The following is a 1,019,060-nucleotide window of genomic DNA, read 5'->3' as shown; positions in this document are numbered from 1 at the left end:
AAACATTGTAATTTTATATCGTTTGCTCAAAAATAGAGCAAACATTGTTTTTTTAACACATCAAAATGAATTTTATAGTATTTTTCTTTAATCAAAATTTGTTTGCCATTTAAATTTGGTCTAACATCATTTATGATTAGTAGATCAATGTTTAATTTAACTATGAAATCTACAAAACATCTAGAGTCTATGTAGGTAATATAAATTATACTTGAACATCTTTCCTAGGAAAAATTAGACTACACTACTTTATGAAATTGAGAAATTTTTCATCCTGTTCATTAGTGTTATGGACTGAATGTTTGTGACTCTTCCCCCACAAATTCATACTTTGAATCCCTAGTCCTCAATGTGATCCTAGGAGGTAGACCTTTGGGAGATAATTAGGTTTCCATAATGTCATGATGGTGGGAACATAGTGAATTAGTGCCCTTATAAGAAGAGGAAGAGGGAGAGACTCATCTGAGCACACAGTGAGAGGGCAACTGTCCACAAACCACAAAGTGGAGCCTCATCGGATACCAAATCTCTGGGCACTGTGATTTTGACTTCTCAGCCTCCATAGCTGTGAGAAATGCTGTTTTTTAAGCCACCCAGTCTATGGTATTTTTGTTATAGCAGCCTGAGCAAACCAAATAAATTAGTACAAAATAAAAAGTAATAAATGACAGTAATAGTAAATAAATGGTATTAAAATGTTCTCATAAATAGAATTTACAATTAATAGAATTTACTCTTTTATAATTATTTTGTAAATTGAAAGTCTGGTAGTATCTAGTAGGAAAGCAAGTAGTATCTTTGACTTGCCAGGCTTTATTATTTCAATAATTAATGTTTGGGGTGAAAATTGCTATCTACAAAAAATTTGTTAGGTTTAATAGATCAAATAAATTGTTGGGTTTAGTTGCAAGTAAAATAAAATCATCCCCTATGATGCAAATATTTATTTTAAAATTTAAATACTTGAATAGCAACTCATTGAGTTATGGTATCTTGTTATAATTCAAAAGGAAAAATTACATTTAAAATTTTTATAGTCACCTGTTTTGAAAAAAGCTTTTAAATGGTTATATTGACGATATAGTTCATACTCTAAATATTTTAAAAATAGCCATTGTTATTGGTTAATTTTTTTCAGATGCTCTATTGCTTTCTCTTTCTTCTTAGAAGAGGTGTACAGCATATTTTTTACATCTTATATTTAAATGCAAAACATTTTTCAGAATATATGCATAAACTTTCTGTACAAATTCAAATTATCATAGATGTTAAAGATATGAAATAGGGAAGGGGTAAAGATATTAACTTACAAAGGGGGATGGAGATAAGATGCATGCTGAAGAAAAAGGACTACTGTATACATGAACGTTTCTTTTGCATAAACTTAATGGTAACCATTCGGAAAAAAAAAACTCATAGCTGAGACACATAACATCCTAAAAGATAAAAAAAATGGGGGGGAAATCATAGAATACCACGAAACTAAAATAACAGAAACACAAAGGTAAAGAAGCAGTCAAGACACTGAACTACCAGAAAACAAAAGATAAAATGGTTATAGGAATGCCCTAAATGTAAATGGACTGAACTCACCGATAAAAAGGCACAGAGTAGTAAATTGGATTAGAAAACAAAATCTAACCATATGCTGCCTTCAAGAGACACGTCTCAGCTGCAAGGACAAATATAGACTCAAAGTGAAAGGGTGTGAAATGATATTCTAAGCAAATGACATCCAGAAAAAAATGATTATATCCATACTTATATCCAACGAAATAGACTTCAGGAAAAAAGTGGTAACAAGAGACAAAGATGGACATCTCACAATGATAAAGGGGGCAATATAACAAGAAAACATAACACTTATCAATATATATGCCCCCAGTCAGGAAGAACCAAAACATATAAAGTAACTACTAATATTATAGAATTAAAGGGAGAAACTGAAGAAAAAAAACAAACAAAAAAAAACTATAGTATGGGGCCTAAATACACCATTGACAGCTATCGATAGATCATCCAAACAGAAAATCAGTAAGAAAATAATATCAGCCTTAAATGACACATTTGACCAAATGGACATAACTGATGTTTAGAGAGCATTTCATCCCAGAACACTAGACCATACATTCTTTTCTAGTGCACCTGGAACATTTTCAAAAATAGAGCACATGTTGGGATACAAAACTAGCCTCAACAAATTTAAGAAGATTGAAATCACACCAAGCATATGCTCTGAGCACAATGCTTTGAAATTGGAGATCAATTGCATAAACAAACTGGGAAAAACCACAAATATGGAGATTAAACAACAAGCTAGTAAAGAATGACTGGATCAAGGAGAGATCAAAAGATACATAGAAGCAAATCAGAATGAAACTACATCATATCAAAATTACTGGGATGCTGCAAAAGCAGTTATAAGGGAAATTTGTATTATTATGGTTCTATCTCAAGAAACAAGAAAAATCCCAAATAAATAACAACATTACATAACATAACATAACAACATAACATATCAGCATAAAATAATGTCTTAAAGAACTAGAAAAAGAAGAACAAATGAAACCAAAATTCAACAAAGGAAGGAAATAATAAAAATTAGAGCAGAATTAAATGAAATAGAGAACAGAGAGCGACAATAGAAAATTTAATGCAAAAAAGAGCTGGTTGTTTGAAAAGATTAATAAAATTGACAAATCCGTGGCTAGACTCACTAAGGAAAAAGAAAAGACACAAACAAAATCAGAAATGAAAGAGGGGAAGTTACGAGGGATACCAGAGAAATAAAAAGGATCACACAGTAATACTATGAAGGACTGTATGCTACCAAATTCAATAACCTAGAAGAAATGGACAAGGTCTTAGAAATATATAACCTTCCTAGACTGAATCATGAAGAACTGGAAAATCCAAACAGACTGATCAACAGTAAGAAACTTGAAGCAATCATCCAAAACTTCCTCAAAAGCAAAAGTGCAGGACCAGATGGCTTCACTAGTGAATTCTACCAAACATTCAAAGATGATTTAATACCTGTCTTTCTCAATCTCTTCCAAAAAATTGAAGAAGAGGAAATACTTCCTAACTCATATTATGAGGCCAACATTACCCTGATACCAAAAGCTGGTAAGGATAACACAAAAAAAGAAAACTGCAGGCCAATATCTCTGATGAGTACAGATGCAAAAATCTTAAACAAAATACTAGCAAATTGAATACAACAGTACATTAAAAAGATTATACATCACAATCAAGTGCGGTTCATTCCAGAGGTGCAAGGATGGTTCAAGATATGCAAATCAATCAATGTGATATACCACATGAACAAAATAAAGGATAAAAATCACGATCATATCAGCAGATGCAGAAAAAGCATTTGACAAGATACAACATGCATTTATGACTGAAATACTTAATAGAATGGGTATAGAAGGAAAGTACCTCTATATAATGAAGGCCACATATGGCAAACCCTCAGGCAATATCATAATTAACAGTGAAAATCAAGCTTTTTGCTGTATGTTCAGGAACAAGAGAGGGATGCCCCCCTCTCACCAGTTATTCAACATAGTGTTGGAAGTCCTAGCCAGAGCATTCAGGCAAGAGAAAGAAATAAAAGGTATCCAAATTGGGAATGAAGAATTCAAAAACTTTTTGCAGATGACATGATTCTTTATATAGAATACTATAAAGACTCCGCTAAGTTACTATTAGAAACAATAAACAAATACAGTAAAGTGGAAGGATACAAAATCAATGGACAAAAATCCATTGCATTTCTATATACTAATAATGAAAAATAAACATAAAAAGCAATTCCTTTTGCAATTGCAGCAAAAAGAGTAAAATACCTAGGAATAAACTTAATAAAGGATTGAGGACCCTTTATATAGGTGAAGGACCCATACACTGAAAACTATAAAACATTATTAAAAGAAATTGAAAGGACACAAAGAAATAGAAAGACATTCCGTGTTCGTGGATTGGAAGAATCAATATATTTAAAACGGCCATATTACGTAAAGCAACATACAGATTTAATGTAATACCCATCAAAATTGCAATGGCATTTTTTTAAAGAAATAGAACAAAAAAATCAATAGATTGTATAGAATCACAAAAGACCCTGAATAGCCAGAGCAATTCTGAGAAAAAAAGAACAAAGTTGTAGGTATCACACTCCCTGACTTCAGTTTATATTACAAGTGACAGGAATCAAAATAGCATGGTATTGGCAGAAAAACAGACACATACCAATGGAATAGAATTGAGAACCCAGAAATAAACCCAAATATATATGGCAGATAATTTTAGACAAAGGAGCCAAAAACATACAATGGAGAAAAGAAAACCTCCCCAATAAATGGTGCTGAGAAAATCGGAAAGTCATGTGCAAAAAGAATGAAACCAAACTGCTGTCACCATATTTACAAAATTAACTCAAAATGGATCAAAGACCTGGAAAAATAAACTTCATAGAAGAAAACATGGGTACTAAACTTAACGGACCTTGGGTTTAGAGAGGATTTTATGAATCTATCCTCAAAAGCAAGGGAAGTAAAAGCAATGGGACTATCTCAAACTAAAAACCTTCTGCACAGCAAAAGAAACCATCAAAAAAACATAGAGGCAACCAGCCGAATGGGAGAAGATATTTGCAAACAACACCTCCAATAAAGGGCTGATATCCAAAATATGTAAAGAACTTGTATAACTCAACAATAAAAAATTCAAACAATCCAATTTAAAAATGGTCATAGGACCTGAACAGACCCCTCTCTGGACAAGAAGACATATAAACTGCTAACAGATATGTGAAAAATGCTCAACTTCACAAGCTATTAGGGAAATACAAATGAAAACCACAATGAGATACCACCTTACACCTGTTAGAATGGCTATTATCAACAAGACAAATAATAACAAGTGTTGGAGAGGTTGTGGAGAAAAACGAACCCTCATACACTCCTGGTGGGAATGTAAATTGCTACAGCCACTATGGAAAACAGTATGAAGCTTCCTCAAAATATTAAAAGCAGAAATACCATATAACACAGCAATCACTCTCCTGCTTATCTACCCCCAAAAATCTGAAAACCTTTATCTGTAAAGATGTATGTACCCCTGTGTTCATCATAACGTTATTCATGGTAGCCTAGACATGGAAACAAGCAATGTATCCTTCTGTAGATGATTAGATAAAGAAGATGTGATACATATATATATATATATATATATATATATATATATATAATGGAATATTACTTGGCCATAAGACAAGATGAAGTACTGCCATTTGCAATAACAAGGATGGATCTTGAGATTATCATGCTAGGTGAAATGAGTCAGACGGAAAAGTTGAGAACCATATGATTTCACTCATACATGAGATATATAACTGAAAGCAACAAATGAAGAAGACAAAAAACAAAAACTTCTGGACACAGTCAACAGTTTAGTGGTTACTAGAAGGTAAGAAGGGAGGGGGGTGGTAGAAGAGGGTAAAGGGAGAAGGAGAACTGACTCTGGGTGGTGAACATAATGCAATATATAAACATACTATAGAATTGTATATAGTTTTAGTAACCAATGTCACCCCGATAAATTTAATAAAAATTTAAAAATAAAGATATGAAATAGAACTATAGTATTAATGCCAAATTCTCAAAGCTTTGAATAATTATCCAAAAAGGTGAACAGCTGGCTGTCTAGTATTATGTTTATGATTTATTTAAAATAAATTTACAGGTTAATATAATAAATTTAAAATGAATTCATTATCTTAAGGCAGTTGGTAAGACACAGAATTTGAAAACTTTATGCCAATTTCTTGGCTGTGTTATGTTGCTTCATAATTTAACACATACATTTAGTATACTTTTCATTTATGTTTTAAAGCTGTCTTAAAATAGTTTGTTTTAAACACTTTGAAAATTTTATTAGGATAACTTTAGTGATTTATACTAGCAATGAAAGATAGTACTAACTCTTCATATATTTTAGCGAAGAGAAAATTTGAAGGTAGTCAGATTTTCATTACTTGGCATCTTTTAATTTTTGAACAATTTTTAAGGATCCTTACCTGTTTGACTTGAATTTCTACGAGTAAGGAGTTTGTGTAGTAATGCCATATGAGTGAAAGTCCCAAAACTGTTGACAGTTTAGATGACTAGCTAAGATCAATGCACAAGCTTCTAGGGATTCTCAGTTGATAGAATGCATTGCAATACAGGAGGCGTAAAATCAAGTATAGGCTTTGTGGGTGTGGCATTACAACTGGACCCAAAAGTAGGGGTAGGATTCAAATAGAAAGTAGTCAGAATTAGCATTCATATGACTGATTAATGAAAGTACAGAGAGAGAAAATAGTAAAGGGCATGTATCCACTGAAATTTATTTTAAGCTCCATGAAGAATAGAATTGGAAAATTCGGGGTTTGTTTCTAACCATGGCTTTTTAATAATGGTGTTGATATGCTTGGGCCAACTTAAATATTGACTTAATCTACATTTTCCTGAAGTCTCCAATGAAAGGGCATACACAGCTTTACAAGGGATACTTGAGACTGTTCCTCAGTTGTATATCATCACCTCCTATGAGGATACTGGGTATGTCTAAACCCATTCTATATTCCTTGCTGTGTCACCACATGCTATTTCTAATATCTGTGATAACCAGAGGACAGTCCTTGTAAACTTTAGGCACTCAGTAAGTGTTAAATAAATGAGCAAACATGTTGTTTTGTTATTTGTAAGTTGCTTAAATTTAAGTGGTAATTATCTGCTTGTAGTACATATGCATTAAATATGTTTTGGACAGATAGAGTAAATATTCTTTTGTTGCTGAGAAATGTTTAGCTTAAGATACTATTTAATTATGTAAGAAATGTTTATAGCCATTAGAAATTTAAAAATTATCATTAGTGCTTTTGGGTTCAATAGTAAAATGAATAGACAGATTTTAAGCCCAAGAGCTATTCAGAAAGGAAGCATTGATTCAGAGTAGTATTAAAAGTCAATTTACCATTGTATACAATATGATAGGAAGAACTAAGTAATGTTATTACATGAAGTACCAGTAGCTCATATTACAGTATTTTTATATTAAGAAAAAAAAGACTGTTTGAAATACAACACAATACATAGTATTTGATAGAAAGGGCTAAATGTTCTTATATATATGATACAGCAGTACCTTTTAGTAAAATACTTTTATATTGAAGAGAATAATAGATTGTTGGAGATAGGCTTAGCTTCATAAGATACCACAATGAGTGCTGGCATTGAAGGTTAGCATAGTAATAGGTAGTAGGCAAAATTATTGTTATTGGTAGGTAATTTGCACTGAGTCTTTTCATTCTAAATTTCAAAAATATTTTACAGACACTAATTAAATGATTCAAAACCTCTCATAATAGGTATTATCAAATTAATTACATATTTCATATGAAAAAACAAAATCTGAGAGAGGCAAAGTTATTAAGATCACATAGTATTTAACTGATGGAAACTGAGTAGTTCCAAATTTGCAGAATCAGTTCCTGTACAAAGTAAAATTGGTGCAGTACCACCTCAGGAATGCTATTGTAGCTCCAAGAATAAAAATACTGAGTCAGAGCAATTTAAAGAAATATCCTTACTAAAACAAGTATTCCACATCAATTTCTATTGAGTATATATAGATAAGCATATTTTATATTTGTATTTAAAGAGATTAATTTCATTTGAATTTTATTTCTAATGTTGGAGTTATTAAGTTTTTTACATGGGGCCTGTTCTGATAAAAAATAAAGCTTAAAAAACAAAACAAAAGTAGTATAGACTGTGAATCAGATACTCTCAGAGACAATATGATAAACTACTAATTTATTAAATTTGACTGTTTAAAGAAAAAATAATTTTTCCAGTGGAGAGAGGATCCTAAACAAAAGAAAGTAGCTCCTTTTGCATATAAGATTTTTGCATTATTTTGTATTTTAATTAACAGTTTTTTTCTTCTATTATCACCATTGATTAGATACCATATGGTTCATGAATTGCTTGAATGCCATGGTAGGATTACAGTATCTTTAATAAGAATTTACTTATTACACTGTAGTGGCCGTTGAGACAGTGAACATTAGCTGGTTACAGTATTGTCCGTTTTTCAGGAAAAACAAACAAAATGTTTACAAAGAAATTAAAGATTGGATGGCTGAGGTAATGGTAAATGTATGAATCTGAATCTCTCCACATATCTCAAAAAAAACAATAAAGAACAAATAAAAATACATAACCCATACTTTAATGTAAATAGAACACAGAGAATGATTAAACTCCAGGTTATCTGTAAGTAGAAAAATGAATACCAAATCAGGGCAATCCATCATTTACTCCCCTGTGCAAACCTTGGTGGTGAGCAGGGGTGATCTGGGAAAAAATTGCACAGGGCCAGATGGGAGATAGTGATAGTCTTAAGATTGATCTAAAAATTACTTCAAGAAAAGAAATCCCTTCCCAAATTCTGAATTATTTGGAAAAAGCATCCTGATAGAGCATACCACAAGAAAGGGACAAGTTTGTATAGGACTCAAAGAGTCACTTTTGGAAAGACAACTCTTTGGGGGAGAAGAGGGCAAAAAAGGAAGACATAAATGCTCTTTGGGGGCCGGCCTGGTGGCTCAGGCGGTTAGAGCTCCATGCCCCTAACTCCGAAGGCTGCCGGGAAAAAAAAATGCTCTTTGGAAACTAAACAATTAAAAAAAGAAGCAAGAGATGAAAATTTAGGATTCTGCAAGACAGGAAAATATTTTTAAAAATTGAAGAGCAACTTCCTTCACACTGCCCTGGCCCCAAATTCAATCTGTAAGGAAACTATACAGCAAAACAGTGGACATTCTTGAACTAGGAATTTTGTAAACTGCCCCCAAATAGCAGATCCAGTTCACAGAAATGCAAAAGTGACAGCAACTTGAAGTATATAACATTAATTTTAAAAGAAAATAGGAAATGAATATAAAAAATTTAGTTAATGAAAATATCTATTACTACCACACACACACACACACACACACACACACACACACACACCAAAAAAAGGCATAAAGATAGACATATAGATCCATGGAATAGAATTAAAAGCCCAGAATAAACACTTAACCTTTATGGTCAGTTTCTTTTCATCAAAGATGCCAAGACAATTCAATGAAGAAAGAAAAGTATTTTCAACAAATTGTGCTGGAACAAATGGATATCAATATGCAAAGAGTGAAATTGGTCTCCTATCTCACATCATGCACAAAAATTAAAATGGATTGAGGATCTAAATGTAAAAACTATAAAATATAAAGCTATAAAATTATCAGAAGGAAACAGATATAAATCATCCTTACCTTGGATTCAGCAGTGGCTTTTTTAGATTGACACCTTCAAGCATAAGCAACCAAAGAAAAAGAAAGATAAATTGGACATCATCAAAATTAAAATGTTTTTGCTTTGAAAAGACACCATCAAGAAAGTGAAAAGACAGCCTACAGGAGGAAAAGGTTGTAAATCATACATCTAACAAGGGACTTGTATCCAGGGTATATAAAGAACTTCTTACAACTCAACAGTAAAAAGACAAAGAACCTGATTTTAAAATGAACAAAGGATTTATGTAGACATTTCTCCAAAGAGGACATAAATATCGTCCATAAACATGAAAAGATGCTCATTATCATCAGTCATTAGGGAAATGCAGATCAAAATCACAATGAGATACTACTTCATACACAATAGAGTGGCTCTATCAAGTTTTGGTGAGGATGTGGAAAACTGGAAACCTCATACATTGCTGGTAAGAGTTTAAATGGTGCAGCTGCTTTGGAAAACAATTTGGCAGTTCCTCAAAAAGTTAGATATAGTTACCATATGACTCAGCAATTTCATTCACAGGTATATATATACCAAAAATAATTGAAAACACGTCACACAAACACCTATATGTGAATGTTCATAGTATCATTATTCATGATAGCCAAAATATGGAAACAACCTAAATGTCTACCAACAAGTGAATGAGTAAATAAAATGTACTATATCCATACAATAGAATATTATTCAGATATAAAAAGTAATGAACTTCTGCTACATACAACATGGTTGAAACTTGAAAACATTATACTAAGTGAAAGAAGCCAGACATAAAAGGTCACGTATCATATTAGTTCCATATATATGAAATGTCCAGAATAAGCAAATCCATAGAGATAGAAAGTAGATCAGTGGTTACCAGGGACTAAGGAAAGCAGGAATTGTGAGTTCCAGCTAATAGGTACATGGTTCCTTTTTGGAGTGATGAAAATGTTCTGAAATTCGATTGTGGTGATGATTGCATAAATTTGTGAATATACTAAAAACCAATGAATTGTATATTTTATATATTAGTTTGCCAGGACTGCCATAACAAATACTATAGACTGTGTGCCTTAAACAACAGCATTTCTTTTTTACAGTTCTGGAAGCTAGAAATGTGAGATCAAGGTGTCATCTGGATTGATTTCATTCTGAAGGCTCTCTCTCTTTGAGGCCTGTAAATAACTGTTCTCCCTGTTTTTTTTTCACGGTTGCTCCTTGGTCTGTGTTGTCTGTTTCCTAATTTCTTCTGATAAGTACACGAGTCATTTCATTAGGTTCAATCCAAATGTCCTCATTTTACCTTAATTACTTCTTTAAAGGCCTTTTCTCCAAATGCAGTCACATTCTGGGTACTGGGTATTAGAACTTCAACATAGGAATTTGGGAGGGAGGGTGACACAGATCAGCCCGTAACACAAAAATGGTGAATTTTATGGTATGTGAATTGTATCTCAAATTTTAAAAGTAGTATAAAACTCTTCTTTGCAAACCTCTCTGCAAAAAAAATTGACAACCTGGATGAAAAATATAATTTCCTACATATGTATAGTTTATCAAAGTTAACCACATTTGAGATCATCCAGTTTCTGTACAAGAAATAGAGAAAGGATGTCAAGGAATTACTTTAAAAGTACTAGATAGCCTCAATGCTCTAAAAATTGTTTCAGAGCATTGAAAGTGGATAATACCAATTCCTAAAGACAGTACAGTACAAAAAAGAAATTATATATCAATATCAATTATATTGATGCAGAGTACTGAATAAAATATTAGCTAACAAATTTCAGTGCCTTATTAAGAAAATAATATACCATAGCCATGTTGGATTTATTTTAAGAACACAAGGTTGGTTCAATATTAGGAAACTTATCAATACACCATATTAATGAATATAAGGAGACAAATTACATATAGATGCTGAAATAACCTTCAATAAAAATCAACACCTACTGTGTTTCCCCAAAAATAAGACCTAACTGGACCATCAGCTCTAACGTGTCTTTTGGAGCAAAAATTAGTATAAGACCTGGTCTTATTTGAATATAATATAAGACCGGGTCTAATATAATATGTATAATATAACATAACATACAGTCTTATTTTAATATAAAACCAGCTATAATATGATATAATATAATAAGTATAATATAATACAATATATAATACTGGATCTTAGTAATTTTTTGCTCCAAAAGACGCATTAGAGCTGATGGTCCAGCTAGGTCTTATTTTCAGGGAAACACGGTAATAAAAATACTCAACACAACAGGAATTAATGGATATTTTCTTTAAAAAAAATAATTTTTGTCGTGTACAAAACACTTTAATAGTTAGACATTTACACCCCTCACAAAGTGATAACTCCCTCCCCCAATCTACTACCCCTCTGACATCGCTTAATATCTTCTTAATGGGAAACACTAGTAGCAATTTCACTACTACCATCAGGAGCAAGGCAAGGATACCCAGTAACTCCACTACTGTTCAGCATTTTGCTAAAATATAGGCAGTGCAATTAAACAAGAGAAATCAGTACAGGCATAACAATTGGAAAATAAATAAAATGATCTCTATTTGTAGACGATACAATAGTATATCTGGAAAACTCTAGAACAAGAATCAGCAAAGTAGCCTGGGAGCCAAATCTTGTCACATCATTTTGTTTGTGCATGCCTGTAGCTACTTTTGCCCTATAGTTGTGATAGAAATGGTTTGCTCACAAAGCTGAAAACAATTCTATCTGACATTTTATAGAAAAAGTTTGTGGATTCCTGTTTTAGAGAAATCAATAATAAAATTAACTCAAGCAATGAAATAATTCAATAACTAGCTGACTATAAAATTAGCATTCAGATTTCAATATCCTTTACAGATACAAACATTCGCTAGTCAGAGGATATAGTGGTAGGGAAAACCCCAATTAAATAACAACAAAGAAAATAAAATCCTTAGGAATAAATATAACAAGAAGTATACAAAAACTATTTGGGAAAAACTTTAAAATACTTCTGAAAGCCACAAAACTAGATTTGAGCCAATGAAAAGACAGTTCTCCCTAATTTATAATTTTAACATAATTTCAATAAAAATACCAACGTGTTTTATTATAGAATTAGACAAATTGACATAGAATTCATTTGGAAATACAAATATGTAAGAATAACCAGAAATTGTTTCAGGCAGGAATCATCAATGGATCATACAACTAATGCATGAAGAGTTGACGACAAGAAGGATATTTTTACAGCCTCAAAATACCATCTAACATGATACTTACTAATCACTGATGGAAAAAAATAGTACACCACTTGATACACCACTTGATCAAGTTGTCAAAGTTAACTTTATTAGTATTGGGGCAAATAGACCTCATGCATCCTAGTAGGATGCCCTGAGAAGAGCACAACATCACTTCTGTGGTATTCCTGCAAAAATACACAACCAGAATTTAGGCATGAAGAAACATTAGTCAAACCAAAATGAGGGACGTTTCACAAAATAAACGGCCTGTACTCTTCAAAATGTAAAGGTCAAGAAAAACAAAGAATGAGGAATTTGTTCCAGATCAAAGAAGACTAAAGAGATTGGACGACTAGATACAATGTATGACCCTGGGATAGATCATGGACCAAGACAGAAGCAATTATATTATTTTTATTTGATTATTTGATTCTATTTTTTGTTATAAAGGACATTAGTAGAACAATTGGCAAAATGTGAAGGTTTCTAGATTGTATTGTATTATGGTAATTTCCTTATTTTGATAAATGTGGGTTTTTCTTAAGAAAGTACATTAAAATATTTAGGAGTAAAGGGGAATGATATTTGCAGGTTGTGATCAAATTCTGAAAAAATTCTGTAGAGGAAAGAGACTGATAAAGCAAATGTGGCAAAATGTTCAGTTTTGGGAATCTGAGCAAGGTGTGTATGGAAATTCTTTGTACTTTTTCAAAACTGAACTTTTTATTTTGGAATAATTTAAGATTTACAGAAAAGTTGAAAAGATAGTACACCACTCACCCAATTTCAGTTTCGTCTAATGTCATTGTAAATTCCTGTGATTCATTTTTCAAAACTAAGATATCAATGTTGGTACATTACTATTAACTAAAGCCCAGACTTTATTCAGATTTCACCCATTTTCCATGAATATTCCTCCAAACTCCAGACTTTAATTACATTTCACAATTTTTTCTTTAATGTCCTTTTTCTGCTCCAAGATCCAATCCAGGGTGTACCCCATTGCATTTATTCATCATCTCTCTCCAATCTAGTCTTAGTCGGTTACCCAGTCTTTACTAATTTTTCATGACTTTGACAGTTTGGAGGAGTACTGGTGAGATGTTCCTAGGATGTCCTCCCATTTTTGGTTTGTCTCATGTATTTCTCGTGATTAGACTGGGATAATGGGTTTTTAGAAATGATACCACAGAGGTAAAGTATCCTTCTCATCACATTATATTAGGGAGTAGATGCTATATCAACAGGATATCTATCTCTGGTGACGTAAACCATGATACCTTGATGAAGGTAGTATCTACCCTGTTACGCCTCTGTAAAATTCCGATATTTCCCATTATATTTGGAAGAGAGTCACTAAGGTCAGCCCACTCAAAAGCAGGGGCAGGGGCAAGAGGACAGATTAAAAATTAAGCTTTGCCTCCTGGGTGGGGTAGTCTCTGTATATATTATTTGGATTCCTCTGTAAGGAAGATTTGACTCTTCTCCCCTATTAATCATTTATTTACATTTGTATGTACTTGTATATATTTATTTCATTCTTTGGGTTATAATCTAATACATTTTTTACTTTGTCACTCAAATAGTTCCAGTTTTGACCGTTTGGAGTTCTGGTAGACTCCTATGGCCTTTTGACATGTCTCCATCCTTTTGGTTTGGGAGCAGTTTCTTGGTTTCTGGTACTGTAAAATGCTTCTGCCTTGTCTTATATTTTTCCTGCCCTAATCCTACAATTGATTACTTCTCCAGACCCCTTGTTCCTTTTATTAGAGAATGATATTTAGAAACCAAGATCTTGGCACTGAATCGTTTGTAGTATTTTGTAACTTTTCTGTAAGTCTGAAGTCATTTCAAAATAAAAAGTAAAAAAAAAAAAGTTAAAAGTTGGAAGATGCATATCCTATTTGTTATTCTTCAGTGTTCTTAAACTGTTATGTCAGTTACCAAATGTTACAGTTTTAAATTCATAGATGCTTATTTTTTCTAAATAAAAATTATATTTATATTATACTTGGTATCTTTTACTTGGACATTATTAATAAAATTATACCAAAACGTCAGTAGTACATTTTGTTTATTTTAATTGCATCTTTTAAATACAGTGGAAACACTTTGTCATATTTCCCTTTTATGAAAAGCATGGAGGTCTATGATTAAATTCGTGAAAGTTTACATAACAAACTAATAAGTAAGCAGTCTAGTTCAATACGCCTACATAAAAGGGCATAGATGGGACATAAGGAAGGAGATCTTGACATTATTCATAACTCTTTCAAGCAGTGATACCTCCACCCTCAAATTCCACTTTAGTGAATGAGCATGATGTGGACAACTTGTCCTGTTTGACAGGAAATTCTATATATGAAAATGCAGCATTTCTTAGTGAAGGATTTAAAAATACTTCTTAGATCTGTGACATAAGAGAAGGTTATTCCTACATCAGATGACTATTCTATATAGTTTTAGAAAATAAAATAGAATAGAATAATGAATTAGGAAAGTGCAAATGAGGATATAGCTATGCTTTTACTCTTAGTGACAATAAGTATATTAACAATGTAAAAAGAAATATGAATAAAGACAGTTACAATGTAACAAAGATATAATTTGTATGGATATAATTTGTATGGTCTTTTATATAAAAAGGATATATATATATATGTATATATATACATGTTTATACATGTACAGAAAATTTCTAGATACTGTCAGTCTGCGTTGGTGTTTCATGAAATCAATTTAATAAGTCACAATCAGCATTTTTTGAAGTTAAATAAAACAGAACAAAATGTCGGTGTTTGGCACATAAGTATAATTACAGTTACTGAAACATTTATTTCAGATGTTTGTGTGAGGGAGTGATGATCTCTAGGTTGTGGTGTAAAATACATTTTTATTTTGAGTCTAGGTCAAAAAAAATATTTGAAAAATGTGATTCTAGAATTGTAGACCAGAATCACTTAAGAGTGGATCTCTGAGGAGCAGGAGAGGGATTTTTGCAGGAGAGGGGTTTTGGGGAGAAAAGGTTGGGGAAACTTTTTAACTCTTTATAGTTTTTGCATAAACAGCACAGAGAAACAAGTAACAAAATCATACAAAGTGGTGATCTAATTTGCAAGTTCCAAACAAAGTTAGTACAGTTCTGTCAAATCTTCTCTACTATGATGGCTTTACCTCATCGTTTTTCTGTGGAGTCTTCAGGAACCTAACATCTAGTTCCTTCCTCTTTGCTGCTTAAGCCTTATCCCTCAGAGCTATCTAAATGTGCTACTGGGGGTGCTATGTAATATACAGTACAGACCATATTAATTTTCTACCATCCTCTGTCCCCTCATAAAATCTAAATTTTGAAATATGTCTGATCCCAATATTTCACATAAAAAGTTGTAGTTTTTTTTTTATTACTTTATATATATCTGGCCTCTGCTATTGTTGGGGAAATGCCTGCTGTCAGTCTTAATTTTCATTCTTTTAGGTAATCTATATTTTTCTGGTAGATTTAAGATTTTCTCTTTAAATAACCCACGTTTTCATCATGATGTGTCTGGGTGTGACTTTATTCTTGTGTATTGTCAATCTGTGGATTTAAATATCTCCACAATTCTGGAAAAATTTCAACTGTTTAGTCAATATTGCTCCTCCATTGTTTGCTAATTTCTAGAGTTATTATTAGATATATGTTGGTCTCTTAAATGCGTGTTTCTCTTTTTATTTCTATATATTTCTCTATTGAGAATTTGTCCTATCATCTTGGTAAACAATATTGTGAAACCAAAAACTTACCTGTTCCATTTTTTCTTTATGAACACTTTTTCTTTGTTTAAGCAGTAGGTAATTGTGTGCTTCAGAAAGAACGGAAGGAGTGCAGGTACATTGGAACAGTCTGGCAGTTTCTTAGAAAGTTAAACCTGCAGTTACCATGCAACCTGGCTATCCTGTTCCTAGGTATTTACCCAAGAGAAATGAAAACTATCTTCACACAAAAAACTGTACATCAGTGTTTACAGCAGTGGTAGGTAGTAAAACATAAAGCCTGAATAATGCCTCCCACTGAGATAGCCATATCCTAATTTCTAAAACCTAAAAAAATTACCTTTTATGGCAAAAATGACATGTAGATGTGATTAAAGATCTTGAGATGGGACAGTTTTCCTGGATTATTTAGGTGAAACCTAAATGTAATTACAAGAGGTTTTGTAAGAGAAAGGCAAGAGGGTTAGTAGGGGAGAAGGTAGCAATAGGATAGCAAAGCAGAGATTGGAGTGGTGTGGCCAGGAACAGAGAATACTGGCAGTCTCTAGAAACTGAAGAAGCAAGAAGCAGATTCTTCCTTGAAGGCTTCAGAAAGACCCAGACCTGTCAACACCTTGATTTTACCCTACACAACTCACTTCAAGCTTCCGACATGCAGAACTATAAATGTGGGTTTGTAAGGCACCAAGTTGCCATATATTGGCTATTGTGAATAGTACTGCAGTGAACATGGTGGTGCAGGTATCTCTTCAATATCCTGTTCTCATTATTATTATTTTTTTGGATAAATACCCAGAAATGGGATTGCTGGGTATTTACCAGCAATTGGTAATTGGTAAAAAATACCATACCCAGACTATGGTAGTTCTAGTTTTAATTTTTTGAGGAATCTCCATATTGATTTTCGTAGTACCGGTACCAATTTACATTCCTGCCAATAGTACACAGAGGTTCCCTTTGCTCCACACACTTAAATTAGCTTAGCTAAAGGTTTGTCAATTTTATTTATCTTAAAAAAAAAAAAAAAAAAAAAAAGAGCTCTTAGTTTCATTGACCTTTTCTATTATTTTTCTGGTCTCTATTTCATTTATTTCTGCTCTCATCTTTGTTATTTCCTTCCTTCTGCTAACTTTAGGCTTAGTTTGTACTTTTCTAGTTCTTTGAGATAAAAGTGAGGTTTTTTGTTTTTAGGGGGGTTTTGGTTGGTTGGTTGTTTTGATATCTTTCTTGTTTCTTAATATAGGCACTTATCTCTAAATTTCCTTCTTAGAACTGCTTTTACAGCATTCTATAGGTTTTGATATGTTGTGGTTCTCTTCTTTGTTTCAAGATATTTCTTGATTTGCCTTTTGATTATTCTTTGACTTATTGGTTATTCAAGAAAATATTTCATCTCCACTTATTTGTGAATTTTCCAGCTTTTCTCCTGTTGTGGTCAGAAACCATTGTGGTCAGAAAAGATACTTGGTATGATTTCAATCTTCTTAAATTTGCTAAGACTTGTTTTGTGATCTATCATGTGATGTATCCTTGAAAATGTTTCTTCTGTGCTTGAGAAGTATGTGCATTCTGTTGCTGTTGGGTGAAATGTTCTGTATGTCTTAGTTCCATTTGGTCTAAAGTGTGATTCAAGCCCAGTGTTTCCTTGTTGACATTTTGTCTGGATGATCTATCTATTGTTGAAAATGGGCAGTTGAAGTTACCTGCTATTATTGTATTGTTTATTTCTCCTTTCAGTTCTGTTAGTATTTGCATAATGTATTTAGGTACTCCAATGTTGAATGCACATATACTTATGGTTGTTATATCTTCTTGATGAATCAACTCCCTTATCATTATACAATGACCATCTTTGTCTCTTGTTAGAGTTTGTGGCTTAAAAATCTATTTTGTCTGATATAAGTATAGCTACTCCTGTCTTTTTTTATTTTCACTTGCATGGAATAACTTTTGCTATCCCTTATCTTTAAGCCTATGGGTATCCTTAAAGCTGAAGTGAGTCTCTTATAGGCAGCATATAGTTGGGTCTTGTTTTCTTGTTCATCCAGTCACTCTATGCCTTTTGATTGGAGAATTCAGTTCATTTACATTTAGAGTAATTATTACTAAGTGAGGACTTATTAAGCCATCTTACTGTTTTCTGGCTGTTTCATAGTTTCATTACTTTTTTTTTTTCTTGCTGCCTACCTTTGTGGATTAATGATTTTCTGTAGGGTATGCTTTTATTCCCTTCTCTTTATCTTTTTGTGTATCAACTGTAGATTTTACTTTGTACTTACCATGAAGCTTACATAAAACATCTTCTGTATACAACAGTCTATTTACATTGATAACAATTTAACTTCGATCACATGTAAAAACTCTGTCCTTTTACCTCCCCCCTTTCATGTTTTTGATATCACCATTTATATCTTTTTGTATTCTGTATCCTTTAACAAATTGTCAAAGCTATAGCTGTTTTTAATACTTTTGCTCTTTAACCTTTGTACTAGAGTTAAGTAGTTAACACATCACCATATTACAGCATTAGGGTATTCTGAATCTGGCTATATGCTTAACTTTACTAGCGTGTTGTATATGTTCCTATATTTTCATGTTACTAATTAGCGTCCTTTTTTTTTTCGGGTTGAACTCTTCAGAATTTCTTGTTAGGCAGGTTTAGTGGTGATGAATTCCCTCAACTTTTGTTTATAAGGGAGTCTATTTCACCTTCAATTCTGAAGAACTGGTTTACTGGGTAAGGTTTCATGGTTGGCAGTTTCTTTCTTTTAGCACTTTGAATATATCATCCATTCTCTTCTGGTCTGCAAGTTGTCTGCTAAGAAATCCATTGATAGCTTTATGTGGGTTCCCTTGTATGAGAGCATTTTTTTCTTTTACTGCTTTTAAAATTCTCCCTTTGTTCTTGGTTTTAGACAGTTTTATTATTGTGTGTCTTTGAGAAGATAGTTTTATATCGAAATTTTGAGGTGACCTGTGAGCATCATGAACTTCAATGTCCAAATATCTCCCCAGATTTGGAAAATTCTCAACCATTATTTCTTTAAATGAGCTTTATACCCCTTTTTCCTGCTCTTCTCCTTTTAGGATTCCAGTGATGCATTACATTATTTCACTTGATGGTGTTCCATAACTACTATAGGCTTTCTTGTTTTCTTTTTGTTCCTATGAATAGATAATTTCAGCTGACCTGTCTTCTAGATCTCTGTTCTGCTTGTTCAAGTCTACTGTCGAAGCTGTCTACTGAATTCTTCAGTTTAGTCACTGTATTCTTGAGCTGCAAAATTTTGGGTTTTGGTTCTTTTGATGTTTTCTATCTCTATATTGAACTCATTTTGTTCTTCTGCTGTTTTCCTGATAGTGTAAAATTGTTTATCTGTGTTCTCTTGTAGCTCTCTGAGCATCTGTGGAACAATTATTTTGAATTCTTTGTTAGGTAATTTCTGGATCTCATTTTCCTTGGGGCCAGTTACCAGAGGTTTACTGTATTCTTTTGATGGAGACATGTTTCCCTGATTCTTCGTGATCCCTGTAGCTTTGCATAGGTGTCTGTGTGTTTGAAGAAGTGGTCACCTCTTCCAGACTTTACAGACTAAGTTTGATAAGGGAAGCCTTTCACCTGTGGGTGGATGCATGATGGATCATGCTGTAACCTTGGTTCTAGTAGTGCACGGTGCCCAGCATGGGGGGGTATGGTGTTACCAGGTCCAGCAAAGGCATGCTGTCCTCTGGCTCAGCCCCCTGGGGTCCATAGCATTGACAACTGTGTGGTCCTTAGCACTCCAGGAGGTCTGCAGTGACAGCAAGGATGTTGGCATTCTCAGTGGCTTTTCCAGGTCTGGCAGCGAGGGACTAGGGCAAGTGCGGTGGGGGCTGGAGCCAGCGGTACACACACACTTGGCTGCAGGGGTCAGCTGCAGGTGCTTTGTAGTGGCAGGGCCAGTTGCAGACATGCATGTATTAATGGGACTAGGGCATGGGGCCATTATGGGCATACTGGCAGCTGCAGAGACCCTGGCTATCATTGTATTCTCCCGTGGCTGCCCTCTCTTAGCTGAGTATGCACATGCAGTAGAGGCTGGTAATGGGAGTTGGGCTGGGGACATGTAGGTGCACAGCTGGAGGGGCTAGTTACAGGTAAGCACTGTGGTGCCAGCCAGTGACAGGAGGCCAGGCCCCATTTGGGCCCTGGCTATGTGTCTTCATCTATGGGTGCACACACACTCCTGTGGGTGTGTGCACTATAGTGGAGGCTGATGGGAATCAGGCCAGTGGCGTGCAAGTGCACAGCTAGAAGGGCTCAGCCTGAACATGACAGTGGGGGTCAACCAGGTGAGTCTGGACTGGCGTCTTGCAGTTGTGCAGCTGCAGAAGCCAGAGCTGGCTGTGGGTGTGGCCGCTGGGCTCTGGCAAAGCTGGGGAGACCCAAAGAGACGCAAGCAGCTCGTGCCTTACACTGGTGCAGATGTGGTTAGCTAATTCCTGTGGGGCAGATTCTGGTGAAATCTGCTGGGTGGAGGGTGGGCTCCTTGAAGGCTTTGCTGGCTGTTGGCTTTGTCAATGGTAAAATCTGATAGCCAGAGTTTGTCTGCCGAACAGGTCTCTGTAAACCTCGATCACTCCTGCTGCATGTCAGTTAGTAATAGGCTCTGCTTTTCTTCCTCACACCTAGCTGTCTGTACATCTCCAATTTGCTGGTCTGGGCAGGTGCAACTGAAGCAGTACCTTCATGCAGTTACCTAGGAGGCTGGAGAAACTGGTCACTTGCCTGCTCTTCCTTTCTTGGTGAGAGGAGCTCCGGGAAGTTCCTTCTTGGTGCTGAACAGTGCCAGGTTGGGCAATGGGACAACACAGGCAAAATGAAGTTGTTTTCCTTCTCTCCTTGGGAGATTATTCTGTTTGTTTTGTTCTGTGCTCTAGAAGTCTCACAGAGCTGATTTTGTTCGTGGATAGCTGTCCAATCCTTGATCTTTCTGGGGGATGGGAAAGCTGGGCTCTCCTATGCCACCATTCTGTTCACAACCTATCTTAAACTTTTATCAATTTTTGTGTTTAAAATGTAGGAAGGGAGTCCAAGTGTGTACTTTATACTGTTAGAATCTAACACTGATGTCTAGGTAGTATAAAGATGAAAATAGGTAGTATGAAGACATGAAAACACAGGCTTATTAAATAAATGCCAGACACAAAATGAAGAATTAGCTGAATACAATGGATGACAAATAAGATTTTAATAACTTCTCAACTGATTGTAACCTTCTCCTCTTCCTTCTACTTCTGCCACTTCCTCTTCCTCCTTTTTCCAAGATTAGACTCCTTTCTCTTGTAATACTTTGGATTTTGATCTGGTACTAACGGCTGCCTAGAACTACCCTGTCAGTCTTTTCTCTTGCTCTATCTTATAAAAAAATCAAACATTTGTAAGGTAATAGGCCTGGGACTAAAGAATGCTACAGAACACAAACAAGTGTTGGTGAAGATGTAGAGAAAAGGGAACCCTCTTGTACCAGAGGTGGGATTATAAATTGATACAACCACTTTGGAAAACAGTATGGAGTTTCCTCAAAAAATTAAAACTAGTACTACTATACAACCCAGCAATTTTACCTCTGGGTGTATCTGAAGAAAATGAAAACAATAATTCAAAAAGATGCATGTACTCCTTTGTTCGCTGCAACATTATTCACAATAGCCAAGATATGGAAGCAACCTGCGTGTCCATCAATAGATGATGGACAAAGAAGATGTGAGATATATCTTCTTTATCTGTATATAACATACAGACATACAACGGAATATTATTCAGCAATAAAAAAAGAATGGAATCTTGCCATTTGCAAGAATGTGGATGGACCTAGAGGGTATTATGCTAAGTGAAATAAGTCAGGCAGAGAAAGACAAATACCATATGATTTCACTTATATGAGGAATCTAGAAAAAACAACAAAAACAAAAAACGAACAAACAAAACAGAAACAGACTCATAGATACATAGAACACACTGACGATTACCAGATGGGAATGGATGAAAAAGGTAAAGGAGAATAAAACATACAAACTTCCAGTTATAAAATAAGTAGTAAGCCACGGGAATGTAATGTATAGCACAGAGAATATAGACAGTAATATCATAATAACTGCATGGTGACAGATCATTACTAGACTTGTGATCACATCATAAGGAATATAAATATTTAAACTATCTTGTAGAACTGAAAGTAATATAACGTAGCATGTCAATTTTACATTAATAAGAATGCTGCATAACATTTATTTAATCAAAAAGCTAAAATAATTTTATAGAGATTGCAGTTTATTCTGAATAATTTCCCCAAAACCAGAAATGGAAAATGTGTTGCAACTGGAGTCCCAGCTCTGATTCTGTAGCAGTGGCATCTTAGAGCTGTGCACAGAACATTTGGAAGCCACATCAGGCTGCACAGCAAAGTGTGCTTGCTTATTGATGTATGCCATGAGCAGTGGGAGAGCGAACAGTGGCCCAATTATTTGCCACTCCCTCCTCAGTTTTTGAGTGTTTATAATAAATGCTCATGTTTAAAGGAAGTTGGATTATTCAATCTTTCTAGTTCACTTTTTCTATATGTAAGTAGAAATAGTTGTCTTCTTAATGCTAATTCCTGAACAGTGATGATGTAATTTAGTCATAGAAAGTACTTAAATTTTTACCCATGTGAAAGTTACATTTTTGTGTCACATTCTGTATAAATATTTGATTTATGGAAGGCTTCTAATATTAAATCACCTACATTTAAAAATCAGAAAAGAGCTTACTCCCAAATGCTTGTGGACTCCCTATTCACAATCACCCCAAACTGGAAACAACCCACAAGTTCTTCAATGGCTGAATAAGGTACCACAAACGATGTTCTTCTCTTTACATTATACACTATCCCATATAATATGTAATATTACATATTCACATTATACACCATCCCATGTAATATGTCATATGCCATAGAATACTATTCAACAATAAAGAGGAATGAACTATTTATAGATGAAACAACTTGAATGAATCTCAAAGGCAAGTATATTGCACGCTGAAATAAAGCCATTCTCAAGAGGTTGTGTTATATATTATTCCCTTTATAAAGTACTCTTGAAAAGACAAACTTACATTGATGGAAAACAGATCAGTGGTTGTCAGGGGCTAAGGACTGTGAGAATGTGTGACTGTAGTGGTGTAGTACCAGGGATTTAGGGGATTGGGGGTGGTGATAAAAGTGTTCTGTATCCTGATTGTGGTGGTAGCATCATTAATCTGTACATGTGTTAAAATTTATGTAATAACTACTCCCCAGGGAAGTCAATATTATAATTTTAAACAAATTTTATAAAAGAATGTAGAATTGGATTTTGTGTTAGCTTCAGGCTGTAAGTGTGCTATGATAATAAGTGAAAGAAAATTTTGAAGAAAATTTTCTTTAAGAAAGAAAATTTTTATTAAAATAGAAGAAATTCTATATACAAAAAAACAACCCAGTGTACAGCAATTTGGTAGTTGGAGTTAGTATTTCATGTTTCATGAACTTGGCTTGTATTTTGTAATGGAGATGGCATAAAATGCCTGCATTATTGATACCTCTCTATTACTATCTGCTTGAGTGAACTCAAGCGAGTGATTTAATCACTCAGGTCATCAGGCTCTTTTTCTATAGAGTAAGTTTGGACCCTGTGCTTTTTAAACTGAAGTACTCCTAATAAGCATTATGTGTTTGCCTTAATACATAGCATTAGGTAAAATAGATGCTCTGGGAAAATACTCCATGTTTTTTTCTGAAGGCTTCACATAGTTCCTGATAAAACATTACATCCTCTAGTTGGAATACTGTAAGACTAGAAAATCTAATACCTCTCTTAGCTATAAAGTTTTAGTTTAATTTTTTCCAGATAACTTTTTTTAGTTTTCATATTGTAAGTATTTATTTTTTAATACCATGAAGAACAGAAATCTTAGACCACTAGGTGGGGATGTAAACAATATAGCATTTGTTTTTCTTGTGCTTGGAAGTAACTTGATATAGCCTTAGCATAATTCCCCGGAAAGAGATGAGAAAACAAAGAACAAATCCACAACAGTACTTGTTTTTATTTTTCTAAATGCTATGGTAATCTGGACTTGGGAAAAATTAAGTTTCTGAATTAAGAATGAGTCATCTGTGCTCAACTAACTAATGTATTGTAAAACCACAATTTCTTAGAATGACTCTCCATTGTCACAGTATGGGTTTAAAGGTAGATATGAAATCAGAAATATTTACATGCTACATGTTAAAAGATAGATATGAAATCAGAAATAAAATTTAACAATTAAGGTATATTGTAATTTCTTCTGGGTTTTCCATTTTCTTTTTGATACTATAAAAAGTGAATGATCATTTGCCTCTTTTTAAAGATACATTTAATGTTAATTTCATGGTTTATTGGTAATTTTTAGTCTTCTACATATAATTAGCAAAAAAACAACTAAACAGAACTAAGAATATCTTTAAAGAATTACTTTATTGCAAAATACTGTTGCACTATGTTGAAAGCAATCTTTCAGAGTACTTAAAAAAAATTAGGGAAGAAGTTTTTTTTTTCTTATCTCTAAAATGAGAGGAGCTGTATGTATTCAGGAGTTAATATTGTCTTATTTCTTGAGATTTTTCTTACATCATACTTGATGTTTTTGTTACTTTTCAGGCAAATGCACATGGTTATTGATAACTATGAGCGTTGGTGTCTATACATTACATCACCATTGAAGATTCCTTGCAGCACAGTTCAGAACTGCTATTCAGTAAAAGCTGACACCCATTTTCTTGCAGGAGTCTGTCTTAGGTTTCTAGTTGTTCATTCTCCATATTTTGACTCAGCTAAAATGTGAAAGTTTTACCATATTTGTTATCATTTAAATGATTTATCTAACAGGGAAAACTCAATTTCTAGCATAATTGGGATGAATTATAGATTATTACATATCTGTGAAATTCTTAGGTAAAATCTAGCCCAGAAATGGAGATCTGAGACTATGATATATTTAGTATTTACATCTTAGTTAACTAAATGTAACAATTTTCAAGGGAGCAATCTTTCTTGTAAGTGAATGACCACATTTGTAAGATTGTGGTTAAAATATATATAAAATTGACTATTCTAACCATTTAGTAATGTTGTGGTAACATATCCATAACATAACTTTTATCATTTTCACCATTTTTAAGTATACGGTTCCGTGGTATTGATTACATACACACTGTTTTGCAACCATCTGCTGTTTCCAAAACTTTATCACCACAAACAGAAACTCTGTAACCATTAAGCAATAACTTCCCACTCTCCCCAGCCACTGGTAACCTCTAATCTACTGTCTGTCTCTATGAATTTGCTTTGATGACTCCATTTTAATCTGAGTGTATATTTTTAATTTTTCCACTTGGACAAAAAACATTTAAGGTTTACTACTGTCATCTAGAAGAAATAAAATATAGCACCGAACAGAACTGAGTGCATATGTACAGACACACAAATAGCTATAAAGCATCACAAAGAAATAAGTCACTGGTATCAGTAAGTTTATTAAACCTCTTATTCATTCTTAGGGTTTCCTAAGTATTTGCAGGAAGAAGAAAGCTTACAATTCTTTTGTGTCATGAGCTTTATCTTAGAACAAAAACCAAGGAACATGCATATGTACATACATAATTAAGGTCCCCATTTTATTCATACCCAGATGACAAATGTAATAAAATAATATAACAGAAAATAGTATATGAATTAGAAGGAAAAAAGATTTTAAAACTTATTTTAAAGATTCTTTCCATTTGTTTAACAGTTTCAGGCCATACGCAAGACAGATTAGTTAAAAAATATCAATAGAAGCAGCAAATAAATGGTATAAAAAATGTCTTCACAGGTCTTAAAAAACTGCCTCTCAGATAAAACAATTTTTAAAGAAAGGGCTTGCACTTGAAGCCATATATAGCCACTGGATTTTTCTGAACAAGAATTAAGTAGAAAATGTTAGACTGGTGTCAACTGTTAACTGTCCACATCTAGAATTTTATGAAGAGGAAATTTAGACATGATTCATAATTTAATAAAAGACTTTGCATTTATTGTTGCTAAATGGGAAGATGCATAGTAAGTAGATCAACAAATAAACAGAATCTTTGTAGAATTTCTATACTAAAACAGTTTGGTGCTGCTGTGACTTTAGCCATTTTGGCACTGTGCCAATGTGGAGCTGGTTCCTGCAATGCCTGCTGAGATCCCTACAGCTATTCAGAGTTTGAAAGAGTCAGTAGTGCTCACACTGGTAGTTTCAAACAGCTCAGAATTAAGGAAGCTCTGCTGCATGATTTGGTGGCCACTGAGATGTGGATGTCGTTTTGTATCTGCAAAATCATATGCAAGTGTGGCATCATTAACTACAATGTTTGAACATCAATATTTAACATCTGTTTATTTTTGGTTCATTATTTGAATGTCTTGGACCATGTGTGATCAGATTGGTATTTGAATAAAATATGTCAAAAAAATAAAACTAATCTGTTTTATACAATGTCTTAGGTGGCCTTTCTTGGGTCTTATCAATCTATAACTGGAAAAGTTTATCCTTTATAATGTTTTACTTATGTTGCTATCACATTCTTTACCTTGAACTTACTTTACCTATCCTGTGTTGAGTAGAAATGGAGAATAGTTCTCTAATGCAAACAAAATTTTTCCTATCTTCTATCTCTGATAGAAGAGTCAGTGGGACTTTAGAGTTCTTTGGCTCATTCAACGTCCGTTAAATTGCATTCTGTTGTGCCTTGTACGAAGAGACTGCTAAGTTAAAAATTACTTTTCCTGAATCTCTTGCTGCTAGGGTTCTGAATGCACATTGAGGTTCTCTAATAAAATGCCTTCCTGCAAAATTTGGAAGGACGAAGTGAAATGAAGGCAAACTTTCTGCTTCTCTTGACTTGCTGCTAGCCTGTAGGTTCAAGACATTCAGTGATTTTGTTCTGGGAGTCATTTTAAGAGTCTTTTTAGAACCTGTTCCTCCAGTGATTCCCACAATTATGTATTCATCTAATTCCCTGTGTTAAGTATCTTTGTTAATAGAGAAACAATAGAAATATTGCCGCTAAGTCAGAAAAAGATAAGGATACATGATGTTGCCATGGAAGTTGGCATAAAAATTGTAAAAGGAGAGTTAAATCATTTCTGTTTGCAGATGGTATAATTCTATATCCAAAAATCCCCAAACCTTAATGGAAAAACTGGTTAAAACAATAAGAATTTAAACAGCAGGTTATAAATTAAACATAAAATAATTAACACCATTATACAGACCAAGAAATAAGCAGTTAGAAGATGCAATGGAAGAGAAGACTACATTTTCAATAGCAAAACAAAAAAGATCTAGGTATGAACTTAATACAAAATGCCTAAAACCACATGAGATAGAATATAAAACACCCAGCAAGATTTCAAAGGCAACATGAATAAATAGAAAGGCATTTTTTTGTCTATAAAACATCATCAAACGGTCAGTTCTTCTTATGTTAATTTATAAATTGAAATTTAAACCTCAATACAAATACCCTGTGGGATCTTTGTTTATTTATAGAAAGAAAAGTAGATTATAAAGTTTATTAGAAAGAACTAAAAAAGCAAGAATAACCATGAAAATCCTGAAAAGAAGAGCAATGAGGGGAGGCTAGTTTTTCTAGATATTAAAATATATGATACAGCTAATATAATGGAAACAGTGGTTCCAGCCCATTGAAATGCAATAAAAAAAATCCATAATTAGACCCAAACATGTCTGTAAAAACAGCATTTAAAATCAGTGGGGTAAAGAAGGACTTTTAAACTAGTATTGTTCGGATAAACTAGACAGACACATAGGAAAAGCTATAAATGAAATGTTTCTCACACCATACACCAGAATAAATTCCAAATTAAACTGTGAAAATGGAAATGTACAAAATGAAACCATATAGGTACTAGAAGAAAACATGGATGTATTCCTTTTAATAAGAGTAGGTAAATCTTTTCTAGCCATGATAATGAAATAAACTTTTTTTATTATTACTTTCAGATGTACAAAACGTCTAATGATGATCAGACGTTTACACACCCCATAAAGTGATAACCCCAACAAGTCTACTTCCCCTCTGATGCTGTACATAGCTATTGGAATACCATTGACTATATTCCCTGTATTGTACTGTATATTCCGTAACTATATGTTTTCAAAATAATAGTTGATATTCAATATTATTTTATATTAGTTTCAGGTGTACAGTGTAGTTAAGCATTTATATAATTTATGAAGTGATTCGCCCGGTAAGTGTAGTACCCACCTGACATTATTCTTTTAAAAATATTATTAACTACATTTCCCATTCTGTATTTCACATCCCTGTGACTATTTTGTAACTACCAATTTGTATTTCCTAATCCCTTCACCTTCTCACCCATCCCGCAAACCCTTTCCCATCTAGCAACTGTCAGCTTGTTCTCTGTATCTATGAGTCTATTTCTGTTTTGTTTGTTCATTTATTCTGTTCTTTACGTTCCATATATAAGTGAGATCATATGGTATTTGTCTTTCTCGTCTGATTTATTTCACTTAGCATGATACCCTCTAAGTCTATCCATATTGTTGCAAATGGTAAGATTTTATTCTTTTTTTTTTATGGCAGAATAATATTCTGGTGTATATATGTATCACAGTTTCTTTATCCAAAACTATTGACAGAATTGACTGTAGAAAAACAAAAAATTAAATTTTTTTCAAAACATAAGTTTTTTAGTTTTGAAAAATGAAAAGTTCTACTTTCAAACTTATGGAAGAATTTTCTATATTTTTGCCTCAATTCATAATTGTTAGTATTTTCCACATTTGCTTTTTCTTTCTTTCTATACACATTATTACCATTATTATTATTATCATTGATTTTCTGGACTATGTAAGAATGGTTGCAGACATCATGACCCTTTACTACCTTTATTTACCTCAATGTGTATCTTTTTAAAACAAGGCTATTCTCTTATTACAGTATAATTATGAAAGTCAAAATTCACCATTGACACAATACTACTACAATCTAATGTGCAGTTCTTTTTCAAAATGTGTTCTTTGTCCTAATTGTTCTTTTTAACAATTATTTTTCTCATGTATAGTCAAATATTCCACTGTCATATTTTCTTAGTCTTTTAAAATCTGTGCTGTTTCTGTAGTCTTCCTTTGTCTTTTATGAGAATAACATTTTGGAAGTGTATAATCCAATTGTTTTATGGAATTTCTTTAAAAGTGGATTTGTCTTGTTTTCTCATTAAATTCAGGTTATGCATTTTTTTCATAGTTTTATTGAAGTATAGTTCACATTTCATAAAATCAACCCACTTACTGTATAGTTTAATGGTCTGTAGTATCACAGAGTTGTAAAACCATCACTATGATCTAATTTTAGAACATTTTCAATGCCCAAAATGAAATTGGTAGTCATCCCAATTCATGCTCCTTTCCCCACCCATACCATCCTAGTGCTAGGCAACCAGTAATTGATTTTTGTTTCTATGGATTTGCCTAATCTATACATTGCATATAAATGGAATCATAAATATGTGGGGGGTTTTTACTGGCTTCTTTTTCTTAATGTTTTCAAGATTAATCCTTGTTAAAGCATGTATTGATATGTGGTATGTCATCCTTTTTTATTACCAAATAATATCCCATTGTATGAATATACCACATTTTGTTTATCAATTCATCATGTGATATACAGTTAGGTTGTTTTCACTTCATGGCTATAGTGATTCTGTGAAGATTCGTGTACAAGATTTTGTGTGAGCATGTTTTAATTTGGATTATATACCCAGAAATAGAATTTCTGGGTCACATGGTAACTCTGTTTAGCATTTTAATGAACTGCCAAACTCTTTTTCAATGCAGTCACGCCATTTTACCGCAGTGTATGAGGGTTCCAATTTCTCTACATCTTCACCAACACTTATTATTGTCTTTTTATTTTGACTGTCCTAATGCGTATGAAGTGGTACCTTATTGGTTTTGATTTGCATTTACCTAATAATTTAGGATATTGAGCATCTTTTCATGTGCTTACTGGCTATTTGTATACCATGTTTCCCCGAAAATAAGACCTAGCTGGACCATCAGCTCTAATGCGTCTTTTGGAGCAAAAATTAATATAAAACCCGGTCTTATTTTGCTATAATATAAGACAGGGTCTTATATAATATAAGGGTCTTATATAATACAATATATAAGACCTGGTCTTATATTAATTTTTGCTCCAAAAGACGCATTAGAGCTGACGGTCTGGCTAGGTCTTATTTTTGGGGAAACATGGTATATCATGAACAAAGAGAATGTAATTCAGGAATTCAAGGCTGGATCAATATTTAATTCTCTATCAATATTAATTTACTGTATCAAAATAAAGGAGAGAAAAGCATATGATCATTTCAAAATGTGAGGAAAAAAATTGACAAAATTCAACACACACTTATGATAAAAACTCAGCAAACTAGGAATAATGGAGAACTTGTTAATCTGATAAGGTGTTTCTACTGAAAACTCTCAATTAACATCATACTTAGTGGTAAAAGACTGAATATTTTGCCCCAAAGTTTAGAAACATGGAAAGAATGTCCACTTTCACCACTTATATTTACTATTGTACCAAATGCCCTACGTATTGCATTAAGGCAGAATAATAATAGCAATACTATGCATAAATTTCATAAAGGAAGAAGTGAAATTGTCTCTTTTTACAAGTTATAAGATTCTTTCCTATAAAATCTAAGGAGTCTGTAAAACAACTAGAACAAAACGGGGAATTTAACAGTGTTACAGGATTCAGAGTTAAGATACAAACATCAGTTGTACTTTTATATACTACTAACAAGTAACTGGAAAATTTGTTTAAATTTCATTCACAATTGCACCAAAAATATAATACTTAGGAGTAAATATAGCAAAAAAGTCTACAACTTCTACGCTGCAAGCTACAATAATGGGAGAATTTAAAGATCAACTAAATTAATAGAGAAATACCATGTTCATGGATTGGAACGTTCAAGTTTGTTCAGTTGTCACTTCTAACCAAATTGATCAATATTTCCTACACCAGTCTCAGTCAAACCTTCAACTATTTTGATGAAACATGGCAAGCTGATTCTAAAATTTGTTCAAAAATTCAGGAAAAAACAAACAAACGAGTAGGCAAAGCAAATTTTTAAATGATAAAGTAGAAGGACTTACCTAAATGATTTCAAGACTTCAGATAAAGTTACTGTAATCATGACACTTGTTATTTATGAAGTGGTAGGCCTTGATTCTTAAGGTAAACCTACACATACACAATTAGCTAATTATCATCAAAGTATCAAGGTAATTCAGTGAGGAAATGGAAAATCTTTTCAATAAGTGATATTGCTACAACTGGCTTTTTATATGGGAGAAAATTATTAGGCCCTACTTCACATCATGAAGAAAAATTTACTCAAAATGAACCATAGACTCAAGTGTAAACCTAACAGTATAAATTTTGGGGGGAAAAACAGGACAAACATCTTTGCTACGTTGGTGTAGGAAAATGATTCTTTATTAGGATTCAAAAATCATGAACCATACAAGAAAATATAAATTAGTGTTTTAAAATAAAAATGTAAAAATTTTGCTCTTTGAAAACACCATTGAGAAAATAAAAACAGTGCATGTGTGGGGGAAAATGTATGCAAACGTATTTCAAAGGACTTGCTTCTAGGATCTAAAAAGAACTCTTACACAAGTCACAAAGAAAACAAATGATCTATTTTTAAAATGGACAAAAGTTTTGGACAGGTACATCAAAAAAAGATGTATGAATAGGTAAATACGCACATGAAAATATGCTCAACATTAGTCAACAGGGAAATGCAAATAAGTCAAAATGAGACACCTTTCACACTCATTAATAAAGTTAAAAGATGTTAGTACTGAATGTTGGTTAGGATTTGCAACAACTAGAACTCACATATTACTTACTGGTGGACATGTAAAATGGTATAGGCACTTTTGAAAATGGTTTGAGAGTTTCTTAAAAGTTAGCAACAAACGGGGCAACCAGATGGCTCAGTTGGTTAGAACGCGAGCTCGGAACCAACAGGGTTGCTGGTTCGATTCTGACATGGGCCAGTGAGTTGTGCCCTCCACAACTAGACTGAAGGACAATGACTTGGAGCTTATGTGCCCTGGAGAAACACACCATTCCCCAATGTTTCACAATAAAATTTATTTTAAAAGTTAGCAACAAAAGAAAAAATAGATAAATTTGATTTCATCAGTATTAAAAACTTTTGTATTTTAAAGCACATTATCAAGAAGTTGAAATGACAGCTCACAGAATGGGAGAAAATATTTTCAAATCAAATATATGATAAGGGACTTGTACTTAAATATATAAAGACCTACAATCAAAAGGACAAAACCAATAGAAAAAATAGGTGAAAGATCCGAATAGACATTTATCTAAAGAAAGTATAGAAATGGCTAATAAGCACACAAAGTGATGCATTGTTAGTCATCAAGGAAATGCAAATCAAAACCACAGTGAGATACCATTTCACATCCAGTAGGTTGACCACTGAAAAAAAGTAAGAATCAAGCATTGGTGAGAATGTGGAGAAATTGGAACCTCTCACACATATATTACTGATGACAATATAAAATGGCTCAGCAACCATGGAAAACAATTGGGCTGTTCCTGAAAAAGTTAAACATAGAATTACCGTATGACCCAGCAATTCCATTCTTCAAATATACCCTAAGAACTGAAAACAGATAAACAAATACTTTTACATGAATGTTTGTAGCAGCTATATTCACAATAGCAAAATGTGGAAACAACCTAAATGCCCATCAACAGATGAATGGATAAACAAATTGGGGCATAGCCATATAATGGAATATTATTCAGCAAATGAAAAGGGATGAAATAGTGATATATGCTATAATGCAGATGAGCCTCAATAACATTATGCTAAGTGAAAGAAGCCAAACACAAAAAGCCATATATTGTATGATTTAATTCATATGGAATATCTAGAATGTGTAAATCCGTAGACAGAAATCAGATTGGTGGTTACCAGTGGATAGGGGAAGGAGGGAATAGGAAATCACTACTTAGTATGAGGTTTTATTTTGGGGTAATAAAAATGTTTTCCAATTAATGTGATAGTTGCACAACATTCTAAAGGTACTAAGTGCCACTGAATTATTCCCTTTAAAATAGTTAATTTTATGTTCTGTTGAACCTCCTACATGACACACAGAGATAGATAGATGATAGATGGATGGATGGATGGGTTGATGGATGGATGGATTGATGGATAGATAGATAAATGATAGACAGATAGAAAGATTTCTACACACCAATTATAATGAATAAAATTTAACAGCCTAACCATACCAAGTCTTGACATGGTTGTAGAGGAATTGGAACACTCACTTCCTGCTGGTGGAAATGTAAAATTGTAAAATCACTTTGGAAAACAGTTTGAAAGTTGTTTAAAAATTTAAACATACACCTACCACTGATTCAGCCCATCCACTCATAGAAATTTGCCCACAACAAAAGAGCATATGTTTACGTAAAGTTTTGTATTGCAATGTTTGTGGCTTTATTTGTAATAGCCCCAAATTGGAAACATCCAAAATGTCCACCAACAGGATAAACACATTGTGATATATCCGTAAAAGTGGACTACTCAGCAATATACAAGAAAGGGAGCCAAGCCAAAAAAAAAAAGAATACATGCCATATGATTTCTTTTATGTGAAAGTCTAAGAAATACAAGCAAATCTATAGTGACAGTAAATAAATGGTTATTTGGGGCCAGGGATCGAGACAAAGGGAGAAAAAGGATTACAAAGGGGATGATGAAACTTTGTGGTGTGATGGATATATTCATTGTATTGATTGTGCTGATGGTTTTATAGGTGTATTCTATTCATATGGCAAGACTTACCAAATGGTGCACTTTAGATATGAAGTTTATTGTATATCAATTATACCTCAATGATGCTTTAAAAATAAATAATTGGTGAGGATATGGAGAAATCAGTACCCTTTTACACTGCTAGTGGGGATGAAAAATGATGCAACCACTTTGGAAAACAGTTGGCAGTTCCTCAAAAAGTTAAACATGCATCAATCAATTCTACAACAAAGTATATACTCATGAGAAATGAAAACATATACCCATAGAAGAAATTTCAGAAAATTTTCATGCACTCTTATAATAGCCAAAAGGTGGAAGCAAACCAAATTCTATCATATAACGAATGGATAAACAAAATACAGTATATTCACATCATGGAATTTTATTCAGCCACAAAAGGGAATGAAGTACTGAAACATGCTTCAACATAGTTGACCCTTGAAAACATGCTAAGTAAAATAAGTCCAAACACAGAACAAATATTGCATGATTCCACTTATATGTGGTATCTACAATAGGCAAATTCATATAGACAGAAAGTAAATAGAGGTTCCCAGGGGCTGTGGAGGGGAGAAGGAAATGGGGGAGTTATTTTTTAATGGGTACAGAGTTTCTCTTTGGTATGATGAAAAAGTTCTGGAAAGTTCTGGTTGTACAATACTGTGAATGTTCATAATGCCACTGAATTGTATACATCAAAATGGTTAAAATGTAAATGGTACACTTTAAATATCTTACAGTTTTATATGTCAATTATATCTCAATAAAGTTGAAATGTTTTACGAAGTGAAAAAAATAAGTCAAAAATCTATTTCAGGGCACTGGAAATCAACCAAAAGAAGACAACACATTGAGCAACATTTCTTCCTAAAAACTAATGCAATTACAGGTAATAATGGTGGGAAGCTGTGGCATTCTTATCTGGAACCGTTTCTATACCCCATTCCCCAACTTGGTGGACAAGAGTGGTAGTTTTATCAGCTTTTGACTGGTCAGGGAAACTGCCACATTTGATGTCAGAGTAGAACTCAGTTAGAGGTGAGGAGTGAAAACCCGTCTTTGCCAACTAAAATTGGCCAAATTAGGATGGAAACGATGAGGAAAAACCTCCATTTTGCTAGCCAGAAGTTGCAGTTCCAGTTGGGGTGAGAGGTGGACCAGCCAGAAATTTGGTGGGAAATCTTGGAAATAAGATAGGTATATAGGGACTCAAGTAAGCTCCCCACATATCTCTGGGTAACTGGGAAACTACACATATGCAAGGCATTGCCAGGAACACCTGGTGGAAAGTGAAAAGGCAAAAGAAACTAGAGAGGTGGCTCAGTCTTTGAAAGTGTTCTGCATCTGGCACACAGATTATTGGTGAGTGGTAGAAGCTTTATCACATCAAGGTATGTGAGCACAACTGGCCAAATCATTGACCACTAAGTTATGTTGAAACACATAACTTATTACAAAATAATAATAATAGGAATAATTTTTAAAAAACTGAGCAGCAACATTCAAGGAAGAAATTATAACAATTATTTACCATCTCTTCCAGAAAATAGAAGCAGAGACAATACTTTCTAACTTATTCTGTGAGTCCAACATTACCTCAATTCCAAAACCAGACAGACAAGTAACAAGAATGGAAAAGTGCAGATCAATATCTTTCAGGAACCACAGATGCAAAAATTCTCAATAAAATATTAGTGAATTGAATTCAATGATGTATAAAAAGGATTGCATACCATGAACAAATGGGATTTATTCCAGGTATGTAAGGTTGTATCAATATTTGAAAATCAACTAATGTAATCCATTACATCAAGATAAAGAAGAAAAATCATAGTGATCATAGCAATAAATGCAGAAAAAGAGTTTGTATTTGAAACAATCCAAATCCATTCATGATAAAATCTCACCAAACTGAGAATAGAAGGAAACTTCCTCAACTTGACAAAGAATATCTATAAAGAAATCTACAGCTAACATCGTATTTAATGGTGAGAAACTATGTACTTTCCTTTTCAGATCAGGAGCAAGGCAAGCTTTTTTACTCTCACCACTCCCATTCATCATCATATTGGAGATTCTAGCTAATGCAACATGACAAGAAAAGGAAATGAAATGTGTAGAGATTGAGAATAAGAAATAAAACTCTGTTCTCAGGTCGAAAGAATGAACCAAAAAACTCCTGGAACTAGCAAACAATTATAGCAAGGTTGCAGGATACAAGCTTAATATACAACAGCCAATTGCTTTCTGAAACCAGCACTGAGTACTTGAAATTTGATATTAAAAACACAGTATCTTTCACATTACCACCAAAAACCATGAAATACTTAGATATAAATATAACAAAATATGTACAAGATCTATATAAGGAAAACTATAAAATTCTGATAAAAAACATCTAAGTAAATTGAGAGATAATGCATGTACCTGGCTTTGAAGACTTAATATTGTCAAAATATCAGTTCTTAACTTGATCTGTAGATTCAACATACTCCCAATCTAAATGCTAGCCAGTTATTTTGTGGTAACTGACAAACTGATTCTGAAGTTTATATGGAAATGTAAGACTCATAATAGACAACACACTATTGATGGAGAAGAAAAAAGTCAGAAGACTGACACTCCTCAGTTTCAAGATTTCCTATAAAGCCATAGTAATCAAGACAATATGGTATTGGTGAAAGAATAGACAAATTGATAAATGGAACAAAATAGAGAACTCAGAAATAGTCCAACAAAAATATATTTAACAGATCTTTGAAAAAAGGTGCAAAGGCAATTCAGTACAGAAATGGTAGTCTTTTCAACAACTGGTGCTGGAACAACAGGATATCTACATGCACAAAATTGAATCTAGACACAGACTTTACAGCATTCACAAAAGTTAACTAAAAATGGATCATAAATCTATATGTAAAATTCAAAGCTATAAAACTCCAAGAAGATAACATAGAAAATCTAGGTGACCTTGTGTTTGCAGTGAATGTTTAGATACAACAACAAAAGTATGATGCATGAAGGAAAAGATGATAAGTTAGACATCATTAAAATTAAAATCTGCTCTGAAAAAAGACACTGTTAACAGATGAAAAGACAGATCACAGACTGGGAGAAGATATTTATAAAACACATATCTAATAAAGTACTGATATGTAAAGTATACAAAGAACTTAAAACTCAACAATAAGAAAATAAGCAACCCAATTGTAAATGTGCTAAACATCTGAACAGACACTTGAGCAAAGAAGATATATAGATGGCAAATAAGCATATGAAAAGGTGATCAACATCATATATCATTAGGGAATTGAAAATTAAAATAATGAGATACCACTACACACCTATCAAAATGGCAAAAATCCAAATAACTGACAAAACCAAATACTGACAAGTATGTGGAGAAGAAAAACTCTATTGCTATTGAGAATACAAAATGGTACAGCCACTTTGGAAGACAGTTTGGCAGTTTCTTACAAAACTAAACATACTCTTAACATATGATTCAGCAGTCACACTCCTTGTTATTTACCCAAATTAGTTGAAAACTTATGTCCACACAAAAACCTTCACTCAAGTGTTTTATAGCAGCTTTATTCATAATTACCAATACTTGAAAGTTTTATATATATACACACACACACGTATATATACATATGTTATATATATTTATACTTAATAAATATATAGTATATAATTTTGTATAATATATATTAATAATATGCTATATATATATCCATTCAGCAATAAAACAGAATGAAGTACTGATTCATGCTACAATATGAACCTTAAAAACATTATGCTATGTGAAAGAAGCCACTCACAATAGACCATATATTGTATGGTTCCATTTATATGTAATGTACAGAATAAGCCAATCCATAGAGAAAGTCGATTTTTGGTTTCTAGGAACTGGGGGAAGAGAAATAGGTAGTGACTGCTAATAGGGATGGGGTGTCTTTTTAGGGTGATGAAAATTTGGAATTAGACTGCAGTGATGATTGCACAGATGTGTGAATATACTAAAAGAAAATTGAATTGCACACTTTAAAAAGGTAAATTTTATGGAAAGTGAATTATATTTCAATAATAAAAATATCTATAAAATGACATTTTTCTAGTAACCCTGTCATAGCTGATCCCAAGAATGTAATTGTGAAAACAGCAGTACATGAAAATCTACACTACTACCAAAAAATTAAAATGGTTAATAGTGTGATTAGGAGACTGTACAATGTGTATTTACTAACTCTAAAGGGAGAGCTGGAGTAGGTAAAACAACTCACATGTTTCCCTATGTAAAATCAGGCAGTTCTAGTAATTGGCGGAAAATGTAGAGCTTTTTCTCTGTGCTATTAGTTCCCCTGATTGAAATGAGGTTTGTATTAACAGAAAGCTGTAAAAGTATTGCATTACTAGTTTTTAAGATGGCCATAATACCACACCAGCCCTTTCCTATTTTTTTCCTATATTCACAATGTAGGTAATTGGTAGAATAAGGATGTTGCTCTTTTGGATACACAAGTATGTTTCTCCACAGGGATGAGGAAAGGAAGTACCTTGATAGCATTATGTGGTGGGAATTATAATTACTATGATTTTTAACAGGAATGTTTTAAAAATTAAAGATAAATTAATAGGGACTTCTGTTTCTGAACAAGATGAAGTAACTGGACAAGATTTACCCTCTTCTGAAATAAATGGGGAAAAAGAATATATGAAATCAGTGTTTTTCAAGATGCTGGACATCAGATAATAAAGGACATTGTTCCCTGAGAAGAGGGGAATTGAGCAAAATGAGCCTCCTGTTGCCTCAGCTTACTGCACAGAGATTTCCTAGACCCTGTCAAAGGATAGGAAAATGGAGGGAAAGCTCAGACACTCCTCTAGTTGAGAAGGCAAAGATGGTAATATGGGTATAAAATATATACAATATCATTAGTCATAGGGAAATGCAAATTAACACACAGATACCACTATCTAGCTGTTAGAATGACTGATATTAAAAAGATAGATCATCCCAAGTTTGGGCTAGAATGTAGAAGATCTGAAGCACTCATTCACTACTGGTGCGAATGTCAAATGGATAGTCTTTTTGGAAAACCAGGTTAGCAGTTTCTTTTTTTTTTTTTTTTTTTTTTTTTTTAGATTTTACATGATTATATTTTTATAAAAATATACATATATAACATACACAGCCATGTCTATGATAACCTTTTTAAAAGCCCGGAAGAATTTAAATAGTTAACAGTAGCTTCCTTGTGGGACTAGGATTATAGAATTGAAGGGAGTGATTTTTCTTTCTTGATTTATAAAATGTTTATAAATTGTGGTTATATGGGTTATTTTTATGGTTTTCAAGATTTGTAAAAAGTCCGTGTGTGTTCTAAAACGGCAGTCTATGTGAAGGGTGGCAGTTGAGTGGGTGTGGCATGTGCGAGAGATCTTCTGACTCCTTTCAATCAAGTAACTTTGGTTTTGTCTGTTTACTGGATCACCCCATGAAATTTATTTATTTATTTATTTATTTATTTTTTATTAATTAATTTATTTATTAGTTTCAGGTGTACAAAACAAGGTAATACTTAGACGTTCATCATTTATATCCCTCATACTGTGAACCCCCCTCCCCCCATCCACTATCCCTCCGACCTCACACTGAACCATCACATTATATATATAAAATTATAGTTGGCATTCATTAATGTTTAGCTTCTGATGTACAATGCCATGATCAGGTATCCACAGTATCCCTGAGGTGGTCTCCCAAATAGGACGCATGTCCATCGGATCAGGTTAGCAGTTTCTTAAAAAATCAAATATATATCTACTGTATGATCTAGCTATTCCACTCCTTGGTGTATGCTCAAAAGAAGGGGAAAAAAAAAGTGGTAACATACATCCACATGAAATGTACCAACATTTTTTTACCAGCATCATTTATAATAGCTATTAGTGTCTATTACATATCCAAATAGCAAAAGTGTCTATTACAATTCAAATATCAATCAACTGATGAAATAAATAAACTCTGGTATCTGTACAATGGAATACAACTTAGCAATAGAAGGGAATGAACAATTTATACATGGAACAAAATTGATGACTCTCAAAATAATTACACTGAATGGAAGAAAGCAGACAAAAAAGAATGTATACTACATGATTCTATTTATATAAAATTCTAGAAAATGCAAATTAATCCATTGAAAGCAAATCCTTGGTTGCCTAGTAATCATAGAGTTGGGTAACATGGAAGTATGGGAAGGAGGTATAAAGGAGCATGAGGAAACTTTTGAGGGAAATGGTTATGTTCATAATCTTGGATTATGTTGAAATTTCACAGTATATTATATATATATACACACACGACAAAAATGATCTAGTTATAAAGTTTAAATATATACAATTTATTGTGTGCAAATTACAAGAAGTCCTCATTTTGCACAATTCTAACATGCAAAAATTTAAATCAGCATGTTCAGTTAAATTACACCCATCCCCTAAAAACATGATTCAAATTTAGTTTACCACAGAATATTTATTGTAAATAATTGCATGAAGTATACACTTTGTGGCTAGCCCTTCAGCAGCAAAGTTGATAATAACAGAGGCACACCATGATCAGTGACCAGTCGTATTACTTTTCTTAGAGTCTGTTGATGGTTTTTTTCACTGCACATCTGACATTCAGTTCATGTACAGAAAGCACAGCAGGTAGTTGTATTACCTTTTTGACTCCCAGTGATCAACACACATTTTACCAAAATGAATAATCAAAAGAAAAGAAAAGGTAATTGGCTGACTGTTACGGTTAATTTTATGGTTAATTTTAACTTGCCAGGGCTATGACCAGGTATTTGATGAAAGATTATTCTCAGTATATCTGTGAGGATGTTTCAGGATGAGATTAACATTCGAATCAGTAAACTGAGTAAAGCAGATTGCCTCTCTAATATGCTTGGCCCTCATCAAATGAGGGCTTGAATAGAACAAGAAGACTGACCCTCCCATGAGTAAGAGGAAACTACTCCTGCCCAACTGATGAGCTAGAACTGTCTTTTCCTGCCTTCAGCATTTCTGGAGTCTTGTTTTGTTCTGGAGCTCCGCTTTGGATTGAAACTTACACCATGGACTTTCCTGTTTCTTAGGCCTTTGGACTCAGTCTGGAACTACACCATCAACTCTCCGGCGTCTCCAGCTTGCCAACTGCAGATCACGGGACTTCTCAGCCTCCATAATTACATGAGTCGATTTCTTATAATAAATGGCTTTGTACATGTATCCTGCTAGTTCTGTTTCTCTGGAGATCTCTGATTAGTACAGATTTTGATACTGAGAAGTGGGGTGGCTGTTGTATCTAATACCTAAAAATGTGGAAGTGGCCTTAGAACTGAGTAATGTGTAGAGGCTAGCAAAGTTTTGAGGTGTATGCTAGAACTATGGACGTTAAAGGCCATTAAAGGGCTCAGAAAGAAAAGAAGAGAGCTCAAGAGAAAGCTTCCATCTTCTTAGGGAATACATAAATAATCATGGACAGAATGTTGGTAGAAAAATGGGCATTAAAGGTCATTCTTCTGGTGAAGTCTCAAATGGAAATGAGGACAGATTATTGGAAACTGGAGGAAAGGCAACCCTTGTTAAAAAGTGGCAGAGAACTTGGCTGAGCTGTGTTCTGGGTTTTGTGGAAGACAGAACTTGTGAGTGATGAAATTGGATATTTAGCAGAGGAGATTTCTAAGCAAAGCATTAAAGGTGTGGCTTGAGTCCTTATTGTTTATAGTAAAATGTGAAAGGAGAAAGATGAATTCAAGATATAATTGTTAAAAAAAAAAAAAAAAGATATAATTGTTAAGCAAAAGAAACCAAAACTTGGAGGTTTGAAAAAATTTCAGCCTATCCATATTGCAAAAAATGAAAAGCTTGTTCTGAAGAGAACACGAAGGGTGTGGCTGAACAACCATTTGCTAAAGAGATCATGGGTGTAACTTATGGATTTAATCAACCATTTCAGCAGAAGCCAGGAACAAGAGATGTGATTATACCAGCAAAGATGCTGTCAATTTAAATGAAAGAAGACAGAGAAAGCCAGTTGGAATGAAGGGTGGCTCTAGGATTTCTTGATTGTACAGGACAGGATCATAGACCTATTAAGTTGGAAACATACAATATGCTTAAAGAAGAATGAAGAATGACCCCGAAGGAGAGTCAGAGATCATCAGGGTTGCCTCTCACTACCGGCCCAGGGATCATGGTTGATGCTTATTAAGTTTTAGATGGAGTTATAGATGAAATACTTGACCATGGAAATGTTGATGCTGTTATTCAAAAGACTCTAGATATTCAGTCAGAGGAATTTAGTGAAGGTGAAGTTATCAACATAAGTGAGGGAAACGGTTGTGATAAAAAGGATTAAGATACCCCATAGGAAGTAATCCAGTAAAAAATATCTAGATAAAATGTTGGAAGCTTATCTAGACTTAAAAAGTATGTGAAACTTATCAAGGCATAGAAAAGGTGGTGCTTACTTCTTAACCTTAATTTATAGGAAGAGGAGAAGGCAAGTGTGTTCAAACTACTCAATCATTTTTTTAACAAGGAAATTAGAAAACACTTTAATCTCAATATTTTTAATTTTTAAAATTACAGTTATAAATAAATATTAGTTTTAATTTTTTAATTTTCCGATAAATTTATAGCCAACAGTAAGCATTTTCAATTTTTGACAAAAATTTGTAAAGGTTATGGAACAATTATACTTTTTTCCACTAATTACAAAGAAAACTTTGTGTGAAGTGGCACAATCATTTTTTTTGTTTTTAAAGATTTTATTGGGGCAGGGGAACAGGACTTTATTGGGGAACAATGTGAACTTCCAGGACTTTTTTCCAAGTCAAGTTGTCCTTTCAGTCTTAGTTGTGGAGGGCGCCGTTCAGCTTCAAGTTGTTGTCCTTTCAATCTTAGTTGTGGAGGGCACAGCTCAGCTCCAGGTCCAGTTGCTGTTGCTAGTTGCAGGGGGTGCTGCCCACCATCCGTTGTGGGAGTCGAGGAATCGAACTGGCAACCTTGTGGTTGAGAGCTCGCGCTTCAATCAACTGAGCCATCCAGGAGGCAGCTCATCTCAAGGTGCCGTGTTCAATCTTAGTTGCAGGGGGCGCAGCCCACCATCCCTCGAGGAACTCAAGGAGTTGAACCGGCAACCTTGTGGTTGAGAGCCCACTGGCCCATGTGGGAATGGAACCAGCAGCCTTCGGAGTTAGGAGCACGGAGCTCTAACCGCCTGAGCCACCGGGCCGGCCCGCAGAGTCATTTTTACATCCATTATTGTGCTAAGTGAAAGTTGCTTGTATATATCAATTAAAACTGCCAAAAATAAACTGATGATAATTTAAAATTCTGATTTCGAATTAAATTGTATTCAAAGGCAACAGAAAGAAATTGAAATGTTAATTACAAATTAAACTAAAAGGTTTTATTCAATTAAATTCAAAAGCTTTGAAAAAAATCAGAATTAACCCAAACAACACCAAATAAAAAAATGTTTTAAAAATATATAAAAACATTTTTCCATATGAAACACTGAGATTTTGTTTTCTGAAGTTTCATTATATTTTTCTCTATATTAAAGCCTTTAACTATCACTTATTAATGACTTTGATATATTTAGCAAACCAGTCATTTAGTAGAGTATTAGCTCTTAATAAATTGATTTTTGATTAAGTCACCTGATCCCTAGAAGATTCCAACTACTTGATGAAGACCTACTTGATACTGGGAATTGAGTAACAAGCAATACACACTCACACACTCATATATAAACATATAGGTATAATATATCAACCTGCCTTTCAGCTATAACCTGTGAAGCTGTGCACAAAGGAAGTGCATAAAGTAGCCCATGGCAAACGTTAAATCGGTGGAGCTATCACCTCATTAAGATGAAAGAAAATAGAAAATAGTCATTAAGCAATCTATGGAAAACATGTTATAGAACCTTAGAAAATGAGTATTATCCCCTAAGTCAAAGAATTTAACAGTAAAAATTAACAAGTATGATCTTGATAAAAGTTGAGCAGACAACTGAAAGTAGAATAGAAAATCTCAGGATTAGATACAAAGGGAGTGATATAAGGAAAGACTTTAAGGAAATTAAAAATTCACTGATAAAATTTAAATCTAGAGGCAATGTGTACTTAAATGACCATGAGACAAATCAGTGATGTGATCTTGAGTTTACCCTGTAAGCAGGGGAAGAGAAGAAAATATGCAAATGATGCAAATTGCAAATGATGCAAAATATGCAAATTGTATTTGAAACATACCCAACTTGGTATAAAGCACTGCAAAAGAAGCAGAAATCACAATTATAAGTTTTTTTTTTAATTTAGGAATTCCAATTAAACATTTCAGCCTAATTAAGAATAGTCAACAGAAAAGAGAAGCATTCTTACATCTACCTGACACCATTTTTTAATTATAATAAGAGGAATAAATACTAAGAGTTACCATGTTACCTGTAAGGAAACAAAAATCAGGATGTTCTGAACTTTATAACTGTAAATTCCATAAGACTGAAAAGAAACAGATTTTAAGGAAAGGATTGATTTAAGAATTTTGTGCTCAACTGATGGTTATTTTTTTCATGTGTGAAAGGAATCTAAAAGTATTGTCAGGTTTTCAAGTCCTCAGAAAATGTTTCCCAAACCACTGTAGAAAAAAAAAACTTTATGAAGATATATACTCATGAACTGAAAGATGACTTTTTAAAACTGTCCCCAACCACTTCAGTGAAACAGCTGTGATGTCTGTGTTGCAAACCCAATTGTCAATCTGTAATGTTTATTTTACTCGGCTTATCAATGACAGTTGAAACAGTTCATCACTATGTCCTTTTTGAACATGTTTTTCACTTGATTTTTAGACCATTACTCATTTCACATCACTCATTCCTAATTTACTTTCTTGATTTTTCCTCGTATCTCTAACTTCGAAGTATTACAGCACCATGGGACTTAATCTCTCTGCAGTCACTCTTTAGTGATGGCAACTATTTCATATTTATTTTTACATTTTTAATTAAAATGTACTTAGCATACATCACTTTATTCATTTTCGGTGTACAACATAGTGATTTGACATTTATATATCTTCCAACGTGAACAACCATTTCATATTTAAACTAATATGAAGACTTTAAATACTATAACCAAGTAACTCCCACATTTGTATGTCCAGCCTGGAGTCTTTCCTTGAACCCCAAACTGATACAGCCATCTTTGTGCTTAACGAACTGGATGTTTAGTTAGCTCTTAACAAGTACCAAACCCATCTGTTAATATACATCAAACCCGTAATTCCTTCATCCGAAACAGCTCTTTTGCAATCTCTCTATATAAATAAATGCTAACTTTAGTCTTGTAGTTCCTGAGAACAAAAGCTATGGAGTCATCATTCACTCCTCTTTCACTTATTGCACATAGCCAATCCATCAGCGGATCTTTTAGCCCTACCTTTAGGACATACTCAGAATCTGACCACTTCCCATTTCTTCAATCACTACCGTCAGTTTTAAACTAGTATCATCATTCCTTGTTTGGATTTTTTAGCGACCTCGTACATGTGGTCTTCTATCTTTCATTCTTGTTTTGCTACAGTCTGTTCTAACACTGCAGCCAGAGAGATCTTTTTGAAAGGTAAGTCAGACCATGTCATTTCTTTGCTTAAAGTCACTCAGTGGTTTTCTACTCAGGGTAAAAATTCAAAGTCATTATATAATGGCTTATAAAGCCCTACAAAATATGGCACCATCTATGGCAGTCTCTGACATATCTCTTGATGCTCTCGTTCTCGACCATATCAGCCTATTTAGTGTTCCATGAACCTACCAAGCATGTTTCTGCCACAAGACCTTTCCAGATTTGTTCCCTCTTCCTGGGAAGGCCTTCCCCCCATGTCTATGTGCCTTATTCCATGACAGAATATCTTGTCTTTGCTCAAATACCATTGAGACCTTTTTTCATTATTCTTAGAACTTCTTGTACATTTTTTCCACTATTGTTCTCTACAATATTTCTCACAATCATATATAACGAGTTTGCAGACTATGGCCAGTGGGCTAAATCTTACCTACCACCTGTTTTTTTTCATGTAAAGTTTTCTTGGAACACAGCAATGCCCACTTTTTCACATGTTGCTTATGGCTGTTTTTTCACTATAGTGGCAGAGCTGAGTTTTTGCAACAGACATGTGGCCCACAAAGCCTAAAACACTTACTGTTTGGCCCTTTACAGAAAGAATTTGCTGACCGTGATACACACTATGTATTTGCTTGGGAGTTTTTTTGCCCATCTCTCCCCACAAGAAAGTCATCCCTAGGAGGGCAACTTATTTTTTTTTTTTCACTATCATATCCCTAGAATAGTACCTAGCACATAATGGGTGTTCAGTAAGTATTTCTGGAATAATTAAATGACTGAATGATAGAAAAGACATGGTGAGGTATAATAATTAAAAGATATATTAAAGGATTTTAGGCTTTAGAGACAAAAATTTCTCTAGATTATAAGCTTTGTTATTATGTATCATTATCATCTAAAAATAATTAATATGCTTTCAATTAAGCATGTTTTCAATTAAGAAAAGAGACTCCTGTGTAAGCATGGTAAAGAGAAGCTACAGAATTTCCCTCCTCTGATACCTAATGATATGAGCTACAACAATTTTTAGAAAATTATAAGAACAGCAGAACCAGAAGAAAAACAAAACATTTCATTAGCAGTAACCAGAAATTAGAAACAACATAGAATCTCACATTTCAACATAGAATCTCACATTTCAAATGATAATCAAGGAAAGAAACAGATTTGCTGAAGCGTACAATGGCATCCAGCTGGTCATCTATTCCCCCAAATTTATCTTAATCTCAAGATTATTGTTGAATTTGAGAATCATCATTAATGCACGTAAAACAGTAGAGGGAGAGAGTATAGGGTCTCCTTACATCGCTTTTTTTTCTTACCATGTGAAACTAGAAATAGCTGCTGGAAAGAAATGACTAAAAGGTGAGAAGTGAGAGATGAGAGATGATTTCTTGGCAGAAGCAGAGCCTTCAAGACTCCTGAATTAAGAGAAAGATCTCATTCACAAGGGCTGTCTCCCTATGGAAATAAGATATGTTCCCTCTCCTGAGTAGTTAGGGCAACCTCTAACAAAATCTCAAAGAAGTAAACCCAATTCCTCCAACAAAAGCTGCACATAAAATCTGCCACCAAAACTCCAGCTGAATTGTCTCCCTCTGTTCGTATACTTTAGCCATACTAGGTAGCTCATATATATATATATATATATATATATATATATATATATATATATATATATATATAGTTTCCAGGTAATTTTTATTTGTTTTCCTTCTCAGAGGGTAATTTCTATGAGATTGCCTCTCTTCAGTGAAGAATGGAAGAGGGAGAGAGGGAGAAGGAGAAAGAGGGAGGGAGGGAGAGAGGGAGAGAGAGAGAGAGAGAGAGAGAGAGAACAGATGGGGGAGAGAGGGGTTATAAAAAAGTAATTTGAACTCATTTGGGTTAGGATATTTTAATGTCATTGATTCTCTTTTAAACAAAACCTAATGATATTTTTTGGTAAATGATTCTGGTAAAATAGTTAAAAGCTTCCCAGAATAAGGACAAAAATAATGCTTTCCAGTATTTTTGTCTGAGGTGGAGAAGAAACTAAAGCTAAGGAATTATTAATTCAGTGTTGCACTCCTCAGAACAAAAGCTGATACAGCATCACACAGTTGCCGAGTTTATCAAATCAGCAGCAAAATAATGAATAATTATGTCTAGGGAGAAGTCAGAAGCAACTATTGGCAAACTTTAATGTGATACTTTGGACACTATACTATCAATGATATACACTGTGAAAGCACTGTTGCTCTACTATGTGCATGCTAACAGATACTTGGCTTTTCAATTGGATGAGACCTTCTCTGGGAAGAGTACTAAGAAACTTTTTACCTATGTACAGTTCACTTATGAGGGAGAAGTGCTTGACAACTTCTTGGGTTTTCTTAATCACTGAAAATCCATGATAAGGGAAAGGGGTTTTAAATAATCTGGTTCATGATTATTTGTAAGTCAAAACTTTTTTTGGAAAAGGTATGTTGGATCAGTATTGACAAAGCACAAGCTATAGGACAAGAGACAACACCACTACACTAGTTAAAGAGTTGACATTTGAATATCATTTCTCACACTGCGTTATTCCCAGAGCACAATGGTGGACTTTAAACAATATGGACTTTGATCTTGATTCAGTTTTTAAAGGAAGTAGTGAAAATTGTGCTTCTGATTGAATTCTAGTCCTTGAGTGTGTTATTTTGAGAATGCTGTGAAAATAAATGAGCAGTGAATATTAAACTCTGGTTTTCCAACTGGAAACATGGTGTCTGTCAAGAAGGAAGGTAGTCATATGAATTTTTAAAATCAGATGGAAGATAAAAATACTTCTTCACGACCTTAAAAAAGACCATTTCTGTGATTTCAGAGTGCTTGCTCAAATGGCATGTGTCATTACCTTGAGTAGCTTGAAACTATCCTTCAGGGCTAAATTATTACCAAGTTTAATGCTGATAATAATATATTGGGACAAACTATAATGCAAAGAAGTCTTAATCACTGTGACATGGACGCTTTCACAAATTAGGGTATGTATTCTCCTTTCCCCACCTGCACCCGGAAAAAATAATCACTTCTTCTAAAGTGCACTCATTTTACTTTGAAAATCTTTATTAGAGTATTTGTCACATTGTGTGAGATATTTTGGGGTGTTAATGTCTCTAAATTGGACTGTGCACTCCTGAAGTGCTAAAGATTGTGGTCTTCCCCAACAGAGGTGCAGAGGTGTGCTGGTAAATCTTTCTGGGAATAAAAATGTGTGTGTGTGTGTACATGCACACGTGCACACGTGTGTGTATACAGTATGTGTATATGTATATGTATACACGTATACATATATATAGGTAAAGTCTCTATAGCCAATTGATTCTCATGGAATGCTTTAGTTGATTTTTACCAAACTCTTGTGTCTATAGTTCTATCTGTAGTCAATCTATAGTTGGAATTGTTGAAGAATGTGATTCTGACATAGTAAATGGTCATTGATGTTTTTGTTTAAGTAAATGAGTAAGATGAAAATGAAATGACTTCATTTTTTCATCATTGAGGTGAGTGACATCCTGTAACTTGTTAATAGTTTTTAAATATTGGGAGATTATTATTTTCCTTTTTTTTTCCTATTTCACTGTAATATTTTAAGTTTAATTTGCATTAACGTTTTTTCCGTCACTTTTTTAAGTTTCTAGACTATCAACAAAGCATTAAGTTATGCCCTGATGTGTAGTGTTTGCCGATTTGCACCATGGTCAATTTCAAGCTGCAACATTATATCACTGATCACATAATTGGGAAGATATGGGCAGTGGCACACCACTGTATAGTTTTTAGGGTTTTTTGTTTGTTGTTTGTTTGTATGCTTTTTGTCATTCTACAAGTGACAAATAACTTCAAGCATACAGATGATCGTAAAGTATGATAAAATGTGAGTTTTGAGTATTTGTTTTTATTAATACGATTTCAGTTTGAAAATATTTATTTTTGGTAATGACTGTGTTTAACAACCAGCTTTCCTGAAAATTTCTGACAATTTAACTTTTGACTATCAGGAACTGGTATGAGTTTATTCATCACATGACTGCCGCTGGAATGCTGCTGTGCATAATTTGCACAGCTTTATATGACTGACTTGGGTGAGCAACAGTTTAATTGAGTTAATTCAATCAACTTAATTATATTCATCATTATGCCCTTAGTTTTCATGGAAGATTGCTACGGGAAAGACCATACAAATGATGTCTATACACTTGCTATAAAATTACTTCAAAAACTTTGTTTGATATGTTACTCAGTGTTTTAACTTCATCTTGGTGAATTGTTAATATTATTATTTACCAGATAACGAGAATGGTATATTCCTGCTTTGTTTTGTCTGCCTTGAAACTCACAGGTAAATTGTATGGTTGATCACAGTAACTGTTAGTACAGACCAATAATATTTTTAAAGTTAAAAAAAAATTAAATCTTATGTTGAAATCTTAAAGTATACAGAGGGTGCCAAAAAAAGTATACACATTTTAAGAAAGGAAAAAATTGTATTAAAATTGTAATAACTCAATATATACCAATAACAAAAGATGAATACAAGTCACCTTTGATTTCCGCAATTGCAAGAGGTGCTCGAAGTGGTTACCATCAGCGTCCAGACACTTCTGATTACGGCGAACAACTGCTTGAGCAACGTTGACCCAAGCGTCCACTTACATATATTTCTTTGGCATCCCCGGTATATACATATGTACATTCATACATACATACAAGTACAGTTTCAAATAAGGTTTCCTAAGGTACATTTATAGGAAATGTTGAATAAATTATTAATTTGTTTCCTGTATTTACCAATTTTCAAAATAATGAATTAGTTTCCTAGTATTCTTCAAAGGTGAGCAGTGAGGTTTTTTTTTTTTTCAAGTATCCTTGTGGACTCATATATTAAGATATATTTATTGTTTGAATCCATTGTAGTTTTTCATCTTTGACCAGTGGGAGCCACTTAAAGTTGGCCTCTTTAAATTGGTTCTTAAGGCCTTTTCACATGACCCAAATAATCTTTGATAGCTTTCATGCTTATTGGTATGATAGGGTGTTCTAGGCTTCTTTTCTTTTCTTTTTTCTTTTTTCTTTTTTTTTTTATTGGGGAATATTGAGGAACAGTGTGTTTTTCCAGGACCCATCAGCTCCAAGTCAAGTTATTGTTTTCAATCTAGTTGTGGAGGGCCAGCTCACTGACCCATGTGGGAATCGAACCTGCAACCCTGTTGTTCAGAGCTGGCGCCCTAACCAACTGAGCCATTCGGATGCTCCTAACATTTTATCTTGAGGACATAACTAAACTATGTCATTACCTTCCACTCCAACTTGAAGAAGAGGTAGTGCAGTGAATGTTATAAAACAGATATGAAGAGTTTATGAAGGATTGGAACCAACATTAGCTGACAAAGAACAACTTCCATCTAAATAATCATAAAAATGTTTAAGAAAAAGAAAACAGAAAGAAAGAAAAGGGGATGCTGGAAGATTCAGCTTGAACATGATCCTCACATTTCATGTAATACATTAATTCCTGGCTAGGGTGTACCAAAATGGAAATAGGGTTACTATAATACAAAACTTCTACTACAGCTGTACCTATCTGTGTTTCAAACCCACCCCTATCGTCTTAATGCTTCCAACATGACTATTTCCTGGCCTGTTGGGGCTGCCTGCAAAGGAGCACGGTAGATCTTCTCTTTAATCCAGTTATAAGGCTGGTATGTCTGAGTAAACAAGGCAGCTGAGGTCTGATAGATCATCAATAAAATCAAACAACTGACTGATATCATATGTGATAGCGGGGCTGTTGGGATTCACTCTCTTCAGCTGGTCTTCATACATTTCACAAATGCCTTCCATGCATTCATTCACAGATTTAGTCAGCATCAATTTTGCCTTCTGTCCTCTTGTAGGCTGTTCAAGCAAAATGGTTGCGACATCACACCAAACTCTTTTGCTGCAGCCACTGACACTGCCGGGACACACGAGCTTAGCGACTCCAACAGCCAATCCCTGCAAGAGGAACCGTGGGAAGGAATTGTTTTTAGGGGCAAATTGTGTTTAGAGACCATAATCTGAGCATACAGATGTCTTCTTGTTGCTACCGCACTGGTCCTTGTTTTTAGGCATTTACAATGGGTGAACTAAGAAGTACGTGTTGTTTTTTTTTCATATTCCCCTTTACCTTTCACCCCCTTTTTAATTTTTTTGAATCACAGTTGGCATTCAATATTATTTTATATTAATTTCAGGTGTAGAGCATAGTGGTTAGATATTTATATAATTTAAGAAATAAGCCCCCTGACTGGTCTAGCACCCACCTGGCACTATACATAGTTATTACCATATTATTGACTATATTCTCTGTGCTTTACTTGACATTGCCATGGCTATTTTGTAACTACCAGTTTCTACTTCTTAATCCCTTCGTCTTTTTCACCCTGCCCCTCAACCCCCTCCAATCTATCACCCCAACAAGTCTAGCACCCATCTGACACCATGCATAGTTAATACAATATTATTGACTGTATTCCTTATGCTATACCCTACATCCCCATGATTACTGTGTAACAACCCATTTGTACTTTTTAATCCCTTCACCCCCAACCCTCCTCCCATCTGGCAACCATCAATATATTCTCTGTGTCTGTAAGTCTGTTTCTGTTTTGTTTGTTTATTTTGTTCTTTAGATTCCACATATAAGTGAAATCACATTGTATCTGACCGTCTTTGTCTTACACTCCACTCAGCACATTCCCCTCCAGGTTGATTCATGCTGCCACAGATGGCAAGAATCCATTCCCTTCCCTGGCTGAGCAATATTCCACTGTATATATGTACCACCTCCTCTTTATCCATTCTTCTATTGACAGACACCCAGGCTGCCCACACATCTTGGCCATTGTAAACACTACTGCAATGAACATATGGATGCACACGTCCCCTCGAAGTAGCTTTTGGGTTTCTTTAGATAAATAACCAGAAGTGGGATTACAGAGTTCTTCTTTAGTTCTTGTCTTTGTTTTAAAGTCTTTTTCGTCCGGTGTAAGTATTGCTATCCCAGCTTTTTTTGTTTTATTTTAGTTTCCATTTTCATAAACTATCATTTTCCATCCCTTTATTTCTGTCTGTCTTTCAATCTGAAGTGATTCTCTTGTAGGCAGAATATGTAAGGGTTTTTTTTTCTTATTCATTCAGCCCTTCTGTGTCTTTATTGGAACATTTAACACTTTTACATTGAAAGTAATTGTTGATAGATATTTAGCTACTGCCATTTTATTAGTCATAATTTTGAACTTTTTTTTTTTTTTAATCTTAAAGAAATCCATTTAACATTCCTTGTAATACTGGTTTGGTGATGATGAACTTCTTTAGCCTTTTCTTGTCTGGGCAGCTCTTTATCTGTCCTTCGATTCTAAATAATAGCTTTGCTGGGTAATCTTGGTTGTAGGTCCTTGCTTTTCAGCACGTTGACTATTTTTTGTGCCCTTCTGGCCTGCAAAGTTTCTGTTAAGAAATCATCTGACAATCTTATGGGAGCTCACTTATAATTTACTAGTTGCCTTTCTCTTGCTGCTTTTAGGATTCTCTCTTTGTCTTTAACCTTTGCCATTTTAATTATAATGTCTCTTGGTGTGGGCCTGTTTGGGTTCATCCTGTTTGGGACTCTCTGCACTTCTGGCTCTTGTATGTCTATTTCCTTTACCAGGGTAAGAAACTTTTCAGTCATTATTTCTTCAAATAGGTTCTGAATCTCTTGTTTTCTCTCTTCTCCTTCTGGTACCCCTGTGATGTGAATGTTGTTATGCTTGATGTTGTCCCAGGGATCTCTTAAACTATCCTCATTTTTTTTTTTAATTTTTTCTTTTTGCTGTTCCAATTGGGTGTTTTCTGTTACCTTGTCTTCCTAATCGCTGATTTGATACTCTGTTTCATCTAGTCTGCTGGTGATTCCTTCCAATAGATTATTTATTTCAGTTATTGTATTCTTCACTTCAGACTGGTTCTTTTTCATGGTTTCTATGTCCTTTTTATTCTTGCTGTCTCTTTGTTGAAGTTCTCATTGAGTTCTTTTAGAATCCTTATAATCATTGTTTTAAACTCTGTATCTGGTAGGTTGCTTGCCTCCATTTTGTTTAGTTCTGTTTCTGGAGCTTTCTCCTGTCCTTTCATTTGGGACGTATTTCTTTGCTTCCTCATTTTTGCTGCCTCTCTGTTTCTATGTATTAGGCAGATCTTCTCAGTCTTCCAAATGTCTGCCAGTCATCACCGGGTGGCCTTATGTAGTAGGAGCCCTGTGGGGACCTTCATGATCTCCCTGGTTACCTGCTCCAGTTGCTCCAGTTGTGTCCGTTGTGTGGGTTGTGTTTTCCCTCCTGTTATTGTGAGCCCTGATTGACATTGGGTTTTTAATGGATAGGATTGATGTTAATGGATAGGATTGATGGTTTGGGTTTTGGCCATGTACACAGCCTAAAGTCTGCTGTGTGGTGGGCTTACCCCACTGAATGAGATTCACTCCAGCAGTGCCTGTTGAAACCGCCCATTGTGTGTGCCACTTCTGGGGCTAATTGGGTGGTGCTCTGCTGTGGTCTGAAGCTAACTTCCAGGTATGTTGGTTCTAGGGCCTCTTGGGAGGGGCTCAGTGCAGGCCCTGGTCACTGACTGTCTGTGACTGGTTGGGGGCTACCTGGTAGGAGGTACAAAATGATCCACGGTTGTTTGCTGCCTATGTGCTTAACCCTGAAGGCATGTGGGAGAAGCCACAATATGAACTGTGGACAGCTGCCACCAGTACCAGGCCTGGGGTATCTCCACAAAAAAGCCAGGACACACCAAGCCTGCTGCCACCTGTTGGTTCCCTTAAGGTTCAGCCACTGATAAAGCCTCATGCAGTATGTAAGTTGCGTGAGGCAGGGTCTCAGGGAGTCACTAGAGTGGGAAGAGTTGTGCTCACCAGATTAATGTAGACTGGTTTTGTGCTGAGCCTGGAGTTACTCAGCAAAAGTCTCAGAGCACCAAGGACAGCTGCTGCCTGCCTGGGTCCTGCAGACTTTGATAATTTTTCAGGAAAGAATGCAATGCTGGTGGTACTGGCTGCTTTGGAGAAAGTGCCTCTGGCATTGGGGGAGTTGGGTAGGGCCGTTTCCAGGTGAGTCAGCAAGGTGGAGCAACAGAGCTCACCAGGCCAATTAGATTCAGATTTGGCCTGTGGAGGCGGGCTCAACACAGGAAAGATGGAGACCACCTGCAGGCTGCTTGGGAGATGGACCCCACACAGAGAAAATGGCGACTGTCCTCCAGTGCTTGCTTTGAAGCCACACATTTCATTCTGTCTCCTGTATGCCTCCAACGCTCCCCGAGCTACTGTCCATCTGCTGGAGCCTAAGGTGAGTGTCTGTAAGTGAGAGAGTCTGTGTGCAGGCTGTTTAAGAGGATGCCTGGGTTTCCTGCAGCCTTCCATCCGACCCCGAAGGTCAAAATCCCCAGTGTTTTTCACAGCCAGATATTGTGGGAGCTCCTCTTCCTGGCACCAGTACTCTGGGCTGGAGAGGCTGGTGTGGGGCTAGTGTCTCTTGCTCCTCTGGGGGGAACCTCCACGGCCTAAATATCCCTCCTAGTTCTCAACTGCCACATGGAGTTTTGGGGCCAGCCATTTTTGGGTCTCCGCCCCTCCTACCAGTCTTGACGTGGTTTCTTTTTTATATCCTTAGTTTTAAAACTTCTGTTCAGGTGACTCCAGATGGCTCTCCAGGTTGATTGTTCTGTAATTTAGTTGTAATTTTAATGTGTTCACCAAAGGAAGTAGGTACCATGTTTATCTACTCTGCCATCTTGGATCTCCTCTCGTTAAGATCAGAATTATGTATTTTTTAATATAAAACATGTAATGAGTTCATTCTGTTACTCCCAGTTCAAATTCAGGATCACAGAGTTTTTACCATACCAAACTTAATTCCCAAATATACCAACTTAATTACTCATTTGCTTTTTCTCTCAGACTATGTATGCAACATTACAACACCACCAATTAATAGCAAAAAATTTTGGTTAGTGGTAACAATTTAGTGGTAAAGCAAGAACAATTCCTGTTCTTGCTTTAAATTTATTTTTCTTAGATTATATCCTAGTATGAGGGATATACTATGAAATTACTGTGTTTGTGTGTGCTTCCTAAAAATTGCCATGTTTGATCATTTGGCATATTCTCTCTGTATCGTTTTGCCACCAACTCCATATACAATTAAGTTCATTTATCTGGCTTTCATTTTGATGTCATTGCTTTTTGTATTAAATTTGTTTTAGAATTATGTAGATGATTTTATATGGTTCAAAAATCATATCTACAAAGCAAGTCTTATGAGAACTCTTCCTACTATTTTATCTTTACTACCCTGTTCCCTTCCTCTTTATATATAACCATTTTTTAAGGTTTTGATTTTTCCTTTTATTTAAAAAAATAGGCAAATATATAGATGAATGGTAGTATACTATTCATATTATTATTTACTTTGCTTTTTTTACTTAACAATGTATACTAGGCTTGACTGTGAAATACTTTACACTACATACATTATTCATTCCTTTTTAAAAATTGTATAGTACCCCACCGTGTACATGTACTATAATTAATTCAACCATTTCCCTATAAAGGACATTTGTATTATTTCCAGACTTTTGCTGTAACAAATAATGCTTCAATGAATAATTTCTTGTATACCTATTTTGTATATTTTTAAATGTTCAGATTCTTGGAAGTGGGATTTTCTAGTTGAAAAATAAATGCATATGTAACTTTGCAGATGCCGTCAAATTCTCTCTTGTTGGGGTTTTTCCATTTTTCACTCCAACAGCAACAGGCAATAGTTGAGAGAGTCACTTTTGCCCATAAGTAACTCACTAGCAGGCTGTGTTGTGAAACTTTTGGATTTTTGCCAATTTGTTGGGTGAGAAATAGTATCTCAGTAGTTCTTAATTTGCAAGATTGAGAATGTTTCTATTTAAAAGCATTTGCATTTCTTTTTCTATAAAATATCTGTTCAGATCTCTTGCCATTTTCCTATCATGGTGTTGGTCTTTTATTCATTTTTAGATACTCTTTATATATAGGATTATTAAATTGTCTCATATAAGTTACAATTTTTTTTCAGTTTTTTATTTGTCTTTATGCTTTGGTTGTGGTATGTTTTATATTATTTTTGCCATACAAAATCTTTTTATTTTTACATGTTGTGATTTACTACTATTCTACTTCATTGCATCTAATTTTGACCATTGTTAGAAATATTTTCCCTACTTTCCAGGAATTGACCCATATTTTTTCCTAGTACATGTGTGATTCAAATTTTTATATTTATATATCTGATCTTTTTGAAATTTATTCTTGGAAGAGATCCAAATTCATCTTTTCCCTTATGACTACCCAGTTATCCCAACAATACTTATTAAAAAGTCCATCCCTTCTTCACTGCTTTGAAACACAGCTTTTATCTATATTAAATTTCCATATGCAATTGGGTCAATTTCTCAATTTTCTATTGTGTTTTGTTGGTCTTTTTTTCACATGCCAACACCAAGTGTTAAATTATAAAGGCTTTATAGCATATTTTAATATCTGATATGACACACCCACCATTCCCAATGCTCTTCATTTACAGTGTTTTCTGGCCTTTTCTTGTTTTTTTTGTTTTTAATTAATAATCAGCTGGGCTTATAACAGTGTTCTTAATCAGGAGTGTGTATCAGAAGCATTGTCAGAGTTTGAACAAAAAAGAACTAGGTCCCCACCCCAGATCTAGTGACTCTCTGGATATTGGGCTTGGATATGTACATTTTGAAAAAGAGCTCCAGTTGATGCTGATAATTCCATTAAAAATGACAAATAAAGTATACATTAAAGTTCTAATTCCAGACTACCTTATGGTTTATTTTCTCTCATGTATTTTGGACCTTACTTAATGACTCCTGCATTTACCCAATTCCCTATGACAGAAATCTCTTGTGGTCTCACTTCAGTTCTACCTTTTCTTTTGCTGTTTTAACTTAGTCACTAAATTCACATTTTACCTCAAAAATATCTAGTTTTAAACCTCCAATGCGTGGTTCTTTTACCATCTTTCTCACGGACTGTTAAGCAATCTTTTCATACTACAGTCTATCATCTGCACTGCCTACACAGTTATTGTTCTCTTAAAACAAGGTTGATCATGTCACTCCTTTGCTGACTTTTGTTGTCTCTCAGGATAAATTCAACCAGTTTACATGGCACATCAGGCCTTTCACTCTCACGTCCCAGCCTCCTTTTCCTTCGTCATCCATTATTCCACACCTCACATTGGATATTCCTGTTACACTGAAGTTCTCACTAGTGAATGGACACCAGTCCTTTGTATTTAAACTTATGGTTTCTTTCAATTAGAGTCCACCTCCTCCTCCGTTTGCCTGGTAAGCTGTCAGTATTTGAGATGGTGTTCAAACGGCATCTCTTTGATAAAGCTTTTTTTAGACTCCCAGTGAGAATTAGTTGCCCCATCCTCTTTATTTTAGCAAAACTTTATTATTTGTATCTTTATAATACAATTTATGTGACTCTCTAATCTCCCTGGAATTTCCTACATTCAACATCAACCAGAATGTGAGCTTTTCATGTTTTTCCAGCCTCTAGCAGAGTGCATAGCATATAGCAAGCACTCAAATGTTTGTTCAATGAATGAAAAGCTTCATTAGTCTGTACCGATGAAACAGAAACAAGACATGACAGTGGCCAGCTTGTTCTACTATTTAGATATCTCATTCTTTGGGCTTTTTGTAGTCGGCCTTCCTAGACTTTGTTCTCTATACATGGCAATTCCTTACTCTTTGAAGATCCATGTACAGTACTTACAGTAGTAAATGAAGATATCTGTCCATCTTTACCTCTCTATCTACCTATTTATGAAGTTGTCTTTGTCCTAAAAACAGATGGTACTTTAAATAAGAAAGTGCAATAATTGAGATTATAGGGGTGGCATAATTAGTCTACGGGATAGGTATATATCATATATAGAAGTTCAGAAATAATTATCAGTAATATTGGGAAAGATCTGTTTGATCATTTAATTCTTTTACAACTCTGTACATGATGAAGTACTAATTTAGATAATGATATTAGGTAGAAGACTAAGTGCTATGAGAGCCAGATTGTTTTATAACTACAGTAATTCTTTTTTTCCCCCAACCCCCAACTCTGACTATGTTGTAATCTCTGAGACAATCAAATGTGATAACATGAAAAAAGGGAAGGAGTCATACTAAAGAATATTAAGTGCAACTTTTTAGTTAGAGGGTATCAAATACTGGAATAATCCAGTTATAAATTTCTAGTGTAGCATTATTTTTAAAAATCAATTTTTAAAGTACAGATTAAATTGGAAAATTAATATATTTGAATTACCAAGTAACACCAATTTATTTTGATATATTTTCACATAAAAATTGAAGCTTTTTATTTTATTGAAATACAAGAATTCATGAATTTTAGATATCTGAGTTTTTAATTTACCAATTATTTTATTAATTAATTGGTTTCCATTTAACAGCATTTCATCTTTGAGAATGTTGCAAAAGTGTTCTCCAAACTACATAAAGAGCCCTTGATGATAAAACTCTTTTAAAAATATTTTAAAGACATAAAATCAAGTTCTTCATTATCATCACTTTTATCCTTTATTCCAACATTTGATCACACTCAGAAGTTCATTGTTCAACCAAGAAAAAGACAACTTTGTATTGTATGCTGTTTCAACTTGAAATTATATATATCCTTTAGAAACGTTTTTGGACTGTGGTCTAAAATTACCCAGGAGAATGATAGGAATTTTTAATATGAGACTTTATATGTTATCACTTTCATTACATATGTACATTTTTTCTATTGATTAGACATATATACAAACTTTAAATTAATAAATGAATTTTACTATGTCAAATATTTTCCCCCCTGGTTTCTTCTTTAAAAATCAGGCAATGTAAATTAAATATCCTTATGAAACCTATTGTTTGGAAAGCCAATGTGCCATCTTTAAACCCAATATTATTTCAAAATATTGGAAACAAAAATTGAACCATGCTTTGCAGGATATTTTGTAAAGTATTTAAGTAAAATATACATCCTTAGTTATTCGAGTTATACAAGAGGGCCATTTATTTCAAGAATAATGTTTTAAAAGAATTCTTTATGAAAATTGAGACAACTTGAATCTAGTAGCCCTTTTAAAAAATCTTTTCAGAAATGAATTTTTTTCAACAGTTATGCTAGTGATTAGGCAAAGTGTCAGAAATGAATTGTTGAAATATTATTATACTTTATTTATATGTAGAAATATCAGTCAATTGCCTTGTTTACTTCCAAATGTTTTAAATACTGTTTGAGTAATTACCACTATTATATAAAAAATCATGAACTTTTTTGCATGTTGCTTTGGAGGGAATATCTAAATTCACACTTACATTTTAATCTATATTTTTCTTCTGGAACATTATTAGTAAATTTTGAAATTGTAGAACTGTTGACCTAGTCATACATGTACAGAGCTTGGCCTCTGAGTTAATTAAATATGAGTTAATAATATATTAAAAGAAATTATTGTCCTTATTACAGTTATTAGGTAGTTACTCAAATTATAGCTTCAAAGGAATGCAGAGCATGGAAAAACTCAGGATTAAATTATGCATTTGAACCTTAGGCCAGCTTTTACTGTACAGACAGTTTTCTGCTAAGAGAGAAATTGTATGTCATTGAAATTAAATGCTTTTCTGGGGATGGAAGGTTCCAGTTTTTAATGAAATTACTGAGTGTGGTGTAGTGAAATGATTAAAATCTGTATTCCGGGAATGTGGCAGGAAAAAAAAATCAATAAGTGCTAGCACAGCTTTGCTGCTCAATGTGAATCCTGAGAATGAAATAAACTACTACAAAAATAATAATTAAAAACATATCAGCACATTAATTTATTTAGCATCAGTCTCCTGAGACATCATCTTCACTAATTTTTAGCATACATTTTACTATGTAATGAGCAGCCTTCTTTTCAAATACCCCTATTAGACAGGCAGTATTTCCGCCCTTCCCCCAGTGCTCCTGCATTGCAATCATTGTACTTGCACTTATTATGTTACAAATGACCGAGGTAAGGCTGACATTCTCAGTGCATGCAAAAAGACCTAGTCTGCCAGGCTTTCTTTTTTTTTTTTTTCCTAATGAAGCAGCTTTGTGAAATCTCCCCATGTGTTAATACTAATGAAGATCCTCCAGCACAATTAAAATCACAGCCAGTGGCTGAAGAGGAAACAAAAAACAATAGCGTCTTTTAAGATACATTTATCCGCATTTATATGTACAAAATATACATATATATGGTCAAGTTATGTTTTCTAAAGCTTGCCTTTCCTTTACTCTTCTTCCTGAAAATTAAATTATGTAATTTTTAATTATCTGAACTTTCAGACTTCAGTGTTGGCGTGATGGGAGAATACTAACTACCTCAATGAAAACATTTAAAAAATATGTATCTTCTTGGGTAATAAAGCGTTAACCAACGAAAACACTTTTTTTAAGAAATCATTTTTAGGAGGCTATTGGATGTGTGTGGGTAATGTGCACTTTAGTCTAACTTTACTGGTTTCAGAATGTTGGAATTGGGGGGGAAATTGTAGGGTGAGAAACAAAGTTCGAAGAGGTTCTGGGGGTAGACAAATAGCATACCTCGTGTGTAATTTAAAGATAGAGCAACGGGTTACCAGTTTTGATATTTTAAAAAATGGTCAATTCCTGCAATTAGCTATCTCCTGCCCTTTTTTTTCACCCTCTCAGAAACGGGGGGGAAAAACTACTAAGGTTGCCTTTTACAGTTTTAATTTATAACTTTAAAACGGTTAACTATTTTAACATGTTTTATTTAAATTTTAACTGCATAAACATTACAGCCTGCTTAACTTGCCCGTGTTAGGGCAGTAGCGGTTAATCCCGGGACCATTTTGCGTCCTTTTTATTTTATTTTGACTTCCAAACATCCACGAAGTCTTGGCATATTAACTTAGTTGGCTTATAAACTTCAACCGAATTCTGTTTATGGACAAAAAAGTTTAGGTGAAAATGGTTAATCTAGGTTCCCTATTATGTTTTCGTTTTTGAAAAATTACGTTTTCGATTCCTATTTTCTGTCCTCTCTACTTTTACAAGCAAAACAAAACATTTAAGTTTCCTAACTTTTTCCTGGGACAAGGGAGAGTGCACGCTCAAAGAAAGCTACAGGATTCTTGGGAGAAAGAAGCAACCCCCTCCCTGTCTTGGTTCCTTTAGGAGCTGATAGGTCATTTATTATTGGAACTGAAATGGTATAAACAATTCTCTCTCTTTTTTTCCCTTGTTAACAGCAACTTTCATTGTTAGAGAGAGGAGAGAGAGAGAAGCCTTGTTGGTTGACGTCACTTGGTTCATGAAGCCTTCGCCTAGAAGTGAAGCTGCTGAACAAACCTTGAGAAGAATCATCTCCTGCTTCAATCTGCTGCTGGATAGGAACTAATCAGAGAGAGAGAGGCGGAAGGCGGAGGAGGAGGGAGGCCAGGGCTTTCCCGATCACAAATCTCACCTCCACCCCAACTCTGTACTTTTCTGGCAAAAATAATAGGAATAAGGAGGTGTTGGGGCTTCCAGGAACAAAAATCGCAACCTTCAGCCGTCTGGGGAAGGCACAAATCCCATCCACCGCAACTCTCAGTTCGAAAGTAAAGGTGAGTTACGAATCCTCGGGTGTGAGGGGCGCGGGTGCAGATGAAAAGCCCTAACGTTACAAAGCCGGTGGAAACCGAAAAGGAGGCACCACGCTCCCGCGATCGGGGAAGACTCCGGAGTTGCCGTCTCGAGGCGCCCGCGCTGCCCGCGCTGCCGGCCCTGCCGGCTGTTTACCCTCGCCGGCCGGCCGGTGTGTCTCTTTGTTGTGCGGGCTGCGGGGCTGGGGTGGTGCTGGGGTCCCAAGTGGAGTTTGGGGGAGCAGGACGCGGAGGTGCGCGGTCCTGGGTGGGAGGTGGGGGGGGCGGTCTCAGGAGAACGGAAACTTTATCCCCAGCTGCCGGTGCGGGACTTCGGGCCGGCAGGGCCGCGGGCGGGCCGTGGCTCGGGGCGCGGGGGCTGCCGCCGCGGGTCCCCGCCTTTGTGCCGGCCGCCCTGTGCGGACGCCGGGCTCCGCGTCTCCCGCGTCCTGGCTTCGGCTTCCAGCGCTCAGGTCGCTGCCAACAGTTCTGCTTCTTAAAAAAAAATAAAAGAAAAGAAAGATCTCTAGCGTTGTCGAGATCGCTGTTCCTGCCGGGGAATATCCGCCGGTCCCCCCCCCCCCCCCTTCTTGCCGGGGTAGTTTCCAGATCACCCCCCCACCCCACCAGTCCGCCCACTGCTGCCCCTTTTTCTGCCTCCGCCCCCTCTTTCCTCCAGGACTGATTAGCTGCGCCGGCCACCTCCCCCCCCTCCCCCCCCAATTCTGGCCTCTTTTGCTCTTTCCCTGCATCGCGTGGAGCTGTATAGAGTTTACTGAAAACGAGCTGGGGCTGGGGGTGGGGGCGGGAGTGGGGGCAGGTGGGGCTGGGAAGGACACCTGGGAAGATGGCTCTGTCCCCACACCGAGGGTGAGGGCAGCGTAGCCGTTCCTACGGTGCATGTGTGTCTCCTAGCACTTCTTCCTGGGGAACAACCGCCTGCTCGCAACTCTTCTTCGCTCTTTTAATCCTCTTGTCGCTCCCCCTCCCCCTTTGCCCTGTCGCAGCTCCCCTCCCCTTAAAGTAGTTCCACGAACCCCACAATTGGGACTTGGGAAAGGAAGTGTTTGGAGAGTCAGACCTGGCCTTGCTGTTTGGGAGATTTTTCTCTTCTTTTCTGGCCCTCTGTATTTATCTTTTGTGTGTTGCTTCCTTATAAAGGGAGAAGCAGCTGCAGTGCTTGGCCGAGTTGTTGAAATTTATCCCTTTGTGTATATTACAATATCCTCCATTTTTTCCCTCTGCCCTCTAAACAACAAGCGTTTCGCCATCTTGGGCAATTTTTATTCCCAAGTCGCTCTCTCTCTCTCTCTTTTTTTTATTTTTGAGGAAAGGAAAGAAGCCTTAGAAAGGCAAAACGTGTGTCTGGATAAGACTCAAAGTTTAGGGAATGTTCAGGGGGCCCAGTGACGTCATGTAAACTTTATCGAGAAATTGTCCCAAGAGGAAATTTTCCGCTTAATTTTTTCCCCTGTTTTAAAGGACCGTGTAAATTACTGGTTAACGATGAATTGTGCGGTTTATTTTTGTGTTCTGCTCTCAGAATGAACCCTCAACAGCTACACATTTTATGTTTTGGTAACAGGTGGAAAATTGTGTGCAAAAAATGGTATAAACTTTTATAGTGTCCTTTGGTATTCACAGCTTTTGTCTATGTGCTTTTTATTCTTTAAAGGTATCAACTGTTATTTTTAGTCAGCCGTATTCCCTTTCTTACTTCACTCTCTGTTGTGCATTTTTCTTTAATCAGCTTGGTTAATATTTACGTAGACTTATTTTAGGTTACCTAGATCTCCTTTTGTAATTAAATGTTCTATTTTATACATACTTGTTTACATTTTGAAAATATATAACTATTGAAAATACTTGGAGATACAGGATTTTAAAATTTAGTAGCAGGTATTAAGTCAAATGGCAAAAATGTGGTTAGTATTTAAAAGGCAGAATTGATTTTAAAATATATTTTATAACCTCAAACTATAAGCTCTGTCAGCCATTACGAAAAGGTAAACAATAAAAACTAGTGTTGTTTAAATTTGCTTGTCTAAAATAGTTTTTCACATCACAAAAGTTTAGTTGGTCACATGATCAAACTTAATGATACACTGACTAGTATATAAATAAGAGGCACTGTAAATTGAATGGGAAAGTGGAATTCTGTCTCCTGTAGTCATTTGCAGTCAGCATATTTACTTCTCTTCTAACAAGGACATGAAACTGTCTGTATTTAATTTGCATTCTCTTTGTCTTCTGGGTTGGGGAAAAACATTGACTACAATTAACTCAAAAAAAAAAAAAAGCTACTAGAAACAATTCTGAATACATTGAAAAGGTTGGTCTAAGACATAAAAACTTATGTTGTATGTGGTATGTTTTTATCTCTGTAGCAGCCTTCTTTGGTGTTATCTGCTATGCTATTTGTCTAGGAATTTGCTTTATGTAAAATGCTATATAGAAAGCTTGACTGAATTGAATGTCTGCCATTTATGTGAATTGGAGGTAGGTGAAAAATGTTTAAATAGTTAAAAGCACATAGAACAGATGGTTCTAAATTATACATGCAACAAAGGACTAGAAGATTTGGCAGATTATAAATAGCAAGCAACAGAGGATAAGCAGTTTAAGGAAATGGTAGTTAAATACATTTGATGTCTCACACCTATTGTAAACACTGTACATTGTCACTGTGCTGCCTAATCAATAATTTGGACAACACTGAGGCACTTACAAGTTTCAGATAGAAAAAAGTAAGATTTTCCAAATATTTGAAATGAATGGTTGAATGTAAAATTATTTAAAGCCTGTAATGACAAGCTTTTTTTTTTTTTTTTAAGGAAATCAAATTGTATGCTTTAAAAATAGGAAGTTATTTATGAGAACTTAATACTGTTGTATTCATCTGATGGTTTGGAGAGTAGTAGGTACACATTTTAAAACCCAGAGAATAGTATCTTTACTGTTCTCATATGTTAAACTAGTCCTGAAGTATATAGTAGCCTTTTACTCTTTCAAACACTACAGAAAAATATTTTTAGGCTATTTAGTCTTGGAAATGCGTTTATTAGAATACTGTTGACATAATTTACTAAAATAGTTCTTAAATGAAGAAAGGATATATTTTAGTATTATGAGAAAAGAATATATTTTAGTGTTTTTGAGTTTTGTGCAGAACATGATTTTACTTGGTGAATGTAGTTTACTCTCAATTTTAAAAATGTAAACATTTTTATGTAGTTTTGGCCTTTCTGGAAGAATCTGAGTAATTATATTTAGCATTTTCAAAAGATTTAGAATAACTTAAAAGTATTCAACTTGGCAGAAATTTGTTTTCATTTTTATAAGCCATTTATTTAAAATGCTTATAAGTCTGTAATGGAAACCTTGGAATTTTAATTCTGTTGCCCTTTCTCCTATTTCTTTGTTTGCATGTTTATTATAGAACTGCAGTGTAAAGGAGCAGATGTTTTGCCAAACATCCTGATGTGTTGCTTTTTCTTATGGGAGTGCATAACTGTTCCTTCTGATGCATCAACTTGACAGCTGGTTGATTTCATGGAGCTGCTAAGAAGCCATTAGTGGTGTCATTGAATTGAAACAGAACAGTCACTCCCAGCTTGAACTGCAATTGTTAATGTCTTTGTTGCTACTTTTGTGTTACTATACAAGATGTAGGATATCTCAGTTGCGTGAAAGTTCATGTTTTCTGTCTTATCTCCGTGAATTAGTGAATGTATATGTTGGAACCTGATTACTTTTAGGTTTAAATATTTCTCAAAGAAAGAGATTGTAAATTGTAATTTCTGAGTTTTTGACCTAGTTCTAGCTAGAACTACCAAAAGAAGATATGATTTATCACAAACACAGTAATGTGGTGACTTTGACTCCTAGGTAAAATTATATCATCCAGGTTGAACGATATTTAATATAGTTGATATTCTGAAGGGTTAATTGAATTACCTATTTAGGTATTTTAAGGTTTTTGATTATATAAAGTTAAATATTTCATAACATGAGGTTTTAAAAATACAGTACTTTAATAAGTGTTTACCCTTTTGATTAAATATTTCTTTAAACTTTTGTTGTACAAGGTAATCAGAAAATAATTATTGAGTAAATGGGCAGCTTTGTGTTTTTCTTTATAAGGAAGTGAACATAGTAAGTAATTGTAGCATTTAAGTATCTTAAAAATTGAAATCCTATTTTTATTGCACTAATAATTTTATTGATAGTTTCAACTATCAAACTGGTACTAAAATGGGGTCAGATCATTCCATTGGTGCCTGTGTTTTCTTTTTCTAATGATATGCTACTTTTTTTTTCTTGGTGGGAAAAGAGATAGGAAGGAGGAAAGAAGAAGAATGATAATCTAAACAGAAAAAAAAATACATTTAAAAAAATTTTGTGTAAAAAACTTTAGGATGATAAATTTAAGGATATAATGTAGCCTATCACTTTGTTAGGAGCTCATTTCTAGTCCCAATATTTATTGACTTTTAATTTAAAATTTTAAAACTACATTATGCATTCAAACAGTTTTTCAAAAAGCATAACATTTACATTTCAAATAAAAGTTTGCCTTTAAAATACTTAAAATGTGAAATTGATGATTAGAATATATAATTTGTGTAGTGAAATCCCATTCAAAGGATTTAGTCTACAATATAAATAAATTTCAAACACTTATAATGCACTGTTGAGTGATTCCAGAATTATTATTTCCTGAAATCAAAAGTTTATAGAGATGCTTTCCCTTTCAGTAGATCATACATTACTTAGACTAAAGCTAAGATTTATCTTCAGGTAATATGCTTTCTCAATCCTTTTATATAATAGCCACACAATTCCCTGAAAAGAAAATCATTATCTTAGCCTATGATACAATTTATAAGAAATACATTTACTCATAACATATTTGTGTCATGGCAGATATTCATCATATAAACTAAACTGATATATTGAGTTATAAAATGTAAACGTTTTTTTAAAGGAATCTCAATGCTTAGCTCATTTTTACAGATAATACAGTCTTAATTCTGCAAATAAGTGTCCCATAATTTAAGTAAGAATTTTTCATCATTGGCTTTCTTAAAGGAGGGCAATTTTAAATAAAAAGTCACAAAAAGTTTAAACTTTTATTCATAAGTTTTTCTATTTCATATTAACTCTTACTTTGAAGTTTTGAGCAATAAATGTATTTAGCTAATTTACAATTACATGTATAGTCATAAAATATTGGCAACATGGTTGCTGAAAGAAAAATAACATGAATTTACAAGACTTTTAAATCTATTTTGAATGCTTTGTGATTTGTGGCAAGTCAATACAGTTTGAGATGTAAGATATTTAATAGTTCTGATATTTGTAAATTAAACATTGAGCTTTTAAAATGAATAGGCTTTTATAAGACTATGAAGTGAAAATACAGTTTTTTATCTCACATATTTAAAAATTTACTGTATAAGAGGTGTTTTCAGTTTGTTTTTTAAATACAATCAATTGCTTTTAAAGTAGCTGTTTTTATAATTTATGAAATTTGGCATGTACACTGGTTTTTGAATGCCTTTCATTCAAAATAAAAATTGCGTTAGCAATGATACTAACAATGAAGATAATATATAGATAAGAATCTCTACAAATGTTTGTGTTCACGTGTGTGTATGTATAAGGAAAAAGGATCATTTGTTTTGAAGATAGTTATTGCATTGATGCTTAAGCTATGTGTGGACGTAATTGTGTGTTTTTCCTGTTTTCTCCTCTTAACACTTTTCCACAAGCATGCACTCATTAATCAAAGACGGTGCACTCCTGCTGAGGGCAGAGAGGTTCATCAAATTGGCAGTCAGTTTGGTGTAAAGAACGGTGTTCTGAAGCTCTTAACTTGCTGGGACATAAATAAATCTAAGGTCTTTGTATGCAAACCCTGGAGGTTAATACTGTATAATTCAATGTCCTGTCTTTGTTTTTATGATTGATGTTTTTGAATGTTTCAAGCTTGATGCAAATCTTCTAGTAGGTCAGGTCTGGCAATCTGATTGGCTGAAGTACGAAAGCATTAGGTTGTCAGGACTTTGAGTATGCTGCAGAGATTTTGATTTTTTTTTTTCCTTCGAGATCATTGTCATATTGCCTGAGCTGTTATAGGAATGTACTGATGATTGACATCCCCTGCTGTGATAATGGACCCAGTGCATGAAATGCCAATAGTTTGGTCCTATTTGTTCGGAAGCTTACTGCTATTTGTATCCTTAACAGAGCTAACATGTAGAACAAGCAAAACTACTGGGATTTCTGTGTAGAAATAGTGCTGGGATTTGGCTTTAACATGAATTGGTTGCATATTCATAATTTAAGAACAGCTGGTTACAGCAAGCACATAGTCATTTGCAAGCTATTATAAACCATTTCACTCACACATGGAGCCTGTGCTTGGTGGATTTTTTTATTTTTTTATTGATCTACCTGCATTTAGAATCTGGTCACTGCTGCCACAGAAGCTCTTCATTTTAGCTGTGTTTGCAACATAGAACAGCTTCAATTTTAAATATTTAATTTAAACTAAATGCTGAGTAAAATGAAGATGCTTTGAAGGAACCAAGTGTAAAAGGTCAATAATGTATTACCCATCATATAGCTCATCTTCGCAAAAACCAAACAAACCTAGATTATATAATCATTGTACTTTCTGGAAAATATGTTTTATGATTTTGTCCTTAGGTACATAACTGAATTATCTTTGATTTGAAAGTATTATTAAATGTATATTTTACTAGATACATATAGTTTTAGGAAACAACACAAGCAATAAATTGTGATTGATTAGCCCATAAAAGAATTTCACCTAATATGTAGGAAAGGGGCAGTATGTGTACCTTACGAGTGTGTAAGTCAAAAATAGGAAAATCAACAAGACATTATAATTGGATTAGAAAAATGCTAATCCTAAAACTAGAAAATACTCTACTTTTTTAGAAGGATTCTAATGAGAAGTCTCTTCTGCTTTTTGGGGTCACTTGTGGAACATTAAGCACAGCTGTGCCCTTATAGTTTTTAAATGATATGTGTCAGCTAGTCCAGCTATGATAGTTTCCTGCATGTTGTGCTGCAGAGTCGGGATTGAAAGGAGAGGAGTAAACCTGTCTTCCAAGCTTTCAATGAGAAGAGTGGGAGGAGAGAAGGTTAAATGTGATTTCAGATATCCTTGTAAGTAGGAATCACAGGGAGCTCTGCCTTGATTTGTGTATGTTAAAATAAGTGGATACCTGAGTAATGATTTACAGGGTGGTGATTATGCTGAGCTTTCCACACAACCTAGTGTTAGGTTCACATGTACATGCATGTGTTTGTCCTCTCACTAGATGATAAAGTAGCTTTTAGCACTTCAAGGTTGAGTACCAGTGCTAAGAGTACATTTTACTCTTTCTTGGCTTCACAAATGGCTGGATATGTTGGTAATATAACAGAATATATGGCCAAATGTAATCTAGCTGATAGTAAGCTGTACTTTTTCTAAATAATAAATTCAAAGGTTATTAAGGGACGATGTGTTACATTTTAGTTTTGAGTTGCGTAGGCTAATAACTTTATATGTACAGTTAACTTGACATTTGAGGTTATGTTAGTCGTTTTGTGACTCTATGCCATTTTTTTCTCTCCCTTTGACTGTTGTCCTTTCACTTATCTCCCTGCTCTATAGCATATCATCACGGAATAACCTGAGAAAATAAAAGGAAGTAAAATTCAAATAAATCTAGTTCCCCTTCCTCCCCCACTTCTTGATAGATCACATAGAAAATCTTTAGATTTTTACCAAAATGAAGGGTTGGGATTTTCTCTGCTTTTTCTGGTTCTCCCCGCAATAGATAATTATATTTAGATAAAACTAAATATGAGGTAATGGACTCAATTTAAAAAAAAAATATTAGTAACCCAACGAAATAGAAAAAAATTAGCCATTACTTGAAAAATGAATTGACTCACTAAGGACAACCACAGGTATTTAATACACTTGTTGTCCTGGTACTGATAATAGGGGAAAGGGGGACAGCTACCTTCATTCCTAACTTTTATACTGAATGCTGGCTTCAAGCTTCGTCTTGGAAGACTGGATAAAAGTTTAAAAGCTCAGAATAGGGCAGAGATAACTTCCGGTTGAAATCATTAGAAAATGTTTTTTGGTTTAAGTAGCACTGAATTAGACCAAGAAGAATGTGTAAACTGAATATTTAGAGACCAGGAAGAAGGGATCCAACAAAGGACAGCATGAGTTCTCTATAAGATAAATAAATTAAAGATAGGTCTACAGGGCATCTGGAGTGGTTCTGCCACCTTTTTTGAGGTCACGCCAATCGACACCTCTTTTCCCAGGAGGAAAAGAAAATGTCCTGGGATCCTACTGTTTTTCTCCCATTGCTTTCAAAATTGACTGCTTGGCTTTCTCCGGAGAAGGTGGGTTAATCAGTTTCAAATCATCCATTTCAGTGATAGGCTTGTTGTTTGTGAAGGCCAGGTAAAAAGCGACAGAACTGCCCTTTCTGGTCAGTTATTCAAATACCGTGTTTCATGTGAGATTAGCCAGAACCACTCCCTTCTCCTCACTTCTTCTGTGCTTTTATAAATGGTTTTTCTTGAAACCTAATGCATGGTCAGACCTGCAGGCCACAGAGAGTAGGGAAGATATCATCGCCGTTGCCCTTTTCTAAATTTGGTGGCGAGCAACTAGCCTTCAAGGGGATTTGATGACTGACTCAGGAAAACTCCTTTCCACCTTTTAGTCCTTTGGATAAAACAAGACAGACTGGCAGGACTGCCCAAAACTGAAATATCCAAAGCAACAAAATTCAAAGCTCCTGCTTGGTTACCTTTGTACTGAATTTCACTAATAATAGAAATCCCACTAAAAATAGAGAGTATTAAAAAGAAAGAGTCAAAAAAATTCAAACACAAATGAACAAGATCAGTTAGACTTTTCTTGGCTTCATTATTGCTGCATTAAGATAACGCAATATGTTTAATTTTTCTTATTTGCAATAGTGTGATGAACCTTTACTTGGAAGAAATGTGCAGAAGAAAACCTTAAAATGTTTATATAATCATTTCAAATTTCTACCGTAATCGCTTTGCATGATCATTGTTTGATGTGTGGTATGATAATGAGTTTTGAGGTAAATGAAAGGTGGAAATGAGTGGAAATAGAAGGCTATTTAGTGTCTGAGTTTAGAGAGAAGCCCTACTTATTATCTTTTCCGGTTTTCATGATGACATGGTTGTTAAAACATACTTTTGCACTTCCTTGGGACAAAAGATTATTATTAATATAAACCATTATGGTGACAGAAGCAGCAAAGCCCATCTTGGACATCAGAAAAAATCAGGGAGCAGCCTGTAAGTCACTGCTGATGTATTTCTCCTTTTATGGCTTGTTAATGTAGCATATTGAAAGAAATAGGGTGTGCGAGGCAACAGTAACCGACAGAAGTTGGGAATCAAATCTCTTATTTTAAAAGGGGTTAGGCTGAGCTAAAGGAATTGAGAGGAGGTGAGTAATAACAACAAAAAGAGGAGACAAACAGTTTTAAAGAAAGCTTTTAAATGGGGTTAAGAGGTTGTAACATTGTTATGTAATTGAGTCCTCTTGGAAAGTATCAAGATTTTCTCCATTGTGGTCTAAGTATCTTAGCATTAAATTCCTGTGCATTGTCATTATTATTTTCTGCAAACTTGTTGAGAAAATAACTCTTATCTATAATCATACCTTGGGGATTTGAAGTAGGAAGTGAAAGGGTTAGAGAAGGGCTGTGTAAACAGTAAACAGTTGGTCCAGGAAGAGAACATGTAGTAACTTTGGCAGGTTAGGTAAAAAAGCTCATTCCCCTTGCCTCTCCAGAAAGTGTGTGCATGGATATACTTGCCAAAACTTATAAAAGAATTTGTTTAAAGAATGTGTAAATGCTTTTGTACTATGTGTGAAATGGGCAGGTAGGAGCAAGGCATGCTGGGGGTGGGGGGAAGCTAAATAGAACGTGACCAGAATTTCCCTTTTTAAAAAAAATGATTTTTAATTTTTTAATTACAGTTGACACACAATGTTATATTAGTTTCAACATAGTGATTAGACATTTATATACCTTATGAAGTGATCACCCCAATAAGTCAAGTATCTATCTGACATCATACATAGTTTTTGCAATATTGTCTATATTCCCTATGCTGTACTTTACATACCCCTATTTTGTTAACAACGGATTTGTGCTTCTTAATCCCTCCCCTGTTTCACCCAACTCCCAACACCCCTCCCATCTCCTAAGCACCTAAAATTTCTGCATCTGAGTTTGTTTCTGCTTTGTTTGTTCATTTATTTTGTGAAATCTGTTTTTGTTTTTAATGAAGTGTGCTATGACATATAGTACCTTGAATTTGACCTTTTTCATTTTAATGAGACATCTTTTGTGAAATAAGTCATTTTTTTTTTGGCGATTTATTGCAAATATTTTATTCTAGTAGGTATCATTTGATACATTGTAGCTAAAGTCCACTGGGTACCAACTACATTAACAACACATACCTGGTATGTTTGTTTCCATATTTGTAATCTCAGCACTTCACAAGGGAGCTAAAAATAATCATGTAGTTATCCATGGAACAAAAAATCACTTATTAATTTCTCATGTTTGGTACTATTGTGATGTGCTAATAGTTCCATATTAGGCAGTAGTGATTAGTTAATGAATTGATCATTAAATTGAGAACAAGAATCAGGTCAGCATCTCTATTTCTTCATAACTAGAAACAATTCAAGATGGCCCAACTGAAATACATGATCCATCCTATGCTCAAGGAGTTCATAATTTACTTAGAAAGAATGGATGTACATACAGTGAAGTCTCATCTTTTGTGCTTTCAACTCATGGAAATTCCATTATTTATGTTAGGAAAAAATTGGGAATGGGGAAGGAAAACAATTTTAAGAACAATGTTTTACTCAGTGAACTACGCTGTAGGTAGGATGCATGAGTCAGGTGCTTTCCTCTTGGGAGCTCTCAGGGCGTGAGCATCTCACGCTAATTGTGGCTCTTAGGTCTTAATATAAATATTTCGTGTGTGTATCATACCTCCTAAATGCAGGCCAGCTATGGCTATCTGGAACTGGCAGTCAAAGTGGCTATGTTGGACTTACTGAGTGAGAAACAGTATATTCGTCTCCAGTGTGGTCTATGTCAAAGATAATATTTACTCTATTTTAATACTAGGAACTACTCCCCCTCCTCCCCAATAAGGTGAGTCCATACTGTATATGAAGGTAGCATGGTTCAGGATAGTTCATATGCATAAGTATTGCTATCGATACCCCCAAAAATGTAAAAAAAAAATGGGTTTGGAATTAAAGGGTTTCAAGGAGATGGTGAAACTTCACTTGGGCTTTAAAACAAGTAGTAGACAGTATTTTATCTTAGAACCTGAGCAAGGGAGAGGATGGAGGGAAACCTACCTAAAATTTATTTGAAAATAATGGGAGATAAAGTTGGAAAGGGGAATTTAGGTTAGCTAATAGATATTTTTTCTAAGCAGAGGTGGAACATGATTAAAAAGTTGTTTTAGAAAGATAGAGTTGATATTAATCTGTTCAATGGATAGAAAGAAGAGGCTATTCAAAGAAAGACCCACGATTTATTGTAGAAATTGCTGTCAGGTGGTAAAGACTAGACTAATAGCAATGTGCACAGGCAGAAGGATAAATATGAGGTACATAATAATTTAAAGGAATGGGGTTGAGCTAGTTTGGGGAGGTCGGAGATTGGATTGCCTTACATTCAAATCTATTTCGTATAACTATAACAATAATTTGATGTAGTTGAACACTTATTTCCTTCTTTTTAGACGAAGACAGTGAAAATTGGAGATTGGCTGTGGCTTACCACTTGCCAGTAGTTAGATATTCTTTCTAATAAATACATCATACATGTTTTATGATGAGTTTAGCTTAATACACACTGTCATCTGTTTTTTAAAACCTTTCTACTTCCTCCTGGTACATCACACTACATATAGATAAATAATCACATCCAGTCAGCCTAATATTTTTTATTTGTGTTTGTGTTTATTGTTTTGTATGTGTTTATACCACGGCCAAACTCCAGTTTCTGAAAAGCACTGGGAGATGGGAGGCGGCAGCATGTCCTAAATACGTTAGAGACATACCATACATGTTATGAATCCCTGAGTAATAGGCTTTCATGACTCCATGCTTTCTCACCTGATGTACCCTGTATGCAATTCTTATTTCCTGTTTGTGCTTGGTACAATCTGAATATTTTCTAATACCTTCGTGAAGAGTTGCTTTTGTGACATTTTCCCAACCCTCTACCTGCCCATATCTGCTTCTTCCGTTGTGTCCCAGCGGAGTGCTGATAGTAGAGCCCATGGTTGTGCATGTAGGAGATCGATTCCTTTCTTCCTACCTTTATGCAGAATGCTTCAATGAACATTTTTATGCATAATGCTTTTATTTGTTGTTGTTTTGTATTCTTTTATAGAATAAATTCCTAGAAATCCCAATTTCTGGGTTAAGGGCTTGGGATACTTTAAGGCACTTAATATATATGTTATGAACTTGGCTTTTGAAAGGATTTTGAGTTTATATCTCACTAGCAATATATAACCGTACCTATTTTACTACACTTTCATTGGATTGGGTATATTCATCATTTTTAGTTCTTGCCAATTCCATTGCAAAAAATTGTACCTTATTTAACCTGCATTTTTGTGACTAACCAGAGTGAGCATTTTTCAGTATCTAAACCTGTTGTATTTCTCTTTTGTCATTTGTCTGATATTTGCCTTTTTGCTAGTAAAACTGTTCTTTAATGCCCATGTTAAGGCCCAACCTGCCATCAACACTTGTTATCTATAGTACATTTCCATTTGTATACTTTAAAATCTCTATTATGAGGAATGTTGAACTAGATAACTAAAGGTCAACTTTTTAAAGCCTTGTCATTTTGTTGTTGTTTTGTTTTTACCTCTTGTAACCTAGGATTCTTTCTTAAAAATTCTTGGATGTTGATAATTTTTAATATTTGGCATAAGCATCATGGTGAACTGAGTAACAGGAAATATAGTTTGAATATATTTTCTCTTAGAACATTTTTTTCTGAATCTTGTGAGATCTGTGCTGTTGGGTGCACCTGTGATCCTACCTGTGAGTGTCAACTTTTGATTTTTAATAGTTCCTCTGCTTTAGGGAGCGCCTGGCATACCTGCAGATGGGGAGGAGGAGAGTGGCCAGTCTGTAATACTGTGGATTATGGATTTTGTATGGTGAGTCAGTGCTTACTTATGTCTGCTTAGTCACATTTGATCATCACCTGCAAAGCTGGCTCCTTTTCAACTCTAATAACAGCTTGAGGAAAATTAGAACGATGAGGCCAACTGGTAGCCCTGGATGTCTTTTTGCTGGGTGAACATGGGTCCCAACCTCTGTGATGTCTGCGTCGCTTCCAGCCCTTCCATATCCCTAAACTTCAGTTTTGCAAGTTATAGGTTGGGACATACCAGAATATTCTCATTTATTTCCTAAAAGAGTACCACTGCACTTTGTGGTACTCTTGGCATATGTGTAAAGAATCAGTCTTGTTATAATGTTATTTTTCCTGGCTTCTTTGATGATGGCGTTTCACTCACTAGTTTTGGTCTTTTTTGGTGAATTTTTAGGAGGTATTATGCGAATGGATGCTATCTTACTCAGATTTTAATAAGGCTCATTTCACGTATCCAAACATGCTTCTGAGAAGAGTCTGTGTGTACCATTTTATAGTCCTGCCACTGGACTTTTCATTGTATTTTTTAATAGGAATGAGTTCATTTTAATTTGTATATTCTTAATTGTTAATCATATGTTCCTAAGTTTTTTTTTGGAATTTATATTTACTTTTGAATTGTTTAGAAAAAAGGGTTTTGGTACATGTATAAAGGGATCGTAATAAGCTTAAGGATTTTTCTTGATCTCTAAAAAAGGCTGTCACATTGTGAGGTATAGGTGATTATTTTCATAGGCGCAGTAAGAGTGTTAACCACATAGGGCTCCTTGAGTTTGTTTTTTGCATATCTGAAGCCCATAAAACATTGCATAACTACTAAGGCTACAAAATTACCGTGAGTGTAACTTTTCATAAGGCATCTCAGCTAGGACATTTAAAAGCTACACTGCTAGATTTTACTTATAGTGGTATCCTTAAATATCCCTCAAATTTCTTAATGTTCCTGGCCTGCCAGGAAGTGAGTGATCTTATCACTGTAAGGCTGAGGCCCTGTAAGCCAGGGACCAGACCAGTTTTCCTGGTAGACATAGGCATTGGATCTGTAATAAAGCCAACCTTAGCTCCTAACAAGTACCTTGTCATACCTGTTTAAGTGACCATTGTTCTCAAATGTGACACTCCAGGTAAAACTTTAAGTTTGTCCAATTATATACTGATAAAAAGATCAAGTTATTATTGAATATATGCAACATTTTTTATGGCCATGAAAAGATTCTCTGAAGAGTTTCTGAATTCTGAAGGTTAGTGAGAATAAGATACTAATTTTTAAATGTTTCATTTTGGTTTACAGAAGCAGAGTTTACTAAATTGTTGTGATTACAGATAGATTAACATGAAGGAAAATAGAACATTAAAACAATACCAATAATATTCCAATCAAATTTTCTATTGTCAATTCATTACATATTGTGTAATTTTGTTTGTTTCTCTGGAGCTTGGGTTGGCTGTCTACTGTTATGAAGGTGTCTGATTCTAGACTAAAAAGGGTCCTGGAAATCTTGACACAATCAAAAGATGGTCGAAAAGTTGTTTGAGAGATGTCACCCTAGCACCCTGTGCTGATATTCTATTTTTTGAAATATTAATAGTTTGAAGTACCTGGTACAATCCTTCCCCTTGTTGGAGACAAAAACTCTGGCCTATAGCTTGTTGCATAGTTTTTAAGAAACCATCAGAGTAAAGTAACCATCAGAGTAAAACAAAAGCTGTCTGTGGAAAATAGACTTAAAGGCTGTGGTTAATTTGTTATTCAAATTCATAATGTCAGGATGGAGGAGTGTAAAATTTTCTATTGGGGTATAGTATGTAACTATTCCATGCAAATTTTGATCAGTATTTTCCCCTGAGGATAAAAATGTAATGGAGAGTGACAGCACTGCCACATCTCCAGGGACTCCTCACAAAACAAAATTTCTGGAATATTTATGTTTATAACATTTTACTTATACAAACTCAATCTAGGAAAGAATACATTGGCAACATTTTCCATGTGTTCTTACAGTAGTAACATATCAAACAAACCTAATTCTTTCTAGCAACTATATTTCTATAAGGTGAAGTAACAAATCTTTTTGGTTTTCTTAAGGCACACTGGGAAATCTCACAGTGTTAGCGTAAAATATTGTAAAACATTTTACATTTTCTATATTTAGGGTATGATTAGGAGAATGGGAAAATTGAGAGATGTTAGAAGATTTGGGGCTTGATTAAAATAGAATCCTGGGTGCCTGAGAAACAATACTTGGTTACCTATTTAACGAAAGTAACAATAAAAATAAACATAGAAGATCATAGTTTTGCTGCGTTAAAGAACGAACATTTAATCAATTTGAAGATTGGATTGGTTTTATTGAGTGATTCGTAAGTCACGCAGCATCCCATTTAGCAAGTAGAGAGGTGATCTGAGAAGATGTGCAATATGGAAGGCTTTTATAGGCAAAAACTGACAGGACAAGAAAATTATTAGCAAAAGAAATGAAGGTTTGTTTCAGGCAAGGTTATTTTCCCTTAGGGCAAGATCGTGGTCTTATCAGGCAGATAGCCTCAGTTTCCCTTGGGGAAGATAGAGAGGGCCCATGCGACTGATTACCTCATTGGTACTGACCAGAAAATTCCAGACCAACTGATTAAGACTACATTCCTGGAGAAGGTTGAAACAGCAATTAGGTCAGCTTTTAAATCTGGATTCAGTATCTTGGCTGTTAGTATCATGGGCGTTAGTAAAAATTACTCCATTTGGGGGCTTAGGTTTTCTCTTTAACCCCTGATTCATAGATGAGGGGGACGTTTATTCTTTTTTTATCTTTTTCTTTTCTGTAGATAATTAAGGATGTAATAAAGTCAGCTTAAAGCACAGAATATTATTCCTTAGGACACGAGATTTCTATTTAGGCACATTACATAGAAGTTATAGAATAACCTTTCTTATTGAAGATGAAGGTATTAATCAATACCCCCAAAGGAAGCAAGCCCACCAACATTGAAAGAAATCGCTAAAATTAAAAATGTTTCATAGCTTCTTTTTGGAATTGGCTACTATAAATCAAGGCAAATAAAATACACTTTCCAAGTCAGGTTCTTCATTATCATCTTCCATATTCTGGAGCAAATGGATACTTTACTTGAGGCCAGTGGTTCTCTCTGAGGGAATGTATGAGGTCAGAACTATTTTCAAAACAGTAGTAAGATGTTATTTATCTTACTTACAATGCATTGTGTTAATATGCAATGCATTCATTATTGCTGTCTTCAAATGTATCAATAAATAAATATTTAAAATAGTATCTAAGGTTTGATTTTCAATATGGTAAATATCGGTAGCTCTAATCCACATAAAATACAAGTTCTTTGGAGTCCTCAATAAGTCCTAAGAGCTGAAAGGGGTCAGGAGACCACAAATCCTCTAGAATCCTTCCTTTACAACAAAGCTATTAATGAAAAAAAAAAGCGTATAAGCCAGCTCACCTCTGTCACTATTGTTCCCAGCATCGTCTCAACCACTCACGTTGGTTGTAACTTGTAACCAAGCTAATTTCTGTTTCAGAGAGAAATGTCTGGGGTGGATATTGAAGTCTGTCTGCCACATAACAGCATTTTAGTAGACTGAGTAGAACTCAGGAACACACATAATATGACTTTTTACAGTCACACATATTCCTTTTATACCTTAAAGTGGCAAAAATGGACACTTCCATTAACATGACCCGGAACTATAGCTTGTCAATATTAACATAAGAAGCAAAAGTATATAAGCTTAAAACTATGCTTAGTAATCAATGTTTCAGTATTGTATATTACTTAAAAATTATCTAGGTATTTAATAATTGTTTAATTAACTCAATGTAATATCAGTCCAAGGTTTTAGGTTACCTAAAGGTCTTGAAAATTATCTTCAAGCTGTCTGGTACAGAACATAGTTACTGTTGAAATAAAAATTTTAGCCAGAGTCATGATTCAATTATTTGAACATAGAAATTTATATTTTTCAAAATTGTAAACATTGTATGGAATTAATGTTAACTTGTTTGGTTAAAGCCATAACTTTTTAAAAACCAAATTTATTAAATTAGTCTAATTTATCAAAGATTTGCCTTAATTATGCAAACATGGGTTCTAGAAAGATCCTGACTTTGTTTTTATAAGTATTTTTTTGTTTTGTTTTCTAATGCACATTTAAATTATTACATATTACAAATTTAATTTTTTTATTCTCTGGGAATTTTAGTTTAAAGAAAATGAAAGACCTGGAAATGTTGGCGATGGTTGCATAACATTGTGAATATATTTAATACCACTGAAATGTACATTTTAAAATGGTTAAAATGGTAAATGTTATGTCATACATATTTTTACCTCACACATATGCAAAAGTGAAAGGCCACAGGTAACTTGGTAAGATGTCCTAGGTAGGGTGTTGGTAAGTTTTTTTTTTTTGCCTTTGCTAAAATATTTCACAGTTTTTCCTCTTAGCAACTTTCTTACAAAGAGGGATAAGATTTGGATGCAAGAACTAAATAGAGGAACATTACAGATTGTCTGTAGCAAAAGATAACATATAAAAGTTTGGCCAAAGTTTGTATGTTCACTTGAGGAAAATCGTGGTAGATAGAACCTAATTGTAGATTTTGGACATACTCTCTGTTTTCTCATTTTTACAGTTTATCACATCATAGCTTTATAAATGAACATTTATTTTCTTTTTAGTATTTCAGTTGTTACATGGAGGTGGGGGCTTAATGTTTTCTGTTTCCCTTAGCAATAGAGAAAACACTTTTGGTATGAGTTTTGTCCAAACTGCATTACATTTTAATGCTTTTCTTTGTCATTTACTCTAGGCAAGGAACTCTTAGAGTTGGGGTGGGAGGAAATAAGGTGAATACGATACTTTATTGATTATCTAATCCTGTTTAGCAAAATAAAGTTTAGCTGTTTAAAACAACAAATATTTATTTCAGTTTCTGTGGATGTGGGATGGACTTAGGTGATTTTAACCCAGGATCTCTCATGAGGTGTCTGTCAAACTTCCAGGTGGGACAGCAGTCAGTCACATTGAGGCTCCGTGGAGACCAGAGGCTCTGCCACCACGCTCTCATGGATGTTGGCAGTCCTTAGTTTCTTGTTGGCTGTTGGCAGGAGGCCTCGCGTCTTTGTCACATGGTCATTTACATAGTGCTGCTTCTGACATGGCAGCTTGCTTCCCCCAGAGTGAGTGATGAGAGGCAGACACAGACAGTGACATAGACTTTTGGGAGTGACAATGTTGTGAGAGGAAGAAAAAAAGAATAAACCACTTAAAGGACCTAATGAAGTCATAATTTGGGATACTCATAAACTTAAGATGACCTCAGAAATACTTGGAAAATCTACTGAAGAAATTTCCATTCCAGACACGTTATGTGTGTTATGTTGGTATAAGGCAATACATATATATGAAAGGTTCATATGAGTATTAATGAAAGGTTTATTTTTACTTTTTTTAAAAATTTATTTATTGGGGTGACAATTGTTAATGAAATTACATAATTTCAGGTGTACAATTCTGTATTACATCATCCATAAATCCCATTGTGTGTTCACCACCCAGAGTCAGTTCTCCTTCCATCACCATATATTTGATCCCCTTTACCCTCATCTCCCTCCCCCCACCCCCCTTACCCTCTGGTTATTTTTACTTTTAAATGGAGCTGCTTCTGCTCGACTTAAAAGATCATATTAGAATCAACTTTTCAAAGACAAAGTCTAAAATAAGTCCTAATTAGAATCACAAAATATGCTATTCTATTTAAAAGCTTTAATTCTAGTACTGTGAATTTTTTACTAGAAAGTGAGTGTGGGCATTTGGTGATTTTTAGGTTGTTTCGGTGTTTGGCTACCCTCAGTAGGAGTGGAATGAAATTTTTAGAAAAGTTATAAGTAAGATGTAAATACTTTTCCATGAAAACAATCAAGGGAAAAATACTGCACTGGCGTGTTTCTGTCTTTGAGTATCTTTAAGATTGTATGAATTGTGATTCCCTTCTTCCTTTTTACATTTCAGATTATTTTCTTAAAATTAAATCACTGTCATGCCATTCAATGCTTGACTCTCCCCGCTTGACTATGACCTTAAAGCGTTTGTTTCTGTTTCCTGAATTCTACCTATGTTACCATAGAAACAGAAATGGACCAAGGAACTTGCAAGACAGGCAGCAACTGAAATTAATGAGCATTCTGACTCTTCACCTGTAGTTAGCTTTGTCCCATTACAATTCCTATTTTAATAGAAATATGAAAGCAAAGTGAGCCTGTCGACTAGAGGGGAAAAAGCCTGGAACTGAACTGTCATTTGCTTCAGACTTGTTCATTTGCCTAGAAAGGTATTAGGAAAGAGCTTTTCTGATAGCTTGGAAAAGAGTTTTTCATTCTTGCGAATGGTTAGACTACTGTCCATTCCATACTGTTATACTTTTAAGTGTTTTAATGTGATTTTCATTCATAGATATTATTTTAATACATGTTTTCTAGTGAATGAGATTTGATGCTGCTTGATGTAAGCCTACCGTGGGCAAAATGTTTTGTCAGTCTCCCATTGGCTGGACAAGGAGGAATCTTTTCTTCCTTCTGCTCAGGTAGTCATGTAGGAGAGGTGAAGTAAGTCTCTTAGCGTCAGCAGTGTGCTTTGAGCAACACGTGTGTGAGAGGTCTCTCTTCTAGACTCCCAACTCCATTTTAAATGAGGTTTCTGTTTATTAATTTTCACACTGTGAATAGATGAACTTTTAGAGATTGCTAGAAGTTTGCTTTCTTCAGTTCTTTTCCTTTTTTTGCAATTAAGAAATAGTATACTTTTTCGAATTTTTTCGTTTCAGAAACCTAAATTAAAGCTTTTTTTCCTCTGGTTGCTGCCTTTAAAATTTTCAATTTGTATATTAAATATTTCCCCAAAGATATTATTTTTGTTTATTTTCAAAGGACTTTTAATTGGTTTTTCTTTCAACGGATGATTCACAATAGTTGCTTCTTACTGAGTGTCTTTTTTTTTTTTAGCATTGTCTTTAAATCTTGTTCACTCTAAGGTCTGGGAAATTCTTCTTAGGGTATATGATATTTAGGCTCCAATCTTCTATAATAATGATTTTTAAACTGTTTTGATTATGTTTCCCTATCAGTAAAAATGTTGTAGATCATAGATCACCAATATATGCATATTTGTTTATGAACTACATACATTTGCTTATATTCTAGTGTATGATGTAGGATATACAATACACCAATAACTAAAAATGAAAATGAGATAAAGATGGTTTAAATAGTATCTTAAAGTATTTTGCGAATGATGAAGGCTTTATATTATTAGCCAGTTTCTTAAAGTGCATTGAACACTTAGGCTGATGGTTATCAACAATGGTAGATCTCTACATTCCAAATCATTTATTGTTAAATTCATAGTTATTTTTGGCTGAGGTATACTTGCTTTTCTCTGCTTCTCTACTTCTCATCACTGGAAGTAGAAGTGTCAGCTTTGGCATTCTCATGTTTTTTGTGATTCTATCTAGTGTTATATTGTCTTGGTACCTTTGGGCTGCTTAACACAATGCCATAGACTGGGAGGTATATAAACAGCAGAAATTTATTTCCCACAGGTCTGGAGGCTGTGAGATCAAGGCGCTGACAGATTCTGAGTCTGGTGAGAGCCCCCTTCCTGGTGCGTAGACCGTAGCCATCTTTTCTGGTCCTCACATGGTGGAGAGTGCAAGGGATCTGTCTCTCTGGGACCTCTTTTATTGGGCATTAAACTTACTCAGGAGCTAATCACCCCCCAACGGCCCTCCCTCCTAATCCCATCGCATTGGAGGTTAGGCTTTCACCATAAATATTAGGGGGACACAATGTTCAGATTACGGCATGTTCAATCCATGATTTTTGTTTTTGAAAGAGTCTTTTTAAGCCACTCTTATTTTGTGAAAGTTGGTTTAAAATAGTTAATGTAATTTATAAATCCAAGTTCCCATAGACCTATACAGTGTGATTCTGGACAATACGCTAACCAAATGAGTAAGGATACCTCTGTGAGCTGTTGTACAGTGTGGAATTCACTCTTCCCACAGGATAGCTCGGGTACCACATGTGATGTGTAACTGCCTAACATTCAACCCCAAGGGTGGTGCCAGCTTTAATCCACATATTAAATAATAGTGTTAGTGGTTAGCAAATTTTCTTATTTTTCCCCAATAAAAATTTAACTGTATTATTTCCTTGTACACTTAAATAGACAGCTAAGTCTCTTTTGCTTACGTATATCTCCCTAAGCTAGAGTGGCTAAATATGTTAAATCTGTACCTCATATTTGAAGAAATGATTTTATATTGAATTTTTTAATTTTACATGTATTTTAATTTTTAGTTTTAGAGATGCACACAGCTATTCTTTATGGGCTAGATGTTTTATTGCAATTAAAGTTAAACAAAGTCACAAAGCTAAGCAGGAGTTCTCATCGCAGGGGAGAATTATTTGCATAGGGTCATTTTAAAAAACAGAATGCTTTGATTTGTCACTCACTGAAGGGAGGGACTGACACTGAGAGGGCAGGGCCAGCAATGCTGCTAACCAGCTGCGAGGTGTGGAGCAGCTCACTCCAGTGAGGAGCCGACCATTCAGTTATTAGTAACGCCTGTGAAACACTGGTCTCAAGTCATATTTTGGAATTATTGTTTGCTAAGATGACTCACAATTCATAGGTAAATCTAATATTTGGGTACCTTAGATTAAAATTAAAGCTCCTTTAAATATGTTTATATAATGACAGGGTGTGACTGTAAAAGACATTTTCTTTTCATTGGCTTTTATTTTGCTCATGCTACTGAATACTGAATACAATTCACGGCAGCATTGAGCAACCAGTATTGGTAATTCATTTGACTAGGTGCTAAGAGTATAGAGATGAGTAACACAGTTGCTTTTCTCCCTGTTCACAGACTAATAGGGAAAACAGTCATGTAAATAATTAACAATAGTGTATGATAAGTGTATCAGAATAGTTAGAGGTAGCTGTGAGAGGGGTAAGGTTTTAGAGAGACAGTCATACTGTTACATTATTTGAGGGCAAGGACTGCATCTTTTCATTTAAAAGTTACATATTTCTAACACCAAGCACTAGACCTTAAACTTGGTAACATAGTCATAGTCAATAACTATTAGTGGTTAAACAAAGTTGACATCTTAGCAAATTTTTGAAGACTGAATTGAAGTATGTCCAAGTAGGCAAAGCAGTAAGGGACAGGCAGGTGTCAAGTACTCAGGGATTACAGGAAGTGCTAGCAAATAATGTTAGAAGGTGAAGCGTAGACGAGCAATGAAAAGGGATATCATTCAAGTTGTGGGTTCTTTTTATTAAGGTTTTAGAAAGGGGATGAGGCATGATGAGAGTAAGTCAGATTTAGGTTTTAGAACAGTATGTTTGTTGGCATTGTGGAAGATGTAGGAGAAGAGAGGTGGTATTCTTAGTAGGGAACATTGCACATGTAAGACCTTGTACTTGTAGTATCAAAATGTTCACGCAAAATCTAAATTGAAGCTTTTATGTGTTAATTTACATATTTAGTTTTAGAGTATACATTATTCCAGTTGACGTATATTTTATATTGAATAATTTTAATTTTTCAATGCATTTTTAGTTGTTCTCTAGACTATCTGGTTAAGTTTTTTAATGATCAATTCATTTATACCAGTGGTGTTTGGATATAGGAAAGGAAGAATAATTAGTAATCTTGCTTAATTTTCTTTAAAGGAAGAAATTTAAGCCTAAAGTTGATAAACTTGTTCAATTGAAGATTAGTTAACACTTTTAAGGTAGTTGTATAAAAAACTTACTAGTAATTAGCCAGAAAACTTCTGGGTTGTATGTGGAATTAGGTGATTTGATTCCTTCTGCTTAGCAGATTTGTATGTAGCCTTGCACCATTCTCAAACACACACAAAACAAAACATACGAAACTCTTTGGGTCACAAAATGAAAGCAGATTACTTTCAAGGGTTAAATAACTTAGTCTTGAGATCCTCTCACATCCTTTTTCGCTGTGCCACATGTAAAATTCTAATTCTAATTACCGCAAACTCTACATCCTCAAAAAAGTAAAAATTAAATGGCAATGAGTATTTAGGTTAATGTGACATTTTAATGTTAAGTCTGGAATTGTGGAATAAATAATTATATTGTAAAAACAATAACCTGCATCTTTACCACACATAAAAATGACTTAATGCATTTAAATTCTAAGTATTAAGTCTGTCTTACTCATATTTAAAAAAAGTTTCCGAGTGAGCAATGTAAAGATAACTTTTGGTAAGAAAATATGGAATAAGTAGGCATGTAAAGAAAAAAGTCATTTAGGAGCTGCCGGATAGCTCAGTTGGTGAGTGTGAGCTCTGAACTATAGGATTGCCAGTTCGATTCCCATATGGGCAGGTGAGCTGCACCCTCCACAACTAGATTGAAGGACAACTACTTGGAGCTGATGGGCTCTGGAGAAACACACTGTCCTCCAATATTCCCCAATAAAATAAAATAAAATAAAAAAGAATATAAATATTGTAGATTCCAAAAAAAAAAAAAAAGAAAAAAGAAAAAAGTCATTTATTTCTGTCACTGATGTTGAAAAGATTATTTTTAAGTAAGCATTCAGCAGGCAGCAAACAGGTCACAGCTGAAAAACCTTCCGATAAGAGAGGACTGGAAAACTTGGAAGCAGTCTGGTGGGTGCCCTTCAACTTAGGGGCAAAGTCCTAGTCATTTAATGAGAGCATCACTATATTGCAGCTGTAAAGCTAATGCACTGCAAATATCTAGTTGATTTTGTTAAATGATTTCGAGTGTCAGAAAAAAAAACAGACTCTTACTTAAGGAGGAAGGGAAAATATGTTAACTATTTTATTTAGGATCTTTCTAATATGGATACTTAAATTTAAAAAATAAGGCTTCTGTTATTTGCAGAACTTATAGGAACAAAACTTCTTATCCAATGCAGTCAGAGCTTATAGCTCTTCATTTAATCAAAAAAGTCAAAATGGGAAATCATAAAAAAAGATACAGGGCCGGCCCGGTGGCGCAGGCGGTTAGAGCTCCGTGCTCCTAACTCTGAAGGCTGCGGGTTCGATTCCCACATGGGCCAGTGGGCTCTCAAAAAAAAAAAAAAATGTATAAAGAAAATATATATATATCTTTAAAAAAAAACAAACAAAAAAACAACAACAATAACAAAAAAGATACATATACATGTAAACATTTAATAACTTAAAACTTTCACATTCATTTGCATTTTTTTTTAAAAAAATCTTTTTTCGTGGGGTCCAACCAGTACTTTTTCTTTGAGGATGAATTCCCTAATTAGAAATCATTGTATCTTTCTTGAACACACACCTCTAAAATTAAAGTTTTACATCAGATTCTTTAAAGTGGAGCAAGAACTTAGACACTCACAACTTTCTGGGTGCAGAGTCCATATACATTTTTATGATGTTTTCTGCCAATATTTTATAGTTGTCTTACCTACATCTAATTTAACAGTAACTTAAAAAAAAACAAAACCCTACCTTTATCAAGTTTTTTAGTAGGATTTGATTTTCAGGGAAATAACCTTTTTTTACACTCATTTCATTGTTTTATAATACAATTAGTTAAATTATATAAATGCAGTATGAAATCTTACTAGCCTTAATAGGTTTGAGAACAAACAAGATTTCTTAGGCATGAAAATCAAATAGTGGGAACAACAAAAAAAAAACTATGTGAGGACTTACCACGTTTCCCCGAAAGTAAGACCTACCAGGACAATCAGCTCTAATGCATCTTTTGGAGCAAAATTAATATAAGACCCAGTCTTATATAAAATACAATATAAGACCGGGTCTTTATAAATATGATATGATATGATATGATATGATATGATATGATATGATACCCAGTCTTATATTAATTTTTGCTCAAAAGACACATTAGAGGTGATTGTCCGGCTAGGTCTTATTTTGGGGGAAACACGGGACTGGAAAGAGAAAGAAATGATCCCCATTAAGCTTTGCCTTTGAAAAACTTCTTTGTTTCACGGGTCTAGTATGACTCACACCAAGTCAAGGCATCTTTGAGAAGTAACCGAAAGAGATCTGTCCTGCTCTGAGGCAGTTCTAGGTCAGTCCTGGTACAATCACCTTCCTGCTCTCCTAAACACGAATCTTGTGTTTTATTAGATGGATATGACCCCCCCCCCCCACCAAAGAGAAAAGAAAAAGATGGATAAACACTTTCTGCTTTTCTGTAATTCCTTCATATTAATGAAATATCTCCCTTCCTGTATCATCATTTTTCCCTTTCTTGGATTATTACTATTAACATACTAGGAAAAAAAAATGTTCTCTTCACCTTTTCATTCCCCTCATTATTGCTCTAATTCTCTGGTTTTCATTCGGCAAAATTGTATTTGCTACCCATAAATGCTCTCCTATCATTCTTTCTTCATCTGGCTTCAGTCATGCTTTTGCTTCACATCAACTCTGCGGAAACTGTTCTTAGCCGTGTTCCTGGTGACCTCTGTGACATTAATTCGTTCTCAGTTCTCATCTTTCTTGACAAAACTTGTAGTATTTGATACAGTTTATCACTCTGTTCTTCTTGAAACCTTCTTTTTTTTTTTTTTTTCATCTTTCAGAATTTGATATATTTTTTTTTCCTCCAAGCTTTCTATTTTCCTTTTCTTTGCTGGTTTCTCTTCATCTCTTCCACCCATGCCCCGGGTCTCAGTCCTTACATAACTTCTGTTCTTTTATTCTAATCACCTCTTGGTTAAATAATTCAACTACAGTGTTTCCCTGAAAATAAGACCGGGTCTTATATTAATTTTTGTTCCAAATGACGCATTAGGGCTTATGTTTAGAGGATGTAATCCTGAAAAATCATGCTAGGGCTTATTTTCCAGTTCAGTCTCATTTTCAGAGAAACATGGTACCTGGATTTAGATAGTATCTAAATAGTAATAACCCCCAAATTTGCTTATTTTTCTTTTAGTGGATTTTAAAAATACTGAGATATAATTTACTTACAGCATTATATTAGTTTGAGGTATATAACATAATGATTCAGTATTTGTATATACTGTGAAATGATCACAGTAAGTCTGGTTAATGTCTCTCACCATGCATTGTTATAGGTTTTTTTCTTGTGTTGAGAATTTTTAAGTTTACTTCCTAGCAACTTTCAAATATACAATACAGTATTATTAACTATATCACTATGCTGTACCTTACATTCCATGAGAATGAAGTATAATTTGTAATCATTCCTTTATTGACATTTAGTTTGTCCCTAATTATGAAAAACACTGGGTTATACAAAGCTAAGTATTTTCTTCAGTACAGTGTGTGATTCTCCAAAGAAGGTAAATGGTGTGCATAATTTCCTGAACTTATTTCTCCAATAGAACTTTTTTTCATGGAGCATGTAGTTCTTTCAAAGAATATGTCATATCACTGATGCTTTATGAAGTGTATTTGGAGCTCTACTCAATCCTCTTCTTTTACTTATAGGGGAATGGAGACTGAGTAATGGAAAATTGGAACCATACACTCAGTTTCTTGACTCTTATTTCATGTGGCTCCTGTTGCTTTGAATTCAATCTTTATTTAGTACTTTTTCCTGAATTCATATAGGAAAGTTAAGCACTAGATTTTTTTATAAGGGAAAAAATTGTTTTCATGGTATATTTTATAGGTTTTTCTTTATATCAGCATGTGATATTTTGATAGGAAATAGTGACAAGTGAAAACAAGTTAGGTTTTAATCAGTTTGATACAGCTTTCTTAAGTTACGTAAGTCCTCTGACATAAATGAACTAGTTCTTTTCTCATGTTGAATAATTCTTTCGAATACCTTAAGGGTCACTTGAAAAGCAATATTAAGTGTGAATGTGCCCAGTAAATTTCTTAGCTATTTCTTTTGCCATTCTCTTCCTCATTCAGGTTCCTAGTTTTAGTTTTTGTAGTGTATGGAAGGACTGTCGTCTAATTCCAAATATGTTTTAAGATAGAGATACTGTGGAATCTTGTCCCCATAATTGGTCTTATTTTTTATTTTCCCAGAGCTGTCAGTTTCATCTAATCTTAGAGTACATTCAAAGTATGTTTTTCCTTCCTCACATAATTTTTGTTTGAATCAGTCGTTTTGTTCACTGAAAACAATCATTGGAGGAGGAATTAGTATTCCTTTTTAGTTCTAGAATTGTTTTTAGAAATTATTTAAAGAATGAAAACATTTTATTTTTCTGATTATAAGGATAATGTATCACATGTAGAAAGTAATGCAGGAAGGGTTTATATAAAAGAGTTACATCCCTCAAACCCTACTGTTGGGAAGTAACCACTTTAACTTTGTAGTAACATCGAATTTCCTCTTCTCCTCTGTAAATATACACATACATTTATAAGTACAAGGTCATACTCTGTTGTCTTGTCATTTGCCTTTTTACTCAATAAAGTATGTTGTGAAGCACTTTTCTCATGACTATGGAGAATATAAATCACTTCTTAATGACTGCAAAGTCATTTTATGGATACACCAAAATTTAATTAATGCATATTAATAAACATGATTTTATAGTTTTCCAAATTATGAATAGTTCAATCTTGAATATTTTTGTAGATTGACTTTACACTTTTTTGATTATTTCTACAGGATAATTTCTAAAAGAGAAGTGGATGGATCAAAAATTTGGTACTTATTACCAAACTGTTTTCCAGATAGAAACAAATTTATACAACATTTAAAATTATATGAGAGTGCATTCCCTGTTTCACTTTACTCAATTTTTGGTATTTTGTGGTTGTTTTTTTTTAACCTTTGTTATCTGACTGTGCATATTGATGACTCGATTTTTCAAATTTGTATGTCTTTGATTATTAGCAAGATTTAATATATTTTCACATAATCGCCACTTTTGTTTTCTCTATAAATTGTCTGTTAACATCTTTTGCCCAAATTGGTATTACATGCATGTGTTTATTTTATCCTCACAAGAATCCTGTGAGATACGTTCTATATTTATTCCACTTTACAGTTGAGGAAACTGAGACATGGTTAAATAACTTGCCCAAAATTAAACAGCTAGTATATGGTAAATCCAGTATTAAAGTTCAGATTTCCCCAACTTTTCAGTAAGGCCATCCAGATTTAGTTGAACTTCTGAATGTATGTAATTTATGACTTGGTAATGTTTTGAAGCTGTTGGTTTTTTAGGAATTTAGTAAGTTTCTAGATCTTAAGGGAAAAATATTTTACTAGTATTTATGAGTATTGGTCCTAGCATTTTAGGCTGCTGTTTGTAGAATTCAACTTAGTGTCCTCCTAACTTCACATAGTCTAAAAGCAGTTCCTGTTATTAGACGTATGGATTCTTCCCTTAGACCTGGATGTATTTTGAAGCTTTTTAATCCAGTCATGTTAAAATTTTTATCTTTGAAATTTGATATCCTTACTATACACTAGTATCACTGTGAGGGTTTCATAATTATGTTAAAATTACACTTTTTGTTGATATGAGCCTACTATTTCTACTATCCCAATGTCTGTCGACATTGTTTTAACTCTTAGAATTTTAGAAGTAAAGCATCTAGAGTCTGCATTCCTCATTATACAGCTTAGGAAACTTAGACATAGAGAGGTTCATAAATAAATTAGTGGCAAATGCTGTGGTTCAACCCTAAATGGAAATTTTACTTATGTCATTTGGGTGCTTGCTTGTTTTGGGGTAAAGACTTTTTAAGCATTCTCAACTTAATGAATTCTTCAGTCTATTCGTCTGTATTTATAAATACATTATGTTAATGTATTAACATAACTCTGCCTAGAATATGGAAAGCACTTAGTAAATATTTATTGAATTGAATTTACTTGTATTTTCCATTTTTATTTTATTCTCTCTTCTTGAACACTTTAAATTTGCTGTCTGCCACATTTTCTTTAGGTTATATGATGATCAGTCTTTTCATTTCGCAGCTAATAAAGTAGTTGTATAATGAACAAGCACGTAAGTATTCTTCCTGAGTGCAGTGCTCTATAGAATTCTATGCTGAATTTATAAACGCAAGTGATAAATTAAATAGTATTACATCAAATCATAGATGTATAGATTTTTAGAATCTAAAATAATACTATTTAGTTTAAAGTTCTCAGTATAGAAATAGTAAAATGGTAGAAATGTATCAATTTGTTAATATTAATTTGGCAATAACAAGATGGCTTTAAAGCTGAATTAAATCTCTGAGAACTCTGTTGACTTAGGCAGCTTTCAAGAAAGAAGGCAGTTTATAATTTCTGGAAATACAGTATGCTTGTTCAGAATTTTATCATACAGATCAATGCTGTTGGTTTAGGTACATTGTACAACGATGCTAGAGTAAAACATAACAAAATTGAGTCAGCTGATGTTCTGTAGTTTACTTATTCTCGAGTTTCAGGAAGAGAGGGTTGACAAAGTCTCTAAACTACATTTCAGTGATCTTTGACTCATGGTTAGTTTTTTGACTTCATTGCCTAGTCATGCACACTATTAATTGAATTGTTAAGAATAAACAAAATACTGAAATGCTCACAGCCAATCATGATAGCTGATTATCCATGTGCAGACTGTTCTGTAATAGAAAGTAATAGCCATAGGAAAACTCAGTCATTCCTTGCTTAGTTCTTCTATATGAACTCTCTGAATTTATTCTTTAATTTTGTTTTAGGAGAGGTTCAGATTTATCAAAGTGATTTAGCATCTTTGGAACTAAATTCAAAGTTTCAGGTAGTCAGCTGAGTGCCTAAGCTCTATTGAAGGATTCTGTGCTTATGAGTCTTGAGAAACAGACAGAATAGCTCTGCTTGGTGTCAAGCACCGTATAACATGATGGGGGTTGTAGAAATATAAGTAATACATTATTTCTACATAGAAATGTAAATAATAACCATAAATATTTATGAATAGATGTGCAGAGTATTACAGGACCATAGAGAAAAGAGGTGTTAATTTTGACTCGGGCATGTGGATGGGAAAGATGTGTAGATCTTAGACTATGTGGTCCTTGATGATAGTAATACCCCCTATTGAATCTTGAAATCCTGTTGAAAGTTAAATAATAGTTTGGTAGGTTGGGAGGAGTTTGAAGATGAAGATGAAGGAAAACTTGAAAATGATTGTTACTATTGTACTCTACTGTAGTCTGTCTTTTATTCCCATCACTCTAGTGAAACTGTTCTTTTCAGGTGTTTCCCCCCAAATAAGACCTAGCTGGACAATCAGCTCTAATGCATCTTTTGGAGCAAAAATTAATATAAGACCTAGTATTATATTATATTAATTATATTACATTACATTATATTATATTATATTATATTATATTTTATTTTATTTTATTTTATATAAGACCCGGTCTTATAGTAAAATTCGACCGGGTCTTACATTAATTTTGCTCCAAAAGACACATTAGAGGTGATTATCTGGCTAGGTCTTATTTTTGGGAAAACATGGTAAATTCTGTGTGGGAATTTTTCAATTCTAATGCATGTCTTCTCTGGAGAAATTGACATATTGACATCTCCTTACCCTCTGTATTTTGTTTGTAAGTGAAAATGGCTCCCCTCCCCAATCCCCAGTATTTAAGAATATGTTCTTTGTTAAAAAAAAAAAAAAAGGTAATACAGAAATTTCTTCATCTAGAGATAATTACTAAATACTGGGTGTGCCAAAAAAATGTATACAAGTGGACACTTTGGGCAATATTGCTCAAGCAGTAGTTCTCCATTATCAGAACTGTTTGGATGCTGATGGTAACCACTTTGAGCATCTCTTGTAATTGCAGAAGTCAAACCCGACTTGTATTCATCTTTTGTTATCTGTATATATTGAGTATTACAATTTTAATACAGTTTTCCTTTCTTAAAATGTGTATACGTTTTTTTGGCACCCTCTGTATATACTAAATAAATTCACAGGATTGTTTGTGTACTCTTTGAATTGTTTCTTTTATCTTCTTAGTTCTTCCTCAGTATCTCACTTTTAATTGCTATCTGTGTAAGTTTTGATATTTCTTAGTGTAAACCCTTCTTCTTTGCGAATTTATTTCAGAATTTTTCTGTTAGCTATTTTTCAGGTATATTTTGACCATTTTTGTCAAGTTCCAGAAAATAATCCTTTGAATTTTGATGGACTTTGGATTAAATTCCCAAATTTTGATTCAGTCTGTCAATGTAAGAACTGTCAAAACCTGTAGAGAATTTTTGTAAGGCTTTATTTGAGCCAAATTGACAACGTGCCGGAAAGCAAGATTTCAAATGCTCTGGAGAATGACAGTTTTGCAGTTTCCTTCATATATTTGTAGAAATATTGTAGGAAATGTAGAAAGATTACATGAGGGTGGGAGAAAGCAAGGTACAAAATAGTTAACAAGGTAATGTGCTCCCTTGAGGGTGATTACACCTCTGAGGGGTCTGGAAAAGAAGAATACTTCCGGCATTTCAAAAGTGTGTCAACCTAGATGCATAAGAACAATGCATGTAAGTAAGCCTGGTGCTTACTTAGGGCAAAGAGAGACCTTTTACTACAGCAGTTACATGCTTGGGGCATTACTAGCCACCATGACCTGCCTCGTTAGGAATTTATGATCAGATCCCCCGTGAGGTTCACTGGACTTGTTAGATTTATTACAGAGTCCCCTTTTTGTCCATCATTCTCCACTTGTTCTAAATCAATCAGAAGGATGTATCAATGACCAACCTTTTAGTCAGATAGTGTAGTCTCACAGCACTAGGAAGGCTCATTCTTAGTAAGTCGCATTATTAAAAAGTGTTGATGGCAAGTAAATGGAAGACAGTCAGATCTTACAGCTTTCATCGTGAAAAAATACTCTGAATCATTTCTGTTCTGTGAACTGTCATGATCTGAGTTTTGCCATCTTTCATTTTTCTGTATTTTGCATTTAGTATAACATTTACATAAACCATAAAAAGAGTATTAAAAGTTATCTGTAGAACAAGTATAACTATTATGACTAAAATCATTAGGTAAAGACAATCGAGCAATTGGTTTTTGAGTTCAGCATCGATCCATAGGTGTACAGGCCGTGTCGCTGTCTTGAGATAGCTGTCTACCTGATGTTGGCGGCTTCTCATCCTCAAGGAGTTTTTGGTGTCCATTGTAGGTGGAGGCGAGTGTCAGAGACAGGGGTAGATGCCCATTCACAGTTGGCAACTGATAAGGTTCCTTCCAAAGAGGTTGGCCGGTGTCTTTGATGTTCTTTCCAATAAACAAAGTCTCCATATGGCAGTCAGTGATCTTTAAAGTCTGTCTCTTGGAAGCTCACCATGAAAGGAAGAGGTTACGTACTTGGCATTTTCTTGAAGTGACTTTATCAAATCTAGGCAATAGTGTAAGATGTCTCCATTCCATAATGGCACCTCATAAGTTTCTTCATCTAATTTAAGTAACTTAAATGCATGAAGGAATGTGAAAACTGAAAAATGGGGTTTGCCAGGGAGCCTTGAATAACCAAGTGGCCGTCTTGGGTTTTCCATAGTGCCAGTTCATTTAATTTACCACCACTGTTTACCCATACAATATATCTTAGAAGTTTCTCATCCTATTTTACAATACTTCCCATATAATTTAACATTAAAAAAGAAATAAAAAAACCTGATTGGTGTGAAATTTCGCTTTTATAAGGAGAGAAAACAAAACTTTTTCAGGTATTTCAGGGGCTCTTCTGGAACCCTGTGAAGTTATTCCTAGTATTAGTAGTTTTAATTACGTATATTGAGATTTTAACCCTTAAAACCTCAATTTCTAGTGAAAACTAAGAAGTCAAATTTATGAACACATTTTATGAACTCTAGAAACATGTCATGGACATCAAAATCAGTTATTAACTTTGACTTATTTTTATAAAACCCAGGTAAAATGTATGTATGTTTACTATCAATAACTTGAAAGACATCTCTGTTATACTTAAACCAACAAAGTTAAAGTAGCTTTTATTTAGTACTAAGGATTAATCTTAGATCACATGAACTTGAAAAGCATTTGAGTTAGTTTATATATTTTTGAGAATTTTAAAATACCCATTCCTTATAAGTGCTTGCCTTCAAATCAGTTAATTTTAATTTATTAATTTTCACAGTTCCATCCAGAGGTAGCAAATTATCTCACATTTACAACATACATATATAGACACACATAGACACAAAGACAGACGGTATAACCATGAGAAAAACTCACTATAAAAGAACAGTTGGATCCAAATTTTGTTTTGGCAGTTGGGATAAGAAGATAACAATTTGTATCTGTTATTGAATTATGTTTGTCAGTCACCACTCTGATGGAGTCAATGGAAAGCCCATTCATTTTGACCCATTCATTTTCAGTTAGTGAGAACTGAATTCAGTGATGCAAAAAAACATTTTCAGCACTTGTAACATTATAAACGTTGCTAGAGGTAATTTTCTGCAAGTACTGAATCATTATCAAAATTACTGACCAAGATACAGAATGTCCTGATATAACTGACCCCATTATATTTATCCAGTTTCATGAAAGGCACAGATCTGACACTCTTCACAATTTAGGTGTATTAAGCTGACAGTGCTTTGAAATTACATGTATGTTTGTATTTTTATTTAAATTACTTTTTGAAAGAGCTATATGTTAATAATTTCTTAAAATCTTTAGTATTGTGAATTAGAATTCCATATGTAGCTTCTACCTAATTAAGCACAGTTTTTAACTCTTTATATGTAATTTCAAACTGCAGAAAAGTTGCAGGAGAAAGAATAGTGTAGAACATCCCACACTGCCTTTATCCCTTTTTCCACATTCACCTGCTTTTTTTGTTGTTGTTCTGAACCATTTAAGAGTAATGGCCCCTAGATGCTTCAGTATATATTTCTTAAGAATAAGGATACAGTTATCTTCAGAAAAATGTACAATTTTACCAAACTCTCATCTCCTGTGCATATTTTAGTTTTTGTTAGTTGGCCGAATATCATCCGTTGTGTTTTTTCTTTCATTCTACACAGAATCCAGTCTAGGATCAAGTTTTGCAGTTAATTGCCAGTTCTCTTTGGTTTCCTTTAATCTGTAACTTCTCTACAGCTTTTTTTTTTTTTTTTTTTTTTTTTGCTGCCATCTATAACATTGATGTTTTTTAACATGCCCCTGTACTTTGTTTTTAATCGAATGCTTCTGATTTGGTGTCATCAGAAGTTTCCTCATGGTTAGATTCAGGTTACACAATCCAGGCCAGAATACTACAGGATACTTGTATTGTAAGTGACCATCTTTATGTTTCATTCATTGTAATTAACTCGTTGAATTTTCTGCTTTGCCCTTTTACTCACTAGTTTTACTGTACAAAATTATTTAAGAGTGTTCTTAAGATAACGTATGGTATTAGGGGATGGTTGGTGGTGATGGCTGCACAACAATGTGAATGTATTTAATACCATTGAACTGTACACCTACAAATGGATAAGATGGTAAATTTTACATTGTGTTTATTTTAACAGAAGAAAAAAAAGCAGGAAAAAGAACATATGGTAGATCTAGGTTTTGTATTTCTTGCGAACCTGAATAAAGACTAGTTGCCTTGAATGTAGTCCGATGCATATAATACATCCTTAAAAAATGCTTACCAGTTGGTTATTTGTTAATATTAGCATCACTATTTTCATTAGTAAATAATGTAGTACAGGAATAAATTTTATTCTATAAATGACTTGCTTTTCCTCTAATGGTATACTGTTACTTTTGTTTACTTCTCACCTACCACCTGAACCTTGCAATTTGGAGTTTTAGTCCTCAGCATTTTTAAAATGTTTTGATGTTTCCTCCTGTTTCAGGACAAAAATTAGAAAAATGAAAGGTATTTGTTTAACAAATTGCTGTACTTAAAAAAAAGTTATTCTACTTTTAATGTTCCTGTCTCATCAAATTGTATGTGAAACATAATAACCACAAATAGTTGATAGCTTACCTTTCCACTTGACTTACAGATACGTAGAATGTAGAATTTTCTTTCTATTATGATTGTTCTTCTATTGTGGTATTAACACTTAATAGAATTGGCTACATACGTAGTCCATAAATATAAGAAGTCTAAACTAGATTATCATATTATAATTTGCCTTCTGTTTCCACTACTCTACTGAAATAGTTTCTTAGTGCATCGTGAGTTATATTTCCTTTTCTAAATCCAGTGACCTTATCTCAGTCCTCATCATCTCACAACCTACATTAGCAATGAATCTTGGCTTTTTGAGTCATAATTAGTCTATGATGTGTGACATTCCCATGTATACACACACATATATAAAAGAGGTAAAGCATTTTTTATTGTATTTTAAAGAGCTGTCTGTACCTTCAAGGGAATTTTACATAAAGCCTAAGGTAGTAGGGGAGTAAGAAAAAGTAGAGCTCCTGAGGATACAGAACCCCTCAAATTTTCCTGAATCCTTTGTGAAAAGAGAGTGCGTCTGTCCTAAAACGGTTGCTTTGGCTCTAATTCACTGTGAAATTTTGAGACTATGTTTGTGCTGAGGGCGAGATCCATTTAATTCATTCAACAAATAATTATGTATTGAATACCTATTATGGAGTAGGCACTGGGAAAAGAGATGCACGAAGCACATTTCCTGCCCTTAAAGAGTAAGGAATGAATAGCAAACATCCATTTGAAAGATCAGGTGATTATTGTAAACCTTAGACTCCAAAGATCAGAGAGATAAAGTATAGGTTCTAGTTCTGTTTAAGTGTAAGCCTATTTCAAAAAGTAACTTTTTGTTTTTTAATAAATTCTAACTATTTTCAATGAAGCCTGAAGTTATACGATAATTTTGAAGTTTAGAATTTGGAACTTAAGAGGGTTTTCATAGATTTCGTTTTTAAATGATGTCAGTTAATAAAATCAAAGCATTTCCCATTAAAATATTGGTATTCAGAATCCGTTGCATTTTAATTACTATCTCTTTGAAAAGAGATATATCTTCTAGAATACAGGTAACTGTAAAAGTTGCTAATAGAAATAAACATTTCTTTTGTGTAAATTTATGTTATGGTTTCAGAGATTACACAATTGTCTAAATGTTAATTTTCTAGGGCAGAGGTATTCAAGTAGAATGTTTTATTTATATACATTATTAAATTTATGGGAGCATCTATTTAAAATGGCACTGTTTTGAATCTTTCTGTAAAGTGCTTCCATGCTATCCAATTACTGTATTTTCACTGGTAATCCCGTCATTCATTTCTAATACACTGAATTTAGTGCATTCTTCATAATCAAGATTCCAAATATTTTTCACTTTTCTTTTGATCCCAAATGAGTTTGATATTATTAGACTTAAAATTTTTATCAGTCTGACTGGTTATTAAGTGAACTGATTGCAATTTTTCTCAATTATCTGAATAAAACCTACTTGTCACATATGAACATCTTTCACATGTGTACTCGTCATCTAAGTTTCTTTTGTGAATTGTCTGTTCATATTCTTGGCCTATTTTTCAAAATTAGGTTGATTGTCTATTTCTTATTCTACATGTATGCTAGACAGCTATATGTATTGGAGATGTCTGCTCTCAGTGCCTTGTCTTTTCACTTTGATTAAAGTGTCTTTGTTGTATAGAAGTTTAAAAAATTGTTAATTTAGTTTTATTTTTTTTTTTTTTTAACTTTTATTTATTTACGTGTGGTTTTCCAGAACCCATCTGCTCCAAGTCAAGTAGTTGTTTGAATCTAAGTTGTGGAGGGCGCAGCTCACACTGGCCCATACAGGGATCAAACCGGCAACCTTGTTACTAAGAGCACCACACTCTAACCAATTGAGCTAACTACTGCCCCCAACTTAGTTTTTTACTTTGTGATTATATTTAAAAAATAAAATTCTTTCCCTATTGTTTCATTATTTCAGGGAATAACCCAAAACTTACTGGCTTAAAGCAACAACAATTATTGTATTATATCCCATGTTTTCTGTGTGTTAGGAATTCAGACAGAGTTTAGCAGAGTTGCCTTTTTCTCTGCTACACATGCCACAGATGAAGTGACTGGAAGTTGGCTTGAAAGCTGTGGTCTGTGGTCTGAAGTCATCTGGAGATGATATCTTTGTTGGTTTTGAGGTTGATACTGGTTGTGAATTGAGACTTCAGCTTGGTAGCCAGCCTGAAATCCTACACACTTATTTCACTGAGTAGGAGCTACAGGACTGTATTAACTAGAAGTGGTAAAAACAAACACTTAGGTTTTTTCTTGACTCTGTTGGGAATGCTTATTTAATTATTATTTGTGACTATTGATATATTGTCATGTTAAAGACCTTTTCTGCTATTTTTCTAAGTGGGATAAAAGTTTTTAATCACAACTTAGTTTTGAATTTTTATTTTTTTTATTTTTACATCCCTCACACCGTGAACCCCCTCCCCCCATCCACCACCACCCCAACCTCACACCGAGCTAGTTTTGAATTTTATTGAATATTTTTTACATTTTTGAGAAGATACTATAATTCATTAATATTGTCACTAACATTAATAGCTATTCAGAAATAGACCCGTCCTTACATTCTCTGAATAAAACCTACTTAATCAGGATTTGTTAATAGTATTTTAATATTTTGCTGGATTTGATTTACCAGTTTATTTAGAATTTTGCAACTTAAATTGGTTTTGCTTTTAAAATTTAACTGGTTTCATAGAATCAGTCTTTTTCTTTTTGACTATCTTCTTTTTTATAATAAATAAATAAATAAATAAATAAATAAATAAATAAAATATTTAATTCAAATGAGAGCAGAAAACAGAACAAAAAACCATAGTACTAATAGAAAACAGCTAGCAAGATGGTAAATATAAATCCATTCATATCAATAATTACATTAAATGTAAATTATCTGAATACTCCATTTAAGAGGAAGAGCTTGTCAGGTTAGATAAAAATATAAGACCCAAGTATAGGCTGTTGAAGAGAAACTCTTTTTAAATATAAAGACATAGGTAGGTTAAAAGTAAAAGAACATGAAAGATATACTCTACAAATACTAATCAAAAGAAACTGGGTTGATTATATTAATTTCCAGAAAGTAAATATCAAAGGTAGGAATTTTATCAGGGATGACAGAAATTATTGATATAAAAATCTTAAAGTCACATGCATCTAAAAAGTAATAAAATAAAATGAACAAGTTTATCTCAATAAATTTGAAATCTTATATAAAATGGATAATATTTTGGAAAAACTTAAAGTAGCAAAATTGTTTCAGGATTTAAAAAAACGAGTAAATGAATAATTAGTAAAGAAACAGTATCAACATTAAAATAACCTTCCCTCAATATGAGAAAAAATAAACAAACTAAGGAACATATGATCATATTTTAAATAAAATTTCTCACTTTGAAGATATTACTTCATTATGTTTTGGTTTCTATTGTTGCTGAGGAATAGTCTATCATTATTCCTTATGAAGTGATCTTTTTTCTTTGACATCTTTTATGATTTCCTTTTTATCCTAATGTTGCACAATTTTATATTGACATGTCTAGATGTTTTTATTATCCTTCTTGGAACACAAAATTTACTTTCAATTTGAGAAACAAATTCCTTCCTCAATTCTAACAAACCTTTGTTAACTCTTCAAATATTCCTGTATCATCATTTCCTCCATTTCATTCTTATGACCCTTCTATTAGTTATATGTTAGACCCTCTCAATATTTACTACGTCTCTCAATTGTTTTTTAAAAACAGGTTCATTGCAATATAATTCACATACTATAAAATGAACCCTTTTAAATAAACATATAGTTTAGTGTTTTTTAATTTATGCAGTGGTATAATCATCACCACTAATTTTAGAACATTTTCATCACCCCATGGAAAAAAACTCATATAAGCCAGAAGTCACTTTCTATTTCCCACTACCCCAGGCCCTAGAAACCAGTAATTTACTTTCTTTCTCTATAGATTTCCTTATTTTGGACATTTATATTTATATTTTTATTTGTATGTAAACTTTATATGTAATAAATGAAACTTTTGAATATGTGGTCTTTATGGTGGGCTTCTTTCATGTAGCATAGTATTTTCTAGGTCATTTTTGTTGTAGCATGTATCAGGATTTCTTTCTATTATGTTACCAAATAATCTTTCATTGTAGGGATGCAGCACAGTTTGTTTATCCATTTATCAGTGATGGATATTTGAATAATTATGAATATTGAACCATTATGAATAATGCTGCCATGAACATTTGTCTACAAAATCTACATATGTAGATTTCTATGTGGACATATATTTTCAGTTCTCTTGGGTATATACCTAGGAATGGAATTGCTGGGTGACATGGTAACTTTATGTTTAACTTATTGAGAAACTGCCAAATATTTTTCAAAGTGGCTGCAACATTTTGCAGTTCCACCAAGAATGTGTGTAGGTTCCAGTTTCTCCACATCTTTACCAATATTTGTTATTTTCTGTCTTTTTCATTTTAGTCATTCTAGTGGGTATGAAGTAGTATTTTCTGTGGTCTTGATTTGCAGTTCCCTAATGGCTAATGATGTTATGCATCTTTTCATGTGCTTATTCACCATTTGTATATATTCTTTGAATAAATGTCCATTCAAATCCTTTGTCTACTTAAAAATTATTTGTTTTCAGTTGTAGAGTTTTAAGTTTTTACTATAAGTTTTGGATACAATTCCCTTATTAGATATATGATTTGCAAATATTTTCTCCCATTTGGGTTTTTGTCTTTTCACTTTCTTGATAGTGTCCTTTGAAGCACAAAAATTTTACATTTAGATAAACTTCACTTTATCTATTTTTTCTTTGACTACTTGTGCTTTGACTTTCATTTCTTTTGCTTCTGATGTCATATGAGGTATGACAATTAAGTTCGCAAACTTGCTGCAATGCTGTTGCTAACCTTTTTTGGTACCAGAGGGATTATTCATTATGAATTTGTACCAACTGGACAAACAGTTAACCAAGTTTACTATTTGGAAGTTCTGAAAAGGCTGCGTGAAAAAGTTAGCCGACTTGAACTTTTCACCAGCAATTTATGGCTCTTGCATCACAACAATGCACCAGCTCACACGGCACTGTCTGTGAGGGAGGTTTTAGCCAGTAAACAAATCACTGTATTGGAACACCCTCCCTACTCACCTGATCTGGCCACCAATGACTTCTTTCTTCATGTGAAGATAAAGGAAATATTGAAAGGAAGACATTTTGATGACATTCAGGACATCAAGGGTAATACGATGACCGCCCTGATGGCCATTCCAGAAAAAGAGTTCCAAAATTGCTTTGAAGTGTGGACTAGGCACTGGCATCGGTGCATAGCTTCCCAAGGGGAGTACTTCAAAGGTGACTGTAGTGATATTCATCAATGAGGTGTGTAGCACTTTTTCCAGGATGCATTTGCAAACTTAATTGTCTGACCTCATATAAATTAATTTACACTAATATATAATTAATCAATTGTTTTGATATCTTTCAAATTCTTTATGACTATCCAATTCTTAACATTTTTAAGGAAGCAAGGGAACATGGTGAAGAGTAAACTAAGCAGAGTAAAGAGAACTCTGGAAATGATAAAGATTTGTATAAACGATTGATATGTGAATTGCTTTCTGTTTTGAGTAGAGTGATGAGTTATAGAATAGATGGGTTCTAGAAATCCAAAAGTGAAAATGGCTTACTACAGAGGAAGGTAAAGTGAAAGTACAGCGGAGACAGTTTTTAAATTGCTGGTCTTATTGTATATTCTTGGTCCTATTTAAGCCCTACTGTGCATAATGAAGCAAAAGCTGTTTATGGCATTACTTTTACACTGTACAACTGCATATGTGTCGCTTAGAACATTGCTGTCACATCATAAAATATGTCAACCTTGTTAAGCCTAATGTTTTTACCATGGCAGCTTCTGTTACAAAATGATATGTTTCTAAAGGTTTTTTTAAATTTAATTATATGTGGAGTTTTCCCCTATGATTTTTAGTATAGTTTCCATATAATCTTTACATTAGTTACATGTCTTTATTTATTATCTTTGCATTTCTAGCAGCAAGGTCAGATTTATGCATTTATTAGATGCTTAGTAATCATTGATGTACTTCTGTAGTTTTCCCCATCTTCATTTTTTCCCTTCTCTAGCTCTTCTCATCAGCATATAAATATGCTTTATAATTCCCACATTTTAGTACAAGAATCTTTTAAGACCCCACATCCTCCTCCAACTATTAGTACAATTTGTCTACAATCCTTTATAGCAAAACTCCTTCAAAGGGTTGTTCATATAAGTGGGTTTTACATCCTCATTGCACTTTCTTTGGTTTGCTCACCCTGTTCATGCTTTTGTTTTCAACACTCCTCTAATGACATTCTTGTCATGGGCAGCAGTGAGATGTATCCTGCTCAATCCAATGGTCATTTCTCAGCCCTAAGGGTAAGTCTTGTTTCCAGTAGCATTTGTCACAGTTGATCATGCCATCTTTCCTGAAACTCTTCACTTGGGTACTTAACTTTGCCAAAACCAAACTGATTTCTTTATGCTATCACTACCGTTACCGCCAAACCTACTCATACCCCAGTGTTCTCCATCTCAGTCTCTATCAACATTATTCACCCAGTTGATCTGTCCAAAATCTTGGAGTCAGCCTTGACTATATTACTTTTTTCTCTCATTTAGTTTATCAGCAACCAAATATCCAACCACTTCTTACCACCAATATGGGTACCATGATAGTACCTCATTTCCACCTGAATTACTATAGTTGTTTTTTAAACTGGTCTCTGTGTTTTGAGTTTTCTCTTTATTCCCTATTACCAAGATTATTATGTATACTGTGACTAGAGTGTCCTTTTTAATCAGATCACATCTCTCCATTAGGGAAAACATCCCATATAGCTTTCAACACACTTAGAATAATATCCAAACTATTACTGTTGCTTTCCAGGCCCTCCATGGTCTGTGCCTTGCTCTTCTACCACTGTCTTCTAACTTAGTATGCGACAGCCCTGTGCCTTCTTGTTATTTTTTGGAAAACACCAAGCCTTTCCATCTTCGGGCCTTGACACTTGCTATTCTCTGAACCTGAAGTGTACCTTCTTACTTCATTGTGGTCTGAGGGCATTTACATTGTTGTGCACCCATGACCACTATCTTTCTCCAGAACATTTTTCATCTTCCAGACTTGAAGCTCTGTATCCATTAAACAATAACTCTCCATTTTCCCCTCCCCCATTGCCTGGCGATAACTATTCTACTTTCTGTCTTATGAATTCTACCACTAATCTCATATCACAATATAAGAATCATATTGTGTGTGTGTGTCCTCTTGTGATTGACTGTCTTAGTCTGTTTTGGCTGCTATAACAAAAATAACCACAGATTGGGTAACTTATAAACAACGGAGGTTTATTTCTCACAGTTCTGGAGGCTGGGAATTCCAAGATCAAGGTGCTCACAGATTTAGTGTGTGGTGAGGACCAGTTTCCTGGTTCATAGATGGCCATCTTTTTGCTATAATGTCACATGGTAGAAGGTGCAAGGAGGTTCTCTGGGGTCTCCCTTATAAAGGCACTAATCCCATTCAAAAAGGTTCTATCTAATCACCCCCAAATCTTCTCCCTCCAAATATCATCACATTGGGGATTAGATTTCAACATATGAATTACGGGTCGGTGACACACAGGTATTCAGTCTATAGTACAGATATATTTCACTTAGTATAGTGTCTTTTAAGATTCATCCATGTTGTTTCTTTTAAATGTTTTTAAGTGGCATTTTTTTCATCAAGTAAATATTAATTGTATCTATTCCTTGCACCTCTCTTTCATCTGTGTACCTCAAAAATTTATAAGCATAATTAACTAAACTTTATAACACCCCTGTGAAGTAGATAATTATGGTGATGGCAAACTGAAGTACTAAGAGATTGCCCAAGGTACATAGTGAATATATGCCGAAATTCTGAATGAGGACAAAGGGTTATGTATTCCCATGGTGAAAGATTTCTTGTTTATGATGAAATCATTCTAAGGAAAACAAAATAGCAGTAATATTTAATATCCCTAAATATTCATAGCAAAGTTCTTTTAATAGAAAAGAGTAAAATATATATTACTTGAAACCTAGTATTTGTTATTAGTGATGGTAGCTATAGTTATTGGATCTAACAATATTTTTTTCACTGTATGTTGTTAGATTGGTTAATTGTCTTACCAGTGTTTGTAGCCATAACCTGAATTGTATCTTTGAAGCTTTGGATTGGAGTAGTTTAATTTTAGTCTTTTAGCTTTGATACATGAAACCTTTATAAAATTATGAGCTTATGTTTGTCTTGATTGCTGACTTGTTCAAGTGAGGTGGATTTTTAAAAAGACAACCTTATAAGTGGCAAATTATTGAGCTGGCATTTGTTGACAGGACTAAGATGGACTCTAATTTTGATAAAAACTAAAATTTTCCCATAATTCGTATTCAGATGTGTTATAACTTAGTTAATAGTAATTCCTAAAAGTTTTACCTCTCTGTTAATAGTAATTCCTAAAAGCTTTATCTCTCTGTGTTGCTACAATTTGAGTTGAATTCCCTAAAGAACTCATCATTGCAGAAATAAAAGTACTGTTCAAACAACATACAGTTTTTCTCAAATGAAGCTCTTCATTATATTACTTCACCCTAGTGATTAGTTCATTTTTGGATATTGTGTATATATTAACCCCAAGAGTATTTCAACACCTGTTGGCAGTGCCACCACCTTCTTCCTCTAATGGATGCCCATTTATGGCTCTCACTCAGAAAACTATGAACTTTGTGAGTAAAGATTTTGGTAAGTATTGATTAGTGTTGAAAGAATAGGGTGGTGAAGTTTGGAAAAACACACATCTTATAGATACTTAAGTTAAAAAAGAAAAAATGTCCCCAAGTCTAATAGCCAGTTGTGCTTTTTTTTTGCATGGTTTTTGTTATCAACAAAATGATGAAGTTTTCATCTGAGCTCTAGCTAAACTTCATATAATAAGGCTTATGTTAGTTGTCTAAAAATATTGTTAGTGTATCTGTGGGAATTAATGTCTTCTAGAGAAGTTTTAATCACAGAAGAATAAGGACAAGTATTGCAAATGTAGAATATGATACATTTTGAGGGAATGAGAGCTTTTTGCAGTAAAGATGGTGAACTTATTCATAATTTTAGTAGTTTATGGAAATGTAAATTTGTTTAATAAGAAGTGTGAAGTCGTTGAAAATACAAAATGCCAGCTGTTTATATTTAGTTTTACCTGGAGTGGTACTATTGACAATGAGTTAGTTTGGCCGAAGAGAGTAGTAGTGTGGAGAGGGTGACAGAAAGTTAGGATCCTGGTCAATCATCTTTTTAAGGTTTTAAATGACTGTACATGTGTTTTTTTGTTTATGCTTTTGGTTTTGTTTAGTGCTAAAGGCAGCACTCTTAAGGAAAACCTCACCTTGATTTAGGTTGTGATATGATAAAATTGGGGGTTTTAAAAGGAGAAACTCTCATTTGATTTATTTCTAGACTTCCACTGGGAGGCTGTAGAGTCATCACTTCCTAACTTACTGAGTGTCTCTGGCGCAGATAGTGGACTCCTGCTTCTTAATTCTAACAGCAGGTATTAAATTAATCAACAGCAGATAGTATTGAATTAGAGGTCTACTTAACCTACCAGAAAGCCTGGTGAGGGCTCCAAAGCCAAATAGTGCCCATATAGAGAACCTTGGCATTGATGATCTTGCTTTGCTGATCAAAAAATTACAGACAGTCAAAATAAAAATTGTTGGCTTTGAATTGGTGAATCTGTAAAACTCTGTGTCTTCCAGTTCTGCAAGTATATGAGCACTTTATTTCAGAGAGTCAGTCAGTTGTCAATTTTAAGAAGTAAAAGATTCTAGCCTTTTATTAATTTCAGAGTATTTTAGCATGGATCAGTGTAGCAGAAATCATTGGAATTACTGCCTTTATAGCCTCTGTGAACATTAAGGGAAGAAGTACATCTGATATCCGTTCCTTTGCACAGCCCTAGACAGAGTATTCCATTAGTGGGAGGTCACATGTTCCCCAGGTTCCCTCGTGTATAGCTTCCTATTATTTACAAGTATACGCCTTCCCTCCCTAAGCAGTATTGCTTGTCAAAGCCTGTGCTCCCTGCCCCTACTGGATAATTTCCCCAAGTAGTAGTAGTAGTAGTAGTAATAATAATAATAATAATAATAATAATAATAATAATAATAATGATAAAACAGTCAGGATTTGAAATAGCTAGATGATGGTAGAAGCATATTTAGATTTTTATAAAGTTTTTATGAAGCCTTAAAAATATATGCCAGGGATGGGTGAGGAAGGTGAAGGGATTAGGAAGTACAAATTGGTAGTCACAAAATAGTCACGGGGATGTGACATACACTATGGGGAATATAGTCAATAATGTTGTAAAAACTATGTATGGTGTCAGACGGGTAACTATAATTACTATATATATACTTCTATATATATATATATATATATATATATATATATATATATAGTCACAGGATGTGAAGTACAGTACAGGGAATATAGTCAATGGTATTGTAATAGCTATGTACAGCGTCAGAGGGGTAGTAGACTTATTGGGGTTATCACTTTGTGAGGTGTGTAAATGTCTATGTTGTTTTGCATACCTGACACTAATAAAAAAGTAAAATTAGCTTAAATATTGAAAAAAATATATGCCAAATTATATGTAATTTTAGTAGTTTAAAAAGAGAATGATAAACAGACTTCCATGTAGATTGAAACAGCTTATAAGTAACATGTCATTTATGACATTTTTCACATGTAAGTTTTAGAAGTAATTTTTTTATTGTATAACCACACCTTGAAAAAAACATAGAACACAGAGAAAACATTAAACTGATATACAGAGGGTGCCAAAAAAAGTGTATACACATTTTAAGAAAGATAACAACTGTATTAAAATTGTAATACTCAGTATAGTGCCAAAAAAAGTGTATACACATTTTAAGAAAGATAACAACTGTATTAAAATTGTAATACTCAGTATACACCCATACCAAAACATGAATACAAGTCATGTGTATACATTTTTTTGGCACCCCTGGCATAACTGAATGATTAAATATTTTAGTGATAATTATTTTAAATGAATGTTAGAGTTAATCAGCATATTCAAATTGAATTGAAAACAAAAAGATAGAGATTGTATTCATTTTGTTCTTTTGAATCTTTTCAATAAGCTTGGTAGGGATAAATATCCTTTGAGTATATTGAAACTTATGTATTAATAGTATCAAGTGAAGCTTAAGCCTTGAGTATGCTAAAATTGATTACATAAGGAAATACGTTTTCTGATTTGTGGCAGAGGAGGAAGAAAAAATAATAAAGATAGTTACATGCTAATTATTGGAAAAATACTTATGTCATCACAGTTTAACAATGGTAGGTGTTTTCTGAGAATAAATATAGTTGATGTTTTCTCTGTGCATATTTGCTAAAATGCTGACTTGTAGAGAAATAGCCCTTAATCAATATATTAGTTGAAATATGTTTTCATAAAAGGTAATATTACTTTTAATATGTGTTATTGGAATATGTTTTCTACTTTCAAGATGATTTTAAAGAGTTACCTTTTCCTTGTAAAAGCCACTTAAGGCCTTTTATGAGAAGCCTTAAGATTTGTCTGCTTTTAACCTCTAGTTTCATTTTAATTTCATGTATTTTTTTTCTTCCTGCATTTCCAAGTGCCCAGTGTAAACCATCTGTAAATATTACTACCATGATGAAGGAATGCCTTTTCCAGTTTTTTATTTTATAGGTTGGTGCAAAAGTAATTGCGGTTTTTGCAGTTATTTTTAACCTTTCAAACTGCAATTACTTTTCTACCAACCTAATATAAGCTTTAGGCTTTAAGTAAAGCATGCATTTTTGTTTTTATTTAGGTTATTATTATTTTTAAGGAGGGCGCACCTCACAGTGGCCCATGGGGGGATTGAACTGGCAATCTTGGTGTTATCAGCACCACGCTCTAACCAACTGAGCTAACTGGCCATCCCAGTACGCATTTTTAAACTATAGATTTAGTCTTAATTATCTCATATTTTTTTCTCCAAAAATCAAAAATAAAATGGAACATTTACTTTTATCTGTTTGTATTCAGTTACAAATGTTGTTATATTCAGTTAAAATGTTTGAATGTAACTAACAAAATTTAATAACTTTTTGAATTGCAGAATTTTAGAGAAAGTATAGTTATTTCTCTCACAAAACTTTTTTTTTTAAGTTTATTGGGGTGACAATTGTTAGTAAAGTTACATAGATTTCAGGTGTACAATTCTGTATTACATCATCTATAAATCCCATTGCGTGTTCACCACCCAGAGTCAGTTCTCCTTCCATCACCATATATTTGATAACAAAACTTTTTGTACTGACTTTTTACCATCACAAGAATGTTTTCTTTTTACCATCACAAGAATGTTTTCTTTTGTGTTGATTAAAGTTGAGAGCATAATGCTAGGAAGTGGTTCCTTGAAGGCAGGTCTTTGGATATAGAGTGTAATATGCACCGTTCTTCTCATCTGATTTGATACAACAGAGACATGGTTAGTTTAGAGAGAATAAGTTTCCAGTCTTCTTTTTCTGACCCCTCCATGCATCATTTAAAGCTAACACTTTCTACTCCTTACAAATCTTTCCTCGTTTGCCTTCTATTTCTTGAACTTAAACAAAACAAAACAAAACAAAACAAAACAAAACAAAACAAAACAAGATAGAATGCCACTTCACTTGTTTCTCATGAGGCTTATTTATAGGTATCCCCCAAATTCTGCTGGATAAGTCTGGTTTTTCTCCATATTCATTCACTCGGTACATTCATCCACACTCTGGGCTTGAGTTGTACTTTCTTACAGGATTGATTTACAAATCGTGGACTATTCTAAATCACAATTTCTACCTGTTGTTGGGACACATCTCCATTCGAATAGCCTGTGGTGACACTGGGCTTACTTACACTCCAAAATAAAAGTCACCCCATCCTACCATTACGGATTTCTTTCATTGTGTCCCAGGTGAGGGAGAACTTTTGAGGTAACCTTTCCTTCTCTGCTATCTTTTATTCCTATACTTAATTTGGCACGAAGTCCTCTTGTTTCTATTTAAGATGTACCTTGGGTTTCCCATTCCCTCTGCATTTCCTCATCTTCACTATACAGACCCTCATTATCTCACACCTTGATTCATTGCATCCACTTTCACACCACCCTCTGCTTTTTTTTCTTTTTTTAAAGCTTCCCAAACTCCTTGCAGTTACTTTTAAAAATGTGTACCAAGTTGTACTGGTATATTTTCCTTAAATAGAGAGTAATTATAAGAATTTTTACTTACACTTCCCTCTGGGCGGAATGCTAGATGAAGTAGCTAATCACTAGGTAATTGTTCACTCATTCATTCAGCAGCTATTTATTGAGTAGTTACTGGTTTCCCTGTGCTCCAGTTACTTTCTCTCAGGGAGCTTGCAGCTAAAAAGTCTGTTGTGGTACAGGAAGCCTTCTCTGAGGAGGTGGCATTTGTTAGGAGACCTAAAAGTGAGAGAGCTACTTCTATAAAGACATGAGGAACAATTGCTCCAGGCTGAGAGAACCACTGAAGGGGAATATCAAAATGGTCACTGTGAGTGGAACATAGTAGAGAGACAAAAGTGGCGGGAGAATTAGAATACCAGGTAGGTAAGTACTGTGGAGTTTTTTCTAAGTGATGGGTAAGCCATTGGACAAATTTGGGTTAGAAAGTGATGTGAGGTGATATATTTGTCACTGAGTTAAGAATAGAATTAGGGAGACTATAATGGTAATATAAGAGAGCAATATCTTAAATTAGCAAGGTAACAAGCAGTAATAAATGTTTTGAGTAAAGAAAAATCAACAGGATGGATTGCCTGGACGGTGTGAGATAAAAAAGGAACCAAGAAAAACTCAGTTCTCTGTGCTTAGACATGTATTCTATCATCTATTTTCCCCCTTGTGTATAATAAGAAATATCTCTTTTTTGCTTATTTGAAGGAATGGTTATGAGGCTCTGATGAAATAATGGATGGAGCCCATTGTGAATCTTAAAACATCATAACATTGTGTTACTTTTTAACACTGAACAATTAAAAGCTTACCTTAAATCATGCCTTGTTAATTAAGAAATTTCTGAAACCTTGGATTTTATAGGGATAAGAACTCTAAATCATATGTAGTTTAGGAAATAGTTTAACTTATAACTTCCCTTGGGTTTATAGTGTATAGTTTCTTCCCAATGATATTTTCAATGTTTAATAGTTTTGTCACTATTCATGAGTTTTTGTGTGAGGCATTATCTCCTATTAATTGATAATAAGTAGATCACATGTTGGCCATAAGCTGAACTGTTAATTTAATCACAGAGGAAAGGTATCTATAAACAATACCTGTCTTTTGTTTATCTATAAACAATACCTGTCTTTTGTTTGTAGTATATTTAAGGCAATGTGGTTCTCATAAATATTTGAAAACAAAACTATCCCACATGTTCTATAGTTTATTTACTAATATGTTTTATTATGTTAACCCCGGGGTGTTGCTGATTATAAATAAAATATAGTCTACCATACTATAATAAATAATGACCCATAAATAAACTTTAACTATTTTATCTTTATTTGTATTATGCCAATTGTACTTTTCCTGACACCTTTAGATTAATTTAAAATGACCTATGCCATCAAGAAAGACAAAAATTCTAAGCAAACTTTTTATTTCTGAAATTACTTACTCAAGTATGATTTAGCTGAATTCTATTTCTGTTTTCCTATTGCAGATTTCTCAACAGTGATGTCACAAGACTGACCACATTGATCACAGTAAGACCAAAATGATAATTAAGCTTTTAAGGGTGTTATTTTCTCTGAGAATGAGAATTGAGTTAGAAAGTATTTATAATTTTAAATTATTATTTGTTCTTTCAACCGCCAGTTGAATGTTTACATTTTCAATGAATCATCTCACATTTCTAGTTATTTAAATACTTTGAAAATATTGCTTAAATGATTTAAAAACATTTGGATGATATAAAAATGATTTAAGATGAGAATTACTTTTAATTTATAACTGAAATTATATGCCTAATTATATATTAACATATTTCTGTGTGAATCTTAATATCTTAATCTGAACATCATTTTTTTTTTCTTTTTAGTTTTTGTTTTTACTGAAAAATGTCAAAACATTTAAGATGATTCCATACTAGGAAAAAAATTATAAAAATGAAATTACTTGAGACTGAAATCACTAATTAAGGAAAGACTGAAAAAACACTTGAAATGATTATTAGGCTTCTTCTGGCTTAAATTTTTTATTGATATTTAAATGATTTATAAAGAGTCTTCCAAATATGGAGAGTTGTTGAAAAGGGATAGTTCTCTGAAGTAACTGATACTTTTCCTCTTTAATTTTATTTAAAATATTAATTTCTACTGTGTATAAGGACATGTGTTAAAGAAAAACTTTATCTAAGGCTTTGATCCTTATTATTATATATTCTAACTACTTAAAAATCTCAATTACAGGAATGAGATTTTATAACATTTTTGAAAAATCCTTTTAAAAATGGAGAAATAAGTTCAGAGTAAATTATTTACTCAATGAGTCTGCTTCTTTACTCTTGTTTTAATTGTTTATTAAGTATAAAAGCAGTAATTATCAGAAATGTAAATTTACATATAATCTTTTATTTTTTATTTTTCAGTTACATTTGACATTCAATATTATTTTATATTAGTTTCAGGTGTACAGCATAGTAGTTAGACAGTTATATAATTAATGAAGTGATCCCCCTGACTAGTCTAGTCCCCACCTGGCACTATACATAGTTGTTACCATATCATTGACTATATTCCTCTGCTGTACTTTACATCCCTGTGATGTACAGATAATCTTTGTATTTATGTTTTAACATTTTTGAAAAACTGGTTTATTTATTAGGTTTAACACTTTGTAGAGGCCAGAGAGAACTTTTGTGTGTGTTTTTAAAGGCTTTATCATTATCAGTGAGTCTACAGATATTTATGGCATGTTTCGTTCATTTTCCTAAGGGAGCATTTTAACTCTCTCTGATTTGTAGCTCTTTGCTTGTTTGTTTTTTCTTAATCAGCACTTTATTGCCCAACTGAATAGTTTGTATTAAAATAATTATGTAGTAACCTTCTGTTTATTATTTAGTGCTTTTACAATCAAGGAAGTTTAAAATTAGCATTGGATGAAAAAGGTAGTTTTTTTTTTTTAAATTTAAAAATGCTGACTCTCACAGTGCATTTTAAAGATAATATTTAGAATTTAATTGCAACTGTTCTCAATTCAAAAATTTCAGAAAGATAGGTGGTGTTCAATATTATCAGATTTTAAATAAGTTAAAGTCTAAGAAATATTCATCTGAGAGGTTCATAAGTGACTGAAAATAGAAACTCTTACTTTGTAACAATGTCAGGGTTGTGAGGCTTTCTCCATCCTCCTGAGAGAAGAAGAGAGGGTAGATTTCAACACTGATTCAGGTTTAGGATGCTATTGAGAGAGTAGTTCAAGTATTGACTTTGGGCTGGAATAAAGTGAGGCCAGAGAAGGTGTGATATTTTCAGAGAAAATGGTGAAGATAAGGGACAAATCCCAGATAGAGAAGCTGGTGAAATGAGATGATAAAGTAAGAGCCCAAAGAGAAGAGTTGTGGTTAGGAGAGGGAGGTTATACATTGTTTCAGAGCTGGAGCTGCAGTGAGTATATGTATTTTATATAATGCACACCTTATATATTTTTTTCATCAGAAATTTTTAGAACTCAGGAGAATTTCTATTTTTTCCTCTAAGGGACAATCCACAGCAATGTCAAAATCTTTTAGCTGACCTTCCTTCTTCTTGACCATCATCAATTCCATTGAAGTCTATACACAATCCTCAATTGAATCTTATTAAAGCATTTCTCTGATTCCTTTACTTCTCTAGTAGAAGATATATGATAACTTCTCATTTCTTACAAGATCAAATACAGACTTTCTAACTTGGTATTCAAGATCCCTCATCAGTTTGGTTCTAACGTATTAGAAGCAAATATCCTACTATTCAAGAAAAAGAATCCTACACTGTACCCAATGTAGACAACATACTCCACATTGAATGTACATTTTGGCTCCATACTTGCATTCATGTCATTCCCTTTCTCTAGAATACTCTGTTTTCTTTTCGGGCTTTTATTTCTTCTGATGATATCAAACCTCCTCTCCAATGCCTTGTCCACATGTAATCATCCCTCTGAGGCCTTCCCTGATCATCCTAATTGAAAGCGATCTTCTCTCCCTAGTAGTTTGGTAATGCTTAATTTTTATTTTTCCTATGTTATTGATAACATTCTCATATTTTGCATATCTGACGACATGTTTCCAACTGTACTCAGCAAATGAGTATTAAGCAGATATTTGATAGTAATCATAAATACACCAGAAATAGCTAAATTAATTAGTATCTTAAGTTTTCTTATATTAAAATTGAAATAAGTATATTAATGTATGAAGATCCAAAATTGACCCAATAGGAAGCAGGTGGATAGGAAACACATAGGTTTTAGAACCAGAGAGTGTTCAAGTACTCATGCCACTGCATCCTAGGTATGTGACTTTTAGTAAGTCAGCCTAGTGTGTATTGGTATCTTCACCTGTAAAATGATGTATTACATACATTTAAAAGAATTGTTATAAGATTTAAATGTTATGTGTCAGTTGCCTTTCTTCCCCCTTACTTGTTTGACTGTATGGCTTGCTCCTTTACAGATATATGCAAAGGATCATGAAATCTATCAGAAATAGATTCCAAATACCCAAATTTACCTTGCTTACACACTGTGTCCCTCTCATTTGTAAGTTTTAACAAATGAATTTCTACTTCCTACATTAAATATATTAATGATAAATGTATTGATTTACTTGTGTTGCAGCAAGGAAGCTAACTAGATCTATTGATATAATGTGCTTTTATTTGGAGAAAGGGATCAGACCTCACTTAGAATGCCAATATCTTAAGAGGCCAGAATGAATTTTAGAATAGTTTAGATTGTGCTACATTCCCCTTATATAACAGTTGAGAAAACTGAGGTCCTGGGAGTTTGAAGGGAAATAATATGCATAATGGTTAAGGACTGGTGTCAGAAGAATCTTTTAAGTTTGTGCTCTGATATTTATATAGCTGTTGTAATCATGAGTCAATTACATAGTCTAAGGTGCAGTTTTGTCCTCTCTAAAGCAGAAATAATATTTACGTATCTGGAATGTTGTGACTATTAAATGAAACAATGCTTATAAAACACAGCACGGAGGCTGATATACATACACAATTCTTTTGACCCCTCATCATAGCCATCATCATCATCTGTCAAGTTACTTGTCCAAAGTAATATAGTGCGAGATCTTGGCCAAACCCTGATTTTGCTTTATTCCGTTATCATTTATATTATTCCGTTTTGTGATCACCTCCTGCTTAATTCACACTCTCCAAAGGGCATGTATAGGAAGTATAATAAAATAGGACATAGATTTTTCCTTTTCAAATCTCCCCAAATCCTGTCTTCTCTGAGAGTATTCATGCACTTTCACTTACATGCAGTTTTGTTTATATGTAATTTTATTAACACAGTGGTTACATTTTATTTTGAAATATTCTTATTTAATATTTTACTACATACAAAGCAATTTAGAAAATAAAGTGACTTTTTCTGTTTTTATTAAAATTCCTTTATTCCTCCTGATAATTTTATTATGAATATTACTTACATTTTTTAGACAATCTCTACCAATAGAAACATATAACTTAAAACTTGAAATTTAGAAGGAACTACTATATAATTTTGTAATGTACACACTATTAGAAATATTAGTGTTAGATAGTACAAATTTAAAATGTCAGTTAGGTATGTACTACAGATAATATATAGAATGGCAATGACTGATAATTGTCCCCTAATGCTGATTTTCTCCCTCTACTAAATTTTTCCTGGTGCATCAGTACCTGGAATAAAAATATCACTTCCCAACCTCCCTTGCAGCTAGATGTGGTCATATTGACTAAGTTTTGGTTAGAGATACATAAGTAGGAGTACTGTGTGCAACTTGCAGAAAGTATCCTTAATGGAAGGAATGCAGTCCCTCTTTTCTCCCCCTTCCTCCTTGCTGGCTGCAATATAGATGTGACCATTGGACAATGAGTGAAATCACAAACTGAGAATAAAATAGCAATAAAATAGAAAGTTCCTGACGACTTCAGATTGTTACCCTGCCCACACAAGCCTGTATACATCTGAATTTCTTGACATGATTGAGATAAACCTCTATCTAGTAAGCTACTTAGTTTTGGGTTTTCTGTTACTCACGGCCAAAACTAATCCTGATATACCAACATAATTTGACAAAGAAAGTTTATGCCATTGTTAAAATGTCTTTGATTTGTTTATATTTCATTTATTTTTCTTGACTTCTGCTGTCACTTTTGATGGCTTGAATCTTAGGAGAAGAATAGAAACCAGAATGATTTACTCTTGTGTAGGAGAGGAGACTACGGAAACCTTTAAAGAGAAGGAAGCCATCTGGGCCAGATTTTTGAAGTATGAATTAGAAGAGAACCCAGAAAGACGAAATAGATATATAGATTGGAAAGAATATTTTCAGGAACATGCAAATATTTCAGACCAATATTGTTGAAAGGTAAACTTGAGAAAGTAAATGAGCCTACTAAAGGTCAGATCTTGCAGGAATTTCAAAACCAAGAAATTTGGTATATGGTAGGTATCTAGTGAAGGTCTTTGAATATTAATCATTTGAATATTTTTGTTTTTTTCGTTAAATATTTAAAAATATATTTTTATACAAGTGTTGAGGAGGGACGGACAAAACTAACATTCATTGCTTTTCTAAGTTAAGTTCTTTCTATTTGAGCCTTTAACAATTTTACAAGACATATTACATTTTACAGATGAATAAACTGAGACTCAGAAAGGGCAAGTGTCTTTCCCAGTGTATCCTGTTGGTAGTTAAGTTGTTATTTGGAAAGTACAAAAATCAGCCATTTCCAGAGGAAGTCTGCTATGTATTATCTGATCTTGATGTTTTTTCTTTTCTAATACCAAAAGTAGAGTTATAGTTAAATTTTAAATGTCTTTGGTAAACTCTAATAACAGTGAGCAAGCTAGAAGTATAGGAATACCTCCGAGATATTGCAGGTTTGGTTCCGAACCACCTCAATGAAGTGAATATCGCAGTAAAGTGAATCACATGAAATTTTTGGTTTCCAAATGCAAGTAACAGTTATGTTTATATTATACTATAGTCTGTTAAATGTTCAATAGCATTATGTCTGAAAAAATGTACATACTTTAATTAAATATTTTATTGCTAAAAAATATTAGCCATTATCTGAGGCTTCAGCAAGTCGTAGTCTTTTTGCTGGTGGAGAATCTTGCCCTAGTAACGTCAAAAATCACTGATCACAGACCACCATGACAAATAAATAAAAAGTTTGAAATATTACAAGCATAACCAAATTGTGGCACAGAAACATGAAGTGAGCAAATGCTCTTGGAAAAATGGTGCCGATAGACTTGCTCGCCACAGGGTTGCCCCAAACCTTCAATTTGTAAATACGCAATATTTGTGAGGTGCCATAAAGCAGAACATAATAAAGCGAGGTTAAACTCTACATAGGAATTTCCATATTTTGTGCCAACTAGTACATCTAAAATATTAAAATTTTAAAAGTCTAATACAGTAAAGTTATAAAGCATGTCTTAAACAGTTTGTTTACTAGAGTTTGAATTGTAAACAGTATGTTTACAATTAATATGTGGCAGCCATTTAAATTACTTCCTGCAGATTATTTATTCCTAAGTGTATATTTGGATAGAAGAAACCACAATTCACCCCTATTGCATCTCCCCCCAAATTGTGCTATTTTAGCATTAATGAAGCTGAAAGCAGACATGGCTTTCTCTGTATGAGAAACTACAGATATAAATGACACCACGATGAAGAAACCCAACTGAATTTCTTTAAACAAATAAAAATATGCAATGTTACACACTCATTTGGCTTAAAGATTAGTTTTTATGTGCAAATTCTAAATGAGTGACTGTTTAATAAATCTTCCTGAAAAAGAAAAAAGACAGTAACTTAACAGAGCTTAAAAGTCATATTAGAAGCATCAGAGAACATAAAAGAAAAACTAGTTTACTACTTTGCTTGGGCTTTTTAATTTTATTGTAGTGAGCAAGGGATCTAGAACCTAGACTAAGTAAATATTTTCTGAATTAAAGTGACTTGAAATTTAATCTTGTTAATACATCATTCTCTTCCTCTCATATTTTCTAGAATACCAATGCATACTTCTGTTCTGAGTTGTACATTTACAGACATTTTAGTCAAGGAATAAAGTACAAACATAGTCTACAGAAAGTGTTTTGCAGATGACAAGAAGGGAGTTACAGACTGAGTTACGGGATTATGATATTTGATGCATTTGTTTTAAAATAAATGCACAAATGAAAACTGGAGAAAAGATTTTGATATAAATGGAAAAATTGTTGTATAGCATCAAAAGGTACTTAGGTTAACATGTCATAGATGTTTAAAAAAAATCTAACTAATACAAATATTCTTGGTGCTCTCCTTAATGTGAATGTGTTAAGACATATATCAATAAGTACATTTCCATCATAATATAAGCTAGTGCATGTAAACTTTTCCACATGCCATTTATTTTGTGAATAGCACGTCTAATGCTTATAGATTTATTCTTTGGTTTTCTTTCCTCTCAGAAAAAACTCAACTTTTGTTCATAAAATTTATGATTATTTTCTCTTTATGTCTCTTACCCCTGAATATTCCTGTGTCTTTTTTTTTTTTTTTACCCTAGTTGTTTCATATTTTCACCGTCAGTCTTATGGAAAGGAAATTTTAGAAAACTTACACACTTGGCACGAAACACAAAAGTCACAGCTCTCCTCAGATTTTACCTGCTCCATAAAACCTCTGAATCCCCTTGCAGTTGGACTTAATTTCCCCATTATTTCTGTCTTTCTAGTATTTATTTCCATCATAGCATTATTCAACACTAGAGTCCTTGGACCTGAGTATGCAGATACATTTTCCGTGGGGAGAGAGAGTTTGCTACAAGAATTTACAAATTTCCATGTTAATATAAAATAATTTAGTATAAGCATATTCTGGGATTATCTGGGATGCTTACCTTATAACCAATTACTGCCATGTACTTTCACGGCTGTGATTATGTTTAATTATGTCAATCTAATGAGAAAAGAGGAAAACTAGATTTGATACGTACAAAATATACGTAAAATGCTTCATTTGTACCAAGTTAGGGCCAGATGACATCAGAGTAAGCTAAATTAAAGCTTTGTAGTAGTTTGAGTACAAAGAAATGGTGGGAATATGGAATCATTTAGGGAACACTAGACCTATAAGACAGACATGGCAAACTCAAATATAACTGGAAAATAATGGGGAAGTAGCAGTCAGAATTCATGTTGAGTACAGTGATTTCTTTTTAACAAAACCATCATATGATAATTTGAAATCTGTAGTTTTGTAGCTTTCATGTGCGTACTTTGTAAATTTGTTTTGGTACTGTGTTTGAATAAGATGGAAGCCAGAAGAGTTTATTCTTATTCATAGTTTTACTTTTCTATGTATTTCAGTAGTGTAATGATTTTATTAATTTAAATCAATGCATGTGTTCACAAGACGTTTTCTTCTCCTTCATAAGGGTCTACATGTAACTTATGTTTAGGGCCCTTACCTGTCTTAGATGAGCTGTATGTTCCGTTATTTCATCTATTAGACTGTACAGTCCCTACAGTCTAGTAAAAGCATAGATTGTTTTCCTCATTCTTGAAGTCCCCTTAGAGTCCGTTACCATGCCTTGTACCCAGGTACAAGGTATTTATGCAATAAACTGGCCTATGCTGGGGTGCCTCTCAGTCATCTGTCAGATTGAACGAGAGTGGATAAATATATAGCAAACATAGGGGGCCTAAACATTTTAATAAGTTGAAATTCACACAGGTTTACAAATTCCTCTTTTTAAGTTAAATATTCCCTGGGATTTGGAACACTTACAGTGTTGTACCAGTGTGAATTACTTTAATTTGATAATTAAAGAATATATAGGGTGGCGATAGGAGAATGAAAGATTTTGTGGCAGGCTAGAACTGAACGTAGAGATTTAACCAGAATGCTTCAGGGAACAAGACATTGCATCATTGCAAAAAATATGTAGTTTTATATAGTTATGGCAGCTTGAGATCATTGGTTTTCCAGATGGAGGAGAAACAAGAGAAGGGAATGAGAAAGGGATATAGAGGTACTAAAGAAACCGTTTTCCCACCTTTGGGATATTGCCTCGGCAGTGTTCCCTTTAGCTTAGATGGAAATAAAACTGGCATAAATTTAAATCTAGAATAATACAGCAAGTGTATTTTCTAACTTTCCAGTTCTTTTATGATAGATTTTTGTATGATGTTGCCATAGCATAGAGTTCAGCTGTCTTACCAACTGCTTCAGTGTCTTCCTATTTTCTACTTAAATTGAATTACCTATTCCTATATATCAAAGCAATTCAAAGTTAGCCATGTCCTACCTACATAACTTCATTTCTCTCTACTTTCCTACACATAGATTATTTTCTAGTCATAACACGCCTATAACCGCAACATACAGCGATGCTTTGATCGGAATATCTTTTACATACATCATTTCCTTTTCTTGAAGTTCTGTTACCTCTCTTCATTCAATGCCAATTCATTCTTCAAGTGGTCTTGTAGCCTTTTATGACAACTGTGACCTTCATTGAGCTCCTTTTCCTCTCAAAATTTATTTGATTTTTATTTCCTGCCCACAGACCTTTTTTTTTTTTAATTTTAGAACCTGTATTTTCAGCTCTGTATGTGACATTGGTATCTGGTTATTCCACAGGCACTAAATTCAACATGTCTTTTTTTCTTTTTTTTAAAGATTTTATTGGGGAAGAGGAATAGGACTTTATTGGGGAACAATGTGTACTTCCAGGACTTTTTTCCAAGTCAAGTTGTTGTCTTTTCAGTCTTAGTTGTGGAGGGCCCAGCTCAGCTCCAGGTCCAGTTGCTGTTGCTAGTTGCAGGGGGCACAGCCCACCATCCCTTGTGGGACTCGAGGAATCGAATTGGCAACCTTGTGGTTGAGAGCCTGTGCACCAACCATCTGAGCCATGTTCAATGTTAGTTGCAGGGGGCGGAGCCCACCATCCCTTGCGGGACTCAGGAATTGAACCGGCCACTTTGTGGTTGAGAGCCTACTGGCCCATGTGGGAATCGAACCGGCAGCCTTTGGAGTTAGGAGCATGGAGCTCCAACCGCCTGAGCCACCGGGCTGGCCCTCAACATGTCTTAATGTGAGCTCATTCTCTCCCAATTTCCCAGAAACCTGGCCCTCTTTACATATTCCCTGTATTGCTCAGTGATATCATCATCTTCTCAACCACTCAAGTCAGAAATATTAGTTATTTTGAACTACTTCTTCAAAAACTCTCATCTATTCTGATAGCAAATTCTATTAATTCTCTACGTATAGTGTGATAACAAGAGGTAATGTTTATGGAGTGCTTGTTGTGTGTCAGGAACTAATCTCAGCATTTGATGCATAGTAACTAATTTAATCTTCCTAACAGCTTTATTTATCATTCCTGTTTTATTTAAGAAAGACATGTATTTAGTAACAAAGTACACACCAGCACCATGAAGCTGTCCATCCATATTTAAAAAAAAGAAGAAAAAAAAACTTGGCTATGACCCAGCCTAATTTATAAGAAATATAGTAAGGACAGAGGGACGTATTAAATGACACCAGGAGGATAAAAATTAGGAAGTCCAGACTGGGAAACACTAAAAGACAAAAGACTTATTTTCTTCAACTAAAAATATTAATGGAAAAAAAGACTGGCATGGAGATGTGCTGGTTGCAATTATAGGCTAAAAGAGACTGGAGAGACACGTCAGCCAGTTGTAATGCATGGATTATATTTGATCGATTTAAACAAATGAAAGTATTACAAGACAAAGAAATGTGTACACTAACTGAATATATGATTTTAAGGAATTTTTGTTCGAAATTATCTTAGGTATAATAGTAGTGCTGGGCTGTGTATGTAAAAAGCGTAAATCTAGGGCCGGCCCGGTGGCTCAGGCGGTTAGAGCTCCATGCTCCTAACTCTGAAGGCTGCTGGTTTGATTCCCACATGGACCAGTGGGCTCTCAACCACAAGGTTGCCACTTCAATTTGTCGAGTCCCACAAGGGATGGTGGGCAGCTCCACCTGCAACTAAGATTGAACTCCGCACCTTGAGCTGAGCTGCCGCGGAGCTCCTGAATGGGTCAGTTGGTTGGAGCACATCCTCTCAACCACAAGGTTGCCAGTTCGACTCCCGCAAGGGATGGTGGGCTGCGCCCCCTGCAACTAGAAAAACGGCAACTCAACTTGGAGCTGAGCTGCGTTCTCCACAACTAAGACTGAAAGGACAACAACTTGACTTGGAAAAGAAAAAGTCCTGGAAGTACACACTGTTGCCCAATAAAGTCCTGTTAAAAAAAAAAAAAAAAGCATAAATCTATACCATAGAATCATAAGCATCTTTCTCAGAGGCTGAGTTTGAGGACAAAAAGTACATTCACCAATTAGTTTGTTTACTTGGCACCTCTGATAACAGAGGATTTGCTAAAGGTAGTGACAAAACATTTAGTCTAATACCATTATTACTCATAAAATATAATTTTGTGATTTTATTTATCCGTAACTCCCCTATAAAAAAATTCACTATTGTGTCATATTTTCTCAATATTCAGTGTTTGTTTCATAGAAATATCAGAAGTTCAAGGAAATAAAAACTATTTTTAGAACCTCTATAAAAATGATAGTCAACTTTCAAATGCTTAATTATGTGCCAGACACCGTTTTGTGAGTTTACTGTTTTAACTTATTTCATCCTCCTCCTAACTTCACGAGGGAGTTATTGTTGTTATCCTCATTTTACAGTTGGGAAAATTGAGCTATAAGGAGGTTAAGCTATTTGCCTAGGGTCATATGGTTATTAATCAGTGAAGTTCAGGGTTCAAACCCAGGCCTTTTGACATGGGCCTGTTTCTTTATTATGCTGCACTGCTTCTCTTTATGCCACAATGCTAGGTGCTAATTACTATTTACCTCATTTATTTCATTTTTCTGGGAATGTCTCAATTTCTCCTTCATTTTGAAAGTATAGTTTTGTCAGATATAGAATCCTTGGTTGACAGTTGTTTTTCTTTTAGCACTTAAAAAATACACTCTCACTGCCTTCTGACCTCCATTCTTTCTAATGAGAAATTGGCTGTTCATTTTATTGGGATTTTTGTAAATGACAAAGTTACTTCTCTTGCTGCTTTCAAGATTTTATCTGTGTCTTTTAACAGTTTGACAATAATGTGTCTCAGTGTGATTCTCTTTGAGCTTATCCTGCTTGGAGTACACTGAGCTTGTTGGATGTGTAAATTCATGGTTTTCCCCTTATTTGGTATGTGTTCAGCCATTATTTCTTCAAATATTGTTTCTGTCCCTTTATTTCTTCTTCTAAGACACCCATAAGGTGTATGTTGGCACTTTTGATGGTATCTCACAGATTCCACAGGCTCTGTTCACTTTTATTTATTTTTTCTTTCTGATCTTCAGACTGGATAATCTCAATTGACCTGTCTTCAAGTTGGCTGGTTCTTTCTTTGAGCTGCTCAAATATGATGTTGAACCCTCCAGTGACTTTTTCATTTCAGTTATTGTACTTTTATCTCCAAATTTTCTATTTGGTTTCCTTTTATAATTTACATATTTTTATTGACATTTTCATTTTACATTGTTTTCCTGCTTTCCTTTTCTTCTTGTCCATGGTTTCTTTTAGCTCTTCGAGCATATTTAAGACAGGGAATTTGATCTGGCCTAAAAGAAATGCTAAAGGGGGTTCTTTAGGTTGAAATTTAAGGACACTAGACAGTAATTAAAAACCATGTGAAGAAATAAAGAACTCCAATAAAGATAACTACATAGGTAAATAGGTAAGGAACATAGTATTTGGAAGGCAATAATAGAAGCCAATGTAGGTAGAGGACAGAGAGCAGTGATTATAGTTTGAGATTAACAATTGGAAGATGCAAGATATAATAGAGTAAGATAAGGATTTTTTTCCCTTTTACCTTAAAAGCAATGAGAAGTGTTTGAACTACGAAGTTTAAATTGTCAATGACCCAATTTTAATTGAAGCTTACAGAGGTTAAGGAACTCGCTTAAGGTCATGCAATGATTAAATGGTAGAATGAGGATCATAATCCAGGAATGTCTTGATCTAACATCTTAACTACCCCATTTCTTATAAATTAAGCAATGTTTAAGAAATTATAAGGTTAAATTTTCATGACCTGAGTTTGTTCATTATTATTTCAGCAGATGGTAATTAAATGCCTACTATGTTTGAGGGATGTGATCTTACCCTGTCCAAACCCAGTCATGGTTATATTCATTTTGTTAGCTCTGCTTGTGACCTGTTGCTTCTCAGTAAAAATGTGAAACCACAGTGTTCAGCAGTGACCATTAGAACAAACATATTTGTTATGTTTTTATGATTTCTTCCCCCTCTCAATTCCTGTCCTCTATAGGAGAATTAACAGTGAAGGCTAATTAATGTGCCAGATTGTTGTCATGTATCATTTCATCTGACAATTATTGATATCAAATAACTTCTCCAAGTTAACATAAATTAGTAACTGGAATTCAAATTCATTTGTCTCTAACTGAATTCAAAGATGTTTCTACTCAAAGAATAAAAAACTAATTTATGTTGAAGTGCATATATTTAGAAATAGAGTACTTGCTCAATAAATATTTGCTAGCTGATTGAATGACAGAAGCAGGATTATGGAAGAAAAGTATTCCAGAATCAGCCAGTGTGTGTGCTCTGAGGTGATTTTTCTGAAATACATTCTTCAAACAATTTATGTACTGCTAGTCTCTTTTTTATTTAATTATCTTTATTTTTGTATACCTCTGTTGTAATATTGATACTCAGTAAGGGAAGAGACATGATATATACTGGTAAATGGGAAGTTGCTTGTTCTCAAATATTCTGTCTAACAGAATATTCCCCAGATAGGAATTATGAGCATTCATTCAATCAGTGAATATATTATGTGCTTCACATTCAGTCAGTCACTCATTTATTCATCCATCCATTCAGCATATATATATATATATGGAACACTGACATATACTTCTGTCTAGCTATTGGCGATACTATGGTCAATAAGACAAAGTTTCTTCATTAAGTTTGCTTTCTAGTAGGAGAACAGTAGTAAAGAAATAAATATTTTCAAGTCTTGATAAGAGTTCCAAAGGAGGGGAGAAGTCTGATAGTGCATATGGGTGGGGACAGGGTAGAATTGATAACAATATACATATAAAGTTGGAGAAGGCCTCTGTGAGGAGGAACTGCTTGTGTTGAGAAATGAATCACCAGAAAGAGCCAGCCAGGTGTCTGTCTGAGGACATAGGAATCAAGTGACAGTGAGGCTAGAACATTGTGAGCTAGGGGAATAGAGCTAGGCAGATGTCATTGAAAGTAGGAAAGTAGTTAGAACTTGTTTTTAATGTGAAGATAAGTCACTGGAAGGTTTTTGGTTGTTGGTTGATTTTATTTCCCTCCATCCCATGTTTATTTGAAAATGTTCCACATTCAACTTCTGTCCTTTTGGAGGCTTTTAAAGAGGAAGCCATTGGTGGCATTAAAACAATTTTCATAAATTCTATATGCTTTATATGAATTTATATTTTTAGAGGCATTCTACTGTCTTGTTCTAAAATTATATACCCTTGTTATCATAGTTAGGAAGTATCCATCATCTTAATAGAATGGACATGCATTATCCTTTGATTCAAGAAACATTACGTAATGCTTTTTGAATTACTTAGTAAATGTATAAAGATGGAAAACGTTACTGTTCCTCTTCTCTTCTTTATGACCTTATAGTCTGGTGGAGAAATAGCCACACAAGCAGTCATTATAGATGTTGTAAGTGCCACAGTAAAAGCATATGTACAATGTTTTTTTCTGCAATTTAGAAAGGATGGTGTGTTCTCTGGGGTTGGAAAAGGCCTTATCAACAATCCTTGTTCTATGGAGATTTTCTATCTTGCTTTTCGAAGCACAGTAGGAGCCAGATAACACTATTTCAACAGGGATGCCTATACTGCAAAAAGTCTTTAGAAATAGTTTATGATTTCAGATGTACAGTAAAATATACAAGTGGTATCTGACTTAGTATACATGAGAAAATTGAATTTCTCTTCTAAGGAGAGGGTGAAAAAGCATTATTTCTCTTTTTGTTATTGCTGCCCGTTTTCCTTTTGTTTTCTCTCACCTTTTATTCTTCATTTTTTAAAGTGTATATAAGGTGGGAAGAAGATAAAAGTTTAAGAGTTTGGAAGGAAGGCTTCATAACAAATTTTGGAGGTTTTTTGAGGGGGAGATGTGATTATAAAAAGGGAATTAATTTATTTCTAAGCTGGTGATAGGATCTTCTGATGGTCCTCTTTTGGGAGCTTCGATTTTTCCACCACTCAAAATTCTAGTTAGATATATAAAACTTCCTACAGTAATATTAAACATGTGCTGTCACAAATTACACATGCCAGAGTGATATGAGATTCATGTCAGCACAACTGGAATGGAACATAACCGTAGAGAAAACCACGTGCTTTGTAAGTTTGTTGGTCAAATATCAGGGCAAAGATTCTTAGAAAAATTAAATTGTATGAAACATAGGCAGATGCCTAAAGAGAAAGTACAAACTTACAGGCAAACGCAGAGTATACTCATGCCAGGATATGACACGAGGATAAATGAAACCAGCACAATGCTATTTAGGACATAATTATGCTGAGAGAATTGAAGGAACTATAGGAGAAGGGGTTATTTCCTCCTTACCATTAATTTAACTATTGAATCAAAAAAGGCAGTGTGGTATTTAATAGAGTGACTATAAAAAGAAAAGATAAAAGAAAAGTAGCAGTAGCAGCAGAATTTCAAGTAAGGATAAAGATAGCAAGGCTTTATTTAATAAAAACTGACCTTAAAGTTAATTGCACCAGAGAATTTACCCCTGGATCCAGCATCATCCTCTATAGGAAGATTTTTAATGTAGAAAAAACTGCGTGAGACTAAGGAAGAGGACATGGAAGAGAAACCTTTATCGGGTTTCTGGAGAAGATGGTGGCTTGAACATACACACTTTAGCTAACTGTTGAAGCACCATAATTTGATAGGAAACACATCAAGAAAAAGGCATAAGCAAAGAAATAGGAGAGGAATAAATAGCAACAAAATTCTGGAAGCTGGAGAGCAGACGATGAGTAGTAACCGATTTAGCAGATTAACAGAACTGAATTATCAGTGGACAATGAGGGAGGTTGTAAAGAAACACTGAAACTTTGAGAGAAACTTTGAAACCCTCAAGGACTCAGAAATGATCAGTTCCAAGTATCTCCGGAAGGGGCAGCAGCGGCAGAGGGGGAGAGTTATAGGTGCACTTGAAGCCCTAAATACATAGACAGAATGAAACTATAAAATGTTTATGTTGTATTCCTCAGGTCTCCTTTACTTAACACCCAGTACCAGCCTGGAGGTTTAGCCTCTGGAGTGGATAAAACCGCAGGGGGTCTCTGGATTAAGGTAAATGAAATATAATACCTTTGCAGACAGGGCCTTCATAGGAAAATGAAGATTGAATACTCCAGTATATATTGAAAACTTCCAGTGTATATTAAATATATACTGAATACTGTGGTCCCCAGTAATCTTTATTCACTTGGCTTCTAGAGAGATCACCTAAAGATGAAAATGTCAGCGTGGTTTCCCCCATGAAATGCCTTAGCCAGATCACCCAAAAGTGAAGTCCATAGTTGACAAGCTCCACACAAATTCACAGAAATTTTCATTAGGTTTGTAAAGTTCCATTCTACAATATGAGTGGATGGGCATGGTTCATCGAACATTTGAGGAAATCTTGTGTTAGAAATGGCAGAGACTGAAATAAATAAGTCGAAAAAAAGCAAATTAGAGGAAACAGAGACTCTAGAGGAGGAAGAAAACTTAAACAATTATTATAATTGATATCTTAAGAGAAGTAAGAGAAGATATTATGTCACAGGAAGAGTTTGCTATAAGAAAAGAAAAGGCAAAAAAAAAAAAAGACAGAAAGCTCTTGTAAGTTAAAATATCAAATGAAAAACTTACTTAGAAGGATTAGAAGATAACATTAAAGACATATCACAGAAATTAGATAAAAGGAAAAAGAAAATAGAGCAATGACAGGACCAACCGAGAAGGTACAACATCTGAATTACTAAGATATATATGGAGAGAGAAAAGGGGGGACAGAGAGAGGAAAAATTTGAGAGAGGAGACCTTTAATAAGTAATTGAAGACAAATATTTCTCACAAAAAAAACCTTTTGCATTTTTTTAATGTTCTTATCCCATAATGCTTTTCCCTTTTTCACATTTGAAATGAACTTGATCAAGTCCTATTTGTTTCTTTTTTTATAAACTTTTCTTTTTCTTGAGGTAAAATTCATAAGGCAAAAAATTAACCATTTAAAAGGGAACAATTTAGAGCAATATTGTGGAACTTCTGTCTCTAGTTCTAAAACATTTTCACCACTTCAAAAGGAATCCTCACACCCATTAGGCAGTTGCTGTCCATTTTATCCGAACTCCCACCTCAAACCAGCAATATGTTTCTATGCATTTAACTATTTTGAAGAGGTTATATAGATGGAATAATACATACATGACCTTTTGTGTCTGGATTCATTCACTTATTTTGGAGGTTCATTTACCTTGTAGTGGGTATCAGTACTTCATTCTTATTTATGTCTGAATTTTCCATTGTGTGTATATACCACAGTTTTTTTATCCATCTATTGATGGACACTTGAGTTGTTTCCACTTTTTGGCCATTGTGGATTATGCTGCTTTGAACATGCATGTGCATATATTTGTTTGAGTACTTGTTTTGAGATGTTTGGGGTTGGAGTTGCTGGATTAGGTGTTAATTTTGTGTTTAACTGTTAGAGACTCCACCAAACCGGTTTCCACAGTAGGTGAATGAACTGTTTTGCATTCCCATCAGCATTGTATGAGGTTTCCAGTTTCTCCATATCTTTGCCAATATTCATTATTGTTATTATTTTTAATATTAAAGCTATGCTAGTGGTGAGCAGTGGTACCTCATTGAGGATAGTTATTGGCCATTTGTATATCTTCTTAAGAGAAATTTTCTTTTCAAATCCTTTTTAAACAGTTTGTTGTATCTGTATTGTTGAGTTGTAAGAGTTTTTTTTTTTATATATTCTGTATACTAGAGCTTTACCAGATATGTGATTTATCATATGTAATTTATTTTTATATGTGATATATGTGAAATATCTTCTTTCTTATAATGTTCTTTATGCTTCCCAAATTTTAAATTCTTTGAAATCTAATTTATTTTTTTTCCTTTTTGCTTGTGCTTTTGGCGTCAGATCTAAGAATCCATTGCCAGATCCAAGTTCATGAAGACTTACTGCTATGTTTCTTCTGAGTGTTTTATGATTTTATGTTTAAGTCATTGATCCATTTTGAATTAATTTTCATATATGGTGTTAGATAGGGGTACAACCTCACTCTTTTACATACAGATAATCCGGTTTTTCCAGCATCATTTGTTCAAGAGACTCTTTTTTTCTCCTACTGGAATGGTTTTGGCACTCATGTTAAAATCAGTTGGCCATAGATGTATGGGTTTAGCTTCTGTACACTCAATTCTATGCCATGGGTGTACGAGTATATGTTTTCCCTACACTAGTGTCACACTGTTTTGATTGCTATGTTTTGAAAATGGGAAGTGTGAGTTCTCCAACTTTGCTCTTCTTTTTCAGTATTATTTTGGCTTTTCAGGGCCACGTGCAATTCCATTTAAATTTGAGGGTTAGTTTTTCTATTTCTATAAGAAAAAGAAAAGCTGTTGGAATTCTGATAGTGATTTCATTGAATCTGTAGTATTGTTATCCATGAGCACTGGATGTCTTTGCATTTATTTAGGTTATTTAATTTTTTTTTTTTTTTAATTTAAGTAGTGTTTTGTAGTTTTTAGTATACAGGTCTTTCACCCACTTGGTTAAGTTTCTTCCTAGGTATTTTATTCTTTTGGATGCTTTGTGAATGGAATTGTTTTCTTAATTTCTCTTTTGGATTGTTCATTGCTGGTGTATAAAAACAGCTGACTTTGTGTGTGTGGTTTTTTTGTTTCTTTGTTTGTTTTTTGTGTTTTCCCATTCTTTGAGATTTTTATCTTCAGGATCATGTCATCTACAAATGGAGATAGTTTTACTTTTTTCTTTCCAATTTGGATGTTCTGGCCAGAATGTCCAGGGGTAAAAGCAGGCTTCTTCCTGATTCTTGTCTTCTTCCTGATCCAAGGGGGAAGCTTTTGATCTTCCATCATTTAGTATGATGTTAACTGTGGGTTTTTCAGAATGCCCTTTTCATGTTGAGGAAGTTATTCTGTATTCCTAGTTTTCTGAGTCCTTTTTTTTTTTTTTTTAAATATCATGAATGAATGATGGGTTATGTCAACTGAGATACCATGTGATTTTCCCCCCTTTTGTTACAGTAATATGGTGTGTTACACTGATCAATTTTCTTATATTGAACCATCTATTTATTGTTAAAATTTATTTGCCATCTCTAGTAAGCATTTTCTTCTCAAATTGAGTAATAAAGTAGTTATTTCATTCTGTTACTCTCTAGGGTAACTATACTTTTATTATTTCAAATATTTGCTGTTTGTATTTCATTTGTTTATGCCATTTTAAAGATTTTTTTAAAGCTCTTAAACCTTTTTGCTAGTAATGTATAATTTTATGAATCTCTTTAGGAAATATAATCTCTAATCAGTTTTTGCATACATATAGTAAGTTGATTTTCAATACAAAATTTGTATATTTGATCAGTAGATTAATAAATATAATGTCCTTATTTTAATTTAATCTGATAATTTTTTAATATATAAAGAAAATTTTTTTCTATTTTGCAAGGGACACAATTTTATTTATAATTACACAAGACATACTTGATCAACTTTTAAGACAGACATCTCTGCATAAGCATGTAAAGAACTCGTTTTAAAAAATTATGGTAAAAATACATAACATGCAGTTTAATTTACCATCTTAATCATTTCTAGTTGTACAATTCAGTAGTGTTAAGTATATTCACAGTATTAGGCAACCAGTCTCCAGAACTATTTCATTTTGCAGAATTGAAACTATATCACTAAGTAACTCTCCATTACCCCCTCACTAAATATCTCTCCGTTTCCCGATCCCTCTGGCCTCTGACAGCTCTCCGACAATCATAGTTACTGTTTCTATGAATTTTACTACTCTAAATACCGCATAAAGTGGGATTATACAATATTTTTCTTTTTGTGTTGGTTTATTTCATTTAGGATAATGCCTCAAAAGTTATCCATGTTGTAGCATGTGTCAGAATTTCCTTCCTTTTTAAGGCGGAATAATAATCCATTATATGTACTGTGGGTGCCAAAAAATGTACACATTTTAAGAGATTATCTATGTATTACTTTTCAAAGTTGAATTAAGTTATGGTAGCAATGTGTATGTAGTATGACGTTCTCTCAAAAGATGGCGTTAATAAAATGAATGCTAATGTCATTTATTGTATTACAATTTTAATAGTTTTTTTCTTTCTTGAAATGTGTATACATTTTTTTTGGCACCCTCTGTATATACCACATTTTCTGGTGTATCTGGTGAAGATCTGGTGAAGATCTTCTTGGGATGAATTTGCTGAATTATCATTTTATGTCTTCATTTGCTTCATTTCCGTATCAATTCACCTCATGCTTCTATTCTTTAACAAATTTTAAAAATGTGAAAAAGCAACAAAATCCTCATGGCAACTATAAGCATTAAGTTGTGTGATATAGGGATTGAGTATCATGAGCCCTCTCAGTCACTCACTAACACACATGATATTCATTTAAGGTTTTTTTTGCTTATTGGGAAATGTTATTTTACTTATTATTAAAAATAGATATTTAAAAATGCTGTTACCTCATTTAAAAATAAAAATACTTTGTAACAGTTTATGAAACTTCTTGAGAAGTTTCAAGTTACAGTAATCAATTGTAAGCTGTCTATGGACAGACCTCTCTTATTCACATATGTCTGATCACAGTTTTGGAAATTAAGCCCTCAAACTTGTTTCCAATAAATTGGATTGAGTAGGTTTTTAACTTGTCTGTGTAGCTATTTGCTCAGGTGTTCATCAATCTGTAAATACTAGTTCTACTCATAGAGTGATTCTGTTAACCTTCAATTAATTGTTCTTTTCTAATGTACCATTTAAAGAGAGATTAATATCTGAGAACTACTTGAGTGAGGACCAAACCAATTATCAAATCGCTATAGCAGCAATAACTCATTTATACCTTTGCCATGCAGATATTGTCAGCAATGGTCAAAGAATCTACTGGACATTTACAATAACTCCAGACTTTTATCTTAATGTGGATTTCACTTGGAGAGATGGAAAAAGAGTTGATTTTATTTTAGTTAAGTGGTAATAATGAAAAGAGAATCTTCATATCTTTGAAGAGAGCTGGCTGGGTTCATTATTATCTGAATTTGTACTTCTATTTTCATAGGCAACACTCTGATTATTTCAAGTCCATTTTCTTCGTCTTGTTTGAAGTAATGTACTGTTAACATTTTTGCACACTGAATATTGGATCTATTAGGCAAAATAGAGAAAGTTTATTTGTCACCTCAATCTTCAAATAAAATAAAGGTGTATTTTAATAAAGGAGCCATCTTGGAGATCAACATCCATGAGATATTGAGATATTTTTTCACAGAATAAAAATTTACCACACTGTAACATGTGCAGCACCTGAAAATTTAATTATGTCTTTGAGTATAATGTTAATGTAAGTACTGAGAAATTAAGAGTAATAAGCTCTGATTTGCTGTTTTAATTATTTACTGTAAGCATACTTACTGGAAGAAATAAGGCAAGTTATTAGAAGTTAACTTTTGTATGTTTATTAAATTTAACTACATTCCTGACGAAATGACAATTGTTAATTTAAAAAATTATTTTTGGAGTACAAATTATTTCAGAATATGTTTTAAATTATAAGTCAATGTTTAGAAAAAATTTGTTTGACACATCCCTCTAGAAACACGCTTTATAAATCCTCCATATATTTTGAATCATGATATTGGAATAAATAATGAGGTTTTTCATGAAATGATGAGTAATCATTGTACAAAAATAACTATGAAATATAATTTTAACTTGATTATGGCCTCTCTGTTTAATGGAAACATTCTAAAGATATTTTCACCTTTAACCAAAGTTCATATACATTACATTTTTTAGATTGCACTTCAGGATTCATCTCCCCTCTGCAATGATGTTCAGTAATAATGTCCATGGCATGTGGGTTAGTCTACACCAAAAGGCAATTTTCTGTTGTTTCACATACATTCATTTTAGCTCACTAATGAAATGATATGCTTAAACATGGAAACTGGATCCACTTTTGGCATTCCCCTACTTCTTAGTGAAATGTATTTAATGAATTAGCTAGTGACTAATGCAGGATTAGAATTGCAGGATTAATTTTGAAACTGTTGCTTCTGCTTTTAGTTTTGTGGCAGCTGTGTTTTTGGCTGTTCCTGTTAGGTGAAAGTAATAGTTCTTATTATTTTAGGGTAAAGTACTTTGTATTTCTCAACTTTTCATATATACAAAAATAATGTTAAAACTTAAATCGGTCAGGATTGAGACTGTTTCAAAAGTTTGCTTACATCTACAACTTTAAGTGTGCTCAGAAATTAAGATGCTGGGTTATATAAAACTTTTCAGAATCCTAAAATCATATTAAGTCTAGAACTCTTCATTTTAGAAAATCAAACCTTAGAGTGACTGTCTGTGCTAGACAAGTTTATGGCAGAGACTCTAGCACCATGTGTTTCTGAAAATTAGGTGAAAGAAATAATATATTATTTCTTTTTAATGTATTGTACTTTTTATTTCATGTTATTTTAGAAAGGAGATCACATTTCAGGCCAATTTCTGTTGATAGTATCACCATTTTCAACATAAGTATACGAACCCTGGTATCATTTTGGATTACTCTCCGTCTGGCTCTAGGGAATCAAAACTTAAAAGGGCCTGTGATCTAGCTTCGCCTTCTTTTCTGTCCTTTGTTTCCTCTCATTCCCACCACCACTCTATTTAGGTCCCGTTTACATCACTTTATTAATTTACTTACTAGTTTCTCTGTCTTCAGTTTCTTGTCTCCCTTTCTTACTCATTGTGGATGACACTGCCACATTAACATATCTGAAATCATGATTTCTTTTTCCACACCCTTGTTTATACTGTTCCTTTTTGGGGAAGAGTCTTTTTCTACTTCAGCATACTCATATATATTCAAATGCTCCACATCCTTAAAAACAACAACTCAGATTTCATTTTCTTCTTAGTACTGGCTACATCTACCTAAAGGGAGCGCTACTTGAAAATACAGGGTCAGTTAGTGTCTGTAACCTTTTCACAGCTAGACTCATTATACCCTGTTATCATAGAGTGCTATGCTAGAGCAGGAAGAGACTTTAGGTATCACTTATTCTACTCACCTCACTTTACAGTTGAGTAAGTGGTTTTCCTAGAATTCAATGACTAACATAAGTACTTGTACCGGACAGAGCAGAGATGTAATTTGACTTAAGTCTCCTAACATGTAATCCAGAATGCCTTCTTGTGTAACACACTTCCTCTCACTAAAAGGTGCCTTGTCTTTTTAGATCTTTTTCATGAGTGCTTTTATTTCCTCTATGTGAGGCCAAGAATTTTGTTTTAAACTATTTTGTATTCCCCTCAACGTTTTGCAGGTAATAGGCCTTAGTTCATTCTTTATTTTGTAGAGAATTGCTTTCAGATAAAAGTAATATTTTAAATAAGGTGTTACTTCCATTTTTATAAATGTTGATTTTATTATAATCAAGTAATAAAAATATTTTTATAAATAGTGTAAATGTTTATACTATTTATAAATATTAATATTTACTTAATATTATATTAAATACATGCTTTTATTTAAAAGGGATTGAAGAAGAGGTCTTAATAGTTCTTAGTAGTTTGCATCTATTTCTAAGACTTTACCAAACAAAATAGTAGGAAATAACAAAATAGAATTGAAAAATTCTCTAGGTCTCTTTTACTGCTAAGTAAATGGGTTTTAATTGTTTACAATGTCAAGAATACTGATGTGAGTACAAAATCAGAACTTTTGTCAACATTTCTTCATTGCTTTTATGTTTTCAATTTTTAAGGAAATAAAATTGTTTTATATGCAATAATTTTATGGCAGATTGTATTAAATCTGAGTAAATCGAGTATGATACAATTCTGTTGTCTTAGTTACTAAGCTATTATTGAAAACTACCTAGTACAGTCTTTTCAGGTTTTAAAGTTTTACAAATATATCTGATTTAAAGCATGTAAGTAAAACAACAAGGATTAAAGCAAATGTACATACTTTACAATTTTTTTACAATTGAGCATGAATAAAAATTTTGTGAAAGGGCAGTTTAAATACATATCAGGTGAATAACGCATGGGGGCAGTTTAAAATTTACGTGAGATGGCAGTTTAAATACATATCAGGTGAATAACGCATGGGGTTCATGTGTGTAGTTGGGGATATATGTATCATCTGCTTTAGATGTATTACAGAGGTGATGTCAAGGTGAAAGCAGGCTTGTAGAATGGTTGGAAATCATTGATATTCTGACGTGGCGGCTGTAAATGGCTCAGTGGCAGATGGAGTCTTTGTCAAGGAAGAAAAATGGCAGCTTTGGAGCATCATAGATGTTTTGCTAGCAGCTCAGCACACAGGCTGTGACCTTCTAATATGCAGGACTCTTTCTATGCTCTCATAAATTGAGCTTTTATTCGCCTAAAGTAGATAAACAGTACTTACCATATTTCAGTACAAATTGAGGTGTTTCATTATAGAGAAACATAAATATGTTTTATTGTCTAGTTTTTAAAGAAGTAAGCTTTTAGGGGAACGTGCATTTCCTGGTGTCAGAAATGTTTCTCAGTTAATTTGCAAGAGTGAAAACAATAGAGTTTAATTGAAAGAGTATTTTCTTAGAATCACATAATATTAAAGCCAGACACACTCATTTTACAGATGAAGACACTAAGTCTCAGTGACTGTGATTTAACCAAGGTCACAGAAATGGTTCATGAAAAACATTAGGTGACTCTTAGATTATTAGTTATTATACACATAAAATATCTTTCATTATGAAGGTAAAAGAAAACTCTCTTTGAATAAATCTTCGAATATCAAGAATACACCTGGTTATTCATGACAGCTGCATAATGATAGTACATAATTTTAGAGACTTTTATTTACTGTTCAACTGTACATGTTTTTATTGAAAATAATTTAGGTTTTTCATTTTAGTCTGTCATCACTACACTGCTGTATAGGAAAAAAAAATTGTTGAATAGAGAGTTTATACCTGGTTGCAAAAAGTATTTAATATAATACATGCTTTTATATATGCACAGAGTATATTCTGATTCCTTAATAAGAATATATTTAAATGATATTTTGTTTCAATCAGAACTACTTCAAATCTATATCTTGTATTGATATATTTGAGTATTTTAAAAGTCCTTTCTTTTAGAAATATTGCAATTTATATTAAAATGTTTAAGGGTTTTGTAGGTTTTATACTGAGATGTTTTGAAAAATTGTTGCATGTATCAGTGAGAACTTTTTTTCAGTTTTTAGAGGAATCTATGTCTCCATGAAAGTATATTATCATGTGGAGTATATTCATCTGGACAGCTGACCTATATCGAAAAGTAATGTCATGACTAAAATTAAAAGTAGAAGCATTCCACACCTTAAACCTACTAAAGCGTCGAACCATTGCTAAAGGTATAGAAAGGAATCGCTGTATATCAGGGAAGAAAACCACCCTTTGCCCTAGAGAGTCAAGATTGCTGCATCCAGTGCTTCAGGTTATATCTTTTGCAAGCCAGTGTCTAAGGAAGTACGGTTAAAGAGCTAATTAACAAGTTATACAATGATGTCTGTGCATTTTCTTATTAAATTATAAAATGATTTTATAGTAGTTTTTGAGAAGGAGAAAAATTTGAAAGGGTGGAGCTAAAAGCTTCCAAAATCCTGAAGTGAGTTTTTTTTCTTTTTCTTTTTTTTTTTTAAAGGATACAACTGGTCAAACCTTTTAGATACAATGTGGGCATGAAAAATATTAATCACAGTATCATAAAGGAGAATACTGTATCTATTAATGGATATGTTGATATGTAGCTATTCACCTATTATGTACTTTTATATGACGTGAATACATCAGAGGTTAAATGATGATTACTACATTTTCAACAACTAATTATTGAATGTCTAGTGCATGCAAGTGCTGAGGATAAGCAGTGAACAAAACAATCTATTCAGGGGCTTACAGTCTGTGAGGGAAAGAGAGACTAGTTAACAAATGAATACTTAATATGTTGGATGGCAACCGACACTGTGAAGAAAGGTAAAAGAAATTAAGGGTCACGAGTGCAGGGTTGTGGAATTAGTATTTGTTATATGGTGGTCAGCAAAGACCTCTCTAATAACCTCCCCATTTAACAGAGATCTTAACAAAGTGAGGGAGCTGATCTTGCACATACCTGGATGAGGACTCTTCCAAAGGAAAGAGTACATGCCAAGACACTGAGGGAGATTGTGCTTGGTGTATTCCAAGGATAGTGAGGAAACCTGTAGCCTTACTGCCACCGGAGTGGCATGAGCCATGAAGGAGAGTAATAAATGAAGCCATAGAGATTTCATATAAAACTACGTTTACGAAAAAATTATGCTCTAGGCTTAGGCAAACCCCATGCTGTTGCTAAACCAGCAGTCCGCACCATAGTTTCCGTAGTGCAGGTTGTATAGCGTGAACATTGCGTGAAAAAAAAGGTTCCACGGTCAAATAAGTTTGGGAAACATAGGGTTAACATTAAACAAAGTTAAACAGGTTTGGTTTTGTTTAACAACTGTATCTGTATATCTTCTAATGTGCTAATTGGACTGAATGTCCAATTTATTTGACCCTTCTTCAAAGAGAGTCTTAGGGAACTAGTGTTTTTCATGCTTTGGTAAATTTTGTGTTATACAATCCTACAGATTAACTGAATTAATAAAAGGATTTTCCACAGTTGCTGTTTCTTAACTTCTCTACTCTCCTTAAGCCAACACCCTCTCTGCCTGCTTTTTCACTGAAGATTACTTTCTTTTTTTTCCTAAATATTTCTTAAATTTATTCTTTCTTCTGGACTCATAGTGCCTAAATCTTTGTGTAGGTTTATCATAACTTACCTGGGCTATTACTGTAGCCTCTTAACTGGGGCTCTGCCTCTAGTCTTGCTGTGTCTAAATTCATCATCTTCTTAGTGACGATTTAATTGACATCATCAACCTAACAAGGTTATTCATCTACTTAAAATCCATTACTAGCTTCCCATCACTACAGAATAAAATGTAATCTCATTTGCAGGGCATATGAAATCTTCCACAATCTGTCTCCTGCCTACATTTAAATTTTGCCTAAATCGCCCGTACTTAGTGCTTTCCAATATTGAGACCATTTATACTTCCTTAAAGCAGGCAGTAGCTGTATAGTACTTTTGCCTTTGTTCGGTACTATTATCTCTTCCTGACACAACCAGCCCCTGTGAGTAGCTTAATTTTTCCATTCTTAAAGGTTTAAGACAGATGTAATCTTCTCTAACAACACGCTCAAACTCTTCTTGGGTAAGGCAGGTGCACTGATGTATAATCCTGTCAAAGCATTTAAAACAATGAAATAAAAATACATATTGTTTTTTTCTCCTCTACATCCTGCTCTACGTCCTGTAGCTTAAGGTGTACCTACCTTAAGTGCTTCACACTTGAAGTGGGTACCCAATAGCTGATGAAATTAACTTTACTTAGTAGTTGAAGACCTTCTGATAAATAGGTCATTTAGTTTCCCCTTTTTCCAGTCAAAGAAATCTGTTTGGATTATAGATTTAAATGTAAAACATGACACTGTAAAACTTTTAGAAGGAAACGTAAGGGAAAATCTATGGGCTCTTGGTGAAGAGTTCCTATGCACTGAAAACAAACAGCACAATCCTTAAAAGAAAAAATCAGGACATTGGACTTTATAAAAATTGAAACCTTTTGCTTTGCAGAAGACCGTGTTAAGATGATGAAAAGCCAAGATACATACTAGGAGAAAATATTTGAATACTACATATCTGACAAAGGATTCATATTGAGGACATGTAGAATCTCTCAATGCTCAACAGTAAAAATGCCAAGAGTCCAATTGGAAAATGGGCAAAAAACAGGAAGAAACATTTCACCAAAGAGGATACCGATGTCAAATGAAAACATGAAAAGATGTTCAACATCACTAGACATCAGGGAAATGCCAAAATGTGAGCTATCACTACTTATCTGTCAGAACAGCTCAAATTAAAAATAATGACAATATCAACTGCTGGCAAGGATGTGGAGAAATTGAACTCTTATTGCTGGGGGAAATGCAAAAGGGTACAGGCATTCTGGAAAAGAGTTTGACAATCTCTTAAACAAACAAGCATACACTTACTACACAAACCAACCACCGCACTCCTGGGCATTTATCCCAGCAAAATGACTGTACATGTTTGTGCATAGCAGCTTTATTTGCAATAGTCAAAATTGGAAACAATCAAAATGTCTTAACAATAGGTGAGTGGCTAAACACAGTATGATGTGTCTATACTATACGATACTACTACTCAGCAATAAAAAGGTACCAACTATTGGTCCACATAACAGTTGTATAGATCTCAAAGTCATTAGGCTGAGTGAAAAAAAGCTGATCTCAAAATGTTATTCCATGATTCCATTTATATAAAGACAAAATTATAGAGATTGGGAACAAATTAGTGATTGCCAGGGGTTAGGGATGGTGGAGGAGAGGGGTTTGAGTGTGACTATACAGAAGGAGTAGAGAGAGATCTTTGTGTCTTACTGTACAGTTGGTTACATGCATCTACATGTGTGATAAAGGGACTTGGAACTATACATACACATTATGGTTTATTTACTGGTTTTCGTATTGTACTATCGTTATATAAGGTGTAACCATTGTCGGAAACTGAGTGATGAATACATGGGACCACACTGTAGTAATTTTCAACTTTCTCTAAATATATAGTTATCTCAAAAAAAGTTTTAAAATTTGTTTTTTTCCTTCTTCTATCTCCAAGACATGGAAACGACATAGATGAATGGGTAAAGAAAATATGGTGTGCGTGCGCACACACCCACCCACCCACACCCACCCACACATATACATGCACACAGCAATATTATTCAGTCATAAAAAAGGAAATCCTGACATTTGCAATGACATGGATGGACCTTGAGGATATTATGTTAAGTGAAATAAGTTAGATAGAGAAGACAGATAACACAATATTACTCATATATGGAATCTTAAAAAAATAAAACAACAGAATTCATAGATCCAAGAACAGTTATGGTTTTTAGCTGGGGCTTGGAGCCGGGCAAAATGGGTGAAACCGTCCAAAGGCACACACTTCCAATTATAAAATTACTACTTATAGTCCTGGTAAAAACAAACAATAAACTGTTTTACCTCTTCATTAAACCTTACATGCTTTTTAATTTTTATTCTGTGTCCTCCAGAGATTTATTCATTGATCATTCATAAACATAGCCATCTGCTCCTTTCTTGGCTTATTTAGGATTGTCCTATCTTAAATAAAATGATAACTAGAAGTAAACAATTAAACAAAACCTCTACTTCCGTCAAGTAGTCGTGTTTATATCATAAAGATATATGTCCATGTTGATAATGTGTAGCTGTAGTTCTTTTATTTTACCTGTTGTATACAGTTATCTATATTTCATTACGTAAACATACCACAGTCTTTTAATTTATTCATGTTCCAATATTGCACTATACAAATAGAGCTGCAATTTACATATTTGTATGCGATACATTATGCACACGTATGAGAACTTCTCTGGGTTACATATCTAGAAGCGGACTTGCTGTGATAGAGACTACATACAGCTTCAGTTTTACTGCCGTGTTTCCCCCAAAATAAGACCTAGTCGTCTTATTTTAGACCTAATGCGTCTTTTGGAGCAAAAATTAATATAAGACCCGGTATTATATTATGTATTGTATTGTATTGTACCCGGTCTTTTATTATATTAATATACAGTATAAGTATATATGCTTTTATCTGTATGAGACCGGGTCTTATATTATATTAAAATAAGTCCGGGTCTTATATTAATTTTTGCTCCAAAAGACCCATTAGAGCTGATGGTCCGGCTAGGTCTTCTTTTCGGGGAAACCTGATATGTATTGCTTAATTTCTTTCTACCGTGGTAATGCCAGTTTACGCCACCAGTGCATAAGAGATTTCCAGCTCTACATTTTTGCCAACCTTTGGGATTTCCTTTATATTTGCCCTCCCACTCTCTCAATGAAGAACATGCTGTGAAGCTCAACAGATTTTACTTCTACAATATAATTTTTTTATTTCTGCTCTACTTTGACCAACCAAAAAGTAAAAGAATTTTTGACTTATCTTTCACATTCATATTTATTTCTGACTCTACCAAACCTTAGTTGAAATTCTTACCTCTTGGCTAAACTACTGCAACAGACCAAATGTTGCAGTATCCCTACTGGAATTCTCTTCTTGCTCCAATCCATTTTACTTAAAACTGCTAGATCAGTATTTCTAATGCAAGTAGTTTACCAGCAGCGTTAAATTAAAAGACTTAAAGTGCTATTCAAAGTTGTCTCCAATAAGGCCCTGAACTGCCTTTTCAGTTAGATCACCCACTCTTTTCTCCATATGCTCTCTATACTAGCCAGATTAAATTACATTGGTTGATTGATCGATTGATTGATTCAAACAGTAGATGGTTAATGTTCTTCTTATGCTATACAGGTATATTAACACGAGTTTTATAGTTTTGTAGTTTTATAGGTACTGCAGTAAAAGGAACAACTCCTGATTCTTGGGGAGCTTGCAAGCTATCTCAAGCTATTTTCTGAATGCACCCAATGCTTTTCATTCTCAGCATGCTCAGCATGTTTCCCCCCAACTTGCAATGCTTTTTTTAACTAGTTCCTCCACTTAGCCATCTCTACCTTCCAAACTCCTACCCACTTTTCAAGGCCCACCTAAGATGTCACTTTTCTGTGAAGCCTTTTCCTACATTCTCAGTTAATTTTGCTCCCATGGTACTATATGTACAAGTGACCCTTGAACAATGTGAGAGTTTAGGGCCCCAGACCCCTGCGCTGTCGAAAATTCATATATAACTTTTGACTCCCCCCAAACTTAACTGCTAATAGCTTACTGTTGCCTGGAAGCCTTTCCGATAACAAACAGTTGAGTAACACATATTTTGTATGTTATATGTATTACATACTGTATTCTTAAAGTAAGTTAGAGAATAGAAAATGTTTTTAAGAAAATCATAAGATAAAATACATTTACAGTACTGTTTATGGGGGGAAAAAAATCTGTGTATAAGTAGATCCACACAGTTCAAATTGGTGTTGTTCAAAGGTCGACTTGTTATGTTCTATGCATTTGTCTTATCCTTCCAAGGTGGTAAGTAGAGTACTTTGTCAATTCATCTGTATTGTTGTCCTTGTGGCACTTATCCTTATGTATGGTAGGCATACTATTAACTAAAGTAATTTAATTAAAGGTAACATATTAGTAAAATTCTACTTGACCAATTAGAATTATTTGTGGAAAAATCAATTTGAATTAGAAAAAATGCTTAATTATGTAGTTTTATCTAGTGTCCGTGCCTCAAAACACTATAGGATAAACTAAACAGGGGGTTTCTCTATAGTGATTTTTGGGACTTGCTCTGAATAGTATACTTTATTTGTATAAATATATATAGTGTAAGTATAATAGTTGTTCAGCTTGTTTTTTAGACTCTTAAGTAGTAAGTCACAGTTTTTCAAACCGTACTCTGAGGAATCATATGAAATGGTTCTGTTCAGATGCCTTGGCTACTGCTGTGTGCCTCCCCAACCCCAAAGAACAGGCCTTCACTTACGTTTTTCTCTCCTGGGCTTCTTCACAAGATTTATTTAAGAAAGAACTCTTCTGCTGAATACTTTGAAGTCGTTGTTAAGAGAGTATAAATACTGACATTTTATCCATTTAATATTTGCCAAGATTTTACAAAAAAGACATTATGCCTGCCTGCTTATTCCTTGTGTTACCACAAATTGAAAATTAGTACTCCATAGGAATGTGAGACTTCAGATAATTAAAGAAATGGTAGGTAGGGAATGGGCTTTGAGTCCAACAAATAAATTATTTATACTCTAAATATTCTGCGTTTTAATATGGATGTTTGAGGAGTTAGACTATCAGAAGTAACTGGAATTGGTCTACAAATTGTTAGGTAGGCTGAAGTATTTTCTAGATTGTAGCTTCTTATATTTTAATGTGCATAAGATTCTGATCTAGTAGTTCTGGGCTGGAGCCGGAGTGTCTTCATTTCTAACAAGCAATTTAAATGTTGCTGGTCTGTGGACCACACTTTCCGTAGGAAGGAGCTAGATGACCTTCCAAAGCCTACCTGTCACCACAGTTTAGTATTACATTTTTTGCCCTAGAGAAAGTCGGTTTTCAGTATTGTCATAGACACTTATTTAAACTGTCTCGCTACAGTCTGATATATATTTTGCTGATCTATTATATCAGCATATGTTATATCAGCAAAATGTATATATATAGTCTGATATATATTTTAGTAGAAATTTCTGGGTTTTCTAGGGGAATAATTTGTGTGTGGATTAATGACTGGTCTGCAATTATATGGTTCTTAACTTAAAATCAGCCTTCAAGATTTTAAAAATAGCCTTGAGAACTATTAGACTGTCAGTCGCAACTTTCAGAGAGTTTAAGCTTAATAAGAAATTATCTGTTCAGTTTACTTTTCCAACAGAACTGTAATACTGATTGACTTTTGTTATTTTACAGAATATTGTTTGAGGTTAGACATTAAGGTATTATAAAAATAAAAATAGGAAACTGGCTAAGCCTGTTTTAGTTGGTATAAATACTGCTTTTTTAAAAAAAGCTGTTATTATGAATTAGTAGCAATTATGTACCACAGCAGGTTAGGTTGTTAATTTTATATGTAGCGCACGTAAATTGAAAGCCTAATTTGTGTAAATGAACAACAAATAGGACAGATAGTCGTTTAGTTAAATAGCTTATATTCAGAAAAATATAAATCAAGTCTTAGGGACATTAACACTTTTCTTTAAGATATATAGTATCAAATACTCTCAGTCTTTTGGGCTTTTATAGAAAATTGTAATAACTAAATTATAAATTTAAATCATAAACCTTTAAGAAAATTCTCAGAATTTCTTATTTTGGATAAATGGAAACTGGTAATTAACTTTGTAGTCCAGGACCGCAGAGTATTTTTGGGGAGGGAAATTATGATTTTTTTTCTAAAAACGTTAGAATAATTTCCTTGTTGATAGTTGTTTCAACCCTACATTATTTCACTTAATAAATGTCAGTAGTAGAAATTGCTGAATTATATTATTACAATTAAAATATTTTTTATTAAGTGCTAATGTTGCTATAAAACTTTTCATATGTAATTCATGTCAAATGTTAATAAAAGTTTTTTTTGGACCTGATCCAAAAATTTTATATAGAAGTAAACTTCCTTTGTTTCTTCTGGTAGCATCCATTGATTTTGTTTCTTTTTTCCTAAAGGTACGTTAATAGTGCTGATAGAAGCAGGACAATTGGGATTTACATTAAAAATAAATGTGATGAATAAAAAGCACTACACTATAAAATTATAGTCTTGATTTTGTTTTACCAAAGTTCCAAAATCTAAAGGACAAAAATACTGACAAGGTCAAGAAAAAATGAAAGAAAGAACAAACGATGCAAAAAGAAAATGACACTGAGGTCTTGGTTTAATACATATGTATTCCAGGTTGATGGTTGATTTCATTAGCAAATCTAATTGTTATGCAATGTCTGTTCTTCTGCAGCAAAATGAATATTGTATTCTCACAGGCTCTGTGTGTATCTATTATGCTGAAATAAATGAAAAAATATATATATATACACATATATATTTGGAGCTGTTTTTGGTTTACTCTTTCCAGAAAAGAGAGAAAACTGAATTATATTTTCTCTTTTGTTGTTAAATTTGTCCAAAAGCTTTTCATTGTATATTATAGATATGTTTCCTACTTTTGTTCTCTGAGGTAAACAATTATAAGGTTGTTAACAATGTAACCATTTAAATTATCATAAAATTTTTTAAATGAACAGAATATAATCTTTATTGATTGAAGCTGATGTTAACATGAGCTTCTTAAGCATATGCTTTCTAACATAAGTTTAAATGTCAGGAGTGGTTTTTCTTATTGCAAGAAAAATGTTAAGTGTACGTATTATGCCAAATATAAATACTGCTACTTTTTGCAATAGTAAAATTGTACGTTGAGATTCCTATACTTACTTTTGACTTTTCAGAAAATAGGAAATTCAGAAATAACGTTTCATTGGCTATACTTTGGAAGAGTTCATTTAATAAGTGAACACACTGCATGATTATTTGGGTTATGTATATGAGTTCAAATATGGATCAAACTATTTTGGACCCAATTGTCGTTTAATTTTAGTCATTTTGAGGTTGGACAGTAATTTACAAAATCTATTTGGTTTTTGATCGTGTTCTCAAGTTTTCCTCACAACTAAAAATTTTTTGACAAACTTGAAAAGAGAAAAGCCCAAGGTTTTATTTAATATGGGTTGATTATATACCATTTAGAAATTACCTATATGGTAAAAAAAACTGGCCTTCTGGCTCACTTGATGCAATCCTAGTAAATATCTTGCTTATATTGGAAAAACATGAACTGTAATAAATATATGTATAGCAGTTTATTAATGTATCATATTAAGTTAATTTGTTCTTAACAGTGTTCGCCTTTTATTCTTCACAGTGAGTTAACAGAAAACAAGGAACTTCACAATCTAGTTGGGAAGATCCCTAAAATAACTAGAGAGTAATATAGAGCTAAATCATCTAGAGAAAGAAAGAAGGTTTTATGGGCCCTGATAGTCAGGCTCTGAACTATGGAGGAGCAAGATGCTCTGAACATGGAGGAGCATCTTGAAAGTGATGAGATCTAAACTGAGGTGGGGAAGCAACGAGAAACAACATCAATATAATTTGGGAGGTGGGAGAATATAAACTTGCCGTCTGGGAGACAAAGAACAGACGAACCCAACAGTAATGGAAGATATGATTTGCTACTACCTATTTACCTCACATGAGAATCAAATTGTATTACTGTTAAATTTTAGTAGTGTTCAGTCCAGATGTATGCCATATTGAGATGGTACCGTTGTTAACCTTGTTTTTTCTTGTATAATGATACGGGAAATAGGAAATTCCCTTTGTATTAATGTTGAGGTCCTCCCTCCACCCTCGACCACCAATGACATAAAAAGTAAATGCTGTATGCAGAAATTCATTCACTATAATGAATCTAAATTGGTGCGGACTGAATGGAATATAGGAATCTAGAAACTCTTTTAAGTCAGGTTTCTCTACCATAGTTAGAATTACTAAACTGAGGAGGAATAGAAATTATCATAGATTGGTCTCCCAGGCTGTTGAATTGAACAGGATCTTTGTTAGATAGTCACCAATGAAGAAGAGAACTGTTTTAAGTTAAAAAGAGAGATCTTTTCAAGTGGCTGGACCTACCTACCCATCCGTGTCGTCTCCTTCATTTTATCTGGAACCACAGTAATCGCTTGCATGCCCATTTTGCTTACTCCTCCAGCATAAGAACCTGAATTTCAAAAACGAAATATGTATTTGGAATATGAAAATGGACTGTGAAATTAACAAGAGATCCTGGAGATTGTTAGTTGTTGTTTGAAGACTCAGATTAGATAAATTACGTAAGACTTCCTAGCAAGATGGTTTATTTTCTGGGTAACCTTTCATTATTATGTTAAGACCCTGGCTTGTGATGAGGAAATGTTAAAAGAAACTTTTATATGAAATTTGGTTTTAATTTCTGTAAAGATGCTATTGAGAAAGTTACTGTTTTGTCCAGTGTTGCATTATTGAAAAGTATAGAAGAAATTTTTCTCATTTATGAATACTAGGAAAAGCGTTGGTGCTTGTTTGTAAAATACATCTTATTAGGAATGAATATTTTCTAATTTGGTCTTGTTTCCCACTTTACTTTGATTACTAGGAAGCTCAGAATTGAACCACCCACATCTTAGAATTGTGGAAGGCATTATGATACTGTTTCCCATCTTTCTCTTGTGTTTTACCTTTCTTGCTTTCTCTTATTTCCCTTATTCATATTTATATTCTGCAAGCATTCTGTTCTACTACTCATATTTCTATAAATCACCTTAAAATTATTTTGGAATAATGTGGGCTATAAATAATCATGTAAAGCTTATTTATTACCAGCAGAAAGCAAGCAAATAAAAGTAGGAGACTTTCTTCCTCCTGGAGTGTCCTCCCTGCCTCCCTCTTCATTTTGCCTGAATTTCTTAAGTCATGGAGGACTTAACATCCTCTGTGATTTCTAGACTTGCCCCTTGTGGACAAGGGACTCCATTCTGAAGCTTTCTGCCTCTACCGAGCTACCAGGTATAGTTTCTTGTGCTAAGTGTGCCCTGCAGAACAGTGCCTGACTAACAGAACAAGTGGGGCTGAAATATACCCTAGAGGAGGAAGCCTCTCATATGTCAGGGTTTTGTGTTTTTTTTGTTTTTTTCTTTTCTATCTCATAGGGTACCATATACAGAGGGTGCCAAAAAAAAATGTATACACATTTTAAGAAAGGAAAAATCTATTATAAAACGCTGATGGTCACTTTGAGCACCTCTTGTATTATAACTGCAGAAGTCAAACATGACTTGTATTCATCTTTTGTTATCGGTATATATTATTACAATTTTAATACAGTTTTTTCCTTTCTTAAAATGTGTATACATTATTTTGGCACCCTCTGTATATTATCCTGGCTTTGTTCCCTGCCCTTTTGATTGAATTGTAAACTCTTAATACCAAAACTTGCTAACTGTTGAGAAGAGCTACCTTGAATGAAAGAAAATTTCAATTTATTTTATCTCTATATTTTAATTTTATTATTCTCTAAAGTTGACCCATTATGGGAAACTAAGATAGTCATGGATATTTGAAATAGTTGAAATAATAATTTTCTAATTTAAAATTTCATTTTGTTTTGGTATTTGTATTACAGTCAAAGCTATCTATTTAGTAGGAATAATATCTTAAATTTTCTTTAAAAGAAATAAGAGCTATATTTTACATTCCAGATAACTATATGATATTTGAATTATTTAAGTTTACCAAGAAATTCAGCTGAAACTAACTCCTTAATCATAGTTTTCTGAAAATTTGCTGTTTCATGTGTCATCGTAGTAAAGGTGGTGATTGGTGACTTGCATTAATGTTGTTCAGTATTGAATACATACTCCTTTTAAACAACACTTTAAATATTTGTAATGAGACCTGTTCTGAGATTCTATACTCTTGGCAGTAATCTACTTGGATGTTCTTTTTGTTATTGATTGTATTGTCATTTTGTTGTTTTCTATTTAAGTACATTGGAATTTTATTTTGCAAGCAGAGTAAATATAAACTTGATTGAAGTAATATAATTTAATGCCTTGATATGGTTATATTGTTGTCAAAGGGTTGTTAAAAGCTCTTTTCATTTAAAATACAACGCGTATGTTCATAACAATTAGGACAGACAGACATGATGTGCCTTAGTATATACAGAGTTTTTTAAGATAAATGCAATTTTGTAAGTAAAAAAAAAAAATCCTTGGGATTTATAGTTGATGTACTACAGAATTGTACACCTGAAATTATGTAATTTCATTAACAATTGTCACCCCAATAAATAAATTTAAATAAAAAAAAAATCCTACTAGATATTTTTAAAATAGTGAATTACTTTATCCTTTTGACAGAGTGTGTGTGTTTGTTTTATACCCCTTGTTAACCCTCATTCAACCGTACTAGAAATTTCAGACAGTGGAAAAACAGCAATTTGGGGGACAAAACTAAGGACAAAGAAACTTAGTTTTCAAGCTAACAATATTTAAAAAATTCTCACAGGTAGATATTTTGTTTTGTGTTCTTTTTGTAGTATGAATTTAAAATGATGGGAATAGCTTCACGTTATATAAACCAAATTTTGATTCATGTAATTTGAAAAACTTTTTTTTCAAAGACTGCCACATAAATTATAAAGTCTTATTTTGCAGGAGCTTGTCCTAATAAGAATAGGCTTATTCTTTGACTAAAATTTTAATTATGGCCTTTATTTATAACTCAGAAACTTCTTTTATCTACTGTCTTGAAGCAGTTGAAATTTAAATACTTTTCCTTATATTTAGCAGGTTTTTGGTTTTTGACAACTAAGCAGTTATTCTTAGTTGTGTTTTTTTTGTTTTTTTTAAGCCTTGTTAGGATTGCTTTGTTTTTAGATTTTACTTGCCAGAAGTAATTTTTTAAACCTGCTGAAACAGATTTACTTTTCATGCATTCCTTATTATAAACTGGGTCCCTATGCGTGTCAGGAATAAACCCTTCTTAAAAAGGGAAGAAAGACAGAACTCTTTATTATGTGTTTTGACGTTAATAAAATAAGAAAAGAACGATTACTTGAGACGTCTACCTTACCTGGTTTAGTTTTGTCACGTGAGCATTCACGTTTACTGGTGATCTAAGTGCTCCACCTGCCTTTCAGTTTGTTTACCAGGAAATCAAGATGTGTAAACTGCAGGAAGTACTATTTGACCCTCTCCGACAGTATCTCATTACAATAATTGCTAATCTCTGAATAAGACAGCCATGTTTTGTGAGTAACAGAGAGAGAGAGAGGTTGTGTTAGGTAGATTTTAGGTGTTTCAACAAATAGAGCATTGTAAATGCTTACTTGGATTGTTTTCATGATAGCTTTTGATAAAAGACATATGGTGACCTTTGGGGTCAGCAAAGCTAGGACACAATAGTAGGTATTCTTTCATGCCTTTTAACTGAAAAATATCACGGCTTGTTGTTTTGGAGTGCTGTCACTGCTCTGAATCGAAAGGATAATGGCTACTTCCTGATTAAACCCACTCTCCACAGTAAGCTGTTAATGTTGTACTCTGTCTTTTTCTCCTGTAAATGCAATAGTATTTGGTGTTTTCTTTACTTTTTATCATTGTCTTTTCATAGATAGATCTGTTATAAATATATTCTGAAGTTGAAGTTTACAATTAGGTTAGAAACTACTGTTTTAAGTTTGGAGGATTTTTTTTTTTTTTTTAATGAAAAGTATTTCTGTTTGGTATGAAATCCAACCATCTCACCCTACTTATTGTAGATTTTGGTTAAAGAAATTAGCTTTTTAAGAGATACCGAAATGATAAATTATATTAAGCTTTCACTTTCTTGGCACTGTAAGCAAAATCTTGAAAATAACTTATGTAATAAATCAGATTAATTTTTTCAGAGAATATTTGGATAAACTAATTGTATTTCTTATTTAATAAATTTCATATACTGATTTACATATGTTGTCATAATTGTTGATAATTGTTTTAATTATTAAAGTATTGTTCTTAAATTAGTTAAGAGATCCTTGTGATGTCAAAACAATATTAAGTACTCAGAATATAAGAAGGGACTAATGAGCTTCTTAGTTTTAATCCTAAAGCTGGCAGTCACTCCATCTGTGGTCTTGCGACAATCATTTAAACTGCTTACCTCAGTTTTCTTGTCTACTGTCCATATGAGTGATAAGTAAAATGTGTATGTTTGTTTATTTCTTTATGATAGTAGAAACTATAAAGAAAATGAGTTCCCACAAGTATTTTATAAAATGGAGAACTGACTGTGAAGATAGAACAGGAAAACATTAGGAGTCACAGTAGAAAGGGAAATAATAGAAAATTTATTTCTCTCATAAAATATAGCAAATAAGGTTTAAAATAAGTACCTTGTAATTGGTCATTTACTCTGAACAGAACTGTTAGGCTCAATTCTTAAGATAATATTGTACAAAAGGATTGTACATGACTAAAATGTTGGCTACATGACTAAAATGAGAAGTGCAAAGCTTGGAGGTGATTTAGTAAAGAGTCACAAAGATAATTTAAATTTAACTTTTTCTCAAAAGTCTCATTCCTGGAAATGAGTTTATTCAGAGTAGAGAGAAGAATGTGTATATCTATTATAGGTCTATAAATAGAGTTCATCTAAATAATAAGATGTTAATTTTTAAACTCTAATATCAGGTGTCCTGGTCATATTAAAGGAAACATGAAATTACTAAACACGGAAGGCAGTTACTGAAGATGGTTATAGAACCAAACATCCAGAAATATTTAAAAATATTCCGGGATAATGTAAAGAGAATCTTACTTTTGTTTGAGAGTTAAGTTACCTTTTTTGCAAATGCTTTTTATCGAAGTTATTTTAGGTAACTCAGTAATTCTTATTATACATTAGTGGCACATCTTAAAGTTTGTTTAGTGAATATTCTAAGTTACTCAAGTTGCTGAAGTAGGATTTATAGTAGTGCCTCTATTTACATTGTAATAACAAATGATAAATGTCATTTTTTAATGCTTAATATGTGCAAACCACTGGGCTAATTCTATTGTAGAAGAGACAAACTTTTACCTTTACGCTCTTAGAGTTCTTTTTGGCTGGAGCTGAGAATTAGGTTGACGTAAGACAGATCAACAGGAGAAAAGCACACATTTATTTAATACTAGTTTTGTGTGTCACGGAATCCGTATAAGAAATGAAGACCCAAGAACATGGTGAAATCCTCTTGTTTTATATTAGGTTGAACAAAGAGGCAATTGTGAAAAAGTGACTAAACTATGTGGGAAGGCTAAAGGAAGATAAGAATTACTTGAACAAGGTCTGTTTGTGTAGAATTCTCTCGATCTCAACTCTCTGTCTTTATGATAAGAATATGACTTTCCTTCTGGTATAGGGAGGACAGCTATCATATAGGAATTTTATTTTCTGCCTTTCAGAAAAAGAAGGAAGGTCAGTTTGTCTTGTATTATATTTGCTGGTTTTGAGTCAATATGCCAGAGCTGCAAGTTCTGAAGTCCTTCACTGTCATCTCATTTTATATTCATGATAATCACGTAAGGTGCAGGTATCATGGTTGTCTCCATAAGGAAATAGTTGTAGAGCATTTAATTTTAATGTCTTTTAGCCAGTAAGTGTCAGAGCCAGACCAATTCTAACAGAATCTAGAATCCAGAGTCCAGTCTTCAGTGTCACGCCTTTAAGCATTGTGTTTATATTCTGGAGATAATAAAGGTGTTTACACCTGTGATTTAGATAGTTTTTTTCCCCCCATCAATTTATCACATATTATGGAGAGCTTACTAAGTGGGAAGGAAGTACTGGTGGAAAGGAAAATAAAATTCCTTATTTCAAGAAACAGTTTTGGTGGAAGAGGCAGAAAATTAACAGGCTATGACATACGATACAGTGCATTCCCTGATATAACAGAGGTAAGCACAGGATGCTAAAGGCAACACAAGTATCTAATTATTTTATTTGCATATTTGATTTGCACTTTTGGGTGCTGTTCTAGGCACATGGGATATATCAGTAAAGAGACTTTCAAAAGTCTCTGCTCTTGTGAATCATATAGTGGAAATGGAGATAAACAAGAAGCATATAAATAAGTAAAGTATATAGCGTGTTAGAAAGTGACAAGTATTGGGGGGGGCGGAGAAATTGGGCAGGATAAGAAGGCTATGTGGTGATGGGTTGTAGAGTCTGGGGAAGGACTTACAGAGAAGGTGATTTCTGAGCAAAGAACAAGGAAGTTAGCTGTCCGTATATTTTTCGAAGAGACTTCCAGGCAGAGGGCTTGAGGCAGGAAGCATACCTGGTGTGTTCAGAGTTATGAACAGAGGCCAGTATAATTGGAAAAGAGTTTGGGAGAAGGGAGAGTAGGAGGAAGCATTGGCAGAGGTAATGGGTAGGAGAAACTTAGAGGAGCTATTGCAGGGCCTTCATTCAGTATGTCTGGCTTGTATTTTTTAATTTTTTTTTTTAACTTTTACTTATTTTAAGTGTGTTTTTCAAGGACCCATCAGCTCCAAGTCAAGTAGTTGTTTCAATCTAGTTGTGGAAGGCGCAGCTCACAGTGGCCCATGCAGGGATCAAACCAGCAACCTTGTTCTTAAGAGCACTGCGCTCTAACCAACTGAGCTAATCAGCTGCTCTGCTGGCTTGTCTTGTTCAAAGTAGCACTTCAATTTCTGAGTTGAGAATACAGTTGACCCTTGAGCAATGTGGGGGTTAGGGTGCTAACAGTAAAAAATCTGTGTATAACTTTGACTCCCCCAAAACTAACTACTATGAATAACCTACCGTTTACCAGAAGCCTTACCTAACATAACATAACATAAGCAGTTGATTCACACATACCATATTTTGCTGCGTGTAATGCGCTCCTGTGTTTAATGGCCCAAACTTTCGGGGGGGAAAAAATCTTTCATTTTATTTTTTAATTCGAATTTTTATTTGTTTACATTTAGGTACTTGTTTTTTGTATTAGAAAGGAATTTTAGCATTTTTTAAACATATAATGTTACAAGAAATTTTATGTAACAAATAATTACAAAACACAAGAACAGATACAAGGTACAAGAAATTTTATGTACAACTGTGTTTCCCCAAAAATAAGACCTAGTAGACAATCAGCTCTAATGCATCTTTTGGAAAAAAATTAATATAAGACCCAGTATTGTATTATATTATATTATATTATATTATATTATATTATATTATATTATTATATTATATTATTATATTATACCCGGTCTTATATTATAGTAAAATAAAACCAGGTCTTATATTAATTTTTGCTCCAAAAGACACATTGGAGCTGATTATCCAGCTGTGTCTTATTTTCGGGCAAACACGGCAATAACAAATTTACAGTATTTACGCATCATAGAAGGCCAAAAACTCTTCATCATTGCAGGTTCTTCCTAAGTTCAACAAAACCAATTATCGTACTCCAGGGTATTATTTTGCATATGAATATCATTATTGATTTCTAGTTGCACTTTTAACTCATAAGTATAAATAGAAAGATTAAAAACATTTATATAGATATGGAATTAGTACTACCCATGTGTAATGTGCATCCTTTTTTTTTCCTTACAAATTTGGGCAAAAAAGTGCACATTATACATGGCAAAATGCGGTATTTTGTATGTTATTTGTATTATATACTATAATACAATTTGTATTATATACTATATACTTATAATAAAGTAAGAAAAGACAATGTTAAGAAAATTATAAGGAAAAGAAAATACATTTATGGGACTGTATGTATTTATTGAAAACAAAATCTGTGTGTAATTGGATCTGTGCCATTCAAACCTGTGTTGTTCAAGGGTCTCCTGTAGGCTGTGGGGAGGCTTTGACCACTCATTAGAAAGCTCTTAGAGTAATCTAAGTGACTGAAGGTAGGGTTTTGGATAAGGACGGGAGCAGTCAAATTCTGGATAATTCTAAGGTACAACCGAAAACTTTTTCTGATGGATTGGATGTGGGTGGGATACGAGAAAAAGGTTTTTGGCTGAGTAACTGGAAAAAAGATATTGCCATCAACTGTGAGATGGGGAAGGTTTTCAGATGAAGCAAGTTTGGGATAAGGATTGGTGATTAGGAGTTTGGTTGTGGATGTGATAGATTTTTAACTCTCTCTTAGACATGGAAGTGGAGATTGTGAGAAGGCTTTCCAGAGGAAATACCATCTAAATTGAGGCTAAAGAGTGAGTTAGACTCATGTCAAAGAGGTGGTTTATGATGAGATTTGAGAGCATTCTTTATACACTTAAATGAATCTTGGCGTTTCATATTTGTGAACTACGGAGTAACATCTTTAAATGTAGCAACATTTAAAAAGTAATAAAATTGTTTATCTCAAAGAAGAAATTATTCTGGGGAGTTAAGTTTTGATAGTATTCCAGTGGATACTATATTCATGAGCCGTACGGGGTGCTTTTACATTGATTCTCACCACAGTGCCATAAGGTAAATATTCTCATTTTACTTTTGGAAAAACAGCCTGAGGGAGATCAGAATTGCCTAAGGTCATTGATATTTTGGATTCAAATCTAGGTCTTTCAGATTCTGTTGTCCATACTTCTTATTTTTAAAATGTGTGATATGTATATCATACATTATTATTATAAAATAATAAACATATATATTTATTATTGGGGAATAGTCTATTTTTCCAGGGCACATCAGCTCCAAGTCAAGTCGTTGTCCTTCGATCTAGTTGTGGAGGGCGCAGCTCAGCTCCAAGTCCAGTCGTCATTTTCAATCTTGGTTGCAGGGGACACAGCCCACCATCCCATGAGGGAATTGAACCGGCAACCTTGTTGTTAAGAGCTCCTGCTCTAACCAACTGAACCATCCGGCCGCCCCCTATATTTTTAACTTTGCAAAATTTTAAACTTTTGTTTAAGGAGTTGTGTTTTTGAACATTAGTCAGTCTCTATTGTAACACGGTGATAACTTTCGGACATAAGGTTTTTAGATTCTTGATTGTGGAATCAAGCCATTTGTTGATCTCTTGAATTCCCACACCGCTTTCAATGCAGTTACCTATTACAGATACTCCCCTTCACTCCTAGCCGCATTCCCATTGTGGTGCTTGATACATGCTTAGAAAATTACAGCTGCTGTCATCATCATTATCTTTATCCCTCATCCCTCTTTCTGATATGCTGTGACCTTGGGAATCACAACCCAATCTTTTTGGAATCATGTGTAAATGATAAAACCTCAGAGATTAAGGGCATGAGGACTTTCTAATTAATGAAGAGTGAGTTTTAACTCACAATGTCGTTTGTCTGAAGGAAACCATTTTTTGTTTGCTTCCCTTTATTGGCTGTTTTCTGGGGGAAGTGAATTTGATAAATAGTTAAATGTTATTGGCTTGAAAAGCAATATTCCCTGAGATAGCAGTGGGTATTTTCACTGGAATAGTGAATGTAAGTCATTCTACTTCAGTAAGGAATAGAAATGTAGTTGTTCATTGAAACAGGTTTACTTTTGAGGTAATAATGTCATATTTTAAAAACTTAAAACTTTTGCTGTTAGATCAAAGTATGTTATTTCTTAAATTTCATAGGAGTTAATATTGTTTACATTTGTTTTTAAAGACACACTTAAGAGCAAGTCGTTTAGACATTCTGTAGGGAAGAAATACTTTAGCAAAAACATGTTACACAATTTAAAAAGTACCAATTTTAAAAAAACACCAATTTAAAAAGTACCAATTTAAAAAAAAAATTAAAAAAAAACCAATTTTAACAAAACAACAATATGCTGTGGATTAAAATAGCCAATTAGCCTAAAAGGTCATTTTAAACATATACTAATGATATAAGTAGGAAATTTACCTCGTGATTGTATTTCTGTTCTATAAATATATGGCTTTATATCAATTGTGCTGTTTTATTCATTTCTCAAATTTTTATTTTATTTTTTCAAAGCATCAAATATATATATCCTTCCTGTTGCTTTCTCTAAAGTCTTCCTTCTTTTTTATTATTATACACCAAACACATATGTATAGTTTATTTTAATATCACTGTAATCATCAAATGAGCTTTTTATGTAAACAAAAATTTTGATTGGCCCCAAAGCACCCTTTTTTATTGTAACTAAATTATCTGTGTAATTTCATATTTTAGTTAATTCTGTTAAGGACTACAAGTATATATTCTAGCATTTCTTCGGAAGCATAAAAAAATATCAGTACAGTAGTCTCCACTTATCCATAGTTTCACTTTCCGCGGTTTCAGTTATCAATGGTTAACCACAGTCTGAAAATGTAAAATTGAAAGTTTTAGAAACAAGTAGCTTTAATTTGTGCACCAATCTGAATTGTGTGATAAAATCTCTTGACATCCCGCCCAGGATGTGAAACATCCCTTTTCCCAGCTTGCCCATGTTACATATTCTACCCGCTCATTAAATCGCTTTGTAGCTATCTCAGTTATGAGATTGACTTGTCACCATCTTCTAGTGCTTGTGTTAAAAGAACCCTTGTTTTACTTACCATGGCCCCCAAATGTAAAAAGTGATGCTGGCAATTCAGATATACCAAAGAAAAGTCGTGAAGCGCTTCCTTTAATTGAAAAGGTGAAAATTCTTGACTTAATGAGGGAAGAAATCATATGCTGAGGTTGCTAAGGTCTATAGTAAGTACAAATCTTCTGTCTGTGAAACTGAAGAAGGAAGAAGAAATTCATGCTACTTTGCTATGAGAAGCCACATTCACATAACTTTTATTATGATATATTGTTGAAATTGTTCTATTTTATTATTATCATGATTAATCTTTTACTGTGTCTAATTTATAAATTAAAGTTGATTATAGGCATGTAAGTATAGGGAAAAACAGTATATATATACGTATATATGTATATATATGTATATGTGTATATATATATATATATATATATATATATATATACACACATTTGGTTTGGTACTATCACAGTTTCAGGCATCCAGAGGGGTTTTGGAGCATGTCCCCCATGGATAAGGCATGGATAAGGTTAAATGTTAGTGAATTTCTTTCCTATTTTGTTTTATTTTTTTATTTAGACAGCATCTTGTCTTTGATTTAATTGGGGTAAAAGAAAAATGACTGGCTGATCAAAATTTTCTATTAGAAGTATTATTGCCTATTTTTAATAATTATATTGGACTAAATCTATTACATCCTTGATTAATTGGAGTGCCTAGGGAATGAGTATTCTGATTACTTTTTTCCCCAGAATGCTTTCTCTTAACATTTGTTTTGGAAACTTTTACTTAATGTATTTGTGCAAGTGTAAAATTGAATTATATTTTGATAATTGGAAGACGGTAGAGGGCTACTGGGTCCTGATTTGACAATTTTAGGTACTGCTAATCTTGTTTGGTAAACAAAATACAAATATTAAATATGGGTCTTGATTTGATCATTTGAGCAACTAATCTAGTTTTGTAAACAAAGCATAATCAAATATTAATTGTGTAACAGTAATTTAAAAACACCAGAGATGTCAAAAGAGGGTTTGATTAATTGCTAAGTGAGTGATATAAAGAAGTAAAATACCATGCGTCAACAATAAGAGAAGCGTCACTAGAATGACCAGGGAAGGCTTCTTTAAGAAAGAGAAACCCAAGCTTCAAGCATTGAAAGACTTCAAGCATTAATTTTTATAGTGTTTTTATTGACATATAATTCACACACTATACAATTCACCCATTTAAAGTGTTAAATCCAATGGTTTTGGTATATTACATTAAGTTTTTTAAGTTGTTGTAAAATATGTAACATAAAAGTTACCATTTTTACCATTTTTAAGTGTACAATTCATTGGCATTAATTGCATTCACAGTATTCTGCAGCCATCACCACTGTCTATTTCCAAAACTTTTTTATCACCCCAAAGCCTCTCTAACCTTTAATTGCTAAATATCCATTTCCTCTGACTCTTAGCCGCTGGTAAACTTGAATCTACATGCTTTCTGTCCCCATAAATTTTCCTGTTCTAGATATTTCCTATTTTCTATAAGTGGAATAATGTAATAATTGTCCTTTTGTGTCAAGTTTATTTTACTTACTATAATGTTTATTTTCAAGGTTCATCCATGTAATAGCATATATCAGAACTTCATTGCTCTTTAGGGCTCAGTAATATCTTTCTCTCTGCATATATATGTTATATACACAAGGTACCAAAACAATGAACATACATTTCAAGAAAGGAAAAAACTATTAATATATACTGATAACAAAAGATGAATACAAGTCATGTTTGACTTCTGCATTTACAAGAAGTGCTTAAAGTGGTTATCATCAGTGTCCAGACACTTCTGATTACAGCAAACTACTGCTTGAGCAATACTGACCCAACTATTAACTTCTCTTCAAGTGTGTATGCATTTTTTGGCACCCCTGGCATATAACACACACACACACACACACATCACATTCATTACCCATTAATCTATTGATGGACATTTAGATGTACAGTATTTGTTCAAGTTTCTTCTTGCAATTCTTTTGGGTATGTGTATACCTTCAGAGTGGAATTGTTAGGTCATGTGGTAATTTTATGTGTAGCTTTTTAGAATTGTCAAACTGTTTTCCATAGCGACTGCATCAAGCATTAATTTTTATTGTTATACTACATAATATGTAAAAGATTAGATTAAATGAATACTGGCTTCAGCATATTCTATATACTTTTCCTAAAAGGAAAAAAAAGAAAAGAAACAGAAAGCCATGTGTTATGTGTGTGAACATGTGTATGTATAAAGTGTGACCTTTTAAAGTAAAGTTTAATAAAATAAGTAAGCCCTCTGGTTGTATGTAATCCAAATTTTGCTGTAATATTTTATAGAACACAGTCATCAAATTTGTATTTCTCAGTATCTAAGAATTTGTTGTAAAAAGATAAGAATGGATGTTTCCACAATTAGTATAACTTAATATATTTCTGCCCAATTTTAAGGTTGTTTTTTTTTTTTAAGTTTCCCTTTTAACATTATAAAGTAAAATCACTCTTAACTGGAAAATATAACTAACTGGAAAATATTCCCAGTATATTCTTTTTGTCATTTTACATTAATCCATTTATCATACATGTTAAAATTTCATATTTTATAAGTCTGAGAGAGAAGACTAGAGTCATTTCAGTTGACGATTTTAAGATGACTCTTAAGTGTAAATTCTGGAATTCAACGTGAGTTAGTGGAACAATGTTTACCTATATTTTTATAGATCTGTGAAGGACCACTAAGCCAAAAGGCAGGTTTGATTCACTGGCTTAATAAGATCACATGACCCAGGAAGTGGGAAGTAAGAGTAGTGGGGAAATATTTAGATCTAATTCCAGAATACCTAGGAGGAATATATAATATTACAAGTGTAATAAATTACACTTGTAGATTCAATATGGAAATAGTATAACAGATAGAATGGGTCATCCTAAGAAGAATGTTGTTCAGACAACAGAAAAGTAATTTCTGGAAATGAAAAGGAAGACTAATCAGAAGTTTACTTTAAATTTCTCATTAAAAGGTAGCATGAGAATATTTGGTGCATAGAGTTTGAAATAATCATTTTCAGAAAATTGACACAGGATTGTTCATGGAATCATTTTTTTTCTTTGTTTACACCATTGAGGTGAGTTGCCATAATATTGATTTGAGCCTACTCTTTCCACACCTAAGTAGGAATTGAGAATGAGATTATAGGGTTTCTAAGTTATCAACAAAGGTTAGACTTGGGAAAAACTTGGGGAATAATTTTTCACTTCGTTAAAAGCAAAAAATACAATAGCTGAGCACAGAAGTATTGTAGATTTAAATACTTTGAATAACCTACTGGAAAATTAATTAGATAAAATACTTTAAATGCTTTTATGAGGCATTGCTGGGCTGGTAAGAAAGCAAAGAATTTAAAGGGATCAGAAACTAAGTGAAAGAGAAAATTTAAAGAGGGGATTAGAAGACCATATTGTTAAAATGTCAATAGCTCTCATAGGGATCTACAGATTCACTGCAATTCCTGTCAATGTTGCAGTGGCAGTTTTTTGTTTTTCTTTTTTTACAGAAACAGAAAAGAAAAATTCTGAAATTTATATGGAAACAGAAAAGATCATAAGTAGTCAAATCAGTCTTTAGAAAGAAGAACAAGGCTGGAGGCATCACACTTCCTGATTTCAAAATATATTTTTCAAGCTACAATAATCAAAACACTATAGTACTGGCATTTATGGACTAGTGGCATAGAAAAGAGAGCCCAGAAATAAATCGACGCATACACAGTCAACTGATCTTCAAAATGGGTGCCAAGAATAGACAATATGAAAAGACTAATCTTTTTGACAAATAGTGTTTAGAAAACTGCATATCTACGTGGCAAAAGAATGAAATTTTGCACCAGACATAAAAATTAACTCAAAATGAAGTGAAGACTTATGTGTAAGACCTGAAACTGTAAAACTTCTAAAAGAAACATAAAGCTCTTGAGCTCAATATGAACTCCTTCAAAGGACGTAGGTCTAGGTGAGGCCTCCAGGCCTCTGCATAATGCCATCCCAATCAAGAATGTTCAGGAGCTGGCAACGTTCATTAGGAATGTTTTGGAGATGGATCAGGTATGAACACATCCTAACCAAAATATACTTTACCCTTGAACAGTGTACAAAATTTAAAGTAACTTAACAATGGATTCAAAACCTTAAACATGATATTTCTCTCAAAGGAAAAGAAAACAAATTTAAAAATAGAATTAATAGGGCAGCCAGATGGCTTAGTTGGTTAGAGCGCGAGCTCTGAACAAGAGGGTTGCTGGTTCGATTCCCCATGGGCCAGTGAGCTGTGCCCTCCACAACTAGATTGAAGACCATGAGCTGCCGCTGAGCTTCCGGAGGGGCGGCCGGATGGCTCAGTTGGTTAGAGCGGAGCTCTTAACAACAAGGTTGTCAGTTCAATTTCCTCATGGGATGGTGGGTTGCACCCCCGGCAACTTAAGATTGAAAATGGCCACTGGACTTGGAGCTGAGCTGCGCCCTCCACAACTAGATTGAAGGACAACGACTTGGAGCTGATGGGCCCTGAAAAACACACTGTTCCCCAATATTACCCAATTAAAAAAAAGTTAATTCTATTTAAAAAAGTGATCTAGCAATTGCACTTCTAGGTATTTATCCAAAAGAATTCTAACTAGGATCTTGAAGACATATTACCCCTCCTATGTTCATTACAGTGCTATTCACAATAGCCAAAGTGTAGAAACAACCTAAGTGTCCATCAACAGTTAAATGATAAAGAAATGTGCTGATACGAATACCATGGAATGGTATTCAGCCTTAAAAAAGAAGGAAATTCTGCAATATGTGACAACATGGATGAACCTTGAGGGCATTATGCTAAGTGAAATACGCAAGTCACAAAATGACCAATATTGCAAGATTGTACTTCCGTAAGATGTCTAAAACAGTCAAACTTACAGAATCAAGGAGTGGAGTGGTGATTGTCAGGGAAGGGGGGCGGGGAGGGAGAAATGGGTTCAGTTAAGCAAGATGAACAAGTTGTAGAGAGTTGCTGTACAACATTGTACCTACAGGCAACAACAATGTATTGTATGCTAAAACATTTGTTAAGAGGGTAGATTTCACATTGAGTTCTTATGACAATAAAATACATTTTTTTAGAAAATTTAAAGAGGATAACAAAATACCAAAGTCAGTGTTCATTTCAAAGTATCTGCTAACCCTGGTGTTTGGAGTATTTATTAGGCTGTGTAACAGTCTATAGTACAAATAAAAAATATCTTAGTGTTATTTAGAAATACTATTTCAAAATATCTTTACTTACGGTTAGAAACAATCTGGTCCCTTTTGAACCTCTTTTTTAAACTTTTAAGTTTCTTCTTTTTAAAAGTATTTGTGCCTTTAGTATAACTAACTCTTATCTACTCTTCCTTTCTCATTATTCTTTTTAATTATTCTTTTATCATTCAGTTTAGAAGATTAGTTGTCACATGGCGGGAAGCATCAAATGAATCCTAGATCTAATTTGATCCCTAGTATCTTAGTGCACTGATTAAAAACAATCTAATTTTCCAAAATTAAATTAATCCTGATACATAAGTAGACACGTTCAAATAAACTGAATGCCTTAGAACTTTCTGGAGCTAGTATATGTGAAATTCAAGTGAAACTTTTTCAGAGATGCCACTGCTTTTTTCCGGGAATACCTTTCCAAGTCTTAGTTTTCACCAAATACTTGGAATTAATATTCTTAGATATAATTTTGTCATTCAGTTAATTTCTTGATTGCGATTTCGTGAGAGGTTCTCTCTAGAGTCTGTTGCTTCCACTGTTTACATTTGAATAAAACAAACTGGCCATGTAGACCTGGAGGTTAATATTCCAATTTGAAGAATCTTCCCCTGTACTGGTTGATGTGATGTTCCATTTACTTTGGAAGCTTTTCCAGGTCCACTAAGAATATAGGGTTAGTGTTAGTGTCTCTGGGTGTCTCTTACATAAACTCCAAGTCTCCCACATCTGTCAGTCATTCCAGGATACTACGTACCACACACCTTTTTGCCAGTATCCCTATTAGACAGAATGGAGTGGGGTCCAAGGTATGTTTGTGGCTGGGAAACACTGACTTTTTCAAGCTAAAACCAAATGTGGATGAACTTGAGAATTGAAGGGTGTGTTTGTCTGTTGTTCTTCTCAGTTCCCCTTTTTGTCTTCTTTCTTCCGAGATTATCCAGAATTCCTTTTATCTCCTTACTCTCTTGTAGCGATTTGGAGCTTGGATATTATTCCTGAGTCAGGTTGTGATCCTTTGCTTAATACACTTTTTCTAGAGTTCTTAGCAGATTTCTCCACTTTTTGGACTTCTCCTCAATATATCAGGCTACATTTTAGAAGGAATCCTCAAATTTTTTCCCTCTGCTGCCCCCTTTTCTTGCTCCTTTGTTGCCACCAGGTTTTCTTTAATAGCCATCTAGCAACTTTTAAATGGCCCTCTTCTTGTGAACTTTATTTGGGGTCCCATGAATGTATAATTTTCATTACCTAGTTTAGATACCTTATTAGAGGTACCACTACTTCTCTGTTCACTCACCCTGCAAAGTAGTCTACCTGATACTGAACAGCGGGCTTGTATGGAAGTGGTGGATTATTTATCAGTCCTACGAATAGGGCACATTTTTGGACTCTTCTACCTCTTTGGATATTTTAATTGTTAGATTCTATCACTTACCTCATTCTTTCCCTTTCCCTCCTCACACTCTAGAACACAACTTACTGAGGGTAGAAATCAGTACTCAATTATTCATCTCTAACTTCAAAAGGAAAGTGTTTAGGATGTCACAACTTGGGAGGAGAAGGAGAACACGGCATTGTTGGTAATGATGTTTCTCTTGCTGATCTGTATTTTAATAGATACACTGTGAAAGGCAGGCCCCTCTTTTCTAAGCTGTAGCCTAAGTATGAATAAGTATCTTTCCTGAAGTTTTAGGATGTTTCCTGAACTACGCTTATCTTGTTCTTTGTGGAATTACTGCATAAGTACCAGGAGATATTCTTTTATTCAATAAGCAGTTAATAGAACTCTGTGCCATCCCTCTTTGGAAGCTTTTCTAAAATCTTTATTGCCGAAGAATGATAGGTTTGTTTTAATCCGTTTATTTCATTAATTGTTCGTCATACATGATATTGAAACTGGACTTTGTGGATAGTCAATCATCCTGATGTAATATGGCATACGTTACTACTCAAAGCTGAGTAACTGGGGCAGTAGGTTCCACTGCGAGGTCCTGTTCCCTCCCATCATCCTGGATCCCTCTGTATGTGGGTGAGTTGGAGCTTCAAGGAGTGAGAGACCATGGTGAAGGTTACCTGGTAAGGGATTCATGGGTGGCTGGAGAGCCTTACCCAGTCACATGTAGTCTCATGTCCATACAGAAACTTTTTTGGAGAAGTGGTGGTCCTGTTTTCCCTACTTCTTTTCAGTGTGCCTAATGTATATGTAATCCTCGGTTTAAATACTCTACTTACAGCTGACTTATCAGCCAGCTCTTAGAAGAGTTCTTTGGGCAAAGGCAGAAGACTCTTGGAAAGGAGAGATTCTTGGTTCAGATTTCTCTGTCCTTGTTAGGATACGAGGGTGGCTGGGAGTTCTCACACCTGCTCTGGTTACAAACCACCCTGCGTGCTCACCTGAGCACAGTGTAGACAGTCTATAATACACAGTTAGCTTATGCACGTGTACCTATTCACAGCCTTCATTAACAGTAAAGCCAATTATTTTTCAAGTCTTTGGTTGTCAGTTCTAGTTTATAGAAGTTCCCTTTATACTTATCTGCTGTTGTCTGTGTGAATTATTGTCTTTCTTTTTTTATCCCCCAATCTGGCTTTTGGACCTTAAGATGATAATTCTATTTTCTTGCCTTCTTCTCCTGGGATCTTTTTATCCAGGTTGTCCGTGCATTTTACCTACTCTTGTACTTAATCTCTTCTACCACCTCATTTTACCAGATTTCTTTCTTTCTTTCTGTCCTTTCTATTCTTTCTTCCTTCCTTTTTATTTCTCTTTCCCGCTCTCCCTCTTGCTCCCCACCCCGTTTGCCTTTCTTCCTTTTTCATTTTAGTCAGTCTTATAGCCTTATTCTTAATATTATATACCAGGCCGGTGAACACTATAGTGCAGTGAACATTAGTTGATTATTATTTTCATTCAAACCTAGAGATTGATATAATCAAGCAATGTTGAACTGAAGTTTTTCAAAGCACTATGACAATGGTTCTCCACTCTGATTGGCCATTAACATTTCCTGGAGAGCTTCCCACAACGATTAATGCATAACCCCCACTCCCAGAGATTCTGACATAATTTATCTGGAGTTGGGCCTTCGCATGGGTATAATAATTTTAAGATCCCCCAGGCGTTTCTAATATATAGCCAGGGTCGAAAATAATTGCGTTAAAGGAATCCTAGGGTAAAACTCGTTTAGGTAGTAAAGAATTCATTTAACAGTAAATATTTGAAAACCTAGTAGGTGAAAGCACTATGCTGGAATTCTCTTCCACCATGAAACAAGTCATACACTCCTTTGTTTCACTAGATTCTAAAATGAAGACTTTGTTTGATCAAATTTTCTAAGTGGATAAGTCCCACTCTTTGTAGTGGGCTTATTACTTTATCTGAGAATATTAAGTCGTTTTCGTAATGTTATTCCTGTTCATCAAGATGTAAAATAAATTGATGGTGTTTATATAATAAACCTGTAGCTTTGTAAATGAGCTTCTATTTTCTAAGGCCAGATTTTGAAACACGATTGCTCTTTGCATCTTTGTTTAAAATATAACCTATGTAAACAGATTGAACAGCAGAACCAAATTAATGCATGTGAAACTTGGTTAGAGGAATGTTGTGGACCTGTACTTTTATTTATTTGTGTATAGTATTTATATAAAAATTATCTTGCTGTATATCTGAGTAGAATCTCACTGTCTTCTAAAGAACTCCAATACATGTCTTGAGAGAGATGTTCAGTATGAGACTCATAAACCTGGTGTGACTCAGCAAACCCCAGGGTATTGCTGTTTGAAGTAAAATAAAATTAGCTAACACAAATGAACCAGCGGACTGTAACTCTTTACCTGTAATGAATTTGAGCAGTTTGGTATAAATATGGAAGTTTATGGTACAAATAGATGACTTGAATGAGAAGTTACATTTTTACATTTCAACTGTTTATTAAAATTAGGAGAGGAGGTCTAAGTGCTAACAGAAGAAGCTGTGCTGTGTGTTTTACAAGTCAGGCTTATAGGATGTAAGATAAATGTATCAGAGTGATGCTTTTGCTTTAACTAAATATCAAGTTTATAGTATATTTAGAAAAAGGTAAAGTTTAGGAAGAGAGTGGGACCAAAGTGGAAGTCAGAGGCCTCATTAGGAAGAGCTTTTTATGCCAAACAAAGGGCCTGGGATTTTCCCATGCATGTGATGTAGAGATACTGGTTTTAAGTAAGGGAGTGGCAGGATCAGATTTTTATATTAAAGATATTACTATTTTTTAAAAATAGCATCACTGTGGCTGTGTGGAGGATTGGAGACAAAGAGAAGCAGAGAGATCCCTTAGACGTCTATTGAGGTATTTACAGGAAGAAGAGATGTTGGAATTATACTGAGATGATGGTGGGAATAGATAGAAGATATTTAGGGAGCAGAACCAGCAGAAGAGAGTGAGTAGTTTATGTGATTTAGAATCTCAGGCTTATTTGTCTCTATTAAATCCCTCTATTATAAAAATGTCGCTAGTCACGTGACTATTGGAACGAAGTTGCGGAACAAGTCTGGTAAGTACTTAGGAATTTATAATGTTGGATAAACCTGTTAGGCCTCAAACTGAATTAATGTAGCCATAGCAAGTTTGCATATATATATATATATATGCAGGTACAAAATTATCTGAGGTTAGCTATTGGGAAGGAGAATTCTTACGTTAATGACTTTTTGTAATTAAAGAGTTCTTAAAATTCTCAAACCTCTTGGATGGCTGTTCGTTCGTTCATTCATTTATTCATTCATTCAACAGATACTTATTGAACACATTTTCTGTGCCGGGACTGTTTTAGGCTTCTGAAAATACTATAGTGAACAAAATCGACATATTAGTCAACAGTCTTGTGGGAGAATCAGACAAAAATAATTAAGAAAAATAAATAAAATATATAGTAATTTATATCGTAATCTAAAAGAGAAATGGTGTTGGTGATGTGGTGATGATTTTTAAATAATATGCCCAGGAAAGGCCTCATGGACAAGGCAACTGATAGCATATTTAAACATTCTGAATTAAATTTGCAGAAGGTTAAAATAAAAGCATTACTGATGTATTTTAAGAAGTAGAGTCCCAAGCATATGGGAAAACTGTAATTTACAGATGTTAAATGGACCAGTGTCAGAGTTATTAATTAGTACCATAGCTGGAAATGGAATCCAGGCCTCCTTATTCCCAGAGCTCTTTTCTTCCTTGTTATTTTGCTCTTTTACTTGGGGATAAAGATAAGATGTGGTTGGTTGTTGTTACACCTTTCTGCTATTTATTTAGAATATTTAGAATCACCTAATTGAAATTCAGTTTTATAGATCGGTAAGAAAACATAAGCAGTGATAAAATTTGTTGCTTCTAAGTACAAAAGTACAGGAGAGCAAAAGGATCGTTTGAATAGCTGATAATGATAGTTACAACAGAGTGGGCCTGCTTCAACATGCGGATGAAGTAAGTTTTTTTCTACTATTATGGCAGTGGGATTGAGTTAACTGATAAAAGACTTGGAATGAAGGATAAAGACTACTTTGCACTAACTTTAACAAGGATATGGGGGTGTGCAACAAAGCAGCCAGAAGCACTGGCGTTAGTGTAAGGTATCAAAATAGTTATGTGAAGCCAAGGTTTTACACAAACAATAAATGGAATCATCAAATCAGAAAAATGAGGAAAAATGAAAAGTTGATAGGAGTGACAAGCAGAATCAAGTAGAAACAGGAGACTGGGTTCAAAACTGGCATAATTCAAAACTGGCATTGTCCCTCACACAAGTCCTTAATATTTGATGTTTAGTTTGGAGTAATAGATGAAAGGAAATGTGTAGGTCTTGTTGCCCAGAATTTGTCCACTTCAGAAACTGAAAATTGATAAGCAGTTGGTTTAGTTATTGATATGTATATTTATGAAAATTTAAAAAGTTATTCCTACTTCATTTTTATTCCTTATAAAAATTTTATAAGAAATGAGAGGTTTTTCTAAATCTTTTACTCTCATTTTTAAAAACTGACCATTAATGGTACACATTAACTCAGAATTCCTCATCTGTGAAATTGAAATAATAATATCAAACCTACCTACCTCAAGATTTGTTCTATGGGTAAAACGAGAATATATGTGCAAACTTTTTTTGGTGTGCAAATTATCAAGTTCCATATAAATTTTAATGATTATTGTGCATTTTTATTAAAATACATTTTTACATTACTTAATTAATTTTATTTTTTATTTTTATTAGTTTCAGGTGTACAAAACAATGTAATAGTTAGACATATATCATTTATATCCCTCACAAAGTGATCAGCCCCTCCAAACTACTACCCCTCTGACTTTGCATACAGCTGTATATTTCCACTGCCTCTATTCCTAATGCTATACTCCACTTCTTGTGAATATATATAAAATTGTAGTTGACATTCATTATTGTTCAATTTCAGCTTCAGGTGTGCACTGCAGTGATCAGGCATCTACATGATCTCTGAGGTGGTCTCCCTAATAAGACAAATGTCCATCGGATACCCTACAAAATCTTTACAACGTTATTGATTATATTTCCTAAACTGACTTTCGTATCCCCATGGAAATCTTGTGGTTACCGATTGTGCTTTCTAATTCCCTCACCTTTTCCCTCATTTCCACCCCGCTCCATCTAGCAACCCTCAGTTTTTCCTCTATATCTCCGAGACTGTTTCTGATTAGTTCATTCATTTATTCTTTTCTTTAGATTTCACATAAAAGTGAGATCATATGGTATTTGTCTTTCTCCATCTGACTTATTTCATTTAGCATAATGTTCTCTAGGTCCATCCATATTGTTGCAAATGGTAAGATTTCATTCTTCTTTATGGCTGCATAATACTCCATTGTATAAATGTACCAGTTTCTTAATCCAGTCGTCTACCAATGAGCATTTTGGTTGTTTTCATGTCTTGGCTATTGTGAATAGTGCTGCAATAAACATAGGAGTGCATAAAGTTTTTCGAATTAGAGTTTTGGATTTCTCTAGATAGATACCTAGGAATGGAATTGCTGGGTCATAAGGTAGTTCCATTTTCAGATTTTTGAGATACCCCCATACTGTTTTCCATAGTGGCTGCACCAATCTGCAATCCCACCAACAGTGCACAAGGGTACCCTTTTCTCCACATCCTCACCAGCACTTGTTGTTTGTTGATTTATTAATGATAGCCATTTTGACTGGTGTGAGGTAGAATCTCATTGTGGTTTTTATTTTTGCATTTATTTAATGATTAATGAGGTTGAGCATTTTTTCATATGTCTATTTGCCCTCTTTCATATGTCTGTATGTCCTCTTTAGAAAAATGTCTTGTCATGTCCTCTGCCCATTTTTCAATTGGGTTGTTTGTTTTTTTGGAATTGAGTTGAGTGAGTTTTTTGTAAATTTTGGATATTCACCCCAATCAGATGTTATCATTGCCAAATATCTTCTCCCATTCAGTAGCATCCCTTTTTGTTTTATTGATGGTTTTTTTTGCTGTGAAAAACTTTTTAGTTTGACATAATCTCATTTGTTTATAAATTTTTTCTCTTACTTCCCTTGCCCAAGGGGATATATAAATAAAAATGTTACTCCAGGTAATGTCTGTAAACTTTCTTCCTATATTTTCTTCTAGGAGTTTTATGGTTTCAGATCTTACATTTAAGTCTTTAATCTATTTTGAATTTATTCTTGTATATCGTGTAAGGAGGTGGTCCAGCTTCATTATATTGCACATGTCTGTCCAGGTTTCCCAGCACCATTTATTGAATAGACTGTCTTTACCCCACCGTAAATTCTTGCTTCCATTGTTGTAGATTAAATGACCATAGAGGCATGGATTTATTTCTGGGCTCTCTATTCTGTTCCATCAATCTATGTGTCTGTTTTTATTCAAGTACCATGCTATTTTGATTACTGTAGCCTTGTAGTACAATTTGATGTCAAATATTGTTATACCTTCCACTTTGTTCTTATTTCTCAAGATTGCCGAGGCTATCTGGGGTCTTTTATGGTTCCATATAAATTTTAGGGTTATATTTTCTATTACTGTGAAAAATGTCCTCAGTAGTTCAATATGAATTGCTCTGAATCTGTATATTGCCTTAGCAATATAGACATTTTAATGATATTAATTCTTCCTATCCACGAGCATGGTATATGTTTCCATCTATTTGTATCTTCTTTAATTTCTCTCTTCAGTGTCTTATTATTTTCTGAGTACAAGTCTTTTACTTCTTTGATTAAAATTATTCCTAGGTATTTTGTAGTCTTTGAATCAATTGTAAATGGGATTGTTTTCTTAATTTCTCCTTTTGATGTTTTATTATTGGTATATACAAATGCAACTGAATTCTGAATATTAATTTTGTGTTCTGCTACTTTACTAAATTCTTTTATCAGTTCTAATAGTTTTTCGGTGGAGTCTTTAGGGTTCTCTCTATATAGTATCATGTCATCTGTATATAATGACAATTTTACTTCCTCCTTACCAATTTGGATGCCTTTTATTTATTTTTCTTGTCTGATTGCTGTGGCTAGAACTTCCAGAACTATGTTGAATAAAAGTGGAGAAAGTCGGCAACGTTGCCTTGTTCCTGATCTTAAGGGGAATGGTTTTAGCTTTTCCCCATGAGTATGATGTTAGCTGTGGATTTATCATATATGACCTTTATTGTTTTGAGATATAGTCCCTCTTTTCCCACTTTCTTAAGAGTTTTTATCATAAATGACTGCAGGATTTTGTCTAACGCTTTTTCTGCATCTATTGATATGATTATATGATTTTATTTTTTATGTTATTAATGTGGTGTATCACATTGATTGATTTGCAGATGTTGAACAAACCTTGCATACCCCAGGAATAAATTCCACTTGATCATGGTGTATGATCTTTTTAATGTATTGCTGAATTCTGTTTATTTTGCTGAGGATTTTTGCATCTATGTTCATTAGGGATATCTACTTGTGGTTTTCTTTTTTTGTAATGTCTTTGTCTGATTTTGGGATCAGAGTGATAATGGCTTCTTAAAAAGTGTTTGGGCGACTTCCCTCCTTCTGGATTTTTTGTAATAGTTTGAGGAGAATAGGTGATAATTCTTTTTTGAACATTTTGTAAAATTCCGCCATAAAGCCATCTGGTCCAGGGCTTTTGTTTGTTGGGAGCTTGTTGATTACTAATTCAATTTCCCTGGTAGTAATCAGTCTGTTCCAGTTTTTCGTTTCTTCTTGAGTTAGCCTTGGAAGGTTTTATCACTAGACTACATGTATTATTTTAGTAATCAGTAATATACTTATAAAAGGTACTTAAACATTTTTATCATCTCAGTGTTCATTTTTAGAATGATTTTATTACTGAGTTGGTACTTTGTTTTACTTTGCTGAAATATTAAAAGAATGGCTCCTGGTTATATTCATGATATTACTGTATTTAACTGTTAATTGTTTTCATGTATTTAGTGCAAGTCATGTAAAGACACATAGCATGTATACTTAGAGCCTTGTATTATGAAGGTAGGCAGTTAAATTCTCTCTGAAAAGCGTTATGGAAGGTCTTGAATCTTTCAAATAAAAACTAACCATATTAATATTGATGTTCGTACAGTAAGACATGGACAAATTATATGCAACTCAGAAGATAGTAAGAAAATAACAGCATACTTAAAAGGACAATTTAGTACATAAATTGACCAAATTTTATAGTTAATAGAATGTTACAGTGAATTGTCATAATTATTTGTGAATTTTTGGAGATATTCAATGTTATACAGGAGAAAAGTTGGTCTCTAGATTACTGAAAAAAGGAGTTAGAGTCTGAACAAAATTAATTTTTTGAACATTGGAAGTTATAAGATTATGTACTATCTTCTCAGGAAAAGCAGTTTTACTATTTTTGTTATCTAAAAAGTAAAAGGAAAATTTCACTGTTATCTAAAACAGAACTTTAAATTATACTATTGTCTTCAGCTAAGCTAATGATAACACTCTTTTGAGAGGCAGGTGAATAGGGGATAGCCCACTATACTTCTTAAACAGCCACTCAGGTTTACCTTGAAAGAAATCTGCTTGGAAGTGAAATGCTCTTTATATTTTTTACTAGTGTTTGTTTAAACTTATGAAAGAAATAATACTGACTTTTAATGAGCTGTTTTCCCACTCTTGGATATTTAGTTTGAAGAAATTAAGATATTTTCTTCTGAATTCAGGCCTTTGAAGTAGGTGTAATTAATCCCATTTTACTGATTCAGAAACGAAGACACAACAAACATGTTGGCTATGTGTTGAATAATACAATGAATTCATAAAAGAAATATAGAGCAGTAAAAGGTCAATGTAATTGGCAGCTTCCTAGGTAGAAGCCAAAGTGCTTTATAGTTCAAAGATGGGAAATTGTGGCCTAGTATTAGTCAGATACAGCTTTAGGATATTTGTTAGGAAGTTTTCTGTCAGTCTCTTTCAGTTGCAGGTACCAATAACCCACTAAAACTCAAAGTAAAGGGTAGATATTGGAAAGGATAGAAAGTTCTCAGGGAATATAAAAAAATCAAAAGTCACGTTTAAGGGAAATAACCTGAGATTGGCCGTACTCTCATCTTCCCTCTATCCGGTCCACTCAGCTTCTCTGTATATCTGCCCCCGACATTTTTTCCAACACACTTTTTTTTTCTTCTCCAGCTTGTATATTCTTAGGACCACAGCCTTTATTATCTCCATCTCAGCAATAAGTCGCCCTGTTTCCATTAGTTAAAGCGTCCGGTCAGAGAGAATCTGATTAGATCATAGTATCTTTTAGAGGTGGCTAATACCCGTCATAGGTTTCTGGCTAGCCTGTTGTCTCCTTGGGTCTTGTCTGGTTCGCATAGCTTTGATCACAGGTGTAGGGTCACGTGACCCACTATTGAGGGTCAAGGATTACCTCAATAGCAAAACATCCCATCTGGTGAGTTAGGTGATATGGTCTATATAGAGAAAGCCTAAGTGAAGCATAGGGAAAACACAGTGGGGCATGGACCTTCCTGCCTCCTGGATGAGGATGAAGGGTGGCATTGTACTTTCATGAAAACTCACCAGTTAAAAATTACTTCAAGGCAAATATTTCTTTTTCTTTCTGGGTGTGTAGACTATCAGTGATGTGGTGTTGCTCTGAAATCTTAGTCTCCCTTCCTCCTTATGCCCCTCCCTACCTCACTGCCTCCCCACTCCTCTCATCTCCCTAGGTCTTCTTTCCCACTACTTCTTCTCTTACCTGGTCATAAAGATGAGGAGAGATTGGAAAAAGTCTTCAGTTATCTCAGGGTTAAAAGATGCTGGAGCACAGCAAAGGATAAGGACGATGGACCCACCCAGTCTCCATTCCAGTGAGTGTTCCAGCAGGATCCTAGATGTGTGTGTGAGATTAGATGCCTGCCCCTCAGGTCAACGCTTTAATATAAATGTGAGCCTCCTTCACTTTAAGTCTGGTGATCACCTGTCTCTGAGCTGGGCCCTTGGTCGTTAGGTCCCAGAGTAAGCCCATTAAGAGCAGTTTCCCAGCTCACTACAATCCTGTGCATCTCCAAATGTGAGCGCTGTTGGTTTTCAACACTAGATGTTTAGGCGCTCGTCTCTCAAGTTTATGCCTTAAATGTTGGAAGGTCCAATGTGGGATTCAGCCCCTTCACCCCTCAGGGAGAAGCTCTGGGTTTGAGTTCCCTCCTGGTGTAGGTCCTCACACCAGGGTGAGGTTTATGGCACGATTGTGTCCTGGCGTCTCCTATTGTTTCAATGTGGTTTTTCTCTTTGTTGCCTGATGTGTAGTTGTCACTCAGCCAGCCTTTAGGTTTTATTGAGAGGAAGTTGTCCCATAAGTAGCTGTAGACTCAGTGTGTAATGGGAGGTTCAGGATCTTCCTACCTCATCACCTTGAACCAGAACTCCCTGCAGAACATTTTGAAAGGTAATTTCTAGCAATAACAAACCTTTAGAAATCTTTCTCTTATTAAAAATTTGTTTAATTGTCTTTAATACTAGCACATGGTAAATCACTCAAGTGGTGGAAGATATACAGTGAAAAATAGTTGCCCCATCTTAGATTCCAATTCCCCAGTCGCTTTACCAAAAGTAAACAAAGTTTGCAGTTTTTTATATATTTTTCCAGAAATATTGTGATCATAGCATCATAAGAATATATTCCCCTGTTTTTATCACACATAAGGTCTTGCCATTTTTATTTCTTCTTACTTTACTTTTTTCATTTAACCAATTAGCTAGTATAAACCTCATTCTTTTATAACAGATGTATAGTATTCTATTAAAGAAATTTACCATAATTTAACGATTCCTTACTGATGGAATTTTTTGTTTTAGTCTTTTACAATTGATACGTTGTAACAAACATCCTTCACATATATTTTTACCCAAATGTGGGGATATATTTCTTGTATAAATTGAAGACTTTTGAAACAATAGAGTGATAATATTAGAAAGACAAACCTAATGTTAGGGTGACTAGGAAAAAAATATTTTTGCACAATATTCACTCTTACCCTCATTTTTTTTTCTTTAAGAAATATGTTGTTTTCCCTGTTAGGGAAGCCCTACTTCTGCCCCATTGAAGGGAATTTTTATTCTATTACATCAGATCTGTATAATATGTTTTGACATCTTTCCTTGGCTTCTGAGTGGATGTGGAAATCTTATATAGAATAATGTGATTTCTCTTTGCTATCCTACTTTATTTTCTCAGTCTGTTGTGCATTGGCCTCCGTTACTATCCAGAAATGTGTCTTAGAAATCTCAGTTAATTTTAATTGTGCTTGTTAGTTTAAGCAAAGCTTTTGGTCTTTTTGCTTGCTTTTTTTGGGTGGACCGTTGTATATGTAGATGAAAGGATCAATTAACCAGACATTGTCTTTTTTTTTTTTTTAATATATCCTTCTAACCTTTGTACCCTTGTTAGAAATTTCTAATTCTTGTTAATATTTAAATACATAGGTCTACGTATGGTTTAGTTGATTCATACATGGTAAATCTTGCTCAGATCATCCTTTAATTTTCTTTTATATCTTTTCTTATATCATAAGATAACCTCTTGCTCACAGCTCCCTCACTGATGCAAGAGCACACTTAATCCTTTGGATGGAAAAGAATTCTCTCTGAATAGATATTTACTGAGCAGTATGAAAATCAGTGCTTTACTCTTGGATAATTTTCTCATCCTAATGTCTCTTGAGGTACAAAGAAGACAAGAGTAATCTTTAAAAGATTGAACAGAAATCTATAATTTATCATGATACACATTTGTAGCTAGAACTAAGGGCAATGGAAGGAGAATTAAAAAGTAGAATTAAGTTGTTAAATATTTTAATGCAATGTGAAAGGGTGTGTGTGTGTGTGTGTGTGTGTGTGTGTGTGTGTTAACACCATCAACCTGATAAAGCTCAGATTGGAACTTGAAGTCTAGTTTAATTTAATCCTATCATTTTTCAGATAGGGAAACTATTATTTAGGGGTGTCTGAGATTTGATCCCAATCATAGGCTGCAACGCACAGTACCCGATTGTCAGCCCACTTTCGTTTGGGTTTTAATTGTTCCACTGCTTACAAAGGTAGTTAAAATCTGTCAAGCAGCAAAGGAAATCGATCCACTTTATATATTCATACTTTAAACCAAAATATACTTAATGCCTTCAAATAACTATTTCTGAATGTAGGTAAATAAAAATATTAAATAGAATCATTTCCCTTCAAACATGTTATATTCTAAGAATAATTTTGTCTGCTGTACAGTAAGTTCTTTCTGCCTCATTGCCTATTTCTCAAAATCCCTTAACAAAATTATTTTTTATGTGTTGCTTGCTTTTTGTTTTGGTACTTAATATCTTGCAACATTATTTGTTCAAATGGTCAGGTACCTGAAAATTATCTAAAGGAATAGTTTATAAAAATCTTTGTCAGAACTTTTAAAAAATAATGGGACTTGCAAATCTCTATTGTCAGTGGTCCTACTAAACCAAACAAGCAGCTTAGTGACTATCTCATGATATTCTTTCTAATTATTATTTTCACTTGAGGTTACACTGTAAGAAGTTATGGTTCAGCAAATCTACTTGTGTGCTTTGAACTCCCGCAGAGAACATTTGGTATTGTTAGCCAAGATAAAGACACTCTTTAAAAAACTCCTTCCAGGAGAAATATCTAAGTCTATTTTTATGTTTACTTTCTGAATCTTCAGTCTATTCTATAGTTATACTTTCAATCATAAAGGAATTATAATGGAAACACAGGGCAGCTGATCATATTTATAGTTTTTAGCAAACATGCCTTGCCTTTGCCTATTTGTGCTTGTTCAGGCTTACACCTAGCATTTGTCAGTGTCCAAAAACTCTTATGATTCCACACAAAAATAACATGGTATATGCATGACTTTGAACAGTGTTATCATTAACAACTGATATTGAATCCTTTTGCAGTATGGAGGAAGCATCATTCAGGGAAGAAGTTGTGATAATTCTGATTTTTGTCTGTTCTCAAGATTGGTGTAAATATCATCTTAGTAAAATACAGTAAATTCATGAATGAGCATTATGATATGTGCTGATTGTACATCATACCTTGACAAGTTTAAACACTTAGGGCAAAATGTAAAATAATAGACTCTGGAGGTGTGCTGACCCAAAATATAGGTTGAATGTAATTTTCTCATTTATTGCAATGGTACTAAGCCAACTTGAATCATTTTATTATAACAAATATCTAGAATTACTAATTAACAGACAGTTTTGGTTCATTGAATTCCCAGTAATGCAGTTTTTGATACTTGAGATCAGGCTGTCTCAGCCTCAGCATTACTAGTAACATTTTGGTCCAGGTAATTCTCTGTGTGGGAGATGCCCTTGCTTTGTAGGGTCTTTAGCAGTATCCTGGGCCTCTTATCTATGCAACTCCAAAAGCACCCTTTCAGTTGTGACAATCAAAAATGTCTCCAGATAGCACCAAATGTTTCCAAGTGGATGAAGCAAGTGTGTCAAAGGCACTCCTGGTTGAGAACTACTTTAGAACATGGGGAAGGTCTATGGGCATAATACATCAAATCCTTTATGATCACTTCGTCATCTTTCACACATTTCCTCCTGTTGTTCATATAAACAAATTTATTTTTTACTGCCATGTTATACGTTAATTTACAGCTGTAGTAATCTTTATCCTACCTAGTTAGCTTATAAATAATTATGAAGTTATACATTAGAAAGTGTACTCTCATAAATGGCCAAATGTTAAAATACATACCTAGTGATTGATAGTCTTCCATAGGTGAGTATATTGTGGGTGGGGGAGTTATGTTATTATATTTTGTTCATTTTGATCATGTGGGATCTGGGCTGTTTTGGGCCAAAAAGAGTCAGTTGGTTGTTGGTGGTTTGGAACCTAAGATGAAAGTGAGATTTCTTTCTTTTTTTTTTTTTAATATTTTTATTTTTTATTTTTGGGGAATATTGGGGAACCGTGTCTGTCTCCAGGGCCCATCAGCTCCAAGTCGTTGTCCTTCAACCTACTTGTGGGGGGCACAGCTCATCCCCAAGTCCAGTCGCTGTTTTCTGTCTTTAGTTGCAGGGGGCGCAGCCCACCATCCCATGCGGGAATTGAACCGGCAACCTTGTTGTTGAGAGCTCCTGCTCTAACCAACTGAGCCATCTGGCCTCCTGAAAGTGGGATTCTTAACACACAGCGTCAGAATGAAAGGCTATTATAGATGTGCAAATGTCAGATCTGGGTACTTGGCCATAACAGAAATCTGGGAAGAAATGATTCTTGAATACCTGAACTGTTTTTATTTTAATGAACATGTTTTTCTTAAAGAATCCGAATAAATGGGTTTCTTCCAAGTTTTATGCAGTATGCTTCAATAATGAATGACTTATGTGGTCATAGACTAATTATATATTTTCAACTGAAAATTAATGTATTGATTTTCATCGATATCTTTTTCCACCTAATTTTGAAAATTCCATGGTAAAGCACCCTTATTTTGAAAGTTTCATTGTTACTTATACAGTTGTGAAGTGTTCATTTTCAATTCTTAACAGAAAATTTATCTGGCTAAAAACATAGCATGCGAAGCATACATATAACCTTTAAAGAGGCATGACTCTGAAATAGTACTTGAAATGAATAATCTAAAAATATCTTAAAGTTTCTTTTACTGCCACATGTACACATGGCTAATTATTCACACAGATGTTCACTTATTAAAAACAATAGCTGACAATTATTGAATACTAGGTATTTAGCACTTTACATGATTATCTCATTTAATCCTCCCAATTACATCTTCATTTCACTCATGAAGAACTGGAAATTCACTGAAGTTACATAATTTATACAAAGTCATAGCTAATGAGCTTGACACAGTTTTTGAACCCAGATAACATCTATTACCAAATGTCTTACTGACACAATGTAATCTGTATTTTCGTTTCTTCTAGGTTTAGGTTTACATTCTTCAACCCCAATGCATATGTAATTTTTGAATGTTTACTGTGTGCCGGACTTTGCGCTTTTTTGTTTTTCTTGTTGTTTTGAAATAATTTTAGACTTAAAAAGTTGCAAAACAAATACAGAGCGCACACATGTATTTTTACACAGCTTCCCCTAATTTTAATAATTTATGTAGCCATGGTACAATTATCAAGATTATAAAAATGAGAAAATTAACATTGGTATAGTACTATTAACTAAACTATAGACCTTATGTGAATCCTACCAATTTTTCCATTAGTATCTTTTTTCTGTTCCAAAATCCACCTAGGATCCCACCTTTAGTTGTCTCTCTTTAGTCCTTCAACCTATGGAGGTTTCTCAGTCTTTCGTTTTCTTTCATGACCGTGACACTTGATGAATAATAGTCAGTTGTTTTGTAATTGGTCTCTCAATTTTGGTTTGTTTGATGTTTTTTCATGATTTGACTGAGGTTGTGTGTTATTGGGAAGACTACCACAGAGGTGATATGGCCTTCTAAGGGAATCAGAAGATAAATGATGTCGATATGTTTTGTTGCAGGCTTTCTAGTTTCTCCACTGTGAAGTTACTCTTGCCCTTTTTCATTAGTAAATCTTCTGGAGGAGATCTTTTGCACCTATGCAGGTATCTTGTGTTTCTTCATAGTTTCAACTACTGCATTTAGCCTCCCTTGGCACACATGTATTTTAAACCTTCTTTGAATAGTTCTACAGTAGGGTAAGCCAGTGATTGTTCTGTGGCTTATTCACAATTACAAAGGCATCACCTTCTTACTTTTTAACTTTCAGGTGGATGGCTATGATTCCGGTGCTATGCTTGTGCTTTAGCCGGGGACAATAGTTAATAAAATGTGAATTCAATAATATTTAGCTTAAAAAGACTAATTTGAAAAGCCAATCCTTGTTAATTCAAGCATAACAATCTTTATTCTAGAGTAAAAAGGTTAGAGTAGATTTTTTAAAAATTTCTTTAACATGAAAACGAGGATATATGTAAGATGAACATGGAATAATTGACCAAATTTGGGATACTGGAACTAAGAAATACCTATTAAAACATGAAAAAAAAATACTTAAAACTTACAACCAGTGTAAAAGAAGAGTACTTTACATACGAGGAGAATACCCAGACAACTGAGAGATCATACTGACTAACAATATATATCTCAGAACAAAATAGTTGAAATAAAAATAATACATATATATAATTTATATAATAAAACTTCTAAGGAAAATGTGTGCATAAGCATACTTTTAAAAAAGAGTTAAGCCCCTTCCCACTTAAATTAACAAAAAGAACCAAGATAAAAGAGAAAATTGCACTTTTGCTAAAACTAAAATTGGCCCCCATACCTCATACTACTACTAGCTCTAGTTCTACTCTTTCTTATTGCCAGGTTTAAATTTTATTTTATTTTTAAACAATGCTATAATAAAGAACCTACAGGTTCTTCATTATTATGGAATAGATTCTCAAAAGTAGATTGCAAGATCCAATATCTGTATATTTTTAATTTTAATAAATGTCCAGAAAAAGTAATCTTCAATGAGCAGTCTGCAGAGGCTGCCATTTTGCCTTTTGGGTTTTCCTTACTTTGGTACTGAATCAAGTTACATTAACAGAAGGAAATATATCTAGAGGTTATAATTTACTATACTATAAAAAATAATAACTATTATTTATTGAGCTCTTACATGCCAAGAACTCAGCTAAAGTGCTTATCTATATATCACCAAATTATTTTTGCTGTGCAGTACAAAGGCACATTTGAAACAAACACCTTTTATTATTTTTACATTATAATACATTTAAATAGCACATTTTAGAATGTTTTTGAGACAGTGGGGTTACCAGCTATAAGAGTTGAAAACTGTCTTTTTCTGTAAACTCCATCTAGGTAAAAAATCCACATTTTTTGTATTTAGTGACATGAGATGGTGAAAATAGGTTAGAGAGAAAGGTGTCAGCTATAGATAGGCCTTGCCGTCAGACAAAATGTTCCTGATGGTAAATTTGTCTTTTTAAAACGTTTTTTTTCAATTACAGTTGGCATACAATATTATATTAGTTTCAAGTGCACAACAGAGTAGTTAGACATTTATATAACTTATAAAAAGATCACCTTGATAAATCTAGTACCCATCTGACACCATACATAGTTATTGCAATATTATCGACTCTATTCCTTGTGCTGTACCCTATATCCCCATAACTATTTTGTAACTACCAGTTTGTACTTCTTAATCCCTTCCCCTTTTCACCCACGCCCCAAAACCCCTCATGTCTCAAAGCTTATTAGTTACTCTTTGATGATGCAAAACTTGCCCTTTAAGCATTAGTTCCAAGTAGCCATCAATACTAAGTATGCCTTTCCATGATGAATGCTGATAAAGGGTAAAAAATGTTCTGTGTATATGGCCACATTCATTATAGCTGTACCATTACTGTGTTTCCCCAAAAGTAAGACCGAGCCAGACCATCAGCTCTAATGCGTCTTTTGGAGCAAAAATTAGTATGAGACCTGGTCTTATTTTACTAAAAGACCGGGTATGATATGACATGATATAATATAATATAAAATAATGCTGGGTCTTATATTAATTTTTGCTGTAAAAGATAGGTCTTATTTTCGGGGAAACATGGTACCTGTGGAGGTGATTGACAGCCATTCCAGAATATGAAGTTTTTAAATTGTACATGATTGGAAAACTCATTCAAATGGTCTTAGTAATGATGCTATGTGCAACTTGAGATTACCTTTACCATATGTATTCATCTTACGAGAAAAACCATGTACATACCATATGGATTCAATCAACATTTAAATATTAACCTTGTATTGTTTTAATTGGTCAGCATTTTTAAATGAAATCAAACAATTTTCGTAGAAAATCTATAGTAATTATATGAATTGGGATGGAATCTCTACAGAAATCTTGATTGTTAGAGTATTTAAATGATGAAAGTTTATTTGTGGTTGATCATAAATTTATAGATGAGCAGAATCTTTTTTTGTTTCTTCCTATAAATTGTGTATTCCTCAAAACAACTATGAACTCCATGAGTGACTTGCTTAATTGTGGGATCAGTTTATGCAGAAAGTATTAAAATGACCATAACCTATTCTAGGTTAAAAAAAAATTATTGAGGTATCATTAACATGTAACACTATATTAGTTTCATGTGTACAACATAATGATTAGATATTTTATAGATTGCAGAATGGTCACCACAATAAGTCTAGTTAACATCTGTCACTACACAGTTACAATTTTTTTCTTGTGATGACAACTTTTAAGATTATTCTCTTAGCAACTTTTAAATATATAATATAGTATTGTTAACAGTAGTCATCATGCTGTACATTACATCCCATCAATTATTTTATTTTATAACTAGAAATTTATATCTTTTGACCCTCTTCACCTATTTCTATTCTAGGTTTTTAATGTCAACTTAAATTATTACAATAAGACCAATGAAAAATTGTACCCAAAAGAGCTAAGCAAATTAATAAAGATACCTAGAAGGGGTTCAGTCATTATATCAGTCATGCCAAGGCCATTTTGAGACTATAGTTCACTTGCCTCTAGTAAAACCTCTAAAATGTATTTGTCTTTTTGGGGGGACTCACTGTAGTGGGGATTACCAAGTCAGATTCTTGGATGCTTAAGACCTACAAGAATATTTCTATTTGTACTTAAAAGACAGGGTTACAGTCCATTTAAATGTGGTGGTATTTTCTTGATTTATTAAGACAGTACAGGTATTGTAAGTGAATAGGTGATGAGGTGATTTAGGAAGAATAAGAAGTTGATATGTTAATTTTCCTAAGGTGGCAACACACATGTTTGTGAAATTACTTTATTCAAACCACTATTAATGCACTTTTTGATATAAGGAAACTTTGTAAGTCTATTAAAAGAGGATTTGGAATATATACTTAACATTAAAATTATTTCATAAATTGATATTTTTAATTATAATTAAAATTTTGTTTTTGTTTATTCCATATTTTATCTTTCTGAAGAACATGTTTTCCAAACTTATTTCGTATTTTTAAAAAGTATGCCTAAAAAGTTCGACTTATTTTAAGTATGCGTAATTCTTTTAAATAATCCCATTATTTAATACTATCAACATTTTTCTCCCTCTCATAGATAATGGAGTCTGGAGAACGGTTACCATCTTCAACAGCCTCCTCTACCATCCCAACTTCATCTTCTATACCTTCTGTGGCTTCATCGGTTTCAAAAGGCGGCCTTTCCACTGGAGCTGCTTCACTTAGCTCTACAATCAACCCATGTGGTAAATACCCTTTACTAACTCAATTTTAGAATGCCATCTCTTTACTAATTTGTGTTCATAGTGTTTTACTGAATTCTGAATAAATTGTTCTCATTACCTCACTGACCTGTTGAACAATGGCTATGTCTCTACTGAATATCTAATCTCTACTTTTTCTGGATTTTATTAGCACACCGGGGTAGCACTGGTTATTCCAAGCTTTTCTTGCTTGTTGGAAGTCCTCTGTCTGAGTTTAATATTAATGTCACCATTTCAATTATAAATTAATACATGCAAAGTCTTTTTAAAACAATAGGCCCATGAAAGAGTGAAGAAATACAAAGGAATCCTTGGTGGGAAGAGGAAACCCTTACGTAAACCCTTTGCCCTAAATTTGCTTTCAATGTTTGAAACAAACTCTAATACCTCAGTTCACAGATGTATACTAGGGTACATCATTTACTTGATGGAAAATATTTTAAGAGTTTAGAACATGACAAGTTTCTCTTAAACATGAACAAAGTTTGTGTTGCTAAAAAAGAGAGCTTATTTCAGAAATGAAAATAGCCTCAATTTGATTAATAATGTAGAAAGTATTTTAAATTACCCCCTCCCCAAAAAATCACCCTTTGCCCCAACACAGGTTTGGTAGAAAACATCCTTTTTTTAAAACAACTAAAGTTAACTAACTCATTCCTTTATCACTAGGAAGATTTTTAGTTGTGCAGATAATTTTACATGTTTGTAAGCAGTAGAACTAAATGGTATTTCACTTTTTCAAAACTAGATTTGTAATTTGGGGTAAGCGAAATCCATAAATATGCAATGTTTGCTAACAAAATACCCTAGCAAATTTTCAAATATGTATTTGTTTAATTATTTTGATTTTTTTAAATCAGTGGAATAATAACAAGAAGGATGTCATTTTGTCATTGTTTTATCAGAATACTTTTTTAAAATTTTCTCAGTGATTACAAAATAACTAAAATAAAATAGAATTACATTGACAAATAAATAAAATCCCTATTCTCCTGCATAATCTTGGTTGAGTCATTTAACAACTTCATCCACACTTCCCTTGTATATAAAATGATGGCTACATATAAATGATAAATGCCTTTGATGATAAACTCTGTTCAGAAAAGGTAATGCCATTCTTGGCATTTTACCTCATTACTGTGTCCAAGTGATAGCACAAAGTTGTATTTTTAAAAATTTTTATTTCTTGCTTTTTATAACTTTTTCTGAATGTTTTTAATATATGTAACGTTTCTAGAGAAATGTCCTGTTTTTATGTTGAATTTTTCAGTAATATCTTTGAGTAGAGTCTTGAGTTTTCTGGACACATTGCTTTCACGTATTTCTAATTTAGTTTTCGAAATTGGTGACGCTTGACTTACTTACAATTTGATTAGCCACGTTGGGCACTATTTTTTTGTTAGTGATTGTTGGGAGTTGCAGAGGGGTGGGGTATGCAGAGTTGTTGAATAACATCACAAATTTCCTTGTCTGGAAAGGAATAACTTTTATCATTTATTTGCCAATTAAAAAGGTTGTTGAGTTTTTATGTTGAAATGCTTTCCGTGAATGAAGATATAGTTTTTTCTATATTCTGATATTATATCCCTGTTAATACATTGTGCTTTTAGTACCTACAGCATGATTTTTTTTCACTTTCTAGGAAAATGATGTTAGTTTTTAACTTTCACATTATTGTGGTTTTTATCTAAAGTAAAGCCTGTTATTAACTTCCAACACATAGGTTACTTAAGAGAATGCTCGGTTGTCCTGCATGACTCAGTTTATCTTATTTCCCTGTCTTTTGTCTGATTCATTATTTTTGGCCTAGTCATTGTCTGACAATTCTCTACATTTTAAAATAAAATTATAGAGTGGTAATGGATCTGGCCTCTTAAGCAATTTGAATCTCCTCATTTTTTTTGATATATAGAGACAACAAAACAGGATTTTCATCTTTGAAATGTCAAAACTTCAACAATTCTTTATGGCTCCTTTGAGGACATTCTGTTGTTTTAAACAGTTACTTTAATAATAGTTGACCATCCTCTGTCATCTTCATTAATGGCTTGTCTAGGAATTCCTCTGAGTTGCAAAGGATGTAATTCAAACCTGCTTTCAAATTTTGAATGATCAACTGATTTCTTTTGAATCAATACCTTGTTAGGATCTGGGATTATATCTATTTACACGTTAGGCTGTTCCTATTATGGATGCTGTCAGAAGACATGAGACTCCCGGGTCAGAGATTTCATTACGTATGGCACAGCAAATAGTATGAGCGTCATGTTGGCGTTCACTCCCCGTGCCTCCTGCGCCCCCCAAGGGTGACACACAGGAGCCCAGTTGGATCTTATAAATGAAATGGTTTTATGTCACAGCTAAGGAATACTGAGCTTAGGGAATCCTCTGCTTTTACAGTAAATGATAACAAACCCACTCTTTGTCTGGAAGGAGATGTTGTCTCATCCGTCAGGGCTCACCAGTGCAAATACAATCCTGAGAAATGGATGGGTTAAAGAGTGGTCCAGGCCTTGCATTCATGGCATACCCAGTGATAACATGTAGGGACCTTGGAGGGTTGCCTTTCATAAAATACCTTTCATTTTATTACAGTAACTTGGATAGAAAATAACACTGCAATAAAGATTGATTAATCTGAGGCCATCTGCATATATGTGTTTTGTTGGTCTTACCAGAATATAAGAAATACAGTATCTCTTTTCTCCTTAAGGTATGATTTTTGAAAAATAACTTACCTACTTCTAAAAAGTAATTTGGGACAGCTTTTAACAAATGTATTGGCACAATAGACAAAACAATGAAAATATCAAAAGATACGTTCGAAAAAGTAAAAAGGTATTAACTGAAGAAAGCCACCAAAAATGAATAGAAACTTAACAAACTAGCTGCTAAGAATAAAGGGGAAAAAATAGTGGGATACATGGCTCACATACTAGTGCTAGTAAGCGTTTCAGTTCCTCAGGAAAAAGAAACAATTTTCTGGCCCTGAGTAGTATGGGGAATATGCTACCAGAACCTTTGTTTAAAAGTCCAAATGAGGGATAATCTCCAACATGCCAGTTTCACAGATATTCAGACTGTTCCACATATTGGCTCTGAGTAAAAGCTCAGGGAGTAGTACTTAAGCATAGTTGTACAATTAAACTTTACAGAGTGGATTTGTTTGAGATTTGTGGTCATTTGGCCTAATACAAAGATCGAATTTTGAGAAATTTCAGTAATAGCTAAGCTGTTCGATAGATCACTGGTTTTCAAACCATTTTTAAGATAGAACCCTTCAAATGAAAGCTTATAAAATGCTGAATAAATAAAACAGATACACTTTAAAATTTGTCTAGTTAAAGCTGGAGTATTCCTGCTTTTCTCTTAATTAAAGAGACTGATGTAAATATGTATCTTAATTGCAAGGCACCTACCACTGTACAAGCGTGTTAAATCATTAGTATATTGAAGAAATTACAAGTTGATCAGTAAGGCCACAACTTAGTCTATGTATCAGGTAAGACAGTAGTTAACTATCAACAGGAAAACATGGCGAATAAGTACTCCAACCCAGTCCCCAGTCCCCATGGGCAGTCCTGGGATGGGTAATGCCGACAACAGACCCAGACTCCTTCTAGTTTTATATTCTGTCTTCTGAAGTAAGGGACTTTGAGGCTCGTGTGTGTATCTCATGGCTGTACGAGGGCTGATCCACCTACAGCACTGTTTTCTAGGAAGAAAGTAGTTGGGAGGGGGTGGAGGCACAAAAAGTTGCATGCCCTTCACTTTGACCCCTTTTAAAGAACTTTCCCAGAAACCCCATCTAGAGATTTCCACTTACGTCTCTTTCATCAGAACTGTGTGAATGGTAATCTCAGCTTCAAGGGAGGCCAGGAAAAATAGTTTTTAGCTGAACATATTGCTGTCCTGAAGAAAATAGAGGTTATTAGTAAGGAAAAAGGAGAGAATGGGTAGGCAGTATCTGCTATGGCTAAGTGGAGCAGAGGGACAGGTCAAGCTGGGGAGTAGGCTAAGGTCGGATCATTTAGAACATCATGTGCTATGCTTAGAAATTTCGGCAGAATAATGGATGGATTAAAAGCAAGGATTTTATAACTGTAAGGCCCTGAAATTGAATCTTGGCTTGTCCACTTATTAGCTATGTGAATTTGGGTAAATTTTTTACCCCTTTTTGAGCTTTGGTTGCCTCATCTATAAAATAGATAAAACAACACCCATTTGGCAGCATTATAAGCATAAATAAGATAATTCCTGGCATGTAGTAGGTGTCTACATTGTAACCATTATTTTTATTCATATGTCATCCAAGTGGAAGGGTTTTGTATGGTCACACTGCTTTGAAAATGATAGCTCTAGCGGCAGGTAGAGACCCAATTTGCCATGGGGATGGGACTAGAGGCAAAAAAGACATTTAAGGAGGTTTTTATATTTATCTGAGTGAGAAATGATCAGGACCCAAATTAAAGAGTTGTTGGAGATGGGGAAAGAAACAAGGTTCCAGAGATATTCAGGTAGTAGATTCTTATGGGGTGTAATGACTGAATTTGGATAAGGCGATGTTGTGAGAGAGAAGCCCCGACATGACTTGGATAACTGGGTGAAGAGTGATGTAATGAGAAGTGTGGAGGGAAAAATGAGTTTTAAAGGGTAAAAGGCACAGTTTGTTTTCTGTAACCTTTACTTTTTTTATAAAACACATCTCTATGCTTTTTATTTGCTTTTAAATATAAATCTTGCTATTTAATCATCAGCTAAAGTGATCTAAATGCAAAACCCCAAATCCCCAATTAAAAGTATAAAATCTGCTTCTACCCACAGCAGTGTACTGCTTCAAGTACTCTTCCTCGATCAGTAAAGTTGAGATAATTCTGTCACATGTGAATTACAGGTATATATCCCATGTCCTCCGATATTATCAGTTCTCCAGAGCAAAAGCTTCCTTTGTCCCATTTTTCCTGTGTCGTTTTCAATGTTACAAACAGTAGGTATATTTGTTAAAACACCACCTTGGCTCTTCCATTCTCACAGATGGACAAAGCCTGGCCTGGCTTTGCATTTGAATGGAATCCATTTTTATATCCACACTACTGTTGGGGGATATTTGCGTTGTTTCCAACTTTGCCAATTAAAATATTGTGACCATTGTTATCTATGGATCCTAACGCATAGAAGCATCCTTTTCTGACAATGTCTTCAGCCTTACCAGTAGTACCAACTTATTTTCCCACCAACTGTGTATTAGAATTTTGAGAACTTCTCAGCCATGCCAACACTGGTCATTGTCAGACTTGATGATTTTTTTTGTCAATGATGAATATGAAGTTATGTTTTATCTCAGTGAAACATTAAGTTTTTAGCCGTTTGGATTTCCCCTTTTTGAAATGATTGTTTAGGGCTTTGGTACGTACTTCTGTTGGATTATATCTTTTTATTATGGATTTAATGACTTTTTTGTATGTTGAATGCTGATCCTTTTTTCAGTTATGTTTTGGGGAGGTGTATTTTCTCAATCTATGTTGTGTCTTATGTTACATTGTCTTTTGATTAATGCACCTTCCAATATTAATATAGTAAGAATTATCAATATTTTTTATCTGTGGTTATGCTTTTTGTCTTGTTTAAGAATCCCTCCTTTACCTCCAAGGTTATGCATCTATTTTTCAAGATTTCACATACCTCTCATTTAGTATTACTTTGAAAAGTATAAAGCGATACAACATTAAGCCACTTGTGATAGACTGAATTGGGTTTTGGTTTGGGAACTATCACCATCAGGAGTTGTTGGTTGATGTATCAGTCAGTTCAGCTAGAGATAACATAAACCAACTAAATTGTTTTAAGCAAAAAGAGATTTAACCTGGGAATTAGGTATTTATAAAATTATTGAGCAGCTGGCCCCTCGCCCCCTAGTAGGAGTTCAGAGCATTGCTGTTGAAGTGGCCTGTGTGAGGAAGCCACCTCTGCTTCAGTCAGGATACCGCTGTTTCAGCTGATGGCTCCATAACCCACAACCTCGTCTGTAATCCAGTGACGGGGACCCACCAACATAACTGACTCAAGGGCTGTTTGTGTTGCTTGCTAGATCCGCACCAGCGAAAAGGATACCTGAACAATCTGTCAGCTTAACTCAAGTTTCAATTGATTCCAAATACATCTGATCGGCAGAATTTAAATTACATCCATAAATCTGGCTGCAAGAGACTGGTAAATAAATGTAAATCTTTTAGCTGCCCAGTTTCTGCGTCACAGGAGGGTACACTAAAGGAGATTGGAACAAATGTTAAATGAACTAATTATCTACCCCTTTGAGCTCACCTGGTGATAGCTACCCAGCCCCCCCAGCCACACCTTCTCACCTATGTATTATAATAAACTTCTGATGTAGATACACATATATGAGCTTTATTCCTATTTTAACAGTTCTTCAGAATAAAATTGTGTTTCATTAGTGCATCTACTAGCTCGTGTATACTTACTGTAAATCTCCGGATATACTGTTCTGTGTAACAATATAAATTAAACAAAATAGAATAAATGCTAAACTTAAAATGATATGACTCTTAACTATCACAGACAACAGGAAATATCTAATGTTTCCTTTCTAAAGATTACAAAAGACTTTTCAAATACTTCAATCTTTCTATATAGTAACATTAATTTTTCTCTATTTACTGGATTATGTCCATTAGTATAAAAGCATGTTTGTAGTATCTCCCATCCTAAAAAGCAATAGCTACTAAATATCCTTCCCTCCTCCCCCCCATTTCAAATGCTCTTCTGGCTATTGTCCTATTTTCTGCCTTGCTTGTAGCCAAACTTCTCAAAAGATAGAGCTGCGTATATTTTCTCTTTTCCGAGTCTTTCATGTATATTTCAGTCTACACCAAAGTCACTTTTCTGTCTTCATCTCACTCAGCCTCCCTGCAGAACTAACACGGATGATCACTCCCTCCTTTTTGAAAACCGTTTTTGAAAGAGTCTGTATTGTATTAGTATAATTTCTTCCCCAAATGTTTGGTAGAATCCACCAGTGAAGTCACGTGGGTCTCAAAGGTTTTTTTGTTTGTTTTGTTTTTAATTGTTGTTGTTGACAGATATTAAACCATGAGTTCAACTTTTTAAATTTCAGTATAAAACTGTGCAGATTATCTTTTTCTTCTTAAGTTAGCTTTAGTAGTTGATATCTTTCAAGGAATTTATCCATTTTTTTTCTAAGTCATTGAATTTATGGGCACAAAGTTGTTCCAAGTAGTACCTTATCCTTTGAATGTCTGTACAATTTATAGTGATGTCCTCTCTTTCATTGTTGATATTAATAGTTTATGCCTTTTCTCTTTTTTCTTGGTGACTAGAGCTTTATCAATGTATTGATCTTTTTGACAAACTAGCTTTTGGTGTCATTGACTTTTCTCAATTTCCTGTTTCATTGATTTTGGCCCTCATTATTTCCTTTGTTTTTCTGTGAGTGTGAGTTTCTCTCCCCTTCCCCCCACCCACTTTCCTAAAAGGGAAAGCTTAGATCATTTATTTAAGACCTTTCTCTTTTTCTTATATTTATCCATTAATGTCATAAATTTCCCATTTAAGGACTACTCTAGCTGCATCCCACAAATTTTGATAAGTTTTCATTCATTGTCATTCTATTAAAAATGTTTTCTATTTTCCTTTGTGAATTGTCTGACTGAAGCATTATTTACCAATCAGTAATTTAACATTTAGATATTTTATTGATGTCCATTTTAGTTACATTGTGGTCAGAAACATACTGATGATAATCTGCGCTCTTTTTTTTTGGCTTCCCACTGCTGCTGTCTAGACTGGCCCACTTTGGTTCTGGTCTCCTTTGTGCCAGAGGAGTAAGTACTATGAGTCAGCCAGTAGGCAGAGATGAGTTTTTCTCTCTGTGGTTTTCTTGCTTGTAAGATTTCCCTCTAATTTTCAGCTGCTGTGCCAGCTTTGGACGTTGTACTCTGACACTTCAGGCTTTCTGCTGTCTAAGCTAATCATGGTGAAGGAATTCATTCAATTAAGAATTACGTCAAAATAAACAGATCTGCTGTGTGTAGCCTTCTCTTTTTCTATGTTTTCTGCTTGTTGTTTTGCAGCGTCCCTGGAGTCCTTCTCCACTCACGCACAGTGTTCTTATAGCTGGCTGTTTGGATAGTTTAAACTCTGAATTTGGGTCTCATTCTTTCTGTGATTTACTCACTGCCAGGATTTCCTTTTTAAATTTTCTGATATTTTCTCACTCCTGGATTCTGACCTCGGGCACCTTCAGTTGATAAGCCTGTTCTTTTTTCTGCCACTGTTTTCTATAGTTAGCTGTGAGGTTCAGGCAGCATTATCAGACCAAAACACCACAAAGTCATACTTTTTACCACTTCTCGTTATCCTTTTTCCAGATTAATCTCTCCCCTGGTTTTTCTTTGCTTTTGGATGCTTTCCAGTATCTTTAGTGTTTTTTTGATTGTTGTTTTAAGTCCGTTTTTATAATTACCTTCTGTGGATGAGTTGTGCAACCACTTCACTACTACCCCACAACTACCTGATGTTGCTCCCCCCTCCACTTTTTAAAAAAGTAACTTAAAAAAAAAAAAGTTCACCTAAGACTCCAGAGGATGCCATATGACCCAGTCTGGCCATTCCAAACATCCTATTTCCCAGACAATAGTGATTGGTTAAGGAATGGGCGCATGATGCAAATCAAGATTAATCAAAGACAAAGAGATTCCATTCTGGGATTTTTATTGGAACTAGTGAGGAAGGATACCCTCTAGTCCCACAAACCTGGGAGGAAGGAAGGAAGGGCCTATCTGAAAGAGAATTTGTTCCTAGTAAACTTTCAATCAGTCTTCTTTATCTAAAGTGAGCCTTTTCCAAAAGCTTTTGTATTATGTAAGTCAATACATTCACCTTTTCTCTAACTATTTTGAATTGGGTGTTTTGTACTTTTAACCTGATAACATCCTCCATGATCTAATCACTGCCTACTTCAAATTTATCTGTTACTGTTCACACTGTGTGCCATTATCTTTTAGCCTCCCTGACCTTTCATTTCTAAAGATACAAACATTCTTTCCCAACTCAGGATCTCAAACATGCTCTCCCTCTGCAAGATCTTCATAAGGCTGATTCTTTTTGCATGCTTTATCTCGGATTAAACATTTTGAGACATTAATTAGAGAAGTCTTCTTTCTTCATAGTGTCTATGTAATTGTTCCACTATTATCTGTTTTTGCACCTAGTATTTTCCTCCATAGTACTCTTCACAATTTGTAATTATACATTTACTGTTTTGCTCATTTGTCCCTTCTTCTACATTTAAAGGATGGAGACCATATCTGTTTTTCTTTTATTATTATGTCTCCATTAACTGCCTTGCACAAAAATATATACTCAAGAAACAATTATTGAAGAAAGGAATGGAAGGAGAGATGAACTTGCAGAACTAGGATTTGAAAATTAGGTATAAATTAACCCTAATAAGTCATCTAGGCTATGTTATGCTTTGCTCTCGTAATACCAAATGACTTGCAGATTTTAGTTGGGATAGGCTTTATAAGCCACAGAGTAAGGAATTTTAAAAGATCTGTTGTCCTTAGTGAAGAGGCAATGAATAAGTAAAACCCTGAAAGTCCAAAGTTATTATTTAATTAGAACTTCTTATTTAAAAGATAACCAGGGCTTAAGTTTAGTTTACAGTCTAGAGAACCAAGAGAATGAAATAGGCCTGTTTTTAAGGGTTTGGAAATAATGCTAAACTTTTATTTCAGTTTCTTTGAGTATTTATGTCATAGTATGAACTATTATTAACATTACTTTCCTTTTTAGCTGAGTTGTCTATATTGTAGATATCTATAAATTGTAAATAAAGGTCCTCAAATGTTAAACTGTCTAGCTTTTTTCCTCCCTCAGTCGGTTTATTTAATGAGGGGTTTGATCACAGGGCACGACATATTTTTGAAATATTATTTTACATAACTTTTATGACTAGAACTTTATAATATTAATTTGGAATTTTAGCAGTAAATTACTAAAAGAAAGTAGTGGCTTCTAATCAATTAAGTACTCTTGAAAAGAAATCCGGTGTTACGGAATAAGTTGTGTCTTCCTCCCAAAAAAGATATGTTGGGGTCCTTAACCCCTGCACCTCAGAACGTGACTTATTTGGAGATATGGCCATTACAGAGGTAATCAAGGTTAAATGAGGCAATCACCTTATAACGAGGTTGTTAGGGTGGGCTTTAAACCAACAGGACTAGTATCCGTATAAAAGGAGAACATTTGGACGCAGAGACATACACAGAGAGAAGCTCGGGTGTGAAGACATAGGAAGAATGCCTATGTTTACGAAAAGCTAGGAGAGAAGTGTGGAACAGATACATCCTTCCTTAGCACCTTCACAGGGAGCACGGCCTTGCCAACCGCTTCATTTTAGACTTCTAGCCTCTGGAAATAGGAGACAATAAATTCCTGTCGTCCTAAGCCACCTAGTTTGTAGTACTTTGTTATGGCAGTCTCAGCAAATTAATATACCCAGTATGTTTTTCAAAGTTGATTTTAATAATTTTTGTTCATTATGGGTAAACTAAGACTTTTTAATATACTGAAACATAAGCAAAACAAGATCTTAGAATTAGATTGTTTTCAGTTACATTTTTCTATTCCATGATTAAAATAGAGTACATTTATATTTGAATATAGAAGCACATATAAATATTATGTTTTTTTAGCACTTTAATATATGAATTCTAAATCCTTTCATCTGATCTACCAGAAATACTTACTGCAAATGAGGAACTGCTCCTATCTTTTAAGAACAGTTATTTGCCTGAAGATTGATACATCATTCGCTGAACTGAATCAAAAGCTTGTTCACCATGTTCAATCTTATAGGGTGACAGCTTTTGTTCCCAAGGTTACCTAGGCCTTTAGTGACTTTTTTTCCCCAATAAAAAGAGTGTCTGAAAATAGTAACTTTACATAGAATCCTGGCAGATAACAACTTAGTCAAGAGATGAAAGTTCATATCACCATAGACCCCAGATACCGCACCAATAGGGGCGCATTCGGTACTCTTTCCTAGTAATGCATTACCTCTTCTAATCATGAAAAAGCATTAGATGAACCCACAGGGAGAGACATTCTATAAAATACCTGACCAGTACTCTTCAGTGTACCAAGGTCATGAAAGAAGATTGAGAAACTGTCAAAAGTTGGAGAAAATTAAAGAGACACAGCAACCAAATATAATGTGGGATCCTGGATTTGATCTGGGGACAGAAACATGACATTAGTAGAAAAACTAGAGATGTGAATAAATTCTTTATTTTAATTAATTAATCAAGGCTTATTTCTTTGTTTTGAAAATTGTTTTTTCTTTTTTATCATGTAAGTTAATAAGATGAGGTAAGCTAAGAGGAGGTGTTAGTATGCTATACTATTTTTGCAACTCTTTTGAGTCTAAAATTATCTCAAAATACATACTTATAAATAAAAATACTTTATTTCCATACCATGAATATTTTTAAATGTTAAAATATGAAGATTAACTGGCTGAAAAAGTTATGAGAATACAGGAATGAAATGAAGATTATATGGGAAGAAATGTTTTGTCCCCATTAACTGTAGAATTCTGTTTGTTCTTTAATCAAAGTTCAAGTTTATAGAATTTGTACATTTTGAGTTTCTAAATATGTAAACATTAATATATTTAAGAATTTTAACATGTGAGTCAGTCATTTCAGCATTTCTTTAATAGTAATTTTGATAATGATCACTTTGGTTATTACATCTACTTATTACTAGTGTTCGTCTGACCTCTATTTGAATGTGCTACCATTTTTGAGGATTTACAGGTTGTATACTAGAGGCTGACTTTGCAGTGCTATAAAATTATGCTTACAATTTTAAAGAGCTAGAGACAAGAGTTTGAAGACGGGTTGTAACAAGTTTGTGTAGCAATGAAAGAACAAAGATATTTTAAGCACACAAAAAGCAACATGTAGGGTTCTATCATAGTAAGCAGTATCCTTGATTTTTTAAAAGATTAGATGCTTTAACATACTTACTCCTCAGAATTATTTTGTTTTAGTTTGCTATCTGGACTTCCCCTGATTGGTAGGAGCTCTTGTTCACTGGTAGTTTACCTTCAAGGCCTTAGTACAATGTTTGTACTATTTCATTCTTGTGGGAGGAAAAAAGCCCTTCTTGTGTTGTGTCATGAAGTTCATTAATATTAATAAAGACACTTGCAGTTACCAGGCTTTGTTGCTGAGACACTGGCATTATGTGTAACCGCCTTTAATCACTTATACATAGATTGGCTAGTAGAATTTGAAAAGCTCTGCTAAAAAGTATTCAGCTTATTATGTCATTACAGATGTATATTAATTTTTATTATGCGAAATGTGCACATTGTTACCTGTCACTTAAAATTGAAACTAAAATAAAAGTTGCATTCATAATATCGAAACTATGTTTGAATATTAATATCTGTTAAAAATAATTGTGATCTTGTAAAAGTATTTTCATTTTATGGTATAATTTATCAGTTTGCAAATGTTTTCTCTGAGCAAAATTTAAGAGTTTTAATCATAACAGGCTTTTATTTGGCGCTTCTTCTGATGTTAGTCATATTAATGTAGAAAAAAGTTACTTCTCCAAAAGTGGAGTGTTCTAATACAAATAATTTTTTTTTGCAATTGTTAGGTTAATAGAGCCACTTTCACTTGTCGTATTTTGTTTCATCTCAGAAAATAGTCTGCTTTTTTATTAATATAGAATATGCTTTGTTTTAAATGTAGTTATATTCTTTGAGCCAGTCTATGATCAAAAATTACCTTGTGAACTTCGAAATTTCAATACAGTTGGTGAAGACTGGCATTGTTCTGGAACCTCGGGAGTAATCAAAACAGCACCCCCTGTTGTATAAGATTAAAGCCACAACACAGATGTCATTAAATCAGCTTTTGATTACCCAAAGAGCGTTTAGTAACATTGTGAATGCCTTTTATAATTAGAGCAGAGAAAAAAGTGAGATGTGCTTTTAATCATTTAAAGAATGACTTCTGGTTTTTCTAGCCTTTTAAAAGAATAGAGAAACAAAGAATTGAAAACTACCATTGTAGAGCTGTCCACAGCAGGTATTAGTAAATGTCTTCCTTGCAACCGATAACAGTTTGCTTTATGCAGTGTTTTGTGGAAAGTAAAAATGATTAAGAAGTTACTTTTTCCATTCTAGCCTTGTACCTTAGTAATGGTATGAATGAAGGACTGTGAATAATCACGAATGTTCAAAGGAAGCCCAAAACGTATCTGTCTGGGAGATTCAGGAATATTTCCTGGCCAATATGTTTTTAGATGTTTAGATAAGGATAGATTTGATTATAAAAGGGAAAAGGAGTCAAAGAGCATGTTATGTAGTCAAGGGGTCGGGGTGTGAAGTAGAGTATGTGACCAAAAATACAACAGTGGGAAATGTTTGTTAAATACCTATTGTATTTCAGATTATGCCAGTTATTGGGGATACTGAGATGAACAAGATTCAATTTTTGCTCTTAAGGAACTAAACTCATAATTTAGAATTCATTCATATAGAAATGTTTGTTAAAACAGTGGAAACACATGAAATAACTGAGGAAGAAAGCCTAACAAGAAAAGGAAAAAAGGAGATAGCTGGGCAAAATCTTTGGGAATGCTTATATTTAGAAAAGAAAAAAACAGAAATCCAAAAGAGCAGACAGTAGTAGTATTGCAAGATATACATAGTTAAGAAGAGGATGAAGATTGTTCCATGACCTGGAGCTTAAAGGTGAACATGGGTTTTAATAAGGACGAGGCAGTTGACAATGCCCGATTTACACAGAGAGGTTAAGAAGGAGGATTGTAGAGTAAAGATTAGTGGGATCTAGTGATTGAGAAAGCTTTAGTAATTTTACAGACAAAATGGAAAGGAGGCTTGGGGCGTGGCAGAAATATATGATTCTGAGAAGTGGGAAGGAAGTAGACATATAGGTACAAGAATTTTCTTTCAAGGTTAACACAGGAGAGATGGTGGTAAGATTGAGAGGAAAGGAATAGATAGTGTCAGGGGAGTGGCAGAAGATTGGGAGAGACCAGAGATCATGGTGAGAAAGAAGGAAATGGAGAGGGGGGAATTGTGGGTAGAGTGGGACTTAAGAATTTAAGATCTTGAAGGTGGTTTTATTTTGTGTGATCAAATTTGACATGTGACCTAAATGGAATCAAGGAGGAACAAAGGGCCAAGTGGTAATTAAAAAACAAACAAACAAACAAAAAAACCAGTCAGGACCAGAGGTTTGTGAAGTTAGGCAAAAGGATACTAGGATGCATCCTTGCAACTTTAAATGAAGATTCAAGACAAATTCCTGTTCAGATTGAAGGCCTGTGGAATCAGTCCCAGGGATGTCTCTTTTCTCAGAGAGCAGTGAATTGATTAATTATCGGCTCTTTATTGTACATCTGTTATGTGTGAGGAACTGTTTTAGGTATTTGGGATCTGATACCAGTCCTGTGCATGACAGTGCTGATTTAAAATATCACAATGTTACCTAACTTGTTTTACACATTGTAGTATAAAAAATAGTTTTATACTATTTATATTATGGTCAAACCACGCATTCCTTGAGGTTAAGGATTATGTTGTATTCATCCTTGTATGCCAATAACTAAACATACCACCTGATGCTTACTAGGTATGTTCATGAAGTGTCTGAATTACTGAAACTGTTGAATAAATAACAGAATAATTCTGGAAGATTTTTACATGAAATTAATGTTCGTGTTTTTTTAAAAGGTGATAGAAAAACAATACTAACAGTCAGTTTCTATCTAAATTCTTGCTATAAAGGCAAATTATAGTAAATATTATGAAATATATTATGAAAATATTTCCCCATGTGGTACAACTTTATCTATATATAGCAAAGAAGATCTCTAATGTGTATTTTTGAAATTTCATGGTATCACCATAATCATTATATGGTCCTAATCTTCTTTACTAAATAAAAAGTGAATTGTTTCTCGCCAACAAGGAACAGGCCCTATAGATGCCATTGTCACATAGGTGACTTCTTTGTATTAATTATCTTCACCAGAATTTTATAAGAAAGAATAAGAAAAAAGAGTAAGGTAGCCTCTTTGTAACGTTGCCAGGCATAGGCATCGATGTAATTCTGTATACAGGACTATACTAGATATATCACTCTTTAGAGTTAAAAAAGAACTTTTTCGTTGTCAGATTGTATGATTTGTTCTTAATTATTGCCGCAAGAGTGACAATTTCATTTAGGTATTGCTCATGTTTTCTGTCCATGAGATTCCAAGGTTTAGCTCATTTGCTTTTTCCCAATCAAAATTAATGTTTTAACTATGCATCTAAGAATGCTGCTTACTACCAATTTATTAGCTGTTGTAGAAGTATTTCTATCAGTTTCTGATGCTTTATCATTTCAATCTGTTCGGACCATTTATATTTTTGGGTTGTTTTGAGTTTACCCTCATTTTTTGTATTAAATCACTGTGAGATATATATATATATATATGTACACACACACACACACACACACACACACATATAATATATGTATGTATATTTGACAAATATAACTTAAGAATTATCATTTTAAAATATAAATGACAAATGATGCTAAAATCCCCAAACTAGAATAGTCAGTTCAACTTGCTTATCAAGAAAGCTGATGTAGGGGCTGCCGGTTAACTCAATTGGTTAGAGCATGGTGCTCTTAACAACAAGGTTGCCGGTTCAATCCCCACATGGACCACTGTGAGTTGCGTTCTCCGTTACTAGATTGAAACAACTACTTGGAGCTGATGAGTCCTGGAAAAACACACTTAAAATAAATAAAAGTTTAAAAAAAGAAAAGCAAAGAAAAGAAAGCTGATGTAGAAGGAAATGTAACTGATCACAGTATGTTTGTAAATAAAACATTTTATTAAGGACATCTGATTCAGAATTTGAATTGATTGGTGAGAATGTGAGATTTTATATGCTATCACATGTGGAAATAAATACTGGTTCTTAATGTTACGTTTTCTTTAGAGAAACTAGCTGTGTTTTTGAGAATTTGCTGTTAAACTCTCTGTCTCTCTCTCTCTCTGTCTCTCTCTCTCTTTCTCTATCACAAGTCTTAAAGACAGCGATATTTGAAGTAACTTTCTCCCATTATGATGTCCTATTTTGTTTTGAGTCAACTTCAGTGCTAATGCAGTCTAGAACTGTGATAAAAAGAAAAGTACCAGATTCACAAATTTTCTGTGTATGCTTTGATGAACGAAAACAAAGATTGGCTGACTTGGGAAAGATACCCAAGTCTGTGTCCGTCTTGTCGTCCCCTCTGACAGTTTCTTTGTGGGCCTTCCTTAATAAAAGCACTTTGAGGATCTTCCCTGTGAGATCTGGTTATTGCTTTACTATAGTGGGACCTTGACCCTCAGTGGTAACTTTTAACCTTATAGGCTGATATGAGACATACTTATGACTTGGTGCAATTTATTTAGATCTTAATATTTCAATAAAAATGTAGTGTTATTTCAGTAAAGAATATAGTATTTCAGGGCATACTCTGACCTTTTGATGGCTTTCCTTTAGTTTTCAGGGAATAAAAGCAAAGAGGAATGATTTCTGTTGATAACTGAATGACAAAAAGCATAGTTATTTTTAACTTACATTTAAAAATTTACTTCAAACATATTGTGTTAAAACTAATTAAATTGCAATGCACAGTCAGGTCTGATACAAACAGGAGGTAATAAGGAAGGCTTTTCTTATTTTCTCACGGAGCACAATGCCTTTCGCAGGATAAATTCCTAAGATAGCCTGGAGAGTGGGGGTTTGATATTCTTTGTATGATATTAATAGTATCAAGCTAGGGAAACTTAATTATTTCCTGGAAATAAAAGAAAGATTAACAAGTATTAACAAGTTTTCTGCCAAACCCCTACATAGTATGAAAAATAAGTCATGTTTTTGATTGTATAACACTCCTTCCTGGGGTTGTGATACTCAGTACTAGATTCTCTTTAGAGTAAAAGTGGAGGTTGAAAAGTCACACATTTGAATTGAATATGATCTTTCTATCACCAAGTTAAAAATGATTTTTATACTGATAACCCCTTTTGGTGCAGAAATATCTTAGTAAGTTTATTTATTAAATCTTTATGTTGTCCTATCCATTGCTTTGTTAGGCTAGAATATAATCCCGTTTTGGGATCAACTCTCCTCATCTAAGAGGTACTGAATAGAGAACATAGCTTCACTTCTGGCGCAAGGAAACTGGAAACTGCCTAGAGTGTATGATAATTTGAGCAATGACTGGGTGACAGGTTCTGGACTTATTTCATTGGTTTTCAGCCTTAATAAGATGTTTTTGTTTTCCTTCTCATGAGTAAAGTTTTTTTGATAATACATTGATATTTTAGCAGAAAGTTTGCCTCACTTCTGTAAGTCGAAGCATATATAATTAGTGAAAATTATTTACTTAAAACATCATTTCTAAAATCTCATATAAGTTTATACCATTTATTTTAACTATGTGCATCAGAGTACTTTCATGTTTCTAGAAACATTCTATTCTGTAGGGTTTAAAGAGTAGAAATGCAAAAGAAAGAAATGTAAAATAAAAATTTAATAGATAAATTATAAATTTTAACGAATTTATGAATGCTGAAATCAGATAAATCTCACCTGTTTTTATAGTACAACTTTTAAGTGTGTTCTTTTCCCTCCCAGGACATTTATTCAGAGCAGCTGGGGATCAACCGTTTAACCTGTCCACAGTGTCGAGTGCCTTCCCAATGGCCAGCCACCCAGTCTTTGGTCTACATTCAGCCAGCTCAGGGCATTCAGAATTTGGTGGTTTGGGGACACTTGGTACACCCACAGCCTTAGCCCTACATCCCCAACTAGCATCTTTTCCAGGTAAACATCTCTTACAAACAGTGTTCAAGGAAAGGAGGAAAGCTTGAAAAATGTTCAAGCAGTAATTTGTTTATTAAATTGAACGAAAAGAACAGTCTAATGTCCTGGTATATTAAAACTTCTTGTGGAAGCATTTGCTCAATCCTATTTATCATGTGCAAAAGACCCCACACTACGTGTGCTGCATGGCATTGCAGTTAATTAATTATTCAAATGTTTAGCTAGAAAAATAGGCATCTGCAACAAAAGTGAATAATTTGGCCAAGTTTTTCTTGTGCTTTTTATTGAAGTGTGATTTGCAGAAATGTTTATGTATTGTAAGTGTAGAGTTTGATTAATTTATTTTAAAAATCACGTAACCTTACAACAGAAAACTAAAGGCCAGTTCTTACAATGAACATCTCTATACTTTTATTTTGAGTTCTCACTTCTCTGCAGTTTGTAAGGAAGATGAGCTTGGCTCTTAAATTTCCATAGTTTTCCATATTCAATCAAAACAACTTATATTTGCACTACTTACATTGCAGGAAGACCAAAACTATCCCAAATTCTATAGATTATGAGAACTCAGGAGTTCAGTAAAACAACAATTAAAGCTTAACTTACACATACAATCTGTCATGTTATATTATTGTGAAAGTCTAAAATTTAAGTGTTTCCAGTGATTAATTTTACTTTATAAATTTTAGTAATGGGTGTTTAAAAATTAGACCATAATTCTAGACACAAATAAACCTTGAATTTAAATTTGGCTTTGCTACGTTTTAGCTGTGTGACCTTGAAGAAGTAGTCTGACATCTCAGCCTCAGTATTTTCATCTGTAAAATGAGGATAATAATAATAATACTTCCTGACTCTTAGGGTTCTTGTGAAGATTAAAGGAGATAAGCCATGTTTCAGTGCTGAATGCGGTGTTTGGCATACATAATTAGTACCTGTAATTATTTTCTCTTTCCCACTTTAATCGTTAATAAATTGCCAAGTGCTCTATATATTATATATATATATATATATATATATATATATATATACACACACACATATATATACACACATATAAATATATGTGTGTATATATTTGTACACACATACACACACATACATATATATAATGGGAAGATGGTTAAATGTGTACTTCAAGTACTATTTCTTGAGTCATATTATTCCTTTAGTTCAGTCTAGAAGAGAGGGGGGTAGTATGACTAAAAACTTAAAATAAATTCTGAAACAGTCATCATTTGCTTTAAAAATACTAATAGAAATTTAATTCAGTCAGTTTCTAGCATAGTTGTTTAACAAGATCAGCATTCAATAGATATTTGCTGAAATACAGGATTGCTGAATAAAAATCAAAATAGGTAATATTAATATAGTTACTGATATCTTAAAATTGCTTTATCTTGTCATAGTTTATTATAGATAGTAGTGCTTTTGAGCTTTCTTGGCCACAGTGTAATTACTGCATCATTACCTTCTGCACTGAAATGATGGTTAACAAGTATATAGGATTCTTCATCTGGACTTCAATAATGTTGATGCTACCACTGTATTATAAAAAATGTAATAATTCCCCTAGCATGCATAAACTTCACTCATTTATTTATTGTACAAACTTCTTTGAGCATTTACTATGTTCTGTGTACTAGGCCAGGCACTGAGAAATATACTAGCATAATATATGCTTATAGTTTTTAGGAGATGGATAAGCAATTACAAGACAGAGTCTTTCATGGTAAAAGTATGCCTATAGAAGCAAATGCCTAGTTTTAGAGGACTCATTTAATTAAGTTGTAAATTTGGTATAATAAATTGAATTTAAATTCCCTGTAGTTGACTTGGGTTAAAAGGGTAACCAACATGCCAGAGTTTTGAAATCATCAAATAAATAAATGAATGAATGAATGAATGAATGAATGAATAAAGACACACAAGGAAGAAATTTCTAGGAATTTTAAATAAGGAAGAATTTATTTTTTAATTTCATACACTTCTAAATTACTTTGCATTTCAGACGATTAAATCGGCAGATGCAAAATTATTTAATGTATATTAGTATAATAAGATTATTTTTATTTCATATTGAAATAGTGTTTCATGGTAATTTCTTTTAAAATACATATAATTTTTAGTTCTTAATTTTTTATGTTACATTACCATGAATTTTGTGAAGTGCCTGGCTCAATCAAGTAGGAAAGATTTTCAAATTCTGCTCTATCTTCTAGGTTCAAATTGAGATTCAAATTGTAGATTTTCAAATTCTGCTCTATCTTCTAGGTTCAAATTGAGATTCAAATTCTAGATTTTCAAATTCTGCTCTATCTTCTAGGTTCAAATTGAGATTCAGTATAGCCTCTTAAATATAGGATCTTTCAGCTAAGTATGATTAATTTTGCTTCTGTGCTGTTAACCTCCTTTGAATACATTTAGAAATTCACGTGCTGGTTTATGGCATCTTTGTTTTGTATATATCACGATCTAAACTAGCTAGTTTATGAGTGAGTACGTTTTTTTTTTTATTTTCTTCAATTTAGAAGATAAATAAGCTCTCCTTTAACAAAAATTATATTATTTCCTGTGAAATGTTAGACATTTGTAGAGTTTGTACTCATAGCCCTACCATTTTAATCTTTTTATTCAATTGATGTCATTTACTTGTTTTTTCACTTGTGATGTCAGCTTATTAATTACACAGTTTCCAATTGTTTTTTTCTAGTCTCCACTGTGTCCTTATTTACCATGGACAATGTACTTATTTATGAGAAGTACAAGTTCATGTTGTTTCTGAGTTTGTGTCTAAAATATTTTAATGTTACTACACTTTGATCACCTTACCAATTTGTTGGTTGTTTACAAAGTGTATACATTCAACTGTAATGCTTTAATTATGAACTCTGTATTGAATAATATAAACATCTTTGGAAAACCTCAGTCCCTTTTTGTCAGCTGTATGGCACCTCGTTTTCAAGCCTATAAATAACAATAGATTCCAACTGTGCTGATACAAGCCCCAAATACGCAGTTTTCCTTCCTATCTAAATACACTCTTTCATCTAAACAGTGGATAAATGATTAATGCTTTTGTATAGTTATTCTTGGTTGAGTTCCCATCATTCAAGCACTTTGGTGTCATTTCACTAGCAGTGCCTTCCTGCCATGCAAAAGAACAGCTTTTGCAGTTTTCTGCGTATACTGTTCTTCAGACCTTTCAGAATGGCAGCTACCATGAACGTTTTTTTAAAAAAAAAAACAGATTTTGCCATTAGATAGTGAAGATGAACATTATTTTACATCCCATTTTTAACGGAGAGTGATATTCCTCGGAAAGCTTAAAAATCATATAAAGCAGTATACTGACAATATCGATTTTTTTTCCATGCTATATTATCAGGTTTTATTTCCCTCTAATTTCCTTATGATTGTTACAATCAATGAAAAAAATACAGCATGTCTCTTGAAAGATTAGCCTCAAAGGTAATAACTAATTTGGTAATATAGCAGGTTAGCCAGCTGGAAAGATTGTTTTTGAGATTTTAGATGGGGCAATACAAGACTTTCTTTTGGATTATTTCAAATCTTTTCTTAATTTTCACCCTTTCTTGAAAAATGTATTCTATAAAATTTGGCATCTCTCCTTTTCTAAAAGTTTTAACTGAGAGCCGCTGTTTGAATATCTAAATTGCTTTTGATGATTTTCTACCATTTCGTCATTTTTCATTGATAAAACAATCATTGTTATAATTTATGAGAGGACATATAATCAAAATTCAGCTTTTCTCATTAATTCCAAAGGGAGAAACTTTATAAATCTTCTATATTTTACTATGACTTGTTTTGGAAATCTTCTTTGAGCACTTTTCATTCTCAGTCCAAGAAAAAGAAAAGAAAAAAGGATTTCTGGTTTTGCTGTCTTTATGTTTTTGTTTGACTATAGAATGTTTTCTTCCATAGATGCATTTGAGTTATACTGGATTACAGTAGTCTTTGCATTGTTATTTCAACAGCCCGATTAATCAGAGCCAGATTTATATTGCATGTAATTTGAGGAAATTCTTATCTTTGGCTGTAGATGGTAACCTCAAATTGTAAGGTTTTAAAATAGATTAGTGTAGTCTTAAATATTTTGTTTCTTTCCTATTTTAGAAAGTGATGGTACAAGTTATCAAAGAGTGAAATAATTCTTTAATATTCCAAGTTTTCCATTTTGTTTTTAAAACCATAGGCTACCTTTATTCTTCATGACCTTGAACTCAAGGAAGCTGCCTAGTGAAAACCCTTGGATACTATCTTAATGAGTGGAGTGATGAGTGTATGACTTCTAGTTAGCCATCTATAATTAGAAAGATTATCAGAACTATGTGTAATTCAGCAATTCTGTTCCAAGATGAAACTTTAAATATTTTTTCAGGAGTGAAAATCTAAAAAGCATTGTTAGATTCACTAGAAAGTTAATTCAAATATTTTTGCTTGTTTGTTTGGTGTTTGGTTTTGAGGTGCAGAATGGTGGCGAACAACAGATGTTCATACTCGTACAGGGGCAACCTTCTTTCCACAATTACTGGGAATTCCACCACTGTTTGCTCCTCCAGCCCAGAATCATGATTCTTCTTCATTCCATTCAAGGACTTCAGGAAAAAGTAATAGAAATGGCCCTGAAAAAGGTACCCATATTAACTTATTACAAATCCTCCTTTCCAATACCTATTTTGAGTAGAGTTCAAGTTGAGTAACATTTATGTAGCATTGTGCTCTAGACACTTTCACATGGTCATGCTTTATCCTCGTAATAACTCTTTGAGATTGGAAGTATTCTTATTTTGCAACCAAGGTTAAATACCATTTAGTATTTTTTTGCAACTAAGGTTAAATAACTTATTCAAGAAAATACTGGTTACATATTGGTGTAAAATAGTCAGGGTTTCAACCTAGGTCTCCTAACTCCCAACTCCACTGCTTTTTCCTATGTTCTCATTACTTTTTATATAACCCAATATAATATATTATTTATTCTGTAATTAAGCATTAAATTCAAATGGTCATCAATATTTCTGTAATTGATAACTATTGTTAGAATATCATTTACAAATTCTAATAGCATTTTAGATGGCTTATTATCTTTTTTTCACTTGAATTACTCTTTTGGGGAGTATGCTCTGAAGGGAGAGTACTTGAATTTAATTATCTTTCTAAACATTTTTAAAAGTTGAAATAAAATTCACATAAATATAAAATTAACCATTTTAAGTTGAATAATTCAGTGGCATTTCATGCATTCACAGTTTTGTGCAACCACTACCTTTGTCTAATTTCAAAACATTTTCCTTACCCCAACAGGAAACTCCATATATATTAACTAGTTTCTTCCCATTCTTACCTCCGCCAGCCCCTGGCAACCACTAGGTAGCGCTCTGTCTCTGTGGATTTACCTATGGTGACTACAGTATCTCAGATGGAATCATTCAATATGGTCCCTTTTGTGTCCAGTGTCTTTTACTTAGCATAATGTTTTCGAGATGATTTACACTGTAGCATGTGTCAGTACTTCATTCTTTTATATTGCTCAATAATATTCTATTGTATGAAAATGTTTATTTTTGTTTTCAAGGTGTAAATGGGTCAATAAATGGAAATAGTACATCATCTGTATCTGGTATCAACACATCTGTACTATCCACTACTGCTTCAAGTTCCGTGGGACAAACTAAAAGTATAAGCTCAGGTGGAGGAAATCGAAAATGTAATCAGGAACAAAACAAAAACCAGCCTTTGGATGCTAGAGCTGACAAAATCAAGGATAAGGTAAATTGTTCTTTCAAGGACCAACTTATAACAGATCTACATATAAGCATTCGAAAAGGGCAAACTACCTGAAGTTTTGAAATAATTTTTTTGTGAATTACCCACTCCTATATTTGCAGATGTTTATTATTATTATGTGGTACTAATATTATGGATCTTATAAAATTAAAACTGTCGGCACCAGTAAATAACACAAATAGTAATAATAGCTAAGACTTGAGAAATCAACTACATACCACTCTGTGCTTAATTGCTTTGCACATAATATCTGTTTTAATCCTACCCCCACCCATAATAAGATTAGTACTGTTATTACAAATGGGGAAACAGAGCCCAAAATAGCTGGCCAGTAAGTGGCCAGGATTTGAAGTCAGGCAGATTGACTCCAGAGTCCGTGCTTTAGGAAAAGAAAAACAAAAAAACATTAATGGAAAATTTCAAATATATGAAGTAGGCAGAATAGCATAACAATCCTGTGTACCCGTTATTCATGTTCAATAGTTATCACTTCATGGCCAATTTTATTTTGTTGTATCCCCAATGGTACAGGTTATTAATTTAATGCCTCTCAGTTCTAAATTCAGCCTTTTCTTTTTTGCCACTTGGCACAATGTTAGACCTTGCCAATACAGGATCCTGGAGAAACACTAGAAAAGGAAGGGGTTTCTGTTCCTGGTTCCGGTCTCTTCTTCTTGCTCTTATGCTGTGGCTGCCATTGGTGGTTTCCTTGCCAATTGGCCACTTTTCTGCGATCATGACCCAGTCAGGCACACAACCCAGTGAAATTCACTGGCATCCCAGTGAGCAGCTTGCTACAGTAATTCCCCCTTATCCACTCACGGTTTTGCTTTCTGCGGTTTTAGTTGCTTGTAGTCAACTGTCATCTGAAAATATTAAATGGAAAATTCCAGAAATAAACAGTTCATTAGTTTTAAATCGTGTGCTCTTCTGAGTAGCGTGATGAAATCTTGCCCTGTCCCACTTCATCCTTCCCAGGACGTGAATCGTTCCTGTGTCCAGCGTCTCCACACTGTACACGCTACCTGCCTGTTAGTCACTTGGTAGCCATCTTGGTTATCAGATCGACCGTTAGGATATCGCAGTGCTTGTGTTCAAGTTACCCTTGTTGTACTTGATAATGGTCCCAAAGTGCAAGAGTGGTGTTGCTGATAATTTGGATATGCCAAAGAGAAGCTGCAAAGTACTTCCTTTAAGTGAAAAGGTGAAAGTTCTTGACTCAATAAGAAAAGCCATCATATTCTGAGGTTGCTAAGAGCTACAGTAAAATGAATCTTTTATCCATAAAAAAGGAAAAGGAAATTTGTGCTACTTTTGCTGTCTGTCACACCTCAAACTGCAGAAGTTTCAGCCACTGTGCATGATGAAGTGATTAGTTAAGATGAAAAGACATGAACAGAAAACATGTTCCAATTGATAGCAATGTGTTGCACCAGAAAACATGGAACCCATATGAAGACTTTAGCAGGGGATCCTCTGATGAGCGACACCAAGACGTTTACTGCAACCAAGGGGTGATTGCACAGATTCAGGAATAGGTTTGGATTGAAAAATATAAAAATTACTGGAGAGAGAGACAGAGAGACTACATTCACATAACTTCTGTTACAACCTATTTTTATTATTCTACATTATTAGTTATTGCTGTTAATTTCTTGCGGTGGCTAATTTATAAATTAAACTTTAACATAGGTATGTATGTGTAGGAAAAAACATAGTATATTTAGGGTTCAATAGTATTCTGTGGTTTCAGGCTTTCACTGGGGGTAGGAACATATCCCCCGTGGATAGGGGGGGACTACTGTAATTAGTTTCACTAGAATGCCACTGGGTGGCTTTCTAGCTAATGTTACTGTCACCCCAGCTAGCAGGTTCCCAGCAAGTTTTTCCGGCATTCCAGCAGGCAGTGATTCCTGTGTGCCAGCCTTGACCTGTGAGACCTCGGTGAGCTTCTCTGCCATCCAGTGGGCAACAGCCATATCCCCTCCAACAAAATCCGGGCTCAGTCTTGAGTTATAAGGGTTTGGAAGGAGAGAGACCGTCTTCCAAGTTTACCTTTGAGTACTCTACCTCAGCCCTACAGGAAGTGGCTATTCCATACATTTGCCAATCCAGTGTTCTTTGGGGTCTTTTTATCCCTCTTAGTTCATCTTCTGTTACTAGTTAATACTTTGTTATGATAAAATTTCCATGTTCAAGTTGCTAATGTGATTTCTGGCTCCTAACTACACATGATCTGCTGTAGAAACGGTATGAGGAGTAGAGTGGGTATGCAGATCCAACCTGGTAAATCCACACCAGTAATCTGGTCACTCTCAGCCTTTGGATTGCCTCTTCCACATCAGGCCAGGGAATTTATAACATTTTATCTTTATTAAACGTAGGACACCACATTTATGTTGAATGAGTTTAGGTTTCATTTGTTCAGCCAAGTAAGTTGCAATACCTTCAGCTGTGTGAACTAACACATTATGTTCAGAATTTCCAGTAAGTTCACCCATATCAGTGAATTTGGTCCCATGTGTGATTTCTTCTTGATTGAGAAGCCTTGGTCTATTCTGAGTCAAAGCCATAGCATCTACTGCTAACATTCTGTAAAGAAAGATAATAATTAGAGCAGTGTCTTCTCATCTACATTTCATAAAAGCCACTTTCAGGGCCTGCGTTTCTGGGGAAAGAGCATCAGAAGTTTGTGATTCTGCACAGATCACTTTCTCCCCACCATCTCGGCTGTAATATCAGGGCGTCTGGGAAGCTTCTGACACACCACAGCAAGAGGCGCAAGAGATGGGTAGCCATTGACTGCAAGTAGCATTGATCTGAACTTCAAATCTGAACAACAAGCCTCCCAGGCTGTAATTTTTAATCCTAAGGAACGATTTCATCAATTTTTCCTTGTCTGTCTTCAAGACATCATCCATATATTTTCCAGGATCAACGGAACAAGTAAAGATTTTTTTCCCCTATTGCCCAGTGTATTTCATAGAAATATTTCCTCTAGATGTTGCAGTTATCTTCTCAACAGAAGATTGGTGTTTTCCAAAAATATGGCAAGACACAGGAGGTTCTGAGGAAGCTCATCTGGTAAAGCCAACAAGCCTCACGTACCCATCACAAAGACTCAACAGGACTGTACTGAGGCCCCAGGATCAACATTCCCTTTCTTCTTCAAGCCGCCCCACTGAGCGCTCCGCAAATGTGCTGAGAGAGTCTTGGTCATTTCCTTCCAGGGACACAGGTTTCAGGGTCACACTCTCCACTGCTGCTCTTTAAGTTCTCTTTGCTCTTGTTCCTTCAGATTTGTTTCAAAGGCATTCCCATCAGTGTGAGCTCTGAGGGCCTGTCTGCGCTGGTGCCAGACACATTCCTTACTCCCTTAGTGTTTTGAAACAAATCTCAGACGTAATATCATCAGATATATTTCTATATTTCTAAAAGTTAAATGTCCATGTTTTTAAGCTTTACACCATCCTCCATGTTGGAAGTAGTGCTACAACAACACAGTAAAGTCTAAACTCTCTAGTATCTCCACATTGTACAAGGCATCGAGGGAGACTTTCCCTGTCCTCAGGTCTAATAAGGTATCTACACTTACATTCTGAAGCAGAATTAGTGCTATTAAAAGAAAAACGACTTTTGGTAGCGGGTAGTAAAAACTGACAGAGGCATCTCTTTAATGATATAAAGAGAGATTCTGAGGTAGCGTGGTAGTGTTTATACATCTCATAGAAATAGCATAGAGAGAGATTGGCTGTCAAAGTGAGGGATACTAGAATGTGGGACGCAGAAGAAGACCACCTTTGTCTCATACATGGTCTGGCATGAATTTGTAGTAGTTGGTTGTTCAAGTAAAACAGAGATGAAGGGCATTGGTACTAAAAAGGAAAATCCTATACTTTTATACTCAGTATCTTCCATTTTAAACGCTTTTTAAAAATTGCTTCATCAGCCCTTTTCATGTGTAGTTTGAAAAATGTTCTTCGGCTAATTTTGATAATCCTTTCTGAGAGACAGAGTTACATATCTCCATACTGCTCATTGAAAATCCCTGATTAAGTCCAATTCCCTCATTTAGTCTGCATGTATATTTAGAATAAATACAGATAATTTAAATTAAACAAGGTCACAAACTAAAATACACAAACATACAGCCTGTTGAGGAAAAAGAAAATAAAACAATTCAAGGTTGAATAAGTTCTATTCCTGCTGCCATACAAATTATTGTTACCACAGCAGCCAAAACAGTCTTTTTAAAACATAAATTTTTTTCTTTATGGTTTTAAAATATCATGTGGTAGCACTCCCTCCATGATTTCCCTGTCTCACTCAGGATAGAATCCTTCCCCCAGCCAGGATCCCAAACCCTGTAGGCTCTGGCCCTGCCGATCCCTGCAGCCTCATTTCCTATGGCTTTCTCCCATGTTCCTTGGGCCGTAGTTGGTCCAGCTGACTTCTCCGTTCTTTGAACACATCAAACTTGTTTCCTTTGCTGTTTCCTGTGTCTTGAAACTCTTTTCTCCTCTATCTTTAGGTAACTGGCTCTTGTCCTCCATTAAGGTTCCAGTTCAGAAAGGTTTTACCTGATAAAACATCTAAATAAATCTTTACCTCACCCCACCCCCAACATACACTGTCTATCCAGTTATCCTGTTTTAGTTGTGGTCCTTATCACTAAAAACACTTATTTATATTGTTTGCTGGTTCTCTTCACCCTGTTCCCACTAGGCAGAGCTGCTGTCTTTTGTCATATGCTTGTATCCCTAGAGACTGGAGCAGCTATGCCTGGTACATAATAGCCTTGAATATGTGTTTGCTTTGTTATTGGAAGAAATAAATATACAGTGAAATGAAAGTTCAAGGAGAGGGTTCTGAAAGGCTTTCCCAGATTGGATGGGGGTGGGTGGATTAATAAACTCTTTGATCATTTTTTGATGAACCTAAGAAGACTCATTTTTAAAATGTTTAAATGACAGAAAATAGACATACTACCTAATTATGTGTGAATGTAAAAGAACTACCTACACACACACACACACACACACACACACACACACACACACAGGGACTAAGAAGATGAAATTGGTGAAGTTGAAACTCGTTTTTCTCTTTTTTTTTCTAATACTTGAATTAGTCTACTCACATCTATTTTTTCTTTCATGGGGTCTAAATTAGTTACCTTATAAAGCACAAACTCTGTACACTGTCAGCATATGCTCTGCAAAACCACCTACCTCAGAATCACATGAAGTGCTTGTTAACGCAGATCCCTATGCCCAGTTTGGATTAGGACCCAGGGGTCTGCTGCTTGTGGCAAGTTCTTTAAATGAATATCTCACACCATGAACCTTTGGAACCTGCACCTCTAGACCCACTCTTGAGGTGGGCCCAGTTTCTCATGCCATCTTTAAAAAAAAAACCTACAGAGTACTTGGGCATTGGAATAGGAGCTTAGTTTTCTCTGCTAAATCACTGTAGCGCCTTCATTTATTTCCTTTCTTAGCCCACACTGAAACCAAAAGTGGTAATTTCAGTTTAGATTCCTTATGATTTTCATAGTCTTGCTACTGGTGCTTATATCCCCAACACTGATTTTGGTTGCAAAGAAGGAGCTGTTTCCCTAACAAATAACTGGTAGGCTTAATATTACTATTATTTCCCTTAATCTCCACTTTGGTCTTTCTCACCTTGTGATTCCCACACTATTTCAATTCGGGTCCTCATCTCTGTTTTACTGTGAGGGAGAAAGATGGCTCAGGGTGTGATGGTAACTACTAGTAGGTTTATTGAAGCTGTGTCTCTGGAAGAAGCTTTAGTAGTTGCTTGTTTGCAGCAGTTCACAGAGTACCATTGAAAGCAGAATAAAGCCGCAGGAGTGTCTACACTCATCATATGCATTTTACTTAATGTAAATGAAATTTCAGAAGGTACAGAGGAAAGAGTATAGATTTCCAGTTTGTAACTGTAACTTCAGCTTGGCTTCTTGTTGAAGGAGGTGTATTATATCTTCCATTTCTCAGCCCAATAGTCATGAAAGGCCATATTTCCGGTAAGACCATAGCTTTTGTAATTCATTGCTTTTGTAATTTATTAACGTTTCTATATTTTATTCTTTATTTTATCTGTCAGCAAATGCTATTGAATGTTCCTAAGTAACTTTGGATTGTACTCAATCTATTGCTGTATATCATTTCAGTATTTCTCCTTTTCAGTCTTCCTTTTGGCAGAGTATTAACTTTTCCATTGTTAATAGTTATTTAGTTATAAATCATCTCATGTTTTTTTTTCCTTTTTTTATTCACTACTAGGGTCTGTTTTTTAAACCCAAAACTTTTTGCATAAAGCAACTTAATGTCCCCTTCTTCCAGCCTTTGTATTTTCTTTGTCATATAGAATCTTCAATGTTTCAGAAATAAAATCTCCATCAAAAATAAAATCTCCATCATACTTTTTGATGGAGATTTTTGATGTAAAATACAAAAAGTTAAATTCCTTGACCCTAATGAAAACAGCTTATAAATCTGTTGCTACCTATCTTATCTTTTCTATAACACTTACTACTATATGGAATTATTTGCTTTTATATTAATCATCTGTCTACTGTACCACCACCACCAACACCATGTAAGTTTCTTGAAGGCAAGGACTCTGCCTTAGACATCACTGTAGTCCCTCACCTAGAAAGGTGTGTTTGGCATGTTATATGTGAATATTTGGCTGCTGACTCGCTACCTGCATAAAGAAAGAAGACTAAAGATAAATATAGAACTTCAATGTATGTGATCCATATCATAATTGGAATTATTATTTTCTAAATTAGTCTTTGTGTTTTGTTATATTGATGTTTTGTAATATTGATGTTTCCAATACTCTGTACATGACAGAGCTTGTGCATTTTATCAGAGAGTTCCTGTCAGATAAGTTAATTTGATCAGTTTGTTGAATAATGTGACTCTTCCCTTTTTCCTGAAATGACATTTTGAGATTGAAAATAATCATTTGATAATGAAGAGCGCATGCTTCGTACTGAAACTTGATTTTTCCCCCCTAAAATTAAAGTCGTGGTGAAAATCTTGTCTTTGTCCAGAAACCAAGGAAGAAAGCTGTGGAAAGTTCTAGCAACAGTGATAGTGATTCGGGCACGTCATCAGACACCTCCAGTGACGGCATTAGTAGCAGTGATTCAGATGACCTAGAAGAAGATGAAGAAGAAGATCAAAGTATTGAAGAAAGTGAAGATGATGATTCTGATTCCGAGAGTGAAGCACAACATAAAAGTAACAACCAGGTATAAAGAGTTCCCTTGGCAGTATCCACACATTATTCATATTTAGGCATTAACTGATTCATCGTGACTCTCGGAGTTTATAAAGTTTAAATTCAATTATCGCCTTTAGTTCTTTTGCAAAAGGAGGAAAAAGAGGAGATAGAGATTCATTTTTACAGAGACATTTAGTATATGTCTTATGAGCCTTACAGAACTATCAATAGTCATTAGACAATGATAGTTCTGTAAGGCTCACAGGGGACTATTTCAAGTCCCCGTTTCCCCCAAGTTTTACTGCTGGATGTCCTTTGTTTTAATGAATGGTAAGTAGTTGACTTTTAACTTTTATTTGCAGGTGCTATTACATGGTATTTCAGACCCAAACGCAGATGGACAGAAAACAACGGAAAAAGCCCAGGAAAAAAGAATACACCAGCCATTACCTCTTGCGTCTGAATTGCAGACTCACTCATCATTCCAATCCCAGCAGAAGCAGCCTCAGGTTTTGTCACAGCAGCTTCCATTTATTTTCCAAAGCTCTCAGGCAAAGGAGGAATCTGTGAACAAACACACAAGTGTAATACAGTCTACGGGATTGGTGTCCAATGTGAAACCTTTATCTTTGGTAAACCAAGCCAAAAAGGAAACTTACATGAAACTCATAGTTCCTTCTCCTGACGTACTTAAAGCAGGGAATAAAAATACCTCTGAAGAAGCTAGTCATTTGACCAGTGAATTGCGATCCAAACGGGTAAGATAAAATTATTTCTGGAAGGATTTTATTATTAGAAAAAGAGCTTTTACATAATCCAATAATATGTAGGTTTAAATTAAATTCTACTCTTGTTTTTATACTTTCTTTGTCAAATATACACATCAGAAAACTAAATTTCTCTGATTTTATATTTACATGTACATCTGCTTAATATAGTTTTGGCAACACAGTCATGTCATTTCCCCCTGGTTTAATGATTTAGCAGTAAGAGGAGAAATATGTTTGAAAGGACATACTTGACAGTTACTTTTGTTTAAAAATCAATGTCCTTTTTTTCTAATATCAATGTATTATTTTATAAAGAAATGAATTCTTGAGTTATTTACCTCTTAAATTTAACAATTTTAAGTGTAAAAATCCTTTACAAAGATTCATTTTCCTTTGCTATTCTTTGTGAATTATATGAAATACAAATTATTTTGAGTATCTTTTGTTTACACAAAACCAGAACCACTCATCAGAGAATTTTTTTATCTTGATTTTCTTGCTATTGATTTTATATTACTGTGTAGTCTGCATCCACATGTCCAGTAGAATTCTAGTAATTAAATAATCATTGCTTTTTTATTCTAGAACCAGCCCAGAGTAGAGAAAAAATAGTGTGTTTGAACACATTGTCCTGTTTTTAGGTTATAAAATTATCAGTAGTCTTTGTAAACCTTAGATAACACTGGTAGAGCACTTATTATTTGCCAGGCATTGTTTTAAGTGCTGAGCGTGCATTGACACATTAGTGTTACTAATGTTATGATGACCATTAACAGATGATCATGTTGAGATACACAGAGCTTAAATAACTCCCAAGATCACACTGGTAGTCAGTGATGGAGCTAGAATTCAAACCTACGTAATGTGGTACTAAGAGTTCTTCTTCTTAACCACTGCGATATGCTGGCTTTCTTTCTCAACAAAGTCTCAAATAAGAGACAGTGTCTCAAATAAGAGACAGTGTTCTACTCCACTGACTCTTATTTTACTGTGAAGACTTTAAGAATAGGGTCAAGGAAAAATAACTGGAACAAACTGGGCTTTTCTGAGGATCCAAGTGAGTAATTCTCAAGCCTAAGTATTCAATAAAATCATATGGGAAATTTAAAAAAAGAAATATCACCTCAAAACAATTAAATAAGGATCTCTTGGGTTGAGACTAAGGTATTGCATATCCAGAAAACTTCCCAGGTGATCTGTTGTGCAGCCAGATGTGAGAATCACTGATCTCAATGGAACGACCAATGGTATCATAATGTCATGCATGGGATGAGTTGTAATTCATTGTTCAATCACCAGGAGGTATTGTAGTAACATCACATTATTGACTCTCCATGAGTAAATGAAGCACGTTAAAAATTACATTTTGGGGGCTATTTTAATTGTTATTAATATATATTCCACTTTCAGATAAATGAATTTACAGTCACATAAAGAAGTATTTGTATTATGAAAGGTTTCTTAATATGTTAAGAGTTTCTTAAGTGTTTCTTATTTAAAGAATTGTATATGACTGCCTAGTAGAAAATCACTTATTAAACACTTGCTTAATAAATGTAGCTAAGCTAGGCTTTCTCCACACACAATCTTATATGTCTTTACGAAACTCTGAGAGATAATGAAACTAAGGCTCAGAGAGGTTAAGTCATTTACCAACAACACATAATTCAAGAGCAAAAGTGTTTTAAACCAAGGTGAGTGCTTCTGGCTGGAACAAACTTCTTGGGTTGGATTTTGGAAAGCTTCTTGGGTTGGATTTTGAAGAATGAACAGGATTTCATCAGCTTAAAATTTGTAAGAGAAGAACATTTCATGCGGAGAAAATAGTTACAGCAAAATATGAAAGTGGTGAAAGTATGAAATGCACAGGACATGACAAATAGTCCAGTTAGCCTAAAAAGGTATGTAAGTGCCAACTTGGAAAGTAATCTAAATAAGTACTTAGGCTTTTTTTACAAAGTTTGCAATGATAAAGGAGGCACTAAAACTTTCGACCAAAGAGCTAATGTAATAAAATTAAACTTATGTTAAGATAAAATTGGCATTGGTGTATAGCATACATTGAGAGTTGGATTGGAAGAAATGATGATAAGCAATACCAATTTGAGCAATATTTTAATGAAAGAATCCGAAAAACAGTAATATGGCTGACTTGGAAAAAAGAAAAAAAGATGATTTCAGAGATTCAGGCTTGGACTATTCAGAAAATGGGAGCAATAGTAAAGAGAGTGGGGACAGTCAGGAAACACATCTTAAGGGGGAAAGCCTAATTGGATTTAAAATATATTATGTTTAGCCGAGGTTCAGCAACCAGCTAGTTATCAATTCCACTGCCTTTATCTCGCCTGTATATCATTATTTAAAATCTGTGTATAAGCACACGTACTGTTGTCAGATACAGAAGGCAATTACAAGTAATCTTTGTTCTCATGGTGTATTGTTTTGTTTCTTAACTTACGTTTCAACAGGAACAATATAAACAGACATTCCCAGCACAGTTAAAGAAACAGGAGTCATCTAAGAGCCTGAAGAAGGTTATTGCAGCTTTGTCAAATCCAAAAGGAACCTCTAGTTCACCAGCACATCCAAAACAAACATTAGAAAACAACCACCCTAATCCATTCTTGACAAATGCACTTTTAGGTAATCACCAACCAAATGGAGTTATTCAAAGTGTCATTCAAGAAGCCCCTCTCGCGCTTACTACCAAAACGAAGATGCAGAGTAAGATTAATGAAAACATTGCTGCTGCGAGTAGCACCCCTTTTTCCTCCCCTGTAAACCTGAGTACAAGTGGAAGAAGGACCCCTGGCAATCAGACAACTGGAATGCCCGCAGCCTCTCCCCTATTGCACAGTCAAGGGAAGGAGAAAGCAGCCAGCAATAATGTGAACACGGTGCAAGCCCAGCATCACGCTCATCCTGCAAAATCATTAGTGGAACAGTTTAGAGGAACAGATTCCGACCTTCCCAGCAGTAAAGATTCTGAAGAGTCAAATGAGGATGAAGAGGAAGATGACGAGGAAGAAGATGAGGAGGAGGATGAAGATGACGAATCTGATGACAGCCAATCAGGTTATTGTCTGTTTTAAAATTTGAAGTGTTTCTCTAACTGCCATGTGAGCCAACACATTTGAAAGAGGTTCTTAATTCACAGACTTAAAAAAATCATTGTCATTCACTGTTTGGTACAGCGATGTGCGTTTCTGTAGTGAGCTGGGGAAACACGGGAGTAACTGAAATTGGAAACCCAAAGGGAAATTCTCAGCTTCGTTATTCATTTAACGTTTAAGAAATAGTAATAACTTTAAAGTGAATATGAATGACTCACGAATTAAGAAATAAATTCACGTATTTGCTTAATTTTCATTTAATTTAGGATCACTCATTTTGTCCTTTTTTTCTTCTTTTCTGCTACTTGTTAAAATGTGTCACTAAATATTTTGAACAAAAGTAAACTTGTAGCCACAGTCATTCAGAAAGTGCTAAAAACCCAAATCCCTGTGAATGTCTATTAGTAACACAGAATTTATTTAATACATATAGAGTACCCCCTACTTTTATTTTGATACCCCTTTCTAGATTTCATTGTTTTTTTTCCATTCACTTCTTTTTGTTTTCCTCCCTTTAAGCCTCCTCCTTGTTCAACAGAGGATTGAAAACATAAAATTTAAGACAGCTTAAATTTTAAATACAAAGATGAAATACATATTGTAAAAGGTTTTGGGTTTGTTACTGGTCAGCCACAAATCCAATTGTAAATTTTTTAGCCGTCAATAAGAATAGGAAAATATAGTCAGTCATACAATTTAAATAAAGTGTGTATAAGGTAAAAACAACCTCCTTGGTCAAGGTAAGAACAACTTTTCCTGTTAATATTTTTTTTCTGGTATTCCCATAAACACAACTTTGCATGATAGATAACAAATGCCAATATTAGCAAACTTTCAAAGACAACTTTTATAATGAACTTTAATGTAGGCCGGTAATACTACACAAAACAATTCCACAGAAGCTGTTGTTCTGGGAACCGTTAAGACACAGTATAAATATCAGTCCTGTGTGGAACAAGTTTCATTTAGGAATAGACTGTACATATCTGAGGGAGTGGATACATTTATAGGACTACATTGCTAGAACAAACTTTAATTATTAAGTCATTAAATTATCTCTTACAATTATTTCTGTAATTCTGATCTTTTGTGAAGCCTTACATCTGCATAGAATAATTAAAGCCAACAAAGCCAAGCATGTCCTCCAGAAGTTTCTTTTATCTCAAAGTCCAGGTGAAAGGATGATGGTAGTTGCATTCTTCTCTTCCTCCTGCTGAGCCTAGTATACTTCTTAAGCTTTTGGGATCTATTCATTTCAATAGTCAATTATATTCCCTCTGTACTTTAGTTTCTCCATTAAATTAAAAGTGATTTGAAGATGCTAAGCAGAACTCATCATGTGAATAGTGTCATATGAGACGACCTGTTTTATGATTAAAGTTTTGAGTAAAATGGATACTATTGAAGTTTTGAGGATTTATAGCCTGCATACATTGTACTCAAATAGCTTGTAACATAGTAATTTTTACAGTCACTCTTCAGGAAAGTTGCTCATATGAGTTCTCTTTCACAGATGCTGATTCCTGAACTATTCCATTTAGATACAAATTGCAAACTGTTGGTGATTATCTAGTTATAATATACAAATGCTTCTTTTACTTCCCAGAATCAGATAGTAATTCAGAATCAGATACAGAAGGATCAGAAGATGATGATGATGATGATAAAGACCAAGATGAATCAGATAGTGATACTGAAGGAGAGAAAACTTCAATGAAACTGAATAAAACAACCTCCTCTGTCAAAAGCCCTTCCATCAGTCTCACAGCTCACTCAACACCTCGTAACCTCCACATAGCAAAAGCCCCAGGCTCTGCTTCTGCTGCTTTATGTTCTGAATCCCAGTCACCTGCTTTTCTTGGCACTCCTTCTTCCACACTTACTTCAAGTCCACACTCTGGTACCTACACTTTATTTTTATTATTGTAAATGTAGAAGGCAAATCATAGCACAAACTCTTATTTATTCAGTGTTCTGAGGATGATCTCATTGGAATCAAGTGTTCCGGCTAGATTTTAGGTTGGCGACGAAAGGTCAGCATGTATTTTCGAAGGGTCTGACCCATTACCATTTTTGTTCTCTGTGCTTCCATTTTTAGAACCTGCATGATGACAACTCTTGATTTCGAATACATTCCTGCTTCCATGTTTAGTTTAAGCTTCTAGAATTCAGTATTTGATGGACACTGTACTTTTTCTGTACTTTATAAAAATGAGCTCACTTGGTTACTTAAGATACTAATTGTATATCTGCCCCACACATAGCCAGTGTCATTTACATCAGTGAGTGGCATTATTATTCCATTAACATACTACATCTTATTTTTTCTTTTTGACCTTTTAGAAACTTCTAGAGGTCTTCCTTACAAGTTTTTACATTAACATTCCAAAACTGTTCTCTATTCTTATATCAGTAGCTAAGAAAATATAGAGGTGAATAGTGAAATACTGTGTTGTTTACTTATTGCGCTCTTTTCTTGGAAATTTCTGGTTTTGCTTTCATTTACTACAAGCCAGTATGATAGTTTACTAATTTAAAATGCATGTATATGCATTTGTGAAATTTAATTGTTGTCTATGAAAAATTTTACATATAATCATAATCTGATTCCTTTGTACTTTAGGTTAGTGATTAAAAGACCTAATAGTGTTTTTGACCATATAAAAATAGATGTTATATTATTTTTAAATGTGTCAGCCAGCTGTTGAAATTTTTTAGTATCTTAAAACTCATTTTCAAAGAAAACAACTGTACATAGTTTTCTGAAACCTCTACTATTCTCCTACTTCTTTAGATGCTTTTAAATAACAAAATGAGAGGAAAGCTAATATTTTTACTTTCCATTGTACCCTCTTTAGAAAGATCAATTTTTTTTGTCATGTAGACCAAAGAAAAAAGAAATCCTCTACTTTACACAATGTGTTTTATTGAAAACCATCTAAAAATAATGTACCAGTTGCAGAAAAACACTAATACAAATCGTTAAGATATTTTATTTAAAGAAAAGTTTCAAATCTATCAAAAACTTTTCATCTGCGTAAACTAGTCTTTGATGTTAACTGGTTGAATTCTCTTGAAGGCACATCCAAAAGAAGAAGAGTAACAGATGAACGTGAGCTGCGTATTCCTTTGGAATATGGGTATGCAAAACAATATTTCCCTTTTTGTTTTTCTCCCACATAGTATTTATGCATGTTTGAGTTCTCATTTCCTACCATTAATCGAAGAAGTGACTATACTGCATTGTATTTATTAGAGCAGAAGAGCTAGGAGAAAGGGCAAAGAAGTTAATATATCCGAAAACTGAAATTAAGGCTAACTGCTGTGTTTATGGCAGAGCTGGGACGGGATGCAGCCAGGTTGGAATATGACTGAAGAAGTAGCAAGAGCAAGTCATTTGGCAAAACGCAAGGACACAGTTAAGAGTTTCAAGTTTTCCTGAAGATAGAATTAAAGGACATGGAAAGCTGCTCTGGGCCAAACTGAGGGATTTGACCAGAGTTTGGCTGAAATAGTTTCATTGGAATTAAGAATTTTCATACTGGAAGTACATGATCCTCCAAAGCAGAAAACTAAGTTTACTTTACTCTTCTCACTTTAAACTTTTCACATGTAAAAAAAAATCAGTATACATTGATACGATATTGAATATGTCTTAATACCCAAAGTAATACCAGTTATGATTTCTAAAAAAAATTAGTGGAATTTAGTATTTGTAACTTGAGTCTTTGATTAATTTTTAGTTGAATGACTTAGCTAAAACTTGAAATAATTTTACTAGTAAATGTATCTGAGTCTTATAATCGGTGTTTACATTTGTTTCCTTAGTATTTTTTATGTGTTCTAAACAGCATGTGTTCTTAACATGTTTTTTTATTTTTATTTTTTAGAAGTTTTCTTAAATTGAGTATGTTATAACCCTCATTTCTGTTATGTGTAGCTGGCAGAGAGAGACAAGAATAAGAAACTTTGGAGGGCGCCTTCAAGGAGAAGTAGCATATTATGCTCCATGTGGAAAGAAACTTAGGCAGTACCCTGAAGTAATAAAGGTACATACCTTTCACCAAATAACATACATTTGGTGCCTATTACGCATGCTTATGAAAAAAGTGCACTCCTTTCTCAAATAAAGTTCCTTGATGCAAAATATTCTCTGTACGGGACTAATGTACTTAACTTAAATCGATCTTCTATAAAATCCATAACCCCTTGATAGAATATGCAAAACATTAGTGTCCTGAAGATAGCTAGCTATACATCAAGGCTGAGTTGTAATTATTAAAACCTGAAGTGGAAAAATATGTGATTTTTTCAGTATCTCAGCAGAAATGGAATAATGGATATCTCAAGGGACAATTTCAGCTTCAGTGCAAAAATAAGAGTGGGTGACTTCTATGAAGCCAGAGATGGACCGCAGGTATCCACTTTTTAAAAAGTATAGTCTTTGAACCAAAAAATAGTACCATAAACTGAATGAATTAAGTTTCACTACACTCTGGAACATTGCCTTTTGTTAGTTCATTTGTATAGCTATACATATACCTTTGTGGTAAACACTCACGAGACCTCAATTTGCTGTTACAGTAACAAGGAACTTTGACGTAATAGATCTTTTCAAATTTTTTAAGTAAATTTTTTGCTGTTTATTAATTCTGTCAATAATTTTAGTTTGTACAGGTATAAAAGTATCTGCATGTTCATGGGAAATATAGAAAAGCATTAATTTCCGGAAAGGTACAGGTTTTTAAAAATGAGTTTGAATAAGAAAAAGATGTTTAGAAATCAGATCAAAAGAGGACAAATATGCCTTAGTTTTTTGGAAAGACCTTGTCATTTGATTATGCCATGCTACATGATCCATTTTCACAAGTTTGGTAATTTGGGGGAAGGGGGAAGAATTCCTTAATATTAGGTAAGTAAAATTTCTGCTTTTAGCAGAAATTGAATTTTTAAATTAATTTTACACACTACAGAAAATATCATCACAGCACCCTTAGAGCTTGAGGGTTAAATGTACAACCTCATTAATCAAAACAAAGAATCCACCACAAAGACCTCGTTGCCTATATTTTCCCTTTAATGTTTTGCCTTTGTTTCTTACTTGGATTCAGTTGCATGTGCTTATTTTCACTTGAACTTTATCAACTCTATTGAAAGATCCTAGTTGAGGAGTGGGAAGACCTTGATTCTTGCTAATCCATGAAATAGTTTTGTGATATCAAACAACAAAACGATGCCCCCTTTACCCTTAATTTCTTTATCTGCAAAAGAGAGACAATAATAATTTTACTTCTGTTTCATAGGATTATGGTGAAGTTAACGTGAGATTGTATGAATGAAAATGTTTCAAAACATTAAAATGCTCAGCTGACTGAAGTTGATATTTTCTTGATTGAACCTTTTTTTCCTTTTGGCCCATTATAACACAGAAAGATTTTTTTCCAATTAATATTTTCTGTTGTGCATAGGCAGACTTTTCATTTCTATCTTACCCTCTAATTTTATAGTTATAGAAATAGAAAAGACATTACTCATTCTGTAAGAGGTTTATTTTGAGAGCTCAAAGATTAAGGGAATTTTCTAAGGTCACACAGCCTCAACCAGGCAGAACATAAAGAAAACTAGAGGTTTTTGACAATGTTCTTTTGCATTGTTGTATAACTTGTTTTTCATTGTTGTCCATGACTTTTTAAGGAACAAGTTATATCCAGATCTACTTGTCTTTTTATTGGTAATTCTATAATGCCAAAATGTATCTTTCTGAGGTTTAACGTTTTTATTGAAATATATTTGAGGATTTTTCTATTTTTCTATTTTTTATACATAAAAAAAAAGTTTAACTTATACTAAATTGTCACCAAACAGATTCTCAGAATTTTAGAACCACAGCATTATTTTACACACTCCATATAGTGGATCAGTTGTTTAGTCACAAAGCATATTAGAAGGAAATAATAAGTTTACTTAAAAATTCTTCTCATTTTTTAATCTTTTGGCTTGTGTTATCAAACCCTCACCTGTGTTATTTATGCCCGAGATATCTTTGTTTTTAAGGTCAATACATTTTTGCTCTGAGAGGAAAGCTAATTGCTGTTCAATACATAAAGGATTTTTAGTTTTGTATTGGTGATAATTAGACATAATCTCTAAAGCCTCATTAGGCAGAGCAGAATATTCTTTGACATCCATTCATTTTTTATTAAACATAATCAGTGTTTTCCAAATGTGTATTATCTTGTTGAGAGATAAAGTCCATTCAAGGAAATATGATGAATTACTAAATCCAGAATATGTTAAGCTGCCAACATTTCAGCAGACTGATAAGGGAAAATATTAACAATTTTGAGAGCACTTCTCTCAGTTAAAAAGAAATTAGTTGTATTCATTTTAGGGTACTTTTCAAGAACAACAATAAAGGTAAGTAATTAGAAAATGTTTAGAGGTGAATATAGTTATAGAGCCATATACATTTCTATATATCGTATGATTAATAGGTATAAGCATATAATTCATTAGGAATGTGCATAATTATAAGTCTATGAAAATGAACAAAAAATATATATATTTTGTTAAAGTAAGTATGTTTAATAACTTTGGCCTAGATTTTATAGAAGATGTAAAATATAGTTTGGGACAAAGACACTGTTACCCTGCAGTGATATTCTGTATGTGTTTGCAATATCTGCCTTTATACAAATTGTATAAATGACACAATGGCCATATACATATATATATATATATATATATATATATATATATATATATATATACATATACATATATATATGTATATATATATATAACATACATATAAAAACAAATATATATAATTTATATATTATATATAATATAATTCATATATAATATAATATATATTATATAATGTATAATATATAATATATAATAGTATATAATATGATTTGTATATATTATATGTATAATATATATAATTTATATATAATTTATGTATCAAAACAAATATATATATAAAACATATATATATCAAAGCAAAACTATGCATATTGAAAGACTAGAAGGAAATGTGTCAACATTGAATGATCGATGTAATGTTTGGTGGTACAATGGATCGTTTTTCTTTTTAAGTTCTTGCATGTTTCATATTTTCTAAAATTTGCTTGTATTACATATATAATATTGAAAACAATTTCCTATTTATAAAAAGAAATACTAATACCTCTTATAATTTAAGAAAGCTAATCATTCAGTTTTCCAAATGCATGGAGATTGTCTATAACGATTTTACATGTTACTGCTACAGTTTTTCAAGCTTTCTATGTCTTTTTTGGGTATTTGATAGCAAGTGCTGAATTTGCAGATTCATTAGTATTCTTAATCACTCATAGCAAAACATTTGCAATGGAAAATATATTTTGTCCCTTACATTTTTCTTTTTCCTCTTAAAACATACCAGAAAACCTCACCAATATTTAATTCTGTAAGTTATAACTTTTGTTTAAGGCATTTCAAAAATTGTAACTATGGTATTTCAAAACTCTATATTTTATAAATGAGATTTAGGAGATGATAATTTTTGCTAGAAGATAATATCTGCAGTACGAACCATAGTTATTTTGTATAAGTTAATCATTTTTTACTATATTTCTGAGCTTAAGGTAGTGATTATACATATCTTTATCAACAGCAAAAATTTATTGATGCTACAAACAAGTTAATTGGGAAGTATGAAAATAATATTACAAAGCCATCTCTCAAAGTTTGGAAGGGTGTATATTAGTAATGCATTCTGTTTAGTTTCATTGTTAAGCTGTGGAAAATGAACTTTCATGCAGTCATTTTTTTTTTTAACCAGTAAACAAAACCAACTACTTAAAAAAAACTGTTGAAAATATTGACTACGTTTGTGTATAATACTGTAATTTTAGAGGTATGAGAGTTCATATTTATTGAAATTTAAGTAAATGTATCATTAACTACAGGACAACAATCTAATGATTATCCTTAAAAATAATGAAAAGAGAAGTCATTAATTCAAGTAAATAGATAAGTTTGACCCCGGAATTGGAGGGGGGGGGGTGGCTTTAATCTATTCATTATCAGTTTTAATTATTTCAGTCTATAAATGTGGTAAGAGAGTTGTAGAATCAGCTGCCTTTCGGTATCTCTTGATACTTCGACTTCAAATACTTTCTACCAGCTTCTAAAGAAACCGTGATTTTAAGGATGATAGGTATCAAGGAACAAAAATGAACTGTAGTGCTCTTTATAAGTCCATGCTATACTGGCTGGCTACTTTCTAATGAAATTCTGTTAACTACCTTAGCCAGTAAAACCCCTTTGAGAAGAGTGTAAGATAAATAGATTTCTTACAGGCTTCTTCATTACATTATAAAGAACTTTTGAACCTAATTTTTATCACTGTTGTCATTTTCTTTTGTTTTTGAGTGTCAGAATAATAGAAAGAAAGGTTGAGCTAGACAGATTTTGGTAAATATAAAATAGTTATTTTTAATTAATGTAAATATGGTAGGTAAAAAAGTAAAAGGTATTTATTAGGAATAGATGAGGCTTCAAAATAAATTGTTAATGACAAAGTTTATCTTGAAATATAGGATAATCTATGAAAATCACTTTTTTTGAATTGTAGAGATCAAAACTTTTAAGCATAAATAGAACAATTAAGTATATATTTTTTCAACCAGGAAGTTCACAAGCATAGAGTAATGATAATATACTGTGTTAAGGCTAAAAAAGCAAGGAACAGGAAAGATACAAAGAAGGAACCAGTTATAAGTGACTTAGAAAATGTTGCTTTCTCTATTTGAGAAGTATTTTAAGATTTGTTTTAGTGGCGTAAGAAAAATGTCTATAGTCTTACTGAAAAGAGCCTTTTCTCTTAGTCATTTCATCAATGAATATTTGTGGCAAATAGTTAATGTGCCAGGCATTTTTTCCCCCCAAATTTATTTTCCCTAAAGAACATTGCAAACACATTTCACTATAGAAATGAACTCGAAAGACTGGCTTTGAGGAAAAATTATAGTTCATACAGAAACTGAAGAGTACAACAGAAATAGAAGTTAAGATCACTGGTGTAAAGAAGCTTATTGCCTGCGGAAGAAAAAACACTAAACAATGCTGTACGGCTAAAATCAGGGTTTTGTTAATAAGGAATAAAGGAAGACTTCACAATAAAGCAGGCAACAAATGGTCTCTGGCAAGATAGCAATGCTAGTAATTATTTCAAATAAGTAAAGAACAAAAGATTGGGAGTCAACAACCAGGGTTCTAATTCAACTCTGCTGTTAACTGTCACACCTAATGGAACAGCTGTGGGCACATAGGGGCTCTGAGAACATGAAAGATCACTACCAGAAATCTAAAAGTCTGGAAATTTATGTCACTAATCTGCCAGGTAGGATTTTTGATGAGTAGGCAAGGGCCTATACCAGGAGCCAATGTTATAAATCCAAGTGTGGATCTAAGAATGACTCTTAGGAGGTAACCTAGTGTAACGAAAGCAAAGCATAGTCAACATTGTGGAAACCATTGTATCAAACCACATCTTTCTCAACTTTTTCATAGCTGACACCCACCTCTCAGCATAGAGTTTTGTTCGTACTGTTTCACTTTCTTAAACTGCTATTCAGTATATATTAATAAGCTGTGATAACAGTAAATAATACCTAATGTTATAAACTTTGTGGTTTATAAAGCTCTCATTACTTACCTATGGCACCATAAAGTAGCTAAAAATAGACATAATACTATAATGAAGTAGATGTAAGGAAATCCGAAAAAATTTTTATTTTTCTCATGATAGTAACTTAAATGTCTTTCTTAAAATATGAAATTTCAAATTTTGTCAAAAATATTTGATGCCCTTGCTCTGTTTGTACTCTAAAATTTTTGTTAGATTTCTAGCAGGGTAATTCTTTTTCCTGTGTTTGAAGAACTAAAGCCTGCTTTTCTAGGCCTTAATTCCCTCTTTTGTAATGTGAAGTATATATATTATAGGAGGTCTTTAAGATTAATCCCCTTTTAGGTATGACATTCTAAAAGTTTTTAAAAACTAAGTATGAAGAAGTAAAGAATTCTAAAAGTATACTTTTAAAGGTAAAGGCAGTGAAAAAAATTAACTTTGTTTACTGCCATGGTTAAATTTACTGAAAATTATTTAGCCGAAAACTATTTGGTAAATGATCAGTTCACTGAATGATGACTAACAGACATAAAATTGTCAAACCACATACCTTAATCCAGATTTGAAATATTCACCACCGCTATTTTCCTGGGATAGAATGAGTCCCGATCCAGAAAAACATGAGTGAATTGAATCTATTCACTTACATAACATTGAGCCTTTGAGAAGAACTAGCCATGTGAAATGTTAACATGGGAAACTGACACTAAGTGGCCTGGGACTAAAAATCAATGGTGAAATTACTATAGCAAAGTCTTAGTGAAATTAAAACTTAAAAATATATATATTCAGTAAGTTGGCAAATGGATCATTCAGTGAATTGGCTTTTGGTGGACTGGTTTACTTCATTTGCTTATATACTGCTTTTTCCCCATAAATAAATCCACCTACAAGTAGACAATTCTGTGCCAACCTCTACACAGAATTCATAACTCCTGAGAGCATGGTCCTTGAATCACCTGCATTGGAATAACCTGAGCCTGAGGTCCTATTTATAAATGTTGGTCCTTTTAGGGAGATAACTTTCTCTAGTTTACTTTTAGAGAATGTTATCCCTTTGTACAGAGTAGGTGCCTCAACAAATGTTTAACTAGTGGAAACTATTTTTATAATATATTATTTATAGTCTTATAGTGTACTTTTATAAGGCATACAGTGTGCAGTATATAGTGTACTTACATAATTTACTTATTTACCTTAATTATTTTGTTTAGTCTTCTAAAATAAAACATAAACCCTTTTGCATTTCTCTGTAATATTTATAGAAGTGGATGTGTTACTGCTAAAAATTTCAATTAATAACTCTTGGAAGTGGTGTTATAATAGTATAATAATAGACTTACTCTGTCACCACCTCCATAGTGTTTATTGTCTATCTTTGTTTTATCCATGTCTTTAATTTTTGATCAAGAAAGATTATTTTTAGGAGCAATTTGCTGTCTAAGTCTTAGAAATTAAGAAAAAGAATTAAGGAACTAACTCGATTTTGATGCATAATTTCTAATTGAGAAAAAAGCTTAAAGCATATGAATCAAGTGATGTAAACTGTATTTGCTTTTCCTTGAAAAAAAGCTTATTGAGAAAAAAGCTTCTTTTTTTCCCCTTATCCACAATTATTTTGGCTACTCAGTTAATTAAAACTATAATATAAGCTTCTGATTTTCCTAACAATTTATTTCTCATTTTCTAAAATCCAGGAGTCAGAAGATAGTATATTTAGTCCAATATATGTAATTCCCTTAGAAAGTATTTATTTATAAATACCAAGGGCAGAGTGTAAACAATAATGTCACTACATTTCTCTGGTAAGTTTTGGGCCCCAAATAGTCTATTCCTTTTCTGACACAGGTATGTTTTCCTCAATGAATAAAAACACAACTATGTAAAAATTGTAACTGGATAAAAAAAAAAGGATAATTGATCAAACTCTTTAAATCTTGGCTAAAAGTTTATTTTATTAAGAAGATACTTTAAAGACTGAATGCAGATTTTATACAGACCCTTTTTATTAGTCTCTCTCTTCAACTCCAAGTGCCACAAATGTCACTTTTATATTTTTCAATTTACGTGATGCATGGTGCTGTGGTGCCTAAGACCATAATAGAAAAATGAAAACCTAAACTAATCAAAAGCTTCCCATAGTGGTGAACATAAAATTGTTTTGATGGCTTCCTTCTTAGTGGTTTATGGCCTAAAAATGCAGTTAGTACAACTATTTTTCCTGTTGACTTCATTTGAAATCTCAGCAAAAAATCCTTATTTTCCTCAGAATTAATTTTTAAAATTATTTTTAACATGGGAATTACTGAAAAGAATTAGTGTAGTTATTATTTTTAACATACAGATATGGACTACATGCATTAATTATTTTTGTGACAGTTCTGTTGACATCATCTTGGCTGAGCTCTCGTGGCTGAATATTGTGATTAGTTATCAAGTATAAGAATATCTTTGTCACATCAATGAGGTACATGTAGTGGTTAACAGCACAGGTTTTTAGAGTGAGACAGTCCTGGGTTCAAATCACAGTTGTGTTCCTTATTATCACAGTATCTGTTCCTTAGGAAATTATTTAGGCTCACTGGACCTGAATTCCCTCAATTGTCCTGTAGGGACAATAAGAACCCCTATATTAGATAGAGTTGTTGTAAGGATTAAAATATATAATGTATTCAAAATACCTGGAATAAAGCACAGTGCTGAAATGTGGCTGTAACTGTTCTGGGTTATGGTAACAGGAATAGTATTTGTATTTTTAGTACCCATTGAATGAGATATTCATAGACTTCTTGCCCCAGGTTAGGAATCATGGCATAAAATATAACTCAAGAACTTTTGAATGGTTTTGATTGCAGAATTGCCCACAGTGGTTCAAGTTTGAAATTCTTCTAAGGAAAAAAGCACATTTAAAAAATTTTCTTAACCATTACACTAACGGAATTAGCTCTTAAAAAAAGAAGTAAGATATAATAAAACAGTTGTTTTAGAGGAATTATTTTAAAAGGATACATTTCCTATATATGAGCATAGTACTTTGGACATATTACTCTAAGTAAGGTAATATAAGAATGTGTTTGTTTTGATTGACATATGGAGGATAATGAAAACCAGACTCAGATTGTATCTATGCACTGAACAGGATTATTTCTATAACACAGCAGCATTATACTGTTGTATGGTTCTGTTACGAAACTTATAATGAGAAATCTCAAATAGACAAAAAAGTAGACTAATATACACCACGCATCCATCATCAGCTTCAGAAATTGTCACATGGCCAACACTGTTCGACATATACCCCCATCTGCTTCTCCTCTTCCATAGTTCGTTGAAGCAAATCTGGTATGTTTTATTTCATCTGTAAATATTTCAATTTGTATCTCTACAACAAGGTAAGGACTCTTGTTTTCTACAAGAGTACCACACTACCATTATCACACTTCAGAATAATTTCTTGATATCCTCAAATATCAGTTATTGTTTAAATTTTTCAATTTTTTTGAAATTGTAATTTTCTCAATAGTTTATTTGAATCAATATCTAGATAATCCACACACTGGATTGTTTAATATGTTTTTAAAGTCTCCTTTAAACTTTCCACAGTCTATTTACTTCTTGAAATTTACTTGTTGAAGAAACTCGGTAATTTACAGAATTTTCTACAGACTGGATTTTGCTATGTAGTTTAACATATACTTCTCGCCCTATTTTCCTGTGAAGTTATAGTAATTAAGCCGAAAGGCTTAATCAAATCCAGGTTTTTTTTTAACTGCATTTTTTAAAATTAGTTTCAGGTATACAAAACAACATAATAGTTAGACATTTATATCCCTCACAAAGTGATATCCCCCTCGCCCAATCTGTTACCCCTCTGACATCATATAAAGCTGTTACAATTCCACTGACTCTATTCCCTATGCTGTGCTCCATATCCCGTGACTATATAAATATTAAATTATAGTTGACATTCAGTGTTATTCAGCTTCAGATGTACAGTGCAGTCAAATCCAGTTTTGACTTTTTAGTGGGGACTTTTTAGTGACTTTTTAATTATAGGTGATGGAGTGAACTGTCTATCTGATTGTCTCTTTTTGGTGATTGGCAACCATTCATATTTAATGATTAGATTTCCTAATTAATCAGCTATTACAAAATGCTGATATTCTAACTCTAACATTTCTTTTTGATTTATTAGCTATAATATTTCTATGAAGAGAAACTTGCATCTATTATTTGAACAATCTTATGTGTGGCTGAACTGATAACCCTTGAAAATAGTCCGTACGGGTATCATCACACAACTAATATTTTCAAATATCTGCCAACATTATGGTCGTTATAGTTCAGAAATGGTGATTAAAATATATATGTCTAGGTTCATGTTTATAGATACAGATATAATTCTCTCTATGTATTTAAAATTCAAGTCATTAAAGTAAGAATACCAAAAATATGCCAAAGGCCATGAACAATTTTAAATTTAGTTCAAAAATAAAATTCGTAAAATTTGTACAGGCTTTTAAAATTTCAAAATGTCGGTGAATTTACCTAGACTTTTCTGACATAGTGTTCACCTGTGTTTATTTTATTTGTAATATATTATTTCTCGAAAATGTTAATTAAAAGGGAATGCAGTGGTGTCTTTTGAAAGAAGAGGATGTCGTTCCTCGCATCAGGGCAATGGAAAGTCGCCGAGGACGACCACCAAACCCAGACAGGCAACGAGCCAGAGAGGAATCCAGGATGAGACGTCGAAAGGGCCGACCTCCAAATGTTGGCAGTGCTGAATTTCTAGATAACACAGATGCCAAATTACTAAGAAAACTGCAAGCTCAAGGTGAGACATAATGTGTTTGACCCTGCAAAAGTCATACTAAAAAGTAGAAGTGACTTATGAATGATTGACACTACTCTCAATTTCTAAAAAGTAGATATTTGTGTTAAAATAAAAATAAGAAAATAAGGAGTCCCACTGGTAACTGGAGTTCTTTGATTAGGTAAGCTCCTTTCAAGAGCCACACTCTTCAATACACCATACCCTGTGTGTTTAGAATTACAAAGGTGGGTGAGGAGCTTGTAAGGCTTGCACAGAAAGGGAATCAACCAGCACTTGGCACACACCTTAAGGTTGTGCCAACCTTCTGGAAATTCTCATTTTAACAGCTCCCGATTCCTTGAGCTGGTACAAGGGAATAACTCCAAAATATGTGGATCTGTGGAGTAAATTTTCAGTGAGAGAACTCCATTTACTGGTAAGTAACCCCAGTCTGTTAGCTTGGGTTCTTCTGTAGTCAGGATATATTACATAAATTTTCAAAATGCCCAACTAATAGATTTAAATCAAAATGTATTTAAGATCAACAAAAAGAATTACTTATCAAGCACAAAGTGCTCATAATACCTCTAATGTATTTATGAATTAAAATTATACATAAATTATCAACATGAAGTTCCCTTGCTATGTCAGACACAGAGAAAGCTAACGAAAATAAAAAATTTCTGCTATGAGTTTGAGTTACAAGTTACAAATACGAAGCCTCTTCAGGCTGTCTGAATATATATCAATATATGTACTGTGTGTTGTATTTACAAGCATATATATAAACATATCAATGTAAAATAAAGTTTTAATTATAAAAATTGACAAAAAAGACTAACAGGATTTTACTACTACTTCTCATGGCTTTTTTCCTGGAGGAAAAGCCTGACTTATTTCTATTTTTTGTAAATACCATCATATTGACTTCTTTGTAGCTGCTTTGTTTTTGTTATAAAATAAATATGCACAACAAAAGCTCATAGAAGAGAATCCTTTAAAAGACACTAATTTGTATTCACTTTAAAATAAAAGGCACTTATAAGTGAAATCATTAACAGGTTTTTATTCATCTATCTAGAAATGTGTAGACACACACACATACACACACACACAAAACACTCACATATATAATACATGCATAAATATGAGTATATAATATGTTGTAATATATGTCCTTTTTATTTCTAAAATAAATGGACTTATATTGCACATGCTGTTCAGCTTATTTTCTTTCCACTTAATTTATCTTGAAATCTTTCTGTATCAGGGCTTGTAAATACACCTTGTGCTTTTTAATGCCTGAATAATAATAAGTGATGGCATTTACTGCTTTACCATACTTCATTTAATCAGTTTTTTTGTAACGACTGTTTAAGCTAATTCCTGATCTGTGCTATCATAAACAATGCTGCAATAGATATGTATTAGGTTGGTGCAAAAGGAATTGTGGTTTAAAAGATTAAAAATAATTGCAAAAACCACAATTCCTTTTGCACCACCTAATATTATACATATCTTCATGTCCTTCTGTAGGTATAGTTATTTCTAGTATAAAATCCTAGAGTCAGAGTCTCTGAATCAAAGGATATGTGCATCTTCAGTATTGGTAAATAGCAGGCAATGTTATCTCTAAAAAGGTCACACCACTTCATACTTCCAACAATGGCATGTAGTTTATTGCTTAGCATAAAATGTAATGTCGTCTAAGTTTTTCTCAGTCTTAGTATGTTAGTTAAATATTTTTTATGTTATTTTATTTGGTTTCTATTAAGACTCATTTCTCCTAAGTGGTTAACTAGTGAAAGTTTTCAAAAAGTTAATACTGTATATTAACAGATAAAGCTGTGTATGGTAAATTTTTATAATTAGTATTGTGAATAAACCACTGACTCTTCTGAAGAGTATATCATAGTAGGGAATGTGCATTATTTGCATAAAATAAGAAAGCTTAAAATTAACTTGTACCCAAAGCATGGGTTCTTCATGCATGGTTTTCATTTCTAATATCAATATTAATACTTAGAGTGCAAAATGGCAACTCTGTATTCGCAAAATTAACTAAATTTTATTTTATCGTAATAGAAGTTAATCATTCAATTTTTACCCAGTGGTTTTTCTCCCTTTTGATTTCAAATTGGTTTGTATTATATTACATAGTTCTCCTTTGTTGTATTATGTTGCATTTTGCAAATTTTGTTACCTTTGAGCTTATTGTGTACATATGTTCTTTCTCAACATGTATATAAATATTAAATATTTAACAGTCAGTAAGTAATTATTGCTAATTATGAGTATGTGGGGTGTTGCATGCATGATTTTTCTTGGGGAGGAAAGAAAGTAGGAACAAATTACTTTATAACCCTTTTATTTCTAAAAGACTTCTATATTTACAGTTTTTGGGATGGTTATCTGAGGGTATTCTAAAAGTTTCTGTTATATATTATTATCTTGCTAGGACTCAACTAGATGGAAATATTGGACATAATTTGAAGAAAGGTTCAGAACAGTTAAAATAAGTGCAAACATTGAATGTACATCTAAGCATTGTGAAATGAGAGCTACTTTCTCAGAGAATACAGATAAAAGTCTGACAAAGTTTGAATATGAAAAACACTTTCAACCTAAATATATTAACCTGCTTGCTAATTGATCAATACCATTAATGTCTCAAATTTTCTAAGATAGCAAGTAGCACCTATTCATCTCGTATAGAATATGAGATGCTGTAGTTTATACAATGCACCATTATTTTAAGATGTACCTCTAAAAAAGAAAAGTGCTGTCAATTGTCAGACACTTTCTGATTTTAGACATGTCTAAAAACGCATCTTCCAATAAAAGAAATGTGGAATATCCAAATTATCCCTAATTCTACTTGGAAATAAACTTTATTTCAAAAGTAAACTTTCATCTTTGAAACTTAAGCAGACAAATAATTTCTTAAACCATGAGATGTTTTTTGAATTAATATTTAAAAATTAATTTTAACAGGTAATGTTTTCAGCAACCATAAAGCAAATAAGATAATTAGGAGCACTTTATTCCTTAGAGCCTTAGTGAATTTTCTACATCTCTAACTCATTCTCCTTTCTCCATAGTGTTCCTAATTTTTTTAAACGTTTTTTCACATCTCCTACTGGTCATAATGTAAAATTTAACGTATATAAATTTTTAGTGATTAATCAAAATTGTATTTTCCTTGGTAAAATGAAAGATATGAGTTGAGCTTTTTTAATGTTTTTCTGTCCTAAAGGTTTTTTAAAAAAATTACTGTGTATGTCTGTGAGGCTAGAAATTGACTGACATATTAATGCATGAATATTCACCTATGTATAGTATGGAATTTCCTAAGCCAAACTTCTGTTAGAGAGAATCAATTTAGCTTGGAACTAAGGGCATACTTAAGCAACATTTTCCAGGAAACATTGTTTTAATGACTGAACACATCTTTACATTTTAAGACATATTTAGGTCTTTATAACAGAATGCAGTGAAAGCTTTCAGTTCTTAAATGTTAAATGTTTATCTCTTAGTATCATAGATGAGAACAGTATTCTTCCTGTGTATTACTATCAGAGGTTGCTGATACTGCGGGCCAGTTTATAGATTTTTCTTTCCCAGAATATTTAGTGAACAGGTGATCCTTTATATGTAGCTCAGAAATTTTTGATGATATTTATAGTCCCCTAATATTGAAAATTATTGGAAGATTAGAGCTATCCTTTAGCATCATCTTCTTCCCTTTCATCTTTCATTAACACTTCCAGTGTGCAAGATAAAATTAGACTTTTTTATATTCCCTCCCCCCTTTTTTTAAGTCTTGAAGATAGAAAATCAGTTGTAGTAAACAACTTCACCTCTGCTGTTACAAGGAAATAGGGTTAAGTTCAAATGTTCTTTAAGGTTTCTAGAAGTAGTAATAGATAGACTGTGGAGTCAGGAAGACCTGGGTTTATATCTTGACTCTGCTATTTTATTTCGATGAACTTTATTTATTTCAGTTATAAGATGGGCATAATGTTACCTATCTCATAAGGTTGTTATGAAGATTAAATAAGATTATGTAAATTTAATACAACAGTTCAATAAATTATTAGTAGATCTCAAGTGGTTTAAGTATTACCCAATCATATTTATATCATTGATGAATATAATATATAGGTTTCTTAAAACTCTTCATCTTCTATAAAGCTTAAAACAATGTAAAGTGGTATTTTCTGAAATGATTTTATGAGTAGTAGTACATATTACTTTTGTAGTTAGAAATATTCTGACCAAGTTTACTAACAGAGAAGACATGCCATTATATGCTTTCTGTGTCAGTTACTTTTGCCACAATAATGTTGGGAAACAACTATCCACAAAACTTCAGAAGGTGTACAACACTAAGTATTGATTACTTATGTAGATGGAATCAGCTGGAGGTAAGTTAGGCAGCTTTGCTGATCTTAGCTGGGCTTGTTCATATGTGGGGTCAGCTGGCTCCATATGTCTCAACCCCCATCAGCCTAGCCCAAACATGTTCTCATAGTCAAGGGCAAGACACAGAAGTAAAAGTAGAATACAAATACACTGTCAAACTTATCTTACATCACAACTGCTAGTATCCTATTGGCCAAAGAAGATCTCATAGCCGAGCTTAGAATTATGGGACAAGAAAATATATTCCACTTCTTGATAAAAGGAGCTGCAAAGTCACGTTACAAATGACATAGGTAGAGGAATGAATAAAGAACAGTGACAATTAATTATGTCACTCTATCCCACTCATATATTTGTCCCTAAAAATTATGAGAACCAAGTTGTCCTTCAAATTCATTAGCTTTCTCTACTCTTTTTATTTAGAGTTAGACCATCTCCTTCATAAATACAAATTTCACTGGATTCAGAAACTTTACCACTTATATATCTAATTGAGATATTAAGTTTAGGGGGCTTTGTATCTGTTTTATTTACTTTTTCTTTTTTATGTATTTTGTTATTTTTAAGACTCAGGCCAATTTTTTTTTTACATATTAGCAGCTACTTTCCTACCAAGTGGAGATTACACAAAGTGTGGGGAAAATGTACCTAAATTAGCATCTGTGATGAGAATTAAGAGAAGTATTATTTTGGGGTACTTTCTGTCTATGGAATCATATTTGATGAAATAGTTTGGCAATGTCTAGGAAAAATAAACAGGATGTTTTCTGCCAACCATTCTCCTACTTGGTATCTAACCTCAGGCAATTTTCTTAAAAATTATGTCCTTCATGATGATACCAATTTTGCACGGTTTTTAGGTTGTTTTTAGATTAGCAATTGTGTTAAGTTATTAATTATAATCCTTGAAATTTTGTGTTTTTCAGAGATAGCCAGGCAAGCAGCACAAATAAAGCTTTTGAGAAAACTTCAAAAGCAGGAACAGGCTCGGGTTGCCAAAGAAGCCAAAAAACAACAAGGTGGGTGATTTAAATGATACATAAACTTGAAGAGTGAGTATTGGTTAATTTATAAAAGGCTTCTCTTCTTCATTCTTTTCCTGATGATGTGTGTGCTTTGGTTTTTCATCATAGCTATAATGGCTGCTGAGGAAAAGCGAAAGCAAAAAGAACAGATAAAGATTATGAAACAACAGGTAAGTTTACACATTGGAACTGATTTTTACAATACAGGTGTTATTTTTGAGATCTGTTTGTATATATACATTATTTTCATTTTGATTTGAAATAACTAGATGACATTAATATTAATTGTCTTATTTAGAAAGTTTTCATTTTCCATTGGTTAAAATTCACTTCATTTTAAAATCAAACCTCCTACTTCCAAGTTTATAAGGAAATGATTACCAAACATAAGTTTGTGTAAGTACTTTTAATATCCTTATAAACTTTGATTTTAAGTTGACATCTTGAACAAATATCAAACTTTTAATGCATCAGTAATGAAGGATAGTGCTTAAATGTTAAAATATTAGTAACAAAAGCTTGTTCTAAAGTCTGTATAATAGTAAAAAAATAAATTCATGTTATATAGAATAAGATTTTCCACCATTGCTTCTGAATGCTTTCAGAGTTAAAAATTAAATTGAAAATTGCAAAAAATGAAGAAAGTGCTATTTCAGTATATCTTGCATTCTGTGGTATATCTGTAATGTCCCTTTCAAAATTAAGTATCAGTAGATGAAGTAATTTTTAAATTCTTAAAGGTAAAGTGTTATGTGGTAAAATATTCAACTTCATTTAAGATGGGAATATGTGAACTGCTCTCTACATACTCATGTAACCATACTCATGTAACCATGAGTTACATACTCATGTAACCATGAAAGCAGAAAGGAAAAAGGGAATTTGGGGAAACTACTTACTATTGTTTAAAAAATTTTAAACAGCAAGTAATTATTTCTGAGTATGAAGTGTAGTCAATTAGGCTACTATGTAAATCTTTCTTAAATAATTGACTTGGGTTGAGTATGATGTGGTTATCTCTAAGGTTGCTTACAAAATTCACTAAAGCAATATAATTAGAGAAAGTTGATATAGTAATAGAATTGGGATTCAGAATTTAGATAGACAGCCTACTTAAGAATTTTGTGACCTTAGCTGAATTACTTAACCTCTAAGTCTGTTTCCTCTGTAAAAGAAAATAACTGCATCATCTGAAGATTAAATGAGATAATGCATGTAAAGTGCCTACCACAGTGCCTGGCAGAAAGCAAATGCTCACTTTTTAAAAAATAGATATAAAATACCAAACTATGATATACTTCTACAGTAATTTGAAGTAGCCAATTATCAGCTTGAAATCCTTCCTTAGTCTGTTAATTATCACTGTTAAAGACACCATAGGATGGACTTATAAGTTTGTAGTCTAATGAATGCCTTTATTAAAATGCAAATATTTTCTATGTATTACATATATATGTAAAAATAAGTTCATATCTTATTTTAAAGTGAAATAGTAGTGTTTCTGTTACGCTTTTTTTTATTGCTTATCCTACTTCCTAATGGCTAGAGACTCATCACCTCCCATCAGCACTTTAAATTCATCTTTGTTGTCATAAAGTCTTGAAGTGTACAACCTACATATACATAGTCTTTGCTGCTTGCTCCTCAGAAAAGCACTGGGGTCCAAAGTTTCCAGAAACATTAACACAAATGATCTGATTTTCGATATTCATCAAGATATTTATCTGACTATTTTTAGAATACCGTAGTCTTATTCCTTATTGACAACAAAATGAATCAAAGTATAACATAGGTCTACTCACATAGTCAGTTACATAATGCCTATTTCAAAGTCAGCATTAGATCCATAATAAAATCATAGCATGAGCTTCTCATCCTCTGGGTTATTTTCTACCCAGCAGGCCAAAACATCACTAGATAGTCCTCAAGCCAATTTTCTGGAAGCTTGCAGAAGCACTATTATGAAGCAAAAGGAGCAAAGGCATTGGAATCTGACCATGGCTCTGTGCTTATTATTTGACTTTAGACAAAATATTTACTCTCTAGGAAATTCAATTTTCTCTTGCGTAAAAAAGAAGATAATTTTAACTTCTATGTTGTTGTTTGTAATCAGTAAGATATTTTATGTAAAGTGTCCAGTTCAGTGGTTAGGTACTCAATTATTATATTATAATCATTTATTATTAATAATGTTTCTCCCTGTTAATGCTCATGACAGCACTACCAAATATATGTACATGTATATATAAATCACTTGGACAGTTTAGATAAAGCTCTAGTCCGAGTGTACTCAGCCCAAGATTTCATATCTATCTCTGCATAAGAGAACACTCAATGGCTTTGCTGACATGAGATCAAACACCTTATATCCTAATGACTGACAAAAGCAGAAAAAGAGTATGTTTTACTTAGGTTTCAAGTTCTCATCTAAATAAATGTTTCAAATACGGATCAAGTCCAATCTTCTCTAAGACTTGAAAATGAAACAAAAGACACACTTGGGTTTTTATTTTTGGCAAGCTATAATTAATATTCAAAGCCAAGAAAGGATCACCAGCAGCAGAATCATAGAATGTGATCAGTCTTCTAAAATAGCAGTAATTTCAGAAGTCTCGTTATCCTGTGGTAGACTTCTATGGGGAATCAATAACATCAGTATGCAAAAAAGAAATGTTTAAAAACATATAAAAGTGTAACTTCAAAAGGTAAACTGGCATCTGGTAATTGGAGTGGGCATTGTAATATATAGCATTATAAAATGTGTTGGCTCTGGAAATCCTAGCACAAATAGAAATTGCCAGTAGAAAGATTGAGTTTTTTTTAACGCTAAGTATTTATTCTCATCAGTGCCTATTTGTGACCTTCAAATGGGTTTATAAACATGAAATTATTTAGCAATGTGCTTATAGTATGAGACCATTTTTAAAAATGAAAGTGTAAAATTCTTACTAAAATTTTGATGATCACTAAATTCTAAAACAATACTACATTAAATTTAGACAATGTGACCGCCAGTTATGTCATATGACTCATTCTCTAGAATGTTATTGTAATTAATCCATTTTTTTACAATTTTTTTTATGAGTTTCAGGTGCACAAAACAAAGTAAAATTTAGACGTATATCATTTATATCCCTCACACTGTGTTAACCCCCTCCCCCATCCACTATCCCTCTGACATCACACAGAGCCATTACATTTCCATTGTCTATATTCCTAATGCTGTACTCCACCTCTTGTAAATATATATATAAATAATATTATATATATTATATATTATAAATATGTTATATTTATATTAATATATATATAAATAAATATATATATAAAAATAATATTTTATATATATATATATATAAACTTGTAGTTGACATTCGTTATTGTTCAGCTTCAGCTTCAGGAGTACAGCGCAGTGATCAGGCATCTACATCATCCCTGACGTGGTCTCCCTAATGAGACAAGTGTCCATCGGATACCCTACAAAATCTTTACAACATTACTGTTTACATTCCCGAAATTGACTTTCGTATCCCCGTGACAATCTTGTGGTTACCAATTGTGCTTTCTAATCCCCTCACCTTCTCCCTTATCCCCCCCATCTAGCAACCCTCAGTTTTTCCTCTATGTCTCTGAAGAAACTGTTTCTGATTAGTTCGTTCACTTATTCTCTTCTTTAGATTCCACATATAAGTGAGATTATATGGTATTTGTCTTTCTCTGTCTGACTTATTTCACTTAACATAATGTCCTCTAATCCATTTTTAAATAGTGTTACAGATTATTTCCGAATTTGGCTTATGGTAGTAGTTAAAAACAATGTCATCATGTTATTTACCATGTGAAATAAATTATACTGTGGAAATAGTTGTTAATCATCTATTAAAATTGTGTGGCACTGTATGCTTTTTAAAAGCATTTTAATTTAATCATGACATTCTGAGAAAGGGCGAGCACCTCTCCCTATTTCATACAAGAGTAGGTATTATTTGCTCAAGATCATGCAATGAATGACAGTAACTCAGGACTAGACTTAGGTTTTCTGATTCCTGATACATGATTTTTTCTACTATATTGTTCTATAACTATTTGTAATTGAAAATATTTATAAAGATCCACAGATAAAATGAGTTTAATCAGTTTGGTTTACTTGGCTTCTATATGCTTATGTAGCATTTGTTTTTTATAAATTGTTTTGAGAAATTTTATAAAATGACATTGACTTGACATTAACGTACATTTAATGTTAAACTAAGTAATTAAATTTTACACCCACCATGGGTAACCTTTGGTGTTATTTGATTCCACTTAAATGCTTTTCACCTGGATATTTATTTTATTTTACTATCTTAAGTTATCATTTTTCCTGCAGGAAAAAATTAAGAGAATACAACAAATCAGAATGGAAAAAGAACTTCGAGCCCAGCAAATTCTAGAGGTAGAATTCTTAAATTTGATACAATTAGCAATATAGTCATATAGTTTAACGTCTGCAAAAATAAAAATTGTACCTGTAAGTTCTCTCACTCATGCAAATTAATATGCCCATCAGAAATTCTCTTTAAACATAAGGCATAGAGTAAGACCTTGTCTTAACCTTACTTAACAGGCTCATCTAATCCTAACAAGGAAAACCCAGGAAATAAGACAAAAGAGAAAAAAGAAGGGAAAACCCCTGGATAGGCAGAATGGTTGTCATAAAGATCATAGGCTAAAACTCATGTTCTTTACTTTTAGAAAAGTCATTAGTCAGGTATTTACTTTTAATTGAGAAATAAAACATTACAAAAGTAAAAGTAAATTTTAGATGTAGAACCAATTTAGCCAGCTTGGTTTTCTGATTTCTGGTTTCTGCAAGCTGATGGAATAGGGCCAGGAGATATAGTTAGCATCAGCAAAAGTAATAGCCGAAAGGCAGCAAAGGAAAATATAAAAAAAAAACTCCAACCAGCATATAGGAGTTCAAAAGCCTAGCGACAGTCTAACCTTTTAGCTGAATAGTAAGCAGTTTTCAACACCTGAGTAGTTGAAAGGCATTACTTTATCAATCTGTGCAGTATGATAGTTGATGTTCAGAATAATTGTCCCAAGTCATCAAGAAAAAGCCAAATTTTGTTTAATGTACTGTGTCTAAGCAGGCATATGTCTCCAAATTATTTCTATTTAAAATAGTGAAAATAATCTTTTAATGGTTAAGATTATTACAACCTGTCACTTATTCGGGAAACTGTTGCTCTATAGAACAATTTATTCCCTGAGGGCTCCACATAGCTGAGGTTTTCTATGTGACAGGTTTCCTCCTTCTAGCACGATATACATTTCCTTTCCCATTTCAAATTAATTTAACCCCTAATAGAAAATATTCCTACCTTAAAGTAAATTGAGAATAACTACTAGTTATGCAGCTACTGTATAATACATGACTTCAGATTATGAAGCTCAAATTTGATAGCATAATCTTGATATTCAACATGTGCTTCATGAAAGATTATAAGTTTTCATTCTATTAAAAAAATATTGAATTTAACCACAATATACAGCTAGGGAAAATCAGATATAATGTTTCATTTAAATGTTACTGATGGCTTTCTATATCTCAAATTTCAAATATTAAAGAAATTTCAAAGTGGACATGTGCAAATTTTTAAATGTTACTGATTTATTCTTTAAATAACTTTTATTTATCAGTTAAAATATATCCTGTGTTCTAAATTTTTTCCTGTGATCATGTTTTGCTTTTCAAAATCAGAAAAATTTAACACATGATATAGACTCTTTTTCTCTGTGATTGTTTTAAAGTAAAATAACAAACTCAATTATTCAGACTTTAAACAGTATTAAGACAAGAAAAGCTGACATACTCATCAATTTAAAAGCTTTTTTATATCTTAATGTTAACGTATATATTGGAAATGAAATTAGTATGTTGAATATGATGTTAACTGGGGCAGAATCTGTTATTGTCTGCATATGTGTTACATATAGTTTTGTACCTTGTGAGGCATGTAGCTCCATTTTCAAGTCTGAGATTGTTTGAAGTTGTAGTGGTGCTATTGCATGACTTTGAGACCTGTTTTGCATGCACAGGCTAAAAAGAAAAAGAAGGAAGAAGCGGCAAATGCCAAATTATTGGAGGCCGAGAAACGAATAAAGGTTAGTTTAGATGAGAATGAGAGTTTCTGGTTTTCAAAAATAAAAACTGTATGAAAAAAATATTATATGAAAAAAGTAGCTTTCCTCAAAAATGACTATCTGAAAAAATGTTTAGCACAGATACAACATGTGTATAAACTGTACTTTTATTGTATGTATAGTGTGTGTGTGTGTGTGTGTGTGTGTGTGTATAATTTCATTATATAGGTTTTTATGTGATGCTTTGAGCTCTTTGAATAGCAGGCAGCAAATCAGAAATGCAAACTATTGCATGATACCTGTATCTAGCTTTGCTGGATAAGAATGATCTCCCCAAAGAAAGCTATTTTGTGTCATTTATGTGTATGTTTCAAATTGTGTCCCAAATCTGATTCTCTCCTTAAAGTATAACTTTCTGTTTGTCAATGTCTGGCAACTGTTTTAACTATAAAAAGTGAAAAGGCTGCAGAAATGAAAAACCTCTTTATAAACTGTTATTTACCAATAATAAAATTAACCATTTATAATTATTGTAACTTCACAGGTTGTTTGGGGTTGTTTTGATTTTGATTTTCTGGCATGAAGTGTAAGAGAATTGGACGCCTGCACCATACACACACACACATGTTCCACTCCTTACCTTCTATTTTTTTCATAACTGATTACTGAAACAAGGCAACTGAGTGATCCTGTGGCCACCACGATATGTCTTACACAACTAGAGAACTGTCTGTTACTTTTTCTATACAGACTCTCTTACTTTGTTCTTTAGATTGCTACCCCTTTTCATGACTGCCTTGAATATTAATTTCATCTATATCTTACTTTTATACAAGTATTAAATTGGTGACAGTCATAGAATTGTTTGCATTAAGCCACACCCCCTTGGGATGGTGCAGTAAATCATAGGTGAACATAGAAATCCCAAATTGATTCCATTGTCTCTTGTCACATTTATATGTGGTATATGGAAATGATGCAGGTGCTGTTTATTATAGAGTATATTTGGGAATTTATATTCAGAGTAGAGAGAGTTCTAATCAACTAGATTTGAGGGCTGTACCATAATGTATTAAAATAATAAAATAAAATATATGTGCCCGTTGTATCTAATTTGCTCTGACCATGTAGCTAGTCAGTTCAGTGAACATGCCATTGAAGTGTGCTTTGAGGTCACTGAATTTTAAGTTTAAATGGCTACTGAATAAATAAAGGTCCTTGCTCCTATCATACAGTTTTTATGTATTAGGTAGAACCATATGAAATTACCATTTTACAAGTAAAAAAATGATTGAATACTTGCAATTTCATATGATGCAACCTAATGGAAGACTATAGAATCTCCGAAAATGAATTTTTATATAGCATGTTCTAAATCTTCCCTAAAAATCATGTATTAAAAGTTTCTTATTTTGAAGGAAAAAGAAATGAGAAGACAACAAGCTGTTCTTCTGAAGCATCAGGTCTGTAAACATACAGTTATATAATTGTTGAAATTTACATTTTATAATTTTTCTTAAGTCTGTTTTGGGGAAAATCTTCAAAATATTTTCTTTAAAATTTCCAATATAATCCCTGCTTAAGTTTTTCCTTCATCTTACAGTTTATTGCCTTGCTTTGGTTTTGGTGTCTTTTGGGGGGGTTAAAAGTTGGTTTCATGACTCTGTGATTTCTGTTTCATAATGTTGTGCCAACTCTTTCTACCAGGAGTTGGAGAGGCATAGACTAGATATGGTATGGGTATGTTTATTTTTGTACATCTAACACCGCATTGTGATTTGGTTGTGATATGGTTGTCATAGCAATGCATAAAGTGTAGCACTGGCTGCTGTCATATTACATACTGCTGCATGGCTTTACAGCACAGTGCATTGCATACATCTGCTTGTCTGTCTATAAAGAAGTATGGTACATGTCTAAGATTTTTAATTGAATGGTGCAAGCCTTGTGTAAGGCTGCTGTCTAAATTTACATTACTGATGTCACAATGAAAGTTAGATTACTATACAATTTGAGACAATTATGACCCATACTCTCCCATCATTCTAGACACAAAACTTCCATTGAATACAATGGGAATTTTGAGTTAGTTTGATGAGAGAATATGAAATATATTCTGGTTTTATAGACAAATTTTAGAAATATCCCTTTGGGGGGACCACATATATTTAAACAAAAAGAATTGATTAAATAACATAACTGATTTTTTTTTTATCTTAAAAGAAAATGAGATTATCAAAGTAATCTAGTGCTTACCTTATTGTCATACTGTGACTTTTCTGTTCCACTTACTAAGCACATGGTGCAGCTTTTATGGTTTTAAATAGCGCATCAAGTGGCAGACATCAGTAAATAGGAATATCCCATTTCATTGGTGTTGGTATATGAACCACGACCAGATTAAATTGGTATTAAAGCTTTAAAATAACTTTCTAATTTGTTGGTGGCTTATTGGATTTACAAAATGATAGTGTACTTGAAATAAAAATAACTAATTCTAAAACCATGAGTTAGTGGTTATAAATCAATTTCTACCTGATCTAAAAATTGAACAACAATACAACCTTTAGTTTAATTGGCTATCGTACATATTTGTGGTTTGTCTAATAGCAGATGTAAGGTAACTGACCTGTTCCAGCCAACCATTATGCTTTTTGTTCTGCCAGCTTTTGAAGGAGCATCACAACTGACCATAAGTGAATCTTGTATGCTTCTGTTTACACTGTCTCCATGTCATTGCTTTATCCTTTTGCTTTTGATTGTTCTTGTATTTGCTTTCTAAACCTGAACTAAAACATGCACAGACTGGCCATTCTCGTCTTATATTTAGTATTTACTGTGACTTGTCTATAAATGCTAAACATGCTATACTGAGTTTTGTTTTGTTTTGTTTTGTTTTTCCATTTGAAAGTCAAACTATGAAAATTAACAATGGTTGAGTTATTTTCCTAATTTTATCTGGCTTAATAGGAACGAGAGAGAAGGCGGCAACACATGATGCTTATGAAAGCTATGGAAGCTCGTAAGAAAGCAGAAGTAAGTGTATGTTTCTAGAAAAATATTACCTTGTTATAAATTAATATTGTTTCCTAAAGCATTGGCATTCCTAAATATATACGTTTTAGAGCATGGGTTTATCATGATTTATGGGCTTTTGTAAGCAAACCAAAGGTTAGTGATACAACTTTTAGAACATAAAAGAATGCAGGAAGGATTTGAATGTATGTGTTAATTATTTTGGCTGAGATTCTAATTGTCTTTCTTTAATGTAGAAAATGGCATTAGTTTTGATAAAATTAGCTATTTATTACTGTAACCAGAGTTTCACAAAATTGCTATTACAGCACGCCTAGACAAGTCCTACGTGTCCTAATTCAAATGCTAGTCAACCCAACCATGGACTTCTGCCCTCTCAATTATCTTTAGCATTCTATATGTACAATTAGGCCTAAGTGTGTTCCTTAAAATAGACTTGTAATACATAATTCAGAATAAGAAAATTAGCGAAATAAGTCAAACTGAGTTTATTTGGCATTTAATAGAAATCAGTTAAAGGTTAAAATATATGTTACAAAGGAATATATTCTGCATTAAAAAGGTCGAATAGAGGTATAGCCGTGATAACTAGAGCTTTGGAGTTTGAGAGACTCAGATTCCCTTGCTGGCTCTGAACCAACTCACTTTACCTCTTCAGGCTACTCTTTAAAATTGAGATGATGATGCCTGCCTCCGAGGATCATGAGATGATCAAGTGAGATAAACATTTAGGAAATGAGAATTAATGAAAAATACACTGTTTGATCTAGAAGTTGAGAGACCCATGTTTCAGTATTTTACCCTCGTTCTGGCTTCAACTACCGTTATAGGTCTCCGATATGTAGACACAGTGTGTGTATTATTTAGGAACCTGGACTTTATAACCAAGTTCCCTAGGTTTGAATTCTGGTTTCAGTACTTGTCAGCTACATAACCTTGCGCAAGGTATTTAACCTCTCTGTGATTCAATGTTTCATCTATGAGGTGGAGATGGTACTAATTCCTATCTCATAGGAGTTGTTCTCATGATTCAGTGGGTGTGAATGTGTGTGTATCAAGTTCTTGGAACAATGCCTGGCACCACATAGTGCTTACAGTTGCTTATCACCGCATGTTTGCTATTCGGAACGGGCCCAGCAAGATGCATAACCAGAATTGGGAACTACTAACATAGATTACCCTCTCAATCTCTTCTAAGCAGTCTTTACTAAAGTTGATGGTGTCTTCCCCCACACCATGTTAATTATCCAGGCGCATTGACACCTTCTATACCTAACACAATAATGGAACGTACGCATGGATTTATAACGATTATCTCTGAAAAAGGACAGGCAGGGAAAGAGGGAGGTAACAAATTCCAGGAATTGGCGTGGTTGCTACTGTGTTTCCCCGAAAATAAGACCTAGCGGGACCATCAGCTCTAATGTGTCTTTTGGAGCAAAAATTAACATAAGACCCGGTATTTTATATTATATTACATTATATTATATTATATTATATCATATTACATTACATTATTATATTATTATGCCCGGTCTTATATTAAAATAAGACCAGGTCTTATATTAATTTTTGCTCCAAAAGCCGCATTAAAGCTGTTGTTCCGACTAGGTCTTGTTTTTGGGGAAACAACGGTATCTCTATTACCTTCTGAAAGCAAATATGGTGGTGGGGAGATTAGGCAAAGAGTTTAATTAAAATTCTGAAAGCTCAACCTAATTTCCTCCAATCTGGAGAGATGGAATCTGTGGAAGCAACTAAGGGAGCAACTCAGGAAAAAGATCTGGGGGTCCCTCAAGAGACAAATTCTTCCCTACCAAGTGTGTTTCTTACCAACAGAAGTAGAAAGAATCATGGCTTGTCATTCTGATTTTTCCTGGTGGGGAGGAAAGCAAAAGAAGGGAGAATAATGAAAATAAACCAGGACATTATCTCCAGACTTACTCAGATTTAGTTGAGAGAGAGACTCAAGAGCATACTAAGAATAAGATTATCTAAAAGAGTGTTAAGAGGTACCCAAAAGGTCTGAAAAACATGATATCTTTCATTGGCTTATCATGTTTGCCCCTATAGCCTGGGAGGAGAGTGGGAAAAGCTACAAAGAGAGGTGGGTAAGATGTGGATTAAGTGGAAGGTAACAGCCACAGGATAAATGAAGATAATTAAAATTAAATCTTCTAAGAATCCATCGAAGACCAAGAATACCTTTCAAAGGAAAAGGATATACCTTTGACGAGAAAGAGTGAATCAGGTACAGTGTTTATAATAAAATTTGGAAAGGGATATGAGAAACCAGGTACAGATCTCCCTCTCCTAGCAACCTTCATTCTCAGAAAAAAGACACAAGTAGTATAAAGAATACTCACCCTTCATCTAGAGTACTTAGAAGTATAAAAACAAGTATCAGGTAAAGTGAGAAAGAACTAAAGGAAAATTAACCCACCTGTATTAGAGCAATACAAGTTTTCGGTAGAGCTGCCACATGAAGCATAAGTAATTAGGAAAGCAATGTCAAATCAACCATGTCAAAATGTAAAACCAAAAAAAGGAAAAGTAAATATGTGCCTATATACATGAAGAAATAACTTAAAGCATGAAAATGTAAAGAACCTGGCTCCCTGTATTCTTTTTTGCTTTCCTCAGCACTCCTATGTATTTTCCTAGAATAGCCAGAGTGATCTTTTCAGGAAGTAAACCAGATTATATCTTAACACCGTGCAGTGGCTTTTCATTGTAATTATAATAAAGTCTATATTCCTCTCTACGACACACCAGTCCCTTAGGCTCTGACCTCTGTCTACTGCTCCTACTTTACCTCACACAATTTGTCCCTTATGTACTGTATTCTAGTCATTTTTGTCTTTTTATTTTTCTTAAACGAAAGGTTCTTAGTTGTTGTTCAGTCATAGATCAAATGTTAGCTTGTCAAAGAGGCCTTCCCAGAACAACTAATTTTGCCTTTTCTTATGCCCCATCTCTGGAAGGCCATTTCATCATCATATTTATTTTATACCTGTTTGTGGTCTATCTTCTCCCACAATGTAAGGTCTATGAGGACAGGAATCTTGTCTGTCTGTCTACCATTGTATTCCCAGTTCGTTGATTAAAGCCAAGTACATAGTAGGTGCTTTGAAAATTGAAGTTTAATGAATGAATGAATGAATGAGTTAAGATGATAGTGACCATTAAATGTGCTAAGAAAACAAATTGAGGATAAACAAAATAATTAAGAAATGAGTACATCATTATCTTTTCATATAATTTTCTTCATATAATACCGTGTTTCCCTGAAAATAAGACCTACCTGGATAATCAGCTCTAATGCATCTTTTGAAGCAAAAATTAATATAAGACCCGGTATTATACTATATTATATTATATTATATTATATTATATTATATTATATTATATTATACCCGGTCTTATATTAAAATAAGACCGGCCTTATATTAATGTTTGCTCCAAAAGATGCATTAGAGCTGATGGTCCGGCTAGATCTTATTTTCGGGGAAACACGGTGTAACACAAACACCACTTTTGTATTTCTTTATATACATACACTATGCTGATCTCACTTTTTGATATAGTATTAACTCTATATTTTTCATTAAAAGTAATTAATCCCAACTTTTATTGGTTCTTTAATTTAGAAATGTAATTTCTATAGTTTTTCCTTTATAAAAATCTATAAATAGTAAGAATATTCAGACATATGGAAATTACCTAACTTACTATGTTAACTTTAAAAGGTCATTAGTATATCATCATAGTTCATAAATATTTTCCTAACAATATAAGAAAGAATAGTATTTAGCCTCATGAATAGAAAACACTTATTTCCAAGTGTAATTCAAGTAATATGAAATGCATATGCTTTCATTATTACTAATCACTGGAACCTTAGGTTGGTTTAAGCAATGTGACAAAATAGCTCAAAATCTCCTGTTTCATTATAACAACATAAAAGTGTGCCAGTCTCACATTTATAATCACTTTACTCATATTAACTGAATAATCAACCATAGTAATCGTAGCAGAGTCTTTTGGATGTCTCCCCAGGGATCAGTAAACTACAAAAGGTTGTTAAACATGCATCTCTCACAGAATAACTGTGTCAGCACTTTAGGGACAAACCCATAAAATACAAGAGAGTAGTTCAGGTTTTGGAAGTCATCTAATAAACAATTTGAAAGCAGAAAATATGTATACCCCCCCATGATTCAAGTCATGAGGATATTTTATAATCCTATATTTATACTAATCATTACTGAGTGAAAAATAAAAATAAAAAGTAGAATTGCATATATGGATAGTTTTGTTGAAGCAAACCTGTTTTTCAGTTTAAAATGTTTTAAGTATACTAATATGACATACTTACACTTAACGTATTGTAGTTAGAATATATGTACTTATGTACATACATATTGTACTTACACTTATATATTGTATTTGTATAATTATGTAAAAACAAATGTAAACATATTTTATATTAACTGTATAATACAATATTAAATGTCATGTAAGAAAGCAGATCTTCGATAGAATTTTTATCAATTTAATTTAGATACATTAAAATCTATCTGATTTAAGAATTATTAACAATTTTGATTTTAATTTAGGAGGTATTTGTATAACAGTATCTATTCTACATAGTATTTAAAGATACTTAAAGTAAGTACAGACTTGTGTAATACTTATGGTGGATTTTATGAAACTGATAAGTGCTAGGTTTTATTCTTTTTAACTATTATTTTATACTGATAAAATATAATATAAATAAAATATGATTTTTATCAAAAATATAAAATATAAGCGTTTCTTCAGTCATGTGATTCATAACTTTTTCATTTGTTTAAACTTAAGTTTCATAATATTTTAAATGTAAAAAAAGGCCCCTTTAAAAAAAATTGTTCTACTCCTGCTCAATATATGCCCATAAAATGGTATCATTTTTATTCTTTATATTTGTCTTCTATAAATGGCTTGTATTATTAATCTTGTTTACACTTTTATTCTTCTTGCACCCTGAGGTAAGCCTGTGTCTCTTAAATTACATTTATGTCTTTGAAATTTTAAGTACAAGTTGCTGTCAAAAGAAATGTATTCTCCTAATTATGCCCAGAACAAACACCTAAGAGACCCAGTAGAATCGTAAAATGCAAAAAACATGGGCATCTTTGCAATATGGTCTCTTAAAAATGGCCTGTTTTGCAATGTGATAAGTTGTAAAACTTTACAATAGCGGGTCATTCTACCACATTCATTGTTTGGTTTTTAAACTCCTATAATTCTAAAATAGAATAAATGTATTTCATGCATCTGTTATTATGCTATAGACTTCTAGAAATTCTTTAATGTATTCTTTTAGATTCCCTAAAATAATATTTTTATGTGAGTAAAAAACTGATTTAAACATTTTTATTCTGTATTTTGGGCTATTTAGGATATTCTAAATTTAATACATTTGCTATCAAAACGTATTTCAACTTTGAAATGAAATTTAAATGACTTCTTAACTAAGACAGTAGTAATATTTTGATACAGAAAATCCCATTACTTTAATTAAGATGATTAAAAGATGTTTTATGATAAACAACTTATATTCCAAGAATCCACATTTATTTCAAGAATTTCTTCATTAGAAAATTGGGGGGTGTGGAGGGGATGAAGGCCAAAAAAAATTGGGAGGAATCATACTAATTTGCTTGTAATTATTTATAATCAATCTAAAATATACTCGAGCTATATCTTTAGGAAAGTCTAAGTTATTGCCCTGAAATTTAACCAATATTAATATAAAATATATTTTAACATTTCTTTCATATTATTTTAAGTTTAGTAAGACTTATCTCTGGTAGGTCAAAGGTCTGTTGTGAACTGATCTTACAAAATCAGAAAGTTCCATTGTGAAATCCTGATATTTGACATGTAAATGAAATATAATATTATAGAAATTAGATGTAGGATCAAGCATGGCAACTTAATTTATCAAGAAAAGGCTTAGGTAATTATATGGCTCTTTCAGACAATATACTAAGTCTAGAAGAGAGAATACTACACAAATTTCAACATCTTTATATTTGCGTAAAGTCATTTCCACTTTAAACTTTAGTTTCTGGAAAAATTATCATATAATAAGAAGTCTGTTTAATTTTGATATGGGGGGAGGTCTGTTTCCAAGCACATAAAATCACAATGTAGACAATTAAAATTGTTAAGAAATTAATGTTAGAATAGATGTGAGAAATATATTTTACATATTTTAAAATTCCTAAATATCACCTGAATTTTATTATTGTATTGAACTCCACTTTTGGATATAAGATTTCTGTATAACTGAAAATGGCAGACATCAATTATGTTTGTCCACAGAGTGAAATATAAAAAGTAGAGAAAAAAATGGCAATTGAATATGTTTAATGAGTAGTACAAATGTTAACCTATCTTTATGTGGCATTTGTAGATTCAGCAAATTCATAAATGCTTAAATAATATTTATGCTGAGACACACAGACTATGTCCATTAGAGACATATAATAACTATTATAGTCAGAAATAAGAACAATATTTAGGCCAGTGGGAGGAAATTTGAACTGATATATGCCTGAGAGGGGGAAAGATAAAATCATTAAAAACTTTCTTGAGGTGTTTGGCAAATTGTACTACTGGGAATTGAATAGGCCTATCAAGAAACAGATGAATAAATTTGTGCCTGTGACCTCTAGAAACTCACACTCATGTGGGAAAGCTCAACTTTAAATAAGTAATTGTCACAGAGTACAATAAATGCTATAATAAATATGTGGAAGCTCAAATAAGAAATGTTAAAATGCCTGAAGTAGTTGTGGGAAGAGCAAAAAAAATAGACTTTAGTTCTGTGAAATGAGAAGGAGCTATGCATTGTTGGCAGAGGGATGACATATACAGAAGTGCAACTAAATTGGACCTGGACCTGGAGGATGACGGTACAAGGAGGGGTTAGTCACTTTAACCTTGTGTATACCCCTGTCGTGGCTTTGCTACTCCTGCTTCCCCCTTCCTTCTCCTCTTCCTCCTCATTCTTCCTCTTCCTCCTCCTCTTCCTCTAGCTCTTCCTCCACCTTCTCTTCCTCCTCCTTGTTCTCCTCTTCCTCCTTCTTCTCCTCCTCCTTCTTCTCCCCTTTCCTCCTTCTCTTTTTCCTCTTCTTCCTCCTCCTCCTCCTCCTCTCTTCTTCCTCCTTCTCTTCCCCCTATTCCTCTTCCTCCTCTTTTCTCCTCCTCCTCCTTCCTCTTTCTCCTCCTCCTTCTCCTCCTACTGCTCCTTCTCTTTCTTCATCATCATCACCATCACCTTAACCATCACCCAAGCAGTGCCTCACACTGATTACACTCTCTTCTCAACACACGTGTATCACACAATGTGATTGAAGCTTGGGAAATGCACTGAGAATCATGAGATACGAGACCAGAACTGTGTGGGCTAGATTGTGACAGTCTTTATATGCCATTTGAATTATTAGTTGATTGTTGAGGGAACCCTAAAAGCTCTCTCTGGTTCTTTAAGAATCATCTTGTACCAGAATCACAGGATTCTATACAAGTCATTAAAATTCACTAAATTTAGAGACTCTGTTTCCTTTGAAAATATTATTTCGTGTTTCTCCAAAAATAAGACCGAGTCTTATATTAATTTGTACTCCAAAAGACGCATTAGGACTTATGTTCAGGGAATGTCATCCTGAAAAATCATGCTAGGGCTTATTTTCCGGGTAGGTCTTATTTTCGGGGGAAACACGGTAGTAGACAAGAATGGATGCTTGTCTTTAAGTAATAAAGGTCCTACAAATTTCTAAGATTTCTTGAAATCTCCATTTCTATCCTAAAAATTGATGTCACTTTTACATTTTATTTTATGTTATAGCCATGCTTTTTAAATTGGGAGAAATATTGCATATTGCTAGGTTAAACTGATATTCAAGAATGTAAGCCACATTTATCTCACGGCATTAAATAAATTCTAACTGCTTCTCTACATATCATTGAAGTGTGTGTATGCCCCCAGATTGCCAATAATGTTATTTGGCACTGTGAAAAGAGTGTTAATGCACTGTGGGTCCTTTCTCTCTTTTTGAAAATAAATGGTATCCATTTTGAAAAGTTTGTAGTGAATAATAGGCTCAATTATTATATTTATAATTACTATTTTGAACGTAAGTAAGAATTCTTGGTTAGTCCTATATAGTAGAAAAATTTACACCAACTACTTTGAAATCTGTGAGAGACATTTAACATAGTTTTTCTATTGTGATTTTAATTCATTATTCTGGTGACTAACTAAAAAGTTAAGACTTCTCTTCTTTGGAAAAGTTCGTAGAGCAACATTTCAGGTGTTTAAAAATTAAAAATCTGCTTCTGTGGAAAATTGTTCTACCAATGATAATTTGACTTGAATATCTATATATACTGCATTGTGGGAATGTTACATATTAATTGTGTATATTTCATGTCATTAGACTCTCAGAAACTACTTTTAGTTTACAATTGACAAGATCTATTTCAGAACTTTTTTGGTGTGAATAATCTCATAATATAGCTTCCTTATCATTTTCCTTCCAAATGTCTGCATGAATCAGTAACGGAGAAATTTAGAGGCATTGTAGAAATGAACAGTTTAACTTGAGCATATCGTATAAAAAGACCCTCATTACCTAGCCTTCGGCTGTGTATCGTGATACTCAACAACTATTCAATCTGCAGCTTATGCTGCAGTCCTGAAACTACTAGCAATTTCTCAAACACACTGTGCTTTCTCAATTCTTTGCCTGGAATATCCTTCTCCACTCCTCTCTGTCTCCCCCTTGGCATGCCTCCCCCAGCAGTCAGTGTGCTGTCTTACCAGTGGTAATTAAAATGGAGATGGTTAGGATATGGACAAAAATGCTAATTGGTACAGGAAGGAATAAAAATGTTAATAACAATAAAAATGTTAAAATTACAGGGAAAAACTATGAGAATTAAAGAAAAGTTGGTGAAAGGGAATAGTAGTGTTTAATTATAATTTAGATATGCAAGGTGAGAATAATGACCTTTTTGTTTGGAGTGTACCCATATAAGGATGTAAGGGAACAAAATATGTTCATCAGAAACAGCAAATAATTTGATTCCATCTACAAAGAATATCAAAGTAAGGAGTTAGACTTTATTTTGATTTTGATAAATAAAAGATTTTTAATCAAGAAGAGACATCAGCCTTACTTGAGTAAACCCATCCTTTATGTACCAGATGTGTGAAGTAGTAGGTTAGAATCGCCTGATGACGCTAGTGTTAGTTCTCCTTTAAATAAGTAAGAATTGTGTTTGAGGTATGACAATAAAGTAATGACACTGGTATTATTATAGAAAATCTCTTGACTTCTTCCAACGAATGTCATCCCTGCAACAAGGAGAAAGGATGATTATTTCTATGTTGTTGCCATTACCCAAAATATTCTTTGAAAGCTTTTGGAATTGCCTTCAGAACCCATTTCACATTCATTTAAGTGTTTATAGTGGTAAATAACATTTTTATTCCATCGCAGGTGCTATCTTAAGACTAGCTAATTCATTGTGAAAGAACTGCTTTTGCGAGTTCAAACATTTTGGTTCCAATTTCCTACTGTAAATCCTCCCTTGCTTCTTGGAGTTCCATAAAAATTTGTGTTAATATTAGTGAACGTTATGATATGAATTTTTTGTTGCCCATGTACATTTTATATGCCTACTTTTATTAATACATATTTTATTCTCATATTATAACCTGGGAAAGGATTGAATAAATTTTGAATAATAGAATAATCTGGGTTTAATGTAACATTAATATTTTATTTATATATATATGTAAAACATAATGTATATATTGTATATACAGTGATAATGTTATTTTGAAATTCAAAGGGTGAAAACACTAAAAAGCAGTAAGTCATCGTTTCTATGAAATTCCGAGTCCATCCCTAAACCTCCTAAGAGAATTCTATTCATGAAGATAATATTTTGATCACTTTTAAAATTTTAACTGGAGGTTTTCAAACACAATTATTAAAGAGACTATGTGAACATGGTTTTCTTTTTAAGGAAAAAGAACGGTTGAAGCAAGAAAAACGTGATGAGAAAAGATTAAATAAAGAGCGTAAACTCGAGCAACGAAGATTAGAATTAGAAATGGCGAAGGAACTAAAGAAGCCTAATGAAGACATGTGCTTAGCAGACCAAAAGGTAATTTATCATGTAAACCATTTCATTAATAAATTTAATTATTCCTGCGTTCTCAGCTGATTCCTTTACCAGAGCTGCCATTATGAAAGCCTTCTGTTTTTAACTAGAGGAGTGGATCTCCAACTGTAGGCCAATCTGCCTCTCCTGGGTGGGTACCAATATACCTCAGCGGAGCTCCTGAGCTGATAATGACAGTTCTTAATATATAAGTGGATTACTACAAACTTTGAAGTGGAAATACTGCAGAAATCTACAAAGATGTGTTATAGTAGTAGATAGGCTTTCTATATTTTATTTGGTTCTTCCCAGGCATTTAGGTACAGAAAGATCTAACTTTTTCCTCACATCCTCATAGATATTTAAATAAATTAGGATTTATAATCTATAACCCCCTTCACTGCTTGAGTAATGGTAACTAACTTTTATTATGTTTATTGCATACCGGCTACTGTGCTAAGTGCTTACATGAATTCTTTTCCATAAAAGAATCCTGTGGAGCTGGTGTTTGTGCCCATTTGCAGATGAGGAAAGGGAGTCACAAAGGGGTTAAGCAATTTGTCCAAGATTACACAGCTAATAAATGGCAACTTGGATTCAGGCGTCAGTTTGTTAAACTCTGGAGTCCATACTGTTCATCATCTTGAAAGCCAAGAACTGTGTCCAACCCAAGTTATGTATTTACCCTTCCATCGTGCTTCACAAACATGCAATGTTCCTAAAATACATAACAGTAGAAATTTAGAAAGAGCAAAATAATCTTTTTTGATTTCACACACTTATGAGTAGACATCAGTTATGTTTAACTATATATAGATAAGATGATATTTCTAGAAAATTATGTCAATACTGCATATTATCTCTATAATACTGTCTCAGTAATATATTCTACTTGGTCAATAGCGTCTATATTTACTTATATGGCATATTCAACTGATATACAAATAATGGTTGTCTCTTGATTTATGTAAGCTCTTTTCTAAAGTGCTTAAAGCAAAATTATAATACCCTACTATGTATTTAATTATATTAATATTCTATTTGTTTGCTTAGAATAAATGCTTTTAGATAAAAATGAAAGTCTACATACTAGTCTCAGTCAAATTTCCTAAGCACAGAATGGGTATATAGGTTAGTTAATACATTTAATAAGCTCATTGCAATTTTTAAAATCCTAAGTGAACTTTATTTTCTTGCATGTTTTATTTTTACTTAAATCTGTATGTCTTATATCAAATATATAAGTTTATTTTAAACCTCACTTTTGTTAGCTTTGTTATATAAATTTTTAGAATTATATAGAAATGTGTATGTTTGATATACTTTAAGAAAAAAGAAAACTCAGAATTAAATGCTTTTCAAATGGAACAAAAGATTTATATAGTATCAACCAGTTATGTGCTTCCACACAATGTTAGTAGAAAAAAAAATCTTTGGTTAGTTAATTAAATGCAGGGTGGAGGATTACTTTTGAACAAAGACCAGTTTAGATAAATAGAAATACTTGTAGGTCACATTTTTTTCCAATCAAAATTTAAAATACTGTTATTGAATCCCATTTGTGGACAAAATATTTTTAATTTAGATTACAGGTTTATTTAATTTTTCACATGTCCACGACAACTGGTACTACAGTTTAGTCATTAAAGTTTAATATGTGAACATGATTGAGAAGTAGCAGAAGTGGCAGCTTTCTAATTTTAGTATCAAAACTAAATATACAGTATTAATATTTCACTACATATAGGAAACCCAAAGACTGTTGCTGTATAACTGGGTTCTTGATAGGGTTATGGGTTCTGGTCATTTATCAGCCAAAGATGGTACCAGCCTTTGCAAACATAGGGCCGACAGATGTATACTGTTTCTGAGCTACCAAAAGAGTGTGAATTATAAATCAGTCTCCATGATTAGAAGAAACCAATGCACGTGCCCTACTGAGTATGTCTATGGAAAGTACTTTTGAAAGGTTTACTTCTTAGTGGTATCTAATTTTTGATCCAGTTATATAACCCATGTGTTAGCAATATGTCAGTTAATCAAAACTAGTGTTACTCTTTGGAGAGCTCTAAGTTCATATTGAGTTCAATCCAAATTTATTAATGGTTCCTTGCATTCAAGATCGTATGCTTAGTACCACAGGGTTGCAGAAATATACCCAGGGAATTTACCATCAGGAGGGAAAACCACCGGTGCAATGCAAGAGAAAGAAAGATAACAACTCATTTTACTTCAGAATGTATACAATCATGGCTTTTAAATTATATTTTATTTTATTTTCAGCCTCTGCCAGAGTTGCCTCGTATTCCAGGACTTGTTCTCTCTGGAAGTACATTTTCAGACTGTCTCATGGTGGTGCAGTTCTTACGAAACTTTGGTAAAGTTTTGGGCTTTGATGTGAATATTGATGTTCCAAACCTGAGTGTTCTTCAAGAGGGATTGCTAAATATAGGGGACAGCATGGGTGAAGTACAAGACTTGCTTGTGAGGCTCCTCTCAGCTGCTGTATGTGATCCAGGTCTAATTACAGGATACAAGGTAAAAAAAAACAATGTATGGAAGTTTTCTTGTGTTTTTTTTTTAATTTGTGCTATGAGTGCATTGATAGCTGCCTGTAGCATGTTAGCAGCAGATTGTATAGACTGATCCAGTTTTTTCTACATAACGTTAAATGTAGATTTGCTTCAGGTTACAATTGGTACAAACCTAGAAAAACCAGGTTCATAAAGCCACAGCATGTAGAACCTTCCCAAATTACTCTTTTTCCCTCTAGCTTGCAGCAAAAACCAAGTTGATTTAAGGAAATACCCAAGTGATATTTAGCAAAACAGAATTTATAATTCATGAAGTAATTAGAACTTATGTGTGCCTTTTGAAATTATACTGTGTTCTCTGAATCACTGAGTAATGGAGGCTAATCCAGGCGCCCAGAGACCAGCATGTGAAGACTCTGTACTGCTTAGTGAATGCTCAGTGTGTTCAAAGTTATCCTAATTCCAATTAAGATACACACTTCAGTCAGCCTTGCTCTAGGGAATATTGTGTAGAGAGAAGCTTCCAGCTGTACCTGTTCCTTTTTCCTCCACCCCCCCTTCACTCAGTATACCAGGCATTAAAACCCACGACACCTTTGAGCCAGACAACACAATAAAAGTACTGCTGCACCTTCCATCTCCCCCCAGCAGCTACCCCCCCAACATAATGTCTAAATAAAGCCTGGAAAAGGTTGGGATCTCTTTGTAGTCAAAGAAGGTATGATAGACAGTTTCTACCCATGAGTTTGTATATTCCTCTTCCTGCCTAACTTTTAACCGAGGGTTTGAAGAAGGCATAGAAAGATTAGACGTACTTGCATTGTCTATCATGTCCTGCTTATTTTTGTCTCCACTTCATCAAAAATGTGAATAAAGCCCTTGTTAGTAATATCTAGATCAAATAATACCAATATTTTGAAATCTTTTTGTTTTACGTTATGAATGTTTATGACCAATACTGACAAAAATGACAAAATTTTATAGGCCAAAACAGCCCTTGGAGAACATTTGCTGAATGTTGGTGTGAATCGAGACAATGTTTCCGAGATTTTGCAGATTTTTATGGAAGCCCACTGTGGACAAACTGAGCTTACTGAAAGCCTGAAGACAAAAGCGTTTCAGGCTCACACTCCAGCACAGAAAGCCTCAGTCCTGGCTTTCCTGATCAATGAACTGGCGTGCAGCAAGAGTGTGGTGAGGTAAGCATATGCCCAGAGTTTTCTTGTGATTCTTTTCTGTTTTGAATTTTCTTACACAAATAGTGCAAATTGCATATAGAAAATTTCAAAGTTATAGACTAGCTCGAAGAAAAACATTTAAATTACACTTAATATCGCCATTCAGAGATGACTAATACTGTTTTTATGTATTTCTTTACAATCCATTGAAAAGAAAGTTTGGATCATACTGTATATAATCTTTGTAAACTCTTTTGTTTATTTAAGCATTTTATTATTCATATACTAAAATGTAAAAATATTTTTTCTTGCTATGGTGCCAGAATCCAGCACTGTCGTAACAATCCAGAATTTTTATTTCCTTCACACTTCTGACAATCGATGACTACCTGATTTTCCTTAGTATCCATTCGTAGAATTGTCCAGCTACTTTTGATTTTATTATGTGCTAATGTGACCTTAACATTATTAATTTACTGATGTATTAATTTGTACTTTTTAAAAAAGTACTTAATCTCACTTAAGTGTCAAAGTAAGCCCTCCACTGTAATATTTCATGATTTGGTGAACAAATCCATGTTCATTTTCTTCTTGCTATTACAGATTTTAATTATATTACTTTTAGTTCTTTATCTTTTTAGGAAAAGGGTCAATCTAAATATTTCGGCGTTTTGCATTTCTACTATTGCTGAACATTTTAAGTTTTCTATACTTGTCTTAGCTATGATACTATATTAATATAATTTTTCACTTGTTTTTGTTATTCATTGGCAGTCGTCATTTTTACTTAACAAAAACACTGCATCAATTTCCTTACCAAATTAATGTATTGCATAATGGATTAATTTATGTTTTCAATGATTTTTTGCATTGGCAGTGAAATTGACAAGAACATTGATTATATGTCAAACTTGAGGAGAGATAAATGGGTGGTAGAAGGTAAACTCCGCAAGTAAGCTCTGTTTTATTAAAATTAATATACTTTTTTCCCTTTGTACAAGTTTCCCAGTAAAACATACGAATTACAAAGATAGAATTCAAAATTTATTTTGTCTAAGAATTAGAAAAGGTAAAGCTTAATTAAGATGAGATATGAAATTAATAAAACTCGGGGCCAGAGTTTACAATTGACAAAAGATAATGAGATTTATACAGCTTATATTCTTCAAACTTAGAAGAAAGTCCGTTTATCTTTTTTCTTTCAAAGAAGTCAAGCAATCACATTGTCTAAGATTGTTGTTACTATCAGGTTACTTTTATCGTAAATAGAATCTGTTTGGAACTATCACTTTTTTTCGTAATTGCTTTCTAATTAAAGTTTGCTTTTACAGAGAATCTACCATATCCAAATGTATTCAGCATTAAAACTTAATTAGCTTCCTGCCGAGAAATATAATGCTGAAATTATTCAACTTCTATGTTAAGAGGGTAGTTTCTTTGTGGTAATTTGAATTGAAATTTATTCAGTCTGATGGTATGGGATCAGGAATTATCACTTGGCCATTGCTGGAGTTAGACTTTTCAGCTTTCTAAGTTATTATTATTTTTTTAAATGTGTTCTAATTCCAAAGAGATATCCAGAATTATTCTTGAAAGTTAATATATTCTGTAATTTCTGGAAACATGTTGCTTAAATTTTCTGTATTCTAATTTTTATTGTCATTGATTTATTGCTTATGGTGAGAAACATACTATTAGGTATTTTTGCTTAAAACTCACATTATGCTCTTTTAAAAGTACAGAGAGGAGCCTTTTCTTCCATATCATCATTTTTTTTTTCATATTTAAAGGCTCAGAATCATTCATGCTAAGAAAACAGGCAAAAGAGACACTTCAGGTGGCATAGATCTTGGAGAGGAACAGCATCCATTAGGCACGCCCACGCCAGGACGAAAGCGAAGACGGAAGGGAGGAGACAGTGATTATGATGATGATGATGACGAAGATAGTGATGATCAAGCCGATGAAGATGATGAGGATGAAGAAGATAAAGAAGACAAAAAAGGAAAGAAGACTGATATCTGTGAAGATGAGGTAATCAAATTTAGGTTGATTTTAATACTTAAGTAACACTAACATACTATAAAATAACAAAGAACTCCGAGTCAAATGGATTGGGTTTAAATTCCATTTTGACACTTACTTGCCTCACTATCTTCATCTGAAAACTGAATATTATAATATTATAATATTTACCTTATTCAATATTTACCTACATGTAGAAGGCGCTTAGATTGAGTAAAAGAAGTTTATCTTTTCATATGATGAGAGTTCTCCAAAGAACTCTGCAGATTCCTTTTTCTTTTTTTTTTCTTTTTTTTTGTTTTTGCAGTAAGATAATGTGATGTGTTAAGTGTTAACTGCTTTGATAGGGGTATGTACAATATGCTAGGCAGGTCCACAGGTAGGGCATTTAACCTTTCTGAGGCGTAAATTCTCGCAAAGGCTTTCTGGACCCATTCGCTGCGGCTACAAGCTTGGCTGGAGTGTTAACCTGAGGAAGAAGCCAGGGAAAAGTTTTTCAGGCAGAGAGAATAACATGAGCAATGGCACAGAAGCCCGAACCCACAGTGTGCTTTAAGGGACTTACAGGTGCTTCAGGTGTTACCAGTGAGCCTCATAGGCAACAAGTATGAACTAGGATTTTATACTTTTTCAGTGATAGGAAGTCACTGAAGGGTTTTAAGTAAGGGAATGACATGACAAAACTTGATTTTTAAGCGGCTCACGATGGCAGCTCTATGGAAGATAGAAATAGATTTAGGTAGGGCAAGATCAGAGGTAGAAAGATCAGGCAAGAGATTTTGCAGTAGTTTAGGTGAGTTGTGAGGGGTCTGGAACTAGAACAATGGCAGCTGGGATGATTGATGCCAGCTATGCCAGCACAGTTTCATTAGAGGGGTGAGAGCAGAAGTCAGGTATGATTGATCGTGAGCAATACAAAGTGAGAGAGTGAAGATGACAGTTTTAAGCATTGTGCATTAGAGGAAAGGGTAGTCTCTAGAGAGGGACAAAGACGAAGGATTTTTCAGAGGAAAGACTTGAGATGATTTTTGTTTGAAGGGCAAGTGTCAATAAAATAAGACAGAGGGATTGAAGATTAAAGAGATGAAAAGAATAGTTAATGGTATGAGTTAATATCCCTAACTCATACTATATTCATAACTCATAGATATTGGAAGGTATTCAATCATGGTAAAGGGGCTAGTTTTGAAGAGTAGTCAAAAGGGGCGGAGTCAAGGTTACAGCCTGTGTGTGTGTGTATGTGTGTGTGTGTTTAAGGAAAGCTACCGTAAGCCTTGGAAATGGGTATCTATAAAAAAGAGATGAAAGTTCAAGTCTTTTACCAAAAAAGAATGCTAGAAATATTGATAGGGCTACAGAATGGTACTCAAGAAACAATATACTTGTACAGCCAACCATTCCTTCCTCCCTCGATGCCTGAAGTACCCAGCTAAGGAAATCCAGAAACAACTCTTTCCCTTTCTTACATCAACTCAGTAATGCTACAGAAATAAAGAAAGCTTAAAGGGATGGCTTTACTGATGGAATGTGAAAATAATATCTAATCGAGATCACTGATAAATTACTGAATCACAATTTTGATTGTGGTGATGTGGATAATAATAAAATCACATACTGCACAATTCTCTTAAATAAAAATAGCATAAACATAGAATATTTTTCATAAATTCCCCCCTTAATGTTAAATTTTAAACCAGAATGATAAAAATCACTGGAGTGAGCTTTACCTCTTTTAAGAGTACCAATCTGAAAAGGAGACTACATTGAGATTCCTTACAGAAATTGTTTCGTAATGTTGTACTTTGAAACCACTGGATCATATATTTTTATGCATGACTAATAATGTGAAAGATATATAATTTGGATATCAGTATTGTAATTACCTAAACAAAAGGTACCATTTATAACCAGTCTGCTTCATTTGTCAAGTGGAGCTGTTTCCATAGCAAGAATTAAACCTTTCTGATCAATATTAATCATCTTTTCACAGAATTAGCACCCCTTTTAGCACTTAGTATTATAAATTGTGTTGAACTGTGAACTATCACAAATTTGACAACTCTCTATTGAGATTTCAGTATATTGTACTGGGTAGTTATCCCCCTGAATGAAAATTTATTTACCAAAATTATTTGTTTTGCCTGGCTTCCTTTTTCACAAGGAGAATTGACAAATCATATATTTTTTTTTCTTTAAGGTAGATAAAGACTATTAAAAATTGATATCAATGATTTAAAAATTGTTGGTTGTTAGACCAGATGTGCATTTAAAGTAATATTTTGTTTTTTTATGAGTGTTAGATTATAGTTAATTAGACTATACGATTTAATTGATCAAAATCTTAGCAAATGTATATCTTGTTATTAATGTAACAAAACAGTTTAATTTTAAAAAAATGAATATTTTAGGACCTAAGAAGCCAAATTATCATTTCCTTTAAATGAATTGAAAGTTAATTTTTGTGATGAAGAACTGGTAGCCACTTATCAATTTCCCAATAAAATAAAATTTTAACTATTTAATGAACCTGACCAATAAGATAGGCACATTATTCCTCCAAAAATAAGTTTAACTCTTGATTAAAGGATAGGTAGAGTGTTAGTAGTTACACCTCTTAAAGAACTAATTGCAGGGAGCCTTTCCATTGAGTCTCATGTGATCCCTTTCAATTAAAAGATACTGTTCTTGATTAAGTTGCTCTTTGTCTGAAAGATGATTCCCTCTTCTCCTCACTCTTCATTCCTTCAACACATGGAATCTTTCCCTAATACTTATATTAATATTGAAACCAATGTGAGTTTGAGGTTATATAGACAATTAACTCTGACACAAAGGTTTATGTGTTGGGTTAACACATAGGGTTAGGTAATGGCCCTCTTTTGGTTTAGAAACCATGGAGAACCATGGCTGGGAAAGATTCTATGTGCTTAGTAGTTTTGTTGTTGCCCTTCTCTCTGGTCTTTCACATTCCTCCATGTCTCTTAAAAGTATAAGGAATATTAGCTAAAACTTCTTTAAATAAAACTTTACTAGACATTTTGCTTCTTTTGTATCCTAGGAGAGTCTTAGAAATAGCAGTTAATTTGTCTAATACATAGCTACTTTGATATCTTATTTCAGATATTTGTTGATTGAACTGTATTTTTACATCATCGAATTATTAAACATTTATCCCACTGGTCAAAAGATCGCTTTAGAATAGTATAGATATGTTTTTCAGTATCTATTCGAGAATCAAGATTTAAGGGTCAGCGAGCCTGTTCTCCTTTAAGGTTTCTGTAATCCTAGACAGAAATCATGTTACTATTAGCAAAAATAATACTCCTAAATGCTTTTGTAACTTGGTTCCCTACTTTTGGATAAAGAATGGATACATGATAGGTAATGGTAACACTGTTGAGATTTTCCTTTCACTTCCTTTCATTGGGGAAATAATCATACTGATTCAAAAATATCTATTCATGAGTAGTTTGTGGCAGTGGGGTTTTTTAAAAAATGCTCATAGAAAATGAACATCAAAAACAAGTTCTTATTTTTTTAAACCTATGATATGTCTGTGTCTTCTCATTAAAGTACAATTTTCAGAAAGAAGGAAAGAAATCTATTTACATATTATGTACCAGCAACTCTGCCATTCTTTCAGATCTGTTTTTATTTAATCCTTACAAAAATTCCATGTTATAAATAACATTATCACCAATTTACAGGTAAGGAAACAGACTTAGAAGAGTTCAGTAATTTGCCTATATTAAATAGTGCAGCTGAGATCCAGAGAAGGATATATACTTTCTATTATATTTCATACTTTCCCTCTAAAACACACAATTTGGGGTTACTTTTCCTATATTTGTTTTCTTGAATGAAAAATTTTGTATAATCACACATAAACTTTCCATTTATTAAATCGGTACTGTATATAGTAGGGATTATTTTCCTTCTAGAAGCTCAATGTGTTAAAAATATAACTTACCTTCTTTGCTCTTCTTCTTTTGGTTTGTAGTACTGATATTTTTTGTAGTCTCCCAGATTTACACCCTTCACATCATAATATACTCCTTTCTTCATTCTCTCATCCGTTTTTGCCTTATCTCCATGAGTTGCCAGGACTTAACAGTTTTAACTGTGTATTAAATAATATCTCTTACATCCACTTGCTTTTCTCAGTTTCTTTTACCCTATTAAGGCCCACACGTTCCTTTTCCTTTATTCACTGCAGCAGTCCATTAGCTAGATTTGCCAATTCTAGTCCTTAACCTGCTCCAGGCCATCTTAACAACTATTGCCATATTAATCTTTGTAAAGCATAGTTCTGATGTTTAACGCCCTACAAAGGATTATATTATATTGTCCATTGCCAAGCATTTACAGCACTAGACAGTTTAGGTCTAAACTCATCTTTGCCTTATCTCTCACCTTACCTTTCCATCTGCCTTTCATGTCGAGATATGTCAAACTCTTTCTGGAATGTCCTTCCCTCTTTTCTCTGATTAGTGAATTCCTAACCATTCTTCAGTATCGAATTAAAACACAACTTCTTCTATATAGCCTTTTTGGTATAGATTCCCAGTAGATGTAATCTCACCCTCCTCTGAACTCCATGACTCTTAATCTCTACCTCTCTGAGATCCTTATAGCTTGCTTCCTAATGTGTGGTGGTTTTTATTTTTTAGTGTAGTGTTTTATGTGTTTCCTTACCAGATTATTAGGTTATAGAGAGCAAGAACTGACTCCGATTCATGTGCAAAGGGCCTGTACTAGTACTTTGCCTATAGGAGGCTTTCATTAAATATTTGTTGATTGATTAAATAAATAAATCTTAAAAGCAGGTAAATGATACTGTATTTTGTTATGTATAGGATGAAGGTGACCAAACAGCAAGTGTTGAAGAGCTAGAAAAACAGATTGAAAAACTGAGTAAAGTAAGCACTTTTGGTTTACACTTTGTATCTTTTTTGCAGTGTTTTAAAAATCTGCCTTGTATGACATTAGTTTTTTTGGCTGCTAAATAAAAACAAGCTTTTTGTAAATAATTAAAATGAAGAGCTCAAGAAACCTTTCTCACATTTAAACCTTAAAAGTTTAATGGCAAGGTTAAGAGCCTGCTTCTTAAGACACAGCACTAAACTTAAGGCCTATATTCTTCAGTTCTTTATTTAAATATAAACTATCCATAAATGCATGGTTTTATTTCTTGGAATTAATTACTTTTAAAATTCATGTCGAATTTCATGGTAACAGTTTCATGCTTTTATGAAACATGCATTTTATGTTTCAATTTACATTAATACATTTGTGGATTTTATTGCATTTATAAACTGTATATACCAGGGATATCAAAAAAAATGTATACAAGTGGACACTTTGGTCAGTGTTGCTCAAGCAGTAGTCTGCTGTAATCAGAAGTGTCTGGACGCTGATGGTAACCGCTTTGAGCACCTCTTGTAACTGCAGAAGTCAAACGTGACTTGTATTCGTCTTTTGTTATCGGTAAATACTGAGTATTTTAATACAGCTTTTAATACAGTTTTTAATACAATTTTAATACAGTTTTCTTTTCTAAAAATGTGTATACTTTTTTTTGGCACCCTGTGTATTTACAAACTTCTCATTAGAAACTAATTTCAGTAGCATCAGTGAAGTTTTAGATGAGCGTCTTGTTAAAAAATGAGTTTTAAAAACTATTATGAGATTAATATTATGAGATACCTATATGTTATATTAGTATTAGATTCATCAAAAATTTATCCCAAAATTTACTCATATGTTGCCTAGGTTTACAGATGAGAATAAAAATAAGCAAATACAGGTATGGTCAGTTATATACATGAGTATTATTTGTTATACACTAATCAGTGGAATTGAGCCAATTTGCTTTGACTCAATAAAGTACTTGGTCACATTGTTCATTGTGAAGTATAAGTCTCATTTACTATAAGATGGACACCTGATACAATAAAACTTATTTTTTTAATCTGTGGTATGAAAAATATTCCAATTACCCTCAAAATAATTTCTATCTTTCTAAGTGTTACTGAAATTGAAGACAGATGTGTAATATTTAGCTCTTCTGCTATCTTTTCCCAGTAGTGAAATTTATCTGCTCTAAAGGCATAATAAGTATAAAGTCGTGTATTAATTTTTAAAGCACATAACATCCACAGCTTAATTATATGCATCATTTTTTAACAGCAACAGAGTCAGTACAGAAGGAAGCTCTTTGACGCTTCTCACTCTTTACGTTCGATGATGTTTGGCCAGGATCGTTACAGACGCCGGTACTGGATTCTTCCCCAGTGTGGGGGGATTTTTGTAGAAGGCATGGAGAGTGGTGAAGGTAGGAACTGTTACTCTATTACAAAATAATGTAAGAGCCATGGTTTTTGAAACCCTGTTACTCCTTCAATGTATTTTGGGCTTCCAGAATCAAATTTGCTTTATGGATAAATATTGTAAAACTTGGATTCTTATTCCTTTTTAACTCATAATGCTCCTTTCACTGATTAATATTTCTTCCCTGTCCATGATTTTTCTTCTGCTACTCTTTCTAACATAAACATAAGCTATTTCTTTTCTTACTTAGTAGACAAAGATCTTTACCTGTATTATCCTTTATAGTTGATGCTCCATTTCCCTTCCTTCCCATTGTCATATTTTCCAACCTGTGGTTTATTCTTTAACCTCTGCAACCAGCACCCATCCTGATGGTGTCTCTGGAGGTAACCTGCTCAAATCTTAGATTCTCCTCATCATGCTCATTCCTCTTGAAATCTTGTTCACGATCGAAATTTGTGATCACCTCCTTCTCCATTAAAATTCTTTCTTGAATTTTATGTTACCACAATATTCCTTGATATTCTACCTTTAGACTCTTCTTTTGCTGGCTCCATTTCTGTTGGCTGTTACATTAATTAGCACAGTACATATAGAAGTTATGTGCTCAATAAACTGCCTTAAACTGAAGTTTTCAAAACTCTATGACTGGGTATTTCCAAATGTTTAAGTTCTGATGGGGCCAAAAGTGTTATATCAGTGCTTACAGGTTTTATGATGTAGCTGTTACCCTGTGGTGATAAAAGGAGGCAAAAACTTCTTTCAACACATTTTATTTTTAAATACCCACTATGTGCCAGGCATTTCTAGGCGCTGCAGGAAGTTCAAAGATACATAAAACATAATCTAATTGATGCCATGTAGAAATTTAGCAGCTCAAAGGGGAACGGGGATTGATTAATCACATACCTTTCTAGAACAGAAATTATATAAAGCAGTTGTTTTTAAGCCTTTTGTTTTTAGCAATGGAACCATCCATTTTTTTTCCAATAAAAATCTTATGTGGGGAGTGGTTATTGAAATAATGCATGTAAAGTATTTAGAATAATGGCTGGCATGTAAGGATTGGCATATAATAAATAGTGTTGTTACTGTTTTGCAGAATAATGTATTTCCTGTGGATTCAAATTATATGAAGCAAAAGTATAAAATCATACATTAGGATGTGTGAGAATCATGCTCTGCCTTCCCAGGGCAGGAGTTGCTGGTGGATTCAGGGAGGGTACCTATAGGCTTTAGTTGTATTCTATTTCTTTTGAAAATTTGATATAAATGGGTTAGCACATTGATTTGACAGTATATTGCATTATTTTTTAAAACTTTCTTAATATATTTAAAAATATTTTAAGCATGGAAAAAAATGAAATGATAAATAACAAACAGCCAATTAATTAATTGAAAAATAATAAGTGGAACTATATTATACTAAACCCATTAACAAAATGAAAAGGCACTTTTAAATGGGAGAATATATTTGCAAATCATATATCTGATAAGAGGCTAATATCCAAAATATATAAAGAACTCATACAACTAAATAGCCAAAAAGAATCCAATTAAAAAAGGGGCAGAAAATCTGAATAGACATTTTTCCAAAGAAGATACACAGATGACCAACAGGTACATAAAAAGATGTTGAACATCATTGATCATCAGGGAAATGTAAATCAATACCACAATGAGATATCATGTCACACATGTTAAAATGGCTATTAATCAAAAAAAAAACAACACAAAAAAACAAGAAATAATAAATTGTTGCCGAGGATGTGGAGAAAAGGGAACCTTCATTCACTGTTGATGGGAATGTACGTTGGTGCAGCTTCTATGAAAAACAGTATGGAGGTTCCTTTAAAAAAGTTACAAATAGAACTACCGTATGATCTAGCAATTTCACTTCTGGGTATTTTTCCAAAGAAAATGAAAACACTAGGAAAGATATATGCATCCCCATGTTCAATGCAGCATTTTCAATAGCCAAGATATGGAAAGAACTTGTGTCCATCAGTGGATGAATGGATAAAGAAATTGTGGTGTGGTGTGGTGTGGTGTGGTGTGGTGTGGTGTGTATGTGTGTGTGTGTGTGTGTGTGTGTAAAATTATATAATGGAATATTCAGTCATCAACACGAATGAAATCTTGGCATTTGCAGTAACATGGATGGACCTTGAAGGCATTATGCTAAATGAGATAAGTCAGACAGAGAAAAACAAATACCAAATGATCTCTCTTATATGTGGAATCTTTAAAAAAAGCAAATAAAAATATAAAAAATATAAACTCATAGATATAGAGAATAGATTGGTAGTTACCTGAGGTGGGAAGATGGGAGGTAGGAGAAATGGGTAAACTTTTTTGTTTTTTAGTTTTAATAAATTGTTTAGGTAAAAAAATCTTATACAGAACCCCAATGCCTTTAAATAATAGCATTGTACTGTTTGATGTATTTGGGGAACTCCTAGCCCCTCCAGATAGACGTCTATCCTACATACTTGCTTACCAATCTAGGGGTGGCCCTAGAGGCAACTGTAAGAAATGTTAGGAGTTTGCAAATCAGAGAGTAAGGTCAGAGCCATCTAAGGCATAAACACAAAGTGCCTTAAGGTGCTCAAAACAGGGAAATGTTATATAACCCACTTAATATTTTATCATAACTTTTGGCATATGTGATCATCTTTACCACTAGATTGTGATCTCTTTAGGGCAGAGACTAATTTAGGCAGGGGAGCTACACTGACCTGGGATCAAAGTACACACTGGATTGGAATAAAAAGGGATGGAGAAATCAGTTGTGAGACCATGCCAGTAGGTAAAAAGTAGGGTGTCTCTAGTCTCAGGTGCAAATAGGCAGAATGGGAGACAGAGGTATCTTGAAGGTAGAATTGCTTGAATTATTGAATATGATGTAAGAAAGATGGAATCAGAGATAAATTTGATGAATTTATACTCAGTAGAAAAATTGTGATGCTTTAAACTGAATCAGAGGAGTCAAGAGGAAGAGTTTGTTTAGAATGAAATTAAATGAGAGTTTTAGTATAGAAATCTCGTTTAAAATGAGAAAATGGTGTCTCTTGGAGCTGCAGAGCCTTGTTAAAGCTTAAGAGCAAATAAAGACATGTCCAGACCAATGGTTTTACTTTAGCTGTAATAAGAATTACCTGAGCCACTAAAAAAACAAAAAGAAAAACAAAACCCTCCAGTATGAATTTATGTAGACCAGTTTACTCACTTTTGCTGACACACGTGCATTCCACTCTCTGTGTATTTGCGTACTATACTTTGCCAAATTCTGTTCAATATAAAGCTAATTTGCCTTTTCTTCAACATCGAAGTTTCACCCGTCTTTCTAGATCCAGCTCGTCTTTCTAGATCCAGCCCAAATCCTAGCCCTTTTCTAAAAATCTTCCCCAAGTTATTTAAATGGAACTGGTTTTTATGATCTGTGAACTCCTAGAAAACCAAATAATTGTACCGTTATTTTGGCACATTGATACACATAGTATTCTTTATATTATTTTAATTTTATAATCCTCATGTACAACTTTTTATTCTCTCAAAGCGTTAAGCATAGTACTTTACTTGCCCAGGCACACTAACAATACGTTAAGGCAGTAACTAAATAATTAAATGTCTTTGTAAGGTTTCTAAGAATAGCTTACAGGAGACTTTTTAAAACAATGTATGTCTCTCAGATTAACTAACATGGATTGAATTTGTAGTTATGAGACCTCAGTTTGCATTCAGGCCTACCACTTAACTTCTGAGGACCCTGATTTTCCTCTCTATGACAGAATTTTAACAGGCACTGTATAAATTATTTGGTTGTTATAAGGATCATGTCAAATAATGGATCTAAAGAGTCTACCTAATGATATGTAAATATTAATGTGCTTTATACGATTATTTGTGGTCAAAGCACAATACAGGGTGAAAGAAGGAAAACTTTTTCACATAAACGTTTTTTTTTTTCTCATAAAATTTTTATTAATTCATTGATGAGTTTGCATCTGCTACATTCTATGTGCTGTGGAAGTTATAAAATAGATGTGGATTCCTTCTCTTTATCTTACAGTTAATGAAAATAGAAAACAATCACGATTTTAATCAAGTGTTTAATATACTCCTATATTGTACCTTGTATTAAGGACTATGGAGATTAATTCTTTTTTGTCTGTCTCTATCCATAAAGAGCTCACAATCTAATTGGAAGGGTATATATCATATATGAAGACAAAGAACAAGCGCATGTAAGTTCAGGATATAGGTTAGTCCCCTATCTGAGAGAAAGGCTGATGAGGAAGTACAAATGCTGATTGGTAGTAACTACCGTGAAATAAATGGATAAGGCAAGTTAATAGAGTAATGGAATAGAGTACTCTATTCTTCTCATTTATCACTTTTTAAAAGTTCCCCCAAAACATAATCTGTTTTTAATCAAGTTAGATTTGACATTTATCTATTTAAAGGTTTAAATGTACAAATAAAAAAAAATTCCCTATAGTATCATTATGATCAACAGTATTACATAGAGCAGATACCAGGTCTTGGATTAGCTCCAAAGAAAAACGTGAAATCCATGTCATACAAGATGCAAAGCAACCCGCACCACGAGGGAAGTATACGATGCTGAACACAGCGGAGGGTATCAGAAATGATAACTCAAGAGCAGAGATGGAACAAAGCGCCCAGAATCGCCTCAGCCCCCATGTGGCTCCATGGAATGTGCCATATCCAGTTACAGGCCACATCAGCAATAAGCACTCCAGGAGAGACTCCTGCCTTCATACTACTCTATATTTTTAGGGTAGTCCAAAAGGAGGCAGAAAGCCCTTTGTTTCTGTAAGCAACAACATATATTCCAAAGAACCCTTGGACCCAGGGACAACACTAGGGCGCCTAAATCCAAAGGGCCAAGGTCCACATCCCGAGCCTTGGGAACAGTGCCAGCATCTGCTAAGGCCCTACTAACCCTCTGCACGGCAGCTTGGTGACCAGCTGGCTTGCCGATGGGCCTTAGGAAAGAGGGACGGAGGAGAGTCCTTGTAACCAGTTAGTTAACACTGAGGGTTTATTCCCCTTCAGTCCAACCCCTGCCCCTTGGTGGCTTACTAGGTTATGCCTTCCCATCTGGAACAGTTATCAACTGGATTTTAAATGGTGCCTTCTGAGGGAGATATCAAGTAGCCAGAAAAATTCCCAAACAAACCGTATACTGCAACTTTAGGAAATGTAGAGCTCCCCTAAGCCACCTGGTTGTATAGCTAACAAATAACCCAACGTCGTGCATTTGTGTACTATTGCTCAAGTCAAGAAAATCAATGAGTACTAATTCACCCAGTGATAAGAGCCCAAGCCTTCCCAATGGCAATGTCCCTCCGAGTAGCTGATGGTGGGTCAGTCCTCAGCATATTCATAGACACCTATACAAGGAAAGAGCCCTTGTGCCCAAGGCTGCAAGCCTGTATCTCTGACGTCTGCAGGTCGGCTCTGATGCTGGCACTAGAGACCACGGCTGGGAAAGCCCCCAGTGCCTTTGGGATTCTGAGTCACTATTAGCACCATGTGCTATCTGGCCACTTTGAGTCATTTTAAAAGGTCTGGTAGTTATTCCAAAAGTGTGTAGATGGTGTTCTGTCCAGGGCTCCAGGGCGGAAGTAGGAAGGGCCTGCCTTTTACATGAGAAAACAAGTTCCATTGGCTCACAGAGAGTGCCAGCCAGCCTGATTCAATGCTACATTTTGTATCCACTCTGCATTCCTGATTCCCCAGGTTAGAATACTGCGAGGGTGCTGTTTGTTGGTCAGACTCAACTGTAGGTCTGAAGTGGAAAAACGTGCCCCAGGTGCCCGTGATGTGAGGCATGGATCCCTGGGAGCTGAGATGTCTGCCCCTGAGAGGATAAGGAGAGTTTTACACAGTGTAACTAGTAAGGGCAGGATTATGGGTGACCAGGGCAAGTGAGGACTCTGGAATAATGGGGAGTAATTGCCTGGGTGTGGTCGGTCTGAGAGTGGAATGCCCAGAAGGTCCTCCACAGTTATATAGGTGGAGGATCACAAATCCCACATTGGGATAGCTTTGAAATGGGTGTCATTGTGTGGATTAGCTACCCAGGATAATTCAGTCCCGTTTGTTAATATGTGTGAGAAAGGTGAAGAGAGTATTATTCGCACTTCAACAACCTTCTCACCTTCTGTGGTCAGGATTATGCTCAAGCAGAATCCGTATGGTCTGTCCCTTTTTTCTGGAACAGTAAGTTCCACATGAAACCAGCAGTTGCCGTTTTCCCACCAAAGATGTCCTCCCGATAGAATCCACTGTATGGGGATAAGTACTGCAGCGAAGTCTCCTCCTTGTAGAGTGAGTGTATAATGAACATTTAGAACTGTAAAGAGAGAATTAAAATTGCCCTTCCTGTGGATGTTGCTGGCAAGTGTCATCTGTAAAGCAGAAAATATGGACATTTGTATCCATCCATTCATTTGTAATATGAACAACAGGACCTCCTAGCTACCTGCTGAAATCATGACATATACCACAGAAGGAGAGGAATATTGAGGTATGAAAACTTAGGGGTCCACACACCAAGAAGTCTCCATTTCTCCTGTTCAACTCCAGGATGCCAAGGTATTTCGCCAAAGTGAAGGGATCTTTATGATGTATAAGCAGTGTTCACAGTATAAACAGTAGAGAGCAGCCAGACTAGACGGTTTTATTGAGGTCATTGTTGAAGAGGTTGGAGCAACTATCTTTTAGAATTCTATTCCAGCATGCTGTACAGCCGGTGGGTAAAAGGAAGCCCGGGCCAACCCCTCAATACCATGTGGGTGAGCCCACTGTGGAATGGCAGCCACTATGAGTGGAATTCCAATTGCTTGATTGTATCATTTCTGGAAACCTTAGTATGTAACAAATGCTTCAGTCTAATAGTATGTACGCTGTCTGCACATGCAAGAGGCACAGTGATTCCATATCCAGAAGAGGTATATATCATTCAGTGGCTAGAGAAAATAAGATACCCAAAGCTAACAAATGCCATCAGAGCCTCTGCCAGAGACCTCGGTCATAAGCACTTGTACTGCTGGTGTCAAACAGGGTTGTTAAATTGTGAAATGGTGTTTCTCAGTACCCCTACCTGAATTTGTTCTTGTTTAGGAAATGCGGTCTCTTTCTCCTCCAGGTATGCAACCCTGTTGCACAACGTTGGCAGCTCTGTTAAGTATAGCTGGGTTTTGGCGACGTACCTGGCCAACAGTTATGGAAACTACCAGTAAAGGTCACAATAAATATGTCCAGCTGATATGGGGACATACCGGTGCAGGACTTAAATACCCCAGTATTTCCATGCCAGTTATGCAATCTGATGATGAAACAACTGAAAGGTCCATCACGCAAAAGGTGCAAAAACCTTTGCAATGACTGAGATGTTCGGCCATAGATAACACCGAATCTCAGCCACAATAGAGGAGCTTGTTTGCCTAGGCTCCTTTGCATTCTGGAACAGCAGATTCTTGGTCCCTCACTTCTAGCAAGCTCATACATGTTTGAGGCTCTTCTCCTTTCTTGCATACTGAACTGAGGAGTATGGTGAGCCATTCCTCAATGGGGGACCGGGACTGAGCCAACCCTCGTCCTCCTTAAGTTTGAAAGAGCCCAGATCAGGTTACAGAAAAGCCTGGCTTCAGGAGTTAAATGAAACGCGTAAGGTGGAGCTGATGACTGAGTATTCCCACAGGTGATCTCATTTCAAAAGAGTCAAGATGATATAGGGTATTTTCCTTGGTTCTATTCTCGTAGTCCTTTTCAGAAATCTAGAGGCTGTGAGATCTTACCAACTGGTTTATGGGGTGAGGCTTAATAGCTCTAATCTTTGAAGGCGATTCCTCCCCAGGGACCTTCTCTACCTAATCTTCTGGCGACTCCCCCTCTCCTAACAACTCTTCAAACCTGTGAACCATTCAGTATTCTGTGTCTCATCTCACAGGTCTCTCTTGCACAGTCTCAGTTGGTCTTTTAATTTTTTGAATAGGACCACACTTCCTCCCACACTCTAGAATTACACAGTCCATCAACTCTGCCTTACCAATCCTTCTATTTATAGCAATACCACACTTACTGGTGGGAGGGAGCCTCTGCCAGAAATCTAGCCTATTTTCTTCTTTTGTTCCTTTTTCACCCTTTTTTCCTTTGTACAGAAACCTGTGCCACCTATTAGACTCTCTCTGCATTTCCTCCCCTGAGATGGGGTTTGTACGACCTAAAAGAACTGTTTTGTTTCTAACAATGCCTCCCAGATGAGGAGTAAGATTAAAACCATTGCCCACTTAGGTGGATGGTCCTGCTTCCATCCCCCACCCTTCTCTGCACCAAGGGCGTGTTGTCAGGCCTCCTGCTCTCCAGCCCTGGGTTTTCTTATCATGGTGCAGCACAGCGGGTGTGTCCGCAGCTACTCCTCTCTGGGTGTGGCCCAGTTCACATTCCAGTCTCCAGAAAAATCACCCCAGTGGGGATATATTTTAGCACTGCTGCCAGTTTGGAAACGGGGGGCAGGGCCTGTCCCAGCATTGTTGGTCAGCACAGACTGCTCATTCTGTAATGGGCACGGGTTTCCCCCTGCTCAGCTTCATTGAGCACCACTGTCTCCTTTCGTTGTGCAAACGAGCAAGCCAAGAGCTTGTGGTAGCGGGCCTGCTGAGAACCGAGCTCTTAGTCTGTACTGCTGCTCAGGTTCCTCCTGGACCTGTGCCCACTGAGGCTCCTGGAGAGCGTGCCTCACGGTAACGCTGCATACCCACAGCGACCAGCTGCCTTCTAGGTTACGACAGAGGAATGGTGGCAGTTTGCCCCACTTTCCCTTCTAAAAGGGCTGCCGTCCCCTTTTCTAGTTCATCCTCCCTCTTAGGACTCATGAAAATCTAGAAGCTGGTAAGGAGGGGTACAGAACTGAGTGTCACGCTGCCTCCCCACCACCTGCCTCCATCATTAGTGCACCACTGAGACTGAGGGCTTCTGCCATCCTTGGCACAGCTACTGGGACCATCCTAATGCCACCAAGTGATTTACCACTGACCCCGAGGAGAAATTCTTCCACCCCTGGGTGCTCCCCTTCCAGAAACCCATGACCTCAGGCCTTTGTGGGCCACTAAACTGTAGAAGATGCTTGGTCACACATAAGACACATAGTGCCAACAGCAGCAAAGTTCATTAGCGAAGGCAGTTTACAAGCAGAGAAGGAACAGTACACCGGAGCTCCCGGCTCCCATAATGGGTCCACAGGACTTGGACGTGTGACAAGATCACGGTAAGAGGTGAAACGCTATACCCCACTCTTTGCTCTGTGTTGGTGGGTTAGTGTGAGAAGGGGGAGAAAGCACTTAGTTTCTCTAAGTTACAGCAAATATATCAAGGGACATCTAGGTCCAGAAATAGTGCTAGGGGTTATGCACACCAAGAGTCAAGGATCCTGAGCACAGTGGACGTTAGTTAGCTGGCTAGAGGCCCCACTATCCACCTGCTGGCCCTCACGAAAGTGGGAAGGAGGGAAGCCCCCTCAGCTAAAACCAAGGATTTGTTCCCCTGAATTCACTATATTTATATAGTTTAAAACAATTTGGGGTAGGGTAGATTGTAGATAAGTTACTCAATATTGGAAGAAAAATGAAACAAGTTCATTGTTAATTATATATTATACTGTGATATGACTGTTACTTTTCCATTTTGTATTAGGATAAGGTTACAGCATTAGGTCTGTAAGAATAAAACCTAATTTCTGATATGGATATGTGGGGGAAATCTTAGCTAAAGGGTGAAGGTATGATGGTATCAGTCATCATTTAAACAATTCCTAGATCAGACTGGGAAGGATAAAAGCAATTCTAGATGGACACCTGATAAAGGTGCTTCCTTTAGTCTTCTCCACGATAAAAGCAGTACTTCTCTTAGGGACTGGGTTGTGGTAGCACAATGATAGTTAAGGAAACACGAAAGTACCCCTAGGTTATGCTGTACTGAATGGGTAAGGGTCTTTAAGCTCTGGGAGGAAGCCATTAAACAGACCTGTATTCTAAATACCAATGTTTTTACATTTCTTGCATTCTTTATCTGTCTTTCGCTTAGAATTTAGTCAAGTCTGTTAGAAAGTTTTAGCCTGCTTTAGCCCAACTACGGAGAGCCAAGGGGAAAAAACTTCACTTGAACCCTGGGGTCCATCTAAATTGAAACAACTACATGACTTGGAGCTGGTGGGTTCTGGAAAAACACACTTAAATAAGTAAAAAGTTTCTTTTTTTTAAAATGTGTTATTAGCTCAATCTACCTTGTTAGATACAAATGGAGAGTCATCTACCATTCTCAAACCAGTAAAAATTCATTGGTTGGTTGGTCGGCTGGTCGGTCAGTCAGTTGATTTGATTTTGAATGTATGACAAGGTTCTTGAGATACCAATTCTCAGAATAAATCAAGCACAAATATTAGTACTTCCTTACTGGCCAATAACTTGTATAAAGTTAAAGAAACTTATCTACACAGGTAAATGAGGAGAACATTTGTGAGTCTTCACATGTGCCTAATTGGAGGTGATGAAATAGTGTGGTCTTCTTGGGGCAAATGTGCAGACGTACGTAAAGATCATAGGTCATATGAGATTTTCTTTTTTTTTTTGCTGCTTACAAGATTTTCTCTATCACTAGTTTTGAGCAATTTGATCATGATATGCCTTGGTGTAGTTATCTTCATGTTTCTTTTGCTTGGATTTTGTTGAGTTTCATTGATCTGTGGTTTTAGAGTTTTCATCAAATTTGGAGATTTTTTTCAGCCATTGTTTTTCTCAAATTTAATGTCTATGTGTAATTCTACTATTTTGTCAGTTCAGGGTCAGTTTTCATTCATTGATTTTTAAAAGGTTATGTGTCATGTTTTCATTCATTGATTTTTCTAATTATGTGTCATGTTTTCCTGTGTCTTTGCACACCTTCTAATTTTGATTAGATGCCAGACATTGTGAATTTTACCTTGTTGGGTCCTGGATATTTTTGAAGTCCTATAAATATTTTTGAGCTTTGTTGAACTGAAATACAGTTACATTCCTTGGGGAAAGTTGAATCCTTTCAGGTCTTGCTTTTTCACTGTGTTAGGCAGGACTCGAACACTGCTCACTCAGTCTGGGGCTATTTATCCTCTAACAACTGAGGCAGATCCTTCCGAATTCTCTCCCTCATGCCTGTGAATCTTGAGGTTTCCCAGTCTGGTTGGACGGAACAAGTCCTATTCCCAGCCTGTGTGAGCACCTGTGTGGAGAGTTCTCTCTCCATGCAGCTCTCTCCTTTCTCGTACTCTCCTGGGCACTGTAGCCACTTTGGTACCCCATGCACTCAAAGTTGCATCTCCTCATCTCAGGGAGTCTACCAGGCTCCTCCTGGATTCCTCCTCCCTGAGCTGTAACCTGGAAACTATCCCAAGGCAGTAAGCTGGGACAATCAGAGGACTTAACTGCATTTGTTTTCTGTCCTTTTTACCTTCTATCTAGTTTCTTGCAAACTGTTGTTTCCTATATTTTGTCTGTTTTTGGTTGTTTCATCCAAGAGGTTAATCTAGTCCCCGTTATTCCACATGGGCTAGAAGCATAAGTCTGCGGTATAGGATTTTAATTTGGGATAGAAACTAATTTCAAGAGAAGCATATGAGAGCTATTTCAAACATTAATAGAGGATTGGTTAAATAAATTACATAGTATATTATGCAGCTGATTGATAAAAGGGAACTACAGTTTTATGTTTTGCCATGGAAAGCCATCTAAGGTCTATACTGAAAATATTAAATTCATTCTTTTATTTCATTGTGCCTCTGTTGTATAGCAGCCACCATGTTATGCATTTGGGATCCAGCAATAAGCATGACAGACATTGCTCTGCCTTTACATAATGCTTGTTGATTTCAATTCTAGTGTGTGGGTGTGGGATAGAATAGAAAATAAATAAACAGGTTATGTGTATGATGGTAAATTCTGCAACGGAAATATATAGAAAGACATTGTAAGGTGAATGGGATGGAGAACCTACTTTTGATAAGGTGATCAGAGAAAACCTGTTGAAATGACAATCTGCAACATAAAGCATAAGGAGGCAGTCAACAAAACAGTGTCCCAGGCAGAGGGAACATCCAAGTGCTAAGGCCCCAAGAAAGAGAACAGCATGTTGGCGAAGCTGAATAAAGGAAGCAAGGAAGAGCAAGGTTAGCTTTTCAGGAACCACGTCCTGAAGGGTTGTAGGCCTCGCTTAGGAGGCTGGATTTTATTCTAAGTTGCAGAAAGTGCATAGTAGCCTCCCATTTATGTAATAGTGCACAATGATAGTTATATATACATATACGATTTCTGGAAAGCTATGCAGACATGATTGAACCATGGCTACCTCTAAAGGGTAGAAATAAGGACAGAGAGTATAGGGCAGAACGGGTTTACTTTATACCTCTCATGTCCCAGTATTTTACCTTGAATGTATATTACTTTCAAATTGAATAAAGCAGTGGATTTGTATTTTTAAAAGAGTTCATGTAAATTATTTTTAAAACATTGGTCAAAAATATGAACCAGAAGTTCACAAGGAGAAATACCAGTAAACATGTGAAAAGATGTTCAGCCTTACTAGTGGTCAGAAAAAAATACCATTTAGATTTTTACCTCCCAGAGATTGGCAAAGACAAAAAATAATCTATAGCATTCAGTTTCATTGCGGTTGTAGGCAAACAGATATTCTTGTGTGTGTACTTCTGCTATGAATGTGTATTGAGCTAGACTTTCCAGACAGTATGTTTCAAAAACTCTGAAAAGTGTATAGCTTAGGACTCAACAAGTTTTTTTCCTAGAAATTTATCATGAGGAAGTAAATCAGGAAAAGATTAAAAATCCAAAGATAGAGATACAAGATCATTCATCATTTACAGCATTGTTTAATGAATGACTGGGACCAATTAATAGGCATCGATAGAAGACTGATTATTTAAATTATGATATATTCTACTGATTACTCCCTAGCCATTAACATTTATGGTGTAGTTATATATTTATTGACACATCAAGAGCATTACAGAGTACTAATCAGTGACACATGTAGGTTAGAATATTATGTATATAATATGATTGCCTTTTTAAAATGTGTAGGTTTAAGTGTGTATTGTATGTGCATAGAGAAATCCTGGAAGGATTTATACAAAAATGTTAAGAGTAGTTTTTGCTGTGTATTAGGGCTTTTAATATTTTTTATTTTTATTTTTTGTAATGATTAATTACAAAATTGCATTAATTTTCCAATGACCAAAAAATCTAGTCTATAAAAAAGGAAGAAATAGAGAGTATTAAGCATTTAGAAAAGTTTATTAAAATATTAATGCATATAACTTGATAAATAGTACTAAAATATAATTACTATATTAGTTTAATCTGGAAAAACTGGTCTTCATAATGCTTTTCAATTTTTGTAGGACTAGAAGAAATTGCAAAAGAAAGAGAAAAACTGAAAAAGGCAGAAAGTATCCAGATCAAAGAGGAAACATTTGAGACTTCTGAGGACACTTTACATTGTTCAAATCCAGATCACTGTGAACAAAAGGAAGATCCTAAAGAAAAAGATAACACAAATCTATTTCTTCAGAAACCTGGCTCTTTTTCAAAATTAAGCAAGCTTTTAGAAGTAGCTAAGATGCCTCCTGAGTCAGATGTCGTGACCCCAAAGTCAAGTAGTAGTGCAAATGGGTGCACACTATCGTGCCAGAACAGTGGGAAACATTCACTAGGCAGCATTCAGTCAACAGCAACACAGAGCAACATGGAAAAGACTGACTCTAGTAATCTGTTCAATACCAGTTCAGGTGGTCCAGGGAAGTTCTACAGTCCTCTCCCCAGTGACCAGTTGTTAAAAACTCTGACTGAAAAGAATAGGCAATGGTTTAGCCTTCTGCCAAGAACACCTTGTGATGACACTTCACTTACCCATGCGGATGTGTCAGCAGTGACGCCTCAGTCTCAGCCTCAGCCACCGTCTAAGTCACCGTCACCCGCCCCAGCTCCACTTCTTGGATCGTCCGCTCCGAATCCTGTTGGCCTAAATCCATTCGCTTTATCACCTCTTCAGGTCAGTAACTCATTTTAGTTTTGCCTCATTTGATCTTTGACACCATGAAGATTTTCACTCCAGGGGAATCAGCTGAATATTTATAACACTATCTCTGCTACAGTTTAAAAACTGAAGAGAGTCAGAATTGCTATCACCCAACTTCATCAGAACTACTGATTTCTAGTGTAAGTCCAGGCAGAGGCTTCTTTAATTTTTAACTTATTACTGTTTCAGTATATCTAAAAGGAAATTACTTTGGGGAGCAAATGAGAACATGGAATTTGACGTTATGGCTATTATATTTAATTTTCCTGTAATTGTGATAAGTGAAAGAGTATGTTTTCAGAGCTTTAAAAATAATTTAGATTCTAAACATTTTTCCACACGTCTTAGATTGTTCCACTTCTGAATTGTTTTATTTTTTTGCAGATGAAAAGTGGAGTATCTATGATGGGACTCCAGTTTTGTGGGTGGCCCACTGGCATGCTTACTTCCAATATTCCATTTACATCACCTTTACCTACTCTGGGATCAGGGTTGGGATTATCAGAAGGAAATGGTAATTCATTTTTGACTCCCAATGTTGCTTCAAGTAAAAGCGAATCTCCAGTACCACAGAATGAAAAAGTCTCTTCAGCTCAACCTGCAGCTGTTGAAGTAGCAAAACCAGTAGATTTTCCTAGTCCAAAACCTATTCCAGAAGGTAGGTACATGCAGAAGGTAGTTAATATTGACTTTATTTCATTGTTATAGATTCCTATGTTATATCTGAATCTTTGGTGGTTTTATATAGTTATAAATCTTTTCACTGGCATTGTATCATACTTTATATTCAAAATATTTGTAAAAAATCTGTACATTTATCTTGACTTAGAAATGCAGTTTGGTTGGTGGAGAATTATTGACCCTGAGGACTTAAAAGCTTTGCTCAAAGTGCTACATCTCAGAGGAATAAGGGAAAAGGCATTACAAAAACAAATTCAGAAACACTTGGATTACATTACTCAAGCCTGCATCAAGAATAAGGATGGTATGTACCTAAAAGAGATTTCTACTGTCTTGCTTAGTTATAAGAATTAATTCTTTTATTTTAAAACATATTTTAGTATATCTTAATTCTTAGTTTATTACTAATAGGCAATTTTTTTCTGTTTTTCTTAACCACCAGTCACTATTTACATTTCTTAAATTGATATTAGTTTGTTAGACCTTTTACAACCTGCAGACATATTGTTTGGTTTCTCAAAAAAGAATATCTGTGTGTATTAAGTTACGTGTACATGTTACCGCTGGGATTTTATGCACGTTCTGGAAATCATTGGGGGATAAAGTGGATTTTAAAAATAATTTCTTTTCAAATGTAGTTGCTATTATTGAATTAAATGAAAATGAAGAAAACCAGGTGACTCGAGACATTGTGGAGAACTGGTCAGTGGAAGAACAAGCAATGGAAATGGATCTGAGTATTCTTCAACAGGTAGAAGATCTAGAAAGGAGAGTTGCATCAGCAAGTTTGCAAGTGAAGGTAAAATTGACTTGGAATAAAATCTGTCTTTAGGATAATGGAAGGTAACTTATATTTGTTATGTGCCCGTTACTGTGCTTAGTGTTTTCATTTGGCCTCATTGAATTCTCAAAACGATCCTGAATTGATTTCCCCCATCTTACAGATAAGGAACCAGGCTTAAAGTAAGTAACCTACGAATGGTCATATATTAAGTAGCTAAATGTGAATTCAAACCGAGTCTGTCTGACTCCAGAGCCCATGTTCTTTTTACTAAATCTTGCTGCTTCCTTAATGGTATTCAGAAATATTTCTGGTATGCCATTCTTTACCAGAAGCAGAATATCACAGTGTTTTCCATGATAAATAATGTTCTCTCAAAGTCCTACTCTAGTGTTTTATTATAGGACCACGGACCCCACATATACAAGCTGTGTTATAAGTCAGATTTTCACTCTATGTAATTTAAAATTGGAGATTATAGGTATAGCCAAACATATGTTATATTATGACACACACACACACCCTACATATATATGTAAAGTTTTAATTAGATAATTAATTTATTTACTGAGCATTACCATGGCACAAGCAATGAACGGAACTGGTTTCCAATGGACAGGAAAAAGTAATTTTACCTTCTGTGTTTCCCCCAAAATAAGAACTAGTCGGACAATCAGCTCTAATGCATCTTTGGAGCAAAAATTAATATAAGACCCGGTCTTATAAGACCGGGTCTTATATAATGTAATGTAATATATAATGTAATGTAATATAATGTAATATCATATAATATAATATATCTGGGTCTTATATTAATTTTTGCTCCAAACGACGCATTAGAGTTGATTGTCTGGCTACGTCTTATTTTTGGGTAAACATGGTTTGTGCAAGAATTTTTAGTTTCATAAAGAGGACTATAAAGGTCTTTCTTAATTGATAATATGATAATGTCTCTGAGAATTAATGGAGGGATGATGAATAAGGGTGAGACGGATACACGATATGGTGTAGAAAATGTAGTTACCATGTAATTTGATTTGATACTTCATATTTTATTCAGAATGATAAAAAATGTCATCATACTATCCTATCCAATGATTAAAACTTTCCTGCATAATTACTTTAATGCTGGCTTTTGGAAACTTCTGAGCATCTCCAAAAAATGTTGTTTTCCAGAGCAATAAAATATCCCTTTCTTGCCAGAAACATAATTACCAACTTTGGGAAGCAAAAATTTATCATTTTCTGAAGCCATTTTGCTAGGAAACTATGTATCCTCCTCCTGGTACTATAATACAATATTTTTAAAATGCCTCATTTATCTGGTGTCTTCAGCAAATGAAATCTTCCACACAAGTTAATTTTCTGGAGAAATGAAAATTATTCCATTCAGTGCCATAATTTTCAACGTATTTGTTGGATCACTTATGTTATATATTATACTGCCTTCTTAAATTGAGAATAATGAGTTTGATTTAAATTATCTTGGTGACACAGGACATCAGCATGAAGACCAATTTTTAGATAATAATTCCCTCAGCAAAGAGGTTTTGCCCCTACATTAAATGATCCTAGTGTGTTTTGCTTTTTAAACTACTTCATCTGCTTTCTATAGTCTGTCTTTGTCCTCTCTCATGGTCAGTTGCTACTACTTGTGGTTTTGATTTGATTAGTTCTACTAGCCATATTTTCTTCCAACTTCCGCCATCTAATTTTCCAATTCTAATTGGCTGTTGTTTGGCAGTGCAGACCATCAAGCTTCTTTAAGTTATGTATAACATCAGAGTGTGGGCCTAAAAGATCTTCATGGAGACATGCTCAGATTTTGGTGCATTGACTTTATCACAATACTGGCTGCTTAGATGTTCTTGGGCTGTGTTCTTGGTAGCTAAGATAAGTGGAATTTGTTTGGTTAAGTGGGGTGTTTTAACATCCTGTTCATAAGGCATTGCTGAATTATTCTGTATTATTTTAGAAATTAATTTGAATTATATTAGTCTTGAAGAATCTAAAAACATAAGTGATGAAAATAACCAACAAACATTGTTTTAACATCTATAAAGATTTAATAATATACCTGATATTACTAATTTTTTTTCTTAAAAAGAAAATAGATTTATACATTTATCCTGAGAAACTAACCATTGTGCAGACACATTACGCGGTGCATTCATTTTTATTTTTAATGGAAAATAGAAATTACTTCATGAATAATTTGGAAATTCTTTTTTACATTGTAGGAAAATCTGACAGTCTCTAGTCCTAGTTCTGTTACCAAGACTTTACACAAAGCCTAATTACTCTTCCAGCACCTCTAAAGACAGATTCTGTGTCTCTTTTTAAGTTTTTGCTTTTGCAAACTAGTTAATTCTTTTAACCATAAGTCCTGTGAAACAGTTTCTAGGTCTGTGATTCTCTTCTGAATAAACACCAGTGTCAATATCCTTCTTAAAATGTTATACCCATAATTGTACATAGATATGTCCAAATGTGTCCGTGGTACTTTTACTTTCTTAATCCAGCATTATACTTCTATTAATGCTATTTGAATTTTCCAGCTTTTTAGCATACATATCGAGTGCGTGCTTCACTGAGTGTGCACCATAAAAAAAAAAAAAAACGCTCACACAAAAAAAAACACCTGGGCCTCTTTCAGAGTGCTTTTTAGTGAGTCGTATCACATGTGGTATTTCTGTGATTAGTTGCTTAAATGTCAAAGCTAAAATTTACATTTATTGTTCTATTTTTATTAGTTTCATTTGGGTATATTTTTCAGCACATGGAACTAGTTTTATCTTAATTCTGTCATACAGGCTATTAAACTTCCTTCCTAGTTTTAAGTCACCTACAGATTTAATAACAATCAACCAAGTTATTCATAAGTATATTAATAGGACAAGCCAAACACAGGGCTTTTGGACATTGGCACAGATTACCTTTCCTGAGGTGACAAGCTGTCAATCACCATTCTTTGGATATAGTTTGCAACCACCTAGATTTTTCTAACTCTAATCTAGTCTTCATTTTTTTGTCATATCTATTGCTGTACAGAAATCAAAATATATTATGTTTACAGGATTCCCTTGATTTAGCAATTTACTATTTCTTTCAAAATATGGGAGTGAGGTTCATTTGACATAAGTTGTACCTATCACACTTATGTGTACTATTCGTAATTCCATCCTTACTTTGTAAATGTTCTGCTGAGTTAAAGAGGGAGAATTGCTCCCAATATATAAGATAAAATATGATTTCTATCCTCAGAAAGCTTGCCTTATAATAGGGAGATAAGACATGTATACATCTCTGATTGTAGAGAGGTACAAAATCATGAATGAATTTAGAAGAAGAATACTTGATTTCTGGTGGAGATTGGGAGAGATCAGGGAAGATTTCATCAAGTGGAGATGGAATTTGAGAAGATGAGTAAACTTTTGAAAGTCAGAAAACAGGGAATGCCACACTAGTAAGAGTGAACAGCATGAGCAGAGAGCACCAGGATCAGGAAACTCAGGACATATCTGTGGAGTGACAAGATGTGGAATTGTGTATTTTTTTTTTACGTGCACTTTATAAAACAACTTTATCGAGGTAAAATTAATATTTAATAAACAACCCACTTAACGTGCAAATTGGATGAGTTTTAATGAATGTATGCACTAGTGAAACTATCAACATCATTAAGATACAGGACATTTCCATCACCCCACAATTTCCTCATACCTCTTTGTTCTGTGCTTTTTCCCCCCAATTTATTTTGTTTTGTTTTTAAGATTTTTATTAAAATGTAGTTAACATACAACATTATATTACTTTCAGGGGTACACCATAGTTATTCAACATTTATATACCTAAAGAAGTGATCACCATAAGTCCCGCAACCATCTGACGCCGTACCACATTATCACAATATTATTGACTATATTCCCTATGTACATTACATCCCCATGATTTATTTGTTTTATATCTGGAAATTTGGACCTTTTATCCCCCTTCACCTTCGCCACCATTTATGTATGTATTTATGTATGTATGTATGTATTATGTATTATTTCATTTTTTTAAATTATTATTAGTTTCAGGTTTACAAAACAGTGTAATAGTAAATAGATATTTACACCCCTCACAAAGTGACAACCCCCTCCCCCAATCAACCACCCCTCCGACATCGCACATAGCCATTATAGTTCCACTGACCCCATTCCCTGCGCTGAACTCCACATCCCATGAATATCAATGAATATACATATATGTACTTAATAATAGGTACTTAGTAAATGCATATTAAATGAAAATCAGAATGAACATTATCATTTTTACTAATATTTTAAGAGATAATTATTTTATTTTATATATATATATATATATATATATATATATATGTAAAACCACAGTTGACACCCATCACTATTCAGCTTCAGCAAGATGTGGAATTTGACTGCCGTATAAGATACATGAATGAGAACATGACAGAAAAAGGTAGATCGAGGTACTTACATATCATGGTAAAAATTGGATTTTGTTAAACAGTAGGGGACTCTGAAGGATTTTGAGCTAGAGGATCCATATAAGCAAGCTGAGTTATAAGATCGTTTATTTAGATCAAATATGTAGATTGAATAACTTCTATTGGCTTTCACTGAGATGGAGATAAAATGAGTAAAAGTGGACAGGGCCCCTGCCTTCATGGAATTTAGAGATAGAAAGATGTTAAATAATCAGAGTAGTATCAAATTGTGACTGTCACAAGACTATGGAGTATTTATTATATAAACCTATGAAGCCAGTAATAGGGAGATTTACCCCTTAATGGAGGTCAGGGAAAGATTTCCTAAGGATGGAAATTTTAACATGATTGCTGCAGGGTGAGTGGAGTTAACTAGGTGAAGAGGAACAGGGAAAAGCTATACAGACAAACATAACAGCTTATGCAAAGTTCCTGGGGTCGAAGGAAAAATGGTGAGTACAAGGACCTGTGAAAAAGAGTGGTGGAAGAAATGAAAATGGGAAGGAAGAGCAAAGTTCAGAGACTACCCAATAGTTTCCATTTAAGTAGTCCTGTGAAATTAATAAGCATTCGATCTTCAGAATACTTTGCTGATACTCATTATAGCTTTCATAGTATCAAAAGTTATTAAATTTTCTTACAACTGCTTATTTTAATTTTCGTTCTTATTTCTACCTACCACCATTAGGACATACAAGCTAAAAACTTTTAGTAAAGATCCTTGAGATCTGCTGGTGTCTGCTGCTGTATTTTAGCTAAAGGTAATTTCACCCATCAGGCATTTTAAGAGGAAACCGTAATAACATTATTCTCTTGATATATAGGGTTGGATGTGTCCAGAGCCTGCATCAGAAAGGGAGGACTTGGTATATTTTGAACATAAGTCATTCTCTAAATTGTGCAAGGAGCATGATGGAGAATTTACTGGCGAAGAAGAAAGCAGTGCTCAGGCACTAGAGCGGAAGAGTGACAACCCCCTAGATATAGCTGTAACGAGGCTGGCTGATTTGGAGCGGAACATTGAAAGAAGGTATCTGAAGAGCCCCTTAAGTACCACCATTCAGATCAAACTGGATAATGTGGGCACAGTTACTGTCCCTGCTCCTGCACCATCCGTTAGTGGTGATGGTGACGGGTAGGTTATTGAGATTAACTTGAAAAATTATTGTGCTTCTTTGCTAATTGGAGCCTATTTTCTATTGCCTGTTATCTATGTATCTTCCTGTATGTCTGTGATCCATATGGATCATGCTATTTGCATGGTGCTTTGTAAAAACTTTTTTTTTTGTTTTTTTTGTTATGTGCATTGATAATCCCGCAAAGTGATCTTACATTTACCTGATCGTGACTAAGCTTTGAGGCACGTAGCCGCAGTCTGTGCACTACATCAAATTTAGTTGCTTAAACCTTATACTTATTGGCTGTTACATGTTTTTGTCATTGCTTGGCTTTCAGTGTGATGATTGTTTCACATTCAGTAACCATAAATGTGGACATGACCTACTTAATTTTTCTATATTTCAATGCAGAATTGAAGAGGATATTGCTCCAGGGCTCAGGGTATGGAGAAGGGCATTATCAGAAGCTCGCAGTGCTGCACAGGTAGCTCTGTGCATTCAGCAGTTACAGAAATCAATAGCATGGGAAAAATCAATTATGAAAGTTGTAAGTGTTTTTATTTAAGAAATACTCTAACTAATTTACTTTGTTCTGTTTTTTTCTTTTCCAACTTCCAGGTCTTTCTTAATTACACATTTCTCATTGTCAAAATAACATATGCTATACTTGAGAAATTGCTTCTTCTTAAATGCTGTATACCTTGATAATTTCTTCTTTGTTTTGAGCTTTTTGAAGGAATTTACTGAATGTGTTATCTTTTGTTTTTTTGATCCTCCCTCCTTTGAATATTGTTCGTAACTGAAATTTTCATCTACATTTTGTCAGCATAATAGTTGTTCATTTAAATATTTTGAAGCCCCTTCACTCTTGTAAACTCTCCAGTTGCTACCTACATTCACTGTACAGTGGTACCTCGGTTTTCTAACGTAATCTGTTCCTGGAGTCCGAGTTCTGGAATGTTTGAAAACCGGCGCTGTTTCCCCATACAAAGTATGCAAAATGGATTAATCCGTTACAGACCTTTAAAATCAACCCTTAAAACTGCAAATTTAGCATAAATTTTACTATCTAATGATATCATAGATCCATAAAATTTACAGCGTTTGTAAACCATTCGTCAATGGAGACATTCGAAAACCGAGGTACTACTGTATTCCTAAAATGTGTTTATATTTCTATCAATTTTCATTTTTTTAATCCTAAGAAATACATAGATAAGTAAATATAAAATAAGCAGAGAATTCTTACTTTATGTAGTGATAATCAGGTATTTGGCATCTGATGTAGATGATATAAAGAGTAGGTCTTTTTTTTCCTTTGCTCTAATAATTAAAACTTGTTTTCCACCTTCTTTGTTCAAACCCAATTAGCTATTATCATGTAGTGGCTTTGACTTTGTACCAGGCACCAAATGCTATGTGTTCAAAATAAAAGCTGTATTTCTTATATTTCCCAGAAAGATACTTATTTTAAATCATGTGCATGTCCCTCTTCCTTCTTATATATCATATATAGAAATATCTATTATATGTTGGCTTTTATTGATTAATGTTTGCTTTTGAATTACAGATTAGCTTTAAAATTCAAATGTCTGAGATTTGTTTTCATGAATGATAAGGGTAAAATTCCTTTACTTAAAATAGTTGTTCCCCAAAGAAGCACTCTTTAAATAATTTAGCATTCTTTTCTTTGTTTTTGCCTCTATGCTTAGACTACTCAAGGCCTTAATTCATTCTGTACAAATAAATTTGGTTTCTTCTGTGGTTGTTCACTTCTTCCTAAAATGTCCATAGAGTAATGAATCTGCAGTTTTCACAATATGATCAAATATAAGTCTTTTCCAATCCAGATTAGAATTTGCCATAAGTTTGAAGGCATTGTTCAGTTCATCTGGTAACATTTTTACCAGATAAAAATAATTTTTCTTCTAAAAGTTAGTATTAAAACCAGTTTTAAAGTCATCACTCAAAATATATTTGGTGAAATCTAGGTTATAATGACCAAAAATATTGAATTCTTATATCCAAATGAAATCTGTACACTTATTTTTCTCACCTGAACCAAAACAATCACCACAATGGGGACAGTTTTGTTCCAGCCTGTACAGAGAAACCCCAAACTTGTACCAGATGGTGCCTTGTGTTAGCATACTTACTTTCTGCTATCCAAAGCTTTATTTCAGTTTTTGCAAATTCATGAACCTTTTCCATGTTACTCACATACATTTATCATTATTTAACTCCATCTCTTATGATCTTCCTTTTTTTAATGCTTCACAGTACTTTATTTGCTATGAAATTACCTTAAAAAGACTCTCATATTCAAAAGTTAATGAGCACTTTATAACCTTTAATTAGAAATGTAACAGATCCTCATAATAAGTCATAACAAAATATAAAAGTGCTCAGTGTCTTTAGAAGTACCCTCTTGGCCTGAGACCACACTTACCAGGAAAGATGAAGGTGTTATAATTTGCCTCCAGATAATTCTCGGCCCACCATGTGCTTTATATTATTGCTAATGTTTTGCTTTATATTATTGTTAATGTTAAACAGTAGGCAACTTCTGCTATATTTTACTATAGAGGCAAAGGAATTAAAACCAAATGTTAACACAGTTGTTTTAACATGTTGTGAGCTATTACTGTGATTTTTCAAAAGTGTTGTGAGCTCAGTTATATGTCACCCTTTCTTAATAAATATCAAAAAATAATTTTAGTTTCAAATTTTAGATGTGAGATATAAGACAGACTTTATGGTAGTTTTAGTTATCTATTGTAGAAAACAGTGAGAATTTACTTAATGTTCACAAATCTGAGTTTTAAATGTTATTGTTATAAGGATTTGAATATAATCTTCCAAATGTTATTTCTCAATGAATATTTTTACAATACAAGTTTTAAAGATGTAACTCAAACTTGGAGAAATAACACTGTATTAAGGTATTTAACGATGTGGTATTAGTATTAGGCAAGGTCATAAAATAAATATTTACTCTTGGAACATTAAACTCTGCTGGTTTTGTTCTTAGTACACATGTTAATTTGAATATTACATATTTCATATAATTGATAGATATTTGTTTAATTGAATAGTATATATCTGCCATATTGATAAGATTCTTAAGCTATCATGGGTATGCATACTGTGTTGTATAAGACTATTTTAGACTTTCCCAGATTGATTAATTATATTAAAAATAAAAAATGAAATTTGAACAGTGAAGCTATTTTGTTTTTAAGAGTATATGAATACAAACTGTAAATTAGTATAAATGATTTACAGTTTAAATATTTTCATTTTTAAATATATTGACTTCAGGTCATTTTCTACTATGACTGGGAATATAAACTAAATGTCAATATATAATGTTAGTACTTACCAGGTTTTTAAAGCCATGTTGAAAGTTTTACTTATCTAACTTTCCTTTTCCTTTGTGAAACTTGTTATGCAGAATATGTATGCATGAAAAAAATCTTCTCTTTACCGATTTTATCATTCTTAATGGTATTAGAAATTTTTTAACAGGAAAGAAATAATTTCATTTTTAGTTATTGAAAATAGATAATGACCTCTTAAATTTGTTGATTTAATTTATTGTTATCAACTTATTTTCCTTAGAAATCATTTTGTAGGATCCATTTTCTACACTGTGACACATGTTTGTTTTGGGTTGATTTTCAAAGATTCCTAGTTTTGGCACACTTTTTAATCACACACACAAAAAACGGATTATTTAGTCAAAATATAGGGACTTTTTTTTATTATGTATATGATATATAATTCTGACACTAATACTAATTCCTAATGTTGATCTTAAAAGTTAACTCTTACTTATTTTTTTCTCAGGATATCATGAGGATACTAAGATAAGCAAAAAATGAAATATATTTAAAAATTAAAACACCATGTATTACAGCTCTTCATTGCTTTATGTGCTCTAATGTCATGTTAATTATCTCATATGTTAATGTGTACATGCTTTTGAAGTGTGTGCAGGCATTCGACCTCTAGCTTTGTTCTCCGCAGTGTACCTGAACTGTGCATTTACCCCAATGGAACTGCTCACCCCGTCATGTGGTCCATATCTGTGTAACGAGAGATACATAGATGTGTATGGCTACTGTATTTTTGTTAGCAAGCGGAATGTTCATTACTAATATAAACTAGGAAGTATGGTGTGTTTACTATCCCGATAAATGTTATTCACAGCAGAGTGTTGATTTTAAATGATTTTTCATGTATTATAGTACTGCCAGATCTGTCGCAAGGGAGATAATGAAGAACTGCTCCTCCTCTGTGACGGCTGTGACAAAGGCTGTCACACATACTGCCATAGACCCAGGATCACAACTATACCAGACGGCGACTGGTTCTGTCCAGCTTGCATCGCTAAGGTAAAGCTTATCTAAAACTAAGCCTTCTTTTTAAATTGAGGTACACTGGTTAATAACATAAATTTCAGGTGTAAAACATTGTAATTTGATATCTGTAGGCACCGTAACATGCTTACCACCAAAAGCCTAGTTTCCATCTCTCACCATGTATTTGACTCCTTTTACCCATTTCTCTCTCACACCACCTTTAGTAACTACCAATTGTTGTCTCTACCTATGCGTTTAATGTAAATTGCAGAGTTACGGGAATTTTTTGAGCTAAAATTCATATACCATAAAATTCAACTTTTTAAAGTGTAAGTTCAGTGGTTTTAAAAAATATATTCACAAAGTTCTACAAACATCACTTCTGTTTAATCCCAGAATATTTTCATGACTCTAAAAGAGTATCCTTGTACCTATTAGCAGTCATTCCTCATTCCCTTTGTCTTCTCAGCCTTTGGCAACCACTAATCTACTTTCTATCTTTGTGGATTTGCCTATTCTGGTTCTTACATTTAAATTAAATCATACAATATGTGGCCTTTGTGTCTGACTTCTTTCCCTTAGCACAATATTTTCAAGGTTCATCCATGTTTTAGTATGTATCGATATTTCCTTTTCGTAGTCAAATGGCTATACCACATTTTGTTTAATTATTAATCAGTTGATAGACATTTGTGTTTTTTTCCATATTTGGCTATTATGAATAATGCTGCTATGAATGTTTACACACAAGTTTCTGTATGAATTTATGTTTTAACTTCTCTTGGGTATATACCTAGAAGTAGAATTGCTAGGTCACATGCATTTTAAGTCTCTTTCCAGTCACCTTAAATGAGAAACCTTTGAACTCTCATATAGTAAGGAGTAAAAAGTACGAAAGGTTCAGCGTGTATCGAGGGCCAGACTCCACTAGGCACTCCCTACCTCAGTCATTCTCTTTCGTGGTTAGTATCTTGACCTAATCATTACCGGTAACTACTGCCTCACGGTAAACTCAGTTCCAAACATCCATCTCTCCAACTGTCTTTCTTTCTAGTCCACATTCTCCAATACTTCTTTGATTTTTACCAGAAACTTTAATTGATTTATCTTAAGACCTTTTCACTGTCATTCTCCCTCTTTATGTCCTCTCTCTCCTCCTAACCTGGCTTATAATGTGTCAGTATCCCATTATCATAATCACTGCGTCCACCTTTGGCTCCTTGGTGTCTCTTTCTCACTTGGTCTTCTGGCTAATTTAGCTCTCTGACTTCTCCAGCACTTGTACCTTTGTATCTGAACATGGCTGGAAAAAGCACAAGGCCCTTTAAATTCAAGGCATTGAGAGGGCCTCCAGCTCTGTCTCCATTCTCATTCTCATTTGATGACCTTACTCCCATTTCACTGTGAAAATGGAAGCCATCAGAAGAAAATATCACCAGGATCTTCCACCACGTTTACCATCCTTCCTGTATCTGGGCTCACATACTCTACCTTCTCTCCTGTGGCAACAAATTGCTGGTACCTCTAACCAAGCCAATTCCCAACTTGTGCCTCAGATCCCATACCTTTTCATTTCCTTGGGAGTATGCTTCTAGCAGCTCTCTCTTCTCCTGCGTCATCCATTTCTCCTTCTCCACTGATTCTTGTTATCAGCCTACTAACATGCTACTATTTCTCCCACCTTAAGAAAATTAAACAAAAACACTCTTTTGACCTCACTTCTTCCTCGACCCACTTCCCCCTTTTCTCTGCTTTGCAGGAAAACTCTTAGAAAGGTTTCTGTTGTGTTTCCCTCCAATTTCTCTCCTTCAATCTTGAACTCAACTCATCAGATTCTTACCTTACAGTGACTTTGCATATCACTCTTCTGTGATCTATTATATTTACTATAACATTGAACTCAAAATTCAGACTTATTTTTCTATTGCTGACTTGGGGGAGAGAGCGCTCGATTGTTATATCAATGCGCTGCCTGCAAGTTGTAGTTAGATTGCATAAGGTCACACTGAAGTATGGTGTTTTGTTTTGTTTTGTTTTGTTTTGTTTTCTAATGTAATTTTAGAGCATGAATGACCTGTCCAATGCTGTTGCTTATGTTATAGACGAGAAAAATAGGGTCTTGTAGATATTTTTGTACAAAGTCCATACCTCGTCACTGACAGAGTCATAGCTGGAATTCATATCCTTTGATTCCAAATATAATCTCCTTTGTACTATTTCTTTATCTTCCTCAAAACAGACTTCTTTTCTTTTTCCCCTTCCTTCACCACTGTTTTGTTCACACCTGGCAACCACAAGTTTGTGGAATTATCTTCTTATAGAAAATGCTTTTTTTTCTTTATACAGAAAAAAAAAATCAATTTCTAGTATTATTTGATCTTACAAAAGATTTTTCTCTATTTGATATTTCATAAGCTATTTTTTATTATTTGGCCTAGCTTTTTAATTACCTCTTCAACTTTCTTATTAATAAGCTCTATATTTTTGTTTATATTCACCTTTGTTCTTACTTATATTGTGCTGTAAATGATAGTCCTTTTGTATCTTTAAATTCGTTCAGTTAGTGACCTCTAGACTAAAGGAATACCACCAAGTTTTGTGGTACCAATGATGGATTACCATGAGATCAGCATCTTCAAGTTTTAAGAATCCTTAAGATATTTTTTTTTCATGCTTTATTAGGTTTTAGCCTAATATTATGGGAGAACAAATTAACAGATCTCTCTTGAAAATAATAAAATGATCAACTTTGTGGATCAGAGATAATATTTTTTATTTGTCCTGTCAGAGTTTCATAATTAAATATAATAAAACATCTGTAAACAGTTATTTTCTTATACCCTATTTTTTTTTTAATAAAGGCAAGTGGTCAAACTCTGAAATTCAAAAAACTTCATGTCAAAGGAAAAAAGAATAATGATTCAAAGAAAGGAAAGAAAGTAACTTTAACAGGGGATACTGAAGATGAAGACTCTGCGTCTACAAGTAGTTCACTAAAAAGAGGAAACAAAGACGTGAAAAAGAGAAAAATGGAGGAAAATACTTCTATTAACTTGTCAAAACAAGAAAGTTTTACTTCTGTTAAGAAACCTAAAAGAGATGATTCCAAGGACCAAGCTTTTTGCAGGTATTATTTTACTTTTTATGCACTGTCTATTCATATTATCCCATCTTATTTGTTCAGAAATCTTCTACCAGGGTGGTGGGTTAGCTCAGTTGGTTAAAGTGTGGTGCTGGTAGCACCAGGGTTGCCGGTTCGATCCCCGCGTGGGCCACTGTGAGCTGTGCCCTCCTTAAAAAAAAAGAAAAGAAGCCTTCTACCATATGTAAAATGACGTTTTGACAGTGTGTATACATAGGAAAATGTGAAGTCTATAGTATAGGTAAATGAATTCTTTTTAATAAATTAGTTTGCACTGTTTTTACTTAAAAGATGTTATGAAAGCTAAATTTTTAATAAAAATAATAACTAAAGCATAGATATTGATTTCAAACATTGTTTTCTTTAGTATGATCCTTACTGAAATGGAAACTCATGAGGATGCATGGCCTTTTCTACTTCCTGTAAACTTGAAACTTGTTCCTGGTTATAAGAAAGTTATTAAGAAGCCTATGGATTTTTCCACAATCAGAGAGAAATTAAGTAGTGGACAGTAAGTAAATCATTTCAGTTCATATTTACTGAATGTTTGAGATGTACTGGATATTTTTCTAGTGTGCGAAAAATGCATTAATTTATAGCAAAGACAGAGGACCTGCCTTTGGATTGGGAGGAAAGGAGTGTGTGTGTGTGTGTGTGTGTGTGTGTGTGTGTTTTGTTAGGGTAGTATAGTATGAAAGACAAGTCAATCAAAATTATTTAAAAAATTAAAAAGGAATGTTATTAAGCTGCGTTGACATTAGAAAGGCACCGAACCCAGCCTGGAAGGTAAGGAAAGGTATCAGGGAAGCCTCCTAAAGTAAGTAACATGTAAGCTGGACCTTGTATGTTGCTTCAGATGTCAGATGATGGCATTATCTCATGAGGGTTTAACAAAAATTGATTCTGTAATATTTTCAGATTGTTACAAAGTAGAGATAGAAGAACATTGGAAATTTAAATACTAAAAGCTTTATTATGAGTTGGAGAATACTAAAAATGCATTTATTAAACGTGGAAGAAGCCTATTACTGTGTTTCCCCAAAAATAAGACCTTGCCAGACAATCAGCTCTAATGCGTCTTTTGGAGCAAAAATTAATATAAGACCCGGTCTTGTATTTTTTGCTCCGAAAGACATTTTAGAGCTGATTGTCCGGCGAGGTCTTATTTTGGGGGAATTCTCTTTGTAATCCTATCCAAAGAATGAAGTGTCTTCCTGGCCACAGTTCATGATCTTTGTAAGGCCAGCTGATCTTTGTCAGAGAATAGCATTAATGAAAATTGATTGGTTCTGGACACTGGGCCATCTTCAAGCCACAAGAACGAGGCTGTTCACTCACAGAACAAGCCCACACAAAAACATCCCACATGTGAATGGCCAGGAGCTGTGCAGCTATACTCTCCTTTCCATTCTCCCCTGCTCCCTTTTTATTCCTACATCCCAGTTTGGCTTTTAATGTAGCCCGTACCCATCACTTCTGGTAAAGTCACAGAAAATATGGAGAAAGAAGGAAGTTTACATTGAAAGAATAATTATAAAACATAGTTTAATTACATTATCATTGTGGTTGTTATCATTATTATACCGTATATTATTTAGCTCTTCTGGGCCTTCTTTTGATGAACATCACCATGCTCCGTAATTATTCAACTTAGAAGAGTTGAGTAGAACTTAACTCATAATGATCAGTGTCCCTGTCACATATATCAAATGATTTACTGGATTGGCCAAATGACTAATTTATTTCTTAGAAAGCTGAAGTATCAGTTTTTCAAAGGATTATTTCTTCTTTGTTTTATTTTTCTTAAAATTATAGAAAGGACCTGCCCAAATTCAGAAAATGTTTCTTACCATTAAAACTATTGGTTCTAATGTGGACCAAACAGAAAAAACTGCTGTCTAGATATGGACTAAATTGTTTCTTGTTTTTCCTGTCTATCCAAGTAATCAGATGTTTAGAATAGCACACTGGACTTTTTAATCAGCATGGCCAGGACAAAGACTTACACAAAAAGACCTGACCATGTTTAAGTTAACTTTTGACTTTAGTTTCCATGATTTTCTAATTCCTGGATAGAGGATAAACTTCAATCCCCAAATCCCCAAAACAAACAGGCTTAGACATTAACACAAAATTAGCAAAAGAGCTACAAAGTCGAAGTTCCCTTTTGAGAATGAATCCTAGTCAGTGGAGGGGAGGGTGACAGTGGAAGCAGGCAGACAGAAGCACTTCTTTATAATGCCTGCTGTGTGGGAGGCAAAATTCAGTGGATTCAGGCTCCTCTAACTTTGAGTTGTTTGATTAAACCCAAACTTAAGAGTTGGAACCCAAACTCATAAACACTATTTCAAATTTTTAACCTAGAAATTTATAGAACAGAGGGGAGGAAGTACCTACTTTAATGACTCTTTCTGGCTCCCATCAGCTGCCCATCCTTGCTTGAAAGAAGGGCACATATTTATTTCACCTAGAATCTCACCTAGAATTCTCTCCTGGGTTCCAGCCTCCCTAGCATTAATCATTAACCTTTTCTTATAGTAAGGAGCAGTCTAAAGAAATAAATATTTCTCAAAGTAACTTTAAAATATTTTATAAAAAGTATTCCCACATGTTATATGATTCCATTGATATAAAATATCTAGAATAGGTAAGTCCTTAGAGACAGGAAGTCAGATTGGTGCCTGCCAGGATGTGGGAATAGCAAGAAATGTAGAGTAACTGCTTAATGGATAAGGTTTTCCTTTTGAGGTGATGACAGTGTTTTGGAACTGGATAGAGGTGGTGGTAGTACAATGTTGTGAATGTACTAAATGCCACTTCATTGTCTACCTTAAAACGGTTAATTGTATGTTATGTGAATTTCACCTCGATAAAAGATAATAATCGCAAAAGAATAGGAAAATGCATAAGTTTACATAGTTATATGAATTAACTGTGTGAGCTCATTATGGATAAAGAAATTTTATTTCTTTTGTTATAGTACATATTAGAAGGAGGGAGTGAAGACTGTACGTACAAGGTATTTCATCACAGAAATAATTCCACTTTTACCAGATCTAAGAGATTCAGTGTGTGCTTCAAAGATACTTGTAATGGATACATTATGTTATTATCCAGCTTATTGTACATTAGAATTCATTTAAATCTGAATTTCCAAAAAGGCCTCTTTCAAAATGTATTGATTTGGCTTGAGTTAGCTTGAGAGGAACCACTTTCTCGTCACTAAGTCTGGGCAGACTCATTCACCTTCTGTTCTCTTCTTCATGTTCTTACAGAGAAGGAGAAGGGAGATTTTTCCACCAAAATTCTGAAGCCACAGTGCTTCTTATTGAAAGCCAGTTCCTCATAATGTTATCTCTGGTAAAAAGACAGTACGTGCTTTTTTGTTTTTGTTTTTGTTTTTTGTTTTTGCTTGATTTGGATCATCATACTCCAGTCAAAAGAGCATATTTGGAGAGAGGAGAGAAATGGGAAACGGGGAAGATTTAACACAGAACAATACATCGGGGATGTATGTAAAAAACACAGGGCAAGTGTGATGTTTATAGTGCACAGGAAGCATTTATTTCTACTGCAACTAAATATTTTTGAATGTGGATAATAGGGCTACTGCAAGTGTTACAGTTGGTCAGATGAGTTGACAAACTAGTCAAATGGGATGAGTCCTATAAGAGAGAATTGTGATATAGGTCAACCAGGAAATTGGATGTGGGGAAAATACTAGTTAGTTGAACTATATCTTGATCTCCAGAGAAATCTGTTTTCCCATTTTACCTGTCTATAAATCCTGTATGCTTCAGAGCATATGCAATTTTTTCAAATGTTCCATATAAGAGGGTATAATACCGTTTATATCACTTTAAATGCAGTTATCCTAATCTTTCTCCTTTTCAGTTTTCCTTTTCATTTTACCTTTTATTACCTTTTCATATGTTTACAAAACAAAGCCACCCTATAGAAGCAACCTCTAAATGATGTGTTTTTTTTCAGGTATCCAAACCTTGAATCCTTTGCCCTAGATGTCAGGCTGGTTTTTGACAACTGTGAAACATTTAATGAAGATGATTCTGATATAGGCAGAGCTGGCCACAGTATGAGGAAGTATTTTGAAAAAAAGTGGACAGATACTTTCAAAGTGAGCTGAAGTTATAAAATCTTTTTTTTTCCTTTTAAATAAGGACAAATGAGACCAGCAATGTGAACTGTATTTACATCAATGTGCAAGGCACATACATAATGACTTTTTTTTCCTTAAAGTAAATATCACAAAAAAAAATAAGTATCAGAAGAATGATACCATTTTTAAAGGCTTCACTCCTACAACAACCAAGGCCCTTGGTTATTGGTTTGTGTGATTTATCAGCTAATTTAGGTAGAACAGGGAAGCGCACCCAAAGAATTTTCAAAGGAAAGGGTGTTATAGTGCAATAGCAATTAAAATATATCAAATCGCACTGAATATTCAACACCAGAGCTCTAATGTGGGAAATGGTTCTCCTTTCCCTCTCAATAAATATCTATTTTTCATTTTTTTACTTTGTAGTTTATTTTTTAGTGAATGTATTTAATTTTATGAATTATTTATGATTAAACCACATCCAGAATCTTCGTTTTCTGTGAAAAGGAAGAACTAGAAAATTGCTTTAAATCTTGAAATTACAACAAGGAATGTTTTAAAATATAAAACAAAGCCAAGTTAAACTGTTTACACTGATGTGCTATAAAAGCACCAAAAATAAACTTTACTGTAGAGTTACAAGTACATTTATATATATATATATATATACGTATATATATATGTTGCTGCATCACTTGTGTAGTTAAATTGTATTTCAAGACAGTGAAGAAAAATTGACCTGTATATACTGTTCATTATTGTTTATATTAAGTCTTGTTTTAAATATGTATTATGTGTACATATTGTTTGCAGACATTATTGTTTATGCCTTAGAAGGACTGTAGCATTTTATTTTAGTCTGAAGGTAATTATAGCTACACAGCTTGTACAGCAATTATCCTCTACCAACACTGTGGCGTCTCCTTGATCTTGGTAGTGCCTGCCTTTGAAACAGGGTGTAGGGGATATTAGTTTTCCATTTTTCTATTTTGTTATATAATTTTAAGCCACCAGGGCCTAAATTAAAGTATAATCATTTGTATCCATGTGGAATAAAATTGTGACAATTTCCTACACACACAGTATTTTTTCATAGAAACATTTTCCTCCCATTTGCCTTGCCTCAGAAATAAATTTAAAAGACATTTGTAACCACTGTGTTTTATCTACTGTGTGTTGTGGTGGCCTGTTGGAGGCAAATAGATCAGAATTTTTTTTGTACCTATGTAAGAGTACTTGAAGTTTTATTTAAAATAAAATGTTGTGGAAAAGGTAGCATTCTTTTTTTTAGGAGTGTTATTTTTCACTACTATGTGTGGCACGGATACAATAAAAGACTTTTACAAACTAGTTTTTTTTTTCAGTTTTTCTTAATGAACCTGAAAATACAGTCTTTTCAAAAAACCAGTACATTTAAATTTGATTTTTACAGATGGACTGGGTGGAAGAGGGTGATTTTAAGTCAAGTGATGTGACTTTTGTGAGTCTCTGAACCTCTCTGGACCACGTTTTATCATTTATTTCCCATTTTCAATATGAAAATTTTTAAGGTCCGATAGGAGAAATGTCTCTATCGGTAGACATAGAACACATTGGTCAAAAATGGATCATATAAATTAGTCTACTAAGTCCTGAGATACAAGGTCAAGTGTTCATGAAATGTGACGTGATGCGTTGCTGGGCTCTGAGGAGTCCCCGGTGAGCACGACAGGTGCGGGCCCTGCCTTCATGGAGCGCCCACCCTGGTGAAGTGGTGCTTTAGATAATGTCCTCAGAAAATGGCTTTTAATAGTGAAGGAGAATAGAAACGTTTTGAAGAAAATATCCCTAACTTTAAAACGCTTCAAAACCACAGAGTATTTTCCTGAAGCCCTAGGTTTTGTGAAGACTTATGTGAAAATCAGCTGTTATTATGTAAATATGTCAGTTTCTATAAACCAAATATTGCAGTGATGCCTTAAGGGGCTGGTGCTTAATCAAAAATACCACGTGGAGCAGGGAACAAGGTGGTGCTGTGAATAAAATATGTGGCTTTTGTGGTGATAGAGCTGCCAAATGCTCCATGGGAGTTTTCTTCATGGGGGTTTTTGCCTTAGGGATGATACATGCTTATGTTAATTTATGTTAGATGGTATGTAAGTGACTTATTTGATAATAACATGTCTGGTGTCTGAGGGGCTCACGATGAGAAATAAAGTAAACACACACAAAAGAATAATTTTTCAAGAGTGATAATTTTCTTTTAAAAATAATCTTATTTTTACATCCTCACAAAATTTTATATCCTCGAAACAAGCAAAGCTTGGTCAATATTGGCTGCTTTGGATTGATGTCTTTACTGTTGTGACTCAATAGGAGTAGCTGTCCAAGTAGTAGTGGACATGGTCCCCAAAGGGTTGCCATTGATCTACGTAACACTTGCTACTATACATATGTTGCTCATTTGTTATGCAAATGACTTTTACACTCTGCCCTATGTTAGGCATATCCTCATTAAAACCAGTGTCATTCAGTATAGATAAGAGGGCTGCAGACAGCAATATAACTGTCGTAGGCCATGGCTGCCAGGACAAAGGCCTCTGTTACTATGAAAAGTGCATAAAGAAACATCTGAGCCACACAACCTGCAAAGTATATGGTTTACTTCTAAGACAGGATGTTGACCATGGTTTTGGGTACAATAACAGTGGAATAGGTCAATGATGGAGAGATTGCCTAGGAAGAAATACATCAGTGTGTTTAGCATGCCAATCATGCTAAGGTTCCCCAGAAGGACCATCCCATAAACAATCAGGAATAGTAGGAAGAGGAGACTGTGGAGTTCTGGATGGACCTTGAGGCCTACAAGAATGAAGTCAGTCACTTCTGAGTAGTTGTCTCCTCCCTTGTCACCATGGTAAATTTCTGCTTAAAGGTATAAGAGAAAGTCAACAAATAAAGTTTCTCTACTATCACAAAAAAACACTACACGTTAAAAAAGTACTTTATATTAGATGTAATACTTTCATATCCACTCTCCCTGTTACATTGTACACATGAGCAACCTAAAAATGAGAGACACTTTGACTTGCCTAAGGTAACACAACTGGTTAAAAATGGAATTTGGAATCAAAGTGAAACCTTTTGTTTTCAAGCCTAGTGTTAATTCCAATACAACATAGTCTTATACTTTATAGCTCTCTATCTTGTCATATGAGATGGTTTGTGGGATGTCATTTGTGATTTCAAAATGCTAAAGTCTGATAAACTCATACTAAGAAAAAGGCACTTCCTTAATTTTTTATTTTTATTATAATCTTTTTAAAATATTAAATTTATTGGGGTGACATTGGTTAGTAAAATTATATAGTTTCAAATGTAAAAAATAAATAACTAAATAAAATCAGTGTCATTGTTCTCCTCAAATATTAAAAGAAAAATTTCTGAACCCTCTGCTACCACACAATTACAAGTATACACAACATACTTTTATTAAGATAAATTAGGCTTTAACCTGAACTTTCTCCATTTTAGTCCTGCTTGCTCTGTAAATTACAAAAAACTGGGCCTGTCCTCAAGTTGAGATTTACATTATCACTCAAGTAGTGACCGAGCAAGGACAACCAAAGAATCCATTACTATTAAAATAATCATCAGCTTGAAACAGTATGTGGAGAGTAAATTAATATTTATTTAGTTGTTAACCATAGCGAAAATTAAAGAAGTGAAACTCTATGGATACACCTTGAACACAAAAGAACTAAATTACCATAAATGCAAAGTGATCTCTTTTTCTTGTTTCAATCAAAAATGAAATTTGTTAAAAGCACTAATTTTAATCAAAGTTTTAATGGATCTGATCTGTCCTTGCTACCTTATTGCACCCCTTTCTGTGCTCCTCCTCTTTTCCATCCCCTCTACCCCTGATATACTTTCAAGAAATGTAAAACCCTGTTCATTTAGTCTCCCATTAAACATATCCTCAACAAGAAAATCAATCATTTACTTTTTTTTGTAAATTTCATTTTTGGGGCTCTCTCTTTCTCTCAAAGTTATTTGCATCTCAAATATCTCCATTTGAGAAATGAAAGAGCTTTTGCGTTTTATTAAAAAAATTTATTCCAACAAGGAGATAAGGGAAGTATTTTAAGAGAATTGAAATTTCCCCTCTACAGGACTATGACATAAAAACAATTAAATACAGGAAAGCTAGTAGAACCTCATCTACCTTGCGTTTCAATACGATCTCTTATGCTTGCTTGGGCCACATTATAACTCTACCTTTGAAATAACTTTTTAAGGGGCAGCCGGTTAGCTCAGTTGGTTAGAGCGTGGTGTTCTTAATCACAAGGTTGCAGATTCGAACCCCACATAGGCCACTGTGAGCTGCGCCCTCCAGAAGTAGATTGAAACAGCTACTTGACTTGGAGCTGATGGGTCCTGGAAAAACTTTTAAAATAAATAAAAGTTAAAAAATAACAGCAAGCAAACAACAAAAAAAACATTTGAAAACCTCAAGTACACAAAATTGAGGTAATTTCTCTCCTCAGCTATGTCACATTTTTGTTTCTTTTTCTTTTTTTTTCTTTTTTTTTCTTCCTTCAGTTCCTCTAAAACTCCCCTCTTCCCCTTCTTCTGCCTCCCCTACCCTCTCCGGTTCAAACCGTTGTTTCTCAGTCTAGTTGTGTAGGACACAGCTCCCTGGCCCATGCTGATGTTATGAGCCTTGCACTCCCCCCAGCTGAGGCAGTCAGTTGCCTGTCATCGTTGGCCACTCACAGCAGCTCACGGCAGCTGTTGCCAGCTGCCAGCCACTCCTGGCTGCACACAGCAGCCCAGCTCCAGGGAGAGCCGTTGTTCACAATCTTAGCTGTAGAGGGCGCAGCTCACTGGCCCATGTGGGAATCAAACCACTGACCTCGGCGTTAGGAGCACAGCACTCCAACAACCTGAGCCACCGGGCCAGCCCTACATTCACTTTTAATTATGTCTTTCCGGTCTACTTTTTAATATATTTATTTAGCAATGTGTTATCTTTAAATATATATAGTGTTATATATAATGTTTTTATGTATATACATATACTATATATATAGTGTTTCATATACATATACACACACACATTTTTAAACATCCAGAACCTAGTATTATATAATGTCTGACGTTAAAGGTACCCAATAAACCTTTGTCAATAAAGCCTTCCAATCAATGAATATATTCAAAAGCATGAGCCACACTCTTTGAAAGCAATGCAAAAATGGGGTTCTAAATATATTTTAGGTAACAGCTATGCTGGGGAAAAACGTTTGATATTCCAAAATGATTGCTTTGGAAAGGATAACTCTATGTGTATTTGGGCTATAATTCATGAATATGCAGTAATTATAATCTTATCTTGAAGCTTGGTAATGTTCTAATAGAGTACAGCTCTTTTCTGGGACATGTTGAAGAGGTTCCTGTCTATAATAATGGACCTAACTAAGAGATCCCAGATGAATTCAATCGGTGGAAAAGAATGGTCATCTGCTACAAAATGGAATTTCCCTGTAATTCTCCAGATTGCTTCCCTCTGGTCTCTAACTGTGATCTAGTCCCTTTCAAGGGGAACTCTAACTTTGGTCTCATTTCTTTTCAAAAGGGAGAACACCTACCATCTTGTATAGTCATTAATGCCATTAAATCAGACTTCTATCGTTCCTGGGCAAACGTTCAAATTGTGTTTCTTACACCCCTTGTGGTTGAGTGGGGCCATTTGACAAGCTGGTTCTGGCTAAAGAAATCTGAATGCAAGAATCATGTGTTTCTTGTTGGCCAACTGTTTAATTTTTCTCTTTTCCCTCTGACACAGCAACTAATAATTGTCGCGTCCCATGCAACAAGGGCAGTGAGGAGGCGAGAAGGGGCGGTTTGGGTTAAGTTTTTAAGCAAGAAACAACCAGAGACTTAATGCAGTTAAATCTCACTGAAGGCCAGGGGTCTCTCAGTCTCAGAGGGCTGGAGCCCAGAATAAAGCTGGCTGGAGGTTTTTACTGAGAGGTCTACAACTACAAGAAAGCAACATTATTTCTTACACGGTCTGTGAGGCTCAGACTTCCTAACAGAAAAATGTTTATTCCAATTACCCTTTGTCTTTAAACAGCGGAAGCACAAGGTCCCAGGATGTTTTTACCTAAAGTATGTACCTTTTCAGGATCAAGTCTTTCACATGGTAACAACTCTGTTGAGAGAAGTGGAACCAGGTGCAAGGGGAAAGCCAGAGCCAGCAATAGACTTTCCCAAGCAGGGGGAAGGGGTGGCAAGGCCCCTTCCCATACCTGTCCAAGGCAGCTCATTTGGGGTCCCCACTTGGTTTTGCCTGGCTTAGGTTGTATCTCGCGTGAGATATCTTACCCGTCTTTGGCTGCAAACCATCTTTTGGGGACCAGACAGAGAGATATAAGGTGTAAACAAAGGATGGAACAGAGTCCCAGAAAGGCACAATCTCACAAACTCTTCTTTCCTTAAGGAAAGACATGGAGGGACAGTTGGCTAGGCTGTTGTGCGACTACAAATAATGTTCAAAATAATTCATAATCTGTTAGCCTAGGTCCCGAACAGAATTCCCTACTAATTCACGATGGATATATAAGCAAGAACTCATTCTTTCTTATAAGTCATTGAGACATTGGGGCTCATTGTAACTACACCATATCCTAGGCTATCCTGATACACAATGGCTATCAAACCATTGGATTAGGTGAGGAAAGTAGGCGCAGTAGGGCTTAACATCCCACCTCTCTATATCCTGTCACTTAAAAGGGGGTCCTAGAAAATAACTAGAATGCACCATACAGGAAAGTGTGGTAAAAGATTAAGAGGATCTTGGAAAAGCAAATAGATCGAACTGTGGTAATCTGTTATGGTCAGAAAAGATTGCAATATATCTCACCCTGGGTTCAAAGGGGAAACATTGCTTTTGAGAAATGTCATGATGAAAAATAGACACCAAGAAAAATGGAGGGGCTGCAGGGCCTTTTGAGCCAGTGAAAGTTTGGGCTGCTATGGAATTGTGTGGATAATGACGTATACTATTTGGAGACCCAAATTGTGATCCACCTAAAAGAGTAACACGAATGGTAGATTTCATTAATGCAAAGAATTACTGGGCTTCAGCCAAAGCAGTCCTGACAGGGATATTTAAAGTTGTAAATATATATTTAAAAATAAAAAAGATCTTAAATCCATAACCTAAACTTCTAATAGATAAAGAAGAGCAAAAAAATCCTAAAGCAAACAGAAAGAAAGAAGGAATGAGTAGAGCAGAAATTAATGAAACAACAAAAAGAAAGAGAAAACCAATTAAACCAAAAAATTGGTTCTTTGAAAAGAACAGCAAACTTGACAAAACTTTAGCTATACTTGCTGAGAAAAAGAGAAAAGACTCAAATTACTAAAGTCAGGAATGAAAAGACATTGCTACCGACCTTGCGGAAATAAAGGTTATAAGTGAATACTACGACCAAGTGAACGTCAACAAATTAGGTAACTTGGGTAGTAATGGACAGAGTTCTAGAAAACACAAACTACTGCAATTTAAGAAAAAAGGGAAAATATAAATAGTCCTATAACAAGCAAAGAGATTGAATTAATAATAAAAATTCCCACAAAGATAGGCCCAACCCCAAATGGCTTCACCACTGAATTCTACCAAAGATTTAATGAAAAACTAATACCAAGATTTCAGAAACATTTCCCAAGTCATTTTGTGAGGCCAGTTTTGCCTTAATACCTAGGTCACAGATATCACAAGAAAAGAAAACTAGAGACGAACATCTTTTAATATAGATGCAAAAATCCTCAATAAGATACTAGTAAACTGAATCCAGCAATACATAAGAATTATACACCACGACCAAATTAGATTCACCCCAGGAATACAAGCTTGGTTTAACATCTCAAAAGCAACAGAAAAACAAATACATATTCATCTCAATAGATGCAAGAAAAGCATTTGAAAAAAATCTGGTATCTTCTAATAATAAAATGCTCAACAAAGTAGGATAGAACTTCTTCAACCAGATAAAGGACACTGACAAAATACCTGCAGCTCACATCACATTTAATGGTGAAAGATTCAATGCTTTCCCCCTCATACTTTGCCCCTCATACATTTTTGCCCCAAAAGACGCATTAGAGCTGATTGTCCAGCTAGTTCTTATTTTCGGGGAAACAGAGTAGTTGTTACATCATGTACTCTACCTTGCCCAAATGTTCTGGTAACTCTGGACTTGGGTCACCTGCAAAGTAAAACAACCCAAATACATCCCTGAGTATTTACTGTGAAAACTGGGTATTTCCCAAGTTCATCCCTCAACAGGCGCACACTTCAAGCCTATTTAAGATCCATGCTTACACCCACCTTTTCTAATTACTCGAAAGCCCATTATCTCTCTCTCCTTTGAGCTTTCAGTTACTCTCAACCATAGATTTTAGTAATCAGTGACTCACTAGTAATTGATTCACACCTATTCTTTTCCCATTGCAATTGTATTTTGAAATAATGTATCACTTACCACTTAATTGAACAGTTAGTTTTTCTTTAAATATATTATTTAAAATTGTTTTTTATATTTCTCAAGTAGCATTATTACAAGAAACAGAAGTTAATGATAAAATAAGATTAATTATTGACCACAGTTAATTAAAGCAACGAATGCATAAAATATTCAAATTTTTAATATTCCCAGTCAAAGTTCCAACTACTTTGACACTCTATCCTGTGAGAGAAGATAACTAGTTCAGTGATCAAAGACCTCTATTAATTCTTACAATATTTCTCTAGTATATTGGCAAGATACTTTAATTAACATCTCCCAAATTGCAAACTCATAGACTAGAGCAGCTGTAATAGGGCTTCTCTTTCTGAAATTGCCTTTTCCTGCAGGATAGGCAAAGCTGACCATATTGGCTTTGAAATCTCCATGCTAGACTACTGGCATGTGTAGTCAGGGGTTTCTTTTACATATTTTACTTAAAGAATATTATAACAATTTTACTCATCAAATTAGTGAAGATAAAAAATATTAACAATTTTCTTAGGAGATATTCATGAACATGGATAAGGATTTATGTACAAAGTCGTTTAATCCATTTTCGTTTATAATCACAAAATATTGAAATAACCATCCACAACAGGGAAAATGTTAAATAAATTATGGCATGTTTCTGGAAGTGTGGACCATTAGGCAGAAAAATAAGATACTGAAGAAATCTTAGACATGGAAAATGCTTGGGATATATGTTTAAGTTTAAAAAGATAGTTTGCAGAAATTTTTGTAAAATGATTAATATTTCCTACAGAGAGCTCTATTATTTTTACAAGCAAAAAGTTGTTTTTAGAAAAATACTGCTGGGGAGTGCTTTGGTATGTAATCAGGTGTTCAATGTCTCAATCATGAGGCACTCATTAATTTAAAAATCACAGGAGCATCTCAAAGCCATAGATTTTGATCTCCTTTTCCTTTTGTCTTTTTTCATTACAAATAATTTCTAGCTATCTCAAATTCACCTTTAAATTTGAGCATAGGTTATTACTCTTTAAATATATGACTTTGTGTTTTTCAGTTTGATAAATTTGAATGTTTCCTCATTAAAGAAAACTAAATTTCCATGGATTAAAAATAAAAGTTACCTGTATCTTTGATTGTCATCTGAACATACATAGTCCTATACTGTGTCATACATTTAGTTAACAAGCGTTATTGTGCCTAGGAACTATTTTCTAGACAACTTTTTAATTTCAAAAGGAATTGGCAAGACCACTTTATAGTCAATTACACCTGGGAACCATGGTCCATTTGTGACGCTAGGAAACTATAGGAAAGGCTGGAGGACATGCACATCGGTTTTAGGTGACACCAAGATGTCCATTCGGACCTGTCCGGTGACACCGGGAACCGCAGGACTGGGGCCCAGGTGCCAGCAGCCTGCCCTGGATGGAGATATTTGGGAAACCTTCGCTTAAAGGCGAGGGCAAAAGACCCCCAGTCATAGGCCGCTGAGGTCAGAGCTAGTCCAAACTGAAATGACCAATCAGAGAGGTGACTGAGAGAACAGATTATGGTGAACTAAGGGAGGGAAGAGATGCATAAATGTTGAGCTGGAATAACTGGATAGTTGATATTGTGCCCCTTTAAAACCACATTTCAGACGCTCGCTAGACCGCCGGACCTCAACTTCCTCACCTGAAAACAATTTCAGCTAAAGACTCTTCCCCACTCAACACCCACCCCAATCCTCCAGCCAGAATTTAGAGACTTCTCTACTAAAAAGCGGAAGGGCACGCATGCGCCGAGACGTGTTCCGTCCCTGGGGGCGTGGCCTGTCCCTTTGCTTCGCGGGGTGCGCGTGCGCCAACCCCGCCCGCTTCACCTGCGCCGGCCTCACCTGCGCGGGCCCCGCCCGCCTCACCTGCGCGTCACGTGGCTCACGGGGCACGAGAGGGCGGATCCCGCGCGCCGCCCGTCCTCCAGGTGAAAGGGGCGGCTCCCATTGGCTTGTTTAACAGCGGCCGCGTCTGGTCGGGGAGCGGACCGTGATCGACCCACGGAGCCTCCCTGATTGGGGGTCTGAACCCTCCGTCTCTCTGCGCCTGGATCTACGCGCGCGACGGGGACCCGCCCGGCCCTTGACGGGAGCGCGGCGCTGTGGTGCGGCCTCGGCCCGGGAGCCGCGGGGCCTGCACCCGGGAAGGCCCGGGCCCCGCCGCACGCGCGCGGAGTGAGCGCGGGTCCCGAGGCCGCCCTTCCGCCGGGGTCACTTAGTCTGCAGGGTTGGCCCCTGCCTGCGGGGGCAGTAAGTCGCGGGCTTTGTTTTGGGGGCTTCGTGGCACGTTTCGCGTGTGATGTGCATTAGATGAGGATGAGTGTGTTGCCACAGGCGAATTGATCGCGTTCGCCCGGAGATTGGCCTTAGGGCTTGAGTCTTTTCAAAATAAACTGCTCAGTTGATTAGGTCCCCCCTTCCGGCTGTACGGCCTCAAACTGCAAAGGCAGTTAAGTGCCACCAGCGTGTGGAAGCCGACGTTTGTTTGGAAAATTACCTGTGTGCCCTTTGCACAACTGGGATTTGGGACTACGCCGGAAAGCACCACCTGGGCTTGTTTTCAGTGCAATAACAGGCCATCATCTACCAGGATTTTTCACATGTGTTTTTGTTTGTGATTCAGGCTTTTTTGGAGTTTATGTTTGAAAAACAGAGGCCGAACCTGTGGGGTAAGATGAAAATGGGAAAAGCCTCCAGTTTTTGTTTGTAGAGATTTCTGTAAATAAGGTTAGAACAAGAGATTATGAATTTTAAAATCCAAGGTTATACCTACCCCTTCAAGGGCTGTTTCTCACTCATTCTACACCATTTTTTCACTCTTTTTTTTTAAAGTATTGGTAGCTTTGTTTTACATTTTCTAATCATTTCGTATTATGTTCATATAATATTTAAAGGCCAGTACTCAACTGGATTTTGGCCCTTTTACATGGATTCAGATTGCATTTATTTGCCTTCCAGGATGAAGTAAACGTTATCTATTTTAAAATTGCAGGGTATTTTACTTCAAATGAAGAACATGGTGAAACTAATTTACACATTAGCTGATCATGGTGATGATATCAACTGCTGTGCCTTCTCCTCATCCCTCTTGGCTACTTGTTCCTTGGACAAAACAATTCGCCTGTACTCCCTAAGTGACTTTACTGAAGTCCCGCACTCGCCATTGAAATTTCACACCTATGCTGTCCATTGCTGCTGTTTCTCCCCTTCAGGACATATTTTGGCTTCATGTTCAACAGATGGTACCACTGTCCTATGGAATCCGCATGATGGACAGACGTTGTCAGTGATGGAACAGCCCAATGGGAGCCCCGTGAGGGTTTGCCGCTTCTCCCCAGACTCCACCTGTTTGGTGTCAGGTGCAGCTGACGGAACTGTTGTTTTGTGGAATGCGCAGTCGTACAAGTTACATAGGTATGACTGTTTAAACCCTTTCCATTTTCAATCCTTTTAACAGGTCTACCAAACAAAGGGAAAAAAAGAAGCATATTTTGATGACTTTAAGAATCAGATAAGTTTCAGACATTGCAAGGAAACATTTTGACCTGTCTTCTGAAGATCATAAAAACAGATGTTTAGTATGATTCTCATAGATTTGCTTGGCTCGGAGAGTTTTAAATTTTCAGTCTTTCTTTTGTAAAATAAGGGTTAATCTTGTTACACTGCTATGGATTTTTACTGTGGTAAGGAAAGAAAACAATCTTTTGAATAAGATTAGTAATTTTAGGTTTTATTTTTGTAACTCATGTATTCTTAATAAATGTATTCTTAATAAATGAAGTTACCGTAGGTAAGTCTTACTAAAGAGACACAGCTATTTCCTGAAGAGAATTCTTGCTGAGTGAATGACCAAGCCCAGAAAAAAAGAACCTTGTGAGGAGTGTGGTGGTGTATTATTATATCTAAAACAAACAAACAAACAAACAAACAAACAACCCAACACCTGAAAAACTCCTTTTGGATAAAAACACATCAACTAATTTACATAAGTAATGTTCTGTTACAACTTACCAACATTAAAACCAGATATTTTTATCTATTTATATTGTGGTGAAATGTTTACAACATAAAATTTTCATTTTTAAGTGTACGTTAAGCAGTTCACTGACATTAAGCACTTTAAAAATCATAAATATTTCAATGTTACCAATTAAAATAGCCTAATGTACCTTCCCTTCTCCCTAACCCCCAACATCAGAGCACAAATGTCAGCTGGTAAATAACTTGCTTATTTAGATGTAGGTTTTTGGGTAGAAAGTGCTTTGTTCATGTGGTGGTTAATAAACATTTTAAAGAGAAAGCACAGAAACAGTGAAATGTTTGAATGAGATACAGCTGTCAGCTGTCTTCTTTTTCACTTACCAGGTGATGCATTCTGCAATATCTATTGCAATAGATTTAAGCACTGGATGGGACACTGCACTCATAGTTGGATTTTTTACTGGTTTATTTGTCCTAGGTAATTGAGAAAATGATACCGTTAGCATGGTAGCATAGTGCTTCTTTATTTTCCCAAGATAATTTTAATTTGTTCATAGTATTTTCTTTTCATAAAGAATTTATATTTGAAGCTGAAAGTCCTTACTGTTGCTTCTGGGTGATTTCAATACAAAAGTTGAAAGTACTTTTGACCCCAATACCATATTTTTCTTTCTTGTTTTTTAAATTAAAGTTTATTGGGGTGACAATTGTTAGTAAAATTACACAGATTTCAGGTGTACAATTCTGTAATACATTGTATCTCACGTTGTGTTCACAGAGTCAGTTCTCTTTTCATCACCATATATTAGACCCTCTTCTAGAGCCCTTTCCCTCTTACTCTCTAGTAACCCCTAAAGTATTGTCTATGTCTATGAGTTTTTGTTTCTTCATTTGTTTGTCTTGTTCTTTTGTTGTTTTCAGTTTTATATCCCACATATCAGTGAAATCATATGGTTCTCTACTTTTTCTATCTGACTTATTTCACTTAGCATGATATTCTCAAGATCCATCCATGTTGTCACAAATGGTACTATTTCATCTTTTCTTAACGCCAAATAGTATTCCAATGTTTTTCAGTACAAATAGTTTTGTTTTTTTAAAAATAGACAAGTATGGTTGTTGGTTATCATTGCTTTTGTTAAGTTTTGAAGATTTCAATATGTTCATACTGACTTACCATATGGAAAAATATGAAGATATGTGAACTTTGGTTTGGATCCCTATAGTTTAGGCTTGAACATGTTAAGATAATGTTTAAATCCTCTTATTTTTAAAAAAGCATGTCTCAGTTTGTAGCATATAAATGATATTTTATTTCTATAGGCATTTATTGCGCTTTCTTTCTAGTTCTGTGATAGCCATTTATCAAGCTACTCTTAGAGATTGTGAAATAAAGTAAAAGATGTTCTGACATGATAACCTTTTTTTCTTGCTTTTATTCCAGATGTGGTTGTGTTAAGGATGGCTCCTTGGCGGCCTGTGCGTTTTCTCCTAATGGAAGCCTCTTTGTCACTGGCTCCTCATGTGGAGATTTAACAGTGTGGGATGATAAAATGAGGTGTCTGCATAGTGAAAAAGCACATGATCTTGGAATTACCTGCTGCGATTTTTCTTCACAGCCAGTTTCTGGTTAGTTATTTTGTTCTTTTAAGCATTAGTGAATCCTGTTTGTAATCTGTAGGACTCTTGTTCTTTTATTCATTTTTCACTTCATCATTAATAAAACAAAGGACTCTCTTCATTCATTTTAAGGAATCATCTTTCTTTATGTTTTTTGATCAAAATGAAATTACAAAGAAATATTATATGGGGAAATCACGTTCTTTAGTTTATGTAGGGGATGACTCAACTTAGTACAATAGATCTGGATTCCTTGATAGGGTAATTTAGAGGACTTAATCCTATTGGTTGTACTGTGATTTATTTATTTATTTATATTATTAATTTTTTTAAGGAGGGTGCAGCTCACAGTAGCCCCTGCTGGGATTGAACCGGCAACCTTGATGTTATTAGCACCATGCTCTAACCAACTGGGCTAACAGGCCACACTATACTGTGATTTTTTAAATATAGTATACTGATACTTAAATAGAGGTATGAAATTAAAAATAAAACGGAATCAGCAGCTACATTTTCCATTTACTTATTTAACCTTTCAAAAGCTAAATTTATAAAATAAGATGTTTGACAACACAATTAGTTTTTAGAAAAATAACAAAAATCTCTTCAATATAGACGCTTGGTTTTAAATAGATAGAGTGAATTGGGAAATTTCCTTCTTTTATTTTTGTCTTCTATGTTAGGATGGAATTTCCATTTCTCCCTCCCTCCAGTCTTGTTGCCAGACCAGTGCTAGCCTGTAGCAATATAATGTAAACTACATTTGTAAATTTCAAATTTTCTAGAAGTAAATTAAAATTTTTCTAGTAGTAGGTGAAGCATATGTTAATTTTAATTATGTATTTTATTTTACCCAAAATAGATATTAACCTTGAAATAGATATTAACCTTATGCATAAATTCCCTGAAGCAGATTGATATATGCTTTAAAAGGGATTGTTATAGGAATTTGTGAGAATCGCTGTTTTCTTAAAAGACAAAGTATGAATTTTAATTTATTATTGTTTAATTGGTATGTGTTAATATCTGTAAATACTTACAATGTATTGACTCTTCTCTCTTTGTGATATTTTGCTCAAATAAGGAAAAATAATCCCATTTGTGCCTGAGGATAAATGATCTCTTCAGATTTTAAATGATAAAACTTGGATTAGGTTATTATTGTAATTTAAATATCTTCCTCAAGAAACATATATTTCTAAATATTATATTTAGATATTTAGCATAGGCACATTGTAAGCTCCATAATTTTCTATTATCTTAGCTGAATTCTCACTAAACTTTGGAATTAACTTCAAATGATCTATTTAGTCAAGAAACAATAAAAAAATAGTCTTCTTAATTGACTCTATTACTTAAATATTTTACTCAGCCGTTTGAGTAAAATGTTTTGTATTAAAAAAACTTAATGTCTATATCCATCAAGATCTCTCTCAAAAAGGATGTCTTTTGGCTGAACCTGTGCTATAAAAACAGAAATGCTACTGAAATGTGGAGTTAGAAAAACTTTCAATGAGAAGGAAGTTGATTTGTTATATGTTAATAAAGTATATGTGCTTTCACCAAGACAGAGTCCATAGAAAAAAAATTATATACCCTTGTGTATAAATTAAATACCATATACTGAATATTTGCAAAACCTTGTCTTAAGATGGTTATTAGGTTTCTTAATTGTGTCTTACTACATGTGAGTGCCAAAACTTTCTTTGATGAAATGGCATCTGTGATATTAGGTGCAACTCATATAAAATTAAGTTGATGGTATCAATATTTACATTACCCACAATATTTACATTACCCACAAGTATTTAGGAGCTTATCTAGTGGGAATATAACATACACTGAAATTATCCATCTAAGCATAAACTAGTGGGTTTTTTTTGGGGGGACACTAAATCTACTGATTCTATTCCCTAATTTATATAATATTTTCCACCAAATCAAATGGACTAAATTGATGTTATTTTGGATTTATACAGTTCTAGCCTTTGTCTTGATTAAATCATATGGGAAAATAATCTCATTATTCATATGAATTATAGACTAAGCTTTTAAGAAATGGATATATCCCTTAAAAAGTTAAGTTGGGAATAATTAAGCATTTAACACTCATATCATAAATGACTTTTTTCCTAATTTTTTCTATCAATGCTAACTCGTGGATTCTAAAAATTGGGTTGGAGGATACCCTAGGTTTAGAGTCTTAATATTGGTCCCTTCAGTTATATCCTTAGTGGAAGGTATGTAAAAACGACATTGGTTTTAGCAATTTTAGGAGTTAAAGTTATAATCCTTTGAAGTACCTTGTTCAACAGAAATTCTTTAACCGACACTTCATTATATGGTATAAGGTAATTGATGTTGATTGAGAATATGGTTTAAATGAATAGAATGAACAGATCTCAGTATAAGAAATTGAAAATTTTTTTGGTTTAAATGTTTTTATCAATTCTTGTGTATTTATTTTTAACAAATTTACATTTTTAGATGGAGAACAAGGTCTTCAGTTTTTTCGATTGGCATCATGTGGTCAGGATTGCCAGATCAAAATTTGGGTTGTTTCTTTTACCCATATCTCAGGTATGTATTCAACTAGTAGTTCTCTAAAATTATTTCTGTCTCAGATAAATTTCTACTTTAATTAATCTTTTACCTAAGGAATCTGGATATCTAAAAGTGATTATAAAAATGTTTTAAGGACTTTTAATCAGAGTAGTACATGCGCATGATTTAAAAATTGTGTACTCACTGCTGATTGTGGCCTCACCTCTACCACACACAATGCTGCTTACCACAGGTAACTCCTTTGCAATTTATCAACTTTTGGTGGTTTTCACAGTTTCTACACCACATGTTAAATGTATTCACTGTAGTTATTGTTTATTGATAGTGTGTGGATCTTTTCTTCATGCGTTATACTACTCCTTCGGGTGATTACATTAATACTGGAATGCAGTATTCCTTTATGTTATTTCTTTAATAATTTCTTCTCCACTTTCTCTTTTTTCATAACTCACATTAATTGTTGGACCTCCTGACGTGAGTCTTTGTCTATTTCCTCCCCCACACATATGTATCTTTTTATCTTGTTTTCTACTTTATGGAAAAATTCCTCAGCTTTATCTTTTAACCTTCTTTTGAATTTTTTTTATACCATCAGGCATATTCAATTTCTAAAAGCTCATCTTCTCCTTTGTATCTTTTTCATAGTGTCCTTTTGTTATTATATGAATACAAGATCCTCTCTATTCTCAGGATGCCAATTAGAGGCTTTTTGTTTTGTTTTGTTTTGAAGTTCCCTTCTGTTTCCTGATCATCTTTGTTTGCTCTTGGGCCCTTTGTTTTTGTTTACTCTGATCTTTCTCTTTCATATGGTTACCTTCTTCAAATGTCTGGTGAATCTTAGTATGCCATTTACATTCAAGAATTAGGCAATAATAAGATGTTTAGAAGCTCTGTGCACATGTTGGTTTGCTGTTGCTGGCTTCTGTTTAGGATAAAGAGGTGGGTTGTTGGCCCTTATTGGGGAGGCATTGAGGGCTTAGAGAATTTGGTGCTGTGTAGCTCTGGAGCTGCCGTGGAGCAACCGAGGCAGTAGTTATTTTCCTTAGAAATGTTTTGCCTGGAGGGAAGCATCTGGCTTTCGAGCTGCATACTATGGTGGGGTCAGGCGGGGATTGGAGGCAGACATTGAGAGTTTCATAATCAGACTTAATTACTTTTTCTGTTTCCAGGTTATATCTGTGTCATTCTGACTTTCCTTTTCCCCAGTTGTTGACAGTCTCAAGTCTTTTGGGAGCTTTCTAGGGCAGAGTAGCTTTTTCTTGGCATTCTGGGCTGTTATTCCACCATACTGCTGCATCAATTAATGTGCTTTCTGCCTTCCCAATTTTGGAATTGGTTTCAATTTCTGGTTTGGTGATTCTCCCTTCCTGTTCCCTTCATTGATGTGAATTTATATCTTTATTAATTCCTTCATTATCATTTTAATGGGAAATCTGAAATATATGGTCAATTGGGCCTCTTGCTTCAGATGCCTAAAAATGTTCTTATTTTATTATTTGTTAACTACTAAGTTCCAGTTAAATCACAGACTACATTTCGTTCATAATTATTGTCAAAGATAAACAAAGCTGGACACTAGTTAAAGTGGTAAGGACAGATTTATTGATTGATTGATTTTTTGGTAAAAATAGATTTTAATCAGTGATACACTATTGCGGTGGGAAAAGAGTCCAGCCTGAACTGATCACAACTTCAGTTTATACAGAGGTGACTGGGTGTTTTAAGTGGAGAATGAGGGAATAAGGCGGGCGGGGGAGGAGGAAGGAGTAAGAAGGGGCTCTGAAGAGTCAGAGAAGTGAAAAATTGCAAAAGCAGAAAGAAGGTTAGTGATCCATGTGAAACCCATCTGGGTTTGCTAATCTGTGCTTGTGGAAGTTAGGCTCCTACCCTCCCACAGAGCCTGGGAGTCAGGGGCCCTATCTTCAGATGTTGGTGGGAACAAACAGCAGATTTTTTGGGAAGCCTTCATTTTTCTCACGCAGGCACTTTTAAGGGGCTAGTGTCCAGGAGATGTCTCCTTGAGCTACTGTGTTTCCCCAAAAATAAGACCTAACCAGACAATCAGCTTTAATGCATCTTTTGGAGCAAAAATTAATATAAGACCAGGTCTTATTTTACTATAATATAAGACCGGGTCTTCATATATAATATAACATAACCTAATATAACCTAATATAACCTAATATAACATAACAATATAACATAATACAACATAATGTAACACAATGTAACATAATGTAACATAATGTAACAACAATATAACATAATATAACATAATATAACATAATATAACAAAATATAACAAAATATAACATAACATAATATAACATAATATAACATAATATAACAATATAATATAATATAAACCAGGTCTTATATTAATTTTTGCTCCAAAAGACGCATTCGAGCTGATTGTCCGGCTAGGTCTTATTTTTGGGGAAACGGGGTATTAGAAACTTTTAAAGTCTTTATAGGCCAAGATCAAGAGCTAGTCAAACAGAAGGCTCAGAATAGCCTGGCTAGACATTGGTCAAGGAGAAAACCTTTTTGTCATTATACTAGTATATAGAGAAGGGCATTTTATCAGGAAACAAATACATTTCTTTTAGTGGAAATTTAGTTAATTCATTGCCTATTAGGTTACATGTAGTAATTCTTTTAATGCATTCAATGATATGTTGATGAGGATAAGAGTTCCTTTACTTATCCTATTATTCTGCTCCTATCAAAGTAAAATTCTTATAAGAAACCATGAATATAGTCATATATGTGGGTGCTCTAAACACAATGTATCTTTAATAAAATTGTTCAAAAGTAAAGCTTTTCATACATTGTCTGGAAAATGTGTTTCTACACTGACTCTTTAAAAAACATACATAACAGTTTGTAAACATGTAGTTAAAGCCTTTTTACAAAGCATTTATCATTTGTAACTAATTTTAATTGCTTATTTGTACAGAGGAGTAGATAGACATAGGGATTTATACTCGAGAATATAACCTGTTCTTATGGTCACACTTGAGAATATAACCTCTTGTTATGGTCATATTCCCAGTTTTTTGGTCTTCATTTGGTTTGAAACTTAACATTTTTGCTTTGATTAATTGTGCCTATTTATTAATATGTATATTCCACACAGTGCCTTTGATGCCCACATCTGTTCTCCCAGATAAAAATACATATTTTTTTCTCTTTTGAATAGAAATAAAATGCATATTTAATAATGAAGAAGTAAAATGCATGTATTTTGCTGTTTGTTGGAACTTTTACTTTCTCTAATGACTTTTTTGTTTAGTTTAATTCTTGGCTCTAAAGACCCATTAACACTTCAAAAAAGTTTTTATTAGGTCTAAGAAAATTATAGATTTCACTTAGGTCCTTGTCTCCCCAGGCCAACTTCTTATTAATTATTTTTATAGGTTAGGTTGTCACTAAAATATATTAAATTCCCTTGGTTTACCTTTAAAATAATTGTGATATATCTCTTCAGTACTTATAGAAAGCATAAAAAAGATTTTAGTATTACTATACTTGATTGGAGTGTTATAAGACGTATTAGGATTATAAGATTATAAATTACCACTGATTATTTTTTATGTATGGAATGAGAAAGTGTTTTCTTACTATCAGATTTTAAAAACTACAGATATTTGATTCTTTTTAGATATTTGGGCAATTGGTACATATATTAGCTAAAATATATATATATTTTCAAATTAAATATCAATATTATAGCATAATTTAACATTTCAGAGTAATTTAAAATGTTATATTTTTAAAATAATTGGATAATTATAACAACCCCCTGCCTAGGGTTTGCTGAGCACTCCATTTTCTCTACCCATTATTGAATTTTTGAAACCATTTAACCACATTGCATTCTACTACCTGAGTTGCATGCAGATGGTTTTCGTTTGTGTCCTTTAGGCACTCAAAGACTATTGAATGATTATTGAATAAAAAAGTGAAATAGTTTTGACTTAAGAATGAATTCTAAGCATGGTGAGCTTGATACTGTTTCTTGCCTTGTGATTTGCAGGATTTGAATTAAAATACAAGAGTACACTGCGTGGGCACCACGCCCCTGTTCTGGCTTGTGCTTTTTCTCATGATGGGCAGATGCTCGTCTCGGGGTAAGCTATTGAAGTTCCTTAAAGCTTTTTGATAGGAAATAAGACAGACGTACAGAAAAGTATGCAAAACATGAAGAGAATAGCTTCATAAATGACTGTGATACAAACCTGTGTAACCACTACTCCGGTCAAGAAATGGAGCATTGCTGGTCCCGCTCCGGAATTCTCCCTGTCCAAGTACCCGCCTTCTGGGGACAGCACCTCAGGTCATACTCAATGTTGTGTTCTCCTTTTTAAACTGACCGGAGACAAATTGTACAGTGTGGATTATTTTGTGGCTGGCTGCCTTTACTCCTCATTATGTTTGTGACATTCCTTCATCTTCCTGCATAGAGCTGTTGTGTACTGATTTTCATTGCTGTTTAATACTCCATTGCATGTGTATACTATAATGTATTCCTTTGAATGCTGACAAGCATGTGGATTATTTCTGGTTGAGAAGCATTACAATAACGATTCCGTGACTATCTCTGTATCTCCTGGTGCACATGTTTGTGTGCTTCTGTAGGATAAATACACAGGAATAGAATTGATGGCTCATAGCGCAGTTGTATTTTCAAATTTGGCAGGTAACACCAAATTCTTTTCAAAATGGTTGAATATTCCTATAGCAGTGTTATTTCACATCCTAGCCTATACTTGGTATGGTGGGTGTTTTTAATTTTAACCATTCTGATGGGTGTGGAGTGTTATCTTACTATGGTTTGCATGTCCCTGAAACAATGATGGTAGAACCGTTTCAGAAATTTATTGGCCATATGTATTTCCTCTTTTGTGAAGTACCTGTTCTTGAAGTCTCTTGCCCATTTTTCTTCTGGATTATCTCTTATTGATTTGTTGTTAGAAACACACACACACACACACATACATATATACATATGGTATGTGCATGTTTTTCTGTATTTCTATATATGAGCCATGTATTTGTTATATGTGTTGCAAATATCTTTTCTTACCGTGCGAATTTGCCTTTTCACAGTTTATAATTTTAGTATAGTTGGTTTCTTTATGTTTGGAGGTCATGAAGATATTTCTTATATTATCTTCTAAAACTTTCTTTGTTCTTTCTCAAGTTTGATTTGTATGTATAATGTGTGATAGGAATCCAGTTTCATTTCTGTACATACCGATGTCTAGTTATCCAGTGATATGTATTGAAAGACCGCTTTTCACCACCATTTTGATATGCTGCCTTCTCAGGAATCACTGACCACGTGTGGGGGTCTGTTTCTCAGCCTGCTATTCATGTTTTTTTCTTTTTTTCTGTTTATCTACTCTTGCTCTAGTACCATTCTGTCTTTCCGAAGCTTTATATTTTGGCGATTGCTGGCTTTTGACACTTCCATATAAATTTTAGAATTAGCTTGTCAAATTGCCTTCAATTCTCTCCCTCTATACACACAAACCTATTTGAATTTTGATTGGGATTATATTGAGTCTGATAATTTTGGGGAGAATTGACATTTTTATGCTATTGAGTTTTCTAATCCATGAATATGGCATATTTCTCCACTTATTTGTCTTGATTTCTTTCAGTAAATGTCTTCTATGTAGAGGCCCTCCTCATCTTTATTAGATTTATTTCTAGGTACTTAATTTTTTTGTTGCTGTTATAGAAGATGTGGCTAATATAGAGAAATATATGGGAAAACAATGGCTTTATCTATAAAGATTCTAATTTTGGATTTTCTATGTACAAAATCATATCATGTTAATAATGATGGGTTTTCTCTTTTCTAATCCTTATACCTTGGATATCTCCTATGCTTTATTGAACTGGCAAACACTACCAGGATAATGGAAATAGTTGTAAGAGCCGTCTTTGATTCCTCATTGCAACCGGGAAGCTTTCATTATTCAATACGATCACTGTAGGTTTTTGGAAGATAACATTTATTAGCGCTTCTATTCCTTCTGGTTTGTAAAGAAATTTTTGTTTATCAACAATAGGTGTTATATTTTTATCAAATGATCTTTTGCTACATCTTTTGATATGATTATATTTTTCTCTTTTATTATGTTAGTGTGGTAAATTATATGAATTTTTCAAATGTTAAACCAAACTTGCTTTGTTATAATAAACACAAGGTCGTTAGGACATATTTTTGTGCATATCTATAGAGTGGTCAGTTTTATTCTGTTGCTTCTTTGGTTGTAATTTTTTTTTTCCCTTGATGGCTGCTCACAAAATTTTCTCTGTGCTTTTCTACATTTACTTCAATAGATTTGAGTTTCTTTTAATTTAGTTTGCTTGGAGTACACTGAATTTCTTAAATATGTGGAATGATATTTCATCAGTTTAAGGAAAATTCTTATTCGTTATCTCTTCAGATATTGCCTCTGTCCTTTTCTTTCTCTCCTTTAATTCTGAGACTCCAATTAAATGCAACTTATATTTTTTATTGTAAACTTTACATCTCTTATCCTTACCTTTATTTTTCATTCTTATATTTATTGTGCTTCATTCTGAATGGTTTCCCCTTTACTGACTCTTTCTCCACTTTATCTAATGTGATATTAAACTAGTCCATTGACAAGTCCTTAATTTTGGTTATTTTATTTTTTGGTTCTCGAATTTCTATTTGGCTATTTTTTTCAGGTCCACTGTGCCACTTTTTTATGATTTCTAATTCTGTGTTGAAAATTGTAATCTTGGCTTTTATTTTTCAAAGCTATGTGTTCCGTGAAGCAACTGCTTTGGGACACAGTAGCATGATTTAATTACTTTATATTTTCTGTTTGAATACTTTTGTATATTTTCTCCTTCCTGCCATTGGATTTTCTAAAACTTTCCTGTCTGATCTCACAGGCCACAGCGTTCAAACCCACATTGACATCCCTTCACAGCAGCTTTGGCTCCAGTCAAGACATTGAGGCTCCAACTTGCACTTAATATGTTTTGGACTAAGCCTGATCATTCTTTCCCCAAACGCTCCAATCCTTGCCAAATAATCTGCCATGTTGTCATTGTTTTAGATGTGACTCTTTCGTCTCAAAAGATGAAAATAGTTTATCATCAAAAAGTAGTTACAGTAATTCTCCTTTGCCTTAGAATTGAAATCAGTGGAAAGTTTAAACAAAGTTGGGTTTCCTTCTATTCTTTTGGGGGGACATATTGTGCATTCCACTCTTTAAGTAGAGAGATTAATTGGCAAAATGTATGAAATTCATCGAGTATGTATGGCTCTCTTAATGCCCAGCTCCCTGCCAGTTGCAGTAGCGCATATAAAAGGGAAGTATTAAGCAATGCTTGTGCACTTAAAGGTGTTTTAATTCTCTATTGTGATGGTTGATGTTCGTATGTAGTGATAATCTAATACACTGCAAGATCCTGACTACCCTTACTCTCTGAGTCATGGAAGAAGTGTTAAGTGAGACTCATACAGTTTTTGTGTTAAGTTCATTTTATAGCATTATAATGGGAGAAGAGAGGCTCAGAATCTTATTTCAGAAAGGAGGGGAAATAAATATCCCTCCTCTTCCTGACAAGATGCTTGTTTATTTTTTAAATGTATTTTATAAATGTGAATGATAGATTGTCATGAATTAGGATTGTCATGAGTAAATAAATAGTCATGAATAAGGAGTGGCTTTAACAAGCAGCCCTCTCTTGCTCAGTAATGACTAGCATACAAGGCTTAATGTGGCCTTCCAAAACTCAAATCGTCTTTATTTCCTGTCTCTTTGCAACATTGTTAACAATCCCATTGAACAAATCAGCTTAGTAGTAACATAAAAGTACATGTTGCAATTTGTATCATGAAGGGTTATCAGATATTATGTTGCTTAAAGTTAGATATCTTGTGAAAGCTTTAGTGAAATTTGAATACCCATCTCATCTGCTTTTTTTAGACTAAAACTGTCAGGGTGTGTGCCCATTATAAATCAATTGAATATTTAATTTGAATATATCATGAATATATCAATTTAATTTGAATATGCCATGGAGGATGATGTTTTAGGAAGCGTGAAATACAAAAATGTGGGACTTAGGAAGACAGAACTGTGTTGTAATCCCAGCCCTGCCACTTACTGCCTGTGTGACGTTGAACCAAGTTTTAGTTCTGTGATTTTGTTCGGCGTCACTTAAAAACATTTTTCTTTAATGTTTATTTTTTAGTTACAGTTGACATATTAGTTTCAGCTGTACAACATAGAGATTAGACACTTATATACCTTACAAAGTGATCACCCCCATAAATCTAGAACCCCTCTGATACCACACATAGTTATCACAGTATTAATGACTATATTCCCTATGCCGTACTCAACATCCCTGTGACTATTATTATATCTGGAAATTTGTACTTCTTAATCCCTTTCAGCTTTTCATCCATTTCCCCAACTTCTCTCCTACCTGGTGGCCATGAATTTGTTCTCTGTAGTTATGAATTTATTTCTGTTTTGCGTATATATTTATTTTGTTTTTTAGATTTCACACATAAGTGAAATCATATGGTATTTGTCTTTCTCTGACTTATTTCACTTAGCATTATACCTTCTAGGTTCATTCATGTGGTCGCAAATGGCAAGATTTCATTCTTTTGTATGGCTGAGTAATATTCCATTGTATATATGTACCACATCTTTTTATCCATTCATCTATCAATGGACACTTAGGTTGCTTCCATATCTTGGGTATTGTAAATAATGCTACAGGCTGCATATGTCTTTTCAAATAGTGTTTTGGGTTTCTTTGGATACTCAAGTGGAATTGCTGGGTCATAAGGTAGTTCTATTTTTAGTTTTTTGAGGAACCTCCATACTATTGCCCATAGTGACTGCAACAATTATGTTTCCCTGAAAATCAGACCAGGTCTTATATTAATTTTTGCTCCAAAAGACGCATTAGGGCTTATTTTCAGGGGTGTCTTATTTTTTCATGTACAGCAATCTACATTTATTCAAATACAGTCATGTCATCTTTGTCATCTTCTGGAACATCGTCATAATGTGCTGAATGCATCCATCTGATAATATTAACTGGGGCTTATTTTCTGGTAGGTCTTATTTTGGGGGAAACACAAAATTTACAATCCCACCAACAGTGCACAAAGGTTCCCTTTTCTCCACATCCTCACCAACACTTGTTGATTGTTAATGTATTGATGATAGCCATTTTGACAGGTGTGAGATGATGTCTCATTGCATTTTTTATATTATTACTATTTTTTGAACATTTCAGAAAGATTTTTTAAAAATTTTATTGGGGAATATTGGGGAACAGTGTGTTTCTCCAGGACCCCTCAGCTCCAAGTCATTGTCCTTCAATCTATGTGTGGGGGGCACAGCTCAGCTCCAAATCCAGTTGCCGTTTCAATCTTTAGTTGCAGGGGGCGCAGCCCATCATTCTATGTGGGAATTGAACTGGCAGCCTTGTTGTTGAGAGCTCGCCTTCTAACCAACTGAGCCATCCGGCCGCCCCTCTCATTGCAGTTTTAATTTGCATTTCCCTGATGATTAGTGATGTTGAGCATCTTCTCATATGTCTGTTGGCCATGTGTATGTCCTCTTTGGGAAGCGTCTATTAAGTCCTCTGCCCATTTTTGAATCAGACTTTTTGTTTGTTGATGTTAAGTTGTATGAGTTCTTTATATATTTTGGTATTAACCCCTTATCAGATGTATCATTGGTGAATATTTTCTTCCATTCAGCAGGTTGTCTTTTCATTTTGTTGGTGGTTTCTTTTGCTGTGCAAAACTTTTTTAGTTTGATGTAGTCCCATTTGTTTATTTTTTCTTTTATCCCCTACCCTGAGGAGACATTCTCTCTCTCTCTCTCTCTCTCTCTCTCTCTCTCTCTCTCTCTCTCTCTCTCTAAGAGTGAATCAAAGAATTTACTGCCTATGTTTTCTAGGAGTTTTATGGTTTCAGGTCTTACATTTCAGTTTTTAATCCATTTTGAGTTTATTCTTGTATATGGTGTAAGAAAGTGATCCAGTTTCATTCTTTTGCATGTATCTGTCCAGTTTTCCCAGCACCATTTATTGAATAGACTGGCTTTACCCCACTGTATGTTCCTGCCTCCTTTGTCATAATTAGTTGAAGTAGGTGTGGGTTTGTATCTGGACTCTCTATTCTGTTCTGTTAATCTCTCTCTCTGTTTTTTTTTATGCCAGTACCACATTATTTTGACCACAATGGCCTTGTAGTATAGTTTGATATCTGGTAGTGTGATACCTCCAACTTTGTTCTTCTTTCTCAAGATTGCTCTGGCTATTCAGGGTCTTTTGTGGTTCCATATAAATGTTAGGATTATTTGCTCCAGGTCTGTGAAAAATGTCATTTGAATGATAGGGATTACATTGAATCTGTAGATTTATTTGGGTAGTGTGGATTTTTTAACAACGTTAATTCTTCCTGTCCATGAAGAGGGTATATGTTCAGCCGTATTGCTCGCTATCCCCACATGTTGACTCTTGCTTGTTGCCCTAATTTCTGTCTTCCCAGCACAATGCTCGTAAGATCACTAATGATGATTTAGCTTATGTCAATAGGATGAGTTAGTTTTAATTGCACTAGTTGCAGTCTCAGAAAGTGGAATTTCCTTTTAATTTCTTTCTTTAGGATGCTCAGAAATAATGCAGTTTTCCCTAAGAATTTTAGATATTCCACCTTGGGGAAGTTAGGACTAAATAAGAGTGTCTATAAAATTATGTCTAGCATATACATGCTCAAATGATGTTAGCTGCTAGTATGATTTCTCAGTGTTTTATGGCTGGATTTTAGCATTTAATGCTGTACTTATGTTTTTTTTGACATCCAGAATGCATTTATATGCTTCCCATTTTCTTGTATTTTATGTTTGAACATTTAAAGTATAACTCCTATTTTGAACATATGACAAAGATTCTGCAGTCCAAATGGATCATCAACACTGAATAGCCTACTAAAAAGAATTTTAAATCTTACTGAAGGGAATTTTAAGGCTTCCATTAGGTATGACTCCTGTGGTCAGACTATAATCAACTACCTTTTAATAACAAGTACAAATATTATTAAAGTTGTGCACAGGTCAGTAACCCTTGTATTATTGATATATTTTCTTCTCTTGCAACATATATTGTGGTATAAATAGTGTTTCCAAGTGGGAAATATCATATAGAAGCATACTTGTTGTTTTTAATTACACATTTTGCTGTAGCATTGCATTTTTTCTTTGATGATTTTTTTCACCACTAGAATAATCTAAGATGGTTGTTTTTAATTTTTATGCCATTAAAGGAAACAATGTAGAATCCATATCAGGTTTAGAATTATAATTTTCAAAACTGAGTGCCTAATTAGTAATTAAGGCACAATCATATCAATGATAAAGAACAAAGCATCTGAAACAAAAACCAAGTAGCAAGTAATACCTTTTCCTTGTAGTGGTTTTTCCCTTTGAGCTACTAACTTGATACGGGATTGCCTCTTCTATATGCATCACAAATGCTTATTCTGTGTGTGTGTGTATGCATGTGTGTGTAGCATGTGCTAGTGCTGAATACAATTTATAACTATTAAATTTTATATATGGCATGTAGTTTTTTGAATAAAAGTTCATACATATGAATAAAAGAGACTGCATTCTAAATATATATCAATATTTCATCCTTTTCTTAAAGTTATTTAAATTATTTTATAATACTAATTAAATAGATGCTCTACTTTGTTTTTATAGAAGTTTTCACTCATTTCTTTTTTTTTAAAGATCAGTGGATAAGTCTGTCATAGTGTATGATACTGTAAGTATTTTAAAGTCTTGCATGTGTGGTCCATGTAAATTATGTTTATTACATTACTGAACTTTGTTTAGTTAGGCAAGATGATAAAAAGTATACCTTTTTTCTGTTTAGGGTGCCAAAGAGTATAATAATACAGTTTCAGAAAGTCTAAAATAGTTACGCAAGTAAAGTATTGGTTCTGGGACAAGCCCTTAAATATTTCAATAATGATTTTAATATGGACAGATATTTAATTTGATCGAAGAAAAAATACAAATTCAAAGAGCACCAATATCCAAAATATCACTTTATATCTATTCTTAAAACTTTATGCCACCTTTTTAAAACAATGAAGGATAAATGTTTATCCCAGGAGTTGGGGAGGGTATATAGCTGACATTGGCCTGACATCGTTCGAGTACTGGCTGGATTTAGAGACTAGTGTAAGGAAGAGTTGGTCATAATGGATTTGGAAAAATGGGAATTTTTGGTACATCCCTGAGGGTAAAGACCAGGTTGCACGAGTATGAAGAAAAATGAACTTTTTACATATAGGGAAGATGTAATTGATGGAACTATTCTCCAAGAGAAATCAGTGTGGAGTGAAGCCTTATAATGACTGAATTCAGGCTGTAGCTATGCCAGCAAATGAAATGGAGATGTAAATCATCAAAATGTAGCGGGTCAAACAAGGAATCTAAAGTGGTCCTCCATGAAGAAGTTTACGTCACTGAGAGTTCTGCCAGGAAATGGGGAAGGATGCTCAAAGTAGGTGAAGTAGATCCTTAATATTTCTGATGAAATTTTCATGACATTTTACATTTACAAAAACAGTTTTCCTCATAAAATATATATGAGTGTCACTTATGTACATAGTGATGCTTGATGGCCAGATAAGTGTACTCAGAATCTAAGTGACTAATTTCTACTCACTTGGTCCTGCCATGGGTACAAGTCAAATATCAGCAAGAATGCAAATTATTTCATGTAATAGATGTTTAGATGACTATTAGTAAGTTCTGGCAAATTAGTAATAGCCAGGAGCCTATTATACTAAAAATTTCTAGGAAAGTGGTCAGTAGACAGCAATGCTGATAATTAGGAAAGGGAAATAAGTACCTGATAATATTATTAGGTATATAGATGCTATTTTTTATTCATTGGGTAAAGTTTCAACTTCTGTTAGTGAGTAATAATATTAAAATACATATAGCATATAAACCATTTATGTCAAACAATTTTTTACTAATAACTTTACTCTTGCCTAAGTAAATGTAAAAGTGTTTTGTTGTTGTTTTCCAGAATACTGAGAATATACTGCACACATTGACTCAGCATACCAGGTCTGAACTTAACCTCAGTTTGTATTAATGTAATTTAAAAAATTAGTCTGAGGATACATAATAATTGTTTTTATTAACTAGGTATGTTACAACTTGTGCCTTTGCACCCAATATCCTTTTACTTGCTACTGGTTCAATGGACAAAACAGTGAACATCTGGCAATTTGACCCGGAAACACTTTTCCAAGGTTAGTAAGGACATCATATTTAACCCAGTTCAACCCTATTCACTATTGAAATCAGAAATTCAGTAATTTTTTGACAAATCACATTGCTTTTCTCAATATAGATGTATATCCATATTTAATATAATTTAAAAACAATTTTAGAGAAAATAGTGTTAAAGTAGTTGACCTATGTTAAAACTGTCGATAAATATTTTTGGATGAGCATTTATGTATATCATACCTCCCATAGTTTTGTAAGCTATTTATTTATACTCCATACACATTTTTCAGATAAATATAGCCTGAGAACAAAATAGAAATTACAGTTTTATTTTGTTGATTTTAGTTTTGGCCTCATCAAACAATGATGATATATAATTTAGAAATTTTTTATTTTTATCACTGTCAGAATTAAACAAACAGGGGTGCTGAGATGCAGACGACAGAGCAAATAGAATTCTTTTGCTGATATGAATTTTATGCAACAGAAAAATTGTCTTTATTGAGTAAAAAAAAAAAAAGGTCCGAAAGAGTAGTATTTAATGTATCAAATAATTCTTTATTATACATACTATTATTTGACTTTTTGAAATTTCTTAAGAAGAGGTTAAAGTAGTAAAACATAGATTTAAGGACATTTTATTTACTTTTGAATTCAAAGTGAGAATGGTTAGAAAGGAAATGCTTTTTCTTTTGTTGTTATTTCACTTGCCTTCTTTTATGTGGGTTTTTGTTTGTTTTTTAAGCAAGGAGCACAGAAGATCAACTGAAGCACTTTACTGAAGATTGGTCAGAAGATGATGTCTCAGCATGGCTTTGTGCACAAGATTTAAAAGACCTTGTTGGTATTTTCAAAATGAATAATATTGATGGAAGAGAACTGTTGAATCTTACAAAAGAAAGTCTGGCTGATGATTTGAAAATAGGTAAGACTCGTGAAAGAAGATGTCGTTGTATAGGGCAGTATATTTTTATCAGATTATGGCAAAGAAATGTTACATAGCAAGCATTTCTTTAGGTCTCGAAAGCCACCATGTAATGTAATTTTAAAAACGTTTTTTAAAATTTGGGATATAATTACCTATTATAAAACTCACCCTTTTATAAGTGTACAATATAGTGATTTTTAGTATGTTCATGGAGTTGTACAACTATCACCACTAATTCCATAATATTTTCATCACTTCAAGAAGGAGCCCCATGCCTATTAGCAGTCACTCCTTATTCCCTTTTTCACTAGTCCCTGACAACCACTAATCTACTTTCTGTCTCCAAGGGTTTGCCTATTCTTGACATTTTATACAAATAGAATCATGTAATACACTGCCTTTTTTTTTCTGGCCTCTTTTACTTAGCATGTTTTCAAGGTTTATCCATGTTGTAGCATATTAGGTTGGTGCAAAAACAATTGCGGTTTTTGCAGTTATTTTTAACCTTTTTAACTGCAATTACTTTTGCACCAACCTAATACATTAGTACTTCATTTTTTTCATGACTAAATAATATCCCATTGTATAAATTTATCACTTTTTGCTTATCCATTCATCAGTTGATTGAATTTAGATTGTTACAGTTGTTTCAATTTTGTAGCTATTACAAATAATGCCCCTGAGAACATGCATGCGCAAGTTTTTGTGTGGGCATCTATTTCCAATTTTCTTGGGTGTATAATTAGGAATGGAATTGTTGGGTCATATGGTAACTCTGTGCTTACATTTGAGGAACTGCTAGACTATTTTCCAAAGCAGTGGTACTAGTTTGCATTCTCACTAGCAGTGTATGAGAATTCCATATCCTCAACACTTGTTTGCTTTTTAAATTATAACTCTCCTAGTGGTTTCTTATTGTGGTTTTGATATGCATTTACCTGATTAATGATTAGTGATGCTGAACATTTTTTCATGTGCTTGTTGTATGTCTTCTTTGGAGAAATGCCTATTCAGATCCTCTGCCCATTTTAAGAACTGGGTGTTTTTGTCTTTTTATAGTAGTCTACATATAAATTTGGATACTAGACCCTTATCAGATATATGATTTGTAAATATTTTCTCCATTTTCTGCACAAAAGTTTTAAATTTTGATGAACTCCAATTTATGTGTTTTTCTTTTTTTCTTTTGTTGTTTGTGCTGCGGGTATAATAGCTAAGAAACTATTGCCTAATCCCAAGTGTCAAAGATTCACAGCTATGTTTTCTTCTATTCCTTTTATAGTTTTAGCTCTTACATTTAGGTGTGTGATCAATTTTGACTTATTTTTTTGTATATGGTATGAGGTAGGGGTCCAGCTTTATTCTTTCAGGTATGGGTATCCAGTTGTCCCAGCTGCATTTGTTGAAAAGACTGTTCTTTCCCCGTTGGAATTATTAATATCTTGGCATCTTGTTGAAAATCAATTGACCATAAAGTGAAAGTTTATTTCTGGACTCTTAATTCTATTTCATTGATCTATTTGTCTATTCTTTTACTAGTGCTCAATTACATAGTACCTTTTTAGTAAGTTTTGAAATTGAAAACTGTGTGTTCTCCATCTTTATTTTTATATTCAAGATTGGTTTTGCTACTCTGGATCCCTTGCATTTTCCATTAGCAAAATTTCAATTTCTGCAAAAAAAAAAAAAAAAAAAGCCACTTGATATTTATAGGGACTGTTTTGAATCTGTAGATCAATTTGAAAATTATTGTCATCTTAACAATATTAAATTTTCAAGTCCACAAGCACAGGATGTTTTTTTCTTTATTCAGGACTTCTTAATTTCTTTCACCAATCTTTTGTAATTTCCAGTGGACAAGTCATTAATTTCTTAAGTGTACAATCAGTGGCTTTTAGTATATTCACCCCTATCTAATTTCAGAACACTTTTATACCCCCACCCCCAAAGAACCCCAATCTTCTCTCTCCCTAGCTCTGGCAACCACTAATCTATTTTCTGTCTCTGTATATTTGCCTATTTTTGATATTTCTTGTAAGTGGAACCATGCAATATGTGGCCTTTTGTATCTGGCTTTTTTTATTGAACATAATGCTTTCATGGTTCATCCATGTTTTTGTGTGTATATGTACTTCATTCCTTTTTATGGCTGAATAATGTTCCATTGTATGGCTATGGCTACACCACAGTTTGTTTATCCATTTGTCACTTGATGGACATTTGGTTTGTTTCCCCTTTTGGCTATTATCAATGAGGCTGCTATGAACATATATGTATGAGTTTTTGTGTGACTATATATGTTTTCATTTATCTAAGACATATGATTAGGAGTAGAATAACTCTACATTTAACATTTTGAGAAACTGCCAGCTGTATGTACCATTTTCCATTCTCACCAGCAATGTCTGAGGTTTCTAATTTCTTCCTCTTTGGCAGCACATGTTATTACCAGTCTTCCTGATTATAGCCATCCTAGTAGATGCGAAGTGGTATTTCATTATGGTTTTAATTTGCATTTACCTAATGTATGGAGTATCTTTTCAAGTGCCTATTGGCCATTTATGTATCTTCCTGCGCGAAATGTCTGTTAGGATCCTTTGACCTTTTTAAATTGGTTTGTCTTTTTACTGTTGAGTTGTAGGAGTTTATATATTCAGGATACTATATCCTTATCCAAAACAGTTTGAAGTCTTCGTGTCATACTCTAATAAACATAGTAACCAGACACTATTATCAATAAGTTATAGTAAAATCTTACTTAACCAGAAAGCATAGAAAATAAGATATCCATAGTGAGATTTGTTGTTAATGATGAGTCAAATAACAAAGTTTGTTATAGAAAACCATTTTAAAGTACAGTATTATACTTTCCTTGCGTAATAAAGATAGTATGTGCACCTATTTAAATCTCTTAGCAGCTTCTGGTCTTTTAAGAAGTTAACAGAATGATAATTTTGTGAAAATACTTAGGATTAGATGGTTTTGTACCCAGACCATACTGGGAAGTTTACTACTACATCTCTAATAACTTATTTCCTTTATAATTTACTCTTTCTTCCTGAAAGTTAGGTAATACAGTATAGTTTTTTTGTTTGTTTTTTTCTTAAGTTCTGGTGAACTTAGCATCTTCATTAGTTGATTTCTCGTTACTCTTTCACAGTAAATCTTAATAGTACCTTATCATGCAGGAACACTTGACAATGTAAAATAATTAATTTCATATTTCAACAAAGGATGTTTGAAAACAACAAAGAAGCATAGTAAAAACAATTAATAGTATTACAATTCTATTCTGATAGCCAGATACATAAAGAATAAGAAATTCTTACGGGATCCAATGGCCTGAATTTTGAAGGATGAGTCTCACGTTTAACAGTTACAATCATTTTAAAGTTCAGTGAAATAGTTTTGAAAGTATTAGGTCCAAGCCAAAATTGAAATATAATTTAAATTAGTTCTGTAGTGGTCTACTAGCTGAATTAAGAAAATCATTATTATAAATGGAGACAATGTTGCACATTATGTTTTGTGCACAGTCCATAGGGAATCTGTTTTGTGTTTGTGTTTTAAGATTTGGAAAGCCAGCAGATTCAACAAATTTAACACATAACAAATTAGCAAATAATTAGCCTAGGGCATTTATATTTTCATATCGTTCTAAAGTACTTTAAAGTTTTTGCAAAATTATAAAAGATCCAGAGGTCCTTTAATATTCTACAAGTGCTACTTTAAGCTACAGTGAGTTTCTTTGTCTTGAATTTTAAGAAAATTTGTTTCTTCCAAACAGTAAGTTGGAATAATAGAGAATTGAAGTTGGGTCTAGGAAAGAAAATATGTGAAGAGGCAAACTGATGAGTATATGATAACAAATTTTACTCTTTCGATGCATAACTATCTTACTTGCCTTTGCCTTTGTGGTACAACTGTTAAAACAGTTCCTATGTCAAAATGAATAAATGTGAATGTGCTTAATATTCATCATATGGAGGAAGTTGATTAGTTGGCAGTGAAGTATATTGGAGCGTCAGAGACCAAAGTAGTACATCTATTATGTTTGACACTTAAAAAAAAATTAATTTTAAGGAATCAAGCAGTCCATCAAATCTTTTTTCAATTAGTCTTTTGTAAATATATATAATAGAGGAACTTTCTGTAGACTTGAATATCTGTTGGAATCTCATGCTTTCAACCTAGAATAATAGTGATTTTCTAGGATTGTGTTAATGAAAACCAAGGGTACAATAGACATAAAGTTTTAGGTAGGAAATAACTCCTTACATCCTGTACTACATTTGCATAAGGAATGTCCAGACAGAGATTACAGGTACAAAAGATCCTTGACATTGAGAGAGATGTGTATTAAGACATTTGTGAGTCCATGAATTTGGGAACTCTACTATGGCACTTTCTCTCTCACTCAAAAGGCATAAAATATGAAAAGTAAAGTGCAAGAAAGTCTCTGAGCGGTGAAGCTAGGCAAAGTCCACTAACTAGCCACAGGACTTTCATCTGCACATTGGCCTCTGTTTCTATCTGAGCCCCAGGAATATTGCAAAATGCTACCTATCTTGGAGTTTAGAATTACTGTAGATAATGTAATGGTCGAAATTTGGAATGACAAATATCAAGGAACTATTGTATATCATGTCAGTCCTAACACTTATATTCAAATAATTATATCATAGATTCCTAATTAGGAATGAGTTTTTTTCCAAAGGGTTCCCTCTACCTTTTGCTCTTGTGTTTCCAAGAAACCACAAAAGCACATGAGGCATCTTTATCATTTTTTAATTTAAAAATGATCATATCACGTTATATCAAATGCTTTTTCAAACTTTGTGCATCAACCGTTTTAACATCCTCCGATTTTGAAAGTTTCACATTTCAATTCCCAGTAATACAGTACTTCCTGGTGTAGATTTTAACTTGTTGCCTGATTGCATATACAGTTAAGTAACATAAGTTTACCATTTTTTTCTTTATACATGATTAAAGTGAAAAAGTCCCTTCAAATCTAGTCACTAGTGGCTGACCTGCTGTTGAGTAGGCATAACCCCTAGAGTTCAGCTGCTGCTGTTAATTAGCTGACCCCACGGGCCAGTGAATACTTTTTGGGCATCTTGGGGTCTCCTTTCCTCAGGCTCATCAGATGTCCTGTTTTGCCTTCCACACAGATGCTATCCTCAGGTCTTATGGATGTTGGGGATTTGTCGTCATCTACTTATATTGTGGGGTTCATGAGGATACTCAGCTACCTTGTTTTGTTGGAAATGTTGTCTGTGGGGCTTGATTTTGCTATCTAGGTTCTCTGTTTTCATGTGAGGATTCAGAGAAATTAAACTGTACTTCTCCTACCACTGCCTTCTCCAAATCCTTAGGATTTAAAAATCCTTTTTAAAATCCCTACTGTAACTATAGTCATATTTCCCTTTCTATACTAATTGTTTTTATGTCTTGTTTTCTCTTGGTCATTCTAGTCAGAAGCTTGATTTTTTTTTAATAACATTTATTTTAAATATAAAGTACTTTTTAGTGGGTCCCCACCCCCTCCCCTGCCCGGAGAAAGCAGCTTTTGGTTCTGTTGTTGTCTCTTGGGGCGTTGGAGTGGTGATACAAAGTTAGGGACCGGCCTGATGGTCTGTGCTTCTAGTGCCAGGAAGTCATGCTGTCGTGTTACCTGCTGCCAGCTGAGATTGGTGTCGCTGCTTTGGAGACCACATGACAGGGCAAAGCTGGGAAGAGTGAAGAGGACATGTAGAAAGGCCTTTCTTCTGTTATGTGTATGTGGATCTCTGCTGTAAGCTGTCCTCTCCCATCCCCCACTCTGGAAACCGGTCACCTCTGTTTCCTCACAGGTTTTCAGAGTTTTGTTCTCTATTTTTGATGTTTATTTGTGTCTAGACTCCATTAATTTTCAATGATATTGCATTTCCAGGGGTGGATAAGGTGTGGGGATGAGAATACAGGAGCTGGTAGCCTATTTAACTTGTCATCTAATTTATTAAGAACCAGATGCCTTTTCAGGGTTATAGTATATATAGGCATACCTCATTTTTTTGTACTTTGTGCTTTATTGCACTTCACAAATGTTGCATTTTTTACAAATTGAAGGCAAGACCCTCCACAAGCAAAAAGATTAGACTCGCTTTATTTGTGGTGGTTTGGAGCCGAACTCACAACAACTCTGACGTCTGCCTGTATAGCCAGATACAGCCCATTTCCCTTACTGAGTGAGGGTTTACTAACCCTCAGCTGGTAAGAGGCCTTTCCTTCTGAGCAATATGCTCACCCCCTACCCCCAGTCACAAAAGAAGATAATTTGTTTCTGGCTAAGTTCTGTGGATTTGATACGATAATTGCATCCCTGAGGGCAAAGCAATCTGATTCTGTTTTTAAATGACATTAAAATTGGACAAGGATAGCACCCAATTTAACCTTTTCGCATCTGGGGCTTTTTTATTTTTTATTGGGTAATATTGGGGAACAGTGTGTTCCTCCAGGGCCCATCAGCTCCAAGTCGTTGTCCTTCAATCTAGTTGTGGAGGGCGCAGCTCAGCTCTAAGTCCAGTTGCCGTTTTCAGTCTTTAGTTGCAGGGGGCACAGCCCACCATCCCATGAGGGGATTGAACCGGCAACCTTGTTGTTAAGAGCCCCGCGCTCTAACCAACTGAGCCATCCAGCTGCTCATGGAGCATTTTGAAATAAGCTTTGTATATTCTCTATTATAAATATTAGCAAACATGTATAATATTTTTGACAGTTGAAAATATATATATTTTTCAGAATATTAAATGCTTCTATATCCTTCTCTTATATGTTGTATAATTATCCCTTTAAATGAGATGGCTGCTAATTATAAACGTGTAGATTTTAATTATAAACATGTTAGAGTTATAAACATGTTATGATACTTTAGAAAAATTGTTTTAAAAATCTTCAATTTGGTTTCAGTGAATCACATGGGAAAGAAGTCACAGGAAAGCAGTGAAGCAGTCCCTAAGAGGCAGGCAGCTGTTAGGTTGACTTACCACACTTCTTAGATACAGTCCAAATAGATGTAAACAGCTTATGGCACACAGGCAGCATGAGCTTCATGTTCACATTGGTTCCCCTTTCCCTCTAAGTCTTGTGTGTGCAATTTATGTTTGTGTCACAGCTGAGGAAACTTGAGCTCAGGACTCCCACCCCTACCCACCCACCCCCGCCAATCTTATAATGGGATTGCTAGCAACCCAGCCCAAGAGGAAGACATTATTTTCCTACCGATCATGAAACAAACCTGCCCCCTGACTGAAAGGGAGACACTACCTCTATCTTCCAAGGATGTTTGCAAACAGCCATGAAGATAGTGCAGAGACCAAAGGTGTAATAAGGCGTGTATTAACACCATGGAGAGTTCCCTCCCAACAGAGGGAAAGCTGATTTGTGTTTTTATGGGAACTATTAGGCATTCTGAAATGTACTTCTTTTCTTCTACCCATAGCACCCCCAAACACCTCCACTTAAAGTAAAACTGTCAGCTGGTCCTAAACATGTAAACAGCTAATAATGCTAAACTTCCTAAAATTAATTGTACTAAACTTCCTGAAATTACAAATTAAGGTAATTTAAAAAACTTAAGATGAAAGTAAAGATACAAATGAATGAAACTTGTCTATACAGTCTTACACACACAGATGAACGTTGTGATTGTGTTTCATACGAGTGTTTAGTGAATAATATATCCAATGTCATAAAGTTTAAAATATAAGATGGAAAGTTTACATTATTAAGCTGAACACCTTTCAAAATGATTTTTAGGAAATTTTTTGTTGTCTAAATAACCAATGATAATGAGCCTTTTCTGATTTTCTGTAGTATGTTAGTAGTTCAGCAATCTGAAATTCTTGAGGAACTTTCCGAATCTAAGGTTGTTTAGAATAAACAATCTATAGTTGCTGATTTATTTTAACCATACAGTATTTTATACTACAAAAATTCATTAAAGAATTTATAAAGAAAACATTTCTATGTGGTAAAACAGTACGTAGTAAAAAATCTGAAGATTTTTGGTTGTAGTAGATAAAACTTCTGTTTGCTAAAGACTTGCATAAAGCTAACCAGTAATTCTCCAGTCCTAACAGAATGATTTCTTTTTAGAATCTCTAGGGTTGCGTAGTAAAGTACTGAGGAAAATTGAAGAGCTCAGGACAAAGGTGAAAACCCTTTCTTCTGAAATTCCTGATGAATTTATATGTCCAATCACTAGGGAGCTGATGCAAGATCCTGTCATCGCATCAGGTATGTGTGATGCTATTCTAAGTTTCAGGGCATATTATGTGTTAAATGAATAAATAATGTAGACAGTTCATAGAAATTTGTTTAAATATGGAAAATATTCAAAATCCCTGCTTTGTGTCTTACAAGTAGTTTGTTTTTTTTTCTTTTCAAAAACTTATTAGACCTGAGGTGATCTATTGAACATTATGTATTTCTTAATGAATAAAATTGGATTGAGTAGGTTTGCATAAGATGAGAAACAAAAGGAATAAGTTTTACAAGCTTTAATAAACTTGTGAAATGTGTAATTACTAAACTGTAAAGTTAAGTACTGTCTTTTAGGATAGACTGTTGAGATCTCTTATATTTAGTTTATCCATCATGAATTTAAGTAAACTTACAGAAATAAGAATTTAAAGATTATAAAGTTGTATCATTCCACATTAATTTCTAATCTTTGTCAATAAATAGATATACATACTTTACATAGTTGTAATCATGAATCCATATTGTATTTTTTATTTTTTGTGTAAAACTTTATATTTTTACATTTTTATATTTTGACTTAGTCTATGTAATTTTCAGTTTTAATAACTTTATTGAGGCTCTATGCTACATTTTATTTGACTTTTCTATTTGGTGTATGTATGTGTTTGCAAATCTTTCTGTTGCAAAGAGCATTGCACTGATATCTTGGTATTCCTTTCTTTTTGTTATTACCAGTACTTAGAGTTATTTTCGTGGCATGTGCTCCAAAACAGAATTAACCAATCAGAGAATAAGTTATGAACATGAAAAGAGCAGTCTTGATAGTTTTTGTTGGATTTGTTATTAGATTGTTTTCTATAAAAAAAATTTACAGTGCTAACAGCAGTATATTTTTAGTGTACCTGTTTTTCCAGTTTTGTGATTACTGAATTTTATAACTATTTTTGTGAGTTTAATGGTTTGAAATTGTATTCCTTACATTGCTAGGGAGGCAGTAAATTTTTCTACATGGCAGTTTACCATTTAAATATGCTTGAGTATAAAATATTTATTCATCTTCCTTGATAATTAACTTATCTGAGGGACTTAAATACCAACCTTATATACTGTGTCCACATTATTAGTGTAGCTAATCATATGGAGTCTTATTTTGTTAGCATCATTTTAATATATTTGATTGTTTCTCTTGCTCTGAGCTTTTATAGGCAGGAGCATTTTTCATTTCTATAACTGTAAACATTTTCTTCGGTTTTTTATTTATTTACTTATTTATTACTTATTTACTTCAATTTATTGGAGTAATACTGGATAATAGCATTATATTAAGTTTCTGTTTGTTCACGAGCCAAAGTCAAATCTCCTTCCGTCACCACATATTTGACCCTTTTTACCCTCTTCTACACCCTCTCCTCGCTCCCAGTAACCATGATACTGTTGTCAGTGTCTGTGAGTTTTTGTGTTATGCTTGTTCATTTGTTGTTTTCAGTTTTATATCCCACATATGAGTGAAATCATATAGTTCGTGTCTTTTTCTGTCTGACTTATTTCATTTAGCATGATATTCTCAAGATCCATTCACATTGTCACAAATGGCAATATTACATCTTTTCTTATAGCCAAGTAGTATTCCATTGTATATATGTACCACATCTTATTCATCCAATCATTGGTCGAAGGACACTTAGGTTGTTTCCATGTCTTGGCTATTTGCAAATAATGCTGTAGTGAACATAAGGGTACATATATCCTTATGAATAAGTGTTTTCAATTTTTTTGGTAGATACCCAGAAGAGTGATTTGGTCATACGGTAGCTCCATTCTTAATTTTTTGAGGAACCTTTTGGTTTTCCATAAAGGTTGTACCAATTTACATTCCCACCAGTGTACGAGGTGTCCCTTTTCTCCACATCCTCTCCAACACTTATTTCTTGTCTTAATGATAATATCCATTTTAACAGGTGTGAGATGGTATCTCATTGTGGTTTTGATTTGCATTTCCCATATATGCTTGTGAGACCGATCATCTTTTCATATATTTGTTGGCTCTCTGTATATCTTTTTGAGAGAAGTGTCTGGTCAGGTCCTCTGCCCATTTTTTAATTGGATTTTTTTGTTGTTGTTATTGAGCTATATGATTTCTTTATATATTTTGGATATTAGCCTCTTATCAGAGGTATTGTTTGCAAATACTTCTCCCATTTGGTTGGTTGGTGGTTTCTTTTGCTGCGAAGAAGTTTTTTAGTTTGATGTAGTCCCATTCATTTATTTTTGCTTTTACTTCCCTTGCCTTTGGAGTAAAGCTCACAGAAACCCCTCTGAGACCACGGTCTCCGTAGGTTAGGAAAACATACGCCTATGTTTTCTTCTATGTATTTTATTGTTTTAGGTCTCATATTCAAGTCTTTAATCCATTTTGAGTTAATTTTTGTGTCTGGTGTCAGATAGCAGTCTAAGATGTTTCATTCTTTTACATATGTCTTTCCAATTTTCCCAGCACCATTTATTGAAGAGACTTTCCTTTCTGCATTGTGTGTTTTTGGCTCCTTGGTAAAAAAAAATTAGTTGCCCATATATTTGTGGGTTTATTTCTGAGCTCTGAATTCTGTTCCATTGATCTGTGTGTCTTTTTCTGCCAATACCGTGATGTTTTGATTATTGTCTCTTTGTAGTATAATTTGAAGTCAGGGACTGTGATACCTCCAGCTATATTCTTTTTTTCTCAGGATTGCTTTGGCTTTTCAGGGTCTTTTGTGGTTCCATTCAAATTTGAGGATTTTTTTGTACTATTTCTTTGAAAAATGCCACTGGAATTTTGATAGGGATTGCTGTAAATCTCTGTGTTACGTTAGGTGCTATGGGCATTTTAACTATGTTAATTCTTCCAGTTGATGAACAGGGGGTATCTTTCCATTACTTTGTGTCTTCTTCCATTTCTTTCAACAATGTCTTGTAGTTTTCAGTGTATAGTTCCTTCACTTCCTTTAAGTTTATTCCTAGGTACTTTATCCTTTTTATTGCAACTGCAAATGCATAGTTTTCTTTATTTATTGTTCTGATATTTCATTGTTAGTATATAGGAACACAACAGAGACTTGAGTACAGTCAGGGTTCTGTTTCTTATCTATTCAGAGTCATCTGAATATTCACATTCTGTGATGTTCAATGTGCCTTTTTCCACATGGTAGAAAAACATAACCACCAATAGGTCCCATATTTTACATTTTGCAATTTCACCCACCAGAGACAGACGAATACAACATTCCTTACCAGTGCCAACTCCAAAATTCCCAAAGAACCTACCCCAGTGTTAGTCCCTATAGGATGAGGTGTAGTACTGTGATTTGCCTAACTGTGAAGGGTAGCATTGTATATAAATGGGGTAGCATCATAAGGAGGATAGTGGTAGAAGGGACCGTTTACAGAAAAGAGGTTGGTAAAATGTACTAATAATATCAATTAAGTCTGCTCTAATGTGTCATTTGAGGCCACTGTTGCCTTATTGATTTTCTGTCTGGATGATCTATCCATTGATGTCAATGGGGTGTTAAAGTCCACTTCTATTTCTGTATTACTGTTGATTTCTTCCTTTCTATCCGTCAATATTTGCTTTATTTATTTAGATGCTCCTTTGTTGGGTGTGTAGATGTTTATGAGAGTTATAGCCTCTTGTTGGATTGATCCCTTCATCAGTATGAAATGCCCTTCTTTGTCTCTTGATACAGCCCTTGTTTTCAAATATGTTTTGTCTGTTACCGGTATTGTTACTCCAGCTTTTTTTTTTCGTTTTCATTTGTATGATACATCTTTTTTCATCTCTTTACTTTCAGTCTCTGAGTATCTTTTGCTCTGAAGTGGGTCTCTTATAGGCAGCATACGAGTATGTATATGTCTTGTTATCCATTCAGCCACCCTATGTCTTTTGATTGGAGTATTTAGTCCATTTATATTTAAAGTAATTATTGATAGATATGTATCACAATTTTATTATTTTCTTTTCTGATTATTTTTGTAGTTGTTCTCTGTTCCTTTTTTATTCTCTTGGTCTCTTCTCTTGTATCTGGGTATTTTCCATATATTGTTTTTGGATTCCTTTCTCTTTATTTCTTGTTTGTCTCATAGATTTTTGGTTTGTGGTTACCATGTGCTTCTCTATACCAAACTATGTTTATAGCAGTCTATTTTAAGTTGATGGTTGTTGTAAGTCTGAACACATTCTAAAATCACTATGATTTTTATTCCCCCTCCATGTTTGTTTTGTTATAATTCATTTATTTTGTGTGTGTTGATCCCTTAATTTATTGCGGTAATTACACATGATCTTCATACTTTTGCCTTTTAATCTTTGTACTAGTTTTATTGTTGGTTGATTCATTGCTTTTATTGTTTGCCTTTGTCAGTGAGTTTTTTCTTTCATATGTTTTGTTATTCATATAGACAGTGCCAAAAAATGTATACACATTTTAAAGAAGGAAAAAAACTGTATTAAAATTGTGATAATATATAGTGATAACAAAAGATGAATACAAGTCATGTGTACATATTTTTTTTGGCACCCCTGGCATTTTGGATCTTGCCTACTTAGAGAAGTCTATTTAACATTTCTTGTAGTACTATTTTAGTGGTTATGAACTCCTTTTAATTTTTTTGTCTGGAAAACTCTTTATCTCTCCTTCGATTCTAAATGATAGCCTTGCTGGGTAATCTCAGTTGTAGGTCTTTGCTTTTTATCACTTTACTATTTTGTGTCAATCCCTTCTGTCCTGCAAAATTTCTGTTGAGAAATCAGCTGATTGTTTTATTGGAGCTCCCTTGTAGATAACTAACTGCTTTTCTCTTGCTGCTTTTAAAATTCTCTGTTTGGCGTTTTAATTATGTGTCTTGGTGTGGGCCTCTTTGGGTTGATCTTGTTTGAGACACTATGTGCTTCTTCGACTTGTATATCTATTTCTTTTGCCAGGTTAGGGGAGTTTTCAGTCATTATTTCTTCAAATAGGTTTCATTCCCTTTCCTTTTTTTCTCCTTCTGGTACCCCAACGATGCGAATGTTGTTGGTATGCTTGCTGTTATCCCAGAGGTTCTTTTTTGTTAAAAAAAATAATCTTTTTCAGTTACAGTTGACATTCAATATTATTTTATGTTAGTTTCAGATGTACAGCATAGTGGTCAGACATTTGTACGATTTATGCAGTGATCCCCCAATTAGTCTAGTACCCACCTGGCACTGTACATAGTTGTTGCAACATTATTGACTATATTCTCCACGCTGTACTTTACATCCTATAACTGTTTTGTAATTACCAATTTTATGTCTTAATCCCTTTTTCACCCAACTCCCCAACACCTCTCCTCTCTGGCAACATCAATTTGTTTTCTGTATCTATGAGTCTGTTTGTTTGTTCATTTATTTTGTTCTTTAGATTCCACAAATAAGTGAGATAATATGGTATTTGGCTGTATGGTATATGGTATTTCACTTAGCAAAATACCCTCTAGGGCCATCCATGTTGTCATTATCCTCATTTTATTTATTTTTTTGTTTATTTATTTATTTTGCTGTTCTGATTGGATTTCCTGCTACCTTGTCTTGAAGATTGCTTATTTGATCCTGTTTCATCTCATCTGCTTTGATCCCCTCTAATGTATTTTTCATTTCAGTTATTGTAGTTTTGATTTCTGACTAGTTTTTTTATGTTTTTTTATCTTTTTGTTGAAGTTCTCACTAAGTTCCTTGAGCATCCTTATAACCAGTGTTTTGAACTCTGTATTTGGTAGTTTGCTTGTCTTCATTCCGTTTAGTTCTTTTTATGGAGTTTTGTCCTGTTCTTTCATGTGGGACTTGTTTCTTTGTCTCCTCATTTTGGCTGCCTCTCTTGTGTTTGTTTCTAGGTAGAGCTGCCATGAGTCCCAGACTTGGCAGAGTGGCCTTGTATAGTAGGTGTCCTTTGGGGCCCGGTGGCGCAGTCTCCCTGGTCACCTGAGCTGAGTGCTCCAGTGATGTCCCTTGTGTGGCTTTTGTGTTCAACTCTTGTAGTTGAGCCTGCATTCCTATTGGTACATCAGTGTGTGGGATTGACCCTCAGGCTGACTGGCTGTGAGAGCTGGCTGTGACCACAGTGGATGGGCTTCTGTGCAGGGGCTGACCCCATGCACCAGGAGTCACTTTAGTGGGACTGAGTCTGTTCTTCAGGTGTGTTGTTTGTGGAGTGGGTTGAGTGGTGCAGGCTCCTTGGTGTGTTGTTCATGGTTAGCCCCATTTGCGCCTGGCTTGGAGCCCCATGGTGGGAGCTACCATGTGATCTGTGGCTGGCTGCCACCTGTGCTGGCCTTGGGACCCTTTCATGAGCACCACGCTGTGAGCTGAGGCCAGCCACCACTTGTGCCGGGCTTGTGGCTGCTCAGCTGAAGCTATGTTCCAGGCCAACACTGGCTGTAGCTTATGCCAGGCTCAGGACCACCTGGTAGGAGTCAGAATGCAGGCTGAGACCCGTCACTGCTTATGCCGGGCTTGGGTTTACTTAGCAAGAGGCACAGGGCACGCTGAGACCCACTATTGCTTGTTTGGGGTTTGTGGACCTATGAGAGATTTTAGGAGAGTCTGCAGCTCAGAGACAGGCTGCTTGTGTGGAAAAGCTGGTGGAAGAGGGTCGGGCTGGAGCAACGAGTTGTGTGCCGCCAAGTCTCAGCGAATCACCAGGTGGGGAGCATGTTGTTAGCCAGGTAAATGGAGAGTACAGACGTGGCACTCGCATGCACCTGCTGGCTGGGTGGGAGAGGCTCTCAACAAAGGAACAGTGGTACCCGCCAGCACTTCTGTCCCCGGAGAGTGTAGCCTTCAGCCCTGCCCCTCCAGTCCTTGCCTCAAAGCTATTCATTTCAGTTCCTCCCCATTTGTCCTTGGGACCCTTAGAACTGCTGCCCCTGCACTGGAGTCCAGAGCCAGTGAGTTTGTGAGCAAGTCCATGTGCTGGCCCCTCGAGAGGAACGCCTGGGACTCTAGCAGCCCTCAGTCTCGGACGCAATCCCTGCTGGTTTTCCCAGCCAGACATTATGGGGACTCCTCAGCACAGAGTGGGTCTGGGACCTCTTGCTCCTCGGGGGACCTCTGCACCAAGCTGTCTCTCCTAATTCTTAATCTCTGCACCGTGGGCATGGGACCTGCCTGTTCCGTGTCCCCATCCCTCCTGCCAGCCTTGTCGAGGCTTCTTCTATGTCCTTAGTTATAGGACTTTTGTCCAGGTGGTTTTCAATGATGGTTGTTCTGAAATTTAGTTGTAATTTTGATGTGGTTGTGGCTGGAGATGAGCACAGCTTTTACCTACTTCACCATCTTGACTGGAAGTGCCTCATCATTTTCTTAATGATGTCTTTTAAAGAGCAAACATTTTTAATTTTGTTGTGGCCCAATTTATTATATTTCCCTTAATGATTTACGTTTATAGTGTCCTATCAAAGAAATCTGTCTAGGAAAGTCTGCAGCACAGAGGCAGGCTGTTTTCAGCATGTTTTCTTCTAGATGATTTGTAGTTTAAAATTTTGTTTGTCTATGATATTTTTCAAATTAATGTTTGTATGTGGTGTGAGATAAAGTAAACTTTTCTTCTTTTCCTAAATGGATATCCAGTTGTTCCAGCCCAGCAGCATTTGAAAAATCTTTTCCCATTGGATTATCTTGGCACCTTTGAAAATCAACTGACTCTGTATCGCTGGTTATTCCTGACTTTTTATGCTATTCTACTGATCTTTGTGTCTATATTTGTGCCAATTACCTCAATGCCTTGATTACTGTAATTTATAGTAAGTCTTATAATCAGGTAGTGTTTCCCCCAAAATAAGACCTAGCCAGACTATCATCTCTAATGTGTCTTTTGGAGCAGAAATTAATATAAGACCCAGTATTATATATCATATTATATATTATCATTATTATTATTATACCCAGTCTTATATTATAGTAAAATAAGACTGGGTCTTATTAATTTTTGCTGCAAAAGACACAGTAGAGCTGATTGTCTGGCTAGGTCTTATTTTCGGGGAAACACGGTAGTATAAGTCATCTTAGTTCTTTTTCAAAACTGTTTAGCTATTCTTGGTCCTTAGCATATTTCCATATAGATTTTAGAATCACTTTCTCAGTTTCTACAGAAAAACATACCCAGGGTGTGTGTGTGTGTGTGTGTGTAAAACAAAACAAAATTTACCATCATCCCCAAGGTTCATCCAGGTCATTGCAAATGGCAGAATTTCCCTCTTTTTAAATGTTGGATAATATTCCATTGTATATATATATGTGCCACATTTTAGTTATCCATTTACCCATTGATGGACCCTTGGGTTGCATCCACATTTTTGCTATTGTTAACAATGCTGCTATGAATACGGGTGTGCAGATATCTCTTTGAGATCATGCTTTCAATTCTTTCGGATATGTACCCAGAAGTGGAATTGCTGGATCACATAGTAATTCTATTTTTAAACTTTTGAGGACCTGCCATACTGGTTTCCGTAGGGGCTGCCCCACTTTACATTCCAACAATGCACAAGGCTCCAGTTTTTCTACATCTTCACCAGCACTTGTTATTTTCTATTTTTTTTGATAGTGACCATCTTTATGGGTGTGAGGTGATATTTCATTGTAGTTTTTAATTTGCATTTTCCTAATAATTAGTGAGGTTGAGCATCTTCTCATCTGCTTATTTACTATTTGTATGTCATCTTTGGAGAAATGCGTATTCAAGTGCTGTGCCCATTTTTAAAATTAGATTTTTATTTTTTTGTTGTTGTTGAGTCCTTTCCCCCACTCTCCTCTTTTCCTGTTTCTTATTACACTGGCCAAGAATTTCCAGTACAGTGTTGAAAAGAAGTGGTAAGAGTAGATATTCTTACTTTTACCTGCTCTTAGGGGGAAGCATTCAGTCTTTCACCATTAAGTATGATATTAGCTGCCCTCTGTCAAGTTAAAGAAGTTCCCTTCTATCACAAGTTGCCGAGAAGTTTTAAAATGTTTATCCTTTGAAATAACATGATTTTTCTCCTTTAGCCTATAACATGATAGATTATGTAGTTTTCTATTGCTGCCCTAACAAATCACCACAAAATTAGTGGCTTAGAAGAAAATTTCTGTAGGTGAGAAGTCCAGTATGGTCTCACAGGCTAAAGGCATGGTGTTGGCAGGTTCTGTTCCTTTCTGGAGGATCTCGGGGAGACTCCTTTTCCTGCTCCTTTAGGTTGTTGGTAGAATTCAGTTCCTTATGATTGTAGGACTGACGCCCCTGTCTTTTTGCTGGCTGTATGCTGAGGGCTGTTCCCAGCTCTGGTAAACGAAATGATGGCTTCTCAAAGATGTCCATGCCCTAGTCCCCAGTGCCTGTGAATGTTATGATCACATGGTGAAGAGCAGCTTTGATAATCTAGGATGTGATTAAGGATCTGGAGATGGGGAGATTTCTCTTGCATTATCTGGATGGAGCCAATGTAATTACAAGGATACTTGTAAGTTAAAGAGGGAGGTAGGAGAGTAAGTTAAAGAGGGAGGTAGGAGAGTCAGTCACAGATGGAGAGGTGACAACAGAGCAAAGACTGGAGTGATGCAGCACTGTGAGCCAAGAATTCAGGCTTCTGGAAGCTGAAAAAGGCAAGAAAAGACTCTCCCCTAAAGCCTTCAGAAGGAACACCACCCTGCCAACACCTTGGTTTTAGTCCAGTGAAACTGACATCACAGTCTGATCTGCAGAACTGTAGGATAATAAGTTGTGTTGTTTTAAGTTACTGTGTTTGTGGTAATTTGATATAGAAGCAATAGGAAATGAATCCACTGGCTTTCAGAGGCTGTCGCGTTCCTTGGTTTGTGGCCTTCTTTCTCCATCTTCCAAACCCAGCAACATCGGGTAGTAGCTCTTTGCATCACATTGCAGGTCTTTGACCCACTTTCCTACTTTTCTCCTCTGCTTTTAAGAACTCATGAGATTATATAGGGCTGCGCTGGATAATCTAGGATGACTTCCTGTCTTAAAATCAGCTGATTAGCAACCTTCATTCCTTTGCAACTTTAATTCCCTTTAGCCATGTAACATATTCACAAGTTCCAGGATTAGGATGTGGACATATTTGTGGGGTCATTATTCTGCCTGCCACGATTACATTCATTGATTTTTAATGTGTGGTGTTAATACATATAACAAAATCAATAATTTTAACAATTTTCAAGTGTGCAGTGCCATGGTATTAAACACATTCACAGTGTTGTGCAGCTTTACCATTCTCCATCTCCAGAACTCTTTATCTCCTAAAATGGAAACTCTGTACCCATTAAATAACAGCTGCCATTTTCCCCTTCCGCAAGCCACTGGTAACCACCAGTCTACTTTCTGTCTCTCTGAATTTGAGTGCTGTAGCTACCCGGTAAGTGGAATCGTGCAGTGTTTGTCGTTTTGTGTCTGGCTTCAAGGTTCATCTACATTGTAGCATGTGTCAGAATTTCTTTCCTTTTTAAGGCTGAATAATATTCCACTGTATGTTAGTTTCTCCAGTCATCCAACCATGGGCATTTAGATTATTTGCCGCTTTTGGCTATTGTGAGGAATGCTGCTATGAACATGTACAAGTATCTACTCAAGTCCATGCTTTTAGTTCTTCTGGGTATATACCCAGAAGTGGAATTGTTAGGTCATATAGTAATTCTGCATTTAATATTTTGAGGAATCACCATACCATTTTTCATAGCAACTGTACCATTTTACATTCTCACTGGCAATGCACAAAGGGTTCCTTCCACTTTTTCTGCATCCTTACCAATACTTTGTTTTTTTACCTTGATTGTTATCTTAATGCGTGTGAGGTGCTATTGCGGTTTTGATTTGCATTTCTCTAATGATTAGGCTGAGGAGCATCTTATGTGCTTATTGGCCATTTTTGGAAAAATAATCTATTAAATTCCTTTGCCCATGTTTCAGACTGGTTTTCTTTATTGTTGAGTTATAGGAGCTCTTTATATATTCTGGACATCAATCCCTTGTCAGATATATCTCTCCCATTCCATGGGTTGCCTTTTCACTCAGTCCTGTGATATACAAGTTTTTAATTTTGATGTCATATTCAATATGTTATTATAAAATCCAATGTCATGAAACATTCCCCCTATGTTTCCCTCTCAGAGTTTTGTTTTAATTTCTACATTTAGGTCTTTGATCCATTTTAATTTTTGTATATATGGTATAAGGTAAGGTTCTAACTTCGTTCTTTTTATGTGGATATCCGGTTTTCCCAGCCCTATTTGTTGAAGAGTGTTCTTTCCCTCATTGAATGGTTTTGACACCTTGTTGAAAACATTTGACTAACATGTGAGGGTTTATTTCTGGACTCTCTCTATGGTTGGTCTATATTTATGCCAGTACCAAATTGTTTTGATTAGTGTCAATTTGTGGTAACTTTGAAATCAGTAAGTGTGAATTGTTCAGCTTTGTTTTGGCTTTTGAGGATCCCTTGCGAATTCATATGAATTATAGGATGGGTTTTTCTGTTTCTGCAAAAAACATCACTGGGATTTTGATAGGGATTTCAATGACTGTGATTGCTTTGGATAGTATGAGAATTTCAACAGTTAAGTTTTCCAATCTGTGAAAACAAAATGTCTTTACTTTTATTTGTATCTTTAATTTCTTTCAGCAGTGTTTCAGTTTTCAGTGTACAATCTTTCTCCTCCTTGCTTAAATTTATTTACCTAAGTATTTCATTCTTTGTGATGCTATTTGTAAATGGAATTTCCTTAATTTCCTCTTTAAACTCTTCATTGTTAGTGTGTAGAACCACAAATGATCTTTGTATATTGATTTTGTATCCTGCAAATTGGTTAAATTTGTTATAACAGATTTTTTGTGGAGTGTTTGGGTTTTCAATTATCCTCTTTACTATGTATTGCTGGCTTTGATGAGTTAATATTTGTAGTATTTTTGTATCTGTGTTCATAAGGGATTTTTGTATCTGTGTTCATAAGGGATATTAGCTATGGTTTTCTTGTAATGTCTGTCTGACATGGTATGAGGGTAATTCTGGCCTCATAAAATGAAGTGGTTAAGTGCTCCTCTCCTGCATGTTTTAAGTCTATATAGTATTGCTATTATTTTTTTTCCTTAAATGTTTGATAAAACTTAACAGTGAAATCGTCTAGGTGTACAGTTTTCTTTGTAGGAGAGTTTTTAATCACAGACATTTATGAATTTAAATCTAGCTTTTAATAGGTTAGTTTATCAAATTACATTTGTGTTCTTCTTATGTGGTTTGCATTTTTTATCACCTCAAAATATTCTTGTTGGCATCATTTAATGTATTTAGTCTCATTTTAACCTTGGCTCTCTTGCTTTATTTTTGTTTATAGCTGCATGCTCTATTTCTTTCAGTCTTTTCCTAAAATAAACATTAGTGTACATCTTGAATTTTCACATAATAAACAGTTTCACCAAGGGTAATCAATATCCTTTTAACATTACTTTATCTAAAGTGAATCAAAGTATCTTTTGGTTCTAACTTCTTTCATTAAGCATCGTGTGTGTGATTTATCCATGTTGTTGCATTGCACAAAGCAGTAATCTGTTAATTTTTATGTGTGAATATACTATGATTTATTTCTCCATTCTGCTGATGGTCATTTTTGGCTATATAAACTGTGTTGCCCTGAGCCTTTATTCATGAGTTTTGGTGAATCATACATGTGCATTTTTATTGGGTGTATTCCTAGGCATAGATATACTGCTACTAAGAGTGGTTGAATCCGTTTATACTTTCACCAACAGTGTATAAAAATTCTGTTAGGTTGGTGCAAAAGTAATTGCAGTTTTCGCAATTTAACCTTTTAAACTGCAATTATTTTTGCACCAACCTAATAGTTGCTCCATAGCCTTATTTACATTTAGTGTGTCTTTCATTTTAACCTTTGTGGTATCACCTATTTATTTTAAATTGTATTACTTTTATTGAAGCAGTTGTAGGTTCATGTGCAGTTCTAAGAGTATATCTTGTACACTTTGCCCAGTTCCCCCACTGGCAACACTGATGAAATCCACAAATCTTATTTAGCGTTCCCCAGTTTTACATGTGTGCATTAAGTTCTACACAATTTTGTCCCTTTTGGAGGTTTGAGTACCAACCACCAGTCAAGACAGAACAATTCGGACCCACAAGAATGCCTTCTGTTGCCTTTCTATAACTACATCCATCACCTGCCTGTTCTCTTTCCACTTCCATCCATAATGTCCTCTATTTATAGTTTGTCATTTCAAAAGTACTACATGAATGGAATCATACAGTAAATAACCTTTTGGGACCAGTTTTCTTTGCTTTGCATAATCCCAGAAGTGTCACTATCCATGTATTTTTAGCCTTTTTTTGTGGTATTTCGTTTCAGAGGTGTTCCCTGTGGAAAACATACAGTTGAATTAATTTTTGAAAAATACTCAGTCTTTATCTTTAATAGAATTGAACCGATTTCTTTATATTGTGATTGATACATTTGAAATAATTCTTGCCAGCATATGTTCACAATTTATTTTCCTTTCTTCTAGTTCCCTTTTCCCCTTTCCTGAATTTTTCTGAATTGATCATGTGTCTGTTTTGGCTTTTTCCCCTTGTTGTTTTGAAAGGCATTGTACTTTATATCTATTGAATTTAACTGCTTCAGAAAAATTTCGAAAGTCTGTTTCTGCCTGTATCTCAGCATTCTTGCAGTATTTTTATTCATCTATTTGTTTAAATTATGAAAGCAGCATGTGCTTGGTGAAAAACAAACCATATTTTGAAAATGAGAACCTTCTGTACTCTGGTGTATCTTTCTAGATATTTTTCTACTCATTTATAATTTGTCCTATAACGAATGGGGTATGACACATACTTTGGAAAAATGTTTATTTTACTTTAATGTATCACGTAGGATTCCCTGTCAGTACATATTCAGAACTATGTCATTCTCCACTACAGGACAATGTTTCATAGTATGTTGTGCCATAAATTAACTCTTACTCTGTTGATAGACATTGTTCTCCAAATTATTCTATAGAAAAAAATGCTTAGTATATACAGGTACACTTATTTACACAGCTAGGTAAGCAGTTATAGTTTAAATTTTGTTTTAAAAAGAATAATGAAAGGTGAACATAGTTAAAAATTGGCTTGTCCAATTTTTGCCTATTTAAATTTTAGAATAATTTTGTTATGCAACAAGAGGAAATCTTGCCATTTTGATGAGAATTACAGGAAAACTAAATGTTAATTTGGGGTGTGGGGTAGAAATGACCACTACTAGTGAGGCATTTCCTCTATTCTTGTCCTTTATTCCTTTCAGGTCTATACTGAACATTTAAATGTTAATACATCTTTTTAGAAAAATCAGTGTTCACAATTCATCACTTCGGAATTGTGAAAACCCAATAAACCCTCCCTCACCACTTTGCTTTTTCTCTTAAAAATTTCACAGTGTTTTATCTTAATTATGTAGTAAGAACACACTCTCTGGCTTCTATTGTTGCAAGTGTAATGTCAGTTTAATTCTGATATTTTCTTTCAGTTTTTTCTTTGCTATGTATTTTTTTCTCATAGTGCTTCTTGAATGAAACTTCATGCCTTTTATCAGTTCTGGAAAATCTTAAGCCATTCTCATGCTATATACCTCATCTCTTACGACTTTCTAGGTAATTTTCTCAGACGTACCTACCAGCCATCTATTCTGATTTTGTTAACCTGTTTAACCATCTCTCTGAGATTGTCTTCTAAATTTCAGTGACTGAAGAGCATAGACTCTGCAGCCAGACTGCTTGGGTTTATACTCCAGCTCTGTCACTCCTTACTTGTATGACCTTGGAAAGTCATTTAGGCCATGCACCAATTTCTTCGTAATGTTGTTGTGCAGATTAGATGAATTAATATAAGTTAACAGTGCTCTGGGTCAGTCTAATGATATACAATTAGCTGTATGAGTATTTAATATTTTTATAGTATATTGTTTTCATTATTTGAAATACTCACAGGTTGTACTAGTTTTCATTTTCTAAGGTTTGTAGGATGCTAATCATGCTCTTTGTGGTCTGGCTATGTTACTTTGTATGCTCACCTTCAGTTGAATGCCAGTGTGCGAAGAATGTGTTTGGCTCTAGAGAGGTGTTGGACTTGCTTTGTCCATTTCCCAGGACCACAGGTGGGCAGCAGTGGGCGAAGTCAGGTTCTTCTTTGAACTAAGACTTTCCACTAGGGTGAAGCCATTTGAACCTGTAGCAAGAAATTTTGGGGTATCTTAAAAATAGCTATTATTTTCGTATTTTGGTATTCATCTAAGTATTGAACTGACTTTTGAAATAAAATTTTGTGAATGGAGCTTATGAAATATTTACTCCCTAGAATTATCAGGTACAGGTCTTGATGGTACTGATTGGGTGAAAAATTTAAAAGGTAGGGAAAACAAGCAAACTTAGTTATATAGTGCACATTATGTTCAATATTATTTCTTTAAAAATTGTCAGTTTTTCCCCAGGTAACACAGGTTTGATTTCAAATAAGCTAACTCTAGTTGCTTTAAAAACAAAACAAAACAGGAGTATCAATATTGTCAGCTGCAATTGTTTGATTACAGTAATGTTTCATTGCTTTCATGCATGAAAGGCTCTGTGTGGATGTGGGGCTGGGAAAGTGGTTTTTACTTTGAATCTCTGATACTCCCTCTTGCTGCTTTTGGAATGAACTTTCGTAGAACACTTTCAAACCTTATAATTAGATCCACTCAGAAGTCCTGCTTTCTCTGTCATCAGTAGAAAACTGTTGATTATTTCAAAGAATCACTATTTCACAATTCCACGGAAAGCTGATATAAAGCTAGGGTGTTTAACTGGCCAGTGTAACTGACTTTCCTACGGAAGATAACCTGTGCCATAGAATCGTTTAGCATTTTATTCAGTGCTACCACCCAAGAAACTGAGAACTCATAAGTAGGCAAGGAAACATTATTCACCTACTTAAGGGAATTCAATTAAAGGTAACAAGGGAATTCAATTAAAGGTAACATTAAGTACTATATGATGGCAAAATGCTTTAACAATTTAGATATAATACACCTCTTGAAAAGGAAGAGAATATGAAAAGTTGAATAAGCTGATTATTAACTGAGTAAAAGCCTATTTGAAATTTAGATGCTGAGGGAGAGAAAAATACTAGCCTAATTGGATATATTACTTATAGTAAGGAACCAATGTATACTAATAATATTCTTTACAAATATATTGGAAAGATAACCAGTAGATCAATACAAACTACCCTAAGCATCAAAATTGATGAAACCAGCTCCTACTATAGTGAAATCCTACTATGGGATTTATAAAAATATAAAAAAGAACACTAGAACTGTTATTACCAAACATATTGATGATCCTAAAGAAACAAAAGATTTGAGATTAGCTAACAAAGTGCAATCCAACCTAAAACAAGGATACAGAAAGCTTAGAAAGAAAAGGATAGGCAAAAATGAGACAATTGCAACTAAAAGAAAAGAAGGGGTTACATACGTGTCTGCAAAAGTAGAATTAAGACCCCCCAACCTTAACAAGAGGAGGATACTATGTAATGCGGAAGACAACCATCACTAGCTATACAGTCCCAAACACAGCAACAACTCACGAGGCAGAAGCTACAGACGATGTGGGAGAAAGACAGCACAGTAATACCTTTGATCATACCTCTCAGTCCCAAATAGAAAATACATCTTTTTGAACACAGAAGACATTCATCACCATATGTAAACACCACCACCAGAAATAGCATAAACAGTATTGTCACTACAATGGAATATTACTAAGAAATTAACAACAAAAGTGGGCCGTTTTCACCTGGAAGATTAAAAACATGCTATTGGCAGACTTATGTAGCCTAGTGGCAAATGAATTAGCTGTCACTGAATTCACAATAGTTCACTGATACTAACATGCCCATCTATCAGTAATAAGCCAGTGTGATGGGACCCTATAAAACGGAGGTTCACTAGACTCGGCTTTTTATAAAAAGTTGAGTACCTCAACATAGATTGGTAGGTTCTGTGACTTTAAACAAAATGACATAACAAAACCAATTTTTTACCATAGGTTAATTGACATACACAAGAGTTAAGTTCCTGTGCCATCTCATCAACATTATAACTAAAGGATGTCGAAATGAATGATGTTATTCAAGGTTCTGCTGTCTATTTACCTATTCAAACTGGTCTTACAACTCAACAGTAAGACAAATAACCAAACTAAAAAATAGGCAAAGGATTTGAATAGACCTTTCTCCACAGAAAATTCACAAATGGCCAATAAGCACTAGAAAGATGTTCAATATCATTACGGAAATGAAAAATCAAAACCACAATGAGATACCACTTCATATCCATCTATTAGGATGACTAGAATCAAAAAGATGGAAAATAACATGTGCTGATAAGGAGGTGCAGAACTAATGCTGGTGGGGAGGGAAAGTGGTTCAGCTGCTGTTGAAAACAGTTTGGCAGTTCCTAAAAAACTTAGTTACCATGTGATCCAGAAACTGTATATATATCCTAAGTATATCCTAATACATATAGGATATATATCCTATATATCCTAAGTATGTGTGTGTGTGTGTGTGTGTGTATATATATATATATATATATATCCAACAGAATTTAACATAAAAAGTTGTACATACCCTCGTAAATGTTCATAGCAGCCTTATTGATAACAGCCAAAATGTAGAAATAACCAAAATGTCCCATCTGTGGATGAATGGATAAATAAAATGGAATGTTAATCAGCCATAAAAGGGAACAAAAATATGGTACATGGATGAACCTTAGAAACATTATGCTAAGTGGAAGAGGCCAAAAGGCCACCTGTTGTATGATTCTGTTTATAGGAAATGTAGGCCAAAAGGCCACCTGTTGTATGATTCTGTTTATAGGAAATGTCCAGAATAGGCAAATCCATATAGATTCAAAATAGATTAGTGGTTGCCGAGGTAGGGAAGAGTGACTGCTAATGGGTACAAGGTGTTTTTAATGGATGATGAAAATGTTTTGAAATTAGTGGTGATGGTTTTATAACTGTGTGAATTATACTAAGAACCACTGAATTGTATGCTTAGAATGGTGGATTTTATGGCATGTGGCTTAATAGCTCAAGAAAAAGTAGTAACAGAATATCTCCAGAAAGCATCTACCATCTCTGGGACTCAGGGAAGAAGCTGAGGTTATCAGAGCCTCACCTGGTCTCTTAGAACCAGGCCTCTAAGAGAGAGGAGCTACCCAGCTGGTGCTAGTTTCTCTAAAGGGGGACAGATAAGAAATTTGGACAGTGCCAACGGTGAAGCACACCCATAAATCTGGAGAGTGTAACCAGCTCCCCTGTCAGATGAAAGCCATGACCCCGCACACACTAGGAGCAGCCTTCACCCTGATTTTGTCTGCCTTTAGAGAATCTTATGCCGGGACTTAACAAGGAGCCAGCTGTCAGAGCAGAAATGTGGTGTGTAGTATCCTGGCCCCAGCGTGCCTCAGCGTTATGGATGGGTTTGGAGTTGAGACAATAGCTAATAGAGCTAATCGGCATTTAGCAACTTGAAGAGGAGTAAATAGCCTGAGAGAGAACAAAAAGCTTTTAAAAGGTATACAGGATGACTTAATTTACAATAACAAAAGCAAATCCCTAGACATAAGTAGGCAAAATTTACCAGACATAAAGAAAGCTATAAAACATCCCTCATTGTAAAGTATACTTGGAACAAATACGAAGACTATTGGGTTTCTTTCTAGAGATTCAGACGGTGATTATTAGGTTCCATTGGAAAGAACACACAACAAATAACCTAGAAAATAAAGCAAAATTATAAAGCCTCTATAAATAGCACAATGTGGGACTAGCATATGAATAGACAGACAAATTGCAAATAATCTTTAAAAATCCGAAATTGATCCAAGTGTGTTTGGAAATACAGTGAATGATGAAAACAGAATTTTAAGTCAGAGGGAAAATTAATTTAAACAAGTGGTAGGTATTCTGACAACTAAATAGCCATATGGAAAAGGATAAAACTAGCTTCATCACTTATACTGTACATCTAAATTAATTCCAAGTGAACCAGAGATATGAACATAAAAAAATGTAACTTTACTGTACATCTAAATTAATTCCAAGTGAACCAGAGATATGAACATAAAAAAATGTAACTTTACAAGTCCCAGAAGAAAATGTAGGTAAATTCTTTGATAACCTGGAAATAGAGACACTTCCTAATCTGGAATCAAAATCCAAAAGAAGTAAAAAGTTGATGAAGTAGTAATATTCCATAGATATAAAAATAAATCAGACATTTAAAGAAGAATTAGTGAAAATTCTTCTCAAACTGAAGGCCAGCATTACCCATACACAGGTAACAAAACCAAACAAGAACACTACAAGAAAATTACAGACCTTGTCCCTGATGAACACAGAAGAAAAATCTTCAAAACATTAGCAAACCAAATTCAATGCATTAAGAGAATATTATGCCATGATCAAGTGTGATTTATTCCAGGCAGGCAAGGATGGCTCTCGTAAATCCACGTGATACACCACGTTAACAAAATGAAGGATAAAAACCATATGATTATCTCAATAGATGTGTATAAAAAAAGCATTTGACAAAACTCAACATCTACTTATGATTAAAACTCAACAAAGAGGATATGATATGGAACATATCTCAACATAATAAAGGCCATATGTGACAAGCCCACAGCTAATAGAGCACTCAATGGGGAAACGCTGAAAGCTTTTCCTTTAAAATCAGAAACGTGACCAAGGATGCCTCCTCTCTCCACTTTTCTTCAGCGTAGTGTTGGAAGCCCTGTCCGGAGCAATTAGACAAGAAATAAAAGGCATCCAAACCAGAAAGGAAGGAAGGAGTAAAAATGTCATCATTTGCAGATAACATGATACTATATATTCAGAACACTAAAGATTCCACCAAAGAACTGTTACAATAAACGTGTTCAGTAAAGTAGCAGGATAGAAAATTAACATTCAGAAATCAGTTGCATTTTTTATACACCCATAATGAATTATCAGAAAAAGAAATTAAGAAAACATTCCCATTTACAATTGCATCAAGGAAAATGAAATACCTAGGAATCAATTTAACCCAGGAGATGAAAGACCTGTACTTGGAAAACTGTGAGACATTCGGGAATGAAATTGAGGAAGACACAAATAAATGGCAAGATAGTCTGTGCTCATGGATAAGAAGTAGTATTATTAAACTGTTCATACTACCCAAAAGAAATAGAACAATTCTAAAATTTGTATGGAACTACAAAAGACCCCAAATAGCCAAGGTAATTTTGAGAAAGAACACAGCTGGAAGTATTATGATTCCTGATCTCAAACTTTATTACAAAACTATAGTAATCAAAATAGTATGATATTGGCATAAAAATAGATACATCAACTAATGGAACAGAATAGAGAGCCCAGAAATAAAATCACACATATAAGATCCATTAGTTTACAACAAGAGAACTAGGAATATACAATGGGGAAAGACAGTCTCTTCAATAAATGCTACTGGGAAAACTAGACAACCACATGGAAAAGAATGAAACTGGACCACTTTCTTACACTATACACAAAAGTCAACCCAAATTGGATTAAAGACTTGAATATAAGACCTGAAACCATAAAACTACAAGAAAACATAGGTAGGAGGCTTCATGACTTTGGTCTTGGTGATGACTTTTTAAAGGCAGCAAAACAAAAATGAACAAGCGGGACAACTTCAGACTAAAAAGCTGCTGCACAGCAAAGGAAACCAACAACAACAAAAAAAACCGGCAACCTACCGAATGGAGAAAATGTTTGCAAAGAATATATATTTGATAAAGGTTAATATCCAAAATATATGAAGAACTCATACCACTCAATAGCAAAAAAAACCCCACCCTCCCCCCAACAATCTGATTAAAAAATGGACAGAGGATTTGAATAGACGTTTTTCCAAAATACATACAGATTGTCAACAGGTACATGAAAAGATGCTCAACATCACTAATTATCAGGGAAATGCAAATCAAAACCACAACGAGATACCGCTTCACACCTGTCAGAAACAGCTATCAAAAAGAAGTGTTGGCAAGACAAACAAATGAGAAACAAAAACTAATAGACACAGACAATAATTTAGTGGTTACCAGAGGGTAAGGGGGTGGGGGGTGGGTGATGAGGGTAAAGGGGATCAAATATATGGTGATGGAAGGAGAACTGACTCTGGGTGGTGAACACACAATGGGATTTATAGACGATGTAATACAGAATTGTACACCTGAAATCTATGTAAATTTACTAACAATGGTCACCCCAATAAATTTAATTAAAAAAAAAAGTGTTGGCAAGGTTTGGAGAAAAGGGAACCCTTCCTTATGCACTATTGGTGGGAATGTAAATTGGTGCAGCCATTATAGAAAACTGTACGGAGCTTCCTCAAAAAATTAAAAATAGAGTTGTCATATGATCTAGCAATTCTACTTCTGGGTATTTATCTGAAGCAAAATCACTAACTCAAAAAGATATCTGCACTCCCGCATTTACTGCAACATTATTTACAATAGCCAAGGAAGGCATGTAAACAAGCCAGGTGTCTATCAATGGATGAATGGATAAAGAAAATGTGTGTGTGTGGAAAAGAAGGAAATCCTGACATTTGTAATATCATGGATGGACCTTGAACACATTGTGCCAAGTAAAATAAGTCAAAGAAAGACAAATGCCGTCTGATCTCACTTATATGTGGAATCTAAAACAAAACACTGAATTCAAAGATCTAGAGAACAGATTGATGGTAACCAAAGTGGGGGGAGAGGTGGAGCAGTGGGTGAAATTGGTCAAGATAGTCAATAGGTACAAACTTCCAGTTATAAAATTATGCATGTTCTGGGGATGTAATGTACAGCATGGTTACTAGAGTTAATACTGTGTTGTGTGTTAGAAAGTTGCTAAGAAAGTAGGTCTTGAGATTTTTCTCATCACAAGAAAAAAGGAAAAATTTGTAATGATGTATGGTGATGGATTTTCACTTGATCTATTATGATCACTTAACAATAAACCAGGGGTGCCAAAAAAATGTACACAAGTGGACACTTTGGTCAATGTTGCTCAAGCAGTAGTTCACTGTAATCAGAAGTGTCTGCACATGACGGTAACCACTTTGAGCACCTCTTGTGATTATAGAAGTCAAACTTAACTTGTATTTATCTTTAGTTATCGATATAAATTGAGTATTACAATTTTAAATAGTTTTCCTTTCTTAAAATCTATACATTTTTCTGGCACCCTGTGTGTATGTATCAAATCATTGTGTTGTGCACCTGAAACTTATGAGAGACTGGTAAAAATCCAGTTTGACAACATATTCTCTTGGTGAGGTTTTGGGGAAAAGGAATTCTCATCGACATTGTTAGTAAGAATAAAAAAATGGTGGAATTCCTATGGAAGTATTGGCGTATATAGCACAATAATATACGTTTACTCTTTGATGCAGTTCTACTTCTGGAATCTCCCCCCAAAATGGTAAGACTGCTCATGGCAACACTGTCTGTAGAAGGCAAAGATTAGAAACAATCTATATGTCCACCAATACCTCCATACAGTGGAGTACTGCGGGGGCAAATGAGGTATAGTTAAGTAAAAAACAAACCAACCAGATACAAAATAGTATGCTAGCTTTTATGTAAGAATGCATATGTACTGTGTGTGTAGGATAAATATACAAGGTTATCTATAAAGGAAGGGAGGGAACATGAGTTGAACAGAGATAAAATAGACTCCTCTGAATGTACCTCGTTTTATAGTTTTTACTTTGAAACCACTTAGAAGTTTTACAAAGTTAAAATAAATCATGAAAACTAAACCAATCTCTAAAAATTGGGAGGATAAAAAGGGAAGCAAATAGACCAAACTGTATGTCAAGTTGGTAATGTAATCAAACAAGAATTTTTTTCAAGTGATTTCCAAACACAGTATTGCAATTAGACAACCCTGGTGGATCTCTTATGTTACTAATATATTGAAACAATTGTATGCATTGTAGATGAAAGCAAACAGGTTGATGTATACATGTAATTAGGAACTAAGATTTTCAGTTTAAGAGAAAGAGCTACCAGAATTAAAAGGTGTAGTGAAGCAAAAACTCCAATCTGTATATGTGCAAAGGCAATGAATTTTGCAAGAACATGGTATACATGGTATTAAAAACTTTAGCCCACTTTTCTTTTTTTTTTGCATCATAAATCCCTTTACTGTCAGGTCCTTAGTAGGATGAGTTCTGTAATCGCTCAGTATCTGTTCTTCTGACTTTTCAATGTTTCGGAAAGTTTTGCTGTGTTAGTCCTAAGGCTCTTGCCTCTCATCTTTAGCCACATTAATTTACACACATAAATAATAGCTCCAATGTAGCTTCAGTACCATTCTACCTGGCTCTTTTCCTTTCTTTCTTTCTGCTACATCTGAATATTTGACAGGGTTCTTTTTCAGTTGTAGTGTTCAAAAAGTAGTAAAATATTGACACAGTTCAAGGTAATCTGTGCAATCTTAATGCATCTTAAATCGTAGAATTTAGGGTGTTGTGGCAGAATATATTGGGGAGTAGTGATAGAACACAAGAATACCATTTAAATCACGATAAAGTCGTTGGCAATGGAGTTTGTATACCCAACTCATTTTAATCCTAACTTCTCTTTCCTACACTGGAAATAATTTGTGTGTGTTTTTGTTTTTGTTTAGATGGTTATTCATATGAAAAGGAAGCAATGGAAAACTGGATAAGCAAAAAGAAACGTACAAGTCCCATGACAAATCTTGTTCTTCCTTCAGTGGTACTTACACCAAATAGGACTCTGAAAATGGCCATTAATCGATGGCTAGAGACACATCAAAAATAAAACTGTTTATATTATATTGCGTTATTTATGTTTTTTCAGTGATCTCAGTTGAATGATTTAAAGATAAATACTAATCAGACATTACTAAAAGCAAAACAGAAGGAGAAAGGTAAACTTCTTAGTTACCTATAAAAATTATTTGCTGTCCTATTTTCATTCTTTAAAATATATGGGTTAAATAACACATCTAACTTCTTTTCCATTTTTACTCTAAAAGCCATTTTGTACTAGTGAAAAAAAAAAATCGTAACCTGTAGAGAAATAAAATTTTACTTTGACTTTAAATTGCAATGCTCAAATTTATTCTTGTTAGATATGTCATATCCCATTACAATCAAAGATCAGAACCTAGAATGTAACAGATTTTCAAATCCTAGTTATGAGCCATTCATTTGATAACTCTTCAGAATCCTTCTAAAGAGAATTTGTAGCAAATTAATTGTAGGTTTATGACTAAACTGAGAAAATAGCTGAAATTGCTCATATTTAATGAGCAATTCTGTTGGATTCTAAATTTTCAAGATGGTAATATTTTTTTTCATTGTCCAAAACCTAGATACAAGTTAAATGGAATAAATTGTCACAAATACATTAAATTGACTTTGCTGAAAAATATGAAGTGGCAAATTAGCCTTTTTTCTTTAGGATGTAGAATTCGTAAATTTCTCACATAATATTTTAAGCTAGGGTGACTACAGATTTTCACACAATAGACTGATATTTAATACAACGCCCTGAGAGTATTCACTTAGAAGAAAACTTCAAGTTCAGGAAGCTGAGGTTGTATTGACTTTACATGCCTGTCATCAGTTGTGTACCAGAATGGAAGCCATTAGGGGGAATGCCTACTACAAACAAACAGTGTGCTTATCTGCCAGATCATCATTGTGGTTGTTCACAAATTTTGAATCTCTCAAATAAAAGGAGAAAAGCAATGTAATTACCTTATACATTTAGTCAGACTTTTCCTATATTTTATAAACTTGTAGCCGATACGCTATATGTTCACAGAAAGGTGGAAAGCCTAGCTACCACAGAAATCTCCAAATGCCTTTTCTTTATAATTGCTGCTTGGTACAATGTCTGTCATCCTAATGTATTACTGAATTTTATTTCCTTTTGTGTTATAGCTAGAATTCAAAATCTGATTCTAGAAGAGTATTCTTTTTTCCATACTACACATGCTTCTCACCTTCTTACTTATGAGGACAAAAAATGGTTGGGAACATGTTTTCTAAGGTGTTTTTCTATCATATCCTATAGAGAAGTGTTGCTAACGTAATTCTAGCAAGAGTTTGTTTTTCTTTTTTTTTCCCTCAGTTGATAGAGTCCACCATTTGACTCAATATATTGTTTGGATAAAGTAATAGACTTACTTTCCAAAAGAGACTGGCTAATTTTGACATAAAAATTACTAAAAATCAAAGTTATTTATAGAAAAACAGTAAAAGATTGTTATTTTTTAAAAACATGTTTAAAAAGGTGATTTTTGTTTCTACATTTCACCAAGATAGTTTGTTAAATTGGCTGAAAACTAAGATGCCAATAATTTACCAAAGTGAAGTACTTCTGTTTTTGTACACAAATAAACCAAAGCCAAACAACTCCTCCTCCACACAAACACACAAAGAAACAAAAAAACCCAAATCCAAAACCACCCATAGGAAGGGATGGCACACAAACCGTCTGTTGCACTCCCCAGGCCCGACCGTCCCCTCAGGACTACCTGGGAACAGCACTCACCTGTCCACTGCTCAGTCCTCAGGACAGACGAGGAGCTTCCCAAGGAGACTGTTTTCTTCTGGGGTGACTGAACCAAATAACTTTACTAAGAACGTATCAAAATCATAATTGAATACATAATAAATGCTACTATTACACTAGCAGCTTCCCTGGAAGTCATCCAACAAGAATTATCTCTTAGCAAAGAATACTTTTTCTCTCCCATACAGTTTACTGTTTTTAATCTTTAAATATATACCTTTAGGGGCCGGCCCGGTGGCTCAGGTGGTTGGAGCTCCATGCTCCTAACTCCGAAGGCTGCCGGTTCGATTCCCACATGGGCCAGTGGGCTCTCAACACCACAAGGTTGCCAGTTCAATTCCTCGGGTCCCGCAAGGGATGGTGGGCTGTGCCCCCTGCAACTAGCAAGGGCAACTGGACCTGGAGCTGGGCTGTGCCTTCCACAACTAAGATTGAAAAGACAGCAACTTGACTTAGAAAAAAGTCCTGGAAGTACACACTGTTCCCCAATAAAGACCTGTTTTTTTTATATATATATATATATATATATATATATAATATATTAAATATTATATATATTATATACATATATATATATATACACATATACATACCATTAAAGAAAAGAGTTAAAATATTTACTTAGCCTTGCTAGTAATAGCAATCACCAGACAATTACCTGCAGCAGGATCAGGGAATACTTAGGCTGACGATTCCAAGTCAGGATTTTATGGCAGTACAACACAATTTAATGTTCACTCTCATTTACACTACTTTGAAACTGAAATACATGGATAGTAAGACAAATACACACTTTAAACTGAAAGATGATATAAATGTGCTGACGATCCAACTTCTGTATTAACACAGTGTTCAGTGTGTTGCCATAATGTTTGAGACTTAAAGATATCCTGTTGCCAGTAAAAGTACACACCAAGATTTCTGGAACAGGTAAGAAAAGTAGGGAATGCTCTTTGTGCTTTCTTCCTACTTCAGGCAAAAAGACTAATTTTGTCCCTTGAATATTCTGGGATTTCTAGAAGCTGTCACCCTTGCTTTGAAATTATTAAATCAAATTAAATATGCATTTGGTAGTTCTGTAAAATTAGGCTTTTCACTAAAGTAGCAAAATCACTCAGGATTGAAGCGAGGCAGATAGTTTTCATCAGGATATTCTCTACTTAACCATGGTTTCATTTAATGCAAAACAAATTCTATTAATAGTCTTTATTCCATATGGAAAAGTACAGTAGTTGTGCAGAAACAAACTACATAACAAAAGAGTAAGACTTTCACAATTATTAAAGAAAACAATAAACAATAAATAAGCCATAGTAGTTATAGCAGAACTCATGAAAAGCCTATAAAAAAAATGGTAAAGCTGTACAAAATACAACAGGAACAAATGTTGGAGAATGACACCGAAGATTCCTATTCGTACAAAACCATAACAATGTTCACAGGAACTTCATTACAACTATTCATTTTTTAAAACATTCTGTAAATATAGAACTTCCTCCTCTCCAATTCTAGAAAATAAATTTAACACCCCAACATATAAAACAAACACACTGCCACCTCTCTCAAACTAGCATTTGAACATCCTTCAATAGCACACCATTTTCATATAAAAATACCTTTAAACTAAGGTTCATTCCTGTACCTTATCTTTACAAATTAATAATACATCAGTTTGGACTTAAGTAGCACCTCAAAGGTGTTCATATAAATGAGATAAAGTGCCGTTACTGGTACACTGTTAACATGCCATAATAATATACCGTTCAGTGCAATAACCAGCATGGATGAAGCTTACAAAGAACATGCAGATATATGACTTTTTTTTTTTTAAAGATTAACTACTTGAAATAGTTATATTTACAAGTCTGAATACAACTTGGCTATTTACTATGTACAACATGTGACTATAAAGCAATGAGTGTATAATAAAACAAAAGCAACCAACCGACCAGACCTTAAGTATCCAAATTAAATATTGTCCTGAAAGGACCTTGGGAGGATTGTTCCAGGAGTGCTATCAGTGTTAAAAAGCAGTTTAGGAACAAGTAGAGAGCTAATTTACGTATCACCAAGAATGCTATATTCTTAGTATTTTAGCCCAAATCCAACATGACCTCCAATCATGATTCCAAATGGCTTAATACTGTTTCCAAATATTAACACACCTTGAAGTGGGAATACAGTTCCAAAAAGGTGCTATAAAAATATGTTTAATGAGAACCGTAACATGGAAATAAGTGCTTAATCCTCTTCAGGGAACTGCTATCAAGGGAACAATACTTGGATGTTCTTGTAATTTTCATTAAAGAAAAAAATCAGCTATAGAATATTTATAGTCACACTTATATTCAGCTAGAAATCACTTAGGTCTCATATATATATATGGATTTGACTCAATGGAACTGTAACTTGAAAATTCCATCTTTTTCAGAATACATCATCTGGATATTAAGTCCTGAGTCAAACCTATCACGAGACATTCATATTCTCTATGAAATATTTTACCACATGGCAAAGGCTAGGAGAAAAGTGATAAAAACCTCATAGGAGAAAAGCATGAGTTAATGCCTACTTGGCTATCTTCAATTTGTAACTTAACGGGCAGAACTAATTGTAGTTTGGGATTCTGGTTAGCATGGTTACTGATGGTGACTTCTGTCTATTTATCAAAGAAATTTTCTCCCACATGTAAAATAAAGTCAATGGTAGCCGATCCATCCCAAAGGAAAAAAGAAAAAAATTATATGGTTAAAAATAATTTTTCTCATTAAAAAAAACAAAACCCAAAAAACCATCATGTGACCAGCAGGAGCCAACACACAGTTTCCCAAAGTCTACAAATGGGTCACGTGGAAGGCTCACACGTTTGACTCTATGAAGGATCGCTTTGGTTTTGCTGAAGGAAGGTGACTCCTGTGGGCTTCATTACTGATATGAGGCTGCTGTTTAGAGATACTTTCTTGATACAGATGAGAAACGGTCTTAGTGATCCTGGTGTCTTGACAGTGGGCGGGGACTTGGCACTTTCTGTCTTCTAGCTCCTTCACCTGTGCCCCATTGTGGACACTTCCACCCAGAGTAGAAACAGCACAGCTTTTGGCTTGGCTGTTATATCCTGCTGCTTGTTTGAGGGAGGGCTTCTCCGCGCTCGAGGGCTGCAGGCCCGCGTTGGAAGGCGTGTTTGTCAGCAGCCCCTCTGGGACCTGGCACTGCCAGGCGCGGCTTGGAGGATTGCTCTGCTGCTGGAACCTGGCGGTCTTATCCATGATGCCCATGAATGGAGTGTTGCGTGGTCTGTGCTCAGCGGTGCCGCCCTGCACCTGGGTGACAGCCTTATCTTTAACCCGAGCGTCTGGCCCTTGGCTCTTGAAGCCATCTGAAAAACTGCTGCTTGAAGCCAAACTACTGGTGGAGCTTGACATCTTTATGCTGCTCGACGGAGAACCGGAGGAGCCTGAGCTGGTCAGGGAAGATGGGTGTCGCACGTCGCTGCAGCTCACTGGCCCACCTTGGCTGAGAGGGGCGACATCCACGGCCACGGGGGCGTGAGTCAGGAGCCTCTCTGCGGTTTTGATTTTGCTTGGTAAAGGATATGCAGCGCCACTGTCCGCGTGCTGCAGCTGGGCACTGTGGCTGGGGCCTGCGCGATCCCCAAAGCGGCCAGAACCTGCCCCCACCGTGAAAGCGCCTGTCCCCTCTGAATGCTGGCTTCTGCCGCCAGCAGGAGGTGCGGGGATTCTGCCCAGCATGGGGCTTGGGGGAGGATTCGGAGAAGAGACCTGCATTTTGGTGCTACCGTTTCTCACGCCTGCCTGTCCGGAACCCAGGTGTTGGCTGGTTTTCACTATCTGCGCCTGCTTGGTGGGCTGCATTACCAAGCCTGGCTGCGCTCCAGGCTCCCTCAGGGGCTTGGGGATGCCGGGCCTGTTCTGTGGTGACTGTAGTTTGGACTGTAACCCTTCTTGAAGGTTTCGGATATACGCTGAGGGGATGGCCGAGGGTGGCTGGGACCTGGGAGTCAGGGGAATGGATTCTTCCGGTGGAGAAGTTTCTTCTTCTTCAGCCTCCTCAAGATGAAAGTGGTCATTTAATCCAGGGGTCGGGGTGTCCTCTTCGTTATCTGAGTCATTGGGTGGGGCTGGGGGTGGGCACTGCTGTTTTTGCTGTTGGCTCCGCTGGAGCTGTTTGCATTCCTCTTCTACCCGGGCCAGGAGCCTCTTGATTTCCTGGTTGGTGGGACAGAGTTTCACAGCTTCCCGCAAGTCAGCCAGAGCTGCCACAAACTGCCTTTATAGTAAAAGAGAAGAGATAATTACAAGCCGTGGAAGCGCACGCTCTGAATGCAACTATTCATAAAATAGCTCTGCTCAAAGGAAAGAGAAGGTAGCTGAGTGAATTTTGAACACTCGCTCTGGTAGACAGGACCCACTAACTAGCTTTGAGTTACTCAGCTGAGGGGGCGTGCTGAATTCTAAACCCAGATCTGTGCAGCTTCAGGGCCTCATATCTCTATGAAGACCACTGGGCTGGGAGTGAGAACGAGCATAAATCAGTGGGCGTCAGAATCCTCTTACAGTTCTCTCTGTGCTGCCGTCTCACCATGCCCACCTCTATCTTAAAAATCTTATGACTCCTCCCCTCTTCCCCACCACTTCCTCTTATTGTCTCTAGCTGGCACTTTCATCAATAATATGGACTAATCTAGGAATTTTATGTTGTAAAGTGTTAGCTGTGGTGGAATAGTTAATGAGATGTCAGGAGAAAATACATGTTTTGCCATTGCTAACAATATCCGCTCCTGTGCCTCTTGGAAGCTGCCAATTTAGTCTTAAACGGAACGAGAGGCTTAGAATCAGAAGTCCCAAAGTCACCCAGCAGCTTTAATACCACAGAAGCACAAGAAAACCTCTCTAGTCATACATCCAACCCCAGACAGTACCTGCTATTTCTCTTCGCTCTTGCCCTGGCATAAAAGGCTTCATAAGACCTTGGTTTCAATTCGAGAGCCTTGGAGGCAAATTCTTCTGCCATGCCAAAGTCCTGGTGTCAATATTTAAATACATGAGTCAAAAGAAGTACTGAAATGTGAACACAGGCAACTTTTAAATAGGAGGTTTGTTCTAAAGTTTAGCAGAGAATTGGGCTGTCACAAGAGAGAGGTGAAGGGCAAGGTAAGTTTATTTTTTTGGTTTTGTTTTCAAGTTAGGAGCTAGTTAACGCTTATTAATATTCCTAAGAGAAGCATCCATAGAGAAGCAAGAATCGATGATTCAGGAGAGAGAGAGAGGAGGGCAGTGGGAGAAGCAGTGCACCAAAAGGCTGGAGCAGATGGCACCCAGCACACCGGTGGAGGACCGGCTTCAGAGAGGGCACACACGCTTCATCCTCTGACAGGGAGGAAGGCGGAATATGTGGGCACAGAAGCGGGCAGGTCAATAGATTGGGTGGTGGGAGGTGGAGGGAAAGAAAAAGCTGAAATAAGTACTGAAACAAATCTAGCTCCTCATTACAAATTAACTATGAAGTTAGCTACTATTTATTACAAATTAAACAGTTACTGGCAAAGGGTCTCAGCAAACAGAATGAGCACTAGGCAGATTATCACACGTTGGCGTTGAACTCTATCCCATGCCCTTTCCTTTTGAATCTGGGGATGGGCCACTCGTGACAATGTTGGCAATACACAGCTGGGATGGGGTGGAGGGGCGGTTTGCATTTGCTTCTCATTGAAGCAGAGGAACCTATACCCAAGTGCATCTCTCAGCATCTTGAGAGGTGGGTAGTGACAGGGATCAAACGATGGTTGTCCAAGAGAAGCAGCTTCCCGTATGCCAGGTTCTCAGACATGTGCACACAAAGTGGATCGGAGGTCCTGTGATTTGGTCTATGGAAGGGCCTTCACCACTGTGGAAACAGTCTACTGCTAAAGGACTGGAATAAGAGAGCACAGCTTACATTTGTTTTTCTTCGGCAGCGAGACAAATTGAGATAGAGGGAAACTCTCAGTTCATTGAATGGTCGCATGTCCTCTCCGAATCCTTCTCGAGGAAACTTCCTTAAGGCATACTGGTACCTCTGGGCTGCCTCTTTCATCTTCCCTTTCTAGGATCCCAAAATCAGACATTTAGCCCTTACCAGAAGCTCCAAGATGAACAAGCTCCCACTCCCTGAAGATCCTGGAGAGGTATCTTCTCCCCCGCAACCCCCACCAAAACCGTGTCGAAACTGTGCTGCCGAGGAAGTGCTGTAGACAGAACCAGAACACTAACCAGCAGGAACCGTCCACACAGGCGTCTGCAGTGTGTGCTTCACACAGCAAGAGCGAAGGTGTCCGTAAATGGCCCAACTAATAACTATCGATCGTAACACATCAGATTATCTGCTCATATATTTTTGAAAACCATTTCATGAATGCATCTCTCATCTAGAGATATTTTAATGCTAAGTGTAATAGAAATCAGATGAAACGTGAAGCAGTTCCTATGGCAAGTCGAGACTTGTGGATAAACCTACAGCTGGCTGTAGAATAATAATTTTTCTTTTAAGAGGAACTAAAGCATGAGCTTTAAAAAATCAGAACAGCACCGCAAGTCATTTTCAAGGCTAAAGAAATCCATTTGCTCAGTCATTTCCGTCGCGCAGCAGGTATGAAGTCTGTTGGAAATGGCTTGGTATTTCTAACATAATTGCCTACCAAAATTCACATTAAAACCACTTCAAAGCCACAACAATACACACTCTGAACTCAATTGCAAACTGATTCCAAGCCGGGAACCCTGCTGGGTCATGCTATATGCCTATTTATTTGTTATTATTAAAAAAAGAATAGGGAAAACCTAAAACATAACAAGTGCAGCAGCCTCATGGTAAAAAGGATTAGAATGGTCATAAATCTAGGTTTTTGTTTGCATAATCTTTTAATTCTGTTTAATCACAGACATGGAAAGAATAGTGGTCTATGCAAATGGCTTAGGCATCTATCGAAATGGGGCAAACTACAGCTTCTGGGCCAAATCTGGCCTGCCACCTGTTTTTACAAATACATTTTGAGTGGGACACAGCCATGCTCATGCACTGATGTATTATGGGTAGTTTCCTTGGTGCCACAGAACCAAAACTGGATAGTTGTGACAGAGACCACATAGCAAAGTCTAAAATATTTACTCTCTAGCCCTTTCCAGTATAAGTTTCATTTTGATCAAAACTGATGTCTTATTTTAGAAAATTTACTTTAAGTCATATTTATTAATCTGGAAATCATATTTTCATTCCTAAGGGAAAATGGGGGGAAAAAATAAGTCAGCCTCCTGAGAAACTGAGTGTTATATATTACTTCGCTTTCTTCAGTAAGAATATCTCTGGAAACAGTTTTAAATTCCAGAAGCTTATAGATATTAAAATAAGATAACCAAGGCTTGGGAGATGATTCTTTTCTCCTGAAATTGTTTCCTGGGTGTCCCCTTCCCGTGTGTCTCGTGACCTTGTGCACTGAGGAGTCTCCTGTATGATGTGCCAATTAAATTAGAAGCAACTCTGCCTCCACACCAAGGCTTCGGGCCATAAGTCACTGGTACAGCCACAGGAGTCATTCAGAAATAATGGTTTTCAAACACAATGAGAAGTGCTTTCTACCTTGAAGATTCTGCCGTTAAGATATTAAAGCCTGGGCGTGAGGCCAGATTAGCATCTCTCAGAACTTCTGTCAACGCTACGCTGCGTGAATTCTGTGCGGTAGCACAGCCACGTCCATTATACACCAAACGAAGAGGTTGCTCGCAGGCCATTACCACATCATAGAAAAGGGCGAAACCACTTACTTTGTACATCATGTTTCCTTCCTCCATCAATTTCTGTAAAAGTATAATCAAAATATCAGGTTTGGAAGTAGCCATCGCCCAAGCAGCATTTCCTGCAAAATAAACATGCATTCAGAGGCACTTCGATGGCCTTGGAGGAAAGGAGTTCCATACTTCAGTGGCCCCACCCCTGCTCAGATCACAAACAGCAGAGAACCAGACGTACAGGACCACTGCTTCTGTGTCTTACAGGCCTCCAGACAGCAACACAGTGAAGGAAAGGGAGCAGGACTCCGGGGAGCAGTTTCCTTTCTCGTCTGTCTTAAGCTGAACTAAGCACTTAAGAGGGGGAACTATACCCGGCACAAACTGTTGTTATTCCGGCGAAAAAGTACGGGGAAACTAATGCATCAGAGCAGCCATGACCCACGTTTCCCTTCTGATGGAGATGTGGGGTAAAATCAATGAAACAAGGCTTCAGAATAATTGTCTTAGTTTCCTACAGTGCCCATGAGCGATGGCAGGTGGAGGTGTGGGCTTAGCATTTCCTTGCACTCTGCTGCACAGTCTACCATTAAATCTACTCTGAGATGCCTCAACTTTGGCCCTTCTGCCGTCTTCCCACCACTCATGCTCTCGGCCCTCCCTGCTCACGTCTACGTCCAACTTCTCCCAGCCCATAGCACCGGCATGAGCTTCTCTCCAACCGTCTTGTAAACACATGCAGCTAGTGGTGCTCAAGAGCCAAGACTCGGACATCAGACCTTGCCACCTGCCCTCCCTGTGCCTGGAACAGGTTGGTGTCATTACCGCCTCTTTATAGGGTAGGTGAGGGTAAGTAAGTTAAAACATGCAGCAGCTTAGAAAAGTGCCCTATACTGTGCACAGCTTACTAATCGTAGCTAATATCATCTCCATTACAGTCCGCTCCTCAGAACTGCTGTTGGCCCCAATGCTGCCCTGTCAAATCAAAACAGTGATGATCTGGTTGATGTTTCCTCATACAATCTGAATGGTGTGCCATGTTCCAACCAGCCACGTGGAGGGGAATCTCCCTCCTCAGAACTCTCCGCCCCCGACATTATCTTCAAGTAACCACCCACTTTGTCTCCAGTAAACCACACGAACTTTCCCTCACGGAAACTGTGCTGGGGTGGCCATTTCCCTACCTACCTGACTGCTTATCCTAGAACAGTGGTTCACAATCTCGACTGCTCATCAGAACCACCTGTGAGCTTCCTGACCCGGCCCCAGCCCCACAAAGTGGGATGGATCTGCTCCCCGGTGGGGGTCCCGGGCATCCCGAATCCCCTGCAATTCGAGACTATCCTTCAATGTCAGCCTCTGCTTTCTAATCACACCACAATAATATTACGAGCTATTTAAACATGTTGGGTGACTATGATTACATAAGCCTTAGAGAGGGACAAAAAAAAAATCTCCAAACACCTGAGGTCTTAACCTGGGAGCATGTAAGTCTATATTGTCCCTAATGTGCTCTGAAATCTGAAGCTGACTTTTCTCTCACTGCTGAACTGAGGTGTTTACTGACCTAATTTGGCTCCTTTCCTCAGCAGCGTAACCACTACAGATGTGTTTCGACAACCGATGGCTCTGTCCAGGGGGCGCATGCCGCTGTGGTCCACGTGCTCGATCACGGCTCCCTTCTCAACCAGGTACAGCACCTGCAGTGGAGAACAGAGGCCCTGAGCAGCGGCTCACGGTGGGAACACGGCCACACCCCCCCTCTGCATTTGGGTGTAGTTGCTGGCAGAGAAGAGAAGCTGCAACCCATACCTAAAACCCGCTCTGCTAAATTTGGTATCCGCAAAGAGGGAGGCCGGTGACGGCTCCCAGGGAGGGCCATGCTGTGTGCACGCACTCCTGGACCACAGATGGGTCTACACATGTCATCACCTGTCTCTGTGTCGCCCCACCTCCCAGGCCCCAGAGACGAGACAGACACATTTTCATCTCCTGTCACTTAGGAGGCAGACTGCGCAATAGCTCCAGTGTGCGGCAGGCTGTGGCAACGGGCAGCCTGGGTACAGCACGCGGGTCGTATCAGCAGCCTGGGATCAGAGGGACCCAACTGTAACTCACTTTGAGGCTTAGGACACAGACCTGATATAGAGAGACCTGGGACTATAAAGATGTCACGTTCGAGCCCCTGGTGTGATTGATTTGATGTGATAAAATAGTTTCACCTGGACTAAACAGAGAACAACAGGGAAAATCACATTGGCCACTCAAATTGCTCTACTTACTGGAAAAGAAGACTGTAGCCAGTTTAGATTTTCACGGGATCTGACAGACAGATCCTCTCAGTTGCTCTGTGTTCAAATTAACACTATTAATTTGAGGGGAGCAATATCCACTATATAAAGAACACCTACAACTCAACAACAAAATCCTGAATAACCCAATTTAAAAAGGGTCTGAACAGACATTTCTCCAAAGATGACACACAAATGGGCAAAAGCATATGAGAAGATGCTCACTATCACTAATCATTCGGGAGACGCAAATCAAAGCCACAACGAGATATTGCCTCATGTTAGCATGACTACTATCAGAAAACAAAACAAAACAGAAAATAATGTTGCCGAGGATGTGGAGAAATAGGAACCCTGTGCTCTGTTGGTAGGAATGGAAAATGGTGCAACCACTTGGGTGCAGTATGGAGGTTCTTCAAAACATTAAAAGCAGAATTACCATGTGATCCAGCAATTCCACTCTTGGGTCTATATCTGAAAATATATGGATAGATCTCAAAGAATTTGTAGGATCTCAAAGAGATATTTGTAAACCCATGTTCATAACAGCGCTATTCATAGTAGCCATAGCTGGAGGAAAGCTAAGTGTCCACAGAGAATGAACGGATAAAGAAAATGTTCACAATCGACAACATGGATGGATCTTGAGAGTATAATGCTAAGCGAAATAAATCAGACAGAAAAAGCAGAGAACCCTATGATTTCACTGATATGTGGTATATAAACCAAAAACAACAAAAGAACAAGACAAACAAATGAGAAAGAAAAACTCATAGACACAGACAATAGTTTAGTGGTCACCAGAGGGTAAGGGGGTTGGGGGGTGGTAGATGAGGGTAAAGGAGGATCAAATATATGGTGATGGAAGGAGAACTGACTCTGGGTGGTGAACACACAATGGGATTTATAGATGATGTAATACAGAATTGTACACCTGAAATCTATGTAATTTTACTAACAATTGTCACCCCAATAAATTTAATAAAAAAAAAAAGAAAAGAAAACGTTCACAATGGAATGTCCTTCGGTGTTAAAAAGGAGGGAAATCCTGTCACATGCTACAACATGGATGAACCTTGACATTATGCTACGGGAAACAAGCCAGATACAAAAGGACAAATACTGTATGATTCCACTTATATGAGATTCCCAGAGCACATTCAGAGAGGCAGAAAATAGAATGGAGGTTGCCAGGGGCTGGGGGAGGGAAAAGGAGGAGGTGTTTAATGGGGAAAGAGCTTCAGTTTTACCAGATGAGAAAGTCCAGACATGGGTTGCACAGCAGTGTTGGTGTACTTAACCCTCCGGAACGCCTCCCTTAGAAACAGATCAAGGTACATTTTCTGTTGTGTTGTCTATCCCAATTTTTTTAAAAGGCACTAGAATGGTAAATTCCTTCACTTTTCGCTCGTGTTGATAAGCTACAGGATTTTGTAAGGTAGTATAAACTGAAAAGTAAAAGTGTGGATATGTGAGGTTTAAATAGCTGTTTTTGAAAATCGATATTAAGTACAGTTTACCATGTCTAGGCAATGGAGACTATTTAACTCTAATATCACCGCCTTCTAAAAGCACCTGGGCATAGAGGTGCAGGGCGGTGATGGCTTTTGCTCCAAGGTCCACAGCTCCTAGCAACATGATACCTGTCTCCCTAGCTAATCTGGACATTAGACATTTCTAAATATCCAACAGTGATCATTCTCAAGGGCTGAATATTCCTCTAGGACTTGTTAGTACCAGAGATGTGGATCCTGACACTGTTTCGACCCTGAAAGACATTTTGCGGTTCTTAGTTTAAGGGTTTATCCCCTCATACCTCGATTAGACTTAGGCATGGGTCACAGAGATAAAGATAGTGCCCAAAGCATTTTATTGATAATATATTACTTCTAGACAATGCAGTATCGCTTTAAAAACAAACCCGTTAATTATTTGATTAGCAATTTTTCATATGTATGAAAGTGATGTTTATTTATTTATTTATTCTTTTTTTAAGGAGGGCGCAGCTCACAGTGTCCATGCGGGGATTGAACCAGCAACCTTGGTGTTATTAGCATCACGCTCTAACCAACTGAGCTCACCGGCCACTCCTAAAAGTGATCTTTTAAATGATCTGTACAGGAATTCTATTTATATATGAATTACTATAAGAAAATTAAACTACAATGCATGTGTGTATACACATTCATGTATGTGTCTGTTATATACAGTTTTCAATCATTTATTTTTAAGCTTTTTAAGAATCTATGAAAATCCTTACTATGGTTCTGATAGCTGTATGTCACAGAATGAAAGAAATATGAAAGATATCCCACAACACACACAAACACACTGACCACACTCAGGCACAGCCTCCCACACTCAGGAGATGTTTCGGGTCCTGGGTTTCTCTGTGGCGTGGGCCCGGGTGGAGCAGTGTGACCACCTGCGGTACCTACGGTCTCTGCGTCGCCGTAGAAGGCGGCCAGGTCCAGAGGAGTGCGGCCATTCTTGTCCATCTGGTCTATCTCGGCTCCTTCCTCAACCAGAAACTGGACCACTGCCCTGTGGCCTTTCAGACAAGCCCAGCTTAATGCTGACAGGCCCTCTTTGTCCAGAGAAGAAAGGGCGGCACCTGAAAGACAAACCCAATCACAGAACGTGAACTCCTAGAGACCCCTGCCCAGGAACACAGCGTCTCACACCTGCAAACATCTGGCCCAAACATGTGGCAGGCAGGTGCTGTGCAATTGAAGCCGACTTGGCAAAACCATCATCATTGTGGAAGCTGAGTAATGGGTATGCGGGCTTTGTTACGTATTCTCTCTACGCGTGTAAGTTAGAAATTTTCCATAACAAAATGACTGATACTCTGAATCAGGAAGTACTGAAGGAGTCTCCAGAACTCTCTTCTTTGTCATCCAAGGAAACCTATGCAGGGGCAGACGCTGCCGTTACCTTTTGAAAGGAGAAACTCCACGGTGCTCAAGTGCCCTTCACAAGCGGCCACCATGAGGGGCGTCCGGCCCTGCTTGTCACTCAGGTTCCCATCACAGCCGCGTTCCAACAGCAATCTCACAATCTGAAATAAACACTCAAAATTACAATCTCCCTGCCATATTTTATATCATGTTCTCTATACCTGGGCAGGATTTTCCACTTTAAAAAATAGTAAAAAGACTCTCTTCTTTTAAAAACTCCTCAATCAGTTGTGTAATCTGTGTGGCCTATAAAATTTTTCTATTATATTCCTTTGAATAAAATATTCTTCCAAATGTATTCTTTATTATTTTTTTTCAAATATGCCCAAGCCAGGCAGAAACAGGCATTTGGAGGAGGGGTGCCAATCACAATCTAGGAATGAACAGACAACCAGAGCAGGGCATATGGGATAACTGAGCAGAACTAAAGGGGGGTGAGTAACGGTCATGGTCCCCATGCTGGCACTGAAGTGACATTCTCATAGTGAAGGGCACAGAGCAGGGCAAGTGGGGTGCAGGAAAACATTCACCCACCACACCCCCAAGTCATCTGCTTGCTTTCCTAAGACTTGGGGCTTGGTGGATGGCTCAACCTTCACGGAGGGTGATTTGGAGGAGAGTCTCAGCTGAGGACTACGCCTTTAAACAGTACATGTGATGAGGTTGGGGAGCAAAAACAAAAAACCAGAGAGGACTCTCAGACAACTACCACCCCAGCGGGAATGGCTTATCCAGGGGGTAGTCAAGTCTCTCTCTGACATGATGTTTGTTCTGTCACCACAACAGAAGGGGGGCATATTCCCATGGCTTTCTTGTTCTTGATATACTAACAAATGCTTTCCCAACTTCCCCATGTCTGGGGAAAGAGGCTAAGAGAGAGGATCAGCCAGGGCACCATGTGGACGCTGTGAGGGTCACAGGGAATGGATGGTACAAACCAAGCTCTTGGAAATAAAAGGAGAAAAGCCAAAATCTTGGTGGGGACCACTCAGAGCTCCTACCCATGGAGGAGGCAGGAATCAGGAGAGAAGTGAGTGATACCATGGTGTGAACTTGGGTCTAGAAAATTCTTCCTATACCGAACATGGGAAGATCCATTTATTTGTTGCTTATGTGTAACCTGGTACCAGGCAAGGGTAGGTACATGGCCACTGTGTACAGAATGATGAAATACGTGACTAAACTGCTGCTCTCAAGGATCCCCTGCTCCCTTGAATTAAAGACAGCAATGTGTCATTCACAGTAAAAGCAGTCAGTCCAAATCACAGCTGGACCAGAGGGAAAAGGTGTCCTTTTCCAAAAAGCATGCAGAACCACTCTTCTTCTAAGCATGCTGAGCAAATGGACACACAACCACACCAACAACAGGCATGACAAAGCAAGTTTTCTGTTATCATGATGGGGGCCACCCACTCCATTTCCCCTCCCCAGTTAACAGGAAGCAGCTGTGGGTCTCAGACCTGGTTAGCAGCCTACATGGCTGACTGTGCTAGCCCGTCAAATGCTTGCCTTTAGCAAGTAGTATCCACAGAACAAGCAGAAGCCAAGAACGTCAAAAAGACAGGGTTCAGGGGAGCCACATCTGGGCCCAGAGGAGATGGACAATAATGAACTCTATCCCCACTCATTGTTTCCGAAGCACTCAGGGGCCCACTGGGTACCTGCCAATGTCCCTGGCGGGCTGCACAAAACAAAGGTGGGACCCCTCTTCGGTTAGTCCGAGACACAGCAGCTCCATACTCCAGCAGCAGCTCACAGACTTCCAGCTTCCCTCGTCCTGCAGCGGCAGTCAGGGCTTAAGAAAAGTCACAGGGGAGGAGCAGTCAGTTAAGAGGTGGTGGCTGAAAGTGGCCACAAATTCTTGGACTCTCCTGCCATTGACAGGAAGAGGTCTACATATTCACCTTCCCCGCCACCCCCAAAATCTGGGTGTGTTCTGTGACTTCTTTGACCAATAAAACATAGCAGAAATGACTCTATGCCAGCCTCTGGGCCCAGGTCCTAAAAGATGGGCAACTTCTGCTTCTCTGGAACACTCATTCTTGGAACCCAGAGGCCATGTTGAGAAGAACCGAGGCCTGTGTTTGGTGGGCAGTCCCAGGTGAGCTCTCAGCAGACAGCCAGCAATAAATTGCCAACCGTGTGTGTGCCATCCTGGAAATGGATCCCCAGACCGAGTCTAGAGATACCAGCTAAAGTGGTGTGAACAGAGGTGAGCCACCACCCCTATGGAGCCCAGCCCAAACTGTAGATTCAGGAGTCACTACATTCTTGCTTTATTGTTTTGTTTTGGTTTTTTTCACAGCAAGAGAAACCTGAAGATAGTGCAACGCAACACAGAGATCAGTATTATTGTCCAGCCTGGCTTCTTACCCTAGAGTCATACATTTCATTCAACAAGAACTAATAACTACCGAGGCAGTCAAGAGCATCACTCCTGCCTTTATGGACCTGGGGATTACAATCTCTGTAACAAGTCAAGATTTGAAACTAAGAATGTCGAGAAAGCAGAAAGAAGGGGGATCGGATTACAGAGGGCCTTGGGGGCTCGGGTGAAAATCCCAGTGTGATTCTGGAGGCAGTGAGCTGCCTGCTGGCAGCAGTGGTGCTGTGGGGAGGTCAGCCCAGGATCAAAACGGCATGAAGGGGCAAAGAATATGGAGCGAGGGTTCTCAGGATGCCCTCACATCAGTGACTGTGCCCCCACACCCCCAAGTCATGATGCTTAATGAGGGTGTCAAAGAGAGGGATTTAGTTAAAAGAGGGGACTCGGCTATGTCTGGAGGGAGGGACAGTAGGTTTGGGGACAACCTCAGGCCAGACGACAAGCTTTCAGGAAAAGAGGACAAGAAGGGGCCAAGGGGGAGGGATGGAGACCTCAGGAGGGAACATCTACCGAGCCACGGAGGAAGGAGAGAGTCAGGTGTGATGCCGTCTCTCTGTTCCTGGGACAGCTGTGTTTACAGACACAGCCTCTGCCTACAAATGTCCAACTTTCAGAATAAACCACGTGTTCTTCATATCAGTAAGGCATCTCAGTATGAAAACAGGGAAAACATCGGAAGAAGCCCTCAACGAGGTGAAGTCCGGGTACCAAGGAACTTGTTATGAAAAGTGCCCGACCTCACTAGTAAGTCAAAGAATTGAGAAGTGAATGTGGAACAATGGGAATGCTCATACGCTGGTGGGAGTGAGGACTGTGTGATCCGCTCTGGAAAACATCCTGACACCACTGAGCCAGGTCCTACCACCCAGCAGCCCCACCTGTGGATGCATGCCTGCTGGTGCCCTTGGAAGGTTCTGAGAGACTCGTGCAACAGTGCTCGCGGCAGCTCCAAACTGGAGGCAACCCAGAAGGCCAGCAACAGCAGAATGCATCAATAAGTTGTGGTATGGTCAAACAATGCAATGTTACATCGCAATGACCATAAATGCTATGCAGCTAAATGCAACACAATGGGCCAGTCTCACCAACTCTACATCCATTCCAAGAAACAAAACACAAAAGAACAGACACAGGGCGACTTCTACTTCGGGAACACAGCACTGCCAAAGCAGTCTTGGAAGAGGCCCAGGCATGGGCCACCTTTTAGAAAGGGAGGGGCCTGGCTCAGTGTGAATCCCTGGGTCTTGCTGGGTCCTGCTCTCCTGGCACCTAAAACTAGGGGAGCCAACAGCTCAGGAATGCAGCTTTCCACTTGCACAGCTGGGACCGCTGTCCTCCTCAGACCCCCTCTCAGAACAGACAGCTTTTTCATCAGCTTCCCATCAGCCTGGCCATGGTTGAACCCCCAGGAGCCATACACTAAAAGGACGTAAACCTGGCATCTGGGCCTGATCTTCCTGTGACAGAGAGCAGTTCCGCCGAGGAACGAATCATGTATGGACTTTTCTGAGGCTCTGTCACAGAGGCACTCACATCTGCCTGACAGATCACCTAAGCTCTGCTTCCATCCCAGGGGCCTCATGCCCTGGGGAGGTGAGCAAGGTGGAGGGGCCGCGAGAGTGTGCGAGAGCCCGGCAGTCCTAGTCTGGGGACTAAGGATGCAAAGGTCAGGCCAGAGGAGACTGAGTGGGGGAAGCAAACCCTCCCCTTCCAGAAGGGCAAGTCAGCTCTCACTTTGCTTCCGGCCTCCGGTCCCAGAGGCAGGGAATGTGGGACCAGACTGGCTTGTCATCCGGCAATCTTAATAATGCTTTCCTGTCATCTATCTGTCTATTCGAAGAACTGCTTATAACTACAAGAAGAGCCACTTTTTTTTTTTTTACCACTTTTAACAACAGTTGCCAGCTGTATTACTAACTTTCTCTAGGCAGTGCAACCAGAATAGAACACAAACGTGAAATGTAAGGCTCCGCTGATCTCAACTGCAGCGCCATTTCTATCTGTGCATAAACAAGCTCGTCGGCACTGATGGGACATCTAAACTTGTAAATACATGATAAACAAATGCCACTGACAGAACGGAATTTTTATCCGTTTTATATAGTGATGAACTGGGGTGGCACTGGGGGTTCCTGTAGCCAGAATGTTTGAAATCCAATGGCCAAGGTGACCCTGTGCCTACTGTGAGAGGACACTAGCAGCCGGACGGGGTCTCTGCCGCCCTGGGCGTCTCCTCGCAGCTCACCCCTGCCATGATGTTAACATTAACGATTCCTAAATCCCTGGGGCACGTCCACATATGTTATCTGGATGGATCTGAACAGGAGCCCTGCGAGTGGCCCGTGAGATGGGAGGCCTGGGCAGTGAGGCATTACCTGCCCTACTGCTCCTCTGCAACCTTCCTCCAGTTGGGGAAGGTCTCCTCCTCCGGCAGTAGCTGAGTACAACAAGGAACGAAGGAATACAGAAACACACACACTGTAGGCAGGGCTATGGCAGCTGTATGGAGGATACCAGGGGAAGGAAGAAACTCAGGGCTCTTCCATTTGATGAGACCTGAAGCAGCAGATCCACTTTAATGGTCTGTTCTCTTCCAGTTGGTAAACAAGTTTCATGCGCATTATAAATGGGGTCTTTAAATCAGAAAGTCTGCTGCAGCTGCTACTGAATTTCTGTGACAGCAGCACGTCAGAAGTGATAGCCCAGCACTGAAAATAGGGCCCTGTGCTTTATGGAGGCGCCAGAGGAGCCAGAAGTTGGAGCAGCTGACAAGCGGACGAGGGCGCCACCCCAGGCCTGGCTTCCGTTCTCCTCTTCCTTTATGGCCTGACTGGCCGTGCATTTAGTGATGAACTTCCTTTTGAGGTGATAAAGCACAGGCTGTAAGAGGGTTTCACAGCGTTTCCTCGGGCCCAACATGGGTCGCATTCTGCACAGAACTTGTTAATGAGGCGCTCATTTTCAAATGATGCCAATAAACAACAGGGCCTGTGTTTTCCTTTTTCTACTCAGATTGAAAACTTTGGCCGCATCCCTCCGAGCCGGAGGCTAGGATGTATCTTGAGTTTCTGCAGCCACAAGGATTTAAGGATACCATATTTGGAAATAAGTGAGACTGAAGACTAGTCAACTACTTGCTTAAACAAACAAAATTAAGGCAAAACTCTGCTCAAGAATTCCAACTATTCTGCTGAAAAGGCTGAACTCTGAGCTGACCACCAGACTCTAAAAAGGGTCAACACACTTGGCCTGGCGAGAAAACAGGAGTGGGGACCAGGAAAGGAGGACAGCACTCCCCTGCAGGGGGGCAATCCTTGTCTACTGGCCAATGAAATCCAAGAAGAAGGACAAAAAAGACTTAGTATGAAATGAAGACTCTAAAATCAAGATGAACACATGGCACTTTTTAGGACTCAAATTGGACACATTTTCTTTTTTCTCTTTTTAACTTGCAAAATCCTTAACAAGATAGCACTTTTGTAATTAAATGTCCATGAAAACATATATCATTTTCTGACGATTCTGAGTAATTTTATCTCAGCAATACTGTGCTCTGTCTTCAGAGCATGAGTAGATTTGCCATGGCAGATATTCATGTTAAGAAAACCCAATCGACACTTAACAATGTGAGCTTACTGAAAACATCAGTGAGATATGGTTCTTTGTGAAATGGATCATTTGCAGGAATCTTTTATGTATTAAAGTTCCCTGGGTAAAGGGTTGATTTACAAAAACTCAACTGTCAATTTGCCAGGAACACAGTCATTCCAGAAACAGGGATGTTTATATAACATTTTATGGTAGATCTGTCCCTCAAATACACTGGAATGCACTACCTGTAAAACCCCTGCCCTTATATGCTTCTGTCTCCAATTTAGAGACTTTGAGAGAAGGGTGACAGGTCAGTACACACAGAGCAGTTCCCATATTCCAGGTAATGACCTTTCAGACACTACACACTGATGACCCAACCACTCACCAAGGCCGGAGCTGAGCACGTTAGTAAAAACAGTGCTCACGTGTGGAAAAGCACCTTCTGCTGCCTGAGATGGCGGAGGGAGTGACGTGGGCAGAGTGGCTCGGCTTTGCTCGTACACTTGTGTTTATCTGTGCAATTTATTTACTAATATACTGACTTTTTTCATCATTTATAAAAATGAGTGGAAAAGGAGAAAAACGAAAGTGCCGATATTAGTAGCAAGCAGCAGGGTTCTCACAAATGTCATCTAGTTAAACATAAGGTGTGACAAACGTGGTGATGTTTGCACCTCAAGTGGAGGCTGGCTGGACAAACACCACTCAACTGAAAAGAAGAACAAAAGTAAAAAGTACCCATGAGACGCTAGAAAATTCCCAGCTATTTTATCGAAGAGGCAAAATGTAATTAGAGATTCTGTGATTTAAAAAACAGAAAATCTCTTTGGGAACGGCAACCCCTTTCTCTCCACTTTCTAACAACAGATCTTTGAAGAAGCTGTTAGAGCAGAGGCTGACGGTGGCCTGCCAGACTTTACGGCCATTTGGGGCTGGGCTGGCCTGTCACACTGAGGCCCTCAGAGAAGCAGGTCCCAAAGTCCTGAGTGAATGCGAGTAGTGCCCCTTCCCCCAAAAGCCAGACAACACCCTCTCCTCCACTTCTAGGGACAGGGCTAAGATTTGCATAGGCCAGTCTCAAGCCTCACTTTGTTACGCATTTCCTTCCATGGCTGAGGGAGGAAGGGCTTCCGTTAGATAGAACCTTCCCAACCGCTCTAACTTCCTCATCTCCACCAAGGGAAGTTATTTGATCTACTCCTCAACAATGTGAAGCACAATAAGACTGCTCTTACTGAAAGATGGCACGGCATTGGGAGAGGAAACCCTGGGAAACCTCCAGCACCCCCAGCCTTGACAAAGCCCATGCTGGTACGGACACAGCCTCTCAGTGACCTTAGGCACAGGAAACCAGCACTACCCACATGCTCTCTGAATCTCACAGGCCCTTGTTTGGAAACCTTCCTGATTGTTCCCATGTGGCAGAAGTCTTCCAGGAGTAGACTGGAAGGCCAGCAGGCCGGGCTGGGGCCAAGGACAGGGTATCGCTGTTACAAGGCAACAGGCAGCACCCAAGCACCACATAAAAATGTTGCCTCACCCCACCATCTCAGCCCATTTCCCAATGAACTACCTATGCAGGGTGAAAGAAAACAAGGCAGGGATCAAACCTGAGTAACAGGGACACTCCTGACACCTTATAAGTTTCTACTATAAAAAAACACACTGTGTTAGTCTCTGTGCATAGATTAAAGATTAAACAAGAGCCTGAAATTGCCAAGCAATTCTTTAGAGAAATAAAATGTGCAACTGCCACTAAGCAGGACTTCACCAAAATTCTATTCTATCCTTCATATATGTAAAGCAATTGCAAAGTAACTAAGATTTTATCCTTTAAGCATTCATTTCAATACTCTATCAAGACCAAATGCATAGTATAAATTAATAATATAGCACAATAATAATTTTAACAATCAACTTATCACAACCCCTGCAGTATATTACATCTGTTGAACACTTATAATTCCCAAGCTCTGCGCAGAATACTCTGGGTGAGTTCTCATTGAATCCTCTGAATTAGATGATTAGTATGTCTATTCTATTGAGGTGAAGGAAATGAGTCACACGAGTTACATCATTTGCCTCAAATCATGAAGCCAATCCGTGTCAGTCAGGAATTACACCTAGGCAGCTGACGAAACCTGGAGCCATGCTGTAAAAATAGGAAGATCCTGATACCCTTTCATAATACACTAGTATGACACGATAAAGTGCTTCCTGCATTATGGAATTAATTCATAAATTCACTTAAGACAGCACTAACTTCTATGAGGCAAGGACCACTCCTCCTGGTTTTACAGAAGAGGAAAATAAGGTCTAGAGATGCTAAACAACTTGTCCACGGTCACACAGCTAGTGGGAGGCAAGGAGAAGACTGGAGGTCAAGGCGTCTGGCTGGAGTCTGAGTTCTTAACTCCCAAGCGATTGCCTCCAGGAAGTCTCTTTTAAAAATGTCCAGCTAATCAAATAGACTGTAAATGTTGTTTCAGAACAAGAGTGCCAGAAAACACATTTCTTCTCCTGAAGAACTGTGACGCTTTCTCCCACAGACAACATGAATGACCCACAATGTCTGTATGCCCTTCTGGACACATGGCACCCGAAGGCCGCGACAGTAGCTCAGCCCACGGAGCACTCAGGCAGGACAGCAGGAATATCTGTGCTGCCACTCATGTCCTGTTCCCGACTTTATTTTTGTTTTTCCTATTCTTATGTGTATTACTTCAAATAAGCCTCTTCAAATCCTTTGAGGAATAATGCGCGCTATAAATAACATAAATTCAATTTAAAACAATTTCCTAAAACATGGACGACATAAATCACATTTCATACAGACTTTGTTCTAAAAATCTATCAGAAGATCACAGCTTTGAGCAGCTGTCACTTCTAAAGTGTGCTGAGCCGGCTCACATTTTTGATAGATCGTCTTACACACCAAAATTTAAAGCACGTATAATGTGCTCTGCTTTTCCTTCTCTCCCTAAAGAGCTAAGCATGTGCTGGGGAGGACAGAGTTACGTGCAGGACACCACGCAGGGGTCAGTGTAAAGCTCATGTCCGGTCTCAAAAAAGAAAAAAGGAAAAAAAAAAAAAAAAAGAAAGAATCCAAATGTCATTTCAATAAGAATTTGAAAAAAATCAATTATGGTTTTTCTCTGGGAGTGCAAATGAACCAACTGTAGCCCATCTAGGAGTGATGGATTGAAAGAATAAGCAACAGTGTTTGTAGGTAAAGATGCTCTAAGCTACCAAAATGTAGATAAGTACAAGTTTTTATGATGAAAGCAGAAAGTTTGTGTTTTTAAAAAGGAATGTGAAGGAACCACTCACATTCCCAGAATGAGGGACTCTATCGCAAAAGCAACATGATAAAGGGTGTGAACAGAGTTCTCGTAAGGGGTCAAGCTACCAGTTCATTTGCTCCTGAGATGTATTCTGCGGGTTTTCAACATACCCCACTCCTTGCCCTTCCCCTACACTGTAGGGCAGGGACACAAAAGTCAGCTGATTTCTGCTGTCCTCTCCGCAGAGAGGACTGGGTTACAGAACATATCCATGTCAGGGGCAAACACCAGGAGTCTTCTAGAGAAGGAAAGGGAAGCAGTGTGATAAAGCTAGTCCATTAGTTCTTAACCTTAAATCCCCTCTACTGTTAGGGTGATCCCCACACTCATCTTCCTTTCTCCAGAGCCTGGGTTACCCCCTGCCTCAGTGTCCCACGTCACCCCACTTTGTCACTCCCCTTACAGGGTCCTTTGTCACTCCATCCTATTCCCCTCCTCTCAGGGTCCTGAGCTACCCTATCTCCCATACTCTCCAGGGTTATGTGTTACCCCAATTTTCCCCTACCCTTCCTAAGTCATGGGTTACCCCTCTCCAAAACATCTAGGATCCCGGATACCCCCATATCCTAGGTTATCCCTTCCCTCACACCCTCTAGGGTCCTAGGTTATCCCCCCATTTTGCTTTTATGCCAAGGACAATCAAGAACTTCTATGGTTGTAAGGCCTGACAGAAACCTCTATTTTTACTATACTTTCTTAAACACTTGCAGAGGAAAAAATGCGTTGACAAGGATTTTCCAACAACAGTGCCAGTGAGATGCTCAGGACCTCCAAAAAATCAAGCATCTTAGCTGTACAACAGCAAGTCACTTAGCTTTTACCCACAAGATACATTTAGCAAATTCCTTAACACAAATTCTCCACATGCCCCAACAATCAATGGACAAACACCTTTCCTTCCAGTCTCTCGCTTGAAATTCTGCCTCAGATGTACATACATACATGAATGTCAACCTCAAGCCACTAAGTTTTAAATTTGCTTTAAATTCCTACCAAATAACAGCTCTCCTCTCTCAAAAGACAATAAATACATACATACATACATACATACATAAATAAGGCAAAATTCGAATGAACAAAGGGTAATTTTTAGACCAACCATAAGCCATCTGTTCCCTGGGGTGCATGCACCATGCTCAGGGGCGGCCTTGGGTACCATAGGCTCAGTTATTTATGGCCTGGGTCAGAACTGAAGGACACCTCACCTCCAGTGGGGCGGAGAGAACCACAGAGTGGGAAATTAAAACAGTTCCGTGGAGACAAGAGGAAAACTTTGAAAACATCAAGGATGAAATACCACTCATTACCTCGTTTCATGGCCCAGTAAGGAAACAGGTGTGAGGACTCCCTCCCCCAAGACTGGCCTGGAAACAACCCCACCCCAGTGAGCAGGGCGAGACCTCAGACTCAGGTTCCAGAGGTAGCCAGGTCTTACCCAGAATTCTGTGGAGAGTTAGAGAATAGTGAGCTGTGATTATCATGTGCTGAACTGAACTGTATCACCGCGCTATGAAAAGGGAGGGCTATGTAGCTAAATAACTTATGCAGTTTACAGTGGAGAAAATTCAGCCTTTCTTAGAAATAGAGGCAAATAAGGTGGTTTTTGTTTTCAACAGCTTTAGCAATGAAAAACATACCATTTACAATGACTAAACTTCTTTGTGAAGTATTTATGAACTAAAGCATTTTAGCCACTAAAATAGCATGGACAACATAAGGGCACACTTTACATGAAGTATTTCCGTCGGACATCTAACCATCTCTATTGGGCATCCTCTTTCAGAAATTAGGAAAGGCTGCCCTTGGGAACAGTCAGCTGAGGAGGACGGCATCCTATCTGTGCGTGAAGCCCAGAGCTCAAGGCCTGTTGGCAGACCAGCTGTAAAGCAGTAAGGGTTTCCAAGGGGACAACAGCGCACAGGCACAGCATGTCCTGGGGCAGGTAGCTGGGTTAGAGGAGCAGGGAGGGAGATGCTATGGATACAAAGATGGGGCCGGCACAAGCCATTCTGTCCTGTTGGCCATGCCCACACCACATCTGGGTGCTAACAGCTGTGTTCCTAAAGATGCCATCCAGCACCCAACCACACTCACAGCGCACGTGTGGCATCGGTGCCTAGGACCAGAGTTTCGAAGTCAGCTTGGAATCCAGCACGACATGACCTGTGCTAAGACAGCCACAAAAAAACCAGAAGATTAGGTCCTTATGAGCAGCGGGTGAGGGGGCTCCTTACCCCTCGCACTCCAACAACAAAATCTCTCCCAAATCATTCTGTGGAGTGAATGCCACGTGCCTTAAAAATTACATGACTTTTTTGTTTTCTATAAACTCACACGTCCATTTAGTCAACACCTTGTGATGAGCACCAGACAAGGCCAGTGGCTTGTGGCTACCAGGTCGGACAGCACAGAAAGAGAGTATGTCCACCATCACACAAAGTTCTATTGGAAACACTAGGCTAGACAGTTGCCATACACACAGGTGAGCACAAGAGACATGGGCATTTCTGCCCTCCTGAAGTCCACAGTTTGGGCCAAACAGTCTTTTATCAAATAAGCAACCTCAACAATCGAATTTATAAGTGGTAAGTGCTACGAAGGGAACTGCAAAGTGACCTAAAGGAGTCAGGGTGGGGAAGGCTTTGCTTACGAGACAGGCATATTTGCACGTAAAATGGCAAATGCCGAAACGGAAGGGCCTCCATTCCCCTGCAAAGAGCTAGATGTTCTGACCAGAAACATAGACAGCTCATAAACTTGACAGTTGCCTGGAGTTTAGAAACACAGTTCCTCTGACAGTTCACAATAGCATGAGGCTACCAGTTAAACATCTCAGATCAATTTCTATTTGGGCTAATTCACATCAAACACTGACATGGAAACAGCAACTCAGTTAGGTCTGGACTTCGTGGGAGCCAGCACTTACTTGTCATGACTGTGGAATGCCTGAAAACAGAGATAACGCATGCATCTGATGGGTTCTTGTCATGGACCAGGCTGCCCAGAAACCAAGACACCGAGACCCAGCAAATCTGTGAATGTCAAGGAGTAGAGCACCTCGCAGCCTGTTGGGCAGAGCTGCTGGGTGGAGAGACGCACCAGCAAGCCCAGTCCTCGGAAGCTCTGAGCTTTCGCTTGTGGGTCCTATGGCTTCTCCACCTGAGTGAGCATGAGAACCGGACTACAGAAACTAACTTTGAAGGGCTGGACTCTAAACATCAGACCTAAAAAACAAATGGCCTCAGATGCCGGTGAAAAGGGAAACATACATACCTTAATTAAGCTCTCTGCTCTCTAAAACAGACAGAGATATTCTGTCAGCTTTCTAAAAGCTCTATGTTTATTGCAATAAACTCTAAAGTAAACACTGCTATCATTTCAGTCTTAAAAATGTATTATACACTTTCTTGTCTATTTAAACCTAAGATGGGAACCATCCTCTTTCTGTGATGACATTTGATGACTCTGTGTCATCAGCAGGGAGACACACAGTAACTAAAGATGCACAATTGTCCCAACTGCAGCCATCCCCGCATAGACTGGCCTGAGTGACAAGGGACCGCACACGAGGCTGCCGTTTCCTGTGTCCCCTCCTCTCTGGCTGTCAGCTGTCATCATCGCTCACCAATGGCCTGCTACTTCCAATCAGCTCCAGGCATGAAAACCACACTTTTGCAGTGCAGAGTAGATGCACTGAGATTGCAAGTCTTTCGTGGCAGAAAAGTGGAGAAGGCCTCTGTGCTCGGACTTAGCACCCCCACTTCTGGAATGTGGCTGAGAGAGAAGAGATGGGCAGGTAACTGTGCCCCAAATAGGGCGGCATTGCTGCACAGAAAACAATGAGCCCCTTCCAATCTGGGCAGGTGAGCCAAAAAGAGACCCAAGAGACTCTGCCTTGTAACCTCATCAGCTGGTATTTTAAAGCCAAGCTGTTCACAGATAAAGCTATACTGACAGATTTGTATAAACTTATACAACGGTTCAAAGACAATGAACTGCATTCTTCCTACTAAGCTTCCAGTTGTTCCATCATCTCCCCACACCCCAGACAGGATCAGTCTGGGGATCCTACCCTCAAGCTGGGGCCAGAGACGACAAGCTCCATCCTAGAGTGTCCTAGACACAAAGCACCACTGACCACACCCAGGAATGAGGCCCAAACAAAACCAGGAAGTGAAACAATTGCCTTCACTTCCAAGAGTCTCTAGCAACTAAATGCCCAGAGCTGCCAGGTCACCACTCAGTGAGAATGAGGACTGTGAGCTGATGCCCCTCCTCACGATCTCATTATCAGGCCTTCTGTTCCAGGAGGCATTTGGGGTCAGGTAATGTGGACCCTACATGGCTGAACCCCAAACACAGGCCTCACTCTGGGCAATGCACTATACACTCGTGCAAAGCCCCAAATCTGGAGATATTCTCTCATCTAAAACATCCTCTGTGAGATTTCAAAGGATTCCTTTGACAGCCACAGACCTGGAAATTAGAAGGGTTCGGGGTAGCAGATATTGGTGGTCATTTTTGAAGAAACACAAAAGAAAGGTACCAGATAGAAAAACGCAGAGAAGGGAAGACTGATTTTATTGACATGCAGTCCACAGAGAGCTGTTGGGGCCCTCTACGCCTGAGAAGCAGTGCTTAGCTTCTTGGTTTAAATAAAAAGAAAGTCTCTCAAACTCCTGGCTGATAAAATTTATACCCTGATGCCCGCTGAGGAAGGGTGTGAACTACTTCTCAGGCTGCAAAGGAGTCTGACATTTATGCGTGAGGCTTTGGAAGGGTGGGGCTGAGCCATGATCATCTTTTCATTAAGACGGACAGGAAGTCAACAGTTTCTCTTTAGCTATCAAACCAGCAGATTCTCAATGGAAAGCCGCGATACTTAAACGCAGGATGGGTCATTGCAAAGACACAATATTCCGCTTACACAGAGCCCTCCAATGCAGCCCTTCTCTGGATGTTTCTTCCAGAAAGAAAAATCGTCTTCAGCATGAAAGGTTGGAGAGTCCCATCTGAGCTCAGTGAGTGTCATTACTACCACCAGCACTCACCCCCAACCACACCATGGGACCCCTCATTGTGTGTCATCTTAAGTTGGACACTACAGACCGCTTTTACAATGGCTCTCCACATGCCCTGAAGCAAGAGTCATCTGACACAACCTGGGATGTGTGTTAAGAAAAGAGCCCTGCGTTCCTCTAGAGACCTCATGAGTCAGGATTTCTAGGTGCCAAGAGCCCCTGGGGTTCTTATTATTAAGTTCATTTAGACAAGATTCCTTATCTTTGCCACCATCCTAGAAAGCAGATACTATTTACTGCATTTGATGAAGAGTCAAAGTGATTTGTCCAAAGTTGCTAAAGTAGGCCATGAAAAGGCAAGGATTCTGAGCTTCTGGCTAAGCACAAAGCAAAGTCACACACTGACCTACCTGGGTATCCTGCTGCCCAAAACACAATATGGAAGTGGATGGAAACGTTTCTTTCACCAAATTATAGAGCAGCCTGTACTATTTAAATGGGTGGGGGAAGGATTCCATAAAAAATTACAGGCAGTATTTAAATTTACACACGTTTAGGCCTAATCGTCGTCCAACCCCATTTGGGGATCCTGCATTCTCCCTGGAACCAGGGGCCAGGCTACCTCCTATCTTGGCATCACAACTAGCACGGCAAGCCACACGCATGGTGACAGCCCCAGAGGGCGGGTGCCAGGACACTCTGAAGTGCAGGCCTGCACCCCACCCCCAAAACTCAGGTTTTTCCTAAGTATGAGGTGGCTGATAAACTCTCCATACTACCATTTGGCTTCTTAAGAAATGATTGATAAGCATTCAGAAATAAATCTGTGCAAGAGAAATGGAAGTCACAAACACTATGTACACAATCAGGACTCAGCCTGGAAATGCATAGTAAACACTTGTGGTTATAGCGATTAAACTACTTGTAACTTAAAGCCTTACATTTCTAATACCCGTTCAGTCAAATAGAAAATTTCAAAGCATTCCCTATATTAACCTGACAGGCAATCAACTCAGATCTTCATTAAGATACACTCACCGTGGGCTCCCTTCCCACACTACAGTTAAACACACATACCCTGCATCAATGGAGACGGACTTGGCAGCTCGCATTAAGCATTTTAAGTAAGCCTCAGGAGGCCCGAGTCCTGCTCTCATCCTGCCAGGCAGACCACAGCCGCTCTTGCTGAGCACCTTTGATTCATCTGAACATGGGGCTGGAAGTTCCTGCCTTGCCCACAGGTAGACCAGGCTGCTTAGGATAAAGGAACGCCTTCTTCAGGTATTTCTAGCTGACATTCACCAGATGTTCAGGCACTGCCAGTCTAATTCAAAATGATTCCAATTGTATATGATTCTATACATGTTTTACTGTTCATTTGGGAAGTTTTAAAAGCTCTAAGCTTCAAATGCGTCGTGATAAACTAACAACAAGAATATATGCATCCCAAGTCATTCTTAAAACAATTGGGCCAAAATGAGGGCTAAAACGTCAAGCGGGCCCAGACTATAAGCAGCGGAACTATAATTACCTGTTTCTCCCCACAGCGTGTCGGTGCCATTGACATCTATTTCATGTTCCTTTTCCAGTCCCAGCAAGCACTGGACCACCTGTCAGAAGCGGCAAGGTGATTTAATGAGTTCTCATAACCATATGTGCTTATTATATCCCAGGTATCAAAGGAGAGAGCGTGTTGTTTTTTTAACCATGATTATCTCATGCTGCACAAGGAAGAGAAAATATAATGAAAACCGTTTTCAAGCATAATTCATATGCTATTCACACTTTCACTCTGAGCAGAATGGAAAAAAAAAAGTTCAGTGAATTTCAGCAACATTGTTCAGGATTACCAGGTACTCAGAATTTTAATGAATTCCAACATGACCCAAATATGCCAGCCTAATCAACAAAGGACATGGGGGATCACACAAAGTGCAGCTTCTGCATAAATCACCAGAAGATGGTGAATCCATTTTCACAAGAAAATGAGGCGATGTATACTTTTGCGAGAAAATAAAACAAATAGCGTTGTCCAGATGATTTTGTTTTTCTACTGACAGCATTATTCTTTCTTTCCTTACAGGAGTCTTCCTCGTCAAAGAGCAGGCTGGGTCACGGGTGTGGAGGCAGAATGCTGGCTCGTGGGGAAACACAAGTGTCTGAGCCCTGAACCAGAGCCAGCATTCACCTTGAGCAACAGCAGCGACAGGAGACTACGACAAAACCCTTTTTCTCGTCTCACTATCCACACCCTTTGTGGTGGACTGAATAATGGGCCCCCAATATGTCCATATCCTTGTCCCAGAAACCTGGGAATGTTACCTTCTATGGCGAGAGGGAATGTGCAGGTACGATTACGGATCTTAAAATGAGATGAGTATCCTGAACTATTCAGGTGCCTATCTCGTATACATCTCCCATAATCACAGCTGTCCTCATAAAAGGGACAGGAGGAAGGAAGAGATGGGTCGGAAGAAGCACAGGGTCAAGTGATGCTCTTTGAAAACAGAGGAAGGGGCCACAAGCTAAGGAATACAGATGGCTTTAGAAACTAGAAAAAAAGAAAAACAAAACGTTCTCCTCTAGAGCCTCCAGATGGAACACTGCCTTCCCAACACCTTCATTTTAGCCTTCTGACCTCCAGGCCTGTAAGACAATAGGTGTGTGCTATTTGAAGTGGCTAAAAGTCTGTGGTCACTTGTTACAACAGCATTAGGAAGCCAAGACACCCTCGGAGTACACCCTTCAAGTCCTTTGGTGAAGGAATCCTGCCCTTTTCCATGCAATGGTTACTGACTGAGCTGAGGTTGCATTTGCACAGTATTTCTCACAGCCAGCGTTAAAATGAATTGAGTTTAATGTGAGTTCAGACAAAGGTCTCATTTACATGTGGCATTCACTGTCCTCCCTATGATGACTTTTCACACTCTGGACCCAGATTTAGGGAACAGTTTAAAAAGGAAAAACATCTACATTTTCTGAGATGTGTATTTAACATGCGTTCTGTGTATCTATGTGTATGGATATTTAAAAACTATTTCTAGTTACATTTTAAAGGAAAAATAATAAACCCATTACCTGGTCACATTTAACCTATTTTTATGGAATGTGTTATTTTTTTAATGAAATATTTTTTCCAAAACTAAAACATTTAGGTCAATTAACTGGCATTGTTTCATATTTTTGTAAATTTCTTTATGTCTGTCTTAAGACAAGACAGCTGCATTCTTTTATACATTTCTGCATTCAACTTGTTGCCATATATATATATATATATATATATATATATATATATATATATATACATATATACATATATATTGTCTTGGTTGAAGTACTATATATGTGTTTTTTTAATGTTTTAAATGCCAATTAGCCAGCAAGCAGTGCACATGTGTATGTACATGTGTGTGCATAGGTGTGTGTGTGTACGTGTACATATGTCTGTCCTGTGTTTTAAATGTCAAAAAAATCAGCCAGTCAGCCAGCTCTGCAACCAAATTTACTTTAAATCATTGTGATAAAGCAGCTTACCAAACACTGGCATCTCTAATTGCTTGAGGCTAATGCAGAGTGAGAAATCCATGGAAGGAAGCAGTTAAAATACTATTAAATTCAGACACGGGTCAGGAGATGACAATTAAATCTTCAAACCGAGGAGTACCGACAACCTACCAGAAATAAGTGCTCTATTTAACTACTGCGTGAAGTTTTCCTACAATGTAGGAACAGCAAATGACACGCATTCTTACATCCTACCAGAGCACTGAAGTTCTATTTTTAAAAATACTCAAGAACAATTTTAGAATTAGGATTCCATGTGATTATTTTTAAAAGATCTCAAGGACAAAAGAATGAACCAAAGCATGGAAAAAAAAAAAAAAAGGTAAGACAGCAGGGCAGGAGTGTAAAAGAAGAATAAAAGTAGAAGAGGGAAGGAAGAGGGAAATAGGTAAGAAAGAGCAGAGACTGAACATGACAAATATTGCGAAGGGCTCCACGTGCGAGCGGCCTGTCCCCATACCTAGCATGCATGCACCCTCGATCCTGGGCTCTGGGTTGTCATGCACGGAAAGGGTGTGATGCCAACAGATCTTTACACGTGGTGACGCCAACTGCTACTTCTTGAAAACCTCCTTTTCTTTCATTCTTTCCATGCATCACAGGTGAGCAACTCAGAAGGGGATTGGCACAAGCACCAACCCCACTGGGCTACAGCTTCCAGTTACCCAAAAAGGAACCTTGCAGCCCACTCACCGAGCTGTGGCCCATGCTGGCAGCCGCCGTCAGTGCCTGCTGCAGGGCGAGGCTCTTCTTCAGTGCGCCTGGCTGGGGAGGACCGGCCAACCACTCACAGGTCAGCAGGTACCGGAGAATGTCCCCGTGACCCCTCAGTGCGCTGTGCACCAGTGCACACTGGCCTTTCTTATCCAAGTGGTCCACCTGGAGGCAGGAACGGAGAAGGTCACCGTTTAGCATCACCTTTTCTCTGAGAACACAAGAGCACCACAAATGCTGTATGCAAACCCCATCCCAATGCATATGTACATGGGGTTCACATTCCAATGCATCTTTCTGGAGAGCAACATATCTCCTAAAGGTCCACAGGCAGCAGACAATGCATCATTCCCTGTCTAAACCAGGGATAGTGGGCTAGACAGTATAAGAGGGTCCAGCCTCTCCTCACTTGTAAGGGGATGTTCTGGGGATGTTCTTCACCCAGAAGTTTTGCAAGACCACCTAAATGACCCCTCCTTTCTCCTGCAGAGTTTTCGGCTGTGATAGCCAGGGGCTGCTAGCCTCAAATAAAGCTAAGCCCCAATTTGGCTGTGGAAGTGGAGGCGTGGTGATGGTCACTCATACGCCCACTAGGGAGGCTTAACTGCAGCATTTCTCTTCTTTCAAGAGCTAAGGTTCATCTGTCCCAAATGTGTTTTTGAAAGAGAATCCCAAAAGGCTCCCATGGTTCTTATAATCCTAATGTCTTCCTGTTGAACTTTAAATATCTTAGTTAACTATAAAGACAAATATTAGTGATTTATTTCTTTTAGTTATTCAAAAGGACATCTCCCCGCATTGTGCTTATAGTAAACCTAAGTAGAGTTACTGTGAGCTTGGCAGAGTTCTCATTTAATCTATTAACATTGATAGTCCTAAAGTAACTTTTTAATAATATACTGTTACTTCATATTAATGTTAATATACTGATTTATCAAATGCTCACCCAACAGACCTATGGCATATAGTGTTGTTATGCCCATTTTACAGACGACAAGCCTGAGGCCTACAGGCTCAACTGCTTGCCCAATGTCCTAGCTGGCAAGTGGAGAAATGAGGATTCTGGCCTGCCTAGACCCACAGAATTCATTTTATTATTTTTTTTAAAAAAAGACATGAAATGAAATGGGATAAGTAGAGGAAAAAGAATGAATTTTTTCAACCAATCAATTTAACAATGTGTTAAATTCTGTGATAAGTTCTAGGTCCATACATGCAGGCTTTGGAAAGGAAGGCCCTACTCATGCTGCTGGTGGCCAAGAGTCTCCCTGGTATCTGGCCTCCCTATGGGCAATGTTAAGCAGAGTAAGAACTTAGGAGCAAAGCACAGGGCCCCTCACTCTCCAAAGGCTGCACACTCCAGCACCCCCATCAGGCAACATCGCACTGAGCAGTGCCTGTAGCTCCACCCTTTCTGTTTATGTGGTGATTTCTGCTCACTGCAATTCAACAAAGTAGAGACAAAAGAAGATGGGCCGAGCTGATTATTCTAGCAAGGATAGGAAGACACGTCCCCAACCACTGGGGAAGGCTGCTGCTTACCGTCGCCCCCTTCTTGACCAGCAGACACACCAGCTTCATGTGGCCAGCGGCTGCCGCGTAGCAGAGGGCGGTCATGCCATTCTCTGAAATTCCGTCCAGGCAGGCACCAAATTCCAGGAGCAGCGTGACCACTTCCTCATGGCCGAGGTGTGACTGGACGCACAGGATTGGGGCATTATTTAGCACTTCTGTCCTGTAGTTCACGTTGGCCCCTCCCAAAATCAGGAGACGGCTCACCTGTTGGATAACGTCCCCCAACAAGATTAGTTTCTCATGCAATGTCACAGCATATACAACATTTATTGAGAAGGGCAGTCTCCTCATTTTCATAACTTGCGTGTGCTCCAGTGTTCCCTGGACTGTGCTGAGAATGCAAAACAATGCAGCAGCTATGGCAGACACTGTGGAGGTTCCTCAAGGTACTGCCCTCCCACTTTTGGGTACATATCCAAAGGAAATGAAATCAGGGTCTCGGTGTCAAAGAAAGATCTGCACCGCCCTGTTCACTGCAGCACTATTCACCACACAGCCAAGAGATGAAAGCAAACGACGATGGCCATCGGTGGATGAATGGATAAACAAAATGTGGTATGTGCATACAATGGAATATTATTCAGTCTTTAAAAGAAAGAAAATTCTGACACATACTACAACATGGATGGACCTTGCAGACGGGCTAAGTGAAATAAGCCAGTCACAAAAAGACACATACTGTATAATACCACTTACATACACCCAGAGGAGTCAAATTCATAGAGACGGAAAGTAGAATGGTGGTTGCCAAGGGCTGGGGGGAGGGCAAAATGAGAGCTTTTTTAATGAGTATAGAATTTTAGTTTTACACAGTGAGAACCTTCTGGATGTCTACTGCACACTAATGTGAATATACTTAACACTACTGAATTGTACACTTAAAAAACAATTAATAGAGTAAATGTTATGTTATGTGGGGGTTTTTTCTAACCAAAATTAAAAATTTGAATTAAAAAAGCTCATTCTCAGGTCTCACCCTCTAGACTTCTGATTCAGTAGGTTTGGGGCGAGGCCTGAGAACGTGCCTTTTTAATGAGTTCCCAACTGACACTGAGGCTGCTTGAATGGGGACCACACTTTGAGAAACAACTGCTGAATCTAAATAAAAATGGAAAATTCATTTTTCTGGCAATGAAATAATCATCACAGGATTACATGAGTAACAATGAGATAACAAGGCCCCAAAGTAAACGCAAATCCTCTCTGTTCTTCACAAGGAAAAGGCAAGAACACATGAAAATGGTCGTGTGACCCGGGATTGCTGACAGCACAGAACTCCCAGAAAACAATCTTTTTCTAATTACACGTCCACCACCCACTAAACTGTGGATCCACAGATCGGGAACCTTAGCTACATATTTTAAAATAAAATCACTGAATACCTCATGGAAAGGCAGTTATACTAATATCTTCTGCACATCTCCAGATCACTGAAAAAAACGACACTCCTTTAACGCCCATTAAGATGCCCACTGCATTTCTTCAAACAGTTCCCTTCAATGGTCTCAGTAGCATCGATCACTCCCCTGACAGAATCTGGCAGCCCTCCCGGGCAGCCCACTCAGTGTGAAAACCACAGAGACCGTGTCATTCATTTGACTAGAGACACATGGGATCATTAAAAGATACAGAGAGACGATAAGTCATATAAAATTCAAGTTATTTCAATGATATGTGTCCATAAGAGTAGCTGACAGACTTTTTACAAACTGACAGCAATGAATATTACCAGGTGGTGAAACCACAGCTCCAAACACTGGGATGGCAGACGGACAGGTTAGAACTCCAAGTGTGAAATCTGAAGTGGTTGTGGCTGAAGCTTGAACCTGACGTGATCCAGTCCTGCAGCTCCCTCTCTGACTTCTCTTAGCATCGTTCCCTTCTCTTCCCCTACTGCGGCCACACTGGGCCCAGTGTTTGTCCTACAACACTGGCAAGCAGACCCCAGCCCCCTGACCTTTACCCTTACGGTTCCCTCTGCCAGGAATGCCCTTTCCAGAGATAGGGATGAGAAAGGATCATTTCCTATAGGTCTCTGATCCCTTCCTATAGGTCACCAGAGAGAAGTCCCTCCCCACCCTATAATGAATACTCCCAGCACTCCTCCCATGGGCACACACGTGTCCACACACAACCACACCCCCACGTACACATCAACCCAGGCACTCCCCATCCCCTCCGCATCCCACTTTCCAGCTTAGCCCACTGCACTGGACTCTGGTTGTGAGATTCCAGCGTTCACAGAGAAGACTGGCAAACGAAGGCCTTTCACAACAGGCTGGCCCTTGCGTCAGAGCCTCCCCGCCTCTTACTTACATTGAAGGAAGGACAGACTATGTACAAGTGCTGAGGAGACCCCATGAGCCAGCCCCCACCCCGTCGCTTACACCCATCAGAGGGGACCATCTTTTAACCCCACCCACCTCAGCCCCAACCCAGCCGCCATCCTGCTGCTGCCCGCCAGCACTTGTGGATGGAAAGGCAGAGAACACCTGGATGCGAAATCAGAAAAGGCGGCTCTGTCCTCACACCGACATTTATCACACGACCTAATCCCTGCTGAGCCTGCTCCACAAAACAGCACCAGATTCAAATTATGATTTGAAAGTATTTTAAAATCGTAAGCGCTAAACAAAAGTAAGGGTTTTGTAGAAAATTATTTCCCTTTGAGCAACTAGCATTAGTATGAAAATAATAGGATAATGCTGGTAAAATACTTGGGAATTTTATCAAGGTCTAGGAAATTGACTCTTAGAAAGGGGAGTACAGAAGAAACCTGCAGTGTTTTCAAAACACACATGACATGGCACCACTGAGGGGAATACCAGGTTCTGGTTACCACAGGACAGGCAGGAATGGTTTGTAAATTCCTGGGTGACTCTGACAGCCAGTTACCCTCTCCCTTCTCCCATTAATCCCACCCCCTCTTGAGATCCATGAACCTAAGAGGAAAAGATGATAGATTAAACAGTCTGAGTCCCCAATTAGCCCCTTAACTAATTTGCTGATTTTCAGAAATGTGATTTTTCAGAAAATTACTCAACCTCTCTGTGCTTCAGGTGCCTAAGAAAAGAGCAGTACACGACCCCATTCTACCTGACAGGTACTCTTTGTTAACAATGTTGGAAGGCGTACTTCACGTTCTGTCTTGTTGGATACCTTATAAGACATTACCGGGACTGTATGTGCTTAAGGGCAAAGCTTTCCTAAAGCTGTATAGATGTCATCAATTCACACTTCATGTGCTTCTTGGGTAAAACATTTCTTTTGTTGGTGCAATGCTGTAGGTATTTTTACCACTTAACCCCCAATCGGTCTGTGAACCTTCTCCTAGCCCAGGTGCTTCACCCTGCTGCACAATGAAACCACCTGGGAGCTTGAAAGTTTCCAATGCCTGTGCCCCACCCTTGGAGATTCTGACTTGGCTGGGACACGGTGCTCCCCAGGGATTCTAGCTGGCAGCCAGGGCTGTAAACACATCAGGTGATAAGTACACCTGTGGCGCATGGGCTTGCCCAGTGCCAAGTACCTCCAGCTGTGCGCTCTGGGGCAAGCTACTAACTGCCCCTCCTCCCCCCGCCTCATCTGAAACAAGGAGATAAAAAAAGTCTCACCTCGTTGGATTGTTGTGAAAATTAAAAATGAACATAACCACACACACACACACACACACTTGTTAGCACAGCCCTCATCATCCTGTAAGTGCTGAATAAATATTAATTGCTGTTGTTACAATCACCTTTCATGGAATCTTCAGAAGGCACAAGAGGCCAGGCCCCTGACCTGGAGGGTGCTCGGCCCCAGGAACCTGCTGACCAGAGGTATGGCCTCCCTGAGCTGTTCACCGGCACAGAGCAGCAGCAGACCTCCTACTTATTTGAGGGCAGACATGAATCTCCTGGACCCATCAAAAAGTCATGGCAGGCAGTTCTCCTTCACCACCACCATCAGGTACATCCAGAAGTTTTCAGATACCTACAGCAGAGTCTCAGTCTCCAGAAAGGAGACAAGGCACTTATAAAAGTAACTCACTTGACTATGTAATAAATACCCAGTATTTTTCCAAGAGCTTTAACATCTCAGTGAGGTTTCCCATCACCGTGAGACAGGCTCTTTTGTGACCTCCATTTCACAGGTGAGCAAACTGAGGCTCAGAGGGAATAGGCGCAGATTAGTTCTACGCACAAAGCTAATTACTGCCATAGAGCAGTTCAGAGGTGGAAACAGCAGCTCTCACTGAGATTACTCTGGGTTCAAGGAAGGGGTTTATATGGTTCATCCTCTACATTTTTTCTCAACTACATGGAAACTTTCCAACCATCTCCACCACAGAAACTCTCCCTGGATAAAATGTGGAAACAGCAATATTATCTATAAACGTCTGGATTTAATGGGTATAAGAAAATTAAAAACAGGGTTGGGGGCAGGCAAGGAGATGTTATCGTGAGAGCAGGAGAGGCATTAGCAGCACGGCTGGAAAGTGTGAGTCTCAGTTTTCTCAATAGCATATTGGAGGTTCACATCCACACAGCTGACTTAAAATTTGTATTGCCTAACTGGCATGCAGAATATGACTGGATTGTTTCTGGTGAAGGGTCTTGCCTTTAATTTGTAAAAAACGCAACCTCTGTAAAGCGTAATGAAAGGATGTGCAATAAAATGAAAAAAGAAAAAAATATGACTGGATCCTCTCAGCCAATGGACATAAGGCCAAAGTCCATGGCTAATTCTATCTCCTCCCCTCCTTGTCTCCGGCTGAGCTGAATTCTCTGAAGTCCACAGCTTTGGGAAACCCATGGCTGGCAGCTCGTCTGATGGGACGGTGTGAGCAAAACAGCCAGCTGGAAGGGAGCCCGGAGGCACTGGTGGCAAGGACCCCAGTGGGCCGGCCAGGGCCTGGGCTGGCATGACGCTGGCCTGGTAACAGGAGACTCCATTGCTAGAAGTCACTGGCTTGCTACTAAAATTAAAATTCATCTACCAACTAATCGTTCCAGAGCAAGTCACTTTAATTTACCAAAGTGGCAAACTGCAATTATTGCTCAAAATGACATCCATTCCCGTATGACAACATTTAATACTCTCTAAAAAAAGTTCCTTAATTGCATGCATAATTTTAAATTACTGTAATTTGTTCAAGATTCTGTGAAAACCCTTTTTATTTTTTTTCTTGAAAGATAAAAGAAACAGAAGGATAATGGAAAGCCTTAAAATTCTATAACCAAGTTATAGAATTTTGGGGATAGTGTAGACGTAGGTGACACTGGAGTTCTAGAAAACAAAGTAAAGATGAATGACTCTTAAAAGTGCAAGTATGTTAAAGAGGAAAGTTTATAATCCCAGGAGGGTCGAGTTCGTTACATTTTACACTGTACCTTTTAATTTACTGTCTTAAAAATGCATATTCAACCGAGTATGACGTTTCCCGTTTACTTTTCTTCACATTTAAAGAATAACTCCTGTGCCCATAATCATTAAAGAAGTGAAAACAGATATTGCCATTTTTAGTCTTATTGCTTCCTTCCTTGCTATCATTATAGAATTTTATTAATTACGGAGAAGCCAAAAGTTATACTTTTAGCTCAAATGAAAGAGGAAACAATGTTATTATAATAACCTCAACCCTAATTCCTATAAAAGCTAAGTAATACAAAAATTCTTCATATGGCTTCTTCGTTAGGTGAAGTCTAAACTCAGCAGTGCTCTCCGCTTTTCTTTTAGAGTCTAGAAAGGAAGAGCTCCCTTTGATCAGTAGAAGCGGCTCGAAGCTAGTTCTCCTTAAACTACAGAAACAGGTTCCCTGTCCACATGCCCCACAAACTTGTATGTGGAGTTCAGTCAGGACACAAGCACTCAAACCTGCAAGTCTGGAGAATGTGCAAACATGCTAAAGAGCAGCGCAAAGCCCGGGATTCCCATGAGCGGTCCTCCAGCGAGTGGTGTCCTGCTCCCAGGCCCCTGGCCCAGGGGTGTCAGAATAAAATTCCGTGTGCCCCCTGCCCATCACATCCAACAGGGGCCTCAGTCCTGTGAGGCAGCACTCTCATTTTTGCGAAGACCCTGTCTGTGCGCTCCTGGACGCAGTGGGCCTTCTCTAACCAACATCAAGGCCCTGTACCGGGCAGCAGGGCTCTGGGGGAGCTGCCCCAGTGTCAGAGCATTGTGAGGTCCTCCTGACACGAAGTGTCCTCAGTCAGCATGGCTCCTCCCTCCCCTCTATCGGGATGGGGGATCTACTGTACAGCTTGGAGACTATAATTAACAATACTGTATCGTCTGCTTGAAAATTGTTAAGAGAGATCTTAAAAGTTCTCATCACAAGAAAAAAATTTGTAACTATGTGGTGATGGATGTTAACTTACTGTAGTAATCATTTCACAATATATACAAATATCGAATCATTAGGCTGTACACCTGAAATATGATATGTCAATTATATCTGAATTAAAAAAAGAGAGAGAGATAACAATACAATACACCAGGACGTCAGGGAAGAGGAGCAGACATGGAAAGCCCTCTTCAAGCCCAAATTTCCAGACACACGTCCAAGGTACCAGTGCTGAGGGTGGGGTGTGCGGACAGCAGGGGTGCGGTGTGCGGACAGCAGGAAAGGCACAGAAGTCTCGTGGGAGTGTCCCCTGGGGAATCTCCCCCACAGCATCCTCTCTGGAGCATGTAGCCCCCTTCTCAGGTGAGTTTGATGAACCCAAGTAAGAAGTGGAAGATATACCCAGAAACTTCCACGGCTTTCTCCTTTGCTGCATGACCACATCAGGCCACCGTCCTACTAAGACGGGATGGGTGTGATTGTTTTCATACAGGTGAGGGCCAGGGAGGCCCCAACTTCCTGGGAATCTGACTCAGAGCTTCTGCGGCAGCCTGGCACATATGGCCTGTGGCAGAAAGGCCTGGCGTCTAGCTCATAGGTCATGTGGGTGAGGAATCTAAAATGGGAAAACATTTACCATCTCATTTTACTTTGCACTGGAAAAGACGGTTGCAGGCCGCTTCAATGTAAACCAGTAATGCCGCACAGGTTCTGGGCGTTAACCCTTCTTTGTTGCCTTCATCAGGTAGTTGGCCTCAGGGTGCTTGCGATTCTTAGACTACATTAAAGGAGGAAGGAAAACCTACTCTGGAAAGCTCAGCAAGATACTGTGCCGTGACAGCCACTGACCGAGCCTGAGGAAGCTCTTGGCTCAGCAGCCGGCGGACCCTAAGCCGCTTTCTATGGTCATAAATACACATGTACACGAAAATGTTACTAATAGTTTTCCCCTGTGTACCCACTGCTTTTTGTCACTCATCAATGCTTAATTTCCTATGAACCCTTCAGAGACAGTCCAGATTAGAAACCTAGGACACTTTAAAAATCCATTTTCTCTGCAAATCTCCCTCTGACCTTTGGTTGCCTTTGTGAATTGCTTCCTTATCACATCCGCTCTGAAACAGTCTCCACGCGCTCACACAGCAGCCCCCAACTGCCCACATCTTCCTGCCTGAACGAAAGCTAACCTTCTAGAAGAGAAATGGTAACAGAGCTTTCAAGTCTGTGTGATTTACATCAGGGAAAAAGCATCACTCGGAGCTCCCCGTGCAGGGGGAGGGCAGGTCTGTTGAAGGATGGGCAGCAGGTGCTGGGACCGGGGGCTCTGGCTCTCGGCGCAGAGGGGTTGCTCACCTTCACGTTGGGAGTGTAGAGATTCCTGAGAGAGGCGAGGGCAGCAGACAGCCCCTCGGTGCTGTACCCGATCCACAGGGCTTGGAGATGGCTTGAAGAGATTCCCGTCTTCTTACTGAGGCCCTGGAAGGAATGAGAGACAAATCAGCCTCAACATCTCCTTTCCCACCTGCAGCATCCATCTGAAAGCGTGTAGGCCCCAGGGGGTGGGGGAGCAGGTACACGCTCACATGTGGTAGAAGTGCTGCCACATACCTACAAAGAATGCCCGGACCTGTGACCCTTCTCTCCCTAAAGCCAAGGGAGGGAACTAGCCTGCCTTTGCTACACCTGGGGAAAAAGATAGCCGATGAGGAGCAAGTTTCTTCTCTTTATAGAAGTTCTCCAGTCAATCCAAGGAAGAATAAATGATAGAATATCACCCTTCTGTGACCCCCAATGAATGAACGAGTCCAGGCAGAGAGCTGCTGTGGTCAAGAGCATCACACCAAGAGAAGCGAGCACAAATGCCGTGCCTCCAGATGCGAGAAACCCCATATTGGAATTACATGGAGTTTAAACTCTTAACTCGAAAGTAACCATAATACCCTGGGAGGAAAAGAAAAATCAAACCTGAATCTGATTAAACTTCCAGATACAAAGATCAAAAGATAGGATATCCAGAGGGAAGAGGAACATGTGAAACTAGATCATAAGAAACGAGAACACAATCAGAAAATCCAGAAGGTGCAAAACTAGAAGTCAAGTAACTCACATTCTTTGATAATAAGGAAACAAAAGGAAAGGAATGAGGTGCAAACTTTGGGTGAAACATAAAAGAGGAAAAGGTAAGACTTGACAATAGCATTTAGATCCCCACGTGTGTGACTGTAAGTCAGAACAGTGGTTATTTGCACGGAGAAGGTAGAGGGTTGTGTTTGGAATGGAGCTCGTGGAGGGCTCTGAGAGGGCTGATATACCTGTCAAAAATCTCCCAAACCAAAAACTCAACAAGGCAAGACCACAACAATGAAACCCTTCCTCACAGTGGTAGGGGTCTCACCTTGAAAATGTGTGCCTTCAGGATGTGGTGGCCGAGCTCCATGGTCTGCTGGCGGTTCAGCTTGCCCTCTTGTCGAGAGAACATGAACGCCAGGAGAGCATGCCCATTCCTAAGACAAGAAACACAAAGGTTCATAATAAGAGACCTTGTTCCACAACACCACGGGCCCTCAGGTGAAAACATCGCCACACAACCCCTGAATTATTCTCCTGGCACTTCAGCGTCACCACACAAAACGGCGGAAAGCTGGCCTCTTTACAAAACTCATTTTCAAGACTTCCTCTGGTTTCCCGTCTCTGCAGAGTGACCCAGAGAGAAGCCCTAGAACAGGGCACGTCTTTATCTTTGGAACCAACCACTGTAGGTCCCTCATCCACCACTTTCTCATCACCTTATTTTTGTTGATTGATGTCAGTTACCAAAATGTAAATTCCATGAGACTGAGGGTCCTGTCTAAGTCACAGATACAGTCACCATACCGAGCAAATGCCCCACTCTTAGTAAGTACTAAAATATGTGTGTGTGTTTCTTATATGGATGGACCGATGGACAGACAGACAACCATCACTGGACCTGGCATTCAACCTCTTCTCAGGATCATCACCTTTTAGGGTAGACCTGGGCCAAAGGGCAAGGACTTACAATGAGAAGAGAAACCCGGCTGTGCACAGCAGCAGCTCATGATCAGAAACACCTAGAATTCTAGGCTTGGATGGAAGACAGATCCTTGTGGAGGAAAGAAAGCTAAGATGCATGAGGGGGCTTGCTATGTCTGGGCACATGGTGGACATTCTACTGACACCACCAATGAGCCTGCCACTGACCCTTTTATGGAGGAGCCATCCTATCCATTTCCCCTCTATGCCTGTATGACTCATTCCATCTCCTATAGACTCCATGCCTTTGCCTGAGCCAATTTCTTTGGAGAAGATGCTGAGGGTTGCTTACTCCAACAGCAGTGACTTCTGCAAAGTGTGAATTATTTTCATTTCTATCAACCTAACAAATGTGAAGTGCTGACTTTGGGGGGAAAAGCAGGTAGCGTGTTTCCCCCAAAATAAGACCTAACCGGACCATCAGCTCTAATGCATCTTTTGGAGCAAAAATCAATATAAGACCCGGTCTTATTTTAATATAAATTAAATATTATCTTATATTAAAATAAGACCGGGTCTTTATAATATAATATAATACAATGCAATACAATACAATACAATATAAATATACGATGGGGTATAATATAATATAATATAATATAATATAATATAATATAATATAACATAATATAATACCAGGTCTTATATAATATTATATAAGACCCGGTCTTATATAATATAATGTAAGACCAGGTCTTATATTAATTTTTGCTCCAAACATGCATTAGAGCTGACGGTCCAGCTAGGTCTTATTTTCAGGGCAACACGGTATTTGTGGAGGAAAAGATAAACATTATAGAAAAAAAAATGCATTCTCCTAAATGTGTTTTCTGATATTGCTAGTCTAGATGATTAAAAATATGCATCATTTCAATGGTATTTATCAAGATACGTATATTTCTCAACTAGGTTACAAACCACATTAGAGATGAGGAAATAAACGCAGATGGAGACCAAGAGATGCTTTTCATTCTATAGGGGAAGGCATGCCTTTTACTGTTAAGGCCACATTGCCACTGAGGGCCCAGTCCAATGTGTTGTAAGGGTCTGGAGCTCTGGCATGAGCACATACCTTGTACTCCAGGCTCATATTCCAACTCGCAAACCTCAAGCTTGGATTTCCCCTCTCAGATGGGAGCCTCCCATTCTCCCACCTCTCCTGTTCAATGTTCCCATGGAAACTGCTCTCTGCCACCTTCCAGTGCTCCCACATGCTCCCCATGGGCTGGTCCCAGGGTTCAACCTGGCCCACATCACTCCAGCCTGGGCCACTCTCTCCACCACAGGCTAAGCCATCCTCAGTTTCCCAGTCTGCTGAGCTCTGTGGCTACACCAACTGTGTCCACAACAAAGACATGCTAAGCTAAGTACCATGCTGGCCCTTATAGTGTGATGACCATGCACCCTTCGGTGGCTGGGCCGAAGGTTTCCCATGCTCTCAGCTGAGCACATGGCGTCCTAACTCTGAGGAGACAACTCACCATGCAATCGCTGGATATCGTGTTCCTCTATATGCAATCTACCTTTTCTTCCTCCCCTCCTGCACTCGGGGTCATGGGCCCCCTTCTAAGTCTACCGGCATTCATTTTCCAAAGCTGATACATTTCAGGATGTACTATATGCCACATGCAGAAATTTAACTGAATATTTCATTTACCTGCACAACCTTGTGAACCACTAAGTATTCTGATTCCCAATTTGTTTACGTGACGAAACAGAGGCCTGGCCAGGTAAGTTCATTTGCCCCAGATCAAATGGCTGGTAAATGACTGAGCAGAGATTTGAACTGAGCAGTCTACTCAATGTGAGAGCCCATGATTCTAATCAGCAAACCCTGATCATTCATTCATTCGCTCATTAACATCCCCTTTATAACCAGTACCAGGCTCAATACTGGGGATTCTGTGGGGAACAATGGAAGGTACTTCCCTTGAGGAGCTCTCAGAGACAAGAGGAGATGCATGTAAACCCGATGAAATGCAGCTCGAGTGGTGCTATAAACCAACTCAGAGACAACACAGAGACAGCACACTGCCCCCTCTCGTAGCCCCCATTCCCTTGCCATTTCTGATTTCTCCTTCTCTATAGACTGTGCCTCCCCATACTGTCTCAGTGTTTCCAACAACGTCCTAATCTCCTGTGTTAAAAACAGACAAAGCCCCAAACCTCTCCACCCTTCCACCATACATCCAGGATGCTGGCTCTCTCCTCTTTCACTCCTCACAACCAAAAGGAAGGCGCCTCCAAAGGACCCGGGACCCACCTCCTGAACTGAAGAGCCAATGGCTTCCTCTTCATCCTCATCTTCTTTCACCTCTCCGTGGCGCTTATACCCCTAGCCTCCTTCCCAGAAATCCTTCTCCAAGTCCCCACACTCCAGCGCTCCCTGCTTCTAACTACATTTCCTCACCAAGTCCTACCACCAGCTCTCCACCAATGATACCAAATCTTCAACTCCAATTTCTCCTCCAACCTCAGACCCCACCTAACATCAGTACCTGTCCACCTGGGGGTTCCACCAACCCACAAGCTCAAAGTGCAGAAAATGAAAGCTAGTCCTGCTCTGCAACACCCACCCCACACCTTTGGCTTTTCTTACCCTTCCTAAGAGCAAGGCCACTCCTGGCTTCTGAGGCTTAACACCTTGAGATGGCACCTTCTTCTTGACTCTGCCCACAAGGCCAAGCCACGCCGGTCTATCTCATGTCAGCAGGGCCTGTCTCCACCACCCTGCATCCCAAAGCAAGACTCGGCAAGCACTCGCTTCTGTTTGTCACAGTGGTCCTCATGCTCCACCCCTGCTATGCTCCTGTCCACACAGATGATCTGCACTCTGGAAACTTCAAAGGGTTTGACTGCTAAAAGGCCACGCTCCCTAGGCACGTCCTTCTGTTAGCTCTTTCCGCTCCTCCGTTCCATGACAAAAGCTCCAGCCAAACTAGATTTGTTGCTGCCAGAACACAGCCCGCTCATTCTGATGCGATGCCTTACAGCTCCTCTGGCCTGCAACGGCCTCATTCTACCTCTCAAAATCCTATCCACTCATTCCTCAAGTCAGCGACATGCAGAAAGCAAAGTAGATGGGAGACTGTTCTAGATTAAGAGAGCTGTGCAACCCTAATGAACTGATGGATCCAGGAAATCATCATTAATGGCTCTGAGAGACATGAAGACGTTAAGTGCTTCCCGATGGAAGCACTCATTACCACCCATTAAGTATCTTTGTAAAAAAAAAAAAAAAAAAAAAAGTTTAAATAAAATTAAATTTCATGCAGCCTCTAGATTTAACTACCAATTTATAGACAATAGAGGTGATAAGCTCATTAAAAACCAGGACAACACAATCAGCAAAATTCAGATTATGGGAAACTAACAGGACAGACTACCCAGTTGTTCTTTTTAAACAAATGCAAGGAAAAAACAAAAAGAGAAGAGGAATCTGTAGATTTTTAAAAAGACACACAATAGAATTCATTTTGTGGACCTCATCTGGATCCTGATTCAAATATACTAAAAAAAAAAATAAAAAATAAGAAAGTAAAGAAATACGAGCACAGTTAAATGAATTAGTGTTAATATTTTAGGTGTTGTAATGGTATTGTACTTCAGTATGAAAATGTCTTTTTTTTTGAGGTGCATAATCAATTATTTAGGGTAAAATATTGTGAAGTCTGTAATTTACTTCAACAAACATAACAGATGGAGCAAATATTGCAAAATATGAATCAAGTTTAAGTTTAGCTGACGTGAATGAAGGCTCCAAGCAACTTTATGCTTTAACTTTATAATTCTGCTCCTGGGTTCTAACCTAAGAAATAATCAAAAACAGGAAGGAAAAAAGGAAGGTAGGAAGAGAAAGAAGGGTAGAAGCAGACCCCCATAAATACTTCTCTCGTGTAACAGCCATTGTCATACAGCAAGGAGATAGATACTCTTTTTACAGATAAGGAGACTAAGTCTTGGACAATTAATTTGTCAAAGAATTACACAAGGTACTACCTGAAACAGGATTTTAATCCAGAGCTCCCTCAAACTCTACTGCTTCCCTGTAAGGTACCAAGGTATTCACAGTAGGTTTTTATGTTTATAAGAAACTCAGAAACAACATAAAGGCCCCACTATGAGGGTTTAGTGAAGGACGTTATCATTTACTTCCTAGGAGGTTTGCACAGCCAAGAAAAATGACACTTTACTAAGACTTCCAAACAGCTTGCTAAAATGTCTATGATGTGGTAGGCAAAAAAGCAGAACGGACATTTTAATACAGGAAATACAGGAAAGATAATTTGGAGAATGTTTGAAATGCATGGAAAGAGACAGAAATAAAAAGTGAAGTGTCATTGTCTCTGTATGTTGGGTTCTTTTTCTTCTTCTTCTCTATTCTTGGGGCAACATTACAACCACTTGGGGTGGGATGAGAAATGCTACCCATCATTCAAGGTCCAACCCAAATGTTACCATGCATGTGACACATTTTCCAGAAATGGGCTCCCCCTACAGAAGCTTGTCTTTCTTTCCTGAAGGCCCATGTGCAGTGTGGCTCCCTTCTAACTCTATCACTGCCTGCGTCACCCACCGTCCCGTGTGGGAAGCCCTTGAGAACTGGGACCTTGCCCCAGGAATCTCTGTTTTTGCCACAGTACCCTGCAGCAGACATAGTCGGTCTGCAGAAACTTTCGCCGAACTAAATCCAGTAGTTTCCTTCCAACATTGTTCTATATATTGTCTGTCTGCTGAATGAAGTTCAAGAACTATAGGGGTCTTGAGTACATGCTCACTTGCACAGTTCTGAGAAGTAACAATTGCTTTGCACCCCAGGTGCCTCTCTTGCCCCAACCTAGTCCTGGCTCTGCCCCTGGTAAGTTCCCTCGCTTGCTTAGAGGAACACATCAGCACTCAGGAGTCTGCGATCGTGGGTAACAAGCCATTAGTCACCCCACTCTCAGCTGTGGTCAGGCTGCATAACCTCAGTGCCACATGCCACCCAAACTGGAGAGAAGCTGAACAATCCAACTCTTTCTGCCTCAAACCACAGTAACAAATCTACACCCGCTGTTGAAGACTTTCAACTTGTGTTTATGTCTCTACAAATTCAATGACAGACTGTCATCCCAGAAAATGACCTGACTTTTCCTACAAAATAACCTGATTTGGCTAAATAGGTCACGACACACGGTTTACCTAGTGATTATGGTCTCCGTCAATAATCTCGTTATTTTGCCCCAAACCAGGTTCAAAAGATGAATTTTAAGCCCAGTGTCACCTAAAACAACAACACTATCCACAACATGAAACAGCAGCTAGACCTATTAGGTCATCATTGCCAATATCGGTGGATAGGAAGGTGGTGTTTAGCCCCTAAGTTCTTATTCATTTCTGGACCCCAGCATATGTTCAATTGCCCAGAATGCCCAGTCCATCCCAAAGAGGACAGTTTAGCAGCCTACCAGTCCAGTTACAAGAGTCAGGAGCAATTGTGACTCACAGAGAGCAGAAGCTGTTCAAGACAGCAAAGATGCAGGTCACAGCCACGACCACAGCCAGACGGAAGTGATGGACATGAGCACACTCTAATCTGGAAGCACCCATACCCTCAAATCTCCCGGCCTCTCACCCTGCCTAGCACCAGGCCACACGACAGGCCGACTACGCCCCTTATCCCTGGAGCAGTGAAGAGAATGGCATCCTAGCCTGACCTGCTGCAAATCCTCAGTGGAACCTTCGACTCCCTGGATGCAGCTGTCCTACTACCATCTCATAAATGAGGCACCTGCACCTCCATCCTCCTGACCCCATATTCCAGTCTGTTACACTGAGCTGAACCACAAATACACAACACAGCAGCCAGACGTGATCACTGTGCTTCTCTCTGCGCCTGCAGACACACATGATCCCCGGGACAACATGCTACATGCCCACGTGGTGGTGCTGGGAGGCCAAGACAGTCCACAGACCCCCCATGGTAAAAAAAAATACTGGGCTGAGAACAGCCTCTAGAAAAGCCCGCTATTCCCTGGAGCTGATATCACACTTTCCCACCTCGTGTGACACCTGTGACAGGGGATGGGGCCTAGAAAAGAATAGATGGCAAAGAAAAGGCACTCAGGCCTTATCTAGCTTCTTTTTCATCCAAAAGCACTGTGGAGTTCTAAAATTCTAGCTTTTGTTTAGTAGCAGGAAGAATTTTCCATTGCCCCTCCTGAATTATTCATTCTGTGTTGCCTTTCCATTAAAAAAAAAAAAAAAAAAGGAAAAACGTGAATTGTGTTTGAAATTCCTTCCTCAATTGCACATTAGACTCCCTGCAAAGAGCTGACAGAAAGCAGCCTGTCATACCTGGGCTCACATAGGAAGGCTGTGTTTTCACCATCTGCTCTCCAAACAAGCCACTCCCTGAAGGACGGGTGGCAGAACATGCGGGTTTTGTCTCGCCTCTTAATGAGGAAGCAGGAGAGGGCATCCATCCTCTGCTGAAAGTCTTCCCATCCCTGCTCCCCGTGTATGTGGCCAGCATTAATAGCCTGGAAAATCTGCTCGTCTGTCATGGGGTGGAGGGACGCGAGGGCCACGTTGAAAATCGGAAGTGCCCTCTCGAAGGCAGACTGGGTCATGAACTTCATGTTGCACTGCAGCAAATAGAGCTCGGACAGAGACACAGGCACCACCTTGTAGCTGGCACTTTTGATGACCAAGTGTCCCCTCTGGAAGAGGTCCAAGGTGAGCTTGAGGTACAGGTAGGAGCCGAGGCTTCGCAGGACCAGGTGGCTGCTCACTTTCCCAATGAGGGCGGCGTCGGCCTTGCCGTTCAGGGAGATGTTGCTGAGAATATCCTGGCTACTGCGGACCCTGTGCTGGACATAGGCGTGCAGGTCGCTGTGGATGTCTTTGTTGTCGGGAAAGTCATCTAAGGAAAGCTTGATGAATGGCAGCGCACTTACGATTTCCTGCAGAAACACAAAACCCCCCGTGTCACTTCACTGAGATTTCTTTTTCTGTCCTTTTTTTTTTTTATGTCAGCTGCATTCTGAACCAGATTCACTAGTTTTCTTTCAAGGAGGATTTTTGTGGATTACAGGGACTCATTGTTTTGTATTAAAACCTGTAATAGGATAAGATGAAGATAAAAAGCTTATGTGAAAGAAATCCTGATGCGAGATCGCATAAGGCTTTCCCGAGGCCCTGATCCAAGGACTCAGAGCCAAGAGAGATGGAAGAGCCTCAGCAGACAATGCAACCTGGCCATACTTGCAAAGGGGCAGTGAGATCGCGAGGTGACCTGATACCCATAATCTTTACATTGTGCAACTGGTTATATAACGAGGACAAACACAAACCAACACTGTACATCTAAGAACGCAGCCAGATGCCGAGATAAGAGGCATCCCTCTTAGTGTTATCAGATACTGGGGCTGGTAACCAAACCAGGAAACCTGAAACTGCCCCCCGGCTGTGCCCAGTGACAGCCTGCTGTCACAGAACAGGGAACTCCAGTATAGCCTGTGATCATTTTTTTAAGTTGCTCTTTTTCGGTAAACTTTTAAATTGAAGGATAATATACATACAGATGTGCATAAATCATAACCATACAGTGTCATTAATTTTTACAAAGTCAAATACACCAACTAGACAGAGCATCACCAGCTGGCGGAAGTCCTCCGTCCCTTCCCAAAGATACGCACCGCCCTGACAACCAACAGCAGAGATGAGTTTTGCGTTTCCTTTAAACTTCCCACTATCATGAGTATATGTCCTCATTAAATGCAATAATTGTGGGAGACAGGCTGAGTACAATTACTCTCATTTTACAGGGATGCTAACTGAACTTCTGAAAACTTACTCTTGTTCCTGTGCTCTATCGACTGCCAGATTCTGTTTACTGTGTGAAAAATGACAGAAAGGGTCTGAATCAAATACCCACAAAAACAAATATCAAGTTGACTGAGGTCCAATGCCATTTTTAATGAGAAAAGAATGAACCCAACTGCTATTTTTAAATAAAGATCATCATAGAAGGGCAAAAATCAAAATCTAATGTCTAATGTCTTTACTGAAAATGGGCAGGGGGAGAAGGGAAGAGTCAATTGTTAAGACACAATTTTAAGGTTCAAATGAAGGCAAAGATGAAAAAAGAATTTTTTAAAAATCACTCTTCACCTTGCTGCACATATTACCTCATGTTTAAGTTTTATGGAAAAATAGACCTTCCTTCAAACTAGACCTCAAACATCTCTCTCTTTTATCCCTCCCTTTTCCCTTCATTAAAAAAAAAAAAAAAAAAAAGTCCCACTACAAACCGATTCAAATAACTACTAGCAGGAATAACTTTCAACTCCAGTAGAACTGTTAGCCAGATCCTCAAACAGCTCCCTCAAACTAAATGATGGAAAACCAGGACTGGACAGTTCCATTTTAGAAGCACAAGTACAGTTCAATGATAATAGGAAACTTACCTGACATTTTGATAAATGCGCCTTGTGGAGTAAAAAGGTCCTAGTTTAGCTCATTTGGAGCTCTCTGCACTAAAATTTCAAAGTCCAAATATTGTTTCAATTGAGCGGCTAAACGGTTTACAACAGTTTAAATTGTTGGTACTAATTAATGTAAAATTTAAGTATAGAGATGTGGAAAGAAATTTGAAAATTCTTTTTTACCTGAAAATTTGCTCTTACAGTCACAATCAACTTCAACCAGGCAGGAAATTTAGAGATAATTTTGGTAATAAATGAAGAAAGCGTATCTCCATAATCAGGTTTATGAAACTCAGCTTCATTTAAGCCATCTATCAAAATAATGTATTCTTCTTCAGGAATTTTCTGCTCTGAAGGATAAAATGTTTTTTTAATTAAGAAATTATATATCTGTATAAGATGGCACCACCCAGTGTATTTTAATGCACAGTTTAAAATGTTAGGAAAAACGAAAAAGGTTTACATACAGCAGAAGAAATGGTTTACACAGAAGCATATTTTCTATTAAATTTATCATAAAAACTGGAGCACAGAGCCAAAGAAAACCAATTCTCATGAAACAGTTTTTAGAAACATATTGCATTACATACACTTAGCAGAATCTCACCCATGTATGATACTATTTAGCTCTTCATAAACTGTCACTGGGGTGAGTACAGCAAACATAACATACAGAGAGGAAATCTGGAAAAAAACTCTAGTCCCCTCACCCCCTCTCCCCAGAAGAACACCCTCAATAGATTTCTGGGAAGGAAAACTGACCCCCAAAGGATGACGCATCCAGCACAGGGAACAGAGCCAGCTGGTGGGGTGACAGCTCTGCTTTATAGACTGTTAGAACAGAGCTCACTCCCACAAGGCTGAATCTAGTTTTCTATTAGCACCAACTTTCTGCCCAGGAGACATGATGACATTTGTTTCTATTACCTCTCTCTAGCACCTTTTGGCAGAAGTGCTATGAAGGCAGGTAAACTAGCTCAAAAGGTGAGGAGCAAGGAGGAACAGCCAAAGGGCCCATGAATGTCCCTCTCCCTCCCTACCTTGTAGAATGTTCAAGGGCAACAAAATCAAATGGACACTTCCAGAAATGGCTTTAGGTTCAACTCCACTGAGCAGAGGGCCTGAAAAAACATGCTGACAAAGTCCCCTAAACAATCAACTTAGTCCCCAGCTATACAGGAGGCCAAAATATGCAGGCAACAGTTTCTAGGGCATAAGTCATCTAAATATCCTACAGTTACAAATTAGCTACCTTGGAAATGTTCAACTGTGGAGTTAATTCTTATTAGAGATGTTGCATTTAAAATTACACCACTTGGTGGTGGAGGAGGGAGGGAGGCGGGTTCCTCAGGGAGACGATTCTGAGGAAGCTGAATGAGAAGTACACGGATTCACCCACATCCTCACATCCTCTCCCTGTGCCCACCTCACTCCCACTCCAGGGCCAAGCTGCCCCACTTCTTCTGAGGACCGCCCTGGGGACTCTGAGTTACTAATGAGAGAGGGGGCTCTGGGTGGCTGGGAGGTACCGTTTCTCAGGTTTGTGAGCGGTTCCAGCACTCCCCTCTTGAAGGCAGCCACCGGGTCCTGCACACAGGACCTGAGGCTCAGCATGCTCTGTAGCTGGGGCTCCTTTATCAGCAGGTCTCGGTAGGCGGCCAGCTGGTGGGACCGGCAGAGCAGAGCCGCGATGCTGTGCACAAACTCGGGCACCAGGCACGTGTACGTGTTGTCGGCCTGGCAGTAGTGGTAGGCCACGACCTACGGGGGAAGCAGACCATCAGCATCACCTCACCCTCTTTCCCACGGCTCCTTCCAGGCTCTCAAACAAATTCTCCCATTTGCTGACATCACAAACTATGCTGCTTCTATTCCCCAAGACCGAGACATGATTTAGCTCAAAGGAGGCAGTTATTCCTTCATTCATTCACATGGGTTGCCAAGTTCTAGGCAGACTTTTCATGGCAGCCACAAATCTGCCTTGATTTGTGAAATCTAGCACTGACATGAGCACAAGTTACTCTGTATTGAATATAGATGAATACAAGACATTCAGGAAACCCAAAGCCTATGCTGGCTTGAAGCAATTCCAAACAATCCCAATATTCTCAACACCCAGAAGTGCCATATGCGTTGTGTTCCTGTTTGTGAACACAGCCACATCTCCTTTGTCAACTCATCTGCTGCTCCCCAAAAGCAGATACTATAGTCAGTGGCTATAAAGGCCAGATTGTAAAATCACAACTGCTTCTTGTCCCTGGCAGGAGGGAGGAGCAAGGCAACCTGGCTCAAGCCCTCCATCCCTAAGCAGCACCATTGAGAAGTTTAACAGTGACATCATTTGAAGAATCAAAATCAGAAATTACAAGATTTCTGCCTGTCGTGTGAAAGAGCACAGAAGAGAAGAGAGGTTCACGCCTAAGCACTGAGATGGTGATGAGTGTTCCCTTTCTTGGCATAGATATGACATGGCACCAGGTGCTGTGTTAGAGACCCACCAGGAAAGGGCCAGATGCGGAACTGTCTTGGGAGTGAGAGGTACACTGCAAATCAATGAAAAACCCGATACTTTCCCAAATAAGTATGAACTGAGGAATATAGGTATGAGGTGGGAAGGTGAAAAAGGTCAAAACCATTTCTGTCAAGTGCTTTATGATTTTCAGATGCGTCTAAGTCCCCGCCGTCCCGCTCAGCTCTACAACAGCCCCGTAAGTAGGACAAGAACCATGAACTACTATCACTGCGGAGGGTGGCAGGCACACAGGTTAAATGCCTTGCCAGGGTGACACAGATCATCGATGAAAGATCTGCGAAGCAAGTGGTAAGAGTAGATGTGGCCAATTTGGATCCTCCACATGCCTTCTGTTTTGGATCAAATTTATCAACTCTCAGAGGAAAGTTGACTACTCTTCTACTCTCAGCTGAACAGAGATTAGCAGGAATACATGAAGACCCATGAGTCTGTCCGAGCCACCAACGAGACAGCCTGCACCACAGCCCATCTAGCACGGAAGTCTGGCAACTCAACGGTTCGTCATGAAATCAACTCGGAATCAAACAGCATTTTTTTTAATAAAGTGAATTTTACACGCTATAAGAATAACTATAGTTTTATAACGCTTTTGCTTCAGTTGTGCATGTAATCACGTGTGTGTGAACACCAGATTGCTAGTATAAGACGTATTTCTTATTGCAGGTCACAAAGTGGTGTGAAAAATCACGGTAGTGGGGTGGCTTTTAAGTCTGCACTAATCCCTCACTCCAGATCGCTCATGCATGACCAGGGGACGATTGGGGCTGTCAATTCCACAGAAGCAGAAGTGAGGAGTAGGGATCTAGGGCAGAGAAGCATTCGTTCAGTCCCCCTGCACCCACCTGACCTCTGGGGGCGGGGGGTTCCTCACTAGATGCCCCTCCCCTCATTGTTGCCCACCTCTGGTGGTTTTCCAGCTCTACCTACTCACACCACTGCTGCTGGGGAAACCCAAGCAATTCACCAGGAGCCAGACGCCACAGATTTAATGCAGGAGGGTGGCTTACGAACCTGTGATGGATGTTGAGCAGATGGAAAATTTCAGAAAGACCTTGATGGCCATGACTTTCGGGAGGGAAAGTCAGCCAAGTCTCCTTTACAACATCACAAGAAACCTCAGACAGAAAGATGCTGAGAGCCCAGAGCCCCAGGCAACAGAGCACAGATGGAGGTGCCCAGGTCAGGGTAAAGGCTCCCAATCTCCTGTGCTCATACCAAATGTAAGGACGGATTTGTGGGGAGTGCAGTCATGCCTCTTGCTGCTTGAGGAATTCTGTCACTCCATTTTTTAAGACTAATAAAAGTCCAAGGCCAGTGTATTAAGACATTTCTTTTCATTAGTACCTTTCATTTACAGTACTCTATCACAATTTTATCCAAAGCTACACTTTTGAACAAAGCCATAGCTGTCTCTGTTTTAAGATCCATTTTATAATTCATTTGTCAGAAGCCAAACTAGCAAATCAATCCATCTTTCTCAGTCTCTCGTAGAACAGGGAGATTACCTTAGAAGCGAGGTATTTCACTGCATCCTCTTTTGGTCTCTGGTTCTCAGGAGTCTCAGACCCAGACCCAGTAGGGGTTTTAGCCATATTGGTACTACTTGTAGAAGAACTTGGTGAAAGCAATGCAGTGAAAGGGAGATCCGAGGAGGAATCTAAAGCTGCGGAGAAAAGAAACCAATGCCATGATTTCCAACATCAGAAAAGGGGTATGGTTCGATACTGAATATATTTCTTGATTAGACCTGGAGAGCACTTTAATAGGTTAACGAGTGAACATGGCACCAAATGTAAAGCTCCAAATGAGAACACCAGTGTCCTCTCAGCCCTGTCTCCCATCCACCCAGTTTCCCTCCCTGGAGAACTGCTATTTCTCATTTCCTTTATTAAATTCTTTTTTTTTTAAGTCTTGCATGGCTCACTTGTTCCCAGTTAACTATGTTAGAGACACTTATTTTAATGTGTTATTGCACATAAAATAAGCCATGATAATAAAATCTTAGGCTTACTCCATCCCATTTCTAAGTTACTTTTTTATACTTTTGGTAAAACCAGTATAGACAATAATGGCTGCAGAGAACAGAGAGCAAAAGAATTCTGCACAGTTCCTTGTGGGCTTGTTCTGCCAGGAGCCCACTCCCCTTGGTTTTAGAACCAAAAATTCCCTGGGACACCTGATCAGGCCTCACTGCCTCACCTCTGCCCCATGTAAAGAGGGAGACGGGCCTTGCAGTTGGGAGGACACAGAGAAGACTAGTTCACCCCAGGTTATAGCTACACAGGCTTTAGGATAGATGCAGGCGTCCAAATAGTTCTCTAGCACGTGACTGCCAACCTGATGCAGTAGCTGAAACAACTTGAGGAAAATGGGGAATTTATGTCTACCCAAACAGCAATTTCCTCCATCCATCTTATATTAATATAATAAACCAGACAAGTAGTTAAACATGGACATACTTTTAGGTGGTGAGCTGGGGCTGTTGGAAGCTATCTGCCTCATGCGGCTTCCATGGCAGCTCAGTGCCACCAACTTCGAAATGATCGCCGTCTTCCCAAAGCCCACGTTTCCAACAACCACGGCTCCTCTATTTTCTGTCAGTTCTGTGTTCCTCAGGTGTTCTTCTATCTGGTGAAAGAGCCAATCCCTTCCCACGAACACAGAGTCTGTTGTTATGCTTGGTACTTCAAACAACAGGGGTTTCAACAAAACGTCTTGAGGCTTGTAGGGAGCAAATCGCGCTTAGGAAAAAAAAATCATTATTTTAGAAGAATGTCATAATTTTACACATTGAGAAAACTCAATTTATCATTGCATGTATGTTCCTCTTTGTATAGCCTTTAGTTTTACCCCACAAGATATCTGTGTTTCCAATCTGATCCTATTAATACTTCTGTAATACCTCATTTATCATGGTCCTGGAAAGTGTCCTAGTAAATTGACTTTCTAGTCCTTTCATGCCTCTAAATTAGTCTCATGACTCAAGGCAGACACACAGGATTAGAGAAAGTGAAGCAAAGGGCCAAACCATGTCTCATCAGTTTATCTGAAATAGTATTTAAGACACATTTCTTCCACAACTGTATGAGTAAAATGGAAATGTGTTTTCCCCTAGAGACAAGGCCCCAGTTCTCATCTAGGTGTCATGGAACTTTGCCCCTTATGGTCAAGTTTTTGCCCACCCAACTGTGCATTTCAAGTGGATGTAGGAGGTGGCCCATACAGTCCAAGGAACTGAAATAAAGCTGATTCTCTGTTAATGACAAAAAAAAAAAAATGTAGGGGGTGTTAAATTACGTCTCACTTCAAAATAACATGTTGCAGAATTATTTTTCAACCCCAGAAGCAAGTTAATCAGATATTTTAAGGAAGGAATCCCAAAAAATTGTTGAGGGGCCCCTAGAACGCCTTACAGATAAACGTTTAGCATACACACCCTTCACATCGTGTTTCAAAAATGATTTAAATGCTGGTTCTCACAGGCTTTCGCTGTTTAGTGAATGAGCTCATCACACCTATTATCAGAGCGGATGCCAGGATAAATACCTTTAACTTCCTGTGCCCTACCTCCGGCCGTATTGTGCCACGGTAATCTAATCGACGTTCGAAGAGGAGCATTTCTCTGCCCATCTAAATAACTCAGATCTTCCAATTTGGTTGAGCTTGTCGCTGTAATATTAAACTGAAGTTTAGTCTCCTCAAAGTTGAGTTAAATAACATACCCAAACTACTATAAATTATACATTACTAAGCAATTCCGTTTAGGCTCTCCACAAAATTTACTTCCAGGTGAATTTTGGTTTTGTTTGCTCGCCCCGGGTTATTTTTCTGGCAATGTTGTTCATCGAAAAGTGGCAGAAAGCCAAGTGCTCCTCGTTCTTAAACCAAAGTCATGTTGATGTTGTTGGAAAATTCTCCATTATTCTTGGAAAGAGCTGGACTTCCCCATAAATCTTTTTGAAGAAATTTGACAACCAAGTGTAAAGGGTAAAGCTCAGAACTTACTACAAACATGCAGCATGGTACTAGAGACTTCTCTGCAACTCCAAACGAGCCTTCCACAGTTGCGAGAATTTCAACCTTGCTAAATTAAGTGAGCAGATTCTACATATACAATTCCACAGTGCTTAGAACCCTGAAAGTCAGCTCTGGGCAGTAAAAGCAGCCCTGTGCACTTTATTGGAGATAAACATGTTCCTAAGCTTCAAATTTATTTATTTACATATATAACATATTATACATGTACGTACGGTTTTAAAAATTCTGAAAATAAGTAATCACGTTTACCTCTAATCAAATCAGTACATTTCATGGCATATAGATACCTTTTAAAAGCATTAAGGGTCTATTCAAACACACACACCAGTTGGATTATAAAAACAACCAATGCAAAATAATTTTATTGATTCTCAGCAAATCTTAGAAGCAAATATGCAGTACATGTTTGTGCCTTAAAAAAAGAAAAAGAAAAATCTCCTCTTAATTACATATACATGCTAGGTCACAATAAATCTAAATAAAATTAACCTAATTTGGTTTGTGGGGTAAGTGGCCAATATAAAGTACTGTTGCTCTTCGACATCTGGTGATCTTCCAAGATCATAAAACACAGATGTCATCTAAGGGCAACTAAGGAGGAAGAGGAAGTCACATTCCAAGGGCTGAGGCTTCTCGGCGCTGGAGAAATCATTAGTGGGACCAAGTTTCGAGGGACAGAAGTCAACCTGGGCCATCCGTCTGCTGAAAACCTCCTGGCTCTCCCGCAGCACCCAGCCGCCGGCCTGCACCATCTGCCTGAGACCTCAGACCTTTCTTTCTCCACGCTTAGCACCACCCCTCTCTGTCTTCATTCAGGAAGCACCTGGGTAGCTGCATGGCCTGGCTCTATGACGGCGTGTTCCCTCTTGCTGCATTTTCCAAGGGGCATTCAACACGGGGCCCTCTTGCTCACCTCCCCAGTCCACAGAGGAACATCTGACACTGTGACTTTACAACAGCAGACACTTATGCTGCTGTGTCCTTTGCGTGTATGTCCACAGCTTGTTTTTACATCCCATAAACACGCAAGTCTTTCCTGTTACAAAAATTCAGCTAATTCCTCATGTAGGACTTACAAATGGGCCTAAGTTACGGGGGAATTCAATAAGCAGCCTCTAGCTTCTCTCCAGGTCCTTCACAACCAGGCCTGTGAAAATTCCCGGAAGGCCAGCAGGTTAAGGCCACACCTATAGCCCCTGCTTCCTAGAATAATGCAGCTTGGAACCCATTTCTAGGCTCCTGCCTGGGACCTGAGCCTCTGACCCAGGCCTCTGCAAATGTCCCTCTTCTCAAAACACCTCACCATGAATACCCCCACATGTCCGAGGCCGAGGTAGAAAGTACAGCCACAGTGTAACCCATAAGCCAGTTCACTTCAGAGCTGAAATAGCCACAAATGTCTGACCTGCTGCTGCAGCTCTGAAGAACACAAAAATGCTTGGCGCCTCGAAAGGGTTTCCTATTTCCATTCTTCTGACCCCTTAAAACACGATATTCAGTTTATAATTTTGTGACAACCAAAAGGATTAAGAGTATGGGTCCAGAAAGAGCTAAATGACCCCAACGAAATGATTGCAAAAAAGCCCTAGTGTGACATCGATGCAGGAGACAGTGAGATTTCCAATGACTGTTTTCAGATTTCCAATCACCACAGCTTCAGCTTCAAAATAGGCCATCAGTGGCCTCAGCAACTCCACAGCTCTGTCTGATTCTCCATTTTAAACATGATTAAGCTGCATCGTAATGGGCCACTGCTCAGCAGGGCTGCGAGCTACCAGCTGCTGGCTACCTCTGCTTTCTAAGGCATTGTCAAAGCCACGAGAGAAACACTGGAGAGTTGGAGCAGTGAAACTTCAGCTGCCCAGCTTTGCACTCAGGGGTTCCCCATCTCACAGAGCAGGTGGCTTGGACCTCATTCTGTCTTCTTCTCACACTTGCCTACAGTAGATTCGCAGGCATTACCAGTACAAGAATCAGACTCACTTCTGGTGTTTAACAATAAATGCTTTCAAAATCCTATACATGATTTAGGGCCAAGAAAAATCAAAGGTAAAGCAATAATTTCATATTGCAAAAATATTGCTAATATCTCTACCATAAAATTAATTGTACACTTATTGTACACATATATTGAGTCTAACACCTGGGTGAGAAATACATTGTAATATCATTCTAATATGCAGCAGGATAGTTTTTTCTGGAGGGGGGGGTGGTTAAGGTGGGGGCAGAAGCAGAAGGAGAATCCCCTAAGCTGAGCAAAGAGAAACATCTATTGAAGCATCATGGACTAACCTATCAAAGATAAATGCCATTAAGTCCAGGCAATTACCAGTGAGAGTTTGAATAAAATTGGCTGATAACTGTGTTTGTTGGTTTCCTGGAAAACTAAACACAATACTCTGTGATTCACTTAGGAAGTATTTCAAAAGGAAAAAAATGTAGGCAAAAAGAGTAGGTCCTAATTATCCAACGTCCAGATTATCTAAGAGAGCATTAAGGCCTCTCATTCTGTTTTTAATAAAGGAATAAGGCGCCCGTGCCATACATTTTCATGTGGCCTTCAGTAATGACTTGACTGCACCATTCTAAACCAATTCCACTATAACAAATACCTTTGCAAAGAAAATCTCTGGATAGTGAAACAATCCCCAAACCCAGCCAACTTACTGTTATAATCTTTGACATAAAAATTTCACTGTGCTAGACAGTGAGCAGCGGGCAGACAACCACAGTTCTTTGTAACAGGCTCAATGACAGTAACAGCTGGCAACCTTAGAGCTTGGTTGCATACCATCATTCCCCCTGAGCAACCAGGTCCTTTGGAACCAGCACCAGAGTGAACAGAGGCCTGGAGTAGTCTTTCTTCACCTGCCAGTCCTTACTCTGTATACACCAAATCAAATCATTTGATGTTTCCGGTCAAATGACAATTTATGTGTGTTTACGTGGACCTCCACATGCAAATACTTCTGCGAGATTTACACATTACTGTAATCCTTCTAACACTGAGGGTTGCCTACTGCCCTCTTTGTAGCCGCTTGCCTTCTAGACAAACAGTGCTGCATGCACTATACAACCTGAATCTTTTAATCTTTTATAGATTTGAAAAATCTTCCCATTCCCTCTTGACTGGCGTTCAGCTTTAGGGGTGGGAGGGTTGGCAATAGTCTATCAGACTCCTAGCTTATCAACAGATACTATGAGATAATGTACTTTCCTATTTCCTTTCAAAATACGTTTTTAAGTTTATAAAATGTGCAACACGAAAGAAATGAGCAAAACCCATTAGGCCAGGCCCACTGTTCAAATCCAGAGGTAAAACCCTCCCATTCCACAGGAGGTCTGACTCAAGTGCATACGTAGAAGCTAATGAATGAGCACAGCAGAAATCAGAAAGTCCTGCTCTATAATCACTGCAGACCCCTGGGAAAGCTCAGCTCACACTCACTGTCACTTCACATGGCAGGGAACCACATGAAAGAACGTCAAGCAGAAAACATCACTCTAAATGGGGTGCTTTTAACACTGTTGAATTAACTTATTAATGTGTTTCCTAATTTTCAAATAACTTCAAGAAATTGAATACAATTTTGTTATTCTGTTGAAGTCAATAAAGCCATCAAGTTCTGGGATAATACAAATGAGCCGTTCATTATAACTAGGTAAATCTTGTTTAAAATGCCTTGGGTGCAACATATTATGCTGTAGGTAGTGGGATGGTAGTGGGAGGACACAAAAGCTTCTGGAAGAACCATCACTCAATATATGTAAGTCCTTCTCTCTGGCAGACATACCAAACCTCTCTTCTGGAAGAAGGCCATTTTATTTCCTTTGAAAGCGAATTAGAGTTGTGTCTCAGAACTTTTCCATTAGGACCATTTATTTATCAGCTGCTTCAGAGTTCCACCATAAAAAAACACCCAACGACAACCAGAGTGGCCTGCCACTTCCCAAAGGAGCAGCATAAATTACAGAAAAACCTTTTGATGTAGGGAGAGAGAAGCTGGGTCCATGTATTAGTAGAAGAGAAATTTTAAGCATTATGTTGGTAACAAGGAATTACTGAAGCAAGTTCCTCTTCTAAATTCGAGACAAGGGCACCAAGTTTAGAAACTCAGGACCTAAAAGCAGGCATGACAGCTCAGGTGCAGAGTTCTTTTCCCTCACCCACCCCTTGCTTTTCTGTTCTCCTTGATTGACAACCACCCACTGACCAGTCCACTAGCAACAGTCACCACTTCTGTCTTTTCTTAGGTCCAGCTGCCCCATCTTGCTGAGGCACGTCTGTGTGGCCTGTTTTCCTTTTCTTGACTGAGATCTTTCATTTCCACTGCTGAGGTTTTTAAGCTGTGAGAGCCCTTCTAACAGAATTATACAGAAATTGGACCTCCTATTTGTATGATGGGCCTCAATTAGAAAAAATAAGTTTGAAAGTTGGATTATGAAGCAACCTGAGTGCCCATCAATAGACGATTAGATAAAGATGTGGTACGTTTATATAATTGAATATTGCGTGGCCATAAAAAAGAATGAAACCTTACCATTTGCAACCATATGGATGGATCTAGAGGATATTGTGCTGAGTTAAATAAGTCAGACAGAGAAAGACAAATACCATATGATTTCTGTTATATATGGAATCTAAAGGACCAAAGAAACGAACAAACAAAATAGAAACAGACTCAGACACAGAGAATAAACTGATGGTTACCAGATGGGAGGGGGTTTGGGGGACTGGGTGAAAAAGATGAAGAGATTAAGAAGTACAAATTGGTAGTTACAAAACAGTCACATAAATGTAAAGTAAAGCATAGGGAATATAGTCAATAATAATATTTTAATAACTACGTATGTATAGTGCCCAGTGGGTATTAGACTTATTGGGAAGATCGCTTCGTACATTATGTAAATGTCTAACTACTATGCTGTACACCTGAAACTAATATGAAACAATGCTGAATGTCAGCCATAATTGAAAAGTAAAAATACAATTCTTTGAGTTGATATTAACAAACTCACTCTAAACAACGATTCCTGTTTACCAAGACATAATAAAAAGGCATGCATTTACTCGGGCTTAACATAACAGAAACAAGGACAGAGTTTTGGGTACTTTCTTCCTTCATACACAAAAATGTATATAAGTCTAAATATTAGATTTAAAGAATTCCAGAGTGGAAAGATCACGTACAGACCATTAAGTGTGGTCTTCTCATGTTTACACACAGGTAAACTGAAGCCTAGAAAAGGTAAGTGCCTGGCCCACAATCACAAAGCTGGCTCGTATCTGGATTAGATTCCCAAGTTAAGAGTGAACACAGGGCACCTCAGACCCAGTGAGACAACCCTTCCATGGAGAAGCGTGGCCTTACCTGCAACTGAGTTGGGCCGTGGCATTATTAGTGAGCTGGAGCTCTGAGAATAAGGGACTGGACCATCTCCAACTGAGCCTTCAGCTTTGGGCAGCACGCTCTCCGCTGACCCAGTGGGTTCCTCTTCTGCCACTGGGGAGCAATTATCTGCCCTGCGTTCATGAAGCACTCCCTTCTGCACCCCTAACCTTAGGCTTCCGTCCTTATTCCACTCCAAACTGGAGCCACTCCGGTCATCATTTTCGGATGAACTTGTAATTGTGGCTGAAATGAGAGACCAAAATACTTTGAAGGATGCCAGGCAAAGCTGGGGCTGTTGAGAGTTAAGACACACAGACACACTCTCTCTCTCTCTCTCTCTCTCTCTCTCTCTCTCTCTCTCTCTCTCTCTCTCTTTCTCTCTCCCCTCCCCATGATGAAGGGAACGTTTTCCAGTCCACCCAGATTTTTATCAATGTTTCATACCATGTATTTTGGTAAATTAGAAGAATGTTACTTATCAGGGGATATAAACTGCTAAATCATGCTTCAGGGGAGGAAAAAAACTCTGATAAGAAGATAATGAAAAAGCTGTCTAAAATAGTATCTGAGAGTTAACAGTGTATCTGTATAATTTGGGGATGGTGTAGGCTCTCTTTTAAACACAGATGAATTGCTCACAAAAGAACTCATATCTCATTAAATTCCTTTGGACCTTTTAATAATTCTTCCAAATTAACAACATTTCTGTAAGCGGGGGAGGGCAGCACAATGGTTAATGGAGAAAAGATGCAGGAGAAACATCTATAAAAACAAGAATACAATTATAAAGTCAAGCAGAGAACTTAATCTTTAGAATTAAACTTTATACCATCTGGTCAAAAGGATCCAGAGAGGCTGACTTACTCCTTTAGCAGCATAGAATGGAAATCCTCCATGGAAGTAGCACACAGAAAACACACACACACGGGAAGAATGCTTGACTGCAGAATTAAAATTTAACCTCTAAGAAAGAAAACCAGTGCAGAAGAACATCTAGACAGAAGAGGAAGACTATGATGACGAAAAGTGGGAATATTCACCCCATCTAGCTTCTACAAACACCCACTTCCAATTTAAAGGCACAGAGCCATATGTGCTCCCCTTGCGAGTACAGGTCACCACGGACCCAATACTGCCTTGTGTCCTTGAGAACAGGGGCCAGCCATGTCCTCTGATCCCTTTGTACTCCCTGCTTGGCCCCCAGCAGCCTAGGCCCTTAACTATTAGACTGAAATGGGGGTGCACTGGGTCAGACTGTATCAGAACCCAGCTGCCTGGATTAAGCCGTCTCATCAACATACCATGAGCAGGCTGGTGAATTAGCTCCAACAGAGTCTGTTATCCAAGATCAAAGCATCCGAAGGGTTTTGATTGGTTTATTTTTACAATGCTTTTTAAAGTTTAGAAGACAAAACAATTTATTCGCTGTGACCACAAGGAATTGTCACAGCTCTAAAACTTACTTTGCTCCTGCTGCTCCACTGCCCCTCTTTCTATTTAAAAATCCCTCCTACACACTGAGGCCTCCCTCTTTAGAGTATCTATTATCAGCTGACGTCTTCCTTTTCTGAACAGCACAGCTCCTGGCACATACTAAGGATGCAATCAATATTTGCTTGCTCGGGGAATGAGCAAACGCACAAACTTCTATTCCAGTTACGGTCAGACAGTGCATTTTATCTCATTGGTATTGGTTAGGGATTGTTGGTATCATACCTCGAATCAAAGGGTAAGTTGATTTGGGACGGGCCTGTCACACTTTTGGGTGTCTGTGATTATTCCCAGCACCTCCAAGCATTCTATCAAGAGTAATAATACTCATCTCTCCTTCTACTTGGAATCAGTCGCAGCCTTCCTTCATTGTGTTGTTTTTTTTTAATACTCCACTCATAGGAGCATAAGTATAGCAAGTGTGACTCCTTCCATTCTAAAAATGCTGCTGCTGGTGGTAATAGCAGCAACTAACATTGACAGAAGGTTACCCTGTCAGGGACTGTGCTAAGTGCTTCACAGGAAGACTCTATTAATGAGATTACTGCTTATTAATCATAATTAATAGTAACCCTGTTAACAAATTATGATTGTGTCACAGTAAGTCCAGTTTGGAACTCAGGATGTTTTTCTTGTAGACATGTTGCAATTAGTTAGGTTCCCAGGCTATCTCAATATCTAAGACTACAGGAAAGTTCCAGACTGGGGGTGGGGGTGATTTGTTTGGTTTTATAACTGTGGCTGTTTTATTTGCAGACACATGTCCTTAAGGTGAAACTAAACAGGAAATCAAAGTGGTGTGTTTCCTCAGTTGCTCTCCCTAAGTGCCATACACTTCAGAATCAAACCCACAAGGATCTGAGTCCTCGTTCAGACCTCCAGCAGTGGGAACAGAGACAAGGGACTTCCAACCTCCTGTTACAAGGAACAGCACCGGAAGCAGGACTTCAAGGTCCCAGGACACAGAGGAGGAGAGAAGGGACAGCGTGGTCATGTCTCCTGGACTGCAGGGTTGAAGGTCAGTTCTCACAGCACAGCCACAGTGCCCAGGCCTGAGGAGTGGCACCACTCAGGTCCTGGCAGTGAGCGGAAGCAAAGTGGGTGGGGGAGGAAGGCCCCCAGCTGCAGGAACAATAGCTGAGATCGGAAGTCCCAGATGGAGTCGCCATTTCAAAAGCAGGATATTAGAAGTTTATAATATGTTTGTAAGTAGGAAACTCTCCCACTGCCCTCGTAAGTTCAGCTGGGATACACATTCCACCGTCCACACTTACCAGGGCCCTGAGAGACGGGTAATGAGAAACTCTAAAGCCAAGGACCCTCCCACAAAGATGCTCCACTAAGATTGCCCCACTTCACATTCCTACTCCCTGGGATCCAATACCAGACCCACCTATATGGCTGGGCGCCCAGGCAGTGTACTTTCATCTCGGCTCAGGTACAATTAAGCCCTCAGGCAGATTCAGTGCGGCAGGTAAAGGCCCAACGAGTCCAGTTTCCCTGCACGACCTAAGCAGCATACGAAATAGGGCAGCTCCACGGACTCCCAGAAAGAGAAAGCTGGTTCTTACAACGAACGACAGGCAATTCAAAAATCCTGTTTTCCTTCCAGGCTGACAGAAACCCAAGCTTCTAATTAAGTTAATCCAGTCACCTTCAAGTTAAAACACACACAAACACACACACACACACACACACACACACACACACACGCATCTTAAATACAATGGCTTTAAAGAAACCAACCCTAAAAAGTATGGCGTTTGACATTTTTTGGAGACTGGATAATCTTAAAAGTGCCCTAAGACTCAAAAATTCTAAAATTTTATTCCTTTAACCAGTATAGATGCCAGTTTTTGTCAATTAAGACTTGTCATCATCATTCATACTGGGCCTCAAACACTCTTCCAACATGTAGGAGTCTGTAAATGAGTTTTCTCAGTCCTTAAACGTTAGCAAGCTATGAGGTGAGGCTGGGCCACATGATGTAGTGTTAAATTAGGCTTGGTGCTCCTCACCGATTCACCTGGGCTACTTCTCACTCTCTGTAGAGTTTGACGATTCCTTTTAGCCAGGGACAGTGTGTTATCTTCCTTTGCAGTAATAGCACATTTTACCAGACATACTATACTAGCCCACGGTGCTATACTATTTCTGAAGCACTTTCAGAATATGTTAGGACACACACATGACCTCCACAACCTCTCTCTCTCTCTCTCTCTCTCTCTCTCTCTCTCTCTCTCTCTCTCCCCCCGCCCATCTCTCCCTCCCTCTAATGGACTGTCCAATACCAGTCCTTTTGCCTTTTGCCTTGCAAAGTGTTCAACACGTAAAAGTTGCTCTGTAATTATCTATGGCTAAGAAATATTTTGCAGTTCATGAAGTCGGCCTTGTTAAAAACAGCAGCCCCTGGGCAGGGGGCTAGTTGAGAGAGGGAAGTCATGGGCTCATAGCAGCCAGAAGGCAGCCTCCAGTTGGGGGCGTGGGAAGCAGAGGGATCCATCCACTCAGTCACCGAATGTTTTGCTATGTAAGACTCTGCAACAAAAATATATTCCTTTTCCTTCCTGATTTTCCTTCACCCCTTCTTTGCCGTTTGAAAGTTCTTTCTATGTTGAATACACACTTAAAATAGAATCAGGAAAAAAAATCAGTTTAAGTCCAAGGCCCAAAATAAGTACTTTGATGGGATCTAAATCAAGTTATAGGTTTAAAGATCACCAAGAATAAAATTAAACTGACCAACACCATTAGTTCAGAATTGTTTAGGCACTAAGGGTCATTGATAACAAATGTATACCACATAGATAGAGCAGGATTCTTTCTGATCTGCAGAAAAGAGGTGAAAAATGCAAGGGGCTTGGGTTCAAACCTTGCTTCTCCCGTTTTGAGGACCCAGGGTATGGATATGTCTCTCAGGGCCCAGTACTAGGAAAGGGTATATTTTTGTTTTTACCTGACAAACATCATCTGATGTATTTGATTATGTTTCTCTCTGTGTATCGGCTACTAGGAAACTTAAGAATAAAACTTTCTTCCCACTTATATAAGCACAGTAAAGAAAATCTTATGAGCCTAACTCCTGACTTCATGTTTTCTCTTGCTCCCTCATTTTCTTTCCCCAGCTCACACCTTTTCTGAACAGAAAAATCTTGTTTTACTAAATGTCTGTTTGTGAACATTTCAAATCCATTGGGGAGGAGTTAAATATAAACAAATACCCTTAGGAAAACCCACAAGTGGCTACCATGAATATCATAACAGTCTTAGATATCATAACAGTCTACATATGGGCTCTGTCCTAAACCTCTATCATATCTCAACTCACTGAGTGCTCACGGGAGCCCCGTGGGTAGGAAAGCCCCAGAACCCCTGCAGTCTTGCTGGGCTCCATAAGGGTGTTCTATGCTGTTCTGCTCATACCACACTCTTAGTAGGAAAAAATGTGAGACTGTGCCCCCAATACATGTACTTATAAATTATGCACATGTACTTCTCTAATTGATTATAAAATCAACCACACACAAAAATATACATTTTGAACAGATGAAAACAAACCGGAAGTTGACATTGTCTTCAAGCATTCCATAACTGTCTTATATGCTCCATTTGCAAAGCCAGGACTCTCTCTCGAGAGCCTCCTGTCCTTCCCTGGGTTGTGGAGAAAATCAGATACAAGAGCATATGTAAAGGGCCTAATAGATCATCAGGACTCAAGAATATTTTCCTTCCCATACAACTGAAGAAAAATAAAGTAGCCCTAAAAAAATAAAACAAACATTTTTAAACTTCTATATTCAGCTTAATGGTTGACAGGAACAGTTTAAAAGTTAAAACACTAAACCAGTGAATTAAAAGATCAAACATGAAAGACAGCTAATAATTGCTTATAAAAATGGGAGAAGAAAAGACACGAATGAAAAAGGAAAATGTAACTAATGCAGATATAACCTCCTCCTACCTGACCGGATAAAGATCACAGTTTTGGAAAGGGAAAGCAAAGACAGAATAGATGGGTAGGGAAAGACCAAAGAGACAAGTCAAGGAGGCAACACGCAAATACCCTGCTCCTATTGACTTGACAGCAGTTTTGCCCATCTCCTTTGCACTCATGCCACACAGGGTTTCAGCTGCCACCACATATTTCGGATTTCCCTGAGGGACAAAGGGAAAGATTGCACGGACGAAAACATCCTGAATGGCACCTCCTGACCAGAAATGCCAGACTGTGCTTCTCCCTCCACCCCACCCAGAAACGAACAAACTACACAGGGAACGGAGTCTGAGGCTCACCTGGGGTGACTGCTTGTAACTTCTTCAGCACAGCAAGGAAAGGGCTCCGGTGAAGGCACTCAGGCCAACTTGCCCTCCCCTGGAATGCTACAGGGAGGGTGGCCAGAGTTAGTTAGAAAGTCCAGAGGACTTTCTGGTTTCTTCTGCAACTTTCCATGGGCAACAGCTTGGTTTTTTTGGCTAGCCCTGTGCAGTGCAGGGCTGCAGAGCCCTGCTCCCCTTCTGTGCTTGCACCGGGCCCTGTGCCGTGGCTTGTGACAGACAGATCCCTGTACCAAATCTCTAGCTCAGTGCTCACCATGTTGCGCAAGGCGTGCTCTGCTATGACACGCAGCAAGGCCAGGGACCTGAGCCATGCATTCATAGCATAATTCTTCAGGCTTTTGATTGTGGAAACACCTAAAGGATCAGCTGGAGCAGGGTGGTGGGGGAGGGGAGGACAAACCTGCCTCGCTCAGACACACAGCCCTACAGTCTGACACAACAGGTAATAGAGTCTCCAGAGAAAAGCCTGTGGATTTAAACCTGAGCGCACAGTGCTTAGAGCTTCCGTAAGCTGTATACCGAAGATACAGACACTGGAGCTTCAGACATAGTCAAATGACTCTATGAAGTTCAGGAATCTTCCATAAAAGAGCACAAGGCCTTATCAGTGGTTGGTATTATGCACCTACAACATATATCTTCCAACAGAGGTGGCAACCACTGCCATGTGTTAAACTCTTTTCAGCAATTTATTCAGTCAGGTCAAAAGAGTCTGTACACACACAACTTGCCCAGATCCCCCATAGGACAAGAGACCATTCTTTGGTCTCACAGGTGGACCAGTTTTGAAATAGATTCCATTCCTTATCTTCATTGTTCCTTGTCCCAGTCCTGGACAAACTTGCTCCCGGTACACAGTAGGTGCCAATAAATGCTTGTTACACTGACAGAACCACAGTCTGAATAAAAATAATAGCAGGTGCTTTCCTGACTCAAATTATCACCAAGGATTTCTTTCTCACATTAAGTAAATTACAGAATTCTATATGTAAAGGCAAATTTTCCTCCTTCAACTGAGATTTTAAAAAAAAGAAAGCAAGCATCTATAATTAAAGATGATTTTTTAAATTGCAGGCAATGTAATAAAATGAATATTAACACAGATTTGAAACGCTAAACAGTTATTACCAAATTAATTTGAAAGCATTTCAATTTAGTAGCAAGCAGGGTAATACAGGTGGCAACAGAGCAGCATTAGCATAAAATCAAAAGGGCAGGATTTACAAGTTAAAAATGAAAACATAGTACAAGTAACTCCTCTTTGCACCCCACACTCCACATCTGATCATCTCACTTCTGTCACAAAGTCTAGGAAATGAAAGGTCTAAAGCTACCTCTGGAACCACTTTCATTTTACAAGCTAGGAGAGCATAGAAGAGACCCAGAAGATAAAAGTCAGCCCACAATAAGTTTTTTTTTTTAATGTCCTAAGCAAGTGAGCAGAAAAACAAGTATTGGTAAGCACTAGTAGGGTACTAACTCAAGTGTCCACTATTTCACTGTAAGTCACGTTTGCAGGAGAAATGCTTCTGTGGAGGAATTCCCCTGCCTAAATTTATACCTGCCTCCCAGCTTCAAAGTGAGAAGGATAAAAGCATATGCAAGCCTCCCCTGCTCCCTCCCCCAGAGAAAGAGGAAAGGCAGCAGGAAGAGCCCAAGTGCTTGCTTTACCCTTTTCAAAGTCTAAGCATTAATCATCCAGAAAGCTACCCGGCCTGGTGGAATGTGGTGGCTCAGGTGTGGGGCAGCCTGGCAGGTAAATGACACACCCACTCTATGCGGGAGACACACCTATTGGGGAAGATGTGACCACCTTCCCCTGGGGATTCCCTCTTCTCCCATCCCCTCCTGGAGCTATCTACCTCCAGCTCCTCTCAAAAGGAAGCATACTGCAAAAGCCATCTGGAGACTATAAACATCAGCCGCTACAAGCAGATAGCAGAAGAAGGGAACGGAAGGGATGACTGACTTTGAAGGGTCTATTTCTCAGCCAGAATTTTTCTAATTGCTACCTATAAGTCCGCCTCCTAGCCACATCTACTAATAGATAGGAAGGATTTATTCTTTTTTAAAATCTTGGTAGGAAAGCTGGGTTTTGTTTGTTTCTCCTCATCTAATGTCCATCTTCTTTCTTCCTAAATAGAGAAAAGCCCAGTTCCTTGAAATAAATACCCACATACACATAAAATAATGACCATAATATAGATATAAATATTAAACGATATGTTTAAATCAAAAAGTACTTTAAAACCCACTATTTTCAGTGTTTTTTTTTTTTTTTAAATCAGGCTGGTTTTCACAGAGATTCCAAAGAAAACATACTTTTTTTCTAAGCTGGGACTAATACAGTTTACAATTTCCATTTGTAACAGCTGGAAGCAAGTTATATCAAGGGAGTATCACTAAGAAAAAAATGTTTTCTCAGGGATGGAGGAAACACCTTTAAAAGCCACTTCTTCATAAAGTTTTCCTTTTCAAAGCAAGTAAATTGAGAAGTGATTGGGTACAGCTGGGCTTCACATTTAAAAGGTTTTCACATTGCAAATTTGAAAAATCAGACACTAACTTCTAGGTAATGCCAATGATTTCAATACGTAAAGACTAAGGAATTTTACTTTAAAACAAAAAAAAAGATATTCATAGGGAATTCACTTAATCCCATCCAGCTTAGACAGTATTTCTACATGACAGAATTATTATACTTCTAAAGACACTTACGTTGCCAGAACTTGGACCTCCTGAAATAGGATAACGTGGGACTCCCCTCTGTATAACACAATAAAGTTGGAATAGGGGGTGGGGAGGGTTCTGTTAAGACTGGCCTCCACAGAGCAAGACTGGAAGGGTCCAATAAATTCTTCGAATAGTCATTAGCCTGCCCTTTGTTCTACTAAGCAGTTCCTAAAAAGAAAATTTCTTCCCTTGCAATATGTCAAAACCAGGGGAAACAGAACACAGGTAGGGCACCCATGGCCACCCTGAGAAGGCTGTCTGGGCATCTGTGAACACAAGTTTCCCTGCAGGCATTGCTGGGCAAAGATATTTAGATCAAATATAATCAGCACTATGGAAATCAGCTTAAATAGAAGGGGAAGTCTGGGAATGTTTAAGGATGGATTAGCACTGTTTGAAATGTCCCCTAAATGTCCTAAATAAACTGTTAATACCGTACATGGAACTCTGCCCTGAGCCCTGTATGGGAGCCTGTTGTTCCCCGAAGCTTGTCATGCCAGGGCAGCTACGTGCACTTTGTACCAGCCCGCCCCCGAAACCTCTACCCCTGCAACCTCAGCTCTATGGCTTGATAAGTCGTCAACAACTTCAAATGGAAAATTAAACAGAAAGCTTCTTCCTCCCTTCTCCCAGCCCGAAGTACTTTGGAACACAGATCTGAACCAGCCTATTTTACAAATAGCTGCAAGGCCTTCCAAAACAGCAAGTCAAGGTATCTCACCTCCATCTCTGCCCACTAGGATCACTGTGTTCCTGGACTTCATCTTTTACTCTGTTAAACATTTAAGATGCCCCAAGGTCGTCATTCCCAGGCTACACCTTATAAAAACAAACATTGTTCTTCAGGGAGAAAAAGAAAACCCCACCCTCAGCAATCACAGAACCACAACTGAGTCACAGGTCCCTGCTCTCTGCAGAAGCAATGGAACCTGCACACCCTGTATTAATTCAGGAGGAAGTGCTTGCCCTCCTCTGGCCCCACCACTCCTGCCTCTTCAAAGAGCTGTGGCTACAGTCTGTCTGGAGAGGAAATACTTGCTTGCTTTCCTTCTCCTCCCTACCACACCTCCAATGTGTCCCTTGGCAACAGAGTCTAATTCTGCAGGTCACAGAAGGAGAGAGAACAGAGGGACGTTGTCACCAGCGCAGTGTTGCCTTCTCAGCCACCTACGGTCTTGATCTCCTGCAAGAGATCAGCTAAAGCAACATGAAGCAGGAGCTCCAGAGGTTGGGGGTCTTCCACATCCTGATTCCTCCCACTTTCGTCGGCTGAGTTAAGGAAATATGTTGACTTTGGCCAAGAAATGAAGGACAGCTTCAATGCTATGAAATGTGTCATTGAACTTTAAGGAGAAGACACAGCTTAAAATACAGATGACAATCCCATTGAAAGATCTGATAATGCCAACTTGGAATGAGAAATCTGGACAGCTTCTTTATAAACCCACTAAGTGTTCCCTACTTCAAGGAAACTTGACAGCAGCAACAATTCTTTCTTTAATTTCTCCTTCCCGACACTACGCTAGGAGCCAGAATAATATAGACGAGACCCTTCTCAGTATAGAGACAAAAGCAAATAATAAAACAAGAATAAGTAAATTGAAGACAAATACTGAGGTACTATGGAGAGCATACAATAAGGGGACTAACCAGTCTGGGATTAAGCAGAACTATATTACTATCAAGTACTACGCGACAGCCTCAATATTCCTCCAGCTCGATCTTTCACCACCATACAAAAAAAGCAAACCAGCAACTTTTCTTTCCTCTCTTTAGGACAGTTTTTAAATTGCAGCACTGTATCTCAATGAGAGAGAGAGAGAGAAAGAGACAGCAAGAAAGAAGAATGAATGAATGCCTTTTTCTGTTATTGAAAATGTTCCAACTGTCAAAATAAGAAACTGACTTGGTTGTAGTAAGAAGCATGTAATGCCAATGCCAGAACACACAATGAAAAGTAAAAGACTGTCAACAACATCAACAACAAATTGTAGCACTGGCCAACGCTTTGAAGGAAAATAAACTTCATGGAGGAGAGGAAATTTCAGAAGAGTTAAGAATGCTATAAAGAAAGTCATCTGGCTATCACAGAATTAATACCAGAGATGTCATCGACGGTGGACAGCGCACAGAGGGACAGGGTATGAGATCAGAAGTAACACTGAAAAGTTAACTGGACTAGAACAAACAGCAGGTGGGGAAGCAGAGTGAGCTGAGGATGGGGAACTAGCCAGATAAGCTCACTGGAGCAGCTTAAGCTGAGTGAGAATTTAAATTTGCTACCGAAACCTCAAACTATCATTTATATGAAATGTCCCAAATCAGTGAATCTATAGAGATGGAAAGTAGATCGAGTAGGGCTGGAGGTGAGCAGGGAAATGGGGTATGACTTCTAATAGATACAGGGTTTCTTTTGGGGGTGAGGAAAATGTTCTGAAATCAGATTGTGGTGATGGTTGTACAACAGTGAATATACCAAAAATGGTGCAATAGTTTAAATGGGTGAATACAATATGATATGTGAACTGTATCTCAATAAAGCAATTAACGAAACAAAAACCCAGCAAAGAACCTGATCAAGTGAGAACTGAGGGAAGAGGCCACCTTCCTTACGCTGAGGGTCTCTCACAACGTCAGGGTCGGCAGTAGGATGCCCACAATCCAGGCCCAGGGATCACACAGATCTCCTGGGACAATCTCCAAAATGCAAACTCGGTGAACCTGCAACCTAGTCTTGCCAAATACTTGAAAGAAACTGCAGGTCACTGAAGAAAATAAGGAGCTCAAATGTTATTCCATTTGAGTCCTATTAATGTGGAAGTAAGTGGGGTGCAGTCCGTAATAAAACGTAAAATATTCTTCAAGGACATGTATATAACTCAGCAAAAAGGAAGGATCTGGAATGTTCAGCAGGGCACCGCCGATGTTAGACAGCAGCGTGACCTTAGCAGAGGAGAACCCAAACAACCTGTCCAGGGGTCCCACACGTCTGTCGTCTGAAAGGCGCCAAGTTGGAGACCTGAGACACACAGACACCTGCAGAAAAGTAAATGCAGTCTGTCTGGGACGGGATATAAAAATAAGGGCTCTAAAATTCCCTGGATCATTCTAATGTGTATGCAGGACTAGGTGCTACTGAACTAATCAGAATCCTTCATTTTACAGAGGAAAGAAGTGTGCAGAGAACTCAATTAAAGATTGCTCAAGTCACCTCGCTAAGCAGCCTAAGAATCAGGACTAGAATCTGTGTCTCCTGACCCTCAACTCAGGACAACCATCTCGATTACGTGGGTATGGGAGGCACAGAGTGGACATCCTTAGAAAATCCTGGCCTCAAAACCGTAGTCAGATCCCATCATAAGAAACTGAAGAACGAACACCTGGAAATAAATGCGGACGTAAGTGACCTTGAGATTGGGCTGGGAAGACTTCACAACATTGCAGGTATTTCACTGCCCTGTTATGTGTCCTGGTGGGACTCGATCCCCAATAAATGCAATTCATTGTTGAGGGGGGTAGATTTTTGTAACATCACCGGCCAGATCTGATCTGGAAATTTTTTAACCAAATGAGTCTAGTGTTATAAAACAACACTGAGGAATGTAAAAGCCGATGCTTCATTCTCTCGGCTGTGCATGCAGGCAGTGCTGTCTGCAAAGCACAGGGCGGGCCCTGGCGGACCGACCTTCACAGACCACGCTAAACCCTCTTAAGAAGTGCCCGGTGAATGAATGCTCTGGCTGACGTGCACTGAGCCATTACATTACCGAGCAGTGTGCTTCTTACCTATAATTCCACTGTCCTTGCTTTCCAGGGTGGAACTAGGGCTGCTAACGGTCTCACAGGGACTTTTGTTGGCTGCCGTCTTGCTGACACAGCTATTCAAGGTTGAGCACGGGCTATCGGTGCTAGGAGACGCGGTGCTGCTTGTTAGTGTGGAGCAAGGACTGATGCCTTGGCTCAGAGCTGTGCACTGTAAGACGAACGGAAGGAGGCATTAGCAGGGCTCGCACAGGACGCGTCTGCACGTTCTTTTGTTTTTGATGCTAGAACAATCAAACGGAAAACAGGAAAGCCGAAAACAGTTTTTAACTCCCTGGAGCTTCATATCTATACGGTCTCCCAAATTTTAAAGGAGAAACATCCTTGTTCTGTTTCCCTCCCTGGTGATTTTTTTTTGTGGAAAGGGCAGTCTTAGAAATAATTTAGTAGGGACGCACATTTGTGAAACAGAAATGGCAAGCAGGCCGGCTTCCTTTCATTTCAAGTCTGCAGAAGACAAATGGGTTCTTTGACCTCTGTACGGAAAATCTGGGGACTCTGTTTTTGTAATGTTTCACACGCGCTGCAACCTGATTCATTTGCTGAAGATTTATGGGCTCTGGGATCAGGGGAAGGAGACTGGTGGTCACTGCAGTCTCAATCGAGGCATGACACCCATGCAGAGACCCCTGCAGGGGGCCGAAGCTCTGGCCCCTCATTGCTATTCAAACGGACATCTCATCTCCAAGTGGCAGGCTGCTGTTCCCTAGGATGAGGACTGCTCTCTGGCAGATGAACCATTTGATCTCATCTCATTTTGTCTCTGCCTCATCTCCTATAAATCTTTTCCTCACCCCGCTGACCCTCCAAAATCTCAACTGCTGAAAAAGCAAAGGAAAGCATATACCAAAGCAGCCAGATGAGAAGAATGGCGCTATAAAGATAAAAGTAGTATTATTACTAAGGAATTCTCTCAGCCACTTTGATTCATTTACCCACTTCTCTCCGGGTGGTGCCTGGAAGGTTAATGTGGACACTTTCTTAAGTTCTGCATCCTCCTACTTCTCTCCACCTCCCCACTGCAAAAACCCACAAGAATGGAAATAAATGTCAATATACAACAGCCCAAACTCATGTGTCGGAATGAACAATGGCTTTCCCTCCCAAGGAGGGGTGGACGATATGATGTTTATCCCTTCGTTCATCCTCTGAGCAGGTACGAAATGCAGAGTTGTCCTCGGGCATTACCATGGTTTCATTTTTTCCTTCAATGGTTATGTGTGTGGCACTTGGGATCCCTTCGCCCAGTAAAAATCCCAGCCTTGTCAACAGTTCTTGAGCTGCCGGCGAACAGCTCGGTTCATTATCAGCCTTTGCTTCTGGAACAAAGAAAGAAAACAATGAAGATGCCCCTCTGGGGAGTTTCAGTATCGCATCTGGAGGAGTTGGCACCACAGCTGCTTGTCTGGTGCTTTCGTGTATTTTTATAAAATGCGCAAAGTTTGACACTGCTGCCTGTCCTCTAGCAATACATTCTAATTAAGGGGCTGTGACAGGTTAGGAAACTAGTAAAAGAGAAAGTCCCAGTGCAAAGGGTGAAATACTTGACCTGAATCAGAAGAGCACAGTGTCACTATCTGACAGTGATTCCTATGTCACTGTCATGTTTAAAAACGGGTACTTCAGACACCAAAAGTAGCAAAAGGCCTACCCTACCCTGCATCTTCCTCTTAACAAGTACAGTGTGGCCAATGCCCACAAGAGGCTGAAATCAAGTAAAACCTAAGAGGCATGCTGCCACAGGCCCAGGCTCCTTAGATGTTGAAGTAAAACCGAAATGTAAGCTCTCAATACACAGACAGGGGCATGACTGCTTTGGTGGAAACGTGTTCTGCATACTCCAGGGCAGTGAAAGACAACCAGGATTCCAACTTAAGGGCCAATCATCAGGAGTCCACATTGAAATGATTTTTAAATCCCAGTGAAATGTATCCCAAGAGACAGGACCCAGTAATAAATACAGCGTGTTGTCCATTGGGAGATGTGGACAAATCGGGCTGTGTTCTTCGTGTACTCCACTGGAATGCTGGAAGCACCTTTTACCTGACGGTCACGGGACATGCTTGGAAGCCGTTCCTTTCTCTGGTCTCCCTATGGCTGGTCATCTGGCTTTTTGCATTGAAGAGAACTTCATTGTTGGACTTGATTTAAACATCGAACTGTAGGTTAACCTTGTATGCAAAAGCCTAAGGGTACGTACTTGATTATGGTTCAAAAAATGATATTTACGTTATTCTAACACCTATCTTACATTTTAAAATCAGCATTCATCAGGGAATGAAATAAATTGTAAGACAAATGGTGCTTCCAGAAGTCAGAACTCAAGAACAATACGCAACCTGTAACATAGTCACTCATCTTAATGTTTTGTTCTTTTTTTGTTAAATTGTCTAGGTACCTAGATCCATTCATTCATGAACCAATTTTCCCTACATGTGGAAATCTGCAGATAATAGATACTCGTCTTAGAAAAACACAAAGAGGAAAGACCAACAAAAATAGCATTGTTACCTCGGAGCTACACAACCACCACCAAAGCTCAATGCTAACTTTGCCTTTTGTAAGGAATCACAAAAATCAAAATAAGCAATGCCGAGCAGACCATCTGTGTTACCCTCATTCATAAATCAGCTTTGCTAAGTCATACTCCCAAGATGGCAGCTACAAGGAAAACCAGGCAGCTGTATCTTCAAGGAAGGAAAAGCACCCTACCCCTTGCTTATTCTCAAAAGCTCCCAATGTTTGGGGTGGGAAGAAGAGCTGTTGACCAGTGTGGATATTTTTCAGTTGCTCCAGAAAACTGTAGGGGTGAAATAACCAAGGCCTGATAGTCTGGGTTGAGCGAGCCCTGACGTTTCTGGATCACTTGAGTTAAACTCATAACATGAAGGGGCAGTGGCTTCAAACCAACAGGGATAAGGGAGCCACCCCAGGGTGGATCAACCACACCCTCAGAGACACTCTACAGAAGATTCCTTCCCACCAGAGATCTCCAACCACATTTTGTTTCTCAAGGTACATGGGCATATGGGTAAGGAAGGCAGGAACCAAACCAGATCAACAGAACCCAGGCACACCCAAGGGCTGAACCACTTCAGAACAGAGCCGCCTCCCTCGCCCCAAGGCTCAGGCACAGCAGCCGCTTTATCTTCGATGGCAGCTGGACCAGAGGGAGAGAACAGGATGCAGATGAAAAGGGAAGACGTGGGTGAGGGGGCAGAACTCAGCAGTTTCTTTACTCCACACACCCCTTTCCTTCCAAAACAATCTCTACACTGCTTGCTACCCAGTTGTGAATGTGCCCCAGAATGTCTAGCTTCTAGTTCAACCTGAAACACTCTGGGGAAACAGCCAGAAACTACTCCCAGTTGGCAGCTGCTGTGGAAACAGAAAGAGCAGCTGCATAAGTTTGGCTGTCACAAAATTTACCCTGAAGACAAATAAGGCCATAGCTTGTGGCTTACTTGTGGTTTGCACCAAGACCCTGCATCGTGTGTAGGTGCTGCAGGGAGTAGGGATGCCAGGCAGAGTCTCTGCTGCCTCCAACTGCATCTGATGACAGACTCTGCAGATTGTCAAGGTTTTAAACACACACACACACACACACACACACACACACACGAACAACTAGTCATCCAACCCAACCTCGTCCCCAACTCAAACAAGTTGGTGAGCAGTGGCGACTCCAGGTTGAATGTCTGAATTGACATGAGACACCCAAATTCATGATTAACTTGTTCTCTTAAATGTACAACCTGGACTTTGCTGCTACCAAGGTTCCAAAACCCTACTGAGGTTCGGGATGAGCGAACAGACATTCTTTATTTCCGTTTATGCATCCATGAAACCACTGTAATTTTATTTCGTCCATTAAGTTCCCAATTATCTTTTCATATTATTCTCTCTTCTCAAATGTCATCCTAGTGACCTTCCCCTCAGAAGCCCCCTTCAGTCTGAATTCCTTAATCCATGTCAAGCAGTCTGCATCTTTCCCCCCCTAATGCACAGAACCTTCTCTCACTGAACTTTTCGTTCTGGCAAAAGGACACCTGGGTGAAGTGTGACACTGACAGTTTAGAAGAGATGAGATGCCTGGGAACTCACCCTGATACACTTGACTGTGAAATGGAAATGATTTCTACTTCCATAGTTGATCAGGAATACTGAGATTTCAACAGTCAGATAGGATTTTCTTTAAGCGAATTCTTACTCCACAATGACCGCCAAACCAATAATCCATTGGGACACCTTAAAGGGAGAGTCTATTCTCATTTGTGTAGTTAATATTAAATAACTCATCAATAATGGGTGTACCCTACCCAATACCAGCGGGATAAGGGCTAGAGAGAAAGACCTCATCTTTTAGTAACAACTTCACATCCCGCAGATTTAAATATCCAAAGAATTTATGATGGCTGTATTCGGAGGGCAGAGAGTAATGGCTTCACTCCCTAGGAATCCATTAGGCAAATGGAGAGTGATATTTCTCCCAATAACTTTTCAAGGAATCCTGCATATCACACCATTGTGGAATAACCACTGGAGAAAGGCAAAGGGAATTTCTTGGTCACTTCCCGTCTCTCCCTTTTTCAGCTCTTCACATCTGTTGGACCATATTTGTGGCATGCACATTCGGATGCAGTCCATAAACTGAGCAGCTCCCCAGTTACCATCATCCTACTTCATTCCTATTTGTGCCCTTTATAATCATCCCCTCATCCCTCCCTACAGAACAAAGGACTTGTCCACGCTAAAGCTATTCTGGACCCTTTCCCCTGCCCTCTACCTACCTATGACTTGCTGTCCTCATTTTGGAAAGTGGCCATAACCTACTTCTTATAGGTTGTGAGGCTCAAAAAAATGTGGAAAACGCCTTAGAAGCCACATGCCTTTGAGGTAAGATGCTATATCAAAGTTGGTCATTATTTCCACCAACTTTAACAAGAGCCCATTTTTCCCCCCACTGGTTTCATGGATTCAATCTATATTCAATATGCTTCTATTTCTCTTACCTAAAAGAAATAGTTTTCTGTTTATAATTTTTCTGCCTTCAATAACTTTCTGAATTTACCATTCCTTCAAGACAACAAATTCCCTCCTTTTACTGGTTATCAAACTATTACAACTTGGCACACACTTACTGCTTTCGTGTCCCATCTAATCATTCCCTCCTCTTAAAACCTGACTCCGTTAAAACCATGAATGTCCCTGGAGAGTACCAATGGTTATTCCATCATGAGAAGCCTTGTCTTCACTCTCATCCTCTTCAAACTCTACAGAGCATTGGGCATTGTACACAATGTCTGGTCATTTGCTAGCTATGTGACCTTGATAACTGGACTTAATGGCAGTTTCCAAGACAGTACTTCTGAATCAAGTTTGTTAAGTGAGACATGGCCTTGACTAATGTTAAACCCCTTGCTCTGCCTCTACCTGTCCATGGCCTGCTGCTTGCCTAACTTCTTGTTTTCCTTGACTTCTATTTATAAGCATTTTCCTGTTTCTTTTTAGCTGTTCCTTCTCCTAAGCCATCACCATACCCTCCTCCTCGGATCTCCAAAAACAGTATTTACAGAGGAACATCTACCTATGAACCTGCTCTGGTTCTGTTAATAATTGATTTCTAGTCAGTAATGCAAAAACAAAGTTAACATACAAGTTATTTTTAAGCTTTTCATCTCATTCAGTCCATACTGAAATTGCCAACAAATCTTACCATTTCTTCTTTCAAAATGTGTCCTCAATTAGCCTTTTTCTCTTCAGTAATACTGCCACTTATCTCTAAGTCCTCATCCCTTCAAGTCTAGAGATTCTGGGTTAATTTTCCATCTGTTTTTATTTTTCTCCCTCTCTTCTTTTCATTACACTAAGCCAGTGGTTCTCAAACTTTCTGGTCTCAGGCTTCACTCTTAAAAATTGCGGATTCCAAAGAGCTTTCACTTATGTGGCTTGTCTGTTGATATTTATCATGTTAGAAATTAAAAATAAGAATTTAAAAATGTATGTTAATACATTTCAAGTTAATAAAACTTATACATGTTAAATAACATTTTAAATAAAAAACACCTACATTTTCAATTTTAAAAGTTAAGAAGGGCATTGTTTTACATTTTTGCAAATCTCTTTTTAATGTTTGATTTAACAGAAGACAGTGGATTCTCACGTCTCTTTCTGCATTCACCCTACTATGGTATGTTTTTTTTGGTTGTAGTGTGTTAAGAATTGTGGCCTCAGACAGATATGTATTAATAGTTGGGAAAGAGAGGAACCTTTTCAGTTAATTACAGATAATTTTTGATACTGCACCAAAACTTGACAAGTAGCTATTTCTTAAAGGTTAGTTTCAGTGTTGGACTCTGCATCCATATCAACGAACTTTTTGTACTCTGTTACAGTAAAATCCAATGGTCTGTTTTATACTTCAAATGGATTTTTACCCATGCAAGATTTTGTAACATCATGCTTTGGGTCATTTCAAAAATACTGGTCTTGCAGATATTGCAAATGTTGACACATTCTATTATACAATACCAAAATATCACATTCATTAATATCACCACAGATCTCAATTAAAAAGTCCTGGGAAGCCATCAAGCTCAATGTGGCAGATGCAAATTCCCAAAAATCTAATTTTCACTTGAAAGGTCAAATTTCATCATTGGCAACTAATCTTGTCAGGTGTTTTTTTTTTAATTGAAGCGAAATGTTCCTTTTGTTCCTGTTTGAGAAAATTTGTGTCACAAAGAAAAAACCGAGAGTTGTTAGATGGGTGTGGGGGGGGGGGAGGTTGGGGATAAGGGGAAAGGTGAAGGGATTTGGAAGGAGCTGGTAACCACAAGCTGGCCTCAGGGTTTTTTTGAAAATTAATTTGGGGAAGGTATTCAATAATGTTGTAAAGATTTTGTTGGGTATCCGATGGACATGCGTCCTATTTGGGAGACCACCTCAGGGATACTGTGGACACCTGATCATGGCATTGTACACCAGAAGCTAAACATTAATGAATGCCAACTATAATTTTATATATATAATGTGATGGTTCAGTGTGAGGTCGGAGGGATAGTGGATGGGGGGAGGGGGGTTCACAGTGTGAGGGATATAAATGATGAACGTCTAAGTATTACCTTGTCTTGTACACCTGAAACTAATAAATAAAAATTAAAAAAAAAAATAAAAAAAATAAAAATTAAAAAAAAAAAAAGAAAAAAAAAGAAAATTTGTGTCAAATACCCAATTCCAAAATAACCATGGCTTGTCAGTCATTCTTACAAGTAAAAATGATATTACATTTAAAAAAATGGCTAGCTCAGAACGCCATGTAAACCACCGCACAAGTGTTTTTCCTGCAGACAACCATCATCTTTTCAGCACGATGCAGAAGTGCTTTTGTGGACTTCCCATTTCCTCAACACAGAATATTAAAAAGATGAGTACTCAAGGGTAAAGATTTTTCAAGCATTCATTATTTTCAGTGCTTTGTCAAGGACATACTTCAGTGAATTATTATTTTTGGTGTAAGTCAGTGGTGGTGAAAAATACCACGTGTGACCCTAAAATAGCGGGTACCCCTACCTTTGTGTGTGCTGGAGCATCAGAAGTTTTACCAATGACTGCTTTTACACCATCAGTGCAAATGTCAATGCAAGAGAAATAGAAATACCTTCTTAGTGTTATTACGAACAGAGCTTTGATCTCATGGACCCCCGAGAGTGACTTGAGGATGTCTAGATGTCCACAGCCCACACTTTGAGAACCTCTGCTTTAAGTGTCCACTTCTATTAAATTATCTTGTCTTCAAAATAAATGAAGAAGCCACAGTCTTACACACTCCTCACCCTAGTGACTGATCTCTTATCTTCCCTTCCCTTCTCAGCAACTTGGGGTAAAAAGGGATCCATCTTCAACAATTCCATTTCCTTATCGCCTACCTACAACTTAAACTCATTCACCCTGAACTCTCCTGAAAACTGCCTTGTTAGGCACAGGAATTTGGGCGTATTTTTTTTAAAACAGTCTGTTTCCTCTTCTGATATTCCTGTGGACTTTGACCTTGCAAATACTCCGTCCTGAAAGGGGGAAAGTGGCAACTGTCATAAAAGACACACAGGAAAAATCCATGGTTCTGGGATACTGTATGGTCTTGACGGTTCTCTTCCTACTGCTTCACTGGTGCTTCTTTGACCTTAGTCATAGCTCATAAATAAAATACCAAAGCTTTGCAGTTCTCTTCTCTCAGTGACCTTGTCCCTAGTCTAAGAGACTGAGTCTCATCATGTTCCCTCTCAGCAAATGGTTGCCTGGTCAATATCCTGAGCTCTTTCTTGAGTCCCAGTGTGATTTTCCAACTGTTTATTGGACACTTTTGCCTACATGATCCACCAGCATCTCAAACTCAACATGCCTGAAACTGAACTCAAACAAAAATGGACAGTTCCCTCTTCTCCAGTGACCTCTTAATGTATTCTCAAAGCCTTCAGGTCATTATCTTTGTCATTAACAGCTCCAGATCCTTGCAATCCCTCAAGAATCTGCCCATTCATCACCTCTTCTTTCCCAATCCTGTTCTAATTTGAGATTTCTTCTCTCACTTAACTACTGAAATCACGTTCTAGCCATTTTCCTTCATCCTACTCTACTTCCTGCCTCACTCCATCCTGTGCATTGTTGTCAGGTAAATCTTAAGCCATTGGTCCAATTAAGTCTTTTCTGGCTCAGCACCTCCATCTGTACCCGATTCCTGACATAGCTTGGATTAGCCAACAAAACTCCCTCGTTTTATAGTCACTCTGTATACAGGCTTTTAATCCCCAACCAGACTCTAAGCCTCTGTGAAGAAAAGACCTATGCTTCATAACCCATCTCAAATAGCATCCAACATAGGGCTTTTCACAGCACAGGAATGCAATGAATACTTATTCAAGGAAATGCAGGATGAATGGATACTCTATCTCTCGTCTTTCCACCACACACATACCAGGTATGCACTTTCATTTAACTAAAACCTTATTCAACCATTGGTCAAATAGTGCATCACCATTCTAAGAAGCTGAAAATTAAATAGCAGGAGCAAAGTTACCTATCAGGAAAGGAAGAGGAATATAAATCACAGGAAAATATAGTATGTTTTATTGCCTAAACTGAGTAGGGGGTAGACAAGTACCATTATTCTTTATACCTTTTTCATTCTCTACATCTTTCTGAATGTCTGAAACAGTAGCCAAAAACATAAGGCATACTTAAACATATATCTCCTTCTCCCAATAAGAGAGTTTTGTATTTTATTATTCTGCTGTTTCATATGTGTTAGTTTTATTTGCTAGCCAGATTGCCAGAAAAAAATGTTTCATCATATTCCACGATTGATATTCACTTAGCAATGACTCATAAGACTAAAACTTTCTCACCCCTCCCCATCACAGCTTGCTCAAGTAGTTAATGATAGATTGAAGCAAACCTAAATAGATTATGGTTGCCCCTAATGCAAAGAAACACAGCTGTGAATCCTATTATAATTTAGTATTCTTCTCTAATTTATCTGTTTTTGTATTTTCCTGTAAGGCAGAGGTATTATTTTGTGGGTAAATGACATTTCCCTCCCTAAACAATATGATGGCTTAGCAATAGGAAGCTTATTTGTGAAGAACTTATTCTATGTGACACAGCTTCTTAGGACCATTTGACAGGAAAGAGGGGACTGTAATTTATTCGAGTAGCTCATTAAGTCACTCTTTATTTCCAGAGTAGGAGATGCTGTTTTTCAAAAATATTTTAAAACACTGAATAAAGTTGAATGTCTTTCCCTAAAGGTAAAGGTGAATGCAATCCAGGTGAATGCAAACTTTAACAGGTTCTTTGCTTACATTAAAAACATTCATCTGCCCATATAACCCACTTCCCAGATGGTTAAAATATGCAAATTACATATAAATACAGTTACTTATAAATTAATGAACAAATTCAAAGTGCTCATTGGTTTTGATTTAAAATTAAACAGTGAGCTAAGAATCAAGAATTTATGGAGCTACAAGACCACAGAGTAAAACAGCTTAGTCTTTGAAGGGTATTACAAAGATTTAGGAATAGCTTAATATTTCATGACTCTATGTGAAAATTCAAAAGCACTTCATGAGGAGCTGTTTTCAATAGCTTGTTAATCTGGTGAGTACTGAAATGTTATTGTTGATAGCACCCAGAAAAGCATCTTAGACATTTAAAAAAATGCTCAAAGGAAATACAGAAAGCATAAGCCCAAATTTTAAATGAAATCTCAAGTGATGATGCTGATATGAAACCCCGGAAGCTAGGGTTTGTCCATCGTGCATCTATACATGCTGGGGTTAAAAACTCAATTAGTTTTAGTTCGTCCCAGCCTTTCCTCTAGGTTCAATGACCTGGACATAAAATTTCCACTTTAATATGGCAAACTTAATTAACCCCATTGGAATTTAAAGGAGCTCATGGGAATTACAACAGACACCATCCTTTACTAATTACCACTTTGAGTTTTGTTGGGCAATCTCCTCCTCATCAGATAACTCTGCTGGGGCTTTCACCAACATCGTGGCTCTTCACACGTGACTGTGTGCCCACAAACATGAACTACACCCCTTTCCCAGACACAAAAAGGGGAAAATGTACTCTACTTCTTAAATCTAGGCAAAACTTCTAGAAACTTCTCGTGGGTATTTGCAGCCCAGGTATGTCACAATTTCAATCCTCATGGAGACAATGATGCCCTATCAAAGAGCTCAGGTCTCAGAAGCAAGTGTGTATGTGAATTGCAGGCTGCGTCAGCAATATCAATCATTATATTTGAATTTAGCTCAGCTGGCAGCCAAGTATAAGAATGTGTCCTCACCCCAAGAAAGACAGACAACTCTGCCTGGGGTAAAGGGAGGAAAGTTGACAGTGGGAACTATTTATCACCTCTTTACTTTGCCCAATAAAATTTCTAAATTTCTTCCCCATTCTCACTCTAGGGGGAGTCACAAACTCTAAACAGGACCTCAGGACCTCTAAACAGGACTCTAAATACTCCCCTCCAGGGAGGAAGGGGTTATATAAGGGGGGGTCTAAGCCAGCCAAAATGCCAGGGACATTAACCCCACAGGACTACAAAGCTTTTGGGGTGGGGTGGATAAGGGTAAGGGGTGGCAGACTTATTCTGAAATGGGCAAACAGCCCATAAATTTGATTACTGATATTCACTTCAGAGGAACAGGTTTTTACTTTCCTTTCGACACCCAGAATACAAATGAGAGAACAGATCAACATACAAACACCCTGCACATGGGAAGTCACAATCAAGAAGGTCCTTTGCAGGATGGCCGTCCTCACCAAATACCACTGTGGACTCTCACCTCTTCACCCACGGCAGCCTGCCCGTCCTCAGCACAACTCCTTATGTGAGCCTCTTCTCTAAACCTAACAACTGGGTGCCTGGACAGGAGGAAAGGGGTGGAATTTCTCATGCCAAGATGTAAGCAACAGCACCTCTTCCCTGTACCAAATGCCCAGCTCCGGGCCTCATCTCATCCCCCACCCATCCCAAACCCTTCTTCCTGACTTTCATCTGCCAAGCCCTCCTTTCTCAGCTCATTTTTAGCTTTATTTTCACCCTCACCACTCCACTCCATTGCCCTACCACGTCCCATTTCATACCCACTCCCCACCATACATCAGCAGAAACACAGTGCACACTTGGTGCTTAGAACATAAAGAAGCTATACTCCCAACCCCACAATTCAGGAGAGGAGAGTGCCAGGTATTTCAACATGCAAATATGGATGAGTTTTCCTAAGTCATCTTTCAGCATTCCTACATAAGCTTGTGTCCACGCTGAGGGTACACTGGGCTTTCCTACCTAGGTCTGCGTTCCTCACCACATGTTTCTTTAGGAAAATAGGATGTAAGTTCAAAACATGAATTAAGGATCACAGAGTTATGAGTTGGGGGACCCCTCACCCCAAGAAAGGGGCAGGTGAATTCTTAAATTGATCTTTTTTAAAAATAGAGAATTATTAATACATCCATGAAATGCTATACATTTTAATGTCTGTGACACGTATTTTCAGATATAGGGGGGAAAAAAGCAAAATATCAAATGTCTTCATGAAAAGGTTTCAATCAATTTGGATTTTTTTTACCCCACTTCAATATTCCCTAAAGAAAAACTTTAGATGTTAAATAAGAAGCTTTCAAAGGCTCCCAAATTGTTTTTTAAAAAGCTAGTTATTATAAGCTTCATCCAGCTAAAGTTTCAGCTTTTCAGCCAAAGCTCATTGTTGAATGTTCTAAAATGATGGAGTATAAAACAACAACAACAACAACAACAAAACAAAGTCTTGGAAGCAGTCTACTGGTTGGTTTTTCATATCCCCCCAAGCCCAGGGAGGTCAAAATTGAGAGGAAATAAGAGTCAACTCTTAAACAATGCATATGCACCCACTCAATTATTCCTACATTGTGTATATAATTCCAAGAATTTACGTTAGTTGAACAGCTCTCTAACTGCCCGAGGAAAAATACTTCCTGAACACATTCAGTTTTGCAAAGCACTCCTGCAAGAGGCATCTCAAGTTTCACTCAGAAATGAAGTGTCATTAGTTAAAATCTTTAGGGGGGAAAAAATCATTGAAAACATATTCTTACCATTCTCATTAGGCTCTGTTGGCTTGGACACTTCTCTGAAAGGGATTATAACTGCGTCTCCAGGCACTCTGGGGCTTTCCACATACTTGGGCTTCCTGACGGGACCTGCAGTGGGAAAGATCTGAGTGTGGCTAATTTTTTCCAGATGCAAACAAAGCTTCAGAATGTACAGTGTGTGTCCTTACCAGGACCCAAATATGCCTAAAGGGAAAGCCGGCCCTTTTTCCCTCTCTTCAAAACACACACACACACACACACACACACACACACTCTGGTACACATGCTCAGTCATTTCAGTACAGACATGGGAATGTCCAGTCTGAGCTGCCAAGGAAGAAACGGGTAAGCTCAGTTTCGAGAATGTAAACTCGTAACAAAAACAAAAGCTGCTCTTTTGCTGTGAAGTCTCCACAGCTGTCGTTGGTGTATGTCAAGTAAGTGATTTTGACATGTTCAAACCTGGATGGCTTATGGCGAAGGGGTTGTTATTTGGAATTTTTCTCTAACTGGGGCAAAGACGATTGGGTTGCTTGGTATCTCCAAAGTCAGAAAGCGAGGATTACAAACAGCCAGTCTGTGCTATCAGCACACTCTGAGCAGCCGTAGAACACAGGCATTTTATCAGACTGGTGACGCATGGCAATTGTGTGGGGCAGAGAAGATGATTGCTTTCTTGGCAGCTGACACAGCTGCCTTCAAAAAGGCACAGCAGCCAATCCGGCATGTGATTCAGGGACACAAGAGAGCCACAGAGTCCTATCCCTCACCTCTCCCTCAACCCCAACTTATCAGAAACTTTGGAATTCTTAGTAAGACTGAAGGGAACCCTCACACGTTGCTAGTGCCATGTACAGGGGCAGCCACTCTGGAAAACATGTTGACAGTTCCTCAAAAGGTCAACATACCTATCATATAGCTCAGCAATTCCACTTCTATGTGAGTATATGTTCACACAAAAATTTGCACACAAATGCTCACAGTGTGGCATTATTCATTGCAGCCAAATGTCCATCAACTGATGACAACAAAATGTGATGTATCCATACCATGGAATATTATTGGGCAATAAAAGGGACTGAAGTAAGGATTCATGCTGCATCATGAGTGAAACCTGAAAGCATTATGCTAAGTGAAAGAAGCCTGTTCCCAAAGACCACATATTATATGATCATATTCATATGGAATATCCAGAATAGGAGAATTTATAGAAACAAAGTATGAATGGTTGTCAGGGGCTAGGAGATATGTGGGCTTGTGGGGTGAGGGCTAAGGGGTGGTATGAGACTTCTTTTGGGGGTGATAAAAATGTTCTAAAATTAGGCTGTGGTGATGGTTGCATAACCTTGTGAATATGCTAAAAACTGCTGTAGTGTACACTTCAAATGAATGAACTGTATGCTATGAGAATTATATCTAAACAAAACTGCTTACAAAAAAATAATAAAAAAGACTGCCTATTCTGTCTGTTCCTTTCAAACATCACATTACATTTTGGTCCAAAATCACCCACTGGACTCTCATTTTCCTTTGTTGCCTCATACTGAAAGTGTGCTTTTAACAAGGACACAGAATTAGGGAACATTTCACATCAGCAAGAGAAAGGGTGGTGGGCAGAGGGCCAGACAGGCGTCCGGAGCTTGCCCACTGGCTCAGCCCCGAGCCTCAGCCATGACCCTCTTGGGGCCTCAGCTCCTTCCCATACACTGAAGGGATGAGTCAGGTGCATTCTGAGCACCCTTCTGTGTCAAACATCATACACATCTGAGAGATTCTGTTCAGAATGTGGCTTATCGTGAGAGATGCTGCCATCTAAAGGTTTCCTGCAAAAGCACCTATATTATCATAAAATAATCCAATTTCCAGTCAGCTATAAGGTGCTACAGCTTAAACTAAACTACATTAGCAAAGAAGCTTACAGTACTTAACAACAAGGAATATTATTTCACACTTTAGAAACCAGGGTTTTTAAATGGCTAATGTATTATTTAATCATATGGCTGTCTTCATTATTTATGTAATCTTGTCAGAAAGGGAGTTTTTTAAAGGTTAAAACGAACTGGTAATGAGGGAACAGGAAGAATATGGTCACAATATAAGTGGAAGATGTAGGCCCTACACCAGAATACAAAGTGCAATTCAGATTTTATCTAAAACATAGAAATATGCATGGAAGGAATATGTATGGGGGGTAGAGGGGAAACTAAGATATCTGTTGTGGAGAAGCCAGAAACTAGGAGGAAGGGCCCAAACAGGGTAGGCAGACATGGAACAAGGACAAATACAAGAGCCTTTCTACATACACATTTTGTTTGGGATCTATTCCTCATGGTAAAAGAGATCACGGGCATATTTCTCTCTCGTCATCTTCTCTCTCCCATTTAAAGGAATTGAGGGAGATGCTGCCTTTTATTATTATTGTTCCATGATTCCAATTGCCCTAACCAGCAACCATGCCACTGCTCAAGAGATACCTATGAGTTTCTGCTGACCTTCTCTTCAGGGTATAGTAACAGCAGGTCTAAAGAGATCTGCTTCCAGGCTCCCAATCTACCTACCCCACACATCCTTCAAAAATATTCTCTAATAGTAAGTACTCTCTTAAAATGTGGATTCTTTCACATGGATGGACAACGGTTATTATGAATGGTTAGAACGTCGAACCCCAATGTCACACAGTGCCTTCAGAAACCATCCATGCCCACTCATTTAATTGTCTGAACTGTGTTCTGTTCAGAGGCTGACCACTAGCTATAAGACATACTCAACACTGAGGGTGTTAAGAGCAGAGCCCCTGGAGGTGGGCAGACGTAGGCTTACCACAATGAACAGTGAGGCTAGATACGAAAGGAGACCTAGAATATACCAAAGTAAATAAAACGTGTATTCAGTGGTCACACAAGGCTAAGCACTTAAAAACTTTGACTCATTCAATCCTAATAACTTTGGGAGAAAAGCACTATTTACCCCCATTTTTAAGTCAGGAAACTGAGGCTCCCATCAGCTAAACTATTTGATCATGGCCCACAGAGAGCAAAGCAGGAATTCAAGTAGTTTTGCGGTCTGTGCAGATTTGAACTGAACCTACACTAAACCACCACTCAGCACTTATAAAACTAGGAAATCCAGATTAAACATGCTTTTATAGAAAAGTCCAGGGCAGTGGAACCTTCCACCACCCAATCATCTATGGACCTCAGCTGTATAGTCAGCAAATCTTTTATTCATACTTACTTGTCTCTGATCTCCCCTAACTTTTACTAGGAGTTAAAATATTATGAGGTGAATATAAACAACTGCTCTCCAACATGATCCTTTTATTTAAATTGCTTTTCACAAAGAGCTGAACCTTAAATGCTATAAAACAAGATGAATTTATAACCATAGAGGTTTTACTCTTTCCCCTCTCAATTGCTCTTCAGAGAATTTGTGTGTACTTTCCATTAAACATGAGCAGATGAACACTCATTTGCCTTCACTCCCTTTCCAAACACCATTAAAGTTGCAGTAAAGAGATTTGAGAGAGACCAATGGGGAAGGAGACAACCAGAGGCAAGAAACCAAACTTCTGAAAGTGGGAAACAGATTGCTGAGGAGCAGTGGATGGAGCCAACGAGAAAAGGTGAGCACTGGGGAGGGCTCAGTCTCAGAGACAGGAGATCCCTCTGAATGCAGGGGCACGTGCAGGGCCAAATACAGGATCATGGGTTGAAAATCCATTTAAGGGAGAGTAAGGCCCCCCTCTCCCAGAACCTCCCGTGTCCTGGAGGCTGAGTTTTTCTCTGGAAAGGTTTACTGCCAAGACCATGGACACTCAAGAACTGAACTCCTGAGTGTTACACTAAAACACTGGGGTTGAGAGAAATTCTACATGAAGAATGGTGGGTCGCCGATGGATGCCTCCTCCCACTCGGCTGTAAGAACACTGACAGAAAGCTTACCCACCATGGGAGGAGAAATGCCATGGCAGGGAGAGACTAGAAGATTCTTCTCTGGGGACACTGAACAAGAGGAAAGACCTATAAATAATCACGGTTGGGGACGTGCCTCCAAAGAAATGGCGGATCCCTGACCAATCACGTTACCACAATTTTAGTGGTCAAGACATTCACCTGTTTCCATCAGCGTTTTAGCACCTCATACTTACATACAAATTAGGATCATCAGACAGTTTAGGAAAGACCCTACCTTGAAAGACAGACCCCACAACAGGTTATAAAAGGAACTCTGAGGACACAGAGAAAAGGGGAGGAATGCTCTCCAGAATGAGAAGAGCTATGGCATCCACTACATAAGGGGCTACCATGACAAGGGACATTCAGGGTCTGTGAGGTAGTCAGCTGAGTAGGCTGAGGACAGCTGGAGGCCACACTAGTTATGAAATCATGAGGCCCTGATCTTACACTTAAACTGTCACCCAATTAAACCATAAGGACAATGATTTCTACGCCACTGAAAGGAAAAACTCTGCCTAAATGAAGTGGCCACATTCCTTCTTAAGTGATCAACGTAGATCAAAACTACATCATCCATCTCCCCAACACCCTCTCACTCAGGGGAAACTCCTGACCAGCACTTTTCCACCCATCTTTTTGTTTAAAATGTAATACTCAAAATTCCCAAGCACAAGCTACCTTAAAGTGAAATAATTCCCCCCTTTTACATAAACCAAGTGTTATCAGGTTAATCTCCCCAAATTAACCAGCATGTAATACTATATAGTTATCCAGTAAGCATGGTATTCCAGATATTAGTTATGTTGTAAGGCAAGATGCTCTTAAAAGCAAGACAAGACTGTCAGGTATTAGCAGGAAAATCTGCTCATCTAGAAGCCAGCGTTCCCTGTCACCCCGACCTCGCCTCCCTCACTCCTGGGCAACCAACAGAGGGTGGGGCCTGTAAGGAAGACCACCCTTTTCCTCTCAGGGTCTCAGCAGGGTCAGGGCTGTGGTTGGAGTGCCAGTGCTCCCAGTTTACAGGGTGTAAGGGAAATGGGGATTGCTCTTAATCATAAGTTAAATCCACTTCATTGCACTTCTGTATTCCCATCCCCTCATTCTTCCTCATCCCCATCCCCTCATTCTTCCCTCTCCCCGCATCCCTCCTCCCCATTCTCTGTCACAGGATACTGTGGGAGGGGGCTTTCCAAGTTAAGGAGCTCATAAGATCAAGAGAAACACAAAATGTGCCCCAAAGAGGTTTTATTGAGGTACCCATTTACACAGCTTGCAGGAAGAGTGCTCCTGCCAGCTCCTTTCACTGCACAGAGGGCCTCGGGTCAGTCGAGGAGTGAGCAGCAATCGGCCCTTAATCACTTCATTCCACAGCCTCAGAGGCACAGCCTTCTCCCCATCCAGGCTGGTGCCTGCATGTAAACCCCCAAACACACTTTTCCCAGCGGCCAGTTTTCCTACTCTTTTTGACATTTTAATCACACAGCTGACTATTTTGCTACTTAGAAACTGCCATATAAGGAATATTTTGTAAAAAGGGATGGCAGAAATAAACCAAACTGGGCTTTATCTCCAGGCAGTGAAAGAGAGAAGGGCAGGGGTTATTTTTCATTTCTGAAAAGTTTGTTATACACACTCACTCACACACACACACACACACACACACACACAAACACACACACAGGCAATAACTGGAACTCAGAACACCTGAGGCTACTTATTGCATTTAAAGCAGATCTCTTCACAACATCTGGAGACCACGAAAAGTAACATTTTGTGTCATCAATCATTTTAGAAAATTTTTTAGCATCTTGAACTTTCATAGTAAAGGTTCCTGTCAATTTTATCTGGTCTAGGTTTTCATTTCACATTGGGAAATGTTCACAAGATAAGAAAAAAATGAAAAGGAGATGAGGAAGAGGATTTGGGGGGACGGGGGTTATTACTAAAGAGAATATCATTAGTCATTTCCAAAAGGTAAACTGTGGTTAACTATCAGATCACAGTCTTGGATTTTTAGAAAGCATGATACCTAGGATTCCAAAGTTGGACCCCTCTCCTGAACCCCAAAAATAAAGTATTGAGGGAGAAAGGAAGAGATATACAATTTGGGACTGAGAAAGGAGAGGATGTCGCCTAACAGCAGCACTCTGTCATGGAGACCTGGGCTGACACCTTGCTGCTCTGTCCCTTGCTGAGATGAGGCAGGTGAATGAATGGGTGGGACCACCCACGACCCTGTCTGTGAGGGGTGAGAGGCCCTGTCTGAGAGGGAAGATGGAACCAGATGACGCATGGACACAACCAGAATGCCTCACCTCAAGGGAAGGGCAACTAACTGCAAGCATCAGACGTTGTCCGTCACTTGGATTTCTCCTAGGAGGTGCAGGAGACAGACTGTAAATAAACCCTTCAAAGGCTGCTTGAGATGGTTGTACCCAAGGGAAGGACAAAAGGCAGCACTAGGCTCCCCTGACCCACGTGCCTGGGTCCTGGGAGCTGATAGGGGCAAGGATCCACGGGAGAAGTGCATCAGCAGCAAGGGCTTCCCAGGTATTAAGCACATGTAACATACCCCTCAGGGACTTCTAGAAATTTCCAGAAACACTTAACGAGGGCCTGGGGCTTTGTGAAAGGAGAGGAGGGCAGCACGTCAGTGCAATCTGAGTTATTACTACTAACGTGACCTCCTCCATACCCAAAGGCAAGTGAGGTCTGGGGAAATTCAGATGGTAATTCTAGGGAAGGGAAAAAAGGTCCACAAGAAGGGAAAAAATAGGTCACCCGCTGATCTTGAACGAAATATAGAAAAGTTACCTGACACTACTCTGGATAAGCCTCCTTTTTCTTATTTCAAATACCTTATTTTTTTGAGAAGGGTAGACAGCCTTTATTCATTCACACAATACCCAAGGCATTGTGTGAATGTAAACTTCCATTACCACGAGGTGCTTAAATCTAGTAGAAAGACAGTACATCAAAATGGAGCCATGCTCCTTTCAATAAGGCATCATTACAGTAATTGTTGACAAAGATTTCCAAGTCTGTTTGTAGTGCGCATGTTTACAGTACTATGAGTACAATAAACTAATTCAACAAAATAACCTGGGTCATGTTTCCATTTTCTGCCAATGTAGGTTGAGCTGTCATTCTGTTCCTATACTGTATGTAATTCCTGTATAAAGTGTAGAAATGCATTAATTCACTTTACTAGATAGGTATCTACAAAAGTCCCCTGCACGCCCAGCACAGGGTGAGAACCAGGTGGGGACCGTGCTCTCCTGAGGTTCTCAGTTGAGGGCACAAGCGTCTTTATTACCTCGTCTGAATTTTGCTTCAAAACACTTCTTCATAAAGAGTGTGCTACAAACGCGTCAGCTGGCTCTAATCTGTCACCTAAAGGCAATGTGCTGCCTTCATCTGGAATACAGGCTCAAGGAGTACTTAACTAGCTTTTAATCAAGAAGCCACACTCAAGAGAGGCTGCCGCAAGTCAGTCACTAGCCATCCTCATCGCCAACCAGCGCCAAGGTTATGCTGACCGGCACTCTTGCGGTTAGAAGTGGACACTCACACTGGCTAAATTACTGACTTTGTTAATTAGAGTAATGGTTGTTGGATATTTATTTTCAGTGGTGAAATTCATGGTATTTGTGGTGAGAGACTGACTAGAAATATCACAGGAGCCCTCTGGCGCTTGTATGAGTCACGTATAAACATCTAGCATGCCCTGAGAAAGGCACCCTGGACTGGATAAATAAATGTCCCCAGGTCCAGCTCCTGATTCCAGGGAATTATTAGGCCCCTGAGCAAAACAGGAGGAGGCCCGGAATGCTGTCTGTGGTAGGTGGCTTCCTAAAATGTCACTCCCAGATTCCCGACTCCTGGGTATTGAGTCAAACACAATCTGGGCACGGCTATGAAGGGACTCTGCAGATGGAATTAAGAAGTAAGGTTACTAATTAGCTGACCTTAAACTAGAGAGAGTACCCCGGATTATTGGGTGGGCCCAATGTCATCACACAAACCCTGAAAAGCAGAAGAGGAAGACCGAAGACTCAGTCTTCAGCTCATGCACAGATGTGACATGCCCCTTGGGGGACTGCCAGAAACATGTTTGTAAGGGCCTGGGACGTTGTGTGAGGAGAGGAAGGTAGCGAGTCCATGCAATCTGAGTTATTACTACTAATGTGACCTCCTCCATACCCAGAGTATGAGGTAAAAAGAGGCAGAAGAGGGGCACGCGGTCAGAGAGACTCAAAGCAAGAGAAGGATTCCACCCTTCTGGACTTGACAGTTGCTACCTTTGAAGACGGAGGAAGGAGGCCACCAGAAAAGGAATGTAGCCAGCCTCTAGAAGTTGAGAACAATCCCTAGGCGAGAGCCAGCAAGGAAGTGGGGACTTCAATCCAATAGCCACGTGGCACTGAATTCTGCCAACCTGAACGAACCTGGGAATGTTCCATCCCCTGAGACTCCATAAAGCAAAGCAGCTCTGCTAACATCTTCAGCTCAGCCTTGCTGAAGACCCAGAGCCAAGACCCAGCTGCATCACACTGTCCGGGCTGCTAACCTCAGAACTGTGAGGTAAGACATTTTCTTCAGCTGATACGTTTGTAGTAATTTTTTAGGGCAGCAATAGAAAACAAATACATTGTCTATGAAATAGAGAGACTTGCTATAGATAAACACTGAATACAGGTGCTGTCAGGACACCGACCCCCTCAGAGGATAGAGCTAGACCTTCACTAGATAAATGAAACTAGTTACATGGCTGCCTCATGCCAACCTGGTAATTAATCTACGTATGGGCAGAACTCAGTCTGAGCTTTGTTTTCATTCTTACCTGAGTGAATTTATAGGGATGAAATCTCTAGCCCTCGCCTCCTCTAACTCTGGTAGTTATTATAATTTACCATAAAGAATCTAATACCTGAAGTTGATTTCATTATGATAAGAACCATTAACTAAAATGTCACAAATGAATAACCACACACCTTGGTTTTAACATGTCCTTGGAAGAAAGAGCTGAGTCCTTCCTGGAATGGAAATTTCAGAGTTTCTATAAGGAACTAGGGAAGGAGTTCTCTAGTTATTCACACTAGGAGGAAATGAGCCCTCGGCTGCATGATAGTTAACTGACTCCCAAAAAGAAGGAAGCGGGGTCCTTGAGAACTTTCCCCGTGGGTTCAGGCCAGCTGTGCTCTAGACCTGAGCAACTGCATTTCCTGCGATCTTATTAGAAATGCAAATTCTCAGCCTGAGTCCAGACCACTGAGTGACTCTGGTACACACTCAGGCCTGAAAACTGGCTTAGCTGGTCTGATGTAGCTATACAAGACCTGGCCCCTTCTCTGCAGCAGCTTCACAGTCAAGTATGAAGATCAGACAGAAACTGTCACAGCCCAGTGTTAAGTGACTTGGGAAGGACAGCAGAGGGGAAGGGAGGAAGGACTTAAGCGGGGCCTGAGGATGAGGTGGGGGTGACATCACTGCCAGAGAGAGTGTAGGGAGGTGGGGAGAGAGGGTTTTACTTTTTCCATTTCTACACAGAAGGAAAGCAACTTGAGGAAGAGAACCTTGCTACTTTTTGGCTTCCTTACAGTGCTTACCACAGTGCTGTGTACTCAGTAGGTACACAAATATTGATTAATTTTGACAAGAAAAGGCTTCCTTCTGCTTTTCAAAGGAATTACACTTGTTTGCTATAAACTAGTAACTTCTAAGGGATTTCCTGACTTGGGAATAGCTTCGAAATATTCACGCAGTACAGTGGCTACTATGGAATCCTGTTCTAACTGCATTCACTTTCCGTTGAGGGCAGGGCATGTCGGGGGAAGGGGTGGCAGGGAAAAGCATGGGTTCCAGTTCATCCAGAGATTCCCATCTGTTGGGAGGTGTTTCATGACCCCTCATTAACCATCCTGGAGAGGGCAGAAGGGCAGCGCTGTGCAGAGGGCATTCCTGTTCTCACCCATCAGCTCTCTCCCCGTTCTCCACAGTGGCCAGGTCATCTCCATCCTCCTCAAACAAACCTCTGCTGCATACACATGCACACCTCACCCTATACAGGTACCCTCACGTCCTATATCACAGAGGAACTGGCCATCAGAAGGAAACACTTGGCACATTCCTGAGCTCCACCCTCACTTGCAATGGTCCTCATCCTGTCACATCCATGAAAGCTACTACTTCCATCTGTGCTCAGGGTGCCAAGATCCAGGGAAAGAAAAGGGAGAGAGATGCAGAACCCAACAGTTTCTATAGGGAAATATCTATAAGAATTGTTGCTCTGGATAGGATTTATCCATTTAATCCGATTAAGTCAAAAGATTAGCCATGGATGTTGGTTACAATCTGACTAAGGTGCACTGAGACCATCAATTAAGGGGTCCAGGTTGGACAATGAACTACCTACCCACCTACTAGAATGGCTAAAATTTAAAAAAGAAACAAACAGCAACAGAAAAAAAAATCCTGATGATTAAAAACTGCTGGTGAGGACGCAGATCAGTGGGAACTCTCCTACATTGCTCGCGGGAACGCAAAATGGTACAGCCATTTTGGAAAACAGAGGCATTTTCACATAAAATTAAACACACTTACCATATGACCCAGCAATTCTACAACTAGAAATTGACCTGAGAAAAATGAAAATGTGTATTTACCCCAAAACCTGTATGCACATATTTATAGCCATTTTATTCATAATCATCCAAAACTGGACACTACCCAAATGTCTTTCAACTGGTGAACAAATAAACTATGGTATATTCATGCAGTCAAGTGGTACTGATACCCATTACAACATGGATGAAATTCAAATGTACTATTCCTAATGAAAGAAGTCAGCCTCAAAAGGCTGAGGGAATATTTTAGGGTGAGGGAACTGTCCTGTACTTGATTGTGGTGGTTACAGAACTCTATGCATTTGTCAAAGCTCACAGATCTCCACAACAAAAAGGAATTTATTGGTGTATGTAAATAAAAAATTTGCATTAAAAAAGGGGGGGCTTGACTTAAGGGTATACATTTGTACAGTGGAGTATCACTCTAGCTGGCTGAAGCCTCTATCCTGGGCAAATATCTCTGACCGACTGAGAGGCCAAGCTCCAGCATGTATCTTCCCTTTCATCTTGGTAAGACAGCCCTTCTTTTTAACTGTTCACTGTTTTTGAAAGTACCCAATACTTGGCAGGAGACAAGAGAAATTATAGCAAGTTCCTTCAGTGGGGGGCTGAAAGTTGTTTATGTAAAGCTGACTCTCCAGGGCAATCTCATTCTATAGGTTTGTACTCTTGATTGACTTTCTATCAACTGGGCTATTTTACAGATTTGCAAATTGCAAAAAACTGATAGCAATGCAAATGGTTCTTATCCATAGCAATGCAAGTGAATTTTGACTGATGGAGAACACAAATTTCTGTAATCCAAATTCTCATTTACACTGGTTTTAACATTTTGTTCATTCCCTCCTTAATGAGCTAAATAAAATTGTTGATATATGACCTTTCTTTATTTGCATAGCATAGTTTTGCCTTTTTGGGAAAAAAAATTATACTTTAGCAGAACAGTGCAGTTTAGTGAATACAGGACCACATTTTCCAACCTCTTGGGCAGTTAGGTAAATGTAGCCACTGGAGGCAAATGTTTGGTGGGGTTTGAAGGCAGACTGTTTAAATGGAGCTGCCCTCCCTGGGAGAGGTTCCCTTTTGCTCTTCTCTCTTTCCGCCTTCTGGCAGGAAATGTGGCTCTAACAATCACATCGGACCCCAGGTTGACCTTGTGGTAGGAGGATGTGGTAGGCTAATAATAGCTCCCAAAGATATGTCCATGTAAATCCCTGGAACCTGCAAATGTTACTTTGTTTAGAAAAACAGTCAGTGTAGATGTGCTTAAGGATTGTGAGACAAAGTCACCATCCAGGATTATCCAGGTGGGCCTGAGATGCCATCACAAGTAACAGCATCAAAGAAAGGCAGAAGGAGATCCGATCATCACACGCAGAGAAGGCCACGTGAAGACAGTGACAGAGAATGGACTGATGCAGAAACAAACCAAGGATGCGCTGGAACCCCCAGAAGCTAGAAAAAGCAAAGAAAAGCTTCTCCCCAGGGTCTTCAGAAGAAGGGCAGCTCTGCTAACACCCTGATTTCTGACTTCTGGCCTCCAGAATTGAGAGAGAATAAACTTCTGTTGTCTTAAGCCACCACGTTTGTGGTAGTTTGTTATGGCAGCCCCAGGAAACTCATAGAACAGATGGTGAGCTCCAAGATAAGAGCCTGGTTCCCGGATGAAACCTAGAAGTCCATTTACCTCTGGACTGTTAAAAAGAGAGAAAAATTAATTTTCGTCTTAAGCAATTATGTAGTATTTGATTGTTCTTTACTTGAAACCAAACTGAATGCTCATACAGTAACATACCGTGATCATGAATTAATTATTGGACCTAAGCTTACCTTGCCTGAGTTGATCTATTATATTGGTTGTCTTGCAACCGCAGCAAGATTGAGAATTAAGTGAAGAGCTGACGAAATAAGTCAAGACTAAAATATTGATATAATTGTTTTACATTTAGGAATAAGTTTGCCATCACTGGGCATGATGGAAATATATCTAGTAGAGAATTTTTAACATTCTTAAAATGTAACATATCAGAGTATCTGACCGATTAGATTTTATTCCTATTTGAAATGGGTAATTTTTAGATTTAAGGGAAATTCATTTTAAATGTATAATTGTAATTAAATTATAAACATAAGGTTTATAAATTGAATTTAAAGGCTTATAGAAAGCCATGTTTTCAAGTTTCAACTATAATATATTGAACAGTAATTTGAAAGTCTTATCATCCGCACACAAAATGTGGCCCACAGACATCAAAATTCTCATTTTAACAAGTCTCTTCACTGTATAAAGTCAGTGTTGTCAACTTCAAAATACTCACAGGAGCCCAAGATTCGTTCATCTTAAAAAAAAGAAAGGTAAAAAAATCCCATGTCCACCACTACGTACAGCTTATCCCTCTCCCATGGCCTCTGGTCCCTCAGCTGAATTCTGGAGCCTTTCAGGAGCCACCAGAGTCCTTCTGAATCTCTGTCATCACTGCGTACTTGTCAGATTCACTCCTGCGTGTTTCTGGCGTCTGTACAGAGGAGGCACTGCTCTGAAACACTATCTCTGAGGTCGGGGGCTGCCCGCAATATTTCCGTGCACTGTCAAAGGGTTGGTGTGTCAGGTCACACACAAGTGGTCTCTAATAATCCTAGAAAGTTCCACAACAGACGCATCTGAGACTGAAAGTTAGCGCCGAGCAGAGGTTGTGCTTGGGAATTTGAGGCAAACGTCCTTCTCTGACTTCTTTGGTGAGGAGGTCATACTTGAAAGCACGTGATTGCCATTATCTGAAATACCTCTTGAAAACATCAGGAATCTAAGAGACCAGCAGCAAAGTGATATTTTGAGGCTTACCCATTATCTCTTTCAAGTATGAACAGAACAAATTGTGCTCACAGAGGACATAGGTAACCCATGACATCACTGACAAGGAGCCAGATGAAGAACCACAGACAGAGAGCATCTCCTCCCCACATACCTAACCACCCCCTGCGGCGACCTTGACCTGCACAAGCCTCTCAGCTGCAACGTTTACCTTTCTATCAGTGTCCTGGATTCAGGACACATAATTGGGTTAGTGTCTGGGTGCCTTTAGAATTTTTCTGTATCTGTCAAAGCAACTACAATTTTACTTCTTCACTTTCTCAAGAACTGATCAGGACAAACATATAATTTAGAAATCCTAATTAACACTAATTTATTACAACTAAAAGAGTAGCTGCTTCTTGATTTTTAAAAACCAACTCTTAACCAGCTGTCACACTCACCTCCAGCTTAGCACCTGCTAGCATTTACCCACGTCAGTCACAAGGCCATATTAAGTGATCCCACCAACTCGCCCACCTGTCCCATTCTGAACACTCCTTCTGTGGATGTCAATATTCTAGGAGGCAGAGAGCTGCCAATCTGAAGCCACCCCTCATTCCCGTACATCATGGAGGGCATTTGTGGGCTCCCTGGCTGCTTTCCACACAGGCTTAACCATCTTAGGCTTCAGGGCAAACACATCTTCAAACATCTGAGCAAAGAAGAATGAAACTATTAACTCTCCAACCTGCCTATAGCCAAAGAAAAATAGCTCCAGAAGAACAGGATTTCAACCTGTGGCACTCTTATACCTCAGCTACTAAATAATTTTGAATAATCAGGAAAAAAAACCAAAGCTTACCGTTAAGACGTATATTAAAAGTTAAAGGTTAATATGCTCAAAGACATAAACTTGGAATTTTTACTTTAAAGTACTTAGTTTATGTAAACCCGGGCATGTATAAATGCAAAGTAAGAAGGTAGCTTCTGTCTTTTCTTGAAGAAGTTAAAATGTTCTTTTCTTAACGTACTTTTTTTACTAGACAGCACGCAGGTCAGGAAAGACGCATGGAATTCTGCAGAAATTGTTGCTAGAACACACTGATCCTTCAGCACGGACCACACGGTGGCGCTGCGTCGATGATAATTTCAGACAAAAGACAGAAGCGAGTTTCTTTAACCGTCAGGACAACGTTTGTTTGTGCCCCCTAAGGAATTAGGAGCGTGAAGTCCAGAAATACTTTTTCTTTAAGATTTCAGGTAACCCACCTATGGTTAACAGTCTATATAGTGAAATTAAACTGCTGAGGAAGCAACTCTCTGCCCCCAGTATATTTGGCCCCCACAAAGGCTGCTCAGCCTCACTGAGCGCCAACAAGGCAACGTGTGGGGCCCAAGTATGCCTGAGTTAGCTGCCTCATAGTGTAACGCTGAAATTTCATCTACCCATGAATTTATACTAATCCATAAATAAGTAAATGGGGAAGAAGAGAGGACTCTCCCATGCAGAAATATTCTAAATAATTTATGTAGATACTCTCAAGGAGGGGAGCCAAATGCCCCACCCTTCATGCTAGGCTGCGCAAGGTGATGGTGTCCCAAAGGGCACAGAATGGAAAGGGACATAAGGAAAAATGAGTAACTCTACCATGGAGAAACATGGCAACCACAACCTCGATCAGGCAGTGGTTATTATAAAAAAATAAAATTTATTATAAACTGTGATGAATCATGTTGGTTGTATGGACCATCAACACGATGCAATGAGAAGGGCGCTTAACCTCTGTGGTCTTCCTTCAGTTTCACCATAAGAAAAGTATCAGACAAATCCCAGCACAGTGGCATTGTACAAAATACCCTAACAGTACACCTCAAAACTGCCAAAGTCATCAAAACCAAGGGAAATCGGAGAAAGTGTCTCAGCCAAGAGGAGCCTAAAGAGACAGGACAAGTAAGCGTTATGTGGTGTTCTGAATAAAATCCTGGATATTAGGTATAACCACAAGTGAAGTATAGACTTTAGTTTACAAGAATGTGTCAGTATTGGTTCATTAGTTGTGATGAGGTACCACACTAATGTACTGTATTGATAACAGGGACACACTATGTGCTGTATAGGAACTCTGAACTATCTCTGCCACTTTTCTCTATATAAATCTGCAACTATTCTAAAATAAAAGGTTTATTTTTAAAACGTTCATTCAAGGTTCAAGTGGTAATTAAGAGACACCTTCACATATGGAATATTCCCTTTATCTTCTGTATTAAGGGACTTAGGCTGTGTTCCTGACAATCCCTTGACATTCATCACAGAGGAAGGCTGAACACAAGCTGAACTGTGTTCCCCCAAATTCATATGTTGAAGACCTAACTCCCAGTATCTCAGAAAGTGACTGTTTTTGGAGATGAGGCCTTTAAAGAGGAGATTAAGTTATTAAAACAAGGCCATTCGGTGGGCCCTGATTCGATCTGACTGTTGTCCTTAAAAGAGGAAATTTGGGCACACAGGGAGACACCAGGGATAAAAGACCATGTGAGGACACAGCCAGAAGGCGGCCAAGGAGAGAGGCTCAAGAGAAACTAAATCTGCCGACACCTTGATCGTGTACTTCTAGCCTCGGAATCGTGAGAAAATAAATGTGTTGTTTAAGCCACCTGGTTTGTGGCACCTTGTTATGGCAGCCCGAGATGACTCATACAAGAATGAAGCCAAAAACAGAGCGCTACGGAAGGTCACGGGAAGAACAACGGCAAGAATGCAGAGCTTGCTGGCCTCTGTGCCGCCTGTACCTTTGAGAGGGATGTGTCCTAAGTCTGCTGCTTTGGGCAGCAATGAAGTGATGTGGAAATGACTGTAGCTTTGGAATCAGGCAGATTGAAGTTCAAATCCCAGCTAGTCGTGACCCAGCTGTGACCCCTCAGTCAAGTTATCTAAGCTATAGGGTTTCTCCAACTGTAAGTGGGGCTGGTACCTATACCTCAGAGTTAAAAATGTTTCTCAAGTGTCTACTACATGGTAAGCACTGAATAAAGACTGTTTCCATTCTCCCTTTCCTTTCTTCTAAGGCAAAAATCAGGATGGCTAACCATGGACTCAAGGCCAATTCTGCCCCATTACATGTTTTTATAAATAAAAAGTAAACACTTTCTTTTTTGGGGGGTGGCAGGGCTTGATATAGATTTGATTCTACATATAGAATTTAATGTTGAATATATTAAAATAACAAATCTGGCATTTTTTGGGGAGGTTAGATTTATCAGAAATGTATTCATGCTATGAATTGTGCTCGGATGGTTAAAAAAAAAATAGACAAGGTTGTCATTCTGTATAAACAGTGGATATAGCAAAATGTTTCAAATGGATAAAGTGTATAAGGTACAGAGGTAAAGATTTCTATGTAAAAAATTTCTGTACAATATTCTCATCTGGCATATTCTAATCCGGTTATGGTCAATAAAGTTTGGGGATTATTATTTTTTAAATGTAAACAGAAAACACATGTCCATGCATTTCTATACTTACGTTTATGGCTGATCGGCGACACAATGATAAAGTTAAGTAGTTACAACACAGACCATATGGCCCTTAGAGCCTAAAATATTTACTATCTGGTCCATGACAGAGAATGTTTGTCACCTCTGCTCTATGGTCATCAATTACCACATTTTCAAAAACTAACAGACACTTTTCATTCCTTATCACACTTGACCTTCACAGCGTCTGCCACAGTATGCCATGTCTTGAAATTCTTCCTCCTCCCTTGAAGCCAGTGATCTGTAGAACATCCGAAGTTCAAGATACTCAAAGTCAAACTCACTGCCCTGGCTGACCAACCAGTTTCTGTACTCCACACTGTCGTTCATTGCACCGTTACCTATGCCTGTAACAGGACAGAAACATCATTACCTGGAATCCCAGGAATGGGGTTGTATGCCACCTGTCAGAGCCTTAGTGTCCTTACCTATAATACGAGAATAATGACCACCTTGGAGACATGGGGGAAAATGTAAAGCCACCAGTCCAACAATTTTTGGAATCTGAATTCATCTAGAAAACCGAGCTAGAGCCCTTAGCAAGCTTCCCAACTGGTGTGCAAAGAATGAGTTAAGGGTGTGAGGTGAGGTGGATCCCCCAGCTCTATGGATTGCTGTGAAGTCTAGGGCAGTGTCCCAAGGGACAGTCTACTTATTCCAACCGCTGAACAAATATTTCCTCTATGTTCCATGATATTAAAAGGGCTAGCAAGCCCTGGCCCTGAGTTATTTTGCACTTCTCTTTCTTCTCTAATTCTCATGTACAAACAGGTCACCACAACCTACACATTCTTTTTCCTAAAACTTTCTGCAACCAACCTCCATTTCCCTCCATTGTCCTCTGCCACTGAAGAGGTCTAAGCCACTCTACTTCACTGGGATCATTATAGAAGAGTCCACCCAGTCACCTCAACTCCAAGATGGCCTGCATGAAATAGTTACCCTCTTAAGACCCAAATCTATTTATTTCATCTGTCTATTTTAAAAATGGTCAAAGAGCACCACTGCCAAAAAAATAAAACCCTTCCTGACTCCCACTGTATTTCCATCCTCGTCTCTAATGCTACCTGCCTCATTATGCCTCATTAAGCTCCAGCCACTGCAGGCCACCCACTCACATTCCTACGTGCCCTCCAGGCCTTGTGCGGAGCTGTTCCTTCCCTGTGGGACAGTCTTCCTCCCCAAATTGGCCCCTGGAAGCACCAGTTTTCCACCTAACCCCTAATTCATATTTTAAGAACCCTCTCCAGTATCACAGACACCAGGAACCTTTTCAGCTCCCCCAAAGAATCATGCTCGTCTCCGTGACGTCACAACACTTTCTGAACACCTCAATGTCTGAACCGTCATCACCTGTCTCACTAAGCCGAGAGAGGTCCCCAAAGCTTAGGGCCAAGTATTTATTAACTTCATCTCTAGCCCAGAGCCCAACATGCAGCCAATGCTCAAGAAACCTGCATAAAACAAATCAGTGTAAAAAATGATTGAAAACGATTTTACGGGGTAAAATGTGACTCTGAGTGACTCGGAGGCCATTCAGAAAAATGAAGGTCACCACCAAAAAAAAAATTACATCCACCTACATAGTATACTCTTCTAATGAAAGGGATCCTGGAAACCTCTCTTGCTACTTTAGCTACCAACAAGTCAAGGGAAGCTGGGGGAAGAAAGAGCTCATGAGAGCACTACTTCATAAAAAGGGACGATTCTGAAAGGCCAAAGGCACACAACCTAGGGATTTCCAGTCTGAAAGGAAAAAGCAGGGCAAGTAAGCCACAAAAAATAATGGAAGGAACTCAAAATGCAGATCAAAATGTGATTTTTCTTAAGCAGCCCACTAGGACATTTCTGTCTCATTTCAGGGGAAACATGTTGGACTCAAGAAATCTACAAGCAACAGTGAGAATAAGTCAAGGGGACGCAGGTATCAAGCCACAGGAATTTTTCCTGCCTTAAAAAGACCTGTTATTTCTCAATTACTTATTAAAACACCACGAACTTAAGAAAAATATACAGTGAAAGCTACCATCGAGTATATATCAAGTCCTCAGAAAATGTTCAGTGTGTACTTTCCGGACCTAGCTGGCTGGCTGACATAATTTTTTTCCCGACCGAGAGTCCACATAGGGCTGAGGCAGCCATTCTGGGGCATCTTTTTTCAGCTAGGCAGAATCAACCCTCACTTCAAGATAACATACAGATGCTGGTGGGTTTCCGCGCCCTCGCCCCCAAAATGTTTGGTATCGGTTTGCTTCCTTGTGAATTGCTTTCACACTCCTCCAAACTCAGTTACTTGTGTTTCTCACTGGTTGATTTTTATCACTTTCAATAAGAGCTACAATAGGACCAAGAATAAACAAACAAGGCATCTGGCTGGAGCAACACACACCACAGGAAATGAAAAGCAATGAAACAGCTGATGAGAACCTTCTGCAGAAGCTGTGAATGGGTTACCTTTTCCACAAAACCATGCCCAGAACTTACGAACCAAATCCAAATACTAACAATTTGTTTTGTACAGTTTCCTCAAAATTTACTAACCCAAATCCAAATATCAACTATTAGACTATAAAGGTCCCTGCATTGAAGCACTGGGGCTTTCCCCACCTTTAGATCAGAGAAACAGACTGGAGTCAAAAGAGGATGAATACAATATGGAGAAGCTGACAAAGGGAAGAAGGGCATATTACCTAACCTCAGAAATTAGAGGTGGCAGTAGCGTTTCTCAAAGGTGTTTTAGGAGCCAGGCCCTTTGCAAACATTCCTTCTATCCTTTCAAACTAAATGGTAGATAATTTATTCTCATTGCCAGATGAGGAATGATGCATCAGAGATGCTGTCAAGTAACTTCCAAGGACACCGAGCTACTAAGAACAAGGGCTGGGGATTTGAACCCAGGTCTGTCCATCTTGTAGGGCTAGAAACTTCCCATGATATTACATAGTTTGGGTAGAAATTTTCCATTTAGAAGGCAGCGAGGGACCATGGGATAGCATACAGGAAGTCAAACTTACCTAATGCAGATAAAATCTGCTTAAACCTCACAACTTCCAAAAACATCACGCACTCTGAGAATCTTTTCAATGCATGTACTCAAATTTTAATGCATATATATGAGTGCATATAGTTATTCAAATCTTAAGAGTATACACACCTAGCTTTAATAGGAACGGAAAAAAAATGTAAATTATTTTGTAAAAATGAACTATTTTTTAATAAACGGAATCTCTATTGAATGTATTTGCTAAAGGGCTGGAAGTCCACAATCATTTTCTGATTGACACAACAACCTGTAAGCCTCATTCCAAGATCTTTAATTTCCATTATCAAATATTTCCAAATCAAATATTAACACTAGACTCAAAGATGTGCACAACAGGCATATATTTCCTTTTGATTACCGATGACCTTTAACATCCAGAGTCCTTGTGAAACATCAGAATGCCCAAGGCAGAAGTGTCCATAATATTTCTGCATTCTCAAGTGACACTTCCCTCCAGTGTTGCTGTGGAGTTGTCACCTGGGCACAATTACCTCACCTGCATTCAACCAAATGTGCTACACAACACGGGGGACAAGTCTGGAGGGTAAGAGACATGCACTTGCTACCCCCTCAGCCAGTCTGGGCCCCCATGCTCCCCTCACATAATGGGATACTGACGTGGAACGTATTTCTGGTACCATACAGACTGAAGTACAAGCTATCTACTTCATCAAATAAACAGCAATCTATGACAATGGCAGAAGACAAACAGCTCTTCCATCCAGAGACAGTATGTCTGCATATGGCATTTAAGAGCAGTTTAAGGGGGTTGTCCAAGTGTAACCTGCCAGGAAGGTTTCTGCCTTACCTGCTGACTTTACCACTTACCTGAGGAAGGAACAAGTCTGTAACTGCGCTTTCATGCATAGCTTCGGATAATAAGTAACTGCTCAACTTCCCATTGGACGTTTGCTCTCATTACCTGGTGAGCAAATTTGGACCATTTTTGGAGTACTTATTCTCCATCAGCTTCATCTTTCATTTCCAGAGAGCTCACGAGAACTTCACAAATTACTGAGGCAGGGTACCACCAAGCATCCCCTCTTTTTGTTTTACCTAAATTTCTCTTTTCCGCTAAGAACTACTGCTTTCCTAAACCTTTGCACTGGCATCACTAGTTCGAAGAGCTGGCTTCCTTTACAGGGCAATTTCCAGATGTAAAATTCTAATCGTTTTATACAAGTCATACAAACAAAAAGAAGATGAGTAACACAAGCAGTTGGTGGCAGAACTGGAATTAGAACCCCGATATTGGTCAGTCATGGTGTTAATGATGCTTTCATGTCCTATTCACAGGGAACAAAGCCTCCTGCACATCAAGAAGCCATATGCTTGCCAGAAAACATACAGATCTGAGGGAGAAATCCCACTGGAGGGCATCTGGCTGAGCATAAAGAATCGAGAGGATAGAGACTGTAGGAATCTATTGGCACCCACTGAGTCAGTTGAAGGAAGCTGAAGATGGGCTCCGAGGCAGATGGTTACACTGAAAGAGGAACCAACACAGGAGAACTTGTGGATCAGGCCCTATGATTTACAGTCTCCATTTCATTTAAATTTCACTTACGCTATAAGAGAAGCAGCATTACTAACCCCGTATCCCAGATGAAGAATCACCTATAACCAACTGGGATGTGAATCCAGTTCCAACCTGCCCAAGACTGGGGTGGATGGGGAATTTTGCACCTATCGGGATCATTAACATTTCAGTTAGCTAAAACCATTCTCACAAAGCCCTGATTCATGGTGGATAATTGATTCTCCTAGATTTTTCAAAAAGTGAGCTCAATCTGAATAGGCCTGTATCTATTAAAGAAATTGAATCAATAAATAATCACCTTCCAAAACAGAAAGCAACAGGCCCAGATGGGTACACTGGTGAATTCTACTAACCATTAAAGGAATAAATTATACCAATTCTCCACAATCACTTTCAGAGAATAGAAACAGAGGGAATACTTCATTATCTCGTTCTATGAGGCCAGCATTATTCCAATACCAAAAACCAGACAAAGACATCACAAGAAAAGAGAACTACAGACCAATATCTCTCATGGACATATATGCAAACATCCTTAAAGTATTGGCAAATCAAATCCAAGAATGCATAAAAGTAATTATACATTATGATCAAGTAGGATGTATCTTAAGTGTGATATTGTAATTTCTATTAAGATACATGTATTTGGTCTTTGTCCCCATTTCTGGCACAGAGCTCCTGGAACCCTTGGAATTTCCTAAGTAAGGAGAGCATAAAGGTGTCTTTTGTTATGTTAATTAGGTGACTTTTTGGAAATGACATACAGATGGGGGCTGGTTCCCTGAGGAACCAACCATGTAATTAGAGGGTTTGAACTTCCAGTCACACCCTTCACCCTCCAGGGAGGGGCATGGGGCTGGAGATTGAATCAATTACCAACAGCCAACAATTCAATCAATTATGCCTATGTAATGCAGCCTCCATAAAAACCCAAAAGAACTGGGTTTGGAGAGTTTCCAAGTTGGTAAATATGTGCACATTCTGGGAGAGTGGCATGCTCCGAGAGCCCCTGGAAGCTCTTTCCCTTCTCCCCATACCTTGTTCCACGCATCTCTTCCATCTGGCTATTCCTGAATTATATCCTTTTATAATAATCTGGTGATTGAATAAGTAAAATATTTCAGAGTTCTGTGAGTTGCTCTAGCAAATTAATCAAAACCAGGGAAGGAGGGGGCATGGGAACCTCTAATTTATAGCTAGTCAGTCAGATGTACAGGTAATAACGTGGACTTGTGATGGCGTCTGAGGTCCAAGGAGGGGGTCATTCCAAACTATAGCCAGTTGGTCAGAAGCACTGGTTACAACCGGGCTTGCAACCAGCATCTGAAGTTGGGGCTGGGAACAGTCTTATAGGAATGACCCCTTCACCTGCAGAACCTGATGATATCTCTGGGTGGATAGTGTCAAAATCGAGTTGAATTGTAGGACATCCAGCTGGTATCCCGAGAATTACTCGGTGCTGTGTGAGAAACACAGTCTCACCCCAAATTACATACTAACTGAAAATTGAGTCTCAAAACCTATTTACCAGAGAATGCAAGGCTGGTTCAACATCTGAAAATCAATTTAGTCAGGCTAATGAAATAAAAATCACATTATCCTATCAAAAGATGCAGAAAATGAATTTCACAAAATGCAATACCCATTTATGATAAAAACTCACAGTAAAGTAGGCATCAAGAGGAACTTCTTCAACTTGATATTGTCAAAAAACTCTATAGCTAATACCATACTTAATGGGAAGAAGCTAGAAGCTTTTACACTAAGATCAGGAAAAAGGCAAGGATGCCCTCCTCCCCATTTCTTTTCAACACTGTACTGGATGTCCTAACTACTGTAATAAGGCAAAAAAAAAAAAAGGGAAAGAAAAGGTATACAGTAGCCTCTCCCCCATCCATGGGGGATGCATTCCAAGTTCCCCAGTGGATGTCTGAAACCACAGATAGTACTGAACCCTATATACATGTATACAGAGGATGCCAAAAAATGTATACACATTTTAAGAAAGGAAGAAAACTATTAAAATTGTAATACTCAATATATACTGATAACAAAAGATGAATACAAGTCACGTTTGACTTCTGCAATTACAAGAGGTGCTCAAAGTGGTTACCATCAGCGTCCAGACACTTCTGATTATGGCGAACTGCTTGAGCAATGTTGACCAAAGTGTCCACTTGTATACATAGTTTTGGCACCCCCAGTATATTATGTTTTTTCCTATACATACTAAACCCTACATATACTATGTTTTTTCCTATAATCAATATCTATGATAAAGTTAGTTTATAAATTAGGCATAGTAAGAGAGTAACAACAACAATCAATAAAACAATTATAAAAATATAGTGTAATAAAAGTTATGCGAATGTGCTCACTCACTTTCTCCAGTTTTTGTATTTTTCAGTCCAAACCTATTCTGAATCTCTTACTGCAAGTAACCATCCCTTACTTGCAGTAAATGTCTTGGTGTCAATCATTTCAGAGGATCCCTTGCTGAAGTCTTCATATAAACTCCATAATTTCTAGTGAAACACATTGTCCTCAATTAGAACACGTTTTCTGTTCACGTCTTCCACCCACAAATTTAATGCCTTTTCCATCTTAACTAAGCACTTATCACACATAAATTTTGCACTTTGAGGTGTGACAGCAAAACTAGTATAAATTTCTTTTTCCTTCTTCACAATTTCATGGGTAGATTTGTTTTTACCATAGATCTGAGTAGCCTAGCATACGACTTTTTTTTCATTCCTTAAGTCGAGAACTTTCACCTTTTCACTTAAAGGAAGCACTTTACAGCTTCTTTTTGGCATATCTCAATTGCCAGCATCACTACTCTTTTGCTTTGGAGCCATTATTAAATAAAATAAGGATTACTGGAACACAAAGACTGTGATATCACAACAGTCAATTGGATGAACAAGACAGCTACTAAGTGACTAATAGACAGGTAGCGTATACAGTATGGATATGCTAGACAAAGCGATGATTCATGTCCTGGGCAGGATAGACTGGGACAGCGAAAGATTTCATCATGGTACTCAGAATGGTGTGCAACTTATAAATTGTTTATTTCTGGAATTTTCCATTTAACACTTTCAAACCGTGGTTGACCTTAGGTAACTGAAACCATGGAAAGCAAAACCACAAATAAGGGGAACTACTGTACAGAGTTGGAAGGAAGAAACAAAATTGTCTTTGTTCACCTATGACATGATTGTGTAGAAAATCCAAAAGAACTGAAAAAACAAACAAACAAACAAACAAAAAACTCCTGGAACTAATAAACAATCGTAGCAAGGTTTCAGGATACAAGGTTAATACAGAAAAGTCAATCAATGTCCTATATACCAGCAATAAACAAGTGGAATTTGAAACTAAAAACAATTCCCCTTACATTAGCAACCCCCAAAATGATAAAGTATATATTTAACAAACTATATACATGACCTATATGAGAAAAACTACAAAACTCTAATGAAAGAATTAAATATAAACTAAATAAGTGGAGAGATATTCCATGTTCATGGATAGAAAGACTCAATATTGTTAAGACATTAGTTCTTCCCAACTCGCTTTATAGATTCAATGCTAGCCCAATCAAAATTTTACAAGTTATTTTGTGGATATTAACAAACTGATTCTAAAGTTGATATGGAATGGCAATAGACCCAGAATAACCAACACAATACTGAAGAAAAATAAAATCGTATGACTGATACTACCTTACTTTAACACTTACTATGAAGCTACAGTGATCAAGACAGAGTGGTACTGGACAAAGAACAGACAAATAGATAAATGAAACAGAATACAGAGTCCAGAAAGAGACCCAAATAAATACACTCAACTGACCTTGACCTTGACCTAGTAGCAAAGGCAATACAAATGAGCAAAGAAGAGTCTTTTCAACAAATCGTGTTTGGACAACAACTTTCACATGCAAAAAAAAAAAAAAAAAAAATCTAGTCAGAGACCTTATTCCCTTCACAAAAATTAACTTCACAAAAATTTAACTAAATGTAAAATGCAAAAGTACAAAACTCCTAGAAGATAACATAGGAGAAAATTCTGATGACCTTGGGTATCGTGATGACTTTTTAGATATAATACCAAAGGCATGATCCATGAAAGAAATACTTGATAAGCTGGACTTCACTAAAATTAAAAACTTCTGCTCTGTGAAAGACAATGTCAAGAGAATGGAGAATATATCTGCAAAAGACACATCTGATAAAGAACTATAATCCAAAATATACGAAGATCTCTTAAAACTCAACAAGAAAACAATCTAATTTTAAAAATGGACCAAAGACCTTAACAGACACTTCACCAAAGAAGATATACAGATAAAGAAGCATATGAAAAGATGCTCCACATTGTATGTCATCAGAGAAACACAAATTAAAACAAGATACCACCACACACCTATTAGAATGGCCAAAATCCAGGACACTGACAATACCAAATGCTAACAAGGGTGTGGAACAACAGCAGCTCTCATCCATTATTGGTGGGAATGCAAAATGGTACAGCCACTTTGGAAGGTAATTTGACAGTGTCTTATAAAAACTAAACTTCCTCTAACTACACAATCCATCAACTGTGCTTCTTGGTATTTACCCAAAGGCACTAAAAATTTATGTCCACACAAAAACCTACACCAGATGTTTACAGAAGCTTTATTTAAAATTGCCAAAACTTGAAACAACCAAGATGTCCCTTCAGTAGGTGAAAGAATAAAAAACAAAAACAAAAAAACAAAAAAAAACACAGTATATCCACACAATTGGAATATTATTCAACACTAAAAAGAAATAAGCTAACAACCCATGAAAAGTCATGGAAGACTTTTTAATGCCTATTACTAAGTGAAAGAAGTCAATATGAAAAGGGTTCCAAATATATAGTATTCTGGAAAAGGCAAAACTCTGGAGACAGTAAAAAGATCAATGGTTGCTAGGGGTTTGAGTTTGGGTGGGGAGGGAGGGATGATTAGGGGAAGCACAGAGGGACTTTTTGGGCAGTGAAAATATTCACTGTGTGACATCATAAGGATAGATATATGTCATTGTACATTTGGCCAAAGTGACAGAATGTCCAAGATTGACAGTGAACCCTAAGGTAAACTATGGACTTGGGCTGATAATGTAGGTTCACTGATTTAACAAATGTGCCACTCGGGTGGGGGATGGTGATAATGGGGGGAGCTATGCATGTATGGGGACAGGGTGTACACACGAAAAATCTCCGTACCTTCCATTCCATTTTGCTGTGACCTAAAACTGCTCTAAAAGATAAAATCTATTTTTTTAAAAAGTGAACTCATTATCTACCACTTAGGACCTCTGACCAATAAAGATGGATTTTGTTGGTAATGGAAGTGACAAGAAAGCCACACACCTCCTTGAAAATGTTTCCTCAATTGTATTTCTCAGAACCCTTGTGCAGAGAAAGGGTTCCTTGCGGGACACTGTTAGCTAACTACTCTACATAAATCCCCAGAGGCAAAGCTTACTGGTGTCCATGATTTAGGCACTAACAACAGATTTTTCCCATTGTCCCAGTTTTCCCTTTGTAAGGCACTCTAGTTCTTACTAGCCTGTCTTCTAGAGATCACCATTCTGTACTCACTTGAGTTTCCCCACGCCAGGCTTTGAACACCCCTGCCTCTCTGCCTGGAACACAGCCAGCCATTCCTGCCGACATACAGACTTTTTCACAACAAATTTGAGAATTCAAGCTGAAACATCAATCTTTCCTTCTATTTCTACTTTACACTAACATTCATTAATGTTAGATACAGATACGATAGCTTCAGCAGGCTTGTGTGTTTCTCTGTGAATCAGAAATGATCAAAAAGAAGAAAGAAGATTCCCACCACCATTGCCCCTGCCCCCGTCAATTTTCTTGAGGTAAAAACACTCATTTCTGAGTATGAGATTGGGTTTGTTCTAGCCGCCATCTGACACCACCACAGGGTGCAGCTGACACTGCTATAAAGTGTGACTCGATAAAACCTCCAGTCATCATTAACCTCAGGTGGCGGAAAACATGCAGCCAAAATGCCAAAAGCCTAAGAAAATGGGAGAGTGACAGGAGCATAGAAAAGCAGGGCTTAGAAGGCTGCTAACAAACCCAGTTTAAAACCTACTCCCCTTTGATCTCTGCTTGATGAGAGTAAAGCCCTGAGAGAGAAGTAGGACCTTAATTAAAGTATCAGTTCTCCCTAGATAAGGGGAAAATGTGTTCCTCGCTTTATAAATGTAAGGTATCGTTCCACTTAAATTGCTATGCGTCCATTCATATTTTCAACTAATCACATGGAGCTGATGACTACAGACTACTAAAATCCTATTCATTGTAACAGGTACAGCCCTATGCCCCCTCACAGGGTAATGGAAGGACATGATTAGATCCTGCTCTCTGGGCTTCCAAGGGGAAACAAAGACAAGGCGCTCACAGAATGTCAGGGCAGAGAAATGCAGTAGGAGGCTGGGAAGAGGGAGGTGGATACACAGGGCTACAGGTGTTTGGAGCAAGAAGTTATTTCTCACACAGGGAAAAGGAGAGACATAAAGGAAGGCTGGATGAAGCAGAGATGCGAGCCACACCTGAGGCCAACTCTGACCGAGAAAGTGCTGACACAGCATAGGGAAGAGAATAAGCAAAGGAATAAGTGGAACAACAGAGACGGTTTAGGGCACAGCAATGACTTGGTCAATCAAAGACTAATGGGAAAAGAATTATCTTTTCAATAAATGCTGCTGGGACAACTGGATATCCACATGTAAAAGAATGAAGTTGGCCCCTACCTCACACCATACACAAAAAATGAACTCATAAAAGGGATTATAGACCTAATGTAAGAGTTAAAACTATAACAGTCTTAGGGGAAAATAATAGTATAAGTCCTTGTGACCTTGGATTAGGCAATAGTTGCTTAGATACGACATCAAAAGGACAGCCAATAAATTAATAAATTAGACTACATCAAAATAAAAAACTTTTGTACTTGAAACAATAGTATCAAGAATATGAAAAAAGACAACTGAAAGAATGGAAGAAAATATTTGCATATTGCATAATTTGTATCTAGAATATGCAAAGAATTCTTACATCTTAATAATAAAAGCACAATGAGATACTAGTTCACATGCACTAGGATGAGTATAATAAAGAAGATTGACAGTAAGTGTTAGCCAGGGTGTAGAGAAATTGGAAACCACGTATATTTCTGGTGTGAATACAAATGCAGTCTCTCTGGAAAACAATTTGGCAGTACTTGAAAAGGTTAAACATAGAGTTACTGAATGATCCAGCAATTCGACGGCTAGGTACTACCCAAGGAAAAATGAATAGCTACATCACACAAAAATGAGACATACACAAATGTTCATAGCAGCATTGCTCATAATAGCCAAAAATGGAAACAACCCATATGTCCATAAACTAAAGAATGAATTTTAAAAGTGTGGCATGTACATACAATATTTGGTAATAAAATAGAACGACATAGGGATGCATGCTATAACATGGATAAACCTAGAAAAAACTGTTACATGTAAGAAGCCAGTCACAAAAGAGTACATATTGTATAATTCTATTTGTATGAAATGTCCACAATAAGCAAACCATAGAGACAGAAAGCAGATTCGTGGTTACTTAGGGGGTGTATCGGGGGCGTAGGGGTTGGGGTGTGGGATGGTCGAAAGGAATGTGGAGTGAGTGCTAATGGGAATGTTGGTTTTTAAAGGCAGATAAAAATGTTCTAAAATTAGATTGTGATGATGGTCGCACACAACCCTGTGGAAATGCTAAAAAACATCGAACTGTAAACTTTAAATGGATAAATTAATTATATGGTATGTAAAATATCTCAATATTTTTAAAGAATGCAATGGAGTAAATCACAGTGAAAAAAATATTTAAATTTGAATTGAGAAAACAAAAACTGTGAGTCATAAAACACTATAAAACTAATTAACTGAGAAAAAAATTTTAATAACTTACATGACTGATAGCCTTAAAATAAACAAGAAGAAAGCTGTGATAATTCAGTAAGAAAGATATATTGCCCTGGTAAAACAGAGCACAAACATCACAAAAAAATTCTCCAAAGAAAGAAGTATAAATGACCAGTAAGTATATAAAAATTCATTTTCAACATTAATAAGTTTTCACCCACTAATCCCATTTTTATAGTCTATTAAATGAAAATATCAGAGATGCCTTTAAATGTTAATATAGAAGAATGTTCTCCTACTGTTCTTTAGTGGAAAACCAGGAACCTCTTACATGTCCAGTGCTTGAGGGAATGGGAAATATATCACTGTGTTTGTATACTACAGAAACAAAGCACGAAAGACACCAACTGTCCACCAATTGTCAAATGTAGTTGTCATTCTGGGGCTATGGAGGGAACCAAAATTTACTGTATATTTTGTACAAATTGTATTTTCCTCCTCAAATAGAATTTCTAAAATTTACAAAATAGAGATAAATGTCTAGTTTAGCTGTAAAGGAATTATAAGATAATCACATTCTTTCATCAGTGGTTTTCAAATTTTGCTACATGTGAGAATCACCCGGGAAGCCCCTAAAAAAACCCCAATGCAATACGTCATGTGCATTAAATCAGAATCTCAGAAGGTACGACCCATGTATCAGTATTCTTTAAAACTGTGGGGTGGTTCCAAGGAACAGCCCAATTGTGTATGGGTGAAGCAGGCTTCATGGGCAGGGGAATGGATGGCTCTCAAAGGTCCTTAGGTTCACAGTGGAGCAAACGTAGGAACTCCGAACAGGAGAAAGTGTATGTGTTCTGGTCAGAGCCACGCACGGCAGTATGCACAGGCAGGTCACCTACTCCTTGGAGGAAGCTACCATATAACAAGTCTCTAGCAGGAAACAAAGAATGTCACCCTATGCAGAGGTGAACTGTCCTTGCTGAAGGTCAGATCCCAGACTGTCGCCCTGACCACTCAGAGGTGAAAGCAGGACCTAGAACTAGCTGGTTCTACAAGCGGACGTGTGCTGGGACTGTGCATTTCCTGTGTGATTCTCCACCTCCCCAAGAAGAAGCCTCACAGAGGCCTGTGTGAGCCCCAGACCTCCCCATGTACATGCAACCAGAACCCAAAGCCATGTCATTTACAGCTCTTGTGTCACACATGGACAGATAGCACAGTGCAGACTGGCATAGGAGAATGTGCTGGGGACAGGGAGCGGGACCTGGGCTGAGGCCAAGTTCCCCAGATAACCTGTACATTGGGGTACGTGCCTTAGCGATGAGCCATGTTTGCTTCCATATTGGCAAAGAGGCCTTACTAGATGTGCGCTGGAGGCCTGGCCGACCTTAACATGTCTCTGATCCTCCATGGTCCACACCGTGAAACAGAGACTGTGGGGTTGCAGAAACTGGAAGCCAGATGAGTGTTGTGCTGACCATGAACTTGATCTGACTCAGCTGGGATAAGTCCCCTGACACAGCATCGTGGAAAGAAAGAAAACGGCAAGTGTAGACAGAAAGGGAAGGTCAAGAGAGAAAGGTTACAGAATGACTTCTCTCAGGGTCCTCTTCCAAATTCTCAAAAGTCTACAACTGGGCCTGACAAAGCACCTACCACCAATGCCATCGGTTTGAGACCATTCCCAAAAGACGTTAACTTCAAAAAGAAGCCTCACAAAGAACGCTGGAGGGAATGTGAAATCGATACAGCTTTTCTGGAAAATGACAGGACAGTACGTATCACGAATCTTTAAAAATGCAGTCCATTTAGTTCAATAATTCCACTTCTGGGAACCTGCCACTTTTGAGATATCAGCTGTGCATTAAAAATTACTGGACAAAAATATTCCCATCGGGAGTTCTGGAGACTGGTTGCAAAACAATGTGAATGTACTTAACACTATGGAACTATACATTTAAGAAGTGTTAAGATGGTCCACTTTAGGTGCATTGTACCACAATTAAAAATTCATGGGCATTAAACAGCAAAACAAAACATTTTGGCTCATGCTACATTTTTTTAAAAATCCTAAAAAATAACATAAATATCCCCAAACTGGAAATTAGTTATTAGGTTGGTGCAAATGTAATTGCGGTTTTCGTAATTGTTTTTAACCTTTTAAACTGTGAGTACTTTTGCATCAAACGAATAAAAATCAATTATGGAATGTTAAAACAATGGACATTAAATATCAAGTTCTTCAAGCAAAGTGGAAATTGCTCATGATATAATATTAAGTGAAAAAGCTCAGAGCATGTGTGATTTTAGGTTTAGATATAGATTTAAAAAAAACAAAACTAGAAAATCAAAATGCTAAGAGTAGTTCTGTCTCTATGCTGGGATTTCTAAATTTTCTACAAGAGACACTCTTGGGGGAGGGGAGGGGGTTGGAAAAGCCCTGGCAGACATTAACTCATGGTCCAAGAATCAAAGTCTTCCACTTTACAGCCTGTCAGCTTTGAGGTTTTGACCTTAAAGAAACAGACAGCCAGAGGGGTTTTCAAACCTGCTACATCAGCTCTGTCAATGGTGACAACTGGAACTGGAAGCAGAAAAGGTGCAAAGAGCCAGCATGACCCAGTGTTTCCACACAAGCAATGATGAGAAAAGCAGCATCACCCATTTGTTACCATCTGCTGTCCTACGCCCTTCACAATATTTTTAAAGGTGGCTTCTCATTCATGCCCTACCTTGTGATTGTTTCATAATGAGCCCAAAGTGATCAGGGAAATGTAATCCAAATATAAAGTAACTAATGATATTACTAACAAATAAACCACAGGAAATGGGCTTTGTTCTTCTCTGGAAGACGAAAGGATACATTACAAATGTTAATGAATTCTTAATCCAAAAAGGCTTGCAATAGCCACAGAAATACTTTAATGGATACTGGTTCTTGTTTTCATTACTGGAAAATGTATTTCACTGCATATTCTGACTAGCAGTGAAAATAATACAAACAAATTACGTAAGGTAGTAGGACAGCAAATAGAAAATCATAACTAGCAATATAAGTGGAATGTAAGAAAATCACGTAAAATGTGGGGCCACATTTGAAAGGTTAATGAAAGCTTAATGAAATTGTCTCTGGCGCAGGGTTCCTATAGCCCAGGAGCTAATCATCAATTGTTATCGGTATACAAACTTTCATCACTACAGGCTCTGTGAGTGCCTATCACAGGGGTTTATAGTATTTGACCTTTGCTAGAATAATAGTTTCGGTCCTTGACAGTTTCTTGATTAGCATCAATTAGTGAAGAGTTTCTATCCAAACAAGTAAAACAGGTTTGGATTTTTTAAAAGCACCTTATTAAGCAAAAGAGAAAGGGGTCTTGTCTTAAAAATGAGAACAGAAGTCATCAAGGTAATTTCAGAGCCGAGTCTGAAAGATAAGATCCCGCTGGGGTCGGGGAGCAGAGGGGGATGGCTCCATACCTGGGTGCTGCTCACACAGCGCACCATATTTACTGTATCGTGAGCCACAACAGTGCTAGCTTTTTAAGTAGATGACTGTTTTTAAATCCAGTGGACGTTCACAACCATATGTCAGCTATTTTTACAGGCAGGTAGAACATCAGGGCTCTGGATAGTTTTCCAACAATATGGCTTACACAGAAATCTGTGTGTGTAAAAATACTGTTTATTGTCAGATGTAGTCTGAGTCAATGCCATTTGGAAGCAAGCACCTTTGCCCTTAACCTTTTTTTTTTTAATTAAAATTATGACGGGAATGAAGCCAAAGTACCACAATGAGACACTAATTTGCCGCACAGATTTGAGCACTCCACAAGCACTGCTCTTCTAGAGATGAATCTGCTTAATGTATGTAAATGCTATTTGGACCAAAAGCATCTCATATGCAGAATATTTTCTTTAATCCATTAAAAGGTTTAATGTTACAGAACTACTCCCTTCTATTCATAAGGCCTTGAAAAGAATTCAGCAGAAGTAAATTTTGTTCCAATGGAGAAAAACAAACGCTAGGATATTTTCTCAAAACTAAAGATATCAAATTTGGTCAGGGTGCAGGAGACAAGGCCTTCTCACGGATTCCCCCGCTGGTGTGCCTATAGGCTCTGAGACCCTCCTGGGTAGCCATGCCACTCATTGTTACCGAACACCCCACTAAAACACCACTAAATAAACAAATAAATAAATTGCAATTAGATGACGTGATGGATGTATTAACTAACCTACTGTCATCATTTTCTAATATATACATATATAATTTTCTAATATATACATATATAAAATCACAACGTTTTACACTTGAAACTTACACAATGTTATATGTCAACTATATATCAATAAAGCTGGGGAAAAATAAGAAATACATATATTTAATAAGATTTAAGTCCTACTAAACAAACACTGAATTTATTAATAATGAAATTATATCTGAAATGTAGTATCTCTCATCTCTCAAGTAGTCACTTGTCCTAAGCCCCAAGCAACATGTCATGTGTGTAGGAGCACAGGTATGGGAAGGAAAACCGTCCTAATGGCCAGATCTATGCACTTGGCATTACCCTCAATTAAGGTCCCTTAAAGAGGCAGATGGGTTCGGAACTCTCTGTATTATGTTTTATATAGATGAGACGTACTTAGAAAAGACATCATGCTCGTCCTCAACCATCAGACACCGGAAGCACATAAACACACTAATGCAAGAAAAAAGGACAAATGACGTTGCTGATAGAAGAAAAAGTAAAATGCTGTGCACAATTTATAGAAAAGGAATGCTTCCAATGGCGTAACCAGCAAGAAAGGCAATGTGAAAACTGTGATTTAAAAGAAGTCTGACAGAGATACAGCAGTAGGGGGAGGGCGGAGAAGAAAGGACATTCCAGGAATTTCCCTAAATACTGATAAACAGGTCAGATTCCTTGGCACAGGAAATCACTTCATACCAAAAAGGTTTCCAAGTTCCAGCTAATAACTGGATTGTAAACAATGTTGTCCAAAATAAGAAAGTTCTAGAACAATAAAATATTTTGGATACTCACCAATTCCTAGCTCTGTTTCTAACATTCAAAGCCTTAAGATTTGCTCTTTTAATTAATACCCTCCCACAAACTGCAAAAAATATCCACTAAATGATTCAGAAATAATGCATGTATGATATCTCAAGAAATACAAATATTTCAGAAACCAGAAAAACAGACTATCAATTTTACAGCCCCGGGGTACATTTTAGACCAATTCGAAACATGTTTACATGTAAATGAGAAGAATCTTTGCACCGGCCATATGATCAATACGGCCCAAAATTGTCCTGCCCACAGTAAACAAATACTCAGCAAACCGCAAAGAAGATCAAAGAACTTTTAGGACTCCAGGTATCGGCATTTTGGAAAGGCTTTCCTCACATCTGAATCATAACTTTTCCAAATTAAGTAATGCAGGTTTTTTTTTATTGATAATACTAAGTACAAAAAGTACAAAAACACTAAGCGTGAGAGAACTGAAAATACTTTAAACAAGTAATCCATGAGTCCTTTGCCCCCACTAATTTACAAGTCAGAATTTTCACAAACAATTAAAATGTATAGCTGTTCAAATGCTGAATGATGTAGTCAAGGAAAACACATCAGAATATAATACTTGGTAATAACTGCTATCAGATTACACTTGCCCAAATCCAAACCCTTTACATACACCACCATGAATTTAGATAAAAGCGTTTCTTAATTCATGAGTAAGAAAACAAAACCAATGGTTAACACTAATATTGATGACAGGACTTTGAATCTTTGTAAAGGTCTAGTCGCAGCAAGCAATAGAGTTTATACATAGGTTGAACTAAAGAAATGGGTCTGTTCAAAATTTTTACAAAGATTCCCTTCATCCAGAAGTTACCATGACAACAACCAAAAAACCAACTTCTCCCAGATTTCTTCTAAGCACTAGTTTTGCTTAACTTCAATATGCGTATGATGTAGATGACCAAGACAGCTGGTTTGGGTGCTATTTTGTTACTTGTTTACCTGGGGATTTCTTGTTTGACCTTGACTGCACCAAGTGAGACTGTCGAGGCAGCAGAGGTGATGAAGGCAGAGACATGGACACACCTTTGGCCAAGCTCACCCTGTAGGTGTCCTCTGCCGCAGGAAGACTGCCCACGGAGAAGTCACCACCATGGCCAGGTGGCAGGACCGGAGAGGAAGTCTCTGGACCAAAGTCACTTCCTGGAGTGGAGAAAAAAAACACACACACAAATCCTAGATTAGACCATCCATTACAGGTAGATGCAAATTTAATTCCTAAGAACTATATTCTTAGAATACAATTCCCATATAGTGTATGTGTGTGTTAAATACATATATACTCTTTAATATATGTTTAATGATTTTTTTTTTCTCATACCACTCATAATTTTTTACCCTGTGAGGGAAAATCAAGTTTCACCACTCCAGCATCAATGAATTCTTCCTCATACTCCTTTGTAAGCACCATACCAACTCGACTGGTTTCATTCATAACAATGGGTACATAAAGCTACAAATCTAAGATTAAATCAAGTGTGAATGGTCTGCAAGAAGCTTTGATTTGTACCTAAAGTCAGGGAGGAGGGTTATTGTTCTTACATAGGTATCAGCAGAACAGATTCAAACACCAAGATCCTTTCCACATCTCTCTGGCTTCCCACCACTTTTTTCCAATTAGAATGTCCAAGGGAGTTTTGGCCTACTTCAGTATTCCACCCCCATCCTTCTCCCATCCCTTCTCTCATCTGATTCCCTCCACACTCCCCATGGAACAAGGTTCATTCTCCTATAACTCAACAAGCCAAACCCTTAGTCATGAAACTGTAACCATGGCTCACTTATTAAGCAGGTTCTCCTTTAGGCACTCAGCCCCTAAATGAACTCAAGGACAAATAAGCTTACTACTATGAAATTAAACATTCTAGAGTAAGCAGATTCAAAGAAAAAATACAGAGGATACAATCAGAGTGAAAAGAGTACACAAGGAACTCAAGGAAGGGAGCATGTAGGTTACCACCAACCTCTCTGGAAAAACAAAAACAAACAAGCAAATATATGTGTGTACAGTGTGTGTGTGTGTGTGTGTGTGTGTGTATACATATATATGTGTGTGTATATACATATATATACATATATGTACATATATATATACACAATCCTCAAGTACTCAGAGCACAAGCTCTCTTCCTATTGTTCCTCTCTGACTGATCACTAAGACACAACTTAGGAAGTGCAAGCAGAGGAGGTAAATCATTATCGTGATGATTCAAAACATCTTCAAGCTTTAACTAATATACAGCACAATTGGAAAGCTTTAGAAAGGTTCCCACAAACAAACTAGTCTGACAAATGCTATCCAATGAGTCCTTACCAGGCCTTCCTGACTCCAAAAAATCAAGGCCTGGATTTGAGTTGAAAACTGTTGAGCCAGGCAGGAACTCAATTTCTGCAGATGTTTGTGCACACGCTCAAAGGAGACGCAACCCAAACCATCCAGATCCAATTGCATCATTGCGCTTGTTTTTCATGTTAGGAGGGAGTCACTCCTCCGCAGACCTGGAAGGGGTGGTGTTTAAAATAGGTAAACAAGCTCATGCCTGATTTTCAAAGACAACTCAAAACCAGCAGAGCCGTGAACAGAATAGCCTTGGGTCCCGCAATGGCAACATCAGAAAGGTAATTTTGGTCTCACCTGGGCTGTCTGCCATGTTTCTCCAAAAATAAGACAATCAGTTCTAATGCATCTTTTGGAGCAAAAATTAATATAAGACCCGGTATTATATTTATATTATATTATATTATATTATATTATATTATTATTATATTATATTATATTATATTATATTATATTATATTATATTATATTATATTATATTATATTATATTATACCTGGTCTTACAGTAAAATAAGACTGGGTCTTATGTTAAATTTTGCTCCAAAAGTCGCATTAGAGCTGACTGGCTGGCTAGATCTTATTTTCAGGGAAACACGGTATGCTTGAAGGGGTTTTAATAAACTTGGGAACCAAAGTTTTATCCCTAACTGCCCAAATGAGTGGCATTTGAAGAAAAAAAAAAAAAAGAATTACCAGGTAACTCTCACTAGAATTTTCAATAACAAAGAGTATTCACACCCAAGACAAATACTGTTCTGTCCCTGAGGGAAGGAAGCAGGCAGGAGTTAGTGGCGAACCTCACCTCCTAAGTCCCTGTGAATGGCCACGTCCCCACTCTGACCCTCCTACAACCCTCGCCCACCCTGCTTCCTGAGGTTACAGTGTAAGATACCACTACCTCCAATTCCCGGGACCTGGGAGCTAGTCTTCCTCTATCATGGTCAAGCCTGAAATCTTTCATAAACCACCTCCCTGAGGTCTTGAGCCAGGGCATGCAGTTTCCCAGTTGCCTCCCCTTCAACTGTCTGGCAATGAAATGGATCTCCAGGCAGAGCTGGGGGTGCATCATAAGGCCGCTCCCACTGGGGCGGAATGCCCAGCACACTGAGGAGACTTGTGGAAACAGAAGGGACAGTTGTTTTCTCTGGTCCAATACATGGCTCTCACGACCAGTCCCTACCCCCACATCGGTCTCATCCTAGGAATGCAAATATGTGCTGTGCTTACAAGAACAGTGCCTGGTCACTGATTCCTGGGTGTTTGGCAAAAAACACTGGGAGACAGACAAGAACTTGGAAAACACTGAGGCCACAGCCCACAAATTCAGCGGGTTACACACATAGGATATGCAGGGGGCACCTCGAAGAGGTGACACTGGTTTTTCCATGTGGTTTGAAAAGAGCCTCATTGCCCTGTGGCTGCCCTTATGCTGCCTAAGTCACTGACACGGTAGTCATGTGGCCTGATAGGAGCAGGCGCTGTGACAAGGCACTGTCTTCCCTGCTTTCACACAAGTATTTCTGACCTACACAAACAAAAACAAAAACAACCCAGACTTCAAGATCCTTAATTTGGATGGGGACACAAAATTAGGGAGAAACACAGCTATTGTGACACCAGAAATAAAAAGTAAAGCTCATTACTGAGAAAAGGTTATTATCTTAAATACTTATTCTCCAATATGACATAAGAGACATTGGGGAGTCAAGGGTAAAAGTGAATTAGAGTTTCCTGATTACGAATTCTGCCCATATACTTTGTTTATATCAAGCAGAGCAAATATTTTCATTAACTGCAAGCCTGGTGGGGTGAGTTTCCAAAGCATGCCGTAACCATGAGGACCTGCAGTCTTTGGAGCAGCTGTGCTCTGGCACTTTGATTTTATGTGGTCGGCAATAAAACGGGACTTAGAGATGGGGTTTGGGGAGGAAGGGTTTCTATTTCAAGTTTACTCTGACATCTCGCTGTAACATCAGTCCCAAGCTTGTTGTTCTGTTGGCTTGTTTTTCAGACACAATGAAAGATCCCTCACTTCCAGTTTCCTTTTATTAGAAAGGCACAGAGCAGGGAGAGAATTTTATGTATGAACAGGCGGCACAAAGCAAATGGAGTGACCCAGCAGCTCAGAAGCTGAAGACAGCCCTGTGGAGCCTGGTGCTTTAACTGCATGAGGGCAAAGGGATTCAGGTCAAAGTCAGTCCAAGAGCGTCACAAGAATGTAGACTATGCCCGGGGCAGAGAGTGACAATCTCTCAGAGGCATCCATGACAATTATACACAATATTGGTCTGGGCAACATAACACCAGAGATTCTCCAGTGGATTTCACATTCCTCAGCAGACGCTTAAAGAGGTTTAAGAGGAATTAAAAACATTTCACTGCAATGATCAGCACAGCTGGCACATTTCTTTTAGCCTTGAATGGATGCTTTTCCTTTAACTGTGATCTATTTGATTCCCACCTCAATTAAGTGCAGGAAACACACTTCAATCACCTTTCCTGTGGCTGCAGCCGAAATGCCCAGGCCAGGTAGGATGATGCATTCTCTCCAAAGTAGGAAAACCATAATGATATCAACCAGGGATGACTTACCAGGCCTCATCACCCTCCTCCAGAGGCAGGTGTTTCCCACAGAACATTTACACACCACAGACACTCACATCCAGCCCAACAAGCGTGTAACCTCAGAGAGCATCTAGTCCAATCACACTGTTTCACACACAGGAAGCTGGGATATAGGCCTGAGCTGGCCAGTAGGTGGGACGTTGAAGGTTAGAATCTCTCGCCAAAGTCCCACCAACAGGTCAGCTCAGCCTCTAACATACTCACTACTCCACAAGATTAAGAGCTTTACTCTGAAAAAAAAAATGGACGTTCCCCCAAACAGACATGGTTTTCAATGAGTTAAACCTATAAGGAGTCAGCCATTTTTGCTATAAATGTTAGGCTTTACAGGTCACACATGGCCTCTGTCACACACACACACACACACACACACACACACACACGCACCTTTTCTTATTTTAAAATCACCAATTCTCTGAGTTCCAGGAATAAAAGCCTAGAAAGGACACAGGGGCATAAGCTTCTTCCTGTTTGTCATAAATATAAGTAAATACACACATACATACACACAAAAGAACTGTACATCCAAGTCACAGTTTGCAAAGATAATGGAATTATCAAAGGGGGTCAAGCCATTCAATAAGGCATTTTAAATTGGCAGAAATGGCTTTTGATAATAGGTCTTTATTTTAAATTTTTTTCACTGTTACAGATGTGAAAAGGGATTTAAATGCATAATGGGAGAAAATGTGAATCTGGGAGATAATGCATATTTAAAGGAAGCTATGCAGAGGGGCAAAGTCCAACATTATAGATTACAGTACAGGGCGTGCAGGATTAGAGAAGGCTTTAAAAAACAAGGGCAAGGAAGCCACAGAGATGAAAGTAAAAGCACATTTCAGAAAGAGCAGACCTGAGAAAGGCAAGGGTGAGCTCAGACATTTAGGTAAATAGGTCTGCAGATGCAGGAAATAAGATTTCCATTTATTGTGCTATTGAAGTGGCTAGGTGGAGGAGGGGGGGTATGGAAGCTCAGAATAGAAAGAGAAAAGATGTTCTGTTTATCCAGTTCCAGAAAACAGGACTTGTGAGATACACTTAACTAGGGCATTAAAAGGTGGTAGGTATCTTTTATGCGGTCCCTGCCTGGGAGTGCACTAATGTTTCTTAAACATATTTCCCAATGTAAGGGTTTATAACCATACAACTCATATATATTTACAGAAACCTAGAAAATTGGAAAAGATTTCCTCCCACAAGATCCGATATCATTTTTGGAGACTTAAGAAGTCTCTCTCTGTAACTGAAAGCACTTTAAACCGTTTTACATCTTACAGGATCTCCCCAAGTATCCAGCCAGACTGATTGTTCACGCATATTTTCAAAAAGCAAGATTAAAGCACCCAAGAAAGCAATTTTCCAAAACATTATTCACACAGTCATGACGAATTCTCAAACAATACCACTAAGAGGCAACAAAGCAGCTAACCCCCAGAATAACACAAAAATCTGGTCAGTGGGACAAGTTTACTTTTTGGTCCTCAAAACTCTACCAACTGAGCTCTCAACAGAAACCAATAAATACTATCTTCACAGTTTTATTCTTAATACTCAATGGTTATAGAAACAAATGTACTTTGTCCTGAAACAGGTGATGAGTAAACAAACTGGCATTTCCTCTCTAAATTGTCAGTTTTCCCTTGAAAACACATCGTCATGCAACAATTTCTGAGCTTTAAGAGCATATGACTTCAGAAAAACTCCCACTCCCAAGACCCAGGGGGGGTGCACTTAAAAAAAAAAAATGTACTGTTATGTTAGGATAGTCTTCTAGACTCTTCCTATCTATTAGGTCACATCCTCAAAACTACTCCAAGAAGTAGGTGCTAATATTATGCCCTTCCTTCAGTAAGGAAACTGAGGCACAGAAAGCACCAAGTACCTTGCCAGAGGACACTGGCAAGTGGCAGAGTTATGTGTGAACCCAGGCAGAGTCCGTTCTCTCGGGACCACTCCCCTGAGAAAAGACTATCGATACAGGCCTATCAACATTACGTTGTTTTGTATGTTTAATAGGAAAACCCAAAAATAGTATATGTAGGTCTCCACGCAGTACCCGGCCAGTGTGAGAAGAAACCTGTTCCCTCATCTATTTTCACTTTTCGTGCTGGCTGGTTAATTAGCTCCACAGCACTCCTGGAACACTCCATTTGGGAGGCACCCAGGCCCAGCGATCATTAATTTTCTTTCAGTCACACCTTATGCTGTCACCATACAAGCAAAGCGGATCTGAGATAGACGTTTAGTCATCAAGCCCCCTAAATAGTTTCTTCTCGGTTCACTTTGTACTGTAAATTCATTAACTCTTGCAGCCTTGGGGCCTGCGGTCTCTGCCGGAGGAGGGTGCTCAGAATGCCGTTCCTGCCACACAGCACAAAGAATCCTGCCCCTCTGCCTGGCCCCGCTACGTGAAGAAGTGAGACAGCTGTGCGCCAAAGCACCCTGGCAGGCTTCATCTGAAATCTGCATGGAATTTATTATTCTGCATTTCCCTGTCAGGGATCCTCGGTACCCGGGTCCCGCAGGACCCACCACACTCAGACCCAGAGCTGCCAGGCCTACCTGCTATGGCACATGATTCATCGTCAGTCTCTGCACCAAACCAAGCCTGGGCCCTTCCCAAGGACACTGCTGTAACCGGCCTGGGGCACAGCTCAGGCACTCGCTGTTAAAGCTCACCCAGTGATTCTCATGTGCAGCAAGAACTGAGAACCAAGGAGGCAAGGAGGCAGCGAAAAGATCTGAAACATCTGTGTTCTTATTATGTCTGTGTTCCCATTGCAAGACAAAGGACTGAAAAGATGAAAAGAAAAAGAAACTCGAGGGAATACTCAATCATCACATGATTAAAATAAAAGTCTCAGGATGTACATTCTTCAAGTGTATGTATATATATATATATATATATATATATATATATATATACATACACATGTTTATCTGTATATACACATGTGCAGACACACTGTGTGTTTACACAACATACATAAACATACACACTTGCACATGCATGGAGGGTTTCCAGAAGGACACACAGGACCCAGTAGTAGTGGCTGCCTCTGGGAACGGAAACTGACCAACTGGAAGCATGGATGGAAGTATATGCTTTTACACGGTTTACATGTTTTTCCATGTGCATACGTTTCCTATAAATATTTGGAATTTCCATTCCCTAGGATTGAACCATGTGTAGATGTAATTATCTCAAGTCTAAACGGGCCACCTGGGATGGCCTAACTTGGCAAGTGGGTGAAAGGACGTTCTATTCCACAAAGACTCTTTCAAGTGACAGTGTGCGGTGCTGAGTGCCGGGAGGTGAGCTTGTTTCCAGTTGGTTGAGGTGGATACAGGACAGAAGAATAAGAAGGGCACCGGTGCCCTGTTCTGAAGGAGAGTGGATTCTCAGCAGCACTGAGCGTATTTGCTCCCGTCATCCACGGGCTCTGTGCAGGCACATGCTACGTGTCTTCCCACCCTTCATCCTGACTGTCTCCCAAGTCCTGGACATCTCTGCTGTTGGAGTAGAGTGTGGGAGCCTTGGTGGGTGCAGCTCTCACAGGAGAATCCAGAGCCCTGGGGAAACGTTAGGTCTGCCAGAGAGAGGGCAGGAAAGGGAAACGAATGAGGCAGGACAGGAGCAAGGAATACAGAGGTGAAAGGAATAGGGGGAGTAGCCACTACTGTAGGGGGCAGGGTATAGGTATGAATTCTTATTTCCGTTTAACACGGCCTCTGGCTAGCAGCCTCTCCCAGCACACTAATAAAATATCTGTAACTACAAAGTAAAAGACAAAAACTCACGAGTTCAAAAACTACATATACACCAAAAGATACGGGAGTGCCAGAACAGAAAACAATTCCCAGTAATTTCAAAGATGACAATGAAGCATCCTTTGTTTTTGTTACATTTGGTGAGCTAACCACAGATCAGCCCACAGGTGGAAGAAACATCGAATCCCTTCCCCTCCACTCCAGCCTACCAACAGGAACCAGCAGAGTCAGGTAGGCAAAATGGGGCTGATGAGATCTTTTCTCTTTTGATGAAAATCAAATCCCCCAAATACTCACAAAACAATACGTGGCGGGAGACTGAGAAAATATAGCTTATTTGTGACAGGAAAGGGAATATTTTCTTGAAGACTCAAAGAAAGACAACTGAGAAAAACATTCAGTAAATTGCTTGGATACTCACTAGGATATAGGATGACATGGCCTCTATACTCTTTATATGTTTTTAGATTACTTTCTCTGTAGGTTAGACTAAGATTTAAAAAGAGCAATTGCCAAATTATGACCCACATTTCAGGCATCAAGTGTAAAATTAACCCTACAGAAAGTCCGCTCAGTGAAAAAGAACAAGCTTGAGGTGGTCTCCCCAGGATGCTAAGGAAAGGGGCAAACATTTTCATGATGTAAGAAAAGATTATAGATACAGAAAACAAAAGGTGTTTCTGAGAAGAAATAAGGACATGATAAATTAATTTTAAAAAGTCAGAGAAAAGAAAAACAATCTTTTTTGAATTGAGGTTTGCAAACTAAAAAGAACCCACTATGTTCTAGGCTGTTTCCTTGAAGGGAGACTCACACCTACATACCTCCTGGAAAAACTGAAGTCGACAGTTCAAGAAATAATTTTGCACAAGCAGCCAGGTTGTTAAAACAAAATTAATGGGATACAAAACCACAGAGACTTTCATAGGAACTGGAACCTAGAACCCAAATGCCCTCAGACTTCTTGTACCACAAACTGGGTGGCTTAAACAACAGAAATGTATTCTCACATTTCTGGAGGCTCTAAGTCCAAAATCAAGTTGTTGGGAAAGGTCCATGCTCTCTCTGAAGGCTCTAGGGGAGAATCTGGTCCATGTTTTTCTCTTAGATTCTGGTGATCCTTGGCTTGTAGGCTCATCACTCCAATCTCTGCCTCTGCAATCACAGGGCATTCTTCCCTGTGTACCTGTCTCTTATCTTCGAGAGACACCCTGTTAAACCGATCAGGGCCCACCCACCCTAATCAACTATGACCTCATTTTCACTTGATTACATTTACAAAGACCCAACTTCCAAATAAGGTCACTTTCACAGGTATTAAGAGTTAGGACTTCAGTGTTTTCTTTTGGGAGGACACATTCTATTCACAATGCTTCTCAACATCAAAAGCTGCAAGTCAAAAAGCAACATCTACAAAACCTGAGGGAGCAAATAGCATGATCAAAACTTACAAAACCAAGCTAAACTTTCTATTAAGTGTGGTATTAACCAATTAAACAAAAAAATTCTCAAAAACCCAAAGGCTCAGAAAATGCATGGCCCATTTATCCTTCCGAGAAAAAAAAAGTTACTTAAGAATTAAATTTAATTATGCCACAGTGGGAATATGATTTTTTTTTAAAAAAGGCAATAAACTATCACCTAAGCCCAGCTTTCCAACGTTTCACTCAGCATCCCCTCTTCTGCTTCTACTACCTTCTCATTCAGGAAATGTGTTTTCCGAACCATATCCTTCACCCCACAGTGCAGAAAGAATCTTACTTTATCTTGTGACCTCTTAAAACAATAGCACCCTGTGCCAGAACTTGCTAACAATGGCTAACATTTTTGACATGATTGTGATATGGGGCAGAGAAAGCTCTCTTCACCCCTCCCATCCTCCCAAACCAGCAGAGTAACACAACACCACAATGACCATTTTCAGTGCCAAGGAACTGAAATTACAAAAAAGAAAAAGTTGAGTTTACCATATGGTCAACGTGTGTTTTATTTTTTTTGGGGGGGGGGGTTACAACATGTGGAATAAACCTTTAAGCCAATATACACAATTTTGTATCTGCTATATGACAATGGGAAAATAATATGCACCACCAAAGGCTAGAAGGAAGTTCAGTAAAATGTCGATGGTGGTTACGCTTACGAGGGTGGAAGTACTGATGGCTTTTTTCCCTTTCTTCTACATTTTAAGGTAGACATATGTTCTGATATTTTTGTGAGAACATTTTATAAACATTTTATTTTCCTCTACACATTTATTTGAAACATAAATTTATATCCATCTTCCTTTTACTCCCAGAGGTTTCCCAGCAAGCCCACCCACCCTCATGTATACCTGTCAAGTTCCTGCTCTCCTGAGTCCCTTTCCCAGGGGGAGGGCTCACTTTTCCATCTCCAGGCACGTCTCCCTGTGCACACTGGTTTTATTCAATCCACCTTGTCTATCTAGCCCAAACTATCCATAGTCATCTTTCTCCCAGGTCTTTCTGACGTTGGACGGTCTTCCTTGTTGGTTGTTCTCACAGTCAAGTTCAAGACTGGCTTCCTCCTACAGCCACTGACGGTCCAAGATCCAGTTCCTTACCAGACGTACTTCAAAGTAATTAAAAGAAACCTCATGGCCCTAGCTTTGTCTACACTGACTTCTCTGCTTTTAACTCTCATCTCCAACAATTAATCCTTCTCTTAACATTAAAGAGAAGGATACCCCAAACCACCACCCGAATATACCTGCTTAATTTATAACAACGTAAAGAACTCCACTTTTCCCACAGAACTTTCTTTTGGGGTGATGGGAGTGACATGAGTAATGATGAGGGTAGAACCATCATGCTGCCCATCTTAACCCTGTGTAAATGGTCCCTGGGAGTTGGGCGACGCGGAAGCCCTGGGGACTGCACCTCCACACTGGATATCCAATTCCTAAAGCCATTTCTCATCTCAGTTACACACCGCACCCCACCATAACCGCTGGAGCTCACCTACCCTGACCTAAACATTGAGTACCTACATAACATCCGGATATTTACTGAGTTCTCTCATCAAATGTATCTGCCCTAAGAATGAAAATGATTAAGCTAACAGTTATTAAGACCTTACTTTGTATACCAGACACCTTGTTAAGCATTTTATATACATTAGCTTACTTATATACACTATTCCATTTAAAGTAAATGCTGTCATTACCCCCATTATAGATGAGGAAATTGTGGCCTAGAGAGGCTAAGGAAGTTGTCTCAAGTCCCGCAGCCTCTAAATGGCAAATCCGGATTTAAGCCCAGGCAGTCTGAGCCCATAGTCAGAACTCTCCATCAGGGCATCACACTGGCCTGCCTTCCCACACCACAGGGATCCTCTACCAAGGTGCATACTGAGCTTGGAGTACTGTTTGGGGCTTAAGAAATTATCCTCCATAGATAATTTAGCAAGTCATGTTTCTCTGAATGATAATCATCAGGAACATTCTGTCATATTGGACATGCTGACATTTTGGGGGTGGAAAAACAAGTGGAGGCAAAAGGCTTTCAGAACAATACCATAACCAGTACACCACCCCCTCACTAACTACTCACATCCAAACTCTGGCAGTCCCCTCAGCAAAGCTGCCTGCCAGCAGGCCTCATTACAAGAGAGAGAATAAAAGGGAGCTGCTACCATTTATCTTATTTCAACTCCTTACAAGGAAAATGGGATATATAAACATTTGGTGAAAAATGGCTCAAAGTTACTAGGCAGCATTTAAAGATTCTTTCCCCGCAAAAACACATTAAGAATGCAACACAACCGATTCAGTGCACATTCTAGGAAGAAGCAGACTAAATCAATTGTGTGTGTGTGGCCATTTAACAAGATCCTTTTCAGGCTTGTATTGTTGGGGGAGGGGACAAGGAGTGGGGAGAGAATGAGATGACTTTACATTTTCTGCCCTTGCCATTTTATTGGCTATATTTCTCCTCCATCATCCAAAAAGATCATCGCTCAGTTTTCGAAACAGCAGCCTCAATGACATGTCTGGTAAAATATCTTAGCAACAATGTCAATATTGTCTCAGCACAGCTAACCATGTTAACATTCCCCTCTAATCATGATTGCTCAAATAAAAAATGGAATGCAAGCTACTCACTTCATTCATTCTCTAGTATCACTCTGGAAAAACAGCCCTCTAACAATTTCTATGCAGTTGTATGTAAATTAAACATCAAAATTATATTCAATAGCTATTTGTTTTTGGGTCTCTAACTTGCAAGTGTGAGAATCAGCAAATCTTGAGGAGAAATCGGCATAAACACTAGAACCAAGTAAAATATATTGACACATTACTTTGATCGAATCCTGTCCCATGTTATTTCTGTAATGGAATGTTTTCACTCATCTACTTGTACATCGTATTTCAAATCCATCTTTGTAGGGCTGCCAAGAACAGGGTTTACTGGATCATGGGGGAGCTCTTTCTCCTAAGAATTTTCAAAGTCACATGCACATCCCTCTGCCATGGTTGGTTGGGGCTATCCCTGCATAGACACAGGAACAAACAGCACACCAGTGGCTCCCAAGCTTGGCTGCCCATTCAAAAACCATTTTAAAAAAACATAGAAGCTTGGGTCTCACTGATGGTGAGTGATTCTGTAAGTATGATGGGAATTTGAATCACAAGTGGCTCTGGTGACCCAGCCACGCTCAGGAATCACGGCACTAGACAACTAAACTAGAGTTTGTGCTTGTAAAGCCCAGATGCACACCACATCACATGGGCAGAGCACCTTTGAGCGCACACACATCTTTGCAGAATTCTGGCAGTGGATCCCTGCATTCAGGACTCACATTCCTTCCCCCTCCCCTCTCCTAGTGAACACATGCCCTCCCAGACTGTTTGCAGCAACTGTCCCACAGCTCTCCGCTAAGGCCAGACCCGTCACCACGGCTCTGTCCTCTATCTGCTCCAGATGGAGTGGCCAGGGTCAGGCCTGTGACACAGACCAGGGAACAAACCAAACAAAAATATCTAAGACGCCGCCATTATCTCAAGCCTGGAGAAGAGGGTCAGGAGCAGAAAAGCACAGAAGCCAGAATGGTACAGAAATTACCATAAGTTATAATAAGAGCAAACATTTACAAAATGCTAACTATAGTCCACGCATTATTCTAAGCACTTTAACCCACTGAATCCTCAGCACAACCCGCAGTCTTGGAAGATAGATAATGTTAGCATCCCCATTTTACAGATGCAAAAATGGAAATAGTGAGGTTAAACAACTAGACCTGGGAACTTAAGCAACCTGGCTGCTATAATGCCCTGAATATAGACTTTAGAGACAGCCCGATAAACTGGATTCAAATCCTGGGTAGAAGCACTTAGTAATTGTGTAGTCTTAAGCCAATTTTTTAACCTTTCCAAATAAGCTATTTATGTAAGGTAACTGTTTATAAGCATTTGACACAGTCTGATACATAGTAAACACTCAAAGGGTAACTTTTTTCCTCCCAGGGATTCACTTCCTAGTGAACTGTGGTTTCACTTCCTGCTTTCTTCAGTATCTTGAGGAAGAAAAAGAGGTATGTCACCCCTCCCTCCAAACATTTGAGTATCAAAAACTCTTGATAGCAATTTAAATATTTATATATTTTATTTCCTTGCTTAATGGGCATTTACCAAAAATCAAGCATACTATGTGGTAAAATCAAAACAAAACAAAAAATTCCCCACATTGTCAACATTATCACACCTAAGGTTAAAAACAAACGTCACTTCATTTGACACAGAGATTATCACCTTCATTTTACAGGCAAGAAAACTGAGGTTCATAAAAATGAAACAACTTGTTCAAAGAGAACTAGTATATATATGTTCAAACTGGAACTCTTACTAAGTTTTCTGAAGCCAAACTAACAGAATGCTTATTCATCTTTAAGATGCTGCTTCCATAAATCAGAAGAGATTTGAGGTACTATTTGGGAAGTCCAATAACCATGGTAACAATTTAATGGATGTGTGTGTGTGGGGGGGGGGAACTCCAGAACCTCTAATCTTCAGAATTTTAGAGCTAAGGATGTAGCTCTAGAGGTTTAATCAGATTAGCACCATAAAAACTCACACACAGAGCAGGAAAAGAAAGTTGACCTCCCTGAAATAATGATTTGTAAACTCTCAGTTTTTAACATGGAACTTACAGAATTAAAACAAAATCCTTCACTTAATCCTACTGAAAATGAAGGATGACTTAGATGAATCTTTTTAGGTTTTATAATTCAAAATTAAACATGACATGCTTGACTTGATCAGAACTCAAGCTAGTAAATGATCAGTGGTTAATCTTACCAAAATAGTAAAACAGCTACCAAACCCAACAGAAAAATAGGTTAAACAAACAGAGAAAGAAATTTAAATCTTTATTTTTGACAAATACTTATATAACACATACTAGCTGCCAAGCATGGATTTAAGCAATTTATAATAACTCATTTGATCCTCATAAGTGACCCATGAGGCACAGAAAGGTTAAGTAATTTGCTCGAGCTGACACAGCTGGTAAACTGTGGAGCCAGAATATAAATCCAGGCAGTACTGTATGGAAGGGCCCATCAGTACGATGTGGGTAAAGGGGATCCAATATATGGTTATGGAAAGAGAACTGACTCTGGGTGGTGAACACACAATGTGACATATAGATGATGTATTACAGAATTGTACACCTGAATCTATGTAACTTTACTAACAATTGTCACCCCAATAAACTTTAAAAACAAGATGGGTTTCTATTCATTCTAAAGAATTGCATAATTAAAAGAATGAGATATAAATGTTCCCTATCATACTGGCAAAGATGAAATAGTTCGATTATAACCTATGTAGGTAAGCATGTAAATAAACTAGCATTCACGTATATTGAAGGTGGAATTGTAAATTTAATGCCACCTTTTTGAAGGGCAACTTTACAAAATCTAGGAATGTTATAAATGAACACACTTGTTAACCAATAGTTTTTCTTATAACTACTCTTTTGAAAGCACAGGCAGTTATATACAAGGAGATGCACTCTAGTATTGATTGCAATGATGACAAAAAAGATACAATCATCAATAGGGGAATAATGAAATAAGTTATAGGATATTTATCCATTGTAATACTGAGCAACTTTTTAAAAATCTATATATATTAGTACGTGCTAACATAAGAAAAGGCCTAAAGATGCATTCAACCAACACAGTAATTTACAAAATAAAACACACTGTAAAGTCCACGTGGGTTTTCTTAAGGATCTATACATGTATACAGAGGGTGCCAAAAAAATGTATACACATTTTAAGAAAGGAAAAAACTGTATTAAAATTATGCTGATGGTAACCACTTTGAGCACCTCTTGTAACTGCACAGGTCAAACGAGACTTGTATTCATCTTTTGTTATCGGTATATACTATTACAATTTTAATACAGATTTTTCCTTTCTTAAAATGTGCATACATTTTTTTGGCACCCTCTGTATATATACATACATGTGCACATATGTGCACAGAAAATATCTAGAAAAGATCAAATAAACTGTTAACATTAATTGCCTTTGGGGAGTGAAAAATACAAGTGTATAACCCTTTTTAATAACTGTATATTATATTTAACTTGTATTACATTTATGGTCTTTGAGTGGCTTGACAAAAAAAAATAGGATGGATTTATAAAAGTCTCAAGGACACCAAACAGAAATGGGCTTTAACATATAGAAAAGAAACAGAGATATTACTCCCAGTGATTGAGTCTAGACTGAGACCTCGTAAGAATTTCAAAAATAATCCTTCTAGTGAAGGAAAAAGAAAACACTTCTAGAGGGAAAAAAATCAAAATAAATATCCCTGGATACAGAAATTATAAGGGAAATCTACTGTTTTCTATTTCAGGGATATGTTTTCCTCTTTGTTTACTCAGTGCTAAAGATAAACATAAGATAGCCAGCCAGAGATATAGTAAAACCTGAACTAGCCTGGAATCAAAAACTACACTTTGACCCCATCTTTACTTTAGCTGTATGACCTTGGGCAGTTGCTCAATGCCCCTTTTCTTAATAGTCCTCAAAAAATGAAGACACTGAACTCAATTTCTAAGGTCCTTCCAGATCTAAAACCTTTTATTTCATCATTTTATTTTAATTTGAAAAAGAATTCCTGTACATAATAATCTAAGAATATGAGCCATGCATAAAAAGAAACAAAAACAAACAACAACAACAAAAATCACTTAAAAATAGAGTAATTAAGGAGATACTTAACTATCTGGAAGTACCCCTGCCTGCTGTTAGGAACTCACCAGTAATCAGGCTTCCGGCACATTCAGGTAGCAGGAAGCACTTACACTTTTGGACTGTGCACAAGGCAGGCTGCTATCAAGTACTGTGGAAAACCTGATGACTCATTTGAATTAGTGTTATGCTTTTATTCTGGTTTCTCTATACAATAAATTTCTTAAATATAAGCCAAGTAGACTGGTGGACCTCCAGCCTTAGCACAGACATGAAATGTTAACAATGCACGACACACTTCTACCCATTGAACACAGGCAGTTTCACTATCAACAGCTTCAATGAAAATCCCCCTGTGAATGACTTGATAAGGAAACCCCACTATTACACACCAGGGACGGCACCAAGCAAAGAGAAGAACCAGACTGAAGAGCTTCATACATTCCCAACAGAAAAAACATGTAAAATGGACATAAAAAGACAACCTCTGAAAAAAAAATGTAAATGGACACTCAATATTTAAGGAGGTCTATCAATCTCAAAGAAACGTGATTTTTAAAACAAATACATGTTTTAATCTATAAACATGGCAGAGACTGTTACAATTCACAAATACCCATTAATAGCAAGTCATGCAAGCAGGCACGCTCATACACTGCTTACACAGGTGGCAACCAACACAATTCTTCTGGAAAACAATTTGGCAAGAGGTACCGTGAGCTTCTGAAAAGTTCATTTCCTTTCACTATTAATTCCTTGCCTGGAAACATTCTACTAAAATAATCAGAGATTTGTACAAAGGGTATTTTCCAGAGTTTCTTAATGAATGAGAAAAACATGGAAACAATTAAAATGAGCCCAAACAAAATTGTATATTGGTACAGTAATGTATTAGGCATTTTTCTAAGATTAATGACATTAAAAAGGATAATGCAAAAGATAAAGAATATCATAGAGTATTTTTTTCCTTTATTTCCGTAGGGCTTTTTCTCTATGTCCTATCCATATTTCCCAAATTTTCTACAATGAGCACATACTATATTGGGCATTGATTCAAAGACCATATTTATTTTCAATTTAACTTTTCCAAAGCCCAAATGTATGTAATAGTTGATGGCATCTTAAAATCGCTATCAGCCAGTTAATGGTTGCAATGAGGCGGTCACTGTGAAAGCTGGGTTATTACATCTAGCGGAGTGACTACACAATTGTAACCCCTTTCAGGTTTTAGTCAACAAACCACTTAAGATCCACTGTAGAAGGAGTAAGAACCCTGGATTTCATCTGAAAGTCTTCCATTAAAACCTCCTTTTGAGATCAGAAAAGGATGTCATCAAATTTGCAGGAAAGAGGTCTGCAGCTTGGAAGAAAGTCCGGGAGAATATCGTGAAGGACTCGAAAACCAGCACAGCAGCTGTGCTGTTAATGGCTGAGAAGATCAGTCGTGTGGAAACTGGATATTGATAACTCATTGAAAAACTGATTTAGGAGGCTCAGGCTCTGAATATAAATTTGAAATGTCTCAACAAACTTATTTACGTTTTCCTTCTATTTTATGAAAAACATGGAGATATGTAAAAATAACTCTCTAAAAGAAGAAAATAGTAAGTATAACAAACTTTAAAAGTATTATGTCAGTTTAATTGACAGCAGTTCTCTCTTACTTAGTAGTACACAAAATAATGGTGTGTTTTATAATCAGTGAAATAAGGTGTTCTTGTCTGTATTCAGAACAATCAAGACAAGGGCTTTAGGCTGAATTGTGCTCTGCCCCCAATTCCTATGTTGAAGCCCCAACCCCCAATGCATTAGAAGGCAGGTCCTTTGGGAGGGAATTAGGTTTAAATGAGGTCATGAGGGTGGGCCCCTCATGATGGAGTTAGTGCCCTTATAAGAAGAAACATCAGAGAGCTTGCTGTCTCTGTCTTTTGTGATGTGAAAACACGGGGAAGCAGTGTGCAAGAAACAACCGTCACCGGAACCCAACCATGACGATCAGGGGATCTCAAGCTTCCAGCCTCCAGAACAGAGCTGAGAGAAAATAAATTTCTATCGTTTAAACCACTCTATGGTAGCATGAACGAAGACAACAAGAAAATGCACCATCAAAAATCAAAATATGTTTTAATATATGGTACTTGGAAATGATTCTCTACATAACTCTAAAGTCATCTAGAAAATTTGCTTGGGGTGGGGCAGGAACAAACAAACTCTTACAAAAATATAAGGCATTAATACATAAACTTTTCCATTTTGAAAACAAATAAAAGTACAGTCCTCAGGACATCAGCAGTGTAGAGGTGGCTCTCCTCCATCCTTAACCTGGAGTTTGTATCCAGGCTCTCAGCCTCTATTACCAGCCAGTTCCATGATCTATAAAAACCCCAGACAAGTGCCCAAACCACTCGAGCCACCTATGTGCATGTCCCGTATCAGAGACATCATCATTCCTCAGTAATCTGTGCTCTGGGATACTCTCAGGGCACAGAGAATGTCATCATGTACCAAATCTAGCAGTTTGATGTCCCCAAACTCCCTTAAAAATGGGCAATTCTCTGACCCAAATAAACATTGAGTGAAAAATTAAAAAACAGCTACTCAGGTCTTGTTTTCTCTTTACCCTTAAGATAGTGCTGTGGTCCGCAGAACACAGGACAAGAATCTGAGTCTACTTTGGGAACTTTGATGACTGATAAGATATAACTAGACTGTCATCAAAGTGGGGAGAATGTGGGACAGAGAGAGTTGAGAGACACAAAGCCTACTTTCTAACTCCATGGTGTCAGATGTGAAAAACGGCTTCTCCGTATGATGCTCTACACCAGGGCTAGAGCTATCTAAATTGGTTACTCCTGATGGCCATCCTGTAGGACAAATGCAAGGTTAAAGCCTCCATCCCCTTAAGAATTTAGATCATCCTCTATGGCAAAAATAAGTCCATTGAGGTAAAAATCTTTAGTAGATCACCTTCCCTGTCAGTAACTATATCTGCCAGTGGAGTCTATGAAATCAAGTTTTTTACTTTCTGTAAAATAGAAATAAACCTTGGAAGTCCCCTTCAGGGAAATGCAAATAGGTCACATGAAAATTCAAATACAGAGTTTTTTATGGGAATTAAGAAGCTACACATGACAAAGCTCTTTGAAGACGAGGTCTATACAAAAAGAGGATCATTGTTTTTTGTCTTTTACAGAAAAGCAGCTTTAATGAAAAAAATATTGGTCAAATGACATTAGAGTTGAAGAATGGGCTCTGAATTGTTAATTTATATTTTCATATTATGTTTCCTATTGCATTTACACAGGTACATGCAAAAAGGGATCCAAGTAAATAAGTGTTGTTGTTTGAGAATTTTGCCACATCCTTTATGATGATTCAGATAGGTTGTGACTTGCTGAGGCCATAAAAAGTGGGAGATCCAGGATGAGGCTTGACTTCACCTTCTTCTCGGTCCAGAGCTTTCTCTAATTATGCCCCTCACGGGAAACAGGAAGGTCAGGACAGAGCAGGTTGCTCCATTGTGTGTAGGTGTCTGACAGATGATAAATGCTAAGTTTTTGTTCCTTTCCTTCTCTAACTCTTTCATCTGTTAAATTTCCCTAAAACCTGTGGGAAAGCTATAAAGAGGACAGGGGACAGGGCTTCCACATATGAAAACCTTCATTAGTTAAGGATGGGTTGAGATGAAACATTTCAGAAACTTTATGAATTGTACTTAGAAACCTCTTCTTAAGGCGGCTTGCTAACTCCTGAAATCTCTTGAGCAAAGGTAAAAGCCTTTCAGTTTAATTTCACAAAGAAAAAATATAAAATGCAAGTGCTTGATATAGGCTAAAAGGTAAAATAAATGATTGTCAAAGTATAAACCATCATAAAACAAACAATTCTGCACTTTCCCACTTTGGTTATGAGGAAAAGGGTAAAGAGAGCAGAAGAGCCTTTAGTATCTAAAGTTGATGACAAGTTATGGAAAGAAGCTCCTAGAAACTCACTCTTTTGCCTGAGATCAGTCTTGCTTTCTCTTTAACAGGGAAGGAACAAGAAGTTTTGGAAGCGTTTTGTTTGTTCTTTAAGGTATCACAGAGTTTTCTCAAGAAAGCAAAGCTGTAGTGAATATCGAGCAAAAGCCAGATGTCAAGCGAAACAATTTTGCAAAGAGGTTCTCTTATTTAACCCAACAACATCCCTGTGAGGTAGCTTCGCTAGGTTAAGAAATTTGTGTAAGTTCAAATAAACTGGGAGGTGATTAAGCTTCCCAGCTTTGCATCTGTATCTTCTAATTCTAAAGGCCGTATTGTTTCTAGACTTTGTGACACGTATTAGGGACAACAAAGAGAAAAACTGAAAAAGGGATCGATCACACCAGAGGAAACAGCATTATTGCTTCTACCAAACACCGGCTTGGTTCCGTGCTATGTTTAAATTGTGTCCTAATATTTTACAGAATTTGTTCAAATGCCCCAGTAAAGAGAAATACAATACCTTTAGTCTGAATTACTTCTGCTTGTTCTGTTGCTTGGAAAACACTTTTGGGGTCAGTTAACAACAAGATACCAAATATCCAGACCTCAGCAAGACAGTCACTGCACTAAATTCCTAAATAATAGTCCACAACCACAGAAAATTGGCAATGCAGCACAGAATAATCAAAAGCAGCTTCATATTTTCCAGATAAAACAAAGCATCGTTTGTATTGAGGCATTTTTAGAAGGTACCACTGAAAACCAGACTGCAGCCTGGAGTGGCTTAAAATACCACATTTAACAATCACATCAATGACTTTTAAACTTTAGAGGCAAACAGCTTCCTTTTACTACAAATTCAAAGTGAAGGATTAGATGCAAAGCTAACAGATTAATTCAGTACATACTCAAGCTTCGAGACTATCCAATGCCTTAATTAATACCATTACAAGTGTATTTCGCCAACCAGCTGGGTTTTAACGATTAAAAGGTGAAGGTCAAATGTTTTTTTAATAAATTACTTCAAATTAAGCCCCCCCCCCCGCACTGTAAAAAGAACACAGATAATTAAATTGAAAGGGAAAGACTAATAAATAATTATTTTGGCACATTAAGCAACCTATCCTTAATCAGTCTATATTTTAATTGAGGCAGTACCACAATTAAAAGCTCACTGAACTTTGCTCTTCTGCTTTAACTTGAAGCTACTTCTGCACCAATACAAATAACTAGGAGAGCTGGATAAGGCAAAGGACTATGGATTCAAGCCTGGCGGAGGGCAGGAGAAGAACTAGAAGAGGCCTTGCCTGTCTAATACTTCCAGATTGATTCCACTATTGCCAGGATTGAAAGAAAACCAAAAACACCATCAACTGTGAGCTTAGACTATATCATAGATGTCAGATAAAACTAGGTTTCATTTCTTATAAACCAGTAGGCAAAACAGGTCCAAAACACTAGCCAAGCCCTTTACTCGCTACATGGAAGCAGTAGCTATTATAATGAATTATACTAGATCTCTGTGCTTGGTTTGTTTTTGAAGTAGAAGGGACCTGCCCAGTGTCTATGACTGAAGAATCCTCTGCAATGTGCGTCTTGGTGGGAGGTAAAGTCCACCTTGTCCTACAGAAGCTAAGAAGTACAACTACACACTTGTCAGGCCTCTCTTGCAGCTAGAACACAAGCATGGGAACCAGGCTCAGCTATTTAGTTGCACTCGATCCACACATTCAATTTTTCTTTGGCTATTCTGAAGCATTTTCTACTCCAGATGAATTTTTAAATCAACTGGGTATGCTGTGTTAAAAAAAAAAAAATGACAGGACTTTGGGGCAGTGAAAATACACTATATGATACTATAATAGTGTTACATGTCATTATACATTTGTCCAAATTCACAGAATGCAAAACACCAAGAGTGAACCCTAATGTAAACTATGGACTTGGGGTGATTATGATGTGTCAATGTAGGTTCATCAAATGTACCAATGTATGTACAACAAATGCACCACTCTGGTGGGGGATGGTGATAATGGAAGAGGCTGTGCATTTGTGATACGGGGTATACAAAAAAATCTCTGTATCTTCGTCTCAGTTCTGCTGTTAACCTACAACTGCTCTAAGTATAGATAATTTTGTAAAATCTGGTGGTTTTAAAAAATGAATCTACCCATTCAGAAATATGGTATTTCTCTCCATTTATTCAGGTCTCCCTTTAAGACTTTCAGTAAAGTTTTGTCATTGTCTTCGATATAAGGCTTGTATATTTTTTCTTAGATTGATATTTAGTTTTCTTCCTATCCTAAAATGGTACCTTTTTCCTATTCATTTTCTAAACAGTGCTGCTTTACATAAAATATATTAATTTCTTATGTGCTATTATATTCACTCTAAACTCTTATTAGATCCAGATTTGATAACAGAAAACTTTCAATCTTAGAATACAGTAATTATTTCATTTTTCAAATTAAGTTTAATAATAGTAACATGAAGATTTTGTGATAGTAAAGGTCACTTAAAATAAAGAGACATGTGGTAAAAGGTTGTAGATCTCTCTAGAGAACTTCAAAATAAAGATAACACCTCATTTACTTGTTTTAGATCAAGGTCCTAACATAAGAGCAAGGAGAGAAAAAATAGATGCCCTCATCTGGCACCTTCTACATTATAGTTTAATATTGATTTTTGCTCCCTTAGGCCCAACTCAAGGTCAAGAGAAAGACAGTGCTCATTCACACTCATGGAATGGTCGAGACGAGGTAAATTTACTTTCCCAAAACACATTTTAAAGTTTTTAATATTGCATTCTCCAATATGATTCTATAGCGCCCAGAAAACACTTTTTGCTCAGCTATAAGTACTTCCTAGATAAAAACACACACACACACACACACAAAAAAAAACCATAATCATAAAAAAGATGTTTGCTATTTTTAGAGTTTACTCAATGGCTTTCAAGTTTAATATCTCACTATACATATTTCAAATATCCATATATATACGTACATATGTGTATATATATATATACACATAACAAATTTCAATTCCTGCTAAATTTTTACCATTAGTTTAAAGTAGGTACATGTAATATCTTCTTTTAGGGATAGAAGCTGAGGGTACACCAACTGTTCAACACTACTTCTAAAAAAATAGTTTTCTTTTGAAGAATACTAAATTTAACTCAGTGATTATATTTTCCAAATTCTCACAATAGGTTCATAAAAGGGTAGTTCAAGATTGTCTGTAAAAACAATCTACAAAGGATAGGAAAAGCTGAACTCAGTATTTTAGACGTGAATATTTCCTAAATTTCTAGGATTGTGAGTTCAAGTACATAGAAATTAATTTTCCTTTGTGCTTGCAACAAAGATTGGTGTTAATTGGAAACAGTAGAGCAAACTTTTTCCGTACTGCAGGAGATACTATTACCCAACTTTCAGAGGCGTCTCAGATTAGCCGGCTTCAATTTACAGAGAAACTTAGCTATGATTTACTTATATAATGAGAGTTGGCGCAGAGCTCAGCATATGAATGGTCAAATTCCAAGTATTTTCCCCAATCATTTTGTGACATAACTTCAAGATTTAAAATTCCATCTGCTTTGTTCCCCAACTAATACAACCAGGTTGTAGTTAAGAGGAAAAAGGCACATAGTATACAGATGTTTTATGAGAAACGTTCCCATTACTTTTTCAAGTTGGTTTGCATTAGTGAAAAGCCGTTGTGTGGGAATTATTATGAAGAAGTGATTCAGAAAATAAAAACAGTAGTTGCTCTTAAAGACAAGGGGGGATTAAACCCCAAATCACATGATCTACAACTGAAAAAGTTTCAAATGCAAACTATGTTCACTGTCTGGCCCATCTGAAAGACAGGGTGTTGAGTACCATTTATATACTGTTATTTCACATGAGTCTGGATTGATCAAACAGGATGGTAGGTTGGTTGTGAAAGACTCCATCACTAAGTGGGGGAGTTTTGGCTTTGATGCTCTGGCCACTGGTTGGCAGCTCTAGCCAGATAGTTTAGGATCTAACTTTATGCTGGAAATTACAAAGGCATCTAATGAGGCAAACAACAAAGTTCCTGAGATGAGTGTCAGATGAGCCAAAACTGGAAAAAAAAATTTTTTTTTAAACTCCTTTCAGAGAAATAAAGAGGATGTTTTGGCTGTGACCCAACAAAGGATGAATATCCTCCTGGACAGAAATTATGGGAACTAAAAATTCTCCATAGTAACAGTTCTAATTAATTATTCAAAGCTAGGGGTTGATTTTCTAAGGTTAAGAGCTAACTATGGTCTCCTGTTTCTAATATTAAAAACTGGTTTCTTCTTTGTATCTGTTTACTCACGCATTAATGAGAAGCTTCTAATGGAATCCTAACAGCAACTTGACAACAAAGACTACTTTTAAGGTAAGTTTGTCATTTTTGCAGACTTGGTTTAAGGGATAACTAATAAACAAGAAATTTGTCTAGGTTCCATATAACCAAAAAGTTTTAAAGTCCACTTTATATATAAGTATAGAAATAACAGATATTAACAAATCTTATCATAAGGTATTACAAAATCTTTTGAATTAAAAAGTTAGCTATAATTTTACGGAAAGTAATGTTATGAAAATAAGCATACTTATTTATATTTTAATAGAAATTAAAACTCTGTAAATGCGTGTTAATCCAGAGTTGGCAAATAGCTGGTTTTCTGTTATTGTATATTGAATATATATATTATATGTATATTGAATATATACAATATGTGTATATTGAATATATGCAACAACTCGGAAAACCAGCCATTTGTCAACTCTGGATTAACATGCATTTACAGAGTGAAATGGCACATTTCGGGGAAATCAATCTACACTAACAGAATTTCATTGTGCAATACAGGTAGACAGCATGTAGTTTTCCTAGAGAGAGAAATGGGATGTGTTACACCCCATTTTTGACCGGTGTTCTGAGTGGTCACCAAAATAACCTTATTGGAGTTCATCACATGGGATGGAACGTAGAGTCACAATGACCACATATGTACCAGAACTCTACAAACAGAAATGAAATCCAAGCCAAATTAAGTAGCTCTCATCATAATGAAAATTAAACAGTCTGGCATTGAGTGGGGATACACCTGTTGGGGGAAAACTTGATACTCAAAAGATGAGGGCCAGTCAGCCAGCAGTTGGTCAAACACATAAAATGCAATTACATGTGGGAAAAGGGAAAGGGCTTCTTAGAAACCAAATTCCTGGACACACTTGCCATCCCTGAATTTCTCTACGTCAAACTCCGGATCTGAATCCCTTGTTAAAATTATGAACCTTACACATCTTTTAGGGAAGAAGTTGGTTCAGAACCCAAACTCAATTTTCAAAGTCATTTCTCAAAAGAAAGTTCAGAACCACATGTCATTCCAATACACTGTTTGTTCTAACCCATATCACTTCTCTGATGCTTCCTGATGCACTGACATCTGCCCAGCCTGGGGTGGGGTCCAGACATGTGCGGCTCCACACCCACCATGTTTGCTTGACCCAATTCATTCTTTTACACATACCTGTTTCCTTCTTGCTTCCCTTTCCTCCCTCTCGGCTCTTCTTCAGCACAGCCTTTAACATGTTTGACACTCCTTTGCCTCTAAGAGAAAAGGAGGGGAAGGAAGAGGAATTAATGGTTGTAAGTTAGAATATACTCGTAACTAGCATATTGACACAAGAGGTAACTTGTGTTCAAACAAACAGATTGCTTAGGGTGATATAAAGGTGCCCTGAGTTTTACATTAATGGTCTATGAATAAAGATGGGAAACTACATGCTAAAGACATAAGGAGTGTTCTATAACGTTTAATGAAGTGATCAGAAGTTCACGGTCTTGCCATAAAAGTTTTTTAAAAACCCACAACAGTGCATTCTCAGCATTCCATATCTAATTGAAGTAACGAGGGTAAATCTAGGCACATTACTATAAGGTGTCTGGCATAGGAATGCGGGTCCTCCCAGCCCCAGTTCATCAAAAGAAAACATTAAAACAGAGAATCAAAAAGATAATGGTTAAGAAGGAAGTTACATAGTTAAAGACATGTTTTACAGATGCTAGTGATTATATAACCCCAAGGAAAACATTTTGGAAGGTTATCAGAATGAAAGACACCTTATAAGCAGTTGCAAAATAAATACAGTGGGAACACATTTTAACCCTGATGTCAGGGGACGTGATTAAACAGCACACACTACAGTGGGTTTGTACTATGGATAGTTATGACTCTTTGGGGAGGTGGGGAGGAAAGTGGAACAGGCCAGTGGCATTACAGCTGAATCCTTTCAATAAACGAGCTGTATTTTTAAGCGGGGTTGTCCTGAGCATGTAAAAACTACACAATGGCCCAGGCCTAAGATGAAACATGAAACCATCCCGACAGCAAGAGACAGACAAAAGGACCATTATTTTCATTATTTCAACAATCTCCTTTAGCTCTCTCTTCCCTCCACGGAGATGAGATGGCTGGACAACTCCAAATAGTAACAAATCTGAGTGGGTTGTATTACCCATCACAACGCACCCAATGCACCAAAGGAGAGGAAGGTAGAAGGCAAGCAGGTTGCTTCTGAAAGAAAAAAGAAAGAAATAGAGATAGGAGCGGAGAGAGGGGGGGAGGAAGGGAGAAACTCCTACACAGAGCAGGGCTCCCAAACCTGCCTAGTTTGCCTGAATGCTTAAAATGGCCTCTGTGTAACACCCTACATGTCTCACCACCCCAAAGTGGTTTTGTGGGGACCACAGGTTTTGTGGGGACCACTGACAGGCATGAAGAGTTTCAACATGCTGTCATTCACAGAATCCCATGACCAAGCACACAGGGTGACCTTTCTTATCATTTGGTCCTGGCCTGTATTTATTTTTCCAAGCCCTTTGTTTTCCTGACGAAGAAACAGAGACCCTGGGAGGCTGACTTGCCCAGGGGTCAGGCAGCTAATTAAGGCAGGGCCAGAATCCAAATCTGCAGACTCCCAGCCAGGGTCCTCCTTCTGGACTGGCCAGTCTTCTCAGAGCAATGAAAGCTTTGGGCAACAGCAATCAAACAAAATATTCAACAACAAACAAACACACCTGAGAGATACTAGAAAGATAACATCTTAAGTAGAATTTGGAGAATGTGATAGCGAAGTTTATTAGGGTTAAATCATCTTACGAACAATTCTTTACATACACAAGGGGCACAGCTTAGAGCCTAATTCTTTTTACAAATGCTACTTGAATGAACCCTGGTGAAAAGATGTGGGTTTCACCGGAAGGGCAAGCACTGAATCTGGAATAGGGCCACAGTGCGCTTCCATAGGGGAACTGGGGAAACACAAATTTCTCCTGACAGTAGTGCTTAAAAGAAACAATGCAAAATGTGGCATAAAGAATGACAGGCAAAAGTAAATAATAAATAGATAGATGCCTAATAAGCCCAGATGTTTTCCTCTCGAGATAAATCAATCAACCTTCACTGTCTGTCATTTAGCAAGGACTATATACTTTAAAAATAAAAGAAAAATATTAATGGAATCATGCCAACAGAGCTCGTCCAAGGTCCCTGTTGAACTGTTCCAGATGAATCCTGATTAATCACCCTAGTCAGCAACAATCCACAGCCCAGCCAATATGCCACTTGGTATATACGTCCCACAGAGCAAGGACTAGGAGACTGTGATTTGGGCATCCCAGAGACCTTGTGTCCTATTTTGGGGGAAGCTCAGCTGTTTTCAGGATAGTCACATCTTTTACATCAGTGGTCTTTAGTAAAGTGAAAGAGGCTATCAGGTATCCGCTGTTAATAATTTTTTTTCAGTTTCTGCTTTCCTCCCTAAATAGGAAGTCAAGGGTAACATCTTATATTTATATTCTATAAAGCTACCAAACTGTGACCTGGAGAAACTGATTATACCTGAGTGCAAAAGTAAGGAAACACACACACACAAAGGGAACAAAATAAGACTGCTCCCAGTGAGTTAAATTGTGTGATCAGAGTGGAGCTATGCAGACTCATTGGGAGTCCCAATTATCCATGACCCAAAACATGTAACTGAAACTTGATTTCATTTTTTTATAAATTTTATTGGGGAATATTGGGGCACAGTGTGTTTCTCCAGGGCCCATCGGCTCCAAGTTGTTGTCCTTCAATCCAGTTGTGGAGGGTGCAGCCCTCCACATGTGGGAATTGGCACATGTGGGAATCGAACCAACAATCCCGCTGTTCAGAGCTCGCACTCCAACCAACTGAGACATCCGGCTGCCCCGAAACTCGATTTTCATCAATGGACCTAAAGACTATGATCATCTGAAGGGGTGTGGGGTCATCAGAAAAAGCACCTATAGTAATAGATTGTGGGTCAACACTGGCAGTATCGTCCAGAAAAGATTGTCTAGACTGTATCTTTGTACTTATAAACACACACACCCATATCCAACTCCGGAAATGAACCCATGGGGCTTTTGGAGCCCGGTGCTATGTGTATGTAACTGGCATCACAGAACTACTTTCCCTTGTTCTGATACTGTTCCCACTGAGGAGCACCTCATAATTTGGCTCCTTTTTTAGCCTAACAACAGTAGGGAGATAGTGTGCTGGTCTAATCAACCCAACACAACTGACTGGTTTGTTGACAAATGTGATTCTGGGGATAAATTAATAAACGGATGTTCTGGCTTTAACCAAAAGCTCTCACGGGCTTTGTTAAAGGCAATCACTTGGCCAAGTATCATCCATTTAAGACATGGAGAATACTGGGTTTCTGACTCCAGTTTGAGTACCAAAAGAAGGACAGTAATACGTTCTTGAATGTAAATGCTACCATGAAACAGTCTTGTGAGGGCAGCCAGCAGGCTCTCCCTAAATGACAAGTCTGCACCATCATCACACACACACACACACATCCCTTCCCACAGCAACCCTAACTACTGTCATTTTTTACCCCTAAAAAGGGTGAACGCAGGTCCTGCCACAGAAGTGAGCCAAACAGAAATGATACAAACAAACCTTCCAGACACAGTAATTCAGACCCAACTGATTAAATGATAAGCCCTGAAAAGAAACTGACAGAAGCTATCAAGTTGCTACTAGAAGACCATACGTGTGGTCAGGAAGTACGTACAGACAAACATTAGAAATGTTAGCATAAAACATAAGAAATATTGTTCTTTTTCACTTTAAATATTATATTATAGACCAACACCCACAGGTATAACTCAACTACTGGCCAAATACCTCAATTCCTGCCCCATAAAACCTAAGCCTCTGTGACAGCAAGTAGTACAAATATATGGTTGGATTTGAATACTTAAAAATAAGTCTTTGAAAAAATAGAGAACTTCAGCTATCATTTCTTTATATTATATACTTTTGAGGAAGAGGGGAACAACCAGCCTCTAGGCTATAAAAATTGAAATTAACTAATGGGAGAAAATTGCCTATAATGTTCATTTCAAAGAAAATAAAATGTGAGGATGTGACATTATCCGTAGAAGCCCAATGATCTGAAGTCATGCAAATTGCCTTATTTTTTCTACTATCATTCAACATCTGCGTTTCCTAACCACCATTGAGACTTCCTTCTAAAACCCCTAGAAGTTAAATCAACTATCAAGTTTACTTTCACTTCTTGGATTTCTCCTTTAACACATAAAGTCTTTGGGGCTAGGCACAGTGTCCCCCAGTCATGTGTTAGAATTCTATGTAGTGATTACAATGGTATAGAAACTATAACAAAAATCACCCTAGGTAAGACAGATGATTTCAAAACAAGGCAAAAATCTATTTCCGCTGTAATCAGAAGTGCAGTATCATCACTACGACCGCCTTGTCTGAAATCACAGGGTAACACTAGCATGAAATGTTCCTCTTCTGGAGTGCCATACTGCGTGTTTATACAACTTCAGGTCAAATCTGTGAGCTGAGGGCAGGGACTATGTTTATTCTTTAACAGATACAAACAGAAGCCAGAACACAGGCTTCACATCCACTCTGTTCTCAGTATTTGTTGACAGATTTAACAGCGCTGCAATGAACACAGATGAACGATTTCCTCCAAAGCAAGCAATTAACCAACATTTATAGCAGTTTATAAGTTATGAAGAACATTCCTATAAATTCTTATTCATAAGGAATTCAAGTAAACTCATTTAAATCCACGTGACACCAAGCAATGAAATACAAGGAAAAATGTTGCGTTTTATAAATCCCTTCATGTCCACAACTGAATTAACCTTAAAATCTCAAGATAACAAACATCTTATTAGCCAGTTATCCAGAATAACTAAACACCCACTTTGTACACACTCCATTTGAAGGAGCTTCTCCCACCAAACTATCCTTCTGACCTCAAAGCAACGTTGTCTCTGAAAGTGCCTCTTTTGTTTTGTCAAAATAAATCAATAATGCTAGAGTAGCAATACTGACACGTGAAAATACTGGAAACTAAATACTGGAAACATAAGTTTTAAGAATTTTTTTTTTCCCCAGAGAAGGGAGAGACATCAAAAACACCCTCAATTTTAGGGGCTCAAAATTTCTTTCTCAACCTTGTAAAAGTATAAGACTGGTGTAAATAATCACCTTGTCTTCTGTGGGACTAGCTTCAGAAATATTCTTTGCATTAGCAACCTTTAGTGTTTATGAAAAGAAAGGAAATGGGTGGTGACAGTGGGAGGTTTGAAACAGCCTATAAGATAAATAATATAGAATAGAGCAAATAGGAGAAAACAAAGCAGAATAGAGACAGCAAAGGAAACAAAGAGGTCTGCTACAGAGGGCATACTGGTTGTTAGCTGGAAATTCACGGGAAACTGCATTCTAGAAGCTTTCTGAAAGCAAGAGCTATATCTCAACATTCTTTTAGAGATCCCATGAGGCTGGGAAATACCAACCCTTGATGAATACTTGAAATTCCAGGAGGTCGCTCTCACTTTTTTTTTTTTCCTGTAGTAGAAAAAACCTAGTAATCAAGAGACCTAGTCCTATAGCCCTGGTCCTGGCGTTGTGACTGGGACCCAGTCATTGAACTTCTCTGGGATTTAGATGCTTTGTCTAGAAAAGCTGGGGGAGAGGAGAGTGGACTATTGATCAAGCAAACAGAAAGCAACTGTGATAACGACTAAAGGCTTAGCCTTTGGTTTTGTTTAACTTGCATAGCTGGAAAATATGGTATTATTAGGCTATAATTTATTCCCTAAGACACATAAGCCCAACCACTTGGTCTTCTTTATTCAAACCTCTTCTATAAATTGCACCTCTAATTCTACTGTTCTTTTCTTTATAGTTAGGTTTGACTTAGGCAAAAAGACTTCAGATTTGAGTATGAGTTATATGAAGAATAGTAAACTTCCAGTCACAGGTAACGTAAATGTAATAGAGTTCTGGGCATGAAGTTTGAACTCAAATGTTTAAGTTACGATGTACAAAATTAAGTGGAAACTTCCTATTAGATTAAAATCACTTTCAATCTATATTTAAAATATTTTATAGGAAGACATACAAATTGTTTCAGGACAAGTATCTTTAAAAAATCTGATTATCCTCAATTGGTATTTCAAGTTGTTAGAAAATGACTATACCTAAGGTTGTTTAAAGACCGTCTCATTTTGGTAACTACTTGGCAAAAAGGATATTTCACTTTTGGAGCAAAATACCACAAAGTTACTTCCTTAAGGCTACAAGAGTCTCTTTTGTATGTTGTGAAGGAATTTGTCAGTCCAACTTTTAACACTACCTTCTCCATAAAGCCTTCCTGAGCCACGGTAGTCAAAAGGTATCTTTAATTCCACATTCCACTTTGTCCTGACAATATGGTTACCAATCAAAGTCACAGTGACAAATGTTGGAACTCTACCAATCCCCACGGCACCTAAAATGTACCTTTCAAGGTACAACAAACATTAAAGAAATCTCTTTAAAGGAAGGAGCAGCAGGGCTGTTATGGAAGGGAAATCAAAATCAATGGCATTTGTCTCCTACGATGGGATTGGACTAGTAATTTAAGAATTCTTCTGGCACCAAGTACTAATTTCCAAGTTTATGGTCAAAATGATGTGGCTTTACACACGATGAACAGCACATGGAATCAACGCTAGCCAGGACGGAAGTGAGGTCTTTTGAGGTTTGACAGCCAGAGACAACAGGCGTGGTATCTCGAAGACATCAAAGAACAAACACTGTGGGACCAAGTGAATGAAAAAGTTGAAAATAAGACTGGTCCTTTTAAATAAACTTCATGTGGAATAATACCAAGCAACGATAAAACCCGCACGAAGACTAATAGCATGGTTTGGTAAAGCAGAATGGCCTCAAGGGACCGTTGCTAGAAGCAAGGAAGTCAAGGAGCTTGATTCTTGGTTGAGGAAGGGTCATTCGGATGCTACTGCAGGAGGCAGGATTTGGAACATCACCCACTGTCCTAATAAGTAGTGTTTACTCTATGGCAGGTAACATGAAAAGTATTGCATACACACATAATCTCATTTTATCCTCAGAAATAATCTGAGATAGTTTACTGTTTATTTTTTATAAAGAAGGAAGCAGAGACTTAGATTCTAACAACTTTCTTGAGGTTACACAATTAGTAAAGGTAGAGCTGGGCCTTGAACTCAGGCACTGAGAAACCACTTCCCAATTCCTCATTGAACTTGGAGTGGAGACAGGGAGGTGACCAGGAGAGCACAGAATGCAAGCCTCAAATACACGGGGGCTTTCGCATGGGAATGACTGTTTGGTTGTTATGGACCCAGTGAAGGAGAGCTGGGAGAAAGCCAATATCAACGCTAGGCCCCGCAGGACCATCAGCCAACAGTTCATAGAAAACCACATAGGGTTTGAAGATGAAGAAGTCTTTGAATGTGGTCCCGTCCTCTCTCACAGTTCTGCAGAGGATGTGACGAGGGTCACAGGGTGCCCCCCAGTGTAAGCAACTTTTTTCTCCAGTTTTCTTTATAGCAACTGGAGACCAATGTCCCAACCCTCATTATGGCGGTTAGCTCCATAACAACCACATCCTGATTATGTTCTCTTCTCTTTCCCCCTCTCCTTCCTGTTCAGTTTTCCATTTGTATCATACAATAGAGCTATGATCTCCAACCCACACTGACCACCTTTCTGACGTGTAATAACTACAACTCCCTGAATAAAGGTAAGACGCATTACATAAACAAAACGACGACGGGCGAGTGATTTTGCCTTTCACGGACTCCTCTAACAGGAATACTGCTCCCTTACTGCTCAACTGGAAAGTATCAGTCGAACCCCTATAGGTATTATCATTTTAAAGAGGAAACTTTATTTTTTGTTAATTAGATGACTATAATCACAGGAGCAGATAAACCATCACCACAGCTGAAAAAAGAGCCGCTTGGAGGAGTCAATGGCACGGGTGATAGGCTTTTAGTCTGAAAGGAGAAGAGACGTGGAAGACATGCCAGAAAGTCCAATTTTCAAAAAGTGTTAAAAGGCACTCCATCAATCAATGCCAGCTGAATGAAGTCTGGTATTATAAATCTAAAAAAATTAAATTTTTTAAATTACACTGCATCTGGACTCAAAGTGAAAAAGGTCAGACAACTTCAAAGATGCCCGGTGAAAGGCAGCTATTCATTACAGAAAGATCTCTTGCTTATGTAGCTGACAGATGGATCTTTCACTTAAAGCCCCAGAATATAAGACATCAAAACCTTTCCTCCACTTCTGTCAGTGACTTGCTATGATGCTCTGAACAAGGTTATAACCTCCCCAGGTCCTAATTTCATTGGGATGGGAGTTCTCAGTACTGATGTAGTTTTTTGTTTTAAAACAAAAGGTGATTTTAATGTGCAGGTGATTTTAATGTGCAGGCAACGACACTTAACTTACCACTAACTATATTCTAGGCACTGCTCTCAGCACTTAGCATATAGTCATTTAGTCCTCAAATCTATCCTCTACAGAAGGTACTAGATATAAGTATCTCCAGTCTACAAAGGTACAGAGAGGCTAGTGACATGCCCAGGGTCACATAGCTCACAGGGGCTGAGCTGGGGTGCCCATCCAGCCAGTCTGGCTCCAGAGCGTGACCAGGCAATCCCTATCCTATGCCTCCTTTTCTGGATATAAATGAGAGCGACCAGCTGCCAGGGGCCTCAGGAGGTAGATGGACATGAACACACAAGGACGGACACACACACACACCTCCACTCTCAGAGCATGCCATGCCTCAAACCTATCCTTAAAAAGAGAATTTACTTCTATTGAGAGACACCTACTCTCTGTTCCCACAAGTTCTGCGAGGCATCCAACTTATCAGAGTTATTTCAAACTATAGTACTGTCAATGTGTGTAACGTGAAGACATCATGCAACAAAATACATGCTAAAATGAGCAAGCTCTTAAATTCATAAGCTCACAAGGGGAGAACACTGTGAGGTGGCCCACATTGCCAATGGGTAAGATTATTTGGGGCAAAGACCTCTGTGTCACCTGGGCAATGCGTCCCCTATTCCTAATACTTACCAAAAAGGTAAACATTATGTGAAAGAGGGACTCAAAAAAACCATTTCTCACTGAATGAACTGCATGAAACCTGTTAAAAGGTGATGGGATGAGGTAAAGAATGGCCTGAGGACAGATTGTTTTCTCTGGGCAGTTTTACACAGTTCAATAGATGTAATAAGGTTTTAGCTTTGAGCATAAGGTTCTCCAGATAAATTAGGGTATGCCTGCAGTGGAGAGCTGAATCCAATACATTCAAGCCACGCAGCATCATCTCCTCCCATCACTAAAGCAAATATAACACATGCATCACTGGGCTCTTATCTGAAATTTGTAAGGGAAACCATTCTCGGCCATACACGTTTGGCTGCAGTAAGCAGTCTTAAAGGGGACTGCCACAGCGGCCTGTGAGAAAGATCATGTGGGAAGGAGCAATAACTTTATTTTTTAATTCACTCCAATAACCCCCAAATGGGGGAATACCAGAGCTCCAGATGATAAAAGTCAAGGATAAGTCATACCAGGAAACAAAAACTAAACATGTTAAGACTTTTTTTTTTTTTTTAATGTTAACAAACCCAGTCTCAAAGCCCAAGGGTGGGGCCATCCAAGGCAGGATTTTGTGACTTTTTAAGTGCTATGAACCACTTCAGCCATCTACACCCTTTAACCAAAATGTTTTGAATGACTTTGACATTGAAAATACGATTACAAGGAAGCCAGTTGGCTCAGTGGTGACTTTACACTTCAAGTCATAATACCAAGGTCAACGGTTTGATTCCCACATGGGCTAGTGAGAAGCAATGGCCTGAGCTTGGATCTGAGCCTCCGGTGGGAGGCCGGTTGGCTCCATGGTTAGAGCACAGTGCTCATAATAACAAGGTAGCCGGTTCAATTCCCACATGGGCCAGTGAGCTGAGCCTTCCACAACTAGACTGAAAACAACCACTGGACTTGGAGCTGATGGGTCCTGGAAAAACACACTGTTCCCCAGTATTCCCCAATAAAAAAATACAGTTACAAGGAAAATCAGTTATAATGAAACGCAGATATCAAAATATTTAAAAAGCAAATCTGTGGTAATATTAACGTGTGCTTAAGGCATAAAATACAAGACACAGCTGCAGTTCTTACAGCTACTGTAGTCCTCTAAGCAGTGATGGACACAAATGACAGTTTAAACTATTTCCAACAACCTGATTCAAAACTCTGTAATTTCTATGTGCCAAAGCCACAGATGCTAATGATATACCTGGTTTGTGGCCCACTTTCATGATTGGAGGAAAGGCCACATTTTGGTTGGAGCTTAGTGAAAGTAAGGATGTCAAACTTATTTCCACCCATCGCACTTCACAGAAGTCCTGAAGTCCATCCAATGACCCCAAGGGTGAGGGACCCTGACCAGAGAATCAAGGTCAGACTCAGTGGAACAATTACTCCGAGTTGCCAAGAGCCCTAATAGCTCACATGCTTCTAGAGAAACAGCAGCTCAGTTTTATCCCACTCACAGAACCACTGAAATTCAGAAAATTAAACAGCAATTTACTGATTGGCAAACATTAGCAGGATTGGGTATGCCCCATATGCACCGCTCCTGGCAAGTCCCATTTTCAGAGTAGTCTGTGGAAGTTCTATTTATCAAGTAAGTCCATCACCTCCAAATTACAAACTCACCCACAATAACCAGCCTGGCATGGAAGGAGAAAGACCTGTGGCAATGTACAGTGTGGGACAATATACAAAAACAAGAAAGCCAGGCTGACTATTTGGGACAAGTCTATTTTACATTTGTTTTGTTGCTTTCTTGGATTCTCTCCTTATCCATTTTAAAAACGTTTAAGATCCAACAAGTACAGTCTTCCAGTAAACTGGATCTGGCTTCCTAGCAAGGGTCGTACCCAAGGCTTGGCCTTTCCCACCCCCACTGTCTCACAGAGTCAGGCCATTCCCCAATTGTGTGCCCTAAATCAAGGGATGCCTGTATAAAAATAAATATAATTCAGAGTCCAAAATACATGAACATACATTGGGCCATTGCCAATTTCTCATGGATCGTGGATAACTGAGACGGTTTTTGTTTTCATGGTTAGGACCTACAACAGCTGCAAGAGCATAAGACTTTTTCTGGGCTAATAAAATTACCTAAGTCTGGCTCACTGTTTCAGCTGTGGCAACAGCTACACTTCCCAGAAAGATGCAAGCCTTGTGTAGTTCTAGAAGAGCTGGGATAGTAGGTCTGAGCTAAGCTGGAGGCATTCAAACCCAAAAGCAAAATACACTTTGGCTACATTTTGAGTTACAGAGTAATTCCTACGCATGAAGATTACAAATGTCATTTATAGGAGTCCCAATGAAACTTTAATCAAACACATAAAGTTCAAGCTTTGCCCTTCAAGTCATGTGACACGCTATGTACGAACATCTGATTTTTTTTTTCTTCTCTAAAACCCAGTGAAATGTTCAATTAAAGCCCTTAGTAACTCTGCAGTGAAACCTTTGATCATGGATTATGTCACCACTTCTTTTAATACACAGAGACAGTATGAAACATAGCTCAGACCTAAGGAACAAAATCAGAACTGAGAAGTGGCACGGAAACCACACATGCATGTACCTATGCACACAGGTCACTTTTCTTCCAAGTTGCGGGGAGGGGAGCCGAGTTTCAGAAGCTACAGTCTCTAAACCGAGAAGGTTCTTTACACATGTACATGTAGCACAGATACAAAGTTATTTCCTAAACATAAGTGTGTGGTCCACAGTCCAATTAAAACCCAGTGGAAAACAGGAACACATGTTTCTTGAATGACTTTGAATCCAAGACAGTGGATGAGAAATTGTTCTCGATATAATGAACATGTTGCACAGATGTACTAAGTTTTTATGGTCTCACTGAAACATCTTTCTGGTACAGGAAACTATGTGAGTCTGCAACAAAGCTGGATATAAAATAACTTTTTAAATATCTGGTCCTTGTTTTTATGCAGTCAAACTTCCCAAGCCAACTCCCTTATGCCTTCTCACAAACCTAATAAAGCCCATATTTCAATGTACTGAAAATTCACTGAAAACCACAAACCCATTAATCTTCAACTCAGAGTTATATTATGACTTCTGATAATTACCTCCTCTTAATAATACTGTAAATCTGTGTCAAAGAGAAGACCTTTACTCCGCAACTCCAACAAACCACCATGAAAATAACAGCAAAGCACATATGTACCCAGTGGCAGGCTCTGCTAAGTTTTTCTTTGGGAAGTATCTTGTGTAGTCCTCACAAAGAGGAGGTGGGAACCATAATTGTCCTGGTTGACAGTTGAAGAAATTGATACTTGGAGAAACTCAGCAGCCTGCCCCAGGCACATCTTCACTCTGACCACAGCACTCCATTTCCTGTCTTGGAGGAAAAACACACTAGAACCCTTCCGTTCGCACCCTAAGTCTTGGATCTCAAGGTTAAATGATGGCCGAGAACATCCTCTATGGCACAAGCATGGGGCCTAAAGACAGCTTTATGACAAAGCTCCAACGTGATGGTGATACTTTAGTTTTATCTAAAATGGTAGCACCATGTATTCTTAAACACTGATACTTATCCTTCTGAAAGAGAAACTGGATGCCATAATCCCAAATATCCAATTCCAAAACAACCAATCTTGGCTCTCTTTTTCTCTGTACCATTTCCTCGGATAAACAATCTGAAAACTACATTTTCCACCACCACCGCCGTGAGGGTGGCTCACAAATCTGTTTCCCCCACACTGTGTTACCTCTGCTGACATCAACACCAGCAGCACAAACACAGCATTTCCAAAACTAAACCCATCTTGCTCCTCCCCTACTGTCAAAACCTCCTCACCAGCCTGCATTCCAGGTCCCTGCTGACAAGCATCACCCCTTTTCATCCACCAAAGTCTGCCTCCTCACGGCCTCTTTGTCCAATCAAATTATGGAGTCTCAGCTGTTCAGCCTCCTCTCTACGCCCTTCACCACCCTGGGGAGCACAGCACTACCCCACTGACCTACCTACCCTCCAAGCCTGCAGCTCGACTTCTCTAACTTTAGGCCTAGTAGAGTGCATAGGAATCACCTGTAGGGCCTGGTAAACCACCCTGGGGCTGGGCCCCATCCACAGCATGTCTGATTTGTAGGTCTGGGATGAAGCTGAGCCTTTATAGTTCTAACGAGTCCCAGCTGATGAGGGTGCCGTGCCTTAGGGTCCATCCTCCTAGGAACCACGGCTTTAGGCTCTCCTCCCTCCCTTTCCATCTCACTTCTTCCTGAATCTTTTCTTCATAGATCAGTTTAAGCCTTTGTAAAATCAGAAAAGTTAGGCTTCTGATAACTGAATCTGGGCAGTAAAAGCTGCTACTCACCAAGGATCGACTATGCTTCAGGTACATTTTCTGTCGCATTGCAGTTAAAACCACCCTACAAAATACATGGCATTGCCCCAAACTTAGAGGGCAATTTTGTAAAAAATTGAGACTCAGAAAGGTTAAACGATTTCTAAATTCCACAATGACAAAGTGGTTTTACATACTCATTAAAGAGGACCCTCTCCTCAGACAAATTTTGTTACCAAAATATAACGGGAAAGGGAGAACTATGAAGAAAAGCAAACAGCGTTTTCTTTTCAGGATGAGCAAAATGAGAGGTCTATGAGCAAACAAAACACACAGTAATCTGTGCCACTATTTAGGGTTCCTTTCAGCACAGCATAAAACGTATCCAAACCCACCCTACCAAGATCAATTTAACAGCATAAATAAAACTTCAGTAGACTCTGCTTTCATTCACCTGCCTATACTTAAATATGAACTACCTGGTTTCATAGACCATATCCTTATCCATTCTAAAATAGTTATTCTCAGAACGAATGAAAGTTAGATCTATGTTTACTATGTATACGCATACTACACTTATTAACAAGGTCTTTACTTGAAAGAGCCTTTTCTGTCTTTATTATTGCCAACACATGTATGACTCAATCCACATGATCAGACATCCAGAAGAGTTTATACTTTCACACGCTGTCATTTATAAACAAAAAAGACACTCATCCAAGCTGGCCAATTATCGACTTCCACAACTAAAAAGAACTTCTCAAAAATGCCCTTGCATTTTAAAGCACTTTCTCTCATGTCACTCCATCTGATTCTCATAAAAAACCATGAGAGGATATGCAGCGTGATCCCACCGTCCTAATCTCAGGCCATCCAGCTAATGCTCAGCTAACAGAAGAATCAGGGATTGAATCCAGATGAAGCCACCAAAGACACGGACAGTGGTTTTGCCATTAAAAGTCTTGTCCTTAGCACCTACTATGTAAGAAAAAATATGTATCATGACACATACATGTAATAAATAATGCCCAGTTTCCTGCCGTCAACAAAGTCAGCCTACTCACCAAAAGTTAAAGCAAAGTTGTAGCGTTATGGGAACAGAGCAAGATAGAGTGACATAATGGTGAAGACTCTGGAGTCATGCAGACCAACCCATAGATTTAAAATCCCCCAAATCCTAACCCCACTGTGAGCCTGAGACTGTAACTTCATCTCTAGGAACCCTAGGTTCCTATTTATAACAGAGATGATATACCACAGAATAGTTGTGAAAGTTAGAAATAACGCGTGACAAGTAGCTAGGACTACGCCTAGCATCAAATGTATATTACATTATGGTCGTAACTGTCTCATGTTATTGTATCTGCTTATTGAAGCCCAAGTACAGATTTTTTTTTATTTAAACATTTTTTATTAAATTAGTTTCAGGTGTACAAAACAACATAATGATTAGATATTTACAGCCCTCACAAAGTGATAAGCGCCCCCCTCGAGTCTACTACCCCTCTGACATCGTATATAGCTCTTCCAATACCACTGACTATATTCCCTATACTGTACTTTACATCCTGTGACCACACACACACACCGGGGGTGCCAAAAAAGTGTATACAATTGGACACTTTGGTCAATAGTGCTCAAGCAGTAGTTCGCCGTAATCAGAAGTGTCTGGACGCTGATGGTCACCACTTTGAGCACCTCTTGTAATTGCAGAAGTCAAACGTGACTTGTATTCATCTTCTGTTATCGGTATAGATTATTACAATTTTAGTACAGTTTTCCTTTCTTAAAATGTGTGTGTGTGTGTGTGTGTGTGTGTGTGTATATATATATATATTTGGCACTCTCTGTATATACACATATATATTTACTTATAGCTCACGTTCAATATTATTCTACATCAGCTTCAGGTGTGCAGCACAGTGGTCACGCACACCTACACAATCTATGAAGTGATCCCTGACAAGTCCAGTACCCATCTGGCAACCTACACGATCTTTGTAACATGATTGATTACATTACCCATACTGTATTTCACATCCCCATGACTACCAATATGCCAAGTATAACTTTTAAAGCCCATAATAATAAAATGTCCATAGAATGGCCTCTTCCTTTTTTATTTAGGGTATTAAAATGGAAGGATTTCATTGCCAATTAAAATATGGGGCTGACTGAGGGAGCATGAAGGATGAATCACGCTTCTGGCTTGAATTGTGCCAATGACCAAAGTGGGAAAGCAGACAGAGCCTGGGGGCGAGAAGATGTGAATGGGGGGAGGGGAAAGGAATGGAGGCAATAATTAGGAGGGACATGAATTCAGTTTGGATATCCCAAGTTAAAAGTACATATGAGTCATCCAAGTAGAAATGCTCAAAATATTGAGATGAGGGTGAACTCAGAGACTTGAGGGCCATTACATGTGGGTGGTAGCTGAAGTCATGGAAGTACTGAGGTCCCCCCAAAAGGCTGAGCAGACTAAAAGAAAACCACCACGGATGAAAGCCCAGGGAACAGTGACATTTAAGGGCAGACACAGCAGGATCTAGAAAGAAATGAAAGAAGGAAAAGAAAAGCAGTCAAGAATGTTGCAAAGGAACCCAGAGGAGAAAGTTGCAAATGAAGAGTGGTCAGTAGTATCTAGTGCTACAGAAAAGTCATGTCAGGAGTCCTATCATAGGCCATTTATGACCTTAACAAGAGCAGTTTCTGTGAAGTTGAGGAGATGAAATTCAGGTAAAGTCCCTCCTAAACAGTAAATGACTGCAAAACAGAAGCTCCCCATTCCCCATCAAACCCATCAAATTCATAAAACCTCAAATAGCAAGGTTTTCTTTCATAGAAAGGGAATTGCAAAAGAGGTGTAGTTAAAAATCAAAAAAACTGTTCAAAATGATCTTTCCTTTTAAGCTCCTATCTACTTCCTGACGTTGGTCCCAGGGAAGGAGAAAAGAAAAATTGGCTAATTCTCTGCCATCCAAAAACTGGAGGAGGAAAAAACAACGTATAACTTACTAAATAAATTTCCTGTCCAATAAATCTCCAAGGGCAACACACTTAAATTGCTAGTTCAGTGTTACTTTGAGAAATGTGTTACCACAGGACGAAAGGCTTTGGTTTCAATATGCAAATCTCTGCATACTTAGGTAAAATTCCATTTAAGCAGATTCCCACCTGGATTTCTAAATCAACCTAAGCTCTTGTTAAATTCAGTAAACTGTTCTTCAATGTCATTTTCCTCGTTCCTTATATACTTAACAACCGTAGAAAGTGTTGTCACAGGCAATTTTAAAGTTATAAAATGGTTCTGCGATGCAAATTATGGCACAGCAAGGGAATGTTTGGGTTGGCAGTATAAACTGGTTAAACTAGTTAGGAGAGTTCAAAAATAATTCTCCCCAAACATCTGCTCAGGCTGAGAAAGAGTTTTTGTTTTGAAGTCTACTCCACATACAAATCTGTTTCAAGAAGTTACACACCATCACCCTTTGAGGAGCTTTAAAAAGAAACAAACCTATACAGCAAAGGCTCCTTCCCTATGCCCGAAATTCTAGTTTGGCCCACCTGGGTGAGACTCGGTAGCCTAATTTTTAAAGTTCCATGGGCGATTCTGCTCTGCACTGCCCTGCCACGCTCTTGTTGAGAAGTTCTGCTTTTAAAAGGATCCCCCCAACATTTCGGGGTCATGGCTGAGCTCATCTTCTTCATAGATGAGCAAGACATGGCAGGAAGGGTTGAGCACAGACTATGAAAGCCTGCTAGCAAGCCATACCGCACAGATGGCAGAGTGTACCTGCACAGCACAGAGACATTTCAAGAGTTCACAAAGGTTTGGAAGCAGCTTAACCTTGGTCCCCATCTCCTATGGAGGAACATTTCCAACACCCCCAGAGAAGGGCTCCATGGCAGAGTCTTCAGCACCCCCAGTCAGCCATTCTGTAGAGGACCTCGGGGGACTGCTTCTCCGTCCACTGCCTCAACCGTGAGCAGCTGAGCCTCAGCAAGAGCCGTGCCCCACACTGTGTCCCTTCAGATGGGACTGGCCACTCCATTCTAGCCCATGCTCTCTCTCTCCTCTTAAAGAAAACAGGACTATTTGAGTCCTACTACATGCTACACAGTGGAGGTAGTGAAGGCAAATAAAAAGACAGAACAAAAATCGCCACCCATCAAGAGTCTCTGGCCTCACGAAACCCCTTGAAGTAGGTATTTTTGTTTCACAGTTTACATGTAGGATGACAGTACGGCAAAACCATAATACAGGAGCAGTTCGACGACTTTTCCTAAAGTTCCTAAAGCCACACAACTAGAAAACCCTCCTTGAAACCCGGGGGATGGGAACAACACAACTCAGAATAAGTTGACAAGACAGTGTGCAGGATACACAGGAGACAGAACCTAAGACAGTTGTAACTGATGTGACCGTACAACGCCAATCTAGGAAGAGTCGTTGGATAAGGCAGGCTGTAAACATCACCTTGTTTGTCTCCTGGGTTGTGATTAAACTTCACAAAGTTTTTCATGGGGAATGGGGAACAAGAGAATGGCAATGGTAAAAAACACACAGCCAGTCTGACATTATTAAAAATCTGAAAAGTTTTTATCACTTGGACCTCTGTGTATGCAAACTGTAAAGCAAAATATTAAGGCATTTACTCAACATAAATTAAATGCTTTCCATGGAAAAGTACTGTGCCAGACACCATGAAAAGAGCAAAAAACCCTGAAGTGGGAACAATTAAGTAAAATCAGAAAAGGTTTGAAACAATGTACTGAAGCATCCATACTATTAAAAGTGCTTTAACATAGTAATTTAGACACTGAGTTCTTAAAAAAAAGATCCTTAAATTTGTTTCAATAAAAACCTGATTTATCTTTGAAGCCCTCAAATTTTTCAGAAAATAGCATATCTTGGAAAACTTGGTCTGTTTGAGTACAGATTCTCCCTCACCTCAGAGGTCTCACTTACCTCGCCTCACCCCAGACTCCACTTGCTTGCAACAGAGAGGGGTTGTGTCACTGAGGAGCACCAGGCAAGTTCCTCTGGACAAGCCGACCACAGAAAGCTGGAAGGCAAACTAGGAAAAAGAAAACCTGTCAGTACACTCACACAGTGAGACAAGAAGCACAGAGTTTTCTAAAACCAGTTACAAGCTCCCTAAAAACCCCAATGAAGCCATGATGGAGAGGAAAGAGACATCAGCATACATGTACATACTCTCACCCCAGGGAAAAGCAGGGTGCGCAGGAGGCAAACCCGAGAGAACTCATTTCTTCTGATACCTTCTGTTCAAGCTGCCCAGGGTCATTTACCAAAAGCCCCTTATCTTGAGCAAGGTCCTATGTCCCATTTACCTCCTCCATTATCTCAGGTTTTCTCTAAGTGATGTTAATGGCTTTGCAGCCCAATACACAATGAAATGTTTCAAAGGTTTAAGATGAGAAGCCAAGAACCTCTCTAAAACCCTTAGGGTTCTGAAGTTCTCCAAGATACCTCATTCCCGTATTTCCTGCCTCAGTCCTCACTGGTCTCAGCTCTCTCACGATTCAGGATCACACTGCCCTGTTTCACACTTTTGCTCTCCCTGGTCCCTCATCCTGAAACACCTCTCTCCCGCTGCAGAAATTAGTCATCCTCAATACACAGCTCAAGTATCACCTGTATGGGCCGCCCCCCCCCCCCACAGCATCTCACCAGACCTTACTGTGCATGCAGAACACCTGGCTGGTACCTGTATTCTAGCATTTGCTTCTTTCTGCCTTGACCTTCCCTTCTACCAGTTTCTCAAGGGCTAGTCTCACCTGCCGTCTCCTACACCACCCTCCTGCTCTTATCAAAAGTAGAAGCAGATGCTCAGTGCGTGCTTATTGACTGAAGGACTCCAACAAGAGGTTTCCCATCACTGACTCAGTCTATGTCCCTGGGAAACATTCTTTTTACTGCTACACCGATCTGAGAAAAATGTTCTTTTTCGAGGATGCTATCTATGCTCAAACATACAGGCAACCAGGCTCTCACCCAAGTCAATTCCTTCCTGCCAGCAACACTGCTGGACTTCACTGACAAAAAGGACAAAAACATGGATAGTCATGTTTGGGCCAACCAAATCCCCTCAGCAGGACACCGGAGCACTGGTAGGTTTATGCATGCAAAGGCTGCGGGGAGGCCGTTTCACCCTTTTAAGTCTGTTTACTGAGGAGCTCTAGAAAACAGGCTCCCCTTACCCACCAGGATTTCTAAGATGAGAACAGAGTGCAGGAGCTTTTATCTGGCAGGAAACCAGGTGATGCAGGGAACAGGTTCCGTCTGCCCCTCAATTCATAGACAGCTGAGTTCTCACTCACGCAGAATGCGGAGGAGAAATCGACATGGACCAGGTGGTCACTCTGTGTCACATCCTCAAAAAGACCTCATGTCAGGTTCAGCAACAGCCCACAAATGCTGCCCAGGCTTCTGAGCACCCCAGCTCCTTCCTTCATCAGCTTGCTGACCTCACTGGGTAGCATTTAAGCATTCACTGCAGGACAGCACCATCTGGTGAACAGTAGCTCAACTATCTGAGGCACCCTCCTAGATTCGCTCACAAAAAGGATCACCTGCCACTTTACAGAGGACTTGGGCATCTGGGGAGGGAATCCATCTCACAACTGCTACAAGTACTACAGCCAAGCTCCTTTCATACAGCACACCTCAGCAGAAAAGGCAGGCTTCTCATCTGTCCCAACCACAACCGACAGACAAGTATAAAACAGTCCCCATCACAACGCGCAACATGCCGCTGTCAGGCAGAGCCTCTGCCCAGAGGACCCACACACGTGTGTGCCCTTAAAAGTAGATCTGTAACAGGTTATGCACACACATACTTTCTCTCTTCTCCACCTACAGCCATTGGTTACACTACTTCTGTAAGGGCAAGGGGAAAAGTCCTCTCTGAGTTGAAGACTCCAAAAGCACCACTATAAATTACAGAGTTCCCAAGGGGAGGTGGCTTCCTGAGAGAAGAAGGACTGTCCCTATAGCCTGTTTTTGTGGTGATGAGATCACAGAGTTTAGATTCTGTATTTGGTCCTACATGGGTTTTAAGGGCCATATCCAGTAATTACAGGAAGGAAAAAGGGAGGTCAACAGGACCAGAGGAATCTGAGTGGTGTTTGAGAAGTTACTTATAACTACAGTTAGATCACTCACTGACCAGACTCAGAAGAGAAACTACACACGGAGTTTTCATTTTTTTTGTCCTTCAGAATCAATTCGTAATTAGCAAAAAGATGGAATTTTTTACTTTTTGGCATTCCGCTGTTCAAAGGCCTTTTCAATGCACAATCAAAAGCTTGGGCCCAAGAAAGTTTTGAAAAAGAAGCATTACACCACAAAATATTCTCACGTAAAGTGCAAAGGATGACAAAACATATTTGCCGAAGGAATTTTTATGGGACCTAAACACAGGAGTTTTGAGACTAGCAGAATAACCATCAATTGCCCATCATTAGCTTTTTATTTTCAGATCTAATTTCCAATTGGCTTAAAAAAAATAAACATTAAAATGCTTTTGAGAAGAATTATTAGGGTTTCCCTCCTGGTCATCACTCATTTTCAAGGATGAACAGAGGCTTCAAAGTTGTTTATCCAACAGAAGTTAAGAATTCATCAAAAAAAAAAAATTGTTTCTCTCTCAAGTATCCTCGGAAAAATTTAGCTTGGGCCTCCTCAGATGACAAAACAAAGACTGCTGCATGCATTCATGGGCCGCATGTGACCATGGATTTCATTAGACAGTCCATCTCCCGTGGGTATGCAGGGCTCTGCCTCACTGAGTAAGGCTCTACTAGAAAGTGAGGCCCAGAGGGCTGAGGCAGCGTGATGAGGCCACTCTGTCCCAATGGGCTGCATCTGAGAGTTCAGTTTGTGAGGAGCCTCCAGTCACCTTCCTTTCTGATGACAGAGTGGAAAACAATACCACAGAAACCCTAAAGCAAATAAAAGAAAGCTCCAGCTTTTGCTTTGTTTCATTTTGAATGCTGGTGCTTATAGAAAGCAGGCTTGAATGAAGGAGGAAAACAGGGAGGAGAACTCCCTATCTCCCTGTGGGATCCAGCTTGCATCTGAGACCTGAGTGGCCAAAGGCCATTATTTAAAAATACCTATTTCTATTTCAAATCTTGCGGTTTCCTTGAGACAGGTGTTCTGTTACATCTATCAACTACACGGAGGTCATTTTCGATCTTCACCACCCCCCAGAATCTCCTAGAGGGCTTTAAAAATTCTGATGCCCCGAAGAATTAAAATCTCTGGGGACAAGGCCCAAATGTTGGTACTTTTTAAAGCTGACCAGCTGATTCGAATGCATAGTCAGGACTGCAGACCACTACCCCTGACCTATTCCCAGGGTGTCTTCTTTCATCTGGAGGTGGATATTTATGCCTGAAAGGGGGGTGGGAGGCAAAAGACAAATGGAAGGGAGAAGAGCTGGAGGAATTTGAAGTGAGGAACAACTTGTCAGTGATGATCACTGGGTAGGTGCAGGGTGTAGAGGCACCATACCCTCTCCTGAGGGAAAAGACAGGCTTGGGGACAGCCTGGGTCTTTCCCTCAATAAGCCCTGAATGGTTCCTGTCATCGAGTTGGCAGGAGGTCACAATTCAAAGCTCATCTGTAAAGAACATTCCTATGTCAAATGTTTACAATGTGAGAAGTGATCTAATCCGATGGCTTTCACACATGAAGAAACTACTCAACTGTATTTACCACTATGATTTCTCCAGGTTCTTCTGATAGTATTAACCATATTTTCTTGCTCACTAAATCCGACAATGTACACACTCCCTATAGGATTTCTGCCTGGAGTTACAATGCCCAAAGAACAGAGCTTTCCGAGGTATAAAACCAGCTGGTTCATAGGAGGGCTGAACCCAAACTTGATTTCAATTAGCATCATGATGTTCTCAGACGTGATAGCCACTGGAAAAGAAAGAGAACCAGCAGACCTGGATGAAGGGTGAGGACTGCAAAAACACCATCTCCAGCTGAGGAGCTAATTCTGTTCTCACTTCCACCGTTCCTTCTCACTTCCACCGTTCCTTAATTCTTAGAGTGACCTGCTCTCTCTGCCTGTTCTGTAATAATGACAAAAATCAGGCTTGGATGCCTCTTTCCAATTTCTGTCTCTCACGGGGGAGTTAATCAGCTTTGCCTTATTCATCCTTTGTCATCTGTACCAGATTGACCCGGGCCATTCCTGGACACCAGTCACAACTAAATAAGAAGGGAATTGTAACATCTGGAGTAGAACCCAAGAGTCTGCATTTTAATCAACCACAAAGACACAACAGTTTGTGACTGAGTCAAAGCCCTCACAGATTCTGCCTTTAAAAGGGTTTATCAGACGTGCTGCTGTCTCTCCACAACCTCTGCCACTTCCTAACTGGGCTTTCATCCCCGCACCCTCCTCCTTAGTCTCCCAATGTGTCTGGTCTCTCCAATGTATACTGCGTGGCCACGCACTCAAATACCACTTGGATCCCAGCACTGCTAGCTCCACGTTCCTGACCCAAGTCCCTCTTCTCTGAACTCATACCCGATGCACAACTTCTCTACCGCATTTCAGCTGAGGGTTCAGGTCTGTTCGTTTTCTCTCCCAACTGAACATGAAGCTCCTTGAAGGCAGGGCCCACAGCATCCCGCTGGTCTTTCACAGGGCTCCATACATCTCGGGTTTCAAGAACAGTGAGTGGCTGACTGACAAACCAGGTTTTCTTTCATTCACCCTCTTCTCATTTTCTCTGAGAAAACTTTCATTCTCTCTTTTCCATAACAAAACTGGCAAGGATGGGAGAGATTTACATAGTAGTGGGGGAGAGGAGGAAGACTAAAGTCAGAAGCCAGCAACCTCAACTATCCGGTAAACACACAGAAACCAAGATTTATTTAGCCTTTCCAGCTGCCAAAATCTGAGACTAAATTCACAGTTCAGAAGAGAACTTTCCATCCTCTCCCATCTCTATCCAACACCTCTTTCCCAGGCCCCTCCCTGAGAGCTATTTTACCCCAACTTTAGATACAGTGCTAACAGGAGGGAAATATTTGTTTTCCCAGGTCACCATAAATTAAGAGGGTGGAGGGCAACTGCTAGATCAAGATACAATGACAGCCCAGAGAAGCTACGTATGACTGACAGGAGACAATTTATAAATCCCAAACAGTAGGTTACAGGCTGTTAGCCTTTAAATAGCGTTTCAATCCCCCGAAGTGTCCGAGGACACCAAAACAAAGCATTTCAAAACAGCACCATTAGTGGCTCTGAGATTACCCAGGGCACAAAGAAAACGTTATTACCCTTTCAGTGGCTCTCCAGCCACTACACCCGGCGGAGAAGATGCCCACATGTCCAAACCAACCTCAGTCCCTAAGACCCAATTCTCAAAAAAAGGAATGGGCACTGTATCCAACTGCAATGCCCTCATGCAGGGTCTCTGATCCCACTCCCCGCACAAGAACGCAGGATATGGTGAAGCCAAAAAGGAACACCCACGGAGCCATAGATAGGGGAGTCATACCTCTATATTCTCACTGCCGGCTGGGTTGGAGACGCAGAAAGCAGGAGCCACATGATCCGCAACCTGCCTTCCGCTTCTCTACCAACCGATCCCCCTTGCTAACTGAGCGCTTGGCAGCTCAGCCATGGCAGTTATATTATTGGCTAATGGCTAACTGGTTACAGCTGACGGCCAACTAGTCACAGCTGATGGCCATCAACTACCCGAGCCAGCACCTTTCCACGTGAGGCCGAGAGCCTGGAAACTGCTCTCTGGGGCTCTGTTCCCACAAATGTACTGTCTCTCTGTGGTCTCCAATAGCCCTGAACACAGGGACAGACTTTCAAAGGCAGGCAAACAACCCTCAGCACTGCCATTCTTACAAGACACCTCCATCTAGCTACTCTCAACTCGCCACAGACTGATCGCTTCCCATCGACCTTTTCTTGTGGTATTTGTGAGTAAAGTTCCTCATCAGATTAGAAACTGCCCTGAGCAGAGGGTCTGCATGTTTGTATGGACACCATGCCCCCACCTCCACATCTCGCAGCTAATGTCTGGGGACTCTTTGCCAGTTCAATCTGTCTGGAAGCCCTACAGGCAGATGACTGTAAGAAGGGAGGCATTTAAATGAGTGTTTTAAAACATCCCACACATTTCTATAACCTTTAAAGGTGCTGGTTTTCTTACTTTCTTATAGAGTAAAAAAAAAAGGGAGAACTAGGTGTAAATGTTAGATTCGGTGTTCAATGGGGCAAGCTTCGGTTTATCTTGGAATCTAATCTGTAAGGGACATAGAGCCAAGGAATAAATCCTGCCCCATTGTGTGTGGCTATCTGAACCACAAAGGTTAGGGTGAGTTTTTCCTTGATCTAAAGCAACCTAACCTCAAATAGCTTCAATCATTCATCTATTCAGAACAGATATTGGGTGGCTTCATATTCATGTCTGGTAACAGCATTCAAAAGTACTGATTTGCTTCGGGTTTAGTAAAGACAGTACCTTAATGGATTTAACTTGTAATTCTATAATATAAGTTTATGATTTACACTTGGTCCAAGAAATTCTTTTTTATCTAAACTGAGTTAAAAACTCAATTCACTTCCAGATTCCCAAAAGTAATTCTCAGTCCTGTTTTAAACTCATTTCTGAGCATGCCAGTTACACTCTAAAATCCATTTGTTTATAAACAGGCTACAATGACCCAACCAGGGTACTGAAAATCTCTCTAGATTAGGTCTAGGCTGCCCAGGGCTCCCAGGCCTAGCCTGCTGTTTTCAGCTTCTACAACCCTTCCTTCCCCACAGCTGAAGCCTCTTGACCCTCGCCCCCATCTTCCCCTCCCCAGCTCAATCCAGCGGAAATTTCTAGAATAGAGATTTAAACAGCTCGGGCTAAGTTGCTCTTGCTGCTTAACAGGCTCTGACCTTGCGTGTAATAACTCAGCTTCTTTCTCCTACATTCCACAAGCCTCACTCACCCTGTAACCCAGTCATGATAAGTGATCCCAAGCCCCTCTCTTGATCATGTGCAAGTACCTTGGGGGCAGAGGTGCTGCCTTATCTTGGAAGTCCTCCCACTGCAGGTCTACCCTGAACCCACATGGCCCCAGCAGGTCAGGGCACATGGGTACCCATGCCAGGCGAGTCTGATGCCCTGGGCCACCCCACCCCCTCATCTATCAGGCCACTAGCACTGAAGACATCTGTGCTTTTCTCCTGGCACACTGGACTTCTTCCCAGCTGCAAACGCCAGGTCTGCTGCCCCCACCACATGTCCCCCACCCCTGGGCGGGGGAGTTCCAGGCCCAAATTGGGCCTCACTAGGAAATGACTCAGATCACAAATAAGTCACAAGATTTGGATCCTACCCTATCGAAAATTAAAACCCCAGCAACAAAACATCAACCAAGCAAGAGAAAATAGGATACATCTTCCCTCTGAGAAACCCTCCTATTGACAGATTACGCTGAAGCCACAGCACCCTCGTTAGATGGCTCTAAGGTGAAACCAGGTGAGTATCAGAGAAATGACTACAACTGTGTCTTCCCTGGATGGAAGGAAATCAGAGGGCTTTTTATAAACCACTTCTAAGTTAAACCTATGGCTACTGAAATTACAAATATGAAAATAACCCAATAATTCTTCTTTCCTTGGAAATTATATCATCTTCTAAAACTCCTATTTAAAACAGCTAAATGTATATGTACATTTTTATCAATATCCTTTAAAATAATAGGACAATATTAAAAACCCTAGCTGGCTAAACTGTCTTCCACTTCAAAATGACATGAACAAACAGCAAACTTCATTTTCTGGTCAAAGCTTATTTTTCGCAATACCTATCATTTTCTACAGAATTCTAACATTTTCTGCTTTCTACCACTATTTTGTAGACATAATTTTCCCCCTTGGCTTTATATCTTTGTTTTCTGATCTTGTTAACAATCCTGAAAATTCCAACCTTGCAATTTTTTCAGTCCTGGGAAGGAATAACACACCGTCATTTAAAAACCAAAAGCAGTGTCAACACTTCCTCAACGACACAGCTGTTGTGAGTGACCAATGAATAAAAGTTTGGTTTTCTTTCCTTCTTTTTTTTTTTTTTTTTTTCAGAAAGTGATGACTATTCTCCAAACTAATTCTCAAAGCTACCGGACACATGGTCAAAAACAGTAAGGCATTAGTAAAGCAAGAAGTGCTACCTATGATAAAGCACAGCGAATATACATGAACGAAAGCAGCTGCCCAATGACTCGTGACAGAAGAGGACCCGCTCTGTATGCCATGAATTACATGGCACAAGAGTTTCATATTATAAACCTAAAAAACAAAAAACAAAAATAGGTATATGATCCTACTTTGGGGTATTTCTCCAAAAGAACTGAAATCAGGATCCCAAGAAGACATTTGCACTGCCATGTTCAGTGCAGCATTAGTCATAGCAGCCAAGATGTAGAAGTAACCTAAATGTCCATTGACAGATAAATGGATAAAGAAAATGTGGTTTATGCGTACAGTGGAATATTATTCAGCCTTCAAGAAAGGAGGAAATTCTGTCACATGCTACAACATGGATAAATCTTGAGGACCTCATGTGAAGTGAAACAAGCCAGTCACAGAAGGTCAAATACTGGATGATTCCAACTCAGATGAGGTATCTAAAGTAGTCCAACTTACAGAAGCAGAAAGTAAAATGGTGATTGCCCGGGGCTAAGGGAAGGGGGAAATGGGGAAATGTTTAATGGGTATAAAGTTTCAGTGACGCAAGAAGAAAAAGTCTAGACGTTTGCTTACAGTTAATAATACCGTACTGTACACTTAAAATCTCATGATATACATATATGTATATATATTATATCTCATGATATGTACATATATACACATATATGTGTGTGTGTGTATATATATATAATGACAATTTTTAAAAGGAGGGGGAAAAAGGAGGAAACAGGCTCAGGAATTCAGATTATGCTGGCTCCACAGTACCCATTCGATCTACTGCTTCATACTCCTTACAAGCAAGAGAATTATAAACGATATAGATTAGCATATAATTAAAGGCTAGAGTTCAGGGTAGCAGGAATGGAGAGGGGACAGGGAACCAAAGAAGGCTGAAGTAGTTGAGGAAACATCAAAATGGAGGGCCACCGAGGCCAATCCCGGAAGGCAGGTTGAGCCTGTAGAGACCACAACAAGCCTGGCACCTGAGTACAGAATAAACCAAGAAGGCATGCTAGGAAATAGCTTTCAAAGGCTGCAGTGGTAGTCTTGTATAGAATGAACTCCACACTTCCAATCATGAACTAAAAACCCTGACAGTTGAAAACTGAAGCAAACCCAAGGAGCTAGCTGGTCAGAGTACCCTAAACCATTTATAACCTAGCCCTCAGAGTCTGAGTGCTTTCCAAATCCTAGAAAAGGCCTTGCTATGATGATAGATAAGTAATATAAAAAGTTAAAAGGCACAGCCCTCCATCAGAACCAGTGTAAGTTAAAACGATCAGAAATAAGACCAGATAAATTGTATAACATTTCTAAAGAAAAAAAAATAAAAACATGGCATTAATGTCCTATTTATTCAACATCCCTGAAAACTTAGGTGTGCTAAATAAATGAATATTTTAGATCATGAAACTGTTCCCTTTAAGTATAAAACCTGTGTTAATAGGGGATACGGAGTGGTATTGGATGGGTATTAGGAAATTACCCTTATTTTATTGTGTGATAATGGCATGGAGGTGTGATGGGAATCTTTCCTTATCAGTTAGAGATGCACACTGAACTCTTTACAAGTGAACATACAATGTAGGATTAGTAAAAGAAGACTGGCAAAATGTTAGTATTTGTGAAGCTGGTTGATCTGTATATAGCTGTTCATTACATGCCTCACTACTCGTATGTTTTTGACAATTTCTATAATGACTTTTAAAAGCCCCAGGTTACCTATCACAGTAAAACTGTCTCTAACATTTACTACCCAGATTCCAGCCACCTTATTAGGTAGCTGGAATACACAGATCTCTCTACCTGGAATGTCCTTTTGTTCTACCTGGACAACTCCTATTTATTCCCCACCCCCCACTTTCCATCCAATTCTCTCCAAAGCAGAGGTCTCAACTTCTACTATATCCTATCCTGCTTCTACTATATCCTATTCATCTGTTATGTACCCCTTATTACATGGTCTTGTATTTGCATATGAAACCATCTGCCCTCGTGGTTTGTGAGTAAAAAAGGGACCCTAATTTGTTTATCATCATATGCCTAAGGGCCAGTACATAGCATGCACCAGATAAATATTTCTGGCATTTAACAAGACGTAACCCTGAGTCATCAGAAAAACCCAGTGATGCAAGGGATCTTGCCAACGGATCTTAGAAAGGTCTATCAGACTGCACAGCATGTGTTCTCCCCAAGCTGATGTCCTTACACAGCCAAACATACCGACTCCTCCAGCCTGCCTCCACTTCTCATTTCCAGATTGGCATTTCTTGTGGCGAGAACCCCTAAACACACATCAGTGTTCACAGTTCAAATGGCCTCCAGTTAAAAGAAAAGAGACCCTGGGCACACACTAAGGAAAAAGGTGCATACAACATAACACACATGAAATCACTGTTCTGGACTGTGCAGAGGATTTTTCTGCTTAATTCCAAAACTGTAACTGTGCTCAGGAAAACAAGATTGCCAGGTGATGCATAATTGTACCTGTGCAATACCTACATCTCCTGCCTGAGGAACAGACCACTAAGAGCACCAGCTGAGAAACGGGGCATTATGGCCACTCCCCTGTCAAGCGGTGTCACCCCAAGGGATTCACATCACTTCCCCTCCATTAGCCTTCACATCTTCAATGATCCAAGTAGGACTACCTCCCAAGGCTGGTGTAAGCAAATAAAAATAATATATATCCAGGGTTTTCAAACCTATTTTTAAGTAGTAGAACTTTGTCCCTGTACAGTTTCAAAATGATGAAAAAGATATTGATCGCTCTATTAATTTCTCTAGGAAAAATGTTCAGCTCTCTTCCTTTTTCAATTTTTTTTAAATGAGAGTTTACAACTCCCCTCTCCATTCCTCCTCAAACTTTGACTTATGGCCTGTATCACACATGCCAGCCTTTAATTATCACCACTCTGTGTTGCTTATCCTTCTCTTGCATGTAGACAATATGGTAAAGTAGGAAAAACAGGAACTCTGAAGTCACAGTCATCTGGATTATTGTGCTGGCTTGTCAGTTTCCCTCACATACTTTTTTTTTTAACTTTAGAGCAATCTTTTAAATGTGTGTGAGAGACATTAAATTTGAAAAAGTCATTTATCTTAAGTTCAGCAATTCTTTCAGTTTTAATTTTCAGCTGTATGCTGTTCAAGTTCCATAAAATTAAATTTACTATTTTATTTTAAATGTCTGCAGTAAATTGCTCAATGGTAAAATTGCTTTTCTGTGTTTAGAAGAAAAAAATATTGTACCAGAAGCATAGATTACTTTTGTCATTGGGAAAATAACTCTAAAAAAAAAAGCCTTAATAATTTTCCGTTGAATGAGAAAAAGGTCCAAACCTTGCCTTCCAACTTCAAACATGGATTTAAAAAGGAAAGGGGCAAAAAAGGAGGAACCAGGCTCAGGAATTCAGGTTATGCTGGCTGACACCTACCAAAGTATGGGCAAAGGGTCAAATATTAGATGAATGTGGTGATTACTATATCATTCAATATGTAAATTATCTATTTTAAGTTAAACATTTTCCTAACATTCTCATTTCTAGTATTATCTGAAAGATGATCAAATCTTTCAGTTTAGGGTCCTGTGCTAATGAGTAAGAATTTGAGTCTCTTTTCTTAGCTTCTTCTCATTCCAGACTCCAGGCATCTCACAAAGTACAACAGATGGTCCAAAACCATATCTGTACTAGCAAACCGTTTCAAATACTCTGGTATCCATAGCCCAGAAGCTGTATATATGACTGATAACACATTATTACATTTTAATGTAACAAGCCCTGTTTTTCCAACAGATGATGGAAAGGTAAAAGTAGAGGCACTACAGTGTTTAGAAAAAGACATGTAGATGGGAGGGCAGAAAAAAGGAGGCACTGGCTATAGTACACACAGATGTGTGTATCCAAGAGGGTTATGTCTATACCACTCGACAGATGTGTGTGTCCAAAGGGCTTGGGCTGTACCATGAAACAGATGTATGACCTTGGTCTAGTCTCATAAATTTGTTGGCCCTGACCCTTCATATGCAGTCAGCCAACTGGATTAGATGTGTTCAAGCCCTTCCAATTCTAAAATTCAGTCTAAATCCACATATTCTTAATTGATTGACTGAATTACAAGAAAGAAGGCACGTAAATTCCTGAACACAGTGGGTAGCATTCAGTAAGCATGTCATAAGTGCTGGCAGCTGTTATTACAATAAGAAGGTTCAGGTTCGTTATGTGTTATGTACAGCATATATTTGCATGTCTTTGGTGGAATTTTTCTAAAAGAAAACAAACAAACAAAACAAAAAAAACACACTTTAAAGTCCTATTTCAATCAGCATTGTTAAATCAAAGGAGCCCAAAATGAAACAATAAATTACGAAGCTCTACATGAAAGGACATAAGCTTCTCAAAATCGACTAGCTTTGTTTTGTTTTAAATTAGACTTTCAGTGAACCCTTGGCAGCAGGAGGGAAGAAATCATGAGTGCTGTAAAGACTCGCTCGCTCAGCACACATTTACTGAAAATTGCTATATGAAAGTTGCAGCTAGGGACACAAAGATCAGCAAGACCCTGCCTCTGGGTCCAAACAATGGCAAGTCATGAGTGACTCAGGGGTACAAACCAAACTGTGGAGGGGCCTGGATAAGTAAAATGTTATTCTGAAACCTCCAGAGCAAAGGTCTCAAACTATTGGGCCACAGATTCTCTGCCTGGCCCATTGGCTTTGTTTTTGTTTGTCATCAAGTTAGGTTGCCAACACTTAAAATCAAGAGTTCCAGGTTCTCCTGGAAATTTGCAAGTGCCAGCAGCGTTAAGCCTGCATTCCTGCTCAGCAACAACGTGCTGAGTAGCACCTAGCTAAGTAGCACCTCCATCTCCACTGCTCCTTTAATTAATTCCAACACTAGGGCTGAGGATGGGCTGCCATTTGCCATCAGCTCACTCCCTCGCTGGCTCTTAGGGTTAGGGTTAGTGTTAGGGGTTAGGGTTAGGATCGGATCCCTTTTTCTTTGCCGATTTCTCCTGCATACAACCAAGGAGCTGCCGAATTGCTCATGCTCTTGGAGCAGAGACCATTGAGGTGGAATTTCCACTCTGCCACATGCTAGCCATGGTTACCTTAGGAAAGTAGTTCATCTCTCAGTTTCCCATCTGCAAAACTGGGGTATTAATAGTATTTAGCTCACTGGGCAGATGTGAGAGGAAATGTGTTGTTACCTACAAAGTGCTTAGATCTGTGTCTGATACATAGCAACTGCTTTATAAATATTAGGTGTTACCACTTTCTGGTCCCTGAAGGTATATGCGTTTCGAACTTCTGTCCTAGAACTTTAATATTCTAAAGTAATCTACTAAAGTATTTTAGGATCACAAAGAACATGGCATATAGTGAGAGCTGTTCAGATACAACGAAAGAATTACCTGATCCACCAGACACAAAGGACAAATATGATTTCACCTGTGTTAGGTACCTAAAAGAGGCAAAGTCACAAAACAGAACGTAGGACAGAGGTTAGAGAGGCGGGGGAAGAGAAGAATGGGGAGTAATTGTATGATGACTGGAGAGTTTCTCCTGGGAGTGATGAAAAAGTTCTGGAGATGGATGGCAGTGATGACCAAACAACAACTTGAATGTACTTAATTCCACTGAACTAAACACTTAAAAATGGTTAAGATGGAAATTCTGTTATGTATATTTTATTTTACTTTATGAATGTTTGCATGCATGCCTATTGTTTTTCGTTTTCTAATTAAATGTATTGGAGTGACATTGGTAATAACATTATATAAGTTTCAGGTGTACCTCTGTATAATATGACATCTGTATTTGTTATATATATTTTAGCACAATTTTTTTAAATGACGTACTAGAACCAGTATAATTTGCTTTGTTACTGTGTGCTAGAATTAAGTTGTTAATGATGGCAAAGACCCCAACTGCACTCTAAGTTCATGTTCCCAAAAGCCAAATACATATTGCATTTCCCGTAATAGTTTAGGAAGAACAGTATTAACTATTTTAACAGCTGTGCAGCACAACAGTGGCCTTTCTTCTTAATCTGGACACCTCGTGGGAATGCATCTGTAGCAAATATAGTACCAAGCTGGTGGAGTACACTTTTAATACCTGCTTATAGCAGTCGGGCTGTTCTTCCTTCATTATAAAAGGCTCCACATAGACACCTCATTCTCTCTTTTCCCTCACAAATATACCAAATGGGAGGCTTCCTGCCAAGCACTATGTAACTGGCTGCTTTTGAATTGTGGGATGCTGGGCAACAATGACAAGAGGTTTTGATTTCCACACCTGTTCTATAATGGCATTCAAGACACACATACACACTGAGTCCTGCCCAGCTATAAATCAATACCCACAAGAGAATGTCCCAAACCATTTCAATCAGGGTCTTATTTTTAAATTTCTACATACTGTCGCTTTCTTTGGTGTCTTTCCTTCATTAAAAAAAAGTATATAAAATATAAGCAAATGTAAAACTATTTTGAAAACAGCATTTAACCTCAGAAGTGTACACACACACACAAACACACACAGGGTATATCCAGTATGTATTTCCAGTCTTCCAACTCAGAACCACTGCAAATATTTCTTTCCTAACATTTATAGGACCAATGAGTTTATAATCTTGAGTCAGGCAAACAACACCTATCTCTCTCTGAGAAGAAGCTGCAACACACTTGGAGATTTCTTAAATAAACTGATGCCTTTTTGGCACAAACATTGTTTGGCAAGAAAGATTCCTTTAAATATTACTGAGAACTCAAAATGATAGGATATAGTAATATATTTTATCTTTTAAATATTACATTCTGAATACCAACCCAAACTTAGGGTGGGGGAACTACCTGGTACCTTGATTTCCACTGCTGCCAGATAATTAAGAGACCAACTACAAGTGGCTGTATGTCCTATATTTAAACTAAAACACTGATGATCATTTCCCCCTGCTAAGACAAAAAAATGTAGCCCAAAAAGACTAAAAGGGAAAAGATCATAGGCAAAGTAAACAGTTTATCTCTCTTTAAAACCAATGCGTACATCAAATGACAAGTATTTTTATACTCCAGGGATCAAAGGAGGAGAAGATAAATGTTTTTAAAACCCGCTAAAAAAAACAGCCTCAAGAAAAACTATCATCATCTAAGAAATGGCTTCAGTATAAACGAGCATGGCAGGAAACTGCAAGGAGAAGAATTGGTATTTCTGTGAGTAGAAGGTTTGGCCTTTCCTGCCCAAGCTGCATATGAACTAAGCAACAAATACTAAACAGGGCTGTGAAAGTTATTGAATTACTTTAGAGACAAAAAGAGAGTGCAAGCCCAGGCCCGCTGCTGTAATGGGCTGAATTGTGTCCCCCGAAAAAGTCATGTTCAAATCCTAACCCAGCTTCTCAGAATGGGACCTGATTTCGACACAGCGTCTTACAGATGTAATCAAGTGACAATAAGATCATTAGGGTGGGCCCTAATATAATACGACTGGTGTCCTTATAAAAATGGGAAATTTGGACACAGAGACAGACGCACATAGAGGGAAGATGATGTGAAGAGACAGAGGGAGAAGACAGGCATCTACAAGCCAAGGAGGGAGGCCTGGAACACATCCTTCCCTCACAGCCCTCCTGAAGGACCCAGCCCTGCTGACACCTTGACCTTGGACTTCCAACCTCCAGAACTGTGAGACAATACATTTCTGTTGTGCAAACCACCCAGTCTGGGGTATTTTGTTATGGCAGCCTTAGCAGACGAATACGGCTATTTACCAACCATGTGGCCTCAGACTCAACACAACCCAGTGCTCTAGGGCCTCTCACATCAAGTGGATGTGAGACAATACCCACACAAGTATCCACATTGATAAACAACTATGTAGCTGGTCAGCACTGTGTTGGGCACACTAGGTGACAGAAGAAATCTAAAACTCTCTCTGTCCTCTTCTGCAAAGATCTTACCACCTAACTAGCACAGAGAATGTATAATGCATTGCAAATTGACCACACTGCTATAAATCAGAGCCAAGAATGTATTAAAAAAAAAAAAACCCAAATTCTTTACTTATCAGCCAACAAGCAAAACAGCATAGCCAAAGTTTAAGACAGGACTTTTTTTCCCAGGACAAATAACAAGTACATTATTAATACTCCCACGTTCTGTGAAGTTCGGGTACATCAGGATGTGTTATCCTCTGTGTCTCACCCCCTTGGGACATAATTTTACTGCAGGAATGTGACGTAACTGCCCTGCTTTATCCACCAAACAGAATACAATATGCCTTCAATACGTCAGCCCGTTTCATCTCCCTAAATACATAATTGATTTTCAACATTTTATGCTCCAGTTACTGCCTAAAAGCAGACTGGGACATGTTCACATTTAAATGCTCCTTTTAAAATATGAAAGAAGTGATCTGAACAAGTAAGGAACAAACATCTTCAATTTTTCTTGAAGAGTCATTTGCTTACCACCTTCTCCAGTTTCTGTCACTCACGTGTATACTCATCATGTATCAGAAAGGATACAGAGTGTACGCAATCTAGCTGAAACACAGTGCCATATACATGACGAGAAAGAACCAACAAGAAGAAAAGAAGGAATTGCCTTTATTTAGAACACTGAAAGAGTAGCTACTTACATTCCCAATAGAAACAGAATTAGAACCAATGTCAAACAAAAATTAAAAGCTTAAATTTCCCTTAAAAAAAAAAAGTAGAGCTATATATTTAGGTCATTTTATTTTTAACCACAGCCTTCTAAATGACCTGAATATCCCAACTTCTACTCTAAATGACAAGTTTTGTAATTCCTATGAATAACTTAGTTGGGCAAATTTGTTGAATAAAAATGTTACTTTAGAAAATGACAAGCCAGTTGCCCACAATAATTTTCAGTCTGAATATCTTCCATTACTCTTAGGAAAACATAGCGTGAGGAGAGAGACCAACTTTAAAACTGGGTCTCCTACACAGCAGAGGCTTCAGCAGCCATATGGAAAGGAACTGCTTTTGTTTACCTGAAGTTTTCGATCTATTTACTGTCTCTCAAAAAAATCTAGAAGACCAAGTTATTTTAAAGTTCCAAAGGCATGTGTTTGAATTCAGTTTCTGAAAGACGTTGCTAGAAGCACAATCAATTACAGTGACTTTCTTAGAACATGGAGTGAATAATATATTCCAGAATATTTTACTTTGACTTCTACTAAAATGGAAACAACAGCCACGTTGCCTCAGCAAAAACACTATGGTTAGAGGATTTTTTGTTTTGTTTTATTTTGAAATCCAACTTCACTTTTATAAAAGCCAGTCTTTCAAGTGGAAGAAAACAATTTATCTAGAATGTTGTAGGCCTTGAGAAACAGAAGAGCATTTGCTATTGGTAGGGAGCAAAGGGTGGGGGGTCTGCCTGGTTCCTGTGTCCTTTTGTGTGGAGACCAGGCCTCTGGTTTACCATCTGGGCCTCTCTCCTGCCCCTCACTCACCCCTTTCTAGAAGCCCTAATGACTTATCTAATCCTTGAAGCTTGGGAACAGAAACTAAGGACAGGGAACCAGTTACTCTCTTGGTGCCAAGCTACCTTCTGGACACACACATTTCGGTCTTCTCAAACATTCTGGCTATATGGGAGCAGGCCTCCATGTGGGGAAGCCTTAACCGTCCAGCACCGCCTGTAAGCAGCCAGGCAAGACTGACTATTGTAGAATTCAGTACTAGGAAGCCCACTGTTGATGCATATTTAAGTCATATTCTCCAACATTAGTTCTGTCAGTAAAAAAATGTTGCAATCTGAATTCCTGACGTCTTCTTTCTCCTGTTTCTATCAGACCCAGTTCAGAACTCAGACGGACAGGAAAACCGGGGTGTCATTTACTGCCCCCTAATTCTAATAATATCAAAAATGAGTTTTTCCTCTTCCAGGGTAGAATTTGATACCTTTCTATCTTCGAAAATGTTATTTTGCTTCTAAGTAACCTGTGAGGAAACAGAACAATTCTAACACCCAAAACACTGACTTGTTTTCATTTCATTCAAAACATAAATGAATCACTGTTACTATTATTCTGACCATTTGTCGTCACATGTTCAGCTCAACCACTTACTAGTAGTAGCTGAGTGCATGTATCAGTGCTACTCACTGTCATTTGTAAAATGGGAATCGTGATATCCCTACCTCCCGGGTCTGACTTATAGAGTGAATGCAATAATGAGGATTAAATGAGCTGTAGCACATAATGTACCTGGAACATACACTGTAGATAGTGTTAAATAAATGTCACCTCCCACTTTCATCTATTCAGAATGGAGATACTCATTTAGAACCAGAAGAGCCTTTAGGACATTATTCCAATAAACCTTTCTTTTACCTTTAGATGAGGAAATGGAGACCCAGTGTGAACAAGTGATCGCCAAAAGTCCCTCAGACAAAAATGTTGAATGCTTTCATTCATTTCTATAAACACACAGTTCTAAATATCGTTTCCTTCCCACATCCTTGAAACAGAATTGGCAGATTATAATCTGTCCACTAGAGCCATGTGTTAGTATTAACTCTTTCCTTATGATACCATCAATAGTGAGCAGGGTTCACGGGCCCCCCTTTCATAGACCAGGCCTTCCATTGACGCTCCCATGGCTTCTCATTCAAAGGGTGAGGAAGGGCACAGTTGCATTCCCGTAATGAGTAATGTTTCTGGAATCAGTATAACTTTTCCTTGAGTCACTCTTTCAGTGAGGTCACTTTTCTCAAGGACTCCCAGCAACCCCAAATCCTTATTTTATCAGTTTCTAATTCTATCTCTGTTGCTTCTAAGTATTTGCCAACTATCACAGTTTCTCAGATCCCCCATCTAAGCCACAAACACATCAACCATCTATTTATGAGAGTGACTAAGCCTCTTTTATGGAAAATTAAGGACAGAAATATTTACTACTAGTGTTCTCTGAATGATATGATATCTATCATGTAAGAAAACTTCTCCAGAGCTGAATGCTGCCACAGACGAGGACCTCATTGATCCCATCCTCCAAGGAAGTTCCTAAGGAAATGGAAGGTACCAACCAAGGGTCCATATTTGCTATTTCCTCTGGTTCTTTAATAATTGGCCCACCTATTTTTAGAAGAGACCTTTTCCCTCTCCTGTTGTGAAATGCTCTGCAGAAAACACTGCAATAGCACGTAAGTACTTTATTTGTGGATAATCAATAAAATGCCATTGCTGTTGAAATGCTATCAAATTCCACTTTCCGTTCAGTACTAAGTACATAGATTTGTGCAATCTCAAATGGAAACAAAACTTTGGGCAATCTATCATTGATTTCTCCAGTCTGCTTCTGGTTCTTCCAGAAGCAATAATTTGAATTCTAAATCTGTCTGAGATTCCCAATCTATCACAGTAGTTATACTCAATCCCAGAGATAGAAGACTGTAGATGATCAGTCTACCTCAACCATCACCCCAAATTCATTCGTATTCATTACCACCTGTTGGTCTGGGGTGGGCAGTGATGTTTCTAGGCTGATGACTTCTACCTTGGAATGCTACTACAGGACTCTCTGCAGGTGTGCCAACAGTAGTGTGTTAACTTGACAATCTCCCTTCATGTGATCTTTTAAATCCAGAAACAGGAAAAGTATTTCACAATCTTAGAAAACATTACTCTGTGAGGAAACTAAGATTAATTTACTACCAAATATTCCACAACAGCAATAATAAGTGCCCCAAACTCTGTTCCTGCCTTTCAGAGACTTCAGAAGCCTACACCTTCATCTCTCCTGGAGGCTGCGATCAGAGTCGCCTCTTCACTATCCCTCTATCCACCCACAGCTCTTGTCACGGTCAATTCCAGTGATTTCATCTGATTTCCACTTTTCACGTCCAAATAATTAATTTGACTTTCTTACTACTCCATTCAGTTCTATTTCTTTCAAACAGTTGAAATGCCTTTCAAACTTAAAAGCAATATTGCATACCTTGTATGTGAACTATATTTTTCCTCTATTTCAGCATGTCCAGAATAATCAGTTATGAGGAAGTGATCAGACCATTCTAACAGGGACACTTTAATCTGTAGGAGTGTGATTTGGTGACCATCTCACCAACATTTTCAAGCAGATGGTCAGGGATAGCTTTTTAATTTACTCCCCAAAACATCCTACACTCAATCTGCCTGACAGTTTACCTCTGTCAATTTCTCATCCACATACCATTCTAAGAACTAGCAAACCCTGCTCCAAAAAACGCTATGTGCTTTCTCTTCTAGATTACTTTCAGTCTTTGTAAATCAGATCACAAGAAGAGAGTGGAGGTGATCTCCTGGATATAGAAAGAAAATATTAGAAGGTCTGATCATGTTTATTCGTCTCATTTTTTAATTTCTATTTTTGTGTATTTTATAATGCAAATAGCTTATTAGTAAACAAGTATGTGATTATAATTCATAAATGTACAAATACTGCAGGTATGACCAAAAAGTATTTTATTGATAGGATTGGTATGTCAAAAATGTTTAGATTACTGAGCTAAACAATAGCACTTTCTTGTAACACACTTTCTTGGTCTTCTATGGACAATTCCTGCTAAAATGATAGGTTCTAGTTGTTTGGCTAATAAAATATTTTGTATTCATGCACTGTTTAGATAATAACATAACATCCTTATTACTAAAATGAGACCTCCCACTTGGCTTTCTTATTATATCTCTGAATTATATTTTCTTATTCAGGTCTATCTTTGAAGACAATCTCCATAGTTTAAAAAAATGTTTTTGTCTTTACTTCAAAATTAAAACCAAGTAAAAATCAAACATCCTTTTAAAAACAGATGACACTCAAGGCAACTTTTCAAACACATAATATAGCACTTACAAAGTACCGGCACTATTCTGTTTCTCATTTATTCCTCATAACATTATAATCATAAAATCATTATATCATAATATTGATCAAAATCATTATATCATAATATTCAATATATGTTTGATCAATATATATTGATCAAAATCATATCATAATATTCATTTTTAATAAAATTACTTATAAAATTAATATCTTTAATGGAGAAATCTACTTTAGCAAAATTCAAGAAACTTCTAAAGCCATAGCATATCATATGTTCAATGAAGAGGTACTGACGACATTATTCTCTGTGCTTTACATTCTCCTCATCTCCCTACTGTCAAGGAATCTCAGTTATTAATGGTGTGGCATTGGGCAGGCAATTGAACCTCTCTGTAGCTCACAATCCTTATCTGCAATCAGTTCATTATTGGAGCACCTACTCAATGCCAGGCACTGCTCTTGGCTGGAAGAGATAGCGGTGACTGAAAGACAAGATCCTGTCCTCAAGGAGCCTATTAGATAACACCAGAAAGACAGTTGGCCCAAAAGATAGCCACTCATTCTAATGTTAGCCATTATTATTTCCCCAAACTAAGGGCTACCTTAGTTATCATTATCTTAGTCCTATTTTCGCTTCAAGGTAAATTCCATTTGCCTTATTCTACCTAGCCCTCAAATGTTTCTTAACCAGAGAAAAAGGGCAGAGAAGAAGACAGTTAAATGATTCATCGGAATTTGGCACCAGCAAGTATATAGACTCTCTACCTTTCCTTGAACAGAGCTGTTGTAAAGCTCTATAGAGCCAGCCAGCTACTGGGGGTAAAACATAGCACAGCCAGGAACAAGGTCCCGACTTTTGGTGGATAGCATCCTGCTGCACTCCCCGAGTCCTCCCAGGACCGACTTTTTGATGATGCTGATGAAGGTCCATTTACACCTGGAGGTTACAGCTGAGGTGCGGCTGCGCATCTGACAGCTGCAAAATTTAACTGCATTAATCCCTAATGATGCTGGTGCCCAGGCTGTCCTTCCACGAGGACATCTCTTTATTTATTCAAAATTATTATATAATCACAATCACAGGCCACGGTCACCACTGTTACACAGAAAGCATTGCTCGAGCAGCCTGCCTTTCACTACAGAATCTAAAACTACCAACAGGAGAATAAAAGAATTGTGCTGAATCCAAAGGCAACACGTGAAGTAAAATAATAACAGGATTCCCCAAGAGAGCACTTCCCTTATAAACAGCTTAGCTCACTTCACAAACACCCCACTAAATCCAAATATCTGAGACAGGCCCTCATCTCCCGCCGGGAGTCAAAAGTGCCATTGGCCAACACTGAAGACAGGAAACACCTTAGGAGTTTTAGGTCACAACCTCAAAAACTTCGGGAGGAGCCAGGTCAAATCTATTTCCTCATACGTATATATATTTTATAGCATTCTGCTAAAAAGAAAGAAAGCCTGCAGCAAAATGTTTGCAGTTTGCTGATGGGCTACAAAGGCAGATTGCTGGTAGCATTAGAAAAACAGTTCCTCTTGCTCACAGCCACCTCCTCCCCATATTCACGCACCTAACTCCAGTATCAGGCTTCGGACTGCAGACTTAATGAGCAGCCGGAAGGAAGGCAGTTCAGGTGGAAGATGATAAAGGGAGTACAGGCTACGCCCCTTCTCTGCACTGTCCATACTTCCAGCCCTTCCTCCCACTGCGGGTCCCAATATGGGAAGAATCTTCTACTGACACGACTGTCTGAAGATGGCAGATACCCCCCACATTGGGCCCTTATGCTTCTCTGGAGCCCCCAACCCCCTTCTGAGCCCTTGACTCCCCAGGTCAGTGTTACTTGGACTTTCCACCAGTTCCATCACAGCTCATGCCCAATCTGGACACAACAGGACTGTCCTTGCATGTGACATCTCATCCCTGTGGCCCAGCTGCTCACCCATCCTCCACCCTCCTCTTCTCATCCAGCACTTTGCCTCTTCGGTCCTCCCTGTACCAACAAACCACTCCCTCTCCCTCTTCACCACAGCCTCAGGAAACTTCTTTCCATTTAAATTCCCTAGGGATTCCTGGTAAAGGCTTTGGAGTCGAGAGGTTCTGGTGAAGCCCAGTCTTCACCATTTTCTGGATGCATTACCTTCGGCAAATTGCCAAATCTCTTCAAACCTGAGATTCCTCATCAGTACAACAGGGTTTACCTGACTCTAAAAGGGAGCATTAGATGAAAAATACACATAAAGTATTTAGCAAAATCCCCACCATATATTCATATACTTAATGTGTCCATTTTTTACCAGGAAAAATTTTCGTAAATGGTAGCAACTATCATTTTCCCCTTCCATCCCCGTTTTATTTTTTATTGTGGTACAATACAAACAACATTAAATTTACCATTTTAGCCATTTTTAAGTGTACACTTCAGTGGTATTAAGTATATTCACATTGTTGTACAACCATCACCACCATCTAGCTCTAGAACTTTCCCAAATCCATTAAACACTAATTTCCCATTCTCTCTAGCCCCCTTTGACAGGGCCTCTTTCCACTGGGAGGTGTTGGCTGAGCCCACTTCTCTTCCAACCTCATGTAAAAATTCATCCTTCTTTGAGATTTAAAATTCTCAGTTGTCACCTACCTATTTTTGGTAACTTCTCCTCACTCACCAATAATAAAAGTGGGAAGGGACTTAATTCACAATTTTCTCTTCAGCCAAAGGTCAGCTCCTAAAGAAACAAGAGCATAGGTGTGAGGGACGGGGTGGGAGGCGGGGCTTGGACACCCCAAATTAGAATGCCATCATTTAGGAACAAAGTGAGCAGCTACTTAACCTCTCTGAAGGCTATTTCCTCACCTATAAATGGGGATGATAATAAGAGTACTATGCACAGAATTGCTGTAGAATTAACAGTTCAAGGCCCTTAGAGCAGTGCCTGGCACACAGCCATTGTTAAGTGACCACAGTTTCTATCACTATTACTGCTCTTGAGCCTCTAATCCTTGACTCCTGACTGGGTAGCCATTCCCAGGGCTACCCCTTAGAGCCAGAGGGCACAGTGCAGTGCTCTTGCTTGACGAATACCACCTCCATCCTTATAGTGCACACAGTCCCCTCGCTCCATGAAGAGTACCCCTTCCTCATTCCCCAGCAGTGTGGACCCCACCATTGATCCCCCATAACTCTCTCGCCAGCACCTTCCATTCTCGGCAAACTTCTTCTTATGCCACCTCGTGGAAATCCATACTACAACTCAGCTTCCCCACACCTGAACCCCAGGCCCAAAGTCCCCAAAGAGAAGTCAAACCACTCACAGAGATGCCACTGCACTTTACCCAGGAAGGCTGCAGTATTCTAAAACAAAAGCCCCTCCCCCATTGCCCTCAATAACCATCTCAAACTTTCATCACCATTCTCCTCAAACCTGCTCTAGCGAATGCCCTTTCCTCCATTTCACCCAGAAAACCAAGCCAGTGAGCTTGATATGCAAACACCCCAACTTCCTATCTCTGCTTCTTACCCACCAACGCATCCACATGCACCTCCCCTGGCTTTCCTCTCCACTGCTATTCCCAATCAACTTTTCCATCTGCCAATCCTATAGCTCCCTCCTGCACTCCACATTTACCCATTTTGTTCCCACACACTCACACTATTTACACTCCACGCCTCAGCTCTGTCCTGTCCCCCCAGCCCACACCTCATCTAGATACTCCCTTGAGAGGGAGCTAAGAATCACCTCCTCCAGGAAGTGACCACCTCCTCCCCTCACCACTCCTCCTCCGACTCCTCTAACCTCTGCAAACTTCACTTTGCCATTTCCTCTCACCATGTCTCTCCCTGAGAACAGAGGCTACATGGTCCATTGTGAATCTACTGGCACATAGAGGTGCCAGTAACCGTCAAATAAATCAAAAGATGAGTACAGCAGTTTTCTGCTCTGAAGGATTTTATTAAATGTTTCATTAAAAACATCACCAATTAAGACTCATAATCAGCTACTTACATATGATGCCATATATTTTCTTCTTCTGATCTGGACTGAGAAACATCCCTCCTCCTCCTGCCTCCCCAGAACAAATACTCCTTTGATGAAAGAAAAAACCAGAAACAAAAATACAACTTCCTCCTCAACCAAAACAGAAAACCCAAAATAGCAAGACAGTTTATGAAAATTATCCAGCTGACACTGGCTTAGGTAGGAAAAAGTGCAGTTCTGAGCTGAAGAGGATAAAAGGAAGTTTATTTTGGATGGCTACTTGGGGAGGCAACGATACTCAAGTACTAAACAAGAAAACTGACCAAAATAATAAGTCTCAGGTGTATTTATAAGGCAAGGGAGGAAGAGGAAACAGGTAACTCCAGTGGAAATTTCCTTCCTTTGTGTAGTTTTACTTCAGATGTGGCTTCCACACTCATTTCTCAGTACTGACTTATGACGATTTGTTTTATAGGAAGTGATTTCGAAGGGCCTCAGGGTGCTGCAGATGGTACCTCGGGGGCCCATCTGTTTAAGGATGAAAGCTTGGCGCACACCATTACATCACTCTGACCTTCCTCAGCAACTTCCTATCCGACAAAATCTAGATGTTTGCTCTGTCAACAAGATATTTGTGTTTGTCCCCAGCCTCCGGCTTTGGTTCCTGATTAGTTTTAAAATCATTATGCACCCAAGCTGAATAGGGCTACTGTTAGCAGCTGTAAGGTCCTCTTCTGGGCAAATCCCCAAGTCTGTGGCCTTCAGGGAGTGATTTCTGTCCTTTCTGCATAATTACACTCTCCTGATTGATGAGCTGATCAGTCCTCCTACACCCCCAGCCCCCAAGCTAAAATCTCTTTTTATTTTCCCAGGGGACCAGAGAGGAGGGAAGAAAGGTGTAGGGAGGGATGCCTTGCGCTCCCCCCAAATAAATGTTCCGGCGCTATACATTACAATGTGAGCACTCAGCACTGTCCCCATCCAGACCCGCCTCCCCTTCCGGCCATCTTAAAAGCTGCCTACATTGGTCAATGCCATCGGAGGGACTGGAAACGAGGAGCAGGAAAAGAGCTCCTATTTCCTGGACACTCACAGGCCCCCCGATGGCCCAGGGCCCCCAAACACAGATTCACTGCAGCCAAGCACGATCACCTCTGAAAGTGCCAACATAACCTCCGTCCTCTCCAGCTGTTCGTCCTCCTCTATGCTCAACAGGGCACAACCACAGCCAAAACATCAACTCTGAGTGCCTGGTAGGCACAGCACGGCAACCTTGGCAGAAGTTACATTTTAAATAGGTGTTGGTTTTGTGTTTAGCAGGGAGGGGGTTATGTGTGGTGATGTTTGCAACTTACTTTGAAATGCTTTTTAAAATAAGGTGGATAGCTGGATAGGTATGTAACAAAGCAGAAATCACAAAATCCAAACTGTAGATTCTAGGTAGTGGGTATGTGGGTATTCCTTGTACATTTCTTTCAACTTTATATTTGAATGTTTTCATACTTAAATGCTGGGGGTGGGAGGGATGTTTTTAGTCTCTTTTTAAAAAATTAACTGAATTCCAGACTTTATTTGGGTTTCACCAGTTTTTCCACTAATGCCCTTTTTCCATTCCCGGATCCATATCCAGGATCCTCTTATCTCCTTAGTCTCCTCTGATCTGTTATAGTTGTTCATGACCTTGACAATTCTGAGGAATACTGGTCAGGTATGTTGTATTATGTCCCTGAATTGGGATTTGTCTCAGGTTATGGGTTTTGGTGGGGGGACCCCAGATACAAAGTGCCCTTCTCATCACATTATATTAAGGGTACATGCTAACAGCATGACTTCCTGATGTCAACCTTGATTATTTGGTTAAGATAGTGTGTGTCAGGTTTCTCCCCTGTAAATTTACCTTTACGCCTTTCCATACTCTATCCTTTAGAAGCGAGTCACTCACTCAAGGTGTGGGGGATATTAAGTACCAGCTCCTGAAGGAGTAAGTATTTACATAAATCATTTGGAATTCTTCTATAAGGAAGAATTTATACAGGGGCTCGGGGGTGGGGCAAATAGAGAGTTTGGTAAAAGGGTACAAACTTTCAGTTATAAGATGAATAAGGTCTGAGGTTCTAATGTGTAACGCAGTGACTATTCTATATGAAGAGATTATACCAGATGACTACCCTATATAAATTTATGTATATTTATTTTACACTTTGGGTTATAACGCAGTACTACACTGTTTATTTTGTTGCTTAAATCATTCCAGCTTTGGCTATTAGGAGCTCTCTGAGGTTGGCCCCCATGTCCTTTTGACATGCCTACATTCTTTGTGTTTTTGAGTACTTCCTCATATTCTTTCAATACGAGATGCTCTAGATCTATAATTACCTATTTCTCCAAGGAGCCCTGGTTACTTTTGTTGGAGAATTGTATTTAGAAACCAAGATCTGGGTATGTTGTTGCTTCTGGGGTGTCACTGCTTCCAAGTCTTCTCAGTGGACAGATCTAGAAAATGTATATATGTACTAACCACTAACCGGTGTATGCACCACACATCTGTAATGATTTCTGTATCAATATTAAGCTAACACAAATTCATACTGATGTTTCCGCCCCTAATCCAGTACCACATCGTTCACTGTAGCCTTCTGCCTTTGCTTACCTCTGACTTCTCTCTACACCAGTGGGAAATCCAGCTCCCACCATTCACTAACTATGTACTTATTTGTTCGACTCCTGAATACATGTCGTTTCAGAATTGTTAACCTGTACTCCCATGAGAAACAACTTTACCAACTAGCATGCAGTGTAATTGTACAGTTCCTTTTGTCTTTAGCCTTACAGTTACTGGTCAAAACACCATTTTCCAAAGTTACTTAGGTTGTTGCCTTTGGTCCTCACCCCCTTCAGTAAGGTTGTGTCATACTTGCTAAATCAGGTGGATTGTTTTGTCACAGTCTGCATTCACCTAGGACACACACCTACACCCACACCCCTCTCTGGTTTTTGTTTTTAATTTGTGTACATTTCTTGCCTAAAGTTCTTTTTTTTATTTTCCAGCTTTACCGAAGTATAACTGATAAATAAAATTATAAGATATATCTAGTGTACAATGTGATAGATAATGTATATACATTGTGAAAGGATTTCCCTTGAGTTGATTAACAAATCCATCATCTTATACATTTACCTTTTTTCTTTTTTTTTGAACACAATTAAATTCTACTCTCTGAGCAAATTTGAATTGTACAATAGAGTGTTATCAACAATAGTCACCATGTTATACATTAGAACCTCAGACTTTATCTTATAACTGAAAGTTTGTACCCTTTTACCAAACTCTCTCTATTTCCCCCACCCCCCAGCCCCTGTCAACCACTTTTCTACTCTGTTTCTATGAGTTAAACTTCTCTTTTCTTTTTCATGATTCTACATATAAGTGATACCATGCAGTGTGTCTCTCTGTATGGCTTATTTCACTTAGCAGAATGTCTTTCTGGGTTCATCCATGTTGTTGCAAATGACAGGATTTCCGTCTTTTTTAAGGCTAAATATTATTCTCCTTTTAAAATATATACCACATTTTCTTTATCCATTCATCTACTAATGGACACTTAGGTTGTCTGCATAAATTCTTGAGTGCCTATTTTATCTAAATAAATAGGCTGTTTAAATACCTAATATCACTTTCTATTGGTGTACATGTTTTATTTTATCCTTAATCCTTTAATACCTATTTCTGAGTGTACCCCACCATACCTAGAACAGTCACAGACCACAGGGATTACTCAGATACTCCTAAAATGAACAGATTCTACAAAATTATGTATGTATGTTATGTATGTTAAGTTGATTTTAACAGTTTAATTGCTGGAGGTCCTTCAATAAAACTATAGGAGGAGAATGTTCATTGCAATGTTATTTAAAATTCAATAATAAGTAGTTTAACATTATGGTATACCTATAGCCTGGAATATGAATTACTTGCAGTCATTAGAAATCAATTGTAAAATACATACATGAGTATTATACACCATAGGTGTGTGTATGTAAAAACAGCAAACTATACAATAAAAAGTACAGTATATCATATCATTTTAACATATATAATCCACATGTATGTCTACGAAAAGTAAACATTGAAAGAAGGACATACATCAAACAAATTATTTCTGAAGTTCCTTTTTGTCTTAGTTTTTAATTAAAATTAAAGGAGAGAAGACTATTCATTGTGTGGATAACTTTACACAGTACTCTTCTAAGACAGACGGTGTTGGACCAGGCAAAGAGGAAGAAACAAAATCAGCAGCTGTGACCCAAGCTCTGTGTCACATCCAGGTAAAAGATACAAAGAAGTATGAGCTAAAGGCATGGCTGGCTGAGGGATGCCCTCGGGTCAGCTATAATCTCCGACTAACATATAAAAGGCAAGGACAGTGGTGCCTGTGCTACTACGTTTACTACAGAAAGACGTACACGAGTGGAATTGAGAGCTGTCCGGAAAGCATCCTGAGAAATGTGGGGCATGCACAGAGCCTTAAAAGACTGGAAAGATTTAAATGGGGGGGAGAGGGAGGAGGGAGACGCAAGTCTGTGGAGACAGGTACTATTAATAAGTCCATCCATGCACCTGGAAGTCTTCTCATCATCCCGTTCTACAAAAACCCAAGGAAGATCTTAAGCAATGACAGCCATATGAGCTTCAGTTGAAAGTGCCCGGACCTCTAGCACTCAGTCTTCTGGCAAAGCTCTTGGGTGTGGGGGGAGAGGGGAGCAGGATTACCTAATAGGATCTGGTTAGCCTCTAGCAGATTTGATAACACTCAAGTGGCTGATAACAGGAGCCTGGGTTTTCAAAGATTAACATTTTTACATTGCAATTTACACTCCATCCCTAGAAAAGTGCTTTTTAAAAGAGAGTAACATAAAGAAACATATGGTAATCATCCATTACACTGAAAAGTTCAATGGCAATGATGACTAATTCTCAGCTTGTCATAACTTTCAATGTACAACACTGTGGCCACTAGCCAGCCACCTCCAGACCAGATCCCACATGGGTATAAATACAGAGAGAGCTATAGGACACCCTCGTACAAACACAATGGCAACACACTCAGGGAATCCCCATCTCAACTGTAAGAGCTCAGGAGGAACTAGTATTGCTGAACATTTCACTAGACAAGGCAGCAGGAGCTTTACACACATTATCTTTTAATAATCACAACCAGCAAGGCGAGGAAGGATTAGCCCCATAAAAGGCCACAGAGTTCCTAAATGGCAAAACTGAAACTCACACTTAGCTCTGTCCAGCTTCAAGTCTGTCATCTTTCTACTTAGAGTGGTGTCATATGTCTCAACAAACTCGAAAGCGGACTTAAACATATCTTCAGTATCCCTTCTAAAACAGAAAGATATTTGATCAGTTTCTTCTCCAAACAGTTCTTTTACAATATAGTTCATATATGATGCCAAGAATTCAATTTAAAAATCTAAAAGCATATGTTCCAGCCCCAATTCAATAAAGTTAACCACTTAGGATTTAGCAAAATAATATTACAAAGCCCACAAATAAACTTGATTACAAGTTGTAAGGTTTTTAAATGACTGCAAATGTAAAATATAAAAAGCTCAACTTTTTCGAAATATGAAGATCTCAAATTGAGACGTGAACATCAAGACTGATTTTTTTTCATTCTCAGTGAGGACTATTCTAAATATATGTATTCTAAAATATATTACCTTTTTTCTCTATATCCTTCTCCTCCCCTTCTACTCATTCTCCCCTCCCCACAAAAAGAGGTTCTACTTCTACCATTAATTGCAGAACAATTATATTCTGTGATCTATAAACCATGAAATAAGAAAGGTTAGGACCCATTGATAGTTTAATCACTGTTGTCCTGAGATTCAAATCCCCCTGGAAAGTTAAAACTAGATAAGTCAAGTACACTAGAGTTACTTTGCCCAAACCACCTGAAGAGTTTTTCATATTAAAATGACTTCATTCCTTAAACACTCTTTAAATGATTTAGAGTCATATTGTCAAATCCACACTGTAGATGTTTGTAGTATCAATGCCAAAACTTAGCATATTCACTCACACTAGAGACACTCAAACGTTATTTGCTATGGAGCAAAAGCAATTCAGGATAAAAGACAATGTCTTCTCTTTCGGAAAAAAAACCAGAAGAGAACTTTAATAATTAACTTTTTAAAAACTTAAGATGAAAATTTAAGGGTTGAAATTTGGAGGTGGAGAAAAAGGAAATGCCTCTATTTTTATTTTTTTTAAGAGTAGCCGAAGATGTTCTGTGTTTCTTTTCCTTTTTAATATGGATTATAAAATATATAACTAATGAAAAAAGCGTATACAAGTAATTTTGTAAATAGGAAAAATCGTTCAATCCTATCACCCAAAGAGCTTTCAGATCTTCTTTCAATGTACGCAAATACATTTAACAGGGCCTCGCTTAGCACCTGCACATAGGAGACCCCTAAATGTGTCAAACAATTACTTAATAAATACTTAGAAAGGGGGGAAGCATAAATGTGATTATAGCATACATACTGCTCTGTAACCTGCTGTTATTTGTCAGCTTCATAGTAGATAGACATCTTTCCACCTGACTCCACTCAGCACCCTCTCACCCTGTACAAAGCTCCTCATTATTCCACTGTATGGGTGACAAAGTTTTTCACCAAGCTCCTTTTGAGGGAAATATTTGGCTTTCCCACATTTTTGCTACTAAGCGGTACTTCAGTGAATATCCATGGAATGTAACTTTATGTGTTTGTACAATTATGTCCTTAGCAGAAATTTCCAGAACTGGAATTTCCGGATCAAAGAGTTGGCATGTTTTAAATTAGCACATTGACGGGTTGGCTTCCAGAAGATTTGTCCCCATTTATTTTCCCAACACTGTATGAGAGTATTCATTTTCCCATCACCCTTACCAACACTGGTATTAATTATTCTTTTCCATCAATCCATCAGGAAAAAGAGTTATATTAGTTTTTAGTGAGCCCCTACCATATGCCAGGTGCCATCTTAAAAACTTTATGTGTATTCTGCTTGCCCTGTGGAGGTTAGGTGCCCACATACACTTTAGACCTATTTAAATGATGGGAAACTAACACCCAGAGAAGTTAAGTATTTTGCCCAAAGTCGTACAACTTGTCATTGTCAAAGATGCTGCTGGGGTTTGAAACCACTTCACCCATCACCAGATTCTACATCCACTGGAACAATTAAATTTCATGAAAATGTCAAAATCCTATTTACTGGGTTTAAATGAAACCCAGCCGTCTCTTTCCCCAGCAAAACCTACGGACAATTCTGATTTCGAGAATAGTGGAAAACTGAATTCAAGGTTGAGTTCAGCCTCTTACAGGTAGCTGCTGTGTGACTTTAAGAACTGCTTAACCTGAATCTCTTTCCTTGGCTGAAAAAAAGCCCCTATCTGCCATCTCTACCTTAAAATGCTTTTGTAAAGCCCAAAAGGAACATCCATGCCTTCAAAATTACTTGCTGAGCCATTTCCTTGTGCCCTGCAGTCTGGTGACAAAGAGGCCACCCTGCCCCAACGGTCTAGTGAGAGATGAACATCAACCCAGAAAATCAAACAGCTGTAATAGAGAGCACAGGAACACGAGTGATTCAAAGGGGCCACGGGTAAGGGAATGACCGTGTTCTACAAAATTGCTGCTATTCAAACAGGCAGGAAAAACAACTACACAACACCTGGGGAAATGCATGGAATCGTATTAAATACAAAACGCTATAAGTAAATATATATTTTAGTTACAATTCTATTTTGTACCAGGGCATATGCAAATAGAAAGTAATAAGATCATGAATGGTGTATTAAACAATATCATTCTTTTCTCTCCTTTCCAAACTGTACAAACCATCATTTAACATTTATAATTCTTAAAATATTTTAATTGCTGAAAGCACAGCACAGATGGAAGTGATTAATTCTGACTGAAATAATGTATGTGAAAGTGGGAAACTCTAAATCCCCCCCATGAATGGTATTATTGTCAGACCATGAAATAATCTAGCATTCTGCATAATAGCATTACAGTGCAGTAGCACGAGTTATTTTTACACTATGCTGCTTGGTTTCCAGCTCACCTGATAATGTACAACGTTAGTCATTTCTCTACAGTATTTTCTTTTTTTTTTTTCTAAAGAAATACATGCATGTGAAACATGGCCAAACAGCAAAAAAAGGGTCTGCAGTAACATACAAGACTGTCATCTACCCCCTAGATACTGCTCAGAGGTAATCACCATAAGTCGTTTCTTATATATGCTTCCAAAGATACTCTATGCATATGTTTTTCATTTGATGATATTCTTGGAAGTTTTTTCCTTAAGAGCACATATAAACCTATCTCATTCTTTTAACAGCGGCCGATCACGCTGCTGTGTGGACGCACCATTTATTTAATCAAAGTGTGTGCTATAATATAAAAATGTCTGACAATGTTATTAACACTATTTATACAATTATTTTTCCTTATATTTTGATTTTCCAGCCTAGCAAATGTTACATCATCTAAGTTCTTCAAAAAGGCCCACCAGTACCTTCACAGATACCAGGCTCTCTGGGCTTATTTGACAGTACGCCCTGCTTCCAGCCAAACTCAAGCTGGGTATTATTCTCCTAAATACTCAATCCATTGCTCACGCTGGTGCTTTGGCTGCAACCCAACCCACCTTCCTTCTCTTGGTGAATTCTTACTCAATCCTTCAAGAGAGGGTTTAGGTATAACCTTCTGGAAGGAAAGGATCTCAGGGCAGAGGAAATGCTCCTGTGCTCAGCTCCTGTCACAGCGTAGGTCCTTGGCACTTTACCACCTCGTGATGAAATTGTATGTGTCAGCCCTGACCACCAGATTTTTAAGTTCCTCCAGGACAGAAAGTACATCTTATTAATCTTTGTGACTGCCAGAATTTAGTCCAAAGTCTGGCACACAAAATACATTTAATACCCATTGAATCGAACTAAAATGAATCAGGACACTTCTGAACACCTATTAGGTGTCAAGCCCTACTTCAGATGTACTGGACAAACGTTATCTCTTACTGAGTACAATGATCCCCATTTTACAAATGAAGAAACTGAGGCCCTGAAGCATTAAGGAAGGGAGAGCTGAAAATCTGAAACCAAGTCTACTTTACTCCAGAATCATTACTCGTTCCATTACGCTGTTCACCTACACGTTTTGATGCTGAAAGTTAAGCAAAGAGGTCACGTACACAGGTCCTGAAGGATAGGACATCACAATTATTGTGGATAATCTAAGGACACTGTAGCCTCCCCCCCAAAACGACAGTCACAAGCAACGTATAATGTAGGACTAAAATGGTAGAAAACAACAAAAAAAAGAGGTCATGAACATGCAATTCTTGTCTATAGAATCCACAAATACGCACTTAGTATACCCAGGCAGACTCTTCCAGGAGCCACTCAAAATAAAAAAAGAACAAAGTAGTCTGAAGTACCTGCAATATTCCTGCTTAATTCCATCAGCCTGCTCTCCCTCTGAGCACTGTTGGTTACATCCCAAGTTTCTTTCCCCACTCCCCAACTCTATAATCCCCAGACCACTCACTAAAGCTAAACTTTGGCCAGCACCCTTAAAGGAATTCAAAGTTGACCAATCCTGCATAGACACGGCCACCCAGAAAACACCTATCAGTGGGCAAGGGGCGGGACAGAAGGGTCGCAAGGCAGGAGTAGGTAGAGGGTTCTGTTTACCTGCTATGAGACCTGGGGCGGGACACGAACCCTCGTGGGCAAACTGGGTACAGTGAGGAAGAATGCCTGCTTTAAGGCATTAAGGGCCTGCTCTTAAGGCCCTTAAGAGAATGAAATTAGATAACTTAAGAAAAGGCACTGGCACAGAGTCTGGCACTAAGTAAGGCTCAAAAGGTTTTCCTGCACTAACTGAACAAACCTACCAAAGAGCAAGCCGACCTCCTCCTGCCCCCCTCCACCAGGACAGGTTGCTGGGAAGCCCTGTGATTGACAAAGGAAGTAGAGATGGCACTTCGTAAAGGAGGAAAAACAGGAGGAAGCCGCCCTTCCCTCCCACACATGAGAAAAATGAACTGATCAGCAGCATGCAGTTAATGAACCCAAACCTTGTTCACTTCTAGGAGAGACAAAGCAGCAAAAAATATCCCCAAGGTAACCAGGCACCGACTAAAAGGACACACAGGCTGAAAACAAACACTAACCCCCCCCAAAAAAAACACACCTTTGTTTGCTATTATCAGCCACGACCAAATAAGAATGCCTCCTAATTGTGGAGGAAAGGCAGAATAAGGTGGGAAATGGTTATAAATAGAAGCACTGCACAGTCCGCCCTAATACACTGCGGACTGGAGTTAAGTAGGCACTAAACTGATTGAATGAAGCACATTTCCAGTCCTCACCCTCCCTCCCAAGATTAAGGGAGGATGGCTAGGTTCAGGTCTATGTGTTTTGACTTTATGTCACTCAATTCCGAAGCAACCCACCTTCCAAAGTCACAGAAAACAAGCTCAGGGAGATGGGGAAACCCGCCCATGTCACACAGAGACTAAGGGATTGAGTTGGGAACTGAACCCAGTCTGTCTGGCTGTACAGCCTCCACTCACCCAAGAAAGAAACAACTTGTGTGTGTGTGTGTATGTGTGTGTGTGTGTGTGTGTGTGTGTGTGTGCACGCGCGGGGGAGGGGGGAGGGTTAAATGGGTAAAGGGGGTCAAAAGGTACAAATTTCCGGTTATAAAATAAATAAGTCCTGGGAATGTAATGTACAACATGGTGACTATGGTTAACAATAGTGTATTGTGTACTTGAAAGTTGCTTAGAAAGTAAATCTTACAAGTTCTCATCATAAGGCAAAAAACATTTATAACTGTGTGGTGATGGATGTTAACTAGACTTAGTGTGGTGACCATTTGGAAATATATACAAATATCGAATCATTATGTTGTACACCTGAAACTAATATAATGTTAAATGTCAATTATATCTCAATTTTAAAAAGACGCAATTGACCAAGAGGAAGGGGAGAGGGACCTAGGCTGGAGTCAATGACTAATAACAAATAAATGGTCTAATAACTGCTTGGTTGATTGGGTTGAAAACCCAGATTTCAAAGAGTTGAGTACTTTTCAGTATATATTGTATATATTGCAAAATGATTACCATAGTTAGGGTATAACCATCCCATCCATCACCATCCTATCACATAATGACCATTTGTGTGCATGTGGTAGTAACATTTAAGTTCTACTTTCTTAACTTTCAAAAATATAACGTAGTATTGCTAATTAGAGTCACCATGTTGTAGATTAAATCCCTATACAGTGACTTTTAATCTGTGATACCCTAGGCCATTCCTGGGCAAACCAAGAACCCAGGGCATTACTCCCCACTCTCCATATCCTAGGTTCCCTCTTTCAACCTCTTTTTCATAAACAAGAAAAATACTCAGAGTCTAATTTCACTAGAAACCTCTTGCCAAAGGTCCACTTAAAATATAAAAACAAAACTAATTTTCAGGACTTCCTACTTTGGAGTGTTAATCCAAATAACTAAAAAAAGCATCCTTGGCAGAATTAAATATGAATGTACATAAATTCCTAAAAGACAAGCAGTTTTCCTAGATGTTACTTTTTACCAGAGGTCAACATCATATTGTTTAAGAAGCTATCCAAAGCTCCCTGAAAGAAGTGAAATTAAAAGACAGCCTAAGCCATTCAGAGCCACACATTCCCAAAAGCATGAGCCTGTTATAACCTACCTCGCTTAACCTCGGATCTTGATATAAATGCAGACTGCCAAACCCCACTAAACCAGCTCCTATGGGCAGGGCCTGCAAATGTGCGTTCAAAGTGCCCCAGGTAATTCCAATGTGCAATAAATACCATTTAGGACTAGGGGCTACAGGGATAGGGGCTAGTTAACCATCCCCTCCTATAGAAGTTCTACCCCAAACCCACCCAGAGGACTTAAAGGAGTTTCTATAGGGAAGCTGGAATGTCACTCCAAGAACCAAATTTCCAAGTGCCTACTGGGCATTTCCCACCGGGTATTCCAGGGGGCGGGGCCTAACCTTGCCTCTCCCTTCTTGAAAAGAGTTCTGTTACTTGTATCATTCATCAGTTACTTGTCCACACCTTGCTGCCCCACCTGGAAACAGCCACTGCTCTCTACCTCCAGTCAGCTGCCAAGTACAGAAAGTCCTCGCTTAACATCATCCATAGGTTCTGCAACGTTAAGCGAAACAATGTATAAGGAAACAAGTTTTACCACAGGCTAATCCATATAAACAAGATTTACCGTTCTAGAGCATCATGAAACGACCTTGAACAAAACAATGTTATTCGAGGACCTGCTGTATTCCTTTCTGTTCTGGAAGAAGCTCCCATTCCACCTCAAAAATCATCTCCCATGCACAGCTTTCCTTGGGTTCTCCCGCTCTCTGTTCTAAAAGCACAGGACTGTCAACCTGAGTTCAAATCTTGGGTGACCCAGGTGACTGTGAGTCCATTTCCTTCTCTGCAACATGAGGATGACAACAATACCACTCTATGAAAAGTTTCTTTTGCTTAGTTTACATGAGCTAATGCACACCAAGTGCACAACAAAAGGTATTCAACTAACATTCGTTCCCTTCCTCCCACTAACCCAGGCTCAAACATCATCTCTCACCTGACCTACTTCAAACGCCTCATAGCAGAGAGCCCTGCCGCCCATCTGTCCCCATGCCAATCTCTCCACACCACCACTGCCAATGCGTTTCTCCAGCACACAGCTCTGATTACATCATCTCCCTGCTTTAAAACCTTTGACAGCTACAGTTTGCTTTACAGGATCAAATCCATACTTTTTAGCCTGCCATGCAAGTCCTTTTGCAATCTGGCTCTCTCCTCCCTGCCACTGTACCCAAATGCCAAGCACCATCTGTTCTAGTAACAACACCCCAAACATGACTTGTGTTTTCATGCCTCCCAGCCTCTGCTCATGATGCTCCCTTCACAGAAAGCCTCTCACCCTCTTCCCCACGTGGCAAAGGGCTCCTCCCTGAAGCTGCCCCCTACCCCCCTCAGCCCCCCTCCATCCTTCTCCCCTTCCTCTCTTCTCCTCTCCTGCCACACATGTGTCTCTCTAACATGTGTGCTCTGCATACACTTGTCACCTCAGACTGAGACACAGAGCTGGCCTCACACTCAGAAGAGCACAATGACAGCCCTCAAGAAATATTTGTTGGAAAAATTAATGCAAGACTTCCACCACCCTTGGACAAATGAAAACAGTTTCTAATTTGTCAAACAGTTAACACCTTCATGGTAACTTTTTACTTCTAAAACTCATAAGGATATAATATTCGTTGAGGTGGCTAAGACTGCTGCTCTTAATGAAGGAAGCAAAACAAGCCCTTTGAAGGTGAAATGTCTTTAACACTTCCATCGGAATTTTCAGAATGCAATCACTATCCCTCTAGAAATGGTATCTCCTCATTTTTCCATGACTGGAGGGGGAAATCACACACCTTGATTCCTCCTGATTTGACTTCTGATAGGTGGAGCTGGACAGTTTAAGAGGTCCCTCTTGGGTAAACAAAACATTTCAGAAAAGAAGGGATAAACAAACTGTTGCTCAATGGTAGGGAAAAAGTGTAAAAAGCTCAAGTGCAGCTGAACGCAAGTTCATTCTCAGAGAATAGGTACTACGTGGACAGAGCAGTATAAACCCTTGTCTCCTTGAGAACTATTCTGGTACGAGCCATTAACAAAGCCAAAGATCCCGACATTTGGGGACAACTGATAGAGGGGAACACTTCTTGTTTACCCATAAATGCCAAGGCCAGGCCTATAAATGTCTATATAAGCAGCCTCCAAATGGTTCCTTGACTTCTCCTGTTCAAAACTCAGGATATATTCATTCTCCCTTTGCATGAGTCTTGAACAGGGAGGGCACAAAGCCCATACGGAGAATGCTCCCCTCCCCCACCACTGTGAGGATGGGAGCCCCCTATGGGGAAAACACTGACTCCTCTCCTGTGTAGGAAGCCGGCTGTCCTGGTTGGCGACAGCCCCATTCATAAACACACACATATGACAAGTATAGGCGACAGACTTACTCCATCTAAATAAAAAAGTTTAATATTCTAAACCACACTCAAACAAAATGCTACTGAAGTCTGTGGAGTCTCATGTTCTCACAGACTTATTAAATCGCTAGATTATTAAAATACTGCTTTTCATTAAAACCAGACAGTTTGCTGGCAATATCCTCATGCCAATAATAAAATATCCTTTCTTCTCTGATTCCTTTTCCTCTATCAATTACCATCTAAAACTGTCCCACTTGATTTGTTCAAAACATTTCATATAAACATCTAATTGTTTTAGTACAAGCAACTAACTATACAGATTATCTTGAAATCAAGGTTTTATCTGGACTTCTGTAACAAGTACCTTAAAATTAGCAGTTTCAGAAATACTCAGAACAAACAAAAACTTCCATTCAACTACTGATCCAGAAAGTTGAGGTTTAAAATACACATCTGGTTTAAAGGAGAAGAAAGAGTACCTGTTTTTGCCACCTTTGAGCCAAGCATAGTGTGCAGGGGTTTATATAGGTTCTCACCTTTAGTCTTTACAAAAACCCTGTGAAACAGGAATTACTACCCCATGTTACAGACAAAGAAACAGAGATCAAGTAAACTGCACAGAGTTACACACAAAACCACAGTCCAACTGGCTTCAAAGATCATGCTTTTTTCACTATATTCTATCTATTTGTATTTTTAAAAGGGAAGGAGAAAAAAGGAGTGTGTGTATGTATATTTTTAGTGTACCACTCTAGTTACAAAGTACCTATTCTGTCCAAGACACCTTATTATTCAAATCAGGCAATTTTTAATGTATGAAACTGTTCTTGTCTGCTAAGGGATTAAAATAAATGTAAGAATTTGCCGGGAACTACCCAGGATGGCTGCCATTCATCACACAAAGCTACTTTATATATACCATGTTATTCTTCATTAAGACTCACAAAATTGCTTTAAGTTTGTTTTTTTCCCAGACATACAACAAGCAATTGGACGGATATCAAGGGAAAAAATTAAATAGCAAATTAAGTTAGCAAAGTCAGCTATGACAAGATCTTTTATTTACATGTCTGAGTTTCCAAGACAACATACATATGAAATTATCACCCTGAGTCACTTCATAAGTTATATAAATACTCAATCATTATGTTATACACCTGAAACTAATATCATATTGCATGTCAACTGTAAATGAAAAATTTTAAAAAAGTTTTTAAAAAGAAAAAAAATTATTACCCTGAGGGTGTACTTAGATTTATGGGTATATTTCAAATTAGCATAAGCATTTATGAGAAAAAATATTCTGCTAAAACTTATCAAATAGAAATAGAATTAATGCATATTCCTAAATTAATGTGCTTAGAAATAAATCTTTATGGAATAGTGTTCTACCATTACAATTCAGGTACCCTGTCATTCTGAATCAAATTCAACCACTAAAAATGTTTAACACAAGCCATTTTACCCAAGAGGCATGTGGTTCATAGTCTTAAAATATACTGAAAACGTATATCCATTTAACCAGGCCAACTATTCAAAACACCACCCTGTTCCAACCACAAGTGGGATAAATTAAACTTGCATCCCCTTGATATACTAATAAAATTAATTTCCAAACATATGCTAAGCCATTATTTCTTTATGTTAAAAAAAAAGCTACTTATGAATTGCTAAACTAATGTCTCTTCCAAGTAAGAGGAGAGGGGAGAAAGCATAGTCTAGGACTTATTCTTACCAAAAATATTTAACCTGAATCTAAACATGCCTTTAGATGTAACCTCTAGTGTATAGGAAATACAAGAGGCAAAGGGACAAGGTAAACAACACCACAAAGAAACAAACTCAAAATATGGGACATCCTTTCCCATATTTTTTCTATTCTAAAAGTTGGTGGGGAGAGGAAGGGGGGACGGGTGGGGAGAGGAAGGGGGGACGGGTGGTGAGACAGTATTTTTCTACGTTTAAAAAGACTAAAGGGACAAAAACAACAACCCGCAGTGCCCTATGTGAACCTTGATTGAATCCTTGTTCCAAACAAAAAAAATGGTGACAAATGACATTTTGGGGACAAGTAGAGATATTAAGAAATTACTGTTAATTTTGTTAAAAGTGATAATGAGTAGTGATTTTTTTAAGTCCTTAGTTAAAAATGCATACTGAAATTTGTCAGGTGAAATTGTATGTGGGATTTCCTTTAAAATATTTCAGCAAATTAAACAACCCAACATTGTTCTCAGGCCCAAAGATGTTTTGCAAAAATGTTTCTACAGTTCAGTGCATTTGAGAAATACTAAATACCCTGTTTCCCTTCAAAGAGACTCAGAATGAACATTAGAAATAATTGTGCTCAAAAGTCCTGCAATTAAAAGCAAAATTACCTGTTTTACTTTGGTTAGCCTAGATTTTGCTACTTATTTGAACATAGAACTTTTCCTTCATAACATCTGTTAATTTCCTGAGAATCAGTTTCCCATGGAACCCATTTTGGGAATTATTGTTTTATCTACATAGGTCACTCTGAGAGGTAAGGCTCTCTAAGTCCATATGTGCTTCAAGAACTCTGAATAATAAAAAATTCACAATTGTATCTATTTGTAAACTTTTTATTTTTGCATCTATAAATAAATAGATGCTTTATATGTTAACATGTTTTAATTTTAAGTAGGACTCTTTCTATAATATGAAAATGCCACTGCAAAATACCCTCAAGTGCAGTTATATTTTACTTATTCAAATCTATTTTCTTGGAAATCTACAATAGAATAGATTTCAAATTCATCCAAGTTGTCAAACCACACCTATTGTCCACTTTCAAAACCTTGAGGTTTTTCAATGGTTTCCCTAACCCTCTCCAAAGACTCCTTGAAATAAGTTACGGACTTCACAGTAACAAAACACAAAACAAAACAAAAACCTGAAATCAAAACTCTTTAATAGTCTTTCAGGTGGTACTTAAGGGTTTCCAATAATTTACCTCAAATTCCCCGTATTTCCATCTTTATGCTCCATAAGTGGTCCCATTCTTATACACGGGTCCTTTGGGTACTTGGAAAACTAGATCCCGGGACAGATTTACCTTATCACACATTCTACAGACTCCACGGCTAAAAGTTTTATAGCAAGCTTTCAACGAATATCTAGTTGGGTTTTTGGTTTCTTTTTGTTGTTGTTGTTGTTTGAGAAAAACTGCATCCTAGGCCATTTAAGAGCCTGAACACTTTAAAACTTTGGAAATACTCTTAAAAGAAGACAAAAATGGCTAACAAAGAAATCTGAGCTAGAAGTCACCACGACAAGGAAACAATCAAATTTGATGTCTCCCTTGCATCTGGGAAGCAATTTACATTCATAACCCTTTCATATACATTCTGTCATGTGACCCTTAAAACCCTGGAGAGATGTCTGTTTTCCATCATGATAACATATATTTAACATGGCTCAACTTGAAAGCCGACAACTTGTCAACCCTCAATTATCCTTACCATGGAGAGAATATCGGCATAAATAATTTGATTCAGCTGAGCGATGTGGCGTGCAACAGGGACGTTCCTGTCTCCCAACAGGGACACCCCTGTCTCCCAACAGGGATGCTCAAGCCAGACCCCACCACTGAGGCCTACCTCCCAAGACTGTGCTTGGTGGTATTTGAAGACAGCTAACTGTCCACAGGCATTTAGATCTTCATAGAGCTCATCCTCCAGGCCTTTCCTGTCACTCCACCAGGACAGAAGACTCTCCTTTGAACTCACTGCACCTGCCTAGGAACGTCCAGTAATGTTTTTGCACCATCATCCCAAGGAGCTTCCCATTTTCACCCATGTCAGTGATCCCACATGAGAAAAAGGACAATGTGTAACTGCAGGCAACATGCGTGAGGACAGACCAAGCAGCCTTGGAATAAACATGACCAGAATTGGATCCTGAATCCTCCTGTCTTGGCCATGTGTGTTCCTTGCCCTCAGATCCCTCACGTGTACATGAAGCTCTCTACCTCCCAAGGCTGTCAAGGGCTGGAGGGGAGCGAAACCTCCCATAGCAACTGGCATAGAGTCATGTTTAACAACTGTGGGTTCTTTGTCTCCCTCCCTTTCTCTCAGAAGAGCAAAAAAGCAATTTAAAACAGTGACCAAGACGAGACAGGACCCCTACCATCAAGAAGTCTACAACCTACAGGCAAAGCAAAGAGGTGGACAACTTAATAATAAAAGGCAAAAAGAGTGAAACATTATAATGAATGTACAAGCAATGTGCTTAGGGGGGTTAAGTAGAAGGAAACATTTAAATGCAGAAGGGGGAAATCAGAAAAATGTTAATGAGAAAACATTATTTATTTGAGTTAGGCCTTGAAGGACAATGAATTTCAGTGGTGGGGGAGGGGAGAACAGGCTCCTCAGAGGCAAAATTCACACATAGTACGTGACAGTTATAGAATGAGCAGGAGCTCAGTGGCATTTACAGAGGCACAGAGAGGACAACTGGGTCTGGAAAAGGCAGTCACAAACCATATGATGGAGAGTCTTGAAAGCTATGAATAAAAGGGGGACAGCTACTGCTTTTATCTGTCTTTACATCAGCTATGGTCTTTTCAGCTGCAAATAACAAAAAGTAAGTGATTATAAATGACTTTACACTGTGGTCTTAAAACTGTTTTGCTTATGCAGCCTGAACAGTAAAAAATTTAACATGTACTCCCAATATGCTATAAGTTGTATATAACTTACACAATTAAAACACTAGAGTTATGAATTACACGTCTATACCAATGAAGTGAGTACATTATAAACATTCCTTGAAAACTTTTTAAAGCTACTTTATAATCCAGCAATTTTACTTCTGGGTATTTATCTGAAGAAACGCAAAACACTAATTCAAAAAGATATATGCACCCCTATGTTCACTGCAGCGCCATTTACAATAGCCAAATATGGAAGCAACCCCAGTCTTCACCAATGGACAATCAGATAAAGAAGATGTGGTACGTATATACAATGGAATATTACTCGGCCATAAAAAAAATGAAATCTTACTATTTGCAACAACATGGATGGACTGAGAAGGTATTATGCTAAGTAAAATAAGACAGAAAAAGATAAACACCATATGATCTCATTTACATGTGGAATCTAAAGAACCAAATAAATGAACAAACAAAATAGAAATAGACTCCAAGATACAGAGAACAAACTGATGGTTGTCAGATGAAAGGAGGTTAAGAGCCTGGGTGAAAAAAATGAAGGGGTTAAGAAGTACAAATTGTAGGTACACAATAGTCATGGGGATGTAAAGCACAACATAGAGAATATAGTTGATAATGTTATAATAACTATGTATAGTGCCAGGTGGGTACTAGACTAATCAGTGGGATCACTCTGTAAATTATACAAATGTCTAACCACTATGCTGTACATCTGAAATTAATATAAAATAATACTGAATATCAACTGTAATTGAAAAAATTTTAATTGATTTAAAAAACTTGTTAAAGGATGAGAACGACTCAAACAGTATTATTGTTTTTATTTATTTATACAAACCCATACACAATTTTTATACCAACTTCCTATTAAATTTGATTTAAAATTCATTTCCTAATCTCCAAATAAGACATTTTCTTGTTCCTATATACTTACATTATTTCATTACACTTTCTTTGCAAGAATCTGTTTAAGCCATGTGCCAATTTTTACGGAAGTCAGTTTACTTAAAACTAGGTAACATAATCCATAAATCCATTTACATGGATAGAGTCCACCAAAGGCAAGAAAAAGAACGAAGGTACTATTGCCAATTCCACCAGGTTGTACCATGCCCACTCTTCCCTCGAGTGACCTCAAATCATCTAAGTAACAGAAGACTTTCATATATACCAACCAACATCAACCCATTTATTAAATGTTAATAAAGCTTAATTTTTGTTTAGATAAAGTTTTAATATTTCCTTCCTCCCATACTGGATGATCTAGTACACTCCACTTTGGAGATCACTGTCTCAAACAATAATGAAACTTCTTTTCTCACTGGAGAAATTCTGAGTCACAGTGGTTCTAGGGTTGGTTAATTCAGCAGCTAAAAAAGTCACTGTCGTCTTAGGCACCTTCCATGTTTGTACTCTGTGAGCCTCAGACTGTCAATCTGTTCTATTTTGCTGACTACCATAGGTTCCCAATATGGTGAGACCCAATAGTATCACATATCTAGTCATTAACCAGTCAACAGAAACAGGAATGGCATTCCTAAAGTTAAAACTGCTTTAATCAGGATTCACTCCCTGGGGAAGGAGGCACACACCCAACTTACCATGAAGTACACAGCCAGTGGAAAATCAAAAGCAGGATTATGTTATCACATAAGGTGGTAAATTATTACAGCAATGGCCCCGGCAGTAAATCATGTAACCACCAGAGCATGAGTGAGTCTAGGCACAGGCAGAAGAACCATCTAGCTGAGCCCAGCTCCAAATTCTGAATCCCGAGAAAATAAACAGTTGTCTGTTTAAGCCACAAGAAGGAAAGGCGAGCAGGATGGGGAATGCTGTGGTATGGACAACAAACTATCCCTGCCATAGCACTCTATTTATGTAGAACAATGAGGGAAGAAAACACTACAGTTTCATTTCCACAGATGTTTTTTAAATTCAAACATCAGAGTCAGCAAGCACTCAATAAACATTAAAAATTGATGCTACTAATCCCAAGTAATTTAGTATAAAGCATGGCAGAAAGAGGCGTGTATAATGGGTTACATGGGAATAATGACCACCTCCCGAGTTTTTTGCAGTAATTCAATACTCTGTTACACTAGTGCCTATAAACGCAGCAATTCAAATCCCCACACAATGTGAAAACATCTACCACTCTCAACACTGTGGAGTGTATGACACAGGAACATTAAAAATGTCTGTACCCTTTGGCATATTAGTATGTTGTTATGACCAGCAATACCACTTTTGGAAACATATCCTACAATAGAAACATCCTGTATTTTGCTTACCCAGATCCTTCCCTCTTCCATTAACAATAACCCCTTTCTTTGTGGGACGTTTTGTCTCTCCCCATAGTCACATCTTGTGGGTCTCATGGGGATTGCCAACCATACCTCTCCTTTGGTTGGCATGAGTCCAATCAGGTTCTCTCCAGGGTTTTCCCAAATTGGAACTAAAAGTAAAGAGTCAGTTTCTTGAAGATGTGAGGTTATGAAGCTACCAGCAGCCAGGTACCTCTGTGTGCTGGGTTCTGAGCTGGGTCTTGTGATTTAATGATGAGGAAATCACATCTGAGCCAAAGGGCTCTGATAGCCTAAGATATATTTCTTTCCAACACATTTAAAAGTAAAGAATCGACTGGCTAAATAAATTATAGTAATGTATGTAACAGATTTACTAAACAGCAATTAAAATAATGCCGAAGAAGAATGCAATGATAGGACAGGGGGAAAAAGCACATTACATAAGGATATACTGTACTCTAAACTGGGCAAATACATTACACACACCCTTGTACATCGAATCTTTTTCATATTTCTTCAGAAGCACACATAGTATAGGACCCTGTTTTTGCATAACTACATATGCATGAAAAGGTCATAGCCAAGTGTTTCTTAGAAACTGCCCCACCCCACCCCGACTCCCAGAGGTAATAAGCCACTGTTCATGATGGGCAAGTAACCCTAGATGTGCTGGGGTGGGGCAGGGAAGGTGGTGAGTCATTGGCTCTGGGCTACATGGGTGAACATCCTGGGTTCACATCTATATACAACTGTGGCTGGAAGATTTTTACTAAAATTCCCCTGTGGTAGTGGGAAAACCTGTGCTAAAATCCAGGGACAATATCATCCTTCTGCAACACTTTTGTTGTCCTTGATATCCTTGCCTATGGGATACTTCTTTCAAGAATATTCTCCTTGATCACACATACCTGCAGGAGCTCCTAAAGACAACATCTACCCTGGAAGAGCAACCATCCTCATTGACACAGCCAGCCAAACCAGAAGCTCTTTCACTCCACTAGATAATGTCCCCCACAGGCTTCTTTACCAAAAATCCCCTTGTCATTCAAAATCCATTCTCTGATAAGAAAAAACTAGAAGTCCTTCTTCAGCTTTGCTGCTCCCGTCCCTTTCTGGTACACTGATAACAAAGTCTCCCAACCTCATTAGCAAATACTGCTTCGTGCATCTCTTTCCTCACACACAGAGCAATGGCAGCTGTTACCATCAGTCAGTCAGACATTCGGCACTGATTGACACATCCTCTTTATGCAGCTGAGACACTACTGCTTAATATTTAAAATAAGTTTACAAAGCTGAAAATGGATGGTCTACTAGGACATAAAAGAGCTTACAGTTTAGCACATAATTTTATTAAGAACCTTTTAAAGAAAATCCATACCAGCTTCCATACGAGTGTCAAATTGTACTCAGTGCTCTTAAGTAGGCAAGCAGGACACAGGACAAACATTTAGAACCCTGCAAACATTTGTGAAAATGGGTCACCTGCAACCTACTATTTCTTTACCATTAAACCAGTAGTACTATAAGGGAAGAATTTATTTAGCCCACACAGTGCTGCAAAATCTGATTTATCCAGATATCAGTAAAAAGAACCCAAAAAGAGTAACACCAAAAAAGAGACATTCATCCAGGCTTTGTAAATTAAACTGAAAGATAATAAGATGAAAGGCAAATAATATGTATATTTCTTATTTTTAAAAAGACATGCAAATTTGAGAAGTGATTTCCTCAAGAATGCTGTCTGGGGTGGTAGTCCAGATTACAAATCCCACTTTACCCTGAAGCTTACTTAATAAAATAGAAGTTGAGAATAAACAAATGATTAGTTTGAGATATATGTATTTCTGAACTCTGTTATGGGAGAAAGTTTTATTACCATTATCAGTGAACCGTTTTTAATGTTTGACATAAAAGCATAGATATTAACTCTGGGGTTCTAAAACCAGAGTAACCCATAAATGAAATACTGTAGGAAACTACAACACATTAACATTAGTCTGTTTGTCAGGTTTTAGACAATTCACAGGTCGATGCCCTGAATAAAGAAAGGTACAGTGGAGGAATAGGGAAAATCAGAAGACCTAGGTTCAAGTTAAACTCCACCATTTATAGATGATATTGAGCAAATGGATCTAAGTTGCCCCACCTCAGTTTACTTCACTCAGGGTTCAGGGATAAAAATATGTAAGTAAAGCCCTTTATAAACCCCAAAGTACTGTTCTAATATTACAGCACTGACTCCAGAATGCCTGCATTTCTTAAACTCTTGGAGAGTCACAGAACCTTAGGGTTGAAAGGTAATTGCATTTTAGAGATGATAATGTTGAGAAAATCAAGATCCAGAAAGGCTTCAGAGCCTTTTACAGGAAACACTTTTGTAAACTGGTGGGGGCTTAGGGAGAGATTCTAGTTTTCCACCAATGGCATATGTATTTAGACAGTTCAAAACAAAACTATCCTAGGACTAAAACATATCCCACCCCAGAGAGAGAGAGAGACAGAGCCAGAGACAGAGAGAGAAAAGAAAGAGAGAGAGAAAGACAGACACAAACACACACACATGGTCCCAGTCTTATGATAGTTCGACGTACAATTTTCTTGACTTTATCATGGTGTGAAAGTGATACATATAATAACTTACATGTGATATTCAGCGATTTATTATAAAATAGGCTTTCTGTTAGATGAGTTTGCTCGACTGCAGGCTAACGTCAGTGTTCTGAGCACATATAAAGTAGGCTAGGCTAAGCTATGATGTGCACATTTCGTAGGTTAGGAGTATTAAATGAATTTTTAACTTGTGATATTTTCAACCTACATTGGGTTTATCGGGATGTCACCCCATGGTTAAGTCGAGGGACATCTACATATCTGTACAAACCCTCTGCATTGTTTTGCTTTTGTAAACTTTACTTCTTTAACTTAAAATTTAAACTAAACTTTTCATCGGAAAGAAAAAAATAAAGCCAGTTCTCTGGCTATGAGACTCACAGCCTACTTTCAACCCAACCCCAACAAAACCTTTCCAATTGGGTTAGAAAGTTCTAATGGAAACATTGACATAACACTAACCTCCAGCTACATGGGCAGGCATCATTATAATATGGATTACAGTGCTACTCGCCCAGGGATACTGGTTTTAATGTTCCCTGGGAGATAAAGAATTAATCAGCAATTTAGAAGGGGATGTCACCTAAAAATGGACATTTAATGGAGACAATTCCATTGCCTTTAAAACTGTGTCCTCAGTCACCCAGTACAAAAAAAACCACTATGGCACCAAAGAAATTGTGTGTGGTTAAAGAGACAAAAATGTTCTTTTTTCTACAGGCTGTTATGGGAAGCAGAAAAGGGCTGACTATGAATCAGTTATGTTTTAGTTCCACAGTGGACATAAATTATAATTTGGACATTCTAGTGGTTAAACCAAGAAAGCAGGAAAGCCATAGCTTCCAAGTGCCCGCAAAAGTTGTTTGTGGCAACCCAGCTGAAAGACAGGGCCATGAAAGGGGACTTTAAACTTAATTCTGGACTTTCCTGCCTCAACTAAAATCGATGACACTATTTCCCATCCCTTATTGTCAAATCACAACAGTGCGGAAGCCTGGACCGAGTTCACTTGGCAGGTGACAGGACCAACCCTGGGAGGAAGTCCTGAAGGATGTCAGATACCATATTTCCTTTACTCCTGCATACTTTTTGTCTTAATACTGCCAGGATAGATTTACCATGCATTCTCACTGACAATCACCAAGCATTCTGGCTGACACAAACTTTGCAGAAAATGGCATACTCTAGAGAAGGTCCCTCGTGAGATCCTTAAGTAGCTTAAATGAGTAAAACATTCATACTACTACTATAATGAACATCTCTCAGTCCCTCATAAATTCTTTCATTCCCAGCAATCAAGAAGCAGCTGTTAAAATCCAGGCATGGGAATACCTCCAAGCTAGCCAGAGAAGCTTCACAACTGCTTTCTTCTCCTTCCCCTCCCCCCATCCCAGGAGTGCCAGCCTGGCAGGAATAAAGATGACCCAGGAAGGAAAAACAGAGAGAGCAGCCGATCTGGTGAAAGCAGAGATGCAGACTCCCTTCATTTCCACCACAGAGAAACACCAACTCTCTGGACCAACTAACCAGGTTTCTCTTTTCCTCTCCCATTCCCACCCCTTTCAAACACATTATTAACTTCTGCAGTCTGGTGGTCTGGTATTTCTAGAGTTAGGGACTTCAGCGATCCTAAGCCCTTTCCTCAAAAGATCTTGAACCAGGCACTTCCTTTCTGTGCCAGAGCTTGAGGCCCATCCCACGGGAAGATTCAGCTTCTCTTTACCTTGTAACCCGCCCAGACGGCGCTGGCAACTCGGGTCAAGTTCAAGATGAAGGTGCCCTCCTAACCTCTCCGAGTTGACTCCAACAGGGAACAGCGCTACCGAGACGAGCCCCATCACTCCAGGCATGGGGATCTGGGGCTGCCGAGTGTGGCCTGGAGGCAGTTGAGAGGGGAAGACTACAGTCTCTCAGCCCCGCGTCCTCCGACCCCCTGGCCGCGGCGCCTTATTTCTACCTGGCCACCGCCGCGTTTCCTCCCGGAGCCTTGTACAATAAGTCAAGTAAGTTTTGAGAACGCTTGTCCAGAGACATTTCTGCCTGCAAACACAACACACAATGCCTAGGGCTTCCTTCCTAGCCAGCCGTTCCGGAAAGCTGCCGCGCCAAAGCCGGGAGCCCCGCACACCCCCAGCATTGTTCGCCTGCACCCCAAAGTCCTTCAGGAAGACGGTGCGCCCTGACATAAGTACCCTCAAAGTGACCACTCTCCAAAGAACAGGGGGATTCACAATCTTGATACAGTTCTCGTCTTTCTCAGCTCCCCCTCAATACCTAATGCTACCTGGCTCACCCCCCACCCCCAAAGGAACATGGATATGCTCATTGCAACGTTCTTCCAAGCGAAGCAATAGACTTTCAGCCCAGACTGGGGTATTACGACATCACCCTCCTCTGGCTTGAGTTCACCCAGCAACTTCGCGATCCGTGCTCCCCTACACTCGGGGGTCACCCAGGACCCCGCGGTGCTGGGAGCGCCTCTCCCTCGCCTTCCCCTGCCCCAGGTACCAGGCGTAGCCCAAGCCCGAGGGCTACAGAGGAGGCGAGAAAGGGGGTGAGAAGGCCCAGGAGTGGTGCGTCCTGGGTGCCCTCGAACCCCAGCTCCTCCGGGACCGGTTCGGTACAGCTAGGAGGGGATGGCGAAGGGAAGGCGCAGACTCTCCAGAGACGCCAGGACCAAGGCCCGGGGTGCCCAACATGTCTGTTCCTATCCCCGGAAAGCTCCTCGGTGTACCCTGTGGGGGGCGGGGGAGGATCCAGAAACTTTCCCACATGCCTTTCCACTCTCCCCATCACCCTCTCCTCCTCCCCGGGACCCTCTCCTCCCCGCTGCTCCGCCGCATCTGGCCGTGCCCCGGGCGCACAGAGGCCTGCTGCGGCGCCAGAGCGGCGGGAGTTACCTGCTGGGAAAGTTTCCAGCTCCTCGGCGCGATTCCCCACCCCCAGGGCTGGGCCTCCGGGTGCGGCCAGCTCGGCGCTCGGCGGCTGCCTCCTCCCGCTTCCGAGGCGGCCGCGGCTGCTGCAGCTGCCACAGCGAAGGCTGCGATCCCGCCCGTCCCCCCGCCTCGCACGGCCCACACCAGGGCCTCATTGGCAGCCCGAATCCCCGCCCTCGCGCGTGTTCCCGAAGGCACCTTCCTCTCGCGCGCGGGCCCCGGGCCGCGCCTCCCGCACCCCTCCCCGCCCCGGGCCGCCGCGGCTCCCGGGACCCGTGGGCTCGCGGCGCTCGAACTTTCCGCGGGGTTCGGGTCCGGCGCCCCCAGCTCCCTCTCTCCCGGCCAGGTCTCCCGCTTTCCTCAAGGGGGCTAGTCCCTCGAGTCTGAGCTTGAGCCACTCCCGGACTGGATCAAGATGGGTGATAGTTCTTTTTTTTCAGTCTCTTTAAAATCAGTGAAGTGACCCGGCCTCCCCTCCTTGCTGCTTTTTAAAAACAACCGAGAAGGACATATGGGAGCAATTAACAAAACTGAAGTTTTGGTGGATTCTTGAGGGTGACTTGTGTGACTGTCTTGAATTTTCTCTGCCTCACTTAACTACACACACACACACACACACACACACACACACACACACTCACTTTCTGGGCAAGAACGTGCTAAGGTAATGGAAGGTGTAAGGAGCATCTCGCCTGCCTGCTGTGTCTTTCTTTCGCCAGAGCGAATTGGGGACGTTTAGGGACCAGAGATTGCCCTGGCGTCCCCGGGGCCCGGTGTCTACAGCCTCCTCTGACAGCTCCAGCCTGGCCCTGTACTGTCTGTGCTACATGTACCGAAAGCTAACGACGGGCTTTTATCCGCGGGAGGAGTAGGTGTGGAGCCGGGAGCATACAAAGATGTTATCATTGTTTGGGCTGGTAGGAGTGAATGAAATTCCCAAGTCCCCAACATGTTTTGTTCTTCCCCAGCAGAGCGAGGTCCGCAATAGGGTTCCGCTGGCTTCCCTCAGGAATCCCAGGCAGCCTGGGATTCCTATTCAGGCTGGGGGCCTCAGCCCACTCCACACCCAAAGCCCTTTAGACCAGACCAGACCAGCCTTGGTCACCGAAGGATCAACCAGGACTGCTGTGCCTTGTGTGGCCTGCGGGAATTGTGCACGAGTCACCCCAACGGTGTGTCTGGAACTGGGAATACAGAAGTTGCTATAAATGGATTTATTGGCAACCTCTAACCTTGCTGTGGCAAACCCGCCTTTAAAGACAACTGTTTTAAACGAGTTTCCCCATAAAATCTTCAACCTCACGCAGAGCTTCCCAATGTAAAGATATCCGGGGAGGGGAGTGTCTATACGTAAAGTTCTTATGAAAGGGGGCAGGAAGCAAAATGCCACACTAATCGCTCTATGTAAATAAAAGATGCTGAAAATTGCTGGATTTTTCACCCATAGTTTCAAAGGCCTGATTATTTCTGCACTGATATTTGAGCAGTAAACATATCAATCAGCAGAATTGAAGTTCTCCTGCAACAAAGCAAGACAGAAATATTTAAAGTAAAATATCAACTTATTAAACCAGAAAAACCATTGACTTATTTCTTCACTCTGAAACATCTCATTGCTGAAAAACACTGTAACATGTTTTATTTAACTTCTCTTGAAATGCATAAAAGTTAGCAATCTTTCAACAATAGATGAAAAAGCCAGACAGCAACCTTAATGATAAAAGAATGACACAAACAAAAGAAAAAAGAGAAACTCCATGGTAGTTTTAACTAATCTGAAATATTGAGATATAAAAGGAACAATCCTGGAAAAATAGACTGGTCTAATTCCCTGCCTCAGACTTCTTTATAATTGGTGAAATGTATAATGGCTAAAATCAACAATTTGTATCACGTTCTGTCTTTGGCTCTTCTAAGCTATATTCACCAAGTTTTTGATGAAATAGAGTAGTTAAATTGGGTTTTGAAGACAGTGAAATTCATTTTTTCCCCTCTATCCTCAGAGCTCCCTAAGTAGCAAGAAGAAAAACACATAAAGTAAATATGTTAATTACTGGAATCGTGTTTAGGTTCTTTTTAGTTGAAAAAAAAAGTCTTCAGTTTCAGAAGTCACAGTCACGAAAGAAGTAACTTCATCACTGCCTAGTTAGGAGTGCTTAATATTCAAAACAGGCATATAGCTAGCAATCTGAAATTAGTACACAGAAGGCCCTGTCTCCCCTTCTTCCTGTAGTGCTTATATAATCCAAACTACAAATGTTATTATGCACAATCTGATCTCCAGCTTTAAACAGCTAACATTACATACAGTATGTTATACTAAGAACATCAAAGCTGTCTGAAGCTGTGAGTGAAAATGGTACATTTTATAGAAGACAAGGCCAAAAACACCGAGTAATAAAAATTCATGGATGAGGGGGAAAAGGGGACCCATTAAGATCAAGTCTGTAAGAAAATATTTGAACATTTTCTAAGCATCAAATATGTGAAGTATTAGCTGAGCACAGGTTTAGAAAAATGATATTTAATGCGTTTTTTTAAACTCTGCTTTTCCTTTTAAAAATGTAAAATGTTTTTAGTTAGTTGTTAGGTGATGGTTTATTTGTATTTTAGGGGGAAGAGAGAGCAAGAATCACCTCTTGCTTTTCTTGGGGGTATTTCAGCTCATCCCATTAAGTTTAAAAAGCTCACTCATTACATGTCTGTTGATTCCAACTGAAAAAGAAATATGGATCACATGACTATTATATACTGAACACATTCACGAAACATATATACCATATACTGGATTCCATTTTTAAAGTTTCTGTCAGTCTGCCAGTAATGTAGCTTTTCTCAGTAGAATGCAAGAAAACAGCAAATAAACTGGTTATTTTACCGTGCAATTTACAGCCCAGGGCAATAGGCTGAGGAAGGCGTGAGAAAAGAATGTAGCTTGTGCGTGGTAGAATGCTTTTTCTCTTGCTCAGATTCTTAAGTACTTCTATTTTAAATCAAGCCTAAGTTAGGATCATTGCCAGTGTTTATTATAGTATGTGTAGTATAGAATACATAGTGAGAAGTGAAATGTTTAAAACAGTGTAGTAATTAAATACAAAAACTGAGACAGGACTTAAAAAAAAAGTTAAGGCAAAGTAGGGAATCCAGACTCAAAATAATTCAGTCCACAAACACTTTTCACCTACTTTGGAGTATCTTTTAATGTTTACAGAATTCATTCTACTTTGGTCCATTCATTCTTCCTTTCCCTTTTAACATTTTGGGGAAAAAGGGAATTTTTAAAGACATGGGAATACTGAAATAGTTGGATTACAGGTAGAAATCAGTTGGGAAAAGCAATGAAATTACATACCCCTACACAGTCCGTGCATGTGTAACGATCCATGGTCACACACATATACTGATGTCATGGTCAGATGTGAGCTAATGGCAGACATTCGTCCCGGGATATTGAAAGCCACAGTTGTGCACAGTTAGCCAGGCAGTTAAATTAAAAAAGTCATCTAATGGGACATATAAACACTTCTTCAGGTCTAGCATATGGCCTGGCAATATTGTAGAAACTCATCCAATAGGGGTGAGGCAGTGAATTATTAATATTTAAACCGATAAGGAATCCACCGAGGAAAGAAAGTAGGGAGATAGATTCAGGGGTTCACATTTCCTTATAAGAATGTAGGAGTAACTAAAAGCCTGGGAGAATCTGGTTTAAGATGGCATGCCATCTGACTAGTATTTTAAATATAGATTTAGACCAAGCTTCTGATGGTGAAATGATCTACAAGGAGATATAGAAATTTCCCATGTTCAGGAAGGGTGAGGTAATATAATCAGGTAGTAATCCCTCCAATAAATGTTGTTGAATCTGGCTAAAATGACTTAAAAAGAAATGCGCCGTTTAACTTTGAGTATAACAAATACATTTTAATATTCTCCACCCTGGGAGTGGTGCTTTCCCTCCTCTCAGCAAGTTGTATAAAAAGGCACTGACATAGGAGTCATAATATCTGGACTCCAGTTCTGACTTTGGCAATTGTAATTCCTGGCAATTCATTTATACTTTTGGAGCCTTGTCCCCCTCATCTATGAAATAAGGAGTACAGCATAGGATTGCCGCCTCACACATTTGTCGGGAAGATGAAATAAAATAAGGTGACAAGCATTTAATAAATTAGAAAACGCTCTACAAAAGCTAACTTTTATTTAACAGACAATAAACTATACTTTTCCCTCCCCATTACCTAGGACCAGTTTGGTTGGAATAACAACCTAAAGGCTTGATTGGAGCAGTCCAGAATGCCACATTTGCCAAAGGTGAAAGGAAGAGAGCCTTAAAGATGATTTAGTAGTACATAATAACTCCAATTAAACTCTCAGAGGCTCATCTGGGGGTAAATTGGCAGTTCTTGTCTCAAACAGTAGTCAGGAACCATTTACAGAGTTATATTTTTTCCTGTGTTAGTGTTAAGGAGGGATATTGTAGTATATGTACAATACATGTGTATCTCAGTTTATGCAGATCGACATGGGAATTCCTAAATACACAATATATCCATTTAAAGGAAATGTTTTCTGTAAAAAATTCTTGCTGAGATTCTTTGCAAGTGCCACTACAATCTTATTTACATTTTTAATTACTAACCATCCTTTCAATTTTGTGAAATAGTATTGATAAACACTCATGAGATTAGGAGCTTCACCCATATAAATATTTTCTGTCAGACTAAGCACTATTCAAAACTCCTTTGCAAAGAAGTTTTATATTTGTATTTATTTGAAGAAATATAAATCAGAGAATAGCACCCACCAAAAGTTTTGGTTTAAGAGGGTGAAGAGCCTAGCCAAAATGGAAACTTTGGTTTTGTTCAAAAATCAATTTGCTGGTCCCTCTTTGATGATCAGACAACCTAATGCAGAAAAAGATGAGGAATATTGATACTATTGATGATGATGATGATGATGATGATCAATTTTCTAGAAGGGAGAGAGGTGTCTCCACTAAAGGGCAGTGCAGAATACATAGAGGCTACTTCCAAGCCAAAATGTACGTAAAATGGGATTCCTGCATCTAGAAGACTATTTGTTCCACTAATCTTGGGATTTTTAATACAATAATTAGAAGTTCTATTAAAGATCTGAACATTTTAGATTTAGGGCAGAAATGTTTAAATATAAACTTTTGCTCTCTGTAACTTTCATGTATGTCACGTCTAACTGTTTCAATGGCTTTAACAGGAGTAGTGTCTGCCTAAGAGAAAATAGGGCACTATGTAATTATCAGGAGAAATTAAACTACTGGGCTTCATTAGAGAAGTCACCCCTTACCTACAGCATTTGCTCTAAAAAACAGCTACTTGGTAAAGATTGATTTGACCTCCTAGTGAGCTGTAGCTAAAGCCCTGTTACCTTTCCGTGAATTCAAAGCTCTTCCTAAACCTCTTTTTGCTTTTACAGCTAATCTATTGCTTCTCACTATTCAAGGTTTTCAGTGCCTTTGAAAAGACCACCTGAAGGGAAAGAGATTACGGATACAATTAGAATAGAAACAGGTTAAAACAAGACATCAGGAACCCAAAATACGACAGCAGCACTGGGGGTTAAAATTGGATGGTATCCTCTTAGGTTCTTCCTGCTCTTTCTAATTCTCTACACTCTCATCCTACCTTCAGGAGCCAACCAGGATGTTAGAGGCCTAAATCTTGACAAGGAATTGGTACCGTTATCAAAAAGGAAAAAAAAAAAATGTCCTAATGTTTATCTGGGAAGCTATATTTATCTTATTCAAAATCGGGTGGCATTTGGAGAAACGATCACTCATACATTGCTGGTGGAAATATAAAATGATACAGCCACTTTGGAAAATGGTTGGGCAATCTCTTTAAAAAAAAGAAAAGAAAACTAACCATGAAACTACCATAAGACCCAGCAATTGTATTCCTAGACGTTTGTTCCAGAGGAATGATGATTTACATTCACTCAAAAACTTATATACAAATATTTATAGCAGCTTTATTGGTAGCAGACAAAAAGTGAAAACAACCCAGACATCCTTAATAGATGGACGGTCAAACAAACTGTGGTACATCTATGTCATGGAATACTAGTCAGCAATAGAAAGGAATAAACTATTGTGCACACAACTTGGTAGAAGCTGCAGGGGATTATGCTGAATGAAGAAAAAGCCAATTCTGAAAAGTTACATACTGCATGATCCATTTATATAACATTCTTGAAATGACAAAGTTATAGAAATGGAGGACAGCTTAGTGGTTGCCAGGAGTCAGGGATGGTGTGAATAGGAGGGGGGAAGGGGAATGTGGCTATAAAAGGATAACAGAAGAGATCCTTATAGTGATGGAAATGTTCTGTTTCTTCACTATGTCAATATCATCACCCTTGTGGTCATGTCGTATAGTTTGGCAAGATATCACTGTTTGGGATAAACTAAGTAAAGCGCATAGGAGAGCTTTGTATCATTTCTTACAATTGCATGTTATTAACAATGGCCTCAAAACAAAAAGTTTAATATTAAAGAATCAGATGGCGGAAAATACTCAGAAAGTTGAAAATCAAAATATTAGATAAAATCGCCATTAAAAGGAAGGTCCTATATATTGTCACTTAAAATAACAAATGTATCAAAAGCAATGTCTCCAGATATTGATTAAAACATAAAATCCAGAGGCCCTTGAGAAGAGTGACCTGTACAATAAATAAGGCTGATGACCAAATGGCAGAGTGGCTTAAAAGCTGGTCATTGTGAGTCTCACAGCTTTTTCTGCTAGAACGTAAGCTCCATAAGGACAAAGAACGTGCTGCATGATTGACTGAATACAAATTGTGCATTTTTCCTAGTTATCTATTGCTGTGTACCAAACTACCCCAAACTTGGTGTCTTTATATCAAGACAATCTAGGGTTTGACTTGGCTCAGCAAGGTAGTGCTCACTCAGGATCCCTCATGCTGGTGCAGTCAGAATGTGGCTCCATGGGGTCTGGTGCCTGGACTGGAAAGACCCAGAAGAGTTGGGGCTCCTTAGGCATCTGTCTCCATGTGATTTCTCCACATGGCAGCCCCAGAATAGGCACTGTCTCTTACGTGGCAGCTGAAGGCTCCCAGAGCGAGTTCCCTAGAGCAAGGGAAGCTGCATGGCCTTTTCTAACCTACACTCAGAAGTCACACAGCAACCTTTAATACTCATCGAGAGTTGCCATGGTGTAATAAAAATACCTTGGGCTTTAGAGACAGGCAGATCTGCATTCACAGCCCAGTTCTCCTCTTCTTAGCTATGAGCCCCGGGCAAAGTGATTTAACCTCTTTGCAACCCAAGGTGAAACTTATCTTAATAACTGTCATGAGAATTCCTCTTCAGAAGGTCTATACAGGGAAAACACTCATTGGGTCAGGAAGCAAGAACTTTGGTTCCAACTATGAGTTAGGGGGCAAGACATGACAGATGAGGGCCAGACTGTTCTGAGTGTGACAGGAAGAGGAATTTGTGTTTGCTTCCAAGGTGAAGTGGCAAGAGGAAACTAAGATAGCAAAAGTCACAAAGCAATGTGCATGAAAGACCACCCCCCACCCCAGAAGTTCCCTGCAATGAGGTGGCTCAAGGACATTTTAAGAATGAGAGAGTGCCTATTATTCAATTTAAAGTTGTTTGTGGAAATGTGTTACTTCTGTGTGTCCTTCTGTGCTATTCTTTCTCTCTCTGCACTTGACACGAGTTGTACTTTTAATAACAAAGATTATAACTACTTTTCAATATAATGGTGCAAAATAGGTAACAAATGGTAACAGGTATTATGGTTATTGATCAAAAACTCAAATTTACATGTCTTAATAAAAATGACTTATTAATTATTACTTGACATACCAGTTAAGGCAAAAATCAAAGAAAACTCAGCTTAAAAGGCTAGCCAATAACAAAGTGTTATATTGGCTCACTTAAGTGGCAAGGCCATAGGTAAAGCAAACATCCATTCTCTTTCCATCCTGTTCTCAGCTATGTATAGCAGGAGTTTCATCATCTTAGTGCTGATTGCTCTTGACAACGTAACATGGCTGCCAACTGCAAATGGGCCGTGTGCTTCCTTGTTTATATCCCATAGAAGAGAATGAACATTCCTGTCCCAACATTCTAAGCAGGAGTCCTGAATCTCACCTTGATTGGACCCTCTGAGGTCCAATGTCCACTTGCAGATCAAGGACAGTGAACAGGGAGCTGGAATGTGCTGATTGGCCTAAGTCAATCCTGGCCTATCTCTGCCATCAGAGGAGGTGGTGGTTAGTTTGCCTTGACATATGTAGGCTACACCAGAAAAGGTTACATTCCTGAATGAATATCTGAGGGAGAAGCAAATCATAAATATCTACCCCAGTTGGAAAATATGAGTTACAGACAAAAGTTCTCCAAATTTGAACAATATGGGGAAGAAATAATCAAGGAGAATCTTTGGTGATTTTTACAATTAGGAAAAAAAAAAAACTAGGTTGGAAATCACAGATGTAACATGAAGCAAAATAAAGAAATAGAAAAGGATAATAGATTAAAAATTAAATAAAAAGGCCTGGAAGGAAAAAACAGATAGGCAAAGATCAATTAATCGTAAGAGTCTTGGCTCAATAAGAAGCTAATGGGTTTTGTTTCTCCTTGAACATGAATGACACACAGGTCTAATTATAAGGCTTATTACAGTCATCAGCAAAATGGAAAAGAACAGAATAAGAACAACTTGTAATAAATCTCACCTAAAAAAAGTGGGGACCAATACTAAATAAGAGAGGGATACAAATGAAGAAGTATCTGAAACCCAATTATCTAATGGCAATATTTATATGATTTTTCCCTTTTAATGTGTTACTACTTTGAATACTACAAATGGAATAAACAAAAAATAGTTTTCAGCAATAAATACTGACATTGTTTCATACTTACATTAGGTTGCTATAGCTACTGCCACAAATTACCAGAAACTTTATGGCTTACAATAACAGAAATTCACTTTCTCACAGTTATGGAGGCCAGAAGTCCAAAACGAAGGTATCAGGAGGGTAATGCTCTCTGCTCCCTCTGAAGGCTCAGAGAATCGTTCCTTACCGCTTCCAGCTTCTGATGGCTCCAAGCATTTCTGGGCTTGTGGCTGCATAACTCCTGTTCCTGCCTCCATCTTCACATGGCCTTGTTTACTTCCAGTAGAAGAGAATGCATATTCCTGTGGGCATCTTCTAGTCTTCTGTCTGTCACAAATCTTTCTCTGCCTTTCTTTATAAGGATACTTGTTATTGTATTCAGGGCCCCTACCCAGATAATCTAAGATGATCTAATCCCTAAATCCTTAATTTAATTGCATCTACAGAGACCCTTTTTCTAAATAAGGTAACATTCACAAGTTCCAGGTATTTGGATTTGGACATGTATTTTGGGGGGCCACTACTAAACTCACTACAATATTTGCTAAAACAGAAAAATAAGGTAACAAAATTGAATAAAGATCGTAAGTGTAGATTTAAATTTATAAATCAATTATATTTTCTAATGAAATGTTTATGGTTCCATTGTTATTTTTTCTGTTTAATGTAAGTAATTTATTTAATGTATTGAAATAATGTACATAGATGTAGTCAGCTAGAGATTTTTATCATTAGTCTTTAAAACATGCAATTAAATTAATGACAAATGGGTGAAATATTTTAGTTTAAGAAAATGCATTTCTACTAGTGATTGTTTTAAATGCAAAATCAAACTTTGGGGAGCCATTATATACACATTACCCTAATAAAAAATATATTAGAATGATAAGACCCAGCTTGTAAGTCAGAGTCTAGTTAGGAAAGAAACCAAGCCAGGTATTTCAAAGAGAGAGCATTTAATACAGAAAACTATATTGTTCAAAGAGCTGAAAGGTCAAAAAGGGAAAGGTAGGTAACCCTGACATTAGTAGGACAGAAAGACAGAAAGCAGCTGAGGATAGAAAAAGAAAGAAGAAACACCATAATACTATAGAATACGACTGTACTTCTTACTGTGCCACTGGAAATGGTAAACAGGATGGCTGGAATACTGGGGAGAGGGCATCCGGAAATGAAGTCATCTCTAGAGATACTGCCAGAAACAGAAAGAAAAGGAACTATGACTTCTCCCCTCTTTCCTTTGAATGCCTTCTAATTTTCTGCTGGCATCTTCTATTGGTAGAACCCAACAGGAAGCAGCTAGAAAGGAAGCCTGGGAAATGTGGTTTGCAGTCTCCTAGGCCCAGCCAGCATTTCGAAGCAGATTATGGAAGGGTTGATGTGGAGCTAAAAGACAACAGGTAAATAATCAGCATATCTAGTGATGTGGAAAAACAGGTATATTTCTACATTGCTGATGACACTGTAAGTCAGAATACTGAGATAAGTCACTTCATATCCACTGACTAAATAATGCCACTTTGGGGAACATGATGGAAAGAAATAACCTAAAGGCAAAAAAGAAATACAGAAGTTATACGAAGATGTTGGAAGTGGCATCATTTATAACAACAAAACCACGAAAACAACCCATATGCTCAACAATACGGAGATGATTAAGCAAATCATGGCAGATTGATGTAACAAAATACTCATAAGCTTTAAAAAAGAGAAATATATAGTTCAAATACGTACGAAAATGTTCATATGAAATAAATTTACATAAAAAAGTCGAACCCAAAATTGTATGTCTGCTACAATAATTACAATTGTGTAAAAAAATATGAAAGTATCTGAACAAAGATCAGGGCAACTTGGAGTGATGTAACTAGTTTAGAACTTAATGCTTCTTAGGCTCTTTTCTTCTGCAAAGTTGCTTAAGTTCTTAATTAAAAAACAAAAGTAAATGAGTCTTTAATTTTATTTTTAGACTCCAAACCAACTGAAAATTATGTTTCATGTTAAGCTACTTTGAAGAAAAACCAACACACACACACACACACACACACACACACACATCACACACTACAACCCCCTAACCATTCCCACCATAGCACTTTTTATAGCTCTGGCTTTAATCACTGCCATGGCCTGAGGCCAGTGTCCGATTGGTCTAGAGATTTTATTTTACAACCTGAGAACACTGGCTAGCTCCCAGTGCCTCTGCTCTCCTGAGCTCAGCCTTTCTTCTTGTTTCCATACTTCATGTATTTTACCCTAGCCAGGAATTGTTAAAGTTAACTACAGCAATGAATAAAGATAACAGGGTGATTAAAAAAAAAAGTAAAAAACAGCATTTTTATGACTATTTGAATATTTGTAAATATTAGTTGCTTCAAAAACAATTTTTTCTCTCCCTGAGCCGGAAGTGCCTTCCACCATGCCTGAAACAAAACTCTCATAACCCAAAGGGCAGAAAGGCCACACCTTTGATTCAGCCCTCCCATAACCTATGTGGCTTCCCAAATCACGACGTGCCAAATTTTTTGGACTCATGAATTCTGCCCCATTAACAGGCTCATACAGATGCCTGTCGCAGCTGCCTCAAGACTGTTTGGAGTCTGGGAGTATGTGGTTACAGCAGGGAAAGTATGAAGCATAACTGCCTCCCATAGGGACCTGCTGGCAGATTGCCCGAGAGACCTTGGCCATGCCCTGGGTTGGCTCTCTGTGTGATTGATTAAGCAGTTAGAGAACTTACAGGAGAACCAAGGTCCAAACTTGATCAGCTTTCCGTTTTTGCCTTTTGTGATTACTGGAGAACCATCTTCCAAAAAGGGTGCCTAGATTTCTATTCCTGTTTTACCATTTATCATCTGTGTAACCTTAGGTAAGTTATTTCAGCCTCCTATGCCTTGATTTCCTAAGTCATGAAGTGGTTTCCCCACTTCATGGGGAATAGTAGCTACTTCATAGCTTTGTCACAAAGATCTGGGATAATGTTTACTGGAGGATATTATTAGTTGTCTACCCAAGATCCATTCTACCTTTTCTTTTAATTAACAGAAACAAGATTTTGTGTGGGATGGGAATGTGCCCAGCTAAAATACTCCCTCCACAGACTCCCTTACAGTTATGGTGACCCTATGATTTTATTATTTTGGGAGGGGTTTCCAGGAAAGTGACAGGTTCTGAAAAAGAAAGGGGGGGGGATGGAAGTGCAGGGGCGGGGGGCGGCAGACCCAGTAGGATGTGCTCATTGCCCTTATTTTTTAATTCTGTGTGGAATGGGGATATCTGGAAGAAAAACGGCCGTCTTGCAACTAAGAGAACAAAGGCTCCATGCTAAGAATGGTTGATCAGGAAGCTAGGAAGAACTGTGTCCTTGATGACTTTCTCAAGCAGCTGTGCCAGGAGTGGATTACCTACCTTCGGACTTCTTGTTACATGAGAAAAATGAACTCCATTTTGGCTAAGCCATTGTGGTCAAGGTTCTGCAATAGGCAGCTGAATACAATCCTGATCTAAGCACTCAGCATACTGCCTTGCAAATAGTAATACCTTAATAAAGGTTACCTTTTATTTTTCTATAAAGTATCATGATGATAAGTCAGCTATCATTGCACTGAGCAATAAGAGAGGTTCACAAGTACTGTTCTGAAATATGGTGAATAATGCATAAAGTTCTCCATTATCAACTAGGGCTGGTAAATATTCTCATTATTCAGAGACACTGGCTGTAATAACATTTTTAGAAATAGAAATTGACATTCTATTATAGTTTTTTTTCACTGCTGTGGCTGGTAGATTATATTCAACTGGCCCTCTAAGGAGATAATTTTATTGTAAATTTATTGTAAATCTAGTAAATTTATGAGCGGGAAGAGAACAGGACATTTAAGTATTTTGATTAATTTTTTTTTTTAAATTACAGTATATATGGTGGAAAGAAATGTTCACTTCCAAGAGATGCTTTTTTAAAAAAATTTTATTTATGAATAGATTAATTTCTTTGGAACTCAAGAACATTTTAATGCATTCTAAGTAAGACTGGTGTGAGGGGTAGGGAGAATAGAATGTTGTTGATTCAACCAAGAGTAAATCTAAAATACATAAAAGCCCTGGGACATTTCTCAAGGTTTTCCCATGAGTTAGTATATGACACCATAAATAGCTTTCCCCATATCTTTGTTTCCCCAAGCTCCTCTACTTGGTCTGAAATGTGGATCCATCCCCAATGTCAGAAAAGCTTCAGTCTGGAAATACAACTTCATCATGTGACCAGCGGACAATCAGAAAACCTATCATATGCGTCCACAGTCCACTAATTAAATTGTGTTCATCTTCTCTTAGTTTCCATACTTTGTTGTTCAAGTAGAAAAAAGCAAGAGGATAAGGTGGGTCAGGCTGCACTAATAATAAATAAAAATTTTAGTGGCTGAATATATCAAAATTTGTTCCTTCTTTATTCTATTCACCCTTCATGGGTAAACAGGGACATTCTCTCATTATAGCCCTTGAACCCAAGCTGAGAGAACAGTCATTATCTTGAATGTTGCCAGTCACCATGTCAAAAGAAATGGGGCTTGCACTGGTAGTTTCAAATATGTGTTGCTTTTGCTCACCATTCATTAGCTAGAAACAGTCCCACAGCTCCACCCAACCAAAACTGGATCCTAAAGTGCAATCCTGTCATATGCTGGGAAGGAGAGCACCAGAAAGAGTTGGTAAATGCACTGACATTAGAAAACAGCATTCCTCAGTGCCTGTTATGTATAAGCTGGGTGTCCCATCACTTATGTTATGTAATTCTCAGAACAAATTTTGATACTGTTTAACGTTAATTTTCAGACAAGAAATCTGAGATTTAGATAGGTCAAGTAATTTTTCCAAAAATCCTATCTAATAAATAGATTTGATTTCAGTTTCATCTGATTCCAAAATCCCTGCTTTTTCCATATTTCCTCAAGCCTCCTACTGTAACATCCTGTTCACCCCTCACAATCTTGGGGAGCGGGGTGAAATAGGGGGATAGAGAGTGGAGAAAAGGGTTTATTATTAAGAAATACTTCTCTCCACAGGTCAAATGTCAATACTTCCTTGGCCTCGTTGATATAATGAGGTGACCTACTGAGATAATCTAACCAAGGATCTGAAACGGAGCCCCACAAAGAACAGAAACAAAAATGACTAAAACAAGATTATGGAGGAGATACTAGGGATGACAAGTGGGTCAGACAGATAGTGCCATCAAATTGAGAGGCAGCAACATGCTATTTCTGTTCCTCAAAAACCTTCAAGTGGTCTCTTCAGAATGTCCCCTATTACACAGGGTGATGCCCAATAGCTTTAAAGAGCTCTTTTTGCTTTTATATAAGCCTCACCTTTAATCCCTAAAGAGTGGTTGAAATCTGGAGAAATTCACTAAAAGTATTATGTATATGTTTTTATTACTTCTCTGAATATACTAATTCTGAGAGGGATTCATATTTTTTGAAGTGAAATACTAACTCAAGCATGTCCAAGAGGCTGAATCTATCTAGAAGTCTTAGGCAGACGATGGCTAGCTACCATTGACCTGCTTCTACGAAGGATGTAATTTTCAGCAAGGAAAGGCGTTCAGCATTTTAAGCTTTTAAAATGGTTTTTATTTGTGTCTCATTTCTACTCGGTAGTTAACAGTAAGACCTTAAGTATTCAACCAAAGTTGAAGAGGTTGATATCATATAGCTAGATTCTGATTTTTTCTGAGTACACTCTAAAAATAAATATAAACCTGAAGGAATATAATTTGTTCTCTTATAAAGACTGTGCCTAAAAATGCTTGTGATAAAATGTTACGTATGCAATGCAATCCGTCCACTTTTATAGCACCATCGGTTCTAGAGCTGCTAGGCAACTGTGCTCACTAGCTTCAATATACCAAGCTGGAGGTGCATGGATGGGTCAATGCCCCACCTCACCTCTGAGTAGGTCTATTTTAGCAGTACTTGTGTTTCAGTTATAGATTACAGATGACTTTACCACCTACTTCTCAATTTTTCTTTAGCATTACTTTTATGATCAAATGGTCTTAAACTTAAAGAGCATTTACAATAAAAGTTCAAGTACTTCATATTACACCCTCCTATATTTCCATAGATTTTTAGAAATAGAAATCACTGGGAAGCTAGAGTATCCGAAACTCAAAGAGTACTCTTAAAAATAATCAGTAAGGCATGGAAGTCAAAACTCAATTTTAAGAGGAATGTCCTGGAGTTGAGGGTCAGCCCCTCCTTATAACAGCCAAAATTTAAGTCACCTGAATAAATAGCGAGACAGGAGGAAAGGGCAATCTGAACCCTGCAACCTCTCATATTTAAAAGAAACAGAAGAGGTAATTCCAATTGACCCTTTGTGTCTTGTGGGTTTTGCATCTCAGGGAAGGTTAAGATGACAGCCCATTCTAAACACACATTCATTTACATTAGCAGCCTTTTCTATGGGTGACTTAAGTGCATATTTGAAACATTCCAATGGAGGGGGAAAAAGACATCAAAGGACCAAATAAATCCACAAAAGCATGGGAATTTCAGAGGCAGTTTATTTGGACTTTATCTCACTCTTATTTGCCCACCACAATCCAAAGGAGACCATAAAACAGTACCCCAAAGACCTGCTTTCCATAGTCAAAACAGTAGAGACCTTGACTCTCTTTGGGGAACGTTATAGTGGATGCTTTGACTGTTAGCAAAGGGGGCTCGGGAGGGTGCTGGGACCATTGTTTTACTAACACAGCTTATACGAGTCAAATAGGTGTCAAATTCCTGTCTGAACACAATTAAGCCTGGAGACTAAAAATGAACAGGAACAGGTTAAGAGCAGATTTTATACTACTTGGGTGGTTAGCTGGAATGGCCATGACTGGAATGCCCTGAACCCCCCAACTTGGGTTGATGATGTAATTCAAGTTGAACAATTATTTTAGCTTTCAGACAGTCGGTCTAGGTCTAGATTCCTTTGTTTTAGCCTCACATTCTCTTTTGAATGACTTTTCCCCTTCTTCTCTTACACTCCTTCCTCCCTTGATGGTATCATTACACGTGGAAAATTGCAGATGTTTAGTTTATATATAACAGGCAAGATTAATATTCACTTCTTAAAAGATCTGGTACATGGATAAAATCCATACAACAGCACGTACAATACTCACACAAAGAACTTGGGGGCCCTTAACTTTAGTAAGAGCTAAAGAATGTTTTAAGTGGAGAAGAAGAAATAATGGAAATTTGCTACAGGATGCAGACATCGGTCCCCGGGTGCCATTAGCTCAAGAGGAATTAAATGTAACTATGAACAGGGGGAGTCATTAAGTCAATGGTATTTTTTTAGAAGTCCTTACTCTGCAACTAGATAGACTGATTTGGTGGGTTTGCCCAAGGAGTGCGGAGATAAGATGATTGGGTAGAAGAGAAGAAATTATGTGAGCAAAAGACAAATACTGAAGTCCTCATGGGTACAATTCGGAGGGAGGCTATGGAGGAGATGAGAAAGAAGCAGATGTTAAATACTTAACTTCTTAACTGCGTCCTAAATAGCAGCATTACTATTAATACTACAAATTTAAGTTCTCTAAGGTTAAACTTAAACTGGTTCTCTAAGGAAAAAAATAATCAGAAAAGAGTTCTTTGTCGTTTGTTAACACAAACATAAACATTTGTACAACTGAGAGAAATACGCTTCTGTGGTTTTCTCCTTCGCAAGTCAGGGACGACTGGGTAATATTCAGTCAGAAAAATATAATAATGATTGATGACTGGCAATGTCTATGTTTTGTGTCACCAGAAGCAGATGTTTTATGTATTTTTGGCCTATTTCTCTATATACGCAGTCACAACTACTAGTCATTGAAAGAGTTTCTTACATGTATTTTGATATATGTATTATTCTTTCTAGGTCCAGCAGAGGATGAGTTAGCACTTTTCCTTAAAGGTTGCCCTTTTTGTTTTACCTTAAAAAGTGTTTTTTTTTTTTAATATTACAAATGCTAATTATAAAAATATAAACAATGAGGAATATAAACATTTTCTTAAGTAAAATGTTATCCCCTACCCTTCTCCTTTTCATACTCATTTTAGTTACCTATTGCTGCAGAACAAATCAGCCCCCAAACTTAATGGCTTAAAACAATAAACATGTATCATCTCATGTGGTTTCTGTGGGTCAGAAATGCCCAGTGGCTTATCTGGGTGGTTCTTGGCTGAGCCCCTCACAAGTTGCAGTCATGGTGCCACCAGGGATTATAGCATCTGAAGCCTTGACTGGGGCTGATGGAGCCACTACCAAGGAAAAGCGTTTACACACTCATTGCTGGTTGTTGGCTGAAAGCCTCAGTTCTCCGCCACATGGACCTCACCATACAAGGTGGAACCTAACTGTACCCAGGGTGAGTGATCGGAAAGACCAAGCAAGAAGGAGGCCAAATGTCTTTTATGACCTAATCTCAGGAATCATACACACACACACACACACACACACACGCACGCACGCACGCACGCACGCATGCATGCACACACTAAAACCAGCCCACACTCAAGGAGAGGAAAACTGGACCTCACCTTTTGGAGAAAGGAGTACTAAAGTACTGTGGAATACTTCAAAACCACAACAGTGCTCCTATTCTTTAAAGTTAATTACAAATAATATTGGTATATCACTTTCTAGACCTTTTTCTATGCACATAAAAATATATATGATGTACTTATATACCGGGAGTGCCCCCAAAATGTATACAAGTGGACACTTTGATCAATGTTGCTCAAGCAGTAGTTCACCGTAATCCAAAGTGTCTGGATGCTGATGGTAACCACTCTGAGCACCTCTTGTAATTGCAGAAGTCAAGTGTGACTTGTATTCATCTTTTTTTAATATAAATTTTATTGGGGAATATTGGGGAACAGTGTGTTTCTCCAGGGCCCACCAGCTCCAAGTTGTTGTCCTTCAATCTAGTGGTGGAGGGCGAGGCTCACTGGCCCATGTGGGAATCGAACTGGCAACCCTGCTGTTCAGAGCTCGCGCTCTAACCAACTGAGCCATCTGGCCGCCCCTTGTATTCATCTTTTGTTATCGGTATATATTGAGTATTACAATTTTAATACAAATTTTTCCTTTCTTAAAGTGTGTATACATTTTTTTGCCACCCTCTCTATTTATATATTACTACATGTTTCATATATATTTATATATTGTTTTATAGAACTCTCAGAAAGTGCAAATTTTTATTCATTAAAAAATTTAAGGACATAATTTCTCCTCATAACACATAGCTTGTTGTTTTTAATAGTTGCACAGCATTTCATTAGAAACTTATACTTTAATAATTTCCCTATAGATGTATATTTGCGTTGTTTATGGTTTTTTGTTACTATGAATAATATTGCAGTGGACATCCTGGTACATAAAACCTTCCCTGCTTGCTTAAGTTTTTCTGTATGATACATTCTTATAAATGTAATTGCTGTATCAAACATTTCTGCTTTTACTATTTTGATGGGTACTATCAAATTGTCCTCAAAAAGTGTAACAACATTCGTTTAATCATTGCATTGGTTAGGGTAGGCTAAGCTGCAATAATACAGAGAGCTAAAATTTTTCGTGGCTTAAAGACAGTAAGTTTATTTCCCTCTTCTGTAATAGTTCAAATAAATTTCCCTGACACTAGCAATGGTCCTAGGGGATGGGAAGTGAATGCTCACACATCTCTTACCTACACTTTCCTTCAGGGATCCAGGATTGCTGTGTCTCTGCCACTTTTACAATGTTCCAAAGTGACTCGGGTTGTCACCATCACCATTCTAAGCAATGGAGAAGGCAGAAAGAGCATGAAGGGTATTTTTATTGGCTAGATCTGGAAGTGGCATTCATTGCTTCAACTCATATTTTACTGATGAAAACTACAAAGGAGGCTGGTAAATGTGGTACAGTTGGGCAACTATATGCCCAGCTAGCTTTCTCTGCCACAGGGATTTTAAAATACTTAAAATTGGTCACGTACGCCAAGCAATCAAAATGGATGCTAACTGTAAACAGTCGGAAGAGCTAAGCAGTATATACCAGCTAAATGTTAACCCTGCATCACTGCCATGGAAAATTTAAAATCAAAATCCCAGTAATATTTTTCATGCACTCAAAAGCAGATTTTTGTTTTGCAACTTAAGTTGTTTTAATCCAACCCAAAAGCGCAAATTTTGAAAAGGAAGATAATAAGGATGTTCTACTCAGTAACAAAACATATATGAAGTTATAGTAATTAAATCAATGAAGTACATAGCAATAGATCAGTGAAACTCATCATGAAGATACAAATTCTGCCAAACTCTCAAATGTATTCATCATCTTTTTTCCTGGAGACCACCCTCTCAAAGCCCATCATCCTGCTTGAATGTGGAATGGCTGTTCTCTAAGCTTCCTGCACTGTCTGAGGTTTCCTTTCATGGCTTTCCTGGTTTTTGTTGTTGTTTTACAGTGTATTTTTTCCTGGTTTACTCAATCATTTTGCTGAAGTCCAACCTTTAGTGGATTCCTGGGAAAGGGAACCTGGAAGGTAAATCTTTTGAGGACATGCATGACTAAAGACATTTTAATTCCTCCTTTAAGTTTGATTGACAGTTTAACTGAGTATTAATTGGTAAACTTTTTTTCTCTCAAAACTGTCTTCTGGCATCCAGTGCTGGTATTAAGAAGTCTAGTGTCATTTTCCTACAAATTTCTTTATGTATCATCTGTTGTTTTCTTTCTTAAAGATTTTAGACTCTTCTCTTTTCCTTTGGTCTTCTGGGAGTATGTGAAGATATGCCATGGCTTTTGGTTTGTTTGTCTCATTTGTTTCACTGAGCACTCAGTGGGACCTTACTTTCTGAAGAGTCACATCATCTACTTGTGGGGATTTTTCTACTATTATTTCTTTGATAATTTCCTCCACTCCATTTCTTTCTCTTCACTTAAAAAAAAAAAAATCTCTATATACTGTTAAGCAGATGGCAGGCTTCCTAGACTGATTCTCTTACTTATTTTCTTTCTGCTACTTTTTCATCAGTACTTTGAAATAAGGCTTTACTCTTATCTGTCATCAGATGAGATATAATATTCATTGCCTATAGGCTGTTTTCCTTGATCGTTGTCTTTTTAGCCTGGTCATCTGCTCAAATTTAAGAAGAGAGAGAGAGAGAGAGAGAGAGAGAGAGAGAGAGAGAGAGAGAGAGAGAAACTGAACTGCAGTAGCTGACTAAGCCGACTCAGCACCAGGAATGTTGCTTCCCTGTCATTATGGGAACTTAGTCCCCTGAAATTTGCTTTCAGTGCTCCTGCCGATGCCATTTAGATAACTCACCTTCTAGTTGTATCAAATTGGTATATGTTTTCTATTCACAGTTTTCTTACTCTTACTCATTGTTCCTGTTTCTTGATGATTCCGACTGCCTAGTTATCTGTGTACAACTGTCTCATCTCTGGTGTCTTTTAGCTTTTCCTGTTATAACAACAACTTCCTTGAATTTTTCACACAGTGCTCTCAAGATAATATAATCATCTACCTAATCACTATCATTCCTGTTTGGGCAGATGTATTTTTCCAAGCCACCCCATATACATCTCTGCTCTATAGCCTGGCTGCTCTTGAGTCATGTAACCACTTCTGAAAAGTCAGCTGTGGACTGGGGGTTGGGGTTGGGGTCAGGAGACACCATCAAGAAAACTGTGTCTGAGGAACTACCCAGGAGTACTTTTCTGCCAAGAGGCTGTGGGTATGGCAAATATTCAGAGGTATGGGTAGCCCTTTACAATGACTTTACGTAAGACCCTCAAACCTTGGGGGCCTCAAAGGGCCTCTTTGAAAAGTGGAAATAATTAGATATATCCTATCTATGTCACAGGATTGTTAGGAAAATGAAATAAAATATTGTAAGTTATATAGCATTCTACAGTGTAAAACAACTAGCACAAGCCCAGGTATAAAATAGATGTTCCCTCAACAGTGGTGTAACAGGAAGTAAAAAGTGCCCAGTACCAAAATGGACGGTGCAGGCCCACTGCTGAGAAAGACAGCACTAAGCACCTCACATTGTTAGTCCAGGGTACTGCCAGGCACTGGGGCTGCCAGCCCGGCTTGCTGACAGTACCTGTCAGAAGAGCCATCAACTTTACTTTCATTCCTGCCCAGATGGTCAGGGAACAAGACGTGGGAGACCTTTTGTGAAGGCTGCAGAGTTTTTCAGGAGAGGCTATTCCCCCCAACCTGGAAAGAGAAACAAAGTTTCTTCCTCCGGAAGCACAGGGAGGGAAGCCCCCGGAGTGCGTGTGCGTGTATGTGTGGGCATGTCTGTGTGACCACATCCAGTCCTGCTCCGCTGAGTCAGGGACATGTGAGAGTCTCTCGTGTGAAGCTGCCAGTGCTGGAACTAGCAGAGGTCCTACTGACATCCCGTATGGAGAAAGGGGTGGGAGAGGGATAACGGAGCCGGGAAAGAACAGATGGTCTTTTAAAAAAAAAGTTTTTCCGAAAGCTAAAATTTTTAATTAAAAAGACAATTTTTTTTTCCTTTTAAAAAATCCCTTTTTTATGGCAAAATATAGCACACAGAGAGAAGAAACATAAAATGTACAGCTTAATGAGTTATCAAGACAATATCTTGTAACGACCACTAAGGTCAATACATAAAACATTGCCAGCACCCTAGCAGTCGCCACCTTGTGTCTCTTCACTGTCAGAAAACCCTCCCTCCCCTCAAAGGTAACCATACCCAGACCTTTATAATAATCACACGTTTGCTTTTTATTCCTAGAAAAAGCTTTTTCAACTAAGCATGCATCCCAAAGCACTATACTTTAGTATTGCTTATTTGGGGACTTTTTATATATAGACTCATACAGTATGAACATACATAAATTTGTGTGTCTCTGCCACTGTTAATGGACATTTGGTTTGTTTCCAGTTAAGGCTATTATTAGCATGCTGTTATGTACATGATTCCTGGTGTATGTGTGAACATTTCTTTAGGGTACATACTTAGGAGTGGAACTGTTGGGTGATAGAGTATGTGATTCCAAATTTACCTCAGAATTTTCCAAATGCACCTCTAATGTATACCCCCACCAACTATTTAGAGAATTCTCATTGCTTCACATCTAAAATGATAAGTCTTCTTTCGGAGATAATGCATTTCTGTATGAAAACGTTTTTACTTTTTTAAAGTGAAAAACTACCGATAGTAGAATTAACAGGTTGCTTTTATTTTTTATTGCTTTTTAAAAAATGATTTTTACATGCCAAAATAAAGACCTAGTAGTTCTATTTAGGCCCTATGTTTTTCCACTTGAAATTCAACTGGACCATGACATCTCAACTGCTGGAAACCACTGTCCTACAGAACATGATGTAGATTGTCTCTACTTGTCTTTTTTAACATCAAAAGCCACTTGATACAGATAGTAGCCAGCCTCCAAGATGGCCCCCAATAAACCTCATGCCTTTGTGTAGACTTCCCACACTGATAGGGGCTGGTTTTGTGACCAATAGGAGTGTCAGTGTGTGACTTCACAAGCTAGGTCATCGAAGACATTGCTGCTCCAGCACTGGTCTTTGGATCAATCACCCTGGGGAAGTCAGCCACCATATTATGAGAATGCTCCAGCAGTCCTGTGGATATGCCCACAGAGAAAGAAGCAACTTATCAACATCAACTTGCTAACAAAGGAAACTTCAGCTTCAGTCAAACCTTCACATTACTTCAGTCAAATCTTCATATAACTTCAGTCCTCTAGCTTCTGAGACCCCAGCTTCTAAGACCCCACAAATCATAGATCAAGAACAAGTCATTCCCCTGTGTCCTATCCGAATTCCTGGCCCACAGACACCATGAGATAATATTATTACATTAGTAGTGTTGTTTAACGCCACCAAGTTTGGGGATAATTTGTTACAGAGCATGAAATAACTAACATAACATTATATGACCACCTAGTAATTATCCTTGACAAAAATCTGAACCTGAATCTGATAATGCCTCTATATTTAACCACAAGTTTAGAAGAAGTAGAGGTGACAGAGGAACGTGTTAAACAAGTATATCACACAGACAATTAGCAAAATCCAGAATATAGAAAATACTATAGCACAAATAACCCAATTTCTTCAACTAATAAATTGGGGGACGGGGGAGATGAGGAGTGGAACCTATAAGCTAAAAGGGATTTATAAATTATAATAGATTGCATTATTCCCAACATTTGCTGCCTTCTGCTGTGGGGGGGCCTGTACTTCTCTTTCCCCACTGAAATCAGCTTTGGTCATGTGATTTGCTTTGACCAATGAAATGTGAGCAGCTGTGATGGTTGCTACTTCTGAGCAGAAGTTTTAAAAGTCATTGTATATTTCAAGGATTACTTATTTCCATCTGCTAAGAAGTGGGTGTATCCCAAATAGGGACTGTTTCTTCAGTCCACAGCCAGGAGTGAAGAGGATATGGAGCTGACTCACAATGGAAATTCACGTGAGCAGGAAAAAAAACCTGTTGTTGTAAGCCACTGTGATTTTCAAGTTGTCTGCTACTACAGCATAATCTAGTGTAATCTGATTAATGCAAGCAATGTTCAATCAAATACAACAGATAAATCCTACTTTGACCCCAATTAATTAAACCATTATAGAAATCTGAATACAGACTGATATTTAATAATAATTAAGAATAATTAAGAATTGTTCTTTATTTTTCAGATGTGTTGATGGTATTGCAGTTATGTTTAAAACAATAAAAAAGTTCAAATATTTTATATACATGGTTCAGAGGGAAGGGAGAGTAGGTACAGATATAGATTGGTCACAAGTTGATAATTGTTAAGCTGGGTGGTGAGTACATGCCAGTTTATTACAGTATTCTTTGTATTTTTATTTATGTTTGAAAATTTTCATAATGAAAAGTTTAAAAAATCGTTTGTTGACTTAAGTCCCAGAGTTGTCCCTGACTCCCAAAGGGGTACAGAAAATATGGGAGCTAGGAGGAAGGAGCTGACTAAGTTTAGTAAGTGTGAGTACGCAAAGGAGGTATTTGGATCAGGCCTCAGGAAGAAGACATCAGAATTGATCATTTTCAGTGAGAAAGATGTTTCTTCAGGAGTATTATACCAGGTCAGAGCAATATCAGGGAAAGATTCAGAGCACTGAAGAGATTTGGGAAAGTCTGGAGGTGTCAGCCTCCACCTCAAGTATGACAAGCAAAGGGTGCGGCTTAAGTGGGATCTTTATCCTTTCTCTGCCTATTAGCTAAAATCAAATGTGGTATCTGTTCTTATCAGTTAAAGCATCTGATGTGTTCTCCATCTGTGTACTGGACATTAAATTAATGTTTGGAATCAGGAGATGGATTGCGGTGTCACTCTACCCACTCCTTGCCTCAGCTTGGAATTGAATTACTTTTAGGAATGGTGCATTCCTTTCGAGTTAATGACAGATTGTTTCTTATTGTTCCCCTTGTTTTCTATAAAGTACTCTAATTCACTTTTAATGAGGCTCCAGACTGCATTTCCACCATTTGCTCTGTAAGGACAGAATTTCCTGTAAGCAAAGTAGAGATAGTAGCTGAGCTCAAGCCATCTTGCCAGTATTACACCCAAAAGGGTGTTGGACAGAAGGACCACTTGACGAGGGGGAGGACTGGGCTGGCAGAGAGAAGAGGCTGAGCCTGAGCCAGACTCCATGTCAAGTAATGTGACCGAAGACATGTGACCGAAGACATGTGACCCAGGACACGTTATCCAGGGACATGGGCAGCTGTGGTGGGGGAAGAAAATCTATTGGCATTAGAGAGGCAGCAACCTAGGTGGTAGCACCCACTGCCCCCTGAAGAGTCTAGTAAGGAGATGTTGCTTCTCATTCCATCCTACCTAACCCAGGGTGGTCCTCTCTAGGGAACAGGGAGAAGATGGCATGTTAAAGCAGACACATCTGCCCCTCCCACTAGATTGACAATGAAATTTAGTGTTGTGTTGTTTTTGAGATTGAAATTTAAAAATGAATAGGACTGAGCATTAGAAATGGGATTGGGAAGTTATGGAACTGGATGGAGACATCATTAAGATATTAAGGGAGCCCACTCCCCACCAGGGGAGTCACCTTAGGAGTCACCTTAGTCACCTTAGGAGACTGGAATCAGTGAAACAGTTTCATGCTTACATTCCAATGAATTACTACACCTCGATAATCATAGGGTTCCTTCATTTCCCCTAACAACTCAACAAAAAACAAAACCAAAATCTTCGGTTCAGGTTTTTAGCGATACACCTTCCACTTTGAACAGGACAAAGACACTCTTTGGCAATTGCTCTTCTTAATCTTTCCTCCTTCTGCCTTCTCTTCCCTATCCTGCAGAAAATCTGTGCCCTCCTGCTCTCCTCTGTGCAATCAGCTAGAGCCACACTTATATACCGTTGAGGACACTAAAAACAAATATTTATATTTTAATATTTTGCCTACTGTGACCTCCTTTTAGTTCAATTTCAAAAACAAGGGGTGAAGTAAACAAACATGTCAATGAACTTTATTCTGCCCTTTTTGCTGCACAACTTCCATAGCATAAACCAACATTGTTTTTCTATAGACAGTAAAAGTTAAAAAAACATCTTCTGTGTAAATACACTGATAGCTAAGTTCCAAACTTCCATTTGTTTCCTCAAAAATCTATTTCTTTGAGGACTGTTTCCCACTGATAATCCTGGTATAAAAGAGCTGGAGTTAGTGTCGCTTCTGAGGTGCCTGAGTCACGTGTAGAATCACTTCCAACCCACCCACACCTCTGAAAACACTATGGCGATTAAAAATTAAGAGCGTCCTTGCAAAGAGAGCCTTTTATCAGTTGATGCTATTTTAATTATTCATTTTTGGTGAGGAATCTATGAATATCTTCAAATAATTTGGAGTCAATAGGTAGACTATTTTAGGCTTTTTCACCTAAAAAAAAAACTCCCCCCAAAACATCTAATTACGTTCTGAGGGTTTCCCAATCTTAGGTGATTCTTGTCATAATTTAAATACTTCAGCTTAGACAGCAAGATATATGTATGTTTTAAAAGTTCGTTTTAATATTTACCCTCGGAGTTGTTAATGAACTTTGAAGGGCTCTAATGGAGAATACACACCCCAGGTGGTGGTTTGTGAGCACTGAAGGGACTTAATTGGGACCTTGGACTTGGAATCTGGGACTACTACAGCTCCGCCAATTATTTGTTTCTGCAGCTACATGAGCGGACTTATTGTTTAGCATAAGAGATGTTAGAAATAACTTTTTTACTGCTGAAATGTGTGCTTATGAGATATATATACCAAACCGGGACCTCACCCTTAAAAAAAATAGGGCATGAATTTTGAATGAGTTCAGACAGTGCTCTAAACCTGGGTGTTGAGTCCTGTGCCTGCCACTTCGTGCACGATTCTGTCACCTGGTTTAATGAAAAATGTGTCTGGAAATCGGGGCATTCTGTTCTAGTGAACATTTCACAGAAGGTTCTAGTTGGCAGCCTCAGGCTCATGGAGATCACAAGGACGATTTGCCTGACTCATATTTATTTGCTAATCAGTGTTTGCACTTGAGAAGGCTCAGGCTCTAAGGACATAAATTGGCAGAGGCCTTACTAAGACACTGACACATGTGTACCATTAATAACATTTGGTTCACAGAGAGTTGCAATGAGCTGAATTAAATAAAAAAAGTGAAGGACCCCCCAAAAATTACATACAATGACAAAGAAATATGGTTTTGTCTATGTAGTAATACTATTAAAAAATTATATAGAGTTTACTATATGTCAGGCATTGTTCTAAGCATTCTCTCTGTCTGTCTCTCTCTCTATATATATATATGTATATATATAAATATATATCTACAGCTATCTATATATACACACACATATATATGAATATACATATTCATTTACTATTTGCCACTATATGAAGAGATACTATTAAATTATTATTAACCGTGTTTTACTGATGAGGAAACTGAGGCACAAAGTATGACTTGTTCTAGATCAAGTAAGTGGGGAAGGAATGACTTCAGCCCAGGCAGTCTGACTCCAGAATCCAAGCCCTTACTGTTATAGACACCAGAGTTTCCTTTCTTTAAAATAGCAGTTGGTATGTGACCAGGAGCTGCAGGAGTTTATAGAGTTAAAGAAAACTGAACTTGCTATAAGAGCCCAGGGGAAAACTAAGGAATTCTGAGGTTTTCCTTGGCTTGAGAAAAGGCCCTTACCAACAAGAGATTTTTCTGTCAGGCATCATTTGGGCAGCAGGGCTTCTGTGATGAATTAAAAATAAAGATCTGTCACTTGGTTGATGATGTGTATAACAGTTTTCCTAGACGCAACAAAGCTGCCAAGCATTAGAAGGCTTTAAAGAGAAAAGCAGGCAGCAGCCAAGCTGCTTCTCTCTTTTCCACATCTGACTTCCTTCCTTTCATATCTCCCTATCTCATCCTACACTAGAACAACTGCTCACACATGAGAGGTGACTGATCTAAGCCACAGCAAAACATTCCTTCATGAAGCCATATTTTTCTCTATTTTTTTCAGTACCTCAGCTAGGGCATGAGTTGGGATAATCTGATTACTAGCACAGTTATTTGGTGAACTCTTTTCATCTGCTGCTATAAATCTGGTCTCGCATCTTTCTTTCGCAAGTTGCTCTCTGGGCATGGTTCTTAGAGGAGGACAGAAACCACCAACTTGCAGCCAGAATTCTATGGATGTCCTTTACCCACTTTCATTTCTGCAACATAATTTTACCCACATATAGTATAAGCAAGTGCTTGGAGATCTACTCAGGGTCTTTTTCTATTTCCCGGTCACCGAGGCAACATGGCACGCATCTCTAGCAGTCTTCTTTTCTCAGCCTAGCTCTGTGTGTACTCAGGATCCTGGCAAACAGTTCACTCAACCACATCACACAGAACTGCTGGAAACTGACCATGAACACAGCAGACTAACAAAATGGCTCCAGGGAGCTGCCAGATGACCAAACTTTACAAGGTTCTTGGATTTTTTAGGGTTCTTGTAACTGTTACTTGCTTGGCAAGTTGCCAATTCTTTTTAAACCATCTCCAATGTTTTGGAAATGTATTGGCAATCCATGCATTGGATTGCTTTTATGTAAAAATATAATAATTAACGTGTTCATCAAATTGAATTGAGTACTAGGAATTGAACCCAATGTTGGAAATTCAAGAAGAGTAAGCTATGGACCCTGCTGATTTGTTGGAGTTGTTTTGGTTGCAGGTAGTAGGAATGCAACTTAAACTAACTTAAACAAAAAAGGAAATTTATTGACTCATGTAACTGAAAAGTCTGATGTAAATTTCAGGATTGGCTGGACTAAGGGTGCTCAAATTATTTCATCAAGACTCCCTTTTTTTCTTTTCACCTCTGCTCATCTTTGCCTCTTTTTGTGTGCTGGTCTCATTTTCTCCTACTAAAGATAGCATTCACCAATATGACCTGAACAAATGGCTATAAGAAGCTCCAGCTTAGATAATTCCTAGAGCTCAAAGTAGCATAGAAAGACAGACATTCCCCCCCCCTTCGCCCCCGCCCTCAGAATCCATACCTCAAAAATCAAGGAAGATTCTAACTGGCCTTAGTTGATCACATGTTCTTTTGATTGACCACTCTGGCCACGGGAGTGGAGTAGTCAGATTGGCCAGGCCTAGGTTACCCACTTTCCCTCAGATGAAGAAGAGGTTTACCCCAGCTGTACAACATAGAATGTGTTCCCCACACAAAGAAAGGTGTGATGGATAGAGAAAAAGAACAGATATGCCAGCCTCAGAGATTATTCCAAATGATCCTCACTTCCAGTATTTACATTTTTGCATTACCTTTCCCTACATTATATCATGTCTGGCCTATGTGACCAGCAGAATCCTGCAGAAGTGATGGTGTGTGACCGTCACGGCAAGGTCATAAAAAAACATGGCAGTTTTCATCTTGCTCTCTCTTGAATTACCTGCTCTGAAGGAAGATAGCCACCCTATTGGGAGGCTGCTCAAGCAGCCCTGTGAAGAGTCTAGTTGAAGAGGGAGTAAGGCCTTCTGCCAACAGCTGGTACTGACTTGCTAGCCACTTGAGTGTACCATCTTTACAGTGAATTTTCCAGCCCCTGTCATGCCTTCAGATGACTGTTGCCATGACCAACACTTTGATGGCAACTTCATGACAGACTCTAGCCTGAACTTCCCAGCTAAGCTGCTTCTGAATTCCTGAACTAAAGAAACTGTGGAATTGTGACATAGTAAATGCTTATTGTTATTTTAAACCGATAAGTTTTGGGGTAATTTGTTACTCAGGAATAGATAACTAATACAGCCACTACAGTTTCTCTCAAGCAGCTCATTGCCCAGCCTAAAGACAAAAGCATTTAAATGACTAACTCAAATACATGAGTTGGAAAGGAAGATGGACGAATTAGAAGAGAAGCCTCTGTGAAGTTTAATATAGGAGGCTATCTGTGAGCTGGGCTTTCAGGAGGAATGTGAGGACGAATGGAAATCCAGGCCAAGGGAACAGCACAAAGGCACCGAGACTTGAAAGTTCAGGGAATTGCAGATAGAACGGTTATAGATAAGGCAGTGGTCCATCAGCATCACCAGGAGGGCTTAAAAATACGTAAATGCAGATACTCAGATCCCACCCCCAGAGAATCTGATGATTAGAAAACACTAGTTTGGGTTGTTTTTGGGTTTTGGTTGGTTGGTTAGCTGGTTGTAGTGGAGGAATATGTCTGCAGCAGTGTTTCTCAGTGGTGCCTCTGGACCACATATGACAGAAAGTAGGAAATGTAGGCTCTTAAGCTGAAATCTGTCCTAGTGAAATAGGATCTTTGTGAGGTGGTAGAGTGGGGTCCAGGCATCTTAGTTTTAGTCAGTGCTTTAGGAGATTTTTATGCACGTTAGTGCGTTAGTGTGCAAGTTTGAGAGATGAGTGAATTCTGGAAAAGCTAGGAAATAATTATTTTGTGGAAATAATGGAGAGTTTCAAGAGGGAGGTGTGAATTCAAAATTAGATATACATTCATCCCATAATGATGTAAAAGTCTGCTTAAGTACAAAGACTAGTAGGAAATTCACCAAAATGTCCTTGGTTGTATTATGATAGTCGCATTGTAGGTGATAGTTTTTCAATTTTTGTAATGTAGATACATAATTTCTATAATTTAAATAGTGCAGAATGTTTAAAGAGCTGTGTCAATGCTGTGGAGAAATCAAGTTGGATGAGGGTTGAAAAGAGGTCATTGGCTTTGGCAAGTAGGAGGCCATGGGAGACCTTTGGATGAGGGGGTGGAAGCCAAATTACAATGGTTGAATTCAGTGGATGGGGAGGCAGTGGTGGGAGCCAGTATAGACCACTAGTTCAAGGAGTTTGGCAGCAAAGGCAAAATTTAAAATACAATTGTTTTCCCTCTCTCTTTCTCTTTCACTTTTTACTGATTATAAAAGTAACACTTGTTCATTATATAAAAATTGGGTAATACAGAACAAAATAATAGTCCCCTATAATCCCACCATCAAATGCTAACCATGCTAACAGTTTGTTATATCTGTTGAACGAACAATTTTCCTTCAGAGCAGTAGAGAGAACAGGTCAAAATCAACCACAGTATTCTCAGTTGGGGAAAACAAGGCTCAGTGACTTTCCTCAGGCACTAACACAGTCCTTAATATAGTGTTTGGTTTCCGTAGAGCTTTATAGTTTCCACAGCACTTTGATTTGCATTTCCTGGTTGCTCTACTCCCATGTCTAGTCCTTGTGCCCTCTTGTGTTCTGCACAGATTTCAGCTGCATGATTCTAACATTTCATTGCACCTGTGGATTTACATACATAAATCACTCATTAGGCCTCTACTCTGATGGTAAAACCTGGGTCTCGTTCACCATGGTACCCTCGGCTCCTAGCACAACGTTTGACACAGAATCATTGTATAGCACCCATTTCTGGAATGATGGATGATGGGTAATGTTGTGGTATAATAACTGACACAGTTTTCATTCCCAGTATTTTCCACTTCTAAGTCACACCTCCCCTATTCCAGCAGCAGGTACGGTGTTCAATGCACAGACCTCCTCATGGTAAGAATAACACAGTAGAACCAGAATCAAATTCTTGGCTTTTGACTTTCAAAAGCTCAGGTGGGTCTGAACAAAAGATGTAGAAGACTGGCTAAAAAGTTGTTTTATCCATCTCCTGACCAAATATGGTCTAACTGGGAGGAGAAAGGCTAGTTGAAAAAAAGAAAATAAGTGAGACAGTGTTGTGTGTTCCTGAGAAAAGGGCCTAAGTGTTACCTCGCACCCTACTAAACCCCATTCTGGAGAAGAGCTTGTGGAGTTGATAAAACACCAGAATTCGCCCTGCCTCAGTGTGGCATAGAAAGGTAGGGAAGAAATGGCCACGTGGAAAGTCTAGACCAGCACACTGTACAACAGAAATATAATGTGATCCACATATATAATTGTCAATGTTCTAGTAAAGAGCTACATTAAAGGAAGGAAAAAGAAACAGGTGAAATAAAATTTATTAAAACATTTTATTTAATCCAATATATCCTAATATTATTATTTCAGCATGTAATCAATATAGACATTATTAATTAGATATTTGCATTCTTTGTACTAAATCTTTGAAACCCAGTATGTCCAGCACATCTTAATTTGGATTAGCCATATTTTAATTGTGTTCAGTAGCCACTGTGGCTGGAGGCCGTATTAGACAGCACAGATCTACATAATGAGACCTAAAACAGTCATTGAACGCCTAAGCCCACTGCTGAAAACTGGAGCTGTAGGATGACTCCTGTGTGCTCAAGAATATCGCAGACAAGGCCCAAAGGCCAGATCACCTAAGGAGAGCTGCATGGGCTGAGCACACAGAGGGTAATATAGGTGTCTCAGTAGATGCCATGGAGACCTGGCAACCCGGAGACTCAAGACCTACCATTCTACACATGTCCACAGTCCATAAACACCCAGGAACATAGATACCACTCTGGGGATAGATGAAATTAAACTCCCACACTGACCATGATGAAGTTTCCACCACTTAGCACATACCGGCAGGGCTTAAAGCGTTCTGTATAAAGAAAGAAAGTTAGACAACTTTTGTGGATTCATATTAAAAGTCACCACAAAAAGAATGAATGAACATGACTAGAATTGAGGCTATTATAAGCCCTGTCTGCTGTTTTCTCATAGGCTGCCAGAAGATATCAAGACAAAAGTGGGGAGGTATGGCATTCTTTTACTTAAATGATACTCAAGGAGTATAACAACCAAATGTAATACATTAAAGCACTGTATTACTTGGCTTCTCATAAACCATAAAAGTCATTTTGAGAAAATTGGAGAAATTTGTATTTTGATTGGGTTATTAGATCGATTGCTAATTTGGATTGTATTGTGGCTATGTGGGGAAATGTCCTTATCTCTTACAGATGAAAATAAAAAATTAGGAGTGAAATGTCATGTTGCTTATATACCAGTGTTCATAGCAGTCTTACTTACAGCAGTTACAAAGTGGAAACAACCCAAATATCCATCAACTGATGAAGGGTTAAATGAAATATGGTCTATCTAAACAATGGGATATTATTCAGTCACAAAGTGTTGACTCATGCCACATATAGATGAATCTTGAAAACATTATGTGAAATGAAAGAAGGCAGTCACAAAAGGCCACATAGTGTATGATTCCAATTATATGAAATGCCTAGAATAGGCAAATGTATAATAGAGACAGAAAATAGATTGGTGGTTACCTAGGGCTGAAGGTGTGGGGAAACGTGGGGTTAACAGCTAAAGGGTTCAAGGTTTCTTGTGGGGGGTGATGAAGATATTTAAAATCGATTGTGATGATGGTTGCACATATCTGTGAATATACTAAAAAAACATTGAATTGTACACTTTAAATTGTACTCTTTAAAAACAGCTTTATTGAGGTGGTCACACACCACATAATTTACTTTAAAAAAGTCATGCTCTGTAATTTTGTTTAAACTGATTAAGAAAAAAAGGAGCAAATATGGCAAAGTTAATATTGTTAAATCTAGGTGATGGATATATGGGGGCTTGTTATACTATTCTACCTCTTTGTATATTTGAAAAAAAATTTAATAGAAAAAGTAGGGTGGTGGTTCTATTTTAACATCCATTCCTTTGTGCATAAATTTGAGAAGGAATTCCCTTGCCCTTACTAACTGCAAAATAAAATGGAGGACGACAGCACCCTCTTTTCATCAGGTAGGGGACTGCCTGAGGTGTAGTAGGGATAACTTCATTTCTTCTGCTAGTGATAAACTCTCTGGCGAGCAGCCAGGTGAACTGGAGAATTGGGCTATGAGGGGGCTACTGATGAAAATGACCTCTCACCCTTCCAGGCTACCACATAGCTAAAAGGAGCCCTGCATTTGGCAGAGCAGAATCATGGGGAATAAAATGCAAAGAAAGAAGATGGAGGGAAGGTAGAAAGGGCATTATAGGTGCATCTAACTAAGAACATTTTATTTATAAAGATAAAATCCCAGAAAACAGAGAGAGATTATGAGATAATTATTTGCTTTATAGAAATATTTCTGATTTATAAAAACATAAATCTAAAACATTGTTTTCAATAAGTAATACATACGAATACATGTAATAAGAAAAGCCAAGAATTGTAAAGCAGTTACTATGTTCGTTGTTCTGTTTTCCATATAATGAATTTATTTAATCCTCATTATAATCCCCATTTTTACAGCCGAGACCATTGACGGGCAAAAACCCATACAAACACTACAGGACAGACCAAAGGTTCCAGGGTCACGCTCTTACCCGCTACACTTGACCACCCCCTGCCATAAGACACAAAAGGGCTGCTCCCCTCCCCAGAAGCCACCACTGTTATCAGCTTCCTGGGAATCCTTCCAGAAGATAGATAAATCAAGGAAACTTTTCTTTTGTAGGCTCAGTCAAGTCCATTTTTTAATCAGCAGTTTGGAGAGGGGATTAAGATGCTCCTTCCCATCCACATGGCTAGTTCTGACCCATAAACTGTGACGGCCCTGAGGCGCCTGCAGAGAGGCACAGCCTGTTACATTGCCACCTGTAAGCCCACAGATCCACAAACAAGGGGCCTCTGATTTACTAGGCTTCTTCCCGCTGGTCCACAGAGCAGTTAATCTTTTGCTCTGGGGCAGAGTTTGACAGCTCCCAAAGGTCCCATGAAACACTCTTTTCAAAGTGAAATTGTCAATCAAATAAACTTGAAACAGACTTGGTCTGGATCCAGGTACAGACCCGCACCCCCCCATACCTCCAGGCAGCAGTTGGCTACGCTTCACTTCCTGGGTTTTTTGAGTCCTCTGGTGCAGACTACGTTTTCCCTTCAATAAAACAGTGATTTAAAACCTTCATTCTTCCTGTTTTAAAATCGTGCCAGGGCATAATCATTCTGTCTTCACCAAAGAGTACACAAAAATCAACAGGGGCTCTGCAGCCACCCCCACGGTGGATTATCAGGTAGACACTTTATTAGAAGCATTGATCTGCTTTTTGAAAGATCTTGTTTATCCACTTAGAACTGTGTTTTCATTCCTCCCTGGTTTCCTCGCTTGCAATTTTATTTTAATTCTTTCTAAGCATTCAGTTTTCCCTGAGACATTCAGACTATTTCTTTTACATGTACCTTCAAAGTGGGGCAAGATGTGAGATAAACAAGATAATTAGTTGAGAGCTTGTAGAAGGAGAAATTAGACCCCTTGAACTTCTACCCCACTCCCTGAAGTCCAGTGATTATGCACCCCCAACCCCAGCAGGAAATGGGAGGTTTGATTCCTGGAGAAATTATGCCAAAGAGACTCTGGACTCAGGGAGCACGACAGGCACAACTGAAAGTGAAAGGCTACAAATCCCTTGGTGACACCTCAGGCCTTTCTCAGCCTTCTGAGTGCCGGCAGGAAGGCTTATGACACATCTCACTCAGACTGGATAATTCTTTGGAGAAGTTCCAAGAAAAAAGACCTATTGACGTTTACGGTTGTCCAGTAAAATGTCCGCGTTCCACTTGATTACCCCACAGTAAAACCCACCAATCACAAGCCCTATTTATGTGCTCAGAGCTTCCAATCACCCATTTAGCACCTCACTTTTCACATGAGCAGGCAGACTTTTGAGGAAAGCCTCTGGCAAGAGAACAGAAAACAAACAGAAAAAAAAAAAAAAAGGAACCCAGAAGAATTCAAGACAGTGCATGAAGTAGAAGAAAACATCAAACAGATTATTAATATCCTCAGAAACGTAAGCAAGAGCATTGTGTCCAAGAAATAAAAACAGGATTCTAAGACCATGGAATAACCAAAGAAAAAGGAAGACCATTCGAAGTTAAAAATATGTTGATTTAAGTAAAACATTAAATAGAAGGGTTGAAAGATAAAGTTGGAGAATCTGTCAAAAAACAAAAAAGCTAGAAAAGGTAAGAAAATTCAGAAAAGTAGGGCAGGTGAAGAGGTTCAGTATCAGATTAATAGGGATTTCAGACAGTAGACAAAAGAGACAGGCAGAAATCGTCCAATATACTGTATTAGTCTTAGTTCTCCAGAGAGACAGAGCCAATAGGAGATGTATATATTGTGAAAATGAACAAAGGAAATATAAATCAAAAGTAGAGACCGGAAGCCATGAAGGGAGGGCTCGCACCTATCACTCACCGTAGCTCGCAGACCCCAACTGGAAGAAAGAGGATTTCCTTTTGACCCAGCAACTATAAGCGGCCCACTGCTTGCAGTCAATAAAAAAACCAACCACAGCCCTTCCCAATTTCCTCCTAAAACCCAATAAAAGCTGACCTTCCCATTGTCTCCTCAGGTTTTCCTATGGTTCACCAAAGTTTGCTGGTCCCGAATTGCAATTCCTCTGCTATACCCAAATAAACTCATCTCGGCTAGCTAAAGACCTTGTTATTTCATTGTTAAAGCCAATATATAAATAATACAAATGGAGCCACTTTAAAATGGAGTCGGCTGATGTCCCAGAGGAGCTCTCTTGCACGTCATTTGGAATGTTAAACGTGAACAAAACAACCTTTGGATTGGGCATAAAATGGCATTGTATTTCAAGAAACGGTTTGTTATGACTACCAGACTGAAAATGAAAGACATCCTTTAGAATCAGCATCACCATGTTAACTTCTGTGCACCTACAGAAATTCCTTCCTTACCTTATTAACATGCCTAGAAATCCCTTCCCTCTATTTATGTAATTATTCCCCTTCTCTTTTTCATAAACACCCTTTGCCTTCACCTCCTAATTAGAACACTATTTGGGTTTCTGCCTGAATCAGTGCTTCCAGAATAACTATTCTTTTGGATCTCCAATAAACATTTGTTACCTCTCACTTGGGCCTTTTATTTTAGGGGAAATATATATATATAAACTAAATTTATAATAAGGAATCAGCGCACATGATTATGGAAGACAGCAAGCCCCAAGATCTGCAATTAGCAAGCTGGAGACCCAGAAGAGCCAGCCAACGGTATATAGTTCCAGTCCAAAGCCAAGTCTAAAGGCAGGAGAAGACTGATGTCCCACATGGAAGACAGTCAGGCAAAGAGTAAATTCTCTCTTACTCAGCCTTTTTATTCTATTCAGGGCTTCAATGGATGAGGCCCACCCACATCGTGGAAGGCAATTTGCTTTCCTCATCCACTGACTCAATACTGGATGTAAATCTCATCCAGAAACACCCTCACAGACACATCCAGAATACTGTTTGACCAAATATCTGGGCACCGTCTGGCTCAGTCAAGCTGACACATAAAATTAACCATCACAGATACAATATGAAAACATATCCCAGACTAAAGAATGTGAAAGGTTCCCATGAGAACAAGAAACAAAAATGACCCATACCAAGGCACATCATTATAGAATTCTCATTAAGGATAAAAGGAATCTAAAATCTTCCAGATAGACAAAGAAAGGTTACAAGGAAATAGAATGGCATTGCACTCACAACAATACTAGCAGCTAAAAGCTAATGGAGCAATGCTTTCAAAAATCTGAGCGACAATCTTTCCAACCCGATTCTCTGCTCAGCCCAACTATTAAATATGAGAATCGCAAAAAGATGTTGATGTTTTCAAACAAGCAAAATCTCAAAAACTTAAAAAACGCGCATCTTTATTTTAGAAAGCTTCTTTCTGCAGCATATGAGCCACCAAAAAAACAAAACAAAACCAAACAAACAAGCAAGCAAACAAAAAAAGGAATAAACCAAGAAAGAGGAAGATCTGAGCGAAGAGACAGGGAAAGAGGCAAGTTGAATTACTAGAGTGATGGTGAAGAAATGTTCAAGGATGACAAAAAGTAGCAGTTCTAGAAATCAACCAGTCCTGAGAGAAACAGAAGAAATAGAAGGATCCAGGAGAGATGTCTCCATTTAGGAAAAAAATGAACTACTAGAATCCTTGAGGGGCTTGACCATATTGTTGGGAAGAGAATTGGAAAAGTATAAGAAAAGTTTATATATATAAAGTACACACACACACACACACACACACACACACAAATAAACTGAATAAACAAATATTTAACTCCAGGAAAACAAAAAAAAAAATCTAAAAAAGAAATGTAATCAGAGTATTCCTTTCTTGTAAGCAATATTGGCATTATTATTTTATTATAAAAACTGAATATTCATTTAATACAAAATTGTGATTAAAATACACAGGAAGGGAAAAGTGTGTGTGTGTGTGTGTGTGTGTCTGTGTAGGGGGTGGCAAAAGGGCATTAACTCCTTATCATCCGTAGTAGGAAGTGAGTAGATCATGTCTAATATTGTTTACCGAATATATGGTAGCATAAAGTTATTACTAAAAATAAGGAGTTAAATGTAAGAGGAGAAATATAGGAGGAGAAACAGCTAACTGGATTAGAAGTTGCCTCTGTCTTTGGAGAATCTACTTCTGGGGCCAAGAATTGTTGTTTTGTTGCTGTCATTACTATTTGTTATTATAAATTTTGTAGTATTAGTTGATTTTTCAAACCATGTCTAGCTATTTGTTGATTGCCCAAAATATTTGTGTGACCAAAATAAATTGTGTATAAGGTGATATAAAACACATTCATGGTAAAGATGTTCTTAGGGGCAGAAGGGTGGCTCAGTTTGGTTTAGAGCGCGAGCTCTGGGCAACGGGGCTGCCGGTTAGATTCCCATATGGGCGAGCAAGCTGCACCCTCCGCAACTAGAATGAAGACAATGAGCAGCTGCTCAGCTCCCAGGTGGCCAGATGGCTCAGTTGGTTGGAGTGCATCCTCTCAACCACAAGGCTTTCGGTTTGACTCCTCGACTCCCACAAGGGATGGTGGGCTGCGCCTCCTGCAACTAACAACATCGACTGGACCTGGAGCTGAGCTGCGCCCTCCACAACTAAGATTGAAAGGACAACAATTGACTTGGAAAAGTCCTGGAAATACACACTGTTCCCTAATAAAGTCCTGTTCCCCTTCCCCAATAAAATCTTAAAAAAAGAAAGGTGTTCTTAATCTTTCTGGAATAAGGTTAGATCTAGAAAAACAAGATGTCTTGCTGTTAGTTACCTACTAGTTATTAATCACTATTTTTTCTTAATTCAAATGCTTAAACAATTCGAATGGCTAAATACATTACAGAATATAATTTATTATATTATTTAGAAAGTATTCCTATCCGAGAAAAACATTTTGTATTTTAGGGGAGGAAAGAAAACCCTTTTCCTTCTATCCTTCTAGGTTCTTGGTTGGAGCTCTGTAACAAAAGACAGATTAGGAAGAGAAAAAACATATGAATGTATTTAATATGTGATCCAAGAGACTTCATGAGGAAGTAAATACCCCAAGAAGTGGTTAAATCTGAGTGTTTTTATACTAGGTTTGATGAAGAGTGGAAAGTCATGGAAAAAATGTTATTGAACAAAAGTGTATGAGCTAAGGTTAGTAAACTGGGGGAAACTTAGCAAAACCTGCTTGTACAGATTCCTCTGTCTTTGAAGATAAGAATACTCCTTTTCTCCGAGTATAGGGAGAGAACTTATTACAAGAGGGTCTTATGGCCTGCTTCAGGGAGAAAGGGAAGGTCAGACAGTCCTTCCTGTACCTGCTGTTTCTCAAATTCCTTCAGCTTAAAGTATTCAGCGTGGCAAGGTGCCATAACTTGAAGTAGCACCCTCTGAACCCTGTCATGCTCATAAAATAAGTGTATTAACTCTTTTTAAAATATCGTTGCTAAGAATCTTTATATAGCATCAGACAAGTCTGTAATTTTATTTTACTCTTTTACATTAATTTTCTATCACATTCACTTAACAACCATCAAAGGAAACAACTCTAGATTCATACGTTCCAAGTTAAAAAGTTATTTAGACGTGTCCTTTAGAGAAATTTAAAGATATCCTTTCATATAATTTCCTCCTCCTAACCATCATAGAAGTATTAATATCCAGTGTCTATATCTTGGCTTGAACTTCTTATATTATCTTCATATAAGTGACACTCTTAAACATGTGTTGTGTAGAAGACAATCTCGAGGAATATATAATAAAAAGCTAACAGTGGATATCTGGGAAGTGAAATTGGGAAAGGGCTTTTGAAATGTTTTATAGCCTTTGTGTGTTATTTTTATAACCCAAATATATCCGCGTATATGTATGTACATGTGTGTGTGTATGTGTGTAAAAGAAGATAAGAGGTTATACATAGTAGGTTTGGGCTCTACTACTATAGTCTGTCAAGGTCTTCACCCTTCATCACAAAGTTGTTTCACTAGCACAAACCCCAAAGGAGTTCCTGGTGAACTTCACATGACTTTTCAAGATCTGCTTTAGCCACTTTGACCAAATGACTCTGAACTGTTTCCATAGGCAACCGCCCGGCTCTCCCCTGTGAGATCAGTTGGGGTCAGCATGTTAACAGGAAGCTAAGTTAATAGGCGATCACCTGTCAGTCCATAATCAGCCACAGTAAATATATGTGCAAGCACAAGAAATCAACTTTACAGGTTAAAAAATAATACCAATAAATCATAATGATTTAGTATTGACAATAAATGGAACACATTTCAGCCATTTTATCCCCTCTTTCCTTGTTAGGCCATTTTTTCTTGACCAGGAAACACAAGTAACAGAGTTTCATCTATTTGCTGTGGTCCTCCTGGAATGGAGAGCATCTCCCTCAGAGAAGCCCTTCTTACATGAGAAGACCTTCCCTGGAATGGTTCTTTGTTCTTTAATTTCTAGGACAATAACAAAATAATTCTCTCATTTTCTCCAGTTTGTGAATTATTATTCCAGTTCTTACATACACTCACAGACTCTGCTAGAGGTTTTGCAGGTAGTTCCTGGTGGAATTGGAACAGAATTGTTTGATAGTCTTTGCTCTACAGCTGCCTCAAATGGCATAGTGCTGCAAACTGAAGGTTCGTGTCCCCTCACAATTCATGTGCTGTAATCTTAACCCCCAGTGTGATGGAATTAGGAGGTGGGGCCTTTGGCAGGTGATTAGGTCATGAGGGTCGAGCCCTCAAGGTGGGGGTTTGTCCCCTTTTCTAAGAGACCCCCCGGGGAGCTCCTTGCCCCTTCTGCCACAGGAGGACACAGCAAAAACAAGCTATCTATGAACACGGAAACGTGCCCTCATCAGACATCCAGTCTTCCAGTGCCTTGATCTTGGACTTTCCAGCCTCCAGAACTGTGAGAAATGTTTGTTGTTTACGCCACCCAGCTGATGGTATTTTTGTTATAACAGCCTGAGCAGACTGAGACACACAGGAAATAAAAAAAAAAAATCTTCAAAGTCTCCTTCGATCACTTGAGGTATCTCCTGTTCCACGTCCAGTCCGTTAGCAAGTCTTCCCACTTCTCACTCCAACATGTCCCGTAGGCCTGCTTCTGTCCATCTTGACCGCCACCACCCTGGTGCTGGCTGTCAGAAGAGGTGACCGACCAGAACCACTGTTAACAGCTGCAGGCTGGTTTTCACAAGTGTGACCAAGTCTCCCTCCTATTTTTTATTATGATTTTTTTAAAAGTCAAGCTTGTTGAGATATAATTCATATATAGTAAAATTCATCTCCCTTAAGTTATACAATTCTATAATTTTTTAAAAAACTGTATTTCAGTGTGTTTTTCTTGTACCCGTTAGTTCCAAGTCAAGCAGTTGTTTCTATCTACTGTGTTTCCCCCAAAATAAGACTTAGCCAGACAATCAGCTTTAATGCGTCTTTTGGAGCAAAAATTAATAGTAAAATAAGAACGGTTTTATATAATATGGTATAATATAAGACCCGTTCTTATTTTACTATAACATAAGACCAGGTCTTATAATGTAATATAATATAATATAATATAATATAACGTAACGTAACGTAACGTAACGTAACGTAACATAACATAACATAACATAACATAACATATAATATAAGACCAACTAGGTCTGATTTTCCGGGAAACATGATAATTGTGGAGGGTGCAGCTCACAGTGGCCCACGTGGGGATCAAACCGTCACTGCACTCTAACCAACTGAGGTAACCAGCCTTCCCACAATTCTATGAATTTTAACAAATACATAATGTGTTATTCTCCCTACTACAATCAAGATATAGAACAATTTTATCACCCCTAAAAGTTTACTTGAGTGTCTCTGTAGGCAAACATTTCTTCATCTACAGCCCCTGGCCACTGATCTGTTTTCTTTCTCTGCAGTATTATCTTTTCCACAATATTACATAAATGGAATCTGACATTATGTAGCCTTTTGAGTCTGGTTTCTTTCATTTAACAGAATGCATTTGAAATTTATCCACATTGTTGCATGTATCAGTGATGCATTCTTTTATTGCTAAGTGGTATTCTACAATATAAGGATTTATCTATCCACCAGTTAGACATTTGGGTTGTTTCTAGTTTTTGGTGAATACAATTAACTTTACTATAAACATTTGTGTACAGGTGTGTTGGAATTTTATTTTTTGGGGAGAAACATCTGTACCTATTTCTCTTGGTTAATATGTAGGAGTGGAATTGCGGGATAATATGGTAAATATATGCTAAACGTTATATAGGAAACCAACGCTCTGTCTTTGAAAGTGGCTGTACCATTTTGCATTCCCATCAGCAATGTATGAATTCCAGTTGCTCCACATCCTCCTCAGCACTTGATATTATTAGGTTTTTAAATTTGAGCCATTCTGGCTTTAACTTGCATTTCTCTAATGACTAATGATGTTGAGCACCTTTTCATGTATGTAGTTGCTATCCATATCTTTTCTTTAGTGATGTATCCAAATTTATTGCCCATTAAAAAAAATGGGTTGTTTTATTGTTGAGTTGTATTATTACTTTAAATAAAAAATTCAAAGTAGATAATACATTCAAATGGTGGAAAAACCAAAAATGATTTATATATTGACTCGTTGAGATGTGTCCATCTCTGTTCCTATTTATTCCTGACTGTGCAGCCTCAGGGAGCGCTCTCATTAATGTACGTTTCCTTCCAGAATTTCTTTAAGTAAATTCAAATGTAAATTTCTATCTCCTCTCCATTCTTACATAAGAAATCACACACTATGTACACTGCTCAGTACCAGTATATACTGGAGAGTATCTTCAGACTTAGTATTTTTTTTTAGTTACATATGATTCTATTGTGGGGACAAGTCTTATTTAACCAGGCCCCTATTGATGGATGCTTGAGTTGTTTCCAATTATTTCTTTACAAACAATACGACAATGAACGACTTTTTACCCAGGCCCTTAGGTATGTGTGCAGTTATGTCTGTAGGATATATTCCAGAAGTGATTTTCACATTACTATTATATTTCTTAAAGCATGGCCTTTCTTAATTCCTATGCAAATTTCCTCTGTTCATTTCAGCTCAGCTCAAGGGCCTTGTGTAAACCCTATTTATAAAAAAGAAAATTGGTGTGAGGGGTGGTGTGTGTGTGTGTGTGTGTGTGTGTGTATGGAGGGAATGGGGTCAGCATGGGAGGTTACAAATCGGGAGCTCCTCATAATTCAGGCTGGACCTGCCAAGAAAGGTACAGGAAGAGGGCTGAAAGGAGCCAGCCGGCACCACAAAGTTCTCTTGTGATTGTGATATGCTTAACCCCACTCCAAACCTTCCTGTTTTTGTTTTCTCACTATGTATTTTACGCTGGGTATTTCTTGCTTATATCTGTGTCTTTTGCTTCTGATCTCTATTTGACTAAAGAAAGACTTTTTTTCTGATCTGTGTTTCAGACTCACCAGCAATTTATGGAGTTTGCTGTTCTTAAGTTTTTCTTTTGATCGTTGTTCACCCTCAGTTAATTTGTTCAAGCGAAGAGCAAAATCCTGGGAGGCGATTAGCAATGAGAAGGATTACATTGAGCTTTATCAAATGAAGTGTTTCTGAATTTGATCATTCACTTCTCACTCAAGGGGGAATTTAGGATGTGGTAATAACCTCTTTGATATTTAACAATCTCATCTGTTGTCTTAGTTATTTATATGTCAAGAATCTACAAGAACTTTAAATACTGATTATTCTTCTAAACCTTATTCATATGCTAAAACCAGAAGCTGAAGGCCGAACAAAACCACTAACCAGACTGCCTTCTGGTTAGTCCAAAATTTAATTCCCATCTTACCTTTGGTATTAAAGAGAGCTTTTAATTTGGGCTCTCTTGTGTGTATGCAGGTATTGTGGTAACTGGTGAGCGGGTTGTTTATTAGGAAGAGGCAATGGTAAAAGTGCAGTCAGAGACCTTCGCCCAGGCATGGGCCACGAGTGCACCTCTCCTGCATAAGTTATTTTCAGAACAAAAAGTGCAAATAGAGCCCATAATATTTTTCTTTCTACATTGTTTATTTCATGAGACATGGGAACCATCACGAAGAAGATTCATAGGCTTAAAATGTAAACCCTGCAAGTCTGCTCTGTTTGAGTTAATGAAGATGTGATTTTGGAGTCTCCTCTTCCTGGTCTCACCTCTGCCTGGAGAAAATGGCAGGGACTGAAATTTATGGGAATTCTGACCTAAGGGGCCAGGAAGTGTGTGAGACTGGAGAAGGTAGGTAGCAAGGAGACTGGCCATTGATAGGGTACATTTCCCAGGAGAGAAAACAGTGTTACCTGCAGTTTTGGTTTCGAGAGCACTGTTTTTAAACATTTAAAGATTTGTTACTCTTCTTGAAATAGCCTAAGGCATATGGAAGACAGAGAAATTCATTTAAGTGATTTCCCTTCCTTTCCAAGTCTTAAGGCTGATAACCTATCATTTTATCTGGGGGAAAAATAATCTTGAAGCATTTAGAAAATCCCTAGTCTTAAAATTATAGGCACAAACTGCACATGCATAGTCCAAACAAAGTTTTAGGGGAAAAATGACCGCCTTTCAGTTGAAATTTACTATGGAAAATTTTACTTCAAAAGGTCAATTTTTACTAATTCTATTAAGCTAACAGGGACAAGGTTGGAGCTGAAAGAAGCCTTAGTCATGAAAGCTCCAGATTCAAAAATATTTTTTAAATGGTCTCATTGAGAAATTTTTCAAATGAGAGTCACACTTGAATGAATGAATGCAGTATCAAATTATCCAGAGACAAAGAAGAGAAGCCATTCTACCAGAACAAATGCATCCTGCTTTGTTTAGAGGACAACTCATTCTTGCAGCCAGTTTGGAAAATACCACTTTTAAGTCAATGAGAGTTGTGTTCAAATAAGAGGGAGATGCAAGACCCTATTATATTCACTAGGATGTGATGTTTTGCCTCTGAATGGTTTCTACAGTGCATGGAAATGCCTCTTTTTTTTTTTTTTTTTTGAGTGGGAGTGTGTATCTTTTTAATGTCTTAAACTGTTGTCACTTTTTTTTACAAAGTACTTCAGTTTTTACATTGAAAGGGAAGACATGATTACCCTGGAACACCAGTCATCCAGCTGCAGAAGTTCTGACTTTCCGGATGAGTCTTTTGAACTCTTGGTAAAAACGGATTCATTGACTCACATGGGGAAGGTTTCTTCTGGAAGTGATCCAGCGCTTACAGCTTTCCAACACAGCCATAGTCTGTCTTTCCGTGATACCATCATTGGAGTTCTGGCAAAAATGAGGCTGATTTGAGCAGCGGTGATGTCTAGTGGGATGGGAATCTCAGAGGTGAGACTGAGCAAAACAGACAGAAAGTCGATCCATTGCCCCAAATTGATGAGAATTGGCTGGCAACTGGGATTTTGACCCGCTTGGTTCATTTTGGCAAACTATAAATCCTCCCATACTACTGATAAGCTCATGAAGTCAATTCGTTTTTATTGCAACATTAAAAAACAAATGGGAGTGAGGGGGGCAGTTACTCCCAGAGACCACATGCTAAGACCACAGTCCAACCCCTTCAATCTCTTCTGGCAGATATAATAAAGCACTTAAAATGAGTGATGATGTTTTTGGATCATTTTGAAGGATGATTTTTTTTTTTTTTTAAAGACAGGCTTCTTCACAGAGATAGGAGGGTGTACAGAGATACCAGGCTGGCAACCCCACGCCACTCTTGCTCCATGACAAGGAAGTCCTAGGCAGACACCAGCTTGATGGGAAAGCACATGCTCACTTTGATCTGTGAAGCTCTATCCAGAAATAAACAAAGGAAGACACCTTGTGCACAGTCTTAGAGCAGACACTCCAAGTTTTTGAAAGATCCAAACACAATACCTCCTTCCAAAAAGAAAAGAAGATTTAAAAGGGCACAAATTGCAGACATTGTCTGTTGACAAAGATCAAATTCTCTACTTAATTGTATGACTTTCCAGTTTGGTTTTCTGGTAGAGACAAAGCTTTAGAACAGTGGTGAGCAGCTTGTGGTCAGGATCCTTTTTAGCTTCAGGAAGAATCAGAAAATGTACTCCATTTTTCAAGTATACCTCAAGGTATACCATTAGAAGTCTAATGATAACATTATTAGTAATTATAAAGAATATTAAAAATAATGCCACGTATAAACATATATTTTACTATGTGCCAGGTATGTGCTAAGTGCTAATGTACATTTAACCTTCAAACGGTTGCCCTAGGGTTATTATCAGCCCTATTTTATAGGTGAGGACACTGAGATTAAGAAAAGTAATTTATTTGTCCAACATATCAATTATTTGTTTAGCTTGGTAGAGCCAATATTCGAATCCAGAAAGTGTAACTCCAGACCTGAATGCTTAACCTTCAATAAGAGAGAACACTTAATGCAGCATGGTCACTGTGTGCAGGCAGGCACTGTTGTAACTATGTTTCTGGTATCTATTTTACAGATAGAGAAACACAGAGGTAGAAACACTTTCCCAAGGTCACACTGCTATTAGGGGTGGAGGTGAGATTCAAACCCAGTCATTCTGACCCTAGATTCTGAACATTTAATGTCTAAGGTTGTCTAACTGGTTAGAGTATACATATTTCTCATGGGAGTTAGTAAAGGTATTTTTATTTTGAGTTTGTAAAACATGGGACTTGAATTGTTTTGCCTAAGTTGCCCATTCTAATGAAGTGGCTGGTTCTCATGGCCTAGGTCTTCTCAGTATTATGCTACAGCCGACTGCATGGTTGGGCTTTTTGCTGGTTTATACTGCCCTCTAGTGGTTAATAGAAAATTTTGATGATACGGCTATTTGATGACAAAGAGAATGTCCTCCCTTTCAGAAGGACATCTGTTAAACATAAAGGTAAATCATGATGCTATATTGACAGTATTTGTACTTTTAGTATCTTTTGTCTGAAAAAAATACATAAAGACAAAAAGTTACTAGGAATTTAGCACCTCCTATATGTGAACGCATCTTTATTAATCTCCAAAGTATACATTGCAAACAAGGTGATGTATATGTGTATATGTGCTATCTTTTTTCTAATGTACATATGTATATGTGAATGATCTTATTTCCAATGTATGCGTACATATACATACACGTACATATATACATACATGTGTGTGTGTAATTTATTTATGATTTATTTATAAGTCTTAGTTATGGGCAGTATTCCGGGTACATTGATCTATTTGAAAGTCCTCATAACAGAATTCTCTTCTAGGCTCTTTTGCTAGAAAACCAACAAATACCCACACCTAAACCAATCACAGGCAAGGAGAACTGAATTAGTACAAAGTCTTAGGCTAATTAGGATATTCCCCTGAGTTGGGCATAAGGTCCCCATTCCTGAGAGGCAGAGAACTAAAGAAAAACGGTGATGTGTTTACAAGGAAGAAGTCTTGCTGCTGGAGTGTATCTCAGCCTCACCTAAGTCTTGCTTGTTCCCCAATTTCCATTCCTGGCTGACCTGAGGAGCTCGTGGCCTGCAGATGGGAGGGCAGTGGGAACAATCCTTCTCATGCATACAGCAAGGGGTGCGTTGTATAAATGGAATTTAAAAACAACAGTAAAGCCAACTAAAAGGTGGCCTGCTTTTTATTGTCACCATCCACTCGCAATTCTAAACGATGGCAGTGATGAATTAATTCTCCTTGAAAAAAATTTTTTCTGACCTAAATTTTGAACAAGTACTTTGGTTTCTGTTTATATATATATATATATATATATATATATATATATATATATATATGTATATATGTATATATATACATATATACATATATATGCATATATATAGTTTTACTTTAATATATATTAAAATATATATATATATATATATATATATATATATATATATACACATATATCTCCAATTAGCACACTTTTATTACTTATCCTCTGTAAACATTGTGTTTAATGTCATGGGAGTTAATTTGGAGAACTTTCAGTTATACAGTTGCCCTGTAACATGAGTAGGTTCAGCTATAAGCATTTGTTTCAGGAGTTAACTACATGATAAACTGAAATCATTAGACCGCAGTTTGGGCACAGTTAAACCACATATTCCTGAGTCTAAATTGTAGATTTGAAATAATCAATAGCACAGTGATTATAAAGGCAAACAGATTTTCAGTAACTTTAATTCTGCCACTCTGTGTGACCATACAAACATTTGCAAACTGCCAGAATCAACCCAGAACAATATACAGTGAGATGCTAAGCTTTAGATTTTTTTTTTTGTTCACTGAAAACTAGCACATAGAAATGGTGCAAAACACCATTGCAAAAAAAAAAAAAAACAACAACAAACAAACAAACAAAAAAAACCCCAACAACCAAAGCCTAAGGAAGTGGACATTTCAAAGAAGAATGTCAGGAGAAACAACAAAAGAGGATGTTCTTCCATTGCCAGAAGAAATCAAAAGAACAATGCTTGAATACTTCATTCATTTTCACCAAGGTTGAATCCTCCTTCCAAACTAAAGAATCAAATACAACCAATATTTACCACCATTCAGTCACTTTCTCTGATTTTTGCAAATGTAAAATTGGGGAAGTTTTTAACCAAATACAGTAGAAATTTATGATGAACTTTTTGTAAAGTTATTTTAGGGAATTTATTTTTTTTTAAACTGCAGAGACATTTGAAAACTGCTACAATTCATCCTGAAGAAACAAAGATATGGACAGTATTACAATTTCTGGGATTCATTGTGAAATGGGATCATTATGAATCTCTGCCACTCTCATCCTTATGTAAGTTTTTTCTTAACTATCTATGTATATATTGTTTTATTTGGAGGAAGATATTTAAAATTAAAATAATTAAGTGTTCTTTGTTTCATATGAGTGGAGACAGCTATGCTGTCTACTCCTGTTAAACACGCAGAGAAGGTTGATTTTGACAGTCATCAACACATTTGCAGAGATGAAGTCTCAAGAATGGAAACTGTAATTCCATTTATTACCGCATCACACTAGCGTAGGTATAAGGTTTTGCCCCTTTTCAAAAAAGAAAAATTAATGTTTTTTCAAAGCACCAATCCATTACATGTTTCCTTTTGTGTCCTATATTTATTCTGTTTTTTATTGAAATACATTTTACTGGCTTAATTATACTGATGACTGCTGATGCCCTCTGGAAGTCTCTACCTTGATGAAGTCTTAGTAGCATTTCAGAAGAGGGAGGTCAGAGGTAGAATATGGATAAGGTTTCTGGGGTCTGGATTATGGTGGGTCTTTCAATGTCAGACTTGATTGGGATTGGACAAAGTTCATGATATAATTGTTGAGTATTGGTTAATATAGTGAAGTTAGGATTTTGAAGTGAGTCTTCAAAAAGTAAACAATTATTTAATAAGCACAGTTGAACTAACTATTGCTTTGAGAAGGAGCTATTCATCCAGTGCTTTGGAATGAGTGTTTATGTCCCCCCCCAAAATTCATATGTTGAAGCCCTAACCCCCTATGTGTTGGTATTTGGAAGGAAGGCCTTTAGAAGATAATTAGGTTTAAATAAGGTCATGAGAGTAGAGCCCTTATGAATGGGATTAGTGTCTTTATAAGAAGAGGAAGAGACAGCAGAGCTGCTCTTTCTTTATGTGCATGCACTAAGGAAAGGCCATATGAGCACATGGCAAGAAGGTGGCTGTCTGCAAGCCAGGAAGAGAGCCCTCACTAAGAACCTAATTTGTTGGCACTTTTATCTTGGATTTCCCAGACTCCAGAATTGAGGAAATAAAATGTCTGTTGTTTGACCACCGACTCTATGGTATTTTGTTTTAGCAGCCCAAACTAAGACACCTGCTAAGGGTAAATTGATATTCTATTGTTGGGATAAGTCAATTTTTCAGGAAATTCAACTTTATAATCCTGATCAAGAATTTTCTGGAAGAGCAAAGTTATGTTACTGCAGACAGTATACTGTATGGCTGTAGATAGTTTCAGTTGTCCGTATATGAAAATTCAATAAAATAAAATTAATACTGTTTGCATTTCCTTTCTGGCTATCATTATTACTCATTCCATTTCATGATTATTCCTGAAAAGAACTTTGTTGTTTAGAGGAGGGGTGTTAAAATTAGTTATTCTGGCTGCCAATTATGCAAGGGAACCCTGTTACAGGGACCATTTAAAACGAGTCTACAGTGGTATGGGTGGAGCAATAGCATCCTGGCCTCATACCCACAGAAGGAAATGAGGTTGTACAAGTAATCTCAGAGGTACTCTAAAAGGCCCAAAGAGTTATTCATCATGCAACTTTCTCTGTGTGTTCATAGCAGCATTATTCACAATAGCCAAAAGATAGGAGCAATCCAAGTATCTATTGACATATAAATGGATAAACAAAATGTAGTACATATACATACAATGGAATGTTATTCAGCCCCAGAAAGGAAAGAAATGCTGTCACATGCTGCTACATGAATGAACCCGAGGACATTATATTGAGTGAAATAAGTCAGTCCACGAAAAGACAAATACTATATGATTCCACTTATATGAGGAACCTAGTCAGATTCATAGTGACAGAAAGCAGAAGGGTGATTGCCAGAGGCTATGGAGAGAGAGAAGTGGGGATTATTGTTTGATGGGTATAAAATTTCAGTTTTGCATGATGAAAAGAGTTCTGGAGACTGGCTGTACATCAATGTGAATGCATCTGACATTATTGAGATGTACACTTAAAAATGGTTAAGATGCTAAACTTTATGTTACGTGTATTTTAACATAGTTAAAAAAATACAAGTTTGTTACATGGAAATATTAACAGCCTACCACAATTTGTATAACCCTATTTTGGCATAGTTTCCTTAATAAAATGGGGTCACCACTATAGCTAAACTCAAAGCATCTTTGTGTAAGAAAAGGCACCTTTTCCTTAGACGTCTTGCTGTTCCTTGCCAAAAAGTTATTCTAATACATGTACAAATCTACAACGATCTCGATATGAAGAGTGCCCCCTACAGTTGTGTAATGTGCTACCTGCCCAGTCGTTCTTAGTCCCTGACTGAGAGCTTCACAAAGCACAAAGACCCGGGTCTCTCCACCTCTAAGAGACTCTGCGAATAGTCCAGGATGGGAGTGGTGGATTTTTTTAAACTTCAGGAGGTGGGAAAACACAAGACATTTTTGATATGGAGAGTTTGGACTATTCAGGGTGTAGCAGTTAAAATGCTGCTGCATCAAAGTGAGAAAGTCAAAAGCAAAGTCTCCAAGGTACTGAGCTGACTCCAAGGTACTGACTGAGCTTAGGAGGTAGCTTTGGGTGGGAAGTGGGGGGAGATGCTGTGTCAGTATCTATCACCAGGAAGGCACTATCACCAGGGTGGGGGCCTTATTCACAGATAATCAGATAGGCATCATACGGAACACTGACAGGTCCTCTGTCCAGAAGTAAATTTCCAATTATTTGGGGCCGCCTAGAATTCCAATGACTTTATGACTTATAGATTGTTAGAACTACAAAGAACGTTAGACATCACCATGTTCAAATCTCAACTTTCTCAGATGAATCTAGAATGTTAAATGTCTAACTCATGATCACATACTAACAGTGGGTATTTAGCTTTGCTCTCCCTCTGGGCATCTGGGGGAGGAAAGGGTTCTGAAAGGGAGAAAAGGGCATCCGAAAGGAGAAGACAGAAGATTCTAGAGACCCAGGTGCCTTACTTCACAGTCATTATAATTCCCTTTTCCTAGAACCCCTAAGCCCCAGGAAGGGTGAATGGGGAGGGAAAAGGGGGAGGCACGAGAATATCAATAATATTGGGAAGCATATTAAAGCTTAAGAAGAGACTATAAGTAGTGTGTGTTACACTTTTCAGTATTTTATTCACTATGTATATTGAACATTAACTTATGACAGGAATTATGTACTTGAGGAACTTACCATCTAGTGGGGTCTTACACAAAGATACGTAAACAGATAAATTATAAGAAAACCTAAAATATGTGATATTAGATGTATGAATCCAGTGCTAAGGGAACCCTGAGGAGGGAACAGCTATCTTCCCACAAGGACATTGGGAAAGTTTTTCAGAAGATGGATATTGAAGGATGAATAGGAGTTTGGCGGGTGGGAACGATGTAAGAGAAGGTCCTAGGAATTCTGGGTGGAAGGAATAGCCTGTGCCCTGGGGCAGAGTCTAGGGAATGGCTGTAGGTATAAGAACTTGAGGAATGACACAGGAGGGTCATGTGACAAGAGTACTCCGTGATTAGAAGAGCATGGATGGTGACCTGGGCCCAGCTGAGGAGCTGGCATTTTATCCTGTACCCTACAGAGTCAACAAAGGCTGTTGAGCAGAGTGAGACAGGATTACTCATTGAAGAGGAGAAGACTGGCTTCAGTGGAGGACAAATGGTAGTGGGAGAGCGGAGGTGGGGAGACCAGGAGGTGGCTGTTGCAATCCCCAGGCTGTGGTATGTCGATGAACTTGTCAGGACAAGCGAGGCAGGGGGTGGGAACAGCTCAGCCTCCACCCCCCTGCAGCCATCTGTTCCTTCACACACAGGCTGTGCCTCCTTCCACTCCTGAGCCAACAGAATTCTGCCACTAACATTTAAAACAGTGGGGAAGTCTCAGAAAAAGGGAGGCCTGTGGTGAATGTCTCCCCCACTCCCAAAGTTCCACCTTGGGTTGGGTCTGAAACTATAATAAGATTACAGCTTCCATGTATGAAAAATTAATACTTGTCCTTCCACCTCGAAGTTCTTCTAGCTGGGCCAATAATCAAATTAATAGAGACAGATTAACAGGAGGAAATCGGATGTTTAACACATGCACATGGGGAATTCACACAGGCATGAAAATGCGAAAGACAGTGAGGCGACACTGGATATATAAGACATTTTTGGACAAAGGAGGAAAGGGCATGGATGAGGTATTAGATTTCAGAAGTGGGTGATTTAAAGGTTATTGAGGAAGAACAGAACAGATGTAGCTGGAACAGTCTAGCTGGCCACCTCAGAAACAATGGGACACGGGGGTATCTCGCTAACAGGCCTGGAGTCTTCCTGACCAAAGCTAGGGAGAAGTTCCTTCTTCTGATTAAGCCAACACTCCCTCCTAGAGGAGGTTTTTGTATCCGAATCTCTTGGGCAAGAATGGGGTGAGGGAAGGCCAAAGGTTCTTTCTGAGTCCCATTTCTTAATCAAGAGCTTAAAAATCAATATCCCCAAAAGCAGCTTCACGGTGGCAAAACTCTGGTTTCTCTTCAAGTCTATGCCTCTAGCAGTAAGTCGGTGAAAAAGGAATGTCTCTTTATCCCTTCCATGGAAATGAACTGTATCTAATTCCAACAAAAGAAGAACAAACTGGTCATCTGAGTGTAAAGACAAGAAGACTACTAGTGGAGGAGAAAAGGCTTTAATTTGGAAGCAGCTGGATGCCAGGAGAATCAGGTTAGAATGAGCACTGAAGTTGTCACCAACCTCTGTAGGAACAGGCAAGGGGCCAGGGATTGGGCTGAGCCCCCAGGGTCAAGAGGACCTATTGGGCCCTTTGCTTTGGGGCTCAATTGGTCTTACCAGCTGAGGACACTTTGTAGCTGAGGATTTGAGAAGAGTTCATTGTTTGGTGGCCCTTAGCTTAGCATAATGCCAAATTCAATAAGTGACTCTTAAATGGAATCAAACTCAATTGATTCATATATGAGATTCTTTATGTATAAAGGTACACTTAAATATAAGCCCCAGGGCTTATAGCAACATTTTTTTTTTTTTAAAAGCTGCCTATTATTATCTGGACAGGTCAATACTGGGAGAGAAAGGAGCAAGTACGGTGTTGAGAGGCTGGAACCAAGAGCAGAGGAGGGGAGTAGAGGGAGGGCTCTGCTGAACAGGGCCTTGGAGCCCCTCTCTGGAAACCCAGGAAAGGTGTTTACCCTTTGGTTGCCTCTCAGGAAAACTGAGTGTCCGAGGGGAGAGGTAGTGGTGGTGGAAATAGTACACCTGCGTGGAAGCTTCTCAACATTTTAAATACTATTATGGTCATACTGGTGCACCTGGTTACGGAGGACAAGAGGTGAGGGGGCAGGTGCCACAGAAGGACCTGCCCAGATACGTTCATGGCATAACAGACTGCTGTGAGTCTGGGCTAGAGAAAGGAGGAAATAATAATACTGTAATAGTAACTGTTTCCAAGCCCTTCCCATTTAACTCGCTTAATTCTCACAGCAATTCTATGAGGTAGATACGTTTGCTATCTCTATTTTACAAATGAGGAAATCAAAGAGTGGGCTGGATCATACTCGTACACACACACACACACACGATGGAATATTATTCAGCTATGAAAAGGAAGGAAATCCTGTCACTAATGACGATAAGGGTGGAGCTTGTGGGCATTAAGTTTAGTGAAATAAGTCCAACAGAGAAAGACAAATACTATATGATCTCACTTACACATGGAATTAAAAAAAGAAACAAAAACCAAACTCATAGAAAAAGATTCAGATTTGTGGTTATCAGAGGCAGAGTATGGGGGTGAGGGAGTTGGGTGAAGGTGGTCAAAAGGTACAAAGTTCTAGTCATAAGATAAGTAAGTACTGGGGATGTAATATATAATATAATGACTATAGTTAACACTGCTGTATGGTATATTTGAAAGTTGTTAAGAGAGTAGATCCTAAGAGTTCTCATCAGAAGGAGAAAAACACTCACACACACATCCCTTTTTTGTATCCATATAAGATGATGGATGTTAACTAAACTTACTGTCAATTACATCTAAATAAAACTGGAAAAAGTTGGGTTCTGACAAAGGCAACTTTATATGTCATAAGTAAAGAGAACAGAGATTTCTGAGGTGGCCAGGTATGAGAAATCAGACCAATAGGGATGCAATAGAATGCCGACTTACCAAATCTTAATGCCTCTGGGGGTGAGGGAGGGAAGTAGGAAAATTTACAATAGAAGCCAAAAGACATAAAGATAGAGGAAGCAGTAGAAGTTTCTCAGAGAGGGAATCTGAGTCATGAGTGTACAAAATTACTAGGCAACACAAGATGCTCAGTTCTGATGGGACCACAAAATGTTGTAGTGTTCGACAGATGCAAATCATGTTCCAGTTCTCCACAGGCCTATGGCGTTGCTGAGGAGATGGTTTCTTGTAATCATGATAAAATAACAAGTAGCTCATTTATTTTTTTGCTGTGTACAATTTAACACAATAATGTCCACAGATCTTAAATGTTCATATCTACGAATTTTGAGAATTGTATATACCCATGTAACCACCAACCAAAACTTGATAGAACATTTTTGTGACCCCAGAGAGTTCTCTCGTGCTCCTTTCCAGTCAATCCTTCTTGCACCGAAAGCACTATAGATTGACGTGCTTTCTCTTGTGCTTCATATACCATGTCCTTTTTGTGTCTGGCTTGTTTTGCTCATGGTAGTGGTTTGGAGAGTCGTCCTTGTCATTGCAAGTACCAATAGTTGGTTTCTTTTTATGGCTAAGCAATATTCCATTGTCGGGATGTGTATTATCTGTTCATCTTTCCTCCTGTTGATGGGTATTTGGATTGTTTCCAGTTTGAGCCTATTAAGAATAAGGTTGCTACAAACATTCATATTGACTTCTTTGGGGGGAATATATGTTTAAATTTTCTTGGATAAATACTGAGGAGTTTAATTTTGGGGTCATAAGGTTGATATATGCTTAAATTTATACCAGGCTGTTTTCCGAAGGGATTGTACCATTGTACGCTCCTACCAGCCATACACAAGACATCTAGTTCTCCTACCATTGCCAGAATTTAGTAGTCAGTCCTTTTGATTTTAGTCATTTTATTGCGTGTGAAATGGTATCTCATTGTAGCTTTAATATGCATTTCTCTGAGGATTAGCCATGTTGAGAACCTCTTTACGTGCTAATACCCATTTGTGTATCTTTATTTTTGTGAAGTGTCTGTTCACATCTTTTGCCCATTAAAAAAAATTAGATGGTTCATCTATTTATTGTTGACATGTAACAGTTTTCAATATTTTCTGGATATGGACACTTTTTCAGATTAATATGCTGTACATATTTTTTGCAGTCTGTGGCTCGCTGATTCACTTTCTATTTATTTATTAGCTTAAAACAACATGCATTTATTATCTCACTTTTTTTTCTTTGTAGGAAGTCCAGTTATGGCTTAGCTGGGTCCTCTGCTTCAGAGTTTCTCACAAGACTGTACTCAAGATTTTGGCTAGAATTGAGGACATCTCAAAGTTCAACTAAAGAAGGATCTTTTTCAGGCTCATTCGTTGGTTGTTGATAGGAGTCATTTTTCATGGGCTGCTGGACTGAGGGCCTCAGTTCCTTACTGGCTCTCAGCCAGAGGCTGCTCTCAGTTCTTTGACATGTATGTGGTCCTCTCCAACAAGGCAGTTTCATCAAAGCTAACACGAGGATGAAAGAGTCTGTTAGCAAGGTGGAAGCCACAGTCTTTTGTAACCAAATCTCAAAATTCGAATATTGCACTGATTTTGGTTATCCATCCTCTCAATGAGGGGAAATTGCATTGCCAATACACAATGGGAGAAAGGGGTAGCAAGTCTGGAATATGGAACATCCCCTGGAGAAAATTTTGGTTCTTTCTGAGGTTGAAGTTGATGAGAAATGGATAGAGTTCTAGTTGGTAGATTCCAGTTTGTCTTTTGTCTTCACTGTCCTTCTTTACTTCCATCTTTTCTTCTTGACTGCTAGCCGTATTGACTTTACTGAGTCCAGTTACACCACCACTAACCTTCCATGAAAGTCTTCACTAATTTCCACAATTGTATGGTATTTAATCCCCATAATAAGCCCTTTATTCATAGCAATTACTCCAGTTTTGTTTTCTTGATCAAACATATTCTGGAATTTAGAAGTCTGACATAGCTCATGTGGGGCTGACATCAAGGGGTTGGTAGGACTGTGTTCCCTTCTGGAGGCTCTAGGGGAGAATCTCTTCCCTTGCTTTTTGCAGCCATGAGAAGCCATCCATATTTCTTGACTCATGGCCTCCTTCCTGCATCTTTAAAGTGAGCAACATTGCATCTCTCTCACCCTTCTTCCATAGCCACATCTCCCTCTCAGACCCGATTCATTTTCTTTTGATGAGGACAAACTAACATTGTTTTGAGCACCAGACACTGTATTAAGTGCTTTACTAGCTTTATTTAATTTAATGTCAACTATTTTATGTTAAATATTGATCTTCCCATTTTACAGATGACAAAATGAAGGTTGAGGGAGATTAATTTATACACAACTCAGATGGGAGAGCCAGTGTTTGAATCAGTCAGCCTGACTTCAGAGCCCAAGGTTTTAATGACATTCAAGACTTTGGAGTTTTACTCTTCTGTGCATTGAAGGCCAGACATCTGAGCCTTTTTTCTGGAAAAAGCCTCATGCAGGCATCAGTGAACCTTATCGCTGGGCAGTGCAGACCTGCTGTTGTAAACCCACAGCCTGTGCTTCAAACACTTTGATGGTGAACAGCTGCTGGGACAAATTCTTAACCACAATACCAGGGTGCTTTACTCCATCATCAATTGTCCTGAAAGGCAAGAAGTTCATTGTGTGCATACAGACCAACTACAGAATTATTGGCACCGTAAAATTGCTTTGAACTGAGGTTATGTAGTTTAGAGGAGAGAAGTTTCCTTCTGGGGAGTCTAGAGTTGAAGCTTGCCATGTCCTTTTCTTAATTCTCCCCCATTATTTACATATAATAATGTGGCATCCTCTTAGATAGGGGTCCTCTGAACAGGGCTGACCAGTCTCTCCCACTTTGATTGCTAGTGTATGGTGGTCACCTCATTACTGCTAAATATTTATGCTCTTTGTTCTCTTAAGAATCTCCTGTGTCAGGGAAACATCATCATCTGAGCTTGCATCACACAGTTCTGTGCCACAATTCAATTATTTATAAAGGCTTGATTGTAGCAGTACCTGAATGTGCATAATGACATCCAGAGATACGATGTATTATGAAATGCTACGCTGGGTAGAAGAGTCTGCAGGAGCTGTCAAACTTCAGGGGACAAGGGGCTCGGAAAAGCCTGAGTACTCAGAGCAGAACAGAACTCTGCAACAAGGGAGCAACAGGGCTTTCCTAAAACGATAGGAAAGAGAGGAATCAGGGTTGAAGGCCATGCTCAGCAGGAGGTCTGCAGAAGAAGGGGCCCCTTTCTCTGAGGAAGCTGTTTAATGTGCTGCTGACAAAGGGCGAAGGAGGTCCTGGAAATGTTTACAGGAGTGCTCTGGGATTTAACCTTCCACCCCCAGTCCCTGGAGCTCTGGGCTCCAGGCTCCTAATGAGCAAGGTAGAGATGGGGTAGCATTTGCCTCACTTGAAATGATCCAGTGTTTATCTTGGCATGACTGGTCTCAAATAACTTTACAAAGATGTGCAACGCCTTGCACTGCTATTTCCTGAAATTCATTTTCCTTTGCACTCACCCTTAAATGCAAAATTGGGAACCATAAAAGTCTACTCTTTCTGGCCATCTGGCCTTTTGCTGGCATTAAAATCTGATACAATTGACAGCCCAAAACACCCCAAAATCTTTTTTTCTGGTGTGGGGTGAATATCAAAGCATTTTATGGGTAACTGAACAAGTTCTAGTGCAAGAGAGGAGACTAAACGTGTGGTGCAGCAAAAAGGCATACTTACCAGCTTGTGCTGCTTTGGGTAAATTACTTAACCTTTTTGAGGTTGTCTGGGGATGATAACAACACCTACCCTACATATTCACTACTGACATTAAATGAGCTGGTACACGTATAAACACCCTCCCGGCATATAGCAGCGCTCACTAACTTAGTTCCCTTCCTTTTCTGTCTGGGTTTCACTTACTTCATCTGTAAAAGAGGACTTGCCTTATCCTCGCCTCATAAGGGTCAAAGGAGAAAATCTGCGTGAACATCTATGTGCGGTAGTTGTTATTGTGAAAGAGGCCATTATATTTTCATCAGATTTAGGAAGTCACCCCTCTGTGTTCCAGATATTCCTTAAAGTCAAAAAAGAACATGGATGAGAAGTTATCTGTGGGTCCCTAAACCTCATTTTGAAGGGACTGGAAAGTAAAGCAGCAGGTGAAGAGCTGTAAGAATTAGTACAAAAGAGAAGAAAAGAGTTTTAGTGGGAAGGGGGGTGGGGGGACCTTCCTAAACACTCTTCCAGACACAAGAACATTTCGGGTACTATCTTCCAAATGTAGAGTGAAAAGGTATTGGATTGTGAAAATGAATTGTATGCACTTTACAATATTGTGGAAACTCAGAGACCCACAGTTTCTTAGCAATTCAGAAATGATCTAAGTTATTTGTTTTGAAATTATTCTCTTAATTTCTGTCCACAATTAGATGTTAAAATGGAAGTCTCAGCTAGGTGCCAAGATGCCATAGGCGTGACATTGAAAAAGGAGGCCACAACCCCGTATTCTGAATGAAGAAGCAGTTCCCTGACTCTAAAATGCTCACCCCAGAGGGAGGTGAAGTGTGGTGTGTGTTTGGGTGTGCTGCCAGGGAACAGGGACTGGGGTGTGTAGCTTTGAGAATGGAATGCATTCCACACTTCTTGAGAGCTGTAGCAGAGATTCCCAGATGGGAATCTCCAAAACACCCACAGCAGTACTCCCCAAAAGGAAAAGTCCAGTTGTGATCAAGCCCTCAGCAAGAAACTTGGAAAGCTCTCTGGCTCCCTTTTCCCAGTCCTTCCCCACTCAAGCAGCAAGGTGAGGCCCTGAATGGGTTTCCGAAGCAGCAGCCCTAAAGCCATCAGAGTTTTGGTTTTCACTTGGATTCAGGCATCCTAACGACTGAACACAGACAATGTGTGTGAGCTGGCAGGACCGTAAAACCATTACTTCCTGAGGGCCTGAGAGTAAACAGATAAGTCATGGGCCTGCCTGAGATTTCCGGCAATCCTACTTCCCTCGGGATCATTAGGGAATGTGTGGGAGTGTGTTTTGATTGTCACTATGATGAGTGGGGAGGGTGCTCGTGGCATTTACAGGGCAAGGGCCTGGGATGCTAAATATCCTAAAAATTGTCCTGCCTGAAATGCTAACAATGCCCCTATTGGGGCGCCTCCAGAGAGGCAGGGACAGGATCATGCCTGCCCTGAACAAGTTTTGAAAGGACAGTAGAAGATAAAAATAAAAGTATATTTTGATTATATCATAATTCATGCTTATTCACCACATCTGTTTCATGTGGGTTGAAATGATTTTGTGGGTCCTTTCTAGTGACTCGACAGCTCTCTACATGGCCATGCAACTATGGCCTGGGCGCTCTGGTGAATCGGGACAGAAGCAGGGTGTGGAGAGGGTCAAGGATCTAGCAGCAGGCGTTGCAGAGCCCGTGGAGGGTTGAATCTGCTGCGGTGCCCGAAAGCCGGGAGCAGTCCCAGGTTGGAGCTAACATGTCCGGGCCTGCTGTGGTAGGCTGGTGTCCCGTCCTAACCCTGAAACCTGTGACTGTGCTACCTTACGAGACAAAAGGGACTTGGCTCGTGAGATTGATTTAAGCTCTTGAGATTATTGGTTGGGCCCCATGTGGTCACCAGGGTCCTTATAAAGGGAGGCAACTGGATCAAAGACAGAAAAAGGAGATGTGAGGACAGAGGCAGAAGTTGGAGTGGCGTGTTCTCAAGATGGAGGGATGTGGGGGCTTATTAAAAAAAAAAAAGAAAGAAGAAACAGAAAAAGAAAAAAGGATTCTCCTCTAGAGCCTCCAGAAAGGGGCATAGCCCTGCCAGCACCTTGATTTTGGCCCACGAGATCCATGTTGGACATCTGATCTCCAGGACTGTAAAACTGTAAAATTATCGATCTCTGTGTGTGTGTGTGTGTGTGTGTGTGTGTGTGTGTGTGTGTGTGTGTGTTTTAAAGCTACTAAGTTTATGGTAATTTTTCACAGCATCAGTAGGAAAATAATAACGACTGGTTTAAAGTGTAATAAAAACCTTCCTACTCAGGAGAACTTAATGGTTCTCAGAATTTTTCCTGAAATCTTCATACAACACACGCCTTTAGTTTTGAAGATGCCAAGGGCATAGGAAAACAAGCCTGGCAATCTCTCCCAGACGAGGGGAGCATTTGCAGTCATGTCACACTATTGTGTAAATGTATGTGTATCCAGACAAGAGTCCAAAGTAAATAAAAAATGTTCCTATATTATCTGCTGTTGTCCTCAGTAAGTTTCCCCCTTCTCTCTACATGGATAATTTAGTACTTCATTCCATCAAGGATATCAAACTGCTTGCTTTCATTTTCACAAGGATTTCCCTCACCCTACAAATTCCTAGATTAGATCCCATGCAGTCTCAGATCTTGCAGAAGTCTCAATTTGCAAAACAAAATAAGATAAATTAAGTGATCATTATTGGGAAAACAAAAAGAACCTCCTTTACCAGGCAGAGCTAAGCATTTAAAATGGCAATAATTATATCACCATTTTCAATCATGTCTGATAACGTGTGCAGAAATGCATTCTACCACAACCAATTTGACTTTCCCTCTTTCTTCAAACCATAGATACTTAGCTACAAACTTAAAGATAGAATAGAGCCAGACTTGTAGTTTATTTGACAAGAAAGCTTAGTACCAGATGCTTACATTGTTAAAGGGAAAAGACAGGCTAATGTGTTGTAAAACTAAAGATTAACTAGGAGTCAACTATAGCCTGTTTTCTCATCTCAGTAGGAAAAGTGTTAATTCATTCAGAATTGGATATCATGACACTGAGTTTGGATTCCCTGAGGTCTGTTTTCTCTCAGGCATACTTAGTGTGGTGCAGAGAAAATGAAAACAAGTTAAAACAAACAAACAAACAAACAAAACTTTTCTGGATGATAATTATCTCTGGAGACTTAGAGGCATTTATGTTGAATAAAAAGTTTTCTATGTAACCTTACTTTGAATGTCAAGTAAAAATGCACAGAATGGACTCCCCTGGTAGCTTGGGTCCACCTTTAACTGCTTAAAAACAAACATTTCAAAAGATAACAGGTTTCCTTTCGTCAACTGAAAAATTGAGAAGTTTTTGTGTTTACTGGGAAACAAAGTCAGTGGTATAGTACAGAATTAATATTTCACATCAGTGCTAATTCTGCTGAAATCTGACAAACATGAGAAAAATAATCAATGTTATTAGTCAATTGTGTAATTATGTTAGCATTCCATATAAACTTATTACTCAATGTCACATGCCTATGGGGCTACATTAGATGAAAGTCCAATTATGGAAATGTGTGGCTAACAGGTTACATGCAGTAAACTGAGGGCATCCAGCACCCGTTCAGCGTGGGGAGGTTCTCTTCTTCACTGAAGACTGGTATCTGACTCACGGTCTTCTTCTCCATCTTACAACACTTTTTATTCTTGTGACTTTTTCAACCCTCTGTCCTCTTCTCTAGTTCCCCTGAGACACCCAGCTCCATGGTGACTCCCAGAGCCTGTCTTCAAGGGGGTTCTGACCACACCCTTCCTTACAGCCTCCTTCCCATCATACCAGCTCTTCGACTCTGTGAAGACCTCCAACCCATGAGCCCTCCTTTTTCTTCCGTGTCCACATCTTCTGTTCCTTAGCTTATCCAGGTAAGATCATACAGTTACTCACCTGCAAATCAGGGCCAGATTAGATGCCCTAGACACTAAAAAAATTATGGTACTTATGTCCTAGATGTAATTTAAAAAGTATAAGGAAGTCCAGTTTCTGATTTGTTTCTCACGGTGAGTAATGTTCATTTTGGAGAAGGGGTAGGGAGGAAGTCAGGGGAGAATACAATATTCTTAAAAACTTTTTTTTTTTTCATTTTTGGGTGCCCCTGCATTGCCGGTACCTAGAGTATAGATTTAGTCTGTTCGCTGGGTCACTGGAGTCATTCTTTTACAATATGCTCGTCTCCACTGCACATTTGTACCTCCAATGGCAGTTCACTTGTGCTCTAGCTTCAGTATGCCTCGGAATCACCTGAAATGCTTGTTCGTATTGTTACACATGAGGTGGGGTCTGCCGTGACTTGGACAGTCCACCGCAAAGACTTCAGCTTCAGGGTTGTTTTATCACTCACCATGGTGATCCCTTCTTGGCTCATCTTCTCCATCTCCTCCGACGCTTGTGGGAAATTCTGGTACTATCCAGGCTTCCTGAGACTCACAGAAGCTTATCAAAGGAGAGGCTAGCTCATGCCCTCTTTCTGTCTAGACTTGTCTTACTGTGGTTGCTACTTGAATAGTGCAGGCAAGGGGCTTGGAAGAGGCTGCCTCCTCCCAGGCGGTGAGGAGCAAAGCAGGTCGTAAGTGCCCCCCATCCCACCAAGTGGTCAAACTCTCTTTGCTTGAGGTATAATTGCCCCTACATCTTGTAGCATTCTTTCTTCTATGAGCTCTGAGAGAGCCAGGCTCCTGTTCTAGGCCTTGAAAAGGATGTTTTTCATATACAGAAAATCTTTTTTCTCTCTGAAGAACCTGGCGCTTGGCACCAAAAGCTTGAATTTCAAAACTACTGTTTCTGCTGGTATGTTCTTTCAAAAAGATGTATTTTGAACATCACAATGATTTTTGAAGAGCAAAGATTTTTTTGGTTGTTATTGTGAAATATATCTTACCTCCCCCTGAAGCAAGCTTCACCGAGTTGAGAAGTCTTGGGCTGTAAAAACAAGGGAATAAAAAAATTACCTAGGGTAATATTACGGGGGGAAATGTATCCTCCCTACCACCCTTTGGTCCCACAGCCATGGGTTGTTTGGTTTTGTTTGGATAGTGTTTGAAACATTTTATTAGTTGCCAATATTTTCAATTGGATGATATCATCTAAAAAGCTGTAGTTTTGCCTTTCCTTGGAGTAATGGCGACACTGGGCTATTGTAGACACCAGGACCCACTGTGGATAACCCTGCCCTCGCCAGGTAGCTGAAACCCTCCCTGCCCCCAATCCCACATTCGTCTCATGGCCCAGCTCCTCGGGGCATTTGTAATCTTTACCTTGACAGTACTTTTCAGTTAACCTCAATGAACTTCCTTGTCCTACCTCTTAAAACTCATTCTGGACTTTTGCACTTTCCTTAGACTCTGCAACACCCATTCCCCTCCACTCTCACCAGGTGACCTATTATTAGTGAGCAAAGTGAGGCTGAAATTACTGACTCCGCTACTATCTATTCTCCAGCCTGCGAAGTTTTCTATATCAGGTAGAGATCTCGCCTGCACTCTCAGAGGATGAAAAGTCCTTTTGGTGAAAGCAACCTTTTACGTTATTGCAACTTAAAAACATAATACCTTTTCTAATTACAAAAATTATATACCCTCATAACCATTCAACCAAAGTTAAAAATAAAAATAATCCCATTCACAAACTCACAAGGACACCACTCCCCCAAAGTAAATGCTGTGAAATTACTGTAAACTAGTTGGCTAATCTCCCAGTTTGCCCACACACACATATATACTCATACACAGAGACAACCACATATACACATATATGTGTATACCTAAACAGATATGTATACACATCATTTTATTGTATTTTGCCAAAACTGTGATTGTACATTGTTGTACCATTTGTTTTTCTCTACGTAATAGTGACTGTGAATGCCTTGATGTCTTAGTAGATGTAAACCTACTTCTAATGGTTGTATAATGTTCCGTTGTTTGAGTATGTCATATTTATCAAAACTTTTAAAAATTATAAGTGGTGTATGTGTACTAAAAATGACCCAAATTAAAAAATAATTTAAAAAGTAACCCAAATTATACAGAAGTGTAAAAAATTCCTTTCCTATACTCCCTCACTCCCATTCTCCAAGGGGTAATTACTATTAACACTTTACTGGGAATCTTTTTGCTCTTTTTAAAAAGTTAGATATATTGAAGTATAATTCACATACAGTAAAATTCACCCTTCATGGTGTACAAATGCATACAGTGTGGCACCAACACCACAGTTGAGATATGTAACATTTCCATTGCCACAAAACCTTTCCTTTAGGCCCTATTATAGTGATCTCCTTTCCGAACCCCAGCCCTGGCAACCGCTGTTCTGTCTTCTGTTCCTTTAGTTTTGCTTTTTACAGAGGGTCATATAAATGGAATCACACAGTATGCAGCTTTTTAAATATGGCTTCTTTCACTTAGCATAAATGTATCTGAGATTCATCCATGCTGATTGATGTGTGTATTATCGAATCTTTATTTTGTATAGCATGTAGAAATATATTTTGTTTCCAAAAATGAGATTCTGCTATACCTGGAATGAATATGAAAAAAATATATATATACGATATTGACTTAAATATTATAAACCAACTTCATATAATTTATCATATCTAGATCTAATTCTTTCTTTTTAATTGCTTCCCAGTATTCCATTATATACTTGGTACATATTGGATTTAACTGTTCTTCTCTAACTGGACATTTAGGTCACATCTAATTTTTCACCATTCCAGGCAAGTAGAAAAGTATGAACCAGTAAAATATATACTTACTCATAATTTTTGGATATGTGTGCAGGTAGATTCTTAGGTAGACTCTTAAGATAGATTTTTAGAAGTGGAATTGTTGAGTCAAAAGTCAGATAAATTTAAAATTTTGACAGATTTTTCCAAATTGCACACTAAAACTATTGTATATATTTAAATTCTACCCACCATGTTTGAGAATGTCTTTTTCTTTATAACCTTACAAATAGATATCAATCTTTCTAATTTTTGTTGATCTTATAGGCAAAATGATGGTATCTTATTACATATCTCTTGCTCCTAATGAGATTATCATTAAAATACATATTTATTAGGTATTTGATTTTTGTCTTCTATGAAATTTCAGTTTATAGATTTTGTCGATATTTCTATTGTCATTTAAAAACAAATTTGAAGGAATTCTTTATATATTAGGTAGACTAGAAAAGTGTTTTCCAGTTTTTACTTGTTTGTGGGGTCTATAGTAGCTCTATCTTTTGTTATCAGTTCTGTAACACTGGTTTTTATAATGTGTGGAAATCATATATAGGGCAACATTTCCACTCCAAGATTTGAAAGCTATTCTCAACTCCAGAGCTTAACTAATCCTTTGCTGATAGAAATGTAAGTTTCAAATTTACCCTATTATAAGCAACATTGCCTTGAATGCTATTGTACTTATCTCTTTGCCTTTAAAAAATCTTGTACATTTTTTTCTATGTGAGCATTTTTATAAAATCTTAAGTTTTTTCTTTTCTTCTTGCAAGATACATTCCTAGAAGATGAAACAAAGGATAGGCCTCTTTCAAACTTTGTTTATCTTTCCTCTTGGAATTCACATCCATCAGCCTACTTTGGGACCTTGTTCTATCAGGTATTCACGCCCCCCCCTCACCCCTCACCCTCCTGCCAACCGCCACATAAATCTTTAGCCTCTCCTATCTATGGGCTCTTTCTTGACAGCCTATAAGTATACTTCAGGCTCACATCTTCTTAGAAACAAAGCAGAATAAAGTAAAATAACTTCCCTTGAGTTTGTATTTTTTTCTCTAGTTGTCATCACATCTCTTCTCTTCTCAGCCAACTTTTTGAAAGAGCAGTCCACCCTTCCTCACTGCCAGTACTGCTAACCACTGCCATGTGTTTTCTACCCCTTGTGCTTCACTTATGCTGTCCTGGAAAAGATGCCTAGGACCGCCAGATGGTTTACACAACTTCAGGTGTTGGCTACTCCCTTCTCCCTGTTACTCTTTATGCCCCACCTCATAACACCAGCTCTTTCCTGGCCTTCCTCCTCCTTCCCTTCCCCTCAGACTTCCTTCTCCATCTCCATTGGTTTCTTTCTTCCGCTGCTCACTCCGTTAACTTTAGTGCTCCCAGTGATCTGTTCTTGATCTAAGGCTCTTCTGTCCGTACACACATCCACCCCATTGATTGCATGTACTCTCACTAACGTAATGCCAACAACAAATGTACTAGGCTGAATAATGGTCCTTCAGATATCCAGGTCCTAATCTTTGAAACTTGTGAATATTACCTTATTTGGCAAAAGGGACTTTGCAGATGTGATTAAGTTAAGACTCTTGAGATTATTCTGGATTATCCATGTGAACCCAATGTAATCACAAGTGTCCTTATAAAAGGAAGGCAGAGGGAGTCTTGACTATAAAAGAAGACAGTAAGATTTTACAATGCTGTCTTTGAAGATGGAGCAAGGACCATGAGCCAAGGAATGTAGGTGGAAAAGGTAAGGAAAGTTTTCTCCACTAGAGCTTTCATACGGAACCAGCCTTGCTGCTATCTCGACTTTTAGCTCGTGAGATAGATGAATTGTAGACCTCTTACCTCCAATACATAAGGAATAAATTAGTGCTTTATTTAGGCCACTAAATTTGGGGCAATTTGTTACAGCAGCCTGAGAAAACTAATACAATATCCAAGTCTACATTTCTAATGCCAGAAGTCTCCTCTGATCATCAGTCACAGCTGCATCAGCCTGCTATCTTCAAATTCAACATGATTCATGTCAACCAGAACTCATATCATCACCTCCCTCCTCCTTCTCTGTTTCCCTGTTTCATTTAATGGAACCACCGTTCCCTAAGTCACACAAACCAAGCCCCCTGGGTCTTCCTGGTCTCCTCCCACTCACAGCCAATAATCACCAAGCCCCGCACTGTTTGTTGTCCAAATTTTTAAAAATATGCCTCCACCTTTTCGTCCCATGGCTCTCTGTCTATGGATTGAATGTTCTCAAATCCGTCCGCCACGTCAAAGCCAAGATGAGCCTCCTCAAAGGCAAACCTGCCCAAACTCCTTCCTTCAATAAATGCCCAGATTCAAGTCAAGTCCTAGAGCCTTGGCAGCCCAAGGCTCAGTCCTTTCCAGGCCCATATTCTGCGATTTGCTGCCTGGAACTCTAACAACACAGAGTCATTTGTCATTTCTCCAGCTATACTAGGTACTTTCATGTCTTCACGAGCCTTCACGGCCTTCCTCTCTGCTGCTCCCATCCTTCTTTTTCTGATCAGCTTTTACTCATTTTTGTCATTTACTCATTTTGTCATTTTACTCATTTTGTCATTTTAGCTCATTTTCTCAATTGAGACAAGGCTAGGTATCCTTCCTTTGTGCTCCTGCAGTATTTCCAGTGCCTGCTTATATTGCGTAGCAATTTCTACGTGGAAGAGACACTGCCATCAGGCACCACATAATGATAGTTCAGTCAATGACGAGTCATATATACGATGATGGCCCCACAAGATTATAATGGAGGTTGAAAAATTCCGATAGCCTAGTGATGTTGTACCTGTCATAATGTTGTAGAACATGTATTGCTCACGTGTTTGTGGTGATGTGGGCAAAAACTAACCTACTGCACTGCCGGACGTATAAAAATATAGCCCATACAATTATGTACAGTACATGATACTTGATAATGATAATAAACGACTATTGTACTGGTTTATGTATTTACTGTGTTTCCCTGAAAACAAGACCTAACTGGAAAATAAGCCCTAGCAATGATTTTTCAGGATGACATCTCCTGAACCTAAGCCCTAATGCATCTTTTGGAGCAAAAATTAATATAAGACCTGGTCTTATTTTCAGGGGAACATGGTACTACATTATACTTTATACCATTAATTTAGAGTGTACTCTTTTTATTTATTAAAAAGTTGGCTGTAAAACTGTATGCTGTGTTAAACAGGCAGCAGACTCATACATCTCTTATTTACCCCGTCTCGTGATTGCATTATTTTATCTTGTGCTTGATTTAATCTTGTGTTGTTTTATAAATTTAGTGTAGCCTAAGTGTGCAGTGTTTATAAAATCTACAGTAGCGTACAGAAGTGTGCAGTGTTTATAAAATCTACAGTAGCGTACAGTAGCATACTAGGCTTTCGCAGCTACTCCCCACTCACTCACTGACTAACCCAGAGCAACCTCCCGTCCTGCAGGCTTCATTCATGGTAAGTGCCCTATAGATGTACCATTTTTATCTTTTATACCGTATTTTTATTGTACCTTTTGTATAATTAGATATGTTTAGATGTATAAATACTTACTACTGTGCTACAATTGCCTAGTATTCAATGCAGTAACATGTTGTACCGGTGTGGAGCCTGGGCGCAATACCCTACACCATGTGGCCTAGGCTATGCCATCTAGGTTTGTGTAAGTGCCGTCCATGATGTTTGCACAACGATGAAATCGCCTAACGATGTATTTCTCAGAACATATCCCTGTTGTTAAGTGGCACATGACTATATTTGTAAGCACCTTGAAGCCAGGACAGATATCTTATACAACTTCTAAAGCTCAGTAGTTTGCACAAGGCCTAGTAAATATCTGCTGAACTGAACTGAATCGCATTGTAGGCAGACAATATTATGACATTTGGTCAAAATATTTCAAAAATTTAGAAACTTTTCTTTTACAAATTTAATCTCCTCGGATAGCTCTGGGCTCTAGCCATGTATAGCAAAGAGCAGGAACGCAAAACAAATATAGTCTGAAAATTCTCAAAGTGAGGTATTTTAAGAAGGAACAATGAAAATGTAAGAAACTCAACCCATCTTCTTGGTGTTCTTGCAAGAAAAATAATTGAAGTTTCATTGTTCCTTGATGTTCAAAACTGATCAGAATATTAAAGAAAGTGTCTAGACATTTTGAATTTGACCTTTGACAACCTAGAAGTTGCCTTTTCTACTCAGCTGTGAGATATAAATTCAAAGCACATTTAATTTAACCCATCACCAAGTATTAGGGGTGGGTATACATTCTGTGTAAGTAAAGGAAGCAACTATTATATTCATTTCTAGGAGAGAGCATCCTAGAGAAATATCAGAACGGAGAGATCTGCACGATAGACTGCTATGCCACCAAAGCAAAGTACAGAATAGTGTGTACGGCATATGCTACTAAGAAAAGGGGAACAATATATGCTCATATTTGCATAAATAACCACTGGAAAGATACATTAGAAGCTAATAAATATGGTTATCTGCAGGGTGTGACAGGTAACTGAGTAGATGGGGATGGTGTAGGAGTGATATTTCACATTATTTACATTTTTATAGTGCTCAGATTTTTCAATCATATAGTAAATACGTCATCTATTTACAATAATTATAAAAAATAAAGTAATAACAGATGTAGGTCAGAACTATTCCCAATGTGATGTGGGAAGCAACAGTGCATTCTTAGTCTCTGGCCTAGAGTCTTTTTTAACATTTGATTTAGAGATGATTTCAAATTTTAAAAAAATTACAAAAATAAAAATAGCACAAAGGAGATAATATGTGCCCTTTATCGAATTAACCTATTAACATTTTATCCCATATGAACTATCTATCATTTTTCTATCTATCTGTCTGTCTGTCTATCTATCTATCTATCTATCTATCTATCTATCTATCTATCTATCTATCATCTATCACTCATTTGTGCCTGAACCTCTGAGGTTCATGACCCTCTACCTCTCAATGTTTCAGTATGTATTTCCTAAAAATATAACTATAGTACCATTATCAAGTTCATGAATTTATGGTGATACAATATAAACAAGAGAGTTTTCTTGTGGAAAGAAATGTTCCCGAAACATAAGACCCATCTTAATTTAAGTATTGTACAAAAGGATCCCTGGTTAATCTCCTATTATAGGTGAGAAAGGCAATTCAGCGTGGCAGTGTGGAGATCATCAAACACTCCAAATCACACTCATCAGTCAACTTCAGAAGATTGTTTTCCTCTTCCCTTTGGTACAAATCATGCCCTTCATTTCTAAAAGCTTGTAGCTTTCCTAAAGTCCTAAATAAAAAAGTTGTACATGCTCCCATTATCAATAATGGGGTTGGAAGAAGATTCCTCAGTGGTAAATGTGGTCCGGCTCCAGACCTTCCTTTTTTGTTCCTGACTCAAAGCTGAGCTTGCTCCTGCTGGAGAAAGAGGAGAAATAATGGGTGTGGCAATAAGCCTGAGAGGTCTAAGGAAAGGGGCTGGCCTTGCCCCAAACCCCCATGGCTTTGTCAGACAATTACGAAACTCATACAGCTACTTCAACCTACTTAGAGATAATATTTTGAAGCCCAAGGCCTAATTTTCTCGCCCTATATTTCAGAAGCATTCCACACACACATTCATGTCAGATGTCATGTTTCGGGTAAACGACATTGAAGAATGGTTCTGTCAGTAATACAATCCTTGTAAAGACTTGGATGGTGGTAAAGAGGTGATTTTCCTGAGTGTGACACCTGTCAGCCTAGGCTGGGATTTATGACCTGGTTTTGGGGAGTAGCCTTCCCTCCTACTCACTTATTATTCTTACCCCTTCTCCCTTCCCCAGCTGCTCCACACCTTTCCTGAGCTCAGCCAGCATGGCAGAGGGATGTGTTGTGCTGGAATTTAACCAATCCTCTGTGGATTTTTCTTAAATTTTTTTTTGCCTATTAGTGTTTATATAACACCTTGATGAAAATTCTAATGCTTATGTATGTCTTTGTCAACGTGTCCAACGATTTCTGTAGAATAAATTTCTAGAAGTGGGGGTTGGTGGGTCAAAAAAAGTATGCCTCTTTTTATGATTTTTTACATGTCCTGCCACATTAACCTCCAGAAAGGGAGCACCAATTTCCAATCCCACTAACGTTGTCTGAGGATGTGATGTCCTACTCTTACGAACTAGCTGGCCTCTGGAGCCTTGTAGTTAAAAATCTTGGCTGAGACATCAGGCTCTTGGGGTTTGCACTCTGGCTCTACAACATCCTAGCTTCACTCTTTAGCAAATGATATAACCTGACTAAATATTTCCTCTTTCTTCCAAGGGAAATGATAACAATACCCTTCTCACCGGGCTGTCATGGGAAGTAAATGAGATACAGCATATGAAATGAGTATGTGATACCTGTCACTTTACTGTTTCTAGCTCTGGTCCAAGTCCCAAGAGGAGATTTTGAGCTGCTCTGCTTAGTGGAAGGCTGGGGGCAGAGCCAGGCCCCAACACAGAGGGCAAGGGCCCCAGCTTTGCTTGGTGAGGGAGCTAGAATATAAAAACAGTGCTAACCCTCATGACCTTATTTATGAACTTCATGACACATGACTGATGGTTCAAAACCAATTTCTCTCTCTCTGTTTTGGTAACAGTTTTTTAGAGATCATTTATAGAGCGCACAATTCACCTTTTAAGTATACAGTTCATGATTTTTAGTATTTTCATAGTTGTGTAACCGTAAATACAATCAATGTTAGAACATATTCACCACTCCTAAAAGAAACCCATACCCATTAGTTGCCACCCCCAAGCCTCTCCATCCCCGCCAGCCCTAGGCAACACTGAATCTACTTTCTGTGCTTACAAATTTGCCTACTTTGACATTTCATTTAAATGGAGTTATACAATATGTAGCTCTTTGTGACTGGCTTCTTTCACTTAGCATCATGTTTTCGAGATTTATCCATGTTCTACCATGAATCAGTACCTCATTTGCCGAATAATGTTCTAGCGTATGGATATACTATACCTTATTTACCCATTCATCAGTTGATGGACATTTGGGATGTTTTATTTTTTGCTACAATGAATAATGCTGATATGAACATTTGTGTACAAGTGTTTGTGTGGACATATGTTTTTATTTCTTGTTTTAATTTCTTCCAGCACTGGCTGTCGTTTCTTTTATTTTTTTAATGCTATAAATAAGGTTGCAGTGAATATCTTGGCAAAAACGAGTAGGGCTTTCCACGTCAAAGGAAAAGTATAAATAAAGGCCTGGGGTGTTTTGGGTCTTAACCTCTCTGAACAACTCATTCAGCATCTGTAAAATGGGTTGTTGTAAATATTAGAAATTAGATATAATGGAAGGTCCCTGGCATGCAGTAAATTCTCAACAAACGATAGCTATTATACTATTCTACGCCCTCCAAAATTGAAGTAAAAATCCTCATGGGCCTATTCTCTTCATCTGTCCATATCATTAATATTATCAGATTTCCCTGGTTTTTCATTTTCATGACCTTGTATTGTACTTTGTCAGTCCTGGCACAAACCTTCTGTAACTCAGGATGATATTACCTGTGGAAACTAAAGCAGGGCTCTTCCTGAAGTAAGCGGTTCCCTTTTTTCTTTGCATCCTGCTTTCAGCTAAATTCTCCTGGTGTTAACTTCTTTTCCTGCACCCCACTGCAAGCCCTACTCTTACATCCCTCAGGTCATCAGGAACTTCAGATCATTGTGCTGACCTCAGGTGAAAATCATAGCTTGTATAAAATGGTGGTCCTTAGGCCAGATCCAACCTGCAGGCTGGAGTCGTTTGGTCTGCACAAGGCACAGTAAAAAAAAAAAATAAAAAGTTGAATCAATATATAAAAATCAGGAGATTTCACGTACAACCATATTTCAGATTGCTTTTGAAAAAAATCAAATGTGCCAGTATTGGGCCTTCATTCTTGCATGATAAAAATAGATAAATCCTACCCCAGCTCCTCCCTTTGGTGCATTTCAGTGCTACAGTGAAGGTAGGTGAAGTGGCCAGTCTGCAGGCATAGCAAAGATAATCTTTTTACAATTTCTTGTGTGACTGAGGCACCACCCATACTCTCCCACTTCCACTCTCATTGTCATTTAGCCCTGCTAAGCTCCTGGACTGTTTTGTGATTTCACACCTTTCCAGACATTTTTTTTTCTTGTTTTACTTTGTTGAGTATTCCATTATATTGTGGAAATTTTCCTCCCAAAGCCTCCTACTCTATGCTTATAAAGATAGTGGCGTCTAGTTCCCAATGTGTACCTTTTTTCCTTTTAAAAATATGATCACAAACTCTTTGTTTCACTGTACAGGTCACTTCACCGTCCTCTCCATTGTCTGCGATGGAAAACAGCGGTTTGCTCAGTTCTTAAAAGCCTGGTAGAACTAAGCAGCATGTCTGCCGGCCCCGAGTGCTTCCTTGCTTCAAAATCCAGCTCTCTTTGAACCATTTGACCCACAATGTCCTCTGTCAGATCGTTTGTTTCTTCATCAGCCCTCAGCCAAGCTCATTGCTCAATCTTTCCTTGCACTTGATACGTTTGGCTAAACCTTTCCATTATATCTAGTCTCTTGTTTGGTGCCTTATTCTGTCCATTTTAATCTTGCAACAATCTTTCTCTTCCTATGGACCTCAGATTTCTGAAGGGAGTGTTTTTGTTCTTGCCTGACCTTCTTCTGCTCTTCTCACCTCCCTTCTGTTTCATCTGTTCTTTGATTTTGCTATTTCTGCCCAGTGTCTTCACCTTGGTTTTCTGTCTGTGCTCTCTCTTAAATGCTTCTGTGGCAATATCTATTTTATTATAGAAAGCCTTTGGCTATATTCCTTTGGAAAGCTCCTTTTATGTCAGTTTTTAAAATGTTCCATTATTCTGAAAGCTTTAGGGAGAACAACTTCAGTTCCTCACTTCTTTACCCAGTTCCCTATGTTTTAAGAAATTAATCTCAATCTCTACCATTACATGAAGAGAAGTAAAACCTTTCACTTTACCTTTCACTTCTAGAATTTTTGCTTGTGATGCTCTCAATCCTACTATTTTTAAATGGCTGGCATCTGCAGCTAAATAAATATCCCTCTCGCCAATCTAATGATTCTTAAACCCGAACAATTGTTAGACCTGTAAAAACAAATTCTTCTAGACCCAAACACTTAACCTATTTTATTTATAATAAATTTTGCTTTTAATATAGATATGGTTTTGACTAATTTGGGCAGTTTCTTGACTTTAGCAAGCCTATAATGACTCAATTCTCTCATTTTTCTTTCCTCTTCAAACTATCCTGAAACTTTTATTCACGAGGCACATTTATGTGTTGTTTTCCTCTGTTCTTTTCTCACATGTCTCTGGTAATTTCAGTAGTGATATGATTGACTCCAATAGGGTTGAAATCACCAGCGCAATCTTGAGCCTAAGGCCTGCGGCACGCCTGTTCATAAGTCAGGCATACAGGTCACTCAAAATATGCTTTTGCAATTATTTAGATTGACTTGGAAAGCCCTTGTAGCAAGCATTCACATCTCTGTTACCACATCGTACAGGTGGATAAAAAATACTTCACAGCAGAGGTCGCCTTTTGTTTATCCACTGCTGTGGCTCCTTTCCCAAGATGCACTTGACATCTCCCCCAGCCTCAACTCATGCCTTTTGCTATACACAGGGGAGATATCCTTTTCAGAGTTCATATCTATAAATTGCAACTTTTCTCCCAACTTGGTTCACTTCCATGCTTGTTCAAGCTTCCATATTGCGTATTTCAAACAAAAATCTGAAAATCTGAACTTGAATGTTTCCTCCCCTATTGAGGAATTTTGTCCCAAGCCAGTCCTTTCACAATCAGATTTCTCTCTTCAAATTCAGCTCTATTTCTTAAGTAAACACTACTTTTCATGCAGGGAGTCAGGCAGGGCAGCCTGCGGGGTCTCTGGTCCCGCTCCCCATATAAGAATGCAGGACATGGTGAAGCCAAAATGGAACACCCACAGAGCCATAGGTAGGGGAGTCATACCACTATATTCTTACTAGTGGCACTATGGTCTCACTGGAGGCTGGATCCACACTGTCCGCAACCCGCCATCCTAACTGCAATCCACGCTTGCCAGCTCAGCCACCATCTTTTTGCTAGCCCCCATTTTTTCTTGCTAGCGTAGCCACAGTTATATTAGTGGCCAATGGCTCACTGGTTACAGCTGATGGCCAACTAGCCACAGCTGATGGCCGTGCAATCACAGTCGATGGTCATTTACTACCTGAGCCAGCACCTTTCTACGTGAAGCCGAGAGCCTGGAAACTGCTCTCTGGAGCTCTGTCCCTACACTACACCATCCAGATCTTCTCTTTTTTGGAGATTTCTAAGCTTTGGCTCCAGCCTGTGTTCTCATAGGGTAACGGAGACAGCTCTAAAATTGGGAGTAAGAGATTCCTCGAGAAGTTCCTCCATGTAATAAGCTATAAAAGCTTGGGAACCTCTTAATTTCTCTGAGGCTCATTTTTCTCTTCTGTACAATGGGATGATAGCTACCATCTCTCTTGATTCTTGCAAGGATTTCATGAAGTATGATATGCAACATTATGTTCAAAATTCTATCTCTATTATGTATTTTTAGTTGAATCTCTGCTCGCCTTAATTTTTTTTTGTGTGTTTTTCTTTCAGCCCTTCAAATTTTCTTTGAAAGTTCTCATCTTTTTCCTTTGGCTCCTCATTTTTCTTGGCTCAAGTTCTCTGTCACTTTGCTCTATCTATTTAATTAATTAACCATTCACCCATTCTATCATATTTGGATAAAAATGTTCACATCCTGACAGCTGGCATCAGGGAGACTATTTTTGGATGAGGTGACTCCTTGAAGATGTGGTTTTCCAGGTGTCAAGACAAACCAAGAAATACTAATTCCTGATTTGGAACTGAACAGAAATTAGGAGGAGGGGGAGAGGAGAAAGTGAGGAAAGGGAGAATAAGCATCCAGTAAGATGGTGTGAGGAATGGGGACTGCCCAGGGTGCTATGGGCAGTGAACAAAATCCTGGGGGGACAATGGGAAGTAGTGGAAGAAGGACATGTACGACACTCACGAAAGAGGACTTCCAGAACTGCAGAAAGTGGCAAGAACAATGGGATAAGTCTGTTCTAAGTGAGCGGGGGTATTTTGAGGGGGATTGTGTCTTACTGTAATAAGCTTTTTAAAATGTAAACATTCACCATATTGTTTGATCACACCTTGTAATGTGTACCACATGCCAGCCATATCCTTCTTGGACTTGGGTTCCAGCTAAAGAAAGCCTATCACACAGAAGGAACCTGATAAATGTTTGTTTCAGTTTCTCCTGAGATTAATTTATCTTCTTTTGTTCCTATTTAAACCCATTTCTTTTGAGTGATCTCAGAACTAGCTATTTTTAAGTGTTCTCTATATCCTTTTCCTCAGCAAGAAATAATTTTCTCTAGAGTTTTCTTCCTATACCTCTTATTGACTTCCACCAAATACATGCTTACCTTTTTCTTTCTTTCAGCCTGAAAGCCATCTTTATTTTCTACCTCCCATGCTTTCTCAAATTTTCCAGCAATCATTTCTCTGGGTGTTACTGGCTTAGGGGTGTGTGTGCGTGTGTGTGTGTATGTGTGTGTTTTGTTTTGGTTTTGGTTTTGGTTTCTGGCACTTGTGGCTAGTAACGCAATGCCAGTCTCCATTTTATGATTAAATATTCTTGGATGGTTTACATAAATACTCCCTTTTGCTCCACAATATTTGTAAAATCCAGTTTACAGAGGGAGAAACAGACACAAAGATAGAGCTAGACAGAGCACACACACACAAATGCTTATCTCTTGGAGCTCACATACTGAAGCGTTTCTATGATGTTTGGGATTTGATCCAAAATAATCCAGAAGGAAAGAGGTAAGAGAAAGAGGAAGTGGGGGGTTGGATGCTATAGATAAAACAAGTTTGGCCACATTCTTGAAGCTCTGTGATGGGTACCTGAAGGTATAATATTCACCTGACTTTTGTGTGTGTTTAAATTTCCATAATAAAAAGCTTAATTAAAGTTTGCTTGTTAAAGATCTGCATGTGGATTTTTAGGACCTTGCTAATCTCAAGTTTCTGTGATTTTAAGACATGGATGTGAAGGGAAAGAAAACACTCACTTTATTCATATATTTCTTTAATACATTGTTTCTTGTTTCTTTAAAATGACTTTTTCTGTTTGTAGTAGGAAATGATATTGTTTTTTAAAAGAACTTGAAAAGTAGAGGACTAAAGAAAGTAGAAAATAAAAATACTGTCAAATCCACCACGCCAAGATAAAAAAAATTAAAAAATTAATTGAAAAAGAAAAAAAGATCTGCATGTGGGTTAGTGATCTCCACAGTCAACACATTTTTTTTTTTTGACTGTACATGACCCTCGGGTGATTTCATGAGCCTCTTCTTTAGCATGTCCCCCACCTCCCACCAAGTCATTTCTAAACTTGCTCTTTGTACTGATTTGCTGGCATGCTTATTTCCCTTTGGTCTAAGAACTCCTGGTGGGCAGGAGCAGTGTCTTACTCATCTTTGCGTCCTGGTGCCTAGCACAGAGTCTCCTGAACTGAAATGAAATGAGCTCAAAAAAAAAAAAGGATCTACCAAAGAATCCATACTCATGCCTGCCTGCACTGACATCCCCTGTCCCAGCCACGGCTTTTGCTGGGCCTGTGAACACATCATAGGGGGCTTCTGAGTGGAGCCACAGCACATCCATGAAAGGCTTATTCCTCAGGACAGAGAAGGAACAACAGCCCCTTTGGCTTCCTATATGTGCGGCCATGTCACCAGAAAGTTCTCTAATTGGCCTATTCTTTTCTCTTATGATACATTCTCCAAGATAATTCCATTTCTTTTCATTTCTGAAGTTCACACCAAACTTCTTACTTCCTATGATTTGGTGATTTAAATGGCTATAGTTGTGGGCCTAAATAAATACTGGGCTCCTCACTGCAGAGTCTCCCTTCCAGCAGCCTCTCTCCCCCTGTGATACACCTTCCATCTCCAGACAGAGAGAATGGCTCCTTCTTTTCTTTTAACTTCCTTTGGGTGGTTAGCCTTCACCTTACCCTCAGGAAAGTCAAATGTAGCCCTGCTGCCATCTCTGCTTCCCATTTTCCTTATCTTCCTCCCCAGTTTCCTTCCTGCTTCATTCTAGCTCAAATCTTCAGCTTTCCCTTGAATTTCTATTATAGCTTCAGTTTATACCATCTCTTATAGTTCTCCTACTACAGTGGTTCTGGCAGCTTCTAGAATAGTCATCTTGGCACCCTCTTGCTCTCACTACTCTTTAAATGGCTTATTATAAATCTCATTATCCATTTGTTGTTCTTCCCAGTATGCCACAGGGAAGGTTCAACTGCGGAGTCAGATGTTATTATACTTGTTTGACAAGGATCAGAAGTACAACCTCAATATCCTAATCTCAGTTCAATGGTCCAGCTAGCACCCACGGCCTGGCTTATACTTTGCTACTATTCCCTGGGGAAGTGGTGGCTGACCTTGAACTTCTGTGCATTTATTTGCCTTGTCACACTTACCTTTCTAGAACATTCCTGACAATAGTCCCAGAGACTGGGAACTGAGCTAAGCCAAAGTGGGATGGTTAGGACTGTCTTATTGACTCATGCTGTCATTGACTGAGGCTTGGTATTGTCTCAAACAATTCTCTTCCTCCTGAAAAAGAACCAAATAATACAGAGGAGGGGGTGGGATGCATCATTATGACCACAGAGACTTAGCCAGGTGCCTTTGGAGTTCCAGGAATCAGAGACAGGCGTGGCACCAGGTCATACTTCAAGGATTGTCAACCTGTAAAATGATGGATGAGTGTGCTGACTCCATTCTTGGGTACAGAGAAGTGTGGATTGTCAGATAGCATTATTAATTAGAGGTACAAAATGGTGGACTCTGAGTAACAGCTAACCTCTGTGGAAACAGAATGGGGTTGCCTCCTACCATCACCTGAGGATACCTTTGGTTATTTATATGTGAGTACATGAAGAGAGTATGTGCGTGTGCACGCATGTGTTGTGAAGGGTAGGAGAGCTAGAATAGGTTTAGCTATGGCAACACTTTCTCTCCTTCCTCCAATTAAAATCAACTTTCTACCCCAACCATAATGCCCTGTCATCATGATCCCCTCAGTTCTAGAGCATGAACCTTCTGGGAGGCCCTGAGCAAATCTTCCACTGAACCTAAATTCAATCTCCCACCCTGCTTCATTTGCAGAAGAGAATGTGTTTATAGTATGTCTAATTTTTTTCACTTTCCCTCACTAAACCTTCAAAACAAATTATGTATTTGTGTGAAACTGGGAAAAACATTTCACCTCAAGTGAAAACTTGAGCATCTTAAGACAAACACAATGAGAATAACTCTCCATGTTTGCATAGAATATTGGCCTTTGCAAAGCTGAGTATACTCCTCTCTAATCTTTGCTGTCAAGGGGAGCTCACTGTAGTTAGAACAACTCAGGGTCAGCATCAAGGAGATGAGAGCTTGCCCAGAGAGGTGGGATAGAATAGTCAAGTATTCTGGATTCTCCACTTATTCAACAGAATCACCTATGTAAATATCAATGGGATTTTGCCCTGTGCCAAAACGAGGCCTAAGTATGCAGTGGATTTACAATTTTAAGTGCTTTATTATCTATAGTCGAAAGAGAAGATACAAAAGCTGTTTGATTTACCAAGCAAGTACACTAGGCCTATGGACACTTTTGGTCCTTTTGCTAAGCTGTCAGATGTTCGAGGCAGTTGGCCAGATGGCTGTGTTTTACGTCCCAGCTTAACATTTTCGAGGCTGTTGAATAATGTAGATCCTTTTCAGTGGAGTGACCTTCTCCAGAGCAGGTCTGGGTTTTTGATGTGCCATGTGCACTACTGCTGGAAATTTATGGCTGAGCTAAATGTGAGAAAGAAAGAAAAAAAATAAGCATATTGAATCTTTCTGGCTATGAAGTATTAAAGTAGTAGAAGGCAATACAGTTGTTCAGGGGCATTTCACAAGTTTGTTTACTTCTTTGATAATATTTCTTTTTTCCATACCACTTCCAGCTCTGGACCCATGGCTGTATGTGTTAACCTGGGTTTTCCCTCATTAGTTTGTCTCTAATCTGTAAAATTATAAAATACACGAAGATAATATACATAATGTATATGTGCATTAATGTCTATGTTTTGAAGCGACATTTTAAAAAGTAGGAATGGTTAATTATTTCTGCATCAGTCCTATAACATTAGCAATTATTCTGGCACCAGTATGCATATATGGGTCCCCATATTCTAAGAAGCCTATGAGAACAGTGGAAAAGGTTTTGAGGGGGAAAACTCCTCTACTGTCAAAAGATCAGGAATAAAGAACCTCTGAAAGAAGTTAGGAAGAGTCAGTGTTATTTCTTAGGTTGTAACATGTGAAATTGCTTTTTACAGGTTTAAAAATGGTGTGACATTGGCCCTTTCATATGGTTCAATCTAAACAGCCTGGTGAAAAAAAGGCTGAGGAATGATGCACTGGCATCAGGTTCCAAAAGTTCTCATGAGTCATCTCCACAGAAGACATGTATGAGGAAACAGGTTCAAATAGATTTAAATTAACACAGACTGAGACTATTTGACAATAAGAGGAATTGCATACAGAACCAAGACCTTGTGTAATTTACCTTAAGGATAGCTTAAAAATCAAAAGGATGCCCAATATTGCAAGCACTGCAGACACAATTTTCCTAGGAGGAGAATTTGGACCCAGTGACCTTTTGGGTCCATTCCAGTTCTTGGTCTTCAAGCTGATCAATACAAACAGAAAGGCACCTAAGGAAACCTTCTCTAGCAAGCAAGGAAGGGATGCCTCAGCTCACTAGGAATTTAATTTATCACGATTGGGCTTACATGCCCTGGCCTTGACACTCAACTTAAATAAAAGGGGAGATAAACTGCTCATGACCCCAAGCATCACGTTGTTTATGGTTTGATTGGGCTCTCCTAAGCCAGGGAAAACATATGTGCCTTCTATCTCTTCTCAAATGTCCCTGAGCTCTAGGCACACAGCATTCCCTTTCATGTGAAACTTAACTCCAGAAAGTCCTTTCTTCTTGGTCTTAAAAAATTAAACACACTGGTAGAATATACACTGAAGTGTTAACAATGGTTATCTCTGAGGGACAGAATCATGGGCAATTCCTAGTCTTTTTCTTTGTTTTGTCTATCAGTATTTTTCTAAAAATGTTCTTTTACAATGAGCAGGTACAAGTTATATAATAATTAAACCCAAAGACAGTCTAGGCTGGCATTCTAGCAGAAAGGAAGTAACACAATTGAGATATTGGTCAGAAATGCTGCCTTAGAATCTAAAAAAAAGAGCTAGAGACTTTTTTTCTCAGATCAATTATCATCAGGCCACATGACATGCATTTGATAGTGTGGTAGAGTGTTTTGTTTTGTTTTTCTTTTAACATTAGAACTAGAAGGAAACTTAAGAGGTCAATGACTTCAGTAGTTTTCTTCCAGACTGGGTGTCTTTAGTGTCAACTAAAACAGATGGATTATTTCAGGTTAGCTCTAAATCACATTCAAAAGATTACATACAGGTAGGAAGAATAACCTGGCAAGTTACGTAAAATTGAATGTAAAAGGGGGTGAGAAAGGCAATGAACAAGTAATTCTGATTTAACAGAAATCTGGGCAATTAGCCAAGGTGAGATGGGGCAAGATGACAAGTTGAGACGGAAGAGAGAAAGCCACAATGTTGATTGTTGGTCTGAAGGCATGAGAGTGATGATGGGTGGAGATGGGAAAGGAAAGGGGAAAGGAGAACAGTGTGTTTGAACACACTATTGCTTCATGTGACACTAATACATTATTTGATCATTTCCAGGGTTACCTCCACAATTTAGGGGCTACATTTCTTGATCACTTAAAAAATTGTGGTAAAAATCACCTAATATAAAATTGACCATTTCAAACTTTTTAAGTGTATAGTTTAGTAGCACTAAATATGTTTACATTGTTGTGCAAACATCACTACCACCCAGCTCCAGAATTTTCATCATATAAAACTGAAAATGTGTATGCATTAAAAAATAAGTCCTCATTCCCCCATCCCCCAGCCTCTAGCAACCACCACTCTACCTTTTGTCTCTGTGAGTTTGACTATTATAGGTATCTCATATAAGTGGAATCATGCAAAATTTGTCCTTTGGTATCTGGCTTATTTCATTTAGCATAATGTCTTCAAGGTTTATTCATATTGTAGCATGTGTCAGAATTTCCTTCCTTTCTAGGGCTGTTGCATGTGTATATACCACATTTTGTTTATCATATGTCAATGGACACCTTTTGATATTGTGGATAATGCTGCTATGAACACTGGTGTTAAAATATCTGTTCAAGTCTCTGCTTTCAATTATTTGAGGTATATACCCAGAAGTGGATACATGTGGCAATTCTATGTTTAATTTTTTAGGAACTGCCATGTTGTTTTCCATAGTGGCCGCATCATTTTATGTTCTCACTAGTAATGCACAAGGGTTAAGGGTTACATCTTAATTAAGGCATTTAACTGAGGTTCTAAAAGCTCTGCTCAACTGCTTCTCAGAAGGGGAATGCCACAGATCAACATGAATGGAAGACTACCCCTGGAGCCTATTGGTCATTTGTAACTGGTTTGGAAAAGTTGAGGAGGAAAAAAGGCAACGGGATTGAGAAGGAAAGGGAAATAATTCTGGCAAAGATTTTATCACCTTAGAGAAACTGCCCATAATTCAATTATAAATGTTCAAGGTTTTTTTAGGGGGGGTTGGGAGGAAGGCAGTAACAGGACTTCATAGCAACTCTTGAATATACAACAATAGTATGAAGTTCTCTTTCTCCTGTATCTACCCCCAGGTTATAGGGGGTGGAGAGTCTACAAAGAATCTTCCATTAAAATTGATAAAACTGTAAATAAAATACTCAACCCCTTAAATACCTCAATTCTCTGTTGTAGATTCTGTATCAATGGAGATGGGAAGATTTTATTTTCAAGTCTGAACTAGAAATAAGTAGGAATAGCTCTCTAGAGTACAACCTACAACTAGCTGTGCTTCAGTCTGGGATCTTAACTTTGGGGCAGCTTTGGATTTGTTATAATTCATCTTTGTAAATTGACAAGGTTTGTGGAATAAAAAGTGTTTCCTGTCTGATTCATTAGGGTAAGAGAATCTAGGGTAACCTGACAAGAGAAAGAATTCAAGGCCAGTATATGTGTAAGGATTCTGCCCTGCTGTGGCGCTATCACATAAGGGCCGACATATTGAACTTGGAAAGGAGATCAGTAGAAACTTCCACATTGACAATTTACCTTCATCTTGGGTAGCTATGACCTCAGAACCTATATTTTTAGTTTCAGAGAAAAAGCAAAAGAAGTATGTTGAAAGTATTTATGACTGGAGCTGTGAAAGAAACTCTAGATGCAGGAAAATCAGCGGCAGGTTTTGTTTTAGAGCCTGAAGTCAGGTAGTATTGCAGCCTGGCAGCTCTTCATTCATCTTTCTAGGGTGATAACTTCCTACTTGAACGTGGGCACTCAGATTTCCACACCCTGTTAAGCAAAGTGCTTAAAACAAAACATTCAGCTCCAATCAATGAAACTCAAGGCTACTCCTACGGTGATGTTAATCTACAGAACAAGAGAAACCTTTTTAGATTCGCAGATGCCTTTGATAGTTTCCTCTCCCCCAGGATTCCATTTCACATCCATCTCACTCACTTTGGCAGTGGCATCTGGCAATTTGAAAATTGGGCCCAACTTTTACTAGGCTTCAACATTCCAACCCCTCCCACACCATAACCCAACCCTGTTACTAATGTTTTAGCTGGGTACTTTTAAGTTCGGAGAAGTGTCACAACTGTGGCCAAATTTAACTTCCACAACTTTCCAGAGAATTAATATATTTGGCAGTGTCGTTCTCACTCCCTGCCTTAAAAAAATTAAGTAAATGAACAACCATAAATCTCAGAGGAGCTACATGACTTCTAAAAGTTCAAACAACCTTTAAGAAGTAAGTGGAGTTTGGTCGAAGACCAGGTCTCCCAGATTTTTAGCCGAGGGTTTCAGGGTTATATAACTCCTTTTCTGACAGGAATACCATGTCATATGGCCTGTCACCATGCAACATGAATTCTCTCATTATTTAGGTCTGGAAGAGGTGGGAAGGGCTGGTTGAATAGGGAGGGAGGGAAGGAGGTAGGTAGTAAGAAGAGATGTCTGTGTGCAGAGAGGAGTGGGGGAAATAGTGGGACGGGGAATTTTAGGCTGTTTCCCACTTAGATTTGTACAATTCCAACCTTTTGGGAATTGTTTTTCAATCTCCCAAATCTTAAACCTTAGGTTGTTGATTTTAAAGTACAGTATCCATAGATGAACAGCATATGGACAGAAATGTCCTGCTATGATTAAATTGTTATTGAGAGCCTATGAATTGGGCTGTACTCTTGCTGTCTTAGACACTAAGTTCTTCAACTGGTATGAGAATAAGCATGGGTTCTTGGAACTAGACATAATTCCAGGTGAGGGCATGAATGAATGATAATAAATGCAGAGGATGTGACCCTCGTTTCTATTTTATTGTATTTCTTCCCGACAATTGCATGTTGTTAGGTCTTCATGACAATACATTTTGTGTGTGTGTCTGTGTGTGTGTGGGGGGGAGGGTGTGGGTGTGAAATCATTTCATTGCTCATGAAAATTTATCAGCAGATATCAATATCTATATCTCTACATCTATTACGTCTCTTAATTTTGTTGAATGAGGCTGTATAGTTTATGCATTTTTTTCATATAATTTGTCCACAGTGAAACATCCTTATACAGTTCTACGGGTTTTCACAAGTATCTGCAGTTTGTGAATGCCACCACAATCAAGATACAGAATCGCTCCATCATGCCCCCAAATTCCTTTCTTTCACTTTGTGGTCAACCCCTCCACCACCCCCAGCTCCGGACAACCACTGAAATCAGCCGATCTGTTTTTAAAGAGGCATTGGTCTTTCCATCCCAGGTTGACCTTTATTATGAAATCCTATTACACTTCAGGTTGAATTATGAATTCAAGGAGGACTTTTTCTTAACTGTAAGGAAATACATGGATCCCACCAACTTCCATATTCAAGACACAAGTAGTCACTTGTGGTGATTTTGGGACTTGATTTTCTGGCTTCTTATTCTTTGCCTGGGATTCCAAACGATACCCTGTAGGATATTTGTCTGGGAATAGATGCTAACACTTACTGACTGTGTCTGGTTCTGTGCTAGGTACTTTGCACATGTTATAAAACTTCATTTTAGTCTCACAACATCTCTGTGAAGTGGATACTGTCCATCACATTTGCATTTACAGATGAGGAAACAGAGACACAGTAAAGTGAAGAAACCTGAGTAAGGACACAGAGCTAGTGAGTGACGGAGCCAGCATAAGACCCAGGCACCTGATGGCTGATGCAAAAACCTGTGTCAGCCAGTAACCTATGCAGGCTCGGCCACAGTCCTACTCCAGTAAACACCGAGCTAAGTGTTCATGTTTTTTAAATAGGTATAGTTGCTGTTAATAATATTTGTAATAATACACCATCTCAATATTTTCTTATGCTTTCCAAATGCAACTTATTATTGTTGTTATTTGATTTTTTATCATTGGAATAAAGAAGGGATATTTTTAATTAAAAGGGAAAGAAACCCTTTATGTCACCAACATATGCACATATGTCTATAAAAAATAGTATAGACTCTTGCATCATACCTAATATAAAATCAACCTTTATTGACCTCTCCAAATATTTTATTTTGGGGTAACATATATTCTAGAGGAACATGCCATCCAGTTCTACTTAACAACTGTGGCATTCTCTTGCCCCTGAGGAAGAGGCGTTCAGTTCGCAGGAACAAGAGAATGAGATGCAGGAGCGGGCAGCTTGTCTTGCCCTGTCAGGGTGTCATCCAACCCTGCCCTTCTTATAAAGCCAGCAAGGCAAAGCACCACCTAGGACCTCACCTGAAGTCTATTTGATGAGAGAACAAAGCGCCCCCCACCAATATTAGAAGGCTCTAACTAGAGCCTTTAATAAAGATCTTGCCTTGTACTATCTGCCTTGCTTTCCATGGACTTCAGATACATCTTTTATTTCACTGCCATAAAACCAGAACAGAGAGTGCAAACAGGTTCCTCCGTGCCAGACATAGTTCTAAGAGCTTCCTGCACACAGACTCATGTATTCCACACAATATCCCTCTGAAATATATTCTCTTCCTTATTTCCATTTTACACGGGATGAATCTGAGGCACAGGATAAATAACTTGTTCAAGGTCATGTAGATCATTAGTGGAGAAGCCAGTGCCAAATGGGGCCCCAGAAGTCTAGCTGCATAGTTTCTGCTCTAATCTTTTTTAGATCCCACATATTGGCAGCAACAGCAAGTCTGCCTTCTGTGAAGGACACCCAGTCCTCTCCTTTCGATAAATGTGGGAGCGGCAGAAAGAGTGGTTCTTCATTACCTTAAATGCAGTGTATCTACCCTCTGTAAGTAAAATAAGGACCTCACTCAGCTCACCTACAAAGTTTAAAAACAAACTCTTAAATCAAAAACCAAACCACATTCTCTCTGGTAAAAATCTTCTGAGTGCCTTGAGCTACTTAGAAGAAATCCAAGATATATATAACAGTGGAAATCCAAATAAAAATAACAGTGGTCAAACACCTTTGTAAACAGACTACTGGATAAACCCAGCCAATGCCCAGCCTTCCTCCAGCCCCAAACCATGCAACCCTCCACCAGCCCTCCTCGCCTCAAATCAAGGATTTCCTCAGAGATTGCCGTGGTGGGGAGGAAGGCCAAAGACTGGTGAACTCCTAATACACAAGCTACCTTTTTATAAAAACATGCCAATGTTTCTAAGAAGTATTTGGGATGGCAAAGGAAAGTTCTGCCAATTCAGTGTCATGATTCTTGCTTCATTTTCTATCTTAATTTTGAGATTATTTATTAAATAGATATTAGGAATTTGGGAGAAACAGCTTTTCTCACCAAGACCTCTTTGTGTTCCTTGGACTGAGAGCAGATTCTTTCACAAGGACATCAAACCTCTGAGCTGGAAAAAACCTCAGTGGTCATTGGCTCATTCACCCAGGCAGCCTGATCGCTGGGTAAATACCACAGACTGGCAGCCTCCCACGACACACCTCACCCACGGCTCACCTTCTCCAGAGTGTCATTCAGAGCATCCATCGTCTGTGTTTTGGCAACATTTGCAATGACACTGCAAAGAGAAAAAGACACTTCATGTAGGACCTGAAAGCATTCCCAGTGAAGAGGCTAAATGATTTATATAGAGGGCAGTCTACTTGGCTTTTAAGCTTTCATTCTGCTTGGCTACATCTAGAAGACAAAAATTCCTGCCTCTGTGTGCCCGTGCACTACAACAAGTTTTGTAGGCCAACTTATTGCTATTATTGCCTTTTCAACTTTTCATCGAAGTATGGCACACATGAGAACAGTGCAAAAAGGATAGTATCAGTGTGTAGCTTAGTGAATATTCACAAACTTAGAATACAAATCTAACCAGCTGCCCCCTAAGGAGAACCATTACCCTGATTTAAAGCCCCATAAATTAGTTTGGACTGTTTTTGAACATCATAACATGAATTGTGCAATATATACTCTATTGTGTCTGGCTTCTTTTCTCGGGCCAAGCTATTTTGTAGAAGAATTTCAATTAGGGCTGAGCCTGCAGTACAATTTCTTATAGGAAACTCTGCACTTGGCATATTTTCTTTTTCTGGATGGTTTGTGTTGGCTGATAGAAGTTATTAGGAAATGGACATAGATTGATGATGCCTAGAAATCTATTTTCTAGGATATATTTTTCAAAAGCTATTCACCAAGGAAGTGTAAAGAGAGCTGTTTGTCCATGAAGATGAGGCACTCACATCCCGTGCACACACTCGTGAAGCACATGTGAACGGCAGAGGTGGATTGATGGCGGAGCTCACGAGGCTTCAGCTTCAGGGCCTCTCACTGCCAGGCTCCTTCCAAGGCCCTGGGAGGGGCCCTGGCCATTTCAGATCTGTAACGTTTTCTTATTTTCTCAAAATGGCCTCCAAATTCTGTAAGTTTCAGGTCCCACCTACTTATATCTATCTCTGGTAAATAGGGCGAGAGAGAGAGAAACAGAGAGAGAGAGACAGAGACAGAGACAGAGAGAGAGAGAGAGACAGAGAGAGACAGACAGAGAGACAGAGAGAGACAGAGAGCTAGTTCTTGCTGTTTAAGTTCCGTAGTAGTTCAGTTCCCATCTTTTAATGACTACTAGAAAACAATTAAGTTTTTTTTTTAAAGAGGGTTCCAATTGCCACTTTATTACTCTCTAGGCAACTCCTGCTCCTGCATTGTTCAATTGATGTTAAAATGAATAGTTAAGTCCCCATTTTCTGAGGTGCACAGAAACATGACTTGTCCACTGGCTGCCAGCTAGAAGATCATTTCCAAACTATGACTCCTGAGCCCTTGCCCAGGCATGTTAAAAATGTCACTGTAATAGCTTTTTAGTGGAGTCTTTAGGGTTTTCTATATATAGCATCATGTCATCTGCAAAGAGTGACAATTTAACTTCTTCATTCCCAATTTGGATGCCTTTTATTTCTTTCTCTTGCCCGATTGCTCTGGCAAGGACTTCCAACACTATGTTGAAAAGCAGAGGTGATAGGGGACAGCCCTGTCGTGTTCCTGAACGTAGAGCTTCAGTTTTTCACTGTTAATTATGAGATTAGCTGAGGGTTTGTCAAATATGGCCTTTATTATGTTAAGGTATTTTCCTTCTATCCCTATTTTTTTAAGTGTTTTAATTATAAATTGATGTTGTATCTTGTCAAATGCTTTTTCTGCATCAATTGATATAATCATATGATTTTTGTCCTTCATTTTGTTTATCTATGTATCACATTGATGGATTTGTGGATGTTGAACCGTCCTTGTGCCCTGGGATGAACCCTACTTCATCGTGATGAAAAATCTTTTTAAGGCATTGCTGCATTCGATTTGCTAGAATTTTGTTTATGATTTTTGCATCTGTATTCATCAGAGATATTGGTCTGTAGTTCTCTTTTTTTTGGTGTTGTCCTTACTAGGTTTTGGCATCAGGGTAATGTTGGTCTCATAAAATGAGTTAGGGAGTACTTGTTGGAGAGGCTGTAGAGAAAAAGGAACCCTCATACACTGTTGGTGGGAATGCAGACTGGTGCAGCCACTATGGAAGGCAGTGTGGAGGTTCCTCAAAAAATTACAAGTAGAATTACCGTATGACCCAGCAATCCCTCTCCTGGGTATCTACCCAAAAAATCTGAAAACATTTATCCATAAAGAAACGTGTGCTCCAATGTTCATTGCAGCTTTGTTTACGGTGGCCAAGACATGGAAACAACCAAAATGTCCTTCGATAGATGAGTGGATAAAGAAGTTGTAGTATATATGCACAATGGAATACTATTCGGCGGTAAGAAAAGATGAAATAGGACCATTTGTGACAACATGGGCGGATCTTGAGAATATAATGCTAAGCGAAATAAGTCAGACAGGAAAAGCAGAGAACCATATGATTTCACTGATATGTGGTATATAAACCAAAAACAACAAAAGAACAAGACGAACAAATGAGAAACAAAAACTGATAGACACAGACAATAGTTTAGTGATTACCAGAGGGTAAGGAGGGCTGGGGGGAGGGAGATGAGGGTAAGGGGGATCAAATATATGGTGATGGAAGGAGAACTGACTCTGGGTGGTGAACACACAATGGGATTTATAGATGATGTAATACAGAATTGTACACTGAAATCTATGTAATTTTACTAACAATTGTCACCTCAATAAACTTTAATTTTTTAAAAAAGTGTCACTATAAACAGAGCTTGTGCTTAAGACACATTTTAGTAGCAGAATAGGCTTTCAAAATTGACCAGCTTGCAATTCAACAACAGTCAGGTATCATTTACAGAGAGAGTGCTTTCTCTATTCTAGGAACTATCCTAGATTGTAGGTCTGAAGATAAATAACATGTGACCCCCGCCCCACTCTTGAGCTTTGCTTTCATCATGTGATGGTTATTTTCTGCTATCAAGAGAAACAAAAACTGACTGCTAATGCCACCAATGAGTATTTTATTTTAAAGTGGAAAAGATCCTCAAAAAATGTCCTCACAGATATCAGAAAGAAAACTTTAAAAGTGATCTAAAAATATTTTATATGAAAGAGCCAGATAAATTCCCAGGTCTATTTCCCTCCTAATTCTCTTTCTGAGACTGTTGCCATTTTAACTCTTGCACATCCTCTACCTTGAACATCCTCTAATAGACTCCTTTTGAAACATCCATCAACTCTTCTATGGAAATTATCTTGAAATTAATAGTCTCTGAAGCACACCTCATTACACTACTTGGAGGAGCCAGTTCCACACATTTCTTTCTTTTTGAATGCACTCATTTTCCTTAACCAAGGCATAAGGTGGTTGGCCCGTTTGCTTATTCCATCCAGCCCACAGCCCTCCGCTTAGCTCTGGGGATAGTTCAGTGTACAAGGTTATGGTGGAAGGAGCAGGAAGAAACAGCCTCAGTATCTGTAAGCCTCTGGCTCTGCCAAGTATAGTGTCCATTAGTAGTGTCTAAATAATTGAGTGATGAATTTAAAACAACCAAAAAGGCATTTATTTTTAATTTAGGAGATTTGCTTCAGCAAAAAGCATATTATGCAAACAGTGCAGCCTAGGGAGAATATTTTAAAGGCTAATGTGAAAATAGGATAAAGGAACGTGCTTCAGGTTTGAATGCATTTAGGATCGTGTTTTTTAAGTACAAGACAGCCAGGCTGGAGTCGCAGGAGGATGGGTTGGGGTAGTGATGGAGTTCCTGAAAGAGTCCTCCAGCAGGTAGCCAGCCACCTTGCACCAGGCTTCCCCAATCTTGACCCCCACCCCACCCCAGCTTGGTGGCTACCTCTAACCCTGCTTAGCAAATACCGCAGGGGCCTTGGTGTGTGGTAAAATACAGGGAGGCCTCTGGCTTCTGGAAGAAGAGGAGTCACTCAAAACTCCTTGAGTTGATAAAGGAGAAGAAATTAAGCAGTCTCCTACCTTGTTTTCTCTAATCCTGTTTTTTTGGTATGTCTCTCCAAGATGCCAATTTCTTGTTTTTTGGAAATTCGCATTCCTCCAGCTTTTACTGGAAACAAATAAGCATCAACACAGAAATCAAGATTAGAACAGCAAGAGAAGGCTTGCTTTGGTATTCAAGATATGAATTTAGATTTAAGTGAATTTTACAACTTATTTTTTAAAGATCTAAACTTTTATCTAAAACAACACAATACAAAAGCTGCCCACAAACCACATAAGAGAAGAAAAAAATATGTTTTGTGCAAATAAGGTGGGGAGGGGAAAAAGCCCAGAGGTCTGCTTGTTTACGTTAAGAGAAGGGGAACTGAGGTTAAAAAGGCAGCCCGTTACATCTTTGATTTGGGGAGGACGGTAACAACATACTCCCTTAGGTATTGCAATGAAAACCTTTTTTTCTTGTTATCAAACCAATTACATTCTTCATGATAGCAACCGACAATTACAATGTGACCCTCCTATTTTCCCACAAGATTAAAGTTTGTGCAAGGCTTGCATTTTTTTTCAACTAAAGCTTTCAAAAGCCAAATTTCGAGAATGAGCCAAAAGTCAGGGCATGAGGTGATAATAGGCATTTTATTCAACAGAGATGCTTCTGATCCCACCAGATACCCACCTCGGATGCAGACCCTGCACCTCGGATGTTGGCTAAGCTCAGATATTGTAATGAGTAATTAAACTACATTAATAATCCTGCCATTCAAGAGATCAATTAGTATTAATTAGGCTACAGATGACCTAACAGCAACTCAAGTGTTTAACAATGTCAGATGAAATAAACTTTGAAAAGGAACAACCCATTTCAGATTGCAAATCAAAGCAAATACTTTCTTCTGTTCCCAGAAAATTTGCACATCTAAAAACTGACAAGTTCAACTGAGAAAAAAACTAAACAGACATTGATTTGTTTCAACCTGTTAATTCTTTTTATGGGAATGTCAGATGGGCAATTTTCTAAAACTAGCTCCAATAAAGTAAAAAAAAAGGAAAGCCTGTTCTATTTCTCCATGCCCTTGTGAATTGACTTCGTCATTGTTCTTTTAAAATGATTATTTAATTTGTTTGATTATAATACATATATAAAGCACGCGATTCAAAAAGCATGAAAGGTCTCCAGTCTCCCTCCTACCATTATTTCCCAGCCTCCGGTTCATCTCCCTAGATACTGCTAATGTTATAAGTTTCCTCTGTATTTATCCACAGATATTCTAATGTGTATACCTACATATCATTTTTTGAATGGCAGCATATGATATCCATCATTCTGCATCTTGTTTGTTCATATTTTTTATTCAATCATATATTTTCAAGTAAGTTCTATTTCAATACATATATAGAAATGTGTCTTTTTAACATCTTTGTATTTTCATCAGATGAGCATTCTGTGTTTATTTAACCAATTCACAGATGTTAGACCCCTCAGATGTTTCTAATCCACTGTCATTACAAACAATGCTGCAATGAATCCTTTTATAAATGTATCCTTTTATAAATATATCCTTTATTTATCCTATATCCCCTTATAAATATATCCTTTTATAAATATAGTTTTGCACAAGTGCAAGTATACCCGTGGGATAAATTCCTAGAAGTGATCTTGTTAGTTCTGAAGAGTATGTATATGTGGACTTTTGCTGAATCTTGTCAAATTGTCCTTTCATGGAGGTTGTTGCGTCAGTTTAGAATCTCACCAGCAACAATGAGAGGAATTATTTCCCCCTACTCCTTGCAACAATGTGAGCTAGAAAACGTTTGATGGTGTCAATCAATAAGTTTTTAAAAAGGTATCTCATTGTTTTAATTTGCATTTTTATGTTTTATTAAAGCTTGAGCTTGGGTCTGTGTTTTAGAAGCCATTTTCTTTTTATGAATTGTTCAAATTCTTTGTTCATGTTTTTGCTATTGGATTGCTAGTCTTTTTCCTGTCTTTTTCTTATTGATTTATAGGTGCTCTTTATCTATGAGATGTATCACAAATATAAAATATTTTACCAGTTACTGTCTTTTGTGTTAATGATGTTTTTGCAATCAGAAATTTGTTGTTTTCGTCAATTTTTTATTAGTTTTATATCACTAAGGAGTCATCCCGACTCTGATGTTTTATAAACATTATTCCTTATTTTCTTCTAGAACTTTTATGGTTTCATTTTGTATAACCAATCTTTGATCATAATAAATTCTTGACCTTTCTAGAATGTATTCTGTGTAAGTCATGTGGAGGCATGATAGATTTTTAAAGAGTATTCTGATAATATTAAAAAATCCATCTTTTTGGCAAACAGACATATGAAAAAATGTTCAACCTCACTAATCAGAGGAACAAAATAAAAACCACAATGAGATCCCACCTCACTCCAGTCAGAATGGCTATCATCAATAACTCAACAAACAAGTGCTGGTGAGGATGTGGAGAAAAGGCAACCCTCATACACTGTTGGTGGGATTGCAGATTGGTGCAGCCATTATGGAAATCAGTATTGAGGTATCCCAAAAAACTGGAAATAGAACTACCTTATGACCCAGCAATTCCACTCTTAGGCATCTAGCCAGAGAAATCCAAAACACTAATTCAAAAAAATTTATGCACTCCTATGTTTATTGCAGCACTATTCACAATAGGCAGGATGGAAACAACCAAAATGCCCATGGTAGATGACTGTATTAAGAAACTGTAGTACATTTGTACAATGGGGTATTACTCGGCCATAAAGAAGAATGAAATCTTATCATTTGCAACGATATGGACAGACCCAGAGAACATTATGCTAAGTGAAATAAGTCAGACGGAGAAAGACAAATACCAGATAATCTCACTTACATGTGGAATCTAAAGAATAGAATGAACAAACTAATCAGGAACAGTCTCAGAAATATAGAGGAAAAACTGAGGGCTGCTAGACGGGAGGGGGTGGGGATGAGGGAGAAGGTGAGGGGATTGGAAAGCATAAGCAGTAACCACCAGATTGACATGGGGGTACAAAAGACAGTTTGGGAAATATAATCAATAATGTTGTAAAGATTTTGTAGGGTTTCCGATGGACACTTGTCTTATTAGGGAGACCATTTCATGGACGGTGTAGGTGCCAGACCACTGCAGAGTACACCTGAAGCTGACTAATACTGAATGTCAACTATAATTTAATATATATATATAGTCACAGGAAGTGGAGTACAACATAAGAAATAGAGTCAGTGGAACTGTAACAGCTCTATACAATGTCAGAGGGATGGTAGATTGGGGGCGGGGGGTAACACTTTGTGAGGGATATAATGTCTAACTATTACATTGTTTTGAAACTAACAATTAAAAAATAAAATAGTCACAAAAATAATCCATATTTTGTCTACTAATTTGAAATGCCATCTTTATCATATATTAAGTTCTCATATATACGTAAATGTGTACATACATATATAGGTATATTACAAGTATGTATATATATGTGTATACATATGCATATATATATTTTGTTTGTGTGTGCAGGGGGTTACTTCTAGACTTCCATTGTGTTCCATTAATCTCTCTGTTCCATTCATATGTCATTACAACTCTATTTAAATTATTGTAGTATTATAATGTATTTTAATATCTGACAGTGTTATTAGTCCCCCTTTGTCACATTTCCTTTGCAGAATTTTACTAACTATTCTTATTTATTTTTCCACATGAACTTTAGAATCAGTTTGTCAATTTCCTATAAAAAATACTGTTGATGTTAATTTTAAGGATATTATATTTGTAGAGATTTTTAAAAGGAAAATTTGTATCTTTATATTCCTAGTAGCTCTCTATTCAAAAACATGATATACTTTTCCATTGTTTACATATTCATTTGAGTCCCTCAGTAAATTGTTCACATAAATCTCACACATTATTAGATTTATCCTCTATGAATTTTATCTTTGTTGTTGCTGTAGCTATTGTAAATGGGGTCTAGTCTTTGATTATAACTCTAACGGATTGTTGTCCTTATATTACTTGATCTTATATCCGATCTTATTGAATTCTCTTATTGTTTATAATAGTTTTTTATTGATTCTTAGGTTTTCCACGTACAAAAATGATAAACATGCAAAGAATTCCATTATTTCTTCCAGAATAATTTAAATAGTGGTGATGGTAAATGTCTTTGTCATCCTAATTTTTAAGATTGCTTTTAGTGTTTTCCTTTTAAGCATAATATGTACTTAGGCATATACATACACACACACACACACACACACACACACACACACACACATATATATATATATGCCATGTATATAATATATATTTTTAAAAATATATTGTTTCATCGTGTTAAGAAAATATGTAGTTAATTATACTACTTGGAGTCTTACAGTGAAACCATACTTGCATTCATGGAAAAAACTCCACTCGGCCATTTTGAATCACCAAGTTGTTTTTTTATTGACTATAAAAGACTCTCACTAAAATTTTATAATTTCAGATGCAGTCTAGGGGGGGAAATGTTATTCTCATATGTGGTTTCCTTTAAATTCATAAGTAATCAGCAACAGAAATGCAATTATGTGGAAATATCTTCTGAACAGCCATAGAGTACAGAGGTGAAATAAACCAAGTGATGGCTTTTTTGGGAAGACTGAAGAGTGTGTGCCCCTGTGTGAGGGGTGGTGGTCTTCACAGCATCCTTGTCTCTTTTATCAAGAAGAATCAAATAAGAGAGCTAGAGTTTGGGCCTTCAGTACCCTTTCCAACAGTATTTTTCATTCTCCTTATGAAAAGTGCTTTTAAAATAGGGTATATGGTACTTATTATCTGTTTTTACTGCTCCTTTTGTTTTCCCTGATGCTCTTGTTTCTATACATTTTCTTCCATCTGGACTGATTATTATCGCCAACTACAGAAGCAAATTGTTATCGTTAAAATAAACAATAGTGAAAAGTGAGAAGACCTCTGGAGTGCAGAGCTCTGTGTCACTCATTTGAAAGGACACTGACAATCCAGAGAATGTCCGGAGGAGAGTGACGAGAGTGGAGAAGGGAGTCATGTCATATGAGGAACTAGGGAATCTGGAAAGATCATTTCTGAGGAAGCAAAGACTCAAGGGAGCTTAGGGTGCCATCTTCAAAGATCTGAGAGGCTGTTATGTGGGAGGAGAAATGGTTTCTTGGTGACGAAATATTATATAGGGTCCAAGAGCTCTACCCCTCCTGAACTCTGTGACCTTGAGCAAGATACTTAAACCACACGGGGGCTCAGTTTCTGGAGCCTTGAAAAGGGAATAATACTGATTGTTCAGGTTGTTCTAGACAATAAAGGTGACATAAGTACCTGGTACATGGTAGGCACTTAAATATTTGTAGTTATTATAATTTATATTTATTTTATGTTTCTCCAGAGGGGAGAATGAAGACCAAACAAAGAAAATTCCAGAGAGGCAGAGTCTAGCTACATGTAACAGTTTGTCTTTTTCAAAGTGAAGTAGATTGCCTAGTACATTTGTATGTCCTTTGTCCCTCAGTGTGTTAAAGTAAAGAAGTCTACCTGCCATGAATATCTTAGGAGTATTTTGGTGAATTTGGTAGAAGTTGAACTAGATGGTCTTTATTATGAAGTCCTTACTATGATTCTAACTCTTCCCATCTACTTACAAAGGAAAACCTATCACTTCTCTCCCATCCGAAAGAATATAAGGCACTCAACTGAGAAACATGCCAAAAATGCCAAAAGAAATTTTAAAAGAACACAAAAATAGGAGTCCTTCATTCTTAACAATAAAATAGAGATGTTTGAGGGGAAATTAAAAATCCTCCCAGAAGATTCCTACTTCCATCCAGGAGTCTGAATCCTCTCTGGTAGGGCTGTGGGCTTTAACAACGATTTAGGAAGCATAGGTGAACCACACGTTGGATTTCCAGGGCACTGTTCTTGTATCAAACTGGTTCTGGTAGGTAATCTCACTTGGTCAGTCATGTACAGTAGAAGGAAGCAGAAGATAATAGTCCCATACTATAATGGGTACACTGAGATATAGATTAAGGCTCTCACTACATTAGGGTGACTGAACCAGATGGGAGGGTCAAGTTCAAAGCTCTGCTGCTTACACTAGTCTCCTGTGATCTATTTAAATCATTGTAAATAAACACTTACAACTCAACACAACCATGTTCTTGCCCATTTGCTTATTCCAGGTAGGTCTGATGCACAGAACATCTTCAAAGGCTCGCTGTAACTAAGTTCATTTAAATTTGTAATCATTTACCTAATTCCACGTTTTGGGACTATATTGTCCTTTGACCTTTTGTAGAAGGACAAACTGGAATTGGGCAAAGTGAAATATTACTTGATTTAACATTTTGGCTGGCCTTTGAATACAACTACATAAGTCTTTAGGTCCTCTCAATTAGCAAAATGAACTAGAGGGAAAAAGATGTAAAAAAAAGAGATACTTTTTTGGATAGTTTCATTAGAAAACCTAAATGCATGTGGGGAAAATGAAACTTTGCTTTCCTATCTCTGAGTAAGACTTATACTGTTGTGGCTTCTTTTGTAGTTAACTTCAAGTTGATAACTTCAAAAACATACTCTTGAGTTTAGAATGCTATGTAATAATTTTCCAGTTAAGATTTATAGTTAGGACATTTTGCACAATTTTCAGTAGAGGGTAGTCAAGATAAAGGAAGTCCTGCAAGAAAAATTAAGCTTTTTTTTTTTCTTTGCTGATCAGTGGAAAATGTATGTGAAAAAGCTAACAACACAAAGGTTTGTACAAACTCTGTGTTGTGACTTAGAACTTTTATTTGAAGATTTTAATGAAAAGGTTAGATGTTTGCAAAGACAACTACTATGTTAATAAAATATTCAATTTGACAGCCTTAAACAAAAAGTTAGACGTTTGCAAAAACATTTCCTTTGCATTTACATTTGATTTTTTAGCAAATTTTAAGCTGCCATTCAAGACCCAAAAGACTAGCATCAGAAGGTCGTGGAACAAGGAGAGAGGGCTTTAGAGCAGGAACACTTTGGCATGGGGCCCATTTTATTTTTAAATCTCAGCCCCACTGCCCTCCAGCTGTGTGGCTTTGGTCAAGTCCCTCAATCTTGCTGACTTTCAGTTTGCTCTTCTGTGAAACAAGGCTAATGGGACATTATCAGTCTGCAGGGCTATTGTCAGGTCTACAAGGCTCTTTGCAGTGCCAGGGGCACAATGAGTGTTGAGAGAATGGTAGTTGTCCTTGCATTCATCAAACCCCTGTTCCCGTGATGCTTGGGGTAGTGGGTCTCCCAACCTCTCTCTCGAACCTCAGAGATCAAACCCCATAAGTTGACTTGAGCAGACTGGAGCTGAGAGAATGAAGCCTTTATTGTGTTTCTTGTTATTGTTATTTTGCTTTTTTTTAAATAATGCTGGTCCTTATGCAACTATGGTTTCACACTTGGGGATACACTCCCCAAACTTCTCTCTCTCTTTAATGAGCCAGAAAACTGATTCTCTCTGAGGGTTCAGTGGTGGCCCCTCTGATGGTTCTGATTTAAATCAAATTTGACTTAAATCAAATTTAAAAGTGCAGGGAATAAAGAAAAGAAAAATGCAGGAACTCCTGCTCTTCCTAGTTTATTACGTAATTGGTTTCCTCCATCACCTTCTATGCACACATTTTTTGGCTGTTCATGTAATGGGGTTCTTATAAAACTGAAAAGTGAGGCAAATGAAAAAAAGCAGAAAATCCAAAGTTAAGCTTGCTAGATCCCAGGACAGCTCATGTTTAATGTAGTCATGTTTAATGTAGTGTGGCATAAAATTTATAACCGGGGCCAACAGAGGTGCAATATGTTGTATTAATATGCAGGAAAGAAAAACCGCCAAGCACTCCACATGTAGGTGGGAAAGAGTTACAGCTGGCTGCCTTTTGAGTGGTTTCATTTTTAACTATGATGGGGCAGGCACATGCATCTTTTCCACTGCAGTTTCCTTTCTGTCTGATGACTGCATTAGTGCCTAATGCACCCCTCAAACACCCTGATGTCTTGCAACTGTGGAGGATTATTCCTTCCAACAGCTATGTGTTTCACTAGACCTGCATTTTACGGGGATTCACACTTACGTGCATAAGTTATCTCCTTTAATTGTCATAACAACCTTATAATAGCAATGGCATTTCTTACTCCCTGTTTCAGAGATGAGAAAACTGAGGCTCAGAGATGTGAAATAACAGCAGAGTTTAAACCCAGGTCTGTCTGAGTCCAAAGGCCATGTCAGACCCTGCGCATCTTATCATGTCTGCTTTGTACTTTCACGGATCTATTTATTGCTTATAAAAAATCAGGTGAAGATTTAATGGAATTCTGGTGATGAATTGTTTTCGTTCCATAAATAAAATTTTGCACCATAGCAAACTGGTTCAGCCTGAAAATAGGTAGCGAGACAAGCTGAAGGATGAGGCTTCTTTGTTTCCTTGCTCTCGGTGGGGAGGCAAAAGTCTGCCTTCATCTCCACTCTCATTACCCCAAACCCTCTTATCTGTAGTGTCACAGTTCATAATAATTAATTGTCATGCCAGAGGCATTGCGACATGCTTGATGGAGTCATGGTGTGCTATGTACACAGAGTAATTAGCAATCATTAGTGGTGGGGACAGAAAGTTCCTGGTGGTTTTATTCAAACTTTCATTTGGTTAAGTTTATCTCTGTGTTCTTTGTGCATAAATGTGATTTAGCAAATCAGGTTTTAGCTTAACTGTTTTATGAAGGACTGGGGTGGAAGTGCTGGGAAGAAAATGATGTTCTTTCATCTTTTGTCTTTATCTACGTAATGACTGCTCTTCTAATAATTTGCATATATAGTTCCTGACCATTAGGTAAAGCCATTAATTTTAAGTACAGATAATATTAAGCTATTGTTAAGTTGAATTACAAATACAAAATGTCAGGAGTCAACCATAGGAGACCCGGGCATGGTGCCCAGAACGGGAAACTCAGAATTAGTAGTAAAAATTCTGACTCTTCTCAGCGGGGTGTCCACCAGGAAAACCACTGACCCTCTGAGTCAGTTCTCCATACCTCGCACACTTTGTATCAGGCCTCATCCTCCAAGGCAAAGTTGACTGAAATAACCTCGGCTTAGAGGTGCCAAAGACTTATACCAATAAATACATTTTATAAATGAAGAAAGACAACAACAAAACAATCAAGCTTCTGAGATCTTTCTTAAAGGAAGAAAAGAAGGCAGACAGTTGAAAGGGCCTACAACAGGCTAAAAATAGGCCTGTATGCCTTTGTCGATGTATATGGCCATATGGTTAAGTACAATAAAACTAATTTCCATACTCCAGAGAGTTGATATAAATAGCACACATTTAAAACTTAAAAAAAGAGAGAACTGTGGATGCTTTGCAAAACATCTTGAGAGCTGCCTTTCCCAGTCCGCCCTCTCCAATGCCTCGGTCCTTATTACAGAGCGCTCTTCAGCTTGTTGACAGGCAAACTACATCACTGATAACACTGCCCAACCCACTGGAGGTGGGAGAGAGAATTACGGTTGCTCTCTTTCATGTGGAAGCTCATTTGCCTGGCTACGAAGTCAAGTGCTGTACAAGCATCTAGGGGAGACTAAGTCTTAGAGCTCAAATCTCTAGGGAGGAGGGTTCCATGGCAGTGAATACTCCTCCATGTGTAGTTGTTGTCACCCCTAACCGACAGGCAGGAAGGAAAGGTCCCACCTCCCTCCCTACCCCTTTCCCAAGCACCCAACCCCTTATATCCCTACGTATAATTAGGTTTTAATTCAACCGGGTCAAGACAAATCCCCAAGTGGTTTTATACACAAGCCTGGAAAGGTCAAAGACATGGGGGAAATCAGGTTGCATGAAGTTAAAAGGAACAATGGGAGGGTGAGAACCTGTGCTCTGTTGGGGTGCCTCTGGTGAAGGATGGGCCACAGCAACAGTGAAGCCCTTGCTTGCTACAGGACAGAGGGCAACCTACCTGCGGGAGGATGCCCCCCTTTCAGTGGGGAGGGCAGGACTTGCACTTCATTTGCCATGGCGTGTGCTGGTGCTGGTGCTGTGGCGTGTGCTGGTGCTGGTGCCAGCTGTGGCTGCCCCACTGCACCCTGGCTTTATACCAGCTGGGGGCGGGGCCCCTTAAGGGCATTGCTGAGCAGCAACAGGGCTTGTCACCTAGCTCTCTGGGAACCTGCATCTCCTCAACAAGTTTTCCCTCAGAAGAAAACATTCTTCTTACTCCCTCCATCTGAGAAGCCAAGGTAGATGGTTAAGGGAACTCCTATTTTTCTTTCCCAGGAGGAAGGGGAGAGAATGAAGTTCAGTGGAATGCTTTTACTCTCCAACTACTCATCCATCAAGTATATGCCGAACCTACAACCTGACAGGCTCTTTGTCATATACCCGCATGACAAGAAGGGAAAGACTAGATCTTTGCTTCCAGACATCTGTAGTCCTTCAAAAGAGACAATTACAAAGTGCTGTGCTTTTGTCCCAGTCTTTGCAGTTGTAAGCATTTATACTAACAAAATAATTGAAGATGTGTACAGAGATATCTGCACAAGGATGATAATCATGTATTTCTTTTCTCTTTTATTCAGTATTCACTGGAATCAACAAAAACATCCCAAAATAAAGAAGGATAATTAGATAAGTTAAAATATAGCCATGAGAGCATTATGTACACATTTATAAATCATGCTTTAAAATAATATTTAAAAATGTGAAAAATATTCTTGCTAAGATAGTGAAAAGGTAGGATGGAAACTAATAGATGGCAATTTTGTTGAAAAGAAGAAGTACAATTTTAAGATTAGGCATTACTTTATCTCCTGTGCTGATCAAAATTTAGCATATGACAGGCACTCAGAAATATCTCTTTGTTCTTTAATATAATTAAAAACTTCTGCTCTTCAAAAAAATTGTTAAAAAAATGAAGACCAGCTGCAAACTGGGATAAAATATTTATACAACTCAGTTCTGATAAATATTGGCATCAAAACTATATAAAGAATTCTTACAACTCAATAACAGCCCAATTAAAAAATGAGCAAAAGATTCGAACAAAAACTAGAGATGTTGACAATAAATAAGCGCATAAAAAAATGCTTTGCATCATTAATCAATAGGAAAATGCAAATCAAAGATGATGAAATACATTACATATGTATTAGAATGGCTCAACCAAAAAAGAAAAAAAAAGGAAAATACAACATGTTGGTGAAGATGCAGAGCAACTGGAACTCATATATGGTTGGTGGGAACGCAAATTGGTAAAGCTACTTTGGAAGTCAGTTTGTCAGTTATAAAATCAAACATACACTTACTACACAACTAACAATCCAAGTACTAGTAATTTTCTCAAGAGAAATGAAAACATAAAAACCTATATACAAAGGTTTATGACAGTTCTATTCATAATTTCCAAGAATTAGAAATGATCCAAAAGTCCCATCAACTATAGAATAGATAAACAGACTGTGGTACATCATACAATAGAATAGTAATCAGCAATAAAAAGGAATGAACAGATACATACAACAACAGAGTTAAATCTCAAAAGCATTATGTTAAATGAAAGAAATAAGACTAAAAAATCTACTTACTGTATAATTTCATTTATATGGCATTCTTGAAAAGTCAATACTACAGGAACAGAAATCAGATCAGTGATTGCCAGAGGAGGGGGTGGGAAGAGTGGTTTGACCACAAAGAACCAGGAGGAGACTTTTTGGGGCTAATAGAAATGTTCTGTATCTTGATTGTGGTGGTGATTACATTCATCAGACATTATATATACATCATATAAAAATGGTGAATTTTACTGTATGCAAATTATACCTCAGTATATACCTTGTATTATACCTCACTTATACAATAAAATTATCTACTTATTAAATAAATGAATGAAAATACTCCAAAATATTAAGGGTGGCTGCCTATAGGTAGGAGTATTACCTGTTGGTTTTTATTATCTTCTCTCAGTTTTTATATTACTTTTAAAATAAATAAAAACCTATAAGATACCAAATACAAAGGCAACAAAAGCAAAAATGAACATGTAGGACTATATCAAACTAAAATGCTTCTGCACAGGAAAGGAAAACCATTAACAAAATGAAAGGGCAACCAATCAAATGGAAGAAAATAATTGCAAAACATGTGTCTGATAAGGAGTTAATATCCAAAATATATAATGAACTCATACAACTCAACGGCAAAAAATGAACAATCTGATAAAAATTAGCAGGGGACCTGAACAGACTTTTTTCCAAAGAAGACATACAGATGGTCAACTGGTGCATGAAAAGATGCTCAACATCACTAATCATCAGGGAAATGCAAATGAAAACCACAATATCACCTCACACCTGTTGTTGGAATGGCTATTGTCAAAAAGACGAGAAATAATAAGTGTTGGCGCGGGTATGCAGAAAAGGAAACCCTTGTGCACTGTTTGTTGGCGAGAATGCAAATTGATACAACCAGGATTGTAAACAGTGTGGAGGTTCCTTAAAAAATTAAAAAGAGAACTACCATATGATCCAGCAATTCCACTTCTGGGTATTTATCCAAAGGAAACAAAAACATTAATGGGAAAAGATATATGCATCCACCGTGTTCATTGCAGCATTACTTAACAATAGTCAAGATATGGAAACAACCTAAGTGGATATCAATTGATGAATGAATAAAGAAATGGTGGTATGCACAATGTAATATTACTTAAGTCATAAGAAAAGGAAAAATATTGCCATTTGTGACAACATGGATGGACACAGAGGACATTATGCTAAATGAAATAAGTCAGACAGAGAGAGACAAATACCATATAATCTCATTTATATATGGACTCTAAAAAACCCAAGTCATAGGTACAGAGACCAGACAGGTGGTAGCCAGAGGCAGGGATGGGTGGGGGGTGGGCAAAATGGGTGAAAGGTGTCAAAATGTACAAACTCCCAGTCATAAAATAAACGTCATGGGGATGTAATATACATCATGGTGATTATAGTTAATAACACTATATCATATATTGGAAAGTTACTAAAAGAGTAGATCATAAAGTTCTCATCAGAAGAAAAAAACATTTTGTAATTATGTATGGTGATGACTATTAAGAATTATTGTGGTGATCATTTTGCAATATATTCAAATATCTAATCATGTTGTACACCTAAACCTAATACCATGTTATGTGTCAACCATATCTCAATTTAAAAAACAATAAAAGTTTTTTTGGGAAAAGTGTGTTAAAGTGTTGTGACCGAGTTAGGTAGATGCTCTGGGAGCAAAGGGAAGGCATCTTCGTATCATGTGGCAAACATTTTGTGAGTGGCTTTCTCTGCAGGGCCCTGGACTAGGAGCTGGTGTGAGAGGTGACAAAACCCCATACCCATTTTCAGCAAATGTCAGTCTCCTAGGGGATGTACAAGATGAGATGAGAAGGCTAAGAGGACTCCTTCTACGATGGACAAGGTTTATAGTAATAATGTTCAATAGAAATTTCTGTGAAGATGAAGTGTCGTCTATCTGCTTTCACCAACATGGTAGCCACGAGCCACATGTGCTTTGAGCACCGGAAATGTGGCTGGTGCAACTGAGGAACTGAGTTTTTCATCAATTTAAATATAAATAGCTACATGTGATTTGTGGCTACTATATTGGATGGCATGTGTCTTTAGCATCAAAACAGTTGTGTGACTGTTTGTTGCCCAGATCTCACTGATTATCTGCGTGTTGCAGAAGGCAAGGAGGATATCAAAGGACAACCACCCCTCAGGAAAAATACGAAGGGAATAAATACTTAGAACACACAGGGCATGCTCTCTCTATGCTACTCATCCCCACCCCACATATGTACATGAGCTTCATAGACCACTAGGCAGCATGTTAACGTTTTGTCCTCAAATGGAAAATGTGGATCTACAAGTTAATGACAAGACTATAAATGGGGATATAATAAAAGAGTGGCATAACTAACAAAGAAACAAACAACCTTTTAACTGTAGAGAAGTTATCCTGTTAAACAACCTGTTAACCAGTAGAGAAGTGGGGAAAGGGAAATGAGGCCAATGTGTTTTTCCTTCTGGTGGCCTCTTCCAGCACATTCTTCCCCACTCTGCCACCACCTCTGCTTCCACAGGAATAGGAGGTCTAGAGTCTTGAGTCTGACTCCTTTGAGGCATGTGTACAACCACAGGGCGCCTCCTCACGGTGGTGGGCTCTTCATTGCCCTATCTTATGCTAGTCATCAAAGCCCAGGCCTGTTGTGCACACTGTCAGACGAGCAGAGCCGGAGTTATTTATTTTGAGGATGTACTACCGTCTCGATCGGGATCAAAGTCTCAACCAAGGAAAGCAACATGTTATTACTCTTTAAATAGGCTTATAAACCTCATTTGAAGGTAGTAGCTCGTCTAGTAAACAGCAGTGGGAGAGTAGTTCATGGTAGGGCTGCAGTATCTGGGCTTGTGCTTAGTCATGCTAGAAGCCCAGTAAAATGGCTTCTCATGACATTGAGGTTGCCAGAAAGCTTTCTGTCTTTTACATGAAAGGACAATATAACATGAAAGACATCAATAACATTTCAAAATTATACACTTTCATCAGAGTACTTTCTTCTTTTAACTTGTGTGCGGGGAGCCATTATTACCTTCTTCATGCACTTATAGTTTTGCAGTGTGCGTCTTCTATTTTACTTTTCCCCCTTAACATCAGTTACACACTGGACGAGTATCTAATGCCCGGTTCTAAAAGTATGAGAAATCTATGAGTGTGTCAAAAATGATAGGCAAGAAAGCTCGCCAGACAGTAATGACTTGCGTGTGGCAGGATGGTTTAGAGAGAAGCTCCCTCCAAGGGGCCCTGCCCCTGTTTTGTAAGATGCCTCTGAGCTCCCAGTGCCTGCAGGTTCACTAGCTTCCAGTGTTGCTTTTTAAGATGTAGTGTGCCTTCCTTTCCCCTCTCTCTCCACACACCAGGATTTTCGTTTCCATCAGGGACGTTTTTAATTCTTGGTATTTTTTAGCAGCACACTTGTGCTGTCTTCTCCATCCATTTGCTGGACCCAAACTAAGAATCCATTAAAAATTGAGAGGTGTATGTAGGGATCTTTGCTCCACGTTATCACATAGACAGACACCTTTGCAGATGGGGGATTTCCCCAGAAACAAAACAAGTCTGTGTGAGGGATAGGATATGGGCATAGTTTTGAAGTTAGTCAATCTTGATAACAAGGTAAACAGTGGAGAGTATATTTCTCTTGCCTGGAGCCTTGAGGTGTTAGTGGTGGGTGTTAGAGCAAAGAGGCAAATAGATTTCATTAAAAGATAATAATAGTCACTTGTTTATAGAAGTACACTTGAGAAAAGATCAATGAAAACACTCATTTCTGTAACCCCCTATCTTCCCCACCTCATATAAAGTAAAAATTTATTTACCCCTTGTCGTGCGGGGTTTCCGGCGGGGCGGCCTGCGGGGTCTCTGCTCCCGCTCCTCACATAAGGACGCAGGACATGGTGAGGCCAAAAAGGAACACCCACGGAGCCATAGGTAGGGAAGTCATACCACTATGGTCTCACTGGAGGCTGGGTTTACACAACGTGCGACCTGCTGTCCACTTTGCTGCCAGCCGACCAACTCTCCTCGACTCTCCTTACTCTCCTTCAGTCTCCTCCTTCACTCTCCTCGGCTCCCCTCTGTAGCCGCAGCAGTTATATCAGTGGCCAATGGCTTAATGGCTACAGCTGACTGCCAACCAGCCACAGCTGACGGCCATCCACCATCCGAGCCAGCACCTCTCCACATGAGGCCGAGAGCCTGGAAACTGCTTTCTGGGGCTCTGTCCCCACACCCCTATTTTACAGGTGGGAAAAAGTCATAAAAGGAGATAAAGAGAGGCAAGTTAGTTGTTAAACACTGTAAAATGGCAGAGAAATTATTGGAAGCTGCTATTAATCCATTGTTGGCCCAATCTTTATTATTATCCAGGAGTTTGACAGACCCATCAAGCATCTGAAAAGTCAGGATAGGAATCAGTAGAAAACACTGACAAGAAAACAAGCCAAGAGCAGCATACTCTCTGAAGAGCAAATGCTAATAATACGTTATATGTCACAGGGATGAGTGTCCCTTCCATGTGTTAGAAAGTTTCAGGTACCAGAAATGCTGCCAGGAGTTCCAACGGTAGCCAACCTGGATCATGGGAAAGAGATGCCTTGAAAGGTTGCCAGCCACCAGCCTTTTGTGGGCCAGTGTTTGTCTGTACCTGCTCCACTGCTGGTTTCTCTCCCCTGCCCAAGGCCCTCCCTACTTTTCCCATTAATGGAAAAACTAGAGCTGGAGATTCATAGTGTTAATTTTTGCTGTAATTTTTTTTTTCACTCTGTATTACTAGTTGATTTTAGTGATTTGTTTTCTCTTTTGATTTCATTCAGTGTCTTCTCTGGTGTCTCCCCATTATATGTGCTCTAGGTGGATGTGGAGAATGGGGATGAGTGTATGGAGAAAACATTCACTTGGGCCTTGGGCTTAAAGGACTAAGACATACTTGCTGATGAGAGCCTTCTCTCAGAACTACACATGATAGGGGGTGGGCTTCTGAGCCTGAGGATCCCTTAACATGTATACCAGACCCCTGTATTCACGATGTCATAGCCCCTTTTCCTCTGAAAGTTCCATCCTACTGTTGAGAAAACAGTACTTCTTTATCTCTTTATTGCAAAACTCTGTCTTAAGTCTCCTACAAATTAATCAGCTAATTTAATATCTCTGAATATTTTTAAATTTTTATTTATTTAACAGATAATACATGTATGTAATTCAAAACTCAAAAGATGTAAAAGGAGACATTAATGGAAGAAATTGAAGACAAGAGATTTTGTGCTCATAGATTAGAAGAATTAATAATGTTAAAATGTTCTTAGTACCCAAAGCATTCTAAAGATTCAATTCAATCCCCATCAAAATTCCAATGGCAGTTTTCACAGAAATAGAACAAACACTCCTAACATTTGTATGAAACCACAAAAGACCACAAACAGCCAAAACAATCTTGAGAAAGAACAAAGCTGGAACCATTATGCTCCTGGGTTGTAAACTACATTACAAAGCTATGGCAATCAAAACAGTATGGTATTGCTGTATGATTTCAATTATATGTGGAATCTAAAAATCATAAAAACAGACACATAAACCAATGGAATAGAGAGCCCAGAAATAAATTCATGCATATATGGTCAATTAATTTATGACAAAGGAACCAAGAACATATGATGGGGAAAGGACAGTCTCTTCAATAAATGATGTTGGGAAAACTTGACAGATACATGTGGAAAAATGAAACTGGACCATTCTTTCACACCATACACAAAAATTAATTTAAAAGTGATTAAAGACTTGAATGTAAGACCAGAAATCATAAAACTCCTTAAAGAAAACACAGACATTGAGCTCCTTGATATCAGTTTCGGTGATGATTTTTTTGGATCTGACACCAAAAGCAAAGGCAATAAAACATAAACAAACAAATGGTACTATCTCTAACTAAAAAGCTTTTGCACAGCAAAGGAAACCCTCAACAAAATGAATAGACAATTTACTGAGTGGGGGAAAATATTTGCAAATCATGTATTTGATCCGGGGTTAATTTCCAAAATATATAAAGAACTCATACCACTCAGTAGCAAAATCTAACAATCTGATTGAAAATGGACAGGGGATTTGGATAGACATTTTTTCAAAGAAGAAATACAGATGGCCAACAGGTGCATGAAAAGGTGCTCAACATCACTAATCATAAAGGAAATGCAAATCAAAACCACAATGAGATATCACCTCACACCTGTTAGAATGGCTATTATCAAAAAGACAAGAAATAACAAGTGTTGGCGAGGGTGTGGAGAAAAGGGAACCCTTGTGCACTGCTGGTGACAATACAAATTGATATAGCCCTATAGAAAACAGTCTGAAGATTCCTCAAAAAGTTAAAAAAAGAACTACTGTATGATCCAGCAATACCATGTTTGGGTATTTATCCAAAGGAAACAACAACAAAAAAACTCACTTGAGAAGATATATGCACCATTTTATATGTAAAATGGAATATTATTCAGCCATGAAAAGAAGGAAATCTTGCCATTTGTGACAACATGGATGGACATGGAGGATATTTTGCTAAGTGAAATAAGTTAGAGAAAGACAAATATCATATGATTTCAATTATATGTGGAATCTAAAAATTAAAAACAAAAACAATAAACCAAGCTCATAGACACAGAGAATAGATCGGTGGTTTCCAAGGGTGGGGGTGATTGGAGGGTGGGCAAAATGGGTGAGGAGGTAAAAAGGTACAAACTTCCAGATATAAATAAGTAATAGGGATGTAATATATAGCACAGTGACTATAGTTAATAATATCATACTGTATACTTGAACGTTGCTAAGAGAATAGATCTTACAAGTTCTCAGCAGAAAAAAAAGGTTTCTGTAACTATTTATGGTGACAAATGTTAACTGATAAAAATTCAATTTGTTTTCTAACCATTTACGATTTAAAGTAATGTTGCATTGAATAATCTTGTATAACTGCAACTTTGCCTCGAAGTGTGTGCCGGTTTACCTGAAAGATAAATTCCTAGAAGTAGATTGCTGTATCAAAAGGTATGGACATTTGAAATATTTCTAGAGGGCTATTCCCACTAGAAATATATGAGTGCCTTCCCCCCCCACAGTCTTGCCAATATGCCAACTTTTGATCTTTGTCAAGCTGATAGGTGAAAAATAGCATTTAATTTTATTTTTAACCTGCATTTCTTTTAGTACAAGTGAAGTTGAACATCTTTTAATGTTTAAGACTCATATGCTTTTTCTTTGTTGTAAATTATTTATTTATAAATTATGCTGATTTTTCTATTAGTTTGTTGGTATGTTGATCATTTTGGTTATTGCTTTTTTAGAAGCTCTTTACATAATGATTTCAGGGTAACAAGCAACACTTTGATAACTTTCTTGATTAAAATAAAATTACATATAAATTATTGATATATATGTCAAAAGTCTCCTCTAGAAGAAATTTTGCTATTTTCAATGCTGTTATTCATTAAACAAAAAAAATTTTTTACTGATATTTTCAAACATACAGAAGTAGAGAGAATGGCATAACAAACTGCCGTGCACTCATTATTCGGAATCAGAAATTATCAACACATGGCCAATCTTATTTCATTTATAACCTCTTCTTGCTACTCCCCACCCCCACCCCCAGATTTCTCCCTCCATCATGGACTACGTAGGTGCAAAAATCTCTGGTGTTATGTAATTCACCATAATGATTACTATTGTTTTTAAAATATTACTATTATGTCTCCTAAGCAAAATTTATAGTCATTCGTTAATATCATCAAAGCGTTAGTCAGTATTCAAATTTGCCTGATTGTCTCATAAATATTTTGTTGTAGTTTGTTCACATAAGAGTCCAAACCAATGTACACATTGTATTTATTTAACGTATCTGTTAAGTCTTTTTGAAATTTATAGGTCCCTGCCATCTTTTTTCTTTGTTGAAGAAGCGGGATCTGTATTCCTGTAGAACTTGCAATATGCTGGATTTTCTTGGGCTTTTCATGCTTTCCTGTGCTCTGTATTTGCTGCAAACTGGTGTTTAGATCTGATAGGATTGATCCAGTTCAGGTTTATTTATTTATTTGTTTGTTTGTTTGTTTATTTATTTATTTATTTGGCAAGTATACTCCAGGGGTCTCACTGTGCACTTCCTGTTGAATTATGTCAAGAGGCATGTAAAGTCTGGAGGTCTCTGTGATGTCGAGGGTCATCCATCAGTTTAGCTGACATTCTGCTTTTTAAAGAACGCTATTAGATACAGGAAACAAAACTCGTCTCTCTATAGACAATGAAGTGCTGAGGACAAACCCACAACTGTGTTTTGGGAGGAGAGAGTATGCAACATGGGGAGCTGAGTTTCATATTAACACAGTCAAAGGCTCAGAACAAAACTGCATCGTTTTGGTTCACGTCCCCTTTAGTCCTCAGTTCAGGTTATTTGTGGGACGTATGCGCTGGCTTACTGTGTCAACGTGCGCTTCGATTTCAGGCATTTTGCTACCTTTTTTCCCTTTTCATTTGACTTGGACTAAAACGGTCTTCATCTAGCTTATTATAGCTCCCTTTTGTTAGTGAAAGTTTAGGGGGCTTGGAAAATGTCTTTTCAGGAATTCTTGATAGCTAAGGTCTCTGCTGTGATCACAGGGGCTTTCAGTTTCTAGGTGATTATTGCTCGCTCTGTCTTCCTGCCTCTGAGCTTTCATTTTTCTCACGACACTCCTCTGCCCTGGTCGAGGCCCCCAACCTTCCAGGACCCCACCCATACCTGTGAGATGCTCCTGCAACCGTCTCACTCTCCCCATTCATAATGCTTCGTGGGGTTGACGAATGAAATTTCATACTATCCCAGATTTGAACCAACTCACAGGTCCTCTAGAGGTAATTGTTTAAAGGGAATCAAGTTTCTTAATTTGTGCTTTTAAAACTGCATTTCTTCAAAGAAAAATAGCCCACATGGTTTCTTAATGGAAAGTGACTTTCCTCAAAGCCTTTCTACAATAACTGCGATGTTTCTAGTGCTTAATTAAACATATAGGGTAAGTAAATACCAATTTGGATATTGGTCATCTTGGGTAAGAGATAATTCTGTTATTCAAATAAAGAAATAGAAATACAACTGTGAGTCATCTTATTTTTCTAGATGGTTTTAAAATTCTCTCAATCCCATTAATTAATCCCATTTTAATTATAAAAATAACTTTCCTAAACATATGGTAATCCTGTTAGGAAACGCGAAGTAATAAACTAATGAAATCACAAGCCAAGTCTCTTCTTTGAAAGGTTTCACAGGTGCCCCCACTTTGGACCTTCTTTTCCCTGTGCGTATGAAAGCAATGCTAACAGTCTGTCTTTAAGGAAAACGTGTGCTTGTGTGGGTTGGAGAGTAGATGGGCTTGGAAAGAGGCACATGTGCTCTGTTCTCTCTTGGGTATTGTGCTGTGGGTGTACGTGGTGCTTGATGTGCTTTAGAAATTGGAACATGAATGAAAATCTGAAGACACTGATAGGCCTTGTAGAATTTGATTTCAACTATTCCTGAAGTTGCGCGAGAATACCCACTTTCTGAAAATAATTTGCTTTTTTTTAATTTATTGGGGTGACATTTGTTAGTAAAATTACATAGATTTCAGGTGTACAATTCTGCATTACATCATCTATAAATCCCATTGTGTGTTCACCACCCAGAATCAGTTCTCCTTCCATCACCATATATTTGATCAATTTGCTCTTTAATAGCATTGGTTGGAGGTTAAAAAAATTGACAGATATATATACTAAAATTTTTATAGTATAGTATTAATAGATTTAGTGGATTACATTACCCATGAATCTGGTTTCTGAATAGGAAACCTTTCCAAGGTAGATAATATTAAAACAATTTTGTCTTTTCTATATGATCACAACTAACCAAAGAGATTTAAAAAACCAGTCCCTTCATTTTATTCACTTTGCTTTGTAGTGCTGGGTTATACACACTTTGAAATCCCATGTCTGCACGGAGGTGTAAGAAATACAAAGTCCATGGATTTTAAGATGCTTGGACAAGAACCTTGACTCTGGATTCTGGGTCACTCCATCCCCTGAGTGGTTATTAACAAAGCTAACTTGCAACAGCAGCATTTTACTCTTTGCATGTGCTTGGTGGTGGGGGAGGGCTAGGAGAGTGGAATCTGTTTATTATTCAGATCACATGGTATGTGCTTGGCACAAAATAAAACACATGTTATTGATGCTGAGAATACTAGGCAGGACAGTGGTGAGAGGTGTTTTGATCTTAATTTTGTGGTACCAATAGTAGTCAGCAGGAATGTTGGCTGCTCCAACGTCTAGAATTCCACTTCAGAAAGGGAGGTCCACCAATCCAAGTCACCAAAAAAATCTTACTATTGCCGTTGGAATACAGCAATGACCAGCAGTTGTGATAAACAGTCATTTTAAGGGTTCTACTCTGCAACCGGTGTGTATTCCATAAAAACAGAAGGACAAGAAAAGGATCGTCAGCCTGTGAACTAGGGAAAAGTTCAGAAAAGAGCTATGGGATCAGGCAAAGACTGGAAATGTCAAAAATTAAGCAGAAGAGAGAGAAGAAAGAAAAAAAAAGATGCAAAGAATACCTTGTATAAAATGGGAGTTGGGTGGTGGAATCTAGGGGTCAGGCAGGCACGTGAGAACAGGACCTTACGTAAATGCCAGCATTCTGCTTTTCAGCCAGTGGAACCTGCTTCAGAAAAGCAGCACTACGCTTTGCTGAAGCCCAGTCAGGTTAGTAGTGAAAATGTCACTGAGGCTTGGGTGCCTGTACTTCCCAAGCCATGGGCATCATCATGCTTTGTGTTGGGGAGTAAAAAGTAGAGCCCCTGGGTCTCAAACGAGTATTTTTTTCTAAAGCCAAGGAAATTTCTTTGCTTGCGCAATTTTCTTGCACAATTAAAATGTGTTCTGCTTTTTTTCCTAGCATGCCAGATCCTGATTCATTTGGAGAGAACAACAGTTCCTTTCTAAACACCACTTTTGTTGTTTTCTATCCCAAGGACCCATGTTCTGAAATAGTTTGTCAACCAAAATGCATTTGATAAGCAAGTCATAGTTCTACTTTTCCTCCTCCGATTTATAGACCAAAGCTTTGTATGGGCATGTCCTCACTGATACTAAAATTCCAGGGAACAGTCTGCATCTGAGCTAGCCTGGGAGGCAGCGTTGTAGTTTGGCCCTCTGTCCAAATTACCTCAGAGTCTATCTGGGCAGTTTCGTTCAAATTGAATATGAATATTTGTAGGTGGGATGAGTGTTCTCTAGTCTACCCAGGGCTGCTCCACTCCCTGTGGTGTTACTTCTGCTTCCCGCCTTTAAATGGATGGTCTGACTTCTGAAGGCCTCTGCTGGGAGAGTGTATAATTTCCTCTCACTGAAAATAGTTCTGAGTGTCAATCTTTACAGCCCCTGAGCAGCCTAGAGATCCCAGAATGGGGACCACAATTATTCCTACGAGGTAATCCATGTGGTTTCTGAGTGATGTGATCATGTCCTCAGGGCATCTGAATCACCAGTTACCTCTTTGAAGGATGGACTGGTTTTTATCAATTTTTTCATATTTTGCTTAACTTCTGTGCACCCATTTGGCTACAATATCCTCATAGCAAACTATCACTTAGGCGATACAGAAACGCCCTTATTACAGGTCTTTTGTTCTCTGTTTGCTTATTTGGTTCTTCTTTTCATTTTCCTTTGATCTCTAGAGAGCAATAGAAGGAAGAACCAGGTCTACCCAGAAAGGAAATCAAAACAACTTTTAAAATCATACAGTAATATCCTTCTCTGCTCGCACCTTAGGTTAAACAAAAAGAAAAAGGAAATTTGATCTGAATGTGAGAGAAAAAATATAATTTAAACTTTTACAGCCTAAAAAATGTCACACCGATTTGATGCTGTTTACCATTGTGCACTTAATGAAAATACATAGAAAAAAAATTGAAAAAAGCAAGTTCCTATGCTATAATCTTAATTGCTTTTTTTAAAAAATAATGGAACCTGTTTTTTAATTAGTCTGGTATCACAATATATAAGTTAGCTGGAATTCTGCCTGTATTCAAAATGAGACAGAATAATATAATTTCATATAAGGCATTTATCACAAGAGGAAAGAAAATAGCAAGTAGTAATAATGTGGAAGGAGAATCATAGGCTCTCAGGGCAGGAAGAGCCCTTAGAAGTCAATTAGATTAACTGACTCATTTAATTTTATTTTGGATTACAGTGTCATTTCTGCAATATCTCCAAATTTCTATTCCATAGGTTCATGCTAGATTGAAAAGACCATTAAGTTTTTATAATATGACTAAGAGTTCAAAGATTCAACTAAAGGAAAAGTTGACCCTCTTTGGCCTTAACTCTGTAAATCTGAGCATAATAATTTAAGAGGGATGATAGCTCCTGGGTTTTGACATCTGCAGCATCTACATTTGAATACTGTCTTCATCACTCATCAGCGGCAGGAGTTGGGAGATAGTTCTGTGAGGCTCTCACATTTCTGCATTTGTGTACGCTTTTGTATTAGATCATCTTTTCTAGGATGTCTGCATCCTGAATGGTCTTGGGAGACACAGTGTCTCCCTCCAGGGCACTGGGCAGATTTGTTTGTTATCCAAGATAATAAAAATAATGTCTCTTTGGGGGGCAAGAGTTGTGTGCGTTTACTAATAGCTCCCTTAAAAAACTGGGGCTTCTTAAGCTGGGGGTTTCTCAGTTGTGAGTCAGGCTTACAGAGTGGGCATCGCAGCGGGGTTTCTCGCCATTGCCTTCATAGGACTTAGAGTGGGCAAGGGGCACTAGAATGGCCAACTGTCCTGCTTGGTTTGGGACATCCAATGCTAAAATTATAACTGTCCTGAGCAACCTGAGATGGTTGGTCACGCTAACTAGATAGTGGATGTGCGCATGAAGCTCATGTTGTCTGTGATGCGTGGAAAATAAAGTCCTTTGTCTCTGACCCAGGAGTTTTGTGTTTTCTGCCAGCATGCATGAAGCAGTGGCAAGCTAACTCATTAGCTTGCAAGTAGGGTACAGCTCAGACCCTTCATAGTTCCTGACAGTGGGAGGCTTGGCAAGTACTTCCCTAAGCCTCAGTTCTCTTAACTATAAAATGGAGATAATCGCATCTGCCTCAAAGAGTTGTGAGGATAAAGGAAAGGGTGCAGGTAAAGCCTGATACCCAGCCCAGGACAAAATAGGTCCTCGACAGATATTGATAGTTGCCACTTCATTAGTATAATTCTTATTAGATGGACTTGTTCTAATCCAGTCATTTCTCTGGTTGGCTTGTGTGTGTGGTTTGTGTGTGTGTGTGTCTTCCTCTCAGTGTCTTCACACAATAGAATGTAGCAGATTAAAAGAAGGCTCAATTAAATATTTATTATTATTTTTATTATCTAGGTAAAATTGATTTATGGTTGAGCCTGATTAAAATGTCCCCCAACTGGATGATTCAGTGACCCTATATAGTTATTGCAGTTTTTTAAAGTTCTTTTTAATCTGGTGAAACCATAACTAATGGTATTTAATAAATGACCTTTGAGGTCTTCTCTTAAAGATCTCCAGGAGACAGTAAAATTAAAGTTCCAGGTAACACTCTTCAGAGATTATTTGCTTGGCATAATATGAAAGCATTTCACTTCTGTCATACATAGTAAATGCCATATACAAACCCATCAATCTCAGCTGTTATGGCAAACAAAGCTGAAAATAGCATTCTCATCATTATCTATATTTCCAAAAATGTTTTATATATATATAGTGAATATGTGATATATTTATGGTCTTTTCTTCTAAGAGTCAGAGACAGTTTTCTTTAGAAGAAAAAGATCCCCAGGTTTTCTTTGATTTGGAGGGTTCAGAATGACAAACATCTGGGAAGTCTTTTGCTCATCGGAGATGTGGATAATGTTTGCATTTTGTGTAGCAGAGGAATGTTACGTTCCTTTCATGGGTTACAAGAAAAACACATTTACACTGAATGTGGTTACGAAATGATTTGGAACTGTCTAGGAAAGTGTATCCATTTGGGACACTATGATTATACCTCAGTTCATTTATGTGTGCGTAAGACAAGAATGACAAAACAGAAATGAAAACCCAGTGCCTCTGCCTCTTCTACTCACATGTGATCAAGAGCAGAGAGAGTTCATGCATTATTCTATTTTTGTTCTGAAACACTGATTTCCACTTTACTTGCAGGCTCAGTTCCTTTCTGGTTGCTCTACAAATGTAATATGAGACTCAGCAAATTCACTCCTAGGCCGTCAGATTTTATCTTTTCTGAACTGGCAACTGCCTTGGTATTTCCATTGGATTCAGCATGCAATTGATGGCTTGATGTTTATCTGTAGGAAATAGAAAACATTCAGAAATGTGGCCTAAAGGAGCCAATTAAGTTCTTGGTGTGATATAACCATATAGACATGGGATATCCCTCTCTGACCAGAGTTGAAAATCCTTCCACAGCGTCAAATGTTTTGCTGGTTTTTGTATATAGTAAGGAAACTAGACCCACCAAAAGTGACCACTAATATACATTTTAATTTTTTATCTTATTTATTGGTTTTTATGGAGGTAAAATTGGCATATCATAAACACATTTTTAATTTTGAAGAACTGTTTGTTCCTGTTTTTCTTCATACCACTCGTATTGACTGGAGTCAAGTAAACCTTACTCTATTTCTGAATGGCTCAAGCCACGTGGCTCAGAATGTCCTTTTCCTCATCCCAAAGTCTTGTCGTTAGATCTTGTCCCCTTAATCTGTAGGCTCAAGGCTCTACTTTTGTCGTATTCCTATGCTTTTGGAGAGATGGCTGCTGGGCAGCTCTTCCCACATGCCTCGCGCCAGCAGCCCCAGGACTCTGATCAGGCTTCTGAGCACCCCTCACCTTCCTCCAGAGGTGGCCTCCTTCCCTCCTCCTTACGTTTGCAGTTCTGCATCTCTTTCTTAGGCTCTTTTTTTCTTTTCTTTTCTTTTTTCTTTTTTTTTGCCTTAGCTACTTGGTTTCCACAGCCTTGGGAGACAACGTTGGGCGAGTGCGGTCTCTGTTGAATCCTGACCTCTTGGTTCAGGTCATGCTCAGAGCCTTTGCATTCTGCTATAACCCTACTATTTGTCCCTGTATTTGTTTGCTAGGGCTGCCATAACAAAGTACCACAAACTTTATGGCTTAAATAACAGAAATGTATTGTCTCATAATTCTGGTGGCCAGAAGTCCAAAGGCGAGATGTAAGCAAGGCTATGCTTTCTCTCTGTGAACATAAAAGGGAATGCTTTGCTCCAGGCCTCTCTCCTAGCTCCTGACGTTCGTGGCTTGTGGAGCTCTTTCCCTGTGTCTTCACAATGGCTTCCTTCCATGTGTGTCTGTCTCAGTGTCCAAATTTCCCTTTCTTATAAGGATACAAGCATATTAAATTAGGCCCCAACTTAATGACCTCATGTTAACTTGATTTTTGGTAAAGACCCTATTTCCCAACAAGGTCACATTCACAGGTACTGGGGGTTAAAACTTCTATATCTTTTTGGGAGACATAATTCAACCCATTACAGTCCCATTGCCTTTGTATCTTGAAAAGTCCCGGCACCTGGCTCAGGAGCAGTAAGCACTAAAGTCCAACCGGTACCCTCACCAAGCTATGCACCCTGGGATGGGCCTACTTTTGCCCCAATGTACAGCCATGGTCCCCAAGGCTCCAGCCACTCAAAAGGGGTTGTCTTGTTCTAACTTGTACAAGTTGCTCTAAAAGCTGGCTGACGTCCCATGAGGTCAACTTCTGATTTATTTACGTATATTAGCTCTACTGAACATAGATTTTCACCCCCCCAATTCAGTCATTTTTATTCATATTCATGTATAAACTACATCTGTTTTGCTTTTAAACAATTGGACTTAGTCTTTCTTTTAGCAGAAGTAGCCTCATTGTTATCATTTTTATAATTAGTCCAAAATTTATTTTCTATAAAACTTCAATGTTCAGAAGAAGAAAGCACAACAAACCTATCCTATGTGTCAGATGAATTAAGATCCACATAGAAGACTTAGCCTGCCTTCCTGTGTTTTCTTCCATTCTGGTCTCACAAGCACCCCACAAGCTCAGCATATGAGAACCTGGAGAAAACAATTATTGCCACTCTTTTCTCACAGCATCCAATTGTGGAATGAAAATTGAGACCTGGAATTACTTATTATTTGAAAAATTTTAAATATAGTTCACTAGTAGTTTATAATCGAACCAGAAAATTCCATCTATCACAATGAGAACCTTCTAAACCAAGAGCATGATTGAGCGCTGAACACATTTGAATCAACTTCAAACCTTGTCATTGTCCATTAAATTCATTGAACAACAGTAGTTCAAGCTCAGCTTTCTAATTTTGGAGTTTGGCAAGCATAGGCAGTTTCTCAGTTGTTCATTGGGGATGGGAATGCCAGCTTCAGAGACACCAGCCTGAATAGCATCTGTCTCTCCATTTAATGCTGACTCTATGCTCAGTCTTTCCATAGATTCACCTCTCTGAGCATCTTTGCCAAACTAGTAAATTTGAATGAGACTGGAGAACATGTTTCCCTGCCCATGACCTCTCCAGAGAGCTCAAAGGCACAGGACTCTGAGATAAAGACCTGCTGATTTAGCAAGGACAGTGGCTAATGTGTAAATCCCAGATTGTGCATATCCCGAAGAGCTGCACAATGTCTATAAAAAAAATTGCTCAATATGAGCCATAAAAAAGCCAAGGCATATCAGAGTTTACTGTGGAAATAGATTTAGGAGTAGATTAATGATAATTTTTTGTCAGTATGTACTGCTTTTCTAAACCAAGTCTGAGCATGTCCTTCTAATATGTTTAAATTAAACTGGATTTTTACAATACCTTTTTCTTCTCTATTTATAGTGATGGTTTATAGCCTCACAGAAGTGCCTGTTTTGTGCTCATCGACTTGTACGCTCATACAAATATTGGAATAGAGCATTCCCAGATGGTGAAATCAGAGATCCAGGAGCTCCAATGTGGATTGTAGAAGAACTTCCAGGAGGCACGTCCAAGATGGCAGCATAGGTGGGTACTGAGCTTGCCCTCTCCCAAGAACACATCGAATATACACCTATATTTAGAGCAATTCCTTCTGAGAAAGAACTGAAAGCCAACTGAACAGTTTCTGCACAAGAAGCGCGTGCGAGAGACAGACAGACAGAGAGAGAGAGAGAGAGAGAGACACCACAGAGAGAATGGTAAGTGTGCTCTCCGGGAGCTGAGGGAACAATCCAGGACCAGAGGAACAGGTGAGCATCATTGTTTACATCTCCGCTGCACTTGGATAGCAGGTGGGAGCTCTGTCTAGGTTCTCTGGCTGACCTGTAAGGCCACTGTAGCATGTCTGCAGCCACCCCTCCAGGAGCTAGTTCCAGCAGGAACAGGAGGGTGCCAGAGCATGCATACAAGAGGCCCCTCCACCTTGATCCAGTGGGTATGGAAGGGTGCTGCTTCGTACACCCACTGGGCTGCACATGCATGCAGGGTTCCACTACCTGGTGAGAGTGTGGAGCTAGCAAAACACTGCAGCATCTGCCCACAGGGCTACCCTGACCAGAGAAAGTGCAGAGATAGTGGGGTGCTGTGTACTCAGGTGGGGCTGCCCCTCCAGGAGAAAGTGTGGAGCTAGAAAATGTTGCAGTACCCACATGCAGGGCTGCCCTGTGCTGAGTGAGTGGGGCACCGCTCTGCTGTGCATGCGCCCAGGGCTGCCCCATCTGGGGAAGGTGCAGAACTAGCAAAGTGAGGCTATGCATGCACACATGGCTACCCCACCCAAAGGAAGGGCAGAGCTAGTAAGGCATTATGATGCAGGCATGCAGAGCAGCCCTGGCAACAGAAAACTAAAAAAGAAGGGCATGTCAAGTTCACACGGAGCAGCCCCACCCAGACTCTGCTCTGACAACAGACAATTAAAGCAATAGGGCATGCCATGCATGTGTACCAAGCAGCTCCTCCCACACCAGGCAGCCCCACCCACATTAGAAGGGCAAGGAAGCTCACACAGACCAGTCTGCCCTACCTGGAACCTACTCCTTTAGGCCAGGCGATACACTAGGCACCACATGACATACTCAGAGTATAACCAGCCTGCCAAAATTATCTGACACACAGTCTACACAGAGACCACTTTTTCAAGACTGGGAGAGATGGCTATTCCAGCTAACTCATAGGAACAAACAGAAAGTCAAACAAAGTGGTGAGACAGTACCCCAAATGAAGGAAAAGAAAAACCCCGGAGAAAAGCCCTAATGAAATGAAAATAAGTAATTTGCCTGACAAAGAATTCAAAGAAACAGTCATAAAGATGCTCAACAAACTTGAGTGTAGAATAGAAGAACTCAGAAAACACCTAAACAAAGATATAGAAAATGTAACAAAGAATGAATCAGAGATGAAGAATATAATAACTGAAATGAAGAATACATTAGAAGGAATCAACATCAGATTAGTGAATACAGAAGAACAGGTTACTGTCCTGGAAGACAGAATAGTAAAAATCACCCAATCAAAACAGCAAAAAAAAAAAATTATTTAAATGAGGATCGTATAAGAGGTCTCTGAGATAACATCAAGTGTCCTAACATTTACATTAGGGATTCCAGAAGGAGAAGAGAGAGAGAAAGCGGCAGAAAGAATATTTGAAGAAATAATGGCAGAACACTTTCCTAATCTGGAGAAGAAAACAGACATCTATGTCCAGGAAGCTCAGAGATTTCCAAACAAAGATAAACCCAAAGAGACCCACATCAAGACATATTGTAATTAAAATGGCAAAAGTTAAGGATAAAGAGGCTATCATGAAGGTAGCAGGAATGAAACAAGTCACATACAAGGGAAAGCCCATAAGGCTATCAGTTGATTTCTCAGAAGCAACTTTACAGGTCAGATAGGAGTGGCAGAAAAATATTTAAAGTGTTGAAAGAAAGGAACCTGCAACCTAGAATATTATATCCAGAAGGTTATCATTCAGAATTGAAGGAGAGATAAAGAATTTCCCAGACAAGCAAAAACTAAAGGAGTTCATAATCACAAACCACCCTTACAAGAAATGTTAAAGGGTCTTCTTTATGCAGAAAAGAAAAGGCCATAACCAGAAACAAGAAAGTACAGGAAAGAAAAAAATCTCACTGGTAAAGGCAAATGTACAATAAGCATAGTGAATCAACCACTTAAAAAACTAATATGAAAGTTAAAAGACAAAAATAATAAAGTTAACTATAAGTACAATAAATAATCAGGAGATATACAAAACAAAAAGATATAAAACATGATACCAAAAACATAAAAAGTGGAAGGGGGAGTAAAAATGTAGTGCTTTTAGAATGTGATTGAACAAAAATGATCATCAACTTAAAATAGACTGCTATAGATATAGGTAGATATATATGAACCTCATGGTAACCATAAACCAAAAACATACAAAAAACACGAAAAATAAAGAGAAAGGAGCACAATCAAAACACTAAAGAAAATCAACAAATCAACAGAAAAGAGTCATGAGAAGAAGGAACAGAGGACAACAACAACATCCAAAAAAAATTAACAAAACGGAAATAAGCAGATACCTATCAATAATTACTTTAAATGTAAATTGACTGAATACCCCAATGGAAAGACACTGGGTGGCAGAATGGATTAAAAATAAAATATCATCTATGTGCTCGCTTTAGATTCAAAGACACACACAGACTGAAAATAGATAGAAAAAGATATTCCCTGCAGATAGAAAAGAAAATTGGGGTAGCAATACTTTTATCAGACAAAATAGACTTTAAAACAATGTAAAAAGAAACAAAGAATGACATTACATAACTTTAAAAAGGTCAATCCAAGAAAAGGATATGACAATTGTGAATATCTATGCAAATAAGTATATAAAGCAAATATTAATGAACATAAAGGCAGAAATTAATAGCAATACAATAATAGATGGGAACTTTAATACTCCACTTACCTCAATGGATAGATCATCTAAACAGAAAATTAATAAGGACATAATGGACTTCAATGCCATATTTGACCAGTTTGATTTAAAAGACCTTTATAGAACATTTCATTGAAAAACTGCAGATTACATATTTCTCTCAAGTGCACCTGTAACATCATGCAGGATAGATCACATACAGGGCTACAAAGCAAACCACAAAACATTCAAGAAGACTGAAATTATATCAAGCATATTTTCTGACCACAATGGCATGAAACTAGAAATCAACTACAATAAGTGGAAAAAACACAAATACATGAATATTAAACAACATACTTCAAAACAACTAATGGATCAAAAAGAAAATCAACCAGAAAATCAAAAACTACCTTGAGACAAGTGAAAATGAAAATACAATTTTGCAAAATGTAAGGGATGCAGCAAAAGCCGTTATAAGAGGAAAGTTCACAGCTATACAGGCCTATGTCAAGAAGCAGGAAAAATCCCAAATAAACAATCTAAATTTATATCTAAAGCAACTAAAAAAAAAGAACAAACAAAACCCAATGTAAATAGAAGGAAGGAAACAATAAGATTCAGAGAAGAAATAAACAGAATAGAGAATAGAAAAAATAGAAAAGATCAATGAACCTAACAGCTGGTTTTTTGAAAGAATAAATACAATTGAGAAGACTCTAGGAAGACTCATAAAGAAAAAAAAGAGAGAACACATGTAAATAAAATCAGAAGCAAAAGAGGAGAAATTACAACTGACACCACAGAAGTACAAAGGATCATTAAAGAAATACTATGAACAATTATATGCCAACAAATTGGACAATCTAGAAGAAATGGATACATTTCTAGAAGCATAATACCTTCCAAGATCAAACCAGGAAGAAACAGAATCTGAACAGACTGATTACTAGCAATGAAATTGAAGCAATAATCAAAAAACTCCCAACAAACAAAAGCCTAGGACCTGAAAGCTTAATTGTGAATTCTACCAAACATCTAAAGAAGAATTAGAACCGATACTTCTCAAACTATTCCAAAAAATTGAAGAGGAAGAGACACTTCCAAACTCATTGTACAAGGCCAGCATTATCCTGATACCAAAACTGGACAAACACATTACAAAGAAAAAAAAAGAATTATAGGCCAATATCCCTAATAAACTTAGATGCCAAAATCCTCAACGAAATATTAGCAAACTGAGTCTGGCAATACATTAAAAAGATCATACGCCATGATCAGGTGGAATATATACCAGGGATACAAGGGTGGCTCAACATTCATAAAACAATTAATATGATTCATCATATCAACAAAACCCAGGATAAAAATCATGTGATTATCTCAATAAAGTAAGAAAAAGCATTGGACAAAATTTTATCATTTATGATAAAAATCCTCAACAAAGTGGGTACAGAAGGAACTTATCTCAATTTGATAAATGATATATATGACAAGCTCACAGCTAACATCAAATTCAATGGTGAAAATCTAAAATCCTTTCCTCCTAAGATCAGGAATAGGACAAGGACGCCCCCTCTCACCACTACTACTCAATATAGTATTGGAAGTCCTAGCCACAGCAATCGGACAAGAAAAGGAAATAAAAATCACGCAAATTGGAAAGGAAGAAGTAAAACTCACTATTTGGACATGATATGAACCTATATAGAGAAAATCCTAAAGAATCCACCCCAAAATTAATAGAATAAAAAAACTCAGTGAAGTAGCAGGATACCAAGTTAATGTATAGAAATCTGTCACATTCCTGTACACTAATGATGAACAATCAGGAGGAGAATTTTTTTTTAAATCCCATTTATGATTGCATCAAAAAGAATAAAATACCTAGGAATACGTTTAACCAAGAAGTAAAAGCCCTGTACTCTGAAAACCATAAGACACTGAAGAAATTGAAAAGGACACAAATAAATGGAAGGATAGACCATGCTCATGGATTGGAAGGATTAATATCACTAAAATGACCATACTATCCAAAGCAATCTACAGATTCAATGCAATCCCTATCACAATACCAATGGCATTCTTAGAACTAGAAAAAATAATCCTAAAATTTATATGGAGCTACAAAAGACCACGAATAGCAAAAGCCATCTCGAGAAATAAACACAAAGTTGGAGCTATCATGCTCCCTGATTTCAAATTATACTACAAAGCTATAATAATCAAAACAGTATTATACTGGCACAGAAATAGACACATAGGTCAATGGAACAGAATACAGAACCCAGAAATAAACCCTCGCTTACGTGATGAATTTTGTAAGGGGCTATCTAAACTATATAAGGAACTCATACAACTCAATAACAAAAATACAACCAATCCAATCAAAAAATGGACAGAACATATAAAGAGATATTTTTCCAAAGAAGATATACACGTGGCCAAAAGACATATGAAAAGATGCTCAACATCACTAATCATGAGGGAAATACAAATCAAAACCACAATGAGATATCACACCGCTTCACACTGCTCAGGATGGCTATCATCAAAAAGTCAACAAATAACATGTGTTGGTGAAAATGTGGAGAAAAAGGAACCCTTGTGCACTGTTGGTAAATTGGTTCAGCCTTAATGGAAAACAGTATGGAGAGTCCTCAAAAAAGTCTAAAAATTGATCTACCATATGACTCAGCAATTCCACTTCTGGGTCTTTCTCTGAAGAAAATAAAATCATTAATCCAAAAAGATATATGCATTCCTATGTTCATTGCAGCATATTTACAATAGCCAAGATATGGAAGCAACCTGTGTCCATCTATAGATAAATGGATAAAGAAGAGGTGGTACACATATACAATGGAATATTACTCAGCCGTATAAAGGAATGAAATCTTGCCATTTATAACAACATGGATGGACCTAGAGGGTATTATGCTAAGTGAAATAAGTGAGACAGAGAAAGATAAACAGCGTATGGTTTTTCTTATATGTGGAATCTAAACTAAACAAAACAGACTCATAGAAACAGAGACCAAAGGGATGGTTGCCAGAGGAGGGGGGTGAGAGTGGGTCGGTGAAAAACTTGAAGGGGAATGTAGTCAATAATATTGTGATAAGTTTGCAAGGTGACAAATGATTACTAGAATTAGGTGCATGATCCCTTTGGAAGGTATAAAAATGTTGAACCACTGTATTGTATACCTGAAACTAATATAACGAATATAATATTCCATACCAACAATACTAAAAAAAAAAGGGGGGGGGAGGTTCCACAAAAGCATAGTAAAAATGAACATTTAAGAGATGTATAAAAATGACAAGGGGAAGGGGTAACCCCAGAGCTCCACTTTGTAGCTTTTCTGCAACATAAAGAAGCAGCGGCCATGGAGAGCCCTCTCAGGGCCAATGCTGGCTGCATCAAGGTCAGGTCCAAGGGCCTGCAGTGTTGCCAGTTGGGAGCAGACCGAGGCAGCTCACCACCTAAGGGCACAGAGATAGTTTCCACTGTCAGAGCACTTCTGAAATGTGATTTTGGGGTATCACCCTAAAAGCCTAGCCTCGGATCATGGCTCTCCAGTTTTTCTGGCAATTTTACATGAACTACTCCAATTCTTTTAGTAAATTCCCTTTCTGTTTAAATCAGCCAGAGTTAGTTTCTGTCATCTGTAGCTCAGAACCCTACCTGATTAGGGCTCTCTGGTGGGGAAGCCAGAACTTGGGTCCAGACCACCAGACCACAGAGCCGACACTCTTCGCACTACAGACACCACCTCGACGGAGGGCCAGTCATCCTGCTAGGAGACAGACGGTCAGTGCCTCACCCTGGGTCACCACGTAGATCATTGTCCAAAACTGGACATTTTTGAGAATGAAAAGGGCTTCTGTTTAAAAGGATGCCAGTGTTGTCCTGGGCAAATAAAATGGTCTTCGTACCTATATGCCCTACTGAGGAATTATGGCTTTTTCCTTCTGTGATAGAGGCTAATGGATATGCTGGAAATTATACGTGTAACGTAAAAGACCAGAGCTAATGGTCGGATTCACTTCATTCCCTTTTCAGTCTCTTCAGATCAAGTCAGTAATGTACACTCTGCTAAGCATCCATTTGATTTCTTTATCTGCAAACATTAAAGCCCAAGAGGAAGTATTTTCCTAGAAGAATAATGTCCATTCTCCTTTAAGGTCATAGGCAGAACCAGTCTAGCTCTTGCTCACGACAAACAGTAACTTTAAGAAAAAGAAAAGCAAAAGGGAAAGCACTGAATGAGCCCACAAAATTAACAAACCAGGAAATAAATTGGTAATTGAAGATATACCTGAGATCAGGTTAGTGTGTCCATAGAAATCCAGAAGGCAGAAGCATACACTGACACTTTATTCTTTTAGCTGCTGATAATGTTTTCCTTGAGAAGGGCGTGATATTTGTTTGTAAGAAATACATATGATAAGCTGTAAAAGAAGGTGAGGTCCCAAGGGGCAAAGTCAGGCACCAAGAGAGAATGGGTAAACTGCTTTCCAGAGAAGGATTCTGTCACTCCACAGGCGTTTGTTTGTGTAAGCTCCTTGGAGAGTATGAGTCTGCAGAGATGGGCTGTGCAAAAATGAGCTCAAAGCAGGAGCAGAGCTCAAATACTCTGCATAGAAAAGGGAGAAGGGAGGAGAGAGAGAAAATAAAGGCAGGAGAAGCCAGAGTGTTGTGTGGAGAAGCCTTGGAGAGAAAACTGCTCTAATAACAGTGCTGTTTAGGGCAAGGCCGCTGCGGCCTTTAAGAGAAAACTATCTAATGTACTGCTTGATCTGATCTTTGTGATCCACGGAGCTTCCAGCCAAGACCAGAAAAATGAAATCAAAGTACTTGGAGTAATGGGGTTTCTGTGATAATCAACAAAGGGTCAGCATTCTGCCTCTAAGTTGACTTGAGATCAAGATGTAATTAGTACCCTGTGATGAAGGGATCGCTGTTTTTCTGATAAAAATGTTTTCAGTTTGCATTTTAGCAGACAGCCAGGAGAGGTGAGGGAGAAGGAAACCATAACTCAGAGAGAGCTGAAAGTGATGAAATGAGGAACAACAGGGGGCGGGGAGATAAAAAGGGTTAGGATTCTAGAGGGAATTTGAGCTTTGGAGCTTTGTCAAGATTCTATCTCAAATACAGACAAGAAGTGACAAAGGGTGGTGAGGAAAGGAACAAGTCAAACTTATCCCTGTATCACTGAAGACTTGAATCGCTCACACCATGAGTCCTGGAGAAACCAGGCCCAGCTAAGCAAATAACTTGGGACACTTGGGGACAAACCTTAGGGACATTGTTGAGTACGCTACTGAGCTTTGTTGAGGCCATAGGCAATTTCCCCCCATGTGCTTTTATTTTTCTTTCTCCAATTATGCCAAGGAGATTAACCAGGTGGATGTGTGAAGTGGAAAAGGCAAGCTTGGGGCTTTTCTTCTATTTCTGCTTCTTCCTCTATTCACTTACAACTTCTGCCCAACCTCCAGAGCAGTGTCCCAATATTTTTGAGAATAAAGATTTTTTTTAGCATCAAAAATCTCCAGGAAAACTGCAATAGAAGTTGTTTCTACTAATTAAAAAATACATATTGTTAAAAATATCGCTAATGCAATAACATTTCAATTGGATATTTATCTTATTTATTTTAACAGCATCTAAATACCATTTAGATATTTAGAAAAATAGTAACATATATACAGAGAGTGCCAAAAAAATGTATACACGACTTGTATTCATCTTTTGTTATCGGTATAGATAGAATATTACCATTTTCATACAGTTTTTTTCCTTTCTTACAATGTGTATACATTTGTTTGGCACCCTCTGTATTTGTTAAGATTAAATCTAAATGTAACAGAGATTTGGAAAACAGTGGCTTAAACAATATAGAAATTTATTGTTCTATCACATAAAAATCTGGTGTGGGGGATCCTCAGTCATTGGCAACGCAGGCTACTTACAGATTTTGACTTCACAGTTACTAAAGTGTGGCTCTTGACGTGTTTCAACACAGAATTCCATTGAACATTTTTACATACCAAGAAGTAGGGTGAAAGAAGGAGGGAGAAAAAAAGGCGAAGGGCACAGTCTCAGTTGTCTAAGGAAATTTCTGGAAACTTCCATGTAATCAATTGTTCCTCTTACATCCCATTGGTCAGAACTTAGTCATATGGGTATATCTTACTGCCAGGAAGCCTGGGAAATTGTCTTTGTTCCTCGTTGTCACATGCTCAGATAAACTGTGGATACTCTAGAAGGGCAAATGTATACTGGGGTGATTAGCTCCTTCTGCCCCAACAGATGTGTGATTTGCCCACAGCCACATAACAAGTTAGTGTGGAGCTAGGATTAGATAGAACCTAGCTCTTCCCAATTTTCTGTTACTTGTCGTCTGGTATCATTTTTATTCTAGTTCCTTATCCTGTCCACTGAACAGCATACATATCTCTATTACAGGCAGATGCCTCTCTGGTGACTTAACAGGTTTTCTTAAATTGCCATTTTCCTTTGTGTGTGTGACACTCTGGTAATGTATGTGATACTGTGTGTGAGTCCTCTTGCCACACTTAATGCCACATAGCAGAATATTCTCAAGTCACAACAGATGAGGCATTTGGGGCTCAGGATGGTCTCTTGGGGACCTAATAAAGTGTAGAGAAAGCAAGGAGGCAGACAAGAATTGTTTGTAGCTCATGGAGGAATTCATGAGATGATCAGGAGAAGCTGCATTTGGCAGAGACTGAGATGAGACACTTGGGGGTATGTAAGAGGGTGAAATATGTGAATAATAAAGGCAGTCAGTGCTTGGGAGATCTCCTGTGCAATATACTTTCAGAAGGTGGAAAAAAATATTTATTACTGTGTTGTTGCTATACACAGCTCAAGACTAAAGATGGGAGCCTTACTATTTAAACAGGGCATAAAAACTATGGCTTCCCATTTCCTTTTCCTTTGTGCGCTATTGTGAACGAGCAGGTAAAATTGGGGCCTCAACATTTAAAGAAAACTGACACTCACACTACTACGTGACACTATCTTTGAAATTCAAAAAGGACAATTTAAAATACTAACTTCTTAGCCTTTTTACAAGGCAGGTCCTCATTTTAGATCACAAGAAAGAGAATTTACATAGAATATTGCCTTATGTGGCTCATGCTTATTTCTGCTGCGAATTAGTAGATATTGAATTTACATATGTACACACCTTTCTGCAGGAACAAGGAGTATGGGGCCAACTCTTAACTCTAGTGTGAAATCTTGCTGGCTGGTTGACTGCTTCCAGCATGAGGCAGGGGACCCAGTGTGGGTTTAATCAGGGAAGCAGAACTACAAGGAGTATTACGGAAGATGGGGTTCATTAATCAATTGTGAGAGAAGCTGGGGAAAGAAGGACCTGGAAGGAGGGGGTGGAGGAATCAGAGAAAAGTCATTAATCTGCCTCCCTCCATGAGGGGCTGTCATGGTAGGCAATTTGAAATGTGCAGGGGAATCTATCTGGGAAACCAGATAAATCTACTTGCCAGAGTTAGGACCACCAAGGAGAGTTGGTGAAAGGTGTGATTTCTGCATAACTATTGCTCTTGAAGGTCTGCAGCCAAGCTTCTGGTGGAGGGCCGGGGGTTGCTGTTGGTCACTAGTGTTGGCAGCTGGGAAGAGCTGGACACAAGCTGGAGAGGGTGAGGATAACCTGGGACTTGTCTGCACCTCTGTGCCTGTTGCCTTTGGAGAATAATGGCTACCAGATTCCTGCCTTCTAAACCCTACTCAAATTCCTCTTTTGGCCAGCTCTGTCTCAGAACCACAAGGGGATTCTGGGAATCACAGCTCCAGAAAATTCACAGTACACATCCCCACAATAAAACAGCCAAAAAAGGGTGAATCATAGTTTGTGTATTTCAAGAAAAAAATCTTGAAATTCTAACATTAAATTAAGATCTAATATCAGAGTCTCCAGTCTACCTGGTTCGTACATATATTTACAAGTACAAAAATGAGAAAGTCATAGAAAACTAACCAGTTACAAAATGTCATACGATATTTACATTTTATAAGTATGGAACAGCTATAACATTTAGCCCTTAAATTTCCCATTGCAGATAATCACCATTTTTGGTTTCCTACTGTGTGCAGGATCTGGAGCTGACACTAGAAGACCAAAACTTAGCCCCTGCTCCCAACACATAGTTCAGTGAGAAAGGCAGAATTTATTCAGTAAGAAGTGGCATACGCCAATCAACAAATATGCCCTCCAGACTGCAGGCAAAATGTCCTACACCTCCTAGTACATGAGCAGGTAAGACCATGGGACTGATACCCTGTGACAGGAACTTGAGAGGTCTAAGACCCTCTAGAAAAGGAAGAGCTCCTGTGAATGGTCTGAACCCCCTCCAGGGCAGAGAGGAATCTTCTCGGACTTCCTCTCTAATGCTCTGCCCCTGCCCAGGGCAGGTGGGGTCCTTGCAGTAGAGCTGTTGGCACTGTGCCAGGATGTAAAGGGACTGCCTTTCCTGTCTGGGCTACCTATCACTGATGTCGGCATTTCCAATTTCCTGATATTTAAAAAGCATCAAAAATGTAATAGAGAGTATATTGTTTCCCAAATTGACTTCTATGTTTCTTTAATTTTACTTAATTTCATAGTTAAATTCCCCAAATGGGAATTCTTTATCTCTGTCCGTATAAAGTGTTTTCTGAGCCAGTAAGTCCTAATTCTTCACGGTTTCTTCTGATTTTTCTGCGGAGGCTCTCAGGATTTATGCTCCTGATGGCATTACCCCAGGCTGACAGGGAGGGTACCTCAACCAGTCAGGAATCCAGCTTTCCCTGAGGGAAAGAAGTCAGCCCAGTACATGCACCCACCTGCCTTCCACACAGGGACAAACCAGGTTTAGACTTGACCATTGCCCTGGTTATGAATTTCATGTCAACTTTAGGCTGGGTATGTTAAACTGGAGTTAGTCTGGGCAGAGTATCAGATTCCCCACGAACCTGTAGTAAGGAATCCAGTGCTTGTTCTGGTCTCACAAGTGACTCCCATATGTACCACTGTGGTAACTCCCTTCTCCTACTCACATTCTCCAGACAAGTTCTTACCTGACCTGGGAGGGATTATTGTGAGGAGGGAGGCCGAAAGGGAGGCACTCTAGAGGCCACCTTCTCATTCAGTCATTCGTCAGAGACTTGTATTGACTTGGTTAAGAGCTTCTATTTGAAACCACAATGTTCAGTGATGCACATTCACCACACGCCTTGGGAACGTATTAAATATTGGATTGTTTTCTATGATTGATTAAAATATTCAATTCTTTTGAAGAAAGTTTTATTTGAAAATTAACAACTTTTTTTTTTTTTTTAAATAAAGCAAACTATACAGTAGGGCAAAAAGTAAAAGTTCCCCATTCCACATTCCTCATCTCGGCTTCCCAGGGTTGTGTGATCATTCAGGTATATTCTAACAAGAGAAAAATTCTGAGGTGTCCTAAATTAAATTACAGTAGATCGGAGGGTGGGAGAGACAAGGGAAGTTAATCAGTTAACAGCCATGGCTGAAACCAACAAAAGACTGTTCACATTCCTGAATTTATGTTGAAACTTTGAGTCAACTTCCAGGCAGCTATTTCAGCTGGTCATCTAGAAAGAAAAGACTATCACCAGATGCCATCACATCCTGCTTATGCATGAACATTCTAGACTGTTGCCTACAACCAATCCAAAAGCATCAAGTATTTGTGAACTATTCACCTATCCCAGAACTTTCCCCTCTTCAACTTTTCCTGACCCCCCCCCCATATATAGCCAATATGAACTCTTGCAAAACAACTTACATCTTTCATCTCCAAACTCATTTTATAAAAGAGCCCTGTCAACTCTAGAATGGTGGACCTTCATCTTTTCGGTCTTGCCCTGCTGCACGCCCCAGGACTTGGTCCTTTTCTTGGTTACATGTGACTCAATAAACCCTTTCTTTGAGGACTTTTGGCCTCAAAGGCTTTTGTTTCACACACACACACACACACACACACACACACACACACACACAGTGCGCACTTTTATAAAACCTCAAATAGGTCATACCACAAATACTGCTATACAGAGTGCTTCTGTCACTTATATAGCGGAGATATCTTTCTATGTTCATTTGTGTTTTGTGGTTTTTTTAAAGAAAAAGGTATAAGAAGAAAAGAAATCAGCTTTCTGAGAGGTTCATGAACCTCAGTTAAACAAGAGCATTTGGCTGGGAATCACTGGTACAACTGGTCATGGAACGTTGGCTCCCTGGCCACGCTGCCTGCCCTCCTCTGTTCATGTGTGTGCCCATCACAAGGACCGTGGCATCTTATCAGGTGCCCATGGAGGAGCAGGCAGGGCCTCCTGGCAAGGGAGAGTGAGCACGCGGCCAGTTTGGCAGGAAAATGAAAAGACCGGAAGGCTGCCTGGCTCTGTGGTTCTCCAGGGGGTGGCAGAAGTACTTCAAATGTTGTCTGGTTCAGCGGGTGCTGAGCTGTTTCTCCCTATGCACGGTCCAACCTCAGTTGCCAGCCAGAAGCCCAAGAAGCTTACGTTTTGTTTATGGCCCAGGCACACCGAAAGGTCAAATTGCTGGAGACTTCGTTGCTTTATCCCCACCCGTAGTGTGGAGGCTTTTGTTACTGTTGTTTTGGGGACATGAGGGTGTGTGGGGCAGGGGGAGCATTGTTGCTCTATGTAACGATTAGAAATGAACCCGAGTGTGACACATTCCTTTGGAGAATCAAAACTTGAACAACTTCTGGCATTCCAAAGGTAATTCTCTTGACTCACACCTGCTCTCTGAACTGTATCTCTGTGCTCATGACTTCCAGACCCTCCCTTCTTGTGCTCTGACCACTTTCTCGAGCTCTGGGGGCTGCTGTGTCAGCTTCTTTCCAGACAATCTACCCTGGATTCCCAGGACCCTCACATCTAATATGTTCAAAGTGAGGCTAATATCTTTACCTGAAAATCTGTGCCTATTTCTTACTTCCACTCATCTGATCGCTTAGGAGAGAAACTGCTAAATCATTCTCAATGCTTTCTTTTCTTTCCTCTCTACTAGTTTGATCAGTCCTATTGGTTCTAGCTCAAAAATGTCTTTCAAAATTTTTCCATTTTCTAGTCCCACAGCTACTGCCTCCACTGAGACTGTCATTGTCTCCCAATTCAATAAATACTTATTAAATACTACCATGTACCAGAGACATGTCTGCCATTGGGGGTTCACAGTTCATTGATCCCATTTAACCTCCAGAGGGATCTCACTAAATTACAAATCTGCTCAGAACTCTTCTCTGCTCAAAGCCCCACATTAGTTCCTTGCTGCCTACAGATTACATCTGGCTCCTTGGCTGCACAAGGTCTCCTCACAATGTCACTGAACCCATCTCCGCACTCTCACCTCTCCCCTTGCCCCTCAGTCACCCCCTCTGTGGGCGAGTCCCAGCGCACCGACCAGCGCACAGCCCCTGTGTTTCACAGCTCCTTGTTTTCACACATGCTAATTTCTCAGCTTAGAACACCATTGCCCGTATCAAACTGGTGGGAAATCCCCACTTTTTGAGATTCTGTTCAAATGCTCACTCATTTGTCAAGACTTGACTTGTTCTCTGTTCTCACAAGGTTTCTCACTCTCTCTCTTATGTTCCTGCGAGAATTTACTCATAGCTCCAGGACAGTGCTTCCTATTTTTATTGCATGCCTTGCTCACATCTTTGACTCTCCACTAACCCCGGCCCCCAAGGCTGTCAGCAACTCGAAGGCAGGGGTTGTGTCTTCCGCATGGTGTCCCTGGCCCTCACCTTGATGCCTAGCACATAATACTAACCTGTGTGGGTACTAGATTGATCAACCTCTGGATGGAATATAGCTTTATAGCAAACAAGGTTTGTGACAAGAACCATCCCTGAAAATATTGGTTGCATGTGACCGAAACCCATTTCTAACTATGCAAGTACAAATTGGCTTACAGAACTGGTAAATCCAAGGGTGCAGCTTGGTTTGGGGAGCCCAAACAATGCTGTCAGGTCTCTCTTTCACCATCGCTTATCTCTGGTTTTCTTTGCAGATTGGTCTCATTTTTTTCCTGCTGGAGCTTGGCAATTTTTTTCTGTATAGTTCATGATATAAAAGAAAGAAACCTTTTCTCTCTCGGCATCCATACATCAAATCTGAAAGGAATTTGCTTGGAACTGCTTGGTCATGTGTTTTCACAGACCACAGAGGACAGGCAGATAAGGTAGCATCATTTGCCAGGCCAGGTCATGGGTCCATCCTGTGGACAGTTGGCTGATGTGAACGACTAGCCCTATGGGAACTACATGGGACAGACCAGTTCTCCCACAGAAAACAGTCATGCTGGACAGACAAAAACATCAGATGTCCACTCCAGTTACATGTTTTTGTCACACACACACAAAAAAAGATTTCTTCTAATTTATTTGTCTGTTAGCTCTCAGTAGAGCGGAGGTTCATGAGTGGCCCATTTTGCTGTATCGACAGCAGAATAGAGTGTTACAGCAGTAGGTATTCCTGCACGTGTTTCTCAAACTGCCATGTGTACATGAATGAACCTGTTCAAATGCAGGTTTTCATTTGTAGTTCTGGGGTGGGACCTGGGATTCTGCCTCTCTTAGAAGCTTGTATTATCTGTTTGGGCTGCCATAAAATCCTGTGGCCTGAGTGATTTAAACTACAGAAATATATTTTCTCAGAGGTCTGGAGGCTGGAAGTCCAAGATCACGGTTGGTGAGAGCACATTTCCTGGCTTGCAGATGACTGCTTTTTCAATGTGTCATCATCTGGGCTTTCTTCTATGCACATGTGGGGAGAGGGGGAGAGAGCGAGAGAAAGAGTCCTGGTGTCTCTTCCTCTTCTTATAAGGACAGCCGTCCTATTAAATTAGTGTCCTCATTTAACCTTAACTATCTCTTTAAAGGCTTTATCTCCAAATACAGTCACATCGGGGTGTTAGGGCTTCATCGTATGAATTTTGGCAGGGACATGATACAGTCCATAACCAAACATAAAGCTGAATCTGTGTGCTGCAGCATACTTGCCTCAGCAGTGCTGAAGAAGCTAGCTGTAGGGGGGCCAAGAGCTGCAAGGCAGCAAGAACCAGTGAAACGAGAAGCTTGTACTCTGGGGATCCAGAAGGACCAAACACTGGGGTTGATTTTCTTAAGATTCTCTGGGTACTGCTCTCTGAGTAGGTCTCCAGTGAATACCAAGACAAAATCTGCCTCTAATTTAGTGATTACTAGTTGTTCAGTTATTTTCAAATTGGTCTGAAAGTTTTATTTCAGAAGAGCCTTTCTTCAGTTTTGAGCAAGTGTGATTGTAGACTGTTCCCTCAGTTCCCCTTTAGCTCCAGCCCTGCTAGGGAGAAACCTGCAAAGGGAGCTATGACCCTGGAAAAGGTGCTGGTGCCCATGGGTGTCAATCTCAATTTGCCGGGTGCTATATTTATGACATTTAAATGACAGCATGGGACATAGGGCAGGAGAGGGCATGCAAAACCATTCCACTGCATCGGGGCGCCATCTACCCTGCTCAATACGTGGTTCCAGACTTGTTTTGTGTCTGAATTGTGTCCCCCCCCCCAAAAAAAGCACATATCAAAGCCCTAACCCACAGTACCTCAGAATGTGACTGTATTTGGAGATAAGGTCTTTAATGATTAAGTTAAGATGAAAGTGATTGAGATTAAGAGTGATGAGGTTAAAATGAGGCTGTTAGAATGAACTCTAATCTAATAAGACTAGTGTCTTTATAAGAAGAGGAAGAGACCACAGAGATTCACATGCACAAAAGGCCACATGAGGACACGGTGGGAAGGCGGCCATCTGTCCGCAAGCCCACAGGCTTCAGGAGAAACCAAACCTTTCGGCACCGTGATCTTAGCCTCCAGGACTGTGAGAAAATAAACTTCTGTTTGCTGAAGCCACGGAGTCTGTGGATTTTATTGTGGTAGCCCAAGCAGATTAACGCGTGACCTAATCAGCTAGATTCCGTTGTATTTATTGAGTATTAATTTGTCATTCTACTTTTAATACACACAACAATTCTGCACTTGCACTCTCCTGGCACTGAGGCTGATCTCATATAAATAAGACAAAGGCCTTGTCCTCACCTGGTGGTGGAGACAGACCTGCAAAAGGCCGCAGCGATACAGAGAGGCCTGGAGGTAAAAGAGGCTGGCACACCTGGGAAATGAGAGTCTGGTGGCCCAGGCCTGCTGTCTGGTCAAGGGAGGGTGGTGGGAATAAGTAAGGATGAACCTGGAGGGGCGGTCGTCAGAGCCAGAGCATGTCAGGCCTCGGGGGCCAAGCTGAAGAGTAATGGCTTTTAAGCAGAGAGTACAGAATAAGCAGAGGGAAGAATAGGAGGTGAGGGGTACACGGCAGCTGCGGTGATTCCAGGAGGCGCAGTGGGCCTGGACAGAGAGTAAGGCACACATTTAATAGTCACTCTTAGGCGCCCCTTATAGCCACTACAGGGAATGGGATTCTTTAAAATATGGGGTGGGCTTGCCGCATGGTCATTAGGATAGAATGAGAGGCACACTGCACTGTGCTGGGCTTTGTCCTTGCGCTGCCATGTGCCTGATAAAAACATATCCTACCCCTACACACACAGTCACCCACTCACATACACGCGCACACATGCACAGAAGTGCTTGAGCAAAGCTGTCACTCCTAAAACCCTGCTCAGCACACAAACCTCACAGCAGAACTTGCTTGACCAGTTCCACAGAGAAAAAAACAGCAGCCACCACCACATTCCCAGCCACCTAAGCAGGTAGGAAAACTAAATGCCATCTAGATGTCTTCCTCTTGCTGACCTTCATCTTTGACACCCCATCTGGCGCCCTCCTATCCATCCCACCTGCCACTGCTTCCCTTCTGCTCATCGCATCTCCCCTTGCCTGCTGTCTCCTACCTTGCTGAGAATAGGCCCAAGCCAATATTTCCATGCACAGCTTTCGATTTCTTTTTGTTAGACACCAGTGACAACCAATCAGTTTGCAGGAGGAGAGCTTTAGCTACTGCCTCACAACCTCCCTTCCGGGTTGTCATGCAGAGGTTCTTAAACTGGGCTCTGTGAAACATGTCTTTGTTTTATTAGCTTCCAACAGAAATTTAGCATTTCCTTCAATCAGGAAGAGAGGCAACAAACTACCATAGTGTTAGCAACTGCTGTGATGTTTTCCAGCAGAAGTCATGGATATTTATATATCAGATTATGCAGATATCTCAGAAAACTGTTTATACAGAATGTCAGTTAGTGTTACGGTGTAATTAGAACCACCCCTGGATTATGTTATTTCACAATTTCTGTGAATGAAGAAGCCCACAGAGGTCCATGGCACCATAAAGTTCAGAACGTCTGCCCTGGAGTGTCACTTAAAGGTTTGAGAAGTTTCCCCAGCAAAAAACGACTGCACTCCTGCCTTATGGTGTAGAACTCTGGAGCTTCGACCATTCATCGGTTCCAGTGGTGGTTAGAGAAAGACCTAGAACAGATAGTTTCTGAGAAAAATCTTCGTCCTGGCCTCAGGTGAAGTCTGGTCTTCTCTGCGTAGTGCTGGGAATGTGCCCTGGTTGAGCTAACTCCTACCCTCCCTCGGTCAGTTGTCTAACCATTTGGAATTGCCTGTGACAGGACAGACTTAATGAAAATATATACATGACCCATTTGTCATCTAATTCTCTACTCCTTGGGAGAGCCCTCTCCGAACTCCTTCTGTGGACCCCCGCCCAACACACACGACTGCTTCCAGCAGCCCCAGACACAACACCATGTTGTATGTCATGTGCTGCTTTCCTCTTACACATGATGCTCTGACTCACATGGCCTCCTCCAGACCATCTGTCAAGATCTGGCTGTTCTCCTGTTCCCGGTAACCTCTTGGCTCAAGGTTCATTATCTTTTTTTAAATCTATTGAGGTGAAACTCACATAACATAAAGTTAACTGTTATAAAGAGAACAATATCATGGTATCTAGTACATTCACAATGTTATGTAACCACCACCTTTATCTAGTTCCAAAACACTTCCATCATTTCAAAATAAAATCTCATGTTCATTAAGCACTCAGTCCCCATTCAACCCGATAACCACCAATCTGCTGTCTGTCATGGAATTATAGAATATGTGACCTTTTGTTTCTCGTTTCTTTCACTAAGTATCATGTTTTCTAGATTCTTCAAAGTTGCAGTGTGTATCAGTACTTCGGTCCTGAATAGAACCACGATTTATTTATTCATCTGTTGATGGGCAGTTGGGCTGTTTCCAGCTTTTGGCTGTTGTGAATAGTACTGCTATGAACATGTGTATACAAAGATTTGTTCCAGTACTTGTGTTCAGTTTTTTCAGATAGAGTTCTGACAATTAAGTTCGCGAACTTGTGGCAACAATGTTGCTAACCTTTTTTGGTTTCAGAGGGATTATTCATTATGAATTTGTATCAGTTGGACAAACAGTTAACCAAGTTTACTGTTTGGCAGTGCTGAAAAGGCTGCATGAAAAAGTTAGACAAAAATGACCTGAACTTTTGGCCAACAATCCATGGCTCTTGCATCACGACAATGCACCAGCTCACACAGCACTGTCTGTGAGGGAGTTTTTAGCCAGTAAACAAATAACTATATTGCAACAGCCTCCCTACTCACCTGATCTGGCCCCCAGTGACTTCTTTCTTTACCCAAAGATAAAGGAAATATTGAAAAGAAGACATTTTGATGACATTCAGGACATCAAGGGTAATATAATGACAGCTCTGATGGCCATTCCAGAAAAAGAGTTCCAAAATTGCTTTGATGCGTGTACTAGGTGCTGGTATCAGTGCATAGCTTCCCAAGGGGAGTACTTCGAAGGTGACCATAGTGATATTCAGCAATGAGGTATGTAGCACTTTTTCTAGGATGAGTTCGCGAACTTAATTGTAAGACCTTCCTATGTATCTAAGACTGTTTTTTCTGGGTCATATGGTAATTCTATGTTCAACTTTTTGAGGAACTGCCAAACTTCCCTAACAGCTGAACCGTTTTACAGTCAAACCATCAATGCTCAAGTGCACGACTTCTCCACATCCTTGTTAACACATTATTTGAAGCTTTCCCTTTTTTTTGGGGGGGGGGGAGGTTGTTTTTCTATTTATTTTGTAATTAAGAGAAAAATAGTTTAGTCTTTTTGGTCAAATTTGTCAACCAAGCATAGAAAACATATAAGGTACAGTGATTTTGATAAGTGGAAAGTCTGATTTAATTAATTTAACTAATTAAAAAGCCTTTAATATTGTTGTTTTTTTCCCCAGTTGTTTCACTTACTACAATTTATGCTGAAGCTTTACTTTTTAAATCCTTCAATAACTCCCTCTCTTTTGTGGCCACCCCCGATTCTTCACACCCATACCCAATCTATCCCCGCAGCGCTGCTCTTATCACACTACATTGCAATTCTGTGGGGATTGCTTGTGGGCAGAGATCTCGGTGCCCGCCGAACAGCGCCGGCCGCTTACCAGGGCAAATGTAGAGGAGTGCTCATGCGCTCCCCCTTGTGGTGAGTACAACTGAACCTACAAAGTCTCACCTTCCCTGGCCTTAACCCCAGCCTCACACCCTTTATTTATAGGGATGTAAAGTCCCTTTATTTACAGGGACTTTACAGGGATGACATGAAGACAAGTGAGACACCAGATGGGCAAAGCATGCTGGGCTCTTTGGAGAAGAGAGGCTGTGTAAATCCATGTACTTTTTTTTTTTTTTTTTAATTAGAGAAACAAAGCCAACGACTCCAAATTGTCCACACTTTATCGTGCCTGCACAAGTCAGTTGGGAGGATGAAAACGGCATTTGGAGGCATCTGAATGAATCATCATGCAAATTGTAAGACTTCTGGGGAAACTGTGACTCTGGCATGCAGCTATCCAGACTAGTGATGAGGTGAATGTGTGCTCTGCATGACCTAGCCCTTGGTTTTTATTTTCATTTGTTGTCTCTCACTGTGAAATTGGAGCAGCATACGAATTCTTCCTCCTGCTGCCCATGTCAGAACATTTGTCCACTTCCCAGTTACCAGAGAGTGCCAAGAAGGTGCTAGACCATGGGAAGGCAAAAATAAATAACACCTCACCCTGCTCTCAACGTGTCCACGTGTAAGGTGGTACGTATGACAAAGCCACATACCTGGATTATTTTGGAAAAGAGAAATCTCAATGGAAAGAAATAATAAAAAAAAATTGTTTCCAGGCACGCATGAAAGATATGGGGAAGAGCAGTTATACTCGCTTTATTTCAGTTTTATTTGGTCAGTTGGGTATCATCCTCTGATGAAAAGCTAGATATTTTTCAGATGTGTTGGCAGTTTTAGGGCTGTCATAACACTGATTTTTCTAGTACCAACAGAAAAGCAGTAGATTAGGTCAGAGCAAAGGATTTGACTGAGCTTTTCTCAATTGAAATTATTTCACCATTAAAAAAATTATATAAATGAGCTTTCTGTGTGAGAAAGGCAACGTAGGACATGAGAAAAGTGTGGGATTTGTAATTAAAGATCTGGGTTTGAGTCCTAGATCGGTTACCCATTTGGCATATTCCCACAGAAAAATCTCTGGACCTCGGTTTGCTCATCCCAGTCTGTCTTCCCTGTCTTCCCCCAACCCTCCTTGGGAAATTTAAATAACTACATCGGAAGGAATTTCAGCAGCTTATTACACGGTTTTAAGATCACAGCCTTTGTTCCTGAAACTAAATGTCACATTTTTTCATTTCTGAGTTGGCATGGACCATTATCAAGGTATCTTACTTGTTATCTTATCTTATCTCAAGTTATCTTATGTGAACTTTGGCATTCAGGCTAGAGTTGCTGTTAAGTTTGGTTGTTGGCTCTGAAAACCCAAACCATTTAAACGTCGACTATAAGTTTTGCACCTGTGCAACTTTACCAGCTAGGGTTTCCCTTCCGCCACAGAGATGGAATTAAACTTGGATAATCATGGTCCAGTCCCTTCCCATGATACCTGTGAGTTCTGGGCTTACTTCTTGTGCTTCTCTAGGCCACCCCACGCCTGTGCTCATGTGCCACTTCCACTTTTGTACCAATGCCAATGCAGAGTTCAGCTCCCCTAGGAGAGGCCCAAAAGAATCCCTCACACATTGGCAGGCCGCAGAGACTCATGTGCAGGTTTCCTGGGGGATGTGGCGGGCAAGCACTGGGAGAGCTCACACATCCAGGACAGCGCAGGCTTCCCTCATCTGGCTTTCTCACTTTTCCATTCATCTTTTTCATCTTCCCTTTCTCAGACTGCAGTGAAAAAATAAATCCTTCCCAAGGTCCAGCCACAGCCATTCTGTCCATACAGATTTCAGCTTCTTACCAAATATATTCCCATCAGAAACAGCCTTCCCGGCCCAGGAGGAATTCTGGCAAGTGGGTTTCCTCTAGCTCAGTACCTGTGCTTCGGGAACCCGTCCAAACCATAGGGGGGCTCAGTGCCGGGAGGCTAATGCCAGGGCAACTTCAATAAAATCTGCCAGGATTTGTAGACAGCTTGGATATCCATTTTAACACCCATGATCTGTATTTGATATTTTAAATAAAATTCTAAAGGAGGTAGCTTTCCATCGTTAAAGTTTATTATTTAGGAGCTCTGAGACATCCTGTCTTTTTGTCTACCAGGCTCCTGGCTGATTTTCTGCAGAAATGACCATCTGGCTGGGACTTCCTAGAGATGACCACTAGAGGGCGTGTGATTTCCAACTCACAAGGCCCAGTCTCCTCAGCCATTGCTGGCACTGGGCTGCAAGGAGGGCCGCTTTTGTCTGTTTGTTTGTTTTTGTTTTCCCTCAGAAACAGGAGGAAAGCACTTCAAATTCCTTGGAGGCAGCTAAGGCATTTTCTACAGCATTCATCTGTGAAATGCTGGCTGTAGGAAGCAGACATTCTGGAGGGCGGAGGAAAGACTGTATTCTCTGTTCCTGTCACTCATTTCCCCCAAGGGGAGGAGAAAAAGGCTGCAGAAAGCTGAACAAATGAGTTTTGTTGCTTCTAAGATTACTAGGAGAATATACTTGTAGGCTACATGTGTCTGTGCAGGCCTCATGGTATAGTGAAAATATGTGTTTTGGCATTAGACACGTGTGGGACACATTTCCCACACCCAGGCTTCCTGCCAAGATGGCAAGTAGTGTGAGCTGCTGGCAACCCTGGAGAAACTGCAATATTAACTTGATGGGAGGCAGACAGGAGAGTAGTTAGGGAGACCAAGTGACATGAGAGTGTCTTGGGACCGGATCTCATAGGAGTCATGATAGATTCTACTCTGGAGGAGAAGACAGAGATGATGATGGGATTGAGAAATTAATAAAGGTAAATATTAGTATGGGTCAAAAGTTAGGAGTGACCACAATAAGATCAAAATTAGAATGCTTAACTTCTAAACTGGCTGGTGAAAATTCAATGGTGAGTGCAAATGAAAAAAACAAAAACAGGAATTAAAACATCCTCTACTATGAATGAGAAGTCTCAACTAAGATGCTGAACTAAGTCTTCATAAAACAGTTAATTAAACATTTCTCAGCTCCAGCCCTTATTAACTCTGTGACTTTAGGCTGGATATACAATTTCTCTGAGCTGCAAGTTCCTGATCCCTAACATGGGTAAAACCTCTGTGGTTACAAGTTTGCTGTGAAGATTAAACAACATCATGCACATAAAAGAGTCCTCTCCTTCCTGGCTCTTGGTAGATGGTCAGCTTTCTAGTACTCTTCTGTCTTCTCGCTCTTTAGCATGTTTAGCTTATACACACTTATTCATTCAAGAATATTTAGGGTTGGTTTTAGCTGTAAGCAACAAAAAAACCTGACCTAAACGCAAGTAAACAATAAGGAAAAGGTATTATCTCATTATAAGAAGTGCATAGGTAGGGCAGTTCTAGGGCTCGTTCATGTCAAGTCTTAGCAGAATTCGCAAGGGCTCAGATTCCTTCCATACTTTGGCTCTGCCATCCTTAGCAGGTTCACGTTCGTCCAGGTGCTTCTATCATCATGGCCGCAGATGGGTGTCACTCCATCCACCTAGAAGCAGGCCTGGCTCCTTTCCTCTCACATAACTCTTTCGAATGTTCCTGGAACTATTTCCAGAAGTTGCTCCAGCAGACCAGAAGTGGGTCACATTGCCCATCCCTAGATCAGTTCCTGGCAAGACGAATGGGTTTCCATGATTGGAACAGAGCAATCATGGTTCACCCTAAGATGTCCCTTAGTCTTCTAGAGTCATTGATATTAGATAAAAATCAGGTTCAATTAGGTGAAGAAATGGTATTGGTAGGCCACCAAGAGTGTTTTCCAGGCACCGTCCCTGATGTTGGGCACACAGTGGTTACTAAGTTAGATGCAATTCCTAGGGAGCTTGTAGGGGAGGTCACAGACAAGGAAACTGGCGTTAACAACATAGTGTGTGAGGGCTGTGCAGGGAGAACCATAGGCAGTAACCCAGAACTGGTGGTCAGGGGAGACTTCCTACAGGAGGTGATCTCTGAGACTTGAGGGATAAAGTAGGAGTTCTCCAGACGATGGGAGACAGGTAGAAGTTGAATGAGAGCATGCATGAAGCCCTGGGAAGAACAGTGATTACAAACTGAAAAGTTCACCATGGGTAGGCAGACTGGGCTAGAGGAGGCTCTGTGGTCAGCAGGGATTGTTCATGAAGGCCTTGGAAACTATGTGTGTATGGGGTGGAGGGTGTTGAAGTTCTATTCTGACAGCAATATATCAAGTATATTCAAAGCACTGTTCTTTAAAATACGAATGTGAAATCAATCCAGTGGTTCATAACCAGCATATAAAAAGAAAATAATAGTAAATTCTTAAATGGCAATTACCACATCCAAGGCCCAGTTCTGAGAGTTTTATGTAATTGCTATAACTCACTGATCATTAGAAGTTGGTGCTACTGTTATCCCATTTTGCAGACGAAGAAACTGAAGCACTAGCCCAAGGTCACGGTTATGAGTTGAATTGTCCCCTCAAAATAGATACGTTGAAGTGCTAACCCTCAGTACCTCAAAATGTATCTTTATTTTGAAATAGGGTTGTTGTAGATGCCACTAGTTAAGACAAGGCCATACTGGAGTAGAGTGGGCCCCTAATCCAATATGGCTGGTATCCTTATAAGAAGATGGACATCTGAAGACAGAGACACAGGGAAAACACCATGTGACATGGAGGCAGAGAGCAGAGCGATGTATCCACAAGCCAAGGAACACCAAGGATTGCTGGCTATCTCCAGAAGCTAGGAGAGAGGCATGGAACAGATTCTTCCTCATAACCCTCAGAGGAACCAACTTTGACAAAACCTTGATTTTGGACTTCTAGCCTCCAGAACTGTACTAAAATAAATTTCTGTTGTTTTAAGCCACCAGTTTGTGATGCTTTGTTATAGCAGCCAGAGCAAACTAATACAGTCCCGTGGCCAGTAAGTGGGGAATTGAGATGGAAACCGAGAGTCTGACTCCGTAGTCATACCCTCAACCACTGTATTTTCTCAATAGAAAAGAGAATGCAGTATATGGAGTTGAGGGGATGGTTTTTGTTATGTGTGTGTGTGTGTGTGTGTGTGTGTGTGTGTGTGTGTGTAGGTGTGTATATGTGTGCTGGGTCATAATGTAAGACGTATTTCACTAAAGTTTGAAAGTCACTGACTTAAAGGGTTTTGAATGGAATAATAAGATCGATTTGCATTTTAGAAGTTACAAAGAATCATGTCAAGATTTGAGGATTAGAAGTCAAGAAGGGTAAACTCTCTTTTACGGAGACGTTCAAAGGCCTTACCCCTTGGCAGGGTGTGGTGACAGGATTTCTGCATTAGGCAGACAGTGGTGGGCAGGGGGATCACTGAAGGGTAATTATATGGTACATTATGATATTGTGCAGTGTGCAACCTGTGCAGCTGTCCTGGGTGGCCTCAGGTTTGGATTAGAGATATTCGTTGAGGAAAAAGTGCATGCAAAGGGGGAAGCAGCTGTACCAGTCACCCTTCCCAAATGTGTGCTTCAAAAATACTTTCTTTTGCATAGATCCTTAAAGATAACATGTTGACATTCTAGGTATGAAGTCTGTAACGAATAGGCATCAAAGGCAGCAAGACTGCGAGACCCAGGCATTAGAAAGTAGGCTTCTCCAGAAGGTTAGCTCCCTCACCAGACTGTAACTCCACGAGGACGTAAACTTCATCACTGCTGATCCCAACTGCCTAGAAGAAATACCCCCCAGGTGCTTAATGAATGCTTGAATGAATATTGAAGGAAATAAAGAGAGGAACAGGAATGAAAGTTAGTCACACAAAAATGAAAGGTAGTAATTTTTAATGTCCTTGTTCTCCCACCCGCCCCCTCCCCACTGGCCCCTGCCTACACATCTCATCCCACATCCCTTCCGCCTTTGACACTACAGTTCCACGTCTGCCTCTCCTATTCAGCACACAATCAGAAAAAAATGGATGCTGGTGGGAAGGCTGGTGTGGCCTCTGCTGAATTCTATCCCCTCTGACAATGAGCTGAACACTATTAACAACTCCAAGCCAGCTGCAGAGGTGCCTGTGACATTTGTGGATGCCCTGAGCCCTGCTCCACGGCCAGGGATTACAGCAGTGTGTACAAATCCTTGTCTGTTAAGACCACAGTGCCGTCTCAGAGTGACTGACAGAATTAAACACGGTCTAGATTGATGAAAAGTCCAAGGAGGATTTATGACCCAATATAAAGAAATGTAAACTTCATTCTCATTCAAATCATTCCTATCCTATCATCAATTCTTTTTTTTTAGATGTCAGGATTAATTCAGCCTTTTGCATTAGGATGTTAACTCAATTCTAGGCAGCTGCCTGCCTAGCCAGGCTCTGAGTGACCAGATCTCATCATCCCTTGGTATTCTATCTGATGGCTATTTGTGGCTCATAGATGCATCCAATGAATCAGCTTTCACCTGAGCTTTCTTCTGGGGGACACTGTCCCTGACCACTTAGGGGAATCAACTCTCCCAGTTTGCCTGGGACTTGCCCAGTTTTAGCACTGAAAATCCTATGTCTGAGGAAACCTCTCAGTTCTGGGCATACTTGGACAGTTGGTCACTAGAGCATGTCGCACTCAGATGAGACTAGGAGCTTGTACCTGCTTATTGGCATAGCAAAACTGGCTTAAGCCAACTGTTCCAAGAACCTACAAAAATTAGAAATGCTTTCCCTCTTTGGCAAGACTATGCTTTATTCTTTATTTGAATGAAATGGAAATGCAAGACACCTAGAAGAGTAGCCATGATGGTTTTTCTTTCTTCTCCGAGTCACATAAATGATAAGCAAAATCATTTGAATTCTGTTTACATTTGAATTCTAATGTGGGCGTTGAACTGCAAGTTGCTCAACTGCTCTGTGCCTCAGTTTTCACATCTATAAAATGGGGATAATGCAAGTATCTGTCTCATGGGATCTTTGTAAGGATTAGAAGAGAAAATATATAATATTTTAACTGTAACTAGCTGGAGGAGGTGCTCAGAAAGTGCTAGCCATTATTATTATCACATCCCCCTCTGCAGAAATTGGGTTCTTCCATTTTCTGGAGCCAACATTGCTTCTTCAGCAATGGGCAGAAGGTGGGGGTAGCTGAGGGTCGGTAGAGAATCCATAGCTCTCTACAGATGAACATGACTAGGCGACAACTCTCATGGGAAAATGTGACCTCTCCTTTCTCCCGTTTTCAACCTGTTATGTTAAATATAAGATAAATACAGAAAATAGCATAAAACAAATGTATGGCTTCCTGAATTACTATATGGCGAAAACTCTTACAATCAGAACCTTCATTAAAAGGTAAATCCACAAAGTCCTCTACCCACTGCTCTGTCCAACCTCTATCCTCTGCCCTTTCCCCTGCTAAGAGCATCCTAATATTTATTATTAGTTTATCAAGAAATGATCCTTTTTGTTTGGTTTTGTTTTCTTCAGGGCAAAAAATGTGGCATTGGATTGCTATCCAATGAATCCCTTACTTTATCTGAAAAACAGAAGGGCCAGGGTCTTCTCTTCTTAATTGCGGGGAATACAAAAGCAAAGAAGCATGATTTCTGAAATAAAGGATTTAAGTAGGAATTCGCAAATTTTACTTTCCTTTTTCTGACTATGCATCATATCTCCAGGAAGGGGCAACCAGATAGATATCAGTGTATGTTGTTTAAAGAAAATAGACAATAGTCACAGTCCATTAAAATCCCATCTGCTTCCTATAAAGTGGAAAAGTCATTACTGGCTGAGACAGGGGGTCTCAGGCTCAAGACAAGGAAGAGATCCCCCTCCAGTTCTCCCCATACAACCTTGCAGCTTGCCAAGGGCAGAGTCACCCCCTTGTTTTTCTACCAGGGCAGTGCTTTTTACATGAAACCATGCTTCTCCCCAAACAGTCATTAGTGTAAAACATTCCTAATAGTATTTTGAATGGTGCTGAAAAGAGTACAAGGCCCAGATGTGTGGTTCCAGTATTAATTGCTAGATTTAGAGTGGGGAGAGGCTGGCGGGTGTGGAAGAGGTCACTGGGACTTAGGACTTGAGTCAGACAGGGAGGGAACATTCTTCCCTGAGGATTGGGGTGTGGAAGGGAAACAGGGCTTAATGGAGGAAATTGTTCATTGATGGGGCAGGCAGTTAGAAACTAAGACCAGGAAACACAATTTGAAATATGACTTGGTGTATCTGTTAGAATTAGTTTCATCTTCATAGAATGGATAACCTTTATGTTGACATAAGAATTAAAAACCCATTCAAACATGTCATCCAAACAGCACGACTGGAGGGTCCCCAAGCCTGTGTTGATGGCTGCTTATTAGCGTGATTCCCATAGGACAAAATGATTTGTGGTGTCCCTGAATGCCCACGTGAAGGGTTTTGCCCTTGAATCCCTATGAACTTGAGGGGATGTGGGCTTTCCCTGATCCCATTGCTGTCAAACTGGTAGAGACGGAAGGGCAGATGCTGCACTGATCACACTCGAATGAGCCAGACTGCATGGGAAATTCTGCAGCTGGACATTCTGTCTTCAGACTTGTTCTGTACTCACTCCAGGAGTAAGCCCCTTCCTGTCTTGTTTTCCTTATCTGGGCTTCAGATCATTCTGCTTAGCTACTCAGCCCCCTTCACCTTCCTGGAAAGCTCGTGTCCACCTTTTGGTGGTTCTGGTCTCTCCTTGGGTCCAGGGACTCACCCTCTTTCGTCTGCACTTGCCAAAGTGTGTCCTAAGGAAACTTAGTCTCAAACACTATTCCATTACCAAACAGGAGCGGGAACATGGCGTAGTCTGGCCCCCCTCTGGAAAGTCACAATGCACATAACACAATGTGTACAACACAAAGGCTCTGAGAAGTTCTGTAAATAAATGTTAATACTTTTTAACTCAATGCTTCTCGCTTATCAACTAAAAAACCTTGGCCTAGAGGTCAGCTTTAGGAGACTGCGTCCTGCACATCTCAAGTTTGCTGTAATTCCCCGTCATATATGCTTTTCTCTGATGTCCAGTTTTCTAGTTCCTGGGGGACGTCCTACTAAGTCTTTCTTTTGCAGTCAAGGAGATAACTCAGGCTTAAAGCCCATTTACTGATCTGAAATGATCGCCATTTTCTTGAAACCAATAAATGATGTACCCCTTTCTGTGTCCTTTATAAACTCTCCCTAGCTCCTTATATTCTCTGGGATGAGACACAACGTCACACCTGTGAAAAGTGCTTTATAAACCATTCGGTGCTACATAAATGTTGTTACTATTAAGATGGCCTACTCTGGTGCTCCGATCCCTTCTCCGCAGGAAGTGGCATTATCAAGATTACAGTTTCATAATATAAAAATAACTAAAACCTACACATACAGCAAAAGCCATTTCTGTAAGAGGGCCCTGTCTGTCAGTGCAGTAAGAAGCTCACTGTATAGTACACAGTCAGTTCTCCATACAATGAGGGAAGAAAAGAAGTGTAGACATCGCCCCTTTGAATCCTCAGGTTATCCCCAGACATACAAGAAACCACCCCTCCTCATCCTCCCCAACTCATCCAGACACCGAACTGCCTCTTGCCTGTCTGGCCCCAACCCTCCTCCCAAGTCAGATTCTCTGGTTACCCACAGGCTCTGCGGTGGCCACCCTTCTTGTCAGATTTCTCAGTGACAGCCTTCTCAGGATCCCTTTCAAACGGGGCCAGGAAATGCCAGCCAAGGGCCTGATTTGCCTAAGCGCCTAAACAATGGACCCTTCCTTGTTTGTTTTCAGAGCTTGGAGCTGTGGCTCCTTTCCTCAATGCCGCAGCAATTTTCAGAAGCACACCCAGCCAGAGAGCACAACCGCGGTTGGCAGTGGCTCAAGGGCAAGGTTTAAGTTCATTTTGCTGACTGCTTTCCCATCTCTGCTCCAGATAAAACAGAAAAGAAAGCCAGGCCTCCAAAACCCAAGTAAGTCAGCCACAACTAAAAATATTTGGCTAAGCCAGACACAAAAGGCCAAAAATTGTATGATTCCACTACCTAACCCAGGCAAACTCAGAGAGACAGAGAGTAGAAGAGAGGTTAGCAGGGCTGCAGGAAGAGAGGGAGACATGGGGAGTTACTGTTTCATGGGTATGGAGGTTTTCACGGGGAATTATGAAAAAGCTCTGGAAGTGGATGGCGTTGATGGTTGCACGGCACTGTGCATGCACTTAATGCCACGGAACTGGACACTTAAAAATGGATAAAATGGCAAATTTTATGTTATGTACCTCTTACCTCAATAAAGCTAAACAAACAGCAGTGGCAATATTTGGTATTGGTTTCCCTAATGTGGTGTCCATCCTGGGGATACTCGCCCATGCTGTGGGCTGCAGATGTGGTCACAGGAGGGACGGGATAATGGACTGAATCTTCAGTCCTGGCCATCGGGCCCCACGCAGAAGAAGCCAGCAGAGTGCATGCAGCTCAGTGCATCTCATGGCCCTCAGAGAGCTCTTCTAGGTTTGGGACAGAAGCACGTGGTCTCATCTTTCTTAAGCATCCCTCTTAAGTCTTACGACCAAGTTCTTTTCCTCTGACAGAGCCTAGAAAGTGTTGAAAAGACTTCCTGGTCGACCAGGCCTCCCTCGGCTGAAGGCTCCATGAGAGAAAGGTTTTGGGATCACAGAGAGCCAGTTTTGAGATGGTAGAAAGAGAACGGAGTCTCCTCCGTGCAAAGACACATTTCTTGAAGTCTTTTATTTGACATGAAAAAATGAGAGACAGAGAATGAGACGACAGGCTGGTGGCTGGCACTGAGGCTGAATTTAAGACAGCAGCCTCTGGGTGGCACACACACCATAATAAATACCCCGAGAAGAGTAGATCTCATCTGCAAATTGAGCTTTAAGGCTCAGTTCAGATGCCGGGGAGCTTTTATGAATAGGCTACCACACCTCAGCTGCAAGACAACCCCCAGATCCAAACTCTCTGGATCCAATTTAAAGATGGGGGAGCTTTGATCATCTAGATGACAACAGTGGGGAAGACATCACATGTACCCGGGGATCATGGGCTGTCAGGAGAGAGAGGTTCACATGTGCCCAAGGAAACGATCAGCTCTGAGAAGAAAGGGCCTCGTTCACGGGGCCCATTGTTACTCCTGAGAGTGTGTCAGTGATGGCATTTCGTTTCCTGAACACAATGGTAGAAGGGGTGATTCTCTCAGCTGTCAAGCGGGAATGTATTCAGTCTGCTGAGCTCCTAGAGTAGGTATTTTCCTTTCGCCATTTCAAGCCTGTTTCATTTCAGCAAGTGCCCAAGTGAGCTGGAGACCAGCATGGGAGGCCATCAACTCAGAAGGCAGGGCCAGGAGCCAGGAAGATGAGGCAGGGAGGACATTCTTATTTACACAAACAATTAACAGGCACACATGCAAAACCAGGCAGGGAAAGACTTGATAATGACCCGGATAATGAAGCAATCCATTGCTGCAGAGAATGGAGCAAGTGGCACTTCACTCTCAGTGCCCGGGTTAATTCCATTTTTTTCCATTATACCACACAGCTGCAAGGGGGCTGTTACTTCACCTTTGCTGAACAGGGTTATTTATGACTATGCAAACGGGGATCACGTAGTCAATCAGCCAGATGCATTTAAGGAGGCCCATCCAAGGGGCCCACACCTGACTGACGGCTATGGTAAGATATGGAGGAAGCAGAAACTTCCAGCTGTATCAGCCTTCCGGAAGCTGCAGCCTAGGGACGCATCATCCATTACGGCAGCCACTGGCCATATGTGGCTATTAAAATGAAAAGTAACTGAGATTGAAAGCTCAACTCCTCAGTCGTACTAGCCACATTTCAATAGCTCAACATGAGTCCAGTGGCTACCATATTGGACAGCACAGAAAACATTTCCATCATTGCAGAAAGTTCTACTGGACAGTACTGTGGCATGTTGGGCACCGATGGAAACAATATAAGGCCATTTACAAAGGTGGGAATTAACTGGGAGCAAATTCATGGGAAGAAATGAAGGCTTAGACACGTTGTGTTTCTCAGCCAGTAAATGGTGTTCTGATTCCTACTGCAGAGTTCAGAAACATCTGGAGAATGATCTTAACACTAACACACTGAATGTTTTTGTTTGGAGGTGGTGGTGGGGTGGTCGTTTAGTTACTGGAATATAATTTCAACAAATTTAGAAGCATGCTCTCTAACCTGTATCCCCAGATTTGTGAATGATTCATTTCTGGTTTCCCTTCATCTGTGGTATTCTTCCCCACCTTTCACCCTGAGAAAACCTCCCTTACAAGATTCACTCTGTGCCAAGGGCTGGGCTAAGTGCTTTCACCTGTCTCACTTAATCCTCATAAATTTCTTGCAATGGGTACTTTTATTGGAATTGCTGCCTACCTACGCTTCATCATCATCCATTCCTCTCTCCCAGTAAGGATCCCTCTCCCAGCTCCAGACATGGACCTACTTGATCCAAGAGGAATCATTTGCCATCGATAAGCTGAGGAACCTAGCTCTCAGCCCGTCAAGGTATGGCATTCTCATTGCAACAGCAATTAGTTAAGCAATGGTACATGACTCCTTTGGGCCAATAAGAAACAGGAGAAAGTTAGCTAAGGGCTTCTGGGAAAGCAATGAGCTTTTTCTGAAGAGATAGTTACTGGAGAGAGTCTTTCTCTTTCTCTTTCTCTTGATCTTGTGTGTGCTGATAAGTCCTCGAACATCTGTAACCATTTCTCCATGGCTCAGCATGTGGTGGAACGGATCAGCCAGATATAGAGAAAGGGAGTGGCCCAGACTGAGCTGCTGCTGGCCCTCTGGCCCTCAGTGACAGCAGCAACTCAACCCCTGGATTTTTTGAGTATTGACTTAGAGTTTTTGTAACCTGCAGTCAGAACCTCAATTGATAATCCCATTCTGCAGACAATGAACCTCTGGCTAAAAGAATTTGAATAACTTGCCCAGTCACCTAGTTAGTAAAAGCCAGAGCCAGGACACAAATATAGATGCTCTTGACCGCCAAACACATGCTTTCTTGTTTTCATCGTGCTGTTTCTTCCCTATGTGAACTATGTCTGCATTTCAAAGGCTCTGGAAAATAAACTGGTAAGAACCAAAAAACGACATTTTTAGGGCCTTAAGGATAATACTTTACCTGGATATTACCCAGCATGCTCTGATTACCTGGTTTCTATAGGCACACACGAACAACACGCAGACTTTAAACACTCACCGGCAGCTACACTTGGTTGTCCTTTCTACTTATTGCTCTTTCTGAGGGCCCTTAAGAAACTCTTTTGGTATCTTGGCTTTTTCCGAATGGGGGTGGGGGGGAAGTTTCTAGACAGAACTGCCACAGTCCATGCCTTTTCGCAGCTGAATTAAGTATCTTGGCTCCTCGTGAGGGATCAGCAAAGTGAGCTCTGAGGCAGCCAGGCCTCACTTCACCCTTTGCTTTTATTTATCGAGTGTATGCTGCCCTTGCTGGTGAATCAGCAAGTGACTCAGCTCCCTGCAGTGCTGGGAAGCTGTGATCATTTCCCGAGAGATCTTTTTTCAATCTTTCTGGACTCATTGAACACCCTGGGGTGGGGTGGGGGGAGGCTGGTTTCTGTGAATTCCCTCCTCTTCATATCCTTGTCATTTTTATGGTGTCTCTCAGCTCCCTCCTCAATGGTGCACTTGACCTTACCATTTAATGAAGGTCATCCTCCCTGCAAATATCACATTAAACATATCGAGAATAGATCAACTGAGAGATTTCCTAGCAGAAAGGTCACAGCTAAAAGGCATCATTTTCCCCTGTTCCTCTCAGCAGTCGTGCTGAAAGGGAGGTCTCAGGGGAGGCGGAGACACCCACTCCTAAACACACGCTGAAACGTATGGGACCAGCATCCACGCACTCCCGCTTTTGCACTGAACAGCAGTTCCAGTGTAAACAATGCTGCCATGGAGAACTTTTATCTTTGCTCTGGTAGAAGGGGCAGTGCACATCAAGAGTCAACAACCTGGAAAAATTGCTTCCTTTGATGATTAGGCCTAATGGTGGAGCTTGTTTCCGTTAGACATCTAAAGCTGCAAGGCGCTTTCCTCTCTCATCTCCACTCTCCTCTGCATTTGCTGTCCTGGAAACAGATACTGGTTTTGCTCCAGATAAAAAGAGCAGGGGTTCCCAACCATGATAAGCCCCTGGGATGGTTCCGAACAGGATGACTTGTCCCTAAAGGCCTGAGGTGGGTGAGGTAGATTCCCGGTGTCCTCTGCTTCCTCTTTTGGCACACCCTCACTTTCCAGCTCAAGGCATCCAGTCCCATCCTAATTCTCAGCCTAGGTCCCTGCTTCCAGCACAAACCCTGCCCTCCAGGTGGAACCCTGTGTCTGGGCTGAGCTGAGGACAAACCCCATCCCAAAGGCATACAAAGACGGAATGGTTTGATCTTGAGGGGGAGAATATGTGACCCCAAAATATGCCACTTTGATATGTGGATTATTTTGAGCTGAGACAATCAAGGCCCAAAGGACTCAGAAAGAGCTTTGACCTCCCCCTTAACTGCCTAAAGACCTTAGAGGGTCTGGCCCAGGAAGAGAACTATCAGCAGAGATCACTACAAAGAGTATAGGCTTTGGGGAGCTCAGCAGGGCCTGTTGTTCAAAGTCCTGCTGACTCTGCCTGGCAAACATTTCTTGACCAAACAGTTGCTTTTCCCATCTTCCTGTGAATTGTCTCTGTTCCCTCTGAAGCCGCTGATCCCTACCCCCTTCTCCTTAGCTCAGGATGGCATATATAAGCCTCACTCGCCTGCGTTTGAATCTCTCATGTCTATATGAGGCTCCTGTATGTAGGAATTTAAACTTAAAAATTAAATTCTCCCGTTACTGTGTCTTACATCAATTTCATTCATAGGCCAGTCAAAAGAACCTATAAGGAGAAGGGAAAAAAAGCATTCCTTCCCTACAGTCCCCAGCAATGTGGAAATCCGCTGTGTGGCTCGGTGGAAGTCAGGTGTGAGTGAGGTCCCGGGCTTTCCATGTGTTCAGGTTGAGCCGGGGTACCTGTAGGGACAGAACAGTGGCAGATATGATGGAGGGAATGAGGGAGTGACTACCAGCACAGGCTTCGGTGTCAGACAGACCTGGACTGAAACTGGCTCAGCCACTTACTACACATGTGACTTGGGCAAGTTACCGAACTTCTCAGAGCCTTTGTTTGTTTACTCATCCTCACAAAGGTGCTGTTTAGGATGATCTGAAAGAATGCAGGTATCCATAGAGACAAAAAGTAGATTATGGGTAGCCAGGGGCTGGGAGATTGGGGCTATAGGGAGTGATTGTTGAAGGGCATCAGGTTTATTTTTGGGGTGAGGAAAACCTTCTGGAATTAGATTGTGATGATACCTTGGGAATATTCTACAAAACTCTGAGTTATGTATTTTAAAAGGGTGAATTTTAAAGCATATGAATTATATCTCAAAAAACAAAAGTGGAATAAAAGGAATACCTGTAAAACACGGCCCAGTGTCCAGTCTAGAGTTCTACTGTCAATAAACGGTAGTGGAAGTTGTATTATTATTGCAATTAAGGTAGTAACTGATAGGATAAGACCACTCCTAATTAAATCCTATTGCAGGGAATAAGAATAAAAAGCAGGCAATTTCCTAGGGAGTCCATTTAATTTAAAGACTTCTGGGTCAAGATCGTAATTTAACTTGTAAATAATTAAAACATTATTTTTATATTACACAAATAAGTATGGAGTAGAATGTAACACTTGCATGAAATAGAAAGACCTATGACTTTAAATAATTCCCTAGCTTGAGAAGGACCCTGGGGTACATATTTACACTTGTCTGCCATTAGGGCTACTTCTTTGAACAATTTTGGGAGGAGCCTACAAAAGAGGTTTTTAATTGCTGAGACCCTGAAGCTCTGGGGGAACTTGGCCCTGAGCATTGTGACATCCATCCCCAATAATCTCAGCAGGGATTCCTCAGGCCATGCCCTTTGCTAAGGTTGACAGCCTTTGCCACCCTCTGAAGCTACTGCTGTCTCCGTCTTGCTGAGCTCAGACTCTGAAGAACTGAAGAGAGAGGACTCACATGGAGAGACTGACAAACCCAACATCCCACGCTTTGGGCAACGGCTAGTCAGAGATCCAGGAGTTAGGTGGTTGGGAGAACAAGGTCCAGCCCGAGCAGTGGGTTTCCCCTCCCCCAATGACCGCAGGTGAAAGGTTAGCAGAGTACCAGAGGGAGTCTGCCAGCCACAGAGACTTCCAGGCTTGCATGCCTTCCTGTGGCTGTTGGACCAATACCACTGGACTGTCTGGGTTTTCATTTGCTCCTCAGAAATGCCCTAAGTGTCTGCCTGACCCCCAGTAGAGATTCCACCCTGCAAATAACACACCTTTTCAGTGGCCTCACTGTCTCTCACTAGAAAGCAGCTCTGACGGGTGGGAGGGAGAGAATCTGAAAGAGGAGTTGTATTGGACCTAAAATGATGAGATTCCAACAAAAAGTGAGGCTGTAAGTAATGATAAATGAGTGAGGGGCAGATTATGAGTTTGGCTCTAAACCACCTTTTTATGCACCACTTCTACCCAAGAGAATTTACTGCCTTTCCTGGGATTGAAACTGGGCTATGTCTCCCTCCCAGACAGAACTACTATGAGGCAACTGGGATTATTGGGAGAAATTTGGGTGGCGTCCCGCCGTTCCCTCTGGCACTGAGTGATCATTTGAAACACCGTCTGGCTTTGTGGTGCCGTCAGCTGGAAACTCACCGCACGGTGGGAAACAGAACTGAGAACAAGAAGGCCTCACTGGACTTTATCCTAGGGGATTTAGTCACTGCAGTTCTAAAATTCCTATGATGAGAGTGGCGCACAGTTCCAGAACACGGCCCCGAAGATGGGTCATAGCCTGATACGGGGTGTGTGTCTGCATGTGTGTTTGTGGTATGTGTGTTTGTGGTGTGTGTATTTGTGGTGTGTGTGTGTGTGTGTGTGTGTGTGTGTGTGTGTGTGTGAAGACAGAAAATGCTCCAGTGGCTAAATGTAGACTCTCACTGCCGAAGTTGTCATTGAGACGAGGGGCCCCTCCTTTAAGCCTCCATTTCAGATAGGGCTTTAGAAATATCACCATCTGCTTTTCTCTTCCTCCTTCTCCTCCGTAAATGACAATTCAGGTGTGTGTTTGCCTCTGGGGGCCAATCTCTGTGCAGATTAGCAGTTAAAGCCAGAGGGTGAGACAGACAACTCCATCCAGTCCAGGACACAGCTCTTTCAGGGAGTTCTGTCCCCAAATTCTGGGTTTCTTATTCAGTACATTGAGTCCACCTATTTCCACCTCAGGTTCTTCTTGTCCTGGTTCCCAAGAAATTCCTCTTCTACCTTCACTCTGCAGCACGCTCACTGACCAGGGCATACTCTTTGAACTTTGTCCTGGTTTCTCTTTCCTGATAATGGAACTTGTGTCTGGGGAAAGCAGAAGCTGGAGTTCCCCAGCCCTTGAGATGCTGGCACTCCCTCTGCTTCACCAGCCCCACCTGTCTGGAACACTGATGGAGCTTTCATGTCACCCAATCACTTATCTTTGACATTAGTCACAAACACCAACCCTAACCACCCTGTTAGGAGATGATGCCTTTGTTACCTCATCCCTCTGGATCTGATGGGTCCCTGATTGTTGACCTGACAGAACTGTAAACCCACCTGCTGCCTCTGCCTCATATCCAATCTGTGGAGAGCTCCAGAGGCAGAACAGCTGGGTTCCTGTTCCAGCTCCTCCACTCACTTGCCATGTGTTCTTAGACAAGATACTCATCTTCTCTGTGCCTCAGTTATCTATCAAGTGGGATAATTTTAGTACCTATCTGATAAAGTTCTAATAAAGATTGATTAATACAATGTACCTAGAACAGTAGTTAGAAAGTGCCAGCCATTACTGTGGACAGAAGCAGTATTATGACCATATGTGTCCCAGTATAGCTTCAGAGAAAGCCAACCACAAACCACCTTCTAGAGCAGAGATAGCTGCGCTTTCTTGGAACCAGCTAAAGCAAAGGTGACATGTGATCTTGGCCATGAATAAATGCATGGCTTGCTTCCTGCTGAACTATGGCTGGCTGTTCCCAAAGAAATCGACCCTGTCCCTGCCTTCATCAGTGGCTTCTTTTTAGGAGGATTGAGTCCCTCTGGCTTTGGAGTGTCTGCCATTTGCCAGCCTCCCGCTGAGGTCCTGGTAGGGGGAGGGGAGGGCAAACGCCTGGCTCGCTGGCCATGAGGTGCAGATGATGGTTGCCAGGGGTTACCTTTGTTCCCCACGTGACAAGAACTTGGCCGTCCTAGAGACAAATGATGAGGAGATTCCTGATGTGTAGTGATGTCTCTCCAGTGAAGGAGAGAATGAAGAAGGCAGAAACACCGGTCACTTGCTCCATGTGGCTCCCCAGCATGTGGCTTCTGCTGATACTTGGCTAAAACCTGCTAGCTGATAATCCACTGTTGGGTGAGACTGTCTTGCCTGTCGAGTGAGGTCACCTCTCAGATTTCCTTCTGCCTTTCCTTTATGTCTATGAAATTCAAGGCTTTGGAGTTTGGAGGTAGAGAAACATGTTTAACAATCCTGTCCTGGGTTCACTGAACCCCAGTCTCCCAAGTGGAGCCCAATTCCCCTGAGTCTGAGGCACCTGTTTGCTAGAAGGCCATAGATTCGTGGGGATTGCCTGGCCCTTAGGGGTCTGGAGCCAGATGGTCAGTTAGTACAGCTGACCCTTGAATGATTTGGGGGTTAGGAGAACTGACTGCCCACACAGTTGAAAACCTGTATATAACTTTAGTTGGCCTCTGAACCTGCAGCTTTCCAATCACCAGTTGACCCTTGAATGACATAGATTTGAACAGTAGGTCAACTGAACTGAGGTCAACTGGAAAAAATCTGCATATAAGTAGATCTGCACAGTTCACAGTCTTCATTGTTCAAGGGTCAACTTTATAAGCTTAGAAGTTTCTGTCCAAAGGCAGACAAAAAATGGCATTTTCTCTCCCAATTCTAGATATCTGAGAACTGCCTGAGGAAGTCGATAGTTGGATCCAGATAAAAACTGTCTTCCCATCTTTACTAGCTGAATTCGGACTCCATGCATTATAGTTTCCCAGCCCCACTTCTGCAGGTGACATGATGAGACAGGTGACACCACCCACATGGGGGGCCTTTGAGAGTCGAGGTTAAGGTGTGCCCGGGTCTGAGTGGCAGAGCAGGCTGGCACTGGAAAGGAACCCACTGGTCTGCCTGGAAGGCAAAGAGGAGCCTCAGCAGGTCATTAACCCAGGCCCAGAAGAGGATATGGTGCTATGGATGAGTGGAGACAAGGCCACGGTCCCAGCCCTAAGAGCCTGGAGGCCTGGCTGAGAAGCCCGGGCACGGCCTCCAGCACACAGATCACTGGACACTATTTAGCTGCCTCAGGCATATGGGAGAACATGAGGCTAAGATGTTTCCCTGTGGGCTCCTTCCTGAGAACAGCCAGCCTGGGAGTCGGCAGGTGGCTGCTGGAAGGATCTCAGGCCTAGGTGGGCACAGGATTACACAGTGTGAGCCCGGCTCTGAGAACGCAGCTCTTCCTGGGGAAAGGTTGGCCAGGCGGCTGCGACCACAGCCCAGCAAAGCCCTCCTCAGGGGACTTCATGGAAGAGGAGGCTGAGGGCCACACATCTCTCACTCTTTAAAATATATGGAGTTTCATCTCATACACTGTTGGTGGGGCCGATGGACAATGGGGATTAAACATCTGTGAAGTGCCATGTGACTTCACCAGACAAATCAGAGGCCTGTGCTACTGCGAATCCCAGATCCTGTCAGCCACGTCATCTGATGAGGGCGGACACCAATAGTTTCTAAGGCTGGAGAACATCTGTTGCCATTGTTTGACTTGTCTCCATTAGACTTGCTGCAGAAAAGATTTGTAATAGTTATTTGCAAAAGCAGGCAGAGTGCTTTGAAGAAAAGCCCTGTATACAAAGGGTGAACACAAACAGCAATTGGTTAGGCTTTGAGGCTCATCTGACCCCACCCCTTTCCAGGCTCTGGTGTCAGCGGGGCTGCTGCCTTCCACAGAAAGGTCTTTGAGGCCGCAGGAGGAGAGCGCTTACACGGCACTGTGGTCAGAAGAGCTCAAGTTGAGCCCTTATCTGACTGTACCACCCTGACCAAGTCATTCAACTGGTTTTATCCTCAGCCTCGTTTGTCATCTGGGACATGTGGGAAGCAGAGCTACTTTGGTGTTCTGTAAGGATTAACTAGACAATGCGATAGAAACGTATCCGCTGACATTGGTTGAAAAGCCCAGAGAAAGTTCCAGCCTCAGCCCTGGCTTCATTTAGGGCCCTAAGGATGCCACCAAGTTTTGTCTCTTGGTCTGGCTTCCCCTGGGCTGGCCCTGTTCCCGGATACGTCTGGCAGCTCTGGCCCCAGCCTCACACGATTACAACACTTAGGGCAGCGGAAAAAGTGTGCACCCGCAGCTCAGTGTCCTGCCCGAGTCCTGAGATTCACGCTTGCTGGACCAGGGGCCAAGACAGATCCGACTCTTACCCTGTTGGGGCTTACTTACTAGTAGGAGAGACAGAAAACCAGTCCATTGTATAAAATGATACAAAATTAGGAAATGATGTGAGCTATTAAAAAAGAAAACAAGTTAAGAGGGTAGAGAGTGAGGTAGGGTGGGGTGAAGTGCTGTTTTAGATAATATGGTTAGGGAAGGCCTCTCTTAGAAGGTGGCATTTGAGTAGAGACCTGAATGAAATGAGAATAGAAGACGGATGAAGATCTGGGTATAGAGCATTCTGGGCAGAGGAAGTAAATGCTCTGAGGCAGAACAAGCCAGGCTCATTCAGGCAGAGCCACAAAGGCCAGTGTGGCCAGAGCAGCACAGACTGGCTGAGAGCTATGGGAGAGGAGGTGGAGAAGGAGCAGAGCCAGGGAATGCTGGGCCTCACGGGCCAAGGGAAGGAAACGGAGTTTTATTCAGACAGTGGTGGAGAGCCTGGAGGCTTTTTAAAAGGGAAGAAACACAATATGAGTTATGTTTGAAAAAGATTTCCACCTACAAATGGCCAATAGGCACATGAAAAGATGCTCAACATCACTAATCACCAGGGAAATGCCAATCCAGCCCACAGTGAGCTACCACCTCACACCTGCTAGAAAGGCTATTATCAAAAAGACAAGAGAGAACAAGTGTTGGTGAGGATGTGGAGAAAAAGGTACCTTTGTGCACTGTTGGTGGAAATATGAATTGGTTCAGCCACTATGGAAAACAGTATGACAGTTCCTCAAAAAATCAAAAAATTGAACTAACATGTGATCCAGCAATCCCACTCCTGGGTATTTATCCAAAAGAAATGAAATCACTCACATGAAGGGATAGCTGCACCCCCATGTTCACTGTAGCACTATTCACAATAAGGGATGAAAACAACCTCGGCATCTGTCAGCAGATGAAGGGATGAAGAAAATATGGTACATGCATACAATGGAATACTATTCAGCCACCCGAAAGCAAGAAGTCCTATCTTTTGCAACAACGTGGACGGACCTCTACGGCATTATGATAAGTGAGGTAAGTTAGATAAAGAACAAATACGGTATGGTGTCACTTATCTGTGGAATCTAAAAAATGGAACTTGTAAGAACAGTGAGTAGAATGACAGTTCCCAGGGACTGGGGGGAGGGGACTGCACAGCTACTGTTTAAGGTACAAATTTACAACTAGTAGACGCGTAAGTCCTGGAGATCTAACGCAGAGCATAGTGATTATAGTCTCCAATACCGTGTTACGAACTTCAAAGCTGCTAAGAGACTAGATATGAACTGTTCTCAACACAAAAAAGCAATGACAAATATGTGGCATGATAAAGATGTTAGTTAACACCACTGTAGTAACATATTGCAATGTATTAATATATCAAACCAATATGTCGTACACCTTACACTTACACAATGGCACACGTCAATTGTATTTCAATGAAAGAAAACATGCATATAAAATTGGTAACAACAACAAAAAGATCTTTGCTCCTGGATGGAGAGGGCCAGTAGGAAGCTGGGACAGACAACTGTGGCTGGGACAGGGGAATGGTGACAGAACCGGACTCAGGATATATTATAGGGATGGGTTCCATTTCTGGAAGCAGAACCCTATGACCTTCCTAAATGGAAATTAGGGGCTTCCGTTAGAAATAGTGGTGATAGATGATGGTGGACAGAAAGCAGGAAATTTGCATCACTTTTACCATTTGTAGTTTCATGCAACTTTTTATGTTGGACCTTTATTCTCCCTATCAGTATCTTTTTCTGGGTTGGGGACTGTATCACCAATCTCATTTACCTTCCTCCAAGGCCTAGAATCACTGGGAGGGATTTTAGGGACGACACGGTCCAACCCGAATCTCTTTACAGATGAAAATCCTGAAGCTTCAAAAAAATTGTAGGATCCTGCAAAGTCCCCCAGCTAATTAGAGCTGGAACAGGCTGCAGCTCTCCTCGTTCCCAGTGCTGGCTTCCTTCATGGAACAAAGGCTCTATTTAGGGTGCTGCCAAGAACTTGTAGGGCTGACAGGAGAGGGTTTAACCCTCCTGTGGTCTCCATCAGCATCCCCCAAGGAACCAGTATGTTCAATAGACACCCCCACACACTACCATGGCTCCCCATATAGAAATCCTGGAGCCGCCATTATGCTCAGTCACCAGCCTTTTGTAAACAACTCTGATGAGAGTCAAGAGTCCAGGCCATAAAAGGCAGGCACAGGGATGGGAAACACCAGAGTAGTGCCTTATTGTTATTATTATTATTTTAATTTTAGAGGACACTTCATTTGAAATGCAGGCTTTCCATTGCTGCTTGGAGAGCCGCCGGTGGACAGTTCATTGCTCTCGAGCCAGAGGGACACATGTTAGCCTTTGAGGCAGAGCTGCAGTCTGCAGGGTATAAAACAAGACGTACGGGCAGCTTTGAAGGATGCAGCAGCAGAAAGGGACAGCCTGAAGTCCTCCCCCACACTCAGGGTGTGCTGGCCAGCCTCCCTGTCAGAGAGGGAGGCTGCAACACTTGCTTTTGCACTCAGGGCCCAGTACAGTGCCTGGCACTCTGGGGGGATCAATACATACTAAGTAGGAGAGAGCAGGGATGGAGGCTGTGCTCCCAAGATACGCGTCTGTACACTGTCTGGGCATTTGCATGTGTCCTCTGGGCTGTCCCCTGGATGACTGGGGGTGCCGGATGTCTTGAGAGCAAAGCTGGGTTAAACAATCTGTGACTCTTGCCAAGAGCACTGCAATGCAGGGCACTCTCTTTCTCCATGTGGCTTTAATTTTCTTCTAAGAAAAAGAATCCAGCTTCTCTTTAACGAGTAACCACTATGGTCGGAAGAAACCATCACAGGGTCGATGGGAGTGGTTCGTGGTTCAATCATGAGAATGGCCGAGCTGTCCTCTCCACACAGGGCAGGGAAGTGACGCCTTGGATGGCTTTCCTTCCTCAGCATTGCGGTGGTGAGCCAGCTGGCAGTGCAGGGCTGCTGGCTGCGAGTCTGTGCGGTGCTGATGGGACAGGCAGGGCGCATAAATATTCAGTAATGAGCTCCATGTGAGTACAGGGAATCTTGATGGTAGCTCTTCCAAGATGATATAGGCAAGAAGAGCAAGCTCTCTGGTGTGAGGCAGAGACACAGAGAGAGGAGCCTGAGGAGCGAGGAGGGGGGGCGCCCAACTACAAAGCTGGCCTTCCTGGACTGAGCCAAGACATTTTTCCTTGTAGGCTAGCTGATGCCAGCCAGCAAAGCAGAAAACAAATGTTGTACTGGAGCAAGGTGCTCGTGGTGGGAGTGTGGATGGGGAGAGGTCTGAGGAACTGTTGTTGTGGTGTGATTTGGGGGAGATGGTGAGTGACGGGTGCCTGGGGTGTGACTCTTTACTTCTGACTTTAGCAAAGAAGGGATGGAGTGCCACACACGCATACCCATTTCCTGCTTCTGACCGTAAACAGGGGCATGGGGTTGCTCCCGTGGGTTGGCGCAGGCAATGGGCTTCAGGATAATGCTGCCCTTGGCTGCTGGCAACCAGGAGCGTACTCTCGAGGGACGTAGAGTGGGTAAGTCCCTGCAAGAGCCCAGGAGGCTTTAGCCGATGCATCCTCCCAAGGAATCCAGCTGGAAGGGGGTACAGCCCTGCTCTGACCTTTCTCCCCTGTCCCAACAGCCCAGCTCCTCCAAGGTACTCAGCTACCTGCCCAGGCCCCCTATTCAGCCAGCAACAGTCTGGCTCCCAGCCCTCCTCCCAGCATCTCAGCTGTCACCGCAACAGTGTACGCAACCTCTCCAGCTACTGAGGGTGTCCTGCACTGCTTCTTTTGTGTGTGTTTCCTATGTTTTCCTTTAAATTTTCCTCTCTTTCTCTAGGTGGCAAACACATCCAGGTGAAGGGCTGGCTTGCATCTCTTCTTTTTCCCCCACCTGTCCCTTGCACCCAGGGAAAGCTCTGTTTGAAGCAACACACCTCCTGCTCTCAGAAGCCGATGTGTTCTAGGAGGCTGCCAATCTTTCCTCTTACACACAAACTGCACACACATGCAGGGAACAGATGGACTTTTCTAACCGTGCTGTATTCATCATTCTCCTTTACTCAGAATTTTAGCTCCCAGTGAGTGTGGGTGCCAATTTTTGCCCACCTTAAGAACCAATCATCTCTAATATCTCTGCTTGCATCACTATGAAACCCAGGCACCATATTAAAGCCTTACCATAAAAGATGTTAAGTTCCCCAAAGATTTTTTTTGGAGGGCAGACTGAAATGTCTAGAGGTAACAGGTCCTAGACCCAGAGCACTAAAGGGCATCTGTCCTGAAGGAAGTCAGTTGCTATCATTTTGGTTCTATGCGTGCAATGTAAAAACCAATCATCTTTCTCTTGTAACCACTCACATCAGAGGTAACTGTGACCCTGCCCGCACAGATCAGTTTAATTACAGGCACGAATGCCCACTGAGGGGTGGGGTGCAAACTGAGAGTCTTGGATTTGAATAAAGTCCAAACTGCTTTGAAATCCAAATATAGCTAACCCTCAATTATCCACGCTGAAGAAAAGGAGCGTGGATAATCCTAAACAGCAGATGATTAAAAAATCATTTATTTTGTCTTTTTGGAAGTTGCCATATGCTATTTGCAACAGAGCAGCAAAATTTCCTTTCTAGTTGTGTTTTGCTCAGATTAATATTGCAGTGAACTTGCATTTTTCCTCATGCACCAGTGGACAGCAGAGGGGGTAAGACAGAGGAGTCTGTGCAGAAGCCCGTTGAGTGGCAGGAGAAGCCGGCACAAAGAAAGGAGGGATATGGCCTGATGTACTAATGAAAAATTAAAGGCGCTGGGCTCCCCTCTCTTCACTTGAAAAGAGGGTAGAATGTTTAAGATGAGGGAATAAAGAGAAGAATAAGACATAAATTTTAAAACTCTAACTGGAGAGACCAGATAGAACAGAGCAAGCACTTCTGGGGCCTGGCCTTACTCCCGTCATGCTTTCCAAGCATTTAGTTCATGATTCTGTGACAGAAACCCCCTCCTTAGAACACCTCATCACTCTCCATGTACTAAACATGACGAGTGCTCTCTGCCTCCTTGCCGTTGCTTATGCTGTTCCCCCTGCCTGAAATACCTGTATCTTCTCTGGTCCTATCCACATTTCATCCACCTTTCAAGACCCAGTACATTTCCCACCTTTCCACAAAGCCTTTTCCAATCATATGCATTAAAAGCACCCTTCTTCTTCCTCCTTTCCATTCCCCTTCTGAAAGCCTATAGAACAGTATTCTATTGACCTATTTGGAGCGTAAGCTCCGCGGGGCAAGGAGAGATGCTGTGTCAGGACGCTTGGTGTTTGTTCCCTTCGACACGTGGCACAGTGTTTGGTACATGGTAGGGCCCCCTACCCAGAGAGACTGACGGACTAAATCCTTCAGCAACGTGTGGAGACACGAAACTGGTGCGTCTCAAGGTTGAGTGGTGTTGGCTTCTCCTTGGGGACTTGGTGAAACAATTTCCCAGAGATGCTGCTTCAGTAGGGTGCGGGGAACTCAGAGTTAGGCATTTTCTACAAGTGCTTAGGTGATTCCAACCACTGAGAAATCAGCTGTAAACACACATATCAACAACTCTCACATACCGAACAACCTCCACGCTTGTGTTCCATTCACATAGGAGAAGACAAAAGGTTAAAACACAGAGACATTCAGAACCACACTGGGTTTATTACTGTTCTCTCTCACACTTCCTAAAACTGATTTCAACATTTTCTTAAGTAGAAAACAACTGTAAAGAATAGAGGCTAAAACAGGACAGAGGTTTGCTACAGATTCTCCATACTTCCTTAGCTGAAGTGCTGCCTTTTTGCACTTTTTAGCATCTCTGACATTGGGGTGGAGCTTATCATCGAGTGTACATTCCAGTTGGCTTTAGCGTGCAGCACTGTGTCCTACCCTTTCACCACCATCGCATCAATGAATTATGTGCATTTCTGGGACCACAAAGGTTGAACTTCACCGCCATTTGAGTAACCTCAAAGAGATTATACTCTAATTTGGTATTGAAATGAAAAACTTGTTGTGTGCGTAGAAGGGCATGAAAACAGCAGCAGGGCATACATTTGATATTAGGGAAGCAAACATTTCCTGCAGGAAGAATACTTCCACATTTTCTTGCAAAGAAGCAACCCATCGAAGCAACTGTTTTACCGCTTGTTGAACTCACCTGGGGGCACGTGAGCACGGCAGGATCAGAGGCTCTCGCCAAGACCTATCTTATATCTGCTTTTTAACAAGATCCTCAGGTGATTTGTATGAACGTGAAAGTTTGAGAAGCATAGCTTTACAGGACTTAAGCAAGGAAGATATCCACAAGTAGATAAAGCTGAGTTATGTTTCATTATCAAGGTAAAAGGATTGTTTATCCGTGCTAGGCAAAAAAGCTTCCAAAAAGATGTCAGTGACTTAAAAGAAAATATGCATGATAATAAGAGAGTGTTTCACCAATTCCCTCGAAAGCTCAGAGGACATTGTTGTGTGGAAAAACACGGGCATCAATGACCAAAAAGTGATTCAGGAGAGTTAAACTGAATGTGAACAAGTTTCACAGAACACTTCGACCAACTTATTTCACTGTTTTCCTTTTTAGATATGTGTGAGTGATACATGATAACAATAAATGTTTAAATCTAAAAGGTCTCTTTCAATACGAAAAAATTTCTATGAGGAAAGAAAGCATTGTGTCATAGTTTAATTAGGAACATTCTTTTTCCTTAATGAGATATAAAATGATGATATATCTTACAACCAAAGGCATCTCAGATTTAATGAAATAGGAGAGTCCTATACACTTCACCCCAATTGCTTTTTCTCTTAGAGTTTAAATTTCAATAATCATTCACTGATGATGTCTAGCATCAAGGTTCTTTTCCCTAAAAAATAGTTTTGAGTCTGTTGATTCTGCTTTTTAAGTTGTACATTTTTTTAGGGCTACCAATTCCATGTCCTTAATCTCCTACTAAGGAAAAAAACGTTTGCTCTAGCCACTATATTTTAGAAAGTTAAATAAGAATGGAGGAAATATCAGATGGAAGATGGAAATGAGGTTGAGAAACATTGGTCCAGAATGACTCTCACAGCTATTTTCCTATTTCAAACAATAGCAGTCACAAAACACTTAAAAAATCTATTAGCTGCTTTCACAGTGTTATTGCATTCAATCCTGAGAAACCTGTCAAACATGTATTACTATTCTTTTCCACAAGTGAAGAGAGTGAGGTCAGAGAAATGAATAGCTCACCCAAGAAGAACAGGATGGTGACGGTGGGACCAGAATTTGAAAGAAGCTCCCGTACCCACAGTCCCCCTGAGCCCACGTCGCCAAAGCACAGCTCCGCCAAGTGCACTGTCATCCGCATGCAGCCTGGGACGTATGTTTGAAAATCATTCCTCAGTGTACACACTGCAGTCCATGAACTTGAGGGCCTTCAGCTGAGTAGCTGTCATGTCCCTGTTTCTGCTGAATGACACCTCAGGATGCCAGAGCCTCTTGCCTTGAACATGGTACCAGCTGCCATTTCTTCTTGAATGCAGAGTCTCAACGACTATACATTTTCTTTCTGTGTAAAATGCCCTCAGATTTTGCAGTTTCTTGGAGCTCCTTTTTTTTTTTTTTAAAGATTGAGTTCAGTTCACCTCCCCCGCTATCATTTTAGGGCCTGCTGTGTAACTGACCCCATGTCTGACTCAGGGGACACCATCTCCTTGCTAACCTTTGACCCTGCCTCATGGCCTTATCACGATAACTTCCTCCCTGAGTTTCTCACTCCTTTCTAATGAACTCAAGATGCTATTCTGAAACTGATACCTCTTACTTTACATTAGCGGTTCTCCATCTTTGCTGACAATAAAATCACCTGGGGAGCGTTATAACGTCTCCAAAAGCACAGGCCACACCTGCCAATTAAATCATAATCTCTAGAGGGGGGATCCAGGATCAGTATTTTCTAAGCTTTACAAGTGACCCCAATATGCAACCAAGTTCGTGAGGCAGTAAATTGCGTTACTTATCTCCTTCAGCTGTCCACTAGCTCTGTTGTTATTACCTTTCCAAGTTAAAAGCCCTCTTCACTTTCAGTTAAAAGCCCTTTAATAATCTTCCCTCATTACATAGCCACTTTTCAAAAATAACTTTTTTATTATAAAAAATGACACACATTTATTGTATAATCTTTAGCTTTGCAAATACAGCCAAGCAAAGGCAAGGAAATACAAATCATTAGTAATCTCACTACAGAGCAATAACTACTGCTAAAAGTGCTCGTGTAGATATATACGGCCAGTGTCTTTTCCTTGTATATATTTTGTGCATGTGTGCTTATTTTATTGTACATATGGTTTTATAGACTCCTCTGCTCATCTGACCATCTTTTCCCTTGAATTTCTTAACTTCTTGCTTTTTCTGTCTCTGACCTCCACAATTCTTCTAAGTTAATCTTTCTTGGGCTTTTCAACCTGACCTTCTGCTGTAAATTCTGACGCTTCCTTTAATCCTAGTGGGTGATTCAGTTCAGAAGCACTAAACATGCTCCTTCTGGAGTCCCTGTCTTTCCAAATGCCTGTGCCATCTGGCTGCCCAACTGCTCACGCCAGACGTACCTGAGGTCACTCTAGATTCCTTGGACAACTCACACTTCATTTCTCACTAATTATCAAAGCACATCCATTGTGCCTCTTAATATTTTTGAATCTGTACACACCTCTCCATCCCTCCCATCTCCTTCCCTTCAAGCCCACTATCGTCTTTGCCATGGCCTCCTAACTGGTCTCCTTATCCTGTTGCTTCTTTCTAGTTCACTCCCCAAACCATCTGGCTGATTTCATCAAGTCATTTTCATTAGCTTTCAGGTAAAGTCCAGACTCCTGAGGGCTTCAGAACCTATGTGTGACCCAGCGTCTGTTTAAGTCATGTCTCCCCCACCCTCCTCCTGCAACGCAACACACAGCTGGTCTACAGTGCTTCAGGAACACTGAGCTGCTTCCCCCTTCTTTATGCCCAAATGTGCCTCACATTCCTGCTTCTGGTTCATCATTCCTGTGCATCTCGTAGGTCTCAGGTGTTTCCTCACTTCCCTGGACAGGTCTCCTCTGACTCCCTACATCTGATTAGATACCTTCTTTGTGCTCCTCTAATACCTTGTAACTCCCCTATTGAAGCACACATCTCACTGAATTGCAACCACATCTTTGCTTGTGTGTATTCCCCTCCAGACTGGAGGAAGGGGACACATCTGTTTTGCTCATCACGATGTCACCAGCATCTAGCAACCAGTATTTAAAACATTTGTTGAATGAACAATGAATGGCTGGTTCCCTTCAAAACACATCATGTGATCCATCTTTCAGAACAGAAGGGGGTCTTTTCTGGAGTGCGACCTCAGGTGCTCCTTGGAACATTAGCAGGGGCTCAGTGATGTCTTTCTCTGCGCTGCAAGGTGGCCCCAGGCTAAGCGGATGGCTTTTTCCTGTCCTGTAGACCAGGCTGCCAATCTTTCTCTGCTTCATAGCCTTCCCTACTTTTTTCTCCTCTCTGCGACCTTCAAGTCAAATTAGCCCAGCTGAATTTTGTATGAGTTTTAGTTTTATTTTTCACAGTGGAGGCTCCTCATGTCATTAATAAGAGATGGCGTTGTAACCCAAAGTTCTGTAGCTTTTCAGATGGAATCATGTTAATGAATATCTGATGTTAGCCGGCTATGGATACCAACATCTTCAACATCTGAGTGATGGGGAAAAAAGGAGTTGGCAAAACTAGATAAGATTGTATGGTTTCCAGTCTTTCTCTCAAGAAGTTTGGGTTCCTTCTTCAAAATGTTGTGAATCTGAATTAAATCTGAATTCAGTGCCTCTGAATTAGGTACATGAACCCATCTGGGGGGATGGATGAGGTTTTATACAGTCTCAGGCATACGTAATTTGGAAACCTTTTTAAAGAAAAAACATACAAAATTATATACTACGCACTTATATGCCTTGAAAAGTGCTTGTGCAACATCCACTAGGTAAATCTGTTCTCTATTTTCTATGTTAATTTTTCTAATTGGAGAAACTGAGACCCAGAGTAATAGGCCCATCTGGGAGTTGGCTTGAGGACTAATGGCTGACCTAACTGTTCCTTCTGAGGGACCTGCTGCTCCTTTTGGAGCTGGATAAACTTTAAAAATTAGCTAAATCCTCAGTTCCTTATTTGATTCAAACAGGCCAACCCAGAAGGGCAAAAACATAGGTAAAAACTAAACACTTTCTTCAATGCATTCAGACTCCGCATGAGCAACAGCTTCTCGGCCTGGTGAGAAGAGCCCTGCGCTGGGAGTTGGGCAGGGCAGGTCTGTGGGAGCTTGTTCATACAGCTGAGCCCCTACAGAACTGACCTGCTTGTGCTGATTTTGAAACTGATTAATCTTGAGTCAGTTAACAAGCTTCTACTCCACAGTAATAGGAAGAAAAGCAGATTCTAAACTTAGGGTTGAGCAAGTTAGACAGCTGTCCGGTTTTATAAGAACAGGAAGCAAGAGCCATTACACAACTTAGCCATCCCATTGCTGCAGTCCTGCAGGGACAGAAAGCTCCTTCTCAGGCCCTACCTCCCAGCCCTGGAGCTGGCTTCCCCGTCTGTCTGACTTCTTTAGAAACCCCTGGATCAGTCTGTGCCTGTTTGTGACGAGTTTCCCCTCCTAACCCTCTCCTGTGGATTGCCCTGACTCACCAGGCCCCTGACTCAGGCCCACAAGCTCCCACTTGTCCAGGACAGAGGCTCAGATCCTCCTTTGAGGAAAGTCCTGGGAAGATTCCAGTTTTGAACCTCCATCCAGGTTGTCATCCTGTGAGGAGGAATAATAATACCGTATGGGGGCAGGGAGTGTCACACAATTTAAAACTCTAGTCCCAGCTGTGTGCCTTGGAGGACATCCTTGCTCCAGATTCCTAATTTTTAAAACTAAGAGCTGGACTTCATACTTGGGAAGGCCCTTTGCAGCTCCACAGTCTGTAGAAGCTAAGTAAAGTTGTTAATAAAAACGAAGACTTTGCTCAAGTGTTAGGAGTGCTTTTTTCTTTGGTTGCTAATGTCACAGATGTGACAGCCAGTCCATGTGGATCACGTTGCTATGCTAGGACTGAGATGAAAAGATAGTGTGCTGCCATGAGGGCTGGGCGCGAGCCCTGGAGCCAGCGTGCGCTGGCTTTTCACATTTGGTCAAGGCCTGTGACAAACAGAAATGCGCTTGGCAGTGAACCAACAAGGCGCTGAGTGAGCACCGTGGGGAGCGGATTTGTCACACCATGTTCTCTGCAGGGCAGGATGGAGAGGCCAGTTATGGGGGTTCAGGGCAGTAGACATGCTGGGAGCAGCACATAGGTCCAGGGCTGAGGGTAGGAGGTTCCTGTGGGAAAAATTCACTGAGGCCTTGGGGCACAGCCGTGGGGCATTTTTACAGAGTACCAGCCTCCCCACCCGTGATGAGGTGGACGGGTTGGCATAGAATGGTGCTCAACAAAGGGCGGATTTCCTTCTGAGTGTGAGATGTGCCCAGAGTGTAGCTCAAGGGACTCAGTGCCATCCCACTGCCTACCCACAGCTAGGCCTGGGGCACCTGGGCAGCTCAGTTGGGGCCACAATGGTTCCTCTTGGGGCACCCTGGGCTTGGGGACCTCCAGAGTTAGGCTATTGTTGGGTCAGTTGTGTTTGCTGAAATAACTCGTTGTTGCTTTAAAACAACGTATACAATCACGGGCCTGTCCCACAACTGGATTCATGGCTCTGCAAAGGGTTCCTGTGCAGGCAAACCGTCCATAAGGCCCAGGGCAGGGGAGGGTGCCAGTCTGGCTCCCAGCCCTGTGGCTGTGGAGGTGAGGCCGGGCCTGTTGAAGTCCTTGAGAGAGCTGAACAACATAGTAGGCGGTGAACGAATGGGGAATCATCAGGCTTCCCTGCCCTCTGCTTTGCTGAGGGTTAATCATGGACTCGCAGGGAGAGGCAGATGGGCAGGACTAGAAGAGTCCAGTTGCGGCAACCCCAGGCACTCCTCTGTCTAGAAAGCCCCCTCCTAACCAGCCCAGCTCAGGGGCTGCATGCTTGCCGCAGGCCCTCCCACCGGCCAGGGGAGGGCGAGCCTGGCTGTGGTGGGCCCTGCTTTCTGTGCCTGGGCAGGGTTGGGAATATTAATATTGGTTATCTGGGCATGTTTGGTGCCAAAACAATCTCAACACTATGCTTATCTTCGTAACAACTGACTCCATGAGATAGACGCTTGTTGTGGCGGCAGTTCCCTCCAGTTTAGAGATGAGGAAACAGGTGCCGATAGGTTGTATCCAAGGCCACATGCCAGTAAGGACAGGGCCACGATGTGAACCCAGATCTGTCCAACTCGAATTGGAGCCTTTCACCTTGATGGACTCAGAGGATGGACATGCTGTATAACTAAGCCAACTGCTTCACCTCTCTGAGCAGCGGGTACCTCATCTGTAAAGGGGGGACTAAAATACCCCCTCCAAGAGCTGAAGTGGGGATGAATCCAGCTCTGTGCTTGGCATGGTAGGAGCAAAACTTGGCTCTTTGTCCTACCTTCAGATCTGGGGTGCTCCAAGCCGGGAATGAAAAGGGTTGTGGTCACTTCCTGCCTCCTTTTTAGCCCCGAAGTATGTGATGGTGGGGGTGTCTGGGTACCTGCCACGGCACCCAGGAAGGACCTGTGGGGCCTGTGGCTACATCCTGGCCACCCTTCCTTGACAAGTGGATCCGTGTGGAGCTGGTCCCGCCCTCTGAGTTAGAACAGCACCCCGACATCAGGAAGCTGCATACGGGTGCCCTTGCCTGCCCAGGACGCCCATTAACACCCTGGACCCTCTCTCCCTGTGGCCAAAATCCAGGCTCTTGACCCACCTCTTCTTCTCCTCCCCCCATCCTGGCCTCATTCCCCAGAACCCTAACATTGTGAGGTGGGCTGAAAAAATGGCCCCAAAAGATCCCCACAGGTTCCTAACCCCTGGAACCTGTGAATGTTCTTTTGTATGGCAAAGAGGACTTTACAGACGTGACTAGATTAAGAATCTGAAGATGGGGAGATTATCTGAATGGGCCCTAAAGATAATAAGAGTCCTCATTAGAGACAGGCAGAGGGAGATTTCACAGACAGAGAAGTGGAGAAGGCAATGTGATGACGGCAGCAGAGACTGAAGTGGCGTGGCCACAGCCAAGCACGCTGGCAGCCAGCGGGCGCTGGAAGAATCGGACACAGGTCCTGCCCTGCAGCCGCTGGGAGGGCAGCCCTGCTGACACCTCAGTCACTGCCCTGCTGACACCTCGGTCATGGCCCTGCTGACACCTCGGTCGTGGCCCTGCTGACACCTCGGTCGTGGCCCTGCTGACACCTCGGTCGTGGCCCTGCTGACACCTTGGTCGTGGCCCTGCTGACACCTCGGTCGCCACCCAGCAGTCCTGGTTTTCAACTTCTGGCCTCCATGTCTGTGAGGGGATAACTATCTGGGTTTTATTTTTCAGCTTCTTAAAATTCTGTTGAAATACACATAACATAAAATTTATTATCTTAATCACCTTTAAGTGTCCCGCCTGTGGCATTCAGTACACTGTCATCGTGTGCAGCCATCACCGCCACCCAGCTCCATCCTTTCTCATCTTCCCCAAATGAAAGTCTGTACCAATTGAACAATAACTCCCCCTCCCCTTTTCCCACAGCCCCTGGCAAATGGCCTTCTGCTTTCTGTCTCTGAATTTGACTACTCTAGGTACTTCATATAAGTGGAATCATACAATGTTTATTCTTCTGTGTTTGGTTTATTTCACTTAAAGTTCATCCATGTCACAGCATGTATCAGAATTCCATTCCTTTTTAAGTCTGAATAATATTCCATTGTATGTATATACCAATTTTGCTTATCTATTCATCCATCAAAGGACATTGGTCGTTTCTGCCTCTTGACTATTGTGAATAAGGCTGCAAATCTCTGTTGTTTGAAGCCACCAAATGTGTGGTGATTTGTTACAGCAGCCACAGGAAACCGACACAGATAGTAATCTGGTCCTTGGTGTCTCCACTTTCCTCTCTGTAGGTCAAACAGAAAAGCAGTGTTTCTCAAGGTGTGGTCAGATGATCCCCTACACCAGAATTACCTGAGAAAGGGGTGGATGTGGTACACCTTTTAAACACACAGATTCCTAAGTTTTACCTCAGCTCTTCGGAATCAGACTGACAGGCTAGAACGAGGGAGGCTGTATTTTTAACCCATGCACCAGCTGATTTTCACATACACTAAAGTTTGAGAACTTCTGGCTTAAGGGGTTACTTCTTCCAAATAAAATGTCGATTATATATGTCTTTTGGATATAATCCCTTCACCTGAAGGAATGACCTTTCTGGTTCTGGTGTCAGGCCCAGAGGTGAGACACAGCTCTCTGAACTTTCAAATCACATGGCAGATAAAGTGGACAGATGACAGAAAGCATGTGTTATTTTAGTTGAGTGCAATTTTTCTTCGTTGGTCTGGGAGGAAGAATTATGCTTCGTGGGAGAACTGCATTTCTGCTTGGGAAAAAACTACAGGAGCCTCCCTAGTGCTGAGAAAGGAGGTCCTCCTGAGCTGGATGGGTAAGGATGAAACAAAAGAAGGCTAAACAGCTCCTGGAAAATAAATGCTGACATTTTGTTGGTATCCAGGAGGGGGAAGGGATGAGAAGCTGGAAAACCAGACCAGCAGGGAGACACCACAGTGGTCTATAAAGAGTTCTGAGGTGCATGCGGCATAGCGCTATGGCACGAGGTGGAGCATATGGAAAAGACAGAGCCTGAGAAAAAGCATTGCTGATAAATTAGAGGCAACCAAAATTAGGAACCGTAATGTCTGTCTGATAGTGAATTTGCTTTCTGCTTTGTGCCGTAATCACCCCCTTGGGCCACGGAACCTTCAGTAAAATCTGTTACATGAGGCTGTGTACAAAGAATTTTGCAGGAAAGGAGGCAACGAGGTTTTGAGCCATGCCAGGACATCTTAAGAGAGGACAGGCCAGGGGGAGGGGGAGGCAATGAAGGAATGGGTGTGACAGTCAGCAGCAGCTGGTAGCAAGGACTGAGCAGAAGGTGAGCCCGTGCCTGGAAAGACATCGACATGTTGGGGGGTTACAGACTTCCTGCAGGAGGTGGAATGGGGACTTTGCTAATCCTTTTCATTTGGTACTGGTGAGAGTCTTTCTGATAGAAGCTGTGAGTGTGTGTGTGTGTGTGTGTGTGTGTGTGTGTGTGTGTAACAGAAGTTTCATCAAATTATTGAAAGGCTAATAAAAAGATGCTCTAGAGGTTAAAAAACAAACACAGACTTCTCCTTTTGATATTTTTCCTTCTTTCTCCTAAGCCAAATGCTCAAGTATGTGAAATTTAAATAATTGTTTTTAAGTCAAATCAATTTTGGAACAGAGAGACTTCAGGGTTTATAGACTCCCTCAGTCGTCAGTGATGGCTGATTAATGACGCTGGAGTCTGTAATTATACTGCTGTCAGGAGGCTGAGTGTCCCCAATAAATCCAGGCTCATCTGCCTTCCCAAGACACCAGGAGAGGGGCGTCTTGATTTATCCCTCACTTGGCACATACTCTCTTTACTGTACCTTAGAGAAAGCTCAGCTACTTAGTGGTTTGAGAGGTCATGTTCATCCTGATTGTACTGAGCAACATGGAATTCATGTCCTTGTCCATGACTGAGGACAGAAATTGGACTTTTCTTCTTATTGCCTTTTTGATTCATTTTTCTCTAACTAACCTCTTTCATTAAAAAACAAAACAAAAAAACTGGGTGTGGTAAGTTGCAAAAATGGTCATAACTCCCCCACTTCTTTCTGAATCCATGCCCTTTAAAATATTATTTTGCTACTCTTCTTATTAAGAGATGAAATGATGGAGTCTATTTTGTTATCCTTTGAATCTGAGCTGGCCTTGGGACTTGCTTTGGCCAGTAAAATCTGGTGAGTGACAGTGTGCCAGTTTCAAGCTTGGTCCTCAAGGAGCCCTTCACTCTTCCACTCTGAGAACCCTCCCGCTGCCATGTGGACAGGCCCACGCTCAGCTACTGCTTGATGAGAAACACACGGCCCACCACCCTGCCTTGCCCGCCTCGTTCCTCAGGTCAGAGCCTACATGACCTGCAGCCCACACCAGAAGAGCCACCCGGCTGAGTCTGGCTTAGACAGTGTAATTGCTGAACCAGAAGCTAAATAATGACAGTTTAAAGTTTGATTTGCTATGCAGGACTATTACGGCAATCAATAACCAGTAACACTGGGTACCTGCTATATACCACCACTGCTTTAGAGTCGGGAGCCATAGAGAATGAGATATAGGAATGAATAAAACACAGTTCTAACCTTGAGGAGCTTACAGTCTAGTGGGACAGATAAGCTGACAAACATCTAATTACAATAGGAAGTGACAAGGGGACAAATTTTTATCACTTTTACCGTGCATATGACAGGCATGATGCTAGGCGTTCTACCTACATTATCATCTCACTTAAGTCTTTGTTGCAAGCCTGAGGTTGACACCATTATTAGCCCATTTTAGAGATGAGGAGCGTGAGATTTACGGAAATTGTGTCAGGCTCTGACTCCAAAGCCCATGCTTTCCTGCCAGCTCCTGATGCCCTTTTACAACATGTATAAGTCTTACAGAATCAGCAAAAGGGCAGCTGGCACTCAGGTAGGAGGGAAATTCTCAGTGGGGACTGGCTGATGGAGGAGCCGGAAGCCACAGGACACCAAATCAGCCCAGGGCTGAGCTGCTGTGATGATGGGCTGGAGAATCCGGAGAGCATGGCCTGAGGACCTGCTGGGCAATCTGGAAATGTCTTCAGCCCATTTTTGGGTGGAGGCTGGAGAAGTCAGGACATAACCCAGGGGCGCATGGGGATAGGAGGGATTCTGTTTGCTCTCTGCCTCAAGAAGTATGTCTGCATTGAATTCTCTGCTCCATAGTGTTCTTTGCCAAACAATGCCTGATGGGGAATTTCTTCATGGAATGGATTTTTTTTTTAAACTGCATTATTAATAGGAAATTCAGTTTTCCCCTCTGTTGCTTTTCCTGCAAAGTCATTTTCAGATCCTTGTTTTTAACTGGATTGTCCAGTGTCCTTTGGAGGACTCCTTTGGCTGAAGGGATGGTGCTGCGATGTCACAGTGTGTGACGTGCCAGTTCTGGGTAGCTCCTTCTCTCTGCTCTACTCGGCACTTCCTTCTCTCTGTATAACACCCACAAAGTGGGTCCTGACACTTGCCTGGCTGACTCCTTGCAGGCAGCACCGGCCTACTGTATTCATGTGCCCTTACTACATGTGGAGATCTGCTGCAGCAAAAACAGCTAGTGTGGACTGAACACTACACACCAGGCATTGTTGTGTTCATATGTGTTAATCCCTAGTAACATACAATTATTTTCCTAGTTTTACAGATGAAGAAAAAAGCAGGAGAGGCCAGCTGTGTTCTAGACCCCAGAGCTGGGAAGGAGCAGGGAATGAATTTGAACCAGGGCCTGTGGTTCCGGAGAGCATGGTCTTAAACTCTCTGCTCCAACTGTATAGAAATGAAATCCCAGAAGCCACGACCTGGGGGAAATGGGGCTGGGGAGGTGGGTAAGGGATCTTTTGCTTTTTACTTTATACACTTTTGTAATTGGCTGAGGTTAATAAGTGATAAAAATGCAAATCTGGGGAAAAGAAGAAAGTAAAAAAAATATCCTAAAATGCTTTTTAAAATCATGGAATGTTAGAACTGAAAAGTGACCTTAGAGATGATGTAATCCAAGGAGAAAGTTGTTTTGAGGGTGAAGCAACTGCCCCAGGACAGTGGAGGGGGTGTGGAAAATGGCTGTCTTGACTGTTCTTTTTTTTTTTTTTTAATTAAATTTATCCAGGTGACACTAGTTAATAAAATTATATTTCAATTGTATCATTCTATAATACATCACCTGTATATTGCATTGCATGTTCACCACCCAGAGTTAGTTCTCCTTCCATCACCATATATTTGATCCCCTTTACCCTTTCTACCTCCTCCCCTTTCCCTTTTCCCTCTGGTAACCACTGAACTGTTGTCTGTATTTATGAGTTTTTGTTTGTTTTTCCTCTTTGTTTGTTGATTTCAGTTTTATATTCCACATATGAGTAAAATCATACGGTGCTCAACTTTTTCTGTCTGACTTATTTCGCTTAGCCTAGTAATCTCAAGATCCATCCATGTTGTCGCAAATGGCAGTATTTCATCTTATGGCTGAGTAATATTCCACTGTATATATGTACCACAACTTCTTTATTCAATCATCTATCAAAAGACACTTCAGTTGTTTCCATGTTTTGGTCACTGGGAATAATGCTGCAATGAACATAGGGGTACATATATCTTTACAGATAAATGTATTCAAATTTGGGTGATAGATACCCAGAAGAGAGATTGCTGAGTCATATGGTAATTCCATTCTAAATTTTTTGAGAAACTGCCACACTTTTTTCCATACTACATAGCACAATAATTAAAATGGAATGGTACTGGTAGGAAAATAGACACAAAGATCAATGAAACAGAATTGAGAACTCTAAAATAAACCCACATTTATATGGGTAAATAATTTTTGACAAAAGGGCCAAAAACATACAATAGAGAAAAGAAACCTTCTTCAATAAATGGTGCTGGAAAATTGGAAAGCCGCATGCAAAATAATGAAACTAGACTGATATCTGTCACCATGTGAGTCACCAAAATTAACTCGAAATAGACCAAAGATCTAAATATAAGACCTGAAACAATAAATCACATAGAGGAAAACATAGGTATTAAACTTACGGACTTTGGTCTTAGAGAGGATTTTATGAATTTGACCTCAAAAGCAAGGAAAGTAAAAGCTAAAATAAATGAATTGACTGTCCTTGTTCCTTCCGCTCAGCTCTATCCACAGGACTGTATTTATGCGAGGGTCCCCAAGGATAGAGCTGTGTGGGCTGAGGCAGGTCTGCTGTGCTCCTTCACCTGACTTTTTACATCCCTCCCTCTCTCTCACCTCCTTTGAGTCTGCCTTAAGGACTTGGGGCTCTCTCTCATGCTCGCCCCAGTCTGACCACAGTGACTTTTATGGGCCCCACTTGGACCTACTGTTTGGAAGTGCTCTATGTTTCTCTGCCCTCCCTCCCAATCACATCTGCCTTGTGTCCATGTCTGATTCCTTGAGACTATGTGAGCAAGCTGGAAGGAAAAACTAATCCAACCTAAAGAGTAAGGGATTGACATTATTTTTCCCCTTACAGGTTATAGCTGGATTTTAGCAGCAGCCATATGTGACTTAAAGCAAAGGAAGCTTGTAGGCATCGCAGCAGCCAGGGCTGATCAGGGGGGAAACTATTTAGAAATTTAATGCCTGAGCTAATGTCCTCAGTAGCAAGAAGAACTGTTAAGTAAGAAAGAAGATATAATTGCAGGCAACAGTAAATTCGTTCTCTTGGAAAGGCCAGTCAGACAAGTGATGTCAACCACAAAATCCCTTGTTCTGTCTCTCATCTCTTCCCTATTAAAGAATTGCCCTCCTCTGGACCATTTGCAGAGAAAAGGGGGGCTGTGACATCACCACGGGGAAAGATAAATGCCCACGGCTTCAGATAGGAGCTTTTGTCTGGAACACAAGTTTAGTTTTTAGAGTATCATCCTGCATCTCACATTATTTGGCGATTTTGCCCTCGAGCTGAAGCTTCTTCAAAATAAGAGCATGGTCATTTCCTCCTCCTGGGTCCTTGCAGTCAAAGTGGCAGACAAGTCCCTATTGTTGTTCTGGGAGCAGGGGCCATGTCGCTGGATGTTCTGTTTACTGGGAACATTTCTTTTCAGTAAAAATGCTTTCTGAAGTGCTGGCCACTTCCTCTGTCCACTCACACAGTGGGTTGTGGTGGCTGAAAAGGAAGTGAGGGTCAGGGAGCAATTTTGATCCTCATCCTGTATTTAGGATTCTAGCTTCCCTTTCCCTCCCCAGAAGTTTTTGTTCTGGAAAACAGCACTTGTTTTCCATGGAACAAAGGTTTCTGGAAAGCAGCAAGGCCATCCTGGCAGCTCCCTGTATAGGGCAATGAGCAGGGAGTGAGGTCCTAGAAGCCCCATGGGTGTGCTAGGGAGGCCCAAGGGCAGGTCCAGGAGGTGACACCACACCCGCGTCTGGAAGAACAGGCCTCCAACAGGAACTTGCAGAGTCTCAGTAATTATGAAGGCCTTTGTAGGCCAAAGGCTACAGATCTATATCTGGCTCTTCTAGGAACACACTTCCATTTGTTTGGGCCTCTGTTTGTCACCTGCAAAATGAGGATAGTTAACACTTTCCCCTCTCACCTTGTAGAGGTAGCCTATGGATAAAAATAAATAAGTAAATAAAAGACAGTAAAAGTGCAGCGGTTACTAGAGTTGGGAAAATGCAACGGATTACTATGTTCCCAATCCCTACCATGCATGTTCGATCAAGACAGAATATCCACCCTTCCGGAGACCTTGGAGGACAGCTCACAAAGTAAGATGCCAGTCCCCTCCCTTGTAGAGCCTGTGTCCTGAGATAACTCCCTGGATTATGGGTGTGGCTCTATAGTTCCAAAGTAGATACTATTCCAGGATATTATTAGATGTTCTGGGAAAACATGTGTCATGCTCAAATTAATTTTGGAAAGAGTGGATTAAAAAATTAAGCACATTCTTTACTACACATCTTCTCAGAGCCTTTAATGTGCTAACTGCATTGACAATCCTAAAGGGAAGGACATAAAATGCAGTCTTTCCCAGATGGTTTTGATCACAAAGGAATATTTTTTTCATGGTATAACTGTTAACGTGGCTCAGAACAGGGTAGTAAATGCTGATGTTCACTCTTTTGCCTTTGGCTACACAAAATAACGATTGTCTTTACTGACTTTGACTAAAGAAGATTATGCTGTTCTCAATATGAGCTTCATTTTTTAAAAATCCACTGCTTCTGGGAAGATGGAGTAGACTTACTTTTCCCTATTCTTTCTGCTCATGACAACTGAAAACCCTGGACATTACATACAACCAAACATAAGAAGAGATTGAAAGGTGGAGAAAAGAAGGCAGATTGGTTAGGGAACTTGGACCTAAGGAATAACAGTCTCTGGGTTTTCTTTTTGCCTCATATATCCAAGATTTGGAGCTGAAGAACCTGGAAATGGCGACAAGCACATACAAAATACATCAATAAATAGCTCCTCTAAAAGTCTGTGTTCTCCTAATCAGAAAGTTTTGGGGACAAAAAAGGAAAAAACCGAGAGTTGTTAGATGGGCAGGGAGGGGGATAAGGGGAAAGGTGAAGGGATTAGGAAGCAGCTGGTAACCACAAGATGGCCTCAGGGTTTTTGAAAATTAATTTGGGGAACGTATTCAATAATGTTGTAAAGATTTTGTTGGGTATCCGATGGACACGTGTCCTATTTGGGAGACCACCTCAGGGATACTGTGGATGCCTGATCATGGCATTGTACACCAGAAGCTAAACAATAATGAATGCCAACTATAATTTTACATATATAATGTGATGGCTGGGTGTGAGGTCGGAGGGATAATGGATGGGGGGAGGGGGCTTCACAATGTGAGGGATATAAAAGATGAGCGTCTAAGTATTACCTTGTCTTGTACACCTGAAACTAATAAATTAAAAAAAAATGATAATTACAGGGCCAGATTCTCTGAGAATGAAGAGAAGAAATGTTAGATAAGATCACTGGTGCTAATTGGTAATTTAAATAAAATTTATACTGTTGATATGAAAAAAAAAATAAAAAGTCTGTGTTCTCTAGCCAAAGGACCAGGAAAGTGGCTAACAAGATAGAAAACTCCATTCCAGCCAGACACCACAGAAAAAACTGTGGCCCCCACCTTCACCTCCTCTAGCAAAGGCCAAGTGGAGAGCCTAGACTTGTACCCTCATGAGCTATACTGAGGAGCTCCAGCAGCACCAAGGTGGTATCAGAGAAAGCCAAGTAGGGAGCCGGACCTTTATCCCTGCTGCCTGACAATGATGCAGCCCCCTCCCCACCGGTGTTAATGGAAACCACACAAGGAGCTTGGACTCCCTCCCTACTCAGGAATAATGAAACATCTCCTCCAGCCCCATTCCTGGCTGGGTAAGTGTCATGGAAGACCTAATGGAGACTCAGGACTTTCACCACTGGCCAGTGGTAACAAGGCCACCTCCATGGTCGTATCAGTGGAGATCATGTTGGGAGCCAAAACTCATACCCAGCCGTAATAAGGAGCCCTCTCACCCCTGGGTATCAGTGGGGCAATAATGAGGCACCATGCCTCCCCTTTGCCTGCTTGAACAGTGTCAAAGAATGCTGGCTAAAACAGAAAACAATATAAAAATGTCCAACTTTCAACTGGAAATCATTCATCATACCCAACACCAAGAAGATCTCAAACTGAGTGCAAATAGACAATTGATAAAAGCCATCAATGAAATGACAGAGATATGGGAATTATCTGATGATGATTTTGATGCAATCATGATAAAAAGCTTTGGTAAGCCATTGTGAACACACTTGAAACAAATGAAAAAATAGAAAGCCTCAGCAAAGAAACAGAAACTATCAGCAATATAATAGACAATATAAAGGAAAAAAAACCCTGAAATTTTAGAACTGAAAAACACAATAACCAAAATTGAAAAAAAGGAAAAGAAACTCAATAGATGGGCTCAACAGCAGAATATAGGTAAGAGAAAAGATTCTGGAAGATAGAACTATAGAGGTTACCCAATCTAAACAACAGAGAGAAAACTGAAACAAACAGAGCTAGAGATACCTGTGGGGCTATACCAAAGATCTAATATTTGTATTATTGGAGTTCCAGAAAGAGAGAAAGGCAAAAAGAATGAAAAAGTATTTGAAGAAACAATCACTGACAACTTCCCAAATTTAGCAAGAGATATCAAACCACAGATTCTAGAATCTGAGTGAAAAGCAAATAGGATACACACAAATAAATCTACATCAAGACACATAATAATTAACAAATTTAAAACTAAAGACAAATAAAAAACCTTGGAAGCAAACATAGAAAAACAATACCATACTTATAGGGGAAAACTAATTTGAATGACAGTGTATTTCTCATCAGAAATCATGGAGGCCAGAAGGAAACAGAATAACTATTTTAAAATGCAGAAAGAAAAGAACGGTTAGCATCTTATTGCCAGTGAAAATATTCTTCAGAAATAAAGGGAAAATCAAGATATTCTGAGATGTAGGAAAACTAAGATAATTTGTTGCAAGCAGACCTAACCTCAAAGGATGGTTAAAGAAAGTTCTCTAAGTAGAAAGGAAATGAAAAAAGAAGGAACTTTGGAATATCAGGAAGGCAGAAAGAACTTGGTAAGAAAAAATAAGGATAATTACAATAGGCTTTCTCTCTCTTGTTGAGTTTTCTAAATTATTTTTGATGTTTGAAGCAATAATTACAACACCATGTAATGTGGTTCTCAATGTATGTAGAGGAAATATTTAAGGAAATGATACTATAAACAGAGGAGGGTAAAGGGAAATAAAGGGAAGTAAGGTTTCTATACTTCACTCAAACTAGTAAAGTGACACTAGTAGATTAATAAATTATGTATATATAATGTAATGCCTAGAGCAACCACTACAAAGCTATACAAAGAAATACACTAAAAAATTATAGATAAATCCAAATGGAATTCTACAAAATGTTCAAATAATCCACTGGAAGGCAGGAAAAAGAAAAATTAAAAACAGAGAGAACATAAAAAATAAAATGGCTGACTTAAGCCTTAACATTATTAATAATTACTTTAACTGTGAAAGGTCTAAAAATATCCAGTAAGAGACTGGTAGCATCGACCAAAAAACATGACCCAACTCTATGCTGTCTATAAGAAACTCACTTCAAATATAATGATAAAAGCAAGTAAAGAGTAAAAGGATAAAACTACTTCACATCCATTAGTATAGCTATTATTAAAAAAAAATAAAACAAACAAGAAATAACAAATGTTGGTGAGGATGTGGAGAAATTGGAACTCTTGTGCACTGCAGATATGAATGTAAAATGGTGCAGCCACAATGGAAAACAATATGGCAGTTCCTCAAAAAACTTAACTTAGAATTAATTACTATATGACCCAGCAATCCACTTCTGAGTACCTAAGAAAAACAAAAGTGGGTAGTTGAATAGATTTGTCCATCTATGTTTATAGCAGCATTATTCACAATACTGAAAAGGTGAAAGCAATCCAAGTGTCCATTGATGGATGAATGAATAAACAAAATGTAGTGTATACATACAATGGAATATTATTCAGCTTTAAAAAAGAAGGATTCTGACACATGCTAGCTAAGACATGGATGAACCTTGAAGACATTTTGCTAAGTGAAATAAGCCAGTCACAAAAGGACATACGCTGTATGATTCCACTTATATAAGGTACCTACAGTAGTCAAATTCAGAATACAGAAAGTAAAATAGTGGTTTCCGTGGGCTGGCAGGGAGAGAGAAGTCAGAAGTTATGATTTAATGGGTATAGAGTTTCAGTTTTGGAACATGAAAAAGTTCTGGATACAAAGAGTCGTGATGGTTGCACAACAATGTGAATGGACTTAAGGCTACTGAACTGTACAATTAAAAATGGTTGAAATGGTGAAAAAAATAAAAGGATAGAAAAGGATATATCAAACAAATATTAACCAAAGGAGAGCAGGAGTGGCTAAATTAATATTAGATAAAGTAGACTTCAAAGCAAAGAAAATTACCAGAGACAGAGGGAAATTTAATCATGATAAAAGGATCAATTCACTAAGAAAACAAGTTAGCAATACTAGCGTGTATCCACCAAACAACAGGGCTGTAAAACATATGAAGCAAAATGACTGGAATAAAAAAAAAAATAGATAAATCCAAAATTAAAGCTGGAGACCTCAACACCCCTCTTTCAAAACTTGATAGAAACAACATCCTTGCCTTATAAGTCTGGTTCTAATACTTGTTCTGTCTCTTCAAATTGCATTTTTTGCCTTTTAGTATGCCTTGTAATTTTTTGTTGAAAGCCAGACATGATGTAGTGGGTAAAAGGAACTTAAGTAAATAGTAGGCCTTTAGTGCTGTAGGGTAAGGTTGGGGGGGGTGTAATTCTATTATCCTCTAATTAGGTCTCAGTCTTTTAGTAATCCTGTGCCCCTGGGCTGTGACCTTCACAAGTGCTTCTCAATTTTCCCTCCACCTTAGGTGAAACAGGAAGTTGAGGAGGGAAGGGTTGTGTATTTACCTTCCCCCAAGCTGGTTAGGCTCTGTTTAAAACTCCAGTGGGGAAGGCTCTGGGAAAATACTTTCTCTTGAGGGCAGGCCTTGTTAAAAACAGAATGCTCAGGCATATTTCAAAATACCTATCCTTCCCCTCCTCCTGCAAGAAGTACAAGGGGCTTTTCACTGTGAGAACTTAGTAGGGCTCTGGCGGTAGAACGCACAAAAGTGTGAGGCCCCCACCCACAAGACTGGGCCACCTTGGAGTTGAGACTAATGAATTACTGAGCTTCCACCACTTCATCAATTACAGATTAGGATTTCCCACCCTGGTACTTGTTCCCACAGAAGTTTCTGCTCTAGTGGTAGCAATTTGCCCTGCGATCTCAATTCTCTGGCAGATCTAAGAAGAGTTGTTGATTTTTAATTTGTTCAGTTTTTTATGTATTGTTAGGATGGAGTGATGATTTCCAAGTTCCTTACATGACGGACCAGAAACTGGAAGTCTCAAGGGTTATTTAAAATAAAATTTTCCACACTCTTGCTGACATCATTTGTTATTTTCTGCGGTTTTTTATATAGTTACCTATCTAATTGATGTGAATTGATATCTTATTGTGGTTTTGATTTGCATTTACCTGATGATTAGTGATATTGAGCATCTTTCATATGCTTGCTGCCCATTTGTATATCATAAATGTCTATTTAGGTCCTTTGACCATTATCTAATTGGGTTATTTGACTTCTTTGTTGTTGTCTCCTTTTGTTGTTGTTCTGATGTGAGGTTCCCACGGTAGTTAATAAGGGGGATGTATTCATAACTGTTGTACATGGAATGAAGGTTTTGAAGTATTAATACATATTACTTTAAATTTGTATACATGATACTCTAGTGGTTAACATGCATGAAGCATGAAAATAATTATTTTGATACCTAGGTGGATATGCATGATAGAATTGTGAAAAGTTTCATTTTATCAAAATAGATAAGATTTAATCAAATTTCAAAGTCAGCTTTATTTAAATTCCTAGATTAAACATTTTATATTCATGAATTAGAATTTATATTTTGCTTTCTATCATTTTGAATTTTGTAGATGTAAAATATTTTTGAAACAAATATTTTTTATGTTTTTGATTTTTACATGAGCTTCCATTTACATTTTGATAAAAATATACTCCTCCATGTTAAATATACTGCACTTTAAATAATTTTATTTAAAAATTATTACTATCAATGGAACACAAATTATGTAAAAATATTGACCATAACTGCATCATTTCTGGTTTTGCTAAAATGAAGGCAGAAAAATATTTTATGAAAGAAATATTTATAATAGAAAATTGTCTTTATGTTTATTACTTACCAAATCATCTGACCCCCCAGATACATGCAATAATATTAAATTTAGTCAGATTTGATAATTTGTAAACTTCTAGTCATATGAAAACCATACCTTATGGCATGCTTTAAATTTTTTGTTGTTATGAAGAAATACTTGTCAAGATAAATATATGAAACCTGTAACAGTTTATTAGATTTATATCTTTTACATGTCTATATATCTATATAATATGCAGGCTTCCATATTTATTTCACTGTGCTCTGCAAATGTCAAGGGTGGGCCTGTACTTTTTGCCTCTAATTGTGTTAGAATGTGAGCTAGAGTGCAAAAAAATGGCTAGCATTTATTGAGTGCTAATTGTAGGCCAGGCACTGTGCTATATGCTTACAAGGTTTGACAATTAAGTTTGTGAACTTGTTGCAATGATGTTGCTAACCTTTTCTGATATCAGAGGGATTATTCATTGTGAATTTGTACCAACTAGACAAACAAGTGAACTACATTTACTATTTAGACGTGCTGAAAAGGCTGCATGAAAAAGTTAGATGACCTGAACATTTCACCAACAATTCATGGTTCTTGCATCACAACAATGCACCAGCTCACACGGCACTGTCTTGGAGGGAGTTTTTAGCCAGTAAGCAAATAACTGTATTGGAACACCCTCCCTACTCACCTGATCTGGCCCCCAATGACTTCTTTCTATACCCGAAGTTCAAGGAAATATTAAAAGAAGACATTTTGATGATATTCAGGACATCAAGGGTAATACAACGACAGCTCTGATGGCCATTCCAGAAAAAAGAGTTCCAAAATTGCTTTGAAGGGTGGACTAGGTGCTGGCGTCGGTGCATAGTTTCTCAAGGGGAGTACTTCAAAGGTGACCATAGTGATATTCAGCAATGAGGTATGAAGCACTTCTTCTAGGATGAGTTTGCGAATAGTCCGACCTCATACATGCACAATTTCAGCAAATCCCACAACAACTCATTTTATAGATGATGAAAGTAGCTTCAGATGGGCCATGTGCTTGGCTCAAGGTCACCCTGCTAGTTAGTGGGTGAACTGGGACTATGTCCTATCCACCCAACTCCAAAATCAAAACTTCTGAGCCTCATGAACACAAGTTCTTACAAAGGGAACAGTGGTACAGCTACTGCCAGGGTCCAAAGCAGGATCCTCAGTGTTTCATTTTCTTTCATTTCAGCGCAGGCAGAAAAATTGTTCACCTGGGGGATGCTACAGAACAAGGATCCACGTAGGTCCTACTCATCTAGACCCATATCTCACATGGTTTTTGGGGGTTGGCCCAAGGGAGGGGCTACTTTGCGCTTGGATCTACCAGAGCTAGTGTCTTTCTTTCCCTCTGTTCCCCTTTGTGTCTGGGCTTCAAACCTCCCCAGGGCCAAGATGAATCACCGTTTCATCCTCCTCCTATCTGTGAATACGAATAAAAGATAGCTCTTCTTGGCTCACTCACATCATGGGCCCACTCAAACCCTGCAGGAGAACAGGGCATGGATTATAGATAAAGCTTAAATCCATTTTTGCAGGAATTAGGCAGCTTACAAATGAAGGCAATATCTGTGTTCAGACAATGGCTACCTTGGGGCCCTTATGGCATTAATGAAATTCTATACATCAAAGCTTTCTTTAAAAACCTCTGAGTCAAGAACATGCAAACTGAACCCCTACTCCATTGGGCTGTAGCAACCGTAGTGACAAGCAATGGGCCGGGGGGAGGAAGGAGCATCAGACAGACTGGGTAATACTGGTTGATGGCCAGGGCTGATCTCTAGGTAGCCCTGCTCCCAGAGGACCGGGGCTCCCTGACAAGTGGAACTGCCTGGTCATGGATGAGTTAATCCCAGAATTAGGGAGAAGCATCTAGCCCTCCACCTGTCTCAGGTGTATGCAGTAAGAAGACTGGGCTGATCATTTGATGCAGAGGTTCTCCAAGTGTGGTACGGGGACCTGAGAGCTCTAGAGATCCTTTCAAGGGGCCGCAATGTCAAAATTATTATCCTCATAATACTAATACTAATCATTTTTTCTTTTCAGTCTTATTCTGTCACAAGCGTATAGTGGCACGTTATGAAGACCACATGATGTGTGATATCAGAACAGATTGCATATAGAAGCAGTATGAGAATCCAGCTGTTTTCTATTAAGCCAGATATTAATGAGATTTGCAAATACGTAAAACAATGCCATTCTTACAGATTTTTTTTTGTTTTGGAAAATGATAGTTATTTCTTTTAAAATGTATAATTGGGCTGGCCCGGTGGCTCAGGGGTTAGAGCTCCATGCTCCTAACTCTGAAGGCTGCCAGTTCGATTCCCACATGGGCCAGTGGGCTCTCAACCACAAGGTTGCCAGTTCAACTCCTTGAGTCCCGCAAGGGATGGTGGGCTGCGCCCCCTGCAACGAGCAATGGCAACTGTACCTGGAGCTGAGCTGCGCCCTCCACAACTAAGACTGAAAAGACAACAACTTGAAGCTGAGCGGCACCCTCCACAACTAAGATTAAAAGGAGAAAAACTTGACTTGGAAAGAAGTCCTGGAAGTACACAATGTTCCCCAATAAAGTCCTATTTCCCTTCCCTAATAAAATCTTTAAAAAAAATGTATAATTTAGGTTAGCATGTAATGGGTTTATTTTTTTAAGGAATTATTAAAATATTTTTTAAATTTCTGAGTTTTAATTTCTAATATCATAAATATTAGTAATATAACTCCCATAAACAAAAGATCTCTGGGATTCTCAATACTTTTTAAGAATGTAAAGGGGTCCTGAGACCAAAAAGTTTGTGAACTACTTAAGTTACTGAGGGCATAGAACACCCCTACATCATTTAGCATCAGCACCTCTGGCCCACATTATATGCCTGTTCCTTACCTCTATAGAATAAATAAATGGGCCCAGGTTTTACTTAAGCTATCTTGAATTTAAGAAGACCATACCAGTCTAAGAAAATATATTTTAATTGTAAAAGTATAGACTATGAAAGGAAAAAAGAACCTTCATCTATGAGTGAGGAAAAATAACTTTTATCTACTGTCATATTGCACAAAGGCATTCCACTGAACACTGTTTCTAAAAGAAAAGAAAAGGGTTCTTGGGTCAAATAAATTTGAGAAATACTGGAGTTCTGAATGTAGTATTTACTGCAGGTCTTGGAGCCTCCAACACGAACATTAAAGGTATTGTGAACCTCCAAGAGAGACACACTCCGCTGCATTTTCCAGACTTACCCGACCATGAAATTCTTCTTAGCGACAACTTGCAGAACTAATCTTCCGAGGAACATGGGAAACTGCTTCACTCAGCGAAAAGGATGCAGTGGTCTCCTGAGTGCTGAGAGCTGCTCAGTGTCCTGAAACTCACCTGCTTGCTCCAACCAGGGAAGGGACTGGCTGGCTGCACGTTTACTCTGAGGTGTGCAGCTGTGGGTTTGGTTGTGGGGCAGCATGGTCTGGAGAGCATTCACCCCAACCCGCGGTGAATAACGAGGCAGGGGGACAGAGAAGTGATTTGGAAGCCCCGGGCAGGCCTGGGGGGTGTGTGGGTAGCGGGGAGAAGCAGAAGTGGAGGCTTCCTGGAGCTCGTGCAGAACATGGAATACTGGAGATGGGAGAGCAGAGCCCTCCCAGGGGGTCACAGTGATACGGTGAGAGGCGAGGAGCGCAGGGCAGGCCTGACCTGCCTCACCCAGCCAGGCAGAGCACAGGACGCTGGGATGGCTTCCACCTCGGCCCATAAAGAAGGGACGTCCATGCTCAGTCCCCAGGGAGCCAGGGCTGCTGAGCAGAGCTCCTGCGGCTCCTGCCGCGCCTCCCCGCAGAGGCCAGTCGCCAAGCTGAGCACCGAGGAGGTTCCGGGGCTGCACTGCCACCGGCCTCGCAGTGCCGTTCTTAACCTCCCTCTCCTGGGCTTCCTCATCTATGAACCGAAACACCTTCTCACAACGTCCCAAGGAAAGAATCCAAGTGAATGGCTTTGCTCAGGGCCCGAGACACAGAGAAATGTTATTATATTTAGTGCCACGTTTCAACCTTGCTGGGTAGGGGTGGGGAGACTGGACGGTCCCCCCTCTTGTGTTTTGTTCCTGTGCTTCCGCGAGCTCGTCCCTGCAGGACACGTTCCCTTCATGCTTCTCTGGTCTCCCTTCTGGCCTCTGACCCGCGGGTAGTTAACTCAGACCCGCACTTCGACCCGACTGTCTTCAATTCCACGTGGGGATGGGAGCGGAGGGGGTGGAAAACCCAACTTCCGCTCAGGCTCCGCCATGTTCCACAGACAGTTTACCGGAAGTCGCATCCCAGGTCAGTGAGGCGGGACTTCCGGTGTCCCTCCCCCTGCGTTTCCCCAGGGACTGAAGACAAACCCTCTTCCTGTCTATTCCGGGGGAGGGATGGGAGGCCTGCTTTACAGCTTGAGATTCAGTTTGCTCTCTGGGTAATTGTGGGGACAAAACCCCAAAAAACAGTTTCCAGGCTCTCGGCCTCACATAGAAAGGTGCTGGCTCGGGTAGTAAATGGCCATCAACTGTGATCAGATGCCAGCAGCTGTGGCTAGTTGGCCGTCAGCTGTAACCCGTAGGCCATTGGCCACTAATATAACGGCTGTGGCTACGCTAGCGGGAAAGGAATGGGGGCTAGCGAGAAGATGGTGGCTGGCAAGCGCGGACTGCTGTTAGGCAGATTATGTAGATCCTGCTTCCTGTGTCTCCAGCCCAGCTGCCAGCGAGAATATATTGGTTTGACTCCCCTATCTATGGCTCCATGGGTGTTCCTTTTTGGCCTTACCGTGTCCTGCGTTCTTGGGCGGGGAGTGGGAGCTGAGACCCTGCACGACAAATGGCGCAGCGAGCAGGGTCCCCTGCGCGACACATGGCGTAGTCGGCAGGATACGGTGCTGGCCAAAGCTTTCCGAAGGGCAGTGGAGCAGTTTGTGCGTAAGAAAGCTCAGTCTGAGGAAGACCAGGAGGAGCAGCTGCCGGAGAGCTCGATTCCCGTGGAGGGGTGGAAAGATGCGGATGGTTCCCCAACCAGCAGAGGCCGGAGAAAGCGGAGAAAGCGAAGGTTGTTGCCACCCTGTGGGGTGGGAACTGTTTGCTGAGGCAGCCCGGATGCAGGACTTCTAGTCCCAGGAGGAAACGCTTGCTGAGTCCTCCGTGGGAGATGAGGGTGAGGTCAAGGTCATCCCTCACCCCCAGGACAGCCCTGGTGAATGACTATGGACTATGGGGAATTGCCTTCTATCCCTGATTTAATGGACGCTTGACTGTTTGGGAACATACCATCATGTAGTGGGACTGGCGGATGTTTGCTTTTGTGTCTTGACTGGCCGCCATTGATAATATGTAAGCACCTTGATGTGAGCCGCTGTTGTTCCAGCACAGTACCCCGAGAGGCCCAGAGAGAGAGTGGCAGTGCCCTGAGAGCCCTGGCTGAGTCCAGGAAGTCTGGCTGTGTCCAGAGAGAGTGGCAGTGCCCTGAGGCCCTGGCTGTGTCCAGGAAGTCTGGCTGTGTCCAGAGAGAGTGGCAGTGCCCTGAGGCCCTGGCTGTGTCCAGGAAGTCTGGCTGTGTCCAGAGAGTGGCAGTGCCCAGAGAGGCCCTGGCTGTGTCCAGGAAGTCTGGCTGTGTCCAGAGAGAGTGGCAGTGCCCTGAGGCCCTGGCTGTGTCCAGGAAGTCTGGCTGTGTCCAGAGAGTGGCAGTGCCCAGAGAGGCCCTGGCTGTGTCCAGGAAGTCTGGCTGTGTCCAGAGAGAGTGGCAGTGCCCTGAGGCCCTGGCTGTGTCCAGGAAGTCTGGCTGTGTCCAGAGAGAGTGGCGGTGCCCTGAGAAAACCTGGCTGTGCCCGGGGAGACAGGTGGTACCCTAAGAAGCCCAGGAAGTCTGGCTGTGACCAGAAGTACTGTGGTGGTGCCCTGAGAAAAGCTGGCTGTGCCCGGGGAAACAGGTGGTACCCTAAGAAGCCCAGGATGTCTGGCTGTGCCCAGAAGTACTGGTGGTGCCCTGAGAAACCCTGGCTGTGCCCAGAGAGCCTGGCTGTGTTCGGGATAGTGCATTCACCTCCAGGCTCCTTGCACAGGGCCCCTCGCAGAAGACGCTTGTCGCGTAGATTGTGAGGCGAGACCCTGTAGGGGTGGAGTGTGGGGACAAAACCCCAAAAAACAGTTTCCAGGCTCTCGGCCTCACATAGAAAGGTGCTGGCTCGGGTAGTAAATGGCCATAAACTGTGATCAGATGCCAGCAGCTGTGGCTAGTTGGCCGTCAGCTGTAACCCGTAGGCCATTGGCCACTAATATAACGGCTGTGGCTACGCTAGCGGGAAAGGAATGGGGGCTAGCGAGAAGATGGTGGCTGGCAAGCGCGGACTGCTGTTAGGCAGATTATGTAGATCCTGCTTCCTGTGTCTCCAGCCCAGCCGCCAGCGAGAATATATTGGTTTGACTCCCCTATCTATGGCTCCATGGGTGTTCCTTTTTGGCCTTACCGTGTCCTGCGTTCTTGGGCGGGGAGTGGGAGCTGAGACCCTGCACGACAAATGGCGCAGCGAGCAGGGTCCCCTGCGCGACAGTAATACAGAGGCAGTGCACAGGTGCGCATGTGCCAGACAAACTCCTGTCTGAGGCCAGAACCCTGGAGGAATTGCACAGGGGTGATGTGTATTAAAACACCCTGTCAACGTTCTCAGTTGTGAAGTGGGACCTATAGCTTGAACCAGAGCAAAAAGCAGGCTTCTGTAGCTAGCTGGGGGAACTGAACTCTCCCAACCAGAACTTCAGGCCTCCGGGGCGCAGAACAGGCCTGCTGATGGGTCCCTGCACAGAGGCCAGACACTCCTGCTTTCACCTCAGGCAGCTGAGCTTACCTTCCTTTTTTCTAGTCTCATCGGGTGGTCCCTCCTCTGCCCTTGAAGTGGAGTGAGGCGTACAGAGTGAGTGTAGAGCGCAGAGAAGGATAAAAGTGTTCATCTTCCAGAATGTCCATAGTTCCCTTGTTATACATTTGCAGGGTTGTGAGTGAGCTGTTGTTTGGGGACGGCCTTTCCCCACAGAAGCTGGGGCAGAGGGTAGGGCCCTTCTCCCCCTTGAGGCTTCCAGCCCCTTCCCAGGCTGAACTGTCACACCCCCGCCCATCCTCCTGCCCAGGCCTCACACGTTCCCAACTGAGTTGCTCCTTCAGGCTGAGCTGGTAGCAGTGGGCTGGCCGCAGATGGGAAGGTGGTCTCTTGGGTTTGTTTGATTCTGTGAGGTCTTGTGCTGCAGACCTGCCAGGACTCAGCAGTTTGTGAACAGGCCATTTTATAATTTTGTTTTTAAAAACATCAACTTTGATTGGAGCCAATAAGGTTATTTTCCAAGTTATCTTTGCTGAGGTGAACATTAAAACTAGTTTGCATTCTTGGAGCCTAATTTGGCCAGGAAGCTGGTAGAAATCTAGAGGGATATTCCTGGCTGGGAGAGCAGCCATCACTGTGGACTTACTTTAGTATAAATACGCATATAGATTAGATGAGGACTGGAGGTGACTGCTGTTTTGCTTCCTTAGGGAGACTCCAAGGGCTAATGGGGACTCTGGAATCCAACAGATCGAGGTTACAATCTCCAATTGATGTGAACTTGGGCCACTGACTCTCCATTTCTGAGGACGATTTTCTCTTCTTGTACACGGTTATGAAAATTAAAGGGGATAATGTGGGTAGAGAACACTTAGCACAGTCCTTTCACCTAATATCCTAGTAAACACTCAGCAAACGGTTAAAATCAGGAGGTTTGTCCTCAAACAAAACCAGTGAGAGAAACTCCCAGTTACCTCTTTCTGCCTCTCCCTCTTGACCTCCTTTCCACACTTGGATTGAACTGGTTTTCTCCTTAGCCCCCTGGCATTCTCATTTATTTCCTGGTGCATTTGCTTAGAATGAATCTGAAATGAATTAACCTGAAGCTGAGGCCCTCTCTCTCAGTGAGGCTTTCTTTGACAGCGGAACCCAGTCTTTCTTTTTTTTCCATCATTTTTTTTTTTTTAATTTATTGGGGTGGCAATTGTTAGTGAAATTACATAGATTTCAGGTGTACAATTCTGTATTACATCATCTATAAATCCCCTTGTGTGTTCACCACCCAGAGTCAGTTCTCCTTCCATCACCATATATGTGATCCCCCTTACCCTCATCACCCACCCCCCCACCCCCCTTACCCTCTGGTAACCACTAAACTATTGTCTGTGTCTATGAGTTTTTGTTTCTCATTTGTTTATCTTGTTCCTTTGTTGTTTTTGGTTTGTATACCACATATCAGTGAAATCAGAGCGTTCTCTGCTTTTTCTGTCTGACTTATTTCACTTAGCATTATACTCTCAAGATCCATCCATGTTGTCACAAATGGAACCCAGTCTTGATGGCTGCTGTTGGCTCTGATGAGCTGAGGGGGGCTACAAGGCCTTGGGGTGATGGCAGCCTCATCAGTCTCCAGGTTTCCCACAGTGCTTAGGACACTGTTGGGGCATGCGCCACAGATGCACAGTGAGTTATAGGGACTTTCACTGGGGTGGCTGAGGAAGGCTGCACTGCTGTAACCCCGCCAGGCTTGCCAGTCAGGAGCAGTCATTGGCTGTAAAACGGCTACATTACTTTTGTTTTTAGCTGTAGAAAGCTTACTAAAACAATTTTATGTGGACATGTGATATAGAAAGCTGTTCATGGAGGGTTGCTCTTGGTGCAGTGGGGAGAGTGGCCCAGAGTCACTCCCTTGGCTCCTGGGGTAATTCTGTGGACTCCTGTGGCTCTGTGCCTCAGGGATTGAAAGCCACCAGGAGGGTGGGCGTTGTGGCCACACATGGCTGATTATGACTAGCTTTCCGTGGTTAACCTCTAATCTACGAAATGGAGCAGCACATTGAATCTGACTTGCTGGAGAGTTGTGCCCTTGGGACTACTTGAGCTTGAGGAATTCCATCCAGCTTTGGTTAGCTTTCATGTCTAGGGGGGGATGGCTGCTATGGCTTCTGCCCAAGCATAGAATTAATACAACATGGGTCCCTGGCTTGGAGCCTACATTCATAGGAACGTGAATAATGGACGTGTAGGGATCATCTCATAGCATCATCTGTATCCTGAGCAGAGACTGATAATGCCTTCCCTTTTCCATTCCCTCAGTTTCCTTACTAACAGGACCCCTCCATGAGCAGAGGTGGCAATGGGCCCAGGTAAAAACTACTTTTCCAATGAAATACATAGGTGAGGATTCTAGGAAAGCTCTTTTAAGAGGCTGACTCAGTTAGCAGGGTCCACTTTCCCAACTTTTCTCTCCATGTTGAGGAATGAGGATGTGATGGCTGGAGCTCCTGCAGCCAGCTGGGAAGCCACGAGGATGAGGGCCATGCCCAGAAGTTAGGATGGAGCCTGGATCCATGAAGACATTTTAGAACCACCATACTAGCATTGGTCCATCTCTCTCTGTTCATTTCAGTATGTGAGGGAAGAAAAAAAAAACACACACAAAACCTCTATAACTTATCTTATTGCAGCTACAACTTATGGGGACTTTATCAGCCAAATGCAGAAAAGAGTGTATACACATTTTAAGACAGGAAAAAACTGTATTAAAATTGTAATACTCCATATATACCAATAACAAAAGATGCATACAAGTCATGTGTATACATTTTTTGGCACCACCAGTGACAGTATACTACTGAGATGCACTGATGTGGCCTCAGAGAACAATATTCATAGCTCCAGGAGTTGGATCAGCTTTTCACCAATTAAGATGTTTTGTGGTGACAGGCTTGATGAGTTCCCATACTACCTCACCTATCCTCTGACAGCTTTTCTCCATAGAACTGTTAAGTGTCAAAAAAAAGTGATTAAAAAGTAGGATACATGCAATACAAATGAAAAAAGAGGCGTTCAATTAGTTGCGAACTAAATAAACACACGATTATCTTCTGACCACACTTTAGAGACAAGAAGGAGAGTGCTGGCCACTGAGGCCAGACATGATTGCAGTGATGTTGATGGACATGCGAATATTCAAATCATACAGCTATGGAATGTGCTTCCTTGTTTGTCCTCACAAAATATTTTTGTGAAGGTTGAAGTGCCTTTCTCAAAGCACAGCCATTTCTATAAATGCCAGCTTTCCTCCTATGATGGTCATTTCCAACTTCCAATCCCATCTGGATTGAATCTCTTCCTGCAGTCCCTAGAAAGCTGGGCACACCTCACTGTACTCACACCTGGAAAGGAAAGACAGTTCCCTAGGATTGGACTGGGATGAGCACAGACTCTGAAGAACCCTCAAGAGAGACCCTGGAGCGGTACCATACTCCCTGAATTCCTTTTATGAGATTAGTACTTAGTAGATGGCAGCCCACCGAGGCGTTGGAGCCAAATACATTTCATTCCCAACAAATAAAGGCAAATTTCAGAGGTGTTGCCTTTTGGGGAGTAAATGAGCAGTTATAAGGGATTTCTGAAGGAGGAAATTGATATCTTCCCACTTAATTTCAGAATTACACCTTTGACCCAGCACCAAATCTTTCTAATTGTATTTTAAAGGACAATGTATTGGTCAGCTCTCTGATCACCGGGATATGAACGGAGGGTGAAATAGGCCATCGTGTCAAAATTCCCCCAACCATTGGATGGGGCTTTAATAATGAAAGAGCAAGTTATGACCCGTGTAAACGATTATGATAGCCCAAAATGCTTTTCAGTGATTTCAAGTTAGAATTAGGCAACGGCAATAGGCACAAACAACCACTTCGGGGACATGCCAGCTGCTTCCAGAGAAGCTGCTGACATAGAAACAGGGAAGGGCACTAAAACAGATAAAATTCTAGTCATAATTTGCTTATTAATAATTTCCTTTTTGTGTCTGCAACCATGAAAGATTGTCCTAAATAAGTGTCTTCATAAAGACTGTGAGTTAAGCCATCACGTGGGTGAATAACAGCAAACTGCTATTACAAGGATGAGTAGGCTTTGAGACAAAAGTCAAGATCTTCTAAAGCAAGGCAGACTTGACAAGTACCGGCGAAGGACCATTACTCTGTACGGGTGGCAGCTCAGGGCTGCACATGGTCTCTGAGGCCCAGCCCAGCCTCTGGCAGGCCAGCAAAGGGCAGCCGTCCATCAGGCTGGAAAACTTCCCAATGGAATTCCAAACATGGTTTGCTTCCTTTGCTATCTCCTCCAACTCCCTCCCCAGTTGCACACTAATTAAAACTGTTCCCTGCCTCTCCTGCAAGGATTTCCTTGACCTACAGCAAAGATCCTCTTTGAATTCAAAGTCTGCCCTGCATTTGCAGAGTTAAAAAATCCCATTAGCTGCTCTGCCTGATTTCACTGACCGTTTTTTTGCTCACACTTCTTTGGCTGACAGGCTCTTCATCCACACTTCTTCCCTGCACCGAGGTGGGTGAGGTATTTATTTAGACATCTCTTTGGACCATTAAGTAAAAGCAGTGACACACTTCTCTCTCGGCAACACATTTAAACATGAGCTCAAGTTTTTGCTTCTCAACTCACATCTTGTCAACACACATGTAAATGTATACAATCATAGCTCATTCAAAAGGACACTCCCATATAGTGTTTTTTAAATATGTATTTTCTAAGATTCTGTTTAAATTTTGGTAAGCTGTCAGCTTTTGTGTATATAACTGTGAAGAATTTTGTGCTAAAATCTTTTGTGTGAGGAACCACTCTACGTGACTATTTGTAAGTTTGACATATATAAACTGTATTTTTTTTCAACTCAGGGGAGACTAGTAATCATAGCTTTAATTCTAGGTCATAAAGCCAGGTTTCAGACAATGTCATCACACATTTCTCTAGTGACTTGAAGTGTTAATATTTTTATTGGAATAAATTTTCCATATGGTGAAATGCACAGATCTTATGTGTACATTTTGATGAGTTTTGTATAATGTGTAAGTCAAGCTATAGAACATTTCCATCATTTCCAAAAGTTCTCTAATCAATACCCACACTCACAGGCAACAATGGTTCTGATTTCTATCTCCATGGTGAGTGTTGCCTATTCTTGAATAGAATCATCCAGTACGTATTCTTTTGGGTCTATTCTCTTTTAAACAACATGTTTTTGATCTGTGTTATTTGATGTTTTCATCAATGTTATTGTATCTGTGGCTCATTCTTTGTCATTGCTGTCTAGTATTCCATTACATGAATATACCACACTTCATTTATCCATTCGCTTGTTGAAGATTTGGGTTGTTTTCAGGTTTGGCTATTATGAATAATGCTGTTATAAACATTTAAAAAAATCTAGCAGGTGAACAGCAATGGGCAAGTTTACAAACTTTTCCTTATAATCTGGTTTGATGATGGAAATAAAACCACCATCCAGGGGATTTAGATATGTGATCCTCCAAATGTATTGCTGAGGCATCAAAATGAGAAGGTCGTCTAGCGGCACATTTTGTTTGAGTGAGTCTTATCATAGACATGGCTCATAAGGTTCTTTTAAGGGAGTTCCTCGCCCAACCTAAATCATCGCACACATCAGAATGCTCCGGATGCATTTCCCAAAATGAGGTCCATGTGACATCAGTGGTCCATTTTTATGGTTACCTTTCATATATGACTAGTGATGATGGGTTTTCCTTTAGAGTAGCGATAGAGGTTCATTTGGCAAATTTAAGATAATCAAAAGTTTTCAGGAAATAATATTTCCATTGGAACTCAAATTACTGAATTTTAAAAACACTGGCATTGTAGTTTAGATTGTAGTGCTAACTAACCCTGCCTCGGCCATTTACTCACTGTGTCATCTTTAGCAACTGACTGTCCAAGTTTGCTTCGGGATCTGTAAAATGGGATAATACGACAGACTTCATACACTTGTTGTGAGGATTAAATGATAATGTATGTGATGTTCCTTGCAAATGGTGCTTGATAAAGTGAACAGTTGGTGTTTCACTTCAAGAACCAGCAGTCACATGGGCCAACCAAACATTGGCCAGGGACTGAAAACTGAAACAGTTATGGGGGTGTGAGGTCATTATTTCTGACACGCAAACACCCATGGGCTTCAAAGGACATCACTTTTAAAAGGTATGTATAGGCAAAAGATACATGCTTCGGCAAGAAGAAAAACCTCACCTCACCCTGTAACACTCCAAATCTTTATCACACTCTCTTCCAGGCAAACTCCACACCCTAAACTCCAACCACTAAATTTTCAGGTCACAGAGCAGGAAGGTAGTGAGGGGAGTGGCATGTGGGCTGAGTGTTTCTACCTTGACTGAGCACTACAATCACCCGGGGAGCTTTTCAAGAACAGTCATGCCTGAACTCACCTCCTGCGGTTGTGAATGGTCCACGTGGGACCCCTCCTAGGTGTGAAAGCTGTCCAGGTGATCGTAATAGAGTGAAGACATACTGGTTTAGCTCACCAACACTGGCTCAGTGCAGCCCTGACCCTGCGGGATGGGGTGGACCGGTGCTAACTCCTGTCTGAGCAGAACCACAGACCTCCTGAGGGCTGAATTCTGAGGCTACTTGGTGACATTAGGGTAAGAATAAGAAGTCAACTTTGTTTTAATAAAGCTTGTTTGTTCCTACACCTTGGATGGAAGAGTGGGCTCAGCTTTTTGATCAATGGTACAATTTTGTATCTTTCAAGTTCCTCCTGCTGTTCCTTTTCTCTGGCCACAAGGGAGGAGCCTTAGAGGGCATCTGATTTGCTCATTCGCCACCCACAGGTCTCTTTCTTGGCCCCAATAGGTCTGGCTGGAGGACCAAGTGAAGAGTTCTCTGCAACCGAAATTTGGATCACTTTTTGAAATGCTGCCTAACAGAGTGGGGGACCTGGGTCCACTAAGCTCCCCCTAAGACTAATGAGGTCACTAAAAGCAATAGGCAGCTGCTGTCAATCAGCTCAGGCCACCTATAGCTTCCCTTGTATTCCTCACTTGAATGAGGGAGAGCCTTGAACCCAGCCACGAAATATCAGGTTCAGGGAAATCTGTAATTCAGAGCTCAAATGGATACCAGACATTTCACAAGTCCTGATGCCAGTTCTTCGGGGAAATGCGGCAGCCTCTGCCATCTAGAGGACTGTTTTCTGAGCTCTGCCAGGGCATATCAGGCCAAGGGCAGCCAGGCAGTATGACAGTGGGAACTGCTCAGGTGTCATGGCAGAAAGCCTGCACATCACAAAGGACCCCATTGGCAGGCTTTAGGAATCTTCCTGCTTATAATCCATTTCACTGTGGAGCCTAATCTTGGGCTGTAGTCCATTCAGCAAGGAAAAGCACTTTTCTTTTGAGTCTCTCCATATACTCACAAATATAAGCACGTGAATTTTAATCTATGATTTGTACCACTTTTGCAAGATGTTGACTGAGTTAAGTCAATACGTCTGGATTTGACTTGCCCTGTAGGTTGTATTCCATGTACGATGCACGGCAGGAAACGCAATATGGGTAGGCCTCAGACTTTGAGCCTCCTGGGGCAGGTACCCTTGTTGTCTCCACAGATGGAGAAAAGCTTACAAATAATGCTTGGTATTATCGGGACTCCTGCCTACCGTGTGTGTGGGGGCTTCCTCCACCCTCTCTCTAATCCAGGAATTACTGTCTCATGGGATTACTCAGTAAAATAATTATTTAGAAATTGTTTAGGTTTACTACATTGGTGCCAACCAATAAATGCCCAAACACTGTTCTTATGTAGTCACCAAGTTCTTAAAGATGATGCCAAATGCAATCTGTTAATTTAGTTAGGGCTGGGCTGCCAAATGCCATTTCTCATAAGTGAAAAGTAGTGTTAATATATACAGCAGCCTGAAAAACAAACAAACAAGCAAACAAAAAATGTGATAAAAGAACAAGGCGCATTAGATTCAAAACAGATCCCAAGAAATAAAATTACTAAGATGAAAAGGTCCAGAGCTTTGTTCTCGGGTCTGGTCTATCTCACCAAGTCTATTCACTGTATACAACTAGGAAAAGTCTAAAATAGTTGACTATATCTAAGCTGTATCCAACACGTAGATTCACACGTATTAAACCTGCTTTCTGTATTATACACAGAAAACAAAAAAGAACAGGGAACAAATTTCCAAGGATGAAATCTCCACATTTATTTTCTTCCATGTGCATAGAAAATGGCAGTGAAGTGTCCTATGAAAGAGGCAGGGAATGGCCATGGCGCTGCTATACCAGACTGGACTTTGTGCTTCAAAGGTACACAATTCATTTTGCAAACAAAAGATGTTGTAGTTTGTTTTTAATTGCTAACAATTCCTTGGGGTTCCCACTTGTTTTTCAAGCTGTCAGTTTCTTCGAATCTCCTTTCAAATGACACACTGCATTACAAATGATGGCACTTAACCAATGTGGCATTTCCATATTTACACCAACAAAAGAAATTTACAAGACATAATAGCATACGACCTTGACATTTAGTAATAGCAATAAAACATGAAGGGCATCCATTTTTTTTTCTGTACAAACTATCAGAACATAACTTTATTCACATTAAAAAAATCATCTTTAATTTGATTTGACCTACACATTCCCCATCTCATTTCATCCATTTCTCAACTCTCTCATCACATCGCCCACACCTTCACCAGACTACGGAATCTACAAGTAATTAGATCTAACACCTAAATAGAGCTTTAAAAGTCCTCTCTCCTCAAGGTTTCCTCACTTCCCTGATAATTCCTCAAAAAAAGAAAAATAAAATATGCTCTTCACTCGTTCCTTCCATTTCACTTTCACATTTCATCAGCAAATCAGCACGGCAGCCTTTTCATTTCAATCCAAACAAGGTTAGAAAGAAAGAGTTCCTTTACTGAGCAGCTTGATGCTACACCCACGAGTCCGGGGACCCTGGGTACTGTTCTGCTCTATAAGAAGGTCGTTTAGTGGAATAAAAGTCTACATAATTTGTGGTCGATTTCAGTCCATACTGTGTTGAATAGTCAGTAGAAGCTGGAAAGTGAACTCGGTCATCAAAATAAGGATCTTCATAGCTATGAGGAGACTGCAAATACAATCTGTATGCATCAAAGTTCTTTCTGTTGGAGTCATCTTGACTATAATACAGCTGTTGATGCTGTTGATGAAAATGAAAAAGCAAATAAATCAAAGCAATTTTTGGAAATACATGTTTTAAGGAAAATTAAGGTGGACTTTCTGTTTTATATTTTTAAAGCAGTACTCAGTATTTGTGAACTGATGGTTCAAAGTTGTTTCTGGTACACATTGTCTGTTTACTAGTGGACTTAAAAGATTTTTAAACTACATTTACAGGTGGGCCTGCAGAGTTTGCTCAAGTCTGTCCTAAGGGCCTCTAGAAGTTAATGCCTCAGGAGAGCCCAAGAGAGCATCTGGCTACCTCCTCCCTCCTTACAAGAGGCCCAGTCTTGTGCTCTGTTGTGGGGGGGGGGGCGGTCTCTTACCTGCGCAACGGAAGGATGAACTTGAATTTTGCTATGACACAAGGGAATCACTAGCACATGCTGAATTTAGTTGGAGGTTGGATTTTTGGGCTTTGGATAGTTATATAACTGTACAACCATCTTTTACAACATGTACTTCAGAGATGAAAACTGAGTCCATCCCTCAATTTTTAAAATAAATATGTAGTTGGGTGAACAGGTACACTTTGGAAGCCCTGCTGTACTATTAAAAGAACAAGCAATCTCCAGGCAGAAGAGTAGTAAAATTAGAATAGACACACAAGCAAATACAATTCTAAAGGAAGAGACTTCCCCAAGCCAGGGCTAGTACATCCATCCTTAAGGAAGCAAGGTGAAACACAGGTAGGGATCTGTACAGGGTACCCTGCCCCCATTCCCTTTTGTGTTGTTCTATTTCTGATCTCACTTGACTTTCTTCAAACATGTTTGGAGAAAAGCTGTCATATCTTTCTTTCCTCTTGATCATGCCCAAATCGCCCCCACTTCGTAAGATGTAACAAATTTACCATAGATGTCCACATCGTATTCTGGAACTACATGCATTTTAACATTATAAGGATTTCAGATCTAAATTCTCTTTTTAATTTAAGGAGTTATGATTCTGAGGCTATTTCTCCTGACCAAAAGAACTATAGCATAAATTATAAGTAATTTGGGAAGTTCCTTTTCTTCCATCTACTGAGAAAAGATGAAAAAATGGACAGAGGCCTTAGAGAAAGAATCCTCCTCTGAAAGACAGGATGTAGGCTTGTTTGGGAAACCCCCGTTGCTGATGTGGTATTGGAAGGTAAGAGGTGCGACCAGATGACCCAGGTGGACATGGCATCAGAGGATCGAGATGAATTTTAGGCCACCCATGAAAACAGAGACTGACTGTTACAACCACAAGACCCCACTCTGATGGAGAGCGGGGTTCACTGAGCAGGGCTGCGTCCACTTGCACCTCTGAAGCTAACACACAACTGGCTGTGGGGGCTTGGGTGGGAGGAAGTCATGAAGGTGGAGATGATGTGCACGGAAAAGATAACAACGAGATGAGACAATGAAGTGTGCTTACCGACCTTTCCCCACCCAAAGGATGGGAGAGATTTGAGAGATTAACAGGAAAAACTAAAAAGTGGGGAAAGAGAAATTGTTGGGTAAAGAATATGAGTCAGACTTCTCAGCAGGTTCCCATGAGAAGCATGGTGGTCTCAGCAGCACCGACTCGGACGTTCAAGGACATGAGGCTACTGTGAAGTGATTTGCTTAAACCACGGATGAGCTTCTGAGGAGTGGAGATCCCCAGAGAAAGCCCCTCAGCCCCTGCCACACTGGCCCAGCTCTGGTAAGTCAACCGGCGCGGACGCCTTACTGTGTTGCTCCCTGCTAATCGGCCTTCTGTAAAAATGATATTGCACATTCACCTGTAGCCGTCTATTTTGTTCTCTTGCTGGTGAGGAATAGGAACTGATGTAAATTGGTGAAGGTTTGCTGGAGCCTGTAAGAAAATATTTTATGAAATTAAAACTAGTGCTCATTATCCTGGTCCATTAGGCTGTGTGGTCTCCCTGCAAGGGGCTGGTGCTGTCCCTCACATGGCCTGCCTTCCCCAGGGCCAGCACAGATGGGGACAGCCTGGGCTCCCTGGATCTAGCCAGGCTGCTGCTTACCCCAGGGCTGTCAGGAGCTAATGAATATGGCAAAATAGGCTGTGTGTGTGTCACCAAAAAGCAACGCCAATGCATAGCTCATCCAAAAAGGGTTCCTTCTCAACCCCTGGTCACTGCAGGGCACTGTTCACACCTGTGAAGATTTTCCTGGTTGGCTCTGAATAGCAGCCTTGCTCCCTGGGCCAAGAAACACCACTTTTTCAGGGTTCTGAGCTACAGCACTGGGTCACGTGGGGGAAGGAAACATCAGAACAAGCTCCACGCCTTCAGAACCGTTTTGACTCAAAAACCCAGGTCCTGAAGAGCAGGCACAGGCATGTTCTAAGCAGTTTGGGCACACGGAGGCACATGCTTGTGCCTGCCATATTTAAGTACGTTTTAAAACAACAAGGGCCTGGTAATCAGACAGCCGTCTTCAAGAGTCCACTAGACTCCCGATGATGCCAATGATGGCAGAGGTTACCCTTCTATTATTGTTAAGGCTAGCAAAGGTTTGCATTTTTCAATGAGGAAAATGAAACATACTTGAGGCAAATTAGTTTATTGAAGCAAGCACAGAGATACAGTAGGAGGCATGCTAAGGAGGCAATCTTTAAAATAAAGCAGGCTGCTGCAAATCTGAAGTAACAATGCATGCACTTCAGTTTGTATGTGCATTTCCTTCTCAAAGAGCTTGATGTTGGAAATGTAGCATCTGCAATTTTCTGAGCTATTAATTGCCATAGTAACAACAGTCGATTAGTAAACAGTCCTGTGAAATCACAATTTCAAAGACAACAGCACAACTGAGACTGCTCCCCCAGCAGTTAAGTTGCCACCAGCTTTTATTTCTTTTAAATAAATAGGTCTTTTGAGAAAAGAGTGCTTTTTTTTTTTTGATAGCTCACACTACCTTATTTGAAACCTCAAGAGTAGTTATGATATGCAAGATAGTTGAGAATGGAGATAATAGGAAATCTTGACAACCCTTTGGGTTGCCATCCTTTCAATATATTATATGCACAGCTTTCAGAATAGGACATAAAATATCAATACTATATAACATTATATTTGTTATTCTTAAAAAATAATCACTCTGAGGGGAATCACACTGTACATTTTGTTTTTCATTCAAACTCTTTTCCACGGAAGTGTAAATGAAATTGACCTCCATTCTCAGGCCAGTCTGGGAGATGTGACCCTGCTAGGCAGCAGAGCTCAGGGCTCTGACATACTGGGACACACAGGAAGACTGCTGGAGCAGGGAGGGAGCAGGCCAGAGGAAATGCGCTGCAGGTAGGCCAGAAATCACTTGTCATCGGGATGCAGTGCTCTTTTTACTTGAAGTCACCAGACCACTACCTCAGCTTACTGAACTTAAATCAAGCAGAAAAGGCAGCAGCCCCCGAAGCAGGAAATGGAGAGACTGGAACATGGTTTGCTGCTGGGGGACAGTCTCAATGCAGGCACGGGGTACTCCCCAGGCCACCGGCCGCGTGCCTGGAAACACGCGGCTTTTCGAGGTACTCTATCACACACCCAACTGGCATCTTACCAGGGTACAGGCCTTTATGTGTGGTATCCCCTTGGCTATTGTAATACTGCATAGGTGGCTGGGTCCTATCGTATTCAGAGCGAGGGTCTCTGATTCCTAACAGTGCTGGTGAGGAAGAGGTGCTGCCGACTGAAGGAAGAGGCAAAAGGAGGAGAGAGAGAGAGAGAAAGAGAAGAAGAGAAAATCAGATTGTCAGTGTCTCTGGAAAATCCTCTGGAAAAACACAGGTCAGCAATTAGAAGCGCTGCGCAGCTGGGGCTGAGAATCAGCTTGTAGCGGTGCTGTGATTTGCAGAGCAGCCAGCCCCCAGGACCTGGCAGGCGACCTGCAGGCCCACCACCGGGACGTGCTGTCCACCCCTGAGCTTACTGAAGAGCCGTAGTGCAGGCTGCCTAGTTAGAGGTGCAGCGCAGAGACCATGCAGGTTCCCCAACAGCGGGCCTCAGTGACTTGATCGGGCCTTTGAAACTGAGAAGAACTGATGAGTTACATTTGCTCCTTTGTAAGTTCAGTTCAGCTGCTTGTAAAGCACCCGTCTATTCCCCTTTATATACAGCTCTTCAGTAAATAAATAGATGTTTTACAAGATATCTTGATTTCTAATTATTTCAAAAATATCTGCATCTCTAAATCTGTTTGAATAAGAGTGCCCAGCCCATAAAACTTACAATTCTTTTTAAGGTGATCGGCTGTCAGGGAAATTATATAAACTCAGTAAGCTCGGCTCATCAAGAAGCTCACGGTGCTGAGAAGCCTGACTTACAAAGGCCCAGGTTTTTTAATCTCAGCTTAAACCAAACATTTAACAATAACATATCTATCCATGGCTCTCCTTTTGGACATTTTTGCACAGGAGGAAAGCACTGCAGATCTTTTTTCTTCTTCTCATTAAAAAACTATCTTGCTTGCACTAAAGTTAATTATAAATGAGTGATCACTTAGTCACTCGATCCACTTGAAAGCAGCAGTGCCCAGACCGTTCCACCGGTGGTTTCACACACACTGATGCTTTCAGAGAAAAACCGGCACTGAAATTTTTTCCTTAAAAAGTCACCTCAATGATATGGGATCGCTTGGTGTTAAACAAAGGTGAGTGTTCATGGGCAGTGTCCATGTGCCACTCATATTGCTTACTTTCTAGAAGATGCTAGGACAGAACATACCAACCTGCCTCTCACAATTATATTAGGAAGGCATCAGATGTGCCCATAAGGCCCCACTAGTGATGACGGATGGATGACCAGCCTTTAGAATAACTGGAAACAAGTGTGAATTATATCCTACCTCTGAATGGGATCCAAAAGGGTATGTCGGCGTTTGGAGTGGGCTTACCAACATTGCCCAGTGTGTGTATTTAAGAGGTCCTCAAAACAAGTTCATTGCTTAGTAACTATGTCTTCATCTGTCTGAAATTATTCTTTTGCCTGTACATATGCCTTTGGTTATGCAGGTAAATCTCTTGCTTTCCTTGGCACCCCTATTTCTGAACCCCTAAAGAATTCTCAACATTCTTTTAAAAGAAGATAGCCTCAAGCTACACCTGGGAGCTCAGTAAGGATGTCAAAAAACAAGCATAGCTCTCTTTGAAGAAGACACCTCATAACTTAAAAACTAAGATAAATACACACTGTATGCAAATTCCTAGGGCAAGTGAGACATCCAATTATGTGGCAAGAACCATTGGTCATATATTAGTCTTCTTGGACACATATGTCCACATGAGAAATACGACTGCCAGCAGTAGCACAGCTGAATGCAACTGATAATATTTATATGTCAGAATGGGAGATATACAGCCAAATTAAAAAAAAAAAAGATACTACTTTTCCTGTTTCATTTAGTTAAGAATTAATTTTACAGGACTGACTTAGCTTGGTAGTAATATTCTGCCCTTACATGTAAAAAAAAAAAAATTAGTCAAAACATTCCTTGTACCAAACTAAACACCACAAATAAGTAGGTAACATGGTTGCCAAGAGCCCAACTTCCAAATCAAAGGGAATTTTTGTAAACCCAGCTGCAGGGCCAGTTCCCATTATCCGTGGACTCTGGGGGGCTAGAATGCAGCGAGGGCATGGAGGTCTAAGTGGTGAGGAGGGTGTAGGAGCAGAGCACAGCTCTCCCAGGCTGTGGGTGCCAAGAGACTCTCTAAAGGACCCTGTTAGTGAGTTTTCATTAAGATACTCAAAATCACTTCAGAAGGGATTCCAAACCATGGCCAGCAGGCAGGCAGGGCAGCCATTTTCAGATACAACCTAGGGGTCCTCAAACTGTGCCCCTCTACTCTCCGACCTGCATCCCTGAGCCAGCCTGTCAAACGCACGTCCTGGGCCCCTTCACAAACCCAGCGGAGCAGAATCTTAGGGGAGGGGATGGGATGGAGGGCCCTGGGATATTTGTATGCATTGCAGTTGGTGTAAACTTCTATAAACTTTTTAAATGAACAGAGAAAAATGGGTTTGTTGTTTACAGTCGCATGTAATTCCCAAAGAAGGCTTTTGGTTGGAAGAGCAGAGTATTTGAATATGACAAGTTCAATAGCTTATGTTCAATCTTCTCTGGTTGGGAAACAATGTTCTGTCACACAAATATTCTCACCAAGGAGTGGAGTTTACCCACTAACCTGACTGAATGATGGGTGACATCTGTTGGTTGGTGGTAGACAAGGAAGGATGTGACTTGAATCGGTCTCGCTCTAATGTTGACACAGGTGTAATAAAATGGTTCTGATTCCACCCATCCTGTGGAGTTAAAGGAGAAAAAGAAAGCTCTCAAAATGAATAATGACATTTCATTACAATAAATGATTACGAATGTGTGTTCTGATGAATGCTAATTATCCCAGAGCTATTCTTGTAAGTTACCTTTTTGTAAATGCTCCGGAGGTCCCGATATTGCCATAATGTATTCAAGACCTGGGCTGCTGCCTTCACCACTTTCAGAGATGATCTAGGGAGAGAACGAGGATGTTAATAAATATAGGTGGCACAGCTTCAGGCTACACTTGATATTCAGGCTGCGAATCAGTGTCCAAGAGGCTATCTCTCCAAGGACATGGGCATGGAAGCCGCTGCTAGAAAACACTACCAAGGAATCAGGCGCTCCTGGGAGTCGGTCAAGTTCAGGGCTGGCCAGGGCTGCAAAGACCAAAGCACGGCTCTCAGGCAGTCAGCTCTGCAGGGAGAAGCTGTGGTTGGGATGAGCCTATGACCTTCAAGGTGAGGGACTTTTTCAGCCTCCCCATGTCTACCAGGAGCTGACCTTGCTGGGGCTTTGGGGTCAATGTGACCATGATCACACATCCTGGGAGCGAGGACCCTCCCAAGTGAATTTAAATGTTCCCTCCCACCCCATTAGGCTTTGATAAAAACACTTCCATTGCCTTATCGTTTATATCTTTATGTAAACAAATGTACATACGTGCTCTTATGCTCGATTTGGAAAATATGGTTAGTTATCAATTCCCTCTCTGAACGCATTCTGCTGAAATGGGCACTCTGTAAGCACTGCTGACCCTGAGTCACTGCATGTCACCTTGGGAGCTGCTCCTCTCACCAGTAAGTGAAGAGGGATGTGCAGCTTCCTGCCACAGCAGAGGCCTTCAGATGCCCATGTCCGGGGTGGAGCTGGGCTCGGGGAGTCAGCCCTGAGGATGAAGGAATACCTCTCTCTTCAGAATTCATTTTTACAATAAAAATTGACTTTAAGTGTGTATCATGGATCTAAAATATGATTTCTTCTTTTACTCCTTATTTTTCCTATGAAACTCGCACAAAGTGGAAGAAGAAGAGAAGTGAGCAGGCTGTAAGCACTGTCTCCATGCCTGGCAACAGAATATGGGCTGCTAATGACACTGGGGGCTTCAGGGAGGGCAGAGTATAGGCAAATTCAGGGGCTTCACCCTCTCTGTTCCTTGGAGTGGGAAATTTATGCATTTACCTTCATCCTAGCTCCCCCCCAAGACTCACTCCTCTTAGTGTTCCTGATGAGTCAAGGACAGAACCAGGCAAACCAACCCACTCAAAGCCTTTCTAAATTTTGTATTTTCAAAGTGGACCAAAGAACAAGGAGATACCTCCAAGACATGACCAGAGATGAAATTTCAGACACCGACAATGACTGTGAAGGTCACGGCCGTCCCATTCTTGGTGGGTCTTGACAGTCCTGCTGTTGTCCCTCTCCCTGTCTGTAAGCGCTAGGCAGCCGGGACTGATACAGAAAGGCAGAGCCCACGTCTGACTCCAAGGACGACCTGCCAACACTCCACAAAGCAGGAGTGTGCCAGGTACACACCTTGATACCAACAGCTAGGCTAGGTAGGTGTTTTTAGAGACAAATTCTATGAGCAGAAACCTACTTGACTCCTGAGAAATGTAAAGGAAGTTTCTCTGCTCCTTTGCAGCATAACTCCTCGAAAAGTTATGTATTCTCATCTCTAATTTCTCTCAGCCCATCTTTTCTCAAACCTATGACATCAAAAATACCGTTCAACTGAACAAGTCTCGGTCCTCACCCGACCTGATCTAGCAGGAGCATGTGACACATGCTCCCCTTTAAAACACTTCCTTCACGTGGCTTCTGGGACACCACGTGTTCCCTGTTTTCTTCTGAGCACTCTGGCTCCTCATACTTGAGCTCATTTGCCGGCTCCTCATTTTCTTTGACCTCTGACTACGAGGGACCTCAGGCCTCACGCCTCTTTTCTTCTACATTTACTTCTTTATTGCTCTCAGCCCACCTCACTTCTCTTGAAGGGCCATTTATACACGGATGACTCTGAAGTTTGTGTTTCTAGCCTGGATCTCTGCCCTTACCTCAAGCATATTCTTCTGTTGACCAGACACTCCAACTGGATGTCTCATATACATCTCAAATGTGACATGTTCAAAACAAACTCCCGCTTTTCCCTAAAACCTGCTCCCCCGGGGGCATCTCCATGTTGGTAACTGGAACTCCATGCTGTGGCCTTGAAGTCATCCTTGACCTTTACCTCCTCTCATCCTGCTCATCTGATCCTCCAGCAAATTCTGTTGACTCTACCTTTTAACCATGTCATTACTGACCACCTCTTTACCATACGACTACTGCCACCAGGGCTCGGGGGTTGGGTTTGTCTAGTCATTATGATCCCTTCAAGGGATGTCGATCACATCTCTCCTCCACTGAACACTCTCTGATGGCTTCCGGTTTTATTCAGAGTAAAAGTCAGTCCTTATGCTGACCCACAGGGTCCTATACTGCTACTTACTTTCCCTCCTCCTCCTTTTCCCTTGACTGGTTCTGTTTCAGTCCCACTGGCTTCCTGTGATTGCATCAAACACATGAGGCACTCTTCTGTCTCAGGGACCTCACTTGTTGTTCCCTCTGCCCGAGATGCTCTCCCTCAGAGAGTTCACTCCTTGCTCTCTCCTTCCCCACCTCCAGGTCCTTTCTCAAAAGGCACTATCTTTGTGAGGCCTTCCCTGACCTCCCTCCCCTTACTGTGGCATGCCCTATCATCTTCCCTGATTTTATTATGCACCATCTGATAGGCTCAGCATGTTTCTTAGTACCTCATCTCGCTTGCCCATGGAATGTAAGCTACCTGAGGGCAGAGGTGGTTGTGTGATCTGCTCACTGCTGTAGCACAGAGCAGGGAGGCAATACATACTTGGTGAATCATAAGGAAACGTAAATATATGTTCAGAAGACAACTTGATTTGATATAGGACTTTCTCAAACTCATTTTGAAAACCAGATTAGACTGGGTGATAACTTTTTTTAATATACAAAGTTTTCACACTGGTTTTCTCCACCTTCTTTGTATGCCTTTCACAAATGAAGACTAACAAAACTTTAAGAGCACAAAAAGCAATCACATTACCTCAGGGGAGAGGGTAGGGGACCAGGAGGGGAACTTAGTAGGACGGATCTTAGCTTTATCTGTAATGTTTCATTTCCTTTGAAAAAAAACGAGTGTGTGTGCATTTATTATGAATGAAATAAAGAAAAAGATACATAAAAAGTAAGAGATTGAAAGGAAATACAGTTAATGTTGATAGCTATAGTTTCTGTGAAATGAGAATATGCTTTGTTACATTATTCTTATATTTTAGAAATTCCTTCAAAAGTATAAAGACATAATGAGTTCTAGCACTGTCACTCAGCCAATTAATAAGTATTTAACGAGCACCTATTATGGGTCAGGCTTTGTTCTAGATATACAGGATACAGCAATGAACAAAAAGACAAAGTCCCTGCTACTGGGGGAGTTCAGATGCCACAGAAAGCAATAAATATCAGGGGGAAATCAGTGCTGTGAAGAACAATAGGACAAGGGAAAGAGGTGGAAAGTGGGGAGAGGGGCCATTTTACTATGGATGGGTGGCTGCTGTCCTGTTGTGTCGTGAAGGCACCAAGCAGTCCTACTTCTCACTTCCTTGAAGAAGTCTGTGATCCAATACTAAATCAAATTCAGACATACTATAGCTCCATGACAAAAACCTACTTTTGCCACCGACTCTCTAATCCCCACTTTTTCTATTTCGTTAATTAGGTGTTATCCAGAAGCAAAGGGAAATGTAGGATGCAAACCCAGGGCACATCCTGAAGCCACACAGCAGGCCTTGCTGTAGAGTGTTGATTTTAATACTTTCTGGGCACCTGCAGAGAAATCAATCCCCTAGCTGAGGATTCAAGAAGATGTTCCTGCAGAACAGGCCCCAGAGCCTGGAGCAGAGCCCAAGATGCAAGGGAAATGGCGCCCCCAGATTTTCCTCATCATGGCACTTCTGATTTTTCCAGGGTTGGCATGACAAATGCGGCTTTAGAGACAGAAAGGGGCATTACAATAAAAACCAGAAAAGGGGCCACGTGACCTAAATGCCTGTCTCAGCAAAACAGGTTGTATCTGCTGGAAACTGCTTAGCTTATTGGCATGTAAGAAATGCAACAATAAATCCTTTCCAATAGGAAACATATCCTTACAAAGGCTCTTATCAATCCCAGGATGATACCAGGAATAAAGCCTCATGAGCGCATCTCCATGCAGTAGCCTTACCTGTCTCCTCTGCCCTTGGTTATGTTCACCAGCTTTTCTATCCCCCCAGAGTCGGCCAGGGCTTTGGCGTTCTCCATGTTTTTGCTGGTGACCTCATGCAGAGCACAGCAGATGGCTGCCATAGTCTCATCAGACAGCACGCTGGGGCCAGTGCCGCCGGGAAGCCGGTTGACCAGGTCTCTCATGGCGTATTTACCTGCCAAATGCAAAAGACTTCATTCTACTTTCAGACAGTGCTAGGTTTGTGTGATTGTTTTTAAAAGACTGTGACTATGCCATCTTAACAACAAAACCTCAAAAGAGATGATAATAGAGGAAAAAAACCCACGACAAAGAATTAAAATGACAAATATTGTAATTGTAAGGGGGAAAGTTAACATTTATAGCAATGTCACTTAAATAAATGATTGGTTTATAAAACATTACTATAAACTGCTGAAAGAAAATGTAAAGAAGTGTATAAAATTGGGTATATGTACCAATCAAGTTGTTTTAGTTTAACTATTTTCATTGACAGCAAGAAATACAGGAATCATGATAGTAAATTTTACTCTCGATTCAATTCCTGTGCATCAAAAAGACCTCAGCTTCCTCTTAAAGCTTTAAAACAACTTATTTTTAAATTTTAAAACAAGACAAAGTAAGACTGCCAAACAATGCTTTTCATTAAATCTTTCTGGATCTTAAAATTTGAACTGGATACAGTCACACATTTGTACCACGTTGAGGGTGTATATCAGATGGTCTGACATCAGTAGTGATAATGACATGTTAGTTTCTTTTAAAGAAGACACAAGTGAAATTTTGGTATTAAAATTATGGGTATATTATCTCCCAGGAATAATTCAATAATAAAGTTCTTGATAGGACAGGCTGGGGAGTACCCTAGCTTTTTTAGTATTTCTTTATAGATCCTCAATTTTTCTTACCTCCCTCCAGGAGATTATCTCTAGCTTTTTCAGTTTCAATTACCAATGGACAAACTGGAGTAACTGCACTACACACAAAAGAAATTAACTGCAGCTCAAGTAACTATTTTCTTATTTTTTTCCTATGCTAATAATTGAGTGTATATTAAATGGGTTTTTATTAAAGACCTATTTACATACACTGGCAAGCAGACAGGCCCTGACTACATGCTGCATAATTTACAGCATGTCAAAGGGAAGACTCTGGCTTACTCACAACCAAGAGCGGGAAAACAGTGATGACACTGTAAGTCAGAAGATAAATGTGTTTTTTGAGAACAGATGATAAGTTAGCACTGGTGATTTTAAATACTCACGAATGACCAAAAGGTCCATGATGTGTAATTTGTCATTTTGCTAAGACACAACTTTAAATTGTACTCCTGAGGCTTGGGATAAGGCAGCTCACTCTGCCTCTGAGCGAGCCTGGTGGTTCCCTCAGAGCCTGCAGCTGGGCCGACTCAGGTTTAGTATGCAGGAACTTGGATAAAGTGATGAAACTTGGGTTTCCTTGTGAAAAATGGCTCTGAAGAGCAAGTCCATTGCTAGGGCTGGTGATGGATGTAAGGAGAGAGGGAAGGAGTGAGAGAATGGGATGGTTCTTAGGGGCAGAAGTGCTGGGGAAATTAGAGTGAAATACTGAATTAGGGAGGACTTCAGAATTCATAGGAAGAAAGGGATCTTTACAGGGAAAAAAGATAAAGTGATTCAGGAAATAGTTCAAGAGTGCTCCAGGTGGGTAAAAAACTGCTCATCAGTGGAGTGAGAAAATGCTTGTGGAGCTTTAAAAGGGAGTTGGGACATTCACAGGAAACAGGGTACACAGAGAGAAGGCCAGGATTCTGAACACACACTGCTCTTCCCAAAGGGCTGTGCTCAGTGGTGCTGGCCCTGCACCTGCCCTCCCGCGTCTCCTCCCAGTTGGGGAATGACAGGCCATAAGACTTCTGTTGTCAACCCTTTATTTTTTTAGCATTAAGAACTCCTACACTATGTGTGCATTTTATAAGAAATTCAAACAACATAGATGTAACAAAAAGAAGTTTAAAAATGTCTCCTGAGGGACCTAGAGGATTTCTCTCAGTGCAATGTGGGAACTAGGAGTTTTAATGCCTCTACTGGGATCGGACATGAGTTGGACTGTATGAAAAAGAAGAGCAGCTCCTTTCCTCTCTGTGGAGGATGATTTGGCTCAAAAAAGCGGTGTGTCATAGAGCAGGGTAATCTAGGCAACAATTTAAAATAGCAATTCTGCCCCCACTCTGTGATGGGCTTTTGTGTAACTTACCAGAGTGAAACCTCACAGCAACTCTTTAAGGTAAACATGGTTGCCCCTGTTCTTTCTCTAGCTCCCTTTCTCCAGGTTTGTCTCCCCCACTCTCTCTCTTTCTTATGGCAGGTATATTTTAGTGAGTTCAATATATATTCACTAATCCACATAAGATCTTGTCGAATTTCCCGTCCCTCTCCCCTGACCTATCATTAGCTGTGGGACTGGTGTGCAACTTGGTGATTTCTAAGTAGCTGCCTCACCCTCTCCTTTCATTTCCACAGCAGACCCATGGTGAAGACAGCAGGCACCTTCCTTGCCCTTTCAGACGGAGATGAGGAAGTTTTCAGTTGAGATGAAGGAACTGAGCCCAGGTCGGCTCAACACGGGACAACCTCCCCCTATCCCCCACGGCAGGTTCCATACATAGCCAGTGAACAGCAGATCCAGGATTTATCCTGAGGTCTTCTGGAGGGTCTCTGAGCTTTTGCTTACTCCACACCCTGCTTGAGATGGGGCAGTGCCCTGGAGGCAGGCGAGTAAAGATACCTAGGGTGCAAATCTCCAAGAGATGCCCATTCTCAGGTTCATATAGGTGCTGACCCTACATTTGGATGGAGTCGAGGGTGAATGCCTCCTAAAAATGTGTGCCTCACTTGCCTTACCCTAGTCCGGACCTGCCCTGGGTGGAAATGGCCTTGGGAGTGTGGCTCTGCCTAGGGGTGGGCATTTACACAGATCAGAGGGGGAAAAGCCACAAACCTTTAAAGAGGTTTCATTATTTTTTAAATTTTTTTATTTATAACTTGGTAGTATTGATGAACTAACTAGCAGATATCAGTCTTAAAAATCAGAAAGGGAGAATTAAACTTTTTTTGTTGCTCAAGAAATGAACCTCCCTTAGGGAATATAGACCCAAATCTATCAAGCAGTGTTGTCAAGTGTAACTCAAATTGCTAGCTTTCCTGAAAATGTACCTTCCCCGATCAAGGTTTAATTAATGAAGATATCTCTTGCTGAAAAGAAATGGTCACAAAGGATAGACAGCAGAAATGCTCAAATATGGCAAGAAACCAAGGATTAGGACTCAGTTGCTAGTCACTTTAAATGTCATGTTTTTATAAATCAAAAGAGTTTTATACATGCTATAGTGGCTCTCTTTTTGTAGCTCACCTGGTCACCAGAACATACCTATAAGCTCCTTGTTGCGAACATCTAGTGCCATATTCCTCAAGGCAGTTGCCACAGACGACACCACTCTATCATTATCCATTCTCAGAAGTTCTACAAGGATGGGGAGCCCCTTTTCTTTGCGGACGGCCGCCCGGATGTACGCTGCAAACTAGTGAGCAAAACAAGGCATTAAGTAATATGGAACAGAGTTCAACTCTCAGATGTTACTGTTGCCTAAAAAAGATGTTTCCAAAAGATGAACTAATAGATTAAATGTTTTCTTTCCAATTGGAGATTAAATCTGTGGTGTCAGTAAAGAGAAAAACCATAGTTTGGGATAAAGATAGGCTAGGATGACTGATTTGAAAAGAAATCCCAAAGCCTGAAAATCTCAAACCGCCATCTGCCAGATATTTTTATGCAGAAAAGAGAAGGCAGTGATTACTTTCTACCCCAAATATGTAAACCTGATTAAGGAAGGATCTTGCATCTTCTTTGCAGCTGGCCCCATGCCAGGTCCAGAGGCTGTAAACAGGATGGCAGGACCCAGAACCCATCAGCCCGTGTCCATCAGGTCATTTTTTCCTATCTTTTCTGCAACAATATTTGGAGTTCAAAACCTTTTAAAGAGGTTCTTTGGAAAAATTCCTTGCCTCAGAAGAAAGGAATTCTCCAGAAACACTGAGCAACATAATTCGTACACACTGATGAAAAAGTAAGTATATTTATATGCAAAATGCTTTCTCATTCAAGGTTAGCTGCTGCTTCTTTTTTAAATGTGCAGTCAAGACATTCTTTTGTGATTATGAGGCAAGTCTGTACCGTGAGTCAGTCTGTGAACCCTATGAATTGGAATGCTAAGTCATCAGGGAAACAACATGAAAAGAAAAAAGGTAACATTTTGAAAATTGGTCTTTAATCTTGCTTTTAACTTTCATTAACATTTTTACCAAGGCAAACTGTCTTTTGAAATTTAGAATAAGTGAAAAATGTTGCTCATAAAACATCTAATACTTTCCTTTGGTGGTCAAGACATGAGGACAAAGGTCTGCCAGCCCTTTGTATTATTTTGAACATTAAAATATGTGATTGGTCCCTCAGTTTCTTGAGTACCAACAGAAGATATTATTTTAATAATACACCTAAGAGGAAAAGATGCATTTCAAAGATCCTATTAACATTCTTCATATGAAACAAATACTTCTATTTTCCAAATCAAATGAAATCTACAGGGGGAAACAGAGTACATGACTGCTACAGGGTAAAGCACTCAGGCAGCTGTATCCACTTCTCCCGCTGACGCCTACAGCAGAACCAACGTCTGTCTCACGTGGAGAGCGGTGGCTTGGCCCAGCCCTGAGTGGGTCCTTTCCGGAGCCCTGCAATCATCCCTGCTCCCCCCGCGAGGAGCTTCCTCCGACTTAGTAACATCAGCCATGATTTTCTTGTTTTCTTAACGAGGGCCCAGTGTTTTGATTTCCTATTTTAGACACTGTTCATATTTTAAATGAGGTTACCATCTAACTTCCATTCACTAAATGATCCCAGAAATTAAATACTACACAACTCAAATCACATCTCTTTTCTAATTTTTCTCTTTTTTATTATCATCAAGTGATCCTATGTCACAAGAAGCTAGAGACGAACGATGGGTCACCAACAAAAGTATTATGCATACTTATGTGCTGGGTACAGTCCTAGGCCCTTCACATTCACTGTCTCCATTACTCCTCACAACTACCTCATGATGTAGGGATTATCTCTATTTTACAAATGAAGAAACTGAGAACAGACAGATCCGAGGCACCAGCTAATAAGTGGAAGGGCCAGGGTTCAAAGCCAAGGGTTCTGATTCCAGAGCCAGCACTTGGATTCCAAGCTATTAGCACGTTAATTGAGAACAACAATAAGACAACAACCCCATTGGCTTAGCACGAGGCCACAGTTATGTGTATAGATTCCTTGTAGCAGCTGGCGGCATGGAACAAAGCATACCTAGGCTTAGCAATGCTTTTCACAGTCATGGATAATCCAGTGGCCAAAAGATTCTATTTTGGGAGGTAGTGGTGGAGGAAGAAGTCAAAAACAATCATTATAATACCTCCATAAAGATATACCTGTCAGGAAATTTCTAGAGGCTGAAAACATTTCAGATAAGGATTGTCTGGGAAGTTGCTAGATGACGTATAGAAGTTTTGAGAACGTGCTTATAGTGGTAAGAGTGGAAACCACCTTCAACTTTCTTAAAGAAGTCACATACCTGCAAGGAATGCAGAAAATTTTGCCATACACATTTTCTGTAAGCATCTGAGAGAGGAATAGCGGGCCCCTCTCCTTCGCTGCATCACTGTCCAACCTCAGCTCTATTTCAGGCCCTGGGCATCTCTCACTTGGCTCCCCAGTGAAATCCCAGCCTCTACTTTCCTGTTCTTAGAATTCACCTTGTGCACTGCCACATCCAACAATATCCACGTCGGCCTGTGTCGCTTGTCTGCTGCAACCCTTTCAGTGGTGCCTCTGGTCTGGAGGTGACGTCCCAGTTCCTGAAGCTTGGCCATTAGGCCTGTTCACAATGCCTGGCTCCAATGTGGGCCACTCCTTGCCTGCCTTCAATGTCCCAGCAACCAGCCTGTAGTCTCCACCCACACCATCTTCATCTTAAGGCCTTTCTTCTCTTGTCCCTTTATCTGGGTCACTTCCTCTATACCCCCAACAATTAAGACTTTGCTGGTTTAATTCTGCTCTTTCTTAAAGATTCTATTTGGGTAGCACCACCCCAGAAAACCTTGCCTACCTCTTGGCTCTCTCCTTTCCCTCACCTGCCAGGCTGGGTTACATGTCCTCTGTTAAGACCTCCAGGGCAGTATACCCATCCCGTGGAGTCTACACTGTACTGAACGGATGTGTCCGTTTTGCTCACTAGCCTCCAGTTTCTCTCAGGAAGGGCATGTCATATCCATCTTTGGCTCCCCACAGACAGCTGTTATCTACCCCCACCCTTTATCCTCCCACCCTTTTCAAACTCTAACCAACCATGTCCTTTCACCATTATTGCTGAGGTGGCTGCCCAGAGGGAAAGAAGTGTGGACATGCAGAGGACCTCCTACCTTCCAGTTTCCAGCAGAGAGGTTTTGGAGAGATCCAGCAGAGCCTTCCAAGGTGGCTGGGTTGGAACTTTCTGCCAGAAGAGTGAGATATGGTTTTACCACTGACGGATGCCACAGCATCTCAACGCCTTTGGGGGACTTTGACAGTCCTGGGATAGGACCAACGCCATCCCACTGAAAGACAAAGACCACACCTTAAGTGAAAGCAAAATGAACACAATCTCTAACACATGAAAACACCCCTCTCTGCTGGACTCAGCTACAGCTATGTAGAAAAACTGTATCAGGAGAAAAGCTTTTCTTGCCAAATATGTGATTTCTTACTCCCGGAAAAATGAAATGTTAGAGTTTCATGTCAAATAAAATACTAACTTGATCCTCCTGTGGTGTTTTCTTTTTCTTTTTCTTTTTCTTCCCCCAGCAGCTTGGCTCTGAGTCTTTGCTGGGAGACTCTTTTCCTAGTAAGTCATCCAATTCGTTCAGCCCCAGCAGCCGGGCCTGAGGGACCTCCAATTCCAGCCGATAGGACAGGTTCCTGAGGGTGCACACGCAGTTCTCTACGGTCTGCAATCCAACACAGCGTGTAATTAAAACCATCGTAGCACATTAGTGCAAAATGCTTCTGTACCAAATGCCAGCAATATTAAATAAGTGTAGAATACGAAACAAGTGCTTTTTCTTATGAGAACCCGAAACAATCTAAAGAAAGAATTGTGATTCTTTTTTGTGGCACAGTCAAATGACAGAGTGCAGAGCCATCTCAGTACATCTGAGGATCTGATTTCATGCTAAGATGTGCAAGGCTCCGGAACAGAAAATGCCCATTGTTTCTGCTTCAGGGCTGCTGCCCTGGCAGAAATGCAGCCAAGCTGCCGGAACCTCACTCCTTCTCACCACTAGAAATCCTCACCGGGACAACAGGTGGGATCAGCCCCCTCTCTGGGGACTGCCCGTCCCATCTGTCTCCTCCTCCTTCCATCTCCAGACTCTCCCTTCTCTCTGTGGAAAGTTCCGTAATTTCTTTTTCTGTTGACATTTTGCCTTCTCTATGTGGTCTTTTGCTCTTTCCAGTCTTTACCACAGCCCTAATTGGGAGGCCAACTGTCACTTCATTGAGCACGTCTGAAACCAGGTTCAGAGTTTGCCCAGAAAGCTTTCCTTGCAACTTGCGTACTCTTCTCAACTTCATCTGCAGAGCTTTTGGTTCAATAAGGCTCAAATAAAAATGGGGCCCATCACCCTGAATTACTCCCCTACCTTCTTATTCTTCTTTTCTCTCTCATACCTGTATTTATGACCTGTGGACTTTTTACAGCATCTCTTCATCCATTCCATGCTGAACACAAAGTACCCACACCGCCTTGGACTCCTGACACTTTCAGTTAGTGCCCCCTTCCTGCTTCTCCCCACCTTCCTTAGCCCTTGCTCCTGGGGAAGAGCCTGGTGAGCAGAATGCCCTGTGCTAGGGCAGGGGTGGAGAGACCAGGAGGGGAGCATAAAGAGTGACTAGCACGACAACAGGAGGAGGGGAAAGGTCAAGACTGGGAGAGAGGCACCCAGAGTCGGTGCTGGGGTTGGGGCTGTGGACTGCACTGGGGCGGCGGGTGGGTGTTACAGTGCCTGGACCAGGAACTTTTATCCAGCAGATACTCAAAAACACATGCTCTGCTTCTAGAAGTGAGGAATACAGAACTGGAAGGAACAGCAGCATGGCCAATCACCTTGACCATGATGGGCCCAACGGAGCCACCAAGAAAGTCAGGACCCTGCCACCCGCTAGGTCCTTTACCACATGGAGTCACACAGTTTGCACTGGTTTTAAGGCTATTTCCTTAGGTGGTCATGTCCCTGGTAACTTGCAGTTTTTAGAGAGACTCTCCCTTTAATCTGGAGTGCAGCCTAATGAGGAGGAGAGGCTCAAGAATTCCAGAAAGAATCAATGGCAGGCAAACAGCGGCATTAGGCAGCTGCTGCCATCCGTCCCCGTGCCCTCCCCCGGCCAGGCAGGCACTGACCTTGCTGTCGTAATCGGATGTGTTCACACACGTGTGGATCACATACAGCAGTGAGTCCACCAGCCCCTCGCAGGATCGCATCTGCTTCCGGGCTTCCTCCCCTGCGGAGCTGAGGTTCCTAAGTGGGCGGAAACACGGGAGCCATTGAGGTCAACACCTTACCGTGAGTCACAGAGCCTCACCTTAATGATCCGAGAGACCGACAGACAGGAGCCAGCACATCTGGTTCGAGGAGGCAGTTTGGGGCTTACATTTTAACATCCCGAGAGCTCACAATAACGTATCCACAAATAGACCGGAGCAGGAGCATTTGAGCTTTGTATCTCTCTCTCGACATGCCACTTTCTAATCTCCTAAAATAGTGATTTTGGGGGCCTATCCTCAGTGTTCTCATATCGAAAACGGGGAGAAAAAGTTATTACCTCACAGTTGTGAGGAAGAGATGAATTGCTACATATGAAGCGATTAGAAAAGTGCCTGCCAGTTTATCCCGCCATGTTTGTTAGCCATGATTGTTATTGTTAGACACAGTTTACCTCCCTTGTTGGGCCATAAAGTCCTTTCAGTCCTGTGAGCCTATTATAATGTTTTGTATGTAGGCGGTGCTCATAAATGCTTCTTAAACGAACACAGGAAACATATCATTTCTTGTATAAATATTCAAGTTAAATATGGACATCTGCTTATGCTATAATTTTTTTTTATCATCTTTTAAATTAAAAAAAGAAAACCCTGAAAATTGTTTTAGGTCTCTTGATATTGAAATCTTAGGTATCAGGTTGACTTTACGAATTGATACCAAATTATAAGGATCTATTTTATGTCTCATTAACGAGATTCTAGCCTAACTCTGAGAATTTGCAAATCTTAAGATTTTTCTTTTCATCTTCGTTTTTCTGGGGCGAGAGAAACACTGTTACCTCCTCTGTTGTTATCTCTTGTCTCCTCTTAGCAGCACTCAACAGCCACCTTCTTCCATCCCTCTAGGAGCTCCTGGGGCCCCTCACTCCTTGGGTTTTCCTCCCACCTAGCTGCCTTTGGTTCTTAGCCGCTTCTGCCTGTGGGTCCTTGTGGAGTGCCAGGGGCTACTTTGGTCCCTTCTTGTGTTTATCTTTGCACTTTCCTAGGTGGCCCTTCCTTCTGATCATTGGCTTTATTATAAATTATGGACCAATGACTCCCAAACATCTATCTTCAGCCTGACTCCTCTCTGGGAACTCCAGATTTCTTTATCCAACTGCTTCCCTGACATTACCATGTGGATAGCTAATTAGACATCTCAGAATGGACATGGGTAAACTCAACCGCTCACCTCTTCACCCTTTCTTCTCCCTGAATCCATCGATAGCACTTCCGTGTTCCCAGTTGCTCCAGCCAAAGATCTCGGTGTTCTCTCTCTTTAGTCCATTTCCCTTACCCCTTATATTCCATCCATCAGCAAACCCTGTCAGCTCCCCCTCCACAAAATACCCCCCATCTGCCCATCTCTCTGCAGCACCTGGTCCAGGCCACTGTCATCTTACCTGGATCACTGAGCAGCTTCGTCTTCCTGTCTCTGTTGTTGCCCACACACAGCCTTCTACATTGCAGCCAGAAACCAGTCCCATCTCGCCTGTAGCACTTGCAATCAAGTGACAACTCCCTCCTTGATTTAAAAAATCCTACCAAATCTAGTTCCTGTACTCTGAGCATTAAGCTCCAGCTGTGAGCTAATTCCTGCCCCAGAGCCTTGACACAACCTGTTCCCGTTGCCTAGAACTCATGTCCTCCTGATCCCTCACCCTCAAATGATAGCTCCTTATGGTATTTCAGATCTATGGTTTAAATATCACCTCCTATGAGAGACCATCTGATCATCAAAGTAATCACCTAATAACTCTTATATCACCCTATTTTATTTTTGTGGCACCTATTGTTATTTTCTTGTTTGTGTGTCTGTCTGTCTTCCCCAAAAGAACATGGTTCTACCAGAGCAGGGAGCTAGTCTGTCTTGTTCATCACTGATTTCACACGGAAGGCTTTTACCAAATGTTTACAGCCCTGACCACCGGGGGGCTGAGCGTGTGTGCCCTGCCTCTGGGCTTTCCTGGAAGCCCGGCAGGCTGGCTGAGGATCGATCCCAGGTGTGGGGGCGAGGATGAGATGCTGCTGCCACAAATCATCGGTAGGCGATATAGGCTGCCTTTGATGCCGACATCTGAGGTAGGGGGCTGGCTGGTTTTCCAGCATCCTGATTCTTGTCACCCAGCCACCCCCAACCAAGGGGGCCCACAGTCACTTGTTAACAATAGTGAAAGGCTTCAGAGCAGCGGGAGACGTTAAATAGCATTAACAGTGTGTCAGACATGACACTAAGCATTTTACACTAGTGGTGGTATTATTATCCCTATCTAAAGATGAGGCAGCTGAGGCTCAGAGTGGGAAGGGAGGCAGGGCTGTCTGAGGCCAGAGCCCACGATCGTTACCACCATGCCCCTCTGCCCAGGCTTCTGCTTCCAGTTCCCAGGACACTGTAAGCCTGGAAAACTGGCTAGAAATTGAACTGATGGGCATTAATGGCAAGTAATGAGGTATACCGTGTACACTTAGGAGAGGCTTTATGGACTCTACACACTGAAGAGAATGACTGAAAATACTATTTGTGCTGATTTTCATTTACTTATAAAACTCCAACCCAATGGTTGTTTAAACCACATACCTCTTTTCATTCTTTAAAAAATATCAAAAATGTTTCAATCCTCACATTTTGAACTTAAACAAAAACCAGACTGCAAACACATGAGCTATCAGAAGGTGATTAACCGGAAAAATATTGTTAAAGTGGAAAAGACTGGAATTTTGGCCGAGTTTCAGACTGAAAGGCCCTTTTGACTAAATCACAGAAGAGTCATTTGTAAGGTAATATCTTTCAGGCCACTAGTCTCTGCCCATGATGTCTTCCCCACAGGACAACTGAGTGCAGTGGCTTAAATTTGAAACAAACTTGGAAATTTAGGTAGGTATTAGTAAAATAAAGTAAATCCTCCTAAAGTCAATTTACCTATGACCTAGTATTTAATCACAGAATTAACTGGAAAGAATAAACTGACCTCAGGCAGCCTGTTGTATTACGCAGAACGAGTGAAGTCTGAAATTTAATTTTATGATCATCATCAAAAGAAGAGTTATTCCATCCAGAATGTGGAACGATCACAGTGTTTGTTAAGGTTGAGAGAGCATCTCGAATGATTGTCATCTTTACGGCATCACATGATGATAAATTCCAAAGAACTCCTAAAAAATGAGATTTTTAAACATCAAAAATCATAAATTAGAGATCCTGCAGTTTCAGTAATGAAATAAACATATTAGCCCTGACTGATGTGAACTCAATCTGTTGCAAACCTAATCTATGGCCTGAATTTGCAAGAAGGCTGGGGCTGGACCTCTAATAAATGTTGAGTGAACATATGTGAGCTTCTGGCAGTATTACAAAGTTGTACTAGTCTTTTTTCTTAAGTTTTAAAGTCTATGTATCTGTCAGGCAGGATGACTGTGCTTTTGCAAAGTAAATTTGTTACTCTGTGAGGGTGAGCGGAGCAATCCAATCACAGGTCATAAATATATGCATCTGTGATTGCTGTAAAACAGTCATTCATTGCATTATCCCTCATAATCAACGTTTTTTGTGTAATAAACCATTTTTAAAATTTAGAAATTGGAAAAAGTTTCTCTTTTGCAAAACACTGACATGTCTGTCTTCATCATGCTTTCCCTTCTTACTTTTGCTACTGGGAAGCTCAAGCTTAAATATAATGTTTGCAGCAACTTAACTGGCACAGAGGGTGGTTACATTTGCTTCATCTTCTTTATTTAGGTAAAGTTTAGACATTTCTATTTCTACTTGAAGAGTTTTATTGCCATGTGCTTATTTTAGAAGCGCAACTTCCTGCTACTCCTTTTGGATATAGGCAAGACACAATAAATTAAGTCACCCATACTGTAATTCATATCAAGATTGCTAGGACAAAAGAGCAGAAATGTAGCTTATGAGGGTATTATTTAAACTGTAAACATTATTTCTGTGTCAACTATGAGGTGGGTTACGTTATTGTCATAGCACACATCTTTTCCAATAGTTACTCTTTTAGAAATTAGAGCAAATTCAAGGTTATACCCACTCTAATGTCATTTTCTCATCAATGCGTTTTCCTAAGTGAGAAGGGAAGGAAGTGGTGGAGGGATGTGGCAGTTTCTAGCCCCATGTATCCTTGGCAAGCTGCTCAAAAGTCTGTACTGTACTGTTAGAACTATCAACACACACAAACACTTGCGGCCCGAGGAGGAGGAGGAGTTAGCAAAACCTGCCTACGTCCATTAGAGCAAGTCAGGCTTGTGAACATGACTGAACCACAGTCTTGAGCCAGAGACAAGGCAGACAACTGCTGCTGGAGGGGACGGTGACCAACGAGCCTGCCTGGAAACGGACTGCTCAGCCTTCTGGGGCGGGGCCTGGAGAAAGCACAAGCACAGGCCCCTTTATAAAGGAGAGTGGTAAGAGAGGTGGCAGCTTTTTTTTTTCTTTTTGGAGGAAGGAGAGGTAAAAGCAAAGGGCTGGAACGGAAGGGAGTGAAACAATACTCTGACTACACACAGAGAGAAGACCATCCCTTCCCTGCAGTCTGCCTGAACAGTCCACATGCTGTGGAGGGAATGGTCGAGGATGGTGGCTGGTGCTTCGGCTCTGTCCTGGGAAAACGTCTGGGTCCTGTGTTCTGCACTGCACGGTGCTCCTCTCCTCTGTCACTTGGTTTTGACTTCTGTACCATGATGATGTGGTTTCCCTTGTTCCCCAAGGACTTTCACTTTTCTCTGCTCTTAGTCTTTGGGGTCAATAACCCATAGGACCTACAGCCACTTAGGACCTCCGTCTCAGCAGCAGCCCATCAAGTCAGGCCTGGACTGGGAGGGGACTTGAGACAATTCAGAATCAGGAAAGGGAGAGACCTTGCCTCGGCTCTGAAAGCTTGTTCGGTCCACCAGGACAGACCCCGGCTTACACCATTCCCTTGTGGCACACACGAGCACACACTGTAAGTGCTTATCAAATGAACTTAAATTCCATAGGCAGCACTATTTCTCCATGGATTCTGATAAAAATGGCTATGTTTCTACATAAAATAGCTTTAGACTGTGCTCCGGGGGGGTTTTGCTGGACTTTTAGGGGCAGCGATGGGAGGGATGTGTGTGTGTGAAACTGGCAGCAGGACTCCAAATCTCCACCCAGTTAACCCAGAGCAGCTCCATACTTATCTGTCCTCAGTACTGGGTCTCATTCTGTGTTTGTCTGAAAAAGAGTTTCATGTCCCCGAGACTTCTGAAAAGCACTGTCTTCATGGAACAGTACTAGAGGACAGATGACGACGTAGGAACGTAGGAGCTAAGGACGAGAAATGAGTCTCTGGAGGTCTGTCCTGACTCAAGTAACAAGAGAGGAGGGAAGAAAGAAGAAAGAAAGGGTTGAGGCCTACAAGGGTGCCACAAATAGTTTCACCATTTCCAGCTAACAAGGCCAAGCTTACTCAACCCAGGGCAACGATGGGCCTGGCAGAGTGCAGCAGTGGTCCAGAGCCCATCGGCAGGGAGGGGTCATTTCCTAACTTCCACTGCCGACGCTTTTATAATACGTGAGTCCTGATGCTACCAGAGCGAATGATCTTTCTGTCAAAGTCTTTCAAATTTCTCACTTCGCAAATTTCAACGCATGGGGGAGAGCTGCGTTTTCCAATACTTCACAGAATGCATTCCAGCGAAGTTAACAGTAAGGCACGGTTTATGGAAAGTCAAGCCTATTATGATATAGGCTACAGGTGTAAAATTAGATATCTCTTTACAAAAATATTAAACAGTGTGAGTCACAAACGGCAGGTGAAAACATGACTAAGAAGGGGGTGGTTCTTTAGTATGTTGGAGCTTGGAGTTGATGCTGGGAAGTTCTCTTTGATCATTGGCAGAAAAGCTTGTTTTTCATGATTCCTGTCTCCACTCCTGGCTACTTCTAAGACCTATTTCGGGTAAGAGGTTATTTTGTAGATTTGCAGATTCCCCTGATTTTCTGCGCAGGTACCAGAATGTTGTCTTGCTCTTTTTCTTACCAGGCATTTAGAATGACCAGTGGAGTTATACATCATCTTGCAGTTTACTATTTGCGTTTACATCTCCATGAGATTGAACAGTCTAAATGTTCATCAGTCAATATAAACAACAGTAACATGACCATTTACTGTGGTTTGACTCTGTGCCAGGAATTGTGTGCTTTATGTATACTACCTTAAAGAGTCAAGACGCACAAAATTAATTAACTTCACATTTAATTATTCTGTAGGCTTGAAATTCTACATGTTGATTTGATGAGCACTTGTATTTCTAAATTTAATTTTAAATTTTATTAGACAAGTATATCGAGGAACAAATACTCTACCATCATCCATACTTTTATATGTCTCGTTATACATACGCAGGACGAGTTAATATGGGCTCAAAAACATCTGTTGATGGATCCAACTTAATAGTCTGTTTTTGCCTGACAGACTTAACTCAAAGTATTACCCCCTTTCATGTCTTTTCTTAAAACTCAGTATTCAGGGGTATCTCTAAGGTCTATAACTAAGGGGAGAAGTTGGAATAATGTTCTGGATCTCTAAGGGATTTGCCAGCATAGCTCTGCCAGTCTTTCACCTGAAGACCAGAGCAGATGGTTGGTGACACCACCCTCCTAGCGATGGGAACAGGAAAGTCTCATTGCTGCTCCATCGCCCAGAGCCAACACACCAGAATCCCCATTCCTCAGACTGGAAAACACAAAGGACTGGTGTAGCCCAATCATAAAATGTTAAATTGTTAAAACTACATAACCCTTCGGTAGATAATCTGACTATGCTAACTTTTGGTCAACTGAGACGACTAATTGATCATAAAACCAGTCTTACAGTATAGACATTCAGGCTTTCGTTTCTGCAACTTCAAAAAATGTTCAAAGTTATTCTTGACCAGAAAAAAAAGGAGAGATTCTATTTTTGCTAAGGCTGTGGCATTCAAGGGACCCACACAAAGGCAGCTTTGTCATCTGCACTACAAGTTGTATTACCCCACTAATCCCGCACTTTACCATCTAACACAAAGAGCGACAACATTTGGTGTGGATTTAACAGGTCGTTTCAAACATCAAAGAAAGTTAAGATATTGGCTTTTCTCTCCCACTTTCTGTTTCAACAATAACACGGAAAGCAAAAACAACCTGTTCTGATCAACCAACACTGAATGAAGAAGGTTCAATTATACTTGAAAGCCTTAGCTATGGAATGATTAATTTGGCTTTTCTACCCTAAGTAGAAAGCACCACTCTTAAGACCAACTAATAATACCCGTGTGCACTCTTCCTCACTAAGGTAGTAATAAAACAATGTTCTCTGTACTCAGTCTGTCCAAGGCTTCATTTAACAGGTCAGGAAGAACGTTGCTAGAGCAGTAAGTAATGAATAGAAAAGACACCAACTCCCAGATGTAGCAAGACTGATGAGAAAATACAGAGCTGTAGGATTAGCATTTTCCATCAACATGATAAACCGCCAGCTCCAACACCCTAATGCAAAATTTGCTTCAAAAATATTTAGCAGTATACTCTATTATCTCCTGGTTTCAAAAGAGAAAGATAAAAATAAACTGTAATTTGGTTTAGGAAGCTTGAGGTTTTTATTTAATTTAAAGCAATTAGCTATTTGTTGTGAGGACTAAGAATATACATATACAAACTAATTTACAAAATACTAGGGAATTTCATGCATATTATTGTAGAAAATAATATTCACTGTGATTATTGGTTACTCATAATTATGTGTACTTTTTCCTGTGGTAGAGAATATGAAATACTGCTATGAGAGACGAAAGTTCATTTTCCCCACAAAGAACGAATAAAGTAATTAAAATACCATTTCACATAAATCCTTGGTGCAGAATTTTCAAAGAGCTCACGTTTAAAACTAGCTGTACAGCTTATTCAATGGCCAAGTGATAATTTTATAGTCCAATTCAAAACTGATTTTACTGATTAATTAAAATAATAGCACCATTTGAAAAGTGTATTTCTTAAAGGACGTTAAAAACCAAACAAGGAACGTTAGAAAAACACAGGTTCTCTGGGAGCATGCATCCCTAACAGCTTATACAATTGTTGTTGTTTTTTCTGGTATGAAAGAAATCTAAAACCACTCATTTTTATATAGCATTCAATTTATTCCTTGTTTCCTGATTATCAAAAAACCCACCAGTGTTTATGGACATTGCGGAAAAAAAAAAAAAGCCAAACGTACTGGTGTACTTCAGATACTGCCAATGGACATGGCTCTCCATTTTCTTCCACAAGTCAGACTCATTTTCAGTGTCTATTCTTGACATTCTTGTTTCAGTCGTGCTCTCTCACATGATGTCCACGAGGTAAGTGAAACTACCCATGCCTTAGGGGCTGTGGAGACTGTCACTCCAGAGGACAATGGTCCTTGGTCCTGCGGTTCTGGCGCAGAGCGAGCGTCAGGACAAGTGACTATCCTGAGTGCGCTGCCGCTTTCTGCGGTTAGAAATTGCGTGGTACATGCATTTAGCCCCACCTGGCAATTGTGCCTCTAGGGACGCTTTGGAACAGACCAGTGTCGTGCATACCCACTCTGCAAGCATTTCGGGTAAGTGGGGGTACAAACAGTAGACTAATAGTGAAAATGTAAACCCTCAAGGCGGCAGAGTGCGTCCCAGGGCCGGAGTGTGTGCATCTCGCCAACTCAGTCTGCGGGTAGCGAAGAGGGAAGGCTGCCTCCTGATCTGGAGCCCCGCCTCTCCCAGCACACACCTGCCCCCCGTGTTGTTCCCTCTCGGTCTCTGGCCGAAACACTCAGAAGCTAGTCAAAACGTCTCCATTTCTTCTCTCTGAGGTTTTCCTGTAACTCGCCAGGGTTTTTATAACTTCAGTGACATTTTTTGGGGGAAGAGAATCATTAATGTCAAGATGCTACAGTGACACATCCTGTCACAATATAGCCACGTGCATCCCTTTCCATGAAAGCTGTGCACCTCATGCCTTTTAGTTACATGTTACTCACACTGCAATGTAGTACAGACCTGCACTGTCCAATAAAGTAGCCGTTGGCCCGTGCAGCCACTGAATTCTTGACATGTAACCAGTCCAAATTGAGATGTGCCGTGAGTATAAAAAATACACAGGGGACTGTGAAGACCTGGTATGAAAAAAAATGACTGTAGCACATCTCATTAATAATTTGATTGCTTATAAGTTGAATTATTGGAACTATTGGGTTAAAGAAACTATATTATTAAAATCAATACCTCTTTTTTAATGTGGCTACTAGGAAGTTCAAAATTATAATTGTACTGTATAGTGCTGGTAGAGACGCTGTTCGTTTTATGCCAGATTCTGAGGCACGTAGGCGAGTCCTCTGCTCTCGGGAGGCCTTGTCACAGTTACAACACAAGGCAGCCGGGACAAAACACCCAAACGTAGGAAGAGCAAGAAGCACAGCTCACACGTCGTTTGAGCCAGGCACTCCACATCCATCCTCACAAAAACACCAAGCAGCGGGACTGTGTTTCTCCCTGGGAAGCTGGTACTGGGAGAGGTGATATGCCTGGGGCCACAGAGATGGAAGGAAATGAGTCGTCCTGACTCCACAGCACACTCACTCCCTGACACCATGCTGCCTCTCCCAGGATGTGCTGCGAAGCTGGGGAAGCTGTATGGTAGGACTGGACACCACTGCATCTGAACTGGAGTGTGAAGGGCAGAGGCCAGGGAGAAGCAGACTGGGACTGGGGAGCCCTTTCAGGTGGACCAGTGCTGGGACAGAGCAGGAGTGGGGGAGCCTCAAGGTGGGGGTTGGCCTGGAAGATGAGGACAGGGAATGCAGATTTGACTGGCAGGTGGGAAAGTGTGGAATACAGGGACAGAATCCCAGGGGCAACAGTGAGGCTGATGGAGCGGGAGGGGCAGCACTGATATCCCACAACAGCAGTTTAGGGGGATGCGACGAGGACCTGAAGCAGCGAGGAAGGGATGGGAAGGCAAAGGGGAAGGGGGAGTACTTGGGATGAGAACTGGAGCCTGATGTAAATGGGGGGGGGGTGTCAAAGATGAACCAAGAGTCCGGCGCACGTGGGAGAATCTGGTGCTGCACAGAAATGAGGAAATCAAGGGGGGAGTGGGACGAGAGTAGTGCAATACAAAAATAAAGTCTGTCATTTGTGGCCTCAGGCAAATCACTCAAGCTTTCCACCAGGGCTTGGAATGCTGTGAACAAATTATGAAACAAATGGAATTGAAATAATGGGAAAGTAATTATCATCAGAGTGGGACAAAAGTATTGTCTTCAGTGATAGAAAAGCCTTGCTTTGGATAAATTCCGAGGACAGCATGTATGGTATGTAATCATTCCCAGAGTTCCTTAGATGCTACCATCTCAGCAGAGGTTCCTGAGACTTGTGTAGTGTCCCCTAGAGCAATTGAACGTGTGGTCGTGGTCCTAGCTTACAGGCATGGCTCATGGCTTTCTTCTTCCTGCCCCTGCTGTCAGGCTTGCTGCAGTCTCTCCTGACCGGAATGGCTGGCCCTCTGAGTGGTGGGCAGTCTAGCTGCCCCAAGGGCTGGGTCCCACAGAGGCCGGTGGGCCTTGCCCTGTTCACTTGCTGCCCTCTAAGATTTCCTGCACACAGCCAATGCATACTCCATGTGAGACATGGGAAAGCTAACGCAGGCCCCGCTGCGTCACAGTGATCCCCGTCTCCGGTGTCAGCAGGAGCACTGAGTGAATGCCTACGTGACCTGTGAGAAAGAAGCTTCCCAGGAGGGGCCGTGTGGAACTGAAGACCTGCGCTAGCTACAGACGCTGTACTTGGTGGGGCCCCTGCCTCCGTATCCAATTTGAAGGGGATTACTCCTATTTAAACTTTTCCCCAGCTAGAGGGCATGAATGATAGATCTTTAGTCTTTAAAGAACATATGGATTAGTCGGCATTTCTGTGATTTTTCAAGTACAAAGGTGAATCACAGCATCTTTAAAAAGATCAATTTCTAGAGATCCTTTTAAAGACTCACATTTGCATTTCAACATATTCTTTTTTATTCTAGGTAATTTTCCAACTTCATGAGTAGGTCAAGAGGATTAATAAAGTAGTGTAGCCCTGCATACCCTGGAAAGGCATTTCCACTGAAAATAAATCAGCTTACAACTCAGAAATGCTGACCAAGATTGCCCGTAAAGGAGTAAGGGATGTAAAGGACAGTTCTGTTAGGGGGTGTTTGTAAAAGCTAATGGGTCATAAGATGGGAAATCCTCTTGAGAGCATTGTTCTGATGCAGAGGTGGCAGCGAGGGCAGTGACCAGGCCACCAGGTTGTTCTTCAGGTTACTTCAGTCTCTGACATAGAAGTAGGTCATTTACACTATTATAGACGTCTCCCAAGACAAAGTCACTGAAGTTATATGTTCCACAGCGGAATTCCATGAATGTGCTTATTCAAATCTTCAACCTACTTGTATGATACCAGCAGAAGCAGTTTAGAAACCAAACTGCCTCCAGCCCTAAGCTGTGGGAAATCAGACAGATTCTGCAAATCGCTTGAGGGACCTCAACTGGGGTCCTTGGGGCATCTACTTTTTTAGATTTCCATCCTGCGCCCTCATATTTCTTGCTGTCTGTTCTGTTGAGGGAGGGTGTCCTTATGGAACTGCTCTTGTGCTAAGAAATTCTCTGATGGATGGCTGACCACCTGAGTTCTATCGGGAACCTCTGGGTCTCCCCACCTGCCCGCCTCCTTTTGCTCCGTATTCAGAAGCCATCACACAAAACAGAAGGTCATATTCCACTTACAAGGCTGAATCTTCTCCTACTCAGACTATAAATCTTGCCATAGTCACAAGACTCTAACACTGTATTGCATGTGCTTTCTAAGCAACCTGAAGCTTTGTGATTATACCTGATCCCTGGTTTGATGTGACTACGTAGTGGCCAAGCTGAAAAACACTTCTCTATATTCCTGGATAAAATTCAGAGAGTAAAGAAGATGTTGTGGGATTCTTTTTCTTTCACCTTTTTGGTGGGAATTTCAAAAATAAGAAAGAGATGTCACCTCATATCTATCAGAATGGCTATCATCAATATATCGACAAGTATCGGTGAGGCTGTGGAGAAAAGGGAACCCTTGTGCACTATTGGTGGGATTGCAGACTGGTGCAGCCACTATGGAAAACGATATGGAGGTTCCTCAAAAAATTAAAAATAGAACTACCTTCTGACCCAGCAATTCCATTTCTGGGTATTTATCTGAAGAAATACAAAACACTAATTAGAAAAGATACATGCACCCCTATGTTCACTGCAGAACTATTTACAATGGCCAAGATGTGGAGGTAACCTAAGTGCCCATCAATAGACGACTGGATAAAGAGGAAGTGGCACACAAATACAATGGAGTATTGCTCAGCCATAAAAAGAATGAAATCTTACCATTTGCGACAACATGGATGGACCTAGAAGGTATTATGCTAAGTGAAATAAGTCAGACTGAGAAAGACAAATACCATATGATCTCACTTATATGTGGACTATAAAGAATAAAATAAATGAAAAAAAAGAAACAGAAATAGACTCATATATACAGAGAACAAACCGATGGTTGCAGAGGAGAGGAGGATTGAGGAGCTGGGTGAAAAAGATGAAGGGATTAAGAAATACAAATTGTAGATACAAAATAGTCATGGAGATGTAAATACAGCACAGGGAATATAGTCAATAATATCATAATAGCTATGTATGGTGCCAGGTGGGCACTAGACTTTATCAGGGAGCTCACTTAAATTATATAAATGTCTAACCACTATGCTGTACACCTGAAACTAATATAAAATAATATTGAATGTCTAACTGTAACTACAAAAAAATAATGTAGAAAAATAAAGAACAAGGGAAATGACACTTGAAATGGGCAGCTGCACCCCCAGATTTTGTGCCTGCTCAGCACTTTTTGGTGGCCTGGTGATGGGCCAGGGCAGGCAGAGAGGGGTAAGGAAGAGCGCCAGGAACCCAACCTCAGGATTCCATCTCTGTGGACCTGCTTCTCATCTCTAGTATGGGTGTGTGTGCAGAACAGAGGATTTCTTTAGGGCCCCTTCCAGTTCAAAATTAAGTGACTGTGAATTAAGAGTTGTCCCATTTATAATAAACTGGTTTTGTCTTGTTACCAATTAAACATTTTTTGGTCATTATATTTCTTATTACCAATTTTATGCTTTGAAATGTTCAGTAAGAGAGCGCATATTTCTGTTACTGTTATTTTATAAAGGGGGCCAGCTGATAAGGATCTTGCTGAGTTGGGCTGAGAATTGGGAGGGGATGTTGCTAGATTTCTGAAAATCACCCATGCAGCTCCTGACAGCTCTAGTGACCCACAAAAGGTGGGTTAGAAAGGAACACGCCAACTCCTCTTTGGATCAGAAAATACATGGCTGTTTTGAAGACATATTAATTAGGCCGAGGGGACATGTTGAGTCAATTATTTCATCCTATAATGGCATGTAACAGTTCCAAAGGCTAAATGCACGTCCACTAAGCTCTGGCTCTTTACAGAACATCCTGCTGTCTGATGACCTTTAGCCTGGCCCGTCTACATTTCCTTAGAGCATGACTATCATTTTCTTATTAATTTATTGTCTAATTAGAAATATGGAGTTAATGATCACAAAGGGAATATGCCCAATTTCATGTCCTACACAGTAACTGGAATCCACTGCTAGCATCTAAAAATGTTTAAATAAACGTGTGAAATATTTTACTTAGCCATATGGATGAATAAACACTTGCTAAATTGGAAGAAATGTGAATAGAACTGTCATTTAAACAAAGTCTATTATTATTCAAAAACAAATACTGGTGTCACTGGTATGTGACACCAGTATTAACGGAGGAAACAGAAGGGCGACAGTTTGGGGACATTTGGGACATTAAATGGCAGGTAGACTTCCAAGTTCTGGGCAGTATCTCCCATTTCTGTAGTTCTAAAAAATGATGCTTTTGGGATGCTCAAAAACTTGAAAACCGTATTTCCTAGTTCAGAAACACTAATTATCTTGGACAAATGAGTTCAATAAGAACAAATACGTTTTTTTCTAGTGATAAGATGTTCCTACTTTCCATCCAGTTTGTGGCCTAGCTGACATTCATTTTATAACCCAACTGGGGAAAACAACACTTCACCCAGCTGTCAAGTTGAAGCACAGTAAAGGTAAAAAGTACCTTTGTAATGATAATGAAAAACAAAACAAAACAAAACAAAAAACCCTAAGCACCCATATATATCAGCGATTAAAAAAAAATCATTAGGTTTCAACCTGGAAAATGCTCAACACAATGAAGAAAACACAAGAATCACGTTACATATTAGACAACTTCTAATTAACAGTGACAGCCAACCTGTCTTGGGAAAATACACTTCACAGAAAACATTTTGCCTTGAATAAAAATGTGCCCAGAAATTGCAGGCTCAGGGTAGTTATTAAATTTAAAGCCAAGGTAGAGGCATCTTTGTAGTAGCTAAAATTTCTTCATTTAAGTATGTTAAAAATGCCAAACTGAAACAAAGGGGACTGGAAAAAACAAAGCTTTGGATTAATAACTAGGTAGAATTACTTAACCTTAAGACTAATAAAACACCTAGTTTAAATGGGATATTAATTTCTTCAAAACATACAATATTTTGAACACATCAATTCATTGTGCTTTATCCCTTCATGATCCCAAGTTGCTTATAATTTCCCCTGAAGAACTCTCAGGCCATACCTACAAAGGACGAGCACTGTGCAAGGTTGGCCAGGGCCGCAGTAACCTGGGGATGACACTGGCAAAACACTGACATTTGGGAGGCTAATGTTCTGTTTTCAAAGGGGATTATATAGAGATGGGCAGCTGATAGGGAATGCTGGGTGACGTGTCACATGGCACCCTGCTGCCCATGTTTGGAGCAGACGTACTTTAATGAGAATGGTTCAAACAGGGACAGGCTTTCCTATTTAGGAGAGGGCTGGGAGGCTGGGGTTAGGGCTCATAGTTCTCTTACAGAACTGTTCCTCAGCAAATCGAGTTCCTGAGGGCTCATCTTCCTTGCCTTCTCAAGTCATTCTTATGTCTTTTTGTTGCTTTCGGAATAACCCTGCTGCTCAGCCTTAGTTCCATGAAGTTATCAGTTCCCTGTCCCTGTGGGTTCAAGCACATGATGGGTGGTGACTTTGTGTGGAAGCTGTAGGGGGAATCCATGCATTGGATGGCTGACTGTGCAAAATGAGTTTTGAAGTCTTCTCCAACCCTGTAATTCTGTGATTTAAAGACAGGTTATGGTGATTTGACTTGAAGAGTTAATGGAAGAGCTCAAGGATCTTCTGATGTCATGATTTAAAATATATCAGGGATTAATCACACGCAAAATATCACTGAATATCAGTTAAGGTTGGTACCACTAAATTTTGAAACTGAGAAATGTGAGTAATTTTTCTTGTCTCCATGATACTTGGCAATTATGTGTATACATGTGATACACATAGGTACAACTTTGCTAGGTTTGTATTATGACTTTGTAGTTTCATATTAGCTAAACAATGTTTATACACAAGTTAAATCTGGCTGACATTTAGCCTTTTGGAACCAGAAACTCACTTCTAAAGTCCTTGGTCCATGTCCTTTACACATGGCAACTGAGCGGTGTCTATACACTGACCATGCCCATTTCAAAGACTACTTTGAAAGAACATTTCATAAGTAATCAGTTCACTTATCAGAATAAATTATTAGGAGTAAAAGTATACAGTTACAAAGCAAATCTTAATTTCTACTACCCTGCAAGTAACTATGGCCAAAAAATACTTCTTAAAGCCTAAAAGCTACTGGCAGCTGTTTCCCAATAAATGAATGAATGAATGAATAAATAAAGTAATAAAGTAATTAATGAATTAATTTTAAAAAATGCGGCTGTTTCTAGTTTTACATTGGAAGTGATATGATGTATTTGGGAAATATCTCTTTTGTAATTAGGAAACGCTAACATCCTCCTTTTTTTTTTCCAGTTTCAGTTGTGCAAAACAATGTAATAGACATTTATCATTTATACCCCTCACAAAGTGATAACCTCCTACCCCCCATCTACTACCCCTCTGACATCGCACACAGCCATTACATTTCCACTGTCTCTATTCCTAATGCTGTACTCCATTTCTTGTGTCTATCTATCTATCTATCTATCTATCTATCTATCTATCTATCTATCTATCTATCTATCTATTAAATTATAGTTGATATTCATTATTGGTCAGCTTCAGCTTCAGGTGTACAGTGCAGTGATCAGGCATCTACATCATCCCTGAGGTGGTCTCGCTAATGGAACAAGTGTCCATCGGATACCCTACAAAATCTTTACAACATTATTGATTGTATTACTCAAACTGACTTTCGTATCCCCGTGGCAATCCTGTGGTTACTGACTGTGCTTTCTAATCCCCTCACCTTCTCCTTCACCCCTAACCCCTCTCATCTATCAACCCTGTGTTTCCTCTATATCTCTGAGACTGTTTCTGATTAGTTCATTCTTTTATTCTTTTCTTTAGATTTCACATATAAGTGAGATCATATTACCGTATGATCTTGTCTTTCTCTGTCTATTTCACTTAGCATAATGTTCTCTAGATCCATCCATATCATTGCAAATGGTAAGATTTCATTCTTCTTTATGGCTGCTTAATACTCCATTGTATAAGTGTACCACGGTTTCTTAATCCAGTCGTCTACTGATGGGTATTTCTGTTGTTTCCATGTCTTGGCTATTGTGTATAGTGCTAACATCCTCCTTTCAAGGCCAGCGTCCATGTCTTAAAACACCTTGTGTTGGCAGAGAGGGAAGTTAACTCCAGCCAAAAAGGAGGATGCAGAATGAGGGCCCTCTGAGTTTCCCAGGCACTGATTCACTCCTTCAGCTCAACTGCTCAGAATCGCGTTGAGAACCGAGTGGCTGCGAAACAGAAACTCTTCCCGGCGGACAATGACCTCCCAGTGCAGTTGAAGGGCGGGGGAAACGACAACATCCTATATGGACTGACCATGATGCTGTATCCTTGGGGCACTGTGCACAGCCTGTATTGCCTTGGCTGGGCTTCCTTCCCCTACGAAAAATGAGACCAAGAAGCCCGCAGGACCTAAGAGACTTGCAAACACCAATAAATGTGCTGGCTTCTTGGGGAATCCCCCCAAAACAAACAACCCCTCCCCCAAATACATCTTGTGTTCTCAGCAACTAGTATTGCAGCCACAGAGAAATGATAAAATATGGAGGAAAGCATCTACATTAGCACTCATATATCCACAGTACATACCAGGTAAATTAGTACATGAAACCCCTTGGCAGTGAAACCTGGCTCTACTTCAAATAAATTTGATTTAGTCTCAAATAAAAAAGACCTCACCAGAGTTTCATGTACTTTTCTTCCTGCTTATCACTAAATCCTACAAATTTCTTCAGCTCAGCTCAGAAAAGGAACTACAACAATTTTTCTCAAGGAAAAAACCTCAGAAACAAAACTCTAGCAAAGGCTATTCCTCCTGTGAGAAATATGACAGAAGAAGAGAAAAAAAGCTGAACATCAAGAATGTTAAAAACCAAGGTCAGGACTAACCTGTTTAGTAAATCAAAAGAGAAGTGGTCTGAGTATGAAGTTATGCTTCTAGCATCCCATGTTCCCTGGATCACCTGATCTCTCAGGGAGCTTACATGCATCAGTCTGCAGCCTTGTTGGCTGCACAGCGGTGTGACTGGGAGAAGATGCTTGGACATTACACAGCAAGGTCAAAGTGATGAGAAAGAAACATCAAACAAGAAAGAAAGCACTCATTGACGGCAATAAAGCTGCCTCCTCTACGCCTCCCTAACAGGGAGTGTAGTTAGTAACTTTTTGGGCACTGTCATAATGAGTGTGTTGATTTCTAGGATGGCTAGGTCTACATTCTTAATTCTGTTTAGCTTGTTCTAATTTTCATTTTACACACGCATACATACAGATGTATGCGTGTGTAAATAATTTGTATTTTGGTATGAGAGGGTGAGATGCCTCAAAAGTATTTTAGAGAGAGATACTAATCAATATGGAATTTAGGTGTGTCAAAGCATTCACATTCAAACTACATTAAAGTAGGCTGCCCAGTTCAGAGTTTAAAATTATAGATAAAGTATACTCTACTTTGAGTATATAAGTTTCATGCCATATTTGGAATGCAAGGTACTGTATTTTGAACATTAATATTTTATGAGAAAGTTGATTCCCCTTAAATATTAGATGCATGATGGTTTGCTACATTCCTAAGTGTGACTGAATTATATCTGACAGAACCTACAGCTCTGATTTCATAGGGGAAGCCAGTGGGGAATGGGATTAAATTTGGAAAAAAAATGTTGTTAAAAGTTTTTAAATTAAATATTTCAAGCATGAAAAGCATAGCAATTATAACACAAACACCCATGTATCCACTATCCAGCTTTGTTAAATATTAATATTTTGTCTTATTTGGTTCAGATTACTTTCTTTCTAAAGAAACAGAGTTGGGTTATACTCCCCACCCAATGCCATTTTCTGTACCTCGGCCCCTAGACCTGGGGTAACCACTATCCTGAATCTATAACATTCTAATAAAAAATTTAACTGTATTTCATGTGCACATATCAAAAACATAATTTATAGCCGCAACCTGCATACTTAAAAACTTTATATAATAGTATCATGCTGCACTTACTCTGCAAATGTTTCTAGAGATTTATCTGTGTTTCTGTAGGTAGCTCTAATGCACTTATTTTAACCCTTACATATGCTTTCATTGTGTGAAGGTACTGTCACTTATTTAATCATTTTCTCATCAATGAACATTCAGTATTTCCCGCCAATTCTCTGTTATAAACAATGCTGACATTTTTTTGCCCTTTGGCAGAATCATTCTTTCATGTTGACCTCAAAGCACTCTTGAACCCACCCGATGGTGCTGCAATATCCAGTCTCCTAAGACAAGGCATCGCTCTGTTCTTCCTGCTCTTGCATTCTCCACACGGGACCATCATGCCTTGACCATGAAATATTTCTCTAATTGTTCCCTCTTCTCTACCGCCCACCCCTTCTTTCTATTATTGGTACAGTTTGAGCTGTTATCTTTAGACTACTGATGTCCTCATAGGCCTCTCATATGCCAGGCTTGTCTCCCTTCAATCAATCCTCCACCCTGCTGCCTGCTGGGAGAATGCATTTAAAAGCCCAAACTGGACGTGCCAGGCTCCCACTGCTTATGGGACACAAGTTCCTCATAAAAGTCCGCCAAAGTAGGCCTGCATTTCTATCTGGACTGGTCTCCCTTCCTCCTCCTCCTGGTACCTCTGACCATATATCCATCTGATGCTGGCTCTGAGCTTCGGCCTATGACTGGAAATAGTTCCCCTATTTACCCAGTCTAGGCCTCCTCATCCTTCAGGACAACTTTGGTTTCACATCAACCAGGGAGCTTCCCTATCCATTCTCTATGCTCCCAGTGCAACTCGAATGAGTCCTGGCACTTGCCACGTTTCCCTGTCATTTGCAGAACCACTTGTGTTCCTCCCGAGTCTCAGTGCTAACTGAGGGCTAGGGCTGAGTTTCATTCATCTTTACAACCCCGGGACCTAGGAAAGCGTCTGAGATACTAAAAGGCGTTCAGACATCGGCTGAGCTAAAGTGGAAGGTAACCAATCCATGAAGTACATTTTATTTTCTTAATAAAGGAGTGCCAGTCTGTTTAAAACAAGTAGATTTACTACGGAATACGCAATGAAAAACAACCTATTCAGCCTTCTATGAATAAGACGTCTGTTAGCTGACGCTCATGCATCAATAAGTATAGTAACGGCTACTAGTAGCACTCCAAGTGCCTTCTGAATCATTAGATTAAATTGTACTCAGGCTTCGTCACAGCTGTGAGTGAGCAATGTATCATCGTCGCCTACCTAGCACGTCCAACTCCTTCACCATGCACCAACACAAGGGCACCGTCAAAACGGTTTGCAACATTTCCTCCAGGTCAAGATCACGTTCTTTACCCACCTGTAACAAGCTCCCTTACTTCTGCATCAACAGATTTCCTCAACAGTCGCAACAAGGCAGGAATCCCACCAATATTCTTCATTGCTATTTTATTTTCATCTGTAGACTTGCCAAAAACAAGGTTTCGGAGGGCACCACAAGCATTCTTCTGAACTTCCAAAACTCTGTGGTCCAAAAGGTCAACCAGATGCTTGATTCCCCCTAACCTACATACCTAGAATGAAAAATATTAGGTACCAGGCCTAAGTGACATGTGATTCACCAGTGATCAAACAAATGTCTGTTACGGAAAGACCACGGATAACAGAAAACTCCAGATTATTGCAACAGGTTACTTTTTGCTCTAAATAATGCATCTTTTATAATAAGGATACTCTCCAAGATCAAACTCTTTGTCTGGGTTCATGGCTTAGAAAAGGGAAGGGAGGCCGAGGTGGATTAACGACACGTAGCACAGTCCTATGCGAACCCTCTGAACACACAGGGACGTGTGTTCACTCCCGCATGCAATGAACAAGTACACCAACATGATGCAGGGTCAGAGACAACACAGGAAAGGATTTTTGACTAAAGTAATTCGGTTTCTAGAACTGTCTCCCTAGGTTACTCTCCCTAAAGTTTCTTCCATTTGTCGATTCCTTAGTACACCACGTGAATGTTTCTGGATTTTATCTATTGCATCCACCTTTAGATATGTAACTGGTATGCTGTTTTGCACAGTAAACTGATGAGAGCCACTTAAGTTCTACATGACATCGCAGGGGTAAAAAAGGCCTAAACGTTAAAAGAATCTGTAAGTCATAGGACACTAAGGCAAACAGCCTATGACTTTCTGTGTTTCTATAAATGTCAAAAAACTTTAAAATGTGAAATAAAACATTCATACCTGTTCAGTATTATTAACGGTTATAAATCCTCTGCCACTTTACTTAATGTATGTTGACACCAATCTTGACCAGAATCTCACAGAATACATGAGCTTACTAGTTTCATATATATACTCTAATTTTTATCTAATAGATTTTTGTAAAATACTTTAAGAAGGCAGGTTAAATTGATTTTTGCTTCATGTTTTATAAATAACCTAATGAGTGGACATATGATTTGAAAATGCAAAAAGTACTCCAAGAAATATACTCATTCTAGTTTTTCCTGAGAAATACTGAAATGCATAGTTAAGAAGCAAAAGAGTATCTGGTATTCAAATGTCCCCGCAAAAGGGCATCTGGTAGATTCTTAAGCACACAAGCATGCAACGGCTGAACAGAAAGCGCATCCCAGGCACTGAGTCCTGTACCTCCATCTTCACTTTGTTGTCGCCGAAGCACAGGTGCTGCAGGTAGGCTGCAGCGTTCGCCTGAACTGAGGGGAACTGGTGCTGCAGCATGTGAATGACTTCAGGCAACTCGGGATCACGCCAGGCAAACTCCCTACATGAGAAAAACACAGCTTCAAAAAGAAAGGCCCATGTTTTAACGATACACTGAAGCAAACATTTGGCAGAAGAAAAAAGCTCAGCCGAGACCCAAATTGGAAGTCATAAAAATCCTAAAATACATATATATGTAAATAAATTTTTTCTCCCTGATGAATATTATGCAGAGGCCCAGATGCTTATGATCTTAAAGAAATCATGATGCACAGAAAGAGATTCAGTGGAACAAAGAAGTTCTTAATATGAGTAACTTTTTCATTCTTGTTTTCCTCCTCTTGATTCTAATTTTATGCCTTCTTACCTATGTAAGAAATGTGTAGGCGCAAGGCTCAGTAAACAAGTGCACTTTAGCTAGGTGAGATGCGATACTTAGAAGAGAGGAAGAAGGGCTAGTGGGAATAAACAAATCTGGTGTCAGTCTAGAAATCGCAAATATTGTGGGCCCAACGATTTTTAAGAAACGTAATATTTATGGTTGCTCTTGATTATAAGACAGAAACATAGAAATTTATAAAAAGGAAAAAATATTGTATCAGTAGTCCTATGTGCAGAAAAAATCCATTGCTGACATTTCTTGCTGGTCTTTTTTGTATACATGTATGCAAATATTCATATGTGCGCACAGAATTTTTTTTTCAAAGAAGTGGATTATTTATTATTAAATAGCACTGCCTAGTTCATGAGAACCTATACTGTGGCAATCACTATCCTAGGCATTTTGTGTATATTAATTCACTTATCTTACATCAACCTTATATATTTGCAGGGGGAGACAGAAAGGCTAAGTCATTTGCCTAAAGTCACACAGCTAGCCAACAGCAGAGCAAGATTTCAACTCAGCGGTCTGCTTTCAGAATCTGGCCCCCTGTGCTATCTCATTACTCGTACAATGAGTATACGTAAGCATGTATACTTTTTATAGTTTGCTTTTTCAAGTAACATCACATTGTCAGAATTTTCTGATGTCAACTGATTGGTCCACTGTTTGGAATCCTTGTTAAATATGAATTTATGCTTATATTATATAAAGACCAGCTTCTTACAAATGATTCAGAAAGCAACAAGGTGCAGACTTTGGTTACTGGATGAAGTACACTGTGATTCCAAAAATGAATTACTACTGAATAAATATTTTTTAAAAAAACTTTTAAATTAACAACCTAGTGATGATGTTTCTATGGCCCAGGTTTTAAAGATCCAGAGTCTTTCTTGGTCTGGGAAGGCTCCATGCATTAACTTGCTCATCCGCTACAAAGCGGCAGGCCATTCCATCACTGCACACATACAGACACACCACCGATTCAAACAAATATTTAGTGAATCCTTACTATGCTTCAGGTACCCACCACAGCAGGTGCTGGAGACACAAACATCGAATAAGACATGGTTTTATGTACAGGGTCTTTATGCCAAATTAAAAAGTTAAGTCTTAATACTAACAACAAGAGTTATTATTTATTGAGTTTACCTGCATCAGGCATAGTGTCAAGAGCTTTACATGCATCGTATCATTTACCTTGTTGCACAGCGAGGTAGGAACTATTAAATAACATTAGATATGGACAAGGAACCTGGAATTAATAATTAACTGGTGGAGGTTAGTGAAACCCAGGGGGGTCTATATGTTGTCCCACACATAAAGAACATTAATGCAGGTTTTGAAGCAGAAGAGTGAGAGAATGAGACACAGTCACACTTATAAGAAAGATAACTCTGGTAGTCAAGCAAAGAATGTACTAGAATCATACAAAAACTGATGGCAAGAAGACTATCCACTATCCACCCATTTGCTCAAGGCCAAGTGGAGCCATCCTTGATTTTTTTCTTTCCCTTATCTTTCTGATCCAATCCATCAGCAAGCTCTGTTGACTATCTTGAAACTATTTAATACAAACCAAACCCATCCATCCATTCTATCTTGACAGGACTACTCTAAGAGCCTTCTACATGCTTTCTCTGCTTCAAATACTACCCCCTCCCCTGATCCACTCTGGGCACAGCAGTGAGATGATCTTCCAAAAACTGAAGTTAATGGACATTTCTGGCTTTGGGGACAGATTGGATGATCATGTCATTAATAGACATTAAGAATACCTCAAATGCTGAGAGGCAGGATGACACAGAAGAAAAAGCACAGAATTTAGAATTAGATTTCCTATGCTGAAGTCCCAGGTCCTTCATTTACTATGTGATTTTGAAAACCAGTTAATTATTTGAAGCTTCAGTTTCCCCATCTGTAAAACAGGAACAATAAACTATCATTTCTACCTTCTTCTTAGGTTGGCTGTGATGATTAAATTGTGATGATGCATATTAAAATATTTTATATACTTCAAACTATCATACAGATGTTTTATTAATGTTCATCATCCATGAAAAATGAACTAGTATAAATGGGGTCATCCTCTGCAATAATAGATATCCTTTTATGCACTGAAACTATGTTAACTATTTCTGATGAAAATCTTCTAAAGCCCATTATGTAAATCTATGCTGTAATTAACAGATTGCAACAAGTGTGATTTAATCTTTCCTTGATGACTCACAATCATTACAAATACAATTTTTTGTCCTCTTTAAATGGCACAGGGGTGGTCAAGATTTTCTGGCATCCTTAGGTGCCATGAGGGCCAGACAACACAAAAGGTAAGCTCCAGCTGGAGATGGGCACTTAGGCTTGGTTGGCATCAACCCCAACCTTGATTTTCTGCAGAAATTTACCTTAGAAAGATTGCTATAAATCCATGGGCTGGCTGGATGGCATCAATACCTGCCAGGATTTGCTTTACTAAAACTTATGCCCAGATGCTATTTCCAGCCACGATGGAGTAACCGGTACTGGATTTTGCCCTTTCACCATAAACAACTATAAGACCAGACTAAATATGTGAGGAAACTGTTTTCAGGCCCTGAACAATAAGTAACACAAGAATGTAATCCTTGAGAGAAGGGAATTACTTTAGTAGCTCCATATTCACCTGGATTTCTGTTGCGGGGCATTTTTTGGATGATGGCAAAGGAAGTGAGCCCATGAAGTAGAGCAATAATGGACTTAGTGGGCTGATGGGGAAAGACTGGAATATGGAGATGTCAAAGTGCTTAGAATTTTTGGGGCAGGATACAGGAGCTGCAAGAGCTCTGCAGAGGAGATTCTAAAAGTCTGCGGGAGGATTATTCACAAGTTTTTTGCTGAATGCTGGGCTGTGCATCACGTATAGGGCACATGTACAGGTCTGGTGGGGAGAGGCTGCTGCAGGACTGAAAGCTGAGCATGTGCTCGCTTTGGCAGCACATATACTACAGTGGAGAGCTGAGCACATGCCAGGTAATGTTGGATTTCCATCCCAGTCGGAGTATAGACCTTACAGAGAACCTCAGCATTTAGCTTACCAAAAAGCCATGTTTAAGAGTAATAAACTCACCACAGAGTAAGGGCCACGTGCTAGGAGTAAAACAAATCTGAAATAGACAAGTCCTAACAAAGAACAAAGCCAATCTCCAGAGAATCAAACATCTATTGGTAATTTAGTTAGCTGTCACAACAAAATTCAGAACCCTAAAAAGGAGACAACAAATCAAGAGTCCCTACAATGTGTCATCCACGATGGTTCGTGTATAGTTTATAATTGCTAGGAATAAAATATAACAGAAAACTATGACTTACAAAGATGTAAAACACACACACACACACATACACACACACACACACACACACACACACACACACACGAAGACCTAGACAAAACCTAGATGTTTGAATTATCATAGGGCAACTTTAAAATGGTTGTTATAAATGTGCTCAAAAACTTAAAGGAAAATATGTATATAAGGAGTGAATAGATGGGGAATATTATCAGACATGGAAACTGTATTTAAAAAAAGAACCAAATTCAAGTATCTAAAACAGAAAAAAAATTAACTGGATAAGCTTAACAACAGATTGGAGAATACAGAAGAAAGAACAGTAAATTTAAAGGTAGATCAATAAAAAATATCCAATCTGAAGAACACAGAGAAAGAAGATTAAAAAACATGAACAGTGCTTCAGTAATCTGTGAGATAATGTCAAGTTTTCCTAGAAGGAGAGGAGAGTGAATTTGGGGCAGGAAAGAATTTAAAGAAATAACAACTGAAAGTGTCCCAATTTTGGTAGAAATCATCAACCAAGATCTAAAGAATCTCAGTGAACCCCCACCCAGATTAAATGTAAAGAAAACTATATCTAGGTCAGAGTAAAAGTACTGAAAATTCATCTAAAAGGTAGCCAGAGAGAAGATAGATTACATAATGAGAAGAATGATACAAATGATGTCTCATTTCTCATCAGAAACTATGGAGATCTAAAGACAATAAGTGGTATCTTTTAGAGTACTGAAAGAAAAAAACCCACACCTTTCCATCCTGAATTTATATCTAGCAAAATTATCCTTTAAAAATGAGTGAAGTAAAAACATTTTTCAGATAAATTAAAGCTGAGAGAATCTTGCCAGCAGATATGCAACATAAAAAGGCTAAAGGAAGTTTTCAGATTGAAGGGAAATGAGTTGAGATGGAAACTTGAATTTATAGGAAGACAGTAAGAGAACTATGAATAGTAAATATATAGCTGAATATAAAGACCATTTTTTAAACCTCTCTTTTTTTAAAAGACTACTGACTGCAGTAAAAATAGTAACACTAATGTATGGGCTTTATAACATATGTAGAAGTAAAATATTTGACAATAACGTAAAGGTGAAGGAGATGATAAATTGGATTACTCTATAGGACATCACAGACTAAGCCCTGCTCAAAGGGAACACCATGAATGCTGTCATCCTTTAAGTCACTATCTCTTTCCAGAAGAAGTACTTTTGTTTCTTCTTTTAGATGCATCATTTGTACTATTAATACATTTTGCTTCCAAATTAGACAACTATAAAAAAAAATCTCCTACTTTTCCTTGTATATAGAAAACATGAATAATTTCTCCACTATTACAGGGAAGTTTTCAGGCTAATTATAATGCAGCATATAATGAAAAGTAATAATAAGCATTAACAAAGAAAGTAGATTTGAAATGAATGAAAATATTCAAGTTGCTACTTTCCAAACTAAAAATTAAATAGTCATCACAGACTTTCTATTTTGGTTCAAATATTCAAACTTCCTATTCACCTGGATTCCAGTTTGAGCTAGAATAAACACACCTATTATTGTAAGATAGGCATCTATTCAGCTTACAAAATGCATTATAAGTTTCACATAATCAAAGTTAGGCATAAGTTTTATAAATTAGACTATGAAATCATCCTACTATGAATAGCTAAAGTATATTATCATATATGAAATCTTTGTTTATAGTGAATCGACTCATATCAGAGGTCAAAACTGAAGTCTGCAGAAGCACATATTAAACTCAAAGTTCTAATCACACTTCACTACCTTCTTGGCTAGCTTTCCTTTTCTCTGCGGGTTCAGCCGAGGTATGGTCTAAATTGCCCACAATTCAAAACCCTTTTGGGAATTTCTGTACGTATTTCGATGCCCTAAGCTTTTGTCATTTTGAGGATTTGAAAACAAAATCATGTAAAAGTATTTCTGACTTAATTATTTTGGAAGTGCTATTAGACAAATTATTTTACAAAATCTTTAAAATGACAAAAAAGGTGGCAAGCAGGAATAGAACTAAATGTATGTATAAACCATAAAGAAATTTAGGCAAAAGAATGAACATGTGGAGTAGTTTTAGTGACGCAGTGGGTTTCCCATTCAACTCAAAAGTACCTTTAGTTATATTGTTTTAATGAAGAAAACCTCACTCATACTTTTAATTCACATTCATTAGAATAAGTTAGTAGGCTGCTAAAAGTGAATTGAAAATTATAATAATTTTCCAGTGGAACAACTATTTGTGGGCAAAGACTGAATGAAATCTTGCTAATATATGTCTTAAAATAAAACTCAAGCTGCTTAAAATTTAGCAATAGTTTCACTCTCTAAAGTTTCACAAACTAAAATTCTCTTTTAGTTTTAAAATATCTTTATTTCCTGAATATTTTAAAGGGCTTTCATTAAAGATGAGGCTAGTTTTTCAAAATCAATCAAGTATTAAATGACTCATCTTAATAAAACATGTTTTATACATGGCCAGATAAAATTAAAAGGAGGAAACACCTATTATTTGCCAATATTTTCTGCTTATATGAGAATTTCTTGTGAACGATTTTCTCCTAAATAGCAGAAAGCTTTTTGAAGGATATAGGTAATAAAAGCATGAGATAGGATTGACCAATATGATTCAAAATGTACACAACACTGGTCTTTCCCAGTTTAAAGCAACCACAAGTATTTTTTGAAGTCTTCATCTAAGAAATCAGTGAGGATATAGGAAAAGGGGTAAAATGATCCTGTAAGACTTTTTCTGTACTTCAGACTAAGAGCCTATCCCCAGGTAGTCGCCTTGGTGAAGTAGTTCAATGATGAATACTGCAGATATTCACACAGACCTGTGCACCCTCTAATTTATTATTAAAGCACTGAAAGAAGAAATCTATCTTCCTTCTTCAAATTAATTCTTTAAAATGAAATTAACCTCAATGACCTACAGTTCTGGAATGCAAATGAAAAATACTAGAGATAAGTAGTTACTGATATTATATTAGATCTGGCAACTTGAAAAAAAGTTGGAATGAAGGAACTGGTGGACTTCTGTGATGCTGTAGCATTCTGGATACCCATCACCAGTACTTGCCTGGGGTCTTTCTGAATGCTGTCTATTGACGGCGATCTCGTGGTGCCATCATCAGCTGGTGCTGCATGCTGAAGCCTGTTATAATTGCACTCTTGCACTCGATATTGTATTGGCCTATAGGGCTCCGCGTAGGTAGCTGTTGTGTTCAGAGCATAATTATTTCTTTGGTATGTAAGGGTACTTCGTTGGCTGGACGTCCTTTGCAGATTTCCAACACCTACTGGAAAGTCACATTTTCAAAAAGGTTAGTATGTTCTCCATGAGGTGATACTTCCCAAAGTCAAAGTGTTTTATATAACTTGCTTACATTTAGATTTTACCAATCTAGCTCATTAGTGCTACAAAAAATACTTAAGTTTTTAATATACACTAACAATATTTATACCATTTTGTGAGACGAAAAAGCAAAAATGAAACTATAAATCTGCTGACACAATAGGTCTTAATATGTTTATTAAGATTCAGTAACAAAACTGCAAGAGAAACATAAGAAAAGAATTAAACTAATCTTAGAAATAAATGACAAAACTTCATAATTTAATTTTAGGAATAAAAAACAAGATATTTAGTCACATTTGCAGAAAATTGAAACTATCAAACTTTGAAAACAATGCATACAGGTGACTTATTTTGACATTTTATTTATAAACCTGTAGATTTTGTAACATCAGAAAATTTACTTCACGAGAAAGAAGACTGATATATCAAATTTTTTCATAGCTACTCCCTTAAATTATTGCATGATGCTATGTATAATGATACTGTACACTATATTTAAGATTTCATTCCTAATTATTGCAGTAGGGTATCTCTCCAATGATTGTATACATATTCTTCCTGCAATTAGAATGCTCGAACAGCATTATTTCTTAATCCTATTAACAAAATTCCTCAATACACAGAACATAACAAATGAAATATTTCTGCACTAACATCTATTAAAAATTAGGGCATTCTACCAGCAGAAAAATCCCACAGTGAACCAATTTGTGAGTTTTAGCAAAGAACTAATTCAAGTACAGTCTTCTCCTTCCTGGTGTTCTGGGAGGTAGGAGGCCTGACAATTAAGTTTGCAAACTTGGTGCAATGATGTTGCTAATCTTTTTTGATATCAGAGGGATTATTCATTATGAATTTGTACCAAATGGACAAACAGTTAACTAAGTTTATTATTTGGAAGTGCTGAAAGGCTGCGTGAAAAAGTTAGACAACCTGAACTTTTTGCCAACAATTCATGGCTCTTGCATCACGACAATGCACCAGCTCACATGGCACTGTCTGCGAGGGAGTTTTTAGCCAGTAAACCAACAACTGTATTGAAACACCCTCCCTACTCACTTGATCTGACCCCCAGTGACTTCTTTCTTTACACAAAGATAAAGGAAATATTAAAAGGAAGACATTTTGATGACATTCAGGACATTAAGGGTAATACGACAGCTCTGATGGCCATTCCAGAAAAGAGTTCCAAAACTACTTTGAAGGGTGGACTAGGGGCTGGCATTGGTGCATAGTTTCCAAAGAGAGTACTTCAAAGGTGACTGTAGTGATATTCAGCAATAAGGTATGTAGCACTTTTTCTAGGATGAGTTCGCAAACGTAATTGTCTGACCTCATATGTCCCCCAGAGCCATACCTTTAGGGGGCTGTCATTGCTACCTAGAGTTTATTTGTGGGCATGTTAATAAAACTGTACTACTTTTTTTTTTAAAGTCTCTTTGAGCCAAAGTTTTTTCTTGAGTCTCTGTGAGCCAGACTGGCAGCACAATCGGGCAGCTTACATGGCCCTGGGCAGCTTACGTAGTAGTGGCTGTTCTATCAGCTACTACAATACGGCATAGATGTGAGGATGGAGGTCTAAGGGTATGATACACTAGTTCCCAATTTTTATAGGTGCCTACTGCATTCTGTCCCAGACTGAGTCCATCATAAAGAATGTTTATTTCAAATTCTACACTTAAGAATTCAGGAGAAATCCAGTATCTAAAAAAGAGTAACACCAAATACACTTGGAATACTTACATACTAAGTCAAAAATTGCCAAGTAACTCATATGTAAATTTTCTCTAAACACATGTTCCAGGCAACAAAAATGATAAAGAAATATTGCAACACAGGCTTTCCATTCTATGTCTGATATTCCTCTAACCCAAGGGCAGTCAGATTTATAGCTCTATAAACTTATTTGTGAGTTTACAGTATAATCACAATATTCATTGATTAGATTGAACGAAGGTAAAAATATATTACCTATAAATAGGTCCAAAATGAACTTCTGTTTTACTGTTTATCGATCTGTTGTCATAGCTGTTTTACTGACAACCAAAGGGACAATGTGATTTCATTCTAACCAGAACCCAAATCCAATGACATCCTCTTGGGCCCATGAAATTGGGAATCCAGTTAAGCATTGCTGGTACTCACCTGAGCCTGTGCGATACAATGCTGTCTGTGACCCTTGGAGCTCCACAGTCCCGTGGTTTGGGCTGCGGTACACAGGGCTGTAATAGGTCCTCCCCTCATATATAGGAGTGATGTGCAAGTCGGGTGACACAGCTGAACGAAGGTCTTGACCGAGCTGGCTGTGTTGACTAGCATAGGAACTCCGTAAGCCTAAAGGCAGAAAAATTACGAATCATTAAGAAATTGAGAAAATTGTGGTGAGGGTAAAAGCCCTAATGAAACTCCTAACCAATAGGACCAAGTGTGAAGTCTAAACACCAAACCTAGTGAGTTGTACAAAGGAAAAATGCCAGAGATGAAAAGGACGCCATATACATTTTTAGTACAAACCTTTAACTTGGCCAACATAAAAGTAAATTTTCTAAGAAAAAAAATAGCAAGACATTTTTAAATGTTTTGATACTCTGAAATTCATTCTCCCAACTCTCAGCTATTTTATCATGGTGACCCCAAAGAGAATGTCCACTTTTACTTTACTATTTTCCTTCTTAAAAATACATACAAACAATGGTTCATGCCAGTCTCTCTTCCTGCCCTGCAGAACTGCCTCGTCCTACCAAGTAGATGGCCAGCTCTTTGGGACCAGGACTCACCATGTCCCACAAGTCTTTAAATCCCCACATCTAAGACAATACCTACATAATTGTGCTTAGTAAGTAAAGGCTCATGTTCAAAAAATGTTTTGAAATATCTCTCTCAATTCATCCATGATTTTTACAGGAAAACATGAAATTGTATGTTACAAAATTTGAAATGTTATCAGTCAAGTAATAACATTTATTAAATATTATGAATTATTATGCATATTTTACTATTATCACTGTATTTTTCCTTTTTTTCTTAAAAAAACAACAACAACAAGGCAGTTGTGTTTATACTGTTTCCTGAAAATAAGACTGGGTCCTACATTAATTTTTTTGTTCCAAAAGACACATTAGGGCTTATGTTCAGGGGATGTCATCCTGAAAAATCATGCTAGGGCTTATTTTCTAGTTAGGTCTTATTTTCGGGGAAACACTGTAGGAACCTACACAGCAGATTCTAGTTTACTTGCTTTCTGATGTGAAGGAAAAGTACAGTTAGTAGATGAATATTAAATCATTTGAAATATTCTTCCATTCAAATTGCTAATAACTAATATTTACGCATGGGACTTGTGATGGAAAAGTAGATTTCACACCCAAACATTTTATTTTCTTAATAAAAGTTAATTAGTATATTTTATATTATGACACTCAGAAGTTAGTGATTTGTCATCATTAGTAAGTAAATCTGTCACTTGGTATGAATACCAACTACGGTTACTTTCCAAATTTGAGTAAGAGAAAGCACATATATTTGCTTTTAAAAAGACTGCAATAATTAACACAGTAACTAATTATAAAAAGATAGCATCATTCACATCCTATTAGCTCAGTTAATCAAATCACAACTGAAAGCAAATGGGCCTGAATGTGAGTGATAACATGTTGCTTAGTGAGGTATAGCAAGAAAGTTAATACATAAAGCTTTGAAAATTAATGAGTATTACCTATCCTGGACAGCAATGTGACATGGAAAAAAACTAAATGCACCAATGTGGGTTTTAGTTACTGGCTCCCCACTTGCTAAAATGAAGATCACACACAAGTTTAAACAATCTTATAATTGGGAGATTATCCAAACCTTCTCATCTGAAAACCAAGGAAACAAAGAGCCCAAAAGGAAATGTGATTCATCCCCATCAGAGGTACTTTCTGGAAGGACTGAGAGGAACCCCCAGGGCAGTGTCCCGTCACTGCACACTTAGCACTGAACATCCGGAGTCCTCAAGGGTCAATGGTAAGTGGTGTGAGAAACCTTGAACTCGATAGATCCCTCCTCAAATAGAAAATTAAAGAGCAAGGTTAGTCCACCAGGGGATCACGGAAGCCAATGTAATTATAAAGATCATATTATGATTGTTATTGTCAAGTTCTCATTTGAGGATTTCAGCTTTTTATTCACTGGCAGATTTCTCATTCTTCCTAACAGTTATAAGCTCCATTTCTTTATGGAGCCCGTGAGTATACTAAACAAAAGTGGAGGCATTGTTTTTATAATGGTGACATAAAGCAGGCAGGTAAACATAGCTAGTCCTTGGTAATCTTATCAATACAAGGTGCTTTGTTACCACTCAGTAGAGCCACAAACACTCTTGATTCACTCTGAGATTCTGATTATCACTCACACTTAGGCAAAGGCAAGCAGAGCACTGGTGGTGGCCCCACCACCCATGGTGTTGTGAAATGGGAACAAAGCATTGTGCACCATTATCAGAATGCTATATTCTCATGGTGCAAGGGCCTGCTGTTTTCTTCACTGAAATCCATGCACTATGACAACTTTCATAAACATTTACTGTAATTGCATGGCAAAGGTAACAAAATGAGCTTACTTAGAACTATTAAACGTATCCAGTAAATATTCACTTGTTATAGGACTACTAGTGAAATGAAATTACCATATGTGACAGGCTATCCTGGGAAATAAAAGACAAAATCATGGTGTGTGTAACACTTTCTTGATATCAGAAATCTTTGTAAATAACATAACAGTGACTGTCACTATTTTTTGTTACCTGCTTATGCATGAAAAAAAAAGTCCTATAGATTAACATTTAAAAAATTACAAAAGTATGTAGCCTCTACAGATTAACTTAAATGACTGTGTGTAGAGAGCCCCACTGTATCTTAGTATCTTTTAAACTGCAAGACAGACAAGTAATTATGTTCTATAATTGCTATTAAAAATAATTTTCCAGAAGTAGTTCCACAGATTAATATTTAATTACTTTATCTTCACCTCCAAATAAAACACTGATCGTCCACAATAATATTTATCTAACCAATAGTTTCTATTTGCAATTCCACAAATACTTATTGGTTTACCTATTACAATGATATATTCCCTGTGATTTAAAACATTTATATTTAAGACATTGGAAATAAACATAAATTTATCTTCCAAATATGGATTCTTTGTATTCTCCAAACTTTTACTGACATGCTATGATTATATTAAAGTGAATATTTTAGGACAGATATATTTTTTGTTGTAGGAAGTAATTTATACATTTATTTTATCATTATTTAAACTGGGATTACCAAATATCCAAGTGTCTGATCTATTACAAAATATTGCTTCAGACTTACTAATCAGCAGGTTATTAATCTTTTGAAATCAAGAACCATAGCAAATATGACATCGCTTTCTGAAGAAAAAAAGGGAATTCACAAAATAGAATCCATATTCAGAACAAGGGGGCAGGTGGGTGATGGGAAACATTTTTATGGAAACTCTTCTTCTTTTGAAGATTATAGCACTCCAGGAAGAAAAAAATCTGCGAAAGACTAGGTATAATTTTTTCCTCCCTGAGACATAAAGTCTAAATTCATTTGCATTGTCGGAGAAGCAGGCTTTTAAAACCAAAGGAACTCATCCCTCTCAGGGTTAACATGGGGACAGTGTTTATATGCTCACTTCCCTTTGTGGGTTTCTCCTTCACTCTTCAGATTACTGCATGGCTATACATACACAGGGAAGAATACAGAAATCCTCAGAACTCTTTATCTTTTCAGGCTCCTTGGGAGATGGAATTTCATAAATGATTCCTACTGCACTTTGCTGCATACTTCTCAGAGGCATGCCAGAAAATATCTAAGCCAAGAACATTCCTCTAAGGGCTGAATGAAAAAGAGGTGGTTTCTCCACTAGGAATTTCTTTGAGCTCAAAATCAAGTTCAATAATAATTTTTCAGGCAAAATTAGTAAATTAGAAAATCTCAAAAAGGCTTTACCTTTCCCAGAGGCCACAAAGAACGGATATTAATTTCACTACACAAAAATATTAAAAACCTCTGTAAATAAGAAATACCAAAAATAACGTCAAAAGACAATTTACAAAATGGGAAAAATACTTGAGAAGTATATTACAAGGGGCTAATTTATTTCAAGTATAAACAGCTTTTACAAATTATAAAAATACATAAAAGACCTGAACTTGTTCGCAGAAAAACAAAAGGCCGATAAACATGAAATCTTCAACCTCCCTCGTAACTCAGTAAAGGCCATTTAAAACAATGAGGTACAGCTTTTTACCTACCACTCTGGCAAAGATGAAACATTTTGACAATATGTAGTGCTAGTGAAGGTGTAGTAGTAATAGGTACACTCAAACAATCGCTAAAAATAAAAATCTGTGCCATTTTCCAGGAGGGCAACTTGACAATATTTCTTTAAGAAACAAATACATATTTTGATCCAGCAATTCTACTTCAAGACGTGGATCCCACAATTATCTTAGTATCTATGTGCAAATATGCAGAACAATATGTATGACATCGTGTGTCTAACAGCTAAAAATGGAAAACAACCTAAATGTCCATTAATAGGGAAGTGGTTAAATAAATCATCATACATCTATAAAAATGGGGTCCTAGGGTTGTATTGAGAATGAAGCAAAGTTCTCAGGCTTATTAAAAAAACAAAGATATATATTATAGGATCCCATCCATATAAAAGACAACACAATGTGTGTACATATGTATATAATGTATATACTTATACATGTAAACAAACATTCTGCATGATACAGAAACCAGTGAGTGGAAATGGGTAAGGGTAAAGAGAAGCTTGAGACTCACTTCACATTTCAAATTGTCTTATCTAGTTTTAACTTGTTTACCATTGGGTATGTTATTTAAAATTACGATTTAAAACACTGGTTAAACATCAATTTCATTGCAATAAAAAGAACAAGGTTTATACATTATGTGGAAAAGGCTCCATGAAAATAGTCTGAAGGAAATGGCTGTAATACCAGGGACCTGGCTGTTGAGTTTCTAATTTAATCTGAGTGGCATTTGAAGGTAATTCATTAGAGCTTTGTGCATTTCCCATTGGGATGTTAAAGTAAGGCAGCTGGTGAGAAAATCTATATTCTAGCCTATACTATTAAAGCATTTTTTAAAAATAAACATTTAAACAGATATTCTGATACCACTATAACATAACTTATAGGTTTGGGTAGGCCTAGCTGGTTAACAATCTTTCATTAAGAAAAACAACAACCAACAAACAGCTTAGAATTCCAATCACTTCTTCTGAAATGCATCCTAATTTACATCCTAGTATTGTGAAAGGGAAAAATGTATTCATTACAAGAGTTCTGGTACTATAAATGTATATAATTTCATGCATTAAGAATTATAAAGCATGAAAAACAAGTCAGCCTTAACTCTGCAGTGTAAGCTTTGAGACGAACACATCTTATCCTGCTGTCTGAGCGATGGTTGCATAGATTTCCTCACTGGGCTTTACGGAGTGCTGTCACCCTGTACTCACCCGTCAGGCTGTCTGGCCGAGGTGGTACCATCCTCTCATAAATGTCATACGGCTGCTGTCCGAATTGTTCCATGTCATGAACAGTTCTTTGCAGTGAAGGACCCAGATGCTGTGGTACGGCAGTCATCCCTGAGCATTTGGGGGACGACGACCCCACCTGGCCTTGGGATGGGGAAGCTACTCGAGTCTGTGCATCCGTCAGCGTCAGCGGGGACCCCACTCTGGCGGTGGTTTGGTACTGAGGGGTTGGTCCGTTGGGATTGGAGGTCTGCCGGGAAGGGACTGACCCAATCCGACGTACAGCTGCTGGGGAGGCGGGTCTCTGTGCAGAGAATGGCGATGCTGCCCGCTGAGCAGGTAATGTGGTGGAGGAATATGCACTGGGGTTCAGTGGTCGGGAGTCGGTCACTGATGGAGAGCCAAATCCACTACCCAGAGAAGTTCTCAGTGGCCCCCTGGAAGGAGACACGCCTGTGCTGATAACATAAGAAGGAGACTGTGCTCTAGATGGAACTGAACTAACTCTTCTCATGGCCCGATTGGCTACTGATGGCTGATGAAAGGGGGAAAAAAAAGAATGGGTTTATCCAGGGTTTTGTGTCCATTGTCATTACAGAAAAAAATGCACATAGCTCACTACAATGTGATTATTTTAGGCATCTAAGTTTCCTTCTCTTGTTATGCTTTAGAGTTGGATCTTAATATTTCCTTATTGTCTTTTTCTTGTTCTACTTTTTTTTCTTTTCTGGTGGCTTAATCTCCACCTTTCCCCCTTCAAATACTAAGATCAACCAGTAAAGAGAGCTCTAAAGACATTTAATATTCCTTTTTTTTGTCTTTACATATTTTTTATCCTCTTGCCTATGCATTTTTCACAACACATAATATTTTGTATTGCAAGTGTGACGTGTCACTGGAGCAATGTACTTATTTTGTTCCCTGTGAGTCAAAGTTTGGCCAAAGTAATGCATTTCTGTAAAACAAAAACAATTTTTTTTAAATATATCAAATCCAATGTAGCTACAGGAGTATCTATAATTGTTTAGTCTTTGTGGACTGGCCCCCTTAACGAAAGGAATGTGTTCTTTCAATGTGGAATAAATGACTATTTGGATAGAGCCTGGGGTCCAACACTCTCCTCTGTGAATTTACTCTTAAGGGACAGCTTGTTTGCACAGGTGCTATTAGCCAAATTTGTCTCTTCTTTTAGCTCAAGTGTGGCTTCTAGTGAGTTCAGCTATTTCTTTCTACCTTCTTTGATCTATGAGCTCTTATCTTTAGCTGGTGGATTTAAAGAGATTCAAATAAAGGTACCCCCAAATCTGCTAACAAAAGGAGGGATGAGGAATGCCAAAGTCTCTGCTGGGTTCATGGCCTAGTCAGCTGGAAAAGATGAGAATGGGGAATGAAGACTATTTCTGCCATGGCTGGCTGGTCCTTCTATGAAATCTCTCCTTCTATGACTCCTGCAAACACTGGGTCTCAGACCCCTTTCCTGACGCAGTACAACGAGGAAGTACAATAGTGGCTGGACTGGGGTACTGGCCTGCGGGGAACACGCACGGACAGCAGACGCTGGGCAGCACGGGACCAGGCTGCTCTGTTTCTCCTTAGTGATTGCTGGAATACACTTGCCATCAACCCCCTTTTATTTTTACTTGGGGCAGTAAGAAAAGAAACCGGGAAAAGATGAGTGCTTTGTAGATAAACTATTAGATGTCATAAGAGGAAGAGTGCTTAGTCTCCAGGTGTCACAAGCTACTGGGTGGGCTGAAACACCTGCTCTGAGACCTCATGTGTGCTCCATCTCAACAATTTTGGAAAGTCAATAGCAGTGAAGAGGAGAAGATATGAGGAGGAAATGGAATTGTAAATAAACAAAAAGGCAAAAAAGGGGGTTGTAAAATTAGTAGACAGTTGGAAAATTAAAGTCTGGCTTGGGGTTTACTAATAGTGATAAAAATATGAAAATCCCACAATGAGCTGTTACCAAAACGGGATGATACTTGGCCCAAATATCTAGAAAACGTGTTTCCGAAAATACATGCAAATTAAGTTTTAGAGATGACCATTCCCCTCCCCAACTTAATTCTTCAGCTCTAGAAACAAAATCAACTTACCGTAAAAAACAACAACAACAAAAAGAGGTAACATGACCACTTTCAGGGGGAATAACAGAAACAATTTCTGTAGCTAAGATAATTATTATTCAAAAGTGTGACTTCAGACCTGCTGACACAGAAATTCACCTAAGCTGATGAATTCCTGTAAGCATTTAGTCCAAAGCTTCTCAAACTGTTCCATCAAAACATTCCTAGTAACAGCAAACAGGTAATTGTACAATATGAGGACTGGGGGTGCAGCTCAAAGCAGCTCTGCTACAGCACAAGATTTCCTGTTTTAGCTTAAAAACCGATGCACTATATTTGTGTGTGCTTGCATATAGACGTGTTTCTCATTACTTAACAATTTCCCCTAAATAGGTGAGCCAAAGTGCCGAAGGCATATTGTGTTTCTCCTTTGGCAATGGGAACCCTGGCCCGATGCTGTGGTAGCTTCGGACTTCCTGTATTGCATTAAGGGAAGGTTAGTGTTCGCCTAAGTTCTTTGATCATCTTGCCATTTTTAAGCTCCGGAAAAATCACTGGGGTACTTGGACAGATCGGTATCCTTACTTGTTATTGCCACTTAGGACTCCTACTGTGTCTATGAATTCTGGAATATGCTGGTGGACTAATGTGAATAAAGATGCAATGAGTTAGGAGCTCAGTTTTATAAATCGACAATGCAAGTATTATTTTGTGACTATCAAGTTAGAAAATGCTAACTTAACAGAACTGTTATGCTTCTATACAACGCCTTTCTATAGGCAGGAATATCTACATTCTAGCAAAAGAAAGAAATGTGTTTTCAGGGAATATGTCCAAAGATGAAAGCAAAAACTTTGGTTAGAATAGGCCAGTCCCATTTTTTGCAGGTGTTGGAATGGTGCTCTGCCCTCTAGGACTCTTTACAGCATATTTCAGCTCTAGTATTTTTAGGAACTCATAACCCCTCAGGGAGTACAACATTCTACCCAGTTCTCCCACACTCCCCGTGGACTCCTCCTCACATGCCAAACTTGCTCCTTTCAAACGAATTAATCTCCTGCGTCTGGAATTTATCAGAACTCATTAATAGGAGCTAATTAACAGAAATTAATGCATTTTTAAGTTTCCTGCCTAAAAATTCCTTAACATTATAGACTCGCATAGCGTAACATGATTTCACTACTTTACTTATTCCATAAATTCAAAATCGTATGTGTTGGTCTCATTTTTTAAAAAGTACTTGTAAGAGATATTCAATTAGGACAGCATTTTTTTTTTTTTACAAGGATCTTGATGTGTTTGGTTTACCTGAACCAATGTTTGTCCTTCAGCTCTGGAATTCCTCACCAAATGGTTATTAGTTGATCCTATGAATGAATGCTGTGGTCTATTATCTGCCTTACTCAAGTTTAGGCTGTTGTGGAAACTTCCTGCTTCCTGGTATCCACTGTCGGAGTAAGAATTCATTTGTGTTGAACTTCTTGAGTTACCCAATGATCCTGTAGGAATGAAACCAGCAGGAAATATCTTTATTTTCCAGTTCTGATGCTCATTTCAAAAAGAAAATATTAAAGGCAAATCTAATACTTAAAAGATAATACAACGGACCCTCACTTTCATGGAGAGATGTTTGCTCTGGTGAATAGAGGGCCCCTTGCTCTGGTTCTGTCCTGATGAGATAGTTGTTGGGATGGACAGCGTCAGAAACTCTAGGTTTGTTTACACTGGTATTTGGCACATCTGTAAGAAGAGAAGCTTAATTAGCTGAACCTAACGGCAAAATTGCAAAACAAAACTGCTTTAAAAAGCTTCAGATATTCATCAGTAACATATTATAACCTGTCGCCACGCAGCAGCCTAACCGTTTGTTTCCTTATACCTGCCCCCAAAGAAAGGAGTCTGCCAGACGAATCCTTTCAGGGACTTTGCTTCACCTTTGTGTTTGCACGTTATGCCTCCCTGTTTGGTCCCAACAAGATGGCTGGTCGGCCATGACGGGTATGACTTTCCACGTGGAAAGCAACCTAAGACAGGCACAGTCGAGTGGGGACCAACAGGAGAACCCACGGGGTTCATAGAGGTGGACACAGACCCCCACCTTCCCCTCTGTGGCTGCATTCCTTCCCAAAACCTGCAAGGGAAGAGATTCAATGGTGTGCTCTCCATCTATTCATAGGCATAAAGTTTTGTCCCTTGGGGAAGTACAGACATCCTGAGATTTATGGTTCAGCTGCCTGTAGGCAAGGGTGACTGGCTTGAATCAGTTTCCTATTATGGTGTATGGAATTCACAGATTTTGAGATTGACAAGCTTCATCTTCTTTACTTCCCCACCTAACTAATAAAAGCTGATGCTGGGCCCGATTCCGGGCGTCCAGTCCTTGAGACTGGGGGTCCCTTGGTCTGCTTAAACTCTGTTTATGGCTACTGTCTTTTCTTAACCCTGCGCTGCCCTCCTCACTCCCCACAACCCTTGTCACGTGGGACGCGACAATAATCTATACATTAAGACTGTTTTCACCTTAAACTGCACTACCATTTTGACTCTTTTTCTATAAGAAGGTGATCCATATACTCAGCTTATTAATATATTTTGCTAGATTTCATGATGTTGTTCCTCCTGTTTACCAGCCCCATATTAACATATATTAAATTAAAATCTGAAAACTGACCTTGTTCCCCCTTGGAAAACTCACCCCTTAGGTGACTTTTTCAAAGAGGATTAACTGACTCTGGGTGAGAATCTGGGTGGCCAAGTATTTAAAAAAAGACCTGCCATACTTCAAACTTTTGAAATGAAAACTTGCACATTATTGAGCTTGGTGATGAAACCTTTGAAAGTAAGGTTAGCTTTTTTTGTCATATTTCATTTTGTCTAAAATGAGTGAAACTCTGTACAGAATTTTCAGAGTTGAATGGAAACTTTAATTTCTTATCCAGTTGTTAATTCTTTTAGTCTTTTTTCCAAATGAATACAGACACTCTAACCTGTCCATTATTTCCTTCAGCCAAATCTTCTCCCCCATTATCTTGTTTCACTTGATACTCATGTATCACTTTGCCATCTTGAACTTAAAAACAAAACAATTTATCTCTTTCTTCCCTATTCCAACTTCTGTATTTTAAGCTGCCAATTTAGGTGATAGATTATACTGCCTTTCCCCAATTTCATTCAAATACGTGAATGAATACAGGATTATACTGTCCTCTTTTCTCTAGTATTTTCAAAATATATTTGCCCCTGTTCTGATTTTGTTCAAAAGGCTTTTTCTCCTCAGATTTAACTGTTACTAACAAACATTTTTTAAGAAATGCTGCTTCTCTCTCACTTCAAATATTTAAACTAAGTCTGTATAATATTTAAACATTCTGAGTTCAACACACAAGCCTAAGGATTTCAATGTCTTCATTTGTCTTTCCTTTCTGACTTTCTTAACTATTTATTAAGGCCCTATCAAATGCTAGGCCCTAGGAATACAGCTATGATACAGCTAAAATACAGGGTGTGTGTGTGTGTGTGTGTGTGTGTGAGAGAGAGAGAGAGAGAGAGACAGAGAGAGAGACAGAGAGAGAGACAGAGAGAGAGAGACAGAGAGAGAAAGAGAGAGAGAGGGAGAGAGGGAGAATGAATGAGTGACAATATCTGAGGGAAAGAAGCTTAGGAATATTTCCTAAAGGCAGTCAGATCTCAGCAGCACGCTCTTACCATAGAAGGGCGGCTTGTTCCTTCTCTATAGCACTTATAACTCTCCCTTCACTAGACTATAAGCTCAGGGCAGGCAGGACTGTCGGGTTGGTTCACTGTTGCTTACTCAGTGCCCAGCATAGGTGTATAGCACTCAGTAGGTGCCCAGTAAATCTTTGTTAAATAAACAAATTCCCAGTGAAAAGAGCAGCTTCTCTTTATTGAGTTCTGATTCATGCCTGGCATTGTGCTTGGCTTCACTTTCTTGTGCTCAATAAAGTTTGTCTACACGAAGTGAAGTAAAACTTTTAGGCAGTGCTGCTCAAGCTGCTTTGGAAAGTGAGCACAGGTTTATGAGAGAACTGGGAAATCCCACTACATTCTAACCCTTTAACTTGATGTCAAATTCAATCTAAGGTTTTGTTTTGTAGCCTCCAGAAGGACTCACCCACATTCCTAATATAGGTTTTAACGACCTGTCTCCTGACTTATCATTTGACAACATATTTCTAGATGGTCGAGTTCTGTGACAGTTCTGAATTCCTAAGTTTGAAATGTCAATAAAAGTTATAGATTGTCCACGGTTTTCCTGGTACATGCTGAAACATGATCTAAGTCTCTATCCCGCTGATAATACTGGGGCGACGTGCTTCATTTGTAACTCTTCTGTCAGGAATTTCTAGAGTTCTAAACATTCTTACACAGCAATTCTCGAAGGAGATTTATTAAAGATTAAATACATGCTGGAAGACTTTCACAGGGAATTGGAGTGCCCGGGAGTAGCTATACGAGACATGGCCTAGGACCGGAGCTGGGTACTTCATCTTTGTTTCCTCCAGAAACGGAACGCTGGGAAATCAAATAGAAAACGGCAACCAACTATAGGTAAAGGAAGTCCCACTGTGGTAGCTTTAAGACTTGTCGTACATGGAAAAATGTACTTTTTCTTTTTTTTTAAAGAAAAAAAGATGTTCAATTAGCTCCTAGCTTTGGCTTTTGTACAAGATAAAGCCTGGGACACCAATACATCAAAGCGTTTGGCTTGGAAACACTAGGTGGCATGCAGTGTCAAGATCTGAAAAATTGTCACCATGGAAACCAAAAACCATTAGAGTTCTGTGTATGCCTTCATATTTTTCTTTTTTTAAACTATTAGGAGCTAGTAATTGAATAGAAAAAAGAGAAAGAGACACCCTAACAATCTGTACCTCATCAACTGTGTCTCTTCATCTAATGGAACATTTTCTCACAAATCATGTGATAAGCAATTGTGCTCATTTAAACTCTTCTTTAAGAGAAGCTATCTAAAATAACTGTAAACAGAGTAAGCACAAATTGTGACACGATTCTATCTATACTGGTCACCCTGGTAATAAAACTTAACAGAATTAGTATCACAAAATACACAAACAAAATTACCCCAAAGTAATATAACCAAGTACCCTCTAAATGTTAGTACCTCCTTCTTATAATTTTAAATGCAGAAAGTAGAAATATAGAAAAGAAAGTAGAATATAGAAAAGGATATTGAGATAGTTAATGAGGACACAAAAATATGTATTTCTTATGTCCCCCAAATCCCATTTGAAGATCTAAATAGCTGGGTTTAGAGAACAGGCTGTAGATTTTGTGCTTCATCTATGAGTAAATATAAAAGTTAAAGTTTTAAAAAGATATAAGAGATTTATTTAATATGAACTATAAAACAACCAAAGTCTATACTATGAATAAGGTCTTCAGTCATTTTACGATTTTGATAGTGGAGCCCAGTGATAATGCACACCAGTAAAGACAAAAAGATACTGAAGTCTCTTCTGCATCATTCTGCATCATTAAAAGTTAAATTGTTTTCAAAACAGTTTTACTATTATTTGTTGTTTCTTTGAAAACTTGTAATTCAGAAATTCTATACACACACATAAATGTATGTACACAGTCACGATACCTCAGATAAACAGAAGATACATTTCCTAATTACTGAATAGTTTTTCTTGTTGTAGTATGGTAAGATTCACAATTATTAATGATGCGTTATTTATGCACTCGTACTTTAAATTGAATGTCTTTTAAAAACATCTGTTATATGGAATGGAAGAAGACACTAGTCAACTTTACTGGAGAGACCACAGAGAGGAAGGGGTTAATCACTTCACCATCAATGCTCTACACTATATTTAAATAGTTTGCATCTTATAGCACAACCAGAACATTAAATCAAGAGACATTTTTGAGTAAAAATGACAAACAGAATATGAATGCTACTTCTTTAATCTGTGTACTGAAGAACATGTGTTACTTTTTTAAAAAAATCATAAACATGTTTTCTGGGACACCAGAATTATACTATGGGGCATTTTCAAACATCTAATTAGCATCTTCTAAGAAAATGCATGTCTAAAAATATAGAACTTGAACAAACTTCAAGGTAGAATGAAATAGTCTCCATCTGTGTTTAAGACTGGGAGATTATTGGAAGCATGGTCCTTCTTGCCCATTACATTTCATCTGAGTGCCCATATTACACACACACACACACACACACACACACACACACACACAGGCAATTAATTAGAAAAAGTAGAAGTTTACAGCTAAAAACATATTAATGGGTAAGGGACAATAATAATGCTGTGGGGCTATAAAAATTTGGTATATTATCTGCCCCATTATGCTCATAGTAAGATGAAATACAAAGTAAATTATTTTATCTTTTCTGTGATGTGCCTCCCAAATACATGTCAAGTGTGCATAAAAATATGCTCAGTAAAAAGTCTAAAGACACTCTCTAAAGAACTTGAAATTATTAAAATGCCTCTGCTTTGTTGATCTATGTGTCTTACTGTTTATATGATATAAAATGATGGAGGTCTGTACTGAGGTTAGAATCACCTGGAAACAGGAACCCAGAGATCACTAAGGAGATTTTTAATATATACAACCCTGTAAATAGTCTTTCAGTCTGGCACACTGTGAGATTCTCCTTGTTTCTGCCTATCCTGAGCTGCTATGGTGTTTTGGGGTTTGCCTTTACATAAGGCAGAAGTTAATGAACAGAAGTAACATTAACTTTAGTGTAATGTGAATAGTGTAGTGTGAGTTTTGGAAGGACTTTTGGGGTGGTAATAGCATGTAATTATTGAGGCAGACGATACTCTTCTGGATAGTTAAGGGAATTAAATATGTTATTCTTCCAACTCTGGCCTATGAGTTCAATTTAGGCTATTATACTCAGAGGGATAACACACTTTGGGAAAAATGTGAGCAAAAATTTTTGCCTTATGGGAACTCAACTAACTTCCTGTTTGGCCATGGAACTCTCACTTCCTTATGACCATAGGCTCAGGAAGAAGTGTGGTTTCCACAGAGCTGCAGACACATTTCAATGTCTTCTATGGTGAAGAAGTAAAGCTCTTGGCCAAATTCTAGAAGGGGACCTAGAAGATGGTCCTGAAAAAACTTCTGTTCATTAACTTCTCTGATGCACAAGACTCATTCCTGTAGGTAATCTTATTAGAGCAGGGAATGAGATCAGTGGGAAATACTGTTTCAGAGTGAAAATGGAATTAGGATGATGGAAACAAAGCGTAAGAACATTCTTTGGTTCATAAAAGATACAGATGGACATTGACTGATATTCTAAGAATATTATAAATACATGGAGTTTGTTGACTCAAATATAAACTACTATATAAATAAGATATCCTTTAATAGCTGGGTTTTGATGGAAATAAAGGCTTACAAGACAGGCAGAAGACCATGTTTCCTGAAAGTTATTCCTAGTCTGGTTCTCTTGAGTTACCTAGGTTCCTAGGTTTTACACATGCACATACTATCTTTTAAATATTAAGACACTGGCTCTAAAAATTTTACGTATTGAGAAAATGTTGTGTGAAAAGTCTTGGAAAACAGAAATCCTTAATGAAATACCTTCTAGTTCACTTTAAACCTTGCTCTAAACATCAGCTAATCTGCCTTGAAATCCACTGTAAAAGCTCATCTATCTGGATTAATTTCATACTATAGTTTAAGCAAACTTTGTATCTGTAAAAACTGACAAAATGTTTTATAGATTCCTAACAATGAAAATCTGAAAAGTATTTTAGTTTTGCACGTCACCAGAAAGACTTCATGGTCACAAATATTTTTAAATTCCCGAATTCTGTTAAGAAATACAAAACGATTAAAAATATGTTTTAGAAAAATAGGAACTTTCATCAATTGTTATATTAAGATGAATTTTTATTAAGTATTTTTAGTCTCGGTACTAATTAAAACACAGGTATCACACCTACTATAAAAAATTTATACTCTATCTCTCTGAGAGGAAAACTGAAAAAACAAGGAGTTTAAAATAGAAAAGGAATGGATCACACATGTAAAGTGTCCAACCCGGAGTTTAATAGGTAGGTGTTCGTAAAAGGCCATGGGGCTCTCGCTTCCAACAGAGACAGCTGAAAAAATAATGAGGGATTCACTGTGATGTAAAAAAGTAGGTGGCTTATGGAAAATAAGTGCTCAAAAATCACTCTAAATTTTTTTTCAAAGGCACCTTTTATTCCTTTTAGGAAAAATATACTACCAAATATAGAAATGGAAATATCTGATAGTGGGAGATGCAAGACAGAATCCTTGTATTAATGAGAAGAAAAAAAAACTTAAAAAAAAATCTCATACATATTCAGTATCAAAAGAAATGGGTCTTCTGAAACTAGGTTTCTCTTCACTTTTCTACTGGATTATCTTCTTTGGTAAATATTATCAAGATAAAGCTAAATGCAGACTCACTTTAGTATAAGAACGAAATGTCCAGTTATAGATGGTAGCCTTTCTGATGTATTCCAAAGCAATACCTGTAAACTGAGAAAGTGCGGCTCTGTGTGTTGAGAAGGTGGTAATGGAAAAAGAAGAGATTCTTGACAATATCTATTTTAGTTTAGATAGTTAATAGAATATTTCTTCACATATCACTAAAAGCATGAAAAATGTAAATATATAGCTATTTATTTGACATGTTTGTATTCAACATAAAATGTTAACGGCTAAGACTGGATATTTGATTTTTATACAAAGTACTAACTTATTTAAATGTTTTGGGGGTTTGCTGATATATATGTGTATATATATATAGACACGCATATATACATGTACATATATATATATATATATGGCTTAGGAACATTCATATGAGGTTGGACAATGTTCACAAACTCATCCTAGAAAATGTGCTACACACCTCATCGCTGAATATCACTACGGTCACCTTTGAAGTACTCCCCTTGGAAAGCTATGCACTGATGCCTGTGCTTAGCCCTCCCTTCAAAGCAATTTTGGAAACCTTTTTCTGGAATGGCCATCAGAGCTGTTGTCGTATTATCCATGATTTGCTGAATGTCATCAAAATGTCTTGTTTTCAATATTTCCTTTATCTTTAGGTAAAGAAAGAAGTCATTGGTGGTAAGATCAGGTGAGTAAGGAGGGTGTTCCAATACAGTTATTTGTTTACTGGCTAAAAACTCCCTCACAGACAGTGTGCTATGTTAGCTGGTGCATTGCTGTGATGCAAGAACCACGAACTGTGGGTGAAAAGTTCAGGTCATTTTCATTTTTTTCATGCAGCCTTTCAGCACTTCCAAATAGTAAACTTCATTAACTGTTTGTTCAGTTGGTAGAAATTCATAATGAATAATCCCTCTGATATCAAAAAAAGGTGAGCAACGTTGTTGCGACAAGTTCACAAACTTAATTGTCAGACCTCGTATACATGGTTGCTAAAGCAAAATGCTAATATTCTTATTTGATGGCTGCCACCCATGCACATAGTGATAAATGTAGAGTTCTAAACTACCAGCAAGGCTGATGCCCCGCACATTACAGCTAATTTTGCCTTTTAAGGATTCATTCAACAAAATCTCAACTATGTGGAAACACAAATTAACTAACATCCACTAGCTGGGAAACTCATGTTATCCATCTCATCATTGGTCTTATTTTATGTTAGAGCACAGCTAGCTGGCTTTAACACGTCACTCTGATATACTATTTTAACCCCAATATTTTGAACGCTTTGTTTAAAGAATTTGCATTTAAACTTTTTAAAATTCAAGTTTTCAAACATAAATGTAGAGAGAAAAAGTTAACCCCCTGATTTAATTATTACATTATGCAACATTTTTAATTTTTAAAACAGATCCACTGCATCAAACCATTGCAAGTCTAAATACTTCCACATGTAGTTCTATAAAATAAGGACTTCACAAAACTAGTTATTCCATAATGCTATATAATGAATTCATATTCAAATTTTCCTGATGTCTCAGAAATGTCTTTCTTGAGTTAGCTTGTAGAGTCAGGCTGAAATGAGGTTCAGAGATTGTGTTTGAATGTGATTATTACTTAAGTCCCTTAAATCTAAAACGCAGCTCCCACTCCCTCATTTTCATTTTCTTGGCTCACGGAGGGAACCATACTAATAAACTCACAGGAAGTTCCACATTCTGAATTTGTGTGATGGGTTTCTCATGGTGGATTTATACATCCTCTAAACTTAATATGTCTTGTAAGCAGAAAGAGCTGAAAGCTTTCAGGCCACACTTTTGTGGTTAGAATACTTTATGGATGGTGCTGTGTACTTGACGTCATGTCATATCATAACTTTTACAGGTGCTAAAATCAAATAGCCAATTCAAGTGGTGGCAGCCTTATCTTTCTGTTTTTAAGTTCACCATCAACTTTTTCCCTGAAAAAATGGTTCTCAAACTTTGTTGCACATTGCAGTCACCTCCAGTGGGGGTTCAGTCCGGTGCCCAGAGATTCCAATTCCATGAACCTAAGTTGTAATCTGAATATTAGAATTTTAAAAACTCCCAAGATGATGCTAATGCGCAACTAGGAGTGAGAATACAGAAGTTTCTGCATACATTGACAATCTTTGACTGAATCAATTATTTCATTAGGGGATGCAAATTGGTGATTTTTCTTTTGGCATATTTTAGAAATCTTTAGATAACCAGTAATGGCTAGGGTTATTTGGTTATCCAGAAATATAATCTGTATTTTGGGCAGGATAAACATTTATTCTTCTCTTTAATTATCAGTAATTCAATTAATTTAATTATGAGTAAAGCAGTGGTGCTCAAAATGCAGAGTGGAATCACCTGGGGATCTTTAAAGACTATCGATGCGTGGTTCAGTCCCAGACTTTGAGATTTAATTGTATAGAGGGAGGACTAAGCTTCACGATTATAATAGCTCCACAGGCTATTCTAAACTGCAGCAAAGTTTGGGAACCTCTGGAGGGAGATGTTTGTATCTGAATTACTTCCAATGGTGATATAAAGTTTATTTTTTGCTTTTTTGGAAGTGGTTGGTGCATATTTGTTGACAGAAAAATGTATCTGATCATTTTGAGCCAGATAAAGAGAAAAAGGCAAAACCGACAAGAAACATGACAATTTTATTAAATTCCAAGATCAAGTTGATTTCCAACTTCTATAAGAACTAATCAAATCATAGATTGATTATTGGTAGTGCTGACGTCTACATGCAATGTTCTGATTTAATGAATACTTAACAATTGTTTTTTAAAATAAGTTTACGTTTAACCTGTCTGTAAAGCTTATTAAAACTTAAAATATTCACGAAGATTTACACATCTATATTCTGGTAACGTATTAAGCATAATATATTAAGCATGAAGTCTTAAATATAGTACTAGTACATATTTACTACGGTATACACCACACAAGGAATAGGTATAGACAGGAATATATACTTGTGGAGACCCATTTCGACCCCGAGAGAGTTGGCATGAAGGTTATTTACAACTAAAAATATTTGAGATTCAACAGATGCAGAAAGAAGCCTTCCTGGCACTTCCCTTATTTCACTAAAAGCAAAACTTCTGGGATTGAGGCTGTCATGGATGCCCTCTGGGGCAGTTTTATGGCATGAAAAAAATAAATAAAACAAACTTTCTTATCTCCTGTTTGTTCCCTAGGAACTCATTTTCCCCCCTCCCACTCCCTTATAACATTAGCCCCTAACTTCAGCCGTTTAGGGAGTTATTTCTTTTGTGAGCACCATATGCATATGACTATCTTAGACCTGTTTTCTTCTATTAATCTGTCTATTGTCAGTTAAATTCACAGGCCCCCAGTCACCTAACCTAAGACGGTGGAGGAAAAGTGCCCCACATTGTTAAGCATTTTTGGTGAGTAATTTGACACTATTTGACAAATGAAAATGTACACATTTCTTCCTTATCCAAGCAGTTCCACTTTATACTGACCTATAAACTACATGCACAGTTTTACTATGTTAAGGAAAAAAAACTAAGTCATAAAACAATGTATAATATATCCTCATTGTAGTAAAAAAACAAATACATTCGTGTGTAGATATTTATATATCTACCCCCACACACCAGGTTGGTGTATTTTATTCCAGATTTTCATCTATACTCTGTGTGTGTGTGTGTGTGTGTGTGTGTGTGTGTGTGTAGGGCAATGGCCATGGTATGGGGAGATGTAGGAATGAAGAAAAATTTCACCTTTTATTCCAAATTCTTCTCAACTTACTTTTTTTTAAATAAGAAGTATGCCTTACTTTGTAATGGAATGTTAAAAAGCTAAGAGCACTTTGTAGTGGTGAGTTACAGCCTGGAATTGCAGTGAGAAGACTATCATGACTATGTGGCTAAAAAAGGCCTAACATGTAAGGCAGGGAAGTGTGGACTCTAAGGCTGGCTTTAACAGAAATCTGTATTCCTCCTGGCATTTAGAAGAGAAACAGGAAGGGATATATGATAAAATTTTGTCATGTGTACAATTTGTAGCCATAATAAATCATAACATTCAAAACCCTCAATAAAAATAATAGTTCTTTATACATGATTGATAATTTAATAGTCTCTTTACAAACATGTATAACTTCCTACTGTATCTCCTTTATAAATTCAGTACATTTCTACTGAGGCATAAATGTTCCCATTTAAGTTGGAGTCCTATGATATGCTGATGATTTTTTTGTATTGTAAATTACTTGTTCCAGATGGAGGAAAAAAGAAAAATAAATTGATTTAGGGCTAGTCTCTCATTTATCATTTATCTTCAATATTAATGTTTTTTTGTAAATCTATCCCTTACAAAAAACCTTGTATTCACACATTTTAGAAACAAAATTTGAACATATAAACAAAATGCAGAACCTAACACTTATGAAGTCTTAAGTATAGTACTAGTACATATTTACTACGTTATACACCACACAAACATGATTTAAATGGACAGTATATTAAAATTATGGCACTTCAACACATATTCTACAATAAATGAATGTGACACTGTAAAGTTAAATAATCTTATCAGGTTAAAATTTGTATTTTACAATAATCTTTTTCCTTCCCTTCCATATTTATTGTCAAACATCACATATCCTAAGAGCATGGAATTTTTAATACTTTCTCTCCTACTCATGACTTATTGTAAAAGACCCAACCAAGTCTATGAATCCTTTAATGCCTTCTGGGTCATCCAGAAATTTCCCCTTTTATACGCACCTGTGTCCTTTGCTAACCTGCTGCTTTACTAGAGACTCCCATCTTTTGGTCTCCTTAATTTCTCATCCATCAGTAGTAATTCCCAATCACTTGCTTAGATACATTAATTTCTGCTCCTGCAACTATTTCTTGAACAATTTCTTCAAGTGAAAGTGAATCCGACTGTGGCCTGTTGGGAACTGACAGCGCTCCCACTCTGCAGGCCGCTCCTCCTCCTGGTCTACCAGGAAGGGGTGGGGAGGAGAGGGAGTTCCTCCAGCTGGTGCTGCTCCCCTCCCCTCATTTTACACGTAAGTACTAAAGCTGGCAACTGCCTAGACTTTAGTAATTTTTTCCCCCCGGAACAGAAAAACTGTGAAGTTGTGATTTGTGGCAAAATTCACTTTGCAGGATGTGACTGGAGGATTTAAGCAACAACCAATGATGATTTTGACAAAAGGTCTCAATTTGTGGCTTCAAAAGCTTCTTTCTGGTTGGTAGCATACACAGTGTGTATGCTATGACTGAATTGGTGTGCTTTTTCTTAAAAGAGAAGTTTTAAAGATGTTTCTTTAAAAGATATTAAAAGAATATTAAAAATATATTCTGCAAAGCCTTTCCCATCATCAAGAAGTATAATTACATCTGTATATATTTGCATTCTCATTTTTCCTCAGAACCTATTATTCTAATATATATTTTCTGTGATTATGGTGTTTATTTTTCTGTTATAAGTGTTCTTAAAAGCTACCTCAAACTTTGGTGGAACAAAAGAGATTTTACAAATACATAAATTGTTAAGAGAAATGAAGACATGAACATGGAAAAATGGCACACTGATAAAAGCAGAAAAAAAAAGGAACACTAAGACAACATTCCTTTTTCATCCCTTTTTAGCAGAATATACATAAAAAACACAAAAATGAAAGGTTACATAAAAAATGCAAGCCTAAGGAAAAAACAAAGCCAAAATAGAAAAAAATAATCTCTCCTCTTCATAAAAGAAAAACAAATGTGCATTTATGTTTTTAGAGAGTACAGTATATGTAATGCTGATGATCTAGAAAATACAGAAGAATAAAGAGAGGACCACAGGACAGCATGGTAACAACAGGGCATACATGCATTATAAAACTTTATTACTTCTAGGGAAACTTCTCCTTAAGACTCTTTCCCGATGAGCTTGGCAAAATAAAAATATTTTGTAAAATGGACGGTTCTTCCCCATGCTTTAAAAAGTTATCTCTTTGAGCATCCAAACTTAGAAAGGTTTGGCTTTTTACTTTCAAACAGGTTACTATCCCTAGTACAGGTTAAAAACCAACGAGCCAGCCAGTCAGCCAACCAACCAACTAACCAACCAGACAGACAGACAGACAACCAGAAAAAAACAAGCAAGCTGATCCCTCCTGAACTGAATCAGAAAGAAATGAAAATCTTTTCTGCCTAGGGCATTTGAGCTCTTCTACAGAAAATGACTCTGCAGGAAGTTAGCTATTTAAAAACAAAATTTAGCAGCTGGTCTCAGTTTCTGGCATTTCAACAGAATACAACACCCTGAAAACACCTGAGTAGGCAGGGAGCTTTCCTAGGCAGTGATCAAACCACCACCCTGCTAACAATTCACCTTATTGCTGGAAACCTTTTAAAGTGCTACGCTTTTCAAGTCAAATTTGTAATAAAAAAGGTAGAGAAATTGTTTGCAAGTAAATGTACAAAATATTAAAGAAAAATGAGGAACAATAATAGACCTTCAACTCTAAATTCTTTTGTGTAATTCTTTCTTATCTAGGAAAACAAGAAAATTGAATAAAGATGTTTCTTTTGTCAAGACCCAGCCAAAGACAAAGTAGACTGAAGACCTTTTAAAAATAGTTTTGCTTTTTTTTTTTTTTTTTTACATTTAAGTCACCCCGCCTCATTCTGGGTAAGACTGCCAAATTCTAAAATTGAGATGATTTTCCTATCATATTCAGTACCTCTGCATGCAAAGTGGTAATGAGAAAACAACAGTTAAACTTTACAATAAAAATGGCAGCAAAACTGTCATTTTATCCCATTATTTACTTACAAGCGAATTTCTAAAGGACATCTATAACTACTTAGAAAAGGAAATATGAAACAAATCAGATTTTGCTGTTTTATTCACACAAATTTCAATTTTCTACCCTTATCATTATAGCTTATTGACAGGGTTAAAACTTAAATGTCCTAAGTATGACTGAGAAGTAGTCAAATCTATAAAAATACACAAATAACAACAATAACAAGTAATAACAATAAGAACAAGTAACCAGTAATAGTTAAAAAATAGAAAGTGGAATAAGTATCAGAGATGATTGCAGTGTTTGAAGGTTAATACACTTCCCCCTCCCCACAAAAGGAAATAGGGTAAGTAAATGTAATACCTCCCATGTTTCAATACAAGTTTGGGCAAGAGTATACTGACGAAAGTAAGGAGTGAAGCAGTTATTAGGTGTGAATTATGAATGTAGCTGTGGTGAGAACACATGAATTACTGGAGCTGTATTTTCCTAACACTAAAGTATTTGCAGAGCTATTTTTTATATGTGATATATATATATGTATATACACATATATATTTTTTATCTATCTATATTTAATGCATTAATAATTCGTGAAGGTGGTGGTCAAATGACTGAAGCTGGGTAAATGTATTAGAGAGGGGAAGTAGAAAGGATGCCAAGTGCCCAGATTGTTTCATTCCCCATCATGGGTCTTTATAATCTAAGGCCATTCTCTCTATATGTAAATCAACACAATTACACACTGTGCCTCACTAGCTTTTGGTAGTTAAAAATCTACAATTGCCTACTCCGCTCAGTTCAGCCAGGACACGATGGGGTCAGTTAGGAGAACTACACAGAGAAGCCAGGATGTTTCTCCAGCTCTACTTTAGGCAGCATTTCTGAAATGGTTGTATTGCCTTGGTGGTTCCAGCTAATGCTGGACAACTGCCCCTGCTCCACCTCCCATCACTGGCCCAGTTTGGTGACAAAAACACCTAGCCTTTTATCCCTGCCATCCTAGAAATGGTAGCAGCTGCCCGTAGGATTAATCTCTCGGAGCTTCATCATGCTGTCTATTTCTCTCAAACTCCTCAAATCACACTTTCTTAACTCGAACTTCTTGTATCAAATCCCTTATATTGTACTACCTGGCATGGGTTCAGTTTTCCCAAAAGGATCCTTAAGGATACAGCTATTATCCTTGGGCTACAAAGAACTCTCACCTATCATACACTAACCCTTCAATAGAAAGGGGTGATATAGAAGATATTTTAATATTTTGTAGATAGTTAGAAATATAAATGATGACTCTAATGATGGAATATGAGAGGATCAACCTCATATATTTTAAAGGAGGAGGGAAATTAACACAATCTTTTCAGGAAAGCAACCTGGTTGCACATTTCATGAGCTTTAAAAATGTTAATATATTTGAAATAATTTTCTTCTTAAAAATCTAGCTGGCTTATGGTAAATGAAAGGTGCAGATATAATTTTAAACAGGGATATTTACCACAATGTTATGAGAATGAAAAATTAGAAACAACCTGAATGTCCAAAAATGGAGCTATGGGTAAAATATGGTAATACACTTAAAAGTTTTCCTCTACAGGATTTCCCTCCAAATTTTAAGTGTATTAGAGTTGTATATCTCTACTAGATGAGAGGTGAAGCACTTAAGAGGGCAAGGAATTTGTTTTAAACACCGACAATCGTGTGCTAGACAACTGTTAAAGGCTCTCAAGAAATGTTTCTGGAATCAATGAAACAGGCAGTATTAAAGATGAACTTAAAGAAGAATATTATATGAAATGGTAAATTTTTGCCATAGCCAAGTACCAAACGCACTACTATACGCTTAGTATTTTTCTTTAAAGTAAAAATTTCAAACCACTTTCTAACAGTTCATAGCCCTGTTATTTCCTCTGAGGAATGTTGCAATCGGGTGACTTTTTGCTCAAAGGATTTTCAGTGGCCCCCTAACATGTGAAGGAAGAGGTCAAAGTCCCTGATATTTGCAGATCTCTATAACCTGACCCAATGTGGCTGTCTAGCCTTTGCACATCTCCCCATCTCCCCAACCCAGGTTTAAATGTTCCCCTGTGACATTTCAGCTGTCTGTTCTGCAGCCCAGTGACAGCGTTCTCTCCACAGCCTTGCTACCTGTCCAGCCCCAGGCTCCAGGTCTACTTTCCCTGCCAAGCTATCTCAGAAGCAGGTTGTATATTTAGAACAATTTCCCACCTAAGACTTATTTGGCAGTTAACCACATATTATTTAATGGCATGCCTTTCCTTGTATTAAACTGCAGTTTATACGTGTCACTGGTAAGGAGCTTTCCACAGGTCTCAGACTAATCTATGATTTAAGTAAACACCACGGTGCTTGGGAATAGGTTCTTTAGAAAACAGCAGAGTGCCTTGTATGCACTATAAATAACACAAGACTCTGGTACCAGATTCAGGTAAACTCAGATACTAGGCATTTGGTGATCTGAGTTTTACTCAATGCAAGCCCCATTTAAAAACTGCCAACATATTTAGATATCAAAGCGTATTCTCGCATTTACACGTTGTTGGCATTGTCCTTTGCATTAAAAGCTCCATGGGAAGTGAGGAGGGCGTGTGTGTTTGCCCAGCACCATTTACAGAACTGGGTCCATGATACGGCTACTCCATAAACATTTGATGCGTGAAGTCTGAGTATGAAGACATCAGATATCTGTGAAAGTGGCAGATACTCTCCTTCACGCATTTTACCCTTTATATAAGGTGAATTTAGGATAGGAAGAAAAGATAAAGAAGTTTCCAGACTATGTTAGAAGCTACCAGATATTCTACATCTGGATACATAAAAACAGAGAACCTTTCAGGGAACTCTTCTGAGTATAGGAAACAGTGTGAAAGGAAAGACCTTGATTTACATAAATGATTATACAATAACCTCTGTGAGGGCATCCCCTGGGTTTCCTTATGAAAGAAAACAAAGTTTGTAGATATTGAGTTGATATTAAGAATGTTGCTGTCCAATGCTTTAACTTTCTTTACAGCTGATACATACAAATCTGCTATACTATTTAAAAAAAATTAAGCATATCAAGAACTACTACTTCAAAGCAAAATAGCTCAATATTGTCACGATTAAAGGCTTTGCTTGGCTCATTTCCCCACGAGGTAGTAAATTCAGAAAGCAGGCTATGAAACCCACTTTGTGTGTGTGTGAAACATAAGAAGGATGTCTTTATATAATAAAAACTCGTACCTGTTGATCTCCAAGGAAATGACTTTTCAGTTGAGCTAGAGACAAAGAAGGAAAGAAAAAAAGGAGCATTTACTTCCTCATAAAATTCAACTGTGGACCTGTTTTGCATATATACATTTATTTTTCACATTTAATTATATAAAGTATAAAAACCTCAAACAAAACTTACAATTACTCTTCTAAGTTAATTATTTAACCTTCCACATTAATTTGGGACAAAATTGTATTTCTACTTGGAAATTAAGACAAATTATACAGTGACATAAGATTCTCCTAGGATAAGACAAATAAAACAGCACAACTATTTATGATATTCGTGGTACTTATATGATGTACTACGCAGCTTTTGTGGTAATATGCAAATTGCACATACATTAAAACAACATATACATTAAAAAGAACTGAAGTCTGTTAAGAATTTCATTCATTTTACTAATTTTCCAAAGAAGCCCTACTTACAATAGACACTAGTGAACGGGGACAGTTTGATTGAGTGTTACCTTATGCAATTTAAATCGTATCATAAAACTTTGTATCAAAACTATAAGGTTTTACAAGCCAGGAGAAAATTTTAGCTATACATTTTTCTTGGTTTATAGAGAGTATCAATTTAAAAACATATCTGTGTACATAAAAACATATCTGTGCCTTCCTGAAACCCCTCCCCTTAAAAAAAATCAACAGAAAAGTATGGTGCAAAGGGGACAGTGTGGTAGGAACAAGAGGCTGGATTATTAGGTATTTACCAAATGCTTGATTAAGTATTCCACATATATTATCTCCTTTACATTATTCTGCACAACCTTATAAATAGGTACATTATTGTACAGATAAAAGAAATTGGCCAAAGTCTCATGTCAGTAACTGGAAGAGTTGGGATTCAAATCTAGGATGGTCTGATTCCAGTCAGGGCTTCTCATCACCGTGCTATATGGTAGAACAGGTTGTGATTCCATTTTTGCATTAAACACATACACACATACAATATGTCTACAAAGAAGTCTAGAAAAATAAAAACCAAAGTGCTAAGCAGTTATTTCTGTGGGGGTAAAATTAAAAAGATTTGTTTTCTTTTTAAACATTTGTGTGTGTGTGTGTGTTGTATTTTTTTAAATCAGAATAAAATATATATTGAAGTATTTTGGAATGTTTATTAAATTTAAGGAAAAGGTATGCGACGTTAGGTTTAAGGAAACATTGCAAAATAAAGACTTGGAACAGAACAAAGGGACAATTCTTTTGGTGCTATTGTTCTAAGATTTCAAGCTTTTGTTAACCCCTTGATATTTCCCGTCATTTAGTGGTTAATGAAACGCTTGCTGGTTAAAAACTCTAGATTCACTAAGAACTCCCTGAATTTCAATTTTGCGTGTGATTTGCCTTTTTCTTCATCAGAGGCACAGCGGTTCACTTTCCAGGACCTTGAATTAGCTGCAGGCAGGAGGGCATGCTTCCAAGAATGGAGTCAATCAGTTAATGCTAATCTTTAGCACTTCACTGATGTCCCTTTATCTAATGCACTCCTGACTGATTTCACAAGGGAAAAGTGATGAAAATTTGGTCAAATATCAGTAAGGGCACATTTGTCTTGCTCCTGAGGGTAGGTTATCACAGTCTGATGACTCTAAAAGTGGTTCCCTACACTGAATTTCAACTTCTCTTGCATCTGATTTTTAATTCACTTCTATCATCTAAATTAGTTTCTTAAGCACTGAGGTTGATATTATTTATCCAACTGTGTTCCTATCAAAATATTTTTTGTCAATATTAAAATAAATGATAAACCAAATTGCCATCCAGAAATGTTTAATATCAAGTTTCTTGGGAATATCATGAAAGTCTACTATCTTCTTAGTTTGAAACTTACATAAACTTTAACGAAATACCTTTACACGATTCTTTATTCTCGAAATTATAGACCATGGACTCTAATTTATGTTAATTCCTCAAACTGGGCAAGGGTTGTGTCTGTTTTGCTCATCTATGTCAAGTGCCTAGTATTTTGCCTGACACCTAGCAGGTGCTTAAAATATATTGTTATTGCAACACAAATTGTAAACGGTAATAACGAGTTCTTCATTGTCCTGAAAGATCAAGTATATATAAATTATCAGTTATTACTTTTCCAAAGTAGGTCAAGTTATTCTCCTCCACTCTAGCTAGGAAATTCCAGTAGCCTCATCATGTAACAAACAGGCAAACTATTTCTCTGCTGAAAAGGCATCTTTGGTCATCAAAATACAATAAGGCATTCATTCCTAGGTGAAAGCAATGGAATGCTTCAGTTCATATTATTTTGCCCTATTCTATTTTAGGTAAAAGATACAAATCATTAGGAAAATAATTTAATATTAGGATTAAAACTAAGCAAAAAATTCCACGCTATATTTTGATGACTATATATTTAGCCCAATTACCTTTACACTAACCCTAACAATTCTGTTGTAACTGGTTATTATGCTATTCAGAACAATCTATTTCCTTTTGAATCATTCACTTTAAGTGATTCTCAATTATCCACTACTCTGGAATTCAGGGATTGGACAATAAACATGTGCTATTTTGAAATGTTAGGTCACTGAATGTAACCTGCTTTTATTGTAACAATTAGAGGCAGCTCCATGTTAGAAACAGGCTCACTCCCTCCTTCCCTCTCTCCTTCTAACCATATATTCCTAGAAACGCTTTCCCAACTTTTACTGAATGTCTACAATGTGTCTACAGGCACTCTGCCCACAAATGACTCCATCCATTCCTTTCACTTCTCAACTGAAGATGCCAAGTAGTTTGTGTTCTCAGAGCTTCCACTGGAATGTGAAACACATTTTAAAATACAAGAACTGAATCATCCATAACAACTTTGTTTCAGTGGGGAGATGCATTCACATTTTCCAATAACTTAATTATCAACAACCTTCTCGAATGAAATCCATTCATAAGCTTGGGACTCTCTGGTGAGTGAACAACAATTAAAAGCAAGTTCATTAGCAAATAAATAGATCAAGGCAATTCATTTTAATGTGAACAATATTAGTTTTGTTTTAAGGAAGAAACCATCCTTCATCACCTTACATGCAAATATGTATTAATAGTAAAGCATGATAAAATTCTACACACTTACGAGATTAATGCTGTTTTTACTCAGACATACTAAATTGAAGGTAAAAACACTTTTGTTGCATATTGATGGCTGTGCAATGTCTTCGAAAGCCTCCTTATTTTGGTGTTTTCCCAGGTGTCAGAAAACTCACCTGCTCAGACCCCTCTGCAGCCAGAGGGCAGGCCAAAGACCCAGGGGTCTACGAGCAGACTGGTGAGGGGGTGGCATCTGACATGGACCCCGCAGTGCTGGTGGGCACTGTTCCTGGAGACACCTATTCAGAACCTGGCTCTCTGGCCTTCCTAGAGATTCCATAAGTTGACACCCAAACACTTTCAATAAGTTTCTTTTCTGCTTACACAAGCCAGAGAGAATTCTACTTGCAACCAAACGTCCTGAGCGATGTTATAAAACTAAGTATTATGACTGACAACAAATATAAACGGGCCCTCTGAAAAAGGCCAATACCTCACTACCTAACTCTAGACCTGTATTTCCAAGTGTATACTAGATATAACACAGTTCATATTCAACACACTGAAATTCTTTCCCCTCCAAACTAATTCCTGTGTAATCATTACTGCCTCATCACTCAAATTGAGGAACATGAAGTCATTTTATTGTCCCCACCCCGACTAGTGTGTAAGCTTCATGAGGGCAGGGAAGTCTGAATGGTTTGCAGATATACCTCGAGAACCTAAGACAGAATCTGGCACATGGCCTGCACTCAAAATATTTATCTTTTGAAATCATTCCTACTACCACAGAGTTCAGGCCTTCATCCTCTCATCGTCTTTAGCTGGATACTTCTTTCAGTCTCTCCCCTAAATTGTCTTTCTGGCTTTGATTTCTCATCTTTTCAGGCTCTCTTCCATGCTGCTGCTACAGTGATCTTTTTCAAGCCCTCCCATATGACACCGTTCTCCTGATGCTAATGCACAACAGATCCAGAGGATACATTTCTAACATCTCCGTACGGCACAGGAGGTTCTCCACCACCTGGTTCCTTCCAGTTTGCCCTTTCCCACACAAACCTACATTCTAGGCACTTATAATTACTTGCAGTTCTCTCACATACCATTCTGCTTCACGCTTCCCATGCTATTTTGGGGACAGAATGTGCAGAAACAGAGTCTGGAAACTCTTTCAGAATTATACAAATTCCAGAAGGGCATATGCAGGTTACCATATAACAATGTATGTGTTAGATACCCGTGATATTGAACACTCTTCCTTCACTTTGTATCACTTAATAACAGGAATATTTTTGAAAAATGGTCTACTTAATTAAGTCTGTACCCAATTTCTTCCTGATTCTAGCTAGTGTGTCTGATGTAAGTCAGCCTGCTTTGGTGGACACCAACAGGTAAACCACAGGGGAGCAGGCAGTGGAGAATTTGATGAAGAAGCCACAGGGTGACTTTACCATGTCATATTTCCTTGCCTTCTCCTAGGTCTGGATGGGGGTCTTTCTATCACAACTCTGTGCAAGCTATGTAAATACTCTCCTACAAGACACACTAAATTGAGACAGAATTCAAGAATTCCCCTGCTGAAAAGAGAACCAGGTCTTAACCTGAGATTAGAACATGGTCCAACTGTAAAATTTACTGCTTTGTTTTATTTTTAAAAAATCAATGTTTTAGGAAATTTTATATACACACATACATATATAGGACCTTCATTAATAGGTTAACAAAATTAAGCATAGCCAATAACAAATTAAATTTTACCTAGTATTAGTGGAGAGGAATCACTGGGATGAATTATTCTAGAAATTTTTATTCATGAATAGAGGACTGGCATGTCCCACTATCCAGACTACATTACCTCTACACATTCTCCCTGGTGACCACCAGTCACCTTTCAAGACTTAGCTCAATGAAAGTTGATCACTTCCTCCTTTATGTCAAAAATGTGCCCAATAATCCACCTCAATTTTTGGACTTTTCCTATGGTTGTAATTGCAGTATGTGTTTACATGTCTGTTTCCACTACCTAACTATGGCCTTCACCCAAGATTGGGTCTTAATTCTGTCTGCATCCACCTAGCATTGAATAGGATGGCAAATAAATGACAGCTGATCTTAACTCTTTGGATTGTTCTTTTTTAAGGCTAATCCTATGTAATTTTAGAAATTGTTTCAATCATTCTACAAAGGAGTCATATTCCCACCCCTTTTTGGCTCTTTCTATAGCTTAGAAGAGATATTCATTGTACATATTATAGGTATTCATTCAATGAATATTTGTTGACCATGTACTGAGTGCCAGATATTATTAATGGCTAGATTAGAATAGTGAAAAGAGGCAAAGTCCTTGCCTTCTGGGAGCTTACAATTGTCTTATAATTACTTATTACAGGACGGGTGTGACTTCCCCACTGGTTCACATGTCCCTCAAAGGCAAGAATGTGTCAAGAGACTTTTGAAAAGCTGATCTTAAAGCTGGAATCTTCTAAGAGAAGACTGATGGAACCAGACGTGTACTGACCGAATAAGCATTCATATGTCTATAACAACGAAAAATGTGAAATCTTTTTAACACAAGAGCTAGCTCTCTTTTTACTTACCTATTAATAGAAGGCAAATTGGTAATGGTACTACCCAGGTAGGAATTTGAACATGAAGACTCTAGCAAGAAAGGTATGTAGCTCAACTCCCACAGCTCAAAAATTGTAAAGGCCTGGGAAATCAGCCTGTTTGGGAGATTACCAACATAATACTCTACATGTGCAAGTAAACCTGACATTTCCCTCCTTTGTATTATGACAGACAATTGTGTCAATGGTTCTTTAAACTATCCTAATTCTATAGCATTATATGATCCACTTATTTCACATATTCTTTCACAATATTTTAAAAATGATTCTTAGGTGTTCTTCCCTTACTGAACACAGGTAATTAATAAAGGAATACTAACTGATCATACGCTAGTTAATCTTGGTATAAAATGTTTAGAAATGCATTTGTACACTGCTGGCCTGACCTTGTCCTTGAGTTTCTTATTAGTTTTACTATTTTGAGCTGACTATAAATTCTGAGTTCCACACAAAAGTTCTGTATTTCTTCTGCATGTGTTAACTCTTGAATTCAAGAACTATCATATGTTTATAGATGAAATCTTAGCAGCTCAAATAAATTCCAAGCTGCATTTCTCTCTTTCTCTACAAATTCATTACTGTCTTATTTTCAACTTGTGGTTTGCTCATTTTAAAAATTACCTTTCAACCCTTTCTGGCTCAATAAGCAGCACCATAGTGGTCAGTAAGAACAAGAGCCTTACAAAAGGTGGCAAAGAAAGAGCCCAGAAGAAAGTTGTTGACCCCTTTTCTAAGCAAGATTGGTATAATGTGCAAGCACCAGCTATGTGCAATATAAGAAATACTGGGAAAACACTAGTCATAAGAAATCAAGGAACCAAAATTGCAAATGATGGTCTCAAGGGGCGTGTCTGGAAGTGAGTCTAGCTGATTTCAGAATGATGAAGCTGCATTTAGAAAATTCAAGCTAGCTACTGAGGATGTGCAGAGCAAAAACTTCCTGGCTAATTTCCATGGCATGCACCTTACCCATGACAAAATGTGCTCCATGGTCAAAAAAATGGCAGACCATGATTGAAGCTCATGTGGATGTCAAAATTACTGGTGGTTATTTGCTTCATCTAGTCTGTCTTGGTTTTAGTGAAAAACTTAACAACCAGATTCGGAAGACCTCTTATGCTCAGCATCAAGAGGTCCACCAAATCTGGAAGAAGACGATGAAAATCATGACCAAAGAGCTGCAGACAAACAATGTGAAAGAAATGAATTCTTTCAATAAATTAATTCCAGATAGCATTGGAAAATATATAGAAAAGTCTTGCTAATCTATTTATCTGCTCCATGATGTCTTTGTTAGAAAAGTCAAAATGCTGAAGAAGCCCACATTTGAACTGGGAAAACTTATGGAGCTTCACAGTAAAGGTAGCAGTTCTGGAAAAGCTACTGGGGATGAGACAGGTGCTAAGGCTGAGCAAGTTGATGGATATGAGCCCCCAGACCAAGAATATGTTAAAAATTCAAACTTTTCATGGTAACAAACCTTATTGGTTATGTGTGTGTGTGTGTGTGTGTGTGTGTGTGTGTGTGTGTGTATATATATATATATATGTATATATATATATATATATATATTTTATATATAAAATATATACATATTTTTAAATTACCTTTCAATTTTTTCATTTGTTACTGGGAGGCTTTAATTATTCTACAAATTGAAATTATTTCATTAGCAAATGTGTAGGTTTTCTGGATTCTAAATGCATTGTGAAAACTTCCGGCAATTCTCTATTGGTTTATTATAATTACCTTTGTAATCCATTGCTCTAATATCTATAACTCTGCTTTTTAATTGATTCCAAGGTCCATTTCTCAGTTTAAAAAGAAAAAGGGACGGTTTGTTTGGTTTTCGTTTTTGGGAAATGAATTCACACTGTAATTATTTAACATCTTGCTATCCTCTAGAAATTACAAAGTGCTTTGTGATGAACTACTTTAGAAAACTTTGATGTGGGTTGCAAAATTCCCAGGTCACGCCATGTATCTTATTTTGCACATAGAATTTTCTCTCCCAGGAACCTGGCAAAAGAACTAATGATTCTCAAGTTTTAGTTTCTACTTGGAGTGTTACAAGATAAAATTTTAAACAGAACTCCCTCATGTGAGTAACCCATTCTACTGAACACTTACATTTCTATATCTTCATTAATTATAATCAAATCAAATCTTCAATCTTATGTGGAGATAACATAACATACTTTAAGTCTTATTTCTATTCTGTATTGTTTTGTCTTCCCTTTTAATTAGTACATTTAGAACTTCGCTCAGTTTCTCTTAATGTATTTATAAAATATTCCATTAGTTTCTCATGATTTTTAGCTACGTAAAGCTCATTTTGTGCTCTTTCTTGGGTGCTCTTGAGTTTATGCTTGAGAATGCTACTTTTTAAAAATAATGCCCATGGAAGTCCCAGGTCTCAAAAGCATTCATCACGTAAGTAGGTTAAATATCTCCTCACCTTGATCCTCAACAAGAACGTCCTTCAGCTTACTTTATACTCATAATCAGCACAGTGAGAAGTGGGGTCTAGAAGACTGAGATGGAATTGAGGGCTCTCCAATGCTATAAACCATCTTCTGATGTTGCAAGAATCTATACCACCAACCGATAGGTAACTGTTAGGTTATAACTAGTTTTGTTTTCCCTATGTTTGGGAAAAAGGGACTTCATTTCTCACTTTTAATTAGATAAGGATTGATTAGGAAATAAATCCTTTACATTAAAAAGAGACTTAATCTCTGAGCATCAGAACAACTAGAGCAGTTAGGCAAAATTAAATAATATATCACGATTATTTCCAAGACAGATGTGGATAGTTCTTCATTCTTCAACTAGCCTATTCAGGTTAAGTCAAAGACAGGAAGGTCAATATGAGGAACAGATAATGAGGTTGAACGGTTTTGTCTGGCTGAAGCAGAGAAGGGGAGTTGGAAGGCAAACATCTGTCTCTTCCCACATTATCATCTCTAAAGGGCTCTGATGACACTACTTTTAAAAATCACTATAATCACTACTTTTTAAAAAATCACTAAGACAATAAGGATATCTTAGCAATATTCAGAAAGAAATCCATCTTGGTATTTAACTGCATTTTTGAGAGCTTCTTCCAAATTTACGTATTTTCCATTCACAATCAATCTCAACAAAAACAAAAGCTCTTCCTTCTAACTCACGATTTTTCAGGACTGAGGATCCTCTCTGTATTCTCTTTATCATGGAATCAGACGCTGGACAATTCTCTATTGGATGGAAATTGATTTCCTTATTTCTAAGAAAGAACCACTTGATCTCAGCAGTCAGAAAAAGTGAAACCATGACAACATGCTCATAACGAGAGTTTATTATTTTTATGTTTTACGGTTTTAAATTGCTCTTGAAATTTGAACTAAGTAAAGCACAACAAATGGACAGCGTAAACGATTTCTTTTCATAACCACTTATATGATCTGTGGGTGAACGTGAACCTAGAGGAAAGAAAAGATACTTGAATTAAAAAAGATGTCCTTCGTGTAGGATGCCGCTGCTCCTGACCTACCAGCAACAAAACATGAGCCTTCAGTTCCCTGCTACTAGTGGCAATGGATTCGTGCCACACTCTAAACCCAACCACCTGTGTGACCAAGAGGAGGAGGACACAAGATGGCTGCAGGAAGGCAGGCCTAATACTGCATGGACACAGGAAAGGTCAAAGGCTTACAGTTTGACCCATATATTCCCTCTCAATGACACTTAACTGAAAAAACTGGCCATGCCCTCAAAATGCACTTTTATAATTTTAATTTTTAAAAGATCCTAAGCAAGAGGTACACCAAAGTGTGGTACAAAAGTGCAGTCTTGGTTTCCATCGGCTGCAAGTTGTAGAGTTCAATATCTATCCAGCTACTGTGGCCAACATTTGCGGACTCATAACCTGCTCTTTGTTCTCACCCTTGTTTTCTCTATTCTTCATCACTTTTCCCTCATGCTACTCTACCATATTTTGGGACCCTTATAGCAGCTGTCTAAAATGAATTCCAGGAAAAGGTAAGATATAAATAAATAATATCACAAGCAGTCTCCTAAAGAGAAAATTATGTATTTGATGCACAGCAAAAACATTAAAGGAACAGGAAATACCACAACCACCCTTTCAAGTAACTTTCATAGGTACTGGAGGTGAACACATTTTAGAAGATGTTAAATATTCTTTGACAAAAGCATTTTGTGTTAGTGCTTTGAATCTATGAATAAAAGATCCAGAAGACCATATGGGAAGGGGAAGATCAAAAAGGATGTAGTACTAGACAAAAATGAGACAAACAGTTCCCTCTGGAATCCCCATAAGTTACACAGGAAGCACGCCTTCTGTTTAGAGAAGCCCATCCCACAACAGGTTTCCCAACCAGTAAAAGTGGAAATCAGAATAGAAGAGTTTTCCAACATCTCAGTTGACATTTGAAAGAGTGAAAGCAACTGAGATGAAAATAGTAAAATGGCAAAACACAACATCAGCCTCTCTCTTTTCTAAATATTCTGCCATAACTCAGGATGCTATTTAGGCAAAAGGTCATCCCGGAATAGATGGCCTACTGCAAACGTTATTTGTGTCCATGGTCTAAAAAATGTTATTGTTTCCCTCATTTCTATTCTTCCAAACCCTCCAAAGGTGAGGAAACAGTAAGAACATTTTCATTCAACTTAAAAAAGAAAGAGCAACACAAATATACTTTTAAAAATATACAAAGCAATTTAAATCTTGTGTTTTAAAATAACGCTGGCACTGGTAAGGAGGAGGGCAAGGGTCCTGTTTTTCTACTTACTCTACAAGAGACTGAGCACAGAACTAAGCTGTAGAGATTTGTAGTAAGAGATGTACTGGCTGGCATCCAAAACCCTAAAAATTTGCCATTATAAATAGCTTTATGATGCACACAATTTCATTTTGTACATTACTTAGAATTTAAAATGTTTTGGAAAGCCTATGTAAGAATTTACTTAAAAGAAGTTTTAAGATATCATAAGTCTAAAATTTTAATTAAACATCAACTGATTTTTTTATCCTATTTAGATATTCATAAGCAAATGATGTATTCACATACAATTCTTTGATACTCAGGTAAAGGTACGGTCAAATCTGGTGTGTGTCTAAAAATGATATTCACTTTCTGGCCAACGACTATTCTTAAAAATAAGAATTGATTTTTAATTTTTATAGTTTCTGAGAATTTTTATTTCTGAGAATTTTATTCTCATTATGAGTGTAAACAGAAAACATAATACATTTCTTTACTTTTTGAAGAAAATTATCTTTCTCACAGTTCTTGATTCATGGACAAGCATCATAAGTGGCTGTTTTAGTGCTGAAGGAGGAATGAATTCACATGTGGGATAGAGTACAGACCTAGGATCATCAATAACTGTCTTGGAAAAAGAACGGACACATAAGGATACAGTCAACAGTTGGCATGGCACATGCTGCAACATTTCTATGTAGTAAGACGTAGGGAACCTAGGAAAGTGGTTCTAGAATGCTTTCAGTCTCTCCTGAATCCTTAATATGCCCCATATCTCCTGACCTCCTTTGTTTCCTTCTTTTCTCTATTTAGCCCCAACGCGTAAATGTGCAAGTTTTCCAAACTACTGAATAGGGGAATGGAACAGAAAAAAGCCTGTTACAATAAATGAGAAAGAATGACAATAATGATAATGGAGGTACAGGGTAAAATCTCTTAAAACCGCATTCTTGACATATTAGTGGGTCATCCATAAACACTGCCCAGTGGTTGAGCAGGCACCCTCCACGGCAAACAGACAAGGCAAACGGTTGGACAGCAATGTCTTAAATTTCTAAATTTAATGGCCAGCATTCTTCTTTTGAGAAATATGAATGAAAAGAGGAACAATGGTTTGCAGCATGACAAAAGAAGTGACTGACCAGCGTTATCTTCCTTTCCTCCCTTTGCTCTCCCTCTCCCATTCATTGCCATGATGAGCCAACATTATTGATGTAGAAGGTATTATGGGAAATATGGAGCATAATCTATTCAATTTAAATAAAGTTTTATTTAAACTATTGGAAAGAATACATATCACTTAGACTTTAAGAAATGTAACCATCCAAATTTTATAAAAATGAAACAAATTTTAACCATAACTTCAGACAGAAAATTAAGAGCCAAATCAGTTAACATTTAAAATACATTTTTTTATGCAACATTTAAAGGTGCAGACAGACACACGTGTCTGTGTGTGTGTGTGTGTGTGTGTGTGTGTGTGTGTATGAAAATAGTATAACCAATTCCCTTTGTATTCATTACCCAGCTTCAACAAAAAAAGTGAATCTCATCTATACCTCCACCCACTATTTTCTCTGCATTACTAGATTATGATGAAGCAAATCTCAGACATCATATCACTTAATAATAATAATTTTAGATGTATCTCTAAATAGATACTTTGAAAAGACCATTAGCACAATAACTTATCACACCTAAAAAACTTAACAGTAAAATTCTTAATATCAAAAATATCTAGTCAGTATTCAAATTCCCTAGTTCAGTTTTTAAAAACAGTTGGTTTCTTCGAATGAAGACCCAACAACATTCCACATATACTTGTTACAATATCTCTAAAACTCTCTTTTAATGTATAGTTTCATCTCCTTCTTTCTCACACTCTTTTTGCTGTTGGAAATTATTTTATTTGCCCTGCAGAATTCTGGACAGATGGATATAAGTAACGTATCAGCACAGTGTCATTTAACAGGCTCTTCCGTCTCCTATGAATTGTTATTTACACCTAGATGGTTAAGCACTTTGGGGGTAAGAGTGCCTCGTAGACGATGTTATGTCCTTCCCACTGCATCACACCGGGAGGCCATCATTTCTAGCTATCTCCTGTTCTGTGATATTAACATAAGATGGACCCGTGGGTTCAGCTGCTGTCAGCCTGATCTATTCACTGTCAGGTTTCCCAGCATCTATACAACTAATGATGTTAGCAGCTGTTGGTGAACATTGATCTAGATACATTATTTGGTTAGTGGTTATAAAATTCATCCAAGATTTTAACTTCTAGACTTACTACTCTAGTCAATAATATCATTTCAACCTTTGTATTTATGTTTATAAGGAATACAATAAAAAACTGTCCCACTTACTATTTACAAATAAGTCTTTACTGAAAAGTGTTTTGCTAATGCTGCTCATAAAATAGATATAGATCTGTATTTTTAACTTCCTAAGCACCAGTTCTTATATTATGGTTGGTAATATTTGAATTTTCTCTGTGGCTCAAATAGCCCCATTATTGATAATGTAACTAAAGGGCAGGGGGAGATAGATCAGCCTTTAATTGGCTTGTTCTGATGCAGACACTACACATCACAGGCTCCTCGAATAATTGGCTGTTAATTGTTCCTTTCCAATAAACAAAAGGCTCGGAAAAATAAACACACACATATTCTCTAAAGACATTTCTTCTTGGATTATAAGCAGTCCATTAATGCAAACCAAATGCTGTTATCTAAACTGCTTGACAGTGGTTAAATTGTGTAATTGTTTAATATAAGATTTTTTTTAGCTGTGAAAATCTGTAGCCTACAGGCTTTTCCCCTCTTCAGTTTTTGAGCATTTTTTCCCACTACTTAATTGTGGAGTAACAAAACAGCAGAGTAGAAAAATCTATGCAAGAAACAGATTAGATTGATTTGTTATTAAATAGATTGTGAAGCCTCAGGGACGATAGCTATAAGAACAATTCAGTCACTACAAAGTCTGGCAAACTTGTCAGTTGTTTTTTTCCCCCTTGGCAGACATGCCATGTTCATTTTTACAGCAAACTGACTACTGAAAATGCACTAATAGATGGCTCTCATTTTTAGGCAGACAATCGCATTTCCAATTTCCTTTTCCATACATCAATGGCTTAGAACTGTATAAGGTAATAGTTCTCTGAAGGGTTAAGGAAACAGCTCATCACAATATATCAGTCTTTCCACTTTGTCCTTAACCTGCCAAATGGTGATGAGAATGCAAACTCAGCATCAACATTCCTTTATTTCACATGGAGATCACAGTGATTAGACGAAGGAATGGTAAACTTTGCCTCCTAAAATAATGAACTGGAGAAAATACATTAGTGACAATATATTTTTCAAGATTGTTTTTCAGAATCTTTGAATTAATATCTAATGACTTATTGTGACATGTTTGTGATCAACTAGAACAGAAATGGAGTGACTACAGAGTTTCCATAAAGAAAAGACAAATAGTGGTAATGGATATGGAGCAAAGGGCTAGTGGTTTTACAATTTTCTTTGTATAGTGAGCAAGGTTTTATACCAACCGTGTCTATTTGGGGTGGTGGAATGGAGTGAAGTGAGGTGCTGATGTTTTCTGAAACCATTTATTGATACTCCAGTGGAAAACCAATAGAATAACACTATCTTTAGGGAAAAATATCATCCTAATATTAAATTCAGGTCTGCAGCAATTGAAACCAAAGCAAACTTAAGACACAAAAACACCACCAAAATGAACACCTTTTTAAACAGAAGGGTACAAAATATCTACTAGCACAAGTGCTATTACCCAATAGGTACTCAGTAGCTATGGTTCTCTCTACGACATACTTACAAAGAAGTATTTCACCAAACAATATGAGAAACAAAGATATCAAGATAAGGCCTGGGATAGTCTGGACAGACAATGTAATCTGACCAACACAGCACTTTTGACAAAATTAAAAATAATAAAATGTAAACATCTATTTAAGCAGCTACTAAGGTGGTTTGTCATTTTGCTAGTTATGCATAATGATACCTCCTGCAACACTGGAAATTTCAGGCTTTTGTATCTTTGTATCACAACAATAAAGCAAAACATAAATATTTATTGAGTGAATTTAGAGAAGACATTATAAACATTTGCAAGGGAAAAAAAGGGGAGCACTAAAGGAAATGTGAAACTAGAAAGTAATGTTACTATCATCTGTTTGGGTTTTCACTTATCCTATGATGCAGATTTGGATAATTTAGTTTCTATTATGATAATATATAAAAGGCTGTTTCTTCTACATACTTGTCAAAATACTACAAGATTTGTATCCTAAAAATAGATTAATATGATGCACTTTGTGGTGTGATGTACTAAGATGTGCGGTACTATTTTAAAATATACATCTCAATGTTATTTCAGCTCAAAAAAACTAATGATAGAACCAAAAAGAATAAGCCAAATTACTCACTAAAAAAATGGGCAAACAATACGAATAGAAGAGGAAACTCAAAGGGATCATAAGGATATGAAAAACTACTAAACCCTGCTAGTTACCAAAAAATGCGAAGTAATATGAGATAACATCAGATTGGTAAAATTTAAAGACCCTATAACATAATATTAAATGTTGGCCAAAAAGAAAACAACCCCAGAACTGAGACACCTGGAACTTTTTCACATACTGTTTGAGAGGATACAATTATTGAGCTACTTCAGAAAGCACTTAAGCAAGTTCTAGAAAAATTGCAAGTGTGCATTCATTATGACCCAAATATTCCACTTCCAATGATGTATTTTCCAGAATATTACATACGTAAACCAGAAGGGATGTCGAAAAGTGTTCATTGTTGTATTATTTATAATATTAAAAAGTGGAACCTAAATGTTTTTCAACAGAAATGGCAAAGCAGTTTAATCTTCTATGAAATATATAGCAGCAGTTAAAAAAATAAGCCAGATATCCACATGTCAATAAGGAGAGATCTCAAATGCTGAGTAGAAAAATCAAGGCACACAATGATACATAGACTATAACATTTGTGTAGGTTAAAAAAGCAACAGAAAATATTGGCCAAGGATGTGTATGATGCATGCATGATACAAAACTACACAAAGTACACTGGAAGACTGTAACTAGTGGGTAGCTATTGGGAAGGGAGATTGGGACAAAGGGGGCTTGAATTGTATTTTAATATATAGAAAAGAAGTCAATGAGAAATTATCAATAACTTTTAATTCTGTGAATACTTAATTTTTGTTACATTATTCTCTGTACTTCATATTTGAAATATTTATCAAAAGGAAGATTTAAAAATACAGATAAAACCCAAGATGACAGTAACAAGAAAATATATGACTAAAGTAATTATTTAATTCCTACAAAGTAGTAAAAGTAAATTTTTTCAGGAAGCAACTTGAAATATACTACATGGCCTATTTAAATTGCTTTATACTTTGTCTAGATATATATGATTAAAAAATCTAATGACTGAGTGGGGGCTAATATAATTCTTGTATTGATTCAGTAATTCATCACTGTTACATATTTGAACAACAGTAATTATAGAACGTGAACTATGAAAAATTACAGAAAACGAAATAATGTTATTTTAATTAAAATGGCTCTTTAAAAGATAATTAAATAATGTCATGGTACATATATTTTAGATGCATGGGCCTCTGATTTTAACAAGCATTTTCCTCTTCATTAATTAGGAAAATTAATACAGCTGGGCTGCCTCAATATTTAAGCAATGTATTAAAATAGTCTTAAAATAATCTGAAAACTTTGATACTAACTATAAACTTGATCTCTTTTTGTGGTTCCTTCTAACCATATCACCCACTTTAACATTTTAAAATGCTCAGTCTAAGAAATAGATAATTCATTTTTAAATATTTATTACGATTAAAAACATTTTGTTGTATAATGTTCTATGTTCGTAAAAGATTCTATTACTTATGAAAACTACTAGGCTTAAAATCAAATTCTACATGGTCATATTCGTAGGTTAAAATAGGTTAGCTTAGTAGAATACTAGTTGATTTACCTTGGGTTCACATGCCTTAAATAAGACTTAGTTTACACAAGTTTAATTCAGATGGGTAGAGAGAGTTGCCACTTGGAATTGTGTGTCCCAGATGAAATTGGCTTGTGACAGGAATGGCAATGAGAAGTAATAATTAAAATGCCTTCTGGAAGAACTCTGCTTGAGTAAAACGCTACAGAAAAATGACTTCTGTAGAACTGCAGGTCAGCCGCAGACTCATTTGGATCTTTCAGATGTGATACTCTTTACTGTGTTTACAACAGGACTTGCATCATAAAAATTCAGTGTTACTAAGTTTGCTCACAAGAGCAACCATTTAATAAATATTCACTGCAGAGAACCCCAAGAGGGTTTCCGATAATTACATTCAAATATCAAATAGTTTATTCTTCATTTAGTCTGAATTGGAAATGAAATCAGAGAGGTTTTATTTGTTTGACCATTAAAAGAGTCACTAGTGACCAAATACAGCACTAAGAAAGGAAATTTGGTGAATCATATTCTGATGAATATTACAGGACTCCCAAATAATTAACTGAACGAGGACAACTAGCTCAGCAATATGCAAGGATTTACTGTAACAGAAAGTAAAGGAGAAAGAAGGCAAGCCCTTGTGAGGGAGTAGAAGGATGGGTGGTAAGCTAAGGGGATTCTCTCCCACTCCCTGACCCCCAAACTAAGAATTTTCAGAACCCTTGGGATTTTCCCCTCTTAAAACCTGAGACATAGCAGCATTATTCACAATAGTCAAAAAGTGGAAACAACCCAAATATCTATTAGCTGATGAATAAATAAGTAAAAAGTGATATATACATATAATGGAATATTATTTGGAAATAAAAAGCGATGAAGTACTGATACATGCTGCAACATGGATGAACCTTGAAAACATCATACATGCTAAGGGAAAGAAGCCAGTCAGAAGAGGCCATACTACTGCATGACATCGTATATAAGAAACATCCAGAACAGGCAAATCCATAGATGCCGAAAGTAGAATAGTGGTTCCCAGGGGCTGTGGGTGGGAAGAATGGGGAAGGAGTACTAATGGGTAGACTTTCCTTTTTGGGGTGAGGAAAATGGTCTAAAATTAAATAATGGTGATGGATGTACAACTCTGTGAATATACTAAAAATACTGAATTGTACACTTTCAAAGTCTGAATTTTATGGTATGTGACATCTATCTCAATAAAACCATCATTTAAAAACCTCAGGTGGGGGCTGGTGACAGCACTAACGGTCATAGCGACAGAACTTCATCAAGCATCTTCCTGAAGTACATTAAATAAGTAATAAACTGTCAAGGCACAAACAGTCAATCTTTTTAAAGACTCTTCATTTTTAAAGCATGTATTACTGAGAAGTTTTATTTTACAATGACCTAAAAATACTTGAAGAAAAGATTTGAACCATGAAAAAGCCTTTTCTGCCACTGTCAGAGTTTAAGCATTTTTAGAATTTGTATTAGAATCAATGGAAGCCTGATAGGCACCAGGAGATGACCCTATAAAAAATATCTGAATGGCAGTGGAAAATAAAACCTTTTTATTAAAAAATAACAGTTTTTTTCTTAAGTGGCAATAAGAAGACTATCTGTCAAGATTGTATGACCTTTTTGAAATCATAAAGAATTTTATTTCAGCAGGGCTTTAACTACCTGAAAGCCAAGAGAGATAATCTTAAGAAGAGTGTGAAGTTATTTAATTTCAATATTGCCAACCATGTTCCCCTTCATTCAGTTGATATAAACAGCATTTTTCTCAGGGTCTAGAGTAACTTTCTAACACCAGCAGCAGCCAGTTAAAGGTAGGACCACGTGTAGGGAACAAATGCTTCCAAATGGGGTAACATAATTTTAAATAATGTACCTAAAATAAAAATAAAAACTTAAAACTGTGCTTTAATTCCAACAGCTACCATTAACATTTAATATTTTTTGTAATTATTAAAGGTCCACTTTGTAAGTATCTTTTTTTGACTTCAGATAAAAAGTTAGTGCTTCATTTTAATGAGCAGTCAAGCTATGATTTACAAGATAACATATGTGGAACCAATTTATGTGCCCCAAAGAAATAAACTTTCTTTCTCACCACCCACAACTTATCTAGAAGCAATAGAAAGCAAAGTTTCTCAGTAGCTGGTCAATAGTAAGATTCCAAGTCTGCAGTCACAAATAGTTTTGGAATTCTGTACAATAAAATCTCAGAGATAGTTCCTTGAATTCTAAGATAATCATATTTTCATTACTGACTCTTCAATCTGAACTAAATTTTATTCTCCTTTCATAGTTTTGTTATCCAACAAGCTGAACCACTAATGCAATTTCTCTGCTTGCATGACACATGCGACACAGGCCATACTTTGTACACTTGAAGGTTAAATTCAACTTGTAGTCGTACTTCCCCTGGCCAAGTCTTCTACCCACAGAGTGCAGCTTGCCATTGGATGGCTGTAGTGATCTCTAACCATTGCTAAATTAGCATCTATAGATTGCTAGTCCATCCCACACTTTGTGTCCCCTTGGGAATTTGTCAGACAGATGGGAGCCATTAAAAGTCAGGCCTGGGGTGGCCAGATGGCTCAAGGTGGTTAGAGGGCGAGTTCTGAACAACAGGGTTGCCTGTTCGATTCCCACATGGGCCAATGAGCTGCACCCTCCACAACTAGATTGAAGACAAAAACTGCAATGAGAGGGGCGGCCGGATGGCTCAGTTGGTTAGAGAGCGAGCTCTCAACAACAAGGTTGCCAGTTCAATTCCTGCATGGGATGGTGGGCTGCACCCCCTGCAACTAAAGATTGAAAACGGTGACTAGACTTGGAGCTGAGCTGCGCCCTCCACAACTAGATTGAAGGACAGTGACTTAGAGCTGAGGGGCCCTGGAGAAACACACTGTTCCCCAATATTCCCCAACAAAATTAAAAAAAGAAAACAACAAAAAAATTAGGCCTGGCATAGCAAAGTGGGACTTCAGGAATACGACAAAAAATTAGCCAGAAGTAATTCCCTCAACTTATGTTTTTTTAAAAATGAAGAGAATGAAATGTAGCAAACTTTTTAAAGTGGTTGTGTCTTTCTTCAGGTTAATAGAAATGTTCTATATGTTGACTGTGGCAGTAGTCATATAACTATAGGCCAAAGTTGTCAAAAATCATAAAACCGTACACTACAGAGTGAATTTTGCAGTGACTTACACTGCAATAACCCTGATTTAAAAATAAAACAGTTATCTCTGAATGATAGAATTATGGATTTCTCTCTTTATATTCCCTTCAAGTTTATAAATTTGTGTCTAAGATGAGCATTATTTAATTCCAAAAGTCAGTAAAAAACAGAGTAAGAACACTGCTTTGGCCACCTCTGCCCCTTCCATGCCCTTGGGAGTGAAGGTGGGCAGGGGAAGTCCCCAGGGTGAGAAGGTGGGCCCTCACTGTGGGGTACTGGGCCCATTTACTGTCACCCCATCCAGTGATATCTAAACTAGACTAATGTGAGAACATTACCCCATTGATGGCAATGCAAGGTGAAAAAGAATAAATCCCATATTCATCAAAATTTGGATGTGAGGGTTGTTGCTTGGCCGATGGAGTAGGTTTAAAGTGTATGACTTCCTTCCAAGGCACCTGTGCTATGAGAGTCTCCTGAGATGAGCAGTACATACCCTGAAGGCCAGTTCCGTTGCTAAGGCCTGCACACCATGCACTTGCACAGCAACCTGCAACACGGCATCTCACCTCTCGGCGCCCATTGCCACCCATGACTCTGAAAGGCTAGGAATAAATGTCATCAGGGCACACTGCCTGCTTGGAGGACCTGAAATTGACCTATTCATCTACATATGCTAAATATCATCCTTTAGTCATACCGGAGTGTCAGAATTGGCCTCCTGGAGAATTACTTTTAGCTAAGGTGCTATTCCATCCATTTACATTCCATTCAGCAATGAAAGAAAGAGCCCTGAGTCTGATTTTGTAATTTAGAGACAGAGGACTGCGGATACAGTTTGCCTCATCATACGAATACAGTGGTCTTTCAGTGACGAAACACGAGAGAAACCACTCAAGTCTCAGACCCTGGAATGGTAAATCCTCCTGAATAACCCAGTTTGTTTTTATCTTCTAGATACTTTGAATCACGTAATACATTAGTGCTTCTCTCTTTAGCATGGCTACTGGGACACTCAGAACCAAAGTGGCTCCCTACTTTTAGCAAATGCATGGAATGCTAACAACTTACGTTTTGTACACTATTCTAACCTTGGCTTCAACTTATTTTTCTAATTTTTATCTTCCCTTTGTCCAAATTTCTTCACTACATTTTTGGTGTTTGTGTTTTTTTAAAGATGTTTCAAGTACTTTTAGAATGAGGTGGAATATTAAATACATGAATAACTATAGTGTACCAGTACACATATAGAAAAGCTGTAACTCTTCAATAAACTGAATTCTATAGTCTACTTCAATGAAGTATTAAATACACAGATAACTATAGTGCACTCAAAACAAATGCAGAAAACCAGTATCCTCTCTATTAACTGATCACATAACCCTCTTTAATTGAGGTGAAATATTAAATACATCGATAATTATTAAATGTACAGGTAACTACAGTGGACTTGGTAACAAGGTATAAAGTGTAACTTCTCTATTAACTAACGGCTCGACTTCAGGGCTTTTCAGTGTTGCAGTGGAAATTTTTGATATATCATCTTTGGATACAGGCTCCATCAATTCCAGATCAAGGATCATTACATATTGATATTGCTTGTATTATTAATGTTTTGCAGTAAATAAAATGAATGAAAAATCCTATCAGAAATGGGGTTTTTATAACCTTATTTAGAAGATTATACTTCTAAAGAGTCATCAATAGAAAACCAAGCAATCATTTTAATCATTAAGATTTTTTAAAAAAGTTCTCAACAACACATATTACAAGTGAACTGCCATTGGTAACTGTGTGGTTCATTTTTTAGGACACTTCCTAAATAACAACATGCAGAACTCAGTTTCTCTACATAGAAAATGGGCACATCTCATGGCATGGGTTAAAAACTCATCTTTGGTACTGTAAATATGAGGGAACCGAATTGCTCGGCTTTAGAGCCATTCATCTGAGAGAGGGATTCATAGTACATTATCTAGCACAACATGCAAGTTATGAGTCATTTATTAAATAGGACCTCATGCCACTGCTCGCCTTCTTATTCACAGGGTGAGGCCAATAATGGCAAGCTTTGCACAACTGAAAAAGTCAATGAAAACGTAATTGTATTCCCTTTGAGTTATTAATGTCATCTTTGGATTAGAAAAAGTAAGGAAATCTTACAGATCACCTTACCAACAGAATTTAAATCAAACAAAATGAAAAATAATTAGTTATTAAATGCTCCATTTTGCTGGCTGAACTCACTTCATGTAAGAATGAACTAGGAAGCCACATGACTGTAAGCATCAATGCGACTTTTAATTTCCTCTGAGCAAATCAGAAATGGTTAACAAGAAAGAGGTCTTGAGCCTGAGAACTAATTTCTGTTTTTCTGTATCTTTAGATTCTGGTTCCAAGACTGATAATAGGTGGGGACTACAAGGTATAAGGGAGATGTCTCAAGTGACATAATAAAAACCTATGTTCTCTTTACTAACACTGCTTTCTAATGGGTTCCTTGCCAGTGTGTAAAGCTGGTGGTCACAGAGCAGAGTAACTATGTCATAGTTTTCCTGAGGTCCACTGAAAAGCACACATAGGTTTGAAGAGAGCAGATGAGAAAGGGTAGACAGAATCCCAAAGATGCCAGGTAGATAGGTTACTCATGCCTAATTGGTAAGATCAAACAAAACACACTGGGCTTCATTAAGGTTCATTGTTCATTCAATGAACATTTGGCTGGGTGCCTGCCTGCTGAGCACCAGGCACTGTGCCAGGGCTGTGAGGTGGGCTGGGCCTTACCACCTCATAAGGGAGCTAATACAGGTACAGAGGAACAGTTACAAGATGAAGAGAGATGACTTTCCTGACAAACTTGGGAAGAGCTGTAAGGAATTGTTAGCATTTAATTGGGAGCATCGAGAATACATGAGAATCCAACATGAGATGCGAGTAGGGCAATGAAAGATAACTGTTATTCTAACCAGAGCTCACTGACTGAAGAAACCCACCTGACGCATAAGCCTTAAGAGTTCCTAATAGATTCCTCTCTTGCTGCCTGGCCTCTCTTCATTCTCATCTACACAGTGCACTATCAGGGTAACTGCTACCAACCTCCACAACTTCCAACAGGTATCCTTTACAGACATAAGTACGGTGAAGCTTATCATCACCCTGGTTCCCAGTGCCCCACAATCAAATGTCAACTTTACCTTTCCAGCATCATAAGCCACTAGGTCCTTTCAGAACACATCCTAGACACCTGTGAGCCACTTGGTGCTCAAACACAGCGGCAGTGTGGAAGCACCTTTGTGCATGCTTTTCCCCTTTCTCTGGGCAGCCCAGCTCCTATTTCTGCAGGACCCATTCATTCGGCCCACATGCACTGACTGAGCCCCAGAGACATGCCAGGCACATCCAGACACAAAGCACCAAACTCACTAAGTATCACTCACAATCCGTGTTTTACTAACAGATTTTTCACAAACCTGTGGAATTAGCTAATTCAATCATATAGCCTTAAAATTATTATACTTAGTATTTTAAAACTTAAAGTGCAGAAAATAATCTAGTAGCCATGCACATATCAATCACCGCTCATTAAACAGATGTTAATATTTTGTCATGTTTGCTCCAAATGGCAATCTTACTAAAGCCTAATTCCTGATAGTTTCCTCCTCCCTTTCTCCCTAGAGGCATCACTATCTTAAATTGGTGTCATTCCAAAATATTCTTACTTTTACTATACATGCATACATCTGTAAACGATAGCAAACATTGTTTAAATATTATCCAGTATTGTTACATATATTTTAAAATGTTCATAATGATATCCTCCTATACCCATTCTTTTGCAACCTGTGGTTTTCACTCAGAATTCTATTTTGCACAGATGTCCATATTGATACATGTATATCTAGTTAGTTCATTTTAACTGTTCTCAAGTTTACTTATCCACAGTTTATTTCCCAGGTCCACCCCGATGGAAAAGGACGTCCTTTCTAATATTTTATTAAGTTGGTGCAAAAGTAATTGTAGTTTTGGCAATTATTTTTAACCTTTTCGACTGCAATTCCTTTTGCACCAACCCGACACTTTTGCAAATAATGCTGTAGTGAGCATCCTCATACCTGTCTTCCCGTGCACACCTGTCAGACTTTCTTCAATGATACCAAATCTTGAAGTTTTAAATCTTATGCTTCTGCCTGATTCTCACTCACTGTTGAGGTTTTTTTACTTTAATTTTATAATAACTAATTGTGAACTCATCTTGAGTGATGTTAGTTTCTCATCTGGGGATTCCCGAACAATGCGGAGTTACATCTGGGTTACAGACTCACGTGTGGTACACACCTGAGGTTTGCCAGGGGGGCAGCCCTATGAGAGTCATGGCCTAATGAGGCGACCTTAAGTTCAAACATACCAGCCTGAGCACACATGCGTACAAGGCCTCATTCTTTGGTCCCTGCATAGGGATTAAACCCAAGACTCTAGTGCTTTTTTGGGGGGGGTTAACTGTCCCAGGCCTCCTGCAGAGGCAGCTCTGCCTTCTAGTTGTAGCACCTGAGGATTTTCCTTTCTTTTTTGCCATTTCCTCTATGTACTGACTTACATTATTGATATAGCAAGTATTTCTAAATTATCAAGAGAATTTCTATAGTTAATTAAATTGCCAGAATAAAAGTGCTAAATGAATTCTTTAAATATTAATTTTTCTATTAGTGTAAAATTATATATTTTAAAATCTGTTGGCCTTTACTTTTTGGAAATATACAATATGATAGTATTGAACTTATGAATTGCTCTTTTTCATGCTAAAGATCCAGATAACAACAAAAAATATACTGAATAAACTAAAATCAGTTTTTGACAATTTTAACTTCCTTGACAAAGTATTTCATTGAGTATTACAGAGTTAGAAATTTTTGATTTACAATTTTACACCTTGTTTCTAATTTATCTTCCTATGAAAAACTGGCTGGACATCTTAAAAATGATCACATAATTTGATATTTGTATTTCAAAATTTTATTTATCTTATTTGTATCCTTCATGCCTTACTAAACAAACTAAATGCATAATGGTTAAGGATCAGAGATGAAAATTTCATGAGCATACAACTTACCAACCTAATATTCTTGAACTCATAGCAACAATTACGTAGAAAAGATAAGCTACATACTGCATTCTCTTCACTAAGGATTTTTTGAGAAGTAGAAAAATGACGATGTTAGAAATAACCGAGAGACAAGTTACTCTGGGCACATACCTACTTAGGAAAAAGCAAACCAAGCGTAAAAATGCAAGCAACCAAAGTATTTTACGGTAGGCTTTTGTGGAATATGTAATTACAAAGAAAGCAAGCCACAGAGAGAATAAGCAGGGATATCATAATTTGGAGCTTAGGGAAGTCATTTTTATAGTAATGATGTTTTTAAATAACCTAAGAGGCTATTTAAATATAAAATAATAATTACGATTAAAGATTTTTTCAGTAATATATTGGTTTTGAATTTACTATATTTGAATACACTGAATTATTTCATATAGTAATTACTTCATATAGTGGTTTTACAGAGTTCTAGAAGAACTCAAGGCAAATTGAAGGTATTTTCCAAAGCTATCTAAATGATAACATTCCTAGTAACTATTTCCTAGTAAAAAACAATCAATACCAGGTTTTCAAAACCAATTAGCTTTACCAAATAATTAACAATTAACTTTGGAAAAACATCCATTACCTGTGTCTACATATGATAAATCAAATTTCTAAAGATAGCATAGTAGCTGTTGGTACAGAAGCTTACCAATGCCACATAAAACACATCAAGCACAGGATTGAAAGATAATCAATACTGCAAGAGGCTTCTCAAAATTAGAAGAAATTGACATTTTTGGTGTCAAATTCAGGAAGTCAAGTTAACAGTGACAACACTAACAGAATCACTTGCTGCATCCGGGACAACTTAATAAGGCATGTAACTGGAAGGTGCGTAAAAAGCTAGAGCCGTCGGCCTGTACCTGGTGCTGGCGATGCTTGGTGACTCTGCTCCAAGCCTACATCTTTCTAGCTGACTGGCAACAATCTGCCTTTCCACTTCCAGTTCTCGGGTGAGTCGTTGAAACTGAAGCTCCTGTGATTCAAGGAAATAAAAGGCATATAAGGCGGCAAGGTTTGCTGCTCAGAAAGATATATGAATTACTGTATGTCACAGGAAACATAGGAACATACCCATAACATAACACTAGTGTGGCTTTGTGATATCAGCGTTTTGGAAAGAACTGTGGGCCTAAACACCCTCCTGATTTGTAGATTTTTCAAACTTAAAGGTACTAGAATACTTGCCTTTGTTTGCAATTAGAAACATCTAGATATTTATTGGCTTTTCTTTTTTATTTTTCTGGTGCTAATTGAGGTCTTCAAATGGTCCTTCGGCTACAGAGCTGTACAGAGCCCGTACTTGATGTGTCGACAATAGAGGCCCACCAAGCAATACAAGGTCTTCGTCCTCATTAGCTAATTTTTATATCCCTCACACTGTTTGTAAGCACAGCATTAAAAAAATGTAAGTTCCCATGATGAGAATCATTTTACCATTTTTAACAGAAGCTTTTTAATTGTTAAGGAAAACAAACTCATTCTAGTCCCGCAGAGAAAGTCTTGTTATATTTACCAACAATATAAACAGCAAAATTTTTCTATTGTCACAAATGTATTCATGTGTCATGCTGTGAAGGGGGCGATTTAAAAAGTCTGAGCAATAATATAGAATTTAAAATTGTATTAAAAGGCTGGAAAGACTGAAGAAATTATATTTCCCGTTCTATGCTGTATTATAAAGGCAAGGAAGTTGTAAGAGAAGATGCTTTTAACTTTTTCTTTTATACTTATCTCACTGTTATCGTGACAGGATTTTAATAAATAGAAAGCATGCTATGCTATCTATAGATCAAATCAAGTGTACTCCAAAGGCTTTGAAGCCACAAATAACATCTTCAATAACACCTCAAGCTCCCCTGTGCCATATTATCTCCTTACAAGTCTACTCAAAGCAAATGCTGAACTTGTACGGTGTTTCATTGGACAATGACTGCTAGTTCAAAATACCAGGCACATGAACCCCGAACCTACAAACTAATAATCAGAAATAAAACTACCTGAGCTATCTGTGAGTAAGTACTTGTTTGCCATGCAAAAATAAAAATTAACTGAAAAAGTATTAACTCCCTGTGCAACCAGGCAAATGGGCAATTACTTGACAGCACTGATTTTGCCAATTCTACAAACCATTCTTAGAATAACTTTTAAAAAACAGTCCCTGAATTACTTATTGTTTTCTGATAATGAGAATCCTTTTCTAATGAGCCCAATTGGTGTGGGCGTCTAGAGCAGGGCCTGAATGAGTGGCTGGCTCCATGATGCTGTACCACACGACCATCATGGGTCAGTGGGACACTGCCAGTCTCCGCAGACAATTCCTAGACCACTGACTCTTAATAAATGGTCAGCAACAGAAGACCACACAGACAATAACTGCACAACATTCAGTATCAGGTCGCTGATTTTAAGGACAAATTGTATTGTTTACCTCACACTTAGTCTTTCTTTGCCCTTAAACAGTATCATCTTTTTTTGTGATACACTTCCACTCCTTCAATTATTTTACTTGGCTATTTATTATACACCTCTTTTCCCAGAAGACTGGCTGCTTGTATCAATCTGGGACAGGAAAGGTCCATCAGTGAATCTCAAAATATTCCTTGAGCTTTCGGTGGCTATAGGGATTGAGGGCTGGAGAGTTTTCTACAATTTGGGACGGCCAAAAGTTACCAAGGTAGGATTAAGATACGTTTTGTCAAATGAGGACATTAAAAAACAAAACAAAACAAAACAAAACTCCATTCATAGAAAAAAATTCCATTTTAGTGGATTTTTATCAGGTTTGTGACTATACTCTTTTGAGCATGCTTTGAAGAAAATGGTTGGGAAATTTCCTCCTTGAAAGCGGAAGTTGGAAGCCACTGTCCCATAATTCCTTCCTTTAGAAGCAGAGACAAGTGGCTTTGGCTCTGCCAGGAATATGCCAGACTGACTCAGGTGCTGAAGCCAAGACTTTGACGTTAGGAAACACAAAGCTCATTTTCTTCCTTCTACTTCCTTACTGCACTCCCTGCAGTAGGTCTCAAGGTCATATTCTTAACATGGAAATGACCTCCATGCAAACTGCTACGTTTATGCTTCGTTGGCAGTGTTAGTGGTTTCTCTATCTGATCACATTTGTGGCACAGATTTTGACACTTCTTGGAAGCTTGGTCTCAAGGAAGGCTTGTTCTCCAGTCCTTACAACATTTGTGGGAATTCACTTAATACTCACTTAATAAATGCCTTTTCTGCACAATTAGCCATGTCAGTTACTGTATCTTGTAACTAGAAACCTTGACTGACACACCTACAGAAACCATTTGCAGTTGTTGAGCTACTAGGAGAGCCTATGCACCCATGATGTCGCTACATTATTTTCTTTAAAAGTTGGGTAATTCTGTTAACATCCATAAGAAATGAGTAAAGTCCACATTTTATTCCCGCTGGCCATGGAGTCCACAATACTGAACATCACTGGGTACTTGTATCAAAACCATTCTACCCATTATTTGCTCACACTTCTCACAAGCAGGATGATGTCATTAGAGCCCTGAAAGCACAGTATCGGGAAGCATGGGATTTGTTAACATTACCTGATACCTGTGAATATTTACTTACAAGTAAAATATACGTATATTTTGTTACAAATTAATATTAGCCTTACATAACGTAATTGAATGCCGAGATGGATGAGTAGGCAGTAAATATTTAACAATTCTGTCTCTACTGTTTTCTTTGACTGACGACGAAAACAGTATTACAGTCATATAAAAACACATCTAATGATTCTAAAATAACACTCATTAAGATGATTATGCAAAGATACCATCTACAAATTTAAAATGTTTCTATTTTATCCTCTAAACTTAGATTATAAAGGCTGATCCTTAAATCAGTATTCAAAACTGGGCATTTGCATTATAAGAAAATCTTATATTTGTTCCCCTTTGAGAGGAGCAAGGAAAAGAATGTTAAAAGCATGTGCCAATGATTTAGTATATGACAATTTCCTCTTAAATTCTGGCAAAAAAGACCATAAGCAAACTTTGAAGGCAAGTTAAGTCTACTAATATGCTATAAAAATGGAGTCAGTTCACATTTGTTTGAAAGCTTTATTTTTATCTTATGTTTCTCATGTAAAGATATTGATAAATATTCTGAGAGAATCATGGAACAGAGGAAACAAAGCTTCACTTTCATGACCTTGTATGGCTCTCATATGGCGGACACAGCTGCACTGTTCAAGGAAGGACATGGAGCTCCAGCTGTCAGCTACTCCAAGGGTGCCCATCTGCAAAGAACCTCCTTCTCCTAAGGTATACCATTCTGGGTAGGCTGTATCTATTCCCTGACTGAAGTGGGATAAAGGTCTGGCTCAGATTTGTTAGGGATCTCCCCGGGGGCGTGGCCACCCTGTGTAGTCCCCGGACTTCTCCCCCGCCACTCCTGATTTTCCTTCCCCTCTCTCCTTCAGTGTTGATCTGTAATAAATACTCTGCAGGCTAAACTCCATCTCAGTGAGACCCCAACCTGAGACACTGTCGTTTTTGGCTTCTTTTAATACTGTGAGATAAGTCAAATGTACAGAAAAGGCACAGACAATAACACAATGAGTTTTGGAGAACCTGACCCAGCTATAGCAAATCTTAATATTTCGCTACATTTGCTTCAGGGTTTTTTGAGAAATAAAACATTACAGATACAATGAAATTCCTGTTTTCTCTCTTTCCAATCCTATTCCTTTCTCTTCCTTCCTCCCCAGGAGGAACCATTATCCTGAATTTCGTGTTTAATAATCACATGAATATTTTATATTATTGCTACTCCATATTTACAGATCCATAAGTGACATATGAGGTCTGACAAGTTCTTGAACTTGTTGCAATGATATTACTAACCTGTTGTTTTTTTTATATCAGAGAGATTATTCATTATGAATTTGTACCAACTGGACAAACAGTTAACCAAGTTTACTATTTGGAAGTGCTGAAAAGGCTGTGTGAAAAAGTTAGAAGACCTGAACTTTTCGCCAACAATTCATGGCTCTTGCATCACAACAATGCACCAGCTCACACGGCACTGTCTGTGAGGGAGTTTTTAGCCAGTAAACAAGTAACTGTATTGGAACACCCTCCCTACTCACCTGATCTGGCCCCCAATGACTTCTTTACCCGAAGACAAAGGAAATATTGAAAGAATTTTGATGACATGCAGGACATCAAGGGTAATATGACAACAGCCCTGATGGCCATTCCAGAAAAAGAGTTCCAAAATTGCTTTGAAGGGTGGACTAGGTGCTGGCATTGGTGCATAGCTTCCTAGGGGGAGTACTTCGAAGGTGACTGTAGTGATATTCAGCAATGAGGTGTGTAGCTCTTTTTCTAGGATGAGTTCGCCAATGTCATTGTCCGTCTTCGTATAGTACTGCTTTGCATGTTCATACAATTTATATCAATGGTATGCAGTTTTATGCAGATTGCTTTTATTATAATACGATTTTGAGATTTATCAATATCAGTACACATAGATCTAGTTCATTTATTTTCATTACTCAATAGTATTCCATTGTACGACTATAGCACAATGTATGTATATGTTCTCATCATGATGACTCCTTGGGTTGTTTCCAATTTTGTGCAATAATCAGCATGCTGCAAAATAAGCATGCTTGTATAAACCATCTTTGTGCACATGTGCCAGGCTTCTCCAGAGTAGAGACCTAGAATGGGAATAGCTGGGTTGAAGGCTATGTACATCTTCCACTTTACTTGATAACAACTGCCAAATTACTTTCCAAAGTAGTTGTTCCCATTTATATTCCAGTCAGCAGTGTCTGACAATTCCAGTTTCTCCACATTCTGACTGAAATTAATTTGCATTTTGGGGTTTAAATTGCCCCCTTTTGTTTTGGTCATCTGATAGGTACTGGATGCTATCTTGCATTTGTTTTGTTTTGTATTTTCCTGATAACCAACATCTTGTCATATGTTTATTGACCATTTAGGTTTTTGAATCTCATGGGTGTAAACTCTCAGGGGAGACTTTTCCCTACTATCAGCACCCAGGCCGGGCCTCTTCTGTGGGTCAGGTGTCTGATCACCCTGAAGCAACACTGTAGCTTTCTCAAGTTTTGGCTTTGGGTAAGGGATCTTCCAATGAGAATCCCCTCCTGGGACAGCCCTCAGATGACCTGTAGCATGTCACCGTCAAATGGCATGCTCAGATCACCTAGGGTTGGCAGATACCTTCAGGGTAAAAGCCAGCTTTACTGCTTAAGTAACTTTAGGAGTCTCACTTCCATGTTAGTTTTGGTTTCTGTGAATTCCTTACTTTATTTCCAGCTTTGCCTTTACTTTTAAGAGGACAATTTAAATAGTTTTATTCAGCATATTTCATTTCTTTCAGGGGAAAGACTGCTTAGGGTAATGGATAGACTCCATTTCTGGCAGATGCCATCCAGCTACAGTTGCCCACATGCCATCCCTCCCACCTATTCATTTCAAGTTACTCTAACTGATTCACAAACTCAGGAGTAGCGACAATAATTACTGCTGCTATGATGGCGACAAGAAAGAGCAGGAGGCACTCATACCAGGCCATTAGTGATGACGCCCTCACTTCCTGTTCCTAGATTCACACTAACCCTCAGTTTCTGTCCAGGCTTGGGGGAGGGAAGCGTCCTCTCCTGGTCTAAGGCTGGCCTCACCATGACCCCTGCCTTTTCCAGGGTCTGGCTTCTCTCTTCTCAATCATGTGTTTAATCATCCCAGTTCAATGATCCTCAAGTTCTTCTCATCACATAACACATCTTCTTGATCCCGCGACTCCTCAATATCTGTTTCCTTCCTCTTTGACCTATACCACCTTTTAATAAATATTTTTCTTTAAATTGACTCCTTTTTAAGACATAGTATTATCCCAGGTATTAAAATCATTAAAATAATGGTTTTTAATGCTTTTATAACTTCCTAATATAAATTAAAATACATAATATTTTAAAATGTTCGTCAATGTACTAAAAATCATCTCATATCAATCAGCATGCCTTCCCATGCCTATAAATCTCAGCAAGAAAGTACTGAGTACTGGTTATATTGAAAGAAGAAAACTGACATAGTTATATGATGGATGCAATCAGTAGTTAAGAAACATTTTTATTTCAATAATTGTTGCTTAAAAATCTTCCCCCAAAATTTTACTTTTGTGTCTTAGTGTCACTGAGAGATCAATTATCACTGAATAATATATTAGATTTTTACGGTATATAGCATCATTCAGGATATGTCCAGTTCTCAGGATATGCTACAGCAATTTTTCCCCTTTCCCATGTTCAAAAGATGAGGAGATTATGATCATAATTATATCTGTGAGGCACTTGAGCCAGGTCTACAGATCTACTTTAAACAGGAAAATTTAAGAGCTAATATATTCTCAAAAACATCCAAAATACTATTCTTTAATCTAGGCTGGTACTAAAATCAAAGCAGCGATATTTTCCAGGGTCCTTGATCTCAGCTTTAAGATAACCAGCCAGTAATGTAGAGGTAGGTGATGAAACGCCCTATCAGTTTTATTTTTTTCAATAATTGACATATTTTTATTAGGTCTACTTGGTAGTCTCTAAGTCATACATAATTCATTATTAAAATGCTAGGTGTATGAGAGCTATACTTTGTACTGGTTAGTTTCCTTTGTTAAAAGGAAATTCAAAATAAAAAAGACCTGAACAACTAACATTGCCTTTCTCAAACAAACTGTTTTCTGAGGACACCAGTGTCCCTCTGACCAACCCCTCCGCCCCCAGCTATGCCCTTAAAGAATGAAGTTTCAGTCAAGTAGGTTTGGAAAATACTGCCCAGAAGATTCCAAACCTTGAACTTTCACTAGCATATAAAAAGCTCTGAAAAGTCTGCCAGTAGAAAATTAACTTAAGTTTAACTTAGCAATTCTTTTATTTATTTAAACTAAGCACACATTTTGTTTTTCCAGAAACAACTATGAACATCTTAAGACACAATATTGTCTTGCAGAACACAACTTAGGCAACACTGGAAAAATCTCATTGAATATATTTATGTATCCATACAGGACTAGAGGTGTTATACAGCATTCTACATGTAAAATGTTTTTGGTATGTTGAAAAACACAACTTTAAGCCCTTTTGTCCACAATGAATATTTACAAAGAGCAGGGCACCCCAAAGGAATAACCTGCGAATGGAAACTGCTGAGCTCACACCACTCGATAGACATGAAGGATCACATGCAACACCTGTGCTGCATTAGCTGCCCTCTGCTAGGTCTACTGCTTCTTACATTTGGATCCTGTCTAAGATGAAAGAAAAGTGCAAGACACAAACAGCAATCTGATTTTTTGTTACACGAGCTAACATTCTAATAGGAGATGAACAAGGTTAAGATCTTTATTGTTGTGTCCTACTGCCACACCATACAGGATAATACCAGGCTCCAGCTTTGATTGTCTATCCTTCAGTTTTAATGAAGCAGAGAAAAAAGAGCAAAGCTAACCAGATGCTTTAAATTTGTATTCTAAAGCTCAGGCTCTTATCTGTAATGCTGTCACCAAAGCTCCTTAATTAGGAAATCAAAACAAAAAAAAAAAATTAAGAGGCTTACGTTAAAACACAAGGAATGCTTTCTGCTAGAGCCACATGTGGATGAAAACGTCAAGATAAACAGGTAAGAGCCTAAGCTTTTCCTACAGCACTACAGATGGTTTTTAAAATACTGTCTACTCAACAGTCACTCAATGCCATTGGCTCTTCAGTGTCTCACCTGGCAATCTGACTATCACGTGGGTTCTATGCACTGGTGATGTTCAAATTCACTCTCTCTATAATCAGATTCAAACCCTGTGTTTTCAATGATCTATCAGCTGAAGCAGTCATGGGCTCCACTGAGCCACACCCTCCTGTGATTTCTGTTTCTCCACTGCAGTGGTTCTCGAAGTGTGGGCCCTGAACCAATAGTATCAGCATCGGCTGGAAACTTCTTTGAATCAGAAGGGATGGGGTTCAGCCACCTGTGTATGTACAAGTCCCCCAAGAGATTCTCAAGCACACAAAAGTTCCAGAACCACTATTTTATATGAAACCAGCATTCCTTTTTGACTGAGGCTCCTACTGCAAATGTTTTCATCTTTTCATCATTTCCTTCCTTTCCCTTATCCCCCACTCCTCACACATTAAACGGTTTCCCAGATTTTGTCACTCCACTTCGCTATCACTGGTCGAATCCATTCCCTTCCTCGCTATTCCCTGCATTACTACCCTAATTCATGATCACATTAGCTTCCGAATACTGCAATAAACCCTCCCTAAGTCTTCTCCTCATGATGGAGGGGAGGAGTCTTGCCTCTGCTTTTCACATTTCTTCCAGATATATCGAAGGGGCAATACTACTCATCAATAATCTCTATACTTTATTGAGGTTTACTGGGCTCCGGGGTCTCTGCTAAGTACTTTATATGCATTGCTTCATTAGTTCTGTGGTCACTCTGCGTGGTGGTCAGAGTCACCCTCATTCCACAAAGGGCTGACTTGCCTGAAGTCATTCAAAACCAGGATTTGAAATCACACCAGTCTAACTCCTCACTCCACGGTGTTAAAGACTGCACCAGGCTCTTCTCACTCTATAAAAGAACTTATAAAAACCTAACTCAGCCGTATTTTAAGACCTATGGCAGTCTAGCCCCTGCCCCCCACCAAATACCTTTCTTTGGTCTCCTGTCATTCCTCTCCACATACCTGGACTACGCTACTCGTGGTTTCCTATACACAGTACTCAAAACTTTTTCTTACGTTGTTTCATCCCCCTGAAATATTACCCTCCCGTGAGGGCCCACAGTCCCCTATCCAAGCCCTGGGTGAAGTGCTCCGCCCATTACACACGCTTCATTTACTAAGCTGGAGTCTCATCACAGAAGAGTGAAATCTGTATTTCATTCATCTCAGTATCTTTCTAACTCCCTGTAAAACCAGAACAAGAAAACCCTGCTAATCCATTCAGGGTAAATTTATTCAGTACGTTTTAGTTAGTACATTTTAGTTGATTGTATAGATTTTTAAATTTACTGATTTACTGAGTATTTTTATACAAAAACGGGTATATTTTATCGTTGATCCTTTCTGAGGCCCTTAAAGCCTTTCAAATGTAATAATAATCATATCCTTACAAGGGTAGTAAGGAAAATTAGAAAAACTCAATGGTCCAAAGAATGTTCCACTTTTATTTAAAGTCACAGAGAGATGTGGAGGCAAAGAAAGGACTAGACCCCAGGGTTCCCAAAATTTTGACGACTGCTCTTTTAACAATTTAGCTCTATCAGGAATTTCATATTATTCACGGTGACATGGGCAAAAAAAGATTTTTAAAAACTATAAATAACATTTGCGCAATTTCAGTAGCATATTGCTTACTGCTGTTAATATGACTTACCCCATGAAACTGCTCTGTGTAACAGGCTAGTGTTACAGGCGTATACCTGTCCCCACCTGCCAGACTCCTTGAACTCTCAGGCATCATATCCTGCCTATCAGAAAAGTTTCCCAGCCTCGGTGTGGCATTTTTGAAAACCTGTCCACCACTCCACTAACATTTTACATTGCTGAACTATCAATGCCTTCTTTTATTTTCATCTACCTTCTCTCCTAAAAAGTAGGATGTATGTGTGTATTCATGTAGGCTGCATATGTGCAAATGCATGTATGTAAATATAAATAATTCTAGTTATGTCTTCTATTAGTTGAAGTTTTGCTAACTTATGTTTAAAATTCCTCGTAATTAAAGAAGTTCTAAGAGTCAATTAAATATTGAGGAAAAGACCTACAACACGAAAAATGTATGCTTGGAGACAGTGTCAGTTGCAATTCGCAATGACAACTATTGCTGTCATTTCCAAAACGGTGGTTACTTGATAGAATTAAAAAAACAAGAAGACTTTCTTTAAAATGTAGTGTCTTGATTATCTTATTAGCCATTATTTTAAACTTTACTGAAAAACTATAAAAAATATAATGACGACTTAACATTAACAATTTATCTGGTTTTCTAGTACATAAATATTTCAAAATTAGTAAGGTCAATGATGCATATCATTGAATGTTAGATGCTTATTTGGGAGTTAATTGACTGCACAGTACATGATAATAATGCATATAAATCATTATTTCCTTAAATGGAAAACTGAGAAGGATAAATGACCAATCGCCCACTTTCTTTTATTGCAAACAATATAAAAATTTTAAAAAGAAACAAAAAATATAAATATAAAAATGATGAGAAAATATAAAAATAAGAGAAATGAAAACAAAGGCTAAATTTAATCTTTTATTCAGTAGATAAATAGCACTAGGTAATAAGAGAATAATTTTAAAAATGATTAATTTAAGGTTTGGTTTGTAACTTAATGAAACGTAAAGGGGAAAGAAAACAAATACCACGTAACACAGGTAGATATTTTTTTATGAGCATAATTTTTAAATTACTATGCTTACTTCTATAGTTGTTCTTTCTGCTTTGCAGATATTTTATGGCTAACGTGCATGTAGGGTAGAGAGGGTAATACCGGAATTAGAATGTACATCTGTAAGTTGTGCCTTAGCCACTTAAAAATGGCTCCTTGTGAAGAAGGCTTGTTACCTGGCTGAAGAGGTATAAGAGGTTTTCAATTGTTTTATCTTCTTAACTTTTTACTTTTACATTTGATCTGCATGCCTTCATTAATATTATCATTCCTTCCTAAACCTCCAGAAACTGTCCTGGGATTCTTGAGAAATAAGGGTAAGAAATATGAATGTATTATTGATAACCATAGGACATATCTACCCTACGAGAAACATTAAAGCCGTTGGACAGAACTGGGGCATATCTAGCCACAGGCTGAGTCCCACCTCAGTGGGTCTGCACCCAGACCTGCACCCATCCAATTTTCAGGTCCACAAGTGTTTCTATGTTTAATGACTCTCTGTTTTTCTCAGACTTTCCTGCTTTCTCCTCTAACCTCCAGCTGCTCCTTCCACTGGTTAGCCACATATAAAAGAATTTAAATTTACTCTGGTACCATTATTTAATAGCTGTATTTTCCCTATTTACCTTAAAATAAAGCAGACAAGTTAAGTAATGTTGCTTTTACTTGTGTTAGGCCTATTTAGCTCTCAGTCGAAAAAAAGAAAAAGTGAAAAAAAGAGTTCTTAGAAAAAAGAGATGCCAGATTTGAATATATAATACGTTATTTTTATAGTTCAGACTAATTTATCTGAAATAATTTTTAAATTACCACATTTGGAATTCTTTTCCTCTTGCATACAATACACGTATATATTCATGAAGAAATCTACCTGCTTATGTTTGAAACAGGTATAATTTGATATCTAATGTCTCAGTTCATATTTTTTGTTAAGTTATAACACTAATAATAATACTAGGTACGACTGAGTGAATGCCATCCGTGGGTCAGGAACTCCACATATTTTTTCTCTAATTCTTACAAAAGCACTGGTCACTATTGAGTTGAGCTATCACAGGGTGGAAGGGGCAAAATAAATGACCTCCTCAAGGTTACAGAATTAGGAATTGAAGAGCAGGGAATGGAATTCTAAATTCTTGCTCCTTCCATTATAGGATGCTGATAAAATTAAGGTGGTCTCATTTCCTATTTCTGAAGGTTATATTTAGAATTGTTGTTGACTTTAACTGCTTCCAAACTCTCTTCCCAAATCAAATAAGGCCCTGGAATGTAATAAGAATTAAAGAGCCAGATGCTAATATACATGGAAACTTACTAATTATGACAGAGGTAGAATCTCATTTAATGGGAAAAGAACTGATGGCATAATTAGAGAAAACAAAGCTAGATCACTACCTCAAACAACACACACACACACACACACACACACACACATTTATAATAAATGTAGAGGAAATCCCCAAATACATTAAAAGATGACCTAGGATAATATTTTTTAAACTTAGGATGATAAGATTCCTTCTGAAGTAAGACAAGAAACCCCAAATCATAAGGGATAAGATAGGCATACCTAACCACATAAAAATAAAACTTCATATGCCAAAGATCATGCAAACAAAGTTAAATGACAAAAAAGAGAGAAAATTACATATTTATAACACATAACAGACATTTTAAATCCCATATAAACATATTTTATAAAAGCACAGTAAAAATAGACCAAGGATATAACAAGCCAAGTCATCTAAGATGAAGTGTAAATGTTAATCAAAATATCAAGAAAAAAACTGCTCAATTTTATTTGTATGGAAAAATAAAATCAAATAACCAGTTGCTACTTCTTATATCACAAACATTTTAAAAGCAGTAACATCCATTCAGTATTACTGAAAGTCAACTGCAATTGAAAACTTTGAAAAAGGGGAGGGGCAGGTGACGGGGAATAAGAGGTTCAAATTTCCAGGTATAAAATACATAAGTCATGGGGATGTAATGTACAGCATGGGGAATATACTTAATAATTGTGATAGCATGGCACGGTGTCACATGGTTGCTGGACTTACCATGGCGATCTCTTCTTTAGGTACATAAACGTTGGATAACTATGGTGTACCCCTGAAACTGGTATCATATTGCATGTTACCTATATTTTCATGAAAAATTTTTAAAAGAAAAAAAGTGGTAACATCCAGGTCTGGGGAAGAAGCAGGTAAAAGGCCACGTGTTGTTGATGTGAGTATAATTTGCTATAACCATTTGGGAAAACAATCTGGTAACATCTATTAAATGAAACATACATATTCCTCATGACTTTGTAATTCCACTTCTGGATATCTACTCTACAGAAATAAAAGCAATCATATATATATATAACACGTTAAAAGCATTACAAACAATTTGAATGTTTACCTACATGGCAATATTTTAACAAACTGGAATCTCCATACTACATGGGATAACTACTACGTATTTATTAAAAAGAATGAACTGGACCTTGCCTCAGAAGAATCATTATATGCAATTAAATGAAAAAGTCAGTTTTAGAGCTCAGTAAAACACAACAAATAATAAAATTTAAAAAAACCAAACACCTCTATATGGGTTTGAGCATGGAGAAATTGATAGGAATACAGCAGATCAGTGAGATTGGTTACCTTAGGAGGGTGGGATCAAGAAAGGCATCAAGACAGTATGTAAATTTTTATATTATCTCTATATTGTTTCACTTACTACAAGTATATGATTTTAAATTAAAATCTAATTCAGAAAATTAAGACAGAAAGAATAAAATGGCTAAAAAAATAAAGTACTGTTTAAATACTACCAGGCTAGATCTTGTTTAGGAAATAGTCCCATTAATGGAAAATGGTATTCTGATTGAGAGAATTGGTATTTTTGCTTTTTTTGAAGCTATTAAAGTACTCTAGGGTGCGTCCTCCTATTTGCTAGATGGGGTGCTGCGAGATTCATGAATCACCTAATAAAACCAATTAGATCTTCCATGAAGTAAATAAATAAATTACTCTGAAGGGGTTCAATAACATTCTAATGACCTGTAAAGGCCCATTCTAATAATACTTAATCAGATTTAGAAGTACACAGCATTCGTAAGGGTGTGGAGAAAGGTACTGTGGGAGTGTGACTTGGTGTAAATTATTGGGAGAGCAATTTAACAATATCTAAAAAAATTAAATATGTACCTATACATGAGCCCATGAGATCTAATGCTGAGATTTGATTATACTTGGAATAGTACACAAAATCAACCAATCAAATACAACTGGGAATAACTTGATATCCATCTATGGGGAACTGGTTAAATATAATGCGAGGTCTGACAATTAAGTTCGCGAACTCATCCTAGAACAAGTGCTACATACCTCATTGCTGAATATCACTACGGTCACCTTCAAAGTACTCTTGGGAAGCTATGCACCATCCACCCTTCAAAGGAATTTTGGAACTCTTTTTCTGCAATGGCCATCAAAGCCGTCATTTTATTACCCTTGATGTCCTAAATGTCATCAAAATGTCTTTCAATATTTCCTTTATCTTTTGGTAAAGAATGAAGTCATTGGGGGCTAGATCAGGTGAGAAGGGAGGGTGTTTCAATACAGTTATTTGTTTACTGGCTAAAAGCTCCCTCACTGACAGTGCCCTGTGAGCTGGTGCGTTGTCGTGATGCAAGAGGTCAAAAAGTTCAGGTCGTCTAACTTTTTCATGCAGGCTTTTCAGCACTTCCAAATAGTAAACTTGGTTAACTGTTTGTCCAGTTGGTACAAATTCATAATGAATAATCTCTCTGATATCAAAAAAGGTTAGCAACATCGTTGCAGGAAGTTTGTGAACTTAACTGTCCAACCTCAGTACATTTATATAGTAGGACTCCATGCAATTGCTAAAGGATTGAAAGTAAATCCATATGTGCTAATGTGGAATAATCTCCAAGAAAGATTTTTCAGGAAAATAATACTAGGTAGTTGTATTTTAAAAGATATATATGCTGGAATATGCCTTCTTGATGTATACCTTCTTGATGTATAATATGCCTTCTTGATGTACACTCAAGAAACATAATTTCAGAGAAAGTTTTAACAGTTGGGAAAAGGGACTAGGCGTTTGTAAGGTAGCTTACTTTTTATTTTATACTTTTTAATATAAACATTTAATTTCTTTTACCATGAGTACTTATTTGCTATTAATTTTTGTAAATAAAATACAACAGTTGTTTATTCATGCAAAACCACACTAAGACCCCAATTTTTACTGTTAGTTAAATGCTCCAATTCTGACCTATTAAAGAAAAGAATGTTTCAATAATTCATTTTCGTGAAGGGAGTAAACTATGTAACAGTAATAAATATCTTATTTGAAAATATATGCTGTATAATGAGCTGACTGATTTAACGGATTTCACTACATTTCAATATTTCTTGAAACTTTGCAGGACTTTTAATAAAAAATTGGTATCTTTAGAACGATGCTTCTCAGCTTGCTCTATAGTTTTAATTAATTTTCTTCTATCAACTAAACAAGGAAGGAAGGAAAGAGCAACTTATGCTCAATGTAGCCATAAAATCGAATCTACATAATCTTTCTTACAAATCCTACATACCAACATACTTTTTGGAAATAAAGCATGGAAGAGGACCCTACACTTAACTTTAAATTTTAAATCATGTCAGGGCCAAATCACTTAGATACTATCAAATGGCAAAATTTCATTTGATAAAATAATAATCGTAGTAGTTTGAAAGGGTAGTCACTTATTGTATTTGATTGGGTATTCAAAGTAGAAATGATTTTTATGTTGCAAAATATATAAAATTTATGATTTTAACAATTTTTAAGTGTACAGTTCAGTGGCATTAAGTACATTCACACTGTTGTGCAACCATCATCCATCTCTGGAACCTTTACATCTTCCTAAATCGAAATACTAAGCACATTAAACAAAAACTCCCAATTTCTCCCTCCACTCAGGCCCTGGCAACCACTGCTTAATTTTCTGTCTCTATGACTTTCCCTCTTCTAGGTATCTCATATAAATGGAATTATATAATATTTGTCTTTTTGTGACTGGTTTTTATTCACTTAGTATAACGCCTTCAAGGTTCAAATACGTTACAGCATGTGTCAGAATTTCCTTCCTTTTTAAGGCTGAATAATATTCCATTACACACAAACACACACACACAAAAACGTATATATACCACATTTTGTGTATACACCCACACCCATCCATCAATGGATACTTGGGTCGCTTCTATATATTTTTTAAAAACCCAAAATTATTTATCAAATTTAAGCCAAATTCTCTAACAAAACATATCTTGACATACAGATTTCTAGTTCCTTCTCTACTGGCTTCTTCTCCTATCAAAATACAACTAACTTTCACAAAATTCAATAGTTAAAGGTCTTATCTACAAGGATGAAACTAGTATTACGGCTTTCTGTAATTTACAAGACAGACTTGATTATACATTCATTTGTTTAAACTTTGAGTGTCTACTATGTCCTAGACACTGTGGTAAGCAGAGATGGAGAGAGAGGGAGAGAGGGAGAAAGAAATAGAGAGAGAGAGAGAGAGACAGAGAAAGACAGAGACAGACAGAGCACGAATGCATAAGCTCCACAATCAGACCCAGGAAGTCTGCGTGGGAGCCAGGAGAGCTGAGTGGTTTAAATCTTACATGAAGTTTTCCCTCAAGACAGTGAGGAATTGAATTAAAACATTCATGCCGAAACATCAAAATAAATCCGCATTTTAATATGGCAAATAAAATTAGGTACCTAGAAAATTGATGAACACGAAAAGCTGACTAGCGCTGATGAGACCATGTCATTTGGCATCCATTTCCTGGCTGCCTGGTACAACCAGGCAAACACCATCTGGCACACTAGCTGTTGGGTCTCTAAGGTGTGTAAGAGCTTTAATAAACTTTCAAGTCCGATAAAAACTTCCAATCACAGATTTTTGTTCTAATATCCCAGAGCAGGTGTTGGCAAACTTTTTCTATAAGGGATGGATAGTAAATATTTTATGCTTTGTGGATGGTAAGATAGGTCTGTCACAACCATCCACCATTACCTTGGTAAGAAAGCAGACACAGACTAGTACATAAATGAATGTGTGTGGCTGTGTTCCAATCAATTTTATTTATGAACACTGACATGTGAATTTCACCTAACTTTCAGGGGTCATGAAATAGTCTTCTGATTATTTATTAACTATTAAAAATGTAAAGAATATTCTTAGCTTGCAGGCTGTAAAAACACATGTAGAGAGTAAGATTTGGCCTGTGGACCAATTTGCTGACCCAGGTCTGAGAGTAGAAATACTTGTAAACCTCTTAATGGCATGTGATTTGAGATAGAACAGAACAAACATGGAACAGGTTTACAGGATTGGGGTCCAACCTGGATTTGAATCCAGGCTCTGTATAATACTGGATGAGTCCTTTTAATATCTAGAAACCCCAATTTAATCTGTAAAATGGGAATAACACCCACAGCATAGAGGAGTTGGTGGGAATATATGAACAAGATGCTAAATGTTGTGTAAACTGTCAAGCTATTCTTAAAGATTTAGTCATTATAAATTTAAAAAAACACACACACATTAAAAAATGCACCATGTTCTCCCCTATGAGGTACACTCACCAAAAATTTGGGGATATATTTTCAATTCCTAAGTAGAGGGGGGGGATAAAGTAATTTACACTATAGGTACTAGATGTCTTGGATTCCATTTTTACTAAGCTCTTATCATTGTACAATATTATACCATTCAGTTAATAATTTACTTCTTTCACTTTCTGATTATATTGTTCTCAATGGCTCATTTTTCTGTTGTCTTCTCTGAATTCTCATATAAAGAGGAAACAATTTTATATATAAAATCACAAGAAGAGTCGTGGCTGCCACACAGCTCACGACAAGTGACAGAGAAGAGTTTTCCATCTTACTACCACCATATGCCCATTTTCTATTTATTAAATTTCAAAACAAGTAATCTCAGCAAATTTAGGTACCCTCACAAAATTAAAGGCATGATTTCCTTATATAGCTAGCTTGAAGATATCAAAATGTCAATGTTGATGGACAGTACAAGGATGGCGGGTAAATATGTCAAGTGGTTCTTTAGGATTCAGATACTGAGTTAAGGCAATCCCAAAGATCAGTATTTCTCATCATTGGATTCTATCAAGAAATTCCTTAACTGGACCTATTATGGCCATTTCACAATATATGCATATATTGAATCATTATGTTGTATATCTGAAACTAAAAAATGTTGTATGTCAAGCATATCTCAATTTTTTTTTAAAAAAAAAGGAAATTTCTTCCACATGTCTATTTTACAAAAAACTGAAAAACAACTTTTTCCTCTGGTGTTTTGATATTCCAGCCAGTAATTTTCATGCCAATGACTCATGCTTCCAGTTGACAGACATGAAAAGATCAAGGTGAATTCTGGCACTGTCTTCTCTCCTTCTACAAGCAGCAAGTCGATATAACTAGAGGATGGCACCACTGAGTTGAACACTTGGTGCAAATTGTCAGCAGAAAACCAAGTTCAGTTAGCGTTCCTGGCCAGGCCTGAGGCTGGGAGGCCGGACTGTACCCACCTCAGAGCTGCCACCAGCCTTGGGCCTGGGGTCATGTCTGTCTGCCTGCATGAATGCGTGTACAAGAGGGAAAAGACTGGGTCCTCTTGGAAAGGCTGACGGAGTTTGCCACAGGAGACCCTCTGCATCCATCAGCAGAGTGAATGAAAGGCTACAGATCACCACGTGACAGGTTACGGTGACCAACCTGACTGTCCTTGAAACTAAACCAACATTATCACTTTAAATACATATCTGTGTCACTTATCTTTTAAAACAAACTAACGTGTTTATAATGAAAACAAAGCATTTTAATAGTACCGTGTAATGAATGTCAAGAATATCAAATGGCAGGTAAAAATACATGATTTGTCAAATCATCATTTTCTCAGCAGCACACACTAAGTTGGTTGGAATAACACGGTGGTTTAGAAAGGCACATGCTTAGTGGGATGTAAGAACAATGACATTTTCACTGCAAAGGTTGGGCTGACGACCAGTCCTAGCAGTCTTGCGTTCTAGGGCAGTACGTAGAATGGGACGGATGTTTTAGGGCTCACTGCCCCGTATCATTCATGTGACTAAATTTTGTTTTACGATAGAATACATCAATTTGTAACCATTCCCTTATGTTTCCTCCTATGTTCTCAATAAGACTGTATTTAGCATAGATTCATTTAAGGAATTATGCTACTAGTATTAATAGCTATTATTTATTAGTTGCTTACTATAAACCAGATACTGTATTAACACTTTCCACACGTATCATCAAAGAGGAGCATGACCAATAACGAATGAATGACTTCTATGTGCTCAGCACCTCCTATTTGATTTCTACCACCACCCCATGGGGGACATACAGTTCTTCTAATTTTTGAGATATTGATCTTGAGTGACTATGGTCCCACAGGGGTATGAAGTTAAGAGGCACGACTCCAGAGTTGGTGCTCTTTGTCACTGTCTTTCAGCCTCACATGACCCATAGAGGGTGGCAATGCAATTGATTTCGAGGTGGCAAGAGGAAGATAATCTCTGAAAAACAATATAAGCCTAAGTAATCCATCAAAGGTCACACACACTGCCTGGCTTGTTATTTTACTCCAATGTGATCATCTCCTTCAATTTAATAACTGTGATTCAAAAGCCCTTTTTTTATCAGCATTATCTAAATAAGATGGCACTACTAAACCGTACCCTGATGGTCTCAAACAACTAACACAGTTTCTAAAGTTCCAGGGAAGCAGCTGTAAATGGAGAGAATCCAGTTTGCAGTTCTTTGCAGAGTGTCTTCTCCAAGGCGTCCCATCTGATACATGGTGCCCTCTATGACATCCAGCTCACTTTACAGTTGAGACAGTAATGCATTCAGTGGATCGTAACACTCTTGGGATCACAAGTAAGAGCCCATAAGTGAAAGTAGAAAAAGAAGGAAGAGTTGCATTGCTTCACTTCTCTATCTGAATTCCTCCATTCTGAATTTTCTATGAGGATTCCTGTTTTTAAACTCCTTATTGTCAATATATCTGATTGAGAAAGCAGCTAAACAACTCCCAGGTGAGATGGCACCATAGCAACAGGCTTGCCATCAATTCTTTGGGGAGCAGAATTTCACAGACGTATTTGATTGCCTATTCACACTCTTGATTACAACATAGCGAGCTGTTTAAATAGTATGCCATTAGTGTACTGAAGGAACTTTAAAAAATAAACTACCCTGTGTGAAGAAATTTTTCACACATATGTTCACATTGAGATGTGTTTAATTGTACGTAGCCCATTTCCCTTTTATTTAGAAAACAAGAGAGACAGCTTTAAACTATTTCAGAGCTTGCCAATGTGATAAATAAGGCATTATGCTTTATCACAAATAAATACTGAATCTTTATTCTAGTTCATAAATATTTGTTCAATCCTCCATTGTGATTATGACAAGATAAATGTACAGTCCTTAGAATCTGATCAGGAGCATTAAAGTACCTTGAGTTAGATAAAGAATGGCCAAAATAACTATAGAAAAAAACAACCTGAAGTTAAAACAACCTCAGTCTCATAGTAGATTATACTTGAACTTGACCTACTGCTCAGTTGAGATAACATATTGGTAACAAAAAATAGTACACAGAGAAAAAAAGTAGTTTATGTCTGTAGATTATGACAAAAAGTCAGCTACCCTACAAATTATGTCATAACCAAATGTAAGACTAGGTAAGGATACCAATTTTATGGGCAAAATCTGCCACAACCATTGGAAAGTCAACTCAAAGCAAATCCAGATAAGTATGAATTACTGCCACCCATCTTTATGTCCTAACAGACCACATTTAACCAGTTTTCCCCATATTTGGCTATAAATGGTGCTGGAGACAAGAGTAAAATATTTCACAAATATTCAAATAAAAGGTTAGAGGAGCATTTGTGAGGAGTTATTTTTATACAACCAATTCTGATATTTATGCTATTAGAGATACCCAATGGTGTATATCTAATCCAAATTATTTATCTTTGGTTTTGTAATGCATGATATGATATGTGCAGCAGATTTGCCTTTCTAATTACATTTTGCTCTATTATTAAATCAGCTTACATATCCTTAATATACACCTGTTACATAGAAAAAGTGTTGTCCCACAAGCCTGCTGGGTAGGAGGACAGCTGGCTCAATTACAAATATACCAGACAGGCTCCAGAGAAGAAAGAACTGACTGAACAATCTCAAGCCTTAATTACTTTATAAGCACTTAAAGTTTACATAAGATTGGTATAAGTCACTTGTTTCCTTTCTTCCACTTTGCTGATGTTGTATTTGGCCTTCTTAGAAGACTGGGAAGCTCCTTGAACTACTTACAGCACAATTAGAAATCATCATTTCACTAAATAAGCATGTACTTATATTTAATTGATTAGACAAGGTTTTGAAGAGATAATTTCCTTAGAATGTATTCATACAATTAAAATATTCAGGACTATTTATTTCAAGTAAGCAAATAGAAAATAATCGTAATACAATGGAAACATGCAATGTTGCAAATATTATGTAGTGGACACTGGTTGCTTTTGCCTCCTAGCAGCTTCTTACCTTTCTTCTAGATAGGACATTCGGAATTTACTGTGGGGAGACCCACCTTCCCTATTCTTGAAACGTGTGAGTTTGGTGTATCAAGAATAGGGTTGGTCAAGGTATAGAGAAAGTGACAAGACCAATGGAGAGGCATTTTAAATAAAGATGAAGAATTATTTCTGTATCAGTACCAAGGCAATGAGCTAAAGGACAAGGAGTTTGGGTCTAAGAATACAAGGTCTAAAGCACGAAGTCACTCGAGATGAGGATACCAAGGCTGCTGTGTCGGAGACTGGATGGGCTGTCGGGTGGACACTGAGGTCACTCAGAGCTCATGGCAGAAATGATCTGGAGAAATGGCCATGAACTGGGAGTTGAGTCTTCAGTGAGTAAGACTAAGTAACCAGAGACTGATGAATAACAGCAGTGAGGAGAAGGAGAGGGTGCTGCAGCCTCTTCTGTGGGGCATTGAAGTCCCACAGAAGCAGGGACGTGTGCAGGGTGCACAGGTATGAATGACTGGGGAGCAAGGAGAATAATACTCTTATTTCCCAAGATCGAGAAACCAAGAGGTTAAGAGAACAGCCACATGCCCCTAGAGCGAGCTTCAGGGGATGTGGAGTCCCCTCAGGGGACAGCCAGACTGCTATTAAGAAGTGGGAAAGAAAGATGAGCAGGGTAAGAATGTGGGGTTAGTGGTTGACCACAGGGCAAGAATTCCAGAGGACATGGGGGAAGGGCTTGGGAGGGAGCATGAGGAGGATGGGGGCTGGACTGGACAAGAGCATGAACAGAGTGGGGGTGGGGATGGGAGATTGGCAGCTAACAGGATAACCAGACAAACATAAGCATGGGCTTCTAGTGATGAGTTAAATAAAGACAATGTCAGGCATGAGAGACTGAATCCTTAGTGTCTCTAAAAGTAGAGCAAAAACTTATGGATTGTCAGCGGGAGGGGATGAAGACAGCTGAGTATAGCCATTCTGTTAAGCTTCAGGTACAGGCATGGTAGGTACTCCAGGTTTTGATGGGTCATAGGCCTCAGGGGGTGAGTTGGTGGTCATGTGTCCCTTGGTGCGACAGATCGTACACTCAGCAGGCGAGTAGTCAGTTTGGCACAGTTAGGGGAGCCCTGAGCCACTGTGTGATTGGGTAATATCTGCAGATTACTGGACTTTGAGGCCAAAAGAAAGCACTACTCTTAATAGTCCTACACGGCACCTCCAGTCATCAACTCCTTTCTGTCTCCCAATGCCACTTACCAAACCCAGAAAATATCCTGCAGAGATTACCAAATGCACCACACCTAGAAGTGAGGGAGAAATCAAGGCAGGCAGACCTGAAGGAAGAGTTCCAGGCAGAGGGAAGGGCAAGTGCAAAGGCCATGAAATGCACCTCACTGATGTGACCCGTGTAGTGGAAGGAGTGAGTGAAGAAGGGAAGAGACAGACCAGGGCAGACAGAATCAGGGTCCGATCGTGGAGGTCTTGGGAAGTCCTCGGTAAGGACACTGCTTCTACCCTGAGAATGAGAAACACATAGAGGATGTGGGCAGAAGGGTGCCCAAATATGATTCCCTGTTAACAGCGTCCCTCTTGAGACTAGAATATATAGATAGGAAAGGGAAGAAACAAGAAGTTAGGAGGCTTCTGTGAGTCCAGGCTACAGGTGGATGAGGGCTGTGTATGGACTGTGGAGTGTTTGGCCAGCAGGTAGCAGTCAGATTCGGGACATATTTTAATAGAAACCCACAGACCTCCTTTTACTTCAAAGAACTTTCCTACCTCAGCATTAAGGCCGTAATGGGAAAAATAAGGAAAAGAATATTCTTTCTTCATCTTTTACCTTCAATGTCACTTCTTTAAAAAGGCCTTACCTGAACATCTATTTAAAGTACGCCCCTTATAGTCTCCTATAATATCCGCTTTGCCTTTAACAGAATTTTCAGAATCAATTCATATATAGTATAATACACTTTTTTTTTAATTAATTTTATTGGGGTGACAATTGTTAGTAAATTTACATAGATTTCAGGTGTACAATTCTGTATTACATCGTCTATAAATCCCATTGTGTGTTCACCACCCAGAGTCAGTTCTCCTTCCATCACCATATATTTGATCCCCTTTACCCTCATCACCCACCCCCCACCCCCTTACCCTCTGGTAACCACTAAATTATTGTCTGTGTCTATGAGTTTTTGTTTCTCATTTGTTTGTCTTGTTCTTTTTGGTTTATATACCACATATCAGTGAAATCATAGGGTTCTCTGCTTTTTCTGTCTGACTTATTTCACTTAGCATTATTCTCTCGAGATCCATCCATGTTGTCACAAATGCTCCTATATCATCTTTCCTTAACGCCGAATAGTATTCCATTGAATACACTTTTTTTTGAGTTTACTTGTTTAATGTGTGCCTTCCCCCATCAGATTATAAGTTCAATATGGTCAAAAACTATGAAAAAAGAGGTAGAAAGGGAACCATCATTAAATCAGATAATAAGCTGCATTCCAATGATTAGAATGACCGAACGTAGGTTGCAAGTACTTGTAAGCTCCATGAGGGGAAGGACCATCCATTTAAATTTTTTCTTCATCACTGCATTCTTTCTAGTCTTTTACTAAGCATATGTTTGAAAGAATGAATATAATTATTTATCAATGTTTTTAAACTTAAAACCACTGCCTAATACTGCTATTTACAATCATTTTAAATCTTAATAATTGAAGTCCATATCTGATTATGACAGCTAAGATGATTCCAATGTCTTTTAAAGTTCTTTTCAAATATATACATATATTTGAAAAAAAAAAAAAAAAATATATATATATATATATATATATATATATATATATATATATATATATATATATATATAATGTATCTGAAGTCCTCATATGGTAAATATAACTCAAAATAATATTGTTGAAAATACCCAAAAGAGGACGAATAGGCAGTGAATTCCTTGAAAAATGAATAAAGATCATCAGGCAACATATGTATCAAAAGCAGGCATCACATTTTGTAAATCAATACATCAGAGAAATTACTAAATTCTCTTGACAAAAGGGAAAAATATCTAAAAGTAGAATCAAGTATTTTCTCAAAATGTTTGATGATTCCTAGTGATAACCTGAGATACATCAAACTGAGAAAGAAAATGAAGCAAACATTTAATTAGGGCTACATGTAAAGGGGTCACTGTATTAGTTTCTTATGTCTGCTGTAACAAATTATCATAACCTTGATGGCTTGAAATAAAAAAAACTTCATTACCTCACAGTTAAAGATCAGAATTTCAGAATAAATTTCCCTGGGCCACCCTCCCTCTGGCGTCTCTAGAGGAGAACCCATTCCTTGCCTCTCGCAGATTCTGGCTGCTACCACTCATGGGTCTGTGGCCTCATCACTCCAATCCCTGCTTCCCGCTTCATTTTGCCTTCTCTCTGTGCATGTCAAATCGCCCTCTGCCTCTCTCTTATAAGGACAATTGTGATGGCATTTAGACTTCACCTGGATAATCCAGGATAATTTCCCCATCACGAGATCCTTAATCACATCTGCAAAGACCCTTTTTCCAAATAAAGCAACATTCAGTTGCCAGAGAGAAGGACCTGATGGCGAACAGCGACCACTATGTCTACCCTACACAGTCCATCCTGTGGCTTCCCAAGATTCACATCTGTCCCATGTGCAAAACAGATGCACCCCATCCCTACATGCCCGATAGTCTCAACCCATTACAGCATCAACCAGAAAAAACAAATCTCATCAGTTCAAAACTCCCAAATCTCACCATCTAAACATCGAAATCAGGTATGGATGTGACTCTGGGTATGATCCATCCTGAGGCAAAATTCCTCTCCATCTGTTGATCTGTGAACCTAGAAGGCGCATTGTCTGCTTCCAAAATAAAGATAGTGAGACAGGCATAGGCTAACAGTTATGACATTCCTGTTCCAAAAGAGAAAATGAAAGGCCAATCAGTCACCCAGCCCAAGTAATTTCAAACTCCAGTAGGGCAAGGTTTCAAGGCCAGGGGATAATAGTCTGTGGCTAGAGGCTGTACCCTTGGAGTCACTTTTCCTTTTTCTTGAAGAGTAGCACATATTTGCACGTGAATAGTATAATAAGCCTGTTTTCTGCCCATAGAATTTTGGAAGTCCAACAGATTTCTGACATTTCATCCTGTCTCTGTCCCTTTCAGTCAAGCTGGCATTGTTTCTGCTGACATAGTATTTTGAGAAACCTTGTGGATCTCCTGTGTATTCATGCTATTAAACAAGAAGGCCCTCCATAGATTTCATAGATAATCCCATCTTCATTTGTTTTCTGCTGAGATGGTTGAGGGGATCCATGAGTCACACACCTCATCAATCCCTCCAGCACTAAAGCTTGTCCAGTTACACCTTTGGGCTTCCATCCAGAGCACACTTTCCTAACCACGAATTTCCTAATTTTACTGTCTATGCCAATCTGGATAGGCTGAGGATTTTCCAAATCATCAAGTTACGGTTCAATTTAGCTTCAAGAGTTCTTGCCTCAATTTATGTGTTTCCTCTTGCATTTCAATACAAGCATCAAGAAACCAGATGACACTTTCAGTACTTTGGAAATCTCTTCAGCTAAATATCCAAGTTCATTACTTGACATGCTTTCCACACACCCGTAGGAGACAATTTGGCTAAGTTTTCTTCCACTACAAAACAAGGATCACTTTTCCTCTAGTATCTAATTACACATTCATTTCCTTCTAAGCTCTCATGGGAAAGCAGCGTTAACGTCCCTATTTCTACCATCAGTCTGTTTAAGGTAATCTAGGCCTTTTTCTATCAATGTGCCTCAAAATTCTTCTAGCCTCTACCCATTGTCCATTCCAAAGCCACGTCCACATTTTTAGTATTATATCAGCATTCCCACTTCCTAGTATCAACCTGCATTAGTGTCCTATGCCTGCTATAACAAATCACCACAAACCTGGTAGATTAGACCAACAGAAATTCATACTATCACAGTTCGGGAGGGCAGAAATTTGAAATCAGTTTCACTTGGCTGAGATCAAGGTTGTAATCTGGGATATACTCATTCTAGAGGTTGAAGGCAAGAATCTGTTCTTTGCCTCTTACTGCTTACCAGTGATTGCTGGCATACCTTGGCTTGTGGCTACATCTCTGCAATTTCTGTCTCCACCTTCATGTTGCCTTTTCTTTTGTACATGTGTCAAATCCCCTTCTGCCTGTCTCTTACATGGACATCTGTGAAGGCCAGTTAGAGCTAACCTGGAAAATCCAGGCCAATCTCCGCCCTCTCATGGACCTTAACTTAATTGTATTCATAAAGATCTCTTTTTCAAATAAAGTTAATATTTGCAGTCTCCAGGTATTAGGACCTCATATTCTTGGAGAGGGGGGGCATTATTTTGGCCACCACAGTCATAGTATAGAGGTGCGGCATATTAATTTACTACAAGTCTATCATGTCTATAAAAGTGTTAAAATAGAATTTTACTCTTTCAAAGTGACCATTTGTTACCTAATATTGCAACAAAAAGCTGCAAAATAATTTTTCTAAAGTTATTATGTTAATGGAAAACACTTATTCTGGTTTTTCTATTTACAGATAAGTGTAATTAGTTTTGAAAACAATTTTAAAATAAGGTTTACAATAAGGTATAGTTAAGTAGAGTAAGCACTGGCAAATTAGCAAATAATTGCAAAGAATTTTTTTAAAAAAATTCTGCAGAAAGTCAAAAGATTTTAGGAACAGATATGCCTTATTTTAGAAAACTACTCTTTGAGAAAATACTTGTTTCCCTTAGAAGCTAGGGTGAATAAGTGGCTGACCTCTCTCTTTTAAAACTTACTTATAATTCAGTTTACACTTTCACTCTTTGAGATACAGAAGGGCCAAGGGTGATCAAATACCAGACGGGAGAATACTGGCTGAGATGGTTTCAGTAGAGCAGTAGGCAGCTAAGTCCCCACCAGCTTGATCAATTACCCTGGGAGTGGCTTGACAGCCAAGAAATTGGCTCCCCCACTTTCATTTGCTGCTTACAAAGCAGGGAACATTTAGAGAAGCACTGGTTAGTGCTAAACAAATTAAGGCCTTTTCTCTAACCCTAGGAGCAAAGAATATGGAGTTCTCTGTCTAGAGCTGTAATGGCCACATAAAAATTGTCCTTGTTAGTAGGTTTAATTGCTTTGGTCAAGTTAGCCCAAAGACCACAAGCCTGGTGGGAATTTTAACACTAAGAAAGGAAATTGTCCTTTTCCATTTAGGCCTACCAGGCAAACCAGAGTTACATTAGAGAATGATCATTAATACTTAATAGTGAAAAGAATAATGGCAATTGAGTCATTGTATTTGTAAAATGGTATTCTAAGAAACAATGATTCATGCAAGTCCCTTTGAATATATAGCTGTACTTTTGATAAACAAGCAGCAAAGCAACCTAACCTTTTTTTCTCTTTTAACATTTAAAAATGTTATTCACATTTTTTAAAGGGCAGGTGGCCTAGACTGAATTCCCTGGAAGGGCGTCCATTTGTTTTCCAGAAGCTTACAGGCTTTCTCTTAAAGTACTGATTTTGCAAACCCAAACTAAAGTAACAATAAATGCTGAATACTTAAAACATAAATGCCCAGTCCTGCATAAACTTTAAAATCCTCAGCTAGAGAACTTCAGTGATAAGAGCAGTTGAAAACACTATTTTTCACTGGAACCAAGTGCCAGAAATTCTCCGCTGGGTCTGAGAAGCAGACATACTTCATGAGCCTGTGAAATTAGAAAGGTTTCATTATGGAAAAGATCCCAAGCTGCCACCTTGGGCAACAGTGCAGCCAAAGAGGAGGACTGGGGATCCTCACTCCATCAGCGAGTCACAGCCACAGTGGCTTGCGTGCCACACTGCGTTTGTCCAAAGATTCACAGCCCCCTTTTGAAAAACCTTTTACAGAAAATTGCCTGGGGTGATGGAAATGCTCTGTATCTTGGTTATGGTTACATAACTGTATGCATTTGTCAAAACTCATAGAACTACTCACAGAAAGGGTACATTTTATTGTATGTAAATGATAGGGCAATAAACGTGCTTTAAACACGTTAACACACATCTCCATATCTTCTTTCTATTAAGTTGTGACATTTTAACCTACAGGTGCTTTTCTTATAATTCTGGCAATACTGCTACATAGTCACTCACTAATCTACCTGGATGCACATTATAAATAGACTTCTATGTTTCAGGCAACATTTCTCCACATTAACATATAGTCCAATTTAACTTCTCCTTGGCAGTAGAATTTTTCTTTTTCCCTTTGAGATCTATATATGTAACTTTGTTTGGAGCAGAGCCACAGGAGGGGCCTCAGAAGAGGAAGGTTTTGATCCTTCACATGTGCCAGGTCCTTCTGGTATTTCCTCCTCTAAGATGTGAGGATAATACGATGACCGTTAGCTACACTTGTCAGAGGTGAAATGCCACGTATGTTAGGAATCACTGTAGAACCCTTTAAAAAACCACAACCATATACATTAGGCATAATCGTAAATATTTTTCATAACTTAGATGTTTGTTTCTATAAATTCATACCATTTTTAAAGCAATGATGGAAAGAAGTTTTATCAAAGTAAGCTACTATATCGTCAATAAAAAGTGACCAGTATACCCCAGGAGACGTGGAGGGCTTACAGCAATACACAGGTGGTTGCCAATTAGCCCTAACAAATCCTATGTAGGTCTGTGTGGACGTCTTAGAAGTGTCTGGCCTCCTTCTAAGAGCTCCATCTGGGAACCAAGACAAGTCATACTGTCCAAAACTTTAAAACAGGTATTTGTAGAGAGGTTAAAAGCTAAGAAGATGAGCTAGCTAGATAAGATTAAAGTCATCTGTATGTTGTCAAGGTACAGAGATACACCAGTCCAAAAATGTTCATTATGGCATACAGCACAGTCTGAAAAGCAACCAAAGTTATGTTCCATCTTGGAAATTATGGTCCAGAGTTACTAGTTAGGACATTTTATGCACATAAAGGAGGGAAGGAAATTATATTTAAATTTGAGTTTATTCAAATTAATTTATGTATGTGACACTGAGTGGGAGAAGACACATAATACTGCTTTGTCCCACTACTACTAGTTTTAGCTCAGATCATTAGATTTAAGTGGTAAGTGCCAGGTTTTTCTACTAAAAGCTACTTTTTTCCCCCTTTGTAATTAATAATATCTTGTGAGGAGATATTTTGAACCTACGTAAATAGATTATGAAAATATCCTGTTTCTCGTACTTTCCTGCTAGTTTTAGCAGCCATTGGTGATTGTTGCCTGAAACAATTGTGACTGTGGCAATTGCCACAAGTGGGACTTTTCCCTCCTAATTCCATCATTTTAGGATTAATTGTTCACAAGCAGACACACTGGGTAATCCTGAGGAAGGCAGTCTACCAATCACACCCCAAGAAATCTTTATCTGGTTTTTAATCCCCAAGAGGAAGGCGGCACCAACACCACTAAGAAGGAAGCAAGTCCTATCTGCCAAAATACCAGTTTGATTGCCAACATTCCAAGGGAAAACTACTGGTAAATGAAAGGGGTGGGGAGAGGTCCATTTTCTTCTCTCTTCATTGGCACATCTCTGTCCGGTTACAAGAGGTGTTAAGAGTAAGAACACAGTGATGCACACCTTGGATTAACCACACCTGTTGATCAAAAAAGGCCCACGTAATCAAATGCACGAAATCCTTACAATAAGGCAGAGATGAGCCAATGAGTTATTAGGATTATAATTAAAAAAATGAATCACGGGTGACTTTAGAGGGGCGACTACACCTCTGTAGGCCCAGCAGTCCCCCAGTGCCAAACAGCAAACGGGTGGGGGAAGAGATTCAATCCTGATTGGGGGAAAGGGGGCGGTTGGTGTGTGTGTGTGTATGGGGGGGAGGGGAATTCCACTAATGCGTTCATCCCTTACAGGGATGTGGGTACAGGGCACTAAGAATTTCCCCCCATACTCTGAAGAATAGTGCAATGAAATGTTAAAGGATTAAAAAAGCAGAATACACGGACTCGAGTTTCTTTTTCTGACATGAAATAAAACATGATCCTCCCCTATAAAAGTACCCTTTCTGGGATTACTGGAAACTTAACATTTATGGAATTGTATAACCTAAAGCAATTTCTTCAGCATTAACATAGAGAAGCCAAATACAAATATTAAGTTTTTCCACAGGGTTAAAGTGTTACGTATCCACCAATTCTGTTTCTTCATAAGTAAATATAAATATAACTGTTTCGATCTTAAAATACTCCTGAAGCATAAGATGTTATGTCCATAATCCTGGTCCTCAAATAGATGAGTAAGGCTTGATTTTATTAAAACTACCAACACAGGCTTCCTTAGGTTATTTCAATAAAATCGTTTTCTATACAAAGTACTCCACAGTTAATCGTCTGAATCCCTGTCTGCCATCCAAAAGACTTTATCTATAATTCCAGCCATGGCGGATTACATTGCACACATTCCTCCTCAACAGAAAAATAAATGTTAGGATGAACTAGAAATCTAAAACAAAAGTTTTATATCCAACATTTTTGTCCAGCCTCAGCTACACACTGGCCCTTGGGCCTCACTGGCTAAACTCCAGGAAGCTTCCTTCTTCTACTCAGAGTCTCTTATGTTACCTTGTTGCTATTGTTCACTCAGACATTTGTTCAAAACTATTTCCTGGGTGCCTAGTACTGAGCTGCCTGATGAAAGTATATAAAAAAAAAATCTACTAAAGAATCTGTGCTTTGCTTGCAACTCACAGTTTAGTTTAAGCCAAGTAATGCTGGGATTTTCAAAAACATGTTAGTGCTTTTTACTTTGAAGTCAATGTGTTTGAGATATAACTTACATGCAATAAACGATACTCATTTTAAAGGTGTGGAGTTTCATGGGTTTCACCAAACGTACACAATAATAAACCACAACTCCAATCAGATTTAGATTGTTACCCTCCAAAAATGGCTCTAACTCCTCTGCTGTACTGCCCCTCCCTCCACTCCTTGGCAACCATGGATTCGCTTTCTGTTGTTATAGATGAATTATTCCTGTTATAGTCTCATGTAAATGGAATAACGCAGTATGTACTTTATATGTCTAACTTATCTAACTCAGCAAACTTTTGAGATTCATCCATGTTGTGTGTTTCAGTGATTTCTTTTTTGTTGAGCAGTACGAACATAATATGTTTGTTTATTCATTCACCTACTGACAGACAACTAAATTGTTTTTAATTTTGGGGTACTGTAAATAATGGTGCTATAAACATTCATGTACAAGTGTTTGTGTGGTAACTCATTCCTGGGTTATACCTCGGAGAACTGCTGGGTCACACAGTGAGCATATGGTTAACTTTGTAAGAAATTGCCAAGCTGTTTTCCAGCATGGTTGTATTCATCTTACATTCGCACCAGCAAAAAAAAAAAAAAAAAAAAAAAAAGTACAAAAACCACCTTGGCACAGGTTACACAAACATAGTGATGGACTAAATTTGGCTAGTTTGCTGACTCCTACTCTACAGTTTCGTACATGTAAAATCATGTCTCCTGTGAAAAGGGCAGTTTTGCTATCCTTTTCCCATCTGTGTAATCTTTATTTCTTTTTCTTGCCTTACTGCACTGGCTAAAACCTGAGAGGGAAACTATTCAGTCTTTCATCATTAATTTAATTAATATTTATAATAATTTAATTTAATCTTTTATCATTGTATTAGATTTAGGTTTTCCATAGATACCCTTTATCTTAGTTGAGAGACTTCATCATGAATAGGTGTTGAATTTGTCTAATGCTTTTTTTTTAAATCAAATCACGATTTCTGTTTGCTTAACAGTTTTTCCCTATTATAAGAACACTTGTGATTATATAGGTCCACCCAGAGAATCCAAGGTAATTTCCCCATCTCAAGATTTTTATTTTAATCACATTTGCAAAGTTCTTTTAGCTGTGTAAAATGATACAGTCAGAAGTCTGAGATTAGGACAAGGACATTTTTGGGAGACTGTTATTCAGCCTACCACAATAGAAGACACAGAGAGATTAATGGTATAGGAAATTAAAGAATGGGGTGAGATTCTTCAGGAAATTGCAGGTAATCAAATCCAAGAGGGTTAGTTGTGTTGTGTATGGAGAACCATACAGTCTTTGTAGGCTATAAGTAAGGATATGGATGAAGGTTTCCGACAGTTGATAGGATTCTTTTTTTTCTTCTTTTAGCCGCACAACCTTTAGTTTATTACTTGAACTGAAAATCTTCATTTCCTTATATGTACAACAGAAATAATTACATATACATACAACAATTAGACTATTGTTGTGAGAATCAATGAGATAACCTGTGTGAAACAGCCTGGCCTAAAGAGGGTACTCACTAAACGTAACCCTCCCTTTCTTTTATTTCTATCATAAATTGGGACTATTTTATTTTTGCCTGTTTTACCATTCATTTATATAGCAAATGAAGCATTAGTTTTTTCTTGTGTTTTTTTTAATATATAAAATTATAGTTGGCATTCATTATTGTTCAGCTTCAGGTGTACAGTGCAGTAATGCTTTTTCTTTATCTACTAGGATAACATGGGTTTCCCCAGTCGTTCTATTAATATGGTGAATTACATCGCTTAATTTTCAAATCCTAACCCAAGCTTGCCTTCTTTGGATAAATCACACTTGGTTACAATGAATTAAATTTTTACATACTGTTGGATTGGTCTTGGTGATATTTTGTGAAAAATTTTCTGCATTTATATTTATGAGACATATTGGTTTGTAGTTTTCTTGTACTATCTCTGCTGGTCTTGGTATAAGAGTAATGTTACATGTACTATTTAAAGTTAAGGTTTCTTTTAGGTTCTTTTCTGCATTCGTCTGTTTTTCCTCTTTAAAATATGCAAAGAAATACAAACTTGCATTTCACAACTAGTTCTCTTGATAAAATTTTTGAAACATACTTGCTATATATTCCTGTGAGTTACTACTACCCTGATTTAATATTTACCATTTGAGTTCAAAATCCAAGCCAATTCAAAGTTCAAGGTCCAAAGGCCATTATCTGAATGACATACCGCAACTGCCCGTGGCTACCCTGTCAGTAGGGAAGTTGGAAAGCTAAGTGCCTTTTCTAAAAATCATCAGTGCCCAGTGATAGAATTAACATTAAAAAACAAAAACAAAAACCCATTGACTTACTCTAGCCTTGTGCTTTGTGATTCCAACTCACCTTTTACACCTGAACTTTGATATTTCAGCCATTTCTGCATATGTTCCAGACCAATGTTTATGCTATCTCTTTATCTGTAAATCATACCCCACTGTTTATTTATAATCTATGACAACCTCAGTGCTCAACAAGTTGTTTCTCTATGCCTATCTCCTATCCATCCACCTGCACCTCCTGAGAGGGAATCGTTTTCTCCAAAGTGAAATGAGGTTGAATTTGACACCTTACCTCGGCTGCCTACTGATACATTTTTGGTTTATGCTCTATGCTGCTATTTGTCCCAACAAAATTTTCACTTTTCTTTCCTGTATACTGACATCAAAGAAACTCTCAAATATCTTGTTGACTACTTACAAAAGGAAGATTCCAAAAGCGTCAGGTTTAAACATTCAGTGCCTATAGTTTTTGCCATTTAACCATTTTTTCCTAAGCATTTCCTGTTTGCAGGTTCTCTCAATGAAGTAATAAAAGATAGTTTTCATAATCTCTCAAGAGTAAAGCAAAAATTTGATGAAAAATGCTGTTTGAATAAAAGAAAACAAGACTATGAAAGATAAATTAGGAAAAGTACTTTATACGGCAATCTAAAAAGATTGATATTTGATTGATTTTTGTTATTCATTTTATTTAATACCATTTAGAGGTATCACATAGAATTCTCTATTTAAACAAAATTCAGTTAAAATAAATCCCAGAATAGTGACACAAATTCAGTATACATTTTAAAAATAATCTGACAGTCAAATGCAGAGTTTGACAGGTAGTATCAAAATGTCAAAGATAATCCAGGTATAAATGATTGAAGAGATATCAATTTAATCTGAATTTACAGTTCATTTTTTTAAAGATTAAAACCAGCAAGAATTCAGCATTTGCTTCAAACAAAAATATGCTTCTAAGTTTGAAATACTTTCAAAGATATTGCATATAAACCTTTCTTGTTTGATCATGAAAGAAACTGTATGCAGGAAAAACTGAATCCTGGGTATTACATGAAGAGAGCAATCATAATTCTTGGAAATATGTAGAGAATTTACCTTCAAAAAATTTCTATAAACATTAAACTAATGAGATCTTGCAATGCACTTGTGAAATTTTATCAACAGTTTACAAATAGAAAAAACTATAGTACCAGTTTTGAATCAAGCATGACCCTATGTGGTAAATATGCAGATATATGTATTAATGACTGGCTATCATTGGTCATGAATATGATGAAAAACTATTGGAAGAAGGTTTAAATAAGCGTATTATGAACCGAATACACGTATTATTAGGAAAATCCTAACTTCTGCATCTGCTTAGATGCCATAATAGCTCTGCTCTTACTGTAAGTGGCATAAAGCTCACAAGAATTTATTAATGCTCTGCAATAGGTAACAAGCGCACTTGCCCTCCAGCAATTTATAACTTAAAAGAATGGACTTATCCATACCTCAAAATTTTAACACTTCTCTCCACCTCCCTTTCTTTGAACAAGTAAAAGATACTAACGCTGGTGGGCTGTAGGAAGAGCAAAAAGAACAAAGCTGAGGAAGCAGGAAAAGGAAACAGCTGTTAAAGTAAGGGAATAGAGAGGGTGAGAGGGAGGAGGCTCACTCAGTCTCAGGATGAGGAAGCCACGCCCCCAAAGGCAGAAGCTACTAATGGCTCCCTCCTGAGAAACAAAGCAGATCAGAAGTAATTCTCAACTGGCTTGTGCTCAGTGGCTCCCAACGAAATAAGGAAAGTTTCCTGTTCTATTTTATGCTTTGGACTCCAGACTGCAAGTGCTGTATGTCTGGGTGCCCGATGGCACTGTGCACTCAGGTACTGAGGACAGATGAGAGGTCTCAGAGGGGAGAAGGCTCTTTGGGGGACAGGGGAGTTCCATCCTTTATGCTACAGCTGCCTGAAGCCTTCACTTTACCACTCCCTATTGCCACCTGCAGGTAAAGGGGGCTCTCTCTTGACAGTTTCTGCTCTCCTACGTCCCAACAGATGATGAAAGTGAACCTGTCCAAAAGTTAGTTATACATGGAAAACAGCTGTGTACGAGGTCTAACAATTATGTTCAGGAACTTGTTGCAACGATGTTTGATATCAGAGAGACTATTCATTATGAATTTGTACCAACTGGACAAACAGTTAACCAAGTGCACTATTTGGAAGTGCTGAAAAGGCTGCGTGAAAAAATTAGACGACCTGAACTTTTCGCCAACAATTCATGGCTCTTGAATCATGACAATACACCAGCTCCCACAGCACTGTCTGTGAGGGAGTTTTTAGCCAGTAAACAAATAACTGTATTGGAACACCCTCCTTACGCACCTGACCTGGCCCCCAGTGACTTCTTTCTTTACCCAGATAAAAGAAACAATGAAAGTGTGAGGACAGAGCCAGGAGTGCAGTTTCCAGGCTCTCGGCCTCACATAGAAAGGTGCTAACTCAGGTAGTAAATGGCCATCAACTGTGATTGGATGGCCATCAGCTGTGGCTAGTTGGCCGTCAGCTGTAAGCAGTGAGCCACAGGCCACTAATACAACTGCCGTGGCTAAGCTAGCAGCAAATGGGGGCTAGCAAGAGCGGATTGCAGTTAGCACGGTGCATTGCAGATCGTGTGGATCCTGATTCCTGTGTCTCCAACCCTCCCGCCAGCGAGACTATAGTGGTGTGACTCCCCTATCTATGGCTCTGTGGGTGTTCCTTTTTGGCCTCACCATGTCCTGCATTCTATGCAGCAAGCGGGACTAGAGACTCCGCCTGACACCCTGTGTGACACATGGCACAGCGAGCAGGGTACGGTGCTGGCCAGAACTTTCTGAAGGGCAGTGAAGCAGTTTGTGCGTATGAACACCCAGTCTCAGGAAGACCAGGGTGAGCAGCTTCCGGAGATCTGGACACCCGTGGAGGAGTGGGAAGACATGACCGAGTCTCCAACCACCACAGGCTGGAGAAAGCAAAGGTCATTGCGGCCCTGTGCTTGCTGAGGCCCTGAGGCTTGCTGAGGCCCTCACCCCCAGGTTGGGGAGGACTTAGAGCCCTCGCCCTGCGGACAGGGCACACATTGTGAGGCTAATGTGCAGCCCTGGCGAATGACTGTGGACTATGGGGAACTGCCTTCCATCCCTAATTTAATGGACCGCTTGACTGTTTGCTTGGGAGCATACCACCATGTAGTGGAACTGGTAGATGTTTGCTTCCTGTGTCTTGACTGGCCGTTATCGAGAATATGTGTCCTGTGGGGCGGCCTGCAGGGTCTCAGCTCCCGCTCCCCACATAAGAACGCAGGATATGAGTCCAAAACGGGAACACCCACGGAGCCACAGATACTGGACTCATACAACTATAGTCTCGCTGGAGGCTGGGTTGGAGACACAGGCAGCAACCCGCTGCCTGCTTCTTTGCCAACCAACCGCACTTGCTAACTGCAATCCACGGTGCGAACTACAATTAGCTCTTGCCAGCGCAGCCACCATCTTCTTGCTAGCCCCCCATTTGAAGCCACAGCAATTATATTAGCGGCCAATGGCTCACTGGTTACAGCTGACGGCCATCCAATCACAGTTGATGGCCATTTACTACCTGAGCCAGCACCTTTCCACGTGAGGCCGAGAGCCTGGAAACTGCACTCCTGGCTCTGTCCTCACAATATGTAAGCACCTTGACTGTGAGCCACTGTTGTACTAGCACGGTACCGAGAGGCCCAGGGAGAGTGGCAGTGCCAAGAACCCAGGCTGAGTCCAGGATGTCTAGCTGTACCCAGAGAGTGGCAGTGCCCTGAGAGGCCCTGGCTGTGCCCGGGGAGACTGGTGGTACCCTAAGAAGCCCAGGAAGTCTGGCTGTGCCCAGAAGGACTGGTGTGCCCTGAGAAACCCTGGCTGTGCCCAGAGAGCCTGGCTGTGTCCAGGATGTTGCATTCACCTCCAAGCTCCTCGCACAGGGTCCCTCACAGAAGCCGCTTGTTGCGTAGATTGTGAGGCGAGACCCTGTAGTGGTGGAGTGTGGGGACAGAGCCAGGAGTGCAGTTTCCAGGCTCTCGGCCTCACATGGAAAGGTGCTGGCTCAGGTAGTAAATGGCCATCAATTGTGATTGGATGGCCATCAGCTGTCACCAGTTGCTGACAGCTAGTTGGCCGTCAGCTGTCACCAGTGAGCCATTGGTCACTAATATAACTGCTGTGGCTACACTAGCAGAAAAGGGGGGCTAGCAAGAAGATGGTGGCTGAGCTAGCAAGAGTGGATTGCAGTTAGCACGGCGGGTTGCAGCTAGCAAGTGAGGTTGGTTGACAGAGAGAAGTGGACTGCAGGTTGTGGATTGTGTGGCTCCTGCTTCCTGTGTCTCCAACCCAGCCTCCAGCGAGAATATAGTGGTGTGACTCCCCTACTTATGGCTCTGTGGGTGTTCCTTTTTGGCCTCACCATATCCTGCGTTCTTATGTAGGGAACGGGATCAGAAACCCCACATGACACCCTGCATTACAGAAAGGAAGACATTTTGATGACATTCAGGACATCAAGGGTAACACGACGACCACTCTGAAGATCGTTCCAAAATTGCTCTGAAGTGTGGACTAGGCACTGGTGTCGGTGCATAGCTTCCCAAGGGGAGTAATTCGAAGGTGATCATAGCGATATTCAGCAATGATGTATGCAGCAGTTTTTCTAGGATGAGTTCACGAACTTAATTGTCTGACCTCATATATACCAAATTGGATGGATGTGGATGAGAATATAGGATCTTCTAGCTTCTGGTGACATGTTCAACTCAAAACACACTCATTAATCAGTGCAAAAGAAACCACCAAAACAAATTCCTCATTGCTGCCATTATTTCCTTTATGCAGCTTATATATGAATGGAATGAAAAGAACACAATGCAACCAGGCCTTTTCTTGTTATACTAGGGGTGGGGCATTAGGAGTGGGGGTGGAATAAGAGAATATTTATTGGCAGGGGGAAACAAATTTAGATTTCTAAGTTGAAATATTTGAGGCCTAAATTACTCTAATCCTTATTTCTTAGTGTACAATGCTACATAATACTTCCTAATTAGAAATAATTTTATTCTTATTTAGCTGACTATAAGGATATCAACAAGGCTTTATAAAAATAATCTGTACACTTAGTGAATTTCTAAGTACTTTCATTCTCATGAGTCGCACAATGCCCTTACACAATAGGTAGTCAACATCTACTCTTATCCCCATCATCCAACAGACAGACTGAGGCTTGGAAACACCATGTGGCTGGCCTAGAGTCACACCACTAGGCAGCGGTTTTGCTTCCACTCATATGGCTCTCCTGGGCAAGAACACAAGCTCTGCAACTGATGGCAGAACAAGGAAGAGGGGAAAATTCCTGCTAATTGCCAATGAATTGTGTGACCATGAGGCACTACTGAACCCATTTACACATTAGTTCCTTCATATTGGAGATAATCCCCATACTTCCTAAATTACAGGACAGTGAGGAATTAAAGGAGGTACACACATGCCATTGCTTGCACGGTGCCCGGCCCACTGTCAGTAAATAAACAAACACTTTTATTCTAGCAACCAAATTCTTTCCCTGGTAAGGATAACTAGATGGGTAGAAGCAGTCCAATCCCTCAGGGATGTTCTCCCTAGTTATGGCCTTTCAATGTATTCCTTTTTAAAACTGACGACATGGTCCTTTGTACTATTTAATCATTTAGCATTTCTCTATCATCTTTGAGTAAAGAACTGTTCCACAGGATTAAAATTTCTGGACATCCAAAGCTATCCTTCAAATGCCAATTTATTTTCTAATTTTAAATACTCCTAAGGTATACTTTTTCCTGACTTGTTAATAAGAATATACAGAACATACACTCTTTTCTTGAGAATTTAAAGCATCACTATGAACATTCACAACCACATGGAGACATCATTCATCCCTGGGCCTGCCTTGCAGTTGTTCTGTCTCCTTCCCTGACTTAGGAATGTCAGCTGGCTGGTGCTGTCCCAGTTTCTCTTCGAACTGTGATCTCCCTTCTTTCTCTTTCCTACCCTTGGGTGTCTCTCAACTCGTCCACCAACCTACACATTAGCCAAATTTGCACATCTAAAACATATTCTACAGAAATACAAAGATAACAAAATTATATATTTTAAACTAGAATGAATAAAGTTGAGGGTGAGTGCCTGGAGAGCAAAATATAGGATCTTTCTAGTTACTCAGATGCATCTTCATTGTAATTTTTAGTGTGTTTCAAAGGGCTGAAGTTCCAAGTAGCCTGACCTCCAAACAAATGTACACCTACCTGTGCATGTCTGCAGGCACAAGTGGGTGTATGTGTGCTGTACGTGAACGTATTGTGTATTTGAGGGGGTAACTTCTATCATTGAAGTATTTTATTTTACAGTTTTGAGCATACATATTAAAAATGGTAAATTTTTTAAATATAGAAAGTTAAATCTAACTTAGTTAACCAATATTTGAATACTTATGACCTGCCAGATACTATTTCAGACACTGGGAATAAAAAGCTGAACAAGATAGATAACTTTCCTACTCTTATGGATAAAAATGTTTGAATTAGAAAACTACTTTTGTTTTCCTAAAAGAAAGATGTTTTAGTTGAGATTATACACTGAAATTTATTCATTTCCAATTATAGATTGTAAAGGAAAAAGTTTTCAGGTAGTGGTGGAAAATCTGTGTTCAACATGCTTACAAATGTAACTTGAGATTCTGAGTTCTCTGGAGAGAAACCTGATGATATTGTAAAAAATACATTTAAATTTAAGAGGCTGCGGTAGTATAATTTTTCCGAACGCAAGAACTAAGAAGTAAAGAAATAGAAAGGAAACATTTAGGATCTCATAGCAACATCAATTACTCACACTGGGCATATTCAGTCATTTCCATTACTATTTTTCAAGATGGCAATAGCATGAAAAGTTCAATATGAGGATTTTATTAAGAAACTGATTTCCATTACACTAGTTTATGAGATAGCAATAACATAAAAAGTTGACTATGAGGATTTAAAAAAAATTTAACCTACATTTGTAGGATTTCAAAAAATGGCAAATTAAGCCTTAAAGGGGAGACAAATGTAAAGCATTTTAAAATAGAAACTTACTGCTAAGCCAAGGACATCAAATTTTATTCTATTTTTCCATAGCACTTATTACAAACATTAAATAGAGAAACAAAACCATTTACCAAGAAATGTAAAAGTCAGTGTAATAATTCTGATTCTGCTTCTTTCTGGATCACCAAGGAGCACCGAGTACAGCTCAGCTCAGCTTCACACTAATCAAAAGGACGGCAGGCAGGTAGAGAAGAGAGCAGCAGGGCCCAGGTACCAGGTACTCCCACTCTTCCCAAGTAGATGGTGGCAGAAACTGCTGCTTGTTAGTAGGTTAGCTGATTTCATGGTTGCTCAGCTACAGGCCTTATCCCCAGCTTCTGGCGCAGCCAGCTGTGGCCATGTGACCAAGTTCTGTACCTGCGAGAAGTCTCTTCTAGACCACTCTCTCCAAAAGGATGCGTATGATTCCCTGGTTCTTTATCCCAACCTGCTGGCTGGGACCTAATGAGAAGTGGCAGCTGCATGAGACCGAGATGGCAACCACACAGCAAAGCTGCCTTGACTAGCTAGCTCTGGACTACTACTCTGGAATATTCAGAGATAAATACATTCCCTTTTTATGTAAGCCACAATATTTTAAATGTATTATTTTATAGCAGCTAAACCTGAAGCCCAATTAACACATATTTATGACACAACTGCTTTAGAGTCTAGCTGCCTCAGCTCCTATTATGAAGTTTAGCAAGTATATTCTGAACACCTTTATTGGGTTGAAAGCATCTTTGTTGAATTCTGCAAGTGAAGGGCCGCGATTATGTCCTCTATTTCCCTGAAACTAATACGGGGCTGACTGAGGGAGAGGAGATGAAGGAAAATGAAGTTCAAGTTGTAGGCTTTAGGGTCAGACAGCCCCCTAGAATTGAATCCTTTTCTCAATCCCTGGATTCTAACTAGATGTGCGAGCTTGAGCCAAGTTCAGTCTCCATACAGTAGCCTAAATGGGGGACCTGCTGCATTACCCTATCCTAGGTTTCTGTATGGATGGCAGTGTTTACATGCTGTAGACTTAAGTTTCACAAACTCTCTAAGCCTCAGCTTTGTCATTTGTAAAATGGGGAAAACAATAGTGATAGACTTAAAGGACTGTTGTGAGGATGACATCAGGTGACAGATACAAAGTGCTTCGTCAGTGTCATTCACATTGGATTCAATAATTATTAACAATTAAAAAATGTCAATAATTTGTGCTTAGTGCATAGACTCACTAAATGCCACAGTATCACAGCACTGTTCCTCAGCATCCAGTAAGAAAAGCAAGTCAGGAATTGCTATGTCCCATCAGCTTGGTATTCATTTATTTGTAATGTCTTATCTTTTCTTATGTCTGCCATATGTTTGATAGGAACTCTAGACATGTCTTACAAACAAATAAGGGCTTATTATAGCACACCATATATTACAGAGCACTTGGGGCCTAATATTAACATAGCGTAAACTTTTAAGAAATAACTCTTCACTGAAAACCGATTTAAGTAAACGAATGGGTTCTTTTCAATATGGTTTGGGAATCTACTTTAAGGTCCAAAACAGAACAGCACCTCTCTCTCTGACGGTACAGTACCTGGAGCATACCAGAGTGCTTTAGCATATCCCCTTACACTGTGAATCCAGAACCTACCACTTCTACCCAGACACTGCTCATATTCTCAAGACAATGGTTGGCTTCTCAGGTCCAGCAGAGAGTTCTTTCAGAATCATCATACTACGTTATTTTGGACTGCAAAATGTTCAAATGCATTTCAGGAAATGAAGAGTCCAAAGGCAGTTTCTAACAGGAAAAGGGTAGTGAGGGGGTGGTGGTGGTGGGGCAGGATTTTCTCAACTAAACTCACCAAACAAAATTAAAAGACTGGGAATTAAAGATTTCAGGTAGACGAAGATGAAAAATAAATTTAATGCTCTGCAGGAAATAATGAGCAACAGAGTCAATAATACTCCACACTGGGTGGGTGGCTTCATTTTGCTGTAACAATTTCAGGGACAATTAGATTTAAATGTCAGCTTTATCTCTAAAAATCCCAAAGAAAGAGAAAACTCCAATATTCATAAAACTGAGATAGCTCTGCTTATATGCAGGAAGTTGGTCATCTATCGAGTACCAAGCGATTAATTAGCATTAGAAATATGAGCTACAACCTACAAATTGGGCGTTATTACTGTAATTTCAGAGAGGAGGAAACAAGCTATGTATGAGAAGGGGCTTGCCTAATATCATGAAATTATTTGTGGGAGTCTGGCTATGAACCCAGGTCAGCTTGACACTAATGCCTCTATTCTTCCCACCACAGCAAGATGAATTTAAAAACTACTGACTTCTTTAGAACAGTACAGTACAACTCTGTAAGAATTCACTGATGAGTCAGGATTATTAGATTATTACTATAAATAATGATGGGGCTAACATTTAAGTCTTCAGTATGGTACAGTGATATTCTCAGGACAAACTGAAGCCCCCAAGGCTCCAAGTGCCTCTTCTAGAGGGTCCCAAGGGCCAGCTGGCTGTGAGGATGCTCGCCGATGGCCATCTGACATTTTTCACAGTTGTCAAGGTGCTTGCCATTCCAACTTGCCAGTGCTAATCTCCTATAGAAATTAAAACTTGTATTGGCCAACAGGGTTTCCTCAAGGGGCTTAAAATCCTGTTTAGAGCAGTCCAAACAGCCACAGAATAGCAAACCGGATTTACAATATTTTGGGGCTAATCTATTCTATCGTGCATTTCTAGTCTGCCTGGGATAAAGGACCTTGAAGGTGGGACATTATTTTTCAGATCCAAGAATTGTATTGGAAATGGCTCCATATTTTTTGCATAGTTCTAGTCATAAAATAAGACAGTCCTAATTACTACATTTACCTTCTTCTGTGTAGGAATATATTATAAGGGACCATTTAGAAAGCATACTGATGTGAGCTCTGCCAGTTCAGATAAATCAGTCAGCATGAATTACAATTGGCTTTGGATTGTATCCAGGTTATGAAGGCAAGAACAGATTAGGGGTATATGCCACCATAGCAGTGACAGATTCTAAACTTCTTTGTAAAAGCACCAGTATTTCTTCAGGATTAGACATGAGTCACTAAGGCTACATTTTTAATGAAATATTGCTGGCATCATTTAAAAGCTAGAAAATATAAGCATGTCAGCACAGACTCGCTCCCCCTTCTCCAAAAAAATAAAATAAAAAAGATGTGCGATACCATTTCAGAATGTAGTCAGTCTACTGTTACTAGGCTGTTGGGTTTGAGGAGCTGATGTCTGTGCAAGTGGAAGAAGCCAAAATGTGGTGTGGTCCTGGTCAAGATGCAAGGGCCATCATTTTCTTTAGAAACAAACATCCATTTTCAAACAAATCTCTTTTGATCACTAATTTTGTGCAGAATTGATTTTTCTAATAGCAAGGAAAAAATATCAGGTATAAGCTATCATACACATGCCACAAGAAAACTTCTTTTTATTTTTATCTTGGATATCCCCCTCCTACTTTGTTTTGCAGGGAGAGGGCTTCCTCTCTCTCTCCTATATAATACCCTCCCCTCTCCTATATAATTCATGTGAGTTAGATGTACACTAGAATACTTGTGTTTTGTTTCCTGCTTATTTTCCACACATGCAAACATTTTCAACAAATATGTACGTATTCAACAAGCACTGAGAGCTGATTAGTACCAGACATTATTCTAAGCTCTGGAATATAGTGGAAAGCATCCCTGGAGTTTATATCCTGGAGTCTACAAAATGAGTGTCTTATACACTTCTCTGCATCTTCCTTCTCTTAATGATACACTGTAGAATTCCTAGTGAGATATACTTGAGGAATCTCTTAGATTTCTGAATATACTGTGTAAAGACATCCGCAAAGAGGTGGATTTGCAGAATTTAAGATGACACAACCCATATTTTCATGGGTCGAGATAGACATTGACTCCTCTCACAAGCTTCATCTGCTTCATCAGCATGATGGTATGTAACCTCTGCCTGGTCCTTCAGGTGGAACCCTTTCCACGGGCCTCTGCTTTTCAGTATTCCTCAATTTTGATCCAGGTTCCTCCTAAGTAGGTTAGAATATGATGCTTCTAAAACCTTTCTATATAACGTCTCAAGGATAACAACTGTAGTGAATGTATACTCAGTAATTAACTATTTTAATAACATTGGAACAATTCATTTTACACATGAAGACACTCAGTTATTGGCTCAAGGTCACACAGCATACTAGGGGGGTGTAAGTGGAAGCTTCTGCTCTTAACTACTGTGCTCTGATACCTTTCTGGATCTGAAGATTGCTATCATGCTGATTCTAAATTTTCCATTTCAACCATGATTCATCTAACAAGTTTTCCACATCTTGCAATCTATATAAACTTCTTTTCTCTCTTCCTCTGTCAACCTTTGTTTATGGTAACTATTTTTGTGGCTTTAGAATTTTTATTAAGCTTTGACATGCTTTTTATAACAAATTTAGAAAATATAAGGGGGAAAAAGCATCTGAGGATACCTACTCATCATTTAGAAGTGTGTCCTGTTTCATCAATGAGTATGTGTACACAGACATAAATATGTATTTCTATAGCAAAATTCTATACATATGGGTTAGATGCCTTATCATTTGTATTGTGAAGTTTTCCCTATGGTGGTGTAAAGCCTATCATATACATGTACTAGTTTGTAATCATTCTACTTTTGTTAAATAATCAGATTGTTGCCAATTTTGGGGTACTATAAACATCACTATAATTGATATCTTTGTGTTAACATTTAATATTTCCTTAAAACTGAATACCTACAATTAGTATCCAATACTGGACTAAAGATTAAATCATTTTAAGGCACTTATTATAGATCACTGAAGTGCTTTCAAAATGATTGTACCAATATACTCTCACCAATACTGCATGAAATTGCCAACATTGCTACATTCACACTGTCTTTTCTTTGATTTAACCATTGCCAATTTGATAGACAGAGATAGTCCCATCATTTTAATCTGTATTTCTGTGATTGTTAGTGAGGTAAGAGCAGTATTTCATACACATACTTGTCATTTATATTCTTTTTTTGTCAACTGTTAATGTCAAATACCCCCCTTTAACTAGGAAGCTACTGTTTTTCCTTATTTGTAATTACTATCCATAGACTGCACTCATTTTATTCACTCATTAGATAGGTACGTACGTGCTAAAGTTTGGTTGCTTACCTTGTCCTGTGCTAAGACAATTCTTAACCTTCGTAGTCCAGAACACCTTTGGAAATTTCCTAACAAGAATTTTTCTAAATGAGTATATCTTAACAAAACTAAGATCATATTACCAATACTGATATTTTAAGCACAATTAAAATAATACTCATAGGTCCAAGAAAGATAACATGTATAGGAATAACATATATTACATGTTATTAATTAAATCTCAAACTGCACATTTCTTTTTCTTTCTTTTGTCTTTCTTTGCAAATTCAATAAACCAATAAACCATTATTTATGTCATTCAAAATACGTTTATATAAGTTGCAAGACATCTTAAATGCTGGGACAATGAAAAATGCCACTAAATTCCTATATGAAATTCTGCATTGGCTGGACATTCTCCCTGTAAAATGTCCAAAACATATAAGCAGTTTAGCTACTATTATCAAGAGTGAATCAGAATATTACCAATGGCCAATAGTGACAGTCATCAAATAAAGTAACATTCATGTGAACTACTTGAAGGGGTATGTAGCTTGCAGACCAAAAGAAACAGGAGAAGAACTACCAAATCTAATAGATAACACAGAATAACTGTTGATTCCTGATTTAGAATACTAATAGAGTAAGAAAAGATGGACTAGTTATTTTATATCATGAATTTCTCATTCTTGAGTCTTAAGTTTCATTAATTTTTGAAGGAAACAAATCTTTAATTATCAAAAAGGGTACTACAATACAAAGGGGACATATTTCATGAGCCCCTGAATATCTGAGAGTATCTTTTTAATCCTTTGCACATTAAATACAATTTAGCTGGGTATAAAACTCTTGGATTATAAGCATTTTTCCTTCAACACTCTAAATATATTGCTTTATACTCTTCTGGTATTTACTGTTTCACCAAAGCTAGATGTCAGTCTGATTTTATCTTACGCAGATTTACCATTACTTTTATTTAAATTCTTGTAATGTTTTTTTCCCCTTTAGCCTTGTAAATTTAAAATTTTGTCAAGGTTATTTCTAGACAGAATTATTTTTGTCTTTTCCTTAGGTGATGCCTGGAATGTGATAACCCCTTCAAATCTGTCCAGTCTGGGTTTTATTTTCTGCTTTTGAATTATATGTAAGTATTGCTGCTCTTCCAGCTACTCTAAAGTCTTTCTCAAGATCATCTAGATTTATTTTCTATAGCCTTTATATCTGCTAACATTCATCCTATCCCTTCTGTTCTTTTCCTCCATATTCCAAGATAACTTCTCAAATAATCTTCTCACCACCAGTGATTCAATTTTCCTCTGTATCCTTTCTCTTTATTGACTCCATTGCAGACCTTAATTGTTTAGTAAGCATGTCTTAACTGGTTATATGTGATTCCCAGATTTCCTAATATTAACTATGTAACCTTAGGCAAGTTATTAAATTTTCCTGAGTTTTAGTTTCCCTATCTGTAAACATGGATAATAATAACTATCTCTATAATTCAAGATTTTTTGTTACAAGCAAGAGAAAACACATGGATAATATAAGGATTAACAATAATTTACTTGTATAATTGAAGACTATAGTCTTCCAACCTATTCAGGTGGGAAAAAGCATGGGAACAAAGAAATTTAAATTAGATGTTCAGTGAACAAAAAAATTGAAACATTTTCACGCATTAACCTATAAAATTATGCTAAGAAATATAGGAAATGCTCCATGTAAAGCACTGTAGCACGATACCTAGCACACAGTAAATAATAATAAACATTAGGTATTAGTTTCATTCCATAGGGTTCATTGATTCTTATATGTTACTGGCAGACAAAATATTTCTAAATGTTTCACCTGCTTCCTGTTGTGGTGGTGCTGGTGGTGGGTGGGTAGGTAGGCAGGTAGTAGTGAGGAAAGAGAGAGCAATCTGATTGTATCAAAAAGCGTCAGGCCAGTGAAGCTATGTGATACAGAGTCTTTGTCTTCACAACAGCAGACAGGGCATAGATGGTCCACTGACCATTCTTCTCAATCCTGTTCTCCTGGCCTTATAGTAGGAGAAACCTACACTTCTGACAATAGGGGAGTCTCTTCATGGTTTTTAATGCGAAATCAAAACAAGTTTTATTAAAGGTTAAGAAATTTAAAAAAAAATCAATCAAATAAATTAGTTTCATATCAATAACACACATTTTCCCTATCGCATAGTGCAGATCACATAACCTAAATGTAACAGAATTCTGCTCAGTACCCATAGCTATACAAATATAAGTTTCACATTCTTACCTACAGACCATCAAATCTTCTAATCAGTTTAAAATAATGCCAACAGAAACAATTACTAAGACATATTTTTCTAGAAAATAATTTAACAAAAATTCACTTTTCCACTATATATGTACTTTGCTAACTGAAATAAAAGAAATATCAAGATCTTGTTATTACCAGCTTATAGAAAAAAAACAATATTAATCTTAAGAAACAAGGAGAAAATGGTGCAATGGGAAAATTCCCTATTACAACAGTTACAGGTTTAAAGCAAGAAACTTATGAGGTAGCTAAGGTCATCAATAAAAACGCAGGTACCAATTTACTCCTCACTTGGGCGAAAGAGGCTTTATTTTCTTTTACTTTTATTTGTTTTGTGTATTTTTTCCAGGACACATCAACTTCAAGTCAAGTACTATATTTCCCCCAAAATAAGACAAACTGGAAAATAAGCCCTAGCATGATTTTTCAAGATGACATCCCCTGAACATAAGCCTTAACATGTCTTTTGGAGCAAATCTTAATATAAGATCCGGTCTTATTTTTGGGGAAACATGCTAGTTCTTTCAATCTAGTTGTGGAGGGTGCAACTCACAGTGGCCCATGTGGGGATCGAACCAGCAACCTTGTTGCTAAGAGCACCACGCTCTAACCAACTGAGCTAAACAGCTGCCCTGCCTTACTTTTTTTTTTAATAAAACAATTTATGCAAGTATTTTGCAAAGGGAAGGAGTAATAGTTTCCATTAACTGTACGATGGAAACGAATTTCTAAAGGAAAAACAGAACACAGAAAAGGCTAATATTGAGGAAATAGTAAGAATTAATTCCCGTAGAATACTTTATAAGAAGGCTATACGTAGGTAAAGAACTCTATCTTGATTTAAGCTTTGGGAACGATTTTATGAAAACTTGTAAATCAGATACATAACTATTAGGGTAGATGATACCATATGATGAATACCCTTTGTATTTCATGCTGCTTTATAGGAACTTTCATATGTAAAAGTCTACAAATTAAATAGTCTATATACTGAAATATGTCAAATTCCAATTTCTTAAAGGAAAATTAAAGAGCCAAAATATTTCAATTCTAAAAAAAACTTCCTTCCAATATATGATAGCCATTTTCATTTGTGAAATATGATTAATATAGAATTTAACTGTGTAATAAGCATTTGTCTTCAAGTTTCAATAAGGTGCTCTTTCAACTTGCTTGCAGACTGTTCCTATTACTTGAAATGTCTATATTATTAAGGATTGAGTGCACAAAAACGTAAGATTTTATAAGCTAAGACCTAGATCTGTCTTTGAACTACCTGAGAAAGACTATGCATGTTACATGCTTTTCCTTAGGAATGTCTGACACAAAATAACCGCAACCTAAATTACTTTGCAGCTCTGATCACTTTGGAAACAATACATTCATAAAATATAAACAGATGCAGTAAGACCATATGGACCCATTTCTGCAAAAGAAACAAAAATGGCAATTTAGAAATTGAGAACACTTAAACATGAACACAGACTATTGTGATAGCTATAGGGTAACTTTAGGATTATACCCGAGAGGAAAATATGTTTCTGAAATATTTTTTTCTCCAGAAGTGATTCTAAAAAGAAAAACGATCATGCAGTGCAAAGAATTCAATGCTGAATGATCCTGTCATGCATTTAATCTCACCAACTCAGCAGTCACTCATTTCAAATTTAATAGCATAAAGTTTGCATGTACAGGGGGAAATTATTCTATATATTCATAATTTAACCTTGAATAGGAATTGTGAACTGAGTTATTCAACTGAAAATGAAATTATCATTTTAAACATGCAAAGTCAGGGTTGGCTTTAAGTATTAATAAAAAAAATTCTATTACTTTCAAATGTAAATGAAAGGTAATGCTAATTCAATGGTAAAAATTAAAGTTAAAAGTACCTAAGTTAACATATTTACATAAAACTGACATAATACAATATATATATAGACTGCTTAAATAAAAAAAGGGGGTAAAAGTACACATTTTTGGATTCTGTGGTTCCAATTAATGAATATGCCAATTATTGCACGGAAAAGCATACAATACAGTTTGTGCCTCTGCATTGTCTGAGGGTAGATAAAATAGATCATCTTTGTGTCTCCTTACCGCCCCTCCCTTCCCTTTCCTGGACAGAGTGCTTAGCTCACAGTAGGTTTTCAATCAATATTTTTTATTTAGTTAAAAGCAAGAATACGCTAACTATAGGGGGATAGTTAGCATTTTTACATTTATAGTTCATTAACTCAATCAATAGTTTACGGCCCCTACCATGTTATTTCTCTTCTGCACATGTAATCTAGCTATGTGTGAAAAGCCACATGGAGCTTGTTCAAATTCCTGGAATTTGTCAATACACCTAAAAAGACTGTTTCCAATTTAATCAAATAGAACAAATACTCAGTTATTCAGAACGTACTCCTGGGATATATAAGATTGGGAAACTTTGCTAACAAGTCCAGCTGATCATGCATCAGTCTCTCAGAAACATAGGCAGATGTCAAAATAGTCTAGCTATAATTGTTCACTAACTTGGCAATCAAGCTTTTTATGTTGCTGAGGGGTTTCTGTGTGTGTGTGTGTGTGTGTTTGCACACTCAAATATTGAATAAACCTCTTGGCCATACTCCACTGTATTCTTTAATCAGAGATACCTAAAGTGGGGGATACTTTACATCATTAACACGTGCAAGAAAAATGTTACACTGTGACCACTGCATATGCAATTAAGAGACTGATCTCCTGAGAACCAAGTATCAGGGTTCAGAATTCTTGAATCCAGGCCAAACAGTGTCACAAGATCTCTACTTCTTGACCTCACTTTGAACCTCATTTCCATAATATCAAAGAGGTAAAACTGTAAAATTTGATAATCCCACAGAAATTACTAAGAAAAGATACAATCTTACCTCATGTTTGATGATGCAGTTCAGAAGATTTCACTATACATTACACAATAGTTACAATTGCCAGGATAATTCAGTTAGCAACAAGAAAAATTACTAAGTTACTAACAGGAAAAATATCAAGTTTTAGGCATTGAACTTACAGTACAGGGATTTTAGCTAAACTACAAACTATGCTTGTTTATAGCTGAAATAAAAATTCTGTCTTCTGCATGTGGTTGAGGTGTGTCACAGAGAAGTATTTCATTGTAAATAAACTTAGGAACCAAATAAAAGGAAGTTGCAAAGACAGGTGCACAACAGTTGAGCTGTTTTCAGTTTCAGAGAAATAAAGTAAATAATTGTTCTGGAATTTGTTCAGTTCTGGGCATTCTGCCATACAGGAAGGGTGTGTAATTACTGAGGCTAACATATTCATGTAAAAAATGAAGTAATAGCAATAGGGCACAGTTGGGCTCCAAATTTCCTTGTTTTAGCTTCAAAAATTAAGGATCTCTAATGACTCTCATTTCCCTCTCTGAAATCTAAATATCACTTAAGGTAAATATGACTGAAGGTAGAAATGTGATTTTCACTAAAGTCAGAAAATATTATCTTGAAAGGTGGTGGTGTTCTTTGAGAGCCTCCTGAGTGAAGAACATTGTAATTTTCAGTCATCAAAGATAACAAAAATACACACAGTATCTAATTTAGGACTTCATCAGAGTAAGAGGAGAGAGTACACATAAAATGAGCATGTTTCACCAATTCTATTCTTTGCTTACCGCCTCACACTGTCTGGATTGGCTTCAACCTGAAATCTGGATTCCAAAGTTCTTAAACCATAAACCAAAAATAGGAGAGTGTGGTTTGTGGAAAACAATGGAAGTTAGAACGCCTGAGTATGGCCAAGTTCAAACAAAAATCTCTTTATGACGGAAGATGAAAGAGTGTTAAGAAATAGTGCATGTGTGATTTTACAGAACGTAAATCAACTTATATCCCATACAGAGCTCTGAAATATATTTGTTAACCCTACCCATGATGGGCCACATGGTCTTTTAAAGAGGGTTTCTACAGGATCATATCCTATCAATTACAAAACTAAAGTTTACTTTCCCAAGCGCAAATAGCCTGCACGTGGCCTGTGGCTCACTGCTTCCTTTGTGCCTGTGAGGTCAGCACAGTGACACATCTGACTAAGCTGGAAGGGTAACAGCACAGTTCTGGATGAGCAGCTAGTGTCTTACCAAATTCCAATTCCTCTTCATCCAAAGCCACGCTGTCCATTTCAAGAAAGAATCAATCATTTTAGTGGAAAGTTTCCATCTGAGGAGGCAGGGCCCTTTGAAGGCACCACATTTGGCCACGTTTTCTGTATCTTACTGTGTATAAGATATTAAACTAGGTACAAGGCCATTCTGAAATTTGCCAGATATTTGAAATCTATCAGGATAAAAAAAAAAGCCTCCTTGTTTCCAACATCTGTATTCATGTCGGATGCTTGGATTCTCATTCGGAGTCGAGCTAAACAGCAGAGCCTGCCAAATGATGATTCTGATTACAGCCAACTGGTAGCTTCAAGTTCAACGGACACTTCCTGTAATTTCAGATTCAAGTCCAAAGACCACATTACTTTGTTGTTCCCATGGATTGACTTTTTATTTCTCTTAAAGGATAATCCTTAGCTGAGAGACATTTCTTTAGCAGTTACCTATATCACATGGTATAGATAATGTAGATATTTTGTGACATCACCAAGATGACCACGTCCTATTATTCCCTGCACTTAATTTTCATCTATGTTGGACAGATGGAAGATGAAATTTATATCACCTGTCATTATTTGACCGTCAACATGAAATAAAATTTTAATTTGCTCCTTGCAGAGATTGGATTTAATTCTAATCAGTATTTAATTTAATCAGTGTGGATACAAGCATTTCAAATTGTCTTGAGGACAACAGCTGGGGAAACAGTTTTCTAGGCAGTTTTGAGATTCTCCTGCTTAGTAATGTTTCTATTAATGTGACTACAGATCCTATTATCACAAAACGCGCAGTTGGAGACAAAGTAATCTGATAGCCATTATTCATCCACTACCTTCTGAAAAATCATTTATTGCGGGTCTAATATACTTAAGGGCGTGGAGGAGAGCAGCCTATACCACGTGTGTAAAACAATGTATAAAACACGACTCTGTCCTTAGGTAGCTGATTCTATAATCCAAAGAAGCATGCAGTAAGAGTTAGCACAGTGGTGTAAAGTGCTAGCAGCTTGGGATTTGACTCAGGACAGGTGAACATGGCTTCAGGCAAGTGGTGGCACTGGAACAGAAGTGGGCTCTTTCTGTCTATTAAAGAACAAGGACTTATTTTTTTTTAAATAACTGCACAGGTGCATACCTATGCGACTAACAAACATGAAAGGCTATCATTTTACAAAGGAAAGGGAATGTGATTATCAGCATTTTATCAAGGAATAAGGAAAACCTGGCTTCTAGATCCTAGGGAAAGTGTGACCCTATAGAAGAAGATTCAGCTGTTTTTATGACACCTTAAATCCAATTTCAGAGAGTAACAGACTAATGATTTGTTAACAAGACTCCTCTGGTCACTTGCCATTTCCTTGCCTACTACTTTCCATAAATTGCCCAGGGGAGTATGTATGAGCTATTTTAGTGGCTTGAATGTGTTTTATTCAAGAGAACCCAGACTTTTCCTCTCAAGATTCAGGTGTGTGTTAAAAGATATTACTTTCCAATTCTTTAACCAAGTGCCTTGACATTATGTTTGATGTTGCACTAAGTGAGAGTGTTAATAAACTTTATTTTCATGTGCACTACTTTTTATAATATATACCTAACGCTGTTCTAATCTGTGAGACCAATACGGTGAAGCTTTGAAAGTTGAATGCCCTTGCAGAAGGGAAATACTGTCACAGCATAAACATGGCTCAATCTTCATTCAGAATGCTTTTTTGTCTCCCTACCAATGTCCAAAACAAACTTCAATGAATCCGTATATATATTTAAAAATAGAACCATCAGCTCCTCCTAAGAAAAGCTTTTATCTTCTTATGTAAAAGTGACAATGACAACAGTAGTATTAGTCCTTGTTATGAGCACTAAGTGCTGGACTGCTATAAACATTTTACATAGGTTAATTTAATGTCGTCAGTAACTATTATTATCCCCATTTTACAGAAGAGAAACTGGGACACAAGAGTTAAGAAATCTTCCCAAGATCATATAGTAGTAAGCAGAGGAGCCAAGATGGGAGCCTTCTGTACCTTAATGAAACATCCTTCCTGAGACACAGCTGCCACCGAACAAGGTATGTTCTTTGAGACGAGTGGAGCCGATATCATCAGACCATGGCTATGAACTTTCATAGTAGTGAGGCACTTTTTTAAAGTAATTATGAATCCCATCCAAGAATATGGCTGTTTGATATCAAACATGATCAAGGACATAATCTAATATTAACTATTGCATTTGAGTCTAACACGACTATGCATGTCACGTTCTGACTAGTGTTTTAAAATCAAATATACAACATAAATTGTAATTGGCTTTCTTATTCCTGTCTTAGTTTTCTGTGCTCTGTCTCATTGGGCAGGTGATAGGGAGTGACATATTTTAGGAAATTCCTAAGAAATGTTTACTCTGACTATCGAGATATTAGAGTATCTTGCCTGGTGCCTCACACATCCTATGGGCACTAGAGTTAGCTATTTAGTCAGGTGAGTATCTTGGAAAAAGAGATAGGTATGATGTCTGGGATTGAATGATTGAAATCTGACTACTGAGCACTGACAAGCAATTTTAAGAGAAATTAACAATGAAAACTGCAAATGCATATAAATAATGGACTCAAATACTTAGAATAGTACTAGAAGCAAACAGTAGACTGGATCTTCCCACTAACTAAATAATCTGGGAGATAAAATATAATTCTTCTAATAAATAACAAATATTTGTATTTTTTTTTTTTGGCTTCCTTAAGAAACTGTAACCCTTCTTGTTATCACCTAGAAAGTACCCACTCAAAACAATATTTTTGGCCAAAAGATAAAATTTTGAAGTCATCTAAAGCCATCAAGGAATTCCAGTGCAAAAATACAATGACAGGTTTCCATTTTTTTTTTTTCCAACATGCAGGGTATCTGGTCTCAAGGTACAAACACAAAATTCCTGTTGCTATGTTTACTGAACATATTATCTAGTTTTCACTCAGTTCTGGGCCTTTTGATAAATTTACTGTCATGTTTCACAAAACACAGTATACAATAAAAGCCTTATATAAATCAGACCCTTTTCATTTTACAACTCCTTGGGTCAAATCTTGACAACCATGAAGTGCTATCAAAAAAAAAAAAGTCTGTTTTTTCTCCCTGAAGGTGAGAGTATCTTAGATAATCTATAGTTTTGTGGAAAATAAAAACATACTAACTACAATTTTCTTAGGGTCTTCTCAAATTTCTACTTTGCGGAATGTTTAAAAATTAATTTCAGTGAGAAATGGAAATATTTTGACATCTTGATATTAGAATAAGTGGTAAAATCATTTTTCTTCAAAACACAGTTCCAATGTCAGATATATGTCATGGTTCTGGAGTATTCTTTCATACCACACACTTAGTTTTAAGTTAAAGCAAACCGTAAAATAATGAGGTATTAAGTATTCCTTTACTCTTCGTCATCATTAGTCATTTGAACTACTGATATCGATTTTTAAAAGACTATTCTAGCAAATACACATCTAAGTTTATATCTCTTGAGAAAAAAAGACGCAGTGGTTGAACCATATGATAATCCAATTTTTTAATTAGATTCTCTCCCACAGAATAACCCTCACAGAGGGCATGTATTTTTTTGTTTGTTTTTGAGGGAGGGGCAGAGAAGCATCCCTGGAGCTTTAAAATTACATTCACCTTACTAAAATTTTAAGTCTTAAGAAATTTAGGAATTTCAATTCTCTAAGACAACAAATAAGATTTAATTGAGAAGGCTACTTGCATCTCAAGGATAAGTAGTATTAAGGGCCTTAAGAAAATCAACATAAACATAACATTGAAGCAAACTGGCACATTTTGACACAAGTATTAGAACACTAGCTCACAAAATGAATATACTTCGATTCACACAAATACAACGAATATAGTCTTTATCCAAAAATCACAGAGACAGCTCTACATACTACCTATGTTAAAATGTTCAACACATCTAAGGGTATTACAGGCCTCAAGTTGCCAGAGTCCTGACAGAAGTCAGCAATGTGAACTACGCTTTACAAAACTCTGCGTGCATGCACACACTCTGCAATGGGGGCGAGACAGAGACACCGATCACCATCGATATTGTCCTTACTTGCAGACGCACAAGTATCCTGCATGTTCCGATTCTGACTGGCACCTGGAGCGGCTCTACCTGCCAGTCATCCCAATGTACTCAGGGATGTAAACACCTTATAATTAGAAAACGTGAAGGCGTCAAGGACATTAGACAAATTCAAAACACATCCAAAGATTAATTTTTAAATGTACTGAAGAAATAATTAACTGCAAATTCCAATAAGAGGCTGTACCTGCTCCTTCACAGAAGCTAGAATAGTGGTGGCCGTGGTCTCGGGTTCCATGCCTGGGCCAGTGGAGGCAGCTTCCTGGCAGATCTGTGGTTGCCCTTCCTCCACCAATGAGGCCTGCTCAGGAGCTGGCATTCCTCCTGCAATCAAGCAGGCAAAGGGTTAACACTTTTCAAGGGCACCTCTGTGGGAACAGGCAGGGGCTGAGGATTTGCAGATAGCTCCTAAGAAGTACTAGACTTCTGCACACAACTCCTTACAGCCATTTGATGTTTAGAAGGCAACATCTAGAGGCAAAAGTATAGCTAGTACTACCAAATACGAATGAATGAATGAATGAATGAATGAATGAATGAATATTAAAGAAAAATACTAAGAAAATATTTTTTAAAAAATCTGTCAAAAAATGACATGGAAGGGTTAGGGGAGGAGAGCTCTTAAAGTAAAAATATATGAAGCACAATAAAGTTTTTAGGAGCTTGTTAAATTGCTGAATTTTATAATCAGACAACCACTAAGTAAATATTATCCATCTTATCATGAAACAAATAGTAACAAACATTCTGTATTATTATAACGGTCAGTTTTTGAAAGAGTATACATGTGAGAAGACATCTATAAATGTGCAAATGCTTTACCGATTACAGAAGAGGATTACGCAGTTTTAAAAAAGGTTATAAAACTTAAAGGCCTGAAAATAAACAAAAGCCTGCTGTATTTAAAAGATATGCAGGGCATTAATAACTAGTAACACTATCTTAGGTGGAGTATTATAGCTAGTGTGGTTTCCTTAGAGGGATCCGATTATCCAACGATGACAATGGCTATGGAGATGGTGTTGAAAAGAGAATCCATTTTTCAGGCCTGTAGTTTGTGACAGAAGAACAGGTTCTTGGCAGGAGATGGAACACCTCTCCACATACTGAGAGTGGTGTGCTTGTCAGAAGACTTACTGATCTGATATGAACTTTTTACAAGTTTAAAAAAGATTAAGATGCCCAGCTAAAATGTAAATATTTTAATAAACTGTTTACATGTCATTCTGTCTACTTGAGAGCACAGTCTATCTTCATATCATGAAACTAGACTGGCATATATAATATGTGCTCATTTAATGTTTGCTGAATAAATGTATATATGAATGAAGGATGACCATCTTTTCTTGTCTCATTCCAGTCATTAGGCAAATCTAACCATTTGCTGTGATGCTCATGAGACCTTCCTTATTTGTTCAGTGTGTTATTCTGTGTACTCATATACGGATATCTGAGGCCATAAATACTGTTGTTGACATTCTTCATAGTTTCCTCCTAAAAAATTACTCTACAGTTGTATTTCAGTTTCTTATCAACCTCTACAATGTTCAATTCTGTAGTATGATCTGGTGATTCTTCCCCCATTCCCTCAAATTTCAACATCAGCCTGTTTATTTCCAAAATCACAATCTATAAGAAAAGGGAAAATGTGTATACCACCAGAGCCTCCATCTTAGTCCTCACTCTCCTGACTTCCACATCAGTGGAGATGGTTCCAGGTTTCTGCCAGTAGTTGCTTTATTCTTGCCATGTTAATAGGCAGAAACAGACAATGGGTCTGATGAGTTCCTGCATTTTCCCCTTCATGAAAATGCCTCATGCCTGCTCTGGCAGGTGAATTCTACACCTCCCATTTCCATGGTGCTCAGCCTGGGGTGGACATTCAGCTGCAACGATGAGTTTCCTCAAGTATGAGTAGGAAGAGGAACGTGTCACTTGAAGTAAGTGGGACTAGGATCAAAACTTAAGTGACCTTGGACAAGTGACCACCTCAGTGAGCCCCCCTTTCCTCACTTATAAAAATGAGCTTACTAATTCTTTATATAGCACAATGGAGTGATTTCATGGCAATCTTTATTATTTAGTGTATGTGGTGTGCTTACTGAGATGTACAATACACTTAAAATATCATCAACTGGATAAAATAACTCATTTCTGTATTTGCCAGGTGCTCATTAAAGACCAGGTATGAGGTCTACGAAGAAAAACATATGTCACATGTAAAGATCCCAGATTAACATTTAAGGCATTTAAAAATATCAAAGTATTCCATGCCATTGAAAAGAATCACACACCTTAAAACAAGCAGATGGTTGCAAAGAACAAAAATGTTACTATGTGACAGTGAAACAAATAATGCCAAGAATCAAAATTTTAAATGTCAAGAGTATATCATGAAATGTGTATAATAACGAATGTGTTAGAAAAAGAGAAGCAAAAATTCAGTGAACAAAGAGAATTTGAAAAAGGAGAAATAGAAATGTCACTGGGGAAGTAATTATTTACTAATTCTTCACTATAAGTAGGAGGAGCTTTACTGTTTAAAGAAAGATATAGAATTATATGATTGTAATTAAGTTCCATCACTGTAAGTGTACCATATTTAATTTCATAATATTTACTTTGATGACTTTGTCCAGAATAAATGAAACTAGGAGAGCATTTTCTGAGTACCTCTCTCACCATATGCTGGGCAGGGTGATAAGGGGATACAGACAACATAAGGCAGGGTCACTGACCACTAGTGGCTTATCTTCTAGCTGCGGTGGCAAAATATGAATCAGATCAAGGCCAAGTATAGCAATATGCAAGTGATGGAATAACAATACTGAAGTTTATAGAAAGAGTTTGCAAAGAACTTACACATTGGTAAAAGAAAATACTATTTAACAGGAGAAATTTACACAGGCAAGGACGATGTTTTCATTCTCTGATTCCTCAAAGACTGGGAAACACTGTAAGCAATCACTAACACCCATGCGATGAAGACTGGTGACCATATCTGAGGGTGAGTCACTCCCTACCCCTCATCTCCGGCACAATCCCAAATTACCACAACCAGCATAGTGCAGAGGAGGGATGCCACAAAACTGACAAGTTATAAACCAATTAAGGTTTTCTGTCCATTTTCTTGTAGTTCTTATAACAATTTAAGGCAGGGGTGTCCAAACTTTTTTCAACGGTTTTCACCAAGGGCCATATGCGGTAAAATACACAAACAGCCGGGCCACTCACTTGAGGTGAAGTACGTATTGCTTCCCCTGGTTTATTTAAGTAAACTAAATATATTTTTGCAATTTACTGCGGGCCAATTAACAATGGATCGCAGGCCGCAGTTGGCCCGCGGACCGCAGTTTGGATACCCCTGATTTAAGGAGTTGTAGGACTCAATCTCCAACTAGAACCACAGGATGATATTATAACTTCTTCCCATTAGCAAAGAAAAAAAGCAACGAATACTTAGGTAGCAAAGAGACTGTGAGAAATTAGGAAATCGTGCTTCCCTCAATGACCTCAATGTGCCTAATTTGCACGATCACATTCCTGGAACCTAAGAAAACTTACAGATAGGTTGCTGGACCATTTGGGGGCTCTTTGGAGAATACCAAAGAGTTGCCAGGAAATGAAGCAGGAAATGCCATTTCTGTTTTTGGAAAGAAGAAAGTAGACTCTGTTCGTGTTACAAACGAGAGAGCTAGACATAGATCTTAGGTGAGATTCTTCAAAGGATTTTATCCAAGGGATGATTTGTGAGAACTAAGCAGGGGTACACAAAGGAAAAGTCATGTTACACTGGTCTAATTTCTGTCTTTGGCAGCATAACCACGGAAATAAAGAATGTCTAGACTCTGGTGAGACATGTATGATGTTAGAAGTCCTCATGATATTATAAGCAGCACAGAAATGGGGCCGGCACAAGGGCAACTGCTGACTCTAACAATCTGTAAAAAGCTGAACGAAACATATCCTATAGAGATTTGTAATGTAATGCCAAGGAGCTCAGATACTGACACAATCCTAACCAAAATTTTAGCCATAATCTACATAATAACACATAAGGCATGCTCAGATTCTTCAATGATTAACAATACTGACTTTACCAGATGATTAAATTATGAATAACATTGCTAAACTGCAATAATGAGCTGCCTCTATGAGATAAAGCAATAGGAATAAATGTAGGGTCTTGTATTTAGGTTAGCTCAGCAAGACATTGGGGAGGGAAAAGATTTAGATACTTTAGGTTCAAGAGAGAATAAAGGAACCATGAATAAGACAAGGCTGCCCAAAAGGCAAGGTGATCTTATGCTATATTATTATCACTTTTTAAGATGATAGGAGGGCAGCATGGTGGCTCAGTTGGTTAGAGCATGATCTCTGAATGACAGGGTTGCCGGTTTGATTCCCACATAGGCCAGTGAGCTGCGCCCCTCACAACTAGATTGAAGACAACGAGCTGCCGCTGAGCTTCTGGAGGGGAGGCTAGATGGCTCAGTTGGTTAGAGCGCGAGCTCTCAACAACAAGGTTGTCGGTTCAAGATGGTTGGCTGTGCCCCCTGCAACTAAAGATTGAAAATGGCAACTGGACTTGGAGCTGAGCTGTGCCCTCCACAACTAGACTGAAGGACAACAACTTGACTTGGAGCTGATGGGCCCTGGAGAAACACACTGTTCCCCAATATTCCCCAATAAAATTTAAATAATGCCTTTATTTAAAAAAAAAAAAGATGATAGGGAGAGGGGGATAAATGAGCATACACCTTTCCTTCAGGTTCCTTCAGAAGTGGGTCACACCCACTTCCAGTTATGGGTGACACATTCACAGGAATGGACACAAATACATCCATTTAAGAGATGACAAGAAGGATGGTGAAAGATTCGGTCATTATTTCCAGGCACAGGAATGGAGATGAAATGAATGACAGCTCCTGTTCCTTATGAGCTCAAACCTTGGCAGACGACACAGAAAGAACAGTTAACAGACCAGAAAGAGAAAGTCTGACCTAAAGAAAGGACTATGCAGACAGGCAAATAGCTGTAAACCTCTGAAGGACTGCCATGGACAAGCAAGGTTAGATTTCTTAGGTTACAATACTCAAAACTAGACAAAAAAAACCCCAAAAAACCTAATGGTTTTGTAACAAACTTGTATGAGCCTACATTATTATTGTCTTTATACACTAAATCAAATTTGGCTTACGTTTATATTACTTTTAATCAAAATTAAAGGCTAAAGCCATGAGGGCAATCTCAGGAAGGTCTTTCCTTTAGGAGCAAACACTCAAACATCCAAAATTTCAAGAACTGACTGCCTGTAAAGGTGGCACATTCCCCATCAAGGCAGGTTTTTAATCACAACTCAGATGATCAAGTAGCAGGAATGACAAAGAAGGGATCCTGCACTGGGAATGTACTAGGAAAGGGAAACTAAAAATTCCCTGCATCTTGAGGCTGAAACCAAGGTAAGACAACTTCTACATTCTGAATTGATGTTGAATGTTATTCAGGAGTTTTCAGAACAGCTGTCAACAATACCAAACCTCCCTATAAAAAGGCAACTGACGGTTAGGAAGCTGTGCTTTTCTGGCGGCATGATGAATACTAGAAATCTTAGTGCTTGCTGACTGTTTCTCTCTCTATGACTCTACAAAGCTTAGAAAGGATTTTGTGACCAAGTCTAAAAAGTGTTTTCATTTTATCCCAGCAATTACTTATTAAATTCCCCCTTTGCCCAGGTCTACCAATAGAACTGCATTCTTTGGAGCCTTGTAAAAACACTTTTTAAAAGGCTGACTATGTGTTTTCACATAAATAATTTTTATTGAAGACAAAGAAGCTTTTATGTGAAACTGTTAGTATAATTGTGTGTGTGTGTATCTCAGTCTAAAGTATAATTGAAAAATTTTCTGCTAACAGCTGCAGGCCACAAACGCTCGTCAAATCCTGATCTCAAAGCTGTGGATATAATATATGGCTATGGATATAATAAATGGGGGAAAAACCTATAATCTCTTTAACCACAAATGATACTAATCCACAAAATTATCTCTGAGCTAAATATCTCTGGAAGAGGAAGTCAACTAGATACTGGATTTTCTTCTATTTACTCATTTCTACTCTCCTCATGTTAACTTTTGGTCAAAGTATACTAAGTATACTATATTTCATCTTATTCAGTGAAATAAATAAATTGGACTCCTTTTGCATTAGTAATCAGGAGTATAACACACATCTCATCATTTTATTTTGAACACTCAGAAAATGATTGATGACTATTTCAAAACTGATAAAATAATGATGCCTAAGTACAAATTAAGAAAAATAATAACAGAAAATAAGCATGAATATTTTAATTTGATTCAAAGGTATATGTAATACCAAATAATAAAACTTTGTTAAGGGTGAGGAATAAAAATGTAGTGCTTTTAAATGCATTCAAATTTAAGTGACCATCAACATATCACAGTAATAGCAGGGAACTTTAATACCCCACTAAGAATAATGGATATTTCATCCAGACATAAAAATCAACAAGGAAACTCTGGATTTAAATGACACATTAGACCAGATAGATTTAATAGATGTATAAAGAACATTGCATCCATAAACAGCAGAATACATTTGTTTCATGTACAGATGAAACATTTTCCAAGACAGATCATGTTAGGCCACAAAACAAGTCTCAAGAAATTTAAGACTGAAATCACGTCAAGCATCTTTTCCAACCACAATATGAAAACTGAAATCAATCACAAGCAGAAAACAGAAAAAAGCACAGATACATGGAGGCTAAACAACCAATGGGTCAAAGAGGAAATTAAAAAATACTTTGGGACAAATGAAAATGAAAACACAATGTTCTGAAATCTATGGGACACAGCAAAAGCAGTTTTAAGAGGTAAATTTATACTGATACAGGCCTACCTCAAGAATCAAGAAAAATCTCAAAAAAAACCATTTAACCTTATACCTAAAGGAACAAGAAAAACAAACAAAGCCCAAAGTTAGTAAAAGGAAAGAATTAATAAAGATCAGAGTGAAAATGAAAGAAATAGAGAATAAAAACAAACGACAGACAAGATCAATGAAACTAAGAGCATGTTCTTTCAAAAGATAAATAAAATTGATAAACCTTTAGACTGACTTATCAAGAAAAAAAGAGAGGACCCAAATAAATAAAATCAGAAATGAGGGAGAAATTAAACACTACACCACAGTATACAAATGATCAGAAGAGAATAGTACAAGCAATCACACACCAACAAACTGGACAACCTAGAAGAATGGACAAATTCCTAGAAAAATACAATCTTCCAAGACTGACTCAGGAAGAAACAGAAATTCTGAACAGACTGATTACTAATAACAAAATTGAATCATTCATCAAAAACCTCCCAACAAACAAAGTCTAGGAGAAAGGAATGCTTCCAAATTGATTCTGAAGCTAGAAATATCTCGATACCAAAACCAGACAAAAATGCTATAGTAAAAAGAAAATTATAGGCTAATCTCCGTGATAAACATATGTAAAAATTCTCAGCAAAATATTAGTAAACCAAGTTCAACAATATATTACAAGGATCACACATCATAATCAAGTGGGATTTATATCAGGGATGCAAGATACTTCAATTATCTGCAAATCAATCAATGTACTACTCCACATTAACAAAATAAAGGATAAAATTCATATAATTATTTCAATAAATGTAGAAAAACCATTAGACAAAATCAACATCCATGTATGATAAAGAAAAAACTCAAGAAAGTGGTGATAGAGGGAACATACCATAACATAATAAAGACCATATATGACAAACCCACAGCAAACACCATTCTCAGTAGTGAAAAGCTGAAAACTTTCCTCTAAGATCAGGAAAAAGACAAGGATGCCCACTCTCGCCACTTTTATTCAACATAGTAGTGGAAGTCCTAGCAACAGCAGTAAGACAAGAAAAAAAAAATGCATCTAGATTAGAAAAAATAAAACTGCACTGCTGGCAGATGACATAACTATGTATAGAAACCTTAAAGATTCCACCAAAAAACTATTAGAACTAATAAATTAAGTTGCAGAATACAAAATTAATATACAGAAAATCTGTTGTGTTTCTATGCTCTAATTAATAAAATACTAGAAAGAGAAATTAAAAAAAATCCCATTTACAACTGCATCAAAAAGACTAAAATACCTAGAAATAAATTTAACCAAGGTGGTAAATGACCTGTACTTGGAAAACTCTAAGACACTGATACATGAAATTGAAGACAACACAAATAAATGGAAGGATATACCATGTTCATGGATGGGAAGACTTAATATTGCTAAAATGTCTATACTACTCAAAGCAATCAACAGATTCAATGCAATTCCTATAAAAATTCCAAGGGCATTTTTCACAGAAGTAGAACAAATACTCTTAAACTTTGTATGGAACTACAAAAGACCTGGAGCAACCAAAGCAATCTTGAGAATGAAGAACAAAGTTGAAGGTGTCATGATCTCTGAATTCAAACTATACTACAAAGCTATAGTCATAAAAAAAGTATGATACTGGAACAAAAACAGATATAGCTGGAACAGAATAGAAAGCCCAGAAATAAACCAATGCTTATATAGTCAATTAATCTCCAATAAAGGCGGCAAGAATACATAATGGGATAAAGACAGCCTCTTCAATAAATGTTGGGGAAACTGGACAGCTACATGGAAAAAAGAAAGAAAGAAAATGGACCACTTACTTACATCATACACAAAAATAAACTCAAAATGGATTAAAGACTTAAATGTTTAAGGACAGAAACCATAAAACTCCTAGAAAAAAACACAGGCAGCAAACTCTGACACTGGTTTTAGCAATGTTTTTAAATATGTCTCCTTGGGCAAGGGAAACATAAACAAAAATAAACACATGGGACTACATCAAACTAAAAACTTTTATAGAGCAAAGAAAACTGTCAACAAAATAAAACGGCAACCTCTGAATAGGAGCAAATATTTGTCTATGCTATATATTAGATAATGGATTAATATTCAAAATATATATGTGTATATATATGTACACATATATATGTACACATATATATGTACACATATATAGCTTTGCTAATGATGCAAAACTTATGGACTATTGCAAGACAGGGGCCAAGGCTAAGATGGGAAATCACAGAGAAGAAGGTTTATGTGGGGAGCACAGGGGGTTTGGAGTAGAGAGGTGGTCACATGCTGGGTTGTGGAGACCCTTGAAAGCAGGTTTAGCAGTTCAGACTTATTCCCAGAGATAATTAGGCCATTATGCTTGCTTTATTTATGGGAGAAGTCTCAACGTTTTTTTCCTTTATACTCAAAATAAAACTATACAGTTTCCATTACTTGGTTCAAAAATATATATATGCATATATATATATATATATATATATATATATATATATACACACACACACATACATGTATGTATGTGTGTGTGTAAATATGTATCATACAGCTCAACTATCAAAAAAAAACAAAAAAACAATCCAATTAAAAATTGGGTAGAGGACCTGAATAGACATTTCTCTCTAGATGAATACAAATGGCCAACAGACATATGATAAGATGCTCAACATCGCTAAACATCAGGAAAATGAAAATGAAAACTACAAGGAGATATCACGTCGTATCTGTCAGAATGGCCATCATCAAAAAAAAACAAAAAGAAGTGCTGGGGAGGATGAAGAGAAAAAGGAACCCTCTTGCACTGTTGGTGGGATTATAAATTGGTGTAGCCACTATGGAAAACAGCAAAGAGGTTCCTCAAAAAATTAAAAATAGAACTACCATACAGCCCACCAATTCTACTTCTGGGTATTTGTCCAAAGAAAACAAAGACACTAAATTTGAAAGGATATATGCACCCCGATGTTAACTGCACCATTATTTACAATAGCCAAGTTCTAGAAACAACCTAAGTGTCTATCAATAAATAAAAAGATAAAGAAGAATGGAATATTACTCAGCCATAAAGAAGAATGAAATCTTGCCATTTGCAACAATGGATAGATTTAGAGGGTATTATGTGCAGTGAATAGGAAAGACAAAGACAATGTCATATGATTTTACGTATATGTGTAATCTAAAAAATAAAACAAAACAGAAACAGTCACAGACACAGAGAAATTGATGGGGGGAAGATTGAAAAGGGGATTAAGAACTATGAACTTAGCGTTATAAAATAAATAAGTCAGTACAGCATAGGGAATATAGTCAATAATATTGTTCTAAGTTTGAATGGTGACAGATGGTTACCGGAATTATTACGGTGATCACTTGGTAAGGTATATAAATGTTGAATCACGATGTTGTACACCTGAACCTAATATTATATTGTATTTCAAATATACTTTTAAGTTTGTTAAATAAGTATTAGATATACAAAATACTATAAAAGTAGAAAAAATTACTGAGTATCCTATGTAGCAAAGATAAGTTTCTTTGCTTTACTTAAAATGAAACTGGAAGAAATATTACGAAAAAGGAGGAGGAGGAGGAGGGAGACGAGGAAGAGGAAGAAAAGGTTGATGATGATATAATAATAAAGTATTGGGAAATGAGGAGTATGCCTCAACAGGTAAACACCTTCCGGACCATACGGAATCTATTCTAGAACTCTAAAAGGAGTACTAGGTAAAACTGTCCATAGTTTTAAAATATCCTGGCAATAAGAAGCCTTACCCAAATCTGCAACTGTTTAGGAAGCCTAGAAATAGTTGGTTACATACTAATCTTCTAATCACAGAGTTCATGAAAAAATTAAAATTTCTTGGCAAGAGTTTTTTCAGAAGGGAGCTATATGCCAAACAGTATATTGATTCTAGAGAATAAACTATGCACAGCATTTTCACTTATGGATTCATTTTTACAATCAAAAGACCAATGTAAGATACCTGATATAAAAATAAGCAAAAGGTGTGAATAAGCCTCTCAGAAAAGAGGAAATCTAGATGGCCAATAATGAGGTGTTCAACCTCATTAGTAATTAGAAAATTCCAAATTCATACTCCATGAGATATCAGCACAACAACAGTGAAATGGCAAAACACTTATCAATTGAACTACTTCTGGTTATAAAACTACACTAGATATTACAACTCATAAATGTTTTGATGGAATTCGCCTTCAACCCCATATACCATTCAATAAAAATTTCTGAAAATGAAACTCCTGGTTAATATATAACATCAGGGTCAGCACTGCTCATTGTATTCTATGTGAATGGTGCTCCCTGGAGTTATATATGGTCTCTGTAACAACAAACACTGAAAAACTGTTAGTAAAAAGTAAAAATTCTATGTTGGATAAATACAGATTCCACTTTGATACATTCAACCTTTCCCAAAAGTATCTTCTTTCTTATGGACAGTAAAGAAGGAAAAATGAAACTCTCTTTTTGGAAAGTACCACAGGTTCACTTTTTATGGGGGGGGGGGGAGGCGGCGGGATTGGGTACCCTTTATAGCATATAAATAAGGAAAAAGGAGAAGTCTGGAATGTTGAAGGGTGTAGAAAAACAGGATGGAGATAACCAATACGGTAAGTATGTAGTTACCACTCTGAGGAGGCATGGCTGGATCAAGAGGCAAGATGAACATACATTTCTACTCTTTTCCAACTCACAATTCCATGAAATACAGAAGAGGAATTTTGTCTCTTTTAAGGTAATAAAATTAGTCTAGAAAAATTTTAAATACCTTCTGTGTGCCATAACGTCAGAAAAACAATAGCTGTAGACCAATGGCAACATAACCAGAGGAAACCATAACACAAAAGAGAGAAGAGCCTGCTTTAGAGGCTGGAGCAGTTGGGAGGAGGGCTGCTTGGAGGTGGTGGACATAGGCTCCAAGATTTTAGGCTCTCAGGTCTCAGTCAAGATCAGATGATCAAGAGTAGACTAGAAACAGTGCAGCAGGGTGGCCCGCCCCTCCTAGACGTGCTCTAGCAGTTGCCATAGGCAAAGAAGGGCTCATCCAGACATAAGAGGGCCGCAGCCAGCTGCTGATGCCCAGAAGGGACCAAATTCCCTCAACAGAAAAAAATAAAGTGGAATCGATACAACTAATATCCTTTGTGTTTAAATTGAAAACTGTGTACATGAAAGAGAAACAGCCAAAGACCTGGAAAAAAATTAAAAAGTTACAGGATAAAAACAAAAATCTCATCAATGAAATGCATGAATGTTTTCAAAAGAGTATTTCATAACAGTGATCTAAGTAATTCTCTCAGAGACCGAAAAAAAGAAAAAGGGATGAAAAAGATAAAAGAACCATTTGAAGACTATAGACTAGATACAGGAGTTATGCTTATTTACTAAGGGTCCTAGGAAGAGAGAAAAAAGGGAGAATAAATATTAAAAGAAACAATAAAAATTTCTGAGAGCTGAAAGCTAATCATTTAAAATGAGCCAATAAGTGAAGAAAATGAACGAAACAGATAAGCTACACGTAGACCCAATCCACTGAAATTTCTTGGTTCCGAGGATAAAGATTGTAAATGGAGGAAAAATAAACTGCCTACAAAGGAATGGAAATCAGTTTGGCATCAGACCTCTTATCAACTACAGTGGATACAGCAATAGCTTCTGGTACTGACCAAAAGTTATAATTCAAAAAAAAAAAAAAAAAAAGCAAAATAAAGGCATTTTAGGACATACCACGACTCAAAGAGTGTGGCTTCAACAATCTTTAACGGAAATTCTGCAAACAAATGGCAAATGATAGAGGAAGGATAAGGACACAAGAAAATAATGCTGAGCAAATAATTCAGGAAACTGAAGATGAAGTCTAAACACGTATACTCCCCATGATAGCAACATGAGAGGGGTGAGAAGCTGAAGAAAGTAAGGTTGCACTAAAGTTCTCACTTAATTTAGCGGGAAGAAATACATACAGATAACACCAGGTCACTTTTTGTCTGCTGCTCCTCTCCGGAAGAGGCAGAACCCACTGCCCACCACTCGAATGCAGGGCTGGCCTCTTGAGACACAGAATGTGGCAGTGATCTGAGGCTAAATCTTAAAACGCCTTGCCATTTTGTCTTCTGGAACCTTGAGATCACTATGCTGTGAGAAAGCTCGAACTTAAAAGATGCCATGGAGGCAGAGGCCCAGTGATCCCAGCCACTCCAGCCAAGACCTCACAACCTGTAAGAAAGGCCATCTTAGAAAGTCCTCCCTGACCAAATCACCAGCTGGCTGCAGCCATCTGAGCGAGGCCAGCGGAAGAACCTCCCAGCTCACCTAGAATTGTGAGAAATTAAAAACCACAGTTTGAGCCACTGAGATTTAAGATGACTTGTTCCACAATGAATAAGTAATACTAACTGATGCAATTGTCAAGAGAGGAAATGAGGATAAAGAAAAAAATGAACTTACATTATTTTTAAGTACCATAAGATTAAAAAATTACATTTTACATGCTGAATTATCTTATGAAGATATCATTTACTTCATGCATTATTGATCTTCCACTTATGTACCACACTATAAACTAGGTATTATTGAATGTATAAAGATGAATAAGAATCTGACCTCTAATCCAATTTACAATCTAAAAGGAAAGACAAGACTTAAACGAACAGACTACAATAAAATGGAGCTTGAGGGAAACAAGATATGAGAGCTCAAATGCAGAAGGCAGGTGCTCAAGGAAGGGTTTCCACAGGCCCATATAAATGGGGATACTATTCCAGGTGCAGAAGGACCCAGGTGGGGAAAAGCCCACCTATAATGCATTAATTTTATTAAGCTATATATTTAAAAACTTGCTTTAGTTCAATAGATTTCTCTAAAACCTCCCTAGATTGTTGTTTTATTTCATTTGCAATTAAGGATGCGATAAGCCACATCAAATCTCAAGCTGTTTAAAGATTTGTTTTTATCATTATTCTTTCATATCTAGTATAAACAAAAATTAAAGACTAATGAAATCACTAGCTCAGCACACATGGGGATTAGGAATATGGTCATTTATAAGTAAATTACTAGAGGCAATAAAAATATTTTGTTTAATTAAAGACTTGGGCATTTTAAAATATTAATAAGGTCTATTAAAAATAAAAAGTATACAATCTAGTAATAACCTGCTATCTTATGCAGTGGTCGTCTTTTTACTTCATGATACTGATTTTTCTTTTTACATGAACTAGCTAAATGATTTTTCACTGTCTTTGGATTTATACCAGGCTGTCCAGCTGATATTAACCTAGACGTTCTGTGTGAAACTTTTTAGAAGTTCTGCATTAGACTTCTACTGAAATTAAAAATTCGTTTGTCATTTGAAAAATTCAATTTAAAATTTAAAGTTCTCACAGTATGCTCCATGAACTATCTCTAATATGTCAAAAATAAGGTTTCTATGGTAAATAAGTCTGTGAAATACTTAGAGCATGTTTCCTCTTCAAGATTCCTAAAAACCTTGTTATTTATAGTGTGATCTGTAAACTGGCAGCACTTCAGAGCTTGTAAGAAATGCAGAATTTCAGGCACCACTCCAGACCTACCATGCTACCCTGAAAAATAAGACCTAACCGGAAAGTAAGTCCTAGCATGATTTTTCAGGATGACATCCCCTAAACATAAGCCCTAATATGCCTTTTGGAACAAAAAAGACCCGGTCTTATTTTCAGGGAAACGCAGTACCAAAGCAGAATCTTCCTGTGAATCAGATCCGCAGTGTCTCGTATACACCTTCTAGTTTGAGAAGCAGTGGTATGGAGCATTTGAAAGACTCTGAGAAATCTTAAAAGAACCAGCTTAATCTCGTCTATCTCAGTATCTTACAATTATCTGACCCCCACTCTTTTTGAGGGCCACCTATTAACATTCTGAAGAACATCCTCTGGGAAATCCCGCAATATAATAATCATCATCATTAATGAATAAAAGCTAGAAAGAGGTATTGTTCCATCTTCCAAAATTAAAATTTGGCTTTCCCCAGTTTGTCCAATGATGTCAGTCTATTAAAAGAAAAACATTAATTAAGTACTTTTAAGAAAATGGTACAGAATAATTTAAGCTTTTTTTCAATAATGACTCCTGGCCAAGAAAATTAAGCATGAAATTGTGTTTTGGCTGTAAGCTGGGTACCAATTTCTTGGAAAACTTAGTTCTAAATGAAAGAATAAATGATTTTCCAGAAAAAGAGCCCAGCCTGCTCCAGGCCAGGTGCAAGTTTTAATTATATTTTTCATGCTTGTCTCATGAACGTTTATTGGAAATAAGCTAGGTGTATGGTACATACTGGTATTTTGGTTGGAGAAATCAACTCCCCATCTGGGATGTATAAGAATTTGCCTAAAACATGTCCAGATGTTAGGACAGATGTTAATCTATAAGATGCTTTACTGAAAGCACAGGTAAAAAAGTCACTTTTAACAACACTGATTTATGCAATGATGCATCTACTGATTTCCAATTTTGTACATAGCTCTTTAGAGTAAAATAGAAAATTCTAGACTTAAAAAGGCATAAAAAAATTAGGTAGATTAATGAATGTAATAACAATCCTTTCTTTCTGTCCCTGTGTTCTACAACTTAAAGTTAGACTAATGATGGTTCTCTTTCAGTGTCTTTTATTCAGTTTAGATTCTGTATGCTTAATATCACATTTTGTTTTCAAGAAGACAGACACATTTTCACACTTAACATCTCCAAACAGTTTTTTGAGGAAAGCACAAGAAAAAATATCAGCCATTACAAAGCTTTGTGATCACAGACGGAGCATGCAGTAGACTATATTTTCATTTGCTATTCACTGTTCTGTATCCCCCAACCATACGGTCTAGGTTCAGTGAGAGCAGGGACGATTCCCCGCTTAGTCACCACTATTTTCAGCACCAATAAAAGTGTCTAAAACATAGTAGGTGTTCAACAGAGTTTGTTCAGTGAACAAATGAAACAAACTGAGGGAAGAATGACAACAAATCTGTGTTGCCATTGAAATAACATTTATATGCCAGATAGTCTGAGGTTTCAGAACCATCGAGATGCTGAAAGAACAGTCTAGTAAGCAAGGAATAAAAAAAGCATGATAAATGCAACAGTAAAAATGCATAAAACATACCAGAGTTGGAAGCGTTGGAGAAGACGGGAGTTACTACATGGACAGAGAAGTACAAAACATCACAACGTGCTGGGTTCAGAGAATGCCAACAGTATAAACTGGGAGTGGTGGGAGTAGGGGGAGAAAAAGAGAAAGACAACTCTGAAGATGAGAAGATGAAGGAACCCATGAGGGCAGGGAAAGAGATGGATCGCCCAATGTGATGGTGCAAGTTGAGGCGCAGGATTCAAAAGAGGTACCACTGCCCCAGTGAAGGTGGCCGTGTGATGAGAGCTAGATAACATCGGCTAGGAGGAGGAGAGAGTAAAAGCCGAAGGTGTCACTCCACTTAGAATAGCGGTAAAACACACGAAAGGCCTAGAAAGGCCTAGAAAAGAGAAACTTCATTTCAGAAGACTTCAAAAAGAACACATCAGGCAAAACCTGTAAGAAAAAGCAACTATTCTTTTATCCTTCACGTGCCATGTCCCTGGGGTTACAATGATGACTACAGTCCTAGGAAACCTTGCCGTTCACTGTCCAGGTGGTCTATTTAAGGAAACTCCAAAGAAGTCCTGGAGTATCACAACCCATTTCACTTCAGTATCCTCACGGGGCTCCAGGTACAACAGGGAGCTGCTCCTCCAAACCCGGAGAGAGAGAAAAAACAGGTCTGTCCCCAGGAGAAGAAATTCAGAAAAATCAGTAAAATAACGATAATATTGGATATGGGTGGAAATAAACTAAGAATCAGTAAATGTATTTTATGAAATAATCAAGAAAAAGACTGTAACATCCAGAGCAGAATCAGAATGTGCTTATGATCCATTATGTGTAATTCCCATCAGAATTGTATGGAGCACAGCAAAGGAAAACCGAGATGCTGGCCCTGTCTGAGGAAGTCATAAAAGTGAGATCTTCTCTGTTAGATCTTTTGTTACAAGGCACAGAAATGGTCCTGAAATGAAATCACTCTTGAAACGATCTCTTTACCTTTGACAGGATTCTAGGTTCAACAGTTACCCCGACACCGGAAGAGAAGCCAGTTTGGAAAACATGGACATTTTGGGAATTATGAATGAATAAATTAGAGCTCTCATATATACAAGGCCTAGTTCTTAGAACTGTAAAGCAGAGGACAAGGTCAGGACAGCAGTGACTCCAAAGCTCTGGGATATGAGTTTGGAGAGGCCTTGTCTGTACCACGAGTTGTTCTCCCCAGGCAACAATCTAGCTGAGGGTCATTCATTCCAATTCAGAAATTTAACAACAGGTTAACACAAAACTCACACAAATGCAAAGCTTAGTCACCATGAGTAACAGATATCTATTAATCAATCTAGAACAGGATGAACATAACTACATACTTACAGAGGTGCCCAAGAAGGTTTTACACGCCAACCGGTCCACAAACCACCACCACTGCTGTGGTCGGACATGGCACTGCCATCACATGCATGTTACTTAAGTTCGATTTTTTCAATATTCACTAGTTTAAATCAACTTTTACAGAACCATGCCTTAATTCATAATGTCGAATAATGTTTAAAATTTTTGCTTTAAAAAAATAGTACATTTAAATACCTAAAGTGCAATTTCAAAACCTCTTCAGGATAACATGGTCCAGCGGTCCACACGACATCCAGAAAGCATCTAGACAATCGTCTCTATTTTGTACATTTGATGATGAAGCCTGTCCTCATTAAAATTCAGTGCTTTGTGTGTTTCTAGTCTGGTCACCCCAAGGTACAGATACTTACAAATGCATAAATGATGATACAGAATTGTCTTCAAGTTTGCAGTAAGCAACCAGAAAACTTCCCCTCAGAAAGGTATTATAACATTTTTAAAAATTAAGATATAATTCATACCATAGAATTTCTATTGGCTTTACTACCACCCATTTTTATGACTAAATATGCTTTAACTCAGGAGTTTTTTTAAATACCCAATGGGTCTGACTCAGAATGGGTGTGTATTATGACTAGCTTGCATTTACATTTGCTCCTATTTCGCTGGTAAAATTTAAGTGGCATGTCATAGTCAGAGGCAAGGTAAATAAATGTTTTCTGTATGAAAGCTTGAACAAAACTAAATTGCAGAACAGAAGTGTTTCACTTTGAAAACGTCTCCCTAACTGGTCTCAGGGGGCATCCGTGTCTCTCTCTCTCTCTCTCTCTCTCTCTCTCTCTCTCTCTCTCATAATTACAATTAGTCATCGCTTTCCAGAAAAAAATCAGGTGACACAGTTAACTGAGCAAATGTTATTCATCAGATAAATAGTACATTAAATTTTTCAAAGTTAGAGCAAATTCTCCAACTTATTCATTTCTTCCAAAGGGCAAATAAAACATTTGTTTTGGAGTACTGGTTAAGTTTTAGCATTCAAATAAAATCGCGTATCTCAAATAGCCAAAAAGCACACTTTTGGTCAACATAATATAATATGTATGGAAAATAAACTTATAGCCAACTTACAGGATTTGAGAAAAGGTTCTGTGATGACTGAGAGCTCAGTAGAAGACTAACATAGGTTTTATAGGCCAGATGTCAGCATACTCCCTCCCCCCTACCTTTCTATCAGGGCTCCTCTCCCGTCTCACTCTGGTCTTCCCTGACCAACATGGCGTTTTGGATCACGAGGGATCAACCCCTGGACTTTGAAGGACGGCAGGGGAACAATGCAGTTAGATACATTAGTCTAGATCATTCAAGAAATCCGATGCAAAAGTTAGTTGGAAATTCGGGAGGTGCCCCTCTGCATCTGCCTGTCCCCAAACTGTGGCCATCCTTGCTAGCAGTCATTCCCTCTCAACATAGCCCCCTTGTATGGTGCTATTTCCATGCCTTGAATCAGACGTGTGAAGCAGGGGAAGTGGAATAGCCCCTTCACCTGCTCCCTCCCAAGGCTCCAGCTCTCCACTTTCTGCGGCTTCCAGAGCACAGCCACCTACCTCCTGTCATTTCAAACTCCACAAGCAAAGCAAGTGTAAAACAAAGCTCACTGTCTCAGGCTTCACCAAATTATTTCTTCCTTCTACACACACATACTTTGCAGGTGCCTCATTCTTAAGAAGGTACTCATTCCTCAAAGTGTTCTGAAATTGCCTATTTTTTTTGATGACTCACTCCTCCAGTCCTCACTAATCTAGTTAAAGTCTTAACAACACACGGTGCTCATTTTCACCCACTTGTACCTGCTCTTTAAAATGTTGCCTCACCTATTTAGACTTCAGTTTACTGAAACCAGCATTCCTGTCTTATACGCCTGTATTTTCATTGGTGTCCAACACATATGTTAGGGCATTTCATACAATGCCTGCTAACAGAACTGGTTCTACTATGTGAGGAGTGGAAAGCAGAAACTGGCACTATACTGATGTACTTACTGAAAAAATGTTTAATATATGAGACGGCTTATATTCAAAGAGCCACTGAACAAACTGCTTCCCTAAAGGAGGCTTTTGTTCAGTAGTTGGCACTAAAAATGTCAGACAGAATCAGCTTTCATTTTCAATCTTCCTAGTTAGGTAACTTGTTTCTTTTCAGGTGAGGGTTTTGACTTTCTTAAAAAGAATGCAGAAAAATAACCGCGAGTCAAGGAAGCCACATTCCATTAGCAGGAGACAACACCACGTACGATGTGGTCGCACTGCACTTTCTAAATTCGCAGCTGAAGATCTAGTGTATCGATAAAGTGTATTTTTAATGAGGCCCAACAAATCAGAGCTATGATTCATGATTTATGATTTATGTCATCAAAGTCTTGATTATGTCTCAATATATTGCAAAAATGGTCAGACTAAATGGTCAGGAAAATAAAAGGACTGGATTATTCTGCATTTTAATAACATGTTTTTAATTTTTGCTAATAAAAATATAGATAGTTGTGTCCTAATTTTATGAATAGATTTAGTGATTCTAAAAGTGTGATAAAATATCTCAAAGATTAACTGCATTTACATCTCTTAAAATTTTGTTACTTTTTTTGCTTAATACTTCATTTATTTAGAGCACAAAAATAACTTCAGTCTGTCAAACTGAATTGATTACAAATTGAAAATCTACCAGAATCTAGATTAATGTGATATAACCAAATCTCAAAAAACAAGTATTTTGAGTTTAAAATATTGTGCCCTAGGTGCGTTTTTGTGTCATTTTAATTTTTATGTTTGGGTGGTGGCATGAAGGGGAGACTTCCCTTTATTAATCTGAAGATCATAAACTGTGATTTGAAGTTCACTGACAGGTTGATAGGGACATGCTCATATTGCTCTTAGATACTGCAGAGAAGCTGCCTCATGCCCTCAGAAAGGTGGAACATTCACCAATAAAGTATGGCATTACAGAATATAAATAAGTAATGGCTGATAAATATTTAGAACCCTGGCAGTGCAAAGAAAGAGAACACATGTTGGACGACTTTCCACTGCCACCCCAGAATCTCTTTACAATTAAGGTAATAGCACAAATATAAATCTTGATGCCCAATCAGCCTAGTAGGATTATGAAGGCTGTGTCAAAAATACCGTATGTTCACTTGAAGTATGTACCTCCACAACTCATAAGAATTATAACAACATATACAATTTTGATCATCAGAGGTACCAGGATAAATAAGACTTTTCATTTAACGTTTGGTGAAGATGGAGCAAGCTGGCACTTTGATGGGGTAGAAAAAGACCCTGAAAAGGCAATCCACTCGTTTTACAGCCAGCCCAAAAATTCTCTGGTCTTTCTGAGAGACTACGCTGAGAGCTGCTGGATCTCTTAGTATCTGCCTATATGTCAATTATAAACTATCACAAAACACATGCAAGAACTGTCAGTGGGAATTAGGAATTGCCTGGGATATGCAGTGGTTTCTAACATTCTCTCACAGGCACCTTCATTTCTATTCTCAATGTCTTGTATGGACTGTCTAAGAAATAAATGCTCTTTGGGTGGGGAAAATCGGATGTGCCTAATCAAGGAAAAAGAAGGCAGCAGCAAGCCTGTGGCGAAGCACCCAGGTGGAGGTGGAGGACGTCTATGATCCTGGAAGTTTCCAACAGAGGATGAAGCTCACCAAGAAGAGCACTGGATTCACATTACCCTGCAGCTTTCAACTGGCAACAAAGATTAGCAAAGCTTTTCCTAGTAGCCCACATTCGAGAAAGTCTGTGGGCCCCAAAGCCCCAAACATCCTTTCTTAGGGATTGCTTAATACAATGTATGTCCTCTGTTCTTTTGATAAACATGAGAGAAACCAAAACAGCTTGAGGAAGACATCAATGTTAACTTCAAAAATCTGACGGTCATGAAAAAACTGAAAAATACTAAACTAATCAAGAAGCCAAAAGTCTGCTCCTTGGTCAGGACATACAATCCATTCCCCCAAGAAAGGGGTTTTTCAAATGAAGCAATTTAAGCAAGGGATCGAGTTGGGAAAGTGTCAGATGAAACACACCTTAGTCGGGATAGTCTCACGTTGCCATAACGGGGCCCCAGTTTCACAGTACTCTGCTGATCTTCACCACTGTGACATCTAAACCGGCTGGCTTCCTATATACTTTCGACTCACAGCTGCCACGAGCAGCTACTGAAATTACATCACAACACAGCCAGTCCGTGAACAGTATGAAGTCATCTTCATACCTTCACAATTGTCAGTCACATACAAAGAAACACTGAGAAGCACACAGGTCTCTCTCTGAACTTGAACTCATGTATTCTGACTCATATGTGATACCAATCATTTAAGCTATCCACTGGCATTTATGATACCAGTCGACATATCTACAGCACTGCAAAACTTATGGATCATGATAATGTAGAGAATATGAAAACACCCAATTGCTGGACATGTCACCTCAACCTTCAAAGAAAAGAAGAACAGTCTATGGCTGGATGGAACAGATTTTACGTTGACCAGGGTAATCGTCTGGCAGTTTCCCACCCCTGACTTACTATGATTCCATACTGTTACCCATCAGAGACAAAACAGTGAAAGCACTTCACAAGACTGTCCTCTAAGGTAAGTGCAACCATGAAGAATGGTCATAAATTAAATGTGGTACTTATAGAAAACACTTAGCTGTGTTTTATTAACCACTGTTAATGTACCGTCCCTAGTTAAAACTATTTTAACCAGCAGTTGGCTGGCCCATCCATCCTAAAAAAATCCAAGGTGAAATGACACCTACAGGAACTTCTTGGCAACATTTCGCATAAGCACTTTAATCAAAGGGAATAGGGAAATATTCCACTCTAACGTTCCTTTCCTATTCTCTTCAGAGTTTTAGAATATTCCAATTCATAAACTTTTACTCAGAGGTTAAAAATACATAAACAAGTACAAAATCTGAAGAGATAATTATGTCAATTCTTGAGATTTCAAAAAATAATCACAAAATAAATAGTACTACACACAGCAGAAACTCTACCGCTAAGGAAACCCTTGTACCAAATACTCAGGTTTAGTCAAGAAGCACTTCTGTCAGCAATACCTGAGATCAGCACCACGTATCTGAACACTTTGGGGGCTAAATTACGTGAAATAACATATACTTCAAGACTAATACACACAACAGCTTCCTAGAACTCTGGAAACAGGAGGCCCTTGATGCTCATGGTAAACCAGTAAGTGGTTTTCCAACTTCCTAATTTTAACCATTTTCCCCCTGAGTACACTTAAGAATAACACTAATACATAAAAAAATCACAGCAGGAGATACTCCTCCAGGGCCTTGTTCATCTCCAAACCAGTTCCCCTGAAGAAAATCATTCAACATTAAGGATCACGCTGTACAGACATAAGCAGAGCCTTTGAGCCAGGACACGACTTGCCGGCTCTTGCTAATCGGTCTGCTGGTTCTCAAGGCAGGGTTCTTCCCAAGGCAACGCAACCCAAAACATGAGCCTGTTGCCATCTAACTCAAAAACATTTTCCTGATACTGAGTAACCTTTGAAAAATTCAAATTTCACAGTATAGCTTTGAGGGGAAAAAGTTCCAATTTACTATTTTCCAAATGTTTTAATGTTTCAGAATGAGGACTGCTCCCACTCGCAGTTGAAGAATGTGCCTCCTCCATATTTCTGGTCTTCCCCTCAAGAGTGAAGCTGGCAGAGGTGGGCCAAGCCACATTTCAGGTCCCTCTGCCCCCAACCCGAACTTCATCTGCAAGTCATCCCACGGCCCTGGCTCCTTTGCCCTCCCCCACCCTGCTTTCTTCTGCATGTTAATACTTATCACCACCCAATCTATTTGTTTCACCCCCTGCCCCCATCTCAAATGTGAGCTACAAGAGTTCCACAGAAAGACCTTCGTCACTAGTTTCTCAAGAGCAGCAGCTGTCAGCAGGCAGCAAAGTGCAGGAGAAAATTGACTACGCTCAATTTTCTGACTCCTGATACCTCCTACGCTCCAGGAGTTCCTAAGCTTTTGTCTTTGGTTTTCCAGGTACATCTACTCTTCGGGGTGGAATAAGACTTTGATGACCACTTCTAGGCTAATCACTAGAAATCTGATTCTGGAGCCCAGGACTCAGTTCCAATTTCCATGTTTCCTGGCCATCAACAGGGATCTTTCCAGTTGCTCAAACTCAGTATGCCCACAACTGAATTCTTAAATCTGTGTGGCTTACAGAGTTCCTTTCTTTTCAGTATATTAAGCCATTCAAAATAGTTATCTAATCCACTCATACAATATCCTCAGGAAGTAAACAGGAGTAGTACAGAAATGTTTTGTAAGCCAGAGTCCATTAAATCATGGCATCAGAGTAGGACAGGTATGGAACTTTCTCTGAATTTCCATCCGAAAACACTAGTAAGTTCTCTGTCCATTTTCTCATGTAGAAGAAGCCTCTCTGTGAACACCGATATGAATAGGTTGGGCAATCTACAATGTCATTAACCTGTTATAATAAACAGAACAGCCATCAAAAATGAAGCTAAAACATCACCGAAATTGCAGTGAAATAAATGGAAAATGTAACATTACATAAAAATCCAATGTATTCATTATTTTGGAGACTATCATAATAAACTTGGTTAGAACCCAATAAAAAAGAATTGGATTCCTGTGAATTTGTAAAAAGTATATCTAACTTGCTATATACACTTATATTCCAGATTACCTAATAATTTTTAAAAAATATATTTGATAAGATGGTAATACCAGCTTGAATAATGAACCCAAATCATCCCCAAAAGAACTTTAAAAAGTTAATGTTCCCTATTCCCGTAAATAAGTATTACTAACAAGTAAAAGTGAAGGCTTAATTTTGTTTAACTTGTCTCCCACTCTTGCTAATAGGACGGCTAAATTATCAGTGAGATAACCATCCCTCAGGAAGACAAGCACGAGAAGCAAAAAAGTGGTAAAAATCATTAACCAGGTAACTCTTAGATATTCAAAGTTAGAGCAGCCTGCGGGGTCTGGTCCCGCTCCCCACATAAGAACGCAGGATATGGTGAGGCCAAAAAGGAACACCCACAGAGCCATAGATAGGGGAGTCACACCACTATAATCTCGCTGGCGGCTAGGTTGGAGACACAGGAGGCAGCAGCCACAGAATCTGCAATCCGCCATACACTTGTCCCTGCCAAACAATCTCACTTGCTATCAATCCGCTTCTCCGCAATCCACCGTGCTAACTGCAATCTGCTCTTGCCAGCTCAGCTACCATCTTCTTGCTAGCCCCCATCTGCTGCTAGCGTAGCCACGGCAGTTATATTAGTGACCTGTGGCTCACTGGTTACAGCTGACGGCCACAGCTGATGGCCATCCAATCACAGTTGATGGCCATTTACTACCTGAGCCAGCACCTTTCCACATGAGGCCGAGAGACTGGAAACTGCACCCCTGGATCTGTCCCCACACTAGTTTTCCAGGAGTAACTCCATTACGTTGGGGGAAAACAGGCTGCTTGTACATTCATTTGCTCATTCTGACATTTACTGCTTGTCCACTATGTATCAGACACTGGGCCATGTGCTTAATAGAAACCTGTTTATATTGAGTTTCTAATAAAGGACGCAAAGCTAATAGCACAAAGGTCATTGCAATGCTCCATTCTCCACCCCTCAAACTATTAAAGAAAAACGAGTAAATGCACATTTGGTCATTTATCAAGCAATCCCTGTCACACTGTCAGCACTATATACATTTAAATCAATATAAATAAAATGCAGTATCCTGAGAATAGCAAGAAAGGGAATATGGCTAAAAAGCATTTAAGTATAACTTTGTGAACCACAAAAGCTATGGTAAAAACCTTTCTTACCTTTTCTATGTTCTCTTGTATCTCTAACTCATTATATTTGAAAACCATAAAAGATCACCATTTACTAGAATCCTAACCAGCAGTCCTGAAAGTTTAATCCAGCAGGATCAATAGCACGACAGACCCAGGGACTCAGAGACACCGGGAGCATGCGCAGTGATCTGTTTTCTGTATTTAACAATCCCCCCAGGTGATCTCCATACACACTAATGGTTGAGAACCACGGTCCCAAAGTAACAAATCAGAGGTAACATATTAAAACAAAGCGCTTCGTGATTGTGTACATAAAGATGAGAATACAGTTTGGGGTTATATTTATAGAAAAGTTTGTAATAATAATGTTAAAGATTATAATTTCCTAACTATAAAAATAATGAAATGCTATACTTTCAGAGTACTGATAATTCACTAAAAATATTTCATTTATTGAGCTTGGGATTAAATAGTTCTGAGGCAATGACTGGTATTAACTATGCCCAGCTGCTAAAACTTCCAATTAAAAAAATAGGGAGTGTTTAAAATACTTGGAATGTCCAAAATTTTAAGAAAATGAGAAATGTAAGATATGAATTTGCAAAAGCACAGTTTAAAAAATTACAAGTATATCCCCACTAAGAAAATATGATTTGATAAAAATATTGCTTTATGTGAGAATATAATGTCATTTTACAAAAATTTACTTTATAAAATTACTTGTGGGATTTACTTTTAGTAGCAAGCTCCCTTTGTCAGCCATTGAACTATTTGTTTATAAGTTATCACAATATTTTTGAATCCTAGGAGGAGGAAATTCGAGGTAAAAGGAGAACCAAAGGAATCTGCAGCTGAAGTTCTACAGTCAACTATCAATTAAATATGAAACAAATCAAAGATAAGACATCACTGAAATTCCTCTGGACATATTTTCTACATGAGTTGACATGCGTCTATGAAATATCAGAAGCATAGCAAGTACAGTTAACAACTTGGATATTGCTTATATCATTTGACAAATGTTACTTTCAGGAGCTTTTCCAATTCCTCCACATGTGTTATAGCTCAAAGTTTTAATTAGGCTGAAGAATTCCTATGAGGGGAGCTTCAAACTGAATTTATGCAAAACAAATGTGGAGAGCAAAACTACGAGAGGTATAAGAGAGGCCTCGAGTCTTTAACACTTCCTCCCAAGAATTCCCACAGCATTCTTAAATACATAAATAGAAGACCACAGAGCAGAACGTCTCAAGGATTCGTGCCAAAAGTTCATTTTAAAACAAGGCGAACTTACTACTCTTTGCTTTTACTAATGTGTACTTTCATTCTTACAAAGACCACCTCTAACATACTGGAGAGGCTGTACCAAATGTAAACAAGCCTTCTGTATCACTAACAGCACCTATTAGCACGTGAGGTAACACAACGTTGTGACTCACCTTTTGTCTCCAACTGTATGTGCCAAGTGCATTTGGGCATTTCTCTCAAGGGTAGCAGTGCCTTGAAAACGTTTTATGTTTGACATGAGACTGCTGCGTTAAGGGACTAGAGAGAAGTCCAGTGGTGGCAGTTCAGATAGAAAGACCTGCAGTGATCCATCTGGAAGGTGAGTGGGGAGAATGAAGAGTGCTGCAAGGGAGGGGTGATGAGAAGATACTTCAACTGCAGATCAGAGGTAGACTTGGGGACAGGTAAGATGTCAGGGAAAGAGCAGAGGCAGGAACTAAAGGTGAGGCATTCTGTCATGGAACTTGAAAGCTTAGAGGGATTTGAGAGACAACTGAAAACTGAGGTTTCGAGCACAGGGGACTAGCTTGAGAACAAGGGCTCTAGCTTCCTTGAAAGCTTACTGGGGAGCCCCCGCACCAGGAACAGGAAGGTATCAATTTCAGCAGAGACTAGAGCCAAAGTTCTTACGGACCCTAAGCTACAAAGGCAGCAATCTGGGTTTTAATGGACCTGGAGTCGCTAATATGTCCAGTCCAGTACCTTATTTCCAGAAACCGCCATGGAGATATCTGCTAAATTTATGTCATCAGCCAACCTGGATTATCCCAGTTCCTAAAATATGATTGCTCTTATGTACTCCCGAAGATACTGCGGTTTCATTGTCATGGTCTTTTAAATCCACGTGGATGATGAACTCTTCAGCATGAATGCAGTTAAGCAAAGTCAAATAAGTGGCTTCCATTTTGCTCTATTTGGCTTCACTTGTTGCTCTCAGGCCTCTGAAAACCTCAGTGAGACTGTAAGCATGATCCAATGTGCTTTACAATATTGTCCAGAACCTGTTCAATGCCAGAGCCACGCTCCCGAAATGCGTATCTGTGAAAGCCCGAGTGATTCCAATTGTCCTATAGTCATGAAGACACTAAGGACTGTACAGTCAGTGGGAAGATCAAGGTCTCAACATGCTTCAGGCAAGAAAACCTCACCTTGCCAAACATCTGCCTGGTGATACTGTCCATGTGCTAAGGAGATAGTACGGAAATGAATCAAAACCAGCACACTTTGGAGAGTGCACGGGTAATCGCGCATCTTTCACAGAGCTACTGAAACTTGGTTCTACCCTCACTGAAGTGTTTAAATCTGCCTCTTCAACAAAACACTTCACATCAGATGGCAAGACAGGAGTAGAGCACAAAGTCCTGGAGCACAGCCAGTTCACCGGCACTGAAGGCACATTCACTCCAACTTAGCTCAGCTGGCTGGACATGTGCTGGGGATGGATGTGAGCAGGGTATGCGAGCAGCTGCTACAGAAGAGCCACAAGCAGGGAGACTGCAGGGCAGGGAGGGAGAAATCTGTGATGATGCACTAAAGCTCAGCTTTGAGTAAGGCGGCATCTGTGGAATCCTGAGAAACAGAAGCCCATAAACCAGCCTGGCATGTAGCAATTAGACATAAAATGCTTCATTTTAAGCAACGTCAGTGGATACCCAAAAAGGCCAAAAAGGCAGAGATGCACGGCAACAAAAAATGTCGGGTTTTTGTTGTTGTTTTAGTAAGTGAGAGGTTATAACATTGGTAATGTCAGCCTCTTTGGTAACACATCTCAGAAGTCAGATTGTCCACTTGGGGCCACAGCCCTGGAGGCCAAGGGGCCTGGTACAGCAGAGCAGAGAAGCCTGCCTCAGGAATACAGTGCTCGCAGAGCGCTGGGAGCCAGGACCCTTCCTTGTGGAGTTTTGAGGATGCTGCTTGTCCCTGCTAAGTTCAAGCTAAAACCCATCTGTGTCCAGGTCTAGCAGCCACAATAAATTTTCCTCGCTTCTGAGGTCTCAAACAGAGCAACAGCTCTACAAAATGGCTTCCAGTTAGAGGCAGCCACAAGCAGCAGAGTAAAGGCAAGGACGCTGGGCATTAAGATTTTGGATGTGTCATAACCCTCTGGTGGCCACTCTGTAGAGAGAAAAAAACACAGATAATTGAGAATCTTAAAAATCAAGATCTCTGGATCCATTTATGTGCAAGGCACCAGTCCCGGTACCATGGAGGACGGAACAGTGAATCAGAAACCAATTCTCACCTCGAAGAAATTAAGGTCATAAGTAAATAATAAGACATATGGCCATAAACAAATTGATCAACAGTGTCTCAGGTAATCAGAAGAGGAAAAAATCAAGTGGGAAATGGTGTGGACACGCGTATGCGTGCAGGAGGAAGAGGGCGCTGGAGGTCAGGAATACCTTTCTGGGAGAAATACTTCCTCAGGGCCTTGAAGAATGCAAAGCCCTTGGCCAGTGAGCTAAACATGGGAAGAAGATTCGAGGCAGAGTGAAGAGCATGGTCAGAAAGAACAGGACGTAAGTGTAGCATGCATATAGAGCTGACGCTCATTCTGGTTTCACTGAAAGACAGGGGTCTGAGCTGGATAATGGTAAGCCCAGGGATGTCTGGTCTTGCAGGTGACGCCAAGAAGTTTGCCCTGCATGATGGGCAGCTGGGCCTCCACGGAAATATTTGAGCAGGAAAGTGATGTCACCACCTTCGCGTTTTAGGAAGACTTTAGTTAGATGTTAGGCTGACTGGAAAGAAGAGGAGACAGGAGGCCACGTTGGGAGATTATCCCAACAGTTCAGGTAGGAGGAAAATGGAAGTGGGAATTGAGCTGAGACTGTAGATTTGAGAAATATTAAACAAGTATGTCGATCAAACCACTAAGTCAATAAGACTTGGTAACTGGGCATGAGGGTAGGAGAAGGAAACAAATCAAAAATCAACAGTGATTTTCTGTCTAGTATTAACAAAACTAGGGAAAACAAGAGGAAGAACCAACGCTAGGAGCTCAGTTTGGACACACCAGGGTTTGCAGATCTAGCAGGTCACTGTTGGAGAAGGCCAGCAGAAAAACAGAAAGGACCTAATCTGGAACCTCAACTTTACCAGCTACTGGCTGCTTTGGTTGGGCTCAGGTTCCAGCCCCCAAAGTGGCATGAGCAGTTCCACAGCCCAGGGGATCTGTGGGTCAACAAGCACACAGGGGACTGTCACTCTCATGCACACTGTCATGGACTCCACAAGTAAGCTATAGGCTTTGACTTGGAGGTATGTACCTCTGTGGGAGAAAATGGAGGCAGTTGCCATCTGCAGGCTCATATTTTTCCAGGGCATAGCTGCGAAGTGAAACAGGAACTGTACTTTCTATTGCTCAGGGACACAAAATATCTATAAACAGGGAAGGCTTTTGTGCCTTTTCTTTATGGAACTTGGGGCTTAATGAGGATGGGTTATCTTTATTTTTTGCTATTATGCATGTTTACCGAAGAACAAAACCATATTTGTAAGACAAAAATAAACATTTCTGCATGATTAATAACAGCCCTTGCCTGCCATGCTCAACCAGGTTGTCATTACTGGCAGTTAGGGTGATTGCTTTCTCTACAGAAGCAACTGACCCAGGCCTTCACATTTGCCACCGTGTTATGGGCGCATCTCTGCACTGCAGTTAGGACGGGCGAGCTTCCTGCAGTAGAGAGAAAAATGATGGGCGTGCTAAAAATAGAGTAATTAGGATACAAACATGCAAGATTAGCCTGCCCTGATTATTCATGAATGTAAAATATACTAAATTACCTTATATACAATCCACAAAAATGTCAAAAACTTACTATTGAGGATGACTTTCATGACTGCTTTCTCTAGCGTTAGTACAATAATGAGAACCTCCTAACATTTCTGCGAGAAAACAATCTCATTTTCTGATACATGTGATATTATTGTGCATAATAATAGAATCAAAAATTGCAAATTCAAGTCTAGAGAAGTGATATTTTGTTCAATTCATGCATCTTACGTTCTCTCAGTCTCTATAGCCTTTGTGCTTCAATATCCTTCATTTTATTCAAGAAGTCTGAGAAAAAGACTACAGGTAGGGGCAGTTTTTTACGTGGTCCAAGTGTTACCAATTTTTTTTAATTTTCAGAAATAACTGACCTTGTTACTAACCAAGCCAATGAAGAATAAGTACGACGACAATGGCATGATTTAAAAGACACTCAGGAAATCAGACCATGGAGCTTTCAAACTGGCGGGAGAGTGGGGTCAGGGGTGCACTACTGTGCCACTCACACGAATAGGAATTCCCCTCCAGACCAGTGGACACATGCCCATCATCCTTTACGATTATCCGAACACCGACTTCTGCTAACTTAAATGCAGACACCTATAAATGTTATCCGGCCAAAACTCAGTGGTGTTACAGATTCACCAGAGCTAGAAACACAACTGGGTCACAGGAAGTAACTTCTCCTAAGAACACGCTACGACATTGAACAAGGTGGGTCAATGGATGCCTCATTGACAGACGCACAGGACGGGACAAGTTGTTCAGCAGGAAGGCCACTGGGTCAGCTCTGGGTTTAGGGTGGGGGCCCAGTTGGAACATTGCCCACTTGGGTTGGTGGTTGTGCTCCCTCAGGCAATGTACACAGGTACAGTGTTGATATAAAAGGGGTCCATTTTTTAATTTAAAAAAAGTCCAATGGGTCATTTAATCTTATGCATTTAAAATTAAGCTTCACAAGCCTTCGCTGTTAGCTACCACAATGAATTGCTCAAACATTTAAGAATCTAAAGTAATTACCATTTTGGATCCCAATGACAGCCTTTTTCCTGTGGAGTGTTTTGTTGTTCTTATTGTGTATCTCCACACTCATTTTGGAGTCAGGAGCACAAAACCGAGGCACCAGCCCTGGGGTCTCCCTCCCTGGTGATGCAGGGAGCTCTGCTTTCTCCTGTGGCCACAGGCAGTATGATACCACCATTGCCCGCTGTGCTGCAGAAAAGCCAGGCCTGGTCAACAGCAACGGGACCCCCAAGCCTCCCACCTCTGGAAAACAAAACAAAACACAAAACACTTACAACCCTCCCACTGCTGCCTCTGTTGCCATAGAGGCAAGAGCATTATCGGAACAAGAGGAGCAGGTTGTGTCTAAGAGCAAAGCAGAGCGTAGTGAGTCCTGGAACAGCCTAGTACCACCTCCCCAACTTATCTCCATGGCTTAACACTGTGGGATCATCAGACGTTAGAACAAACATCCTGGAGAAGATGGCTACGTGGCCAACCTCAGCACAATAAATCAGATTCCCACTAATTATAACCATTAAAGAAATGCTGAAAGAATAAATGAAGTCTAAGAAACAAAATTACTGTTCACAACATAGTTAACATTTTTGGAACACTATGTAAAACTAATAACATGATCAAACGTTAACACTTTAACAGTATTTCACAACAAAAATTCTGAAACAAAGTACCAAAATACAGAGCCCACCATGAGAACATTGTGAACACTGTAAAAATTCCTTTTATATCTGGATAGGTTTTTTGCCCTTTTCAAATCACCTTGCAATTCCTAACTTCTTATTCATATTCATTTAAAAATGTGTGAAAAGCTGTACAATTCAGGATCTACACCCCCCCCCACCATCCTCACACTTCCTCAAGGTAATCAGCCATTCACCATTTATTATTTTTTATTTAGTTGGGAACTAAGACTTGGGTTTTTCCCCTTCACTATGAGAACAGATTTTCCTCATTCTCTTTCTGCCACATTCCATATCTAAGTTTATAATGCTTATAAAACATCAGACAAACCCTTGAGTGCTACCCCACACTATCTTGTTGACTTGTTTGGGTTTTTTTTTTTTTTGGGGGGGTGACTATACACTGAGTAGGCAATGTTTACTGTGATTTTAAAAACTAAAACAGTATTTGAAAATTGTCTGGCCTCCAGCTTCTCTTTTGTAAGTTAATGCTATAATAGCAACCTCAGTGATCATCTACTGAATACTTCCTGTGAGGCTGAGCACTTCACAAATATTATGTCATTTAATCCTCGAGGCAAAACTGAGTTACACATTATCCCTGTCTCACTGTTGAGAACACAGAAGCCAGAGAAGTTAAATAACCTGCTTAAAGGTCACACACCTAGTGACACAGTCTGGATTCAAGCCCAGGTCTAACCGACTCCTAAGCTCTTAATTATCACACTATAAGTTTCCAGAAAAACTGGGAGACCATTTTCTAAAGCCATACTTTAAAGAAGTAGATTTTTTTTTTAAGACATTCAGTATTTATTTTCACCATGTGATTTATATCTAGCACTGGACATGCAAAACCATAGAACGAAAAAGAAGTAGGAAAAGCAAGCAAGAGGGAAGCGTACTTGAAGCTATAAACTAGGCAAAGAGATAAGGGATAAAAAAGAAAGGACACTCAAAATGTTTAAAAGCAAATTTAGCTCAACTCAGAGTAGAAAAAGTTAGCATGTCATGAGAGTCATTTAAAAAACAATGTTTAAACATATCAATTTACCATAATGAAAGGTTAAAAACATATACACCTGTCATTTTTTTTAACATGCAACTATCTTTAATGGCTACACAGAAGTCTACCGTATGATGAGTTAACTTAATATTTACATGTATTGGTTTTAATACTCTTAAACAACTCAGCTGAAAAGAATTTCCATCCATTTGAGTGATGATTGTCTTCTAACACATTAGAATGCATGGAACAAATGTACTTTTGGATTTTTTAAGGCTGCTGATGCCAATGCCAACTTCTTCAACTGAAGAGCTGTGGCAACATGAGCTCGACTATCTGACCCTAATCAGTAGGAGATTGCATCATTCTTTCCAATCTTTTGTCAGTCTGAAAAAAAATGATACAATACTGTTTTAATAGTTTTATTACCAAAAAGGCAGCAGTTTTTTTAAAAAATGAATAATGGCTCTCATTGAGCTTAAAAAAAAAAAAAAAAAAACCCACAAAACCCCAGAAGTAGGAATTACCTTTACCATTGATAAAGAAATACATTCAAAGTATTTAAAGTATTTACAAATTTACAAATAACAAAACTGAAATTTCTATTTGTTTTTTTAAAAAATCATAACTATTTACATAAAATTAAAATAAATATTAAATGCATTTTATCTATGAGAATATTTAGCACCTCAAAAAAGTCTTTGCATTTTTTAATATGAAAATATCCTATTAAATGTTCTAAACAAAAAAATTGAATAAAAATAATCTACTGTCATATTTTAAAGTATTTTTGCTATCTGCGATCGCCTAGTTCAAATATTTTATCCCAAAACAAATCTTTAAATGTTATTAATTATCACTTCAGACATATCAGGTTCATAATATGCTCATCTACTTTCAAATAACTGAGGTATATTTTTAAATTACTTATTCATACTACTGCAAATAACTTTCTAGTTCACAGTATATTTTTGGCACAGTTGATATTTCAAATGAACTTCAAGTAAGACTGTAAAAGGTCACTTTTTTTTCACTACTAAGTAGTCTTTTTTGTTTTAAACAAAACTCATCCTCGCCCCCCATGATTTAAAAGAAAACAATTTTAATGCTGAGGTGAAATGATTTTCAAAATGCACGTAATGAAAATATATAACCTCCTGTTCTAAGTGCTGAAAATAGACCAAAATGCCTAAAGTGGTATAATAGATGAGTATCCTGAGTTGAAGGATAATGAGAAATATGCTAAATGCAAACAGTTTTTCCCTCTTCATCAGTGAATCATTTAAAGTTCCTAAATTTTAAAAAGAAAATGGTCTGGGCAGCTGGATGGCTCAGTTGGTTAGAGCGGTACTCCCAACAAGGTTGCCAGTTCAATCCCCACATGGTATGGTGGGCTGCGCCCCCTGCAACTAAAGGTTGAAAATGGCAACTGGACATGGAGCTGAGCTGCGCCCTTCACCACTAGATTGAAGGACAACTTGGAGCTGATGGGCCCTGGAGAAACACACTGTCCCCAATATTCCCCAATAAAAAAAAAATGGAAAAGAAAATAAAAACAACAAAAAACAAATAAAAAGAAAAATGATCCAAGTTTTATAATGGCAAGAGTCTGCTTACTTTGTGAAATCTGAAAATGTCAGCCTCATTTTAAATCAATTCTGCACCCCTGGATTCCATTCCCTTCTTCCCAAAATGTGTTAGCAATGTAATCAATAATCACACAGGAGAATGAAAGAAAACTGAGAGAAAGGATCCACCTGGGGCAGGGAAAGTAGGAGTGGGAAGAAGAAACCAGTGGTCAGACCTAGACTAGCATTCCCGAAACATCAAGGAAAAGTGTGCTGACAAATGAGCAGGCGCGCACAAATCAGAATGCTGGGGGCACCAAGCTCATTGTCAGCATCAAGCGCCTGACACCTACGGGGACTAGAAAATTTCTGAGAACTCAAATCCCCAAATTTGCTAACATCATTGTATCACCGAATTTATCTCTGTACATGCAGGAGTGTTGGGGATCCCTCACTCCTTTCACGAGTGTCACTCAGGAGCAATGACATTGTGAAGCAGGCCTCGAGAGCAGCGAGCCCAGTATGGAGAAGGGAGACAGCAGGGTTGGAACCAAGAGGGTGGGTTCAAAAGAAAACAATGACCTTACTTATCATCTGCTGGATTGACCACCACATGAAAAATGGGACTCAGAAGCTGATGGAAGGTATGGGAAGAGTCAACCATAGAGCAAAACAAAATAAATGGAAAAATGAGGCAAATATTTCCACTGCAGGGGAAAAAAAATACTTGTACAAAAAATGGCAAGAGACTACTTGGTTCATTAATGAATAATATTTACATAGTCAAAATAATGTAAACAATGAAGTGATTTTTTAAAAAATTGTAATATATAAGTATTAGGAAAATGGAAAGAGAAAAAAGTGATGTAAGGTAGACATTTTCACTTATAAAATAAGTAAATAAATGTCTAACATGATGATTCAAGAAATTGTATAACCATGATATTTAGAAATAGAGAAATAAATATCAGGAAAAAATAGCTAAAATAATTGAAAGTGTATGCTTCTGGAAAAAAGAATGAGGCAAGGAGGCCAAAGGACTATTTATTATATACATTTCAGTATTACTTAACTTTAATTACATGCACATTAATTTAAAAGAATTTTTAAAAGTTGAAACAGTTACAACATTAAAAATAGCTTGACAAATATATATTATTAGCTAGGGAGAAACTAAATAGTTATGTACAAAGACTGCATATGCAGCACAATCCAATTTTAACAAAGAATCAGACAAAATTCTATTTCTATGAGGTGAAATTTTGGATAGTCTATCCTTTTTATTACTCCATATTTTCTACAGTAAATATGTATAACACTTTTATAAGGACAAAAAAGGCAACTTAAAAAAATAAGCAGGAGGAAAGTGGTCAGCTGGAAATGGAACTTAACAGGAGTCAGAAAGGTCACACACACACACACACACACACACACACTATCCTAACAAAGAAGAAAACAAATTTCACCAAGGAGTGAGCAGTCAATGGAGCCCAGTGCTGCTGGGCAAGATGAGGAGTGACGCACCTCTGCTAGGAAATCAAGAGTTCCTTCCAGAGCAAAACCTGAGCAGGGAAGTGGGTGGAAAAGAAGGGCTGTGGGGAGCTGAGCAGAGAACAGAGGCTGCGGAAGAGATGGCATCACATACTTGACTGTGAAATACTATCCTAACTGTGAAAGAGAACAGGGAGCCCAGGCCAGTTCTCAGGAGGCGAAGACAGGTTTCTGGCTGTTGTTAAAATTAAAATCTGGAGAGAGAGGTGTTTAAGAAGAAGCCGGCACAGAGAAGTGACTGAGAATAACAGAAAAGATGATTTCCCACTAAAAGACAACTTAACTTTGAGGACATTGATTTCTTTTCTTTGGCTTCTAATTTTTATAAACCTTAGTCTGTACTAAGCACTTGACTGTATGTTGCCATTTGGCACAAAGAAAACAAAGAACCCTCAAAGAGGACAACCCACTGGCCATTCATTACTGATTTTGATAAACTACGAATCCTAATGCAAAAAGCGAAAAATGTTTACTACTATTACTATGTAAGTCAAAAGTTACCATTATTCACAAGAATACTTAATCATTTTAAAACAATTACTCTATAATGCTAATCAAGTTGATTAACAGGGCTGGCATGCTTGATAACATTTTCAAAATAAATGGAATTTTTCATTGTAGTTAAATTTTAAACCAAAGGTAGAGTTTTAAATCTCACTTAGCAAGTACTTAGGGTAGGAGAGAAAAGCAAGATGCTGAACAATATGTTTGGTATGACTCATTTTTCTTCTTTGAAGTGGTGGAAGAGCTAAGTAATATTTCTGACATTGGCTGTATATTAGAATCACCTAGAGATCTATTAAGAATACCAGTGCCTGGGTCCCACCCCCCAGCAATTCTGGTTTATTTGTTCTGGAACATGGCCTGGGCACTGAGAACCACTCTCTGGCCTGCTACCCAAATGATTCTATGTACAGTAAAGGTGCAGGGGGAGTATGAGAGGGTTGGGTCTCCAAATTTTTCATTTCCTACTTTGCTCATTTCTGTATTATCTGACTTCCTAAACAATCCTCATTGTACTACCGCTATAATTTAAATAGAAGTATTTCTCTTTCAAAATTAACAAAAGAAATATCGCTTTCTAGACTTCATAATGATTAAGTAGGAAATACCTTTTAAATTATGTTACAATGCTCACTTTTCTATTACAGGGTGTTTTTAGAAAACATCCAATTCTGTGTACTTGGAGTATGAAGGTGAGTAAGAGGCAGCGCGGGCACATCTGAATGGGGAGAAAGATACGCTACAGATCTTGAGGGGCTTCATATGCCCTATGAGTGTTCTGGCTTCACTCTGTAGGCAATAGGACACTTGAAGACTTAATCGGAGTAATGACATGATGTGGAGTCTAGATGGAGGAAATTCAAATTGTGAAAGGATAAACTATAAAACAGAAAATGATAGAGAACATCTTTGAAACCTAGGGATAGGGAAAGACTTCAAACCTATAAACCATAAGGTCAAAAAAAGGAAAAGGTTTCAATAGCACAGTTAAGGTTTTCAGTTGATAAAGTTTACAGGCAGATGAGAGATTAGAAGATTTTTGCAATACTTTGATCAAGGACTAATATCCAGAATATGAGAATGTCTCTCAAATCAACACAGGAAGAAGAGAACCTAAAAGCTATAAGACATTTTGCAGAAGAGGATACCCAAAACAAGATAACAAGCAGATTGATGAAGTTCCCAAGTAGCCAGAGAAATACAGACTAAAAATGAGATATTTTAATACCTGATAGACTGGTGGAAATTAGAAAGCTGGACCACACCAAGTGTTGGGGCGTGGGGATGCAGCCATTCTAGAGACCGTGAGCATGGCTTCTGCAAATGAAACATACTCTTAGCCTATGATCCAGCCATTCTAGTCTTGGGCATAGTTCCCAAAGAAACTGTCATACATGTCCCAAGAAACACGCAGTGCACTTTGTGATGGTGGGGAGATGGAAACAATCTAGATCCTCATCACAGAAGGAGTGGAGAGGGAATACTCAACTGCCGTCAGAATCAATACGCTCAATATTCACACAGAACCAGGGAAAGACTCTTATCATAAATTGCTGAGTGAAAATATTAACTGAATGAGAACAATACTAATTATGTAACAATTTACATAATAAAAACTATTCATCATTGAAGAGTACATATGAACACAAAGAATCAAACTACACACATTAGAATAAGGGGCTCTGGTAGTGGTGAGGCGGTATAGGGAATGCTGATAACAAGAGTGATTACATGAAGCACAGGTCTGGCCCAAACCAGTGATGACAAAGTGCTACCAACTGAGATGTATGAACAACTCAACCCTCATTAAAGTGCAACTAAAAAACTACAAAATAAAGATTAACAATGTCAACGAAGTGGGGAGAACCGAAGTGAGGAGAACAAATAGAAAGAACTTCCATCAATCTTCTGGGGTGTTCACTGCTAAAAACCTAGAGACTCGTGCCCCCCTCAGTACAGATTAATGTGTAAAACTACGCCCTGCATGGAACTGAGGCACGCTGCCATTTGCACTTCTTCCTCAGAAAAATGCCTGTTTGTTCCGACTTGCTATTTTTCATTTCCAAACGTCAACCATCTATGACAAATCAGCTATTCTCACCATTTAAAGCTGAACAGTATTTTTAAAAACAGCCATTAAAAGTGGGAACTTGTTATAGATTTTTTGAAAGTCTATAAAAAATACATCTACTTTAGTTATGTACTTTTTAACCCCCTTAAAAATTCTAGTGAATATGTTTGCTTTGTAGCTATCACTTTTATCTTCCCTCTGAAGGTTTTTTAAATTTGTTTTGGTAACCGTGTCTGTTATCACAGAGGTAGCAGAAGCCTAGCGGGAGAGAAAGGCAGACAACGAATGCCCTAAGTTAAGTCCCCTTGCATCGGGATGTTCACAGTGGCTTCAACCCATCTGCTGGCACCAAGAACTGTTCATAAGCTAAATTCACACATTTTGGCTGTTCGTGTCCCAATTTCACCCTTCAATAATCCTAGGTAGACACCATCTGTTATTAATGATTTGCAGACTCTTAAATTGACTGAAAATAGTTTAAATAAATTCAACTGTTTGATCTAGTATCTCTAATGTGCCTATTTAAAAATGCAATTTGAGAACAAGATTTCCCCTAATTGTTTCCTTAATAATGACCAACAGCTAAAGAAAAATGGTTCAATCTGTTAGTTATTTCCCCAAGGGAAGTGAGTAGGGAGAGCTGCGGCCAGGGTTTTAGAGCCATCGGCACATGAGCCAGACCTGAGGAATCCAGATCTCACCTTAGAGTTCTTCTACTACTCTTGTTAAATTTTTGCTGGGCATAGTTATGTTTGTAACATGCATATTTTTGTTTTATTTGATAAACATAACTTTAGAAGTTATTTCCACTGATTCCAAATGGCAAGAAAATTTTGTCAGCTACATGAATGACATAGGGCTTAAAAGCAGTTGAGTAGAATTTAGTTTCTGATTCTCTGATACTGAAAAAACAAACGAAAAAAATGAAAAACAAAAAACAGTGGGACTAATCCTTGGACCTGAGAAGGAAGGGGCTCTCAGCAAAAAACCATCTGCCTACCTCCAGCTAAGGCAGGAGGCCCGAGTCCGGGGAACCTCATAGCAGCATTTGAGCACCATTATTTATACCAGGGACACTTCAGAGTATAGAAGATGGTTTCAGACGTGCCATAGCGACTTCACAGTAGGAACAGAATACATGCAGTGCAGAGAAAAGGACACATACTTTCTCCTAACAGGAAATTTTTAGCTTCAGAAACCTCAGAGACACAAACTCAGAAAAATTAAGATGGTCTAACCACAGTAAAACTGCCTTCATAACTACACATAACAAGTATAAATCAAAGAGAAGCCCAGATATGCTAAAATCCAATAAAACAATATCAGAAGATTTAAGATGGTAAGTAAATTTCTTACCTACAACATACGGTTTCTGAGGAAAAAACATAACTTCACTGTATTTGGACGGGATTTTTTTGGTTTTGTTTTAAATGAAACTTTATCAAAAAGCAAAATATTACATTTCTGGATGTAAAGGATGTGAATTGAAGATATTTATCAAAATCCTCAACTTCAACTCCATCCATGGTAGACATGAAAAAATAATGACTCAGTGCGATGTAAAGCATTCTCCAGGACCACTGAGGTAGTCAGTAAAAATGAAGACAAGCCTTCTTTTGAATGGCAGTGCCTTGCTCACCTCATCTGTTATCTGTTTCCAGATACCCTTTGGACAGCTCCTTTTAAATAGCCCCAGGGGTTGCTTTTCCCTGAGTGAGGAGCAGATTCTAAGTTCTTTTACTACAGAGCTATCAAGAATCACAATATTCCTCAGCTAATCTCACAATTAATGGTGAAAAGCTGAAGCCCTTTGCTCTACGTTCAGGAACACGACAAGGTTGTCCCCTATCACCTCTGCTTTTCAACATAGTGTTGGAAGTCCTCGCCAGAGCTATCAGGCAAGAGAAAGAAATAAAAGGCATCCAAATTGGGAATGAAGAAGTTAAATTGTCACTCTTTGCAGATGACATGATGCTATGTATAGAAAACCCTAAAGACTCCACCAAAAAGCTATTAGAAACAATCAATGAATACAGTAAAGTTGTTGGCTACAAAATCAACGTACAAAAGTCCATTGCTTTCCTATATACCAACAATGAAATCTCAGAAAAAGAGATAGAAAAAACAATTCCTTTTGCAATTGCAGCAAAAAGAATAAAATACCTAGGAATAAACTTAACCAAGGATGTGAAGGATTTATATGCTGAAAACTATAAGACATTTTTGAAAGAAATTGAAGAAGACACAAAGAAATGGAAAGACATTCCGTGCTCATGGATTGGAAGAATCAACATAGTTAAAATGGCCATATTACCCAAAGCCATATACAGATTTAATGCAATCCCCATTAAAATCCCAATGGCATTTTTTAAAGAAATAGAACAAAAAATCATCAGATTTGTTTGGAACCACAAAAGACCCCGAATAGCCAAAGCAATATTAAAAAAAAAGAACAATACTGGAGGTATCACACTCCCTGATTTTTCCTTGTACTACAGGGCTACAATAATCAAAACAGCTTGGTATTGGCGGAAAAACAGACACATAGACCAATGGAATAGAATTGAGAACCCAGAAATAAAACCACATAAATATGGACAGATAATTTTTGACAAAGAAGCTAAAAACATACAATGGAGGAAAGACAGCCTCTTCAATAAATGGTGCTGGCAGAATTGGATAGCTACGTGCAAAAGAATGAAACTGGACTGCTATCTGTCACCATGTACCAAAATTAATTCAAAATGGATCAAAGACTTAAGCATAAGACCTGACACAATAAACTGCATTGAAGAAAACATAGGTACTAAACTTATGGACCTTGGGTTCAAAGAGCATTTTGTGAATCTGACTTCAAAGGCAATGGAAGTAAAAACTAAAATAAACAAACGGGACTATATGAAACCTAAAAGCTTCTGCACAGCAATAGAAACCATCAACAAAATAAAGAGGCAACCAACTGAATGGGAGAAGATTTTTGCAAACAGTGCCTCTGATAAGGGGCTAATATCCAAAATATACAAGGAACTCATGAAACTCAACAACAAAAAAACAAACAACCCAATTGAAAAATGGACAGAGGACCTGAAGAGACACTTCTCCAAAGAGGACTTACAAATGGCAAATAGACATATGAAAAAATGCTCAACATCACTAATCATCAGAGAAATGCAAATGAAAACCACAATGAGATATCACCTCACCCCAGTCAGAATGGCTTTCATCAATAAGACAAATAGTAACAAGTGTTGGCGAGGCTGTGGAGAAAAAGGAACCCTCATACACTGTTGGTGGGAATGCAGACTGGTGCAGCCGCTATGGAAGGCAGTGTGGAGGTTTCTCAAGAAATTACGAATAGAATTACCATATGACCCAGCAATCGCTCTCCTGGGTATCTACCCAAAAAATCTGAAAGCGTTCCTCTATAGAGACACGTGTACTCCAATGTTCATGGCAGCTTTGTTTACGGTGGCCAAGACATGGAAACAACCAAAATGTCCTTCAATAGAGGAATGGATAAAGAAGTTGTGGTATATATACACAATGGAATACTATTCCGCGTTAAGGAAAGATGATATAGGAGCATTTGTGACAACATGGATGGATCTTGAGAGTATAATGCTAAGTGAAATAAGTCAGACAGACAAAGCAGAGAACCCTATGATTTCACTGATATGTGGTATATAAACCAAAAAGAACAAGACAAACAAATGAGAAACAAAAACTCATAGACACAGACAATAATTTAGTGGTTACCAGAGGGTAAGGGGGTGGGGGGTGGGTGATGAGGGTAAAGGGGATCAAATATATGGTGATGGAAGGAGAACTGACTCTGGGTGGTGAACACAGAATGGGATTTATAGACGATGTAATACAGAATTGTACACCTGAAATCTATGTAAATTTACTAACAATTGTCACCCCAATAAATTTAATTTAAAAAAAAATAGAAAAAAAATCACAATATTGATAACAGTGCTATTCTTGGAGTAACATCACATCATCCTAATATTCTATTCATTAGAAGTAAGTAATAAATTCAGGCCATGCTCAAGAGGAAGGGATTACACAAAGGTATGAATTCCAGGAGGTGGGGAACCCTGGGGGCTATGGTAAAAGCCATCTACCATGTACTACCGTACACTTGGTACCTGGATATAAGTGAGACAGTGAGTGTCAAACAATCAAGACAGAGTTGGGGAAGATCCTTTCTTTATGTATGCTGCCTCACATTATTTAGAAGTAGGAGAACAATGTAAGTGGTACAGAAAGAAAAATAAGGAACGAGCACATGGTCTATATATGAATTCAGCAGAGCAACCTCTCTGGAAAAGTCTCAGTAGTCAAAGTATATCCAAATGAAGAGTCATCCCTGAAGGAAACAAAGAAAGTACTGACGAGGAGAAGGTGAAGGAATTCTAGTAGGATAACGTGTGCTAGTGAGCACTGAAAAAGAGGATGCCCCTAGCACAACAAATACACTCATCCATTTTTAAAGTTTCTTCCCCACCTGCATTGTACAGCCCTCCCTTGAAAATACTTCTATGGGGCGGTTGGTTAGCTCAGGTGGTTAGAGCACGGCATTCTTAACAACAAGGTTGCTGGTTCAATCCCCACATGGGCCACTGGGAGCTGCACCCTCCACAACTAGATTGAAAAAATTACTTGATTTACAGCTGATGAGTCCTAGAAAAACACACTTAAATAAGTTTTTTTTAAAAAAACTTCAGATGAAAATATTTTTATAATTCGGTTTCATGAGAAAGTGTAATTTGATTTGTAGGGCTCATGCACAGTAATCTACTGTAGGATCACATAGACAACGTTTAGAAATAATTTAGTAAGTGGCAATGATAAAATGTGTGGGTATAGAGGGGAGAAACTGAAAAAAATGAAGGGTCTACCTAGACAATGGTCTGATTCTATGGAACGAATCCATAAGCGAATGATTCTATAACTGAAGAAACAAATCAACATTTCAATTATGATTTAGGCACATCTCAGGAGTTTTCTACTTAGTTTAGTTTACGTGTTATGTTTCATCACCATATTTATTCCCAAAAGAGCTTCTCTTACAAGACACAACACCTGCAAAATTTATTTTCCCTTTCTTGCCTTTCCCTTTTCATTCATTCATTCATTCATTCAGCACCACTGAGTCACTATGAGCCAGAACTGTATCTGGCAGTGGATTACAATTTCTTTACTCAGCAATCAAAATGGTATAAAGAAAAAAAACTGTGTAATAGTATGTGAAGAAACTAGTCTAACATTCAAGTTCATTCAGCACAAGTCTATCTAAATTTAACTTGAACAATTACATAAACATCATACCCAGACAAACCAAAACTCTAAACTAATGGGTGCTTTATATACATTTGACATCTCCCACATTAACTCAGAGCAACAGCATGGTCAAACAGAAGCCTTTCCTTTTTATGGCAGAAAACTAAAGTTCTGATTCTATTATTCACCAGTTGTGAGTTCGTAGGCAAGTCACAGACTTTTCTTAGTTTACTTCCTGGCGTGTAAAGTGTGTATTGATAATATTACATTCTTCCAAAGATTATGTGAAGACAACTAGTAAATGAGAAAATATACAGAACCACTGCATGGTCTATACAAATGCACTTTTACCAAGGCTTTGTGCCAGTTACACACATTCTATTTAAGGCCTTATGTCGCTTGCAATTATTTTCAACTTTCACACAAAGCTGAGAGGCTACTGCTGAGATCACTACTGCAGGTTGAATTATCGTGTGATAAACCCCATGTTCTGGCTACTTGCTTCTCTGTGTTCTCTGGCCCCACCCCTTGTTTATAGTTGTACCTTATGTAAGAATATCGTTGTAACATTTCATAAGGAATATATCACAGGGCTAGAAACAGGTACATACATACATGACTGTGTTATATAGAAGTTACATGGAAGATACTTCTGACCATAACGATTTTCGCAGGCAGAGCTATGACTAAAATGATCACTGCTCAAATGGTCTTATTCAGCCTACAAAGACTGTCATTGAACTCATATGTTTTATTGTCTATGATCCAGCTTCAAACTGTTCAAGTTCAAGAGGAACCAATCCAAGCAAAGTAGAATGATTTTCAGCCACCGTTTTCTACACTTCATGAAAACGGCCTGTTGCTGGTGAAACACAAAGGTACATCTTTCAAGTATCCTTCTAGACTGCTTCCACAATCAGTTTGCCATGTATAATGCTTTATTTAATCGATTATCTTCCTTACAGGTTAGTCAAGAAGAGCTAGATTTGGAATATGGGCCACTTTGTTCTAACCCCATAATTTACTTGATACTCTACAGCTCTTAGTTAAGCAGAAACACTAATCCATGATAAGATGAAAAACATTCTGTCATACTGTTTAAATTTCTTGACTTCACCATGATTTATTACTTTAATAAAAACCTCAAAGGAAAAAATTCCTACCTTTTAGGACACAATTAACATTGTCTCCACACTTCATACAATTTAATAAAAATTTTTTCTTATAGCTACATATATTCAAATAGGAAGAAACTAGTTTAATTTTAGGCCATCACAAGATAATTTAGAAATTGAGCTGCCAAGTATCTCCAAAATAATTTTAGTATAATTACAAGTTAAATGTTATAAAATCCAATTCTCCTTATCAAATTACATTTTTTTAGTTCTTAGTTTGAACTCCACTATTAATGATTACGTAGATTTAATTAGAAATTAAAAATTCAGTGACAAAATCAGAATGTGTATTTTATTTTTGCAACAAAATATAAATGCTGTTTAAAAGTTTTAAATATAAAGTAAAAAAAGAAAAAGAAAAGTTTTAAATAAATTTACTATAAACTTTAATTAGATTACATAGGTCAATATATTTTAATTTTTCACATTACAGATGAGTTACTGAACATAAGCTAATTAATACCTATTCTCATATCCATAATCAAAACAAAAGTAAAATAACAAATCTTTAGCCATTACGAAATTACATCTTTTTTGTATTAGAATCCAATATACTTTACAGAAATTTCAATATCTCCCCTTACTTTCCAGATGATAATAAACTAAAAGATTAAACTTTTTGCTTATAAAAGGGCCTGGTCTCATGTTCAAGCAACGTGATGAGTCACAATCAAATCACTTTCATTTATTCATTGAACGTACACTGACCACCTACTACATGTCAGATGGTTTCACGGACTCTAAAAACACAATGGTAATGGGGGGAAAGACACAGTTCCTCCTTCATGGAGCTTACAGTCTTGTGAAGGAGAGAGACTTCAATCAAAACATCCTATAAGTAAATGGGAAATTATGAACAATGGTGTTACAGGTTATACTGACAGCTTGTCTCAGGCTGAGAGTGGTCGACAGCATGGGTTAGACTTAAGTGGTCTGGCCTGAAAAGCAGCGCTGTTAATTCTTAGCTGTGTATCTCTCGATGGCATGCTTCACTGGTATGTGTTTCTATGTTCACTTCCATAAAACAGAGCTAGTAATTCCTGGCTTGTGGGGTTGTGAGGATTAAATTAATGAATTCACATAAAATGCTTAGAATAGTGCCTGCCATATAATAAGCATTCAACAAACCATGACTATTATTCTAAAAGAAGCTGGAAATCTGGATTTGTGTACAGGCCTGGCTGCCAATTTAGCAGCTCTGCTGATAGAGGAAGGAAGGTCACACGAGGCCTTGTAGGTCATGGTCAGGCTTTCAGTCTTTATCGTAGAGCAATAATAAGTCATGTTAAGTATAGAAGTGACCTAACCAAATCACACTTTTTGTTTCCTTTTTAAAGATCTGGAGCTTAAGGACAATTAAGTGAGGTACACTGAGTTGAGATATGAGTATACTAGACTGGATGGTTTACAGTAACAGTGTCTTAGTATCTTTTATTCTGATTGCCACTAGAACGTCTACTGTAAGCACTCCCTTCCAACAAGTCCATATGGGGCTATGCTAGCAACCCACTTATTAGCAGTTTTCAAGTGTTTACAGAAGCAGGCAATCTTCTGTTTACCTCACTTCTGGAACTACACTTCAAAGAATAACGTCATGGCTAACAACCACTTATAGAGGAAAGTCCATTTATTACAACACTGTAAAATGTCATTTGATATAAAGGTCAATTGTCACCATATTTATCACAGGAAATACACTAGAGGCCTTATTAGGTGAGCTCCTCTTTGAGAAAGGAATATACGTGCATATCCAACATGGACCAGGAAGTTCAGGCATTAAAAGTTCACAATGTGCAAATAAAGTGGGGATGAAATCCTCCTAAGAACAGACAACATGCATATTAAGAAGACATTAAGAAGAAATGCTAACTTTGAAACATAAACGTCTCTAACACATTTGCCAAATCAAGACAGCAGTGGGTACTTTGAATAGCGGAACTTCAATGCTTCAGTTCTCAAAGGCAAGTAAAATTGATACTGGGTTAAGTCAGTATCAAAAGGCTTTGAAAAATGTGCAACTATTCACGTTCTTTTTATGCTTATTTTTTAACATCTACACATATGACAGATTCATCAGTAGAGCTGATAATAGATGAGGAAATAAAACTCAAATAATAATAAATTTTTATTAATAATAATAAATTTTACTGGCAGTTTTAAAATATTTTGCAGAACTCTGATGAAAACAAATACCTTTCAGATTATCTGTTAATTTCTCTATCTCCTAATTTTAACTATATAAATTCTTAGAGTAGAACATAATTCCAAATTCAACTGGTTGCAATAAATGTTAATAAATTCAAGAGTTAAAAACAATAATTAACTTTAAGTAGGTATTTTTTTAATATTAGAATTTTTTACAAGTTTCAGAGTACTACCAACAAAAACCAAAAAACAAACAACAAAAAAGCACTCTTCCAGATAGTAAGTTCCCCAAACACTAATATATATACATATATATATACGTGTATATATATATATACATATATATATATATATATATGTATATATATATATATATATATATATATTCCCACTGACAGTTTCCTTAAAGTAAGAAATTTCAGAATAAAATAAATCTGGGCCCGCACTACCCAACAGAACTTTCTGTGATGATGGAAATATATTTGTGCTGTCCTATATGGTGGGCACTAGCTATGTGTGGCTACTAAGCACTTGAAATGTGGCTACTGTAACTGAGGAACTGAGTGTTTTTATTTTAAATCATTTAAATTTAAACTTACATAGCCAAACGTAAGTTGATACATATTAGTTGATATGTATCAACTTGATACATATTAGCACAGATGAGTTGATACATATTAGCACAGTTGATACATATTAGCACAGACGAGTAAGGCATGACAGACCACAGTTAACGGATCTATACACTATACTGATCTTACTCTAAGTAGAACACAATACCTCTAACATTAACAACAACGTTTTAATGCCTGACACTAAGTCTATAAACTAATTTGGCACCATTTCCGTAACACAAAGGGTAGATGATGTTTGTTTGTATAATCAGTTTTGCTGTTTTTTATGTGCTATGTGGCAGTTAATACTTCACGTGTATTTTACTCATACATTGTCATTCATTCCCAGAAAATTTTCTTTCCCTAAAAGTAATCACAATACTTAAAAACATAATAAAAACACTTGACATAAACCAATTAAAAAATGGGTAAAGAATTTGAATAGACATTTTTCCAAAGAAGATATCGAAATGGCCAATAAGAACATGAAAATATGCTCAAATGTCTTTAGTTATTAGAGAAATGTAAATCAAAACTATAATGAGTTATCACTTTGCACCCACTCGGAAAGCTGTAACTAAAGACCGAGAATACCAAGCGGGTGAGAATGCAGAGGGTTGGAACCCTCCTACATTGCTGCTCGGGAAAGTAAAACAGTGCAGCTGCTCTGGAAACAGTCTGGCAGTTCCTCAACAAGTTAAAGTTATCATCTGACCCAACAATTCCACTTCTAGGTGTGTACCGGAAGAACTGAAAACATATGTCTACAAAAAAACACACACAAATGTTCATAGTAACATTTCCTTAATAGACAAAATAGGAAAACCCAAATGTCCCCAGCTCATGAATGGATAAGCAAAATGTGGTATGGCCAAACAACAGAGTATTATTCAGTCATAAAAAGGAAATACTGATTCACGCCAAAACATGCGTGAATCTTGAAAACATTACGGTAAGTAAAAGACGCCTGACACAAAAGTACACATATTTTATGACTCTGTTTATATGCAATGTCCAGAATAGGAAAATTCATAAAATAAGTTAATAGTTCCCGGTGACTGGGGGTAAGAGAAATGGGGAATGACTGCTAACCAGGCACATGGTTTATTTTGGGGGTGATGAAAATGTTTTGGAATTAGATAGTGATCATGATTGTACAACTTTATCAATGTACTAAAAAGTATTGAAATGTACACTTTAAAGGGTGAATTTTATGGTATGTGAATTATACCTCAATTTTCAAAAGCACTTCAATTTTTACTTTTAAAATTTTGTGAATTTTCTATTTACATAAATTTTCTTTAACTGTCTTTGGGATTTTTTTCTCTTTAAAAGAAATACTGGCCATTTTAATAAATGGTTTTAAGAAGAGACATCTGTAAACAAAGCTTCTAAATAGGAGGCACATTTTAAAGTTGCTAGTTACTTAAAATTAAGAAGAAAACAATCAACAGAAATCAGGAAAACCTCTGAGCTGAAACTGACTTGTGAGCAGAAAAGGACAGGTACGTCTTCCTGACCTAGAGATAAAGGGTAAGCCTGTAATTTGGCTCTCCCTGTGAAGCAGTAGCAGTTCTGAGCTAAAGTTTGATCACAAAGACTGAGTCCCTTTTTGTTTCTGACCTCCTCCTCAGCTAACAAAGGAAGGATCTGAGAGAGGAAGATTTAAGCCACAAGACAGCCCTGGCTGATGTTGACAGCTGAGGCAAAACTGTGGACCAAGTTATGGGAAAGTCCTGAATTCCAGCATGAAGTCAAGTAACTAATCATGACAAATGGGCTGAAACTCCTCTCCTCAAAGATACAAAGAGAAATTGGGGTAAAGAACAGGGAAGTACAAAATTTGCATAAATCGGTGAGAACTCATAAATGTTTTAGAAATGCAGTTCATGGCTTGAAGAAAAAAAAAAAGCATCACATACCATGTTTCCCAAAAAATTAGACCAGGTCTTATATTAATTCTTGCTCCAAAAGACGCATTAGGGCTTATGTTCAGGGGATGTCATCCTGAAAAATCAGGCTAGGGCTTATTTTCCGGTTAGGTCTTATTTTCGGGGAAACACGGTAGTAAGTCAGAGACTACATAATAAATCAAAGAGTAATTAATACTTATAAACTCTTATTCAGCTGTCATCAATAACCTGTTGTAGGTTAATGAAGACTCTCTTCCCCCTTAAAATGGTATTAGTTGAACTGTTTTCCAAATTGATAAGTATGTCAAGTCTTATTTTAAGTATAAAATTGTCAAACTGCCTGTGGAAGCTTAAATAGGAATATAGCAAGGAAAAATAAAATTTAAAAACTAGGCTGCATTTAAAAGTTAGCTAATTAACGTCTAAATTGTTGGAGAGTGTAAAGGGTTGAAGAAAAGGATGCTGCTTAAGTAACTCCTACTAACAGAAAAATAAAAATAATAGAAACCTCCTGGAGAATGCTGGCTTGGAAGCCCAGCCTAGAAAAGGAATTGGAGTTAGTCCCTTCCAGCGAAGTACTTAGTAAGTGGAATTTACTAACTCTAATAGCAGGGGAAAAGTGACAGGAAATCATAACCATAACAAGTTTTCAGCATCTGAAAGTTCACAGTTATAAAAATATATAAATGTGGTACAAATAAAACATAATGGAAAGGATAAACACCAACTTCAGAAATCTTATGCAAATTTGGTCAATTTGGTAAAACAAGATTACTTAAATCTGAAGTATTCATTGGTATTCATCACATTCTTCTCCGTACTTTTCTATATCTGAAATATTACCTACAGAAAAAGTCTTATGACCATTAGTGATCACCCTTTTCATACCAGAAGTTCAAATTATGTTTTTGAACAACTACCAAAATATAATGTAGATAATTCCATTTTTTTGTGCTTCACCATATCGATTAAGGTTTAAAACATTACTAATAACTTAGGTGATCCAATAAAAATATTTACAAAGCTCCTTAATAGAAAAATATAAAATATTGCCAAGGTAGAGCAGCAGACAGTAAGCAGATGTCAAGCGCTACTGATTCCATTTATCTTGGTTAGTACAGCACCTCTAAAAAGTGTGAATACCTTTTAGTACAAGGAATTTAATGACCACATATATTGTTGGCATAGTCCAAAGTGTTTATTAAACTTTGAAAGTCAAAGTTATAGCACGTCATCTGCTTGTGAGCATCTCATCTTACAATTCTAATTTACTGAATAAGAGAAACAAAACATACAACATAATGTGATTACTTTTAAGGTACAGAGGTAATTCTTTTGCATCCTTCCCTAATTTAAAAATAAATTTCAAAATAACCTAAATAATCATTATGTCTTTATAACCTGGGATAAAGCTATAATTCCTCTTCATTCAATAGCCTCACATCTTGTAGCTAACGTGAGGTTAAACTTCAAACCACACCCTTTCAAAAACAAAACTGCAAATTTAAGATCTCAAACCTTTGCCAGTCTATTTTAGAACACTAAAAATGTTTCTGCCTGAACCAGAAATTTCTCTCTAGAACACAAGAGCTGAGAGAAGCAACTCTGTCCCTGGGTTATCTGGTAACATACATGAAGCGGTATTATAGTTATCAGCTTATTTATTCGCGTACCTCAGAAGCCGGTCCTTACAGCTTAACTGGCACGGGGCTTTCGGCATTTTTTAAATCAGGAAATTGTCACCAGGAAATTGAACCGCAGCCTAATCCCAGTGTGTCAACATGACAGCATAATTTCAGGAAACCCTGTGGTTAAGACTGATACTTCACTTTTCTTTACAGGGTCTTTCCCTTGTTGCTTGGCTTCCAGAAAAATCAGGCCATCATTAATATTTCAATGGCACAGAGCTGATACTTCTGCGGCAGTGAAGTAGTTCATTCACTCTGGCATGGTTTTCTTCCAACTCTTCTTTGTAAACAGCACATCTCCAGCTGAATTAGCCTAGATGATTTCCTGTTTTTAAATTGGGGGAGGGATTAAAGTCCTAAATGCTCATCTAAATCAGCCAATGGGAAACATGGTATGTTGCCCAGGATGCTGCTATGCAATTGTACGGGACCTGCAGTTTTGAGAAAGGTTCCTGTGGCCTTGAAACAGTTGTTTGTGCCCACCATGAACTGCTCTGCTGTCAATGAGTTTGCTTCCTCTCTGTGGTGCACACAGTGGGGCAGATTGTAGACTGAAAGCTTCTGGAATGCACTGATCTCTCAGGTGTGTCTTCCCTAGCAGGCAGAGCACTGTGCATACAGAAATCTAAGGTTAGAAGAAAGTTTGGGTCAAACCAAGAGGTCAGGTTCAGACTCCAGACCTAAAGATTTGGCCATGGCCAGTGTTGCTAAATCGGTGATACCTAACCAGCACTTAAGATTTCTGTAATTTCTGATAGTAGTTTTACTGCTTTAGTTTGATATAATGACTAACGGATTCCAACTGGTTCATATCCTAAATGTGTTTCTGGCCACCAACAAATTCAGGATAGGAACAAGTCTTATACCTATGAAGAAAAGGCTTTATGTAATGAAAAGTTACAGCAAAATATTGTGATACAGTGCCTCACAACTACACAAATTTGGATAATGTGAATCATAGATAAAAAGAGTTTATACATAGCTAAATTGGTGCCCAAATACCTGGAAATTTGTGGCTGGCTAGCTTTGGAGGCAGACTTACTTTAGTGACTTTATTAAGCTTGTAATGCAATCCAATTCCACATTTCACAGGACTAATTTTTTTTTTTTTTTTTTTTGTATTCAACAAATATCATGGCAGGGTTTACCTGTGTCACTTAAATTTTTAAATTGGCTAGCCTTTCCCTCTTAAAGTTTAATACTTAGATTTAAATATTATAAAATGACCATAAGACATGATACTTGAAAGAACACACCAACTTAATTCCCACAACAGAAGACAAATCCTGATGAAACTTTCTGTAGCACATGACTCACTGTTGTCTCACCAACTTCCTGTATGCAATCGCTAGGGTATAGGAATTTGGTCAATATATCTTTAGTTTAGCTTCTCATATTTACTTGTCAAATATCACAATGCACCACTACACCGGAGTTTCAGATACTAAGGCCAGCTACTTAAGGTGAAGCAGAAAGGTTTTCCTGTTCGGCCATTTCTAGACGATAAATCCAAAGGAAGCCGGGTGGCTCAGTTGGTTAGAGCGCGAGCTCTAAACAGCAGGGTTGCCGGTTCGATTCCCCCATGGGCCAGTGAGCTGTGCCCTCCACAACTAGATTGAAGTCCAATCAATGACTTTGAGCTAATTGACCCTGGAGAAACACACTATTCCCCAATAAAATTTTTAAAAAAAGTTTAACTACAATCATAGCTGTAGGTGATTAAAAAAAGAAAAACAATGCAATGTTAACCTGAAACCAATAATAAAATAACATAAAATTATATATATAATAAATCCAAAAACAGATACAGAGGGCCATCTGAATGTTTTGGTGACACAGTCAGAATAAGTGATTTAGGGATCAACTACTTGATTCATTTCACACTGAACATTTGAGTCTTTCAGGAAAACTGTGTATCTTGTATTCTACTTTCTAGAAAAAGGTACATTTTGAACACGCACAACAGTCTGATTCCATTTTTTTGAAGACATTTGAATGTCAAATCTGGGGCTACATCTGGATTCCTAACACTTGTGTGTATATTTTAGTACTTCCTAAAATTTAAAAGCATAAAGGAACAATTACTATACAAAGATAAAAAAAAATAACTCATACAACCTAAAACCTAAAATCAAACACAAAATTAATCCATGAAATGACAGAGATGTTCTCTCAGTAAGATCAATATACCTTTATGACCTAATAATGTTGGGATATTAACATGGTATCTGGTTTAGGCTTCAGGCCAAGGCTTAGGTCTTACTATTTTTCAGCTCTAAAACTCACACATGCCTTGGAGACTCGATGACAAAAATGATACCAGTAACACGAATTACAAAGAGTCCACACCTGCCACGTTTCCTGCCTCTCAACTTGAATTATTAGGGAAATCAAGTTTCCCTAATAACTCCTCTATAGTAACCTAAAGCAAGATGGCCGCTGGAGCAGCAAACTGATTACCTTAAGAAATAAAGCAGAGATGTGGCCTGCAGAGAACAATCTGGTAGTCATCAAGGGGAGAAGGCATCCTCAGGAGCCCGGAGACCAAGCCTGCAAAGACCGTTCCCACAAAGGACGACCAGGCTGCAGATACAGACACAACCACTAAGGAAAACACGGATGTCTCCTGATCCAGGCATGCAGACCGGAATCAGCATCTCTCCAGATCTCAGGTTCTTCAGCCATAAAAGGAAAAAGACCACATACGATGATTTCTAACATCCTCCCTTGGTCTGAAAGTCTTTTCTTTGACTCTATAAGCCTTAAACTCATCGGCAGCATCCTCACAGCTGCCCTCACGTGTAAGTGTTATCAAGGTATGTGTGGCTTAGCTTTACCGTAGTCATGAATTTAAAAAGGAATTGATTATTTACAATAAAATGCCAACAGTGCTCACCTCTGAATGCAGGTAAATATAGATGGGTTTTACGTTCTTCTCTTGTGCTTCTCTGCACTAAACTACTTTACAAGTCCATTTTTATATATTTAAAATAGAAGCTCTCAAGCCCAAGAGTAACACTATTCTATTTCAATTAAAATTGCAAAGGATGAGCCCCCAATCCAAAAGTGCAGGAAAGGAATCATAAAATGCGACACCACACCAAATTGTCACTGTGTATACGGGCGATGATAACCAGTAATGTAAATGTAAACCTGAAAGCAAGTCTTCAAAACCTACTTACTGAGATATGATCACATGTGTACCTGCAGTGCCCCAATGATTTCCTGATTATATCTAAAAAGATTTAGTGTACCAGTCTTCTAAAAGTAAAATAACAGCTTTAATGTCTAAAGTTAAAAAGGGAAAAAAAAGACGTTTCTTTTCCTTTGGGGGCAGGGGAAAAGCAAAGAACCATATGACATCTGTTGAAAACAATAACACCTCTAAAAAAAGAGATTTCATATCAAGTCCCCTCGATTTTGTAAACTGTCCATAATATATAATACTTCAAATGTCTTAACATTTATGTGACTTATAACTGTATTGAGTTGGAATTGCCCAGAATCAGACCCCAACACAAGGATCTGAGTGCAAGTAACTGACTTGGGAGGCAGACGAATGAGACAGGCCAGGGAAGGCAGTCAGTACAGGGTGCGTGAATGAGCAGGCTACTGCTTCAGCAATGGGTCTCATGTCCCCTGAGGACTTCTGGGAGCCTGTAGAGGGCAGGCCTCAGACACCTCTCTCAACTAAGGGGTGAAGTAGTGAACCTACTGGTCCGGCTCACATTAGCTAATGGTTGATGGCTGCTCCTTGGGGTGATAACTTCCTGGCATGTCTGACCTGACCTGACACCCATGGCAGAGAAAGCCTTCAGGCCCAAAGTCCCAGTGGCTTGCACTTAGGAAGCTGCTGCGTCAGAAGATAATGAACTGGTGGTGAGTGCCATGGATGTGGGCAGGGCACATACAGAACAGGTTGCCACAATTAAGTACAATAAAAAAAAAATGCCCTTAGTTAGATTAAAACGCAAACCACAAACAATTACAGAGGATCCATTCTGTGCCAAGAACTCTGTTTGGCATTGATGATTTTGAAAAAAAAGGAATAAAGTCAGTTTCATGACTTTTAGTCCACAATATAGTAGTGGGAAGAACGCACATAGGTTATCGAAAAATACAAAAGCTCAAAGCTCCAACACAAGTATTTAAAATGGGGCCAGGAGTTTTGGCATTCCAAGTGGAAAAATTATCCTCTCTGAAGCAGCTATAATAGTCCGTAACATTGCTTCCAGGAGAAAGGAAGGAAGAGCAAAGATCTCACCCGAATGACAACAAAAACACCACACAATCTGCCAAGTCACAATTTTCTTCAACCCATCAGAGAGCTGAAACCTCAATAAAACCAACTAACCTGCAATTAAGGGAAAAGAGGCACCTGCAAGGATGACTTGCTTACCTGGGGCAGATGCTGCTAAATCTTGTTAAAGAGAAATGAGCTAGATATTCGACCATGTTGGTAAAGGCTGAATGTAGGCAAGCAAGAGAATATAGAACCCTTAGGGCCACAGAAAGGAGGTGAGTTCACCCTCAGGTTCTTCTCTGCAGACCTCCCCAGCTACCAACATAAAAAAACTTGTCAGAGTCCTGAGACAGCCTCCTACTAAGTGCAGGCCTGTGGGACAGGAACAGCAGCCACTGTGAGAGGCACACCTAGGTCCTTCTCTCCTATCTCTGCTATGGCACAAAAGCCTTAAACTGCTAAGGGAAGGGCAAACAACAACAAAATACCCTGTCTCCGTTAGGACACTGGTGAAAGCCTACTGCAGCTGGGAATTTCCATCCCTATAGCTAAGTCATCCCAATTCGTGAACAGTCTAACTTAAAATCAGCTTGCTTGTTACAAACACTGCTTCAAGACTGTGGTCCCACCCTTCAGTCAGGCCACCAGCCTACACCCCTCAACAGACACGACGGAGCCACCCAGGGTGCAGGAATTTCTCAGGGCCTGGAAAGTGAAGGAGAGAAAAATCATGGCGCTAGAGGGAGGGAGCTTCAGGGGGAAAAAGTTTTAAGATGAAGACTTTAGCATGGTTATGGATACAGCAAGGAAAGTCAAAGAACAGGACTTCTAATAATCAGGGAGTTAGAAAGATGGGTTATAAATCACTTAGCACGAGTTTTCTTCTGAATGTTACATCAATGTAGTTGCTTAGACATGCAAGTTTAATTTTTATTTAAAATAAGGGGGAATCCTACATGAAGATTCCTTGATTAAATTTAGTATCAGATTTAATTTTTACAGTCAAGAAGAATTAAATTGTCTGCTCGTATTCTCTGGATCATGAGAGCTATTCACACTGAAATGTCTAACATTTTGCTCATTGTCAAAAAAAAGGCATCAAGTGCTGACATGAAGAACTGTGCTTTATTTTAAATGGTGCACATCACTGCAGTAACAGAAGCTCATCACACATATGAGAGAAGACATACTGGAAGCAAGATTCATCCCTTCTTCTAGTTGATGTGACAGAAGTAGTAGCATCCATTCTAACTCTATGAATGCCTGTTTCAATATTTCTTCAATCTTATTCATAATTACAAAATTAGGATAATTTCTTTCTTCTATTAACTGCCGTTTATTGAAACATTATTTCAAAGAAAAGATGCACTAGTCATTGAAAAGTAATTCCATTTTAGATACCACATTAAACTTAACAAAGGACTTTAAATACTTCTGATTACTGAAACATGAAACATGCTTAGTCAGTCTTATTCTACAGATTGCCAAAACTTAAATATATCTTATCAAATGGTTCCTAAAAGATATAGAGTGAAATTGTACTCTTCTCAGGTCTTTCACAATTCCAAAAGCTTTAAGAAGTTCAGTACAAAACTGACAATTAAAGTGAATTCAAAAAGGGAGAACGAAAAACTATCTTCAGACTGACTATCAGTTCTAATTTCTATACAACCAAGTAGAGTCAGACCTGTACACTAGTTATATCCTATACTTTCCCTCTGAGGCGGGACAATCACCTAATTTCTTAAAAGCAGTGAAAAGTAAGCCTCTGGATTATAGCATAGATTTGTTACATGTTAAGTGATTAAAATATAAAATATAAAATGTTAAGATACATCCATTTAAAGCAACTCAAATTGTAACCTCAGCATATTTTTACTGCTGTGAAGCTAGTTTATGGAAAATTTTAAATCAGATGAAATGTGTGTCTTTATAAGACTGCATTAAAAAAATAATAATAAGGAAAGGAGGAAACCGTGCTTTGATTTTCATGGAGTTAGTAAGCAAGGTGATACTCTATACCAGGGGTGTCCAAACTGCGGCCCGCGGGCCAACTGTGGCCCACAATCCATTTTTAATTGGCCCGCAGCAAATTCCAAAAATATATTTAGTTTACTTAAATAAACCAGGTGACACAATACGTACTTCACCTCGAGTGAGTGGCCCGGCTGTTTGTGTATTTTATCGCATATGGCCCCTGGGGGAAAAACGTTGAAAAAAGTTTGGACATCCCTGCTCTATACACTAAATGAATTCTATTTCACATATGGATTAACTTACCCTGTATATCCCAACTTCTAGTATTCCAGGCTGGTTTTCATTTTAATTTCTAAAGCAAAACTACAAATTAAAGATGTTCAGCACAACTTTTTCCTTCTCTGACGCCCAAAATCATGGAAAAGTTTTAATACAAGCTTCTTGAGGACAAGCCTTTTGTTCCGTGCTGTCCCTACAGGTCTCAGCATTCAGACTGAATGAAGGAGAGGAAAAGGCTCTGGCAGACTTAAAGTTACTACCGCGTTTCCCCGAAAACAAGACCTAACCGGAAAATAAGCCCTAGCATGGTTTTTCAGGATGGCATCCGCTGAACATAAACCCTAATGCATCTTTTGGAGCAAAACTTAATATAAGACCCAGCCTTATTTTCGGGGAACCAAGGTACATAGAGGAAGACATTGAAGCCTTTCTGCAACCAGTAATGACATTTCTGGGCTCGCTGAGGCACAGTGCTACTATGCCATCACTTCTAAGATCAATGTCGTCAGTACAGGATGTACACAAAAGGACGCGGCCATGTTCACTTCCATAACCCTTCCCAAACCTAGTACTGGGCCTCAGAAATATAAATGATCATTGACTAGAATTCACTGCATTCCACTGAAAATTTCTAAAGATAAGCCCAGTAGAGAGTTTGTTTTAAAAAACTTGATGAGATTTTAAGTGAAGACAAAAATATCACACATTCTTGTAAATCAAATGTTTTCCATAATTAATTAACTATTTACTGCTAAATAACAACTATTTTGTTTCAGTATGAAGTGAACCACAAACTGAACTTAAGTATATTTTAATGCCCTATATGAGTTACTCTTTTCATTCCTCTCTGTGATTCTTTTCACTTATAATTTCCTTTTTTTTATGAAATGAAGGTAATATATTACCTACTTTATAGAGTTATTGGAAGGATTAAAGGAATATTAATATAATGCTTTGGAAACTGGAAAGCTATGTTATTTTGCTTTGTTACTCTAAAAGCATCTATGATTTTATGATTTTATTTATTACTGGTCTCGGCTATTTTCTATACCAGCCTCAGTTCCAATAAAATTTTCTGTGACAAAAATGTTCTGTATCTGTCTATTACTATAACCACTTGCCATATGTAGTTATTCTGCACTTAAAATGTGGCTAGTGTAGATAAAAAACTGAATTTTTGATTTAAAAATGTTAATAGCTTATGTGGACAGTGGCTACCATATTGGACATCACAACTCTGTATGTTTGGGAACAGATAATCTTTTCATTGTTAAAAATTTCAAGAGATAAAATTTTGTTTTCTTACCCAGTTTTCAGTCTTTACAATGTGGGACAGCACTATATAGATATAAAAGACAACAACTTAGAGAAGCAAAAACCTACTTAATACAGCTTATTTGTCAAAGGAGGGCTTCAAAAAAATTAGGTGACATACACCAAAGACTGGCACATACTAGGTTCTTAGAAAATAACTACTAATGAAAGGACAAATGGGAGACTGCCTTTTTGTGTACATCTCAGCGTGCCCAAATTAGAGGTTGACCTTGCCTCCAACATCCTCTATGACCTCTACTTGAAATGGTTCAATGTGATCAATTATTTTACATAGAAAATATACAAGGCAAGGATTCTTCCCTCAAAAAACTAAAGTCTACTCGGAGGAAAGAGACAAGAGGAAAGTTAACCAGTAGAAATTAACCGTACAACAGAAAAAACCACCATGGGTAGTTTATCATTAAAAGCTAGAGAACAAGTAAAGACATTTGGAAAAGGAGAGATGACAGTCAGCTAGGTCACACACACTAGGAAGGATTAAACTAGGTCTAGGACTGTGGAGATTTAAATGTAGAGTGCAGGGAGGCAGGGAACCGTGAGTAGAAACTACTTTTGCTGAAGTGGAACGTTCAGGAAGGAAAGTAATTAGGGTTTGATTGTGAAGGGCCTTAAATGGTAGGCAGGCTAAGGAATCTGAAGCCATCCTACAGGGTAAACAATGGGGAGTCACTGAAAGAGAGAGGAACAACTAAGGTTATAAACAAAAGTATTTAATTATTCATTTGCCCAAAGCAGGCATCTGGTGCTTAATACACGTCAGTACATTGCTAGGGGAGAGAATTACAATGATGGCTGTGACAGTTCTAACCTGGGCAGGGCTCACAACACAATCAGGAAGCAACTGGAACACAACATGACACGTCCATAGCTGATTTATGTGCAAAATGTTAAGAAGCACAAATGAGAAGATTTAAATCAGGAGTGAAGGGCCTAGAAGACTTCACTAAGGAGAGGACACTGAGTTGGATGTCAAAGAAGAAAACCACGGGCTCACCAGGCAGAGAAGAGCAGACTAGTTACCTACAGAAAAGCCTGCAGGAAATACACGACTTGTTGGGAAGATCCTCCTTCTACAAAATTAAACGGCTCTAAGGCTCTTACTGAAATGTAGAGAAAGGATCAAATCCTTCAGAGCAGTGTTGTTAAAGAAGAATGCTACAGCTCTATTTGAGGACTGATCATAGCCATCAGTTATCTTCTCAGCTATGATTTCCAAAGACTATGAATGCTGAAAGCATTGATGAAAATATTAGAATAATCATAAGCAATACAGAACACGATATAAACTTTTATATATTAGTTAATTAAATGATCTGGCGGTATTTCAAACTATGAAAAGAAACATACTTGACACTGAAGGTAGAAAGGACATTAATAAAAACAAATCAAATTATCAGTCATGAAGACTTTAGGCCAAACAACATTTCAACATTTTTCTCTGGAAGAAATTGTATACAATCATCATGCAAAAAACAAGGGGAAAATTGGGGTTAAAATGAGAGACTTGTGCTTTAGAAAAATGCCTTCTCTTCTAGGAAAGAAAAAGAGTCCTTGCCTCTAAAGTATCAGGTGTACTTGTTGGATTCCACCTGACAACCAAGTCGATTCCAATCACATGCAAGGATACTGTCTTCATTTCACATCCCCACTTTGCCTGTTAGCATGGTACACAATAAACTTTCTTTTTCAAGAATATTACCTATGATGTTTACATGATACGCACCGTAGATGATATTCTGAAAGAGCCAACATTACCATTACATTTTAAAATACAGTATTGTGATTAGAAATTAAATATACCTGCTGTTTAAAACAAAACAAAGCATCACAGAAAAAACAAACCCTTAGTCAAACTACAAAGCAACTTCAGGAATTCCACTTAAAATCAATTATGGAGTTTTGCTAAAAATAAGGTAAACTCATATGAGGTAGCATTTGTAAAACGCTCAGTAACGAAAAATAAAATACTTAAATTTTATAGATAAATTTTGTAATTAACCAAAGCTATAAATCTAGCTTTTCAATTGCCAAGGTCTCATGTAATTCAGAGTATAAGTATAGAAAGAAAGCTTTAAAAATTATAATTTAACCCAGCAATTGCATTCCTGGGCATTTTCCCCAAAGAAATGTAAACTTATGATAAATCAAAAACCTGTTACACAGATATGTATAGCGGCTGTATTTGTATATTGAAAACAAACCACAAACCACACAGATATCCTTCAACAGGTGAATAGTTAGACAAACTATGGTACATCCCTATTATGGAATACTACTCAGTAATACAACAGAAGTGAATATTGATACATGTAACAACATAGATGAATCTGTAAGAATTATGCTAAGTGGGAGGGGGAACCCTCCCAAGGTATATACTGTATGACTCCATTCATTCTTAAAATAACGAAAGTATAGAAAGGAAGGACAATTGGTGGTTGCTAGGGATTAAGGAGAAGGTGAAGGCAGAACAGAAGTGGAGGTGTGGCTACAAAAGGGCAACCAGATACCTGTACCCCCGTAGTTAAGGAAATGTTCTGTATCTTCACCGTATCAACGTCAATATCCTGGTGTGATACTGTATATAGTTCTACAAGATGTTACCATGGGGGCTCTATTATTTCTTATAAATGCATGTGAATTCATAATCATCTCACAACTGAACGTTTAATTTTTAAAAATTATAATTTATTCAAATTTCGTCATAGTGATTATTTGATTATTTGAGGAAGGGACCACCAAATGTTTAAAAAAAGTGTCTCTAACTACACTAAAAAAACCAAAGATCTGCTGCACCTATTCGGTCAAAAGAAGCTATTAAATTTCCTGTTTTATTACTTTTAATGTTTATGTAATTTGATGGTATTAATTTATATTCACGTCATTTTAGTAACATTTTTCCTTTGAAAAACTTCATGAGCTTAAAATTACATCTAATTTTGAGCTCAATTCATACAAAACCTTTTTGTATTTATTACTACTTCAATAAAGGCAAGGACCCAGAAAGTTAGCTGAATGTCATACTGCCCAAGTCTGGCCATGCAAGACAGTCTTGGTGCTTGATGGCTGCGTATCAACATGAGAAAGAGCGTTGTGTCAACTTATCTCACCATAATTATAATCCAAGCAATTAACGTTAAAATGAATATGAGTCTGTTTAAAATCACCTAGATAATGTTTTTAGTATGGAATTTGATATAATAAATTATCTAGCAAGTTGTATTACAAAGGTAATTTTTCACAAGATAATGCAGCTTTTCCATTGAAACATGTATGATAAAGTTTTGAGAGTCTAAGACCAAAGAGTTTGTATGAAAGCAGTTTACAAAAGGAAAGAGGGCTCATATTAGGCAGAGAAAAGTTTATCAAAGAGTAAGTAGGTGAAGGTATGCAAAGACTGGAATTCAAAACTCATTCATTCATTTAAGGTATCTAGAAACACTAGAGGACAAGATTAAGCCCTGCTAAAAGACAAAGTCTGCTACCATGTAGCTCAGGGAAGGAGGCCATGGGAACATGGAACCAATACACTGGTCACATTTTAGGATGGTGGATTTATGGATTATGTTGCTTCTTAGAAAAACGTATTCAGGATTTCAAACAAGCGACTCAAACAATATTTTGGAAGATTGACACCTGCCAATATATTTTCCAAAGATTTCAGACTGACATGTATTTTTCATCTGCTGACAGTCTGAGTTAGACTTTTAACAGCTGAGTTGTTTATCACAGGTCTCAAAACAACAGCAGTTCTTGAGAAAGTCCAGTTGGGTTATTTTATTCCTTTTTCAGTGCTTTTAAAAAAATGACGTTGTTGCTTCTTTAGTCATTGACAAATTGACAATAAGTGGAAAATTCCCATCAGTGCACCAGTCTGAGATTCAAAGCAAGATTCAATGAGACCATTTATTCTAGCAGATGTCACAAGAGATTTTCAAAACATTCTTCTGCTTGTTCATAACAATGGAAGGGATTATTTGCAATAACAAATAATAAGTTTGGACTTATAAGGCACGTAAATTCCATAAAGAATAAAGAAAAGCACAAAACACAATCCACCAAAGTGCTGCTGTGTGAAAACGAAAATAAGCACTTACTTAAAATGGCAAGTCTTGAGGCATAAATTAAAGTTCTTCATAAATGTGGCACTTTCATTGTGATCAATTATTTTACATCATTATGTGTTCAAGTTTTTCAAGAAATATAACCAAAATAATCAAGCTCATGATTAAAATCTTTTCTTATCGTTAGTAGGGAGCACTTTTTAAGATGCAGGCTTCTCCCAAAGAAAGCCACTGATAGTTAATGCAGCTGTCTATCTAGATTCTGGTAATGTCTCAGGTAACATACACCTAAAACGTAGGTTTAGCTAAAACCTAGTTAATACAAAATCATTTTACAGCTCATCCTTAACACTTACAGAACATTTTTGCATATTTATGTATGTACTAAAGTTTTCTAGGACAATTTTTTCCATTTCATGTGTCTTATTCTTCCCAACTAGACTGCAAAATTAATCACAGATTCCTCAAAGGTGGAGACTCAATACTGAATCCAAAACAGACTGTAAAATTCCTTGGGAAAACCGTTTTTCGGTCATGAGGTCTAGCAGAGAGTCTGATCCACAGCTGAGGACTAATGAATGTTGGCTCAACTCAAATGAATGACGCATCTTTGAAAATAAGAGGTATCCAAAACAGAACACAATACTTCCCACATAGTAGGACTCCAGCAAATATACGAAGCACTAATTGAGGTCAGTCAGTCCCCTCACTTGGACCTCCGATGGTACTCAGGAATAAGACATCACTTCTAACTAAATCAGTCCTTGTTTCCCCTTCAATCCAGGGTACAAGTATCAGAAACCATGATGCACTTCACTGCAAAGTGGTTATTACTGGTTTCCGTTTTACAGAAGTGTTTACAGTTCTCAGGAAGGTATGGAAACTGAAGAACCTATTTAAGTATTCACTGTGATCATGACGCTGAGGATTCATTTAGTGCTGCATACATTAGTAGTATAATTGATTCTCCTTTTTGAAAATAATTACTTATTGCATAAGCAAAGGGAAATAGCCAATCTCAGCATTTTTAAACTACTGTTTATGAATGTATACATATGTAAGTTCTATAGGTATTTTGAAGGGACTACATGATCTAAGAGAAACTCTATTCACTGGATTTTTAAATTGCTTTAAAAAAAAAAAAACAACACACAAATCTAAGCACACTAATCCAAGTAAAATGTCATCTTGTAGAAATCCACCACAATAACACTGGTAGTTTATCTACATGCAAAAATTAGAGTTAAATGAAAAGTACCTATATTCTATCAGGAGATATGGATCAGTGAGTTCCTATGGACATAAAGTGTTCATGGAAATGCAACACGTTTTCAGAGGAATAACTCTGTCTCAGTAATTTAATATCTTTGAGAACAAATCAAACCAAAACAAATTACAAATGAGTCTTTCTCATTTTAACAAGACTAGTCCTCTCTAACCACCACCTAAACACCCTTTCTGTTTCTATCCAACTTTTTAGAAAATTTAGTCTCAATCAGGTGCACAGCAGACTGATTGCTAACAAATGAATCCAAGAGAGCAGCCACTGACTCAGCCTGGACGGAGTCAAATGACTGTCCCGCAGCAACACTTACATTGTTAGGACCTGAGTATTTCAGGTACACAACTTCATTTTTCCTCCTAATTCTGGAGGGTAAATTGTAATAAATTCTTGAGAAGATCGTACATTCTTACTGAGGAAAAAATGTAACCAAATGAGAGCAGTGAAATACTCTCATCTGAAGGACTCCAGAGAGAATCTAGTCTATCTCCTTCATTTTATAGACGAGAAAACTAGAGCTCAGAGGAGTTAAATGACTTGCTCAAGGGCTGCACAGCCAGGAGTAGAACTAGAGCCTCTTGATATCTGTTAAACCACTGTCCAGTCATTTACATCAAGTATCTTCCAAATTTCTCTTCTAGTCTTCCTTGTTTTGGAAGTTTCCTGCCAATTTCCAGTGCGATTAATTGTGGACAAAAAAAAAAAGGAAGCTTAAAGAGTTAACTTACAAGCTGCATTTTACTCCATAAATGATTAACGCTTTCTAACACTTTCTTCATAGATTGACTTGCAAAGACATTGTATAAAATGACTACTACTTAGAATTACAAATGCAACGGTTGTATACATATTTTAAAAGGTATGTTTTACATTTTGCAAGAGTTTCCACTTCTGGCTCAGGCAGTATGATAAGATCAGTCTTCACCTTTTAAACCTTACAGTTTGTTAAGGTGTGTTTACCCAAACTTCCCACACAGGATAGTTGTGGTTACATGCCTCTAAGGATTACCTACAAAAAGAAGCTATAACTTCCCTATTTTTTAAAAGGCTCTTTTTTATTTATTTATTTTTCTGGGTTCTCTTACTTACATGCACTCTCTTACAAGCTATCAAGCTTTTTATTAATGGTTTATTTCTTTCCTGAAATATTCTGTTTAGATGGATAATCATATTGATTAAGATCACAGAAAGCAAGCCAATAATTTGCCTGGCATAGAGTAGATACTACAGAAAGCATCATAAGTACCACAATGTAAAAATAAAAATAATGACTTATATATAATTAGTGCTGCCCTGAACCAGGCGCTATTATAAGTGCTTTACATGTATTAACTCATTTAGTCTCCACAACAACCATATAAGGTGGACACATTTATCATTCTGTTTTATGGATGAGCAAAATGAGATCCAGAGAATTACATAACTTACCAAGTTATACATCTAGCAAGTGGAAGAGCCAGAATTGAACTATGAGAGTCTGGCTGCTAATCACTACTCCTCACCCCCTTAATGGCACTTGTCATGGGTTTCACTCAATGTGAGGGTGAAATCCTAAGGACTTTCCCTGGCCTAAGCTGGGGTGGGGGAGACAGCAAAACCTTGAAGACACTACGTTTTTATCCCTTCTTCTCACTTCCCAAATGATAGTTTAAAAAAAGAAAGAAAAAAAAAAAAACTATTTAAGATGAACATGAAGGAGATTCAGAAGTCTCAAAAGAGAATCCCAACTTCTTTTGTTGCTATGATTTAAGGTAAGGGGGCACAGGACTGATTATTACATGAATGCTTAAGAAATCTCTTTTTTTTCTTAAAAAAATAAAAGACACTGAGGATCTGGGAACTTGAGCTGAAACATATCTTAGATCAATGCAATCCAAACTCTGCATTTTTAAGAGGAGGAAGCTATAACCCAAATGTTAAATGGTTTGTCGAAGTCATAAAGTTTAGTGACAGATCTCCTAATTTCACCTCCCTCTCATGTCTGCAATTTAAGAGCTTACAGTGGACCAGAATTTCAGACACCACCTACTCAGTCTCTTAAAAGTCTATTTGTAAATAGGTTGTGGGTGTCTATGAAAAACTGTATTCCAGGTTCCAGGCCAGGCTCCCAAAGCCTGCATAGTACTCTGATAGTCCCATTTCAACTACGCATTTTACCTAACAACTTTTATAATATGGTTTTATGACAAAAACCCAAATCCAGTTTAAATCCAACCTGGAACACTAGCCACCAACTTTTCTATATTCTATGTAAGTGGCCGCTGAATATGGGCTTTTGTTGCCTGTCCAAGCGGAGGGATGCATTAGTGGTATGTGTGTGTGGGGGGGGATGCAGACAGGGAGGGAATCCAGATTAGGGAAGAGTAGGATAAACACTCGGGTATTTGCAAACCATTAAATTTATATTTAATACACACAATAACTATAGAAGTCAAACTTGCCCTGGCTGTTGAAAAAAGAGGGTTACTCGTTCCCCCAACTCCCTCCATTCCCACCCTTCATTTGTGAGTTCTGGACTCGGTGAGGGCTATATGATATATCTGCCTACAGGGATTGGCATCTCCACAATCAGGGGGCATTATTTGATTCAGGAAAAATGCCTCACAATGATATGACTTAAAATAATTCAGACACTTCCACATTTTAATTTATATATTTTATAGTACTAAAAATTTACAATCCAATCTCTAAAGATATTTTATTATCTGCTATCAATCATTGTATATGAGCCATAGTAAACTGTAACATTATCAAGACTACGAACAATAAAATGATCAGCAAGGTAGCCAACATGTATTGGTGTATCAAATAAAAGTCAATCTAAATTATAAAAAGAAAAAAACAATGACAGATGGAATATCTGTGGCATTCTAAGCTTAGTTGAAGTGTACCATCATGTAATATCCCCAATTTAGTTATGGTAACATTGCCCCCCCAAAAATGAACATAATTCCACTGAATTATTAAAGTGGCAACGTGAGCAACACTTGAATATCGTACAACTTCTCAGCTGAAGCCAGACAGCACATAAATTACTGCTATTTGTGACTGAGGATGTGATCTCTTTACTCTTAAGGAAGCCTGTCATTTCTTACTACTGGACATCAAACTAACCAGCTGACTGGTATCACTGGCAGTATTTGAAGCATTACATTCAGATAGGCGTAAAGTTTTGTTTCCTTTCTCTGTTTGCAACTATTTGTAGTTCCAGTTTGCGGGTGAAACAGTGACTTACTTTCCCAAACATATCCAATCCACTGGTGTTATGTTTCAGATTCTTCTTCCCCCTTCAGTGCAGGAAAGGCACTACAAAACCACCTAATAAACTGAATTATCTCCCAGGACACGGAAGGCATGAAGGCAACTTCCCAAAGTGACATACAATTCCATGGATGTTTATGCCCAAGAGTAACACTAGAATAACCTTTACTTGATCTTCCAGTTAAGAATGATATCCATTTTAGAATTAAGCAATTTAGGGATTTGCTTCTTCATTGATAGAAAAAAACATTACAGTAAAGAGAATTCTCAAAATATCTTAATATTTCAAAGCAAGAAGATGAGGGACTGGACTTACCAAATGAGCTGGCATCATCTAGGGTATGAAAATTCTCTATTTAAATCAATTCCTGATCAGCAGCATGGAAATCATTCAGTTCTAAAATTGGCAATAACTGGATTTTTAAAAATTAAATGGATTTAAAATTTTTAATTAAATTTATGTTCTTAATTTGCATAGCTCAGAAAAGAAAGAAAATTGCATTTCTGACTTTATATAGAAACTTAATCCAAATACTCAAGGTCATTCGATTGTTAAACTTTTCATTAAACTGAGTTTGGTAGTGGTTTCTTTAAATTCAAATTATGATATTAGAATAATCCACAGAATGAGATTTTGGTTTATTCAGCTTGCAAATGCAACACTAACACACATATTTTTCTGGATGAATGCCAGCTGCCCCTATTTTCTGCTTACCTTCTCTTTTGCTTTCATCACTATCCTGCTCCCTTATCTCCATCCAAAAACAATATGTATAAGAATTATGGTAACTGGACATTTAGTTTCCCAATTCAGAATCTTCAGTATAACATATAAAACATGAAATG

The 1,019,060-nt window shown here is 38.0% G+C and overlaps 6 protein-coding genes and 1 long non-coding RNA gene across 67 annotated transcripts in view; 3 read left to right on the top strand and 4 right to left on the bottom strand.

The window, feature by feature from the left end:
* Nucleotides 1-14,682, top strand: part of LOC308499239 — a 27,392-nt gene extending 12,710 nt beyond the window's left edge. The window contains exon 3 of the long non-coding RNA XR_013993563.1: nucleotides 12,560-14,682. This is a non-coding gene — a long non-coding RNA (uncharacterized lncRNA). The remainder of the gene's footprint in view (nucleotides 1-12,559) is intronic.
* A 45,079-nt stretch (nucleotides 14,683-59,761) lies between these two features.
* LOC308499238 (uncharacterized protein) lies at nucleotides 59,762-65,154 on the bottom strand. Of its 3 annotated transcripts, none has more exons than XM_081052291.1 (2): nucleotides 63,715-65,154; nucleotides 59,762-63,370 (listed from the first exon to the last, which is right to left on the bottom strand). In XM_081052291.1, exons 1-2 carry the CDS (start codon nucleotides 63,775-63,777, stop codon nucleotides 63,029-63,031), a joined length of 405 nt encoding a protein of 134 aa, XP_080908417.1. In that variant the 5' UTR covers nucleotides 63,778-65,154; the 3' UTR covers nucleotides 59,762-63,028. The 3 variants fall into 3 exon arrangements, with proteins under 3 accessions (XP_080908417.1, XP_080908419.1, XP_080908418.1); XM_081052293.1 differs by having other exon boundaries at nucleotides 59,775-63,364; XM_081052292.1 differs by having other exon boundaries at nucleotides 62,917-63,367.
* Nucleotides 62,293-304,558, top strand: BAZ2B (bromodomain adjacent to zinc finger domain 2B). Of its 46 annotated transcripts, none has more exons than XM_081052283.1 (39): nucleotides 62,293-62,857; nucleotides 113,096-113,138; nucleotides 181,163-181,246; nucleotides 184,783-184,930; nucleotides 202,728-202,916; nucleotides 207,407-207,574; nucleotides 208,519-208,712; nucleotides 215,815-216,015; nucleotides 216,350-216,745; nucleotides 219,226-219,832; nucleotides 221,477-221,770; nucleotides 222,950-223,010; nucleotides 223,811-223,919; nucleotides 224,186-224,287; nucleotides 234,179-234,389; nucleotides 239,726-239,812; nucleotides 239,927-239,988; nucleotides 244,188-244,253; nucleotides 245,903-245,968; nucleotides 247,366-247,410; nucleotides 247,655-247,687; nucleotides 248,918-248,983; nucleotides 259,073-259,213; nucleotides 261,494-261,748; nucleotides 262,729-262,943; nucleotides 263,800-263,874; nucleotides 264,713-264,956; nucleotides 269,804-269,866; nucleotides 271,137-271,281; nucleotides 284,755-285,404; nucleotides 285,816-286,089; nucleotides 286,261-286,416; nucleotides 286,751-286,911; nucleotides 292,225-292,535; nucleotides 292,930-293,065; nucleotides 296,769-296,915; nucleotides 299,744-300,009; nucleotides 300,392-300,535; nucleotides 304,015-304,558. In XM_081052283.1, the coding sequence occupies exons 3-39, from the start codon at nucleotides 181,241-181,243 to the stop codon at nucleotides 304,166-304,168; spliced, it is 6,648 nt and encodes a 2,215-aa protein (XP_080908409.1). In that variant the 5' UTR covers nucleotides 62,293-62,857; nucleotides 113,096-113,138; nucleotides 181,163-181,240; the 3' UTR covers nucleotides 304,169-304,558. The 46 variants fall into 46 exon arrangements, 44 of the variants coding, with proteins under 44 accessions (XP_080908409.1, XP_080908392.1, XP_080908370.1 ...); XM_081052266.1 differs by having other exon boundaries at nucleotides 239,720-239,812; nucleotides 247,655-247,681; XM_081052244.1 differs by having other exon boundaries at nucleotides 239,720-239,812.
* Nucleotides 304,559-314,475: 9,917 nt separating this feature from the next.
* On the top strand, nucleotides 314,476-382,435 carry WDSUB1 (WD repeat, sterile alpha motif and U-box domain containing 1). Of its 4 annotated transcripts, none has more exons than XM_081052239.1 (11): nucleotides 314,476-314,631; nucleotides 315,696-316,117; nucleotides 318,129-318,313; nucleotides 320,792-320,884; nucleotides 324,909-325,002; nucleotides 332,695-332,728; nucleotides 334,010-334,050; nucleotides 334,132-334,238; nucleotides 334,964-335,143; nucleotides 343,286-343,426; nucleotides 367,186-367,534. In XM_081052239.1, exons 2-11 carry the CDS (start codon nucleotides 315,711-315,713, stop codon nucleotides 367,341-367,343), a joined length of 1,440 nt encoding a protein of 479 aa, XP_080908365.1. In that variant the 5' UTR covers nucleotides 314,476-314,631; nucleotides 315,696-315,710; the 3' UTR covers nucleotides 367,344-367,534. The 4 variants fall into 4 exon arrangements, with proteins under 4 accessions (XP_080908365.1, XP_080908366.1, XP_080908368.1 ...); XM_081052240.1 differs by having other exon boundaries at nucleotides 314,491-314,953; XM_081052242.1 differs by having other exon boundaries at nucleotides 314,601-314,953; nucleotides 315,943-316,117.
* TANC1 (tetratricopeptide repeat, ankyrin repeat and coiled-coil containing 1) lies at nucleotides 369,823-588,372 on the bottom strand. 6 transcript variants are annotated; one of them, XM_081052234.1, is made up of 28 exons: nucleotides 588,211-588,372; nucleotides 560,240-560,327; nucleotides 536,466-536,574; nucleotides 518,214-518,293; nucleotides 492,676-492,876; nucleotides 457,184-457,288; nucleotides 445,721-445,851; nucleotides 444,497-444,683; nucleotides 432,128-432,391; nucleotides 426,264-426,386; nucleotides 425,177-425,458; nucleotides 424,223-424,380; nucleotides 421,714-421,945; nucleotides 420,368-420,534; nucleotides 418,053-418,660; nucleotides 411,061-411,169; nucleotides 410,019-410,141; nucleotides 402,305-402,541; nucleotides 400,742-400,927; nucleotides 398,016-398,094; nucleotides 383,801-383,934; nucleotides 382,117-382,240; nucleotides 381,618-381,793; nucleotides 378,456-378,588; nucleotides 376,925-377,016; nucleotides 375,063-375,209; nucleotides 374,047-374,147; nucleotides 369,823-373,394 (listed from the first exon to the last, which is right to left on the bottom strand). In XM_081052234.1, exons 4-28 carry the CDS (start codon nucleotides 518,272-518,274, stop codon nucleotides 371,966-371,968), a joined length of 5,589 nt encoding a protein of 1,862 aa, XP_080908360.1. In that variant the 5' UTR covers nucleotides 518,275-518,293; nucleotides 536,466-536,574; nucleotides 560,240-560,327; nucleotides 588,211-588,372; the 3' UTR covers nucleotides 369,823-371,965. The 6 variants fall into 6 exon arrangements, with proteins under 6 accessions (XP_080908360.1, XP_080908363.1, XP_080908359.1 ...); XM_081052237.1 differs by having other exon boundaries at nucleotides 426,285-426,386; XM_081052233.1 differs by lacking the exon at nucleotides 560,240-560,327 and having other exon boundaries at nucleotides 588,211-588,343.
* Nucleotides 588,373-665,666: 77,294 nt separating this feature from the next.
* Nucleotides 665,667-689,773, bottom strand: DAPL1 (death associated protein like 1). Its single transcript, XM_081051177.1, has 4 exons — nucleotides 689,681-689,773; nucleotides 679,693-679,780; nucleotides 675,768-675,828; nucleotides 665,667-668,444 (listed from the first exon to the last, which is right to left on the bottom strand). The coding sequence occupies exons 1-4, from the start codon at nucleotides 689,736-689,738 to the stop codon at nucleotides 668,328-668,330; spliced, it is 324 nt and encodes a 107-aa protein (XP_080907303.1). The 5' UTR covers nucleotides 689,739-689,773; the 3' UTR covers nucleotides 665,667-668,327.
* A 101,420-nt stretch (nucleotides 689,774-791,193) lies between these two features.
* Nucleotides 791,194-1,019,060, bottom strand: part of PKP4 (plakophilin 4) — a 230,928-nt gene continuing 3,061 nt past the window's right edge. For 3 of the 6 annotated variants that reach the window (XM_081052556.1, XM_081052557.1, XM_081052558.1), the window contains exons 2-22: nucleotides 950,364-950,500; nucleotides 893,785-893,897; nucleotides 868,107-868,141; nucleotides 851,205-851,336; nucleotides 850,905-851,095; nucleotides 847,507-848,059; nucleotides 842,104-842,292; nucleotides 839,676-839,899; nucleotides 832,809-832,937; nucleotides 831,512-831,725; nucleotides 814,413-814,596; nucleotides 811,324-811,441; nucleotides 809,681-809,872; nucleotides 809,309-809,482; nucleotides 806,220-806,370; nucleotides 802,791-802,986; nucleotides 798,616-798,700; nucleotides 798,375-798,492; nucleotides 795,752-795,880; nucleotides 793,972-794,045; nucleotides 791,194-792,198 (exon numbers count right to left, since the gene is read on the bottom strand). In XM_081052556.1, coding sequence (XP_080908682.1) covers nucleotides 791,950-792,198; nucleotides 793,972-794,045; nucleotides 795,752-795,880; nucleotides 798,375-798,492; nucleotides 798,616-798,700; nucleotides 802,791-802,986; nucleotides 806,220-806,370; nucleotides 809,309-809,482; nucleotides 809,681-809,872; nucleotides 811,324-811,441; nucleotides 814,413-814,596; nucleotides 831,512-831,725; nucleotides 832,809-832,937; nucleotides 839,676-839,899; nucleotides 842,104-842,292; nucleotides 847,507-848,059; nucleotides 850,905-851,095; nucleotides 851,205-851,336; nucleotides 868,107-868,141; nucleotides 893,785-893,897; nucleotides 950,364-950,495 — 3,582 coding nt within the window. In that variant the 5' untranslated portion in view covers nucleotides 950,496-950,500 and the 3' untranslated portion in view covers nucleotides 791,194-791,949. The remainder of the gene's footprint in view (nucleotides 792,199-793,971; nucleotides 794,046-795,751; nucleotides 795,881-798,374; nucleotides 798,493-798,615; nucleotides 798,701-802,790; nucleotides 802,987-806,219; nucleotides 806,371-809,308; nucleotides 809,483-809,680; nucleotides 809,873-811,323; nucleotides 811,442-814,412; nucleotides 814,597-831,511; nucleotides 831,726-832,808; nucleotides 832,938-839,675; nucleotides 839,900-842,103; nucleotides 842,293-847,506; nucleotides 848,060-850,904; nucleotides 851,096-851,204; nucleotides 851,337-868,106; nucleotides 868,142-893,784; nucleotides 893,898-950,363; nucleotides 950,501-1,019,060) is intronic. The other 3 variants (XM_081052559.1, XM_081052560.1, XM_081052561.1) reach the window with 3 other exon arrangements.

The sequence above is a fragment of the Rhinolophus hipposideros genome, assembly GCF_964194185.1.
Source record: "Rhinolophus hipposideros genome assembly, chromosome: 6".
In the NCBI taxonomy this organism is placed as follows: Eukaryota; Metazoa; Chordata; class Mammalia; order Chiroptera; family Rhinolophidae; genus Rhinolophus; species Rhinolophus hipposideros.
This window is presented reverse-complemented; position numbering and strand designations above follow the sequence as displayed.

Coding starts and splice junctions, on each gene's coding strand:
- LOC308499238 (XM_081052291.1), bottom strand. CDS start 63,777: ATGCACCGTAGGAACGGCTACGCTGCCCTCACCCTCGGTGTGGGGACA. Junction 63,371..63,714: donor GGACAGAGCCATCTTCCCAG/GTGTCCTTCCCA, acceptor TTTTTTTTTAAG/AAGCAGAACTGTTGGCAGCG.
- BAZ2B (XM_081052244.1), top strand. Junction 263,875..264,712: donor GTAGAAGGTAAACTCCGCAA/GTAAGCTCTGTT, acceptor TCATATTTAAAG/GCTCAGAATCATTCATGCTA. Junction 296,916..299,743: donor GTCCAGCTTGCATCGCTAAG/GTAAAGCTTATC, acceptor TTTTTAATAAAG/GCAAGTGGTCAAACTCTGAA.
- WDSUB1 (XM_081052239.1), top strand. CDS start 315,711: ATGAAGAACATGGTGAAACTAATTTACACATTAGCTGATCATGGTGAT. Junction 318,314..320,791: donor TTCTTCACAGCCAGTTTCTG/GTTAGTTATTTT, acceptor TTACATTTTTAG/ATGGAGAACAAGGTCTTCAG. Junction 320,885..324,908: donor TTCTTTTACCCATATCTCAG/GTATGTATTCAA, acceptor TGTGATTTGCAG/GATTTGAATTAAAATACAAG.
- TANC1 (XM_081052234.1), bottom strand. CDS start 518,274: ATGTTAAAGGCTGTGCTGAAGAAGAGCCGAGAGGGAGGAAAGGGAAGC. Junction 410,142..411,060: donor TGAAGGCACACATTTTCAAG/GTGAGACCCCTA, acceptor CATTCCTTCCAG/GGCCTCAGTAAGAAGACGGG. Junction 398,095..400,741: donor CCAGCATGGGCCACAGCTCG/GTGAGTGGGCTG, acceptor CGCTTCTGACAG/GTGGTCCAGTGCTTGCTGGG.
- DAPL1 (XM_081051177.1), bottom strand. CDS start 689,738: ATGGCAAATGAAGTGCAAGTCCTGCCCTCCCCACTGAAAGGGGGGCAT. Junction 679,781..689,680: donor AGGGGGGCATCCTCCCGCAG/GTAGGTTGCCCT, acceptor ATTTGTTTCCAG/TAAAAGCTGGAGGAATGCGA. Junction 668,445..675,767: donor TGAATGACACTCTGGAGAAG/GTGAGCCGTGGG, acceptor TCTCACATTTAG/CTCAGCCATAAATTTCCAGC.